The sequence below is a fragment of the Elephas maximus genome, chromosome 4, assembly GCF_024166365.1.
Source record: "Elephas maximus indicus isolate mEleMax1 chromosome 4, mEleMax1 primary haplotype, whole genome shotgun sequence".
Taxonomy (NCBI): domain Eukaryota; kingdom Metazoa; phylum Chordata; class Mammalia; order Proboscidea; family Elephantidae; genus Elephas; species Elephas maximus.
The window spans coordinates 35,490,820-36,538,754 of NC_064822.1; the positions used below are offsets into that span (position 1 = coordinate 35,490,820).

Genomic DNA, 1,047,935 nt, shown 5'->3' on the forward strand with positions numbered 1-1,047,935 from the left:
ACATGGGTGGACCTGGAGGTCATAATGCTAAGTGAAATAAGTCAAGCATATAAGGACAAATATTGTATGATCAAGTCAAACATATAAGGACAAATATTGTATAATCCCTCTTTTATAAGAAGGCAAGAATAGATGTAGAGAGACCAATGTTCATTGGTGGTTACCAGGAAGAGAGAGTAGGTGAGTTAACTATGCTTTATACAGTAGAGACAAGTTATTTTTGGTAATGGGAGAAGTGGCACCAATTGTGGATGTACTGAGCGCAGCACAACCAAAGAAATAATGAGCATTTGAGCACATATGGATGGGTATAGGCAAATTTGGTGTACAGGTAGGTACAGATAGAAGTATCTATACCAAAAACTGTTGTCTTTGAGTCGATTCCAAATCATAGCAACCCTATAGGACAGAGTAGAACTGCCCCATAGGGTTTCCAAGGAGCTCCTTGTGGATTTGAACTGCCAGCCTTTTGATTAGCAGCTGAACTCTTAATCAGTATGCCACCAGGGTTTCTGAAGTATCTATAGGTACGCATACATACAAATATGTGGGTGCTGGCATATATATTCATCAAAGACACAAATACGGATATTCCTCAGACATAACTAAACACCTTCCAACATTGGTTTTCTGGGTTTGAAGGCTTAGGACCATAGTCTCATGGGACAACTCAGTAAATTGGCATAACAAAATTCACAAAAGTCATGATCTGAATCCTTGTGAAGTGAGCAGCATCTGGGGTCTTAAAAGCTTGTGAGTGGCCATCTAAGACACTACTACAGGTCTCTACTTGCCAGGAGCAAAACAGTAAGAAGGTAACCAAAATGAGGAGAGGAAACAACTCTGCACAAGCCACAGCCTCATCTACCCTGAGACCAGAAGAACTAGATGGTGCTTAGCTACCACTACTGACTATTGCCCAGGGTCACAACAGATGGTCTCGGATAGAATGGGAGAAAAATTGGAGCAGAAGTCAATTTCTTATTTTTTAAAAAAGCCAGAAAAACTAGAACAGTAGAGAACAGAGGAGCATCTGAGACTATTGCCCTGAGACATTCTTTAAACTTAGAACTGTGCCTATCCCCTGAGATCACCTTTTAGAGAAATAGCAGATTGGCGCACAAAATAAAGGATATTACCTGTAAGATCTGTGCTCTACTTAAAAATCATCAATATGAGAACAAAAGGTCAACAATTACTCAAAAGCAAAGATGAGAAGATAAGGGGCCAGTGAAGCTAGAGTACTGAAAATGGAACAAACAAAACACAATTAAAGAGAATGTAGACACATTGTTATAACTAGTGTCACTGAAAATTTGTGTGTAAATTGTCAAATGGGATCCTGGCTTGCTGTGTAAACTTTCACCAAAACTCAATAAAATATTATTTAAAAGATAAAAAAAAAGGATAAATGGAAGGAGGGTGAGGTTGGAACTGGGTTGTCTTTTAGGCAGTGAGGTAGGGAACATAGGAAAAATGGAGATGGAGGCAGAAGTAATGCTAATTGATATGCTATATTCCTTGGGAGTTTCTATTTAGTTGTTTGTAAATCTGTAGATAGTTTTGTATACTAACAACATGACCTCTACCCAAATATTTCACCATAGTTCACAGAATCAGAAATTAGGTTTGAGTAGGGCCTGGTCAAATCTTACTAGAGGAGTGGCCTTGGGCAAGTCTCAGTTTCCTTCTCTGTCAAGTGGTGTTAATAGTGTGCTGCTGAAACCGTGGTGGCGTAGTGGTTAAGCGCTACGGCTGCTAACCAGAGGGTTGGCAGTTCGAATATGCCAGGCACTCTTCGGAAACTCTACGGGGCAGTTCTACCCTGTCCTATAGGGTTGCTATGAGTCAGAATCGACTTGACGGTACTGGGTTTGGTTTTTGGTTTTATGAAGATTAAATGTGACAATGTATAAAAAGTGTTTTATGGGGATGAGAATAGAAGAAATTGTTAATAAAATGAAGAGAGGGAAACCAGGTAAATTGAGGGTAGGGAGGTTGATGTTGAGAATTCAGGCCCTTCACATTGTTCATTTCCTTTCTGACTTATTTTCTAATTTGTTTCTCTCACCTGCATTAAAGATTATGCTTGAGTAAGTCATGTACTTTGTAAAGTAGCTTACCAAAACCAAATGCACTGCTGTTGAGTTGATTCCAACTCGTAGCCTATAGTGACCCTGTAGGACATAGTAGAATTGCTGAGGAGAGTTTCCAAGGCGTCATCTTTATGGAAGCTTACTGCCACATCTTCCTTCCAAAGAGCAACTAATGGGTTCAAACTGCAAACCTTGCAGTTAGCAGCCAAATGCTTAACCACTGAATCACCAGGGCTCCTCAATTAGCTTGCAGATCTCTATAAATGTGATTCAACATATTTTTAGCTGTGGTAAACCCAGAGTGGATTATCTGGGGAGAAATTGGCTACTGTTAGTGAAATTCAACAGTCATGCAGTGAGAACCTGTGTGGGTTGCTCATTGTGCTGGGACTGCTGGGGGGTTGTGGGGGAAGATGGGGAAGCCATATGCTAGGTCCTTAAGGGCCTAAGAAATACTGGAAATCACATTAGTTTAGTTCCACTTCATTCAATTCAGTTTATTTTAGTTCATTTCAAGCTTCAGCCAGTTGTAGAATGAAACTGAATTCTAAAATAGCAACACAAATTATCAGACAGTTCTGATCTTAGGTAACTGTGGTTTGAGAGGAAAAAAAGTCTGCTAATCAGGCTAGGACTTCACATTTCTTGTCTGATTATAAAATAAAGGGAAGTTAACTAACATATAAAGGGGCCAAGATGTATTACTCATATAATCATAAAAGGACAATAAGCATTATTTTTATAAAGGTGATATTAAGAATTCTTACAAAATGATACATTCTGCAAAAAAGAAATTTCCAAGAAGGGTTCACACACCATAAAAATCCTTTACTTCTTCTTTTCATTTGTATCCATTTTTACATAGACACGTGTTCTCTTTTCTAATTTATTTAATTTCTTAGAGTTTGTCATACTAGCAAAAATGATGATAATAAATATACCCATTATATTAAAGTGAATTAAACCAATTGAATGACTAAAATTACAGTGTTAAATATCTAAACCTGTGTTTTTAATTTACCTTAATCTGAAAGTTTATCTCTGAACGGAAGAAAGAATTATATAAATGTTCCTATACCACTAGGAACAAACCTGTCATCTGACAAAGTCACATTTATTACCTCAAAATCCTGGAATACAAATAACATGACAAAGGGCTAAAGAGGTCATCAGAGTCCAAATTGAGTGCAAAACTCATGCAATTCGGAACAGAGCTTTGAGTGAGATTCAAGGGTCTCAATGTGTACATTATCACCAAGTTAAGGATCTTGGTCAATGGCAGTGACGGCCTCAGGCAAATCTCAGTACAGTAGTCCCCCTTGTCTACTGGGGATAGTTTCAAGACCTTGTGGATGCCCGAAACCAAGGGTAGTACTGAACACTATGTATACTGTGTTTTGTCCTATACATACATACCTATTATAAAGTTTAATTTATAAATTAGGTACAGTAAGAGATTAACAATAACTAACAAAAAAATAGAACAATTATGACAGCATACTATAATAAAAGCTATGTCAGTGTGGTCCCTGATGGGGCAGAGTAGGTTGGCTTGATATTTCATCATGCTACTCATTTAACATTTTTAGTTACCTGAGGTAACTGAAACCGTGGAAAGCAAAACCGTGGATAAAGGGGGAAGGCCTACTGTAGAACCTCCAACTTGCTAAAACCTAATGAGTTACAGATCACTAGCGGCAAACGTGTAGCCTGACAAAATCAGATCTACTGACTCCATGCAGCAGGGAGTGTACTTTAGAAAAGGCTTTCTTGACAAGAGGATGGAGGACAGTGCCTTTTCTAAGGTTTGGGTCCTCACTGAAGGATTCTGAGGTGAGTGTAAAAGAAGCCACAGTATCAGTTCTGTTTACTTGCTGTTTCTGAATCGGGATTAGGATAAGTGGGGATTAACTAAGGATTTTGTGCTGTCATGAAGCAAGGTGTTTTAACAATTGGGTATCCTCTGGTAATTGATGGCTTATAGCAAAGTGGGTCTGTGAGCATCACTGGTAACAAAGCAGTAGTAACTCAAAGGGGGTTGTTATGTCATTATACAGCTGCTGCATGACCTTGAGAGAAACAGTTTTTCCTGTTAACTGTGCAGCTGGCTTTATGTGTCTATCCTCCCAACCTGATTAGTGCCAGGGCCTCTTATTTCTTTTTCATTCTCAGCTGATTTTCAGTCTTTCAGCTCTAGACAGATTCTTCCCCTTTATCTATCTGTCTGTCTATCCATCTATCCACCCATCCATTATACAAACGTTTGTGTATACACACACACACACAGACACACATTCCCAATTCATTTATTCAAATTCAATTCTAATAGATATCTACAGGTTGCAGGACAGACAAGATTCTGTTTTTAAACTGAAGAGACCGAGTGAGTTGGAATTGAATCTGGAACTCCTAATAGGCTGTTTTCTTTCAAGTATTAGGAAGAACAGTTTTTGGACATGTTAATGGGGAAAGGGTTGGGAAAAGATTGTAGGAGGGTCCAGGATTAAAAGTTATCTTTCTTCCAGGGAAGGGTCTCTACAGCTTTTCCTGAAACTATAGAAAGGCTACAGACAAACGTTCCATGCTTATTCTATAGAGAAATTAGCAGCAGTAAGTGAAGAAGAAAAAAATCTACCACCCCACAGGTGTTGTCCACACAGTGAGGGTTGAATTTATTCATTGTTTCACTTCCTGACACATCAAAAGATTGCATAACATGGTAGAGGTTTGGTAATTATTTCCCTGTCATTAGATGGAAATCTTGGTGATGGATGAAGAAACTTTATTGGAAATTTATAAGTTGTGTGACCAATATGTTTCTCTGGGAATAGATAAATGCCTTGTTTTGTCAAAATCCTATTATTCTGATTTATTTGCTTAACTTTTATGTTGTCAAAGAAGTTCTGTAATAGGTTGGGATGAATTTCATTTTATTTATTATTTATTTATATCCATGTTCAAGAATTAATGTGTTGCCTGAAAGCAAGCTGGAGTGCATATGTTAATTCTTTATTTCTGTACTTTCACAATGATTTGGGGCCTTTATGAAAGGTGGCTGCAGTCACTTTGGGCAAATAATATGTTACCTCACCAAAACTGTTTTAGGTTTGTGAGGTGGATTTTCTTAAGCCTTTCCTGATTGCAGCAAAAGGGTCATCATTGTCATCATTATCATCATCGTCTTTATAATTGCAATCAACAGTTTCTACTACAAGTGACATTATATCAGGTGCTATGCACTTTGGCTCCCATGCATCTGTCAGTTTGTCATACTGTGGGGGTTTGTGCATTGCTGCAATGCTGGAAGCTATGCCACTGGTATTTCAAATACCAGCAGGGTCACCCATCATGGACAAGTTTGAGTGGAGTTTCTAGACTAAGACAGACTAGGAAGAAGGACCTGGCAGTCTACTTATAAAACAATTGGCCAGTGAAAACTTTATGAATAGTGGTGGAACATTGTCTGATATAGTTTCGAAAGATGAGCTCCTCAGATTGGAAGGCGCTCAAAATACTACTGGGGAAGAGCTGCCTCCTCACAGTAGAGTCGACCTTAATGACATGGATGGAGCAAAGCTTGCAGGACCTTCATTTGCTAATGCAGCATGATTCAAAATGAGAAGAAACAGCTGCAAACATCCATTAATAGTCAACATGGAATGCACAATGTATGAATCAAGGAAAATTGGAAATTGTCAAAAATGAAATGGAATGCATAGATATTGATATTCTAGGCATTAGTGAGCTAAAATGGATGGGTATTGGCAATTCTGAATCAGACAATCATATGGTCTACTGTGCTGGGAATGACCAGTTGAAGAGAAATGGCATTGCATTCATTGTCAAAAGGAACATTTCAAGATCTTTTGAAGTACAATGCTGTCAATAATAGGATGATATCCGTATATCTACAAGCTACAAGGAACACCAGTTAATACGACCATTATTCAAACTTACACACCAACCACTAATGCCAAAGATGAAGAAATTGAAGATTTTTACCAAATTCTGCAGTTTAAATCGGATCAAACATGCAATCAAGATGCGTTGACAATTACTGGTGATTGGAATTCAAAAGTTGGAAACAAAGAAGGCTCTGTAGTTAGAAAATATGACCTTGGTGATAGAAATGATGCCGGAGATCACACGATAAAATTTTGCAAGACCAATGGCTTATTCATTGCAAATAACTTTTTCAGTAACATAAATGGCAGCTATACATGTGGACCTCACTGGATGGAATACACAGGAATCATGTTGGCTATATCTGTGGAAAGATATGATGGAGAAGCTCAGTATCATCAGTCAGAACAAGGCCAGGGGCTGACTGCAGAATAGACTGTCAGTTGCATATATGCAAGTTCAAGTTGAATCCGCAAAAAATTAAAATTAAGTTCACAAGAACCAAAATATGACCTTGAGTATATCCCCTGGAATTTGGAGACCATCTCAAGAATAGATTTGTGACATTGAGCACTCATGACCGAAGACCAGATAAGTTGTGGGATGACACCAAGAATATCATACATGAAGAAAGCAAAGCGTAATTAAAAATACAGGAAGGAAAGAAAGAAAAGACCAAAATGGATGTCAGAAAAGACTACGAAACTTGCCCTTGAACGTGGAGTAACTACTGCAAATGGAAGAAATGATGAAGTAAAAGAGGTAAACAGAAGACTTCAAAAGGCAGCTGGAGAAGACAAAGTATTATAATGAAATGTGCAAAGACCTGAAGTTAGAAAACCAAAAAGGAAGAACACACTCAGCATTTCTCAAGCTGAAAGAACTAAAGAAAAAATTCAAGCCTTGAGTTGCAATTTTGGAGGATTCTAGTGTGAAAATATTGAACAACACAGAAAGCATTAAAAGGAGATGGAAGGAATACATCGAGTCACTGTACCAAAAAGAATTGATGGATGTTCAGTCATTTCAGGAGGCAGCATATGATCAAGAACAGGTAGTACTGAGGGAAGAAATCCAAGTTCCACCTGAAGGCATTGGTGAAAAACAAGGCTCTAGGAATCAAAAGAATACCAATTGAGATGTTTTAACAAACAGATGCAGTGCTGGAGGTGATTACTCATCTATGCCAAGAAATTTGGAATACAGCTATCTGGCCAACTGACTGGAAGAGACACACATTTGTGCCTATTCTAAAGAAAGGTGACCCAACAGAATGTGGAAATTATCACAATATCATTAATACACACAAAAGTAAAATTTTGCTGAAGATAATTTAGAAATGGTTGTGGCAATCATAGACAGGGAACTGCCAGTAATTCAAGCCAGATTCAGAGGAGGATGTGGAATGAGGAATATCATTGCTGATGTCAGATGAATCTTGGTTGAAAGCAGAGAATACCAGAAAGATGTTTACTTGTGTTTTATTGACTATGCAAAGGCATTCAGCTGTGTGGTCCATGACAAGCTATGGATAACACTGTGAAGAATGGGAATTCCAGAACCTTTAATTGTGCTCATGAGGAATGTGTACACAGACCAATAGGTGGTGGTTTGTGGTGGTTTAAGGTTGTGTATCAACTTGGCTGGACCATGATTCTCAGTGGTTTGGCAGTTGTATGATGTTGTGATCACTTCCATGATGAGATTTGATGTAATGTGATCATCTCCATGATTGGATCTGCTGTGAGTAGCCAGTCAGTTGAAAGAGAGCTTCCTTGGTTGTGTGGCCTGCATCCAATGTAAGTGGACATTCTAGCAAGGCTCGTGGGCTTTTGCTAGCTCTGGATACTGCAGCTGGCTCCTGTTCATCTGACCTCCAGTTCTTGGGACTTGAGCTAGCAGTTTACCTGTGGTCTTGCCTGCTGATCTTGGGATTTGTCGATCTTTGCAGCCTGTGAGCAAGAGCCCTGCTCTCTGGCCCACCGATCTTGGGTTCAACAGCCTCTGCAGCTATGTGAATCAGGAGAAGCCTCTATCCTGACCCATGAACTTGGGATGTTCCAGCCTTTACAATCTCATGAGCCATTTCCTTGATATATATCTCTACATATATTTATGTGTTTTATTGGTTTTGCTTCTCTAAAGAACCCAGCCTAAGATGTCGTTTGAACAGAACAAGGGGATACTGCATGGTTTAAAATCAGGAAAGGTGTGCATTGAGGTTGTATTTTTTCAACATACTGATTCAATCTGTATGCTGAGCAAATAATCTAAGAAGCTGGACTATGTGAAGAAGAAATGTGCATCAGGGTTAGAGTAGATAACCTTGCTTGCTGAAAGCAAAGAGGACTTGAAGAACTTACTGATGAAAATCAGAGACTAAGGCTTCAGTATGGATTTCACTTCAACATAAAGAAAACACAAATCCTCACAACTGGACCAATGAGCAACATCATGATAAATGGAGAACATATTGAAGTTGTCAGGGATTTCATTTTGCTTCAATCCACAATCAATGCCCATGGAAGCAGGAGTCAGGAAATCAAACAACATATTGCATTGGGCAAATTTGCTGCAAAAGTCCTCTTTAAAGTGTTCAAAAGCAGAAATGTCACTTTGAAGACTAAGGTGTGCCTGACCCAAGCCATGGTATTTTTTAACTGCCTCATATGCATATGAAAGCTGGACAATGAATAAGAAAGACCCAAGAAGAATTGATGCCTTTGAATTATGGTGATTTATGGCAAAGAATATTGAATATACCATCAACAGCCAGAAGAATGAACAAGTCTGTCTGGATGAAGTGCAGCCAGAGTGCTCCTTGGAAGCAAGGATGGTGAGATTTCGTCTTACATACTTTAGACATGTTGTCAAGAGGGACAAGTCCCTGGAAAAAAACATCATGCTTGGTAAAGTAGAGGGTCAGCACAAAATAAGACCCTTGAAGAGGTGGATTGACACAGTGGCTGCAACAATGGGCTCAAACATAGCAATGATTGTGCGGATGACACAGTACCAGGCAGTGTTTCATTTTGTTGCACATAGGGTCACTATGAGTCAGAACCAACTTGAAGGCACCCAACAACAGCATAGCCTAACTAAGTGACATATAAAACTAACTATCACATATGCATTATGGGGGAAATTGTTACATACACATCCACTCTTTAGTTTCTAAGATTCCTGAAGGACAGATTTCATATTGGATTACTTCAAACTAGGCATCTAATCAGTATTCCTTGGATATGAAAATCATTTGGTTCAAATGACTCTATGAAAACAAAACTTTGAGATATAAACTGAGTTCTGGAGTTCATTTAAATTCTGTGGACTTTTCTATGTCATGTTAAGATTTATTTAGTCCTGTGTAGAAAGCACGACTGATCGTATTCAAGTCAGAGTTCTGTGGAAATAATCGTAAGAAACATTACCTATAAGTGAAGAATGATTGGATATCAGGCACAAAAGTGATCGTAATATTATAGCAATATCAAAAAAGCAAATGGGATTTTTTCTCCATAGTATTATTTACAACATAATTCCAAGATTTGAACAACTTTATATACGTGATCAATTTAAAATAAGTTTTCTCATTCATAAAATAATACTGTTTATTGTAATGAATAATAAAAATAAAAATAATTTGTAATTCTATCATTTAGAGAATCAACATTTCCTTTTGATCTTTTAAATCATTACTAATTTTATGTTTATAATATATTCTTATAAACACGTTGGAATAATACTATTTTTGCACACTTCTTTTTCACTTAATATTGTATCAGAAGCATTATCCCATATCATTAAATAATCTTTGAAGCCTGACGTTTAATGACCACTTATTCCATTCTATGTAAGCACTATCTTTTTTTTCCTTTTTTATTCCTGTCCTGTTGTACATTTAGGTAGTGATTCCTTTTAAAGTTGTTCTTTTAGTTAAATATATTATATAACTGTGAGGATAGAGGGTTTGTGTAAGTGCAGGGCACATGAAATAGCCTAAAGTAGGGGCTAAGTCAATGCTTTGAAACAAACTGCCTTTTATGTCTTCCTTCTTAAATATGCTTTGTAAATGTGGGAGTTAAAAAAGAATGTGTTGTGGTTGAAGGTGAATAAAACTTTTAGACATTGTGATTTAATTTAGTTGACTAACTCTTTCAGTCCCTCTGTTGTCTTCTCCCAATGACTTTAGAAAACCTTAGTATTAATGCTCAGGGAAGATGTAGGGTAGAGAATTATAATATGCTCTACCTTGTTCCGATGGCTCAGTATTAATCCTGCGTATTTTAGCATTACCTTTGGGCATTGTATCTAATTCTGTGTTTATGGTGTCAATAAAATGAAAGATGGTACAGTACTTCATAATGTATGAGCTAAAGCCCGTAGAATGAAGCCACTTGTTAAATCTTGGGGGAGAAACAGCACAAAGTAACTGACAGTGGAATCTCTGTACTTCTGTGTGGATTTAGAACTCCAGTTCAGTGAACACAGGTCTGTTGATCAATTGGATAATACCACTGGTGTTCAGAAAACCAGAAGATTCAGGAGGAAGAAGAAAACTATGTTTTCAGTGAGAATGTAAGTCTAATAAAGGGCATATGAATTCTGAAAGACATTTGATTAGAGCCCTGGTGGTGCAGTGGTTAAGAGCTCAGCTGCTAACTAAAAGGTTGATAGTTCCAATCCACCAGCCACTCCTTGGAAATCGTACCCGGCAGTTCTACCCTGTCTTATAGGGTTACTGTGAGTCGGAATTGACTCAGTGGCAACAGGTTTGGTACACACACACACACACACACACGCACGCACGCATGCATGCACGCACATGAAACTTGGAGAGTATCCAACTACTTGATTTTACAAATGAGGAAACTGTGCCTCTGGGAATAGAAGAGACTGGATTCCTATCACCTGGTCTGGAGCAGTTTCCACTGTGCTCCGCATGTAAAATATAAGATCGAATTTCATTACTAAATTTTCACATACATATTTATGCCCTAAAGAGTTACTCTACAGGAATATGAGTCTTTCTGATCACTACTGGATTTTTAACATCTTAGTCATTTCTCTGGGAATGTTCCTTTACAGGTCTTTGCAGTAGAAGCACAGACAAAACAGAAAGAAAAACAAGTTGTTGTGTTATCTTCTGTCTATAAGGACAATTCTCCAAGCTGTTGACACTTCCTGTCCATATTCACTTCCTGGGCGGTCACAGACAGTCATATGACTTTAAATACTATCAATGTGCTGATGTTTCCAAGATATAAATATCCAGTTCTGAGTGTTCCCTTAAACATCCAACCTGTGTGTTTTAGGTGACTGCTTGAAACTACATTTAGATGTCTGATAAGCTAATTCAGTGCAACAGGTCTGAATTTTAAGTCTGTGTACCCCAACACCCAAACTTGTTCCTTCCCCAAGTTCCTCTTTCAGAGTCACTCCATTTGTCTAGTTTCTCTGGTCGGAAGGTTGGGTGACATCCTTGACTCTTCTCTTCTCATACCTTATATCCATAGCTAACAGGATAATACATTCCAAATCTTAAGATTACATGCCAAGTCTTACCTTTCTAACCAACTTCTCTACTATCACCTTAGTTCTAGCCACAAAGCATCTATTTTCTGGACTATTGCAAATCCTCCTACCTTGTCCCCTGACTTCCCGTCTTGCTCTCTTGTAGCTCATTCTCCATACAGCAGCAAAAACTATCCATTCAAACTCAAAATCAAACCGAGGGAATCTCCTCAAACTCCTCCAATGGCTTCTCATTTCAGTCAGAGTAATATCTAAACTCTTTACCGTGGATCTAAGACCTACTATCACTCTTTTCCTTATTCACGTTGAGCAAGCTACATTGGACTTTCAGATGATCTTAGAATATCCCAAGCATGTTTCTACTTCAGCATCTTGTCACTTGCTGTTTCCTCTGCCTAAAATGCTCTTCCCTCAGATAAGCATATGGCTCACTTCCTCCCTTCACTCAGGCTTCTTGCAAAGTCTCCACCTCATGGAGTCACCTTACCTACAATAACACATTCTGTCACTTTTTATCACTTTTCCTTCTTTGTCTTCTTAGAACTTTCCATTCCTGAAATATGTTTTAAGTTTATTCTTTTTTTTTTTTTTTCCCTTCTGGCTCCATTAAAATGTAAGGTCTCCGTCTTAGTTGTCTAGTGCTGCTCTAAGAGAGATGTCACAAGTGGATGACTTTAAAAAATAGAAATTTATTTTCTTGCAGTTTAGGAGGCTAGAAGTCTGAATTCAGGGTGCCGGCTTTCTGGGAAGGCTTTCTCTTTCTGTCGGCTCTGGAAGAAGTTCCTTGTGCCTTCTGAGCTTCTGCTCCTAGATGATCTTCATATGGCTTGGCATCTCTCTTCCCCAATCTCTGCTCTGCTTGCTTATTTAATCTCTTTTATATCTTGAAAAAGATTGATTCAAGATACATGCTATACTAATCCTGCCTCTTTAATGTAACAAAGACAACCCATTTCCAAATGGAATTATAATCACAGGCATAGAGGTTAGGATTTATGACGCATGTTTTTGGGGGACACGATTTAACCCATAGCAGCCTTTGAGGACAAAGATCTTGTCTCTTTTGCTCAGTGCTGCATCCTAGGGTAGTCTTGGTACATGATAAAAAAAAAAAAAAGACAACCCATTTCCAAATGGAGTTATAATCACAGGCATAGAGGTTAGGATTTATGACCCATGTTTTTGGGGGACACGATTTAACCCATAGCAGCCTTTGAGGACAGAGATCTTGTCTCTTTTGCTCAGTGCTGCATTAGGGTAGTCTTGGTACATGATAGGTACTCAATAATAATTTATTGAATGAATGATGAAATGTCTATCAGTGCCAACATTGGAGCAAGGGTTGAATGTCTAACAAGAGTTAGGAAACAGAAAGAGTATTTTCTGTGGCCTTGAATAAGATCCTCGCTCTGGCTTATCCTCTTTTTTCTCTTACCTAGTTCCAAGGCTCTACGTGATCTGTTTAATCCCTCAGTCTTTCAGTCAGCACAGTGATCTGATACCACACTTAAATTAAGGGAGAGCAGCATTTGATCCTGTGCCCGGGTTGTGATGTCTCTCATTTGGTTGTGCTATGTCTTCTATTATGATGTTTCAGTTACTGATAATTTTGATTAAGATATAGTAAAATAGAAAAACAAGATGACCATGAGGAAAATCCTAAACAATTGATTAGTTATAGTAGATTCTGTTGATGTGCTAATTTGCATATAGCATTTGTCCAAGTATAGAAAATATTTTGTTTCGGGTTAAAAAATAATAAATAATGAAAAGCAATATTGTGATAGCTAAGTTAACAACAGGGAGTTGAAAAACAATAGCTAAAACATGCTTTTATTAAAGTCAAAGAAATTGTTAGAAGTGAATTTTACTGTTTTTGAGCTCATTGACTAACACACAGTAAATGTTTTCCCCTTAGCTGTCATTGTTTACTTGTTTTGTGTAAAACATTTGTTGCTCCAGGAGGAAAACATTTTATTGTTTTATCTGAAGGTTCGCATTAATCCTCAACTCTTTTCCTAAACTTCAGACAACCTCTGTGTAAGGTTAAACTCCCAGCCTACACTCCTATGGAAAGACAAGCTGGCTAAAATGGGACTTTGTTCCTTCTTTACTTTTTTCTTCCTCTGAAAGGATAGTCATCTATATTTTAAATCCTTTGTCTTGTTGGCTTGGGAAGTTACTGTCCTTGTGCTATCATCATCATTTCTTTAAAAAGCCATTCTCGAAAAGAAAAAGTTCAATGGATAATTTAAGTTTGTGATGTGAAACTCATTTCTGCTAATGAGAGACAAATTGTTATTTCTCTACAGGCTGTCTTTTCATAGCCATAGAATAATTCAGTCGAATTAAAAATGTGAAGATGTTTTTTCATCAAGCCACAATGAATAATCAGCCCAATACAAAGCATACTGTGCCATAAAACAGATAATACAGTGATGAAGCTTTTCTATAGAAAGAAAATGACTTCAATTAAAAAATATAAACTAAGTTAGTAGGCTACATGCTAATAAATTATTTTCCATTTGCAAAAAGAAGTCGTAGTTCAGATTTCTATCCTAACCCACTGGGAGCCAAGTCCTCTATATTCTTGATCTAACTTCATTAATAAAATAAGTATTTCCTTCATTTTATAGATGAAAAAATTTGAAGGTTCTATGGTTTAGTAAGCTAGGTAAGGTCACAGAGCTACTAAGAGGCTGGAGCGGGCTTTGAATTTAGTTCTGATTCTAAATTTTGCCCTTTTTTTCCCACTTCACTGCACTGCCTTTCTTCCATGCTGTTAATTTTGCAGTGATCTGAAAATCTTGAGTTCATTGATCTTTCCAAGTCCAAAGTTTTAGCTCACTCCTTTTTCCGAAGTCTCCCTATAAACATGAGCTCAAAATGCAAGTCACAGAGTACCCCAGGCTCGAGTAATTTGGGGAACTCTATGCACTTTCAACTACTGATCTGCCTTCCCCATTATATTTAGATCCAAACACATCTTATAAAAATCAAACTTATGTCTTGAATACAACTGCAGCAAACTGATGGAACTTAAGCCTCCCTAGAAAGAAAGGCAACTTGAACTTGCTTCAGGAAGACACCCAGTCTCCTTTGAAAGGACTTAGTAAATAGAAACCAGAATTTGATTTGTAACTTAGCATTGCCTTAGCGATGGCATTGCCTGTTTTCTGTCTTCTATTCTATGAATAGAGCATGCTGGGAACTCTGCATTTGGGTACTATACTTCATCATTTTTGCTCCTATTTCGCCTTCAGTATGAAGACTAGATACACTTAGTTACATTCTCACTTGCTAGCTGCAATTTTTGAAATTCTATTTCAGTACGATTTAAATGGACACTGGCGATTTTACCATCCATACAGTGAATCTGATTACAGATGGACCAGCCAGATAGTTGTCCCTCTGTAAGGGACTTTGAAACCCCTTCTGGGTAATAAAACATCACCAAAGATGCAGTGAGGTGGATAACTTCTGTAAGGAATATTTTGATAAACTACTTCAAAAGAAATTGGAGGGACATGCTTTAGTAACAATAGAGACTTGCTTTAGTAATAATGTTGTTGTTAGTGATCATGGAGTCAACCCCTGACTCATGGCAACTCCATACCAAATGGAATGAAACAGTGCCCAGTCTGGTGTCATCCCTGTGATTGGTGTGATTCAGAACATGGCGATCCATAGTGTTTTCATTGGCTGATTTTGGGAAGCAGATTGCCACATCTTTCTTCCTAGTCTTAGTCTGGAACCTCCACCGAGACCTGTTCAGCATCATAGCAACATGCAGGGCTCCACTGACAGGTGCTGGCTGCACAAGAGGCCAGGAATTGAACCAGGGTCTCCCACATGGAAGGTGAGAATTCTACCACTGAATCACTGGTACTTTAGGAATTAGTAACAATAAACCAAAGCCAAACCAAACCTGTTGCCAGGAGTCAATTCTGACTCATAGTACTCCATGTGTTACAGAGTAGAACTGCGCTCCACAGGGTTTTCAAGGCGGTTACCTTTCAGAAGTAGATCTCCAGGCCTTTCTTCCAAGGTGCCTCTGGATGAGTTCAAACTGCCAACTTTTCAGTTAGTATTTGAGCACTTAATCATTTGTGCCACCCAGGGACTCATTAGTAATGTTGTTGCCTGTTGAGTTGTGTGGCCATTATTCCTAACAGAAGGGCTCTGTTTTTGAAGGATGAGTTGCTAAGTGAGTGGCCAGAGCTAAATTGCTCTGGACCATTAAGGAGAGCATATACTCTCTCTTCTCTAAGTTAAAGAACGTTGATTTGAAGGGGCACCAAATACTATGCCCAGGTGGCCACATGTCTTGGTCTGGGCAGACCCTATGCTCTGAGGCTGATGGGGAAGTGAGTTTTAGCCCATCATCCAGGCTCTTGGCTGGACTCCCACGGGCTCCTCTTGCAGAGCCTGATGGGATTCCAGTCCTGTGAGCTATAGTTGGCTTCTCTAATGGAAGCTGCTGAGAGACAAGAACACACAGAGGCCAGGAGACCAGCCTCCTTCCTTGCTTCCTGCTCCATCTCTCAAATACATTGTGGGCCCACCTTAGAAAGGGTCACTCCTTGATCTTCAGACCTTCAGCATGGTTTTCAAGAATTAAGGTCCTACAAAAGATTTCCATAGATTTTATCAGTGTAAAAGGGATGTAAAACCCAGTTATCATGACATCTTAATCTGAGATCATCTATATTTAATGCTTATTCCTCAATCACAGTGAAATGTTTCATTCAATCTTGGAATGAATTAAGGAATTAACTAGTTCTTTGTTTATTCATTTTTTAACAGATTTCCTAGGAGCTCAGAGTGCTTCATGAATAATTTTATATTTAATAATTTATAAAATTATTCAGTAAAACCCCCCCAAATTATTCAGTAGATGGCATTAAAACAGCCCTATAAAGCAGGCATGTGTTTGACTAAAAAAAAAATCTGCTTCCATATCTGCAAAAAAAAAAAGTTACTTAAAATAAAAAACAAAACAAACCTGTTGCCATTGGGTTGATTCCTACCCAGAGCTACCCTAGAGGACAGAGTAGAACTGCCCCATAGGGTTTCCAAGGAGCAGCTGGTGGATTTGAACTGGCGACCTTTTGGTTAGCAGCCAAATCACTTAATCACTGCGCCACCAGGGCTTCTAAATCAAAATAGCAATGTTAAATGTAGAGAAGGCTACTTATTTTTACAAAATCATAGAAAATGGACTGAACTGAAATTGCATGATCAATTATTCCTCATTTCAAACGTTTTAAATTTTCCTTCTTTGTGATGTATGCAACATTTTGGTAACAGTATTAACTTGTGTTTCCTTATAAACTTACTAATTGTAATTTTTCTCTTTTACTTGGCATCTGAAAGAGAGGCGAAAAAGAGATGAAAGAGAAGGCAGGTAGATTCAAATAGAAGTAATTAAGAAAGTAAAACCAAAATGTGGAAGAGAAAATTTAAGAAGAAATTATAGAGTAGAAAAATGTTCAAATGGAAGTTAAAGATCATAAAGTTTAACATTTAAATTTTGAATGTTTTGTCCAAAATCAAAAACTTGGAGGCAGCGCAAAATTAAGAATTTTCCGTTGTGTTAATTGCCTTTCCTGATACTCACAAGTAGCAGTAAAGCGGTCCTCTTCTCCTTCTATTCTCCCTTAAACTGTCTTCCATCAGGCTTCTGTCCCCAGTATTGCCCTGAAGTAACTTTGTCAGTGTCCCCAGGGACTTCCATGTTGCCAGAGCCAATAACTGTTTTCTCAGTTGATATCTTACCTACCTTTTAGCAGTATTTGGGCACAGTTATCACTTCCTCCTATTTACACTTAATTTACTTGGCTCTGAGCATGTCCATCCCCTGTCACAGGCCTCTCCTTTTCAGTCTCTTCTGCTAATTCCACCTCATCTTTAGATCTCCAAATGTTGGAGCAATTCAGGATTCAATCATTTTACCTCGTCTGCTTTCTGTTTATAAAAACCACTCCTCTGATCCCCATACCCGATAATCCAACCTCTGACTATAATTTTCTCTTGGAAACCTGTGTTTTGAATTTAACATGCTAGAAACTGAACTTTTAATCCATCTGCTTCTGAAACTTGCTCTTTCATCATTAAATGATGACTTTATTCTTCTAGTTACTTCAAGCAAAATCTGGGTCCTCTTACTGAAATTAAAAAAAAAAAAAAACCCAGGAAGCATATAAAAAGCTAAAGCAAGTTGTTGCACAACACCTCACTCACTACTAATTCTCTGGCATTATCACAGAGATTTAAGCTCTCTTTATTTTCCATTACTGGGCTGAATGGCTTTTTTTCCCGTAGAACCAGGACACAGGCCAGGAATGTGGATGGAATTTGGATGGTTGCTAGGTTACTTGGTACATTCTCACTGGCTGTTTGCTGTTTACAGTGAACTCTTAAAGAAGTGTGAGATTTGCAACAAGAAAACATGCTCTTTTGAGGCTTACTTATGGAAAATCAAAAAGTAAGTGAAAATCATAAATAGGAAAAAAAGTTTAACATCCTTCCCCTTTCCTTCCAGAAAATATGTTTCTAAGTTCGTAAAATAGAATTGAAATTGCAAAATGAATGCTTCGGAATCTTTGTGTCAAAGCACATAGTATAGAGTATAGATTGAGCCTGAACAAAAATACCACACTAAACATAGACCCTGAGGTACGGAAGATTTCATCTAGATAGAAACATGCATAAGATAAAAGGTCTGCTATGTTAATTTTATGATTTTTAGATACAGTCATTTGCCATTCAAATAAATGAAAGGGAATAATTATATTGCTTCTGAGTGTTTAGAAACATGTGTTTTTACTTTATAAAATAATGAAAGTAGTGTGAGTGAGTATCAGAGTGTGTTATTATAAGGTATTTCTCTGGTGCGCCTTGAATTGCTGGATCCTTTTCATACAACTGTTTTCATAGAAACCTTCTGAGTCCATCTCAGAAGCTCTTCATCTGCTACATCATTTTGAAGGGTTCTATGCTTACTCCCTCATTCCTGGATATTGATGATAATGTTGTAGTGAGCCTCTGGGGTACCTTTTTTTCTTGAGTTAGGTAAACTCTTGTCTATCAGTCTTTTCTTGATATATGCCTTGGATGTGATGAAGAGAAATAAAAATGAGAAAATCTTAAAAAATTTGTAATTGAGGAATGTTATTTATAGATATATTACCTTAAACAGTACACCAAAAAGTACTTCAAAGGTCCAATTATTTTAGATTGCTCTGTTGTTTATGGTCATTGATAAAGGTCATAGATATAACCAAAATGATAGACAAAAATAACATATTTTCACATGAGATGAATAAGACAAAGGAAGACAAATGTCATCTAAATGCTCTGTCTTGAAATTTTCCCTCAAAATGAGAGTATGAGGATCAATAAATGATAATATCTAAATAAGTGATCTAGAAACTCATGTCAAGTGATATAGTTATGGGTTGAATTGTGTCCCCCCCAAAATGTGTATCAATTTGGCTAGGCCATGATTCTCAGTATTGTGTGATTGTCCATCATTTTGTCATCTGATATGATTTTGTTATGTGTTATAAATCCTACTTCTGTGATGTTAATGAAGTGGGATTAGCAGCAGTTATGTTAATGAGTCAGGACCCAATCTACAAGATTAGGTTGTGTTTTCAGTCAATCTCTTTTGACATATAAAAGAGAGAAGTGAGCAGAGAGACAGGGGGACCTCATACCGCCAAGAAAGTAGTGCCAGGAGCAGAGCATGTCCTTTGGACCTGGGATCCCTGCTCACAGAAGCTTCTAGACCAGGGGAAGATTGATGACAAAGACCTTCCTCCAGAGCTGACAGAGAAACCCTTCCCCTGGATCTGGTGCCCTAAATTCGGACTTCTAGCCTCCTAGACTGTGAAAGAATAAATTTCTTTTTGTTAAAGCCACCCACTTGTGGTATTTCTGTTACAGCAGCATTAGATAACTAAGACAAGTATATTTTTATTATTTCAAGGGAAAAAGTTTTTTGAAACATAACTATTTTTCATACATTTTCTACACGGGAACACCTAAAATTAAGAATGATTGAAAGTAAAAATATATTGCTTTGTTGCAGGTATGTTTTATCCTCAAGTAGAGTCTTTCTAGAAAGTAGCTGGGAAAGAACATAATTTTGAGAAGATCATCTTTGTGATTATTTCAAACGAAATATAGATATGTGTATGTATGTATTTGTGTGTATAGATGGCATTTCATGATGCTTAAGAACAAAGGAATGTAGTATTTCAAGAACTACACTCAGCTTCACTACTAGGATAGTAGCAGTGGTGAGGTGAGAAGAGGAAAGATTTGGAATCTCTTTTGATAGTAGAACCAATAGGATCTACAGACGGTTTGGATGTAGGGTATAAGTTAAAGGACTGAAGTACAGATTCAAAGTTTTTGGTTTGAGAAATATAATGAATAAAATCTTTAGTTATGGAACTAAAGAAGACTGGAGGGTGGAAATCAAGAGTCTGTTTGGGGACATTTTAAGTTTAAGATGCTTATTAGACATCCAAGTGGAGAGGATGAGTAGGCAGATGAGTTCTCATTCATTTAGACAAATACAAAAATGAATATAAAAATAAGTGGGGGAGAGCAGGGGCCAAGATGGCTGACTAGGTAGACGCTACCTCGGATCTCTCCTGCAACAAACACTTGGAAAAACAAGTGAATCGATCACATACACGATAATCTACGAACCCTGAACAACAAACTCAGATTTAAAGAGTTGACCTGAGTGACAGAGACGGAGAACGAACAACTACGGGGAAGCAGCGACTGTTTTCGGAGCCTGGAGCCAGCGTCCCAGTCAGGTAACCTTGGCGCCGGGCTTAGGACTGGGCACAGGGGAGCTGAACACGACATCTGTGACGGTGCAAACACGGGCGCAGCCCTAGCCCCCTGAACTGACCCCGGGAGGGGGCCCAGCCAGTCCGCGTGGGCGGCACGGCCATGCGGCTGGTGGGAGGAGAAGTCCCTGGGAGGCAGTGACTGGTTTTGGAGCCTGGAGTGCAGCGTCCCAATCTGGTAACCTTGGCGCCGGGCTTTGGACTGGGCACAGGGGAGCTGAATGCTGCATCCGGTCACGGCGTAAACACAGGGCGCAGCCCTACTCCCCTGAACTAACCCTGGAAGGGGGCCCAGCCAGGCCACAGGGGCAGCGTGGCGACGTGGCTGGTGGGACGAGAAGTCCCCGGGAGGCAGCGACGGATTTTGGAGCCGGGAGTGCAGCGTCCCAGCAAGGGAACCTTGACACTGGGCTTTGGACTGGCAGCGGAGGATCTGACTGCGGCTTCAGTGGGCCAGACCCTCGGGGGCAATCTCTACCCAGCCAGCACACATAGGCGACACACCCCTCGGGAATCTCAGATAAAATAGTCATCCCAAGCAAGATAAGCAACTTCGGCTATATTCCGGGGTGCTACTCTCTGCTGTTTTTCTGAACCCTCCCCTCCCCTTCCTAGGCGGCTTCATTAACATTGGAATTTCCTGAGCCAGAGGGAGAATGGCTACAGCTCCGTGGCTTTGCTTCCCCCCCCCTTTTTTTTTTTTTGCTCTTTTCCTAACCCATCCTTCCGGCCTGAGAGAAGCAACCACAAAAAACCCAGGGACCAAAAATCCTTCCCTAATTGGACTAAAAACACAGAACCAGCTCCAACCAAGAATATATGATCCAAATCTTGGGCTTTCATCCTTACAGGGAACAAGGTGGCAGTTATAATCCAAAGGCAGTTCTGATAGGGATCTGACTGCTTTTTTTTTTTAGCAGGTTTACTGGAAAAACAAGTTTCCCAGGTCTGATATCTCTGCTTATTCAACAGAGCCCTAACTGACCCACAACAGGGAACTGAGGGCTGAAGCTCCCCCCAGACCACCTAGCCTCTTGCCTTAGGGGTCTAAGGAGGGTGACACCTACCAATCTGTAGAGGTACTTGCATTGGGGGCCTAAGGTACAGCTGCAGAGCCCTCCCACCAGGGTACTATAGGAATAGAGACACACCTACCTCACTGACACTTGGGGGAAGCCTGTCAGCATCCTGCCCCCCTGGAGGGTGAACCCCAGCTGCTAATAGAATCTGGTACACTCAACTATCACCACTACTTCTCGAGGTGGATAGGTGTTAGGGTGCAGCACACACTCGATGACCCAAAATCAGATTCTACTCAAGAATAGTGAATAGACTCAGGCATAAATATCTGGCAACAGCCCAAACCAGCTGGTAATAGGTTATAAGTCAGTCAAGGGCTACAACAAACAAGACAGCACAATCTAGTAGCCCATCCACGTATATTGAAAGAAAACAAAACAAGATAAGACTCAGTGAGCAAATATAGAATAAATCACTACTAGTGGCTCAGAGACAGAAGTCGATATCAAACCACATAAAGAAGCAGACCATGATAGCTTCTACAACCCCCCAAACAAAAGAATGAAAATTTTTCCCAAATGAAGATACAATCCTGGAATTATCAGATACAGAATATAAAAAACTAATTTACAGAATGCTTCAAGACATCAGGAATGACCTCAGAAATGAAATAAGGCAAACTGCAGAAAAAGCCAAGGAACACACTGATAAAACAGTTGAAGAACTCAAAAAGATTATTCAAGAACATAGTGGAAAAACTAATAAGTTGCAAGAATCCATAGAGAGACAGCATGCAGAAATCCAAAAGATTAACAATAAAATTACAGAATTAGACAACGCAATAGGAAGTCAGAGGAGCAGACTCGAGCAATTAGAATGCAGAGTGGGAAATCTGGAGGACCAGGGAATTAATACCAACATAGCTGAAAAAAAATCAGATAAAAGAATTTAAAAAAATGAAGAAAACCTAAGAATCATGTGGGACTCTATCAAGAAGGATAACTTGCGTGTGATTGGAGTCCCAGAACAGGGAGGGAGGACAGAAAACACAGAGAAAATAGTTGAAGATCTGCTGACAGAAAACTTCCCTGATATCACGAAAGATGAAAGGATATCTCTCCAAGATGCTCATTGAACCCCATTTAAGATTGATGCAAAAAGAAAAACACCAAGACATATTATCATTAAAGTTGCCAAAACCAAAGATAAAGAGAAAATTTTAAAAGCAGCCAGGGAGAAAAGAAAGGTCTCCTTCAAGGGAGAATCAATAAGAATAAGTTCAGACTACTCAGCAGAAACCATGCAGGCAAGAAGGCAATGGGATGACATATACAGAGCACTGAAGGAGAAAAACTGCCAGCCAAGGATCATATATCCAGCAAAACTCTCTCTGAAATACGAACGTGAAATTAAGGTATTTACAGATAAACACTAGCTTAGAGAATTTGCAAAAACCAAACTAAAGCTACAAGAAATACTAAAGGAAATTGGTCAGAAAACCAATAATATCAGATACCAGCACAATACAAGGTCACAGAACAGAACATCCTGATATCAACTCAAACAGGGAAATCACAAAAACAAATTAAGATTAATTAAAAAAAAAAATGCTCGAAACAGGGAATCATTGAAGTCAATATGTAAAAGATCACACTAATCAAAAAGAGGGACTAAATACAGGTGGCATAGAACTGCCACATGGAGAGGGATACAAGGCGATATAGGACAATACAAGTTAGGTTTTTACTTAGAAAAATAGGGGTAAATATTAAGGTAACCACAAAGAGGTATAACAACTCCATAACTCAAAATAAAAGCCAAGAAAAACGTAACGACTCAACAAACATAAAGTCAAATACTATGAAAATGAGGATTTCACAATTTACCAAAAAAAGTCTCAGCACAAAAAAGTAAGTGGAAAAATGAAATTGTCAACAACACACATAAAAAGGCATCAAAATGACAACACTAAACACTTACTTATCTATAATTACGCTGAATGTAAATGGACTAAATGCACCAATAAAGAGACAGAGAGTCTCAGACTGGATAAAGAAACAGGATCCGTCTATATGCTGCCTACAAGAGACTCACCTTAGACTTAGAGACACAAACAAACTAAAACTCAAAGGATGGAAAAAAATATATCAAGCAAACAATAAGCAAAAAAGGAGTAGCAATATTAATTTCTGACAAAATAGACTTTAAAGTTAAATCCACCACAAAGGATAAAGGAGGACACTACATAATGATAAAATGGACAATTGATCAGAAAGATATAACCATATTAAATATTTATGCACCCAATGACAGCGCTGCAAGATACATAAATCAAATTTTCACAGAACTGAAAAGTGAGATAGACACCTCCACAATTATAGTAGGAGACTTCAACACACCACTTTCAGAGAAGGACAGGACATCCAGTAAGAAGCTCAATAGAGACACGGAAGACCTAATTACAACAATCAACCAACTTGACCTCATTGACTTATACAGAACTCTCCACCCAACTGCTGCAAAATATACTTTTTTTTCTCGTGCACATGGAACATTCTCTAGAATAGACCACATATTAGGTCATAAAACAAACCTTTGCAGAATCCAAAACATCGAAATATTACAAAGCATCTTCTCAGACCACAAGGCAATAAAACTAGAAATCAATAACAGAAAAACTAGGGTAAAGAAATCAAATACTTGGAAACTGAACAATACCCTCCTGAAAAAAGGCTGGGTTATGGAAGACATTAAGGAGGGAATAAGGAAATTCATAGAATGCAACGAGAATGAAAATACTTCCTATCAAAACCTCTGGGACACAGCAAAAGCAGTGCTCAGAGGCCAATTTATATCCATAAACGCATACATACAAAAAGAAGAAAGAGCCAAAATCAGAGAACTGTCCCGACAACTTGAACAAATAGAAAGTGAGCAACAAAAGAATCCATCAGGCACCAGAAGAAAACAAATAATAAAAATTAGAGCTGAACTAAATGAATTAGAGAACAGAAAAACAATTGAAAGAATTAACAAAGCCAAAAGCTGGTTCTTTGAAAAAATTAACAAAATCTATAAACCTTGGCTAGACTGACTAAAGAAATGCAGGAAAGGAAACAAATAACCCAAATAAGAAACGAGAAGGGCCACATCACAACAGACCCAACTGAAATTAAAAGAATCATATCAGATTATTACGAAAAATTGTACTCTAACAAATGTGCAAACCTAGAAGAAATGGATGAATTCCTGGAAAAACACTACCTACCTAAACTAACAAAATCAGAAGTAGAACAACTAAATAGACCCATAACAAAAAAAGAGATTGAAACGGTAATCAAAAAACTCCCAACATAAAAAAGCCCTGGCCCGTATGGCTATACTGCAGAGTTCTACCAAACTTTCAGAGAAGAGTTAACACCACTACTACTAAAGGTATTTCAAAGCATAGAAAATGACGGAATACTACCCAACTCATTCTATGAAGCCACCATCTCCCTGATACCAAAACCAGGTAAAGACATCACAAAAAAAGAAAATTACAGACCTATATCCCTCATGAACAGAGATGCAAAAATCCTCAACAAAATTCTAGCCAATAGAATTCAACAACATATCAAAAAAATAATTCACCACAACCAAGTGGGATTTATACCAGGTACAAACACACATATGCAAGGCTGGTTTAATATTAGAAAAACCATTAATGTAATCCACCATATAAATAAAACAAAAGACAAAAACCACATGATCTTATGAATTGATGCAGAAAAGGCATTTGACAAAGTCCAACACCCATTTATGATAAAAACTCTCACCAAAATAGGAATTGAAGGAAAATTCCTCAACATAATAAAGGGCATCTATGCAAAGCGAACAGCCAACATCACTCCAAATGGAGAGAGCCTGAAAGCATTTCCCTTGAGAACAGGAACCAGACAAGGATGCCCTTTATCACTGCTCTTATTCAACATTGTGCTAGAAGTCCTAGCCAGAGCAATTAGGCTAGACAAAGAAATAAAGGGCATCCGGATTGGCAAAGAGGAAGTAAAATTATCGCTATTTGCAGATGACATGATCTTATACACAGAAAACCCCAAGGAATCCTCCAGAAAACTACTGAAACTAATAGAAGAGTTTGGCAGAGTCTCAGGTTATAAGATAAACATACAAAAATCACTTGGATTCCTCTACATCAACAAAAAGAACACCGAAGAGGAAATAACCAAATCAATACCATTCACAGTAGCCCCCAAGAAGATAAAATACTTAGGAATAAATCTTACCAAGGATGTAAAAGATCTATACAAAGAAAACTACAAAGCTCTACTACAAGAAATTAAAAAGGACATACTTAAGTGGAAAAACATACCTTGCTCATGGATAGGAAGACTTAACATAGTAAAAATGTCTATTCTACCAAAAGCCATCTATACATACAATGCACTTCCGATCCAAATTCCAATGTCATTTTTTAAGGTGATAGAGAAACAAATCACCAATTTCATATGGAAGGGAAAGAAGCCTCAGATAAGCAAAGCATTACTGAAAAAGAAGAAGAAAGTGGGAGGCCTCACTCTACCTGATTTCAGAACCTATTATACAGCCACAGTAGTCAAAACAGCCTGGTACTGGTACAACAACAGGCACATAGACCAATGGAACAGAATTGAGAACCCAGATATAAATCCATCCACATATGAGCAGCTGATATTTGACAAAGGACCAGTGTCAGTTAATTGGGGAAAAGACAGTCTTTTTAACAAATGGTGCTGGCATAACTGGATATCCATTTGCAAAAAAATGAAACAGGACCCATACCTCACACCATGCACAAAAACTAACTCCAAGTGGATCAAAGACCTAAACACAAAGACTAAAATGATAAAGATCATGGAAGAAAAAATAGGGACAACGTTAGGAGTCCTAATACAAGGCATAAACAGAATACAAAACATTACCAAAAATGACGAAGAGAAACCAGATAACTGGGAGCTCCTAAAAATCAAACACCTATGCTCATCTAAAGACTTCAAGAAAAGAGTAAAAAGACCACCTACAGACTGGGAAGGAATATTCAGCTATGACATCTCCGACCAGCGCCTGATCTCTAAAATCTATATGATTCTGTCAAAACTCAACCGCAAAAAGACAAACAACCCAATCAAGACGTGGGCAAAAGATATGAACACGCACTTCGCTAAAGAAGATATTCAGGCAGCTAACAGATACATGAGAAAATGCTCTCGATCATTAGCCATTGGAGAAATGCAAATTAAAACTACGATGAGATTCCATCTCACTCCAACAAGGCTGGAATTAATCCAGAAACCACAAAATAATAAATGTTGGAGAGGCTGCGGAGAGATTGGAACTCTTGTACACTGCTGGTGGGAATGTAAAATGGTACAACCACTTTGGAAATCTATGTGGCGGTTTCTTAAACAGTTAGAAATAGAACTACCATACAACCCAGAAATCCCACTCCTCCGAATATACCCTAGAGAAATAAGAGCCTTCACACAAACAGATATATGCACACCCATGTTTATTGCAGCTCTGTTTACAATAGCAAGAAGCTGGAAGCAACCAAGGTGTCCATCAACGGATGAATGGTTAAATAAATTGTGGTATATTCACACAATGGAATACTATGCATCGATAAAGAACAGTGACGAATCTGTGAAACATTTCATAACACGGAGGAACCTGGAAGGCATTATGCTGAGCGAAATGAGTCAGAGGCAAAAGGACAAATATTGTATAAGACCACTATTCTAAGATCTTGAGAAATAGTATAAACTGAGAAGAACACGTAGTTTTGTGGCTACGAGGCGGGGAGGGAGGGAGGGTAGGAGAGGGTTTTTTACTGATTAATTAGTAGATAAGAACTGCTTTAGGTGAAGGGAAGGACAATACTCAATACATGGAAGGTCAGCTCAACTGGACTGGACCAAAAGCAAAGAAGTTTCCGGGATAAAATGAATGCTTCAAAGGTCAGCGGAGCAATGGCGGGGGTTTGGGGACCATGGTTTAAGGGGACTTCTAAGTCAATTGGCAAAATAATTCTATTATGAAAACATTCTGCATCCCACTTTGAAATGTGGCGTCTGGGGTCTTAAATGCTAACAAGCGGCCAACTAAGATGCATCAGTTGGTCTCAACCCACCTGGATCAAAGGGGAATGAAGAACACCAAGGTCACACGACAACTAAGAGCCCAAGAGACAGAAAGGGCCACATGAACCAGAGACCTACATCATCCTGAGACCAGAAGAACTAGTTGGTGCCTGGCCACAATCGATGACCGCCCTGACAGGGAGCACAACAGAGAACCCCTGAGGGAGCAGGAGATCAGTGGGATGCAGACTCCAAATTCTCATAAAAAGACCATACTTAATAGTCTGGCTGTGACTAGAGGAATCCCGGCAGTCATGGTCCCCAAACCTTCTGTTGGCACAGGACAGGAACCATCCCCGAAGACAACTCATCAGACATGAAAGGGACTGATCAGCGGGTGGGAGAGAGATGCTGATGAAGAGTGAGCTAATTATATCAGGTGGACACTTGAGACTGTGTTGGCATCTCCTGTCTGGAGGGGGGATGGGAGGATAGAGAGAGTTGGAAGCTGGCAAAATTGTCACGAAAGGAGAGACTGGAAGGGCTGACTCATTAGGGGGAGAGCAAGTGGGAGTACGGAGTAAGGTGTATATAAACTTATATGTGACAATCTGACTTGATTTGTAAACGTTCACTTGAAGCTCAATTAAAAAAAAAATAATAAGTGGGGTGAGATCAAAACATGCAGGTGGAGCATATCTTTGTTTTTCCCTTGTCTGTTGAGTACCTACAGGGTGGGCAGCTGTTGTTAACACACTCAGTGGAGGTAGGATCTTGCCTGGTAGAGATTGGTGATACCCCTGCCAAATTAGATAGGGGTTTACATCACGATTTGGGAGCGACTTAAATATAATGTGTATGGGAAATTTCACAAACTTTGAGCTCTACTAGTTCTCATAGCAAACTTAACAATGCTCAGGTGTCTCTGAATGTCTACCTTCAGCTCCACAGGGTTCCAGAAAATCTGTAACCTAATAACAGGAGGCCCAGGAGCTACAAAAGAAAGTATACATGCATTAAAACTTAAAAATCAAACCCCCTGCCGTGGAGTCAATCCCAACTCATAGGGAACCAACAGGACAGAGTAGAACTGCCCCATAGGGTTTCCAAGGATCAGCTGGTGGATTCAAACTGCCAACTGTTTGGTTAGCAGGCAAGCTCTTAACCACTGCACCACCAATACTCCAGAGATGCATTAAACCAAACCAAATCCACTGCTGCTGAGTTAATTCCGACTCATAGTGACCCTATAGGACAGAGTAGAACTGCCCCATAGAGTTTCCAAGGTGCACCTGGTGGATTCAAACTGCTGCCCTTTTGGTTAGCAGCTATAGCACTTAACCACTACACCAACCAGGGTTTCCAGAGGTGCATTAGGTTCTATAAATGTAAAAACTTATGTAGAAAAAATACCAAACAGTATATATGTTGTATGTGTGTGTATATATGTGTGTGTGTGTATAAATACTACAAATATAAAAACTTTTATATAGCAAAACTACTAAAATATTTGCAAAGCAGGTGACAGAAATGGTTAATACCAGTACTACATAAATTGTGCTTACAATCTGGCAAAGAAAAGACAATAAAAATTGTCAAAAGTTATAGATTGATGACTCAGAAGAGCAAATCCAAATGGTCAATAAACATATGATTAAAATGATATTGGTTTATATCAAGGTGCTGGAATTTCTGGTAAATTTTATTTTTTCCAAATGCTTTTATGTATAAATTTTACATAATGGGTGTGTAGTATTTAAATAGGACCAAAAAATAGCTATTTTTATCATGAACAAGAAAAGATATTTTGAGGAGATAAAAATATGCAATGGGAACGGTGAAAGGGGACACAGAAAACCACAACCAAGGTCAGCAGATAGGACACAAGTCAGTTCTCCTGGTGGTGCTGCAGTATTGGTACTGGCTGGTAAAACCCAGCCCAGTGTCTTCTATTTCTCTTATAATTTTTCTATCATTTGGTTCCATATGCTGTTCACTGTCTTCTACTACAAATTTCCAAATATTGCCCTAACATAGTTCAAAGGTACCTTTGAAAATCTTAATTATATTATCTTCTGTTCATGTATCCTTAAAATATGCGCCTAAAATGATTCCGGCAGTTCCCAGTCTGGGTGCTGTACCCCAGACCATGAGCAGGGAGGAGAGGGGGATGTGTGGTGACGTATGTATCTCTGCAGGGGTTCCTGAACATATGCATAGAATGTTCTCAATCAGTGAATTCTAGAAGTAAAATTGTTACCATGGTAGTGGAGCCAGAAAATAATAAAAGGGGAAGTCTGTAGAATTTTTTAAAAATTAAAATGATATCTTCCCAGATCTACTGTTGTTATTTGAGTTTAATCAATTCAGTTTAATTCCATATGCCTTTATTAAGAGGCTAGCATATTCTTTGGGTTGTGTTAAATATAAATAGGACTAACAACAAAATTAAAATACGTACACATATATGCCCAAGCCTGTTGCCTTTGAGTTGATTCTGACTCATAGTGACCCTATAGGATAGAGTAGAACTGCCCCATGGAGTTTCCAAGGGGCACCTGGTGAATTCAAACTGCCAACCTTCTGATTAGCATCCATAGCTCTTAACCACTACACCACCAAGGTTTATATATACATATATATATATATATACACATACATACATATATATATATAAACAGGGCTATATAAGTGGTGGAAGAAAAACCGGAAAATCTGCTTCTGAAAATCAGCCAAGGAAAACCCTATAGATCACAACGGTTCGATCTGCAGCCAATTATGAAGTGGTGCAGGACTAAGTAATGCTTTGTTCCATTGCTAATGGGGTTGCCATGAGTTGGGGCTAACTTTATGGCGATTCATGGCAACGTGTAAGTGGTATGGGAGAAAAGACTTGTACACATGTAACAATCGAAGATGAAATTTAAAAGTACACACTAAGAGCTGTGTGTGGTATCACTTTATGCATTTAGTTTTGCAAACCCAACTCCCCAAAGGGACTTCCTTCCTGATTTGAGATATGTTGGGAACATAATATTAACATGATTTAAAAGAAGATGGCTTTTAAAATTCTAGTCAGTGGCGCAATCCTTAAGCCCTCCCTCCCTTACCTCTCTTCTCTAGTTCTTAACCAATGTTTGTATGTGTGTGGCAAAATGTTTTTACCTATCAAATCATATATGTGCAATTGGGACCTGTTTTATAAATTCATACTTGACATTAAAGTTTAGAGCAAAATTGGAAAGTAAACATTTCTAGGCTGTAATTAGATATCTTCTAGTTTCTTAACAATTGTCGTTTCTTACCTCTTCCCTTGATTTTTCTTTTTTTCTTATTAACATTGACTTGAAAGAAAGATACCATGATCCTTCTGGTCCATTAATTGAGATAGATGCTTTTCTGTCAGTTTACCCTCAACTGCAGTTCGGATTTAACTGCTTCAAACCCTAAAACCATCCATAGATTTCCCTTAAGCTCCCCCTGGTTTTATCTTGGCCCCATCAGAGTTGATCTTGTGGATTTAAACAACAACTTCTCTGTGTCTCAGTTTCCTCACCTACAGGTGCTTATTCTAGATGATCTTCTGAAATTTCCAGTTGTTCTTCTATGATTCTTTCTGCAACTCTTCCTTTCTTAGATATCATGAGGAAGAGACTTTAGGTTAGCAGATGTAGCTCTTAACCATTATGCCACCAGAGTTTCCATATCTATACTAGGTAATGCAAAATCCCTGAAATGATTTTATGTCCATGCATATAAAACTTTCCTGCTTTACTTTACATCTGTGTTTGTTATTTTTGAAGGACATTCATTTATTTCTAAATATTTTTATTAGTCCAGGAGTTGTCTGTTTGATTTACAGGCAATTCAGAAAACATCCCTTGGAAACCAACCTATCAACTGACTCCTTCCAAAATTGCCCCAGGAAGAGGCCGTGTGATTTAAGATGAAATACACTTTTAATAAAAAAAAAAAATTTAAAGAAAAGATTTGTACGGATCATATGACATTGGACTGGGCATACATGAGTAGTGGTGGGTGAAACATTTTGGAAAAGTTTGGATGCTGAAAGATTTTTCTTAGTCACCCACACTGATTAATTTCAGTGGATAATTGGTCACCTTTTCTTTTTGTTTTGTTGGTCCTGATGTAGCTTTCGTGAATTGGCAGTTGTATCATGCAAAGTAGTTCAATAGCTCAGTCTTTGTAAAAATGGAGCCAGTATCACAATACTTTTAACATTATTTGTAAAGTAATTAGAACACAGTCATTATAAAACTATAGGTTTTGTTTTTCCACCTTTTAAGACTACTTAAATATTTAAATACAACATCATCACCATGCTTTCACTTCAAACCAAATGCCAAGAGAGAAAGAATAGTCTAAATAGAAGTGGGAATTAAATTGCACTGTCAGAGAGCACAGTTACTGGAATCTCTTGCTCCTGGGCATTTGAGAGAATGGGTAGAAAATCTAACCTTGGTCAGCAACTGGGAAGTTACGGTAAGAAACTGTTCTACAGAATACTTTGGACTAGAGCTGTTAACTCTTTCGTAGGTGAGTAAGCAAAACTTGGAAACCCTGGTGGCGTAGTGGTTAAGAGCTATGGCTGTTAACCAAAAGGTCAGCAGTTTGAATCCACCAGGCACTCCTTGGAAACTCTATGGGACAGTTCTACTCTGTCCTATAAGGTCACTAGGAGTCAGAATGGAATCGGCTCGATGGCAACGGGTTTTTTTTTTTTTTTTTTTAAGCAAAACTTTAATATGCTCAGAATGGCTAAGGCTAAAAGGAGCTAATAACGTTATAAAGTCCTCCCATGGCAAGTAGATAGTGATTTAATACTTACTGTGTTGGTATTGACATGAAAATCTTTTGGTGGTTTGTGCGTGTATATTTTAGATTGCAGGGTTTTTTTGTGTTGGTATTGACATGAAAATCTTTTGGTGGTTTGTGCGTGTATATTTTAGATTGCAGGTTTAGTAAATGCAGTATCTCTCCCAGAAAACCAGTATTATTTATGTTCATTGCTAGTTTTCAAAAGCTGGTGTAAAATGACAAACATATATTTGGCTCTAATTCATAATAGAGCAGCCGGTTTCTGACATGAAAATTCAACCTGTCTTAAAAGCATTTGAACGATTATTTTGTTTTTAACCACTGGTAAAAATAATCAAAACACACCAAAATTTGAACGTAGAGTTTATTCTGAGCAGTTATTCTACATATATATAAACCAAACCCGTTGCCATCGAGTCGATTCTGACTCATAGCAACCCTACAGGAAAGAATAGAACTGCCCCGTAGGGTTTCCAAGGAGCACCTGGTGGATTCAAATTGTCGACCTTTTGGTATGCCACTAGGGTTTCCAGGCAACTATTTCCTCCTGGTTTCAAACCGGGGACTACCACATGTGAGGCGAATGTGATAACCACTATACCATGTAAACAAGACAGTTATGTGTATGTAGGGAGACCATTTTGATTCCAGAAAAAGCAAATGGCTCCAAGAAACTAGGTACAATGAGGCTTATAAAGAGGAGGGAGAAATATAAACAATCAACCATTGGCTAATCTTGACGTGATTGATTGAACCCTGTCTCCTCCCCTTTACTGAGATCAACTGATAGGTTTTTTCTGACCTGTCTGTTAATTATGTGGCCCTTCACCCACCGGCAGCCATGAGACTTTTTGAGATTTAAATTAGGAGGTAATGGTTTGACAACTATCCTTTCCTAGCAGGATAAAACAAATTTGTATTGCTGTAGAGCTTTCTTTTTATTTTATTTATTTATTTTTTTGCTGCCTTTTGCAGTTTGGGTCAGGCTTTTCATGGTTACTGTTTGGTTTCATGAATAAGAAAAACCATAAAATCAAAGTAAGATGTTTATTATTGATTTTCCTGTCAACATCACAGATTCACCTATAGAGAGATATATCCAAATTCTTCATGACTGGCTTATACTTTTTTCATGAAACTTTTCTCCACCTTCTCCAGTCCACAGTATACTCAATTTTTTTTTTTTCACCCTTTCTTTCTTTCTTCTTTTTTTTTTTTTTGCCAGTGTGTGATGATGTTTTGGAAGTATACTCTGCTTTTTGTATTATTATGAATAAAATTGTCTTTACTCCTTTTAAGGGAATAATAATTGAAAGAGAAAATTAGGGGAAATATTCAATTTTAAGAAGAGAATGACCCAATGATTCAGTGGGTTGTTATTTGCCTTCTAGTTGGCTCTGGCTCATGGTGACCCCGTGTACAACATAACAAAATGTTGCCCAATCCTGTGCCATGTTCACGATCACTGGCATATTTGAGTCCATTGTTGCAAACGCAGTGTATTTTGACCGTCTTTCAACCTAGAGGGCTCATCTTTTAGCACTATATTGGACAATATTCTGTTGTGATTCATAGGGTTTTCATCTTCTAATTTTATGAAGTAGACCACTAGGCCTTTCTTCCTAGTCTATCTTAATTTGAAAGCTCTGCTGAAACCTGTCCACCATGGGTGATCCTGCTGGCATTTAAAATACCGGTGGCATGACTTCTAGCATCATAGCAACTTGAAAGCCACCACAGTATGACAAAACTGACAGGCCAGCGGTAGAGTCAGTGAGTTAATAAACTTTTCTTTCCTAAAGGGAACAATACTGTGCTTGTGAGCACAGCTAACTTTATGCATACAGGTTGATGAGGGTAGCCTGAAATCACAGAACTGGTGACTCAAAGCTCTGGGGAGGTCAAGAAAAATAAAAGAACTAAAAATGACCACTCAATGTAAATTGCTACTTACAAGGATTTGAAATCCGTCTCTGTGGGGATGTTCTGGCAGTTCAGGGAACCCACACTAAAATTTCCTTTTATGGGCTTGAATCTCCCTAACACTCAAATATGATGATCTTTCCCCTTTCTCAGTGGAAACAAAGAGGGTTAGAAAAATTGTGATTCTTGCCCATTGATTATACCAAGGTCTGTGTGCAACTTGCCTAGAAAACAGTTATATGTATTGCAACAAATGAAACACATCGTACTTAGACAATTCCTGCAGAAAATTCCTCTGTGCTGGGAATTTCATAGCTGGAGTGACATTTAAGCCCAATCATGAGAGATCAAAGCAATAAATCATTCTGTACTCTATTAGCAGTTTAAATCTCAACTTTATCATAAGGATAATGAGATCTTCCTCAAAGGCAGAGTCAAAATTATTCATATATATGTAAAGGGCCAAAAAACCTTGCCAAAGTGCCATTGCTTACGATAATAGCAATAAAAATTTATGGCTACTTAATTAAAAAAAAATTAAATAATAAAGCAAAAGCTATGAGTCTTATCAAATACTTTGGTGTGATGACATTTCTTCAGTGGCAAAATAGCATAAGATTTCTATAACAGATTCTGCCAGCTGGTTTCCTGAATCAATTCACCTAGGGCACAATGAAAATGAGTTTACAAGAACGGTGAGCACCTCCAACACAGGCACAGCTTTGTAGATAAGACCACAAGGCTTTGGAATTCTGTAATGAGCTACGTGGCTGGCCAGCACTCAGGGAACAAAATATACTGCCCTTGACACTGGCTGCCTGGCTCTGAAAGGAATGGATGTTTCAATCACGCATCTGACTCACCCAGTATGCATAGACCTGGACTCAGTTATGGAGCTGACATATCCAGTTTGTCTGAACTTCTTTGAGAATGTCAAGAAGAGTAAAGGCTGGGTTACTTCTCCTCATACTGACTGGAATTCTCTTGCATTCCTGATATTCTTCCAGAAGCTAGCAGTGAGAGCGGAAGGTTGTTGGGAGATTATCTGATGTTACTGACCACTCTAGATTGAAGCAATTGCCCCTTCCTCTGAATTCTTATAACTCTTACTATCAGTGTTGCTAAAAACTATCAGCTGGTTAATGCAATCCTGTGTATGTTTCAATTATTTTTTAATTTATTCAAACTCCGAGATTTTATTACTTAAGATTCCTTATGTTTATGCTTTGTCTGAATGACAAGATTATGGTTGACACTCAGGATCTCAGTCTTATTCCTTCTCAACTGTCCCTGCTTGTAGACTTGCAATTTAAAAAACATCTTTTAAATTTATCTCCTGGGAGAGTTCCATCTCAGAGGTTTTTTGCAAACCATGACAAAAAGGTTTAAAACCCAAATATTATTTGGGGTTCTGGCCTGTGGAGGGTTTAAAGTGAGAGAACTCCAATAGTACGGGGGTAGTAGGCACCTGGGGTACGGGCACTGAAAATAAAATTGAAGGGGACAAATGCCTCCAATTATTTTGAAGGTCCTCCTTGTTATTTTCTTTCCTCGTTATTTTGCCTGGAATAAGCTCTGCCCTGAATCAGAGTGGACTCGAAAGTAACTGGTAATTGGTAAACTCTGCCCATTGACTAGAGTTTGGAAATGCTAATTCCATAGAGGCATCCTCAGCAGGTCATTTGGAGGTGTGGGTGGGGGGAGCAGAATGCACACCTCTCCAAGTGGCTCCATTTGATCCCAGGCTGAGCTGTGAGTGGGGAGACAGAGAGCAGGCTGTGCACAGCTGAGGGTGTTCTGAGACAGGGCTGAGTGGGGCAGGATCTCCCCAGTCCAGCCAGGGTTTAAAAGCACATGTTAGAGATCCTCTTTGTTCCCAGCTGGTTTGCAGATTCCTTGAGCGACATTCTGGTCCCTCACTGTTGAGGATAGCCTTCAGTATGATTACTTTCAGTCGTTAGAAACAATTCATTTATTAATTAAATCGTGTTGGTTGAAAGAGGAATTTCAACATACATCTTAATACAGGCTTTCAGGACTTTGAAAAATTTTACTGATCCCACTCATTTTCAGGGGTGGGGGTTTATAGGCTCTTTGAAAATCTTATTAAAGCCCTGAACTTACTTTCCAGTAAAATGTATAAATATACAGCCATATGAAATATTTTATGTGATTTCAAGGGGCTCACAAATCTCTGGAATTCCATCTGCAGATCCTATAGGGACCCATGAACTCCACATTTAAATAAAGCTTGCACTGCATTTTGTGTTTTTCTGGGTAAAAATGTACATATCCATTTTCTCATGAGACCAGAACACAGAGAACACTGTGGTGGTTAGTTTTGTGTTTCAACTTGGCTAGGCTATAGTACTCCGCTATTTAATCAAACACAAATCTAGGTGTTGCTGTGAAGGTATTTTGTAGATGTGTTTAATATCTGCAACCAATTGACTTTAAGTAAAGGAGATTTCTCTCAGTAATATGGGTAGGCCTCATCCAACCAGCTGAAGTCCTTACAAGCAGAAATTGAGTTTTCCCAGAGTAAAAGAACCTTGCCTCAAGACTACACACACACACACACACACACACACACATATATATGCACACATACATTTGTATGTGTAGATCCTATTTTTTTAGAGACCATGCCTTAGGTCAGAATAAGAGCTGAGTAGACATAGGTACATTAATTAAACAGAAAGCATCCTACTAGCTGTCTGAACCATCCCCAGGGAGAAACTGGGTGAAAGTATTATGGATAACTTTTCACTTAATTTCCAAGAAAGCAGACTATTACCACAGATTAATTCCATTTATTTAGCAAACACATTAGCACTTATTTGTGCCAAGCACTATTTTAAGCACTTCACATATATTGACTCATTTAATTATTTTAATAGCCCCGTGAAGTAAATACTATTATTATCCTAATAATATATTAACAACTTCAAATGCTGTTCTCAAGTTTGCTGAGTTAGGCCTTGTTCCTTGAGACTTGAGTATTTGGCTGGAGAAGTGAAGCTGGAAGTAGAACAGCTGCTAGTTAGTGGGTGCAGCTCCAGATGTAGGGGCCACACAGACACCTGCAGCAGGAGACCAGCTGGCCTGGGAGTTGGCTCTCTGTGCCTTGTTCATGGAGCTGTCTCACCCTGGGGTTTGTCTGTGGGGTGAGCAGCTGACTTGCTTCATGGGATGCAGTCAAAGGACGACAGTCCTGCAACCAGGCATTTGCTTTTCGATGAATACTAAGGCAGCCACTGCTGCACAGTCCTAAGATGAACCTATGCTCATCTTGTTCTTCACTTTGAGGTGTTCAAACTTTATTTTAAAACAAAGACCTGTACCACATGGCTTGATTTCATCTAATTTCTGTTTTCTTTAGTACAGGAGTCACTGGAAAATCTTTTTTTTTTTTTTGGCCCAGCTCCAGTACCATCTACCTCTTGGAAGGCATCTCTTCCCCTGGCCCTGTTCACCTAATATCCCTGCATATCACTTACTTCTAAGGTTTTTGTTGTTGTTGTTTTTGTGCTTTAAGTGAAAGTTTATAATTCAAGTCAGTTTCTCATACAAAAACCTATACACACATTGTTATGTGACCCTAGTTGCTCTCCCCACAACATGACTGCACACTCCCTCTCTCCACCCTGTATTTCCTGTGTCCATTCAACCAGCTCCTGCCTCCCTCTGCCTTCTCATCTCACCTCCAGACAGCAGCTGCCTGTCTCATGTATCTACTTGAGCTAAGAAGCACACCCCTCACCAGCATCATTTTATGTCTTACAGTCCAGCCTAATCTTTGTCTGAAGAGTTGGCTTCGAGAATGGTTTTAGTTTTGGGTTAACACAGAGCCCAGAGGCCATGACCTCTGGAGTCCTTCCAGTCTCAGTCAGACCATTAAGTCTGATCTTTTTACTAGAATTTGAGGTCTGCATCCCACTTTTCTCCTGCTCCATCAGGGATTCTCTGTGTGTTCCCTGTCAGGGCAGTCACTGGCAGTAGCTGGGCACCATCTAGTTCTTCCAGTCTTAGGCTGATGGAGTCTCTGGTTTATATGGCCCTTTCTTTCTCTTGGGCTAATATTTTCCTTGTGTCTTTGGTGTTCTTCATTCTCCTTTGCTACAGGTGGGTTGAAACCAATTGATGCATCTTAGGTGACCACTTGCTAGCTTTTAAGACCCCAGACGCCACTCACCAAAGTGGGATGCAGAACATTTTCTTAAGACACTTTATTATGCCAGTTGACCTAGATGTCCCCTGAAACCCTGGTCCCCAGAACCCCACCCCTGCTACTCTGTCCCTCGAAGTGTTTGGTTGTATTCAGGAAACTTCTTAGCTTTTGGATTAGTCCAGTTGTGCTGATTTCCCCTGTATTGTGTCGTCCTTCCCTTCACCTAAAATAATTCTTGACTACTATCTAACAAGTGAATACCCCTCTCCTTCCCACCCTCCTTCCCCACCATTGTAAGCATCAAAGAAAGTTTTCTTCTGTGTTTAAATCATCTTTTTTAGTTCTTGTAATAGTGGTTTCATACAATATTTGTCCTTTCGTAACTGACTAACTTTACTCAGCATAATGCCTTCCAGATTCATCCATGAGATGTTTTGCAGATTCATCGTTGTTCTTTAATGTTGCGTAGTATTCCATTGTGTGAATATACCATAATTAGTTGATCCATTCATCCTGTGATGGGCACCTGGGTTGTTTCCATCGTTTTGCTATTGTGAACAGTGCTGCAGTGAACATGGGTGTGCATATATCTATATGTGTGACAGCTCTTTTTTCTCTAGGATTGTATGGTACTTCTATTTTTAGCTCTTTAAGGAAGTACCCAATTGATTTCCAAAGTGGTTGTACTATTTTACATTCCCACCAGCAGTGTATAAGTGTTCCAGTCTCGCCACAACCTCTCCAACATTTATTATTTTGTGTTTTCTGGATTAACACTAGCCTTGTTGGGGTGAGATGGTATCTCATTGTAGTTTTGATTTGCATTTCTCTAATGGCTGATATTGAGCATTTCCTCATGTATCTGTTAGCTGCCTGAATGTCTTCTTTGGTGAAATGCCTGTTCGTATCCTTTGCCCATTTTGTAATTGGGTTGTCTTTTTGTTGTTGAGGCTTTGTAGTATCTTGTAGACTTTAGGGTTACTTGAATATCTACCCCTATTTTTATAAGTTTGAACCAATCTTTTATTTCTTTATATCACCTTGACTTCCTCTCCATATGAAAGATCTATTACTAAATTTTTTAGTTCCTCTTTTTTGTTTCGTGTCATCTTTTACATAACGATGCCTCTGTTTCCCTGTTTTGAGCATTTTAGCTTTGATTTATTTTTGTAATTTTGTTGCTCTGTCCTGTGTTCTAGTTTTGGGTTGTTACCTGATGTTATTGACTTTCCAACCAGAGGACTTCCTTTAGTATTTCTTATAATTTTGGTTTGGTTTTTACAAATTCCCTAAAGTTCTGTTCGTCTGGAAATGTCCTAATTTCACCATTGAATTTGAGAGACAGTTTTGCTGGATATATAATTCTTGGCTGGCAATTTTTTTCCTTCAAGACTTTATATATGTCATCCCATTGCCTTCTTGCCTTCACGGTTTCTGTTGAGTAGTCCAAGTTTAGTCCTACTGACTCTGCTTTGTAGGTAACTTCTCGTTTATCCTTAGCTGCTCTTAAAATTCTGCCTTTACCTTTGGTTTTAGCAAGTTTGATTATGTCTTGGTGACTTTCTTTTGGGATCTACCTTGAGTGGGGTTCAATGAGCATCTTGGATAGATATCTTTTCATCTTTTATGATATCAGGGAAGTTTTCTGCCAACAAATCTTTAACAATTCTCTCTGTATTTTCTGTTATCCCTCCCTGTTCTGGTACTCCAATCACTCGTAGGCTATTCCTCTTGTAGAGTACCATATAATTCTTAGGGTTTCTTCATTTTTTTAAATTATTTTATCTAACTTTTCCTCAATATGTTGGTGCCAAGTGCTTTATCTTCAATCTCACTAATTCTGACTTCTATTGCCTCAACTCTGCTCTTACAACTTTCTATTAAATTGTCTAATTCTGAAATTTTATTGTTAATCTTCTGAATTCTGTTTGCTGTCTCTCTATTGATTCTTGCAGCTTACTAAATTTGTCATTATGCTCTTGTCTAGTCTGGTAAGTGCCTCTAATGCTTCATCTGTGCATTCCTCAGCTTGTTCTTCGTTTTGCCTGATTGCTTGAAGAGTTCTGTGTATTAATTGTTTGCATTCTACCTCTGGTAATTCCAGGAAGTTTTCTTCATATGGAAGATTTCTTGAATCTTTGTTTTGGGAGCTTGCTGAAGCCATTGTGTTCTGCCTCTTTATGTGATTTGATATTGACGGTTGTCTCTGATAACAGTCATCAATAAGTTATTGTGCTTATTTATTTTATGTTTGTTTACTGTGTCCTAGCTTCTTGTTTTGATATGCCCATATACGATGCTTGAGTGAGCTAGTTTGATTATTGGTGCCTTTGAAGCTCTAATGTCCTGTCATCAGGTGGTTAGAGCTGTTACTAAGTATGTGAGCCCAGGAGTCCATTCACTTTTTTCTTGTATGGATTCAGCTCAGATGTCCAGATAGTCAGTCACCAGAAGTGTGATTCAGGCTCTCACCTACAGCCCTAGATGAACAGGAGTAATTGGTGTAGGCATAAGTACCTTGCTGCAGTAGGAGGTCACGTGCTGAGCAAGGCAGGGGGCTGACAACCACCCCTATGTGTCTGTAAGGAAAACATGTCCCTGTTCCCTAGAGTGTGTAGTTGGGTGGGTTTTGCATCTGGACTATGGGCACCCAATGATATTGGCTGTAAGGACTGGGAGGCACCACTTATTCTTGGACCCCTGTTGTGGGTGGATAGGTGTCACGGGTGGAGTCACCAATCCTCAGGCCCCTGATGTGGGTAGGCAAGGACCCTGCTTACTAGGCAGAGCAGTGTCAAATGACATGAACTTGCCTCTCCACCATGTGGTTGAAACAGCTGAAGTTAGACTTCAGGTATATACCATGTTGTGCTGTGCTAACGAGGGCCTATGCTGTAGAAATGGGCCTACATGGGTCTATACAGGGGTGAAAGGCAGTCCAAGTTCATGGACCCTTTAAGCCTGTGCCTAGGCAAAGCAGCTGTACTGCCCTGAGTTCCCAGCTTATGGGAGCTGGCAGATTATTTTTTCCCTGTTTGCTAATTTGTTCCCTCTCCAAGGCCAGGAGAATGGCTGAGAGCACACGCAGGGTCCTTCTACCAGCCCAGGGGATGCAGCCAGCTGTGACCCAGTGCAGAGTGGGAAGGGAGCAGGTAAGTGGGTGAGAGTTTTTCCCAAAGGAGTATTTTTAGACTGCAGTAGGTTAAACGCAGGTATTTACCATTTGCCGATTGTTCTGGAGGGTTGAGCAGACTCCGCCATTCGGCCTCCCCCAAAGTTGAAAATGCACTCCAAATACCTCTGCTTGCCTCACCATGCTTATTGCAGAGGCAGAATCAGCCTGCAGGGTGCTGGTTCCCACCGGCTCAGGTCTGGCAACTCCTTGCTTCTTCTGATCCATTTCTCCTTCCCCTGTCACTCAGTTCAAGTTCTTAGTTTTGCGAATGTTCAGGGCTCCTAGTTTTTGTCATATATAATTCAGTCACTTGTTTTTTTGAGTCTTTGTTGTAAGAGGGACCACAAGCATCTGACTACTCCGTCATCATGGCCTTACCTGGGAATTTTTTTTTTTCTCTGCTTTTCTGTTGTTGTTGTTGCTCAGATGGCTTTCCTTTAAAATAAAAAGATGTCAAAGGCAGAGAAGATAAGAGTAATGAAACACAGCTGTATGATTCTCATTTTCAAAAATTCCTCTACTCTTGCTGCACACATGAGCCCAAATATAAGCCATCCGTTGTTAGTTTTCCTGCCTTTCCCAAATACCTACAAACATTAGTTCTAACTCCAGTTGATAGGATCAGTGGCACCAGAAAACTAGATGTCAGTGGCAGGGATTTAGCATACTTTTTGTATCCTGAGAGCATTTTTTCTTTTTGGCATTTGCCCAGTCAGCAAAGTCAGCTATGTTTGTATATCCCTTGATTTTAGCAACCAGTTTTAAATAGCATGCTGAAAGAATTAGCAAATGCATATGAAACTTTTTGAGTTCTTTAGAGGGAATAAATAACCGTCCATTTCCCTTATCCTGCTTTATTTTGCTTCGTAACACTTATCCCTTCCTGATGTATACATTTTTTTGTCTGTCCAAGAGAACAAGGAATTTGTTTTGTTCACTGCTATATCACCAAAGCCTAAAACAGCATCTGGCACATAATTTGCCCTCAATAAATATTTGTCACATGAATGGATGGATAAATTTAATAACTGTGAAGCGTATTGATTGCTAACAACACTGCCTTTCCAGATGTACCTTGTGAAAAGGCAAACCATTGGTTGTCATAGGATTTGAGCAAGATTGTACGAAGAGAGTGCTGTTGCCACCCAGATGATGGATTTAATAGGGAACAGGAAATACGAGGCATGGTTATGATGAGTCGTTTTTATTACAGAAAAATAGAGGCCCATTGAAAATCTATCAGAAGAACTTAAGAAATGGCAAAAGCAGTTATTTTGGCCACTTTTAAGTACCAATCTTAGATGCCAAAAACCAAGAATTGAAAGATTTATAAATTCAAATGTACATGAAGAATGAAGCTGACTAGTTTCATTTCATTTTTTAGAAATGAACTTTAAAGAAGCCGTTTGACTGGTTTACATCTTATTGTAGTGTATTAATATTGTATATATGTTAGTCTCTTGTAAAAAGCTGTCTTGCTTTGTATCAATAGTTTTAATATAGAGAAATCTTTTTCTCTGGTACTTTTCAAATGGATTTTCTTTGACTTCATAAATGTTTCTTTTGAGCTTTTAATTACATTGAAAGAAGATGCGTTGCCTTGATATTTTTATTACACAAATCTCTTGCTCTGAAGGAAGAAAATTGATTTGTAAAAAATTTTCAACGAGCTATTGATGAAAAGTCACTATAAAATGAGCTTTGGTATATTAGAGAGTTGAAGGGAAAGTAATGCTCACTGTGTAACCTCATGAGAAATCAGTACTTGTAATTTTCATTACAGAAATTAATACCATAATGCCTCTCTCCATCAAAAACAATGCCATTTACCTACCTTTGGATTTTAAAGCCTTATATATTCAAATTAACTGGATCCTGAACAATGCAGCTGATTTATCCGAAATAAAGAACTTTTAAATGTTTAAAAGACACTAGCAAAATTATAAAGTGTGTCCAAGTATTAACAGATTTGTTGTTATTGTTGCTATTAGGTGCCATTGAGTCAGTTCCAATTCATGGTGACCCTACGCACAACAGAACAGAACACTGCCTGGTCCTGTGCCATCCTTACAAAATCATTGTTACGCTTGAGCTCATTGTTGCAGCCACTGTATCAATCCACCTCATTGAGGGTCTTCCTCTTTTCCGCTGACCCTGTTCTTTGCCAAGCATGATGTTGTTCTCCAGGGACTGATGCCTCCTGGTGACATGTCCAAAGTATGTAAGACACAATCTCACAATCCTTGCTTCTAAGGAGTATTCTGGTTGTACTTCCTCTAAGACAGATTTGTTCGTTCTTTTGGCAGTCCATGGTATAGTCAATATTCTTTGCCAACACCACAATTCAAAGATGTCAATTCTTCTTCAGTCTTCCTTATTCATTGTCCAGCTTTCACATGCATATGATGTGATTGAAAATACCATGGCTTGGGTCAGGTGCACCTTAGTCTTCAAGGTGACATCTTTGCTCTTCAACACTTTAAGAGGTCCTTTGCAGCAGATTTACCCAATGCAATGCATCTTTTGATTTCTTGACTGGGGCTTCCATGGGTGTTGATTGTGGATCTGAGTAAAATGAAATCCTTGACAACTTCAATCTTTTCTCCGTTTATCGTGATGTTACTCATTGGTCCATTTGTGAGGAATTTTGTTTTCTTTATGTAGAGGTGTAATCCATACTGAGGGCTGTGGTCTTTGATCTTCATTAGTAAGCGCTTCAATCCTCTTCACTTTCAGCAAGCAAGGTGTGTCATCTGCATAACGCTAGTTGTCAATGAGTCTTCCTCCAATCCTGATGCCCTGTTCTTGTTCATATAGTCCAGCTTCTCGTGTACAAATTGAATAGGTATGGTGAAAGAATACAACCCTGACCCACACCTTTCCTGACTTTAAACCAATCAGTATCTCCTTGTTCTGTCCAAACAACTGCCTCTTGATCTATGTAAAGGTTCCTCATGAGCACAATTAAGTGTTCTGGAATTCCCATTCTTCACAGCGTTATCCATAATTTGTTATGATCCACACAGTCGAATGCCTTTGCATAGTCAATAAAACATAGGTAAACATTCTTCTGGTATTCTCTGCTTTCAGCCAGGATCTGTCTGACATCAGCAGTGATATCTCTGGTTCCACATTCTCTTCTGAAACTGGCCCGAATTTCTGGCAGTTCCCTGTGGAACAGCCATTTTTGAATGATCTTCAGCAAAATTTTGCTCATGTGTGATATTAATGATATTGTTCTATAATTTCCACATTCAGTTGGATCACCTTTCTTGGGAATAGGCATAAATATGGATCTCTCCCAGTCAGTTGGCCAGGAAGCTGTCTTCCATATTTCTTGGCACAAAGGAGTGAGCACCTCCAGCACTGCATCTATTTGTTGACATATCTCAATTGATATTCCATCAATTCCTGGAGACTTGTTTTTCACCAATGCCTTCAGAGCAGCTCGGATTTCTTCCTTCAGTATCATCAGTTACTGATCATATGGTACCTCTGGAAATGGTTGAACATCGACTAATTTTTTTGGTATAATAACTCTGTGTATTCCTTCCATCTTCTCTTGATGCTTCCTGCATCGTTTAGTATTTTCACCATAGAATCCTTCACTATTGCAACTCGAGGCTTGAATTTTTTCTTCAGTTCTTCCAGCTTGACAAACACCGAGCATGTTCTTCCCTTTTGGTTTTCCATCTCCAGCTCTTTGCACATGCCATTATAATACTTTACTTTGTCTTCTCGAGAGGCCCTTTGAAATCTTCTGTTCAGTTCTTTTACTTCATCAATTCTTCGTTTTGCTTTAGGTGCTTGACGTTCAAGAGCAAGTTTCAGAGTCTCCCCTGACATCCCTCTTGGTCTTTTCTTTCTTTCCTGTGACCTTTTCTTTCTTCATGGATGATGTCCTTGATGTCAATCCACAACTTGTGTGGTCTTCAGTCACTAGTGTTGAATGCATCAAATCTATTCTTCAGATGGTCTCTAAATTCAGGTGGGATATACTCAAGGTCATATATTGGCTCTTGTGGACTTACAGATTTACTTCCTTTTTATCAAAGCCTCTGATTTGGAGGATTTCCATATTCTAGAATTCAATGTGACTAGGGTGTGGTTTTGGGTAGATTCCAGATCTTGGGATAATAATTGCACAAATAATTTATTTCCTAAGATATACAGGGAACCTCTGTCCTGTATATCTCTCATCTTCTCCTGGGGCCAGTGGACTACCTCTCATGATGCTGGCAGAAGAGCAAGGGCATAAGCAGAAATATACGTGGTTTCTTAAGGGCTAGTCTTGAAACTGGCACTCTGTCACTTCGACCTCTTTCCATTGACCAAAGCAAGTCACAGGTCCAGCCTAGAATCAAAGAGTAGGAAAAATCTACTCTGCCTCTTTTCTAGGGGAACTGTAAAAGGAATGGATGTTTAGAAGTGTGAGGAGTTGGAGGCATGGATGCAATTTACCACAAATAGGAAGAGAAGATACATATTTAAAACAGTAGAAAAGAAATTAGTAAATTATTCTTAAAAATGAGAGACATTATGGCATGATACATAACCAATCATCTGCAGACCCAAAGAGAATTATAGCAGGGCTATACACGTGGTTGATACATACACTATTTCATACCAATTTCCACCTTGATTTTCTAGGTCAGTGGTTCTCCAAGGATAGTCTCCAGAGCAGTACTATCACCGGGGAATTGGTTAGAAATGCAAATTTTCAGGCTCTAACCCAGATGTACTGAATTAAAAACTCCAGGAATGGAGCCCAGGAATGTGGTTTAACAAGCCCTCCAGGTGATTCAGATACTTGCTAATGTGAAGAACCACTGAACTAGGCTACTTGATCACTCTCCAATTTATTTCTTGGTTTACGAGTCTGCAGTATAATTTTTTTCATCAAAAAAAATTTAAGTAAAATTTACATTTACATAAAATTAACAATTTTGAAGTATACAGTTCACTGGAATTTAGTACATGCATAACAGGGGTGGATTATCCAATAGGCAAGGTAAGTATGGTTATTACCTTGTTCACCAGATTATCTCTAGTGAACAATTTCACCTGGGTTTCACCATGTCATTGTGGTGAAACCCAGGTGAAATTGTTTGCTAGGATTAGTAAGTAAGCACAAGTAAGCCCGTGCTTACCTTGCTTACCGGGTCATCTGCCCCTGTCAAAAAAAATGTCAGGGACTGTAAATTTGAAAAAAGGCTTTGACTCTGTAGGAAGATGCTACAGGTTTGGGAGAGAGACAAAGGCCAACCATACCTAGAAATAGACTCTTTGATGTGCTGAAAAAATGTGAAATTGTTCCCTATAGGTGATCTGGTAAATGAGGTAAGCACTGTGTTTTCTTTGCCTGTTGCATAATCTGCCCAGTGCACAGTGTTGTGCAACCATCCTCTCTATCTAGTTCCAAATCATTTGTTATCACACCGAGAGGAAATTTCATACCAATTAAGCAGTCATTCTCCATCCCCTCCTCTTCCGAGCCCCTGGCAACTGATAGTTTGCTTTCTCCCTCTTTGGATTTGCCTATTGTGGATATTTCGTGTAAGTGGAATTATGCAATATTTGATATTTTATGACTGGCTTCATGTCATGTTTCTAGGTGGACCCATGTTGTAGCACGTATCAGTGCTTCATTTCTTTTTTATAGATGATTTTTAGGTATATCGTATATATATTTATATACATCGTATACCAGATTTTGTTTATCCATTCATCAGTTGATGGAAGTTTGGGTTTCTGCTACATTTTGGTTATTGAGAATAGTGCTGCTATGAACATTATGTACAAGTATTTGTTTAAATACCAGTTTTCAGTTCTTTGGGGTACGTACCTAGGAGTTAAATTACTGGACATACGGTAGTTCTGTGTTTAACTTCCTGAGGATCTACCAAACTATTTTCCACAATGGCTGTACCGTTTTACATTCTCACTGTCAATGTATAAGACCAAAACCAAAAAACCAAACCCGTTGCCATAGAGTCAATTCCAACTCTCTCCACAACCTCTCCAACATCTGCTATTTTTCTTTTTAATTACAGCCATCTTTGTGGATGTGAAATGGTATCTCATTGTGGTTTTGATTTGCATTTCCTGAAATATAATCTTACAGTGACTTGTATTGTTTCCTAACTATGAATATGATTACATCTTTGGATTTTGTTGTTGACAGCCTCTGATGGGAATATCTCAGAGTTGTCCTGAATTTTTGGTAGATGATTCATAATTTTTTTCCTACATGGACTCTCATTGTATATCAGAGAAGAAAATAGGATTTCTATATCCCTTGTGCAGTCCTTTGATTTTTCTATTGCCCCATGCTTTTCTAAGTATTTGCCCTTTGTGTTTAATGACAGTTATCCTTTACTTTATACCAGGTGTTGAAATTAAGGTGCATAACCTACAATAGCCATCGTACCTTTTCCCCATTTCTTAAAGATTTTACCACTTGACTCTTTTAACCACAAACAAGATTTGTTAATTTTTTGACAAAAAATATGGGACAAAATATGTTTAAAGGATCAATTCCTTCATACTTGTATCCTAATTGGTCTAATAAATATGTCTTAGTTCATTTTGTTTTCTTCTTTACTTCAGCTCTTTTATTTTTCCCTGTTATAGAGGGATGTATGACTATTTCTTCATCTGAATGATTTTTGTTCTACCAAGTTTCTCATGCCAATGATTGCTGTTCAGGACTTCTGAAGGGGAAGTTAGAACAGTTGAAAAGTGGTATAAGCTGTTTCATTTAATTCCATTCTCTCAGAAGGAAAAGGAAGAATGCCTAATACTGTTCATATTTCTACTATTATCAGCTGGACTCGAGACTAGAAGGGAGCTCTTGATGCTGAAAACTGCATGGTCTTAAGGGAAAGGTTTATGCTTTAGCCTCTGGGTCCTATTGATATATGTCATAGTATAATTATTGTTTCTATTTATTTTACCAAGTCAATCATATAAAGGAAGACTGTACAGGAGTCAATATATCTATCAAGAAATTAATGATAAGCTAATGTATAAAATTAGTAAACATGTAGTGAATTATTTAGCAAGTTATTTATTCAGTTCTATGAAAAGCTAACCTTTTGCCTTTATATAGAAAATTATTTCTAAGATTACTGCAAAACTGAGAGGAGAAAAGCATCTAAAAAAGATCTTAGGTACATGTCTTAATCATCTAGTGCTGCCATAACAGAAATACCACAAGTGGATGGCTTTAGCCAAGAGAAATTTATTTTCTCACAGTCTAGTAGGTTACAAGTCCAAATTCAGGGCGTCCGCTCCAGGGGAAAGATTTCTCTCTCTGTTGACTCTGGAAGGGGGTCCTTGTCCTCAATCTTCCTATGGCGGAGGAGCTTCTAAGGTACAGGGACCCTGGGTCCAAAGAACACACTCTGCTCCTGGTGCTGCTTTCTTGGCGGTATGAGGTCCCCAACTCTCTGCTTGCTTCCCTTTCCTTTTATCTCTTGAGAGATAAAAGGTGGTGCAGGCCACACCCCAGGGAAACTCCATTTACCTTGGATCAGGGAGGTGACCTGAGTGAGGGTGGTGTTACAATCCTACCCTAATCCTCTCAACATAAAATTACAATCACAAAATGGAGAACAACCATACAGTACTGGGAATCATGGCCTAACCAAGTTGATACACACATTTTGGGGAGGACATAATTCAATCCATGAATTAGAATTATAAAAGGCCATATCTCCAACTATATCCATAATAGAGTTGAGAGTAATTTGATAAGCATAATTTTAGAACCAGCTGGTAAAAAAGCAGAGAGAAAATTATATTAATTGATGTTGAAGATGATTCTTCTAATCTCAGCCTTGAGGCTTTCACGTTCTGTCAAGAAGGGCACTTACTGTTCCAAATTGGTCATGCCATAAGCCAGTTAATTCTCCTAAGACACATTATTGGTTATTTTCTGGATGAGTGACATCTTCAATTTTTTTTTAGTTACATATTTTGAATTGTTATGATTATTGGCTTATCAATATTTCTCACTTTTCATCATGAATATTTAGTTTTATTGAACTATATTCCAAACTGCTTTTCTTTGATGGGAGCTTTTCTCTAGATATATCTGGAATGTCTGGTATTGTATATGTGGTTTGATTAAACCACATAGAATTTGTCTGATAAGTTTGCCTATATGGGTTGATTAAGCCACATAAAATTTGTACCTAACTCTTAGCTTCCCCCTGGATCGTATCACTTGATATTTTACCTGCATAAATGAATTCTTTTGAAATGAACCCTGCAGTTGTTGACCTTGAATGTGCTTTGAAAGTATAACATCAAATCAGTAGACCTGTATGTTAATTGCTTTCAGAAGACTTTTCTTAACGACAGTGGTGATACTAGGGGAGGAACTAGTAATAGAAGTGATTTATGAGTGACCAAGAGGTAAGAATAGGAAACAAAGTTTTCAAAAAGAGCAAAAACAAGAGGCAAAGGTAGCTTACTTTACAGTTTCACTTACAGTTAAGGTGGCCTATGAGGGGAACGACCTGATTCCCTATGGGTCAATCAGAAAATGTGCACAAAGCACTAAGTCCCCTGGAGACACTTACTCAACCCAGAGATCACCTGTGATCAAGTCTGCGCTCCAGCTTTTTTCCTACAAAGTTAGTCCTAAATCTAAAGATCTAATTGGCAGTAACTGGGTTAAATCATTCAAGAGCTTTGACTTTATCCCTGAAGTTGAATTTGGTGAAATGTTTACACTATAAGAATAAATTGTGGACCAAAAGACTAAGTGACTTTTTTCAGATTTAGGAATCCCAAGTTCTTACATAGGCACTTGTTCTTTAAAATGTTTTAAATATAATTCATAAAATACTCTTTCCATTTTTTGTGCTTACATGTGTGTGTCTCATGCCGGACTGTAAGTTTCTTGTAGGGCAGAGGCAGTGATCCTTGTCTTCTTCTTTTTTTTTAATTGTGTTTTACTTGAAAGTTTATAGCACAAGTTAGTTTTTCATTCAAAAATTTATACATAAATTGTTTTGTGGCATTGGTTGCAATCCCTGCAATGTGTCAGCACTCTTCCCCTTTTCTTTTACACCCTGGATTCCCCATGTCCATTCGTCCAGGTTTCCTGTCCCTTCCTGGCTTCTTGTCTTTGCTTTTAGGCAGGTCTTTACCATTAAGTCTCCTGTACTTGATTGAACTAAGTTTGTTCCTCACATGTATGATTGTTTGTTCTATGGGTCTGTCTAATCTTTGGCTGAGAGGTGGACTTTGGGAGTGGCTTCAGTTCTGAGTTAGCAGGGTGACCAGGGGCCATAGTCTTGGAGGTACCTCCAGTCTCTGTCAGACCAGTAAGTCTGATCTATTTTGTGAATTAGAATTCTGTTCTACATTATTCTCCTGCTCTGTCCAGAACCCTCTATTGTGATCCCTGTTAGATCGGTCAGTGGTGGTAGCCAGGCACCATCTAGTTCTTCTGGTCTCAGGCTAGTGGACTAATATTTTCCTTGATTCTTTGGTTTTCTTTATTCTCCTTTGCTCTGAACATTAGGGGCCAACAGATGTATTTTCGATGGCTGCTCACAAGCTTTTAAGACCCCAGACGCTACTCACCAAAGTAGGTTGTAGACAATTTTCTTTATGAACTATATTATGCCAGTAGACCTAGATGTCCCCCCCAGACTATGATCCCCAGCCCTCAGCCCCAGTAACTGAGTCCCTCAAGGTATTTGGATGTGACCAGGAAGGTTCTATGGATTTGCCTTAGTCAAGTTGTGCTGCCTTCCCCTATACTATGTATGTCTCTCCTTTTACCAAAGTTAACATTTGTCTACTATCTATTTAGTGATCTTCCCTCCCTACTGATTCCCTCCTTCGTAACCATCAAAGATTGTTTTTCTCTGTGTGTAAACCTTTTCTTGAGTTTTTTATAATAGTAGCCTCATACGATATTTGTCCTTTTGCGAATGACTTTTTTTTATTTCACTCAGCATAATGCCCTCCAGATTCATCCATATTGTGAGATGTTTCACAGATTTATCACTGATTTTCATTGTTACATATATTCCATTGTATATATGTACTGTAATTTGTTTTATCCATTCACCTGTTGGTGGGCACTTAGGTTGTTTCCATTTTTTGCTATTGTGAATAATGCTGTAGTGAACATGGGTGTGCATGTGTCTATTGGTGTGATGGCTCGTATTTCTCCAGGGTATATTCCTAGGAGTGAGATTGCTGGATCATATGGTATTTCTATTTCTAGTTTGATAAAGAGGTGCCATATCATTTTTCACAGTGGTCGTACCATTTTACCCTCCCACCAGCAGTGCGTAAGTGTTCCAATCTCTCTCCAACCTCTCCAACATTTGTTATTTTCTGTTTGTCTTTTTTACTTGTGCCAGTAATGTCAGGGTGAGATGGCATCTCATTGTAGTTTTGAATTTGCATTTTTCTAATGTCTAGATTTTTTTTTTAGTGATTGCGAGCATCTCTTCTGTTAGCCTCCTGAATGTCTTCTTTGGTGAAGTGTCTGTTCATACCCTTTACCCATTTTTTAATTGGATTATTTGTCTTTTTGTTGTTGTGGTGTGGAAGTATCCTATAGATTTTAGAGATTAGACCCTTGCTGAATATGTCATGGCCACAAATTTTTTCCCACTGCATAGTTTCTCTTTTTACTCTTCTGTTGAAGGCTTTTGGTGAGTGGTATGTGTTTAATTTTTAGGAGCTCCCTAGTTTATCTTCTGGTGTTTGTGCATTACTTGCTATGGTTTGTGTTGCATTTATGCCATGTATTCGGGCCTCTAGAATTGTCTCTATTTTTTCTTCCATGATTTTTACCATTTTAGGTTTTGTGTTTAGGTCTTTTGATCCATTTTGAGTTAGTTTTTGTGTGGTGTGAGGTATGGGTCCTGTTTCATTTTTTTACAGATGGACATCCAGTTTTACCAGCACCATTTGTTAAAAAGACTGTCTTTGTCCCATTTAGTGGGCTTTGGTCCTTTGTCAAAGATCAGATGACCATAGGTGGATGGATTGACGTCCGGGTTCTTTATTCTGTTCCATTGGTCTATGTGTCTGTTGTTGTTCCAGCACCACTCTGTTTTGACTATCGTGACTGTATAGTAGTTTCTGAGATCAGGTAATGTGAGGCCTCCTACTTTGTTCTTTTTCTTCAATAATGCTTTGCTTATGTGGGGCCTCTTTTCCTTTCCATGTAAAGTTGGTGATTAGTTTTTCCATCTCAATAAAGAATGCTATTGGTTTTTGGATTGGGATTGCATTTTATCTGTCGATCCACTTGGGTAGAATTGACATTTTCGCAATGTTGAGCCTTCTTATTCATGAGCATGGTATGTTTTTCCATTTATGTAGGTCTCTTGGTTTCTTGCAATAGTGTTTTGTGGTTTTCTTTGTATAGGTTTTTTATGTTCCTCATTAGATTTATTCCTAAGTGTTTTATCTTTTTAGGGGCTGTTATAAATGCCTAATTTTCTCTTGGAAATTCTCTCTGTTGGTGTAGAGGAATCCAACTGACTTTTGTATGTTGATTTTGTATCTTCCTGCTCTGCTGAATCTCTATATTAGTTTCGGTAGCTTTCTTGTGGAATCTTTGGGGTTCTGTATGCATAGGATTATATCATCTATGAATAGGTCTTCCTTTCCAATTTGGATGCCCTTTATTTCTTTTTCTCTTCTTATTTCCCTAGTGTCTTAGTCATCTAGTGCTGCTCTAACAGAAGTACCGCAAGTGGATGGCTTTAACAAAGAGAAGTTTATTTTCTCACAGTGAAGTAGGCTAGAAGTCCGATTTCAGGGCGCTGGCTCCAGGGGAAGTCTTTCTCTCTCTGCTGTTTCTGGAGGAAGATCCTTGTCATCAGTATTCTCTTGGTCTGGGAGCATGTCAGTGCAGGAACCTCAGGATGCACTCTGGTCCCAGTGCTGCTGTCTCAGTGGTATGAGATCCCTGTGTCTCTCTGCTCACTTCTCTCTTTTATATCTCAAAAGATATTGGCTGAAGACACTATCTAATCTTGTAGGCCTCATCAATGTAATGCTGCTAATCCATCATAGTGATAGTAATAACATCATAGTGATAGGATTTACAACATACAGGGAAATCACATCAGAAGATAAAATGGTAGACAATCATATAAGGGAATCACGACCTAGCCAAGTTGACAGATATTTTGTGGGGACACAATTTAATCCATGACACCTAGGTAGGACTTCCAGCACACTGTAAAATAGGAGGGGTGATAACGGGTATTCTTTTCATGTTCCTGTTCTAGGGAGAATGCTTTCAGCCTCTGTTCATTGAGAATGATGTTGGCTGTTGGTTTTGAACAAACGGTCTTTATTAGTTTGAGGATTTTCCCTTCTATACCTGTTTCATTGAGAGTTTGTATCAGGAATTGCTGTTGAATTTTATCAAAAGCCTTTTCTGCATTGATCGAGATGATTGTGTGATTTTTTTTTCTTTTGTTCTATTTATGTGGTGAATTACATTGATTTCCTAATGTTGAACCATCCTTGGACATGTGGTATGAATCCCAGTTGTTCATGGTATGTTATTTATTTATTTTTGATATGATGCTGAATTCTATCAGCTAGAATTTTGTTGAGAATTTTTGCATTTATATTCCTGAGAGATATTGGTCTGTAATTTTTTTTTTTTTTTTTGTGGTGTCTTTGCCTGGTTTTGGTACCAGGGTTATGCTGGCTTCATATGAATTTGGGAGTATTCCTTCTTTTTCTATGCTCTGAAATAGTTTCAGTAGTGCTAGTGTACCCTCTTCTCTAAATGCTTGGCAGAATTCTACAGTGAAGCTGTCTGGAGCAGGGCTTTTTGTTGTTGTTGGGAGTTTTTTGTTTTTGTTTTTTAATTACGTCTCTAATGTCTTTTGTTGCTGTGAGTCTGCTCAAATTTTCTATCACATTTTGTTAGTTAAGGTAGGTAGTGTTTTTCTAGAGATTTGTCCATTTTTTCTGTGTTCTCAAATTTGTTGGAGTGCAATTTTTCGTAGTATTTTTATGATCCTTTTTGTTTCAGTTGTATCTGTTGTAATGTCCCCCATCTCATTTCTTATTTGGGTTATTTGCTTCTTCTACTGTTTTCTTTGGTCGGTTTGGCCAATGATTTGTCGATTTTTTTTTGATATTTTTTATGAACCAACTTTTGGTCTTGTTAATTCTATTGTTTTTATGTTCTCTATTTTATTTATTTCTGCTCTAAACGTTATTATGTCCTTTCTTCTGGTGCTTGCGTGCTTCTTTTGCTGCTTTTTTTCTATTTTTTCATGTTTTAGGGCCAACGTTTTTATTTTGGCCCATTCTTTTTGATTTGTGTGTTTATTGATATAAATTGCTTTCCAAGCACTGTTTTTGCTATGTCGCAAAGGTTTTGGTATTATATGTTTTCATTCTCACTCGATTCTAGGAATTTTTTGATTCCTTCTTTGATTTCTTTTATTACCCAGATGTTTTTAAAGCAAACATAGAACATTTTCATTCAGTTTCCATGTATGTGGTTTTTCCCTGCCCTTCCTATTATTGGTTTCTACTTTTATGGCTTTGTGATCTGAGAGAATGCTTTGTATTATTTCAGTGTTTTGGATTTTACTGAGGGTTGCTTTGTGGCCTAAAGTGTGGTCTATTCTGGAGAATGTCTCAGGTGCATTGGTAAAGAATGTATATTTTTCCTGCTGTTGGGTGGAGTATTCTGTATATGTCTATGAGGCCAAGTTGGTTGAATTTGGCCCTTAGATATTCTATATCTTTGCTGAGTTTCTTTGTAGATATCCTGTCCTTTACTGAGAGTGGCATGTTGAAGTTTCTTATTATTACTGTGGAACTATTTCTCTTTTCAGACCTTTTAGAGTTTGCTTTATATACTTTTGAGCCCTGTCATTGGGTGCATAGATATTTATTAAAGTTATGTCTTCTTGGTGGATTCTCCCTTTAATCATTATATGATGTCCTTCCTTGTCTTTTATGGTGAATTTTGCCTTAAAGTCTATTTTATCTGAGGTTAGTATTGCCACTCCTGCTCTTTTTCTTTACTTTTTGCTTGATATATTTTTTCCATCTTTGATTTTTAATATATTTATGTCTTTGTGTCTAAGGTACATCTCTTGCAGAAAGCATATATATATATATTTTAATCCATTTGGCCACTTTATGTCTCTTTACAGGTGCATTTAAGCCAATTAAATTCAGTGTGATTATTGATAGGTATAGGTTTATGGATGTCATATTGTGCTTTTTTCTTGTGGTGCTGATTTCTTTTTTCCTCTTTCTTGTTCTGGGTTCCTTTGTTTGTAGATTTTCTTTTCTTTTGTCATTATAGATTTTGTGTTCACTGAGTCTTTATGTTTTTGTTCTTTTTTATTCTGATGAGTAGATTTGTTAACTTTCTTTGTGGTTACCTTGATATTTACCCTTATCTTCCTAAGTTTGAACCAGTCCTTTATTACTTGGTATCACCTTGATTTCTTCACCATTTGAAAGTTCTGTACCTATACCATTTATTCCCCCTTTTATTGTTTTGACAATGTTGCCATTTATAGATTGATGTCTCTGTTTCCCTGTTTTAAGTCTTTTAGTTTTGTTTTAATATTGAGAATTCTTTAGCTAGGTTGGCATCTGGTTGATGCTGTCCTGTGTCTTAGACTCAGGTTCTTGTTTCTAACAAAAGGACTCTGCTTAATATTTGTTCTCTAACAAAAGGACTCCATTTAATATTTCTTGTAAGTTTTGTTTGGTTTTTACAAATTCCTCTGGTTTTTATTTATTTGTATATGTCCTAATTTTACCATTGTATTTGAGAAAGAGTTTTGCAGGATATGTTATTCCTGGTTGGCAGTTCTTTTTTTCAAGGCTTTATATATGTCATCCCATCACCTTCTTGCCTGCATAGTTTCTGCTGAGTAATCAGAGTTTAGTCTTATTGTTTCCCCTTTGTATGTGAACTTTGGTTTTCTAGAGCTGCTCTCAGGATTCTTTCTTTGTCTTTGTATTTGGCAAGTGTGATTAATAATATTTCTTGGTGATTTCCTTTTGTGATCTATCCTATACAGGGTTCATTGAGCTTCTTGAACAATGAGCTTTTTGTCTTTCATGATATTTGGAAAGTTTTCTGCCAGCAAATTTTCAACAGTCTCCTCTGTGTTTTCTGTTTTTCCCCTATTCTGGAACTTTGATCATGTGCAAATTTTTGGTCTTTATTGTGTCCTCTGCAATTCTTAGGTTTTCTTCTTTCTTTTCTCTGATTTTTCCTCAAAGTGGCGCCCGTGGATTTGTCTTCAATGTTGCTGATTCTGTCTTCCATTGTTTCAAATTTACTCCTAAAACCTTCTATTGAGTTGTCCACTTCTGAAATTTTGTTATCTTTTGTATTTCTGATTACTGTGTTTTTATGATTTCTAATTGTTTATTTATTTTGACAGTTTGTTCTTGTATTATTTTCCTGAATTCTTTTATTACTTTGTCTATATTTTCCTTGATTTTGGCTATGTTTTCATTGGTTTTGTCAGTGCTTTCCATGGTTTTATCTATTTTTCCCTTGGTTTTGTCAGTGTTTTCCTTAATCCTTTTCCTAATCTTTTGGAAATATTAGTCTAAATATTAGTCTTCTGTATTCCATTTCAGTTTTATTTCCTTTTCTTCTACCAGAAGGTTATCTGATTCTTTATTTTGATCACTTGCTGGAACCATTTTCACCTGCTTTTTTATATGTTTGACATTGTCTGCTGTCTCTGAGACATGTGTATTATGTTCTTTATTTATTGAGTATGTGTTCATTTTTTGTCCTCCTTTTTTGTTTTGTTTTGATATGTCAGGATGGATGGGCTGGGTGTGCTTTGCTGTTTTCTCGTCTGTAAGCAAGAAAGCTCTCACCACCATTTCTGGATGGGCAGGGCAGCAGCAGGCAACACAAGTCTGTTTTGCTGTACACTGGTTTAGTAAGGTGGCTGAGGGCAGACAGTGCAGGTCCTGTCTGCTTCCTGGTGTTAATCCAGCAGTGTGGGAGCACTCACAGCTCCTCACCAGATCGGCAAGGATGTTGTACAGGGAGTTGCACAGGCTACATTCCCACTGTTCACCAGCTGGTTGAATGATGGGAGGGGCAGGGTAGTGTGGGCCCGGTGCGGCAGCAGACCTGACCACTGGTGACACTCTAGCCACGTTGTGCATTGGGGGCTGGCAGGTGGAGGGAATGTGGTATATGGGGCTAGGTGGAATGAAGAAAGAAGAGAAACAGAAAAAAGAAAGAGAGAAAGAAGGATGGTGATACTGCAGCCAACGGGTGGGGGTGGGATGGTTCCAGGGGCTGGTGGGAAAGGGAGGGAGGTACCCTATGGGGCAGAAGAGTGAGGGGTGCAAAAGTGTGTTTTTTCTGGTTACTAGGTGCTCTGCCTCCTGTTGGGAGCTCTGTGAAATTGCTTAATCTGTTAATTTCTTCTTCCATCCAGTTTTTGATCTAGTTATTTATGCATTCATTTGATGCTTAGGGTTCCTGGATTTCATATCTGTTTTACTTAGTTTTTTAGGTCGTTGCTGCAGAAGGATGGCATGGTACAACTCTCTAGGGCACCATGTTGACATTTCTTCCTGGATATATAATTTTTATTCCCATTTGATTATAAATTATGTAAAAGTGAATGAGTGGCATATAATTATTTTGAGAATGAGAACATAAATGTACAAATGAATCCCATCCAGTTTTCTTTCAGGCAAATCATTTCCATCTGCTTTATGTCTGTATGAAACATAAGGACTGCTAAAAGGACTCAGGAATCTAGTACAAGTGAGAAACTCCATTTGAAGTAAGTGTGAGCTTTGAAAATAAACCACCATTGTGTTTAGATAACAGCCCATTTACAGAGATTAATTTTATTTAAATCTTAGCACATTTTGATTTTCTAGAATGAATTTCGAGCAATTAGAGTCTGTTGGATAAATTTTAAGACAAAATCTAAATGTACTGTTTTGAGAAATAGTATAAAAATAAAATTATTTTTAAAAACGAACACCCATATTTGAAATAATAGAAAAAAAAATAAGAAATCCATTTGAACAAATAAGAAGCAAATTGATAAATGAAGCATTTATCAGTGCAACTCAGAACACTTGTTTTTGGTTTATAAACTAATGAATACTGAATCGAGACCATTTCTGAGCAGAAAGAACTTTGTTTTCTTTCTGTGGAAAATGGAAAGGGTGTTAATTAGGAATATGATGCATTATGGTATAATGAACCTACTGAATTGCTCCAAATTTGTCCTGAATTTTGTTAGCTTCAGGGCTGTGGTGGTAATTTTATCCTCTATCTCGTGTCCAAGAATTAGCTACCATCTGCTTCAGAGTAAGTTTACCTATATTGGCATTTTTACTACCAGTCTAATTGTTTATTTATTTAACTAATGGTTTCTGTCCTTATTATGGCCTGTTATTATATGAAAACCATGTTTTCTCAATCCAGAAAGAATGTATTTATTTAAAAATTTTAAGATTAGCTGTTGGGTCTTTTCAGATTATTGTTTCTGTAAATAAGAATAAACATAATTAAATACTGCAAGTTAAGAGGTACTATCCCAATATAAACCTATCCTATTCTATTGTGATAAAAAATGAAAGTTAGTCCATTCCCTCCTGGCCAAGTCTAGGTTCTACAGATATTCATATAAAATAACACTTGATTCCTACCTACATTTCCCCTGCGAATCTATGGAAATATAAAAAGTCTATCTCCTGGAATCCTTTCCTGAGAGTTAAAAGCAAGATACTAGCTGTTCTTCCCCATTAGGGATATAGAGTTACTCTGCTTCCCAATAACCTGTTAGATGAGACTCCAGTCCTTCCAGAGAAAATTTTGTGCATTTAGTAGCATCCTTTCCTTCTGGTGTAGGTTGCAGGAAAATGCAGTATTATGGAAGTGACTCTGTTACCCATTTTTTAAAAGCCAGTTGTTTGTCTTTTGTAAATGCAAGTATCTTAGTTATCTAGAGCTGGTATAACAGAAATATCACAAGTGGATGGCTTTAACAAGTTTATTTTCTCACAGTTTAGAAGGCTAGAAGTCTGACTTCAGGGCACTAGCTCTAGGGGAAGACTTTCTCTCTCTGTCAGCTCTGGGTGAAAGTCCTTGTCTCCTTTCAACATCTGTGGGCCTGGCTTTCCTTGGAAATCTCCATGGATTTCAATCTTCCCCTGTGTCTAGTAGGTTCTCAGTGCAAGTATCCTGGGTCCAAAGGACAAGCTTCACTCCCAGGTCTTCTTTCTTGGTAGTAGTGAGGTCCCTTCCCTCTCTGCTTGCTTCTCTCTCCTTTTATCTCTTGTAAGATAAAAGGCGTGACTTGATTAAGGGTGTGACTTAAGTAAGGGTATGACTTGAGTAACGGTGTGACTTTAGTAAGGCAGTGACTTGTGTCACACCGTTTAGTAAGGGCATGATTCAAGATACACCCCACATTAATCCTGCCTCATTAACATATACAGGTTTAAGGTTTAGAACATACAATTAATTACCCAATACCACAATATGGAGAACAATTACACAATACTGTGGATCATGACCTAGCCAAGTTGACACATATTTTTTGGAGACCCAATTCAATCCATGACACAAGCGATTTGAGTTCTCATTTTGGTACTTTTTGCATTATTTCATTATTTTCTTAAATAAAATTTTAGCATCCAATATAGATGTGACAAAAATATATCTTAAATTTTTTCCAAGTTACTTAAAATAAACTACATATTTAAAGTCTACAACTTGATAAAATTTGGTATGTACAAAACCATGAAATCACATCCAGTCAAGATAATCAATATTTTTATCACTCCTAAATGTTTCTTCATGCCTCTTTGTAATCCCTGTTTCCTACCTCCTCCTCCATTCCCAGACAACTAGTAATCTGCTTTCTGTCACCTAGGTTAGTTTGCATTTTCTCGAATTTTATATAAATGGAATAATGCACTCTGTTCCCCACCTTTTTTTTGGTGGGGGTAGGTCTGGTTTCTTTACTGTACATAATTGAGATTCATTCATGTTGTTGTGTGTATCAGTAGCTCATTCTTTGTATTATATGAATATACTACAATTTATTTATCCATTCACCTCTTGATGGACATTTGAGTTGTTTCTAGTTTTGGACTATTATGAATAAAGCTGCTATGAACATCCAAGTCTTCGTATAACCATAAAACCCATTGCCGTCAGGTCTATTCTGACTCATAGTGACCCTATAGGACAGAGTAGAACTGCCCCGTAGGGTTTCCAAGGAGTGCCTTGTGGATTCAAACTGCTGACCTTTCAGTTAGCTGCAGTAGTTCTTAACCACTATGCCACTGGGGTTTCCTGTATAACCATAGGATTTTATTTTTATTGGGTAAATACCTAAAATTGGAATGGCTGGATCATTAAGTAGGTATATGTTTAACTTTTTAAGAAACTGCCCAACTGTTTTTCAAAGTGGCTGTAAGATTTTCCATTCCCCCAGCAGTGTATGAGAGTTCTAGTTCCTTGACAACCTCTCCAACACTTGGTGTTGTCTTTTTTCATCTTAGACATTCTTGTAGCTGTGTAGTAGTATCTTATTTGTGGTTTTAATTGGGTGTGCAAACGCTTAAGCACTCAACTACTAGTGTAAAGGTTGACAGTTCAAACCTACCCAGAGGTGCCTCAGGAGACGGGCCTGGCAATCTTCTTCTGAAAAGTCACACCCAAACTACACGGAGAAATTTTACTCTGCACATATGGGGTCACCATGAGTCAGAACCTACTCAAAGGCAGCTAACAACAACAACGACTAATGATTTTGAGAATCTTTTCAGGTGCTTACTTGCCATCAGTGTATCTTCTTTGGAGAGTTGTCTGTGAAAATTAGTTATAAAATTTCCATTCAGAAAGGAAATGGCGAAAGAAGCACCCTCACTACCGGTGGGAGTATGTGGCTAGAACTCTGGTAATCAGTCTTTCTCAGTGCCCTGGCCTCCAGCCATGTAAATGATGTATCCCTGATTTCAAATGGCTTTGTCTTCATTGGTTTAATATGAAAGAACACGAATGAGCTCAAATCTTTTTGTAATTCATTAAACTAATAATCCCTAGCAGAATTCAGTGCTTAGGAGTAATATAATTTAATTCAGAGGATGTCACCAACCCCCTTCAATACTTATGGAGTGCCTTCTATAACACAGGCACTGCCCCAGTTCCCTGCAATGGTGATGGATAAGACCCTGTCTCAAGAAGCTCACGATATAGTAAGATAACATCACTGAAATGTGCTACATGACAAGTTCTGAAGTAGCATCTTTTTTTAAGGAAATAAAATGAATATGTAAGATTTGCAATAATCAAAAACACCTGAGTCATAGAGTCGCAACCAAACCAATCAAGAACTCAGTCATCCTTACTTCAGATTATGGAACCTATAAAACTAATGCGTTTGGTGCCAGTGTTTTGTGATTCTTTTGTGTGCGTCCATGTGCTTCAGGTGAAACTTTACAGAGCAAATTAGCTTCTCATTCAACAATTTATACATGAATTGTTTTGTGACACTGGTTGCAATCCCTATGGTGTCAACATTCTCCCCTTCCACACCTCAATTCCCCTTATCTATCCATTCATTTTTCCACCCCTTTCTGCCTTTTTGTCATTGCTTTTGGGCAGGTGTTGCCCTTTTGGTCTCGTATACATGATTGAACTAAGAAGCAATATTCCTCACGAGTGTTATTGTTTGTTCTATAGACCTGTCTAATCTGTGGCAGAAGGGTGAACTTCAGGAGTGGCTTCAGTTCTGAGTTAAAAGGGTGATTGGGGCCATAGTCTTGGGGGTTCCTCCACTTTCTTCGACCAGCGAGACTGGTCTTTTTTTTTTTAATTTGAATTTTGTTCTACATTTTTGACCTACTCCATCTGGGATGTTCTGTTGTGATCCTTGTCAAAATGGTTGGTGGTAGCCAGGCACCATCTAGTTCTTCTGCGCTCAGGCTGGTGAAGGCTGTGGTACTTACAGTCTGTTAGTCCCTTGGACTAATATTTCTTGTGTCTGTGGTTTTCTTCATTCTCCTTTGCTCTGGACAGGATGGTACCAGTAGACATATCTTAGATGGCTGTTTGCAAGCTTTTAAGATCCCAGACGCTACTATCAAAGTTTGATGTAGAACGTTTTCTTTATGAACTATGTTCTGCCAGTTGAGCCAGATGACCCCTGCAACCATGGTCTCCAGCCCTTAGCCCCAGTAACTCAGTCCCTCAGGGTTTTTGGATGTGTTTTTGAAGCATCTATGATTTTGCCTTGGTCAAGTTTTGCCGACTTCCTCTATATTGTGCAATGTCTTTACCTTCACCAAAGTTAACACTTATCTACTATCTAGTTAATGACTTCCCCTTCCCAACGCTCCCTTCTCTCGCAAACATCAGAGATTGTTTTTTTCCTGTGTGTAAACCTTTTCTTGAGTTTTTATAATAGTGGCCTCATACAATATTTGTTCTTTTGTGATTGACTTATTTCATTCACACATGTTGTAAGATATTTCACAGATTCATCATTGTTCTTTATTGTTGCATAGTATTCCATTGTGTGTATGCACTACAACTTATTTATCCATTCATCTGCTGATGGGCTGCCATGTAATTCTTGGGAAAATATCATATCTCAGTCATACTAAGTCAAGCACCATGCAAGGTATTTTATGCATATCATCTTTTGTCCTTAATAAAACCAGCTCCCATAGAGTTGATCCTGACTCACGGTGGCCCAATGTGTGAGTAGAACTGTGCTTCATAGGATTTTCCATGGTTGATTTTTTTTTTTGGAAGCACATCACCAGACCTTTCTTCCAAGGCATCTCTGGGTGGACTAGAACTTCAAAGTTTTAGTTAGCAGCCAAGTGCATTAACTGTTTGCACCACCACCTTCTCCTTACTACATCCCAGCAAATACGGGCTTGAAAACCCCATTTTACAGATAAGAGGGTCAGGTGACTAAAACTCAGTGGTGAAGCAACTCCTCTAAAATCCATCTGTTAGCAATTGAAAGAACTAAGACCCTTCAGACTCTATAACATTTTGCACTCCTCTTTTGTTAATGACTAGAAAAGTCAATCTTGCCTATGACCCTTCCCTAGAGAGAAAAACACGTTGTACTCCAGGCTGATTCTGCTTCTTTCACTTAGTAACACATTAGGAGTAACAGTAAGCTGGTTAGAAGATGGGATGGGATTGGGATGGGATGGCATGGGACGGGACGGGACGGGACGGGATGATGGATGGATGGATGGATGGATGGATGGATGGATGGATGGATGGATGGATGGATGGATGGATGGATGGATGGATGGATGGATGGATAAAATACACACAACAACAACAACCATTCTGGCAAGTGGTGGTATTCTAATCAGAAGAGCTGTTTTGATAACTCATTTTCAGATTTGGAGCAGACACATACCCTATCCACTCATCAAACTTTAAGGCAGTGATATAATTCATTCTGCAAGAGAATTCATGAAAGCTTCAATTTAAAATGTTCCCTTTGAGGCTTTTTGGAATTCTCTGCTGCTGACCTAGCTGAATACGTATTGAGAATCTTGTGGGCTTTGTTCAGAATGCTCAGAGAACAGATCAGTGAGGAAAATGCTAGGAAGCAGGCCTAAGGGCTTCCCAATTCTGACAGCACTGGCCTGGTGGCCTGTGGGGATAAATGTACTTTCTGTACATTTTTGGAGGAAGCAGCTGTGACCTGCTGCTACTGGCAACTTCATCGTGGCCTGGGGTATCCTGGTGGGAACTGGGAGACCTTTCCCCAAAATGATCACCGTTTAATGGGAACAACATTGATTGAGGCAATGAAAATGAGAAGTAAACTTGAACGTACTTTGTGTTCTTGGCCTCAGTTGATGTCTCACTGATTCCACAGACATGGACTGAGCACCTGCCTGGGCCTAAACTGGGTTAGGCACTGGAAACTCAGATAGGAAGAAGGCACATACCGAACTAGAAACATCCCAGTGATTTTTGACTCTTCCCCATCTGAATTTAGTATGAAGTTCATGTGACTTACATTGAAGAATGGCTTGCTCACCTCTCCCAGCTCATCTCCCATCATTGCATACTGTTTACTGAATGCATGAGTGAAAGAGCTATTGAATATTGGTTTTCTAAAACTAGGTAATTTTTTAAGAAGTTCATTAAGAAGCCTATGGGTTAGTCTCAGGGTATATATATAGGCACTTTTGAAAACACTGAAATGACAAAGCCTAGAGATATCAGAATTATGGTGGTGCAAATGGTTAAGTGCTCAACTATTACTTAGCCCACCCAGAGGCACCTTGGAAGAAAGGCCTGGTGATCTGCTTCTGAAAGGCCACAGCTTTTAAAACCCTATGGAGCACAGTTCTACTTTGCACACATGGGATCGCCATGAGTCAGAATTGACTGGATGGCAACTGGTTTGGTTCCTTTGGTATTAAAGCTATAAAAGCATTGTTGATTAGCTCTACTCTAACACAAGCACGTTGACAAGGCAAAGCAATAGCTCAATAGCTGTCAAAAATACAAATGTGTTGTTTGGATAATACAGAGCTTGAGCAATTGGAATTTTTATAAATATACTTTAAACCAAAAAACCCTTCTGGTTGTCTGGTACAAAGGTAACTTTTATTGAAGTACAGGATGTACTGGTTGCAATCAGAACCACGTTGATGTATACTTAATTAAACACATGATTGAAACTGAAGGAATCCCCTAATGGCTTTTCAAATTGTGACATTTTGTGATCACTGATCTGTCAGAGAAGACTGGTTACCTAGCCAACAGTCATTTCCAATCCTCTTTCCCTGCTAACTAAAAACCAGTTTAGTTCAAATGTCTGTCAATCTGTGCTTAAAGGGAAGCTAGGACCCACCTCAGCCTCAAAGGATGAATCTTGATTAGCATAAGTCAATTATGGGAAATCCATTATCTTTCTAGTGATTGATGTATGAAAAGGCAGGTAACAGAATTCTGGCCTTAGATAAGACGAGAGGGAAATCTGCAGGGAGACTTTTGGAAGAGTTTCTCATTCTTAACAAAGAAGCTGAAAAAGGGGCTTACTTTCTTCTACTCTTTGGAAATATGTGAAAATGTGGTGGTTGGAGCTGTTGTAGCCATATTGTGACCAGAAGGTGACAAGCCTGGGGAGAATAGCCAATTTGGAAGGATGGCAGAAGAGAAAGGTAGAAAGAACTGGGTTCTTGGTGTTGGTTGTTGAGCTGTCGAATTAACCAATCCTGCATGGGCCCTATCTCCAGACCTGTTTTATTATGTAAGAGAATAAAGTTTTCATCGTTTAAGCTATTTGAATTTTGTCCTCCATTACCTTCAGCATGCTGAATGCACCCTAAGAGATGCTATTGTTTACAAAATTCAAGGACTATCGTTTCCAGCATTATAACCCATTGCCGTCAAGTTGATTCTGACTCATAGCAACCCTGTAAGACAGAGTAGAACTGCCCCATAGAGTTTCCAAGGAATGCCTGGTGGATTTGAACTGCTGACCTTTTGGTTAGCAGCTGTAGCTCTTAAGTGCTACACCACCAGGTTTTCCTTCCAGCATTATAGGCTACTTTATACTGTACTGTAACTTCTGTTACTTTTAAATTCAGTTACTGATTTTTAAAAATAAAAATGCAAAAATAATAAGCAATCATATCAAGTTCAAATTTCTTTATCCACGTACATTTATTTTTTAGAATTAAGCACACTTGAGTATTTGACCTGGTTAAGATTATCTTTCCCAAACACAGACCAGATTTTATAGCTTTCAGTTTCTGGATTCTATTAACAACCATGATTGATGACACAAAATTTGTCAAGCATACTTGCTTTGTAGGGCGTATGAGCTGAAGACATTTCCACAATCATTTTCATTTTGAAATACGTTGTCGGAAGAATGTGGTGAGTTTCTTTGGTTATCCTAATTTGCATATGATGCAGGCCAATTTTGGAAAAGGTATGTTTAGTAATCCAAACTTACTTATGATTGAAAGAATGATGATAACTGTTTTGATAATAAACATTATTGAAATCTTGTTGTGTAGCTGGGGTTCCAGGGAGGTGATGCAACACAATGATGAAGAATAAGGCCCTTGGTCTCAAACACATGTGGATTTGGGTCTTGGCACAATCTTTTCCTGTCTGTATGGCCTTGAAAGGTATTCGTGCATTATCTTGAGATGAAAGCTGAAATGGGGTACATATTTCCTACCTGACTCCAAGGGTCAAAGTTGGGGGTCTTAGGAGATGCCTTGTGTTTCTTTGTGGAGTGACTTATGTTAAAGAAACATTCCTCTCCCAGTCCCTCATTCATGTCCAAGTGAGTGATTTACCTGATCTTGGGAGAAGAACTAGGGCATGCTGTGTCAGCCCCTTCCACTCTACTTTGAAGATCTGCTCTTCCAAGTGCTAGGCTTTATTTGGGGCATGTGATTGACCAGCCCAACCTATCATTGAGTGGGTTGTTGTTGTTAGATGCCCTCAAGTCAGTTCTAACTCATAGTGACCCTGTGTACAACAGAACGAAACACTGCTGAGTCCTGCGCTATCCTCACAATCCTTGTTACACTTGAGCCCATTGTTGCAGCCACTGTGTAAATGTGTGTCATTGAAGCTCTTCCTCTTTTTCACTGACCCTCCACTTTAGCAAGCATGATGTGCTTCTCCAGGGACTGATCCCTCCTGATAACATGTCCAAAGTATGCGAGATGTAGTCTCACTATCCTTGCTTCTAAGAAGCATTCTGGCTGTATTTCTTCCAAGACACGTTTGTTCTTTCTTTTGGAAGTCCATGGTATATTCAATATTCTTTGCCAACACCATAATTCAAAGGCATCAATTCTTCAGTGCTTATTCATTGTCCAGCTTTCACATGCATACAAGGCAGTTAAAACCATGTTAAAACCAACACCATGGCTTGGGCCAGGCACACCTTGGTCTTCAAGTTGAAATCTTTTCTTTTTAACACTTAAGGAGGTCTTTTGCAGCCGATTTGCCCGATGTAATGCATCCTTTGATTCCTTGACTGCTGCTTCCATGGGTGTTGATTGTGGATCCAAGTAAAATGAAATTCTTGCAAATTTGACCTTTTCTCCGTTTATCATGATGTTGCTTATGGGTCCAGTTGTGAGGATTTTTGTTTTCTTTACATTGAAGTGTAACCCATACTGAAGGTTGTGGTCTTTGATCTTCATTAGTAAGTGTTTCAAAAACCCAAATTCAAGTCCTCTTCAATTTCTGCAAGCAAGGCTGTATCATCTGCATTTTGCAAGTTATTAATGAGTCTTTCTCCAATCCTGATGCCCCATTCTTCTTTACATAATCCAGCTTTTCGGATTATTTGCTCAGCATACAGATTGAATAAATATGGTGAAAGGATACAACCCTGAGGCACACTTTTCCTGACCTTAAACCACACAATATCTCCTTGTTCTGTTTGAACGACTGCCTCTTGATCCATGTACAGGTTCCTCATGAGCAGAATTAAGTATTTTGGAATTCTCATTCTTCACAATGTTATCCATAATTTGTTATGATCCACACAGTTGAATACCTTTACAAAGTCAATAAAACACAGGTAAACATCTTTCTGGTATTCTTTGCTTTTAGCCAGGATCCATTTGACATCAGCAGTGATAGCCATGGTTTCACATCCTCTATTGGATCCGGCTTGAATTTCTGGCAGTTCTGTCGATGTACTGCTACAGCCACTTTTGAAAGATCTTCAGCAAAATTTTACTTGCATGTGATATTAATGATATTGTTTGATAATTTCTACATTTTGTTGGACCACTTTCTTGGGAATAGGCATAGACATGGATCTCTTCCAGTCAGTTGGCAGGTAGTTGTCCTCCAGATTTCTTGGCATAGACCATAGACATGTGAGCACTTCCAAGGCTGCATCCGTTTGTTGAAACATTTCAACTGGTATTCCTAGAGCTTTATTTTTCACCAATGCCTTCTGGGCAGCTTGGACCTCTTCCTTCAGTACCATTGGTTCCTGATCATATGGTACTTCCTGTAATGGCTGAACATTGACCAATTCTTTTTGGTATAGTGACTCCATCTTTTTTTGATGCTTCCTGAGTTGTTTAATATTTTCCCCATAGAATCCTTCAATATTGCAACTCAAGGCTTAAATTTTTTCTTCAGTTCTTTCAGCTTGAGAAATGCTAAGCATGTACTTCCCTTTTGGGCCAAGCATGTTCTTCCTCTTGGTTTTCTAACTCCAGGTCTTTGCACATGTCATTGTAATACTTTGTCTTCTCAAGCCGCCCTTTGAAATCTTCTGTTCAGCTCTTTTACTTCATCATTTCTTCTTTTTGCTTTAGCTACTCTGCATTTAAGAGCAAGTTACAGAGTCTCTCCTGACATCTATTTTGGTCTTTTCTTTCTTTCCTATCTTTTTAATGACTTCTTGCTTTCTTCATGTAGATATCCTTGATGTCATTCCACAACTCATCTAGTCTTCTGTCATTAATGTTTAATGCATCAAATCTATTCTTGAGATGTTCTCTAAATTCAGTTGGGATATACTCAAGGTTGTACATTGGCTCCGGTGAGCTTGTTCTAATTTTTTCCCCCGTCACCTTGAACTTGCATATGAGCAATTGATGGTCTGTTCCACAGTCAATTTATGGCCTTGTTCTAACAGATGATATTGAACTTTTCCATCATCTCTTTCCACAGATGTAGTTGATTTCATTCCTCTGTATTCCATCTGATGAGGTCCACTTGTGTAGTCGCCATTTATGTTGCTGAAAAAAAGGTATTTTTAATGAAGAAATTGTTGGTTTTGCAAAATTCTATCGTGCAATCTCTAGCATCATTTCTATCACCAAGGCCATATTTTCGAACTACCCATCCTTCTTCTTTGTTTCCAACTTTCGTGTTCTAATCACCATAATTAACAGTGCATCCTGATTGCAGTTCTGATTAATTTCAGACTGCAGAAGCTGGTAAAAATCTTCGTTTTTTTCATCTTTGGCCTTAGTGGTTGGTGGGTAAATTTGAGTAATAGTCGTATACACTGCTTTTCTTTGTAGGCATATGTATATTATCCTATCACTGACATCCTTGTACTTCAGGATAGGTCTTGAAATGTTCTTTTTGATGATGAATGCAAAGCCATTCCTCTTCAAGTTGTCACTCCCAGCATAATAGACCATATGATTGTCTAATTCGAAATGGCCCATACCAGTCCATTTCAGCTCACTAATGCCTAGGGTGTAGATATTAATGCATTCCATTTCAGTTTTGATAATTTCCAGTTTTCCTAGATTCATACTTCATACATTCCACGTTCTAATCATTCATGAATATTTGAAGCTGTTTCTTCTCATTTTGAGTAGTGCCATATCAGCAAATGAAGGTTCTGAAAGCTTGGCTACATCCACGTCATGAAGGTTGACCCTATTTGCCAAGTTATGTTTTGAGTGTCTTCCAACCTGAGGGGCTCATCTTCTGGCACTATATGAGGCAATGTTCTACTGCTATTCATAACGTTTTCACTGGTTAATTCTTTTCAGAAATAGACTGCCGGTCCTTTTTCCTAGTCTGTCTTAGTCCGGAAGCTCAGCTGAAACCTGTCTGCCATGGTTTCGACCCTGCTGGTATTTGAATACTGGTGGCATAGCTTTAGCATCACAGCAACACACAAATCCCCACAGTACAACAAACTGACAGACCCATGGGGGACTGAGTATGTCTATACAATTCAGCCTTTTATCCCTAATAAAGATGACATTTTAATCTCCATCTATCTGACTCAATTGCATCTGACTGCCTAGGAGGAAGGAACTGCTGTCAATAGAGGCTCTATGAGACACTAGATTACAAACTGAGCTGCACTGTCACACATCAGGAGGTGCACTGGGTGGTGGGGTATACATGCCATCCTCCCCAAACTTTGTACCAAAATCTCTTGCCTCAGTCTCTTTCAGTCAAAAGTACTCATACAAATTGACTCCTGGTAGTTCTGCCTTCCTGTTTATCAGATGAAGTCAGGAAGCTGCAACAACAGCACTGTCACTATTGGCGTCATTAGGAAATGCTAGATAGAGAGTTGAGAGGAGAGAGCGTCTCACAACTGTATGTGAAACACAGTGATGTGCAAACCAGGCTGAATCTCCACAGTTCTCCCTGCACCCCTTCCAGCTGCTAGTTCTCCTAAAACTACTAGAGGAGTGTTGTTCCCTGGAGGCCAGGCAGAAGTGGCAATATCAAGCCACTCATTGGCTAGGACAGCAGAGATATTAACAAATGGGCAAAAAAGGAAGAAAAATGTAAAAAGAACTATCGATGAACATATATGTAGCACACTGGTTATATCCAGAAATACTTAGAGGAGAAATTTTAGGAGGTGAGTTATATGTTATGAAATTTGAGAGCAATAATCAGTGCAATTTAGGTTATTGTTAATGTGGCCCCAATTTGATTCATGGGTTGTCGAGTAAGGGGAAAGGTGAATTCCTGTAAAATTGTCATGCTGATGTTTTTGTGTTGTAATTCTGTGTATGAACTCAATTTTTGAGCTTTTGTGCTTATATTTGAACATAACTTTGATTTATTTTCTATTTTTATGGATTATCTTAAACTGTAGAGCTAGAGCATCAGGGAGAAGTCATTGTGAATTTGGATTTGTTTGGATTGTTTGGATTCTGGGCCTTGAGATTGATTCTGGCCCAGTTCTTGGGGCCCAGTCAGCCAAGCTTTTTTTAGGGGATGCCTGTCTTCCTAGGTAATCCAAGCACAAATGCCATCATAACCACCATCATACCTGTTATTATACCTGCCATCATTCATTGCCATCAGCAGGTGGGAAGGAGGTACCCAGAGCTCCCTATTCTCCAAAAGCCTCCACACTGCTTTGAGTAGTGATGAGGAGAGAGATCCAGAACTCTTGGTAAGACCCTCACCTCTTCATCACACATCACACTCACATTCTCTACCTACTAGAGCGTAAGACTCACCTTGCCATGCTTTTCATTCCAATTTACTTCAGTCAGCAAAAGGTCACACTTCCAGATTATTCTTACTTTCCAAGATTCTTTGATATACATCCTCATAGATCTACTAATCTGCCCCCACTTCTACCCTTTCCCAACTTCTGAAACCCTTATACTCTGCCCTCTAGAATTTATAATCTTTCACCCATAAAATCCCCTTTATCCTCTTCTCAGAATATGTCTTTTATCTTTTTGTCTAATTGAAACCTGTTCCTCCTTGGAAACACTGCTTCCCTGCAGATGAGGGCTGTTTTCCTCTTCTATGTTGTTTGGATTATTGGGCTTGAGGTGAGGTAAATGCCCTCCTTGCTCCTCACTGCCATTACCAAGCCACTATCCTTCCTTCCTCCCTAATGCCGCCATCTTTGAAACGGACTACATTCCCACCACTCTGCCTTGCTTCATTTGTCTACTGGCACTCCGGTCACCCTTCTTCATTCCTTCAGAATTTTAGCTCCTGAATTATTGCCACTTTTCCCAAACATTACTGGGAAATTAATCCCTTCTTTGGGATGGAGTAGACTTTTAGTACTCTATTGGTTCTTTTGTTACAGCTCTTTGTAATGTTTTTTAGTGGTTGCTGCATGAATTACAGTATGCATTCTTAATTTATCACTCAACCTTGAATTAGTATTATACCATTAAATGAACAGTGTGGAAACTTTACAACAGTATAAATCCATTTATTCCTCTTCCATCCTTTGTGCTCTTTTCATATATTTTAATTCTATATTTATAAAATCCACAATACATTGTTATTTTTGCTTGAAACAATCAACTATTATTAAAATTGACAACATAGAAATATCATTTTATGTTTACCCACACACTTTCCAGTTATTATAGCATTTATTCCTTATAGATCTGAATTTTCATTTGGTATAATTTCCCTTTAGCCTGAAGGGCTATCTTCACTACTTCTTGAAGTGTTATGTTGACAACAAATTATTTCTGTATTACTTGTTTAAAAAATAACTTTATTTTTGAAGAATGTTTTCAGTGCATATAGAATTCTAGTTGGTAGGTTTATTTTCCTCATGCAGCACTTTAAGATACTGTTCCATTGTGTACTGGCTTCCATTGTTTCTGATGAGAAATCAGCTGTTAGTCTCATCATTGTTCTCATACTTGTAATCTTTTAACTCTTGCCCCTTTTAAGATTGTTTCTGTATCAGAGCCAGAACTAGAGTGAGGCAAGTGAGGTGTCTAAGGTGCAAAATTTAATGAAGCACTCAGTCTCAGGTTGTAGAAGAAGTGCCTCCTTAAATTTTGCTCCCTAGGCACCTCACTGGCCTCACCCTAGTTCTGGCTCTGCTTTTTATCTTTTTTTTTTTTTTTTTTTTAGCAGTTTGACAGTGTGCTTAAATATGATTTTTTAAAATGTATCTGGGACTCTTGTCATAATCACCCATGACCTCTGTGTTGTTACGTATCAATTCTTAGACTTTATTTAACATAGCTAATCACTCCTTCCTTCTTGAAACTCTTTACCTTCCTGGAAACTAGCCTTTCTTGATTTTTCTTCTATCTTCTATTAAAGGTTTTTTTTTAATCACCTTTAGTAATATCTCCTCATATTACTTCCTACTTGAGTGCAGCAAGGCTCAGTCCTCAGACCTGTTCTTTTTTCCATCTGCACTAACTCCTCCACAGGTGATCTAATTTGGGCTTATGACTATAATTATCATCTCTATGCTCATGGCTTTCAAATTTATTTCTCTAACCAGGATCTCTCCACTGAACTCTAGATTTCTATATCTAACTGCCTTCCTGACACCTCCTTTTGGAAGGTGAATATGCTCAAATTTAAATTTAAAATGTCCAAAATTGAATTCCTATATTTTCCTTCACCAAATATGGTCTTTCTGTAGTTTTCTGAATCTTGGTAAGTGCCTTGGAGTTATCAAAGATAACTAAAGTGTTAGCTTTATTTTCAAAACATCCTGAATCTATTGATTTTTCACTAATTCCACGCTACTATATGATTCAAGCCGCCACCATCATCTCATACTTAGATTATTGCAATAGTCTCCCAAGTGGTTTCCCTATGTCCTTCCATCAGAATTGTTTTCCTCTTCTACTGCTGTCTATTCTCAACACAGCTACTATATCGATCCTTTCAAAATATAAGTAGATCATGTCGCTTCTCTTTTACAGCCCTCTATTAGCTTCCCATTTTCTTAGAAAAATGCCCCTCCTCTGGGGCACTTGACATCTAGTGACTAAGCAATAACATGTTACAATGTTACAGATATACAACTCCCTTGCCTAAATTCAGTACAACTCAGAAGGGCCAACTCAGCTTCAGATATCCCTGTGGAATTGGCTGTGTGCTTTGTGGTATCTGAATTCCAGTTTAACCTTCCCTTGTGTCCAATCCTGCTTCCTTTGCTCTCTCACAGGTGTTAATCCCAGAGCAGTCTCCAGCAAACTTCTTGCATAGAAATCTCCACCTCAGAGACTGTTGCTGCAGAACCTACCAAAGACAGTATTGCTTATCCTTTCTGAAATTTCAGACATGTAAAATAAACTGGCTGACCAATATGTGTGTATATATTTTATGTATGCAGAGGAGGGGTTGGTGACAATGGCATTTTGCCAGTGTTTATACAGGTCTAACAAAACTGTTTATATGTGGTAGAAGCAGCTTAATTCTTTCGGTGCCTCAGTCTTTCTCTTTGTAAGGTGTGACTTTCTCTCCCAGGTCTGAGGTCACTCCAGACATCCTATGGCTATATTCCAGTTCAGGATCTATTTCTCTGCCTGTAACTTTCTCTTAAAGGTTCTGTTGTTCCAACCCTATCAGAGTTTTTTTTTTAATCAACAGATTACTTTTGTGGCTTTATCACCATCTTCTGGGTTTTATGAATCTTTAAAAAATATCTTCTTCCCACAAAAAGATATGAACACGTAGAATTAATATATCCCATTTTCTCTTCAAGTGGCTCAGACTTGAGTTTTCTCCTTATGTCTCCTGTCCTGGCTGGTGACTTTCTTTTAAATCCTAGTCCAACAGGATTGATTCACATAAAGTGCAAGGTGACGTTTCCCAAAACTTTCTTCTTAGTGCCCAGTATCTGATGTTCATTGTCTTCTCTTAAATAATAATCATTATACTTAATATCTCTCATATGCATGCAAAATCTGGACAATGAAAAAGGAATACTGAAGAATTGACACATTTGAATTATGAAGAATATTGAATATCCAATGGACTTCAGGAAGAAAGAACAAATCTGTTTTGGAGCAAGTATAACCAGAATGCTCCTTAGAAGAGAAGATGATAAGATTTCATCTCACTTACTTTGGACGTGTTATCAGGGAGGACCAATGCCTAGAGAAGGACATCATGCTTGGAAAAGTCGAGGGTCAGCAAGACAAGAGGAAGACCTTCAATGAGATGAACTGACACAGTGACTGCAACAGTAGGCTCAAATATAGCAACAATTATAAGGATGGCACAGGACTGGACAATGTTTTGTTCTGTTCTGTGTAAGGTTGCTATGAGTTGGAGTTGACTTGATGGCACCTAACAACAACAGCCTGGTATCTTGGTTTGTTCTCAATTTAACTTGTGGCTTGATTCTTCTTAGGACACGAAAAGGGATGTAAATAAGTAGCAGACTTCCTAAGTCTTTTATGGCAACGAGGGGGTTAGACATCTCTTTTGTAAGACTCTTATTTCAGGATCTCACTCAGGGGTTATGCAAATAAAGTCTGTACAGTTAAATAAGGTGTCCACTCGCAGCTCTGGGACCAAAGTCACTAGCAGAACTCTGTTGCCTCAAAATTCCATCAGTCCTTATATTTTCCTAGGGTTTTTTTTTACTCTTCTAGCAAATAAAGTCCAAACTCAGCAATATACTTGTAATAATCAGTAATGCTATTTTATCAAATATTTCTGGCTCTATGCCTCAGAATGCATGGTAGGATTATATTTCCTAGTCCCTTTGTCCTTAGGGGGAGCTGTGTAACTTGTTCTGGCTCATAAGTTGTCAGGAGCTGTGATCTTTGTCACTTCCAATTGAGAGTATTTGCTCATTTGATACCTCCACAGCCCTCTTGCCCTCTCCCACAGAGATCAGCAGTGTTTAAGACAGTGACTCCTCCATCAGCACGATCCTGGAGTGAGGTGACAAGAAGCAGAAACAAAGACTTTGGCATTATACGCCACTTGGCATAACCTGTTCTATATTTCCTGACTTGGCAAAAATACTAAATTCTTTCTCACATTTCTCCCATAAGAAATAATAATATTTAGGCAAATTGATCTTTGAGAAAATCTTTGGCTATAATAGAAAACCTGAAGGTTAAATACAAAACAACCTCTAGTAATGGTCATAGGTCATTAGAAACATTCTTTACCAGATTGTTCTGAGATTGTATATGTAAAAATACTTTAACAGTTTTGGCTAGAAAAAGTCAATGGGGAGGAAGGAGGGTAAACTAAATAAAATATTTATAGCAAAAGTAGATTTCTCCTAAGTAAATCCAACTTACTTCAATTCAAAGCATATTCCTCTGTGAAGTTCTTACCCCGTCCCCACACTTATACAAATCCTATCCCTCCCTTGAGTTATATAAATCTTTGTTCAAAACTACTAATGCTTGTTTAAAAAAAAAAACAAACCTATCATAATTCAGAGTGTGGTGATGAAAATGTCAAGCTCTCAAGAGATTTATAATTTGGAAGAGGGAGTTAGGCATATAAACCAGCATATTCAGTAAAGTGGTGTAGGTTCTGTTATCAAGTCTATATAGGGTATAATGAAGGTGTGAGAAAAGGTGACGATGGGTCTAAGGAAAGGAGTGACTCTGTGGTCCAGATATAATTATTAATAATAACTCTGTCTACTCTCAAAACTATCTTTGTTTGGATGATAAATTATATGGTCACCTTACTCTAAGATAGGGTGATCTATTTTATCTGAAGCTTGAAAAAAAATCAGTGACATCTTAGGGTGATACATGCATCATTATTATAACAGTAACCATTAGTTTGTTAGTAAGTAGCCCTGGTTGAACAATGGTTAAGCGCTCAGTTGCTAATCAAAAGGTTGGTGGTTTGAACCTACCCAGAGGCTTCATGGGAGAAAAACCTAGCAATCTGCTCCCATAAAGATTACAGCCTAGGAAACCCTATGGAGCCACTATTAATCAAAATCTACTCAACAGTACCTAACAACCACAACAGCAGTTTGTTAGTTGCTATATGCCTGGGGCTGCGACTTACTGACTGGTTTACTTTCAGTGCCAAGCATAGGATATGGATGTGTGTTTGTGTGTGAAAATTGAATGAATCTGCAGATTGATGAGTGCTAGCATTCATATGGAATGAAGCTATGAACTAAATGGCTAAAATAAAATTTTTAAATAACAAAATTCATTTAAAAAGGAAACCTTTCTGAATATGCAAAAGGTTTGTCAGGCAGTTCCAGGTAAATTGATTTTACAAAAAACCTTTAAGTCAATTGGTCTTAAAAAAATCCCTTGAGTAGTCAGTGTCCTCATTCACTATAGTAAAATGACATGAGGATTCTTTGGATGAAAATCTCCAAGAAATTTCTGGAAGAAAGATGTGCTATAAATGCAAAGTCATGTTACTGTGGTCCCGATGTGAGAGAACTTGGAGAAGAAGGTGCCAGACTTATTTATGAGGTATAGATGGAGCTGGGAGATAGAACTGAGAAGGAAAAGGAAGCAACAATATTTCTAATTTACGTCACTAATAAATAATCCACACAGTTTAAAGTTAGTTATAACAAGGATTAGTTGGTTCAAACTTTTTTCTCTCTAAGCCTTCCACGAAGTCCTCACAGATGAAGGAGATTGACAACATGGACGCCAGCAACTTTCCTGAAGCATGAAATCATCTGTTGAGGAACTTTCACCTTCTTCTCCCACAGGACTGGCTTTAGACATACATTCACAAGTTGACTGTTCATTTTGTATGGTTTTAAAGGGCCCCTAGGGACAGTGGTGTTTCAGTGGTAGAATTCTCCATACAGGAGATCCAGGTTCAATTCCTGGCCAGTGCACCTCATGTGCAGCCACCACCTGTCAGTGGTGGTTTGTGTGTTGCTATGATGCTGATATCAGTGGAGCTTCCAGACTAAGATGGAATAGGAAGAAATGCCTGGTGATCTACTGTGAAAAATCAGCCAAGGAAAACCCTGTGGATCACAACAGTCCAATCCATAACTGATTATGGTGATGGCATAGGATCTGGCAGTGATTCATTCTCTTGGGCATGGGGTAGCCATGAGTCAGGGGCCAATTAGAGGACAGCTAACGACAACACTTAACAACAACACTTTGAGGACTAAGGTGCACTTGACCCAAGCCATGGCATTTTCAGTTGCCTCATATGCATGCGAAAGCTGGACAATAATAAGGAATACTGAAGAAGAATTGATGCCTTTGAATTACAGTATTGATGAGGATACTGAATATACCTTGGACTACTAGAAGAATGGACAAGTCTATCTTGAAAGAAGCACAGCCAGAATGCTTTGGACATGTTATCTGGAGGGACCAGTCCCTGGAAAAGAACATCATGTTTGGTAAAATAGAAAGAGAGGAAGACTCTTGACAAGATGGGTTGATACAGTGGTTACAATGATGGGCTCAAGCATATGATTGTAAGGATGGCACAGGACCAGGCAGTGTCTCATTCTATTGTACAGAGGGTTGCTATCATTTGGAACCAACTTGGTGGCACCTAACAACAACAACAAAGACCACGACTAAAAGAAGCTCCCCAACCTCCTACCTGGTGTTTGGAATTCCTTCATCAGAGATCATTTTCACTATATACAGGAATAGATGATATTCTTAAAATAGGAATAGATAGAGAAATAAAGCAAGAAAAAGAAATAAAGGACATACATTGGAAAGGAAGAAATAAAACAATCCCTGTTCGCAGATGGCATGATGCTATACATGAGAAAAACCCCAAACCCATTGCCATTGAGTCAATTTTGACTCATAGCTACCCCACAAGACACAGTAGAACCATCCCATAGGGCTTCCATGGAGCAGCTGGTAGATTTAAGCTGCCAACCTTTTGTTTACCCATCTGAGCTTTTAACCACTGTGCCACCAGGGCTCCATATACTATACATAGAGAACCCCGAAGATTCCATAAGAAAACTACTGGAACTAATGGAAAGATTTAGCAGAGCAGCAGGATACAAGATCAACATACAAAAATCAGCTGGATTCCTATACACCAACAAAGAGAACTTCAAAAAGAAAATCAGGAAAACAATACCATTTATAATAGCCCCTAAAAAGATAAAATACTTGTGAATAAATCTAACTAGGGTGTAAAAGATCTATACAAAGAAAACTATGAAACATTATTGCAAGAAACCAAGAGAGACCTACATAAGTGGAAAAACATACCATGCTCATGGATAGGAAGACTCAACATTGTGAAAATGTCAATTCTACCCAGAGTGATCTACAGATACAATACAGTCTTGATCCAAATACCAGCTGCATTCTTTAATGAGATAGAAAAGCTAATCACCAACTTTATATGGAAAGGAAAAGAGGCCCCAGAGAAGCAAAGCATTAATGAAGAAAAAGAACAAAGTAGGAGGCTTCACACAATCTGATCTCAGAACCTGCTACACAGCCATGGTAGTCAGAACAGCCTGGTGCTGGTACAATGACAGACATGTAGACCAATGGAACAGAGTAAAGAACCCAGACGTAAATCCATCTACCTATGGTCAGCTGATCATTGACAAAGGACCAGAATCCACTAAACTGGGAAAAGACAGTCTTTTTAACAAATGGTGCTGGCAAAACTGGATGTCCATCTGTAAAAAAATGAAACAGGACCAATACTTCACACCATACACAAAAACTAACTCCAAATGGGTCAAAGACTTAAATATAAAACCTAAAACAATAAAGATCATGGAAGTAAAAATAGGGATACTTCTAGGGGCCCTAATACATGGCATGAATACAATACGAAGCATAACTAACAATGCACAAACACCAGAAGACAAACTAAGTAACTGGGAGTGCCTAAAAATTAAATACCATGCTCATCAAAAGATTTCACAAAAAGAGTAAAAAGTAAACCTACAGGCTGGGAAAAAAATTTTGGCCATGATGTATCAGATAAGAATCTAATCTCTAAAATCTATAGAGTACTTCAACACCTCAAAAACATAAAGACATAATCCAACTAAAAAAAATGGGCAAAGGATATGAACAGACACTTCAACAAAGAAGGCATTCAGGCAGCTAACAGGCACATGAGGAAATGTTCATGATTATTAGCCATTAAAGAAATGCAAATCAAAACTACAATGAGATACCATTTCACTCTGACATTACTGGCAGTAATCAAACAAAACAAAACAGAAAATAACAAGTGTTGGAGGAGATACAGGGAGATTGGAACTCTTATGCATGGCTAGTGGGCATGTAAAATGATACAACCACTATGAAAAACAATATGGTGCCTCCTTATAAGGCTAGAAATAGAAATACCATATGATCCAGTAGTTCCCTCCTAGGAATATGTCCTAGAGAAGTAAGAGCTGTCACACAAACAGACATATGCACACTCATGTTCATTGCAGCATTTTTCACAATAGCAAAAAGATGGAAACAACCTAAGTTCCCATCAATAGATGAATAGATTAATTATGGTACATACACACAATGGAATACTACACAACAATCAAGAACAATGATGAATCCACGAAACATCTCATAATGGATGACAAATCTGCCAGGCATCAAGCTGAGTGAAACAAGTCAGTCACAAAGGACAAATATTATATGAGACCACTATTATAGAAACTCAAAAAAAAAAAAAAAAAAGATTTACACACAGAAAAAAACAATCTTTGATGGTTATGAGGGAGTGAAGGGGTGGGGAAGTTATATCACTAACTGGATAGTAGACAAGTGTTAACTTTGGTGAAGGGTAAAATAAGACACAATATAGGAGAAGACAGCATGACTTGACCAAGGCAAGGTCATAGAAGCTTCACAGACACATCCAAACACCTCAAGGGTTGGAGTTACTGGGGCTTAGGGCTAGGGACCATGGTCTCGGAGGACATCTAGGTAAATTGGCATAACATAGTTCATAAAGAAAATGTTCTACATCCTGCTTTGGTGAGTAATGTCTAGCGTCTTAAAAGCTTGAGAGCAGCCATCTTAGATACATTTGTTGGTCCCATCCCATCCGGAGCAAAGGAGAATGAAGAAAATCAAAGACACAGGAAAATATTAGTCCAAAGGTCTAATGGACCACATGGACCACAGCCTCTACCAGCTTGAGCCCAGAACGAGATGGTGTCTGGCTACTACCACTGACTGCTCTGACAGGGATCACAATACAGGGTCCTGGACAGAGTGGGGGAAAAATGTAGAATAAAATTCAAATTCACAAAAAAGAACAGACTACTGATTTGACAGTAAGTCTGGCCCCCCAGACGCCCTGCTAACTCAGAACTGAAGCCACTCCTGAAGTCCACCTTTCTGCCAAAGATTAGACAGGCGTATAAAAACAAACAATAACACAGGTGAGGAACATGCTTCTTAGTTCTATCAAGTGTACGAGACCAAATGCTCAACATCGGCCCAAAAGCAAAGACGAGAAGGTAGGAAGGGACAGGAAAACTGGAGGAACATACACAGGGAACCTGAGGTGGAAAGGGAATTGGGGAGAGTACTGACACAATGTGGGAATGGCAACCAATGTCACAAAATTTGTGTATAAATTTTTGAATAAGAAACTAATTTGGGCTGTAAACTTTCATCTAAAGTACAAGTAAAAAAAAAGCAAACAATACATAGGGGTAGCTGGTACAAGAGCTAATGTAATTCAAATTATTTCAAATATTTATAAAAAGGACATATCCAATCCTTTAAAGTGAATAGGAATTGGTTAGTTTAAGGTGAGGGGAATGCAAATGTACTGAAAGATCTAAGGAGAGGTCAAGGAAACAAAGTGTGGGTTTTTTTACTTGATAATTTTCATGAGAACCAGACCTGCTTGTGGTTCTTTCAAAGTATTGCCCCCAGCTTTTCAGGAAAATATAATGTGGGAAAGGAAGACAATCATTCATATAATTAAGTTTTGCCAAACAAAAATATTACTAACTAAAGTATTAATGGAATATTAAAGTATTACAACTTGAACAGTAGTGGGGGAGGGGGATTATATGTGCCTCCCATGAGCAGGCATATACAATGTCCGTTTATTTGCTATGTTGTGGCTGTTGTTAGTTGTCATTGAGTCAATTCCAACTCATGGTGACCCCAAGTGCATACAGTAGAATGGCCCCATAAGGTTTTCAAGGCTGTGACCTTTTGGAAGCAGATCACCAGGCCTTACTTCCAAGGTGCTTCTGGGTAGATTTGAACAGCCAACCTTTCAGTCAGTTCAGTGCTTAACCATTTGCACCACACAGGGACTCCTCATTTGCTATGAGGTGTCTACATTCCACACATTTTATACCTCTACCAACTCAAAAGAAGAATATTTAATATATATATTTTTTAAGTACATAACTTTTTGATGAAAGAAAATGACAAATTCTGTATGAAATATTAGCATAGCAATAGGAAAAAAATGGGAAATTAAAAAAATTACAATCCAAATTTTGTGGAAATGATTTACCTTTATCATGAAAATGTTATTTCATTATTAGAAATAAAATAAAGAAAAAACCCAAACACGTTGCCATGAAGTCGATTGACAGAGTAGAACTGCCTCGTAGGGTTTCCAAGGAGTGCCTGGTGGATTCGAACTGCTGACCTTTTGATTAGCAGCTGTAGCTCTTAGCCACTATACCACCAGAGTTTCCAGAAATAAAATATAATTATTAAAATCTAAATAGCTCTTTTTCTAAGGAAGTGGTTTAAAATTTTTGAAATTTATTTCTGAATGTTAATTCCTTACCCAAAATTATTGTTACACACTAGACTATAGAGGCTTTGCATTTTGATCAACCAGGATTTATATTTCTCCAGTGAATAGTTAATGCACTTCACTGCCCCAATAACCTTCCCATGACATTCTCCCGTACAAAGTATTGGAGACACAAAACTTTCAACTGACAGAAGCCTATCTGTAACTCATTCAGGATTGAAAATGGGAAGATTAACAAGTTCCTTATTCAGGAAATTGGAAAAAGGCAAAACCAGACATTTTTGTGATCAGCATAAGGCCCTTTTTATTACTTCTAACTCTTGTTTCTGTATAGGATATGAATAATTTCTCTTGCATAGGGCAATCTCAGCTTGTTTTGGTGTGTTTGGATAAAGAGAGTGAGGATGACTTCTACTTTTGTGTATGAACAGTGTTTGGAAGGCCACATAGAGGATTTACTTGAGATGCACGCAGAGACTATTCTGCTAGCACAGAGGTGAGTATCCCCAGCTGTGGCAAAGATGGCTTGCTGCTCACCAAACTCATTTACTCTTCTCGCTGGGTAAAACAGAATTCTGTAGTATGTAATATGGAAGCCACTGCCAACTAGCTGAATTTAAATTATTTGTAATTAAATAAAATTGAAAATTCATTCCCTCAGTTACACTAGCTAAATGTCAAGTGCTCCATAGCCACATGCAGTTAATGGCTACCATTTTGTATAGTGCAGATATAAAACATTTCCATCATCACAGAAACTATTGGACAGTACTGAACCAGATTCCATTTCCTCATCTCCCTTTTAGCGATTGAGTTCAAGTCAATAAAATGTGAGGAGTAATGTGTACTTGGCCATAAAACTGCCCAACTCTGTATCTCTTTCCCCTTTTATGGCAAAAGGAAATTGTGTGTGGCAAATGGAAGAGCCTCAGTGAGTGACAAAGGCCAATGAGATGTCACATGTGAATTTGACTCAGATTTCAGCAAACATCAGATTAAGGGGATGACCTTCCCACCTATTATTTCATAGGGCCTCAAAGAAGCTATCATTAAGTTGATTGAGAGATGCACAGGAGCTAGTCTTTTAGTGAGGCATGCTCCCAAAACTCAATTTTAGCTGTGGCCTTGGTGGATAAAGGACCAGGTGATCCTCCCAGAGGAAAAAGCCAGGAGCCAGAGAGAACAATGGATGATTTGTTACTTTCAGAAAATTAGAATCAGAGTCTGATTAAGAAGCTCTTCTCTCTGCTAAAGCAGGGAGACCTCACAATGTACAATTTCAACATTGCTGTGGACCAGGAACTTGTGTACATCTCCTGCATTTTTTTCCATTTATAAATAGGGAGCATTTGCCATAGGTCTCCAAGACCAAATGCACAAGTGAATTTTGAGTACAAGTTTGGAAGGAGCTGAAAAAAAAAAAAGAGAGAGGACTAAACATCACCTGAAGATCCTGAACTTCGACCTGGATTCCATGACTGGATGGGATTTTGAGTTGTTCTCTTGTTAGAATCTTGGCATCCATTTGGTCTAATGCCTTCATTTAACCAAAGAAGAAAACAAAGGTTCTTAGAAAAAATAAAAGTGGTGGCTCCAAAATCACATACCAGAGTCAAAAACAGAGCCCAGGATGCTGGAAATCCAGCCCAGCACCCTTTTCACAATGCTGTGTATTCACTCATTCTGACCTCCCCAGTAGAGGAGTCCACAGTTTCCAGCTCTCTAGGTCTAGGAAACTGACCTCCCAACTCTGTGTATCTTCTCTTTTATAAGGATTAGGACCCACCCCTACCACAGTATAACCTCATGTTATCCCAGCTGACAATATCCAAACAAGGTCACATTCACAACTACAGCGGTTATGACTTAAACATATCTTTTTGGGGAATTCACAATTCAATCTATAACGCCAGTTAATGAAATATGCTGCAGAATTCTGACACCCAAATTGATACTCTTTCTAGTACATTACAAACATCCATTTGATGTATTTGATCCATTAACTATTATAGTTTATATGAGTCATATTTTCACTTGGGAAAGTCAGTGTACTACTGCCGCTCATCATATCTCACTTTGAATAATCTTTCTCACATTTTGTTCTGGTCCTCAAAATACATGATTGTGGTTTTGAGTACTGTCTTCCTTTAGTGGAATCTGTTCTACCTGTTGTGTTTCAGTACAAACGTAAGCAGAGCCTCGTAAAACAGAAAATCAAAATTCATTACTCTTTTAACTGGGTTTTGCGTATTTAATTCTACTCTTTTATTCTTGTCAATATTTTCACCTTTATCCTACCCACCATGGATGATACGTTTGAACCCAGGCTAAAAAAATTCAGATCCTTTTTGGCCTGACGGACCCTGAGAACTTGCCCTAAAAAGTAGACTCTTGTTTGTTCATTGATGTGAATATGCTTCTTGGTATACAGCTCACAGTTTATATTAGTATTCTTTTTTTGGTACGATATTTTATGTCAACTTTAATAAGCTATCCATTGATATCCATCATCCTAATTTACTATCATGTCAACTTTCTCCAACTGGAAGGAGATGATTTTGCCTTGTGTTTTGTAATTTTTTTAATGTGTATTTCTAACAAGTCGTTCATATGTTTTTCCTTTAATAGAGTTTGTGTTGTTCTCTATCATCAAAATTAAATTCATTTTATTTGATTCTCTGTTTCCTAGGTCACTAGAACCATATAATCATCTAACTCTGGAGCTATGAGAGTTCTTATGGAGTTTGGAATCACAATCTCTCTATTTATTAACGCTTTTATTATTTCCCTCTTTTCTTTAAGTTCCATATTTCAAGATTTTTGTCCAGAAACAATGCATTTGTTTTAGTAATCTTTAAAATGTTTTTCCATCTTTCACTCTCAGTGGTGTATATAATTGCTATTCAGAGCTTCTCATTAGCACAAGACGACCAGTGTCACTTCACCAAGTTGATAAAATTTCTGCCAGTAGGAAAAAAGAAAAATAAAATGTGATGCTTCAGTAAACCTGTAACATTATATTGGGTTAAGTGTAAGTTTTCCAGTAGGCTATTTGAAACAGTGAAAATAGCTCACAGAATACTTCTGTTAAAACCCTTTGGAACCGGGAAACCTTAGGTTGTGATTCACACATTTCATCCAACCCTCTTGTTTTACAAGAAAACTGAGTCTCACGTTACATTTCCAGTAAGTGTTGGGTTAGATCCCAGTTTTATTTTGACTCCTAGTTCTGTGTCCTTTTCATTTGCACATTTCCTACCTTCAAGAAGATATTGAATGAGGCACCACCAGACACATATACCCGTCAACAAGTCCCTGAAACTCAATATGGATGTGTGGAAATTCTGTAAACTGTAGGCTATCAGATGCCAGAGTAGCTGTGGTTTAATGTAAAAGTCAGAATGTAGACTTTTGGTTAGGTAATACAAAGTACCGGGTTATCTTTGGAGTTCTCTAGAAATATCCTTGAAATGTATAATTCTGGTTTGAAAATTTCCTGAGTCTGATCTAGTTCCACACAATATAGGATAATTCTGAAACCAGAGATATCACAGTTTCCCCTAGGAAATTTTACTTCCCCCTAAGAGGTCTTTATTTTGGTTTATCTATTTGTTTAGGTGCCCTGGTGACACAGTTGTTAAAGCACTTGGCTGCTAATACTTTTAAGGTGTTTGGTACCATTCTGAATATTTCACAAATATTAACTCATTTAATCTTCCTAACAATCCCATGAGGTAGGTACTATTATTATTTTTGTTTTACAGATGGAGAAACTGAGGCCCACAGGGGTGAAGAGTATTGCTGGAGATCACACAGATAGTTAGTAGCAGTTAGTTATGAACCCAGGCATCCTGGCCCCAGGGTACGTGCTTTTTACCAATATACCATAGCATCTGGCTTCTTGCAGACTCATGAAATACATTGTGGTTAAAAGGGTGATGAAAAGAAGAGAGATTCCAGAGCTGGCTTAATCTTCGAGTTCATGGGGATAGTGAAGGTCATGGACTGGGCAGTTGAGCTTGTGCTTCTTGGCTTGTATTTCTTGGGGCCAATACAGTGAAATTATCAGGAGAGAAACTTTGGAAAGCCTCTATAAAAATCTAAAACCATTACAGGCACATTAATATGCTACGTATTTGATGATTCCTGTATTGTTTTAAGGGATTTTGATGGTTTTGGGGGTGCTGCTCATATTTAGCCATGGACAGTGAGCGTCCCACACTCCCAACGCCCATTCTGGCGAAAGATGTAATCACTATTTATTCATTTTAATTCTTGTCATTCTCTGTTGATGGAAAACAATTTTAAAATGCTGGTTCATAATTTTTCCAGTTTAAAATTACACAACTGTCAAGAAAACAAGGCAGGATTTTTCCCTTTTTCAACAATAAATAACAGAAAAGTAACATCAGGATCCAAATCACACCAGCTCCATGGTATGCAATCATCGAGCTACAAAAATACAGAATCCATCTTCCTGAACTAGCAGGACTGCTGTGCCGTTGGTGAAATTATCCATGATTAAAAAGAGGAGAGTTCAAAGTGTAATAACCTGCTGAGGATGCAAATGTTGACCTCACTTTGGATTTTATTATTTACAGGGAATTTTTTTTTTTTTTTGCTTTTGCTTTCCCCAAGCAGCCTGCATGTTGGAAAAAAGCAAAATGTATTATTAATGCTTTGATCCAAAAAGAAAAAAAAAAAATGTTCCTCTAAGAATGCTCCTTTAAGCTAGAGTATGTAGCATTCGTCTTTAGCAATCCCCACAGGCTATAGATACATTTGTTTGGAGACTATTCCAGCTGCCCAATCTTTAATAAAAACAACTGGTGGACAATTATTTCATTTACCCTCCACTGCTCAGTGACATTGATTCCTGTGGCTTACAGGCTCAAATGCAACAAATTGGAGGAGATCATGGCAGTGCATAATGTGGTCACAAGCTAGCGTATTCTGTACAGTGCACTGGGGATGACAGCTTCCTTTCGTTAGAAAGTCTGTTCAGCTGTAGAATTAGTCAGGATAAAGGAGAGTTCCCTCAGGCATGTGTTTCAAAGAGGAAGAAAAAGAAATAATGGAAAAATGTATAGAATTTTTTTTTTCTTTTTCTGCAATGTGTCTTTTAAGATCTATCTGTTTGCAAATATCAATCACCTCCCAAAATATTATATAAATGATTTCTTACAGCTGTCAGTTAATTTATTTGAATACCAAAATGCAAAGCATTTTGATTTAATATTCTCCATTTTTATCATAATTCCACCCCAAGTTCACTCAATTTAGAGAATAAATTATGTCCCTATATATTCCAAAAAGGCTCTAATGAACCCCATTGGTCATTATCATTTTGCAGCATCTACCAGACAACACACACGTATTTCCAGTGGGAAAACAGAATGCACAAAGAGTATGAAATGAGCCTGAGAGAGGTTCTTCACTTTGGCAATTTTAAAGTTCTTGCATAATAAATGAATAATAATTATTATAATCAAGTTTCCTTTCTTGGAATAATAGTTACCAACTTAATTAGTAAAAATTAACTGCAGCTTGGAATCTCTAGAAAATCATGTAGAAATTATGCAAGTATCTGAATATTTTTCATCCACTTTATCATATGCAACAATTACGTAAAATTGCCTTAATCTTAATTCTTTATTATCTTGGGAGATATTTAAATCCAGAGCTGTTTTTCTAGACAGAAAATAAAAGTCCTTCTAATTAAAAGGCAAGATAATTGTGTTTTTCTCTGATAGTGTAATTTTGATTTGACAGATGAACACTTCAATCGTTATGCGGGATAAGCTTAATATGAAAAATGATACCACAGGAAAGTAGTCTTTCTGGAATTAGTTTCACCGATGCTCACCAGCTGCTTCCTCTCCTCTCCCTCTAATATGCCTCACTTTGGATTTTAATGAAAAATAAGAGATGGAGAGGGAAAGGTTTCCAGTTTCAGTGATGATGATAACAACAGCAGGGTATGAACTTATTTTTAGTTCTCATTGTCTAACTTGGGGAGTGAACTTAAAATCCACTTTGCCAAATTGTGGGCTAAAAATAAAATATTATGTAGGAGGTTGTGGATTTCACTATGTGGTCAAGAAATGGTAAGATGATCAATGAGGTGGTGTTTTTCAAACTTGTCTATCAGAATCATTTGGGAGCTTTTGAGCTGGGATATTTTTGATTAATTTTAAAAGAAACCCACCTTGCAATGATTTAAGCAGTAAGAAAACTCCAGCATCTAAAGGAACTCAAAGGCATGATGCTACTAGCCCTTAGGCATTTGGAATCCTCAGGCCTTTCTGTTTTTCCATTATTCTCTCTGCACATCTATGTCCTCTCTTACTTCAGGTTGCCTTCTCTACTTCTCAGATCCATAGGGCAGGAAACCCAATTAAAAAATGGTCAAAGAACTTGAATAGATATTTCACCAAACAAGAAATACAAGTGGCCAACAAGCACATGAAAACCAAACCAAAACCAAACCCACTGCCATTGAGTCGATTCCAACTCATAGCAACCCTATAGGACAGAGTGGAATTGCCCCCCAGAGTTTCCAAGGAGCACCTGGCAGATTTGAACTGCCAACCCTTTGGTTAGCAGCCGTAGCACTTAACCACTGCACCACCAGGGTTTCCAACAAGCACAAGAAACGATGCTTAATGTCATTAGTCATTAAGAAATGCAAATCAAAACCACTTCATACCCAGTGGGATGGCTATTATCAGAAAAACAGAAAACAACAAGTGTTAGTGAGGACGTGGAGAAATTTGAACCCTTATCCATTCCTTTTGGGAGTGTAATATGGTTCAAACACTGTAGGAAACAGTTTGGCAGTTTCTCTGAAAGTTAAACAAAGAATTACCATATTATCTAACAATTCCACTCCCAGATATAGACCCAATAGACTTAAAAGCAGGAATGCAAACATACTTGTATACCAATGTTCATTACAGCACTCTTCACAATAGCTGAAAGGTGAAAACAACCCACATGTCCATCAACAAATGAATGATAAACAAAACGTATATTCATACAATGAAATATTATTCAGCCATAAAAAGAAATGAAGTTGTAATACATGTTCCTATATGTATGAACCTTGAAAACATGCTGAGTGAAGTCAAACCCAAAAGGACAAATATTGTATGATCCTGCTTATATGAAGTATCTAAAAAAAGGCAAATGCAAGGAGACCAAAGTTTATTAGTGGTTAACAGGGGTGCATAGGAGGGGGAAAGGGAAGTTATTGCTTAAGCAAAGGGCATTGAAGTTTCTGTTTACAGTGATTAAAAAATTTAGAAATGGACAGTGGCGATGGTTGCACACCATAGTGAACATAATTAAGTTACTGAATTATAAACATAAGAAAGGTAGAAATGGCAAATGTTTTGTTATATATGTTTTTACTAAAAAAAAAAAAAAAGTTTAGAGAGAGATATTAATTTCTTTCTCTTAATCCCAGTTCAAACACTCCTGGAGAATGAGCCAATTAGCCATTTTAAGTCAAATGTTCACCCTTAGACCAATTGGCCTGGTGGTGGGGGAGATGATTACATTTTAGAAAATGGCTGTTCCCATAATAACTATGTGAGTCAAGGGGGTGAGCTGTGGGCATAGTTCACAGAAGAGTGGTCAGGAGCTGGGCAGACAAAACAATAACTGGACCTTTTGGCCGAAGCAACCATAGGTTCTGCTCTGAACACATAAGGCCTATCAGTACCTCCTAAACTGCTGGAATCTGGAATTTGGAGTTGCTGGTAAGGTTTTCAGCATGTTTGCCTAGGAGTACTGGAGTCTCCTGACATAGGAGGGTCAAGATCCTACCCATCCGTGTTTTTATTAAGGATCAGTGTTATTAAAATATATTTTTTCCAACTTTGAGGAATCGTTGTGGAGACAGGAGGGCAAAAGCAGGAATGAATGTCCTATGTATTTTAATTGAACAGACTCACCAACTACAGAAATGAGGCAAGAGTAATCAGAAATGACTCTGCTGACTGAAAAGTACTCTTGATAGGACATTCATAGAAGTGGGCCTTGGGGGGTAATAGTGGTGGGGAAATGGGACTTTTTTGCTAATTTAAACTGGTGGTGTTTGGAGTCATTGTATTGAAGAAAATATACCCTTATTTTATAGTCACTGGCATATACAGCCTAAGGAGCCAGGAGTTTTTTTTTTTTGATAAATATTTTTCAGGGGGTGGCCTTACCTAAGCAATAGACCTATAATATCCTATGTACCCTGAGACTCTTCCATTCTTTCATTAGAGCTAATTGGATAAAGATCGGAAAGACCTTTTTGGGTATTTACAATAGAGACAGTGAGGGACAGAAAACTGTGAAGTTGAAAGACAAAAAGAATCAGGAATCATGCAATCAGGAAATTTTTAGGAATTAAAACTATGAGTTAGACAGATCTGCCCGGAAGAGCATGGAAAAGATGCACAGGAAAAGCAGGAGTAATCATACTGTCCCAGAGTGGGAAAAGAGGAGGTGCTAGATGGCTCAGCTCTTTTTTTCTTTCATTCCTATGAAGCTGCACCAGATATTTACATTAAATATTCATCTTACTTGAATTTGCTAACGTCAATTTCTTCTTTGCAACTGATGATCCCCCAAGGCACTGTGTGTGTGTGTGTGTGTGTGTGTGTGTGTGTTGTTTCCTTCCTCCATTTCTGTTGATTGGCCCCTAATTATCTTCCTTTAGGGAGTGTGGGTCTTTGTAACTTGCCCTGACTGGGAATAGTTCTAACTTGTGGCCAAACTTGAGTTTTCTTGACCCAAGTTACAGTCATGAAAATCCATTAATATCACTTATCTTCTTAGTTCAAGCCACCATGGATTTGTAGGAAAAACAACTGCCTCCTTAATAGGACAGTCACTCTGTCAATAATGGCAACTGTCTCAGTTTGCTAGGGCTACCATAACAAAATACTACAAGTGGGTGGCTTTAAAGAACAGAAATTGGTTTTTTCACAGTTCAGGAGGCTAGAAGCCTGAATTCAGGACGCCAGCTCTAGGAAAAGGTCCTTTTTGTCTTTTCAACTTCTAGTAATTGCTGGCAAATTTTGGTGTTCCTGGGCTTGTAGATATATCTGCCTTAGCCAACACACAGTGTCTCCCCGTGTGTGTGTGTCTATGTCTGTTTACTTTTTTCATAAGACATCCCTCAGAAGTGACTAGGTTTAGGGCCCACCCTACTCTGGTATGCCCTCATTAGCATATCAAAAGAAAACGCCTATTTCCAAACTGGTTCATATTTACAGATACAGGGGTTAGGACTTCAGCATACCGTTTTGGGGGACACAATTCAATCCATAAAAGCAATGAAACTAGAAAGAACCAGAAGAACATTATTTCTGATGTTTTCATTGTACTGTAATATCAAGAAAGTTACAACTATTACATTCCTTGTAAATTGCTATTTTCAAAGACAACTGCCAGTAATTGGGACTCATCGGACATACATACCCAGCTTGTTGGTGAAAATTTTTCCTCTATTTTTTTGGCAAATAGGTATGAGCTTAATTTTCAATTAGAAGCTAGAGTCTGCAAAAGCCTGCATTATATAAGTTTGTCAAGTAATTTCCCTTAGTGAGTGCAGGAAGGTGAGAAGCATCACCCTGTTTAAGTGCTTCCTTTGGAGAAGTGTAGTTACACTGTAACTTTATTCCCTCAATATACTGGATCTTTCCCCATGTTTTCTGGGGCTCTGAGAGAAAAATATTATATCTGGGAATTCTAAATCATGTTGGAAACATGAAGGAAACTGGATTTGTTTACCATAGGTAGTTTGATAGAATTATTTTCCTTTGGATTTGCAAATATCCTGCCATACTTTTCTCCATTCTATTCCCAGCCCTCTCCTCCCCAAAATTTGCAGACATTTAAATTGGATTATGAATATTTCTGGTTTTTCCTGGATTGCCTGGGCAGCTTGTGATTATGACCTTTAATACTTTTCACTCTACCGAGGGAAATGTTTACATTTTCTCTTTTGAGAGGCGGTTTTATCTTTTTAATGTGTTGAGTCAGTGTTAAGTTGTAAAGAAGTTGGATCCATAACAAGAACTTTGAGGCTTTCACATAAGTCTTCAGTGGCAGTTCAAAAACAACAGCTCTGTAGAAGTTGAAAACCCTGTTTTTAGTATTTCATTTCTTTTTTTTTTTTTTTGTGGAGGTTTGACCTTGCAGTATCACTACCATTTTCTCTTAGACCATAGGGTCACTAAGAGTTGAAATCAAAATCGACTTGACAGCAACGGGCTTGGTTTTTTTATTTTGTGTGTGTGTGTGTATCTGTGTAGTCAGCTACAGCTTGAGAATTTTCTGCTGCTTCTTCCTCTTTTAGTCCCCAGAACATTATAGCTTCCATTTCATGATCACTCAGATTTCTATACCAGCCCTTTTCCAGGGAGTTTATTTTGTTCCTAAATTTGAATAATTTGGTAATCATGAAAGTCATTAGGGAATATCAGCTTCACAAATTGTTTCTCAGGTTTAAAACCGTGATCCACTACTGAACACTGAAGAGTTCAAGTGGCTAGATTAAAAGGGTCTCTCTAATCTTATCACCATTCATTGATTATTTGTTCATAAACTAAACATGTATTTATTGAGTGAAACCTATGAGCTAGGAAATGTTCTGGGTTCTGAGGTTCTCCCAGTGAACCAAACAGCTAGAGCTACATTCTAACTGGAGGAGACTGGTAATATGCAAATTCATCTGTAATAATGTCTATGGATAAAAATAAAACTAGAAAAGAGAAAGTTATGAAGTGAAATGTGATCCGAACCTCAAATGGAGACAGGAAACATGAGACTATCAGGTAAAAGAGCATTCTTGGCACAGGGAGCCACAAGTACAAAGACTGTGAAGTGGAAGCATGCTTAGAATTGTAAAGGAGGCCAGGGTGACCTGATCAGAGTGTGTGAGGGGAACAGTGGGAGACACAAGGGCCAAGAGAATCAGGGACCAGATCACCAGACCTGTAGACGAAGGTAGGATTTTGGCTCCAGTCACACTATCCTGCTTGTTATTACTTAAACCTGGTTTCCACCTTAGGGTCCTTGCCATTATTCTTCCTTTAAAAACTCTTTTCCCAAATTTTCAGATGACTCACTCTCTTACTACATAAGTGGTACACTGAGGGAATAATTAAAGAAGAGTTGAAAAAGATGCTAGAAAACCAGTCACTAGTAGTCTTACATTCTACAATAAGAAATCTAGATTGGTTAGTGTCTTAGTCATCTAGGGCCATTATAACAGCATTACCACAAGGGGATGACTTTAACAAAGAGAAATTTATTCTCTCCCAGTCTAGTAGACTACAAGTACAAATTCAGGATGTGAGCTCCAGGGGAAGGCTCTTTCTCTCTCTATCTGCTTTGGAGGGATGTCCTTGTCATCAACCTTACCCTGATCTAGGAGATTCTCAGCACAGGCATCCTGGGTTGAAAGGACACACTATTCTCCTGGCTCCTGTTTCTTGGTGGTATGAGGTCCCCATGTCTCTCTGCTTCCTTCTCTCTTTTATATTTCAAAAGGCATTGATTTAAGGCATAACTTAGTCTTGTAGACTGAGTCCTACCTCATTAACACAACTGTCGCTAATCTCACCACAGTCACATCATAAAGGTAGGATTTACAACACATAGGAAAATCATATCAGGTAAGAAAATGGTGGATAATCACACAATACTGGGAATCATAGACTAGCCAAGTGAACACATATTTTTGGGGGGACACAATTCAATCCATAACAGGTTCAGCAACAAAGAGCCCCTCTGAGAACAGAGTACTTAGAAATGAAAATTATATTTGAAATGGAATGCTTTAGTGAATTGAAGAAGGAAGGTAATGTAAAATGAGAAAATTTTTGAGAAGCTCTTATAATAATTCAATGAGCTCTCATCACAGAAATTTGAAGCTAGGCAGACCTTTAGGCACTATCTACTCTAAACTTTCCCTTTTATGAATCAGAAAACTGGGATAGTTAAGTGACCCTCAGATTCTTAAACTGGGCCAGTAACTGGAAAAATGGAGGAACAAGAAAATATTAAAGGTGGAAGAGATAAAGAATGTAGTTAGATGTAGCTAAGAGAATGCACCTGATGTTTAAAATAAGTACATTGCTCATAGCTATAAAATTATACAGGTTTGGAAGAATTGTTCTTAAGAATACTGTACCAAAAAATAAAACTTGCTGTGAAGTTGATTCCAACTCATAGCGACCCTATATGACATAGTAGAACTGTCCCATGGGGTTTTTAAGGAGCAGCTGGTGGATTCAAACTATATATCAATTTTATTTTATTTACCTCGTAGTGGTAGACAAAAACTTTCCATTGCTTTTCTCCTTGAAATTTTTTATATGTTGAGACCAATTATTCTTTTCTAGGGAAAGCTATAAAAATTCTTTTATCTTCTTTTGCTTGGTAAGTCAGTTGTCCTTTGGACTCCATCTTTCATTTGAGGAGCCACTGCTTAAGCTGGACACAATATTAGATTTTCTGGTTGAAGAAGTTTCCCCTGTATCTAGTTCACTGAAGATGCTAAACACCTGTAATTCTTGAATAAATGAACACTAAGACTCTTACAACTATCAGTCTTAAGGTAAACTGTTATATGATTAGGTTTTTCATTTTATATCCTAATGTAATTTTGACTTCCTTTTCTAGTGACTTTACAGTGCTAACTTATAGTTAATTTATGGATAAAATTAGGACACATAAATCTTTTCCTATTATTTTTGTCCCTGTAACCAGCATGCCTTTATTCCTGAATTTAAAGTTTGCATATTTAGAGAAGAATATTAACTTATTCTGACATCATTACTCTGATTAGTAAATTATGTTTCAGTGTACTAAACCAAACCTGTTGCTGTTGAGTGGATTTCGATTCACAGTGACCCTACAGGACAGAGTAGAACTGCCCCATAGGGTTCCCAAGGAGCAGCTGGTGCACTAAATGTAATAAAGTCTATGTTGTAAATTTAAGAGCCTCAACCTATAACATAGATAGCTGCTGTTGAGTTGACTATGCCTCACGGCCACCTCATGTACACCAGAATGAAACATTGCCCAATCCGGCATCATTTTCATAATCACTGGCATGTTCGAGTCTGTTGTTATGGCTACCATGCCAATCCATCTCACCAAGGGTCTCTCTTGTCCTCACTGGCCCTTTACTTCACAAAACACGATGTCCTACTCCAGTGACTGATCCCTTTTGGTAACATGTTTAAAGCAAGTGAGTTGGTTATGATCCATAATGTTTCACTGGCTAATTTATGGAAGTAGATCTCCAGGCCTTTCTTCCTAGTCTGACTTAGTCTGGAAGCTCCACTGAAACCTGTCCACCATGGGTGACCTTGCTGGTATTTGAAATGCCAGTGGCATAGCTATCAGCATCATAGCAACATGTAAGCCACCACAGTACGACAAATAACCAGACTGATGGTGGAACTTACAAAATAGCTTTCATGTATTCATTCTACAGATGACTCAAAGGAGAAGCAAATATTTGTTGAATGAACGAGTGAATGAAAGAAATACCTAACAAGTATTTGAAGTAGCTCTACGGAGATAAATTATAAATGGGACACGGAACCAAAGAAAAACATTTCTCTCCAGATTCCACATCCTTTTGAAGTAATGGTGGCTATACTCTTAGATTTCTCACTTCTGAAGGGCAGGAAGGAAAAGGAAGGGAAGGGAAAATGAATAAGGCTACCATTTTTTGCATTCTTGATGTTTTAGTTAAGTCTCTTAATTCACATAATCCTCCATTAGCTAAACACTACTATCTTTATTTTACAGGCGAGAAAATTGAAGCTCCATAAGTTAATTAGTTCTCCCCAGGCCTCGCTGCTAGTACGCAGTACTCAGTGTGACTTCAGAGCTTGTGTTCTCTGATGGTGCCTTGCTGCCACCCACAAATTGAGAACACCCAAAGTTGTTATAAAAGCAGAAGCAATTTACAACTTGGACAGCAATTTGAACTATGAATGAAAGTCACTGGGGCCAATAAAGGACTGACAGAGCAAAGACTTAAAGGATGCATTGGTCATTGTTAAGGAAGGAAGGGCATGAATCAAAACAGCAAGTTTTTTGTTTCGACACAGAGACATCTCTCAATTTCCCACACTAATAGAAGCCAGCTACGGTATGTGAAATCCAAACAATATGTCACTATGGTGCACAAATAATATGGATTTAGAACTTTTTGATATTATAATTGAATATAGTTTTTCTGGTATAACAGGAAGTGTCAATATCTCAAACAAGATGATGAAGGCTGCTTATAAATGAGTAACTCAGGAACAGCTTTCCAAATAATTCCACCTACAAGGACCTTTTTCATAGTCCTGAATGCATCAAACTGACAGTTAAACTAAACCTTGAATTCATTTGTTTTCATCTATATTTGTTGATTGCGCCCTCCTTGAATTGGGAGAAAGATGGAAAAATCGTAGATTACTTCTTGCTGAATTGCAAAACATCTGAGGTAAAAATAAATAAAGAATTTATTGGAAACAGATGATTATTTTTGTCAATAGAATTTGGAAAAGAAGCATTGATAGAATTTATTAATTTACCAAGAACAGAGTTTTGAGTTTAGAAAAGCAGTACAAAACAAAATCCTTTCAGTGTATGATCAGTGTCCTCCAGGAACTTAAAAGAAAAAAAATTCAAGAGCAGTTTCAATCAGCCTATAAGCAAGTGCTAAAAAGAAGTGGAGACAGAAGTACAAAAGGAAGACGAGCTCCTGGGGAGATGGAGTAGCTCCAGACACTTGCCACTGAGGAGGAGACTGGAACTTGAATAATTTTCAAAGATCAGAGGTACATATAAGAGCCTGGGGACTCAATCCAGTCTGCAGGTATGTTTTCTTTGGCTCATTCAGTGTTCAAACCTTTTTTTTTTTTTTTTTAACTTTTATTGAGCTTCAAGTGAAAGTTTACAAATCAAGTCTGGGTGTCACATATAAGTTTATATACACCTTATTCGGTACTCCCACTTCCTCTCCCCCTAATTAGTCAGCCCTTCCAGTCTCTCCTTTCGTGACAATTTTGCCAGCTTCCAACTCTCTCTATCCTCCCATCCCCCCTCCAGATAGGAGATACCAACACAGTCTCAAGTGTCTACCTGATATAAATAGCTCACTCTTCATCAGCATCTCTCTCCTACCCACTGTCCAGTCCCTTTCATGTCTGATGAGTTGTCTTCGGGAATGGTTCCTGTCCTGTGCCAACAGAAGGTTTGGGGACCATGACCACCGGGATTCCTCGAATCTCAGTCAGACCATTAAGTATGGTCTTTTTGTGAGAATTTGGGGTCTGCATCCCACTGATCTCCTGCTCCCTCAGGGGTTCTCTGTTGTGCTCCCTGTCAGGGCAGTCATCGGTTGTGGCCGGGTAACCATTTAGTTCTTCTGGTCTCAGGATGATGTAAGTCTCTGGTTCATGTGGCCCTTTCTGTCTCTTGGGCTCATAGTTATCGTGTGACCTTGGTGTTCTTCATTCTCCTTTGATCCAGGTGGGTTGAGACCAACTGATGCATCTTAGATGGCCGCTTGTTAGCATTTAAGACCCCAGACGCCACATTTCAAAGTGGGATGCAGAATGTTTTCATAATAGAATTATTTTGCCAATTGACTTAGAAGTCCCTTTAAACCGTGGTCCCCAAACCCCCGCCCTTGCTCCGGAGACCTTTGAAGCATTCAGTTTATCCCGGAAATTTCTTTGCTTTTGGTCCAGTCCAGTTTAACTGACCTTTCATGTATTGAGTATTATCCTTCCCTTCACCTAAAGCAGTTCTTATCTACTAACTATTCAGTAAAAAATCCTCTCCCACCCTCCCTTCCTCCCCCCCTCGTAACCACAAAAGTATGTGTTCTTCTCAGTTTATACTATTTCTCAAGATCTTAGAATAGTGGTCTTATACAGTATTTGTCCTTTTGCCTCTGACTAATTTCGCTCAGCATAATGCCTTCCAGGTTCCTCCATGTTATGAAATGTTTCACAGATTCGTCACTGTTCTTTATCGATGCATAGTATTCCATTGTGTGAATATACCACAATTTATTTACCCATTCATCCGTTGATGGACACCTTGGTTGCTTCCAGCTTTTTGCTATTGTAAACAGAGCTGCAATAAACATGGGTGTGCATATATCCGTTTGTGTGAAGGCTCTTATTTCTCTAGGGTATATTCGGAGGAGTGGGATTTCTGGGTTGTATGGTAGTTCTATTTCTAACTGTTTAAGAAACCGCCAGATAGATTTCCAAAGTGGTTGTACCATTTTACATTCCCACCAGCAGTGTATAAGAGTTCCAATCTCTCCGCAGCCTCTCCAACATTTATTATTTTGTGTTTTTTGGATTAATGCCAGCCTTGTTGGAGTGAGATGGAATCTCATTGTACTTTTAATTTGCATTTCTCTAATGGCTAATGATCGAGAGCATTTTCTCATGTATCTGTTAGCTGCCTGAATATCTTCTTTAGTGAAGTGCGTGTTCATATCCTTTGCCCACTTCTTGATTGGGTTGTTTGTCTTTTTGTGGTTGAGTTTTGACAGAATCATATAGATTTTAGAAATCAGGCACTGGTCGGAGATGTCATAGCTGAAAATTCTTTCTCAGTCTGTAGGTGGTCTTTTTACTCTTTTGGTGAAGTCTTTAGATGAGCATAGGTGTTTGATTTTTAGGAGCTCCCAGTTATCTGGTTTCTCTTTGTCATTTTTGGAACTGTTTTGTATTCTGTTTATGCCTTGTGTATTAGGGCTCCTAACGTTGTCCCTATTTTTTCTTCCATAATCTTTATCGTTTTAGTCTTTATGTTTAGGTCTTTGATCCACTTGGAGTTAGTTTTTGTGCATGGTGTGAGGTATGGGTCCTGTTTCATTTTTTTGCAAATGGATATCCAGTTATGCCAGCACCATTTGTTAAAAAGACTGTCTTTTCCCCAATTAACTGGCACTGGGCCTTTGTCAAATATCAGCTGCTCATATGTGGATGGATTTATATCTGGGTTCTCAATTCTGTTCCATTGGTCTATGTGCCTGTTGTTGTACCAGTACCAGGCTGTTTTGACTACTTTGGCTGTATAATATGTTCTGAAATCAGGTAGAGTGAGGCCTCCCACTTCTTTTTCAGTAATGCTTTGCTTATCCGAGGCTTCTTTCCCTTCCATGTGAAGTTGGTGATTTCTCTATCACATTAAAAAATGACATTGGAATTTGGATTGGAAGTGCTTTATATGTATAGATGGCTTTTGGTAGAATAGACATTTTTACTATGTTAAGTCTGCCTATCCATGAGCAAGGTATGTTTTTCCACTTAAGTATGTCCTTTTAATTTCTTGAAGTAGTGCTTTGTAGTTTTCTTTGTATAGGTCTTTTACATCTTTGGTAAGATTTATTCCTAAGTATTTTATCTTTGGGGGGCTACTGTGAATGGTATTGATTTGGTTATTTCCTCTTCGATGTTCTTTTTGTTGATGTAGAGGAATCCAAGTGATTTTTGTATGTTTATCTTATAACCTGAGACTCTGCCAAACTCTTCTATTAGTTTCAGTAGTTTTCTGGAGGATTCCTTGGGGTTTTCTGTGTATAAGATCATGTCATCTGCAAATAGAGATAATTTTACTTCCTCCTTGCCAATCTGGATGCCCTTTATTTCTTTGTCTAGCCTAATTGCTCTGGCTAGGACTTCTAGCACAATGTTGAATAAGAGCGGTGATAAAGGGCATCCTTGTCTGGTTCCCGTTCTCAAGGGAAATGCTTTCAGGCTCTCTCCATTTAGAGTGATGTTGGCTGTTGGCTTTGTATAGATGCCCTTTATTATGTTGAGGAATTTTCCTTCAATTCCTATTTTGGTGAGAGTTTTTATCATAAACGGGTGTTGGACTTTGTCAAATGCCTTTTCTGCATCAATTGATAAGATCATGTGGTTTTTGTCTTTTGTTTTATTTATATGGTGGATTACATTAATGGTTTTTCTAATATTAAACCAGCCTTGCCTACCTGGTATAAATCCCACTTGGTCGTGGTGAATTATTTTTTTGATATGTCGTTGAATTCTATTGGCTAGAATTTTGTTGAGGATTTTTGCATCTCTGTTCATGAGGGATATAGGTCTATAATTTTCTTTTTTTGTGATGTCTTTACCTGGTTTTGGTATCAGGGAGATGGTGGCTTCATAGAATGAGTTAGGAAGTATTCCATCATTTTCTATGCTGTGAAATACCTTTAGTAGTAGTGGTGTTAACTCTTCTCTGAAAGTTTGGTAGAACTCTGCAGTATAGCCATCCGGGCCAGGGCTTTTTTTTGTTGGGAGTTTTTTGATTACTGTTTCAATCTCTTTTTTTATTATGGGTCTATTTAGTTGTTCTACATCTGATTGTGTTAGTTTAGGTAGGTAGTGTTTTTCTAGGAATTTATCCATTTCTTCTAGGTTTGCACATTTGTTAGAGTACAATTTTTTGTAATAATCTGATATGATTCTTTTAATTTCAGTTGGGTCTGTTGTGATGTGGCCCTTCTCGCTTCTTATTTGGGTTATTTGTTTCCTTTCCTGTATTTCTTTAGTCAGTCTGGCCAATGGTTTATCAATTTTGTTAATTTTTTCAAAGAACCAGCTTTTGGCTTTGTTAATTCTTTCAATTGTTTTTCTGTTCTCTAATTCATTTAGTTCAGCTCTAATTTTTATTATTTGTTTTCTTCTGGTGCCTGATGGATTCTTTTGTTGCTCACTTTCTATTTGTTCAAGTTGTAGAGACAGTTCTCTGATTTTGGCTCTTTCTTCTTTTTGTATGTGTGCATTTATCAATATAAATTGGCCTCTGAGCACTGCTTTTGCTGTGTCCCAGATGTTTTGATAAGAAGTATTTTCATTCTCGTTGCATTCTATGAATTTCCTTATTCCCTCCTTAATGACTTCTATAACCCAGTCTTTTTTCAGGAGGGTATTGTTCAGTTTCCAAGTATTTGATTTTTTTCCCTAATTTTTCTGTTATTGATTTCCACTTTTATGGCCTTGTGGTCTGAGAAGATGCTTTGTAATATTTCGATGTTTTGGATTCTGCAAAGGTTTGCTTTATGACCTAATATGTGGTCTATTCTAGAGAATGTTCCATGTGCGCTGGAAAAAAAAGTATACTTTGCAGCAGTTGGGTGGAGAGTTCTGTATAAGTCAATGAGGTCAAGTTGGTTGATTGTTGTAATTAGGTCTTCCGTGTCTCTACTGAGCTTCTTACTAGATGTCCTGTCCTTCTCTGAAAGTGGTGTGTTGAAGTCTCCTACTATAATTGTGGAGGTGTCTATCTCACTTTTCAGTTCTGTGAAAATTTGATTTATGTATCTTGCAGCCCTGTCATTGGGTGCATAAATATTTAATGTGGTTATGTCTTCCTGATCAATTGTCCCTTTTATAATTATGTACTGTTTTTCTTTATCCTTTGTGGTGGATTTAAGTTTAAAGTCTATTTTTTCAGAAATTACTATTGCTACTCTTCTTTTTTGCTTATTGTTTGCTTGATATATTTTTTTCCATCCTTTGAGTTTTAGTTTGTTTGTGTCTCTAAGTCTAAGGTGTGTCTCTTGTAGGCAGCATATAGACGGATCATATTTCTTTATCCAGTCTGAGACTCTCTGTCTCTTTATTGGTGCATTTAGTCCATTTACATTCAACGTAATTATAAATAAGTGTTTAGTGTTGTCATTTTGATGCCTTTTTATGTGTGTTGTTGACAATTTCATTTTTCCACTTACTTTTTTGTGCTGTTTTTCTTTGTAAATTGTGTGATCCTCATTTTCATAGTATTTGACTTTATGTTTGTTGAGTCGTTATGTTTTTCTTGGTTTTTATTTTGAGTTATGGAGTTGTTATACCTCTTTGTGGTTACCTTAATATTTACCCCTATTTTTCTAAGTAAAAACCTAACTTGTATTGTCCTATATTGTCTTGTATCCTTCTCCATATGGCAGTTCTATGCCACCTGTATTTAGTCCCTCTTTTTGATTATTGTGATCTTTTACATATTGACCTCAATGATACCCTGTTTTGAGTTTTTTTTTTTTTGTTTTAGTTAATCTTAATTTGTTTTTGTGATTTCCCTATTTGAGTTGATATCAGGATGTTCTGTTCTGTGACCTTGTGTTGTGCTGGTATCTGATATTATTGGTTTTCTGACCAATTTCCTTTAGTATTTCTTGTAGCTTTGGTTTGGTTTTTGCAAATTCTCTAAACTTGTGTTTATCTGTAAATACCTTAAATTCACGTTCATATTTCAGAGATAGTTTTGCTGGATATATGATCCTTGGCTGGCGGTTTTTCTCCTTCAGTGCTCTGTATATGTCATCCTATTGCCTTCTTGACTGCATGATTTCTGCTGAGTAGTCTGAACTTATTCTTATTGATTCTCCCTTGTAGGAGACCTTTCTTTTATCCCTGGCTGCTTTTATAATTTTCTCTTTATCTTTGGTTTTGGCAAGTTTGATGATAATATGTCTTGGTGTTTTTCTTTTTGGATCAATCTTAAATGGGGTTCGATGAGCATCTTGGATAGATATCCTTTCATCTTTCATGATGTCAGGGAAGTTTTCTGTCAGCAGATCTTCAACTATTCTCTCTGTGTTTTCTGTCTTCCTGTTCTGGGACTCCAATCACACGCAAGTTATCCTTCTTGATAGAGTCCCACATGATTCTTAGGGTTTCTTCACTTTTTTTAATTCTTTTATCTGATTTTTTTTCAGCTATATTGGTGTTAATTCCCTGGTCCTCCAGATTTCCCACTTTGCATTCTATTTGCTCGAGTCTGCTCCTCTGACTTCCTATTGCGTTGTCTAATTCTGTAATTTTATTGTCAATCTTTTGGATTTCTGAATGCTGTCTCTCTATGGATTCTTGCAACTTACTAATTTTTCCACTATGTTCTTGAATAATCTTTTTGAGTTCTTCAAATGTTTTATCAGTGTGTTCCTTGGCTTTTTCTGCAGTTTGCCTTATTTCATTTCTGAGGTCATCCCTGATGTCTTGAAGCATTCTGTAAATTAGTTTTTTATATTCTGTATCTGATAATTCCCGGATTGTATCTTCATTTGGGAAAGATTTTGTTTGGGGGGTTGTAGAAGCTGTCATGGTCTGCTTCTTTATGTGGTTTGATATCGACTACTGTCTCTGAGCCATCACTAAGATATCGTAGTGATTTATTCTATATTTGCTCACTGAGTCTTGTTTTGTTTTCTTTCAATATATGTGGATAGGATACTAGATTGTGCTGTCTTGATTGTTGTAGCCCTTGACTTACTTATGACCTCTTAGCAGCTGGTTTGGGCTGTTGCCAGATATTTATGCCTGAGTCTATTCACTATTCTTGAGTAGAATCTGATTTTGGGTCATCAAGTGTGTGCTGCACCCTAACACCTATCCACCTTGAGAAGTAGTGGTGATAGTTGTGTGCACCAGATTCTATTAGCAGCTGCGGTTCCCACTCCAGGGGGTCAGGATGCTGACAGGCTTCCCCCAAGTGTCAGTGAGGTAGGTGTGTCTCTATTCCGAAAGCACCTTGGTGGGAGGGCTCTGCAGCTGTACCTTAGGCCCCCAATGCAAGTACCTCTACAGATTGGTAGGTGTCACCCTCCTTAGACCCCTAAGGCAGGAGGCTAGGTGGTCTGGGGGGAGCTTCAGCCCTCAGTTCCCTGTTTTGGGTCAGTGAGGGCTCTGTTGAATAAGCAGAGATATCAGACCTGGGAAACTTGTTTTTCCAGTAAATCCGCTAAAAAAAAAAAATGCAGTCAGATCCCTATCAGAAATGCCTTTGCATTATAATTGCCACCTTTTTCCCTGTAGGGATGAACGCCCGAGATATGGATCACATATGCTTGGCTGGAGCTGGTTCTGTGTTTTTAGTCCAATTAGGGAAGGATTTTTGGTCCCTGGGTTTTTTGTGGTTGCTTCTCTTAAGCCGGAAGAATGGGTTAGGGAAAGACCAAAAAAAAAAAGGCGGGGGGGAAGCCGTGGAGCCGTTCTCTCTCTGGCTCAGGAAATTCCAATGTTAATGAAGCCACCTGGGAAGGGGAGGGGAGGGTTCAGAAAAACAAGAGATAGACAAAGTTACTTATCTTGCTTGGGATGACTATTTTATCTGAGATTCCCGAGGGGCGTGTCGCCTATGTGTGCTGGCTGGGTAGAGATTGCCCCCGATGCTCTGGCCTGCAGAAGCTACAGTTAGTTCCTCTGCTGCCAGACCAAAGCCCAGCGTCAAGGTTCCCCGGCTGGAACGCTGCACTCCCGGCTCCAAAACCAGTCGCTGCCTCCCGGGGACTTCTCCTCCCACCAGCAGCACCACCGTGCCGCCTGCGTGGACCAGCTGGGCCCCCTCCCGGGGTCAGTTCAGGGGGTAGGGCTGCGCCCCGTGTTTGCACCTTCACAGGATATCCTGCTCAGCTCCCTTGCACCCAGTCCTAAGCCCCGCGCCAAGGTTCCCCGGCTGGGACGCTGCACTCCCGGCTCCAAAATCAGTCGCTGGCTCCAGGCGACTTCTCCTCCTGTCAGCCACGTTGCCGCGCCGCCCGCGTCGACCGCCTGGGCCCCCTCCCGGGGTCAGTTCTGGGGGGTAGGGCTGCACCCCGTGTTTGCACCGTCACAGGATGTTGTGTTCAGCTCCCCTGCTCCCAGTCCTAAGCCTGGCGCCAAGGTTTCCTGACTGGGATGCTGGCTCCAGGGTCCGAAAACAGTCGCTGCTTCCCCGTAGTTGTTCGTTCTCCGTCTCTGTCACTCAGGTCAACTCTTTAAATCTGTGTTTGTTGTTCAGGGTTCGTAGATTGTCATGTATGTGATTGATTCACCTGTTTTTCTGCGTCTTTGTTGCAAGAGGGATCTGAGGTAGTGTCTACCTAGTCAGCCATCTTTGCCCCCTCCCTGATTCACTGTTTAAACATTTTTAAATTAACTCTAAGTAATTTTAAATTTGGAAATATTACACCAAATTCCAGAGTTCAAAATTCTCCTAAAAAGTTGTCATTACAATACTAGGGGCCCTAATACATGGCATAAATGAAATACAAACCATAACTAACAATGCACAAACATCAGAACAGAAACTAGATAACCGGAATCTACTAAAAATTAAATACTTATGATCATCCAAAGACTTCACGAAACGAGTAGAAAGAGAACCTGAACACTGAGGAAAAAATTTTGGCTAGGACGTATCTGACAAGGGTCTAATTTCTAAAATCTATAGAATACTTCAGCACCTCAACAGTGAAAAGACAAATAATCCAATTAAAAAATGAGCAAAGGATATGAACAGACACTGCACCAAAGAAGACAGTCAGGTGGCTAACATACATGTGAGGAAATGCTTGTGATCATTAGCCTTTAGAGAAATGCAGATACAACTACCATGAGATACTATCTTGCCCTGACATTACTGGCACTAAATAAAAAAACAGAAAATAACAAATGTTGAGAGGTTGCAGGACACTGGAACTCTTACGCACTGATGGTGAGAATATAAAATGATACAATCACTATGGAAAATGATATGGCACCTCCTTAAAAAGGTAGAGATAGAAATACCATGCAATCCAGCAGTCCTGCTCCTAAGAATATATCCTAGAGAAATAAGAGCCATCACATGAATAGATATATGCACAACCATGTTGATGCAGCATTATTCACAATAGCAAAAAGATGGAAACAACCAACTGCCCATCAACAGATGAATGGATAAATTATGGTCTGGAGGGCATTATGCTGACTGAAATAGGTCAATAACAAAAGGACAAATATTGTATGAGACCACTATTATAAAAACCCAAGAAAAGGTTTACACACAGAAAAAAACAATCTTTGATGGTTGCAAGGGAGGGAAGGGTTGGAGAAGGGAAATCAGTAACTCGATAGTAGATAATTATTAGCTTTGGTGAAGGAAAGGCAACACACAATATAAGAGAAGGCAGCACAACTTGACCAAGGCAAAGTCATAGACGCTTACTAGACACATCCAAACACCTTGAGGGACTGCGTTACTGGGGCTGAGAGCTGGGGACCATGGTCTCAGGTGACATCTAGGTCAATTAGCATAACACAGCTCATAAAGAAAATGTACATCCTACTTTGGTGAGTAGTGTCTGGTGTCTTAAAAGCCTGTGAGCAGCCGTCTAAGATACACGTATTAGTCCCATCACATTTAGAGCAAAGTAGAATTAAAAAAAAAAACCAAATACACAAGGAAAATATTAGTCCAAAGGACTAATGGACCACATGAACCACAACCTGAACCAGCCTGTGCCCAGAATTACATGGTGCCTGGCTAACACCACCAACTGCTCTGATCAGGATCACAGTAGAGGGTTCTGGACAGATCAGGAGAAAAATGCAGAATGAAATTCAAATTCACAAAAAAGACCAGATTTACTGGTCTGACAGAGACTGGAGGAGCCCCTGAGACTATGGCCCCCAGACACCCTGCTAGCTCAGAACTGAAGGCACTCCTGAAGTCCATAATTCAGCCAAAGATTAGGCAGGCCTATAAAACGAACAATGTCACACATAGAGAACATGCTTCTTAGTTCAGTCAAGTATACGAAACCAAATGGGCAACACCTGCTCAAAAGCAAAGCTGAGAAGGCAGGAAGGGACAGGATAACTGGACGAATGGACGTGGATAACCCAGGGTGTAAAGGGAAAAAGGGAGAGTGCTGACACATTGGAGCTCACATTGTGGGGACTGCAACCAATGCCACAAAATAATTTGTGTATACATTTTTGAATGCAAACTAATCTGTGCTGTAAACTTTTACCTAAAACACATATACACACACAAAGGTGTTGTTGGTTACCACTGAATAGATTCCAACCCATGGATTCCAAGACTGTAACCTCAGGCACCTCTGGATAGGTTTGAACCACCAACTTTTAAGGCTTACCCTTTAGAGCCACCCAGAGACTCCTATGTGAGCAGTATTTCCTACCCTATCAGCATAATTATGGGATTTTTCCTCAGTTCTTCCCCTCCTTCCTAAAAAAAAATAACCTCTCACAAAAGACATCTGTAACACCTGGTAACTCTGGGCCTGCTTTCTTCATGGCCTAGAGTCTTAGCAACAAGAAGCAAGTGGAATGATAAGCATAAAGGTTTCAGGCTAATCTGCCTACGACAGTTTCCAGGGGAGAAAACTTTGAAAAGACAAGATGGGACCAAACCAAGGGTGTTCTGAAGGCCAGGATAAGCAATTTAGATATTATGATAGGTCCTTTACTCTATGCTCTCATAGATTATTTATATTTTGTGAATTGAGCTTAGGTATTCTGAGGCTAAAATAATGTCAGACTTTTTCATTTGTTAAAATTTAATTAATGAATTTTCTGCAATTTTTCTATTAAAAATATTTTTTTCCTTAAACGTTTGGCACTCATTGATACTGCTTATCTTCCAGTAATGCTAGTAGATAACAACATATGAAAAGATAGAAAATGATGAATCACCACAAAATATAGAATTACTTTACATGTTTACTGTGACAGTTTTTTCTGTCTCGGAAGCTTGTGCTCATAATTTGTATTTCATATTACATACATACAACATAGTCACACAGTCTGCTAAACATCTTGTTCCTGGTTTGAATTATTAACATTTCATGATTTTCTGTAAGGAACATGACATTTCACCAAAGTAGAGGGAGCTAAGATTTTCCCTGGTGTTGCAGTGGTTAAGAGCTCAGCTGCTTACCAAAAGGTCGGCAGTTCAAATCCGCCAGCAGCTCCTTGGAAACCCTATGGGTTTCAGAGTTCTATTCTGTCCTAGGTGATCACTGTGAGTCAGAATCGACTCAGATGCAACTTTTTTTTTTCTTTTTAATTAAGGACCATAAAAAAGGACCATATGCTGTGCTAAATACTTTACATCCAATTATCTCATTTTGTCTTCTCAATAAATTCTGCAGATTAGGAGATTAAGACTAAGAGAGTTCTGCCCAAGGATGCATAGCTACTAAGGTCTAGGTGAGGATTTAACCCCAGATCTGTCTGGGAGCCAAAGTCCTTGCTTTCTTCATTTATAACATTCCTGAGACAGCATGACTCCCAGTTACACTTCAACTTGAGTAAGTTTGAGAATCATGGCTGTAGGCAATTGGGAGCCATTGACTGTTTTTGTTTTTAATATTATTTTTTTAACGAGCCAGATGAATAAGCCAGGGAAGATTTGGTATTGCCGCGTAGGCTTGATAATAAGGAGAGCAACTGAAGCAGGTATATTGACATAGTGAGGTTAAATGGTACCCAAAGGCAATGCAATACGTATGAGCTTTCTCTCTTGAGAAACGGTTTTAATTCTCCTAGAATCCAGACTTCTGGGGTCCATGAGTTGGGGTAACCCACCCAGGCCATTGCTCTTAGGTGTTCTTTTGAATCTTGGGCCTTGAAGAAACTGCTTTCTCAAAATCTCCTTGGAGTCAAACAGTAGTCTAGATAAACCAGTAAAGACCATTTTGCCTTAGACACTGTGTTCTTTTGAAGAATTATCTGTGTACAGTCAGTTCCAAGAAACAGAGACTCCAAAGGTCAGACTAGAACTATGTTTTAGGGTAAATCAGTAATTATTTGTTTTTTTAAGACAATGCTATATGAAATTCTTCCTGTCTCCAAATTATTTTGTCAGTTTTGCTCTGGCCCTTTTTCCATAGCAATGTTGATTAGAAGGGAAATAAAAATCTTTGGAGGTTCTCTCATCTTCAGAACATTTTGACCCCGAGTCAAAATGTTACCCTGATTTGCAAATTGTGTATTAAATAAACCTCAATTAATTTCTATTATTGGCTTAATTTTTAACACTCCTTATCCTATGCTGGTATTTGCCTAAAAATAAATAAATACATAACAAAACATGGGAACACTTTTATACATTCCATGTATAATAAATACAAAGCTAGTAAATAATACAAAGCTAGTAAATCAGTACAAAATGAAATAAAAACATTCTTTGGCATATTTTAACACTCCCATAAACTGGTGCCTCCATTAAAAAGAAAAAAAAAAAAGCCATCAAGTCAATACTGACTCACAGTGACCCTATGGGACAGAGTAGAACCTTCCTATAGGGTTTCCAAGACTGTAATCTTTATGGAAGCAGATTGCCATATCTTTCTCCCATAGAGTGGCTGGTGGATTTGAACCACTGATCTTTTGGTTAGCAGCTGAGTGCTTAAACACTGTGCCACCAGGTCTAGGGGTTAAGTATACCCCTAGATACCACCTTTGCCTCACCTCTGAGCAGGCAGGCTAATTAAGAGGTAATTATACAAACTAATTCCACAGTGTTATTAAGATGTTGTTAATACGCATGCATTCATTGTTGCTATCTCCAAATGATTTTATAAAGGAGTGTTTTAATTTAAAAAAAGGTAAGTGCAATGTATTCAAGGTGTATGATAACAATCTGGCTTAGGAAGGTACAGTAATAAGAAGAGGATGGGAGTGTGGTAGGTTGACTAACGGCTCCCCCAAATATGTCCACATCTGAATCCCTGGAACCTGTGAATATTACCTTTAGGACAAAAGGGACTTTGCAGATGTGATTAAGTTAAGGGTTTTCAGGTGGAAAGAGTGTCCTGGATTATGCAGGTGAACCCAGTGTAATCCCAATGGTCCTTATAAGATGGAAGAGGAATTGGAGTAGGAGGAGAAGGCATATGGTGAAATAGAGATTGGAGTGATGCACCATGAAGATGGAGGAAGAGGTCACAATCCAAGGAATACAGGCAACCACTAGAAGCTGAAAAAGGCAAAGACATGGATTCTCCCCTTGGAGCTTCCAGAAGGAATCAGCCTTACTGGTACCTTGACTTTAACCCAGTGAAACTGATGTCAGACTTCTAATCTTCTTAACTATAAGAGAGTAAATCTGCATTATTTTAATTCTCTAAACTTGTGGTTGGAAACCATGGTGGTGTAGTGGTTAAGTGCTATGCTTGCTAACCAAAAGGTCAGCAGTTCAAATCCACCAGGTGCTCCTTGGAAACTCTATGGGGCAGGTCTACCCTGCCCTATAGGGCTGCTATGAGTTAGAATCAACACAACGGCAATGGGTTTGGGTTTTTTTTTTAATTTGTGGTAATTTGTTATAGCGGCAACAGGAAACTGTTATAGGAAATAATAGAATTTTAAACGAAAAAATGAGAAGATTTTGGTATGAGTTGGAATCAACTTGACGGCAATGGGCTTGTTTGTTTGTTTGTTTGTTTGTTTTAAGATGGCAGGCTAGTCAGACGCACCACACCGTCCCTCTCCAGCAAAGACAAGAGAAACAAACTTAAACAAATACGGATGACAGTTCTGGAATCCTGAGCATCATTTGAAAAGATACAGAATCAGATCAAACACTGATTGGAAGAAGAAATTTAACAAGAACAGAAAATGAGGAGAGAAACAAGAAGGAGCTGCCCAGCCAGCCAGGCTGGCACAACATGGACATCTTGAGTCAGCTAGCAGTGATTCCAGCTGAGGAGCACAAGAAGGCAGCATCACAGAGTGCCCAAGAGGAGAAAACTGTGTAGATGCACCTGGAGTGACGCAAGGTACCCATTACTGGCTGTACCCAGTGGCAAGTACACAAGCACCCCTGCTCATTGACCATAAGAGTGCAGCCCCCATCTCCTCACTCTCTTGGTTGTTGGCAGCACGAACCCTACCCCCATCCCAACCACCTCGACTGCTGGGGATCTTAGTACGAGCCCCTCTATTCTTATTTTTTTCTTTCTTTCTTTTTTCCCTTTACCCTTACACCCACCCAATCTCGTCTACCACCCCCAACATACCAAGAGAGGGACGCAGTGAGAAAGCACAGTCTGGCCACCCACCCTGTCACTCCTCTGCTTGGAGATAGTGCTTGTGTGCTCCCTGGCCACCCACACTCCCTCTCCCCCAACAGTGAGAGTGCCTACACGTTCTCTGGCTATCCACCCAGCCACTCTTCTGCAGGAGAAAGTGCCTGCATGCTCTCCAGCCACGCACCCCACCACTTCCCCACTGGAGAGTGCACCTGCATGCTTCTTGGCCACCCATCCCAACCCTCCGCCACAGGAAAGAGCAGCTGTGCACTCCAAGGTCAGCTTCCCTACCACTTCCCCACTGGAGAGAGTGCCTGCACACATTCTGGCTGTCCGCCCTGTACCTCCCTTGCCTGAGAGAGAACCTGCACACTCCCCAGCTGCATGGTCCGCCCCCCCACCCTTTACCTGTGGTCCTGCTAGCACGTGGAGTGACAGCATCTGCGCTCCTCGGTCTCATACTTTGATCTGGCCCTTGCCTGCTGCCCTGCCAAGTGGGCAGAGGGAGCACCTCTGCAACTGGGAGCATTCATATGCTGCCACACCAGAGGCGGATGGTGGCCAGCTCCCACGTAGCACACCCACAGCCATTTCTCACACACAGTGAACAGTGACATGGGCTTGCCCTTCCAGCTTCAGCCATACCCACCTGGAGACAGGTGGTGAACACTCCCATGCCACCAGACAAACAAGAACTGAAGCACACCTAACCTGCCCACACCAATGAATCAAAACAAAACAAAAAATCATGAATAAAATAACACCTAAATGCCACGGAGACAGCAGACACTGTCAAGTCAGTTAAAGAAACAGGACAAGTTGGCTCAAGCAACTGACCAAAATAAAGAGGTAGAAAATCTTCCTGAGGAAGAAATGGTAATGGAACTATCTGATAAGGAATTCAAAAGACTTATATATAGGGTACTCCATCAGATCAAGGAAAACACAGACAAAACCCCAGAAGAATTCAGGAAAACAATGCAAGGACAAACTGACAAATAAACGACTAGAAACCATACAAAAATAGCAAATAGAAATCCAGAAGAATAACAAATAATTTCAGAAATAGACAACCAAATGGAAGGACAAGGAATAGAATCGATGGAATACAGAATCACTGAAATAGAGGATAAATCCCTTGATATTAATTTGTTCAAAGAACATCTAGAAAAAGACCTTAGAAAAATGAAGAAAGCCTAACAGTTACATGGGACACTATCAAGAGGAATAACTTACATGTAATAAGAATGCCAGAACAGGAGGAGACAAAGAAAAAAGCACAGAAAAAAGTTCTGAAGATTTGCTGGCAGAAAACTTCCCTAATATGAAAGATGAGAAGATATCCATTCTAGGAAGCTCAAAGAACCCCATACAGGATAGACCCCAAAAGAAGGTCGCCAAGACATATCATAATCAAACTTTCTAAAGCCAAAGACAAAGAATCCTAAGGGGAAAACTGTCACCTACAAAGGGGGAACCAATAAGACTAAACTCTGATTACTCAGCAGAAACCATGTTGGCAAGAAGGCAATGGGATGACATACATAAAGCCTTGAAAGAAAAAAAAAAAAAAAAAACTGCCAAGCAAGAATTTTATATTCAGCAATATTGTCTCTCAAATATGAGAATGAAATTAGGATATTTCCAGATAAACAAAAATTAAAGGAATTTGTAAAAACCAGACCAACCTTATAAGAAATATTAAAGGGAGCACTTTGGATAGAGAAACACCACCACCAGACCACCAGACAGCAAAATGAAATTAAGACACATGACAGCATCACCAAAATGTCAACCAAAATAAAGAATTCTCAAAAATAAAATAAAGCTACAAGACTGTACATGACAACAACTTCAAAATAAGAGAGATAATAAATGATACAATTACAGAACTTCCACATGAAGAGGAAGTCAAGGCAATATCAAGATATAACAGACTTTTTTTCTTTAATTAATTTTTATTAAGCTTCAAGTGAACATTTACCATTCCAATCAGTCTGTCACATGTAGGTTTACATACATCATACTCCCTTCTCCCACTTGCTCTCCCCCTATTGAGTCAGCCCTTTCAGTCTCTCGTTTCGTGCCAATTTTGCCATCTTCCCTCTCTCTCTATCTTCCCATCCCCCCTCCAGTCAAGAGTTGCCAACACACTCTCCAGTGTCCACCTAATTTAATTGGCTCACTCTTCATCAGCATCTCTCTCCCCCCTCCACTGACCAGTCCTTCTCATGCCTGATGAGTTGTCTTCGGGGATGGTTCCTGTCCTGTGCCATCAGAAGTTCTGGGGAGCATTGTCTCTGGGATTCCTCTAGTCGCATTAGGTATGGTCTTTTTATGAGAATTTGGGGTCTGTATCCCATTGGCCTCCTGCTCCCTCAGGAGTTGTCTGTTGTGCTCCCTAGCAGGGCAGACATCGATTGTGGCCAGGCACCAACTAGTTCTTCTGGTCTCAGGATAATGTAGGTCTCTGGTTCATGTGGCCCTTTCTGTCTCTTGGGTTCTTAGTTGTCGTGTGGCCTTGGTGTTCCTCCTTTGCCTTTGCTCCAGGTGGGTTGAGACCAATTGATGTATCTTAGATGGCCGCTTGTTGGCATTTAGGACCCCAGGCGCCACAATTCAAAGTGGGATGCAGAATGTTTTCATAATAGAATTATTTTGCCAACTGACTTAGAAGTCTCCTCAAACCCTGTTCCCCAGACCCCAGCCCCTGCTCCGCTGACCTTTGAAGCTTTCATTTTATCCCGGAAACCTCTTTGCTTTTAGTCCAGTCCAATTAGGCTGACCTTCCTTGTATTGTGTGTTGTCTTTCCCTTCACCCAAAGCAGTTCTTATCTACTGATTGATCAATAAAAAACCCTCTCCCTCCCTCCCTCCCTCCCCCCTTTGTAATCACAAAAGTATGTGTTCTTCTCCCTTTTTTCTATTTCTCAAGATCTTAAAATGGTGGTCTTATACAATATTTGTCCTTTTGCCTCTGACTCATTTCGCTCAGCATGATGTCTTCCAGATTCCTCCGTGTTATGAAATGTTTCACAGATTCGTCACTGTTCTTTATCGATGCGTAGTATTCCATTGTGTGAATATACCACAATTTATTTACCCATTCATCCGTTGATGGACACCTTGGTTGCTTCCAGCTTTTTGCTATTGTAAACAGAGCTGCAATAAACATGGGTGTGCATATATCTGTTTGTGTGAAGGCTCTTGTATCTCTAGGGTATATTCCGAGGAGTGGGATTTCTGGGTTGTATGGTAGTTCTATTTCTAACTGTTCAAGATAACGCCAGATGGATTTCCAAAGTGGTTGTACCATTTTACAATCCCACCAGCAGTGTATGAGAGTTCCAATCTCTCCGCAGCCTCTCCAACATTTATTATTTTGTGTTTTTTAGATTAATGCCAGTCTAGTTGGTGTGAGATGGAATCTCATCGTAGTTTTAATTTGCATTTCTCTAATGGCTAATGATCGGGAGCATTTTCTCATGTATCTGTTGGCTGCCTGAATATCTTCTTTAGTGAAATGTGTGTTCATATCCTTTGCCCACTTCTTGATTGGGTTGTTTGTCTTTTTGTGGTTGAGTTTTGACAGAATCATGTAGATTTTAGAGATCAGGCACTGGTCTGAGATGTCATAGCTGAATATTCTTTCCCAGTCTGTAGGTGGTCTTTTTACTCTTTTGGTGAAGTCTTTAGATGAACATAGGTGTTTGATTTTTAGGAGCTCCCAGTTATCGGGTTTCTCTTCATCATTTTTGGTAATGTTTTGTATTCTGTTTATGCCCTGTATTAGGGCTCCTAGGCTTGTCCCTATTTTTTCTTCCATGATCTTTATCGTTTTAGTCTTTATGTTTAGGTCTTTGATCCACTTGGAGTTAGTTTTTGTGCATGGCGTGAGGTATGGGTCCTGTTTCATTCTTTTGCAAATGGATATCCAGTTATGCCAGCACCATTTGTTAAAAAGACTATCTTTTCCCCAATTAACTGACACTGGGCCTTTGTCAAATATCAGCTGCTCATACATGGATGGATTTATATCTGGGTTCTCAATTCTGTTCCATTGGTCTATGTGCCTGTTGTTGTACCAGTACCAGGCTGTTCTGACTACTGTAGCTGTATAATAGGTTCTGAAATCAGGTAGGGTGAGGCCTCCCACTTTCTTCTTCTTTTTCAGTAATGCTTTGCTTATCCGGGGGTTCTTTCCCTTCCATATGAAATTAGTGATTTGTTTCTCTATCCCCTTAAAATATGACATTGGTATTTGGATTGGAAGTGCGTTATATGTATAGATGGCTTTTGGTAGAATAGACATTTTTACTATGTTGAGTCTTCCTATCCATGAGCAGGGTATGTTCTTCCACTTAAGTATGTCCTTTTGAATTTCTTGTAGCAGAGTTTCATAGTTTTCTTTGTATAAGTCTTTTACATCCTTGGTAAGATTTATTCCTAAGTATTTTATCTTCTCGGGGGCTACTGTGAATGGTATTGATTTGGTTATTTCCTCTTCGGTGTTCTTTTTGTTGATGTAGAGGAATCCAAGTGATTTTTGTATGTTTATTTTATAACCTGAGACTCTGCCAAACTCTTCTATTAGTTTCAGTAGTTTTCTGGAGGATTCCTTAGGGTTTTCTGTGTATACGATTATGTCATCTGCAAATAGTGATAGCTTTACTTCCTCCTTGCCAATCCGGATACCCTTTATTTCTTTGTCTAGCCTAATTGCCCTGGCTAGGACTTCAAGTACGATGTTGAATAAGAGCAGTGGTAAAGGGCATCCTTGTCTGGTTCCCGTTCTCAGGGGAAATGCTTTCAGGTTCTCTCCATTTAGAGTGATATTGGCTGTTGGCTTTGCATAGATGCCCTTTATTATGTTGAGGAATTTTCCTTCAATTCCTATTTTGGTAAGAGTTTTTATCATAAATGGGTGTTGAACTTTGTCAAATGCCTTTTCTGCATCTATTGATAAGATCATGTGGTTTTTATCTTTTGTTTTATTTATGTAATGGATTACATTAATGGTTTTTCTGATATTAAACCAGCCTTGCATACCTGGTATAAATCCCACTTGATCAGGGTGAATTATTTTTTTGATGTGTTGTTGGATTCTATTGGCTAGAATTTTGTTGAGGATTTTTGCATCTATGTTCATGAGGGATATAGGTCTAAAATTTTCTTTTTTTGTAATGTCTTTATCTGGTTTTGGTATCAGGGAGATGGTAGCTTCATAGAATGAGTTGGGTAGTATTCCGTCATTTTCTATGCTTTGAAATACCTTCAGTAGTAGTGGTGTTAAGTCTTCTCTGAAGGTTTGGTAGAACTCTGCAGTGAAGCCGTCTGGGCCAGGACTTTTTTTTGTTGGAAGTTTTTTGATTGCCGTTTCAATCTCTTTTTTTGTTATGAGTCTATTTAGTTGTTCTACTTCTGAATGTGTTAGTTTAGGTAGGTAGTATTTTTCTAAGAATCTATCCATTTCTTCTAGGTTTTCAAATTTGTTAAGAGTACAATTTTACGTAGTAATCTGAAATGATTCTTTTAATTTCATTTGGCTCTGTTGTGATGTGGTCCTTCCCGTTTCCTTTCCTGTTTTTCTTTAGTCAGTCTAGCCAATGGTTTATCAATTTTGTTCATTTTTTCAAAGAACCAGCTTTTGGCTTTGTTAATTTTTTCAATTCTTTTTCTGTTCTCTAATTCATTTAGTTCAGCTCTAATTTTTATTATTTGTTTTCTTCTGGTGCCTGATGGGTTCTTTTGTTGCTCACTTTCTATTTGTTCAAGTTGTCGGGACAGTTCTCTGATTTTGGCTCTTTCTTCTTTTTGTATGTGTGCATTGATCGATATAAATTGGCCTCTGAGCACTGCTTTTGCTGTGTCCCAGAGGTTTTGATAGGAAGTATTTTCATTCTCGTTGCTTTCTAAGAATTTCCTTATTCCCTCCTTAATGTCTTCTATAACCCAGTCTTTTTTCAGGAGGGTATTGTTCCTTTTCCAACTATTTGATTTCTTTTCCCTAGTTTTTCTGTTATGGATTTCTAGCTTCATTGCCTTGTGGTCTGAGAAGATGCTTTGTAATATTTCGATGTTTTGGATTCTACCAAGATTTGTTTTGTGACCTAATATGTGGTCTATTCTAGAGAATGTTCCATGTGCACTAGAAAAAAAAGTATATTTTGCAGCAGTTGGGTGGAGAGTTCTGTATAAGTCTATGAGGTCAAGTTGGTTGATTGTTGTAATTAGGTCTTCCGTGTCTCTATTGAGCTTCTTACTGGATGTCCTGTCCTTCTCCGAAAGTGGTGTGTTGAAGTCCCGTACTATAAATGTGGAGGTGTCTATCTCACTTTTCAATTCTGTTAAAATTTGATTTATGTATCTTGCAGCCCTGTCATTGGGTGCGTAAATATTTAATGTGGTTATGTCTTCCTGATCAATTGTCCCTTTTATCGTTATATAGTGTCCTTTATCCTTTGTGGCGCATTTAAGTCTAAAGTCTATTTTGTCAGAAATTAATATTGCTACTCCTCTTCTTTTTTGCTTATTGTTTGCTTGATATATTTTTTTCCATCCTTTGAGTTTTAGTTTGTTTGTGTCTCTAAGTCTAAGGTGTGTCTCTTGTAGGCAGCATATAGATGGATCGTGTTTCTTTATCCAGTCCGTGACTCTCTGTCTCTTTATTGGTGCATTTAGTCCATTTACATTCAGCGTAATTATAGATAAATAAGTTTTTAGTGCTGTCATTTTGATGCCTTTTCATGTGTGTTGTTGGCCTTTTCATTTTTCCACATTCTTTTTTGTGCTGAGATGTTTCTCTTAGTAGATTGTGAGATCCTCATTTTCATAATGTTTAACTTTATGTTTGTTGAGTCGTTACGTTTTTCTTCAGTTATGGAATTGATATTCCTGTTTGTGGTTACCTTATTATTTACCCCTATTTTTCTAAGTAAAAACCTAACTTGTCTCGTTCTATATGGCCTTGTATCACTCTCCATCTGGCAGTTCAATGCCTCCTATATTTAGTCCCTCTTTTTGATTATTGTGATCGTTTATCTATTGATTTCCATGATTTCCTGTTATGTGTATTATTTTCTTTCTTTCTTTATTTTTTAGAATTAATCTTACTTTGTTTTTGTGCTTTCCCTATTTGAGTTGCGTTGATATCAGGACGTTCTGTTTTGTGACCTTGTATTGTGCTGGTACCTGATATTATTGGTCATCAGGCCAGTCTCCTTAAGCATTTCTTGCAGTCTTGGTTTAGTTTTTGCAAATTCTCTAAACTTGTGTTTATCTGTAAATATCTTAATTTCTCCTTCATATTTCAGAGAGAGTTTTGCTGGATATATGATCCTTGGTTGGCAGTTTTTCTCCTTCAGTGCTCTGTATACATCGTTCCATTCCCTTCTTGCCTGCATGGTTTCTGCTGAGTAGTCTGAACTTATTCTTATTGATTCTCCCTTGAAGGAAACCTTTTTTTTCTCCCTGGCTGCTTTTAAAATTTTCTGTTTGTCTTTGGTTTTGGCAAGTTTGATGATAATATGTCTTGGTGTTTTTCTTTTTGGATCAATCTTAAATGGGGTTCAATGAGCATCTTGGATAGATATCCTTTCGTCTTTCATGATGTCAGGGAAGTTTTGTGTCAGGAGTTCTTCAACTATTTTCTCTGTGTTTTCTGTCCCCCCTCCCTGTTCTGGGACTCCAATCACTCGCAAGTTATCCTTCTTGATAGAGTCCCACATGATTCTTAGGGTTTCTTCATTTTTTTTAATTCTTTTATCTGATTTTTTTTCAGCTATGTTGGAGTTGATTCCCTGGTCCTCCAGAAGTCCCAGTCTACATTCTAATTGCTCGAGTCTGCTCCTCTGACTTTCTATTGCGTTGTCTAATTCTGTAATTTTATTGTTAATCTTTTGGATTTCTACATGCTGTCTCTCTATGGATTCTTGCAACTTATTGATTTTTCCACTATGTTCTTGAATAACCTTTTTGAGTTCTTCAACAGTTTTATCAGTGTGTTCCTTGGCTTTTTCTGCATTTATCCTAATTTCATTTGTGATATCTTTAAGCATTCTGTAAATTAGTTTTTTATATTCTGTATCTGATAATTCCAGGATTGTATCTTCATTTGGGAAAGATTTTGATTCTTTTGTTTGGGGTGTTGGAGAAGCTGTCATGGTCTGTTTCTTTATATGGTTTGATATGGACTGCTGTCTCCGAGCCATCACTGGGAAACTAGATTTTCCAGGTAATCAGCTAAAAAAAAATGCAGTCAGATCCCTATCTGAATTCTCCTTCTGGCTCAGGGTATTTGGATGTTAATGGAGCCGCCTGGTACGCTGGTTCTTAGTTCTGAAAACGATCGCTGTCTGCCCGTATTTGTTCGTTCTCCATCTCTAAGTCTGTGTTTGTTGTTCAGAGTTCGTAGATTGTCAGATATGTGATCGATTCACTTGTTTTTCCGAGTCTTTGTTGCAAGAGGGATCCGCGGTAGCGTCCACCTAGTCTGCCATCTTGGCCCCGCCTCTATAACAGACTTAAACCTAGGAAGGTAAAGGTAAATTTCACGGTAAACAAAGAAAATTAATAAACTACTCACCAAAATATAAAAGAAGAAAACCATAAAGGCTCAATAAACACCAAATCAACAACAACAAAGGAAAGGAAAGAAACTTCCTACGCAAAAAACAAAAAACAAAACCCAGAACAAAGTAACAGTGGTTAATTCATACCTATTGATAATCACACTAAATGTAAATGGGTTAAATGCACCAGTCAAGAGTCAGAGACTAACAAAATGGATTAAAAAAAAACAGATACACATTAGACACAAAGATGCAAATGTGCTAAAAATCAATGAATGGAAAAAAATACAGACCAAGCAAACTGTAACCAAAAAAGAGCAGGAGTGGCAATATTAATCTCTGAAAAAATAAACTTTAAGGCAAAATCCACCACAAAAGGCAAGGAAGGGACTTGTATAATGATTAAAGCCTCAATTCACCAAGAGGACATAATAATATCTATATGCCCAATAACAAGGCTGCAAATACACAAAAGTATAACAACATTGAAAAGAGAAATAGTTCCACAAAAATAGTAGGAGACTTTAACACACCACTTTTGATGAATGACAGAACTAAAAAGAAATTGAACAAAGATACTGAATATCTAAACATCACAATCAACCAACTTGACATCTTAGACATATGCAGACATTCCACCCCAAAGGAGCATAGTATACATTCTCCTCCAGTACGCATGGATCTTTCTCCAGAACGGACCACATTTTTGACCACAAAATAAGCCTCAGTAAATTCAAGAGTATAGAAATAGTACACAGCATTTTCACTTATCACAGTGCTATCAAATTAGAAATAAATACCAAGAAGAACAGGGAAAAAAATCAAACATATGGAAACTGAAAAACAGCTTGCTCAAAAACCACGGGGTAATAGATGAAATTAAAAACGAACCAAAAAAATTCCTAGAAACAAGTGAGAAAGAAAACACAGCATACCAAAACCTTTGGGATGCAGCAAAAGCAGTACTCAGAGGTCAATTTATAGCAATAAATGTATGTATCAAAAAAGAAGAAAGGACCAAAACCAACACCTTACCTCTACAACTGAAACAAAAAGAAAAAGAGCAGCAAAAGAAGCTCACAGCCTCCAGTAGAAAGGAAGTAATAGAGATTATGGCAGAAATAAACAAATCAGAAAACAGAAAAATAATTGAAGAAATCAACAAGACTAGAAGTTGGTTCTTTGAAAAGATCAATGAAACTGGCAAACCCCTGGCCAAATAGACAAAGGAAAAGAAGGCGAAGATGCAAATAACCCAAATAAGAAATAGGATGGGGGACGTTAAACAGAACCAACTGAAATAAAAAGGATCATAGCAGAATATTATGAAAACTATACTCCAACAAATTTGAAAACCTAGAAGAAATGGACAAATTTCTAGAAACACACTACTTATTACCTACCCAAACTAACACAAACTGAGGTAGAAAAACTAAACAGACTGATAACAAAAGAACAAATTGAAGAGATCATTTAAAAAAAAAAAATCCCTGGTCCAGACAGAGTCACTGGTGAATTCTACCAAACATTCTCATAAGAGTTAATACCAATACTACTCAACCTATTCCTGAGCATAGAAAAGGAAGGAATACTCCTGAATTCATTCTGTGAAGCCAGCATAACCCTGATACCAAAGCCAAAGAATTACAGACCAACATCCTTTATGAATATTGTTGTTGTTTTTAGGTGCCAACGAGACAGTTCTGACTCATAGCGACCCTATGTACCACAGAATGAAACACTGCCTGGTCCTGCGCCATGCTCACAATCGTCATGCTTGAGCCCATTGTTGCAGCCACTGTGTCGATCCATTTCGTTGAGGGTCTTTCTCTTTTCTGCTGACCCTGTACTCTACCATGCATGATGTCCTTCTTCAGAGACTGATCCCTCCTGACAATATGTCCAAAGTATGTACAATGCATTCTCGCCATCCTTGCTTTTAAGGAGCATTCTGGTTGTACTTCTTCCAAGACAGGTTTGTTCATTCTTTTGGCAGTCCATGATAAAGTCAGTATTCTTTGCCAGCACCATAATTCAAAGGCATCAATTCTTCTTTGGTCTTTCTTGTTCATTGCCCAGCTTTTGCATGCATATGATGCGATTGAAAATATCATGGCTTTGGTCAGGTTAAACAATGAGAACTCTGAAAAGGAATCAGGAAAACAATACCATTTACAATAGTGCTCAAAAAGATAAAATACCTAGGAATAAATCTAACTAGAGACGTAAAAGTCTTATACAAAGAAAATTATAAACTACTACTGCAAGAAACCAAAAGAGACCTAGATAAATGGGGAAACATACCATGCTCATGAAGACTTAACATTGTGAAAATGTCAGTACTTCCCAAAGCAATCTACAAATACAAGGCAATCCTGATCCAAATTCCAACAACATTCTTTAATGAGATGGAAAAACAAATCATCAACTTTATATGGAAAGGAAAGAGGCTCTGGATAAGCAAAACATTATTGACAAAAAAGAACAACGTAGGAGGCCTCATACTCCCTGATCTCAGAACCTACTCTACAGACATGGTAGTTAAAATAGCCTGGTACTGGTACAATGACACGTATAGACCAGTGAAACAGAACTGAGAACTCAGGAGTAAATCCATCCACCTATCGACAAATGATCTTTGATAAAGGGTCAAAGTTTATTAAACAGGGAAAGGAATGTCTCTTTAACAAAAGGTGCTGCCAAAACTGGATATCCATCTGTAGGGAAATGAAACAAGATCCATACCTCACATCATACACAAAAACCAACTCAAAATGGATCAAAGACCTAAATGCAAAACCTGAAATTATGAAGATCCACGGCGGGGGGAGGGGGGACAGGGACAACACTAGGGGCCCGAATGTACTGTATAAATAGTATACCAAACTGTCGTTGTCCTCTGGTGCTGTGCTATAAAAGAAATACCACAAGTGCATGGCTTCAACGAAGAGAAATTTATTTTCTCACAGTCTAGTGGGCTAGAAGTCCAGATTCAGTGCATCAGCTCCAGGGGAAGGCTTTCTCTCTCTGTCTGCTCTGGAGGAAGGTCCCTCTTGTCAATCTTCCCCTGGACTAGGAGCTTCTCTGTGCAGGAACCCAGGATCCAAAGGACACGCTCTTCTCCCAGTTCTTCTTTCTTGGTGGTATAAGGTCCCCACTGTCTGTTTGCTTCCCTTTTAAGATAAAAAGTGGTGCAGGTCAAACTTCAGGGAAACTCTGTATACACTGGATCAGAATGTGACCTTAGTAAGGGTGTTACCCACCCCCCAAAAACCAAACCCACTGCCGTTGAGTCAATTCCGACTCATAGCAACCCTATAGGACAAAGTAGAACTGCACCATAGAGTTCCTAAGGAGCGCCTGGCAGATTCGAACTGCTGACCTCTTGGTTAGCAGTTGTGGCACTTAGCCACTATGCCACCAGGGTTTCCAAGGGTGTTGCAATCCCTCCGTAATCCTCCTTAGCATAAAATTACAACCACAAAATGGAGGACAACCACATAATACTGGGAATCATGGCCTCACCAATTTAACACATATTTTTGGGGACGCATTCAATCCATAACACAAACGTAACTAAAAATGCACAAACGCTGGAAGATAAACTAGATAACTGGGATCTACTAAAAATAAATACATATGCTCATCAAAAGACTTCACCATAATAGTAAAAAGAGAACCTACAGACTGGGGAAAAATTTTTGGCTGTGACATATCTGACAAGGGGGTAATCTCTAAAACTTATAGAAAACTTCAAAACCTAAACAACCAAAAATCAAACAATCCAATTAAAAAAGGACAAAGGACATAAGCAGGCACTTCACCAAACAAAGACATTCAGGTGGCTAACAAACACATGAAGAGATGCTCCAGATCATCAGCTTTAACAAGTTGCATATCAAAACTACAATGGGATACCACCTCACCCCGTCAATAATGGCACTGATTAAAAAAACCAAAAACAACTAATGCTGGTGAGGTTGTGGGCAGATAGGAATTCTTATACACTGCTGGTGAGAGCGTAAAATGATAAACCACTACAGAAAATGCTGTGGCGCCTCCTTAAAAAGTTACATATAGAATTACCATATGCAATCCTATTCCCAGGTATATATCCAAGAGAAACAAGAGCCATAATACCAATAGACATGCACGCCCATATTCACTGCAGCACTGTTCACAATAGCAAAAAGATACAAACAACATAAATGCCCACCAATGGATGAATGCATAAATGAAATGTGGTATATGCACACAATGAAACACTAAACAACGATAAAGAATAATGATGAATCTGCGAAACATCACATAACATGGATGAATCTGCAGGACATTATGCTGAGTGAAATAAGTCAATTACAAAAGGACAAATATTGATGAGGCCACTATTATAAAAAGTCAAGAATAGGTTTACACACAGAGAGAAACATTCTTTGATGGTTACCAGGAGTGAAAGGGGGAGACAGGGAGAGTCACCAACTAGATAGTAAAAAAACTGTTAATTCTGGTGAAGGGTAAGGTAATACACAATATGAGAGAAGACAGCACAACATGACCAAGGCAAAGGAAGACACTGCGCATGAGGTACACAGGAATAAAGTGCAACTTCGATAAATGTTATATACAATCCTGCAACAACAGTAATAACAATCAGTAATTTGGGAGCAGATACATGGGGTATTTGCTGAATAGGTGACAAGGGCCACACAGAAATACAACCGTATACGTATACAGGTATGGTTGTGTATATTTCTACATACATATTTATAAATGCTGCATGTATACTCATATGTATAATAGAGCAGAAAGGGGCACAGTTATAGAAACTACTCAGACACCAGGACTGAGCTACTGGACATGAAGGCTAAGGACCATATTCTTAGGGAACATCTAGGTCAACTGGCAAAACACAGTTCGTAAAAATAATGTTCTGCATCCTAGCCTGGTATCATCTGGAGACTTAAAAGCTTGTGAGTGGCCATCTAAGAAGCAACTATTGGTCTCTTCCTGCTAGAAACAAAGGAGAACAAAGAAAACTGAAGACCCAATGAAGCAATTAACCCAAAGGACTAATGGCCCACATGAACCACAGTCTCCTCTAACCTGAGACCAGGAGAACTAAATGGTGCCCAGCTACCACTACTGACCACTCTGACCAGGATCACAATAGAAGGTCCCAGATCACTGTTGCTGTGGAGTCAGTTCCGATTCATAGTGACTCTACGTGCCACAGAACGAAACACTACCCCGTCCTGCGCCATCCTCACAATAGTTGTTATACTTGAACAAAATTCAAATAGAAAAAATAAAATGGACTTACTTGTCTGAAAGAGACTGGAGGAACCCCCAAGCCTATTGCCCTCACTTTACCTTCTAACTTGAAACCAGATACTCCCAGAGGCCGTTTTTCAGCCAAATAATAGAGCTATAAAATCAACAATAACAACCTTGAAGAATGTGCTCCTTATAACCATCGACTATACAAGACCAAAAGGGCAACATTTGCCCAAAACCAAAGATGAGAAGACAGGGTGGGACAGGGAAACTGGAAACGGGGAACTCAGGGAGGAAATGGGGAGAGTGCTGACATATTGTGGGGATTACAACCAAGATCATGAAACAATCTGCATAAGAATCATTGATTGGAAAATTAATTTGCTATGTAAACTTTCACAGAAAATACAATATATTTTTTAATTTTTTTAAAAAATGAGATTTGGTGAAAGATTATCTTTGGAAAGGAGATGGTTGAGGATACTTTCAATATTTTAGGTCTGACAAGCATGTTCCACCACCTAGCAGTTCTACTCCTGGGTAGGGATGCAATCAGAGGGCTGTGCAGCAGGTTTGCAATGTTTTTGGTATTATTCTGTCTTAAGTGGGGTGACAAGTACAGGAGTGTTGGTTTTATGTGTTCTTATTTTGTTTTTCTGTTTATATATACAAAAAAAATCAATTTTGAACGATTGAGTGAATAATGATATCAATAACAGAAATATGGAATTTTCCTGGGAGAAAATTGGGGAAAAAAAGGTAGTTTCTTGGGAGCAAATTAGGAAAAGATAAATAGTTTAAGGCAGGTGTTAGTCCTCAAATGTGTAATATTTATAGTGGAGACCTGGTTATCATTCCCAGAAGTTTTGGGTGGATGAGTTATAGTTAATGGATTTAAGTACTTACTATGTGCCAGGATTCAGAAGAGGACATTGCTGATGTCAGATGGATCCTGGCTGAAAGCAGAGAATACCAGAAAGATGTTTACCTGTGTTCTATTGACTGTGCAAAGGCATTTGACTGTGTGGATCATAACAAATGATGGATAACATTTTGAAGAATGGGTATTCCAGAACACTTAGTTGTGTTCATGAAGAACCTGTACACAGATCAAGAGGCAGTTCCAACAAAACAAGGGGATACTGTGTGGTTTAAAATCAGGAAAGGTGTCAGGGTTGTATCCTTTCACTATGCTTATTCAATCTGTATGCTGAGCACGTAATCTGAGAAGCTGGACTATATGAAGAAGAACAGGACATTAGGGCTGGAGGAAGCCTCATTAACAACCTATGATATAGAGATGACACAGCCTTGCTTGCTGAAACTGAAGAGGACTTGAAGCACTTACTGATGAAGATCAAAGGCCATAGCCTTCAATATGGATTACACCTCAACATAAAGAAAACAAAAATCCTCACAACTGAACCAATAAGCAGTATCATGATAAATGGAGAAAAGACCGAAGTTGTCAAGGATTTCACTTTACTTGGATCCACAATCAACATTCATGGAAGAAGCAGTCAAGAAATCAAAAAAAGCATTGCTTTGGGCAAATGTGCTGCAAAAGACCTCTTTAAAGTGTTAAAAAGCAAAGATGCCACCTTGAAGACTAAGGTGCATCTGACCCAAGCCAGGGTGTTTTCAATAACCTTATATGCCTGCAAAAACTGGACAAAGAATAAGGAAGATGAGAGACTTGATGCCTTTGAATTATGGTGTTGGTGAAGAATATTGAATATACCATGGACTCCCAAAAGAACGAACAAATCTGTCCTGGAAGAAGTACAGCCAGAATGCTTCTTAGAACGAAGGATGGTAAGATTAGGTCTCACATACTTTGGATGTTATCAGTAGGGACCAGTCCCTGGAGACGGACATCATGCTTGGTAAAATAGAGGGTCAACGAAAAGGAAAGCCCTCAGTGAAATGAATTGACACAGTGACTGCAACAACAAGCTCAAGCATAGCAACGATTGTTGATGGCACGATCGGGCAGTGTTTTTGTTTCGTTGTACATAGGGTCACTAAGAGTCAGAAGCAACTCAAGAGCACCTAACAACAGCAGCATGTGTCAGGCACTGGATTTGTGCTTTTGTCATGAAACCCTGAGAACCTAAAGAAGAATTATTGAGGGGGCACCTAACTGAGGCCAGGGACCCTGGAGCCTAACTGGGTCCAAATCTTTGCTCTACCATGTACTAGCTCTGGGACCTCAGACAAATGACCTAATCTCTCTGAGTCTCCATTTCCTCATCTGTGAAACTGGGATAGTGATAATAGCAGTACCTGCCTTAGAGTTGCTGTAACAAATAAATAACTCATTCAAAGCCCTCTCAATAGTACTGCATAGGACAGAGTAGAACTGCCTCACAAGGTTTCCAAGGAGTGGCTGGTGGATTTGCACTGCTGTCCTTTTGGTTAGCAGCCGAGCTCATTATCACTGCACCACCAGGGCTCCCTGAATAGTACCCAGCACATGGTAAGTCATCAATCAATGGTAACTAACAATATCACTTTTTAACAGTTGAAAAATCTGAGGCTTAGAGAAACAACCAAGATCATGTAACAAATAAATGGTAGAGCAGGAATTTCAACCCAGGTAAGCTCTCAACAAATTGGGTAAATCAGAAAATTTGTTTAACCCCTTTTGGGTGAAAGTAATCCTCCTGGTTTGTTGACATTAAAAGTTTTCTGCTTGTCATTTTTTTTTCCAGTTAGTTGTATTGTGATCACTTAGACACATCTTACAGTTTCTTGATTCTTTGAGAAGAACAAAATAATAATCATCTGTAATTTGCTTGGAGCACTGGTGGTGCAGTGGTTAAGCATTCGGCTGCTAACCAAAAGGTCCACAGTTCAAGTCCACCAGTCACTCCTTGGAAACCCCACGGGGCAGTTCTACCCTGTCCGCTAGGGTTCCTATAAGTTGGAATTGACTCGATGTCAGCGGGTTTGGCTTTTTTGGGTAATTTGCTTAAAGATACAGGTACAGCTCTCCATTATTGCTATTTTTTTTCAATTGTATTAACTGTCGAGAGAAAAAAAATTAAGTATCCTTAAATATCTCTCTAAGCGTCAGAAAAAAAATGAGTCCATGCTCTTTTTGCCTTTCCTTTAGCAACGAATGGAAACCCTGGTGGCGTAGAGGTTAGGTACTATGGCTGCTAACCAAGAGGTTGGCAGTTCAAATCTGCCAGGGGCTCCTTGGAAACTCTAGGGGGCATTCTACTCTGTCCTACAGGGTCACTATGAGTTGGAATCGACTCAAAGGCAGTGGTTAGCAATGAATTAGTTAAAATCAATGTTAGCATCAATTTATTTTTATTAAAAATAATACCTTCTCCTGAGTTCCTTCTGATTTTTCCATACAGCATGAGGAAATCAGCCAAGGCTAGAGATAGCAGGCCACATAGTATGGGCAATAAAGAAAATTTCCACCTTAATAACTCTCTGATAATTAAGAGTGATATTAAAGACTGAGTTAATTTGTGTGGTCTCTTGTTTTTAATCACTGTTGGAATTTTAATTGATCCAGATCTGTTTGAATAAAACTAGCTTCTCTATTTGGGAAAAAAAAGCATTACTAGAATTCCAATTCACAGAGTTCCTTGTCATTAGCTACTGTTCACTTTTATGAAACAGAACATACTGAAGGAATCCAGGTACCATTTTAAGCTCACTTCAAATTGCACAAGTTAAATTACAATTTTCTTTAATGGATCAAAAGAGCTTTTGGCATTTCCCTCCCCACCACCGGCAACATACACACAAGCATATGCAGTGAAACCTGTGAGACCTGGAACTCAACTAGACTGCCTTGTTTTTCTGGGTCTCGAAAATCTTCCACCTTCAGCAGGGTGCGTTCTTACCACTTTTCTATCACTTCTTTTAGTGGAAAATATTTGAGTTTTCCTTTTCTAACAAGTTTCTGCTTTACACAGTTTCTGGCTTGTGTAGGTTTTACTGTATATGAAACCAAATGGTTAACAAGCTATTGGCTGTCGTGGAGACTTGGAAAATAATATAAAGCCTGTATGTTGACATGAAAAATCATAGCTCTAAGGGTACTAATTCCAATTATTGTCTTTAATGAGCTATTAGTTGACCTTTTTCTTACACTAGTTTTCAAGGCAAAGTAATACGGGTTCCTTTTCATTCTTCAAAGCTCTCCAGATGATTTTTAACATAGTTCATGATAGGCAGCTTTCAGGACACCAAAGGATTTGCCACTGAACGAGTCAGGCCCTCACAGTCTTGCCTCTAAGGCCATATGGTGAAATCGATTCAGCAGTCTCAACTCATCTCCTTGTATGTCTCATTTCCACCAGGTCTGATGCTGTTACCGTCTTAGCAACTAGCTTCCCCCAAAGAAGGAAAGGACTGAAATAATAGGCTTTTCTATTGCAGCTTGGAGGATTTTTGGATTTCTTTTATATGTGAGAGAAACATTTAGGGAAATCTTGTACTTTTAAGAAAAGAATAATCAGAGATCTAAAATAGTCCAGCAGGTAGGTGGAGGGCAGAGGGGAGGGCAAAGGTGCTTTTTCTTCGGAGTTTAATTTTGGTGCTAGTTTTTTTTAAGTGATTGAGGGTGATTATCTGCTCCTGCTCATCACATTGTCTTTCACGGGGGAGATAGTCTACGTACTCTTCATTAAGAGAAGCTGCAGCAAAGTGGTTTTTATTGCTAAGGGAATGCTTCTCAAAGAAGCGCTGAATTTTCAGCTGCTGCTAAGTGAGAGCAATGGTAAGTTGAAGACTTTAATGTTTCTTATTTACTACTGTAGTGATGGAACCAGTGCTGTGGAAAATATCTCTAATAATCTCTCTCTTTTCCTTGAATCCTCCCCAAAAAGAAAAGCTCCAAAGAACTTTGCTAACAAGTATAAAACACACTAATGTTTCAGATGAAGGAAAACGAATTACTAGTGAGACTTAGCGTTTGCTAAGCAGAATGCTGCAAAATAGTAACACAGCAGCGTGAAGGGATGTTCTTGTTCTGGACTGAACTGTGTCTGCCGAAAGGTATGTTGAAGTCCTAAATGTCTGGTATCTGTGAACATAACTGTATGGAAATTGGGTCTCTGAAGATGTTAGCAATTAACGTGAAGTCATACTGAAGTTGGGTAGGTCCTAACCCAATCTTAATGGTGTCCTTATAACCAGCCAAAAACCAAACCCATTGCCATCAAGTCGATTCTGACTCAGCAATCCCATGGGACAAAGTAGAACAGCCCCACAGGGTTTTCAAAGAGCGCCTGGTGACCTTTTGGTTAGCAGCCTAGTTCTTAACCACTGAGCCACCAGACACAGAGAGACAAAAGTTATCATGTGGTGCTGCAGCTGTAAGCCAAGGAATGCCTACAGCTACCAGAAGCTAAGAGAGAGGCATGGAACAGATTTTCCCTCAAAGCCTCAGAAGGAATCAACATGACTGACACCTTAATCTTGGACCCTCAGCCTCCACAACTGTGAGACAATACACTTCTGTTCTTATACGCCACCCAGTTTGTGGTATTTTGTTATGGAAGTCCTAGAAAACTAGTATTCAAACCCAAACCCGCTGCCATCGCCTTGATTCCGACTCACAGCAACCCAATAGGGTTTCCAAGGCTGTAAATCTCTATGGAAGCAGACTGCCACATCTATCTTCTGCAGCAGAGCCACTGGTGGTTTTGAACCATTGGCCTTTCGGTTAGTAGTCCATAGCTTTAACCATTGTACCACCAGGACTCTTCAGAAAACTAATACAGTCCTATATAAAATCTTCATTTCCTTTCTCTAATCCATTTGCCTCTTCCTTTCACCCTTTTATACCTACCTCTGTTGGGGAAGATTTTGCATAGTGTTTCTGCATATCTTGTGACAGCTTTTGTCCTAGACTATCTTTGCACAGATGTTTGCATAGCAAACAGCCTTGGAAGCTAGAGATTGTGTCTCCTTCTGGGTAAGAGGGAAGATTTGTTCCAGGACTAGTATAATAATAATCTCTGTGGGGCAAATGCTGGGTTGGTTTTCTTATCCAAAAAAAAAAAAAAACCCTTGCCATCAAGTCCATTCCAACTCATAAAGACACTACAGGACAAAGTAGAACTGCCCCACAGAGTTTCCAAGGAGCAGCTGGTAGATTCAAGCTGCTAACCTTTTGGGTAGCAGCCAAGCTCTTAACCACTGTACCACCAGGGCTCCAGTTTGCTTACAGACCCCTTCATAAGATTGGAGGATTCCTAAGCTTGGGGTTCCTCAGCTGTGATGCACACACACTATGTACATAGCATACACCTAGACCACCTCTACATCACCCCTGTGGAATTTGGGGGACAAGTGGAGCCAATATGAACATTAAGATCGTGCTGCCTTCTACACTGTAACTGTTAACACTCTTTGTCTCTGGCCTAGGAGTCTCATGTCTTCAGCTAGCACCTATGAAACTGTGGCAGTCTAACTTGTTCGGTTCCAAGTAGGGTAAAATTCAGGATCCTTTTTATTTTTCTTTGTTCTTAATATGTGTTTTTCCTCCATCTCTTATTTTAGAATGGGAGTGCCCAACACTTTTCTCCAAGAAACCTCTTACTCGTGGTATATTGATAGTCTCTTTCTAAAGGACCTGTTACTGGAATAAGGTTCTTGCCTCTCACTGGTCAAGAATGAGGAGGTAAAGTACGTACTTTTCCACACGAGCAAAGCTTTATTGAAGAGGCTTGCAAGTGGAGACGAGGAGGGCCTAGAGCAATGCTTACTCTCATCTCACAGAACAAAAGACAGGCCCAAGTTTTTAAAAGTTTTTGGGAGGGAAAAGATTCATGTTTATTCACAGGCATAGTCGGGGTATGTTAACTAAGGTGCGCGCGCAGTAGCTTTCCAAGATGGCTCCTGTCCTGGAGGACTCTGGGATTTGTAGCAGGACTTATTGTGCAGTGTCATGCCTGCGTAGTCTTCCGCTCTCCGGGTTAGATTCTCTGGCTGGAGCTGTAGCCCCTCACTGCTCCTAGCGGAAGGTCACACACAGGTCACAGGTGGATGTTCTGTGCATGTCCCTGGGCTTGGTTTTCTCCAGCTGCTTCTGAGAGGCAACTTTAAAGAAGTTGTGGGCTATTTCTTGATACCCTCCCCACTGTTCTGGGGAACGGCTTTGTTTCTGCACCCTGGCCCATTTCTTGTTACTTTGCAGATTTGTGGGCCCCTCTGGTTTCTTGTCTTACTAAGTCTCTAGGTTCCATACTCAGCCCCCTATTACCTCCCTTATAATATAGTCTCTTTCTTTTACTTGTTTCTCCTCTAACCACACCAGTCTCTTTGCTGTTTCTCAAATAGGCACCCTCTGATCTCAGGGCCTTTGCTCCCTGTCTTAGACCCAGAATACTCATAAATCACCTACATTGATCGATGAGGCCCTGGACACAGTGGTGGTTTAAATGGAATGCCTTAAATCTGACCTCGGCAGGACTAAACTGAAGCAACTGGAGGTATCTCAACAAGCCAAGGCAGTGGTGGAATCCACACTCCCTGTTACAAAATATACAGGAATTGTTTCTTCTAAATGGAACACTGAAATGCCGGAATACACTAAAGAGGATTTTGTTTAAGTAAGAGTCCCTTTTGTTATTGGAGAACAAACATATTTGTTCCTCACTTGGATGATGGGTTGGGGATGGGGAGGGCAGCTCTCATTCCTGAATCTCATTCCTACCCGTGTTATTCCTCTATCACTGGCATCACCTGGAATCTTGTCAGAAATGCAGATTTTGGCCCTCATCTATAGCGACTGAATCACAATCTGCATTTGAAGGAAATTCCCCACGTGATTCAGATGAAAATTGAAGTTCCAGAAGGCTCTGCTCTAAAGGAGTTGGCCTGGCTGTAGTTGGGGTCATCCAACAACCATTCCCAGTCTCCCTTTCCCTTGCCCATGGCAAAACCTAGGCTTAGTAAGTGAGGATTTACTGAACACTGGGTCTGGAGGATATATGAGATTAAAAGATGACAAGCAATCAGGGCCTGAGAACAAGGAAATAGGACACATGCTTTCCAGAAAACAGACCAAATGCAGCAGAAAAATAGTCTGATGGTAAACTTGTGATCCTTTTTGGTCTGTGGCTAAGTTGTACCTTTCTAGACTTAACTAATCTTGAAGCTGAACTTAAGTTTCAAGTCCAGTTTGAACTCTGAGGCAATTTTTTTGTTTTTGTTTTTGTTTTTAAAACCCTAAACCACCTCCTTTCTCCAAAGGCCCAATTCCACACGGATAAGGCTTCTCTGTTAGATTACACTTTCCCTGCCTTGCCTGGCAAGAAACTTTGCTTAACCTTTACTATGTCTCAAAGTCTTTATTGTTCCTCTATTATCTGTGCTCTAAAAACTGGAAAAGTAAAAAAAAAAAAAACCCTACTTTACTAGCTGCCTCTGAGTCTTAGGGATGACCACGTGACAGAGTTCTGCCCAATGAGACACTAGTACAATCCACTGGCCCTGCCCTCTCTGCTTTCATGCCACTTCCAGATTAGAATGCAAATTTTATGGCTGGGGCTTGAGCAACCATTTTGTGATCATGAGGTGACATTCACAAAATAAATGTGAAGAGATCTGAAGAAGCTTCGGCCTCCGTACAATCTTGAAAAACAAACTACCTCTGGTCTTTTTCTCATGTGAGGAAAAGAAAATCCTGTCAACCTAGTCAGTTAAATGCAATCTATTATTTGCATCTAAATGCAACATAAAGCCAGCATAACAAGTGGATAGGAGCACAGGTCTTGCTGTAAGAAAATAATCCCTATTTCAACTCCTGGTTTCAACGTGTATCAGCTATGTGATTCAGTCTCAAATTTCTCACTGATAATACTCAAGTCACAGTAGTATCTGTCTCATGAATAAGATAAATTGCTATTACTGACATACAGAAAATACCCAAAAAGTATTATCAGTATTGTAATTATTAAAAACAAACAAAAAAAAACATTGCTGTTGAGTCGATTCTCACTCACAGTGACCCTATAGTGCAGAGTAGAACTGCCCCATAGGGTTTCCAAGAAGCTGCTGGTGGATTCAAACTGCCAACCTTTTGGTTAGCAGCCAGATGCTTAACAACTGTGCCACTGGTTGCCAATAATATTCATTGTGTGTCTACTATATGCCAGACAGTGTCAGAAAAATTTAAGAACACTAATCCAAGTCACATGGGATATGTGCTTATCTTGTTGTTTTAATTGTGTTTTCGGTGAAAGTTTACACAGGAAATTAGGTTCCATTTAACAATTTCTATTTTTTTTTTATACATATTGTCACACTGGTTACATTCTTCTCACAATATCAGCATCTTATTTCCATTTTGGTCATTCTGCTTCCACTAATCTAGCTTTCATGCCACCCCTTGCCTTCTCATCTTTGGTCTAAGGTAAATGTTAACCATTTGATTTAATCTAGGTGATTATTTTAAGGAGCACAGTACTCATGGGTGATATTATTTATTTTATGGGCCAATCTGTCATTTGGCTGAAACTTCTGAGTGTGGTTTGAATTCCAAGTTTAAAGAGTATCTCGGAAGTAGTCTCGTGGGTTCATCCAACTTCTACCAGTCCAATAAACCTGGCCTTTTTTGTTTTTGTTTTTGGAATCTGATTTTTTTTTCCTACATTTTTCTCCCACCCTATCTGGGATCATCTATTGAGTCTCTGGTCTAAACAGTCAGTAATGATAGTCAGGCACTATCTAATTCTGCCGGTTGTGCAGACTATTGATTCTGCAGACAAGTTTCTTCCTTGAGTCTTTGGTTTCTTTCTTTCTCTTTAGCTCCAGACATATAGAGGCCAATAGTTGTATCTTAGTTGGCCGCTCACAAGCTTTTAAGACCGCAGATGGTACTCACCAAACTAAGATATAGAACATTGTTTTTATAGACTATTTATGCCAATTGACTGAGTTGCCCCATAAGACTCTGGTTCTAAGCCCTCAAACCCAGTAGACCAAACCCATGATGTGTTTGATTGTATCTGGGAAGTATCCGTAACTGTGTCCTCTGTGTGCTTTATTTTATACTTGAAAATGTATGCAGCACACATAAACATGTATATACATATGCCTGCAGTTATCCATATATGCCTTCCTCTACATATGTATCTATACTATGTAACCACATATTTTTTAGTTGTTATTACTAATGTTGCAAAATTGTATATCCCTCAGTGAATTTATTTTTAACAAATTTCCACGTAAATTGTCCACTGACATTAGTTACATTTATCCTCATTTGTCAGCATTCTCTTTGTGTCTATACCGTTCTATTCGGGCTCATTCTTCTCTACTATGGTTGTGCTGTGCTCACTACTTCCACAGTTGGAGCCACCTTTCTTATCACCAAAAGTAATAAGTCTCTAAGTTCTAAAGCTTACTTTCCCCTCCATCCCACTTCTCCCTGGTAACCACCAATGAACATTAGTCTCTATTTGTCTATTCTTGTCTTCTTATAAATGAAGGATCATACAATATTTGTCCTTATATGCTTGGCTTATTTCACTTAGCATTATAGCCTCCAGGTCCATCCATGTTATAATGTTTCGCAGACTCATTGTTCTTTATGCTTGTGTAGTATTCCATTGTGTGTATATACCACAATTAGCTTAACCATTCTTCTGTTGATGGGCACTTCAGTTGTTTCCACTGTTTTGCTATTGTGAATAAACCTGCAATGGACATAGCAGTGCATGTATCCGGTCTTGTCAGCAGTTGTAGGTCTCTAGGGTATATTCCAAGGAGTGGGATTGTTGCCAAACCATTTTTCATAGCGATTGTACCATTTTACAGACCCACCATCAATGAATAAGAGTTCCAGTCTCCCCACATCCTCACCAACATTTGTTTTGTTTTAATCAATGCTACATTTTAGGAGAAGTGAGATGGTATCTCATTGTGGTTTTGATTTGAATCTTTCTAATGGCTAATAACCATGAGCATCCTTTCATGTGTGTGTTGGCTGCTTGAATGTCTTCTTTGGTGAAGTTCCTGTTCATGTCCTTTGCCCATTTTATAATTGTGTTGTCTTTTTGTTGTTGAGCTGTTGGAAGTTTTCTATAAATTTTAGAGATTAGACCCTTATCTTATTTGTCTTTCTTGAGGATTTTTTCCCAGTCTGTAGGTTCTCTTTTCATTCTTTTGATAATGTTTTTTGGTGAGCAGAAGTTTATAATTTTAATGAGATCCTGTTTATCTGTTTTGCCTTCTTCTATTCGTTTGTTTGCTGTAATGCTTATTATCCTATTTTTACAGAAGACTAGGTCCCATAGCTTTCTTCTTATATTTTCTTCCAGGATTTTTATGATTTTAGGTTTGATGTTTAGGTCCTTGATCCATTTTGAGTTAGTTTTTGTGTTTGGTGTGAGGTATTGGTCCAGTTTCAATTTTCTGCAGGTGGATATCCAGTTTTGCCAGCACCATTTATTAAAGAGTCTGTTTCTGCCCCCACTGGATGGACTTTGACCCCTTGTCAAAAATCAGTTGTCCATAGACGTTTGGGTTTAGTTCTGAGCTCTCAATTCTATTCCACTGGTCTATGTATGTATTGTTGATCCAATACCAGACTGTTTTGATTATAGTGGCTTTATGGTATATTTTGATATCAGGGAGTATGAGGCCTCCTGCTTTGTTCTTCAGTATTGCTTTGGCTATTTCGGGTTTCTTTCCTTTCCATATGAAGTTGTGGTCATTAGTTTTTCCATTTCAGTAAAGTATGTTGTTGGGATTTGTATCAGTACTTCAGGTAGTGCTGACATTTTCACTCTACTAAGCCTTCCTATCCATGAGCACGGGATGTCTTTCTATTTTTGTTGGTCTCTTTTAATCTCTTGTAGCAGTATCTTATAATTCTTATTGTATAAGTCTTTCATGTCGCTGGTTAGGTTAATCCCTAGGTATTTTATTGATTTGGGGGCTATTGTAAATGGTATTGTTTTCTTCATTTCTTTTTCTTAGTAGTCTTTGTTAGTGTAAAGGAACCCATCTGATTTTTGTGTGTTGATCTTGTACCTTGAAACGTTGCTGAATTTTTCTATTAGTTTCAGGAGTTTTGTTGTGGAATCTTTAGGGTCTTCTACATACATGATCATGTCATCTTCAAATAGTGATAATTTTACTTCTTCTTTTCCAATTTGGATACTTTTTATTTCTCTTTCTTGTCTTATTGCTCTTGCTGGGACTTCCAGGACAATATTGAGTAAGAGTAGAGATAATGGGCATCCTTGTCTCATTCATGTTATTGAGGGAAGGTCCTCAGCCTTTTTCCATTGAGTATGATGTTGGCTGTTGGTTTTTCATATATGCCCTTAATTGTGTTGAGGAATTTACCTTCGTTCCTATTTTGCTAAGAGTTTTTATCAGAAAAATATGTTGAATTTTATTGAATGCCTTTTCTGCATTGATATGATCATGTAGTTTTCTTTTTATTTATATGGTAGGATTAAATCAGTTTTCTGATGTTGAACCACTCTTGTAATCCTGGTATGAATCCCACTTAATTATGGTGTATACGATTTTTGTTATGTTGCTGTAGTTTGCTGGCTAACATTTTGTTGAAAAATTTTGCATTTATAGTCATAAGGAATATTGGTCAGTAGTTTTCTTTTTTGTGGTATCTTTGCCTGGTTTTGCTATCAGGGTTATGCTGGCTTCATAGAAGAAATTCAATAATGTTCCTTCCTTTTCTGTGTTTTTGAAGAGATTGAATAAGACTGGTGTCAACTCTTCTCTGAATGTTTGGTAGAATTCTCCAGTGTAGCCATCTGGTCTTTTTTTTTTTTTGGTAGTTTTTTGAGGATGTTTTTAATCTCTTTTGTGATATGTCTGATTAAATTTTCTACCTCTGTGTTAATTTGGGTAGGTAGTGTGTTTCTAGAATTTATCCACTTCAAATTTGTTGGGAGTATAATTTCTCATAGTACTCAGTTATGATCTTCTTTAGCTCTGATGTATTGTCACCAATCTCTTAATTTGGTTATTTGCCTCTTCTGGATTTTTTTTTTTTTTTTGGTCAACCTAGCCAGTGGTTTTTCTATTTTGTTAATCCTTTCAAAGAACCAACTTCTGGTTTTGTTAATTCTTTCAATTGTTTTTCTATTTTCTAATTCATTTATTTCTCCTGATTTTTATTATTATTTTCTGGTTGCTTTTGGCTTCTTTTGCTCTTCCTTTTCTATTTGTTCAAGTTGTCAATTTAAGTTTGTGGTTTTGGATCTTTTTTAAAGTAGAAATTTATTGCTATAAATTTGCCTCTGAGTACTGCTTTTGCTGTGTCCCAAAGGTTTTGATGTGTTTTCATTTTTTGTTTGATTCTAGGAATTTTTTAATTTCACTTTTGATTTCTTGTATGACCCAGTAACTTTTTAGTGTATTATTTAGTTTCCGTGTAATTTTTTTTTCTTCCCTTATTTAACGTGTTGTTGATTTTTAGTTTCACGCTGTTAAGGTCTGAGAAGGTGCTTTGAATGATTTCAGTCTTTTAAAATTTGTTGAGACATGTTTTATTTCCTTGCAGATGGTCTATTCTGTAAAATGATCCATGCGCACTGGAGAAGAATGTGTATTCTGATTTGGGGTGAAGTGTTCTATGTAGGTCTGTTTGGTCCAATTGGCTTTTGTTTTTATTTCAGTTCTCAATGTCTTTACTGATTGTCTTAGTCATCTAGTGCCGCTATAATAGAAATACCAGAAGTGGACGGCTTTAACAATGAGTTTATTCTCTCACAGTCCAGTAAGCTACAAGTCCGAATTCAGGGTGCCGGCTCCAGAGGAAGGCTTTCTCTCTCTGTTGGCTCTGGAGGAAGATCCTTGTTGTCTTCCCTTGGTCTGGGAGCATCTCAGCACAGGAACCTCAGGTCCAAAGGACATACACTGCTCTTGGTACTGCTTTATTGGTAGTATGAGGTCCCCCATGTCTCTCTGCTCACTTCTCTCTTTTATATCTCAAAAGAGATTGGTTTAAGACACTACCTAATCTTAGACACCTCATCAGTATAACTGCTAACCCATCTTATTACATCATAGTGATAGGATTTACAACATATAGGAAAATCACATAAAATGGTGGACAATCACACAATACTGAGACTCATGCCCCAGCTAAGTTGACGGGTATTTTGGGCGGACACAATTCAACCAGTGACAGTGATATTCTTTTTAATTGTTCTGTCTGTAGTTGATAGTGGTGTGTTGAAGTCACCTACTGTTATCGTGGAGTTGTCTATCTCTCCTTTCATATTAGTCAGAATTTGTTTCATGTTTTGGTGCGTTACTGTTAGGTACATACAAAAACCAAACCAAACTCAGTGCCATCGAGTCAATTCTGACTAATAGCAGCCCTACAGGACAGAGTAGAAGTGCCCATAGAGTTTCCAAGGAGCACCTGGCAGATTGGAACTGCTGACCCTTTGGTTAGCAGCTGTAGCACTTAACCACTAAGCAACCAGGGTTTCCGTTAGGTACATATATATTTATAAATGTTATGTCTTCTTGCTGAATTGACCTTTTTGTTATTATGTCCTTCTTTATCTCTTGTAATAGACTTTGATTTAAAGTCTATTTTATCTGATATCAGTATGGCCACCTCTGCTGTTTTTTGTTTCCTGGTTGCAGAGAACATTTTTCTCCATCCTTTTATTTTCATTCTGTTTGTGTCCTTGTGTCTAAGGTGGGTTTCTTGTAGATAGCAAAAGGTTGGAACATGTTTTTTTTAATCCATTCTGCCAGTCTGTGCCTTTTGAATGGAGCATTTACATCAATTACATTTAAAGTTATTACTGAAAACATATCATCTACTTCACTCACGTTGTTTTTTGAGTGTTTCATAGCTTAAGCAATATTGGTATTTATGTTTTAGTTTGTATTTGAGTGCTGTCTTATAAGCCTTTTTGATAACTTGCTTTTGTCCTGAGTGTTTCTTCTTGGTGATTTTTTTAGTGGTTACCACGTATGTTACATTACATGACTTGCAATTACTACAGCTCTAGCATATGAGTAGCTGTTAACAGACAGCCTTAACATAATAAATCTATTCCTGATATGCTCCTCCCTCCCCATTTCTCTTGGTGTGTCTCCATTAACATCGATATATAACCTGTATTCGATAAATTTAGTCTGTACTTCTTAAAAGTTCTTGCCTTTCCTTTTGGAGTACTGCCTTGAGCAATACTTGCCAAAGCTGGTTTGCTAGTGGCAAATTCGTAGAGCTTCTGTTTGGGAATGTCTTGATTACCATCCCCATTTTTGAATGACAACTTTGCTAAGTAAAATATGCTTGGCTGGGAATTGTTTTGATTCAGTATTTTATATATGTTGCTGCATTGTCTTCTAGCCTCTAGTTTCTGGAGCGAAATCTGCACTGATTCTTATGAAAGACCTTTGGTATATTGAGCTGCATTTTTCTCTTACTGCTTTCAAAATTCTCTCCTTTGGTTTTCAAAAATGTTATTTAGGGTATGTTTTGGAGATGATCTTTCTGTGTCTCTTTTGATTGGGGTTTGTATAACCAGTCTTGGTTCTCTGCTTGGGTCTGGGAAATTATCTGTGATTATCTATTGGAAAATTGTTTCTATGTCTTCATTGTTTTTGTGATGCTCTGGGATTCCATAACTCTATTGTTAGAGTTCTTAATTGAATCCCATGTTTCTTTTTGGGTTTGTTGCTTTTCTTTTCTGTTGTTTCTCTTGAGACTTGCTAAGTTCGGTTATTTTGTCTTCTAATTCAGATATTCTATCTTCTGTTTATTTAACTCTATTGCTGAGTGTTTCTCTTGCTTTTTCTAATTCAGGTGTTTTATCCTTTAGTTCCAGTAGTTCTCTTTGTTTTTGTTTATGTTTTCACATTCCCTTGTTGAATCTCATTTTGTTCTTCCATTTGCTTCCTGAACTCCATTAGTTTTCTGCATTTTTTAAAAAACATATTTAGCACCATAGTCTGAAAATTATCAATTCTTTGCATCATTCTGGCCTCTGTATGAGAGATTTCTCCTTCTTCATGCTTTGCCTTAGAGTGTTCTTTCTTCTCCTGTGCTTTTTGCTAATTTTTGTTGAACTGAAGTCATTTTGTTATCTTTTCTTTCTTTATTCTGTTTATTGTGGGAGAATTTTCTGGTTGCATGCCCTGGTAGGGGAGCGTCCAATTATCTGGCTGCTACCTGAAAGGCCAGGGCCCACACTCAGCCACTCCATGGGAAAAAGTTGCTACAGACTGCTCCTTCCAATATTCACAGGCCCAGAAACCCCAAGAGGCAGTACACCGCAGCCCTGTGAGAGAATGTTTCAGCTGAAGCAGGACTGGTATCTTCTCCTGTGAACCACTAGGTGCCTTTCTTACCCTCAGATCTTCTCCCCTCAGGCCCTGCTGGAGTTGTTTCAGGAAATCTATATGCTTAGTCTCTGGGATTCAATATGCACGTGTAGGGGGTTGTCCACTGGACGCCTCAGCTGATGTGTGTATTGGGGATTGACTTTACTGTGATGACGGTGGTTTTTTTTTTTAGTTTTTCCCTCACTGACGCTCTGCACTGGCACACTCATTAACCATAGTGTCTTGCTGGGGACCATTTGCTGCTTGCCTGTCAGTCTGGACCCTTCCCCTTACCCTGTTGTCCTTGCAGCTCTTCTTGGTTCTCGTGCCTGTTCCTTTCTGGCCTCAGCAAAGTTCAATAGTACTCTCAAACAGCGTTAAGGTCTTTCTTTGCCCCTTCCCACTTGCACGGCCTGCAAACTCCCACTGCCAGTTTGCACAACCTTAAAAAAAATCCAGTTAGAACTTCCCTAGATAAACTCCTTTCTGTGTTCCTTGGTTGGGGTGTTACACAGTCCTGTCCCACAATGGCCATGATAAGCACGCACTCCCGACGTCAGTGGGCAGGGCCTCTTAAGATTCTGTACTGACCCCATTTCTCCTCTCCCCTGCTTCTGGACTCACCTCATTCCCCAGTTCTTCAGCTGCTGTTGGAATTCCAAGATCTCAGTCTGTGCTTGTTTTCATTTGTTGTTCAGTGAGTTAGCTGCTGGGGGAGTAGATGGGAGCATTCATTCACTTCTCCATCTTGCTACTCATTCTGTGCCTGTTTTAATTCAATGAACTAAGACATCCCAGTTCTAGATTTCCCTAGGCTAGGTCCTATACAGGCCAGGTTTCCTCACAGGCTTTACATAGGCAGGCCCAGGAATTTTGTAGCACTTCTGACACTTTAAAATTTGTCAGCACAACCTGCACTCCTAGAAGTTATGTCTAAGGGGGGTTCCCATTTAGTGAACAAAAACTTTTGAAGGAACCTAGAGCCGATATGTGTGATCAACCTGGGACCAGAATGAACTCCATGGGATTAGGTCTGTTTAACAGAGTGCCCAGGGTTGATTTGTCTTCAGGAAGACAGAAAGAGACAGAAAGAGAAAAGTCCTAAATAATTTAATGAGGCATTGATGGCTCAGTGGTAGAATTCTCTTTTCACGCAAGAGACCTAGGTTCAGTTCCTGGCCAATGCACCTGCCTGTGCAGCCACCACCTGTCTGTAGGTGGAGGCTTGAATGTTGCTGTGATGCTAAAGACATTTCAGCAAAGCTTCCAGACTAAGACAGACTAGAAGGAAAGGCAGGGTGAGCTACTTCTGAAAATCGGCCAATGAAAACTTTATGGATCACAATGGTCCAGTCTAAAACTGATCATGGGAATGGCACTGAACTGTAGGAAGAATTTCGTTCCGTTGTGCATGTGGTTCCAATGAGTCAGAGCCAACTTTACAGCAGCTAATAACAATAAATAACTTTGGATACTTCTAGGGATAGAAAACTTGTTCTAGATGAAATCTTTTATTTTCTAATTTCCTTTTACTCTGTAGTGGATTTATTTATGGGTCTTTAATCATTCTTGTGGTTTTCTCCTGAATTTATTCCAAAGTCTCTTCTTTCTTCTCTAGCTGAGAGCTCATAATATGGCATTTGATCTTCCCAAGCCTGAGACTTTCTTTCTCAGGCTATTCCCATGCTTGATTTATTCTCATCCTTCAGATCTTAGCTTAAACCACATTCCCATGAGTGCCCTTCCTTGCCTTCTCTTTAACAGACCCTGTAGCCACTACGGCCCCTGAAGGCTGCACCAGCAGTTGCTGAAGGATGGTGGCATACTCACCTAATTGCATGTGTCTTGTCAATCAGAATCAAGACTTGAGTGGCAGGGCTTAGGTCATATTCTGTACTGTGGCAGCAAGGGGTTCTGGGAGGATCCATCAGTTTCAACTCTAAAACCAAAAAAACCAAACCCAGTGCCGTCAAGTCGATTCTGACTTATAGCAACCCTATAAGACAGAGTAGAACTGCCCCACAGAATTTCCAGGGAGCACCTGGCGGATTCGAACTGCTGACCCTTTGGTTAGCAGCTGTAGTACTTAACCACTACACCACCAGGATTTCCGTTTCAACTCTAGGGGAGCTGAATTCATACATAATGTGGCCACTCTGAATCAGAGAAACGGTGTTCCAAAAATGATAACCCATTGCTGTCAAGTCAATTCAGACTCACAGGACCCTATTGAACAGAGTAGAACTGCCCCACAGGGTTTCCAAGGCTGTAATCTTTACAGAAACAGACTGCCATATATTTTTCCTGTGCAGCAGCTGGTGGGTACGAGCTGCCAACCTTTCAGTTAGCAGCTGAGTGCTTAACCACTGCACCACCAGGGCTCAGCAAAAATGATAAGGAACTGCAGACATGATAATTGTCCCCTTTAGGTAAGACCAAACAGTGTTTTGTTCTGTTGTACATATGGTTGCTATGAGTGAGAACCAACTCGATGGCACCTAACAACAGATAGGTATGAGTTCTATGAGAAAACAATTAACTGAAATGGTGGTTTCAAGCACAGAACTACCCCGAATTAAGGTTCAAATGGTATAGTTCCCAGGAAATTGAGTTCATGTAGATGAAGATAAATCACAAAGATAAATCTGGACCAGATGATAGAAAATCTCAAAAGCTATTATTAACTGAATATTTTCCCTAAAACATTATTTCTGAATTTTTTGGAAACATTGCTGATAACCCAAACACCCACTGCCGTCACGTCGATTCCGACTCATAGCGACCCTATGGGACAGAATAGAACTGCACTGTAGAGTTTCCAAGGAGCTGATAGAAGCTGGAAAAAAAATTATGTAAAACCTGTGTGGCAGACTCTTCCTTTAGTCTGGAGAACAGACTGGCTACACCAGGATAAAGAGTTTGAGTTTAATCCAGCAGGACACAGTGAATCTTTGAAAGTAGTTGAACAGAAAAAGGGCATAATTCAAAATGTGCTCACTAAGGTGATCTGTCAGTAGTATCAAGGACAGACCAGCATGAGAAAGAACGAAAGGAGTGAAGTAGGATGATACTATGAGATCCCCAATTTCCTCTGAAATACCTGTTATGAGAAAAATATCTAAATATAAATTCAGACAATTATACCCTGGTTATTCCATCAGTCGACAATTTTAATGCTAATGGAGTAATTTCATTTATGTAAAACAATGCTGCAAGTAACACAATTCATTTAGTGTAAGGAAACCACATCATGATATCACATAAACATTGAGCCAAGTGCTAGATTTAGTATTAATATGAAATGCAACACACAAAGATAACTATTTTAAGTTAAAAGCTAGTCTTTTCCTCTGGTCTCTAGAGAAGCCTATACTTTCTAGCTTTAGGGTTTCAGGTCATATCCTGTGAGGATTCATGGCATTTTCTTCAGGGATGTCCTCTGGTTTGCCTTGGCTCACTGTCTATGCCTTTCCATAGAGAAATAAAGAGGCAATGGAGCAGAGCAGAGTGGGTAGGTGCCCAGGATCCAGAATCAGACACACCTGGTCTCCAGTTCTGGCTCCACATTCAACAATTTGTTTAACCCTCTGGGTCTTAGTTTCCTCAGTATCATAATCACTAAGATAACAATAGAACCTTCTTCATGGGCTGTGTACCTGTGTCAGACTCTGTACTAAATGTGTGTAAAGGGCCAAGTTCAGGGCTGCATACACAGAAGTGTTCAATGACTGTTACTGCCATTTCATTATGAGGAAAGGAGGGGAAGGAAAGATCCATTCCAATTTCCTCTTTCTGTTTTCCTACTTCAGCATTTTCCTTGGAAATACTCTCTCCTACTTTGGTTATCTCAATGGCCATAAAGAAGAAGGGTTTTATCAATGCCTATTATGTTTTTTCCCTTTTTCTTTTGAAACGTACAGATTACATATTAGGAATCTCCTCAAAGGTCACCCCAAAGGGAGTGAGGCTTTGATGGGCCAGAGGAGTAGACCAGCTATAAACCACTACTATTGAAGACCTTAAAAGCTCTGGTGATGCAACGGTTAAAAGCTTGGCTGCTAACCAAAAGGTTGGTGGTTTGAAACCACCAGCTGCTCCATGGGAAAAAAGACCTGCGATCTGCTCATGTAAAGATTTCAGCCTAGGAAATCCTATGGGGCAGTTCTACTCTGTCACATTGGGTCGTTGTAACTCAAAATCAGCTTGACGGTCCACAACTACAATTGTAGGCCTTGCTCTGTCATTGTGTCCTCTGAGCCCAAGAAGGTAAGGTGTTTACATGCAGAAGAGAGAGAAACTTGTGTTTGCTCTTCCAGTCTTAAGTGTGTACAGGAAGGATAATTATCTCCAGCCACAAAATGCACTCCTGCCTGCCGACCCCACTCCAGTGTGCTTCAAATGTTTTAACAGTAAAATTCTAGGCTGCTGCCCTCAGAGCGGAGGCCTGGTAGCACAATGGTTAAGAGCTATGGCTGCAAACAAAAAGGCCAGCAGTTCAAATCCACCAGCTGCTCCTTGAAAACCCAATGGGGCAGTTCTACTCTGTCCTATAAGGTTGCTATGAATTGGGATCAACTCAATGGCAAAAAGTATGCACGTATAGCCCCTCAGAGTAGATGTTAAGACGTATGAGTCTTTCATTAAATAATCAACTTTGATCTCTAGAATTTGGGCCATAACAGTGCCTTTGCCTACTGAACATGGTTAAAATTATCAATGCATCTTCTGTGACTCAGTTAATATTATTTAAAAAAATATCATTGAGTTACAGCCAACAGGATATTTATGTGTAACAAGCACCTTTTCACCTAAAAAAATATTACTTCATTTTTACCCAAATAATGCACACCCTATACATTTGTCTGCCAACCACACCCTCCCCCATTAAGTATTTTCATAAGCGTGCTATGCCAGTTTTTTTTTTTTTACATGTTGGTATAAAAACATTAGCATAGCGCGCTTCTGAAAATACCTCATGGAGGGAGGGTGTGGTTGGCAAACACAGAAGGTGTGCATTATTTGCGTAAAAATACAATATCTAACTGGAGAAAGTAAAATCTATTTACTGTCAAACTTACATTGCAGTCCCAGTGTATATGTAGATCCACTAGTTAGTGAAGCATCTTAGATAATTCAGAAAAATAAAGCATCCAATATCAAATTAAATCAATTGCCATTTTCTGTTACTCACATGGCAAATCAGTATATATCAAAAATGAATATTCTTTTTACATCTTAATGTAAGTACCATTCCTGTTATGTAGCCAAACTCGGAAAAACAAAAAGGAGATAGAGAAAAATAAATTTTCTCAACCACACCTAGCTAAAAATTTCTCTTTAGTCATTAAACATAATTGGACATTAACAAAATCTCACCATTGAGGTTACATTGACTTAAATTTAATAATTGTTTTTGGGAAGGCAAGGCCAAGACACTTCCAGTGGTCCCTCTTACAACAAAGACCCAAAAAACAAGTGAATCCATTATTTATGACAATGTAGGATCCCTGAACATCAAAGACAAAATTGAAGAATCAGACTGAGTGGCAGGCAGACGAAGAGACAGTTCAGAAGCAGAAAGTAGTTTCCAGAACTGAACAGGTGGGAACCGGCACCCTGCAGGCCAGATCTGCTGACAAATGCAGTGAGGCAAGCAGCAGCATTTGGGACGTGTCTTCCACATTTGGGAAAGACTGAGTGGCAGAGTCTGCTCAGCCCTCCAGAACCAGGAAGAAGCAGCCCTCAATCCACAAAAGTTAAGTATATGCATCTAACCTACAGCATGGATCAAAAAACACCCCATTTGGGAAGAACCTCTCTCCCTGCTCCCTCCACGCTCTGTACCAGGTCTTGGGCTGGCTTCAGCAATAGCCGATTGCCACTTCTCCCAGGCCAGAAGTAGGACCCGTCACATGCTCTGAGCCATTCTCCCAGTCTGGGAGAGGGAACAAGTTAACAAACGTGAAAAAAATAATCTGCCAGCTCCCCTAAGCCAGAAACTTAGGGCAGGTACAGCTCCTTTGCCTAGGCACAGGCATAAAGGGTCCACGGACTTTGAACACCTTTCACCCCTGCAAAGACCTGTCTGGGCTCAAGTCAACAGTGTAGGCTCTCATTAGCACAGTACAACAGGGTATATACATAAAGCCTAACTTCACTGTATCAGCTATATGATGAAGTTGGAAGGTTTGTGACATTTGACACTGCTCTGCCCATTAAGCAGGGTCCTCACCCACCCACATCAGGGGCCTGAGGACTGATGGCTCCACACACGCTACCTAGTCACCTGCAACAGAAGTCCAAAAATAGTGGTGCCTCCCATTCCTTACAGTCAACAGCATTGGGTGCCCACAGTCCAGCTGCAAAACCCACCCAGCTATGCACTGTGGGGAACAGGGACATGATTTCCTGCCAGACATTCAGTGGCAGCCATCAGCCCTCTGGTTTGCACAGCATGTGACCCCCTACTTCAGCCAGATACCTGTGCCTACTTCAATCACCCCGCCCATCTAGGACTACAGGTAAGAGCACACACACTTGGTGACCGACTAGCTGGACACCTGAGCTAAATTCATACAAGAAAAGTAAATGGACTCCTGGGCTCACGTAACTAGTAACAAATCTAACCACCTGGTGACAGAATGTTAGAGCTTCAAAGGCACCAATAATCAAACTAGCTTACATAAGCAGCCTATTTAGGTGTATCAAAACAAAACAAGAAGCTACACATGGTAAGCAAACATAAATAAATAGATAAAATAACGTATTGATGGCTGTGAGACGACAGTCAATATCAAATCATCTAAAGAGGCAGACCATGATGGCTTCAGCCAGCACCCAAAACAAAGATCAAGATATCTTCCAGAGGAAGAGAACTTCCTGGAAGAGCCAGGGATAGAATAAAAAAGATTAATATACATAATTCTTCAACAGATCAGGAAGGGGATCAAGCAAAACACAGACCAAGCCAAGGAACACACAGAGAAAGTAACAGACAAACTTAAGATTATAGAAGAGCTCAATGACAAATTTAACAGGCTGCAAAATAATCCACAGAGAGACAGCAAACAGAAATCCAGAAGACTAACAATAAAATTTCAGAATCAGACAACTCAGTAGAAAGTCACAGGAGCAGAACTGAGGCAATGGGAAGCCAGAATTAGTGAGATTGAAGATAAAGCAATTGACACCAACTTATCTGAGGAAAAATCAGATAAAAGAATTTAAAAAAAATGAAGAAACCGTAAGAATTATGTGCGACTCTCATCAAGAGGAATAATCTACGAGCATCTGCAGTACCAGAACCGGGGGGCGGGGGGGAAGATAACAGAAAATAGAATTGTTGAAGATTTGTTGGCAGAAAACTTCACTGATATCATGAAAGATGAGAAGATATCTATCCAAGATGTTCGTTGAACCCACCCACACAAGGTAGATCCCCAAAGAAACTCACCAAGACATAATCAAACTTGCCAAAACCAAAGATAAAAAGGGAGAATTTTAAGAGCAATGAGGAATAAATGAAAAGTCATCTACAAAGGGCAGTCAATAAGACTAAGCTCAGACTACTCAGCAGAAACCATGGAGGCAAGAAGGTAAAGGGATGACATATATAAAGCCTTGAAAGAAAAAAATTGCAAGCCAAGAATTATAAATCCAGCAAAACTGTCTCTCAAATATGTTGCTGAAATAAGGGCATTTGCAAATAAACATAAGTTCAGGAAATTTGCAAAAAAACCGAACCAAAATTACAAGAACTACTAAAGGGAGTCCTCCGGTTAGAAAAAAAATAACATCAGATAACAACCCAAGAGTAGAACACAGGACAGAGCAACCAGGTATCAACCCAGATAGGGAAATCACAAAAACAAATCAAAGCTAAAGCACTGAAAATAGGGAAACAGAGACATCATTATGTACAAAATGACAACACTAAAAAAATAGGGACTAAGAATGTAGTAATAGATCTTTCATACGGAGAGGAAGTCAAGGTGATATAAAGAAATAAAAGATTGGTTTAAACTTAGAAAAATATAAGTAATATTAAGGTAACTACAAAAGAAATTAACAATCCTACACATCACAATAAAAAACAAAAAAATTAAATAAAAATAAAGGTTCAGCAAATATGAAATCAACAACAATGAAGAAGATGAGAAAAAATACATAAAGAAACCTCATCACAAAAAATTAAGTGGAACAAAGAAACTGTCAACATACTCAAAAAAAAATTATCAAAATGACAGCACTAAACTCATATCTATTAATAATTACACTGAATGTAAACAGACTAAATGCACCGAATAAGAGACAGAGAGTGGCAGAATGGATTAAAAAAAAAAAAAAAAAAAGATCCATCTATACGCCGCCTACAAGAAACACACCTTAGAGTTAAAGACTCAAAGTAAAGCTCGAGGGATGGAAAAAAACATATATCAAGCAAACAACAATCAAAAAAGAGCAGGAGTGACAATATTAATCTCTGACAAAACAGACTTTAAGGCAAAATCCACCACAAAGGATGACGAAAGACACTATATAATGATTAAAGGGTCAATACACCAGGAGGACATAACCATAATAAATATTTATGCACCCAAGAACAGGGCTCCAAAATAAATAAAACAAACTGAAACAGCATTGAAAAGAGAGATAGCGCCACAATAATAGGAGACTTCAACACACCACTTTCAGTGAAGGACAGAACATGCAGAAAAAAGCTCAATAATGACACAGAAGGTCTAAATGCCACAATCAACCAACTTGATCTCATAAACATATACAGAACATGCCACCCAAAAGCAGGCAAGTATATTTTCTTTGCCGATGCACATAGGACATTTTCCAGAATAGACCATATATTAGGCCATAAAGCAAGCCTTAACAGAATCCAAAGCATCCAAATATTATAAAGCATCTTTTCTGACCCTAGAGGCATAAAAAGCAGAAATCAATAACAGAAAAAGCAAGGAAAGAAAACACATGGAAACTGAACAACACCTTCCTCAAAAACTACTGGGTTATAGAAGAAATTAAGGAAATTCACAGAATCAAATAAGAATGAAAACATTTCCTACCAGAACCTTTGGGGCACAGCAAAAGCAATGCTGAGAGGTCAATTTCTAGCAGTAAATGCACACATCCAAAAAGAAGAAAGAGCCAAAAACATTAACCCTACAACTTGAACAAATAGAGAGCAGCAAAAGAAGCCCTCGGGCACCAGAAGAAAGCAAATAATAAAAATTAGAGCAAAATTAACCGAAATAGAGAATAGAAAAACAATTGAAAGAGTTAATGAGAACAAAAGCTTATTCTTTGAAAAGATCAACATCAATAAACCATTGACCAAACTGACAAAAGAAAAAGGAGAAGAAGCAAATAACCTGAATAAAAAGTGAGATGGGTGATATCACAACAGACTCAACTGAAATTATAAGAATCATAACAGAATACTATAAAAAATTGTATTCTGACAAATTTGAAAACCTGGAGGAAATGGACAAATTTCTAGAAACACACTACTTACCTACACTAACACAAACAGAGGTAGAACAACTAACTAAACCTACAACAAAAGAAAATGTTGAAAAGGTACTTTAACCGCCCCCTCCCCCCCAAAAAAAGCCCAGACCCTGATGGCTTCACTTCTACCAAGCTTCCAGAAAAGAGTTAACACTACTACTACTAAAGGTATAGAAAAGGATGAAATACTCCCAAACTCATTCTATGAAGTCAGCATAACCCTGATACCAAAACCAGGTAAAGACACCACAAAAAAATTACAGAACAATATCCCTCATAAACATAGACACAAAAATCCTCAACAAAATTCTAGCCAATAAAATTCAACAAAATATCAAAAATTAATTCACCATGACCACGTGGGGTTCATACCGGGTACGCAGGGATGCTTCAACATTAGAAAAACAATCGATGTAATCCATCACATAAATAAAACAAAAGACAAGAATCACATGATCTGATCAATTGATACAGAAAAGGTATTGGACAAAGTTAAAAACCCATTCATGATAAAAACTCTCAGCAAAATAGGAAGAGAAGTGTCATTCCTCAACATAATAAAGGGCATTTATACAAAGCCAATGGCCAACATCATCCTAAATGTAGAGAGTCTGAAAACATTTCCCTTGAGAATGGAAACCAGACAAGTATGCCCTTTATCACCACTCTTATTCAACATTGTGCTAGCCAGATCCATTAGCCTACATAAAAAAAGGGCATCCAAATTGGTAAGGAAGAAGTAAAAATACCTCTATTTGCAGATATGATGTTATACACAGAAAACCCCAAAGAATCCACAAGAAAACTACTGGAACTAACGGAAGATTTCAGCATAGTATCAGGATACAAGACAAATATACAAAATCAGTTGGATTCCTATACACCAACAAAAAGAACTTCAAAGAGGAAATCGCCAAATGAATACCATTTACGATAGCCCCCAAGAAGATAAAATACTTAGGAATAAATCTAACCAGAGATATAAAAGACATATACAAAGAAAACTACAAGAAATCAAAAAACACCTACATAAGTGGAAAAACATACCTTGCTCATGGATAGGAAGACTTAACATTGTGAAAATGTCTATTCTACCCAAAGTGATCTACAGATACAATGCAATCTTGATCCAAACTCCAATGGCAGTTTTTAATGAGGTGGAGAAACAAATCACCAACTTCAGATGGAAAGGGAAGAAACCCCAGATCAGTAAAGCATTACCAAAGAAAAAGAAAGTGGGAGGCCTCACACTACCTGATTTTAGAACCTATTATACTGCTATGGTAGTCAGAACAGCCTGGTACTGGTACAACAACAGATACATACACCAGTGGAGCAGAATTGAGAATCCATACATAAATTCATCCACTTACGAGCAGGTGCTATTTGACAAAGGCCCAATGCCCATTTATTGGGGAAATGACAGTCTCTTTAACAAATGGTGCTGGCATAACTGGATATCCATTTGCAAAAAAAATGAAACAAGTCCCACACCTCACACCATGCACAAAAACCTAAATATAAAATCTCAACTGATAAAGACCAATAGGGACAATGCTATGAGCCCTAATACGTAGCATAAACAGAATACAAGACATTACTAACAATGCACAAACACCAGAAGACAAACTAGGCAACTGTGAGCTCCTAAAAATCAAACACTTGTGCTCATCAAAAGACTTCATCAAAAGAGTAAAAAGACAACCTACAGACTGGGAAAAAAAATTTGGATATGACAAATCTGATCAGCATCTAATCTCTAAAATTTACGAGATACTGACAAACCTCAAAAACAAGAAGACAAATAACCCAATTTAAAAAAGGGCAAAAAATATATATAAGCAGGTACTTCACCAAAGAAGACATTCAGGTGGCTAATAGATACTTGAGGAAATGCTCACGATCATTAGCTATTAGAGAAATGCAAATCAAAACTACAATGAGATACCATCTCACTCCAACAAGGCTAGCATTAATGCAAAAAACACAAAATAATAAATGTTGGAGAGGTTGTGGAGAGACTACAACACTTATACACTGCTTATGGGAATGTAACATGGTACAACCACTTTGGATATCGATTTGGCACTTCCTTAAAAACCTAGAAATAGAAGTACCATATGATCCAGCAATCCCACTCTTTGGAATATATCCTAGAGAAATAAGAGCCATCACATGAACAGATATATGCACACCCATGCTCACCGCAGCACTGTTCACAATAGTAAACTTACGTGCCCATCAGTGGAAAAATGGATAAACAAATCATGGTATATTCACACAGTGGAATACTATTCAACGTTAAAGAACAACGATGAATCTGCAAAAAAAATCTCATAACATGGATGAATCTGAAAGGCATTATGCTGAATGAAATTAGCCGGTTACAAAAGCACAGATAGTATATGAGACTTCTATTATAAGTACTCAAGAAATGGTTTAAACACAGAAGAAAACATTCTTTGATGGTTATGAGGGTGGGGAAGGAAGGAGAGGCTTATTCACTAACTAGACAGTAGATAAGAAGTACCTTAGGTGAAGGGAAGAACAACACACAGTACAGGGGAAGTCAGCACAACTGGACTAAACCAAAAGCTAAGAAGTTTCCTAAATACAACCAAACACATCAAGGGACTGAGTAGCAGGGGTGGGGGTCTGAGGACCACAGTTTCAGGGAACACCTAGGTCAACTGGCATAACAAAGTGTATTAAAAAAAATGTTCTGGAGCCCACTTTGGTGAGTGGTGTCTAGGGTCTTAAAAAAGCTAGCAAGCGGCCATCTAAGCTACATCAATTGGTCCCAACCCACCTAGAGCAAAGGAGAATGAAGAACACCAAAGGCACAATGCAAACATTAGCCCAAGAAACATAAAGGGCCAGATTGACCAGAGACTCCATGAGCCTGAGATCAGAAGAACCAGATGGTGCCCAGCTATCACCAGTGACTGCCCTGACAGGGAACACAGCAAAGAGTCCATGACAGAGCAAGAGAAAAGTAGGGTGCAAAACCCAAATTCTAGTAATAAGAGCAAACTTAATGGTCTGACTGAGACTTGGAGGGACCCCAAAAGACATGGCCTCCAAACTCTGTTAGCTCAGAACCGAAACCATTCTGGAAGCCAACTCTTCAGATGAAGATTAGACTGGACTATAAGACATAAAGTGGTACTGGTGAAGAGAGTGCTTCTTAGCTCAAATAGATATATGAAACTAGATGGGCAACTCCTGTCTGGAGGTGAGATGAGATGGCAAAAAGGGACAGGAGCTGGTTGAATGGACACTGGAAATCTGGGTGAAAAGGAAGAGTGTGCTGTCGTATTATAGGAAGAGCAGCCAGGGTCACGTAACAAGTACGTATGAATTTTTGTATGAGAAACTAACTTGAAATGTAAACTTTTACCTAAAGCACAATAAAAAAATTTTTAATTGATATATTAATTAAAACATATATTGCTCTTATTTCAATGAATATATTTGAGTGATCTCAGTTTACCATCTTCATAAAGACCCAAGTAAAGAAACTCCACTAGGTTTTATTAGTATTATTCAAGTCTAACCCCCAGCTGATAATTAAAACAAAAGTTCTGGTTTCCAGAGGAACTTAGCAGGTGAACAGTATCTCTTCTTAAGTTTTATTCCTGTTTGAGAATCATGAAGCCTACTTTCCCTATGAACATGGGCTATCTGTGCATGACCATATCTATCCATATTGAATGCAGCCATGGGACTGAGGTTGGCTATATCAAGTGTGTCCTTTCCCATTTACCACCCTTTTCATGGGAATTATACTGGGTATAACTCATGATCATCATTAATTAGCTAAGAAGTTCCAATCTGAAATGGCACAATGGGCAGCTCTTTACATAAGATACCAAAAATTATAATCAGTAACAGTTTTCAGTCATTGCCAACGTTATCAGATTCACAAAAGCAACCAGGTCATGTTGGTTTTTAGTCTTAATGAGTAGTCTGCTAGCAGCATTTCTAAAAAAGACGGCCAGGTTAATTTTGTCTGAAAGGCCTAAAAGAGAAGGCGACACCTATTCATGGAAAACCACAGAAGCCATGCAGGTGGAGACATTTGCACATGATCTGCACATCCTGTGAAGAATAAGGAAATAAACAGAAGAGTTTTTTGGTGATGCTGGTGAAGCTTTGGCAGCTGGGGCACTCTGTAAGGCATCAAACCCTCTGGGGAAGGCTCCTTGGCTCCAGGGTCCCTCCATGGTCATCCGGATTTAACAACTGATGTTTCAATTTTCGGCCTGGTTGGTTGTGAAAGATCTTGTGGAATACTCACACATCAGGGGATGTAAGAGCTAAGCTTAAAAAAAATTTTTTTTTTTAATTTTATACTGCTTTTGAGATAACCCAAAAAAACCCAGTGCCCTCGAGTCGATTTGGACTCATAGTGACCCTATCGGGCAGAGTAGAACTGCCCCATAGAGTTTCCAATTAACTTCGGCTTAATTAGACTTGGAAAGAGCAAATCAATCCTGGGGCATCAGATGATCAATTAACACGAAAAAGCCAGTTTTTAATTATTGCCAACACAATCAGCACCTCTCCCTCCAACTCAGTCTTAGAGGTTTAAAAAAAAAAAAAAAAGGTGCTGCTAGGGGGTTTAAGACCTATATTAGCATATTAAGATTCTGAGATATCCTCCAGTAAAGAAATCTATTTAACTTCGCTTAAATAACTGTTTCCCATATTTGGCCACAGAATCCTTTTGCCTGTAATGCTTATTAACCCTTCACTGCTAGACTTCTAGGGACTGTGTTTTGGGAAAAATTGTCCTGGTCAAAAACAACTGACGACAACAACAAAAACAACATAATTACTCAACTTTCAAACGAGTTCTTGAACGAGATGACCATGTATACGACCTTCTTATAAGGGTGGAGAGTATGCTTCCATCTGGTGCATACGCTCTGCTTTTTTTTTTTTTTAGTAAATATTGAATACATAAAAAATCATTTTTCTGAAATATATGAAGTGCATAAAGATTAAGAATAAAACACACACCCCTGTACTCATATAACTTAAATGGAATACGTATCACCTAGAAGCCCTCATGTGCTTCTCTTCTGTCCTATTCCCTATTCTGTAATGGGGTATCTTTCTTGGATACCAGCTAAAACGACAACCCTGACCATAAGACCCAGCACCAGCCTAGTTCCTATGAGGCTGGAGTATGGAGGTTAAACCTATCTTTGTTCTCCAACTTCTCCACTATTTCTAACACCAGCAGTTCTTCCCATGGCATTCTTTATTGTGTTTGATAATTCATTAGCACAGTCACAGAGAACCCCTAAAAAAAAACATGACTGCAATAACAACTTTGATAACAGAAAGGATATAAACACAATGGAAGATATGCAAAGGACAAGGTTCAGAGGGGTCCTAGCATCGGGCCTCAAAGTGTAAAAGGAAACCCTATTCGGTTTCAAAGGGCCAGGTTTACCCGTCCCAAAACCAAAGTTCATTCGCATCCATCACGAAACTTTCAAACAGAAAACTCAACGACATCACTTGAAGGGTTCAGCTATCGGTTATTCCTCACACCTTTTTCCAGGGTTCAGCCTTTATGCTTTGCTGTCACTGGATCTGTGCCTGCTTCTTGTCTTTGCTTCTGTTACCACTGCAGCCGCTGCCTCTATCACCATGACAGGTGTACTTGTTCTAGGAGGGTCATAGCTCAGCGCCCCAGTGTCCAAATGAGGTATTCCCCTCGGTCCTGCCTGGATAGGAAGCCCCGTCTCAGCCTCCGTGTTCCATGGTTTTTATAAGTCACTAGGGGGAAGGGAGAGGGGATGGAGGTGGGCAATCCTGGTAAAGGTCAACTGCAGGGTGGAGCCTCCCAGCCAATCCCAGTAAAGGTCAGACTGGCAGGGCCCACCAGCCAATCCTGGTAAAGGTCAACTATTTGGGTGGAGCAAATTGCTTTTTTTAGTAAAGGATTTGTAGAGAGTGCAGGGTCCATGGTGGTACCATGCGAAGAAATTATGCTATCCTGAACTTTGTATCCACCATACTTTTATTATCTTTATAGTTTTCTGGGACATGCATCAATTCATGGACATTTTAGATTTTCTAAAAGCAGTAAAAACATCTGTTGTGAATTAACTGTCATTTTTTGACTTTACTATAAAAAAGCAGAACTGATGGAATTTGCAAACAGAAGCCTCGTGAAAAATTTAATATTAATTTCTATCTAAAATGAAACCTGATCAGAGAAGCTACCAGGAACTATTGAGAGTGAAAACTAAAAGAACATTATAATTAAGTGATAAAAAAGTTAAAGTTTAAAGAAAAAAACTTAATACACATACACATATATTTGCCAAATACAGAGCTTATAATGAAAATGTGACAAGATTAATAATTTTTTTTCTTATAAACTACTGGAGCTGTGTGAAAAATTGGAAAATAAAAGAGCCCAACTATGAAGCAATTATGAAGATTTTGCGTAAGCACTCTTAGTTATTAAGGCAGCTAAATGAAGCAAAAATAACAAAATAAAACATTGGCAATTAATGTTCTAAAGTGTGAGCTGTTGTAAATGGGGAGCAAGAAAGCATTAAAATTCTTTAATAAGAAAGCATGTCTATTAGAAATGAAATTTTAAAAGCAGTTCTCTTTGAAAGTACTTTAAAGTATTTGCCCAAATTTGAAACTACTTTGGCTCTGGTTTGAAACAATCTCTAAGTGAACAAATATGTTCTTCTTGACCAGAAATTTGATTCTCAACAAGAGAACTTGTCATTATTATGGAAATTAAATGCTGCACTTTTTCTAAAAGTGAGTATATATTTTTTTCATATTCAATTCCCTTTTATAATTTTGCTGTTTTTTTGACAACGTGAGGTTTTAAGCGTTCAAATCTAATAATTCAGATGCAATTGAAGTTTCATTATGCAGCTGGTAAATGCTAGGCATAAACGCTGGCAATAAGGGAAGAATAGTACAGTAATTTGATGAGGCTCTTGTAGATTATATGTTCTTATAAGCAACTGACCAGAAGCCAGAGGTCTGTATTTGGAATAGTTAATACAAGGTAGTACCTTGGGGATCATAAACTTACTTCATAATTTGCATCAATTGATGTTAGTTGTTTAGCCTGTTTGATACTATTACTCAGTGTTTGCTCCACCAGGGTAAAGTAGACCTGATTTCCATCACTGGTTTAGCATTTGCCCATTGGTTTAAGACCAAAAAGGCTTTTTTATTTATTTGGTTATTTATTTTCTAGACCTGGCTAGAATATGATGATGGATGTAAGGAAAATAAGATTGAGAGTTAGAAACATTGTGGGAGTGTATTATCCACTGAAATGATAGCCTGCCTACTGGGCTTTGCTTATTCCTCTAACCTCTAAGCCAGTGGCCCCTGTCCTGAGCTCTCTCAACTCCTGGCTTTTTGCTATCAGTTTCTGTCAACTCTTGTTTACCTTTCTTATTTTTAAAGTCGAAGCCCCCAAAGGGGTCAGATAACGTCACTTCTTTGCTTTAAGCCTTCCTCTGATTCCCTGTGGGAACCCTGGTGGCGTAGTGGTTAAGAGCTATGGGTGCTAACCGAAAGTTTAGCAGTTCGAGTCCACCAGGTCTTCCTTGGAAACTTCATGGGGCTGTTTCGGTTGCTATGCATTAGAATCGACTGGACGCCGACGGGTTTGGCTTTTCTTTTTTTGATTCCCTGTTGCCTAAAGGAAAATGCCCAAGATTTTTACCAGTCTGGAACCAACACCACCCAGCTTCATCTCCACCCCGACCACATCACCACTGAGCTTCACAGCTGTATAGAATGCCCCATGTCCACTGACCGTGTGATTCATAGCTCCATAAGCAGTATACCAAAAAAAAAAAAAAAAAATCCATTGCCGTCCAGCCGATTCCTACTCATAAAGACCCTACAGGACAGAGTAGAACTGCCCCACAGAGTTTCCAAGGAGGGCCCAGTGGATTCGAACTGCTGCCTTTTGGTTAGCACTGATAGCACATAACCATTTCGCCACCGGTGTTTCCATATGTTTTATATGCCCTATTTAATGGATTGAACTGTGGTCCCCAAAATATATGTCCACTTGGAAACTCGAAATATGACCGTATGTGTAATAATGGCTTTTGTAAATGTAATTAAGGTGAGGATCTTCACATAGATCATCCTGTATTAGGGTAGACCCTAAATCCAATGATGGGTGTCTTAATAAGAGACAGAAATGGATAAGACATAGAGACACACAGAGGGAAGAAGGCCACGTAACATCAGAGGCAGAGATTGGGGTAATGTGTCTATGAGCCAAGGAATGCCAAAGCTTACTGACAGCCACTAGAAGCTAGGAGAGAGCCCTCCAAAAGGAACCAACCTTGCTGACACCTCTTTCTGCTTGGGGTTCCCTGCTCTTATTTTCCATGAGGCAAACACCTTCCTCAAAACCCAGCTCAAATGTCTCTATTATGTGGCAGAGGAGCACAAGGCAAAGGTTAAAAGCCTAGATTACCTGAATTCAAGTCCTACCTCTGCTACATTGTTATTTTTGCTGTTGTTAAGCACCCTTGAGTTGGTCCCAACTCATAGCGACCCTATGTACAACAGAAGAAAACACCTTCTTGTCCTGCACCATCCTCACCATCATTGCTATGTTTGAGCCCATTGTTATAGCCATTGAATCAATCCAAAAACCTCATGGGGTTTGGTCCCTTGGTTTGGAGGTTTAGGGTCATGGTTTCATGGGACATCCTAGTTAATTGGCCTAAGGTGTTTAGTGCTTCCGTTCTACCTCCTAGTTTGTTGTCTAGTGCCTGGAGTGTTAAAAGCTTTCAAGCAGCCGTCCAAGGCATGGCAATTGGTCTCTATTTATCTGGAGCAACAGAGGAGGAGAGTCAGAAATAGAAGGAGGATATGGACTGTGTGGCTAATTACCTCCATGAATAACTGCCTCCTTTTTTTTGCCATAAGACCAGAAGTACTGAATGGTGCCCGGGTACCATTACTGAATATTTTGATCAAAGATTCTATAGAGGAATCCTGATCAAAAGTGGGAAAATGCAGAGCTGAATTTCAAAATCTAATGGACTCCAGACTTTCTGGATGAACCCCTAAAACTGTTGCCCTGAGATAATCTTTAAAACTTAATCCAAAAATATTCCCTGAATCTTCTTAAAAACAATAATTTAGCTTAACTAGAAAAAAATGTCTGCTTAAACATTATGTTCTTTTAAGAAGTATCTATAAGGGATCAAAGTGACAACAGAAATGTGAAGGATTAGATAGGAACCTTGGGGGCAGTGAGTTTAAGTTAATGAGGGAGGAACAACTCAGAAAAGAAGGGTGAGAATGGTTGCACAACTTGAAGAATGTAATCAGTGTCACTGAATTTTTGGTGTAAAAACTGGAATTGTATTTTTCTATGTATATTCTTGACAACAACAACAAAATTAAAAAAAAATTGCAGTAATTCCCAACATCATAAAAAACTCTCAAAGACATTGTATTAGTTTCCTAGGGTTGCCGTAACCAATTACCACAAGCTGGGTGGCTTAAAACAACAGAAATGTATTCTCTCACAGTTTTGGAGGGTAGAAGTTCAAAACAAAGGTGTTGGCAGTGCCATACTCCCTCTGAAGGCTCTAAGGAAAAATCCCTCCTTGTCTCTTCTTAGCTTCTGGTGGCTCTTGGCAATCCTTGGCATTCCTTGGCTTGTAGCTGCATTCTAATCTCTTCCTCTGTCATGACATGACCTTCTTCAATCTGCGTGTTTTCACATGGGCTTCTATGAGAACACCTGCCATTGAAGTTAGTACTCAGCCTAATCCAATATGACCTCATCTTAACTAATTACGGAGCCCTGGTGGTGCAGTGATTAAGAGCTCGGCTGCCAGCCATAAGGTTGGAAGTTCAAATCCACCAACCGCTCCTTGGAAACCCTATGGGGCAGTTCTACTCTGTCCCATAGGATCACTATGAGTCAGAATCCACTCAATATCAAAAGGTTTGGTTTGGTTTTGGTTTAACAAATTACATCTGCAAAAACCCTATTTCCCGATAAAATCATATTCTGAGATTACAAGTGGACATTGATTTTGAGGTGAAACTATTCAAACATGTGAACTATTATTTCTATGTGTAAATGCCCCTAATCTCATCAGAAAAATATTTATCACCCACTTTTTAATGAGAAAATAATATAATTGTAGGATACTGAGTAAACGAGCTAATGCATATAAAGTGCTTAGAGCAGGGTCTGGTACATGGTAATTGGGTAGTAAATAGTAATGTTCACTACTCTGAGTATATGCAACCTTCTCTGAATTCTTCCAGATGAAATCATTCCTTCCTTCAGACTCACTGTAAGAGATCTGTTCGTATGGAATGTGAGATCCACAGCAATAGAATCTAACACAGAGCATAAAGTTTAGTAGGTAGGCAATCAATGTTGAGCCAGTGGGCGCATGAATGAGCATGTCCTTGAATAAGTTGGCACTTCTCTCTCATGTTATTTGTTGTTAGGTGCCGTCAAGTGAGTTCTGACTCATAGAGGCCCTGTGCACAACAGAACGAACCAACACCCAGTCCTGCGCCATCTTCATTGCTATGTTTGAGTCCATCTTTGCAGCCACTGACAACCCACCTCATTCAGGGTCTTCCTCTTTTTCACAGACCCTCCACTTTACCAAGCATGATGTCCTTCTCCAGGGACTGGTCCCTCCTGATGACATGTGCAAAGTATGTAAGACAAAGTCTTGCCATCCTTGCTTAAAAGGAGCATTCTGGCTATACTTCTTCCAAGACAAATTAGTTCGTTCTTCTGGCACTGCAAGGTATATTCAATATTCTTCTCCAGCACCATAATTCAAAGACATCAGTTCTTACCCTCTCTTCCTTACTCATTGTCCAGCTTTTGCATGCATATGGGGTGATTGAAAAATAGCGTGGCTTGGGCCAGGAATGCCTTAGTCCCCAAAGTGACATCTTTGTTGTTGAACATCATAAAGAGGTCTTTTGTAGCAGATTTGCCCAATGCAATGTGTCATTTGATTTCTTGACTGCTGCTTCCATGGGCATTGATTATGGGTACAAGTCAAATGAAATCCTTGACAACATCAATCTTTTCTCCATTTATCATGATATTGCTTATTGATCCAGCTTTAAGGATTTGTTTTCTTTATGTCGAGATATAGGCTGTGTGTAGTCTTTGATCTTCATCAGTAAGTGCTTCAAGTCTTCTTCACTTTCAGCAAGCAAGGTTGTGTCATCTGCATAATGCAGGTTGTTATGAGTCTTCTTTCAGTCCTGATGCTATGTTCTTCGTATAGTCCAGCTTCTCAGATTATTTGCTCAGCATACAGATTGAGTAAGTATGGTGAAAGGATACAACCCTGACACACAGCTTTCCTGGTTTTAAACCCCACAGTATCCGATTGTTCTGTTCCTGTTGTTCGGTTCCAATGACTGCCTCTTGGTCTATGTACGGATTCTGCATAAGCACAATTAAGCATTCTGGAATTCCTATCCTTTGCAACTTTATGCATGATTTGTTATGATCCACACAGTTGAATGCCTTTGCATAACCAATAAAACACAGGTAAACATCTTTCTGTTATTCTATGCTTTCATCCAAGATCCATCTGACATCAGCAATAATATCCCTCATTCCACATCCCCTCCTGAATTTCGCATGAATTTCTGGCAGTTGCCTGGTGATGTACTGCTGCAACTGTTTTTAAGTGATCTTCAGCAAAATTTTACTTGTGTGTGTGTCTTAGGCTGAGTTCTCAAGGAAATGGCTCACATGGTTGTAGAGGCCGGAACATCCCAAGTCCATGAGTCAAAATAGAGGCTTTGCCTGCTGCATGTAGCCACAAGGGCTGGCAAACCCAACATTGGCAGGTCAGAGAGCAGGGCTCTTGCTCACAGGCTGTGAAGATTGATGAATTCCAAAGATCGACAGGCAAGATCACAGCTAAGCTGCTAGCTCAAGTCCAAAGAACTGGAGGTCAGGTGAACAGGAGCCAGCTGCAAGATCCAGAGAAAGCAAAACCCGCAAGCCTTGCCAGAGTATCTACTTATATTCGATGCAGGCCACACCCCAAGGAAACTCTCTTTTAACTGATTGGCTACTCACAGCAGATCCCATCATGGAGGTGATCACATAATATCAAATCTCACCATGGAAGCGATCATACCATCATACGACTATCAAACCACTGAGAATCATGGCCCAACCAAGTAGGCACACAACCTTAACAATCACAGTGTGATACTAATGATATCGTTCAATAATTTTCAAATTCTGTTGGATCACCTTTCTTTGGAATGGGTGCAAATATGGATGTCTTCCAGTTGGTTGGCCAGGTAGCTGTCTTTCAAATTTCTTGGCATAGATGAATGAGTCCTTCCAGCATTGCATCCATTTGTTAAAACATCTCAATTGGTATTCCGTCGATTCCTGGAACCTTGTTTTTTGCCAATGCCTTCAGTGCAGTTTGGACTTCTTCCTTCAATACCATAGGTACTTGTTCATATGCTACTTCCTGAAATGGTTGAACATTGGCCAATTGTTTTTGGAAGAGTGACCCTGTGTATTCTTTCCATCTTATTTTGATGCTTCCTTTGTCATTCAATATTTTGCTCCTGGAACCCTTCAATATTGCAACTTGAAACTTGAATTTTTTCTTCAGTTCTTTCAGCTTGAGAAATGCTGAGTGTGTTCTTCCCTTTTGGTTTTCTAACTCCAAGTCTTTACACATTTCATAATAATGCTTTACTTTGTCTTCTCAAGTTTCCATTTGAAATCTTCCATTCAGCTCTTGTACTTCACCATTTCTTCCATCCCCTTTAGCTACTCTACACTTAAGAGCAGGTTTCAGAGTCTCTTCTGACATCCATTTTGGTCTTTTCTTCCTTTCCTGGCTTTTAAATGACCTTTTGCTTTCTTCATGTATGATGTCCTTGATGTCATCCCACAACTCAACATTAGTGTTCAATGTGTCAAATCTTTTCTTGAGATGGTTTCCAAATTTAGGTGGTATGTACTCAAGGCTGTACTTTAGTTCTCGTGGACTTGTTTTAAGTTTCTTTAGTTTCAACTTCAACTTGCATATGAGCAATTGATGGTGTGTTCCACAGTAGCCCCTGGCCTTGCCATCCAGTTCCAAACCTCTGTCTCATAGCAGGTTGAATATGCTTTTATTAATAGTAGATCTATTTTTTATTTTTATGAAAGTGCAGGTAGTCCTCAACTTATGACTTGTTCAAATTACAATGAACTACACTAACAAATGTCCTTTTTTTGTATATCTTATTGTTATTAATATGTACTACATACAATGTCACAGCGTGTAATTCGCTGATGTTATTTTTCTCAGATGTTCATTTGCAGATGTCCAATGTTAATATTTAATGTTAAAAATACTGCTATGGCAATAACAATGAAAACTAAAAATTAAAAAAATGAAGTATTCAACTTTCATGAGAATTGAGCCCTGTCATTAGTTGGGAACTACCTGTGTACATAGCCACAATACACCATTTCAACAATTTCTACGTGTACAGTTGAGTGACATCAGTTAGTTACATTCTATAAGTTGTGCTACCATTCTCTTTATCCTCTTCCAAACCTCCCAGAGCCACCTGCCAAATCTATTTATTTTGATGTTTAATGAATTGATTACTTGACTATCTTAACTACCATCTGGTAAGCTCCTGAAGGACAGAAACTCTTTAAATTTCCCAGGTTCCCAGCATCACACTTTGCATGTAGCAAGCACTCAGTTAGTACTTTTTGCTGTGTTGATGGGTGTCTGTGTGACAGGTAAAGACCTGCTTGGTTCTGGTTATTTCTCACATTTGGTTTCCTTCCTTCACTTCTTTGATTCCTCCTATAGTGTGTGGCTCAGAGATGCTGTGGTTGCACACAGGTTTATAGCTTAATTGCCAGTTTATAGTTTTTCAGCAGGTAAATGAATGTCAGAAGGAGGTTGACCTGTTTACTTAATACAAGCAGAATTTCTGCCTGCAGGGTGTGGCTTAGGGATGGCGTTTCCCAGCCACCTGTCAAGTCCCTACTCCTGTGCCAGAAGAATATAGTTGTCCTAGAGGCTCAAGGAGTGGCTCAGTGGTTCTTTTCAGTTCAAATAGAATTTCCAACTAATATTTGTTTACCACCTACTGCGTGCTGATATGTCTGCAAGTCTACTTCAGGCTGTCTCTGGGGTTAACTAGAAGCGATGGAGTTGAAAAGAAAGGGATGGAGAACACATACAAATTGCTTGCTACTTATGTGCCAGAAATGCTGAGATGCTTTTTTTTAAAAAAATAATTTTTATTGTGCTTTAAGTGAAAGTTTACAAATCAAGTCAGTCTGTCACATATAAGCTTATATACACCTTACTACATACTACCATTTACTCTCCCACTAATGAGTCAGCCCGCTCCCTCCTTCCAGTCTCTCCTTTCGTGACCGTTTTGCCAGTTTCTAACCCTCTCTACCCTCCCATCTCCCCTCCAGACAGGAGATGCCAAGACAGTTGTGAGATGCTTTTAAAAATAATAATTTTTAAAAGTATAGTTATGAATTGAATTTTGTCCCCCCAAAATATGTGTTGTAAATCCTAACCCCTATACCCGTGGTTATAATTCCATTTGTAATAAATTTTCTTTATTATGTTAATGAGGCGGTATTAGTGTAAGGCGTATCTTAGGCCAATCTCTTCTGAGGTATAAAAGAGCATATTAACCAAGAAAGCACAGATAGGGGAAGACAGATGCCATGTCACATGAGATCTCCATGGAACCAAGAAAGAGAAGCTGAAAAGGGACAAGGACCTTCCACCAGAGCCAACAGAGAGCGCCTTCCCTTAGAGCCAGCATCCTGAATTCAGATGTCTAGCCTCCTAAACTGTAAGAAAATAAATTTCTGTTTGTTAAAGCCACCCACTTGTGGCATTTTATAGTACGCTAGATAGCTAAGCCAAGTACTTTTACATTTGAACTCTGTCAGGGTGTTTAGCATCGGAAATTTAAGCTCTTAACTTAAACAAAACAAAGAAAGAAAGAAATTTATCTAAAAAAAATAAAAGGAAAAGTTGAACAATCAACCAGACCTAGGAAAAGACAGGGGCCAGGGCAATTCCAGGAAGTTAGGTGACATTTGTTTATGCATTCATTCTGATTAGCTTAGCTTAAGCATGTGCCACATCTTCGTCTGGCAAGATGGGATCCTTTGGAATGACAGTCCTTTCCAGATCGCGTGTGATGGGAGCAGGAAAGTTTTCAGTGGAAAATGTAGGTGATAGTACCAGAAGACAGATGACGGAATGAGGAGCAGTTACTACATCAACCTTCTTGGGGTCTGGTCTAATACCATACATGATTATTGAGTACCCACTTTGGCCAAAGCACTGGCCCAGTGGTGTGGGAGATACAAACGTGAAGATCCAGATGCTGATATGTTCAGGGAATGGTGGGTACTCCCATAGGGCTAGGGTATCTTCAACAAGATGCAAACAGTATAGGGGAAGACTGACCTCATTGATGACACTGGCTTAGCTCATTGAGGACTTTGGGAGGCTCTGAAGCTGGGAGGTGTTGAATATTTCATATGTAGTCCCTTGCTTGTAAGCTCTTAATAAGTACTATAGAAAAATACCCATCCCTTTTAATAAAAAATAATGTAGAGATTCTTTGAGTACTGCTATAAAACATGCTATAAAACATGGTTGGCAAACATTCCCTAAAAATTAAATGGAAAAAACATGTAAAAATTCAGTAAAATTTTACTATTTTGTCTTTTCTGGGTGACTGGGAGAAGTCAAGTGCAGGAATATCCAAAATGAAGCAAAAAAATTTAAATTATCAAGAAGTGTTTGTTTTACATTTAAATAACAATAACACTGTATATTGTAGACGCTCAAATTTTCTTCATTCCAGGCAGTATGTAGAGTGTGCTTGAGGGACATATTTACCAGCTCCTTAAACTTCACATTTTGGGATTTCAATATATTAAACTTATCTATGACTCTTTCTTTGGGACTTCTATGGGAGAGTTCGACAGCTTCAACTCAAGTTGTGAATATTCACTGAAAATATCATAGTATCCACTATCTTATTTGTGAGGCCAGTCTCACTAGATAGTTTCTCCAAGACAAGTTCCTATTAAGGAATGCAGTAGCAAATGCATTAACAACATAAGGCCAGTATAAAGACTAGGTTGAAAGAAGGTACAGATGGTTTAAAAATAGATTCCAACCCGGTAAATGCAGGATTTGACTCTATGTTATAAAACCTAGGAATTGCACATCATAAAAGTTTATTGAAAGTAGCTTTCTTAGGAGCACTAATATACCTACAATAAATTATAGTGGAGATGATAAAGACAGATATTTCATTGTAAATAAATAAAAGGTAGAAGACGTATTACTGAAAAGCATGGCAACAAATGCTCTTGATGAAAATTATTTCATCAGCTAATTATAAGTTTGTCAGAAATATTACATTTTCACAACACTTACTCCATAGAACTTGAGTATAATATTAAAGTCCACAATTAGCAATCATCCCCATAATATATCTCATGTTCAGTAAATCAACCTAATGCCAGACATCTTTTCTCAGGTATGATCTTCAACTAATTTCCATGTTAGAGTTCAGCATGTAGTCCTTCCTTTCTTAGGAGTACTTCTTTTAATTTGAAAGACTGTAGGGAATAATTTTTAAAAATAGCTGTATAATTTCTATACTGTGTGCTCAAGGTTGTCAGCTCATTATCTGGGTCAGCCCTAAATTTTAGGTTCTGAGGGATGGGATCTTACCAAAACTTGAAATGGAGTGTCTTAACAGTCAATCTGCTTCCCTCTGTTTTGTTTTTTTTTCAGTCTGAATGAGTCAGAACCCAAAGTGATAAAATTTTTTTAATTCATTCTCTGCTAGAGTAACATCAGTAGCTAATACCAACCCCTGGGGAGACAAAATGGGTGCTTTTTCCCAATAGTCTCATCACTCAATGTTGGGGTGGTAAGAGTTCTTAAGAAACAACTTAGTTCCCTAGAGCTGCTGTAACAACAAATACTACCAGTGGTGGTTTTAAAAAACAGAAATTTTTTTCTCACAGTAAAGGAGCCTAGAAGTTTAAAATCATGGTGTCGGCTCTAGAGGAAGGTCCTTCTTTGTCACTTTCAGTTTCTAGTAGCTGCTGGCAATCTTTGGCATGCTGATGTATCCGCCGTGTATGAGTGTGTGTGTGTGTGTGTGTGTCTTCCTCTGTGTGTGTGTGTCTCTGTGTCTATTCTGCTCTTTTTATAAGAACAACACTCAGAAGTGATTAGGTTTAGGACCCACCCTACTCTGGTATGACCTCATTAACATGATAAAACAAAATTCCTATTTCCAAACAGGATCATATTTACAGGTTCAGGGTTAGGACTTTCACATTTTTGGAGGCGACCCAATTAAATTCAAAACAATATGTCGTTTACTCTCCACAACTACCTTATAAGATGAGTTTTATCATTTTTTGTTTATAGACGAGGAAAGTGAGGCTCAGAGAGAAGAAGTGACATCCCCAAGGTAACCCTGTTAATAACTGTCTGAGCCAGGATTCACACTCAGGTTAGTCTCCAAAGATGGTACTCTTAACCACTGGATTATACTTCTTCCTCTAGAAGAAAGCATTCTGGGTACATTTATTTTTATCATTTATTTGTCAATATTTAATGTTTAACATTTTTAACATTTATTTAGCAATGTAAGGCAATTCTATTCTGTCTTATAGGGTTGCTATGATATGAGTTGAAATCGACTTGATGGCAGTAGATTTGTTTTTTTTGGTATATTTATTCTACAAATGCTTATTAATTATCTGTATGTGCTAAGCTCTATTGTAGGCACTAGAAAGCCTTGCCTTGTAGAATTCACACCCTAGAGAAGGAGACAGACAATAAACTAAAACTTAATAAATTTGTAGTAGATTAATAGATAATATGTACTTGGAGAAAAATAAAGCAGAGGAGGAGAGAGGCTATAATATAAATAAAGTTCAGGGGAGTGCTCACTAAGAAAGCGACATTTGAATAGACTTGAAGCCTAGGAATGAATCATGAGTCTGGCTGAAGGAAGAGCATTCCAGGAAGACGACTAGTGAGAGCAAAGGCCCAAGAAAGCAGAAGGCCTAGAGGGTTTGAGGAACAGCAAGGAGACCATGGGCCTTGAGTGACTGGATATGCAGAAAGATAAGGTGTCTTGTATTAAGGCATTGCTGTTTTTTATATTTTAATATGGAAACCCTGGTAGTGTAGTAGTTAAGAGTTTGGCTGCTGAGCAAAGGTCGGCAGTTCAAATTCACCAGGCACTCATAGGAAACCCTATGGGGCAGATCTACTCTCTCCTATAGGGTCGCTGTGAATTGGAATTGACTGGACGGCAGTGGATTATCCTTTAACATTGGATTTACAGAGAGGATTGGAGACAGTGAATGGAGTATTTCTTACAGGCACAGATCTCAGTGGAAAGATGCTAGAGCTTTCAACCTTCATATTTAAAAAAACATGAAGATTCCTTACTTTTTCCCTGAGCAAATCCAACAGGAGATGAGAGTGAAGAGACAAGAAGTTGAGGCATAATGGTATAATGGAAATCTTGCTAGAATGATAATCACAGCACCTGATTTTACTCCTGGCTCAGTCACCAACTGCTTCTATGACCGGGGTAATTACCTGTCTCAGCTGCAGTTACCAGTTTATATGTAAAAGGCATGTTTTATCAAATTATTAATTATTGTTTCCTCAGCAACTATCATGCTCCCTCCTCTTTGTACTGAATTCCCTCTATCATTCCCCATGTATCAGTTCCACAGCAATAGAGTAATAGCCACTATGCCTCAAGTATCATTTAAGAGTGTTATATGTATTAAATCACACAATCCTTAAAAACACTCTGTGTGGTACAAACTATTATTATCATCACCATTTTACAGTGCAGAGATAGATACCCAAAAGAATGTGGACTTGCCCTGGCCATACAGCTGTTAGGAGAGTGTGGGATCCCGGAGAGTGGGAAGACCAAGTCTATACATAGGACTTCCTGGCCCTAGGTTAGGATCTGCCCATGCTGTTTACACAGCCCCCTTGCTCTGGTTCTAAAGCCACTGTGTAACAGAAGCATAATGCAATCTTAAATTTTCTGATAGCCGCATTAACAATGGTGAAGAGACACAGGTGAAATTAATTTTTTTAATTGTACTTTAGATGAAGATTTACAGAGCAAATTAGTTTCTCATTAAACAATTAATACACATATTGTTTTGTGACATTGATTGCCAACTTCACAACATGTCAGCACTCTCCCCTTCTTGACATTGGGTTCCCTATTTCCAGCTTTCCTGTCCCTTCCTGCTTTCTCATCCTTGCCCCTGGGCTGGTGTGCCCAGTTAGTCTTCTTTTATTTTATGGACATGTCTAATCTTTGGCTGAAGGGTGAACCTCAGGAGTGGCTTCAGTATCGAGTTAAAAGGGTGTCCAGGAACCATACTTTCCAAGTTTCTCCAGTCTCTGTCAGACCAGTAAATCTGGTCTTTTTTTGTGAGTTTGAATTTTGTTCTATATTTTTCTCCAACTCTGTCCAGGACCCTCTACTGTGATCTTTGTCAGAGCAGTCAGTGGTGGTAGCCAGACATAATCTAGTTGTGCTGGACTCAATCTGGTGGAGGCTGTGGTAGTTGTGGTTCATTAATCCTTTGGACTAATGTTTCCCTTGTGTCTTTAGTTTTCTTCACTCTCCCTTGCTCCAGAGAGGGTGAGACCAGTGGAGTATATTAGATGGCAGCTCACAAGCTTTTTAGACCCCAGACGCTACTCACCAAAGTAGGATGTAGAACATTTTCTTTATAAACTGTGTTACGCCAGTTGAGCTAGATGTCCCCCGAGACCATGGTCCCCAGCCCTCGACCCCAGTAACTTGGTCTCTCATGGTGTTTGGATGTGTCTAGGAAGTGTCTATGACTTTGTCTTGGTCAAGTTGTGCTGATATCTCCAGTCTTGTGTACTGTCTTACCTTTCACCAAAGTTACCACTTATCTATTATCTATTTAGGTGTTTTACCCTCTGCATGCATCCCCACCCTAACCAAAGCAAAATCAAACCTGTTTCTGTCAACTTGATTCCCACTCATAGCGACCCTATAGGACAGAGTAGAACTTCCCGCAGGGTTTCCAAGCAGTGACTGGTGGATTCGAACTGCCGATCTTTTGGTTAGCAGCCAAGCACTTAACCACTTAACCACCAGGGCTCCATTCCTAGTAACCATCAAATATTGTTTCTTTCTGTGTGTAAACTGTTTCATGAATTTTTACAATAGTGGTCTCTTACAGTACTTGTCCTTTTGGGATTGATTTATTGCACTCAGCATAATGGCCTCCAGTTTCATCCATATTGTGAGATGTTTTGCAGATTCATCACTGTTCTTTACTGTTATGTAGTATTTCATTGTGTGTGTGTACCACGGTTTGTTCATCCACTCATTGGTTGATGGGCACTTAGGCTGTTTCCATCTGTTTGCTGTTGTGCGTAATACAGCAATGAACATGTTTGTGCATATGTCTACTTGTGTGACAGTTCTTGTTTCTCTAGGATATATCCCTAGCAGTGGGATTGCTGAATCTTTGATGGTTGTTGTGAGGTGCCGTCAAGTGGATTCTGACTAATAGAGACGCTATGCACAACAGAATGAAACGCTGCCCAGTTCTGCGCCATCTTCACAACTGTTGCTTTGCTTGTGCCCATTGTTGCAGCCACTGGGTCAATCCATCTCATTGAAGTTCTTCCTCTTTTTCACTGACCCTTTGCTTTACCAAGCATGATGTCCTTCTCCAGGGACTGATCCCTCCTGATAATGCCCAAGGTATGTGAGACATAGTCTAGTCATCCTTGCTTCTAAGGAGCATTCTGTTTGTAGTTATTCCAAGACAGATTTGTTTATTTTTTTTTTGGCAGTCCATGGTATATTCAATATTCTATGCCAACACCACAATTCAAAGGCATCAATTCTTCTTTAGTCTTCGGTATTTATTGGCCAGCTTTCACATGCATATGAGGCGATTGAAAACACCATGGCTTGAGTCAGGCGCACCTTGGTCTTCAATGTGACATCTTTGCTTTTCAACACTTTAAAGAGATCTTTCGCAGCAGATTTGCTGAACGCAGTGCGTCTTTTGATCTCTTGACTGCTGCTTCCATGGATGTTGATTGTGGATCCAAGTAAAATGAAATCCTTGACAACCTCAATCTTTTTTCCGCTCATAATGATTTTGCTTAGTGGTCCAGTTGTGAGAATTTTTGTCTTCTTTATGTTGAGGTGTAATCCATACTGAAGGCTGTGGTCTTTGATCTTCAACAGTTAGTGCTTCAAGTCCTCTTCACTTTCAGCAAGCAAGGTTGTGTCATCTGCATACGCAGGTTGTTAATGAATTTTCCTCCAATCCTGATGCCCCGTTCTTCTTCATATAGTCCAGCTTCTTAGATAATTTGCTCAGCATACAGACTGAATAGGCATGGTAAAAGGATACAACCCTGACACACAACTTTCCTGACTTTAAACCATACAGTATCCCCTTGTTCTGTTCAAACGACTGCACAGATTCCTCATGAGCACAATTAAGTATTCTGGAATTCCCATTCTTTGCAATGTAATCCATAATTTGTTATGGTCCACAGAGTCGAATGCCTTAGTATAGTCAATAAAACACAGGTAAACATCTTTCAGGTATTCTCTGCTTCCAGCCAAGATCCATCTGGCATCAGCAATGATGTCCTTCCTTCCACATCCTGTTCTGAATCCATCTTGAATTTCTGGCAGTTCCCTGTTGATATACTGCTGCAGCTGCTTTTGAATGACCTTCAGCAAAATTTTGCTTGCATGTGATATTGTTTGAGAATTTCCACATCGGATTGGATCACTTTTCTTGAGAATGGGCACAGATATGAATCTCTTCCAGTTGGATGATGACGAGGTAGCTGTCTTCCAAATTTCTTAGCATAGACGAGTGACCACTTCCAGCGCTGCACCCATTCATTGAAACATCTCGATTGGTATCCTGCCAATTCCCAAGGCCTTGTTTTTCACCAATGACTTCAGTGCAGCTTGGACTTCTTCTCTCAGTACTATCAATTCCTGATCATGTGCTACCTTCTGAAATGGTTGAATATCAACCAACTCTTTTTGGTATAGTGACTGTGTATATTCCTTCCATCTTCTTTTGATGCTTCTTGCGTTGTTTAATATTTTCCTCATAGAATCCTTCAGTATTGCAATTTGAGGCTTGAATTTTTTCTTCAGTTGTATCAGCTTGAGAAATGCTGAGTATGTTCTTCCCTTTTGGTTTCCTATCTCCAGGTCTTTGCCTATGTCATTATAATACTTTGTCTTCTCCAGCCACCCTTTGAAATCTTCTGCTCATCCTTTCTTCCTTCTGCTTTAGCTACTCAATGTTCAAGAGCAAATTTCAGATTTACACTCAGTACATCTCTATTCAAATGGCCTCATTTCAAGTGCTCCATAGCTACATACTGGCTACCATATTGGACAGCATAGGACTAAAGCGTTTACAACATAGGAGATAAGAAAGGGTGGTTGTTGTTGTTGTTGTTAGGTGCCGTCGAGTCAGTTCCGACTCATAGCTACCCTACGCACAAAATGCCTGTTTATATTTTAGATATGTCTATATAGTAATAACAATAACAATAGCTAATAGATAATTACAGTTTGTTACATGCCAGGCACTGTTCCAAGTGCTTTATTTGTCTTAACTCATTAAGGCTCATGACAAGGTCATTAACATGATACTTTTCCTACCCTTATATTAATGATAAGTAAATAGAGGAACTGAGAAATAGAAATTACCCACGGTCACAAAGCTTGGAAGTATTAGAGGAGGGACTCAAACACAGTCTAGCTACAGGGTCTGTGTTTCAACCGCTTCCCTACTCTCCTTATGTGATAATTTTTTGGATTCAATATTTTAACTGCATCATTTTTAAGTTACTTGCAGAATGTTTGTACAAGTGGCTGGAGTGAAGAAGGGTAAGTTCATTTTCACTTGAAATTGAAATTGCCAACTGTGTTTCTATCCACATTTCTTCTAATCTCCCATTGATCCATGCATTTAAACCTGAGGATAGAATTTTAGATCAGCAGGGCACACTGATGTCTAACAGAGTAAGGCCCGGCATACATTTCAGCCATACCAATAAGAAGCAAAAATACCCTTTGTGGGTAATTAGTGCCCTCACCTTTCTGTGTGTTCTCAATAAGTCCAGTTATCCCAGAGCTCAAACTAATTCCAGGAGATAATTAGGGGCTGATGAAAGCTGTATTAACTCTGCCAGGCCACATGGGCATTGTAAATTACTGCTTCTCAAAGAGACTCATCAGCTTTCAGCAACTTGTAACACCTCAACTCTAATTCCCAAAAGGGTTGCACATGGATTGCTTGGATTATTACATTCTCCTTTGGAGGTTTTGAGCCTCTTTTTACAGAGACTGATGTCATTTCCATATTTTAAAGGTAACTTTGGGCACATGAAAAGTTAATGCCACACATCTGGAGATCCTAATTAAAAGATGAGGACATAGTTTAAGGTCTGGGAAAGAGAATTCATCAAGACTTTTTTGATTCATCGTTGTGCAGTGGTTAAGGCTCAGGCTGCTAACCAAAATGTCGGCAGTTCGAATCCACCAGCCAATCCTGGGAAATCCTATGGGGCAGTTCTACTCTGTCCTATAGGGTCGCTATGAATCGGAATCGACTCGATGGCAGTGGGTTTGGTGGGATTATTTGATTCATGTCTGTTTGTATTTATTTTACAGTCAACTTTCCCCTTGGTCTGTCTTTGACAACTTATAGCTTTTCCCATACCAATTGTCAAATACGCTGATGGGGCTGAATATAAACCCCTATTAAGTGCCATGCATTTTTCATGTGTTGTTTAATCCTACAACAACTATAAGTGTCATAGTAGCGAACACTAATTGAAGGCTAAGAATGTACCAGGCATAATTCAGAGTACTTACATATACTAACCCATTGACTACTCCAGCAGTCTACCGGGTAGGCACTGGTCATCCCTTTTCTTCAGATGACGGAAGTCAAGAACAGAGGGTAAGTGATTTACCCAATGCCACCCAGTGGCAAATGGTGGAGCCAGGCTTCAAATCCAGGCAGTCTGGCTCAGGGATTCGTAGTCTTAACCACTATATGGTTTTTACCTCACTGATAATGGTATTTCTTCATAAATCTCAGAGCAAAAATCAAGGCCCAAAATGATGAGGTAACTTGGCGAAAGTCATCTAGTTAGTGAGTTCAGGCAGTGGAATTCGAAGCAAGTGCTGTCTTACTCCCAAGTTCACACATGACCGCTAAGTCTCAAGCAAAGAGACGATCCTTTATGTTAGGGGAGGAGATTAGAGTATACAGATCCCAGTAGTGTCTGAGTGTAAGAAGTTTTTTTCTTTTCCATTTTAGGAAAATGTGCATTGCTCAGAAGTGGCGCTGTCACTTCCAGACTAATACGTTTCTCTTATTCGCCAGATGAGTGAAAAAAAAATTGATGTGATGAAAAACCCTTTATTTCGCACAGTTATTACACTTCCCCTAAATCATGGAATAGTCCATGAGAAAATAAATGTTTGATTTTCTCTCAGCCTTTCCTCGTTTTCTACTTAATTAGCAAGAGTGATGTCATGGCAAAAGTTCCAAGACTGTCGTTTGAAACTTTATATGACCAAAGTGCTTCTCAAACAAGCTGAATTTTAGGTATATAAATCCAAGCAGTAAAATAAAAACAGAGTGAAAAATCTCTGATGACCAGGATTTTCTAAAGTTCTATTTTTCAGGACGCTATTCTATAATTTTTTAAAAAACACTTGTGATATGTGGAAAAATGCAAAAATAACCCATATGTTTGATATCTTCTTGGGAATTTCAGAACCACTCTGATCTAACACAAACGAGAATATTCTTTTTATTTTTCTAAGAATATCTTTATTTTAAAAAACTCACTGCCACTACGCCACCAGGCTTTCCATTTATTTTATTTTAAGAAATAAAAAAACACAGAGAAGCTCAAAAAATAAATGAGCGCCCCCAGAACTACTGGCCAGAATGACAAGAATTAATTTATATTTGTTTCAAGTCCTTTTTATATTACTTTTTTTTTAAATAACTTTTATTGTGCTTTAAATGAAACTTTACAAATCAAGTCGGTCTCTCAAACAAAAACCCATATACACCTTGCTACACACTCCCAATTACTCTCCCTCTAATGAGACACTCCGCTCCCTCCCTCCACTCTCTTTTTCGCGTCCATTTTGCCAGCTTCTAACCCCCTTCACCCTCTCATCTCCCCTCCAGGCAGGAGATGCCAACATAGTCTCAATTGTCCACCTGATCCAAGAAGCTCACTCCCATCCCTCTCCAACCCATTGTCCAGTCCAATCCATGTCTGAGGAGTTGGCTTCAGGAATGGTTCCTGTCCTGGGTCAACAGAAGGTCTGGGGGCCATGACCACCAGGGCCCTTCTAGTCTCAGTCAGACCATTAAGTCTGGTCTTATGAGAATTTGGGGTCTGCATCCCACTGCTCTGCTGCTCCCTCAGGGGTTCTCTGTTGTGTTCCCTGTCAGGGCAGTCATCGGTTGTAGCCAGGTCTCAGGATGATGTAGTCTCTGGTTCATGTGGCCCTTTCTGTCTCTTGGGCTCGTAATCACCTTGTGTCCTTGGTGTTCTTCACTCTCGTTTGATCCAGGTGGGTTGAGACCAATGGATGCATCTTAGATGGCTGCTTGCTAGTGTTTAAGACCCCAGACGCCACTTTTCAAAGTGGGAAGCAGAATGTTTTCTTAATAGATGGTATTATGCCAATCGACTTAGATTTCCCCTGAAACCATGGTTCCCAGGCCCCTGTCCCTGCTACGCTGGCCTTCGAAGCATTCAGTTTATTCAGGAAACTTCTTTGCTTTTGGCTTAGTCCAATTGTGCTGACCTCCCCTGTGTTGTGTGCTGTCTTTCCCTTCACCTAAAGTAGCTCTTATCTATTAACTAATTAGTGAATGCCCCTCTCCCACCCTCCCTCCTTCCCCCCCCATAAGCCACAAAAGAATGTTTTCTGAGGCGGAGCCAAGATGGCGGACTAGGCAGACGCTACCTCGGATCCCTCTTACAACAAAGACACGGAAAAACAAGTGAATCGATCACATACATAACAATCTACGAACCCTGAACAACAAACACAGATTTAGAGACGGAGAACGAACTAATACGGGGAAGCAGTGATTGTTTCCAGAGCCTGGAGCCAGCATACCAGTCAGGTACGGCACAAGCACAGAGACCTGCTCCACCCCCCTGAACTAACCCCGGGAGGGGGACTAGCCTGTTCCACGGGCGGCGTGGGACGCAGCCGTTAGGAGAAGTCCCCGGGAGGCAGTGACTGATCTTGGAGCAGAAAGAGCAGCATCCGAGCCGGGGAACCGTCCCACAGGGATTTGGACTGCACGCAGGTACGCCATAAACACGGAGAGTTGCTCCACCCCCTGAACTAACCCCGGGAAGGTGACCATCCGGGTCGCGCGGGCGGCGTGGGACGCAGCCGGTAGGAGAAGTCCCCGGGAGGCAGCGACTGGTATTGGAGCGGGGAGAACAGCGTTCCAGCCGGGACACTCGGTCGCGGCCCAAGCACGGGGAGCTACTCCACCCATCTGAACTAACCCCGGGAGGGGGCCCACCTGGTTCACGGGGGCGGCACGGCCACGCGGCTGGAGGGACGAGAAGTCCCCGGGAGGCAGCGACTGATTTTGGAGTCGAGAGTGCACCGTCCCAGTAGGGGAGCCTTGACGCTGGGCGTGGGGCTGGAAGCGGAGGATCTGACCGTGACTCCAGCGGGCCAGACCCCCCGGGGGCAATCTCCACACAGACAGCACACATAGGCGACGCGCCCGCGGGAATCTCAGATATAATAGTCATTCCAAGCAAGACAAGCAACTCTGGCTATATTCTGAGGTGCTACTCTCCTATCTCTCTGTTCCCTCCCCCACCCTCCCCAGGCGGCTTCATTAACATCTGAATAGCCTGAGCCAGAGGGAGAACTCTGATAGGGATCTGACTGCAGTTTTTTTTTAGCGGATTTTCTGGAAAAACTAGTTTCCCAGTGATGGCTCGGAGACAACAATCCATATCAAACCACTTAAAGAAGCAGACCGTGACAGCTTCTCCAACTCCCCAAACAAAAGAATCAAAATCTTTCCCAAATGAAGATACAATTTTGGAACTATCAGATACAGAATATAAAAAACTAATTTACAGAATGCTTAATGATATCACAAATGAAATTAGGATATCTGCAGAAAAAGCCAAGGAACACACTGATAAAACTGTTGAAGAACTCAAAAAGATTATTCAAGAACATACTGGAAAAATTAATAAGTTGCAAGAATCCATAGAGAGACAACATGTAGAAATCCAAAAGATTAACAATAAAATAACAGAATAAGACAACACACTAGGAAGTCAGAGGAGCAGACTCGAGCAATTAGAATGCAGACTGGGACATCTGGAGGACCAGGGAATCAACACCAACATAGCTGAAAAAAAATCAGATAAAAGAATTAAAAAAAATGAAGAAACCCTAAGAATTATGTGGGACTCTATCAAGAAGGATAACCTGCGGGTGATTGGAGTTCCAGAACAGGGAGGGGGGACAGAAAACACAGAGAAAATAGTTGAAGAACTTCTGACAGAAAACTTCCCTGACATCATGAAAGACGAAAGGATATCTATCCAAGATGCTCATCGAACCCCATTTAAGATTGATCCAAAAAGAAAAACACCAAGACATATTATCATCAAACTCACCAAAACCAAAGATAAACAGAAAATTTTAAAAGCAGCCAGGGAGAAAAGAAAGGTTTCCTTCAAGGGAGAATCAATAAGAATATGTTCTGACTACTCAGCAGAAACCATGCAGGCAAGAAGGGAATGGGACGACATATACAGAACACTGAAGGAGAAAAACTGCCAACCAAGGATCATATATCCAGCAAAACTCTCTCTGAAATATGAAGGCGAAATTAAGATATTTACAGACAAACACAAGTTTAGAGAATTTGCAAAAACCAAACCAAAGCTACAAGAAATACTAAAGGATATTGTTTGGTCAGAGAACCAATAATATCAGATATCAGCACAACACAAGGTCACAAAACAGAACGTCCTGATATCAACTCAAATAGGGAAATCACAAAAACAAACAAATTAAGATTAATTAAAAAAAAAATACACATAATAGGGAATCATGGAAGTCAATAAGTAAAAGATCACAATAATCAAAAAGAGGGACTAAATACAGGAGGCATTGAACTGCCATATGGAGAGTGATACAAGGCGATATAGAACAATACAAGTTAGGTTTTTACTTAGAAAAATAGGGGTATATAATGAGGTAACCACAAAAAGGTATAACAACTCTATAACTCAAGACAAAAACCAAGAAAAACGTAACGACTCAACTAACATAAAGTCAAACACTATGAAAGTGAGGATCTCACAATTTACTAAGAAAAACGCCTCAGCACAAAAAAGTATGTGGAAAAATGAAATTGTCAACAACACACATAAAAAGGCATCAAAATGACAGCACTAAAAACTTATTTATCTATAATTACCCTGAATGTAAATGGACTAAATGCACCAATAAAGAGACAGAGAGTCACAGACTGGATAAAGAAACACGATCCATCTATATGCTGCCTACAAGAGACACACCTTAGACTTAGAGACACAAACAAACTAAAACTCAAAGGATGGAAAAAAGTATATCAAGCAAACAATAAGCAAAAAAGAAGAGGAGTAGCAATATTAATTTCTGACAAAATAGACTTTAGACTTAAATCCACCACAAAGGATAAAGAAGGACACTATATAATGATAAAAGGGACAATTGATCAGGAAGACATAACCATATTAAATATTTACGCACCCAATGACAGGGCTGCAAGATATATAAATCAAATTTTAACAGAACTGAAAAGCGAGATAGATACCTCCACAATTATAGTAGGAGACTTCAACACACCCCTTTCGGAGAAGGACAGGACATCCAGTAAGAAGCTCAACAGAGACACGGAAGATCTAATTACAACAATCAACCAACTTGACCTCATTGACTTATACAGAACTCTCCACCCAACTGCTGCAAAATATACTTTTTTTTCTAGCGCACATGGAACATTCTCTAGAATAGACCACATATTAGGTCATAAAACAAACCTTTGCAGAGTCCAAAACATCGAAATATTACAAAGCATCTTCTCAGACCACAAGGCAATAAAACTAGAGATCAATAACAGAAGAACGAGGGAAAAGAAATCAAATACTTGGAAAATGAACAATACCCTCCTGAAAAAAGACTGGGTTATAGAAGACATCAAGGAGGGAATAAGGAAATTCATAGAAAGCAACGAGAATGAAAATACTTCCTATCAAAACCTCTGGGACACAGCAAAAGCAGTGCTCAGAGGTCAATTTATATCAATAAATGCACACATACAAAAAGAAGAAAGAGCCAAAATCAGAGAACTGTCCCTACAACTTGAACAAATAGAAAGTGAGCAACAAAAGAATCCATCAGGCACCAGAAGAAAACAAATAATAAAAATTAGAGCTGAACTAAATGAATTAGAAAACAGAAAAACAATTGAAAGAATTAACAAAGCCAAAAGCTGGTTCTTTGAAAAAATTAACAAAATTGATAAACCATTGGCTAGACTGACTAAAGAAATACAGGAAAGGAAACAAATAACCCGAATAAGAAATGAGAAGGACCACATCACAACAGAACCAAATGAAATTAAAAGAATCATTTCAGATTATTATGAAAAATTGTACTCTAACAAATTTGAAAACCTAGAAGAAATGGATGAATTCCTTGAAAAACACTACCTACCTAAACTAACACATTCAGAAGCAGAACAACTAAATAGACCCATAACAAAAAAAGAGATTGAAACGGTAATCAAAAAACTCCCAACAAAAAAAAGTCCTGGCCCGGACGGCTTCACTGCAGAGTTCTACCAAATTTTCAGAGAAGAGTTAACACCACTACTACTAAAGGTATTCCAAAGCATAGAAAATGACGGAATACTACCCAACTCATTCTATGAAGCCACCATCTCCCTGATACCAAAACCAGGTAAAGACATTACAAAAAAAGAAAATTATAGACCTATATCCCTCATGAACATTGATGCAAAAATCCTCAACAAAATTCTAGCCAATAGAATCCAACAACACATCAAAAAAATAATTCACCCTGATCAAGTGGGATTTATACCAGGTATGCAAGGCTGGTTTAATATCAGAAAAACCATTAATGTAATCCATCACATAAATAAAACAAAAGACAAAAACCACATGATCTTATCAATTGATGCAGAAAAGGCATTTGACAAAGTCCAACACCCATTTATGATAAAAACTCTTACCAAAATAGGAATTGAAGGAAAATTCCTCAACATAATAAAGGGCATCTATGCTTTTTTTTTTTTTTTTATGCAAAGCCAACAGCCAATATCACTCTAAATGGAGAGAACCTGAAAGCATTTCCCTTGAGAACGGGAACCAGACAAGGATGCCCTTTATCACCGCTCTTATTCAACATCGTGTTGGAAGTCTTAGCCAGGGCAATCAGGCTAGACAAAGAAATAAAAGGTATCCGGATTGGCAAGGAAGAAGTAAAGTTATCACTATTTGCAGATGACATGATTATATACACAGAAAACCCTAAGGAATCCTCCAGAAAACTACTGAAACTAATCGAAGAGTTTGGCAGAGTCTCAGGTTATAAAATAAACATACAAAAATCACTTGGATTCCTCTACATCAACAAAAAGAACACTGAAGAGGAAATAACCAAATCAATACCATTCACGGTAGCCCCCAAGAAGATAAGATACTTAGGAATAAATCTTACCAAGGATGTAAAAGACCTATACAAAGAAAACTACAAAGCTCTACTACAAGAAATTCAAAAGGACATACTTAAGTGGAAAAACATACCTTGCTCATGGATAGGAAGAATTAACATAGTAAAAATGTCTATTCTACCAAAAGCCATCTATACATTTAACGCACTTACGATCCAAATTCCAATGTCATATTTTAAGGGGATAGAGAAACAAATCACCAATTTCATATGGAAGGGAAAGAAGCCCCGGATAAGCAAAGCACTACTGAAAAAGAAGAAGAAAGTGGGAGGCCTCACCTTACCTGACTTCAGAACCGATTATACAGCCACAGTAGTCAAAACAGCCTGGTATTGGTACAACAACAGACACATAGACCAATGGAACAGAATTGAGAACCCAGACATAGATCCATCCACGTATGAGCAGCTGATATTTGACAAAGGACCAGTGTCAATTAACTGGGGAAAAGACAGCCTTTTTAACAAATGGTGCTGGCATAACTGGATATCCATTTGCAAAAAAATGAAACAGGACCCATACCTCACACCATGCACAAAAACTAACTCCAAGTGGATCAAAGACCTAAACATAAAGACTAAAACGATAAAGATCATGGAAGAAAAAATTGGGACAACCCTAGGAGCCCTAATACAAGGTATAAACAGAATACAAAACATTACCAAAAATGATGAAGAGAAACCCGATAACTGGGAGCTCCTAAAAATCAAACACCTATGCACATCTAAAGACTTCACCAAAAGAGTAAAAAGACCACCTACAGATTGGGAAAGAATTTTCAGCTATGACATCTCCGACCAGCGCCTGATCTCTAAAATCTACATGATTCTGTCAAAACTCAACCACAAAAAGACAAACAACCCAATCAAGAAGTGGGCAAAGGATATGAACACACATTTCTCTAAAGAAGATATTCAGGCAGCCAACAGATACATGAGAAAATGCTCTCGATCATTAGCCATTAGAGAAATGCAAATTAAAACTACGATGAGATTCCATCTCACACCAGCAAGGCTGGCATTAATCCAAAAAACACAAAATAATAAATGTTGGAGAGGCTGCGGAGAGATTGGAACTCTCATACACTGCTGGTGGGAATGTAAAATGGTACAACCACTTTGGAAATCTATCTGGCGTTATCTTAAACAGTTAGAAATAGAACTACCATACAACCCAGAAATCCCACTCCTCGGAATATACCCTAGAGATACAAGAGCCTTCATACAAACAGATATATGCACACCCATGTTTATTGCAGCTCTGTTTACAATACCAAAAAGCTGGAAGCAACCAAGGTGTCCATCAACGGATGAATGGGTAAATAAATTGTGGTATATTCACACAATGGAATACTACGCATCGATAAAGAACAGTGACGAATCTCTGAAACATTTCATAACATGGAGGAACCTGGAAGGCATTATGCTGAGCGAAATGAGTCAGAGGCAAAAGGACAAATATTGTATAAGACCACTATTATAAGATCTTGAGAAATAGTAAACCTGAGAAGAACACATACTTTTGTGGTTACGAGGGGGGGAGGGAGGGAGGGTGGGAGAGGGTTTTTTTATTGATTAATCAGTAGATAAGAACTGCTTTAGGTGAAGGGAAAGACAACACTCAATACATGGAAGGTCAGCTCAATTGGACTGGACCAAAAGCAAAGAAGTTTCCGGGATAAAATGAATGATTCAAAGCTCAGCGGAGCAAGCGCGGGGGTCTGGGGAACATGGTTTGCGGGGACTTCTAAGTCAATTGGCAAAATAATTCTATTATGAAATCATTCTGCATCCCACTTTGAAATGTGGCGTCTGGGGTCTTAAATGCTAACAAGCAGCCATCTAAGATGCAGCAATTGGTCTCAACCCACCTGGAGCAAAGGAAAATGAAGAACACCAAGCCCACATGACAACTAAGAGCCCAAGAGACAGAAAGGGCCACATGAACCAGAGACCTACATCATCCTGAGACCAGAAGAACTAGTTGGTGCCCGGCCACAATCGATGACTGCCCTGACAGGGAGCTCAGCAGAGGACCCCTGAGGGAGCAGGAGAGCAGTGGGATGCAGACCCCAAATTCTCATAAGAAGACCAAACTTAATGGTCTGACTGAGACTGGAGGAATCCCGGCGGTCATGCTCTCCAGACCTTCTGTTGACACAGGACAGGAACCATCCCTGAAGACAACTCATCAGACATGAAAGGGACTGGTCAGCGGGTGGGAGAGAGACGCTGATGAAGAGTGAGCTAATTATATCAGGTGTACACTTGAGATTGTGTTGGCAACTCTTGTCTGGAGGGGGGATGGGAGGATAGAGAGAGAGGGAAGCCGGCAAAATTGTCAAGAAAGGAGAGACTGAAAGGGCTGACTCAAGACGGGGAGAGTAAGTGGGAGTAGGGAGTGAGATGTATGTAAACTTATATGTGACAGACTGATTGGATTTGTAAACGTTCACTTGAAGCTTAATAAAAGTTATTATAAAAAAAAAAAAAAAAACAAAAAAAATAAAAAAAAGAATGTTTTCTTCTCAGTTTAAACTATTTCTCAAGTTCTAATAACAGTGGTCTTATACAATATTTGTCCTTTACAACTGACTAATTTCACTCAGCATAATGCCTTCTGGGTTCCTCCATGTTATGAAATGTTTCACAGATTCCTCACTGTTCTTTATCGATGCATAGTATTCCATTGTGTGAATACACCACAATTTATCCATTCATCCGTTGATGGGCACCTTGGTTGCTTCCATCTTTTTGCTATTGTAAACAGTGCTCCAATAAACGTGGGTGTGTATATATCTGTTCGTGTAAAGGCTCTTATTTCTCTAGGATATATTCCGAGGAGTGGGACTGCTGGATCCTATGGTAGTTCTATTTCTAGATTTTTAAGGAAGTGCCAAATCGATTTCCAAAGTGGTTGTACCATCTGACGTTCCCAGCAGCAGTGTAGAAGTGTTCCAATCTCTCCACAGCCTCTCCAACGTTTATAGTTTGTGTTTTTTGGATAAATGCCAGCCTTGTTGGAGTGAGATGAAATCTCATTGTAGTTTTGATCTGCATTTCTCTAATGCCTAATAATCGTGAACATTTCCTCATATATCTGTTAGCTACCTGAATGTCTTCTTTAGTGCAGTGTCTATTAATATCTTTTGCCCATTTTGTAATTGGGTTCTTTGTCTCTTTGCAGTTGAGTTTTTGCTGTATCATGTAGATTTTAGAGATCAGGCGCTGATCAGAAATGTCATAGCTAAAAACTTTTTCCCAGCCTGTAGGTAGTCTTTTTACTCTTTTGGTGAAGTCTTTGGATGAGCATAGGTGTTTGATTTTTAGGAGCTCCCAGTTATCTAGTTTTTCTTCTACGTTCTTTATAATGTTTTGTATACTGTTTATGCCATGTATTAGGGCTCCTAACGTTGTCCCTGTTTTTTCTTCCGTGATCTTTATCGTTTCAGATTTTATATTTAGGTCTTTGATCCGTTTTGAGCTCGTTTTTGTGCATGGAGTGAGGTATGGGTCTTGTTTCATTTTTTTGCAGATGGATATCCAGTCATGCCAGCACCATTTGTTAAAAAGACTGCCTTTTCCCCCATTTAACTGCTTTGGGGCCTTTGTCAAATATCAACTGCTCATATGCGGATGGATTTATGACTGCATTCTCAATTCTGTCCCACTGGTCCATGTATCTGTTGTTGTACCAGTACCAGGCTGTTTTGACTACTGTGGCGGTATAATAGGTTCTAAAATCAGGTAAAGTAAGGCCTCTCACTTTGTTCTTCTTTTTCAGTAATGCCTTATTTATCAGGGGCCTCTTTCCCTTCCATATGAAGTTGGTGATTTGTTTCTCCATCTCATTAAAGAATGTCGTTGGGATTTGGATAGGAATTGCATTAAATGTATAGATCACTTTTGGTTGAATAGACATTTTTATAATTGTAAGTCTTCCTATCCACGAGCAAGGTATGTTCTTCCACTTATGGAAGTCTCTTTTGGTTTCTTGCAGAAGTGTACCATAGTTTTCTTTGTCTAAGTCTTTTACATCTCGGGTAAGATTTATTCCTAAGTATTTTATCTTCTTGGGGGCTACTGTAAATGGCATTGATTTGGTGATTTTCTCTTCAATGTTCTTTTTGTTGGTTTGTTGGTGTAGAGGAATCCAAATGATTTTTGTATGTTTATCTCGTATCCCAGTACTCTGCTGAACTCTTCTATTACTTTCAGTAGTATTCTGGAGGATTCCTTAGGGTTTTTTGTGTATAAGATCATGTCAGCTGCAAATAGAGATACTTTTACCTCTTCCTTGCCAATCTGGATGCCCTTTATTTCTTTATCTAGCCTAATTGCTCTGGTTAGGACTTCCAGCACAATGTTGAATAAGAGTGGTGATAGAGGGCATCCTTGTCTGGTTCCCGATCTCAAGGGGAATGCTTTCAGGCTCTCTCCATTTAGGGTGATGTTGGCTGTTGGCTTTGTATAAATGCCCTTTATTATGTTGAGGAATTTTCCTTCTATTCCTATTTTGCTGAGAGTTTTTATCATGAATGAGTGTTGAACTTTGTCAAATGCCTTTTCTGCATCAATTGATAAAATCATGTGATTCTTGTCTTTTGTTTTATTTATGTCGTGGATTACATTAGTTGTTTTTCTAATGTCGAACCATCCCTGCATAAAATGTCGAACCATCCCTGCATACCTGGTATGAATCCCACTTGGTCATGGTGAATTATTTTTTTGATATGTTGTTGAATTCTCTTGGCTAGAATTTTGTTGAGGATTTTTGCATCTACACTTATGAGGGATAAAAATATATATATATATATAGGTCTATAATTTTCATGTGGTGTCTTTACCTGGTTTTGGTATCAGGGATATGGTGGCTTCATAGAATGAGTTTGGTAGTATTCTGTCCTTTTCTATGCTCTGAAATACCTTTAGTAGTAGTGGTGTTAACTCTTCTCTGAAAGTTTGGTAGAACTCTGCAGTGAAGCCGCCCGGGGCCAGGGCTTTTTTTTCTTGGGAGTTTTTTGGTTGCTTTTTCAATCTCTTCTTTTGTTAGGGGTCTATTTAGTTGTTCTACCTCTGTCTGTGTTAGTTTAGGTAGGTAGTGTATTTCTAGGAATTCATCCATTTCTTATAGGTTTTCAAATTTGAGTATACGTTTTCATAGTAACCTGATATGATTCTTTTAATTTCAGTTCGGTCTGTTCTAATACCGCCCCTCTCATTTCTTACTCGGGTTATTTGCTTCCTCTCTTGTTTTTCTTTTGTCAGTTTGGCCAGTGGTTTATCAATTTTGTTGATTTTTTCAAAAAACCAGCTTTTGGTCTTGTTAATTCTTTCAATTGTTTTTCCGTTTTCTATTTCATTTAGTTCTGCTCTAATTTTTATTATTTGTTTTCTTCTGGAGCCTGAGGGTTTCTTTTGTTGCTCTCTTTCTATTTGTTCAAGTTGTAGGGATAATTCTTTGATTTTGGCCCTTTCTTCTTTTTGAATGTGTGCACTTATGATATAAATTGGCCTCTGAGCGCCGCTTTTGCTGTGTCCCAAAGGTTCTGACAGGAAGTGTTTTCATTTTCATTGGATTCTCTGAATTTCTTTGTTCCATCCTTAATGTCTTCTATAATCTAGTCGTTTTTGAGCAGGGTATTGTTCAGTTTCCAAGTGTTTGATTTCTTTTCCCTGCTTTTCCTGTTATTAATTTCCACTTTTGTGGCCTTACGGTCAGAGAAGATGCTTTGTAATATTTCAATGTGTTGGAGTCTGCTAAGGCTTGCTTTATGACCTAATGTGTGGTCTATTCTAGAGAATGTTCCATGTGCACTAGAAAAGAAAGTATAGTTGGTTGCTGTAGGGTGGAGTGTTCTGTATATGTCTGTGAGGTCAGGTTGGTTGACTGTGGCATTTAGATCTTCCATGTCTTTTTTTATGTCTTTATTGAGCTTCTTTCTGGGTGTCCTGTCCTTTACCAAAAGTGGTGTGTCGAAGTCTCCTACTATTATTGTGGAGCTGTCTATCTCACTTTTCAATGCTGATAGAGTTTGTTTTATGTATCTTGCAGCCCTGTCATTGGGTGCATAAGTATTTAACGTGGTCATATCTTCTTGGTGTATTGTCCCTTTAATCATTATATAGTGTCCTTCCTTATCTTTTCGGATGGATTTAACTTTAAAGTCTATTTTGTCAGAGATTAATATTGCCACTCTGGCTCTTTTTTGATTTTTCTTTGCTTGATATATTTTTTTCCATCTTTTGAGTTTTAGTTTGTTTGTGTATCTAAGACTAAGGTGTGTCTCTTGTAGGCAGCATATAGATGGATCTTGTTTTTCATCCATTCTGCCACTCTCTGTCTCTTTATTGGTGCATTTAGTCCATTTACATTCAGGGTAATTATGGATAGGTACGAATTTAGTGCTATCATTTTGATGTCTTTTTTTGTGTGTTGTTGGCAGTTTCTTTTTTCCCACTTGATTTTATGTGCTGAGTAGATTTTCTTTATATATTGTCCTTTCCTCATATTTGTTGTTGTTGATTTTGTTTCTGCTGAGTCTCTATTTTTCCCTTGTACTTTATTTTCATGAGTAGGATAGTTTGTCTCCTTTGTGGTTACCTTATTATTTATCCCTATCTTTCTGAATTTAAAACTAACTTTTATTTCTTTGTATCGCCACATCTTCCTCTACATACGGAAGGTGTATGATTACATTTCTTAGCCCTCTTTATTATTTTATTGTTGTCTTCTTTCATATAATAACATCACCATTACCTGGTTTTGGGCTTTTTTTTTTTTTTTTTTTTTTTAATCTTGCTTTGTTTTTTTGGATTTCACTGTCTCAGTTGACTTCTGGTTGCTCTGCCCAGTGTTCTAGTCTTGGGTTGATACCTGATATTATTGATTTTCTAACCAAAGAACTCCCTTTCGTATTTCTTGTAGTTTTGGTGTGGTTTTTATGAATTCCCTAAACTTGTGTTTATCTGGAAATGTCTTAATTTCACCTTCAAATTTAAGAGACAGTTTTTTTTTTTTTTTTTTCTTGCTGGATATATGATTCTTGGCAGGCAGTTTTTTTCTTTCAATTTTTTAAATATGTCATCCCATTGCCTTCTTGCCTGCATGGTTTCAAAAAAAATTTTTTTTTTTATAAAGTAGTCCAAGCCTATTCTTATTGGCTCTCCTTTGTAGGTGACTTTTCGTTTATCCCTCGCTGCTCTTATAATTCTCTCTTTATCTTTGCTTTTGGCGAGCTTGATATAATACGTCTTGGTGACTTTCTTTTAAGATCTACCTTACGTGGAGTTTGATGAGCATCTTGGATAGATATCTTCTCATCTTTCACAATATCAGGGAAGTTTTCTGCCAACAAACCTTCAACAATTCTCTCTGTATTTTCTGTCAACCCTGCCTGTTCTGGTACTCCAATCACTTGTAGGTTATTTCTCTTGATAGAGTCCCACATGATTCTTAAGATTTCTTCATTTTTTAAAATTCTTTTATCTGATTTTTCTTCAAATATATTAGTGCCAAGTGATTTTTCCCCGAGTTCAGAAATTCTAGCTTCTACTTGCTCATTTCTGCTCCTCTGACTTTTTATTGAGTTGGCTAATTCTGTGATTTTATTGTTAAATCTTCTGAATTTCTGATTGCTGTCTGTCTATGGATTTTTCCAGCTTCTTAAACTTTTCATTATGTTCCTGAATAATCTTTCTAATTTCTTCAATTGCTTTATCTGTGTGTTCCTTGGCTCGTTCTGCGTATTACCTCATTTCCTTCCTGATGTCTTTAAGGGTCCTGTATATTAAACTTCTGTATTCTGCATCTGGTAATTTCAGGAAGGCACTTTCATCTAGAAGATCCCTGGATTCTTTGTTTTGAGAGCCTGTTGAGGTGATTGTGGTCTGTTTCTTTATGTGACTTGATATTGACTGTTGTCTCTGAGCCGTCTATAAGTTATTGTATTAGTTTACGCTTGCTTACTGTGTCGTAGCTGCTTGCTTTGTTTTGTTTTGTTATACCCCTATGGGTTGCTTGACTGAGCTAGCTTGATTATTTTTGCCTTTGGAGCTCTGGTGTCCTGTTTCTAGCTGGCTAGAGCTGTTATCAGGTATATCAGTTTAGGAGTCCATTTAGTTTTGTTATATGAATTCAGCTCAGGTTTCCAGGTAGCTGATCATCAAGTGTGTGGTACAGGCTCTGTCCTACAATCTTAGAGGGGCAGGGGTGATTGGCATATATACTGGTATCTGATTGCAGCAGGGGTCACGCTCTGAACAAGGCAGGGGGCTGAGAACTGACCCCCAAGTGTCTCTGAAGACAATGCGTCTCTGTTCCTTGTAGTGTGCTGGTGTGTGGTTACTGCAAAGGTACCATGGGCACCCAAAGATTTCGGTTGTAAGGACTGGGAGGTACCAGTTATATTTGGACCCCTGTCGCGGGTGGCTGGGTGACCTGAGTGGAGCTACCAGTCCTTAGGTCCCTGATGTGGGCTGGTGAGGACCTTGTTTAATAGGCAAAGCAATGTCAAATGTCAAACACCCACCTCTCCACCGCACAGCTGAAATGGTTGGAGTTTACCAACAAGGGCCTATTCTCCCGAAATAGGCCCCCATAGGTCCATGCAGAAGGGAAAGGTGTTCAGTGTCCACGGATGGTTTATGCCTGGACAGGAGCTGCTTCTAACCTGAGCTCTTTCGGTTAATGGAGGTAGCAAATTATCTTTTCCCCCAGTTGCAAATTTTTTCCTTCCCCAAGGCCGGGAGGATGGCTCTATGTGCTCACCAGGGTCTATCTCAGGCCCAGGGATTCAGCTGCTGAAGCCGGCTTGGGGGTGGGTGGGTGTTGTGGTAAAATTCACGGAAGTACTTAGCTTTTGCCGAGAGCGCCATTTTCCTCAGGTCCCAGAGGTGTGAGTAGGCTGTGTGGTTGGCTGCTTCTCCTTGCGGAAACTGTGGCTGAGTGCTAGTACCAGCCCACCCCTGCCACTGCTCCAGAATGGTGCCTGAGGGCTTCCAGTGATTCAGGTCCTGTAACTCCTCTCCACTTCTGAACGGTCTCTTCTTCCCCCTGCCCCTCAGTTTGTTGTCTAAGCTTGCCTTTGATGCTCAGGGCTGCCAAGTTGTCTCAAATATATTCGTTTCACTTGTTTTTCCTGGTCTTTGTTGTAAAGAGGGCTCTCGGAAGCATCTGTCTATTTCCATCTTGGCTCCACCTCCAGTTTCTGTGGTTTTTAGTCAATCTAATCCATTACTAATATACATGACTTACTCCAATCTTTTATCCATTCCACCACCACCAAAATCATAGAACACCATCTGTTAGCAGAATTAGTATAGTGATCATTTATTCTTGCCAATGTGAATAATGACTAAAAGGTTAGAGACCTATCACTCCTAAGCTTGATACAATGTCATTTGATAAAATATCAACATTTTATCAAAAACATGATCCCAACTAGTAATCGAGCACAGAATTGCATCAAAATTTTTTAACTCAATATATTACTTTTCTTTTTTGCCTTTGTACATGGCAGAGGTGAGTAGAAACACCTTTTTAATATACCCAGCAGGCAAAGAACCACAACCAGCTGAGGTGCTTGCTGAGCCAAAGGGAATAGAGAACAGGTGGAGGAAGAAGGTAGCCCTAAATATCAGTTACAGCCATGTGACCAGTTGCAGAAATAAGGACTGTAATTGTTGTAAGTATTTCTGCTTTGTTTGTGTCCATCAGATATTTTTGTTTTTTTCACTTATAAAATAAGATGTAAACAGGACTAGTGCATTTTGGGTTGTATGTGTGTTTTTTGTATTGTGCTAGATATATATAGGTGCAAGTATGGCTTTATAATTGTCTTTAATCAGAGATTATGTATGGTTTAAGGAGATGTGTACAGGTGCCACGTTGACAGGGGGTGGACTGTGCTGGTTAAGATTGTGTTTCAAATTGGCTGGGCCATGATTCTCAGTGTTTTGGTAGTCATATATGTTGTGATTGTTTCCCTGTTGAGATTTGATATGTGATCACTCCAGTGATGGGATCTGCTAAGGGCAGCCAATCAATTGAAAGGGAGTTTCTTTGGGCATGTGGCCTGCATCTGAATATAAGTGGACATTCTGGCTTTTGCCTGCTCTGAATCTGGCAGCTGGCTTCTGTTCATCTGACCTACAGTTCTTGGAACTTGAGCTAGCAGCTTACCTGCAGTCTTGCCTGCCAAGCTTGGGATTTGTCAATCTTCACAGCCTGTGAGCAAGAGCCTTGCTCTCCAACCTGCCAATCTTGGGCTCATGAATCAGGAGAAACCTCTATCCTGATCCACAGACTTGGGACCTTCTAGCCTTTGCAATTGTGTAAGCCATTTCCTTGATATAAATCTCTCTATATATTTATACACGTTACTGGTTTTGCTTCTCTAGAGAACCCAGCCTAAGACATTTGGTGGTTAAAGTGCTCAGCTGCTAACCAAAAGGTGGGTGGTTCAAATCCATCGGCTGTTCCATAGGAGAAAGATGTGGCAGTCTGCTCCTGTAAAGATTACAGACTTGGAAACCCGATGGGGGAGTTCTACCCTGTGGAGCCCTGGTGGCGAACTGGTTAAGAGCTCAGGCTACTAACCAAAGGGTCGACAGTTCATATTCATCAGGTGCTCCTTGGAAACCTGTCCTTTAGGGTCACTATAAGTTGGAATCAACTCAACAGCAATAGGTTTGGTTTGGTTTTAAGGGCACATTTACAAATGTAATGATCTCATCCAGTATGTTAAGTTACAAAGTTAGGTTATAAATTTAACTTTCATTTGGTGACATTCTTCCCTGAGTTTCAAGTTTCAAGAGAAATCCTTTACTTTCCCTAATGATCTCTTGTTGTTGTTGTTGTTGTTAGGTACAGTCAAGTCAGTTCCAACTTGTACAGACCCCATGTACAACAGAATGAAACACTATCTGGTCATGGGCCATCCTCACAATTATTGCTATGCTGAAGCCCATTGTTGTAGCCACTGTGTCAGTCCATCTTCTTGAGGATATTCCTCTTTTTCTCTGATCCTCTACTTTACTGAGCATGATTTCCTTCTCTAGGGACTGATCCCTCATGATAACATGCCCTAAGTACCTGAGATGAAGTCTCGCCATTGTCGCTTTTAAGGAGCATTCTGTCCGTACTTCTTCCAAAACAGATTTGTTCATTCTTCTGGCAGTCCATGGTGTATTCAATATTCTTGCCAACACCATAATTCAAAGGTATCAATTCTTCCTTGGTCTTCCTTATTCATTGCCCAGCTTTAGCAAGCACATGAGGCAATTGAAAATACCATAGCTTGGGTCATGCACACCTTAGTCCTAAAGGTGACATCTTTGCTTATTAACACTATAAAGAGGTTTTTTGCAGCAGATTTGCCCAATGCAAATTTGCCCAACTATGTGTACTATATTAATATGGTGACATTGTGCAAGGTGCTGAAGGCCCAGCAGTGAATGGGACAGATGAGTGACAGAACCAGAACACAGAATATTAGAACTGGAAAGAACATTAGGAATTCCCCAGTCAGTGGCTTTCACGTTAAACAGAGGGAACATGAGGCTCAGGAAGAGACATTTCCAAAGTCTATGACAGTGTTTTTTTGAAGAATGGATGTTTATTTAGGTTACGATGTAACTAAGGGTTAAAAAAAAAAAAAAGCATAAAACTTAAGAACATATCAGGATAATATTTTATTTTTAAAGCTGTGTTCCTAAAAGTATATATATATATATATATATAAAAGTACAGTCCACCTGAAATCGATCACAAACAGCACTTGTTAAAAATTGAGATTCTTGTCCCCACACAAGAGTTGAATTAGAATTCTTGACTGTACAGTCCAGGATCAGCATTTTTAACAAGCTCCTTAGATGATTTTTGGACAAAATGAAGTCTGAGAGCCAATGCCTCAGTCTAAGGAAGGATACTTCCAGAAACTTAGAAGAGTGTTGATTTGAAAGATACTCTCTACTTCCTGAAGTAGGAGTAAAAAAAAAAAACCCTGAAAACACACAAAAAGAACCAGAGATCACAGAACAATAACTGGAGACATCTGACTTTCTGCTTTCATGCAACTCTAGCCAAATAGTTTCAGTTTGTATTGCATATTTTTTTGCTTTGGGCTATACTAAAAAAGTGGCTTAGAAATATAACAAACCACCTGTATGGTCTGTAGACCACCTGAAATAGATGAATGTTAAATAATCTACTTACAAAAAAAATGATACACATTTTACCAAACACCAGATGGACAGAAATTCTGGAGTATGGAAAAATCAATCCTTGGCCAGGAAAGAAGGATAAACAAACTCTTGTACTTGGCTGGAGAAAGTGTTCATTGGTGTAACTATCATGGAGAGCAGTTGGCAGTGTCTAGAAATATTGGAAATGTGTCACCTATGCCTTGGCAATTCCATGACCAGGTACATTTCTAGATAAACTCTTGTCAATGTACTTAAGGATACCTCATGATAGCTAATATTGAGCAAGGCACAATTTTGGTTCTTACATGTACACTTTTAACAGTCACAACAACCCTATAGCCCTATAAGATAGATGGGTATCATTGTAGATGAGATGAGTAGCTTGCTAAAGTCACATGGCTAGCATGTAGAGAGTCAGGTCAGTATCAAACCCAGGCAGCCTGACTCCAGAGCCCCTGTTCTTAACTCCTAGTCTAATTGCCTCCAGTGGTACCTAAAAACGCATACATAGTTACGTTATTAGTAATAGTGAACTATTTAGGAACAAATTTAATAGACAGCAACTGGAAAGTGTATAAATAAAATGTGGTATATTGATATGATGGAACCCTTTAAGGGTGTTAAGAAGAATGAGCTTGATCTTTATATATTAATATGGATAGATCTTAAAAGCCATGCTGAGTGAAAAAGCAAAAGGAAGAATAATATGCAAAGTGTGAAACTATGTGAATTTAAAATACATGCAAATACAATGTATATGTTTGTGTGTGTATATATATATACATATATGTATACATACATAAAAAAAACCAAACCCACTGCCCTCGAGTGGATTCCGACTCATAGCGACCCTATAGGACAGGGTAGAACTGCCCCATAGAGTTTCCAAGGAGCGCCTGACAGATTGAACTGCCACCTTTTGGTTAGCAGCCATAGCACTTAACCACTACACCACCGGGGTTTCCATACACATACGTATATATGTGTATATATACGTAAGTATATATATGCTTATATATATATGCATATATACAAATACAGATATAAAAATACGTATACAAACGTCCCTTGCTGTCCCCAGGGGATTGGTTCCAGGACCCTCTGAATACCAAAATTCATGGGTGCTCAAGTTCCTTATGGCATAGTATTCGCATATAACCTGTGCACATCCTCCCATATACTTATTATACTCGATTACTTATAAAACCTAGTACAATGTGTATATGTATATATATGTATATATATATATATATATATATCACCAAACCAAACCAGTTGTGGCCAAATCGATTCTGACTCATCATGACCCTATAGGACAGAGTAGAACTTTCCCAGAGGGCTTCCAAGGAGCAGCTGGTGGATTCGAACTACCGACCTTGTGGTTAGCAGCCGTAGCACTTAACCACTGCGCTATTGGAAATCCTGGTGCATAGTGGTTAAGTGCTACGGCTACTAACGAAAAAGTCAGCAGTTTGAATCTACCAGCCACTCCCTGGAAGCCCTCTGGGGCAGTTCTACTCTGTCCTATAGGGTCGCAATGAGTTGGAATCAAATTGGCAGCAACAGGTTTGTTTTTTGGGGTTTATACATACATACACACACACAGGCACACACTGTATTTTTGCAAATAACATGCCACGTAAATAATGTGCCCATACCTGTAAGGCACACAGTGCACCTAGGAAAATACTACATGAGGGAGTCGTAAAGTTACCAATCACACAACCCCCCCCAAACATTATTTCCCTAGGCACTATGTGCCTTATATGTCTGGGCACATTATTTGCACGGATGCATTATTTCTGAAAATACATATATATCGAAATTGACTGGAAGGACACATACTAAACTCATGATAGCTGGATTGCCACTATCATGTGGGGCTGCCTCTGGAGATAAGAAGAAAATACACCTGGGGATGGGGAACAAGTGGTACTTTGAGTTTATCTGACATATTAAAAGTAATATAAAGGAGGTGTAGCCAAGGGTCTTTACAACAAAGACGCCCCCAAAAAAACAAGTGAAACAAGTATATTTGAGACAAGCTGGCAGCCCTGAGCATCAAAGGCAAGCTTAGACAACAAACTGAGGGGCAGGGGGAGGAAGAGGCCGTTCAGAAGTGGAGAAGAGTTACCGGAACTGAATCATCGGGACCATCAGGTTCCATTCCCCGAGCGGCGGCAGTGGCAGCAGCGGGCTGGTACTAGCACTTGGCTGCGGTTTCCTCAGGCAGAAGCAGCCAACCACACAGCCTACTCACACCTCTGGGACCTGAGGAAAATGGCGCTCTCGGCAAAAGCTAAGTACTTCCGTGAATTTTACCACAACACCCACCCACCCCCAAGCCGGCTTCAGCAGCTGAATCCCTGGGCCTGAGATAGACCCTGGTGAGCACATAGAGCCATCCTCCCGGCCTTGGGGAAGGAAAAAATTTGCAACTGGGGGAAAAGATAATTTGCTACCTCCATTAACCGAAAGAGCTCAGGTTAGAAGCAGCTCCTGTCCAGGCATAAACCATCCGTGGACACTGAACACCTTTCCCTTCTGCATGGACCTATGGGGGCCTATTTCGGGAGAATAGGCCCTTGTTGGTAAACTCCAACCATTTCAGCTGTGCAGTGGAGAGGTGGGTGTTTGACATTTGACATTGCTTTGCCTATTAAACAAGGTCCTCACCAGCCCACATCAGGGACCTAAGGACTGGTAGCTCCACTCAGGTCACCCAGCCACCCGCGACAGGGGTCCAAATATAACTGGTACCTCCCAGTCCTTACAACCGAAATCTTTGGGTGCCCATGGTACCTTTGCAGTAACCACACACCAGCACACTACAAGGAACAGAGACGCATTGTCTTCAGAGACACTTGGGGGTCAGTTCTCAGCCCCCTGCCTTGTTCAGAGCGTGACCCCTGCTGCAATCAGATACCAGTATATATGCCAATCACCCCTGCCCCTCTAAGATTGTAGGACAGAGCCTGTACCACACACTTGATGATCAGCTACCTGGAAACCTGAGCTGAATTCATATAACAAAACTAAATGGACTCCTAAACTGATATACCTGATAACAGCTCTAGCCAGCTAGAAACAGGACACCAGAGCTCCAAAGGCAAAAATAATCAAGCTAGCTCAGTCAAGCAACCCATAGGGGTATAACAAAACAAAATAAAGCAAGCAGCTACGACACAGTAAGCAAGCGTAAACTAATACAATAACTTATAGACGGCTCAGAGACAACAGTCAATATCAAGTCACATAAAGAAACAGACCACGATCACCTCAACAGGCTCTCAAAACAAAGAATCCAGGGATCTTCTAGATGAAAGTGCCTTCCTGAAATTACCAGATGCAGAATACAGAAGTTTAATATACAGGACCCTTAAAGACATCAGGAAGGAAATGAGGTAATACGCAGAACGAGCCAAGGAACACACAGATAAAGCAATTGAAGAAATTAGAAAGATTATTCAGGAACATAATGAAAAGTTTAAGAAGCTGGAAAAATCCATAGACAGACAGCAATCAGAAATTCAGAAGATTTAACAATAAAATCACAGAATTAGCCAACTCAATAAAAAGTCAGAGGAGCAGAAATGAGCAAGTAGAAGCTAGAATTTCTGAACTCGGGGAAAAATCACTTGGCACTAATATATTTGAAGAAAAATCAGATAAAAGAATTTTAAAAAATGAAGAAATCTTAAGAATCATGTGGGACTCTATCAAGAGAAATAACCTACAAGTGATTGGAGTACCAGAACAGGCAGGGTTGACAGAAAATACAGAGAGAATTGTTGAAGGTTTGTTGGCAGAAAACTTCCCTGATATTGTGAAAGATGAGAAGATATCTATCCAAGATGCTCATCAAACTCCACGTAAGGTAGATCTTAAAAGAAAGTCACCAAGACGTATTATATCAAGCTCGCCAAAAGCAAAGATAAAGAGAGAATTATAAGAGCAGCGAGGGATAAACAAAAAGTCACCTACAAAGGAGAGCCAATAAGAATAGGCTTGGACTACTTTATAAAAAAAAAAATTTTTTTTGAAACCATGCAGGCAAGAAGGCAATGGGATGACATATTTAAAAAATTGAAAGAAAAAAACTGCCTGCCAAGAATCATATATCCAGCAAGAAAAAAAAAAAAAAAAAAACTGTCTCTTAAATTTGAAGGTGAAATTAAGACATTTCCAGATAAACACAAGTTTAGGGAATTCATAAAAACCACACCAAAACTACAAGAAATACGAAAGGGAGTTCTTTGGTTAGAAAATCAATAATATCAGGTATCAACCCAAGACTAGAACACTGGGCAGAGCAACCAGAAGTCAACTGAGACAGTGAAATCCAAAAAAACAAAGCAAGATTAAAAAAAAAAAAAAAAAAAAAAGCCCAAAACCGGGTAATGGTGATGTTATTATATGAAAGAAGACAACAATAAAATAATAAAGAGGGCTAAGAAATGTAATCATACACCTTCCGTATGTAGAGGAAGATGTGGCGATACAAAGAAATAAAAGTTAGTTTTAAATTCAGAAAGATAGGGATAAATAATAAGGTAACCACAAAGGAGACAAACTATCCTACTCATGAAAATAAAGTACAAGGGAAAAATAGAGACTCAGCAGAAACAAAATCAACAACAACAAATATGAGGAAAGGACAATATATAAAGAAAATCTACTCAGCACATAAAATCAAGTGGGAAAAAAGAAACTGCCAACAACACACAAAAAAAGACATCAAAATGATAGCACTAAATTCATACCTATCCATAATTACCCTGAATGTAAATGGACTAAATGCACCAATAAAGAGACAGAGAGTGGCAGAATGGATGAAAAACAAGATCCGTCTATATGCTGCCTACAAGAGACACACCTTAGTCTTAGATACACAAACAAACTAAAACTCAAAAGATGGAAAAAAATATATCAAGCAAAGAAAAATCAAAAAAGAGCCAGAGTGGCAATATTAATCTCTGACAAAATAGACTTTAAAGTTAAATCCATCCGAAAAGATAAGGAAGGACACTATATAATGATTAAAGGGACAATACACCAAGAAGATATGACCACGTTAAATACTTATGCACCCAATGACAGGGCTGCAAGATACATAAAACAAACTCTATCAGCATTGAAAAGTGAGATAGACAGCTCCACAATAATAGTAGGAGACTTCGACACACCACTTTTGGTAAAGGACAGGACACCCAGAAAGAAGCTCAATAAAGACATAAAAAAAGACATGGAAGATCTAAATGCCACAGTCAACCAACCTGACCTCACAGACATATACAGAACACTCCACCCTACAGCAACCAACTATACTTTCTTTTCTAGTGCACATGGAACATTCTCTAGAATAGACCACACATTAGGTCATAAAGCAAGCCTTAGCAGACTCCAACACATTGAAATATTACAAAGCATCTTCTCTGACCGTAAGGCCACAAAAGTGGAAATTAATAACAGGAAAAGCAGGGAAAAGAAATCAAACACTTGGAAACTGAACAATACCCTGCTCAAAAACGACTAGATTATAGAAGACATTAAGGATGGAACAAAGAAATTCAGAGAATCCAATGAAAATGAAAACACTTCCTGTCAGAACCTTTGGGACACAGCAAAAGCGGCGCTCAGAGGCCAATTTATATCATAAGTGCACACATTCAAAAAGAAGAAAGGGCCAAAATCAAAGAATTATCCCTACAACTTGAACAAATAGAAAGAGAGCAACAAAAGAAACCCTCAGGCACCAGAAGAAAACAAATAATAAAAATTAGAGCAGAACTAAATGAAATAGAAAACGGAAAAACAATTGAAAGAATTAACAAGACCAAAAGCTGGTTTTTTGAAAAAATCAACAAAATTGATAAACCACTGGCCAAACTGACAAAAGAAAAACAAGAGAGGAAGCAAATAACCCGAGTAAGAAATGAGAGGGGCGGTATTAGAACAGACCGAACTGAAATTAAAAGAATCATATCAGGTTACTATGAAAACGTATACTCAAATTTGAAAACCTATAAGAAATGGATGAATTCCTAGAAATACACTACCTACCTAAACTAACACAGACAGAGGTAGAACAACTAAATAGACCCCTAACAAAAGAAGAGATTGAAAAAGCAACCAAAAAACTCCCAAGAAAAAAAAGCCCTGGCCCCGGGCGGCTTCACTGCAGAGTTCTACCAAACTTTCAGAGAAGAGTTAACACCACTACTACTAAAGGTATTTCAGAGCATAGAAAAGGACAGAATACTACCAAACTCATTCTATGAAGCCACCATATCCCTGATACCAAAACCAGGTAAAGACACCACATGAAAATTATAGACCTATATATATATATATATTTTTATCCCTCATAAGTGTATTTTTTTTTTTTTTTAAGTGTAGATGCAAAAATCCTCAACAAAATTCTAGCCAAGAGAATTCAACAACATATCAAAAAAATAATTCACCATGACCAAGTGGGATTCATACCAGGTATGCAGGGATGGTTCAACATTTTATGCAGGGATGGTTCGACATTAGAAAAACAACTAATGTAATCCACGACATAAATAAAACAAAAGACAAGAATCACATGATTTTATCAATTGATGCAGAAAAGGCATTTGACAAAGTTCAACACTCATTCATGATAAAAACTCTCAGCAAAATAGGAATAGAAGGAAAATTCCTCAACATAATAAAGGGCATTTATACAAAGCCAACAGCCAACATCACCCTAAATGGAGAGAGCCTGAAAGCATTCCCCTTGAGATCGGGAACCAGACAAGGATGCCCTCTATCACCACTCTTATTCAACATTGTGCTGGAAGTCCTAACCAGAGCAATTAGGCTAGATAAAGAAATAAAGGGCATCCAGATTGGCAAGGAAGAGGTAAAAGTATCTCTATTTGCAGCTGACATGATCTTATACACAAAAAACCCTAAGGAATCCTCCAGAATACTACTGAAAGTAATAGAAGAGTTCAGCAGAGTACTGGGATACGAGATAAACATACAAAAATCATTTGGATTCCTCTACACCAACAAACCAACAAAAAGAACATTGAAGAGAAAATCACCAAATCAATGCCATTTACAGTAGCCCCCAAGAAGATAAAATACTTAGGAATAAATCTTACCCGAGATGTAAAAGACTTAGACAAAGAAAACTATGGTACACTTCTGCAAGAAACCAAAAGAGACTTCCATAAGTGGAAGAACATACCTTGCTCGTGGATAGGAAGACTTACAATTATAAAAATGTCTATTCAACCAAAAGTGATCTATACATTTAATGCAATTCCTATCCAAATCCCAACGACATTCTTTAATGAGATGGAGAAACAAATCACCAACTTCATATGGAAGGGAAAGAGGCCCCTGATAAATAAGGCATTACTGAAAAAGAAGAACAAAGTGAGAGGCCTTACTTTACCTGATTTTAGAACCTATTATACCGCCACAGTAGTCAAAACAGCCTGGTACTGGTACAACAACAGATACATGGACCAGTGGGACAGAATTGAGAATGCAGTCATAAATCCATCCGCATATGAGCAGTTGATATTTGACAAAGGCCCCAAAGCAGTTAAATGGGGGAAAAGGCAGTCTTTTTAACAAATGGTGCTGGCATGACTGGATATCCATCTGCAAAAAAATGAAACAAGACCCATACCTCACTCCATGCACAAAAACGAGCTCAAAACGGATCAAAGACCTAAATATAAAATCTGAAACGATAAAGATCACGGAAGAAAAAACAGGGACAACGTTAGGAGCCCTAATACATGGCATAAACAGTATACAAAACATTATAAAGAACGTAGAAGAAAAACTAGATAACTGGGAGCTCCTAAAAATCAAACACCTATGCTCATCCAAAGACTTCACCAAAAGAGTAAAAAGACTACCTACAGGCTGGGAAAAAGTTTTTAGCTATGACATTTCTGATCAGCGCCTGATCTCTAAAATCTACATGATACAGCAAAAACTCAACTGCAAAGAGACAAAGAACCCAATTACAAAATGGGCAAAAGATATTAATAGACACTGCACTAAAGAAGACATTCAGGTAGCTAACAGATATATGAGGAAATGTTCACGATTATTAGGCATTAGAGAAATGCAGATCAAAACTACAATGAGATTTCATCTCACTCCAACAAGGCTGGCATTTATCCAAAAAACACAAACTATAAACGTTGGAGAGGCTGTGGAGAGATTGGAACACTTCTACACTGCTGCTGGGAACGTCAGATGGTACAACCACTTTGGAAATCGATTTGGCACTTCCTTAAAAATCTAGAAATAGAACTACCATAGGATCCAGCAGTCCCACTCCTCGGAATATATCCTAGAGAAATAAGAGCCTTTACACGAACAGATATATACACACCCACGTTTATTGGAGCACTGTTTACAATAGCAAAAAGATGGAAGCAACCAAGGTGCCCATCAACGGATGAATGGATAAATTGTGGTGTATTCACACAATGGAATACTATGCATCGATAAAGAACAGTGAGGAATCTGTGAAACATTTCATAACATGGAGGAACCCAGAAGGCATTATGCTGAGTGAAATTAGTCAGTTGTAAAGGACAAATATTGTATAAGACCACTGTTATTAGAACTTGAGAAATAGTTTAAACTGAGAAGAAAACATTCTTTTGTGGCTTATGGGGGGGGGAAGGAGGGAGGGTGGGAGAGGGGCATTCACTAATTAGTTAATAGATAAGAGCTACTTTAGGTGAAGGGAAAGACAGCACACAACACAGGGGAGGTCAGCACAATTGGACTAAGCCAAAAGCAAAGAAGTTTCCTGAATAAACTGAATGCTTCGAAGGCCAGCGTAGCAGGGACAGGGGCCTGGGAACCATGGTTTCAGGGGAAATCTAAGTCGATTGGCATAATACCATCTATTAAGAAAACATTCTGCTTCCCACTTTGAAAAGTGGCGTCTGGGGTCTTAAACACTAGCAAGCAGCCATCTAAGATGCATCCATTGGTCTCAACCCACCTGGATCAAACGAGAGTGAAGAACACCAAGGACACAAGGTGATTACGAGCCCAAGAGACAGAAAGGGCCACATGAACCAGAGACTACATCATCCTGAGACCTGGCTACAACCGATGACTGCCCTGACAGGGAACACAACGGAGAACCCCTGAGGGAGCAGCAGAGCAGTGGGATGCAGACCCCAAATTCTCATAAGACCAGACTTAATGGTCTGACTGAGACTGGAAGGACCCCGGTGGTCATGGCCCCCAGACCTTCTGTTGACCCAGGACAGGAAGTATCCCCGAAGCCAACTCTTCAGACATGCATTGGACTGGACAATTGGTTGGAGAGGGATGCTGATAAGGAGTGAGCTTCTTAGATCAGGTGGGCGCTTGAGACTATGTTGGCATCGCCTGCCTGGAGGGGAGATGAGAGGGTGAAGGGGGTTAGAAGCTGGTAAAATGGACACGAAAGGAGAGAGTGGAAGGAGCAAGGTGTATATGGGTTTTTGTGTGAGAGACTGACTTGATTTGTATGTAAACTTTCACTTAAAACACAATAAAAATTAAATAAAAAAAACCTACAGAAACTAAAGTAGGTAAAGAAAAAAAAATCACAACAGAACATTGCAGAAATAAACAACTGAGAATATGAGCCCTGTTTCTGTTATTAGAAGTATATTTTTAGCTAAGTGTATCAATGAACCGGGCCTTAGCTGTGCAGTGGTTAAATTGATAGACTGCTAACAAAAAGTTCGTCAGTTCCAACCCACCAGCCACTCTGTGGGAGAAAGATGTGGCAGTTGGCTTCCATAAAGATTACAGTCTTGGAAACCCTATGGGCACTAGCGTCACTAAGAGGGTGAGGGGGTGCTATCTACACCCCCTGTCACTGTCAAAGGGGGTGATGCCAAAATGGCCTCAGGGTTTGTGATGGTGGCAGCAGTGCGTGGGCCAGTGCCACAGGAAAAAGGGCCACCAAAGCAGTGGTGTCACTAGGGTTGGTGTTACCTGTCACCCCACACTCCCCTCCCCATGACCTACAAGTTTGGGTGCAAGCAAGTGGGCAGGCGGTGGGCCTTGTCTCTGGCTTGGCCAATGGGAGAGGGGAGGAGCTGTGGAAAGCTGCAAAGACTGGGCTGGAAGGGGTACGGCTGTAGGGTGAGGTGCTGGGCCATGCACAGCAGTGGCGGGGGGGCTGGCCTCTCCACCCTCTAGGAGGGACATTGGCAGGTCCGCCTAAGGGACGGAGGTGGTGACACCATGGATTACTGAGCTGGGTGACACCAACCCTAGTGATACCACTGCATATGGGGCAGTTCTACTCTGTCCTATAGCGTTGCCATGAGTTGGAATTGATTGCATGGCAACGGGTTGTATCTATGAATATAAAAACATTGGAACAAAGCATACTATATTAACTGAGTTTATCACTGTGTATTGGCTTTACAGGTCATTTTCATTTTATTCTTTGCTCATAGTTGCATTTTCCAAAATTTCTACAAAAGACGTGTGTACTTTTATATATACAGAAGTTGATATGAAAACAAAAGTTATTAAGTAAAAGAGAAAGTGAAATTTTAGTATTCCACATACTTTAAAACCTTGCAAGTCTCATTGTGTCCTAACGTCCACTAATAACAATTTTGTTTATAATAATATTGGAACTGCTTTGCTGCTCCAAGTCAGAAAAAAAATTAATTCCTTACACAGAGTTTAGTTTACTGATGAAGTTCTTGAGTGCTTCTAATTGAGTTGGTCATTTTTCCCAGTGTTGAGCAGAGATGAGCAGGCTGATGAGTCTGCTTAGGTCTCCCACTTGACCACTGGCAAGTTACCTTTTTTCCTTTAGTGAAAAAGGACCCCAAACAAACCCTTAAGAGGCTGGAGAAGTTGTATTCACTTCCAGACTGTGGAGTTTTAAGTGCTTCTTCAGCATTTATAAAGGCCCATTGCTTGAGAAGGTGTTCATCTCTGTGGCTTTCTTTATGTTTTCTTTCCCCGTTGCCTCACAGTCTTGAGATTAGCTAGTAAATAGTGGAATATTTTAATTAGCAGTTCAAATAACAGTGAGTTCAGGAGAGAACTCTTCCATTAGAAATTAAAGTCTGGATCATGAGTCTCTTTCTCAACTCTTCCAGGAAAAATCCTCTGCACCAACTGTCCCATCATTTTCTGGTTATAAATCTCAGGCTCAGTCTTGTCTCCAGCTCTGTCACTTGTATTTGACGTATTTCAGCAGGTTGTCAAAATCCCCAAACCTCAGCTATATTTAATCCACCAAAATTGAATTGGGTCTAAAAAATTCTTCTTGATACTAACTGTTCATCTAAGTTGTTCCTTCTCTCCCCTCAAGTATAGGTCCCCATTTCTCCTAGATTAGGGGAACACAAGCATCTTTCTACAGTCAACACACCGAATTTATAGAAAAATGAGCCAAAAATCTGAGAAACATTAGGGAGAAATGTTATTGGCTGACTTTCTTTTAACTCACTAACATTTCTATCAGAGTCTTCTGAAAACCAGCATTTTCGTTCCACAGAAAATCTATGTCATAAAGGAATTGATTACAACAATTTAGAGCAGTGGGTTTAAAGGAGGCACTCTCTAAGATTTTGAACTACTTGGGTATAAACCCAAAATGGTGGGCTCACTGGGATGGAACATTCAGTGAGGTATTATAGATGGGGTATTCCTAGAAATGGCCTGAACATACTAGAATTGTTAGGTTCCTCCTGGGAAGTCATTCAGTTTTCCTCACCTTACCCTACAGCGTGTCTCAAGATGTGGTTGTAGACAAGCACAGGTTATCGTGCCTCATGCCTACCTTGAGGAGTCCCAAAGCCACTGTGATTTCAAAGGGCTGACAAGGGTCACAAATACAACTGACTTAAAATAGTTGATAAACTTATTAGAACAAACCAAGGGTGGATGGAGGTACAGAGAGTGCTCTGTTCAATAGAATCATACATTTCAGTGATGAAAATAATATACCTAATGTTTTCCTTAGGTGTTAGAATGTTTAGGTTTAATGTTCTAAGCACTTTATATGTTTAACAACTTTATAATATTGATTAACCCCCACCCCAAAAAAACAATCAGACTCATTGCCTTCTAGTCAACTCTGACTCACAGCAACCCTACCCTATAGGACAAGGTAGAACTGTCCCATGGGGTTCCCAAGGAGTGGCTGGTGGGTTTGAACTGCCGACCTCTTTGTTTTTGGTTAGCAGCCTGAGCTCTTAACCACTGGGTCACCAGGGCTCCATAAGATTGATGGCAGCTGATTTTAAACAGAAGCAAACCGGCACCAAAGAAGTATAATTTAGCTAAGGCCACTTAGGGATGCTGAACTGTAAACCAGATTTCCAAAATTTTGTTCCAGTGCTTTTTTACAACATCATGCAATGATCACATTTTGAGCTGTCACTTCTAATCCGAAAGCTCCCTATGACAGGGAGACATTTTGCAATCAGTTAAGGCTAAGTGAGAATATTTAGGTACTTATTTTATTTAGGGGCTTATAATGGATTATGACTCTTCCCACAGGCAAGATGTACCAAAACCTAATAAGGGGCGGGGGTAGGTAAAAAGAGTGCAGTCAACTAGGTTGACCATTTTGTGTTAAAGCTTTTGAGTGTTCTTCTCCTAGCATGTGCACCAAGCTAACCCCACCACTTTGTTTCCCAGGCTTCTTAATCATACCATTCAAAGTTTTTGAGTAAGTGCCATATTGCCTGTTTTTCTTTTTTAAATCTCAGCTATACGGATTCTACAACATAGCTATTTTTATGTCTATTCTCACTTAGGTCAAAAAACTTCTTAAAACTCTTTAGACTATAAACTGTACCTTGTAATAAATGCCTATAAAAGTGGCACAAGTTAGCATATTTATTTTAGATATGCTGTCACTATTCTGTATAATGTGTTGCTGAAAAGGAAGCAACAGGCGTTTTGGTTCTAGTCCCAGGCATAGCTTCAAGAGAGCACTAAGCTATTAAATGTTTTATACATTCATGATTTGAGGCTTATGTCATGATTTTAAATCTCACAAAGTGACGCCTAGCAATCATGTAACCTTTTCATTTCAATGCAAAATCGGATATCTTTTTGCAGAAAATGTCCAGAAAATGTGCTTGTCAAATATGTATATACATATTTTTTCAGTAGGAGGCTTGGTTCAGGTTTGGTTATAATTGAATGACTAAAGTGGATTGAGATTGGTTTATAATTGTGTGATTAGATGACTCCAGGGGCTATTATTTGCTGGGTTTTAGAAACAATGCTTGGTAAATGAGGTGACCTCAGGAATTAAGATTATGATTAATAAATATGAAGATGATGTAAGAGATATAAGAAGTTCCCCTGATAATTTTGTCAAAAGAACTCATCTCTTACTAGTTATTATAGAGCTACAAGAATTAAATTAATGTGATATTAATATAAAAACAAGTGGCAAAATTTATTATTCGGTAATGTAAGCATCACAAACCAGTGAGAGAGTAAAGAATTATTCAACAAATACTAAGACCTAGACAATTAATGAAATGTTTAGAACCTCCTTTCAAAGCATGTGCTAAAATAAACTTCTATATCATGAAGTAAAGTAAACTAATAAAAATTGCTGCATAAAAGTTAAACGTAAGTGTTCATGAGCATCTTATGTTTAGACAGAAACTAGATGGAGACAACCTAAAGTCGATCAATAAAATCTCCAAGGAAGTGATAAGGAGAACTTGAGCTTACTATACAAAAAATATAAACCTTCCATATGACAATAATAAAACAAAAGAAAACAAAACAAACCTGTTGCCAGTGAGTTGATTCTGACTCATAGCGAGACCTTGTAGGACAGAGCAAAACTGTCCCATAGGGTTTCCAAGGCTGTAATCTTTATGGAAGCAGACTGACGCACCTCTCTCCCTCAGAGTGGCTGGTGGGTTGGAACCGCTGACCTTTCCATTAGCAGCTGGGAGCTTTCACCAGTTCTGCACCAGGGCTCGAACAATAATACCTAATAATTATTGGTGCTTGTTAATTGTCCGGTAATTTTTTTGATGCATTACATGACTTAACTCTTTAATTCTCGCAAAAACGTTACGAATCAATATTACCGTTGCCCTATTTTACCAATGAGAAAATTGAGTCACAGCAAAGTGAAATCACTTGCTCCGGCTCACATGAGTAATCTCTTGTTGAACAGATGTTAATTTTTGTATGTTTAAATTCACTTTGATTTTCTGCTTATAGCTAATACTTTTTCAGTCTCGTTTAAAAAGTCGTTACCATCTTCAAGGTGAGCAAGGTATTTGCCAATAAAACTAAAAGTTTTAAAGTTTTGTAATTGTCATTTAAATACTCATCCATCTGGAATTAATTTTTATGTTTTGTTTGATATAGGATCCCATTTAGTTTAATTTTTATATGTATAATTATTTATAAAGCTCCATTTAATGAATAAATTATCCTTTACTAATCTGTCATGCATCGCTACTGAGTCAAATTTCTACATACTAATGGGTCTATTTCTGGGATGCCTGTTACATTGGTTAGTTTGTCTATTTCTGCACTACTACTAAATCGTCTTAATTACCTGAACTTGATAACAAGTCTTGATATCAAATGAGGCTGGTTTCCCCTTATTCTTCTTCAGAAATGTTTAGGTTCATATTTATTCTTTACTCTTTCGTATATATTTTAAAATAAGTTTTCAAACACCATTAAAAAGTCTGTTGCAATTTCAGCTGGAATTTCTTCAAATCTACACAGCAATTTTCAGAGAACAGATTTTTAAAAAAATGTGTATTAAGTTTTCCTGTCTATATACATGGGATATATTTCCATTCCTTAGCCCTGGTGGCACAGTGGTTAAGAGCTACAGCTGCTAACCAAAAAGGTAGGCAATTCGAATCTACCAGACGCTCTTTGGGAACCCTATGGAGCAGTTTTACTCTGTCTTATAGGGTTGTTATGAGTTGGAATTGACTTGACAGCAACAGGTTTGGTTTATTTTTTTGGTTTAATTGTTGCAGGTATATAAAAATGCAGTTACTCTTCAAATACTGCTTTTATACTCAGCCAACTTGCTTAACCCTCCTGTTATTTCTAAGAAATTGACTAGATATTTCTGGGTTTCTAGGTAGACAATAATACTTGCAGATAATGAAAGTTTACCTTCCTCATCAATACTTAGAACTAATTATTATTATTTTTATTGTCTTCTTTTGCTTTTTAGCACTGGCCTCGTGGAAGAAAGGCCTCGTGATCTACTTCAGAAAAATTGGCCATTGAAAACCCTCTGGAGCACAGTTCTAGTCTGGCACAGATGGGATTAGTGTGAGTCAGAGTCAACCACATGGCAGCTGGTAGGTAGGCAGGACTCTAGTATAATGTTTAATAAAATTGGTGGCAGTGGACATTCTTTCCTTGACCTGATTAAATAGAATCTCTCTAATGTTTCCCCATGTTTGAGGTATTTTCTGTATGTTCCCTTTAGCCAGTTAAGGAAGTTGCCTTATATTCATGATTTAGTAAAAGTTTCTTTTTCATAAATTTATTTTGAATTTTATTAAATTCTGTATCCTTGAGATTACAAGATGTCCTTGCTTTAATGGCTAATGAGGTAAAATACACTGATAGATTTTCTATTATTAAACTACCTTTGCATTCCAGTATGAAATGTAAAATGATCATGTTATACACTATTTTTATATACTATTACATTCAACTTGCTCTTATTTTGTGTAAGATTTTTTTTTTAACCAGTAAAATGGGCCTTTAATTTTTCAATCTGTTTGGTTTGTTATCAAGATTATACAGCATTCATAATGAGTTAGGGAGTATTCCTCTCCTCCGCTCCCCCCGCCTTTTTTTTTAACTGAGTGAACTTGGTACAACTTGCCTGTGAAACCATCTAGGCCTGGTGTTTTCTTTGTGGAAATATTTGAAACTAATTCTTCAACTTAATTAAATTTTAAAGGAAAAGTCAGATTTTCTCTTTCTTCTTCAGTCACTTGTTCTTTATATCTTTTTTTTGGATAGGAATTTGTCCATTTTGTATGCATTTTCGTATATATTAGCAAAAATTTTCAAAGTAATTATCTTATTTTTTAACTTAAATTAATTTAATTTTTCATCTTTAATTTTATTCTTTTGTTATGTTCCCCTGTTTAATTCATAATATTTATTTTTGTCTTACTTTTTTCAAAGATTCATCTTTAGGTTTTGGTGATATTCCATATGGTTACTTTGTTTTATGTTAACTGATTCTTCTTTATTACCACTTTCTAATTTCTTTGGGCTTATTCTGTGGCTATTTTTCTAACTTCTTAAGCTGGAAAGCTAGCCCATTAATTATCAGTTTTTATACTTTCTCTCGTATGATTATTTAAGGCAGTACTTTTGCCTGGATGCACCATTTTTACTGTATCCTGTGTCAATGGGTAGTGTTTTCATGACCATTCTACTCTGTGTCTTTATAACATTTCATATGACTCTAATTTTGACCCATAATTTATTTAAAAGTAGCGTTTTCAAACCTTCAGTACATGGAGGTTGGATAAAATCTCCCAGTTCTTAACTTCTAACAACTTTTTGTAATAAGAATATTCTATATGAAACTTGTTTCTTTTTTACATTTGTTGAGACTGGCTGTTTTGAATTTGTTCTACATTGTTTGAGAAGAATGTGTATCCTCTAATTATTAGATACATAAATCTGTATTTTTCTGTTAGCAAATGTATTAATTATTTTGTTCAGATCATCTCTACCACTGATTATCCTCCTGTCCTTCCTTCCTTCCTTCCTTTTTCTTTCTTTTCTTTTCATCTGCTTCACTTACAAATATTCAAGAGAGGTAGGCTGAAAACTTCTTCTATGTAGGTGAACATGTTAATTTCTCCCTGTAATTTAATTAAAAAAATTTTATTGTGTTTTAGGTGAAACTTTACATTGAGCTCAAATTAGTTTAGCACTCAAAAATTTATACAATTTTTTTTTGTTTGTTTCATTGGTTGCAATCCCTGCAATGTGTTAGCACTCTTCCCCTTTCCTTTTACACCCTGGGCTCCCCATGTCCATTCCTCCAGGTTTCCTGTTCCAACCTGCCTTCTTTGCTTTTGGACAAGTGTTGCCCATTTGGTCTCCTATATTTAATTGTACTAAGAAGGACATTTCTCACGTGTGTTATGGTTTGTTTTATAGGTCTGTCTAAACTTTGACTGAAAGGTGAACTTCAGGAGTGGTTTCAGTTCTGAGGTAGCAGGCCGTCCAGGGGCTGCAGTCTTGAGGGTTACTCTGGTCTCTGTCAGACCAGTAAGACTTTTTTTGTGAATTTGAATTTTGTTCTACATTTTTCTCCTGCTCTGTCCAGAGACCTCTATTGTGATCCCTGTCAGAGCAGCCAGTGGTAGTAGCCAGGCACCATCTAGTTCTCCTGGGCTCAAGCTAGTGGAGGCTCTGATCCATGTGGTCCATTAGACCTTTGGACTAATATTTTCCTGTGTCTTTGGTTTTCTTCATTCTCCTTTGATCCAAAGGTGATGGAACCAATATATGTAGTCTAGGTGGCCACCCGCAAGCTTTTAAGACCCCAGACACTACTCAATGAAGTAGAATGTAGAACGTTTTCTTTATGAGCTATGTTATGCCAGTTGAACTAGATGTCCCCCAGGACCATGGTCCCCAGCCCTCAGCCCCAGTAACTCATTACCTCAAGGTGTTTGGATATGTCTAGGAAGCTTCTATGACCTTGCCTTGGTCAAGTCCTGACTTCCTCTACATTGTGTGTTGTCTTTCCTTTCACCAAAGTTAACACTTGCCTGTTTTCTAGTTAGTGATTTCCCCTCCCCACCCATCCCCTCCCTGGTAACCATAAAGATTATTTTTTTCTGAGTGTAAACCTTTTCTTGGGTTTTTATAACAGTGGTCTCATACAATACTTGACCTTTTGTGATTGACTTATTTCACTCAGCATAATGCCACCCAGGTTCATCCATGTTGTGAGTTGTTTCACAGATTCATCACTCTTTATTGTTGCATAGTATTTCATTGCATGTACGTACAATAATTTGTTTATCCATTCATTAATTGATAGGCACTTAGGTTGTTTCCAGAAACCCTGGTGGCATAGTGGTTAAGAGCTATGGCTGCTAACCAAAAGGTTAGCAGTTTGAATCCACCAGGTGCTCCTTGGAAACTATATGAGGTAGTTCTATTCTGTCCTATAGGGTCACTATGAGTCAGAATCCACTTGACGGCAATGCATTTTTTTGTTTGGCTATGCTGTTTCCATCTTTTTGCTATTGTGAAAAAATGTTTTGATAAACATGAATATTATATGTTTATTCATGTGACAGCTCTTATTTCTCTAGGATATATTTCTAAGAGTAGGATTTGCTGTATCTTATGGTATTTCTATTTCTAGTTTTTAAAGGAAGCACCATATTGTTTTCTATGGGGTTTGTACCATTTTACATTTCCACCAGCAGTGCATGAGTTTCAACCTCCCTGCAATCTCTCCAACATTTATTATTTTCTGATTACTTCCAGTAATGCTGGGGTGAGATGGTATCTCATTGTAGTTTTGATTTGCATTTTTCTAAGGGTTAGTGATTGGGAGCATTTTCTCATGTGTCTGTTTGCCACCTATCTTCTTTGGTAAAGTGTCTGTTCATATCCTTTGCCCATTTTTTAATTGGATTATTTGTCTTTTTTTTGAAGAGGTGTTGAAGGTTTGGAAAGCAATTTGAAAAAATGTGTGAGGAGCTTTAAAGACTATAACTTTAATCCAATAATTAAAATTTTGCAACTCTATATATAATAAGGAAATAATTTGAGAATCTATCTTTTCTTGCCTAAGTGTGTTTACAAAAGATTATTAATAATTGAGAAAAATATAAATAATATTAATGTCCAATAATTATAATACATCCATTTATGAAATAACATGTAGCATTTTTGAAAGATTTTTTTAATTATAACAAACCAGACATCATATAATGTTATATGTAAAAAATCATGATACAAAATTGTATATGCTATATGATCATAACCTTTTAAAAATGCATAGAAAAAAGACTAGAAAAAATATACTAAAATATTAGTAATAGCCTTTTGGTAATGAGATTATAGGTGATTATTTTTCTATTTCTTATACTTTTCTGTACTTTCCAAAGTTTCTTTTTAAATATTAATCATGAAAGATTTTCCATTCAAGAAAAGGAAAAAGAAACATTTCTCAGTTGCCACCTTATAAATGATAATATAAAATTCTAAATAGAATGATGAAATCTTTCTGTTTATCACAGTAAAGTTAACATCTGGTATCAGCTATCTTAAAAGACTGAGGGTTGAGAGTTGACTGCATCTGTGGTAGGTGCCTGGTCTTTTCTTTTGATGTGCCTCTGGAATGTCTTAAAAGGAAACTCATTTCCATGAAGACACATTTGTATGCTTCATCACTATTCTAGTGCCCCATTTCTCCCAAGATAAAATTCTTCAGAGTAAAACTGCCCAAGGCACTGGTATGTTAGAAAATGTTTCATTTAGAAATCAGACTTGTGGATCATAAGTTGTAAGAACTTAGATATACAATGAATTTTTAAGCTATCTGGAGAACCTGAGAGAGTAGGGTGGTGTATCTTTGAAGTTTCTATGCCCCAGTGTCATTACGGATAATCAATAAAGAATGTCTTAGAAGCTTAGCTCACCTTATCTTGCTGTTGCTATGCAGACATTCATATTTGTTATTCAGTGAAATGATTCTTGCCTGCTGAATTGGATTGGTCACATGGTGAGATAAAAATCCTGAAGAAATTGCCTTAAAAGCATCTGAAACAGCACCATTTATAAGCATCAGACACATAAAACTATTCATAAGATGATACTCCACAATGTCAGTGTGGGTGGGGTCTACTAGTGCTGAATGAACATGCTAACTGTGAAGGCAGGCCATAGAAGTTGAAAGCCTGAAAGAAGAGATTTATACATTGATGGAAGGATGGTGTGAGAGGAATGATTGCATTGGGTATATCTCACTTTAAAAATATTTCCATATTTAATGAATAAAGGATGAAATCGCTTTTGTGTATTATCAGTAATTATGTTCTCTGTTAGATTTAACATGGTAAAAGACAGTAATACTGGGGCTCTGTGCTGAGTTGTAGTGTTTGTAATGTCAGTAAGCAGGTGTAACATAGAACTTTATTACAACCGATATATTATATATATATATAAACTCACCACTGCTTATTTTATATAACAAATAGTATAAACCCAAAAAATCCAGTGCCGTTGAGTTGATTCTGACTCATAGCGACCCTATAGGACAGAGTAGAACTGCCCTATAGCCAAATAGTATAAAAAAAAAAATAGGCACTGTAATTTCATAAACTAAAGCTGAAGGCAAAGGGACCCTGAAACACACGACAGACTTCTTTCCTTTGCTAACACAATACTTTTATTCACAGAAGGATATGGAGTTGCCAGTTGTCCCAGGAACTCTCCTTCAGCAGTTGTGAGGCTCAAGCTAGGACACGTTTTACTCTCTTTACTTTTTTTGTGCCTCTGGTGTCTTTTAAATAATAGGAATGATTATATTCCAGGTGCTTTGTTTCGGTGAAGTAATTTCTGGGTTATTTTATCAAATTTGGGCCAAATGTATCTACAAAGTGATCATTCAACCGTTCATAATTTGAGCATGCATTAAATGTGTGGTCAGAAGATTATGTAGGGTGAGCATTTCCTGTGCTAAGTTAATATTCAACTTTCTTTTTATTCTTAACACAGCCCCTCACTGGGATACTATGTGTGTTTGGGATAACAGTGAATGTAAGTGTTAGCGGCTTCCAAGTCACAATCTCATTTCATCTTAGAACTACGTAACAAATCAAACTTGTATTTTTTCTAGAATACAAATATAAAAATCCAAGAGGAAAATCGAAAGAAAAAAATTTACCATAGTGAGAAGCTGAGGACTACCCCACAATATTTTGTGGTCTACCCCAAAGGATAATTTTTACAATTGTTTATGCCCTGCCTTATTCCAGAAAGAACTTAAGGTGGCTTCAACAGAATATGTGGAAGAGCAGTCTTTCATTCTTCTGCTCTGCCTCTTCAATTTTCATTTGAATTGAATGTACCATTGTCCTCCATCTTTCTAGTCCTGTTACAGCCAAAGTTAGAGGTTCAGTCCCTGCATGAAAAATATTTTTTGTCTGCTCCACATGTCTACTTGCAGACAGGTTATCACACAAATCCACATATAACATCCTTACATAACCACATATGAGAGAATGAATAGGTCACAACACATACATTGTACGTACATATTGGCAAAACCTCAAAGATGTTTTCCTCTAGTCTAGATGATAGCTGGGCCAATAAGCAACATTGTAAAAAATGGAGAAAATATTGAAGTTGTCAAGGATTTTATATTACTTGAATCCATAACCAATGCCCATGGAAGCAGCAGTCAAGAAATCAGACAACATATTGTATTGGACAAATCTGCTGCAAAAACTTCTTTAAAGTGTTGAAAAGCAAAGATGTCACTTTGAGAACTCAAGTGCACCTGACTAAAGCCATGATATTTTCGATCACCTCATATGCATGCGAAAGCTGGACAATGAATAAGGAAGACCAGAGAAGAATTGATGCCTTTGAATTATGGTGTTGGTGAAGAATATTGAATGGACTGCCAGAAGAATGAACAAGTCTATCTTGGAAGAAGCATTGCCAGAGTGCTCCTTGGAAGCAAGGATGGCAAGACTTTGTTTCACATACTTTGGATATGTTATCAGGAGGGACCAGTCCTTGTAGAAAGACATCATGCTTGGTAAGGCAGAGGGTCAGTGAAAAAGAGGAAGGATGAGGGATGAGATGGATTGGCACAGCGGCTGCAACAATGGGCTCAAACATAGCAACAATTGTGAGGATGGTGCAGGACCAGGCAGTGTTTCGTTCTGTTGTACATAGGGTCACTGTGAGTTAGAACCTACTTGATGGTACCTAACAAGAACAACAACAACAACGTAGACGATAGATTCCTTTGCATCTTTTCTTTGTAAGAAATGAGGATTAATTACTTTAGCAGATCACTGAATTTCAGGGCAGTTGAGAATATTACAAGGTCTCTGGCATAACTTACTAGGAAATATGAGTGTCATATCGCAGCATACCTGCATAGTCCTTAATGAGGGTTTATAAATTTTGTAATTGATCATTGTATTTTATTCTTTCTTATGGTTCAGACAAGGATCCTAAGTTGACAAAGAGAAGTAAGACCATAAAATAAAGTTAAAATCATGAGAAAAGTCATCATCAGCATTAGCATGATTCTTATCACAGCAATTACTTATATTTATCGAGGACTTGCTAAGTGCCAGGCATTCTTTTAAGGGGTATACACATATTAATTCAATTCTTGCAATAGCCTTATGAGGTGGGTGCTATTATTATCTCAAATTTACAAGTGCAGAAATTGAGGCACAGAGTGGATAAGTCATTGGCTTAAAACTGCACAGCTAGTAATGATGGACCCACAATTTAAACCTATTCTCTTCACCATTTTACTGTCATCAGGGAACCAAATGTTTCCGCTGCACCTGTGAACTGGGGGTGATTGTTAAGATCGCAGATCCCAGTAGAGTCTTAAAAAGAAACACACACACAAAAGCTTTTTTAAAGGTATAATTGTCATAAAATAAGCTGCATATATTTAAAGTGTTCAATTTGATAAGTTTTGCATGTGTTTAAGCCATTACCACAATCAAGATAACGAACATGCACATTATACCAAGTCTTGCTAGATTGTCACCCCCTCTCCCATGCCTTTTGCTGTTGCCAGTCCCCAGGAAAACACTGATCTGCTGTCTGCCACTATAAATTTCCTAGAATATTATATAATTGGATTCATATAGTATGTACCCTTTTTCAATTTTACCTGACTTCTCTTTGCATAATTACTTAGAAATTCATTCATGTTGTTATGTATCCATAGTTCATTATTTTTATTATTGGGTAGTAGTTAAAGCAAATGGAAGAAATGATGAAGTAAAAGAGCTGAACAGAAGATTTCAAAGAGGGGCTCAAGAAGACAAAGTAAAGAATTATAATGAAATGTGCAAAGAGCTACAGCTAAAAAAACAAAAGGGAAGAACACGGTCAGCATTTCTCAAGCTGAAAAAACTAAAGAAAAATATAAGACTAGAGTTGCAATTTTGAAGGATTCTATGGGCAAAATATTGAGCAATGCAGCAAGCATCAAAAGAAGATGGAAGGAATACACAGAGCTACTGTACCAAAAAGAATTGGTCAATGTTCAACCATTTCAGGCAGTAGCATGTGATTAAGAACCAGTGGTTCTGAAGGAAGTTCAAGCTGCACTGAAGGCATTTGCAAAAAACAAGGCTCCAGGAATTGAGGAAATACCAATTGAGATGTTTCGACAAATGGATGCAGTCCTGGAGGTGCTCACTCACCTGTGCCAAGAAATTTAGAAGACATCTGCCTGGCCAGCCTCCTTGAGAAATCCATATTTGTGCCCGTTCCAAAGAAAAGTGATCCAACAGAATGTGGAAATCATCAAACAATATCATTAATATCACTCACAAGTAAAATTTTGTTGAAAATAATTAAAAAACAATTGCAGCAGTACATGGACAGGGAACTGCCGGAAATTCAGCTGGATTCAGAAGAGGATGTGGAACAAGGGATATCATTGCTGATGTCAGACGGTCTTGGCTGAAAGCAGAGGATAACAGAAAGACATTTACGTGTGTTTTATTGACTAGGCAAAGGGATTCACCTGTGTGGATCATAACAAATTGCGGATAACATTGGGAAGAATGGGAATTCTAGAACACTTTATTGTGCTCATGCAGAGCCAGTACGAAGATCAAGAGGCAGTCCTTCAAACAGAATAAGAGGATACTTCGTGGTTTAAAATCAAGAAAAGTGTGCATCAGGGTTGTATACCTTCATCATACTTATTCAATCTGTATGCTGAGCAAATAATCCTAGCAGCTAGACTATATATGAAGAACAGGGCATCAGGATTGGAGGAAAACTCATTAACAACCTGCAATATGCAGATGATACAAACTTGCTTGCTGAAAGCAAAGAAGTCTTGAAGCACTTACTGATGAAGATCAAGGACTGCAGCCTTCAGTATGGCTTACACCTCAACATAAAGGCAACAAAAATCTTTACAAATGCACCAATAAACAACATCATGTTAAACAGAGAGAATGTTGAGATTGTCAAGGATTTCATTTTACTTGGATCCACAATCAATACCCATGGAAGCCGCAGTCAAGAAATCGAACAACATATTACATTGGGCAAATCTGCAGCACAGGAGCTCTTTAAAGTGTTGAAAAGCAAAGACGTCACTTTAAGGACTAAGGTGCTCCTGACCCAAGGCATTATATGCATGCAAAAGCTGGCCAATGCATAAGAAAGACTGAGGAAGAATCGATGCCTTTTAATTATGGTATTGGAAAAGAAGACTGAATATACCATGGACTGCCAGAAGAACAAGCGAGTTTGTCTTGGAAGAATTACAGCCAGGGTGCTCCTTGGAAGCAATGATGGCGAGACTTTGTCTCACATACGTTGGACATGTTGTCAGGAAGGACCAGTCTCTAGAGAAGAACATCATGCCTGGTAAGCTAGAGAGTCAGAGAAAAAGAGGAAGGCCCACAAAGAGATGCATTGACACGGTGGCTGCAAAAATGCCTCAAGCATAGCAATTACTGTGAGGATGATACAGGACTGGGCAGTGTTTCCTTCTGTTGTACAGAGGGTCACTATCAGCCACAACTAACTAGACAGCACCTCACAACAACAACTAGTATTCCACGGTATGAATATAACATGATTTACATATCCATTTATCTGTTGGTCAGTTTTCTTAATTTTATATATTGTAAAAGATGTTTAGCAGTATCGCTTTGTGGTTTTAATTTGTTTTCTTTAATGACTAGTGATGTTGAATAACTACACATGTGCTTACTTGTTAACCGTATGTCTTCTTTGTCCAAATATTTTGCCCGTTTTTACTGAGTTGTTTTCTTATTGTTGCCTTTTGAGAATTGTTTAAATATTTTGGAAACAATTCCTTTATCAGATTAATGATTTCCAAATATTTCTCCAAGTCTGTGGCTTGCCTTTTTAGTATCTTTAAGAGTCTTTTAAAGAGTAAAAAAAAAACAACCCACTGCCCTCGAGAGTAGATGTTTTAAATTCAGATAATATCCAACTCATCTTTTTTTTTCCCCCTGTGGATCATGCTTTTGGTGTTGAACCCAGGAAATCTTTGCCTAATTGATGGTCACAAAGATTTTCTCCTATGTCTTCCTATAAAAGCTTTACAAAGTTAGGTTTTACATGTAGGCCTATAATCTATTTTGAGTTAATTTTTGCATATAGTGTGAGGTATGGATTAAAACTCATTATTTTGCATATGGATATCCAATTTTCCCAGCACCATTTGTTGAAAATTGCATTGTATTTGCAATTTTGTTAAAAAAAAATCAATTGACGTTATGTGTGTGGGCCTATGTCTGGGTTTCCTATTCTGTTCTGTTGACACCTTGACACTGTCTTGATTAATATAGCTTTACAATAAGTCTTGAAGTTCAGTAGTTTAATTCTGCAACTTTATCCTTTTTTAAAGTTGTTTTGGCAATTCTAGCTCTATATTCTAGAATTCCATATGAATTTTAGAAACATATGTATTTACAAAAATGCCTGCTGGTGTTTTGATTGGGATTAAAATCCACAGATCAATTTAGGAAGAATATATCTTAACAATAATGAAATTTTTAATCAATAAACATACCATATTTCTATTATTACACATATTTTTTCTTGTTAATACTTTATAATTTTAAGTGTGTCCTGTACATTTTTGTGAGATTTATCACTATCTCATATTTTTATGCCATTTGTAAAAGTTTTCTAAAAGTTAAATTTCTTATTGTTCATTATAGTATGTAGAAATAGAATTTATTTGTACATATTGTTTGTACTCTGCAACCTTCTTAAATTCAGTTGTTAGTTCTAGTAGCCTTTTCTGTATATTCCACAGAATTTTCGACAATCACATACCCTGTGAACTGAGAAAAAGTTATCTCTTCCTTTTTAGTTTGAATGTCTTTTTTCTTATTATTGCCCTATTACATTGGCTAGAATAGAAGTGGTGACAACAGCCAACCTTGTCTTGGTTTTGATCTTAGGGAGAAAGCATTTTGTATTTCAGCATTAATATGGTGTTAGCTGTAATTTTTTTTATAGTTGCCCCTTATTAGGATGAGGAGGTTTCCTTCAGTTCCTAATTGGCTGAGAGTTTTTATCAAGTTGGATTTGTCAAATGTTTTTTCTACAATGTTGAGATATAACTGTGTGGTTTTTCTTTTTAATTTGTTATTAGGGTGAGTCATAATGGTTGATTCTCACATGTTTAATTTATTTTGTGTTACTGCTTTTGGAATTGAGAGTTCTTTTGGTCCATTTGGTCATGAGGTCTTTTTGGTCATGACTATTGTGATGGTTAAGATTGTGTGTCACCTTGGCTGGGTTATGAGTCTCAGTGTTTGTATGTGATCACACCCATGATAGGATCTGCTTTGAGTAGCCAATCAAATGAAAGGGAGTTTCCTTAGATGTGTGGCCTGCATCCGAATATGAGAGGAAGTTGCGGCTCTCACCTGCTGTGAATCCTACAGCTGGCACCTGCTCTCAGACCTGAAAATCTTGGGTTGGCCAGTCCCTGCAGCTACATGAGCAAGGAGAAGCCTTGTGGTCTTGCCTGCAGACCTTGGGATTCGTCAGTCTTCACAGCCTGTCAGCAAGAGCCCTGCTCTGCTCTCTGACCTGCTGATCTTGGGTTCACCAGCCCCTGCGGCTACATGAATCATTAAAAGCCTCTAGCGCTCCTTGGAAACTCAATGGGGCAGTTCTACTCTGTCCTATAGGGTCGCTATGAGTCGGAATCGACTTGACGGCACTGGGACTGGGATCCTGATCCACGGACTTGGGATGTTCTAGCCTTTACAATTGCATGAGCTGTTTCCTTGATATAAATCTCTGTATATACATTTATACACTTTACTGGTTTTGCTTTTCTAGAGAACCCAGCCTAAGACAACTATCTTTTTGATATATTCATTTTGATTTTCTAAAATGTTGTTAAGAATGTTCACTTCTTTGCTAAAAGGAAATACTGCTCTGTGTTTTCTCTCCTAGTGATATTTTTATCTGATTTTGACATTAGGGTAATGCTGGTCTTAAAGAGTAAACTGGAGACTATTTCATCCTCTTCAATTTTCTGGAAGAGTTTATATGAGATTTCTTCCTGAAATATTTTGTGGAATTAACCAATGAAATTATTTGTTCAAGGAATATTTTTTTTGTGGAAAGATTGTAGCTACATCCCTGCAACCTATTTGTTCTATAATTATTTAGAAAATATTGAAATCTCTGATTATAATTATGGATGTATCTATTTCTCCTTATAATTCTTTTACAATTCTCCTTTCCTTTATTTGGAGATTGTATTAATAGGTTCATAAACATTTAGTGTTGTTATATCTTCATTATTTGACCACTTAATCATTATCAAATAACTTTCTTTATCCCAGCTAACTCTACTTTGTCTGATTTTAATAGTCACTCCAACATTTTTTTGACTAGTGTTACCATTGTTTATTTTTTTCTACTATTTTACTTTTAACCTATTGCATTTTTGTAATTAAAGTCTGTTTCCTGTAAGCAGTAAATAGCTGAGTCTTGCTTTTTTTATCTGATCTTTGCCTTTTAATTGGGGCCTTTACACCATTTGTATTGAAAGTGATTAGTATTATGTTTAGCTTTAAATCTATCTTCTTGCTGTTTGTTTTTCATTTGTCTAGTCTGTTCTTCAGTCCCTTTTTATTCTTTCCTGCTTTTTCGGATTTAGTATTTTTTATGATTCCGTTCTATCTCCTTTGTTGGCTTATTAGCTATAACTATTTCATTATCTTAGGTGTTGCTTTATGTTTATAGTATATATTTTTAACTTACCACAATTCTCCCTTCAAGTGTATTATGCAACTTATAAGAATTTTAAGAGAATATACTTCTATTTCAATCTGCTTAGCTTTTGTGTTATTGTTCTTATTTATTTTACTTCTGGATATTATAACCCCACATTTAAATAATCCATTTCTATTACTTTTGCTTTAAATAGTCAGTTATCTTTTAAAGGAAACTAAACAATAAGAAAAAAAAATCTTACATACCTACCCACATAGTTGGTGCTCTTCATTTCAACGTGTAGATTCAAATTTCCATTCAGTACCATTTTCTTCTGTCTATAGGACTTCATTTAACTTTTCTTGCTCCATACGTCTGTCAGTGATAAGTTCCTTCAGCTTTTGTGCATCTTATGAAGTCTTAATTTAACCTTTGCTTCTGATAAAAATATTTCCTTAAAATAGAAACCTAGGTTGACAGTTTTTATCTTTCAACACTTTAAAGGTATTGTTAAACTTTTTTCTCACTTGCTTTGTTTTCCAACAACAAATCTGCTTTCATCTTTTATTTGATTCTCTGTATAAATACTCCTTTTTCTTTGGTTGCTTTTAAGATTTTTCTTCTCATCACTGGTTTTAACCAATTTTAGTATGATGTACTTATAGTTTTCTTCACATTTCTTGTTTTGTTGAGCTTCCTAAATCTGTGAGTTTATAGTTTTTATAAAATTTGGAAAATTTTCAGCCATTATTTATTCAAGTACTTTTCCTACATATTCCCTTGTTGAGGATTCAATTGTATGTAGTTTATTATGATTGAAATTCTCCCACAGCTCACTGATGCCCTGTTCTTTTTTTTATCCAGTTATTTTTTTTCTCTTTGTTTTTAATTTAGATAATTTCTGTTGCTACATCTTCACATTCACTATTTTTTCTTTGGTAGTCAATCTCAGAACAATATTTTTAAAAATCTCGAACATTGTAGTTTTCATGTCTAGATTTTCAATTTATGTCTTTTTTTTTGTACCTTTTTGTCTTAACATGTACAGTCTTTCCTCTAGCTCTTTGAATATATGGAATTTCTTAATATTTCAATGCTCTAAACTACTAATGGCATCAATTGATTCAATTCTAGGACAGTTTTAATTAATTTATTTTTCTCCTTATTATGAATGGTATTTCCCTGATTCTTGGAAATCTTGGTAACTTTGATTGAATGTTAGTCATTGTAATATTTACCTTAATGGGTATTAGATATTTTTGTCTTCGTATAAATAATTTGGTGCTTTGTTCTGGGATGTAGTCAAGTAACTTGGAAAAAGTTTAATCCTTTTAGGACGTACTCTTAAGCATTGCTAGGTAAGCACAATGCAGCATTTACTTTGGGGCCAATTTTGTTCCACTGCCAAGCAAGAACTTTCTGAATGAATACTATTCCCAGCCTTATGTGAGCCTTTAGAATTGCTCCCTGTAATTTTTGGGAGTAGTTCTTTTTCTAGACTTGGGTAGTTTCCTCACATGTATGCTTTTGCTGAATGCTCAAGGGGGAGCCCCTGCAGATTTCCTGAGTTATTGTATTGTGAAATCCTTTCTTCTCTGGTACTCTGCCTTGTGAAATCTAGACTTCTTTGTCTCTTTAGACTCTCAGCTCTCTCTCTTCAATTCTGGAAAACTACCTTTCTCCCTTTATTACAGCCTGTAAATCATCTTGAGGCTCACCTCATTTTTTTTTTTTTTCATTTTTCAAGGATCACACTCCTCATCACCTGATGTTCAGTGTCTTAAAAACCATCATTTAATATATTTTGTCTCTTCTTAATTGTTTCAAGAAAGAGGATAAATTCAGAAGTACATCCTAGAGATATTTTAAAACAGTTTCTTACTCAGGATAACCCTTAAAGAATGATTTTGTAGTAGTAATACAGTTCAAAGCTATATAAGCTAAAGTAAAAATAAAAGTATTTGTGGACTAAGATCTTTGTGCTGACACGGGTTCTAATAGAAGCTGTGTAGATCTAGGTTCATACCCAGCTTTGTCATTTGCTACTTATTTGTTCTATGACAAACCTTTACCATATCTCAACTTCAGTATTTTTGTGAAATTACAATTATCACAGTGTCTATTTCATAGCACTCTTGTTAAAATTGAATGAAATGTTTATCTCAATAACTACTACATAAATTATAGATAATGTTTTTATAGAAATTAATAATTTGAGAACACTTATCTTTAAAAATACTTTTGAGGAATTTTGAAGATTTATATGGCTAACAACATTCAAGTGTCTAGAAGTCTACTTCACATTAACTTGTTAAAAGATACAAAAGTATGAGATTTAATTACGAAGAAATGAGTCAGTGTGGAGTGTGACTTCTGAAAGAGATTTCAGTTCCTAATTCTCACCTAACATCAAGGAGATGGTTGGAGAGATATATTTTGGATTTATGAATACTTTTTGTGGTCTGTTGTTGTTGTTAGGTGCCGATGAGTCGGTTCCGGCCTCATAGCAACCCTATGTACAACAGAACAAAACACTGCCTGGTCCTGTGCCATCCTCACAATCATTGTTATGCTTAAGCCCATTGTTGCAGCCACTGTGTCAATCCATCTCATTGAGGGTCTTCCCCTTTTTTTGCTGGCCCTCTACCTTACCAAGAATGATGTCCTTCTCTAGGGACTGATCCCACCTGATAACATGTCCAAAGTATGTGAGACATAGTCTTGCCATCCTTGCTTCTAAGGAGAATTCTGGTTATATTTCTTCCATGATGGATTTGTTTGTTCTTTTGGCGGTCCAGGATATAGTCAATATTCTTCACCAACACCATAATTTTAAGGCATCAATTCTTCTTTAGCCTTCCTTATTCATTGTCCAGCTTTTGCATGCATATGAGATGATTAAAAACACCATAGCTTGGGTCAGGCACACCTTAGTCTTCAAGGTGATATCTTTGCTTTTTAACACTTTAAAGAGGTCTTTTGCAACAGATTTGCCTAATGCAATGCATTGTTTGATTTCTTGACTGCTGCTTCCATGGGTGTTGATTGTGGATCCAAGTAAAATGAAATCCTTAACAAATTCAATCTTTCCTCTGTTTATCATGATGTTACTTATTGATCCAGTTATGAGGATTTTTGTTTTCTGTATGTTGAAGGGTAATCCATACTGAAGGCTGTGGCCTTTGCTCTTTATCAGCAAGTGCTTTAAGTCTTCTTCACTTTCAGCAAGCAAAGTTTATCATCTGCATAATGAAAGTCTGTTAGGACTTTCAAATTCCAATATTCTGGCATGTTGAGTTTCTAGACTGATAGGACATGTCTTTTCTTGGAACTGTACATATATGTTTAGTTCAGTGATACAGTGACCCACTGTTACTTAGAAGACAGTGTTCACAAAAAGTAATATGATGTCATCTACCCTGAGACCAGAAGCCCTGGTGACTTGGGGCTAAGGGCTACAGCTGCTAAGCAAAAGGTTAGCAGTTCGAATTTACCAGGCACTTCTTGGACAACTCTATGGGGCAGTTCTACTCTGTCCTATAGGATTGCTATGAGTCGGAATCGACTCAACAGCAGTGTGACCCTGAGACCAGAAGAACTAGATGGTACCTGGCTACCACTACTGATGGTTCTGATCAGAGCCACAATAGATGGACCCTGATAGGATGTGAGGAACACACAGAAAGAACTTAAATTTTTAAAAAGTCCAGACTTACTGGACCAGTTGAGACTACAGTACTGCCTAAGACTATCGCCCTAAGATACTCTTTAAACCTTGAATGAAAAGTATGCCCTTAGATTACCTTTTAGCTAAATAAAAAATTGGCACACAAAATAAAGGATATTACCTGTGACTATGGTGCTCCATTAAAAACTCATCTATATGAGGCCAAAATGTCAACAGTTACTCTAAAGCAAAGATGAGAAGATAAGGGGACAGGAAAACTAGAGCACTGGAAATGGGACAGCCAGCAGGCAATTTAAGAGAATGTTGATACATTGTAAAAACTGTAACTAATGTCACTGAATAATTTGTATAGAAGCTGTCAAATGGGAATTGGATTTGCTGTGTAAACTTTCACCAAAAACACGATAAAGTATTATTTAAAAAAAAAGAAAAATAAAATGATGGATGATTTACAAATCATAGCGTGAAAAAGTTTATGAATAAGTTTGAAAATGTGTGATATAAATAGATAAAATCATCAAGAGTTAAACAAAAGTGAAAGGTAGCAAGGCATAGGAGTTCTCTGAATTCTTCCCCTTTTCTAAAGCAGTGAAATTCTACACGTCAGGGTGTATTTTGAGTTAATGAGTGTCCCTGTTAGAACTGTATCGTTCTTTGAGAAGTGTCTCATACAAGAAGTTATGCAAGTTTCCTTCTAATATAAAAAAACTATTTTCTTGAGACAGCTTTTTTATACTTTGACAATTATATTCCACTGAACACATTTACTATTTTAGACAGTCCAGTGGACTTCTGCTTCTGCTATGTCATTTGAGAAATTTCATTCGAATGACACATATCTCACATCAGTCCCTCCAGCCTTGTTTTGGGCTGTTTTCCTGTAGGCTTTTTGGGGATCTCAGTGGTGAGCCTTTGCCTTGGATGACATACCACACTGCATGACAGGAGGGAGGATCTCAAGAAGTCATTGAATCATAATTAATTTGTTAGTAAGGAGAATCCATTGCTTCAGAATGAAAATACAAAATAAAACAAACAAAAAACTCGGGCAATTAGGATCTAGAGGACATTCCAGGATTTAAATAACTATATCGGTCTGCTTAAGAAAGAATATAGTAAACATCATCCTAAAACTTTAGATGACTAGTCTTGGGAGAATGGTTGTATTTAAGTGTTATCTTAGTTTAATCTAAGATTTGTATGGTGGTGTTCAGTAAAGAATGGTAAGAATGAACCTAGAGATATATATGCTGTACTTTTGCTTTTAATACTTTTACTGTCCACTGTGATAAATTGATGAGATTGGACCAAAATGTAAAAATGATGTACTCAGTCACCTAGTATTTACTTTAACAAGATTCTTGCTTAAATCAGATTTCTTTAAAGAAATCTTCATAAATTTCCTATCACTGTCTCTTCTTTAAAACAATAATATGGAGAGTTATACTTACTATTTTAGTTTTGTGTATCTGTGGAGTATCAATAAATCAGTTGTTTGGGGGATGTTTGTTTGCATGAGTTTGTTTATCATCTCATCCTATAAATCCTTCCCCATCTCATTAAGCTGGGCTGACACCAGAATGCCTTTGGGAATGAACTGGAATGTTTCCTTCAGATTTACACGCAGTCTCCGTGTTATGAACAAGAACTGTTCCTAAGTGTGTCTTTAAGTCAAATTTGTAGGTAAGTTGAAACAGGTACACATGGTTCTTATTTAGTCTTACTTTAGTGCAAGGAGAGACTCAAAGCTTTTTCAGGGATTTAAAAGCTGCGCATGCTGCACGTGAAGATGATTGTGTTGAAATATTTGTTGTGAGGAGGGGTGGTTCAATCATTTCAAAATAAGGGCGAATTTATATAATATTAAAGAGCAAGCATGAGTTGTCCATAGTCAGACATTCATAACCCAGGGAATTACTGTACTATTAACCATCCAAAAAAAAAAAAAAAAGACAAAACCCAAACACGTTGCCTTTGAGTCAATTCCAACTCATAGCGACCCTACAGGACAGAGTAGACCTGCCCCGTAGAGTTCCCAAGGAGTGGCTGATGGATTAAAATTGTTGACTTTTTGGTTAGCATCCGAACTCTTAACCACTGTGCCACCATGGCTCTATAGGATCATTCTTTCTCAAGAGAAGGGGAAGAACTAGGACAAGAATAAGCCAATTTGATAAAATAGTGATCATTAATCTGTCCTATTTCTGTTGGGTTTCCTAACTACTACCTTTAAAGGCACAAACCTGGTAGTCTGCCTTCTACACAATTATGATCCAAGTTTTGATAGATGTATTAGTTGCACAAAGAGCGTGAGGCAGATAAATCATAATTACTGAGATCTAGATTACAGAATAGCCACCCTAAGATGGAATGAAGTAGAAAGTAGTGTTGCGTCAAGGTAACAAAGCATACTCTGATGTTACATTATGCTACAATACTCAGTTACCTCCCCTTCCATGGGGGCTTTTCCAAAGTGGTACCATTTTGTGCCTGGGCTTCTCTCACTTGGTATTGGCCCATGAAAAATATTAATGATACAAATTTTAACAGCTTTCTACAGTGGTTATGATATCTGCAAATCCCAAAGTATTTTTTCCTTTTGCTCTTAAAACTTTATATCTCTCTAGTAATAATTTTCTATTTTGAAGCATTGAAATAAACTGTCACATGGATCCTCTACAGGATCTTATCATCGAAATCTATGTATTAATCATATTTAATGTTTGGTCATTGGCCATGAGCAGTTATGTCCTGACAATGATCAAAATTTATGGTCTGTACTATGTTTTGAAATTCCTAGATGTTTAATTCCATCTCAGCTTTACGTACTGACTTTACATCCATTGGGATGTCACGGCATCTCACTCAAGTGGGTGAGATTGAATAAGGATGTAAATTTCTTAGCACTCTATCATCATATACCTTGACATCACCAAACACCAACTACTTCTCCGGGGAAAAGAAAGAATGATAGAGGCGATCAGTCACAAAATGAAGATGCAGGAATTAATATACCAAAATCACAGGGACATCATGCTTGGTAAAGTAAAGGGTCAGTGAAAAAGAGGAAGACCCTTAATGAGATGGATTGACACAGTGGCTGCAACAGTGGGTTCAAACATAGCAAAGATTGTGAGGGTGGTGCAGGACCGTACAGTATTTTATTCTGTTGTGCATAAGGTCCCTGTGAGTCGGAACTGACTCAATAGCACCTAACAACGATTATCCAGCTACACCTTAACAGTGGGTACTGTTCAAGGCACTAGCAGCTTCTCTTCACAGGAGTTTCACTTTAAGTCCTGCCTTGCTCCTGTTAGGTTATTCTGAGTATCCACAGTAGTCCACAATTAAACCTTTTGCTGTCAAGTCTGTTCTGACTCATAGCAACCCTATAGGACAGAGTAGAACTGCTCCATAGACTTTCCAAGGAGGACCTGGTGGATTCAAACTGACAACCTCTTGGTTAGCAGTCGTAGCACTTAACCACTATGCCACCAGAGTTTCCAGTCCACAATTAGAATATATTATTTCACTTTAATTCAACTTGCTTTTAGAGTGATTGATTGTACCAAACAAAAGTAGCTACATCTTCGGAAAAAAGACTGTCTGTGTGAGGCTAGCCCATCATTAGCAAAATATCCCTGATGTCCTCATTTCAGAATTCCTTTCCTTGTAAGTCCTAGTTTTACTACTGTGACCTTAGCAACAGGCAACTTGAATGCTACAGACGGCAACTTGACAATGACCTTCTACAGGCATTTTAATACCTTTGTGTACTGAGTTTCTTTTTCTATTATTTAGTGAAATCACAGGAATGCCAAGGGAAACATGGCATCTTGGATCCCATTAGTGGGTCACAAATGCATCTCATTGGCCTTCAGCACTTGTTCTTTACGATTTCACAGCAGGCATCTCGGAAGCATATATATTAAAGGCAAAGGGGGAGGGGACCAAGAGTAGATATAGTAAGTGGAACATTTCAATCCAGAAATGATGTTGTTTTAAGTGGCTTCCAGAAATGTGTATTTGCTTTGTAAGAGTTTCCCAGGGTGAGTTGGGATGGGGATGGGGTTGGGCATGGGGGAGAAGTAGGGTGGGTAGGATATAGGAAAACTGCTCCCAACCTGATCTTTTCCTTCCAACCTGGAAGTGACATACAGATGGAACACATCTCATTAGATAATGCCCAAATGCCACAACAGGACTGATGCTTTCCGTGTGTCACATATGGCCTTAAAATAAAACACAGGCTGCTAGGAATCAAAGCAGGGGCGTATTTTTTTATCAACTGTTCCAATTTTAAGTCAGTTTTAGCAGTTTGATAGGTTTTGGGTAGCACCTTGCAATGATTAATGAAGCATATTTAATCAAGAGCTATATTTTGTTTATATTGCCATGAAACTTCAAACAGAAAAAATGATGGATTTGTTAAAAAAAAAAATTAGTACATTTATTGTCCTTTGACAATCTGTGTTGTAGTAAAGCCTAAGAACAATGGTATAATAAAACACGTCCATTATTGTGTTTATTATCCAGAATGTAAATGTTTCATCAATAACATCCAAACCCATGAAGTGTTTTCAGATACAGGTCTATGAATAAATTAAAAAAAACCACAACAGTCGATAAAAAATACTATAGTTTTTATGTCTTTATAAAACTACAAAGAGCACCATCTGAAACAGAAGAGTTTTCCCCAGTAACTTAAGGTGAAACTTTCCATGCAGATGGAATTTAGTGGTTTAAATACTCAGTTAAGGATTGGTTAATGTAGCCTACACGTTGGTTTACTCTGTGTGCTCCGATAGTTCATTTGCATGCTTTTGGTTTCCTTTCTCAGATTGCAAGTAAATTCAAATGTGAACTGCTTCTCTTCCAGTTTCACTCAGGCTTATGTGAGAGATACTTGCCCTGTTTCTATCAGTCACCTAGAGGCATGTGTCTCACCTTTTGGTGTCATGTAACTTTTATGCATTATCTTTGTAGAGATAACTACGCCTATGGGTGGATGGCCAGGTGCCTCCTCAGCAGGGGAGAAGTAGGTCTACCTTAAAGGTACAGGCACCGAGCGTCATTCTATGTAAAGATACAGAACTGGGCACATTTCTTCACCTCTTTCAGTTACTCCTCTTTATCATCCTTGAAGTGTACATTGTTACTCTCATTTTACTTATGATGTTCAGAGAAGTTAGAATGGAACCAAAGGGTCTTTCTACCCAACCACTTCCAGTAAATCTCGCCTGTGCCAGCACCTAGAAAAGAAAAATGTGTGACTATTCAAAAAGTTAAAAAACCAAAACCAAACTCATTGCCGTCAAGTCGATTCAGACTCATAGCGACCCTATAGGACAGAGTAGAACTGCCCCATAGAGTTTCCCAGGAGCACCTGGCAGATTCGAACTACCTACCCATTGGTTCACAGCCATAGCATTTAACCACTATGCCACCAGGGTTTCCAATTCAAAAAGTTAGCGCTATTTAAAATTGACTGAAGCAATGACATATCTTTTGGGGAAACATTATAATGTAGGAAATGGGTCAGATTTGTATTAAATAGACTCAATAGACCTATTTGACTATAAGTTACATATATGCTATAGCATAAAAAAAAAGCATAAGCTCAGTGAATATTCTTTACTTGAAGGTAATCATACGTGTATATTAATACAAAAAAAACAAAAAGCCAAACTCGCTGTCATCAATTCACAGAGACCTTGTATGTTAGAGTAGAACTCTTCCATAAGTTTTTCCTGGCTGTAATCTTTACAGAAGCAATTTGCCAGAGCTTTCCTCTGTGGAGCCCTGAATAGCTTTGAATGGCCAATCTTTAGTTTAGCAGATGATCACAAACTGCTGGCACAACCCAGGGACTGTATATTATTACAGAGATAAGTTATTCAGAAGAAAGATGTACTTCTGTGGTTTCTACAAGTTATTAGATCAAATTAAAAGATTGACTCTATGTAAATTCTATGAGGCAACTAAAAGCCCTTATAAAAACTTAGTAATTATCAGCTGACTGACTGACTGACTGAATGAATGAATAAAACCGTATCTCCTCGGACTCTTTGTACTATAATGCTGTACAACTATCTAGATGACTTGGTCAATATAGGATGTTATACAGAATAATTTAGGGCTAATCTCCCTGTCATTTGTTTAATAATTATCTGGAATTACCTGGACCATTACCATAACTTTATAACTCTCTTGACTACCGTCATGGATAACTTTCAAGTGAAATGACATTGAGAGTTCCCTTGGTGGCCCAAAGCCACCAAGTGGCATTGTCAGTTACACACAGAGTTTGTGGCTACAGGCGTTGTTGAACATTGTGACGTAATTTTTGTTGGGAATTTGTGGCAGGCTTCAATCTACCATTTAAAACATTTATTGTTATAGAACTGGTATTGCTACATTTGGATAAAATGCATATTTGTTTTGTAGGGCAGCTGAGAGTAAGGGTAGAAAAGTAGACGAGATTTTTGTTAAACAAAAGAGGTAACCAGGGAATTCTGGACAAACACATTCCATTCTACACCCAGTCAATATGGATCAAGAAAAACAGAACTCATTTGTTTTTTTCCTTTATCACAGCTTCCTTTATTATCATTTTATGGAAGTAATTACTGTTTTGGCTAACCACCTGTCCTGATTACTTCTATGAAACTGTTTTTCATTTTCCTTAAAAGAAGTATTATTATTAGAAGCAGCCAAATTCCTCATATTCCTCAAGGAGTTTCTTTCTTTTTTTTTTTTTTCAATTATTATTTTTAAGGTAGAATCTAAACACCTCAGTTTTTTTAGGTGTTTTAAGAATTCATGCACCAAAGACTTTTTTTTTTTTTTTTTTTTAAAAGCATACACAGATAGCCTTGAAACAGCCTACCTAGGAAAAAACAGCATCATCCCTCAATTATCAAATAAGAAGTTTGGATCCTATACTTAAAAGCCACAACATTTTGAACACAGATAATTAAAAAAAAAAAAGTTTAAAAAGACCCTGAACTCAGTATGTTCTTACTATTGACCAGCCATTGCATATTCTATAAATCCTTTCTTCAATGTCTTTAAGCTTTTCAGATTCTAAACATTTTCTACATAGAGCTTGGATTTTGAATGTTTAGTGTGTCTTGGATTAATTATTAATGCTAATTTTAGGTTTGAAACGATTACTTCCTTCTGAAGGCTTCAAAAGGACAAGTTCTGCACTTCTAATGATTAAAATAAAGGTTTGATTCTACCCCCACACCCGGCCACAATACACATATTCTGGCATTCTGCAATTATTCATTAACAGCTTTTTTAGTAAAGGGATCAATGTTGGTGATAGTTGAGTGCTGTCATGCACTCTGTTTCACTACATTGACATTCGGCTTCTTAATACTGTCACTCAGGCCCCTTGTGAGCATTGCATTTTCTAATGAGATGACCATGTGCTCCTCACTCAGTCATCCTGGCTTTGTAGGCTTTCTCTTTGCTGATGAGAACCATTGCCTTTGGGTAGATAAGAAGGAAATCAGATTTGGTATTTCTTAGCAGGCTTTCGGAGAAAGTCAAAAAAAGTATAAGACTGAACAGGTTTTTCTTATTATGTTCCTTGTTTGTTTGTGAATTCCAGAAGAAATAAAAATCTAAAACATTTCCTGGAGTTATCAAAAAAAAAAAAAAACTGTGCTGTACTGTATGTCAAACATTTCCACTTATTTATGGTTGTTTAAAAAAAAGAAGGAAACGACTTGCACTAAAAGAAAAATAAGTGAGGAGCAACATTTCCAGGTGAACGTTCCAATGTCACTTTCACCTCAATAAATTATTTCAAGAAAACTCAGCAAAGAGATATTTTCTAGCTAAAGATCACTTCTTTCTTTATACTCGTGTCCTCTTTAAAAAATTATATACACAAGATTTTATACACAAGCCTTTTGATTACATGTGTAAATTCAGACCTCCCTGAAGATTATGGTTTTGAAATCTTACAGGTGTTTTTTGTAGTTGGGGTAACCTTAGCATATTTTTAAACAGCTTTATAGAGGAATAATTTACATATCGTAAAGTTCATTCATTTAAAATTCAATGATTTTTGTCAAATGTATAGTGTTGTACAGCCATCACCGCAATCCAATTTTAGAACATTTCCAAATCACCCCCAAAAGGTTCCTCTTGCCCATTTGGTCATTCCTCTTTCCCACCCCAGACCCAGACAATCGCTAATCTAATTTCTTCCATTTTGTATAGATGGACGCATACAATGTTTGTCCTTTGTGTCTTGACCTCCTCAAGTAACTTCACAAGAGGGTAGGAGAGTCAAGATCAATGGCCCAAGGTTGACTCCTATAAGGCAAAGGTCAAACATGCCTTCTTTCTCCAACCTTTTTACCAATTCTGACGCCAATCATCCCTCCCACGGCACTCTTTGCTTCTCTGCTGGGTTCAATAATTTGTTGCACTGTCCGCACAGAACCCACAGAATACTCACAGTTATGGGGTTTATTAGGGAAACAACAGGCTACAGTTCAGGTTCAGGAACACCCAGGATACTGTTCTTGGGTCAGGACAGCCTCTTTTTAACCATGCCCGCAGGCAGGTCTCTGGCGCTTGGCCCCGTGGCCTGGCCCCTGCTCCACTTGAACAAATGCTAGAAAGCTCTTTTAGCTCTACCAATAAGCACCCACTTTGTCAGTAAGCTTTGGTCTGAAGGCGCTCAGCTCTAGCTCTGTGGATCAGCAAAGCTAGCTCAACCAAGTGCCCAGGGACACCCTACTCCACCAGCAAGCCTTTTGCCTGAAGGCGCTCAACTTTCTCACTCCATGGGCCAGGAAGCCCATCATGCTATCTCCTGCCAGCCTTTTGCCTCTGCTGCTGCTGTTTCTTTGTCATGACTTCTCATCGTTTTCAGTGTGACAGCTCTCTTTCTTGGTCCCCTGGTTTCAGGAGTTCTCAGTGCAGTGATCCCAGGTCCAAAAGACAAGCTCCACTCCTAGTTCTTCTTTCTTGGTGGTGGTGAGATCCTCCCTTCCCACCTCTGAGAGGGCTCATTTTAAGCCTAGCAGGATGGCAAATCTGACCAATCCCCTAGTTAGGGTTTCATACACCTTATTTGCATGGTCCCATCCCCACAATAATGCCATGCACCTTATTTACATTATTAGCAAGCCATCCAACCCCTTCGGTGAGCCACAAGCACCTCATTTGCTTAGTCCCACATGGTCATTTGGTGGGAGTTACAAAGACTATGGCTAGAACGGCTATTATTAAGTAGTTCACTACACTTCAGGCCACCCCTTTCATAACTGAAAGATTAACTTGCCTCTTCCTATCACTTTACTGGTCCAAAACGGTCATTAACAATTAATCCTTCAGTAGGGCACAGAGTCCTCAGGGTGAGGTTACTCAGGTACCAGACATTCAGGTCTCCTGCAGGTGTACATCTGATCTGGTCAGGTTCTCCAGAAGTCATCTCGGCTTTACCCTTTCTGGCTTCTGAGAAAATTTTAACTGAGAGAAGGTTATTTCCTGCTCTGAGCTTCACAAGGTATCAACATAGCAAAACATTTAAGGGACTTTAGGTTTGCCCACTGTACTCCAGTCGAGCAGTGCCTCCCCCTTAATCCATTCTTTCACATTCACAGCCTCTACAATTACAATTTTTATAATTATAGTTAACTTTGTTAACAATCAACACAACTGAATCATATAATTCTATCAGCATCTTCCGCCACCCTCTCTTCCCCAGATGCATCAGGAAAAGAGAAATCTATTCATTGGGAGTCTTCCCTTGTTTGCCTCATTTTGAGTGTAAGTACACCCATGGAAGCATGTAAGCCACCACTCCATGTCTTTATCTCCCCCTCATTTTAGATAGCCAATGTTTAAATTGCCTGTCCCTACCAAACCAGTATTCTAAGGAAACAAGCATGTCCCATGGTCTTGAAGAATCTTCAGTTCTGGTTAGAACTTTGAGCATCTGCATTCTTAAGCAAAGTCCAGTCCAGAGAAAGTCATCAAATTGCAGTGATCGTATACCAGATCATGGCATCAAACATCTTTCTCTTCATTCAGCTGGGTTCTGGTCAATGGGCTAGGCTGATGGGTACCAGCTGTAGGCTCAAAAATCCACATACTTCCTGGCACTTCAGACCAGGCAGCCCCTCCTCTCTCTCTCTTTCATCCCTACCCCACATGGGCTAGGTCAATGAGCACCACCCATAGGTTCAGGAGTCCACACAACTCCCTGCACTTCTAACCAGCCAGCCCTTTCTCTCTCTCATCCCTGGTCTCCATGAGCTAGGTTAACAAGTGCCAAAGGAACATGTTCAAACTCAACCCATCTCTTTATTGCTGTACCTCCACTCATGAGTGGTCCCAGGGGGACACACAGAGAAGTATACCAGGCTGTCTACTCACCAGCTCCCTTTAATTTCCAGTCCTGGAAGGGGGTTCTTCTGATGACCACTGACTTTTCCTGCCTCAAGGCACTCATAGACAAACCACTTGCTTGCTCAAAATTAAAAAAAAAAGTCAATTTTTTTTTTTTTTTCCTGCAGATTCCTCCTTCAAGTGTATATCTTCTGTTCTGTCAGCAGTTCTGGGTAGGTCTGCATGTCTTTTCAAATGCAAAATTCCTGGGTAAGGCTGAGGTTTTTGACTTAAGGCACCAATACTCTATACACAGGGATACTGCATTCAAACCAACAGCCTGTGTTTCTTTCAGGCAAATTCTAGTTCCCATTTTAGCATATCCAATCAAGTATTGGCTGAAGGTGGAGTTACATGCTCTCTGTTATCTGTAATACCCGACATTCATTTCTATCATATATTAAGGTCTGCTTTACAATACTAGGTAGAAAAAACATTCAATAGCCATAGTACATTCAAATAAACACATAGCCCTTTTTAAAAAACATTCCAGTTGCATCTTGTCCACAACTTGACTATCTTCCCATTCATATGCATATGCCTTGGGCCTCTGGGTGAACCAGTAGGCCCTGGCCCCCTCATCAATCATCTAATTTAATCAACCTGGCTTCTGCCACAGACCACAGCAGTTGTAGCTTTTCTCCCTTCAGCTGCAGCATAACATCTTTTACTTTCCTTTCAACCATTACAGGTAACGACAACCAAAATAACCATATAAGAATCAAAATTTTCACTTCCCCTACCCCTTTGATCTTTCTCTTACGAAGTCCCATGCTTCCTGAGTCTGGAGCCATTGCAACAAATCTCACTCTGACACCACCTGTAAAAATGGCATAGCAGGGGCATCTGACCTTCTCATCTAACTTCACGAGGGGGAAGGAGAATCAAGATCAACAGCCCAAGGTTGATTCCTATGAGGAAGTCAGACATCCCTTCTCTCTCCAAATTTTTTTACCAATTCACATGTGTCAGTGCTTCGTTTTTTTTTTGTTGCTCACTAGTATTTCATCGTACAGATATACCACACTTTGTGTATCCATTCACCAGTTGATGGACATTTGAGTTGTTTCACCTTTTTGGCTATTATAAGTCATGATGCTATGAACATTGACAAATGTATGTGTGGACATATATTTTCATTTCTCCTGGGCATATACCTAAGAGTAGAATTATTGGTTCATATTGTTAATCTATATTTAATATCTTATAACTCTGCCCAACTGTTTTATAAAAAATGGCTGTAACATTTCACATTCCAATACCAGTGTATGAGGGTTTTAGTTTCTCCACATTTTCCCCAACTCGTCTTTCTTCTGGATTTTATTTATTCTAGTGGGTGTGCATTGACATCTCATTGTGGTTTTGGTTTGCATTTCTCTAATGATGACTTTAGCATATTTTAAATATTTTGCACCTACATAATCCCCATCCCCTTCCAAATAATTTAAAAAACACTTTTAAAATCAGGAGAAGTGCAAGATATATACCCCCAAAGCCTTTCATCACTAGACTAGACCAGTTACTCCTGCAGTCATGTTTAGTGAATGATGGACTCCATCAAAGCTATAGTCAAAATAAGAAGGCCAGTTTAAATATTTTCCCATTGTCAGAGGGGCCAATTCAGGAATTAAAATTATATAAACTGTCATCTAAGTAAAGTCATCTTTAAGATTTATTAAGACATATTTCAACTACTGAAATTCAATGTAGCAAAAGCCATAAATAATTGTAGGGTAATAAACTCCAGGATTTAGATTCAATATTTCTTCTTTCCCATTGGGAAGTCAGATACAAAGTTAGAATATATGAATAAACTTTCTCTTGGTAAATCTTATTCCTAATAAATAAATGAAGAACTGAAGCAATTGTGCAGTTTTCTCACTGGTCCAATAGTTTCCCACCACTTGTATATTTCCCTTAGGCTGTTTCCTAAGTGTATTGCTTTTTCAAACTTAGGCTATAGCCACTACTGAATGATGTGTAACCACCAATAGATCATCAAGGACTATAGGGAACTGAAAGGCATTGAGAACTCTGACAATAGCTTTATTAATACAAACATTACATAATCGCTAAATATGTGAAGTTCCATAAACTAGAACTCCTATATCATTTGACTGTCGTTGGCCTTAGCCAGACTCTGAAGTTAATTAGGATTTGCAGACATTTTGAAATACAAGGGCTTGGGAGGCAGCAGGTCAGGGCAGATGGGGATTTGTTTTAGCAGGATAGAGTTAAGTGGTAAGCAAGTCAGGCACGCCTATGGTCAAGTTCAGATATACGAGCTAACTCAGGGAGGAACATTCAGGAAGGCAACTTGTTGAGGCCAGAAGGAGCAGGGATTCAGACTAGAAGACAATAGAATGAGAACTCAGACAAATGATTTATGCTCTAGAAAACAACTCCTCCTTTGTCTCTTTGTTAATGAAACCAAATACACACAGATTTTATAGAAGTAGCCTTGCTCAAACCATCTTCTTACAAACTATGTTTATCCCATCCCGACTGAAGCCCAGTGTTTTTTGAATGTTTTTGTTCTTAGAGAAGGAATATCTACTGCTTCCAATCCATAGACAAGGTTTTTTTTTTTTTTTTTAACAGGGGTAGTGCCTCCCGTATGAGACTCATTCGACTGTAAGGTACAAGATACATCCTACTAATCTGTCTGATAATTTAAACATTGTTTATTTTCTTAATTTTTATTTTCACCTGCTTATTCTGCTCAGAGCCCTGGTGGTGCAGTAGTTAAGAGCTATCACTGCTAACCAAAATGTTGATGGTTCAAATCCATCAACTGCTCCTTAGAAACCCTATGGGGCAGTTCTATTCTGTCCTATAGGGTTGTTATGAGTTGGAATCGACTTGATGGCAATGGGTTTGGTTTTTTGGTTTTATTCTACTTAGTTTTCATTAGCAAATTTTTAATCATAAATATAAACTATAAATATATAGTCTCTGGGGAAAATTTAAGCAAAGAAAGGCATAAAGTTAAAAAAAAAATTCTCCTTCCCATCCTTTATCTCCTACTTCCTAAAATTAGACACTGGTAGTAGTTGGAGAGAAAATTTCTATATTTTTAAGTTTGCTTTAGCAAATAGAGGAAACCTTGGTGGCATAGTTGTTAAGTGCTATGGCTGGTAACCAAAAGGTCAGCAGCTTAAATCCATTAGACACTCCTTGGAAACTCTATGGGACAGTTCTACTCTGTTCTATAGGGTGGCTGAGTCAGAATTGACTCAGGTTCCATAAAACTCAAACCAAAAAGTGATCTCCTGTGAGAGAAAGCAAAGCAACTATTTAAAGTCTAAAATATTCTTAAGAAACATGATTTTCATGACTTTTAAACTCAAACAGGCTAAAGTTAATGAAGCCCCTCTATCTCATTCTAACCAGTGTTCAGAAACTCCGCTCCAATGGTAACCAGCTTGGAAAGTAGTTTTCAGGCTCACTGACGAGGGCCTGAGGTGCCACTATTCCAGAGCCGGATGACCAGCAGGCCAACACAGATCAAGACAACATCAGGTGAGCCAGCGGGCTGATAAGATGGGCTCAGACTTCAGAGGTGCAGCCAGGAAATACCAGATGACAGAAAGTCCAAAAACAAAGAGCAAACATGCTGGAACCTAAGTACAGATTTTGAGTTATAAGAGACCAGGATCTAGGCATAGGCTCTAAGTAATAGGCCCAGGGCAGTGACAGCAAGAATGGATCTTCATAACACACCAGAGGCTCCTGTCCTGGGCTAGAGCTGATCGCAGTGAGTCAAAGACTAGAGGAGTGAGGTTGTAAAACAGTGCAAAAAAATCAGGGAAAGGTAGTAAAAAGAAATACGAAAATATGGTATTCTTGCTTTAGAAACTTAAAATCAAGTTGAACAGACATGTATGTATGTATGTAACTATGCATGTATGATATTTAGCTGCAAGATGAACGCAGGGGTTAGTTTTCTTTCAAGATTCGAAGAGTATCTCAGGGCAATAGTCTTGGGGAGTCCTCCAGTCTCAACCAGTCCATTAAGTCTGTTTTCTCTGCATGTATGTGTTTATGTATGTATCCATAGCTATCTATCTATCTAGGAATCTTTCCCAAAAAGCTGAGAGAATAGAGTAAGGTGTTGATGAAAACATCATGGAATGAGCCAGAGACGTTTCTGGAAGGATATGGCTGTTGGAATGTGTGTCCTAAGGGAAATGGCGAATGTGAAATTGAAAGGAGGAGGGAAGCATAGAAACAAATTTTTTGAAGGGGGAGGAGCCACAGTCACCAGGTGCAGACAATTGAGAGATGTGGTTAGGACAAGTGTGAGGCGGTTTGGCTTTATTCAGAGTGGATTCCACAGAAGCAGAGACCTGGCCTATGGGGAAATGTCAGATGAGAGAGGTAGGCACCCAAAATAGCACATGTCCCAGTGGAACTTGTGATTCTGACCAAAGCTTGTGACCCACTTGACCTTCTATTGGGAAAGGCTCAGCCCAAGAGGGTCATTGCTACTTGCTTAAGTCAACAGTGCTTAACCTTCCAACAACATTTTATTTACCTGGGAACTTTAGGATAGAAGCCCTGGTGGTGCAGTGGTTAACTGCTCAGCTGCTAACTGAAGGTCAGTGGTTCAAATCCTTCAGCAGTTCCATGGGAGGAAGATGTGGCAATCTGCTTCCATAAAGATTTACAACCTTGGAAACCCTACGGGGCAGTTCTACTCTGTCCTATAGGATCGCTATTAGCTGGAATTGACTTGAGGGCAACAGGATTGGCTTTCGGTTTTCGAACATTTGAGGGCACACAGACACTGGTAGTTGGATGTGGAGTCCTCTGAGGCCCCAGGACCTTTTCCGTTTCCATTCATCCTCCAGGACTCTGCCCCTCATAGGGCTGATGTGAGTACTGTGTTCACTGGGATTTTTCCATGTATAGGTTAAAAGGAGGACAGAATAGTGGCATCCTTTCTTTGAGGCGATTGTAAGTGGAATTATTTATGTCTGAAAAGAATTCTGGTGGAGCTGTGGTTATTAAGCCTTGAGCTGCTAACCAAAAGGTCAGTGGTTCAAACCCACCAGCTGCTTCAGGGAAGAAAGATGTGACAGTCTTCTGTAGAGATTTACAGCCTTGGAAACCCTATAGTGTCTCTATGAGTTGATATCAACTCCCCGGCAGTGGGTTTGTTTTTATGCCTGAGAAGGTCTGCACTCAGTGGTATCTCCAGTAGTGCCAGAGTCATCATCTCTGAAATGCTTTGAGACTTTGCTTCTTTACTCATAAAATGAAGACACTTGGCCTGATGATCAACAGATGTTTTTCAATTCTAAGATTCTTTACTTTGAGATATTTTATACTGAGCCTGGAAAAGCACCTCTTGGGAATGTAAAACAAGAGCTAGGTCTCACTGCTGGAGAAAGGAATGAAGACTCAGCAGCAAGAGGGCTATAGATAGCCAGAAACACTTGTCTTGTTGGAGAGGAGGAAGTATGTTGAGAGGGGGCATTGCTTTCAAAATCCTCAGAGCTTTAGGGGAGACACACTATTTTCTGAGTTTGCTAAAAAAGGGAATCAACTAACAAGAGTTTTGAGAAGCCTTCAGTAATATGTATGGACCATCTCATTAACCCACTGAGCCATTAGTTGTTTTTCTCCCCAGAAGTTAGGCAAAGCAGTCGCTGCTGGTTGGATGAAAGCATTGTATGTGGATACCCTAAATGTGCATTTCATTTCTTGCCTACTAGGATATATGAATGCACACTATGCTGAAACCATCATGCATTCATCCTTTTGTTTGTTAAATCAACTAGCTTAATCTTCATAAATAGAAGTATTCTCATTAAAAACCCATGAGCTACGTGTCTTGCGAGGGTATGGCAAAACTGTATGGCAAAACTGCATTTTAAGTTCTTTTCTAAAACTTGTGGTAGCAGGTTTCTCAAAATTTCTAAGCCCAAGTCTTTGAAGATAAAAGATATACAGTGTTCTCTCTCTCTCTCTCTGTGTATGTGTGTGTGTGTGTATAAAATACCAAAAATTTATTCACGTACAGGGTGGTCTCATTATCCAAGTGTTCATAATCTAAGTTCCTGCCAACTTGAAGCTGCATAGGGAAACAAATCCTCAGAATACAAATTATTAAGTAATAAGCGAACAATTATAAAATTAGTACTCACGCACATATTCCTCCATGCCCAACTCTTAAGTAACAAATTACTCAATGCAAATAAATTGCAAAGTGAAATTGCAAATCTTGTGAAAAAAATGTGGGATTTATGAGTTTGATGAAAAGGAAGGTTGGCTGGCTGTTTCAGCTATGTGCCAAATCATTGACAAATGAGAATCTGGCACAATGTGGCCAATTAAACGGAGGAAGAGAGATAAAGAGAAGCCACAAAGATGATGAAGCCACAAAGATACAGAATAACTATTTCAAAAGGGAATAATTTGATTATCCAAGGCTTAGACAAAACTTTCAAGTATTTTGGCAAACATACAAATATGGTCCTGACTATAATTATGCTGAGAAATTAAACATGAAGTGAAGGATCTTATCTAGCAGTTACATACATTTGTCTGAGAAATAAGGAAAAGCTAAAAATACCATTACTTTTATTTTCTAGAATCTACATTCTCTAAGAACATATTCTAACTACATAGTTATATTTGTAGCTTAAATTTACTAATAATAACATATAAGACGAAATAAACTTACTTTATGATCTGGCACTGTTTTTTAAGGTAAAGAACCAACCACAACTGGATTTTAAAGAAAACCATTTACTACAAAATTTTGGTCCCCATCCTGGTACTAGCTATTGTCATATAATAAAAACCTCCTGTAATATGTAATTCTTGTAGGAAAGTTTAAAAAAAAAACAGAAAGTAATGAGCCCCCAGAGAATGCACTATTAACATTTTGGCCTGTGTCCTTTCCAACTTTTCCACCGTGCAGATATGCTCATGTAATTATATAAACATTCTTCCATATCAGGGATTTTCAAGTTTCTATTTTATGTAATTTATTTCATTTCTGTTTAATTTATTTCGTTTCTGTTTAGATGTCCTTAAAATTTTCCCTGTGGAGTATTTTCATAGTTGTTCACATTTTGGAATAACTCTATTTGAGCTAATTTTCTGATTTTCTCCAGAAAAGAAAATTAACATTTTGGCCTATGTCCTTCCAAACTTTATCATCTCCAGAAAAGATCAGAAAATTAGCTCTTAATAGAATTTCAAGTTACTTTCTAGATAAGTGTTTCTTAATGTGCAAAACCTCTAAATAACATTTATAACCTCCTTATTTTCTTTTTAACATAGGAAACCTCATCATTGACCTAATACATTTTTGCCCTCATTAAGAGTCTTTTAAAGGCTCAGTTAGCCTGAGAGCCACATAACCAAAACCAAACCCATTGCTCTCCAGTCTGTCCCGACTAATAGCAACTCTATAGGACAGAGTAGAACTGCCTTACAGGGTTTTCAAGAAAGTAATCTTTACAGAAGCAGACTGCTACATCTTCCTCCTGCAGAGTGGTTGATGGATTCGAACTGCTGACCTTCCCGTGAGCAGCTGAGCTCTTAACCACCGCACCACCAGGGCTCCCGAGAGGCACATAGGGCACATAATAGTATCAAATAAAGATTTCTGTACGTAATCATTAGAAATACTAGAAACCTAAAAAGAGAACCTACAGACTGGTGAAAAGTAATTGGCTATGACATATCTGACAAAGGTCTAATCTCTAAAATCTACAGGAAAATCCAACACCTCTACAACAAAAAGACAAGTAGTCCAATTAAAAAATGGCCAAATGATATGAACAGACACTTCACCAAAGAAGATGTTTAGGCGGCCAACAGACATATAAGAAAATGCTCTGGATCACTAGCCATTAAAAAAAAAAAAAAAAAAGCCATTAGACAAATGCAAATCAGAACTGCAATGAGATACCATCTCACCCCGACATTACTGGCACTAATCCAAAAAAAAAAAAAAAAACAAAAACAGAAAATAACAAATATTGGAGTGGTTGCAGGGAGATTAGAGCTCTTACACGGTGCTGGTGGGAATGCAAAATGGTACAGCCACTATGGAAAACAATATGGCACTTATTTAAAAAGCTAGAAATAGAAATACCATATGATCCAGGAATCCCACTCCTAGGGTTATATCCTAGAGAAATAAGGGCCATCACACAAATGGACACATGCACGTCCATGTTCATTACAGCATTATTCACTATAGCAAAAGGAATACTACACACCAATAAAGAACAATGATGAATCTGTGAAACATCTCACAACATGGATGAATCTGGAGGACTTCATGCCAGTGAAATAAGTCAATCACAAAAGGACAAATACTGCATGAGACCTCTATTATAAAAACTCATGAGAAGGTTTACACACAGAAAGAAACAATCTTTGATGATTATGAAGGAGGGGAAGGCTGAGGAGGGAAAAACACTAACTAGACAATAAATAAAACTTTGGTAAAGGGTAAGATGGTACACAATACTGGGGAAGTCAGTACAACTTGACCAAGGCAGTCATAGAAGTTTCCTAGACACAATCAAACTCCCTGAGGGACTGAGTTACTGGACTGAGGGCTGGGGACCATGGTCTCAGGGGACATCTAGCTCAATTGGCATAACATAGTCTATGACGAAAATGTTCCATATCCTGCTTTGGTGAGTAGCTTCTGGAGACTTAAAACCTTGTGAGCGGCCATCTAAGGTATGTTTACTGGTCCTACCTCCTCTGGAGTAAGGGAGAATGAAGAAATTCAAAGACACAAGGGAAAGATTAGTTGAAAGGACTAATGGACCACAACTACCACAGCCTCCACCAGACTGAGTCCAGCACAACTAGATGGTACCCAGCTACCACCACTGACTGCTCTGACAGGGATCACAATAGAGGGTCCCTGTCAGAGCTGGAGAAAAATGTAGAACAAAATTCAAACTCACACACACACAGACACACAAACCAGACTTAGTGATCTGACGGAGACCGGAGGAACCTCCAGAGTATGGCCCCCAACACCCTTTTAACTCAGTACTGAAGTCACTCCTGACATTCAACCTTCAGCCAAAGAATAGACAGGCCTACAAACAATAACACATATACCTCAACCATGTATATGAGACTAAATGGGCACACCAGCTCAGGGGCAAGGACCAGAAGGCAGGAGGGACAGAAAAGCTGCATGACTGGAAATGGGGAATCCAAGGTCGAAAAAGGGAGAGTGTTGATACATCGTGGAGTTGGTGACCAATGTCACAAAATAGTATGTATGTTAATTGTTTAATAAGAAACTAATTTGCCCTGTAAACTTCCACCTAAAGCACAAATTAAAAAAAAAAAAAAAAAGAGGGAAAGGAGCAAATCCAAGCAAGCAAATAAAGCTTTCCCCTTCTTCTTCTTCAAAAACAGTACTAGAACCCAGAATTTTGACTGGAAAAAAGTGATGCATCCTTAAGAGTTTTTTTCTGGGATTATTCCCTAAGCCCACTTTTGCTATAAGTAAACTATCTCTGGGTCCTCTTCTGAAATTTGTAAGATAGAAACTGCAGTTAAAAAATATACAGTCTCCTGGGAAATTATCAACTACATTGTTTCCTTTTTTGCTGCAGGTATTGCTGCAATAGCAGCAAGAAGTCTGACATTTTGGGCCTGGAGGCTTTTTCCATTGAAGTCTTTTTCTTTTTTAAAAAAACGGCCTTGAGCAAAATCATCAGGTTTCTGTTCTCTCTGTTAAATCAATTAATGGTACCTGAAAATCCAATTCAATTTAATTTTCTGAAAATGGAAACCTAGGGAAAGCGCCTTCTCTTTTTCAAAGGAAACCTAACCTGAAAAACAGTTCCCACTATCAAAGATGATTGTACCCTGGGCTTCGGGACCACAGAAACAAACTCAGAGTAATGATGTCTGCAAAATGGGGCAATTTTAAAGCACATTTAAATCTATCTGATCACTTGGGAAGGAAGGCACTGATTCTATGTATTAAAAATAAGATCACTTTGTGATAGCCGGAGAGTTCTGTCAGTGATAAAGCTTCTCTGTTTTTGTCTTAGTCATTTTAAAGTCAGAGGAGTTGGTACTTCCTCCTCATCCCTGACTTGCAACATGATATTATGTAAAAGCCACTTCTTTATCAAGTAAGGAATCCAATTCTTGAGTAAGTTGTGCTGTAGATGAAGTAGGTTTCCAGAAAGCCTGGCCTCACCAGGCCTTGTTAAACCTCCATTCATATCTATTTAACATGGACCCCTAGCTAGGCTTAAGATACAAAAATAGATGCCTAGAATTCCCTTCCTTCAGCCTAATTGTGCCCACAGACCACTGAAAAAACAAACAACCCTTTCATTATCCCGTATAGGACAGTCTCTCTTTTACAGACTAATAAGTAGCCAAAATGACTCATCAGATATATTTTACTGGTGCAAGTAGAAATACGTCACTTCTTACTGCCACTATTACCAGCCTCTACTCCTAGTTAGAGTCCTGGCTCCTCTGGGCTCTTGCCAAAGGCCCCTAGCTCTTGTCACAGCCACCACATCTGCCCTTCTCCATTCTCCATGGCAACCAGGGGGATCCTTTTGAAGTCAGATTATGTCCCTCTCTCAATGGCTTCTCATCTCATGCAGGATAAAAACCAAACTTGTCACCTTGGCCTACTACATCCTTCCCAACGTGCCAACCAGCCTTCTCTCTGACAACATCGGCAACCGCTGTTTGTTTCCCTCATTGTGCTCCAGCCACACTGGCGTCCTCTTTCACTAAGCACAGCAAGCATGTACCTGTCTCTGGGCCTTTGCACTTGCTGTTTTCTCCACCTGGAATGCTCCCACAGATATTAGAATGGCTCCTTCCATCACTTCACTCAGGCCTATTGGAGAGAAGCTTTCTCTGACCACCCTATATAAAATAGAACTGCTTTATCCTTCTCTCCCTTGGTCCAGGGCTGTTTTTCTCCTAGGCTTTTATCGCCCGCTAATACTTGACCATAAGCTCTATGCCTCTCCTCAGTGTAATACAAATTCCACACGATTAGAGTTTTGCTTTATTCACTGTTTTATAGCAAGTGTCAAGAATATAATATGTTCTTTATTTAGGAAACATTTAATAAGCACCTCTTAATGTAGAAAATACAAGGATAACCCAGATATGGGGAAGACACTATACAATTAATAAGACATGTGAAAAAATGAATAGGGTATGGAGAGAGTGAGGGAAGGCTGACTGAACCAGAAATTAGATAACTTATGTTCAAATCAGGTTGTGCCACTCCTACCCTATAGCTAGAAACTCTGGTGGCACAGTGGGTAAGTGCTACTGCTGCTAACCAAAGGGTCAGCAGTTCGAATCTGCCAGGCACTCCTTGGAAACTATGGGACAGTTCTACTCTGTCCTATAGGGTTGCTATGAGTCAGAATCAACTCAACAGCAACGGGTTTTTAATGCGTTATCCAATAGCTTTGGAACTTTGCAGAATGACTTTTAGCCTGAGAAGGCTTATCTGTTAAATGAAAATTTTTACACATCAGAATATTTATTTGTGACTAGTATTTAGCCACACCAGATTATTGCAATATTAAATGAAATAATGTACGTGGAAGTGCTTAGCATCATGCCTAGCAAATGGAAAGGTGGCAGAATATGCTTGCTTACCAAAGGACTAAATAACCAGCATGGAGGTACCAGTTGGAATGGTGGCTTTGCTACAAGCCACGTTTAATGTCCTTGTAGTGTAGGGTCATACTTAAGTTTTCTGATGGGTAGAGTATGGCAATATACTTGAGGTCGAATTACATTTTCTTTTCCTCAGTTTGAGTTTTTTCACTTTAGGGAAAGGAAGACTCCGATCAATTTATGGATTCTGGCTGAATTCTTTCATTTGGTATTCCAGGATAGCATGTTTAGAAATTGTCATGAATTGAATTGTGCCCCACAAAAATATGCATATCATTTTGGCTAGACCATGATTCTCAGTATTGTGTGATTGTCCACTATTTTGTCATCTAATGTGATTTTCCTATGTATTGTGAATCCTCTCTCTATGATATTAATGGCATGGGATTAGTGGCAGACACAGTAATGAGGCAGGACTCAATCTACAAGGTTAGATTGTGTCTTAAACCAATCTCTTGAGGATACAAAAGAGAGAAGGGCGCAGAGAGGCATGGGGACATCATATCACCCAGAAAGCAGCACTGGGAGCAGAGCATGTCCTATGGATCCAGGGTTCCTGCATGGAGAAGCTCCTAGACCAAGGGAAGACTGATGACAAGGACCTTCCCTTAGAGCTGACAGAGAAAGAAAGCTTTCCCCTGGAGCTGGTGCCCTGAATTTGGACATCTAGCCTACTAGGCTGTGAGAAAATAAATTTCTTTTTATTAAAGCCATCCACTCACAGTATTTGTGTTATGGCAGCACTAGATAATCAAGGCAGAAATGAAAAATAAAAAAATCTGTAGATGAGTAAATGAATAAATCCTTATTAAATGAAAGGAAATGATTCAAAGATGTCTAATATTCTCACAGTAGGCTCCAATTCTCCCTGGTAGAGCTTGAATAATGCAACGAAAATTTGGTCAGATTTTATAGAATCTGGGTTCTTCATACTTACAGATATGTAGTTCTCCCTTCTAGGTATCAAGTATGTGGGTTTCCTCAGAAGGCAGTGAGGACTAGAAGGAAAGGTTAGCTTATGTTTGTAAGAGTCAGTGTTGATGGTGCAGAATCGATGCTAACTGGGTAGAAATGTTGGATTCCATTTTGCTAGTAAGATGAGATGACTAAGTGAGAAAAATAATACCTGAATACTAGAAATAAAAGGGAAAAAATTTAAGACTCAATTATTCCAAATTTCTAAATGATGTTAGGATATGGGATCTTGGGTTGAATTTTCCTAAAAAAAAAAAATTTAAACATTTACCAAATAACCTGGTTTACTTTTTAAGGGTATGATTATCTAGATTATTAAGCACAGTGACTTAGGCTGGGTTCTCTAGAGAAGCAAAACCAATAAAGCATATAAATACATATATATATAGAGAGAGATTTGTATCAAGGAAACTGTTCACGCAATTACAGAGGTTGGAACATCCCAAGTCCGACGATCAGGGTAGAGGCTTCTCTCAATTCACGTAGCAGCAGGGGCTAGTGAACCCAAGATAGGCAGGTTGGAAAGCAGGGCTCCTGCTAACAGGCTGTGAAGATCGAGGAAACCCAAGATCTATAGATAAGTTGATAGCTCAAGTCCCAAGAACCAAAGGTCAGACGAACAGGAGGCAGCCGCAGGATCTAGAAGCAGCAAAAAATTTAGAACATCTGCTTATATTCGGATGCAGGCCACACCCCGAAGGAAACTCCCTTTCAACCGATTGGCTGCTCACAGCAGAGTCCATCATGAGAGTGATCACATATAAACACTGAGAGTCATAACCCAGCCAAGCTGATGCCCCATCTTAACCATCGCAGACGGTATGGGATAGGAAGTGAAACAAGGCAAGATTAGTGAGGGAGAGTGAAGAAAGATAGGAGGAAGAGGATACAAGTAGAATACTCGTCACATCGAAGAACCAAAGTTAGTATGAAAATCACAGGGATGTGAGAACTGAGCAGCTGTGAAGACAAGGAATCCTTGCTCCGTTCTCAGGCTGTTGTTTTCACAAGTTGGTAACTGTAGCACTGTAAGCTCATGGAATACTTGACCATTTAAATCAGACTTAGGGGCAACAGCCCTGCTAGAAAAAAATCTCAAACTAGTGAGAAGTGGGGTCATCTGGACTTGAACCCAAGGTTTCTGACTTTAGGTTCTGCTCTGTTTCTATTCCTGCAGGTGCTTGGGAGAGTCAGAGAGCTCAGTCTATCAGGAAATGATTGAATATAAAGCACATTCACACTTAAAATGATGATCTCTGTTGTTGAGACTGGGCGGATGGGTGGAAACTGCTGATTCGTCACCATTTAAAAGTAGTTACAATTTTTGAAGATCAAATCCTTTTTCATTAACAAAAGAACAGATGTAAACTACTAACAGCATTTCATTTCCAGTACTGCCCTGCTATAACATTTTATTTCAGCTGTGATTATTGGGTTAAATACAAGGTATGTTCCAATGAAGTCTTAATCTCAATTGCTCCATGTCTTCAGTGCTCTGTAGTATGAAGCTTACTTTTTGAATCCCTAAGTTTCAACTCACTTTGATTCCTTTTGTGGCTCAGAACATAGAGGGCTTCAAAATTCATGTCTTTGACATGAATATAGCAATTAGCACCTCTGTGTATTAACTGTTGCATATTCTCTTTTTTTACTAGTAACTGCTCCTTTTAGAAAATACAAATCCCAGTAAGTTTCATTTTAAAAAGTCTAGTTGTCTAGATCACAATTGAAAATGCTGGACCCCATGTTGAGTGGACATTTTATTAATTTTTTTCAGTTGGAAATTTTTTAAATAGCTCTAGAAGCCCCTTTACGTAAATTGAGTGAGGTACATTATTAGCAAAGATAACACACAAACATATTTTATACCTTCACCTACACAGCTGGACAGTTTCTTAGCAGTTTTGTGTGCGTACTTCATAATGTAGTCACACACACACATGCATTGCTTATCTCCATGAAAATTTAACTTCTGATTTTATACCACAACTAGATAGTGACCGGCTACCACCACTGACTGTTCCGACAGGTATCACAATAGAGGGTCCCGGATAGAGCTGGAGAAAAAGGTTGAACAAAATTCAAACTCACAGAATAGACCATTACTGGTCTGGTAGAGACTGGAGAAACCTCAGAAGTATGGCCCCCGGAAACCCTTTTAACTCAGTACTGAAATCACTCCTGACGTTCAACCTTCAGACTGATTAGACAAACCCATAAAACAAACAATAACACATGTAGCTCAACCATGCATACGAGACTAAATGGGCACACCAGCCTAGGGGCAAAGATGAGAAGGCAGGAGGGGACAGGAATGCTGGACAAATGGAAATGGGGAACCCAGGGTTGAGAAGGGGAGAGTGTTAGAAACCAATGTCACAAGACAATATGTGTATTAACTGTTTAATGACAAACTAATTTGTTCTGTAAATCTTCATCTGAAGCACAATTTAAAAAAAGAGAAGAGACATAGAAAAACATATTTCTGATTTTGTTATATTCATATGGAAGAATTTTATTCACTTAGGGCTTTAAAATTACTTCATTTTAAAAAATATTCTCCAGCTTTTATGCTCAATCATAATAACAAATAATAGCTACTTTCGCATTAAAAAATGAACCAATTAAGCTACAATGCTACAAATGGATTTTTCTAGTAGAATAATATAAAAAAATGGTATACATTTTAGTATGGAAAGTTAGAACTATCCAAACTTTTTAATAGTTAACAGATGGCTATTTCCTGTTTCTTAACAAACAAAACATAGTATGAAAATTCAAGAATATCAGTTACATTTAATATTATAAAAACCTAAACTTCATTTTGAGATATAATATCTACAAAAAGAGAAAATTAATAACATCGAGAGAATAAACTGCTTTTATTTATAATTTATTATTTTAATTAATCCCTTTTATTATATATTCATAAGATAATGAATTGTTCCTTTAAACAGCCATGGAAACAGTGGTCATGTAAAATTATTCTAGAAAATTTCAAAGTAGAACTCAGACTCTTTAGTTTGGAATGATATATGACTCTAAGTTAATAAATCTTACTCATTTTACGTTTATGTCTTTGGGATTATAAGAGGCCATAAGGACTCTTAAATTTTTTTCTTTCTTGCCCTCTTCTTTCAGAAAAGTCCAGGTATTGAAAAATTGTCATATTTTTCACCAAGCATGTATATAAATCTCTTACCATTTGATAATGAGTGTGTATACTTTGGAGAAGTGTTCTAATCTCAGTTGTCTGTGCCTGGTTTCCTAAATAGTTTTGGTTGAAAGAAATGCCAAAAAACAAAACAAAAAACCTTATACACTTTATTTAATTAGGTGGTACCGCCAGGCTCTGTGTTGCCTCTTCAGGTCAATGTATGCATAACACTACATCCCTCTTTCCTTTGAAATGTGTTCTGAATAGTTGTTTGAAGACACTTCCCCTTTGGGAAACGTAAGGCACATTCACAATGATAAAGAAAAATATCTAGTGAAATTCTGAAAGTTTTTGTTTCTTTGATTTATTCAGATGTAATTCAAATACTATGCAATTCATCCATTTAAAGTATGCAATTCAATGTTTTTTAGTATATTGAAATGCTGCAGGTTTTGAATTTGTTCCAAGACTTTATCAACTCCATTTTTATCATTTGGTATTGTCCTTTATTGCCCCCAATTTTTTTTTTTTTTTAATCTTGGTAATACCTTCTAGGCAGGTCTTAAAGTGGAATTAGAGTAATCTGCAATAATGAAATTGGGGAAATTCTCTTTTCAACCCATCATATGCTCTCCCACACATTTCAATTTCTTCAGTTAAATGGCACAGTGGAAAATCCTGGAATTCAGATTAATCTGTCTGAAGGTATAATTTTATCTATCAAGAACTGAAACTCTAAAGAATAATATAATGAAAATATTTCGTGGGTCAATTTACTGCCACAATTTTATACACCATTTTAGGGTCCAGGGGATTGTGACATTGTGGTTTCTGGAATCATTAGTCTGAAACTTTTGATCTTGTCCCAGCTATATTTGGATTTGTGTCATTCTGGCTTTTGAGGTGATGGTAAGTGGAAGTTTAAATATAGTGCTTAAAATGTTCAATTATGATGTTTCTGCCGTATAATGATGTGAAATCAACAAATAAGCAAGCAATATATGAAGAAAAGATTAAAAGGAAATATAACGAAGTATTCACAGTTTTTCATAAGGCTGGAGTAATAATTTCCCCCATTTCTACTACTTTGTGTTTTCTCAATTTTACATAAAAAGAAGCAATCAATTTTATAATAGTGAAAACATACTGATTTTAGCAATTGCACTGTGTTTATGTAAGGGAAAGGCTTTGTTCTTTCACGATACATCCTGAAGTGTTTATGGGTGATCTCTACAACTTCCTTTCAAAGTGGTTTAGAAAAAAAGAATAGGAATTAAAGGCTGGTGAACTTTTCTAGGTTAAAGTAGATGCAGATATGACAACTAAATTTAAATCTTGGATTTTTTGTTTTAAAAAGTAGGAAAGCACCTTATTGAAACAATCAGGGAAATTCGTATATAGACTATACATTAGATGATAAAATTGTATCGATGTTAAGTTTCCTGAGTGCTGGAAAATGCCCTGGTTCTGAGGAGATAAAAGCTGAAGTATTTAGAGATAAAATGTCAAGATATCAAGTGACTCTCAAATACGTCATTGGAAAAAAAAAGCAGAAAGAGAAATAAATTTAATGTTAGTAATTGATGAATTAGGGTATACTATCCTTTCAACTTTCCTATAGGTTTGGAATTTCTCCAAATAGGAAACTGGGGGAGAAACACCAACATGGGCTTTTAAGAAAAATGTAAGCTTGCTACAAAGAAGAAGGAGCCCTGGTGGTGCAGTGGTTAAGAGCTTGGATGCTAAGCAAAAGGTAGGCAGCTCAATCCACCAGCCGCTCCTTGGAAGCCCTGTGGAATAGATCTATGGGGTTGCTATGAGTCAGAATCAACTCAAGGACAATGGGTTTTTTGGTACCAAGAAGAAAACAAATAAGGTTGCTTTGCTTAAATTTGTAAGATTGGTCTTCAGTATTAACAGATTTATTGCCTAATCACTTTTCCTGTATAGACTCAACCTCAGGTGGAAGATAGTCCATTACCTTTACTTACTGGCTTTACTACTTTCAATTTTACATCATGGTAGAATAGTTAAATAGAGCTATAGTAATTCAAGTCACTGAACTTGAATATTTATGAAGGTTTTCTCTCTGAGTATTTATAAACAAGCAAAATATTTGGGGGAACAGAAAATCTGATTTTTGGTAATGGACAGGTAATTTAGAGTGCTTTAAGTTCTATCCACCCTACAGTGTAAAAGAAGATTGAGAAATAAATGAAAATGAGGAAGTATTATTTGAAAAGACTCAGTTTAAAGTAATTTGCTTTTTTGGATTATGATGCAATTTCCCAGAAATACCTGAGCTATACATTGTAGCAAGAAAGAACAGGCACAGCAATTCCAAAGCTCAGTAGGACCATTGTCCTGGTCATAAACTAGACTGCTTTGGATTTTTCACATTATAAATCACATACAACATAAAATAAGTTGTCTATTAAAGCGGTAAGTAGGTTTTAAGAAGTGCTGAAGAGAAAGTAAGCTTTTGAAATTTTGAAAACTTTTGCTCAGAACAAATGAGGGTAGGATCACTTGTAGCCTACAGTCTCCAGGCTGCCCAACGGTGAATATGGGGACTCTAGTGAAAGGAAGATAGTCTTGGTCTCCCTGTTCCCACACAGTGCATTCTCTCACTCCAAAACCACTCAACACCTTTCTTTCCCTTGGCAGGAGAATCTAGGTGGTTCACCCAAAGTTCTCCTGCTTCTGGTGCCAAACTTCATCATACCTCCTGGCGTGGCTGATGCAGCTGCTCTTGATTTTCTTTGCAACATCTCTCTTGAGGCTCAGACTTAGGGCTGTGGGTGACTTGGATGTACTGGTTACTCCCATACTAACATCACTCATTAGCTTGCTGTGTGGTCACCATTACTTATCCTTCGAGTTATTTCTCCTTCCTTGGCTGTTGGTATTGATGGCGTTGGACCCTCACCCTCGGTGTTACAAACTGTTTATTGCACTTCTTAACATGAAAGTCTTAGCTTTTTAGTTTTGGAGTGTTGTGTGGTAGTTGTTGTTTTACAATATCTCTAAGTCAGGACTTTTATTTATTTTACTCCCTGTTGTTTTTTTTTTTTTTCAAGAAAAGCCATAGCAGATCTTAGGGTCAAGATCAACAGGACACTTGGGTGACAGGATTCAGCATGATATCTCAAAACGCTTTTTCCCTGCTAGTAACCAATCTGCGGCCTAGTACTGGCTCAAATGTTTAACCCTCTCCTGCCTCAGAATGAGGTTTCCCACTTCTGACTTCCAAAAATTTTATTCTTTGGGCTCAGGGCTTATTTTCCTTATTCCTTATGCCTCTGAGGAGGCTTATCAATAACTCTCTGAACAAAGAGCTCCAGGAAGCCTAAAAGTAACATTTATGAAATGGATAACCTTTTCAGGACTCTCATGAGAAGCATATGAAATTACTTTTATAATTGTTACTTTGAAAAGACAGAGCTCTCAGGTATATATGAAATAATGGACTTAACAAGGTGAATGCTTTTCAGAGATAAGAAAATACTCTTCATTGTGGATGCTGTCTGCAATGAACTAGAAGTTAAACTTGTTTTCTTAGTCTTCCTTTTATGACCTTAGGAAAATACATAACTTGTGTACATCTATGATCCTTTTCTCCCTTTTATCCATCAGTTTTTGGGTTGGTGTCATGTTGAAAGTTCAGCAGTTTGGACCCACCAGCAGCTTCACAGAAGAAAAATGTGGCAATCTGCTCCCATAAAGATTACAGCCTAGAAACCCTATGGGGAAGTTTTACTCTGTCCTTAATGGGTCACTATGAGTCAGAATTGACTCGATGGCCATGGGCTTTGGTATCATGTTGACAGTGGCGATTCCATCATATAGGAGCACAGTTTCCCCTAGGAGGAATGAATTAGCTGTATTCCTACAAGTGTACTTCATACAGTCTAGGTCAAAGCTGTCTACTATGGTAGCCATTAGCCACACAGCTGAGCATTTGAAAGGTGGCTACTTGGAATTGAGATGTATTGTAAGACTAACATAAAAACCAAAGTTCGAAGACTTAGTGAAAAAAAAAAAAGTAAAATATTGCAGTAATTGTTATATCGATTACCTGTTGAAATGATATTTTGGATATATTAGGTTAAATTTAAAAATTATTGGAACATTTTACTTTTTGTTTGTGGCTATTAGAACATTTGAAATTACATATGTGGCTGGGATTATGTTTCTATTGGACAGCCCTGTGCTAGATATTAATCTTTGATTGCTAGCAAACTTTTTTACTTTGTTGTTGTTGTGTTGCATTTTGAGGTTTGTCTTTTTACTCACTTTCTGGTGTGCTTTGGTAAGCAGAAGAGATCAATCTTGTAATGGTGTAGAGCCTGTATGGGGCCTAGGTGAGACATGAATGAATCCCAAAACACTTTGGAAAAGTGGCTGCTGGATTAAGGGGACCCAGTGAATAATGAGACGGGAGGGATCAAGGCTGACTCTTGGGTTTCTAGCCATTTATTGTGCCATTTACTTGATGGGGAGACTGAGGGAGGAGTAGGTTTATGGGAGGGGGACAAAATGTTCATTTTTAAAAATCTGTTTGAATATATCTGTGTGGAGTTATATTGTATAAGTTAATTTGGATTGCTTATATTCTGAATTCTCCTTGAACGAGAGAACAAATGTTTATTTTTTGCACAACCAAGAAAAAAAGCAAGTAACAACCGTAGTTAACATACAAAGATAAAAGAAAAACATGCTGAAGAATACATAAATGAATAGGAATACCCCCGGTTGTGCTGCAGCTTAGCCATTTTTGTAGAGAAAATATACAAACCATATTTTACTCAAATAGTGCACGCGTTCTGTTTGTTTGCCGACCGTGCCCTCCCCCCAGAGGTAGTTTCATAAGCTTGTTATGCTAATTTTTTTTACAGTAAAGTGTAAAAAAAAAATTGGCATAGCACAAAAAATTTTTTTTGTATAACATGCTTACGAAAATACGGGGGCTGCGGAGAGGGTGTATTTGGCAAAAAAGAAAAAAAAGACATAGAACAGGCCCATTTATTTGCATTAAAATACAGGAAATGCATATTAGTCTATTAAGTGATCATGTAGCAACAGTTGATTGGATGTTCACAGAACTTAATGCTTTAGATAGTCTGTGTTACAACGTGGGGTATACGGCATATGGGAAGTTTACTCTGGTGGATCTGTGAGACACCTCAAAGAGATCGGGAGTCATCCTCCAGAGCACTGAAACTGAGGTCAAATGAGAAGCCTACTAATTGAGAAAGACGTACCATTTGTATTAAAACACTGTGGAAGGAGAAAACAAATAGTGACTTGAAATGTGAGCATAAATTAGAACTTAACTGGTGATAAACACTGAGTTACCCATGTTGATGGAGATACTTTCACGTACCGGAAGTTACTGGGTACAGTTGTACAGGTGAGTAAACCCAAAAAGAACCCAGTGCTGTCCAGTCAATTCCGACTCATAGTGACCCTATAGGGCAGAGTAGAACTGCCCCATAGAGTTTCGAAGGAGCGTCTGGAGAATTCAAGTTGCAGACCCTTTGGTTAGCAGCCGTAGCACTTAACCACTATGTCACCAGGGCTTCCACAGGTGAGTAGCTTCAGGATTTTACTAAGGTATTGATGTTTAGTGATGCTTTCAAATGATCCTTGGGTGGTCAGGTGCTCAGAATTCTTTAAATAAGCATAACCCACTAGCTGTAGACACAGGCACAGGTGCAGGTATAGACCTTGGTTCAACAAACCAAAGTTTCCAAAAGAGTGAAACCAAGAAGGGTAGAGTAAAATTGGAAATGAACTTTCTCAGTTACCATAAGATTTTTTTTTAATTTATTGTATTTTAGGTGAAATTTTATAGCACAAGTTAGTTTCTCATGCAAAAATTTATACACAAATTGTTTTGCGTCATTGGTTCAGTCCCCGCAATGTATCAGCACTCTCCTCCTTTACACCCCAGTTTCCTCGTTTCCATTCGTCCACTTTTCCTGTTCCTTCCTGCAGTCTCATCTTTGCTTTTGGGCAGGTCTTGCCCATTTGGTCTTGTATACTTGATTGAGCTAAGAAACACATTCCTCATGTGTGTTATTGTCTATTTTATAAGCCTGTCTAATCTTTGGCTGAAAAGGTAAGCTTTGGCAGTGGCTTCAGTTCTGAGTTAACAGGGTGTCCAGGGGTCATAGTCTCAGGGATTCTTCCAGTCACTATCACACCAGTAAGTCTGTTTTTTTTTGTGTGTGTGTGTGTGAATTTGAATTTCGTTCTACATTTTCCTCCCACTCTGCCTGGGGCGCTCTATTGGGATCTCTGTCAGAGCAGTTGGTGGTGGTAGCAGGGCAGCAGCTAGTTCCTCTGAGCTCAGGCTTGGGGAGGCTGCGGTTCATATGGTCCATTAGTCCTTTGGACTAATATTTTCCTTGTGTCTTTGGTTTTCTTTGTTCTCCTTTGCTCTGGATAGGATGGGACCAATAAATGTATCTTAGATGACTACTCAGAACCTTTTAAGACCCCAGACACTATTCTCCAAAATAGGATGTAGAATATTTTCTTTATGAACTATGCTATGCCAATTGACTTAGAGGCTCCCTGAGACCATGGTCCCTACCCTCAGCCCAAATAACTTAGTGCCTCAAGGTGTTTGGACATGTCTAGAAAGTTACTGTGACTTTGCCTTGGTCTGGTTGTGCTGACTTTCCCTATATTGTGTGTTGTCTTTCCTTTCACCAAACTTAACACTTGTGTACTATCTAGTTAGTGATTTCCCCTACCCACACTTTCCCTCCCTAGTAACCATCAAAGATGGTTTTTTCTGAGTGTAAATGTTTTCTTGAGTTTTTGTAATAGTGGTCTCATATAATATTTGTACTTTTGTGATTGACTTATTTCACTCAGCATAATGCCCTCCACATTCATCCATGTTGTAAGGTGTTCATGGATTCATTGTTGTTCTTTATCATTGTATAGTATTCTATTCTATGTATGTCCCATAATTTATTTATCCATTCATTTGTTAATAGGCACTTAGGTTGTTTCCATCTTTTTGCTATTGTGAATAGGGCTGCAATGAACATGTGTTCACATATGTCTATTCATGTGATGGCTCTTATTTCTCTAGGATATATTCCTAGAATTGGGATTGCTGGATCATATGGTATTTCTATTTCTAGTTTTTTAAGGAAACACCACATATTTTTCAATAGTGATTGTAACATTTTACATTCCCACTAGCAGTTCATAACGGTTCCAATGTCCCCACAACCTCTCCAACATTTGTTGTTTTCGTTTTTTTTTAATTCGTGCTAGTACTAGATGAGTAATGTTGGAGTGACATGTTATTTCATTTTAGTTTTGATTTGCATTTCTCTGATGACTAATGGTCAGGAGCATTTCCTCATGTATCTATTATCTGCCTGAGTGTCTTCTTTGGCAAACAGTCTGTTTCCTTTGCCCATTTTTTAATTGGATTATTGTCTTTTTGTTTTATAGATCTCTAAAAATCTATAAAATACTTCAACATGTCTTATTGACATGTTGAAGTATTTTATAGATTTTTAGAGATCAGACCCTTGTCAGATAGGTCCTGGCCAAAAATTTGTCCCCAATCTATAGGTTCCCTTTTTACTGTTTTGGTGAAGTCTTTTCATGAGCATATATGTTTAATTTTTAGGAGATCTCAGCTATCTAGTTAATCTTCTGGTGTTTGTGCATTGTTAGTTATTGTTTGTATTCTATTTAGGCCATGTATTAGGGCCCCTATTGTTGTCCCTACTTTTTCTTTCAGATCTTTACTGATTTAGGTTTTATTTTTAGGTCTTTGATCCAATTTGATTTAGCTTTTGTATATGACGTGAGGTATGGGTCCCGTTTCATTTATTTACAGATGGACTTCCAGTTTTGCCAGCACAATTTGTTAAAAAGTCTGTCTTTTCCCCATATAATGGACTTCATCCTTTGTCAAAAATCAACTGACCATAGTGAGATAGATTTACATTTGTGTTCTCAATTCTGTTCCATTGGTCTATGTGTTCATCATTGTACACTGGTACCAGGCTGTTTTGACTACCGGGGCTGTACAGTAGGTTCTGAGATCAGGTAGTGTGAGGTTTCCTACTTTGTTCTTTTTCTTCAATAATGCATTGCTTACCTGGGATCTCTTTTTTTTTCCATATAAATTTGGTGATTAGTTTTTCCATCTCATTAAAAAATGCTGTTGGTATTTGGATCAGGAATGCATTATATCTGTAGATCACTTTGGTTAGAATTGACATTTTCACAATGCTGAGTCTCCCTATCTACGAGCATGGTATGTTTTTCCAGTTATGTAGGTCTCTTTTGGTTTCTCCCAATGGGGTTTTATAGTTTTCTTTGTATAGGTCTTTTACGTCCCTGGTTAGATTTATTCCTAAATATTTTATCTTCTTAGGAGCTACTATAAATGGTATTGCTTTCCTGATTTCCTTTTCAAAGCTCTCTTTGTTGTTATATAGGAATCCAACTGATTTTTGTATGTTGACCTTGAGCCTGCTACTCTGCTGAATCTTTCTATTAGTTCCAGTAGTTTTTTTTGTGAAATCTTTGGGATTCTCTATGTATAGGATCACATCATCTGTGACTAAGGATAGTGCTACTTCTTCTTTTCCAATTTGGATGCCCTTTTTTCCTTCTTCTTGTCTAATTGCTCTAGCTAGGACTTGCAGCACAATGCTAAATAGGAGTGGTTATAAAGTGCATCCTTGTTTTGTTCCCATTCTCAGAGGGAATGCTTTCAGCCTCTCTCTCGAGAATGATGTTGGTTGTTGGTTTTGTATAGATGCCCTTTATTATGTTGAGGAATTACCCTTCTATTCCTATTTTATTGAAAGTTTTTATCACAAATGTGTGTTGGACTTTACCAAATGCTTTTTCTGCATTGATTAATATGATCATGTGATTCCTTTCTTTTATTTATTTATGTAGTAGATTACGTTGACTGATTTTCTAATGTTGAACCATCTTTGCATACCTGGTATGAATTCCACATGGTCGTGGAGTATTATTATTTTTTATATGTTGCTGAATTCTATTGGTTAGAATTTTGTTGAGAATTTTTGCATTTATATTCATGAGGGATATTGGTCTGTAATATTCTTTTTTTACGGTGCCTTTGCCTGGTTTTGGTATCAGGGTTATGCTGACTTCATAGAATGAATTTGGGAGTATCCTTCCCTTTTCTATGCTCTGAAATAGTTTGAGTATTACTGATATGAGCTCTTCTCTGAATGCTTGGTAGAATTCTCCAGTGAATACATTTGGGCCAGGGCTTTTACTGTTGAGGGAATTTTTTTTATTACCTCTTCAATCTTTTCTCTTGTTATTGGGTCTATTCAGTTTTTCTATCTCAGTTTGTGTTAGTTTCGGTACGTAGTGTGTTCCTAGAAATATGTGTATTTCCTCTAGGTTCTCCAATTTGTTGGAGTATAGTTTTTCATAGCATTCTGCTATGATCCTTTTTATTTCAGCTGGGTCTGTTGCAATGTCCTACATCTCAATTCTTATTTGGGTTATTAGTTTCCTCTCCTGTTTTTCTTTTATTAGTTTGGCCAATGGTTTATTGAATTTGTTGATCTTTTCAAAGAACCAGTTTTTGGTCTTGTTTATTCATTCGATTGTTTTTCTGTTCTCTATCCACTCAATGGCAATGGGTTTGGTTTTGAGTATTTTACTTATTTCTGTTCTAATCTTTACCAGCCCCACACATCCGTCAGTTTGTCATACTGTGAGGGCTTGCATATTGCTATGATGCTGGAAGCTATGCCAGCAGCATTCAAATACCAACAGGGTCACCCATGGTGAACAGGCTTCAGCTGAGCTTCCAGACTAATACAGACTAGGAAGAAGAAACTGACAGTCTACTTCTGAAAATAATTAGCCAGTGAAAACTTTGTAAATAGCAGTGGAACATTGTCTGATATAGTGTGGAAGATGAGCCCTCAGATTGGAAGGCACTCAAAAGACTGGGGAAGAGCTGCCTCCTCAAAGTAGAATCGACTATAATGATGTGGATGGAGCCATGCTTTTGGGACCTTCATTTGCTTATGTGGCATGACTCAAAATGAGAAGAAACAGCTGCAAGCATCCATTAATAATTGGCATGTGGGACGTATGAAGTATGAATCTAGGAAAATTAGAATCTGTCAGAAATGAAATGGAGCACATGAAAATCGATATCCTAGGCATTAGTGAGCTGAAATGGACTGGTCTTGGCCATTTTGAATTAGACAATCATATGGTTTACTATGCCAGGAATGACAACTTGAAGAGGAGTGAGGTTGCATTCATCATCAAAAACAAAATTTTAAGATCTATCATCAGGTACAGTGCTATTAGTAATAGGATAATATCCATAGGCCTACAAGGAAGACCAGTTAATATGACCATTATTCAAATTTATGGACCAAACACTAAGGTCACAGATGAAGAAATCGAAGACTTTTCCCTGCTTCTGCAGTGTGAAATTGATTGAACATGCAGTCACCATGCCTTGACAATTACTGGTGTTTGGAATGTGAAAGTTGGAAACAAAGAAGAAGGGTCAACAGTTGGAAAATATCTCCTTGGTGGTAGAAGTGATGCTGGAGACTGCATGATAGGATTTTGCAAGACCAAAGATTTCTTCATTGCAAATACCTTTTGTCAACAACATAAATGGCAAATCTACACATGGACCTCACCGGATAGAATACACAGGAATTAAACTGAGTACATCTGTGGAAAGAGACTATGGAAAACTCAGAATCATCAGTCATAACAAGGCCAGGAGCCAACTATGGAATAGACCATCAATTGCTCATATTCAAGTTCAAGTTAAAGCTGAAGAAAATTAAAACAAGTCCACCAGAGCCAAAGTATGACCTCGAGTAGATCCCACCTGAATTTAGAGACCATCTCAAGAATAGATTTGATGTATTGAACACTAATGATTGAAGACCAGATGAGTTATGGAATGACATAAAAGACATCATACATGATGAAAGCAAGAGGTCATTAAAAAGACAGGAAAGAAAGAAAAGGCCAAAATGGATGTTAGAAGAGACTCTGAAACTTGCTCTTGAATGTCAAGAAGCTATAGAAAATGGAAGAAATGATGAAGTAGGAAAGCTGAACAGAAGATTTCAAATGTTGACTCCAGAAAAAAAGTCAAGTATTATAATGACACGTGTAAAGACCTGGAATTAGAAAACCAAAAGGGAGAGGGTGGGGCCAACATGACAGAGTAGTCAGATGCTTCCTGTTGTCCGTCTTGCAACAAAGACCCAAGAAAACAAGTGAATCAATTATATATGACAATCTAGGAGCCCTGAACATCAAAGGAAAAGTTGAGAAATTGGACTGAGGAGCAGGCGGAGGGAGAGATGGTTCAGAAGCAGCAAGGAGTTGCCAGACCTGATCTGGCGGGAACCGGCACCTAGCAGGCCGAGACGGGCTGGGGCCAGCAGTGAAGCAAGCAGTGGCATTCAGGATATGTTTTCCACATGGGGAGAGACTGAGCAGCAAAAAGGCTACCCTTGCCTCCAGAATCAGCAAAAAGTGGCACCAACTGGCAAAAGATAAGTACATGTGTCTAACCTACCATGCAGAATAAAAAATACCCCTTTGAGAAAAACCTCTCTCCCACTTACCTGCCCCCTTCCTGCTCTGCACTGGATCCAAGCTGGCTTCAGAGATTGCCACGTCCCCTGGGCTGGAAGTAGGACCTGTCACGGCTCTGAGCCATTCTACCAGCATTGCAGAAGGAACAATTTAACAAATGGGAAAAATAATCTGCCAGCTCCACTAAGCCAGGAACTCAGGGAAGAAACAGCTCCTTTGCCTAGGCACAGGGTTAAGGGGTCCATGGACTTTGATTGCCTTTCACCCCTGCATAGATCGACTTGTGTGGGCACATTTCAACAGCATATGCCCTCATTAGCACAGTACAAGAAGGTATATACTAAAGTCTAACTTCAGTAATTTCAGCTCTATGGTGAAGAGGCAGGTTTGTGACAAAAAAAGTAAATGGACTCCTGGGCTCACATACCTAGTAACAGATATAACCACCTAGTGACAGAATGTTAGAGCTTCAAAGATGCCAATAATCAAACTAGCTCACACGAGGAGCCTATTTGGGCATGTCAAAACAAAACAAAGCAAGAAGCTAGGACACAGTAAGGAAACATAAAATAAATACAATAATTTATTGATGGCTCAGAGACAACAGTCAATATCAAATCACATAAAAAGGCAGACCATGATGGCTTCAGCAAGCTCCCAAAACAGAGAATCAAGAAATCTCCCACATGAAGAGAATTTCCTAGAATTACCAGAGGTAGAATGCAAAAGATTAATATATAGAACTCTTAAAGAGATCAGGAAGGAGATCAGGCAAAACGAAGAAAAAGCCAAGAAACATACTGACAAAGCAATAGAGGTACTTAAGAAAACTAGAGAAGAGCATAATGACAAATTTAATAGGCTACGAGCATCCATAGAGAGACAGCAAACAGAAATCCAGAAGATTAACAATAAAATTTCAGAATTAGACAACTCAATAGAAAGTCATAGGAGCAAAATTGAGGCAGTGGAAATCTGAATTAGTGAGACTGATGATAAAGCACTTGACACCAACAAATTTGAGGAAAAATAAGATAAAAGAATTTTAAAAAATGAAGAAACCCTCAGAATTATGTGGTACTTTATCAAATAACCTACGAGTGATCGGAATGCCAGATGGGGAGGATAACAGACAATACAGAGAGAATTGTTGAAGATTTGTTGGCAGAAAACATCACTGATATCATGAAAGATGAGATGATATCTATCCAAGATGCTCATCGAAACCCACACAAGGAAGATCCCAAAAGAAAGTCACCAAGACATATTATAATCAAACTTCCAAAAACCAAAGATGAAGCGAGAATTTTAAGAATGGCAAATCACCTGCAAAGGAGAGTCAGTAAGACTAAGTTCAGACTAATCAACAGAAACCATGCAGGCAAGAAGGCAATAGGATAACATATACAAAAATTTGAAGAAAAAAAAATTGCCAGCCAAGAATTATATATCCAGCAAAACTATCTCTCAAATGTGATACTGAAATTAGGACATTTTCAGATAAGCAGAAGTTTGGGGAATTTGAAAAAACAAACCAAAATTACAAGAAATAATAAAGGGAGTCCTCCAGTTCGAAAATCAATAACATCAGTCCACAACCCAAGACTAGAACACAGGACAGAGCAACCAGATATCAACCGAGATAGGGAAATCACAAAAATAAATGAAAGCTAAAACACTCAAAATAAGGAAACAGATGTCATTATGTAAAAGATGACAACATAAAATCTAAAAAGAGGGATTAAAAAATGTAGTCATATGTCTATCATATGGAGAGGAAGTCAAGGTGATATTAAGAAATAAAAGATTGGTTTACACTTAGAAAAATAGGGGTATGTACTAAGGTAACCACAGAGGAAACTAACAATCCTGCACACCAAAATAAAAAACAAGAAAAACATAAAGACTAAGCAAATACAAAATCAACAATGAAAAAGATGAAAAGGAAAGAAAGAAAAACAACTCAGCACAGAAAATTAAGTGGAACAAAGAAATGGTCAACAACACACACACACAAAAAGCATCAAAATGACAGTACTGTACTCATACCTATCAATAATTGCACTAAATATAAATGGACTAAATGAGCCAATAAAGAGACAGAGAGTGGCAGAATGGATTAGAAAAACACAGTCTATCTATATGCAGCCTACAAGAGACACACCTCAGACTTAAAGACACAAACAAACTAAAGCTCAAAGGATGGAAAAAATATATCAAGCAGACAAAAAAAAAAAGCAAGAGTGGCAATATTAATTTATGACAAAATAGACTTTAAAGTAAAATCCACCACAAAGGATAAGGAAGGACACTATATAATGATTAAAGGGTCAATACACCAGGACAACATAACCATAATAAATATTTATACACCCAATGACAGGGCTCCAAAATACATAGAATGAATAGCATTGAAAAGAGAGATAGACAGGTCCACAATAATAGTAGGAGACTTCAACACATTGCTTTCAGTGAAGGACACAAAACCCAGAAAAAACACCAATAAAGACATGGAAGATCTAAATGCCACAATCAGCCAACTTGACCTCATAGATATATACAGAACACTCCACTCAACAGTAGCCAAGTATACTTTCTTTTCCAATGCACATTGAACATTCTCCAGAGTTGACCACATATTAGGCCATAAAGCAGGCCTTAACAGAATCCAAAGCACTGAAATATTACAAAGTATCTTTTCTGACCATAAAGCCATAAAAGTAGAAATCAATAACCGAAAAAGCAAAGAAAAAAAGATCAAACACATGGAAACTGAACACACCTTGCTCAAAAACTCCTGGGTTATAGAAGAAATTGAGGACGGAATAAAGAAATGCATAGAATCAAATGAGAATGGAAATGCATCATATCAGAACCTCCAGCAAAAGCAAAAGCAGTCTTCAAAGGTCAATTTGTTGCAATAAATGCACACATCCAAAAAATAAGAAAGGGCCAAAATCAAAGCATTAACACTACACCTTGAAAAAATAGAAAGAGAGCGGCAAAAGAAGCCCTCGGGCACCAGAAGAAAGCAGATAATAAAAAATTGAGTAGAATTAAATGAAAAGAGACTAGAAAAACAATTGAAAAAGTTAAGAAGACCAAAGTTGGTTCTTTGAAATGATTAACAAAATCCACAAACCACTGGCCAACTGACATAAGAAAAACAGGAGAGGAAACAAACAACCTGACTAAGAAATGAGATGGAAGATATCACAACACACTGAACTGAAAATAAAAAAATCAAAATGCTATGAAAAATTATACACTAACAAACTTGAAAACCTAGAGGAAATGGACAAATTTCTAGAAACACACTACCTAGCTAAACTAACACAAACAGAGGAAGAACAACTAAATAAACCTATAACAAAAGAAGAGATTGAAGAGGTAATTAAAAAACTCCCAACAAAAAAACCCTTTGGCCCTAACAGCTTCACTGGAGAATTCTACCAAACGTTCAGAGAAGAGCCAATACCACTACTACTAAAGGCATTTCAGAGCATAGAAAAGGACGGAATACTCCCAAACTTGTTCTATAAAGCCAGCATAACCCTGATACCAAAACCAGTTAAAGATACCACAGAAAAAGAATATTACAGACCTATATCCCTCATAAACTTAGATGCAAAAATCCTCAACAAAATTCCAGCCAATAGAATTCGACAATGTAACAAAAAATAATTCACCATGACCAAGTGGGATTCATACCAGGTGTGCAGGGATTGTTCAACATTAGAAAAATAATCAATGTAATCCACCACGTAAATAAAAAAAGACAAGAACCACATGATCTTATCAATTGATGCAGAAAAGGCGTTTGACAAAGTCCAACACCCATTCATGATAAAAACTCTTAACAGAATAGGAATAGAAGGAAAATTCTTCAACATAATAAACTGCATTTATGCAAACCCAGCAGCCGATATCATCCTAAATGGAGAGAATCTGAAAGTATTCCCCTTGACAACGGCAACCAGACAAGGATGCCCTTTATCACCACTCTTATTCAACATTGTGCTGGAAGTCCTAGCCAGAGCAATCAGGCTAAAAATAGCAATAAAGGGCATCCAAATTGGTAAGGAAGAAGTAAAAGTACCTCTATTTGCAGATGATATGATCTTATACAAATAAAACCCTAAAGAAGCCACAGAAAACTACTAGAACTGATAGAAGAGTTCAGCAAAGTATTAGGATACACGATAAAAAAAAAAAAAGATACACATACAAAAATCAGTTGGATTCCTCTACACCAACATGTCTGTTAGTTTGTCGTATCATGGGGTCTTGTGTGTTGATGTGATGCTGGAAGCTATGCCACCAGTATTCAGATACCAGCAGGGTCACCCATGGAGGACAGGTTTCAGCTGAGCTTCCAGACTAAGATGGACTAGGAAGAAGGACCCAACAGTCTACTACTGAAAAGCATTAGCTAGTGAAAACTTTTTGAATAGCAGCGGAACATTGTCTGATCTAGTGCTGGAAGATGAGCCCCCCAGGTTGGAAGGTACTCAAAAGATGACTGGGGAAGAGCTGCCTCCTCAAAGTACAGTTGACATTAATGATTTGGGTGGAGTAAAGCTTTCAGGACCTTCATTTCCTTATGTGGCATGACTCAAAATGAGCAGAAACAGCTGCAAACATCCATTAATAACCAGATCCTGGAATGTACGAAGTATGAATCTAGGAAAATTGGAAGTCGTCAAAAATGAAATGGAACGCATAAACATCGATATCCTAGGCATTAATGAGCTGAAATGGACTGGCATTGGCCATTTTGAATCGGACAATCATATAGTCTACTATGCTGGGAATGACAACTCGAAGAGGAATGGTCTTGCATTCATCTTCGAAAAGAATGTTTCAAGATCTATCCTGAAGTACAACGCTATCAGCGATAGGATAATATCCATACGCCTACAAGGAAGATCAGTTAATACAACAATTATTCAAATTTACGCACCAACCGCTAGGGCCAAAGATGAAGAAATAGAAGGTTTTTATCACCTGCTGCAGTCTGAAATTGATCGAACATGCAATCAAGATGCATTGATAATTACTGGCAATTGGAATGCAAAAGTTGGAAAAAAAGAAGAAGGATCAGTAGTTGGAAAATATGGCCTTGGTGATAGAAACAATGCCAGAGATTGAATGATAGAATTTTGCAAGACCAATGACTTCTTCATTGCAAATACCTTCTTTCTCCAACATAAACAGCAACTATACACATGGAACTCACCAGATGGAACATATAGAAATCATATTGTCTATATCTGTGGAAAGAGATGATGGAAAAGCTCAATATCATCAGTCAGAACAAGGCCAGGGGCCTACTGTGGAACAGACCATCAATTGCTCATATGCAAGTTCAAGCTGAAACTGAAGAAAATCAGAGCAAGTCCACGAGAGCCAAAATATAACCTTGAGTATAAAAAACCAAACCTGTATATCCCACCTGAATTTAGAGACCATCTGAAGAATAGATTTGACACTTGAACACTAGTGACCAAAGACCAGACGAGTTGTGGAATAACATCAAGGACATCATCCATGAAGAAAGCAAGAGATCACTGAAAAGACAGGAAAGAAAGAAAAGACCAAGATGGATGTCAGAGGAGACTCTGAAACTTGCTCTCGAACATCGAGCAGCTAAAGCAAAAGGAAGAATTGATGAAGTAAAAGAACTGAACAGAAGATTTCAAAGGGCCTCTCAAGAAGACAAAGTAAAGTATTATAACGACATGTGCAAAGAGCTGGAGATGGAAAACCAAAAGGGAAGAACACGCTCAGCATTTCTCAAGCTGAAAGAAATGAAGAAAAAATTCAAGCCTTGAGTTGCAATGGTGAAGAATTCCATGGGGAAAATATTAAATGATGCAGGAAGCATCAAAAGGAGATGGAAGGAACACACAGAACCATTATACCAAAAGGAATTAGTCGGTATTCAGCCATTTCAAGAGGTGGCATATGATCAGGAACTGATGGGACTGAAGGAAGGAGTCCAGGCTGCTCCGAAGGCATTGGTGAAAAACAATGCTCCAGGAATTGATGGAATATCAATTGAGATGTTTCAGCAAACAGATGCAGCACTGGAGGTGCTCACTCGTCTATGCCAAGAAATATGGAAGACAGCTTCCTTGCCAACTGACTGGAAGAGATCAATGCTTATGCCTATTCCCAAGAAAGGTGATCCAACCAATTGTGGAAATTATAGAACAATATCATTAATATCACACGCAAGCAAAATTTTGCTGAAGATCATTCAAAAATGGCTGCAGCAGTATATCGACAGGGAACTGCCAGAAATTCAGGCCTGTTTCAGAAGAGGATGTGGAACCAGGGATATCATTGCTGATGTCAGATGGATCCTGGCTGAAAGCAGAGAATACCAGAAGGATGTTTACCTGTGTTTTATTGACTATGCAAAGGCGCTCGACCGTGTGGATCATAACAAACTATGGATAACACTGCGAAGAGTGGGAATTCCAGACCACTTAATTGTGCTCATGAGGAACCTTTACATAGATCAAGAGGCAGTTGTTCGGACAGAACAAGGGGATACTGATTGGATTAAAGTCAGGAAAGGTGTGTGTCAGGGTTGTATTCTTTCACCATACCTATTTAATCTGTATGCTGAACAAATAATGTGAGAAACTGGACTATATGAAGAAGAACGGGGCATCAGGATTGGAGGAAGACTCGTTAACAACCTGTGTTATGCAGATGACACAACCTTGCTTGCTGAAAGTGAAGAGGACTTGAAGCACTTACTAATGAAGATCAAAGACCGCAGCCTTCAGTATGGATTACACTTCAACATAAAGAAAACAAAAATCCTCACAACTGGACCAATGAGCAACATCATGATAAATGGAGAAATGATTGAAGTTGTCAAGGATTTCATTTTACTTGGATCCACAATCAATGGCCATGGAAGCAGCAGTCAAGAAATCAAAAGACGCGTTGCATTGGGCAAATCTGTTGCAAAGGACCTCTTCAAAGTGTTGAAGAGCAAAGATGTCACCAGGAAGAGTAACGTGCGCCTGACCCAAGCCATGGTATTTTCAATCAAATCATATGCGTGTGAAAGCTGGACAAAGAATAAGGAAGACCGAAGCAGAGATGACGCCTTTGAATTGTGGTGTTGGCGAAGAACATTGAATATACCATGCACTGCCAAAAGAACAAACAAATCTGTCTTGGAGGAAGTGCAGCCAGAACGCTCCTTAGAGGCAAGGATGGTGAGACTGCGTCTTACATAGTTTGGACATGTTGTCAGGAGGGATCAGTCCCTGGAGAAGGACATCATGCTTGGTAGAGTACAGGGTCAGCGGAAAAGAGGAAGACCCTCAATGAGGTGGATTGACACAGTGGCTGCAACAATGAGCTCAAGCATAACAATGATTGTAAAGATGGCGCAGGACCAGGCAGTGTTTCGTTCTGTTGTGTGTAGGGTCACTATGAGTCAGAACCGATTCAACAGGACCTAACTACAACAACAACAACAATACACCAACAAAGAGAATGTTGAAAAGGAAACCACCAAATCAGTACCATTCACAATAGCCCCCAAGAAGATAAAATATGTAAGAATAAATCTAACCAGAGATGTAAAAGACCTATACAAAGAAAATTACAAGACACTACTGCAGGAAACCAAAAGAGACCTACAAAATTGGAAAAACATACCTTGCTAATGGATAGGAAAACTCAACATTGTGGAAATGTCTATTGTACCCAAAGAGATCTACAATGTAATCCTGGTCCAAATTCTAATGACATATTTTAATGAGATGGAGAAGTAAATCACCAACTTCATATGGAAAGGGAAGAGGCCCTGGGTAAATAAAGCATTACTGATGAAGAAGAGCAAAGTGGGAGGCCCCACACTACCTGATTTTAGAACCTATTATACCGCCATGGTACCAGGACAATATAGCCTGGTACTGGTACAACAACAGGTACATAGACCGATGGAACAGAATTGAGAACCCAGACATAAATCCATCCACATATGAGCAGCTGATATTTGACAAAGGCCCAAAGTCCATTAAATGGGCAAAAGACAGCCTCTGTAACAAATGGTGCTGGCATAACTGGATATCCATCTGCGAAAAAATGAAACAAGACCCCTACTTCACACCATGCACAAAACTAAATCAAAATGGATCAAAACCCTAAATAGAAAATCTAAAATGATAAAGATCATGGAAGAAAAAATAGGGACAATGCTAGGAGCCCTAATACATGGCATAAACAGTATATAAATCATCACTAACAATGCACAGACATCAGAAGAGAAACAAGATAACTGGGAGATTCTAAAAATCAAACCCTTAAGCTTATACGAAGACTTTGCCAAAAGAGTAAAAAGATTACCTACAGACTGGGAAAAAAATTTGGGCTATGACAAATTTGATTAGTGTCTAATCCCTAAAAACTGCAAGATACTTCAAAACCTCAACAACAAAAAACAAATACCCAATTAAAAAACAGGTAAAGGATACAAACAGACACTTCACCAAAGAAGGCTTTCAGGTGGCTAAAAATACATGAGGGTATACTCGTGATGATTAGCCGTTAGAGAAATGCAAATGAAAACTACAATGAGATACCATCTCACCCTAACGAGGCTAGCATTAATGCAAAAAACACAACATAATAAATGTTGGAGAAGTTGTGGAGTGACTGGAACACTTAAACACTGCTTATGGGGATGTAAAATGGTATAACCACTTTGGAAGTTGATTTGGCGCTTCCTTAAAAATCTAGAAATAGAACTACCATATGATCCAGCAATTCCACTCCTTGTAATACATCCTACAGACATAAAATTCCTCACATGAATAGATATATATGCACACTCATGTCCATTGCAGCACTGTCCACAACAGCAAGAAGATGGAAACCTAGGTTCCTATCAATGGATGAATGGATAAACAAATTTTGGTATATTCACACAATGAAATACTATGAAAAGAACAACAATGAAACATAACATGAATGAGTCTGGAAGGCATTATGCTGAGTGAAATTGGTCAGTCAAAAAAGGACAAATATTGTATGAGACCATTATTATAAGAACACAAAAAAGGTTTAAACACAGAAGAAAACGTTCTTTGGTGGTTACGATGGTGGGGAGCGAGGGGGAGAAGTAGTCACTAAGTAGATACTAAAAAAAAAAGATAGTAAATAAAAATTATTTTAGCTGAAGAGAAGGACAATGCACAACTCAGGGGAAGTCAGCACAACTGGACTAAACCAAAAACTAAGAAGTTTCCTGAATACAACCAAACACTTCGAGGAACAGAGTAGCAGGGGCGGGGATCTCGGAGGCCAAGGTTTCAGCAGACATCTAGGTCAATTGGCATAACAAAGTTTATTAAGAAAACGTTCTGCATCCCACTTTGGTGAGTGGCATCTGGGGTCTTAAAAGCTATCAAGTGGCCATCTAAGATGCATCAACTGGTCTCAACCCACCTGGAGCAATGGAAAATGAAGAACACTGAAGACAGAGGGAAAATATGAGCCCAAGAGACAGGGCCACATAAACCAGAGAGTCCATCAGCCTGAGACAGGAAGAACTAGATGGTGCCTGGCTACCACCAATGACTGCCCTGACAGGGAACACAACAGAGAGTCCCTGATGGAGCAGGAGAAAAGTGGGGTGCAGAACTCAAGTTCTAGTAAAAAGACCAGAGCTAATGGTTTGAGACATGGTCCCCAGACTCTCTGTTAGCCCAAAACTAAAACCATTCCAGAAGCCAACTCTTCAGACAAACATTAGACTGGAGTATAAGACATAAAGTGATACTAGTAAGGAGTATGCTTCTTAGCACAAGTAGTGCATGAGACTAAGTGGGTGCCCCTGTCTGGAGGTGAGATGAGAGGGAAGAGGGGGACAGGAGCTGGTTGAATAAAAAAGAAAAATGAATGGACACGGGAAATACAGGGTGGAGAGGAGGGATGTGCTGTCACATTGTAGGGAGAGCAACTGGGGTCACATAGCAATGTTTGTGTAAGTTTTTATGAGAAACTGACTTGAATTTAAACTTTCACTTAAAGAACAATTAAAAAAAAAGAAAAAACCCAAAAGGCTCAGCATTTCTCAAGCTTAAAGAATTGAAGAAAAAAATTCAAGCCTTGAGTTGCATTATTGGAGGATTATACGGGGAAAATATTAAACGACACAGGAAGCATCAAAAGAAAATGGAAGGAATACAGAGTCAATATACCAAAAGGAATTGGTTGACTTTCAGCCATTTCAGGAGGTAGCTGGATATCGAGAACCAATGGTACTAAAGGAAGAGGTCCAAGCTACACTGAAGACATTGGTGAAATATAAGGTTCCAGGAATCAACGGAATGCCAATTGAGACATTTCAACAAAGATGCAGTACTGGCAGTGCTCATTAGTCTGTGCCAAGAAATTTGGAAGACAGCTACCTGGTCAACTGACTGGAAGAGATCCATATTTGTGACTATTCCAAAGAAAATTATTGAACAATATCATTAATATCACATGCAAGTAAAATTTTTCTGAATATCATTCAAAAGCAACTGCAGCAGCACATCGACAGGGAACTGCCAGAAATTCAATCTGAATTCAGAAGAGGACGCAGAACGAGCGATATCTTTGTTGATGCCAGATGTATCTTGGCTGAAAGCAGAGAATACCAGAAAGATGTTTACCTGTGTTTTGACTATGCAAAGGCATTTGGCTGTGTGGATCATGACAAATGATGGATAACATTGCGAAGAATGGAAATTCCAGAACACTTACTTGTGCTTATGAGCAACTTGTACATAGACAAAGAGGCAGTAATTTGAACAGAATAAGGGGCTACTGTGTGGTTTAAAGTCAAGAAAGGTTTGCGTCAGGGTTGTATCCTTTCCCCATATTTATTCAATCTGCATGCTGGGCAAATAATCCAAGAAGTTGGACTATATGAACAAGGGGGCATCGGGATTGAAGGAAGACTCATTAACAACCTTCTATATACAGATGACACAACCTTGCTTTCTGAAAGTGGAGAGGACTTGAAGCACTTACTAATGAAGATCAAATACCACAGCTTTCAATATGGATTATAAAAAAAAAAAAAGGATTATACCTCAGCTTAAAAAAGAAAAAAGCAAAAAATCCTCACAGTTGGACCAATAACCAACATCATGATAAATGGAGAAATGATTGAAGTTGTCAAGGGTTTCATTTTACTGGAACCCACAATCAACATCCATGGAAGCAGCAGTCAAGGAATCAAAAGACGCATTGCATTGGGCAAATCTGCTGCAAAAGACCTCTTTAAAGTGTTAAAAAGCAAAGCTGTCACCTTGAAGACTCAGTTGTGTCTGATCTAAGCCATGGTGTTTTCAATGACCTCATGTGCCCTCAAAAGCTGGATGATGAGTAAGGAGACCGAAGAATTGACACCTTTGAATTGTTGTGTTGGTGAAGATTTGAATATACTACGGACTGCCAAAAGAACCAGAATGCTCCTTAGAAGCAAGGATGGCAAGACTAAGTCTCACTTTGGACATGTCGTAAAGAGGGATCGTCTCTGGAAAAGGACATCATTGTTAAAGTAGAGTGTGTCAATGAAAAAGAGGAAGACCCTCAAGAAGGTGGGTTGACACAAGGACCTCAAGCTTAACCACCATTGTGTGGATGGCACAGGAGCAGGCAGTGTTTCGTTCTGTTTTACAGTGTCACAGTAAGTGGGAACTGACTCACACATAACAACAACAATCTTTATTATTTCTTTTTTTCTGGTGCCTGTAGGCTTCTTTTTCTGTTTTCTATTTGTTCGAGTTGTAGGGCAAACGTGATTGATTTTGTTTAGTTATTCTTTTTGGATGTGTGTGTTTATTGTTGTAAATTGACCTCTGAGTACTGTCCTTGCGCGTATGATGTGTTTTCATTCTCATTTGATTCCAGGATGTTTTTGATTCCCTATTTGATTTTTTCTATTACCCAGTTGTTTTTAAACAAGCTGCGATTCAGAGTCCATGTATTCAATTTTTTTTTTCTTTCTCTTCCTGTTATTGATTTCTACTTTTATGGCATTGTGATCAGAAAGAATGCTTATTATTTTGATGTTTTTTATTTTATTGAGGGTTTCTTTGTAGTCTAAAATGTGGTCTGTTCTGAAGAATGTTCCATGTGCACTGGAAAACAATGTAAACTTTGTTGCTCTTGAGTAGAGTGTTCTATATATGTCTATGAGGTCAAGTCAATTGATTTTGGCCTTTAGATCTTCTGTATCTTTGTTGAGTTTCTTTCTAGGTGTTCTACCCTTTACCGAGAGTAGTGTGTTGAAGTCTGCCACTTTTATTGTTGAATGGTTTATTTCTCTTTTCAGTGCTGTCAGAGTTTGTTTTATGTATTTTAGAGCCCTGTTGTTGGATGTGTAGATATTTATTATGATTATGTCTTCTTGGCGGATTCTCCCTTTAATCATTATATGGTGTCCTTCCTTGCCTTTTATGGTGGATTTTGCCTTAAATTCTCTTTTATCAGAGGTTAGTATTGCTGCTCCTGCTCTGTTTTGGTTACTGTTTGCTTGGTATATTTTTTTCCTTTCTTTGATTTTTAATATATTTATCTCTTTGTGCCTAAAGTGTCTCTCTTTTAGACAGCATGTTGATGGGTCTTTTTTTTTTTTTTTTTTAATCCATTCTTTCACTCTCTTCTTTGTTGGTGCATTTAAGCCATTTACATTCAGTGTGATTATTGATAGATATTAGTTTATTGCTGTCACATTGTTGTGGGGGTTTTTTGGTGTGTGGTGATGACAATTTCTTTGTTCCTCTTACTTTCCTTTGCTGAGTCCCTTAAGTTTATGGATTGTTTTTGTTTGTTTTCTTTCGTTATTATAGATTTTGTGTTTACTGAATATCTTAGTTGTCCAGTGCTGTTATAACAGAAGTATCACAAGTATTAACAAAAGAGAAATTTGTTTCTTCACAGTAAAGTAGGCTGAAAGTTCAAATTCAGGGTGTCATCTCCAGGGGAAGCCTTTCTTTCTCTGTCGGTCTTCTCATCAATCTTCCCCCAGGCTAGGAGCTTCTTTGTGCAGGGACCCCGGGTCCAAAGGATGCGCTGTGCTCCTAGCACTGCTTTCTTGGTGGTATGAAGTCCCCCACTCTCTGCTCACTTCCATTTCCTTTTATCTCTTGTAAGATAAAAGGTGGTGCAGGCCACACCCCAGGGAATCTCCCTGTACATTGATTGGATCAGGGATCTGACCTTAGGGTGTTACAATTCCACCCTAATCCTCTTTAACATAAAATTACAATCACAAAATGGAGGACAACCACACAATCTTATCTGGGTGCATAGCACAGCGACAGGCAGGGCGAGCCTGCTTCACCGTACACTGGTTTGGGGAGATGGCTGAGGGCTACTGGGTGGATGCTCTCTGCCTCCTGATATTGGTCCAGGAGTGTGGGAGGATTTACAGCTCCTTGCCAGATTGGTAAGGGTGTTGGATGTGCTCCCTTTCCACAATTCAGTAGCTGGATGAGTGGAAGTAGGGGAGGGGTGGTGTGGGCCTAGTACAGTGGCAGGTCTGAGCACCAGAGGAGTGCTTCAGCCACGGTGTCATGGGAGGAGTTGGCAGGAAAGGGGGGAGTTGGCAGGAAAGGGGGGAGTTGGCAGGAAAGGGGGGAGTTGGTGTAGGGGCCTAAGTGAGAGGGAGAAAGGAAAGAAAGGAGAGAGAAAGAAAAAAAAAAAAAAAGAAAATGCAATGCTTTGGAAGCAGGATGGTGGGGGCAAGGTGGACCTGAGTGATGCTGGGTAGAGATGGTAGGTGGCATACAGGGATAGATGGAAAGGAGAAAGAAAAGAATAAAAAGAAAAAAAATGGTGGGTCAGTGGGAGCCTGCAGAAAGGAGGGGGAGATGACTTATGGGGTTAAGTGGGAGGGGGAAAGAAAAGGAACGAAGAAAGAAAAAAAAAAATCCACACGGTGGGAGGGGCAGTGTGGGCTGCTGGGATGGGGGGATTCCTGCTTCTATTCACCGGAACGGTGAGGGGTAAGAAAGTATGTTTCCCGAGTTACCAGGCACTCTTTCTCCTATCAAGATCTCCATGAAGTTGCCTTCCCATAGTACCTGTCTGGGTCATTGTTGGCTGTTTCAAGATGGCCACACTGTGCCGTGTTAGCTGGGAGGGTACCTCCACTTCGTATCTCTCCTTGTTCTTTGTTTTCCGTCAGTTTCTTCTTCCATTCAGTGTTTGATCTAGTTCTTTATCCCTGCATTTGATGCTCAGGGTTCTGGGATTGACATTTCTATCTATTTTACTTAGTTTTTCAAGTCTCTGCTGCAGACAGATGGCATGGTGTATCTGTCATGGTGTATGAAGTTTCTAATAATTTATTGTACTTGAATCAAGGTAGACTTTTTGGAAATAGGCTCTATAAATTCATAGGGAACTGGTTTTAAATACTAGCACTTCTTGAGGATTTAGTTACTGATTTGAGATTCACTTTTCATATATATATAAAGGGAGATATAGTAACACTACCTCCTAGTTTTTTGTGATGACTAAATGAGACAATGTTTGTATATATAATATGTGTAATAAATCAATGGTAGACACTTTATTATTCTAGACTGCAGCATCTCTGCTTCTCAATAGCTCCAAAACTTTTAACTCCTCCACTGAAACTACTATATTAACCTCATAATATGAAAGCTTCTCTATACTTCAAATGATGATCCTTGGCTTGTCAGATGTTTTCCTTTTAAGATCAGGTTCTAGTCTTTCCATGAGGAAGTTTTTATGCCAATTCTATGGACCTGGACTTTAAACATGCAGCATGACCTTTTTCATTCTGGTGAAATCTTAGCTGAAATCTGAAATAATGCAAGAAAACCAGATGGTCAACATATTTAATAATACCAACAGGAGTGGCTAACATTATAACAGCATTTGCTATGTGCTAGTAACTGCTCTAAGTGTTTCATTGAAAATAACTCATTTAATCCTCCTATAAACCCTATGGCATAAGTAATCTTATTTTCATTTTCCAGAAGAGACAACTGAATCACAGAAAGCTTACAAGTTATCAAAAGTCACATAGCTAATAGGGAACACAGCTGGGATTTGAATGCAAGGAGCCTGCTTTCAAAGCTGTAATTTTTAGTTCCCAAATGTCTTTGGTAATTAGTATATTCTCCTGAAAGGGAGTGGTACAAGAGAGTTGTACAATCTTGAGTCCGTCAGGAGATTCGTGCTGCTCATAGGTCAGTCACTCTCACCTCTTTAACTGAGCGAATAAAAAGAAAGTAAAAATAGATTTTCCCTCACTTAACACCCATGGTAGTTTCCTGAACTGGTTTAAATGAGGCTTGTCTCAGTTAGCTATTGCTGTGTTAATAACAACCACAAACATGTCGGTGGCATATGGCCAAGGGCAGATTAACCAGTAAGCACAGTATATACTGGCTTATAGTAAGCAAGTTTTGCACAGGTTTAATTGTGTTTACTTATTAATCTGTAGTGCACAATCAAGATGTAATGAAACCCAGGTGAAACTGTGTACGAGTGATCAGTAAGTAACACAAGCCTGTGCATACCTTGGTTATTGGGTAATCCGTCCTGCATATAACCATAAGTATTTATTTCTCATGCATTTATGAGGCAGTTGGGGATCAGATGACTTAGGCTGGGCTTCTTAGTGCAGGTCGGGCTCCAGCCTGTTCCACATGTGTGTTTTTTGTAGGGCTCAAGCTGAAGATACAGCAGCCAGAGAGGAATCTCTTTTCAGAGCAGTCACAAGTGCTCAGGGAAGACAACATGCTCATGTAGAAACATGCATTGCCTCATAAGCCTCTGTTGGAATTGGCACATAGTCACTTCTGTGCATATTCCATTTTTCAAAGCAAGTCAATAGCCAAACCCAGCATCACTGGGGTTGGGCAGTAAACTTGGCCCACATTAATGGATAGTATTGAAAAGGCTAGTGGCAAAGGGTGTGGATTTGTAAAGCATGAAGGAGGGAAGGCATAAAGAATTGTGAACAGTGCTTTAGTTCACCACAAGGCTTAATAATGTAAAGGCTCTAAAATGCTTTGTTAAAAAAGGTTCTCAAGAGTTATTAAATATTCCTAATAACTATTATAGTCTGATAGTATATAAGGGTGAATCTATATGTGAGGAAGCAGAAGAATGATATTAAGAATACATTAAGAATCAGTGAATATATGAGTGCAAGCCGCTAACACGCTTGGCTGCTAACCAAAAGGTTGGAGGTTCAAGTGTACCCAGAGATGCGTTGAAAGATAGGCTTGGTGATCTACATCTGGAAAAGCAGCCACTGAAAATCCTATGGAACACAGTTCTACTCTGACACATATGGGGTTATCATGAGTCTGGTCGGCTAGATTGCAACTCGTAACAGATACATGCAAACAGTTGTGCTACCAGGTGTGAACTTTTCCTCCCATTGTACCATCATAGTGACCGACAGGATAAGCAGAATGAGTCTTTGGGTAGCTACATGATAGACTGGAAAAAGCACAGTATTGCAGTCAGTGGAAACTTGGTATGAGTTTCTACTGTGTAACTTATTAGTTTATCTGAACTTCTACAAGTTACTTAACTTTTCTGAGCCTTATATACCTCATTAGTGGAATGGAGATGAAAATATCAGACTCAAGGGGTTTATGTGTGGTTTAAAATGAAACAAGGTATGCGAAGTATCTAACTATTGGCTAATAGTGTCTTTTGCCCTCCACCACCCACCCACCCCCCATAAACACTCCCTTCCTGTAACACTTCATTGTATTTATTTGTTTACATCTTTATCCCCATTGAAAATGTTCTAAACTTGGGTTTTGGAGCCGGTTGCCCAACTCTGTGCAAATACTAAGAAAACACTGAATTGTACACTTTAAGTGGGTCAATTGTATGGTATTTGAATTACATCTCATTAAAGCTGTCCAAAAATTAAGTAAAGAAGGCTTTCTCAAATAAGTCTCTGTGAAAAAGATCAAGGCTAGTCTTAAATTTTTATTGCATTAATAAATATATTTTTGTTTATTACCACTTCCCAAGGCATTACTGATTACCTATTATATATTAGCTCTACCCTAAGTCCAGGGTAAAAAAAGAAGGTACATTTGCTTGCAAAGTTTGCATTCTTATGATAGCAGGAGGGGTAACAGGCAATAAAGAGTTAAAACAAAAAAATGATTTCAGGTAGTTATAAGTAATATTAGGAAAATAAAATAGGATGATGGAATACAGCAAGATTGGGAGTGGGCAAAGTAGATATGGGCTGGACTCTGACATTTATACTGAGACACAAATGCTGAGAAGGAGTCAGTCAGACGTAAGAAGAACCAGGAAACAGCATTCCAGACTGAGGGAAGGGCTTTCGTAAAGACCTCATGGTAAAGATGACTCTGGCAGTGTGGCTGAGGCCATGAGTGAGGGGCAGAGAGATAGGACATGCATTAGGATCACAAAGGACATTGTAGGAAGTTTAGATTTTATTCTCAATGCTATGGGAAATCATTGAAGAATTTGGGGAGAGGTGATATGGGAAAACCGGTAAGTTTTATTGGCCAGTCTTCACCTAGGAACCTCATCCACCTCTAAATCTGATTTAAATGATGAGATTCTAGACCTGAAAAATGACTTCAATAGCATAAAGGGATGAAACTTTTGGTGAAGAGGGAGATTATTTTGCATGTGGGAAAATTGTAAGTGATGATAGCCAGAGGAGAAAGTATACTAGATTGAAAAACATGGCAACCAGTGTTTTGCAGGTCCTTTTTTCATCAAGAGCAGCTGTTTCGTCTATGTGATGGAAGTGACATTGTGTGAGTTCTGGACCCCAAACCTTATGTGGCCTTAACTCACTGGGAACACTCTGCTAATGCCTCCATGCCATGAAGAAACCTAGGATGAAAGACCACGTGGGTGGAAAGAGCTGTCCGGCTCAGTTGTCCCAGCTGAGACCCATCCTGGCCATCCTGCCAGTTGAATGAAGTCACACCAGTGAGACCAGACAAGACCAGCAGAAGTACCACTGAATCGACGCAAAAAACAAAAATACCCATTGCCGTCAACTCAATTCCGACTCATAGCGACCCTATAAAGAATCATAAAAAACAGTGAATTGTTTTAAGCCATAAGTTTGGAGTTTTTTGTTTGTTTGTTTTTGTTTTTTTTTAATGTATTGTATTTCTAATGACTTTGTTTCCTTTTTTTCCTTTTCCCCCCCTCTCCGTGTTTACTGTAATTTGTCCTAAACTCCAGCCACTCAGGCCTTCATTCTGTTCCTGGAACTTGTGCTTTATAATCTATGAATATATTACTTGCTGTGCTTAAAATGACTTCCTCCCAGATATACCGGCTCCTTCTCACCACTGATGGTCTCAGCTTAATTGTCACCTCCCCAAAGAGGCCTTTCTTGACTGCTGTTATAAAATTCCCCACTCCCCATACACTTTCTGTGCTAACATCCTGTTTTATTAACTTTAAAACAACTGACTCTATTTAAAATAAACCATTCATTTTTTACATGGATTGTATCTGTCTCCCTCTATTGAAATGTAAGATCTATGAGAACAGAGGTTATGTCAGGTTCAACACAGTATTAGGGGCATTCACATCATTCACTGACTTTTATTTATTGAATAAATAAATGGTCGATGCATGAATGGATAGAGACTATTTTTACAACTGTTATGTGCATGAAACCCTGCATATAGTAGGTGCTCCATGATCCCTATATGCTAGCTATTATACCTGCCATCTTAAAGGTAATAGACCTAAAGCTAAAAGAGATTAAGATGTTGTCTATGATAGAAAGTGGCAGAGTAAATGTGAACCCAGTTCTTTCACACATCAAAGGCACACACTACATTACGGTGCTCTTGAATTTAGAGTGGGATGTTATAAGATATGGACAGCTGTGGACATTCCTAGATTTCAATACACAGTTTATAAAGAATGCATTTCTTCAAGATGGCTCCTGCATTTCTCAAAATCTTCATTACATATCACTGAATACCAGTAACCTTCCAAAATCTCAGCAGAGGCTGGTAAATATGAACTGATTTGCAGTTGATATATGAAAGGTCCCACCGACTTTGGAATGCAGTCAGCTTAAAGTGTATGTGTATGGAAGTACAGAAGACCTAGGATAGCCAAATAAATAAATAAACAATTCGGAAAAAAAGAACAAAGTAGAGAGAACTTACACTACATTTCAGGACTTATCATAAAGTTAAAGCATCAAGACATGGCGATATTGGTATAAAGAAAGAAATACAGATCAATGGAGCCAACTAGGAAATTTAAAAATAAACCCATACATATATGGTCAATTGATTTTTGACAAAGACACCATAGTAATTCAATGGAGGAAGGGTAGTCTCTCTAACAAATGGTGCAGGGGCAATTGGTTATTCATATGCAAAACAATGAACCTAGAACCTTATGTCACACCATACACAAAAGTAAACTCAAAATGGATCATAGACTTAAATGTAAGACCTAATGCTGTAACATTTCTAGAAGAAAAAATAGAAAATACTTGTGGCTTTGGGTTAGACAAAGATTTCACAGATGTGAAGACACAACACCAAAAGCATGATCCACCAACAACAATAAAAAAGAAAAATTGAGCTTCGTCAACATTAAAAAAGTTTGCCTTTCATTAGGCACCCATAGACTGGGAGAAAATATTTACAAAACATTTCTGATAAAGGACTTGTATTCAAAATATTAAAGAACTCTTATAACTTACTAATAAGAAGACACCTCCCAATAAGAAAATAGGCAAAGATCTGAACAGACACTTTATCAAAGAAGATATACAAATGGCAAATAAACACATGAAAAGTTTATCAACATCATTAGTCACTAGGGAAATGCAAATTAATATCACAATGAGACACCATTATCCACCTACCTATTAAGAATGGCTAAAATAAAAGTTGACAATACCAAAAGCTGACAATGATGTGGAGAAGCTACAACCCTCATATATTGCTGTTGGAAGACGTAAAATGGCAGGTTTTTGGATGCTCACCTTATGACCCAGCAATACTCTTAAGGTTCTCCCTGTATTGCTATCCTAGGATTACTGCAACAGATGACCACACATTTGGTAGTTTAAAATAACCCAAATTTATTCTCTCACATTTCTAAGGCTGTAAGTCTAAAATCAAGATGTCTGCAGAGCCATGCTCTCTTTGTAGGCTCTAGAGGGGAATCCTTCCTTTTCTATGCCAACTTCTGGTAGCTTCAGACATTCCTAGGCTTGTGGCAGCATAGGTCTGATCTCTGCTGTCTTCACTTCGCCTTCTCCCTTTTATCTGTGCCTTCTCATCTGCCTCTTATAAGAACACTAGTAATTCAATTTAGGGCTCCCCTGCGTAAATCAGGATGATCTCATATCAAGACTCTTAACTTAATTACATCTGCAAAAATTCTTTCCCTAAATAAGGTCACATTCACAGGTTCCAGGTAGGCATATCCTTTTGGGGACCACCATTCAACCCACTACACTTCCCAACAGAAATGAAAACTTACATCTCTGCAGACACATATATGCAATGTTATTCATACTATTCTAAAATGGAAACAATCCATACCTTCATTCACAGGTGAAAGGATCAACAAAATGTGGTAAAAATGAACTACTGCTCACATTAAGAAGGAATGAAGCACTGATATATAAAAGCAGAGATGAATCTCAAAACATTACTACATGAAAGAAGTCAGACTGTAACTCTGCATGTTATCTGATTCTATTAGTATGAAATTTCTAGAAAAACAAAAACTACAGAAACAGAAAGCATATCAAAGATTTTCCTGGGACTGGAGATGGAATCAGAGATTGAACAATGGTAGGAGGGTGCTGTCTTAGTTATCTAGTGCTGCTCTAACAGAAATACCACAAGTGGGCTGCTTTAACAAACAGAAATCTATTCTCTCACAGTCTAGGAGACTAGAAGTCTGAATTTAGGGCACTAGCTGCAGAGGAAGACTTTTTCTCTGTCGGCTTTGGAAGAAGGTCATTGTCATCGGCTTCCCCTGGGTCTAGGAGCTTCTTAGCTCAGGGACCCTGGGTACAAATGACACACTCTGCTCCCAGTTCCTTTTTCTTGGTGGCATGAGGTCCCTCTCCTATTTGCTCGATTCTTTCATATCTCAAAAGAGATTGGCCCAAGACACAACCTAATCATGTAGATTGAGTCCTGCCTCATTAACATAACTGCTTCTAATCCCGCCTCATTAACATCATAGAGGTTAGGATTTACAATACATAGGATAATCATATCAGATCACAAAATGGTGGACAACCACATGATTCTGGGAATCATGGACTAGCCAAGTTGATACACATTTTAGCGGGAAACAATTCAATCCGCAACAGGTACTTCTGGTGGTGATACCAAAAAACTCAAAACCTGCTGCCATCAAGTCCATTTCCACTCGTGGTGACCCTGTAGGACAGAGTAGAACTGCCCCATAGGTTTCCAAAGCTGTAATTTTTACAGAAACAGACTGCCACATCTTTCTCCTGCAGAGCAACTGGTGGGTTTGAATCTTTGACCTTTCAGTTATCAGTTGAGCGCTTAACCACTGCACCATCAGGGGTGATGGAAGTGTTATAAAACCGGATTATGGTGATGGTTGCACATCTCAATAAATTCACTCATTTGACTCTAGACTTATAATGGGTGACTTTGGTCATTTGTAAATTATAAAGCTGCTGAAGCTGAGAAGTTGTCATGGTCTACCAAATCAGCACACATTCTCTTTTATAGTCATGACTCCTACATCCTGGGATAATGTAGAACAAGAGAGATATTTGGATGAATCTTGGGAGAGTTTATTGCCCATATGCTGTATCTCACCCTATGAGGGTCAATAACATACAACTTCACATTGGTCATTATTTCCACCATCCATTATTTAACCTTGTCAATATTTGGTCACATTTGCTTCCTGTCTCTTTTTCCCAAGATTTATTTTCAAAAGCATTACAAAAATAAAATATATATACACAGTTTTTCTTAAGACAGAAAAATTATAGCCAAACAAAGTCTTTATTGACCTCAAAGCTACTCCACTTTCTTCCTTCCCTTCCTTGAGTCTGGAGTTATACTTCCAGTGTACCCTTTATATTTTTACATTTACATTTAATAAGTTATAAACAACGTTTTTGTTTTGTGTGCACTTGTGTTTTTAATAAATGGTATCATACTTAAATGCACTTCTTGCAACTTGCTTTTTTTTTCCACAAAAACTTAATGTTTTGGAATCTTACTTATGATAGTACATAACTCTTTTATAGTGCAATATAAAATTCATTTCATTTGACTATCTTCTGCTATTCAATAATGTGAACATATCATGTTTTGTTTTTTCATTCCATTATTGATTGACATTCAAGTTGTTCTAATATTTTGCTGCTATGAACAATGGTGCAATGGATAGCCTCTTGTGCACGGTGCAAATGTTTCTCCAGGAAGCATATCAAGAAGTGGCACTGCTGAATGGTAGAGTATGTCCACTTTCGGTTTTCCTAGATATGAGCAAATTATTCACTGCATTATCTATTGATTAGGGTAGTCTCAGCTGTGATAAAATTGGACCCAAAGACAACAGTCCGTTATAATTGCCCCTGGTCTGTGGTTCACTCTCCTCCATGCAGTAGTTCAGAAACCTGGATTCTTGACAACTTGTGGCTCTGCCACTCTGTGCATCTGGTTAGTGGAAAGTGAAAGCAAGTGTGGAGGGGGCACACCTGCTTCCCAAAGGTTTGGTCTTTGAAGTGGTGGTACCCATTTACCTCAAGTGATGAGAACTAGTTCCAAGGCCACACTCAGTTGCAAGAAATGCTGGTAGTGCAGCCTCTAGTGGAGCAATCATTTCCCAGATAAAACTGTGAGCTTTGGGAGAGAACAAAAGAGTTTGGTCAACAGCTAGCCATCTCTATCACAGTTTTATGCAAATTTTTAATCCCACCAACATTCTCATCAATACTTGGTGCTGTCAGAATGTAATTTATGCCATTCTGATAGATATAAAATAGCATCTCATTTATGTTTTTCTTTGTATTTCACTGAATGTCAGTGCATTAGAAAGATAAATATTTTCTTTCAAAAACTGAGAGGGAAGGAGGGCAGGTAAAGATGATACTGAGCAATTTTGAGATGAGCAGAAGGAAGCTAAAGGTGTCATTAATTAATCAGTGAAGCCAAAACAGAATATTTATGTCCTATTTTTTTTTTTATAGGCTCGCTCAGGAACATGGTGACATTTTATTTTGTCTGTTTCGTTGTAGAACAAAAACTTATCAGTATGTGAAACCCAGGAACTAAAATGGATGACATCATCAATTTGAGTTTGTTGCCACTGTTGTTTTTTGAAGCACAAAGTACTCCAGGTCCCAAAAATGGAGGGAAAATTCAATATTTGTTTACTTGAGAGCCAATTTTTACTGTGCACGGTGCAACTTAAAAAAAAAAAAAAAATCCTAATAACCAGAAAAGACCTCATTACAATTAACGGTCAAGTAACAAGCAGATTTCAAAAAGAGTTTTTAATTGCCAAAAAAGCTAATGCCACCCTAAATCAAATTAACACGTGTGCGAGGAATCCCTCCAAAACAAAACACTACCCACAGTACTTCCCAGCCTGCATGGCCAACCCTACTGTCCTCTATGGCACTACCTCATTCAGAGGGGTCCATTTGGCAGCTTAAATGCTCTACCATTTGCCAATATCTATAAAGAGCTGTGTATTACTGAGTTTCAGGTCACTGTCTTCAATTCTACATCATTTCCCCTTTTCATTTCCCAATATGCCACATAGCAGAAAAATAACATTTCTTCAAATTTCATGGAGATGTCAGGAGTCATTACAACGTGGGACCATTAATCCTTTATTTTACTTTTGCAGCATAAAAAAATATAACACATTAAATATTAATTCAGGATGATGATTCCCTGACAAACTTAATTAGATTAGGTTGGCCCATCTCCTGGACTGTTAATCACTATAATATCAACTAGAGTTGAATATGAATGCTGCATATGCCAAAAGAGACAAACGAATTTTTGGAACATACAGCACAACCATGTAATTTTGAAGTTCTGATGGGATTTGGCTCTGAAAGTAACATGGAAGTGAATCCCCCTGAACTTTTTATCTTGGGACTACTGATTCCGCTTCTCCATTAAAAAAAAAAAAATAAAAGCATAGTCCTACTGACAAATACTTAAATGCTATTGACGATTGCACTCGTAGTCTCTTGTCCTCTGAGTTGTTCTAAAGGGTAGGCTTTTGCTTTCATTTATTTATTTATTTTCACTTCTTAACATTTTTTTAAATGTGACTTTTGTTTCAGGAGTAATTTTACTCTCTTTTTAAAATGCTTTATTTTCTAGTGTTTGTGATTCGGTTATCTTCTCCTTTTACCCCTACTGCCAAGATGAGTTCTCCAATTTTATTCTCCTTGTTTTTGTTGCTCCAGTGAAACAGAAAACACACATACATGTGCCCCCTTTTCTGAGGTATTTACAACTGGTTTTGGAGGGCCTGGAGTCTTTCATAGATCTACAAATGAGTATTGAAAGTTCCTTCTTACTCAGTTCAAGCAGACCTTGAGGGCTTTTCAGGCTTTACCCTTCCTTACCTACCACTGATTCATTTATTCCTAACAGCTGAGGCATCTATAAACTGGACAGGAGTCAGAAGTAGCTGTCGATCAATGTGGGAAGATACTGATAAATTCCCTTTAGGATGTTATTGTCATTGAGCCATTTTTGTTGAAAACTCTTGCTATCTCTACATGGCTTTGCCCATATGGGGCCTGTCATGGATTGACTTGTATCCCCAAAAAATATGTGTATCAATTTTGCTGGACCATGATTCCCAGTATTGTGTGATTGTCCACCATTTTGTCATCTGATGTGATTTTCCTATATGTTGTAAATTCTCTCTCTATGATGTTGATGAGATGGGATTAGTTGCAGTTATGTTAATGAGGAAGCATTCAATCTACAAGATTGAATTGTGTCTTGAGCCAATCTCTTTTGAGATATAAAAAAGAGAAGCAAGCACAGAGAGACGGGCACCTCATGCAACCAAGAAAGCAGTGCCAGGAGCAGAGCATGTTCTTTGGACCTGGGATATCCTCGTGGAGAAGCTCCTAGACCAGGGGAAGATTGATGACAAGGACCTTCTTCCAGCGCCAACAGAGAAAGAAAGCCTTATCCTGGAGCTGACGCCCTGAATTGGGATGCTCCGAATTTGGACTTCTAGCCTACTAGACTGCGAGAGAATAAATTTCTCTTTGTTAAAGCCACTTACTTGTGGGGTGTGCCAAGGACTGCTGGCAGCTACTAGAACCTGAAATAGACAAGGAAGGACCTCCCCCTAGAGCCACACCCTGAATTCGGACTTCCAGGCTCCTGAAACATGAGAAAATAAATTTTGCTCTCTAAGGCCATCCACTTTTGGTATTGGAGTATGACAGCTCTCAGTAACTAAGACTGTGTCCTTCACTGCAATCATGAGACAAAATGGCCCATGTAGCACATTGTGGTGGTGAGGTATTCAGGATCTAGACTTACACCTGGGAAAGCTCCAAGGTTTGCTACTGTCTCTTTGTTGAATCTTATGTAAAAATCTTAGCCTCTTTTAGCCCCTGTTTCCTTCTCTATAAAATGAAGACAGTAATACTATGTACTTAACAAGGCTGTTCTCAAAAGGAAATCAACTCGTATAATTTCAAACACCTAGCACAGTGACTGAAATATATTAAGTACTAATTTAATTCAGCTGTGAAGGTCATGTTGCTAAGTAATGATGTTGGTGAAAAGAATGAAGAGGAAGAAGAAAAAACTGATGAGCATTTGTGCACCCCTTCCCTAACGTGTCCTTTCCCTTTTGGTCCTGAATGTCAAATTTGGATAGAGCCATTTAACAACAACAACCAAAAAACAACAACAACAAAACATAGCCTAGCAGGCACTTTGCTCATTGCAAATAGATTAATATTCTTATTGAAAACATTAAATTTTTTTATTGAATCTCAATACTAAATAAAGCTGTAATGGAGAAGGTGGTCAGATATACTATGGAACAGAGAATTTACAGGTATTCTTAATCATTAAAAAAACAAGAACGAAATTAAATATTTACAAAAGAAGAATAAAGAAATGTGGGAAAAATGTTACGGTAAGAATGTTTTTAAGAAGGTCTATGGATGAAGCATAACAGAAGATTTGAAGAGATTTGTTCATCTATCCTATCTCACTCCTGGGCAAACTCAAACCAGTCAATACTTCATATTACTACTTTCTGGTTGGTTTAGTGGGCAAAATTTTGATCAGTAGTCAAAATTTTAAAACTTGTCAATAGTCTAATTTAAAAACAGGATCCAACACGAAAGAGGCTTTGGGGAGATCATTTAAAACCGTGCTAAGATAAAATATTATAAGCATGAACACAAACCTCATAAATGCAGCTAAATAGGAAGGTTTTAAGTCCCCACAGGCATTGTTGATGCAGCAGGATGCATTTTTTAAAGAGTGTCCTACCTGCCTGCATAATCAGATGCAGATAGAACTGTAGTCAGTAAAATATTCACTAGGAAAGTATTTTTAACTGGAAGCACAGGATTTACATTGAGCCTAATGTCAAGGACACATTCACAGTATAACGTGAAGGAGCATTCACAAATCTTGTCAAGTATGTATGTGATATCAAAATCAAACATATCTTTTAAAAATAAAAGTATTTGGTGAGTCAGTATCTACACAACTTCTGTGTGCTGGTTTGTGTGCGTGTGTGTGCGCACGCACATGTAAACACTCTGTTCATCTCCCAGCTCCCAAGGGCAGGAACCTTAGCTTCCCTGTTTTCCATATCCTCATGAATGATTGCATCAATGAAGAGTTTTCTGAATTTTTGTATTTTAATACTAGTCATCAGGTACTGGTTGGGAAGATATTGGCATTCCTTATTATTCTGTGAATCTCTTGAGGGCAAAGATCATGTCCTCCTAATCTCTATACCCCTAGCTCCTAGCGTTGTGCCTAAAATATAGTTGTTGGGGTGTGGTTGTTGAATTGGCCCCTGATTCACGGTAACCCCATGCAGTACAGATGGAAAAGCTGCTTGGTCCTGCGCCACCTCCGTGATCAGTTGTGGACTGGATTGTCATCAGCCATAATGTTTTCATTGGCTGATGTTCAGAAATGAATCATCAAAGCTTTCTTCCTAGTCTATCTTAGCCTGGAAGCTCCGCTAAAATGGATCATCATAGCAACACACAAGCCTCCACTGAGGGACAACTGGTGGCTTGCCGTGAGCTGTATTGGCTGAGAATCGAGCCAAGTCTCCCACATGAAGGGTGGGAATTCTACCACTGAACCACCAATACCTCACAAAACGTAGTTAACACTCAATGAATCCTTTTTTCAAATTAATAAATAAATAAACTGGGCAGGGCAGTTCCTCAGAGGGAAATTCTTTTGTCTCTGGCTGCTTAAAAACTAATTAGCAGCTAACAACTGAAAGCCTAAAGGAGAACAGGAAAAAGGATACGTTCCTAAGAAGGCATGTGGTGTCTGCATGTGTCAGTGTGTGTGTGCCTGTGTTGCTTCCTTTACCCTCACTTTAGATGAAAGTTAAAGCTATTGACTGCTGACTGAAAGGTCGGCGGTTCGAAGCCATCAGCCACTCCACAGGAGAAAAATGTGGTGGTCTGCTTCCAGAGATTTACAGCTTTGGAAACCCTCTGGAGTTGCTATGAGTCAGAATCTACTTGAAGACAGTGAGTTTAGATGAAATGTTGGAAAAGCCTTCTTTTAAGTTTTGTATACAGGCAGTCCCCGGGTTACGAATTTTGGACTTGTGTACAACCTGTAAAGCTTATTATATTAAAAATTTGAGGTGCATACCATGGTATGTAATAACAAACATGTGCTACTTTGTGACACCCATCAAAATGCTATTATTATTATTATTACTCTATTATTATGTTAAAGATGTTTGAGTGTTCCCGCAGTCCCCAGATTACAAACAGTTTCTTTCCTAAATCTGTCTTTAAGTTGAATTTATACCTAAATCAGAACAGTTAGTTAACAGTAAAGAAACACTTCTGGATACACTAAAACATCTTTAACATAATAATACAGTAATAATGACAATAATGTTTTGATGCACATAGCAAAGTCTTGTCTGTTTGTTACTATGAGCCATTGTATATGCTTCAAACTTTTAGTAAATGGGTTTTACAGGAGTTGATTCATAGCTACTGGTTGTTCATACATTGGCTGTTTGTAACCCAGGGACTGCCTGTATCTGGAATTATTTCTTTCTTGTTTTTTATGCACAGAAAAGTACACTACATACTAAGATAAACATTTGACTAGCTGATGTTAGATACACACCATACCTACTGTTCCAACTTACATACAAATTCAACTTAAAGACAGATTTAGGAATGGAATTCGTTCATAATCTGGGGACTTCCTGTATTATTATACTGAAGCAAGAGAAAAAATGCTGAAAGATATTTGAGAAACAAAGCAGGCCAATGAAGGAACATAAACAGGATATAAAATAGAAATGGAGTCAACAAGAGGACACCTACATTACATTCCAAACCAAAAAACCAAATCCAGTGCCATTGAGTCGATTCCGACTCATAGCAACCCTATAGGACAGAGTAGAACTACCCCATAGAGTTTCCAAGGAGTGCCTAGCAGATTTGAACTGCTGACCCTTTGGTTAGCAGCCATAGCACTTAACCACTATGCCACCAGGGTTTCCTACATTAAGATGTAAATATTGAGGCTGTTGAATTGGTACCACAATGAAGCTATTTTGGGCATTTTTTAGTTGGTGGTACAAATGGTTAATGCACACAGCTGCTGACTGAAAGGTGGAGGTTTCTGCCCACCCAGAGACACCTTGGAAGAAAAGCCTGTGATCTACTTTAGAAAAGTAGCCATTGAAAACCCTATGATGCACAGTTCTACTCATGAGATGACCATGAGTCAGGGTCAAGTTGACAAAACTTTTTTTTTTTCCATTAAAACATATGGATTCCCATAAAAGGAGCCAAGGAATAGGGAGCCCAGGGCAGTCATTGCCAAGTTAACCTAGATAAACCTAAATAAGCTTAATCTTGCTTACCATGGTCGGTAGTCATGAACAGGAGAGTACCCGGTTCAAATGATCAAAAAGTTCCAGTCAAGGTGATTATTTAATGCCTAGTCATCTGCAAATATCTCCAGTATTTTGCTGGATTTCATAGTAGAGCTTTGAAAGCTATTTTCAACTTTAGTAAAATCATTATCAGTTCAATGACAAATAGCCTTCCTCCCAGTAGCCACAGCAGTAAGAGTGCTCCTCAGTGGTGACTCACGAAATTGAAATCTTGTCATAACAAAGGGGCTCTCCTCTCCTGAGGTAAACCATAGACCTAGTTGATGTTGGTTCAACAGAGCCAAAACAAAGATAAATAAGTTCTGAGAACATTTGGAGGAATGGATCACAAAGCATAACGCACAGTATAACCAATAGCCTGTTACCTAATATAGTACCATTTTAATTTTTACTGTTGAAGAGGCTCTTTTCAAAGCTTCATATTGTTAAGGGCATTTCCCTTGTACATTTATTGCTCAATTTAATGAGAAATAAGTATTTCCCAGGGATGTGACCCATGAGGCATTGTGTGTGTTTATAATCAGTTAGCACTCCCTTTGGGGATTACCTCCGTCCTATCTGTTACCATCTTGAATCCTTTGTATCATTGTTCAAGCTACAATTTTTCTCCTATCATTCCCGTGCATATTATACTATTAAAAAAAAAAATTCTGTCGAGTTGATTCCAATTCACAGCGATCCTAGAGGACAGAGTAGAACTGCTCCACAGGGTTTCCAAGGAGCAACTGGTGGATTCACACTGCCAACCTTTTGGTTAGCAGCTGATCTCTTAAACCAGTGAGAAACCAGGGTTCCATTATACTATTAGCATTATACCATTTTGTTGAGATGGCAATTTCTTTATCTATAGAGATCACTTATGCTTAACTTTAAAATCTATTTCTTAACTGGTGAGAATGTTGATACATTTTTCCATTATTTTTTAGTGTATATATTTTTTTTTATACTACTGAACGTACTTGAATCCATTCGCCTCTATTGTTCAATATAGAATTTTTCCCTAAATAGAACAAATGCATAATGTTATTTGCCTTTAATGCTTCCAAATCAATAAGGCAATTCAATAAAATAAAGATGATTGCACTATGAAATGGCCTAAATTACTACTTATGAAAACCATTTACCTAATTAAAGTCAGGTATTTAAATATCTGTGGATGATACATTGATTTCCAATTTTGAGTAAATTATGTGAAATCAATATAATACGTTTTTAGCTGCTTCGACAATTTTAGCTCCATCTGCCAATTTTTATCTTTATGTAGTCTCTGCACTAAGGATAGAATTTTGGAATTGTAATATAGAAGGAATTATGTCCACAGAATTTTGAGATTTAATATGAAAGAAGACATGAGGGTTCAGTATTTAATCCACCTGAGTCTTCACAGGCTATGTTTTACGATGCACACCTACATTTCTGCAATCCTCTCTTACCCCTTTCCTATGTACTGCCTATATATGTTCTACTTAAAATTTGCTTAGAATCTTAACCAGTGTCTTTTCTTAAGAAACCTATCATTTATTTTACCATAGCAACTTATTTAATTTCTTAAATTATAGAAGTTATTCATATTTTCACTTTATGTTGTTAATACCTTTTCTTAGGTATTATGTTCTGTACCATTATTTCTCTTCTTAATATGGACTATGGAGATGTCCCCAACCAACTCACCAATATTTCATAATCTTTTCTACCTAGAAGCTCACCTGTGAAAAAACTGCAATGTGTGAGATAAATCTCTGCAACGGTAGATATTTCATTTCAAAGGCAAAGCAGCTCAACCCTCTGCAGAAACGGTGATGAAACTCTTCAGCTGTAGAAACTCAATGCAAATCTCCTGACCTTTAAAAGTGTAGTTACTGCCATTCCTTTAAGAACTTTTAAAATTAAAAAAAAATTATTGTGATAAAGTATAATACACATGACAAAATTTGCCATTTTAACCATTTTTCTGTGTATAATTCAGGACATTAATTATATCCACAATTTTTGCAACCATCATCGTTATCTACTTCCAAAACTTTTTCATCACCCCAACCAGAAGCTCAGTAAGTACCCCTTAAACAGTAACTCCCCATTTTCCCCTCCCCTCTGCCCCTGGTATCTACTAATAAACTTTGGTCTCTGTGCATTTCTCTATTCCAGGTATTTCATATAAATGAGATCATACAATATTTGTCTGGCTTATTTCACTTAGCATAATGTTTTCAAGGTTTATCCATGTTGTAGCATGCATCAGAACTTCATTTCTCTTCATGGCTGAAAAATATTTCATTGTATGGATATACCACTTTTTGTTTATCCACTCATCTGTTGATGATGGACGTTGGGTTGTTTCCACCTTTTGGCTATTGTGGATAATGCTGCAATGAACATTGGTTCACAATTATCTGTTTTAGTCTCTGCTTTCAGCTCTTCCTGGGATATACCTAGAACTATGATAATAACTTCTTGAAAATAAAAAACAACTTTCGTTCTTTATATGAAAAGTTTATTGAAACAAGAAACGATTAGGCTTACTTCAAGATATCTCTCTATATTTGGGTGATGTAAGTTGGCTTATACATGGTCCTTCAAAAGATGTTGTCCGATTTTGTGAATTCAAGTTAGAGGCTGAGTGCTGAATAATCCAGGCAAAGCAGTCCCTGAGTAGAAATACAGCAATTTTCATGGGATAAAAATGTAGCATTTCAATGGCACTCTCAGATAGCTTCAGAATATACCAAAGTGTTACAGTAGATGAGTTAATTAATCACTGCTTAACTCTGCTACCCGAAGTGTGGTCCTCAGCATGTTCTGAGAGCTTGTTATAATTGTAGCCTCTCAAGCCCTACACCAGACCTTTAAACCAGAAGTTCCTTCTTACTGAGATCCTCAGGTTATTTGTATGCATATCAAATTCTGAGAAGCATAGCTTAATAAAGTTCTTCATTCAAAAGATAAAAATTCAGGCAAATCAAATGGAGGATTTTGTGTAGGGCTGAAAACAGGTGGTTTAAAAAATTGGCAGAAACCGTAATTTGTTAGTGAAATCAAATCAGTTTACATAGTTAACCCGATTTGAGCAAATAGGAAAGTTTGATCTTGTATACTAAGCATTTTCAAGAAGCAAGTGCAGTTTGAGAAGATACTACGTATTGATCCGCCCAGTGCCAGGACACCCAGATGAAAAAAGGAAGGGATCTAACAAGTCATGCAAGGTCCCAATATCTAGACAGAGGGCACTTCAAAAACATCCTGGTGATTTGATTTTAAGAAAAATAGATTTTCATCAAGATCTTTGGCCTCCTATTGATAGAACCTAAACTAGAACCATATCTCCATTACGAAATTCTCCAAAGGACATAGGATTTACATAGCAAATACTGTTATATGTCAGGCATAGGGAAAAGAAATAGAACTTTTCCCTATGTCATTGTAGGTTTGTGACACTTCAGCATTTGACTTATGAGCAGACAGTGCTCCTGTGTGATCTAGGGGTTAAGCTATTGAAAAATGGATCTTGAGATGGTGCTTTCTGATCTAGCTCTTCAACTGAAGCTTCTTTGGCATTTTTCAGTGATGTATTATTTCCAAAAGAAGTAGTTTCAAGTTGCACTTAGAGAAGACAGACATTGACTTGACTTTTAATTTTTCTTACCGGAGGGAAGACTGCGTTCTGGTTCTAGTTACATAATTGAAAGCACCTAGTGCATCTGTTTCTAAGCAGATAAAGGGCAATAGTCTCTGAATCAAATTAAGTCAACCATTATTTTATCACTAAGACTCTTCTGTTTATCCTTCTGAGTTCACCTGGAACATTTTAGGATCAGAGGTGACTTCATGGTAAAGAATTATCTTCATTTTATTAATCTGTTTATTATCCTGATAAAATTCTAGTTCATTTCCCTTGTTTTACACACAGTTTTTGAAACTTTCATGAAACCAGGTGAATCCTGATCCAAATTATGTATAAGCTGACGTTACTCGTCATCTGTTTTTGCCAAATGCAATGATCACTACAAATTAAAAAAAAAAAAATTTAGCTCACTTTTATTGGGGTCACATTTTTTCAACTAGGCTTTAATTTTACTTTAAAAAAAAAGAAAAAAATTAGAGACGGTGAAACCTATAGTCCAACTCATTTCACGTGCAAGTAAAATTACGAAAGAATTGTATAAATATTATGATTATGACAATGATGCTTTAAGTATCAATACAAATTATAAGATTCATGAATAGTTTTCTTTCCAGAAAAAAGTACCCTTAAAAAAATTTTTTTCTTTTCTAGCAACCTTAAGAATATGATGTCACATACGTAGTTTCTGAATCTGTATGGTTTTATGATCTTCTCTCCATTGTTTCTCTAAAATGCCTAGATTTCCTTAGCTGTACTCTTGGAGTTAATGAGTAAGGAGAATGTAGTTTAGAAGCTTTCTACATGGCCACTCAAACTCTATCATCAGATGCTGTGCTAAGCTGTAGGGGAGAAAGCAGTTCCTGCTCTTTTGGAGCACACATTCTGGCTAACTGCTCCTTAGACTGCACTCAAGTCTCTCCTCTAGAGCATGCCTTAAACATAAAACACCTAGGAATCACAGCAGTGGATCAGGCTCATTGTTCATAGCCAGTTGCTATGAATTGAATTGTGTGTCTCCAAAAAATATGTGTTGTAAATCCTAAACCCTTATATCTGTGGAGTAATCTCATTTGGGGATAGGGCTTTCTTTGTTATGTCAGTGAGATCATATCAGTGTAGAGTATGTTTTAAACCAATTACCTTTGAGATATAAAAAGAGCACATTAAACCAAACCCATTGGTGTAGAATTGATTCCAACTCAGACTGACCCTTTAGGACAGAGAAGGGTCACTGCCCCATGGGATTTCCAAGCAGCAGCTGGTGGATTTGAACTGCCAACCTTTTGGTTAGCAGCCAAGCTCTTAACCACTGCACCACCAGGGCTCCAAGAGCACATTAGGCAAAGAGAAAGAAACATAAACAGATGGAAAGATACTTGCCATGTGAAGATTGCCAAGGAACAGAGGAACAGAAGCTGAAAAGGACAAGGACATTTCCCCGAGAACCAACAGAGAAAGAAAACTTTCCCCTAAAGCTGGTGCCTTGAACTTGGACTTCTAGAATCCTCTACTGTAATAAAATAAATTTCTGTGCATTAAAGAGACCCACTCCCTGTATTTCTTTTATAGCAACATGTCTTAGTTATCTAGTCCTGCTGTAACAAAAATACCACAAGTGGGTGGCTTCAACAAACAGAAATTTATTTTCTCACAGTCTAGCGGGCTAGAAATCTGAATTCAGGGTACCAGCTCCCAGGGAAGACTTTCTCTCTCCCTTAGCTCTTGGGAAATATCTTTGTCATCAATTTTCCCAGGTCTAGGAGTTTCTCAGCGCAGGGACACCAGATCCAAAGGGCACACTCCAGTCCTGACACTTCTTTCTTGATGGTATGAGGTCCCTGAAATGGTGGAACATCGACCAATTCTTTCTGGTATAGTGCCTCTCTGTGTTCAACCATTTCAGGAGGTAGCATATGATCAGGAACCAATGGTATGGAAGGAAGAAATCCAAGCTGCACTGAAGGAATTGGTGAAAAACAAGGCTCCAGGAATTGATAGAATACCAATTGAGATGTTTCAGCAAACAGATGCAGCTCTGGACAGTGCTCACTTGTCTATGCCAAGAAATTTGGAAGACAGCTACCTAGTCAACAGACTGGAAGAGATCCATATTTATACCTATTATCAAGAAAGATGATCTTACTGAATGTGGAAATTATTGAACAATATCATTAATATCACATGCAAGCAAAGTTTTGTTGAAGACCATTCAAAAGTGGCTGCAGCAGTATATGGACAGGGAACTGCCAGAAACTCAAGCCAGATTCAGAAGAGGACACGGAACCAGGGAAATCATTGCTGATGTCAGATGAACCCTGGCTGAAAGCAGAGAATATCAGAAAGATGTTTACCTGTGTTTTATTGACTATGCAAAGGCATTCGACTATGTGGATCATAACAAATTATGGATAACATTGCGAGGAATGGGAATTCCAGAACAGTTAATTGTGCTCATGAGGAACCTGTACTTAGACCAAGAGGCAGTCACTCGAACAGAACAGGGGCTTAAAGTTAAGAAAAACGTGCATCAGGGTTGTATCCTTTCACCATATTTTTCAGTCTGAATACTGGGCAAATAATTCAAGAAGCTAGACTATATGAAGAAGAATGCAGGATCAGAATTGGAGGGAAGGCTCATTACAACCTGCAGTATACAAATGACACAATCTTGCTTGCTGAAAATAAAAGAGGACTTGAAACACTGATAGAGATCAAAGACCACAGCCTTCACTATGGATAACACCTCAACATAAACAGAACAAAAATACTCACAACTGGACCAATAAGCAACATTATGATAAACGGACAAAAATTGAAGTTGTAAAGAATTTCATTTTATTTGGATCCACAATCAATGCCCATGGAAGCAGCAGCCGAGAAATCAATTGACACATTGCATTGGGTAAATCTGCCATGAAAGATCTGTTTAAAGTGTTGGAAAGCAAAGATGTCACTTTGAGGACTAAGGTGTGCCTGGCCCAAGCCATGGTGTTTTCAATCGCCTCATATGCATGTGAAAGCTGGACAATGAATAAGGAAGACCAAAAAAGAATTGATACCTTTGAATTATGGTGTTGGCAAAGAATATTGTATATACCATGGACTGCCAGAAGAAGGATCAAATCTGTCTTGGAAGAAGTACAGCCAGAATGCTCATTAGAAGAAAGGATGGGGAGACATGTTATCAGTAGAGACCAGTTCCTGGAGAAGGGTATCATTCCTGGCAAAGTAGAGGGTCAATGAACAAGAGGAAAACACTCAATGAGATGGACTGACACAGTGGCTACAACAATGGGTTCAAGCAGAACAACGATTGTGAGCATGGCGCAGGACCGGGCAGTGTTTCATTCTGTTGTACATAGGGCCACTATGAATCAGAACCTTCTCAACCACACCTAACAACAACAATGTTTAAGCCAAGTAGATCACCAAGGTTTATGACACAGAAAGGGCACAGGTTTCATACTATTATTTACATCACTGTAAGAAGAGTTTCTTATAAGACGTGGACTTTTGTAGCACAAACAACACTTGTATGAAAGAAAAATTGGTTTGGCTTTCAGAACTGAAGTTCTGAGTGTGCAGGAAGTGAGCCAAAATAGCTGCAAAGCGTCAGCACTGTGAAAATAGTTCTGCAGCATCTTCCAATGGTGTGGCCTCCAAGTCATCTGGGATGCACAGTGTTGTAGTTGTTGGGTAGGTTTTCAGTTGGATGTATTAGGGGTTCTTCAAGGAATTAACAGATAGCAACTACAGGGCCAGCTATTAAATTACTCATATTTTTATTGCTGAAATGTTGACCCTTCAGTGAATGTGCCAGTGACAGTGCCAGTGACAGTGATGAGGTTGCAGGTTGAAATCGGTCTGCTGAGTCCCACCTCATTAAGCTCTTATCTAATTTTAGCATATTGGCACTGAAAACCGAAGCCTGCCTTTGTCCCAACACAAGAAGCCCTCCTGACACTTGGCAGAACGTGTTGGGAGCCATATTGAGAAGGCCAGGAATCTGACCAGATGGTAGCTCTCTCTTGGACTTCTTCAGAGATTTATTTTCCCTATGAAGCAGAGGGAATTGGGCAAGTCCACCAAGCACATGGTCTTTTTTGTACTTTCATTATGTGAGGAAGCCCTGGCTAGTCTTTTGGCAGCTAAGGATTTGGCAGGGTGGCCATCTTGGCAACACCATGCAGTTCACAGACTCTCAGGGGCCCTTCAGATCACAAAGTAAGTCTTGCAGTTTGCAAAGTTCCTAAATGAGGGGCGAGAGGGAGAAATGATCCATCACAGATACCTAAAGGCATTCTGGAAATGCGATCAGCCCTGCCAAAATGGAGAGTGAAACAGAATGTATTTAACAAAAGTCTTTCCAATAGAAAACTTATTTTGAAGGTTTTAAAATGCCTCAGTGCTGATCGGGTGTTAGAAGGATGCCTATGTATCGATCTGCACACATTGCCCAGAATCAGCCCAAACTCTGTGGGTTTTCCTAGCAAGAGGAGAAACTGTTATTACCATTTTGTAATTGTTATTATTTCTATCCTTTTTTATTTTATTTTTGAGGAAAGGATAATTAGGGCTTTAGGCGATTATATGCTCCTGCTTCCAATCTTTTGTAAACCTTTCAAAGAGAGGATTATGTTGCCCAGATGCACACTGCAGTAAGCAGCACCTCCATCCTGAATACCTTGCCGTTGTAAACACTGTAAGGCAGGCATTCCACGCTTAACTCAGTGCCCAGCATCAATAAAGGTGGGTTGGGATGAATTGCGTATATAAAATAAAGGGCAGAATCACTGAGCACTTTCACTGACAAAATCTATTTGGAAAAAGATAATATGGTTTCCCTATGCATAAATCATGCCTGACTAATCAAATAGAGGTCTTTTAGGTAATACATATTTATGTGGAAACAGACACTGAGAATATGGCTTGTTTAAACTTTCAAAATGTCTTGGAGAAAGTTTTACATCAAGGCTATTATGTTTTAATTAAATCACCAAAGAATTGGAAGTGGGAGCAAACTGTTTTCCATTATAGAAAACAGTCATTCAATTCAATGAATATTTATTATGTGCTTAGTTAGGAACTATGGAAAATAAAAAGTAAACTCATCCGAATCTACAATCAAGCAGGAAAGGATACAAAACAATAAAATAAAATGTGTACGGTATAAAGGGTCACATTTTCATAAGAAAAATGTAAACAATGGAATTCCTTAGAGAAATCAGATCTAAGAACAGTCCCATGCTATTTTTAACATATATCAATACATCCTTCCAGGAAGGAAAAAAACATTTAAATTCATGCTTTGTGAATGAGCAAAAAAAAAAAAAAAAAAAAAAAATGAATAATACATTTCCATATGAACACTGAAAAATCAAATGAACTTATAACACAAATAATATGATGCAAATCCATCCCAAAGAATGGGTTCTAATTTATATTATGTATATACATTTTTTTTTAATATATACATATGTGTATGGATAAGTGCCTACATATGTTTCCCCACACTAAAATTGTTGTAGTGAGTTTGTGATTTAAACCCAGTTCTTATAACAGTTTAACTATTTTAATCACTTTAGTGGCACTTACTTTCATGCCAAAGAGTTTGTTAATATTATATGGGTTAATCATACAAAGTTCTCAGAATTCAAGGTTTCCAAGAATAAAAGGTACTGTTACTTACCAACTTTACTTGTGTGCTACAATAAAGGCTGCTTTTTTTTTCTTTTTCTTTAGAGTATATTGAAGCCCAGGTGGCACAGTGGTTAAGCATTCAGCTGCTAGCCAAAAAGATTGGCTGTTCGAATCCTCCAGCTGCTCCTTGGAAACCCTATGGGGCAGTTCTACTCTGTCTTATCGGGTCACGAAGGTTGGAATCAACTCAACAGCAGTGGGTTTTCTGGGTTTGGACAGAGTATATTATTGTCGCTGAGTGCCATCAAGTGAATTTTGACTTATAGCAACCCCGTGTATTACAGAGTGGAACTGCTTCATAGGGCTTTCTAGGCTGTATTCTCTGTGGGAGCAGATTTCCTGCAGAGCCAATGGGTAGGTTTGAACTGTCAACCTTTTTGTTAACAGCCAAATGCTTAACCATTGGGCCCCCAGAGCTTTAAACACATCCTCAAATAATATCAATGTGTTCATACAAATAACTACTAAAATCTGCATAAAGGCTCATAAAGGTATAAGTAAGGTGAGGAAAAGGTATTTTCAGAATCTTTCTGTATAGCTGTGTGAGAAACCCATGACTTTTGGAGGCACTTTTGTACTCTTGGTTCTTATCAAAATTGCATAGAGGAATGAGGGTAGAGCCCATGGGCAAATACATATATAAGATGAAATACTGTGATCTCCCCAATAACTAGTTTCCCTCTCACAAAATTTCTGTAATTAATTAATTTGACTTGAGGGAGACAGAAATTTAGTGATTGCAGATAAATCCCTGAGCATCCTAAATATAGTCAAACCTTTTGGCCAGTAGAGCTTGAATTAAAAATGGAGATTGTGAGATGTATACAGACAGATTTAAAAATTGAAACTTCCTGTTGTTTTCTTGTTAGTTGCCGTCGAGTCAGTTGCAGCTCATAGCAACAGGAAGAAACACTGCCTGGTTCTGTGCCATCCTCACAATCAGTGCTATGTTTGAGCCCACTGTTGCAGCCACTGTGTCAATTCATCTGGTTGAGGGTCTTCCTCTTTTTCGCTGACCTTCTACCTTACCACAACTCACTAAAAAGAGCATTGGGGAATGTCGTCATTATTTCCTAATGTCTGAGCTGATTACAAGGCAGTGCTTTTTAAATGGAATTTACGCGTAGCAGAAGCTTATTTTCAAATGAGGAAGTATGTGGAACTCTCATGTAAAGACAGATAAAATTAGAGATGTTCTGATTGTCCTCGGTTCATTTCTGTGATGGCCTCACTGCTCCTAGAGGCCTCTCCCTTAACCATGGACCTCCCTGCAGGGTTAAGCCAAAGACAGTTTGTATCTTCCTGGAGGAGAAGGTGTGTTGCAAGCCTTGGGGTTGCATAAATAAAAAAAAAAAAAAAAACAGTTGCTCTGGAGTTTATTTTGGCTCTTGGCGACCCCATGTGTGTCCGAGTGGAACTGTGCTCCCTAGGGTTTTCAGAATTAGACAACCAGGCCTTTCTCATGAGGTGTTTCTGGGTGGATTCAGACTACCAACCTTTTGGTCAGTAGCGGAGAGCTTAGCCATTTGTGACACCTAGGGACTCCATGTGCATGGCCTCTGGTGGCTACACTAAGAGCGTATGAGAGGCATCAGTGCCTCAGGGATGTATCTACTCAAAAATTAGAAAGGTGATTCTGTCAGAGCTATAGATCCTAAAGAGTCAAAACAGGCAGACAGTAGGATTGAGTTTAGCTAAAGATGGACAGAGGAGCCCTGGTGGTGTAAATGGCTAAGCATTAGGCTGCTAACCCAAAGGTTGATGGTTAAAACCCATTCAGTGGCTCCGTGGGAGGAAGACCTGGTGACTTGCTTCCATAAAGACTACAGCCAAGAAAGCCCTCTGAGGCAGTTCTGCTCTGTCCCACGGGGTCAGTGGGAGTTGGAACTGACTCAGCTGCACACAACAACAACAAAGGTCGACAGTAGAATTTGGGGCCAGATATGACTCCAGACCAAACCAACAGCAAACTCAGAACTGAATTACAGTTTATTGAGATTTACCAGGGTAATTGGATTTCATGTTTTATTTTTAGATATCTGAAATCGTTTCATTTTATATTTCATTTTTTTGTACAAGTCATAACATTCCCAGACATAAGGATATACATTCAGAACTTAATATAAAGACATAAAAATGTATCAAAGTTCAGAATTAGCTATTGCAGCAATATTTAGCCAATGACTATTAAGAGCCCAACGTGGAAAAAGAAAAGAAAAAACTTTAAAGTGTTAGGAATTTATTTTTAACGAAGAACATTTTCTGTCTTCTCAAATGAAGTAGTATAAATCAGTTGATCATAAATTATGAATGTTGGTATTCGAAACATGCAAACATAGACCACTCAAGTAGATGCTATCCTTTCATTATGCAAAACAAAACATAATTACAACAGAGTATTTCAATATGAAAAATAAATCACTAGTATTCATTTTTGTCTTTGTCATTTTAATCAGTTTGGAAATGGGGTGCAAAATATATATTTTATTCCTTATTTTTTTCTATTTACTTAGCAGATGCTTATGACTTTTTACGCGTGAATTAGGATTTTAGAACAAGAAAGGAGAACGTAGTTCTTACTCTCACTGTCTTGGTACTTCTCATAAGCCTGAGTTCAACCACGTATAAGATGACTTATCTCAAAAACTTTTCTGTTGTTTAGCCATATTCTGGGTAGCCATTTCATTCCGTACTCCGAAAGTGTGATTTGGCTTGAGGAGAGAAGGAGGAACAATCTATTTGGCTACCAGGCATATTACGTTTCCTCACCCTGACAGACAGGTGGGATAGTTTAGGCACTGATTTGTTGGTGGTGCTGTTGTTAGATGCCTTACAGTCACCTAACAATTTGACTCCTAGTGACTCTACATACAATGGAATGAAACACTGTGCCATCCTCACAATCACTGCTATGTTTGGGCCCATTGTTGAAGCCACCCTGTCAATCCATCTTTTTCACTGATCCTCTACTTTTATCAAGCATGATATCCTTCTCCAGGGACAGGTACCTCCTGATAACATGTCCAAAGTATGTAAGATGAAGTCTCAGCATGCATGCTTCTAAGGAGTATTCTGGCTGTACTTCTTCCAAGACAAATTTGATCCTTCTTCTGACAGTCCATGGTATAGTCAATATTCTTCACTAACACCATAGTTAAAAGGCATCAATTCTTCTTTGGTCTCCCTTAATCTTTGTCCAGCTATTGTAAAGACCATGGCTTGGGTTAGGGGCACCTTAGGCCTCAAGGTGACATCTTTGCTGTTTAACCCTTTAAAGAGATCTTTTGCAGCACATTTGGCCAATGCAATAGGACCTTTGATATCTTGACTGCTGATTCCGTTGGAGTTAATAGTGGATTCAAGTAAAATGAAATCCTTAACAATTTCAATCTTTTGTTCATTTTATCATGATGTCCCTTATTGGTCTAGTTGTGAGGATTTTTGTTTTCTTTATGTTGAGGTGCAATCCATACCGAAGGCTGTAGTCTTTGAACTTCATCTGTAAGTGCTTCAAGTCCTTTCGCTTTCAGCAAGAAAGATTGTATCATCTATATATGGAAGGTTGTTAATGAGTCTTCCACCAATTCTGAAGCCGTGTTCTTTTTCATATAGTCCAGCTTCTCAGATTATTTGCTGAGCATACAGATTGAATAAATATGGTGAAAGGATACAAGCCTGAAGCACACTTTTCTGATTTTAAACCACAGAGTATCCCCTTGTTCTGTTTAAACAACTGCTGCTTGGTCTATGTACAGGCTCTACATGAGCACAATTAAGTGTTCTGGAATTCCCATTCTTCTCAATGTTATCCATAATTACTTATGATTCACACAATCAAATGTCTTTGCATAGTTAATAAAACACAGGTAAACATATTTCTGGTATTCTCTGCTTTCAGCCAATATCCATCTGACATCAGCAGTGATACCCCTCATCCCACATCCTCTTCTGAATCTAGCTTGGATTTCTGGCAGTTCCTTGTTGATGTACTGCTACAACCGTTTTCAAATTATCTTCAGCGTAATTTTGCTTGCATGTGCTATTAATGATATTGTTTGATAATTTCTGCATTCTGTTGGATCACCTTTCTCTGGAATAGGCAGGTATATGCATCTCTTGTAGCCTATTGGTCAGGTAGGTGTCTTCCAAATGTCTTGGCGAGTGAGTGCTTTTGGTGGTGCATCAGTTTGTTGGAACATCTCAATTGGTATTCTGTCAATTCCTGGAGCCTTGTTTTTTGCCAATTCCTTCTGTGCACCTTGGACTTCTTCCTTCAGTATTGTTGGTTCTTGATCAAATGTTACCTCCTGAAATGATTGAACATTGAACAATTCTTTGGTACAGTGACTTTGTGAATTTCTTCCATCTTCTTTTGATGCTTCCTGCATCTTTAAATATTTTGCCCATTGAATCCTTCAATATTGCAACTCTACGCTTGAATTTTTTCTTCAATTCTTTCAGCTCGAGAAATGCTAAGCATATCCTTCCCTTTCAGTTTTCTAACTCCCAGTCTTTCCACATGTTATTATAATACTTTATATAGTCTTATTGAGCCACCTTTGAAATCCTTCATTCAGCTCTTTTACTTCATCATCTTTTCCTTTTGCTTTAGCTTCTCTACATTAAAGAGCAAGTTTCAGAGTCTCTTCTAACATCCATTTTGATCTTTTGTTTCTTTTCTGTGTTTTAAATGAACTTTTGCTTTCTTCATGTATGATGTCCTTGATGTTATCCTACAACTCGTCTGGTCTTCGATTGTTGGTGCTCAATTTGTCAAATCTATTCTTGAGAAGGTCTCTAAATTCAGGTGGGATATGCTCAAGTCTGTACTTGGCTCTCATGGAGTTGTTTTAATTTTCTTCAGCTTTGACTTTAACTTCCATATGAGCAATTTTGGTAGCCTGCTATGCAGTCGGCCGCTGGCCTTATTCTGACTGATGATATTGAGCCTCTCCTTCGTCTTTTTCCACAGACGTAGTTGATTTGATTCCTGTGTATTTCATCCAACTATGTGTATAGTCACCACTTACATTGTTGAAAAAAAGGTATTTGCAATGAATAAGTCATTGGTCTTGAAAATTCTTTCATGCAATCTCTCACATAATTTTTATCACCAAGACTGTATTTTCCAATTACTGATGCTTATTCTTTGTTTCCAACTTTCACATTCCAATCATCGGTAATTATTAATGCATCTTGATTTCTGTTTTAATCAATTTCAGAGTAGAAGTTGGTAAAAATCTTTAATTTCTTCATCTTTGTCATTAGTGGTTGGTGTGTAAATTTGAATAATAGTCTTATTATCCCGTCTTCCTTGTAAGTGTTTAGATATTATCCTATCACTGATAGCATTGTATTTCAGGATAACCCAACCTTGAAATATCCTTTTTGACAATGAATGTGATGCTGTTCCTCTTCAATACGTCATTCCCGGCATAGTAGACCATATGATTGTCTGATTCATAATGGTCAATACCAGTCCATTTCAGCTTATGAATCCCTAGGATGCTGATCTTCAAGTGTTCCATTTCATTTTTGACAACTTCCAATTTTTCTTGACTCATACTTTGTACATTCCAGTTTCTGATTATTAATGGATGATTGCAGCCGTTCTTCTCACTTTGAGTTGTGCCACATCAGCAAATGAAGGTCTCAGAAGCTTTGAGGAGGCAGGTCTTCCCCAGTTATGTTTTCAGTGCCTTCCAACCTGAGGGGCTCATCTTCTAGCACTGTATCAGACAATGTTCTGCTACTATCCATAAGGTTTTCACTGGCCAATTTTTTCAGAAGTAGGTTGCCAGGTCCTCCTTCCCAGTCTGTCTTAGTCCGGAAGCTCTGCTGAAACCTGTCTACTATGGTTGACCCTGCTGGTACTTGAAATACCAAGCGGCATAACTCCCAGCATTTTAGCAACATGCAAGCCACCACAGTACGACAAACTGACCAAGGAGTAGTGGTTAGGCATGGATACAGGTCTTTTTATCATAGTTGTTTTGTGACCCCTCAAAGCCCTGCTGAAGGAACCAAAGTATCCAGGGAATTCCTGCCAGCATCTGAAACTTTCAAACATGGCTTACGTGCTCTCTGGAGGCCTTTCTGGTTTTAGGAATTTTTTGCCCTTTCCATCTTGGCTCCAGAATTAATGCATACGGAGTAAAACTGAACCTAATCCATCAAGACTGACCTGGCACCAAGACCAGGCAGGCTGAAGCACAGCTGCCCCGCTGAGCCCAGCCTGGATCAATTGAACTGCAGTCAACCTGCAGACTCATGTGCCTGGAATTAAACCACCACCACCACCGGTTGCCATCGAGTTGATTTCAACTCATGGAGGTTCCGTGTGTGTCAGAGTAGAACTGTACTCCCTAGGGTTATCAATGGCAGAAGTAGATCACCAGGCCTTTCTTCTGAGGTGCCTCTGGGTGGACTCAAACCTAGTTAGCAGCCCGGTACATTAGCTGTTTGCACCACTTTGGGTGACTCTTATGAGAATAAAAGAATGTTGTTATTAGCTTGTCTGGGGGTGGTTTGTTACACATCTTTATTGTGACAGTAACTGCTTAATGTAGAACTTTAACCCATCCTATTCCATTTCTTCCTTTAAAGCAATTCTGAAGAAAAGACAATCTATCAAAAAGCACTTTTGTTTAAACAAGCAGAAAAGTAGGTTGCTGAAGAGTGCTGCTATCGCCCTGATGGCTGTCCTTAAAGCTAAAGAGAATGCATCATAGGCATCTAGGCTTTGTTGCTCATGAACTATAGGCTCAAGATTTTCACAGAAAATCAATTCGTGAAGTGACTACCTAAATTCCAGTTTTGGATGAGATGCAAATCTAACTCCTTGTGGTGATCAAAGTTCATATATTTTGTTCCTTTAGAGGAAGAGGTTAATCCCACATCCTCATAGGATTTTCATCTGTATTATTAACATTCCTGACTATGTTTCTGAATGGCTCTTTATTCTTCCTGTTCATTTGTTAGAAAATATATAACTTTCACTCAGATGAAGATATTTCACTGTTGAAATGAGAACTTGCAGACAATGTGGTATGTATTTTAAAAAAAAAGGAAGGCAGGAATCCTAGATTCATGTCCCATCTCAGCTGCTTTCTAGATGTGTCCTTAAGCTGGGCACCCAATCTCTCTCTGTTTTGTGCCCTTATTTATGGGATAGGGATGATATTTGCTTCATCTACATCACAGTGCTGGTGTGAGAACCCCATGTGATAATGTCAAGAAGCCATAAAGAGCTATGTAAGCCTTACTAGGTGAAACAGATATTAAGAAGGTAATGTGTCATAACCTTGAAGAGCACTTACTTGGAAGTCACACAGACCTGGATTTGAACTCCAGCCATCCCATTTACTAGACGTGTGATCTTGAGTAAGTTACTTTAGCACCCTGAGTCTCAGGTTTCCCTGGAAGAGGTGGACAACAGTGCCTACCTTAGAGTTGTGAGTACTAAATGATATAATGTGTGTGAAGCATTCAGCACAATGCCTGGCACAGAGTGAGGGTTCAAAAATATTGTAGATGGTATTATCATTATTCTGCATTTTTTCAGTGGCACTGGGTATAGACATTGAAACTTCCTGTCAGGCTGTTCTTTGCTCCAGGGAGAAAGTCCAGAAATCTGTGATCTCTTTGTCCTTGGTTGAAGAATTGCTGAAGACTCCTAGTCCTCTTTTTCCTCACTTCTGCTATTGATGTTGGATGCTGTTTTCTAGACTAGAGCTTTTATGAGCTCCCATGTCTCCACTAGTTTGAATCCCCAGTGGCTTACTCTACATGATAACATTACAGTGACTCCTGAAAGACCAGCGTTGCCTCTTTCCCTAAATATGTCGCTGGATCTAACCCTACACAATTCATTATCCCATAGTTTGGTATCTTTGCATCTGACAGCCAGGATGTGAGAGGACATAGCTATGGTTGGTTCATATTAGAGTAAACAAATGATTACCTGTGTGCCTTGTATTCAACTTGTAAAATAAAGAAAAAAAATCATATTTATCAATTGATATATGAAAATAGAGAAAGCTTATACTCCACAAATAATAGACATCTGGAGTCATAGGTTTCCCTGTTACCTATCAATAAATAAAACTTTTGCAGAGGTCTAGATAATTCAAAAATTCTCTTAGCAAACTCTAGCCATCCATTAAGCTTGCATGTTCACTTTATAAAGGGAATGGCACCCTGTTAGATGTGAGATAAAATTTAATTAGAACATGTAAAAAGGCAGTTTCATCTCAATTAAAAGCCATTTCATTGCCATTATAGAAAATTCAGAAAAATAAGGAGAAATTGGAAGAAAAATCAAAAGTCATACATAGTTCTCCCACCTGCAAGTGATGACTGTTTACGTTTTGATATGCTTCCTTCTAGGCATTTTCCTGTGGACAATTTTCCAAGTGAAGTCGTTTCTGTACTCCTTTGATAGAGAACTGGCATTCAGTAAAGATATGCCAATGTCACGTATCTAAGTCCCTTTCAGACCCAGACTGAGTGCTTAGCATCTTTGGCTATGGGCTTGTCCAAACCCCCACAAAACTGGGCAGGCATTCCAAGGCCTCCAGAGGGATTGCTTAAGGCACGATGCTGACAAACACTTGCTGTTTTAAAAATTTGTGTCCAAACCACAACTCTTTAGCTAAAAATTAAGAGACAAGTTTCAGCAAATTGAATTGTGTAGTGTTATTCTCAGTCTTGCTAGAAGAAGAGTAACCAATTGCAACTGACAGTAGCAGAAGCAACTTATTTGGATTTGTGTTTCTGAGTGTCTTCCATTTGGGATTTACAAAATCTACACAAGCTCAGAAAAAGCTGCAATTTCCTGTCTATTAAGCTGAAAATGGAAAAATAACAAATACAATGAAAACAGCAATCTACTTGACAGACTAATATATATTAATCCTATTGCCATGGTTGAGAGATGGAAAATTATTATTGAATAAGACTCCTTCATCAAACCAAGTATTTTCTAATGCTCCGAAGTACATATCTGGCATGGCTTCTGCTTTACATATCTGCTTCTCTCTTAGAACTCTGATAGTAATCTGAAGGTTGCATGCAGCTGCACAGTTCGAAGGTAATTAGTTCTTTCCATTATATATTACAATTGATAGGGCAGACCTCAAAAACATTCAGAACTTGGATTTGCATAAACTCTGGGCAGTTAGAAGACTTTTCCAAAATTCAAATCAATCTTCTGGAAAAACTTGTACAGTTTCCCAATCCCTTCCTGGAATCTTTTACATTTCACCTCTCCTTGAACATTTTCTCTTTAACCCACTTCTCCACATTTTTGTACATGATTGCTCTCAGGACGTCAAGATTTTCCCTGGAATACTTCCAATATAACCAGCCTAAAGAAGGTAACTCCGTCATTGATAGGTATGCCAGAAAGGCATCTGGATGGCTTTTTATATTAAACATGGGAGCTAATCACAGTATTTTCTGCAGAGTTTCAGGAATTTGGAAAAACCTTCATTACAGTGATTCCCAGTTATCTTGCCACAACAACAACAACAAAAACCCCAACCCTCACCCTCATCCATTGCTGGTGGGAATGTAAAATGGCACAGCCACTGGGATAAACAGTTTGGGGGTTCCTCAAAAAGCTGAACAAAGGACTACCATAAAACAGAAAAACCAAATCCATTGCCCATGAGTCGATTCTTACTCATAGCGATCCTACAGGTCAGAGTAGAGCTCCCCCATAGGGTTTCCAAGGAGGTGCAGGTGGATTCAGACTGCCGACCATTTGGTTAGCAACTGGGCTCTTAACCATTGCACCTCCAGGGCTCCAGGACTATCACACGACCCAGCAATCCAAATCCTAGGTATGCACCCAGTAGAAGAGGTGAGAGCAGGAATGCAAACAAAAATGTGTACATCAGTGTCATGGATTGAGTTGCGTTCCACCCCCTCCCCACACAAATATGTGTTGTAAATCCTAACATCTATGCCTGTGGTTATAATGCCATTTGGGAATGGGTTCTCTTTTTGAGTTGATAAGGAAAGATTAGTGTAGAGTGTATTTTGAGTCAATCTCTTTTGAGTTACAAGAAGGTTAGACAAGCAAGTGAGCAGAGGAGAGAGGGGGTAAGATAGATACCCAAGCTACATGGAATTCATCCAAGAGCAGAAGCTCAAAAGAGACAAGAACCTTCCTCTACAGTGGAAAGAGAAAGTCTTCCCCTAGGTCCAGAACCCCGAATTCTGACTTTTCGCCTTCTAAACTGTGAGAAAATAAATTTGTTTGTTAAAGCCACTCACCGGTGGTATTTCTGTTGTAGTGGCACTGGATACCTGAGACAATTTGGTACTGGCAAAGTGGGGTGCTGCTGTATCAGATAGATATCTAAAATGTGGAAGCAGTTTTGGGATTGGGTAATGGATAGAGGCTGGAAGAGTTTTAAGGTGCGTAATAATAAAGGAACAAGGGGATACTGCATGGTTTAAAGTCAGAAAAGGTATGCTTCAGGATTATATCCTTTCACCATACCTATTTGATAAGTATGCTGAGATAATAATCCGAGAAGCTGGACTATATGAAGAAGAACGGGGCATCAGGATTGGTGGAAGATTCACTGACAACTTGCATTATGCAGATGACACAACCTTGCTTGCTGAAAGTGAAGAGGACTTGAAACACTTACTGATGAAGATCAAAGGCCACAGCCTTCAGTATGGATTATACCTCAACATAAACAAAATAAAAATCCTCAAAAGTGGACCAATAAGCAACATCATTAATAAATGGAGAAAATATTGAAGTCATCAAGGATTTCATTTTACTTGGATCCACAATCAACACCCACAGAGACAGCAGTCAAGAAATCAAAAGACACATTGCATTGGGCAAATCTGCTGCAAAAGACCTCTTTAAACTGTTGAAAAGAGAAGATATCACCTTGAAGACTAAGGTGCGCCTGACCCAAGGCATGGTCTTTTCAATAGCATTGTATGAATGTGAAAGCTGGAAAACGAATAAGGAAGACCAAAGAAGGATTGATGCCTTTGAATTGTGGTGCTGGCAAGGAATATTGAATATACCATGGACTGCCAAAAGAACAAACAAATCTTTCTTGGAAGAAGTACAACCAGAATGCTCCTTAGAAGCAAGGAGGGCAAAACTACATCTTACGCACTTTGGACATGTTGTCAGGAGAGATCAGTCCCTGTGGAAGGACATCATGCTTGGTAAAGTAGAGGGTCAGTGTAAAAGAGGAAGACCCTCAAAGAGATGGATTGACACAGTGGCTGCAACAATGGGCTCAAGTATACAAACGATTGTAAGGATGGTGCAGGACTGGGCAGTGTTTAGTTCTGCTGTACATAGGGTTGCTATGAGTTGGAACTGGCTTGACGGCACCCAACAACAACAACAATAATAAAAGCATAGATTGCCTTGAAGAGATTGTTGGTAGAATTATGGAAGTCAAAGGCAATACTGGTGAGGGCTCAGAAAGAAGTAAGGAGAGCCATAGAAGTCTCTGTTCTTAGAGAATACATACAGTGCCAGCAACAGAATATTGCTAGAAATGTGGACATTAAATGTGCTTCTGGTGAGGCTTTAAAAGAAAATGACAACATGTGATTGAACAATGGTGGAAGGGTGATACTTCTTACACAGAGGCAAAGAACTTGTCTGAATTATGTTCAAATATTTGGTGGAAGGGAGAATTTGTATACGAAGAACTTGGATATCTTGCTGATGAGATTTCTAAGCAACATCTTTAAGGGGCCATATAACTTCTCCTTGCCACTTAGAGTAAAATGCAAGAGGAAAGAGATGGACTTAAAAATGAACTGTGCAAAATGAAAACAGAACTTAAAAATTTGGAAAATTCTGTTGTACAAACTAAGGACATGTGTTCTAGAATGTTCACCAAGGATGTTTACCAAGAATGTGGCTACACAATCTTTTGTTAAAGAAATTAAGCCTGTGATTGATGGATGTAGCCAACTATTACTGCAGAAAATCCATCAGCTTAGACTAAAGGGGACAGAGATAGAACGAAAGGAAAGAACTCTATAGGAATTCTTGGAATTCTATAGGTAGGAAACAGGCCAAAGGGAGCTACATCTGTTGTGCTCCAAGAAAAGAAAAGGACCATCTCTGGAGCATCTTGGAGATGAGTGGAACTGTTGAAAGGAACATGGGAAGCAGGGCCTTCTTGGTTTCAAACGGTGGGGTCACGGTCTCCTGGATCTCAAAGAGCTGAGTCACAAACTCCTAGGTTTCAAAGAGTCAAATCTTTGTCATCTCAGTTCCATAGTGTGGGGTGCTGTTAAGGTGTTCCAGGAAGATGGGGTTGCTGTCCAAAGCTGAGGGGGTAGGGCTTCCATGCCTAAGGGGCAGAAGAACAGGGCATGCTGGGTCCAAGGAGGTGAGGTTGCCACTCAAAATAGGACAATGGGGCGACCCAAAGACAACGGAGCAGCTTTGCCATCCCAGTGGGCCTAGAAGGTGGAGCTGAACCTCAGGGCTCCACTTAGAATCCAGAAGGCATGGATGATGCCCACAGTCTGGATGGCAGAGCCATTGCTCAGATGGTCTCAGAGAACAGTTCACTTTTTTCAAGCCTTGAGAGATAATTGTATATTTCTCTGCTGGGTTTTGGACTTCCATGCTGCCTGTTATCTCTTTTTTTCCTCCAATTTCTCCCATTTATTACAGGAATGTCTACCTTGTGCCTATTCCACCACTGTACTTTGGAAACAGATAATTTGTAGTCTGGATTTCACAGGTTCACAGATGAAGAGGAATTTTGCCCCAGGATGGAATACACATAAAGACTCACCCATGTTTGATCTAGATGATTCCAAGGATGAGATTTTGGACTTGAAATTGATTTAAGACTTTTGGGATGATGTGACGGGAAGAATGTGTTTTGCTCGTGGGAAGGACATGAATTTTGGGGAGCCAAGGGATGTAATGTTATGGATTGAATAGTGTCCCCAATATATGTGTTATAAATCCTAACTCCATGGCTGTGGTAATAATTCCATTTGGGAATGTGTAGTCTTTGTTATGTTAATGAGACAGGATTAGTGTAGGGTGTATCTTGAGTTAATCTCTTTTGAGATATAAAAGAGATTAAACAAGCAAGGGAGCCACTGTAACAGACTATCTACATTTTAAATTCAAGGGCAAGTTTCAGAGTCTCTTCTGACATTCATTCTGGTCTTTTCATTCTTTTCTGTCTTCTTAATGATCTTTTGGTCTCTCCATGTATGATGGCCTTGATGTCATCTTATAACTCCTCTGGTCTTAGGTCATTAATGTTCAATGTGTCAAATCTATTCTTGATATGGTCTCTAAATTCAAGCGGGATATACTCAGGGCCATACTTTTGTTCTCATGGGCTGTTTTCATTTTTTTTCAACTTCTACTTGAACTTGCATATGAGCAATTGATGGTCTGTTCTGCAGTCAGCCCCTCCTTTTTCTGGCTGATGATATTGAGCTTCTCCATCATCTTTTTCCAAAGATGTTGGTGGTGTTAGGTGCCACCGAGTTGATTCCGACTCATAGTGATCCTATGTACCACAGGACAAAACACTGCCCAGTTCTGAACCATCCTCATGATTGTTGTTATGCTTGAGCTTGTTGTTGCAGCCACCCTGTCAATCCATCTCATTGAGAGTCTTCCTCTTTTTTGTGACCGTCTACTTTACCAGGCATGATGTTCTTCTCCAGGGACTGGCCCTTCCTGATAACATGCCCAAAGTATGTGAGATGAAGTCTCGTCATCCTCGCTTCTAAGGAGCATTCTGACTGTACTTCTTCCAAGACAGGTTTGTTCATTCTTTGGCAGTCCAGATTATATTCAACATTCTTCACCAACACCACAACTTAAAGGTGTTAATTCTTCTTGAGCCTTCCATATTCACTGCCCAGCTTAGCAGACTAACAGAGCTAGCTATGATTGTAAAAATTGTAATTGTAAAGGCTGTAAGTGTGAAAGAGTGGACTAAGGGAGAGGCACTGCTCAACTGGAGTACTGTGGCCAAACCTTAAACATTTTGCTATGCTGATACCTTGTGAGGCTCAGAGCAAGGAAATAAACTTCTCTCAGTTAAAATTTTCTCAGAAGCCAGAAAGGGTGAAGCCAAGATGACTTTTTGGAGAACCACACCAGATCAAATGTACACCTGTAGCAGACCTCAGTGGCTTTTACCTGAGTAACCTCACCCTGAGGACTCTGCCCTACTGAAGGACTAATTGTTAATGACTGCTTTGGACCAGTAAAATGATTGAAAGAGGAAAGTTAATCTTTCAAGTATGAAAGGAGTGGCTTGCAGTGTAGTGGACCACTTAATAAAGCCCTTGACCAGGTGGGACAAAGCAAATGAGGTACTTGTGGTCCATCAAAGGGGTTGGATAGCTTGTTAATAATGTAAATAAGGTGCATGGGATTCTTGTGGGAGTGGGACCATGCAATTAAGGTATAGGGAACCCTAATGAGGAAATTGTTCAGTTTTGCCATCCTGCTAGGCTTAAAATGACCCCTGTCAGAGGCAAGAAGGGAGGATCTCACTACCACAAGAAAAGAAGAACCAGGAGTGGAGCTTGTCTTTTGCACCTGGGATCACTGCACTGAAAACAGGGGACCCAGAGAGAGAGCTGTAATACTGAAGATGTTGAGAAGTGGTGGCAAAGAAACAGAGGCAGCAGAGGCAGTAGACTGGGAGGAGAAAGCACGATGGGCTTCCTGGCCCATGGAGCGAGATAGCTGAGAGCCTTTGGGCAAGAGGCTAGCTGGCGGAGTAGGATGTCTCTGGGCACTCAGTTGAGCTAGGTTTGCCGAACCACAGAGCCAGAGCTTAGTTCTTAAAATGACATCTTTGCTTTTTTTTTTTTTTTTTAAAAAAAAACACTTTGAAGAGATCTTTTGCAGCAGGTTTTCCCCATGCAGTGTACATCTGATTTCTTGACTGCTGCTTCCATGGGTGTTGATTGTGGATCCAATGATGACTTCAATAATTTTCTCTATTTATCAGGATGTTTCTTACTGGTCCAGTTGTGAGGACTTCTGTTTTCTTTATGTTGAGGTGCAATCCAAACTGAAGGCTGTAGTCTTTGATCTTCATCAGTAAATGCTTCAAGTTCTCTTCACTTTCACCAAGCAAGGTGTTGTCACCTGCACAACACACATTGTTAATGAGTCTTCCTCCAGTGCTAATGCCACATTCTCTTTCCTATAGTCCAGCCTCTTGGATTATTTCACAGATGCAGTCAATTTGATCCCTGTATATTCTATCTGGCGAGGTCTACGTGTATAGTCACTGTTTATGTTGTTGTAAAAAAGTATTTGCAATGAAGCAGTCCTTGGTCTTGCAAAAATTCTATCATGTGATCTCCCATGTCATTTATATCACTAAGGCCATATTTTCCAACTATTGATCCTTTTTCATTTCCAACTTTGGTATTCCAATCACCAATAATTATTAATGCATCTTGATTGCATGCTTGATCAATTTCAAAGTGTAGAAGTTGGTGAAAAACTTCAATTTCTTCATCTTTGATATTAGTGCTTGGTGCATTAATTTGAATATTATTTATATTAATTAGTCTTCCCTGTAGGCCTATGGATATTATCCTATCACTGACAGAATTGTACCTCAAGATAGATCTTGAAACGTTCTCATGATGACGAATGTGATGCTATTCCTCTTCAATTTGTCATTCCTGGCATAGTAGACCATATAATTTTTCTATTCAAAATGGCCAATACCAGTCCATTTCACCTCACTAATGCCTAGGATATCAATCTTTATGTGTTCCATTTCATTTTTGACAACTTGAGTTTTCCTAGATTCATACTTTGTCCATTCCATGTTTCTATTACTAATGGATGTTTACAGCTGTTTCTCCTCACTTTAAGCAGTGCTACATCAGTAAATGAAGGTGCCAAAAGCTTCACTTCATCCCAGTCATTAAGGTTGACTCTACTCTGAGGTAGGCAGCTCTTCCACAGTAATATTTTGAGTTTCTTTCAGCCTGAGGGGCTCATCTTCCAGCACTATATTAGACAATGTTCTGCTGTTATCCATAAGGTTTTCATTGGCCAATTTTTTCAGAAGTAAATCGCCAGATTCTTCTTCACTGTCTATGTTAGTCTGGGAGGTCCATTGACATCTGTCCACAATGGATGACCCTGCTAGTATTTGAAATACCGGTGGCATAGCTTCAAGCATCATAGCTAAGCACAAGCCACCACAGTACATCAAAATGACAGAAAAGTGGCAGGTATGCATACTACTCCGCCATAAAGAGAAATGAAACCCTAAGGCATGCTACAACATGGATGAACCTGAAAACATTATGCTGATTGAAATAAGTCAGCCACAAAGGGGCAAATTCTGTATGATCTTACTTATGTGAAACAAGCATATATATAGAAGCCAAAAGTGGTAGTGATTACAGTTGGTGAGAGGGAAGAAGAAGGGAGTTTTTGCTTAAAGGGCATCAAAGTTATGTTAATAATGGTCGAATAATTTGGAAACAGTGAGAATGGTTGCACAACTCGAAGAATGTAATCAATGTCACTGAATTATTCATTTAGAAATCATTGAATTGGTGTATGCTTTGTTGTATACATTTTCACTACACACACACAAAAAGTATATATATGTAAAAAAAGAAAGACCCACCACCCTCCAGAATAATGATGAATCAGTACACATAGTATATTTGTTATTTTCTTTCAGGGCAGGATAATCATCCATAAAGAAGTCTCCAGGGTCTCTCAAAAAGATTCCAGGAGTTCTTATTTTATGTACAATGCTTTGTGTACATTGAATGAGAGAGAACAGGAAGGAGGTAGGTGAAATTCTGACATCCAGAGTGGATAAGAACTGGACTAAGAGTGAATAAGACATAATAGAATGGCAGAATATTTTAAGCAAATTGCAGAGATTGATTTCAATAGATTCAAACCAGCTTGCATTTGTCCAGGAATACCACCTAGGTGACCACCATATACAAAACTCAGTTTCATGAACATAGTTTGAAAAGGAAATTTGTTTGTTAACAGTATGCTTATTTGATTTATACTTAGTAAGACCAACTATATGTTATATCTTGGTAATTAATTTTCCCAGAAGACTCTCCTTCCGTCTTAAAAATAAAAGAAGGAAGCAGCCATATGTCTGGCTGTTGTGTGCGAGGACAATACGTAGGTGCCTATGTTTTGGGGATGCTTTTCCTGTTTCCTGTATATTGTTCCTATTAGTAATGCATTTTCTCAACCTAAAACTGTCATGACTGTCAAATTTATTGTGCTTTTTTTTGTAGAAATCCACATTGTTTAAATATTCCCTTACTTTTACAAAAACAAATTACATGTCTAACCAAAACCCTGCCAGTAATTTTAATCCAGTCAGAAAATATTTTGTTTTTATCTGCTCTAGTATGTGCTCCATTTGGTTGAGCTGGCAGGAAGCCTGATGGGGAATAGCGTACCATTCATTTAACCACTCTTCCCTTCTTAAATGTTCTCCTCTTTGACTTCCATAACACCACACTGGCCCGGTTTTCCTCCTGCCTTTCTGGAAGCTCTTCCGTCTAGATTTTCTACATTGCCAGCTGCTGCACTAGTTGATATCTCAGTGTTAAAACTTCTCGAACGTCAGTCTTGAGTCTTCTTTTCTTCTTACTCCATATTCTCTTTGGATGCAATGTTATTCATTTTCATAACTCCCAAATTTAGCCCTACAGCCCAGATCTCTCTTTTGGGGTCTAGAATCATATCTAATTGCCTATTTGAAATAATGATTTGTCTGTCTCAAATTCAATATGCTGAATTGAACTTTGATCTCCAAACTGCTTCTCTATCATGCTTATCCACCTATAGCAGACTAAATATGGCCCCAAATTATTTGACACTCCTTCCACTGAGAGGTGGCATCTCTGTGCCCTCCCCTTGATTCAGGTCCAGTTTTATCAGAGTGATATTCTGCAGTCTCTGTATTTCTGAGTCCAGGCTTTAAGAATCAGGCAACTTCCACATTCTATTTCTTGGAATATTTGTAATATATCTAGAACAGAGTTTTTTACTTGGAAGTAGAATGTTGTTATAACCAAATACCAAAACATACAGAGTTGCTTTGGGAACCAGGTGGCAGGAGGAAACTGGATGTCCCTCAAGGGGACTATTGGAGAGGACTCAAAGATAGTGAGGAAAATTCTGGAGAAAAGATGACCTGTATTATAGAAAATGTACTTAATGGTCTTATGAATCTGGCTAAGAAGATCCCCGGGCAGAAAGACAAAAGTGCTAACCAGTTCTTTTCAGTTGCATATAATAAAATATGAGGTCAGAGATGAGCTAAAAAAAGAAACTGTTAAGTTTTCAAACTGAGTTTAGAGGAGTTTTAAAGAAGCCAAGACTCTCTGGTTCAAAAATAAAGTGTTTCTTAACTCCATTCTCAACCAGGAAAGAAGTCTCAAAGTAAAAATGACTTCATGGCCAAGAACAAATCCAGGGCTCTACCAGGAAAACATGATCTCATGGTAAAATTCTCAAGGGTATGACTTTAAAATTCTTTAGTAAGACTTCAGAAAGATTAAGACTTAATAGGGCATGCCTACTAGGACATCTAGGAATCCTAAGACTTGTACTTAAAAATCATAGATACTTTCAGTTAAATAATAGGGCTTTTAGGTTTTAAGGACATTGTCCCATAGCAGCCTCCCAGGCCACCCAAGGCACAGCAGGGTCTGCCTTGGAAAGAAATGTTGGTATGACTTTTGTGTAAATAAACTGGTAAATAAGAAACCCACAACACTTTAAAAGAAATCATACCAGCTTCAACTGAAAGGGACAGAGACAGCATGAAATAAAAAGAGGTATTTGGACTCTCAAACTTCCATAGGAAGAAAGCAGACTGAGAAAAATTACTCAGCTGAAAATAACGGTTATTTCTCTTAGAAAAGTAACGATGACTCAGAGCCCAGAGAACAGAGCCAAGAGCTATGTAGGGATTGCCCTAATCAAAAAACTGGCAAGATGTGCTGGTGTGGGTTTTAAACTTGCAAAAGGCCAGTGAATACTATGTAACTGTGTTATCCGTCTCTGAAATGGGCCTATTGCAGTTATCCTATGCCTATCCCACCACTGTTTGTTAGTTTTGTAAGGGGTACTGGTCTTCAAGTCTTCAGATGGAGAGGAACAACATCCCAGTAGACTTACCTATACTTGAACCTGATTTCAATGAGATGTTGGTCTTCAAGGTGATGCCATAATGGGATGAGACCTTTGGGGACCTTGGGAAGTGGGGAGTGTATTTTTCACATGGGAGGAGAATAAGTCATTTGTAACCACAGGGTAGATTATACTGGATAAATGATAACAATAAATTTAGAGGTGGGTCTATTTCTCTTTCTGGTGTATCTGAGTAGGCTTGACAATTAGAATATGAAAGAAGTAGTTCGGTGTCAATTTCCTGGCCCTGGCCCTGGCCCTGGCCTTTATAGACTGAAAGCTTCCACTTCCTAATCTTTGGAATACTAAGTTTTGCAACCTACAAGCCATTGTGTAAGGAAGCCCAGGCCACACGGAAAGGCCCATCTGTAAAGAAACTGAGATCCTATCCAACAAGCCCAGCTGAGCTCCAGCTGACAGCCAGAACCAACTTGCCAACAATAGAAGTGAGCCATCTTGGTAGTGGATACTCCAGCCTTTGTCTAGCTGACCCAGCTGATGACACATGGAGCAGAAATAAGCCATTCCCTTTAAGCCATCAAGCCCAAATTGCTGATTTGTGAGTAAAATCAATGGCTATTGTCTTAAGCCACTAAATGTTTGGGTGATTTGGTATAGAACAATAGATTACCAAAAGAACATCACAGTAATTGATGCCACAGTCAACCCAATTACTCAAGACCCTGGGTAAAGCTTTGACATCTTCCTTTCCTTTAATTTACTACCTAAATTTAGTTTCTTACTTCAACAGTTGATAGGATTCACTAGGGTAAATTCACCAACTTTTACTGATCTATATTAGGCTTTCCCTAGCTAGCTGCTACTCCAAATGAATATCCTCATTTTATCCACTACAGTTTGTAAGAATTGAAATATATACCCAAGAGCACAATAACTATGTTATAAGGCATATAGGTATTTTTTTTAAGGCATATGGATATTTAAACAAAGTAGATATTAACAGATATTTTTTCCAGAATTGCTGTATCAGACAACATTCCCATCAGCAGTGTATGAGAATTCCTTTTTACCAATATCTTAACCAATACTTGTATCATCCTAATATTGCCAATAGGATGGATAGAAAGTGATGTCTTGATGTTTTCATTTCTCTGATTATAATGCATTCTTGTTAACTATTTAGATTTCCTCTTTGATAACCGCTGATTCGTTTCTCTTGACTATTTTTGTCTTAGATTTTCTATCTTTTCCTTGTTTCCTTTCTAGGGTTCCTTGTATATTCTAACTAATAAAATTGCATTGGTCTTGGAAATAAAAAAAATATTCTCCACCAGTCAGTTGTCTGCTGATAATTTTATTTATCCATTCTTTCATGGAATAAATCAGAAAACCAGTGGCTGTTGAGTCAGACTCATGGAGATTCCATGTGTGTCATAGTAGAATTGGGCTCCACAGAGTTTTCAGTGGCTGATTTTTCCAATGTAGATCACCAGGCCTTTCTTCCAAGGTGCCTCTGGATCAGGGGCAGATTACTCAGTAAGCAAGATAAGCATAAGCTTACTTGTGCTTACTTTCTAATCTATAGTGAGCAATTTCACATGGTGTTTCACTACATCTTTTTTTTTTTTTTTGCTGTTTTAAATCATTTTTTTCCTGTAGTTCTATTTATTTGTTAAAATAGTAATTTTGTGTGTATATATACTCCTAATTATTACATCTTCCTAATTTATTTTTCCTTTAACAGTACTGTCTTTAAAGTCCAACTTTGTCCCTCATGGCATTTTTTCCTTACGTTTTATTTTACCTGTTAGACCAAAGGGTATTCAGGCTATAGTTTTGGTTCATATTTGCCTAGTTAATTATTTTCCATGCTTCATTTTCAACTTTTCTGTATTGCTGTGTTTTAAAGGTACTGGTTGTACATAACATATTGTTGGACCATTTTTTAAAAAACGTTCAATCTGACTAAAATGCATCAAAAAATAAGTTGGATTAATGGATGGTTAGAGAGATGGATAGATATGTGACAAAGCAAATATAGTAAAATACCAGTGGTATTTTAAATATTCACTGTACAATTCTTTCAACTTTGCTGAATATTTGAAAATTTGTATAATAAAAAAAAATGTTGGTAAATTTTGATCTAAGTCTGTGGACTGAGTTTACATGCCAGACGGACATGGGTAGAACTGTCTGCCCCATGGACCTTGCCTCCTGTCTTGCTTTTTGGTCACAGTGGTCCCCTATGTGAGATAATTACAGGTAGTAGGAAATGAGCTAAGGTGGCAGAACCTAGGGCTTTTTGTCCCCAGTTCTGGGGACAAAAAGCCCTAGGTTCTGCCACCTTAGCTCATTTCCTACTACCTGTAATTATCTCATAGCAACATGCAAGCCTCCACCGACGGGCGGTGGTGGCTATGCTTGAGGTCCATTAACCAGGAATCAAACCCAAGTCTCCTGCATGGAAGTTGAGAATTCTACCACTGCACCACCACGGCTCTCAATTTCCAGACTAAGATAGACGAGGAAGAAAGCCTGGAGATTTGCATCTAAAAACCAGCCCATGAAAACCGTATGGATCACAATAAGATCCTGTTCTGTTTGGGTCACCGTGAGTCTGGACTACTCAACAGCAAGCAACAACAGCATGTTCATCTCGACCTTTCCCTGGGGCAATGGTCAGGCCGTGGTACAGCCTCCATTGCCCTGCTGAAGTAAGAGCCTCAGCTCCAGGACCCAGGTCCCACCTACCTGGACCCTATGTTGCTGTCCAGAGGCATCTGGAAGTTTAGGGGAGGGGAATAATGTCTCCAAGTATACTTTGTTCAGTAAGAATCAGGAGAAGGGAAAAAGCCTGCAGTAAGTTTTTCACCCTTCCTTTTCTGGATGCGGCAGCTCCATATAATTTCTCTAGAGGCTTTTTGTGTGACAAAACAAGCAGCTGCATTTTCCTGAGTTGTAGCCAGCTTCGTAGCACACCACCTGGTATTTACTTTCCCTCCTTCCCTGTCACACTGCTCTTTTTTCCTCATTCATGCTGCCCTGGAATTGCATCTCCTTCCCAAATAGACCAGAAGCAAATTAACTTTGCCTCAGACTCTGCGTTCTGAAGAACTCGAGCCATGACTGACAGTGAGTTTAATGCTACATTATTTATTTTATTTTTTGCAATTGCTTTTATACTGGGACTTGGTTCTGCCATCTTATTATATTTGCCATATACTTTTTTTTTTTTTTTTGTCTACTTTCCTGTCTTTCCCTTTTTCTGTTGGTTGGAAGGTTATTCATTCTGTTCTTAATCTTCTGGTATTTACTTCTAACTTACTAAGACTCATTTTTATGTTATTTTTGCTATTATTACCTTAAATATATCCATATAATTTCTTTTCCCAAAACAAGATAATTATTTTACCATACTTCTCTCTGGTCTCTTTCTACTGCCTCTCCACCACAAGCCTATTGACATTTTCTGGAATGTTAGTTTGGGATTCTTTTGGATATGCTGGTAGCAGTGTGGGAAAATGTTAACTTTCTTTACCCACTATCTATCTCACATCATCCTCTTCGATTTTCTTCTGTTCTCATTGATGTACGTACTCAAAATGATTTCAAAGGGGACTTTGGTGCAATAAACTGCAAATATCTTTTGTTTTCATACTTACGCTTAAATGGCATTCTGAATAGGTATAAAATTAGAAGCTTAACAAGTGGCCATCTAAGATGCATCAATTGGTCTCAACCCACCTGGATCAAAGGAGAATGAAGAACACCAAGGTCACATGATAACTATGAGCCCAAGAGACAGAAAGGGCCTCATGAACTAGAGACTTACATCATCCTGAGACCAGAAGAGCTAGATGGTGCCCGGCCACAACCGATGACTGCCCTGACAGGGAGCACAACAGAGAACCCCTGAGGGAGCAGGAGAACAGTGGGATGCAGACCCCAAATTCTCATAAAAAGACCAGACTTAATGGTCTGACTGAGACTAGAAGAATTCCAGTGGCCATGGTCCCCAAACCTTCTCTTGGCCCAGGACAGGAACCATTCCCGAAGACAACTCATCAGACATGGAAGGGACTGGACAATGGGTTGGAGAGAGATGCTGCTGAAGAGTGAGCTACTTGCATCAGATGGACACTTGAGACTATGTTGGCATCTCCTGCCTGGAGGGGAGATGGGACGGTAGAGAGAGTTAGAAATTGGCAAAACCGTCATGAAAGGAGAGACTGGAAGGAGGGAGCAGGCTGACTCATTAGGGGGAGAGTAAATGGGAGTAAGTAGTAAGGTGTATATAAGCTTATATGTGACAGACTGACTTGATTTGTAAACTTTCACTTAAAGCACAATAAAAATTATTTTTAAAAAATTAGAAGCTTGATGTTATTTTACTTTCTAGCTTTATATGTTTCTATTGTCCTCTTTCCATATGGAGGCTGGAAAAACTGATATAAATATTTTTCTTTTTAGTGACCTAATCTTTCTTTCTAAAACGTTTTAGAATTGTTTTTATATTTTTAAGCTTCATATAGAAGATCTATTTTTGAGTTTGTTTGTAATTAATCTATATTATTTTGCCTCCTATGAGCACTTTCACCTTTGTTTAATTCTGGGAATTTCCTAATAATTTTTTTCTTAAAATATTTTTCCTTTTCTATTATTTTTTCTCTATTATATGGAAATTTCTATTATCCACACTTCTTAACCTTTGTTTTATATTTTCTTTCTCTTTAAGCCTTCCTGATAATTTCTGAGAGAGCTTCTATACCTAATCTCCCTGTTCACTGATTCACTTTTCTGTTGTAATTATTCTGCTATTTATTCCCTCTATCGGGTTTGTTATTTCAACTCTTATAATTTCACATCTAATATTTTCACTTGATTTTTTTTTTTTAATAGATGCTTATTCCTGCTTTTTGTGGACAGGATGTGTTATACTTATTTTAAATGCTTGCTCCATTTCACTGATGCTGCCCCCTCTGGCATAGGGTGCATGATTTCATTACCTTTCTTGTATGCAAGTTGTGGGCCTTAGATAGATCATTTTGTCTCACAAACAATGCTTCTCTCCAAGCTCGTTTTCCCTAGAGTTACCTCAGCAAATTATTTGGGGAGAGGGTCCACCATAGTCCAGGCCCTAACTTGTTTTTTTTTTTTCCTGGAAACAATAAGGGGAGTGTTGGGCGCCAAAGTAGAGAGGTCCCCAATCCTCAGTATAAAACCCTGCACTTCATGGAAACACCCTGTTACTCCACTCTGGCTGTTTTCTTTGTTGGAATCCTCTGGCCCTGGGAAGTAGAGAGGGAGGACTGGGCAGAGGAAATTCTCAGTGGCTTGCCCGTCTGCTGCATCTGCCCTCCATTGTATCTCCCAATAGCAATCTTGGGTTGCTACTGCTTTTTATCTGCCTCGCTAGACGACAGAATAGGTAAGGATACATCCAGGTGTCCCTAGGTGTGCAAACTGTTAACATGCTTGGCTGCTAAGAAAAAGGTTGGAAGTTCAAGTCTACCCAGAGGTGCCTCAGAAGAAAGCCCCAGGGATTTACTTCCAGAAAATCAGCCGTTGAAAACCCTTGGAGTACAGCTCTACTCTGACACGCATGAGGTTTCCATAAATCAGAATCCATGTGATAGCAACTCTTTGTTTTTTTAAAGAAATACCCAGTCTAAGAAAGAGCTCACTCTTCCAACCTGTCCCTTGAAGACATTGCCCATTTCTCCTTTACTCTGAGTTGCCATTTCCTCTCCATGCTGGTTAACCACTGTCTTCTGATGCCCTGATGGTTTCACATAATTTTAAAATCAATTTTTCATATAAGTACATATACTTCTCGTTTGTGTGGCTCCTCCTGCAGATCTCACTAATTTGCCATCTCAGGAACAAGCAGTTCTATTTTATTGTTTTGTTTAATTATTTTGTATTATATTGAATTGTAGAAGTTATTTTTATGTTCAAAATTCCAGTTCTTTTTAATAAACATAAATATCTTTCCCTAGCCTGTGCCTTTATGCATGTCTTTTATTATAGCAAAGTTTTAAATGTTGATGTAGTCATATGTCTCAGTCTTTTTCTTTTTGAGCTGTATTTTTGAGGTGTTGTCTAATAAATCCTGTTTAGTTCGTTTTCTTCTAACAGTCTAAAAGTTTTGTTTCCCACATTTAGATCTACACTCCGTACAGAGTTTATTTTTTGGTACGCGGTATGAGGAACAACAAATTCTGTGTTTTTTCATGTACAAAGCCTATGATTCCAATATCACTTGTTGAAAAGCCCACCCTATCCTCATCAGTTTCTAATATTCTCACACTTCTAACTAGTTCTCATATATGCCTAGTGCTGTTTGGAAGGCTAATATGTCTCATTGATTTAACATCTCTGTATCCCTTTGCCAAAACTACACTTAGAAAAAAATTATTGTAGCTTTATAAATTTTGGAAACCCTGGTGGCGTAGTGGTGAAGTGCTACGGCTGCTAACCCAGAGGCTGGCAGTTCAAATTCAGTGGGCACTTCTTGAAAACACTATGGGGCAGTTCTACCCTGTCCTGTAGGGTCACTATGGTTGGAATCAACTCAACAGCAGTGGGTTTGGTTTTTAGGTTTTATAAATTTTGTTATCTGGCAAGGAAAATCATTCTTCCTTATTGTTTTGTTAATATTCAGTTATCTTTGAACCTTTTTTCTGCCATATGAACCTTAAAATCAATTTTCTATTTCCATGAAAAATCCAGGTATTTGAATTGGACTTGGACGCAAGCTCAACACACACTAATCATGAACACTCCTAACTACCATCACAATTGCTTAGAAAATACAACAGAAAAAAAGATAATATCCATGGGAGTAACAAAACTAAATACCTAGAAATAACCCAGCAAAATAGGTGGAAGTCATTAACGGAAAAAAAAAAAAAATGTAATTAAACACATAAAGATGACTTGAATAAATGGTTTATAAAAGGGAAGACTCAGTATGCTAAAGATTTCAGTTCCGCTAAAATTAATCAATGATTCAGCTCAATTTTATTAAGTTTTTTAGAAAGATATTCTTTAACATATTTTTCTAATTGTCTAAATTAAGAATGAAATTACATTTTCATTCCTCTCAATTCAGTTAGGGAAATTTAGCATGTTGTCTTCTCTTATCTTCTCTCCCTTCTTATCTCCTAACCTCACTATCGCCTTTATATCTCCTTGAAATTTTTTCCTTCTTTGATTTTTACAAAACCACTCTCTAGTTTTGATTCTCTGGCATTCTGAATATTCCCTATCTGATGTTCTTGGTCCTTCTGTTCCTTTCATGCTAAGTTTTCCATCTTGCTTCTCTTCTATTCTGATTGCATGCACTCTCATAGTTTCAACTATCTTTTCTGTGTTGGTGACTCACAAATTCTTGCCTTTACTTTGCTCCCTTAAGTTACAGATAGGGTTACTGATAGGGCATGTTCACCTCTAGATCCACCAGTGACTTAAAATATATTATACCCCAAATTGAATTCATTTTGCTTGAGAACTCATTCCACCCATCTCCTCAATAAATAATTTCGCTGTCTAAACGCACTGTGAAAGCAAAGAAGAAGTCAAGAAGATACCAGAAGCACACTATAACTATGCCACAACATTGATTCTGGGTAGCCTTATCCATGAGGGCATTTCCTGCTATAAATTTACTTTGCAATTTTTCACAACTTCACGTCAAATAGTTTTTACAGAATTCTAATTGTCTTTGGGAACTTGAGCCAAAAAAAAAAGCAATATTTTTGTTGTTCCCAATAACAGCTTGCACTATTGCACATATGAGAAATGAAAAGATCCGTTATTATTGTCATTTTCAAGAAGCTTCATGAAGCCTTCAGTTCTTCAAATGCATAGTGTGTAGACGAGGAAACATGTTGCCGGCAACAAACTAACAAAGGCTTCATGGTAACATGTTACGAACTCGACGAAGCCTGCCATAAACATACAAATGTCAGACTATTAAGAATTACAAATTACGGTGTCAAGTAATTGTCTAAATATCAGAAAACCTGTAGTTATGCAAGTTTGAAAACTAAATTAAGGAAATGCATCTATAAAAATACCAAATACTTCTTATTCCTTTTCAATTTCATCAGTCTGCTGTGATCTTCTTTTGTTATAACTACTTATCAGGTAGACAGCTATCAGCAAATTACTTCATTATTTGTTCTTGCATTCATTTCTTCCCCTTTCATCCAGTCTTCCTACGGATGCCTCAAGGCTTTCATATTACCTAACAGAAAGAGCTGGCAGCGGGTGCTTTAACTGGCACGCCTGCAGGTCTATACTTGCACCATCTGTCTGCCAGACGTCAGAGTGGATTAAGAAATAGATGAAACTGACATCTCTGCTTCCAAGTAAAATGAGTAGAAAAGGATAATTGCAGAAACAACAATGAAGACTGACAATCAGGATACTCTTCTCTCTTATAGTCTTCCTTAAAAATCATTCATTTGCAACTTATTTCCTATTCCTGCAAGTCCCAAACCTGAAAAGAATCCAGGCCCACACTCACCCTCAAGCCTTATTTCCATCAGTCTCTAACGGACACCTCCTGCTTGGTCTGTTCCACTGTGGACAACGAACCAGAAAACTATAATGCTTTTATAACAGAAGGAGTCAGATTCAACCATATAACGGCTGTGTAACTTTGGGCACCACCACCTGTCTGTCACTTTGTCATACTGTGGTGGCTTGTATGTTGCTGTAATGCTGGAAGCTATGCCACCAGTATTTCAAACACCAGCAATGGACACATTTCAGTGGTGCTTCCAGACTAAGGCTAGAAAGAAAAGCCTGGTGACCTACTTCCAAAAATTAGCCAATGAAAACCCTATGAATCAGAACAGAATATTGCCTGATTGGACTCAAACACGCTAACAATCATGAAAATGGCTCAGGACCAGGCAATTTTTCATTCTGTTATACATAGTGTCACTATGAGTTGGAGCCAACTCAACAGCAGCTAACAACAACTTACCCTCTCTGAGCTTTACTTTCTTCATTTATAAATGTAGTAAACAGTATTGCATTTGCAGAGATGTGATAAAAATCAAGTGAGCTAATGTATTTTAAATGCTTAACACAATGACTAGAGTACAGTGAGCACACCATATCATGTTCTTAGTAAGAATGACCCCAGTCCGCATTCAGGGGGAATAAAAAAAACTACCTATAAAAGCAGCTGCAGTCCCACATCTGCAAACTTCATCCTTGCTGACCCCCTGAATGATCCTTCTAGCACCCAGTACTCTCTTGTCCCAGGCCTGGCTTGGTTCACTTGGCTCTCTTGCCTCCAGCACACCATTGGTTTTCCTTGTTCACCATCTGCCTCTGAACTCCTGACTTCCCATTGCTCAGCGGACTACCTGGTGTTTGACCTGCCTGACCTCAGGCTTGTCTTCTGAGCTGCACTCACTGGAAGTCCAAGCGGACAAGGCCCAATCTTTATAGAACCTGCTGAGTTCCATGTACCTGATCCTGACATTCCTGGTGTTGTGTCAGAATAAAAACAGATTAATTGCTTCAAAGGGATGTTTGGTACTCTATTAAAAAGGATATTTGACTCTAAAAATAGAATCTTTACTGTAGATTTTCCAAAAAAAGTGGAGTGTTCATTTCCTGTTATAAAGTATCTTGTCTACTTTCTATTTTGTCTGAATTTGAGCTATCTCAGTGATAATCTTCACATATCACAGTGTTTTCTAACAAATTTGAATGCCAGCTGAATCTAGGAGCCTAATACTTAATGTGATAAAGTGAAAGATCTTGTTTCTTATTAAAATGAAGATATCTATAAGTTATCCTATTAATAGACCATGCTGATAGACATAGATTCATCAAGATAATCTTTGGAAAAACAAAATCAAGCCTTTCTTGAGCCCACATGCTCAGTTTACAATCTCCTCCGTTTCTCTGCTTCCTTTTTCAGCAAAACTCCTAGACAGAGCTGCCTAGACACACTCTTTCCATTGCTTCTCTTCTTGGACTCTCTGGAACTCTCTTCAATCAAACTCGCATTTCACAATTTTATTAAAGCCAGCCTTGTCAAGGTCTCTAATGATCTCTCTGTTGTCATGTCCAAAAGACAATTATTGGTCTTCATTTTATTTAATCTTTCACTCACTCCTTTCTTGAAAACACCTTCACTTGGCTTCCTGACAGCTCTTCTCTGTTGGCTCTGCTCTAACTTCACTAGTCACAAGCCAGTAGTCACCTTTTCTGGTTTCTCCTCCTCTCAACAACATCCAAGTTCCCCAGGATTCCATCATGCCTTTTCTCTGTGTCTCCATAGTCACTTTCTGGGTGATCTTGTTTGATCTCACACCTTTTAGTGACATTCACATTGCTGATAACTCAAATTTTTATCCCCAGCCCAAAACTCTTTCCCGAACTCCAGACTGATTTATTGAACTGCTTAACCTCTCCTGGCTGTCTAAGTGGCACCAAGAACTTTACATATCTAAAACCAAACCTGAACTTCCCTCACTCTGTCTTCCAAGCCTGTTCTCTTAGTCTTCCCCACGTCAGTAAACAACAGCTTTAGTAGTCCAGCTGTTCAAGTCAACAATCTTGGAGAAATCCTTAAGATCCTTCTTTTTCTTTCTCACCCACCTCCAATCCATCAGCAAATTCTATAAGCTCTATCTTGAAAATAAATATGGACTCTGACTACTTCTCACTTACTTCTCACCTCCGCTATTGTCACCATGGTCTAACCGACCATCATCTCTTGTCTGGCTTAATTAACAGCCTCCCAACTGATGTCTCTACTTTTGCCCTTGTCTTTCCATTTCTATCTCGCAGCAGCCAAAGTGATTCTTCTATTTTAAAAGTCCAATTGTTTCAATCCTCTGCTCAAAACCCTCTAACGACTCCCACATCACTCAGTAAAAACCAAAATCCTTTCCATGGTCTAATACTCTCCAATGGTAGCCTTTGGGTTCTTCTCTCACTTTACTTTTCCTCTACTTTCCTTGCTACCCTCACCACTTAGGCCACACTGACTCCTTTGCTATTCCTCAAATAAGTCAAGCCTATTTCTGTCGCAGGGCCTTTGCACATGTTATTCTGCCTTCCTGGAAAGTTCTTCTTCCATATCATTTACATGGCCCCATTTTATATGGAAACGCTGGTGGCATAGTGGTTAAAAGTTTGGCTACTAACCAAAAGTCGGCGGTTCGAATCCAACAGGTGCTCTTTGGAAACTCTATGGGGCAGTTCTACTCTCTCCTATAGGTCATTATGAGTTGGAATCAACTCGATGGCAACGGGTTTGGGATTTTGTTGGTTCCTTTAATTCATTCAGATTTCTGCTTAAATATCACCTTATCAATAAGATTTTCACTCACCATGCAAAATAAAAAAATTATTCCCCCACTCTGAGCTCTCAAACTTCTTTTCTCTGTTTTACTTTCCTTTACAATGCTTGTTACTGGTCATACTATATTCATTGTTCATATATTTATTGTTTAAAAATGAATGTTTTGGGAGGTGGGACCAAGATGGAGAACTAGTCAGATGCTTCCTGAGGTTCTTCTTACAACAAAAACCTGAAGAAAAAAAAAAAGTAAATCAATTATATACAACAATCCAGGAGCTCTGAATGTCAAAGACAAAGTTCAGGAGTCAGATTGAGTGGCAGTGGAGGGTGAAACAGTTCAGAAGCAGCAAGGATTTGCCAGACCTGACCTGGCTGACACCCTGCAGGCTGGATCAGCTGGTGCACATAGGCTGAGGAAAGCAGTAGAACTCAGGACACGTTTTCTACACCAGGAGAAACTGAGCAGTGGAAAGTCTGCACGAGCCCCTGGAACCAGGGATAAGTGGTGCTGAATTTGCAAAAGTTAAGTACAAGTGTCTAATCTACCACACAGGATCAAAATAACCCTTTCCCTCTCTGGGAAGTACCTCTCTGCAATTTACCCATCCCAATCCCACTCTGCTCTGGTCCTGGTTTTGCTTCAGTGATTGCTGTGCCCCCTAGGCAAGGAACTCAGACCCTTCAGGCACCCTGAGCCATTCTCCCAGCTTTGGAGCGGAAACAAATTAACAAACCGGAAAAAATAATCTGCCAGCTCCCCTAAGCCAGGAACTCAGGGCAGGCACAGCCCCTTTGCCTACACACAGGCATAAGGTATCCATTGACTTTGAATGCCTTTTACCTCTGCCGAAGCCTGTGCAGGCTCATTTCAAGAGCATAGGTCCTCATTAGCACAGCACGACAGGCTATATACCTGAAGCCTATTTTCAACAGCAACAGCTAAGGGGGATTGGCAAATTTGTGATATTTGATGCTGTCCTGCTCATTAAGCAAGGTCCTCACCTACCTACATCAGGGGCCTGAGGACTGGCGGTTCTAACTACTTCTCCTAGCCACCCATAACAGGAGTCTGAGAATAAGTGGTGCCTACCAGTTCTTAAAGCCAACAGCATTGGGTGTCCAAAGTCCAGCTGCAAAATCCACCCACCTATGTGCTCTGAGGAACAGGACCATACCTTCCACCAAGGCACTCAGGGACAGCTGTCTGTCCCCTACCTTGCTCAGCACATAACCCTCTACTGCAGCCAGATACCTGTGCCTACTCCAATCACCACTATGTAGCCCTGTCTGTCTAGGACTTTAGGTAAAAGACTGCACCACACACTCAGTGACCAATAACCTAGACACCTGAGCTGAATCCACACAAGAAAAGTAAATGGACTTCTGGGTTTGCATAGCTAGTAACAACCACCTGGCAACAGGACGTGAGAACTTCAAAGATGCCAATAATCAAAGTAGCTCACATGACCAATCTATTTGGGCATATCAAAACAAAACAAGAAGCTAGGACAGAGTAAGCAAACATAAAATAAATAAATGTAATATATAATTGATGGCTGGGAGAAAACACTCAATATCAAATCCCATAAAGAGGCAGACCATGATGACTTCAGCAAGCAACCAAAATGAAGAACCAAGAAACTTCCCAGAGGAAGGTAAGATCTTGGAATTACCAGAAGTAGAATTCAAAAGATTAATATACAGAGCTCTTCAAGAGATCAGGAAGGAGATCAGGCAAAACACAGACTAAGCCAAGGAACACACAGATGAAGCAACAGAGGACTTAAGAAGGTTATACAAGAGCATAGTGACAAATTTAACAAGCTGCAAGAATCTATAGAGAGACAGCAAACAGAAATCCAAAAGATTAACAATAGAATTTCAGAATTAGACAATTCAATAGAAAGTCATAGGAGCAGAATTGAGGCAATGAAAGTCAGAATTAGTGAGATTGAAGATAAAGCATTTGTCACCAATTTATTTGAGGAAAAATAAGATAAAAGAATTTTTTTTTAAATGAAGAAACCCCAAGAATTATGTGGGACTCTCTCAAGAGGAAAAATCTACAAATGATTGAAATACCAGAACAGGGGGAAATAACAGATAATACAGAGAGAATTGTTGAAGATTTCTTGGCAGAAAACTTCCCTGATATCATGAAAGACTAGAAGATATCTATCCAAGAAGCTCATCAAACCCCACACAGGGTAGATCCCAAAAGAAAGTCACCAAGATATATTATAATCAAACTTGCCAAAACCAAAGATAAAGAGAGAACTTTAAGAGCAGCTAGAGATAAGCAAAAAGTCATCTACAAAGGAGAGTCAGTTAAGACTAAGTTCGGACTACTCAGCAGAAATCATGCAGGCAAGAAGGCAATGGGATGACATATATAAAGTATTGAAGGAAAAAAATTGCCAGCCAAGAGTTATACATCCAGCAAAACTATCTCTCAAATATGATGACAAAATTAGGGCTTTCCAAATAAACAGAAGTAAAGGGAATTTGTAAAAACCAAATCAAAACTACAAGAAATACTAAAGGGAGTCTTCCAGTTAGAAAATCAATAACATCAGATAACAACCCAAGACTAGAACACAGGGCAGAACAAGCACACATCAACCCAGATAGGGAAGTCACAAAAATAAATCAAAGCTAAAACACTGAAAACAGGGAGGGAAACAGCCATTAATACGTAAAAGGTGGCAACACTAAAGTGAAAAAGAAAAAAAAAGAGGGACTAAATAATGTAGCCATAGAACATTCATATGGAGAGGAAGTCAAAGAGATATCAAGAAAAAAAAAAAAGACTGGTTTAAACTTAGAAAAACAGATGTAAATATTAAGGTAACCACAAAGGAAACTAACAATCCTACACATCAAAATAAAAAATGAGAAAAACATATTTAGCAAATACAAAATCAACAACAATGAAAAAGATGAAAAGAAAATACATAAAAACAACTCAGTACAGAAAATTAAGTGGAACAAAGAAATGGTCAACAACACACACACACACACACACAAAGACATCAAAATGACAGCACTAAACTCATACCTATCAATTATTACACTGAATATAAAAGGACTGAATTCACCAATAAAGAGACAGAGAATGGCAGAATGGCTTTAAAAAAATCCACCAATATGCTGCTTCTAAGAGATGTACCTTAGACTCAAAGACACAAACTAAAAGTCAAAGGATGGAAAAAAAAATATATATCAAGCAAACAGCAATCATAAAAGAGCAAGAGTGGCAATATTAATCTCTGAGAAAATGAACTTTAAAGCAAAATCCACCACAAAAGATAAGGAAGGACACCATACAACGACTAAAGGGTCAAAATACCAAGAGGAATTAACTGTAATAAATATCTACATACCCAATGACAGGGCTCCAAAATACATAAAACAAACTCTAACAGCATTAAAAAGAGAGACAGACAGCTCCACAATAATAGCAGGAGACTTCAACACATCACTTTAGGTAAAAGACAGAACATCCAGAAAGAAGCTCAATAAAGACAAGGAAGATCTAAATGCCACAATCAACCAACTTGATCTCATAGACATATACAGAACACTACACCCAACAGCAGCCAACTATACTTTCCTTTCCACCACACAGGGAACATTCTCCAGAATGGACCACATATTCAGCCATAAAGCAAGCTTTAAAAGAATCCAAAACTTTGAAATATTATAAAGCATCTTTTCTGACCATAAGCCAAAAAAGTAGAAATTAATAACAGAAAAAGCAAGGAACAAAAAATCAAACATATGAAAACTGAACAACACCTTGCTCAAAAACTATTGGTTTATAGAGGAAATTAAGGACACAATAAAGAAATTCATAGAATCAAATGAGAATGAAAACACATCCTACCAAAGCCTTTGGGACACAGCAAAAGCAGTGCTCAGAGGTCAATTTATAGCAATAAATGCACACATACAAAAAGAAGAAAGAGCTAAAATAAAATAATTAACCCTACAACTCAAACAAATGGAAAGTGAGCAGCAAAAGAAGCCCATGGGCACCAGAAGAAAGGGAAAAGATAAAGATTAGAGCAGAAATAAATGAGATAGAGAATAGAAAAACAACTGAGAAAGCTAACAAGACCAATGGCTGGTTCTTTGAAAAGATCAACAAAATCAATAAACCATTGGACAAACTGACAAAAGAAAAAGAGGAGAGGAAACAAATAAACTGAATAAAAAATGAGATGGGTGATATCACAACAGACCAAACTGAAATTAAAAGAATCATAAAGAATACTATGAAAAATTGTACTCCAACAAATTTGAAAACCTAGAGGAAATGGACAAATTTCTAGAAACAAACTGCCTACATAAAGTAGCATAAACAGAGGTAGAACAACTAAATAAAACTGTAGCAAAAGAAGAGATTGAAGAGGTAATTAAAAATTCCCAACAACAACAACAACAACAAAAAGCCCTGGCCCTGACAGCCTCACTGGAGAATTCTACCAAACTTTCAGAAAAGAGTTAACTCCACTGCTATTAAAGGTATTTCAGAGCATAGAAAAGAATAGAATACTCCCAAACTCATTCTATAAAGCCAGCATAACCCTGATATCAAAACCAGGTAAAGACACCACAAAAAAAGGAAATTACAGACCAAATTCCTCATGAACATAGACACAAAAATCTTCAACAAAATTCTAGCTATTAGAGTTTAACAACATATCGAAAAAAAAAATTTCACCATGACCAAGTGGGATTCATACCAGGTATGCAGGGGTGGTTCAATATTAGAAAAACAGTCAAAGTAATCCATCACATAAATGAAACAAAAGATAAGAACCACATGTTCTTATCAATTGATGCAGAAAAGGCATTTGACAAAGCCCAACATGCATTCAAGGTAAAAACTCTCAAAACAATATAGTAATAGAAAGGAAATTCCTTAACATAATAAAGGGCATTTGTACAAAGCCAACAGACAACACCATCCTAAATGGAGAGTCTGAAAGCATTCCCCTTGAGAGCTGGAACCATGCAAGGATGGCTGTTATCACCACTGGAATTCAACATTGTGCTGGAGTCCCTAGCCAGAGCAATTAGACTAGAAAAAGAAATAAAGGGCATCCAAAATGGTAAGGAAGAAGTAAAAGTATCCCTATTTGAGGTGATATGACCTTATACACACGAAATCCTAAGAACCCACAAGAAAACTACTGGAACTAATAGAAGTTTCCAGCAAAGTGTCAGGGTACGAGGCAAACACATAAAAATCAGCTGGATTCCTCTACACCAACAAAAAGAACATCAAAAAGAAAATCACCAAATCAAAAGCATTTACAATACCCAAGAAGATAATAATGCTTAGGAATAAATCTAACCAGAGATGTAAAAGTCCTATACAAAGAAAACTGCAAGACATTACTGCAAGAAACCAAAAGAGACCCACATACATGCAAAAACATACCTTGCTCAGGGATAGGAAGACTCAATGTTGTGAAAATGTCAATTCTACCCAAAACAATCTACAGATACAATGCAATCCCAATCAAAATTCCAATGACATTTTCTAACAAAATGGAGAAACAAATCACCAGCTGTGTATGGGAAAGGAAGAGGCGCCGGATCAGTTAAGCATTACTGAAAAAGAAGAGCAAAGCGGGAGGCCTCACACTACCTGATTTTAGAACCCGTTATACAACCACAGTGGTCAAAATAGCCTGGTACAACAACAGATACATGGACCAATGGAACAGACTTGAGAATCCAGAAGTAAATTCCTCCACCTATAAGTAGCTGATATTTGATAAAGGCCCAAAGTCTGTTAAATGTGGAAAAGACAGTCTCTTTAACAAATATGCTGGCATAACTGGATATCCATCTGCAAAAAAAAGAAACAAAGTCCATATCTCACACCATGTACAAAAACTAAGCAAAATGGATCAAAGACCTAAATATAAGATCTAAAATTATAAACACCATGGGAGAAAAAATGGGGGCAATGCTAGGAGCCCTAAAATGGCATAAACAGAATGTAAAACATAACTACCAATGCACAAACACCAGAAGAGAAACTAGATAACTGGGAGCTCCTAAAAATCAAACACTTGTATCATCAAAAGACTTCACCAAAAGAGTAAAAAGACAACCTGCAGAGTGAGAAAACATCCAATCAGGGTTTAATCTCTAAAATCTACAAGGTAGTGCAAAACCTCAACAACAAAAAGACAATTAACCCAATTAAAAAATGGGCAAAAGATATGAACAGGCACTTCACCAAAGAAGACATTCAGGTGGCTAACGGTTACATGAGGATTTGCTCACTCTCATTAGCCGTTAGAGAAATGCAAATCAAAACTACAATGAGATACCATCTCACCCCAACAAGGCTAGCATTAATCCAAAAATCACAAAACAATAAACATTGGAGAGGTTGCGGAGAGACTGGAATACTTATACTGTGCTGGTGGGAATGTAAAATGGTACAACTACTTTGGAAATTGATTTGGTGCTTCCTTAAAAAGCTGGAAATAGAAGTACCATCCTATCTAGCAATCCCACTCCTTGAAATATATCCTAGAGAAATAAGAGCCTTCACAGGAATAGATATATGCGTACCCACGTTCATTGCAGCACTGTTCACAACAGCAAAAAGATGGAATCAACCTAGGGGCCCATCAACTGACAAATGGATGGACAAGTTATGGTATATTCACACAATGAAATACTAAGAAACAATAAAGAGCAATGATGAATTCGTGACACATCCCACAACATGGATGAATCTGGAAGGCATTATGCTGAGTGAAATTAGTCACAAAAGAAGAAATATTGTGGAGCAGAGCCAAGATGGTGAAATAGACAGATGCTTCCAGCGAGACCTCTTTACAACAAAGACCTGAAAAAACAAGTGAAAAGAGTATGTCTGTGACAAGCTGGGAGCCCTGAGCATCAAAAGCAAGCTTAGACAATGAACTGAGGGGCCAGGGGGAGGAAGAGATCGTTCAGAAGTGGAGAGGAGTTACTAGACCTGAATCGTGGAGATCCCTCAGGCACCATTCCTAGAGCAGCAACGGCGGCAGACTGGTACTAGCATTCAGCTGAAGTTTCCTCAGGGAGAAGCAGCCAGCCACACAGCTTACTCACACCCCTGGAACCTGGGAAGAACAGCGCTCTTGGCAAAAGCTAAGTACTTGTGTATATTTTACCGCGCCCACCCCCACCCCCAAGCCGGCTTCAGCGGCTGAATCCCTGGGCCTGAGATAGACCCTGGTGAGCACCTAGAGCCATCCTCCCACCCTTGGGGAAGGAAAAAATTTTCAGCTGGGGGGAAAAGATAATTTTCTAGCTCCATTAACCAGGGGAGCTCAGGACAGAAGCGGCTCCTGTCCAGGCATAAACCGTCCGTGGACCTTGAGCACATTTCCTTTCTGCATGGACCTGTGTGGGCCTATTTTGGGACAATAGGCCCTTGTTGGCAAACTCCAACCATTTCAGCTGTGCAGTGGAAAGATGGGGGTTTGACTTTTGACATTGCTTTGCCTATTAAACAATGTCCCCACCTACCCACATCAGGGACCTAAGGACTAATAGCTCCACTCAGATCACCAAGACACCTGTGACAGGGGTCCCAAAGATAACTGGTACTTCCCAGTCCTTACAACCAAAAACTTTGGGTGCCCATGGTCCCTCTGCAGAACCTACCCACCAGCACGCTCTGGGGAACAGAGGCATGTTTTCCTCAGAGACACATGGGGGTCAGTTCTTAGCCCCCTTCCCCTCTAAGGCTGTAGGACAGAGCCTGTAGCACACACTTGATGATCAGTTACCTGGAAACCTGAGCTGATTCATATATGAAAACTGAATGGACTCCAAGACTGGTATACCTGATAATAGCTCTAGCCAGCTGGGGACAGGACACCAGAGCTCCAAAGGCAAAAATAATCAAGCTAGCTCACTCAAGCAACCCATAGGGGTATACAAAGCAAGCAGCTACAACACAGTAAGCAAGCATAAAATAATACAATAACTTATAGATGGCTTGGAGACAACAGTCAATATCAAGTCACATGAAGAAACAGACCATGATCACCTCAACAGGCTCTCTAAACAAAGAATCCAGGGATCTTCTAAATGAACGTGCATTCCTGGAATTATCAGACGCAGAATACAGAAGTTTAATATACAGAACCCTTCAAGACATCAGGAAGGAAATGAGGCAATATGCAGAACAAGCCAAAGAACACACAGATAAAGCAACTGAAGAAATTAGAAAGATTATTCAGGAACATAATGAAAAGTTTATGAAGCTGGAAAAATCCATAGACAGACAGCAATCAGAAATTCAGAAGATTAACAATAAAAACACAGAATTAGCCAACTCAATAAAAAGTCAGAGAAGCAGAATCGAGCAAGTAGAAGCTAGAATTTCTGAATTCAAAGATAAAGCACTTGGCACTAATATATTTGAAGAAAAATCAGATAAAAGAATTTTAAAAAATGAAGAAGTCTTAAGAATCATGTGGGACTCTATCAAGAGAAATAACCTACAAGAGATTGGTGCACCAGAACAGGCAGGGATAAAAGAAAATACAGAGAGAATTGTTGAAGATTTGTTGGCAGAAAACTTCCCTGATATTGTGAAAGATGAGAAGATATCTATCCAAGATGCTCATCGAACTCCACATAAGGTAGATGTTAAAAGAAACTGACCAAGACATATTATAATCAAACTTGCCAAAACCAAAGATAAAGAGAGAATTATAAGATCAGCGGGGGATAAACGAAAAGTCACCTACAAAGGAGAGCCAATAAGAATAAGCTCGGACTACCTGGCACAAAACATGCAGGCAAGAAGGAAATGGGATGACATATTTAAAAAATTAAAGGAAAAAAATTGCCTGCCAAGAATCATATATCCAGCAAAACTGTCTCTTAAATATGAAAGTGAAATTAAGACATTTCTAGATAAACACAAGTTTAGGGAATTCATAAAAACCACACCAAAACTACAAGAATTACTAAAGGGAGTTCTTTGGTTAGAGAATCAATAATATCAGATATCAACCCAAGACTAGAACACTGGGCAGAGCAACCAGAAGTCAACTGAGACAGGGAAATCCAAAAAAACAAAGCAAGATTATTTGAAAAAAGACCAAAACTGCATAACAGCGATGTTATTATATAAAAGAAGACAACATTAAAATGATAAAGAGGGACTAAGAAATGTAATCATACACCTTCCATACAGAGAGGAAGATATGGCAATACAAAGAAATAAAAGTTAGTTTTAAATTTAGAAAAACAGGGGTAAATAATAAGATAACCACAAAGGAGACAAACTATCCTACTCATGAAAATAAAATACAAGGGAAAAATAGAGACTCAGCAGAAACAAAATCAACAACAACAAATACAAGGAAAGGACAATATATAAAGAAAATCTACTCAGCACATAAAATCAAGTGGAAAAAAATAAATTATCAACAACACACAAAAAAAGACATCAAAATGGTAGCACTAAATTCTTACCTATCCATAATTACCCTGAATGTAAATGGACTAAATGCTCCAATAAAGAGACAGAGAGTGGCAGAATGGATGAAAAACAAGATCAGTCTATACGCTGCCTACAAGAGACACCTTAGTATTAGAGACACAAATTAAAACTAAAAAAAAAAAAATTTTTTTTTTTTTTTTTTAGGATGGAAAAAACATATCAAGCAAAGAACAATCAAAAAAGAGCAGGAGTGGCAGTATTAATTTCTGACAAAATAGACTTTAAAGTTAAATCCATCAGACAAGATAAGGAAGGACACTGTATAATGATTAAAGGGACAATACACCAAGTAGATATAACCACATTAGATATTTATGCACCCAGTGACAGGGCTGCAAGATACATAAAACAAACTATCGGCATTGAAAAGTGAGATAGACAGTTCTACAATAATGGCAGGAGACTTCGACACATCACTTTCGGTGAAGGACAGGACATTCAGAAAGAAGCTCAATAAAGACACGGAAGATCTAAATGCCACAAACAACGAACTTAACCTCGTAGACATATACAGAGCACTCCACCCAACAGCAACCAACTATACTTTCTTTTCTAGTGCACATGGAACATTCTCTAGAATAGACCACACATTAGGTCATAAAGCAAGCCTTAGCAGACTCCAACACATTGAAGTATTACAAAGCATCTTCTCTGACCATAAGGCCATAAAAGTAGAAATCAATAACAGGAAAAGAAATCAAATGCTTGGAAACTGAACAATACCCTGCTCAAAAAACACCGGCATATAGAAGACATTAAGGATGGAATAAAGAAATTCAGAGAATCCAATGAGAATGAAAACACTTCCTGTCAGAGCATTTGGGACACAGCAAAAATGGTGCTCAGAGGCCAATTTATATCAATAAATGCACACATCCAAAAAAAAAGGGCCAAAATCAAAGAATTATCCCTACACCTTGAACAAATAGAAAGAGAACAACAAAAGAAACCCTCAGGCACCAGAAGAAAACAAATAATAAAAATCAGAGCTGAACTAAATGAAATATAAAACAGAAAAACAATTAAAAGAATTAACAAGACCAAAAGCTGGTTTTTTGAAAAAATCAACAAAATTGATAAACCACTGGCCAAACTGACAAAAGAAAAACAGGAGAGGAAGCAAATAACCCAAATAAGAAATGAGAGGGGCAGTATTAAAACAGACCCAAGTGAAATTAAAAGAATCATATCAGATTACTATGAAAAACTATACTCAAAGTTGAAAACCTAGAAAAAATGGGTGAATTCATAGGAACATACTACCTACCTAAACTAACAGAAACAGAGCTAGAACAACTAAATAGACCCATAACAAAAGAAGAGATTGAAAAGGTAATCAAAAAACTCCCAACAACAACAACAAAAAAAGCCCTGGTCTGGACGGCTTCACTGCAGAGTTCTACCAAACTTTCAGGGAAGAGTTAACACCACTACTACTAAAGGTATTTCAGAGCATAGAAAAGGACAGAAGACTACCAAACTCATTCTATGAAGCCACAATATCCCTGATACCAAAACCAGGTAAAAACATCACAAGAAAAGAAAATTATAGACCTATATCCCTCATGAATGTAGATACAAAAATCCTCAACAAAATTCTAGCCAATAGAATTCAACAACATATCACAAAAATAATTCACCATGACCAAGTGGGATTCATACCAGGTATGCAGGGATGGTTCAACAATAGAAAACCAATTAATGTAATCCACCACATAAATAAAACAAAAGACAAGAATCATATGATTTTATCAATTGATGCAGAAAATGCGTTTGACAAAGTTCAACAATCATTCATGATAAAAACTCTCAGCAAAATAGGAATAGAAGAAAAATTCATCAACATAATAAAGGGCATTTATACAAAGCCAGCAGCCAACATCACCCTAAATGGAGAGAGCCTGAAAACATTCCCACTGAGATCGGGAACCAGACAAGGATGCCCTTTATCACCACTCTTATTCAACATTGTGCTGGAAGTCCTAGCCAGAGCAATTAGGCTAGATAAAGAAATAAAGGGCATCCAGAGTGGCAAGGAAGAAGTAAAAGTACCTCCATTTGCAGATGACATGATCTTATACACAGAAAACCCTAAGGAATCCTCCAGAAAACTACTGAAACTAATAGAAGAGTTCAGCAGAGTATCGGGATACAAAAATCAGCTGTATTCCTCTACACCAACAAAAAGAACATCGAAGAGGAAATCACCAAATCAATGCCATTTACAATAACCCCCAAGAAGATAAAATACTTAGGAATAAATCTTACCAGAGATGGAAAAGACTCATACAAGGAACACTACAGTACACTTCTGCAAGAAACCAAAATAGACTTACATAAGTGGAAGAACATACATTGCTCGTGGATAGGAAGACTTACAATTATAAAAATGTCTATTCTACAAAAGCGATCTATACACTTAATGCAATTCCAATCCAAATCCCAATGACATTCTTTAATGAGATGAAGAAACACATCACCAACTTCATATGAAAGAGAAAGAGGCCCCGGATAAATAAGGCATTACTGAAAAAGAAGAACAAAGTGGGAGGCCTTACTTTACCTGATTTTAGAACCTATTGTACCACCACAGTAGTCAAAACAACCTGGTACTACTGGTACAGCAACACATACATAGACCAATGGAACAGAATTGAGAATCCAGACATAAATCCATCCACATATAAGCAGTTGACATTTGACAAAGGCCCCAAAACAGTTAAATGGGGAAAAGACAGTCTTTTTAACAAATGGTGCTGGCATAACTGGATATCCATCTGCAAAAAAATGAAACAAGACCCATACCTCACTCCATGCACAAAAACGATCTCAAAATGGATCAAAGACCTAAATATAAAATCTAAAATGATAAAGATCATGGAAGAAAAAATAGGGACAACATTAGAAGCCCTAATACATGGCATAAACAGTACAGAAAACATGACAAGGATTGTAGAAGAAAAACTAGATAACTGGGAGCTCCTAAAAATCAGACACCTATGCTCATCCAAAGACTTCACCAAAAGAGTAAAAAGATTACCTACAGACTGGGAAAAAGGTTTTAGCTATGACATTTCTGATCAGCGCCTGATCTCTAAAATCTACATGGTACTGCAAAAAGACAAATAACCCAATTAAAAAATGGGCAAAAGATATGAATAGACACTTCACTAAAGAAGACATTCAGGTAGCTAACAGATATATGAGGAAATGTTCATTAGAGAAATGCAGTTCGAAACTACAATGAGATTTCATCTCACTCCAACAAGGCCGGCATTAATCCAAAAAAACACAAAGTAATAAATGTTGGAGAGGCTGTGGAAAGACTGGAACACTTCTACACTGCTGCTGGGAATGCCAAATGGTACAACCACTTTGGAAATCGATTCAGCACTTCCTTAAAAACCTAGAAATAGAACTACCATATGATCCAGCAATCCCACTCCTTGGAATATATCCTAGAGAAATAAGTGACAAACAGATATATGCACACCCATGTTTATTGCAGCTCTGTTTACAATAGCAAAAAGATGGAAGCAACCAAGGTGCCCATCAACGTGTGAATGTATAAATAAATTATGGTATATTCACACAGTGGAATACTATGCATCAATAAAGAACAGTGGGGGAATCTGTGAAACATTTCATAACATGGAGGAACCTGGAAGGCATTATGCTGAGGGAAATTAGTCAGTTGCAAAAGGACGAATTTTGTATAAGACCACTATTATAAGAACGTGAAAAATAGTTTAAACTGAGAAGAAAACATTCTTTTGTGGTCATGAGAGGGAGGAGGGAGGGAGAGTGGGAGAGGGACATTCACTAATTAGATAGTAGATAAGAACTACTTTGTTGTTGTTGTTGTTGTTAGGTGCCGTCGAGTCGGTTCTGACTCATAGCGACCCTATGCACAACAGAACGAAACACTGCCTGGTCCTGCGCCATCCTTACAATCGTTGTTATGTTTGAGCTCATTGTGGCAGCCAATGTGTCAATCCACCTTGTTGAAGGTCTTCCTCTTTTCCACTGATCTTGTACTCTGCCAAGCATGATGTCCTTCTCCAGGGACTGATCCCTCCTGACAACATGTCCAAAGTATGTCAGACACAGTCTCGCCATCCGTGCCTCTAAGGAGCATTCTGGCTGCACTTCTTCCAAGACAGGTTTGTCCTTTCTTTTGTCAGTCCATGGTATATTCAATATTCTTTGCCAACACCAAAATTCAAAGGCCTCAACTCTTCTTCGGTCTTCCTTATTCATTGTCCAGCTTTCACATGCATATGATGCGATTGAAAAATACCATGGCTTGGGTCAGGCGCACCTTCGTCTTCAGGGTGACATCTTTGCTCTTCAACACTTTGAAGAGGTCCTTTGCAGCAGATTTGCCCAATGCAATGAGTCTCTTGATTTCTTGACTGCTGCTTCCATGGCTGTTGATTGTGGATCCAAGTAAAATGAAATCCTTGACAACTTCAATCTTTTCTCCGTTTATCATGATGTTGCTCATTGGTCCAGTTGTGAGGATTTTTGTTTTCTTTATGTTGAGGTGTAATCCATACTGAAGGCTGTGGTCTTTGATCTTCATTAGTAAGTGCTTCAAGTCCTCTTCACTTTCAGCAAGCAAGGTTGTGTCATCTGCATAACACAGGTTGTTAATGAGTCTTCCTCCAATTCTGTTACCCCGTTCTTCATATAGTCCAGCTTCTTGTATTATTTGTTCAGCATACAGATTAAATAGGTATGGTGAAAGAATACAACCCTGATGCACACCATTCCTGACTTTAAACCCGTCAGTATCCCCTTGTTCTGTCCGAACAACTGCCTCTTGATCTATGTCAAGGTTCCTCATATGCATGATTAAATGTTCTGAAATTCCCATTCTTCACAATGTTATCCACAGTTTGTTATGATCCACACTGTCAAATGCCTTTGCATAGTCAATAAAACACAGGTAAACATCCTTCTGGTATTCTCTGCTTTCAGCCAGGATTCATCTGACATCAGCAGTGATATCCCTGGTTCCACGTCCTCTTCTGAATCTGGCCTAAATTTCTGTCAGTTCCCTGTCGATTACTGCTGCAGCCGTTTTTGAATGATCTTCAGCAAAATTTTGCTTGCGTGTGATATTAATGGTATTGTTCTATAATTTCCACATTTGGTTGGATCACCTTTCTTGGGAATAGGCATAAATATTGATCTCTTCCAGTCAGTTGGCCAGGAAGCTGTCTTCCATATTTCTTGGCATAGGTGAGTGAGCACCTCCAGCATTGCATCTGTTTGTTGAAACATCTCAATTGATATTTCATCAGTTCCTGGAGCCTTGTTTTTCGCCAATGCCTTCAGAGCAGTTTGGGCTTCTTCCTTCAGTACCATCAGTTCCTGATCATATACCACTTCTTTAAATGTTTGACTATTGACTAATTCTTTTTCGTATAATGACTATGTGTATCCCTTCCATCTTCTTTTGATGGTTCCTTGCGTCGTTTAATATTTTCCCCATGGAATCCTTCACTATTGCAACTCGAGGCTTTAATTTTTTCTTCAGTTCTTTTAGCCTGAGAAACGCCGACCATGTTCTTCCCTTTTGCAAAGATTTCAAAGGGCCTCTTGAGAAGACAACGTAAAGTATCATAATGACATGTGCAAAGAGCTGGTGATGGAAAACCAAAGAACTACTTTAGGTGACGGGAAAGGCAGCACACAATACAGCGGAGGTCAGCACAATTGGACTAAACCAAAAGCAAAGAAGTTTCCTGAATAAACTGAATGCTTCAAAGGCCAGCGTAGCAGGGGCAGCGGTCTGGGGACCATGGTTTCAGGGGACATCTAAGTCAATTGGCATAATAAAATCTATTAAGAAAACTTCCTGCATCCCACTTTGAAGAGTGGTGTCTAGGGTCTTAAACGTTAGTAAGCAGCCATCTAAGATGCATCAATTGGTCTCAACCCACCTGGATCAAAGGAGAATGAAGAACACCAAGGACACAAGGCGATTACGAGCCCAAGAGACAGAAAGGGCCACATGAACCAGAGACTACATCATCCTGAGACCAGTAGAACTAGATGGTGCCTGGCTACAACCGATGACTGCCCTGACAGGGAACACAACAGAGAACCCCTGAGGGGGCAGGAGAGCAGTGGGATGCAGACCGCAAATTCTCATAAAAATACCAGACTTAATGGGCTGACTGAGACTAGAAGGACCCCGGTGGTCATGGCCCTCAGACCTTCTGTTGGCCCAGGACAGGAACCATTCCTGAAGCCAACTGTTCAGACATGGATTGGACTGGACAATGAGTTGGAGAGGGATGCTGGTGAGGAGTGAGCTTCTTGGATCAGGTGGACACTTGAGACTATCTTGGCATCTCCTGCCTGGAGGGGAGATGATAGGGTGGAGGGGGTTAGAAGCTGGCGAAATGGACACAAAAAGAGAGAGTGGAGGGAGAGAGCGGGCTGTCTCATTAGGGATAGAGTAACTGGGAGTGTGTAGCAAGGTGTATATGGGTTTTGGTGTGAGAGATTGACTTGATTTGTAAACTTTCACTTAAAGCACAATAAAAATTATAAAAAAAGAATAAATATTGTATGAGACCACTATTATAAGAACTCAAGAAAAAGTTTAAACACAGAAGAAAACATTCTTTGATGGTTACGAGGGTGGAGAGGGAGGAAGAGGGGAATTCACTTACTAGATCCCAAACCAAAACCAAAGCCAATTGGCGTCAAATTGATTCCAACTCACGACACTATAGGACAGAGTAGAACTGCCCAATAGAGTTTCAAGGAGCACCTGGTGGATTCAAACTGCCAACCTTTTTGTTAGCAGACGTACCTCTCAACCACTACGCCACCAGTGTTTCCTAGTAGACAAGAATTATCTTAGGTGAAGGGAAGGACAACATACAATACAGGGGAAGGCAGCACAATTAGAGTAAACCAAAAGCTAAGAAGTTTCCTGAACACAGCCAAACGCTTCACAGGACAGAGTAGCAGGGTATGGAGACCATGGTTTCGGGGAACATCTAGGTCAATTGGCATAACAAAGTTTATTTAGAAAACATTCTGCATCCCACTTTGATGAGTGGCGTCTGGGGTCTTAAAAGCTTGTGAGTGGCCATCTAAGATGCATCATTCAGTGTCAACCCACCTGGAGCAAAGGAGAATGAACACCAAAGACACGAGGAAAACATTAGCCCAAGAGACAAAAGGGCCACATAAACTAGGGACTCCATCAGCCTGAAACCAGAAGAACTAGATGATGCCCAGCTACCCCCTATGACCAACACAACAGAGAGGCCCTGACAGAGCAAGAGAAAAGTGTGGTGCAGAACTCAATTTCACATAAAAAGATTGGATTTAATAATCTGACTGAGACTAGAGGAAACCCGGAAGACATGGTCCCTGGTCTTTGTTAACCCAGAGCTAAAGCCATTCCCAAAGCCCACTCTTCAGACAAAGATTAGACTGGACTATAAAACATAAAATAATACTCTTTAAGAGTGTACTTCTTAGTTCAAGTAGATACACGAGACTAAATGGGCACCTCCTGTCCAGAGGTGGGATGAGAATGCAAAAAGGGACAGGAGCTGGTTGAATGGACACAGGAAACCCAGGATGGAGAAGGGGAGTGTGGTGTCCCATTACAGGAATGCAAATAGGGTGATGTAAGAATATGTGTATAAATTGTTGTATGAGAAATTAACTGGAGCTGTAAACTTTAACTTAAAGCACAATAAAAAAAAGGAAGTTTCATGAGAACAAGGACTGGCTTTTTTTCAGTGCTGTATCCCCAGTTCCAAGAACAGTATCTGGTTTGTGGTAAGTATTTGTTGAGTAAATAAATGGATGAAGAAATTAATGAATGAAGATGATTTGGGGAGGCTCAGTTGGTCAAGAGTTGTCAGGAGCCATTTTTGGGGATGGTTGATATCAGAAGAGGAAAGAGGGTTTCCTTGCTTTAAGAGGGCATCCTAGGAGGAAAATAGAGCTTGCTATAGGAAAGTATGCATGAAACAAAAATACATAATATTGACCCATCTTTCCATTCCTGATTAGAAATAGAAAGGAAAGTAGGTGGGAAAGAGGCTTGTAGACGCTCAGATACAGAGAAATGATAGCAGATAGCGAGGGAGGAGACAGCAGGGTCTTTGCCATTTATTGTCTTCGATCACTCTCATCAACAATAAATCATTTCTTGCTACGTTTTGGGTCTGACTAGGAAATGAAGAAATTATAAGACATGGACTCTGACCTCAAAGAACTCTTAATTTAATGACAAAACCATGGTTTGATGATAACAATATTTTAGAAAATTAAACATGTTCCATCTTGTGATGTTGATATCTCAATGCCCTAGATAACAACATCATCAACAACAACAAAAAGCCTCTACTACAATAATACTCAATGCCATCTATAACTTTCCGTATAGCAGTTAGCTTACTTTGATGGCTTTAAAAATTTAATGGTGATCTTTGCTTTGAGTATCATTTTTATTTTTCAGTGGTGGTACTTAGGGCTACTGCGCAGTTCAAGGAACCGTGATGGCACAATGGTTAATCACTAGGCTGCTAACTGAAAGGTCAGTGGTTAGAACCCACTGAACGGCTCCATGGGAGAAAAGACCTGGCCATCTGCTCCTGTAAAGATCCCAAACCAAATTAAATCCACTGCTGCCGAGTCAACTGCTACTCATAGTGACTCTATAGTACAGAGTAGAACTTCCCCATAGGGTTTCCAAGGCTGTAAATCTTTACAGAAGAAGACTGCCACATCTTTCTTCTGCGGAGTGGCTGGTGGGTTCAAACCACCTACCTTTTGGTTAGCAGCCAACTGCTTTAACCACTGCACCACCAGGGCTCCTTTCTATAAAAATACTGCCTAGAAAACGCTATGGAGCAGTTCTACTCTGTCATGTACGGTTGCTATGAGTCAGAACCAACTTGATGGAAAACAGCGGTTTCATAACTCCATTGTGGTTACGGGGTTTTCATTGGCAAAATTTTGGAAGTAGGTTACCAGGCCTCTCCCCAGTCTGCCTTAATTTTTAAGCTCTGCTGAAACCTGTCCACCATGGGTGACCCTGCTGGTATTTAAAATACCAGTGACAAAGCTTCCAGCGTCATAGCCCTCAATACAATGGATTGACACAGCAGCTGCAACAATGGACTGAAACATACCATCAACAACGAAGGTGGTTTAGGATCAAGAAACATTTCGTTCTGTTATATATAAAATCGTCATGAATCAGAGCTGATTCAACAGCAACTAACAGCAGCAACAGTTTTATAATTGAATTAACAATTCTGTTAATGAGTTAACAGTTTCATAATTGGATTCTTGGCTCCTAAAATAGCAGGAAAGTTCCCTGCTTCCTTAATGTCCGAATATGCAACCTCTACTCCAGTCAGATTACTCTTTTGTATTTTTTTCTTTTTGCACTCCTTAGAACCAAACTAATCCTTATTTTCATTTCCAAGGCTTTGCCCTCCTTTTTATCTCAGGCTATTCAGAGCCGACCCATCCTTAAGCTGCTTCTTGTTGATTAAGCCTCAAAGGCCCATTCAGGTCAACAGAGCTTTTTCCTTTTCGTAGCGCACTCTCTGCTGCAGCCATTTCTACACAGTTTAGACTGAATTGGTCTCGGTTTCAGGGGCGCTACTTTTGCAGGGCCTTTATCTGGCAGCATCAAAGAATACATTTGGACATGAGAGGGTTCCTAAAATTAAATTAGTGATTTAATTTTAAATCTAGACTACCAGTAGCGAGCAAGAGTGGAAACCAGAATTTGTGTTTAATTTTGAATGTAGGTAGTGTCAACAGAAAATATTTTCAAGAATAAAGAATGCGACTGACAGCAGCAAGATGTGAGGCTGAGTATGGGTGTTAATTACTGCACTTTGCAGGCAGTTAAAGTTGATTCAGCCTTTATCTTCTTCTTTGGGGCTCAGAGCAGCACTCAAGAGTGTAACAGCTGAAGTGTGTAACAGCTAGGCTGCATTAAATGCTTCCCAGATTAATTGGTATGCGGAACATGTAGCTTTATTTGGTGATTTCCAGACTACCACCTGCACCCAAGACAACAAGCCTGTCATCCCTGAGGAGACTCTGGAGCAAAACCCAAAGGCAACGTAAATGATAACTGTTAGGTGTTCGTGCATAGAGCCCCATTTCTACACTTCCTTGAAAGTCTATGCTTGCCTAGTATGGCAGTTACATTGCGACACTGCAGTGACTATAGCTTTCTAGGTTGGTTACGGTTTTATCATAGACTTATTACCTATGTATATATATATATATATTTAAAGAGTCAATCTTGAAAAACAAAACACTCCAGAATGACATCAATTCAATTAGCAGCTTTTAAACAGACTTGGAAATGAATGCAACATGGCCAGCAAAACAAAGGAAGAGAGAGTGTTATTCAGTTGAAGAATTAAGCCATTGTGCTTCCCCACACTATTATGCCCCCACACTATTATGTCAGCAAGAGCAGAGTAAGTTCTTAATGAGTCATTTTAAGTATCCTTGAAGTGAATACACACAGTCACTGTGTTCCGAACGTCTGAATTACATACAACCCGTAGTTATGAACCAACCCCCATAAAGCCTGTTATATAAAAATTCAAGCTACATACAAAGGTTCATAACCACAAGTGATGTTACTTTGGGATGCACACGAGAACATTATTATTATTATTACTGTATTATTATGTTAAATATGTTTTAGTGTATCTGGAAGTGTTTCTTTAATGTTTTTTATGCATAGAAACTATACTATATACCAAGACAAACTTTTGACTAAAGGATGTTAGCTAGAAACCATACCTAACTGTTATGACTTATGCACAAAATTGACTTAAACACGGATTTAGGAACAGAACTGGTTCATAATCTGGGTGCTGCCTGTATACCCAAAGGAAAAGACTTGAACACATATTATCTTCAGAAGAAGCAATTGGGCCTGAGTGGTTTCTGCCAAAAATCATTTGTATCTTAATACTTGCCTCAGGTTGATACGCACACGCATTAGCACACAAGTGTGCATGCACCGTGCACACAACCCCCACAAACCTGCCAGAACACTTGTGTTTTGTAGGTTCCTTAGGTTTTAAAGGTAAGAGATGCGTCACGCCAATTCAGGTGACAGGAATTTATAGAAGGACACAGTTTTAAAAGGGAGCAAGATATAAACAATTAAATTTAAGATCGTTCTACAGAAACCCCCAAGAACCCAGGTTTGAGGCATTCGACCTTTATTCATCCTTAACTGTCCTTTCTAATCACGCATTCCTATCAAGTTTCTTCATATTGTAATGATTATTTAACTAATCTCTGTAGGCCCATCTTTATAGCTTCCAATCCTTTGTGTGAAAGTAACTCCACCAGATTAATATCCCTAAACTAATACCTTGATTATGAATTCAAAAAATTTTGAGTGCATGTTTTGTGTCATCCTTGCATCTAACACTGAAGATACAATATTGAGCAAGACAAGCTTGCTGTATGTCAGGAGCTCCCAGTGCAGTGGGTAAGAAAAACATGCAAACAATAAAAACCCATTGCCATCGAGTCAATTCTGACTCATAGTGACCCTATAAGACAGAGTAGAACTGCCCCATAGGGTTTCCAAGGAGCGGGAGGAGGATTCCAACTGTCCACCATTTGGTTAGCAGTTGCAGCTCTTAACCCCTGCACTACCAGGGCTCCAGGCAAACAATAATTACAACAAAACATACTATAATTGAGTTAATAACAGATACTATAAAATGTGTGAATTTATGCCAAGAAGTCTAAACACAGTACTTTAGTGAAACTTCACAAGAAACTTATGAAGTAAATATTTTACCATATTAAAATCAAATGTTATTTTGATAGTAAATACATCATTATACAGATTATCATTATACGGATTAGGAAACTATATCTCAAAAGGTTTTGTTAACTTTGCTACTATGTGGCAAAACTAGCCTGCAAACCTAGGTCTCTTTAACGATAAAGTGTGGGACAATAACCACTATACTTTACTGTCTCCCACTCCTAAAGTGCTCTTCTTCCTTCACAGAAAGCTACTGATACTATAAAGCATCTGGGAAGACAGGCAGGCCTGGCAATTGGCTCCCAAAGCATCATAGCCCTGAAAACTCTATGGAGCAGTTATACTCTGCACACATGGAGCCGCCATGAGTCGGAATCAACTCGATGGTAACTTAAGAACAACAACTTTAAGGAACAGAGCTGAATTCCAAGTTCTTCCTTCAGATTGTGTGGCACTGGCATATTGTTTCTGTCACTGATTTTAGAGTTCTGGAGCATTTTCCAGACATTACTTAGGTCAGTTTGTATGCTGTTTTCTTTCCCTCAAAAGCCCTGCACTCTATGAAAATGCATTGTGAGGACAGGAGACCTTTAAACCTAATGTATCACGACTTAAGTGCCTATCTCTGTAAATCTAGAATCCAAACCACTCATCCAATTAAATTAATTATGGAGCTCCTGATGGAATCTGAAAGAAAGGAGGCTTGACTTTTATTTCTACAATTCTTGAGCACAAGAAAGAAGCTGCACCATTGATTCTCAAGAGAAGGGAAGTGTAGTCTCCTGCCTGTGTGTGTGTATGTGTGTGTAATATGAAATATAGAAATGATCAACACAAACAAATCTTGGTTTAAAAAAATTGATGCAATAGTTATCTGCGAAGACTGATAGAGATTAAGATAATGACAGGGAGAGATTTATAAAAATACTACAGAGATGTAGTATAAAACTGAGTGCTTAAACTCATAAGAAAATGTTATGAATAATTTCATGTCAATAGATTTTAAAACCTTGATAAAATGATTTAGGTTCCTAGGAAAATATCAATTTGTAGAAGTTACCCAAGAAGAAAAAGGAAAACTAAAATAGGTATATAACTATTTATAAAACTTGAATTAGTAGTCAAAGTATGTCCACAAAATATTAACAGGCCGAAGTGGTGTTAAAGGAGAATTTTACCAAATTTATTTAAGGAAAAAAACTTTCCTTATATTAACTAAAAAAAAAAATTTTTTATATTAACTAAACAATTTCATAAAAAAGAAAAGTAAGAATGTTTCACAACTTATTTGTTATGCAACGGTAATTAATGCTAAACTCTGAACAAAAGGGGACTATAAGAAAGGAAATTGATAGAATAATCTCACATGAATAGAGATACAAAAATTTTAAATTAAATATTGGCAGATTAAATACAAATTGCCTAAAGTACAGATGCATCATAAACAGCACATTTTGTGTTAGAAATACTAGAATGGTTTATTAATAGAAATTCAATTAATTCTAATAAACATATGTAAAGATGAATAATCTAGTGAAAATCAGGGGAATATAAATTTACTCAGCAAAGAGATATCATTTCACACTAATTTAATGGGAATTTTTTTTTAATCTCAAGAGTATTAGAAAGGATGTGAAAATATGGTAATTCTAATACGCTGATTGTGGGAGAGAGGAGTACAACTATTTAGGTGAACAATTTTGCATTACACAGTAACATAGTTGATGTTTGCCTTAGTTATTTAGTGCTGCTATAAGAGCAATAACACAAGTGTATGGCTCTAACCAACAGAAGTTCATTCTCTCAGAGTTTAGGAGGCTAGATGTCTGAATTCAGAGTGCTAGCTCTTGGGGGAGGCTTTCTCTCTCTGTCAGCTTTGCCGGGAGATATTTGTCATCAATCTTTGCCAGTGGAAGAGCTTCTTAGCACAGCGACCCTCGTCCAAAGGATGCATTTCCCTCTTGCTTCTTCATTCTTGGTGGCATGAGGGTCCTCTGTTTCTCTGCTTGCTTCTCTCTTTTATATCTCAAAAAAGATTGACTCAAGATACAACATAATCTTGTAGATTGACTCCTGCCCATTAACAAAACTGCCTCTAATCCTGCCTCATTAACATCATAGAGGTTAGGATATATAACGCATAGAATAATTACATCAGATCACAAAATGGTGGACAGCCACACAATACTGGCAATCATGGCCTAAGCAAGTTGACACACATTTTTGGGAACACAATTCAATCCATGACATTCCACCTGCTGGTCTCTCAAAATTCATGTCCTTGCCACTTGTAAAATACATTGACCCCATCATATCATAGCAGAAGTCTTAGATGAACTCCAAATCCAAAACCCCAAAATTTCTCTTCGTCTCTGAAATCTAGAATACAAGTCTTCTTCCAAAGTACAATGGTGAAACAGGCAGAAGCTAGGCTTTTCCATTACAAATGGGAGAAATTGGAGGGAAAGAAGGGATAAAAGGCCCCAAGCAATACAGCAGAACATATTACATTAGCTCTCAAATCTTGAAAATAATCCTCTGTTCTCTGAGACCATTTAGGCAATAACCCTGCTCTCTAGACTCTGGGCATTGGCCACACACTTCAGACTCTAGGTAAAGGCTGCCAGGGGCCTAGGCTCCAACTTCACCTTCCAGGCCCACTGGAATGGCAACTCTGCTCCCTTAGCATTGGGTGGCCCCATTCTCCTAGTCCATCTGAGTGGCAACTCCACCCTCTCGCCCCCAGCAGGGCCCACCCTCCTGGCCTTTGGATATGGCAGCCCCTTCCCCTCTGCTTTGGGCAGTGAATCTGGCACCATCCTGCAGGCACTCGTGAAAGGCAGTCCCACACTCCGGAACTGGGTTGGTGAAGATCTGACTCTTTGAAACCTAGAAGGCTGTGGCTCACCCTTTGAAGCCCTAGAGGCCATGCCTCCACCCTTTGAGACCCCAGAAGTCCTGGCCTTACCCTTTGAAACAGAGGCAGCTCTGCTTCCCGTGTTCCTTGTCTCTTTAGCTACTGTTTCCTGGTTCTTTGGCATCTCAGTCCCTTGGGCCTCGCCATCTGAGTCTGCCCTGCTGGGGCTAGTGTTCCAAAGCTCTTTAGCTCCATCAGTAAGTGCCTGAAGGCACATCACTCCACCAGGAAGCCTCCTGTGCAAACGCACTTAGCTCTCTCACTCCGTGGGTCAGCACCAGCACTGTCTCAGGCTGGTTCTGCTGCTGTCATTTCTCTGCTGCTGCTTCTCACTATCTGCACCATCTCCAGTGTAACAGCTCTTCTCACTTCCTTCCGAGTTCTCATCAGAATTGTGTTTGATATTCGTAATTCCAAGAGTCTCTTTAAGACAATCTAGGCTTTTACCATTAAAAAAAAAAAAAACTCTTCCAGCTTCTACCCATTCAGAGTTTCAAAACTGCTTCCATATTTAAGGTATCTATTAGAGCTTTATTAGAGCACCACCCCATTCCCAGTACCAAATTCTGTCTCAGCTATCTGTTGTTTTTGTTATTAGGTGCTGTCAAGTTGGTTCGGGCTCATAGTGATCTATAGGACAGAGTAGAGCTGCCCCATAGGGTTTCCAAGGAGCAGCTTGTGGATTTGAAAGGTCGACATTTTGGTTAGCAGCTAAGCTCTTAACCACTATGCTATCTACTGCTGCTATAAAAGAAACACTACAAGTGGATGGTTTTAACAAACAGAAGTTTATTCTCTCACAGTTTAGGAGGCTAGAAGTCTGAATTCAGAGTGACACCTCCAGGGGAAGTCTTTCTGTCTCTGTTGTCTTTGGGGGGAGGTCCTTGTCATCTATCTTCACCTGGTCTAGGAGATTCTCAGTGCAGGGACCCCTCCTGCTTCTTCATTCTTGGTGGCGTGAAGTCCCCCTGCCTCTCTGTTCACTTCTCTCTTCATTATCTCAAAAGAGATTGACTGGAGATGGGGCCAAGATGGCAGTCAGACACTAGCAGTGATCCCTCTTACAACAAAGACCCGAAAAAACAAGAGAAGCAATTATATATATGAGAAGCTAGGAGTCCTGAACAACAAAGGCAAAGTTAGGAAATTGGACCGAGTGGCAGGGGGCAGGAGGGACAGTTAAGAAGTGGTGAGCGGCTGGTGGGTCTGAATTGGCAGGAATTGGCACCCCTCAGTCACTATCCCTGGGCACGACCATGGTGGGGCTGGCAGTAGCGTTAGGGATGCAGATTCCTCAGGGAGCACCGGTGAGCCACGCAGTCTACTCACACCTATGGAATCAGAGAAGAACAGAGCTCTCGGCAAAAGATAAGTACTTGCTTGTAATTTGCTGTGCACCCAGGGCCCAAGCCGGCTTCAGTGGCTGTTGATTTCCCTGGGCCTGAGATAGGTCCTGCTGCATACCCTCAGCCATTTTCCCAGCCTTTAAGAAGGAATAAATTAACAATTGGAGGAAAAGATAATCTGCTAGCTGCCCTAAGCTGGGAATTCAAAGCAGAAGCGGCTCCTGTCCAGGCACAAATTGGCCACAGACTTTGAATGCCTTTCACCCCTGCATGTACCTGTGTGGACCCATTTCAGGAGCTTAAGCCCTTGCTGGAAGACTGCAGCACTGTATGTGCCTGAGATCTGACTTGAACTGTTTGTTTCAGCTGTGCAGTCGAGAGGAGGGTTTTTGACATATGACACCACTCTGACTATTAAGTAGGGTCCTCTCCTACCCACATCACAGGCCTGAGGACTGATGGCTTCACCCACGCCACCTAGCCACCTGCAACAGGGGTCCAAGGATAAGTGGTGCCTACCAGTCCTTACAGTCAAAAGCATTGGGCGCCTAAGGTCTGGCTGCAGAAGAGAAGGACAAAACATCCAGAAAGAAGTTCGATAAAGACAGAAGATCTAAATGCCACTGTCAACCAACTGGACCTCATAGGCACATACAGAGCACTCCACCCGACAGCAACCAAGTACACTTTCTTTCCCAATGTGCATGGAACATTCTCCAGAATAGACCACATATTAGGTCATAAAGCAAGCCTTAACACAATCCAAAACACTGAAATATTACAAAGCATCTTCTCTGACCATAAAGCCATAAAAGAAAAAATCAGTAACAGAAAAAGCAAGGACAAGAAATCAAACACTTGGAAACTGAACAACACTTTTCTCAAAAATGACTGGGTTCTAGAAGAAACTAATGATGGAATAAAAAATTCACAGAATCCAATGAGAATGAAAACACTCCCTATCAGAACCTTTGGGAAACAGCTAAAGCAATGCTCAGAGGTCAATTGGTAGCAATAAATGCACACATCCAAAAAGAAGAAAGGGCCAAAATCAAAGAATTATCCCTACAACTTGAACAAATAGAAAGAGAACAATAAAAGAAACTCTCAGGCACTGGAAAAAAAAGCAAATAATAAAAATTAGAGTAGAATTAAATGAAATAGAGAATAGAAAAACAATTGAAAGAGTTAGCAAGACTGGTTCTTTGAAAAAAATCGATAAACCATTGGTCAAGCCGACAAAAGAAAAACAGGAGAGGAAGCAAATAACCCGAATAAGAAATGAGATAGGTGATGTCACAAAAAAACCAACTGAAATTAAAAGAATCATATCAGATCACTATGAATAAGTGTACTCTAACAAATTTGAAAACCTAGATGAAATGGACTAAAATCTAGAAACACACTACGTACCTAAACTACACAAACAGAGGTAGAACAACTAAAAAAACCCATAGCAAAAGAAAAGATTGAAAAGGTAATTTAAAAACTTCCAACAAAAAAAGCCCTGGCCCAGATGGATTCACTGCAGAATTCTACCAAACTTTCAAAAAGAGTTAACACCACTATTAAAGGTATTTCAGAGCATAGAAAAGAATGGAATACACCAAAACTCATTCTATGAAATCAGAATATCCCTGATACCAAAAGCAGGTAAAGGTACCATAAAAAAAGAAAATAACAGATCTATATCCCTCATGAACTCAGATGCAAAAATCCTCAACAAAATTCTACTTAGTAGAATTCAACAACATATCAAAAAAATAATTCACCATGATCAAGTGGTATTCATACCAGGTATGCAGGGATGGTTCAACATTAGAAAAACAATCAATGTAATCCATCATATAGATAAAACAAAAGACAATAATCGCATGATCATATGAATTGATGCAGAAAAGGCATTTGACAAAATCCAATATCCATTCATGATATAAACTCAGCAAAATAGGAATAGAAGGAAAATTTCTAAATGTAATAAAGGGCATTTATACAAAGCCAACAGCCAACATCATTCTAAATGGATAGAGTCTGAAAGCATTCCCCTTGAGAACAGGAACAAGGACAAGCATGCCCTTTATCACCACTCTTATTCAACACTATGCTGGAGGTCCTAGCCAGAGCAATTAGGCTAGATAAAGAAATAAAGGGCATCCAAACTGGCAAAGAAGAAGTAAAGTATCTCTGTTTGCAGATGGTATGATCTTATACACAGAAAACCCTAAAGAATCCTCAAGAAAACTGCTGAAACTAATAGAAGAGTTCAGCAGAATATCAGGATACGAGGTAAACATACAATAAAATTTCTCTACACCAACAAAGAGAACGTTGAAGAGGAAATCACCAAATCAATACCATTTAAAGTAGCCCCCAAGAAGATAAAATACTTAGGAATAAAACTAACCAGAGAGGCAAAAGACCTATACAAAGAAAACTACAAGATGGTATGGCAAGAAATCAAAAGAGACCTACATAGGTGGAAAAACATACCTTGCTCATGGATAGTAAGGCTCAACACGGTAAAAATGTCCATTCTACCCAAAGCAATCTATAGATACAATGTAATTCTGAACCAAATTCCAATGACAATTTTTAATAAGATAAACAAACCACCAACTTCATGTGGAAGAAAAGGAGGCCCCGAATAAGTAAAACATTACTGAAAAAGAAGAACAAAGTGGGAGGTCCAACACTACTGATTTTAGAAACTATTATACTGACACAGTAGTCAAAACAGCCTGGTACTGGTTCAACAACAGACATATAGACCAATGGAACAGAATTGAGAATCCAGACATAAATCCACCTACAAATGAGCAGCTAATATTTGACAAAGTCTCAAAGCTTGTTAAATGGGGAAAAGACATTCTCTTTAACAAATGGTGCTGGCATAACTGGATATCCATCTGCAAAAAAAATGAAACAAGACCCACACCTCCCACCATGTGCAAAAACTAACTCAAAATAGATGAAAGACCTAAGTATAAAATCCAAAATGATAAGGATCTTGGAAGAAAAAATAGGTACAACACTAGAAACCTTAACACTTGGCATAAACAGCACACAAAACATTACTAACCATACTCAAGCACCAGAAGAGAAACTAGATAACTGGGAGCTCCGAAAAATCAAACTTATGCTCGTCCAAAGACTTCACTAAAAAAGTAAAAAGATTACTTACACACTGGGAAAAAAAATTTGGGCTACGACAATTCCCACAATGTCTGATCACTAAAATCTACATAATACTGCAAAAACTCAACAACAAAAAGACAAACAGCCCAATTAAAAAATGGGCAAAGTATATATATGAACAGGCACTTTACCAAAGAAGACATTCAGGCAGCTAACAGTTACATGAGGAAACGTTCATGATCATTAGCCATTAGAGAAATGCAAATCAAAACTACAATGAAATTCCATCTCACTCCAACAAGGCTGGCATTAATTCAAAAAACACAAAATAATAAATGTTGGAAAGGTTATACACTGCTGGTGGGGATGTAAAATGATACAACCACTTTGGAAATCAATTTCGCACTTCCTTAAGAAGCTAGAAATAGAACTACCATACGATCCAGCAATCCCACTCCTTGGAATATATCCTAGAGAAATAAGAGCCTCCACACCAACAGATATATGCACATCCATGTTCATTGCAGCACTGTTTACAATAGCAAAAATATGGAAGCAACCAGGGTACCCATCAACAGATGAATGGATAAATAAATTATGGTATATTCACACAATAGAATACTACACAAAGATAAAGAACAACGACGAATCCATGAAACGTTTCATAACATGGAAGAATCTGGAAGGCTTTACCCTGAATGAAATTATTCAGTTGCAAAAGGACAAATATTGTATGAGACCACTCTTATAAGATCTCAAGAAATAGTTTAAGCATGGAAGAAAATATTCTTTGATGGTTACGAGAGTGGGGAGGGAGGGAGGGAGAGAGGTATTCACTAATTAGGTACTAGGCAAGAACTATTTTAGGTGAAGGGAAAGACAACACACAATACAGGAGAGGTCAGCACAACTGGACTAAACCAAAAGCAAAGAAATTTTCTGAATACACCGAACCCTTCCTAAGGCTACAGTAGCAGAGACGGGGGTCTGGGGACCATGGTTGCAGGGGACATCTAGGTCACATGGCATAACAGAATGTATTAAGAAAACATTCTGCATCTCACTTTGGCAAGTGGCTTCTCTGGTCTTAAACGTTAGCAAGCGGCCGTCTAAGATGCATCAATTGGTCTCAACCCACCTGGAGCAAAGGAGAATGAAGAACACCAAAGACAAGGTAATTATTTAAGAGACAGAAAGGGCCACATAAACTAGAGACTACATCAGCCTCAGACCAGAAGAGCTAGATGGTGCCTGGCTATAACTGATGACTGCCCTGACAGGGAACACAACAAAGAATTCCTGATGGAGCAGGAGAGCAGTGGGATGCAGACCTCAAATTCTTGTAAAAAAAAAAAGAGACTTAATGGTCCACCTGAGACTAGAAGGACCCCTGAGGTCATGGCCCCCGGGCCTTCTGTTAGCCCAAGACAGGAACCATTCCCAAAGCTAACTCTTCAGACAGGGATTGGTCTGGAGTATAAGACAGAAAATGATACTGGTGAGGAGCCAGTTTCTTGGCTCAAGTGGACACATGGGACTATGTGAGCAGCTCCTGTCTGGAGGCGAGATGGGAAAGCAGAGGGGAACAGAAGCTGGCTGAGTGGACATGGGGAATACAGGATAGAGAAGAGGAGTGTGCTGTCTCATTAGGGGGAGAGCAACTAGGAGTATATAGCAAGGTGTATATAAGTTTTTGTATGAGACGCTGACTTGATTTGTAAACTTTCACTTAAAGCACAATGTAAAAAAAAAGAGATTGACTCAAAATACAACCTAATCCTGTAGATTGAGTCCTGCCTAATTAACATATCTGCCTCTAATCCTGCCTCATTAGTATCATAGAGGTTAGAATTTACAACAAATAGGATAATCACATCAGATCACAAGCTGGTGGATAACCATACAATACTGGGAATCATGGCTAGCCAAGTTGACACATATTCTGAGAGGACACAATTCAATCAAGACAATATTTGTACCCTGTAACCCAGGAATTTCACTTTGAGGTCTATTTCCCAAGGACTTTCTTCATATATGTGTAAGAGACACGACCAATCATTTCTGTATATTTCCTTATACTTCTCAATATTTCCTGATAAAAGCCTACTAAAGCAATATAATACATTAATATTTGTAGGGTAAAATTTATGTGATTACGTAGATGCAAGAAATAGCACTTGAAAAATTTAATCTCAATATACAATTTTTAAAAAAGCAAAACAAACGAAGAACTCCTTCTAGTCACCTGAAAAGGAAACTTCCTTTGTCTGATAAGGGGTGTTTGCCAAAAATCTGTTTGCATCATATTTAATAGTGAAATATTAGAAATGTTTTCTTTAAATTAAGCCAGAAATGAGACGTGGATGCTTGTTATAGCCATTTTCATTCAACTTTTTTTTTTCTAAGCCAAGCCCTAGACAGTACAATAAATCAAGAAAAATAAGTAAGAGGAATGAAGAAAAAAAGACAATTTTCATTTAACTAAAAGTAGAATTCAGAATATATGATAAATATGGAAATATAACTTTTACTTTAATAAAATGAAATGGAAAATGTAAACAAAAAATATCCAATCACAAACACAACAAAACTGCTAAGGTACATAGGAATAAATGTACCAAGAGGTACTGTAAGTAAATAGAATATATTCATGATAAAAATATCCAATGTTTCGAAGATGTCTATTATCTCTAATAAAAAAAGATGCAGTTTCAATGCCCCCCTTTTTTTTTTTAGGAATGTGAACAATTTATTCTAAAATTAATACAAAAGAGCAGAGGATAAAGATAACCCAAGAAATTCTGAAGAAGGATAAGATGGGAGGGTTTGCTTTATAAGAAATTAAGACTTCATATAAGCCAAAATCATTACGAGAGTGATACTGAAAATAAAACGAAGATACACATACACATCTGTTGCCATCGAGTCAATTCCAACTCACAGCAACCCTATAGAATAGAGTAGAACTATCCCATAGGGTTTCCAAGGAATGGCTGGTGGATTTGAACTGCTGACCTTTTAGTTAGCAGCCGAGCTCTTAACCACTGTGTCATTGAAAATAAAACAAAGATACAGAATAGAGTAAAAAATGGACCCTCAAATAAATGAAAAATTGATATATGGTAGAGTTGGTCTTACAAATCAGTGAGGATATCATGGGTCATTCAAAAAATGGTCTGGAACAACTGGTTATCCACAGTGAAAGAAATAAAACTTAAATCCATACCTCACAGTAGTAACAAAATCAGGTCCAAGTATGTAAATGATCCAGAGGTATAACTAAGTTATGGCAGATGGGGCACGTGCCCTGGGCGCCACTTGAGGAGGGGCCCTGATGAGCAGTTTCTATTGGCCATGACAGTTTCTAAGGCCAGCTGTGAGAGAGCATTCAACAATTTAAAACTGACTGATGTAGGCATTATTTTATGCAGGCAGGCCTCTGAAAAGATTTAAATGTAAAAAGTAAATGTTTAAGTTTTAGGAAATATAGAAGAATGTGTATATATGTATACATATATATGACCTCAGCCCTGGAGGTGCAGTGGTTAAGTTAGCGTTCAGCTGCTAACCAAAAGATGGGCAATTGGAATCAACCAGCCACTCCTTGGATACCCTATGGGGCAGCTCTGTTCTGTCTTATAGGGTTACTCTGAGTTGGAATCAACTCTAGGACAAGGGCTTTGGGTTTTTTTATGATTTTTAGTATGAGAAGCCCTGGTGGCATAGTGGTTAAAGTGCTCAGCTGCTAACCAAAAGTCAGCCGTTCAAACCCTCCAGTCTCACCACGGAAGAAAGTTGTGGCAGCCTGCTTCTTAAAAAGATGTACAGCCTTGGAAACCCTGTGGGGCAATTCTACTCTGTCCTGTACGGTCACTATAAATCGAAATCCACCCAACAGAAAAGGATTAGGATTTTTTTTTTTTTTTAGTATTTGCTGTAAAATTATAGCACTTAAAAAAATCCTACACAGATAACAAATAACAGTAATCTCTAAAGGCTTTATTTTCTCTATGCTGCTAGGTATTATTTTTAACATTTTATAAACTGATAGAAAATATATTTGCTATCGTATAATCTAAAAACTTTAGCCAACATTTTTTTCCAAATTATAAGTGTGTGTGAGTGTGTCTGTGTGGGCATGTGGGTGTGGGTATGTGCATGTACAGTGTTTACCTACAAAATTATCTCTAGGATAAATATCACAAATCTCCTTCAGTTTTATGTAATTTCCCTCACACTTTTTTTTTCTTTTATCTCTTGTTTGCTAAGACCCTCAACTATATTACTCTTACATCCCTCTAGAATTAAATGCTGTCATTATTATCACCTGCATTTGTTTGTCAGAAGATCTTATTAGAGCATACTATATAAGGCCCAGTGCCATGGGACAGTAAACTTTGCTGTATTGTAACCTTTGTTGTCTAACCCAGAGAATAAACCAGTGGTCTTCAATGTTTGATGACCATACAGATGACCTGGAGAAGTTTCAAAAGACACAAATTCCTGAAATGGAGACTTACATGCAAGAGGTTATTTTTAGGTAGTAAAAAAAAAAAAAAAATTTATTTATTTTTTTTACCCCAAACTAGGCTTGAATTTTTTCTTCAGTTCTTTCAGCTTGAGAAACACCGAGCATGTTCTTCCCTTTTGATTTTCCATCTCCAGCTCTTTGCACATCTTATTATAATACTTTGTCTTCTAGAGATGCCCTTTGAAATCTTCTGTTCAGTTCTTTTACTTCATCTACTCTTCCTTTTGCTTTAGCTGCTCGATGCTCAAGAGCAAATTTCAGAGTCTCCTCTGACATCCATCTTGGTCTTTTCTTTCTTTCCTGTCTTTTCAGTGACCTCTTGCTTTCTTCATGGATGATGTCCTTGATGTCATTCCACAACTCGTCTGGTCTTCCTTCAGTCACTAGTGTTCAATGTAACAAACCTATTCTTGAGACGGTCTCTAAATTCAGGTGGGATATACTCAAGGTCATATTTTGACTCTCATGGACTTGCTCTGATTTTCTTCAGTTTCAGCTTGAACTTGCATATGAGCAATTGATGGTCTGTTCCACAGTCAGCCCCTGACCTTGTACTGACTGATGATATTGAGCTTTTCCATCATCTCTTTCCACAGATGCAGTCAATTTGATTTCTGTGTGTTCCATCTGGTGAGGTACATGTATATAGTTGCCGTTTATGTTGGTGAAAGAAGGTATTTGCAATGAAGAAGTCATTGGTTTTGCAAAATTCTATCATTCGATCTCTGGCTTTGTTTCTATCACCAAGGCCATATTTTCCAATTATTGATCCTTCTTCTTTTTTTTCCAACTTTCCCATTCCAATCTCCAGTAATTGTCAATGCATCTTGATTGCATGTTTGATCAATTTCAGACTGCAGCAGCTGATAAAAACCTTCTATTTCTTCATCTTTGGTCCTAGTGGTTGGTGTGAAAATTTGAATAATAGTCATATTAACTGGTCTTCCTTATAGGCGTATGGATATTATCCTATCACTGATAGTGTTGTACTTCAGGACAGATCTTGAAACTGAAGAAAAAATTCAAGCCTTGAGTTGCAATAGTGAAGGATTCCATGGGGAAAATATTAAACGACACAGGAAGCATCAAAAGAAGATGGAAGGAATACACAGAGTCGTTATACCAAAAAGAATTAGTCTATGTTCAACCATTTCAAGAGGTGGCATATGATGGGGAACCGATGGCACTGAAGGAAGAAGTCCAAGCTGCTCTGAAGGCATTGGCAAAAAACAAGGCTCCAGGAATTGATGGAATATCAATTGAGATGTTTCAGCAAACAGATGCAGCACTGGAGGTGCTCACTCGTCTATGCCAAGAAATATGGAAGACAGCTTCTTGGCCAACTGACTGGAAGAGATCAATATTTATGCCTATTCCCAAGAAAGGTGATCCAACCGAATGTGGAAATTATAGAATAATATCATTAATATTACACACAAGCAAAATTTTGCTGAAGATCATTCAAAAATGGCTGCAGCGGTATATCCACAGGGAACTGCCAGAAATTCAGGCCGGATTCAGAAAAGGACATGGAACCAGGGATATGATTGCTGATGTCAGATGGATCCTGGCTGAAAGCAGAGAATGCCAGAAGGATGGTTACCTGTGTTTTATTGACTATGCAAAGGCATTTGACTGTGTGGATCATAACGCACTATGGATAACATTGTGAAGAATGGGAATTCCAGAACATTTAATTGTGCTCATGAGGAACATTTCTATAGATCAAGAGACAGTTGTTTGGACAGGATAAGGGGATACTGATTGGTTTAAAGTCAGGAAAGTTGTGTGTAAGGCTTGTATTCTTTCACCATACCTATTTAATCTGTATGCTGAACAAATAATCTGAGAGGCTGGACTATGTGAAGAAGAACACAGCATCACGATTGGAGGAAGACTCATTAACAACCTGTGTTATGCATGTGACACAACCTTGCTTGCTGAAAGTGAAGAGGACTTGAAGCACTTACTAATGAAGATCAAAGACCACAGCCTTCAGTATGGATTGCACCTCAACATCAAGAAAACAAAAATCCTCACAACTGGACCAATGAGCAACATCATGATAAACGGAGAAAAGATTGTATTTGTCAAGGATTTCATTTTACTTGGATCCACAATCAACAGCCACAGAAGCAGCAGTCAAGAAATCAAAAGACACATTGCATTGGGCAAATCTGCTGCAAAGGACCTCTTCAAAGTGTTGAAGAGCAAAGATGTCATCCTGAAGACTAAGGTGCACCTGACCCACGCCATGGTATTTTCAATTACATCATATGCATGTGAAAGCTGTACAATAAATAAGGAAGACGGAAGAAGAATTGAAGATTTTGAATTTTGGTGTTGGCGAAGAATGCTGAATATACCATAGACTGACAAAAGAATGAACAATTCTGTCTTAGAAGTGCAGCCAGAATGCTCCTTAGAGGCAAGGATGGAGAGACTGTGTCTTACATACTTTGGACATGTTGTCAGGAGGGATTAGTCCCTGGAGAAGGACATCATGCTTGGCAGAGTACAGGATCAGTGGAAAAGAGGAAGACCTTCAACGAGGTGGATTGACACATTGGCTGTAACAATGAGCTCAAGCATAACAACAATTGTAAGGATGGCTCAGGACCGGGTAGTGTTTCGTTCTGTTGAGCATAGGGTCGGTATAAATCAGAACCGACTTGACGGCACCTAACAACAAAAACCCCAAGCTAAAGCCAGTAAAGGAGTGGTGATAGAGGACTGGCAGAGATAGAGTGTCTCAGTTATGTAGTAATGCTGTAAAAAATACCACAAGAATAGACAATCTTGGCCTCAAAGAATAGATATTTAATTTATCACAGTTCAGGAAGCTAGACAGCTAAATTCAGGGTGTGGCTCTACAAGTAGGTTCTTCCTTGTCTCTTTCAGTTTCTAGTAGCTGCCAGCAATCCTTCTAAATGATCTGTCTCTGTCCTCTTTCTCTTCTCTCTATGTGGACTCTGTGTCCATTCCGGAATTTTTATAACTCAGAAGTCATTAGGTTTAGAACCTACCCTACTTGGGCGTGACCTAGTCAACATAACAAAGAAAACCCTATTTCCAATCAGGACCATCTTTACAGGTATTGCCACCAAGTCAGTTTAAACACTTGGCAACTCCGAGTGTGTCAGAGAAGAATTGTGCTCTATAAGGTTTCCAGTGGCTGATTTTTGGAAGCAGATTACAAGGCCTGTCTTCCGAGGTGCCTCTGGGTTAACTTTTTGTTAACAGTTGAGCATGTTAACCATTTGTACCAATCAGGGATTCTACTTACAGGTATAGGGGCCAGGATTCCAACACATATTTTGTGGGGACACAATTCAATCCATAACAGAGAGCATAAACTATGATGCCATTCTAAAGGGAACTTCAACCTATCCCAGAGAGTTATGAAACTGGGAGACTTCTCAAAGTTACCCCCATCAGAGCAAGGAGCCAGGCCTTTGTTGTTCTACTTTGGCCAATCTTTGGAATCAGACTGCTCCAGGGAAGGTAGTTTCTTTCCACAGTGAGCAATACCTGGAGAGGGACTCAGCAGCCCAAACTCACAGCAATTGGGTGAGTGCATATTTCCTGAAGGTGTGACCTGCGTGGTGCACCACAGCATTGGTATTTCTTTTGGAGTTGAACTTCTGTATCATGATTAGCCTGTGTGGCTAGTCATGCCAACTGCTTATTCATAGGTAAGAGAACTGAAGTGAAATACTGACCACATAGCAAAACTACCTTATGCTTCTGTAACATGTCACAGCTTATAAAACACTTTCATCTTCTTTATTTCACCTGGGACTCAAAAAAGCCCTGTGAGGTGCTTTAGTTTACAGGACAGGACACTGAGGCTCAAAGATATAAGTGCCCAAGTCACACATATAGAAGGTCCTGGATTCCAGCAGCCAGTTCTCAGTTCATTTGGACCCAGCTGCTTTGCCTGTTCCAGCCTCGTGTCTCAAATGCCAGGGTGCTAATGAAACGTCAGCTTGCCTTGTTCTCTGATTTTTGGCAGTCTTTTCAACTTCCCTACAGCTACCAGCCCAGCATGCCCGATGACTTTAAATGTGGAAGGAAACACAGAGACTGTGCATCACTGCTTTATAAAAAAAAACTTTATAAGGCACCCTTAATAAGGGAGGCTATTCAATTATGCATTTTAGCATAAAATAAACTTATTAGTCTTGACAACTGCTGTATCTTACTTACCCACATGTTTTACTGGAAATAGCTGAAATGTCATAGATATGGATGAAAGTCTCTAAGGAAAGTTCTTATGCTCAGCATCTCCAGATAAAGTGTACTAGGTCACTTTAAAGCTGTGCAATACATGGAAAAAACAGAAGGGGGAAAAAAACAAACTGACTGATCCTTTTCTCTTTTACCCATCCACATTTTTCCTAAAATCTAAAGAATCTGCATCAAGTTAGTACCGGGAATGTTCAGGAAATGATGTGGTTGTTATTGAGAGAACCACAAACAAGCACAGTGTTTAAAAGATTTTGTAGACAGGCAGTGCCTATTGGGCCTTCACTTCATAAAGACTGAAAATAACTACACTGAAATTCTTTACAAACATGTGGCTATTTCTTTACCTTCATAGCAGGAACATTAGTCAGACAATAATTTTATAGGTGAAAAGACTAAAATACAGTTCTGTTCTCTGAGTTTGGTCAGAGCATAGCTAATATATGGCAGTATTTTTACTCAGTAAAAGTCAAGAAAGACACTTTAATTCCAGAATTGCTATGTTCTGCAATGAAAAGTTATTGCTTTGGGAATGTTGGGGGATTCAGAAATAAAATGTGGTACCTTTTATTAGAAGAGGCCATTTGATTCTGTGGGCAAGACTGTGATGGTAAGACTGGTCCATGCAGCGTGGCCAAGGGAGGCACTGTCTGGATTAGAGCACAGGGATATTACACAGGGAATGCAGTCTGGAGAATTTTCCATTGCTAAAATTACCAGGACTGATTGCATCTTTAGATGAGAAGAGGGTCTTATAGCCTTTGCTAAGTATATTAGTTTCCTAAGACTGTTGTGACAAATTACCACAAATTTGGTAGATTTAAATTTATTTTCTCACAGTTAAGGAGAACAGAAGTCTGAAATCAAGGTGTCCACAGGGTTAGTTTCTTCTAGAGACTCTGAGGGAAATCTATTCATGCCTCTCTTCTAGCTTCTGGTGATTGCTAAACAATCCTTGGCATTCTTTGGCTTTTAGCTGTATCACTCCAACCTGCGCCTCTGTCATCATATGGCCTCTTCCTTGAGTGAGTCTTCTGTGTTTCTGTGTGTTGTCTCCCTATAAGCATACCCGTCATTGGATTTAGGGCCCACTCTAACCCTGGTTGGAAACCCTAGTGGTGTAGTGGTTAAGAGGTATGGCTGCTAACCAAAAGGTTGGCAGTTTGAGTCCACCAAGTGCTCTTTGGAAACCCTATGGGGCAGCTCTACTCTGTCGTATAGAGTTGTTATGAGTCAGGATGGACTTGGCAGCAAGAGGTTTGGCTTTTTGTTTTTGTTTGTTTGTTTTTTCTTCTTCTAATCCTGGTGGCGTAGTGGTTAAGAGTTATGGCTGCTAACCAAAAGGTTGGCAGTTCTAATCCACCAGGCGCTGCTCGGAAACACTATGGGGCAGTTGTACTCTGTCCTATAGGTTCACTATGAGTTGGAATCGACTCGATGGCAAGTGGTTTTTTTTTTTTTTTTTTTTTTTTTCTAATCCAGTGTATTGCTAACTTAACTGGCACCTTAATTACATCCGCAAAGACACTATTTCTAAATAAGGTCACATTTTGAGGTTGTGGATGAATACGAGTTTTTGGTGGACACTATTCAATCCAGTACACTAAGGCTGGGAGGAAGAGGATATTATGAGTCAAAAGTCAGAGAAAAAAAGGGGGAGGGGGGTGGAGATGGTTGAAACTTATAGAAGCTTCCTATTAACCATTTCAGAGAATGTCAGAAACTATAGACCAGGGATCCTCACTGAAAGAACTCAACAAGCTTTGGAGCTCTGTTGGCTGTGCCTGCTTCCATGTAAGAATTGGTAAGACAGTGTTAAAACACAGAGTCAAGAGCAAGGAAGAGGGAATCTGTGGCAATGAGCTCTACTCCTCGGTGGGCTGTGGAGTTGGGAGAGGAGAGCATGAGAGGGGAAAAGTATGGCAAGTAAAAGGAAGTGTGGTTCTCCTTAAATGGAGAGAAGAAATAGAGGCTGAGTCTTTAGGGCCTGTCGATAGATGAAAGGAAAACTGAGTGTTGGTCTAGATCTGGGAAGAGTACCTGGGACAGAGCAGTAGAATATCCCATGTGCTAATCAATAGCTCCCAAATCTCCATCTCTAGACTTGTCTATCTCATCCCTTCTCCTCTTTCGCCTCCAGGTTTGTGTCTTATGTGTGTCTGCTTGATCTGTTCCCATTTAAGACTCACCAGGATCTCTAACTCAGTGACTAAACAAACCACCATTTCCTCCTGATTTACACACTCCTGATAACAGCCTCACCATTTGCCCTTTATGGGCCTGTATTCTCATTTATGAGTCTAAAAAAGATCAATCCACTCCTACTACTTATTCACTACATTCTTTCATATAATTGCCCTACTCATAAAATTGTATTTCTTCATTGTCAACCTAACAATTTGTACCTGCTTACATGGTAACCCCAAATACTCATCAGCCAGGTTTTTATCTTCACATACCACTGCAGCTAAACTGAATTATTTTGCTTTCTTAAAGACAGCCTATCCTGACCTCAGTGCCATTCCTTGTATTGTTTCCTCTTTTCTGGGAAGTTAACTTGTCCAAATTCAACCCCTCTCCAAGACATCTCAAATACTTCACCCCCTATGGAATCTCTCTGAACCCTCTCCTTTAACTCCATGAAATTAAGAAAAAAAATTAAAGTGACAGTTTGTTAATAGTAAAAGAACGACACCTCTTTACAGTCACAAACAGTGCAGCTCTGCTAACTAAGGCAATTGCGTTCCTGAGTGTGGCGCTGCGGAAGCCGGGTTACAAATCACAAGGCTGTTCCGGTAGAGGCAGCTGTGTGGTGCTCAGGGCTATTTTTCCCAGGCTAAAGTGAGGCCTAATTAAAAAATGCTCCCTCAAAACAGAGAAGTTTTCTTATTAGCAGATGTCTTCTTCTCCCTACAATGTCCCTTTCCTCTAAGCAAAAGCACAAATCATATTCAAGAGACTGGAAGAGGCTAAAATTATTCCATGACATTCACTCTATGCTTTTTCACACCCCAGTCCCCCAGGTCCCTCTTCACACAAGCTTGCCTTTTTCTCCCCAGTTTCTAAACAAAGTCACCTAGGCATATAAATAAACAGAAGTAAATAAAGGATCCCACAGTGAGAGACAGGGTTTGGGGTACTGATAGTACTAATAGTTTATGTGCCCTGCTTAGCTAGTCAAAACAACAAAAAAAAATCAAACAGGCAGCACTAAGTTTGTTGCTAGAATAAGTTACTTCCGCTTTTCCCTTTAAATAACTATACTTTTTTGCTAAGGTTTTTATTACCTTAGCAAAAAAGCATACTGTATGTTGTGGATTGAATCAAACGCCTAACCTGTTGGTTAGCAGCCAAAATCTTAACCACCACACCACCAAAGTTTCCATGAATTGAATTATGTCCCCCGAATTATGTGTTGTAAATGCTAACCTCTATGCCTATGGTTATAATTCCATGTGGGAAGGCGTTGTCTTTGTTATGTTGATGATGAAGGATTAGTTTACACGTATCTTGAGTCAGTCACTTTTGAGATATAAAAGGGATGAAACAAGCAAGAGAGAGCAGAGATGGGGGAAGAGAGATGCCAAGCCACACAGAGATGCCCAGGAAATGGAAGCTGAAGTGACAGCAGCATTCCTCCAGAGCCTACAGAGACAGAAAGCGTTAACCTAGAGCCAGCACCCTGAATTTGAACTTCTAGACTCTTAAACTGTAAGAACACAAATTTCCATTAAAGCCATCCACTTGTGATATTTCTGTTGTAGCAGCACTGGTAACTAAGACGAAATCTGGTACCAGAAGAGTGGGGTGCTGCTCTAACAGACACCTAAAATGTGGAAGTGATTTTTGAATTGGGTGATGAGTAGAGCCTGGAAGAGTTTTAAGGTACCTTTTTTTAATAGTATAGCAGCAAAACATTGTCTGATAAAGTGGTGGAAGGTGAGCCCCTTGGGTTGGAAGGCACTCAGATGATGACTGGGGAAGAGCTGCCTCCTCATAGTAGAGTTGACCTTAATGATATGGATGGAGTCAAGCTTTCAGGAACTCCATCTGCTGATATGGCATGACTCAAAACGAGAAGAAACAGCTGCAAATATCTGTTAATAATCAGAGTGTAGAATGTATGAAGTATGAATCCAGGAAAACCAGAAATCATAAAAAATAAAATGGAACACATAAACATCAATAACCTAAGCATTAGCAAGCTGCAATGGACTGGTATTGGCCATTTTGAATTGGACAATCATATGGTTTACTATACTGGGAATGACAAATTGAAGAGGAATGAATGGTGTTGCATTTATCATCAAAAAGAACATTTCAAGATCTATCCTGAAATACAATGCAGTCAATGATAGGATAACATCCACACATCTGCAAGGAAAACCAGTTAACATTACTATTATTCAAATTCATTGCAACAACCACTAAGGCAAAAGGTGAAGAAATTGAAGATTTTTACCAACTTCTTCAGTCTGAAATTAGTCAAATGTGCAATCAGGATGCATTGATGATTACCGGTGATTGGAAAGTGAAAGTTGGAAACAAGAAGGATCTGTAGTTGGAAAATACATCCTTGGTGATAGAACGGTGCCAGAGGTCACATGACAGAATTTGCAAGACCAACAATTTCTTCATCGCAAATACCTTTTTTCTCCAACGCAAGTGGAGACTATATACCTGGTCCTTGCCAAATGCAATACACAGGAATCAAATTGACTACATATGTGGACAGAGACTATGGAAAAGCTTAGTATCATCAGTCAGAACAAGGCCAGGGGCCAACTGTAGAACAGAACATCAATTATTCATATGCAAGTTCAAGTTGAAACTGAAGAAAATTAGAACAAGTCAACAAGAGCCAAAGTATACCCTTGAGTATATCCCACCTGAATTTAGAGACCATTTGAAGAATAGATTTGATGCATTGAACACTGATGACCGAAAACCAGATGAGCCATGGAATGATATCATACATGAAGAAAGCAAGAGGTCACTGAAAAGACAGAAAAGAAAGAAAAGACCAAAATGGATGTCAGAAGAGACTCTGAAAGTTGCTCTTGAACATAGAGTAGCTAAAGCAAAAGGAAGGAATGAGGAAGTAAAAGAACTGAACAGAAGATTTCGAAGAGCAACTGTAGAAGACAAAGTAAAATATTATAATGACATGGGCAAAGACCTGGAGATAGAAAACCAAAGGGGAAGAACACACAGTATTTCTCAAACTGAAAGAACTGAGGAAAAAACGCAAGCCTCCACTTGCAATATTGAAGTTTTCTATGGGAAAAATATTATATGATGCAGAAAGCATCAAAAGAAGATGGAAGGAATACACAGAGTCACTATACCAAAAAAATTGGTCTATGTTCAACCCCTTCAGGAACCAAAGATAGTGAAGGAAGAGGTCTAAGCTGCGTCGAAGGCATTGGTGAAAAACAAGGCTCCAGGAATTGAAAGGATACTAATTTAGATGTTTCAACAAACAGATGCAGCTCTGGAAGTGCTCACTCTTCTTTGCCAAGAAATTTGGAAGACAGCAACCTGGTCAACCAAATAGAAGAGATCTATATTTATGCCTATTCCCAAGAAAGGATCCAACCAATTGCAGAAATTATTGAACAATATCATTAATATCACACACAAATAAAATTTTGCTGAAGATCATTCGAAAGCAGCTGCAGCAGTATATCAACAGGGAAATTCAAGCCAGATTTAGAAGAGGATGTGGAACCAGTGATATCATAGCTGATGTAAGATGGACCTTGTCTGAAAGCAGAGAATACCAGAAAGATGTTTGCCTGTGTTTTATTGACTATGCAGAGGTATCTGACCGTGTGAATCATAACAAATTATGGGTAACATTTCAAAGAATGGGAATTCCAGAATACTTAATTGTGCTCATGTAACCTTTTTTTTTTTTTTTTTTTTAACCTGTATATAGATCAAGAGGCAGTCATTAGAACAGAGCAAGGTGACACTGCATGGTTTAGAGTCAGGAAAGGTGTGCATCATGGTTGTATTCTTTCACCATATCTATTCAATCTGTGTGCTGAGCAAATAATATGAGAAGTTGGACTATATGAAGAAGAACTGGACATCAGGATTGGAGGAAGACTTATTTAACAATCTGTGTTATGCAGATGACACAACTTTGCTGAAGAGGACTTGAAGCACTTAACTGATGAAGATCAAAGACCACAGCCTCCAGTATTATTTACACCTCAACATAAAGAAAACAAAGATTCTCACAACTAGACCAATAAGCAACATCACAATAAGTGGAGAAAAGATTGAAGTTGTCAAGGAATTCAGTTTACTTGGATCCACAATCAACAAGAAATCAAAAGATGTATTGCATTGGGCAAATCTGCTGCAAAAGATTTGTTTACAGTTTTGAAAAGCAAAGATGTCACCTTGAAGACTAATGCGTGCCTGACCCAAGCAATGTGTTTTCAATCGCTTCACGCATCTACCAAAGCTGAAGGATGAATAAGGAAGACCGAAGAATTGATGCCTTTGAATTACGGCGTTGTTGAAGAACATTGAATATTCCATGGACTGCCAAAAGAGTGAACAAATCTGTCTTACAAGAAATACAACCAGAATGCTCCTTAGGAGCCAGAATGGTAAGATTACGTCTCATATACTTTGGACATGTTATCAGGAGAGACCAGTCTCTGGAGAAGGACATCATGCTTGGCAAAGTAGAGGGTGAGCAAAAAAGAGGAAGACCCTCCACGAGATGGGTTGACACTGTGGCTACAACAGTGGGCTCAAGCATAACAATGGTTGTGAGAATGGCACAGCACTGGGCAGTGTTTCATTCTGTTGTACAAAGGGTTCCTGTGAGTTTGAACAGACTCGACGGTGCCTAGAGTTACTTGAAGAGACTGTTGGTAGAATCACCAATATCAAAGGCAATTCTGGTTAGGACTCAGAAGGAAGTGAGGAGAGCTATAGAGAAAGTCTGTATTGTCTTAGATAATACATATGATGCCAGCAGCAGAATGTTGCTAGAAATGTGGTGCCTTAAATGTGCTTCTGGTGAGGCTTTAAAAGAAAATGGTGAACAAGTGATTGGACAATGAAAGAAGGGTGATGCTTTTCATGCAGTGGCAAAGAACGTGCCTGAATTATGTTCAAATGCTTGGTGGAAGGTAGAACTCATAAGTGACGAAGTTGGATATTTGGTTGATGAGGTTTCTAAGAAAGATCTTGAAGGGGCCACATGACTTCTCCTTGCCACTTTTAGTAAAATGCAAGAGGAAAGAAATGGAGTTAAAAATAAACTGTGCAAAATGAAAACACAACTTAAAGATTTGGAAAAGCCTGTTGTACAAACTAAGGACACATGTCCCAGGATGTTCACCAAGGATGTGGCTACACAATCTTTTGTTAAACAAATTAAGCCTGTAACTGATGAATGTAACCGAATACCACAGCAGAAAACCCATCAGCTTAGACTGAAGGCAACAGAGAAAGAACGAAAGGAAAGAACTCTGTCTCTTGGAATTCTACAGGTAGGGAACAGGCCAAAGGAGTTACATCTGTTGTGCTCCAAGAATTAGAAAGGACTATCACTGGAACAGCTCAGAGATCAGCAGAACTGTTGGAAGGAGCACGGGAAGGAGAGCCTTCTTAGTTCCTCAGGGTGGGGCTCCTGTCTCCTGGACCTCAAAGAATTGGGCCACAACCTTCTAGGTTTCAAAGAGTTGGATGTTTGCCAAATCAGTTCCACAGTGTGGGGCTGCCAATAAGGTGTGCCACAGGGATGGGGCCACTGCCCAAAGCTGAGGGAATGGGGTTTCCCTGACCAAGGCACAGAATAACGGAGCCTACAGGGGCCAAGAGGGTAGAGTAGCCATCCAAATGGACTAGGAGAATGGGGACTCCCAAATGTGAGAGGGCAGAGTTGCTGTTCCAGTGGGACCTGTAAGGCAGAGCTGAAGCCCACGGCCAAGGGGCCTCCACCTAGAATCCAGAGAACTTGGCCAACACTGAGGCAGGGCCTTTACTCAGACGGTCCCAAAGAACAGGGGATAATTATCAAGCCTTGAGAGCTAATATAAATTCTTCTGCTGGGTTTCAGATTTAATTGGTGCCCATTATCCCTACTTTCCCTCCAATTTCTCCCTTTTGTAATGGAAATGTCTAACTTGTGCCTGTTCCACCATTGTACTTTGGAAACAGATAACTTGTAGTCTAGATTTCACAAGTTCACAGATGAAGAGGAATTTTTCCCCAGGGTGGAATACGCCAAAAGTTTCACTTGTCTTTGATTTAGATAATTCAGAAGATGAAATTTCGGACTTGGAGTTGATTTAAGACTTTTGGGATCATGCAATGAGATGAATGTGTTTTGCATGTGGAAAGGACATGAATTTTGGAAGGCCAAAGGATGGATTATTATGGATTGAATTGTATACCCCAAAATTATGTACTGTAAATTCTAACCTCTATGCCTGTGGTTATAATTCCATTTGGGGATGGGTTATCTTTGTTATGTTAATGAGACAAGATTAGTGTAGGATGTGTCTTGAGTCAGTCTTTGCTGACATATAAAAGAGATTAAACAGCAAGCAAGAACCAGAGATGGAGGAAGAGAGATGTCAAGCCATTTGGAGATCTCCAAGGAACTAGGAAACAGAAGGTGAAGAGACAAAGACCTTCCTCCAGAGCCAACAGAGGGCAAAAGCCTTCACGAAGAGTGAGTGCCTTGAATTCAGATGTCTAATCTCCTAAACCATGTGTAATGGATTAAATTGTGTCCCCCCAAAATATGCATTAACTTGGTTAGGCCATGTGTTGTTGTCCTTCATTTTGTGATTTTCCTATGTGTTATAAATTATAATTTCTGCCTGTGGTTAAAGAGGATTAGGGTGGGATGTCACTATTGCTCAAGTCACGTCCTTGATCCAATGTAAAGGGGGTTTCCAGGGGTGTGGCCTGAACCACTTTTTATCTTACAGGAGATAAATGGAAAGGGAAGCAAGCAGAGAGTTGGGGACCTCATACCACGAAGAAGTCAGTGTTGGGAGCATAGTACATCCTTTGGACCAAGGATCCCTGTGCAGAGAAGCTCCTAATTCTGGGGGAAGATTGATGAGAAGGCCGACAGAGAGAGAAAGCCTTCCCCTGGTGCTGATGCCCTGGATTTGGACGTTTAGCCTACTTTACTGTGAAGAAATAAATTTTTCTTTGTTAAAGCCATCCATTTGTGACATTTCTGTTACAGCAGCACTAGATGACAAAAACACCATGAGAGAATAAATTTCTGTTTGTTAAAGCCATCCACTTGTGATATTTTTGTATAGCAGCACTAGATAACTAAGACATTGTATAAAAACCTTAACAAACTTCTATCAGTTGAATTGTGTCCTCCATAATATGTGTTGGAATCTTAACCCCTGTACCTGTGAATGTAATAATCCTATTTGGAAATAGGGTTTCCTTTGTTATGTTAGTGAGTTAGTATAGGTTGGGTTCAGAACCTAATCACTTCTGATATATACAAAGGATAGATTAACGCAGACACATGTGACAATCTTCTGCAAGCCAAGGAACCAAGGAATGCTCCCAGCTACCAACAATGAAAGAATTGACATGGCCATGGCCCTGATATGGACTTTTAGCCTACAGAACCGTGAGGGAAAAAAAAAAATCTGTTTTTTAAAGTCACCCACTTGTGGTATTTCTGTTATAGCAGCACTAAGAAACTAAGACACAAAGATTTTCCAAACCAGACTTTCATCTTCTGGTACTGAAACCTAGCAGTGTTTTGTGAGTTGCAGTTACAACTCTGCTGATTGGAATAAGGCTTTCTGAAGATATTCCCTTTCAGTGCTCTGATGTGTGACCTGGTGTCTTGATGATAATTGGCTAGGCCTGCTGCCAAAATGGAACCTACACCTAAAAGGTGTAATCAATGGTGAACGCACGTGAAGAAACATACTGCATGCAAGATATTCTAAAGGAGGTTTTATTCTGGTATTTGGAAGGTTTATTCATTTATTGGTGATTTTTTGAGTATTCATGTGACTATGTGTTCTCCTATGCCAGGTACATTTTTTCCAAAAGCATATCTGGTAATATTTGATAAAAGAATTACCATAGGAACAGTCTGTCTTTTTGTCTATAATAGAATAATTGTTATATTCTCACAGGCACCAGACAGACACATTTGCAATAACCCTCCTTGTTTTATTCAGGGCTAAACACTAATTTTCCAAAGGGAGAATATTTTGCGTATGTGTGTGTCTCTGGTAGTAATGTTTCAGAAAATAGAACTATGAAATAAATAGAAAAGATTATGGACTTCACATTTCTGAGCATTTCACTTTCAGAAATAACAGTATTTAGATTTTGGGTTGATATTTTCCATGCTTGTTCTCAGCCTAAAGGAGATTTTTCTTTTTTTATTTATGATAGAGTAATGTTTGAATGGAAAAAATTTTTTCCGTTTTAGCCACTATTTATGGCTATTTTTGTATTTGGGTAACTGGAAGGGCCAATTTCAAGAGGTGAAATTTTCCATGTGTCTAGTTGTACTGAGGAAGAAACTGTTGGCATTTGTAGGATGGAAAACTAAATACCATGGTTGATAAACAATTGAAAATGAACAATATGCAATCTTATGTTGTAGAATCACCAACTTTTCTGGAGCTGTGGTTTCTCTCTAACATTTTTTTGTAAAATTGCATGTTTACTTATGAGAATAATTAAATTTCCTTTCTTTATTTTTCCTTGGATATGTTTACTGTTTTACAAAAAAAAAAAAAATATTTTCAATAGTTGATTTGTGATTTTAAACATTTAGCTAAGAAGTTTTTTTTCTCTTTCCTTTTCTTCTGAGTTGCTGTGTTCTCACTCCAGTACCTGACTTCACACTTAGTTTTGAAAAATTACAAAAGTGCCTTTTTCCCAAATGATTTGATTATGATATTAATTGTGGTACTGAAAAATTAGAAACAATCTAAATGCCTAAATGTAGGAGAAATGTTTAATATCCATCTGATGAAACACTAAGAAGCACTTAAGGAGATGTGTTAAGACTATCTACTGTTATAGAAAAAAGATCACACTGTATTATTAAATGGAAAAAATTCAGAGGGAAAACTATGTATTTTAGGATATCATTTTTATTTGGAAATATATCAAACATACAGAAAACAACACACAAAATATATTGAACAATTTTATCATCTCTAAACTTAATTTCTGTTTTTGTCAGATTTTTTGCACAACTAAAATATATCCATATGGCTGAGACCCTCAGTGTGGTCTTTCTTAAATCCATATTCCACCCTCAGTCCTCAGTTAGCCATGAATAAGAATTCCATGTTTACCCTTCTCACCCATGGCTTTATATCCATGATACATATTTTTATATTCATAAACATTGTATATTTTTGATGCAGCATTTTAAATTTTGTATAAATTGTTTATAGCTGTATATTCTGCAATTTGATTTTTTTCCCCTACCCACACATATTTTTAGATTTATCCATGTCTATTTTTATAGTTACAGATTTGACTTATTCATTTTATCTGTAATATACTTCGATAACTATGCCGTAATTCATTTATCTGTTCTCCTATTTATGGACATTGAGATTGTTTGTGTTTACTCACTATTATATGAGGGCTGCTGAATCTCTTTGGATTCCATTTTCTCCAGGGCATGTACCCTGTAAATGGTATTCCTGGTTCGTTGGGCATGAGCATTTGCAATAATTAGATTGCTCAAATTGATATCATCTTAGAAATCTACACACCTACCAACAGTAATGATAGTCCCCATTTCTCCAAGTCCTTGCTATTTTGTCAGAATTTCAATTTTTTTTCAAACTGGCTAGTATAAAATAATAGTTGTTGTTTAATTTGAATTTTCCTGATGTAGTATTTCACAGGTGTATTGACCATACTGGTTTTCTTTTGGTCAATGGCTTGTCTTCTTATCATTGAGTTGTAAATATTTCTTTATATATTACGAGTACATTTCCTTCATCAGATATGGTTTTTACAAATATTTTGGATTTTTAAATACTTTATATTTATCTGTTGAAATCAGCATATGATTTTCTCCTTTAATATCTTCCTATGATTGATATTCACACGCATCTGTCAGTTTGTCATACGGGGGTGGCTTGCGTGTTGCCGTGATGCTGGAAGTTATGCCACTGATATTTCAAATATCACCAGGGTCACCCACAGTGGACATGTTTCAGTAGAGCTTCCACACTAAGACAGATTAGGAAGAAGAACCTGGCAGTCTACTTCTGAAAAAATTGGCAGTGAACACTTTATGAATAGCAGCAGAACACTGATATAGTGACAGAAGATAAGATCCTCAAGTTGGAAGGCAATCAAAATATGACTGGAGAAGGGCTGCCTCCTCAAAGTAGAGTTGACCTTAATGTTGAAGACGGAGTAAAGCCTTTGGGACCTTCATTTGCTGAGGTGGCACAACTCAAAATGAGAAGAAACAGCTGCAAACATCCATTAGTAATTGGAACATGAAATGCACGAAGTGTGAATCTAGGAAAATTGGAAATATTCAAAAATGAAATGGAACACATAAAGATCCATATCCTAGGCATTATTAGGCTGAAATGGACTGGTACTGGCCATTTTGAATCACACAATCATATGGTCTACTAGTAATGCTGGGAATGACAAATTGAACAGGAATGGCATCGCATTCATTGTCAAAAAAAAAAAAAAATTCAAGATCTATCCTAAAGTACAAAGCTGTCAGTGATAGGATAATATCCATATGACTACAAGGAAGGCCAGTTAATACAGCTATTATTCAAATTTATGCAACAAACACTAAGGGCAAAGATGAAGAAATTGAAGACTTTTACCAACTTCTGCAGTCTGAAATTGATTAAAGATGCAATCAAGACACATTGATAATTACCAGCAATTGGAATGAGAAAATTGGAAATGAAGAAGGGTTGGTAGTTGGAAAATATGGTGATAGAAATGACGCCAGAGATCACATAATAGAGTTTTGCAGGATCAATGACTTCTTCATTGCAAATACCTTTTTGCAACAACATAAACGGTGACTATATACATGGACCTCACCAGATGGAATACACAGGAATCAAATTGACTACATCTGTGGAAAAAGACAATGGAGAAGCTTGATATTATCAGTCAGAACAAGGCCAGGGGCCAATTGCAAAACAGACCATCAATGTCTCATATGCAAGTTAAAATTGAACCTGAAGAAAATTAAAACAAGTCCCCAAGAGCCAAAATATGACCTTGAGTACAACCCATCTGAATCTGGAGACCATCTCAAGAATAGATTTGACACATTCAACACTAATGACCAAAGACCAGATGAGTTGTAGGAAGACATCAAGGACATCATACATGAAGAGAGCAAAAGGTCATTAAAAAGACAGTAAAGAAAGAAAAGACCAAAATGGATGTCAGAAAAGACTCTGAAAGTTGCTCTTGAACATAGAGTAGCTAAAGCAAATTGAAGAAACGATGAAGTAAAAAAGCTGAACAGATTTCAAAGGGCGGCTCGAGAAGACAAAGTATTATAATGAAAGGTGCAAAAACCTGGAGATAGAAAACCAAAAGGGAAGAACAACCCGAAATAACTGAAGAAAAATTCAAGCCTCAAGTTGCAATATTGAAGGATTCTATGGTGAAAATGTTAAACAACGCAGGAAGCATCAAAAGAAGATGGAAAGTATTCTCAGAGTCAGTGTACCAAAAAGAATATTGGTTGACATTCAACCATCTCAGGAGGTAGCATATGATCAAGAACCGATGGTACTGAAGGAGGAAGTTGAACCCAAAACAAAAGGAGTGGCAAAAAACAAGGCTCCAGGAATTGATAGAATACCAATTGAGATGTTTCAACAGATGCATGCAGTGCTGGAAGCACTCATATCAAGAAACTTGGAAGACAGCTTCCTGGCCAACTGACTGGAAGAGATCCATATTTTGTGCTGATTCCAAAGACAGGTGATCCAATGGAACACAGAAATTATTGAACAATATCGTTATTAACACACACAAGTAAAATTTTGCTGAAGATCATTCAAAAGAGGTTGCAGTAGTACATCAACAGGGAGCTGCCAGAAATTCAAGATGGATTCAGAAGAGAATGTGAAACAAGGGATATCACTGCTGATGTCAGATGGATCTTGACTGAAAGTAGAGACTACCAGAAAGATGTTTGCCTATGTTTTATCGACTATGCAAAGGCATTTGACTGTGTGGATTATAAGAAATTATGAATCATATTGGGAAGAATGTTAATTTCAGAACACTTAATTGTGCTCATGAGGAACTGTACATAGACCAAGAGGCAGTTATTCAAACGGAACAAGGAGATACTGCATGGTTTAAAGTCAGAAATGGTGGGTGTCAGGGTGTAGTCTCTCACCATACTTAATCTGTATGTTGAGCAGATAATTCAGGAAGCTGGACTATATGAAGAAGAACACAGCATCAGGATTGGAGGAAGTCTCATTAACAACCTGCAATATGCAGATGACACAACTTTGTTGCTGAAAGTAAAGAGGACTTGAAGCACTTACTGATGAAGGTCGAAGGCCACAGCCTTCAGTATGAAATATACTTTATCATAGAGAAAACAAAAATCCTCACAACTGGACCAATAAGCAACATCATGATAAACAGAGAAAATATTGACATTATCAAGGATTTCATTTTACTTGGATTCATTATCAATGCCCACAGAAGCAGCAGTCAAGAAATCAGACAACGTATTGGGCAAATGTGCTGCAAAAGACCTTTTTAAAGTGTTAAAAAGCAATGATGTCACTTTAAGGACTAAAGTGTGCCTGACCCAAACTGTGGTATTTTCAATCACCTCATATGCATGTGAAAGCTGGACAATGAATAAGGAAGACTGAAGAGGAATTGATGCCTTTGAAATATTGTGTTTGTGAAAAATATTGAATATACCATGGGCTGCCAGAAGAATGAACCGTTCTGTCTTGGAAGCACAGCCAGAATGCTCCTTAGAAGCGAGCATGACGAAATTTCATCTCAAGTACTTTGGACATGTTATCAGGAGTGACTGGTTCCTGGAGGACATCATGCTTGGTAAAGTAGATGGTCAGTGAAAAGGGGTAGACCCTGAATGAGATATATTGACACATTTGCTGGAACAATGGGCTGAAGTATCACAAAGATTGTGAGGATGGTGCAGGACCAGGCAGTATTTTGTTTCGTTGTTCATGGGGTCACTATGGAAAGGGACCAACTGGATAGCGCTTAACAACAACAAGGTTGATTACATTAAAATATTTCCTAATTTTTGTATTGTGCTTAAATTATTGGAATAAATGTTAATTGGTCATACTATTTTTAAATATTTGGTTGGATGCATTTACTAATAGGTTCTTCAAATTTTTGCAACCAAATTCATAGGTAATAGTAATCTGTGATTATCTTTTTTCTGCTTGTGCTTGTGCATTCCTGATGTTATTCTAGCCATGTGATATGAGTTGGTTAATTTCTCTTTTTTTAATTTTGTGAGATAGATTATATGACAGTAGTTACCTCTCACACACTCTAATACATCAGATCGTACCTCTGTTTCTGCATTATTATTATTTTAGTCCTGCAGAGATATCTTCTATATCTCCAGGAGTACTAATTTCCTTTCCTCCAGTCTGGATTTGTTGTTCACTTTGTTGCTGCACAGCTTTTTTTCAATGTTTTCCTGAGAGTTCTTTCCCCTGGTTTTCTGTATGGATACTCTTTTTGCATGATCTCATGTTTCTCTCTCTCTCTTTTTCTTCCTCATTTTGGTAGAACATAACTTCCAGGAACCTGGGAAAGGGCTCCTGGGGAATACATTGTTTTGAGAACTTACATGTCTGAAAATGTCTATCCTACACTTAGGCTTGATTTATTATTTGACTGGGAATCGAATTCTAGGTTGAAAATCATTTCCTCTTCATTCCGAAGGTAATTTTCCATTCTCTTCTACCTTCTAGTGTAGTTGTTGAGGTTGATGCCATTCTCACTCATTTGGTATGTGACCTATCCTTCGTCTACTCCTACCCCTTTCTTCTCTTCCCTGAAATTCTGAAATATCACAATGATGATTTTAATATATTTGTCAATTTATTAGTCAAAACATTGTATCTCATTATTATTAATTTGAATATTGGGTAAAAATCCACCCAAAGACCAGGAGCCACCTTTTGGATTCCTTTCTACATACCAAAGCAAGAAAACCTGCAAACACTAATGTTCTCACCAAGTGGAGAAATCCACCAGACATAGAACACTAGTTAAATTAGACCCATTTGTCAAATAGACTGAATTTTGCTCCCATTTGCTCCATTTATCAAATAAGACAACTCTTCTCACTTATGTGTAATTTTGCTCCCCACTTTCACTTACTTTGTGCTATAGAGAAAAGTAAATGGTTTGGGGCAAATGCCAGGAAAGAAACCCCAAAATATAAAATTTATTTAAGCCATGTATTTGAAAAATTTGAAGGCTTTCCTGGAAAAATTGCTATGACCGTAAAGTAATATACATTAGTTTTCAGTTCTCTCATAAATTAAAACATCTTCTTAAAGTATATTTAAAAATCATGTTGAAATAAAATTAATATCACTGTGCATGACTTTTTACCAATTAATCTTAAATAAGGTAAAATTGTCAAAACATGAAATAGTTATGAATCACAATGCTCAAACAAGTTACAGTTACAAACTGCAGAATTACTTACCCAGAAATACCTATAAAAAAACCCCATGAAACATCAACATTATGAGATCATTTAAATTTAACAGATAGTGAAAACAAGCTAATGTACCAATATCTTCTCTTGATAAGCAACTCAATATGTTCTAACTCTAGAGCTCCTGGTTATCATAGAAAGCTTCTAGTATTCCCTGTAAATAGGGATAAAATTTGGGATATTAAACAATTTGTTTTGGTTCTCCATAAAACTTACTTCTAAGTCTTCCCAAAGCTCTCATATCAAGAGCCTTGCCTGGCAGCTTTAGAACATAAAATTTCATTAGACCTAATACCCTTTCCGCTGCTCGGCTGTGAAGCTTAGCGTTTCTTTTGAGAGGGATGATATAACATAAAAAAATACATTTTGACACTGTCTTAGGCTGGGCTTTCTAGAGAAGTAAAACCAGTAAAGCATATAAATGTACACAGAGGGAGATTTATATCAAGGAAATGGCTCAAGCAGTTGTAGAGGCTAGACCGTCCCAAGTCTGTGGGTCAGGCTGGAGGCTTCTCCTAATTTAACATACCTGCAGTGGCTGGCAAACCCAAGATCAGCAGGTCAGAGAGCAGGGCTCTTGCTCACAGGCTGCAAAGAATGATGAATCCCAAGATCTGCAGGCAAGATGGCAGGTAAGCTGCTAGCTCAAGTCCCAAGAACTGGAGGTCAGATGCATAGGAGCCAGCTGCAGGATCCAGAGAGAACAAAAGCCTATGAGCTTTGCCAGAAAGTTCACTTATATTGATGCAGGCCACACTCCCAAGGAAACTCCCTTTCAACTGATTGGCTACTCACAGAAGTTTCCATCATGGAGGTGATCACATTATATCAAAGCTCATCATGAAGGTGATCACATCATTATAGGACTGCCAAACTACATCATAACTGCCAAACTCCTGAGAATCATGGCCCAGCCAAGTTGACACAAAATCTTAATGATCACAGACACCCTGTTATTATCTTTTAAAATTATTTAGAACATTTTTAATTTCTGTGTCTATCTCCCTCTCATCCCCACTGGACTGAAAGTTCCTTCAGAGCAGATAGCCTGTCTTGATCATCTTTGACTTTCCAGCATTTAGGAAGAGGATGCGTGGCACATATCAGCTAACGAAGAGAGACTGTAAGCGTTCAAACCAATCAAAGATTATTGCAGTATGTTGACTATACCTCACACACAAAAAAAAATCTTAGTGAATAAAAGTCTAGAAGAAGGAAGGGCTACGACTATAAGGGGTTTAGCATGAATAAATTTATGGATTTTGGTGCCATTGGCACACGTTAGGATATACAGAGAATAAAATGGTTTAGGAGGGAGAGGAAGTTCAAAGTGTATTCCAGGGGTACAGATGGAGGGGTGGACTGAAGCTTAGGCAAGAGATGAAACTGGGATACAAATGTAGGTGTTTTCTCCTTTTAGGGCAGATGCCCATACAGTGATTGAAACATCATTTTCAATCCCTACTCGTTTACATTCACAGTTTGCCTTACAGTGTTCACTCACACTGTCGAATCAGTTGTCTTTGGCTTGACAACCCATGAGGAGATCACTGGCAGCATATGCGTTCCAGAGCACAGATTTGCATGACATTTTACTGTTTTCGTAATTAAACTTTGCTTTACCAAGGGGTCTCAGCCATCCTACAGGCTACATTTGAAGGCTTCAGTGTATTAATTTTCTGATCTCTTTGTGGCTACTTATGGCTGGTGGAATGAACTGCCTAAAAAAAAAAACTGGTTGCCATTGAGTTGACTCCAACTAGTGGTGCCCCCATGTGTGCAGAGTAGAACTGTGCTCCACAGGATTGTTAATGGCTGATTTTTCGAAAGTAGATCGCCAGGTCTTTCTTCCGAGCAGCCCCTGAGTGGACTCGAACTTCCAACCTTTCAGTTAGTAGCCAAGTGTTGAATTGTTTGCACCACCCAGGAATGTTCATAGACATTCTTAAACCACATCCCCTTTTCCAATTTGCAGTACCTTTTTAAAGAAGGAGTTTTAATGAAACCCCTAAGGCAAGTGTTAACATGTGATGATCCACCTAAAATATGGTTTTGGAATTAGATTTTTCCTGCGGGAAAATGGAAGATATCCATCAAAGAATGCCGTATTCACAAGAAGAGAAACAGTCATATTCCCCTGATTTAAAAAAGAGAGGAACCCTGGTGACGCAGTGGTTAAGAGCTTGGCTGCTAACCAAAAGGTCGACAGTTTGAACCCATCAGCCACTCCCTGGAAACCCTATAGAGCAGAAGGAGAAATGGCCATTTCTTATTAAGAAAGTTTTTTGCCAAATTAAGAACAGGAAGATTTTCATTACAATAGTTGCGAGTTCCTGAGATTACTTTATAGGACCCAGGAGCCATCTCTTAATTCCCTGAAGGAAAAGCTGGGCAAGATGGATGCAGATCCTGCTTTGGTGGTCTTCAGGAAACAGAAGGTGGACTGCAAGTTGGTGAGATAGAGCGTAAAGTACAACTAGTGAATGTACACGTGCCACACATAGCCCTGACGACTGAAAATGTGGTGCCAAAGTTATTGCAGTTAGAGTAAGGAAAGAAAATGGGATTCTAAAATGAAAGAAGACACTGGGAGGTAGTAGCAACTGCCGAAATTGAAGAGTTTGACACTTTGCAAAAGGTGTGTAGAAAGAATAGAACCAGGGCAGGAAATGAAAGAAAAGATCTGGGGATTTGTGGAATTACTTTCTTTTCTCTCTCCTCAGCATTTGCTGAGCTCTTCTTAGTTGAGAGGGCAGAATGGTTTGCATTTCTGCAACGGAGACAACAGTTTATATTGTGCCTCAGCTGGTGCAATCCAAAGGACACAATCACAGAAATTCAGTTATTCCAGTTCCTGATTTGGTGATAGAGATGAAACGAAGAACACAACTTATATTGTTAGCAGAGTGAGTAAATCCCTAAATCTTGGTAGACATTGTATTGCATTTTTGAGCCCAGAGATGCACGTTTTAAAGTACAGTATTTTGATGTTTGGATGTAGGTATACAAACGATATGGCTACTTTCTCTTCACTCAAAAAATTAGGAATGGTGGAAAAGTGTGAAGTGGTTGATTCTCTGTAGAATTCGAAAAGAAGGAAGCTGACTCCTTGCTCCCTAACAGTGCTGAAGTGAATGGAGAATGGGAAAGCCAATGGAAGAGTATGGTGAAAAAGTAATTTTTAGCATGTTAATTTGATTTCTTTCCCTTTCTTTAAATATCTTTCCACATAGCATTCTGTAATACAATTTTCTGATTCTGAACGTTTGAATTTTACATGTATTCTCTCCTCGAGTAACAGGAAAGTTTTTTTTTCCACAAGATCTTTTACTGTTTCTGATCAGAGCCTGGAGCTTTGATATTATATCTTTTTTTAAAAAAAAAAGTCATTTTCATTGCTGCTAGGAAGTTCACATAACTGTTTAACTTTAAGCGCGGTTCATTGAAATGATGATGTAAGCTTCTTGATTGAATGTATTCATCAAGACTTTCAGAATGATGGACCAGGCTTTTCCTCCATAAAATATACACGTCCATGTGTGATGTCACTTTCTTTTTATATAACACTTTGCTGCAAGCACTTTGGCGAAAGTCTCAAAAATAAACTCCTGGAACTAAAGCAATATTATAGGAAGAGAAGGGACTTGCTGTGGTTGGTGGTGGTGGTGGTGGAGATGATCTGCAGAGTTAACATGTCCAGTTTCCACCTTGAATATCACATCTCTGAGATCTTAGAAGGAATGAACCCAGCTATCCCATGTACACATCAGGATGGCAGGTCATACACTGACCATTCATTTCCATGAAAGCAACTCTGCCAAGATATTCTTGATACTTACCAAGTAGAGTAGAAGTTATTGCTTTTTTTTTTCCCCCTTAATATCCATTTCTCCCAATTTTCCTTTAGAGAATCATCTTTCCACCAATCTCATTCCATGCATTTGGAAATTATTGATAACAGCTGTAGCTGCAGAGATGGGCATGTGACTCAAGCTTGACTAGTCAGAATACTTCTTTCTTCCAGCTGAAGTAATTGGTTCAAGGATGGACTAGTGTCCCTAGACGTATCATTTCTGGACAGTGTGGCATGGTGACCAAAATGTAGGAAAGGATTTCTCTCCTCTTTGTCAAAGGAGGCTGTGGGTAATGCCTCTTCCAGAGTATTCATTAGAAAAATATGTAACCCCATGTAATTGTTTCTTCTCTTAACAAGCATACTTAGTTAAACAATCACTGCCTCGCACTGGATTGGGTGAATAGTGCATGCTCTTCCCTACCCCTTTCCTCTTACCCTTCCCCACCACAACCAGCCACCTGGATTCTCCTTTTCATTTTAATTTTTTTCATAGCACCTATCACAATGCTCACTTATATATATTTAACTGTGTTTATCTTTCTAATGTGTATCTCCTTTGTTTCCATAAAGGCAGCGCTACGGACTGAATTGTGTCCCCCCAAAATATGTGTTGAAATCCTAACCTCTCTATGAGTTGGAATTGACTTGACGGCAACAGGATAAAAATAAATATGACCCTGTTTGGAAATAGGGGGTTTCTTTCTTTATATTAATGAGGTCATACCAGAGTAGGGTGGGTCCTGAAACTAATCACTTCTAAGTTATAAAAAGAGCAGTATGGATCCACAGGAGGAAGATGCCATATGAAGACAGACACGTAGCAGATGTATCTACAATTCCAGGAACTCCAAAGAATGCTGGAAGCTTCTAGAAGCTGAATAGACAAAGGACCTCTCTCTAGAGCTATGTCCTAAGTTTGGACTTCTAGCCTCCTGGAAGATGAGAAAATAAATTTCTGTTCTTTACAGCTACCCACTTGTGGCATTTTTTGTTAAAGCAGCACAGCTATGGAGCTGACACAGGCAGGAAATGTAATCTTTTCATCACCGCACAATTATCAGCATGTATACAGAGTCTGACTGTAGTGGGCAGTCCATAAATATTTGTCAAATGAATAAATGAGTGAAGAAATAAATGAATGAATGTCTCATCTGAATTTCTCCCTTAGGAAAGGCAAAGTCTAAAATAGAGGTGAAAGGGACAGTGCCCAAGAACTAAAACAAATGATTTGGGAGACAAAGAAAATAATCATTTAGAGAGTTGCATAAGCCGTGGCAATCAAATCAAGCTGAACACTGACTTTGGTTTATGTTGGATAACATAGATAGTCTATAAATAAGGTGACCACAAGTCCTAGTTTTCCCAGGACAGTCCTGGTTTACCCCTGTTGATCTGGCATCTTGTCTAGTTTAAAAAAAAACCCAGTGCCATCGAGTTGATTCCAACTCTAGTTTAGCATGACTAATTTAAAAATTTTAAAGAGCAATCAGTGATAACTTGTCTCCCTTTTCTCAACTGTTTCCCGACATAGTAAACTTACACCTGCCTTTCAAAGGTAACAGATGGTGATGGCAGAAGTAGTCCGTTCTGCCACTATACTGGCCCCTTGGTGTACCAGCCAATCACAGAGCCTGCCTCTGACTTCAAAATGTACTAAGCTGTTGGCTGCAATTGGTGGACTGGTGGCAAGTATAGATTAGGTACAAGGAGCCCTGATGGCACAGTGGTTAAGCACTCAGCTACTAACCAAAAGGTTGGTGGTTCAAACCCAAAGATGTATTGACACAATGACCACAACAATGAACTCAAACATACCAACGATCATGAAGATGGAGCAGGACTGGGCAACATTTTATTCTGTTATACATGCCGACTGGACTGCAACTACCAATATCAACATAGATTTAGGTGTGTGAAATATCTGTGGGAAATAGTGACTCTTTTCATTCTGAAAAATATATTGATTTGCATGATAAATTGTACAATTGTGTGGTGTCTTAGGCTGGGTTCTCTAGAGAAGCAAAACCAGTAAAGTGTACAAATATATATAGAGAGAGATTTATATCAAGGAAACAGCTCACGCGATTGTAGAGGCTGGAATGTCCCAAGTCTGTGGATCAGGATAGAAGTCTCTCAATTCACGTAGGCACAGGGGCTGGCAAACCCAAGATTGGCAGGTTGTGGAGAGAAGGGCTCTTGCTCACAGGCTGTGAAGATCAACAAATCCCAAGACTGGTAGGCAAGACCGCAAGGCTTCTCCTGATTAACATAGCTGCAGAAGCTGGCAAACCCAAGATCCGTGGGTCGGACAACAGGGCTCCTGTTCTCAGGCTGTGAAGAGCCACGAGCCCCAAGATAGGCAGATAAGCTGATAGCTGAAGTCCCAAGAGTCAGGGGTCAGACAAACAGAAGGCAGCCAAAGGATCCAGAATAGCAAAAAAGCCGGAACATCTGCTTATATTCAGATGCAGCCCACACCCTCAAGGAAACTCCCTTTCAACTGATTGGCTACTCACAGCAGATTCAATCATGGGAGTGATCACATATAAACACTGAGAATCATGGCCCAGCGAACTTGACACACAATCTTAACCATCACATATGGGCATCTGATCTATAAACCTCATTGTTTTCTTTTTAATTTATTTTTCATTTATGATTTTGGTCAATTTCTGTGCTTCTCGAGCTTTAGTGTACAAGTGACTTGTTAAATATCAGATTGCAGGGCCCACACATAGGTAGTGAGATTTAGTAGGCTTAGGTGAAACCCAGGAATCTACTTTTTCAACAAGCTTGCTGCAGGATTCTGACACAAGTAAGTGGTCTATAGAGCACATTTTGAGAAAAGCATGTTTTTCCACAAGCAGATCCACAGAGGGGCAGTGCACTCCCAATGGTTAGGGGCGATGATGGTGGCAAGAATCCCAGACATGAGTGAGAATTCAGGTATCTGAGGGAGAGGAAAGGAAAAAGCCTAGAAAGGAGGGAGCCAGACTAGCTGCTCAGGCTCCTGCTAATTCCTGCCTTGCATTTGTAGAGCCCTTGGATAGGATACTGATATCATGCATCTGATGTGTGACGCAAATACTCATTTACTTATTATCGATGAGTATTTCTACGTTTTTATCAAATATCAACTACATGCCCAAGAGTAAGCTCACTCAATGACATTTCTTCCCAAAGTTCAAGTCAAGATGATTTTAGGTCCCAATGTCTAGTCTGCTATTAACAGTGCTCTTGACTATTGGTGGATAATGATGCTTTTTTAAAGCTGGTGAGGATCTTGCTAAACAGGTAATAGTAGGAGAGTGTGTTGTGTATGTGTGATTTGTGTGTGTGGTATCTACACACAGCCACATGTGTAATGACAGTTTAAGAAAAATATAAAAAAAACAGGAATAACATTTCTATTTACATCATGATAATATGGACACGTCAGGTATGTTTAATCTCAGTAGTTTGAAAATCAAAAACTCAACTGTGTGTCTATCATAGAGAAAAAGTCAAGTCTCTATTAAAACAAATGTTTAAGAGATTTGTTGAATGCAAAGTCCATTGAAATGGGAAGACATGGATCTCATAAAGTAAAACCAATGAATCTGAAAAGCTGCAGTTATGAGGACATGGTTATACGGTTGAATCAGGGACTTAGCTTGCATTATTCTGATTGGCAGGTAAGCAATGAGTAAAGTAGAAGGCAGGATATCTCAAAGCAGGGCTTAGTGGGATGGGTAAACAGAGTATATGTGGGCTAAGGGGATTGGGTACATTCACATAATTGGGAGAGTATGTGCTGGCAAGAGGGTCACAAGATGGTTGATGGGGGGCCAGAGTCTGCTAGTTCCACCCAGCCAGAGGTCCAAGGCCACAAACATGTGAAAAAGTCAAGGTTTCCTTCTCAGGAATGCAGAGGCGTTAGTTGCCATGGAGTTGATTCTGACTCACAGCGATCCAATGTAATTCTGCCCAGTCTGTGCTGCCCTCAAAATCATTATTATGTTTGAGCCCATTGTCACAGCCACTGTGTCAATCCATCTCGTTGAGGGTCTTTCACTGACCTCTACTTTGCCAATGCAGATGTAGAAGTCGCAAAATGGAGTCAGGCCACACCTGAGCTGGCCACCCTAGGCATGCCAGCCACCTCAGTTTTGGAACCCTTGCACATGTCTAAATATCTAAGTATATACAAAGGATTTTCTTTAAGAAGGTATATTTTTCTCTGAGCACCTGGCATCTGAGAACATCTTTTTTTTTTTTTTTTTAAATCAGCACATCTGCTATATTTGCTACGCAAAAGAAAAAATGTTCTGGATTGGTTGAATTTCATTAGTTTAAAGTCATTGTAATGAATTGGTTTTCAACAATAATAGCTAAAGGAAATCTATTTTGTTTCTTAAAAAAAAGAGGCCCGTTTAGAATATTTCTTGAATGTTGTGGTGCCCAGACGGCACAAAAGGGAAGCAAGACCCATGGTTCTTGAAGCTGGGTCTCATTCATTCTCTCCATATGCTGGGGCAAATGCTGTCAGCATGGCAGGCCAATCGGAAACAAACCAGGCACACACCACCAGTGTTTGAGACGCTACAACATATTTCAGCAATAACAGAAAAACAAAGCAAACCAACCAGTGATATTTGTTAAATGTCAGTATTTGTGAAGAACAACAAAGACAGATGTCAGTGAGACTCGCATAGCTCTGGAAGCAACAGTAAGATGCAATGGAAAGAGCTCTTCACAGGGAGGAAGAGACTGAGGATCGAGTCCTACCTCCTCCCTTTGCTAAGTGTATAAAATCATCAAATCATCTGTAGGAAAAGATCAAGAGTAAAATGATGTAAAAAAAAATGATGTACTCCTGGTTAATTGCCTAGCATTTCAGAATTTTGTCTATAATTGGGGATGACAATAGCTATGTGTCTTAGTTTCCTCATTCTACTGTAACACAAATACCACAAGCAAATGGCTGTAAGAACAAATTTATTTTCTCGCAGTTCTAGAGGCTAAAACCCCAACAAATCAGGGTCTCTACTGTGTGGATATCTTCCTTTTAGCCTCCGGTGTTTCTTGGTTCCTTGGCTTATAGATGATCCTCAAGTGCTGTCTGTCTTCCCCTGTGTCTTTGTGTCTATTCTGGTCTTTTTGTGACTCAGGAGGGATTAGGCTGAAGATCTACCCTATACTGGTATGGTCTCATTAGCACAATAAAAGAAAAACACTGTTTCCAAACAGGATCACATTCGCAAATACAAGGGCCAGAAAGTCAATAAATATTTTGTGGAGGCACAATTCTACCCATAACACTACTGTACACAGTTATCCCTAAAGTACAAGTTAACCCTCATGGTAGACCACAGATTCTAGCACAAAACTTTGGGATTGAGATCCATGAGTTTAGGTGGAAAGGGCTGGAGCTTGGGAAAAATAATTTGCATGTTGAAGACACTTGGATATGGATATAGAGGTCAGAATACCAGTATTTGTATTTTGGTGGAACTGGGTGACCTTAGACAAGTAATTTAGAATCTTTAAGCCTCCCAAACCAAAAACCCATTGCTGCCGAGTAAATTCCAACTCAAAGCAACCCTATAGACAGAGTAGAACTGCCCCCATGGTGTGTCCAAGATGCAGCTGGTTGATTTGAACTGCCGACTTTTTGGTTAGCAGCTGAGCTCTTAATCACTGCGCCACCAGGGATTCCTTCATTAACTAGGAACTTGGTTTCCTCGGTATAGTCTGGTAGTTTCTCTGTTGATTTCTGAGGCTTTAAAATTATGATCAAAGTACACACTGGTGGCCATATTTAGACTTTTTCTTTTTAATCCCTTGTTAAGAGTGGATTCAAGGAACTTTTCTCTCTACAGCAGATTTTCTAAAGTATGTTTTAAAGCATGGTTGTCCCTGTGAATGTTAATTGTGAGGAAAAGAAGTGGAATGGGGTTAGGTAGGACAGGGTTTCTACGGTCAAATAAAGTTTGCAATACTCTGGGTTAGAAATGTTTCTGAAGAATTTCACAGAGACCTTAGTTAATTAACAAACGCTTATTTAGTGTGTACTGTGTACCAAGCGCAGTGGTAAGTGCTTTATAAATATTAACATAACAACTCTAAGGGTTATTATTATACCCATTTTGTCAATAAAAAACTCAGGTAAGCCCCAAGGTTTCACAGATAAGAAAAAATGAGCCCTGACAATCTGGCCCCTGGTTTCTGCTTTTAACCCCTCTCACACGCTGGTAGTTTGAAGCTCCAAGAGGGAGATTTGCAATTCCCTACACTTATTTGGAGCTCTGCTGGCACGGTAGTTAAGAGCTAGGCAGCTAACCAAAAGGTCGGCAGCTCGAACCCACCAGCTGCTCCTTGGAAACCTTATGGGGCAGTTCTACTCTGTCCTACAGGGTCACTATGAGTCAGAATCAACTCCATGGCAAAGGGTTTAGTATTTTTGGTTTGGTGGGTGGTGCAAAGGTTCCTAGATGGCACACGTGGTTTGAGTTTCTCTATTAACCTGAAAAGAAGTCCTGGTGGAGTAATGGTTAAGCGCTCAGTTGCTAACTGAAATGTTGGGGGTTCGAACCAAGGAAAAGACATGCCAATCTGCTCCTGTAAAGATGGCAGCCTAGAAAACCCTATGGGACAGTTCTACTCTGTTACATAGGGTCACTCTGAGCTGGAATCAACTTCATGGCACACAACAACAACAACAACAACTAACCTAAAGGTTGGTGACTAGGGCACACCCAATGGCACTGTGAAAGAAAGCCCTGGCCATCTGTTTCCTTAAAGATTACAGCCAAGAAAACCCTATGGAGCAGTTCTATTCTGTAACACATAAGTTGGAATGAGTTGGTGGTACAAAGGGTTAATGCCCCTGGCTGCTAACTGAAACGTTGGAAGCTAGAGTCCACCCAGAGGCCTGACGGTCTACATCTGAAGGGTCAGCCATTGAAAACACTGTGAGTTAAAGCTGACTCCACAGCAACTGGTACTGGTTATACTCATTGGACAGCACAACGGCCTTTTTTGCTGACCCATCTCGTAAGACCGGTTGTCTCTAACTCGCTAATTCACGGACCTCGATAGGGAAAGGAGATCTACGTCTATCGAACAGCTGCTACACGCCAGGAATAGTGCCATTTTTTGTCTTCCCAACAGTGATAGGTTGTAAGCGCACAAGCAAAGCATTAACGATCGACTGCCTTTGGATTTGATTAATAAACCTATAGCTATGTAGCTATGTAGCTAATCCCAGCGGCTAGACTTTCCTATCTACAGGACCCAATTATTCATGTTATCAGCCAGAATGAAATAAACTAGGTGTTGGAATCATAAACAATGATCTCAAATTACATCACAAATCATTTTCAGAAGAGCCAGGCCCACCCTTGAGCTGAAGTTGTCTGCATTAATATATAGCCCACAGGGTCCAACACTCTCTTGGGATAGTCCGTCTCCCTTCCAGGTCCTACTCAATCGCATCAGGTCTCTTGCCTCTGGAGACCACTCCCTACTTGACAGAGCAATGCTGGTTGTTCAAGAAGCTACCTCTGCCTTTGCAAAGAGAACTTTTGATCTGTTAGCTGTTGATTTTAATCCAAAATATATGTTAGAAATATCAAAAGACAGAAATAAACATACTATAGTCGCCAAATTCTTCAGAAAGTTTTTTTAAAAAAAGACACACATAGTTTAAAAGTAATGAAATGTTCTTTTATAGCTGCCTTGGCAGCTATAATATATGAAGACATCTCTGAACTGCAGTGTTTTGTTGATTTAAGATAACCTAGGCTGAGCACAGAGGCAGAAAACGGAAAAATGATAGGACCTCTAGTCTTCGTTATTCCTTCAAATATAAATGACAACAAAAGCATCATCCTCTTCTAAGCAAAGAAATCGTTTTATAAACAATTGGTGTTTTTATTCTTCTACTTCATCCAAACATACTTGCGAAACATGAGAGAAATAAAATCTCTAAAATATCCCTAAACACATGGGCTAGATACATATTTTCCTGTGAATTAATATATTTACCTTTTTAAAACTAAAAACAAGTTAGTAAAATTTTTGCTCTTTCCGTTTTTAAATAAAAAGAATTAGGGCCCAGTTTAAATGTGATTGGATTAAATTGTAATTTTTTATTTTATTTTTATTGTACTTTAGATGAAGATTTACAGAACAAACTAGTTTCTCATTAAACAGTTAGTACACATATGTTTTATGACCTTGGTTAACAACCCCATGAAATATCAACACTCCCCATGCTCAACTTCAGGTTCCCTATTACCAGCTTTCCTGTCTTGTCCTCCCTTCTAGTCCTTGCCCCTGGGCTGCTGTACCCCTTTAGTCTTGTTTTGTTTTATGGGCTTTTTTGTTGTTGTTTTATTCAGCCTTTGGCTGAAGGGCAAACCTCAGGAGTGACTTCATTACTGAGCTGAAAGGGTGTCTGAGACCATACCCAGACACCTCAGGTTTTCTCCAGTCTCTGTCAGGCCAGCAAGTCTGGTCTTTCTTTTCAAGTTAGAATTTTGTTGTACATTTTTCTCCAGCACTGTCTAGGACCGTCTACTGTGATACCTGTCAGAGCAGTCCGTGGTGGTAGCCAGGCACCATCTACTTGTACTGTACTTAGTCTGGTGGAGGCCATGGTAGATGTGGTCCATGAGTCATTTGGACTAATCTTTCCCTTGTGTCTTGTATCATTCTTCCTTGCTCCCAAAGGGATGAGAATGGTGAACTATCCTAGATGGCTGCTCACAAGCATTTAAGACCCCAGACACTACTCACCAAAGTAGAATGTAGAACATTTTCTTTATAAACTCTGTTATGTCAGTTGAGCTAGATGGTCCCTGAGACCATGGTCCACACAGTCCTCAGCCCAGCTCAGGGAGTTTGGATGTGTCTAGGGAGCTTCCATGACCTTGCCTTGGACAAGTTGGGCTGGCTTCCCCAGTACTGTGTAGTCTTACCCTTCACCAAAGTTACCACTTATCTATTGTCTATTTAGTGTTTTTGAATTGTAATTTTTATCTAACAAGAGATTGGTGCTTCCATATCAATTTTGAAGGTATTCTTAAGAGAATAGTTAAACAAACAACAACAACAAAAAAAAACCTGAAGGTTTAGGGGGGAGGAAAGATACAGTTTCTTTGCTTGATTCAGAGTTTTCATTTTTCACTTCCTTGGAAATTTTTTTTTTTTTTTCCTTTTAGAGGTATTTTGCACAGGTGGGGCCAAGATGGCAGAGTAGTCAGATGCTTCTGGCGGTCCTTCTTACAACAAAGACCTGAAAAAACAAGTGAATCGATCATATATATGAAAAGCTAGGAGCCCTGAACATCAAAGGCAAGGTTCAGAAATTGAACTCAGCAGCAGGGGGAGAGGAGAGAAGGCTCAGAAGCAGCAAGGAGTTGCTGGACCTGACTTGGCAGGAACTGGTACCTCTCAGCCCTTATCCCCTGGTGTGACCATGGCAGAGTTGTTGGTAGCATTCGGGATGTAGTTTCCTCAGTCACAGAGAGAAAGTGGCACAGATTCTACATACACCTCTGGAATCAGCTAAGAACAGCGCTCTCGGCAAAAATTCAGTGCTCGTATCTGATTTACCACACAGATCAAAAAGCACCCCGTTCAAAAGAACTATCTCCCATTTATCTGATCCCTTCTCCCTCTGCCCTAGGCCCCAAGCCAGCTTCAGTGGCAGTCGATTTCCCTGGGCCTGAGATAGGTTCTGCTGCATGTTCTGAGCCATTCTCTCAGACTTGGGGAAGGAACAAATCTAAAAATGGGGAAAAAATAATCTACCAGCTTCCCTAAGCTGGGAACTCAGGGTAGAAGCAGTTCCTGTCAGGCACAAGTGGGTCACAGACCTTGAATACCTTTTGCCCCTGCATGGACTCCTGTGGGCCCACATCAGCAGCTTAGGTCTTTGTTGGCTCAGTGCAAGGGTGTAGATGCTTGAGATCTGACTTTAACTGTTTCAGCTGTGCAGTGGAGAGGCATGTTTCTGACATTTGATACTACTCTGCCTATTAAGCAGGGTCCTCACCTACCTGCATCAGGGGCCTGAGGACTGGTCACTCCACCCATGCCACATAACCACTGATGAAAGGGGTCCAAGGATAAGTGGTTCCTCCCAGTCCTTACAGCTAAAAGCATTGTGTGCTGAAGGTCCAGCTGCAGAGCCCACCTACCTGTGCACTCTAGGGAACAGGGACCCACTTTCCTCACAGACACTCAGGGAACAGTTGTCAGCCCTCTGATTTGCTCTGAGTGTGTCCTCCTGCTGCAACCTGTTACCTGTGCATACACCAATCACCACTGCCCCTCTGAGACTGTAGGTGAGAACCTGCACCACACACTTGGTGACTGACTACCTGATACCTAAGCTGAGTCCATACAAGAAATGAATGGACTCCTAGGCTCATATACCTGGTAACAACTCTAGCCATTTGGCGACAGTATATTATAGCTTCAAAGGTGCCAATAATAAAGCTAGCTCACTCGAGTAGCCTATTTGGGGATATCAAAACAAAATAAAGCAAGAAGCCAGAACACAGTAAGGAAACATAAAATAAATTGATTTGATAACTTGTAGATGGCTCAGAGGAAACAGTCAATATCAAATCACATAAAGAAGCAGACCAGGATTGCTTCAACAAGCTCCCAAAACAAAGATTCAAGGAGTGTTCTGGATGAAGATATTTTCCTGGAATTACAGAGATAGAATACAAAAGATTAATAAACAGAACTCTTCAAGAAATCAGGCAAAACTCAAAACAAGCCAAGGAACACACAGATAAAGCAGTCAAGGAAACTAAGGAGGTTATTTAAGAGCATAATGACAAATTGAATAGGCTTCAAGGATCCATAGAGAGACAGCAATCAGAAATTCAGAAGATTAACAATGAAATTTCAGAATTAGACAACTCAATAGAAAGTCAGAGGAACAGAACTGAGGAAATGGAAGTCAGAATTAATGAGACTGAAGATAAAATACATGGCACCAATATAGTCAAGGAAAAATCAGATCAAATAATTAACAAAAATGAAGAAACCCTAAGAATCATGTGGGACTCTATCAAGAGAAATAACCTATGAGTGATTGGAGTACCAGAACAGGTAGGGAAAACAGAATATACAGACAAAATTCTTGAAGATTTGTTGGCAGAAAATATCCCTGACATTGTGAAAGATGAAAAGGTATATACCCAAGAAGCTCATCGAACCCCACACGTGGTAAATCCCAAAAGAAAGTCACCAAGATGTATTATAATCAAACTTGCTGAAACCAAAGATAAAGAGAGAATTTTAAGACCAGCTGGGGGCAAAGAAAAAGTCATTTACAAAGGAGAATCAGTAAGAGTAAGCTCGATCTACTTGGCAGAAACCATGCAGGCAGGAAGGCAATGGGATGACATATATAAAGCCTTGAAGGAAAAAAATTGCCAACCAAGAATCATATACCCAGCAAAACTGCCTCTCAAACATGAAGGCGAAATTAGGACATTTCCAGATAAACAGAAGTCTAGAGAATTTGCAAAAACCAAACCAAAATTATAAGAAATACTAAAGGGAGACCTGTGGTTAGAAAGTCAATAACAACAGATAACAACCCAAGACTAGAACATGAGACAGAGTAATCAGCTATCAACCCAGATAGGGAAATCACAAAAATAAATCAAGATTAAAAAATGCTCAAAATGGGGAAACAGTGATGTCATTAAATAAAAGATGACAACATTAAATCAATAAGGGGGGGCTAAAAAATGTAGCCATAGATCTTTCATATGGAAAGGAAGTCAAGGTGATATAGAGAGATAAAGGTTTGGTCTAAACTTAGAAAAATAGGGATAAATAATAAGGGGGCCACAAAGGAGAGTAACAATCCTACATATCAAAACATAATACAAGAAAAACATAAAGACTCAGCAAAAGCAAAATCAACAATAATGAAAAAGAGGAAAAGACAATTTATAAAGAAAAACTACTCAGAACAGAAAAAATTAAGTGGAAAAAAGAAACTGTCAACAACGCACAAAAAAAGACATCGAAATGACAGCACTAAACTCATACCTATCCATAATTATGCTGAATGTAAATGGAATAAATGCACCAATGAAGAGACAGAATGGCAGAATGGATTAAAAAAACACGATCCGTCTATGGGCTGCCTACAAGAGACACACCTTAGACTTAAAGACACAAACGAACTAAAACTCAAGCATGGAAAAAAATGTATCAAGCAAACAACAATCAAAAGAGAGCAGAAATGGCAATGTTAATCTCTGAAAAAATAGACTTTAAAGTTAAATACACCACAAAGGATAAGGAAGGTCACAATATAATGATTAAAGGGACAATATACCAGGAGGATATAACCATATTAAATATTTATACTCTCAATGACAGGGCTCCAAGGTACATAAAACAAACTCTAACAGCACTGATAAGCAAGATAGACATCTCCACAATAATAGTAGATTTCAACACACCACTTTTGGTGAAGGACATAACATGCAAAAAGAAGCTCAATAAAGGCACGGAAGACCTAACCTGACCTCAGAGACATATACAGACTACTCCGCCCAATAGCAGACAAGTATACTTTCTTTTACAATGCACATGGAACATTCTCTAGGGTAGGCCACATATTAGTTAGGTCTTAAAGAAAGCCTTAAGGGAATCCAAAACATCAAATTAGTACAAAGCATCTTCTCTGACCATAATGTCATAAAAGTAGAAATCAATAACAGAATATACAGGGAAAAGAAATCAAACACATGGAAACTGAACAACACCTTGCTCAAAAACGACTGAGTTATAGAAATTAAGGACAGAATAAAGAAATTCATAGAATCAAATGAGAATAAAAAACACTTCCTATTAGAACCTTTGGGACACAGCAAAGGCAGGGCTCAGAGGTCAAGTTATAGTAATAAATGCACACATACAAAAAGAAGAAAGGGCCAAAATCAAAGCATTAACCCTGCAACTCGAATATAAAGACAGAAGCAAAAGAAGCCCTTGGGATCAAGAAGAAAGCAAATAGTAAAAATTAGAACAGAATAAGTGAAATAGAAAAACAACTGAAAGAGTTAACAAGACCAAAAGCTGGTTCTTTGAAAATATTAGCAAAAACAATAAACCGTTGGCCAGACTGACAAAAGAAAAAGAGGAAGGGAAGCAAATAACCTGAATAAGAAATGTGATGGATGATACCACAAAAAAAAACAACTGAAATTAAAAGAATCATATCAGATCACTGTGAAAAATTGTACTCTAACAAATTTGAAAACCTAGAAGAAATGGATGAATTTTTAGAAACACACTATGTACCTAAACTAACACAAACAGAGGCAGAACAACTAAATAAACCTATAACAAAAGAAGAGATTGAAAAGGTAATTAAAAAATTCCCAACCAAAAAAAGCCCTGGCCCAGACAGCTTCACTGCAGAGCTCTACCAAACTTTCAGAGAAGAGTTAACACCACTCCTACTAAAGCTATTTCAGAGCATAGAAAAGGATGAATACTCCCAATCTTATTCTATGAAGCCAGCATAACCCTGATACCAAAACCAGGTAAAGATACCACAAAAAAGGAAAATTACAGACCTATATCCCTCATGAACTTAGATGCAAAAATCCTCAACAAAATTCTAGCCAACAGAATTCAAAAACATATAAAAAAAAAAAAATTCACCAGCGACCAAGCGGGATTCATATCAGGTATGCAGGGATAGTTAAACATTAGAAAAACAATCAACCTAATCCATCATATAGATAAAACAAAAGATAAGAACCATATGATCTTATCAATTGATGCAGAAGAGGCACTTGACAAAGCCCAACACCCATTCATTGTAAAAACTCTCAGCACAATACCGATAGAAGAGAAATTCCTCAACATAATAAAGGGCATTTATACAAAGCCAGGAAACCCTGGTGGCGTAGTGGTTAAGTGCTATGGCTGCTAACCAAAAGGTCAGCAGTTCAAATCCTCCAGGCACTCCTTGGAAACTCTATTGGGCAGTTGTACTCTGTCCTATAGGGTCGCTATGAGTCAGAATCGACTCGACGTCAGTAGGGTTATTTTCGGTTTATACAAAGCCAACAGCCAACCTCATCCTAAATGGAGAGAGTCTGAAAGCATTTCCCTTGAGAATGAGAACCAGACAAATATGCTCTTTCTCACCACTCTTATTCAACACAGTGCTGTAAGACCTAGCCAGAGCAATTAGGCTAGATAAAGAAATAAAGGGCATCCAAATTATCAAAGAAGAAGTAAAACTATCTTTATTTGCAGATGACATGGTCTTATACACAGAAAACCCTGAAGAATCCTCAAGAAAACTACTGAAACTAATAGAAGAGTTCAGCAGAGTATCAGGATACAAGAACAAACACACAAAAATCAGTTGGATTCCTCTACACCAACAAAGAGAATGTTAAAGAGGAAATCACCAAATCAATACCATTTACAATAGCACTCAAGAAGATAAAATACTTAGGAGTAAATCTAACCACAGTCATAAAAGACCTATAGAAAGAAAACTACAAGACAATACTGCAAGAAACCAAAAAAGATCTACATAAGTCATAAGTGGAAAAACATAACTTGCTCATGAATAGGAAGACTCAACGTTGTAAAAATGCCTATTCTACCCAAAGCGATCTACAGATACAATGTAATCCTGATCCAAATACCAATGATACTTTTTAATGAGATGGAGAAACAAATCACCAACTTCATATGAAAGGGAAAGAGGCTCCAGATAAGTAAAGCACTACTGAAAAAGAAGAACAAAGTGGGAGGCATAACACAACCTGATTTTAGAACCTATTATACCGCCACAATAGTCAAAACAGCCTGGTACTGGTACAATAACAGATACATAGACCAATGGAACAGAATTGAGAATCCACACCAAAATTCATCAACATATGAGCAGTTGATATTTGACAAAGGCCCAAAGTCAGTTAAATGGGGAAAAGACAGTCTCTTTAACAAATAGTGCTGGCATAATTGGATATCCATCTGCAAAAAAATGAAACAAGACTCATACCTCACACCGCGCCCAAAAACGAACTCAAAATAGGTCAAAGACCTAAATATAAAATCTAAAATGATAAAGGTCATGGAAGAAAAAATAAGGACAATGCTAGGAGCCCTAATAAAAAAACTAATACATGGCATAAACAGTATACAAAACGTTACTAACTATGCACAAACACCAGATGAGAAACTAGATAACTGGGAGCTCTTAAAAATCACTTATGCTCATCCAAAGACTTCACCAAAAGAGTAAAAAGATTACCTACAGACTGGGTAGGTAGGTGATCTGATCTCTAGAATCTACAAAATACTGCAAAAACTCAACAACAAAAAGACAAATAGCCCAATTAAAAAATGGGCAAAGAATATGAACAAGCACTTCATCAAAGAAGACATTCAGGCGGCTAACAGATACATGAGGAAATGCTCATGATCATTAGCCATTAGAGATATGCAAGTCAAAACTACAATGAGATATCATCTCACCCCAACAAGGCTGGCATTAATCCAAAAAACACAAAATAGTAAATGTTGGAGAGGTTGTGGAGAGACTGGAATACTTATACCCTGCTGGTGGGAATGTAAAATGGTACAACCACTTTGTACCACACAATCCAGCAATTCCACTCCTAGGAATATATCCTAGAGAAATAAGAGCCTTTACATGAACAGATATATGCACACCCATGTTCATTGCAGCACTGGTTAAAATAGCAAAATATGCACATCAGTGGATGAACGGATAAATGTATTATGGTATATTCCCATAATGGAATACTACATAATCATTAAGAACAAGGATGAATCCGTGAAACATCTCATAACCTGGAGGAATCTGGAAGGTATTATGGTGAGTGAAATTAGTCAGTCACAAAAGGACAAATATCATATGAGACCACTATCATAAAAGCTCAAGAAAAAGTTTAAACACAGAAGATAATATTCTTTGATAGTTGCGAGGGTGGGAAGGGAGGGGGTATTCACTAATTAGATAGTAGACAAGAACTATTTTAGGTGAAGGGAAAGACAACACACAATACAGGACGGGTCACCACAACTGGGCTAAATTAAAAGCAATGAAGTTTCCTAAATACAACCAAACACTTAGAAGGCCAAGGTAGCAGGGACTGGGTTCTGGGGACCATGGTTTCAGGGAACATCTAGGTCAATTGGCATAACAAGATATATTAAGAAAACAGTCTGCATCCCACTTTGGTGAGTGGCATCTAGGATTTTTGGCACTAGCAAGCAGCCGTCTAATATGCATCAATTGGTCTCAACCCACCAGGAGCAAAGGAGAATGAAGAACTCCAAAGACACAAGGTAAATATGAGCCCAAGAGACAGAAAGGGCCACATAAACCAGAGACTACATTAGTCTGAGACTGGAAGAACTACATGGTGCCTGGCTACCACCAATGACTGCCCTGACAGGGAACACTACAGAGAATCCTTGATGGAGCAGGAGAGCAGTGGGATGCAGACCTCAAATTCTCATAAAAAGACCAGACTTAATGGTCTGCCTGAGACTAGAGGGACCCCAGCGGTCATGGTCTCCATACCCTCTGTTAGTCCAAGACTGGGACCATTCCCAAAGCCAACTCTTCAGACAGGGATTGGACTGGACTATAAGACAGAAAAGGATACTAGAGAGGAGTGAGCTTCTTGGCTCAAGTAGGCACCAGACTATGTAGGCAACTCCTGTCTAGAGGCGAGATGAGAAGGCAGAGGGGGACAGGAGCTTGTTGAATGGACACGGGAAATACAGGGTGGAGAGAAGGAGTGTGGTGTTTTTTTAGGGGGAGAGGAACTAGGAGTACATAGCAAGGTGTGTATAAGTTTTTATATGACTGACTTGATTTGTAAACTTTCACTTTAAGCACAGTAAGTTAAAAGAAAAGATACTTTGCAATGGCAATATGTCAAGACTGAGTTGAGGCAAATTTTCCATAAAGCTGAATAACTACAGGAAAAGTTTTTATCAGAAAATTAGCTATATAAAACCACAAGGCTCTGATATTTGACAGAACTTGATGTTCACATACTGCCTTTTCTTTGGAAACAGGGATATAGCTATTAGGAAAGGAGTGAATATCTGACCAAGTTAGTAAAGTATGCGTAATATTTTATTAACTTGTCCATGTTTTGTTGGTTGGTTTTTTCCTCACTGTATTGCCTTTTTACTTTCCCTTCACTTAACAGGGGTTCTGCTCTGTGCTCATTGCCTCAGGGCATGGGTATGGTAGATCATTTCCCTTTCTAACTTTTATTTTTCAAAAGCCTAAGCACTTAGGGCATTTAGAGGATTTTCGAGTAGGATAAAGGGAACAGGATTCCCCCAAATCTTGGCCAGAAACATTAAGAAAGTTTTTCGCCCAACCCAGAAAGGGATTCCCCTTGGCTGGGTCTTGAGTAAGAAAGCTGGGTGTTCAGAGCGTGACAGAGGCAGGAAGACACAGAGTCAATGCCTGCACAGTGCATTCAGAAAAAAGATGGCCATCACCAAGTACACCAGGCTGGGAACTATAAGCAGCCTGACCAAACCCAGATCCAAGCATGTCAAGCGTAATAAGGTAGTTTAGTCATGGTCCACTTGAGCAGCCTGTTGCCTCTGCCTAGGGTGCATGCCAAATGTCCTTCCTGTCATAGGCCAGGGACAATATCTCCACAGCAGCCCGCACCTCGCCCAGTGAATTCCAAGCAGTTCATTCATTCATTTTGAGAAACAGTTTTTAATTCTCCTGGAATCCAGAATTCTGTGATCCATGGAGTTGTGGTGACCCACCCAGGCCATTTGCCCTTAGATGTCCTTTTGAAACTTGAGCCTTGAAGAAACTGATTTTCTAAAAGTCGCCTCTGAGTCAAACAATGGTCTAGATAAACTACTAAGGTCATCTCGCCTTGGGCATTGAGGTTTTTTGAAGAATTCAGTCAGTTTTGGGACACAAGTACTCCAAAGATCAGATTGGAAGCTAGGTTTTAGGGTAAATCAGTAATTATTTTAATTGTTCTTCAAGAAAATGCTGTGTGAAATCATTCCTGACCACAAATTTTTCATCAGTTCTATTCCGGCCCTTTTTCCACAGCAATGCTGATGAGATTTGGAGTAAGAGTCTTTAGAGTTTCTCTCATCTTTGGAACATTTTTGACTCTCTAGTGGAAATCTTACCTGGATTTGCAAATTGTATATTAAATAAACTTCAGTCAATCTCTATTATTGGCTTAATATGGTTTTTAACAATTCATTTTAATTAATCTAACAAGTATTTATTGAACACCTGCTGTTGTTTTTTTTTGTTGTTGCTGGGCACCAAGGCTTCCAAACAGTTTGTTCTGGTTCAAAGCCCTCTTCATAATTTGCATTTCTAACAAGTTCCCTGCCGAGAATTTGCTTTTCCACCCCAGATATACTGGATCAAAATCTACATTTTAACAAGATTTCCCAGGTGATTCTAATCTATAATTTTGGGGGTGGGGAGTCCCTGCCTTCATGGCTCTTACATTATATTAAAGAGACCAACAATAAACAAATATAAAGCATGTCAGGGACCCATAAATGCTATGCAGAAAAATAGGGGTTGGGGGTTAGAGAGGGAAGGAAGCTTCTTCTAAATACAGGAAAGCCAGGTAAGGTGCCTGAGAGCAATGACGTTTGAGCAGAGGCCTGACTGCAGTGAGGGGTTGTGAGAGAAGAAAAGTCTGGAGGAGGAGAGTTGTAAAGGACCCCAACCATGGTTGGCTGGATGAGGAACAGTGAGGGGGCCGCTGGGATGGGAGACGAGGGTTACCCAGGGCCTAGGTTGTGAAGAGCTGGGGATGCGTCATGATAAGGACTTTGGATTTCTTTTCAGATGGGATAAGAAGCCATTGGCCAATAGATAGTATGGGGATGAGTTAATAGACTACTGTTTTTCACGGTAAGAAAAAAGATGAGAGGCATATTGCAGATATGGAGATATAGAGCTCAGGTTGGGAAATGCTGAGTGGGGCATTCAGCTTGAAGACACCTCTGTGTATACTCAGTGCCAGTGTTTTTCAAAGGGAGACTTTGAAAGTTCAATATATGTTACAAATTATTGGGAATGCTGTGTGGTAAAGTGTCAAAAATAATTCTTCTATGGATGTTTTAAACTCCCTAAATTTGGAAATAAAGACTTCCAGCCTGATTTTTCACTTTAGAATAAATCTTCCAGGCTGGCGGAAGAGATTAAAGACATCCTTGACCCATTTTTTCTTTCTTTACTTCGTCTGTTGCTTGAATCACATAGCAAAGTCAATAGTCTAGTTCTTTTTCAATGCCACCGAGCATTAGTTAATTTCTGACACAGAAATATGGTATCAATGTGCATATACCTGGTGCTTTAGGAACACCAGTAGAATTTTTAGTGCATCAGGGACTGGTTTCCTTCCTTGACTCACATTAGAGAAGAGCCTCTGAGTGATAATGCCAAGAAAAATGCCCAGTACAATATTAATTACTGAGTTCCAGTATCTACTTCCATCAGAAGTGAATCAGTGTGTCAATTTTCTTACTCCCTTACCAACACTGGACATTATTATTTAATTTTTTTAACCAAATTGATAGACATATTCCCTGCAGGATTTATTTTTTATTTTTTAACTTATTTTTATTTTCACGTGGAGGGTGTTCATTCTCTCATAAACCATTCACTCATTTTAGTATCACTGTAGGACAGCTCTACCACCCTACCTCTGAACCCACCACCGCCATCCATGCACTGAAGATTCTGACACAAGGTTCAGTATCACTTTCACCTCAACACTGCTGTGGCCTGGTGATTTCAATGCATGGGTCCATTCAATGTGCTAGCCTCTTTGTTGTTGGCCTCCTAACCTACAGTGATCTTCTCTCTTCCTACTTCACCTCTTTCGCAACTCCTCCCTGGCTCTTATGCAACAACTTCACTTTGGAACATTAAATTTATACATTTTTCTTGTTGGCCGCAACACCATATCCTTTTAATTCTGTCATTCAGTTGCTCTCATTTTATTTGTTCTTGGTCAAGAGTATTCAGCTTCTTGCTACTCTACACTTTCTTCTTATCGGTTGCCTCCTGTCTTTTTCTTTCCTTCTCATTTTAGCTTAGCTTAATGAGTTGGTGGGTTCAAACCCACCCAGGAGCTCCATGTGAGAAAGACCTGGTGATCTGCTTCCATAAAGATTACAGCCTAGAAAGCCCCATGGGGCAGGTCTACTCTGTCACATGGCGTCATTATGAGTCAAAAATTGACTCCATGGGACCCAACAACAACGGTGATGCAAATGGTTAAGTGCTTGACTACTAACTAAAACACTGATAATTCAATCTACCCAGAGGTACTTTAGAAGAGAGACTTGGTGATTGACTTCTAAAAAATTAAGGAAAAAAAAAATTTTTTTTTTTTTTTAGCCCCTGAAAAATCTGTGTAACACAGTTCTACTCTAAAACACATGAGCTCTCCGTGAGTGGAGGAAACAGGTTTGGTGTTTCTGGTTTAATGGTTCATCACTTTAATCACTCTTAGACCATTTTTCTTCTGTTCCATCCATCTGGACAAAAAACCCAACTCTGGAACAATCTAATTCTCTGTCTCCTCGGTACCAACATCTTGGCTCTTCACTTCTGGTAGAGAAAATTTCACAGCTGTACATATTAGTGCCTTTATCCATCATGGGATCCAGGGCCAAATGAGCCTTTTCTGGTGCCTGTCTATACTTTCCTGGTCCACTAGTCTAGATTCTTTCCTGTTTTCCACCACAGCTATGTCAAACCTGCTCCTTAAACCTCCAAGTGACCACTTTTACTCTAATCTTAAAATATGCTCTCCTCCTTAACATCTCAGAGAAATAGAATCTATCAAATGAGAACCGAATGAGCTATGTGCCACCAAACCAACACAGTTACCTCTATTTTTGTCCATATATATATATCTATTTTTTAAATGCCTTCTCTATCACATTTACTTCTGCTTTCTCAGGGACTGGCTCAATTAATTATACCTTCTTTCCTGAGTTTTCAAACTTTGTCTCCTTACTTCATATTAATTAATATTTAAACACGCTTAAATTTCCCCCAACTCTAAAAAAAGAAAGAAATGAATAAACAAAATAATTCCTTCCTAGACCCCACACCTTTCTCTAGATACTGTGTTATCTTTCTCCTCCCTGAAATTGCTAAAGTGTTTACACTTAAGTTTACAGTTTCTCGGTGCACTTCCTCATTTTCTGTTGCTGGGTGTCATTTAGTCAGTTCCAACTCGTAGAGCCCTGGTGGCACAACAGTTAAGCTGCTAACCAAAAGGTTCGAATACTCCCAGTGGCTCCATGGGAGAAAGACGTGACAATCTGCTCTCATAAATATTAAACCCATTGCGGTAGAGTCATATTGACTTATAGCAATTACAACCAAGAAAATCCTATGGGGCAGTTCTACTCTGTCATACGGGGTCACTCTGAGTCGAAAATCTACTCAACAGCACCCACCCAACAGCACCCAACAACAACCTTATTTCCTATTGATCTCGAACTCACTAAAAACTGACTTCTGCTCTTGGCAAAATAACTAAGATTTTTGCTGAATCTAAAAGTTATTCTTAAACCTTATTTTTGTCATCTCATCAGAAATTTACACTCTCCATTTTTTTTCTTTTACCGCCTCAGTCACATTTTCCTGGTTTCTGTTGTGCACTTTTTCCTGCCTAGTGTTAATAATTGATGCTCATAAAAGTTTTGCCTTTAATCCTCTTTTCTTCTCTCTCTTGATGTGCTTATCCACTTTAGGATTTTATTGCTATTTATTTATAACTGATGGCTATAATCAGTATCATCAACCTAGATCTTTATCCTGAGCTTCAAACCTTCTGGTAGATTGCAGAATGACTTCTGTCTTTCGCTTCTCCCTGTATCCTTGTTCTTTGCAATGTAATTTTGCAGCTCTTTCCATCAAATGCTGGAGTCTATTTTCCCTTCACTTGAATCTGGGCTGGCTTTATGACTTGCTTTGCCTCATAGAACATGGTAGAAATGGTGGTGTCCAATTTCCAGGCCAGGTTGAAAGATACATTACAGGCTTAGGCTCTATCTATCTCTAAAGCTGCCACTATCAGGAGAATAGCTTTGATGAGTCTGCTAGAAGTTGAGAGACCATGTGGAACAGCTGACTTGGCAGATGATTTCAGACACGCAAGTAAACCCGGTTGAGACAATTCTAGTCCTACCTGGGCCAGAAAACCCACCCAACTGAGCCCAGAGTAAATTGCTGATCTGCGGAGCCGTGAGCTATAAATAAGTGGTTGTTGTAAGCCATCGGTTTTTGTGATTGTTTGTTATGCAACAATAACTAACTACTACAGGTCTCTAAACATTGCTACAGATCGATAAATAATAGCACACATTTATTGGGCGTTGTCTATATGCCTGTCCTTGTTCTAAGTAGTTTCTATCTATTGTCAGATTTAATATTCTCAATAATCTTGTGAAGAATACACTATTGTTATGATCATATCTCATTTTATAGATGAGGAAACCGACGTATAAAGGTATGCATCTTGCCCAAAGTCACACAGCTAGTTGGACTTGGATCTAGGCAGTCTATGCTTCTGACCACAGGACTACACTACCTGCTGTACACTAGTGTCACAAACTCACAAATGGGACTTTGGTTAAACCTTTTAGTGGGTCCCTGATTGCCAACCATAAAAATAGAGTTTGCTGTTGTTGTGGAGCACTGGTGGAGCAGTGGTTGACAGCTACAGTTGCTAACCAAAAGGTTGGCAGTTTGAATCCACCAGCTGCTCCTTAGAAACCCTATGGAGCAGTTCTACTCTGTCCTATAGGGTTGCTATGAGTTGGAATTGACTCGACAGCAGTGGGTTTGGTTTTGTTGTTCTTGTTACTTGCCATCAGGTTGATTCTGACTCATGGTGACCCTATGTGTGCAAAGTAGAACTATTGCATACGGTTTTCAAGGGTGTGACCTTTTGGAACCAGATCGCCAGGCCTGTCTTCTGAGGCACTTCTGGATGGGTCTGAAACAACATTTTGGCTAGTAGGCAAGCGCTTAACCTATTATTTTAGCCCTATTTTGTATTGTGCCTTTCATTGTAGCCATGATGAGCTACATGGTTGTCTTAGTTATCTAGTGCTGCTATAACGGAAATACCACAAGTGAATAGCTTTAACAAAGAAAAATTTATTTTCTCACAGTCCAGTAGCCTAGAAGTCCAAATTCATGGTGCCAGCTACGGGGGAAGGCTTTCTCTCTGTCAACTCTAGAGGAAGGCCCTTGTAATCAGTCTTCCCTTGGTCTGGGAGCATCTAGCACAGGAACCTAAGGTCCAAAGACCTAAGGAGCACTCTGTTCCCGGCACTGCTTTCTTGATGGTATGATGTCCCTTTGACTGTCTGCTTGCTTCTCTCTTTTATTTCTCAAACAGATTGGCTTAAGACACTGTCTAATCTTGTATATCTCATCAGTATAACTGCCACTAATCCATCTCATTTCATCGTAGTGATAGGATTTAGAACACATAGGAAAATCACATAAAATGATGGACAATGACATAATGTTGGGACTCATTGCCCAGCTAAGTTGACAGATATTTTGTGGGGACATAATTCAATCCATGACAATGGTGTTTCCCATATACTCTATAACTCTCATGATTCCACTTTGTTTTCTATTATGTTGTTCTTTACTTGGAATGTTTTCTCCATTTTTTTTTTCTTTCCAGATAAGCTTTGGTGACCAAGTTCAATGCCATTTTCTCTGTGAAGTCATCCCTCGTCAACTGCTCTTCCAGTGTTGTTCCTCTAGCTCTTTACACATAGCCCTGGTCACACAGTGGCTAAGAGTTCGGCTGCTAACCAAGAGGTCAGCAGTTCGAATCCACCAACCGCTCCTTGGAAACCCTATGGGGCAGTTCTACTCTGTTCTATAGGGTCACAATGAGTTGAAATCAACTCAATAGAAACAGGTCAGTTTTTGTTTTGTTTTGTTCTTTACATACACTTTAATTTATGGCCTTTGTCATGGATCGAATTATGTCCCCCCCAAAATGTGTGTATCAATTGGATTGGGCCATGATTCCCTGTATTGTGGTATTTTCCTGTATGTTGGAAATCCTGCCTCTGTGATGTTAATGAGGGAGGCTGGGTGGCAGTTGTGTTAGTGAGGCAGTACTCAACCTACAGGATTGGATTGTGTCTTGAGGCAATCTCTTGAGATATAAAAGATAGAATCAAGTAGAGAGGCAGGGGAACCTCATATCACCCAGAAAGAAGAACTGGGAGCAGAGCGCGTCCTTTAGACCTGGGGTTCCTGCCCAGAGAAGCTCCTAGTCCAAGGGAAAATTGACAAGAAAGACCTTCCTCCAGAGTCAACAGAGAAAGAAAGCCTTCCCCTGGAGCTGACACCCTGAATTTGGACTTTTAGCCTACTTTACTGTGAGAAAATAAACTTTTCTTTGTCAAAGCCATCCAGTTGTGATATTTCTGTTATAGCAGCACTAGATAACTAAGACAGCCCTCATCAATTATATTACACGTTTGTGTGATATGCTTGCCTTCTCTAGACAGGGAGTTTGTTTAGAACAGGAACTATGAGTTCGGTTTTAGTCTGAGCTTCCCAAGTGCCTTCTCCAACTATTCCCAGGAGTTAGCAGAACGTCTGGCACACAGTTAAGTGCTCATCAACTATTGCTGTATTAAGGAATCATTAGAATACTAAATGTACCAACTGTCACCACACAGGGACCTCAATGAAGAAATGATTGAAATCTGAAGCTCCTAAAGAGCCTGTTTGAAAACATGGGTTACAAAATGAAGGGGGGAAGATTATGTTAGTAAACTAACCCTAGTCTTCTTCAAAACAAATGATCCAAAAATGTTTAACTCCTTCATCCTTTTGCAAGACAACTAAATTAACCCAGCTTCTAAGTAGCAAGGACATATCTGGGAGTGCTAGGGATTTCTAAAACTATCTTTACAGGTGGGTAGTTAAACCAAAAACTCATTGCTGTCTATTTGATTACAACTCATAGTGACCCTGTAGGACAGAGCAGAACTGCCGCATAGGATTTATAAGGTTGTAATTTTACAGAAGCAGACTGCCACATCATTCTCCAGAGGAGGGGCTGGTGGGTTCAAACTGCCAACCTTTCAGTTAGCAGTTGAGCGCTTTAACCATTGCAGCACCAGGACCCCTTGAGGGGTAGTTAGAATTATGAAATTAATAGAGAGATAGAGATATTACTCTATACATGAGGAAACCAGTGCTTACTTCTTTGTTTTGTTTTATTTTAACTCTTAAACTCCACCTTTTGAGAAAATAATTCTAAGTTTGCTCTGTATTTCCACTGTAGGTAATTTAAACTTCTTAAAAGGGGAACGCAACTTCCAGGACAGGCGATCAATTTTCTCTGTGTGTGTGTGTGTGTTTTCTTCAGTTCTCAAATGTGTTACTATAATCAAAATATGGCCAAGTTAATTAACCTTTTGACTTGTTTTCTCATTTATATGTGGAGATAATTTTAGATCTACTTGATAGGATTGTAAGCCATGTATATGTTATTTAGCACAGTGCCTGGCACATAGTAAAAACCAAAACCAAACCCGTTGCCATGAAGTCGATTCTGATTCATAGAGACCCTACAGGACAGAGTAGAACTGCCCCATACGGTTTCTAAGGAGCAGCTGGTGGATTCGAACTACCAGCATTTTGGTTAGCAGCCAAACTCTTAACCACTGTGCCACCGGGTACCCAATAAATGATAATTATTAGTTTTATTATTACTATGAGAAAGGGTATTATCTTGTTTCCCTCAGTTAATACAGTATCATGAAGACTTTCACATGTCATTAAAAACATTTTGAATCACCTTACAGGGTGACAATATCCCCCTTTGTATTATGCTCATTATTTACCTAATCATTTTCCTTGTTCAAAATTTAATTTTTCTCATTCGTTTACTAATATAAAGAACCTGGCAGAGAGTACCTTTATACATACAACTTTGTCTAAGCTTCCGCTTATTTGTTTTAGGATAGATCTCTAGAAGAGGACATGCCTAAATTAAGTATATATTGCAATTAAGTTCTTTTTATATATTGTTAAATTCTGATTTTCAGAAAGTTCAACCCATTTACTCTCTCAATTATGGTGTAAATTGGTACAAACGCTTCACTGTACTTTTGACAACCTGAAGTGTCTGTTTTTAAACTACTTCCTAATCTGACGGTCAAAATAGCATTTTATGGTCGTTTTAATATGCATATTCAGTTACCAGTGATTTTGACCATTTCTCTTTGCAACACTGGTCACTTGGCTTCTGGGATGCTCCACTCCATTGCTTTTCCTTCTGTTCCACTCTTCGTTTCTTCTCAGTTTCCTGCTGTTTCTCCTCAGTTCCTCAACTTCTTTTTTAAAATTTTTTATTATACTTAAGATGAAGGTTTACAGAACAAACTAGCATCTCATTAAACAGTTAGTATACATATTGTTGTATGACATTAGTTAACGACTCCAGGACATGTCAACACTCTCCCTTTTAGACCTTGGTTTCCCTATTACCAGCTTTCCTGTCCCCTCCTACCTTCTAGTCCTTGCCCCTGGGCTGGTGTGCCCCTTTAGTCTCATTTTGTTTTATGGGGCTATCTAATCTTTGGATGAAGGGTAAACCTCAAGAGTGGCTTCATTACTGAGCTAAAAGGTGTTCAGGGGCCACCCTCTTGGGGTTTCTCCTGTCTCTGTCCAGCCAATAAGTCTGTTCTTTTTTTGTGAGTTAGAATTTTGTTGTACATTTTTCTCCAGCTCTGTCCAGGACTCTCTATTGTGATCCCTGTCAGAGCAGTCAGTGGTGGTAGCCAGGCACCATCTAGTTGTACTGGGCTCTGTGTGGTGGAGGCTGTGGTAGTTGTGGTTCATTAGTCCTTTGAACTAATCTTGCCCTTGTGTCTTTAGTTTTCTTCATTCTCCTTTGCTCCTGAAGGGACGAGATCAGTGGAGTATCCTAGATGACTGCTTACAAGCTTTTAAGACCCCAGACGCTACTCGCCAAAGTAGAATGTAGAACATTTTTTTTATAAACTATGTCATGCCTATCGAGCTAGATATCCCCTGAGACCATAGTCCCCACAGCCCTCAGCCCAGTAGTTTGGCCCCTCGGGAATTTGGATGTGTCTGTGGAGCTTCCATGACCTTGCCTTGTACAGGCTGTGCTGGCTTCCCCAGTACTATGTACTGTCTTACCCTTCACCAAAGTTACCTCTTATATATTGTCTGTTTAGTGTTTTTTCATCCCTACCCCTCCTGTCTCAACTGCACTGGGGTCTGGGTACCCCTCCCATCCTTCATAATACACAAAAAGAAACAATATTTGATTGCTGCTCAACTTCTTAATGTTTGAATGTACCAAGGTTCAGTCATTAGGTCTAATTTTTTCTTTATCTGCACTCACTTCTTGAATGATCTCATTGAGTCTCATGGCTTTAATACCATATTTATGTCAAAAACTCCCAGATTTATAGCTCTAGTCCAGACATCTCTCTTGAACTTCAGACCTCAAAAGTAAAACTCTTTTTCTGTTCAACATCTTGACTTAGACATCTAAAAAACAAACATTTCAAATACAGCATGCTCTCAACTGAACTCCTCATATTTCCTCACAAATGTGTTCATTTTGCAGACTTCCCCATTTTAGTTTATGTTATGATCCCAAACCCTAAGTCCCCATTGACTCGTCTTTCTCTCATACCCCATAGCTAAGCCACTGGCAAATTCGATTGACTCTTCCTTCAGAATATACCCATGATCTGACCACTTCTCCTATGTTCACTGCCCATCCCAGTCCAAGCCATGTTTTCTCACACCTGTATGGTTTCAATCACTTCCATCTTCTGCTTCCTCTCTCGCCCAACCCAGAAGCCAGAGTAATCTTTTTAATTTGGAAGTCAGATCTTATTCTACTGCTCAGAACCCTCAATCAGTTTCCCATTTCACTTGGGATCACACTGGCCTTGCTTTTTCTCTTATCTCCTTCTGTGACTCTCCCCCTAACTCACTCTCCACTAGGCACACTGATTTCCCTGAAATTTCCTGAAGATGCCAGGGACATTTCTTCTGTGTGGCCATTATACTTGAAATACTCTCTCACCTCCTTAGGTCGTTACTCAAATATTACCTTCCCTGATTAAACCAAAACCAAACCCACTGCCGTCGAGTAGATTCCGACTTGTAGTGACCATATAGGACAGAGTAGAACTGCCCCTAGGGTTTCCAAGGCTGTAAATCTTTACAGAAGCAGACAGCCACATCTTTCTCCCCCAGAGTGACTGGTGGGGTTTGAACCATCAACCTTTTGGTTAGCAGCTGAGTGTTTTAACCACAACGGCTCTAGGGCTCCTTCCTTCCCTGATTTCTTATTTAAAATGAGAAATCAGCTCCTCTAATATTTCCAGTTCCTTTTCTCCATTTTATTTTTCTACATCGCATTTATTTTGTAACATATTGTACATAGATATTACTTAGAGATTTGGTTTATGGTACTAGAATGTAAACTTTATGAAGGCAGAAATTTCCATCTACTTCCTTCGCTGTTTTGTCCCTAAAGCAGTCCAGAGTAGTGGCCAAAAGCACGGACTTCAGGTTTGAATCTGGTCTCTGCCCCTTACTTCTGAGCAATCCTGGGCCCATTGCTCAACCACTACGTAGCTCCGTTTCTTCTTCTGTAATATAGGGGTAGTAAGACCACCTGCCTCAGAGGGTTAATAAGAGGATTTCATAATTTAATATTTGTAAAATGCTTGGCTCTGGGCTTGGCACAAGAAAAACACCATATAAGTATTTGTCAGACAAATAAATTGTTAAATTTCCAGAATGCAAAACAATACTTGGCTCTTAGAAGGTGATCGGCAAACTTTCATTTAATGAAACTTCAAAATAAAATGCATGGCAAGTGAAAATCCAGTTCTTGAGTTAGAGGGTCTGCTGACGAATGTGTTGTGTTAGCTATGCCACAAATCCAGCCCTCATGAGACAAGCACCTTTACCGTTTCAACCTGGAAGCTGTCCCTCCTACATGATGTGTCTCTTCAGCTTTGCAACAATAAGAATGCATCAACACAAGGACCTCCACCACGCAGGAAGCAACTCAAAGCTGACGTCTCTTTGTAATGTCATAGTAGGCTCAGGCTCACCTGGGCATAGCCCTATGGAGCAGTTCTACTCTGAACACATAGGGCCACCATATGTCGGAATCAACTTGACGGCAACTAACAACAGCAACGGCTATGCGATATTTCCGAGCTTGCTGTCTTAATTGCTTGTTGACCAGAAATGACCATAACCAGTTGAGACCAGCCCCAGGTGCTTCCACCTATAACCTTACTTAACTGGTATTTTCCAAACTCAACACTCTCCTGAGATGTCATCATAGTGAAGCCAAGAACCCTTGTACCTATTACAAATAGAAGAAAGGACACAGGGCTCAATCACGGTTTTGCCCCCACTTCAAAAGGATGCACCCCTGCTCAAATTACGACAACCTTTTTTGTCTTTTTGTCAACTAACCTCCTCAAAGCTTCTTATAAAAGGAAAATGCTAACTTTCCAAATTGAAGTCTTTGGTATATTTCCTCTTCAGCACCAGGCTTCCTTGTTGCAGCAATTTGGTTTAATCTGCCCTAAAAATCTTTAACATTTTTATAACTCCACTCCAAAATCTGCCATTTTAAGTTAACTTGAATAGATTTTCAATGACCTGATAACTCATTGACACAGACAAAACGGGGCTCAGGCAACGGAAACATACAAACTTAGGTAGCAGGTGTTCCTTGGTAGGTTCCTGATAGGGTGTCCTGGTTTGACATTTATCAGAGGGCACAAAGCAGTCACCACTGGACCTTCCTTCCTAGTTTAGTGTGAACGGAATGGTTTCATGCCTCTGAGCTTTGACTGCCAGATCAGTTACTGGTTGTGGCTTTATGTCAAAGGAATCAAACTGACTGCAGCTATCCGTCTGAAGTAAAATAACTCCCGTCCCACCGCCTCAATAAAGCTTTGCATCAGGCTGTAAAGAAGAACAACAGAAAATCCAAATGGATCCACGCCCGCCTCCACACATTCACCGTCTGCTGAAGTTTACTGTGTTATATGCGACTGGGGAATCCACCGCACTATCAAAGCCCTCATTTTAACTTTTCTACTCCCCTTTCTGACTTGCCCTGTTGCTGTTTAACCTGCTGAGATCCAGTCTTGTACAAGTACTGTGCATTTCCTCAAGAAAATGACATCTAATTAAATTCCAAATGACACCATTTTACAAAAGGGGTGCTTCAGTTTTTTGCAAGTCACCGTTTCTCTTTCTTGCAATGTGCTCTGGCTTGTTCAGTTTCTCACTTCAAGGCATTGGAGGCAGGTTTAAAACATTCCAGTATGAAATGAGATGTAAGGTCCTAGGGCTTTAGTATGAAATGAGATGTAAGGTCCTATGGCTTTAGAAAAATTTATGCAGCCCATCCTCTAGGCTTCCAGCCAGACTCCAGCAGGAGAAATTTGCTTTACATTCTGTCAAGGCTCAGACTGCAATGAATGAATCTTTTTGGAAAGAACTTTAAATTGCAGTTATACAAAGAAATCTGGGGAGAAAATTATCCCGATGTTATTATTCCGCAACCCCAAAATGTTTGTAAAGTTCGCCATAAAAAATGTCATGAGACTATCTGGTAGAAGTTCAGACGCTCAAAGTAAAGTTTGTTGCAGCTGTTAGAACAAGCAGTGCATGTTAAAGAGGGGTCAATTAACATTTATCAAGAGACATTGGCATTTCTAAAGCGTATTTACTCTGAGAGGCCAAATACACCTCTGTATCTTTGAACTGAAGTGACTCACAGAAGAATAATAAGCTGGTCACTTGGCAGAGGCTGGAGTTGCTACTCGTCTTCTAATTGCAAACTCTATGAGATTCTCATTGGTTTTCTTTGACTCATTTTAGAAGTTGCCAAAAACTATAATCGCCCTACATTTAGACTTGGAGAAGAAAATGTGTGGATGACATTTCCTAACTTACAGCCTGGATCAGGGGAATCCGTCTCAGCAAAGGCAGGACTTTTCTTAGCGATTCTCTTTTTTTCCAGTTTGCACTCTCATCTGCTCTTCTTGTATTCACTCTGCAGCCCACAGTAGAAAACACATGTGTGAAATCTAGCTACCTGTAAGTGGGAGGCCTAAAGGAGTATAATAAACCTGGTTGTTTCTGTTCTACCTGCTATTTACATCTGAAAGACACTGAGCCAAGATCCCTCAAAACTGAGAATGCACACGAACTGCAAGGCTGAGCGATCTTTAAGCAGAGCCAGGTTCCTGGGAACCAGGGATAATTTCCTTGACGAATACATCAGGTGTTTATTGCTTCCTTGGAGAGCTCTGAAATACTTCTTTTCGATATACTCTTAAATTAGCTGGAGGCAGTTTGCATTCCCCCCTAAAATCCACTGACTGTGGCTGCCTAAAATCATGGAGGTCTTGACTTTGGTTTCTGTTAAACTTGACATTAGTGATTCACCACTGGATCTGAAATCTAGTTCTGCTTTCGCTGACATTTGACAATGCTTGTGGTGGGGGCTTCATCATACTTCCAAATTTCATTTGAATTTGAAACCATTTTGATCTTTACAATTTCTTTCTTTAATTTAGATTTGTTTATCTTTGCAATAACAATAAATAACCCGGAATGGGAAGGAAAAAAAAAAAAAAAAGTAGCCATGTTTTCAACTCAGGCTCCTGGTGAACCCATGTGTATCAGAGTAGAACTGTGTTCCCTAAGGTTTTTAATGGCTGATGTTTTGGAAATAGATTGCCAGGCCTTTCTTTTGAGGTGCCTCTAGGTGAACTCCAACTTCTAAACTTTCATTTAGGAGCCTAGAGCCTTAACTGTTTGTGCCACCCAAGGACTCTCCCCTGAATGAGCATTTACTAATTCATTAATTCTGAGAATAATCCTGTGGGTTAAGGGCTAACATTAAAAAAAAAAAGTAATTGTTATTTACTTCAGGAACCAGACCTTAAACTAAAACCTCAAATTATTCAACTAATAATTAAGTTTCTAATGACAAGAGCAAAAATGATATGTTGCTTTTTCTTGCTTTATCATCACCAGAGAGGAAAGTTAGCCTCCAGCTCAGGCCATCTTGGTAGTCTGGGTTGCCCTGGGCTTTTTAGAAGATGAAAAAAGAGGGCCTTTGAATAGAGAGATGGGGGAATCTGGTTTGATGTAGCTGATCTCACAAGAAAGTCTGTCTATTGTGTTGCGACCCCATAGGGTTTCTAAGGGGCAGGTGGATTAAGCTGCCAACCTTTCGTTTAGCAGCTGAGCTCTTAACCATTCCACCACCAGGGCTCTGCTGTGATCTTGGAGAAAAGGAAATACATAATTTGCTGGAAGGGGTGACAGCAAGAGGGAAGGGGTATTTTGGTTAAGAGCTCGGCTGATAACCAAAAGGTCAGCAGTTCGAATCCACCAGCCAATCCTTGGAAACCCTATGGGGCAATTCTACTCTGTTTTATAGGGTTGCTATGAGTCGGATTCAACTCGATGGCAGGAGGTTTTATTGGTTTGGTGGGCTTAAGATTTATGAGTAGAAGACTGAATATGTGGAGATTAAGACCTGAACACTAAGAAGGAATAGTAGTGATCACAGTAGCTAGACTTGAGCAGTTGTTTTTAGAACAGCCTCCCAGCTTTCTCCTCTGCAATCTATCCTTTACTGTGCCTACTGGACAATCTTCCTAAAACACAAATTGAATTCTATCACGCCCCTGCTTCAAAGCTCTCAAGTGCATCTAATGCTTTGTAGATATTCTTTGAAGTCCTAAGGGTGTTAGCAAGGGCTTCACTCTTTGACCTTGGCCTACTCTCCAGCCATCTTGTCTTACTTGCCTCCTTGTTCTCTATACCCTGGCCTGTTAATTTTGTCATAGCCCATCCTTTTCCTGGAATGCTGGTGTTGTCCCCTTGGTGAGGGTCTACTCACTAAGTTCGAATGCCACTTGTTTTATGAAAGCTCTCCTGATCCCTTTTGTATGGAATTAACTCTTCCCTCCTCTGTGACTTCACTGTACCAGATAACTATTTCTATCCCTGGAGCCTATAATCCTAAAAAAAAAAAAAAAAGAAAAATTTTTTTTTTATAATCCTAGACTTGCCATATTTGTTTAATTGCTTGTCTTCCCCGCTACACTGTAGTCCAAATGAAAGCAAGGACCTTGTCTTTTTTTTTTTTAGCCCTGGAACTACACTTTAAAAAAAAATTTATATATTATTTCTATTTAAAATATTTAAAAAATAAATATTAGTTAAATAAAGTGAGGGGAAAAAATTACAAACTGCACGTCAGAAGTCTTCTGAAAATAGCGCTTTGGAATAAGGGCCTGCGAGAAGACCCAATCTCCAGATCTATAAGAGATAAATCTAGAGCTAACTAAAAAGTTGTAAGATTGTCATTAGCATTTTGTTTTCAACATATATCATTCAGGCTCATTTCCCTTGCCTTATTTAAAGAAACAACACACATGAAGTAATTGGTAAAAGCACTGGCCTTCAGGTCTTCCCAGTGTTAGGGAAAGCTGCATGATTTATGTGAATCATTTTTCCCTTTTGGCACCACAAAGGCAATTCGTACAATTTACAATTTCAGTTCTGAACTTATTATATGATATCAAAGTTTAATTAATATAGTCCAAAACATCCATACAGAGTTAAGATTTAAAAAATCATAATCGGAATGCACAGAGCAATTGTTCAGCAGAAGTCCCTGACTGGAATTTCTGGCAGCTTCCTCTCCTGTTCTTCATGGTCCAAGATTCGAGCCTGTGTGCGCGCTGTTTCTAAACGGATGGTCCAAGAGTAGTGAATTCAGAAACAGAGAAAGGATATTTGGAATTCAAAACATCTCATTTGACACATTCTACGTGAATTACCTCAGCACACAATCTAAAAGCCCCTCAGAAATAGTACAACTATTCCCAATTTGGAAAAACGAGAATGGAATAATAGAGAATATTCGGGAGCTTATTTGGAAACTCATGAATTCATAAAGCAAGTCTAGTGATGGAGACAAGAGCTGAACATAAGCATCTTGACTTATTCTAGCACTAGTATTTGAATTGGAGTGCCTCGGTGGCACAAACCATGAAGCACTTGGTTACTAAATGAAAGGTTGGTGGTTTGAATCCACCCAGAGCTACCTCAGAAGAATGGCCTGGCAATCTGCTTCCAAAGGTCACAGTCAAGGAAACCCTACGGAGTGCAGTTCCACTCTGAAACATGTAGGGTCGCCAGGACTCAGAATCCACTCGACAAAAAGCAAGTGGTTTCAGTATTTCAACTGACAGCTAAACCCCCACCAATCTGACCCAGGAGAACTCAGCACTTGGGCACAGTGGGTTGGGACCAGGGCCACGTCTCCACGCAATTGTACTCTACGCCATGCTTTGTCCTTGGTTTTCTACAGCTCGCTCTGGCTGTTGTCAGTCTCCACATCAGAGCAGGTTTGGAAGCAAACAGATTTTCTATTACATCGTTAGTCTTGTGGCTCTAAAAACTGCGCACAGTTTCTTCCGTAACAGGTAGAATGTTTTCGAAAACTAATTGTGGAGAAGAAACAAAAACATTTTGAAAGACAAGGATAAAAGCATTTAAGAAATTAAAACAAAATGCTCATTTATTATTTTTAATATGTAGTCAAATATGACAGCAGTATTACACAATTTGCTCCCTTCTCCCCCTTCTAAAAAAAAAAACAAACATGATTTAATTCTGAAAACAAGCAATCAACAGAGAGAACGCAGTTTACATTTGGTCATCAACATTTTCCAGACCTTTAACAAATTGTATCACCATGGCAGTCAATACAATGGCTTTTTTGATAAAATTATTACTAGAAAAAAAAAAAAAAAGACTTCCCACATATTGTAAGCAGAACCAAAAGAATTGCAGAAAAACTTGGTTTAAGAGGCCGTGTGAAGACACCATCAATGAATTATTGCAATCATAACACTCCTCAGGTAAAAGATAGATGGCAAATTAGTGGGCTGTGGTGAAATACATTCAAACTTAGATAATTAATCTTACAATAACAATAATGAGGAAGCTTGTGGAAGTATATAGCATCTGGATTAACTGAATTTAAAGAGAGGATTCCAATGAAGGTCACACCTCTTTGGCCATCAGCCACCATTAGTGCAAATTCAGATACAACAGTTCGTACATTTGCAGGCTCAGGTACGTCAAGCGTGAGGTCATCATGAAGAATGCATGTTATTTTATCGTGAAAGAATGCAGCCCAGGGAGGGAATTCTCATGGGCATGGCGGGGGAAACAGGAATGCTGCCCAGAGGACTAGGGTAAGTTCCTAATGCTCAGTATTCCAAGTCTTGGCTTCAGTCAGGTTTTTGGAACACCTCTGGAAAACTAACCACCTCCTGAAAGACTTGCCCTTAGGACATACACGGCCTTCTCAAAACAGTGCGAACCTTGCTTGCTATGTGCTGTGCTTGCCTGCTCAGCGTCCTTCCTTTGGTTTGGCTTTCCCTGGCTTTTCAGGGTTAGGTCTTCCTCATTGTTCCCTTTCAGCAACACTGCAGTGAGCTCTGTGATTCTGACAAAGGGTACAGTTATACCCACTTTGAAGTGCATTACAAATAGTCTATGAACTGGTGCAACTGGCATAAGTCATGGACAGCTGCCCCAAGTGCCCGACTTCTCCTCCTGTCACCTTTCAAACATTTCAAACGACTACAGGCAGAATTACCAGAAACAGTAGTAAATTCCAGGCATTGGAAGTTTCCATGATCCCAGCTGGCAAGTAAAAAAGGCTGTATCTCTCCCTGTGTTTTCTTCCCTCCTGAAAATAATGTACTTCCCAGGCACTGTCCAAATGCCTCCCATCAGGCAAATGAGACTTGTTTGACCAATCAAAGACTTTGCCCTTCTCAGCGAGGGTGCCAGCCCTGAGACTGCGGTATAGTACACACAAGATGTCTGTGTCGAAACAGCCTTAGCTAAGGTCCCTGAAATGATTTTAACATTTCCTAGCAAGGGAAGCTCTGATTTCACTTAACGCTATTTCCAGAATAGCCTGGTGGACGATACTTGTTTTTATTTTCCTGCTATAAATGTAACAGACTTAGTGTGGTTTTATTCAAACCATCTCTAAAATAGTTGCTTAGACTTCACTGTGAAGTCTAGACAATCGCACCTGAGTCTGGGTCCCAAGGTGGTCAAACTTCTCAGAGACCCACAGATGAATGTGCTCTTTCTTAACCTTTCCTCAGGCAAACTGCTTTTATTTTATTATTTTATTGTCTCTGTGTGACTCAGAGTGTCTGGTATAAGGAAACCAAAGAACAGGGTCATGTCTTTTAAATAAGAAGGGGATGAATGGAGTTTCTCCTTGGTCATTATCTGACCATAATCCCTTGCTGTTGAGTTGGTTTCGATTCATAGCAACCCCATGTGACAGAGTAGAACTGTACCACAGGATTTTCTTGACTGTAATTTTTACAGATCACCAGGCCTTTCTTCTGTGGTGCCACTGGGTGGGTTTAAGCCACCAAATTGTTTGCACCACTGACGGACCTTTGTCTGACCATAACTAACCTAATTCCCTAAAGCAAGGGCCTCAACGATTTTAGGTTTGGTGTCATGAAAGAGGCTGAGTTTTAGACTAATTGGGAATATGTCATGTGTCTCTTAGTGTCATGTGTTCCAGTGTCTGAATGGCCTAACTTTGGGCTGATCCTCATTGAATACTTATTTTCCCATTCCTCTGAAGAGGCTGAGAACTCTCCGTAATAGTATATTCAGATCTTTATTTTTCTCCATGAACCAGCCCCATCCACTCCTCCTCCTCCTATCTTTACACCTCCCTCTACATAACCAAAAAAAACCAAAAAAACCCTGCTGCTGTCAGAGTCCATTCCAACTCCGACCCTGTAGGATGGAGTGGGAGTAGAACTGCACCATAGGCTTTCCACAGCGGTAATTCCTACAGAAGCAGATTGTCACATCTTTCTCCTGCAGAGCTGCTGGTGGGTTCAGACTTAACTGAGCACTTAACCACGGCACCACCGGGGCTCCTTCCACATAGTAAACATTTAAAATTAGTTTCTTGCTGTTGTATACTTTCCACAGGCAAAAAAGGCTGATAGCTGCATGATCTCTAAATGATTCATTTTGGTCATGAATACATATTTTTGTAATGTTGGGGGAAAAGAGAGACTGTTGCTAAAAACCAACACTCCTGAGGGAAGGAAAGAGGTCACTGAGATTTTTTCAACCTGAATCAAGATGACTATCGCTGTCTGCCAAGTCAAATTTTTTACTTTCTTCTATTAGGAAATAAGTTTTTTTTCGAGTAATTCTCAAGTTTTAATAAATCTTTAGACATTAGAAAAAGGTGACTACCAACGTCTGATTTTCATTTAATTTTTTTCCCCAGCCCTTTCTCCTTGATTTAAAATAGCCTAGACTCTTTCAGCATTGACAGTGATCTGGAAATTTACTTACAATAACAAGTTTTGAGCATTTCATTCTTCTAGACACAATTTGGTCATTTATAATAAATAAATTATTGTGAATCCAATGATGGTGTTTCAGTGATGGTGAATTTCATAAACTTGCTATCAAAAATGGATTCAAGAAACAATGCAATTTTAATTTTCATCTTACGTCTTCATAATAATTGTGAGAGCAGTGGACACTGGTTTAAAAATTAAGTAAGTCAGACAACAATCAATCAGTTGTATTACAATTTAAGTTGGAACTAGAAGGCCAACTCAATCAAAACCTTAAGAAGTAACATCACCTTGATGTGGCAGTGGTAGGGGAGATCGTACACACACTTGAGGCCATCTGGGTTGGAGTTCTCTGACTCCCATGACTGTGTTGTAAGAGCTCACTCCAGGTCTGTCTGTCAAGATTCTACAGCCTTAAAGGTTATAATCAAGGCTTTCAACAGTGTATCTATATTAGCAATTTGTAGTGTATAATTACGAATATCTTAAAAGTTTGGGTTGGTCTTTTAGCAAAGGAGTAAAGGGAGCCTGATATTCCATTAGCGGGATTTGTTGTTATTTCTGGGAATATTCTTAAGGGGCTGTCTTTGTATAACTTGACCAAGCTTTCCGGTTGTTGCAAAATAGACCCAAGTACAAACTGATCAAAGTTAGCCAAAGGAAATCACTGACCCTAGATGAAAACTGGCATAAGGCACATCAAATGAGTAGGGACTTTGGCTTTACAGATTTAAACATTCCGACTCTGAAATTTCAAATTTTCAATTACTTGAGACAGTGAAGTTTTTTTCTTCTAAAGAGGATAACTACACACACACACACACACACGTATCACCTACTACTGCTTTAAGTCCATAGTTGAGTAAGTAATGGAATAGAATATTTTGATAACACCAACAAAAAAAATTTCAGAAATTGAAAGCAGAAACAGAAAGCTCATTCAGGTCTACTTAAAACTAGATGTTACAAGCTTCAACTTCTATGCCCATTTTGAAGAACAAGACTAAGGAATAAGATTTGTAGATGTATGAAATCACCAAAAGAAGTCCCCCAAAGCAAAGTCTCTGAGATACTGAAGTTGTAGGAGACATCAAGTCCCCATGCCAAAGACAAAAGTCAGCTAGTAGAGCAGCAAAGCATATTTAACAGTCTTATCTCTAGCTTTGAAGAAGTTCATTCTCAAGTTTGCAGAGATAACCAATCTTCAATCTTAATAAAAATGTAAAACCATAGATGGAGAAACAGAGAAGGATGATGTTGGGCTGTGGTAGAGCTAGTGACTTCTGCAGTCCCTTCTAATTTAAAGAGTTTATGATTCCATTCCGAGGCTTTTAAGTAAAAACCTCCCTATGTTGAACACTAAGCAACAAGAGAAAGAGGAACATTCCTTTTTGACTCCTAATATATTTGCTCAGTGGTTGGTTTTGCCCCTTTTCCTCCCACCCCTGACATTTGACAATGTCTGGAGACTTCTTTAGTTGTTATAGCCTGGGATGGGGAACTGTTACTGGCATCTAGTCCATAGAAGACAGGGATGCTGCAAAATACCCCACAGCACACAAGACCACCCTCCCTTCCCTAACAAAGAATTAAAAACAAAAACCAAGCCCATTGCTGTTGAGTCGATTCCGACTCAGCGACCCTATAGGACAGAGTAGAACTGCCCCATAGAGTTTCCAAGGAGCGCCTGGTGGATTCAACCTGCCAACCTTTTGGTTAGCAGCCATAGCACTTAACCACTGTGCCATCAGGGTTTCCCAAAAAAGAATTATTGGGCCCCAAATGTCAATAGTGCTGAGGTTGAGAAAACCTGAGATAGACTAATGAATGACACAACAACCACATACACCTGAAGTGCAAATGCTCCTTGGATACATTGGTGTATCTGGAATAGATGTTTTTCTTTGACTTTTAATACCTCTAACCTAAAAACAAGCATATTGATAATTGAAAAAGTCACCAACAAAAAAACTGGAGCAAGAAAGTGAAACTTCATGTGTTGCATCTGGTCAGTAAGAATATACGTAAACTGCAAAGTGCTCTTGGGTCTGGGACAATTTTGGATGAATGACTTTTCTTCTCATAAATGAAATGAACAGATCATTTGAAATAGAGCAAACAGCACAGAAGTGCAATGGTGTATTTTATTTTAGAAATTTTCTTCAGACACTTGATAGTTTCCTATGTGCGTATAGCTCAAAATTGGAATTGGAAATTGAATAGAGTAATATGCATCCTGTGGCTGTTGTGTGCTGTTGAGTCAATTCCAACTCATAGTGACTCTATAGGACAGAGTAGAACTGCCCTATAGGGTTCCCTAGGCTGTAGTTTTTCTAGGAGGCAGGTCTTTTTTCCCACAGATTGGCTGGTGGGTTCAAACTGTTGACCTTTTGGTTAGCAGCTGAGTGTTTAACCATTGTGCCACCAAGGCTCTTTGATATTATCCTAATACCTACTTGCATAGCTGTGTTTGAGGATTTCCTCATATTATAATTATCCGTTTATATGCCTGATCACTCACTATTTGTATTTATCACTATATTCCATAAGATCTAGCACAGTGACTTGGTTCCAGTATGCGCTCAATAAATATTTAAATGAATCGAGTGGTTGAATGAATGAACAAATAAAAGGTTGAATCAAAGTGCTCTGTAAAATGTAAATTGCTTTACAAACGCAAGTTAGTATGAGTTTATCATAGGTAATAACACAGACCTCATGATATTTACTCAAAAAGCCTCCTTAGGACAATGATGTTAAAATACTTTAAAGGGCAAGTAGAAATTGTGATTCTATACCTGGTAAGAAAATTCCCTATGAGATTATTAGTTTTCAAGTGTAGTTGGGAAGAAATATAACAAAGGCATAAAATCTTAAAATGGCAAGAGATAAATAGTATTGCTAACTTAGACGGCCCCAGGGAATTGAGGGTAAGGGGGTATGCAAAACCACAGAAAGATCATATAATAGCTAGAACTTGAAATAACTATGAAAATGGCCCCATTGAAAGCCAGTAATATGAGAGAGGAAGATCCACATTCCAGGACGGAGTAGATAATCAATACAGTAAATCGAGTTAGCTTTTAGATGGATTGTACCTTCTAGGCTGTTTGGTTGGCCTTAATTGTGGCTGAAATGTTGGATACAAGGAGAACTGAAACAAAAATTACCACCAGTAAGGAAATTTAAGGCCAAGCCCAGTTCTGACACAGGGAAAATTACTGTATTTCTCTGGGCCTCAGTTTTTCCTAATGTATAAAATGAAGAGGTTGGATTAGGTGACCTCCCATGATTCTGCCATATTGATGCTGACGCCAAAAGAGGGGTGCAGGTAGGAAAGTAAAAGCAAGAGCAATATTCTGGAATTTGTGAAGAACACTGTAATAAAACATCTGAAAAATGCCTAAGGAAACACAAAGCAAAATAGCATTTTATAAGCACAAGAAACCATAACCACAGGAACTACTGTTCAGTTAACCAACCACTAGTTGCCCTCGAATGATTCTGACTCATGGCAGCCCCTTGTGGGTCACAGCAGAATGGTGCCCCACAGGGTTTTTCATGACTGATTGTTCAGAAGCAGATCCTTAGGCCTTTCTTTGGAGGTGCCTGTAGGTGGGCTTGAACCTCCAACCTTTTGGTCAGCAGCCAGAGTAACTCGTTGCACCACCCAAGGACTCCACTGTTTGGTTAGTCTTATTTAAATATTAATTTCTATTAAGGATTGGACGTGTAACCAAGACATGGATTCTAGAATTTGTTTTTCTCAAATGCACAACAGACACTAGGGAAATCCCCAAATTTCACAAGGAAATAACACAGAAGTTTCACCAAAAAATGGGTAAATTATACCAATCTGAGAATATATATTATCTGGATTCTAGCATAATTTAAAGTAATTTTATTCCTTTTATATAGTCTGCATTTGTAAGCTTTCACATCTAAAATTAAGCTCAACATTTTTATATTTTAATAGCACCTTACATTTGTGTTATAGGGATAAGATGAATATTATTAAAATATTTGTATCTGAGGTATTTCCTTCTAAAGAGAAGCTTGATGGTCAGCTCTTGGGCCTCTCTTTCCCATAAGGAGAGAACTGAAAAATCAGAAGAAACCGGAGATGCTAAGAGGCTCTACATAAAATAACCGATCCAGCTGAGGGTGTACATGGGGGGCTTTGGCATGGGAGAGGAGAAGACAGTTGGGACAGATGTCACCAGAGGAATTATTAAAAGGAGAGATAGGAAAAAAGGAATTTAAGCAAGTTTGTTTTGTATTTTGAATGCATTCGTCTTTGGCATTTACTGTAGAAATTTATTGATTTGATTGTCATTGAATGATTTTGAACTGACGGGCCACTCTTTCATTGAATGCAAATTCGTGCTGGTATTAGACCAATAGAAGTGCTTTCTATGGGTTATATTTATATAAGGCTTTAAAAGTCTTATATAATTAAAATTATCTTTATTTTCCAAAATTGCAAATTGAGACTCATAGAAATCAGAGTGATTTTCCTAAGACAACAGAGTGGAGGCTCAAAGCTGTGTCCGCTAGTATTCTTTTCATTACTCTATGGTGGTTTTCTGAGACCAAAATCACTTGGATATACCCAAACGCTACTAAATCTTCTTTCCTTCCTCCTTCTTCTCCAAGAAGACAGAATTAAAAGAACTCTATAGCTCCTTGGAAACTCTATGGGGCAGTTCTACTCTCTCATAGGATTGCTATGAGTTGGAATCCACTAGATGGCAATGGGTGTGGCTTGGTTTATAGCAGGTCTTGTGATGATGGAAATGTTCTATCTGTATTGTCCAATGTGGTAGCCACTAGCCGTGTGCAGCTATTGCACTTGAACTGTGGCTAGTGTGAGACTAAGGAACTGAATTTTAAATTTTATTTAATTTTCATTAAATAGTCACAGGTGGCCAGTGGCTATTATACTGGACCGCACAATTCTGGAGGTTACATGTGAGAGATTATCAAATGCCGTAGGTATTTCAAACTAAAATAATCATTGGAGGGTAAACCACACTTTATCTTCAGTTTTGTTAGTAAATCTTGAATTTCATAACCTTCATAAACAAACCAACATTGTGCTTAGTGCCATCCAGTTGGCTTAAGATGTTTTTTTCTTGACTTGTAAAACCTTTATTTAATCGCTGAATATTATTTTTACAAGTGATTCAGATGAAACAATTAACTTCCTCTGTTATCGTTTACCTGATTTTGCTAGAATTTTGTGTGCGTGCCTTTGTATTTTTAAGTTATTATTATTCTCTCTCTACTGTGATTACTGTGCCTGTGTGATCATAGTATATTAAGTGTTGTACTCATACACCCTCTCTAATACATAAAATATGCAAGTCAAAAGCATCAATGTCCACTCTGAATTTCCGGAAACTGTGTATGTTTGCTCTTCCTTTGCAGTAAATGGGCATCAAGAAAAAGCCAGCAATATAAAACAGCAAAAGTTTCATGAGAAAAGGGGATTCAGCCAATATTTTCCCTTACCACTAATGGATTCATATACAACACACTCTTATCACCACTTATAACTGCTAGTTTGTTGAGAAGTTTTCCCAAACTTAGCAGCCTTTTTACTTCCAAAAAGTTTTCTCTATTATTTTGTGCTCTCGCTCACTGAACAATTCAGAAGGTTTTATATTTTCCCCCAGAACTGTCAATTCTTTTGAGTCTAAAATGGAAGATAAACCATGAAGGGTATAAGGATTACTAACAAAAATTGTGTAAGGATATATGTGTAGGATTTATATAATTGCCAGTCAACTGCTATTGGAGGCTGCACCACGACAGAAGCTAGTGAAAGAAGCATCATCTTATCCTACAAGGAAGTCATCTACGTGTCCCTTATGTATTGGTAGAATACCAGTTGCACCAGTTATACTGGCAAGTCATTTGATTATTGCTATCTGACCAAACCTACTCCCCAAGAATAAGTTGTGATATTTCATATAAACTGTACATGGTTACAGCAGAAAGATTGTCATCACATCCTTCAATCACCTTGCTTTTTAATTTGTTTTCCCAATTACTGAGTTAGGAAAAAGTTAACCACCCTCATTCAATACTTAAAAATGTAAAGCAAAATATATGTGACAGAAAACAGCACTCATTGACTTCAGACAATTCTGGACTTAAAATATGCTATCATGTTAGTGGGCTGATGCCATTCAATGTTGACACTGTGTTAAGATGCTAAGCTGTTAGTAAAGTGCTGCTTACAAGACATCTCTGCTCCTTGATACCTGAATCTGCAAATGTTGAACACCGTACAAGAATCAACAGCTTCTTGGCACAGAATATGAAAGTGTCATAGGTCAGGATGTTGATGAAATTATACACACAGTACCTGAATTTAAACTTTAAGAGCTCAGTATATATGAACCACTTTACTCCTTTACTGATACCTTTTCTTTTTTTTCATTCATGGGGAATTTTCCAAATTTGGATTGTGATTACAGGGCAAACAACAGGTCTATCTAAGGAGATTTTGCTTCTGCTTTTTCTAACCAGGGAGGGAAGGGGTTCATATGCATCAAAGAGTGGCTCAAACAGGCAGGAAAATTATCGGCACTGCAACTTATTGAACCACTTTTGCTAAATGACATAAAAATATTCTAATATTAAGGATTATTTTACAACTCTATGGAAATATGCAGTAATGCATCTTGCATTTGTTTTGTCTTGGTGACAAAATGCACTCTTAGAGTCACAAGAGCCTGCCTTGTGTTAGTTATAAACAAAAATATATTTATATATATATATTTATGTAACTACTATGTGCTTTAAAGAAAATTACTGTATGATTCAGCAGGGTTCTAAAACACTGTCATTCTTTTTTATCATCAGGGATGTGTGCTGGACTTGAATGGCTTCTTAGGAATCAGCAATGAAATGGGCCGTTAGTACTGAAAAAGCAAAAACTGAAAAATCTGTATGTTTAATATCCCTTAACATTGTTGCTTCAAAAATGATTAAGGAACTCTTTTTATTGTTTCCTTTTGCTTCCTTCAGCCAAGAGCAACTGTGGACTTTGCTTGACTTCACAGTTGGGAAAATGGAGGCAAAGCTTCTTAAAACAAGTCAGACGTTCTAACCTGAAGCAGGAGAAATGAAAGCCTTATTTGACATTCTCTCTTTCCTAACACAGAGATAAAGGTTTGGAAAGTCTGTCACAGCCACGGAAAGGGTACTCACTATGAAAAAAGAAGGAGGCACAGGTTGAACCTCTTGTACAGATAAAAGATGTGTCCTGTAAGTAAAGAACTTCTTGGAACAGATGGATCTAGACCAGATAAACAAAATCCTTTTGCCACGTGTCTGTTTTGAAAAGATAGAAAATCACCTATTTTTGTTTGTTTTTGCTCTGGCACGAACCAATTTTTTCAGCAATCCTGAAACATTTATCTTTTGAGTGCAAGGGTTAAAGCTTTGGAACACAGTTATCTTTGAGACCAGAGAAGAACATTTGAACCAAAGTTATGGATCCCTTGAGAACTAAAGCTTTATTATTATTATTTTCTCCATCCCTATTCAACCCTGCATCTAAGCCAGTAGCACTGTAATCTTGTCATATTGATAAGTCCACAACAGATGTTCTGAGTGAACTATAGATGTCATTCCACTAGTGAATTCTATGTTCAGTGGTAATATGGTATCTTGAGTAAATTTGATTTTTTTTTTCTTTTACCCTTCCTGGGCTGGGCTTGTCCAGAAATCTTGTCTCCTTCAGGCTACAGCAGCCTTGGGCTCCATTGTATGTATGTGTTTTTCTGTTTGTCTTAAAGGTATAGGCAAAATTTTAGTCTTAACACCTGTAGGCCAGTACCGGTGCTGCTCTGTTCTAGAAATTTTAGCACTGCTCTGATACAATAAAACCTTCTTTCTCTCCAACTGGTTCTACTTCAGCATATGCAGGATGTCCAGAACCTCTTCGAAACTTCATTGCAGGCCATCTGCTTGGGCGTCTCTGAAACAGAAATGCAAACATGAGCACCAGGGCGAGGATCACATCGTAATAAAAAATATTTACCAAGTATTTTAGATGAACTGTTGAACTAAATTTAGTACATATTCAATTATCTTTTATCATTGCCAGTTGGAGATAAGTGCTCCCCTCCATACGCCCTCAAAGCCCTATGCTTACATCTCTGCTATGGCACTACCAATGCCTGCCCGATAGTCTCAGCCACTGCTGCCCCAGAGCACCGGGAGCTTCTTAAAGGCAAGGTTTATACCCTAGGCTTCTTTCAGTCTCAAATATTCTAAAATGCCCAAAACGTAAGCAAAAATGAACTGTAATAAAAAACGAGTCTTAACATATAACCACTGCCACTTCCTCTTCTGTAGAAGTCACTAATGATAGTACGTCCTTTTATGGATTAATGCATTCAAAACCTAAGGCCGCACAATTCTACACAGTTCCTAGAATTGTGCTTCAAATTATTTGCTGGACTTCCTAGAAAGTAGACTAAAATATCACTTCATATCTCTAGATAATATTTCCTTACTAACCTAAAAATTCCCATGCTTGAATTTTGGGGCTTGAAAATTAACAGATGTCATATCCTATAAGTGGTATCCCTCATCAGAGGGTGTGCACAATCTTGAGCCTACGTAGTGAATACCACGCATAGAGATAATACAGGTTATTTGTATTGACGGAAGAGAGTATTTTTCCACAGCACTACTGCCATCGAACTAGCCTTCTGTGATTTTCAAACACAAGTGCTGAAATGAACTACTAAGTTACAGCAGCAGAAGACACTAAAATGCATTTCATCGGCACAGTGTCACTAGAAACTATTACTCCATTTATCTAAGTGCCCGAAATTTTGGGGTAAATAAGACAATAAGTATTGAAGGAAGTTTATTTCTATCTAAGAATTTTCATGTGAAACAAGGTTAAATATCAGTGCAGATATACTGGCATTTGTTGACTTTTTTTAGATCTGCCAATTACATGCCACTGTCAATGATTAATGGCTATGGAGAGTTTTCACATCAGCTAGGAATGAGTATTAGCTCTACATTCTGGGAAAAAGAAAACCAATCATGATAATTATATTCTGCCTACTAATTTTTTTTTAATTATATTATGCGCTGTCTACATAACATTATGTGGTCAGAATGCTTTAAATTTATTAGCTGATTAAGTCCTATTTTCCAAAAGAAGTTAAAACTAAACCCACTGCTGTCAAGTTGATCTCAACTCACAGGGACCCTACAGGACAGAGTAGAACTGACCTCAAAGGCTTTCTGAGGCTGTGAGTTGGAATTGAGTCGATGGCAATATGTTTTGAGTTTAATTTTTAAGGAAGCTGACTGCCACATTTTTCTCCCACAGAGCGGCTGGTGGGTTCAAACCATGACCTTTTGGTTAGCAGCCCAGTGGTTTAACAATTGCACCACTAGGCTTCCTTAAGTTGAAATTGAGAGGGCTAAATAAGGAAACAGTATGTCAGTGTTGGGACTGAAAGTCATCATCAGTGAAAATATACTCACTAAACACCTCCAGGCAGGTGGACACTAGCACTCATGGTCACTCCTGTTTGTGGGAAAAGGCCAATATGCCTCTGTGCTCACTACTTATAACCCCCACTCTGGGGTGTCAGTGACTTCACAATTGGGCTGCTCTGAAGCCAGGGCTGCCAGAGTCCTTTCTCTGAGTCAAGTGGCATGACTAGGTCTTTGCTCTGCATTGCACCTTTCAAAGGCCCACCTGGCCATGGGTCCTGCTGGCAGGTATAGCCCTGTGAACTAGCACTCATTTACAAGCCTAGCACATAAAAACCTTTTGGCTGCAGGTGCCTCTTCCTTAAAAAGAAATACAGATGATAATGACATTGATGAGGATGCTTGTGAAAGTTACATTTTAACTATATTTCATGCTTTGTACTAAGTGATTTATATACATCATCTCATTTAACATGCATAACTCAATCATTTACACTTACAAACCTGTAAAGCTAACAAATAGCAGGGTCAAGATTTAAAATGAGATCTCTGTACCTCCATGGTTAATTATCCCCCTTTCCCTACAGTGTCTCAAATATATCTTTTTAAAGACTCTACAAATACAGAAATTAGTTCTTAAAATTCAACGATTTGTGTAAATTCTGGCAGGCTTACCATATTTTAGAACTTATGCAAAATTTGTGAACATGGTTGTATGTTTATATCAGCCTTAAAAATATAACATTATTATCAACTTCAGTATTTTGTCAGAAAATCAGAATACTAAGTCAATAATTCTCCATCTTCCGATGAAAAGATGTCACGATGGTTGATAAGGCTTACCATGTACTTTGAGAGCTCATCCCAGAGACCCTCAAAAAGGAAGCACAAAAATGGTGGACAAACAGGACAATGAAGCTTCCTCTGTCAACACAATACAACTTATCTTATGAATTGTTTACATATTCCTGAACATAATTTCTCGTTTTTTTTTAATTACTCATTGTAGAAAAAAATATAGAGAGCTACGCCAACAAGATAAAAAAATCACAAGAAATCCCACCACATGTACATGATTTGGTTTAAATTATGAGTGTGTATCTTGCATTTACACTTCTATAAACATTAACTCCTTGCCCATACAGTTTTCTAAACTCCCTTTTTCCCCCCACTTAACTACCTACTGTGAACAAAATTTACTACGTACTGTGAAAAACAATTAACTAAATAGCAACATTATTTTAAATGTCTGTAGAGTATGCTAAAACTATGGCTAAATCATAATTGATATAATCAATTTGATATTTTTGATAATATGAGTAACATCACAATGAATATTTTTGCTGCTAACCTGATAGGCCTGTATCTGATCAGTTGCCTTTATAAACTCTCAGAATTAGAATTACTGGGCCAAAAAGACTGTATCAGTTATTTATGGAAATACCTGATAACCAAACCAAACCCATTGCTGAGTTGCTTCCGACTCATAGCGACCCTACAGGTCAGAGTAGAACTGCTCCACAGAGTTTCCAAGGAGCAGTTGGTGGATTTGAACTGCCGACCTTTTAGTTAGCAACCGTAACCACTTAACCACCACACCACCAGGGTTTTCTGAAATACCTGATGTAGTACCTGAAATAGTATAGTTGGTGCCAGATATTGTGTTGAAGGGTGTGTGACCAAAAAAATGTACAGAACTTGGCTTCTAGTTCATATGACAGATAAAAATCATTTCAAAGGAAAGGGATTTTCAAAGTAGGTTAAAAAGGTAAGGAAAATACATTAGAGGAAAATTGATTTTGTTGTTGTTGTCAGTTGCTGTCGAGTTATCTCCGACTCATGGCAATCCCATGAGCAACAGAACAAAATGTTGCCCAATCCTGCACCATCTTCACCATTTTTGGTATGCTTAAGTACATTGTTGTGGCCCCTGTGTATTTTGAGTGTCTTCAAACACAGTAGGCTTACCTTCCAGCACTGTATTGCACAATTTTCTGTTGTGATATACAGGTTTTTCCTTGGCTAATTTTTGGAAGTAGGTTATCAGGCCTTTCTTCCTAGTCTGTCTTTGCCTGGAAGCTCTGCTGAAACCTATTCATCATGGGTATTTGAAATACTGGTGGCATAGCTTCCAGCATCCCAGCAACACATCAGGTACCACACTACGTGAAACTGACAGGTGGTGCAGGTAGACTGAAGACAGATCTTAAATAAGCATTACTAAAGAGCCACAAAATACAACAGGTATAATCCACCTACAAAATTATTCAAGACTGCTGTTTTATTTGTGCAAAATGGAAAATTTATATTTACTTCTATAGCTTTTTTTTTAAAATTGTACTTTAGATGAAGGTTTATAAAGCAAATTAGTTTCTCATTAAACAATTTTAATACACATATTGTTTTGTGACATTGCTTGCCAACCCTGTGACCTGTCAACATTTTCCCCTTCTCAACCTTGGATTCCTCATTTGCAATCATCCAGCTTTCCTGTTCCCTCCTGCCTTCTTGTCCTTGCCCTTGGGTTGGTGTGCCTCTTTAGTCTTGTATACATGGTTAAGCTATGTGCATTTTTGTTTGTTTTATGGGCCTGTCTAATCTTTGGCTGAAGGGTGAACCTCAGGAGTGACTTCAGTACTGAGTTAAAAGGGTGTCCGGGAACCATACTCTCAGGGTTTCTCCAGTCTCTTATTTCTGCAGTTTTTGACTAGATTAAAAGCAAAGACATTTTTCACAGTAATATCTTAACATTTACACTTAAATCTAACAAATGTATTACAACTGAGGTTTTAAAATTTGCTCTTTACATTCTTTTACAATTTCTATCTTACTCTGAGCCCTAAAAATGCAGAACAAAGAGTAAACAACTTCCCAAAATTCTGCTTTCTTTCTAGAACATTTTCACAAGGAAACAGGCACTGTAGGACCATATCACAGAAAAATTGTATAAGCATAAATAAATCACTTAATGTCCTTGTGCTTCCGTGTTCTTATCTGTAAAATGATACCAGAGGCATTGTTCTCGAAAACTCTAGGGTGCTTATACCTGCATGCCTGAGATAATTGACTCTGAAGTCATGAAGAAGATACTTAAAAAAAAAAAATCCCTCCATGGTGTGGATTTTCTGATGATTGTTCCTTCTGCCTCCCTCTGTTAACTTTGGTTGTTGTTGTTAGTCGCCACCGAGTTGACACTGGCTCATGGCAACCCCATGCACAACACAATGTTGCCTGATCCTGGTCCTGCTCCATCTTCATAATTGTAGGTATGCTTGAATTCACTGTTGCAGCCACTGCATAGTTTGAGTGTCTTCCTACCTAGGGGGCTCATCTTCCAGCACTATATTGGATAATAATGTGTTGTGATCCACAGGGTTTTCTTTGGCTAATTTTTGGAAATAGATCACCAGACCTTTCTTCCTAGTCTGTCTTAGTCTAGAAGCTTTGCTGAAACCCGTCTACCATGGGCAATCATGCTGGTCTTTGAAATAAAGGCATCATGGCTTCCAGCATCACAGCAACACACATGCCATCAAAGTACGGCAAGCTGACAGAGGGATGGTGGCCATTAACTTTTAGAATCCCTGAATTTAAGGGAAACCAATATAAATTAGTCCTAACTGAAACCACTTTTCTATGTCAATCTGCAGTTGCTCAGAGATTCTTGTAAATCAAAACAGTGGGGTCATCAATGACTTTTAATGAAATGACTAAGTATTTCATTCTCATAGAAAACTACTTAATGTTAAAACTACTATGAGCCATCTACCAAGTTCGACTGGGAAGGGCATGGGAGGAGGGTCTACAAACCTGGGTTTCATCTCTGGCTTTTCCATGGGCTTGCAAGTGTGATGGAACAAAACCCAACATTTTAGGGCTATCTTATACTTCTTTCTCAAGGCTTTGACATTTCCCAAGTTGTGTTCTTTTTAGAATGGCTAATTTAAATTGTTTCAGAAACTGATAGAGGCCACAGGGTCACTTGCTAACACAGCAGGATGTATGCTGAAAACTGAAAAATTCAAACCAGGCTGTAATATTAATTCATTACAGAGATTCAGGAAGTCATGCCTCAAAACATTACTGGGTGTAATGCGTGGGTGATCTCTAATTTCATTCCGAGAATTATTTATGTGATTAACTGCATTCAGAAGAAAATGTGCACACTGATACACCTGCACTGAGGTAGGCTGTGCAAGCAGGTAGTCTCCCTAATTACTCCTTCAGCACTATTAATTGAACAGCCATCCAGATCTGTCTCAATGGTCTGTGGCAAGATAATTAGCTGAAATATCCACAAACTAACCTGCAGGGTATCCTCAGTTAGCAGTGTACACAAAACTGCAGCTGGAGGCCTCTCTTCAAGCTCAGGGAGCAAAACAGATTGTGCTTTTTGTTGGGCTAGATGTGCCCTTGAAAGAAAGGTACTAGGCATGAGTGTGAATGAAAAGGGGCTAATTTTGAAATTCAAGGACCAGCTGGAAGACGCGTGTGGTACACGGCATAATGACATCTGACAAGTGGTTGATTTGAAATTTCTGGTATTTTCTGCTGCTTTCCTCAAGTGAGAGTGGTAAAATGAAGAGAGGTCTAGATTACGAGACTTGAACAGTGTCATGATCCAGTTCCCAGCACAGGATCTGGGCAAAATACTTGCCTTCTCTGTCACTCAATTGGTTTATCTGGAAAACAAACTAAATTGTTATTTTTTAAACTTTTTTAAGCCAAAAAAAATCTTTCTTCTAACATAATCTTACTTGGAAGCCCAAATGAAACTAGGTCTTGTTTAATCATAATGAAGGGGTCCCTGCTGACAGACCCTCTCTGAGCCCAGAGGGAGCCCATGAATCCTTTACCTTCTTAGAGCATGCTTTTGGAAACTACAGGACTAAATCCGTGCTTCTCAAACTTTACCGCACATACAAATTACAAGGGATTTTGTTAAAACACAGATTTTGATACAGCAGGTCTGAGGGGAGGCCTCAGATTCTGCATTTCTAACAAGCTTCCAGATGCTGCTGCCACCGCTGATCCACTTTGCTGGTCCACAGCACACTGTGAATAGCAAGTGATTCTCTAACGTCTCTTTGAAGCAGGAAAATTCTATATGAGTCAGTGGAAGAAAAAATGCTGGATTTCCACCTTCCTCGTATCTTTGGTGCACCTTTGTGGGAACTGAATGCACATTAGCACAGGTGGGTCAACCTTTCAAGATTTAGCTTTAATAAAGTCTGACTATCCAGGGAAAGGGAGTTTTTTTTTTTCTGTTTCATACTTCTATATACAATTATTGTCTATTCTTATTTTTGTGTTGAATATTTCTTCAGTATTAATTTATAAGGCTCTACATGTAGGGTTGTCAGATTTAGCCAATAAATATACAGGACACCTGTTAAAATTAAATTTCAGATTAACGAGTAATATGTTTCATGTATTTCATAGAACATACTTATCCTAAAAAATTGCTTGCCAGGCAGAATCAAGATGGTGGACTAGTCAGATGCAATAAGCTAATATGTTTGATGTATTTCATAGAACATACTTATCTTAAAAATTGCTCATGAGGTGGAGCCAAGATGGCAGACTAGTCAGAAGCACTAAGCCATCCTGCTGCAACAAGACCCAAGGAAGCAAGCAAAACAGATAGAGATGTCAATCCTAGAACCTGAACCTTAAACAAAGAGATAAAATATTAGATTGGAAGTCACTCAGGAGAAGAAGAAACTGATACAAAATGGGAAGGAATAGAGATACAGAGTGGAGGTTCCTGACCAAATGGCATGACTCAGCATTGCCATCTTGGAATAAAGGCAACAACTCTGCACCCAGAAAGGCACCTCTATGGAATATTCAATAGGTGATAGAGGTATGGCATGGATACACCCAGGACTAAGTACTCAAGGAGATGCCCAGATTCTCTCACCCGGTAACCTCGGGAGCACACTCCTACAACCACTCCCCTCTAGTGAACAGAGGCTATAACTGCCCCACCACAGCAACCACGAAGGCCAGCATCAGAGTGCCAATTCACCCTATTGCCTTTCTCCATCTAGTTCCATCTGCCCCTGCCTTCGTCCTCCCCTCTTGCCACTTCTCTCCTTTGCCCTGCTGCCTATGGTCTTGAAACGATGCTGCTTGGACCCCTTCCTGCTGGCTCTGGACCCCTCCTGCCACCTACCATGGCCCCAAGGGGACCAGGTCTGCATCCTACAGACAAACAGCCCATCTCTGTCTCTTCCCTTCCTGCTGGATCTGTCCTGGTCCCCCACAGCTGAGCGATTGATCCTGCACAGCAGGACAAGGTAGTGAGAACTATTGTACCCACAGATGAGCAAGTAACAAAGCACACCTGGCCCACCCACCCAGACACAACCAAACAAAACAGAAAAACAGGATGAAACAAACAAATCTATAATCAATAAATAGAGAAAAAGATACCTGAATGTCTTGGAGACAGCAGACAATAGCAAAACATATTAAAAAACAGGACAAGATGGCTCCAGTAAGCAACTAGAATAAAGCACCAGTTGACCTTCCAGCAGAAGAAAAGCACTGGAACTACCTGATAGGGAATTCAAAAGTCTAATATTCAGAGCTCTCCAAAGGATTAGGAAAGAGATGAAGGAAAATGCAGAGGAAGTCATGAAAGACATACAAAACCAACCAGAACGTAGCCAAAATCAAGGAAAACATAAAGCAGTAGAGGTTTTTATATAGAATAGCAGTGAAGTATACATTCTCTTCCAATGTACATGGACCATTCTCCAGAATATACCACATCTTAGGTCACAAAGCAACCCTGAGAAATCCAGAGCACTGAGATAATACAAAGCATCTTCTCTGATCACAATGCCATTAAAGTAGAAAGTAATAACAGGAAGAGCAAGGAAAAAAAAAAAATCAAATACGTGGAAACTGAATGACACCTTGCTTAAAAACCACCAGGTAATACAAAAAATCAAAGATGAAATAAAAATTTAATGAGAAAATGAAAACAAATCATGCCAAAACCTATGGGATACAGCTAAGGTAGTGCTCAGAGATCAATTTATAGTAATAGGCATATGCATCAAAAAAGGGGAAAAAAATCATAATGTTAGCCCTACAACTTGAACAAATAAAAAGAGAACAGCAAAAGAAACCCACAGCCACCAGAAGGAAGGAAGTAATAAAGATCAGGGCAGAAATAAATGAAATAGAGAAACAACAGGAAGAATCAACAAAACCAAAAGTTGTTCTTTGAGAGGGTCAACAAAATTGACAAACCACTGGACAAACTGACAAAAGAAAAACAGAAGAGGAAGCAAATAACCCAAATAAGGAATGAAATGGGGGACATTATAACAGACCCAACTGAAATAAAAAAGGTCATAACAGAGTACTATGAAAAACTACTGCAACAAATAAAGAAAATATAGAGGAAATGGACAAATGTCTATAAAAACACCACCTACCTAAACTAACACAAACTAAGGTAGAAAATCTGAACAGACCCATAACAAGAGAAGAGATTGAAAAGGTAAGAAAAAAAAAAAACAAAAAAAACTAACAAAAAAAGTCCTGGCTCAGATGGCTTCGCTACAGAATTCTATCAAACATTCAGAGAAGAGCTTGCACCAGTACTACTGAAACTATTTCAGAACACAGAAAAGGAAGGGACATTCCCGAATTCATTCTATGAAGCAAGCATAACCCTGATACCAAAACAAGGCAAAAACACCACAAAAAAAGAAAATTACAGACTAATATGTCTTATGACTATAGATGAAAAATTCTCAACAAAATTCTGGCCAACAGAATTCCACACCATATAGAAGATATAATACACCACGACCAAGTGCTACTCGTACCAGGTATGCAAGGATGGTTCAACATTAGACAATCAATCAACGTAATCCACCACTTAAATAAAATAAAAGAATCCCATGATCATCTCAATCAACGCAGAAAGAGCATTCCTGATAAAAACTCTCAATAAGATAGGAACAGAAGAGAAATTATACAAAACCAACAGCCAATATCATTCTCAATGAAGAGAGAGCCTGGTACTGGTACAATGACAGACACATTGATCAATGGAATAGAACCGAGAACCCAGATATAAATCCATCTACCTACAGCCACCTGATCTTTGACAAAGGTCCAAGATCCATTAAATGGGAAAAACACAGTCTTTTTAACACATGATGCTGGCAAAACTGGATGTCAATCTATAAAAAAAGGCAATAGGGCCCACACCTCACACTACACACAAAAACTAATTCAAAATGGATCAAAGACCTAAATACAAAAACAAAAACTATAAAGATCATGGAAGAAAAAAAAAAACAGTGTCAACACTAAAAACCAAAAACCTAACCCATTGCTGTCGAGTCAACTCTGACTCATAGTGACCCTAAAGGACAGAGTAGAACTGCCCCATAGAGTTTCCAAGGAGCACCCGGTGGATTCAAACTGCTGACCTTTTGGTTAGCAGCCATAGCACTTAGCCACTACACCACCAGGGTTTTCTAGTACTGTCCACACTAGGAGCCTTAAGATATAGCACTGACAGCATACAAACCATAGTTAACAATACACAAACACCAGAAGATAATCTAGATAAATTAGGCCTCCTAAAAATTGGACACTTATGCTCAGCAAAAGACTTCACCAAAAGAGTAAAAAGAGAGCCTACGGACTGGGAAAAAAATTTTGGCTATGACATACCAACAAAGGTCTCATCTCTAAAATCTATAGGAAAATCCAACACCTCTACAATAAAAACACGAAAAATCCTATTAAAAAATGGGCAAAGGATATGAACAGATATTTCACCAAAGAAGACATTCAGGCAGCTGACACATGAGGAAATGCTCCTGTCCACTAGCTATTAGAGGAATGCAAATCAAAACTGCAATGAAATAACCATCTTACCCTTAAATTACTGGCACCAACCCACCCACCCACCCTCCCACCCACCCACCCACCCACCCACCCACCCACCCACCCACCCACCCACCCACCCACCCACCCAACCAACCAACCAACCAACCAACCAAACAACCAAACAAACAAACAAACACCAGAAAGGAACAAATGTTGGAGAGATTTCGGGGAGATTGGAACTCTTATTCAGTGCTGGTGGAAATGCAAAATGATACAACCATTCTGGAATACAATATGGTGCTTCCTTAGAAATAGAAATATACGATTCAGCAATCTCACTCCTAGGAATACATGCTGGAGAAACAAAAGCCTTCACACAAATAGACTCATGTCCACTGCAGCATTATTCAGAATAGTAGAAAGACGGAAACAATCTAAGTCCTAAGTGCCCATCAGCAGATGAATGGATTAAACAAACTGTGGTACGTGCACACAATGGAATACTACGCAACAATAAGGAACAATGATGAATCTGTGAAACAGCTCACAACATGGGTGAGGACATTATTCTGAGTGAAATAAATCAAACGCGAAGGGACAAATACTGTACGATACCACTATTATAAAAACATAGGAAAATGTTTCCACACAGGAAAAAAAAAATCTTTAATGGTTACAAGGGAAGGGAAGGGTTGAGAGGGAAAAAACACTAACTAGGTAGTAGATAAGTAGTAACTTTGGTGAAGGGTAAGTCAGCATACAATGCTCGGGGAGTTAGCACAACGTGACCAGGGCAAAGTCATGGAAGCTTGACAGACACATCCAAATGCCCAAGAGACCAAGCAAGTGGGCTGAAGGCTGGGGTCCATGGCCTTGAGGAACATCTAGGTCAATTGCCATAACATAGTCTATAAAGAAAATGTTTTACATCTAACTGTGGTGAGTAGCAACTGGGGTCTTAAAAGCCTGCAAGCAGCCATCTAAGATACATCTACTGGTTCCATCCTGGCTGGAGCAAAGGAGAATGAAGACCAAAGACACAAGGGAAAGATTAGCCCAAAGGACTAATGGACCACAACCACCACAATCTCCAAGAGACTGAGTCCAGAACTAGATGGTGCCTGGTTACCACCACTGACTGCTCTGGCAGGGATCACAATAGAGGGTCCCGGGCAGAGTGGGAGGAAAAGGTAGAACAAAATTCAAATTCAAATTCACACACACACACACACACACACACACACACACACACACACACACACACACACACACACACACAAAGACCAGGCTTGCTGGTCTGACAGAGACTGGAGAAACCCTGAGAATATGGCCGCTGGACACGCTTTTAACTCAGCAGTGAAGGCACTTCTGAGGTTCACCCTGCAGCCAAATACTAGACAGGTCTACAGGGCCCACAATAACATACATGAGGGATATACTTCATAGTTCAATCATGTATACGGGACTAATAGGCGCACCAGCCCAAATGCAAAGACAAGAAGGCAGGAAGGGACAGGAACTGGAAGAATTGAAACAGGGAACCTGGGATGGAGAAGGTGTGCGTATTGACACATCACATGGCTGGCAATCAATGGCACAAAATAATTTGTGTATTAACTGTTTAATTTGCCCTGCAAACTTTCACCTATATCACAGTAAAAAAAAATTGCTCGGTTTTTATTTGAAATTCAAACACATCAGAATGTCCTGTATTTTATTTGGCAACTCTATCTTTTTTTTATCTATAGGGAAACATGATGGCTTTGGGTCCTGGCCAATGAACTTGGCAATCTAATTAAAATAAACTACTGCTATTTGCCTCTTTGCTTCATGAATCCTAGGAGTTTTTTTTTTTTTTTTTTTTTCCTTAAAAAGAGTAACTCAGGTTGATTTGTCTAACTTCTGGTGTGGCCATGAATTCCAAACAATAACTCTTGTGGGAAGCCAAGCAGGGGTGTTCTTTTACATGTTTTCTGCTTGTCCTATTTTGGTTGCTCTTCCCCATGTGAAAGTTGCCTAATTGTCCCTGCGGCAGCCTCTTATCCAAGGCACATTTACTATTTGCCATTGGCACGCTGCCTTCATTTTAGGAGGATGATCTTGAAGAATTAGTTAACAGACCTGGCCCATGTCTAAGATGAAAATGGACCCCAAAACATATAGAGTAACAGTTACATACTGGGATTAACAAAACCATCATATTATTCATGTGATTTTCCAAAAGCTAAAATTAAGTACAAGCTCTTTAATGTGGGGAGAACTATCTCTAAATCATACATTTGAAACACTTAATGTCCATTATTTTCTTTCACTGCTTGGTGGTCTCAGATCTGACTAAAGATAAAATTACCTGGGGAGTTAAAAAAGCAATAATGCTGCAGCTCACCACGGCTGACTGATCTGGAATCTGTGAGTGGGGACCAGGCATGTGCATTTTTTAAAAGTTCTTCAGGTGAAGCAGATGCACAATGAAGGCTGAGGCCCCTGTCAGACTATTTCTCTCTGTGCCCTAGCTAACTCCCGTCTAATACTTGACCTGGGATGCCACTTACTTCATTATCGGTACTTAAAGAATACTATCTGTTTCACATCATGGCTAAGAAAGCTCTCTAATTTCCCACCTACAGATCAGAAGTTATTTTCCATTATTTAATGATGTCTCATACTTTTCCTGATATTTTCTATATATCTCTTGGCACTTTTTAACATATAGTGTATGTATATGTCTTGCTTTATTATAAGGTTCCTGCGGTCAAAGGTCATATCCTGTTCAACTTTAAAATAGCCACCACAGTGATGTACCTGAGATATTTGATGCTTGGAATGAATCTTGTTTTATAACATCTTCCTCCTCTGTAAGACATTATTTTCAGTGATAATCATGAAAGGGGATACATAATAATAATTGACTTATAAGATATTATTCTATTTCTAGCTAATATTGTAAATAGAAATGCAGACAATGAGAATTTGCTCTTGTTGAACTTTAAAGTTATGCCAGTAAAAAAAATAAAATAAAATAAATTATGGTACAAAAAAAGAAAATAGGAATGAATTACTGGGTTATTACTTTTCTTTTTGGAAAAAGGGACTAAAAGACATATGAAAGAATATTGCTAAATGAGTCAACTCCACACAATTCAGAAAATAATGTCCATATGAAATGACACAATTGAAGTTAACTCAAGTTCTGTTTCGTCTTTAAAACCACTATACCATTATTCTTTATTTTGAATCTACTGTTTGTACAAGTAGCACTTCTATGTAGCACCGTGTGGGATGGAGATACAACTGAACCTGAAACAACTGCAAAGGATTCCAAACCCTTTGAACTTATTCTCTAAATAAATGCATGTAGCTGAGTTCACCATGAGGGGCCAACTGCATAACTGGAAGTTCTCTGAATTAAGTTCATGTAGAAGACAATATTTACTAAAAGAGAAGTAATAGAAGTATGTTAAGTTGAAGCTTATACATATTAGTAAAACTCAACAGTAACTGAATCACCCTATAGAGCTTCAGTCAGAAAATTTTCACAGGGAAGAATATTTTATCATTAATATTATTTAGAATTTTTGGCAAGGGACAATAAGAAAAGCTGACTTTTCTTTAGTTGGTTTTATTATTATTTTAACATTCTCTACCTACAATGCACCCTCTTATTACCTATACCTGGGGTGGACTGCTCCCAATGTCTGCCCTTGGTTCACCATTGATTTGAAGTTTTTAGCTAAATGTTATGCACAGAGTTACAATAAATGTTCGTGTTGACTTGTATGGCTTTTATTTTATAGTTTATGCCCCTCAAGGGCATGCTATCCAGTTTTTTGAGTGACAAGCTATCTTCCTGATTTTTGTTTTTCCTCTTTGACCTCAGCCCATTACTGGCCACTCTACTGCCCAAACTGAGAATGACTGGTGATGGTGCTTATTAGTGCATTCATGTGTAACCATTGTTATAAAGTCAATTTCAACTCATAGCAACTCTAGAGGACAGAAACCAAAGGGTTTCCAAGGCTGTGATCTTTACAGAAGACTGCCACATCTTTCTCTTGCAAAGCAGCTGGTGGGTTCCAACCACCAACCTTTTAGTTAGCAGCCAAGCACGTAAACGCTGTGCCACCAGGGCTCCTTGATTCATGCATAGCACTCATTAAAGCCTCTTCTCTAATATGACCTCTTTAATGAAATTCCCCATGATTAGTCTCTTTCTTTATGGTACTTGACTATATCCTTTGTTTGGCATTGATTATACTTTTTTTTTCTTCTAAATTTTACTTTGTTGTTGAGAATATACAGGGCAAAAACATACCAATTCAACAATTTCTACATGTACAATTCAGTGACATTGATTATATTCTTCAAGTTGTGCAACCATTCTCACCCTCCTTTCCTGAATTGTTCCTCCCCAATTAACATAAACTCACTGCCCCTTAAGGTTCCTATCTAATCTTTTGAGTTGCTGTTGTCAATGTGATCCCATATAAATAGCTTTTAAAAGAGCACAATGCTCAAGGAAGACCTTTTTTGCTAGTTAAGCTAAACTATTGTTCAGTTTTAAGAAGATTTCAGGATTTTTTGGTTTAAGGTTTAAAGATTACCTCAGGGCAATAGTTTCAGGGGTTCATCTGCCCTCCGTGGCTACAGAAAGGCTGAAGTCCATGAGAATTTGAGATTCTGTTTTGCATTTTCCCCTTTTTGATAAGGATTCTTCTATGGAATCTTTGATCAAAATGTCCAGTAATGGTAGTAGGGCACCATCCAGTTTTGGTTTCATGGCAAAGGAGGAAGTTGTTCACAGAAGCAATTAGCCAAACATTTCATATCCTCTTCCTATTCCTGACTTGCCTTCTTCCTTTGTTGTTCCAGGTGAAAAGAAACCAACTGTTGTGCCTTGGATGGCCACATGCAAGCTTTTAAGAACTTGGGCAGTGCACAATGAACTAGGAAATAAAACAGAAGCACTAAACATGCCATCAGGCCAATAAACTGGGATGTCCCATGAAACCATGACCCTAAACCTCCAAACCACGGAACCAAATCCCGTGAAGTGTTTGGTTGTACATAAGCAACCTCACAACTATTTTTTTTTTTTGTCATTGTTATATATACATCTATCACACAATTTTTGCCAATTCAACTTTTTACAGGTGTACAATTTACTGACAGTGATTACAATAATTGGCTGTACAACCCTATCCTTAATCAATGCAATTTTCCCATCACCGTTAACCCCCATTTTCCACCTCCTTCCCGCTGCTAGTAACCACTAATAAACTTTGCTCTCTGTATATTTGCCTTTTCTTGCCTTTTTATATAAGTAAGGTCATATAATATTTGTCCATTTGTGATTGGCTTTTTCCGTTCAGCATAATCTCTTCAACCTCCATCCATACTGTAGCATGTATCAAGACTTCATTTCTCCTTTTGGCTGAGTAATATTCCATTGTACCTATGTACCACATTTTGCTTATCCATTCATCTGTTGATGGGCAGTTAGGGTGTTTCCACCTTTTGGCTATTGAGAATGGTGCTGCAATGAACATTGATATACAAGTCTCTTTTTGAGTCTCTGCTCTCAAGTCTTTTAGGTGTATACGTATGAGTGGAATTGCCGGGGCATATGGTAGTGCAATTTTTAGTTTTTTGAGGAACTGCCACGCTGTTTTTCACAATGGTTGGACCATTTTGCATTTCCACCAGCAATCAATAAGGGTTCCAATTTTCCCACATTCTCACCAACATTTGTTGTCTTTTTTTAATCCTAGCCATTCTAGTGGCTGTGAGATGGTATCTCATTGTGATTTTCATTTGCATCTCTCTGATGGTTAATGACACTGAGCATCTTTTCATGTGTCTGGTGGCCATCTGAATGTCCTCTTTGGCGAAATGTCTATTCAAGCCTTTTGCCCATTTTATGGTTGGGTTATTTGTATTTTTGTTGTTGTCAATGTTATATATACATTTTGGTTATTAGATTCTTAATGAATATATGGTTTCTGAAAATATTCTTGCAGTCAGTAGCTTGTATTTTTACTTTTTTGGTGAAGCCTTTTGATGATCAAAGTTTTTAATTTTTCTGAGATTCCATTTATTTATTTTGTCCTGTTCTATTTGTGCTTTTGTTATCATATTAGATAATCCATTGTTAAAACTAGGCTGGACAGTGTTGCCCCTGCATTTTCTTCTAAGAGTTTTACAGTTTTAGTTTGCACATTTAGGTCCAAAATTCATTTTGAATTTGCTTTTGTGTATGGTGTGAGGTGTAGGTCCTATTTCAATTTTATGCATATGGGAATCCAATTTTTCCAGTACCATTTATCAAATGGACTTAGCACCCTTGTCAAAAATCAGCTGACCATAGACACATGCTTTTTGATGTTCTTTTTATTATTTTTGAATTTAGATTTTTTTATTTCCTTTAAGGTTTTTATGTTCTATATCTCCACATACATAATAAGCTAAGAAATATTATTATACATAGGGTGATCATGTGATTTATTATTCAAATCAGACACTTTTGAGAGTGAATGAGGAACTATTAATAATTATATAGGACAAGAGACATAAACCAGGACTGTCCTGGGCAAACCTGAATGTACGTTTGCCCCAGTTATACACCTCTGTGACATCAAGAGCATCTACTAGATGGAATTGCACAAATAGGAGTGTTAGTTCTGACTGATTTTCCCTGACTCAAGCTGAGAAGATCCCACTATTCATTAGTACTAGCCTTAAAAAAAAAAAAAAAAATTTTTTTTTTTTTTAGTTCACTCTATCATGTTGGTACTGCCAAATGCTTCATCATCTCTTAAACTATACTGCAAAACATGGTTATTTTCTACTAAAATGCAGTAATAATTTACTGTTAGACAGGCAATTTACTCCAAGAGAAAGTAATTAGCTGTGAGTGTGAAAAGAAGCCAGTTCACTGCTGCACAGTGACTTGGTTAAAAGACAAGATAATGCTGCTCTGCTCATAAATGTCCTAGTAAAAGTTGAATGTGATTTAGTTGCTTGGTGGAACAATAAGACAGGCTATGATCCTCAACAGGGTGTTCTCATAAAGTTAGATGTGCCTGGGGCCCAACTGTAACGTGAGGGAAAGAAAAGGCTAGAAAGTTTAGCTCTAATTAGCAGTGTCATTAGGCAACGCAAATGGCGAGCTGTTTTCTATCCTAATGTAGTCGTGTGCTTTAAACCACATTTAATCACAAGATTGGGAGATAACCCAACAGAATGATTTATGCCATAAAATCCAAGGATCAATGTTTATCAATTAAACCAGAGCAAAAATAGACCTTTCATATTTGACCTGTACTTTTTTTTTCAAGGTATGTTTTTCATTTGTGTATGTTTAAATTAAAAGTTTTAAAAAAAATTTAGAAGATAGCAAACATTTTACCTGTTTAACTTAAAAAAATAAATTTTTTTTTTTTTTTTTACTAAATACTAAAAACATAAGTATTCAGAATGTAAAATTATTTTTAAGTCTGAGGAACTTGATCCATTTATTTTGGAATTTTGAACACATACTATCTGTTATCAAATCAACTCAGAGACTGAAATAAAAAAATATTTGTTACCCTCAAAAGGGGGAAAACATAGTATTAGTATAAAAACTACAGAGTATGTGAGGTAGAAAATCAATTGTAGAGGTAGTCAACAGATGCACTTGCTGATTTATAATTATGTTTTCACACAATGCTATAATCGCTCCTTACTTAGAGCCTCCAGCAATACTCATTACTGTCCTTTATAAAGATTCATGTAATTTCCTCAAAAGCTTAGCCGAGAGTGTAATGAATTCATCATGTAATAAAGAAGTACTGAAAACCATTGTAATGTTATTCTGTGAGCCAGGTTATAATCCTGGAATTAACTCCCAACATTTGCAGCATTTTAAATATGAAAAACTGAAATAAAAAAGGCAGATGTCTGAGATATACCAATTACAACCTATAAAACAACTGTTTTTATTGCTTAGTTGATGGTGTACTACCTGGGGGCTGATAACATGGTTGGTGAATTATTTAGATTACTTGTTCTTTTTCCATTACGCTCATAATCTAGAAAACTCAACAACGATTGCTCCAGAAAAGAGGGTAGAGATGGGAAATAAATGAACCCTTCCAATAAATCATAACATTTATGTAATTTTTGGCTGAAACGATTGATTACTGTTTAAAATAAGGCTTTTAACACACAGTTGAAGACTGCTTGGGAGTCAGTAGTTCTGGCTTCAACTCCTGGTAGGGTTACATATTAGGAAACTGAGTTTCGGAGGGGCTGAGAAATTGCTAAGGTCATGAGGGTGGTAGGCTGAAACCTGGAATTTAAGGTCCACCTTCTTTCTACTACATTAACTGGTTTCTGGTTCAGTTACACTCAGATACGATGGCCTTAGGCAAATTACTTTCCATTTCATGTTATTAATGTTTTCACTTATAAAATAAGAAGGTGGACAAACAACGGTTCTCTACTTAGCATGGTCCTAGGTCCTCCAGTCAGCCTGAACAACTGACAATAACATCCCAATAATAAAAATGTAGGCCAAAAATTTTTTTATCAATGATACCACTTAAATTTTATGCATTTAAAACATACTATGAGTGGCTCAAAATATTTCTAATATTTGCATTAAAAATAGCTTAATGCTATAACATCAACGATACAATTTAAAGTTATTTATGTTTTTAAGCATACAAATGTTCTTTCAGGAAAAGACAGTTTTATTTCTCTGAAGGCGAGACATACAATGCAAAAAGTTGTGAACCACACGTTTGATTTTCCTTGTCTTGCTACTTCCAACTTTCTGTCGTTTCATGGTTCCCATTTATTTAGGTTCCACCTGGATTATTTAAGATGTTACTTTTTTTTCTCAAAAAATATTTATTAAGATTGTGTTGGCTGTTGGGGATAAAAACTATGAATGAGGCAGAGATGCTGTCCCCAGGATCACCTATAACGTCAATAAAAATCAGTAATAAGTAAAATACAGGGATACGATGAGGAAAACCTTCCTAATTTTGGTTTAAAGCCTGGCCATGGGGAGGGGGGAGCCCAACTAATTAGTCAAGTCCATCTATTAACCAGAATTCCACCTACTCCAACAAACGATATAGTTGTTCCTTGGCATTTCCAGGGGATTGGTTCCAGAACCCCCTGTGGATGCCAAAATCCACGGATGCTTAAGTCCCTTATAAAAAAAACCAAAACACCAAATCCGTAGCCGTCAAGTTGATTCCAACTTACAGTGACCCTATAGAACAGAGTAGAACTGCCCCATAGAGTTTCCAAGGAGCAGCTGTTGGATTAGAACTGCCCGCCTTTTGGTTAGCAACTGAGCTCTTAAGGCAAGCTTTTAACTACTGTGCCACCAAGGCCCCTTATAATAAAATGGCATAGTATTTATACACAATATATGCACATCCTCCCATATACTTTAAATCACCTCTAGATTACTTATAATACTTAATACAACATAAATGCTACGTAAATAGTTGTTATACTATATTATTTAGGGAATAATGACAAGACACTAGGTGAACAACGCTCAAACGATGAGTGCTGGAGAGAGACTGAGGATCTGTGAAATGGTGAGAGGCTACAGAAGGGGATGCCGACACATCATTTCATTCACGGGGATTCAGTGTAGTGTTTGACGTTCAGCAAATCTACGTTTTGCTTTTTGGAACTTTCTTCCCTCCCCCCACCTCAGAATATTTTTAATCTGCGGGTGGTTGAATCCTGGGATGTGGAACCCACAGATATGGAGGGTCAACTGTATTTCAAACTCATGATCTCCCACTGAAAGATCATACATCGTTTCATTTCTAAATTCATGTACACTATAATTTTAATTATCCTAAACAAATTCTGCTAAATAGTTTTTGCATTTGGTAAATTGAAATTTAAATATCCAAATATAGCTGTTTAGTTTTTAAAAGATACTTTGTTTTGCCTTCCCTTTCTGTATACCTGTAAATTTTTATAAACTATAATCTTTTTTGCATATCTTTTTGTCATTATAGATTCGTCAATAGTTTTATTATTTTTACATTTGGAATGGTCATTACAAATGTATTTATAATCTCAGCTTTCCTTTCCTTTTTTTAATATACCTTACTTTCTAACAAAGAGAAGTTCTCATGTACTTATGTTATTTGTCAAAACACACCCAGCGCAATGATTTTCTATAATTTCATGAATTTCTTATGGGGCTTTATTTCCACTACTTGATGATTATTTCCTATTTTATAACCATTCTTTTTTTTTACCAATGGGTTAATAAAGAGATGTTTATTTCTCAGTCACATAACAATCCAAGACAAGTGTCCCTTATAGGAAGGCAACTTCCTTCCATGCATGGATGCAGGTGCCTTCCATCACATGGCTTCTCCGTTTCCTAGAGCCTGTGTATCCAGCTGATGGAAGGCAAGAGAGGCATGGAAGAGGCACAACCAAGTCTTAAAAGCCATCGCTCAAGTATGGTACACATCATTTTCTGTTGGTCACATGGCTATACCCAGATGTAAGAGAGCCTGAGGAAGGTAATCCGTAGTTGTGCAACCCAAACCAAACCAAATCAATTGCCCTTGAGTCAATTCTGACTCAGAGCGACCCTACAGGACAGAGTAGAACTGCCCCATAGAGTTTCCAAGGAGCGGCTGGTGGATTTGAACTGCCAACCTTATGGTTAGCAGCCAAGCTTTTAAAACTACTGTGCCACCAGGGCTCCTTAGTTGTGCAACTACTAATTATAAACCTTTACTACAGAAGTGGGGACGTGAATTATGGTGAATAGCTAGCCATCTCTGTTTACCTCTTTTTAATGGTTTATATGAGGCTCAGAGATTACAAAAGTAAGGCATCAAGTACAATATATGCAAGAGAGTAAACAATAATAAATGTAAATGATATTTTCTATTTTTACTTGTAACATTCTTATTTATTACTATTATTTTAATACTAAATAAATGGGAGCTTAGAATATGTGAATATGTCTAAATTACCAATAACTTAAAAAAAAAACTGGAGTATAAAATATAGACAATATATAGTACACATTTTTAAAATATTTTCCAAAATGTTTTGTTGTCAGATGAAGCAAGTTTAAATATGAGGTGTATGTGACAACTGTAGGTCACTTTCAAATGCACAATGAGCAGTAAAGTGGGGGAAAGTGCATAGATGTATTCTAAATGGTTCCAGAAGGCTGAACTGAACCTACCAGTCCTCGGATGCTATCTCTGGTATTTTGTTTATCTGAAGCTCTTTTGCAATAGATTCCTCACGAATGGCTCCTGGGAACAATATTGCCAAGTTCTCGCATGTCTAATAGTTTATCTGAATATCTGAAGGTCAGTTTTACTGTATATTAAATGCTTGGCTTACATTTTCTTTCCTTTAATACTATGTTATTCCATTTCTTCTGGTATAAAGAATATCTGTCAAAAAGTGTGATTATTATCTAATTTATTTCCCTTATAAGTCATCTGTTTTCTTTATCTAAGTGCCTGAAGAATTTTATTTTTCTTTCTTTCTTTTTAAAAACATCCAGTGAGTTTACCAGAATAAGCGTTATTGTTATTTTTGGTTGTTTGGCTCAATAATCTCAGGTATAAAATGTGCTTTTTCAATATTTAGATTTTTTTTTTTTAGTTTCACAATTTTTTTAAAAAGCATAGTTAGTGGTATTTTTTTTCTTTCTTTAGTTTTCTTCTTCAGAAATTTCTATTGTTCATACGTTGGATCGGCTTTGCCAAAATCACATTTTCATAAATTTCTTCTTTTTAACATTCTATATATTTTCAGGCATTAGTAATTGTGTTTATTTGCTCTTATGTTATTCAAGTTTATTCTATCTTCAAATGATTTTTGTCTTTTATTTTTAACTCTTAAGTGTGTTTCATTCATTTCTGAGTTTTTACAGTGCTGATTTGGGTGGTTCTTTCATGTTTTGTATAATTTTATTAATGCTTTCTAGCAAGTTCTGAAACATCTTAAGAGTTTTCACTTGTTTTTTAAAGCATATCTTTTTGACATGCTTTCATTGTAGGAATATTATTTTGCCCTTTATTCACTCTTAACTTACAGTATCTTTTCATGAGATTTGGCCTAAATTTTTTTTTTCTGCTCATTTTTATGTGAGATTAGTTTTTTTAACCTTACAGAACGAGGCTTGGTTCAGGTAATTAAGTAGCTTCAAAGATCCCTCATTTGTTGTTTTCATGCTGTGTTAAAAAAAAAAAAAAAAATGACATTTTCTGACATTTGCTGACTCTGTCGCTCTCTCCAACTTTAATCTGAACTTTCTTTGTTCCTCATCTCTGTTGTCCCCATCTTACTCAGTTCTGATTCCACTGCTGGCAGTGTCTTCTACTTTGGGGCCCTGTCCTGGAAGACAGCCCTGGCAGGCCAGTTTTAAGAGATCCTTGGGCTATTCTACTCCAGCCCTTTCAGAAATTCTTACACAAGTCTGTGTACTCATTTACAACCAGAGCTGACAATCCCTGCTACCACCTTCAGCTACAGTCTCACATTTGGCATACTATGCTTCCAGACAATTCTGTTTGGCTATTTTGGGGTTCTCCTCTTTTCAGGACTGTCAGATACCTTGTTTTCCTTTCTCTTTACACAGATTCTGACAACATATGGGTCTTGTAGCTATTGGTGGCTTGTTATTATCTGTAGTGTTTTAGGGTTTATATCTGCACTTTTGGCATAACTTCTCAGCTATTATTGTTGTAAATATTACCCAAAGACTTTTAACTTTACCATTAGTTTTTCTGTTTTTTATATGGAGATTCTGGAAGATATAAAAGTATGCTGCTATCATCACTACCATCTTTCGAAAATCTCCCAATAACATTTCTTTCTGAGTTTAAAGAACTCTATTCACATTTACTGCTAAAGTATATCATTTGATACTATAAAATCTTTCACCAAATTGAAGTGAATTAAAAATGTTATTGAGAATATCTTACTAATATACCCAAACTTTCCTTCAAAGAGAAAAAAATATAGACAATTGTTCTACTGTGTGCTGAGATGAGTGAATGAATAGATGAATAGATGAATAAATGAATATATACACACACACACATACATACGTATATGTGTATACACACACACACATATATTTTTTCTAGCTCATAAAGACAGCAAGAAGATATATAGTAAGATATTTTCCTAAGTGGAGAATCATGCAGGAAAGCTGAGTAGTTGCAACTTTCCTCTTAATTCCTGCTGGTCAAGACTGGGAAATTTCATACTGTTTTATGTTAAGGACACAAACTTGCCATGTCTGGAGTGTAACTCAGCCACATGTTATTAGTACAGGGAAGTTCTACTGGGAAGTACACTCCGTACAACTTGAATGAAGTCAGTGTTTACTACAGTTACGAGAATGGGTGGGAAGAAAAAGGCATTTTGTCCACCAGCAGTGATTACAATATAAATACACTAATAACCACAGATGTGAACAAAATAGGAAGAGGAAAAATACCAACATAAATTTTAGAAAATTTTTTAAATGTGAAGATTTTAAAAATCCCAAAGTCTGCTTGGCAGAGTGTGAGAAGGAAACAGAGTAACAGAAGTAATCTTGAGTGGCTAGAGTTTACATGTTACACCAAAAGCTCTCAGAGTGACATGCATCTTAGGATAAAGGAAGGAAGGAAGGAAGGAAGGAAGGAGGGAAGGAGGCAGAGAAGGAAGCAGGGAAGGGAAGGGGAGGGAAGGGAAGGGGAGGGGAGGGAAGGGAAAGGAAGGGAAGATGAAGGGGAAAGGAAGTGGAGGGGAAGCGAAGGGAAGTGGAGGGGAAGCGAAGGGAAGGGAAGGGGAAGGCAAGGTGAAGGGAAGGGAAGATGAAGGGAGGAGAGCTAGAGAGAAAGATGGAAGTAGAAAGGTGAACACTTAAAGGTTTATTTGTAAGTGGAAATGCCAAATATGCTTCCGCTACCTATTTAAAGAAGGCATATGTATTTAACTGCCAATTCTTCCTCTTAGTAAAATTTAAGAAATTCATTTGCTAAGAGGAGTATGGGAGAAAGCAAGGAATAGCATTTTGCATCTCTAGTTTTATGTTAGTTTTTCCGTTTCAAGTAACCATTTATGGGGAAAGATTTGTTTAAGGCATTTTACATTAAATGTTAATTTCCTGATAAATTCCTTAGATTTTACACAGAATTTTACTGAAGGCAAATGACTTGAGCCTTGCTTGCCCTGCAGTGACAAGAACATGAAAACCAAGTTATTACCCGATACTGCCAACTTCCTTAAAAGGTGCAAAGTTGGTGGTTTTTCTCCACTTCAATTTTTATCTCATAAATAACTATATTCTCTGGAAAGGAGAACTACAGTCCTCATTGTTGGTGCCACTGTGTGCGTGTGTGATTTTTCACTTTGGGTTACTCAAAGAATAAGATGTCTTCAAAAACCGTAAGCATGCAAAATCATGCCTTCTTCATTTGTTTTGCTATTGTTTTATCTTTTGCAGTATGTAAAATTCTGAGGGGAAAAAAAAGCCTGAATATCAAAACTTTACAGAGACAAGGTGGACCTTAAATAAATCTAACTCAACCACTTATACCCAATAAACCCAAAGCCGTCAAGTCGATTCCGACTCATAGCAATCCTATAGGATATAATGCTTAAATGCTTAAGTGGCTTAAATACCCCTGGTAATGAAAAGCTCATCACTCAAGGCAGCCTGTTCCATCTCTGAGTTACTGTTAAGTGCCACTGAGTTGGTTCTGACTCATAGCGACCCTATGTAAAACAGAACAAAACACAGCTCAGTCCTGCGCCATCCTCACGATTGTTGTGATGCTTGAGCACACTGTGGCAGCCATTTTGTGTCAATCCATCTCATTGAAGGTCTTCCTCTTTTTCACTGACCGTCTACTTTACCAAGCATGATGTCCTTCTCCAGCGACTGATCCTTCCTGATAACATGTGCAAAGTACATGAGACGTAGTCTTGCCATCCTTGCTTCTATGGAGTACTATGGCTATGCTTCTTCCAAGACAGATTTATTCATTCTTTTGGCAGTCCATGGTATCTTCAGTATTCTTTGCCAACACCACAATTCAAAGCCGTGAATTCTTCTTCAGTCTTCTTTATTCATCGTCTAGCTTTTGCATGCATATGAGGCGACTGAAAACACCATGGTTTGTGTCAGGCGCACTTTAGTCTTCATGGTGAAATCTTTGCTTTTCAACACTTTAAAGAGGTCTTTTGCAGCAGATTTGCCCAATGCAATGCATCTTTTGAATTCTTGACTGCTGCTTCCATGGATGTTGATTGTGTATTCAAGTAAAATGAAATCCTTGGCAATGTCACTCTTTTCTCCATTTATCATGATGTTGCTTACTGGTCTAGTTGTGAGGATTTTTGTTTTCTTCATGTTGAGGTGTAATCCATGCTGAAGGTTGTGGTCTTTGATCTTCATCAGTAAGTGCTTTAAGTCCTCTTCACTTCCAGTAAGCAAGGTTGTGTCATCTATATGCAGAAGGTTTTTAATGAGACTTCCTCCAATCTTGATGCCACATTCTTCTTCATATAGTCCATCTTCTCATATTATGTGCTCAACATACAGATTCAATAAGTATGGTGAGAGGATACAACTCTGATGCACATCTTTCCTGACTTTAAACCACACAGTACCCCCTTGTTCTGATCGAAAAACTGCCTCTTGATCTATGTACAGTTTCCTCAACAGCACAACTGTTTTGGAATTCCTATTCCTCACAATGTCATCCATAATTTGTTATGATCCACATAGCTGAATGTCTTTGCATAGTCAATAAAACACAGGTAACCATTTTCTGGCACTTTCTGCTTTCAGCCAGGATCTATCTGTCATCAGCTATGATATCTCTGGTTCTACATCCTCTTCAGAATCTGGCTTGAATTTCTGGCAGTTCCCTGCGGATATACTGCTGCAGCTGCTTCTGCATGATCTTCAGCATAATTTTACCTGTGTGTGATATTAATGATATTGTGCAATAATTTCCACATTTGGCTGGTCACCTTACTTTGGAATGGGCATAAATATGGCTCTCTTCCAGCTGGTTGTTCAGGGTGCTGTCTTCCAAATTTCCTGGCATAGACAAGCGAGCACTTCCAGCTTTGTATCTGTTTGCTGAAACACCTCATTTGATATTCCATCAATTCCTGGAGCCCTGTTTTTCTCTAATGCCTTCAGTGCTGCTTGAACTTCTTCCTTCAGTACCATTGGTTCTTGATCATATGCTACTTCCTGAAATGGCTGAACGTCGACCAATTCTTTTTGGTATGTTGACTCTGTGTATTCCTTCTATCTTCTTTTCATGTTCCTGCGTTGTGTAATATTTTCCCTATAGAATCCTTCAATATTGCAACTTGAGGCTTGAATTTTTTCATCAGCTCTTTTAGCTTGAGAAATGCCAACTGTGTTTTTCCCTTTCGGTTTTCTATCTCCAGGTCTTTGCACATATCATTATAATACTTTATTTTGTCTTCTTGAGCTGTCCTTTGAAATCTTCTGTTCAGCTCTTTTACTTCATCATTTCTTCCTTTCCCTATAGCTACTCAGCATTCAAGAGCAACTTTCAGAGTTTCTTCTGACATACATTTTGGTCTTTTCTTTCTTTCCTGTCTTTTTAATGACCTCTTGCTTTCTTCACATATAATGTCCTTGATGTCAGTCTACCACTTGTCTGGTCTTCAGTCATCAGTGTTCAATGAGTCAACCCTATTCCTGAGATGGTCTCTAAATTCAGGTGGGATATATTTAAGGTTGTACTTGGGCTCTTGTGGACTTGTTCTAATTTTCTTCAGTTTGAACTTGAACTTGCCCATAAGCAATTGATGGTCTGTTCCATAGTCCACCCCTGGCCTTGTTCCAACTGATGATATTGAGCTTTTTCATCATCTCTCTCCATAGATGTAGTTGTTTTGATTCCTGTGTATTCTTTGTGGCAAGGTCCATGTGTATAAAAAAATGTTGATGAAAAAGGTATTTGCAATGAAGAGGTTGTTGGTCTTACAAAATTCTATCATGCTATCTCTGGCATCATTTCTATCATGAAGGCTACTCTCCAAGTAGCTCTGGTTATTAGAAAGTCTTTATATTGAGTCCATATATATACCTTTACAGCTTCTCCCTAAAGATATTCATGTCTATCTCTTAGCTCCATATAGAAAGTTAGGTACTTCATTCTCATGACAGTCCATCAAAACCTATGGGGAGTTATTCTCCTCCAAATACACTTATCTCTGCTAGAACTTTTCAGTTCCTTCAACCATTTCTGATATGAGTTTCAAGTCTTTATCATTCTCCTCTGGACACAGTTTGGGTTCATTATGTTCTTCCTCAAATATAGGATGTAGAATTAAACATACCATTCTGGGTGAGATGCAATCCTTTCTTCATGAAATGTGATAAATTTTTAAATTCACAACCACATACTATAATTGATAAAGTTTGAAATTACTTGTGATAAATTCCAATGTTTTCTACCTATTCTCATGCTACCTCAAATTTTCTCAATATTAAATATGTAAATATTCAAGAATTAAGTTCAGCTAAAAGCTACTGATGCACCCCTAGATATATCAAGGTCAACAGCAAGGAAAGTTTTAAAAACTATGGAAAAAATGAAATGTGACATAAATTTAGACATATGGTAAAAAAAACCTAATATATAATTAAGAGACAATAACTAGAACTTAAGTTACTAGAAGACTGGGACTTTAAATTACACTGTAATTTTGGACAATTATGACAGATTTGTTTTTAGAAAATACAAGTTTTCTTTTTTCAAAACAAATATTATTTATATTATTTCTCCTTCAAAGTCTTCAGGGCTCAAAAAATATTTTTTGAACAAGTAATGGAGTTTTCATCAAAATACAAAAATACTGCATTTTTATGCAAATAATACACATTACATGTTTTTTTTGCCAATGTGCCCTCCCCCCATGAGATATTTTCTTAAGCAACCTATGCTATTTTTTTTAACATGTTGCCGTATGCTAGTAATTAGCTGACAGTACAGAATATAGGAACAGAACTAATAATTCTGACTCTGTATTCACTTATATGAAACAATAAAAGTTGTTTTAATTTTCAGTTGAAAATTATTTTGTTTATATTAAGTTCTCATACAGTGATCACTGCAAGAAAATATAGCAAATAATCATAATCCATTTTAAAATTAAAAGTACCACTGGTTAATTCCTTCTAATAAAATTACAAAAAAACAGGACTGCTACCATCATTTATAATACATTTCTTTATATTTATACTCCCTAGATTCTGAATCTTATTGATCTACTACACTCAAATTTTAAATTTTCTTACAATCACACATCATTCTAATATTATTTATAAATCAAAGCATGTCACAATACTCAACTTCTTTAATTTAGTTTTGCATTTCTGTCAGAAAAAATTCACATTATGCAGATTAGTAGAAAAATAATCTTGTACTTGGACATATCATTATTATTGTGAGCAACAATTATTACTGAAATTAAAGTGTCTATTATCTGTTGCCACAAATAGAAAGGACTTAAGTATGCATCTTAACAAGCAAGGAACAGAAAACAGTTACCGAAGTCACACGGAAGAAATTACTCAGTTTCAGTTGGTACTGTAAGTAATCTTCTATTTACAGAGGTAAGTAAATGAAAGGATTGGAATACCATAAACAAATATCAAGCATTTAAAATGACATAATTCAGGCATACAGATGCCGAAATGAATGGTAGCTCTGTAGGTTGTCATTTATTTACTCATTTGATTTTCTCATTTATGAATAACTTTCCTATTGATATGGATAAATATTTTTTCCATGGCCATATGAACCATTAAAAATAATTGAGGGAAGTGGTAATTAAGAAGGAATTGGGAACAGAGAACTCAGTGAAGTATAAGATATTTTATTCAACATTTTAAATAATTATTGTTAATAAAGGAAAGAAAATATTTCACTAAATTAGAACACTATTTTAGTTTTAAGAATGTGAATAAAAAATGTTACCCAGAAGAGTAAATCAAACATCACATTTATAAAAGAAATCTCATTTTGGTGATTAACATTTATACAGCAATCACCATAACCTGGAACTGATGTTTCAAAAGCATAAACAAAATTACAACATCATAGAGCTCAAAGTGAGGAGAGAAAACCACAGATATATGAATAGTGTCTCTCTTTTAAAACCACCCAGTTTCACTTATTTGTCCCTATATACTTAGCTATATTTCTGGGACATTGTCATCTATTAGTACAGCTTGGTTAATGACGGGCTCCAAGCATTTCAGTTATGTTTTGCCTAATCTTTCCTTCCTTGTAGCAGTTCATCAAAAGTGAATTCCACCTTTTGCTTCCTCTAAGAAATAAATGTATAAAGTATTTTGTTTCAATGAAACAAACTTTTCCTGGACTTCTGAAATAAGACCATGAAATATCTTAAGGGCAAAACTCAGTTAATGAAAAACATGTTGATTTCAAGATTTAAAAAAAAAAAAAGATGGTTCTACGACAAGATTTTTTCTATTTACTGTATAAGTTAGTTGACAGAACACATCTTCCAGACTCCCAAGTATGGCTCAACTAGCAGCTGCGAAGCAAGATGCCAACTTTTAGTAAACGCTTTTTTCTCCCGAGCAGCAGCCTTTGAATCTGTGCTCGGCTCTTTCCTCTGGCATCCTTCCTGGTGGTACTACTGATTGCCAGGAAAAGTTGAGGGCCACAGCTGACTATCTTTCTTTCTTTAATCATATTCTCCATGGGTCCTTGTTACCGACAAATACTTCTTGGGATGGGGAATGCCCTTGAGTGATAAGCCACTCAGAAGACTCTTGTTAGGATGCTGCTGCAGCACAGTCTACAGGGCAAGGAATCAGGCGCCCTGTACTGAAGTCCCACCTCGGTAACTGTCATGCAACCCAAACATATCATTTCACCATTCTGGGCCTTGATTTTCTTACTCGTAACATTTCGAGGTTGGTTTTGACTCCAACAAAGGGGTAAGAGGAACACTTCCCACTTAGATCCCTGGAACAGAGGTTTTGCTAGTTTGATTTCATAGTCTCTAAAACAAACAAAAAACTCCAATTTGGTTTCAACCTGTTGACTCTAACTCATGGTGAACCCATGTGTTGCAGAGCTGAGCTGTGCTCCATAGGATTTATAGTCTCTAAACCCATTGCCAACAAGTTGATTCCAACTCACAGTGACCCTATAGGACAGAGTAGAACTGCCTCGTAGGGTTTCCAAGGAGAGGCTGATGGATTCAAACTGCTGACCTTTTGGTTAGCAGCTAAATGCTTAACCACTGCGCCACCACGGTTCCTTCTGTAGTCCCTAGAGCTATGTAAATGGGGTGCCAGGGACACACAAAGTTACAGAAGAGGCGGGGATTGTCTTTTGGAATGTCAATTTTGTTTGAAGATTTGGTAGAGTCATTTTTATATCAAACACATGTGTTTACATTATAGACTGTAATGTAAAATTCATATAAGTTCTTAAAGATAAAATATGGAACCTCAAGGAAAGGTACTTGTATAGTAGATACTTGAGGAATCATACAATTTCTACTGGAAAAGTTACCGAATTCTTGGGTTGCATGCACAGTGAGGTTCTCTTTCTGTTTTGACATCCTGTGATTTTGTTGATAGGAAATGTTGGGCATTTCCACTAAAGGCAGATATTATGTTACCCGAGAAATAGTACAAATTTTGAAACATGCTATACAAAGTGACTGATACTTAGACCGGTATTATGTCCAAATTTCTTTGTGAAAACCAACTCAAAACTTCTAATTCAAATCAGTATGCATAATTTATGAATAGGAAAACTACTTCTTCAGGAAAACTAAATGCTGTTTTGGAAAGCAGCTTTTTTTTTTTTTCCCCTTCAAATATATATCCAGATATTTATAAAAATGAAATGGTAATAATAATAATAAAAATAGCACTTATTGCCAAATTACAAGTTCAGATTCAAAGGTCATCACAACCTCTTATTAAAAAAAAAAAAATTTTTTTTTTTTTTTTTTAACCTCTTATAACCCTGGTTATTTGGCTAATAACATTTTACTCCTAAAAGACAGCAACATTTTCTCCAAGCATTTTAGGAAGACTTCCTCTTTCTTTTTTTTAATTTATTGTGCTTTAGGTGAAAGTTTCCAGTTAAAGTCAGTGTCTCATACAAAAACTCATACACACCTTGCTAGGTACTACTAGCTGCTCTCCCCCTAATGAGACAGCACACTTCTCCTCTCCACACTATATTCCCTGTGTCTGTGCGACCAGCTCTTGTCCCCCTCTGCATTCTCATCTCGCCTCCAGACAGGAGCTGCCCACATACTCTCACGTGTCTTCTTGAGCTAAGAAGCTCACTCCTCACGAGTATCATTTTCTGTCTTACAGTCCAGTCCAATCCCTATCTGAAGAGTTGGCTTCCGGAATGGTTCCAGTCTTGGACTAACAAAGGGTCCAGGGACCATGACCTCCAGAGTCCCTCTAGTCTCGGTCAGACCATTAAGTCTGGTCTTTTTATGAGTATTTGAGGTCTGCATCCCATTGTTCTCCTGCTCCACCAGGGATTCTTTGTTGTGTTCCCTGGCAGGGCAGTCTTCAGTGGTAACTGGGTACCATCTAGTTCTTCCCATCTTAGGTTGATGTGGAAACCCTGGTGGCGTAGTGGTTAAGTGCTACAGCTGCTAACCCAAAGGTCGGCAATTCAAATCTGCCAGGCGCTCCTTGGAAACTCTACGGGGCTGTTCTACTCTGTCCTATAGGGTCGCTATGAGTCAGAATCAACTCAGCGGCACTGGATTTGGTTTGGTTAGGTTGATGTAGTCTCTGGTTTATGTGGCCCTTTCTGTCTCTTGGGCTCAAAATTACCTTGTGTTTTTGGTGTTCTTCATTCTCCAGGTGGGCCGAGACCAACTGGTGCATCTTAGATGTCTCCTTGCTAGCGTTTAAGACCCCAGATGCCACTCACCAAAGTGAGATGCAGAATATTTTCTTAATACATTTTGTTATGCCAGTTGACTTAGATGTCCACTGAAACCATGGTCCCCAAACCACTGTCCCTGCTACTCTGGCCTTTGAAGCATTTAGTTGTATTCAGGAAGCTTCTTTGCTTTTGGTTTAGTCCAGTTGTGCTGGGCTCTCTTGTGCTGTGTGTTGTCTTTCCCTTCACCTAAAATAGTTTTTATCTACTATCTAATTAGTGAATACCCCTCTCGCTCCCTCCCCACCCTCATAACCATCAAAGAATATTTTCTTCTATGTTTAAACTTTTTCTTGAGTTCTTACAATAGTGGTCTCATACAATATTTGTCCTTTTGCAACTGACTAATTTCACTCAGCATAATGCCTTCCAGGTTCCTCCATGTTATGAGATATTTCATGGATTCACCCTTGTTCTTAATTGTTGTGTAGTATTCCATTATGTGAATACACCATTATTTATCCGTTCATCCACTGACGGGCACCTTGGTTGCTTCCATCTTTTTGCTATTGTGAGCAGTGCTGCAATGAACCTGAATGTGCATTTATCTGTTTATGTGAAGGCTCTTATTTCTCTAGGATATATTCCCAGGAGCGGGATTGCTGGATCGTATGGTAGTTCTATTTCTAGCTTTTTAAGGAAGTGCTAAATGGATTTCCAAAGTGGTTGTACCATTTTACATTCTCACCAGCAGTGTATAAGTGATCCAGTTTCTCCACAACCTCTCCAATTTTTATTATTTTGTGTTTTTTTGGATTAAGGCCAGCCTTGTTGGGATGAGATGGTATCTCATTGTCATTTTGATTTGCATTTCTCTAATGGCTAATGATCATGAGCATTTCCTTATATATCTGTTAGTCACCTGAATGTCTTCTTTGGTAAAGTGTCTGTTCATATCCTTTGCCCATTTTTTAATTGGGTCATCTTTTTGTTGATGAGTTTTGCAGTATCATGTAGATTTTAGAGACCTGATGCTGGTTGGAATTGTCATAATCGAAAACTTCTTCCCAGTCCGTAGGTAATCTTTTCACTCTTTTGGTGAAGTCTTTGGACGAGCATAAGTGCTTGATTTTTAAGAGCTCCCTGTTATCTAGCTTCTCTTCTGGTGTTTGTGCATTGCTAGTAATGTTTTGTATACTGCTTATACCATGTATTAGGGCTCCTAGCATTGTCCCTACTTTTCTTCCATGATCTTTATTATTTTAGATTTTATATTTAGGTCGTTGATCCATTTTTAGTTTTGGGGCATGGTGTGAGGTATGCGTCTTGTTTCATTTTTTTGCAGATGGATATCCAGTTATGCCAGTGCCATTTGCTAAAGAGACTGTCTTTTCCCCATTTAACTGACTTTGGGCTTTTGTCAAATAAAAAGACTGCCTCTTTTGTAAAAATACACATTCATCCTAAAATTCATACTTACCTTAAAAAACAAACTAGTCTCTGAATATACAACACATTTTACTTATTTATTGTCTGTCTCCAACCACTGGAGATATAACATAAACTCCATGAGGACAAAGTCTGTCTCTTGTCCATTTTGCTCACCACTGTATTGTGGGTACCTGATACATCATAGGAGGTCAGCAAATACTCAATAATGAATGAATGAATGAATGGTCAACATGTAAGATGGCTCTGGCAGTCTTCTTCCTCAAGCTTCTAATTTCCTCTTATCCTCTAGCTGAAAATTAGGTGGTTTCCTACTTTCAAAAAATGTGGTGAGAATCAGAGTTCCTTTCTAATCCCCTCTTGTCTGCAGTTTTCTTTAAATACTAGCATTGTCCAATAGATATACAGTGTGAGCCACGTATGTAATTTTAAAGAGTCTAGTGGCTACGTTAAAAAAGTAAAAACAGGTGAAATTAATTTTAATATTTTATTAACTCAATATACCCAAGATATTAGTATTTCAACCTGTAATTAATACAAAAGTTATCAGTGAGATATTTTATATTCTTTTATTTTTTCCTACTCAGTCTTCAAAACCTGGTATGTATTTTATAGTTGTAGTACATCATGATCCGGATGAGCTACTTTTCAAACACTCAATAGCTACATATGGCTAGGACAACTCTCAGGGGAAGAATTACTTCCTCTATTCAAAAGCAAGGAGCCCTGGTGCCTGATGGTTATTAAGCATTAGAGTGCTAATAGGTCAGCAGTTGGAACCCACCAGCCTCTCTACAAGAGAAAGATGTGACAGTCTGCTTTTGTAAAGATTACAGCTTTGGAAACCCCTTGAGGGAGTTCTACCCTGTCCTAAGGGTAGCCATGAATTGACATGACTCAATCGCAATGACTTTGGTTTTCGTTTTTTTTGGATTCAGGGGCAGATTCAGTCACTATTGCACTATATCACAGTCCCTTCCTGAAACACAAGGGGCATTGTTTCTATAATTATTGCCTTGTTCTCTGCTGTTGTGTGACCTTAAGTTGATTCTGACTCAGAGAAAGCCTACAGAACATAGGAGAACTAGCCCATAGGGGTTCCTGGACTGAAATCTTTGCAGGAGCAGATTGCTGGGTATTTTCTCCTGAAAAGGAGCTGGTGGGTTCCAACTCGTGACCTTTCAGTTAGCAGTCAAGTACTTAATTATTGCACCACCATGGCCCCTTCCTTGTTCTCTAGCATCTTTAAATTAGTCTTTGTACTGACTCTTTTCTCTCTGAAGATGTTTCGAACAGTGCTCTGCATCATCAGCAGCAGGACTGGGTGCTCTTAGTTTTTATTTTTCTTTAATAAAAAAAATAACTTCAATATTTTACTCATAGTCTATTTTCCAAGGAATTGCTCACCTTTATCGCTAATCTTTTCCATTTCTCTTCATTTGTATTAGTATAGACAAACCAAACTTGCACGTAAATGTCTAAACACTAGTCATTTTATAAATTAAATGTTTAACTGTTTAAGGTTAATTCTTCTATTAAGATTGCTAGTCTAAATCATTTTGCTTAGAGTCCAAATAGAATCTTTTCATGGGAATGTTAACTTCATATGATTTGTTGTTGATAGCTGTTGTCAAGTTGATTCTGACTCATGGCAACCCCATGTGTGTCTGGGTAGAACCATACTCCATGGGTTTTCAAGACTGTAACCTTTCAGATCTTTTGATTTCTTGACTGCAGTCAAGAAATCAAAAGATGCATTGCATTGGACAAATCTGCTACAAAAGACCTCTTTAAAGTATTGAAAAGCACAGATGTCACCTTGAGGACTAAGTGCCCGACTCAAGCCATGGTATTTTCAATTGCATCATATGCATGTGAAAGCTGGACAATGACTAAGGAAGACCAAATAAGAACTGACGCCTTTGAATTGTGGTGTTGGCGAAGAACATCAAATATACCACGGACTGCCAGAAGAATGAACGAATCTGTCTTGGAAGAAGTACAACCAGAATGCTCCTTAGAAGCGAGAGGCTGCGTCTTACATACTTTGGACATGTTGTCAGGAGGGACATCAGGCTTGGCAAAGTACAGGGTCATTGGAAAAGAGGAAAACCCTCAGTGAGGTGGACTGACACAGTGGCTGCAACATTGGGCTCAACATAACAACGATTGTAAGGATGGCACAGGACCGGGCAGTGTTTTGTTCTGTTGTGCATAGGGTCGCTATAAGTCGGAACCAACTCGATGGCACCTAACGACAACAACAACAACCTTTCAGAAGCTGATTGCCAGGCCTGTTTTCTGAGGAGCCTCTAGGTGAGTTTGAACCACCAATCTTTGGCAAGTAGCAGATTGCTTAACCATTTGCACCACCCACTTGGAAATATTATTTGCTTGATCTTAAATTAGATTATATCTTACGTATTTTTTTAAACAATATTAAACGGTGGTATAGGAGAATAACCTGTAACAGTGCAAACACATCTCTGTAACCCATGTTCACACAGTAATGAAATTTATTATAAATCACAGAAGCTATGCTCAGAAAATTTTAGCAATTATTAACTTTAATGTAGAAGCTAAGACATCTTGAATTTTTCCAAAGAGATGTTCGTTTTATAAAACTCTCACGTGCATTTGAATACTTGCTGTCTGCTATTTTGTTTCAAGATAATGAATTTACTTTTTAACAGATTTTAAAGCATGTTTAGCCGTTTTTGTGTAATAGGATTGATTTTGGTCAAAATCAGATATCCGTTTGAAAATCACTGGTCAAAGTCAGACGTAAACAAAAAATGCAAGCCATCAACTTGAAAGGGAGTCTTCACCTGAGTCAAAGATTAATGCTCAGTCCACGATCTGAAGAGGATGAAGGAAGAATACAGAAGACAAGGAAATGAAAAACAGAATGACTCTATCTCTAGAGATTGCGTGTTTTAGGAGAATGGAGCCCTTGTACCTTATGCTGTAAATGAAGACACTGGAACGGACCCAGTCAATTCAATTATTGTTTAATTATAGTGTATGGGAAGCCCTGGTGGCACAGTGGTTAAGGGTCAGCTGCTAACCACCAGGTCAGCAGTTCAAATTCACCAGCTGCTCCTTGGAAACCCTATGGGGCAGTTCTATTCTGTACTATGGGTGGCTATGAGTCGGAATAGACTCGACGACAGTGGGGTTACAGTGTATGGAGTGATGGTTCATTTATCATCATTGCCTCCTACTCTCATCTGCTGTTTTCTTGATCTTAGGCATTTCACTGTTCCTTAGCCTCTATACAAGAATGTGTCTACAGATTTCAAATCTCATGTTCTCCTGTTTCCTTTATACAAACTTAAAAACTAAATCCTATGCAAATATTTTGTATGAGGAAGACTGTGTCCACAGAATGCCTAATAGCTTGTTTATATTTCCTGCCAGAACAATGCATGCAAATAATAGTCACTGTCATTATTATCATCACAAAAACAGATAATAACAATAGCTTCCTAAATTGGTGTAAACATTTGGGAAATAGTTTTGGCAATATTTATCTGAGTGTCTTTAAACTGTTTATTTCCTTGCTTTATTCTACTTCTGGGAATCTGTTCTAAGGACATGATATACGTCCTTGGACATACATCTTCTTACATATCTACATACAGTGTAGGAAGAAAGATCCTCTACATATAGAAAGGCAACACAGCCCATTCATTATAAGAGTATGGTCTCTGGAGTCTGAGAGCCTGGGCTCAAATCCTGGCTCTATCGGACTGACTACATGGTGCTGAACAACTTAAAGTTTGTCTGTCAGCTTCCACATCCATGAGATGGACATAACTTTGTACCTCACAGTGTCTTTTTGTGGATTAAATGACTGTAAATCACTTCTACTAGTGCATTTAATAAAAGCTAGCTGTTAGCATTATTATGTTCGTAATGGGGCTAATTATAACATCAGAAAATGGAAAGAGTCCCAGTGCTCCACAGTAGAAGAATGGTTACATGAACTGCGCTGTATCTACTAAGGGCAGATAATGTCACTAATTTTTATCGCAGTATCCATAGTATCTAGCACAGGAGCTAATCTATACCTATGCTCAATGCAGCCTGTATTTCATTGTGACATAACAAGATACATACACAGTGTGTCACATTTTTAAGACCTCTGAGATCGGGATGTGTTTTATGGGCAAGGACATGTGTCAGTTTAATTGGCAGTGTGCTGGGTACCTTACATTGAATGCAGTCAGTGGTTGATGGAATAATGGCCTCCCCAAGTTGTCTACATCCCAATCTCCAAAATCTGTGAATGCTACTTTGCATAGCAAAAGGGACTTTACAGATGTGATTAAATTAGGGACCTTGAGATAAGATTATCCTGAATTATCCAGGTGGGCCCAATGTAATCACAAGGGTCCTTATAAGAGGAGAGAGGAGTGTCAGGGTTACAGTAGGAGGTTTGACAATGGAAGCAGAGGTGGAAGTGATACCAGTAAGAGGCCACGAGCCAAAGAATGTGAGCAGCCACTAGAAGCTGAAAAAGGCAAAGAAACGGATTATCCCCTCAAGCCTCCAGAAACAGCCAGCCCTGTTTACACCTGACTTTAGCCCAGTGAGACTGATTTTGGACTTCTGTTGTCCAGAAATGTAAGATAAAAAAAAGCTCTTTTAAGCTACTACATTTGTGGCAATTTTTTACCACAGCAACAGGAAACTGGTAACAGTCTTTAGGATCCTATGAGATAAGGTTCTTGTTGACTTTAAGGCACAGTTAGGCCTTCAGCACTTTCTGAATTGCCACTTGGCAGCATAAAAGGCAATCAGTATAAAGCTACTGGATGGATGTTGAATGGAGTAGTATACTGCGATTAAAGTGATGTTTACAAAGAGCTCATAATGAAATACAGAATGTTATTTTTTAAAAGAATATTAATTTGCATTATAGTGAAACCATAATTATGTTAAACAAGAAAACATCAAATTACACATATAAAAATAAACTATTGATAGTGATTGTTTCTGCATGTTAGGTCTATAACTGACTTTACTTTTTCTTCCTTTTACATTTCTGAATTTTTCAAATTTTCTACAATGAGTAGGTGCTACTTTCAAAATGAAAAAAAAAATCAATTTCATTTAAAATTAGACAACATAACTCAAAATGGATCAAAGACCTAAATATAAAGCCCAAAACCATAAAGTTCATAGAAGAAAAAACAGGATCAACACTAGAGGCCCTAATACGCAGCATTAATAGAATAGAAACCACAACCAACAACCCACAAGTTCCAGAGGATAAGCTAGATAACTGGGATCTTCTAAAAATTAAACATTTATGCTTATCAAAAGACTTCACCCAAAGAGTAAAAAGAGAACCTACAGACTGGGAAAAAATTTTTGGCTATTACAAATCAGAGGAAGGTCTCATCTCTAAAAACCACAAGAAAATCCAAGAGCTCTACAACAAGAAGACAAATAATCCAATTAAAAAATGGGCAAAGGAAATGAACAGACACCTCAACAAAGAAGATATTCAAGTAGCCAACAGACACACAAGGAAATGCTCACAGTCTCTAGACATTAGAGAAATGCAAATGAAAACTACATATCACCCTGGCATTACTGGCATGAATCAATAAAACAGGAAATAACGAATGTTGGAGAGGCTATGGGGAGATCGGAATTCTTACGCACTGCTGGTGGGAATGCAAAATGATACAACCACTTTGGAAAATGACAAGGTGCTTCCTTAGAAGGCTAGAAATAAAAATACCACATGATCCAGCAATCCTGCTCCTAGGAATATTTCCTAGAGAAATAAGAGTAGTCACACGCATAGACATATGCATACCCAGGTTCACTGCAGCATTGTTTACAATAGCAGAAAGATGGAAACAACCTAGAAGCCCTTCAACAGATGAATGGATAAACAAACTGTGGTACATACACACAATGGAGTATTACCCAATAACAAAGAACAACAATGAATCTGTAAAGCATTTCATAACATTGATGAATCTGGAGAGTATTATGCTGAGTGAAATAAGTCAATCACGAAAGGGCAAATATTGTATGAGACCACTACTGTAAATAGTCATGAAAAGATTTACATACAAAAAGAAACAATCTTTGACGGATGCAAGAGAGAGAAGGGGTAGGGATGGAAAAACACTTAACAGACAACAGATAACTGGAAACTTTGGTGAAGGGTAAGACAGTACCTGATACTAGGGAAGCCAGCACAACCTGTACAAGGCAAGGTCATGGTAGCTCCACAGACACATCCAAACTCCCTGAGGGACCAAATTGCTGGGCTCAGGGCTGTGGGGACCACGATCTAAGGGAATATCTAGCTCAACTGGCATAACATAGTTTATAAAGAAAATGTTCTACATTCTACTTTGGTGAGTAGTGTGTGGGGTCTCAACCTGTCAGTGGCTATCTAGGATACTCCACTGGCCTCACCCCTTTGCAAGCAAGGAAGAATAAAGGAAACTAAGGATACAACGGAAAGATTAGTCCAAAGGACTAATGGGCCACATCTACCATGGCCTCCACCAGACTGAGTCCAGCACAACGAGATGGTGCCTGGCTACCACCACTGACTGCTATGATAGGGATCACAATAGAGGGTCCCAGACAGAGCTGGAGAAAAATGTAGAGCAAAATTCTAACTCAGAAAGAAAGACCAGACTTGCTGGCCTGACACAGACTGGAGAAATACCAGGAGTATGGCCCCCGGACACCCTTTTAGCTCAGTAATGGGGTCACTCCTGAGGTTCACCCTTCAGCCAAAGACTGAACAGGCCCATGGAACAAAACAAGATCAAAGGGGTGCACAAGCCCTGGGGCAAGGACTGGAAGGCAGGAGGGAACAGGAAAGCTGGTAATAGGGAACCCAGGTCTGAGAAGGAAGAGTGTCGACACGTCCTGGGTCGTTAATAGAACAATATGTGTACTAACTGTTTGATGAGAAACTAGTTTGTTCTGTAAACCTTCATCTAAAGTACAACAAAAAAATAAAATAAAATTAGACAGCAGTAAAGTTTTTTTTTTTTTTTTTAGAGTATGGAACATAAAAAGCAATTTAAATGATATTGTTATACTCAATCTCCTTATTTACACACCAAAAAATTCTAATTTAATCAGTAATTCAAAACCTTCAAATTCATAGGCCTGACATGTCACACACAGGGTGTCATCCTAGATCTGTGTTTCAAGTTTGTAAACATGGGTCAGCTTTAATAATAGTAAAGTTATGATTATCACCTTCAAAAATCATTTGTCAGCCAGTCACTGTGAGTGGGATGACTACAGTAGGGTCACGTCAGAGAGGTGGTGATTTAATCAAACTGGCAACTGACTCAATGGTGAGGAACAAGGCAGAGAGGAGAAAAGCTTGGAAACTGGCAGAATGATTCTGTTTCACCTGAGTGTGGAAAGATGAAGAGGGACTTATTTCTACCATTATGGCTCTTTGACTTTGGATAAGTCATTTCACCTCTCTGAGCCTCAGTCTCTTCCTTTATATTATGAGGGTACTGCAGCCCTGGTGGCACCCTAATAATAAAAAGGAAGAGCTCCGCTGCTAACCAAAAGGCTGGCGGTTCGAATTCATGGTTCTCCTTGGAAACCCTATGGGGCAGTTCTGCTCTGTCCTATAGGGTCTTTGTGAGTCAGAATGGGCTCACTGGCAGTGGGTTTTAGGAGGAAATTGGAAGACAGAAGAAGAATTAATGCATTCGAATTGTGGTATTGTGAAGAATATTGAATATACCATGGACTGCCAGAAGAACGAACAAATCAGTCTTAGAAGAAATACAACCAGAGTGCTCTTTGTAAGTGATGATGTCAAGACTTTGGACCGCTTACTTTGGACATATTATCAGGAAGGACCAATTGCTAGAAAAAGGCATCATGTTTGGTAAGGTACAGGTCAGCAAAATTGAGGGAAACCCTCAATGAGATGGACTGACACATAGCCACAGCAATGAACTCAAGCATACCAATGATTATGAATATGGCCTAAAACTAGGCAACATTTGTTCTGCTATACTTTAGGTCACCATGAGTCAGAGCTGACTCAGTGACAACTAACAATAGCAATAGGACCAAACTATGTCTAAGATTTCTTCTAGCTCTAACCTAACATTTTACGATGGGAGAGGTGAATGCAATCAACTAAATAACACACACATGCACATGCGTGTACATATATACATGGACGTATAAGCTCTGACTATGACAATGATTCAAAAAGGCAAATGAAAGACATTTGTGACTATTTACAGTCACAGTTTATACTGATACAGGGATTTCTGTGAATTTATGTCAACTAGGTCCTTTGCACTGTGCAATCTGCTACTGATACCATCACCATCAGTATCACAGTATCTTCTCTAGTCACAATGTCAGAAAACAGACTTCACAGTATATTATAAAGCTTAACCATGTGAGGGGTGGGAGCAGCAGCAGCAGCAGCAGCTGATGTCTGGCTGATCCTTGAAGCTTTTCTGCTTGTCACTTGTCAGCTCTCTGAGGAATGTATTCATGAGCTCAAGGAAGTTTTCTACTTTCTTCCATGAAAAACAAGTGCATTAATAAAACTTAACACCAGCTTTCCAACTATATGCAATGGCTGATAATTGTCTAATTACTATGACGCTAAGTGAGGATACCATTTCTGGAATATGCATTACATAAAATTTCCCTGGAAGTTTGAAATGTCCTAAGATCTTTATTATCTTTCCCCCTGCCCCCAGAAAGTACTTATAGAATGACTATTATTTGAAAAAACCCTCAAGTTATTTACATTGAAACTTAAGGGACTCACAAGTCTTGTAGGGTGGACTAAATCATGTGTACACTTAACTCCAATACAAAACAGACAGGTAAATGCCAGAGAAAGGTATAGGTGCATTACCTTGGTTAGAGTCTCAGAGGACAAAGATCATGTTCAGCCATAGGGACAGGGAGATGGCCCCTGGAAGCTTGTGAAGTACATGGCATTGAAGCCTGTTTGAGTCCTAAATCCGAGAACTGTGGTGAAGGGGAGAGTTTTCTTGGTAGAGGAAATAAAGCGAGTAGCATCTCAGTGACACGGAGAATTTGGGGTATGTATGAAGAATAGCATGGAATCCCTGAGTAGTGCAAATGGTTAATGCACTTGGCTACGTCAGAAGTTCGAGTCCACCCAGAGTCACCTAGGAAAAAAGGCCTGGTGACCTACCTCCAAAAAATCAGCCACTGAAAACTCTATGGAGCACAGAACCACTCTGACGCACATGGGGTCTCCATGAGTCAGAAATGAAAGAACAAAGAGTGAGACTTGATGGTAGTACCACCTCCAGGTAGGAGAATTATCGGATAAGGATTAGAAGGATAGATGAGATCCATACTGCCAAGGCCTTGAATGCCTACATAAAGAGACCGTACATTATTGTACAGACAGTAGAGAGCCACATGGGGCATTTGAGCGGCTATATAATTGACCTGCATTCATTCCTCACTATTCTAAGGGGCAAAAGGTAAATTTAACCATGTAGTTTAAAAAGAATTATAATTTCTCACTCAGGAACCGAACAAACTTCCAAGAAACCATTCTCTATATCCCAAGTGAACTGGACAGATGTAAACTTTTCATGTTTGGAACTCTGCAAGGGAAGATTTCCATTTTATTTCTCTAGTATTTATTGGGTGTTGGACGAGAAGCGGCTCCTTTAAGATGTTCCCGTGTGAAAGCTGCTGCACATATGGGAGGCCCAGGAAACCTAAATCTCTGGAAGCCAGAAGGGGACCCGATCACACCACCTATACTCTGTGGCCTCCAAACTTCCTGTTTCAGGGCTTCTGGACATCAGGGCTTGGCTCTGGCCCTTGTATGGAGCCCTTGGCCCTCCCCACATTATTTCCTCTGGGTATGTACGGTAAAGCTACATGCTGTACATGAAAACACAACATCAATTGGTATGGTGCTGGTGGTGCAGTGGTTAAAAGCTTGGCTGCTAACCAAAAAGTCCGCAGTTCGGATCTACCAGTCACTCCTTGGAAACCCTGTGGGGCGGTTCTACTTTGTCCTATAGGGTCGCTGTGAGTCGGAAATGATGGCAATGGGTTTGGTTTTGGTTTTCTCTTCATGTGTAAATAAGTATGCGTGTACATTTATCCATAAATGTATAAATATACACACATCACACAATATGGTAATGGCACATACCATCATTTTGTAGTACAGACTATAGTTTTTCTAAATAGTTTTGTGGGTTCTTTGAGAGCAGGCCCACGTGGGCTTTTTCTTTGTCCACCATATTACATCATGCATACAGCCAATACTCAATTAGTATTTACTGATCAGCTGATTTAAACTAAGTCCTTCTGTCTCCAGAAAACCAAAACCAAACCCACTGTTGTCAAGTCCAATCCAACTCTTAGCGACTCCGTAGGGTTCCAAGGCCGTGAATCTCTATGGAAGGAGGCTGCAACTTTCTCTTGCGGAACTGCTGGTGGTTTCAAACCACCAACCTTTTGGTTAACACTTGATCGCTTTAACCACTGTGCCACCAGAGCTCATGTCAGCCTCCAGAATATGCTGCATTTCCTTCTAGGATCAAGAGAACAGCCGGTTAACATACTTGACAGAATAAGACAGAAAAACATGGTTCCTATTTTCCTTAGATTTGTAAAAGGCATGATAGCTTATTTCTTTAAAAGCTCCTGAGATAAGATAACTGAGTTCATCATATGGAAACAATCCATCAATACTGTGTGTATGTGTGTGAAGTCACCGAGCTCTTGAACTGCAAAATGGAGAAATCATGTGCTAAATATTAACTTCACGTGCTGTTAGCAAATGGCTATAGTTCGTTAACCAGCATGGTTTTTATTTGTTATACTTGACACTTACCTCAATAAAGAAGATGCTGGCTGCTGAAGTTGGGTGGTGATACATATAGACTGTCACGAGAATTGCTGCTGCTATAATGAGGACCAAGATGAGAATTCCAACGATGAGGCCAGCATGAAGGGTTCCCCCTTTCTTCTCGGCTGCACTGTCATCTGTGGAAGCTGAAATTAACAGCATGCCTGTCAGGATACACATATATTCCCCCTGCAAGTTTCTGTTTTCATTTGGGGAGATATTTATGTTTTTAATAAAATACCACTAAATTTTTTTTTTTTACTTCTTATACAACTCTTACTTTCATAACACCAATTTCAGAAGCTAGGTGTGCTTTATATAGATAATGAAAAATCCATACGATTAATGACTAAAAGTACATTTATAACTTCTTTAATTTCTAGCTCAGTAAACAAAATTAATAGCTTTTGTGCTAAAAGTTCTGTGGCAAACCGAACATTTTAATTAGCTATAAAATAAATTTAACTTCGATTATCTCATTAAACCATCAAAGTTAGCTACAGAAAAATGACTGAGTGCTTTTTGAAGGTTCCTTCCTCATTTTTCTTCAGGAAATTTTAAAGTGAACAGGATCGGACATATTTTCGTGGGCTCCACAGGCACTTTCAGAAAGTGCATAAGTTCAAAGTGTAGCTGTCAAAATCTGTTTTATACCGAACTCCTCTCTAAAAGTCTAACAGATGGGTGCTACATGAGCCTCAAATAGTTTTATCATGATCTAAAAGGGATCCCACAGCATATGAAAATATTCCACTCTGCCACAGACTAATATCATTTTCTTTAACTTTTACCGAGATGCTTTCCACTGTAACACTTTTCAGAGTGTTAAGAAAGAGAGAAATTAAGTTTCTAATAGCTATCCTACTCAATCAACTAAATAAAACAAATCTCTGAAGTCTCCTCTTGTTCTAAAATTCTATAATCTTTGATTACTGAAGCACTTTGAGGAGATCTTCCTAAATTATACGCAGGAGGTAACTATACCTTAGGGCATATTATGATTGGTGTTTTTGAATTACTAGATAATTCTTTGAGATTTATACAGGTGCTAGAACAGTGGTTCCCAATCCTTTCATTACCAATTGATGTCTTTGTTATTTTCCCTCTAAGTTTAAATTTTTTTTTTTCCTCCTGTGTATTAAATTTCAGTTACTAAGCAATGCAGGAACCCTGGCGGCGCAGTGGTTAAGTGCTCGGCAGCTAACTGAAAGGTCCCACCAGCTGCTTCGCAGAAGAAAGATGTGGCAGTCTGCTTCGGTAAAGATTTCAGCCTTGGAAATCATACAGGACAGTTCTACTTTGTCCTGTAGGGTCGCTATGAGTTGGCATCCACTCGATGACAATGAGTTGGGGTAATAAGCAATGCTTTATTTTGTTTTAAATTTTTGTAAAAAAAAAAAAGCAAACACGACTGATTATCAGAACGTGTGATCAATGTGAGGTAAAACAATCGCACATAAAGCAAAGAAACATGGCTGCCCAATTCTTCCTGCCCATCTTTTTTTTTTTTTTTTGCTATTTATTCTACCTGAGACCCATTACTGTTGTTCAGTAAAACTTCCCCAAATCTATTAAAACTCGAAAATCCCACAGGTTGCTCTTATGTAATAGAAATTTCTTCGTGGAGAGAATATCAAATTTAAAGAGTAATTCATTAAGTAAAAATTCATTTACCATTGCCAGCCATTTTCTAAGTGTTCAAATCAACAATTCTAAGAAGTAAGCATATGTTATTATTTTTATTATCATTGCAATGCAGATGAGACAGAAGAACAAGGAAATTAAGAAACGTGCTAAGATGGCAACACTATTAAGTGAGAACTTCGGTTCAAACACAAGCAGTCTGGCTCCAGTGTCTGCACCCTGCACTTCTGATCAATACCTCTCAATTAGCACTGAGCTTCATGTACTGCTGCTTCCTCTTATTTCATGTCGTCAGTTCTTCTGGCAAAGAATTCTAAAAATAACTTGGTCAATTCAAGAAAAATTAATTTTCAAAATGGTTTAAGAATTGACTTTGTGTCCCCAGGAGGGTAGAGGCTATGCCTGTCTTGTTCACCTGTCTACAATTTAGGCATTTAATAAGTGATTGGTGGAAGGGAGGGACGAAAGAAAAAGAAAAAAAATAAAGGCTGTTTAAAAAGTGTTATGATTAAAACAGGGACTAAGAAATGTAGTCATAGATCTTTCATACGGAGAGAAAGACAAGGCGATATAAAGAAACAAAAGTTAGGTTTAAACTTAGAAATATAGGAGTAAATATTAAGGTAACCACAAAGGAAACTAACAATCCTACACATCAAAGTAACATACAAGAAAAAAATACAGACTCAGCAGAAACAAAATCAACTACAACGAATAAGAGGAAAAGACCATATACGAACATAAGTTACACAGCACAAAAAATTAAGTGGGAAAAAGAAACTATCAACAACACACAAAAAAAGACATAAAAAATGACAGCACTCATACCTATCCCTATTAAGCTGAATATAAATGGACTAAATGCATCAATAAAGAGACAAAGAGTGGCAGAATGGATAAAAAAAAAACGATCTGTCTATATCCTGCCTACAGGAGAAACACCTTAGATGTAGAGACACAAACAAACTAAAACTCAAAGGATGGAAAAAAAATATATCAAGCAAACAACAATCAAAAAGAGCAGGAGTGGCAATATTAATTTCTGACAAAAGAGGCTTTAAAGTTAAATCCACAACAAAGGGCAAGGAAGGACACTCTATAATGATTAAAGGGACAATATACCAGGAGGATATAACTATATTAAATATTTATGCACACAATGACAGGACTGCAAGATACATAAAACAAACTCTAACAGCATTGAAAAGTGAGATAGACAGCTCCACAATTAAACACACAATTTTGGTGAAGGACAGGACATCCAGAAAGAAGGTCAGTAAAGAAACGGAAGATCTAAATGCCACAAGCAACCAACTTGACCTCGTAGACATACACAGAACATTCCATCCAACAGCAACCAAGTATACTTTCTTTTCTAGTGCACATGGAACATTCTCTAGAATAGACCACATATTACATCATACAGCAAGCCTTAGCAGAATATAAAATACTGAAATATTACAAAGCATCTTCTCTGACCATAAGGCCGTAAAAGTAGAAATCAATAACAGAAAAAGCATGGAAAACAAATAAAAAACTTGGAAACTGAACAATACCCAGAAGACATCAAGGATAGAATAAAGATTCATAGAATCCAATGAGAATGAAAACACTTCCTATCAGAACTTTTGGGACACAGCGAAAGCAGTGCTCAGAGATCAATTTATATCAATATATGCACATATACAAAAAGAAGAAAGGGCCAAAATCCAAGAATTATCACTACAACTTGAACAAATAGAAAGAGAGCAACAAAAGAAACCTTCAGGCACCAGAAGAAAGCAAATAATAAAAATTAAAGCTGAACTATATGAAATAGAGAACACAAAAACAATTGAAAGAGTTAACAAGACCAAAAGCTGGTTCTTTGAAAAACTTAACAATATTGATAAACCATTGGCCAAATTGAAAAAAGAAAAATAGGAGAGGAAGCAAATAACCCGAACAAGCAATGAGGTGGGCAATATTACAACAGACCCAACCGAAATTAAAAGAATCGGATCAGATTACTATGAAAAACTGTACTCTAACAAATTTGAAAACCTGGAAAAAATGGATGAATTTCTACAAACACACCATCTACCTAAACTAACACAAACAGAGGTAGAACTAAACAGACCCATAACAAAAGAAGAGATTGAAAAGGCAATTAAAAAACTCCCATCCAAAAAAAGCCCTGGCCCAGGCAGCGTCACTGCACAGCTCTACCAAACTTTCAGAGAAGAGTTAACACCACTACTACTAAAGGTATTTCAGAGCACAGAAAAGGACGGAATACTCCCAAACTCATTCTATGAAGCCAGCATAACCCTGATATCAAAACCAGGTAAAGACACCACAAAAAAAGGAAATTACAGACATACATCCCTCATGAACTTAGATGCAAAAATCCTAAACAAAATTCTAGCCAACAGAATTCAACAACATATCAAAAAATTAATTCACCATGACCAAGTGGGATTCATACCAGGTATGCAGGGATGGTTCAACATTAGAAAAACAATCAATGTGATCCATCACATAAATAAAACAAAAGATAAGAACCACATGATCTTATTAATTGATGCAGAAAATGCGTTTGACAAAGTTCAACAATCATTCATGATAAAAACTCTCAGCAAAATAGGAATAGAAGGAAAATTCCTCAACACAGTAAAGGGCATTTATACAAAGCCAGCAGCCAACATAATCTTAAATGGAGAAAGCCTAAAAGCATTCCCCTTGAGAAAGGGAACCAGACAAGGATGCCCTTTATTACCACTCTTATTCAACATTGTGCTGGAGGTCCTATCCAGAGCAATTAGGTTAGATAAAGAAATAAAAGGCAACCAGACTGGTAAGGAAGAAGTAAAAATATCTCTATTTGCAGATGACATGATCTTATACACAGAAAACCCTAAGGAATCCTCAAGAAAACTACTGAAACTAAGAGAAGAGTTCAGCAGAGTATCAGGATACAAGATAAACATACAAAAATCAGTTGGATTCCTCTACACCAACAAAAAGAACATTGTAGAGGAAATCACCAAATCAATATCATTTACAGTAGCCCCCAAGAAGATACTTAGGAATAAATCTTACCAGAGACATAAAAGACCTATACAAAGAAAACTACAAGACAGTACTGCAAGAAACCAAAAGAGACATACATAAGTGGAAAAACATACCTTGCTTATGGATAGGAAGACTTAACATTGTAAAAATGTCTATTCCACCAAAAGCGATCCATAGATACAATGCAATTCCGATCCAAATTCCAACAACAGTTTTTAATGAGATGGAGAAACAAATCGCCAACTTCAAATGGAAAGGAAAGAGGCCACCGATAAATAAATAATTACTGAAAAAGAAGAACAAAGTGGGAGGCCTTACTCTACCCTATTTTAGAACCTATTTAGTGGGTTTTATTATACTGTCACAGTAGTCAAAACAGACTGGTACTGGCAGAACAACAGACATAGACCAATGGAACGGAATTGAGAATCCAGACATAAAACCATCCACATATGAGCAGCTGATATTTGACAAAAGCCCAAAATCAGTTAAATGGGGGAAAAGACAGTCTCTTTAACAAATGGTGCTGGCATAACTGGATATCCATCTGCAGAAAAATGAAACAAGACCCATACTTCACACCATGCACAAAAACGAACTCAAAATGGATCAAAGACCTAAATATAAAATCTAAAACAATAAAGATCATGGAAGAAAAAGTAACAATGCTAGCAGCCCTAATACATGACATAAACAGTATACAAAACATTATTAACAACGCAGAAGAGAAAGTAGATAACTGGAAGCTTCTAAAAATCAAGTACCTATCTATGCTCATCCATAGACTTCACCAAAAGAGTAAAAAGATTACCTAAAGACTGGGAAAATGTTTTTAGCTATGACATTTCTGATCAGCGTCTGATCTCTAAAATCTACATGATACAGCAAAAACTCAACTACAAAAAGGCAAATAACCCAATTAAAAAATGGGCAAAGGATATGAAAGGTACTTCACGGAAGAACACATTCAGGTAGCAAACAGACACATGAAGAAATGCTCACAATCACTAGCTGTTGTTGTTAGGTGCCGTTGAGTCAGTTCCGACTCATAGTGACCCTATGCAAAACAGAATGAAACAGCCCGGTCCTGAGCCATCCTTACAATCATTGTTATGCTTGAGCTCATTGTTGCAGCCACTAGGCCAAGCTACCTCACTGAGGATCTTCCTCTTTTCTGCTGACCCTGTACTTTGCCAAGCATGACGTCTTTCTCCAGGGACTGATCCCTCCTGACAACACGTCCAAAGTATGTAAGAAGCAGTCTTGCCATCCTTGCTTCTAAGGAGCATTTTGGTTGTACTTCTTTTAAGACTGATTCTTTTGGCAGTCCATGATGGTATATTCAATATTCTTCGCCAACACCACAATTCAAAGGCGTCAATCCTTCTTCGGTCTTCCTTATTCATTGTCCAGCTTTCACATGCACATGATGTGATTGAAAATACCATGGCTTGGGTCAGGCGCAACTTAGTCTTCAAGGTGACATCTTTGCTCTTCAACACTTTAAAGAGGTCCTTTGCAGCACATTTACCCAATGCAACGCGTCTTTTGATTTCCTGACTGCTGCTTCCATGGCTGTTGATTGTGGATCCAAGGAAAATGATCTTTGATCTTCGATAGTAAGTGCTTCAAGTCCTTTTCACTTTCAGCAAGCAAGGTTGTGTCATCTGCATAACGCAGGTTGTTAATAAGTCTTCCTCCAATCCTGATGCCCTGTTCTTCTTCGTATAATCCAGCTTCTTGTATTATTTGCTCAGCATACAGATTGAATTGGTATGGTGAAAGAGTACAACCTTGATGCACACCTTTCCTGACATTAAGCCAATCAGTATCCCCTTGTTCTGTCCGAACAACTGCCTCTTGATCTATGTAAAGGTTCTTCGTGAGCACAATTAAGTGTTCTGGAATTCCCATTCTTCGCAGTGTTATCCATAGTTTGTTACGATCCACACAGTCGAATGCCTTTGCACAGTCAATAAAACACAGGTAAACATCCTTTTGGTATTCTCTGGTTTCAGCCAGGATCCATCTGACATCAGCAGTGATATCTCTGGTTCCACGTCTTCTTCTGAAACTGGCCCAAATTTCTGGCGGTTCCCTGTCGCTATATTGCTACAGCTGTTTTTGAATGATCTTCAGCAAAATTTTGATTGTGTGTGATATTAATGATATTGTTCTATAATTTCCACATTTGGTTGGATCGCCTTTCTTGGGAATAGGCACAAATATGGATTTCTTCCAATCAGTTGGCCAGGAAGCTGTCTTCCATATTTCTTGGCATAGACGAGTTAGCATTAGCCATTAGAGAAATGCAAATCAAAAGTACAATGAGATTCCATCTCACCCGAACAAGGCTGGCATTAATCCAAAGAACACAAAATAATAAATATTGGAGAGGCTGTGGGGAGACTGGAATACTTATACACTGCTTGTGGGAATGTAAAATGGTACAACGACTTTGAAAATCGATTTGGCGCTTTTTTAAAATGCTAGAAATAGAACTAGCATACGATCCAGCAATCCTACTCCTTGGAATATATTCTAGAGAAATAAGAGCCTTTACAGGAACAGATATATGCACGCCCACATTCATTGCAGCATTGTTTACAATAGCAAAAAGATGGAATCAACCAAGGTGCCCATCAACGGATGAAGGGATAAATAAATTATGGTATATTCACACAATGGAATACTATACATCAATAAGGAACAGTGATGAATCTATGAAACATGTCATAACATGGAGGAATCTGGAAGGCATTATGCTGAGTGAAATTAGTCAGTTGCAAAAAGCCAAATATTGTTATGAGACCACTATTATAATAACTTGAAAAATAGTTTAAACATAGAAAAAAACATTATTTGATGGTTACGAGAGCGGTGAGGAAGGGAGGGAATGAGAGAGGTTTTCACTAATTAGACAGTAGAGAGAACTATTTCAGGTGAAGGGAAAGACAACACACAATACAGGAGAGATCAGCACAACTGGAGTAAAACAAAAGCAAAGAAATTTCCTGAATAAACTGAATGCGTTTAAGGTCAGTGTAGCAGGGGTGGGAGTTTGGGGGCCACGGTTTCAGGGGACATCTAAGTCAATTGGCATAATAAAATCTATTAAGAAAACATTCTATATCCCACTTTGCACAGCAGGGTCTGGGTCCTTAAACGCTAGCAAGTGGCCATCCAAGATGCATCAATTGGTCTCAACTCACTTGGAGCAAAGGAGAATGAGGAACACCTAAGACACAAGGTAATTATGAGCCCAAGAAACAGAAAGGCCCATATAAACCAGAGACTACATCAGCCTGAGACTAGAAGAACTAGATGGCTGGCTACAACCGATGACTGCCCTGACAGGGAACACAACAGGGAACCCATGAGGGAGCAGGAGAGCAGTGGGATGCAGACCCCAAATTCACGTAAAAAGACCAGACTTAATGGCCCGACCGAGACTACAAGGACCCCAGAGGTTATGGTCCCTAGGCCTTCTGTTAGCCCAAGACAGGAGCCATTCCCAAAGCCAACTCTTCAGACAGCGATTGGACTAGACTATGGGATAGAAAATGATACTGGTGAAGAGTGAGCTCCTTGGATCAAGTAGACACATGAGACTATGTGGGCAGCTCCTGTCTGGAGAAGAGATGAGAGGGCCGAATGGACACAAAAATAGAGAGTGGAGGGAAGGACTGTGATGTCTCATTTGAGGGAGAGCAACTAGGGGTATAAATAAAAAATAAACCCAGGGCTGTCGAGTCGTTTCTGACTCATAGCGACCCTATAGGGCAGAACAGAACTGCTCCATAGAGTTTCCAAGGAGCTCCCAGTGGATTCGAACCGCCGACCCTTTGGTTCGCAGCAGTAGCACTTAACCACTATGCCACCAGGGTTTCCTAAGAGTATATATATATAAAAAAAATATAGCAATGTGTATATAAGTTTTTGTAGGAGAGACTGACTTGGTTTGTAAACTTCCACTTAAAGCACGATAAAACTTCCACTTAAAGCACAATAAAAATTTTAAAGAAAGTGTTACGATTACTTGGAACAATCACTTCACCAATAAAAATTAAATGAGGCTATAATAAATTACTTCATCTGTCTGGGCTTCAGTTACTTGATCTCCATAATGCTGACAATCACAGTAATTACCTAATAGGGTTGCTGTGAGGATTAAATAATTGACATATGGAAAATATTGAGAATAGTGCCTGTAATATTATTATTGTAATACAATAAGCACCTAATAAATGCTATTATATTGTTGTTGTTACTGTTGCTGCTGTTATTATGTGAGGCAAAAACAAAAGAAAAAACCCTTTGCCATCAAGTTGATTATGACTCATAGTGATCCTAAAAGACAGAGTAGAACTACCCGATAGGGTTTCCAAGGAGCGGCTGGTGGATTCCAGCTGCTGACCTTTTGATTAGCAGCTGAATGCTTAACCACTGTGCCACAAGGGTTCTGACTGAGGAAGATTATACTGTCAGATTCCTGATACCATAGAAACTATGTTTTTGCCTATAACATCTGCAACTCTTAAAAGTTTGGCTTCATACTTGCATAAGCTTATATTACGGCATCCTGTGTACTTGGCTTTTTTTTAAAGAGCATGACACATTCATGGGACAAAAGGATTAATTTAAAATGTTGACTTGGATAAAACACCATGAACATATCTACTTTAGTCAAGAAGGGAAGTCAGGAATGTTTCTTCAAATCCCATGTATAATTCATCCCATCCATCCCATCCATCCCATCCATCCCACCCACCCACCCACCCACCCACCCACCCACCCATCCACCCACCCATCCACCCATCCACCCATCCACCCATCCACCCATCCATCCATCCATCCATCCATCCATCCATCCATCCATCCATCCATCCATCCATCCATCCATCCATCCATCCATCCATCCATCCATCCATCCATCCATCCATCCATCCATCCATCCAAACAGCATCTGGTTCTATTTCTGGGGTTGGTACTCTTATACATACAGCATGTTGAGTTTCTGTCTTGCTTGTTTTGTGTATGTAGGATAGGAAGAGGGACAGCAAGGCACTTGTGAGTTGGCCTTGACTGCCACTTCCCAAGTGGGCAAGAGAACCAGAACCTGTTGAAAAGGGCAGCAGGCATTAGGCAACCGTTCTCAGGAAGAAGAGAGCAAGGGACATGTTTTATCCAGTAAGAGACTATGTTAGAACTAAAATTATCTTTGTGCAGGGTGTATGTCACTAATCTTTGGAATATAAAATCATCACTCATTCCATTTAAAAAAAAATCCATTTACTTAGGCTTAAATGTTTACTTTCACAATTACTTACTCATACTTCCAATACTGGTCTAGTTATATTTTCTCCCTTCAAAAATATTCCTTTACAGTGTTGCAGATGTTAAACCACCATGGTCATGTCTAGTGCAGTTGGTAGAGTCTTGTTTGTTTCTACACAAACACCATTTTATAACATTTTTGGATGATGATGATTGTGATAAAAGAAATCACCTTTCTGAATTCTCAAAATAGACAAAATAAATATCTAGTGATCTGTGAGTATGCATATGACTTTATATGCTGTAACTAGAGCAAACCGGTTAAGGAGAAATGTAGCAAATCCAACTGTCCCATGCCAGTGCCTATTTCTAAATGCTTCAGAGTGATGATTTGAATGGAGTAGCCAAAACTGCACCTACATCTTTTTGAGAGCACTTTGTAAATTTTCATATTATTTTAGCACGTTTTCTGCAATTGCAATGATTTGACAATTAATCATTTCCTACAAAGCGTAAGCATTTCTACTTTAGGGGCTGTCTGTGGGCTTTAGGTATCCATATATTAACAGGTATTACAAGGGATGGAGTCCTCGGGTGGTGCTAACAGCAACACACTCACTCGCTAACCAAAACGTTGGAGGTTTGAGTCCACCCAGAGTGGCCTCAAAAGAAAGCCCGGGCAATCTAGTTCTGAAAATCAGCCAATGGAAACAGCTGGAGCACAGTTCTACTCTAACACACATGGAGCTGCCAAGAGTTAGAACTGACTGGATGGAAGTGACCCTTTGGACAGAGTACAACTGCTCCATAGGGTTTCCAAGGAGCGGCTGGTGGATATGAACTCCCAACCTTTTAGTTGGCAGCTGAACACTTAACTGCTGTGCCACCAGGACTCTTGATGGCAACAGGTTTGGTAATTAACAGGTATATTAAAGGTTGTTGAATCTGGAGGTCAAGTAAGCACTACGCTGATGTGCTTTGATTCCATATCATTTCACTATTTAGTGCCGGTACTGTATCACTGCTGGAGTAAATGGTGTAGGTTTTGCATACATATGAGTGCCTACAGACAGAATGCAGAGCATTCTCTGTTTTAAAAAGGATGAGCATATCAAATGCAAAACTGAAATTTAAAAAGTGTAAGCAAAACAAGTGGTATTAATTTCTATAATTGAAATGTAGTACATTCGCCTCAGAGTCAAACTCTCAAAAAAATTGATTTTACTCCTTCAGAAATGACAATAAACACAGATGTCAATGTTGGAAATAAAAGCCATTCCTGTGGCTCAACTGATTGTTCTGTTAAATTGGCAGATAGAAGTGGGTTAAGAAGACCACTCTGAATCTGTTTACAGTACAGACTTCTCACAAAGCTTATCAAAGCCTATCTGGAGTTGGGAGAATATTCAAAAAAGGTAAGAAGGAATCTACTCTTGAGGCCCAAACTTTTTCTTAAAATACCATATACTCTTTCAATCATGTCCAAAATGAACAAAACCCAAACAAGCTTCTCCCCTACTGTCACACACATTAAGAGAATTCAAATCTTTAGGTATTTTCAGCCTTACAGTGTGTATTAAAATAATAAGGAATGAAAAAGGACAATAAGACAACATAAAGTAGAGCCTCAAAGTCAAAAAAGTATATAAATATATTTTCGAAACCTATAAAATGAAGCCTTTTCCCCCACTCTGTTTGATATATTTTAAAACATAAATAAAGCACAGAAAACCAATAGTATCAAAGATAATATACTCCCATCTGATCCACTGGGTGACCTGTGTAGAGTTTGCTGATTTTTGGTATTTTATAAAATGCTGATCAATCTGTAGACACAGGCGGAATTGCAAGAATCACAAAACCCATCAAAGCAACGTGCTCTTTTGGGGGTAACTGTTAGCTACCGTGGTGGCAAAGACAACAGAATTTTAAAAGGCACACATTAGGAAATATGCAAGACCTCATGTAAATGTGTTTTATTCCACACACTCCAGGCACATGCAGTGTCTGGCTGTATCGATAGGAGGAAAAGATTGAAGAAAATTTAGTACGTTATTTCTTCAAAGAGTAGCATTTAATTTGAAAGTGCTGTCTCCTTGCTCTTCCTCCGACTGATTTTTTTCAGGATTTATTTGCACGTGGGACTGATATTCTGTATGTAGGAGTAGACTCTCCAATATGTTAAGATTTTAATATATTGTTAAAAATGATCTGTACACTCACTATTAAATCTTGCCAATAATTAAAGTCCTGGAATAATATAAAACTAAAATAGAAATATTACTTGTCAGAAATTTTATTCACTTCAGAACTAACTCTTCTCTTGGCTTTAAAATGAAACACTCTAGCCTAATAAATCCCATAACATATTAATGCCCTTTGGGGGATGGAGAAGCTTGATATGTCGGGCAAAGTTTTACACAGGTTTGCTCAAAATTAATAAATCTTACACAAATGATGCCAAATTTTTTTTTAAAGCTTTAAAATAAAGTTAAATTATAAATGCTTAAACTGTTAGCATTCTGTTTTTGGATTAAAAACACATACACAGACACACCACTTTCCCTGTGGATCAGTATCTAGCACATTTATAAGTTAAAGCATGCAATGGAATTTTTATAAGTTAAAGTGATAAAAGTTCTAACGAAGTTGACTTTCCTGTGGAAGTTTCCCTTGTAGCCGATCTCATTTTGTAGCTCACATATTTTCCCTTGGTACTTTGGCTTTCGCTACACATGATGATAACCCTGACCTCATGCAGAGTTTCTCCTGGTGCTTTGTGTATTTTCTGATTCCCATTCTTTTCTTCTCTTACTCAAAGTGTTGCTATTTTTGTGAAGATTAGCATTCTATCAATATTATTCAGATATTAAACAAAAGAACCGAACTCGGTGCCGTCCAGTTGATTCTGACACATAGCAACCTGACAGGACAGAGTAAAACTGCCCCGTAGGTTTCCTAGAAGCAGCTGGTGGATTCAAATTGCCAATCTTTTTGGTTAGCAGCCTAAACTCCTAGCCACTGCACCACCAGGGCTCCATTCAGATATTAGGGTATCTTAAAATAATTATACAAGATACACTTAATCCACCATATGTATTACTGTGGCAAAACATTCATAATTCACATTATGAAACCTCCATAGGAGGGGTTTGGGGAAGTACTGTGAAAAGATATTAAAATGGGTGCACAGAACACAGCTTAGTGCATTATGTATGGTGGGAACACTATCCAGCAAGGGCAGCTGGCCCGGCTTCTCTTTTGCAGTCTGTGCTATTACCAGCGCAGCTCTGATATTTTATTCAGGGAAATACATAAAACTTTCTGTGCCTAAAAGAGCTTAGGGCATGACAATCCCTTTTAACAATAATCCTTTATCCTTTATCTTAGAAAAATGAGGCTAAATAAAATTTCTGTGAAATCATATTAAAAGAAATGCTTGATTCCATCAAAATGAGGGATTTTGGGAGAGTAAGCACCACCCAGACTGCTTCTAGCCTCATCAGGTGATTGATACTTTTATGTATGCCTATGTATAAAAAATGTATAGGTACCTAAAAGAAAGGATTTATGGTATTTATAGCTATCAGAAGAACAAAAATAAATCTTTGGGATGAACCATTATTGTTTTTCATTTCTTATGTGTTATGCTAGTTTTTGTAATAATCTACCTATTCCTCTAACATGATTTCAGTACATTTTCAGCAACAGAGGTCTTTATAAAATTTAACTTGTAAGCTTTTCCTAACAACAGCTTTCTTTACCAAATTGTTTTTTAATCTATTAAAAAAACACATTTAATTATTTTTGAAAAATAAAATGTCTGCAGTTCTACAAAATAATTCACACAAAAGAAAACTTAGTACCTAAACTCTACAGTTAAACTAAGAAAGTATCATGGAATGGTTTCTCTCTTAATTCCATGCCAAGCCCTTGCATGGTTAAGAAATTAGGGTTGTAAACTACAGTAAAAATGCAGTATAATTTCCTAGTGAGTATATTCACAGTGCATGTGAAATGCCAAAAACAAGGCTGACAAAGCACTTTCAAGATCGGGAGATACAGGCAGTAGCTCTTCATGCCATTTAATCCCATCTAAAAAATAATTATTTTTTTTACTCCAGAATGAAATCACTTATGTTAAAACAGATCATTTATATGCATAATCTATGATTATTACAATGAATGTTTGCTACCCTACCTAATCCATCAAGTTTTCTGAACCAGAAGGGAGAATCCTTTTCATCTTGCCTGTATGGTGTGGAAAGACACATGTATGTTCAAACCACTTAGCTAGGGCTCCCATATTGCCTGGCAATTCTCACATCACATGACATAAAGGACAAACATCCTCTTCAAACCTGTCTTCTGTGAAATGGTCATAATAGTAATACCTACCCTCAAGAGGTTGTAAGAATTACGTGGGATAATGCTTGTTAAGTGCTTGGCACTGTGCCTAAAATATAGTTAAGTACTCAATGAAATGGTACCTGTTATTAATATTATTAATTTTCATTCTATTGATTACTATAGCACATTGTTGTGGATTGAATTGTGTCCCCCCAAAATGTGTGTCATAAATCCTGACCACTATACCTGTGATTATAATCCCATTTGCATATAGGGTTTTTGTTATGTTACTGAGGCCATACTAGCGTAGGGTGTATTTTAAACCAATCACTTCTGAGATACAGAAAGAACAGATTAGGCATAGAACAAAGAAGCACAAAAGAAGGGCAAGATACACGCCACATGAAGATCACCAAGAACCAAAGAACAGAAGCTGAAAAGAGACAAAGACCTTCCTCTAGAGTTGACACACACACAGAGAGAGAGCCTTCTACAGCCAGCACCCTGGAGAGAGAGAGAGAGAGAGGAGAGAGAGAGAGAGAGAGGAGAGAGAGAGAGTCTTTTCCTAGAGCCAGCATCCTGAATTTGGACTTCTAGTCTTATCCTGAATTGTGAGAAAATAAATTTGTTTGTTCAAGCCACCCACTTGTGATATTTCTGTTACAGCAGCACTAAGAAACTAAGACACATACTGTATTGATTCTATTAGTATTAGTATTAATTCTACTACTAATACTAATTGTTACTATATTTATTACCACCTCCATTCCTCTTAATCATGGTGGTACTGGCCAGGTAATATGAGACCTTCTTGAGGCTATTCATGGAAATGGGAAATGTGTTTCTCTCACTGAACCTTAAATGTGTACCTGGTGAAAAAAAAGGGGGGCATATCAGTGAATAATTCTCCCACTGGGGCCAGAGATAGAACTTACATATACCCACACGGCATACCCATCCCTAAGGAAACACAATGCCAAGGTCTATTAACCGCTAATTTCCAGACCCCAGCAATGTACAGACATATGAGAATAGAACCTGCAGCCACTGTGTGAAAAACCAAAGCCCAGATGCTTAAGTTCAATAGGCCATCTAAATAAAATCAACCTTAATGTGATTATCTGTAAGCAGAGATTCTATTGAAAACTGCAGAACATCAAACCAATCTCAAGGTCTTTGGCACCTGAGTTTATGCTCAAGATTGATAAGCATCTCTAGGCCTCCTAAGAAAGCATGTATCAATTTAGTAGCTGGAGATACTCTGGCCTGTGTATGCTTGGGGATTGAAACCTTGATATTCTCAACAACGATAAAATTCTTTTGTGATTCACTGTCGTTTGAGATACAATACAACGTCTTATGAGGGTAAATGGACAGGATTATATATGCCATGTTCTCATAATGAGAACCAGGGGCCGGAAAAAAAATGGATTACGGTCTGGAATTTCAGCTTATTTTGGGTTACCAGAACTGATAAAAAGTGCAACACGTATCAAGGATAGTATAGAAAGCAAAAACAAGAACACTGAGAACCAGTTTGCAGGTTGTTTATGTTTTACTTTTTAGTGTCAACATTAGCAAAATATGGCTCAGATAACACCTCCAACAGAGACAGATCAGCTAGTATGCTTGGGAAGAAGGCTATTATAAAACTGTGTTTATCACATTGTCTGCCCTTAGGTCCTGGAATATCAAGTTTCCTGTAATAAGAAGCTCCATATGTTGAATAGGAGATAGAATATGGTTAGTTCAAGGGGTGAGCACCAATCCTGGCCTAACCTTTCCCATCAAATCAGCTCTGCAAAAGGTTCCTCTGCTGGGTATGAAGCCCTTCCCTGGGTTTCAGAGTTGCAATGGCTTTGGTCTCCAAGTGTTGAAGATGGGATTAGAGGAACTACAAGGCTCATTCTGACTCTAAAATTCTGTGATTTGGCCAAGCTATGCTGCTTGTGTCTGGTTGTTGAGATCCTGGATGGCTTTAAAGGAAAGAGAATGGCAGACAAATGGTGACACAGTCGACAGTGTGACATCAGGAGCATCCTCCGTTGAGGGACAGTGTGGCCGTGGAGAGCACAGCACATGCTCTGAGCCAGAGTGCGTGGTGTTGGGGCCTAGCTACAACCCTTATAAACCACGTGCTGCAGACAAACTGTGTAAACCCCTGTGATGCTGACACTTCACGTGGAAAAACTGGATTATGATGGTACTTTCTTCATAGACCCTTTGGTTAGCTTAGCAGCCGTATATGGGTTGGGTTCTTCATAGAATGCTGTGAGGATTAAATGAGATAAACATGCAAAACCCTTCGAAGTGTGGTGTATAGTAACAAACCAATAGTTGATAAATAATTTGATCAATATTAGCAACTACATGGTAAAAGGCTAAGAGTAATTTAAAACAAAACATAAATCAAATAATCAGAAGTATCACATTTTATGTCTACTAATTAGAGCAGCTGGTTCACTAAAGTAAGCCTTTTTGCTCTAGATGATAATTTCAAGAAGCTTGGGAGAATTCACTCATGAGAGTGTTTTTAAAACTATACCAGAGATGGCGGACTAGGTGGACGCTACAGCGGATCCCTCTTGCAACAAACACTCGGAAAAACAAGTGAATAGATCACATACATAACAATCTACGAACTCTGAACAACAAACACAGACTTAGAGACGGAGAACGAACAAATACGGGCAGACAGCGATCATTTTCAGAACTAAGAGCCAGCGTACCAGGCAGGTGACCTTCGGAGCCCGGGCTGGGGCAGAGCCCAGGGGGGCAGATGGCACAGACAAGGGGCCCAGCCCTACCCACCCCGGACCCATCCCGGGAGGGAGTCTAGCTGGTTGGTGCTGGCGGCGTAGCGGCGCAGCTGGTGGCAGAAACACCCGGGAGGCAGTGACAGATCTTGGAGTGGGGAGAGCAGTGTCCCAGCCGGGGAGCCATCCCGCCGGGAGTTTGGCTGGAGGCGGGCGAGGCGCGAGCGTGGGGATCAACTATATTTCCCTAAAGCGACCCCGGGGGGGGCGCCCAGACGTTCGTGAGGGGCACGCCCACCGAGTTCGCGAGAGCGGTGCAGCGCACCGGAGGGAGAAATCCCCGGAAGTGACAGGTCTTGGAGTGGGGAGAGCAGCGTCCCAGCAGGGGAGCCGTCCCGCTGGGATCGCGGCGAGAGCAGGCGGGGTGTGAGCGCATTCCCCTGAATAGACCCCGGGGGCCAGCCCAGCTGTCCGTGAGGACCACGCCCACCCAGTTCGCGTGAGCGGTGAAGCGCACCAGAGGGAGAAATCCCCGGGAGGAAGTGACAGATCTTGGAGCGGGGAGAGTAGCGTCCCAGCTGGGGAGACGTCCTGCCGGGATTCTGGCAGACGGGGGCGGAGCGTGAACGTGGGGATCAGCTCTATATTCTGTGGTGCTACACGCCTAGCTCTCCGATCCCCCCCCCACCCTCCCCAGGTGGCTCCATTAACATCCGAATACCCTGAGACAGAAGGAGAATTCAGATAGGGATCTGACTGCATTTTTTTTTACCTGATCACCTGGAAAATCTAGTTTCCCAGTGATGGCTCAGAGACAGCAGTCCATATCAAACCACATAAAGAAACAGACCATGACAGCTTCTCCAACCCCCCAAACAAAAGAATCAAAATCTTTCCCAAATGAAGATACAATCTTGGAATTATCAGATACAGAATATAAAAAACTAATTTACAGAATGCTTAAAGATATCACAAATGAAATTAGGATAACTGCAGAAAAAGCCAAGGAACACACTGATAAAACTGTTGAAGAACTCAAAAAGGTTATTCAAGAACATAGTGGAAAAATTAATAAGTTGCAAGAATCCATAGAGAGACAGCATGTAGAAATCCAAAAGATTAACAATAAAATTACAGAATTAGACAACGCAATAGAAAGTCAGAGGAGCAGACTCGAGCAATTAGAATGTAGACTGAGACTTCTGGAGGACCAGGGAATCAACTCCAACATAGCTGAAAAAAAATCAGATAAAAGAATTAAAAAAAATGAAGAAACCCTAAGAATCATGTGGGACTCTATCAAGAAGGATAACTTACGAGTGATTGGAGTCCCAGAACAGGGAGGGGGGACAGAAAACACAGAGAAAATAGTTGAAGAACTCCTGACACAAAACTTCCCTGACATCATGAAAGATGAAAGGATATCTATCCAAGATGCTCATCGAACCCCATTTAAGATTGATCCAAAAAGAAAAACACCAAGACATATTATCATCAAACTTGCCAAAACCAAAGACAAACAGAAAATTTTAAAAGCAGCCAAGGAGAAAAGAAAGGTTTCCTTCAAGGGAGAATCAATAAGAATAAGTTCAGACTACTCAGCAGAAACCATGCAAGCAAGAAGGGAATGGGACGACGTATACAGAGCACTGAAGGAGAAAAACTGCCAACCAAGGATCACATATCCAGCAAAACTCTCTCTGAAATATGAAGGAGAAATTAAGATATTTACAGATAAACACAAGTTTAGAGAATTTGCAAAAACTAAACCAAGACTGCAAGAAATGCTTAAGGAGATTGTTTGGCCTGATGACCAATAATATCAGGTACCAACACAATACAAGGTCACAAAACAGAACGTCCTGATATCAACGCAACTCAAATAGGGAAAGCACAAAAACAAAGTAAGATTAATTCTAAAAAATAAATAAATAAACAAAATAATACACATAACAGGAAATCATGGAAATCAATAGATAAACGATCAAAATAATCAAAAAGAGGGACTAAATACAGGAGGCATTGAACTGCCAGATGGAGAGTGATACGAGGCGGTATAGAACGATACAAGTTAGGTTTTTACTTAGAAAAATAGGGGTAAATAATAAGGTAACCACAAAAAGGAATATCAGTTCCATAACTCAAGAAAAACGTAACGACTCAACAAACATAAAGTTAAACATTATGAAAATGAGGATCTCACAATCTACTAAGAAAAACGTCTCAACACAAAAAAGTATGTGGAAAAATGAAAAGGCCAACAACACACATGAAAAGGCATCAAAATGACAGCACTAAAAACTTATTTATCTATAATTACACTGAATGTAAATGGACTAAATGCACCAATAAAGAGACCGAGAGTCACGGACTGGATAAAGAAACACGATCCATCTATATGCTGCCTACAAGAGACACACCTTAGACTTAGAGACACAAACAAACTAAAACTCAAAGGATGGAAAAAAATATATCAAGCAAATAATAAGCAAAAAAGAAGAGGAGTAGCAATATTAATTTCTGACAAAACAGACTTTAGACTTAAATCCACCACAAAGGATAAAGAAGGACACTATATAACGATCAAAGGGACAATTGATCAGGAAGACATAACCATATGAAACATTTACGCACCCAATGACATGGCTGCAAGATACATAAATCAAATTTTAACAGAATTGAAAAGAGAGATAGACACCTCCACATTTATAGTAGGGGACTTCAACACACCACTTTCGGAGAAGGACAGGACATCCAGTAAGCAGCTCAATAGAGACACGGAAGACCTAATTACAACAATCAACCAACTTGACCTCATTGACTTATACAGAACTCTCCACCCAACTGCTGCAAAATATACTTTTTTTTCTAGTGCACATGGAACATTCTCTAGAATAGACCACATATTAGGCCACAAAACAAATCTTGGTAGAATCCAAAACACCGAAATATTACAAAGCATCTTCTCAGACCACAAGGCAATGAAGCTAGAAATCAATAACAGAAAAACTAGGGAAAAGAAATCAAATACTTGGAAAATGAACAATACCCTCCTGAAGAAAGACTGGGTTATAGAAGACATCAAGGAGGGAATAAGGAAATTCTTAGAAAGCAACGAGAATGAAAATACTTCCTATCAAAACCTATGGGACACAGCAAAAGCAGTGCTCAGAGGCCAATTTATATCAATAAATGCACACATACAAAAAGAAGAAAGAGACAAAACCAGAGAACTGTCTTGACAACTTGAACAAATAGAAAGTGAGCAACAAAAGAACCCATCAGGCACCAGAAGAAAACAAATAATAAAAATTAGAGCTGAACTAAATGAATTAGAGAACAGAAAAACAATTGAAAAAATTAACAAAGCCAAGAGCTGGTTTTTTGAAAAAATTGACAAAATTGATAAACCATTGGCCAGACTGACTAAAGAAAAACAGGAAAGGAAACAAATTACCCGAATAAGAAACGAGAAGGACCACATCACAACAGAGCCAAAAGAAATTAAAAGAATCATTTCAGATTACTATGTAAAATTGTACTCTAACAAATTTGAAAACCTAGAAGAAATGGATAAATTCTTGGAAAAATACTACCTACCTAAACTAACACATTCAGAAGTAGAACACCTAAATAGATCCATAACAAAAAAAGAGATTGAAATGGTAATCAAAAAACTTCTAACAAAAAAAAGTCCTGGCCCAGACGGCTTCACTGCAGAGTTCTACCAAACCTTCAGAGAAGACTTAACACCACTACTACTGAAGGTATTTCAAAGCATAGAAAATGACGGAATACTACCCAACTCATTCTATGAAGCTACCATCTCCCTGATACCAAAACCAGGTAAAGACATTACAAAAAAAGAAAATTTTAGAACTATATCCCTCATGAACATATCCCTCATGAACATAGATGCAAAAATCCTCAACAAAATTCTAGCCAATAGAATCCAACAACACATCAAAAAAACAATTCACCATGATCAAGTGGGATTTATACCAGGTATGCAAGGCTGGTTTAATATCAGAAAAACCATTAATGTAATCCATCACATATATAAAACAAAAGATAAAAAACACATGATCTTATCAATAGATGCAGAAAAGGCATTTGACAAAGTTCAACACCCATTTATGATAAAAACTCTTACCAAAATAGGAATTGAAGGAAAATTCCTCAACATAATAAAGGGCATCTATGCAAAGCCAACAGCCAATATCATTCTAAATGGAGAGAACCTGAAAGCATTTACCCTGAGAACGGGAACCAGACAAGGATGCCCTTTATCACCACTCTTATTCAACATCGTACTTGAAGTCCTAGCCAGGGCAATTAGGCTAGACAAAGAAATAAAGGGTATCCAGATTGGCAAGGAGGAAGTAAAGCTATCACTGTTTGCAGATGACGTGATCGTAAACATGGAAAACCCTAAGGAATCCTCCAGAAAACCACTGAAACTAATAGAAGAGTTTGGCAGAGTCTCAGGTTATAAAATAAACATACAAAAATCACTTGGATTCCTCTACATCAACAAAAAGAACACCTAAGAGGAAATAACCAAATCAATACCATTCACAGTAGCCCCCAAGAACATAAAATACTTAGGAATAAATCTTACCAAGGATGTAAAAGACCTATACAAAGAAAACTATAAAACTCTGCTACAAGAAATTCAAAAGGACATACTTAAGTGGAAGAACATACCCTGCTCATGGATAGGAAGACTTAACATAGTAAAAATGTCTATTCTACCAAAAGCCATCTATACATATAATGCACTTCCAATCCAAATACCAATGTCATGTTTTAAGGTGATAGAGAAACAAATCACCAATTTCATATGGAAGGGAAAGAACCCCCGGATAAGCAAAGCATTACTGAAAAAGAAGAAGAAAGTGGGAGGCCTCACTCTACCTGATTTCAGAACCTATTATACAGCCACAGTAGTCAAAACAGCCTGGTACTGGTACAACAACAGGCACATAGACCAATGGAACAGAATTGAGAACCCAGATATAAATCCATCCATGTATGAGCAGCTGATATTTGACAAAGGACCAGTGTCAGTCAATTGAGGAAATGATAGTCTTTTTAACAAATGGTGCTGGCATAACTGGATATCCATTTGCAAAAGAATGAAACAGGACCCATACCTCACACCATGCACAAAAACTAACTCCAAGTGGATCAAAGACCTAAACATAAAGACTAAAACGATAAAGATCATGGAAGAAAAAATAGGGACAACCCTAGGAGCCCTAATACAGGGCATAAACAGAATACAAAACATTACCAAAAATGATGAAGAGAAACCAGATAACTGGGAGCTCCTAAAAATCAAACACCTATGCTCATCTAAAGACTTCACCAAAAGAGTAAAAAGACCACCTACAGACTGGGAAAGAATATTCAGCTATGACATCTCAGACCAGCACCTGATCTCTAAAATCTACATGATTCTGTCAAAACTCAATCACAAAAAGACAAACAACCCAATCAAGAAGTGGGCAAAGGATATGAACACACATTTCACTAAAGAAGATATTCAGGCAGCCAACAGATACATGAGAAAATGCTCCCGATCATTAGCCATTAGAGAAATGCAAATTAAAACTACGATGAGATTCCATCTCACACCAACTAACTGGCATTAATCCAAAAAACACAAAATAATAAATCTTGGAGAGGCTGCGGAGAGATTGGAACTCTCATACACTGCTGGTGGGATTGTAAAATGGTACAACCACTTTGGAAATCCATCTGGCGTTATCTTAAACAGTTAGAAATAGAACTACCATACAACCCAGAAATCCCACTCCTCGGAATATACCCTAGAGATACAAGAGCCTTCACACAAACAGACATATGCACACCCATGTTTATTGCAGCTCTGTTTACAATAGCAAAAAGCTGGAAGCAACCAAGATGTCCGTCAATGGATGAATGGGTAAATAAATTGTGGTATATTTACACAATGGAATACTATGCATCGATAAAGAACAGTGACGAATCTCTGAAACATTTCATAACATGGAGGAATCTGGAAGGCATTATGCTGAGCGAAATGAGTCAGAGGCAAAAGGACAAATATTGTATAAGACCACTATTATAAGATCTTGAGAAATAGAAAAAACGGAGAAGAACACATACTTTTGTGGTTACAAAGGGGGGAGGGAGGGAGGGAGGGAGAGAGTTTTTTATTGATCAATCAGTAGATAAGAACTGCTTTGGGTGAAGGGAAAGACAACACACAATACAAGGAAGGTCAGCCTAACTGGACTGGACTAAAAGCAAAGAGGTTTCCGGGATAAAATGAAAGCTTCAAAGGTCAGAGGAGCAGGGGCTGGGGTCTGGGGAACATGGTTTGAGGAGACTTCTAAGTCAACGGGCAAAATAATTCTATTATGAAAACATTCTGCATCCCACTTTGAACTGTGGCGCCTGGGGTCCTAAATGCCAACAAGCGGCCATCTAAGATACATCAATTGTTCTCAACCCACGTGGAGCAAAGGCAAAGGAAGAACACCAAGGCCACACGACAACTAAGAACCCAAGAGACAGAAAGGGCCACATGAACCAGAGACTTACAGTATCCTGAGACCAGAAGAACTAGTTGGTGCCTGGCCACAATCGATGTCTGCCCTGCTAGGGAGCACAACAGACAACTCCCGAGGGAGCAGGAGGCCAATGGGATACAGACCCCAAATTCTCATAAAAAGACCATACCTAATGATATGAATGCGACTAGAGGAATCCCAGAGACAATGCTCCCCAGAACTTCTGATGGCACAGGACAGGAACCATCCCCGAAGACAACTCATCAGGCATGAAAAGGACTGGTCAGCGGGGGGGGGAGAAAGATGCTGATGAAGAGTGAGCCAATTAAATTAGGTGGACACTGGAGAGTGTGTTGGCAACTCTTGACTGGAGGGGGGATGGGAAGATAGAGAGAGAGGGAAGATGGCAAAATTGGCACGAAACGAGAGACTGAAAGGGCTGACTCAATAGGGGGAGAGCAAGTGGGAGAAGGGAGTATGATGTATGTAAACCTACATGTGACAGACTGATTGGAATGGTAAATGTTCACTTGAAGCTTAATAAAAATTAATTAAAAAAAAAAAACTATACCTAGTTTATGAGAAGCACATCAAAATTCTCTCCCCCTCCTTGTTTTTGCTGAGGTAAAGTTTGCAACATTAAAATACACAACTTAAGTGTACAATTTATTGAATTTTAAAAACTGCACATCTAAGTAATCATTACTCAAATTAAGATATGGAACATTTCCATCCCCCAAGAAAGTTCCATCGTTCCCCCTTCCACTCAGTCCTTATCCCCCTTGTGGGCAACCACTTGTTAATTTTTATTGTCGTAGATTCACTTCTCCTTTCTTTGAATTCCATAAAAATTGATTACACTATAAATACTCCATTATGTCTGGCTTCTTTAACATAATGTTTTTTAGATTATCTATGTCATAGCATGCATCTGTAGTTCATTTTTTTGTTCTGCTATATAATAGTCTATGTATGAATATACACATTTTGTTTATATAGTATTTTCGATCATCTCAAATGCATATGGAGGTTGAACTTTGGATTGGAATAAGGCTCATTAACAACTGCAAGGTGTAGATTACAAAATCTTCCTTGCTGAAAATGAAAAGGACTTGAAGCACTTACAGATGAAGATCAAAGTCTTCAGTACAGATAATACCTCAACATAAAGAAAACAAAAATCTTCCCAACTGGACCAATAAGCAACATCATTTTTTTTTTTTTTTTTTTAATAAATGGAGAAAGGATTGAAGTTGTAAAGGATTTCGTTTTACTTGGATCCACAATCAATGTCCATGGAAACAGCAGTCAAGAAGTCAAATGACGTTATTGCATTGGACAAATCTGCTGCCAAAGATCTCTTTAAAGTGTAAAATCAAGATGTCACTTTGAGGACTAAAGTGCGCCTGAGCCAATCCATGGTATTTTCAATTGCCTTATATGCATGCGAAAGCTGGACAATGAGTAAGAAAGACCTAAGAAGAACTGATGCCTTTGAGTTATGGTGCTGGTGAAGAATATTGCCACGGGCTGCCAGAAGAACAAACAAATCGTCTTGGAAAAAGTACAGCCAGAATGCTCCTTAGAAGCGAGGATGTTGAGACTTCACCTCACATACTTTGGACATGTTATCAAGAGGGACCAGTCCCTGGAGAAGGACATCATGTTTGGTTAAGCAGGGGGTCAGTGAAAGAGACGAAGACCCTCAATGAGATGGACTGACACAGTGGCTACAACAATGGGGTCAAGCACAACAACAATTGTGAGGATGGCGCAGGACTGGGCAGTGCTTCGTTCTGTTGTACGTAGTATTGCCATGAGTCAGAACTGACTCGACTGCACCTAACTACAACATTCTTCTGTTGATGAACATGTGGATTATTTTTAGTTATTGCGAATATAGTTGCTATGTATGTCTTATTTCTTTTGGAAGTTTAATGAATTCAATCTTCATTTTCTTAACAGGGTTTTTGATGAAGAAAAATTTGTAAATTTGAGGGAAGTGGAATTTCTAGCTCACAGGGCTGAGACATAGTTAACTTTAAGAGAAACTGCCAAATAGTTTTCCAAAGTAGTCATACCATATTATATTCTAATGATTAATCCATAACAGTTCCAGTGCACCATATCCTCATCAATATCAGTGTGATCAGTCTATTTAACTTGAGCCATATTCATGGTTGTGAAATGGTATCTTTTTGAGTTTTTATCATTAATTTGCAGGAGTTATTTATATCTTCTGGCTGCAAGTCCTTTGTAACATGTGTGTTAAAAATATTTTCTACTGTATGTGGCCTGCCTTTTCATTTCATTTTATTGTGCTTTAAATGAAAGTTTACAATGCAAATTACTCTCTCATTCAAAAATTTATACACAAATTGTTTTGTGACATTGGTTGTAATCCTTGCAATGTGTCAGCACTCTCCCCCCTTCCCTTTACACTCTGGGTTCTCTGTGTCCATTCATCTAGTTTTTCTGTCCCTTCCTACCTTCTCGTCTTTGCATGTAGTCCATTTGGTCTTGTATACTTGATCGAATTAAGAACCGTTCCTCATCATGTGTGTTATTGTTTGTTTTTCAAGCCTGTCTAATCTTTGGCTGAAAGGTGGATTTCTGGAGTGGCTTCTGTCTTGAGTTAGCAGGGTGTCCGGTGGTCATAGTCTCAGGGGTTCCTCTAATCTCTGTCAGACCAGTAAGTCTGATCTTTTTTTGTGAATCTGAATTTTGTTCCACATTTTTCTCTTGCTCTGTCCAGAACTCTCTATTGTGATCCCGGTCAGAGCCTTCGGTGGTGGTAGCTGGGGACCATCTAGTTCTTCTGCACTCAGGTTAGTGGAGGCTGTGGTTCATGTGTCTATTAGTTCTTTGGACTAATATTTTCCCTGTGCCTTTGGTTTCCTTCATTTTCTCTTGTTCCAGATTGGATGGAACCAATAGATGCATCTTACATGGTAACGCAAGCTTTTAAGACCTGAGGTACTACTCACCAAATTAGAATGCAGAACATTTTCTTTATGAACTATGTGATGTCAATTGACCTGATGTCCCCTTAGACTATGATCCCCAGCCCACAGCCCCTATAACTCAGTCCCTCTAAGTGTTTGGATTTGTCTAGGAATCTTCTGTAACTTTGCCTTGGTCAAGTTGTGCTGACTGCCTCTATACTGTGTGTTGCCTTTCCCGTCACCGAAGTTGACACTCATCTACTATCTAGTTAGTGATTTTCCCCTCTCCATCCCTTCCTTCCCTTGAAACCATCAAAGTTTGTTTTTTCTGTCTGTAAACCTTTTCTTTGGTTTTTATAATACTGGTCTCATACAATAGTTGTCCTTTTGTGATCGATTTATTTCACTCAGCATAATGCCCTCCAGATTCATCCATGTTGTGAGATGCTTTAAAGATTCATCATTGTTCTTTATTGTTGTGTAGTATTCCATTGTGTGTATGCACCATACTTTGTTCATTCATTCATCTGTTGATGGGCACTTAGGCTGTTTCCATCTTTTTGCTATTATGAATAATGCTACAAGGAACATGGGTGTGCATACATCTATTCACGTGACAGCTCTTGGTTCTCTAGGATATATTCCTATGAGTGAGATTGCTGAATCATATGGTATTTCTATTTCTAGCTTTTTGAGGAGGCTACATAACATTTTCCATAGTGACTATAGCAGTTTACATTCCCACCAGCAGTGCATAAGTGTTCCAGTCTCCCTGCAACCTCTCCCATATTTGTTATCTTTTGACTAGTGCCAGTAATTTTGAGATTTCTTCATTTTCTTAACAGAAATTTTGACGAAGAAAAATTTGTAATTTTGAGGGAAGTCTAATTTATTAATTTTTGATCAGTTTTCTTAGGGGCTTATTAAGTTTATTAAACTTCAAAGGATTAATTTTTGACTGTGTTAGTATTTTCTATTGTTTGTCTACTCTCTTCTTTATTCTTTTTACTCTTTTTATTCTTTTCTTCCTTCTACTTATTCTGGACTTTGCCCATCTTCTTAAACTTCTTAAAGTGGAGGCATGGGCTGTTAGTTTTAAACCTTTTTTCTTTTAATATAAGCATTTAGGAATATAATTTTCCTTCTATCAGCTTTTCACTAATTTTGATACTTTATATCCATTATCATTCACTTGAAATATTTCCAAATTTTCCTTATGATGTCTTCTGTGATTCACATATTATTTAGAAGTATTGTTTATTTTTTATATATTTGGGAATTTTCTATGTATCTTTTATTACTGATGCTCATTTGATTCTTTTGTGGTTAGAGGGAATAATCTTTAAGACTTAAGTCGAAATCTAAGACTTTTTATGTCCCAGCATGTAGTCTATCTTGTATATTTGGAAAAAATTGGATATTCTATGGTTATTGGATATGGTGTTCTATAATATCAATCAGGTCAAAGTGGTTGATAATGTAGTTCAAATCCATATCCTTCCTAATTTTTTTCTTTTTTTGGTATAAATTGTTATGATTGTAATGTTTTCTTATGAAATAACCCTTTTATCATTTTGAAAATTTCCCCTTTATCTCTGTTAATGTCGCTTGTCTTTAAGTCTACTTAGTCTGATATTTATATAGCCACTCCAGCTTTCTTATGGCTATGATTTCATGGTATATATTTTTCTATTTTTTACTTTAAAATATTTTATTTGTCTATGTATTTTACTTTTCTTGTTCATTACTTATACACAGCATATAGTTGGGTCTTGCTTTTTTAAATTAAGTCTGATAATCTTCTTAATTATAGTGTTTATTCTATTTATATTTAATACAATTATTGTTATGGTTGGATTTGGTCAGCCATTTTGCTATTTGCTTCTCTGTGTTAATTCATTACTGTAACTGAAATAAATTTAGTCACAGTAGCTTACAGCACTGTTATGAATAGTGTTGAAGAATTAACTGCTGTCTTTACCACCCAACATATTAAAAATCTTCCATAGTAACATTTGAGCACTGCAAAATCAAACTAGAGCAAAAATTAGTCTTAATGGAACAGAAAGCCCCTGAAAACTTAGCTGTTGAAAAGATTAACTTTACCACCAATTAGGTTAAACCACCCTCTTTAAGGCATTACGACTTTTTAAAAATAGCCTATCTTTTCTATCATAAACATTTCCTCTAATTTTCTAAAAATGGGTTAGCATATTACAAGAGCAATATGCATTGGTGATTCAAGTACATATGAACAAAATATAGTGTTAAAATTATACAACCTCAGGGATGGCCACCAATTTTTGAGATTCTGAGCACAACCTCCAGTCTATGTTATACATCAGTAGAAGGCTCCCTTTCTCAGTCCTTTCAGAAATGTTTTATGATTTATCTCAACTCCTAGACATGATACTTTGACCCCTCCCCTCTCACTCTGACCATATTACTTTGCTTCCCGTTGTATTGAGAAAACAGGAGCCTCGGATGAAACTTCTTCAGCATCTCTCTATCAATTACCTTCCCTGATGCAGGCTGAGTGACCCCACCCGCTCCCAGATATCTCACTTTACTCATGGCCATCTCTTAACTCTGTTTCTGCTTTTTGGGTTCATTCTTCTCAATACCTATAACACGCAACTATGTTCCTAAAAGAAAACAACATCATCGTCAACAACAAAAAAGGTCTACTTCCCTTTTCACCAAGCTGCTAGAAAAAGCAGTCTATCCTTGTTGACCTCCTTATTGCTCACAGACTTCTGAAATTCTGTCTGGGATTGTGCAACTGAAACTGTCTAGTTGAAGTCACCAATTGTTTACGTATTGCCTAATCTAATGGTCACTTTTCTGTTCTTATTTTACTTGATCTGTCTGTAGCACTGGCATTGTTTACTACTTCTTCCTAGAAATTTTTTTCTCTTTGGCTTTTCTGATATCAAACTCTCTGGTTTTCTTGCTATTTCTTTGACTCTCTTTTTAGTTTTCTTTACAAAACCTCAAATGTTGTTATTCCTTTAGTCCTATGCTCTTCTCATTTTTGTACAATCCCTTCTTGATCACATTCACCCCCATAACTCTAAATCCAAGCCAAACCCATTGCTGTTGAGTCAATTCTGACTCATAGTGATCCCATAGGACAAAGCAGAACTGCCCCATAGAGTTTCCAAGGAGTGGCTGGTGGATTCAAACTTCTGACCTTTTGGTCAGCAGCCAAACACTTAACCACTGTGCCACTACTATCATTTGTATGCCAATGATGTCTAAATTTAAGTTATATTGATATCTCTCAGGTAAATTTCAGACATATAGAAAACAGCCTATTGGATATTTTCACTTGGAAATCTCACATGTACTTCAAGGCCAAAAGGCTCAAATTAAATTCACTGCCTTTCCCATAAACCTGTTCCTCTTCCTCTAATCCTATTAAATGACATCTTCAGACACCCATATTTCGGAAGTCTTTTTAGAAACTTTCCAATCATATAACTCACACATCCAATCAGATAATAGTTATATAGCTTATACCTTATTTAAAATATATATTTCTATATCCACTCTTTCTTCTTTATTCCCACTGCCAGATACTTTATTTCAGTCCCTTGCCATTTTCCTGCAGATTATTAGTATAACCTCCTAATTAGTGTTCCTGACCTCAGTCTTACTCTCTTAATAGCCATTACCCCCAATGCTGTAAGAATCACCTATTAAACATGTAAAACTTTTCATGATACTCCCCTGCCTAAATGCCTTCAATGGCTGCCCATGTCTTCAGGATAAAGTTCCAACTTCCTTGTATGGCATAAAAGGCCCAATGCTGTAAGAATCACCTATTAAACATGTAAAACTTTTCATGATACTCCCCTGCCTAAATGCCTTCAATGGCTGCCCATGTCTTCAGGATAAAGTTCCAACTTCCTTGTATGGCATAAAAGGCCTTTAATGCTGAAGCCCCTACTTACCTCTCAGCCTCACTGCCCACCACTGCCTATATGTATAGCTTTACCACAGCCAAATAAAATGTGGCACGTCTTTAGGGTTACCCAGATGGATGTTACTGTTTCATGCTTACGAGCCTCTGCCTTCTTTCTATCTCTTCTTCCTTTTATTCCCTTTCCACACAAATCCTACCCACACTGCAAAACTCAGATCAAGCATCACCTCTTCTGGAAAGCAGCCCTATTATTTCCAGTTTTGCTGCATGCATTTTTATGCCCTCCCGTAGTTTTTCCTGAGTCTGTCTTTGCACTTTTCAGACTGTAATTCATTGTTGATTTACTTCTCTATTTCATTCCAGTAGACAATTTGCTTCCTCAGGGTAGGCACTGGACCTTGTCTACCTTCAAGTCCCCATGCCTAGCAATGAGCCTGGCACCTTGTAGCTTAATGAGCCAAATGAAGTCAAATCATCAAATAAATCTAATTTTTTAGTGACATATATGTTATTTTTGTAGTATAAGGCAGGCAATCATAATCACTAGACATTTCATGTTTTAAGACACAGCGATGACAACTTTTACACGTCTAACATCCTGGGAGAAGGGAAGAGGAGGAGCACTGAGTAACACAAACGCTGTTCCTGGGACTCCTTACCAATATCAAGTTCCAAAATCCAATGGGATACGGAAGTTTCTTCCTCCAGCAGGAAATTTCCAGGTTTTTTAACAGGAGTAGGGAAGACGCAAAACTAGACAGGAGATGGGCACAGGAAGGGAGGTAGGTATGGCGTGTGGTGAAACATTTTGCCCACGGCAAGTGGAAAGGGTATTAAGAGCTATTTCTTCGTAGCCACATGTGTGCATTCTCTCACAGAGGCTCTGTCACTTCATGTTGTTTTATGTTCAATCAGAAGCCTGGGGCCTGACTACAAATCCTGTCTATACATCAACATAAAAGGGGGAAAAAAGTGTATTCCAGCATGATTTTTCTTTCTTTCTTCCCATAATGGATAACCCTCTTTTAAACTTTAGGTTGAACAATAAAATTGCAATTTTTATAGGGCAAAAATGTTTAGAAATCACAATTTCCTATGACTCAAATGTAACATCTTGACTAAAATAAAAAGTTGCCAATAGCTTAAAGGTACTATATTAGAATGAGTTACAAAGTATAACAGACATAATACGTTTGAGTCCTCTACCTCTGCAACTAACGACGACAATCACCTCTGTAAGTGCAAAAACCAAATCCGTTGTTATCCAGTCGATTCTAACTCCTAACAACCCATAGGACAGAGGAGAATTGCCACATAGATTTCTGTAATCTATACAGAAGCAGACTGCCACATCTTTCTCCCACAGAGCAGCTGGGGGGTTTGAACCACCAACTTTTTGGTTAGCAGCCAAGTGCTTAACTACTGAGCCACCAGGCCTCCTTTGTCTACTATAAACCCCACTGTCTACTATAGATCCAGACAATTTCTTGTTGCCACCTTTCAAATATTGTGTCAGGAGAAACATAAGATCTAGGTGAGGACCAATGGGTGGATTCAAAGTAGGATCCACCATAGTAATTTTAGGGGCTCTGCAGAAAGAAATCGAGAATTCACTCAACCCTTGATACTCAAAGTGTAGTCTGTGAACCGGTAGCATCAGCATTATCTGAGAGGTTTGGATTTCACCCTACAACTACTATATCAGAATATACGTTTTATCAAGACTTCCCTTTGATTTTGATGCAACTTACTATACATGATTCATTGCATCAGACCGCTTATACTTAACTTTACATTGGAATCACCTGGGGAGCTTTAAAAAGTACTGATGCCTAGGTACCACCTCTGGAGATTTAGATCTAATTGGTATAGAAAATAGCCTGGGCACTGGGATTCTTACAGGCTGGAACAGTTAAAATAAGATAGAATGTACTAAGAAAGTTGAGAGCCACTACTGAGGACAAAACTAAAGGAAGAAAGTCTTTAATTTTAGAGAAAATATCTTTAAAATTTCTAAAACGTAAGAAATTTTCACTAGAAATCTCATCAGCCAGTTATACAAGTTCATCACCTATAAGTTCTACTTCCACTAAACATTTGAACACAATTCAGTCAAGTTCTTTGCCACTGCATGAAAAGTATCACCCTTCCTCCATTGTCCAATAACATGTTCATCATTTTCTTTTAAAGCGCATTTAACATCCACATTTCTAGCAACACTGTGTTGTTGGCACCGTATGTATTCTCTAAGACGATACTTTATAGTTCTCATTTCCTTCTGAGCCCTCACTGAAATTGCCTTTGATGTCCATAATTCTACCGACAGTCTCTTCAAGGCAAGCTAAAACTCTTCCAGCCTCTATTTATTACCCAATTCCAAAAGTGCTTCCACACTTTAGGTATCTGTTAAAGCAGCACTCCACTCTTCCAGTACCAAATTCTTAGTTATCTAATGCTGCTAAAACAGAAATACCACTAGTAGGTGGCTTTAACAAATGGAAATTTATTTTCTCACAGTTTAGGAGGCTATAAGTCTGAATTCAGAATACTGGCTCCAGGGGAAGGCTTTCACTCTGTTGGCTTGGAGGAAGGTCCTTGTCTCTGAGCTCCTTCCTGCTCCTGGGTAAGCTTCATGTGGCGTGGCATCTCTCTTCCCCCATCTCTGCTTTTTTTACTTGCTTGCCTAACCTTTTATATCTCAAAAGAGATTGACTCAAGACACATCCTACACTAATCCTGTCTCAACCTAATAAAGACAACCCATTTCCAAAAGGGATTATAACCTCAGGCATAGGGGTTAGGTTTTACAACACATATTTTTTGGGGGGACACGATTCAATTCATAACACTATTATAGTACAAAGATACTTAGAACAGAGTTAATGCTACCATGAAAAGTAGCCAAACAAAGCAAAAGATAAAACTAAATACCAAGATACTTTACAGTTTTAGAAACAGAAACTGATATTCGATAGCCTGTCAAAAGGAAATAATAGTTTCCCTTTGCTTACAAGACTATGATCTATATGAAAGAAGTAGGTGGAGAAAGAAAGAAAAAAAAAACTAGCAAGGGAAGGTAGAAAAAAATACTGAAAGATGTGTTACTTTGATGATTTATACATGAAAGGCAAAAATAATCTGAATGATAAATGGAACACTAGACACTTGATCTATCACTTTAGACTAGGTAATAAAAATATAACCTTAGAAGTATTCCACTAAAAAAGTCAGAATAATATTCTAACATTTTATCTTTGGATGAAAAGTCTTGTGATATGCACAGAAATAGGAAACTCTGAACAAAACAGAATTAGAATTTAGATCATCATTCCACTGTAGTTTATTCAAAGTGTATCTGTATTAGTTCTTGGAGATCAATCACTTTGCAAATGTGTGTCTCTGAATTAACTTTGGCAAACTGTTCAATGTCTTTATTAGCAGTTTCAGCACCTCTATGATGGAGACTGCACTTTGTGACTTGAGAATGCTGCCTTTCAGCGTCCAGGTTTAGTAAAAATGTGTATCAATAACAAGAAATGACAAACACAGTACCAGCGCATAATACAGCATGTTTATCTTAGAGTGGTGATAATTTTAAATATTATTAGCAATTAAGAACTCATCTCCAAATATTTTTTAGAAGGAACTTCACTATCAAAAGAAAGAACCTTTTAAAGAACCAAGAGGGAATGCAATTTTGGGCACTTTGATAAATCTCAATCAACTTTTAGAATAATGAAATCAAATCACAGAATTTTAATCCTGAAATGATGTTAACATCTGCAGCACAGCAGAGTGACACAATTCAATTTGCTAAATTGAGTTAAAAATAGTTGAAGACTTTACTTCTCAATTAAACAACCCTGTGCTTGATTCAACTTATAAATTTCCTCTCAGGCCGGGATATAATTTTATCCAGTCTGCATCTTGAAGACCTTTACATTTGTTTAGGTGGTAAATGATATTTAGAAGCAACCTAATAAAAGTCGCTATGAGTCAGAATCGACTCGAGGGCACTGGGTTTAATCAAATGCCAAAGAAGGCATTTAATAGTTGTACCTGTTAAAATATACGGTTAGGTTATTACTTAAAAAATGTAAGTCTTCTAATAAGCTTTTGCTGGAATTTGAAAACCTAAAAGATGATGTGGCTTTAAATGGATACAAACATAATGCACAGGAATGTATAATAAAGAATACATTCTAGGTACCCCTTTCTGGTGAATTAAATGTGAATTTCTACAGAAACCAAGAAGGCTGAAAGAAGTTTAAATTAGATTTTGAACATAAACTACAGAGTAAGACTGCTGTTAGGAGGTCATATGCCAGTGATTCTGACACCACTCAATTATACAAGGGAACAAGGTCATATGCCAGTGATTTTGACAACACTCAATTATACAGTTGGCTTTGGGAATGGTTCCAGTCTTGGGCTAACAAAGGGTCTGGGGACCATGATCTCCGAGGTTCCTCTAGTCTCAAGCATTGTGATTTTCACAGAAAGGCTAAAATGGAAGCTAAAGCATAGCTACATGGAAAAAGGAAATTTCATTTTTAAACACATAGTCAGTGGTTATAGAAAAAGAAAATAGTAGCTGTCATAGATTGAATAGTGCCGCCCCGCCCCCCCCCCCCAAAAAAAAATATGTGTCAGCTTGGCTAGGCCATGATTCCTAGTGTTATGTGGTTGTTCTCCATTCTAGGATCTGATGTAATTTTCCTTTGTGTTGTAAATCCTAATCTCTACTTATGGTCAATGAGGTAAGATTAAACCCATTGCCATAGAGTCGATTCCAACTCATAGCAACCCTGTAGGACAGAGTAGAACCGCCCCATAGAGTTCCCAAGGAGCACCCAGTGGATTTGAACAGCCGACCTTTTGGTTAGCAGTCGTAGCACTTAACCACTACACCACCAGGGTTTCTGAGGCAAGATTAAGATATGTTAAAGAGAATTAGGGTGGGATGCAACACCCGTACTCAGGTCACAGCACTCATCCAACATAAGGGGAATTCCTCTGGGGTGTGGCCTGCATCAACTTTTATCTTCCAAGAGATAAAAGGGGAGAGAGGTAAATCAGAGATAGGGACCTCTTTACCACCAAGCAAGAAGAGCCAGGAGTGGACCATGTCTTTTGGGCCCACGGTTCCTGGGCTGAGAAGGGGAAGATTGATGGCATGGCTCTTTTGCAGAGCCAACAGAAACAGAAAGCCTTTCTCTGGAGCTGACACCCTGAATTCGGGCTTCTAGCCTTCTAAACTGTGAGAGAATAAACTTCTGTTTGTTAAAGCCATCCACTTGTGGTATTTCTGCTATAGCAGCACTAGATAACTAAGACAGTAGGTATAAGTAAACAGCTTATAGGGGCGTTTACCAAGTAAATTTTGATTTTAAAAGACCTGTACTATAGAGCAGTAATACTGTGAACTTGTGAAGGGCTTGGAATCTAAATCTGAATAAATTTACTTCCTACCTCTGCCACATACTAACCAGTTAACCTAAACTTTCTATGCCTCAGCTTCCTTATCTATATAAAAAAAAAAAAAACTCACAGGTATATTGTGTGAATAAAATGAGTTAGTATGTGTATATTATTTAGAATAGTACTTGGCACATACTAAGCACTTAATAAGTAATTTTTTCTGTTTTTGTTTTATTTTTTATTTGTTATGCTTTAAGTGAAAGTTTACAAATCAAGTCAGTCTCTCATATCAAAATTTATATACACCTTTACTGCTCTCCCCCTAAGGAGGCAGCGCACTCCTCCTCTCCACCCTGTATTCCTAGTAACCATTCAACCAGCTCCTGTCCCCCTCTGCTTTCTCATCTTGCCTCCAGACAGGAGCCACCCACATAGTCTCATGCGTCTACTTGAGCCAAGAAGCTCACTCCTCATCAGCATTATTTTCTGTCTTATAGTCCAGTCCAATTCCTATCTGGAGAGTTGGCTTCAGGAATGGTTCCAGTCTTGGGCTAGCAGAGGGTCTGGGGACCATGACTTCCAGGGTCCCTCTAGTCTCAGATGACCATTAAGTCTGGTCTTTTTACAAGAATTTGAGGTCTGCATCCCACTGCTCTTCTGCTCTATCAGGGATTCCCCGTTATGTTCCCTGTCAGGGCAGTCATCGGTGGTAGATGGGCACCATCTAGTTCTTCTAGGCTCAGGCTGATATAGTCTCTGGTTTATGTGGCCTTTTTTGTCTCTTGGGCTCATATTTACCTTGTGTCTTTGGTGTTCCTCATTCTCCTTTGGTCCAGGTGGGTTGAGACCAATTGATGCATCTTAGATGGTCACTTGCTAGCATTTAAGACCCCAGGTGCTACTCACCAAAGTGGGGTACAGAACGTTTTCCTAATATATTTTATGCCAACTGACCTAGATGTCTCCTGATCTTCTTCTTATTATCTTGTCCATACAAATAAGGGGTAAGTATTCTATTTGATTACAATGGCAATGGGTTTGTTTTGGGTTTTATTGCAAATATGCAACCAGCATATTTCAGTTAGAGAAAAAGTGTGGTCTTTGATAGGATCTTCTGAGTTTTGGTGTTCAGTCATTTATAAAGGCCAACTAATGCTATATTTTGCTAAGGGGGATGTTGCATGGGTTAGATATCACCCCTTTTGGTTATATTTTTCAGGTTCCTTTCTCCAAATTATTTAGATAGCTTAGAATTTTCACTCAAACTTAGCGTCTAATAAAAAGTTCCCAAATCAAAAAAGCATTCTGAAACTTCATGAAGCCCTACCTAGATCTCATCTAAATGTATCAGGAAACCCACTGCACAATGGAAGATTCACCAAGAGTGACTTAGAAGATTGTAGCTCAGTTTGGGTCTTGTGAATGAGAAACCCTGTTGTGTGGCTTTGATGCCCAGCTGCTCAGAAGTATTTAATGCTTTCATATCAAAGATGAAGGAAAATCTCCTGGAAAGTGAATGCATAATCATATCAGCTGTGGATTCCACTAAGAAAATCAACTACTTTAATTCACAGAAATGTTCCTGAAAAAACTCAGGGCTGAAGTAATCCAATACCTAAAAGAGATGATATATGCAAAGGCAGGGTTGTTGGTTTCTAGCTCCATGTTGATTACTTTGAAAATGTTTCCCTTATGACTAGAATGGTAAAAAAAATTCAATGTTTTTATGAACATCCAATTAAATTAAACAATTAAATCAAGAAATAAACAGTGTTAAAGTCTTGTGACAATATATAACAATTTATAAAAATTTAATGGCTTGCTTCTTTTAAAAGTCATTCTCAATAAATATTAGAAAACATTTATACCAGGTATACTTTTTGATTATTACCTTAATGTTGCAAGAATGCTAAGCTGGAGGAGGAGCACAATTCTGAACATTGCTCTCAGCATTCTTACTTAACTGATGAAGTTAGATTTAAATTCACTATTCTTCTTGCATCTTGATAAAATAAAAAGCACTGATAACATACTATCTCTATGAAGGTGCAGTAAAAAACAATACATGATTTCCCTTAAATACTCTTTTCAAGGAATATTTATCCTGATGCTGTCTGTTCTAAACCATTTGAATGCTTTTAGGAGAAGTGCTTTATAAAACGCCTTATACATGAAAAGAGTTCATGGTTGAAATCTTATTGACATATTTGAAGTCTTACTGTGCTATTTTGGAAGTCTGATGACTGACTATCTGCTGCCTGTCAATTATATAAATATTACCAGAAAATCCAACAGTATTTTTTCAGCACGCCAAACCAAAAAAAAAAAAAAAAAAAAAAATTCCTGTATTTAAATCTTGAGATTTCCTTAAATTGATTTCAGAGCATCATAATGTGGTTCTAATGCACTGTTTTGGCAAAATCTTCAAGTTTCATGATTCCTTACAGCACTAAACAAAACTAAAGATTTTCCTTCGATAATTGTTAATATTCAACAAATTTATTTCCCAAAGTGCATTCCACAGAACATTAGGCTCAAAGAATACTACTAAAAAAAATGTTTTATGACTAAATGCTACACAAATGGCAGACACTAAATCCTTATTTCCATCTAGAAGATTCTTTAGAATGCATGCTCCCTGAAAGCAGGAAATTTGTCTAAGCTTTGCACACTGCTATAGCTGTGAGTCTGCGGCAAGGTCTTGCAATTAGTAGGCATTCAACAGGGATGAATAAATGAATGAACAATAAAGGCTCTGAACACTTCTTCAGCTAAGAAACTTCTTTGATTTTCTTTTGTCCACAGTATCTCACATTGATTTGATCACAGCGATCTTTTTTCTGTAGCACTACAGAATATTTTAGGCAGAGAGAAAAAATAGAGACTACTACAGCAAACATATATAACCACCAAGAGACTAAGAATTAAATGTGACAAATACATGGAAACCCCTAGGAGATCCCTCCCCCATTTCACTTCATACCCCGCCCCTCCCTCGAAATGAGGTAATGGCAACTTTAGGACTTCCGTTCATATAACATCTATTAACATCCTGCTCTTGGAAATTCTAGACTAGGGGATTGGGAAGGTCCCTTCTAGCTCTAAGATTTTAATTTATTGCTTACTAATATGCATTTTGGAAACCCTGGTGGCGTAGTGGTTAAGAGTTATGGCTGCTAACCAAAAGGCCGGCAGTTCAAATCCACCAGGCGCTCCCTGGAAACTCTATGGGGCAGTTCTACTCTGTCCTGCAGAGCTGCTATGAGTCAGAATTGACTTGATGGCAACTAGTTTAATATGTTTTGCAATATGATCATCTGTAAAGCAATCCACTTACCATACCAATACAATAATGAGTAAGACATAAAAAAAAAATCACAGTACAGATGCAAGAAATGGGCAAATGATATTCTGAAGAGGCCAAGCAGCTTCTCTTTCAGATGGGCTGATATGAAATCTAAAGCTATATAAAAATATATATATAGCTTTATATACATAAATTTGACATATATAAGTTATATATATAAATCTTACTTATGTACATTATATATACTTGTATTTACAGTGACTTGAGAAACCACAGGAGTATTAATAACCTAGACTGAGTAATTTAGGAATGATTCTTTACTACTATGTATATATATATATATATATATATATATATATATATATATATATATATATATATATAAATCTCTAACAGTGCATATATTGGGTATTGACTTACTGAAGAAATCATCTGTGCCTGCAAAAGTAAAGATCAATGTCAAGTGTACCCATATTTACCTAACAGATGGTGCTAACAGGATGAGGCCCCCTTCCTGAGCTGAATAAACAATTACTAATGCAAATCTCTTTTATCAAGATACAGCATATTATGATGGAGAAGCATCTAGGACTAACACAGTTTAACAGGAAAATGGCTCTTTTTAAAATTTAGCCAGTATCTTTCACACAATTTTTTTTTTGCTAAAATCTTTTTTCCTCAGTTTCAAGTACCATTACAGATATTTCCAAGTTCTATTAGGAAGACTTTAAATGTGTTACTAACTAGATGTTCTTTTGAGCATTTTTGTACTATACTTCATATAAGAGATAAAAAGGCCTAGTACAATATATTCAGACTTATTACTATATTTCTTCAGTTTTATGTATACAGGAGGTTGAACAACACCTTAGGGAAAAAAGTTGAACCCAGTACGCATAACTGTAGATAACCATGCATACAATTAAATGAAGGACTAGAGCAAGGAGGAACAGCAAGATGTGAGGATAAGTGTGTGGTAACTGGCATCACGCAGTTTTACAGGCAAACGCAAGGATGAGACTTCCACTCCGCTATTGAAACTATTTCATTCCTCTTTTCAAGCCAACCCACTGAATCCTTCCTTTGTTAAATACCAACAAGTACTGAAATAATAACCCACACTCTATATTTAGAAGCCCATAAGTCCTTTTTTACATTTAAACAAACGAAATGGATTAGTATCTTTAAAATGTTTACAAAAGAAAAGTGTCAATTCCTACCTCCGTTATCTTTTAGATGTAGTGCAATCTTGGTATCATCTGGAAGAAAAATTCAAAGTTACCACAACAGAAAAAAAATTTAAAGTTATTTTCTACTAACTGACTTAATTGTAACATGACTAGGCTTCGATATTTTCTTGAGTTAATGTATACTCAACGAGAGTAAGTCCTACCTTTACATGATGTAGTACTGAAATTTCTACTGTGATTGTATTATCAAGGCTTAATACTTCAAAAGTATTATATGATTCTTAAGATCTGTGAGGAAAGTAAATTATAATTGTAACCTAAAATACACTTATTTTTAATTTTCTACAACAACTTATTGTAATTATACCTTATAAAAAATACTTATGCCCTAATTTATCATTTATAAAATCAAGACTGAGGAGATGGCACATTAATTGGAATCATAAAGATTTGTCAATATTTACAAATTTAACTTCAAAAGTTCAAAGCTTATGTTCAATACCAGCAAATACGACCAAAATCATATGTGAAAAGATCTTGTCCTTCCCACACACAACGTAGACTATGCTTTTTTATTTCTGTGGTTATATTGCATTCTAAAGAATAAGATTCAAATTACAGAAATAGTTTCACAGACATTAACTTAATAATCCATAATATGAATTAAAACATAACATTCCTTTCAAAAACTGTTAACATGCATTTGGCAGCTACCCTCCAATTTATTTGAGTCCAGTTAACTTTTAATAGTCAATTAAATTTCAATTAAAAGCAAAATCTCAAATGTTAATTTAATTTCTTATTCTAATAACAGCAAGGTTTACAACACTAAATAAGTAAGGCCATTTTTTTCCCCTTTTAAGGCTTACTTGTGGCAAATTTGTCTCTTATTTTGCCCACTCCTTAGTGATACCATTCAGGGAAAAGTACAAAACAACACCAGAACAGAAGGCTAACAAATGCTGGCTATTATCACACTTTCTTCTCCCTATGAATTGTGCCCTCCCATTAAGGCTTGGCAGTATTTTTGCCTTCTCTAGAAGAGGAACTATTTTTCAAGGACCATTTCTGCGACATACATACTGTCCATCTGTAGGCTGTGAATCAACATATTTTATTCACTCCATTCAGGAAAATACTAGAATTATATATGAGTAGAATTATGTATTGTTTGGAATCCAAAATCAGTGGACATTTTACATGCCTTTTGCCTTTCTATCTTGTGACCGAAATGTTGAATTTGGTTACCGCAAGGTTCAGCAACATTAAGAAAAGTCTCTACCTACTATGTAGCAGAATCTATAAGTAGCAGAATCACTGTTAAAACCTAAGTCTTAATAACAGGCAGAGTATATTAAAAGAAACCCAGTATATATTTTTATTCTATAATAATTTTGACTTTTCCCCTTAGGAAATCCCTTAGAAATACAATTTGTCAAAGGATAACTTTCCCTTTAGAGAACTACTGGAGTACATGTCGACACAGTGATTTTTTTTCCTCCAATCCCCAAAAACAGAAACATCTCCAGCGCACCTTCTGTGGGCAGGCTGGTTGGCAGCTGGGACGTTGCTGCTCTCCTGGTGGTGGTTAAGACCCTGAACTGCGTGGTTGTCGCTCTTACGGTTGCGGTGGTTTGAGAAGAAGTTTCCACTGGCTCTGTGTCCTCACACATCTTCTCTTTTGACTAGTAAGCAAAACAAAAAGGAAAATAACTTAAGAATGCTCACATACACATATTTTAAAATTACATCAAAGGGGTCAGGCTGTAAGAAAACTAAAGACTCTCAGATGAAGTTTAAACACATTGCCGTCAATTCCGACTCGTAGTGACCTGATAGGATAGAGTAGAACTGCCCCATAGGGTTTCCAGGGATAGGCTCGTGGATTCCGACTGTCAATCTTTTGGTTAGCAGCCTGAGCTCTTAACCACTGTACCACCTTATTATTTATAGATTGAACTAATTTACGTTTATATAATAAATGAGGGAAAAATTTGGATGTAACATCATTTCCAGCTTTGGTCATGATACAGGTTTATTCTTGACTTCAAGTCCTAACAATTTAGAAGCCCATTCAATCACCCAAACTTGAGTTCTTGTATCTTATCTGCCCAGATGATCTAATGATCTCCTGTTTGACTCCATTTAACTCATCATTCTCACACCATGGATCTTATCTTCAGTTGAAATGCTTTTGGTCTGAAATCATAGTTCATTTACTCTATTATCAGTCTATCTCTGTACTTGTTCACTAAGATTCTTCTTATCCTTTGACTATACACAAAATTCAAGTACAATGATTTTCTTCCTTTAGCATCCTTTTTTTCTATCACTTCAACCTCTCTTTTTGATAGCTTTAAGCATATTGGCCCTATTTTGTTTTTCCCATAAGATCTTTACAGAAAATTCCTAATACTGAATATAGTAAAAGAACTGCTTTTTCCATGCCTGCTCCATGGCCAGGCACAGCTGGAGAAAAACCACACAGCCCTCCCACTGAGAGCTCTACAAATTTATCACTTGTATCCTCTGCTGGGTCTTCCATGCTGCTTGGCAATACTACTGTATTTTGCTAATCAGCTCATTCATTATCCTCAGAGCAATTTCAAACTCTCCACTTTGCTTAAAGCTATTGTTAATGTGTGCCATCAAGTTGATTCTGACTCATACAGACCCTACAGGATGAAGTAGAACTGCCCTGTAGGATTTCCTAGGTTGTAATTTTAATGGGAGCAGACCACCAGGTCTTTTTTCTCACAGAACTGCTGGGGGTTCAAACTACTGGTCTTTCAGTTATCAGCCTAATGCTTAACCATCGCGCCTCCAGTGCACTTTTTTGCTCAAAGCTACAATCCTTAACATTACCCCATGCCCTCATCTTGTATTTCCTTGATAAAAGAGATGTCATCTCCAGACTTACTGGTCTGACAGAGACTGGAGGAACCCATGAGACTATGGCCCCCAGACACCCTGCTAACTCAGAACTGAAGCCACTTTCGAAGTCCAACTTTCAGCCAAAGATTAGACAGGCCTATAAAACAAACAATAACACATGCAAAGAATGTGCTTCTTAGTTCATTCGAGTATACAAGACCAAATGGGCAACACCTTCCCAAAAGCAAAGACAAGAAGGCAGGAAGGGACAGGAAACCTGGATGAATGGACATGGGGAACCCAGGTATAAATGGAAAGTGAGAGAGTGCTAACACAATATGAAGACTGCAACCAATGTCACAGAACAATTTGTGTATAAATTTTTGAATGAGAAACTAATTTGCACTATAAACTTTTATGGAAAGCAAAATAAAATTAAAAAAGAGAGACAGAGAAGTCATCAGAAAAAACTCTTTAAGTTTGTTTCTATCAAGCAGCATACTTATTTGAATCTGTACTTATCCTATCCTTCTTCCCTTCCATTACAATGCATGTGGCATCGTCCATTATTTATAGCTATTTTCTCAACCTGTACTCTGGCCCAACCTCATCTCACTTTCCCAGGAATTTTGAACTTGCTCATTTGATCACATTCTGTCTGCTCAAGAAAATATTTTCAATTTCTAATTCCCTATTTGCTTGTTACTATCAACCCTGAACATGCGTAAGCATATTCGATCTTATTTTAAAAACACATTCTTCCCTTTTCTCCACAACACATCCTGATATTGTTTTACTTTTCCTGCCATTCACAGCCATGGTTCCAGGTCCTCACAGCCCTTGTCCTCTCAGACTCCCATCTTTCCCATTCAGGACAATCTTATTTCTACCCTATCCAACTTAACTGATATTTCTCATATCAGTGTTTCCACAGATCTCCTTAATTACTACATATTTTTCTATGGTCTATTACTGATACCTCATCTGCATTTGACACAGTAGACCACTCTCTTACCTTGGTTTCTATGATACACACGCTCATCACTTTTCTGATACCTCTCTTACATCTTCTCCATCTTTTTTTTTCTATCAAGTCTTAGCGGTTCTTATGGTCCTTTACCTTTATTTTCAATATATGCATTTTCACTGAGTAATCCCCACATCCATGATTTCAATCAACATATTTAGGTTGATTGCTCCTAAATCTAAATCTTTGGTCTAAACTTATCTCTTGAATTCCAGCTCCAAACATTCACTTATTAAGTTGACAGATGCATATGGATATCATTGACATCTCGAATTCAGTAAGTGCTATATGTTGTCCACAAATGTCTTTCTCCTGTGTTCCTAATCTAAATGAACAATACTCTTGAACACCCTAATGTTTAAGATAAAATACTGGAGTTGGTTTTCTTATGGCAGTAAAGGTAGAGACTCAGAAGGGCCTTTCTGTTACAAAACAATGAGATCTTGGGAAAAAAGCAGTAATAGGATCTGCAGGAAATAAGAAAAAATCTTCAAGGGTATCTTTCCATTGTCTCTCCTCCAAAACAAAACAAAGCAAAAGCTGTGTGCTACAAGGAGAGCAGGAGCAGTACACAGTGAACAAAGTTCAAAAGTGGGATTTGTCCTGAGAATAAACGCCAGAATCTACCAGCAGAAGATGTGGGAGATAAATCTAACCTCCTCATTAAGACAAGACCAAAACCAAACCTACTGACATGGAGTCAATTCTGACTCACAGTGACCCTATAAGGACAAAATAGAACTGCCCCATAGGGTTTTCAAGGTTGTAAATCTTTATGGAAGCAGACTGCCACATCTTTCTCCCATAGAACAGCTGGTGGGTTTGAACCACTGACCTTTTGGTCAGCAGCCGAGCACTTTAACCACTGTGCCACCAGGGCTCCTAGTACATTAAGACACAAAACAAAAAAACCATTGCCACTGAGTTGATTCTGACTCCTAGTGACCCTATAGAACAGAGTAGAGCTGTCCCACAGGGTTTCCAAAGAGTGGCTGGTGGATTTAAACTGCTGACCTTTTGGTTAACTGCTGAGCTCTTAATCACTAGGGACTCTTGAAAAAAGATAAAGTTTCCTTGATCTATGATATCCCCTAAAGTCCTCTGGTTCCTATGATCCAACCCTTTTGGTGGAAAATATCACCTCTTTAATTCCTGGGGATGCCCATGCTATAAGATCAAACAAATACGCACTTCTAATTAAGGGACATAAAAAGAAACTCGAAAAGAAAAAAAAAAGCACCCTGACCAAAGGAAAGCAAAAATAATACGAAACATATTTAGACCTTGAAGAATTTTATATTAGAAACCCTGACAGTACGGTCCCCGGACACTCTTTCAGCTCAGTGATGAGGTTACTCCTGAGGTTCACACTTCAGCCAAAGACTGAACAGGCCCACAGAACAAAACAAGACTAAAGGGGCGCACCAGCCCTGGGGCAGGGACTAGAAGGCAGGAGGGAACAGGGAAGCTGGTAATAGGGAACCCAGGGTTGAAATGGGAGAGTGTTGACATGTTGTAGGGTTGTTAACCACCGTCATAGAATGATGTGGGTACTAACTGTTTGATGAGAAACTAGTTCTGTAAGCCTTCATCTAAAGTACAAAAAAAAAGAATTTTATATTAGAATCATTCAATTTAGAACATAGAAAAATTATTTATGAAATATTTAAAAACATGAAAGCTAGGATTTAAAAAATGAATAACATGAGACTGTAAAAATGACTTGACATATTTAACAAAGTGTCAAATTTAAATTTGGTAAATGAGAAATATATTCATGGAAATTATTAACTCAATGGATGGGTTAAACAAGCTGATTAAATAAGATGAGGGAAAACTAATTAATAGATCTGAAAAAAGTTCCCAGAATACAGCATAGAGAGATAAGAAGATAGATGATATGAAGGAAAGGTTAAGTGATATGAGAAGATGAAAAGGTCAAGCTTATCTCCAAGAGCTCAGAAAAAGAAAATAAAGAGAATGGAGGGGAAGTGATATTGAAGAAATAATAGCTAAGAACTTTAGAACTGATCAAATCAATGAATCAAAAGATACAGAAAAAAAAAAGAAACATCTTTAATCTATGAAGCAGAATAAGTGAAAATAAACTCATATTTAGCCAAAGTATAGGGAAATTGCATGATATTAAAGAAAAAGGAAAGCAGCCAGGAAGAATAAATAACATAGAGAATTAATCGAGAACAGACTTCTAAAAAGCAATAGCCAAGTCAGAAAAAAGTGGAGAAATATATTTAAGTGTTTAACTACACATAAGCATCGAACTATAATTCTTTCCTATAAAATGTTTTAAAAATGAGAGTGAAATAAAACGTATTCAGATAAATAAGCACTGACAGAATTCATCACCAACAGCATTCACTAATGAAACTTCCACAGGATATCTTCAAGACCAAAGTATATAATTCAGAAAGAAAATGTGAGATGCAAGACAGAAAGATGATTCTCAGAAATATAGGTTCAGCAAAAAAAAAAAAAAAAAAATTGTAAAATAATAAAATTATTACGGAGTAATGCGTAGCATTAAAAAAAGAATAGAGTTATAATACCACACAGCAGTTAACAGGTAATACACAGGAGAGTTTCTAAGAATTAAAGCATTCTAAGGTCACGTTGTTTTACTCAGAAAGGAAAATAAGTATTGATTAATTTTGTTGTTGTTATTAGGGGCCATTGAGTTGGTACTGACTCATAGTGACCCTACGTACAACAGAATGAAACTACCTGGTCCTGTACCATCCTAACAATCGATGCTATGTTTGAGTACATTGTTGCAGCCTTTGTGCCAATCCATCTCTTTAAGGGTCTTTCTCTTTTTCACTGACCCTCTACTTTACCACGCATCATGTCCTTCTCCAGGAATTGGTCTCTCCAGATAACATGTCCAAAGGATGTGAGGCGAAGTCTTGTTATCCTTGCTTCTAAGGAGCATTCTGGCTGTACTTCTTCTAAGACAGATTTGTTCATTCTTCTGGCAGTCCATGGTATATTCAATATTGTCTGCCAACACCATAACTCAAAAGCATCCATGCTTCTTTGGTCTTCCTTATTCATTGCCCACATTTTGCATACATATGAGGTGACTGAAAATACTATGGCTTGGGTCAGGCCCACCTTAATCCTCAAAGTGACATCTTTGCTTTTCAGCACTTTAAAGAGGTCTTTTTCAGCAGATTTGCCCAATGCAATATGGAATTTGATTTCTTGACTACTGCTTCCATGGGTGTTGATTGTGGATTCAAGTAAAATGAAATCTCTGACAATCCTTTTTCAAGGAATAATTAATTTTAGAGTTTGTTAAATTTGTGTGTGTGGTAAAATTTAAAGAATAGTCATAAAGTGTGTAACTTTAGCCCTAGTAGAGGATAATTAATGCAACAAAGAGATAAAAACAATTACAAATATAATGACAGCTCATTTAATCAATTAGTGAAAAGAAAAAACAGAAAAGGACATAAAAGATACATAGAAAAAAGGACAAATAAGTAGCATAAATTAAGGTGGTTAAGAGTAAGTTCAAATAACTATATAATACACATAAATGAGTTAAATTATCAGTTGTAAGACAGATTGTCAGTTTGGATAATACACTAAATCCAGTTCACTAAATCCAAGATATATTAAGAAAAATTTGGTAGAATTACATGGAGCAATCACCAAATCTGTCATCATAATTCGAGATTTCAATCTTCTAGTGTGTCTGGTTGAACAGCACCTTTATTAAACTCAACACCAGCAGTTGGCCAATTAAAGAACGTACACTTCATTTTTCTTCAGCACAAATTTACATGCTTTCATAGAGCAGGCGTTTCAATTTTAAGGAAGTCCATCTTAGCATGTACTCTAATGGTAGATACATGACATCCTATGTTTGTCAAAACCTATATAACTGTACGACACAAACAGTGAACTCTGATATAAACTAAGGACCTTAGTTAATAATAATGTCAATATTAGTGTCAATATTATTTCATCAATTGTAACAAATGTACTACATTAACAAAAGATATTAATAACAGTGAAAACTGTATACACTGATTTTTGTGCAATTTTTCCATAAACTTAAACTTGGCCTAATATATAAAGGTTACTAATAAAAAATTAAAAAAACACAGTTGATCCTTTGAAAAGACTAGTAAAATGGACAAGATTTATTCAGATTTAACCGAGAAAAAACACACAAAAAGCTATTTGGAGCAAAAAGAAAACATATTCATGGATATGGCATAGATTAGTTTGTCAAAAATGAATGCTATGAACAACTTTATGCCCTCTCCAACTGCAAAAAGAATAATTTCCTAGAAAATATGATTTACTCAACATGACCAAGAAGACATAAAAGGCTGAACTGTTCTATTGTTATTAAACACACTGAATCGGTAGTTCGTCTTTCTCACAAAAGAAACAAGATGGTTTTACATTTGACTCTAAGAATCTATCAGGAGATAATCAATTTCAATATTATAAAATGTCATCCAGATAATGGATAAAAAAATACTTCCTAATTATTGCATGAGAAATATAATTGTGATAGATACCAGATAAGAACAGTATGAAAAAAAAAATTAGTTCAATCTTCCACCTGAAAACATGAAATAACTATATGTAATATTATCAAGCCAAATCCAGGCAGTATATAAAAAGATAGCATATTATAACTATGTACTAGTTAACTACCTAATGATATAACTAAGTTTGCTTTATCTCAGGAATAAAGGAGTGGTTTAACATAAGATAATCTTTAAATGCCATGCCAATCATCACATTGACAAACCAGAGAAGAAATACCAAATGATAACTTCAATAGATACAGAAAATGCATTTGGAAATTTTAATAATTTAAGAACATAAAAGTAATTGAACAAACTAAGACTAGAAAGAAATTTCCAAAACCTTATAACTGGATCTCTATAAAAACTCTACAGCAAACAACATTCTTAACAGTGAAACTCTATTCAGTATTGCATAGGAGGTTATGTGTCAACTTGGTTGGGCCATGATTCTCAGTGGCTTGGCAGTTATGTAATGATGTAATTTGGCAGTTACGTTATGATGTAGTCATTCTTCATGACGTGATTTGATGTGATCAGCCAATCAGTTGCAAAAGGAGTTTCCCTGAGGGTGTGGCCTGCATCCTATGTGTGTGTGTGTGTGTGTGTGTGTGTGTGTGTGTATACATTCTGGCAAAGCTTGCTTGCTTGCTCTGGATCCTGCATTTTGCTCATCATCATCTGACCTTCAGTTCTTGGGACTCGAGACAGTGACCTGCCATATTACCTGCTGATCTTGGGATTCATCAGCTTCCACAGCTTGTAAGCCATCAGCTTGCCATCTGACCTGCCAATCTTGTATTCATTGGCCACTGCAGCTATGCAAGTGAGGAGAAGCCTCCAGCCTGACACCTGACCCACAGACTTGGGACTCGTGAACCTCTACAACCACATGAGAGATAAATCTCTCTCTCACTATCTTTATATATATATGCTTCATTGGTTTTGTTTCTCTAGAGAAGCTAGCCTAAGACACGGTACTTATCAGGAAGATAAGATGAACAAAGAAATAAAAGGCATCATCTTAGAAAGAAGAAAAGATCCTGCCATTATTCAAAGATGACATGATTGTCTAAATAGAAAACCAAACAATCGAAAGACCAATTATTAAAACTATTAAGACTATACCATTTCCTCAACATGGCTGAATATAACACCACTATTAAAAATGAAAGCATTTCTGTCAATAGTTAGAATACATAATAATAATAAAAATTCCAATTAAAACAGCAACAATCAATTACTTAGTAATAATCTAAAAAATACTGTTGAAATTATAAAACATTAAGACGTGAATAAAAATATTGACGAGATTGATTGTAGAACTTAACAAGCTGACTTTAAAATTTATATGGATAAGAGCTCCAAAACAGTTAAAACACTTGTGAAGACAAAAAGTAATGAGACTTTGTCCTCTAAAATATCAGAATTACTTATAATACTATAGTAATTAAGACAGTATGACATTGGTCCAGGTACTGACAATCTGAGCCTTAGAAAAGGAGAATGTAGAAACAGTCCCTTGCCTAATAAGATTTTCCTTTACGTCCATTATTGTTGTTAAGCATTGTCTGTCTAGTTGATTTTCAGCTCACAGCAACCTCATGTGACAGAGAAGAACTCCCCCATAAGGTTTTTGATGCTGTAATCTTTATGGGAGCAGACTGCCAGGTCTTTCTCCCTCAGAGCCACTGGGTGGGTTTGAACTGCCAACCTTTGGGCTAGCAGCTGAGTGCTTAACCATTGCGCCACATCCACTACATTAGCAGAATTAAGAGTTCTGACAATATCAGAGTTGTCAAACCCAAAACCAAACCCATTGCCATCAAGTCAATACTGATTCATATGACCCTATAGGACAGAGTAGAACTGCCTCACAGGGTTTCCGAGGCTGTAATCTTTATGGAAGCAGGCTGCCAAATCTTTCTCCCGTGGAGTGACTAGTGGGCTCAAACTGCTGACCTTTCAGTTAGCAGCCCAGCGTTTTAACCTCCGCGCCACTAGGTGTCCTTATCCAGGAATATGAAATAAAGGGAATTCTTACATACTCTGCTTGAAGTGTAAATTGGTGAATTGGAAACAATTTTGCATTATCTGTCATAGTTGAACATTTACATAACTCAGGCTCAGCAATTCCACTTTTAGAAACATTAGAAAAATTTTTGTACATTTAATTGAGGAGACATGAACAGCATTTTTTTAAAAGCAAAGATCTGGAAACAATCCAAGTGTTCAAAAACAAACGGCTTTATTGATGAAAACACGATTGTAAAGATATAATCTGTAGGAGGCCAGGGTTTCTGTTGTTCTGCTTTTCTTACCACCGTATTATAGTACCTAAAACTGTGCCGGGGACATCATGAGAATGCAACAAATATTACGGATACACTATATTCTCGGCTCCCTGGGGGAAGGGATCATTTTTTATTTACCTTTGTACATTTAGTAATCATACTGTATATAGACTATAGTGAATTCTCCAAAAATATATTTCGGAGACTCAGTGACTCATAGTGACTCCATAGGACAGAGCAGAGCTGCCCCATTATAGGGTTGCTACGAGTCGGAATCGACTCAATAGCAATGGGTTTGGGGCTTTTTTTTTTTTTTTCTTCCATATTTGCAGGCTTAAAATATAATGGATTCTTCTCTATCTCCTATGCTTCACACTGTAGCAAGAATAAGACATTGGAATTACGCTCTTAATCTTTAAACTTTCAACTTTGTCTACTGAGGTAGCTATGATTACACGAAGGAGCCTGACGGTACAGTGGTTAAAGCGCTCAACTGTTAACCAAAAGGTTGGCAGTTCGAACCCGCCAGCTGCTCTGTTGGAGAAGGATGTGGCAATCTGCTCCAGTAAAGGTTATAGTCTTGGAAACCCTATGGCGCTGTTCTGCTCTGTCCTATAGGGTCACTATTAGTTGGAATTGACTTGACGGCAACGGGTTATGTACATGAAAGAAACATCTACCTGAAACATACCTATGATTATACCAATATGGGGGAGAGTTTTTATGGGTTTTTTAGGTAGAGCACAGGGAATTATTAGGGCAGTGGAACCATTCATTCTTTATGATACTCTTATAGTGGATACGTGACACTATGCATTTGTCAGAACCCATGGAACTGAACAACACAAAGAATGAATCCTAATGTAAACTATGGACTTTAGTTAATAATAACGTATCAACATTGGTTCATCAATTGTAACAAATATACCACACTAATGCAAGATATTAATAGGGGAAACTGTGGAGGGAGGGAGAGGAGTGTGTGAGAACTCTGTGCTTTCTATGTAATTTTTCTGTAAATCTAAAACTGCTCTAAAAAATAAAATCTACTCACAAAAATGCAAGTTTAAAAAAAAAAAAAGCCTCTAATAGCCACTGATGCCCTAATAGCTTTAAAACAGAACTTTGACATGCACTGTTTTGCTAAATGAGAAATTTTATATAATTGTTAACGGTTTTTATTAAAAACAAGTATTTTTCTTCTTGAACTTGTAGGATATCTTTATGTGACCAGGAAAGGACAGTGTAAATGCAATTCACTAGAAAATTTTTAAACAAGTTACATTTTGTTCTGCAACTGCATACAATTGCTTGAATTAATTTATCGTATTATTGTCTCAATCATGTTTTCCTTTGCATTAGTGTTTCCATGTTATAACATTTCTCACTTCTTATATCAGGCAAATTTGCTGTAACCAGTCTTTCCCTCCATACCATTCAATGGTCTTGTTTGGTAAGCTAACAATACCAACAATGGCCTCCTAGATTTTAAAAATCAGCTGCCATTGAGTCTACCCTGACTCACAATGACGGCATGTGTGTCAGAGTAGAACTGTACTCCACAGGATTTTCATTGCCTGATTTTTCAGAAGTAGACTGCCAGGCCTTTCTTCCAAGGCACCTCTGGGTAGACTTGAACTTTCAACCTTTCAGTTAGCAGCTGAAATCATTAACCATGTGCACCACCCAAGGACTTTGACCTAGATCTTAGAAAAGCAGTAAGTGTTTGTTTAAAAGAACAGCTCTTTGCTCACACAGATATAAATCCTAGTTCTACCACCCCCTAGCCATGTGCCTTACTCCTCCTCCGCCACCTCCCTTCAGTCTTTCCTCTTCTTCTCTCAGTAATATGGGGGTAATAACAGCACTTTCCTCATAGAATGGATATGAGAATAAGTTGAAATAAAACATAAACAGTTAAGCCCCATGTCTGACACATATTAGGGACTCGGTAACTGTTAACTATTTCTGTTAAATTAGACAGCACTTCCATTACGTTGTAGGATCTACATATGACATCTTGGCCCCTGGAATCCTGCCATAATAAAGCACAGGCATACCTCTTCAGGGCATCCGCTGTCCACCCAGTCCTGCCGATGGCGATCAAATCCACTGGAACATCTTGGAAGAGGATCACATGGCAGTTCAGAAAAGTAAGTACAGGTGTGGGGTACAGGGCAGAAATTAAAAGAAAAAGATTGGTAAGTAGTTAATTCTTAAATTTTCATTTTAGCGCAATATATACTTTCTTCTATAGAACTCTTAACTGGAGCAGTGAAACATTTCCGTGTGATTGAGAAATCACTCACTCTTTAGGTTATCACGCTATTATCATCCCACATAGTAACAGACCACTCTGCTGAAGGAGATCACAAGGTGCACAGCCTGAATCCCTATACAAAGGTAAAGGCAATCACTAGTCTGTGAAGTTGGTTTTCTTTTTCCTCAAATTTTATTTTCTCATCATCAAAATGAATGGATGCAAATTTTCTGCAAGTATAGCTTTTCAAGTTATCAGATCTTTTTATTCAATGTTAGATCGAATCTTACTCGAAGTCATACCAGTCACACAAGCTCTTTCTCTATGATTAGCTCATGTATAAAAGGTCTAATTCAGCAAGCAAGATTTTGTAAGATTGTGGTTACTCATACCCTCTTCCTTGGCTGGAATAATTTTCTGTCCAATCCCTCACTCTCTTCCAGATACAGCCCATTTTTCAAGGTCCAGCAAATATTATCCAGAGCATTTTGCTAAAAGCTTCATAATCACTGTGATCACATATTCTTTACTGCTTAACTTTTTTAATGTAAGTTTCCATAGGCTTATGTCTTATGTACCAAACTTGGTTGTGAATATTTTAAAGGTAGGATCAGTGGGTCACACTGATTTTCTCTAGTATGCCTGATGCATGATTTCTTTTTAATATAAGAAATTTAAAACATTTGCCAGTCTATTAAAATTAAGGATTTACATCACCCCTTCATTTTAATATTGATTCTCAGTATTAAATCTAAATAGCAGATAAACATATTTATATAATACCTATATACCAATATGAATCTAAACAGATGTTTATATATTTTTCAAAATAAATGGAGGTCATTCAACTTTGGTTTTATATTGCCTATTGGGTTCTAAGTACTACTTTGAAGACTTTTTTTTTTTTTTTTATTCTTGTTTTGTAGTTAGTTCACATGATGGCTTCTTCTAAGAATCCTTGCCAGAGATTATGTACTATGGCATGAATGAGCATAATTTAATTCAAGTGGAATGTGAAAACAACTCCACTGTCAACAAAAAAGAACGCATCTATCATTCTCTCCAGACATGATCCATTAAAGCTCAGCTATTTTATACCTACCATCTGGGTTGAACGAGCTTAAGGGTGGAATAAACATCACTGTGTGATTTGGCATCCTAAGTTTGAGATTCCCCAGGTGGTCAAGGCCATCTCCAGTTACCCAATGAGATTCTGTTGTACGGAGTCTATTTAATTTCAGAAGAGTTAGATGATGTCCTCTCATCTTTTTTTTTCAAGTTTGTTTAAATATTGAAGAACTTACTGATAATCTCTTTTGCAAGATGGGAAATTATTGACTTTCTATCAAAAAATATTGTTTGGGAGCTACTTGATTACATGTAATTAAACAGAACAAATAATTTTTAGAATGCGGTTTTCCAGATGTATCCAAAACCAGTCAAAAATAATAACTTTTACCTTATTTCATAAGAAGGCAGTACCAAATTTTAAATTTGTGGGCTGACTGAAATTTTACCTTAGCATTATTGTGCTTTAATTCATTAAATAATTCACATGGAAAAAAGTACAGAAACATTGTAACTTGCTGGGTTTGCCTAAATAAGCCCAGTTACATTGTTTTTTTTTTTAGGTCCTATTGAAAATACTTGATTCAATTCATTCATTCACAATTGATTCCCCATTAATTGGTCTGTCAGTTCACTAATTACTAGCATGGGAAGGAATGAGAATGGCAAACACAAATAAGATTTGGTCTTTTGGTTTGAAAATCAAGTAACACTGGACCTTGCCTTTTCAGTATTTTCTGTTACAAACCTGTCAACTCAATAGCACCCAAAAGCAAAGGCAACCAAAAGCTGTGTGTGTGTGTGTTATAAATCATTAAGAACAGCCACCTTTATATTATTTCTGGTGTCTAAATAAACCAAAAATTACATTTATGAATACCTTCTTCCCTCCACTGAACTGCTGAGTTGTGTTTCTAAAACACGATGGCATTAACCACGTCATGCTCCTCCTACATTGCAATCACCTAGGTGCCTGTTAAAACGCAAATTCCTAGGTCTAACTGAATCAGCATCTCTGGCAATTGGTGTCCTGCAATTTTCATTTTTAAACAAGCACCACAAACTGATTCTTAACACACTGGAATTTGAAAACTACTGACTCACAATACAGTATGACCAGGCCCCTTGCCTATTCCTCCAGCTCCGTCTTCTACAACCTGTTCTCATGCACCTTACACTCCAAGCTTAGCAAATTGCTTGCTCTTCCCTGAATATGCTTTGCTCTCTCATGTCTCTGTCTTTGAACATGCAATTCTTATGTCTGGAATAAGTTTCCTTGTTTCTAATTAGTAAACTCTATGTTTTATCTCAACTCAGCTCAAGTCTTAGCTCCTCTGAGAAGTACCTCCTTCTCTTCCCACCAGAGCAGAATTAGCAACTCTTTCTCAGTGCTTCCTTAATACCAAGAGCAAGCACCTGTTATTACACTACAATTGTTTGCTTTTGTATTATTTTACTCACAAGACTGCTGGGGAACATGGTTAAGAGTGAGGTTCTGGAGTCAAACTGCTTGAGTTAGAATCTAGGCTTGGGCACAAAAGTGTATGTGATTTTACATATCTTTGTTCTCTTTAAGCCTGTGTCCTCATCTATAAAATGAGTGGGGGTGTTATATAAGGATTAAAAGTCAAATATTTGGTACGCAGTAATTTTTCAGTGCATATTGGCTGTTTTTAATACCTAAGCAATGTGTTAGAGCATGAATGTAGTTTGACAATTGTTGAACAATGAATAAATGGGGATTTCACTTTTTAGACAGAATTTAAAAATGTGTATGAATTCTGTGTGACATTAATGAGAAATGCATTTTAGACTATAACATCCTATGTCATCATATTAGTATTAATCTTACGAGAGAAAATGTGACGTGATGATTTTCTTACACATAGGCTCTATCTTTATCCAATATTTATAAATACAAAGAGATTATATACTTTTTGTAAATATTTCTCAAATATTGATTTCACGAAGTCTGAGTCTGTAACTACAATAGATTTCCAATGTTCTTATTTTCAAGTTATTCTTTTTTTCTCACCATTGCCTAATTCCAAAACAAACTGATAAGAGTGCTTTACTTCAAATTAATTCTACTACTCTCCACTCAATTTCAATGGGATGTTGATTTCAAAGCCTCTGGGGATTGTGTTAATTAAACACTACTAAACAAGGCAGCCTAGAAAAACAGACAATATTTTCCTAACTTGCAGCAGCTATCAAAATCAAGAGACTAAAGTATAAATTTCATCCATCTGTAAGTTATCTCAGTTTTGTAGAAGGGGTTTCAGAAATATTATTTTGCAACGGTAAAACATTCAGATGAAAGAAATAGAGTCAACTTTAAAATACATACATAAGCAATACAAAAAGATGAAAAAATGAAGTGCACGTGTTACAATTGAAAATGTGTCATTTCACCAGTCACACCAAACATCTGCAAAAGAGAACTTAGAAAAGAAAATTTACAGAATCTTAAGACCCATGCAGGAATCAGTTTCTAGATCAGGGGTTGCAAACTTTTTCTGTAAAGGGGCAGACTGAATGTTTTAGGGCTTTGTGGGCTGTAGGTCTCTATTCCAACTACTCGACTCTGCCAGTGTAGTGCAAGATCATCCATACATGGTGTGTAAATAAACATGGCTATGTTCCAATAAAACTTTATTTATAAAACAGGTATTGGGTCAAATTTGGCCCCCTTACTGTAGTTTGCTGATGCCTGTTCTAGATTATTATATAAAAATCTGAAAAATTTTGAAAACTTTAGGACAAACACCTTATGAAGGTGTCTGATGATTTACATGGTCCCCGTAGCCTAAGGTGTATGTATCAGAGTGTGCTATCTTTACAGAAAAATCAATTGTACATTTAGTAAATTTTCTTGCCACAGTCTGTAAAAATATGAAAAATGACCTTTCAGCATCAAAGATATGGAACTATGCTTTAAATAGTAGAAGTATTTTAGGTGAGAAACAATTAGGTTAAGCGTAATGACAAAAGCAGAGATTATAATAACACGTTTTTATAGTAAGATTAAAAGGAGTACTAGGTAGTGTGGGGAGCCCTGGTGGCACAGTGGTTAAGAGCTCGGCTGCTAAACAAAAGGTCAGCAGTTTGAATCCATCAGCCACTCCTTGGAAACCTTATAGGGCAGTTCTACTCTGTCCTGTAGGATTGTAACGAGTCGGAACTGACTCAAAGGCAGTGGGTTTTGTTTTTGGTTTTGGCAGGTAGTATGGAGCTATAAGATATGGCAAAGTCATTTTGTTTAGTTTTGATGACACTGAACAATTTTTAATTGGAGACGTAGATTCTCAAATTTGAAATGATGATTATAATCCTTTTTTTCAATAAAATTTTAGTGAAAAACCATACCTCTTTTCCCTAATGAGACATTCTTTTCGTACCTGGCTGTCCTCAGGCAAGGTACGAAAAGAGATGAACAATTTCACTAATATAAATATTTCTCTTAAAATTGAGAAAGTTGAAATAAAGTTTTTTGGAATTTCCATGCCTGAACCACTCATTACACAGAGCTCTGAGAATGGGAAATAAATCTAAAGTAAAGTAAGCTATTACAGAAATGATATTGTAGGATAAAGGATGGGATTTTACGTTATTATACTATGCAAAAGTACAGAGTATGTTTTCTTTTAATAAAAGCTCTTGATGCTACTTGCAGATCAGGAACATAATCCAATGTGAATAAGAACAGTTGTCTGCAAAATTCAGGAACTTTGTGTGGGAGATAAGTTTCAGACAGAATACTGAGAAACAGGCAAAATCATCTGATATCTGATATCCAGAAACTTGGCCTGTGGCGTCTTGCACAGTGCAAGTTTTAGAATAAAGGCTTAATCTTTCTTCGAGACTTTTAAATCTAGCCCTAACATGCGTTTACAAAGTATAGCATCAAGGACTTTTATCTTCCCAATTCTATTATTAACAAACATTCAGATCATATTTTTCTTTCCTGCCAAATAGTTGGTAAGCAAAAAGCTACTTCTGTTACCTTCTTTTTTTTCCCCTTATCTTTCTTTGGTAAAATTTTGTATAAAGAAAATGATTTTTGCAACTGGTCTTTCATGCTGGAGTTCTTTCTTTGCATGAATGGTATTTCCTGGAAACCAGTCTGCTCCCAGTTTTTCAGTGTGTGGGACAGGAAAGAGTGAGTTGATGCTGGGAGTGAAGCACCAACATTTAGGATGAACTGGAAATAAGCCAATTCTTTAAAAAATTATTCTGATTAAGAGCCACTGCTGATGTTGGCAAAATAGCCTCATTTGTGCAATTTCTATGCTTTAAGGCAATGAACAACATATAAAATAGACTAAAATATGTGTTTAAAGTATTACGATGCATAAAATCAGTCAGTTATAAGCTGGACAATCTGCTAAACCATTTCTTAAATCAAGGTCATTTTGTAAAGCCATGGACCGCTAACTTTCAGCACATTTCGACCAGGAAGACACAAGTTTTGATTATTAGATACTTCAGAACATATTTTCAGTGGTGTTACTAGGGTTGGTGTCACCCAGTGCAGTAACTCATGGTGGTGGTACTTCACCTCCCCAGGGACCTCCTCCCATACTTGACCATACAGAATCCTTAGTATTTTTGTATTAATGTTAGTCAGAAATTGTAATTCCCATATTTATCATCACTTCTTTCCCTTTAATTAATACTTCATCTCAAAAAAGTTATTGATGTAGGTTCACAAGTACTAACTACCACAATACTGTAGCTAAAACATCAGAATATTTGACAAAATCAGTGAGTATAAAGACATCGGCAGCCACGAAAACAACAGCACGTGGTTGTAACGTGTGCAGACGACACCGTGTGATTCGAAGTGTCATTGTAATTGGGTAGTAATGACAGCTCTGACAGGAGCCTATCAGAAGGTTCAAAAAGTAAACTGGCATAGAGTTTTAGCCTTGTAGGTATACTGATACATGTAAGTTGTATGAAAAATGCTTTTGTTGCTGTAACTACAGGGATATTTGCATAAAAAAATAATAAGTTGCTGCTGAAACACTGCACAAAAATTTTATAGACAGTCATTTTGGTGTCACCTCCTCTGACAGTGTTACTCAATGCGGTTTATAGTTCTACATCCCTCTAGTGAGGCCAGTGCATATTTTATGCCTACATTTAAAAAATCTTTAAAATATTATTTAGAAAGGGCAAGAGAATGAAGTTTTTCTTCATTTTCTCATTCCAAATGACTTCACTCATTTGAAAATAGTTAAAAGCCATTTGATTCAAAAGATCTGCCCTGGCTTGCGATACCAGTCTCAGAGTAAAATTGAATTTTCATCTTTGCTTCCCATCTAACTTAAGTGCAGTTGGTGCATATTGAAATATGCCAGCTAAGAGAACTGTAAATGGCACAAGCTTGGGTATGTATTAACTTAAATCATCTTTCATTACACTGCATCATATCTTCCATATTTTCACAAGTTTAAGCTCTTTGCTTGGAAACTGTGCTTGTTAAAACATGTCTAAACCAACGGCTGAAATAGTTAAATCTGAATTCCTCAATTACTTTGAGCTTTGTGCTGGTTCACCTGCCTCAAGCGGATCTAAGTGCATTAACAGTGGGAAATATGCAATTTCAGAAATGTTCAATTCTATCAGAAAAACTGATTACTCCAATACATAGTCTTTCAAACTTTTTTTTTTAAAAAATAGTCACAGTAAGAAATACACTTTACATCCTGTGTTTAGACATTTATATGTCTATGTGTGTTGAAGGTGAAGTATTTGTCACAATGCTTTTTATCATTTCTTTCTTTTTCCCCTAAAGATCATGTAAAGCACAGAGATATTTTCTATTTCATTAAAGAAAAAAAATGTTCATTGCAACCAACTGGGTGACTGATATCATGATCCTCCTGAATTGCAATCCTCTATTTGAAAAACACTGTCCTGATAGTTTAAAATTTTAATCATATTTATGCTTTACATAGCATTTCTTGGTTTTTAAGATAATCACCTTAATAGACCATTACAGAAAAACATGAAAACAGATTAAAAACAGATATTAAAAAAGATATTAAGTACTAAGACATTGTCACTATTTTATTTTCCACAGTCTTTATTTAATTTATATCGTAGAACAGTGCTTAAGAGCTACGGTTGCTAACCAAAAGGCTGGTAGTTCAAATCCCGCAGCCACTCCTTGGAAATCCTATGGGGCAGTTCTACTCTGTCCTATAGGGTCCCTATGAGTTGAAATTGACTCAACGGCAATGGGTCAGATATTAATCAAATTGGAATCTGAACATTTTATAAGTTGCTTTTCCACAGTTAATATTATAAGTCTGGGCATTCTGCAATGTTCATAGACATTCCTCAAAAGATCATTTTTAATGAGAGTATATACTCCATTTAGATGGCTTTATAAAAATTTATTCAACCTATCAACTATGTTGTACATTAAGGTTCTTCCAAAATTATAATAAATATAAAAATGTTGCATTGGACATTCTTACACATAAATCTTTATGTTCCTCTTGGCTTAACTCCTCTTGAAAAGTTTCTGAAAGTGGAATTACTATACCAAAAGCCAAAGATTTTAAGAATTTTGATATGTTACCAAACTACCTTGCAGCATCACTGATTATATATGAAAATACTCTTGTCATTTTACCCTTAAAAAAATACTCACCACCATCCTTTTGGAAATTTAAAAGATTAAAAATATCATGTTATAGTTAGCATTTCTTCTGTTAATGCTGAACTTGAACTTTAAAATAATGTTGAATGACTATTTGTATTTCTTCATTTTACGATTGCGTGTTTATTTCTTTTCCCTATTTTATTTGATTGGGCTATTCCTTTTTAAAAAAGATTTTTATTAATTAAGAGTATGAAATCTCTGTAAAACATGCCATCTGCTTGTAATTCTAAATACACTTTTTTTTTTTTTTAGCACAGATCAGTTCGGATTTTTACATTGTTAAGTTTATCAGCTTTTTCCTTTATGATTTCTTTGTTTTTGTGTTCAGAAAGACCTTTCCTATTATGACATTAAAAAAATATTTGCCAGGTTTCCTCGAGTTAGCCCATTATTTCATTCTTGTGGTTTAATTCTCTCATATATTTTAAATTTATTTGTGTATATAATGTGATGGAAGAACAAAATTTAAATGTATATATTTCAAATAGACAACTAAGAGTTCTAAGAATAATACAGATTGTGTTCCATCAGTGATTTTAAATATTTTTTGAGTAGTCTCACTTGTTTATTCTTCTGTGATTTTCAGAAACATGCTATGATGTTTGAAATAATAATCCTATGGCAAATTTGATAAAATTGATATGGAATAACAGACTTCTTAATATATTCTAACCTTCTATCTATTAAAATATTTACTTAAAGCCTCATCAAAGTTTCATTGTTTTTCTCATCCAGGTCCTATACATTTTTAAGTTTGTTAGTAAATATCCATTTTTGCTACTGTTAAGCTTTTATCATTGAATCTTCTACATGGTTATTTATGACATAGAAAGCTATTGATTTCTGTATAGTTACTTTGTAACTGGTCCCTTTATTTACAAACAATAGTGTTTGCTTCTCCTTTCCAACAGTCCTATCTCTTATTTGTTTCTTTCCTCTGTGCATTAACTATAATTATAAAATTATTACATAAGAGTAGTGATTACATCCTTTCCTTCTTCCTTATTTTAATGAAAATGTCTCTGGGGTTTCAATGTTCAGTATATATATATTTTTCTGTTGCTTTGAAATAATATTTATTTTTGTATTTAGAAAGCATCCTTCTATATCAGTCTGCTGACATTTTTACTTTGGAAAAAATGTGAATTGTATCAAGTTTTTTTTCATCTATCAAGATAACCACATGATTCTTACTTAGTACTAGTGCTATTAACTATATGGATAGATTTCTTACAATTAAGCATGCTTGCATTCACGGGATAAACTTATATTTGGTCATTTTTAATTGATTTAATGTCTGTTGGATTTGATTTTAGGGGTTTAAAATTCTATATAGGTATCCCCCGACTTAGAACTTATTTAAGTTATGATGAACCATATTTATGATCACCTTTTTTTCCAACTTTGTTAATAATATGTATTACCTACAATATTGCAGCATGTAATTTGCTTATATTATTCTCATGTTAACAGCCAAAGACAAAGATAGAACTTACAAAAATACTGAGAATAAAAGGCAATAAGAATGAAAACTAAAAAAAAAAAAAAAGAGGTAATCCACTTATGTCAGAACCAACTTATGACAGAGTCGTAGGAAAAGAACCCCACAGTAAGTGGGAGACTACTTGTACTCATAAATAATACAGAACATCCATGAATAACCTATAGCTAATTTCGTACATAATGGTGAAAGACTAAATGCTTTCTCCTAAGACCAGAAACAAGACAAAACGGCCACACTCACCACTTCTAATCAACATTGTACTATATCAGTTTGAGAAGGCAAGGAAATGGTGGAACCCAAGAAAGTGAAACTTTGGAAGTATCGTCAATTCATCTGTTTTTCCTGGCTTGTGTCTTCCGTACATGAGCACAAAGTAAAATGATAAGTCAACTCATAGATGGATCAGGTGGCAAAAACAAGGCAGTCATACTACATTACAGAAGAATTATTGAACAATTGAGACTCATAATAATCCTTATTAGAGATACAAAATAATATTCATTATGACATTGGAAAGTTGAAGAGCTAATGATTTCATTACTACAATGACAATGCCATAATCCAATGATATCTTAGTGTTAAACGTTCAGAGTAAAATGGATGACCTTTTTGAACAGGGTGGGAATCGTAGGCTGCTAAAAAGTTATAAGGGGAACTCTGGTGATGCAGTGGTTAAGAACTTGGCTGTTAACCAAAACGTCAGCAGTTTGAATCCACCAGCTGCTCCCTGGAAACACTATGGGGAAATTCTACTGTGTCCTATGAGTCATAGTTGACTCGATAGCAATGGGTTTAGTTTTGGTTTTAAAAAGATAAAAGTTGCAGGTGTTCCTCTTTAAAAAAAAATCAAGGTTAGTGTACTATCAAGTGACACTAGGCATCTACGGTCAGAGAGAAATCTGTCAGTGTGTTCACTCAAGAAGTGATCAACTCTAGGTTTCCAGGGGAGGGGAGCCTTTAGGTATTACATGAAACGAACACAAACAACGACAACAAAAATAACATTTTCATTGATACCTTCCCTGTTCCTTTCTGACATACTTTGGTTGCTTGCCTTCTGCTTTACTAAAGTCTCCTTTACCATCCCATCCTACTCATACCTCCAATGACACTCCCCCAAAGCTGCCCTCCCAGGGAAATGTCCCCTGATCTAAGAGTATCCTTCCCTCAACCTCAACCTGTAATCAAAGTTACAGCACCCAGTTTGAGGACAGAAAATGTATTATGTAATAGAAGTTATACAATTAGAGACACGAATACAAAGGTTTCAGCTTACCAGGGGGTATTCATATGTAAAAACAAACTTGCTTTCCCAATATTAAAGAGAAAATATTTCCTCAGTGATTGATCTTAAAATATCACTTTGACCACTAGCCAGAGTTAGACTGCAAACATGTTTTAACAATTTGGTTCCTCATTTAGGAAAGATTTTCAACTTCTTTAAAAACACAGAAGCTCTTCAAAGAAAATAAATGATAATCTGAGGCTGACGTATGGTATTTCTAAGAAGACTATGACGATAATTAGACAGTTTTTGTTTCTTCAAATTATATGCACAGGATTAAAATGTTACATATTTTTATCTTAGAAAAAGAAGACTGTATTTATTGGTATATTATTTCCAACAGTAAAATTAATCATTTTTGTAGCTTTTAGAATATATGTTTATAAAAGGGAGTAATACCTTTAAAAAAATTTTGTCCCTCTGAACTACTAAATATGAAACGTTTAGAGACCTGTATCTAGGTATCATACTAACGCATCCTGAAGAATCTGGGAGCACAGAACACTGTATTGCATTAGAAGTGAGGACGAGCTTGCCATAGTGGACTTCCCTCTCAAGTTCAGGCACTGAGAGTAATCAAGCTTCTAGCCTTGAATCTTCACGTTTCTCTCCTCAAGTGGTCAAATAACCTTGCTCTGTAAGCACCCTGCATGATCGACCCTGGGATTCGCTTACTTTACATAACATAGCCACACATTTCTAAAATTCTAGATTTTGACAATGTACCAGTTAACGCTGAACACCGGTTAATAATTTTCAACATGCTACTGGGGCACTGACAGGAAAAAAAAAAACCTCATTTAATATGAGTGTAATGAGAAGAAAGAATAGGAGTGGAGGTTACTGACACTGAGCATGTCAATAGCTGCCATGCCTGTATTCATTAAGTGTCAGTTATATAATTCTCACTGCAACTTGGCAATCTTCCTCACAATTATCCCCATTTGACTACGGCAAAAAAAAAAAAAAAAAAACAACTTTTTTTTTTTTTTTTGAGGCTGTATTATTTAATGGAAAGCTTTAGAATCACATATATAAATTTGAGCTTGGTGTCTGTCTCTGCTATTTGTTGTGATCCATGACAAGTTATCACTGGAGATTATCCCATGTGATCCATGGCAAGTTATTACTGGAGACTCAGTTTCTGTAAAATGGAGACTGTAAAACTACCTTTTCTGGGTTTTGGTGAGGATAGAATGAAATTATGTAGATAAACATTCTGTTGGTGTTGAGTAAGTAGCTCAAAAAATCTAAGTTATTTTATACTTTTATACTCTCCACAGCACCTAGCCCAGATGCAATGTGATTCTTGAATACATAAAAAATGGACCCTGCAACCTGATCCATAACTGAACGTCTATGTAATATCCTCCAAGTCCTGGCTCAGGGTTTCAGCTTCTTTAATGACAAAAGTCAGTGTTATAAAACAAAGAGAAAAATTCTTCTCTTTCTAATAAGCCAATTCTTTCAGAATCTAAAAAAAAAAAGAAAAAAAAAAAAATCCTTGCCAACAGCAGTTTTGCTATCTTGGTAGAACAGAAGTGAGAGTTGAATCTTTCAAGGAAAGAAAGAAAAAACAAAAGATTCCTTCCTGTGGTTGTGAGCCACTGAAGCAAACAGTCACTAATCAAAATAGTGGGAGTTTCAAGATCCCAATTTTTAACACCCTTTATTAAAAAATCTTCACTTCATAGCAAATGTTATTCTTAAAGAGCACCTTCAAATGCATATAAAAGTAGGCAGAAAGCGCAGTAACTTTTTGTTGTTGGCTCAGAAAAAGGAATGTAAAGGCTTAGGGTTTTAGGTGTGCTGTGCTGGTGTAAAATACTATCTTTTTACCAATAAATTTTTATTCAGTGGTGTTCAGATTACAGGCTCCTGGTTTTCTCAGAAAGATCAACAATGCACGAATCAACTCACCTCTGTTCTGTCAAGATAGCAAAGTTGAACTCTGATGAGGAACTAGAAATCCCTTGGCTGACGCAACAATCAGCTCATCAAAGGAAAGACTTCATTCTAATTTATTGTGTTATTATAAATAAGTCTCAGGCTTCTATGTGCAACGTCATATTTACAGATAAATGAGTCAAGATGGTATTTCCAGTTTCTCAGAGAACCTCAGCATGAATTTTCCTTTATTCATTTTTTGGAGCATAAACATTTAGGAAAAAAACTATAAGAATACAAGAGACCATTATATTTATTCCTCTCTCTTCAGGGAGAACAACTGGTAGACTGTCCCAAATAAAAATAAATGTCTCTCTCTCTTTCTCTCGCCACCCTCTCCCCACCTCTCTGTCAATATTGTTTAAGAGACAAAGTGTATCCGATGACACTGATTTGGCTTCTTGGAAACAATGTGTAGAAAGAATGACTGGATGGCTTCGGAAGGTCAATAGTGTTTAACTAGGAAAACATGAATTAAAAAAAGTGATTTTCAAGCTTTATCCAGAATTCAGGAATTAGTTTCTCAGAAGCCCTTAAATACTGCTGTGGGGGTTGAGGAGCAGACGGAAGGGCTTGGCTGTAAGTTTCTCACCACAGATTGTACTCATGTAGATCTAATTTTACCTGTTTTGTATCTGGAGTTTCATTTTTTTTTTTTTTTTAAGTATGTTTGAAAACCATTTCTTCAAATCATTTGTACATTTCAACCCATTAATCAGCCTACACTTGTTAATATTACATTTTACTATGTGTAATTAAATCTGTCAGACAAGTACTATGAGCTCATTTGAAATAGGGTAATAAAACATTGACAGGGCATTACAAGGAGACCAGGAACTTTTCTTCATCATGTCCCCAGCAGATATAACTTAAGATAGTATAATGCCAGATAACAGGAACTGAGTGAATCTTACAATGATCAGCAGAGCGCTGTCTCTTAAAAGACAAAGGTTTTTTGAACAAGCACTTCTGTATCCGATACCTTCAAGAGATGCTGTACTTGTGAGATAACTTTTCTAAGATCCAGGTTATATTAGAATATCTTTTTATACATATCTGGTGGTTCACATCAGTCTACATTAATCATTCAAACTTGAAAATAGTCATTATTTCATTTCATCGACTTATTTTGATGAAAGAATATTATGGGTTTTCATTCATATCTCTAACTCACGGGAAATTCAGCTGCCTCTTCTAAACTCTTAAGACTTATTATTCCAAGTAGAAGTAAATTGGTTTTGGAGTTTGATGCAATGTCATCCAAGATGATTCCCTTATTACTTAAAACTTCATTTTTGACAATTTTAAATATCTGTAGCGTTGCCATAAATCTGAACGGACTTGATGGCAATGTGTTTTGGATACATATATTGTTGAGTTCAACTTGCCTCTTAAGTCTAATTAAAAAAAAAAAGACGTATAATATTAGTAGTAGCTTCTAGTATACAGAAAGCTTCATTTCATTTTCTAATTTTTTTAAGGATCTCTTCATTATAAATCTGTGGGCTCATCTGGAAGGTCAGTTTCTAAGACTGCACGTGACCCAGTCCTTCCCAACAATACATCAGTAAATTCATTCTACTTTAAGGAATGGTTCTGGTCATAAAGCAGAGTTCTGCTTCCTTATTTCCTTGCTTTATTCTACATCAGATTTGTCAGGCATATAAAATATCAAATTACTAAATGCTAATTCTATTAGAGTTTTATGCAGTTCATGTGTACACATTTTCTATGTCTTATTAAAGCTGGCAAAAAAGAAGGGTTTTAAGAATTTGGGTGTGAAGCAATTTTCTGCTTCATAAAATACAGCTACTGTCACCCTACGTTAACAGAAGCATTCTCAGATACGGGTTTTTTCTTCAGATTTGGGTTTAATGAAATTGATTAGTATTTCAGAGCATACTCCTTTAACTCAGATAAAAACATATTTATAGCAAAAGCTATATGTAGAATGCATATCTAGACCTGGATCTCAATGCTATTCTCCGCTTCCTCAGCCTACAACACCCAACAGTTTGACACCTTCAAAATCTTTTTTTTAATATTTTTATTAAATATTAAATTGAAAATCTTATTCCAATATTCATTTTCAACATATCAGCTTGATCTGGTCTTTTACTTACTGTCTGTTGTTTCCTTAAGTGACACTCATTAGAATTGTCTCATTTATACCACTATCACTGTTCATTAAATTAAAAAAATAAATTAAAAAAAACAATAGTTGCCATCAAATCAACTCATGGTGACCCCATGTGTGTCCGAATAGAACTGTGCTCCATGGGGTTTTCAATGAATGGTTTTTTTGGAAGTAGATCACCAGGCCTTTTCTTTTTTTTTGAAGTAACTTGGGTGTACTTGAACCTCCAACCTTTCAGTTAGCAACTAAGCATTCTAACCATTTGTATCACCCAGGGACTCCATTCACCTCAGTAAACACTTCATAATCGCATGGTCAATACTTTTTTCCAAAACATTTTATTGTGAAAACATATTTTACTCCTCCCACTAATCAATGCAATTGTTGTGTTTCTTCCATTTATCCAGCAAAAGCTTTTCCTATAAAGGGACAGATAGTAAACATTTTGGGCTTACAACCACATGACCTCTGTCACAGGAATTCCATTATGGAGGATAATTACAATAGCCTAGAAATTCCAGCTCTGCCTTAGGTTCTAAATACACCAAATGCTGTTAAAACTTAGATAGTAGCAGGAGCTGGGGGACATCAGAACACCATATGGTTACTAAGGTGACCATGTGATTTATACGGCAAACCAGTACACTTTTTGAGAGACAGGAGGCACTAAAACAATGGGACACAAGACAACAAGCATAAACCAGGCCTGGCCTAGGAACCCTGGTCATGTGGTGTTCCGGGGATGAACCTCATCCTCACATTTCACAGACAATGCTGGTCTATTGACAAATTCTATGCTCAGTTTTATTAAGTTTTCTTGTATATGTATATATATGTTCCTGTATGTACTTTTTGTTCACTTTGTGTCCATGTGTGTGTTCTCGTTGACTTTGTTATTTTAGATGATCCAGGTTTTTGTTTTCAAGCTAAAATTGAAGTTTCTGAAATATTTTAAGCCCATTCTTCTGAAATATGACATCAAACCTTATCTTCTCTTCTCATAGACTGTGTGCACAGGTCCACAGGGTGACACAGAAGTCTGTTTATGCTTCGCTTTCTGATATATGAATAGAACACTTTATACAGAATGAAGTGATAGAAGAGCAATTCATCATACAAAACACACCATTTCTGTATCCTATTTTTGGCAGCCTGCCATTTTTATTGATTATTCACAAATCCTTTTCTTTTTTAATGAGAACCTTATGTGCTATTTTCATTGCTTTCTTCTAATCTATCTTTTTATTGTGGGAAATACATATGTAACGAAACATTTGCCGTTTCAACATTCTTCACATGTAGATTTCAGTGACATTGTTCACCATGTTGTTCACCGCTCACCACTATCCACTTCCAGTCGATTTTTTAATGAGGACTCTATATTGCAACCATTTATGTTGCACACATATAACCTTTATTTTTGCTAGAGGTAACTTTACGTGTGTCTTTTATTAAAAAATTATTCAAATAAAGTTTGAATGGACGTCAGTAGAAATAAGCTTATCAAGCCTTTTCACTAGGCAAAAGGAGGGGCTTCTTCCCCTTTCTTGATGAACACCCACTGCTTTGGATTGCTGGCCTGGCATATGCACACAACTTGGCAAAACTACAGGTGATAGGGCTAAGCATGGAGCATAATGAAGGATTTTCAGCCCTGGACTTATCCTAAAATTTTTATGTTACATCCTAGCTCTACCAATGACTTGCTTTGTGACTTTGGGTAACCCTGCCAACCTTTCTAATTCTCATTAACTTTATAAAACATAGATCCCAACACTTGATTACAAGGGTTGAATGAGATTATAGAACGAAAAGACTTTAGTGGAATAAAGAGTTTCAGGTGATACCGGGCACATAGTAAACACAGAATAAAATGTAGCTAGTATGATTATGGAGCCCTGGTGGTACACTAGTCAAGAGCTCAGCTGCTAACCAAGAGGTTGGCAGCTCAAATCCACCAGCCGCTCCTTGGAAACACGGTGGGGCAGTTTTACTCTGTCTTATAGGGTCACTATGAATCAGAATGGACACGAAGGCAACAGGTTTGGTTTTGGTTTCATTATAATTATTTCAAGCACTTCCACATACAAGGCATTCCTACCCTTAAAACACACCTCCTCTCTCTTTTTTCCCTCTCTCTCTCTTTCCCTCCCTCCCTCTCTCTCTCCCTCTAGCTCACTTAGCAGCAGCAGGAGAGAAGGCAACGTGGGCAAGGATAAAGATAAATCTATGTGCTAGGGGAGGAGAGGAAGAATAGATCAGTTCTGATCAGGGCACCAAGGGAAGTTGACAGATCACCACAGAGGTCTTCTCTTATGGCCAGGAGATGTTATTTTAGGAATATAAATTCTGTGTATTTTTAGGAGAACCTATTATTAAAAAATTTTGCAGTCAAGGTCATGATTCATGGAGAGAGAAGTTCTTCCCTGACTATGAATTGTTATTGAAGAGAAAACTCAAGAGGTGAAGCGAAAGGAAAAAAAGCGGCTCTCTAGGAAGGAGTCAAAAGTTTTACTACTCCAGAATTTGCCAGTACCTTTCTTTAAAAGGTCAGAAAAGGAAGGTTTGAATGCTAACTTTGTTCAACCAATAAACCTTATTTTTCTCTTTCAGATTTCACTAAAATTATATAAAAAGATACATTTTTAGAGTAGTACTACCTACGTGTTCTTAAAACTAAAGAAATAATGGGATTATTATATTCACTGCTGGATTTTCTCAACTTTTCCAAAAACGACAGAATTATTATCACTTCCCTCAACAGCTCTGTGCAGCCTTCTTTAATAGATAAGATTGTATCCGTGACTCAGGATTTGGCAGAAAATAAGCTGTTCAGCATTTAGAAAATATAAAATTCTTAAGTAGTATATTCATATCAAGAAAAATGAAATAATCATGTTTTGACTTAATAAAAAAAAAACTTAATAGAAGGAGAAAATTCAGAAAATATCCCAATGACATTTTTACTATTTTCTTATATAAATAAAAAGCTGGCTTGAACATGAACATGTTGCACTTTGAATGTCGTTCAATGTTATATCCCCAAAAGGACAAGTGGCTGAAACATAGACTACTTTTATTAAGTGTTCTCTTTTGTCACAATATAAGCCCTTTCAATATAAGACTTATTCTAAGGTTCTCCCAATATTCAATATTCATGCCAACTTTTTTTTTTTTTACAGAAGTCAACTATGAACTTGGCTTAAAAATTATTCCCTTGTCCTTGAAGGATAATATTTTTTCCATATTAATTTAGCACCTAGTGTTTTTAAATTGAACAAATGCAATTTCATTTTTGGGCAATTAACTTTCAATTATTTCCAAGTGAACTCATTATTTTATTAGGACGAGTAAACTAAGGGAATGGAATTTTTAATTTAGTACTAAAATGGTCCATTTTTAGATACTCAATATATGTTTGTTGGGTTGAATTTGTTGAAGTCTAGCTTTCTAAAATATAACCACATAAAATGTGACTGTCACAGTTGGTTAACACATAAGCAAAACTTTAAAATCATTTGGATAATCTTGAATAGCTATAAACAGATGTGATGCTAAATAATTCTACAGAGTCTCTCCAGTTTGCCAAATGGTGCTCAGATGCAGAGCAAACACAACATTCACTGACTGGAAAATCAAAGATGACTCATAAGAGTGCCTCAATATTTCAGGTGGGATACTGTTAGCAGGAGACTTGGTTCAACTGCCTACTTCTTTATAGTCTGGAAAAACGAAAGCTGGTTTCTATTCTGTATTCCCATTCATCCTCAGAGACTAGCAGATGGTCCAGTGGCCAACTATTTACAAAGGAGACAGAGTCCAAAACACATACACAGACAGGTAAGTAGGTAGGTAGGTAGAGAGCTAGATACGTAGATAAAAATACAGTTAAACATCATGTCTTTAAAAGAAAATAAATACATACATTTTAAATCCAAAGAACAAGTAAATAAAATACCTTTCTAGGTGAAAGAAATGTAGCCTATACATTCAGCATTGATAATGTTCTGCTCCTGAATAGTTCCTTAACTTTCGAGTTTTTCTGTTGAGTAACCAATTATTTCTATATATATGTACCCAGGCCCAGTGCCGTCAATATCTTCCTTTAAAAATATGCATTCATTTATTGACGGATTTAGTATAGGTAATGCGCATGTGTGGTAAAAATGCAAACCTTAAATAATGAAATGTAGTATTCTCTATGCAATTTTCTATTCACGGTAAATCTTGTTAATCTCATCCTATGCCTATGTATCTTTCAAAACTATTCTCTATATAGAAATATACTTAAAAATGTTTTCATCTAATAGGTAAAATAATAGCATACCTTACTATGCTGTAAAAATTCATACAAAAGAAATAGGGCACTTCTCAAAGCTAAGTTTGGAAGGTTCAAAAGGAGGAAAACCAACAGATTTTTACTGTGTATTCTTAAAAACAATTTTGTTTTTACTATATAGGAATCAAAACCAAACCCATTGCCACGGAGTCGATTTCGACTAACAGAGACCTTATATGAGTGAATGCTGATAATTCTATACTAAGATTTCTTTTTAAAATGTGAAATGGCCAATTATAAAAGTCCTAGTATTAAAATAAATTCAAAATTCACTTTGCCTGCAATAGGCATTGCTGGTCAAAAATAATTATTTGGGCTGTATAGTATTTCTAGAAGTAGCTTAATTCCTTTAAAACACTGAATTATCCTATTGGTACCAAAAAAAAAAAAAAAAAACCCAAATCCATTGCTATCAAATTAATTCTGACTCATGGGGACCCCACGTGTTACAGAGCAGAATCACTCCACAGGGTTTTCTTGGCTGTAATCGTAACTGAAGCAGATCACCGGGGCTTTCAGCTATGGAGCTGCTGGGTGGGTTCGAATCATCAATCTTTAGGTTAGTAAGCCAAACCAAACCCACCGCCATCAAGTCAGTGCCAACGCATAGCGATCCCATAGGGCTTCCAAGGCTGTAATGTCTACAGTGCAGACGGCCACATCTTTCTCCTGCAGAGCAGCTGGTGGTTTCAAACCGCCAAACTTTTGGTTTGCAGTCGATTGCTTTAACCACTCTGCCAGTTGCCAGGTTGGTAGGCAATTAAAAATTCAGAAAAAAAGAAATGTCCCGATGATTTTAACTAGCTAACAAAGTTCCCAAATCTTCTGATTTATTGTTATCTATTGGGTTTTTTATACTACATATATCCAGAAGCTTCCTGCTTTCTATTTTCAGGACCTATTTCATTAACCCTTAATATATTTTAAAGACAAGCATTTTTAACTACAGATTTTTTTCTAAAATGTTTTTTCCAACTCCAAGTGATGGTTAAGGGTTTTCACACAACCATGGCATGAGCAGTGTAGGCTTATGAGACACTGAGCTCATACATGTAAGTTAGCATTTCCACTCTACTCTTCTCAGGTCATCTCAAGAATCCATGGGTTCCACTCTGAATCTACTGAATACGATGAGCTGCCAGGGAGTCTGCATTTTAACAAGTTCCCACTGAAATTCTTAACTATTCTAATATTTGTGAACTAATAAAATTGGGGCTGCTCACATTTAAAATATAAGAATCAAAAATATCTAGATGACACATGTATGCGACATTTTAGAATATAGAGCCAAAAAGATTTACTGCCTGCTAATTGTTGACCATGACACCAGGTATCTTAGACAGCCAGTATTTTAAACCTGGCATGAATTTATACAGTGAAAATGGTGACATTCTTAGCTGCTTAAATATTACTAATTGAAATTCTGATACACAAATAAAGGTGATTTCAACTTAAATGAAATTCAGCATACTGGAACATAAGTCAAAAAAAAGTTCATGAAACTTGTAAGGCTTGGTGAGTTCTAAATGTTCAGATCCATCTGAAATTAGGTACATTTGCAAGTAGAACCTCATCTTACTCCAGTCCATTTAAATAAGCCAAAATCTACAGTTAATTTTAGATCAGGGCTCCTGGGTTTCATAAATGGCTTCTATTTGATTATTAGGTATGTATTTCACACCTAATAACCAAAACGAAGACGCTTCAAATATGAACTTCAACCATAATGTCAAAGGTTATATAGACTACGCTCTGTCCAGGACACAAAAGGCAGTATGATTATACTGACTTTAAGTATTGATTTATCTTAATCTATAAATTTCAGACTTGGCCTTATATTTCAAGACTACCGGTATATTGCTTGTTATTCAACCATTGTGGTTTTCTGATTCTCTTCTTTTGATGTTAAAATCATGGACTAAGTTATGTCTTATATATATCTAAATTAGACGAAAAGAACGCTTCAGACGCCCCCTAAAGATTACAGTGAGTTGCCCCTTATGTGAGAGTTAGTTCTTGAGGTAAGTAAGCAAAACACAGAGAGTCAAAATTACACTTGGAATTCCCTTAGTCCAACAACTTCAGAAGCCTGACATAAAACCCAGAACCAGAAAAGTTCCTAATAAGCCTGGTTCTTTCTCTAATGTCAGAATGTACTATGGGATCTTTGGTTGATCCTATAAAGAAGTTGTTGGTTTGTTTTTAAGACTAAATTGTATGAAAAAGAGGAGCCCTGGTATCTTAGTCGCTAAGTGCTTGACTGCTAACTGAAAAGTCCATGGTTCAAACCCCTAGCCTCTCCTTAGGAGAAAGACTGGCAGTCTGTTTCTGTAAAGATTTATGGCTTTAGAAACCCTACTCTGTCCTATAGAGTTGCTATGAGTATGAATCAAGTTGATGGCAGAGGGTTTTATATGTAAAATACCCATTGTTTCTTTAAATACTAGAGTCACATTCAATGTTGTAAATGTGTCCACTTTAAGGGGACCATAGGAACAAGGCCAGTGGAGGGAAAGGCACTTCTCCCTGATGCTCTTACTCGGAAACACGGTTACTGATGCGGGGAGGGTGGAATGGGACGCACCATTTATATGTCTTCTCTTTGTCTCTCTCTCTCCCCTCAAACTTAGATAATTTAATATCTGTAATCTAAATAAGCTTATGATATGAAATTTTATTTTCAAAAATTAGCTGTATCTATGTAAGTTTTTTTTCCCCACCTTAATTAATTTTGGTTGGCAATACATTTCATATTTCTATTGGTTACCCAATATTTCTGTTTTTACATGTATTTTTAAATTCTTTGAAATACATGTGATGCTTTCTGTTTCTTTTTATTGCTGCAGAGGAATTCAACTCATTCAATGGAAAATAATGGCCAGAACCGCAGTATGCTCAGGGAAATGCAATAGAAATAACGAGGTCAAAAATATATAGGGCAGTTGTTAGGAAATGTTTTTTCTCTCCCTCATCTCATCTTTCTTCTTAAATAAATATGTTGTACCATTATTCTATAGACGCATGCCTTTACTGTTAATAGGGGTTTGCCTATTCCATTTTTTATTTTTATCAATTATGGAGTATATTTATTCCAAGTTTTATGACAGATATCAGTCTTATAACTTTGACTGGGGCTAAGCAAACATAAGAAGGGGGGAAAAAACCTTTAAAAGTTAGGAACCAAGAAACTAACTCCCCAATGTCCAACGTGCTTAATTGTGAATGTTGACCTCATATGCCATGTATCAGTTAGTTTTGTCTATAGTCATTTGGTTGACACTGACAAAGCCAATGGATAGTAGTAGCTAAAGTGAGCAATCAGAATTTCTTAGGAAAGCAGAAATTTCTGGCCTCAATTATCTGCATAATCCAATCCAACCATATGTGCTGGATATCTATGCTGGGTACTATGGAAGACACTAAAATGAATAATGGAGTGTTTCTACCCTTTAAGGAGCTCATATCCTCTTATTTTTCCTTTTCTCGTTCCTCCTTAGCTCAACTCCATGTGACAAATTTCAAATGAAAGAAAGAATACCTAATGAAAATAACACTCACTCTTGGGCCTCTCCCTTGTTCAGGATAGTTTCCCTGGAGACAAATGTTAGTCTCTTATGTATCTTTTCAGAGGTGTTCTCTATGTAGAGAATTTTTTTTTTAATAATTTTTATTGTGCTTTAAGTGAAAGTTTACAAATGAAGTCAGTCTTGTAGAGAATTTTTTATATAATAAAAATACTTTAATATAATGAAAAATTAACACCATTCTTCGTTATCCCATGCCACAAGGCTAGTTCCTGGAACCTCTTCTCAATTCACACAGTCTCCTTATGTGATCTTATTCACCTTCTGAATTTAAATACTATCTCTTTCTGGAATGCCTAGCTCTTATATCCTCACCTTAAGTACAACAACACTTCCACTTGAAGTCTAATATGCATCTCAAACTTAAGTTGTCCCAAACTAAACTCATTATCTACCTCAGTCTCTGCTTCTTTTGCCATCTTACCTATCTCAAAAAACAAGCACCACCATCCATCAATTTGCTCAAAGAAACCCAAAATCTAGGAAGTATCCTTGATCCTTACCTTTCCATATTCCTTCAGATCCTTATCTTCCCCTCTTCCTCTACTTCTAATCCATCAGTAGTATCTGTCTCCTTTCAAAATGTATCTAACATTCAATATCTCTACCTGTTTCCATAAATATCATCCTTGTCCAAGCTACTATCATCTCTCCTGTAGACTACTGTACACATTCTCCACTGTTTTTTTTTTCCTTTCCATTCGTGCTTGTCCTCCCTACTCAAAACCTATTCTCCTCAGAGCAGTCAGAGTTGCATTTTCAAAATAAAATGAAATTATATCACTCCTCTGCTTAATTTGCTCTAAAATATTAAGGTTTCTATTACCTTTAGAATAAAACCCTTCTTGGCTTACAAAGCCACCCATGCCCTGGCACTGTTCCTGACCTAATCTGATACCAACTGTTCTTCCATACTCTACCCACAATGCTCCCAACTCACTAGCCTTCTTTCATTTCCTCAACAGATTAAGCCTGAACCCACCTCAGGGCTTTTGCACTTGCCAGTCAGTGTCTTTGAAAAGCTCTTTGCCCTCACCTTGGTGTAGCTGGCCTCCTATCATTCAGATCTCCAGTTAATTGTTACCTCCTCAGAGAAGCCTTTCCTTACCATCTTGTCCAGAGCAACTACTAGCTCTATTAAACTCCCCAGATCTCTCATCATCATCTAACTTTTTTGTTTAATTATTCTTTTGTTTATTTTCCAGCTTGCTCAGTTAAGCTCCATGAGAGTCAAGGCACTGATTAATACTTGGTTATTATTCTAACTTCCTCTGTGTTAGAACAGTGCCTGTTATGTAGAAGTTATCCAATAAATTTATTAGTAAATGAATGAATACTTTGAGGTCAAAATACATTTCAATTAAAAAAAAAAAAAAGCTTTTGGATGAGGATGGATGGCTCATGAAGCCATGGTCTCTTCATAAGGGCAAGGCCATTTAAGCATGATACCTACAAGAGAACACCTGTTATTCAGACCAATTTTGCTATATTTCCCCTTATATCACCCTGTTTACTTATTTTTTTACGTAGCATTATCTATCACTATTTACTCTATTTCTCATTTGTTTAAAATTTATGTCACCATACTAAAAATGTCAACTCTATGAGTGAAGTGATTTTTGTCTGTTTTGTTCACCACTGAATCCACATCTACAGCAGTCACTTAAATATAGAGACAACTCAAAAATTTTTGTTGAATCAATGAAGATGTAAGATACCGCTGAAAGTGATTGATGCAACTATCTCTTATATTCTGAATTGTAGTGAAGAAACAAATGCATTCCTGCCTAGAAGAAATGGACCAATTATTCTAACTAAACACTTTTGATCCTGGATCCCATTATGTCTCCCTATAACTCAAATTCTCTTAAACTTTGGGTAGGCCATTACATTCTTAGTTTTCACTCCATGAAAAATTGAGAATTAAATGAAATGAACAAACCAATTAAAATTATCTTATCTTTTTAGAACAAGCTCAATTTGAGAGTTCAGTAATCACCATCAACTTATTATCATCTAGGGATAAACGCGTACAAAGGAGAAAGTAAAAGCGATGGAAGGAAAAAAAAAAAATCTGAGAGGCAATTTTTGAGCCACTTAGGATAAGACTTCTCTTGTTTTAATGAATTTGTTAATAAAAGCTCTAAAGTTTTGGGAAATGCTGCTGGGCAGGAAAACCAAAGTTTTGAAGCTTACAGGTCTAAGGAGAAATTAATAAAATGCAGTGGGGAAATTAAGTTGAACAAAAGTGCAATGAGCCATAGTTAAACCAATTAATTAAACAGGTTTTGATATGTATATAACTGGGTTGCTGAAGAATTAAGAATAAATCCGAGATTTTAAAGCAGTGTTTAGTATGAAACAAAATCCCATACGGTAACATGCAGAAACTTCAGAGTTATTTTAACAGTGTTCTTTGATGAATTCCTTCCTTACTCATATGTATCGCCACTTCCTCTTCTCTATTATTAATCATTAAAACACTATGAATTCAATAATATACAAAAGTTTTATGCTTTGCTTGATCCCCTATGCTCTTTTCGTGTCAATTTCAAAAGCAGGTAACTTTCTTACCACATCAATTATAAAAAGTTTTATTTTTCAGTAGTAAGTCTATTATTTTTTCAGAATGCAATGAAGACTAGTTTGCCTAGTGCACTGGCAGCCCGGCAAGTGTGAAGCAGAACACTTGCCTTAATGTAAGGCACTAAGACTATAGGCCTGGGGGTCACGCTTGATCAAGGTTTAATTCCAGGCTAAGTACTTAAGATATGTGAGAGCCAGCCCAAGTAACTTAGCTTTGATACACTTCAGTTGCCTCTCCTGTAAAAATGTTGTCTGAGTTAAATATGCTATCCGAAAAGTACTTAGCACGATGTCTGACTGAGAAAGCTCTCAATAAGAGTGTCAACAACTTGTAGATCCAACCTATGAATATCCTTTGATCGTGAAAGTTGGTTGTTTGGAACTATAAACATATTTCCAGCAAAAATATGAAACCAAAAATGAAATAAGTATAGGAAGGTAGAATTTTAGACTAGTCTCCAAAACTTTCATTTATGATAACACTATTTCATGAGTGAATTAACCTAATAGTACTCTGGCTAAGGCGACCAACTTGTCCAGGTTTTCACGGAACTTTCTTGGTTTTAAAAGTGAAAGTCCCACATCCCGGAACACACTCATTCCTGGACAAACCTAATCATGATTCCTTCATTTGGAACCTGATCATGACTAATTTATGCATCCATTCTTCTGCAATACCAGGCACCTTCTTAGGCTCTGGAGGTATAAGGACAAATAGAATACAGTTCTTGCCTTCAACAAATGCAGAGCCTTACAAAGGAGACAGACAAGTGAATAAGCACCCCAAGCCCAATGCTAACTGCTGATAATGGAGGTTTGCCCAGGATGTGGTGGCACTACAGCCACCTCACACAGACTGGTGGTTTAGGGAGACTTCTCAGAGGAGGTAAACACTGAACTGGATCTTGAAGTCGGTACACAGCCCAAACCATTTTTCATGCCTGAGCTCAGGAAGACTTATAAACATACATATTAAAATGCCATCTCTTTAGATTTACTTTGGTTGTTATCTAAACAGATTGTGAATAAATACTAATATACATGTAATCTTTATGAAATCTAACCAAATTTGAATGTTAATAACAATAAATCCTTGATTTTATAGTAGTTCCTTCACTCTGGATCTACAGCTGAGTTGAAATCTATTTTAAAAATGATAACTGCCTCTTTGCTTTTTGATCATTTGAAATTCTTTTCACAAAGGAAATTATTGAAACAACATATTAAACTGAAAAGGAAACAAGAAGTTATTATAAGTAATATTGTTTTATTCACAGTAATTCAGAGCTTATCCCAAAGTTAGCTGATTGAGAATGTTCCCTAAAGCTTGCTAACAAGGCATATCCATTGGAATTCTACCCTTTTGCTTCAAAAACTTTTAAACTATTCCTGAACATGCCTTTATCATCTCAGCAGATGCTGCAGCCAGGAGATGAGAAGACAGGCTGGTACACAACAGAAAGTGCGGATGCGGCAACAATTGACTAATGGCATGAACTAATTTCTCCACCTGGGAGAAGCAGCGTATTTTTCATAGATCTGAAGATGAGAAGGGGACTTAAACCCAAATGCCTAAAGCTTCCTTGGGGCAGGGACCACATCTGTATTATTCACTGCTGTGTTCCCAATGCCTAGGACACAACAGATGAGCAACATTGTTAAATAAATAATGGAATACGTTTAAAATTCTCTTCACCCACTATCTCCAACAAATGATCATTCAGTCTCTGAAAAAGTTTAGGGATGCTAAAAGCTTCTTTGGTATTCAAGTTGTGCCGCTTAAGTTCCAAAGTCAGTTAGCTGTAACGGAGGGGGGACCAAAACCATCTGTTGTATTTACGTAAAGCCCACTTAGTGTCACTTCATTTCTCAGCCTCAAATTATATTTCTAATTTTAGGTAGTAGTCTTTTAGATTTTATAGTCACCTACTAAGAATATGTGTATGATTATACATAGACCTGGCTTGCTCTAGTGAAGGTATCTCGTATCATGTTTCCTATAGACTTAGGATCAGAGCATCATTTTTATAGGTTCATCAGTTATACTTATCAAATACATTAAGCCCCACAGTGATTATAAAGTATGTCAGATAATGATCTTATTGACTATGGAGGTTCTTGGTAATTTTGAGGAAACCAGGCAAAGAGAAATATTAAAATTCCCAGTTTTAAGCTTTTTTTTGTTGCATTTTGGTCACGGTATTTTTTTTTTTTTTACACATATACATATAGTACTACACATATAATCTATACACCTGACATACAACTAAAATTCAATGGCAAGGTAGAGCCAATAAACATTTTTTTAATCATTAATTTTTTTATTATTATTAAAGGTATTTTTTACCTTTGAAGTTTACTACACCAACTGCAGTTGAAACCAATCTGAGAAGATACACAGGGGCCACACTCATTAAACTGGAGACACGCTAGGAAACAGGAAGGAACATATGATTCATCAAGACTGATTTGTTGGCATGAATCAAAAAAGTGATTGCTCAACCAAAAAAAAAAAAAAAAATCACCTACCCATCCCCATATACACTCAGGGTCAAAATACCCATCCCTGTCAAATACAATGTTATAGTTACTAGTAAACAGAGCAGGTAATCAAGCTGGCAAATTATTTTTTCCACTTAGCTATGTTCACATATTAACTTACTAGGTAATGGAGTCATTTCCACAGCTGAAATGTTGGTAATTTTTGACATTTGGAGCTCTACTCGATGGTACTCATAAATTGTTCTTCTTCGAACATCTATAAAAATAAAATAGAAAACAGAAAAGAAATTTCAACACTTTCCCACCAAAAAACAACAGGGTGTTAATAACACATAGAATTATTATTTCTCACCTGATGCAAATTTAAAATAAACTCTCAGCCTGTGAGGAGGCTGATTATAAAAAAACCTGAAAAGTGGTGTGCCCTTGGATCCAGAAGCTCTTTTTTTAATCAATGAAGTTGAGAATGTTGATTAGGGTCTCAGACATCTCACTTAGCTAGCAGGGCTGCAACTCATGGTCACCAAGAGTTTACTTAAGACATCTTCTTGACAGATTCACGTATTTTAGAAGATTTTGACACATGAAATCAAGAAGGTAAGATGACGCCATTTCTCCCAAACTAATGCTACAGTGACTCCATCACGAATGGATAGCAATTAAAACCTTTTCATAGCCTACAGTGACAATTCCATTGCTTTAAATGTTTAGAATAATTTTTTTAAATAGAAGTAAAAAGCCGTCTTAAGTCTTTTAAAAATTTGTATTGCTATTTATTAAACATACAATATACCTACAGAAAGTTAATAACTAGCACTTATATTGCAAATAGCAACTTACAATAGTTCATCAGCAAATCCAGCAAGGTCCCTGAAGAAAACGTTACGTGGAAACTTTGACAAGAACTTTAATAATTAAAAATCAGATAAATATAAATGTGGTATATTTTATAATAAGACTGTTGATGAAATATACTTAAAATACCCTATAAAAAGAGATTTAAGCCTTATACTACTGAGCTTGCCTGAGTTTGGGTAAATGGAAATGGAAAAAAGAATGTTATCATTTTCTCTCGGAATGCTTGTAATGACAGGAACGCATTTCGTGAATAATAGTATATCTGTCAGGAAGTGTTTGGGAAGCTCTAAGTTATTAAAAAAAAAAAAATCATAGAACCCAATCTTGTGAACCCCATGTGTCTGTCAGTTTGTCTTACTTGGGGGGGGCTTGTGTGTTGCTGTGACACTGGAAGCTATGCCACCAGTATGCAGAAAGCAGCAGAGTCACCTAAGGCTGACAGGTTTCAGCTGAGCTTTCAGACTAAGACAGAGTAGAAAGAAGGACCCGGCAGTCTACTTCTGAAAAGAATTAGCCAGTGAAAACCTTATGAATAGCAGCGGAACACTTTACGATACAGTGCCAGAAGATGAGCCCCCCAAATTGGAAGGCACTCAAATGATGACTCAGGAAGGGCTGTCTCCTCAAAGTAGTCAACCTTAATGACATGGATGGAGTAAACGTTTTGGGACCTTCATTTGCTGATGTGGCACAACTCAAAATGAGAAGAAACAGCTGCAAACATCCATTAATAATCAGAACCTGGTATGTACGAAGTATGAATCTAGAAAAATTGAAAATTGTCAAAAATGAAATGGAATGCATAAACATCGATATCCTAGGCATCAATGAACTGAAATGGACTGGTATTGGCCATTTTGAATCAGACAATCATATAGTCTACTATGCTGGGAATGACAACTTGAAGAGGAATGGTGGCGCATTCACTGTCAAAAAGAACATTTCAAGGTCTATCTTGAAGTACAATGCTGTCAGTGATAGGATAATAGCCATACGCCTACAAGGAAGACCAGTTAATACGACTATTATTCAAACTTAAGCACCAACCACTAAGGCCAAAGATGAAGAAATAGAAGATTTTTATCAGCTTCTGCAGTCTGAAATTGATCAAACATGCAATCAGGATGCGCTGATAATCACTGGTGATTGGAATGTAAAAGTTGGAAACAAAGAAGAAGGATTGGTAGTTGGAAAATATGGTCGTGATGATAGAAACAATGCTGGAGATCAAATGGTAGAATTTTGGAAGACAAATGACTTTTTCATTGCAAATAACTTTTATCACCAACATAAATGGTAACTATACACATCGACCTCACCAGGCAGAATACACAGGAATCAAATTGACTACATTTGTAGAAATAGACAATGGAAAAGCTCAATTATCAACAGTTAAAACAAGGCCAAGGGCTGACTGTGGAACACACCACCAACTGCTCATATGCAAGTTCAAGTAAAACTGAAGAAAATCAGAGCAAGTCCACATGAGCCAAAATATGACCTTGAGTATATTCCACCCGAATTTAGAAACAATATCAAGAACAGATTTGAAGCATTGAACACTAATGACTGAAGACCAGACGAGTTGTGGAGTGACATCAAGGACATCATACATGAAAAAAAAAGAGGGAAGAAAGTAAAGAACAAGATAAATGTCAGAGGAGACTCTGAAAATTGCTCTGGAATGTCAAGCAGCTAATGCAAAAGGAAGAAATGATGAAGTAAAAGGAGTGAACAGAAGATTTCAAAGTGCAGCTCGAGAAGACAAAGTAAAGTATTACAATGACATGTGCAAAGAGCTGGAGATAGAACACAAAAGGGAAGAACAGGCTTGGTGTTTCTCAAGCTGAAAGAACTAAAGAAAAAATTCAAGCCTCGAGTTGTAATAGTGAAGGATTCTATGGCGAAAATATTAAACAATGCAGGAAGCATCAAAAGAAAATGGAAGAAATATACAGAGTCATTATACCAAAAAGAGTTAGTCGATGTTCAACCATTCAGGAGGTATCCTATGAGCAGGAACCAATGGTACTGAAGGAAGAAGTCCAAGCTTCTCTGCAAGCATTGGTGAAAAATAAGACACCAGGAATTGATGGAATATCAATTGAGATGTTTCAACAAATGGATGCAGCGCTGGGGGTGCTCATTTGTCTATGCCAAGAAATATGGAAGACAGCTTCCTGGCCAAATGACTGAAAGAGATCCATATTTATGCCTATTCCCAAGAAAGGTGATCCAACCAAATGTGGAAATTATCAAACAATATCATTAATATCACACGCAAGCAAAATTCTGCTGAAGATCATTCAAAAATGGCGACAGGGAACTGCCAGAAATTCAGGCTGGATTCAGAAGAGGATGTGCAACCAGGTATATCGTTGCTGATGTCAGATGGATCCTGGCTGAAAGCAGAGAATACCAGAAAGATGTTTACCTGTGTTTTATGGACTATGCAAAGGCATTTGACTGTGTGGATCATAATTGTGCTCATAAGGAACCTGTACGTATAGTCAAGAGGCAGTTGTTCGGACAGAACAAGGGGTACTGGGTGGTTTAAAGTCAGGGAAGGTGTGCGTCAGGGTTGTATCCTTTCACCATACCTATTCAATCTGTATGCTGACCAAATAATCTGAGAAACTGGACTGTAAGAAGAACGATGGGGAATCAGGATTGGAGGGAGATTCGTTAACAACCTGCGTCATACAGATGACACAACCTTGCTTGCTGAAAGTGAAGAGGTCTTGAAGCCCTTTCTGATGAAGATCAAAGACCACAGCCTTCAGTATGGATTACACCTCAACATAAAGAAAACAAAAATCCTGGACCAATAAACATCATGATAAACGGAGAAAAGACTGAAGTTGTCAAGGATTTCATTTTACTTGGATCCACAATCAATACCCACGGAAGCAGCAGTCAAGAAATCAAAAGACACATTCCATTGGGCAAATCTACTGCAAAGGACCTCTTTAAAGTGTTGAAAAGCAAAGATGTCACCTTGAAGGGGTAAGATGCACCTGACCCAAGCCATGGTATTTTCAATCACATCATATGCATGTGAAAGCTGGATAATGAATAAGGAAGATGGACTGCCAAAAGAAAGAACAAATCTGTCTTGGAAGAAATGCAACCAGAATGCTCCTTAGAAGCAAGGATGGCGAGACTGCATCTTGCATACTTTGGACATGTTGTCCGGAGGGATCAGTCCCTGGAGAAGGACATCATGCTTGGCAGAGTACAGGGCCAGGAGAAAAGAGGAAGATCCTCAAAGAGGTGGATTGACACAGTGGCCGCCACAACGGGTTCAAGCATAACAATGATTGTAAGGATGGCGCAGGACGGGGCAGTGTTTCGTCTGTTGTACATAGCGTCACTATGAGTCAGAACTGACTCGACAGCACCTAACAACAACAACAACTACAACAACAATCTTGTGAAGCAGCATGTCATATTCTTTAATAGTACATGCTCTGGAACAATTTGTCTGGGTTCAAATCCTGGTTTTGCTACTTGGTATCTGTGTGTCTTTGGGCTCGTTTGTGCTTTAGCACATCTGTGCCTCAGTTTCCTCATCCATAAAATAGGAAAAATACTACCTTGTATCACAGAGTTTTTCTGAGGTTTAAAATGAGATAATGCCTTAAAATTTTTTAGAACAATTACTTTCATGCTGTAAGTACTCAATAAATGTTAGATATGATTTTTTTCTAGTTTTAATATGGCAAGCTTGGGTCATGCTGGTTGTGTTATGTATACAACGATCTAGTGTCTGTAAATCAAAACTCATCGAGACCACACAAAAACCCTGCAACCAGACTTCTGGGAATTTGTCTCCTATCTTATCTTAGAGAAAGTCAGACTTTTATTAAGGTCAACAGCTCCAACAACGATCTCCACTGGACATAAAGCAGGAGCGCAATGGCCAGAAGACACTGCGTGGTCTTTCAGTTAAAGTGTTTCGGAAAAGGCAGCTATTCCACAGCTGGGAAATTGTAAAGGGCAATCAAACACCTATTCATAAAATACAAACATCTCTCCTTAACTTCCCTCATTTCCTTTCTCCCATTCCTGATTATTCACGATGAAATCCTACTCCAGAAGACATTCTGGTGCCACCCACCGAAAATGTCTTCAGGTTTATCAGACTGAAAAGCACTGTTTAAAAACTCTGACCTGATTAATTTCTTTTTGGTATAATGGAAGGAGGCATAGAAACTTTTCAAAGTGTAAACTTTATCAAAAATTACAGAAAATGCTGATGTGATAATACGTAGTAAAGATTCTCGGGGCACATGAACCACGTGCGTGTGCACACACACGTAAAATATTTAAACTCTTAAGACAAATGAAAAGATTACTTGGCTTCTGCCTTTTTTAAACAGGATGAATTCCTGTATGTAGCCATCATATGTATTTTGCTAAACAAATTAGCTCTAGGAAGCAAATAATGTGGCCTCACCAGAAGATCACTGGTATGATGGTTGCTGAGTCATTTTACTAAAGTTTGCACAGTATCTATCACATGAGTAGTTACTGAAAATATTCATTTTCTTCTCATTTCATATTATATTTTGAAAAACTTCAACTTCTCTCACAATGACCGTGAAGCCTCTGGGAGTTAATTATTGATCACGCATATGGGGCAATGAGAAATAGTAACGTTTTGGCTGTGCTAGCTCAATTACCCGCTTTGAGACCTCCAACTCTTGGGAGGAGATAAACTTAACAAAACTAAAATTAATGAGAATGATTTTTGCTTGACGACCTGCCAATTCACGACAGCTTCCAAATGGTTACTTCTGTTGTATTTGAGATACCACTGCCAAAAACAAGTAATTAGGAATGTATTTACTGGTAGCCCCTGCCAATGCTAGAGGCTTTTATTTGATTCCAGAAATATATTTAGCTTATGTGTCTTGAAAAACTAAGGCAAAACAATGTTGAATTAAACATTCAGTCTTAGTGGTGGTGGTACAGCTTCAACTGTTTTCTTACGACTTAAAAAAAAATAGGATCAACTATAACTAATTGTTGTTGAGTCAATCCCTACTCATGGCAATCCCAGGTGTGTCAGAGTAGAATTGTGCTCCATAGTGCTTTCAATGGCTGATTTTTCTGAAGTAGATTGCCAAGCCTTTCTTCCAAGGCACCTCTGAACTGCCAATCCTTTGGTTAACAGTGGAGCAAGCTAACCATTTGCAGCACCCAGGGACTCCAAGATCAACTATAATAGTCACCAGTTAAGTGCCTTTACAAAAATATTCTGAACAAATTAACGCAGAGAATATAAATCAGTAATCAAGAAATCAAAAGTGCAAATATTGAATTGCATCTTTTAGAAGGTACGAACAATAACATTAGGAGGGACAGAGTGGTCATATGAAAATATAAGAAATCCACTCTAGCTTAAATGAACAAAAATAATGCAACCCTGTAGGACAGAGTAGAACTGCCCCATATGGTCTCCAAAGAGCTCCTGGTGGATTCGAACAGAAGACCTTTTGGTTAGCACTTAACCACTACACCACCAGAGTTTTCAATAAGGACTACTCTGTGGCATAATTAGATAGGATCTAGTCGATTTGTCTGTCTTGAAAGCTAACAATCACCTAGGGTATACGTAATTTCCTAAATTAGCCTATTCTTACCTTTATGTAAATATTTTGTTGGAATTGTCAAACAAATGACTGGCCAACATTTCCTTATTTATGTGTTGACAATGTGCAATGATTTGCTCCAATGGTTGTTTCATTGTTTTCCTAGTTCAAATTAAGCCCAATACACAGCAATATTTAAAGAGGATCCTTAAACGTAAAAGCACTGCATTATACTACGACAAGCTTCATCTCCAGTATGAAGACCCCGGGAAGGGGACGGGGGAAGCCTTGAGATATAAAGGGCACTATTACAGCACTGGGATTACAGCAGTTACCAGCTTCTCTCACACACAAAAAATGCAATGCATTAAGAGAATGAGTTAGTTGGAGTTATTACGCAAAGCATCTATAAACATTATATGCTTTAGCCTCAACCATGGTGTTTTTATTCCCTCTGCAGTACTAATTCAATTAAATGATAATAGAATTAGGCATTAGATAAGGCAACATAACGTCTAGGTGACACCGACATGCTAACCTGAACCTATTAGGCTTTCCTCTGATTGCATCATTCCCTCACTGCTTTCAAAGTTCCAAGGCACTGTTAAAACCAGTTGTTGTGTACCCTTGAGTTGCTTACACATTGGAAAGAGTAGGATGGCCACATAGGGTTCTTAAGCTGTAACTGTCACAGGAACAGATCTTCAGGTCTTTTCTCCCAAGGAGTGGCTCGTGGGTTTGAACGGCCAACCTTTTGGTTAGTGGACAAGCACTTAACCACTGTAACACCAGGGCTCCTTGCTAAAACCTAAATGACCAGATTTCATAAATTACCTGAGCATGCATAATATACAAATATTAATTATGTGATCGAGAAGTAGGAGATTATTAAGGCAAGAGAAAGTATGAATTTGAAGGAAAATATGAAAAAGAATAAGGGCACATCTAATATCTAAGGTCATAATTTAAAACAAAAACGGCAGATAGAACTGTTTCTGTTGTTGTCAGGTGCCATCGAATTAGTTCCAACTCATAGCGACCCTATGTACAACATAAGGAACACTGCCCGGTGCTGTGCCATTCTCACAACCATTGCTATGCTTAAGCCCATAGTTGCAGCCACTGTGTCAATCCATCTTGTTGAGGGTCTTCCTCTTTTTTGCTAACCTTCCACTTTACCATTATGTCCTTCTCCAGGGACTGATCTCTCCTGGTAACATGTCCGAAGCATGTGATATGTAGTCTCCTCACCCTTGCTTCTAAGGAACATTCTGGCTGTACTTCTTCCAAGAAACATTTGTTCATTCTGTTGGCAGTTCATGGTATATTCAACATTCTTCACCAACACCATAATTCAAATGCATTAATCCTTCTTCAGTCTTTCTTATTCATTGTCCAGCTTTCGCATGCATTTATGAGGCAATTGAAAACACCATGGCTTGAGTCAGGTGCATCTTAGTCTTCAAGGTGACATATTTGCTTTTTAACACTATTGTCATGGATTGAATTAAGCCCCCCCAAAAACGTGTGTATCAACTTGGTTAGGCCATGACTCCCAGTATTGTGTGGTTGTCCTCCATTTTGTAATTGTAATTTTATGTTGAGAGGATTAGGATGGGATTGTAACATCACTCTTACTCAAGTCACCTCCCTGATCCAAGGCAAAGGGAGTTTCCCTGGGGGGTGGCCTGCACCACCTTTTATCTCTCAAAAGATAAAGGGGAAGGGAAGCAAGCAGAGAGTTGGGGACCTCACAGCACCAAGAAAGCAGCACCAGGAGCAGAGTGTGTCCCTTGGACATGGGGTCCCTGTGCCTGAGAAGCTCCTCAACCAGGGAAAGATTGAGGACCTTCCTCCAGAGCCAACAGAGAGAGAAAGCCTTCCCCCGGAGCCAACGCCCTGAATTTGGACTCGTAACCTACTAGAGTGTGAGAAAATAAATTTCTCTTTGTTAAAGTAATTCACTTGTGGTATTTCTGTCATAGCAGCACTAGATGACTAAAACAACTATAAAGAGGTCTTTTGCAGCAGATTTGCCCAATGCAATGTGTCTTGATTTCTTGACTACTGCTTCCATGGGTGTTGATTGTGGATCCAAGTAAAATGAAATCTTTGACAACTTCAGTCTTTTCTCCGTTTATCATGATATTCCTTATTGGTCCAGTTGTGAGGATTTTTATTTTCTTTATTTTGAGGTGTAATCCACACTGTAGGCTGTAGCTTTTGATCTTCAAGAGTAAGTGCTTCAAGTCCTCTTCACTTTCAGCAAGCAAAGTTGTGTCATCCGCATATTGAAGTTAATGAGTCTTACTCCAATTCTGATGCCCTGGTCTTTTGCATATAGTCCAGCTTCTCGGATTATTTGTCTAGCATACAGACTAAGTATGGAGAAAGGATACAACCCTAATGCACACCTTTCCTGACTTTAAACCATGCAGTATCACCTTGTTCCACTCAAACGACTGCCTCCTAATCTATGTGCAGGTTCCTCTTGAGCACAATTAAGTGTTTTGGAATTCTGATTTTTTTGCAATGTCATCCATAATGGTATCCGTGCAGCCGAATACCTTTGCACAGTCAACAAAATACAAGTAAATATCTTTCTAGTATTCTCTTCTTTCGGCCAGGAAAGGATACCACTGGCATTATCAGTGGTACCTCTGGTTCCATGTCCTCTCCTGCACCTGGCTTGAATTTCTGGCAGCTCTCTGTTGATGTACGGCTGCACCTGCTTTTGAATGATCTTCAGCAAAACTGTACTTGCATGTGACATTAATGATATTGTAAAATAATTTCTGCGTTCAGTGGGATCACCTTTCTTTGGAATAGGCATAAATATGGATCTCTTCCAGTCAGTTGGCCTGGTAGTTGAATTCCAAGTTTCTTGGCGTAGACCAGTAAGCACTTGAAGTGCTGCATGCCTTTGCTGAAACATCTCGACTGGTGTTCTGTCAACTCCTGGAGCCTTATTTTTCAGCAATGCCTTCAGTGCAGCTTGAACTTCTTCCTTTACTACCACTGGTTCCTAATCATATGCTATCTCCTGAAATGGTTGAAAGTTGACCAGTTCTTTTTGGTATAGTAACTCTGTATTCCTTCCATCTTCTTTTGATGCTTCCTGTGTCATTTGAGATTTTCCCCATAGAATCCTTCAATATTGCAACTCGAGGCTTGAATTTTTCTTCATTTCTTCCAGCTTGAGAAATGCCAAGTGTGTTCTTCCCTTTTGGTTTTCTAACTCCAGGTCTTTGCACATGTCATTATAATATTTTGCCTTCTTGAGCCACCCTTTGAAATCTTCTGTTCAGCTCTTTCACTTCATTTCTTCCTTTCACTTTAGCTACTCAACGTTCAAGAGCAACTTTCAGAGTCTCTTCTGATATCTATTTTGTTCTTTTCTTTCTTTCCTGTCTTTTTTAATGGCCTCTTGCTTTCTTTAGGTATGATGATAGAACTAGATAGAAAAATTCAGGTTCGATTATTTTCCAGAACTGTTTTGGCCACTTTCCTATGCCTTCCATAGTGAGGCAACCACTGATTACAGTTTTCCAAGGATGAGCTTTTGATCAGTATTAAAGTACATTAAGTTTGTTTTCCCTTCTTCACACTCATAAATTCTTGCCTAACAGGTATTCAATAAGTATTTGATGAACAAACGAATGTTATTTAAATTTGTTGAATATCTAACTATATAGTAAAGCTCTTTCTGAATTTAAGGCTTTTACATTAAAAAAAAAACAGCTTTATTAACTATATTGAGAAGTAGAAGTCTAAACAGGTACAAACTTACTTAAAGGAATGTAATAAAATCATATAAATATTTGCTAACAGAATGGTCATTTTCATCTCTGAATTCATTACAGTTAGAAATAAGATTAAGGTGAAGGCCAGATGGGAGGGAAATTCAGCGGATATTCTTGCCAACATAGTTTCTGTATAGTTAGAATTAGGTAAATATCCATTTATTATCTGAGACTGTTGTACGGGAATGAAATGTCAACTAATTGACTTACTAACCAATCTATCAATTAAATAATTAATTAAAACGAAAGAGCCACAAGTCCCTGAAAGAACCCTTTTTTGTTCATAAAAATTCTAGAAAAATTCCCAAATGTGTCAAAATTGTTTAGTATGTGATTTCCAATATCCAGAATTCTTAGATTTCTACTTCTCTTTAAAAATCAAGTCCCTCTTTAAAAAAATAAAATAAAGTATGCTATAAATGTAAGTATTAAAAGAATAACATATCATTTTATATAATTCTTCCTAACTTGGAAGCGTTTCATGAGGCGATATTTTATGAAAAAGTGTCATGATTTCCCTCTCACTGAGTCTTTAGCGAGGGAGTGCATACTGGAGAAGCCAAGCACTTAATGAAGTTGTACTGTAAACAGATGCAATCTCATCTTCTGTAAAATTAATAATTTTGAAGGGTTTTCCATTTTGAGAAGCAAGGAGGTGTGATGACAAACTGTTGAAGGATTTATAGATTGATCTGTTTTTAACGTAATTAAAAAACCCAGATAACTTTGAAAATAACAAGTGATGATGCTCAGTTTCTCTGCTGAAAGAACTTGAGAGAATCATATAAAATATTATCAAAGAAAAAAAATCCTCAAGGTTTTCCTAAGATTATTTGTTTTTTTATAGTTTTGACAAAATGTTTTCTGTTATAGTTGCTAAGTAAGTATAATAAATGTGTCCTGCCACCAGCTAAAAATTAAAAGTTGTTTTCTCTGGGGGAAAAGCAGACAGAAATGAGAAATTTTATTATTTGCCCAAATCTATAAAATTCAAGGCCTTTTAAAGGCAAATAAAAAAATTATTTATGTGAATATTCTACTTGGAATTTAATACTTTATTTAAATATGTATATATGGCCTGGTGGTGCAGTGGTTAACAGTCTGGCTGCTAACCAAAAGATCGGCAGTTCGAATCCACCAGGCGCTCCTTGGAAACCCTATGGTGCCCTTCTACTCTGTACTATACAGTTGCTATGGCCCAGAATTGACTCAACTGCAATGGGTTATATGGGTTACATATGGTCTATTCTTGTATTGCCCCATAAAGTAGTCACTAGTTACAGGTGGTTCTTTAAACCTAAATTAATTAATTAAATCAAATTAAAAATTCAATTCCTCAATCTCACTAGTCACATTCCACGCACACAGAGACCACATGTGGCTAGTGACTACCATACTAGATCGCTCAGATTTAGAACATTTCTACCAGTGCAGAAAGTTCTATTGGACAGTCCTGGTCTATGCCATCATCTTTTTGAGAATTAAAGTGTAAGATATTTTGCGTACTCATAAATCTCTATTTACTTTTGATTTTTAAGGTGATTTTATCCAGTGCGTAAGCATAATTTTGAGACCATGTACAGTAAAATATATAAAATGTCACTGCACTTCTAAGTACTTTTTAAATATATTTGCTGTTCAAATTAATTGTCATTTGTATTTGTGAAAGTACTAACATTTACTATTGAGCTGTGACAAATAACCAACAAAGCACAGGCACATTGTAGCACAACGTTAAAATGTTTAAAACAGCAGATGCTGGTGAAAAAGGGCCTGACATTAAGAAAGCACCAGATAATGTTCTGCTGGTGAGAAGAAAAAAGTAGAATATTCTAAGAGATTCATAAAGAGTCATTATCGTAACTTGTAGTGGACCCATTTCCAGTTAGGTCAGCTGCTTTCCAGGTAGGTTCCTAGTGCTAGAATTCTGCAGGTGTATGCCAGAGTAACTTATATGTTACTAAAATGACACAGCCTTAAATTTTCCAATCAAAAAAACCACATCTGCATGAGTTTCTTGGTGGAAATGTTATGTTCATTAAGCTCTGAGGGTAGAGAAGTGGTGAGCCGTGATGGGGAAGGTCAGCACCCTAGAGATAAGGCTGAAATTCAAACTGTTACATTGGAGGAGAGAGAAACAAACAAGTACAAACGGTACTAGTGAGAATGGCATATTTATGCAGAGAAATTTCTGCACACTGTGTAAAAGGACTTGGAGGGACGTAAGCCGATGCTGAGAATTATTTAACAGAATTATTTAACAAGAAATTATGGAAATTACAAATGACCTATGAATATATGACAATGTTCAAACTCTCTGGTAACTGAAAGATAATTAGAACAACAATGAAATACCATGTTCTGCTTATCAAATTTACAAAGTTTAAAAAAATGATAATAGTGTCTGAGAGCATTTGGGGAAACAGGATATTTAATGCAGTACTGGTGGGAGAGTAAATTGGTCCAACCTTTACGGAAGGCAATTTGTCAAATCATACAAAAGGTCATTAACATTCAACTTCTACATATTCATTTTTTGAGAATCAGCAGAGGTATGCATAAACATTTTAAAAAATGGTTGTTCAGCACCATGTTACTGATAATTAACACGAGAAGCCACCTATATGACTATGTAAAATATAAAACAAAGGGATTTGGCACACCATTTATGACCATGTTTTAGATGGGTACTTAACAGCATAGAAAAATATGTTACATATGTTAAAGGAAAAACACATGGCAAAAATATGTACAGCACAATGTCAATTTTCTTAGTGTCTCTGTGTGTGTGTACATACTAAAAACAAAAGAGAAATACATAAAAGCATTTATTGCTTTCTCTCTGTAGTGGATTTACAGGTAACTTAAGTTTTCCTCTTTGGGTTATATGTTCTGAATTAAAATGCACTGTTTATAGTCACAGAGTTCCTGGGTGGTGCAAACTAAAAGGTTGAAGATTCTAGTCCACCCAGAGTGCCTCAGAAGAAAGACCTGGTGATCTATTTCCCAAAACCCCACCTTGAATTGAAAACCCTACAGAGCACAGTTGTACTCAGGCATATATGGGGTCACCATCAATCAGGGTTTATAATCACAAGTTGGTGTTGCAATGAAAGGTTGGTGGTTCAAACCCACCCAGTGGCTCTACAGGAGAATGACCTGGTAATCTGCTTCCATGAAGACGATGGCCAAGAAAACTCCATGGGACAGTTCTACACTGCCACATGGGGTAGAAATGAATTGGAATTGACTGCATGGCACCCAACAACAATAACAATATATTTTTCACTCATGTTTTTGTAACAAAAAACTAAAGTCACTGTATGTACAACTGTGTTTTCTTTTCCCACACGTGTAACTGTGAAGATTGCATTACTTGATTTCTGTATTCCTTTCTGTTTCTAAAGTTTTACAAAAAATAAGAAGTGATGCAGAGACGTAAGTACACATAGACAGACAGACACAGACAAAAAGCTTGATGAAGAGACATCATAAAGCACACGGTGTCACAGCAGAGAGAATGAGGGTTCCAGAGGGTCAGTGTTAGGGTGATTCTTAGAGGAAATCCCCTGTGGCTGCACTCTGATGGGCACCTGGGCTGGGCGTGGACATCTCAGTCATTATCACTGTCTTTTCAAGTAATGATGATGACGATGAATAAAACAAGAGGTCTAAGTAAGTAAAGTGCTTACTTTGTGCCAGGCACTGAGGGCCTTACACAGCGCATTTTAAGTACCATGATGCTCACTTTACGTACAAAGAAAGTTACAGAGATTACGTAAAATGCTCATGGGCTCATGACCACTGTTGTTGTTGTTGTTAGGTTCCCTCAAGTCGGTTCCGACACAGAGTGACCCTACATACGACAGAAAAAAAAAAAACACTGCCCAGGCTTGTGCCATCCTCACAATTGTTGTTATGCTTGAGCCCACTGTTACAGCCACTGTGTCAAAGACTAGTATTAGCGCTCTAATATCCCTTATACTTTCTGGACTGTTAAGAAATTTTTATCTTTTTTTTTTTTTTTACCTATATAAGGGTTAACTTCACTCTAGACTTTTTTTTTTGGTGTTTTTTAAGGAGAAAGGAATTTCTCTTGTAACCTCAGAACTATTTATCAATTTACTAATTAACACCTGAATTCCCTTCGATATTTTAAACTATCAGATCACCTTATGTCATGTGAAAGATAAAGACTACCTTAATTAAATACAAGTGAAAGTTACATCAAAATCATTTCCTTTATTATTTGGAAGACTGTAAGAACTAAAAGGAAACCCTGGTGGTGTAGTGGTTAAGTGCTATAGCTGCTAGCCAAGAGGTCAGCAGTTTGAGTCCACCAGGCGCTCCTTGGAAACTCTATTGGGCAGTTCTACTCTGTCCTATAGGGTCGCTATGAGTTGGAATCAACTCAAAGGCAGTGGGTGGTAAATAATAAAAAATTAGAACTAAAAAAAACCCTTTTTTTTCATTGTTGATACGGGGAAGTGGTAGGGAGATTTCTCATAATAAGTACGTTAAACTTGCCTAAAAAAAAAACCAAACCTCTTGTCATCAAGTCAATTCTGACTCATAGCGACCGTACAGGACAGAGTAGAGCTGCCCCATAGGATTTCCGAGGAGCAGCTGGTAGATTTGGTTAGCAGCCAAGCTCTTAACCACTAAGCCAACAGGGCTCCTCAAATACTTTATCAAACCTTCAACAAATCTGATAAGAATGGTATAGCAACGGTGGTCCCACTGGGAAAAAAATTATTCTCCAGGTCGCAGCTCAGATCCCCAGGTTGCCACAGCTAGATTAAGCCAAGGATATAGGTTCTATAACCCATGTAACCAAAATGAATAAAAGAACCGAAAATTGATCTCTTGAGAACAGGGTCCCATTTCATGCACTTTGAAATACGGAAGAAATGAAATGGCCCATTACTTAGCATAATGATCAGTTGTTCCTTAAATTCATTCAGGAGGCGAAAAAAAGGGTCACAGGGATGAAGGATTTAATTCCCTACAAGTACAGCTCTCATATTAATGAGGGTTGTAAAATATGGAAACAGAATTCTGAAAAGGACTTATTTATGTAAATTATGACTGCACAAATAAGAATCATCCAACAAACCTCTAGAAATCATATTTATTTCAGAAAAAAATCATATTCATATAAATTGTATTATGTTCATCTTTGGTTATCTTAATCTTTTTTTTTTAGCTAAGAATGCAATGCAACTATATTTTTCCTCTTAAACAGAAGCTCATGTGACAGAGATAGTGACACTTTATAAATGTGGGAACAGATTTCTAGGGAGATTTGAAATTTCAGTTCTCAAAAAAGAGTTTTAAAGTAGAGAATATCAATTCCAAAATTCCTGCTGAAATATGGTCCCATCTAAAGGCAGATACAGGCGGATTAGAGGCTCAGAACTTCCATTCCTTCTTGGCTAATTTTCTCAGGAATGAACAGTGAAGCCAAGAAGGAATGTCACTACCATTCTAGCATGCACCGTGCCTGAGGGGAGCTTTTCTCTGAGCTCTAGGTTTGAGTAATTTTTTAGATGAATGCTGAGTCTTAAAATTTAGACATAATCTATTCTCAAAATTTATGTAAATTTTGCTCATTTACTTGATGAAATTTATATTTGGGAAGGATTTTTTTCCCCCCAACAACATAACAGATAACATTTTACAGTATAAATAAGCCTGTTGCTGTCCAGTCGATTCTGACTCATGGTGACTCCCATGAGTATAGAGTAGAATGTGCTCCATAGGGGAACTCTGGGAAGCAGATTGCCAAGTCTTTCTTCTAAGGCACCTCTGGGTAGGTTCAAACCACCAACCTTTCAGTTAGTAGTCAAATGCTTAACTGTTCACATCACTCAGGGACTCCTACAGCATAAATAGGGATGCACAATTGCATTCTGGGACTCTGGAGTCTAAGTATAATTTTATCATTGGGAACATACTGACAAAATACTTGTATATTAAAATACATTTGCAAAAAAAAATTTGTACTTTAGTAGGTCTTTTCTCTAAACAATGATATATCAGAACAGCAATGTGGACCAAGATGATGTTGCTGTCAAAGTCAAATTGATTCTGACTCATAGATACCCTATAGGACAGAGTATAATGGCCCTGTAGGGTTTCCAAGGCTGTAAATCTTTATGGAAGCAGACTGCCACATCTTTCTCCTGCGGAGAGGCTGGTGGGTTTGAACTGCTGACCTTTCAGATGGCAGCCGAATGCTTTAACAACACAGCACCACCAGGGCTCCTCGTATTAAAATACATTCAGAAAAAAAATTTCATTTGTACTTTGGTAGGTCTTTTCACTAAATAATAATGTATCAGAACACCAATGTGGACCAAGATGCCTTCTGAGGAAGCTGCAAATAAAATTCTTCCAGCGATGAAAAGAACCAACAAATAAACTAAAACTCGTGTTTCCTTTTACATTTGCAATAATTGACTTAAGTCATGCTTGATTTAACACCTCTGAACAGAAGAATGTGAGAACGTCCTCCTCAAAAAGAAGCCAATTTTGGCTGTGCCAGGGCTCAGCCTCTTTAAGAGTTCTGTCAGGATGCCTTTATGTTGCTGACACATACTAATATATCCTTGCTTTGTTCACAGGGAATTCAGTTTCCGGAAAATCTGCCTTGATGTAACTGTTCCCTCAAATATTATCTCCCGCAAATTTTCAGCTAACAAGGAGAAGCCCCATGGAAGATACACGTTATTCCTGAAGGCGACTGCCAGATACGTACTTAGTTCTAAAAAATAGTTGCAGGATAATCCCTATAACATTTCCAGCCATTCAATTGATCTGAAAAGTCTAAATAATTTCCACTCCATTTACTTTTTATATTTGAAAGATGACATAATTAAAGAGAATTAGCTCACATCAAGACCAAACAGCATATGCATATGATAAATTAAATCTAACATTATAAAGGAATAAAAGAAGAAAAAGAGCCGATAAAGGGAAAGAAATGATCTAATCCTGCGACGTATTTTTTTATCAACCCTTGCTGGAAATGAGCACATTTGGGAACCAAATGGACAAATACACCCCATAATAACAAACTCAAGCCTTCCTGATGACTGTTTTTGAAGAAGTTCAAAACAGTAGTTTTCATACCAAGGCTATTTACATGATCAGAACTACTACAAAAGACCAGTAACATTTTGATTTTCTAATATGAATGGCTGCTTGAAGCGACATGTTTTTCTTTTATAAAAGTAAACTACAGTAAAAAATTAGGTAGGATAAAATAATTTAAATAAAGGATAAACATATCTTTTCTGGTAGGTATAGTTCTACCAAAATTTTTATTTTGCCTAAATTAATACTTTTTCTTTCACCTTCCTTTTAGACTCCCAGTTTCATGCAAGCTTGTTAAATATAAAATGGTACAAAGCTGCTAATTTGCTAAGAAATTTATTGAAAATAAAAAAGCAAACACACATGAAAAGTCATATGCCTGTGAGTCAAATAATCCGACAGTCATATGCTTTTATGAAGAAATATATCTGTGCAATCAAGCAGGCTACCCCGAAGAATACAAAATCACACACTCTTGGCTTGGCTATTAAATTTTTCTTTACCTAAATTATCAGTTCAAGAGTAACAGTGAGATAGCAAACCACAATGGGAGTTATAAACCAAACAATATAATTAACAAGCAGCAATTAGCTAAGGGATTCTTTGGTTCAAAGAGTTGTATCTGCCCAAGATTAATCCCTTTAAATTTACCCCCACAGAAGGCTCACACTTTGCGAATACCCTTCTTCTACATACTGGGAATTTGCTGGATCCTGTGGACAACGACAAATGCATCAGACAGCCCCACTTTGACTGGATGATTGGTGGAACTTATCTGTGTGACCAAGACAGGAATCTGGAAAAGAAGAAGCAGACAGTTGTGTGTTAGATTTGAATTTCATTCAGGGGGGAGAGTTTGAGCCCCTTGTTTAGTGGGTAAAACCAGGGGATGGGTTTGAAATACTAGAGAAGGGGAGAGAAATATTAGAGAATATAAACAGAATATCTAAAAACAATAACAGTTTAGTGAAATTTGAGGGGTTAAAGTGTCAAGGGAGTTCCTGGTCCTCAGGATGATTTCTTGAAGTTGAAAATAACAGATTCTCAGAAAGATCCCCTAACTGATGCTGTATGTTGAAAATTTACCACCTGTATGTTACATAGGGTTGTTACGAGTCGGAACCGACTTGACAGCCCCTAACAAAAACAACGTGTGTTGTTAGATGCTGTTGAGCTCGCTGTAACTCATAGTGACCAAACAGAACAAAACGTTGTCGAGTCCTGTGCCATCTTCATGATCACTGACGTGTTTGGGCTCATTTTCCAGAACTACATTGGACAGTATTCTGTTGTAATCCATTAGGTTCTCAGTGCTAATTTTCAGAAGTAGATCTCCAGTCCTTTCTTTCTAGTCTTAGTCTGAAAGCTTCACCGAAACTTGCCCACAGTGGATGACCCTGCTGGTATTTGAAATACTGGTGGCATAGCTTCCAATATCATAGGAACATGCAAGTAAAAAACCCAGTGCCGTCGCAGTACAATAAACGGACAGACAGTTGGTAGACCACCTATACAGACACACCATACATACATTTGATATGGGCTTTAATTTCAGAAATAGAAATGCTTCCCTATTTGTTTTCCTAAAAGACACCATTAAAGATTTATCTTTTTAGAGTTATTCTAAAATCTTTGTTCTTAGGTGATCTTACAGGTACAAATCCTAGGAGAACACATTGCTGAATATATATTTAACAATATCATTATTGGTTAGTATACTGTTGAATTTGGAAATTGTTAGTGGGTGTCAAGCTTCATCATTCTGGTTGCAAGTCACAAGGAAAATTTATGATTTATTATGGGTCATCTAAGGTTCTGTTAACATGTTGCAGTCCAGTCGGTTCTGACTCATAGTGACCCTATGCACAACAGAACGAAACACTGCCCTGTCCTGCACCATCCTCATGATCCTTGTTATGCTAGAGACCATCGTTGCAGCCACTGTGGCAATTCATCTCATTGAGGGTCTTCCTCTTTTTCACTGAGCCTCTACTTTACCAATCATGATGTCCTTCTCCAGGGAGTGGTCCCTCCTGATAACAAGTCCAGAGTACATGAGACAAAGTCTTACCACCTTTGGTTCTGAAAAGCATTCTGGCTGTACTTCTTCCAAGAAAAACTTGTTGGTTCTTCTGCCAGTGAATGATATATTCAATATTTTTCACCAACACTGCAATTTAAAGGTGTCAATTCTTCTGTCTTCCTTATTCATTGTGCAGCTTTCCCATGTATATGAAGTCATTGAAAATATCATGGCTTGGCTCAGGAGTACCTCAGGCCCCAAAGTGATATCTTTGCTTTTTAACACTTTAAAGAGGTCATTTGATTGCTTGACTGTAGCTTCCATGGGCATTAATTGTGGATCCAAGTAAAATGAAATCCTTGACAACTTCAATGTTTTCTCCATTTATTGATGTTGCTTAATGGTCCAGTTGTGAGGATTTTTGTTTTCTTTATGTTGAGGTCTAAGCCACACAGGGCTGTAGTCTTTGATCTTCATCAGTAAATGCTTCAAGTCCTCTTTGTTTTCAGAAAGCAAGGTTGTGTCATCTGCACATCGCAGGCTGTTTACAAATCTTCCTCTAATCCTAATGTTGTGTTCTTTTTCATATTGTCCAGCTTCTCAGGTTATTTGCTCAGCATACAGACTGAATAATTATGGTGAAAGGATACAACCCTGATGCACACCTTTCCTGACTTTAAACCATGCAGTATCCCCTTGTTCTGTTCCAACGGCTGCCTCATGGTCTATGTACAGGTTCTGCATAAGCACAATTATGTGTTCTGAAATTCCCATTCTTTGCAAGGATATCCATAATTTGTTATGATCCACACAGTCAAATCCCTTTTCATGGTCAATAAAACACAGGTAAGCATCTTCCTGGTATTTTCTGCTTTTAGCCAAGATTTATCCACATCAGCAATGATATTCCTTATTCCATGACCAGTTTTGAATCAGGTTTGAACCTCAGCCAGTTCCCTGTGGATGAATTGCTGCAATTGCTTTTGAACGATCCTCAGCAAAATTTTACTTGTGTGTGATATTAATGATATTGTTCAATAATTTTCGCATTCTGTTGGATCACCTTTCTTTGGAATGGGCACAAATACAGATCTCTTCCAGTCGGCTGGCCAGGAGCTATCTTCCAAATTTCTTGGCATAGATGAATAAGCACCTCCAGCACTGCATCCGTTTGTTGAACCATTTCAATTGGTATTTGTTATGGATTGAATTGTGTCCCCCCAAAATATGTCAACTTGGCTAGACCATGATTTCTAGTATTGTGTGATTGTCTAGCATTTTGTCATCTGATGTGATTTTCCTATGTGTTGTAAATTCTACCTCTATGATCTTAATGAGGCAGATTTAGAGGCAGTTTTTTTGTTGTTGTTGTTAACAAGGCAGGACTCAATCTACAAGATTAGGTTTTGTTTTAAATCAATATTTTTTGATCTCATACCACCAAGAAAGAAGTACTGGGAGCACAGCGTGTCCTTTGGACCCAGGGTCCCTTTGCTGAGAAGCTCCCTGAACAGGGAAAGATTGATGACAAGAGCCTTCCCCCAGGGCCAACAGAGACAGAAAGCCTTCCCCTGGAGCTGGTGCCCTGAATTTGGGCTTCTAGCCTCCTAGACTGTGAGAGAATAAAATTCCATTTGTTAAAACCATCCATTTGCAGTGTTTCTGTTATAGCAGCACTGGATAACTAGGACAGCATTCCATCATTTTCTGGAATCTTGTTTTTTGCCAACGCTTTTTTTTTTTTTTTTTTTCAGTGCAGCTTAGACTTCTTCCTTCAGTACCATTGTTTATTGATCATAGGCTATCTCCTGAAATGGCTGAATAGCAACCAATTCTTTTTCGTACAGTGACTCTGTGTATTCCTTCCATAGTCTTTTGATGCTTCCCGTGTTGTTCAGTATTTTCCTCCTAGAATTCCTCAATACTGCAACTCGAGGCTTGAATTTTTTTTCAGTTCTTTTCAGCTTGAGAAATGCCAAGTGTGTTCTCCCCCTTTGGTTTTCTAACTTCCAGAACGTTGCACATTTCATTGTAATACTTTGTCTTTTCAAGCCACCCTTTGAAATCTTCTGTTTGGCTCTTTTATTTCATCATTTCTTTTGTTTGCTTCAGCTACTTGATGTTCAAGAGCAAATTTCAGAGTCTCTTCTGACATCCATTTTGGTCTTTTCTTTCTTAATATCTTTTTAATGACGTTTTGCTTTTCTTCATGTATGATGTATTTCATGTTATTCCAAAACTCATCTGGTCTTTGGTCATTTGTGCTCAATGCATCAAAACTATTCCTGAGACTGTCTCTAAATTCAGGTGGGATATACCCAAAGTCGTACTTTAGTTCTCATGGATTTTCTCTAATTTTCTTCAGCTTCAACTTAAAGTTGCCTAGGAGCAATTGATAGTCTGTTCTGCAGTCGATTCCTGGCCTTGTTCTGATTGATGCTATTGAGCTTTTCCATAGTTTCCACAACATAGTCGATTTGATTCCTTTGTATTCCATCCAGGTGAGGTCCATGTGTATAAATGTTGTTTCTGTTGTTGAGAAAAGGTATTTGTGATGATGAAGTCATTGGTCTTGCAAAATTCTCTCATGCTGTCTCCTGTGTTGTTTCTGTCACCAAGTCTGTATTTTCCAAACACAGATCCTTCTTTTTATTTCTAACGTTGCATTCCAATCACCAGTAATTACCAATGCATCCTGATTGTATGTTTGATTAATTTCAAGCTGCAGAAGTTGGTGAAAATCTTCAATTTCCTCACCTTTTGTATTAGTGGTTGGTTTGTAAATCTGAATAATAGTCATATTAACTGGTCTTCCTTATGGGTATATGGATATTATCGTACAACTGACAGCACTGTACTTCAGGACAGATCTTGAAATGTTCTTTTTGACGATGAATGTGATGCCATTTCTCCTCAATTTGTCATTTCTCCATAGTAGACCATATGATTGTCTGATTCAAAATAGCCAGTACCAGTCTATTTCAGCTTACTAATACCTAGGATATCAATCTTTTTGCATTCCATTTCATTTTTGATTACTTCCTGTTTTCCCAGATTCCTACTTTATAATTCCATGTTCAGATTATTAATAGATACTGGCAGCTGTTTTTTCTCATTTTGAGTTATACTGCCTCAGCAAATGAAGGTTCTGAAAACTTTATGCCATTCACGTTGTTAAGGTTGACTCTACTTTGAGAAGACAGCTCTTTCTCAGTCGAATTCTGAGTGCCTTCCAACCTGAGAGGCTCATCTTCCAGGGCTATATCAGACAATGTTCCAACTACAATTCATAGGGTTTTCACTGGCCAATTTTTCCAGAGGTAGACAGCCAGGTCCTTATTCCTAGTCTTAGTTTGGAAGCTCCACTGAAACATGTCCACCATGGGTGATGCTGCTGGTCTTTGAAATATCGGCAGCATAGTTTCCAGATTCACAGCAACATGTAAACCACCACAGTACGACAAACTGACAGATGTGCGGGGAGATATATATATATATATATATATATATATATATATATATATATATATATGTATGTATGTAAAATAGAGACACACACACCTTGGCTGATGCAAACGGTTTATGTACTTGGCTACTAACCAAAAGGTTGGAAGTTCAGGTCCACCCAGAGATGTCATGGAAGAAAGGCCTGGTGTCTACTTCTGAAAAATCACTCACTGAAAACCCTATGGAGCACAGTTCTACTCTGACATATAGGGGGTTGCCATGAGTCGGAGCTGACTTGACAGCAACCAGTAATTTGCTATCTATCCGTCTGTCTGTCTATCTATCTATCATCACTTTTCTTAATAAGCATTATTTTATTACCCAGTTTTACACTCCATGTTGAGGAGTGCTAATATGAATGTAATTACATGTAAGACAGACTTACAGTTAAACAAGAAAAGCCAAAAGGATAGAAAAAACATAGGAAAAAAAAAATCCCAATTCAAATTATATAAACAGACACCTGCTTAGGAGGAAATATGAAAGCTTTTTTAGTAGAATTTGCCACTTGCATTCATTCTCCAACATGTAAGACTGCAGTTTTCCTCTGCAAGCTGTGAAATATTTTATGAACTACTCTGTGGTAATTTATTGTATTTCTTCCTTTCCCATATCCGAATCAGAACATGAATTTATATTGCTCTCAGTTGAAGTAATCTATTTTGTTGTCATGAGTATTATATTTTTATGCCAGAGCTTGTTTTCCAGATCAGATGACTTGGTTCCTGTAGACCTTCCAGCAACTCTCCCCTCTCTTCAATTTATCTACTCTACATTTTCTCTCTTGCCTTACGTGGCCATCTTTTATTTTGTTTTTGTTTTCCCTCCTTTTACTTCCTGCCTTTATATTTTGTCTCTAAGTCAAGCCTTCACCTCCAGTTGTTTTTTTTACAGTTTTGGGTGGATTGCACTGATGCTCCAATCAATGGCTTCTTGTATCCATATCCTTTGTCCTTTATCTTTGCAGTCCTCTCCCACTCGGACACTGGGCTCAGCAATATGGCAAAAGGGGACAATAGCAAACTTGAAGCAAAATGAGGTTGGACACACTGCTTGAATGTTTCCATCTCCTTTCTTGGACCCCTACCACTGCCATGAGAACATATTCTGTTGGCCATGGAGAAGTGCAATCTTTCCAATGGAGGCTGTCCTTGACCAGCCAGCCCCCATACAATCCAGCAACTGAAAGCAAACACATGAGTAAGCCCAGCCAATATCAGTAGATCTGACCCAGATCAGTAGAATCACCAAGCTGACACACAGGTATCTTGTGAGAAATAATAAATGGAGTTGTTTTAAACCACTACAATTTAGAGTGATTCGTTATATACCAATACTAACTGCTGCATTCTCTTAAAAATCTAATAGCCAATTCAAATTTCTCTGCGTATTTACATAAAATGACGTAACGTCCCTTCTCCTTGGTCTCTGGGACTATCTCTCTATTACTAGGTAAAGTTCTGGAACGTTCTATAGAAGAATTTCATTTTTCGTACCCTCCCTCTTTTTTTTTACTCTTCTTTCTTTTACTTTCTAGTTTATTCTTTATTCCCTGGATTCCAAAGAATAAGCCAATGTGTATAAGTTACATAAACCCAGGCTCATTTAACCTAAGGAAAATCTCTCCAAAGCCAAAATAGGTTGTTTCAAGGTATAGAGTTTTCTATGACTATAAATAATCCCATCACAGATTGTCCAACTCTCTAGAAGGACGGTTGTAGATGACCTTTAAAGACACTTTCTATCTTCAGATTTAATTTATTGAATGAAATAGAACTTCAACAATTAAATTGTCAACAATGATCCCAACGAACATTAACCCCACAAAAACCAAACCCATCGCCGTCGAGTTGATCCCAACTCATAGGGGCCCTACAGGACAGAGTAGAACTGCCCCACAGAGTTTCCAAATTTGTAAATCTTTATGGAAGCAGACTACCACATCTTTCTCCCATGGAGCAGCTGGTGGGTTTGACCTGCCGACCTTTTGGCTAACAGCCGAGTGCTTTTACCACTGCACCAAAAAATTCTACCTATATATAAAAAGAACCGAAGTAGGTAGAAATCCTCATTGGCAACCAATGGTTACATTTTAACTTGCTGCCAGCTTCCTTAATTTATATATTCATGGGACAATAACTTCTGAGGACCGTGTCTGACAAACCATCTGATACTACCATAAATATCTATAATATGTGTCTTAATATGGACATATAAAATAGAAAGTACATTTCTGAGAATAACATCTACTACACATAAAGTATTTTCCCCAAAAGGCAGATACACTCTCCATATTGTTTCATAAGATAGATAGAAAGAATTCATTCACTCACTCATCAAACATGAACTGAACATATTATTGGATGCACTGAAATTTCCACAGAGAACAAAACAAAGTCCCTGCTGTCAGACAGAGGGTGGACACAGACCCTACAAGCGGTGAACACAGAGTATGAAGGACGATGGTGAGTGCTAAGGAGAAAACTAAAACAGGGTAAAGAGGGATGGGGGCCTCTTGCAGACAGCGTGGTCACAGAAGGTCTCTCTGATAAAATGGATTTTCTGTGGAAGCTTAGAAAAAGTAGGAGAATCAGCCATGTGGATAGTTGAGAAACAGATCTATGTGGAGGGGCCAGAACATACAAATACCTTGGCTGAACTACTTTTGATGTATTTTAGGGATTAAAAAGTTTATCAGTATGGTTGGAGCAGAAAGAGTAACTATAAGAGTGCCACAGGAGGTGAGATTAGGGGAGTGGTAGGGAGTGCACAAGTCCTTGTAAACCACGGTAATGACTTTGGATTTTATTCTCAGTGGTATGAGGAAGTTCTGAAGGGTCTGGAGCAGAAAGACATCCTTTTACATTTAAAAAGGATCACACGGAGAAACTAGTTTGCAGGGTATCCTCCTTGTCTAGGTAAGAGATAGGTGGGAGAAGTAGATTCTGGATAAATCATGAAGGTACTGCTGTCAAGGTATGGCATAGATTTAATGAGAGTGAGAAAACGAGAGAAGTCAAGGATGCTACCAAGCTTTTTGGTCTTAGTAGCAGGAAAAAGAGAATAGAACTTTTCATCAGGGCAGCCATGTTGTACTTCAGGGGTTTATTTACACTGTGTTTTACTAGAACGGCAATCCCTGGAGCTGTGCACAGAACAAGCGATGCTGCTCTAAACAGAAGCACTGAAATGTACAGAGATGGAGAAGACTGCAGGAAAAGAAGGTTGGAGGAGGATGAAGACTTCATGGAAATATCACTGACTTCAGATGTTTTTCTTTAAAACTTTTAAGTGGTTCATGAACGAAAGCAAAAGATTTTCTAAAACTGGCATTTTATCCTGATTAAATATTGAAATGAAAATCTACAGGAAGCTTTCAATTTCTTATCTTGTCCTAGAAGCTATGTAAGTAAGCCTTTTAAGAAACAATTACATACCAGGCTTTGAAAAAACAAACCGCGTTCACCTATTGAATTAAATACATAGTATAAAAGAATAATGAGAAAAAGACAAACAACTTCAGCCTTTCTCACAGATTTCTTACATCAGCATGTCTGCCTAGCCTGTCCTCCTGATATTATCAAATCTGTCTTACTCTGGCCTTCTTGGACTGTAACTACTTTATTTCAAAAATATCAAAGGCATGGGGTTGGTCTGGGGAAGGATTGTTAATCAACTCACCACAGCCAAGTAATCAGGCTATGTGAGCCCTCTGTGGAGCAAGTCAGAACAGCCTGCAGGTTTCAGGTCAGTAAAAAAACTGGAGGCTAAGATAAATTAGGAGTACCGTTAAGAGCTACATTTAAAATGAAGTATTTTTGACTAATATCAACAAAGCAATTGTGTGTGTGGAGGGGGGGTATGGGTGTGGGTGTGGGTATGTGTGAATATAGGATCCCTGGGTGGCAAATGGAGGCCTGGTGGTGTAGTGGTTAAGAGCTTGGCCGCTAACCAAAAGTCGGCAGTTCAAATCCACCAGCCACTCCTTAGAAACCCTATGTAGCAGTTCTTCTCTGTCCTATAGGGTTGCTGTGAGCTGGACTCAACTGTACAGCGATGGATTGGGTTTTTTTTTTTTGGTTTTGAGATGGTGCAAATGGTTACACATTCAACTACTAAGTGTTAGCGGTTCAAACCCACCTACAGGCACTTCTGAAGACAGGCCTGGCGATCTGATTCCTAAATGTGACAGCTTGGAAAACCCTATGCAGCAGTTCTCCTTTGCACACATGGGGTCGCCATGAATTGAAATAGACTCTAAGACAACTAATAACAACAACAAGCAAAAAATTAGCACAAGAACATGTGTGTCATATTGTCAGTCACCTGAAGAACTCAAGACAGAGAATCCTTGGCCAAAAAAGATGGCCACATGTAAAAACTCTAAAAGCTTTGCATGTGGGTAGCTATTTTTTTATCCTTTATACAAATTTGTATTCACCCTCAAAATTTCTCCCAAGTCAGACTAGCAGGGAATGTTGGGAAACCAATCTGAAATAATAAATACTCTGAACTACAGTATTAAAGAAAAAAGAAACGCGTCAGTTTTTTTAAGTGCCTATTGCCTTTTTATTATTAAAGCAAAGCTAAATTTTAACTGGGCCTCTCTATGAATTGTATTTAATTTTAAATTTCTGAGAATGGGGTTTACAATTGCATTCGTTCCATAGGACAGAAAAGGGGCATTAACACCAGTCAAAGTATGCTCCATTCTGGCTCACCCAGGCATTTATAAATTCTTTATTTTATTTTATTTATTAAGGTATTTTAGTTTGTGTTCCATTTTACAAGGTACAGATAAGTTGATTGTTTGGTATACATTTTTCAATAAATGATATATCGAAGCTATTGAAGCAAACCGAGTATAAAAACAGAAAGGGCTTGCAATAGGTCAAAACCAAAACCAAACCCAGTGCTGTCGAGTCAATTCCGACTCATAGCGACCTTATAGAACAGAGTAGAACTGCCCCACAGAGTTTCCAAGAAGCGCCTGGCGGATTTGAACTGCCGACCCCTTGGTTAGCAGCCGTAGCACTTAACCACTACACCACCAGGGTTTCCTTGCAATAGGTAGACAAAATTAAATCAAGAAAAACGTATTAGTAATAAACAAAGGTAGGACAGAGCACACTGGCCTTTGGAAGAAGACAAAGCGTCTCATTCCTCCCTTTGTGGTATCATTCTCCAGGACTCAGGAGCCCAGCCTAATCCCTAGATAGCTTTACATCTATCTCTAAAACAGAGAGATAACAGCATGCTGCTTGAGTCAGCGGTAATGGAATTTTATTTTCCTCACTGTTCTGCCCTGCAAACTTCGCCAAAACATTCATTTGTTTCCATTACGGGCCCAACTATCTATCTAATAGGCAGCACAACATCTCAACAGGGGCTTGATCAGACAGTACGTATTCTAAAGATGAATCATATGCCTACCAGAACTGAGCTGGAAAAGAATTACTCTCAAGTCATTTTTGTTCATTTGCTAATCAGCAATATGGTATCTGGTTGCTGAATGTTTTTTTAAAAAAGCGATTTCACCCACTTGCACTTACATTCAGTTCTCAACTTTGTACCTCATCTTCCTTAAATGTCTGACCTGAATTTTGTGTTACTCAGTAGACTATTTAATTTTAAAAAGTCATGCTCATTTTTATTATCAAAACAACAAATAAAGTCCAAAGTATTAATGCTTAATTGTCTGAAAACTACATTTGAATAGAAGGGTTTTCAGTTAAATTAACAATATAAAAATCCATTTGTTATCCTGAATATTGTTAACGTTTTACACAATTATCTCGATCCCCTTGTAGGCTACTGTTGCTGGATCTCTTTCATGTGCCAGGTATTGAGCAATATCCTTGGCTGCATGAATGCAAAGGTGAGTCATAAGCTAACTTCCTAACATCCCTCCTGCCCCGGTCTTCACAATCAAACCTGTAGAAAACCTGGAAGGAGACAAACTGATAGGCAAATCAGCCCGTATGTTAGAAGAGGGATTTCACACTTAACATCTACATAAGCTAATATAGGCCTGAGTTAAGAAAGAAGAAATTGTTGAGGAATGGGGGTAAACTGGACGATTGTCCACCCTCTCCCTCCCCCCCCCCCAAAAAAAAACATTGCCGTAGACTTCATTCAGACTCAGGAAGATCGTGTGTGTTACAGAGTAGAGCGACCCCATAGGGTTTCCCTGGCTGTAATCTTTAGGGAAGCAGATTGCCAGGTCTTTCTCCTGCAGAGCCACTGGGTGAGTTTGAACCATTCACCTTTCTATTAGTAGCCAAGCACTTAAATGTTTGTGCCACCAGGGCTCCTTTTTGGGTTAGTACAAAAACCAAACCCATTGCTGTTGAGTTGATTTTGACCCATAGCATCCCTACAGGACAGGGTAGAACTGCCCCATAGAGTCTCCAAAGAGTGGCTGGTGGATTCGAACTTCTGACTTTTAGGTTAGTAAAACCCAAAAAAACCCAAACCCAGTGCCGTCGAGTCGTTTCCGACTCATAGCGACCCTATAGGACAGAGCAGAACTGCCCCACAGAGCTTCCAAGGAGCACTTGGCGGATTCGAACTGCCGACCCTTTGGTTAGCAGCTGTAGCACTTAACCACTATGCCACCAGGTTTTCCTTTAGGTTAGTAGTCAAACACAAATCATTTGCACCACCCAAGGAACTGGAGGGAGCATACCCTGAGTAAAGCTTCCAGCCAGTTGTTAAACCAAAAACCCGCTGCCTTTGGGTCAATTTCAACTCATAGTGACCCTATAGGACAGACTAGAACTGAATACAGAGTAGAGTTTCCAAGACTGTAAATCTTTACAGAAGCAGAGTGCCGTATCTTTCTCTCCTGGAGTGGCTAGTGGGTTCAAACCACTAACCGTTCTCTTAGCAGCTGAGTGCTTAACCACTGTGCCACCAGCCAGTTGTTACCATGTGGATATGCAGCCCAAGAAGATGCAAATTTGTATTTTTATTTGAAATCTGCTGGTAGATAAATGTTAGGAACATATTCATTTTACAAACATGATCTAAGCCAACAACAACAATAAAAAATCAGTGGACCTCTGATTTAAAGAGTAGTCACTACCGAACTGATAAACTAGAGTTCAAGTTTCCTTAAAGGCAACATTGAAGCAGATGCCTGCCTAAAGGAGTCTGTGCGATGAGGCCCGAGGCAGTAATGACTATGGTGGGGACTTTGACATGTGATGAAAGCTAAGTAAGGCAACTTGCCCAAACATGGCACAGGGCATAAAACCCTAAGGGAAATGAGAGATCCGGAAGCTCTGCACCCTGGGTTTGGGTGAAGCACTCAGAACGTATCAGGGACAAACGGGCTCTTTGGTCATGGAACATCGGGGCAGGGAGACTGCATATGGCCCTATATGGGCAAGAATACCCTGGGAGTCAAACTTCACAATGTCACATCAGGTATAAAGAGAAACAAGACTTGGAAGTCATGAAAAAGCACCCAGGATGATGATATAAATTGCCAAGGACAACACAGCCAGGGGCTGGCAGAGCCAATACTACAACAGGTTTCCTATTTCTAAATTATCTCCTCTGTGCACTGCTCCTTCCCTTCCCTTCCATTCCCTCCTTCCTATCTTTACTCACAGCATTTGCTACTGTGACACAATAAAGTGAGAATAATTCTATTGGTCATTTTCTTTCATCATGGAAATTAAACAAAAAATTAAAACACCAGGAGATTTTATACGTGAGTTAACTAAAAAAAAAAAAAAAAAGACACCCCCATACGCAAATGATTGGATTCTAAACAAACCCACAAAGATAAAATTTTAATGTTTTATATGTTTAAAATACAGGGAAGTGCTATGATACAAAATTATGTCTACCTTTCCTTACAATTATTTCTTGAGAGATTTTAATCAGCATTTTATAAGTTATCTGAGTTTCTCAATCTTGTATTTGATATATACGTATAGTTTTTTTCCTACTTGTACATTTATAAAGTTCTGTGACACTTCACATTGCGTGACTGCATACACACTATTTCATGTCTGTCACACTTCTCGTGAATACAGCAATAACCACAGAAGGCAAATTACATCCAAATCGTGGTTCTTTCACTCTTCTGTTCTTTTGGGGCTTCTCTCACTCTCTTGATTTTTCCCCTCCAAAATTATACAAGTTTAGCAAGTGTTCACCCTTTAATACTTTAAGGCCGATTACATGAAATGAAGGGTCATTACACTTTAAATAAGACAAATAATCCTCAAAGAGATTTGTAAAAAATGCATTAAGGAAGCCCTTGAAATCTACAACTAGTTGGCAATGGTCATTTATTAATTATGCATTCTTCCACAGAAATAGTAAATGTTACGCCAAGGAACATTAGGTTTAAATACTTAAATGGCATCAGAGATTAAAACTGATTTTACTTAATAAAGGCTAAAATTCTTCTGTACCAACCTCCTCTAAGATTTGCCGCACCAAGAGATGGTATGTTATGCAACCAAGAAAATGGGTATGGCTTCTCCATGAATTCCCTGTCACCATATAGTGGTAGGATTGCATGTTTTTTTTTTCTTAATTACATTGTCCAGTGTTAAGAGCTCAGCTGCTAACCAAAAGGTCAGCAGTATGAATCTATCAGCTATTCCTTAGAAAACCTATGGGCCAGGTCTACTCTGTCCTAACGGGTCATTATGAGTTGGAATCAACTCGACGGCAACAGGTTTAGTTTGGCTTTTAAATTATAAACTGCTTTGCCCCTCCCATAAGCTGGTAAAAAGAAAAACAGCTAAATTTTCAATAGACACACAAAAGATTACATCCTTCCCTAGTTGTATGTATAGTAACAATAGATTTCAAGGTATATTAAGTCAGAAGAAATACAGCCTCTAAAATATAAGGATATAATAGGATACATAACATCAAGGACTGTAAGAAATCTGACTTAAAAATCTCTGACTTTTTTGGAATGAAATCTTTTTTGAGAGTAGTTAGTTTCCTTCTTACATTATCAATAGACCAGAAATTTCAGGTCCATATTTATTACAATCAAACGCATACAATCATCACTATTCAACGATAACCAATAATAATATAAAGAATCTGGATTCTAGGTTCATAGCTAGTTATTAACAGAATAGGAAATAGGAATTTTATTTTCCAAATTCCATTTATCTAAGAAAAGGATTCACCCATGTACCAAACCAGTTACCATTAAGTTGATTATTCCAACTCATGGAGATCCCAAGTGTGTCAGAGTAGAACTGTTCTGTAGGGTTTTCAATGGCTGATTTTTCAAGAAGTAGTCTTTCTTCCTAGGAGCCTCTAAAAAAAAAAACCTGTTGCCATCAAGTTGATTGCAACTCATAGTGACCCTATAGGATACAGTAGAGCTGCCCCATAGAGTTTCCAAGGGGCACCTGGTGGATTTGAACTGCCAACCTTTTGGTTAGCAGCTGAAGCACTTAACCACTATGCCACCAATGAACTCAAATGGCCAGCAACCAAGTTAGCTGGCTAGCAGCTGAGCACTTAACTGTTTGTGCCACCCAGAAGAACCACCTTTTAATTACTTTAAAGTTTAATAAAATAAATAAAGCAAATGCTGGGGAAAGACAAACTATTTTTTACTGTGTTCTCAAGTGGCTGAGTTAGAGTATTATAATGACCAACCAACACACTGACCAGCTGACTAGGACATCAAAGTAAGTGAAACGGCTCAGTTATTTATTGAAAAGGAAGTTTCTAGCGACGCAGTATGGTACATAGGTTAGACCTATGGGCTCTGGAGTCAAATTATCTTGAACGAATCTCTGTTCCATGATTTTGGGAAAGTTACTTAATCTCTTTATGTGTTTCAAGTTCCTTCTCTGCAAATGATAAGAAATACTTGGCTCTGAGTTTTTGTTAGAATTATATGAGATAAACTGTAAACACTTAGGTCAGATCCTAGCACATACGAAAAGCTTAATAAATGTCAGATTTTAATCCAAACTTTTTGTTGTTATTGGGTGCCACTGAGTAGATTCCAACTCGTAGCAACCCTACGTGACAGAGCAGAACTGCCCCATAGGGTTTTGCAGTTCTAATCTTTACGGACGCAGATCGTCAGTTCTTTCTCCTGCAAAGCCACTGGGTGGGTTCGAATCGCCAATCTTCCGGTTAGCAGCTGAGCACTTAACTCTTGTGTCGCCAGGGGTAGGGGTTGCTAATAAAAGTGGATGCAACTTCCACTTTTGATTACGGAAGACAAATTTGTATAAGATCACTTCTACTTAGATCCACCAGAAATGATGAATAAAATATAGAAAGCATCTGTTGAAGGCATCAGATGGCTGTCAAAGAACAAGGACTTGAGATGCCAAGGTCCCAGGTGAAAAGAAGTCATATGAGAGCCCCCCACATTTTCCCCTCAAGACATTTATTTGACAATTCAGAAGCTGAACAGAACTTCAGACAGTCTAATGGAGCTAAGGAAAAATACAGGCGTTCAGGGATACGAAAGGAAATGGTTCGTAATAAATTCCCAGGTCTTAAGTGGAGACCCCTAAAGGACTACACTCTAAGAGTAAGGGCTAGCCAGAAATATACCAGCCTTTACAAAGACTGATACTTAGCTTTAAATGAACTTACAAACTTTTTTCCACACAGTATTAAAGTACTCTGTCCCATCCTAAAGGTCTGGGAAAAAAATAAATACACCCTCTCCGGAGGAAGAAAGCGTTATCTAGAACCTCGTATTATTTCTTTAGTATTTTGTAAACAATGTCTAGAATTTGATTGAACATTACCTAGCCAATAAATAAATAAATAAAAAGACATGATCAATGAATGAAAACCTAGAGGAAAAAAAGTAAACAGATGATAGAAACAGACCCATAGGAAATCGAGATATTGGCATTATCAGTTACAGACTTTAAAATAGCTGTTATTAATACAGTCAAGAAAATAGAGGACAAACTGGCTAATTTTATCAGATAATTAAATCTGTGTCAAAAAATAAATGGATACCTAAAACTGAACAATACATTAAAGTGAACGGGTGTTAATGACTTTGAGAGCAAAAAGGGAAGAAGATACTTTTTCTGTACTTTGACTTCATCCTAAGTAAAATATATCTTAGAAGTTAATTAAAATAAATAGCTGAATAAAAATAAGGGCCTAGGATTTAAAACAGAATTTCAAATCTTTGGGTGAACAATACAGAGTTATAACCTCAGGAAAAATAATTATTTAAAAAAAAAATCTGTGTGTTCACTATTCTCGTCACTAGCATGGTCATAGAGAATAATCTGGTATCAGTGAAGGAAAATTAAATGTTATGAACAAATCAGTATTTACCTTTATTTTAAGCAGCAGTAGTACTTCCCTGTCTCAGTCCCATTACAAGCAAGGATATTATGAGAAATGCAAGTATCTTTTCTAATTTATTGATCACTCTCTATGTAGTTTGCACTGTGAAAAAATTATGCTGTCGAAGAAATAGCTAAATAGTATGGAGATCATCTGAGTGGTCAGTATGGGCAATTCACATGCTAGGGTAAAGAAACATCATTAGTGGAATAAATCACATGAGGGCAACAAAAACGGAATTTGCCACAGTACACTTATCCAATCCATTACTAATTTTTAATCTACAACTTAACCGAGTCCTTCGTTGGTGGGTTTTGCATAGATCAGAATTTTCCTTCCCATGACATAAAAACACAATAAAACAAAACTTGCATTAGTCTATTTGTAGCAGCTTATTATAATAGCACTTACTTCCCTACGTATAATTTCACTTCTGTAAGTTTAATCAGGTCAATAATGGATACTTATACTCCTTGTATTATATGTTCTCATGATTTTGTTAGCTCTACGACTTGACTAGGAATCTCTCTCCTGACTATACATCATGTAATGGTGCAACATAATGGACTCAGATACAGAGATTATTAAACAGCAAATGTTAACAAGTATTTATAGAAAATAAACAAATGAGAAATAGATTTGTGAACTGTTATACATAATCTTCTTAGAAAAGACAAAAATGTTATGATATCTTGGGATCACCAAATTAACGTTTTCCAACCTGGATTTCTCCTTAACAAGCTCTGTAAGTATGTTCATCTTTGTGATTCAGCTTGTTTAGCTATGTAATAATCATGTACGTCCCAATTCCATAATTAAGCCATACACATTTATTGAGTTCTTCTATGTTCAGTGTCTTTATGAGAGGTTAAGGATATTAAGAATATAGGAGACTGCTGAAGAACTAAAAACTATAATGTATGTGAAAGCACTTTGTAAAGGATTATACATCATGTAAATCACTATTTTTTTGTTATCATGTGGTTATAAATATCTTTCCAGAAGTGCCAGAAGCATCTAGTACCCATCCCTAATGTAAAGCAATCCTTATATTGGCACAGTTTACAAAGAGAAATTTGCTTCCATAAAGTGAAACATGTGACAATTAACAGAAAAAAAAAAAAAAAAGGAAGAATGCGGGAAAAAAACCTGCTTTCTAATGAGAAAGGACCTTAAGGCAAATAATACAGTAAAAAATGACTTCTTTAGAACTCTGAGTACAGAGAAAAATGTTCACTAGGGCTATATTTTGGGAATAACCAGAGAGCATTAAAATTGTCTATGAGTTTGATATTTCTCCATAACAAAACAAGAATACCATAATAAAAAATTTTCCTTTGATTAAAACAAAGAAAAGAAAAAAATAGTTTTAAAACACCAAACCACAAAAAGGGAGAACAGGAAGAATAAACTATTACTCTGCAATGTGAGGCACACATTAAGAAAAGAGTAAATAAAGATGACAATTTTGATAACAAAGACTAGAGAGAGAGTGAAAGACCACAATAATAACACAAATGTCTGTTTTGACAAAGCCTACAGTGAGTGACATTTAAGACTCTAGACTTACTGTTCCTGCATCTTTCCAGAAACTTTATCACTGTTGGTTAAAACAGTGGAAAACTAACATTCAAAAATGTCATCATGTAGTCCCAGCAAGGCACTCGATTAAAGTGAAAACTAGAAATGAATGAGACCCTTTGAGGGATAATCTCTCAACTTCCAGTGAGTGGTATGTAAGACTGTGATGGGCTATGATATCGAAACATAACTCTGGATAAAGAAACACAGAAAACAGGACAGATCCCATATTCTATTCTATTTATATTACTGCTCCAAGTAAATGAATATTTTCACATGGAAAAACTCCTCAAAGAGCAAAAACATCTGGCATGGTTATGAGATTTCCAAAAATTGGCCTGTTTGATTGAAATGTAACTATCCTTCACCTTACAGAATAGATGGAATTCAGATGATTTGACCAAAGCAAATCCTTTTTTATAATCAATATTCTTTCTATAATCAGGGATTTGTTATCCAAAGAAAAAATAATGCCACATTAGAAAACAAGACATTGAGTCTCTATTACTATAAATACCCATGCCCATGAGGGTCCTATCAATTACTACTTTATACTGCAAGGATTTCTCTCATGACTAGTGACTGCTTAAACATCATAAACTAAAAGTTCTTTGAACTTGATCCTTACATTCTTTGTTTTTCTCCCCAAGAGTTCAGGTTGTCTAATAGGCTTTAATTACATTGTTAATAGAGTATGAAATCAAACATGCTTGTTAGGCTAGTGCAAACATTCTGGAAATTTAAGGCCACAAGTTAGTAAATTTGCATTCTGTACTTGTCAATTTGGTAAGATGAAACAAACCACAAGTTTAAATTCCCTTGTCCTTTCTGTCACTTATATCTCTAATTCATTCTTTCTATCTGGTTGCAATAAACATTGATCAGAGAGATTTTGGACCCAGCTGTCCCGGAGTGCTTTCAGTCTGGGTCATTGGGCCACATATTTGAACAAAACCGTGTCACAGAAACTGACAAGGCAAACAAACAAATAAACACATATAAACATAAATACTAAGATTTGGGTAATAAATTTCTCCAAATTAGAAATATTTTCATTGGAGACATATCACAGACATACCTTTAGAAGACAATTACACCATAATTTTAGTAATTCATGGATCGTAACACCAATGATATCAGCATAAAATAAACAAACAAAACCCAAACATTAAAAATCAACCCAGAAGTGCAATCCAGATATTTAAAAAAAAAAAAAGTTTTTATCAAGGAAAGAAACCAAGGAAGTTAAGAAAATAATCTGAGGTTCATGACTGCAAGATACTGTTTTCTTGATACTTAGAGGAAAAGGTAAAGGTCAAGGTCGGGGGGGATAAGAAAATTATCAATACATCACTTACTTCTTTGTATCCAAAGATGATGCGTCCATCTGTGAGGAGAGTTGCCTGGAATGTAAAGCTTCCTAGGTTGTAATTATCCTGCAGATGTACGTGGTCCCACTGGACAACAAGTGCTGTGCCTAAAAAAACCCGTCGGAAAAAAAAAGAAATACATGAGAAAAACATACCAACCCTTTCTGGTTAGAGTCTCGAAAAAACCGATCTGGCCCTCAGATTTAGGACTTGTGCTATTTGGATTTTATGTGGTTAATTAGAATTCTATTACTGAAAAAGCATTTGGGTTATTTTCTAAAGGACTGAGGATTCTCTAACAATTTGGGAAAACTTAATCTCATACTGAGGTTAATATTGAGGCCACTGTGGGGGAATGTTGCCTTAGGGATTTGATTAATGTTAATGGATGTTGTCTGCTTAAATTTCCACGAGCTACTTTGAAAATGCAGCCCAAGCGGACTGACTGAACTTCAAACACATTTGACAAATGCTGAGAGAGGAAGGAACGTGTTCAGAAAAGCTAGAACTACTTATAAAAGACCTGAAAATGTCTTTTCCATACTTAGAATTACACTTTTCCACACTGAAGAAGTTCCTTTAGCACTAATGGAATTTTCTCCTTTGATTCACAATGCCTGCATTTCTGTCTTTGTTGTATTGCTTCAAGGAGGCTGCAAGGTAGCTTAATGGGCTCTGGGCTAAGATTTCTGAAACCACCTTGAAGTACACTAGAAGGAATCTACAGCACTGTACATTATATATTTTGATGACTCAACGTGCCAGTGTTTACTAGGAAACTCTTAGCATGAAATAGAAACTGAAAATAGTTTAATAGCCGCCAATGAGAATTCATATTTTTATTTTAACTAATACTGTATATTCTTTTTAAAAAACACATAAGTAGTTAAGACTTTTGCTTAGCTCTAGATATCAGACTCTCTGGTTTAAAAAAAATGATACCAAAAAAAATGGTACAGAAAATGAAACTCTCAGAACTAAAAGAGAAGAAACTCATCTCCTGGCTCAGAAAGTGAAAAAAAAAAAATCAAGATTGTATAAAACCTAATCTGTTGCCGTCGAGTCAATTCCAACTCATAGCGACCCTATAGGACAGAGTAGAACTGTCCCATATGAATTCTAAGGAGCATCTGGTGGATTCGAACTGCTGATCCTTTGGTTAGCAGCCGAACTTTTAACCTCTACGCACACCAGTGTTTAGCAAACTAGTTTTTTAAGCAATGATTTTGTGCTAATAGTAATATCCCTTGAGCTAGCTGACAATTTTAAATAGATGTGCTATTTCAAATAAATTTTTAATACGAAATTGTAAATCCCTGTTGTGTGCCGCTGAGTCGATTCCGACTCCTAGCAACCCCACGTTACAGAGCAGAACTGCCCTATAGGGTTTCCTAGGCTGTAATCATTAAGGGAGCAGATCTCCAGGTCTTTCCTCTTGAGTAGCAGCTAGTGGGTTCGAACTGCTGACCAAAAGGTTAGCAGCCAAGCGTTTGACCATTGAGCCTCCCGGGTTCCTTAAAGGGCATTAAAATATAGAAATGTGTTTCTTTTTGAGATAAAACTTCAGAAGTCAAGGAATTTGGTTTTGAATTTCACCTTTATGCTTTTAGCAATAGGAAACACCTAACACATACCCCTGTTGTGAGTGAAGAGCCAGGCTGCTTCCTTCCACAAGCACCTCCTTGTCTAGACTATCTTTTTTTTTTAATTGAAAAAGCCAAGAGTACAATAATAGCCAGGAAACTTGCAATAGCATATTAGTACGGGGGTTTTCTGATCATAAAATGCCTTCTACAAACTTCTTTTTCCTTCAAATATGTCCACAAACTTCAAGCTCCAGTCTCTTCCCCCTCATTCACTAATTTCTATCAGAGATACTGGCAGTGCAGAGAAAACACTGAATACAGCAAAGACCTAGACTTGTCCCAGCTCTGATGCCTGCTGTGTGACCTTAGACATAGTTAAGCTGCATGAACCTGTTTCTTCACCAATCAAATGGGAGTAAAAATTCTTGCCTTCAAGGGATTTCTGCATTTAATACAAAATAATACTAATGCATTTGATTATTGACACATTTAATGTATTAAATAAAAGACAATAATACCTCCAATTCTTTATCAAAGTGTAAATGAATTAAGTAATTAACTTTTTATTTTATGCAAATCCTGCTGAAGATATTCCTAATGTAAGTGCCACTAAGTTTGCAAATGTAAAGTTTTGTATTATGCGGTAGCAAAGCCCTTCCCCCCAAGATTTCTTGATCTAAATGGTTCTATGTAGTACCAGGGAGCCGCTGTGCGGTGCCAACAGTTGACATGCTCAGCTGCTAACCAACAGTTTGGAAGTTTGAGACTTCCCAGAGGAGCCTCAGACGAAAGGCTTTGCAATCTACTTCTGAAAAATCAGCCATTGAGGACCTTATGAAGCGCATTTCTCTTCTAGACACACATAGGGTTGTCCTGAGTAGGAATCCACTTGACGGCAAATTGTAAAAATGGTACATAAGTAGTGCCAACTCAGAGGTTATTTATTGTAAATGTTATCATTAAACTTAAAAATTAGCTAAATATCTCTATACTGTTTTTATTAAATAATCAATATTTTGAGTTTCTTTTTTTTAATCAAAAATTGCTGAAATAAAAAATTTTTGGCTATTACAAATCAGACAAAGGTCTAATCTCTAAAATCTACAGGAAAATCCAACACCTCTACAACAAAAAGACAAATAATCCAATTAAAAAACAGGAGAAGTAAATGAACAGACACTTCACCAAAGACAACATTCAGGTGGCTAACAGACACACGAGGAAATGCTCATGATCTCTAGCCATTTGAGAAATGCAAAGCAAAACCACAGTGAAGTACCATCTCGTCCCAACATTACTGGCACGAATCAAAAAAACAGAAAATAACAAATGTTGGACAGGCTGCGGGGAGATTGGAACTCTTATGCACCGCTGGTGGGAATGCAAAATGACACAACCATTTTGGAAAACGATATGTCACTTCCTTAGAAAGCTTGAAATAGAAATACCATATGATCCAGCAATCCCACTCCTAGGAATATATCCTAGAGAAATAAGAGCCATCACATGAATAGACATATACACACTCACGTTCATTGCAGCATTGTTCACAAAAGCAAAAAAATGGAAACAAACTAAATGCCCATCAACAGATGAATGGATAAACAAACCGCATACACACTGAAGTACTATGCAACAATAAAGAACAATGATGAATCTGTGAAGCATCAAACTGAGCAAAATAAATCAACCACAAAAGGACAAATAGTATATGAGACCACTACTATAAAAATTCATGAAAAGACTGACATACGAAAATAAACAATCTTTGATGGTTATGAGGGAGGGAAGGGGTAGGGATGGAAAAATACTAAATAGACAAGAGATAAGTGGTAACTCTGGTGAAGGGTGAGACAGTACACAATACTGGGGAAGCCAGCGTGACTTGTACAAGGCAAGGTCATGGAAGGTCCATTGACATATCCAAACCCTCTGGGGTACCGAATTGCTGGGCTGAGGGCTGTAGGGACTATGGTTTCAGAGAATATCTAGCTCAATCGGCACAACACAGTTTATAAAGAAAATGTTTTACATTCTACTTTGGTGAGTGGCATATGGGGTTTTAAAAGCCTGTCAGCAGCCATCTAAGGTACTCCACTGGTCTCACCTCTTCAGGAGAAAGGGAGAATGAAGAAAACTAAAGACATAAGGGAAAGATTAGTCCAAATTACTACTGGAAGGCCAACTACCACGACCTCCACCAGACTGAATCCAGCACAACTAGATGGTGCCCAACTAACACCAATGACTGATCTGACAGGGATCACAATTAAGAGTCCCAGACAGAGCTGGAGAAAATACAGAACAAAATTCTAACTCACAAAAAAAGACCAGACTTACTAGGCTGACAGAGGCTGAAGAAACCCTAAGAGTATATCCTCTGACACCCTTTTAGCTCAGTACTGAAGTCACTTCTGAGGTTCACCCTTCATCAAAAGATTAGACAGGATCATAAAACAAAATGAGACTAAGTGGGCACACCAACCCAGGGGCAAGGACTAGAAGACAGGAGAGGATAGGAAAGCTGGTAATAGGGAACCCAAGGTTGAGAAGTGAGAGTGTTATGGGGTTGTTAACCAATGTCATAAAACAATATGTGCACTGTTTAACAAAAAGTTAGTTTGTTCTATAAACGTTCATCTAAAGTACAATAGAAATAAATAATTAAAAATAAAGGGAAAAAAATTGCTGAAATCAAAAATTTCATGGTATGCAGGTTAATGGGAATGGTTCTCAGAGAAAAAATGTTTATTTATTTATTTAATTGGCCCCTGACTCAAAATATGACTCTCCAGGAGATGCTTAACAGCAATTAGGTAAGTCAAACAGGAAGGCCCTTTTTGGACAACTATGATGTATGGGAATATGCTGTCCAGAGAAAACCATGGGCTGAAGAACTGAACCTGGGTTACTGTGGTCTGTCCTGGCTCATGACTGATAGCCAAACACTTTCTCCTGGGGATGGGCCCAAAAATCTAGTGGCACATTTTCTCCTGCCAGGTATATAGCTATTATTAAGGAACACACATAAGACTACCTGAGTCGCCACACCATCCCATGTGGTGGTTGTTGGAACTGAGCTGTTTTTGTCCCCTTCCCCAGAGTGCTTTATTTAGCCACAAACTACCTGATTAGCAATGGATGCTCATTTATCACCAAAATGCAAACAGAGAACTAGGCTGAATTGCGGCTTTTTAAGGTCACCAACTCCAAATTTTTGATACTATGATACAGTGCTAGATCACTGGTAAGAATAATACTAAATTATTTGCAATTTAAGGAGCTGGGTGGCACAGTGATTAAGCACACAGCTGCTAACCAAAAGGTTGGCAGTTTCAACCCACCAGTTGCTCCCTGAGAGAAAGAAGCAGCAGTCTGCTTCCATCTAGCCTTGGAAACCTTATGGAGCGGTCTACTCTGTCCTATAAGGTTGCTTGAGACGAAGTCAACTCAACAACAGGTTTTTGTTCTATTTGCAATTTACGAGTCATCGAAATATTTTTCTAGTAAAGGGCTCGTTTTTATAATGTTACCATCTTTTTTGTGTGTGCATTTATATTCTGTGATATAAACTGCAGTAAATACCCAGATCAGCTATAATATTTGGAAGCTTTGTCTCATTTTAAAATTCTAGTGCTTTAATAATTGTAGATAAATTGTCTCAGAAGATTTTTTCTAAACTGCTGCTGCCTCTCTCTAGAGAAACTTCCCTAAAATGGTGAATTCCCCATCTTTAAGCAGTTTGTCAATGATCCCATCCAATTAAAGTTGAAAATATTTCAGCAAGTCGCTATGGCATAAACAGGACTTTGTGAAGAGCCTTATAATATTCAAAAGTGCTTCATATATTTAATAAAACACAATCAATTACTCAACTTTCATATTCTAGGAACTTACTATTCCTATTAGTCATTACACAGAAGATATTTCAATGAGTTAAAATACATTAATTCTTGAGTTTTAATTCTTAGGACAATTCTCAGAATTAATTTTTTTTAACACATTTTGTTCATTTAATTATTGAATAATTACTGAGAACCTACTATGTGCCAGGAATTGAAGATAAAATGATTTCTTAAAAATAGCCATAGTCCTTTTTTTTCCAAAGGATCTGGAGTCTAGTTGAAGTGACACGTATTAATTCTAAAAAATCATTCAGATAAATGTAAAATTCAAATATTAAGACCTACCTAAGAACATGGTGCTATGAGACAGTATACTGGTAACGGGGAGATATTTACCATATTTTAAGATTTTGATGCTAATGACATAAATATTTGTTCATCAGAATCTTGCACCCAGAAGTAAATGTCCCCAACATCACCTAGTAAGTGACAGCTTCAAAGATAATCCGCTTTTATCAATTCATTCCCTGTTTACATAGGATTTCATTCCTAATGTAATTTTTGGTATGGGAGGTCATGGAATAAGCTTCAGGTAAGTTTCTAGCTAGAGTTCTGCCACAAGTATACTTGCAATCTACTTGAACAATCTTGGGCCTAAAACACCTCATAAATTAAAACAAGAAAGTAAAAAGTGAGATGATGGACTAAAACAAATTTTAAAATAATAGGGGGAAATAATTATTATGGCTAACATTTAGAGTCCCTGGGTGGTACAAACAGTTAATGCGAGGAGTAAAATTCATGGTCATACGCAATTCATGCATTGATTTACTCATTTATTCCACAAATGTTTATTAACGGCTATTTATTCTGCACTATAATAAAAAATTTTTTTTATAATAAATGAGTTGCTATAGACAACACCTTGGAATAAGTCCTTCCTACTAAAAAGTCTAAATGATAATTTTGTAACAACCCACTTAAAAGATGTTTTCCCTGACTTTAAAATATGCAATAGAGCCTGCAAAGATTTATCAAGTGTACTGACAGCAGTCTATTTCTGCTATTACCTTCGGGGACATATAAAATAGTCGGAGAAAACCCATATCACTAGCTACTATTAAAATCCAAGTAAGAAATTTAAGCTCTTACAGACATAAATGATGTTTTTATGTCTACATCTTATTGAAGGCTGCAAGCTTGGTAGAGAAAAGAAATTATAGGAAAGGAGTTTGCTTTGGAAAAGTTAATTAAAGATCAAATTCCTGGTACCCTTCATAATAAAAAAATCGCCTCAATGGCAATTTCACCTCTTAAAATAACAGAAGCATTTGACATGAAGAAAGTTGTTTCTACTCTTGTCTTATTTCTGATGGTCAAGGAAGAAATTTACTAAAAAAATTTCTGATGGTCAAGGAAGAAATTTACTAGTGGGTGGTATATAGATTTGATAGTGGCAGCAGCCTTGGGGAAATGCCATCATTTTGCTAAAAGCAATCTTCTGACCAGCGTGATGAAACCAGTTTATAAGTCAAAATAGTAAAGAAGAAGAAAATTAAACATAGTTATATATATGTACGTTGGGAAATAAATTTCAAATAATTTACATAATACCAACATGGGATCTGATATTTGCGGTAGGTTGCTAATGAGTCAGTTATGACTCGTGGGGACCCCATGTGTGCAGAATAGAACTGCTCCATAGAGTTTTCAACGCTGTGACCTTTTGGAAGTAGATTGCCAGGCCTGTCTTCCGAGACTCGAACTGTCAATCTTTAGTTAGTAGTCGAGCATTTAATAGTCACAGTATAACATTTGTCATATCAGAGCATTTGCATCAAGCAGTTTATAAATCCAAGCTGTCAAAAAAAAAAAAAAAAATCCAGTTTACAAACAGTATGACTTTGGTGCCAGATGTTTAAAAGTATACCAAAATTTAAAAGCTGTTACCATTGATTCTGACTCTTACTGGCCCTGTGAGACAGGGTAGAACTGCCTCACAGGGTTTCCAAGGCTCTAATCTTTATGGAAGCAGACTGCCACATCTTTTTTCTCCCCGGAGCAGCTGGTGGATATGTGAACCACTGACCTTTGGTTAGCAACCAAGCGCTTAACCACTGTGCCACAAGGACTCCTTTAGAAGTAAGCAGTCATTAAAAAAAGGAAAAGGTTAACCAATACATACCATTATCAAAATATCTGACTGTTGAATTTCTGGACACACTGGGATCAAAATTTGCCATTAAGGGTGCTATGTACTGTGTGGCTGTTAGCATTCGATGTACAACTTCTCCAGTGTATATAAAACCTATAATTAGAAAAATAGGAAATATGTTAAGAAAAGAAGACTAGATAAAATTACAATTAAATTCTTTCAATTTAATTACAGCCATATTTCAAAAATAAAATATCATAGTAGGCAGGAAAATAATTGATGTCTGATTAACAGAAGTTGGTTCTGGAACAAATAAATTCTCATATGATTTGGTTGTGCCTTGTAGAACAGTAAATAAGTTATCTATGGTATATGCTATTTTAACTGTGGAAAAAAGTGACTATTACCTTAAAGAGATTATTAAGCGGAAAAATGTGTATACAGTATAACAAGCAATTCATACATTTAGTTTGTCATTATTAATATCTTGTTATTGTAATACTAACCTAGTATACATGTCCTTCTTACAAATGAATTCATTTTCTTGATAGGTATTTGCAGGTTCTTGCATTGCAATTTCAGTTTACAAGATTTTGGAAGCCACACAGGCATACCTTTAATACTAAAATACAGAAAATGTTTTGATCCTTTTCTGGAAAGTTGAAATGAGGCTTAACAGCTACGGAGAAATCTTCACATTTCTCAAATTGCTCAAGCTTCTATAATACTAACACCTTTTATCAAGAAGATAAAATCTATGTGTTGGCAGAGAAGATGCCAAAACACTGATTACGCAGAAACGTCTCTTTAGGAAGCGAGCCATGCTGCCTTTTCTAGCAGTGGGATAATGAGAGAATTTACTATGGAAGACTTAGCCTTTGAATTAACTTCCCATCGTTCTTATGTTACAATCCTAACCAACTTTCAGTTATTCACACTGGGTTTATTTACTTTTTGGATTATCCATGACAAATTGTTAATTCTATACAGGAAGTCCCTGGTTATGAAGGCCCAATTTACATACAACCTGTAGTTAAAACCAACCCCCATGAAGCCTATTATATTAAAAATTTGAGGTACATACAATGGTTCTTAATAACAAATGGGCTCTACTTTGTGATACACATCAAAACATTATAATTATTATTACTACTGTATTATTAATGCTAAAGATGTTTTAGTGTATCTGGAAGAGTTTCTTTAATGTTTTTATTCATAGAAAGAGCACTATATACTCTATACTAAGACAGACATTTGACTAACTGATGTTAGATATGAACTGTACCTAACTGTTATGATTTATGTACAAATTCGACTTAAAAACAGAGTTAGAAACAGAACTCGTTCATAATCTGGGAACTGCCTGTACTGGTCTCTTGCCTCCAAGGATATTAGTTTCCTGAAAGGAAAGTCAGCTCAGGGAATGCTAGCTAATTTTGGTTATCAATCTAAGATATACACTATTAAGTACATAAATACAAAAGAACACACACAATATTACAAAATGAAATCCAAAGCAAATTATTTATGACAAGGTAATACAATGTGCAGGGAATCATGAGGGAACTAGATATCTAAGGATACTATGGATTTTTTTCTATTTTCACAAGAATTAATAAAATAAAACAAGATTAAAAAAACACTTAAAATTTTGTAGTATTTAAACCTTCAAGGTGTAAAACTTTTGTTATCTCACTTCAGGACCTGAATAAAGCCTTTCTTTGGCACATTGTGTTATTTATTGTTTCAAATTCTAAGATCTAATTTATAGGTAAGTGACTGCAGAGTAAAATCTGTGGTTATTTGTTTCTCTCTTTCTGGCAATGTCTTCTTTCCTTTGACTTCATTTTTTTTTCTGTCTAAGGCATAATAGAACTCTAACTCTTCACATTAGAAGTCATATGTACATACATATATATACACTCTTCAATTTTATTGTGTTTTAAGTCAAAGTTTTACAGTGCAAACTAGTTTCTCATTCAAAAATTTATCCACAAATTATTTTGTGACATGGTTGCAATCCCTGCAATGTGTCAGCACTCTGCGCCTTTCCCTTGACACTCCAGGTTCCCCATGGTCGTTTCCACCATGTTTCCTGTCCCTTTCTGCCTGCTTATCTTTGCTTTTGAGCAAGTGTTGCCCATTTGGTCTCTTAGACTTGATTAAACTAAGAAGGATGTTCCTCACATGTATTATTGTTCGTTTTCTAGGCCTGTCTAATCTTTGGCTGAAAGGTGGAATTTGGGGGTGGCTTCAGTTCTTTTTTTTTTTTTTTTTTCACTTCTAAGTTAGCAGGGTGTCCGGGGCCACAGTCTCAGGGGTTCCTTCAGTCTCTGTCAGACCAGTAAGTCTGGTCTTTTTTTTTTGTGAATTTGAATTTTGTTCTACATTTTTATCCAGCTCCATCCAGAACCCTCTATTGTGATCCCTGTCAGAGAGGTCAAAAAGTCATATTTTTAACTAGTAAAAATTTTAACATGGATTTCCATCACTGATCCTTGTTTCTCATTTGTTAAACAATATCTTTCAGAAGAAATTTTATACAGCCCAAGTGTACTAAGAGACACTGTGGTGATATTTATTTATATTATATATTTTATTTTATATGTATATATATTTATATTTTCCTCTAGTCCAAGATTTTCAGTCACACTCTTAATGTTCATAGCACTGCATTGTTACCTTAAAAAAATTATAAAATGAGGAATAACTATTTTTTGGTTTTTTTTATGATTTAGTTTTTCCTTGTATCCTCACCAGAATGTATTTACAATTTCACTAACAAAATGTAAAAAGCTCTATTGATATAATCTTTTAAGGAAAAGGTTAACTTAAATTCTGGAAGTGTTTTTTGCTAAATAACTCCAGATAGTTATTTCCCTACTCTACATTCTCCACGCACTAGTTGAAGGAGTTTTGCTAAAAAAAAAAAAAAAATTTTTTTTTCTTTAAAGAGTAAAAAGGGCAATAATTCAAGGCAAAAAGATAATTTCTAATCAATATAAAATTAATTCTCTAAAACAACTTTGTAAGAAAAGCAGCAGCAATTTTCAGAAAACCAAAACTGCAAGATGCAGGAGTACTGATGATTTCAGATACTTCATTATTATTAGTAGTATTTAAAATAAATAACATATATGTACTTGTCCCTGGATGTTCCTACAGAGACTGGCAAGAAATACTCTCCACTCTATATAACCCAGTTTTCACATCATAGGAACCATTGACTGCTGCTTCCTTTCATCATGAAAGAATCTTTCAAATTTCAATGTGGAGTTTCAATTTCCCCCCCCAAAACTAAGTAAAAATATGAAAAAAGTTAATAATCTATAACAACTATGGTTATGATTCTTCATTCTTCAATTATTATAACATAAAAATAAACCATGACTACTACTACTACTATGAGTCAGAACAAACTCAACAGCACATAACAACAACAAACAATACAAGTACTACGTTGCTGCAACTACCGTTAAAATGAGAACCCATATCCTGGGCTGTCAAGTCGATTCTGACTCATAGCAACCCTATGAGACATAGTAGAGCTGCCCCATAGGTTTTCCAAGGAATGGCTGGTGGATTTGAACTGCTGACCTTTTGATTAGCAGCTAAGCTCTTAACCGCTGCTCCACCAGGTGTTCTGTCCATAAACATTACAACCTTGGAAACCGTATGGGGCAGTTCTACTCTGTCACACTGGATAGCTATGAGTCAGAATCCACTTGAGAGCAAACAGTTGTTTTTAACATAAGTTAAAGTATCCTTCAGTGTAACCAACTTTTCAAAAGTTTCAAAGTCACTCTTAAGTAGCAATATTTCCTTTAGATTAGACATCCGATTCTTTTCTTTAGCTGTGTTAGGTATGCCCATTTGCATTTGTAGAGGACAAGTAGTTGCATTTTTCTGGTCATTCACTTTTTGGGCAATGTAAATATGGTATTTTAATTGTCTTCTTCAAGTTTCTTTGTAGCCATTTGAAGGATTAATCATAAAATTTCTTTTTTACTATGAACTTCTAGTTCATCAAGTAAGAATCATCTGACTAGTCATAAGAAACTTGAAGAAAAGGGGTTATTTTCCATATAATTTGGGAAATTTGATTTAAAATATTCAAATATGAGGAGCAAGTATGTTTTGTTCTTTGACTCCCAAATAAGAGCTAACACACTGTACTTCTCTTTGCCTTAACTACTAGGAAATCTAGCATCAAATTCTGAACTGACTTGTAATGAACACGTTGCTCTTGCACTCTGAACAGCATCCTCTTGCTGCTTTTTGCAGTTCTTTAGTCACTCGAACAATCTAGTTTTTAAACTGTAAGCCTCATCAAGTCATTTGGGGATTCTATCATTGTAGGTTTTGGTGATGAATTGATAGTGAACCCCACTAGACCATTATGTATTTATTAGTCACAAACATTTTTTGGGCTAATAATAAAATTAACCAATTTCTATAGAGCCCTTTACCAATTACAAATTGTTTTCATGCACCTTCTTTTTTCACTGTATGCTTATAATAATTTTAAAAGAAGGGTGGTATTAATATTATTAGTTCAAATTATTAAATGAAGTATTTAATAACGCTGGGTAACTTGCCCAGGACCATGTAAGTAGAAATTGGTCTTCTGATTCCAAATTTTATGGTCTTTCACAATGTATTTTAGAATTTGTTCTGTGTTCAGCTTTATATCAGATACTGCAGAAGAAAGAAAGTTAAGTAATATTCTTTTTATCCCTCTTAAGGTCATTTCTAAGGCAACCACCCCACAGCAATGCTGAAAATAACCATAAACAAGTTAAAATGCCACTGGAAGAGTTTCCAGAACCCATATACTCTCACAGGATTTCGTATTTAAACCAGGGAGTGAAGAAGGGAAGACTTGTTTTCTTTGTGAAAATGCAGTATCTACAACTTAGAGCAGAGTTGTAGTCACCTGAAGTTCTGCCACTTTTTAATTATACTGCTGCAGCCTCTGTTCTTTTAATTGGTAGGTTTTATAAATAGGCTTAAAGTAGATTTCTCCACTGGAGTCCACAAAACTAGACTTTAATTGGTAGGTAAATGACATAAGATTAGAGTTTATTTAATTGTAGAATCAAATTATTTCCCACCTGTGTGAATAAGTTCCTCAACTTCTCTGTGTCTTTGTTCTCTAATCTGTTAAGTGGTGTTGTAATGGTGCCAATATCATTGGGTCGTTGTGATGGCTGGATGAGTCCTTACATGAAAACTACTTAGTTACGTTGTTTAAAATAAAGGCATGCAGAAAACCAACCAATCAACTAAAGTCCTTCTAATTTTTACCCTTTGAAGTCCTTCCTGTCTAACAGTTGAGTTGATTCTGGATTTACACTAGACTTTTTATAGTCTAGTGTAAAATTGTGCTTTAGACCTAAATTGTATGATGTGCTGTCATTTGCATTATTCTACTTTGGGTTAAGGCCCAACATTGACCCTAACTACAAGGCAACTGATCATAAAAACCCTTAAACATCCAAACCCTTTTTGACAGATCTTTCCTTACATTCTAATGAAATAAACACCTTCTGAAAATATTAACCTCCTATTGGTTGCAAATGGCTGTTTTATTTAATGGGAAGTGTCATAGTAATAAAGGAAGCATGAAGAGGCTGTAATTGTCAGTGAAACATTCTGTAAAACTTTAATGTGTAAGATGCTACATAAAATATTCTACTTGAGGAGGTGGGGCCAAGGTGGCAGACTAGGTAGACACTAGCCCGGATCCCCCTTGCAACAAAGACTCGGAAAAACAAGTGAATCGATCACATACATAACAATCTACGAACCCTGAACAACAAACACAGATTTAGAGACGGAAAACGAACAAATACGGGGAAGCAGCGACTGTTTTCGGAGCCTGGAGACAGCGTCCCAGTCAGCGGAATTTCTGGAAAAACAAGTTTCCCAGTGATGGCTCAGAGACAGCAGTCCATATCAAACCACATAAAGAAGCAGACCATGAGGCGGAGCCAAGATGGCGGACTAGGCAGATGCTACCTCGGATCCCTCTTACAACAAAGACACGGAAAAACAAGTGAATCGATCACATACATAACAATCTACGAACCCTGAACAACAAACACAGATTTAGAGACGGAGAACGAACTAATACGGGGAAGCAGCGATTGTTTCCAGAGCCTGGAGCCAGCATACCAGTCAGGTACGGCACAAGCACAGAGACCTGCTCCACCCCCCTGAACTAACCCCGGGAGGGGGACTAGCCGGTTCCACGGGCGGCGTGGGACGCAGCCGTTAGGAGAAGTCCCCGGGAGGCAGTGACTGATCTTGGAGCAGAAAGAGTAGCATCCGAGCCGGGGAACCGTCCCACAGGGATTTGGACTGCACGCAGGTACGCCATAAACACGGAGAGTTGCTCCACCCCCTGAACTAACCCCGGGAAGGTGACCATCCGGGTCGCGCGGGCGGCGTGGGACGCAGCCCGTAGGAGAAGTCCCCGGGAGGCAGCGACTGGTATTGGAGCGGGGAGAACAGCGTTCCAGCCGGGACACTCGGTCGCGGCACAAGCACGGGGAGCTACTCCACCCATCTGAACTAACCCCGGGAGGGGGCCCACCTGGTTCACGGGGGCGGCACGGCCACGCGGCTGGAGGGACGAGAAGTCCCCGGGAGGCAGCGACTGATTTTGGAGTCGAGAGTGCACCGTCCCAGTAGGGGAGCCTTGACGCTGGGCGTGGGGCTGGAAGCGGAGGATCTGACCGTGACTCCAGCGGGCCAGACCCCCCGGGGGCAATCTCCACACAGACAGCACACATAGGCGACGCGCCCGCGGGAATCTCAGATATAAGAGTCATTCCAAGCAAGACAAGCAACTCTGGCTATATTCTGAGGTGCTACTCTCCTATCTCTCTGTTCCCTCCCCCACCCTCCCCAGGCGGCTTCATTAACATCTGAATAGCCTGAGCCAGAGGGAGAACTCTGATAGGGATCTGACTGCAGTTTTTTTTTAGCGGATTTTCTGGAAAAACTAGTTTCCCAGTGATGGCTCGGAGACAACAATCCATATCAAACCACTTAAAGAAGCAGACCGTGACAGCTTCTCCAACTCCCCAAACAAAAGAATCAAAATCTTTCCCAAATGAAGATACAATTTTGGAATTATCAGATACAGAATATAAAAAACTAATTTACAGAATGCTTAATGATATCACAAATGAAATTAGGATATCTGCAGAAAAAGCCAAGGAACACACTGATAAAACTGTTGAAGAACTCAAAAAGATTATTCAAGAACATACTGGAAAAATTAATAAGTTGCAAGAATCCATAGAGAGACAACATGTAGAAATCCAAAAGATTAACAATAAAATAACAGAATTAGACAACACACTAGGAAGTCAGAGGAGCAGACTCGAGCAATTAGAATGCAGACTGGGACATCTGGAGGACCAGGGAATCAACACCAACATAGCTGAAAAAAAATCAGATAAAAGAATTAAAAAAAATGAAGAAACCCTAAGAATTATGTGGGACTCTATCAAGAAGGATAACCTGTGGGTGATTGGAGTCCCAGAACAGGGAGGGGGGACAGAAAACACAGAGAAAATAGTTGAAGAACTTCTGACAGAAAACTTCCCTGACATCATGAAAGACGAAAGGATATCTATCCAAGATGCTCATCGAACCCCATTTAAGATTGATCCAAAAAGAAAAACACCAAGACATATTATCATCAAACTCACCAAAACCAAAGATAAACAGAAAATTTTAAAAGCAGCCAGGGAGAAAAGAAAGGTTTCCTTCAAGGGAGAATCAATAAGAATATGTTCTGACTACTCAGCAGAAACCATGCAGGCAAGAAGGGAATGGGACGACATATACAGAACACTGAAGGAGAAGAACTGCCAACCAAGGATCATATATCCAGCAAAACTCTCTCTGAAATATGAAGGCGAAATTAAGATATTTACAGACAAACACAAGTTTAGAGAATTTGCAAAAACCAAACCAAAGCTACAAGAAATACTAAAGGATATTGTTTGGTCAGAGAACCAATAATATCAGATATCAGCACAACACAAGGTCACAAAACAGAACGTCCTGATATCAACTCAAATAGGGAAATCACAAAAACAAACAAATTAAGATTAATTAAAAAAAAAATACACATAACAGGGAATCATGGAAGTCAATAGGTAAAAGATCACAATAATCAAAAAGAGGGACTAAATACAGGAGGCATTGAACTGCCATATGGAGAGTGATACAAGGCGATATAGAACAATACAAGTTAGGTTTTTACTTAGAAAAATAGGGGTATATAATGAGGTAACCACAAAAAGGTATAACAACTCTATAACTCAAGACAAAAACCAAGAAAAACGTAACGACTCAACTAACATAAAGTCAAACACTATGAAAGTGAGGATCTCACAATTTACTAAGAAAAACGCCTCAGCACAAAAAAGTATGTGGAAAAATGAAATTGTCAACAACACACGTAAAAAGGCATCAAAATGACAGCACTAAAAACTTATTTATCTATAATTACCCTGAATGTAAATGGACTAAATGCACCAATAAAGAGACAGAGAGTCACAGACTGGATAAAGAAACACGATCCATCTATATGCTGCCTACAAGAGACACACCTTAGACTTAGAGACACAAACAAACTAAAACTCAAAGGATGGAAAAAAGTATATCAAGCAAACAATAAGCAAAAAAGAAGAGGAGTAGCAATATTAATTTCTGACAAAATAGACTTTAGACTTAAATCCACCACAAAGGATAAAGAAGGACACTATATAATGATAAAAGGGACAATTGATCAGGAAGACATAACCATATTAAATATTTACGCACCCAATGACAGGGCTGCAAGATATATAAATCAAATTTTAACAGAACTGAAAAGCGAGATAGATACCTCCACAATTATAGTAGGAGACTTCAACACACCCCTTTCGGAGAAGGACAGGACATCCAGTAAGAAGCTCAACAGAGACACGGAAGATCTAATTACAACAATCAACCAACTTGACCTCATTGACTTATACAGAACTCTCCACCCAACTGCTGCAAAATATACTTTTTTTTCTAGCGCACATGGAACATTCTCTAGAATAGACCACATATTAGGTCATAAAACAAACCTTTGCAGAGTCCAAAACATCGAAATATTACAAAGCATCTTCTCAGACCACAAGGCAATAAAACTAGAGATCAATAACAGAAGAACGAGGGAAAAGAAATCAAATACTTGGAAAATGAACAATACCCTCCTGAAAAAAGACTGGGTTATAGAAGACATCAAGGAGGGAATAAGGAAATTCATAGAAAGCAACGAGAATGAAAATACTTCCTATCAAAACCTCTGGGACACAGCAAAAGCAGTGCTCAGAGGCCAATTTATATCAATAAATGCACACATACAAAAAGAAGAAAGAGCCAAAATCAGAGAACTGTCCCTACAACTTGAACAAATAGAAAGTGAGCAACAAAAGAACCCATCAGGCACCAGAAGAAAACAAATAATAAAAATTAGAGCTGAACTAAATGAATTAGAGAACAGAAAAACAATTGAAAGAATTAACAAAGCCAAAAGCTGGTTCTTTGAAAAAATTAACAAAATTGATAAACCATTGGCTAGACTGACTAAAGAAATACAGGAAAGGAAACAAATAACCCGAATAAGAAATGAGAAGGACCACATCACAACAGAACCAAATGAAATTAAAAGAATCATTTCAGATTATTATGAAAAATTGTACTCTAACAAATTTGAAAACCTAGAAGAAATGGATGAATTCCTTGAAAAACACTACCTACCTAAACTAACACATTCAGAAGCAGAACAACTAAATAGACCCATAACAAAAAAAGAGATTGAAACGGTAATCAAAAAACTCCCAACAAAAAAAAGTCCTGGCCCGGACGGCTTCACTGCAGAGTTCTACCAAATTTTCAGAGAAGAGTTAACACCACTACTACTAAAGGTATTCCAAAGCATAGAAAATGACGGAATACTACCCAACTCATTCTATGAAGCCACCATCTCCCTGATACCAAAACCAGGTAAAGACATTACAAAAAAAGAAAATTATAGACCTATATCCCTCATGAACATTGATGCAAAAATCCTCAACAAAATTCTAGCCAATAGAATCCAACAACACATCAAAAAAATAATTCACCCTGATCAAGTGGGATTTATACCAGGTATGCAAGGCTGGTTTAATATCAGAAAAACCATTAATGTAATCCATCACATAAATAAAACAAAAGACAAAAACCACATGATCTTATCAATTGATGCAGAAAAGGCATTTGACAAAGTCCAACACCCATTTATGATAAAAACTCTTACCAAAATAGGAATTGAAGGAAAATTCCTCAACATAATAAAGGGCATCTATGCAAAGCCAACAGCCAATATCACTCTAAATGGAGAGAACCTGAAAGCATTTCCCTTGAGAACGGGAACCAGACAAGGATGCCCTTTATCACCGCTCTTATTCAACATCGTGTTGGAAGTCTTAGCCAGGGCAATCAGGCTAGACAAAGAAATAAAAGGTATCCGGATTGGCAAGGAAGAAGTAAAGTTATCACTATTTGCAGATGACATGATTATATACACAGAAAACCCTAAGGAATCCTCCAGAAAACTACTGAAACGAATAGAAGAGTTTGGCAGAGTCTCAGGTTATAAAATAAACATACAAAAATCACTTGGATTCCTCTACATCAACAAAAAGAACACCGAAGAGGAAATAACCAAATCAATACCATTCACGGTAGCCCCCAAGAAGATAAGATACTTAGGAATAAATCTTACCAAGGATGTAAAAGACCTATACAAAGAAAACTACAAAGCTCTACTACAAGAAATTCAAAAGGACATACTTAAGTGGAAAAACATACCTTGCTCATGGATAGGAAGACTTAACATAGTAAAAATGTCTATTCTACCAAAAGCCATCTATACATTTAACGCACTTCCGATCCAAATTCCAATGTCATATTTTAAGGGGATAGAGAAACAAATCACCAATTTCATATGGAAGGGAAAGAAGCCCCGGATAAGCAAAGCACTACTGAAAAAGAAGAAGAAAGTGGGAGGCCTCACCTTACTTGACTTCAGAACCTATTATACAGCCACAGTAGTCAAAACAGCCTGGTATTGGTACAACAACAGACACATAGACCAATGGAACAGAATTGAGAACCCAGACATAGATCCATCCACGTATGAGCAGCTGATATTTGACAAAGGACCAGTGTCAATTAACTGGGGAAAAGACAGCCTTTTTAACAAATGGTGCTGGCATAACTGGATATCCATTTGCAAAAAAATGAAACAGGACCCATACCTCACACCATGCACAAAAACTAACTCCAAGTGGATCAAAGACCTAAACATAAAGACTAAAACGATAAAGATCATGGAAGAAAAAATTGGGACAACCCTAGGAGCCCTAATACAAGGTATAAACAGAATACATAACATTACCAAAAATGATGAAGAGAAACCCGATAACTGGGAGCTCCTAAAAATCAAACACCTATGCTCATCTAAAGACTTCACCAAAAGAGTAAAAAGACCACCTACAGATTGGGAAAGAATTTTCAGCTATGACATCTCCGACCAGCGCCTGATCTCTAAAATCTACATGATTCTGTCAAAACTCAACCACAAAAAGACAAACAACCCAATCAAGAAGTGGGCAAAGGATATGAACACACATTTCTCTAAAGAAGATATTCAGGCAGCCAACAGATACATGAGAAAATGCTCTCGATCATTAGCCATTAGAGAAATGCAAATTAAAACTACGATGAGATTCCATCTCACACCAGCAAGGCTGGCATTAATCCAAAAAACACAAAATAATAAATGTTGGAGAGGCTGCGGAGAGATTGGAACTCTCATACACTGCTGGTGGGAATGTAAAATGGTACAACCACTTTGGAAATCTATCTGGCGTTATCTTAAACAATTAGAAATAGAACTACCATACAACCCAGAAATCCCACTCCTCGGAATATACCCTAGAGATACAAGAGCCTTCATACAAACAGATATATGCACACCCATGTTTATTGCAGCTCTGTTTACAATAGCAAAAAGTTGGAAGCAACCAAGGTGTCCATCAACGGATGAATGGGTAAATAAATTGTGGTATATTCACACAATGGAATACTACGCATCGATAAAGAACAGTGACGAATCTCTGAAACATTTCATAACATGGAGGAACCTGGAAGGCATTATGCTGAGCAAAATGAGTCAGAGGCAAAAGGACAAATACTGTATAAGACCACTATTATAAGATCTTGAGAAATAGTAAACCTGAGAAGAACACATACTTTTGTGGTTACGAGGGGGGGAGGGAGGGAGGGTGGGAGAGGGTTTTTTTATTGATTAATCAGTAGATAAGAACTGCTTTAGGTGAAGGGAAAGACAACACTCAATACATGGAAGGTCAGCTCAATTGGACTGGACCAAAAGCAAAGAAGTTTCCGGGATAAAATGAATGCTTCAAAGCTCAGCGGAGCAAGCGCGGGGGTCTGGGGAACATGGTTTGCGGGGACTTCTAAGTCAATTGGCAAAATAATTCTATTATGAAATCATTCTGCATCCCACTTTGAAATGTGGCGTCTGGGGTCTTAAATGCTAACAAGCAGCCATCTAAGATGCAGCAATTGGTCTCAACCCACCTGGAGCAAAGGAAAATGAAGAACACCAAGCCCACATGACAACTAAGAGCCCAAGAGACAGAAAGGGCCACATGAACAAGAGACCTACATCATCCTGAGACCAGAAGAACTAGTTGGTGCCCGGCCACAATCGATGACTGCCCTGACAGGGAGCTCAGCAGAGGACCCCTGAGGGAGCAGGAGAGCAGTGGGATGCAGACCCCAAATTCTCATAAGAAGACCAAACTTAATGGTCTGACTGAGACTGGAGGAATCCCGGCGGCCATGCTCTCCAGACCTTCTGTTGACACAGGACAGGAACCATCCCTGAAGACAACTCATCAGACATGAAAGGGACTGGTCAGCGGGTGGGAGAGAGACGCTGATGAAGAGTGAGCTAATTATATCAGGTGTACACTTGAGATTGTGTTGGCAACTCTTGTCTGGAGGGGGGATGGGAGGATAGAGAGAGAGGGAAGCCGGCAAAATTGTCAAGAAAGGAGAGACTGAAAGGGCTGACTCAAGACGGGGAGAGTAAGTGGGAGTAGGGAGTGAGATGTATGTAAACTTATATGTGACAGACTGATTGGATTTGTAAACGTTCACTTGAAGCTTAATAAAAGTTATTATAAAAAAAAAAAAAAAAAAGAAGCAGACCATGACAGCTTCTACAACCCCCCAAACAAAAGAATCAAAATCTTTCCCAAATGAAGGTACAATCCTGGAATTATCAGATACAGAATATAAAAAACTTATTTACAGAATGGTTCAAGACATCAGAAACGAAATAAGGCAAACTGCAGAAAAAGCCAAGGAAGACATTGATAAAACTGTTGAAGAACTCAAAAAGATTATTCAAGAACATAGTGGAAAAATTAATAAGTTGCAAGAATCCATAGAGAGACAGCATGTAGAAATCCAAAAGATTAACAATAAAATTACAGAATTAGACAATGCAATACGAAGTCAGAGGAGCAGACTCGAGCAATTAGAATGCAGAGTGGGAAATCTGGAGGACCAGGGAATTAACACCAACACAGCTGAACAAAAAAACAGATAAAAGAATTTAAAAAAATGAAGAAACCCTAAGAATTATGTGGGACTCTATCAAGGAGGATAACTTGTGTGTGATTGGAGTCCCAGAACAGGGAAGGAGGACAGAAAACACAGAGAAAATAGTTGAAGATCTCCTGACAGAAAACTTCCCTGACATCATGAAAGACGAAAGGATATCTATCCAAGATGCTCATCGAACCCCATTTAAGACTGATCCAAAAAGAAAAACGCCAAGACATATTATCATCAAACTTGCCAAAACCAAAGATAAAGAGAAAATTTTAAAAACAGCCAGGGAGAAAAGAAAGGTCACCTTCAAGGGAGAATCAATAAGTTCAGACTACTCAGCAGAAACCATGCAGGCAACAAGGGAATGGGACGACATATACAGAGCACTGAAGGAGAAAAACTGCCAGCCAAGGATCATATATCCAGCAAAACTCTCTCTGAAATATGAAGGCGAAATTAAGATATTTACAGATAAACACAAGTTTACAGAATTTGCAAAAACCAAACCAAAGCTACAAGAAATACTAAAGGATATTGTTTGGTCAGAAAACCAATAATATCAGATACCAGCACAACACAAGGTCACAAAACAGAACATTCTGATATCAACTCAAATAGGGAAATCACAAAAACAAATTAAAATTAATTAAAAAAAAAGCTCATAACAGGGAATCACTGAAGTCAAAATGTAAAAGATCACAATAATCAAAAAGAGGGACTAAATACAGGTGGCACAGAACTGCCATATGGAAAGTGATACAAGGCGATATAGAACAATACAAGTTAGGTTTTTACTTAGAAAAATAGGGGTAAATATTAAGGTAACCACAAAGAGGTATAACAACTCCATAACTCAAGATAAAAGCCAAGAAAAACGTAACCACTCCACAAACATAAAGTCAAACACTACAAAAATGAGGATCTCACAATTTACTAAGAAAAACGTCTCAGCACAAAAAAGTATGTGGAAAAATGAAATTGTCAACAACACACATAAAAAGGCATCAAAATGACAACACTAAACACTTATTTATCTATAATTACGCTGAATGTAAATGGACTAAATGCACCAATAAAGAGACAGAGAGTCTCGGACTGGATAAAGAAACACGATCCATCTATATGCTGCCTACAAGAGACACACATTAGACTTAGAGACACAAACAAACTAAAACTCAAAAAAAAAAGGATGGAAAAAAATATATCAAGCAAACAACAAGCAAAAAAGAAGAGGAGTAGCAATATTAATTTCTGACAAAATAGACTTTAGACTTAAATCCATCACAAAGGATAAAGAAGGACACTACATAATGATAAAAGGGACAATTGATCAGGAAGACATAACCATATTAAATATTTATGCACCCAATGACAGGGCTGCAAGATACATAAATCAAATTTTAACAGAACTGAAAAGTGAGATAGACACCTCCACAATTATAGTAGGAGACTTCAACACACCACTTTCGGAGAAGGACAGGACATCCAGTAAGAAGCTCAATAGAGACACGGAAGACCTAATCACAACAATCAACCAAATTGACCTCATTGACTTATACAGAACTCTCCACCCAACTGCTGCAAAATATACTTTTTTTTCTAGCGCACATGGAACATTCTCTAGAATAGACCACATATTAGGTCATAAAACAAACCTTTGCAGAGTCCAAAACATCGAAATATTACAAAGCATCTTCTCAGACCACAAGGCAATAAAACTAGAGATCAATAACAGAAGAACGAGGGAAAAGAAATCAAATGCTTGGAAAATGAACAATACCCTCCTGAAAAAAGACTGGGTTATAGAAGACATCAAGGAGGGAATAAGGAAATCCATAGACTGCAACGAGAATGAAAACACTTCCTATCAAAACCTCTGGGACACAGCAAAAGCAGTGCTCAGAGGCCAATTTATATCAATAAATGGACACATACAAAAAGAAGAAAGAGCCAAAATCAGAGAACTGTCCCTACAACTTGAACAAATAGAAAGTGAGCAACAAAAGAATCCATCAGGCACCAGAAGAAAACAAATAATAAAAATTAGAGCTGAACTAAATGAATTAGAGAACAGAAAAACAATTGAAAGAATTAACAAAGCCAAAAGCTGGTTCTTTGAAAAAATTAATAAAATTGATAAACCATTGGCTAGACTGACTAAAGAAATACAGGAAAGGAAACAAATAACCCGAATAAGAAACGAGAAGGACCACATAACAACAGAACCAACTGAAATTAAAAGAATCATATTAGATTATTACGAAAAATTGTACTGTAACAAATTTGCAAACCTAGAAGAAATGGATGAATTCCCGGAAAAACACTACCTACCAAATTTTTTTTTTACCTAAACTAACACATTCAGAAGTAGAACAACTAAATAGACCCATAACAAAAAAAAGAGATTGAAACGGTAATCAAAAAACTCCCAACAAAAAAAAAAAGCCCTGGCCCGGACGGCTTCACTGCAGAGTTCTACCAAACTTTCAGAGAAGAGTTAACACCACTACTACTAAAGGTATTTCAAAGCATAGAAAATGACGGAATACTACCCAGCTCATTCTATGAAGCCACCATCTCCCGGATACCAAAGCCAGGTAAAGACATTACAAAAAAAGAAAATTACAGACCTATATTCCTCATGAACATAGATGCAAAAATCCTCAACAAAACTCTAGCCAATAGAATTCAACAACATATCAAAAAAATAATTCACCATGATCAAGTGGGATTTACACCAGGTATAAAAAAAAAAAAAAAATTTTTTTTTTTACGCAAGGCTGGTTTAATATTAGAAAAACCATTAATGTAATCCACCATATAAATAAAACAAAAGACAAAAACCACATGATCTTATCAATTGATGCAGAAAAGGCATTTGACAAAGTCCAACACCCATTTATGATAAAAACTCTCACCAAAATAGGAATTGAAGGAAAATTCCTCAACATAATAAAGGGCATCTATGCAAAGCCAAAAGCCAACATCATTCTAAATGGAGAGAACCTGAAAGCATTTCCCTTGAGAATGAGAACCAGACAAGGATGCCCTTTATCACCGCTCTTATTCAACATTGTGCTAGAAGTCCTAGCCAGGGCAATTAGGCTAGACAAAGAAATAAAGGGCATCCAGATTGGCAAGGAGGAAGTAAAATTATCTCTATTTGCAGATGACATGATCTTATACACAGAAAACCCTAAGGAATCCTCCAGAAAACTACTGAAACGAATAGAAGAGTTTGGCAGAGTCTCAGGTTATAAGATAAACATACAAAAATCACTTGGATTCCTCTACATCAACAAAAAGAACATCAAAGAGGAAATAACCAAATCAATACCATTCACAGTAGCCCCCAAGGAGATAAAATACTTAGGAATAAATCTTAACAAGGATATAAAAGACCTATACAAAGAAAATTACAAAGCTCTACTACAAGAAATTAAAAAGGACCTACTTAAGTGGAAAAACATACCTTGCTCATGGATAGGAAGACTTAACATAGTAAAAATGTCTATTCTACCAAAAGCCATCCATACATACAATGCACTTCCGATCCAAATTCCAATGTCATTTTTTAAGGTGATAGAGAAACAAATCACCAACTTCATATGGAAGGGAAAGAAGCCTCGGATAAGCAAAGCATTACTGAAAAAGAAGAAGAAAGTGGAAGGCCTCACGCTACCTAATTTCAGAACCTATTATACAGCCACAGTAGTCAAAACAGCCTGGTATCGGTACAACAACAGGCACATAGACCAGTGGAACAGAATTGAGAACCCAGATATAAATCCAACCACATATGAGCAGCTGATATTTGACAAAGGCCCAGTGTCAGTAAATTGGGGAAAAGATAGTCTTTTTAACAAATGGTGCTGGCATAATTGGATATCCATTTGCAAAAGAATGAAACAGGACCCATACCTCACACCAAGCACAAAAACTAAGTCCAAGTGGATCAAAGACCTAACATAAAGACTAAAACAATAAAGATCATGGAAGAAAAAATAGGGACAACCCTAGGAGCCCTAATACAAGGCATAAACAGAATACAAAACATTACCAAAAAAGATGAAGAGAAACCAGATAAGTGGGAGCTCCTAAAAATCAAACACCTATGCTCATCTAAAGACTTCACCAAAAGAGTAAAAAGACCACCTACAGACTGGGAAAGAATTTTCAGCTATGACATCTCTGACCAGCACCTGATCTCTAAAATCTACATGATTCTGTCAAAACTCAACCGCAAAAAGACAAACAACCCAATCAAGAAGTGGGCAAAGGAAATGAACACATTCACTAAAGAAGATATTCAGGCAGCTAACAGACACATGAGAAAATGTTCTCGATCATTAGCCATTAAAAAAAAACTAGTGCCATTAGAGAAATGGCAAATTAAAACTACAATGAGATTCCATCTCACTCCAACAAGGCTGGCATTAATCCAAAAAACACAAAATAATAAATGTTGGAGAGGCTGCAGAGAGATTGGAACTCTTATACACTGCTGGTGGGAATGTAAAATGGTACAACCACTTTGGAAATCTATCTGGCGTTATCTTAAACAGTTAGAAATAGAACTACCATACAACCCAGAAATCCCACTCCTCGGAATATACCCTAGAGAAACAAGAGCCTTCACACAAACAGATATATGCACACCCATGTTTATTGCAGCTCTGTTTACAATAGCAAAAAGCTGGAAGCAACCAAGGTGTCCATCAATGCATGAATGGGTAAATAAATTGTGGTATATTTACACAATGGAATACTACTTATCGATAACGAACAGTGACGAATCTGTGAAACATTTCATAACATGGAGGAACCTGGAAGGCATTATGCTGAGCAAAATCAGTCAGAGGCAAAAGGACAAATATTGTATAAGACCACTATTATAAGATCTTGAGAAATAGTATAAACTGAGCACACATAGTTTTGTGGTTACGAGGCGGGGAGGGAGGGAGGGAGAGGGTTTTTTACTGATTAATTAGTAGATAAGAACTGCTTTAGGTAAAGGGAAGGACAACACTCAATACATGGAAGGTCAGCCCAATTGGACTGGAGCAAAAGCAAAGAAGTTTCCAGGATAAAATGAATGCTTCAAAGGTCAGCGGAGCAAAGGCGGGGTTTGGGAACCATGCTCTAAGGGGACTTCTAAGTCAATTGGCAAAATAATTCTATTATGAAAACATTCTGTACCCCACTTTGAAATGTGGCGTCTAGGGTCTTAAATGCTAACAAGCGGCCATCTAAGATGCAGCAATTGGTCTCAACCCACCTGGAGCAAAGGAGAATGAAGAACACCAAGGTCACACGACAACTAAGAGCCCAAGAGACAGAAAGGGCCACATGAACCAGAGACCGACATCATCCTGAGACCAGAAGAACTAGTTGGTGCCCGGCCACAATCGATGACTGCCCTGACAGGGAGCACAATAGAGAACACCTGAGGGAACAGGAGATCAGTGGGATGCAGACCCCAAATTCTCATAAAAAGACCATACTTAATGGTTTGACTGTGACTAGAGGAATCCCGGTGGGCAGGTCCCCAAAACTTCTGTTGGCACAGGACAGGAACCATTCCCGAAGACAACTCATCAGACATGAAAGGGACTGGACAGTGGGTAGGAGATGCTGAAGAAGAGTGAGCTAATTATATCAGAAGGACACTTGAGACTGTGTTGGCATCTCCTGTCTGGAGGGGGGATGGGAGGATAGAGAGAGTTGGAAGCTGGCAAAATTGTCACAAAAGGAGAGACTGGAAGGGCTGACTCATTAGGGGGAGAGCAAGTGGGAGTAAGGAGTAAGATGTATATAAACTTACATGTGACAGACTGACTTGATTTGTAAACGTTCACCTGAAGCTCAATAAAAGTTAATAAAAAAAAATATTCTACTTGATCATCTTTCAGTTGATATTTGTGACTCTCAAGCAAAGGCTGGAGATGATGGGTGTGCCTGTAAGCCTTTGAACATTAACAGTTAAAAGCTGTCCTTAAGAGTACAAATGACAATAATATATACTATCTTCATCATTTTCTTTATGACTTGTATACTCTGATCCCTATACATTAATCAAATAGATCTAAAATTTATGGTCTTTTTTTTTTTTTATTGATAAGGATTTAGAGAACAGATGTCTCCTACTGATCCCTCATTAACCTTACCTTTGATATGTTCCATTTGCACTCATGAAGAACTCAGTTATTCAGCTGGGTGATATTAATGGTACTGTTTGGTTAGTTGCTCAGTGTTGGTGGAAGCAAACGAATGAAGTTTGAGCATATGTCAATTTACATTTTCTAAATTGGTAAGACATTCTCACATGCTATATAAACTACCCTCTTTAAGACAAATACTTATTTGTAATCCACTCAGCACTTTACACAAAACCATATGTGGCAGCCATTGCTAATCTGAAAATGAAAAGCTGTGGTAAGTTATTTGTTAATGAGACTTTCTGCCAGCTGTGACAGTGCAACGACAGGTTTCATGTAACAGGCTTCCTCTGGACAAAAGTGTTGCTAGTAGACCACAAAGTTCACTGTGAGGATATTGGTTTGTACATGCAACCTAGATAGTTAAAAAGAAGAAGAAAGAAAAGATGCATTTGTGAAGTTTCTGTGAGCATACTAACTACTGGTTCCGAGGAAGCAACTTATAATATTGTCAATCATTGAATATTTTCCGATCAGTCATCAAGTTGAAATATATAAAATGTATTTTATGTACATTAAAATTAAAAATGTATGTTAAAATATATTACATCTCATAAATTCCTTCATTCAATTGGTATAAAACACCATTGGGGATTACAAACCACAACAAAGCCATCCTCAATTAAAAAACAAAAAAAGCATATAACAACTTAGTTATTAACAGCTACTTTCTTAGTTATCTAGTGCTGCTATAACAGAAATACAACAAGTGGATGGCCTTAACAAAGAAAACTTACTCTCTCGCAGTTTAGGAAGCTAGAAGTCTGAATTCGGGGTGCTAGCTCCAGGGGAAGGCTATCTCTCTCTGTTGGCTCCGGGGGAAGGTCCTTATCATCAATCTTCCCCCGATCTAGGAGCTTTTCAGCACAGGGACCCCAGGTCCAAAGGACATGCTCTGCTTCAGGCTCTTCTTTCTTGGTGGTATGAAGTCCTCATGTCTCTGTGTTGACTTATCTCTTTTATATCTCAGGAGAGATTGGCTTTAGACAAAACCTAATCTTGTAGATTGAGTGCTGCCTCATTAACTGTCACTAATACCACCTCATTAGCATCACAGAGGTAGGATTTACAACACATATGAAAATCACATCAGACGACAAAATGGTGGACAATCACACAATGCTGGGAACGATGGACTAGCCAAGCTGACACATATTTAGAGGGACACAATTCAACTCATGACAGCTACTAATCAAAGCCACAACTTGTCTGTCAGTTTGTTGTAGTGTGGTGGCTCGTGTGTTCCTGTGATGTTAGAAACTATGTTGGAAACCAGCAGGGTCACCCGTGGTGGAGAGGTTTCAGTGGAGCTTCCAGCTTAAGGTAGACTAGTAAGAAGGAACTGGCGGTCTACTTTTGAAAAAACTGGCCCATGAAAACCTCATGAATAGCAGCGGAATACTGTCTGATATATGGCCAGAAGATGAGTCCCTCAGGTTGGAAGTCACTCAACATACAACTGGGGAAGAGCTGCCTCCTCAGGCTAGAGTTGAACTTAATGACGTGGATAGAGTAAAGCTTTCAGGACCTTCATTTGCTGATGTGGCATGACTCAAAGTGAGAAGAAACAGATGTAAACAGCTATTAACATTCGGAATGTAGAATGTACGAAGTATGAACCTAGGAAAATTGGAAGCTGTCAAAAATGAAATGGAATGCATAAAGATTGGTATTTTGGGTAGCAGTGGGCTGAAATGGACTGGTACTGGCCATTTTGAATCAGGAAATCGTATGGTCTACTATGCAAGGAATGACAAATTTAAGGGGGATGGCATCTCCTTCATCATCAAAAAGAACATTTCAAGGTCTATCCCGAAGTGCAATGCTGTCAGTGATGGGAAAATATCCATAACCCTACAAGGAAGACCACTTAATATGGCTATTATTCAAATTTATGTACCAGCACTAATGACAAACATGAAGAAATTGAAGAGTTTTACCAAGATCTGCAGTCTGAAATTGATCAAACATGCAATGAAGATGCATTGGCCATTACTGGAGATTGAAATGTGAAAGCTGGAAACAAAGAAGAAAGACAGTAGTTGAAAAACATGGCCTTGGTAATAAAAACAACACTGGAGTTCTCATGACAGAATTTTCTAAGATGAACAACTTATTCATTACAATACTTTTTTGAACAACATAAATGGTGACTATTTACATGGACCTCGCCAGATGGAACGCACAGGAATCGAATTGACTACATCCGTGGAAAGAGATGACAGAGAAGCTCAAAATCATCAATCAGAACAAGGGCAGGGGCAGATGTGGAACAAACCATCAATTGCTCATATGCAAGTTCAAGTCGAAGTTGAAGAAAATTAAAACAAGTCCACGAGGGCCAAAATATGATCTTGAGTATATCCTACCTGAATCTAGAGGCCACCTCAAATAGATTTGAGGCACTAAATATTAATGACCAAAGACCAGAGGAATTGTAGGATGACATCAAGGATATCATACATGAAGAAAGCAAAAGCTCATTAAAAAGGCAGGAAAGAAAGAAAAGACCAAAATGAATGTCAGAAGAGACTCTAAAATGTGCTCTTCATGTACGAAAGCTAAAACAAATGGAAGAAATGATGAAGCAGAAGATTTCAAAGGGCAGCCTGAAAAGACCAAGTACTATAATGAAATGTGCAAAGACCTGGAGTTAGAAAACCAAAAGAGAAGAACATGCTTGCATTTCCCAAGCTGAAGGAACCGAAGAAAAATTCAAGCCTCGAGTTGCAATATTGAAGGATTCTATGGACAAAATATTGAATGATGCGGGAAGTATCAAAAAAAGGTGGAAAGGATATACAGTCACCGTCCCAGAAAGAACTGGTCAATGTTTAACCATTTCAGGTGTAGTACATAACCAAGAACCAATGATATTGAAGGAAGAAGTCCAAGCTGCGCTGAAGTCATTGCAGAAAAACAAGCCTCTAGGAATTGACTGAGATGCAAAAATGGGTGCAGCACTGGAGGCGCTCACTCATCTATGCCAAGAAATCTGGAACACAGCTACCTGGCCAACCCACTGGAAGAGATCCATATTTGTGCCCATTCCAAAGAATGGTGATCCAACAGAAAGTGGAAATTATCAAACAATATCATTAATGTCTGTCATGGATTGAACTGTGTCACCCATAAACATGTGTCAGCTAGGTTAGGCCATGATTCCCAGTACTGTGTGGTTGTCCTCCATTTTGTGATTGTTATTTTATGTTAAAGAGGATTAGGGTGGGATTATAACACCCTTACTAAGGTCACATCTCTGATCCAATGTAAACGGAGTTTCCCTGGGGTGTGGCCTACATGACCTTTTATCTTACAAGAGATAAAAGGAAGGGGAAATGAGCAGAGAGGGGGGACCTCATACCATCAAGAAAGGAGCACCAGGAGGAAAGCATGTCCTTTGGACCCAGGTTTCTTGTGTGGAGAAGCTCCTAGACCAGAAGAAGATTGATGATAAGGACCTCGCTCCAGAGCTGACAGAGAGAGAGAGAGAGAGAAAGCCTTCTCCTGGAGCTGACACCCTGAATTTGGACTTCTAGCCTACTGTACTGTGAAAGAACAAACTTCTGTTTGTTGAAACAATTCACTTGTGGTTTTCTGTTACAGCAGTACGAGACGACTACATCAGAATTTGGTGCCAAGAGAGTAGGGTTGTGCTCTAACAGATACCTAAAATGTGGAAAGGTTCTGAACTGTGCATGGTTAGAGGACTCAGGAGGAATCGAGGGGAGCTGTTACACTGGAGACAACACAGATGGCGAGAAGCAGCAGCAGAGGACCTGCAGCAGCAGAACCAGGAGACCAGTATCAGACAGCCCTGCAGCCGACCCACGGAGTGAGAGAGCTGAGTGAGTGTCTTCGGCGGAAGTTTACTGGTAGAGTGGGGTGCCTCCAGGCACGTATTGGTGGAGCTACAGAATTTTGGAACACTTGCCCCAGCAGGGCATACGCAGGCATGAGGCCCAAAGGGCCAAAAGGCCAAGGAACCAGGAAGCAGAAGCAGAAGAGACAAGGAACAAAGGAAGCTGAGCTGCCTCAGTCTCAGAAGGTATGGCTGTGAGCTCTGGCGTTTCAGAGGGTGGAGCCATGGCCTCTGGTGTTTCTAAGGGTGGAGTCACCACTCAGATGGATTAGGAGAATGGTGCATCTAAAGCTGAGGGAGGAAAGTTGTTGTCCCAGTGGGCCTGAAAAATGGAGCACAGGGCCGAGGCGCCTCCACTCAGAATCCAGAGAGTGTGGCCAATACCTAGAGCCTGGAGAGCAGGGACATTGTGTGAATGGTCTTAGAGAACAGAGGATTATTTTCAAGCCTTGAGAGCTAATGTAATGTGTTCTGCTGGCTTGCTTGGTGCCTGTTATCCCTCCTTTCCCTGCAATTTCTTCTATCTGCAATGGAAATGTCTAGCTTGTGCCTGTTCTGCCATTGTACTTTGGAAGTAGATGACTTGTATTCTAGATTTCACAGATGAAGAGAAATTTTTTGGATTTTGGACTTGGAGTTGATTTAAGACTTTTGCTATGATATGATGGGTGGGATTATAACACCCTTACTAAGGTCACATCTCTGATCCAATGTAAACGGAGTTTCCCTGGGGTGTGGCCTACATGACCTTTTATCTTACAAGAGATAAAAGGAAGGGGAAATGAGCAGAGAGGGGGGACCTCATACCATCAAGAAAGGAGCACCAGGAGGAAAGCATGTCCTTTGGACCCAGGTTTCTTGTGTGGAGAAGCTCCTAGACCTGAAGAAGATTGATGATAAGGACCTCCCTCCAGAGCTGACAGAGAGAGAGAGAGAGAAAGCCTTCTCCTGGAGCTGACACCCTGAATTTGGACTTCTAGCCTACTGTACTGTGAAAGGACAAACTTCTGTTTGTTGAAACAATTCACTTGTGGTTTTCTGATATGATATGATGTAGGAAGGACATGAATTTGGGGGGCCAAAGGATGGAATGTCATGGATTGAATTGTGTCCCCCCAAAATATGTGTCAACTTAGTTAGGTCATGATTCCCAGTATTGTGCTGTTGTCCTCCATTTTGTGATAGTAACTTTATGTTAAAGAGGATTAGGGTAGGATTGTAACACCCTTACTAAGGTCACACCCCTGATTCAATGTACAGGGAGTTTCCCTAGGGTGTGGCCTGTACCATCTTTTATCTTACAAAAGATAAAAGAAAAAGGAAGTGAGCAGAGAGGGGAGACCTCGTACCATCAAGAATGGAGCACCGGGAGCAGAGCGTGTCTTTTGGACCCAGGCTTCCTGTGTGGAGAAGCTCCTAGATGACAAGGACCTTCCGCCAGAGCTGACAGAGAGAAAGCTTTCCCCCTGGAGCTGATGCTCTGAATTTGGACTTCCAGCCTATAGGACTGTGAGAGAAGAAACTTCTGTTTGTTGCAGCCATCCACTGTGGCTTTCTGTTATAGCAGCACTAGATGACTAAGGCAATATCACATGTAAGTAAAATTCTGTGGAAGATAATTAAAAAATAGTTGCAGCAGTACACCAACAGGGAACTGCCAGAAAATGAAGCTGGATTCAGAAGAGGATGTGGAACAAGTGACATCATTGCTGATGTCAGATGATCTTGGCTGAAAGCAGAGAATACCAGAAAGATGTTTATCTGTGTTTTATTGACTGTGCAAAGGCATTCGACTGAGTGGATCATAACAAATTATGGATATTACTGCAAAGAATATTCTGGAACATTTAATTGTGCTCATGAGGAACCTGTACACAGATCAAGAGGCAGTTGGGAAAGGTGTGTGTCAGGGTTGTATCTTTTTACCATACAATGCTGAACAAAAAATCAGAAGAGCTGGGCTATATGAAAAAGAATGTGGCATTAGGATTGGAGGAAGGCTCATTAATAAACTGTGATATGCACATGACACAACCTTGCTTTTGGAAAGCTAAGAGGACTTGAAGCACTTAATAATGAAGATCAAAGACTACAGCCTTCAGTATGAATTATACCTCGACATAAAGAAAACAAAACTACTCACAACTGGACCAATAAGCAACATCATGATAAATGGAGAGAAGACTGAAGTTGTCAAGGACTTCATTTCACTTGGATCCACATCAACAACCATGCAAGCAGCAGTCAAGAAATCAATGTACTGCATTGGACAAATCTGCTGGAAAAGACTCTTTCAAGTGTTCAAAAGCAAATATGTCACTTCGAGGACTAAGGTGCTCCTGACCCGGGCCACGGTATTTTCAATCACCTCATAGCACGTGAGAGCTGGACAATGAATAAGTAAGACTAAAGAAGAATTGATGTCTTTGAATCATGGTGCTGGCGAAGAATATTGAATATACCATGGGCTGCCAGAAGAAAGAACAAATCTGTCCTGAAAGAAGTACAGCCAGAATGCTCCTTAGAAATGAGGGTGATGAGAATTAACCTCATATACTTCGAACATGTTATCAGGAGAGGCCAATCCCTGAAGAAGGACGTTATGCCTGGTAAAGAAGAGGGTCAGTGGAAGAGAGGAGGACCTTCAATGAGACTGACTGACACAATGGCTGTAACAATGGGCTCAAGCATAGCAGCGACTGTGAGGAAGGTGCAGGACTGGGCTGTTTTTCCTTTGTTTGTAAATATGGTCGCTATGAGTTGGAACTGACTCTACGGCACCTAACGAAGACAACAACAATCAAAACAGCTGTGTGTGGTCAGTGAACAAGGTCTACACAAATGTAGCTGTAATCCTACCATTTCACACATGTATATTGAGCGTTTGCCCTGTTTACTGACATCCTTTTAAAATCAGAGTTCTATAGAGGCTCCCTTTGCAACTTCATTGATTCCTTTCCTTGATCTTTGCAGTCCTGCAGTCCGGCTCAAATTCCTGTGATACTTCCAACCCTCCTGAGACATATGATCTTTTGCAATCTCAGAATAGTGATCATCACTGCATTTTCTCAGATGTGTTCATAGTCTGATCTTTTAAGATGATGGTGTACAATTTCTCTGCTCAGCTGTTCATCCGAGACTACAGACATGTTGGTTTTTTCTCAGGTTTTTAATCATTTGTACGTCATCAACCAATTCTGTTTGCTTGGCTAGGACCAGGCTCAAAGATTAGTCTTAATCGTCCCTATTTGCTTCCTTTGACTTTTGGGAGATGAGTTTATTAGTAAGTCACATCAACAACATTCTTTTAACTTACCACTTAAGGTTTGTAGCACCCTTAGCCTATTCCCACGTTGGCAGGGGTTGTTAGGAAACGTGTGTTGGAGAGTTGTCATAATGTCTTGGGACACTACTAGAATCTCGAGGGAAGGACTTTCAAATATGATGTATTCCTGAACAGTGAAGAACTATACGCCAAAATGCCAATTGCAATAGTTGCCAACAGCTGAGAAACTACAAGCTGTTTCCCATTTGGTGGTAGCCTACTACTATACCACACTCTCTCATATTCTCCCTAAACCAAACCTCACTTACTATGTCTGAAATGCAGTATTTTTTCCCTTCAACTCACCAGCGTCTCTTACATTTTCATTTTTACTTCCTCACCCTTCAGTAGTCTCTTGTACACTTCTACCCTCGGATTTATGGATTTTCTCATAAGTATATTTTTTATTGATACAAACTTTGGAACTAACTTTCCTGGGATAATCATTGATCTTTAGGCAATATTTGAGTCTCAAAACTTTCTGTTGGAAATGTTACACGTGGGGTAGGGATTGGCTGTTGGTATAAAAAAGGCTTGGATATAAATTCTAGTCCTGCCACTTAATAATTGTATGAATAAGTTATTTAAACTCTCTGATACTCAGTTTCTCAGGCTTCGAAGTGGGAATAATATAGTCATTTGACAGGGATTTTGTGAAGAATAAAGAGAATAATGAAAGAAAGTTAGTATAGTGCCTGGAAAATGGTAGGTTCTCAATGCTGTAAGTCCCTCTTCTCCTTTGTCTTCCTCTCCTTATCTAAAAGTTTCTAATGATTTTCTGAGAATTGCTTAGCATCTTAAATAAGAATCGAACATGACCCTATTCCTCTAGGAGTTTCCAGGGGCTCCTTTGGATTAAAGCCCACCTCACCATGAACACAGAAAATAACAAGGCACTTATGTCTATCATGGTTCATATTTACACTTCTGGAATATATACTGGTTTACTGGTCCTGGTCCAAGTGTGGTATTTAGGATTAGTTTTGCTTTTCTAGATGAGAACTTTGGATACTTCATAATTCGTAATCCTGTCTCACCCCCGCCATACACTCCTCCTCTCACCCAGGCCATGAACCATGAGATGCTATGCTCAGTGAGAGAGACAAAAAACCACGACAAAAGAGCACTGACCCAACTGTATATGCATATCATACTTTGCTCTTTGTTCTTTCAATATGCCCTACAATTTGAACACAAAAAACGTCAGATGATGAAAGGAAAACTCACTTTATTTGAGAAATGACAGAAATCTCGTATTTGGCTTTGTTTTTATAAATGTGTGTATGTGTATTTTATTTGCTTGGTTAGAAGCAATGTTGTTTTTTTTCTCTCTCTCAAAGTATACAGATTTTGTAAATTAATACAAAACACATACTGCACTTTTACGCAAATAACGCATGCCTTCTACATTTGTTTGCCAACCTCGCCCTATTTTCGTAAGAGTGTTATGCCAACTTTTTTTTTTTTTTTACAGTAACATGAAAAAAATAAATGAACATAGCAGAGCTTCAAAATACCTGGGCACAGTTGGCAAACAAAGGTAGAAGGAGTGTGTTATTTGCTCAAAAACAGGATATTATCTTAAGATCTGAACTACAATAAAACCCAGCAGCTTACTTTCTCTAAAGGCACTTCAGCAGTGGTTTTATTCATTTTGCTCACACAGATGAGCAGATCCATTTACTAAATATCTTGGTTAACATTGCTTAGAGTGAGTTTTTCCAAGAATGTATTTATATTCACAGATATAATATTACATAAAATTTATCAACTTTAAAAAAAAATTTTATTTTATTTTAGGAAACACTGTAATTATTGAGAGCAGTGAAAGAATGAAAGAAGCCCTAAGCCCTATTTCCACATGCAGGTCTTATAATTTATTTCCCCACCCCAATCCTCACAAAATTAAAACATAAACAAAAATTAAGGTTATTGAGAGTCACTTCTTCCTAGTGCTGACTCGGGGGAAGGTTAAGAGAATATACACCTTCCAAAACAGTCCCTGTGTAGCATAACTCATAATCGTTTAGGATATGGTCACTGAGGCCAAAGAAAGTAGAATTTGGTTAGAGTTACCATTTAGCTCACAAATTAGATCCTATTTCAACTGTTAGAGATTCTATCTCCTACTATGAAAATATGTTGAATGAATACATTTATTTAGATCAAAATACTGATAAGGCCTTTCTCCTTGACCTTGGGAGTCTCTGCAGGGACTAGATTTTAAAATTCTTAAATACATATTCATATACTTCTTTTTCAAAATACGGATATTTTGTAATGTTTAATCAATTTCTATTTGTTTATATACATGATTGTGTGTTTCAATGTTTAAAAAAGTAAAACTTAAGACATAAAATTCATAATATATGCAAAGAATTTGTGCCTATGTATATGTGAATACAGGTCCCAAGGTGATGTGAATGGTTTGCGCTTGACTGCTAACCTATGGGTTGGCCATTTGAACCCATCCAGCAGTACTGCAAAATGAAAGGCCTGGCAATCTTCTCCCATTTAAGATTACAGCAAAGAACTTTCTATGGAGCAGTCCTACTCTGTAACATAAGAGGTCACCATGAGTTGGAGTCGACTAGGCAGCTAACAAAAACAACAACATATGTGAATAAGTAGGCAGGGAGCATCCATGAAAGAGTCCCTGGGCTGTGCAAATGTTTAAGTGCTAGACTATTAACTGAGAGGTTGGCAGGTTTGATTCTACCCAGAGGTTCTTTGGAAAAAAGACCTGGCAATGTTTTTCATAAAGATTACAGACAAGAAAACCCTATGGAGCCAGTTTATGAGTCAGAATCAACTTGATGGCAGTGTGCTTGGTTTTGGTTTTTTTGGAACATCCATGTATCAGTTTATCTACCATCCACCATAGAAAAATATCATTATTTGCACACGAGATTAAAATTTTGTGAAGATAATTCAAATACAGTTGCAGCAGTAGAGACAGGGAACTGCCAGCAATTTAAGCCTGATTCAGAAGGGGGCGTGAAATGAGGGATAGCACTGCTGATGTCAGATGGATCTTGGCTGAAAGCAGGGAATACCAGAAAGATGTTTACCTGTATTTTATCGACAATGCAAAGTCATTCGACTGTGTGAATCATTGCAAAGAACAGGAATTCTGGAACACTTAATTGTGCTCATGAGGAACCTTTACATAGACAAAGAGGCAGTTGTTTGAACAGAACAAGGGGACACTGTGTGGTATAAAATCAGGAAAGGTGTGCATCAGGGTTGTATTCTTTCATCATACTTATTCAATCCGTATGCAGAACTAATAATCCGAGAAGCTAGACTACATGAAGAAGAACATAGCATCAAGATTGGAGGAAGATTCATTAACAATATGCTATATGCAGATGACACAACATTGCTTGCTGAAAGTGAAGAGGACTTGAAGCACTTACTGATGAAGATCAATGACTACAGCCTTCAGTGTGAATTACAACTCAACACAGACAAAACAAGAATCCACATAACTGGACCAATAAGCAACATCATGATTGATAAATGGTGAAAACACTGAAGTTGTCAAGGATTTCATTTTACTTGGATCCCCAATCAACACCCATGGAAGCAGCACTCAAGAAATCAAAAGATGTATTGCACTGGGCAAATCTCTGCAGAAGACCTCTTTCAAGTGTTCAAAAGCAAAGATGTCACTTTGAGGACCAATGTGTGCCTGACCCAAGCCATGGTGTTTTCAACTGCCTCATATGCATGCAAAAGCTAGGCCATGAATAGGAAGACTGAAGAAGAATTGATGCATTTGAATTATGTTATTGGTGAAGAATATTTGATATATTATGGACTACCAGAGTAATTAAATCTGTCTTGGAAGAAGTACAGGCAGAATGTGCCTTAGAAGCAAGGATGGTGAGAATTCATCTCATATACTTTGGACATGTTATGAGGAGGGACCAGTCCCTGGAGAAGGATATCATGTTTGGTAAAGTAGAGGGCCAGCCAAAGAGAAGACCCTCAAGGAGATGGACTGACACAGTGGCTGCAATGATGGACTCAAGCATAGCAACAATTGTGAGGATGGAGCAGGACCAGGCAGTGTTTCTTTCTGTTGTACATAAGGTCACTATGAGTAGGAACCAACTCTACAGTATTTAATACCAAGGATAATAAGAAAGCACAATAATATGACCTTTAAAATGCACTGTTTCTCTCCTACTGAGAGAGAAACTCTATCATGATTTTCATGCTTATCTTTTTTTTTTTTTTTTTTTAATTTTTATTGTACTTTAAGTGCAAGTTTACAAACCAGGTCAGTCTCTCATATAAAAACTTATATGCACCTTGCTATATAGTCCTAGTTGCTTGCCCTGTAATGAGACAGCACACTCTCTATTTTCTGATCCATTCCCTCCACTCTATTTTCGTGTCCATTCAGCCAGCTTCTGACCCCCTCTGCCCTCTCATCTCCTATCCAGACAGGAGCTGCCCACATAATCACATGTGTCTACTTGATCCAAGAAGGTCACTCTTCACCGGTATCATTTTCTATCCTATAGTCTAGTCCAATCCCTATCTGAAGAGTTGGCTTTGGGAATGGTTCCTATCTTGGGCTAAGAGAAGGCCTGGGGACCATGACCTCCAGGGTCCTTCCAGTCTCAGTCAGAATATTAAGTCCGGTCTTTTTACGAGAATTTGAGGTCTGCATCCCACTGATCTCCTGCTCCCTCAGGGGTTGGAGATCCTGTCAGGGTAGTCATCAGTTGTAGCTGAGCACCATCAAGTTCTTCTGGCCTCAGGCTGATGGAGTCTCTGGTTTATGTGGCCCTTTCTGTCTCGTGGGCTCATAATTACCTTGTGTCTTTGGTGTTCTTCATTCTCCATTGCTCCAGGTGGGTTGAGACCGATTGATGAATCTTAGATGGCCACTTGCTAGTGTTTAAGAACCCAGACTCTGCTCTCCAAAGTGGGATGCAGAATGATTTCTTAATAGATTTTATTATGCCAATTGACTTGGACGTCCCCTGAAACCATGGTCCCCAAACCCCTGCCCCTGCTATGCTGGGCTTTGAAGCATTCAGTTTATTCAGGAAACTTCTTTGCTTTTGGTTTAGTCCAGTTGTGCTGACCTCGCCTGTATTGTGTGTTGTCTTTCCCCTCACCTAAAACAGTTCTTATCTACTATCTAATTAGTGAAAACCCCTCTCCGTCCCTCCCCACTCTAATAACCATCAAAGAATATTTTCTTCTCTGTTTAAACTAATTTTCAAGTTCTCATAATAGTGGTCTCATAAAATATTTGTCCTTTTGCAACTGAATAATTTCACTCAGCATAATGCCTTCCAGATTCCTCCATGTTACGAAATGTTTCATGGATTCATCATTGTTCTTTATCAATGCATAGTATTCCATTGTGTGAATATACCATAATTTATTTATCCATTCATCCATTGATGGGCACCTTGGTTGCTTCCATCTTTCTGCTATTGTAAACAATGCACGATGAACATGGGTGTGCATGTATCTGTTCATGTGATGGCTCTTATTTCTCTAGAATATATTACAAGGTGTGGGATTGCTGGATCATATGGTAGTTCTATTTCTAGCTTTATAAGGAAGCGCTAAATCGATTTCCAAAGTGGTTATACCATTTTACATTTCCACCTCATGCTTACCATTTTTCAATTCTTTATAATATGTTTGCATCCCTAAAGATTACGTTTGCTTATGCTTAAACTTTAAAATAATCAAATGATACTGTAAGCATTCTTCTCAAAGTTTTTATTTTTGCTCATCTACATTCCTAAGAGAGCCATCCCTGTTTTGTATGTAGCTATGTTTTCTTCATTCTTTACTGGTGTTTCACATTCCACTGAATGAACACAGCACGACAAATCTATCCATTAGACTCTTGATTAGCATTTGTAACTCCTCAGTGTTTTGTGATTACCAATGGAAAAAAAAAAAAAACCAATGAAGCTACTGCAAAAATAAATTTTTTTGCACATGCCTTTTGCACATGTGAAAGACTATGAAAGTATAAACTTAGAAGTTGTATGGCTAGGTCATAGACATGCACATGTACAACTTTACCAGTTAATGCTGGACTGTTTTACTAAGTAGTTATCACCAGCTGACACATCCACCATCCCTTATATATACATAGTCTTATTGGCATATCCCCATCAAAACTTGATATTGTCAGACTTTTAATTTTTGCCAGTCTGGAAGTTGCAAAATTACTTTGTGGCATTTATTTACATTTTCCTGCCGTTGAGAAATAATGCAATTGAACATTTTTTTACAGAAGCTCATTTGTCATTGAATTTTTTTTTTTTCCTATGAAATGCCTGAAAGGAGCCTTTTTTCCTTTTTGATATCTAGAGCTTGGTGTTTAACATTTTTTTTTTTTAATATTAAATCCTGGATACTATCCCTTTTTCATTTATAAGATGAATGCTTTTTATGAATTTGCAAAGTGTTTTCCACCTCTTTAGTTATAACACATAACTTTCTACTGTGAAATTATCTATTCTTCCATCTTATTCTCTGAAAATCTTATAAATTTACCTATCACATCTTAGTTTTTCATCAACCTAAAATCATATTTATAAGTTACAAAATATGAATCAATATGATTCTTCTATAGAGATGAGCAATTACCACAAATTCATTTTTTGGAAATCTGGTCCTATCCTCACTGATCTGCAATGCCATCTCGATTATCAGACTAATTTTCATAAATATATGGGACTATTTCTGGAATCTCTATTCTTATTCACTGGTCAGTTTGGGTATCCCTCTGTTGACACCCCAATGTCTTATCACTATATCTTCATATTGGGTCAAAGAAGAATCCATCGACTTCTCCATCTTTTCCTCTAAGAATGTGTGATTCTCCTTGGGCTTTTGCTCTTCCATATACACTTTGGGATTATTCTGTACACACACTTGCTAAAATAAAATAATCATGTTAGGTTTTGACTGAAATTACATTGAAACTGTAAGTCAGATTGAGAAGAATTCACATCCTTTTGATTTTGTGTCTCCCAGCCCATGAACATGTATAGACCTTTATTTATTTAGGTATCCTCAAACATCTTTCAATAATTTTCTCAAAAAATGTCTTGCACATCCTCTCACTCTATTGCCTGGAAACAACTTTTGAACAAATTTTAAGCCAAAACTATTCCAAGAAGTCACCATTAACCCAAACAAAACAATTTAGCTCAGTAAATAAAGAATGTCTGCCTTGAGCATTGAGCCCTATTGAAGAATTACCAAAATAAGATTGAAATGAAAAGCACAGATAAGAACTTTAAGGGTCAAAGATTATACATTAACAGGGCTGAAACAATAGGGACAGAGATCTTGGGAATGGTGATACAATTCGAATTTTGTAACCACTGTTAATGAACTGTACAAGTAAGAATTGTTAAAGGGATGTTTTATTGTGGACATTTTAACCAAAAAAAGGAAAAAGGCTGGCACAGCATTTTTAGATTTACTCCAAATTATTCTGTTCTTTTTGAAGCTATTATTGACAACTTGATTTTTCATTATATTTTCCAGCAGTTTGAGGTGGCATTCAGAAACATAATTGATTTTGTATGTCGATGTTATATTCAGCAACCCTGCTTAGATCCCTAACTATTTCTAGTAAATAATCAGTACATTTTGGGGGGCTTTTGTGTGTTAACAATCATATCAGCCGGAATGAGAGCTTTTTTCTTCCAATCCTTACATCTTTTTCATTAGTTATACATTGTGTATTTTTATTTGTCTCTATTTGGTGAAAATATACATGACATACACCCACTCCACAATTTTTACATGTGCAGCTCATTGACAATGGTTACCATTTTCAGGTTGTGGCACAATTCTCACTGTCTCTGCCCTACTGTGTCTCTGCCTCTTAAAGTTCTCATCTGTGTTTTAGAATTATTGTTGGCATTTCAATCTCATGTAAGTAATTTTTCAATAGGGCACAAGATTCAAGACATTTTTTAATTTATTGAGCTAAATAATTTAGTTTAAACATTATTTACTGTTTTAATGTAGACACAATACTCTTATTTTGAAATAGGTATCTAAATGATGAATTGAAACTTGTAGAACATGAAGGAAATAAAGCTCAGAATCTAAAACCACTATCACCAAGGTATTTTATAAGACTGAAAAAGTAGTTTACAAAACATTTAGATAAAATTTCATTACTTAGTATTACAAGGCATTAATCTTTTAAGTATATGCTCACCATACTTCTCTTGCTACTTCATTAGAGATGTTATTATTCCACTGCTTTCTTGATATTTTTATTTACATTAAGTCTTAACACCCAATTACTCAACCAAAGTAAAGCAGTAGTAAATATTCTTCCCAAAAGAGGATCACTTCTTAATTTACCGTGCCTTTTTTTTTGACCAGAACAACACTTACTCTGAATAGGCAGAAATGAGTATGAAGCAAGCAAAAAGCAGGCAATAGAATCACATTTCTGGAGCAACCTAAGAGAATGAATGAATAACAATGCTATTTCCCCTCCTAAGTTGACTGGTACAACCAGAAGAAAAAGATCTCCCAAATTCAGGTGCAGCATTTTATGGCTTCCCCGGGAAAATGAAAGAGATTCTTAGATTTTTTTCCCTAACACTTTCACATTACATCTATCAAAAGGGCTCAGGGGGCAAAGCTATCGTTTTCTTAGGGTGAAAAGAGACACTCTCAACGGGGACTAGCGGGAAGGCGTGTTCTCTACTTTGTAATTGCATAACCTGGTTTCCTAACATGTAGCCTTTGTGGAATGGCAGCATGAGCCCACATTTCAAGCCTACTTTTGTGTAAATGGTTCAGACTCAGCAGAACTGAAGGGATGAATTTTTTCTTTTTTATTTCACTTCATATCTGCTACACAGAGAATAAGAAGGTTCACTGTGCTGGGAGGAACTCTTTCCATGGACATTCATCTGCAGGCCCCTCTGAATGCATGGATGCAGAAGTCAAGGTGGTTGCAGGTAGGACTTGGCCTCAATAACATAACCCAGCCATGACAGTACACTTTGTACATGTGCCCAAAGCTTACTCAAATCAGGGCAAGTACATAGTAAATCAGACACTAGTGCTAAAATAATACCTATTTAAATTTGTATTAATAAATATTAAAAACTTTAAAACCTTCCCAAAAATTTGGGACATGGAAGGCATGGGGAAGAAATAGACAAAATTTATTAGAGTTTACCGTCCAGGCTCCAACGCTTTTCATTTTCTTTTTCCTACACTGCCATTGTCAGGAAATTCTACCCAGGTACATAATGACCATTAGATCTCTCCTTTCTATTTAAACCTTTTCTCAGGAAACATTCAATGGCTTAACAGGCACTAGGGTGTGAACAGTAGATACCATTTATCATGCTACCCCTCTCAGAAGAATTTGCAGACCACTGAGGCAGATGAACCTCCTTAAGCTAAGAAATGGCTGTCTGCCGGTGTTACCAGCGAGAAGCTGAACACACACCAGCAGGTGGTCACCCACGGCTGACTTCAGGTAGAGGATCAGTGCAGGTTCCCGACTAAGCCCATCATGCCATTCCGCCATGTAAAGGTGGAGGCTGAAGTCTTCTGAGCAAGGGGCACTGATGGCAGATACCATACTTCATGGGCTTTGCAACGCTGGAGGGCTTAAAAGATGGGGCTCTAACACAATTACACTGCAAGTGCAGGTTATAAGTGCTGGGGTGACATGCTGGCACCTCTGGTTTATGGCAACATGGCTATGGCCCAATGACTTTAAAAACAAATTATTAAAAAACAAAAACAAAAACAAAAACAAATTTTATCAGAATCTAGCCATTCCAGAGATAGCTGTATTTGAGGAGAAACTGGAAAAAACAACGATATTATATTATGGGTTCCTTTTGTCTCCTCACTGGATAAGCTTTCAAGAATAGGCTGGTCAATTTACTCATCTTCTTACACTCTGCTTGGCTTGACACAGTTTCTGGCATTTAGCCATAAATAGGGGTTCAAGAATGAGAATTCCTGAATTGCCAAATGCCATAGCTTGATATATAAAGCTCTCCGTGGTTTGGTCACTGCCTGGCTCCTTAACTTTATATCCCACCTCTCTCCACAGGCATGCTGTGCTCCAGCTATACTAAGCTATTCAGAGCTCTCCACAGGTACCATGGGATCTTATGTATTTTCACATGTTGCTTTTTCTGAAATATGCTTTCTTCTTTCTGTGCCCTGAAAAATCCCATTCATCCTTCAAGATTCAATATAAATGTCTCCTCTGCTGTGAAGCCTTCTTTTATCCTCTCCAATTCCAGAAGATCTGATTATACCCTCATGTGTTTCATCTCTATGCTCAAATAGACTTTTATTATAGGTCTTATCACAGAGATTGACAATTGTTTATTTTGATATTCATCCCTTTGCTTGTTCCCCTGTCTTATCATCTGTTACAAACACTTGAGGACAAGGACAATAATCTTTTCATGTTTGTATCTCAAGCACAGTGCCTGTCTGTCACTCACTCATTCATTCATTTCACAAGTAATTATTTTGCATTAGACATCACGTTACAGCAGCAAGAAAGACATTCTCTGGACTTCACAGAGAATGGTGTGTGATGAGGCTAGAGGCAAAACAGTCAGGGGTTAGACTGTGGAAGGCCACGTCAGCAGTGACAAAGGTTTGGGGATATTTTTTGAAGTCAATGGGAAACACTAAATAATTTAAGCAGAGGTACAGGAGGACCAGGACTGCTTTTCTGAAAAAGCATGTTCATAAAGATTACATTCAGAACAGGGTTTAGTTCCAGAGAAGGAGAATGGAGAAATATTGAGAAGGACATACAGCATGATTCAATTTTATCTATGTTTTTATTTTTATTTTTTAAGTTTTTATCCACATGCTGAATGGTAGGTACACAAGCTTTTTCTATATCATCTGTATTTTCGTATGACTGGAATAGTTTTAAATTAAAAGAATAAAAGGTTCATTTAGGTAGAGCACAGATGACGACAAGGAGGAGTAACATTAGAAATAGGGAGAAAAGTTCACTCTGTATCTCAGTAATAAAGGAAACACGGAATGGGCTTAAACTGGGAGTGAGTAGACAGAAGTAGATACATCAGAAAGTTTTTCATAAGTAAAATCAGCAGCATGGTGGTTTATTAGATATAGGGTGTGAGTGGTTGAGAGGGGGTTGTCAAATGACAGATGATGGTAACATTTACTAAGGTGAGGAAACTGGTGGGAAAATGCTAAATCCAGGCTGTAATCCTAGGTTCAGAATTGAAACTGTGCAAGCAACCTAATCTGATTTCTGTAACTCATATGCACCCTTAGGTATCCCTGTAAAGAGGGTTAGATGGTGGTTTTCCGTCAGTGGAAGTTTCCCTTTTGAGTCAACTGCATTTGCATTGACCCCTTGTGCACTGAAGTGAAAACCTGGGGGATCAGGCATAATCAGATTCCTTTGACAGATAAGCACCATTTTAAGGCCTACAAATGGGAGGGACTGCCTGCTAAATTAACCATGAAACTGGATTTGTATCCATGCACCAGATAGGGTAAGGGTATGTGGGCACACATGGATAAGCTCTTCTTCAAGGAACTAAGCACTTCAAAGGTCACTTCTTCCATTTTAACTTATACTATTCCATGGACTAATTAAAAAAACCCATTGTCGTTGAGTCGATTCTGATTCACAAGAACCCTATAGGACAGAGTAGAGCTGCCCCACAGAGTTTTCTAGAAACGCCTGGTGGATTCAAACTGCCAACCTTTTGGTTAGCAGCCATAACTCTTAACCACTACACCACCAGGGTTTCCTAGAAATAAACATATGAGAGCCTTAAAAAAAAAAGTCACTAAAGGTCCCTACTGGACTGAGGGAGAGGGAAAAGTGTTGGACTGTGGGGGTTGGAATTGACTCAACAGCACACAACAACATACAATGAGAAGATGAAACTTTTGAAATTCAAAGTTTCGGTAGGTACAGAGTGAAAACTAAAAGGAATTAGAACCTTTATTTCTTAAGTGAACGACGTAAGACCACGTCTCCACATTGTTTAGCTACTGAAAGATTCTGTGAGATTGTCTAATAAAATTTTTGTGTTAATCAAAATGTTGCAAAGGAGTTTTTAGAACGTATTTGAAGGTGTACATTAAGATCTATGAACTTTCGACTTGAAAAGACCAAGCTTAATGGTCTGACTGAGATTTGGAGGAACCGTAAAAGACGTGGCCTCCAGACTCTCTGTTAACCCAGAACTAAAACCATTCTCAAAGCCAACTCTTCAGACAAAGATCAGGCTGCACTATAAAACGTAAAATAATACTTGTGAAGAGTGTGCTTCTTAGTTCAAGTAGATAACACGAAACTAAATGGGCAGCTCCTGTCTGGAGGCGAGATAAGCAGGCAGAAAGGGACAGGAGCTAGTTGAATGGACACAGGAAACCCAAGGTGGAAAGGGAGAGTGTGCTGTCACATTACAGGGTTTGCAACTAGGGTCACATAACAATATATGTATAAATTTTGTGTGACCTAAAGTATAACAAAAAATAAAAGGTAAAAAAAATAAAGACCTATGTACTTTCGGGATCTTAAATGCTTGTCAGAATACTTGTACTCCGAGAAATTTAACTTTCTTCTGAGAAAGGGTAACCATGATATTGGCACCCTGGGTTTCATGCAAAGTTTACCAATACCATCTGATCATTCTTACTGAGTTTCTGAGGAAGTAAACTTGTCTTTCCTACGATGATTACACATTATCCTTTTACAATGATTATTTACAAAACATACATTTCCATTTGACATTTTTGTTTGAGTGTTTGAACTAAACTAAATGAAATTTTAGTTTACATATGCATATATTTTTCTTAGAGAACACCTATGGTCCAAGGGAAATGTACCTTCTCTGAATCCCGAGACAATTATTTTTGAAAATCTAAAACAATAAAAAAGATGACTTATCTTTCAAATTATGAAATATCATAGTATCGTTGGTGTAGAAAAAAATTCAGTTTCTTAAGTGAATAATTACTTTATAATAACAATTAATGACATACAGAATTTACCGTCAAGGTTAAAAAAAATAAGCTTGTATACAAGTACCATAAAAAGATACAAAATATTTTAAAGCATTTTAGCATTTATACTCTTGTGAACACTTGAGCGTACACGTCTGTCACCCACATAAACTGAAGTCCCTCTAGAGCAGAGAATGAATTTGTTACTGTAATCCTATCTGCCTAGTGCTCTGTGTAGCATATAAAAGATTCTCCACGAATGTGTGCTGACTCTATCAGGTAAGTAAGCACGGGAAACAGTAATGAAAACATAGTTTAGTCTGGTTGAGTTAGGTAAGTATTCTGGCAGGAGAATGGCAGAAGACAAGGAGCCCAGTTAAGGAGACAGAGGTGATTGGAATAATATAGGTGTGAGGTGATTCAGAATCTAACTATTAGCAGTGAGGATGGAAGGAAAGGAATAGATCAAACAGTCTAGGGGGTTAAAAAAAATGCAAACCATCAAAAAAGAAAAAAAAAAGATAACAAATTTTGGATCCTGCAAAACTAGGAGACCTATGAAAAGACTGATGGTATAGGAAATGAGATTTTGGAGTGGAGTGGAGATGATGATATTTCAAACCTGAAATTCTCAGGGGTCAGCCCTGAAGGAGCGGCGTAGGGGCAGGATGAGAAGGCTGGACACTCACGGTGATCAGCGTTCAGAGGCATACAGGGGACAGGGATGCTGAGGCGAGCCCTGGTGACGGATGTGAGTGAGTAGGGAAGGAGCTGAAGGAGTCTCGAGAAGGAGGGAATAAGCTAAGTATATAATATTATATACTAACGAAGAGTGGTTATTGTGGCATCACAGAAATCAAAGGAGATGATAACTTCACAAAAGAAATCCACGCTGTAAGCGCAGCATTAGCAGTTCAGTGGTAGAATTCTTACCGTCCATATGGAAGACCCAGGTTTGATTTTTGGCCAATCCATCATATGCACACCTACCACCTACCTTCAAGTGGAGGCCTGTGTGTTGCTATGATGCTGAATAGGTCTTAACAGAGCTTAAAGACTAAGAGAGTTTATGAAGAAAGGCCTGGTGGTCTAACTTATGAAACCAGCCAATGAAAATCCTTGGATCACAATGGTCCTATCTGCAACCAATCATGGGGATGGAACAGGACCAGGCAGTATTTCATTTCATTGTCCATGAGGTCACCAGGAGTTGGGGGCCAACATGACAGCAGCGAACAAACAAAAAATTAAACCCACTACAGTTGAGTTGATTCCAACTCACAGTGACCCTATAAGACTGAGTAGAACTGCCCCATAGAGTTTCCAAGGCTGTAAATCTTTGTGGAAGCAGACTGCCACATCTTTTTCCTGTGGAGTGGCTGGTAGGTTCAAACCTTTGACCCTTTGGTCTGCAACTGAGTGCTTAAACCACTGCACCACCAGGGCTTCTTAAACAACAATGATACAAATGCTACCACTGAGGCAAATGAGTAGAGAAAAGAACTTCTGATCAGGCCATTCTCCTGTCATTTCTTGTAATAAAGATCACAAGAGAAAGAACACATTTATGGTGACAGGCCTCCTGACATTTACTACCCTCCTTTCACTTTTTTTTGGTCCAGCCTTAAGCTATCTATCTGGTCTTCCCGCTGGGGTGTATAAGGCCAGGCATTCCACCCTTCATTGTTTTTCAATTCCTCTTTCTGCATATTCTCATCTCTATTTCCCCTTTTGCGGGAGCCCTTCGCCTACATAACCACACCTGTAAAAATCTCACTGTCTCTCAAGCTTTAAGGGTTTCTTCTTTCTGAGCAATCTCAATCCCTGCCAAGCAGATGTCTTGAGTTCCTTTGAACTTTCATGTCAGTTTCAACTTTCTCATGACACTTAAAACACTGTTTGTGTTTTCTGGTTTCTTTTGCTAGACGTATTTATCTCTCTTGTAATAAAATAAGGAACAGGCTCAACTTTTACTACAAGTCTGGATGCTTGGAAAAGAAAATTGTGATTTACACATTGTATTTATTCCATTTAACAATCTCAGGGCTGGCTCTGTGCCAGATGCTGCTTTAAACCCTGGTAGCTGAATGATTAAGCACTCAGCTGCTAACAAAAAGGCTGGCAGTTCAAACCCACCCAGCAACTCTGAGGGGAGAGAGAACTGGTGATCTGCTCATATAAAGATTACAGATGGGGTCATTATGAGTCAGAATTGACTTGATGGTACCTAACAACAACAGCAGCAGTGAAAAGATGGAGTGGGCCCCCACCCTTGCAACTTCTGTGTTTGGGGAATTGTATTTACTAGTTAAGAATCTTTCCGATTCTAAAGATTTATTAGTCTAGTGATAATTTCCTAATTAGAGTAGGCTTTTTTCCTACCTATTTAAATATTATCCATTGAGATAATCTTATAATTACTTTCTGCTTGAAAGGAGATATCAGAAAGATAATTTCCAAATAGAAAACTACTGATTACAACCATTATTAAGAAGAAAAAACCTACAGACAAGCCCTTTTCTCAGACAAAATAATCAAACATCTAATTCTTTGGAGCTAAACTTACAGACACTGGGGCAGAATGTCCTAGAAGAAGAGAGATTCTGTGGTATAATGAGCTTTTAATGTTTTCAGTGTATCACTGGAAATATAATTTAATACATCAGCCTCAGAGAGAAACTGCTTTTTTCACTCAAGTAGTAACAACAATATCTAATATATCCAAGTGGGCAATATGTACAGAAACATTTAAAACTGCTATTTGAATGGCAATTCCCATTGGAGGGGAAATGTGGTTCCTGATAAATATAATGCATTATAAAAATGATAACATATTATGTCATTGAGACAGTGACCAGCACTCAGTAGCTATTGTTAAATGTATCCTGGGAACAGGAGGATGAAAATATATCATAATATTAACTGGTAAAAGCAGAAAATTGCTAAAATACAATATTCTATGTCACAAAGACAAAAAACACGTAAGTACTGTATTATGGGTCAACTCCCTGAATTTTGGGTCAACATTTCAAGTAATAATGAATGGAAGTCCTCTCATTTTTTTTCTGTTCTTGTTAGGTGTCATCAAGTCAGTTCCAACTTATAGTGACCCTATTATGTACAACAGCACAAAACACTGCCCAGTCCTGTGCCATCTCACAATAGTTACATTTGAGGCCACTGTTTTAGCCACTGTGTCAATCCACCTCATTCAGTGTCTTCCTCTTTTTTGCTGACCCTCTACTCCACCAAGCGTGATGTCCTTCTCCAGGGACTGGTCCCCCTCGTAACGTGTCCAAAGTACGTGAGATGTTAAGTTTTGCTATCCTCGCTTCTAAGGAGCATTCTAGCTGTACTTCTTGCAAGACAAATTTGTTCGTTCTTCTGGCAGTCCTTGGTATGTATACTCAATATTCTTCGCCAACATCATTTTCTTCTACTAGTTACAAATTCTGTCCCTGTATTTTTTCCTTCAGAGTAATGATCAAGAAATTTGTTGATCTCAGTTCTGATGTATTTTCAGCTTTTATTGTATATATTAACAGACACAAGAAATCCTTAATCCATATAACTTACTTTTGATCATATTACAAAATATTTTAAGTTTCAGGATTTACTTTTTTATCCACCTATAATCTGAACATTTTTATCTATCAATACGTGATGTCCATTGACTATTCCTTAAAAAAAAAATTAGAATAAGCTATATACTTGGAAGTTTAAAGCCAGAAACACTGGAAGGCCGGGGATGAATCTTAATTTGGAAATATTATCAAATGATACAAACGAAATAACCTCTCTAACAAAAGAGGATGATGAAATTTCCCCCAATTTTTATATGGATCAATAACCTATACCCAAATACTGATCAAATGGTGCAAATTCTTTTCTACTATTATATGATTTTACCTGACCTGCCATGCACAGAATTTCTTCTTAATTGCCACTAACATCTTTCTCCTTATCCTCACATGACATATATGCACTATGTACTGTGTGCACAGAGCCCTGGTGGCACAGTTGTTAAGAGTCTGGCTACTAACCAAAAGGTGGACAGTCTGAATCCCCCAGTCACTCCCTGGAAACCCTATAGTCAGAATCGACTCCGTAGCAATGGTTTGGGTTTTTTTTTTTTTTTTTTTGGTATATACTGTGCATAGGGTATTGAGGAGAGAATTGGGGAAAGAGGATTGCTATTATATCTGTTCTCTGTGTCTTGATTTTCTTTCTCTGATGCTATTAGTTCACCTAAATATTTTAGGACACCATATCCTAAAAACCGTAGGATGTCTCAGAGTTTTTAATCTCATGTAAATCTCCAAGAGAAGATTTTGGCATGTGGTAACCCTTGAACTTCTTTGAGCAGGAACCTCCTTTTTTTCTGACTATTTTTAAGTCCTCAGAACACGGTTAGTGAAACACCCTATTATGTGAAAAATGTAGGGCAGAAAGACACTGACCCAAGAACAGTCACTGCTAAGGGTGATAAATTTTTTGTTCAGTGATTATTAGTAACAAAATACCAACAAGAGCATCTTGTGTAATGGAGTCCCTGGACAGTATAAATGGTAAATGCACTTGGTTGCTAACCGAAAGGTTGGACGTTCAAGCCCACTCGGAGGCATCTCATAAGACAGGCTTGGTGATCTAAAAATCATCCAAAAAATTACCCAACGAAACTCCTACAGAACGCAGTTGTACTCTTACACACATGAGGTTTCCATGAGTAGGAGTTGGCTCAATAACAGTCAGCTTTTGTCCTGGAGAGATTAGTCTATTCTCTGGATTATATCCTTCTCTTGCTTTTGGAAAAAAAAAAAAAAAAAAAAACCCAAATTAAATTCTTTGTGCAAATAAAATAAATGGAAGATGAAGTTTTTCTTCAGTGATTTTCTAAATATATATCGAAGATTTGTTTTAAATATTCTGAAGTCTGACGAAGATATATAGCCAGAAAATAAGAATCCAAGAAGTCTAATAGGGAAAACTGCAAAGCATTTAATTTGGAACTAGTACAAAGATTAACCTGAAAGAATTGTTAAAGATAATTTCCTTAGAAGTAATCTTCTCATTGTTGAATTTCTCTTTCTTTTTTGTTCACATTCCCTTATTAAATTGTTTTATTGCAGAAAAAATATGTATACCTTTGCTCCTAAGAGGTAAATATCTTGAAATACTTTTCATTCCGAGGCTATACATCCAAACAGCAAAAGCTAAAATACTCTAAACTGAATGAAATCCAATACACGAAACACTCTAAACCAAATAAACTCTGTTCTGCATTGGCATCTGTTCATCAGGAAGATTTTTTAAAGCCACCTTTGTGTAATAATTCTTCCATACCAATTTTGGAGCCCTGGTTGTGCAGTGGTTAAAAGGTTGGCTGCTAACCAAAAGGTCGGCAGTTTGAATCCACCAGCCACTCTTTGGATACCCTATGGGGCAGTTCTACTCTGTCTTACAGAGTCACTATGAGTTGGAATAGACTTGACAGAACTGGGTTTTATATCAATTTCAGGACCTTGCTTTTACAGTGAAGGTTGTTTTTGTTGTATGCCGTCAAGTCAAGTCCAACTCATAGTGACCCTACAGGGCAGAGTACAACTGCCCCATAGGTAAATGTCTCATAAAAGTAGACTTGTAAGTCATTAAAACTAAAAAGAAAACAGAAGTTATCACCTGTGCATGTTATATTTCTTTATATTTTTTGCCCAAACTACTTCCCTTCTCAAATTTCCCATCAATCCATACCCTTCCTCTTTAGAAATCTTGATATCAATCTCTCCCAGAGGATCATCAGTCATTATTCAACACTTGAAAAATTTTAGTGAGGCACCAAAGGTCTAATAGGACAAAATACAGACATGTTTTCTAACCTTGTGAAGCTTTCTATCGGGGAAGAAAAATATTTAACCAAATAATCACACACAACAATATATACAATGGAACAAATGCTACATTATGAAGAAAATACAGTATATTGTACATATAAATGTTGAACAGGTTTCAGCGCAGCTTTCAGACTAAGACGGATTAGGAAGATAGGACTGGCGATTTACCTCCCAATATCAGCCAGTGAAAACCCTATGGATTACAAGGGCCCAATTCCATTGTGCAGAGGGTCACCATGAGTTGAGGATTGACTTGACTATAGCTAACAATGATAATATACAGTATGATGTGTAGTGTATAGCATATAGAATATAGCATATAAAATGAAAGAACTGGTTGCCATTGAGTTGATTTTAACTCATGGCAATCCCATGTGTGTCAGAGCAGAACTGCACTCCATAGGGTTTTCAATGGCTGATTTTTTGGAAGTAGATCACCAGGCCTTTCTTCTGAGGTGCCTTTGGGTAGACCTGAACCTCCAACCTTTCAGTTAGCAGCTAAGCATATTAAGCATTTGTACCACCCAGGGACTCCATATTAGTATATAGTATAAGAGCTACCTGAGTATTCTAAAAGGCTGACAGTTGAAGGATGCTTAAGAGTAACAAGGAAAAGATGAGTAGAGTTCCAGCCCAAGGAAACAGGTTACAAAAAGCCCTGAGATAGGAAGAAGCATAGTTTCCTGTGAGAAAACACAAAGAAGATCAGCACTGCTGAAGCATAAAAAAAAAAAAAAAGCATAGCAAATGTAAAAGGAAGAGCAATCCCAAAAAAGGCTTCCAACTCGTCCGTCTACATCTATCCTACTACAACCTACCCCCTTCACGTGAACACAATCCAATCTCCACTTTACCACCAAGGAGATTGGTAACAGGACAGAGGGGAACAATGTGTCTCTCGGCACCATCTTGAAGAACATCACAGTGCAAATTCGAGCACTTGGCAATAGGCAGTGAGACCACTGTGATGTGCCAGCCAGTGTTATCTTCTAAACATCAGTCCAGGTATGTGGGACTGCCCTGCTTAGATCCCTTCCAAGGCTCCTCGTAGGTCTTATGATAGAGACCAAAACCCTACCACGGCTCAGACAACCCTGCAGGGTCCAGCTCCTGACACATGTCTTACTCATCGCCATCTGGATGAAGTCTGAATCTGACTCCTGGAATAAAATCAACAAGCTTCATAGCAACAATGACCCTGCTTTTTCAGAAGACTTCTATTTTCTTCTAATTCAATCTGCAAGCCATGTGGCCTATGTGACCAGATGTCTGACTTCAGTGTTTAAGTGGAGTCTGCAACTGACAAATGAACTTTGCTAAAAAATGGAACTGAAGTAAGTTCCTACTACCAAGGAAGTGAATCGCGTAAACAAAGTCACTGGTAGCCTAATTTCTTAGCATAGTTTGATGGCTCCTGAAAGGAGCCCTGGTGGCATGGTGGTTAAACACTAAGCTGCTAACAGAAAGGTCATCGATTCGAACCTACCAGCCTCTCTGCTGGAGAATGATATGGCAGTCTACTTCCATAAAGATTAAAGCCTTGGAAACCCTATGGGGCAGTTCTACTCTGTCCTACAGGGTTGCTATGAGTCAAGACAGACTCCACAGCAATGGGTTTTTGTTTTTTTTTTAAGACAGGAATTATCTTTTATTTATCCTTGCATCATTGATGGTTAGTATGATGTCTGATACAAAATAAACACTCAATAAATGTTCTTGGCATTAGTGAATATTTGAAACTAATTCCAGGCCATCATTGGATTTTAAATAATCATATTTTTTCAAGGCTTTAATTTAATTTCTTAATTTTGAAACAAGGAAATAAATCTGTGGAGATTAAGTAATGATGACCTGGGTCACATCACAAAAGACCAGGTTCAGGGACTTGAACTGAATCTGACTCTGAATGTAATGATCTCACAAGGCACCGGGCTCTTTTCATCATTAGGGTTTTAGGGATGATCAATGATCTCCTAACCATGGAAGATAGTCTCATCGACTGGACAAAGAACGGACTGTTGGAGGCCCTGGTTGTTCGAAATGCCAGTCACTGTACATAGTCATATTTCCTATTTCTCAGACTAGCTCAGGGATGCCAGAACGAGAAAGGGGAAAATAAAAGACTGCAGTCATGTCTTTATTCTTGATAATCCACTCTGTGAACTGTCAGCAGACAGCTTTCCCCTGCCACTCAGTGTCATTCTAAGTCAACTCACCTCTCCCTGACAGTTGCTTGAAGAACTCGCGAACTGAACTGCACAACGTATTCTGAATCTAAATATAAACGATGTCAGTTGATTTTTCATACATATTTCATTGCTTCCTGCCATTAATGTAGATAGTAGTGTTTACCAAAATATTCATTTGAGATTGACAGTGTTAAGACTACTTGTAAATCATTTTACCTGAGACTTAGAATATATTTTCCCATGGAAACGGCATTACACATTGTGGTTATGTCTATGGGCCAGTCCAAAATCTGGATATTGATGTCTGTGACACAGATATTTGTTGCACATGTAATACTTCTGGGACAGAATGAAGTAATAATTGTACCATTGAAACAAATATTGTTTCAACAGTCTAAGGGCCGGCAGAGTACCTCAGAAAGGTCTATCTCATCCCCTAAGTAGCGCAGGGTCCGTATTATTCCCGAAGGTCAGGCAGTGGGAGTGGTGGTGGAATAATCAAGTCTAGAACAATCAGGAGGATCTGGAAGCTCTTAGGACTGTGAGAAGGGAGGCACGGTTGCAGACAATAAGAGAAGTAACTGCAGAGAAGTTTTCCTTTTGCTTTGAATTATGCTTCCTTTCTCTATTTCTCATTGCTACCTCTGTGACCCAGAAAATTTCATTTTTCTCCAAGCCTCAGTTTATGCCTCTGCCTGTTGGGTATTAGAACAACTAAGCTGTTAGATGGTAGTCAGGATTAGAAATAATAAATACATCTAAAGCCCCTAATATAATGACTGGCACATACTAGGCAGGCGTTCTAGGAATGGTTTCTATCATCACTCCTATCACTGCTTTAACTAATATGGTGACTACTACTATGACTCTGTTCTTCTCATCATTACCTACTTCACTGTTAGCTTGTTTAATAAATGGACTGACCCTAGAGGATGAAGCTTTGTTTCCCATTATGGCCTTCAAACATCCTTTACTGGGTCATTCTTCCCCTTGCAAGAAGAAAGAAAGAAAAAACCCCAAACCTGTTGCCATTGAGTCGATCCTGACTCATAGTGACCCTATAGTTTTTGTTTTTTTCTTCCTTTATCCTTGATGATATCTCAGGAATATCCATAGCATTTCAAGCATTCATAAATAGTTATCTTTTTTAGGTATTAGAGTACAGACTAAAGAAATAAAAATTTCTGCCTCACAGTTTAAAGCCAGTTTAAAACTAATGCTTGCTTTCATACATTTAGAAGGAATCTGAAGGATCTGGAGAGATGATGGTCCGTTCTTTCACTCCCTCCCTTTTCTGGAACACTGACAGTTAGATGGAGAAGAAATGGAAGAAATGGGGGTTGAGTAGTTCTTTTAATTAGCTAGTGCTGGTTGGAACTCTCTCTTGAGTTTTGGGCAGGCATGATGTCATGGCAGATATCAAAATCCAAAAGGTGAATTTATGGGTTCTTCGGACACTGCCATCTACCCCAGCCCTGCTGCCCAGGCTCTATGACACTGCTGTTCTCTGACTTGAGTAACAGACTCTCAGGTTGACTCTCCCACCTAGTCTACTTCCCCAGGTCCAGCTGTCAGTGGTAAACCCACAGTTTTTTTTCTGCTGGGATCAACTTGTTTGAGTAGGTTGATCACTATCACTTCTGCTCTTTTCCCTTGCACCCTTTGCAAACTATGTCACAGCTTTGCCCCTCAGACTTCACCAGATGGGAGTCTATGGCAAGGTAGCAGAAATGCTGCTTGGGTTTTTACTCCCCTCGATTTCCTCTGAAGATCATTCTCTCTAATGAGTTAGTCATTCTTCCATCTGGAGATGTGTATATATTCTCTCTTTGGACTGTAAAATAACTTACTATATATTATCTTCAACACTGAGAATTTGCTTTGGTGCAACAAAATAAATACTACTTATTCCCTATTACCCCATAATGCTAGTGCACATGAGACAGTACGATAGACAGGAAGGTGAGGGGTGATAAGGCAAATGTGAGAATGGCAGAGAGGACTTCTCTCTCACTTCCTCCTTCTTGTTCACCTTCATCATGTTCTGTTCTACAATGGTAGATCTCATATCTTCAACAAAAAAACTAGGTACATTTGGAAGAAGAGGAATGAAGGGATGTGGCTGATAAAGGACAGGATGGAGATTAGTGGGCCTCTGAAGAGACAGCAGGATCTGCCATAGTAAAAGAGAAGGTGAGAGAAATCTCATGTGTCAGTAAAGATGATTCATACATAAGGCATGTATATAAACTTATATATCAAAACCTTAAGAATACCATTATGGGACCTGGTTTCTGGCAGTAAAGAGTTTATAATTTCATTAAAAAACAATAATTCATGTAGAAAACAGATAAAGTAACATATAACTATATGTATTACAAAATATCATCATACACTGGAGAGTAAGCTTTAGGAGAATTTTCACAAGGGGCTGGAGTTCATCCAGAAAAAAGTCCTATAGGAATTAGGAGCTAAGGTCAGATGTGAGAGGTGAGAAAGATGTTTTTCTTTTTGACAGCTTTTTAAAATGATAAAAGCACTTCAATGTAGAAACTTTGAAAACAAAAATTATAAAAAATGAAATAAAAGTAAAAATTGATCCTACTAACCCTGGTGGCACAGTGGTTAACTAAAGGTCTGTTGTTGCAGTCCACCAGCAGCTCTGAGGGAGAAAGATGTGGCAGTCTGCCTCCATAAAGATTACAGCCTCGGAAACTCTACAGGGCAGTTCTACTCTGTCCTATAGGGTCGCTATGAGTCAGAATTGACTTAGACTGCAATGGGTTTTTGGTTTGGTTACCCAGGGATAAGAACTGACTGTTAACGTTTTTAGTTTTCTGCCAGTATCCGTCCCTCAGCAATCCTGTGACATTTCCCTAGATAATCCATTCTCTCAATACCAAAGTAACTATTTTATATTTTGTCCTCTCTCCTGAAATCTCCCCCACACTCTCAAACCTGTTCACTCTCAGCTGAGGGCTTGTTATTTCACTGTGAAAGCAGAAACAGGGAGAACTTGCTCTTCTTTAAGGCCAATCTCTCTCCCTTGGTTCTGGATCCCATGCCCTTTGGCTCTGAAGGGCTCTGTTCTTTCAATTTTATGTTCTCAAATACGTCTTCCAAGTTTTCCCAAACAAATACACATGGGGGAAAAAAAATAACAAAAAGCCTCTGGCTCCACATCACACAAAACAAAAACTTCCTTTGGTTCCACATCTCTTCCAACTATGATCCTATGTCTTTGCTATCTTTTACAGGAAAATTCTTTGAAAGCTTTGCTAAAAATGCTGTCGCCTGTCTGCACGTTCTATATCCTTTCCAACTCTTTCCTGAACCCACATTTGTCAGGTTTCTATGCCCAATGATTTCTTCAATACTATTCTTATCAATGTGAGTGGTGATATCCACATGGGCAATCTAATGGTCAGCAAGGCAGCATTAAAACTCTGGTGAGCATTTTCTTCCATAAGAAAAAAAAAAATTATGACTGTATTGTTAAAAAGCCATACATAATCTAGGCAAGGTTCATGATTAGTCTTACATTCATTTTTTTTCCTTCTGTTTTTAAAATAAATTGAAATTAATTTTTTTTTTTTCTTGAATCCCAAAAAGTATCATGAACCCTAGGTGCTGGGGCTCCTGTCCTTAATGAATATGTTGGCCCTGATGATGAGTCTCCCATTCTCATCTCACTCAGCCTCTCAGAAGCATTTCATATAGACAATTATCTTCTTCTTCTCGAAATCTGTTCTCCAATGTCTTTCATGACAGTACACTCTTGGTTTTCCTCCCATCTCATTTGTTGCTGTTTCTAAGTCCCATCTAAAGCATCTTCTCTCTCCTTAAGCTCTGTAAATACTGGTGTGGTCCAGGGCTGAGTCTTAGGACCTCTTCTCTTGTCTATGTACACTTACTCCCTAAAAACTGATAACCCTTAAGTTTATTTTCCCAGCACCCATTTTTCCTCTGAACTTTGGACTCATAAATCTTAACTGCCAACTAGACATCTCCATTTGAGTGTTTCATAGGAATCTCAAACTTAGAATGCCCCAAACGAACACCTCCACCCCAAGCCTGCTCTTCTCCTGCACTCTGCATCTCAATATATGACACTCAATTGCTCAAGCCAAAGTCCTTAAAATCACCATTAACTTTTCTCTTTTTCACATACCCCTTACCTAATTCATCAGCAATTATCAGCAGTACGTTCAAAACATATTCAGAATCCTTCCATTGATGGTGAGAGAACAAGACAGATAAATTATACATTTAATATAAATAGTAGAGTGATCAGACTTATAGGTTAAATGACAGTAAGAATTAAAAAAATAAAAAACTACCACAGGTTGGGATAAAAGCTGTGCTACAAAGAGAACTGGGAAAGTTGGGGAAGGGTACTCACTATCACAGAATTGATGATAATTACCCACTTAGTGATGTATTTTAGGGAATGTTGTGCTATCCAAATCAAAATAATTTAATAAATAGAAGTAGGATTCTGTTGAGGTGAAATAACAATATGGAACACTGACTGAGGATTCGGCTATATAGGAGACAGAATAATACTGAAAAATAGAAATAAAAGGTGAGGTGCTCTGAGTCACATTTTGAGACATGTTTATGTGTACAGGATAGTAGAAGTATCAGCCACTGAAATGACTGTCATTTAATAGAATCCAAGGAAAGATTATGTTCCATGAGATGAGATGATCTGCAGAGCTTAACAGCACATACAGGTCAAGGAGAATGAAGGTCATCTAGTGGTGGTACCTAGTGGTGGTTAGGTTTGCTAAGGCGTAGTCACTACTGTCATCAGAACTTCCATTTTGGTAATGAGAAGCCTAGAAAGCAGAGTAAGAACATTAAGGGCTTTTCTATGAGCAGCAACATTCAAAGGTACTTTTTGGTAGAAGAAAGAAGGAAGAAATAATATAGTCATTAAAGAATTTGAGTGAAACAAATTTTCAGGATTTGGGAGATATTAATGTGCATGAAAGCTGAAGTGAAGAAAGCAGGAAACATCAAGAGGCTGGGAGAGAAAGGGTTGATCTTGGGAGTCTCAATCTAATGAATAAAATGATTCACAATGGTTATCAGGAGTGTGCTTTATTTAGGCTTATAATTCAACTTTTTCTTTCTTAACTCAGAATTAGCACAAATCTGATGCTGTCTTCCCTTAATTGAAGTGAGAGCCACCCATGTGCTTTAGAAGATCAAGGATGCATAGATCAAGACTATCTCCATCTTCTTAAACCTTCAAACACACTGTATTATGCCCACACACCATTCTCAGATGTCAATGTGCCCCCAAACCAGATGCCATTAATAGTTCACCTACATCACAATTTTCCCTTGTGACTTAATCCCTGCAGAACAAATGAAAAAAAAAAAATGTAGAAGACTTAGTGCTGGTGACCAGTAAATGATGTGAAATCTTACTGATAACAAGTTCAACTGAATTTCTAAAGGAGCAAGCGAGGACAACATGCAAGATGATGTGGTAACTGCCAACACAATTCATGATTTGTTTTTAGATCCTTTTTCTTTCAGTTTGGATGGATATCATCAGGTTTGCTAATACATAGCATGCATTTTTTATCTTAATTTAGACAACTGACCAAGAAATACTGTATCCCAGTGGAGAACATTTTGAGATTGAGTAGCAAATCAAAATGTAAAATGGATCATATTATTGGCAAAATAATTTCATTTATCAAAAGACTACCCTTTACCTTTCCTTTATGTCACTTGTGTTGCTGCTAAACTGTTATGAATTACTCTATAGGCCGAGGCAATTTCACCTTAAATTATATACCAGAGAGAGAGAAGAGCAACAGGGATGACATGTTCTGAACAACTGAGATATAATTGTCTATTAATTAAATGAAGTTTCTCCTGAATAACCCAAATGTCTGCACTTGGCTGATAACTATACAATGTTTATTGTACTTTCACCATCTACCTTGGGGGAAAAGTTATTTGTATCACATAGCCTCCATGTTATCAATTTTCTGTTCCATCGCTGCTATGAAACCCTACTGTATCCCCCAAAATATGTGTTGTTAATCCTAGCCTCTATGCCTGTGGTTATAATCCCATTTGAGAATGGGTTGTTTTTGTTATGTGAATGAGGCAGGGTTAGTGTAGGGTGTGTCTTGAGTCAATCTCTTTTGAGATATGACAGAGATTAAACAAGCAGAGATGGGGAAAGAGAGATACCAAGCATTATGGATTGAATTGTGTCCCCCGAGAATGTGTGTCAGCTTGGCTAGGCCATGATTTTCCTAACTGTTGCAAATCCTACCTCTGTGATGTTAATGACGGAGGATTAAAGGCAGTTATGTTAATGAGGCAGGACTCAATCTACAAAATTAGGTTGTATCCTGTCAATCTCTTTTGAGATATAAGAGAAGGGAACAGAGAGACAGAAGGACTTCATGCCACCATGAATGAAGAACCAGGAGGGAGTGCGTCCTTTTTATACAGGGTCCCTGCACTGAGAAACTCCTAGACCAGGGAAGACTGATGACAAGGACCTTCCCCCAGAGCTGACAGGGAGAGAAAGCCTTCCTCTGGACCTGGCACCCTCAATTTGGACTTCTAGCCTCCTAGACCGTGAGAGACTACATTTTTTTGTTAAAGCCATCCACTTGTATTTCTGTTATAGCAGCACTAGATAGCTAAGACACCAAGTCATATAAAGATTGTCCTGGAGCAGAAGCTCAGCAGGAAACAACGACCTTCCTCCAGAGTTGACAAAGTCTTCCCCTAGAGCTGACACCCTGGATTTGGGCTTCTAGCCTCCTAAACTGTGAGAAAATAAATTTCTATTTGTTAAAGCCACCTACTGGTGCTATTTCTCTTATAGCAGCACTAGATAACTAAGACAGCTGCTATGGAAGTACTACCACTTCTTTTCACTATGAGGTTTATGCGTGCGTGTGTGTGTGTGTGTGTGTGTGTGTATACCCATATACATATATACGTTGATATACTGCATATGTGTGTATATATACACACACACACACATACATACACACATACAAACACATCTACGTATATACACTCTAAAGCAAAAATGAAACTGCAAATTCATAAACACTGCATTACAAATTCCTTCATGCAGACTGAGCATTTGGTAACTGGGTCTCAGTAACATGGGGCTGTATTAGATTCTCCCGACGGGAATCACTGGCTTACCCAGACACCATTCAGCAATTTCCCCCCTAACTGCTACTTATGGTTTTCTAAGATGGAAGATTTCCATGGAGAGTCAGCATTTGCTAGAATGAGATTCTCTTACTCATTGTGTCCTTATTGCACACTTATTTCCAATGGTAAGAAACACATCTTTTGTTTATTAAGTTACTTGCTTAGATTCCTCGTACAAATTTTGTGACAGAAAATAAGTTATTTAGACTCAGGCTTGCAATTATTTCATAATCTGAATAGATGATATAAGATTATTTTTCTTTTACATCAATATTACTTATTGGTTTGTGTTTTAAGGCTCATGATATCCTAACTATGCAGTGTGACTTTTCGTATAAAAGCTATTTTGAGTAAAAGAAATATTCTACTTTAAGATGTATTACAAGAAGAAAATAATAAATTACAAAATCCAAAATACAATTAAGAGAATCTTTTTAGCAACATAACCCCTGCCCTCAACCAGCCCTAACTAGGTTATAGCCTCCCTATACTTTCACATGAGATCTTTTCAAGTGAGAGATGGAGTACTATGGAAAAAAAAAAAATCTCATATGGTTCAAAGGCCCTCACACAAACTTAGTATTTTTTTTGTTTGCTATTCATGAACTGTTATTTTATATTTCCTTGCTAAACAAAAAACAAACACACACAAAACAACAATAAGAATAATGAAAAACAAATCTTGAAACTCTGTTTTGAGGTTCTGTGGGAAATGGCTTGGGAAAGAAAGTACTTAAAATAATCACTCTTTAATTTTTAAATAAATTTTCAGTGGAAGGTGGCTTCATTACGATTTACCAAAGGGTGGACCACCATGTGAATATTACTTTTGAAAATGAATAACATGGGAGACTGATCATAAATAGACTAAAAAATTAGTTTCTAAAACCATACATACAGCTAAGATCCCTTTCATACGGCTGGGAGAAAATTCTATAAAATGTTAACAGGGATAATTTCTGGGTGTTGATATTAACAGCGATTTTTTTTCTTCGTCATGCTTGTCAGCATTTTCTAATTTTTTAAGAATGTATCAGTCAGGAATACTTTTGGCTGTAGTAACAGAAAATCTGACTAACAGTGGCTTAAACAAATATGGGTTTATTTTATTACATTTTTACACACCAAGAAGTCGGGACTGGGCAGTTGTTGACATTCCTCCAGCTGCTTAATGATGTGTTTTGTTTTTTTTCTTTCTTTCTTTAAATTTTCACCTCTTTAGCTTTGCCACTTTTCCCCCTCTTTTTTTTTTTTTTTTGTCTCATGATCACAAAATTTTTGCCCTAGTGACAGAGATCATGTCAATTTCAAAGTAGAAAACGGGGCCAGGGATAGTGTTACTCACACCTGTCCTATATAGTGTCTTTCTGAAGCCCATGTCTGAACAACTTCCAGACTCCACTTTTTTTTACATCTCATTTGCCAGAACTGGATTCTCGGTACCCATAGCTGCACAGCCATGGAGATAACAGGTTTGTTGTTACAGTTGTTGTGTGTCACTGAGTCGATTCTGACTCATAGCAAACCCATGCGACAAAGGAGAACTGCCCCATAGGGCTTTCTAGGCTGTAATCTTTACAGAAGTGGATCGCCAGGTCTTTCTCCCACGGAGCCACTGGGTAGGTTTAAATCAACATTTAGGTTAGCAGCTGAACGCTTAACAATTTGCACCACCAGGGCTCCCAGAAGAAAACCTGACCCATTGCCTTTGAGTCGATTCCAATTCATAGTGACCCTATAGGACACACTGTAATCTTTATGGAAGCAGACTGCCACATTTTTCTTCTGCAGAGTGGCTGGTGTTGTAATTTGTGACAAAAGCTACAAAAAGTTAATAGAGGTAGGAAACCAAAATCTTACATCTGCCACAAAGACTATGTATGTACATTATTTTTAGATGACTATTATAAAATTAAATAATTTACAAAATAAAAAGTATTAATTATTCCCATATTTCCATATCAGGGGAATAATGTATTTTCAGCAAGCTGTTGCCTCAAATTTGACTGTATCTTTATATGATCATTAAGCATTTATAACCAATTTCCACTGACCTCTATACATGTTGCCTGGATGTTTTCAAAAGTGGATTTGGCTTGAAAGAAGAGTTTACTGATGACCTGCTGGCTTTTGATTTAGTATTTTTTTCCAATTCAGTTATAACCCTGAAAAGGAATTGCTAAGTATAAACAAATAGATTCATGTTAAGCTCAACAGGCAAAATTGGGGCTCTTTTTTTTTTTTTTTTTAAGGAATAAATCAAGGAAATGGGAAAAGAGCACTATTTTCTATTTTCCTGGAGAAACAAGGTTAAAACACTAATAGTATGTCTTAATCCACCATGAAAAACAAATGATTGGTATTCACTTCAAAGCCAGTTATTAAATTTTTTTTTTCCTGTTTTTCCTCCAGAACTCAACAAGACACAGGCTATTTTCAGACTACGATCTCTCTTTCATCAAAGTCAGCACTGGCTGTGAACACCACCTGCCTCCTCATAATTACCTAAAGCCTACTCTCAGAGTCTCCTGATTCAAATGACCTATTTCTTGGTGAAATAAGATGTCTCTTAACTTTGGCTGTGTGAAATGTGCTCTCAGCTCTAAACTACTTATTCACAGGAGACAAATGCTCTTGGATCAATTCAAATCACTGATCTCTCTCAGTTGGCCTATCAGAGCTATATTCCCAAGGCTCAACAAGAAAACTGTCTGCAGATTACCAGATAGAAATGACTGGTAAGTCTGAACACCAGCCAAGTGGAAAACTGCAAAATCATTGTTCTAAAATCTCAATCGGATGAGCCTAAGAAGTAAATTAATTTTGCTTTCTTTCATTATGAAAAAAAAAAAAAATTAAATCCTATGTTAAATAGGGCAAGGTATTTTCTCAATACTTGTAATGATTTTATATTCACCAATTAACACTTTTTATCCTGATGCCCTCCCCAACACCAAAAAAGGAAAACAAACAAACAAAAACCAGGTGCCGTGGAGTTGATTCCGACTCATATGACCCCGTGTGTTATAGAGGAAAACTTCATAGGGTTTTCTAGGCTGTAACTTTATGGAAGCAGACCACTAGCCCTTTCTTCTGAGGCACCTATGGGTGGGCTCTAACTGCCAGTCATGTGGTTAGAAGCCCAATGTTTAACCATTTGTACCACCTAAAGGCTCCTCTCCCAACACACATAAATTTTCATGGACTTCAAGTTACAAGAGTTTTTTTTGTTTAATATCTTAGTGATCAGACATAGAAAACAATTCATTGGCTTTAAAATTAATTATTTTTATGGAATGTAAGCTTGGAGTCCTCATGACATGAGGAATTTTACTTGATTCTCTTCTGCATCTGGCACTATTGGCCATTATCTTTTCTTGAAACTATTTCTTCAAAATCTAGGTATTGCTCCTCCTTTTCTTCTTCCCAAACTACCTGTGTCTCAGAACACACTTTAGTTTTCTTCATTTGTTCATCTTCCTTGGCCACGTATACAAATGCCGGTGTTTCTCTGTCCTTTCTTTTCATCTCCTCCCCTCTCTTCCCTTCCTTCTTCTGCCCTCGTCCCTTCCAGTCATCCTTCCGTCCCCTCTCCTCTCCTTTCTTTTCCTGTTTTCTTTGTTTTTTTAATCCCCATTTTCCCTACAACATTATTTCCTTCCATGACAAAATTAGGGTAACAACCCCACAATTGGTTTCTCTGACCCCAATTTAAAACAAACAATAAAACAGAGACCAGGATGACAAAATCATTTACTCAAAATTGAAGAATGCACTGAGGGATTTGTTACCCACAAGTAAGATCCTGACTGGGATAAGAAACAGAGCGGAAAGACCGCTGAAAGCTTACACAGCACCCTCCTCTTATTTCAGCTAAGACTTTTCCTAAATCAGCATTCCCAACTTATTCCAGGGCACACAGATTCTACAAGATGGTCTTTGATAAAAGGAGTTCTACGGCCCTGATGGTGCAATGGTTAAGTGCCTGGCTGCTAACCAAAAGGATGGCAGTTTTAACCTACCTACCTAATGGCTCCAGGGGAAAAAGACCTGGTAATCTGCTCCCATAAAGATTACAGACTAGAAAACTCTATGAGAGAGTTCTACTGTTTCACATGGGGTCACTATGAGTTGAAAATTGACTTGATGGCACCTAACAACAACAACAGGGACAAGTTAATTTGGGAACAACTACATACCATGTCTCCTTCATGAGCTTAAATGAATATAAGTATTATAAAGATTTAAAAATCTTAAAGGAGATCAATTTATTTGCATTTAACACAAAACTACCCGAATATTTGACCATACAACCTTTTTTAAAAGCCAACTAATATTCATGAACATCCCTTTGGTCATTGTAGTACCCTCTTAATCACTCTCTCTGCTTTAAGCATTACCCTGCTCCAATCTGCTTACACTACCACCAGAATTGTTCAATCAAAATGTCAGTCACATTTCCTAACGCCTCTGCCTAAAACAATCCAGTGACGCCAGATTATGTGCAGGATAATATCCATACTCCTCAGCAGAACACAGAGGGTTTTTTAGTTTCTCTCTTCAGCCTTCTTTCTGCTCATAACTTTGCCACTGGCTCCTCTTCACCCCTCCCCCAGCGCATCTAATACCCTAAAAAAAAAAAAAAAACTTTGCTGTGGAGTCAATTCTGACTCATTGCTACCCTACAGGACAGAGCAGAAGTGCCCCATAGGGTTTCCAAGGAGCAGCCTGTGTTTCTCAACTGCCAACTTTTGGGTTAGCAGCTGAGTTCAACCACTATGCCACCAGGGCTTCTCTAATACATTAAAAAAAAATCACCAAATTACTTGAAATCTGGAAAATACCTATTTACTCCTTATCTTTTCACTTCCTATTCCTGATATGCTATTTTCTTATTTTGGTAGCTCAAATATCTTGTGCTCTTAAAGGTTTTTTTGATAACTTTTCCCTTTATCCATGAGACTTAGTTGCTCCCCGTTTTGTATTTCCATATCATTTTTTAAATACCTCTAGAAACATATGAACCCCACTGAATCTGTTGCTTCTAGTAAACTGTAAGCCTCAAGACACAGTCTGTCTAATACGGTAGGGTTAACCACATTTGGCTTTTGAACACATGAAATGTGGGTAGTCCCAACTGAAATGTGCTTTAAGTACCAAACTTTCACTGAATTTCTAAGACTGAGGGGGAAAAACAGTAATTTTCCATATTGATTATATGTTGAAATAATAATATTTTGGATGTATGTGGTTAAATAAAATATATTCTTAAATCAATTTTGTTTCTTTTCACTTTTTTTGTATGACTACAAGAAGCTGAACTATATGAAGAAGAATGGAGCATCAGGACTGGAGGTAGACCCTTAACAACCTGTGATATGCTGATGATATAAGCTTGCTTGCTGAAAGTGAAGAGGACTTGAAGCACTTACTGATGAAGATCAAAGAGTACAGCCTTTAGTATGGATTAAACCCAGTGCCGTCGAGTCGATTCCGACTCATAGCGAGTATGGATTACACCTCAACATAAATTAAACAAAAATCCTTACACCTGGACCAATAAGCAACAAAATGATAAATGGAGAAAAAACTGAAGTTGTCAAGGATTTTATTTTACTTGAATCCACATGCCCATGGAAGCTGCACTCAAGAAATCAAATGACATAGTGCACTTGGGAAAATCTGTGCAAAAGACCTCTCTAAAGTGTTAAAAAGCAAAGACGTCACTTTGAGAACCAAGGTGCACCTAACCAGAGCCATGATATTCTCAATTGCCTCATACGCACGTGAAAGTTGGACAAAGAATAAGGAAGATGGAAGAAGAATTGATGCCTTTGAATTATGGTGTTCGCGAAGAATGGTAAATACACTATGGACTGCCAGAAGAACGAACAAGTCTGTCTTAGAAGAAGTACAGACAGAATGCTCGTTAGAAGCAAGAATAGCGAGACTTCGTCTCACGTACCTTGGACCTGTTATCAGGAGGGACCAGTCCCTGGAGAAGGACAGCATGCTTGGTAAAGTAGAGAGTCAGTGAAAAAGAGGAAGACCCTTAACGAGATGGGTTGACACAGTGGCTGCAAGGATGGGTTGAAGCATGGCAACAACTGTGTGGATGGCGCAGGACCAGGCAGTGTTTCCTTCTGTTGTACCTAATGTTGCTGAGTCAGGATCAACTCAACAGCACCTACAACAACAACTAGAAAATTGAAAATTACATATGTGTCTCCATTTGTGGATCACATTATATTTCTATTGGCTGGTGCTGATCTGAGAGCTGGCAGCCTCTTTTAAAGTCACCACACTTAAATCTCATTTGTAACCAACACTCAGTAAATGTTTCTTGAATAAATGAAATAACTGAAATTTCTGTATGAAGTAATTGAAGCAACCTAGTGCTGATGATTTTCTCAGATATTTTAAACGATACAAAAATTGTTTCCATTGCTGCACATGACATGATGTTCCTTTTATACAGTCAAAAATCCAAACAGTTACTTCAGACATTTAGTAAATGGCAAAATATTCTGTAGATTATTAGCTCTGTTCCTAGCTTTTCCTGGAACCCAGAAGTAGTTCAGTACGGCTGAAGCTCAGAGCAGGAGGGACTGTTCAGCTGAAAGATAAAGCTGGAGAAATGAATAGCCACCATTTCCTGAAGTAAACCATTTGAAACAGAAGAGGCATGCTTCACCTTAAAAAAGATCATTATGCTGTTGTGTGGAGAAAAGTTTGGAGGGGCAAGATTAGAAGAATAACAATACCTTAGGAGATGATAAGAGTTACCCAGGAAGGAGGGGAAGGTGAAGTTACTGCATTAGAGAGAGATTAAAGAGGTACAGCAGTTCAAGACCTGGCAATTCGTGGATGTGATGAGGGTTGGTGAGGAGAGAGGAGTCATGATTGACAGCAAACTTTCAGGTTTGGACAAAGTGGTGGGTGGAGGTTCAGTTCACTGAGGTAGGAACACAGAGTGGGATGCAATGGTGATGGGGAGTGGGGAATGCAGTGTTGAATTCAGTATTGCCTTTGAGGTCCCCATGGGATCTCCATACAGAGATACTCAATGGGTAGGTGGCTATATCAATCTGAATGCCCAAAGAGGGACCTGGGATGGACACATATGCCCACTGATGCTTTAAATCATGGAGAAGCTGGCAATTATCAAGTTTGCAAGGCTACACTTGCCCAGCTATGCACCATGGGTGACAAAATGATTTGTTATGTAACACCTCAGGATACTGGGTGTGAATAGTTTCTTTCATCAGACATTTGAATGGATATCATAAGGAAAAAATCCTTAGTATTAAAAATTGTGCAAATTGAATACCATACTCACAATAGAACTAATATTTAAAAATATTACACTTTCTCATCTAACATTAACATATAATGAACCTTATCTTTTAGGATGTATTTTGTAGGGGAATTCGGTTTGGGGGCTTTCAATAAGATAACTAAGTAACAATACTTTACATCATAGCCATATTTTTTTAAGGGCAGAATATTTATGGAATATTCACTCATTATACACAAGGAAAATCCTCAATTTCAGGATTTTTTTTCACTAATTTTACTTTTTCCTTGCTAATGAATCACCATATTTTAGGCATTAACTATAGTTTAAATATTACATTTACATGGCACAAAATAGAGAGGGTGAACCTGTGAGTAGTTAAGAGAGAACATAAGTAGACAGTAAATCAAGGCTAAATCTATGCACTTTTATTGTCCACAGCACATGGAAGTAGGACTACACAACTCATTTGCCTCCATACTGTAGTTCCATCTAATTCATTCATTGCGCTCCTCATCAACGATACCTCTGCCTTTGAATTTATGGCTTCCTAATCTTCTCTGGTCACTTCATATTTTGTTAGTGAACCTAAGAATGGTGCCAGTTTGCCATCTGCTTTATTTTCTTAAATAAATAGTTGCTGTTACTTGCTTTTGGTGATTTTAAGTTCATGCTTGAACTTAAAAAAAAAAAAAAAAAATGACCTGGTATCCCAGAACACACATGAGCATTTTTTCTCTGTTTACTACTTAATTTTCGTGTCGTCTTCCAAAAAGTAGTGTAGGATTGGGGTATGAACTACCAATTATATCTGTGGGCACAGTGACCTAGCACTTAGGTCGGCTGGTTTTCCGACTGGTAAAGGTTCAGCTTCATTTGTGGTGAGCCAACTCCTCTGACACTCAGCAGTGCCCCTGGCAATGCTACCAAACCAGCTCAATGGTTTACTAGGGTGTCCAAGTCAAAGCAACTGTGGGTTTTCCCCTCTTTATTTTATCCTAATGGAAAAAACATCTTAGAAAAAAACCAACAGGTGTAGAACCCGATGACCATTTTCATTCCTATCAAGATGGAACCCATGTTAAAATAATCAGGGGACTATCACTAAATGGAGGAGCCTTAGTGGCAGTGGTTAAGAGCTTGGCTGCTAACAGGAAGGTCAGCTATTCAAACCCACAAGCCACTCCACGGGAGAAAGATGTGGCAGTCTGCTTACATAAAGATTTACAGCCTTTGAAGCCCTATGGGGCAGTTCTACTTTGTCCTGTGGGGTTGGTATGAGTCAGAATTGATTCGATGACAACAGGTTTGGGGTTTTTGTTTGTTTGTTTTCTGGTATCACTAAATGGAAGCCCCTGGGTTGTACAAACAGTTAACAAGCTAGGCTGCCAACTGAAAGGTGGGAGGTTCAAGTCTACCCAGAGGAGCGTCTAAAGAAAGGGCTGGCAATCTACTTTTAAAAAAAATCAGCCATGTAAAGCCCTAAGGATCACAGTTCTATTCTGATATGTATGGGGTCACTTGAGTCATAGTTAACTTGATGGCTACTGGTAAGGTAATCGTCAAATGTATCAGAGTATTTGTAAGATCAGTCAATTGTCATCCTTCCTTGGGCTCTCTGACACCTTCAATTAACTATCATGTAGTACAAGTTCTTTTAATAAACTATCATGTCTCTCAATCCCCTCTTTTCTAGTCTCTTGCCTTGGCCCAATTTAGGCTCCATTGTTTTTAAACAGGCTATAATGATGACCTGGACTCAGTTTTCCATCCATCTTTCACAATGTAAACAAAGGAATAACCACAATAATTTACCCCACAAAACTTTCAATGGTCCCACCCTACTGATTACTAAATAAAGTTCAGCCTCCTCCTAATAAGAAGGACTTTTACATAATGTCCCTAACCTACCTTCTTGACCTTATTTCTTAGTAAACCTCTCCATGTACCCTATGTACAAGTCACTGGACTACTCACCATTCTCCACATGTATAAACAAGTTACCTATACTTATCCTATTTCCTCCTTCCTTGTAACTCATTTCCCTAGCTTTTCAGCCTGCCAAAATCCTACTCTTGCTTCAAGATTTAAGTCAAATTTTACTTCCTCCATAAATCCATCTATGGCCCATGCAGAAGAAATTAATTTCTTCTTCACTGGACTTCCAAAGCATTTGTTACTATATTTACAATATATGATATGACATCTATATTACATGTATATATTAACAAAAGACATTTGAATTTAGCTAAATTTAACGTGTCTCATTTTAACCACTTGTGAGTGTATCAGAAATTCTATGATATGTGTTATTTATGATGCTGTGAAACACAGACTGAACCATCCAGTATGGGAATGGCATGGTGGAATAAGTCTCAAAGTTAGTTGTGAGCCTAGCCTGTACTTCAGCATCCCAGAAGCTATGTTCTCACAGGGTCAAATATATGTTTTGGGGAAATTATATACTGTAATATTTCTACTTTGTGTAAGAGATATATCCCATAAACCTACTGCTGTCAAGTCCATTCCGACTCATAGCAACCCTGTAGGACAGAGTAGAACTGCCCCATAGAGTTTCCAAGGAGTGCCTGGTGGATCTGAACTGCCAACCTCTTGGTTAACAGCTGTAGCACTTAACCACTACGCCACCAGGGTTTCCAATATATCCCACAGCAAGAATAAAAATTAGCTAACCTTCACTGAGTTTTTTTTTTTTTTTTACTGAGTATTTAGCACTTGCCAAAGACTGTTTCATACACTTTATGTGTATCATCATATATAATCCTCACAACAATTTATAAGGTAAGTGCTACAGACATACCCATTTTACAGATAAGGAACCTAGAGACTAAAGGTCACAAAACTATTAATAACAGGGACAGGATTTGAAGCAAGGCTAGCTTACTCACAGCTTACCTTTTTAATCACCATATTCTGCTGCCTGTCAGTTTACTAGAGGCAGTGGTTTACACACCTATCTCTTCTTCTCTTTGGGGCAGAGATGGTGCCTTTGGGTTTGTTTCATCAATACTGCCCAGCCTTGTTCCTCATATATAGAAGGTTCCAGTATTAACAATAAGTTTGACAACCACTAGTACATAGTAGCTACCCCAGGATTACAACTGTTCCCTAAAATGCTGAACTTCAAATAATTCTTTTTCAAACCAGAAACATATCTCTTTCACTCATAATTCTGCATTCTTCTTGAATGCAAGGCTACGAATTCTCATTTGCCCTGAGATTCTTCCTTAATAATTAACTTAATACATATTGGAAACATTTAGCTCCTTCATGGCAGCTGTGTAAAGTAATCATTGGCACAGGAAGTGCAGCATCAGGGGAAACCCTTACTCTACACTTTAGGGACAACTTGTCAGAAACTGACTTAAAGTTGATTTGAAACACCTCTAGACCGCCTATGTCCCTAGTGCTATGAAGTACTCAAATTTTCACTCTTTCACCCACTGTGGTTTAGATAATTTTGATTTTATGGAAAAAAAAATGATTTACAGAGCCTCTACTGTATGTTACCTTTCTTTGATTCTGTACTGGCAAAATGCACTTCCATAGCACTGAGTTAAGGCACTGGAAGGGTGGTGTGGCCAAATGCCATAACCAGCATGCCCTTGATTAAAACACTGGGAAGGTTCAAGGGTATGTCAGAAGCAGTAAGCAAATCATTAACATAAAGCTCTAATGAAATAAACACAGGACATAGAAACCACAATCCGCTAACAGAAATACTGCTACTAAATGTAGCCTACTTATTTTTCTTTTAAAACAAACTGCAAATACGCTGCCCCTGGTTTTAAATTATCTACTTCATTAGGTTAAGGAATTACATTTTCATTGCTAGCCAAGTGGCTCTTCATCAGGGAGAGTGGGCCCAACTGCCAAAATGTCAATGCCAAAATACTTTAATGGCATCTATTGGAGGAAGAAAAATCACTCAAGGTTAGAAGGTCCCAGTGGCTATAAGATCACCCAGAGTTTTACATATGTAGTTCAACAAACAAATATCTCCCTGGACAACATCAATATTTATTGGCATGAAGCTATTTCCTGTGTAAAACAAATGGAATGAAAATGACAAATTGCGGTCTACTACATGGAAAAGGACAACTTGGCCATTTTTTAAAAAACTTACTCATCAAGAAAACATTTTCATTCTAAGTGTTTAATGGTGTGAAAAAAATCGAAACCAAACCCACTGCCGTTGAGTTGATTCTGACTCACAGCAACCCTTCAGGACAGAGCAGAACTGCCCCATTGGGTTTCCAAGGCTGTAAATCTTTACGGAAGCAGACCACACATCTTTCTCCTGTGGAGCGGCTGGTGGGTTCGAACCCACAACCTTTCCATTAGCAGCTGAATGCTTTAACCACTGCGCCACCGGGGCTCCTTATTAGTGTGAATAAGTAATCTTAAATACTGAGTTACAGGTAGCCAATTGGTTGTCATCATGTCAACTCCTACTCATGGAGGCCTCAGGTGTGTCAGAGTAGAACCGTGCTTCATAGGGTTTTCAACGGCTGGTTTTTCTGAAGTAGATCACCAGGCCTTTCTTCCAAGGCACCTCTGGGTGGCCTCGAACCTCCTACCTTTTGGTTAGTAGTCAACTACATTTACCATTTGTACCAGTCAGGGACTTGGCTGAGTTACAGGTAAACCCACTATATCTTTGATCTGAACAGCTTACAGAAGACCTCTTCTTCAAGCCAAAGCACTGGAAGAGGGGTAGGTATACCTGGAACCTATAAACCTTATACGTATGTGGTCCCCGGACAAAATGCTGGAACTCCTCTTGCTGGCTTACATGGACCTGCCAAGCCCCTGCTGCAAAGGGAAGCAGATCTGACTCCCACAGAAAAGGAGGGTCATGAAGTTTAGGACTAACAACCTAAAATAGATTGATGTGTCATGAAATCAAGACCTTCATAATAATACTTTTGACATTTTTTTGCTCTCATCTCTGTCTTTCCAAAATTAGGGCCTAATGGGATCCTCTTAATAATTAAGAATTTGTCCCTCAGATTTTGGGAGAAACTGTTTTTAAACATCCTTATGCTTTACATTTAAGATCCAAAAGGCACTGGTATAGACGACTTTAATCTTAGAAAAGACATTGCTTTTAATATAAAGCCAGGCATAATAATAATACAATTGCTATTCGGACTGGCATCAACATAATTTCTCTTAAATTAACTGCTCTGAGGTGCTACAGGCTTGATTTTTCAAGGGGCTACTACAAATGTTGTTCACTTCAAGAATGGGTTATTTGACTGAGGTGGTTTTGACAGATATTTGTCTCGTGGAATCTTATTTTTTGTTGGGAAAAAAAAAAGTCTCTTCTATAACCCGGTTTGAGATCTTAACCAAATGGCATATGACTATGATGTGATTTGGAGAGGCCACTCAAAATTGTGCATTTGGACCAAACTGAAAGGAGACAGCCAACAGACACTTTGCATTGGAGAAACGCTGATAACGACATGCAGAACTTCTTTATTTCCTAAAGAAAACAGCACAACAGAAAAGAAGGGGGAGGGAAACATGTATTATATTTTAGGGCACAGATCTGGGGGAAACATAATGAAAGACATCAGGTACTAGCTATCTTTAAAAATCTCTGAATACAAATTATCTTTAAGCACAAAAAAGTGAAAGAACAAGTGTGTGTCCCCAGTGAAAACCTTGGAAAGACAGACACAAACAGAGGTGAAATTGAGCTTTGTAACAACAACCCTGTCTGTGCTCAGTAGTCTAAACCTTGACCTGTGAAGCAAACTACTACAAGAAAGTAATTACATACACTATTATCGACTCGACGGCATTGGGTTTTTGCGATCAAGGGATGACTGATTTTTTTTCCTTTTACAGTAAGTTTATACACAGTAGAATTTATGCTTAAACCCCCTAATTGCTACCTCTGACATGTAAATGGAAAGATTTTTATAAGTTCATAAAGACATTCTTTCTAAAAATAGGGGCTGTCCTCTTAGCCATGCATAATAAATACGAGCATCACCTTGGGAGTTGTTGCAAATCAGATTCCTGGGTCCCACTGCTGCTGCCAGAAAGTCTGAGTAGAGGGTAGTGGTGCCTAGAGTTGGCTCAGTATGGGAGCTTTGTCATTGTTACTAGTTCCTGTGGAGTCGACTCCAACTTATAGGGATCTTATGTATAAAACAATGAAGAGTTGCTTGGTCCTGTGTCATCTCCATGATGGTTAATATGTTTCAGTTTGTGTTGATATCCATAAGGTTTTCATTGGTTAATTTTTGGAAGCAGACCATCAGTCCTGTGCCATCTCCATGACGGTTGGTATACTTGAGTCCATGTAGATATCCGTAAGGTTTTCTTCATTGGCCTTTCTTCATGTCTGTCTTAGTCTGGGCCCTCCATTGAAAACTGCCTACCATGGGTGACCCTGCAAGCCACTAGAGTATGACAAACTGACAGATGAGTGGTGGTTTTAGTCCCCCATTATCTAGCTCAAGTTTCCTATGTCACCCCAAATAAAATAATAATAATTAATTAAAAGCACAAATCTTATATGGGTTTTGAAATTTGAAAACTAGAAACTTTGCTACTTTTGTTAAAATGAATCTTAGAATCTAAGCAAAAATAGTGTGCATGCTATGCAAACTCAGCTTAAGGACAATTGGTGAGGTTCATCCCCTTCTTGCCCTCCCGGCCTAACCAGGTCTCTGACCCTTTGCCCTTCCTCCATAGAAATTCTAGAGTAACCACTGTAGGTAGATCTGGTGCAGGGCCCAGATATTCATATTTTTAAGAAGCTCTCCAGGTAATTCTGAGGCAGAGCTTCTTATTCATTCTAACATTTTATCAATTCAGCGGCAGCCACCTGATAAGCATGCAGTGTTGAAAAGCAGTTGATTTAGTCTATGAAAATTGATTTTTAAAGCTAAGTTGAATAGCAAAATTTTTTGTTTCATCCAGTTTGTTTTGCTTTGTTTTAGCCAGTAGGTGAGAGCCTGGTATTAACGGTGCCAAGCTGCTTGGGAAAATACTGTAGGATCGGCCATTGTACAAAACAACCCATTACCTCCAGCAGAAAAAAGAAATCCATGCTTTTTGCCCTTGGTCTGAAAGTTGTGCCATCTACGTATAGAGAAGGCAAGATATTTATTGCATAAGGATTACATTGAAATAAAGATTCTGCTTGGACAATATTATGAAGATAGTTTTCTCAACAGATGTTTATATAGACACAGAGATAATATAACTCCTTGCCTCTGCCATTGCCTTCCTGAGCACCATACAGAAGCTAGTGCTGAAAGTTTTCATTCTACATATTTCTTACCAAATATTAGACAGATGCATCTCCAGGCTGTCCCACCAGATCACTATTTCCTTCTATCCAATAGCATACCTTGAGGGGCAGCCAGCAGCTGTCTGTTGTCCTACACAGGTGTCTGATTTGTGGGCTCTCCTAGCCTCTCTGCCTCTGCCTCTGCCTCTGCCTCTGCTTCTGTCTCTGCCTGTCTCTGTCTCTGCCTCTGCCTCTGTCTGCCTCTCTGTCTCTGTCTCTCTGTCTCTGCCTCTGTGTCTCTGTCTCTGCCTCTGTCTGTCTCTGCCTCTGCCTCTGCTTCTGTCTCTGTCTCTGCCTCTGCCTCTGCCTCTCTGTCTCTGCCTCTCTGTCTCTGTCTCTGCCTCTGTCTCTGTCTCTGCCTCTCTGTCTCTGTCTCTGCCTCTGTCTCTGTCTCTGCCTCTGCCTCTGTCTCTGCCTGTCTCTGTCTCTGTCTCTGCCTCTGCCTCTCTGTCTCTCTGTCTCTGCCTCTGTGTCTCTGTCTCTGCCTCTGTCTGTCTCTGTCTCTGCCTCTGCTTCTGTCTCTGCCTGTCTCTGTCTCTGCCTCTGCCTCTGCCTCTGTCTCTGCCTCTCTGTCTCTGTCTCTCTGTCTCTGCCTCTGTGTCTCTGTCTCTGCCTCTGTCTCTGCCTCTGCCTCTGCCTCTCTGTCTCTGCCTCTCTGCCTCTCTGCCTCTGCCTCTGCCTCTGCCTCTGCCTCTCTGCCTCTGCCTCTGCCTCTCTGTCTCTGCCTCTGCCTCTGCCTCTCTGTCTCTGCCTCTCTGCCTCTGCCTCTGCCTCTGCCTCTCTGTCTCTGCCTCTCTGCCTCTGCCTCTGCCTCTCTGCCTCTCTGCCTCTGCCTCTGCCTCTGCCTCTGCCTGTCTCTGCCTCTGCCTCTGCCTCTGCCTCTCTGTCTCTGCCTCTCTGCCTCTGCCTCTGCCTCTCTGTCTCTGCCTCTCTGCCTCTGCCTCTGCCTCTGCCTCTGCCTCTGCCTGTCTGTCTCTGTGTCTTTTTTTTTTTTCCTAGTCTGGAATGTGTACTTCCTGGGCCTACACCAATCCCTGACTCTTAGGCCTTCCCTGAGAAGCAGCAATCTATCCATCTCCTGCAGGGTTTATCTCAATTATTCAGAATAATTGTCCACTTGGGCTTCATGAAATTATTCCTACCTCTTCTGATCCCACCATCCTGCTGAAGGCCTACCCTAAAACCCAGTCAGGCTTCTGCCCCTGAGACTGGCTCTTTATAACGACAGGTTGCCCAGAGTCAGGACATTTCCAGGAACTGAAGTCTGTACTTCTGAAGTTTGATTCCTGCCCAGTTTAAAGCTCAATGAGCTCATTGGACATAGTATTGAAAAAATAACCAACACCACAAGAGTAGTTCCACCAGGTTCTGGTTTTACCCAACCCAGTGCCGTCGAGTTGATTCCGACTCACAGCGACCCTATAGGTTCTGGTCTTACCCACTTGTAATTCACTTCCCTTTCTCATCCATCCACTCTTGAAGCTCCAATACTTCTCATCGCCATATCTGCAGGGATTATGACAACTCATACAAACAATTTGCATTTTCTTATTTCTCCTTTGAAAATGCCCAGGAATTTGTTTCTAATTTCTTCTTATTATATTGTTAACCAAATAGTTTCTAATATATAGAATACATATTGATTCATTAAATTGTGATATCTACTATTAATATGATTTTCTTTCAATTGTTGTTGAGTAGATTAGTCACATTTAAACCAAGAATCGCCAAAATTCTATTTTCACTCCCACATCCAGCAATCTGATATTACTTCAGCTTCATTCTCAGACACATTAGATATATTAGAGTTGAGGTTTTGGTATTTTATGACGGCATTGCAGGTTCTTCTATGAACAATTAATAAGAAAATTTAGCATGTGATATAAGTGTTATTATATACATTAGGGGATAAAAATTTAGTAAGTCAATAGTGTTAAAATAAATGGATATCCATTTCTAAAGAAAAGCAAATTTCCATTTACTTTTTATAATGATAATTAAAAAACCCATTTGTCATGCAGTCAGTTCTGACTCCCGGCAACCCACGTGCATCAGGGTAGAACTGTGCTCTACAGAGTTTTCAGCGGCTGATTTTTCAGAAGCAGATCACCAGGACTTTCATCCAAGGAGAATTATAGGAAGATCAACTTATAAACTTAACATGTTTCAATGAAAACATTTAGAAAGTAGGAAACAGAAAAGTAACCATTCATAATTCTACCATTCTAAAACAATCAACATTTGCTTTCCCTTCCATTCTCTTTTCCTTTGTATTTTAAAATAACAACCATCAGAGTATACTTGTAATTTTACATCTCGACTACTATCAGAACATCTTTCCATTTTAACACCCAATCTTAAAACATTAATTTTTAGTTATATTCCATGAATCTCATTTTTTAGATTATCTAGAAGTTGGCAATATCCAATACTTTCCATCTTGTATCATCGGTTTGACCAGACTTTAATGTAAAAGAAATAGCTTAAGTATTTATCCAATATCATTCTTAGTTACTGAAAGTTGGAGAAGTATAAAGAGTGAGAACAGTAAACTTATAAGAATGCACTACTGCAAAGTTAAGTTTTGGGAAAATAATTATTTTGTTTTAAAGGCATTTTGGAGGAAACAGATAGGTGACCTGACACATTTATATATATAAAAGAGTGTTTAGTTGGTTGGGTTGTTTGTTTTAGAGCTCAATGACTAAAAATTCATAAAACTTTTGATTAGTAGTCTTTGTTCAACTACATATTACACACAAATTGCCCAATGGGACTTTTATGTCAACTGATTCATGTAAAGGAAGGCTCGACCACTGTATTGGCTTATTGGTAATTCATATTTGAAAAAAAAATTATTAACCATTACATCCCAGCACTTTAATATTTCCCCATGAACACTTTCTTGTTATTATCAGAAACTAATATCAACACTTGAATGATTTGAGATATTTGAGGTAATGAAAAAGTAAAAATAAAATCTAAAACACAAATTTACCTGACCAGAATAAACTGAGTTTAAAAAGTGGATTCATCTCCAGATTAATTTCCGTGTTAAATATTTAAATATATCTTGGCCTTATTGGTTATTTTTAGAAAGCAATGACAAAAGAATATCCAAAATTCCCAATACATATTCTAAATTATGTTATAGTTGAAACTTAAATGAAATGCCATAAACATTTTATCAAATATTCTCATAGTGAGTAATTTCAAAGAAAACTAGATAAACTGAAAAGATTATCCCTTCTTTAAACAATTAGAAATTACATTCGAGCTCAAAAGTACTCATTAAAACACTTTGTAATACAGTATAAAATGTCAGAATTATTTTTAAGATGACTTACCTTTATGTTTAAAGAGTTTTACTCTTTATCACTTAAACACTACTTTTTTTCGCAAAATCTAACTGTTCCAAATATAATTTTCTATTTTTTAATATGTAAAAGTACTTGATTTTATCTGCAACTGCTAACTAAAAAAGAAAGCTTATTAAAAAAAAATTTTTTTTATTGTGCTTTAAGTTTACAAATCAAGTCAGTCTCTCATACAAAAATTTATATGCACCTTGCTATATACTCCTAGTTGCTCTCCCCCTAATGAGACAGCACATCCCTCCTCTCCACCCTGTATTTCCCTTGTCCAGTCAGCCAGCTTCTGCCCTCCTCTGCCTTCTCAACTCCCCTCCAGACAGGAGTTGCCCACATAGTCTCAAATGTCCACTTGAGCCAAGAAACTCACTTCTTACCAGTATCATTTTCTATCTTACACTCCAGTCCAATACCTGTCTGAAGAGTTGGCTTTGGGAATGGTTCCAGTCTTGGGCTAACAAAAGGTCTGGGGACCATGATTTCCGGGGTCCTTTCTAGTCTCAGTCAGACCATTAAGTCTAGTCTTTTTATGAGAATTTCAGGTCTGTGTACCACTGCTCTCCTGCTCCATCAGGGATTCTCTGTTGTGTTCCCTGTCAGGGCAGTCATCAGTTGTAGCCGGGCACCATCTAGCTCTTCTGGTCTTAGGCTGATGTAGTCTCTGATTTATGTTGCCCTTTCTGTCTCGTGGGCTCATAATTACCTTGTGTCTTTGGTGTTCTTCATTCTCCTTTGCTCCAGGTGGGTTGAGACCAATTGATGCATCTTAGATAGCTGCTCGCTAGTGTTTAAGACTCCAGACGTCACCCACCAAAAGTGGGCTGCAGAATGTTTTCTTAATAGATTCTATTATGCCAATTGACCTAGATGTCCCCTGAAACAATGGTCCCCAAGCCCCCACCCCTGCTATGCTGGCCTTCTAAGCATTCTGTTTATTCAGAAAACTTCTTTGCTTGTGGTTTAGTCCAGTCACTGTATCGTGTGTTGTCTTTCCCTTCACCTAAAATACTTCTTGTTTACTATATAATTAGTGAATATCCCTCCCACTCTCGTAAACATTAAAGAATATTTTCTTCTCTGTTTAAACTATTTCTTGATTTCTCATCATAGTGGTCTCACACAATATTTGTCCTCTTGCAACTGACTAATTTCACTCAGTGTAATGCCTTCCAGATTCTTGCATGTTACAAAATGTTTCATGGATTCATCATTGTTCTTTACCCATTGTGTGAATATACCGTAATTTATTTATCCATTCATCCACTGGCGGGCTCCTGGGTTGATTCCATCTTTTTGCTACTGTAAACAGTGCTGCAATGAACATGGGTGTGCATATGTCTCTTCATGTAAAAGCTCTTATTTCTCTAGGATATATTCCAAGGAGTGGGATTGCTGGATCATATTTTCTATTTCTAGCTTTATAAGGAAATGCCAAATTAATTTCCAAAGTGGTTGTACCATTTTACATTCCTGCCAGCAATGTATAAGTGTTCCAGTCTCTCCACAACCTCTCTAACATTTATTATTTTGTGTTTTTTGGACTAATGCCAGCCTTGTTGGAGTGAGATGGAATCTCATTGTAATTTTGATTTGCATTTCTCTAAATGGTTATTTTAACGGTTTAATGGGTTTTAATGGCTATGAGTTGGAATCAACCATGAGCATTTCTTCCTGTATCTGTTAGCAACTTGCATGTCTTCTTTAGTGACATGCCTGTTCATACTCTTTGCCCATTTTTTAACTGGGTTATTGGTCTTTTTGTTGTTGAGTTTTTGCAGTATTATGTAGATTTTAGAGATTAGATGCTGATCAGAAACGTCATAGCTAAAAACATTTTCCCAGTCTGTAGGTAATCTTTTTATTCTTTTGATAAAGTCTTTGGATGAGCATAGGTGTTCGATTTTTAGGAGCTCCCCGTTATCTAGTTTCTCTTCTGGTGTTTGTGTATTGCTAGTAATGTTCTGTATACTGTTTATGCCCTGTATTAGGGCTCTTAGTGTTGTCCCTGTTTTTTTCTTCCACAATCTTTATCGGTTTAGATTTTATATTGAGGACTTTGATCCATTTTGAGCTGGTTTTTGTGCATGGTGTGAGGTATAGCTCTTGTTTCATTTTTTTGCAGATGGATATCCAGTTTGTCAAAGAAACTGTCTTCTCCCCATTTAACTGACTTTAGGCCTTTGTCAAATATCAGCTGCTCATATGTGGATGGATTTATGACTGGATTCTCAATTCTGTTCCACTGGTCTATGTATCTGTTGTTGTACCAGTACCAGGCTGTTTTGACTACTGTGGCAGCATAACATGTTCTAAAATCAGGTAGCATGAGGTCTCCTGCTTTGTTCTTCTTTTTCAGTAATGCTTTACTTATCTGGGGCCTCTTTCCTTTCCATATGGAGTTGGTGATTTGTTTCTCCATCTCACTAAAAAATGTTGGAATTTGGATTGGAATTGCATTAAATCTATAGATGGCTTTTGGTAGAATAGACATTTTTACAATGTTGAGTCTTCTTATTCATGAGCAGGGGATGTTTTTCAACTTACATAGGTCTCTTTTGGTTTCTTGCAGTAGTGTCTTGTAGTTTTGTTTGTATAGGTCTTTTATGTCTCTGGTTGATTTATTCCTAAGTATTTTATCTTCTTGGGGGCTACTGTAAATGGTATTGATTTGGTGATTTCCTCTTCGATGTTATTTTTGTTGAAGTAGAGGAATCCAACTGATTTTTGTACGTTTATCTTGTATCCTTATATTCTGCCGAACTCTCCTATTAGTTTCAGTAGTTTTCTTGAGGATTCTGTAGCGTTTTCTGACTATAAGATCATGTTATCTGCAAATAGAGATACTTTTACTTCTTTCTTACCAACGTGGATGCCCTTTATTTCTTTATCTAGCCTAAATGCTCTGGCTAGGACCTCTAGGCACAAGGTTGAATAAGAGTGGTAATAGAGTGTATCCTTGTCTGGTTCCCGTTCTCAAGGGGAATGCTTTCAGACTCTCTCCATTTAGGATGATGTTGGCTGGTGACTTTGTATAAATGCCCTTTACTATGTTGAGGAATTTTCCTTCTAAAGGATGCTTATTTTTTAAAGTAGCTGTGGAAATTGATAATAAACTAATTAAAAGGCATTTCCCCCCACGTTCTTTGCCTTCAGCAGAAACCTTCCATTTGAAAAATAATTCCAGCAGATTAAATAAAAATCTCTTTGTAGCACTCGGGCTAGTCAGATCAACAAGGTAATCTAAACTCACCATAACCCCATTAGAGCTAATAAACAAAACATTTAGACATATTCCTTTTTTTTTTTTTTTTGAGCTATTATGGTTCAGTTCCAGAGCTCTAGCTCTATCAGTTGAAGTAAGAACAGTTTTGAGCCATTTTCACATCATACTTGCTATTTTCCTGTAACATATATTAAAAAAAAAAGATCCTAGAAATAAAAACCAAACCAAACCCACTGCCGTCGAGTTGATTCCAACTCATAGCAACCCTACAGGACAGAGCAGAAGCTTGTTAGGCATTCAGAATTGAGTTTACGGCAACAAGTCTGGTCTGGTCCTGGTATGGTATTTGATTAACTGAAAACCAAACCCATTCAAGTCAATTCCAACTCATAGAGACCCTAGAAGACAGAGCAGAACTGCCCCATTGGGTTTCCAAGGCGATAATCTTTACTGAAGCAGACTGCCACATCTTTTTCTCACAGAGCAGCTGGTGGGTTTAAACTTTAGACCCTTTGGTTAGCAGCCGAGCTCTTTACCACTGTGACACCCGGGCACCTTGTTATGTAGTATTTATTGTAAGACTCTACTACCATGTGTTACAAAATTGCTAAATTTTAGAAGACTTCCTGACAGAGTCCAGAGTCAGAATGTCAGCACTGGGCAGTCTTTAGAGGATATTCAGACCTGCACTAAGACATGACAGATACATGTGGCCAGATAAAGAGGGCATGCCCAACCATCTACATGCTGTTATAGCTTCCAGCAATGAATGCGTGGGCCGACTTTTAAAATAAGTAGTTAGGGATGATGATCAATCAAGTTCCTAAACGTGCACTTAGTTTCCTTGTTAGCTTTGTGGAGCCAAACCTGATGACAGTATCTTTCATTTTTAATGAAAAGAGTAGACAAATTACTTTAACAAGAACAAGCTTTATGGAAAAACTATTTTGAAAGGAAAAAAAGAGAAAACTTACATATAAAAAATTATATTAATAGTAACATAAGCTATTTACTCTAAAACAAGCATCATCAACTTAACCCAAACCCGTATTAATTAATTTAATCTGCACAAAAATCTCCTTACAAGCTAGGTACTATTATTGTGCCGTTTTACAGATAGGGAAATTGAGGCAAGACAGGTTAATTTGACGGATTAAGAGAGATTGAAATTGCTCAAGATCACAGAGCTATGACTGGTTTGGCTTATGAAACCGGACAGTTTAATTTGAGAGTCTGTTATTAAAATCTAGATGCCAGACTGTTTCTCTAACAAAATGAATTTCAATTTCTGGATTCAATGGGGATTGAGGGGGCACTTTTGAATTCATTTCTGAAATGGCCAGGGTCTAATATCAATCTTGCCTTGCTTAACATTTCTTCCTCTTATTTTCCAGGATTGGGTACTGTTAGAGCATTTTATACACACTTATACTTTTTTTTATTCTCATTTGGGTGATATGTTTGAGCAACTATCTGTGTAATCTTATTTATCTGAATTACTGGTGGTACAGTGGTTAAGAGTTTGGCTGCTAACCAAAAGGTCCTGACATGGACTGAATTGTGCCCCCCAAAATATAAGTCAACTTGGCTAGGCCATATTCCCAGTATTGTGTGATTGTCCACCATTTTGTCATCTGATGAGATTTTCCTATGTGTTGTAAATCCTAACTCTATGATGTTAATGCTCCCACACATCTGTCAGTTTGTCCTATTGTGGGGGCAAGAACAACTCCATGACAGCCAAAGTGCAAACTTGAGTGTATACCACCTGAATTTAGAAACCATCTCAAGAATAGATTTAATACACTGAACATTAATGACCAAAGACGAGAGTAGTCGTGGAATGACAGCAAGGACATCAAACATGAAGAAAGTGAGAGGTCATTAAGAAGAAAGGAAAGAAATAGAAGGCCAAAACGGATGTCAGAGGAGAGTCTGAAAGTTGCTGTTCAATGCAGAGTAGCTAAAGCGAAAGGAGGAAATGATCAAGTAAAAGAGCTAAACAGAAGATTTCAAAGGGCAGCTCGAGAAAACAAAGTAAAGGATTAAAATGATGTCCGCAAGGACCTGGAGTTAGAAAACCAAAAGACACACAGCATTTCTCAAGCTGATAGAACTGAAGAAAAATTTAAGCCTCCAGTTGCAACAGTGAAGGATTCTAAGGGCAAAATACTGAAATATGCAGGAAGCATCAAAAGAAGGTGGAAGAAATACAGAGGGTCACTGTACCAAAAAGAATTAGTCAATGTTCAATCATTTCAGGAGGTAGCATGTGATCAGGAACCGATAGTACTGAAGGAAGAAGTCCAAGCTACACTGAAGACATGGGCAAAAAACAAGACTCCAGGAACTGAAGGAATAACAACTGAGATGTTTCAAAAAACAGATGCAGCACTAGAAGCACACATTCATCTATGCCAAGAAATTTGGAAGACAGCTACCTGGCCAACCAACTGGAAGAGATCCATATTTATGCCTATTCCAAAGAATGCCGATCCAACCGAATGCAGAAATTATCAAACAATATCATTAATACCACATGTAAGTAAAATTTTGCTGAAGATCATTCAAAAGTGGTTGCAGCAGCAAATCAATAGGGAACTGCCAGAAATTCAAGCCGGATTCAGAGGAGGATGAGGAACGAGGGCTATCACCACTGATGTCAGATGGATCCTGGCTGAAAGCAGAGAATACCAGAAAGATGTTTACCTGTGTTTCACTGATTATGCAAAGGCATTCAACTGTGTAGATCATAACAAATTATTGATAACATTTCGAAGTATGGGAATTCCAGAACACTTAACTGTACTCATGAGGGATCTGTACATAGATCAAAAGGCAGTCACTCGAACAGAACAAGGGAAAACCCCACAGTTTAAAGTCAGGAAAGGTGTGCGTCAGGGTAGTATCCTTTCACCATATATTCAATCTATATGCTGAGCAAATAATCTAAGAAGCTGTACTAATACGAAGAAGGATGCAGCATCAGGATTGGAGGAAGACTCATTGACAATCTAGGATGTACAGATAGCACAACCTTGCTTGTTGAAACGGAAGAGGACTTGAAGCATTTACCGATGAAGATCAAAGACCACAGCCTTTAGTACGAATTACACTTCAACATAAAGAAAACAAAAATCCTCACAACTGGATCAATAAGCAACATCATGATAAACGGAGAAAAGACTGCAAGTTGTCAAGGATTTCATTTTACCTGGATCCATAATCAACACCCATGGAAGCAGCAGTCAAGAAATCAAACGACACACTGCATTGAGCAAATCTGCTGCAAAAGACCTCTTTGGAGTGTTAAAAAGCAAAGATGTCACTTTAAGGACTAAGGTAAGCTTGAGTCAAGCCATGGTGTCTTCAATCACCTGATATGCATGTGAAAGCTGGACACTCAATAAGGAAGACTGAAGAAGAACTGATGCCTTTAAATATGGTGTTGGCGAAGAATACTGAATATACCACGGACTGCCAAAAGAACGAACAAATCTGTCTTGGAAGAAGTACAGCCTGAATGCTCCTTAGAATCGAGGATGGCAAGACTACATCTCACATACTTTGGACACATTATCAGGAGGGATCAGTTCCTGGAGTGAGGCACCATGCTTGGTAAAGTAAAAGGTCAGGGAAAAGGAGGAAGACCATCAAGAAGACGGGCTGACACAGTGGCTGCAACAAAGGACTGAAGTGTAACAATGATCATGAGGATGGTATAGCACCAGGCAGTGTTTCATTCTGCTGTTGTACACAGTGTCACTGTGAGTTGCAACCAACCCACAGGCACCTAACAACGACAATGTGATTCTAATGAGGCAGATTACAGGCAGTTATGTTAATGAGGCAGGACTCAAATCCACAAGATTAGGTTGTGTTTTAAATCAATCTGTTTTGAGACATAAAAGAGAGAAGCCAGCAAAGAGGCAGGGCGGGGCAGGGGGAGACCTTCATACCACCAAGGAACAAGAGCCAGGAGAATAGCCCATCCTTTGGACCCAGGGTCCCTGCTCTGAGAAGCTCCTCTACTAGGGAAAATTGATGACAAAGACATTCCCCCAGAATTGGCAGAGATAGAAAGCCTTCCCCTGGAGCTGGCACCCTGAATCCAGACTTTTAGCCTCCTAAACTGTGAGAGAATAAATTTCTCTTTGTTAAAGCCATTCACTTGTGGTATTTCTGTTACAGCAGAGCTAGATGACTAAGACGAGTCGGCAGTTCCATGGTAATACATATTGTGGATTAAGTATGCCTTGTATAACTATTTTAAGGAACGTTAATATCTGAATGGAGCCCTGGTGGCACAGTGGTTAAGAGGCCAGCTGCTAACCAAAAGGTCAGCAGTTTGAATCCACTAGTTGCTCCTTGGAAACCCTATGGGGCAGTTCTACTCTGTCCTACAGGGTTGCTATGAGTCAGAATTGACTCAACAACAATGAGTTTATCTGTGTAATCTTATTTATCTGAATTATTGGTACACTATCCAGGGAAGAATGCAAGCAAAATATTTGTTGTCAATGCTTCAGATAAAGTCTGGATCCTCATTAAGTAGATGAGTGGTGCTTTCCAGAGGCAAACATTCGTACGTGAGTGTCCAAGCACTAATGGCAGGTTGACTCCCCCCATGCCTGCTGTGGCAGCAGAAGGGGATGTCCCTGGGGGAATCTTTTACCCCTACCTTTTGCCCAGACCCTCATCTCAGCTGATCAGTTGTCCCCATCCCTGTCCCACAATCATGACTCACCCACTGTATGCTAGTGGTCCTCTGTCTTTTGGTTTTCTATAAATTGCCCTCCTTCATTCTACCCATATTTCTCCTTCTGGCATTCTTCTTGCTTGTTCCTATTGACTCAAGTGTAGTTTCTGAGTGGCCCCTCTCTGTGTTTCCACTGACCTAATCTCCAATTACATTCCCTACCTGCAGTCCCAGGGAGCCAGTGCTAATGAAATATGACATGTTGATACAAAGAAAACCAAGTGTTTGTGAGTATATGATTGTCAATGTGCAACAGAAGGCCAAGAAAAAAGAAATTTAGTGATGTTGGTGAGTCTGCTAAATACACTGCAGACACTAGACAGTTTTGGAGAAGAGTAAGTTATCAACAGGACTGGTAAGATGAACTCTCAGGGTTACAGAGGTGTATCTCAGAGAATCACTTAGATAGAGCAGAGATAAATCACACAATTTATCTTTCTTTCCATGAATCCTTGAGAGCTAAGTTTGTTACCTTAAATTGGTGACCCGAATTGGAATGGATTTACTCTTGTAAATCCCACCCCCTTTACTAAAAAAAAAAAAAAAAATTACTTTCCCTTAAATCAGCTCTCCAGATACCCACAATATCTATTCTCTGTTCATTTAAAAAAGAAGATGAGGTCAAAATAACCCCATTCACTTCTTCACTAGATTCAGAGTGTTAATGGATGCATCAAGTTCTGTTATATGAGGTCATACACTTGCAAAGCTCTTGGGTTAGTATTTACAAATCAATCACTACGATGTAATAACTTTCCTCAGCTCTTAAAAAGCCCTTTATTATTGCTATGAATCAAGTCTCTCTAAAAAGCATGAAATATTATTTGAGACTTCAACTAAAAAACATTACCTCTTGAAAGTGAGAACAAAAAAGAATCTGGACAGTTTGGTCATACACTTCCTGAAACCCAACCAAGATAATATGTATTTCCATTTAACTTCTTAATCTCTATTGTTGAAGATTTAAATGACGTTTTTAAAAAAGGAAAAAGAAAATCATTATTGATTAGATATAGGAAATCCATCTAAATTTGGGTTTTATACACGCCCAAAGAGTAACAGTTGTTTTTTCTTCGGAGGGGAACTGGTGGGCTAGGAGATGGGAGAGAAAGGAGATTTATATCTTACTTTTGGCTGCTTACATTTTTTAAAGTCCATGTAATAATTTTTCAGATATTAAAAACTGATTACTTAATGAACATTATAATATTTTATTAGTCACCATATGGCAAATAAAGTAAAATTTGGTCTGAAATTTTAGACACTATTCTTATGGATCCTCCAAGGACAGAGTCATGTAGTAAAAAAGGGAGGTCAAATCCCTCATACAATCAAAGTAAGTAGTACATGGTCATCATTTTGTTTTCAACTCATGTCATCTCTGATTCCTAACCATAAGTACAACTGCCTACAAATTCTACACATCATTTTCATATATGAATCAGCTATCTGTCCACATATTTAAAACGTGGGGGCCAGAATTACCTGAGTAACGTCAACTTTTCTCTCCCCCAGAAAATGGAACACGCTTTGCCCTTTCCCTTCTCCTTTCTCTCATCACAGTGCTGTGTCTCCATGAGGAACTCATGATAAAATAGTAGCATCAATGGTCACAGGAATTAAAAATCAGATGCTCACACTTAAATCTACATTTTGAAGCATTTAAAAGATCACATTAGCCATCCAATGGTAAAAAAGGAACCAGTTACAACAGTCATTTAGAAAGAAAACAAAAGGCAGGGGGGTATGCAAATAACATATCTTAGTGATACCTTTCAAGGAAATGTTCTCATGAAATGCACAGGGGACTGGTTTTCTAATGCCTGAAATATCTGTATTCTAAAGTATTTTTTAAATAGAAAGATAAATGGATAATTTCAGATTCTATCACCAGTGGACCAGAAAATAAGATGGTATTTTTCCAATTCATTCTGTGAATTATTTGTATGGATGATTGAAGCTTTTGAATATTAAAATACTTAATAAGCAAAGAATCTTTTTTTAGTTTATAAATAAATGACTGGATGTTTTGTTTTTATCTACATTTTACCTAGAAACTTAGTCTTTTTATTATTATTTTTTGTTTGTGAAGTTTACTCATAATAAAATACAAATGGAATAGAAAGATGGGCCACAGTATATCTCCGTATTTTTAAACTACCCACTTTTAAAAAAAAAGTGTAGCCATAATACAAGACAATGCAGCACAACGTTTTAAGGAAATGTGTGTCCATGTGAATGGACAGAAAGAGAAGTAGAAATTTTAAGGGAACATGGGAAATGGCAAAACAGGTACTGAATTAGGAACGAGGGGGATTGTGGTTTAAACTATCCAGTTTGTTTATTTGCACAGCTTGCATTCACCTTGGAAATCATTCACCTTCTTCTTCCCACAACCCATGTAGAAACAGGCTCATGAGGAGTCTGCAGACACAATCAGAGAGAATGACAGCTGGTAGAATATCTCTGTTCATTTCAGTGCCACAGAAACCTCGACTATCTGCAATGGCTTGCAGTCAACTTTGTTTAACTTGACTAGTGGTTTCTATTTTTTTTCCCAAGCCTTTCATGATTAATAACTTTTTTAAGATTTGTAAGGCTAGTGGGCATTTAACAAGTAGAGCTGTCTGCTTATAACAATCAATCTCAGAAGAGTTCCATTAAAAATCTGTGGTTCAGAAGCCTTCCTCTAAGCTATTCACTGCATCTTAATGGGTCCTTTTGGCTGGAAACCTCTCCAATCACCATGATTAAACAATTGAAATTGCGTGTCTTGACTGGCTCTTTCTCGTCTTTTCCACTGCTCCCACCTTAATTCAGGCACTATTGTCCATGGCAGAAGTATTGAAAATCCTGCCAACTGTTGCTTTCTCTGTCTTCACCCACATCCTCTTTCCCTGCCAGTGTCCTCCACTGCCAGATCAGCCATCTACTCAAACAAACTCAATGCTTGCTCGATGTCATCCAAACTCCTGATGTTCAAAGTGCCTCCCATCGCTCTTCCATTGCCTCTTCACTAGACTCTTACTCCAACCTTCCATTCGAGATAAACTGACTTACTTGACAGCCCTACAAAACATACTTGATATGTCCTCAGCACTGCCCTTCAGGTCAGCTGTCCCCTTGCCTGGAATGTCCCCTTCCTCTCCACCTCCTCTCAGCTCATCTCTTTAACTACAAAAATTCTACCCTCCTTGAATGCCAATGTTAAATGCTAGTTCTTTCACAAGCCTGTTCATGACTGGCCCAGCCAGAATGACCTCCTTCTCATCTGAACAGTCTTCTGCTCAGTGCTTGCAGTCAACCGTCTTGTAAAGTTGCATATTCATATCTAATCCCTTCCTCTCCATAGATTCTAAGCTCCTGAATGAACCTACAGCTTCTTCTTGTCTGCACACATCCAGAATCTTGTACAGTTTTTTTTTTACATAGTAAGGATTCAGTCAATGTTGATTGAATGGATGAACAATGAAAGAACAAGCAAGCAACTTATTAAGATGAAAACATTTGTGGAAGATTCTGGTTTCATTTTCAAGAAACCCAAGTCAATGTCTAAATTATCTTGGCTTTGCCTCTTTACACAGGCTATAAATTATATATGTAAATTCTCCACTAGCCTATTTTGAGCAAAGAAAAAAAAGTTTCTTTACATTAGTGTTTTCTTCAAAGAAGATTTAGATCATTCAAGGCAATATTTTTTTTTTCTCACTTATTTTGGGGATCTTTTCAAAGCAAAATAGTACTTTGAAGCAGTAAAGATGACATAGCCATCTGTTTGGGCTTGCCCGTATCCACTTAGCAAGGGAAATCTTATTTCACATTAGCTGAATCACTGACATGAGTTTTAAAGATACAACTATTTGAAAAACTGAAAATTCAAAGCCATCTTTTTTTTTTTTCTACCGTGTGTAAAGATTTTGAAAAAATGTGACTGCTAATTCAACTTTTAAAAATACAACGGAACACTGGAAATCTCAATGTCAGAAAACATGGCTAATATCTTATAAATAACCATGTTTATATCACACTTTAAAGAAATGAGGAAATGTGATTTTATTTATGACTTATAAGTGGCTATCTGTCTATTTTACCTTTCCCCTTTTCATTTAATTCTTCAGTGGACATTAATTAAATGTCTATTATATGGCCAGCACTATACTGGGCATAGGAAATAGTACAATAAGCTTAAAAGACACAGTCCTCTTGTGCCTTTTACTTATATATAGTCCCTTTTTAGTCAAAACTTGATAGTTTCAAAATTAAAGCCATTGACTTTCCCCAGTGTCAGCTCCTCTGCTTGACTTCGCAATTTTAGCCAATTTTGTCATTCCTCTCCCTAGGTTTGAAAGCATGGAATCACCAAGACCTTCAGTATTTCTCACATAAACTACTGCAATATTCTTCAACTAAGTGTACTAACTCCAGGGTTTTTGTTTGTTTTTTTTGTTTTTCTCCACTTTGAGGAATTACACAAACAGAGAGATTCATCTTCTTAAAGATTATCGTTTACCTAATTAAGTGATAATTTACCCTGGAAGTAGTCTATAAAATTATCCCAGCCTACTTTTCTAATCTTAATATGGTGCTTAAAAAATTTTTTTTAAATAAACATACCCTACTCAAAGTCAATGGTTGACTATATTAAACACACTCACCCACTTCTTCTTTGGGGTATTTACTCAAGATGTTTCTTCCTGTGACCCATTCTTCCTTCCCTACACCAGCCATAGAAACTATAGCATCCTTCAAGAAATACCTTAGTAATTCCTCCATAAAGTCTTAAATGAATCTCACAGGTGTATCAGCTTTTTCATCCCCAACTCCAGTAACCCAGTGCCATCGAGTCGATCCCGACTCATAGCGACCCTATAGTACAGACCTGTATCTCATCATTTGTTTGTATTTTCTAAGGGGCTCCTCACATTCTGCTTCATCTGATAACACTTTTCACCTTGTCTTCTAGCCCACAACACTATACATTCCTAAAGGCAGAGGTAGTTTTCTCTATCATTGTCTGGAGTAGGTGCTCAATTAAACCTTTATTTGATTATTGATATTTCTGATTGCAAATCTTTTTCTAAACCTTACACATAAATTTTATATTAAAAGACAGCAAGAGTAATAAACATGATTTTCATACCATCTAGAAGACCAAAAATATGAGCCTTGGAGGGAAAGAGACTCTGGTCTGTGGTGCTTTAGGCATAGGCACTTTCGGTCTTTTCATCACACCTCTTGGTTTTTTAAAGTTTGTTTTTTTTTTTTTTTTCCTGTCTTTTTCATGTTTTTCTGCCATTTTCCTACTTTCTTCACCCCATGCCTTAGGCCTATAAGGATATTCTTTGGCATTTTGCTTATCTCTGCCAGTAGTACTGATGGATTAAAATGTTTTTTACTTCTGGGATATTCTACAAAGAATGACTACTTTGCTACGATATTGGTAATCTTTAAACTAGGCTCCAACTTTGTAGAGAAAAAATAATTATAAAAACTCAAACTCGATTTCAGTGTTTATTTTTAAGACTCTCAAAAGAGTTGGCAGCTGACATGGGCTGCATTTAATTATTAAAAACAAATAACTAAAAACAGCACACATGTACGTTTATGGTTATCTATATGTATCTATCATATTGAAACAAAATACAAATATATCAACAGCTTTCCTAAGCATATTCCTTTCTCGCTCTATTTCAATTTCAGCCAGTTGTGCAGTCTTAGTATATTATTAAAAAAATGAATTAGAACTTGGGAGAAAAGCCAAGTGAATCTAAGTTGAAAATTATTATAACTAAATTTTTTTTTCTGCCAAAAACCTTTCTCAATAGCTATACTCTTTCTTAGGCTTTATTTATACCCATGATGTTGTGGTAGCAGACAATGGTTTTCCCGATAAATGTTCCTCTTGAAATATGGAGTAAATTAAAAATAATAACTATAGTAAAACTGCAGATTACTTAAGGTGAATGGGTAGAATACCACTTACCCCCGGTTGCCACAGTGATTTCACGTAGGGAATGGCCATAAAATGGAAAATCGAAGGACAGATTCACTCTCTGCAAGAAACACCACCAGAAGAGAAAAATCAATAATGTAGAATAGGAAATGTGAAATGAAGACCTTTTCACTTAAAAAAAAAAAAAAAAAAAAGATGCTTCTGCTTTTTGCCAGTATTATTGCAATTGACTTTTTAAACATGAATCTTCGATGGTAATAAAAAATTTTTTTTCTGGGAATTAAATCTTTGAAGTATGTGAAAAGAATAAAGTTGGGCCTGGTAGGTTCTGCTCCTAGGTTCCAAGAGTACCCGAAAGTTTCAACTATAAATCAAGCTCCTCTCTCTAACATCCCCACTGCATTTTAGTGGTTCATGGCACAATCAGTTGAGTTCACATAAGCAGTTTATTTTGGGGTTCCTTTTAGTTTGACTTGTCTTCTCCACAACAGTAGAGCAGGTCAAGTCTCACTGAATAAAAATAAAAGTCTTTATTTTACACTATGACAGTTTATATATTCCATTTATCCTCTCCGTACCCCATAATGAAAGGCAGTTTCATGGAACAAGATCTCTTGCATCTATAGATCTAGACCTACAGATATTTTTATTTTGTAGATGCAGTGGGCTCTCGGATTTAGTTGATTATGTCCACTTTAAAAGCATAGTTTAAGGATTAAAAATGGTAGTTACTAAATAGCTAATTTTCCTTTGCATATGGAAAAACTAGAGAGACTTAGAAATGAGGGAAAGCTAATAACCCCCCTTTCCTAAAAGGAGGACTGAAGCTTTAGCACTCTGTGTGTGTGTGTGTGTGTGTGTGTGTGTGTGTGTGTATACACACACATATAGGACATCATGCTTGGTAAAGTGGATGGTCAGCGACAAAGAGGAAGACCCTTAACGAGATGAACTGACACAGTGGTTGCAACAATAGGCTCAAGCATAACAATGATTGTGAGGATGGCACAGGACCGGGCATTGTTTCGTTCTGTTGTACATAGGGTCGATACAAGTTGGAACCAACTCGATGGCACCTAACAGCCACACACATATAGATATATATGTTAACTAATATGTATGTGTTTATATTGTCTGTATACATACCTACATATGTATGTACACACGTATGTATGTATGTTGTTTGCAGAGCTTCGAACCCATTCTTCCAGGTCAGTCATGGCCAAGGAAGTGAAACCAAAACAAATTCGTATTTTTAAAATTTGGGTGAACCAGAATGATAACCAAAACAGGAAAAATTAGGGGTCGAAGCCCTGCTGGAAACCTAATCTTCCTTGTAGAAAACAAAGGCAGCACACATGTTGCATAGCAACCAAAACCTCTTGCCCACTGGATTTTGAGCAGAGTCAGAAACAGTGGTGCCCTGCTCACAGAGGCTACCAGCTGTGCAGCTTTGAATGTGTGTCACTCTCCACAGTCCTGCAAATAATTCAATTCATACATCAGACTCCTGAAAGGGCTCACTACGCCTCGTCCAAGTCCTCCATCCCAGGGACTTGAACCATAGTTTTTCCCGTTCTGGTTATCATTCTGGATCACCCAAATTATAAAAATTAGAGTCTTTTACTGTTTCGCTTCGTTGGCCGTGACTGAACCAGTTACAAGGTATTCGAAGTCCTGGTTGTTTGCCGTTCAGTTGATGCTGATGCATAACGACTCTATACGACTGAGCAGAACTGCCACATAAGGTTTCCTAGGCTGTCATCTTTACAGGAGCAGATCACCAGGGTCTTTTCTCCCACAGAGCCTCTGCTGAGTATGAACTGTCAACCTTTCAATTAGCAGCTGAGTGCTCAGCAATTGTACCACCAGGGGTCCTTATATATATGCTTGTGAGTGTCTCTCTCTCTCTATATATATGCATGGATTATAGAGTGAATATGCACACACATACATACAGTTCTAAAAAATAGCAAAAACACCACATAACAAACCAAAACAAAAAACCCTAGCCTTTATGTATGTTTGAAATGAGATGAACCAGATAAATTATTAAGCAAGAAATAAGAAAAAAGTGAGTTACAACAAATTGGTTAACTGAATTAAATAAAAAGATCCAGAGAGAAAGTAATTAGCTAGTTTAGAGTTTAATAGCATGTACAACATACCTACAATAAAAGGCTATTATAAAAAAATTCAATAATTTTTATATTTTATTTCTCCCAATATATATTTTAAAAATAGAGAAGTATATCCAGGTTGAATTTAGCTCTTTCCAATTCTGCAAAGGATTGCTTTTCTAATCCCATCAGAGATTTCCAATGATTTATTTGGCATGAAATTAATCATTCTAAATTTACAGTGACTTTCAATTAGGTTTTCTTTCTTTTTTAATGACAGCTACATCTTCAGAAAGGATTTATCATCATTTTTATTTTGTGCTGGCTAATTTTAATGGAATAAGAAAACCCATTTTCACTGAACTAACTAAAATGCGTGGTCACTAAAAACCCTAAAGTGAAAGCAAAATCATGCACCTCAAAGAAAATGACAGAAATAATTTTACGAAGGTACCTGCTGTAATATATTGTCTTCTTTCATTCAAAATTATTTCCATGTTCATAAGCAAATTCATAAAGTTTACAACTTCAGGCATACTCACGCTCAGAATATGAGTTTGGTTTAAACATATATCACTAATACATTCTATTCATTACCATCAAGGATGACGTGGACGGATACGACATGAGTTTCTCAGCTACCACAAATATTTTTCGAATTAGACTGAGGTACATGAGTACATACATATGTTTGTTTGTTTGTCTTAAGATGCAAATAGGTTCTCAAAAAAAATTTGCTAAGGTATCATCCTCAAGAGCATATCAACGATCAAAATGCTTCCTTGTTTAATTGCCCACATGGATAAGGAATGCCAATGACAATTTAGGAAGATGCTATCTTCTAAATAATTGCAAAATCCATCTATTTTTCCCAGTCACTACTGGCACCCTTCCCCAAGCATTGTTGCTGTTAGCTGCCATCAATTGGCTGCTGATTCACGGTGAGCCCACGCACAATCGAATGAAACACTCCCTGGTCCTTCACCATCCCCATGATCAGTTGCAGATAAGACTATTGTCATCCATAGCATTTTCACTGGCTGATTTTCAGAAGTACATCACCAGGCCTTTCTTCCTAGTCCCTCTTAGTCCAGAAGCTTCCCTGAAACCTCTTCAACATCACGGCAACACACAACCTCTACTGACAGACAGGTGCTGGCTGCACATCTCCAAGTGTAGGTCACTATTATTGCAGTAATTTTTTAATAAGTATCCTGGCTCTAGTCTTATTCCCTCAAATTCATTCTCTGTACTACTTAGCCTATCACTCATCCACTTCAAATCATTCAATAGAATCCCATTGTCCCTGGAATTAATGCCAAAATAGTTCAAATGACATGAGTTCTAAGGCTGTTCCAACCAGCCTATAGGACATCTTCTAGTTACCTGAACCTACCACTCTTAATTCTTGGCTCCAATACTTCTACATGACATCTCTTCTGATAAGAGTAGTCTCTAAACCTTGGTCAGTCATTTCTTCCACATTCTTCAAACTTTAAGCCTTAGTTAAGCATTTCAAAATTCAGTTTGGGTCACCACAAGAACAAACTCTGATACAATGGCTTAGTGGCAAATTGTTTGGAAGATGCTCTCAGGATCCCAGATGATCCCTGCTAAAGGAAGTAGGCAAAGTGAAATATGGGAAAGAGAAAAAATAGCAACACCTATGTTACAGGGTATGTTACTACGGGCAGTTGGGTCTCAGTCCCTGTGGACACCCTCTTAAGAAAATATAGGAAAAACATTCCTGAGTATTTATTTCTCTGGAGGTCAGAAGGTTGGGGCATTTATCCATCAACTTCCATCCTCTATTGATAGAGGAGGAGTTAATCTTCAATTTAATCCCCCTTCCCTGCCAAAATGTCCTGGCTTGCACCTTCAGACAGAGAAGACAAACAGCACCTAAGTTGGGATGTTGTCAGTATGGTAGAAAGTGCTTCCCACATTTTCAGGTGAACAGAGGCAGGGAGAAGGGACGGGGCAAAGTATCAACAGGAACTGCTAAATATCTTATCTTCAGAGAGTCCTCCTTTGACTTGGTTCATATTAGGTCTATATACTGCTATAGACTCCCACAGCACTCTCTTTACACATACACACAAACACACGTCTATATTTGCATTTCCACACACACATACACATAAAACAACCCTACAAGGTTAATATTATCACTGCTTCAAAGTTAAACTAACTTGGGATCAGAGTGGTTAAAAATGGCCCAAGCAAGAAACTAGAATTTGAATTCATATTTGATCGACAACAAAGGCAATGTTCTTAATTACTGAGAGATTAAAAACAAAATAAGAAAAGTCACACTTAAAGGCAAAGTTTTGAAAATTATTATCCTTCCTTAACACACACAAATAAATATAAAACAAAAACAATTAAGCAACAGAACTCATGAAGTGATTCTTTGAGGTCAAATGATGATATACTCAATATAATTATCCCCGGATAATTGGATCATTGTTTTGACCTAGTATGGCATACAAAGCAGGCATCAGGGTAAGAGAAAGTTTTATTTTTTCATTAGCTCATCCAGTTAATTAGTCAACAATTACCCATTCTGCACCTTACATAGTCCACGCACTAAACCAGGAGCTGCAGAAAAAAATAATAAATTCAAGTGCATTGTTTTAAGGAGCTGAGTCTGGTGGGGAAAGCATCAAGGAGGATACACAATGGGGCCCTACAGTGGCACAGTAAGCACCAAGGAGGGACATCTAACTCAGGAAAAAAGGAGGGCGACTAATACTGACTCTTTAAAACGAACTTCCAGAAGTTCGCCAGATAAGGCATTAAGGCATAGGGTAGCGAAGATGAGTCTAAAATACGTACAGAAGGGAACACTGGCAGAACTTAGTGACTAAGTGGATATAAAAGTTGGGAGTTTAAGTGAGAAGAGCCTAGAACAAAGCACAGGTTCCTAGCTGGATGACCAGTGGACCACAATGCCACCTGCTGCGACGGTGAACACAGGAAAAAGAATTAGTTTGGTTAGGTGTGAGAAGACTTGCTGGGCAAATAATTAGTCATACAACATATACCTGTATAAAGGATAAAAATAAACAAAAATGACCTAAAATTGTACATGAAGCAAAGGACTCTGCCACCAAAAAGACTACCACAACCCTGGGCATTATCACAAAGAGGCATTGTAAACACAAAGAAACGTAATATTGAAGCTATGGTGCAATTACTATACCTCGACTATTGTGCTATATTGAATCTTATTCCTTATTTGATGTAAAAGAAAAAAAGTCCAGAAAAATTGTCATGTGAAAACATAATAAACTGATTACGAGTCTGGGCAAAGCAAAAAAATAAAGATTCAGAAGTTAACTTTTAAAAACTGTGAGTGACATAAAATCAACTGAATCTGCAAACTACTTCCTTACACTGCAGGATAAGGGAGTAATCATTTGAAAGGAGAGGAAACAGTAATTTTGAGACAAGCAAAGGAAGTTTTACTTCTTAATATGGTGGTGGTAAATTTATGAAACACTCTGTGAAGAGCTGGTAAACCAAACCAAACCAGGTGCTGTTGAGTCAATTGCAACTCATGGCGATCCCACGTGCTGCAGAGTGCAATTGTGCGCCATAGGATTTTCCAGACTGTGATCTTCTGGAAGCAGATTGTCAGGCCTTTTTTCTGAGGCTACTACTGGGCGGGTTCGAACCATAAATCTTTTGGTTAGGAGCCTAGCACTTTACTATTTGCGCCACCCAGGGCCTCTGGAAAAAAAAAAAAAAAGAGGAGTTGGTAAAAAACCTACTGCCAGAGTCACCACTATGATTCCGACTCATAGCAACCCCATAAAAAACAAACAAAAAAACTCATCGCCATTGAGTCAATTTCAACTCACAGCAACCCTATAGGCCAGAGTAAAACTGCCCTATAGGGTTTCCGAGGATCAGCTGGTGGATTCAAACTGCTGACCTTTCGGTTAGCAGCTAAACTCCTAACCACTGTGCCGCCAGGGCTCCAAAGAGTTGATAAAACCATTCCATTGCCATTGAGTCGATTCCGACTCATAGCGACCCTATAGAACAGAGTAGAACTGCCCCATAGGGTTTCCAAGGAGCGCCTGGTGGATTCGAACTGCTGACGTTTTGGTTAGCAGCCATAGCACTTAACCACTATGCCACCAGAGTTGACAGAGATATATAAATATTGGTTTGGGGCAATTTAGTCAATGTCTGTAAAACCTTGAAGACAGAAACCTCTTAACAAGAATCAAGAATTTGAGTGGGCACATTTATAACCTTCAAAGCCATTTTTTAAATGGCATTAATAAAAATCGCTTTTTGTTTTGAAACAGTTTGTTGTTTACAGTAATAATGTTATACTTTTCTAGGTTTTTTTTTTTTTTTTTTCGGGGCAGGTCTCTTTATTTCATCTCTATAAGGCACAATCCTGCTCAAAGCACCTTTCAGGAAGAAAATTGGTATTAACTAAACTTTTAATAATTGCTTCTCTCATGAGTTCATGAAGGGAATTGTAAAATTTAAGAAAACTATATTTTGCTTTATTTACATGGATATTGGATCCCCAGTGGCGAAGTGGTTAGGAGTTCAGGCTGCTAACCAAAGGTCGGCAGTTCAAAGGTCAGCAGTTCAAATTCAGCAGCAGCTCCTTGGAAACCCTACAGGGTAGTTCTACTCCAACCTATAGGATCGCTATGAGTTGGCATCGACTCAATGGCACACAACAACAACTCATGGATATTACCAGTTATACTGGCTTTCATCTGACTGATTTTTTTGAAACTGAATAAGGTTCGCATAAAATTTATTTACTCCTAAATGCCTAGACTAGATTACTGCAGTCTTCTTTACTAACCATAAAACGAGCATTTAATAACCTTCTTTCAATGGGACAAGATGAAGCTTTATTTTAAAATTTTCAATGTACTGTCTTAATTTTTGAATGATCCATCATGGTTTTGGAGTCAGACGCCTGAAATCAAACCCCAGATCTGGCACTTGGTACTGTGTGATTTCATAAATCATTCCACCTTGTTAAGCCACAGTGTCCTCATTTGTAAAGTTAAGACACTACTTTAAAGGGTTGTTGTAAGGATTATGGAGCGAAGTGGTTAAGAGCTACAGCTGCTAACCAAAAGGTCGGCAGTTCAAATCCACTAGCTACTCCCTGGAAACCCTATGGGGCAGTTCCACTCTGTCTTACAGGGTTGCTATGAGTCAGAATCGAATTGATGGCAATGAGTTTGGCTTTTTTTTTTTTTTTAAGGATTATATAACTGTATAATATTTGGACCTTTGTAACCACAAAGTAAATAATGGTTAATATGCTATTATGTACCTCAAGATGCCTGGGATACCTTCCTAAACAAAAATAGCTTCCAATCTGAGTCCTAATAAGTACCTGGAAAGAATCTGATATATTTTGTTTCTAATACATAAATACATCATCACAATACTAAAAAAAAAAAAGGATTAAGTCAATGCTGGCAAATTGCTTTTCTGATGGAATGTATATTATATTTAGACATTATGCTTCTAACCAAAGCTAGCTGTCAAGCTGACTCCGAATCATCGCGACTTTATGTACTACAGAAAGAAACGTTGCTGGGTCCTGCGTTATCCTCACGATTGCTGGACTGTTCAAGTCTATGCTATGATGCCCTTATTTCTGTTTTTAAGATAATCTTAACTACTGTATTTATAAGGCTTCAGAGAATGGAATTATTATTTAATGTATCTGATTTTATACTGGAAACCCTGGTGGTGTAGTGGTTAAGTGCTATGGCTGCTAACTAAAAGGTCGGAAATTCAAATCCACCAGGCGCTCCTTGGCAACTCTATGGGACAGTTTTACTCTATCCAATAGGGTCACTATGAGTTGGAATCAACTTAATGGCAATGGGTTTGATATTATACTAGGTATTTTGTCTGTAGTATTTAATTTAATCTTATAGTAGTCCTTGTGATAGAAATTATTATTCCCATTTTAAATCTGAGGAAATTAGCCTCAAATTTCAAAGTTACAAAGTAAAGTGATTCTAAACTCATGTTTTTCCCCATTCAGATGCACTCTGTAGGTATAGCTTACTTTATAGAGTAAAAAGGTACTTACTGTGTTTTTAAGCAAATAATGCACGTCTCCTACGTTTGCTTGCCAACTGCTCCCTCCCTTCAAAAGGTATTTTCATATGTGCTACTATGCCAATTTTTTTTAACATGGGAGCAGCTGGCAAACAAACGTAGAAGATGCACATTATTTGTGTAAAATATGGTGCAAGCTATATAGATTATTAAACCTGGAAATACTGAGACCAACCACAAGCAACTAAAAAAAATAATTCACTCAGATTACCTCAAGCTAAGCATGCTCATGGGCGGAGATCAAGAATGTTAAGTAGGGGCTGTGAAGCGACTGGCCTGGCTATCCCCCTAGCAGTTCATAATTACAAGCTTTCAGGATGCCCAGGGCAAAGTTTGCTGTTGATTACCGATGCTATCTGCATCAATAATATTAACTAAATTAATATCATTAATCGTTGATAATAATTAATAATTATGTGTTTAGGAAATAAACACAAGTCTAATGTCTGTTTTGCCTTTGGTACCATGGGTGCTTTGCACCCCCAAGCCTCATTGTTAGGGGTTTTCCCACCCTTCATCTCTCCCCCATGACCAGGTTTTCTGCCCTGTACTTTAGTCCTCATAAAATTTATTTTTCATACTAATAGTAACAACCATAATCATAGCTGCCATATATTGTCTTAGGCACCATCATAACTCTTTATGTAGATTAATAAAAAACCAAACTGATTGTTGTTGAGCTGATTTAGACTCATGGAGACCTCACGTGTGTCAGAGTAGAACTATGCTCCATAGGGTTTTCAATGGCTGATTTTTCAGGAGATCCCCAGGCCTTTCTTCCGAGGCACCTCTGAGTGAACCTGAACCACCGACCTTTTGGTTAGTAGCTGAGCACTTTATTGTTTGCACCACCTAGAGTCTCCTTTACAAGGATTGTTGTTATCCTCGTGTGTGTCTTCGAGTCAATTCCGACTCACAGCAACCTGCTGTGACAGAGTAGAGCTGCTCCACAGGGTTTTCAAGGCTTTGATCTTTATGGGAGCAGATCACCAGGTCTTTTCTCCAGCAGAGCAGCCAGTGGGTTCGAACCTCAGACCTTTCAGTTAGCAACCGAGAGCTTAAACACTGTAACACCAGAGCCCCTTTATGTGGATTAGCAAATGGGATATTATACCAACCCTCCATAACAGGTTCTTATTATCCCCATTCTACAGGAAGTAGAAAATGGGAGATTCAGAAGCCACGCATGGAAAAAAAAGTAGGTGCAGTTGCGACGAGAAATATAATATTTGTGTAGTCTCAAAGCATCCCCTGAAAAGAGGTTTGTTAATTAACATGAGGAAAAACCGTAACTTTACAGTGGAGAAACAAAACCTAGCAGACATCACTTTATCATGTGATGACAGTGACCATCAGCAATGAGACATGCGGACATTACGCCCTGCCTGATATGACGCACACAGGATAATATTTCATTTCCATGCTACCCCTGGCAGGAACAGAGACCTGTATTTAATCACGAAGAAAAACAGAAGGCTAACTCAAAATCAGGGACAGTCTACAAAATAACTGGGCAAGACTCTTCAGAAGTGTCAAGTTCATGAAATATAAAGACTGATGAACTGTCACTGGGTCTATTTTCTAGACTAACAGAACATTTACTTTCTTTTTCAGAATTTTCAGTGGAACATACATTTCAATGGTTTATATACCTACTTGGGTGAAATAACTTCACTTATAAAAGTAAAATGAAACGGAATGGAATGATAAAATTATGCATAGATACACCCATGTGTATGCACAAATCTGTGAAAAAGTAATAGAAGGATAAAAACTGACAGTCAAGTCTCCACAACAAGGAGAGAAAATGGAATATGGAAAGGCATGTAAGTGTGGATCACAGCAATGCAAACCTCTTTTGATATCCCCCAAAGTGAGATCCTGCCTCTAGGCCCTAATGAGCTGAGTCTATTCCAGAAATCAAACAGCAGCAGTGGGCAGGGTAAGTCATACTGCTTTTTACAGTGCAGCAGTTTTTAAAAATGAAATTTTAACCAACTCTCACACTCTGAGGGGAGTCCAGCAGGACACAGGCTGTTCATTTAGTAACTGAAAACACCGGGAACCTAATTAAAAGATCAAAATGTTCAGGAAAAGGGGAAAATCAATATGCAAATGTTGGACAGGGGACTGGGTACTCCTTTCAGAAATACATGCCATCAATTGAATTGATTTCCTGATTAGAAATTTTTTTTTTCAGTATTTTTTTCATAACAGAACTGAGAACTTCATTAGCCCTGCATATTGAATGGCACTCTTCACAAGAATATCCATAAGCTGGAAAACAAAATATAAACATTAGCAGTTACCTGATGCTCACTTATATGGATTTCAGATTATGTGAACTATGGCCGTATTTTTTGACATTTCACATTGCCTGCCTCCCAGCAAACCCTGGGCGTACAGTAGCTATGCCTATACTTGTGAATTCTAAGAATCATTCAAATTGGTTATGCACAAGTTTACAATTCAGGCAGAGGGCAAAGACTCAGACTGTTTTCAAGGGCAAGGAGAAAGTGTAACAGGATTCTATAGTGGACCACTTGGGGATAGGTGGAGCCCTGGCAGCAGAGTGGTTAAGAGTTTGGCTGCTCATCAGAAGGTGAGCAGTTTGAATCTACCAGCCACTCCTTAGAAACCCTATGGGGCAGTTCTACTCTGTCCTACAGGATCTCTATGAGTCGGAATCAACTCTACTACAATGGGTTTGGGTTTTTTGTTCTGGGGGTAGGAGAAGGGAGGAGGGGAATCAGAAGCCATCTCTGGATTTTTAAAATGCTTTAGCAACAAAGCAGTGGGCTCCGCCAGGCTTCTCAAACTGGAACATGTCTATGAGTCATGTTGGGTTCAGGTGAAAAAGAAGATTCTTATTCAGTACACCTGGAGTGGGGCCTGAATTGCTGCCTTTCTAACAAGCTCCTGAACAGTTCCAGGGTGGCGGAAATGGTTAAGTGCTCGGCTACTAACTGGAAGGTGGGGGTTCAAGTCCACTCAGAGGTGCCTCAGAAGAAAGGGCTGGGAATCTACTTCTGAAAGATCATAGCCATAGAAAACCCTACAGGAGCACAATTCTACCATGACACACATCGGGTGGTCGAGAGTAGGAAGCGGCTCCATGGCAACTGTTTAGTTTTTCTTTCCTTTTCTAACAAGCTCCTAGGGCTCCTGATACTACCACATGGGCCCCACTTCGACTGGCAAGGCTCTATGTCATATAAATAGTCTTAGTAACTTGAAAACCATAGCTGTAACGAAACTTTGCCAAGTGTGAAATGGGCTAACGGGATGAATAGATTTGATTCTGGATAACATCATCTCACTTCACCTGGTAGCACCTACACAGTCCTGAAATCTTCCATTTAAGGAACTCAAGTACAGAGATACCTCTAGCCAAGCATCTTCAAAACAATGCTTTGCAAAACCTTTTTGCTGCCCCAGTACACATAGGATATGACACTTTCATTACTCCCTTGTCCAATGATCCTCGAGCAGCCCAGGGCCAGGAAAAAAATGTTCCTATGAGTTAATCAGAACTTCTGGAGGCATTAGAGTTTGAAAAATGTCCTCTCTCCTCAGTTGATTACAATCTTCCCTTCAGGGAGTAAACTTCCTACTTCCCCTATTGCCAATGGCAAACCACAATTTTAAGTTGAAGATTTGCCTTATCACTGTTGTTATCAGAGTAACAGACATCTACAAAAAAGCTGTGCCAGGCACTGTTGTAAGCACTATACAACTGTTGAACAATTTGCTAATCCTAATGACAATCTCAGAAGGTAGGTACTGTTCTCATGCCTATTTCACAGATAAGGAAAGATAACATGACCAAGGTCACATAGCTAGTAGGTGGCAAAGTGGGGACTCAAACCCAGGCAGTCTGGTTCCAAGCCCATCTCTTTAAACAGTATATTAAGCTGTCGCGCAAATGACGTATTTAGATTTGGAATTCAGTATACAAAGTTCATTGGAGGAGTGGCCAAATACTTTAAAACTTGATTGCAGGCTAAAATTCAAATTAAGGCCAAGTTTATATTTGAAACTTCACTCTCCTCAGCAAATGACTTTTTTGTTGTTGTTTTAACTTTTTTATTTTGAAATAATTTTAAGTTAAAGAAAAGTTGCAAAATTAATACAAATAACTCCTCTTATATTCTTTATGCAGATTCACCAATTTATCAGGATTGAGCCTTAGCTTGGCATTTCTTCTTGGTTAGGTATTAATATGGTACAGTAGTTAAGTGCATGGCTGCTAACTGAAAGGCTGGTAATTCAAATCCACCAGCTGCTCCACGGGAGAAATATGTGGTGCTCTGCTTCTGTAAAGATTACAGCCTTAGAAACCCTGTGGGGCAGCTCTATTCTGTCCTATAAGGTTGCTATGAGTCATAAGGAATCAACTCGAAGGCAACGGGTTTTGATTTTTTTTTTTAGCTGTTACATGATTAAAAAAACAAAACAAAACTCTGGCACTATATCATTAATCGAGAGGGGCTAAATGGGTCCACTTCTAGTCTTATCAGCATTTTAACAGAGTACATTGAGTAAAAAGAGAAAGGGACACACACTTTCTAGGGCTGGGATTCCAGGCACAGTGGCAGCTCTGATAGGAAGACAATTTATAAATAAACCGTATGGAAACCTGACCATTCTGCCTAGGGTAATATTCATCCTCTACCTAAGTGATACGGTACAATTCGGTAAGTACAGACAAAAACAAAGATATTATAAACAGGCATACAAAACATTTTTTTTGTTTGTTTTTGAACAACAGCTTTATTTATTTATTTTTATTAACTTTTATTGAGCTTCAAGTGAACATTTACAAATCAAGTCAGACTGTCACATATAAGTTTATATACACCTTACTCCGTACTCCCACTTGCTCTCCCCCTAATGAGTCAGCCCTTCCAGTCTCTCCACAAAACGTTTTTTAAAGACACTAAAATACTAACCTGCCCTGGAAATCCCAATCTCCCCAAACACCTAAAGTCCTTTATCTCGTATAATTGAAGATCTTTTCACAAGAATTCAGCCTACTTGCTCTTGGTTGTATTCATTCATCAAACATTGTGTTCCATTTATATTTTGCTACCTTTTCTATGCTACAAAACATTTTCCTTGCAAAAGAGTCATGCAAAGTCTTTATCATTTAGTAACTTACAAATGAGGGTAAGTTTTGTACTTATGTTATCTAAAATTAGACTGTTATGAGTCTTAGACTCTCATGGACAGATCTCAAGAAAAGATAATCAAAAATAGGCTGGAGAAGAGAATCAAGGATCAAAGGCAGGAGTAAACAGGCTTATTTACTTTATCACAAACATGGCTGAGAGGTCTCTTTTCAGCAGAATTCATGATTATGAAAGGTTAGGCTGAAACTTTTTAACAGGTTCCAGGAAAATCTTAAGTATCTGTTTCACTCCTGACATTAAAAAACTGACATTTATCCACCCAGAATTATTTTACAACCATCACTGGTAACAGAGGATATATGAGATTATCTCATACGACTTCTTCTACTTTTATACAAATAATGGCATCCACTAAAGATCAAAGCCAGAGAAATAAGTTTAAAGTAGTGAAATATGATGAAGTCAGGTAAGATTTTTAGGAAGGCATGTTCTTGCTTTGGTAAACTAAGCTTTGTTATATACATCAAGAGGGACCACTGTGAACTTGGTAAGACTGCTATCTTCAAGGATCTCCAAAAGCCTTTGCAGGTCTAAAATTTGGTTTCTAGATTCAGGATGGGCAGCAAGGGTATCTTAAATGATGAGTACTACACATCTGTTCATATAATTATATCAGTTAAAGGAATTTACTATACTCAGCATACTAGATGGGGCCTAAGGAAAATCTAATCTGTGTCCTGAATATGAGGAGGTAGATCTTTCCACATACTCACCCGCCTTGAAACAGGTGGACCAGCTTATTTTCCTACCATGCATAGAAAGAGATCTGTTTCTCTAATCTCATGTTAGTTTTCTGGTATGGAACAAAGGGAGGCTCTTCTTTCACAAACACACACAAAAAAAACCCATTTGCAGTCAGGTCGGTTCTGACTCATAGTGACACTATAGGACAGAATATAACTGCCCCATAGGGTTTTCAAGGAGCAGCTGGTGGATCTGAACCGCTGACCTTTTTGTTAGCAGCCAAACACTTAACCACTGCACCACCAGGGCTTCTCTTTTACATAAAAGGCCCTCAGATAATATGTTCTTCAAGACATAGAAAATCTCATATTGGGAAGTGATTTAAGTATAATAATAAAAGCAAAATAAATTAGTGGTAGGATTTGTTAGCGTACTTAAGTAGGCTATAAAGTATAACATCTCATTTGAATCTACTGTGTGTGGTAGGCAGGATAGATTATTAATATAATAACCTTTTAGTATAGAAACAAAGTGTCAGAGATTTAGGGCTTTGCCCAAGGTCTCATAGTTGTAATAACTTGAATTTGGATCTTGTGATTCCAAATCCCCATGCTTTTGAGTCATTTTTTTTTTTTTTTAAACAACTTGCTAACACCTTAAAATATGTGTTTGTCTATTAGGAGCTTGAAAAATGGCCTCAGCTTTTGAAAAAGCACTAAAGAAAATTCCATCGATATTTTATAACTATCAGAGGTGTCTGAGTATTTGGAATTTGTTTAGAAAAAAACATAAACATTATTGAATAAAATATTGCATCATGAAAAGTACATTTCTTTCTCCATATATGTAAGCACTTAAGTCCAAATTAAACTAGAGCGACACATCTAGATACAATTCATCCCCATCTGTTATTAAACTAGACAAAAATTCTATGAACAAAGGCAAACAAGAATGGCTGGATGGACTGAGTATGACTTACTTGAAATGAAGCAACTCAAAAGATAGAATACAGCAAGTTTATTCAACCAGCCAAAAATAAAACTACATAAAAGCAGTCTATTGTTAGACATTATGAACAGATAGCTCAGGCAAAAATGTGTGGTCTAGATAACAGCCTAGTAAAGATAGCAAATTAAATTGCTTTTTGAGCTAATCATTTAGAAAAACAAGCACTTACCAGCAGATTTTCTGATGCACAGAACAAAATAAAATTGTACAATACGGAAAAAAAAAAAAAAAGCTGACTAAAGTCACTGTGGGCAGCCAGCCAAATTTAGCTTGCCCAACATCAACATTATATAAATGTAAGACCATGGAATTGCTAGTTGAAATAATAAATTATTTTCTTGGGGGCGGGGGGAAAAAGCCTCAAAAAGACATAATTTTTTTTCTTTTATTTAATGAAGGCTTCTGTGGACATTCACAGTCTGAAGATTCCCACAAAGAACAATGCAAAAATTCTTAAAATTAAAAACAATTACCACATCAAAGACCGTACAGGCTGCATCAAGAACCTTATCTGCATTTTGACAGAGAGAGAGAGCAGTAGTTTTGCCGGTTTCTTTTACATAAAGAATCAACTTTCCCACCAACGTATAAGGATATATAATATATATTTTTTTAAGCCAGAATGTGTTATGTCCAGCAAAGAATACACTGACAATAGATTGGTGAAAAAAAAATTAAAAAATCATATAGCTAAAGATAGGTACAACTACCTATAGAATACTCAGGAATTAATTGAGAATTACTTAGAGAATACTCAGGAATTAACCTATTTTGGGATTGTTGTTTTTTTGTTGTAAAGAATTAGGGCTCTCCAAGAGCAATACCTTACAAGCTCATTGTTCTTTTGAGGTTTTCAATGTCCTTTCATGTCTGTTTCATTCTTATCCTCAAGATAATACTGGGGTAATCAAGGCAGACATTTTTCTCTCTTTGTCCGGATTACAAAATTGAGGTTCAGAGAGGCCAGAATGCAAGAAAACCAGTGTTGGAGCCACACTCTAACCCCAGCCTGATTCCCCCAGTACAGTTTTATATCTCTAGGAGTTGTGAATCAGAATTTCATAAACTTTGGTTTCACTAATTCTCATTTGTCTGGCAACTATACTCATCTTCAAGTTTGTGCCCAGCAAAAAATTACATAATGCAGATAGAGAAGAAAATCACAAAATTGGGGTTGTAAAAGTCTGCACAGACAGTAAAAAAGAACAGCAGCAACAACAAAAAAACCCAACTCCAGACTGGTTCCTAGATTTATAGACAGAAACTTCTAGATCTGCAACTTCATGACTATAGCTTCAGATAAAGGACAAAAACTCAAAAAAGCAAGTATCTGAATACAGCGTGCCTGGTTCATTGCTTGCCACATGGAAGGGACTTAAAATTGTCATGTTCCTTTATCTAGAAAGATATATTCCTTGCTTTAATATGTCAACTGCAAAATGACGTTTTAACATCTTTTTTTTTTAAAATAATGATTTAAGAAATGTTATTTAGACAAAAAGAAAAACCAAGAAATTTTAAAGAACATATAATCAAATTTCAGTAAACATATATACACTATAACGACTACAGTTTGAAGGAGCCCTGGTGGCACAGTGGTTATAGTGCTTGGCTGCTAACCAAAAGGTCAGTGGTTCAAACCTACCAGCCACTCCCAGGGACAAAGATAACGGCAGTCCGCTTCCGTAAAGATTTACAGCCTTGGAAAATCTATATGGCAGTTCTACCCTGTGCTACCAGTCAAAATTGACTTGACGGCGTTGAGTTTCTGGAATATAGTTCGGATTAGAAAAAGAAAGGGAAATCAGTATGCTCTGGCATATGAAACAGATATCCCAAGATATTACTGTGGATGGGTGGAAGGAGGAAGACCCCTACTTCTTTTTTACTCTCCTCCACTTTCTATGATTTTAATCTAAAATTCCAAATACTGTTTGAACCATATTTACAACTGGCGGTGATGGAGGGTAAAAATTTTTATCCAAATATCATGTTCCAGGTAAGACACCTTCCTGTCCTCTCCTCTCACACACTCTGGGGAAGCAGTGAAGGATGTGGAAGTTGTGTGTACCAAGAAGTCCAGTCTTGCTTTCTCATTCTCATCTCCTGCTTACCTGAGGCTGGATTAGTTAGGCAACTGCCCCTAGGTTTGCTCCTGGCTAGATCTTTCTTCTCTTTTTTTTTTTTGTCTAAATTGTTAACAGAACATAGGTCCTCCGCACTTGAATTATATCAGTTGGTGACAATGTTTGGGCTTGGAGGGGGGACTCATAGTGATCCTATAGCACAGGGTGGAACTGCCCCATAAGGTTTCCAAGGAATGGCTGGTGGATTCGAGCTGCCAACCTTTTAGTTAGCAGCCAAACTCTTAATCACTATGCAATCAGGACTCCCTGGCCATAACACTACCTTAATATTACAATTCTGCCATCGTCCCTATTAACCTGATTCTACTTTGAGGGACGCATAATGGGGATGGAGGGAGGAGAACTAGACAGAATTTGGAAGGGTGGAGATACTAACCGAGGAAGTATTAAAACATGGATCACTCTATATAATTTGGAAATCTCAGACAAACATTTTAAAATCACAGTTACATAAGAAATAATGTTGGTCAGAAATTTTTTAAAATTCTAGTAACAAATTTACAAGTTATGAGGTATAACTTATAACTTATAAAATATAAAACTTATTTAAATGAAGGTGCCCAAATGGCAACTTTTTCCGAAAAAAGAAAAATAACCAAATTACCAATCATATTATTGTAAATGGAAATCCATGTGTATGTGATGTGTGTTTGTGTTGTTTGTGTCTACACATGTGTGTATGTGTATGTGTACGGGGTATTTCTGTTGCTGTCAAATGGCAAAAATGGGTATAGGACCAATTTCTAATTGTAAGAAATGTTTGATAAACCAAAAAACCAAGCTATGACAATGGCAGAGTAGCTGAAATAATGGCTTCCACCAATTATATGTGTGTGTGTGTGTGTGTGTGTGTGTGTATATATATATATAATATATATGAATAGCAGCGGAACACTGTCCGATATAGTACCAGAAGATGAGCCCCTCAAGTTGGAAGGCACTCCAAACACGACTGGGGAAGAGCCACCTCCTCAAAGTAGAGCTGACTTTAATTACTTGGATAGAGTCAAGCTTTCCGGACCTTCATTTGCTGATGTGGCACGACTCAAATTGAGAAGAAGCAGTTGCAAACACCCATTAATAATAGGAAGGTGAAAAGTATGAAGAATGAATCTAGGAAAATAGAACATCATCAAAAATGAAATGGAATGCATAAACATCCATAACCTAGGCATCAGTGAGCCAAAATGGACTGCTATTGGCCAGTGTGAATCAGATAGTCATAGGGCCTGCTATGCTGGGAATGATAAAGTGAAGCAGAATGGCATTGCATTCATCGTCAAAAACAATGTTTCAAGATCTGTCCTGAAGTACAACACTGTCAGTGACAGGATAATATCCATACGCCTACAAGGAAGACTTAAAAAAAAAAAAAACCAACCAACTAGTTAATGCGAATATTATTCAAATTTACACACTAATTACTAAGGCAAAAGATGAAGAAACTGAAGACTTTTACCAATTTCTGCAGTCTAAAATTGATTGAACATGCAATCAGGATGCACTGATGATTACTGGTGATTGGAATGCAAAAGTTGGGAAAAAAAAAAGAAAGATCTGTAGTTGGAAAATATGGCCTTGGTGATGGAAGTGATGCTGGAGAGCGCATGATAGAATTTTGCAAGACCAATGACTTCTTCATTGCAAATATCTTTCTTCACGAACATAAACAAGGACTACCTCGCCAGATGGAATATACAGGAATCAAATCAACTACGTCTGTGGAAAGGACAATGAAAAGTTTGATATCATCAGTCAGAACAAGGCGAGGGGCTGACTGCAGAACAGACCATCAATTGCTCATCCGCAAGTTCAAGCTGAAGCTGAAGAAAATTAGAACAAGTCCACAAGTGCAAGAGTATGACCTTGAGTATATCCCACCTGAATTTAGAGATCATCTCAAGAATAGGTTTGACACATTGAACACACATAACCGAAGACCAGATGAGCTGTGGAATGACATCAAGGTCATCATACATGAAGAAAATAAGTGGTCACTGAAAAGACAGGAAAGAAAAAAAGACCAAAATGGATGTCAGAATAGACTCAGAATATTACTCTTGAACACTGAATAGCTAACACAAAAGGAAGAAGTGATGAATCAAAAGAGCTGAACGTAAGATTTAAAAAGGCAGCTTGAGAAGACAAAGTAAAATATAATAATGACATATGCAAAAACCTGGAGTTAGAAAACCAAAAGGGAAGAACATACTCAGCATTTCTCAAGCTGAAAGAACTGAAGAAAAAATTCAAGCCTGGAGTTGCAATAGTGAAAGATTCTATGGACAAAAGAGTGAACAATGCAGGAAGCATCAAAAGACGGAAGGAATACACAGAGTCACTGTACCAAAAAGAACTGGTAAACCTTCAGTGTTTTATTGACTATGCAAAAGCATTCGACGGTGTGGATCATAACAAATTATGGAGAACACTGCAACAAATGGAAATTCCAGAACACTTAATTGTGCTCATGGTGAACCTGTACATAGATCAAGAGGCAGTGTTTCAAACAGAACAAGGGGATACTCCTTGGTTTAAAGTCAGGAAAGGTGTGTGTCAGGGTTGTATTCTTCCACCATACTTATTCAATCTGCATGCTGAGCAAATTATCCGAGAAGCTGGACTATATTCAGAAGAATGAGGCATTAGGATTGGAGGAAGACTCATTAACAACCTTCAATATGCCAATAATACAACCTTGCTTGCTGAAAGGGAAGAGGACTTGAAGTACTTACTGATAAAGATCAAAGACTATAGCCTTTAGTATGGATTCCACTTCAACATAAAGAAAACAAAAATCTTCACAACTGGATCAATAACCAGCATCATGATAAACAGAGAAAAGACTGAAGTTGTCAAGGATTTCATTTTACTTGGATTCACAACCAACACCCACGGAAACAGCAGTCAAGAAGTCAAATGACACACTATATTGGACAAATCTGCTGCAAAAGACATCTTTAAAGTATTCAAAAGCAAAGATGTCACTTTAAGGGCTAAGGTGCTCCTGACCCAAGGCATGTTGTTTTCAGTCTCCTTATATGCATGTGAAAGCTGGACAATGAAGAAGGAAGACCAAAAAAGAATTAATGCCTTTGTAAAATTTTTATTATGGTGTTGGCAAAGAACACTGAATATACCATGGACTGCTAAAAGAACAAACAAGTCTGTTTTGGAAGAAGTACCGCCAGAATGCTCCTTAGAAACAAGGATGGCATGACTTCGTCTGACATACTTTGGACATATTATCAGAAGGAATCAGTCTGTGGAGAAAGACATCATGTTTGGTATAGCAGAGGGTCAACAAAAAAAAAGGAAGGCCCTCAAGGAGATGGACTGACACGGCGGCTGCAACAATAGACTCAAACATAATGACTGTGAGGTTGGCCCAGGACCTGGCAAGGTAAGGTCACTATGAGTGGGACGTGACTCTATGGTACCTACCAACAACAAAAACGTGTGTGTGTGTGTATTTAAAGTTAATGCATGGATCACCAGATACATTACAAGCAGAAGTTGGAGTTCTTTTATTTGCATTTAGGACTACCTGGGGTATTGAAAAGCCCTGGTGGAGCAGTGGTTAAGAGCACAGCTGCTAATCAAAAGGTTAGCAGTTCAAATCTATCAGCTGCTCCTTGGAAACGCTATGGGGCAGTTCTACTCTGTCCTACAGGGTTGCTATGAGTTGGAATAGACTAGGCGGCAATGAGTTTCATTGAAACCATTCAAGAATGTCACTCCCACCTTAACAAGAAACAATGGATCACTTAAACATTAACATTTTTCTTGACCTTATTGGAGAGCTGAGATTACAAGGCAAATGAGTAAACCCAATTAAAAAGCCAAAAAAATTCCTCGAGGAGAGACAGGACACAAGAACTGTCTCATCTTTAGGACAGTACAAGAGATGACAGTCATAAAAATGGGTAAGAAGAAATCAGCTAACATTTTAATTACTTAACTTCTTCCTCTGCTCACACATATCACCCACAGTGGCCCATCCCAGGATCGAGTCACTTATGTCATTCCCATATGGATACATCAATAATCAAACTTTTACAAAGCATATTTTACACATTAGTCACTGTGATATATGGGAAGACTGACAGATACAATAAATTCCAGATAGATACTGTCCTAATCTAATCTTTTTTGTTTTCTCTTCTTTTGAAGATCTGTTCTAAACCCCACAGTGAATCATTTGTGAATATGTCATCTTGCCTGGGGTTGCTTGAATATGGAAGAGAAAAGGGATGATGGAATTCAGCAAAGAGGGGGGTAGCTTACATTGTTTGCTTCTCAGACTCAGAAAATATGTGCTATATGCTGAAAATGCAATGCATCATCATTTTGTATTAAGATTAATTTTCATTTACTGTTAGAACTTTATCTCCTTGACTCAGGAACATCTACATATAAACAGTGAAAGCTACTGCCAAAAATTCTGACACTTAACATTTATCAAGTCAATGTTTCTTTAAATCACTTCATTCATTGACTCCACTAGTTTTTACCTTTGTATCAGTAATGACAATAGTCCTTGAAAGGATGAAGTTGTGTTTTTTTTTTTCCATTTGTTTTCACTTTAAGTAATACTATGGAGCCTTGGTGGTGCAGGCAGTTTGCAATCAGCTGCTAACATAAAGGTTGGTGGTTCAACCCCACCCAGCAGCGCTGCAGGAGAAAAAGCCTGCCAAACTGCTTAAAGATTACAGTGAAGAAACCCCTATAGTATAGCTCTACTCTGTAACATATGGGTTTGCCATGAGTTGGGGGCTGACTGGACAGCACCTAACAACAATAAAGCTGAACAGGACATGGCTCATGGATGACAGGTTCACCACTAGTATCCATGCCAGAAAAACCAAATTAACTTTTAAAATGTTAAATCAGGATTAAATCATAGAAGATTACCCAAGAACATTCTGAGAAGCAAGGGTGATATATTTCATACATGCACTTGAGAGTGGGCTTGACTGACTAGGTTAACATACCAGTGTCATCACTTACTAGTCAGAGACCCTTGGGAAGGTTACTTTTCTAAGACTGAATTATTTCATCTGCAATACCTGGATGATATTAATATTTAAATCACAGGACTGTTGTGAAGATTGGAAAACCTAATCTATTTAAGCATTTGGTTTGGCACAAAGAATTCAGGATATTAATGGTTATATGAGGAAGTAGGGTAGGTATTAATATCCCTGCTTCATAGATGCAGAAACAGCTCCTCAGAATAGTTAAATTATTCACTTAAGGACCACCACTAGTAAATGATGAACTCAGGATTAAAATATAGATCTAAAATCTAGATCTGACTCTCCTCCTCTACATTAAACTTCTTCCCTTAAGACCACAATTTGGTCTCCATATGTGTTTAAAAATTTTATAGAGGTACCAGTTAAAATGGCTTCCCTGGACCAAGAGTCAAACAAAAATTCGTCATAAGGACATTTAAAAGAAACAACAACTTTATGATGAGTCAGAAACTTAAGCAAGTTTTCACATTTCATGGTAACCACCACCACCACCAACAAAGCATAAGTTAACAATATTGATCAGTATGAGTTGACAACACTCATCATCCTTCAAGATAAGAAGCTTAGCATTCAGCGACCAACTTTCCCAAAACAAAAGGAAAATTAAATGTGATTAACCAATCAAAGCAAAGGGTTGGACACTTACTCACCTAAGCTTTAAAAGGGGAATAAAAAAAAAAATAAACTCATGTAAAATGGAAGATACTAAATTAATGTAATTAAAAAAAAAATGTTCTATAAGCCAGTGATTTATGACTGAAAATCATCCAAGATAAATCTCAACTTTGAATTCAATATACAGTTCATCAGATTTACTAGGACATTGGTTAAATTAATGGTTATCAAAACAATTGTTTTTCATTTTCATTAATATCCTATTGCAATTACTAATGTAAATTGCAATTACAGAACTAAATATACTTGAAAAATGATCACAATAAATAAGGCGGATATGCCAATTAAAGCAATAATTTTTTCACACTGGAAAAAAGAAACCCTAAATATTGAAGCTCTTACCGCAGCTTGCCGATGAGTATTAGACAATATTCCATGAATCTTCACTTTGTCTTTTTCCATTTGGTCTATATTCACCCACAAATCCCGGCTGGCAGAATCAGATGGACCATATATCCGAGATATGTAGTAATTATGATCTGTGTCCTCCTATAATAATAAAGAAAATAATTTGTATCAAGAATGGAGATATTGTCCCTACAATTCCTACATTTCTTAAACACACACACACTCCTATTAAAATCACAAACATTAGTATTCTTCACAAGAGCCAAATGGGACAGTGGGAAAATCTGACTGAGCCGTCCTGGCCTGCAGTGATGGAGGATCAGGAAGCTGAGAAGGAGCAGCAATTATTTTACCAACAGAGGCTAAAGGCAGCACTTCACTGCACTGTGGGTTGTCTTTGCAAGGAAGATGCACCAAGCAAAGAGATGCAGCTTTCAATAAAGAAGCTGTTGCAGTTGCCAAAGACCTTGAGATGTTTGCCAGACATGCAAAAAGAAGCACCCTTTAACACTGAAGATGTGAAGTTCCTAGCCCAGAGGAGTAATTCACTGCTAAAATACATCACAGAGGAAAATGAAGAGATTGCTCAATTTAACCTAGAATAAAAGGCAAAGAAGAAAAAGAAGTTTGAGGGTGGAAACAAAGGTTCAAGGGAGCCCTCAAAGGAGTAGTGAGTGGAAAGTGAGAATTAGACTCATCACCATTTGAAAAAGCAGTCTTCAGCAGGCAGAACCCACCAGAAATGCCTATTGCCCCAAAGGGAATTTTGAAAGTCTAAGTGGGGATTCTGTGGGGATTTGGAGCCCTGGCAACACAGTGGTTAAGCATTTGGCTGCTAACCAAAGGTCGGCAGTTCAAATCCACTAGGCTCCTTGGAAATCCTATGGGGCCGAAATAGTCTGTCCTATAAAGTCACTGTGAGTTGGAATCGACTCCATGGCTATGGTTTTTTTTTTTTTTTTTTAAATGAGGTTTGGACCCCTGCTAGCGCAGTGGTTAAGAGCTACAGCTGCTAACCAAAAGGTCAGCAGTTGGAATCCACCAGCAGCTCCCTGGAAACCCCATGGGGGAGTTCTACAATGTCCTATAGGGTCACCATAAGTCAGAATCAACTCGATAGCCATGGGTTTGGTTCGGTTTTTAAGTGGGGATCGGGGGAGGCCAGGAGGCTTTTTGTCCTATACATATTCTCTAAATAACTGACTCCAAAAACTAACTGCAAAGCACATAAAAAAAGGTGTTGCCTTTGACACTACTGCAAGAAACCAAAAGATACTACATAAGTGGAAAAACATACCTTGCTTATGGATAGGTAGACTCAACATTGTGAAAAAGTCTATCCTACCGAAAGCAATCTGTAGATACAACGCAATCCCTATGCAAATTCCAATGGCATTTTTTAATGAGATGGAGAAACAAATCACCAACTTCATATGAAAAAGGAAGAGGCCCTGGATAAGTAAAGCATTACTGAAGAAGAAGAACAAAGTGGGCGGTCTCATGCTACCTGATTTTAGAACCTATTATACCACCACAGTAGCCAAAACAGCCTGGTAGTGGTACAACAGGAGATACATAGATCAATGGAACAGAATTGAGAATCCAGACATAAACTCATCCACCTATGAGTAGATTATATTTGACAAAGGCCCAAAGTCTGTTAAATGGAGAAAAGACAGTCTCTTTAACATATGGTGCTGGCATAACCGGATATCCATCTGCAAGAAAATGAAACAAAACTCATAGCCATGCAAAAAATCAACTCAAAATGGATCAAAGACCTAAATATAAAATCTAAAATGATAAAGATCATGGAAAGAAAAATAGAGACAATGCTAGGAGGCCTAATACATGGCATAAACAGTATATAAAACATTACTAATAATGTACAAACACCAGAAGAAAAACTAGATAACTGGGAATTTCTAAAAATCAAACATTTATGCTCATCCAAAGACTCCACCAAAAGAGTAAAACGACAACCTACAGACTGGGAAAAAATTTTTGGCTATGACAAATCTGATCACCGTCTAATCTCTAAAATCTACAAGATACTGCAAAACCTCAACAACAAAAAACCCAGTTAAAAAATGGGTAAAGGATATGAATAGGAGCTTCACCAAAGAAGACATTCAGGCAGCTAACAGATACATGAAAAAATGCTGACAATCATTAGCCATTAGAGAAATGCAAGTCAAAACTACAATAAGATACCATCTCATCCCAATATGGCTAATATTAATCCAAAAAACACAAAATAATAAATGTTGGAGAAGTTGTGGAGAGACTAGAACACTCATACACTGCTAGTGGGAATATAAAATGGAGTGACCACTTTGGAAATCCATTTGGCACTTCCTTAGAAAGCTAGAACTACCATATGATCCAGCAATCCCACTGCTTGGAATATATCCTAGAGAAATAAGAGCCTTCACACGAATAGACATGTGCACACCCTTGTTCACTGCAGGACTGTTTACAATAGCAAAAAGATGGAAACAATCAAAGTCCCCATCAACTGATGAATGGATAAATAAATTATGGTATATTCACACAGTGGAATACTACAGAACAATAAAGAACAACAATGAATCCGTGAAACATCTCATAACAGGGAGGAATCTGGAAGGCATTATGCTGAGTGAAATTAGTCTCAAAAGGACAAATATTGCATGAGACCACTATTATAAGAGCTTAAGGAAAGATTTAAACACAGAAGAAAACATTCTTTGATGGTTACAAGGGTGAGGAGGGAGGGAGGGAGAAGGGTATTCACTAATCAGATAGTAGACAAGAATTATTTTAGGCGAAGGGAAAGACACACAATACAGGTGAAGTCAGCACAATTGAAATAATCTAAAAGGGAAGAAGTTTCCTGAATACAACCAAACACTTCGAGGGACAGAGTATTAAGGTCTTGGGACAATGGTTTCAGGGGACATCTAGGTCAACTGGCATAACAAAGTGTATTAAGAAAACGTTCTGTATCCCACTCTGGTGAATCACATCTGGGGTCCTAAAAGCAAGCAAGCGGCCATCTAAGATGCATCAATTGGTCTCAACCCACGTGGAGCAAAGGAGAATGAAGAACACCAAAGACACAAGGAAAACATGAGCCCAAGAGAAAGAAAGGGCCACATACACCAAAGAGCCACATAAACCAGAGACCGGAAGAACTAGATGGTACCTGGCTACTATCAATGAATGACTGCCCTGAGAGGGAACACTACAGAGAATCCCTGATGGAGCAGGAGAAAAAATGGGATGCAGACCTCAAATTCTAGTAAAAAGACCAGATTTAATGGCCTGAGTGAGACTGGAGGGACCCTAGAGGTCATGGCCCCTGGACTCTCTGTTAGCCCAAAACTAAAACCATTCCTGAAGCCAACTTTTCAGACAAAGGTTAGATTGGACTGTAAGACATAAAATGATACTGGTGAGGAGTGTGCTTAAGTAGACACATGAGACTGTGGGCAGCTCCTGTGTGAAGGCAATATGAGAAGGTGGAAGGAGACAGGAGCTGGTTAAATAGACATGGGAAATACAGGGTGGAGAGAGGGAGTGTGCTGTCATGTTGTGGGGAGAGGAACTAGGGTCACATAACAATGTGTATATAAGTTTTTGTATGAGAAACTGACTTGAATTGTAAACTTACACGTAAAGCAAAATAAAAATAAATAAATAAAAGGAAAAACGGTGTTGTCTTTGAATGGTGTATTTTGGAAATGATATCTATTGGAATTAATAAAATTACACTGGCAATAAAATTACAATGGTCAACTTTTTAGAGGGGGAAAAAAAAACAAGCCAAATGGATTAAATAATTTCTAAGGGAAGTAAATTAATATCTAAGAAATATAAAATTAGGAACCTTCTTTAAAAGAAAATGTTCAATAGCAAAAGTTGGAAACAAAGGTATGCTCTGAATACAATAGTCTTTTTGTTAACAGTAACAATCTGTAACAGTAATATTAGAGATCTTTCTAATTGCTGCCCAAACAAAAATGGCACTTCTAGACCTATCTACTGAAAGCCTGAGTTGTAGTTACTATTGAGCAACAACAAATTCAAACTTCTCTTCTTGGAAAAAAAAAAAAAATTAGTGATATCAGGGCCTTTCAGTTAATGGAGCCATTGTAGCTCAGCGGTTAAGACCTATGGTTGCTAACCAAAAGGTTGGCAGTTGGAATCCACCAGTGCTCCTTAGATACCCTATGGGGCAGTTCTGTCCTCTAGGATTGCTATGAGTTGGAATCAAGTTGACAGCAATGGGTTTTTCAGTCAATGGTTCTATAAATGGAGATAATACATTATTTTCTTTAATATGAGTTATTAAATTCTACTTTTATATGAATTCTCATTATTGATATTACCATGGTATATGTCACAAAATCTTTATTTTTCATGTTTCCTACTCAATGAAGGAATTCAAATGCTTTCAAAGGCAATTTTATGAGCAGCATCCAGAAAAACCATATAATTCTTGACTAATTCTAATATTATCATGAAATATAATTGTGCTTATCAATTTAAAGAGTCTTTACATAGAATAGATACCCTGGTGGCGTAATAGTTAAGAACTACTGCTGCTAACCAAAAGGTAGGCCGTTCAAACGCACCAGGCACTCCTTGGAAACTCTGTGGGGCAGTTTTACTCTGTTCTATAGGGTTGCTATGAGTCAGAATGGACTCGATGGCAACATGTTTTTACATAGAATATATCTTAAAAAATTCAAGTAAATGTAAGAAACATGTTCAATGAATAAAGGGCTTATGATTTGAATAATGAATTTGGGATATGAATTTTGGCTAATAAATTTATTATTTGAGTTCTAGTTAAACAAAATGCAGTTATTTTTTGAAATCTAGTCAAAACAAAAATTCTGTGGACCTTTTCACAAGTAATCAGGCAAAATATACATAAAACTGATCATATAAAAGAAAGAAAATTCTAAGCAGCATTTTAAATAGATTTCCCTTCAAGACAAAATGAAAGAATAGACCCTAAATGTAACTGCTGAGAAAAGTGAATAAACGTTTTAAAAAATAGATTTTTTAAGAACAAATATCCTAGGAATAACTCCAATTAAACTCTAGTTATTGCATAAAATTTATGCAATAACTTCACCTATGGTGAAGAATATACCATGGACTGCCAGAAAAACAAACAACTCTGTCTTGGAAAAAATACAGCAGAGTGCTCCTTGGAAGAGAGGATGGTGAGATTTATCTCACATACTTTGGACGTATTATCAGAAGGCACCAGCCCCTGGAGAAGAACATCATGCTTGGTGAAGTAGAGGGTCAACAACAACAAAAAAGGAAGACCCTCAATGAAATGGATTGACACAGTGGCTACAACAATGGGCTCAAACCTAACAACGATTGTGAGGATAGTACAGGACCAGGCAGTGTCTCGTTCTGTTGTACATAGCGTCGCTATGAGTTGGAATCAACAGCACCTAACAACAACAACACCAGCTATGGTGAAATAAAAGAAAGGTCTGCAGAGAAAGAAGAATAGAGGAGATACAAAGAAGCAGAAACAAGAAGTCACAGAGCTCAAGATGGCTTTGATATTCTACTGGTTTTCAGTCCTTCCTTCCAGAATGCCATGATGCAGATTGTGTTCTTTGAGGGTGAAGAACATTCTGATTATGTCTCCAACATGTATTCAATGCCTCCCCAATGTCTGGAGGCTATGCAGGTTGACCTCATCAGAAGCTTCACAGATGAGCTCTCTATTGCTCTTAAGCACAGCCATCCTGCCACCTATCATTCCACTGGCCACAATGGTTGTTGGCCAGGCACTGGCACATAACTTAGAAGAACCAATCAATGAGACATTCAGGAGTTTTGGCAGAGAGAAGTTCCCTTATTCTGACTGCTGAGATGTGTAGGTGTTAAGCTGGGAACTGCTGAAACCATTTTGCTACCATAAGGGAACTCTCCTTGAAGATGAGGCAAACACAAAGATAAGGAGAGGACCATAAACACTGAAAGGGAAAAGCTAGAACTCTGATCAAGAGTATCTAAGCATGACTTACTGCTGGACTAATTCTCTTAGATGAACCATTAAATCTCTTTTATTGTCAAAAAAACTTGAGTCAGTTATTGTCAACCAAAATAATCCTCACTGGCAAACAGGTTTCTTACTTGCAACCAAAAAAAAACTTACACAACACTGAATAAGGCACACTCTCTAAAGACTTAGGTTGTTGTCGTGTGCTGTTGAGTCAATTCCGACTGATAGCGACCCCATGTGACAGAGTATAACTGCACCACAGGGTTTTCTTGGCTGTGATCTTTACAGAAGCACATCGCCAGGTCTTTCTCCAGCAGAGCTGCTGGGTGGGTTCAAATCATCAACCTTTTGGTTAGCAGCCAAGCACTTAATCTTTGAACAACTCGGGCTCCTGAAAGACTTACAGATCTGGAAAATAAACAACTCATTCAATTCTGGTATTCTAGCTAGTCACATAACAGAAATGGAAGCTTGTATCTAACCAGCTGGAAACTATCAAGCCTGAGTAATAAATGATAATGATTCAGTAATTTTTCAATGAATGGCATGAAATGGCCATTTTGAGGAAAAATTCAGTGAGTAATAATTTTTATCCCTACTGCTAGTGTTATTATGAAGAATTCAGCCACAGTTAGGACACAGATGCAATCTTTAGGTTAATTATGTAATAGATTCTATGACGCTGCCAAATTATCAAATAAATATTCTCATTAAAATTCTAAACTTTCAGTACAGAGTTCAGAATAACTGTTGACATCAACATATCTAAAATGACTCTGGTATTTTCCTTAACCCCACATTTTCTTTAATTATTCATGGAATAGCCACAAAGTTACCATAATGAACAAGAATAGTATTATATTTAAATAATAGATTACTTGTAAAAATATACACTAGCTTGTCTAATTAAAATATACATCATTGATATGGCTATGTGAAAATACGCCTTCATTTTAACTTAAATCAGAACTGTCAAAAATAATATCACATCTTAGAAAAGATTAAAAAGCTGAAGAATATTGCTTGGTGCTTGACTTTTATAGCCCAAATTTGCCAAGTTGTCATGGAAAATTTTATTCAGTGAGGAAGATATTTTATTGTTTACCTAGGAATTTAGAGAAACAAGTTGTTAAATTCCAGAGAAAGGTGTTTGGCTCAGTTATCCAGCAAAGTCATAAAATAGATAATTTCAAAAAGTTTGACATTTTAACATTACTAAGTTATTCAAACCACGTCTTGTCAGTAATGGCACCTAAAGAGTTGTCAAAAGCCACTCCAGGCACAAAGATTTTCACTTTCTATTCAAAAGCAAACTGTATCTAACACTATAGAAAACAAAATAGCACTGTGATATGCCGAGTTGCCAATTCATTTAGGAAACCAACTGTTACTGAAAGTATAAGTCACAGGAGGTAACTAAATCCTATAAATTCATGTTTCTCAAAAATGCCTGGAAATGTGCAGCTGCGGACAAACAGACGGTATACACTACAGATACAGAGGGAAAGTCACCATTACCACAGCTCAGCCATCTTACAACAACCAGTATAAACAAATACAAACCCAAAGGCCTTCTCTTCTATCATGGGCATTATTGTTGTTGTGTGCTGTCAAGTCGATTTCCAATTATTAAAAAAAAAAAAACCCATTGCTGATTCCCACTCATAAGAAAAAAAACCCAGAGTAGAAATGCACCATGGAGTTTCTAAGGAGCTGCTGGTGGATCTGAACTGTCGGCCTTGGTTAGCAGCAGAGCTCTGAACCACTGTGCCACCAGGGTTCCATTGCCACTCATAGCAACCCTATATTACAGAGTAGATCCTTGTAGGATTTCCTAGGCTGTAATCTTTATAGGAACAGATTGCCAGGTCCTTTCTTCCTGGAGCAGTTGATGTGCTCAAATTCCCCACTTTTTGTTTTCACAGTTAAGGGCTTAACCATTGTGCCACCAGAGCTCTTTATCATAAGCATTAGGTTGATTTTATGATTGACAAGTTTTACAGATGCTTCAGGTTACCTTATGTAGCAATAGCAACTGAAGTCCAAATTCATTTCATTAAAAACTTAAAAAACAAAATATCTGGAACTTAAGGTATGATCATCACTTAAAAATATACACATACACAAAACATAATCAAGGTTCATAGGTAAAGTTATTTAGCACTGAATCATTTGGTTAACACGCCATAATAAATGAATATTATAATTTGCATGGTTCTTTTCAGGCGTTAATACATATACTATATATATCATATTCTTAAAAGAATGATTTCACAAGGACTATAGGGTTGCTATGAGTAGGAATCAACTAGACAGCAATGGGTTTGGTTAGGTTTTGGTATATAACTCATTTAGCGCCCAGGTTGCTACCATGGTTAATGTGCTCAGCTACAAACTAAAAGGCTGGAGGTTCAAGTCCACTGAGAGGCACGTCAGAAGAAAAGCCTGGTGATCTACTTCCACAATATCAGCCACTGAAAACCCTATGTCGCACAGTTTTATTCTGACACATATGGGGTCCCCATGAGTCAGAATTGACTTGAAGGTGACTGGTTTGAATCTTTGGTTCTTTGGTTCATATAAAGGTAAAGCTATCTTAAAGTATTAATTATATATACTCCTCAGAAACAAAAACATTTAAAAAGTGTTTATGTATGATCTAAAAAAAGTCATGTTGATACGAGGAACCAAAGGCATGATAAAACAACAAAAGGAGAGAGTAAGTTTTTTTTTTAATATATTACAAGAAAAAGTTTTCTGATAGAGACTTGAAACTGTACACATGTTCCAAGAATATTTACATTAGAATTTTGAAAGCTAAGAAATGTTGTGATGGAGTTTTTTATAGATTAAAAAAATTTTTTTTTTTTATGGTCATGTACGTAGAGTTGGAAACCCTGGTGGTGTAGTGGGTAAGAGCTGCAGCTGCTAATCAAAAGGTAGGCAGTTTGAATCCACCAGGCAGTCCTTGGAAACCCTATGGGGGCAGTTCTACCCTGTACTATAGGGTTGCCATGAGTCGGAATTGACTTGATGGAGTTATTCCTAAGGAGAAAAAAATTCAGTAGTCTGATACGTCTCCATTTTTCCATAATATTTTTTAAAAGAAACAATGCCTACACAATCTGAGAGAAAAACGATGTGACTTATTTATTTTTTGCTCATTATACTTAGGTATAAAGACATATAGTCACACTACTAAAAACACACAGAGAATATGTCACCAAAGAAACTTTCTAAAAAACAAAGAAAATGACCTAATTATACAATTAGATCAACCAAAGCATGTATCGAACATGGAAATGAAAATGGAGAAGCTGTAGGCGAACTTCTGATGTTAAGCGCCAAATCCATGGAATTTATACAGAGGGAAATAGGACAATTTAGAATTATGGTCATAAAGCAAAATGTAATTGATAGCAACCATGAAAATATAAAAATAACCAAAAATAAATGAAGAGGATTGTAAAGTGCCAAGAAATGAAACTTCATTATCTCATACTTTATACCAGGTAGTTAGTTAAAAGGTAATATCTGAAATACACAAATACAGTTTTAAAAACTAATAAAATTATCTTAATTTTTAAGAGGATCTTTTAAGGCAAGTCTGGAACTGGTAGCCTACAGGTTATATACATGCCACCAAAGGCCGGCAGATACAAAGTTAAATGGATTATTTTTCTCAAACATATACTCATGGCACAATCCCAATTTTATAAAATTATATCTACCTAAATAGACCAACAACTTCATTGCAAATACCTTCTTTTACCAACATAAACGGCAACTAAACACATGGACCTCACCAGATGGAACGCACAGAAATCAAATTGACTACATCTGTGGGAAGAGATGATGGAAAAGCTCAATATTATCAGTAAGAACAAGGCCAGGGGCCAACTGTGGAACAGACCATCAATTGCTCATATGCAAGTTCAAGCTGAAACTGAAGAAAATCAGAGCAAGTCCACGAGAGCCAAAATATGACCTTGAGTATATCCCACCTGAATTTAGAGACCATCTGAAAAATAGATTTGACGCATTGAACACTAGTGACCAAAGACCAGACGAGTTATGAAATGACATCTAGGACATCATCCATAAAGAAAGCAAGAGGTCACTGAAAAGACAGGAGAGAAAGAAAAGACCAAGATGGATGTCAGAGGAGACTCTGAAACTTGCTCTCAAACGTTGAGCAGCTAAAGCAAAAGAAAGAATTGATGAAGTAAAAGAACTAAACAGAAGATTTCAAAGGGTGACTCGAGAAGACAAAGTATTATAATAACATGTGCAAAGAGCTTGAGATGGAAAACCAAAAGGGAAGAACATGCTTGGCGTTTTTCAACTTGAAAGAACTGAAGAAAAAATTCAAGCCTCGAGTTGTAACAGTGAGGGATTCTATCCAGAAAATACTAAATGAGGCAGGAAACATCAAAAGAAGATGGAAGGAATACACAGAATCATCATACTCATACCAAAAAGAATTAGTTGATGTTCAACCATTTCAAGAGATGGCATATGATCAGGAACTGATGGTACGGAAGGAAGAAGTCCAAGCTGCTCTGAAGGTATTGGCGAAAAACAAGGCTCCAGGAATTGATGGAGTATCAATTGAGATGTTTCAACAAACAGATGCAGCGCTGGAGGTGCTCACTCATCTATGTCAAGAAATATGGAAGACAGCTTCCTGGCCAACTGACTGGAAGAGATCCATGTTTATGCCTATTCCCAAGAAAGGTGATCCAACCGAATGCGGAAATTATAGAACAATATCATTAATATCACACGCAAGCAAAATTTTGCTGAAAATCATACAAAAATGGCTGCAGCAGAAATTCAGGCCTCTTTCAGAAGAGGACCTGGAACCAGGGATATCATTGCTGATGTCAGATGGATCCTGGCTGAAAGCAGAGAATACCAGGAGGATGTTTACCTGTGTTTTGTTGACTATGCAAAGGCATTCGACTGTGTGGATCATAACAAACTATGGATAACATTGTGAAGAATGGGAATTCCCAAACAATTGTGCTCATGAGGAACCTTTACATAGATCAAGAAGCAGTTGTTTGGACAGAACAAGGGGGTACTGATTGGTTTAAAGTCAGGAAAGGTGTGTGTCAGGGTTGTATTCTTTCACCACACCTATTCAATCCATATGCTGAGCAAATAATCTGAGAAACTGGACTATATGAAGAATGGGGCATCAGGATTGGAGGAAGACTCATTAACAACCTGCGTTATGCAGATGACACTGCCTTGCTTGCTGGAAGTGAAGAGAACTTGAAGCACTTACTAATAACGATCAAAGACCACAGCCTTCAATATGGATTGCACCTCAACATAAAGAAAACAAAAATCCTCACAACTGGACCAATGAGCAACATTATGATAAATGGAGAAAAGATTGAAGTTGTCGAGGATTTCATTTTACTTGGATCCACAATCAACACCCATGGAAGCCGCAGTCAAGAAATCAAAAGATGCATTGCATTGGGTAAATCTGCTGCAAAGGACCTTTTTAAAGTGTTGAAGAGCAAGGATGGTGCCTTGAGGACTAAGGCGCACCTGACCCAAGCCATGGTATTTTCAATCGCATCATATGCATGTGAAAGCTGGACAGTGAATAAGGAAGACTAAAGAAGAGCTGACACCTTTGAATTGTGGTGCTGGTGAAGAATATTGAATATACCATGAACTGCCAAAAAAACAAACAAATCTGTCTTAGAAGAAGTACAACCAGAATGCTCCTTAGAGGCAAGGATGGCGAAACTGTGTCTTACGTACTTTGGATATGTTGTCAGGAGGGATCAGTCCCTGGAGAAGGACATCATGCTTGGCAAAGTATAGGGTCCGCAGAAAAGAGGAAGACCCTCAACGACGTGGACTGACACAGTAGCTGCAACAATAAGCTCAAGTATAACAACGATTTTAAGGATGGCTCAGGACCGGGCAGTGTTTAGTTCTGTTGTACATGGGTCCCTATGAGTCGGAACCAACTCGATGGCACCTAACAACAAAAACAACACTAAATATCGAGTTTGAAGTTCTTTATAAAAATGATTTTATATTGTAAGCATTGTACAGAAGCAACTTTGTATCATCGTTCTTCGTTTATGCAGAAATATTTAATGTGTATAAGGTACAACGTATTTTTAGCAAGAAACATTTTTGATGGAATGTATGGGCGGTAATAGTGTAGAACTACTCAATACTACTGTTAGATCCTGGCAATATTTATAATTACATAAGAGACTTTTACAGAGTTGTTCATATTTTCCTCTTAGTTGCTATCTTAGTATAATCTGCTGGTTTATTTCTACATGTTTTCAAGGACCTCAGAAAGGGGTTATAGGCTGCAGAGATAGTTACACTCTGACAAAGTTATGGGAAGAGCATGGAAAATGTGCCGGTGAGGTGGAGGGTGGAACTGAGGTGGGAGGAGAGATACCGTGTCCTTGTTCTGTAGAAGACATTAAACTTGCAGACAAGTGACCTGATTTCTAGTTCCCACTGGCTAGGTCACTAATAAGCTTTGTCACTTTCCAAACAACTGTAACAAAAAAATAAAAAAAATGAACATGTTGCCCTTGAGTCGATGATCACTCATAGTGATCGTATAGGACAGAGTAGAATGCCCCACAGGGTTTCCAAGGGGGGGCGCTGGTGGATGAATTCAAACTGCCTGAGCTTTTAACCACTGTGCCATCAGGCCTCCTCTGTCACTTTAGTGGAGGCCAAATTCTCTTCCATTCCTTTCAGTGGCATTGAAAGTGTGAACTTTTACTGGATATAATTCCTCTTTTGCCAGAGGTAAAATCATATATAGAGAGGCAGGAGTTCTGGACCTGCAGGAGCAGACCAGCGGAATGAGTGGTGGCTCCCAGGAGGACTGGGCCATTGTGGACATCATCAGATGTGCACGAGACTACAGAGAAAGAGCTAGGAGAGAAAGATACCAGCCCTTCCCAGTTACATTAGAAGAAGGTAACCTACGAGGGAGTGGAGGAACACACTTAGTTCACGTTAGTTTCTTTATCAATAAAAAATAGATGGTAGCATTTAGCATTCTTTTAGTGAGCTGCCACAGAATCAAATGAAACCAATGTATTTCAGCACATTTGAAAAGTACATGAACAGAATATAAAGAATTCAGTATTATTAAATCATCCCCATATAATTTCAGCATAATAAGAACAATTACGTATTACCTTCAGATAGTCTCCAATACATGCCAGCAAATTCTACAACGATGCCCTCTTCAGTTACTAAAAACAATTATACGGCACACAATTCAATTTACTCTTATAGTGTCTGAAGAATTGATATCAATCTGCTTATCTCCTGTTGATTAGATCAGATTACTGCACCAGTTCTCATTACGCACACCCTTTACATTTGGTTTTCAGTGTCTTACACGCATCCTCACCATTTCTCTAAGGATTTTTACCTCCTTGATCTATCTACAGCATAGTCATTCCCCCCTTGCATTTCTTGTCTATGACTCTTTGTAGCTATTACTCATTCTACCAATTTTTCACAATAGTTAAGAGACCCTCAAGAATATAAGATTAGTAGAGTATTTCTCTGTGTGTGTGTGTGTGAATTTACTGTGAGGGTCAAAATATTGTGCAACACAAAATATGGGATTTCAGCAATATTTCCATTATTATAAGACAGGCTGCATTTCCGAGTAATGATCTCTGTCACAGGCAAGGCTGTTTCTCATGCTACTCAGAGACAGGTAAACTGTTATGGCCAAGGAAGCACAACACATTTACTTGTGATCTTTCAAAATAATAGCAAAATGAAGACTATAAAATTCATTCAAGCGACTGCCTACATGCCTGGGCAACGTGAGATGTGCTGGTGTTTGTGCTTAGTTACTGAATGAAACAGAACATATTTTCCACCTGGATATAGTATATCTTTATCTGTTCCCTGTAGAAACCTTTAACCTTTTCAAGAATGAGCCCAGGAGACGATTCCCACCCTGCACTGGTGAGACAGAAAAGGCCATGGAGTCAGAGTCTGGAGCAAATTTTGATGGAATCATTAGCATCTCTGTTTGTCTTTTATAAATACAAGCAAACGATTCCCAAACAGTGACCACTAAGGTGGCTCACTGCTAAGTTACCAGGGATCTCTGAGGGCTCCAAGAGCAAAGCAGAAAATGTATGAGTACAAAATATTTAAAATATGTATGAGATTTCTCTTAAAATGCACACAACCGGCATTTAAAATAGTATAGCTGGAAGGAGATTTGGGTTGAAGTACGGGCTCTGTTTCTAAACAGCAACTGCATCTTTCAGGTGTCTTCTATAGTGCCTTTCAACAAAGGTTCTAAGATCCTGCTGCCACAAGGAAAATAGGAGATAATTGCTAGGGTCAGATGACCTTTTGCTTGATTTAAGTCATAAACCAAAAGAAATAAAGGTGCTGCAGCTTGAATAGCTTTGATTCAAAACACACTGCAGGTAGCTAGCTACAGTTCGCAGCAGTATCAAGGGTACTTCATCACCCTTGCTGATACGTGTAGACGGCTCCAATTTAAGACTGGAGGAAAATTCACAGACTTGTTGCAGGGGATATAAGAACCCTTGTGGACATTATGCATCCTCTGTGCAGACAGAAGAAATCACTGGTCGTGAATATGTGTGTACTAGCATTTTACAAATGCATATAGAGATTATTATTGTGATGGGTAAAATATGAATTCATTTCATGTGTCACTGAATTTCTCTGTAATTCATGGTCTTGTGTACGTTTCCAATCAACTGTAAATAAGCAACAACGTTATGCATGGCTTCAAAATATTCTAATACTGAAGAAAAACCATCGTAATTCAAAGAAGTGGAAATTTCTGCTCCAGACTTAGTGACAGGGCAGAAATCAGGATATATACTTCTTTTATCGCATTTGGACTTGTAAAAGCCCTAAATTTATTACCTTTGAAAACTCATGTCATTCTCTAATACTAATCAGAATAATCACTCAAGCTTTCTAAAATAGGATTTTTGTAAAATTCACATACTTCTGGGAGGCAGGGCCAAGATGGCGGACTAGGTGGACGCTACCGTGGATCCCTCTTGCAACACAGACTCGGAAAAACAAGTGAATCGATCACATACATAACAATCTACGAACCCTGAACAACAAACACAGATTTAGAGACGGAGAATGAACAAATACGGGGAGGCAGCGATTGTTTTCAGAGCCTGGAGCCAGCGTACCAGTCAGGTGACCTTTGGCGCCCGACTTGGGGCACAGCCCAGGGGGGCAGACGGCATAAACAAGGGGCCCAGCCATGGCCCCCGAACTCATTCCGGGAGGGGGCCCAGCCGGATCGCGCGGGTGGCGTGGTGGTGCAGCCGGTGGGAGAAGTCCCCGGGAGGCAGTGACTGGTCTTGGAGCAGGGAGAGCAGCATCCCAGCCGGGGAGCCGTCCCGCCAGGATTTTGGCGGGCGCGGGCACGGCATAAGCGCAGGGAGCTGCTCCACCCCTCTGAACTAACCCCGGGAGGGGGCCCAGCCATTCGCGTGGGCAGTGTGGCAGCATGGCGACGCAGCCAGTGGGAGAAGTCCCTGGGAGGCAGTGACAGGTCTTGGAGAGCGGAGAGCAGCGTCCCAGCCGGGGAACCGTCCCGCCAGGATTTTGACTGGGAGCAGGCACGGCATAGGCGCGGCAAGCTGCTCCATCCCCCTGAACTAGCCCCGGGGGGGGGCCCAACCGGTTCGCACGGGCGCTGTGGCGACGCGGCCGGTGGGGGAGGTCCCCGGGGGGCAGCAACTGGTCTTGGAGCGGGGAGAGCGGCGTCCTAGCTGAGACGTGTGGTCACAGTGCAGGCGCGGGGAGCTGTTCCGCTTGCCTGAGCTGACCCCGGAGGGGAGCCCAGCCTATTTGCAGAAGCAGTGCGGCGACGCAGCTGGCGGGATGGGGAGTCCCCGGGAGGCAGCGACTGATTTTGGAGTCGGGAGTGCACCATCCCAGTAGGGGAACCTTGACGCTGGACGTGGGGCTGGCGGCGGAGCATCTGACCGTGACTCCAGCGGGCCAGACCCCCCGGGGGCAATCTCCACACAGCCAGCACACATAGGCGACACGCCCCGCGGAAATCTCAGATATAATAGTCACTCCAGCAAGACAAGCAACTCTGGCTATATTCTGAGGTGCTACTTTCCTATCTCTCTGATCCCTCCCCCACCCTCCCCAGGCGGCTTCATTAACATCTGAATAGCCTGGGCCAGAGGGAGAACTCTGATAGGGATCCGACTGCATTTTTTTTTTAGCGGATTTTCTGGAAAAACTAGTTTCCCAGTGATGGCTCAGAGACACCAGTCCATATCAAACCACATAAAGAAGCAGACGATGACAGCTTCTCCAACCCCCCAAATGAAAGAATCAAAATCTTTCCCAAATGAAGATACAATCCTGGAATTATCAGATACAGAATATAAAAAACTAATTTACAGAATGCTTCAAGACATCACAAACGAAATAAGGCAAACTGCAGAAGAAGCCAAGGAACACACCAATAAAACTGTTGAAGAACTCAAAAAGATTATTCAAGAACATAGTGGAAAAATTAATAAGTTGCAAGAATCCATAGAGAGACAGCATGTAGAAATCCAAAAGATTCACAATAAAATGACAGAATTAGACAACGCAATAGGAAGTCAAAGGAGCAGACTCGAGCAATTAGAATGCAGACTGGGACATCTGGAGGACGAGGGAATCAACACCAACATAGCTGAAAAAAAATCAGATAAAAGAATTAAAAAAAAATGAAGAAACCCTAAGAATCATGTGGGACTCTATCAAGAAGGATAACTTGCATGTGATTGGAGTCCCAGAACAGGGAGGGGGGACAGAAAACACAGAGAAAATAGTTGAAGAACTCCTGACACAAAACTTCCCTGACATCATGAAAGACGAAAGGATATCTATCCAAGATGCTCACCGAACCCCATTTAAGATTGATCCAAAAAGAAAAACACCAAGACATATTATCATCAAACTCGCCAAAACCAAAGATAAAGACAAAATTTTAAAAACAGCCAGGGAGAAAAGAAAGGTTTCCTTCAAGGGAGAATCAATAAGTTCAGACTACTCAGCAGAAACCATGCAGGCAAGAAGGGAATGGGACGACATATACAGAGCACTGAAGGAGAAAAACTGCCAGCCAAGGATCATATATCCAGCAAAACTCTCTCTGAAATATGAAGGCGAAATTAAGATATTTACAGATAAACACAAGTTTAGAGAATTTGCAAAAACCAAACCAAAGCTACAAGAAATACTAAAGGATATTGTTTGGTCAGAAAATCAATAATATCAGATACCAGCACAATACAAGGTCACAAAACAGAACGTCCTGATATCAACTCAAATAGGGAAATCACAAAAACAAAGATTAATTAAAAAAAAAAATAATACACATAACAGGGAATCATGGAAGTCAATAGGTAAAAGATCACAATAATCAAAAAGAGGGACTAAATACAGGAGGCATTGAACTGCCAGATGGAGAGTGATACAAGGCTATATAGAACGATACAAGTTAGGTTTTTACTTAGAAAAATAGGGGTAAATAATAAGGTAACCACAAAAAGGTATAACAACTCCATAACTCAAGATAAAAGCCAAGAAAAACGTAACGACTCAACTAACATAAAGTCAAACACTATGAAAATGAGGATCTCACAATTTACTAAAACGTCTCAGCACAAAAAAGTATGTGGAAAAATGAAATTGCCAACAACACACATGAAAAGGCATCAAAATGACAGCACTAAAAACTTATTTATCTATAATTACGCTGAATGTAAATGGACTAAATGCACCACTAAAGAGACAGAGAGTCACGGACTGGATAAAGAAACACGATCCATCTATATGCTGCCTACAAGAGACACACCTTAGACTTAGAGACACACACAAACTAAAACTCAAAGGATGGAAAAAAATATATCAAGCAAACAATAAGCAAAAAAGAAGAGGAGTAGCAATATTAATTTCTGACAAAATAGACTTTAGACTTAAATCCACCACAAAGGATAAAGAAGGACACTATATAATGATAAAAGGGACAATTGATCAGGAAGACATAACCATATTAAATATATATGCACCCAATGACAGGGCTGCAAGATACATAAATCAAATTTTAACAGAATTGAAAAGAGAGATAGACACCTCCACATTTATAGTAGGGGACTTCAACACACCACTTTCGGAGAAGGACAGGACATCCAGTAAGAAGCTCAATAGAGACACGGAAGACCTACTTACAACAATCAACCAACTTGACCTCATTGACTTATACAGAACTCTCCACCCAACTGCAGCAAAGTATACTTTTTTTTCTAGCGCACATGGAACATTCTCTAGAATAGACCACATATTAGGTCATAAAACAAACCTCTGCAGAGTCCAAAACATCGAAATATTACAAAGCATCTTCTCAGACCACAAGGCAATAAAACTAGAAATCAATAACAGAAAAACTTGGGAAAAGAAATCAAATACTTGGAAAATGAACAATACCCTCCTGAAAAAAGACTGGGTTATAGAAGACATCAAGGAGGGAATAAGGAAATTCATAGAATGCAACAAGAATGAAAATACTTCCTATCAAAACCTCTGGGACATAGCAAAAGCAGTGCTCAGAGGCCAATTTATATCGATAAATGCACACATAGAAAAAGAAGAGCCAAAAGCAGAGAACTGTCCCTACAACTTGAACAAATAGAAAGTGAGCAACAAAAGAACCCATCAGGCACCAGAAGAAAACAAATCATAAAAATTAGAGCTGAACTAAATGAATTAGAGAACAGAAAAACAATTGAAAGAATTAACAAAGCCAAAAGATGGTTCTTTGAAAAAATTAATAAAATTGATAAACCATTGGCTAGACTGACTAAAGAAATACAGGAAAGGAAACAAATAACCCGAATAAGAAACGAGAAGGACCACATCACAACAGAACCAAATGAAATTAAAAGAATCATTTCAGATTACTACGTAAAATTGTACTCTAACAAATTTGAAAACCTAGAAGAAATGGATAAATTCTTGGAAAAACACTACCTACCTAAACTAACACAATCAGAAGTAGAACAACTAAATAGACCCATAACAAAAAAAGAGATTGAAATGGTAATCAAAAAACTTCCAACAAAAAAAAAAGCCCTGGCCCGGACGGCTTCACTGCAGAGTTCTACCAAACTTTCAGAGAAGAGTTAACACCAGTACTACTGAAGGTATTTCAAAGCATAGAAAAGGACGGAATACTACCCAACTCATTCTATGAAGCCACCATCTCCCTGATACCAAAACCAGGTAAAGACATTACAAAAAAAGAAAATGACAGACCTATATCCCTCATGAACATAGATGCAAAAATCCTCAACAAAATTCTAGCCAATAGAATCCAACAACACATCAAAAAAATAATTCACCATGATCAAGTGGGATTTATACCAGGTATGCAAGGCTGGTTTAATATCAGAAAAACCATTAATGTAATCCATCACATAAATAAAACAAAAGATAAAAACCACATGATCTTATCAAATGATGCAGAAAAGGCATTTGACAAAGTCCAACACCCATTTAGGATAAAAACTCTCACCAAAATAGGAATTGAAGGAAAATTCCTCAACATAATAAAGGGCATCTATGCAAAGCCAACAGCCAATATCACTCTAAATGGAGAGAACCTGAAAGCATTTCCCTTGAGAACGGGAACCAGACAAGGATGCCCTTTATCACCACTCTTATTCAACATCGTACTTGAAGTCCTAGCCAGGGCAATTAGGCTAGACAAAGAAATAAAAGGTATCCGGATTGGCAAGGAAGAAGTAAAGTTATCACTATTTGCAGATGACATGATATTATACACAGAAAATCCTAAGGAATCCTCCAGAAAACTACTGAAACTAATAGAAGAGTTTGGCAGAGTCTCAGGTTATAAAATAAACATACAAAAATCACTTGGATTCCTCTACATCAACAAAAAGAACACCGAAGAGGAAATAACCAAATCAATACCATTCACAGTAGCCCCCAAGAAGATAAAATACTTAGGAACAAATCTTACCAAGGATGTAAAAGACCTATATAAAGAAAACTACAAAGCTCTACTACAAGAAATTCAAAAGGACATACTTAAGTGGAAAAACATACCTTGCTCATGGATAGGAAGACTTAACATAGTAAAAATGTCTATTCTACCAAAAGCCATCTATACATATAACGCACTTCCAATCCAAATTCCAATGTCATACTTTAAGGGGATAGAGAAACAAATCACCAATTTCATATGGAAGGGAAAGAACCCCCGGATAAGCAAAGCATTACTGAAAAAGAAGAAGAAAGTGGGAGGCCTCACTCTACCTGATTTCAGAACCGATTATACAGCCACAGTAGTCAAAACAGCCTGGTACTGGTACAACAACAGGCACATAGACCAATGGAACAGAATTGAGAACCCAGATATAAATCCATCCACGTATGAGCAGCTGATATTTGACAAAGGACCAGTGTCAGTTACTTGGGGAAAAGATAGTCTTTTTAACAAATGGTGCTGGCATAACTGGATATCCATTTGCAAAAGAATGAAACAGGACGCATACCTCACACCATGCACAAAAACTAACTCCAAGTGGATCAAAGACCTAAACATAAAGACTAAAACGATAAAGATCATGGAAGAAAAAATAGGGACAACCCTAGGAGCCCTAATAGAAGGCATAAACAGAATACAAAACATTACCAAAAATGACGAAGAGAAACCAGATAACTGGGAGCTCCTAAAAATCAAACATCTATGCTCATCTAAAGACTTCGCCAAAAGAGTAAAAAGACCACCTACAGACTGGGAATGAATTTTAGTTATGACATCTCAGACCAGCGCCTGATCTCTAAAATCTACATGATTCTGTCAAAACTCAACCACAAAAAGACAAACAACCCAATCAAGAAGTGGGCAAAGGATATGAACACACATTTCACTAAAGAAGATATTCAGGCAGCCAACAGATACATGAGAAAATGCTCTCGATCATTAGCCATTAGAGAAATGCAAATTAAAACTACGATGAGATTCCATCTCACACCAACAAGGCTGGCATTAATCCAAAAAACACAAAATAATAAATGCTGGAGAGGCTGCGGAGAGATTGGAACTCTTATACACTGCTGGTGGGAATGTAAAATGGTACAACCACTTTGGAAATCTATCTGGCGTTATCTTAAACAGTTAGAAATAGAACTACCATACAACCCAGAAATCCCACTCCTCGGAATATACCCTAGAGAAACAAGAGCCTTCACACGAACAGATATATGCACACCCATGTTTATTGCGCTCTGTTTACAATAGCAAAAAGCTGGAAGCAACCAAGGTGTCCATCAACGGATGAATGGGTAAATAAATTGTGGTATATTCACACAATGGAATACTATGCATCGATAAAGAACAGTGACGAATCTCTGAAACATTTCATAACATGGAGGAACCTGGAAGGCATTATGCTGAGCGAAATTAGTCAGAGGAAAAAGGACAAATATTGTATAAGACCACTATTATAAGATCTTGAGAAATAGTAAAAACTGAGAAGAACACATACTTTTGTGGTTACGAAGGGGGGAGGGAAGGAGGGAGAGGGTTTTTTATTGATTAATCAGTAGATAAGAACTGCTTTGGGTAAAGGGAAAGACAACACTCAATACATGGAAGGTCAGCTCAATTGGACTGGACCAAAATAAAGAAGTTTCCGGGATAAAATGAATGCTTCAAAGATCAGCGGAGCAGGGGCGGGGGTCTGGGGAACATGGTTTGAGGGGACTTCTAAGTCAATTGGCAAAATAATTCTATTATGAAAACATTCTGCATCCCACTTTGAAATGTGGCGTCTGGGGTCTTAAATGCTAACAAGCGGCCATCTAAGATGCATCAATTGGTCTCAACCCACCTGGAGCAAAGGAAAATGAAGAACACCAAGGTCACACGACAACTAAGAGCCCAAGAGACAGAAAGGGCCACATGAACCAGAGACCTACATCATCCTGAGACCAGAAGAACTAGTTGGTGCCCGGCCACAATCGATGACTGCCCTGACAGGGAGCACAACAGAGAACTCCTGAGGGAACAGGAGAGCAGTGGGATGCAGACCCCAAATTCTCATAAAAAGACCATACTTAATGGTCTGACTGAGACTAGAGGAATCCCGGCGGTCATGGTCCCCAGACCTTCTGTCGGCACAGGACAGGAACCATCCCTGAAGACAACTCATCAGACATGAAAGGGACTGGTCAGCGGGTGGGAGAGAGATGCTGATGAAGAGTGAGCTAATTATATCAGGTGGACACTTGAGACTGTGTTGGCAACTCTTGTCTGGAGGGGCATGGGAGGATAGAGAGAGAGGGAAGCTGGCAAAATTGTCACGAAAGGAGAAGACTGAAAGGGCTGACTCAATAGGGGAAGAGCAAGTGGGAGTACAGAGAAAGATGTATGTAAACTTATATGTGACAGACTGATTGGATTTGTAAACGTTCACTTGAAGCTTAATAAAAGTTAATTAAAAAAAAAGTAAATAAAAAAAAATTCACATACTTCTCCATCTTGGCCTATTTGCTAGGAAAAAAAAAAGAGAGAGAAACTAGTACGTACTATTTATAATTTTAAAATAATTTACTCAGAAACATCTTCAAAAACTTATAACTCAGTTCAGAATTTTCACATAATCATTTGTGGAAAACTTTGGATGGTTTTCTTCCTATCAAGTGGTGACCATTTGGCTAATATTCCCATTTCTCAGGTAATTTACTAGATGAAAATTATCTAGTCTGATATTTCAAGTAAAAGGTGTTAAAATACCTTTAATCAGATTCTTTTTTCATTTCATTTAATGCCAAAGACTGACATTTTTCTTCAGCCTTTTCTCTAAATTCTTCATGTCTCCAAAATCTTAGCCCCATAGAACCAACTAGTAGTTGATAGTAGATCAACCACTGAATGAAACGTTGCCTAAGGAACTTTAACATTACTTACAGTATTTAGCATGCAAATCTAATACTATTTTACCTGCCTAGGCATAATTTTGCATTCAGACTACTTTCTGAGCCTCTATTTTCAAGACTATAAAATGGAAGTTACAATAAAAATAGTCATACCACAACACTGAGGTGAATTCTACTTGAGATAAACGTGTGAATATATTTTGGAAATTATAAAGTACTATTAAACACAGCGTTTATTTTATAGTGAAAATATTCCACAGCAAAATAAAAACCTCAGACATGCTACATTATTCTGCTGGGACATTTATTGAATGACTGCTTCTCAAATATCAAAAGATTATCACACAATACATAATTAACAGAGTGAGAAATGCTCTGTAGCCTCTAATATTGGAAAATAATTTTCAAAAATAAGTGTCATTCTAAAAAAAGAGCTTCCCTTTATATTGAATTTTACATAACTGTCTTGACTTTAAGAGCACTATTTTATTATCAAAATATATCTAAAACAGGACAAGAATAAAAATAATACCAATCAAGAAAATTAACTTAACCATTATTAACATTTATCATCTTATGCTAGTTAAAAGAATTACCAGAATATTAAACCTAGTCTACTTTTAAAAGCCACCACTTGTCTGTCAGTTTGTCATACTGTGGTGGCTTGAGCTTTATTGTGATGCTGGAAGCCACACCCCCCAGTATTTTAAATACCAGCCGGGTCACACATGGTTGACAGGTTTCAGCTGAGCTTCCAGACTAAGACAGACTAGGAAGTAGGACCTGATGATCTACTTCTAAAAAACTGACCAGTGAAAATCTTACGAATAGCAGCAGAACACTGTCTGATACAGTGCCAGAAGATGAAGCCATCAGGTGGAAGGCACTCAAAATATGACTGGGGAAAAGCTGCCTCCTCAGAGTCTACTTTGATGATGTGAATGGAGTCAAGCTTTCAGGACCTTCATTTGCTGATGTGGCATGACTCAAAATGAGAAGAAACAACTGTAAACATCATTAATAATGGGAATGTGGAATGTACAAAGTATGAATCTAGGAAAATCAGAACTTTTCAAAAATGAAATGGAACACATAAAGATTGATATCCTAGGAATTAGTGAGCTGAAATGGACTGGTAAATCAGACAATCATATAGTCCACTATGCCAGGAATGACAAATTGAAGAGGAATGACATTGTATTCACCATCAAAAAGAACATTTCAAGATCTATACTGAAGTACAATGTTTTCAGTGATAGGATAACGTCCATACACCTATAAGGAAAACCAGTTAATACAATTATTATTCAAATTTATGCACCAACCACTAAGGCCAAAGAAGAAGAAACTGAAGATTTTTACCAATTTCTGCAGTCTGAAATTGATCAATCATGCAAAGAAGATGTATTGATAATTACTGGTGATTGGAATGCAAAAGTTGGAAACAAAGAAGATTAGTTTGTAAAATATGGGCTTGATGACAGAAACAATGCTAGAGATTACATAATAAAATTTTGCAAGACCAGTGACTTATTCATTGCAAATACCTTTTTCACCAACATAAACAGCAACTATACAAGTGGACATTGTCAGACGGAATACACAGGCATCAAATCAACTACATCCATGGAAAAAGACTATAGAGAAGCTCAGTATCATCAGTGAAAACCAACTGCAGAATAAACCATCAATTAATTATTCATATGGAACTCAAGTTGACAGTGAAGAAAATTAAAACAAGTACACAAGAGCCAAAGTATGGCCTTGAGTACATCCCACCTGCATTTACAGACCATCTTGAGAACAGATTTGACACACTGAAAACTAACGACTGAAGGCCAGACAAGTTGTGAGATGATATCAAAGACATCATACATGAGGAAAGCAAAAGGTCATTAAAAAGACAATAAAGAAAGAAGAGACCAAAATGGATGTCAGAAGAGACTGAAACTTGCTCTTGAACATATAGTAGCTAAAGAAAACTGCAGGAATGATGAAGTAACAGAGCCGAACAGAAGATTTCAATGGGTGGCTCGAGAAGACAAAGTATTATAATGAAATGTGCAAAGACCTGGAGAGAGAAAACCAAAATGGAAGAACATACTTGGCACTTCTCAAGCTGAAAGAACTGAAGAAAAACTTCAAGCCTTGAGTTGCAATACTGAAGGATTCAATGGCAAAATACTGACAGACACAGGGAGCATCAAATGAAGATGAAAGGAATGCACAGTGGCACTACACCAAAAGGAATTGGTCAATGTTCAACCATTTCAGGAGGTGGAATATGATCAAGAACTAATGATGCTGAAGAAAAAATCCAAGCTGCACTGAAGGCATTGGTGAAAAACAAGACTCCATGAATTAATGGAATACCAATTGAGATGTTTCAACAAACACACCAAACACCAGAAGTGCTCATTATTCTATGCCAAGAAATTTGGAAGACAGCTACCTGGCCAACTGCCTGGAAGAGAACCCTATTTGCACTCATTCCAAAGAAAGGTGATACAACAGAATGCAGAAATTATCAAACAATATCATTAATATGCATACAAGTAATATTTTCCTGAAGGTAATTCAAAAGTGGTTGCAGCAGTACATCAATAGGGAACTGCCAGAAATTCAAGCTGGATTCAGAAGAGGACGTAGAACCAGGATATCATTTCTGATGTCAGACAGATTGTTGCTGAAAACCAAGATTACCAGAAGGACATTTACCTGTGTTTTATTAACTATGCAAAGGCATTCAACTGTGTGGATCATAACAAATTTTATGGATAACATTTCGAAGAATGAGAATTTCAGAACACTTAATCATGCTTATGAGGAACCTGTACATAGAACAAGGGGCAGTCATTTGAACAGAACAAGGGGACAACTCATAGTTTAAAATCAGAAAAGGTTTGCACCAGGGTTGTATCTTTCATTATACTTACTCAATCTGTATGCTGAACAGATAATCTGAGATACTAGACTATATGAAGAAGAATGGGGCATCGGAATTGGAGGAAGTATCATTAACAATCTGCAATATGCAGATGACACAACCTTGCTTGCTGAAAATGAAGAGGACTTGAAGCACTCACTGACAAAGATCAAAGACTACAGTCTTCAGTATGGGTTACACCACAACATAAATCAAAAATCCTTTCAGCTGACCAATAGGCAACATCATGATAAACAGAGAAAAAACTGAAGTTATAAAGAATTTCATTTTACTTGAATCCACAACCAGTGCCCATGGCAAAAGCATCAAGAAAATAAACAGTGTATTGCATTGGGCAAACCTGCTACAAAAGACTTCTTTAAAGTGTTAAAAAGCAAAGAAGTAATTTTGAGGACTAAGGTGTGCCTAACCCTAGCCATGGTATTTCCAGTCACCTCATATGCATGCAAAAGCTGGATGATGAATATTGAAGAAGAACTGATGCCCCTGAATTATGGAATTGGTGAAGAGTATTGAATACATCATGGACTATCAGAAGAATGAACAAATCTGTCTTGGAAGAAGTACACCCAAAATGCTCTTTAAGAAGAAGGATGGCGAGGCTACATCTCACATACTTTGGACATGTTATCAGGAAGGATCAGTCCCTGGGGAAGGACATTATGCTTGGTAAAGCAGAGGGTCAGCTAAAAAAGAGGAAAACCCTCAATGACACAGTGGCTACAAAAGGGGCACAAACCTAACAACGATTGTGAGGATGGTACCAGAATAAAAAAAAAAAAAGAATAGGCAGTGTTTTTTTCTTTTGTACATAGGATCCCTATGACGTGTAACCAACTTGATGGCACCTAACAACAAACAACACTTATATGAGAATACTACTGATTTTGATAGTAAAGACAGTATCCAATTGAAGTAGTTATGTAGCTAAAAGGATTGATGAGTTTGCTGAGATGAAATTTTATATATGTAATTGGATTTCTGCAATTGTAATTAAAAAACCTAACGGGAGGACAGGTTAAGAGAACATGGTAATTTGGGTAATTATCTTCAAGCTTAAAATACTTCAAAATGCTGAAACAATTTACAGACAAATCTTTCTTTTTATTGAACTTTAGATGAAAGTTTACAGAATAAACTAGTTTCTCATCAAACAGTTCACACATTATTGTATGATATTGGTTAACAACCCCACAACATGTCAACACTCTCCCTTCTCAACCCTGGGTACCCTATTACCAGCTTTCCTGTTCCTTCCTACCTTCCAGTCCCTGCCCCAGGGCTGGCGTGTCTCTTTAGTCTTGTTTTGTTCCCTGGGCATGTTCAATCTTTCGCTGAAGGGTGAACCTCAGGAGTGACTTCATTACTGAGCTGAAAGGGTGGCCGGGGGCCATGCTCTCAGGGTTTCTCCAGTCTCTGTCAGGCCAGTAAGTCTGGTCTTTCTTTTTGAGTTAGAATTTTGTTCTACATTTTTCTCCAGCTCTGTCCGGGACCTTCTATGGTGATCCCTGTCAGAGCAGTCAGTGGTGGTAGCCAGGCACCATCTAGTTGTGCTGGACTCAGTCTGGTGGAGGCCATAGTAGATGTGGTCCATTAGGCCTTTGGACTAATCTATCCCTTACGTGTTTAGTTTTCTTCATTCTCCCTTGCTCCCGAAGGAGTGAGACCAGTGGAGTATCTTAGATGGCCACTCACAGGCTTTTAAGACCCCAGATGCTACTCACCAAAGTAGAATGTAGAACATTTTCTTTATAAACTATGTTATGCCAATTGAGCTAGATGTTCCCTGAGACCATGGTCCCCACAGCCCTCAGCCCAGCATTTTGGTCCCTCAGGGAGTTTGGATGTGTCTATGGGGCTACCATGACCTCGCCTTGTACAGATTGTGCTGGCTTCCCCAGTATTGTGTAACTGTCTTACCTTTCACCAAAGTTACCACTTATCTATTGTCTATTAAGCGTTTTTCCATCTCCACCCCTCCCCTCCCTCGTAACCATCAAAGATTGTTTCTTTTTGTATATAAACCTTTTCATGAGTTTTTACAGTAGTGGTCTTATACAATATAGATCCTTTTGTGATTACTTATTTCACTCAGCAAAATACCCTCCAGATTCATCCATGTTTGCAGAGGCTTCACAGATTGATCGTTGTTCTTTATTGTTGTAAACTCCCTTGTGTGTAGGTACCACAGTTTGTTTACCTTTTCATCTGTTGATGGGCATCTAGGTTGTTTCCATCTTTTTGCTATCGGACAAATCTTGATAGTGTCTCTATTTTTATATTTACGTGTCCATTTTTAAAGGAAAAAAAAACCCCTTATCATCACCTTTTTCACATCTTTCATAATAAAAAACTTTCTTTAAAAGGAACACATTTAAAGTTCAAAACAAATTATTGTATGGTTCATATTATTTTAGTTTATCTCAGTTCTAAAGTTTATAGTACTGGTTTTAAGGAGAAATTAATATATGGAAAATAGAACAGGAATAAGGAGAAAACATAGCTTGAAAGCAGAATGATTTTTAAAAACATAAATGCATGTATATTTGACCTGTATTATGCATACTTTACAAAATGTAAAACCCAATAAAATATAAAAGGAGGACTTGTTGCTTACTAATCTAGACATAAATGGATATGCTTTTATCCTTGAAACGCCAAAATGAAGAGAGAGCAGGTCACTTTCTTTCTGTGCTGCCCCTACCCTTTATGAACGGATATTCTGAGCAAGCTTCAACAAGTATCTAAGATTAAACTGGGGTTCCTACACTCTCTCCATATTTAATGCATTTGCTACATCCCTGGCATCTATCACTACGGATTTTTTGTGGCTGGTCATTTTTTTGTATCCCTTTTGTTTTTAAAATAAGAAAATAGTTTAATGACATATTTATGAAAACAGGTTAATAAGTGCAGGTACCATTTTTTCAGTGCCTATGATATTCTAAGCACTCGGCTTGTCACATAATATACACTATACATTTAATCCTCACAACAACTCAGTGAATTATATACCACTTTAAAAATAGACTAAGAAATACAGAGTAGCTTGCCTAGTAGGACATAAATTCCGAGGGTATCAAACCAGTTCTGTTTAAGTCCGAATCCATGCTCTTTTCACTTCCACAGCACCTCTTAGATATTAGATTTTTTAGGGCCTCAATGAAAAATTACACTTACTCGAATTGCGTGTGAGGCTACTTATCAAGTCTTCTGTAATAACTCTCTGACTGATCTCCCTGCTTCTCTGCCTGGTTCCCTCAGTCTATTCTCTACACAGCAGCCAAAGTAATCTTTTAAAACAGAAGTCTGATCATATCACTACCCTACTCTAATGACGTATCCCATCACACTCAGAATAAAATCCAAAGTCCTTACCAAGTGTGGTGCATGCTTGACACAGCTATCTCTCTAAACTCATCTTCCCCATCACACACTCTGCTCCAATCACAGTGGCTTTTTGTTGGGCCATGAACATGCCAATATGCCCGGCCTTCTACTACTGCACCTGCTAATGAATGCAACTGAAATGACCCTCCCCCATTCTCTCATGCTTCATCACTCAGTCTCCTTTAATTTCCTTTATAATACTTCTAAAAAGTTTTTTATGGTGGTGAAATACATAAAACAAAATATTTGTCATTTTAACCATTTTTCTGTGTACAATTCAATCACATTATGTCTCTCACATTGTGCAACATAATCGCCACTATCCATTTCTAAATTCTGTAATCACCCTAACAGGAATTCCTTCAGCGATACCTCCCCATTTCCCCCACCCCCAGCCCCGGTAACCACTAATAATCTTTGATCTCAATATATTTGCCTATTCTGCATATTTCATACAGTTGGGCTCATACAATATTTGTCTATTTGTGTCTGATTTCTTTTACTTGGCATAGTGTTTTCAAGGTCCATCAGTGTCGTGGCATATATCAGAACTTCTCTTTATGGCTAAATAATATTCCATCCTATGGATATACCACATGTCATTTGTTCATTCATCTGTTGATGGAGCTAGTGTGGTTTCCACCTTTTGACTCTTATGAATAATGCTGCAAGAACATCATTAACACTTTTTATCTTCAGGCTTTTTTTTTTTTTTTTTTGTCTACCACTCTCCCTTTAAAACATAGTTCTATCCATTGGGTTCACTACTGCATCCATAGTGATGAGGCATTGCCTGGTATGTAATAGGTATTCTATATACATTTGTTGATGTAAAAGCTCCTTTATATTTTACAATGCTGATTTCTCTGGCTTTTTCATCCCCTAGAGAAGAAGACACAGTGGTCCCATCTTCACAGCAGGGAACAGGTAGTAAATCATATACAAATCAATCTAATTTATCTATAAATGCATGATACTCACTATTCAGTTTAATATTCCTGAAATTCCCATGCTCCATCACCAATAACCCTAAGCCATCTCTACTGGTACTTTATTGTTGCATAACAAATAACCCCAAAACCTGGCGGTTGAAAACAGCCATTCGTTTGTTCATGTTCTGTGGACTGGTGAAGTGGGCTGTGCTCAGCTGGCCATTCCTTCGGTTCTAAGCAGTGTCAGCTGAGTCAGGGCTTCAAACCAGTTCATTCTGATTCAAAGCCCTGATGAGAATTTGCATATCCACCTCAGATACACTGAATCAAATTCTACATTTTAATAAGATCCCCAGTGATTCTTATGTATAATAAATTTTGAGAACCAGTGCTCTACAAGTGGTTCTCAGAATTGAACCCTAACCAGCAGCATTAACATTGCCTGGTGTCTTAGTCATGTAGTGCTTCGATAACAGAAATACCACAAATGGATGGCTTTAACAAAGAGAAAGTTATTCTCTCACAGTCACTAGAAGTCCGAATTCAGGGCACCAGCTCCAGGGGAAGGCTTCCTCTGTCAGCTCTGGAGGAAGGTCCTTGTCATCAATCTTCCCCTGGTGTAGGAGCATCTCAGTGCAGGGCCCTAGTCCAGAGGACAAGCTCTGCTCCTGGCACTATTTTCTTGGTGGTATGAGGTCCCCCTAACTCTCTGCTTGCTTCTCTCCATCTGCACTGTCTCCAGTGTGACAACTCTCCTCACTTCCTTATGATCTATATGAGCCAGCTGATCCAATGGTGCTCAGGTGGCAGACAGAGGTGCTATTTGGAGTCTTTGGTGGGAGCCTATTGGTGAACCACAACACAGACCCTTAGGATTTTGGAGCAACGGCCTGCCATTCTCTGCAGACAACTATTCTCCTTTTGAGAAATGGCTTTTGGCTTGTTACTAGGCCTCAGTAGAGACTGAATGCTTACACATGGGACACCAAGTCTGCTATCATGAACTGCCCATCATGAACTGGCTGTTGTCTGACCCACAGAGTCATAAAGTTGAACGTGAATGGCAGCATTCCATTGTTAAATAGAAGTGGCATATATGAGATCATACCCGAGCAGGACCTGAAGGCACAAGTAAGTTGCAGGAGGATGTGGCCCAAAAGCCCAGTCTCCACTCCGTCACATTACCTTCCATCTCCCAGTCTGGATCTATGGCCTCATGGAGAGTTCCTTATGATCAGTTGACTGAAGAACAGAAAGTTTGTGCCTGGTTTACAGATGGTTCTACACAATATGCAGGCACCACTGGAAAGTGGACAGCGGCAGCACTACAGCCCCTTTCTGGGACCTCCCTGAAGGACAGTGGTGAAGGGAAACCCTCCTACTGGGCAGAACTTAGAGCAGTGCAGCTGGTTGTTCACTTTCCTTGGAAAGAAAAATGGCCAGATGTGTGATTGTATACTGATTCATGGGCTGTGGCCAATGGTTTGGCTGGATGGTCAGGGACTTGGAAGGAATATGACTGGAAATTTGGAGACAAGGAGGTATGGGGAAGAGGTATGTGGACAGACCTCTCTGAATGGACCAAAGAAGTGAAGATATTTGTGTCTTATGTGAATGCTCACCGAAGGGTGACATCAGCAGAAGAGGATTTTAACAATCAAGTGGATAAGATGACATGTTCTGTGGAAACCACTCATCCTCTTTCCCCAACTACTCCCGCTCAATGGGCTCCTGAACAAAGTGGCCATGCTGGCAGGGAGGTTATGCATGGGCTCAGCAACATGGACTTCCACTCACCAAGGCTGACTTGGCTACAGCCACTGCTGAGTGTCCAGTCTGCCAGCAGCAGAGACCAACACTGAGTCCCCAGTATGGCACCATCCATTGAGGGGATCACCCAGCAACCTGGTGGCAAGTTGATTACACTAAACCAAGTCCACCATGGAAAGGGCAGTGTTTTGTTCTTACTGGAATAGACGCTTACTCTGAATATGGATTTTCCTTCCCTGCAGGCAATGCTTCTGCCAAACCTACCATCCGTGGACTTATAGAATGCCTATTCACCATCATGGTATCCCACACAGCATTGCCTCAGATCAAGGGACTCACTTCACACCAAATGAAGTGTGGCAATGGACCCGGGCTCATGGAATTCACTGTCTTACCATGTTCCCCATCATCCTGAAGCAGCTGGCTTGACAGAGCAATGGAATGGCCTTCTAAAGACACAACTGCAGCACCAGCTAGGTGGCAATACTTTGCAGGGTTGGGGCAATGTTCTTCAGGAGGCTGTATATGCTCTAAATCAGCATTCAAGATATGGTACTGCTTCTCCCGTAGCCAGGATTCATGGGTCTAGGAATCAAGAGGTAAAAATGGGAGTGGCACCACTCACTATTACCCTTAGTGACAAACTCACAAGATTTTTGCTTCCTGTCCCCGTGACCTTATGCTCTGTAGGTTCAGAGGTCCTAGTTCCAAAGGCAGAAATGCTCCCACTTGGAGACACATCATTGACTCCACTGAACTGGAAGCTAAGAATGCCACCTCGTCACATTGGGCTTCTCATGCCTCTGGATCAACAGGCAAAGAAGAGAGTTACCAAACCGACTGGTGTGATTGATACTGATTATCAAGAGGAAATCGGATTGATATTACATAATGGAGGTAAAGAAGCCTATGTCTGGAATGCAGCCGACCCCTTAGGGTATCTCTTAGTACTGCCATGCCCTGTGATTAAAGTCAATGGAAAACTATAGCAACCCAATTCCAACATGAGTACTAATGGCCCAGACCTTTCAAAAATGAAGCTTTGAGTCACCCCAGCAGGCAAAGAACCACAACCAGCTGAGGGCAAAGGGTATATGGACTGGGTGGTGGAAGAAGGTAGTTCTAATTACCAGTTACGGCCACCTGATCAGTTTCAGAAACTAGGACTGTAATTGTTTTGAGTATTTGTATGCGTACATTAAATATTTTTGTTTTCTTCACTTATAAAATATAAGATGTACACAGGGCTATTGCGTTTTGGTCATACGTGTGTTCGTTTTATCATGTTAGGTGCAAGTATGACTTTATAATTGTCTTTATTCAGAGATTATGTATGGTTTAAGGAGATGTGTACAGGTGCCAAGTTGATAAAGGGTGGACTGTGATGGTTAAGACTGTGTGTCAACTTGGCTGGACCATGATTCTTGGTGTTTTGGCAGTCATATAACTTTGTGAACACTTCCATGTTGAGATCTGATATGGGATCACCGCCATGATGGGATCTGCTGTGAGTAGCCAATCAATTGAAAGGGAGTTTCTTCGGAGGTGTGGCCTGTATCAAATATAAGTGGACATTCTGGCAAGTCTCAGGGACTTTTTGTTCATGCTGGCTTCTGCAGCTGGCTTCTGTTCGTCTGACCTCCAGTTCTTGGGACTTGAGCTAGCAGCTTACCTGCGGTCTTGCCTGCCAATCTTGGGATTCATCGATTTTTGCAGCCTGTGAGCAAAAGCCCTGCCCTCTGACCTGCCAGTCTTGGGTTCACTAGCCCCTGTGGCTATGTAAATCAAGAGAAGCCTCTATCCTGACTGACGGACTTGGGACCTTCCAGCCTCTACAACCACATGAGCCATTTCCTTGATATAAATCCTTCTCTCTATATATTTACATGCTTTACCGGTTTTGCTTCTCTAGAGAACTCAGCCTAAGACACCTGGGTACTTCTCAGAAATGCAAACTCTCAGCAGGGTTTGAACACAAATGAACTGGTTTGAAGCCCTGGTTGAGCTGACTCCTGGTTTGCAATCTGTCAACATATTGGCTAGGGGCTTGAAGCTATCACATGGCTTTCATCACATCTAGGGTCTCAGGTGAGATGAGTAGAACAGCTGGGGCAGCTGAGTGTCTCTCTCTCTCTCTCTGCATGGTCTCTCTCTTCTATGCTGTCTTATTCTCGAGTGCTACCAAAACCAAAACCAAACCCATTGCCGTCGAGTAGATTCCGACTCATAGTGACCTTATAGGACAGAGTAGAACTGCCCATAGGGTTCCCAAGGGATGCCTGGTGGATCTGAACTGCCAGTCTTTTGGTTAGCAGCAGTAGCTCTTAACCACTATCCATCAGGGTTATCAAGAGTGCTAGGCTAGACTTATTCACAAGGTGACGATAACTAAGAAGACAGGAGTGGAAGCTGCACAGCCTCTTGAGGCACTGATTAAGAACTCCCACAACGTCACTTCTGTCATATTCTTTCGAACAAAACAAGTCACAAGACGGCTTGGACTGAAGGGGTAGGAAAATAAATCTGACCGCTTGCTGGGAGGAGCTGTAATAAATTTGTGGCCCTTTTTAATCCACCGTACCATACAAATTTTCTGTTTCTGAGCTGTTGAGTTCTTTGGCTAAGCATAAATAAAATATTGTTTTTGCCATCCAGGAGACGCTGGACTGTTTTCAGTTTATTTGGAGACCAGTTGACGATACCTTTGGTAGCTTCAAGTTTTTCTTTTTTTTCTTAAATAATTGTTAAAGGTGTTTTCATTTGACATAAACGTGCTTTTCACAATGTAAATTTTCCTACTGCTTTCTAAATAAGAATTTTAAAAGCCCATTTCAAAAGATAAATTCTTCTAGGAGCACATCTTAGAAGAAGGGAAAGACTTATTGCTGACTCACTTCAACTTAGGCAGCTTATGTGAAGGTCAAATAAGGGGAGAGCAAAGGGAAAGGGGTGGCAACAGTTTCATGAGTCACTAAAACTAAAAAAGCAAAAGAAAATCACACTCTCACGAACAGTTTTGCTTTAAAATTACCAATGCTAGATTCGAACAAATATTTTCATAATATGGTTTTGCTGACTTTGGAGAACAATCTCCTTTTAGATCTATAAAGCTGGCATTTATATTTTGCAATAACATTACAAAAGAATAGGCTAGAAAAGATTTTATTTCAGGGCAGTCTGAGAAGTATGTTTTCCTTTTTTGCTTCTGTTTTGCAAAATTGCAGGGAGGAAAATCAGTGTTACTGGCTTGTCACTTTCCTAAGAACTAGCTGGATATACCTCAAGAAAAATATATGCAGGTCAAATATTCAAGGGAATATAGTGTAATGTAGGAAAATACTGTAAAGTGACCTATTTATTTACTACCATTTATTTTATGTGTCAGTCATCCAAGTCAACAAGTATTTATGACGCACTGATTAGTTATGTGAGAGGTCTTGAGCTAGGTGCTATGAAAGGCAAAAAGACGTTTATGATATAGGCCTTGCTGTCCAGAAACCTACCCCAGAGTGCAATAATAAAACAGGTCCTCACTGGACAACAGCAAGTGCAGCCAATTAGCTGGGACTTCCAGTTTGCAGCTGAACGTTTTCTGTGTCAACATTGTCATGCCCAAACTAAGACTTTAGAAATCTATTAAAAAATTGCAACTTATCCTCAGAGAGATGATCAAAATTTAAGAATTTCACTTTTGCAAATGTTGAGCTTGCTCTTTTCCAAACCACACACAGCAACGTTTATGTTCCAGAGGACTGCAGGAATAAATTATCCTTGGATTCCCTGGGTAGTGTAAATGGTTAAGCGCTCACCTACTAACCAAAAGGTTGTTAATTTTAACCCACCCAGGGACACTTCCAAAGAAAGGCCTGGCAATCTACTTCCAAAAAGATCACAGCTATTGGAAAAAATCCTATGGGGTACAGTTCTACTCTGAAACACACGGAGCTGCCATGAATCAGGATTGACTCCACGGCAAATGGTTTTGTTTTGTTCTATTTTTGAAATGATGGGCCTGAAAGTTCTACCCATACTGAAATATATCTCAATAAGAAGACTGCGTCCAGATTTCTCTTTTGTAATCGATATGACATCTGGATAATTTCTGAGACATTTTCTGAATACCTTCTAGGTTGAATTTATTCATGTCCCAAAGAGTATAAACTTGAATCCTCATATAATGGGTTTGCTGTATTGATTTGACTTTGAATTTTATGTTATTTTCAGGTAATATCAGTTTGAAACAAATGTCACGATAAAGCACTTTCAAAAGTGCAATGGATATGCTGCAGCATTTTGAGATGGCAACGTGATTTTAAAGATTAGGCAACCTGCAAGCACAGTCATCAGGCTTTGCATAAACAAGCAGTGCAAAGCATTAAACAGTGATGAACTGAATGGGACTACACTAACCGCAATACTAATTATAAATAACACTGAATGGGAGAGGTTAGATTTATCTTTGGGAAGTTTAACTTCATGAATTCTTAATCATACTTTATCCAGGAAAGACCACAGACTAAGCCATTTTCCTGAAATTACACCATTTTCTTTAAGGAGATGAGTCATGTGACAGAACAGACCACGTCTAGCTTGTTTTTAGGAGCCCCTGGGTGGCACAAAGGAAACCCTGGTGGCATAGTGGTCAAGTGCTACAGCTGCTAAACCAAAAAGTCGGCAGTTCAAATCCACCAGGTGCTCCTTGGAAACTCTATGGGGCAGTTCTACTCTGTCCTATAGGGTCGCTATGCATCGGAATCCCCTCGACGGCAACGGGTTTGGTTTTTTTGGTTGAGTGGCAAAAAAGGTTGAGCGCTGGATTACTAAAAGAAAGACTGGCCGTTCAAATTCATCCAGAGGTGCCTCAGAAGTAACCCTGTCAATCTGCTTCTGAAAGGTCACAGCCTTGAAAATCCTATGGGGCAGTTCTACCCTGTGCACGTGGCAGGGAGTTGTAATTAACTCAATGACAGCCAACAACAACAACAGCTTGCTTTTGGATGTGGGTGGACACTCACAGAACAGAATCGTTCTGTTTCCATATAGTTGAGCTTCAAATACCAACCAGTTGTCTTTTTAAATTAAATCTTTCTTTTTGATATTAAGATATTGAAAACATTTATCCAGGAGAATTGTGTTTTAAGAACTATATAATGAACTAAAAAGATACAGGCCCTGCTTTTGTCCTGCTTACAGTCCGGGTAAGAAACAGGTATTAAGCAATTGTGTTAATAACATATCCTAGCGCCATTTGCTTTATCTGTGTATCCCAAATGAAAAGTTAAAAAGAAATTAGGACAAAAATTCTCAGAGTATGTTTATATTAGAATTGTACATATATGCAAACACTATATAATCAGACAATTTCCACTTGCTCATGGATGTCCTCTGCCTGGGTTAGATACATAAGTAGTTCTGCTCACTAGTCTACAGTGTGAACAAAAGTTGTTTGGGATAGTCACCCATTACTATAACGAATTCAGCTTAGAATACTGCTTAATGGTGGAAACATTAAATAACCACCTGGGGAAGCAAACGAAGAAAGCTTACGTCAAAGCTATCCTTGATTTTCCTTCTGGAAGAAACATTATATCCCAGAGAGTGAGAATGGAGGCAATGAGGAAGAAAATGAGGAGAAAAATTTGTTTAATCAGAGAGCCAAGAATGCAATAAAATTCCTTGGGATCAGGCAAATGAGAACAGTCACGAAAAAACAGTACATCCGTGTTTTGCTACAACTTGCGTAAGATCCAAAGTTCAATCCAGGTGTTTTGACTAGGATATTTTGACTTCATGATTTATAAATAATCAGTCCAATATGTAGGACACAGTTTCTCAAACCCAATACTTATCTGGTTCCCTTATGTAGTTGAGACTTTATATAACTCGTGATGGCCTAGATGTTTGTATTGCAAGAATAATATCGGCAATAATTTTCAAAACCGCAGAGGAATAACAGGAATACATTTTAAAGCCAAGGAGGTAAAACAAACAGATGGCCTTGAAAACTATCGGCGATAATCCTCCCCACCTCCCAAATATCACATTAAGCAACAAAATCATTTGAAGGGGTAATTTTTTTTAAATAAAGAAGTTTTGGAAATTGGCTCCCTATAAATAACTTGTTATCTGCACACTTACCAATGCATTTATGAAAGAGAGAAGCATTTTAGATCATAATATTCATAACACAGAAGTTCTCAAAGAGTAAAATGTGAAAAAATAAGGACAACTTAGTGAGTTTTTTTTTAAAGGTACATTTAGTTATTCCACTATTATTTATTTTAAAACCATGGTCTTTCTATTTCTTTTTATATTTTCTTTTTTCTGAAACAATAGGAGTTGTAGATACTATATATTTTTAAATGTCCTTACTTTTCAAAAGAAAACATTAAAGTCTTTTTTTTGTTTTTTCTTGTTTGGTTTTACGATGATATATAAACATTGGGAGCCACTACTAGTGTTGAATTTCTCCCCCCTTTGGAGGCTGACTAGAATATCACTACAGAGTTCAAAGTATTGGTAATAAAACTGCTGCTACAAAGCCTAGAGAATTTCTCATGCTTGACAAGAATATTTTATTTACAAGGATTCTAGGAAGGTTTCCATCTTCAAAGTCAAAACACGCAATCTTCCCCTCCATCAACGGCTTGAAAATGAGAATAACAAATCTAGCAAATTACTATCTGTGTGTGCTTCACACTTCTTCTTTTTTTGGTACATGTTCTGAAGAACTCCTGATGTCAATCTTGTTATCTACGGGTGGCTGAGGGGCTATTGTGAAGGCAAATAGAGCCAAAGAGAACTCCTCAAAGCAAAAAAAAAAAAATGTTTGTTCACATGTTTCTGATCTTCTAAAACGCTTATTTAGAAAGCAGCCTCTGAGGATCCTCTCAGAATCAAGCTGGCTGTAATACAAATAATGTTCATGGTGTTCCATTAGGCCCCAAAGAAATATAACCTCCCTTACATGGCTCCAAGGACCTCCAAGCTGTGACCTCAGTCTCATGCTCAGTTTCTTCGGTTTTGTTTTCAGTTTGTACCACTCTCTTCCCACCCACTATGGCTTTTTTTCAGTTCCTAGAACACAACTGCCTCCTTTCTGCTCACAGTCTTCTCAAAAGTTGCTTTTTTCCCTATCTAGAACACTTCTTTCCCACATTCAGGTCTTTGTTGGCTTAGCTCTACCATTAATATCTCAACATAAATTCTACCTCTTGGAGAGGCCTTTCCCAAACTTCTATTAGAAGGAGGCCCCTCCGACCCACAACTAATAGCCTACACCTCTGCATTCACTTTGTCCCTCATATTTATAATTTACTTCATTTCTATCCATCTCACTAGACTGTAAGCCCCAAGAACACTCAATTCATATAAGGCTTTATTTATTTATTTATTTACTTAAAAATGCTAGCAACTAACACTGAATATAAGCAATCCCAGTTGGTACAAACAGTTAACACATTCAGCTGCTAATTGGAAGCCTGGAGGTTCAAATCTACCCAGAGGTGCCTCGGGAGAAAGGCCTGGCAATCTACTTCTGAAAAATCAGCCACTGAAAACCCTATGGAGCAGTTTTACTCTGACACACATAGGGTAACCATGAGTCAGAATCAACTTGATGGCAACTGAAAAGTACCGAATAAATATTTGTTTAAAGAATAAATGGATGAATGAAAATCTAGGAACTTGAAAGCTTTACTTTGTTAAAAAAAAAAAAAAGAAAGAAAGCACTTTGAATTCCTAAATGTCAATTAATAAATAGATTTACAGAGGACTGTCCAACAGTAAATTGAGGCTTAGTTACTACTCAGCTCCTAGATACATAACAGTTTCTTGATGAATTCCTGCTGAGTACAATTTGAGTACAGCATTTTAAGCAGAAGTTTACAAAACAGAATGTGGACAGATAAGAGAGATTGAAATGGTTAAAGTCTGTAGGCTAAGTCATGTGAGAAATAAGTGTACAACAGACTACTAGATGCTAAAGAGGAAATGGCCTTACTGAGAGGCGCTGTAGAGGTCAGAATGAGAATTAATGGGTGACTGTTCTCGGGACAGAAAATGTGGCCAAGGATGAAAAAACACATTAATAAATTAGTATACTGAAGACAAATTCTCTGTCTTAAGACGGTAAAATTCTCATTAGGAAAATTCTGGCAAAAGCCGTTGGGGATGTTATGGATACAATTCCTGAATGTGTATAAGAAACAGATTTGATGATATTTAAGACTATTCTGAGGGAGCCCTGGTGGTGCAATAGTTAAGTGCTCAGCTGCTAACTGAAAGGTCAGTAGTTCAAATCCACCAGCTGCTGCTCCAAGGGAGAAAAGACATGACGATCTGCTCCTGTAAAGATTAAAAAAATTACAGCCTAGGAAACCCTGGGGAGCAGCTCTACTCTGTCACATGGGGTCACTACGAGTTGGAATCAACTTGACTGCACATAACACACACACACACACACACACACACACACACACACCCAAGGCTATTTTAACTATATTAGAAAATACTTCTTGAGATAATTGGTTACTAACAGCAAAGATAAACATTTTACTATTTAGATAGGAAGCAACTTGAATTTTCCAAAAGACTTCTAGGGTATTTTTTAATTTAATTTTTTTGGTATCTCCTCCACCTTTTTTTTCCTAGGTTTTATTTTTGGCTTGTACACATTTCATTGGGTATGGACTTCTAGGACACTATTTACCTTCCACAATCTCTCATTCCATATAGAGCTGCCTGTGCCAGAAAAACAGCAGCCATCACTAATTATGCTTTATCACCTTGATGTTTATTCCATACGTATACAAGGAGTGGTTCTGTTCACACACGCAAAATGTGGTAGAGATAGGAAGGATTTAGTTACACAATCCAGTTTCCAAAACACAATGATAGTCTAAAAATTTTTAGGTCATTGAGAAAACACTGTTTACAAATAATAGGCCATGAACAGAGAGATACATAAAAGAGATGAAAGAAATCTTCCCAGAAACATGAAACAGGGAGTATCTATGTAAATGAAGATGGAGAAAGTTTGTACTCTGAGAAGTTATTGCTAAAGTTGAAGTCATCGTTTTTCTTTAAGAGATAAGCTATCACAAGTTCACTGAAAAATAAAAAACTGAAACCGAACCCGATGCCATCGAGTTGATTCCAACTCATAGCGGCCCTATAGGACAGAGTAGAACTGCCCCACAGGGTTTCCAAGGGTTTCCTGGTGGATTCAAACTGCCGACCTTCTGGTTAGCAGCCGTAGCTCTTAACCACCATGCCACCAGGGTTTCCTCATTGAAAAATGGGCCAGGAGAATATTGGCAGAAAGACAATATAAGGTTTGTATTGTTGGAGGTCCATGAAGCCACTCTCACGACTGAAGAGGAGTGGTATACTCTTTTTAATAAAAAGATTAACCTACGCTCATGGCTAAATTCAGATTGATAGGTTATGCGTCAAAGAGTTGGAAATTTCGTTAAGAACCCTTTTCCGAAAATGTCATGTAATAGGGCATCTCTCCACACATAACAGGTATCAGTTACCAGGAATAAACAACAAGGCTACAGCGTGGTAAGGCAGGGAAAGAACCTGAATTAGGAGCCAGCAACAGAAGATTAGGGCCCTCATCCTAGCTTTGCCAGTAACTTGCCAACATAAACGTAACCCAGTTACTTCATTATACCTCTAGAACAAGTATGTTATGTAAGGAACCATCTATACCTGTAGCTACTGCTATAAAAATGAGAAGAAATGCAAACAGTCTCAGGCTGAGTGTTTCTCCCAACAAGTCAGTTATTTGGTTGACTTCCATTCTTTATTTCCTCCAAATGTATGTGCAACTTAGAGATGCTTATGTTATTTTATATTCAAAGCTAGTGTAAAACATGGGGATCAGTTTGATCCATTTGTTTATTTTAGTAAGCTACTTATAGGCATAGACTGTACAATTTTGTTTTATTAAAAGCTGAACTTTCTAAATTTGTCTTGCTGTTTCTAAAATGTTTCAGTCTTCAAAAGCAAACAAAAAAGACGGCTACTTGCTTGAAAAAAAAGTCATTGTTTAAATTATAATATTTATATGTAATTGATAGTACATGTAAGAGCTTTCCTAAATATGTCCTCACAACTTTGAAAGCTTGGAATATTGAATGGATCGTAACCAAAGAGTAGACCACGCAGTAGATTTCCCACAAGGAGTTCTGGTGGTAGAACAATTAAGTGCTTAGTTGATAACCAAAAGGTCAGTGGTTTGAACTCACCCAGCAGCTCAACAAGTGAAAAACCTAGTGATCTGCTCCCATAAAGATTAAAAACCCTATGGGGTAGTTCTACTCTATCACATACGGTCACTATGAGTCGGAGTCAACTTGGCAGTATACTCAACAACAACAACAGATTTCTCACAACCTCAATTTTAAGCATCGTAATATTCCAAAGGAACAAGAAAATAAACTTGGAAACTTTTTCCAAAATAACCAGTGAAAGAAAGACCTCTAAAACCATCTTCAATTTCTGTTTTCAATTACTAGAAAAGGAAGTAGAAGCAACAGTTAAGTAGTTTAGTTGGACTGTACTTACATAAAATAAGTATAGAAAAAAGTAGGAGAGAAATCTGTGATATATATCCAAGAATCATATTATATTTATTGAATTCAGGTCACCATATTTATATTGCCTCTACTACTGGGTAAGGAAACCCTGGTGGCATAATGGCTAAGTGCTACGGCTGCTAACCAAAGGGTCAGCAGTTCGAATCTGTCAAGCGCTCCTTGGAAACTCTATGACGCAGTTCTACCCTGTCCTATAGGGTCGCCATGAGTCAGAATCGACTCGACAACACTGGGCTTGGTTTGGTTTGGACTACTGGGTAAACAGGAAGGCCACAGTGAGGTGCTGCCCAGGACTTGGAGATAAGATGGGAGATGACCTAGTAAAAAAAAAAAAAAAAAATTTTTTTTTTTTTTGTAAGTCTACATCAATTAAGAATGCAATATTATTTGGTGTATATTAGTGATACCAGTTGGTAGCCCATTGGATAGGTGGGCCTATAGACATATTTTGTTTTGCCATAATTATGTTGCCACACACAGTAAAAAAAAAAAAAAAAAGAATGAATATTGAAGTGTTTGAGAAACGAGAAGGCCTGAATGCCTGGGCCCACATTCCCACATAGCCCCAGTCTGTTGAAGCTGGGTGGCAGCTGCCCCATTAGGCTGGGAGTTTTCTTTCTGGTTTGCCGCAGTCCCCATACACCATTGTTTTCCTAACTCTAGGTAGAACATCCCTTGCAAGGAATCACGCCACATGTGCTGCTGTCTTTTTTTTTTTTTTTTTTTTTCAAAAACCTATGTGACCCCCCAAGGGCACCTGAGTTTGCTGACCTAATGTAAACATTGTGATTGTGTTTAAATATGGAGCTAAAGAGTTTGAGAACACTCAGAACTCCAACAAAGGTAACTTTAGTGAGATCTCAGGAAAGCACAATTGGAACGTGCTAGTAAGTTTTTTTTTTTTTAGTAAGTTAGGAAGCGGAAACCTAATCTACTATATTGAATTCTGTTTGGAGGATGCCTGTGTGAAAAAAAGGGAACAATCAATCCAAAACGGTGGATAACACAGTCATTTTCAAAGATGGAATTCGATACTTCATGTTAGAACTAGTCAGATACATAATCCATCAGGAAGATGGAGAGAGAAATTCCAGAATGATCACATGACGGGGGAACCTGGAAATAGGTTTCTCCTGATTCCCCATAAGAGGTTAAGATATGGATCTCTATTAAAGCAGCCCGGTGGCCATGGGTGATTTGCCAAGGAGAAATGGTTGCACAATCCATAAAGGCCCAGTGTTTGATGGGCCCTATCCTCTTGTTTTCTACCTAGAATGCTCAATGGCCCCTGCCCATCTAGAAGCTCTGAGATGCCAGCTCCTATCTTAGGAAGCCCAATTAGCCCTCAGGGCATCAGAGGTAGTTTAAGATTCATAGCAGTGCCCTCGGGTTTCTGTCATAACTGGTGTGGGCAAAAATTGGTAAGGTGCTCCTCTGTTCTCTCCATCTCTGTTATGGATTGAATTGTGCTCCCACAAAATAAGTGCTGTAAATCATAACTTCTATGCCTGTCAATAAAATCCCATTTGGGAATGGGTTGTCTTTGTCATGTTAATGAGGCAGGATTAGTGTATGGTGTACTTTGACTCAATCTCTTTTGAGATACAAAAGTTAGAGTCAGTTAGAGTCCAAACCACAATTGAGTCTTGGTTTTCTTGGTCAAAAGGGAAGTAGGGGCTCTTTATTCTTTCTGGGTTTTATTTTCCCTGAGTCAAATAAAATTTGCTTCAAATCAATGAATGCTTTATGGAAAATGTCAACGAAGTACCAAGCATTGTTTCTTCCCTTAAGGAGACTGCAATCTGAGTTAAGAGTTTCCCTAGATTTGGTCTTTTGAAATATTTTGGTTATTTCATGACTATACAGTTTGGAGCAGTATCCAAAGAGTTTAATTTGCCAAACTTTGCTTTAAATAGAAAGGCCCTTTTGCCAGACTTACTGGACCAGTAGAGACTAGATGAAGTTCCGAGATTATAGCCCTGGAATACCCTTTAAACTTGGAACTCAAACCATTCCCACAGGTCATCTTTTAGCTAATGACACTGGCTCATAAGATAAATATTATCACCTGTGAGTACTGTGCTAGTCTAAATGAAACCAAATGGTAAACATTTCCCCTTGACTAAAGGTGGAAAGGTAAGGGAGGACAGGGAAGCTAGATTAAGGGAAACAGACTAACCAGAATGGAAATAATAAGAAAGCTGATACATTGTAAAAAATGTATCCAATGTCACTGAACAATAAGTACAGCAATTGTTAAATGAAAACCTAATTTGCTGCATAAACTTACACCAAAAACAATATTTAAAAAAAATTTATATATATAAACCCTTTCACTTATTCTAGAAGAGAACCTATCTTATGCTTCACCCATGGCCTTGCTGTAACAAATACATGCGAGAATGGTTTCAGATAACACAAGGTATTAGTGGTATACAAGCTTCCAGTCAAGGGAAATACTCAGTGGAGAGGAAAACTTTTCCACTAGGGGAGAAGAGGGACTACAATGCTTGGACCAGACACAGGTGCACAAGCTTCACAGGAGTTTTTGTGCTTGTGCTAAAAGGGCATGCAATGAGAAAGAGAAAATTGAAGAACCTCATTTAGCTGCTCCACCATCTTGAGTCCATTGTCATATCTTCTTTCCAGCCTTTCATAATTTCTGATCCATAGTATTTTTTTTTAATCCCATTATACTTTGTTTCCTTTTATTGTGTCTCCTCCTAATCTTCCAGAGCCACAATCTAGAGAGTATATTTAAAGCTGAAGGAATTCATTAAAGCAAAAGGGAATCTAGGTCAGCCCTCTCCACATAGCTATTTAGTTTTTATTGTTCTCAACACCCAAAAAGCATTCTGAGTGTATTGTTCAGGCAAAAAGGACACCTAAATCAACTGTAAACGAACACGACCAGTAGAACGGTCTACCAAGCCACCATTCATTTATCCCCACAGAAGCAGTTTTTAATCGTATTGACTGGGAATGACACACATGCACACATGTGCACACGCACGTGTGCGTGCACACACACACACTACCAAAAATTCTTTTTAGAGGCTTTGAAAAGCCATCTCTAGTGTATATCACTCTTGTCTAGACAAAAGGACTTTTAAAACCATCCACCTACAATGCAAAGTTCTTTATAATTTTGCAACTGCAGCCCAAAGGAAGACATGATGCACTGGTATGGTAGCTATTGATGGGACAGGAGATCACTGGTGAAAGGCTCTGCTAGGATCAAATCAGAACAAAGAAAATTAATATTGGTCGCAGTTTCGGATTCCAGGCTGTCAAGTTACTTGCTGCTTTATTTCAGGGACTACTTCGAAGTTGGAAATCATTTCCTCTTTATCACTAATGTTTAAAAAGTCCACAGAAAATCAGAAAGCTCAGTCCTACAGACCTCAACCGTCTCCCCATCTCCTGTAATTTGCACTCACAGGTGATCACCAAATTAAAAAAAAAAAAGTTTCCTCTGAAAATGTTTAAACATTTTTCTTAAGGAGATGAAAATGTAGCAGGCTTTTTTTTTTTTTTTTAACCTTTTGTCCTCTTATCAAGATGACTTTGATTATGTGTAGAATATGTCACATTCTGTTTTTAATAACAAGGTAAAAAATATGCATTGACAAAGCAAAATAGATGCCAAAAAAAAAAAAAAAAAACAGCCTAAAACCTTCAAATGGCAGGATTGTTCAGCAACAAAACTGCCTGAACAAAGCATGTCAAATACATTCTAAGTGTCCTCAGACCACAGCAAGACTATTCAATAAGGCAGAAGAACGTTTTGCCCATCATGCCAAAAAATGATTTTGATTTCCAGTTAAGCTCTTTATGGACCGGTAAGTAACTGAACTGTGAGCTGCTCCATAGACACCTTCTGCTGTAGACACACTCACCTCAGATCGGCTCCTGGCAGAAGGAAGGATGGGAGGCTTTTGAATGTACTGATCATTTTCTTTCCTTAGGTCCACGAGAAAAAATTACTGTACACAGAGTTTCCAAAGAGCAGTGAATATAGAAAAATCTTCAAAGATAATTTGACTGTATCTCTTGGTCCAACTGGTAACTTCAGAAAAAGTTTGAATGCATACTTATTATTTTGGTCTGGTATGTTTCAACATTTGTTCATGAAGTTATTTTCTTACGCATGCTCTTTTAATTGTATTTTCCTACTGGAATATGATGCTCTTCTTTTCAGATAGTGACTAATCCTACTCCCTTGTACAAAATAATAAGGCAGTATCCTATTACTCAGTGGACAAAGGTCATTCTTTATTAAAATGGTACTTAAGAGACAATGGTTGTTTATACCTCATTCTTTAGATAAAAGATCATTCTATAATTCTGTGTACAATGGACAAATTAACTATTATAAGTTCCTTGAGAAGGCTTGCTAGTAGTATTCCCAGTAAACATTTTCAGGTCATGAAATTTTAATTCGTCCTTTATTTTATACTTGTTTTAAATGACAGAATAAGTAAAGATCTGCATTTGAATATGAACACTGTACAAACCACTATAACCTAAGGAAATCATATTCTAAATTTTGAGAGGAAAATGTGAGAATAAAACATTGCATTCATCTTTGAAATTAAAAAAAATTTCTATAGTAGAATTAATAAAACCCTAAAAGGTTAAAAAAAAAAAAAAAGGTTAGGCAGTATTAATTTTAGGTTAGAAAAGCCTATTATGAGAGAAAATCTTTTTAGTTTTGAAAGAACCTAGAAGACTTTCTTAATAAGAGATACTTACTAATATTTTTTTTTTACTAATATTTAAATTTTAACATAAAGATGTTCACTTTGCCAGTTTTGTCCCCCAAATTCCTTGGGCACAAGTAGGCTCAGCATTGTGAATACCAATAAAGGTAGGTAGGTAGGGAGACAGAGGGAGTGGATGGACAGGGGAATGGAGGGACAGAGGAATGGATGGACAGATAGGCAGATAGATAGATGGACAGGCAGATGAACAGGCAGACAGACAGACAGTATAAAAGGTGAACATAATGTTTCCTATGCCTTTGCTCTTTAAGCTAGAGATTGTATAAAAACATGAAGATCACAAAAGAGCTAAAAATTACTTGTAGTTTCAGTCGTGTTTAATCCATTCATTCAATTCTAGTGCAATGGATTCTAAACTATTATTTCAATTTAATAGCTCAGGCTTGAAATACCATATAGGAAATAGCTCAAAACAACTGTTCCCAAGGGCTGCAAAGTTCAATTCTTTTCTTATTTCTAGACAGATTCACACATCCATGCATTGCTGGGGCATGAACAGAAAGGTTTTCTTTCAGAGCTACACAAAAAGAAAACTAAAGCAGTCTCTTTTCATCCTGAATGTTACCAACCCCTCTTAAAAGGATATTCAGATATTTGATGCCTTCCGTAACAGCATATAGAGTGGAACACTAGCAAATTTCCTATGACAAATGCTAAAGCCATGCATATGAATATAAATACGAATGTCTTTATTTTTTTAATAAAGAAACCCCTATCTACCCTAAATCTGCTTCAGAAATACAAAGGGGAAATAAATGTTCCTGAACATTGAGTATATTATACACTATTGTTTAAAAGTAGATTTTCATACCACAAACCTAAATAATCAGGAAATTTTAAATGTCGCCTATATTTGTAAGGACCCACTTATGAGTAGACCTAATAGTGTTTCCATCTAAGTCACAGTATTTGGCAAAGACACAAGATACATCTTTTGCAAAGGCCCAAAGAAACTTGGTTGCCACATAAAATTACATTATATCATTGTTTATGAGGCCTATATTCTTTATTTTTTCAACAAATTAGTGCTGAATTGTGGAGCATACATTTATTTGTTAGATAAAATAAATGGCAGACTTGGTGTGATATTCAATTGGCATTAGCATTTTAGAAATAAATAAGTTCATGTTATAGGGGCTGGCTAATTGATCATACAACGAATCTTCATGGGAATAAGTGCAGTCCCAAAACTCTCCCAGATGCAGTAATAAAAATTATGTTATTGGCATTTCTGTGCCAACTCAGATGTATTTAGCCTATGAGCTATGATCATGTTTTAATTCCATTTTTTGTTTTGAAAAGCACAGAAAAGACTACTCCTTAAAGAATAATACATTAATATTGACTGGGATTGCCCAGTGAATGGCCCCAGAAACACTGTCGCCTAGCAACCAGGTAGCTGAGGATACAGGTTAAGCTCCCTGCAGGGAGGTGGGCTGAACATGAACTCAACATCCCTTGGAACTTGGAAGCTCCAATCCAGCTGCTGGTAAATGACATCTCTCACACTGCTAGCAAGTAAGCCTAGACTGCTTGGTGCTTGGTCCTCAAATGTTTAATTCTCCTGTGCAATGCCCTTCTCATGTTTGCCCAATAAAGAGGGAAGGCAAACAGGGACTTGTCCCTCCCTGGAACACGGTCTCACCGTGGGTGCATTCAGTTGCACCCTGGTCCAAGCACACCTCTCCATGGGCTGCTAGGCGAACAGGGGACTTGAGTACATGCTGGCCTTTCTGCTCCTGAGGTCCAGGCCATACTGAGTGGATGGTTGTTGGCCTCTACCCTGAGCCCTTACGCTCAACATATAAACAGTGGACACATTCTAGACTCCCAGAACAACTGATCTGGTTTTTCAGAATGATTTAAAAATCAATTATCTAAAATTTATACCTATGACATTGAGGATATAGTAGCTCAAATTTTATACTGAAAATAATTAATTTTCACGAAAACGTATTTAAATGTCCTGTTGGAAGTTATCTAGGCAAAGACAAAAAATGAGATTGGAAGATGACAGAATCGAAATTCACTGATTAACAGTTACCTGGGGTTTCCTAATTTGAAACCATATTATTGTCGCTATTTAATGCAAAGAGAGGCAGAGGATGTAAGGCAGGAAAAATATAGTGCGCTAGTCTTATAATTTAGCTCGGGTCTTCGGGGGATTATAAGTGATATTTCTGTGTACATGGAAAATGTAAGATTATTAACTCTAAAACATAATTCCTGTTCTGAAACTAAGTATGATTAACACACTTACTAATTTTACAATCTGAATGTATCCACTGGAATAACATTTTCCTGCCATTACTGTAAGCAAACTCTGTTAACTACTAGTGAAGTATCATAGCACTAATTCAGTTATCCTTTATGGAACTCTTTGAAAGACACTCATAGATCTTTTTCCATTTGTGATTCCATAAAGAGCTGATATGTCAAGCTAAGAATAATCTGTAACTGAGTCAGATATATAATACTCTATTTTAATCTTCATTATCTTTTTAGAGGATGAGTGATACTTGTGGATATAAATTCTGCCTGATTTACTATTTTCAGTCCATTTTCCTTTTTTTTTTTTTGAAAACTGAACATCCTCATCAATATTCTAAAAGAAGATGAATGAGATTAAATCAGAAGTTTAAAACTACATGTTTCTGCCAATTACCAAAAGCAAAAGAAATGGGAACGGATTTTGTCGTCAGTTAATATACAGTCTTTGGCAACAGATGTTGAAGAAATACAGCAAATTCTCAACCCAGTTAGATGCTGGTGTCAAGGTAGTAGCAGGCCACCCTGCCAGGAAAGGCAAGGACAAAGATCTGCAATTAACCTCTAGAGTCAAGCAAACACCAGAATACGGGGCAACACGCTCGTCACAGCAGTTACTGTATCTTAATGATTACAAACCTAAATATGTCTGAAATTCAAAGCTTTTTGATTCTACAACCACATGCTGAAACCTCTACAAGTCTAAAAAAAAAAAACACTGCCATTGAGTCCATTGAATTGATTCCAATTCAGAGCAGAACTGCCCCATAGGGTTTCCAAGGTAAGGCTCATGGATTTGAACTGCCCACCTTTTGTTTTGGAGCCATAGCTCTTAACCACTGCACCACCAGGGTTTCCCCTACATGTTTAGGATTTCCTAAAATGGAAATGCTTCATTTAAGGAAAATCTACCCCTGGTTTTTTTTTTTTTTTTTTTGTATCAGAGCTTTTATTTATTTATTTATATTGTAACAGAGCTTTTCAGGTAGTACCTTTTCTTTCTTTTGGAAAAAAAGTCACAAATTTACATGATCACATTCTTCTCATACAACTGTGGTTTTCTGCAAGTTCACTGGGAAGGATAGTGGCCTGAGAAAAGAATCAGCACAGTAGTACTCCGCAGTTTTTATAACTTCTACCCATAGCCTTTCCCAACCACTATCTCACTTTATCTCATGTCAATTCTCCCTTAAATTTTGTGCTCCTAGATTCGGACTTTCTGATACAATTCCCACTCAGCCCCCAAAGCAATCTTTTGGCAACATCAATACAATCTTACCTTTCCCTATATAAAACCCTGTCAGACGCTTCCAAGCACCTTCCTGGTAAATTCCAAACACCTTAGCATAGTACTCAAGGAGATTTAAAGTATTACCCTTGCTTGTCTGTGTAAAACCTCTTTCTAGAAATACCTTGATATCTGTGTATCCTCTCTCTCTTCATGACTTAGTTCAATTGACATCTTATGCCTACATTAACCCTTGCTCCCTACAGAATAAAGTCCTGCCTCTGTGTTTTCATTAACAACCTAGGCAATATTTCTCTTCCTTTTTGATCTCATAGCTACACAATGCTTTTTTTCTCATCTTTTGTGGTAGACAAAGTCTGATGCCTACCTACATTTGGGAAATTTCAATACATGGTTTAGTCAAATATTTGTATTTCTTCAGGATTAATCTTAGCATTTTCCTTCACACAGCTTTTTGATCCTGTAATCACATGCTGAAACTTCTATAAGTCTAAAATCCCCTAAAATGGAAACGTTTCATTTAACAAAAATCTATACCTGGTGTCCACATTCATAACAACTAAAGTAATAACTTACCAGTATCAAGTGATACTTTTATTTCTTTTGATAAATGTCACAAATTTACATGATCACATTCTTTACATATAAACGTGGGTTTTCCATAAGTTCACTGAGAAGGATAGTGCCTTGAGAAAAGTACCAGCAGAGTAGTATTCTGCAATTTTTATTACTCTATCTCTGTGGACTGGGTCTTAGTACTGCCCATATTCATTACTTTCATTGCCAGACCTCTAAAATTAAGAAAGCCATGAGTCAGAATCCACTGGACGGCAATGGGTTTGGTTTCGGGTTCATTTAGGCTTAAAAGACGCATGTGCACTACAGTTCCCATTATCTAAAAATAATCTGATGGATTGTCTGTACAGCAAGCACACCATGGGGTTTCTACCTAAATGGGCCATTACAAAATTTGCCTTTTCCTTTGTAAAATAATCAGCAAAGCAACCACACTCTATTCTAGAGGAAGTGTTTGCCAGTGACTTCTTTCCCTTTTAATAGATTACCTGGTTATAGACAGCAACAAAGCATTAGAGCAGACACGATAACCTTGTGCACAGCAATTAGCAACTGGTAATATAAGATGCAGCCTCAACTGGTAACTTGTGCCACAGCAGACAAAAGAGTTTTTACATACGGAGTTAGGGCAAAAGTTGTTATCTCTAGTATTTAGCTACATCTAGCACACATTTTTGTTGTTGTTGCTGTTTTAACTTTTTATTTTTGGTCAAAATATACACAGCAAACTCCACTCCCATTCCACAATTTCTAGACTTCAAGATCAATGACATTGGTTAAATTCTCCACCCTACGGCAATATTCTCATTATTTCTGTTCTAGTTGTTTCACTTCCATTTACTTAAACTCCCTGCTTCCTAACCTTCTCATCTATGCTTTAAAATAGCGGTTGATCCTTTCGTCTTATCCATCATACGTATTTGCTGGTAACTCTTGATTGTACCATCCTCAGATATAAACTTTAAAGCACACTTGAATGATAAAACACTTGCTGAGTACACCTGCGATTTTTCCCTTTGGTACCATAATCAGAAATCCACAAGGCATGCTGCTATTAGGCAGCCAGATTTAAGATTATACAGAACATTATATCCTTAAAATAAATAGCTAAATCTGCTTTGTAGTCTAGCTTTTTGCAACTCAAAGTGTGAACTATGGACTAGCAACATCTGTATCACCTGGGACCTTGTGAGATATACAGAATACCAGGCAGGCCCCAGCCTAAAATGGCTGAATCTGAAAAGTGCGTTTGAACAAGATCCTCAAGTGATTTGTAAGCATGCTGATGTTTGAAAGGCACTGGTCTACCTCACAATTTCTGATTTGGTTTGGATTATAGAACTACACTTATATAATCCATGAGCCCTATCTTTGAAATGTCCCTTCTTTGCCATCTGGGTGCTTCTGAACAAGGCAAAAAATCAGATTCTACAATCCTTTTCACAAACACATTCATTGTCCCAAGAGAGGGCATCTGACACTTCCAAATACTGCACATGGCATAAAAACCACATATTTGGTTGAGTGTGTTACCACAGCTAAGGACTGTGAGTTACTGACACCATCCCTCAGGAATAACCTGATGAAACTGAACTTTATGGAACATCTGTAATTCTCACCAAATATTGCTAATGCCCTCTCCATTCTCTGCGGTGCGTGCTTGCCGCAAGAACTCCCAACCAGAAAACTCAAGGGCAGCGGCGAGCGGAAGTTCTGTGAGCTGTTCTTCTCTGCGTGTGCTACTGGAGTCATGGAATCCTCTGAGGGCTGCTTGTGAGAGGAACTTATCTTACCTCTAAGTCTTTATATTCCTCAAATAATTATAAAAAGTAGCATAGTTGGTAACTGTTTTATGACACCTCACTTTTCATATACACTAATCACAAGGAGAGGGCACTAGTGCTTCAATGGAAGAATTCTTGCCTTCCATGTGGGAAACCCAGGTTTGACGCTCACCAATGTACCTCATGCACAGCCATGACTTGTCTATCAGTGGAGGCTTAAGTGTTATTAGAATGCTGAACAGGGTTCAGTGGCACTTCCAGACCAAGACAGACTAAGAAGAAAAGCCTGGTGATCTACTTACAAAAATCAGCCAGTGAAAATCCTGTGGATCACAATAGTTTGATCCACAATCCATCAAGGGGACAGTGCAGGACTGGGCAGTATTTTGTTCTGTTGTACATGGGGTTGCCAAGAGTCAGGGGCCAACTTGACAGCAGCTAAAAACAACAATAATCAGAAGGAGGTAGTTTTCTTCTCAATTGGCTAAGTGGCTATTACCCTCGTGACCAGAAGGACTACAAAGAGAATGATCTCACATAAATCAACATTCAGGTCTACAGTGACAAACGGCAATTTGTGGGTTCCCTGATTATTCAACAGGAAATATGGCTGGATTCAAAACAGCTCTATGATATTACATGGGAAGAATATTAAAAAAAGAAAACAAGGACAAAAACTTTAATTAAAAGAAGTCTTTAACTGGTATACCAGGTTTTACAATCCCTACATTATCTGGTCTTGTGCAGAGCCAGAAAAAATACCGTCACCAATTTAGGAGAATAGCAGCCTTTGTTCATTTCAGAGTGACTTTGTGCCAAAATGGGAAATACGCTATAGTACTCTTTTGCCCTTTTTTTTTTTTTTAAATGAAAGTGGGATACGGAGTCTAGACGGTGGCAGAAATGAAGAGAATATGCACAGGAATGCGATTCTGGGTTCTTTTGGTCTCACTAGAATACAAATTACTTTAACAGCCACTACTACAGCCAGAGCTGTTGGACAAAATAATTCTGATTCCTGGCACTGATGTTGGAAGCATCTAAAGGAAAAAAAGCACACATGGTCTGTCATGCTCATCACTTGGACTAAGCAATATAAATCAAAATGCCTACCTCTAAAACATAAGAAAGATCTTGTTACAGAGCTCAGAAGAGAGTAATCACTCTATAATCATTTGGTTCCTTTCTTCCTTATTCCTCCTTAACTTAACCCAACAGTAACGTTTACCACAAAAAGATGCAATGCTGTTCAAAAACACTCTTTCAAGGAGTAGGACAAATAAACTTTTCAGAGAAGTTTCAGAAATAGGTTTTTGTTTCCAAAATTACCGGCAGCGCCAAGATGTGATTTGGAGGAATTTAAAACCAGCTGCCATCAAGTGGATTCCAGCTCACAGTGACCTCATATATGTCAAACCTCCATAGGCTTTGCAATGGCTGACTTTTTTGAAGTAAATCACCAGGTCTTTTTTCTGATGGATCTCTGGGTGAACTCTAACCATCAACTTTTTGGGGTAGCATCTGAGCATGTTAACTGTTTGCACCACTCAAGAACTTGTAAAGAAATTTAGATCCCTAATAACTCCACTAGTCCTCATAACCCCATCAAAACAAATACATTCTCAAAGTAAAAGCAGAGCTCTTGCTGCGCAGATCTAAACTCAAGACAAGTCCACTTCCAACCAGACTGAAACCCCAACATTACTCTCATATCAATATTCTGGTGCTTCCACTATCCAAAATCACTACGTAATTAAAGGGCCATTTGTGTTTTACTAGAGGGAGAAAAGTCAAATAGAAAGGACAAAACTTGAGAGTCAGATAGACCTCCATCTGAATACCAACCTGTTTAATTATTAATAGGAGACCTTAGGAAAAATGCAAAGTCAAAACCATTGCCCAGTGAGGCTGTTGATGCAAATATCACAAGGCTTGTTGTGAAGACTAAATGAGGTAGGGTACACAAAGCACCTGGTAGGTCTTGGCACCTGGTAAGTACAGCCACCACCCATCTGTCAGTGGAGGCCTACATGTTGCCAGATGCTGAACGGGTTTTCAGAAGATCTTCCAGACTAAAGACAGACTAGGAAGAAAGGCCTGGCAATCAACTGCAAAAATCAGCCAATGAAAACCCTATGGCTCACAATGGTACAATCCATAACTAATCATGGGACTGCCACAGGACTAGGCAGTGTTTTGTTCCGTAATGCATGGGGTCATCTCAAGTCAGGGGCCAACTCAGGGGCAGCTAACAGGTGCCCAGCAAGCTGTTCCCTCCTCTCCCTCTCCTTCCTTTTACTACTTCAAAACTACTCATAGTACATGGTCTCCCTCTGTTAAAGTAGAAAAAAAGCAAACTTGGCCAAACAACAAAATCATGGATGTAGTAACAACTGGGATTATATTTTGAGGAGTGTTAATGCATCTCTGAGCAAAGGGATTTTCTATGTTACAAGTGATTCTGGAAAACGCAGCACCCCATAGAGTTCAGAGTCCCAGAAACCTGTGTTCGCCCCTTCAATGTCAATAGGGTATTAGTAGTGCTGGACAGGCAGAAAACACCTCTGCTTCTGTTCAGTTCTCCTTTCTTTATGTTGCACCCAAGCTAAAGAGTGGCTCAGGTAATAATTAACGCTGCCTACTCCAAGTTGCTATAACAACAATGTTGCCAAAATAGCAGGCCACTCTGCAGGGGCCAGATTAGCCCTTTCTAGATATTAGATCACTTCTGCTCCTGGCACATCTTGTGTTGCCTGTTAAGTGGACAGGCTGGGGCAAGCAGGCAACGCCAAGTCACACACTAGCTGAGCCTATAGGGAGAGGCGTTTGGAAAGCTGCTGAGCTTTTCTCATACACAGAATCCCCACAGACTGCTTCAGATGATTCCTCTCTCCATGAGGGAACAAAATACCACCTTGAAATTATCTGCAAGTGCAATGTAGTATCTACTTGATGAAATTGAGGATTTTTTTCCCCCCTAAATAATGAGTATTTCAGGGAATCTGGTACAGTAAAAAGAATGCTGCCTGGTTTCCAAAATTATAAACCTATCACCTGGGAGAAAGGAGGAGCTAAAACTTTAAGTGACTGAATACACAAACCAACCATTGTCAGACCACTGCCAGGCCCTCTTTGACAGGAGAACTCTGGCCCACAAACAACCTCTGAAGTAATCAGCCCAGGAAGCCAAACAACAGCCTCTGCAGCCATCAGCCCAGAACAGTTAGCACTTGGTCAATGGCTGGCAGCTTCCTTATTTTTTCCCTCCCTTCTGAGTAGGACCAACCAGAGAAAGTCAGACATGCTCCCCAAACTAGTCACATAAGATATCCCACTTAGAGTTAGCCCATTTCCAGCTTCCCTATGCTGACAACCTCCTCTTTTTTTGACTAAAAAGCATTCTGATTCTTCTGCCTACCTTTTAGCCTCAGCCACGTGCAAGTGATGGTGGCTGACTTCCTTGTTATAGCAAGCTCTAATGCTTAGCCTCTGTTCGTTCTCACTTGGGTAATCTTCACTTATTTCCACACGGTTTATCTGCCTCTGTTATATCTAGTTTATATACAACATCACATTTTAGGATTTGCAATACTCAGGACCATGGTGACTTAAGCAAGGTAATAGTATCCTTGAGACCTCTGGGCACCCCTAAACTCTGATCTCTTCAAACTTCCATACTCACCAAACTGATCTCCAACCATCCTTCTCTAGCCACTTTATGGCACCAATCATAACAAAGAATTACAATCACAGAGGGATCAACCATCCCAGTTTCCCCAGGACTATCCCATTTTTAACACTGAAATTCCTACATCCCAGGAAACTCCTCTGTCCCAAGCAAACCGGGACAGTTGGACACCCTACGAGACTGCTCGACATGCCACGCTGTTCCACAAATCTGCTACTCCACAAGCAGTTCACTGTGCCAGGCATGCCTGTCTCTCTTCCCATTAACATGTTATCAAACAGGTGAACCCTGTCCAATCAGCCAAGTCCCTGCCTAAATGCTGGCTCCTAGGTAAAACCAGAGATAAGACCCTCACCCTCACCCCCAAGTAGGACTGATCATCCCTCCTCCCTGGCACACCAGCACATATATTTTTTGGCACCTATCACATATATTAGGAATGATTTGGTTATGGCATTTAGTCCCTCTTACCCAGTGAATTCCTGGAGGGCACAAACTATATTTTATTCCTCTTTGTATCCCTAACTTTGTGTTACCACATGTTATGGATTGAATTGTGTCCCCCTAAAATAGGTATCAATTTGGCTAGGCCATGATTCCCAGTATTGTGTGACTGTACACCATTTTGTCATCTGATGTAATTTTCTTATGTGTTGTAAATCCTATCTCTATTGATGTTAATGAGGCAGGATTACAGGCAGTTATTTTAATGGGGCAGGACTCAATCTACAAGATTAGGTTGTGTCTTAATCAATCTCTTTTGAAATAAAAAAAGAGAGAAGCCAACTGAGAGACAGGGGGACCTCACACCACCAAGAAACAAGAGCCAGGAGAATAGCACAGCTTTAGGACCCAGGGTCCCTGTGCTGCGAAGCTCCTCAACCAGGGAAAAGATTGATGACAAGGACCTTCCCCCAGAGTTGACAGAGAACGAAAGCCTTCCCCTGGAGTTGGCACCCAGAATTCAGACTTCTAGCCTCCTAGACTGTGAGAGAATAAACTTCTCTTTGTTAAAGTCAACCACTTGTTGTATGTCTGTTATAGCAGCCCTAGATAACTAAGATGCCACATCAAGCTGATGTATGTTTGCTTCATGAGTAAATGAACTAATGGGCAATTAGATGGATTAGCTATTAGTTTATTAATGAATTAATCTTAAAAAAAAAAAAAAAAAAAAGCCAAAAGTACTAGATTGGGCTGAGGGGACAATTTGTGTAGACATGGACATTGGGAGCCTCACAAGAAATATAGTCATTAACCCACTGCAATCTCCGAGGTTATTTATCTACCTCAATCTCCGTGTTGTTGTCCTGCCCATCGTCCAGCAGTAGGTCTGTAAAGCCTCTGGGCTCTGTAGAGTCTTCACCAAAGCTTGCTCGGTTCGTGTCGACTGCCTTGAGAGAGTCTAAGTTTCTCTTCCACCTGTGGCTGTAGGCATGTGAGTACACTTCCACGTCGTCCTGTGTTTGAGGGAAGGCCTCCTGAGCAATTTCATATTGCCAATCTGTTTGAAAAAGAAAATAAAACAGGTTTCCACTTGTTAGGAATTATACGCACGTCATCTACTAGAGCAGAAAAGTAAATCCTGTGAGTCATGAGAATAGGAAATTAATAACAGTAAAATCTGTCTGTCATATGTGGAGTTGGTCTGAGCATCTCGGAGTGAAATACAGTTGCAGGATATATCATAAGTGGCGACAACAGTTAATGTGCAGCTTCACTGAGTCCCTAAGACAGATGTGCAGCCCAAAAGCCATGCATTGTTATTCTCTCCCCTTCCTCCAAACACTTCATAAATACTTGTTCTGAGAAAACAAGCTAGAATCCAAACAAAAGGACACAACAGAGCATTTTCAGATCATTTGAAAATGAAAAGTCAGACAATATTTTTAACTTGATGCTTATATTTGTTTCACGTCAGGTGTGCGGGAAGCAGAGACTGTGATGCACTTGAGCTGGTTAAATAATATATGCAATTATCTTAGTGTGAATGTGCTCACCTCCGGGGTAGCTTACAAGTCAGCCTTCGTTCATTGCCTAACTCATTTAATAAACAACACCCTCGGGAGTCGTCACAAATGCTCTTGTTCATTGGTGCTGCTTTCACCTTGGAATCTGGTCAAGGTGGTAAAGAACGGCAGTGATGGGCACTTGTAGAAATGGATGGCAAGGCAAGGAGATCAAATCACCAAGGTATTTTAAAGCCAGCTGCAGGGACTGGCCTTGCTGACCCAGCTCATCCTGCTACCACAGGAGAGAAAATTAGATTCAATCATTACTCCTAGTCTTTCATTTTCAGTAGGTCAGCAGGGGAAGGTGTACCACAAGTACGGGAAATTCTGTTCCTGACCAAGAAGAACAGCCCTTTTCTATCCAGTCATTACTAAAAGACAGAAATCAACAGGTTTTATAATGGGCAGGATATAGTTTCAAAAGGAGCTAAGAGAGCAAGGATTTAATTGCAGCTGTGATCACACCGTCTATACAAGAACATTTCAAGGAGTTAAAATGCAGCTTTTAATACCCTTAAATCAATTATTCAGAACTCAAATAAAACTACTCCCGCATTTCACAAAGCTTCCTGGGTGGTGCAAACGGTTTGCTCTCAGCTAATAACAGAAAGGCTGGCAGTTCAAATCCACTCAGTGGCACCACGGAAGAAAGGACTGGCAATCTGCTACTATAAAATTAGGGCCAAGAAAACCCTGAAGAGTGCAGTTCTACTCTGAGGCACACAGTGTCATCATGAGTCAGAATCAACTTGACAGTAATGGGTTTTACGCATTTCACAAGAATCCGGGGGGATGCAGATGGTTAAGTGCCAGGCTACTAACCAAACCAAAAAAAAAAAAAACCAAACCCAGTGCTGTCGAGTCGATTCTGACTCATAGCAACCCTACAGGACAGAGTAGAACTGCCCCATAGAGTTTCCAAGGAGCACCTGGAGGATTCAAACTGCCAACCCTTTGGTTAGCAGCCGTAGCACTTAACCACTACACCACCAGGGTTTCCTACTAACCGAAAGGCTAACCAAAATATTGGTAGTTTGAACTCACCCAGAGGTTCTTAGGAATAAAGGCCTGGTGATCTGCTACCTAAAGGTCATAGCCTTGAAAATCCTATGGAGCTCAGTTCTACTCCACAACACATGGCTTCACTGTGAGTTGGAATTAACCCGACAGCAACTGGTAAAAATTCCATTTCACAGGCTCTACCCCATATGTTCAGAGCTCTAATAGCCATGTTAAGGTCACCATTACTAATCACATACATAATGGTCTAAACTGTCCCCCCTTCAACTCAGAACGGGGCTAACAATTCTACAGACAGCACATTCTTTGGTTTCACAGTGAACTTAACAGACGTCGTACTGCCTGAGGCCTTAGTGCTTAAAGCTCAGAACAAAAACCCACCAGTGTCTGCAATCTACATCTTTCCAAAGTCTCATAGAGTATTAGAGAATATAAGGACCACAGAGATCAAAATGGACAAAAACTCCACTCAGAGAACTCCAAAGGCCAGAGGAATGTAGCATTACGATCAATTCATAGAACTGCCGTAAGGCTGAAAAGAAAGCCTGTGCACAAAGGGCTGATGTCAGTCCCCTCCCGCTCTCCAAATACTAAGTGTTCAATAAGTACCTCTAATCAGTACCACCATCATCACTATAGAAAATACTTTTTTTTTTTAAGACTACTGTCGCTCCTGGCCATTGAACAGTACTTAATAAGTGCTGACTGACTGAATGAGTGGAGGAAGGACCTGTTGTCAGTCTCTTTGCAGCAAGAATCAGAGGACCTGGCAGAAGCAAATAAGGAAGAAATATTGTGCAAAAAGTCAGGAGAGCTGGGCTAGATTTCTTTCTGTTAGGCTTGCTAGCTGTGGGATCTAGCATAATTTGCAAAATTCTCTATGCTTTAGTTACACACATTTAGAATGGGAATGAATATATCTTACCCACAAAAGCAGACAGCTTTTCCTGAGCCTGTGTCAGGCTCTAAGACCTATGATTCTAGGTAACACTACATAAAGCAATTTTATTTGCTTTATTTATATGTCCTGCCTCATTACCAAAAATATATGAGGCAGCTTACAACAAAGGTAAGCAATAAAGTTTTATAACAACCAGATAAGACCTCAGAGCATAACGCTTAGGTCAACTTTAGAGAGGAGCATTTGCCTTCCCTGGGGGTTGGGTCGCTCTTGGCAGCTATCCAAATAGAAATAATCACATAGGAACGAATGTTAGAATGTCAATCCCAATAAGAAATAGTAAAAAAAAAATATATATATATTAATAGATTAAATGGTCCCAAAAATTACAAAAAAAGGACTTAAGGAGAAGTTCACACACTCAAATGGAACAACTTTAACCAGAGGCATATCCTTCCTCTATAATGCAAATCAGTAAAAATACACCTAAAACTTCAAAGAATTAGGCTTTATTAAATTTTTCAAAACAGAACTTCAAAGCACCTTTCAGTTGCTTTTAAATAGGTGTTATGGTCTCTTCCCTAATGTTAACTTTACCATTTTCTTCTTAGATATTTATAACACAAGACAAAATATTGCTTTCCATAATCCCCACTAGGCCCCAACAACCCCTGGGAGGCCAGCTTCTGTGGGCCTCATATTAGCTCCCGCGGTCCTGGCACAAGGCAGCGAGCAGACAAATGACTAACACCCAAAGTGACGTCATAAGAACCCTTCTTTCAACTTCCTTCAGTCCCCTTTCTCATTTCCCCCTCTCCTTCTTAACTCTACAGAACTAACGAAAAGAAGCTTTAAACTTAGGGACCACAGTCTATATTCCCCACTTCAGTGAAATTTAGGAAGTCCGATTAATGAGTTTAACTATTATTTTTGTAGTGAGCACTCAGAGTCACACTTTGGAAGGATTAAAGTGGAAGATAAATTTAGTAAACAGTAGATCTCTTGTCCACCACCTGTCAGTTTGTCATACTGTGGTGGCTTCCATGTTGCCATGATGCTGGAAGATATGCCACCAGTATTTCAAACACCAGCGGGGTCACCCATGATGGGTGGGTTTCAGCGGCGCTTCCAGACCAAAATATACTAGGAAGAAAGGCTTGACGATCTCCTTTGGAACACTAGCCAGTGAAAATCTCACGGATCCCAACAAAACACGGTCCAGTTTGCTTGCTTTGGACACATCATCAGGAGGAATCAATCGCTGCAGGGGGACATGATTTTTGGTGAAGTACAGGGCCAGTGAGGATGCGCTGGCACAATGGCCACAACAATGGACATGCTGGCAATAGACAGTACGACGCAGGACCAGTCAGTGTTTCATTCTGTTGTACACAAGGTCGCCACAAGTCTGTGGGACTCAGCTGAAGCTATCTATCTAGGTCTTATATAAAACAAAGATATATGCTCATACACAGTCGTATGCTTCTTTTTTTTTATTATTAATTTTTTAATTAAATCTTTTTCTTTACCAGTGTTATTTGATTTCTTCTGTGTCTTTCCCTGCTATCACACCGACAGCTATTATAGCTGACAATTTGCTTGCCTCCATCATTGACTAGCCACCACCTCCTAGAATTTCTACCTGGAATATTAAAAACAGATCACTTGCTTGTTCTAATTGAGTTTACCAAGATTAAACAGGTTGTAAAGAAGGACCTGTGGGGTTTTCTAATGAGAAAGTTTATGGGCTTTTAGGGTCTGGCCTTCGCGTTTCCTTTCCGCTGCTCTTTTTGATTGCCATTTTAAACCTAGTGCTTTTTCTCTGGTTACGTTACAAATAAGCTACCCGATCATGCAAAGAGGAAACACTACTATATGTTCATGACTCAGTAATACATAGTTCATTAAGACTGACGCGTGAAATTGGCTTAGATTTTGATCCAATTTCAGGATGATTTTTAAAGGATATGAAAGGTGAAAAATGGATATTATACAGAAATAAGAATTGAGGAAAACTGGAATAACCACAGCCTGTTACCTAAACTCTAAATTATTCCTATGCACTTCATGGGCTTTGAACTCATAAAAATATTTAAAATTATCCTTTATATCATCACCAAAACTAATCATTTGGAAGCAAGAGGTAGGGAATATGTAATATAATTTTTCCCTTTTCAACTGTCATGAAAACAAAAGCAACAGAGGGGTTTTTTGAATCATGCAGCTGAAAAGATTGCTTTCTGTCCACTGTATGTTAATTAAACCATTAATGGAAAATCATCAAAGATAATTTTCTCCAACGTATCTTGCTATGGTCAAGTTAATCAGACAGCTTGGGGAAATGGTAAATATATCTAATGCCTCCTATTTGAATATAAGGAGATAAATCTTAAACACAAAGATTTCTCTAATATATATACAGAAGTTAACATATTCCTTAGATATTTATTCAATTAAAATATCAGCCAAACTGTGATTGTAAAAGGTACCTTAACGCTTTTCAAATAGAACACTGCTATGATTTCTAGTTAATCTGACAGCAGAAAAGGAAATTTGTGTGTATCTTCATGTTATTCTTTGCAAACTTTGCAAGTTTCTTTTGTGATGTCATAGCCTGTAAAGTTAAATATAATAATAAAAGCAAAACGGAAGAAAGCTGTGTTGGGCTGGATACAATTCTATCTATATCTTACCCTAATAATTTTATTTAAATACACTGTATTTAAATAATAGTTATGTGCTGAAAACATCTTTAATCCAATTTCTTGAGCCCTGTAATAACAAATCATACTCATAATATGTATCAAAGCACCAGGAAGTAACTGCATGAATTTACATACATCTGTATGTAATTAGGATCCAGCACGGCTGCACCCCCTGACAAGCACTGTGGTCCGCACTTACAAGTGAACCAAATCACCACTGTGAATCTTCCACAGAAGCATTCAGCTTGTTCACTGCTAGTTTCATCTGAGAAAAGATGATATTTTCTGGCTGAGGTAAATGGCCGTATGGCTTTGTATTTCCATTTACTGGAGAACTGACGAGGAAATTCTATAAAAATTGTTGAACCCATGGTTATGTCCAACAGTTAAATGACTAGCCCAGTGGACTTTGAGGTTTTGACCAATGGTGTTACAGAGGAAGGTATCTGCAGAAGGTAAATCTTACAAAATGTTTTGTCTAGAGATATTAAGGGGATTGAGTGGTACACCTAGCCATCATATTTTTTTAAAGCCCCTCAGGTGATATTGGTGAAACCAAGGTTGAAGACCACTGCTCCATGCTCTATTACCACCATAGATGCCTTAGGTCAGATCATCGTCATCTCTTGTGCTCTGTTTGGTCTGATGTTTTCAAACTCTCCCTTCTACAACCTTCTGTCCACCTGCTACCAGAGGTGTCTTTCAAATTTATCCACTTCTCTTTTCTGACTAAAACTTGTAATGGCTCCTTAGTAGCCGCCCAACTACAAACACTTCATGGTTTTTTCCAACTATTCCCTTGCTGTACTCTCACAACATAAAATTTCTCTTAACTTACAACGTATTCAGTTATCTTTGCATGGATGAAAACCCTTCACTTCTCTCCTAGACTTTGGGAAATCTTGTATCTTTTTCAAGATCCAACTAAAATATTGTCTTTTTTTTTTTTTTTTTAAACAATGTTTCCCTTGGCTAACCCAGGCAGAGCTAATCGTGTTTTCTTCTTGAATCCAATAATTTTTTAAATGTGACTCTTTAAACAATTGAACCTTATGTCCACCCCCACTTAAATGTGAGATGGTACAGAAAGAGTTAACACAGTAGGCTGCTATCATCATCAGAAAGGCATGCTTGCAAGGTTGGCCCTTAAATGGCATCTGGGAACTTGAAGAATAGTAAGCAGTTCCTTACATGAGTAGAAAACTTCCCCTTGCTGAAAAAAGTGGTTCATTGTCCCCCAAATTTGTGCAAACAATATGCGAAACACCTACTTTCCTTCTGGGAGTCTGGAATTTCGTGCTGTTATAGGCAGAGGTTGCTTACATTACCAGCCTCCAGCAGAAAACTCTGGGCACTGATCTCTAATTAGTTTTTGTGGTAGACAACATTTTTTACATGTTGTCACAACTCATTGCTGGAGGAATTAAGTGTGTCCTGTTTGACTCCACTGGGAGAGAACTCTTGGAAGCTTATACCTGGTTTCCCCCAAACTCTGCCTCACCTCCCTTTTCACTTTGCTGATTTTACTTTGCATCCTTCACTTTAATAAATCATAACTGTGAGTACAACTATATGCTGAGTCTTTTAAGATCTCCTATCAAATCATCAAATCTGGGGGTGGTCTTGGGGAGCTCTGACACTGACGTTTGAGGACAGAGACTATCTTATTCCTATTTTTTGTCCCATCAGTACAAACATGAACATTGACATATGATTAGTATTCAAAGTTTTCTGAATAACAAATGAGTTAATAAGTAAATGAATGATTGACCAATTTGCTACTCATCTGAGACTGTCTTAAAAATACATGTATGTAATCTCTTGTTCAGCTTCTTAAAATTTTAACCATGTTTCTGAGTAGTCCAAGAAAAGAGTGGAAGAAGGAAAAAAACTACAGGAAAAACAAATCTATAAAAGCTTCTATTTCTCTAAGATGAGCTTGACTTAAAAATAGCTCGCTGGTCATTTGGGCAATGTTCAGCAACATTTACGATTACACTCCATCATCTTGTTCTCGACAGTTAATGAAATCAGTAAGAAACACCACACACGTCTTTGAAGAATATGGGCATGACCCAGTGAGACTGTAAAGTTAAAAAGTAGAAGCAACAAGGAAAATATTAAGTTGAAAGTAGAAAATAAAGAATTACTCTAGAAGTTTGAACCATAAGAGCTTAATGTCTTGCTCTCTGATGCATCTGAGAAAATTAGAACCACCAAGTCCTAAGGCTTTCCTAAGGACAAAATGTAAATGCCCTGCACACTCACTTACCCTCCTCTGAATTCTGAGACATTTGGGAGTCATTCTTGGTCATTCCAGGGCATTTTTTGATAAAGAACATTGGGTAGTTTAAGAAAAATTTAAAGAAAATGAAACAGAATGATAAAATGAGAAAATCTAATCAAGCATGCAATCTAAAATACACATGGAACCAGTTTAGACTTTTAAAACTTAATAGCTTTGTAATTTTATCAGTCAATAATATAATAAACATTTTCATTTTATACATAAAAGTAGATAATAAATTAACCTGTGGAAAACATGCCCAGCCTTATGAACAATCATGACATAAAATTTAAGACAACTTTAAAATACTGCTATATATTCATTTTGTTTAGATATATTCACAAAAGTATTAAATAGAATAAGACATAGTATTTATAGCTATAAAACAGAAGTATTTTATAAATGGCTTCTAATCATGAGTTAATAATAATCATAATAACTAATCCTCATTTAGAGTTGTATACCAGGCATTGTTCTAAGCATTTGCAACATTAATTTGTTTCAAATTTGTCTATACTATTATTACCCCATTTTACATGTGAAGAAATTAATGCATATCAGAGGTTAAGTGATAGACTGGGAACGTAACTCGACCTAGCTCTAGAAGCTGGGTCTTAATTACTACCTGATCTGCCTCTGATAGAAGAGCCCCAGTAGCACAGTGGTTAAGTACTTGGCCGCTAACCATAAGGTCTGCAGTTCAAACCCACCAGCTGCATGGCAGGAGAAAGATGTTAACAGTCTGCCTCCACAAAGATTACAGCCTTGGAAACCCTGTGGCACAGTTCTACTCTACCCTACAGGGTAGCTATGAGTCGGCATCGACATGACGGCAGTGGGAGGGTAGTTGGGTAATCTGCCTCTGATACATCTTTCAGGGTATCAATTAAGCAGTATTTTCCAAAGTGTAGTAATATAACAGGAGAAAACAATCTAAAACAATAACAAAAAAGGACTTTTTGCAAAGATGTGCTATTTAAAACAGCAAAAATATATAAACGCTCTAGCACGTTGACTCTGTTAATAGACGAATTGAAACGATGTTACTGTAAAAAAAGCAGGAAGCAACAGCACATTAGCACTATGTTTTTAACATCTTGGTAAGGTTTGGGAGTAATTTAAAATAATTAATGTTCTTATTGAAGATTTTCTAGTCGAAATTTTGTCTTAAAAATTATAAGGTAAATTTCATCATTTGTTTCGCTGTGATGATTATAACCTTCCATTTTATAGCAGAAGGGCCATTGTCAAAGAATTCAAGCCAAGTGTTTATTTTTCAGAATCCAGCTTTTAATAAGGTCCTTGTGATTTTCTGTAGCGAACGTTGTATGGTGACCCCAGAAACCTCATCACCGATGGTGCAGAAGCAGCACTACCTATAAAATGAGAGGGTGCGGCTTTATAATCTGTGTGGTTCCTCCCAGCTATGGAAGTCTAGCATTCTACTGTTTAAACTAAATATCTTATTAAACGTATTTAAACTATTTGTAACCATATACTAAATATTCTACGTTTATTTTCAGGTTTTCTATTTGTGAAAATGCATGCTTTATGACAATTCTAGTGGTTTCACAGCACAATAAAAACACTGAAATTATTTGGTAAAATATTTAGCACATATATTTGTGATCAGCCATCACAAACTGCCCTTTTTTCCTTTTGTGTATTAGGAATGGCTGATTTTAAAAGAAGGGTGCTGCATTAAACTCCACAATGTCTGAAAAGTATGACTCTGCCAGGCCAGGGGAGATGGGAAATTCTGTAAACAAGGATCAGTCATGGCCAAGACCGTCTCTAGGGAAAATCTGAGAGTTCTGAACCAGAGTAGGCCAGATGGAATACATTGTTATAATGCTGCCCAGTGTCAAGAGATGATCTCCAAATGCCTGAGGGCCTTCTTTTAAATTAAGGCAACCAGATGTCTGATGGACTCATTCTCATTCCATATTGTCATCACACCATATTAGTTTGTAGGGTGAGGGTGCATAATAGCCCAATGTTTGAGCCCAGGCAAACTTAGCCAAGGACCACAGATGACAGCCAACACATGTATTTCTATTTGATTGTATTCTGTAAATGTTATATGATTTAAATCAGATAAATCAAGCCATTATCAAAGCAGCCTCAAATTTTTATAGATCAAATGCCCTGTTGAGATTTGAGTAGACTTGGAAAAGGGTCATTAACATCGGCAGATATCACATCATACAATTATCTCTATTTTTTAATTTTCTAAAAAATTTAAGTCCCTACAGTTATAACTGTGTAATCTTGGCAAGTCATTCAACTACTGTGGACCTCTGCTTCCTTATTAGAATATAACTCAATAAATTGAAGGAAAAAAAAAAAAAAACCCATTGCCATCGAGTAGATTCTGACTCATGGTGACCCTACAGAACAGAGTAGAACTGCCCCATACGGTTTCCAAGGAGCACCTGGTGGATTCGAACTGCTGACCTTTGGTTAGCAGCCCTAGCTCTTAACCACTACGCCACCAGGGTTTCCTAATAAATGAATGCGTATCATATTCTTAGAATCAAACCTGGCAATATTTTTCTGATACTTGACTGAGTGATCCTACAGTTTAACCTGAATCAGTGACTAGATGAACTGCACTCCCACCTCACCCCACCCCTAAGAAGATGAACACTGATCTCCATAATCCAACAACTAAGGGATAAATATCTTGTGTTACAGGGCTTCTAGGTTCCTGCTCAGTCCTATGGCCTGGTCGTCTGTATCTGTTCTCACAGACAAAATTATTTGTTGTTAAATTCTGAATATCACTATTGGACAAAGGTAAAAGATAAAGCCATAAAATATATATTATGGGTGCCCTGCTGTGTGCTAGGGTAAATAAAATAGTATTAGGACGCTTACAGTATAGTTGGGGACTCAGTCGTTATGCAAACAAAGCACACAAACATACACAACAGAAAGCCATTCAAGAATCTTAATCAGAAAATAAAATGATCCTATTTGAGTTTTATATAAATTTAATACGCTAGCAGGGAAAAACATCTGTAACACATATCAAGATTAATACCATATATATTTATTCAACATTATGACCTAAAAAGTGGTAATCACATATGGTTTATCCTAATACATACAAATATATCCTACAAATAAAGAATAATATTAGTCCTCAGTTTTTAAAAAATGGGCATATGCCATATATAATAAAAATCCCCATGCCATCGATACTGCGTTTTATAATACATGTCAAAAACATACCTACTAATATCTAAAAATGATAAGAATTTTCAAAAATGCAGTAAAACACACTTCTTTTCGCTACTGCATCCACAAAGGCTTATTTGTAAAATTGTACTTACTCACTAATATTGGTAGTGGGATTCTAATTTTGATCAAAATTTCATGTGGGCAATCTTTCAATCTATAGTAAAATTCTTCTAGGGTTTGACTCTGAGTATATTCTTAGATGTGCAAAAAGATCTATGAATAAGGGGAAAAAAACTAGAATATGCTTTGAATTCAGTTAAATAAGTATATACACACATGCATATACTCAAAAAGCCAAAAAAAAAAAAAAAAAAGACCGAAAGAAATACAGTATCAGTGCTGTTCTCTGTGTTATAAAGTATAGCAACTAGTTTTTTGGTTTGTTTTTTTTTTGGCACATGTATATTTTAGACATTTTCTACAATCTTCTACACCCAGAAACCAAAAAACAAAAGTATGGGGGAAAAAGCATCAAATGTATACTTTTTTAAAGGCCAAGTTCAAATTTCAACTTGGTGAAGGCTTATATCACCTCATTTTGCTGAAGACTTAATCTACTTGCATGGAACTTTGCTCAGACTTATTTATTGCAGCATCCTTCTCACTGTATTGTAATTACTGGTTTACATGCTATTCATCCACAACCTACCATGACCTTATATAGGAAAAATGCCATACCTTCTTTCATCTTTGTACTCCTTTGTATTATTTTATAAATGCTCACTGAAATAGCCCAGGCTGATCAGTCAGTCTGTCTTCCTGGACTCTTTCATGACATACTTGGAGTGTTGGCCTAGCTCTCCATTGTGGCATTTTTTGCTTAAGATAAATTTCTCTGCTTAAAATTCTTGGCCTTAAATACTTGGCCATTCTGGGTCATTTCTTGAGAAAATTCGAAGCAGCCCTGCCAATTTCTGTGCAATTTCCTACACCTGTCTTGCCTTTTTTTTCTTATATGAGTTTCATCAAAAAAAGATCTCTGTTACAGCACTGTAACTTCAAATCCTTTAAAACGTTCAGAGAGATTAATACAGCAAGAGAAAATGATTTTCCCTAAGCTATTTTGCTTCTTGCATTTGATTCATATATTAAATGAAACATATCTTCACACAATCTTAGAATCACAAAGCAATGGGCAAAGCTACTTAGCTTTGATATCTCCAAATAACTTTACAAAAAGTTCTATGAAAAAATCAGAGAAAAGATTTATGCTTCTGAATATCAAACGCAATTGTGAAGCAAAGGATTCATGGAATGATATATTAGTTACAGCAGATAGCATATAATTCTTTAAATCAAACTGACATAGTGTTATTTACACTTAAATATGGAATACACAAAGATGCGTTTACTAGTTTAAGTAGCTTTTGGATTTTTGGCAGGTAACTTGCATCGATTCATTCACTTGCCTAATTCCCTTTATGATTAACTCATGCTAGCATCAGTAGTGAAATACCTTGAGTAGAAAAAGTGTTTCTCTATGCAATCCTATGATATTAAGTCAAAAATTATATTCCAAATAGCCTATCTCCCAAGAATGGGAAAACTTCAAGGCACAAACTGGGAGAATGATGGGAAATAGAAAGCTGAACAGCAATATAAACTGAATTAAGAAATTCTGGCCTTTTACAAACTGTATCAGTATTTTTAATATTATATTTTATTCAAAAGACTGTAACAAGGTATCTTCCATTTTATTTTTGGATGACAGCAAGAAATATTTAAGTTTGAATATCAACTATCATTCATCTAAATAGCAAGTTTTAAAGTAAAATTCACTAAGAATTTCTAAAATGTCATGAATATCTGAATTCTGCCATTCCTTACCTAAATAACACTCTCTAATTAAATTGCATGATTGCATGTATTTATGCTGATTACGTAATTTAACATCGTAAACAAACCATAATCAACAAAATTACCTTGAAAAAAAGAAATTAAGGCAGTAAAAACTGTACTAAAATTAGATTTCAGTTTTTGTGATATATTACTAAAATATACAATCAGTCAAAAACGAAGCCACCAAAGTGAAATAGAAATCCACAACCCCAAAGTAACCTACTAGCCATAAATCAGTAGAGTGCTGAAACTTTTAGAATCCAATTGCTTCTTTCTTTCTTTATCCTTGAATTATCTTTCGGTGGAAAGTGTTTAGCTCATACAAGCAAATTCCAGATAAACTGGAAAAATCTCTGCTTTAAAAACTTATTCCAAGAAAAAATTTAGAACTTCCCACTATGGGTGCGCCCTACTTTAGTACATGACCAACAAAAATATCTGAATTTCATAAAAAATAATTAAAAGCCAATGACTTTTGTTATTGGACAATAACTGTTTGCCAGGCTATTGCCACATATTATATAGATTCACTAATGCTCAGCACAATACTGCTAAAATGGGCATTTTTTCTTTTATTTTACAAAAAAGCAGTATTTGAGGAATGTGAATTTAAGAAAATTTGTACCAGGTCAAAAAAGTAAGTAAATGATGAACTTTATACCAATTTCCTTATAGCACACAGTTCCCAGCTTATTCAGAAAAAAAGAGGAAAGAAAATATTCATTTGAAAAAGTAAGTTACCCGAAGGTTTTTCTGTATTATTAAATTATTTTCTATAAAAAAAACAGCAAAAATTAATTAAGAAGAAAATAGGGAAAAAAATTTAATACTCATTTTTCTTTCTTGGGGTGTGGCATTATCACCTTAAGGAATACATGAGTATCTTTCCCGGCTATTGATCTGCATATCTGCACATGTGTATGTACGTGAAAGTATACATGTGTATGTGTGTGTCCTTATATGTGTATAAAGTATAGCCTGTTTATTTCAGTACCACATAGTAAACAGTGAATATGTGAATATCTTTCCTGGATATTTATCTGTGTATGTGTATATACATATATGTCTGTTCTTGTATGTGTGTACAGGGTCGCTATGAGTCAGAATCAACTCGATGGCACTGGGTTTGGTTCTGGTTTATATGTGTGTAACTTGCTTATTTCAGCACTACATAATAAACATCTTTCCATGCTAATGACTATATACCATAATTAATGGACAATTAGTGGAATCCCTGGGTGGTGCAAACAGTTAAGCACTCAGCTACTAACTGAAATACTGATGGTCAGAATCCACCCAGAGGTGCCTTGGAAGAAAGACCTGATGATCTACTTCTGAAAGGTCATCTACCCAACCCAGTGCTGTCAAGTCGATTCCAACTCATAGCAACCCTATAGGACAGAATAGAACTTTAGAGTTTCCCATAGAGTTTCCAAGGAGCGCCTAGTGGATTTGAACTGCTGACCCCTTGGTTCGCAGCCATAGCACTTAACCACTATGCCACCAGAGGTCATAGCCATTGAAAACCCGATGGAGTGCAGTTCTACTCTGACACCCACAGGGTCACCATGAGTCAGAACAGACTCAGTGACTACTACAAAATATCTAATTTTCTCCCCAGTTATTGAACATATAAATTGATGCCAAAGGCTAAATTTTTGTAAGCATCCTCAATTCTTTTCTCATGAAATTTTCTAAAATTGGCATCTTTTCTCTCCTGTGTTTAAACTATACAAGATTAGACATCACCAGCAAGATATGCTAATGGTAGCCCCCCAAATTTTCATCAATAATTTAATATTGTTTTTAAAATATATGTGTGTGTGTGTATACTTAAAACCTATTTGTTAGGTAAAAAATGGAATATCTCTATTCTAATCTACATTTTTGATTCCTAATGAATCAACATTATTTTATGCTATTTCCATTTTCTGTTTCTTTACTTTGACTATTCTACTGAAATACTTTCTAAAGGATAGAAAACTTTTTTTTTTTAATTTAAAGGACTGTTTAGTAAAAAAAAAAAATCTATAAATAATTTTCAGTGTTATTTATTACTATAAAAATCTGTCAAAAACAATTTTATTGAAGTCAACAAAACTTTTCCTGGTATATGAGGGGATTACAATATTCAGTTACTTTTGCATAGTTCTTATTTAAGAAAAGACGGAAGAATTATGTTTGTAGATGGTTTTCTACATCTACTGTTTCCAGCATCTACCATTAGGAAAAGAGACTCCATGGGAGTAGGGAAAAGTCTTTGCCCCCTTCAGAAAATCGGCTAAAAGATCTTCCTGATTGTCTCTCACACTGCTGTGAAGAAGCATTTACTTGTCTGATTGTACCACTTAAATCATAATAACCTATCGGATCTTTTGGAGAAATCTGTTTACCTACAGAGACAAGTGTACCTACTTATACTGCATGTTTATGCAAAAAACGTGCACCTTCTACCTTTGTTTGCCAACTGCACCCTACCCCCCATGAACTATTTTCATAAGCATTGCTATGCTAATTTCTTTTTACATGTTGCTGTAACAAATTGGCACAACACACTTACAAAAATACTTCCCAGAGGGAAGACGAAATTGGCAAACAAATAAGGCACACATTATTTGCATTAAAATATGGTATGTCCCTAACCCAGGTATTTCTTATCTAATAGGCAAAAGGCTTATTAAAGTACAAATCAAATATGTCCTTTGATTCATATTTTCATTTAACATTAGCCTGCGGAATAAAATAACAGGATAGCACCTTTAATATTACAAGGTTCCAAAACATACTATATAAAAATTTGCTTTTTTTTTTTTAATTCCACATTCTATTGTACATCTCCTATTTTTGTTTGTTTGGTCATTCTTATTCAGACTACACCATATAAAAATGGCTTTATTATTTCCAGACATCTAAATACGGCTTTAATAAGTTAAAAACTAATTTAGAAATTTCCCCACATAAATATTTTTGACCTTATCAAAAGGATAAAAATATTGGGTCAGACAGTGGCAACCCTGAAAGCAGTATAAGCATTTGACTTTATCACTGAATTGTGACAATATTAACATGTTTTATCCTTGCCAATTATAAAATTTTAGAGGTGAGGTATTACGTGGTAGATTCACATTAGTTGCCTTAATTATGATCTATAAAATCACCATCAACAATAAATTATCAAATACTGAACCATTACTTATATGAGAAATACACGGTTAGGTTCCTACAAGCCTCTGGTCACAACAGTTTTATCAACAGATCAACATATAATCTTGTTTTATGTATGTTCCCATTTAAAGATACCTTATTTAACATATATTGTTGATTCGTTATACATTGAACTCATGGCCAACAACACTATAATTCAGGCCTGAACGAAGCATATCTAACACACGTATTTTTTTCCATAGACCTATCACAGCCTTCTTGTGCTTAGGCACGCTAAACAGCACTTCAGCACTACACTCAAGGACCATTTTAAACAGCAAAATTACTAACAGAATGCAAAAATGTGCCACTAAATAGACCTCAAAAAGAATACTTGTTTATAGTATGAGATATGAAAAAGGCAGGCAGAGTGTTGCCTTTTGAGACCTTAATTGGAAATGAATTTGTCAGGCAAATCAAGTTTTTACCATACCGTGCATTCCAAGAGTGATCACAAAAGTGCCGGGAATATAGATTTTCAAATTAGTTAAATGTTACTAAGTAGGCAAATTCACAAACATGGAATCTGGAAATGGTAAGGATCAACTGCACTAAATGCTGCTTTCTTAATGTCTCGGTGGTATGGGTTAAAGTATGCTGGTCCAAAATTCCACTATGAAATAGTTGTTCATTTTTGATACTTCAGACATAACCTGTAGGGCATTCATCTAAACAGTACCTTCAGTCAATTCTCAAAATTGTAGGGAGTGGTATAACAATTATTTGATTTTAAGAAGGGTCAGATTTGATTTCTGTAACTTACAAATAGTTAGGGGGAAAAACATAGATGGGGGCTGTACGAATGATAACATAAATAGGACAAAATGTTAATAATTAGTGTATCTGAATGAAGGATATGCAAGAGTTATTTGTATTATCTATGCATCTTCTCTTAAAGTCAAATTTCAAAAAAAAAAGTAATCCCAAAACACCCACCCACTGCTAAGACATGTTTTTTTTTTTTTTCTTTCTGTATTCCCATTATTCCCATATAATTTCTTTTTTGGTCTTAAATAGACTATGATATCTTACCCATATTTATAGCTTAACTCCATAGAATACTGTCTCATACATACTAGGCATTTAGTGAACATTTGATGAATGAATAAATGAATTGTGTTCATGAAAAAATAGCAGGAAGTTGTTGGCTTACCCATGGAAGGGTTCAAATTCTTACAAATTATTAGAATGTCCTCATCTTTCTGTATGATAGATATTTTTCAATTCAGTATTTCCATAGTTATCTATCAGGCTTTCAAAACACTAATTCTCTGAAATTCAGGCAAATAGAGAGTAGGATCACATGATAGATAACACCAACAATGGTTGTTTTTTTAAATGTTGAATCTGATATCAAATCAAGGACAAAAGCACTGAATTTATTCATCATTAATAAAGGCCACAGGAAGAAAAAATGTAATTATTTGAAGATAAAGCCTAAATTTTAAACAGGCTGGAGTAGGAGAAAAACAGAGGAATAGGATATAAAATGGAAGTTACAATTATGAAGGCCTCTTCCTATTTAAACAAAAATAAATTAACACCAACAGAGAAACCAGAGTAGAGTAAGGAAGGATGACAGGTATATATTAATATTTAAATTTAAATCAGTTTAAATCCAGATATGTACGCATGAAAACATAAGGAAGTAACTGTGAAGGGTAAATCCGGGGTGGGGTACTCTTTACCGCTGAAGAACCAAGCAAGTCTTCTGACATACTAGGAAAAGAAAAAAGTAAAGTATAGAGGTTTTCATCCTAGGTGCCTAAGAAATTGCTTAAGAAATAATTTGGGAGGCTTCTTGAAGCAGAGAGAAGTCTATTTTAGAGATAAGCAGCCAATCTGACCCGTAGTTGTTCCATGAATGTGTGATCTGTGTGCTTTGTTCCAGGTCTGGATCTGGGTTCATCTTTTTACACTCTCTTGCCAAATGTCATTAGCCTTACTTGTCTTTTGACTCCATATTGAACCGGGGTAATGGCTTCACTCTATTTATAGTTCAATTAACATAAACTTAAGAATGGTAGGACTTGAAAAGGGAGATATCAATGGAATATATATAAATATATATGTGTGTGTGTATATATATATATATCCCCATATGTAAAATCAAACGCACTGCCTTTGAGTCAATTCCGACTCATAGCAACCCTATAGGACAGAAGAGAACTGCCCCATAGAGCTTCCAAGGAGCACCTGGTGGATTTGAACCGCCAACTTTTTTGTTGGCAGCTGTAGCACTTAACCACTACGCCACCACAGGGCTTCCATATACATACGCATATGTATCTGTGCATACACACATATATATAGTACGTATATATATGCACGAAAACCCTGGTGGCGTAGTGGTTAAGTGCTACGGCTGCTAACCAAAGGGTCAGCAGTTCAAATCCAGCAGGCGCTCCTTGGGAACTCTATGGAGCAGTTCTACTCTGTCCTATACGGTCACTATGAGTTGGAATCGACTCGATGGCACTGCGTTTACACATATGAACAGAAAGAGAGAGAGTCCCTAGGTGGCACAAACAAATGATATAGCACTTGGCTGCTAACTGAAAGATTGGAGGTTCAAGTCCACCCAGAGGGATCTTGGAAGAAAGGCCTAGCTATCTACTTCCGAGAAATTTGCCACTTAAAACTCTATGGGGCACCGTTCTATTCTGACACACATGGGGTCACCATGAGTAGGAATCAACTGGATGGCAACGTTTTTTTTTTGTTTTTTTGTTATTTTAACATACATGTATTTTCCCCACCACCACCACTTTCCAGTTCCAAAACAGGTAATAACAGGTCATGAGCCCTTGTGATGTTCATGCATACCAATCATGATTTGACATGGACCCTAGCTGACTCAATCATACCACTCATGCATCTGTTCTGGAATAAATTAACATACGTTAACATGTTTTTATCCTACACAGATAATCTTCCTTCACAGTTCCCCAGAGGAAAAGGAAAATGCTCTGAGACAAACTTCGCGGACAGTACGTATAAAGAATGGCATGTGAATAAAGAAAGGAAAAGACATCAGCATGCTCTCAATTTAACTTTACATAATGTCTCACATCTCACAACACACTGCTCTAGAGCAAAGTGTTTTAACCTGCCTTTGTCATGAATTACTTGACTGGGTAACAAACAGGCAGCCTGGGCTCATTTTTTCAGCCATCAGTATCCTTCAGTGCTATTTAGGATGCTGAAAGAATGCTTTGTCCCTTTCTTACTTATCAATCAAATACTTCATGAAGTTTAATTAAAATTAAGTCAAAAATATTCTGTGTGTTTGTATGAACTTTAAGTTTGTTAACCTGTTATTGGATTTTCAAAAATACCTGTTTAGAAAACTGATTTAATTTTCTATTTGTATGTAAATTTCAGTTTCTAAGCTTAGATTCAAGGAGCTCTGGTGGTTTTGATTGAGGTCTGCTTTGAGAATGCTAATCCTAACTCTACCATATTTAAACTCATTGTGGGTACATTTAGAAAGACCTTCACAAGTCCGTAATACACTAAGCAATATCAAACTTTCAAGCACTTCAAAAAAAGTACTCTGCAAAATGCCTACCTCAGTTCTTGTTTAAGGAGAAAAAAAATGTTGTCTTCTCAAATCATTGTAAATGTATTCATTTGTTTATTTATCTATACATCAAGTCATGTTACTTGCCACCTTCAAATCTTCCAGAGGCTTCTCGGTGGTATCCAGAAGAAACAACAAGAGCAAAGGTTTATACAAGAATGAGCATTCTACTCATAGAAAGATGATCAATATGGCTTGAGTGGAGGGAGTATGGGGAGAGGGTAAATTGAAATGAAGTTAGGGGAGTAGGAACCGAACTATATTGTGGAACACAAGAAGCTGAATTTTACTCTGAGGAAGCTGAAGAGCCACTGGAAGTTTTAATCAAGAAAGGACATGATTTGACATAGGCTCTTAAAAAGTCATCCCCAATATTCTGTTCACAATGGATTGTAAGAGTATAAGATACGTTTTCATCACTTTTGGCTCAAAAAAAAGCTTTTATTCTGAAGATGTTCAGCTATCATATGGAAAGACTGAAACACTCACTCAATAAAGGGTAACCAATTCCCAAGAGTTGTTAATTAGCATAAAGAATGGACTATAAGAAGAAAAATAAGTACTTAACTAGGCTGACAAATGTGTAACAATTTACATGTCTAGGATTGTTAATTCTCCATTTCATGTATTCAGTAAAAAATATGAAACATTTGGCAGATGAATTTTCCACATGTAGCATCCTCACCAAATTCTGTAAGTAAAAACAGAAAAAGCAATCTCCACTATAATCCACTACAATAATCTCCATTATAAGGAGTACACATATAAACTCCAAGCATCTATGTGTGGCACGGAAGGGCAGAATTAACTGATTTGTTCTGTCTTCATCTCTCTTTGTTTAATATTCTTATAGGTAGAGGAGAAAACAACTCTGACTTAAGTTAAAACTCAAAGACAAGAGAAGGGGAGGAAACATTCCAAAACTTAGGGTGGTTTATTGTACACAAACCCAGACTCTGTCTGAGGCCCACATCTCTACCAGGCATTGCAACAAAGAACATCAGTTTTCCATGTATTTACTGCTCTAAGAACTTAGGAATTTAAAGAGTAATGAAGTTGGTTCCCCTGGACAGATAAAAGGCTTTCACAGCTCTAGTAAATGCTCAATAAGCCATGGTTGAATGAGTGAGTGAGTAAACAGTATCAGTTCAGGGAAAAAAAAAAAAAGAAGAAGTCAGATAAAGAATTTCCACTTGTAAGAGTAAATGTAAAAAAAAGAAATTAAATGTGGCTACCCGGGTGATGCAAATACTTTTAACACTTTCAGCTACTAACCAAAAAGCTGGGATTCGGGTCCACCCAGAGGAGCCTGGGAAGAAAGGCCAGGTGATCTACTTCTGCCATTGAAAACCCTGTGGAGCACAGTTGTACACATGGGGTTACCATGAGTCAGAGTCGACTCCATGGTAACTGGTTTGGTTTTTTGGTTATAAAACCAAAAGTTCTGAAAGTTGAACTTCAATAAAATTTCTATATTTTTCCCCTAAAATTAGCAATAAAAATCTACTCAAACTAGTTTTTCAAACTGTAGAATGCATCACAATCACAGGGTGTCAGGCTGGGTCCTCTAGAGAAGGAAAACTAATGAAACATATACATATACAAATAGAGAGAGACATTTATCTCAAGGAAATGGCTCATGCAGTCGTAGAGGTAAGCAACGTCTAAGTCCATGGGTCAGGCATCAGGCTGGAGGCTTCTTCTGACTCATGTAGCTGCAGCGGCTGACGAATCCAAGATCAGCAGACAATCTAGCAGGCTGCTGGCTCATTTCCCAAGAACCAGAGGTCAGATGATGACAAACCAGATGCAGGATCCAGAGCAAACAAGCTTTGCCAGAAAATCTATATAGATATTGGATGCAGGCCACATGCCCAAGGAAATTCCCCTTACAACTGATTGGCTGATCACAACAGATGACATCATGGAGGATGAGTACATTATTTCATAACTGCCAAACTACATCATTACATAACTGCCAAACCACTGAGAATCATGGCCCAGCCAAGCTGACACACAACCTTAACCACCAAAAGATTCCTCAACTCCTTTCCCTTCACAAGCACTTCAGAAGACCTAATGCAGGCTGATTAAAGAACTATACTTACAGAAACACTTTCTCAATAAAGTGCTGAACAACCATCTTTCTCCTCTGCTTCTGGAGTTAGAGATCATATTTTACACTATGGCGAACATCTTCTACTGAACTTATATGTGGAATCTGAGGGAAAACAGAAATTAGTCTGTGGCTATCGGTTCTGATTTTACTTTGAAAATGGGAAAGACTTGTTCAAATATTTGGAACCTTGTATTTACTTCTTATCTACATATGCCATTTTGAAAAGTGCTTTCATTTGTTACAAAAGCTCTTGATTTATGTCAGGTGGTCTTATTGTTCTACTTTTATAAATGAAGAAATGCCACTGCAAGCATATAAAGTGCCAGTCATTGGCAGCTGACACCCGAGCCTTGATTTTCAGAATTCAGGCCCAGTTTCTGCTCCTACACTAAGGCTAACTGGGCTGTCCAGTCTCATTACCCATTTTCATGCCAATATCATTCCTACCCCTAGTAGCCCCACTCCAACTCCAGGCCTTTTCTGTTACTGTCCATAAACCTAACAATCAGCAACAGGGAGCCTCAAAGCAGGGGGTAGAGTGGAAATTAAGACTAATGGGGAACTGAATTCCTTTTGGAACTTAAATTATACCCATATAGAAGATATATATGTGAACCTCAAAATAGTATCTTTGGAACTTCCTTGTCTGCCCTTTTCACAATCCATGGAAATATGCAGCTTGATGTCAAATGGCTGGACCCCCCTGCAGTGACAAATATAATGGGCTTGTAAATATTGGAATTAATTGTTGGAGTGATAGACAAACAAGGTACTCATGAAAATTTAGGACTCTGTTTCTCAAAAATGCACAGTATCACCCCAGTAGGGAAGGGACTTCTTAAAATGCAGATCTTGACTGAGAATATTCAAGATAATATGGGGACTAAAAATATATATATATATATATGGGGACTAGGATTCTGCATTTCTGACAAGCCCCTAGGAGATGCTACTGCTGCTGGTCCATGGACCACACTAGGGCAATAAGGCTCCGAGAGAGAGATTAAACCAGGCTCTCCAGAAAATACTATGGATCAAAGGAGAATCCAAATTAGGGTGGGAGACAGAAAGAAATAAAACCACACAAATATTCTAATCTCACTGGGTTTATTACTAGTCTTTGGGGTTACTTAAAATTATTGAGTGAGGATAGCCGTTATACCAGAGGACTTAATGTCTTGCCCTCTCAGAAGTATATTGTTCTAGTCCAATCACCAATTTCTCCACCTGTCTTTGACCTCCAAAAAAGTAAAAAAGTCATTTACCCTCAAAGAAACAAAAGAACAAAAAATAATTCTAGAAAGTCACACACACTAATGTAAGCCCACTTACAGAATTGAAGAAAAATGTTCTTTCCTCTCCTTTTGTTTTTCACAAAATAAATAGCATGCCTCCTTTTCCACTTTGGCTAGATTAATTTAAACAAAAGAATGGAATCTAGCAATTATCCACTGCAGGCCTGATTACTATTGAATCTACTACAGATACTTCTAAGTATCAAATGATTTACTCAGTGAAAAAAGGAAAGGTTTAGAATTTTTTTCATTATTCATCAGCTAGGAAATTACCCAAAGAGATATACTGCTAAGAAAAGGATTTATATCATTAAATGAGATATACATAATTTTAGATTTTAAAAATGTTCTAAAGAACATACAAATGGAACAAAAAAGCATGTTAACATTAGAAAATTGATGGTTCTTTAGAGACTACTATAAAGTGCTGGGAATGAAGAGTTTATAATAATGCTTTCAAATTGTAGCAGATAGACAAGGAGAAATTGACTTTGCAGATGTAGTGTTTGCTCAATCAGGAGGCAACTATAAAATGATTCAATGTCCCTTCAACAATATGAACCTGTAGAATGAAGATTACATAGTTTATTTCCTTAAAATTCTCAGTCTCACAGTCATCAAAACTAACAAAAAAGCTGATTTTTAACACAGGTTGGGTTTTCCCCCTGTAAACACTAGATGCTGAGCAAGAATCTCAGAAAACAGCTTGCAGTTGTGCAGCAAAAATTTAGCTGGTGACCATGATTTCTATTTTTAAATGATTTAAGAAGAAGATTGCCAATCGTGTAGGACAAACTAGAATGTGTTGCAAAAGGCAGTCTGTCCCTTAGCTGACATAAGCACAGGAGTCTGATATTCTAGAAGAAAAAGTACTTTGGAGGTGATGATTAAACCAAGAGGCTAAAATATTGAGACTTGTTAATGGTCTTAGACTAATGAGATGGAGGGATGTCACTGAAAAGTGTCTATCACAAATCTGCCACACATGATTTGTCTCCAGGACAAAATTTAGTCATGTGAAGTGTTGTTATTTCTTCGTTATTTCTTCCTCAAGGATTCTGAAATACCACCTCAGATGACTCTCCAATTTAAAGATTTTTCAAAAATCCAGTTTTAGAAAAATGAACATTTTATTCTTTGTTGGTGAAAAGTCCTTGTCACTTGTACCAAAAGGTCAAACTGTAGCACAGTCAACGCAGGCATGAGTTGAGACTCCCATGTGTTTTGCACAAATGATAACATCACTTGGTTTCTGCTTTACTGTTTGTCAAAGATCTGGAGGTGCTTTCACACACACCATCTCACTTAAGTGACCTAGCTCAAAGAGAGGGAAGGTCAGGAATTTATGAGTCGAATCTACTGGAGGGCAACTAACAATGACAATTATCACAGGAACACTCTAAAATGGATCAGAGCTTGGATTTCATCTCCAGAAAAGCCTGAAGATCAAATTTGCTCTCGTTTTGCATGGGTCCTGCTGGTTTTAAACAATACATTAATTCATTGATTACATACTTTCAAATTTTGTGTTTAGTCCGATAGATACCACTTATGATGAGTTGGCTGTAAACTCGCAAAAAGACTCATGCTGAATTAGCCACTGATGTGAAATAAAAATCGACACCCACCAGCTGACTTCCGATTGTTCTGTGAAGCCCCACCTATACGGATTAGGTTGTGCAAAGATGCTTCCAGGTTTAGTGTAAGCTTACTATGAAAAGAGAGGTTAGATGCCAGTGTGAGTCCCAGACCTCTCCTTTAACTAGAACTCCCCGCCACATCAGGTTTAGAATACGTTCACTTATTAAATCTTGTCCAGCTGAGTTGATTCAAGTCTCAATTGCACCTCAAACTACATGAACGACACAAAAGGAAAAAAGCAGGTACTTCAGATTTGTGTGTCAAGAATCTTCTGTATCTTTCCCTCTGGGTCTTGGAAGCTGGTAGTGTAGTGGTTAAGAATTTGGCTGCTAACCAAAAGGTCAGCAGTTCAAATTCACCAGCTGCTCCTTGGAAACCCTATGGGGCAGTTCTACTCTGTCCAAAGGGTTGCTATGAATCGACTTGCTAGCAATGGGCTTTCTCTGGTTCTCAGTTTCTTCATCTCAAAAAGCCTACACCAACTACATCATCTTTACATCGTAGGAGGCAAAATAAGGATTACTTACCTACCTACTCATTGCCCTCAAGTCAATTCCGACACATAGCGACCCTATAGGACAGAGTAGAACTGCCCCACACAGTTTCCAAAGAGCACCTGGTGGATTCAACCTGCTGACCTTATAGTTAGCAGCCACAGTTCTTAACCACTATGCCACCAGGGTTTCTGAAAATAAGGATTAGAAGAGGCAAATACTAAACTGTGCAAAATGCACTGTCTTTCAATAAACTAATAATGTAACAGTGAGATATAAAGCACAAAAGGTAAAATACAGCACATATTACTTTTCGAAAATTGAGTCTTAAAAGCAGCTGACCCTCAAAGATGGCCCAATTTGCTTTCTTCCACAGCATGTAATGCTCATTACCACCAAAATCATTGACCATTCTCCCCATGAAAATTAAGAAAATAAAACTGACTCAGTGTTTTCCTCTAAAACTTTAGAAGCTAAACCTTAATAACTGAACCAAGATCAACTCAAAAGAAGAAATAAATAAGCTTTATAAAACCACACTTTCCAAGAAATGTAACTAATCCTTCACTGTGTTTTTAGCATCTAACTAGGTTCCTTCTCAAGTACAACTTGCAACCTCCAGGTAGCTATAGGCACTACAAAGAACCATTCATTTAAGCATAAAATAAAGAAAAAAGAAAACATGATCATTTCATTATTCAAAAAGGCAATAACATACCACCAAGTCAACACATATTCTTATCTTTTATACATTTGTATGTCTACAGTTTAGCAAAATATAATTGAAATCAGAAGCCAGAGGCACTACACTAATCATCAAAGAGACTTTGAATAACACTTAAGACACTTTGATATTGCTGCAGACAACACCCAGCTCGGTAAGAAAAGGAAACCTTTTTTTTTTTTTTTAAGAGAGATTGTCTATGATAAAGATTCAAATTGCAAAATGAACCAAATACCAGGCTCCTAGATCAATTTGGGAAACCCTGGTGGTTAAGAGCCACGGCTGCTAACCAAAAGGTCAGCAGTTCGAAACCTACCAGGCACCCCTTGGAAACCCTGTGGGCCAGTGGGGCAGTTCTACTCTGTCCTATAGGGTCACTGGGAGTTGGAAACCACTGGATGGCAATGGGTTTTTATTTTTGCTTTTGTTTTTAAGATCAATCTGGATTACTGAGGGTTAGCCATTTCTCTTCTGTGAATATGCTCTGGGACAAGTTCATTTTAGGGAATGGTAAATGATACAATGCCACAAGTTTAGGAACTTAACTAACCCCTGATGTAAAGTAAACTGGTTAAGTTGTACCTTTAGAAAATCTAAAGCAGTGGAGAAAAAAAAAATCCAAGTAGCAACACAGGTTTTGAGCTAGGTTCTTGAGACACAAAGTTGGTACTGTATGGAGGTATCACAAAATCGGTTTATTGCTTACCTTCCTTGTTTCTGTAGGAGTATTTCTGAACGTGGTTTGCAAAAAAAAAAAAAAGGAGTGGGGGTGGGTACCGTGGCAACTTAAGTTCAGGAATGTTTGGTTATTACACCCAGTTAAATGTATTTTAAGGCTGGAGGACCACTCAAATCTAATACTATGTTAAAATATGTGGAGAATATCCAAACCTAGAAGACTGACAACCTGGAAATCTTTTTTCAAGAAACATTTTATGTGATTACTGTTAACCTATCTACCTACCTATATATATTAAAAAAAAAAATACATATTTCAATATTATGACATACATGTTATTAGTGGTTGTCCATATTACTGAGTTCTTATTCAGTCATTTCCATAGATATAAGAAAAAATAATTATGAGAATATTTTCTTACATTGTAACAGATACTTCACAGAATGGTCATTAACTCATCTCCTAAACCTGCAAATTACTATTTATTCACCAAATTGCAGGTCCAGTTGTAATCAAAGTTTTTTAAGTGCTGAGTTTTATGTAGACCTATAATTGCTTGATAGCACTTTATTTAAAATCCTGTTGAAATGTCAAGTAATTACTGAGGGGTGAGACAAGAACTAAAACACACACAGTGTTGCTGTGTTTCTGAAATTCTAACGCTCTTAAGTAACAATGAATTCTGCTGGTGTTAATTTATTTTGACCTCAGAACTGGGTGGAAATTAATTTTGTGCACTGAAACTTCCTCCTACATATAGAAAACTTTTTTTTTTCTTCAAAATAAGCATATACAGAGGAAGATTTCTACACAAATCCTTTTTTAACATAATACTTTTTACTGCTTATACAGAGCAACTGTAAATGAAAGAGCTCAGATTTTTTTTTAACCATGGAAGAAGAGAAAAAGAAACCAAGCAAACAATAAAATATACTCAATCTACAGAGATAATAATGAAGTTGAGACATAACATTTTAGTCATTTGCTTCTGCTCTTTAAAACCCACAAAAAATAAGAATTTTTTTTTTTTTAAGCATAAACCCATAAAGCAAATAAAATGGAAGAGCTACAAAGTGTTAGATGCCAGAGAAACAGAAGTCTGATTTGCTGAGAAAGATATAAAAGCTGTATCAGGAAGTGGGGCAAAACACGAAGAAGACTAAGGAGCTGCTTGACCCAAAGACGATCTCCCTCTGTCTGTAGCAGAAACCCCAAGTCACTGACATCAAGATGATTCTGACTCATGGCAACCCTACATGTTATCAGAGTAGAACTGCACTCCATAGGGTTTTCAGTGGCTGTAATCTTACAGAATTAGATCACCAGAACTTCCTTTCCCAGCACCGCAGGGTAGATTTGAATCACCAATCTTTCGGTTAGTAGGCCAGCATGTTAACCATTTGCACCACCCAAAGGGTAAAGCAGAGGAACATCAAAAAAAAAAAAAGTTGCTGTTGAGTTGATTCCGACTCAAAGGGACCCTATAGGACTGACTAGAGCTGCCCCACAGGGTTTCCAAGGAGCACCTCGTAGATTCAAACTGCCGACCTTTTGGTTAGTAGCCAAGCCCTTAACCACTGCACCACCAGTGCTCCAGAGGGACATCAGGCAATGGTAAAAGCAGGGATGTTGTCCTGAAAAGTTTACTTAAAATACCTGCTCTCCGTCTCCTCTCTCAATCTGCTCCTAGAATGCTGATGTCCAGACTCAGGCCCTTCAACAGATAAATGGAAGATTGTTCTCCAGGGCAGTGCTTCTGTCCTGGCGATCTTGTTAATGAACAGATTCTGATCAGTAGATTTAGGGTTGGACCAGAGGTTTTCCATTTAACAAGATTCCAGGTAATATGGATGCTGCTGGTTCAGGGAGGGCCTACTCCTTTAGTAGCAGTTTCTAGAATCTAACCGACACAAAAAGAAAAAACCGCTAGATACTGATGTTGGGGGAGATCCCAACAAAAAGGCCCAGCCAGACCAACTTGGAATGAATACCAATCAGCTTTATAGTACCCCACTCTAAAATATGAGCAAACAGTTAAGGGCTTTGAGACATTCGGGGAATGTCTTTAATATGAAAGTGTGAGAACAAACAAAGGCAATTTGAAGGAAAGAGATACTATGCAGTGAGATAAAAACTATCACTAACATTCTGAGAGGGGTCAGAAGATATATTTCACCCATAAAATGAGAACAGAGTTGTATTTAAAGAAAATAAAATCAGGGGAAAAGAAAGAGCTCTTAGAAATTAAAATTTTGTATTAGGAATGAAAGAAGGCTTAGACGAGAAAATTCAGGAAATTAGCCTTCCCTTCCTTACCCTCCGCTTCCCCCCCAAAAAGGGAAAATAATGAGAAGCAAGTTTTTAAAAACTGGAGTATTATTCCAAAAGGCCCAAAATCTCAGTGACAGGAATTCCAGAGAAAGAGAAAAAAAATAATAATAATAAAATGGAGAAAAGAAAAATATTAAAGAAATCAGCCACGGAAATTTCCCAGAATTGATGAGTTTCTAGATGGACACAACTCATTGGGCACTCCAAAAAGGAAAGAAAATAGACCCATACCTGGGCCCATCAACATGAAATTTTTGGAAAACTGTGGATAGAGCAGCCGAAAACTTCAGGAGAGAGAGAGAGAGAAAATAGGTCACAGACCAAAAGGTGAAAACAACTTAGGCCTTCTCAACAGTAACATCACAAACTGGAAGACCAGGGAGCAATGCTTTCAAAATTGTGAGGGAAAATGATTTCCAACTTAAAATTCAATGTGTAGCCAAAATATCAATTAAGACCATTTCATATATGCAAAGTCTCAAAAAATCTATCTTCCAAGTATTCTCTCTTAGGAAACTACTGAAGGATATACTGCTCTAACATCAAAGAGTAAATCAAAAAAATGTCAGAGAAGGAATTTATGAAACCGGGGATCCAACTCAAAAGAGAGATGAAAGAAATCTTCTGGATGATGGAGAATCTCAGAATAACGTCTATGCCCCAGATATAAAGAGCTACCTGATTAGATCTGGCAGACCAGAAGGCTGTGAAGAAGATGCCCCCAAGAATATGTTTGTATCTGATCATTCTGAGGGGAAACTTGTGATGGGGGGCAAAGCATAAGGATGAATTAGTGAGAACTATATCTTAATAAATGATATTAGCTTCATGCAAAATAAAACATTGAAAAAAACAGTAATCATATGACATCTTTCAGCTCTAAAAAGTGCTTTCATAGACCTAATAATGTTAATATTGGGAATTTGCAGGAATGGTATGTAATAGAGGCTGGAATTAATTTAAACAGCCGAAACCTCATCTTTTAAGAGATGGTAGGTAATTAAATTAGAAAATCACAGCTAGCACTATATGCGTATTATTTAGATGTGTAGATGAACACCAAGAGAAGCAGCTAAAAAAGAAGTGAACGTGGCTGCCCGCAAAGTAGGAAATGACAGGGGTGCGGATATGGATTAAAGATTGTTTTCTATCCTTTAAACTATGTGCCCACACTACTTTTATGAAAACTGAAAGAAAGACGTTCAACCAGTCTAACGTAATCATTTTAATCATAAAGAACCTGAGAGGCTCAGAATTAGGACCTTGCCCCAGTTCCTTCAACAAGTTGCCTTGAAGAATCAGCATCAGAGCATTCCATTATTACTTAAAATGGCATTATTATGTTATTAATCACTAAGTAATTATTAATCATAGTTATGAAAATTTAGATATTATGAGACATTATATAAGCCATTTGCAGCCATCTGGGAGAAGACTATAGATTTGGAAATTAAGTTTTCTAATTGTATATTCTTACCACCTGTCTGTCAGTTTGCCATACTATGGTGGCTTGCATGTTGCTATGAGGCTGGAAGCTATGTTACTGGTATGACAAATGCCATCAGGGTCAACCATGGTGGACAGGTTTCAGCAGAGCTTCCAGACTGACACAGATTAGGAAGAAAGGGCTGGTGATATACTTCCAAAAATTAGCTAATGAAAACCCAATGGACCACAACAGACTATTGTCCCATATAGTGCTAGAAGATGGGCCCCCTAGGTTAGAAGGCAACAATGAACTCAGAAATGCTGGGGATCAAGAGGATGGTATGGGACCAAGGAGCATTTTGCTCTCTTTTACATGGGGTTGCCAGGAGTCAGAGCTGACTCAATGGCAATGAACAACAACAATTGTGTACTGATCTGTTTCTTGTATTGTTTACGGAAGTTTTTCCCCATGCATATAGGCTAACTCGGAGTTCACTTAATGACATAGTAAACACCAAGACAATTTATTTTTCCTTTCTTCCTCAGAGCCAAAGGAGGGTTCAGCCATCAGCATGGGAAGTATGGCCTTTAAGCAATTTCTTATTTCCATGTCAATGCTGCTCTTTCGCCAACATTTCAGCCCACAGACTGGCTGACAGCCTTCCCCAAGCCACAGAAACCACTGGCTGGTTGAGAACTAACAATTTTCATCTTGTGGCTTTACTGAGGATCCAGTAATAAGTTGATTTTGTTGAGGACTGCGGAACTACATGAGAAATTAGCCACTTACCTACTTCCTGATGGAATTGTGACATAAGAAGTTCTACTTAAAGGGACAGTCTCCTAATCTACACATTTTGAATCTTTATCTGACTTTTCAAAAATAGCTTCCAAAGGCAAACCCTTGATGCTCTCTACCAATCTTGTTTTCCTAGTCTTCGTTCTCTCAAAAATTAGGTTCTGACAATTTCGGGTGTTAAAAATATTATGTATAAAAAGTTGCACTTTCTTCCTCTTACAGGTAACCAAACTATAATGATAACAATTATAATTAACTAAACTGTAACCACAATGATTCTTTAGTTTCAACCATAAAACTCCTTGGAAAAAAATTCTAATTTTAGTTATTTATCTTTTATGGAAAATGAAGTCTTCTTCCATCTTCTGTACTCTTTCATTCATTGTCTTACTGACAACTCTGCATGTCGGATAAAGGAATGATGGCGTTCTCCCAGAGATCCCAGCCCCCATAATTATAGGTATTCAACCAAAGAGTGCTTATTAATGGTTATTCTTGCTGCTTTCTGGCTGAGGGGCCACCACTCTCTAACCACTTCCTCTCAGGCTAGTAATTCATCATCAGAGAGAAAATTCCATTATTATAACCTTATTCTGTACTGGCAAAGCTGGCATTTCCCCATAGGCAAACCTGAAACCTATACCCTCTGGCTCCATAACATCTGTCAAAGTAATTTGGTCATATATTTCTACTTAGTAATTTTAGGTTCAAAGCAGAACAGCACTATTTAATAATAAAAAATTAAGAGGTCAAAACATCCCAGAGCAAAATATTCTTTTTTGCCTATCAAATGCCTTTATAAAAACAAGGACACTCGTTACCGCATTGACAATTAGCACGATAGGAGTGGCCTGCTTTTCCCCGCCTCTGGAGAAAAGGAATGATGTATAGTCTCAAACCTGAGGGATGTCATACAATCAAAATACTTGCATCAATTGTAAACTGGCAAAGTTTTCACAAAGACATAGATATTAAGAGTAAGCACAGCTTATCAAGAATAAAATAGCTTATTATAATTTTATTAAAAATAAAATTCAAAACTAAGGACTCTAAGTTTGAGCTAGTTTTTCACCTGCGGACTGATAATGAGTCCTTGTATTAACTCAATCATAGACAAGTTAATAAAATCTTCCAGGTTTTTTCTTGAGCAAAAATACTAATTCATCTAATATTTTCAATATTTTTCTAAATTCTGGCTATTCCTTACAAGTAGACAGGAAGCAGTGATGTTATATTTGTTTCACCAGTGCAAAAAAGCGCTTAAGAGTACATTAGTTACCCTGAGTTTCTCTCACTGATCAATTAAATGCTGCTTCCTTTCTATTTCAACTTTATTGCCATAGGCAGGCTTTTGTTATATCTCTTTTCTATCCTGATAGCTTAACTGTACCTCAATATACCCAGTTCTTCCTCACTCCAGTTGCCCTTGCTCACCATTGCCAGATATATCCTAACTGTGTCAGAAGACCTGCTCAAAAACTTCTACTGGCTCTAATTTACCTACAGGAAAGAGACTGGACTTCTTACCCTGATACTCAGGGCCATTCCAAATGATGTCCTCACCCACTCTTCAAATCTTATGGCTAAACCGAATTGCTCCTTCACTCACCAAGTAGTCCTTAGACTTTCCTGCCTCTGTGCCTAGCTCATGCCATTCCCTTTTCCTGGAATGCCTCCCTCCATCTGTTCTTGAAGCTCCAGATCATGAATCTTTGCTTGATTCCATATTCACAAGACCTTCCTCCTCCTTGCCCTGCAATTCACATATGCTGACTTACATCACGTGGAATCACGCATGTTCTCCCTTTTCCTGGACGGCCTGAGTCAACTTGCTATGATCCCAGGATCAGACACACTGTTGCATAAAAGGGCTTTAATAAATGTTTGTTAAGAGATAAATAAATGAGGATAATACATGCCAAGGAGAAGTCTAAAACAATACATCATTCCTTAATAAACCTTTGAATGTAAAAATGCCCAAATATATTTCTTCTTCCCAGAGCTGTTCATTTTCCTTCATCCTAAAATTTCTAGCACACCAGATGCTACCTTCACATTTAGCCTCTATCCAGGCTGCCTACTCACAAAGATATGTAACTCACCTCTCTTGCCTCAGAGAATCCAGCCCCCTCATCTCAGTCCTTCTCTTTAGTTACTGCCTCTGATTAGGGCACGGTAACCTTGCAATCTCAGAATTTGCTGTACTTTGATTATTAAAGCTGAAATGTTAACTAGCCTGGAGTACCTTCCCACTTATCCATGGTAACAGGGAACTGTGATCTTGTGATGGACACAAATTAACATTTAATGGTAAAACTTGGTTTTAGTCAATGATTTTCACCTCTTCACTCACCCATCATGTATGATTATCGTAAGAAGATATTCGTTTATTCACTCATCTCATTCTCTAATTGTTTCTTGAAAAACAGAAATAATGAACAGGTAAGCAGTGGAATGCAAAAAGGAATATGAATCTGATTATTTTAACATCTTAAAAATCTATAAAATTCTGTATCAATCTATAATTTATTACACTATAAATTAACCTTTAAAAAGCAGAAGTAAAATTAAAAGTCTCACTAAGACAGAGAAAAAGGATCAGTGTAGAACTTGAAGATACTGGAAACAGCTGCATGGTTTAATCCCAACGTAATTATGGGATTTGATACTTTTTAGGTCCAAGCCGACTTCTGACAAATCCTTCTGTGATGTTGGAAAGAAGCTCAGAATGAGGCTCCCATGGTAGAATATGTTTAGTGTGGATTCCTTGGCACTCCTTCAGGACTAGTTAAGAGTACTAATAGGATACCAGTCTTGTGCTCTATCACATTTTCACAGTCAGAGTTGACTTGACGGCAACAAAAAACAACAGTTTCTGCACCAATGAAGGTGCCTGGATGTTGCATCTTATTTCCCAGAAATTTCTTCCTGAACCGTGGTGGTATCCTCGGGGGCTACAAAACCACACCTGTCATGGATGGAACTGTGTCCCCCAAAAATATGTTTGTATCAATTTGGCCAGGTCATGATTCCAGTATTGTGTGATTATCCACCATTTTGTCATCTGATTTGATTTTCCTATGTGTTGTAAATCCAATCTCTAAGATGTTAAAGAGATGGGATTAGTGGCAGTTACATTAGTGAGGTAGGACTCAATCTATAGGACTGGATGCTTCTTGAGCCAATCTCTTTTGGGATATGGGAGAGAGAGGTGAGTGGAGAGACATGGGGACCTCATACCACCGAGAAAGCAGTGCTGGCAGCAGAGTACATCCTTTGGACCTGGGGTTCCTACGTGGAGAAGCTCCTAGACCAACAGAAGACTGATGACAAGGACCTTTCTCCAGAGCCAAAAGAAAGAGAAAAGCTTTCTCCCAGAGCTGGTGCCCTGAATCCTGACTTCTAGCCTACTAGACTGGGAGAGAATAAACTCCTGTTTGTTAAAGCCGTCCACTTGTGGTATTTCTGTCATAGCAGCACTACATGACTAAGACAACACCCAACAGCTTTGAGAACCTCATAGTCAAAATCATCTAAAATATGCCTTTACCATATAAATTTGTATAATACAACCATTGGAAAAATGGCATTACTTTCTTCTAAATAAAGAGAATAAGCCAAAGGAACACCTTCAGTGGATGTGGAGGAGGTCACTACACGCGCTTCACTGTTAGCAACTGCTATGAAATCTGAAGGATTATGCGAGGTAATCCAACAGAACTTTCGTTATAAACAGAAGGCTTAAGTTTGCATTACAGTTATACACAACACAAAGGCATTCAAGTCTACTGCTCGGTTCCATTTTCCCCATATGAACTGTCTTGTAAATGTCACTGAAATCTGCCAAGCAGCTTACTGTTCCTAAATTTTAGTGAGAACTCAGGTTTCTGATTAGTAGTTAGTTGACACATACATAAGAATCACCCGAGGATCTTGTTAAACTGTAGATTCTGATTCAGTATACCTGGGATCAAAATGCAAGTTCTCAGCAAAGGGCGCTGAGCCAGAATGTGTTGGTTTGAAGCCCTGGAGGAAAACAACTAGTTGCCCTGGAGTCAACTCTGGCTCATGACGACTCAATGTGTGTCAGAAGAGGACTGTGCTCCACAGGGTTTTCGATGGCTGATTTCTCAGAAGTAGATCACCAGGTCCTTCTTCTAAGGAGCCTCTGAGTGGATTCAAGCCTCTGACCTTTCAGTTAGCGGCAAATGTGTTAACCATTTGCACCACTCTAACACAACTATGGGAATAAGATTTGAATTCTCCCCACTGTATCTACTACTTCTTCATGGAGACTAAACATTAAGCCATTTTATGCAGCAGAATTCTGCCTTGCAGTTCTCCCACTTACTGTGGAGATGATTGAAAAAGTATTGGTAATAGAGCTCTGATCATCTGCAGTATACTGTCCTGTGACTTCATATAGTATTTATTTTTCAAAAGCTAGGTATTTTAAATCATTCTGCTGTTTTGCCTTGTTTATATCCTGTTTTATAGCTAGTCTCAATTTTTATAAGTATAGTTACTGTTTCAACAAAGCAAATGCTTTCCTGACAAGTTACCCAGAATATAATCTGAAGAAAGTTTATTTTACCATATTAACTGAGACACTGGCCAGTAGCATACAGGGATCTCCAGAAATGTTCCCATGATACGCTCAAAGAAGTCCAAGTTATTCCTTTTTCTCCAAACTGAAGAGTCTGGCCTTCCCACTAAATTCTCACTCTTCACCACATTTGCCATAGATGCTTTGAAGTTCAAGACTCAAGACTCAGAAAGTACCAATTTTGGACAATGTTAGCAATTTAAGCCATTAGTCATTCCCTTGTCTATCAATTCTCTTATGAAAAAATGTTGATTCTCCTCCATATCCATTAAGAGAGAGGGAGAACAAACAATATCAGAAAGGCTAGTAACATACTTAAAAAAATGAGCATTTTCAATTCAAACCACAGTTTGGTTTTTGTGGGATTTAATTTCCACTGAAGAGAAACCACGTACATATGTATCTGATTTCTCCTTAAGGGCTGGTTATGGATGAATGGAAGAATCAGAGAAAATACAACAGAGCAGTATAGACAGCTAAGTCCATATTGCCTTCCATCAGGTGTCTATGATCCTTTTTACATTACAGAAATAAAGTCTGGAATACTGTAATTCAGACTAACAAAGTAGAAGAGAACCAAACAATTGTCAAAGGCGATCAGTTACACGTATACAGTATTGTATATTATAATTATAATCAAATAAAGCTGTGAGGTCTTTCAGCTATTAAAAATGTCATCAGCAATGAGGCTAATTTGTGTCCGACCAGGGCTTTTATAGTAACTGATTACTTACAGATGCCAAGTCCCCCAGGGAACTACTGCCACCTGTTTTCAATTTGTGGGTTGGCAGCCTTGTCCTGACAACACTTACTGGTCTAACACTGGGTTCTGCCATCTGTTGCAATGAAGCTGGTACTTAATCAATAGTTTTTAGGGGATACCATTGACATTACTGAAAGACATTTTATTTTAGCTTTCTCTCTATATCCCTCCACTATTTACGATACATGAAGACAAAATGCCCCGGAATGAATAGCGTTATCCAAAGGTTACAGCCCTACAAAGTTTTGGAACAAGTCCTACATGGACACTCTCCCTCAAGCCAAACATGGAATTTTAGAAAGAAAGGAGATCTGTAAGGTCAGCTCAGTTAATCTCTCATATAATACAGGAATTCCTTCCACCATAAACCTGAACAATTGACTTCACTTTCCATTTGAACAGAGTTCATTGTCTCCACAAAGCACTTCATTTCTACTTCAAATAGTTGGCACTCTTATAAAACCCTCCCTTACATTAATCAGGACCTGTTTACTTGTAGCTTCAACTCGATGAGTGTTCCTCTCCCCACTGGATTGACATAAATGAAGTCTCAACCATCATCTATAAAGACAACCTTCCAAATATTTGAAATAGCCAGCTTTCTTTTCAAGTCTTTTCTTTTGTAGGCTAAATATTCCAAGTTCTTTCAGCTAATTCACATGAAATTTGTTCCCTTTTCTTTGCCATTCTAATTGTTATAAATCAGATCTGTTTCATCAACGCCAGTGTAAAATGTGATCTCTAAAAATGAACAAAATACCAAATAAGAGTATTGACTGTGCTGCAGTCTTTGATTTTCCTGCAAACCAAAGTTCTGGCAACATAGCAAAACACTACATACACTTATGTTGCATCATATTCCATTTTTTGACTCATCTTTTTTTTTTTCCCTTGAAAGCAAGAAAGAAAGCAAGCTCTTCCCCATCTTTAAAGCCTACTGCCAAAGTGGACCTGAGGTATTATCTGCAATTTGTTTTCAGTGCATGGGAATTTCACATATTTGTGCCTGGAATCTTGAAGTAATTTTTAGTAGTTAGACATGATTTTAACACTTTTTAACATATTTTATTCCTCTTAGTATGTTATTGCTGTTGTTGTTTGTTATTATTATTTCTTCCCAGTATGTTTACTCTATCTTTTCTCATTTGACAATTATATCTCTAAACAGATGGGAATGAAGCAGAAAAAGAATTAAATGGTTTTTCTGTAGCTAACCCTAACTTAAAAAATACATATATACTGTCTTGAGCCCATTTTGTTCATTTATGTATTTATCTTTTCAAACTCCTATATTTTTCCAAAAGTCAAGGATTTCATTTTACTTGGATCCACAATCAACACCCATGGAAGCAGCAGTCAAGAAATCAAAAGACGCATTGCATTGGGCAAATCTGCTGCAAAGGACCTCTTCAAAGTGTTGAAGAGCAAAGATGTCACCCTGAAGACTATGGTGCACCTGACCTAAGCCATGGTATTTTCAATCACATCATATGCATATGAAACCTGGACAATGAATAAAGAAGACCGAAGAAGAGTTGACGTCTTTGAATCGTGGTGTTGGCGAAGAATATTGAATATACCATGGACTGCCAAAAGAACAAACAAATCTGTCTTGGAAGAAGTGCGGCCAGAATGCTCCTTAGAGGCAAGGATGACGAGACTGCGTCTTACATACTTTGGACATGTTGTCAGGAGGGATCAGTCCCTGGAGAAGGACATCATGCTTGGCAAAGTATAGCATCAGCAGAAAAGAGGAAGACCCTCAACGATGTGGATTGACACAGTAGCTGCAACAATGAGCTCAAGCATAACAACGATTGTAAGGATGGAGCAGGACCGGGCAGTGTTTCGTTCTGTCGTGCGTAGGGTCGCTATGAGTTGGAACCAACTCGATGGCACCTAACAACAACAACAACATATTTTTCCGAGTTGCAATCATCCTTAATATCCTTTCTTCTCACTCATCTTTGATACTATTGCCATCTTTCCATCTTCTGAGCATATTTTTCTAAATATCAAGCCCAACATTGAGAATTTCAATGAACTCACATTCGTTCCCTAAGTTACTGATTTTTGCTCCACAAACCCATTTGTGATTTTGTTGCCTCAACAAATTTAGAATGAGGTGGTTAATGGCAAACATGATGTGCTCTATATTGTGTGAGACATGTATGTGAAAAAAAAAAAAGTTTTTGCTTTTTAGAGCTAGGAAGAGTGATGGTACCATTATGGTCACATTTTACACAAGGTTGGCTGCTCCAAGTGATTACAAGGTCTGCACCATAAAACCAGTATCTCCATGAGGTGCCATCTATTAGCACTGACAAAGACAGGCTAGGCTTTATGTCTGGGTAGGCTCTGGAATGCGGCTGTGGATACTGCTACCCCAAAACCAGCTGCAGCAATCATACGGCTAGATCCTCAGAGCTATCTCCCAATAGTTCCCCCTGCCTCTAAGTCCTGGGCCAGCATTATGTAAGGGCAGCACTGAACATGATGAAAAAAAAATGTTAATACTGATTGTTTTCTTCTTGGCATGGCCCACTCACCCATTATGGGCCTCAGCACAGTTGAGGAAGTCTCAACTCAGGGTAGATGGACTTGACTGCTGAAGTCCTGCCTCTTCTTTAGTCACATTAAAAAAGATGGGCAGGGAGGGAAAGGGAGGAGAGCAAAAGGAAGAAAAAATAAGGATAGAAAAAGTTGACCAGTAATAAAATATAAAAAATTTGAGACTAAAGAATTTAATAAGTTCATATCTGAATTTAAATATAATACATAAACATAGAACAATCTGATTATTTCCTTCTGTTTCTCTACCCCAAAAGGCAAAAATACTTGTGCTAAATAATTACCAACACTTCCCTGCTGATTTAAAGTGACATCATTTAAAAATATAACCCAAATTGTGATAGATATCTGTAACATATACTCATGTAGACCTATCTTAAAAGAGATTGAAAGAGAGAGAGAGAGCTATATTATTTAGCGCTCTGGTTTAATGTCTACATTGCTTTTTAATACCTACAGTTCTATAGTTGTAAATTTCTAATTTATAATCATAATAATCACAAATGTGATTACAAAAGCCCATCCTATTTTCTCTAATTCAGGAAAATTACTGCAGGTCTACTTGTCCCATTTTACTGATACCTAAAAAAAGCATCTTCAAGAATTGAGAATGGGGTCTTATTAATACGAAGGGCATTGTAAATCCATTTGAGGACTACTGGGACATAATTAAATAGGAACTTCATTCTAAAACTAGGGCACATAAGCCCAGCGTTAATAATGGCTGTTCTGGGGCATGCTGGAGAGTTCGAAGTTGATCAACCTGATTTCTGAGATTCATACATTTAGAGCCTGTCATTTAATCTTGTAGCCAAAAAAAAAAAATGCTTTGCAGAGAAGCCCGCTGTGCTCTTGAGAATCTGTGGAATCCAAGCACATGCAATGAGAGGCTTCCTAATTGCCTCTGCTTCACCTAAGCCGGGATGTTTGATGATACCAGACGCCGATGTCAGGTTGTCTTGACCATGTAACACAGCACACGTGGGAACTGCTTGTACTAAGAACTGTAGATACTGGACTAAGGAATTCAGATGATCTAAAGGTGAGTTTAATATTAACCAGTGGTGTCCTTTTATAAAGCATAGCACTTGGTATCAGGAACACATAACTACATTTTCAATGGAAGTACAAAAATATTGTCTAATAAAAAAAAAAACCCACTGCCATCATGTTGATTCCAACTTATAGTGACCCTACAGAACAGAGTAGAACTGCCCCATAGAGTTTCCCAGTAGCACTTGGTGGATTCGAACTGCCAACCTTTTGGTTAGCAGCCGTGGCACTTAACCACTATGCTACCAGAGTTTCCATTGGCTAATAGTCTATACCAAATTTTCAGAAATGTCTGGGAGTAGACTTTAGGATTGTGGTAGGACTCCTCAAAAGAGCTTGGACTCTATCTCAAAACTCTGCTAAATTAATCACAGTTAAGTCAGGTAATGTAGAGGTGGCAGAAAAATTTCTAGGAAGTCAAAGACCCTAATGGCTCATCGAGTTTAATAAAAACCTCAAGCACAGTGTCACTGACTTAGCATGAGACTGTTTTGAATGATGCAGACTACTCAATGCTGCTTTGAAGTACATTATTGTGGAAAACTGGCTAAACAAATTTCTGAATTTCATAATTCCATATTCAAAAATTAATATATTAAATATTTTCTCTGCAGTGGACACTGCATGCTGGGGTTTATTGTGGAGTGCTCTCTCTCAGGAAAACCACCTGTAAAGCTGTGAGAGAAGAAGGATTAAACAGAGGGAAAAGTTTCATTGTGATGCAGTTTCAACAGAGGCCTTGGCTAAACCTAACAGTGACCTCTGAAGCTGGGATGGCCCTTCAGAGTTGTCCCAGATAGATGCAGAGAAACCACTAGACAGAGGAACAATGCCCATTAGATGTAACTCTTGTTAACCAAGCACTATGATAGGCTCTGAAGATAATGGGGAAAAAAATGGAACCTACCCTCAAAGAGCTCAAGGTCTATTGGGGGCAGAGAGACATACCAAGAAATCATGACACAACACACCTTGACAAGTGCTGTAATAATGGTATGTAGCACTGTCTGAGGGGAAATGCCTAACACACAACCCACAACTCAAAGCCACTGCTTCAAAGATACTGCTATCGATACCATTTGTTCATATATTTTCCCTTTCGTGATCATTATGCAACTTCTATTATTGTAGTGCCCCTTTCAAGTGTCTAGTTATTTTTACAGTGATGAAATATGGAGAGTTATTTAATAATTAATTTAAAATATTATGGGGGAGTGGGAGGTAAGTAGTTTGGAAAAGGTCCTAACCAAAGTGTTTTTGTTTTTGTTTTTGTTTTGCTCAAATAAAGGACTGATGTTGAAAACCTGAGGATCCTCTGCCTTTTTACTGCTCTGTCCACCCACCTCAAAACAAGCAGGCAAGCAGACAATAAAGCCATAAGCCTCTAACAATGGGCTGGAGCCAGCTCCCAGGAAACAACTGCATGCATCTCTTGCCAAGTCCACATTCAGTGACATCAAAATGGTAGCTTGAAATTGGCCATGGTGGGCATTTTCACTCCAAGGCTATGAAATCAGGGCTTTTTTTCTTTCCTGGGCGAGATGATTGTTTCACATTATCTGCACACCATTGCTTACAGGTGATGATATTATTTAAATAGTAAAGCTCTCATAGTGGGTATATTCTCTATATTTCACTCAACAAAGAATTAGCACACATGTCCACTTTTAGAATTACTGCGCATAGAAGGTGAAAATCTACCCCTGCCTTCTCAAAGAACCAGAGATCAAACTAGTTTTCTAACTTCAGACGTGGCCTAAAAGCTGAAGAAATAGAAGCTTGGCTCTATCTAATAAAGCTACAATCAAAAGAGTTCTACAGACATTTCCCATCACGACTCTGCCCCTCCCCTCAAAAATCTGTATCTTTGTGTCAAGTATATCCCATGTCATAGAAAAATAACCATACTAAAAAGTGATCATATGCTTATTGGGATCAGCAGAGTATGTAACTTTTGATTTCAGGGGAAAGGAATGTGCTACAGAATACTTCCCCTCTAATTCCTACTTCTGAAATATTGGAAACATGCTGAATAACACAGAAAATAGAAGAATCAGGACAAAGGTGTCTCCAAGAGGAATAGGAGGGAAAGATTCCATTACACAATCAGGGAAAAAAATATTTTAAGACAATTCACAATATGGCTGCAGATATTCCAAGAGAAAATGTCAGGAAGAAGCCAAGATGGAGCCCCAAAATACGAATAAATTGAATCATCAAATGACTAATTAATAGTCCATCAGGATTAAGTATAAACTAGATGCTGTACTTCTTAACACATAAATATGTGGTTCACAGTCTGCAACTTGCATTCCTTTTTTTGCTCAGAAAACGTATCTCTGAACATCTCTTGTTAAAAAGAGAATCAAATAAACTTACCGCTATAAAGATATCACTTTAACGCTAGTTGCTTCCCTTTCAGTGAAGAACTGCTTATTTAGTAGCTTTTTAGCAAAAAAAAAAAAAAAAAAGGTAAAATTGGATAAGAATTTCATCCTATCATTTCCAGTAAAAAGGACTCTGCTTTGTTTTCTTTTCTTTTCTTTTTTATAAGAAACATGTTTCTCAGAAACACCAAGATTATCATTCCAGGCACCTTCATCATCCCTTCCTTAAAAATCGTTAAACACTTTTGTAACATAAAAATGGCTCATTGGATGTGGAGTTCAATGATTTTTAAGGAAGAGATGGTGATCCAGGGTAAACTGCTCAACCATCTCAGGGTTAGTTTCTTCCTGTGTAAAATGGGATGGATGATAGCTAAGGTCAAATTTAGGTTCATTTCTTCCCTCTGTTCAGGTATCAGAAAGAAGACTACTTTTCTTTCTGTTCTGTTTATAATCAGAAGCCTGGATACAACAGGCCAAAAAAACTGGTTTAATGGTTTACAAAGCTGCTGCTCCAAAATTCCCTCTGGTGGCCACATGATTATGTGCTTTGGCAAAATTGGCAAACTGTTTCACTTACTTCACTGGGAACAAGGTGGAGGCTACTTTGGGGAAAAAAAAAAAAAAAAAAACCTTCCATGATGCTTATCTAGTGTATGGTTAAACAAAAATTTTGTTTTGTTTAACCATACACTAGGTAAAAAACCCACTGCTGTCGAGTTGATTCCAACTCATAGTGACCCTACAAGACAGGGTAGAACTGCCCTATAAGGTTTCCAATGAGAGGCTGGTGGATTTGAACTGCCGACTTTTTGGTTAGCAGCCAAACTCTTAACCACTGCGCCACCAGGGCTCCCTATACACTCGATCAGGTAAATTATTTATTCTACCCAGTTAAAAAAAAAAAGACAAAAGACAAAACACCCCTCCCCAGACTAACTCTGGGGGAAAAAAAAAATGCAGCTAACTTTGGAACTAACTTTAAATATTGGGCTACAAACATCATAGCCCTTGAGAAGAGGTACTAAATACCCTGGTCAATAATATATCATACACAACTCAAATTTAATTTAGAAAGTATGTAGCTCTGATTACAGAGAAACATCGTTTTACCTGACACTTCACTGAATAGCCAAAGAGGGTATGTCTGTTCCAAATCAGGTTTACTTGCTTAGGCATCAAAGGATAATATAGCTAATAGTTTATAACGATTTATTTTAGGCCTGTAGGTTTCATTACTTATTTAATCAAGCACATTATGGGTGCTCAGGAAATTCATCTTAGCGCAGGGAGGGGACAAAACATACACTCTCCACAATAGCGTGGAATAGATACGAATGAAGCCATGAAATTAGTAATTCCAGTCTGTCTTAGATAGCATGTTGTCTAACAGGAGCCTGTATCACTGTGAAATCAAGCTTGATTTCACCCTGAGGTAATAATGAAATAGATGACTAACCTCATCTGTCCTTCTCTATATGAAATGCCAGCAATCTATATAGAAACAACAATTTTCATTTAAGAAAACCATGTCTAAATCTAAGAAGATATTAGATCTAATGAAAAACAAGTCAGACTTCTAGAAAGAAGCAGAGTTTACAAGAATATGCTAATCTAAATCAGACAATCTCAGAGGAAAAATCCAAGTATTTAACCTCTTAGCAGGTCACAACCAGAAAAGGCTATGTGAATGTTGTTAGTCTTTCTGGTATCAGCTAATGTATAAAAGAGATATCAAGACTAAAACAGATATCAAGGTTGCATATAACTCAAACTCCAAGAAATAAGCTCTATTGTCGCAATAACTTTCATTGCAACAAAACATATTTTTATTGCTAAGGAACGTAACAACAGAATGTAAATTGGTAAAACTTTTCTGAAGACAGTTTGTTAACATGTATTATTATTTGCATACCCCCTGGTTTTTTTGGATTCAGTAAACCATGTGTAGAAATTTTACTGAAGAGCCAATCAGTTCAGTGCACAAAGATGTGTGTACGAGTTCATTACAGTGTTACTTATATTAAAAAAATGGAAAATGATCTACACGCCCATCATCAGGGCCCTGGTTACATACATTAATTTACTATAACACAATGCTGTCATTAAAATGATAATCTAATCGCATGTGGTGACATGGAAAGATGATGCTTCCAACATATTACTGAGTCATGAAAATTATACAGTTGATTCAAGGTTTGTAAAATTGTATACATATAATCTGAATGTGTGTATTCTTAAATACTGTCTAGAAGTTTGTGTACCACAATATTAAAAAAGTGGCTCTATCTAGGTTATCAGAATATCAAGTCTTAGTTGTGTGTATTAAAATTTTTATTTCTCACCTATTTTTACAATGACCATATGCTATTTCTATAATCAACAACAATAAGGAGACCAATATCCCTTTTACAATATGACATATATCAGCAGTGTACTCTATCTGCTCTCATTTCTATTCAGTCCTAATTCAAAGTCTAGAATTAGACACTGGACTAAGCTGATGCTGATTTGCCTGGGAACTCTAAAAAAAAAAAAAAATTTTTTTTTTCCTGTAAGTCCCAAATTTCAAATAATGCATATAAATCTTCTTTATGATTTGTCAAATTTCCCAGTTGCTGAATTTCAGGAATTTGAGTTGCCCTATACAAAGGGAGGGAGCCCTGGTGGAGTAGTGGTTAGGACCTACGGCTGCTAACCAAAAGGTCAGCCGTTCAAATCCACCAGGAGCTCCTTGGAAACCCTATGGGGCAGTTCTACACTGTCCTATAAGGTTGCTAGGAGTCAGAATCGACTCTATAGCAACGGGTTATATGACGGGAGAAATGTTTGTGCTGACATTTTACAAATTATGGCCCTAAGAACAGATATCTAGTTAAACTGGTCTTTCATTTCAGAGAATTGTTCCCAATAGCACCTCTTAATTACTAGCTTCTCTTAAGCTTTCACTGTCTGGACTATAAAATGGGGATAATTAGGTAACCTTATAACAAAAATGTGAGTACCAATAAAGTCATATATGTCACTCTGGATATCCTTCAAGTGCTACACGAGGCAGACTACCGCCATTACTACCAAGTGCCATCACCTGTAGTACACCCACATATTAAGAGCCACTTTAATTCGATACGCTATAATTCTTTTCACCATATTCATGACTGTAAAGTCCCCGGACTCTGAGCATCTTTCAAATGTACACTTTCCCCTCATGTTTACAGTGTGTTATATTATGGAATCTTTTCAGAATAAAATTCCAGGTTTGAAAGACAGGCCTGGAGACCTACATACTTTATCTTCTGAACAAGTGCAGTAGAGAGAAGGAAGAAGGTAATATTTTACCCTTTTTGCAGCAGTGTGACTTGGCTTCATTAGGAAGGAGACATTTCCACAGCAGAAAAGAGTTCATTACTGGTGAGGGAAAGACAGAAAAGCCAAGAGGAACATTGCTTAAGGGTACTTGGAATTAATAAATTCAAACTACGAAGGCTTAATGGCATATGATCTAAGGTACCTAGGGAACAGGCCGGATCTATGCAGAACGAATTTTTGTTTAGTTTTGGTTCAGTTTTGTTTTTGAAGACTTATAGAGGATACAAGGAGCTCTGGTAGCACAGTGGTTAAAGCACTGGGCTGCCAACTGAAAGGTCGGTAGTTCAAACCCACCAGCTGTTACAGGAGAAAGATGTGGCAGTCTGCTTCCATAAATATTTACAGACTTGGAAACCCTATAAGGCAGTTCTACTCTGTCCTATAGGGTCGCTATAAGGTCACTATGAGTAGAAATTGACTCATGGCAATGGCCATTTTTGTCTGTTTTTTATGGGGGATAAAGAAAACCCTTTAAAAGAGAAGAATCTAGGAAATGTTGATTAGCTAGTTTAACTTAATCACCTAAAAGCGCAGCTCAAGAAACAACTGTAAGCACAGAACGGGGCAGTGAATCCTATTAAGCATAGCCAGAAGGCTGTCTTCCTGCATCTGGGGTAAGTGCACCGGTGTAAGCCTTTCCTGGATCCCTTAATCAGAAGCCACTGATTCCTCCTTTCCCTCAGAACTCTACTCCTGTTACATTGTACCAGCTCCAAAGAAAGGGTCACAAATGGCACCCAGCTGGAAGAATCGGGGTTACAGCTATATCTTTTGTGTGACCAGTAAAGTGTTTTAAGGATATGAATGTGGATGCCTCTGTATGGGGCACACACTGTTCATTTCATCAGAAGCCCTATCACTCTCCAGTGTCTTACACTAGGATTTTGTTAATTTAAGAGTGCATATTGTAATTTGTAGAACAACCATTAAAAAAACTAAAGAGGAATAGCTAAAAAGCCAATTACAGGATATAAAATGGAATACTAAAAAATATTTGATTAAAAAAGGCAAAAAGGAGACATATGGGAACATCAGGCAGATGGGATAAACAGAAAACTAGCAAGAGGGTACACTTAAAGCAAAACATACCAACAATTACACTGAATTTAAGGATACTAAACCGTCAATTTAAAAGGCAGGTTATCAGAGTGGGTAAAACAGCAAGAATCAATTATATGATTTCTACAGGAGACACACTTTACCTACAAAGACACACAGTTTAAAAGTAAAAGGACAGGAAAAGCTACACCATACAAACACTTAATTAGGAGATATTTGGTGTAGCTATTTCAATGTTAGACAAAATGACATCAGAACTTGGAGTACAACCAGGGATAAATGGTACTACTGTATAATGATAATATGGCCAATTCATCAAGAAGATCTAATAATCCTAAATACATATGTCCCAAATAAACGAGATTTTAAATTTATTAAATAAAAACTGACAGAACTAGAGAGACAGAACTTCAGAATCATAGTTGAAGATTTTAACGCTACTCTTTTAATATTTGTTAAGAAAAATGTCATTGAAGATTTTAGAGTCCTGTTAACCAGCTTAGCTTAACTTACATTTAAAGAACCCTACAATCAACAACCACAGAATATATACCCTTTTCAAATACACATGAACTATTCAACACTGATGGCTATAAAACAAGTACTATAATTTTCAAAAATTAAATCATACAGTACATGTTCTTTGACCATAATGGAAAAAACTGGAAATAAAATATCCCATGAGTGTAAAAGGAAATTACAAGGGAATTAGAAATGTTTTTAATAGTACAGTAAAGAAAATAGCATATCAAAATGTATGAGATGCAGCTAACAGTCTTTTAGAGAGAAATTTATAACTTGAGAAACTTAAAAAAGTTGAGAATCAATTTATCTTTTTGTCCTTCCCTCTGTACATTTATTCATCCACTGATTTCCCTATTAATCTAGGTAATAAACCAACCCATTCATAATCAGCAATAAGTAAAAATTCTCAAATTAATGGGTTTGTTTGACAGCTCTTGTCTTCATTGACTAATTTAACACTGAGGTTCCAGGACAATACTGGAGAAGAGAGATAGAAGGCATTTATGCAACTGTTAAATTTTCTAAAAGCCATACTTTAAAGGTAAAGAGAAACAGGGTAAATTAATTTAGTAGTCTCCTTCATTAAACTGCTATATCAAAGTACTATCATATAATGAGCACAAAAAAATGATTAAGAAGATATTTTGCATCTTTTTGAAAACATTTATTCAAGGGCTTCAAGTCCCTCCTGAGAGCAGTAGCTGTCATCATGTACATATCCATCCAGTCAATAAGCACTCATCTTCACGTTGAAGCGACTTTGGTAGTACAGAAATAAAGAAGACATTCATAGTTTCAAGGGATTACAGCTTAATAAAGATAACATGCCCAGTAATCATTCTAAAGGAATACTGCAAGAACGTAAAAACAAAACAAAGTGCCAAGACAGCTCAAAGGAGAAGAGACTGTTTCCAGCGTAGCAAGAAAAAACAGTTGGGAACCAGTGTTTAAAAAGAGCAAGGGAACTGATTTTTAGTACACAGCATCTAGGATATCCCAGGCATTGTGAACGTGTTGTACATATTTTGTCTTATTCAGTCCCCACAACAATCACAGATTATGAGCACCTTGTTACCGTTTACAGATGAAGAAACTGAGGCTAAAACAGTTAACGTTTTACCCAACCAGAAGGCGGCTCTGAGACTTAACACCCCACATTTTTCCTCCCTTTGGTGCAAATGTTTAACAAGCTCAGCTGGTAACCAAAAGGTTGGAGGTTTACAGTCTCTGCAGAGGTGCCTTGGAGAAAAGGCCTGGCAATCTACTTCTGAAAAATCAGCCATTGAAAACCCTATGGAGCACAGTTCTACTCTAACACACATGGGGCCACCATGAGTTCCAGTTGACGGCAACTGGTTCTTTTGTATTTTTTGAACCCCGGATACCAGGGTGGGAGAAGCAAAGTATGCACTGTAAGATGGGTAGGGTCTGGAAAGGTAGCTATGGAGGGGAAGTGAAGGGGGGTGGATATTCTAGGGATGGGTGGTGAATGTTATTTTGTAGAGAATGTAGTTTAGCTTGATAAGAAAACAGGGAGACACAGGATAAGAAGCTGTTAGAGTAGACTGGAAACCCTGATGGCCCAGTGGTTAAAAGCTACGGCTACTAACCGAAAGGTCGGCTGTTCGAATCCACCAGCTACTCCTTGGGTACCCTATGGGGCAGTTCTACTCTGTCCTATAGGGCCACTATGAGTCGGAATTGACTCGAGGGCAACAAGGAACGGGGATAGATTAGTTCAGAGAATGCCCACCTGGAACTCCATCTGGGCTTGATTTAGCTGCCAATGGAGAGTTAGAGAAGGTATCTGGACAACAAAGCAACACAATCACACATTTGCTTTAGGACGAGTTAAAGCATCTCTGAAGTAACTTATCCCACAAGTAGAACAGAAGGTGTCCTGAGAGTCTGCTGACTGCTTAAGTTGTGACAGAAACATGTTCTTCAATCAAATCAATGAATAGGATAGAATCCTCAGGTAATGGTTTTCTTGTCACTGTGAGCTAATTTATGATTCTCATGCTGAAAAAAGTCCATGTAAATGAAGCAATATTTTGAAAATTGAATTAAAGCTCCTAGGATGTTTTTGTTCTCTCTAATTAAGTTGTACAGACAGTACAGAATACAAATGGATCATGAAAAATCAGGTGTCAGGTGTAAATAATAAAATTAAACCATTCTACCAAATGCAAACCCTCTGAGACATCTGAATGGATATAGTATGCTGGACGCTCAATCCCAGGTTTCTCCTCAAATAAATGTAAATTACTTTAGCTGTCAATTGCTAAAGTTTGGCTTAGAGGTAATTTCAGTCAAAAACATTTGTAAGGAGAATAAAGGATAAAAATGCACCAAATTTTTTCTCCAGAAACACTGGCTCACAGGAAAAATTGGTCAATAGGTAAGCCTTCGCATACTTTTTATTAACTACCTTTCAAGGAAATTGCTTTAAAAAATAAGTCAATACATTCTGCTTAACTGAACCAATTGTTCTTGTATTATTATTATTCTCATAATCTCTGCCCGGTCCAGTGTCTACCTATCCTGTCCGTTTTTCATCAGATTCAGTCTGGATTTACATCACTTGTTATAAACTGCTTTAGCTTCTAAAGACTCAAGTTTTTAACATGATTTATTGCAGGCTTCCATCACTCCTCCCATACTTCCAAAAGTTATCAGCTGTCACTTTCTTTTCTGGACTCTTGGAAATTAAAGGCTTGAAAGAACATCATTTCCTCAATGAGACAGTACATTTGCTGCTATATTTAAAAGAAAAATAATAGCTTGCTTTCTTTTTATTCTATATGAAGGATGATTTATAATAAAATATTTTAAATCACCCTTAGAGATCATTTAGAGCATGGTGATCATAAACTCCTTTAAGAAAAATAATCTTAGTGTTCAGGAAGATGCAAGACCGATGGCCCTGAAATTGAGATTTGAGATGTCTTTTTCCTTCCAACATCCCCATTGAAAACCAAATCCAAAAGAATTAAATTTAATGCTCACATTTTGAGACCTGTCATAAGTTTGAACTTTTGTTCAAAGTGTAAACAAAATTGGTATTTTTGATAAACTCTTTTCTTTTGTTGTTTGAACAAAAACAAAGAGGTTATCCTTGATTTCTCCTGTTGCCTTGCCCTCCGTTTCTTCCTCCACACCGTTTACCATCAATCATCACGGGTGTGGGCACACATACACTCACATACATATGCACCCAATGTTTCAGCAAGTCCTGTTGGTTCTACCTCCAACATATATCTCAAATGCCTCCACTTCTCTACACTTCAACCCAACAGCCAGGGTCCAAATCACGACCACCCCTCTCCTGAGCTTCTCTAACAATTTGAACGGTCACATGATACCTACTGCTATTACCCTACATTTCATTTTCTCCACAGCAGTCTGAAGATTCAAAAATGCACATCAGATCAGGCCATTATCTCACTTTCCCCCACCCTCAACATTTTTCAGTGGCTTCCCATTGGTCTCCAAGGTCCTGAACAGGTTGATCACTGCCTCTCTGGCATCCGTAAGACCATTGTCATCCCTCTGAATAAGCTCTAGTAAAGTTTCTGCCCAGCATACGGAAGTCCTTTCCTGCACTGCTTTTGTTAGGCGCTATAGAGTCGTTTTTTTTTATAGAGTCGATTTTGACTCACAGTGACCCCATGTGACAGAGAAGAACTGCCCCATAGGGTCTTCTAGCCTGCAATCTTTATAGGAGCAGATCCTAAAGGTCTTTCACAGCACTGCTGCGTGGGTTTGAACTGTCAACCTTTGGTTCAACAGCCAAGCACTTAACTGTTCCAACACCTGGGCTTCTCTTCCTGCCTTAGGCCTGTGCAGTTGCTTCAATACCCATCTAGAATACCCATCTCCTAGTTTTAGCTGATATCCTTTATACTGTCTGTTTGGGGCTCCAGGGTCTCATTCCTAGAGAAACTTTCCTTGATCATCTTATCTAAAGGAGACCTACCCCTACAACACTCTGACATCTAACCCTTGTTGATTTCCTTCAGAGCACTTTAAACCATCTGATAAGACTTGGTTTATTTCTTTACCTATTTATCTCTTACCTACCACTGGAATGTAAGATTCATGAAGTAGAAACTGTGATTGTCCAGTTGCTGTATCTCAAATGCCTAATGCAGTTCCTGATACACAGTAGATGTTCAAAGAATCAGTTAAATGAATAATACATATACTTATATGTATATTTAATCAGTAAAATGAGTAAGGTGTATACATACATGCTATACACATAAAGCATATACACATATGTACAACATACCTACTCCTCAGTTATGACTGTTCTGTTACACATTCCACATTTATGACAATAGCAAAAAAATCTATCTGCCTATTTTGAGCATTAATGAGGTGCCCCGGGGACAGGGCGGGAGGAGGATGGCAAGGTCTGTGAGAGAAAGCAAGACCCGAGGACCTCTGGTGATTCCTACCACCCAAGTCAGGAGGAGGAGCAGGGTCTAGCATGGGGCAGGTGGGTGGGCATGCAGGAGGCAGGTCGGCTAGGCTGCAGCAAGGTGGTAGAAGCCCAGGCCATAGGAGTCAGGCAGGGGTTCGGAAGTCTTTTCTTCCAAAGAGGACTCTCGGCTACCTCCTCAGCCTCTCCAGGGCCCAGGTGGCCAGGGCTCACCCACCCGCAAGCCCGGGAGCCGCCCCCGGCCAAGGCTCATCTCCCAGGCTGGTTGAGCAGGAAGGTGGAGAGGTGAGGGTCGGGGGTTGCGTAGAGGGGTACAGTCCAGCCAGGTCATGGTGGGCCCCTGCTGCTCTGGAGGCAGTGGGCAACCCCAACCACCACCAATACCACCATCCCAGCCCCTGTGGGCATGGCTGTGGCAGTGGGGAAGGCGTGGTGGGGAAGGGGGCCCCGCGCCATGCACATTTCTAGACATGCAGGATGAACCCAACTGGCGGTGAGCGATGCTGGTGAGGGGACCAACATCGAAGACAGGGTGTGGCCCCAACTCTCCCGAAAGGCTGATTTTCCCATAACGACCTGGTATCTGGAACCTAGCCATGTCCATGTGGTGAGTGGTTGTATATATATGATACATAGACACATCACTTACTTATGCAGAATTCTTATAAGATCACCTGCTCTTGTCCAAAATACTCTAGGCAACGATTCTGCAAAATCAATTATTAGCATAAATAACATATAAAAATTGCATTAGTTTCTTGATATTAAAATAATTCTGAGTGACATATATAAATTTGTGTATAAAGATTTGTTTGGAGAAATTATATTTCCTTCAGCTGTTTTTTTTTTTTTTTTTTTTTTTCAGCTGACTCTCATCAGGCCAGAGAAGAATAACTTATTTAAAATTTTCTCCCTTCCGGAAAATCTGAACAAGTGATACTACAGAATTTCCAAGATAGCTGCTTTCCTAATAGGTACACACACATGCAAGTCCTTTTCACCTAAGCAATCGTATCACAAAATCGTATATTCAACATTCCCCTGCATATTCTCTGAACAACAACAACAAAAATGGAGTTAATGTTCTGATTAAGTCTAGTACTCTCTGTGGTTTTTGCCTGCCAATTAGAATTTCCTGCATTTCAACTCCTATTTGTTTCATACAGCCAAAGATTGTTTAATTTTAGCTGAACAACTTTTGGTTTGGTTTTGAGATCCTGTGGGTGAATCCATACAGTATTTATTCAATTAAGGTTGAATGATTTTAGGCGCTCAGTTATCATTACTTATGGGGGGTTAAAAGAAATCACCATCATTTCCTGGAAAACTAGCCATCAGTCAGCTGGTAGACACAGCTAACTTAATGAGTAACTCATTTTATTGCCCAAAGAACAGCTGCTGTTAAGTACCGAAGTAGGCCAAATGAGATCTTGTGGACTCCCAAGTTTTTAAATACGTCTGTGACTCAAAAATTCTTCTATTTGCATCAGAGTTTGGTGTTGAAGAGAACATTCCAACAAACTTGGATACAATTCTTGGAGAGGATGTGACTATGAGGTAGGGGTTACTTGAAGACACAGGAGAAACCCAGAATATTATTTGAGTCAAAAATATAGAGAGATAAGATTCTTTAATATCAAAATTTAAATCATAGTTATATTCTTGACTGAAATTCAAAATTATATCTATTTTAAAATAGAATATGACTCTTCAAAGGAAACTCTAGCTTATTAGTCAGGGCTTGGATTATACTTAGATTCCTTAAATGTGTCTGCTTAACTTTCTCAGTGTAGTCAATTTCTTCTGCTATTAAAAAACCCATTGCCACCGAATCGATTCCAACTCATAGCGACCCTATAAGACAGAGTAGAACTGTCCCACAGAGTTTCCAAGGACCGCCTTCTGCTATTAGGGGTATTTTAATGGAAACAAAGACCAAGGAAGCCAAATTATAAAGTAACTTTCATTACTGATTCAAAATTCTCTAAATTGGATCAACCAATAAGAAACTGTATTTCTTTCTTAATTCCAGCTTAGCAGTAGTCAAGGACAGAGGAAGAATAAATGACCACTCACCTTCCATACAAAGATTAGACAAAACTGGCAATTTCTAAATTTGAGGAAAATAAATACTAAACTGTGGCCTTTGAAGTACTTGTGTGCAGGTTAAGTTGAATCCTCACCAACAGCACGAGCACAGGCAAATTAAGCAGAGGAAGACCCTCAGCAAATGGGTTGACACAGTGGCCCCAACAATGGGCTCAAATACAGCAATGATTCTGAGGATGGCACAAGACTGGGCAGTGTTTTGTTCTGTTGTACATAGGGTTGCTATAAATTGGAGCTACCTCGAGGGCACCTAACGACAACACCCTGAATCCAAACTATAAAAGCTGATCATTGTAAGCTGCATAAATTTCTAAGAAACCATGAGAATATTTGTTGTAAGAGGGCAGTAATATACAGGCAAATACTCTTCCTTTGCTGTAAGAATTGTAGATTTTGTGAAAAAGAATTTTGACAAATTTTTATGCAGCATTTAGTATAAACCAAGCATTAATAATATTGCTTCAAAATGTATTTTTAAACGGGACTGGTTACAGAGTTAAACACGGACATGGATCTGTGTCCTTGTGCTAGTCTATATGCCACTGCACTGAAGCAGGCAACGATCGCTCCGTTAAAAGCTACCAAAGTGAGGTTTAAGCCCATGTATTTGGTACTGAAGCAATCATTTTATAGTCAGGATATAGTGGAATCTTTTAAAGAACACGTGTATGTGGTATGCCAATAGAAAATGTGTTGTGTATATGCCACATCACCACTATCTTATGTTTGTGTGGTATTTTTAATTACTCAAAAAAATAGTTATCTGTTAGCAGAGACTCCATTTGGTTTTCCAGACTCATACTGAAAGTGTCAGAATGGTTTTTACCCAGTTTTCAGTTTGGTGGTAGCAGAAAAAAAGTGAAGATCAAGTACACAGAAGTGAATTCCGTATGTTCAGGTCCTCTTTACAGGGAGGAGTCAGGTTGCAATAATATCTGTGTGTAAGAGGTCAAGTGCAAGATCTCAGCAAAATCCAGACAAAGGTCTTCAGAAATCTTCCCTCTGCTAAGGATTTTTTAGTGAACTCAGCGCTTCTTGCTTATCCTTAAGTTTGAAACTACCTCAATAAGCCTCCTAATTGGCTTTCCTACTCTCACCTTTGTTTTTCTGGTCTATTCTCAGTTCATCAATGTGATACTGTAAAAAAAAGTCATTTATGTCACGCCCCTACTCAAAACCCTCCAAAGTCTCCCAGCTTACTCAGTAAAAGCCTTACTGTAAATGCTTTAACTCTCAGACCCCTTATAACATGACTCCATCCCTCTCATCTGTACTTACTGCTGCCATCTCCCACATACACTCTGCTCCAGCCACTCTAGCTTCCCAGGTCCCTTGAACATGCCAGACCCACTTTATCCCCAGGGCTTTTGTACTTGCTGTCTCCTTGCTTTTTTATTTCGTTCATCCAGTTTTCATCCACTTTTTTCCAGGAGGGTTACCACCTAAGCTCTCACCCAGATAATCTGCTCTTTTTTCAGGTTCTAAAAGTCGCTTTGCTAAACCATCTTAAAATGTCAGCCTCCCACCCAAATGCATATTTCTCTTCCCCGGTTTATTTGTCCCCTGCCCTGCCCTTAGGATATATCACTATCTAACATATTATACATGTTCTCATTTATCCTGTGTATTCTGTTTTCCCACAACTACAAGGTAAGCTGCATGAGGGGAAGGATTTTTGCTGGTTTTGATTACTGTTCTTCCGTGGTGCCTGACGTATAGGAGGCATTCAATAAAGACTGCTTTACAGAAGGAAGGGAGAAGTGAAGAGGAAAGGAAGGGAGGGTGGGAGAGAGCAAAGAAAGGAGAAAGGAAGAAAACACCACTTTAAGAAAGAGTCTTTTCTCTGCCCTGACAGGGAACACCATAGAGAATCCCTGATGGAGCAGGAAAGCAGTGGGATGCAGAACTCAAATTCTTGTAAAAAGACCAGACAATGCATCTTCTTTGACTCAGTCAATATTATTTTAAAAATATTGAGTTACACCCAACAGGCTATTTGTAACAACTACCTTTTCCGTTAAAAACTATTATTATATTTTTACCCAAATAACGCACGCCCTCGACATTTGTTTGCCAACCACACCCTCCCCGCCATGAGGTATTTTCATAAGCACACTATGCCAATTTTTTTATGTTTCTGTAGAAAAATTAGCTTAGCACGCTTATGAAAATGCCTCATGGAGGGAAGGTTTGGTTGACAAACATAGAAGGGGTATGTTATTTGCATAAAAATACAATATATAACTGGAGAAATTAAAATCTATTGTCAAACTTCTATATTACAGACCCAATGTATACGTAGATTCACTAGTTAGCGAAGCATCTTAGGTAATTCAGAAAAATAAAGTATCCAATATCAAATTAAATCAGTTGCCATTTTCTGTTAGATACTCACACAGCAAATCAGTATATATCAAAAATGAATATTCTTTTTACATCTTAATATAAGCACCATTTTCGTTATCACCCTAGTAGTACTCTGAAATGTTAATCTCATTTACCACATTTCAATTGAGGTTAAAGGTGCCTTTCCCATTCACCTCCTACTGTTCCTATTAATTGTTTTAAGTTTTTCACTGTACCTAACCTCATGTACTCCCAGAAGACATTCAGATACTTCTGCTCTGACAAGCACTGAGATATGGTCCTGTCAGAGCAGCTGTTAATTCTTTCATTTCTGCATATCAGAGCTTTTTTCCACTTGATTATTAAAGGTCAAATTTTTCAACTAGCCTTCAAGCATCCAAAGAATTAGTATTTTTACATGTAGAATGCTCCTGCAAGAATTCAGACTCCAACTACCATATGATCCAGCAATCCCACTACAAGGAATATACCCTAGAGAAATAAGAGCCTTTACATGAACGGATATATGCACACCCATGTTCACTGCAGCACTGTTTACAATAGCAAAAAGATGGAAGCAACCAAGGTGCCCATCTACAGATGAATGGATAAATAAATTATGGTATATTCACACAATAGAATACTACGCATCAATAAAGAACAGTGATGAATCTGTAAAACATTTCATAACATGGAGGAATCTAGACAGCATTATGCTGAGCAAAATTAGTCAGTTGCAAAAGGACACATATTATGTAAGATCACTATTGTAAGAACTCAAGAAATAGTTTAAACAAAGAAAAAAATATTCTTTGATGATTACGAGAGGGGGGAGGGAGGAAGAGTGGGAGAAGGGTGTTCGCTAATTAGTAGATTAGAACTACTTTAGGTGAAGGGAAAGACAACACACAATACAGGAGAGGTCAGCACAACTGGACTAAACTAAAACCAAAGAAGTTTCCTGAATAAACTGAATACTTCTAAGGCCGATGTAGCAGGGGCAGCAGTTTGGGGACCATGGTTTCAGGGGACATCTAAGTCGATTGGCATAACAAAATCTATTAAGAAATCATTCTGCATCCCACTTTAGAGAAGAGTCTGGGGTCTTAAACACTAGAAGTGGCCATCTAAGATGCATCAATTGGTCTCAACCCACCTGGACCAAAGGAGAATGCAAAACACCAAGGACACAAGGTAATTATGAGCCCAAGAGACAGAAAGGGCCACATAAACCAGAGACTATATCAGCCTGAGACCAGAAGAACTAGATGGCACCCAGCTACAACCAATGACTGCCCTGACAGGGAACACAACAGAGAACCCCTGCAGGAGCAGAAGAGCAGTGGAATGCAGACCCCAAATTCTCGTAAAAAGACCAGACTTAACGGTGTGACTGAGACTAGAAGGACCCTGGTGGTCATGGCCCCCAGACCTTCTGTTGGCCCAGGACAGGAACCATTCCCAAAGCCAACTCTTCAGACAGGGATTGGACTGGACAGTGGGATGGAGAGGGATGAGGAGTGAGCTTCTTGGATCAGGTGGACACTTGAGACTATGTTGGCATGTCCTGCCTGGAGAGGAGATGAGAGGTTAGAGGGGATTAGAAGCTGGCAGAATGGACACGAAAAGAGAGTGGAGGGAGGGAGCGGGCATCTCATTAGGGGGAGAGCAATTGTGAGTATGTAGCAAGGTATATATAAGTTTTTGTGTGAGAGACTGACTTGATTTGTAAACTTTCACATAAAGCACAATAAAAATTTTAAAAAAATTCAGACTCTTTGAGAATGAATATAGAAGTATATATTCTGTACATTACACAGTTTTATAACACAAATTATAATGTATGTATATTCAAGTATATTCTAACTTATTAAATAATAATGCAATGCTTTGTTCTTTTAAAAAACACAAAAGATACGGGAAGTTGAATTTCTGAAATAATAATAATAACTAGCATTTTTAAAGGTAGGCTCTTTGACTATTCACATATTTACAGGAGAAAAGGGGTGCTTGGGGAGGTTGAACATGGCCCAAAGCCAAACAATTCCTAAGAGAAAGGGCCAGAATCTACATTCGGGTTTCTCTTTCTCCAGAGCTCAGAGCATTAATTTAACTACCACACAATTACAAAATGTTTCTGGAGGCTCAAGGCAATAATCCGTTTCCTTATCTTTTCCATATTCAGGAGGCCACTTGCCCTCCTTGGCTCATGGCGCCTTGTTCCATCTTCGAAGCTAGTGGCCTAGCATCTTCAAATCTCTAACTCTCACTTAAGAGGACACTTGTGAGTATAATCTCCCCATCTCAAAGTCTCTTAATTAGCAACATGAATTCCATCTACAACCTTACTTCCCTCTTGCCATATAATATAACACAGTCACACGTTCTGGGGGATGGGCTACAGACATTACTGGGGTGGAGGCCATTATTCTGTCCATAACAAATAAGATATTAAATTTGGCCAGAGCAAAGAGAGTGTAAACTGATGCTAGAAATAAAGATTAGAATCAGGTTATGGAAGACAATGAATATTAATGAATTTAATTTTTTTTAAGCAATGAGAAGTTTTTTTTTCCCCTTTATTAAAGCTACATTTTAGAAGATTAATCACTCAGGCAGTGGGTTACAGAATTAATTGAAGGATGGGATGATTGGAAGCAGGGGATTCAAATCAGCAGATTTAGCTTGGCTGCCTTGAGAATTCTTTAATATGCCATAACCAATCCAGGATGATGTTGACAGTCCTTTCAAAATGGAAAGCCTGATCCAGTCTTATCCTTAATCAATGGGTGAAAGGAACCTGAGCTGCACACAGCATTAAGTTCAATCTGAATTAATGTTCTCTTACATGGTCTTGCCCAAAATTCTAACAAGGGATTTGGAAGCTGGTGTGAAAATACTTTTCCAGTCCTCAGGAAACCTTTTTCAACTCAACAGGGAACAGCATATCATCAATCCTTCATATCTGATTGGAATGAATTGGAGGCTTTGTCATACTGACTGAGCTTAGTTTCTTGGGGTTAGATATGGGCTTTTCTCACCCCACAAGACCCAGTGAATTCACTAATATCAAGGGGCAATTTAATTTACTCTAAGCATATGAGTGCCCCGCCCCTCCCCCTCCCCCCAAAAAAACACAGACAGGATGTCAGGGAAACACTGTGGAGTCCTTTGAAGATCTAACAGATCTTAAGACAATTCAGGTCGGATAAACTGCTCACAGCCAAGGATTTCACTAGCAACACAAGGCTGAAAGCCATCCTTCAGTTCCATCTGGGCTGCATAGGGAAAAATCAAACACGAAGGCCAAGAGGACTGAATCCAGGCCAGTATAGCCTTGGCAAGGCTAACGGTTGGTGAGTGTTGCCAGCATGGTATTCAGTTCCAAACAAATCGAAGGTTTAGAGAATGGGAGTGATACCTAATCGCCATCATGCCTGCATGGCTTAAGTCTGCTACCAGCACGTGAAGATAGTTTAAATAGTTCCATCAGATTCTCATGTAAACCACACCGGATACTGACAGAAGGAATGGCCCTCCAGTAATGAGTCTCGTAGTATAGTTAACAGGTCAGAGACGAAGTCCTAAGAAGGCAAACAAGACCAAGGTTCATGTATTTGAGCAGCATTATTAATATAAAGTTATCATTTTTTTAAAATGAAACCAACTACATGAGTTAATGCATAAAGAAATACATATTTTAAGTATGTAATATCTGGCATATCCATGTGAATTTATATATATTCTGAAGATTTTAATGTCAGAATTTGGAAACAAAACAGGTTCTTAATCTGGACTTTATTTCCGACTCTTTAAAATATAAGCCAGACAATGGGATGTAATGGCTTCTCTGTGGGATTATACTATCAATTTCTCTAATTCTCTAAACCAAACCCAAACCCATCGCCTTCAAGTCAAATTCTGACTCATAGCAACCTTATAAGACATAGTAGAACTGCCCGATAAAGTTTCTAAGGCTGTAAATCTTTCCAGGAGCAGACTGCCCCATCTTTCCCCCATGAAGCAGCTGGTGGGTTCAAACCGCTGACCTTTTGGTTAGCAGCCCAGTGCTTTACCCACTGTACCACCAAGGCTCCTTTCTAATTTTCTAGAGAATATTTATTACTTACTCTCAGGCTACAGGAAACCCCGTTGGCGTAGTGGTTATGAGCTATGGCTGCTAACCAAAAGTTGGCAGTTCAAATCCACCAGACGCTCCTTGGAAACCTTATGGGGCAGTTCCACTCCATCCTGTAGGGTCGCTATGAGTTAGAATCGATTCCACAGCAACAGCTTTTGTTTTGTTTTACCAGGCTACAAGATAATTCTTCTGAAGAAATTCTACTTTCTGCTTTCAGGTTTATGAAAATGTTATGGGTAGTAAGTAATCTAAAATTCTTCAGATCACCAATGAATTTATAATGTAATAAGGCTGTGGCTACTTGTGCATAACAGCTACAAAAAAAAACCCAACCCGTTGCCATCAAGTCGATTCCGACTCATAGCGACCCTACAGGACAGAGTAGAACTGCCCCGTACAGTTTCCAAGGAGCACCTGGTGGATTCGAACTGCTGACCTTTTGGTTAGCTGCCAATAGCTCTTAACCATTACATCACCCAGGGCTTCCTTAACAGCAACCAGGAAGTAAAAAATAGCCCCAAAGTTTTTAGAAGGAAGTGCTAAGAGTTAGTATCAAACCATTTTAACGGTACAAAGGCTGCATTCTATGAAACATGGTAAGAGATCCTTTGAATGAACAATGTAATGCAAAAGTTTATCTCCTCCAGAAAGAAACACAAATCATCTTGATTACTATCTGCTCTTCCAAGTAAACAGGTCACTGAAATAACTCACTTTCTAAGGATGGGTCGATTGGATTGAATAGATCTCAAAAAACGAGGTAATACTTTTCCGACGCTAAGGAATTCTTTAGATGCTTAATACTATACAAGGGAGGGGGAAAAACTATTAAAGAGTATGAAAAAATCCAGTGATGCAGTGAGATTTACCTGGTATAATATCTTACAAAGGACAGCAATTTTGTGCTTTGATGGGTCTGAATCAGTAAGCTAAAGCTGTGCCAACAGCACATGGCAATGTCTATATGTTAAAGCACTATACGAGATCTTCTAGCACGGCTGCTCCATCGAGGAACTCCCTAGAAGAGGGGAAGCGAGGGTTCCCTGTAGTCTTGCTTCTGGGAGAAAGATGGCAAAGACACTGAATTCCTTATCATTAGCAGCATACAATATTTGAATAAAACCTAAAGTAGATTGTGAGGAACATTAGGAAAATGCTTCAGTTCTGCAGCCCTTAATGTAAAGACATGCTTAATGCTGAAAAAGATCTGACATTACAAAGCATCCTTAAACAAGAAAAAGGACCGATTAAACAAGCAGGCAGCAAAGCAGGGTTAAGTCTGCATTATTCAATGGCTAAATATATAATTTAAGGATGGTCGAATATTTCTGCTACAGCTTCCACTTCTTTGTGAAAGTCCTTGGGCTGTTCCCTGATCTTCAGCAACTCTACTGCCATGTTTACAGGGATGGAGAAGAAGCCAAACTCAAAGTCATTATGACATCTGTAAGTGTATGAAAAAGAAGTTTTTGTGTTTGTTTGTTTTTTAAGGTGAAAAGATTACAATTAATGAGTAAAATACTGATTTTTAATTAACTGGAGCTGTAATTATTCATAACATACATCTCCTTGATATTACAATAAGCATTGTCTGCCTTGCTGCCTCCACTAGAATTATTTAAATTGACATTTAGTCAACTGAGAATATACTGAACTGGACTGGAATGAAAGTAGATTAATTAGACTCTTCTTTTGTAGCATTTTTGGAGAACCCAACTAGATTTAATGAAAAATGTTTTGAGTCATATACAACATTAAAACTACAGAATTTGCCTGCCATAAGGGACGTTTATTAATGCAATCCCCATACAACAGAACTCTGAATTATTACGGGAAACAACAACTACAAAATACCACACAGGTGAATATCTTGCTTTTTAACGCACAGCAGAAAACACTGTAGAATGCTATTCAGCACACCACGCGCCATTCAACAGCTTTTACCGTCTGAACAATCTTCCTTTCTTTTTAACAGCACTTCTAGTATATCAGTTGAAGTGCATTTATTCTTTTCTCTGGCTTTAGAAAAAGACAGAGAATTGTTGCAAAATCACTACCATCTTTACAAAACAGAACTGTGGACAGTGACTAAAACCTCTCCTTAGTTTAAGATAAATAACACTAAGGTCTTCTGCCTTTGTGCCCAACTCTTCAATCTCTTTGGAGGATGTACTCTAAAACCTAAGTTTTAATTTTTCTAAATTTCTAAGACTGACACCAAAAAAAGAAAAAAGCTTAGTTAGGGCATAAGTATACATCCATGCTATGAAAAATAAAGAATAAGTTAAAATGAAATGAGATGACCTATGTATAAATGATTAGCACAATATATGGCACCAAACGGGAACTCAACAAATGTTAAACCTATTGCCGTCAAACGGATTCTGACTCATAGGGACCCTATGGGACAGAGTAGAACTGCTCCACAGGGCTTCCAAGGAGCAGCTGGTGGATTCGAACTGCTTACTTTTGGTTAGCAGCCAAGCTTTTAACCACGGTGCAACCACATTAGTGGAATCTAAAGGTATGAAGTTGAGGAAAAAAAAGAAAGAAGGAAGGGAGGGAAGATGAAAGGAGGGTAGGAAGGAAAGGAAAAAAGAGAACCTAAGGAAAAGATGATCCTTGGGTTGCTATATGCATTTCTATTAGTGAAATATGAAGTTCTCGGCAGTTTGAAGCCACCAGCTGCTCCTTGGAAACACTACGGGGAAGTTCTACTCTGTCTTATAGGGTTGCTATCAATTGGAATCAACTCACCAACAATGGGTTTTAATCGCAAAAGGCATTCTTTCTTCTGTAAAGATGTTTGAAAGGATAATACATGCACTAGGTTCATTTAGTTTCAGGTAACAGACTCCAATTTGAGCTGGCTTAAGAAAGAGAATAAAAAAAAAAGGATTTTGTAATAAAGTTTTAGTAGTGTGCTATGTAATTTAATACAGCTAGTTTTCTGGAATGATTGGAACCCAGAACTGGGAAGCCAGCACGATTCTCTGCCCCATCTTTCCTTTCTTGCTTCCCCTGCTCCATGATTTTACAAGATGCCTCCAACAGCTCCAGGATTCACTAGCACAGTTTAGTAATAGGAGACTAAGTCTCTGGTGCAATTCCCAATTCCAGGGGGAGGAGCTCTGATTGGCCCCTCAAGATTCAAAGGCCCACGCGTAGTCTTTTCAGTGGTGAGACAGACCCACCCTGTACAAACTGGCTGCTGGGTGCCCGGTGCTGCAGCTCAGGGGCAGACACTTGAGCTGACCATCCCAACACAGAAGGTCACCATGTAATAAGGACACATTATCTCCATGAAGTAAAAATACAAAGCAGACAAGTGCAGCACTGCTTTATGAATCCAGATACTTTAACATGTATACTCTTTGGGAAGTGTCTTTGTAAATTCACGTATCTACGAATCAGGAGCATATATTCTGGAAATAAAACAGGGGCATGGGGAATTCCACTAGGGATAAAGAGCCCTGTTCTGCCACTGCATACCTGTGTAAATTTGATCAAATCCTATGTAAGATCTGTTGTTATTAGTTTGCTTGCCTATAAAATTAGAGCATCGATCTCTTCCTGCTCCAAAATCCCTTAGATCTATAATTCATGATTCTGGCACTCCACTTCACAGTGTGATACCAGCTCCTGGGTCCACAGCAAAGGTATTTCTTAACTGTTAACCATATCTCACATCCTAGATATATATCTAAATATAAAAATTTGAAGAATTATTAACAACCATTCTTTGACAGAATTCCTTCCTATAAAGTATTTGATTGGACTGCCTCTCTGTCTCAAAAATTCTTGCTAAATCTCAGTAGTACCAAAATGTCTTAAATTCTTTATAAAGCTTTAAGAATAATGGGTGGTTAGGTGTATTTTCTATTTGTTATTGTTTAAGGAGACAATAGTGATTTTTTTTCCTTATTTCAAACAAGGAACTTAAAGTAATTCATAAATCTTGGTTATAGACATTATTATCCCATATCTGCCAATGGTGAAACAGTGAAGTTAATCACAGAATCAAAAGCAGCAAAGGGAACTTGAGAACCAATTCAATGTCTTACCTCTTAAGAGAATAGTAAATGGGGAGACAAACAGGATGAGGGAAGAGAACCAACCAATATTGGCTCTCTTAACTTCTTCCACACATTTGAAATACTATTAAGACCTAAGGAGCCCTGGTGGTGCAGCGGTTAAGAGACTGGCTGCTAACAAAAAAAAGGTCAGCAGTTCAAATCTACCAGCCATACCTTGGGAACTCTATGGGGCAGTTCTACTCTGTCTTATAGGGTTGCTATGAGTCAGAATAGGCTCGACTACAATGGGTTTTTACAGGGTATTAAGATCTAAAAGAAAAAAATTCAACTCTATAGGATGGAGAAAATTAAAAACTTAAGAAAATACAATTGTTTACATAAAGCTATTCTAAAAATAAAAACATTTCTAAACATTGTTGTTTTTACACAATTAAATAAGCTTGTATACGTAAATACAGGTATTTGTACGTACCCAAGTAAAGCCTACAACAATGGAATTGTCTGTGTTAGAAAATTCAAACAAGAGAAAAATACTTCATCATTAGTACCCAATTAACTGAGGCAAAAATTCAGATTTACTTTAAAGGGATAAATTATGCAAACAGTTTATTTCTATATATCATTTTAAGTATTAGTGTGCTTTTAAAACATATGAATGCGTAGATTTTTTTTTATTAATTTTAGTAAAATATACAGTTCCATGATCTAGATATCTTAGTACCAACCATCTTATAATGTTGAAAGTTCCTCACTTTTTTTTTTAATGAAATAAATCCTCCCAGATTGAGGGATTAGTATACTTTTAAACTGTGGTATTTTCCCACCTTCCATTTTGAGGATACGAATTTGGTTAATGATAAGATACTCCCATCTTGAGATATACATGCAATTATACATATTTTACATATTATGTAAAATGCCGAACACATCAATACAATTACATCCTGCCTTGACACCCCTACTCCAAATAAACATCATTGAGATTTTAATAGCTGTAGTTGGGAAAATGGAATTCCTTTCTCCTCACATATCAAAAGCATCCATATTTTCTGCCATTTATGCTGTATTTGTCACATTTTGTCCAACAAAATGTTGCAGTAGAGCCCAACAAATATTAGGTCTGTTTAGCTACTGTATTGCTTTCTCCTTGCCACACATATTTATGTGACATTTTTCTAAAGAGGAAAAAAAATGAAGAGGATACAAATTTCAGCCCCTTGAAGACTTGCTTTTCATGCATCTTTACAGTTATAAAATCCCACACAAAATAGGAAATAGAAATTTCCAAGGGTCACTTAATAAATCCTATAGCTGCAATATTTTTTTTTTAAGGTCATCTTAGAAAAGACATATCCTCAAATGCTGATGGGATGGGATTTAAATAACACTGAGAAAATTCTAATCAAGGGTTACCCTTTATTGGCACATAAACTCCCTGGGGTTCCTTCTTTAAAAACAATATTTTCTCTACATGGTCCTCCATTTCTAGAAGGTGCACCATCTGCTCCCCTAACCCCAATTTAACTAAATAATTGCCAGCCCAAGATAACTGGTCATAACCCCTAGACCATGTAAATGTTATAAGAAAAAAGATCTTTACAGATGTCATTAAGTTAGGATCTTAACATAGGGAGATTACCCTAGATTATCCAGGTGTGCCCTGAATCTAGTCACAAGTGTCCTTACAAGAGGGAGGCCAAGGGAGACAGACACAAAGAGGGAAGAGAATGTGAAGATGGAGGCAGGAACTGGAGTGACACAGCCACAAACCAGAATGCTGGCAATCATCAGAAGCTGGAAGAGGCCAGGAATGAACGACTTCTCCCCTACAGCCTCCAGAGAGAGTGCAGACCCGCTGACACCTTGATTTCAGACTCCTGGCCTCCAGAACTATGAGGGAATACGTATCTATCTGTTGATTTAAGTCCAAGTTTGTGGTAATATATTACAACAACCACAAAACTAATATACTGCCCAATGTTGCTTTACACTGTTAAAATCCTATTGTACCTCAGCCTAGAAATGGCTGTTTCTTCTCATTAATTTATGGAATTTCCAAACATAGGTATTCCACGAAGAGAACTCAAATGTGTTATTTGGTTAATTTGTATTATTCAATAAATTTGCACCTGACTTATCATTTTTTAATTTTTATTTCCTTTGAAATTTCTTGACCCCTGGTGCATGCAAACTTGAAATCTTTTTGATTCTATTCATTGACCTCAGGAGTATTTCTCCCTTGGCATTTATACATAACTGACTCTGAAGTTCAAAAAGTCTACATTATATTTTTCATATCCATCCTTTCCATGTTTCCCGTCCTCACTACCACAGCTCTAGTTAGGACACCACTATTTCCTGTCAGGATTACTGCAACAGACTTCTCTCATGATCTCTAGATTCTGTTTCCACTTACCCCAATTTATTCTGTACACAACTGTCAGTTTAATTTTCCTATGACTCAACTCTGATTACAACCCTTCCTTGATAATCAACCTTCAGTTACTTTTGATTGCCTCCAACAGAAGCCAGTTTTTTTAAGTTTTATATTCCAAAACCATCTACAACTTTATTTCTCTATCTTAACCAATTATAGCCTCCTATTTATTTTTTTTTATTTATTTTACCAGGTAATTGAACTTCTTGCTTGTGAGAGATCAGACGCCTGTGCTAGAAACCATTTAATGTTTTTGCTGGAGTCAGACCCCCCAAGCGTCTCCATTTTGCTATTGGCATATCCCAACATAAGATAAGAAATATTTGCTATACATGATGTCTTGCAACGTTGCAAGTATGTGCATGGAATTTGCAAATCAGGAAGGTTAGTGATGCCACCATGCAAAGAAGGGTTTTAGGCTTTTATATCCACTGAGAAGCCAAATGCAAAAGGCATCTAAGGCTGAAGAAAACTTTAAAAAAAAAAAAATTTTTTTTTTTTTAATCCATATGGTTAAACTCCACCACGTCTGTCAGTTTGTCGTACTGTGGTGGCTTGCGTGTTGCTGTGATACTGCAAGCTTTGTCATCGGTATTTCAAGCATAAACGGGGTCACCCTTGGTAGACAGGTTTCAACTGAACTTCCAGACCAATACTAGGAAGAAGGGCCTGGCGGTCTACTTTTGAAAAAAACTGGTCAGTGAAAACACTATGAATAGTAGCAGAACATTGATATAGTGATGGAAGATAAGAACCTCAGGATGGAAGGCACACAAAATATGACTGAGGACGAGATGCCTTTTCAAGGTAGAGTTGACTTCAGTGACGTGGATGTAGTCACACTTTCGGGACCTTCATTTGCTGATGTGGCACAACTCAAAATGAGAAGAAACAGCTGCAAACATCCATTAATAACAGGGACATGGAACATACAAAGTATGAATCTAGGAAAACTGGAAGTTGTCAAAAATGAAATAGAACACATAAACATTGATATCCTAGGCATTAGTGGGCTGAAATGGACTGATACCAGCCACTGTGAATCAGGCAACCACGTAAACATACGGTCTACTATGCCAGGAATGACAAACTGCAGAGGAGTGGCGTCATGTTCATCATCAAAAAGAACATTTCAAGGATCTATCCTGATGCACAACACTGTCAGCGATAGAGTAATATCTATACCCCTACTAGGAAGACCAGTCCATATGACTATCACTCAAACTGATGCATCAACCACTAACCCAAAAACCAAACCCAGTGCCATCAAGTTGATTCCAAATCATAGGACCCTATAGGACAGGGTAGAACTGCCACACAGAGTTTTCAAGGAGTGCCTGGCGGATTCAAACTGCTGACTCTTTGGTTAGCAGCTGTAGCACTTAACCACTAAGCCACCAGGGTTTCCATCAACCACTAAGGCCAATGATAAAGAAACTGAAGATTCTTATCAATTTCTGCAGTCTGAAGTTGATCAAACATGCAATCAAGATACATTGATAATTACTGCCGATTGGAACGTGAAAGTTGGAAAAGAAGAAGAAGGACTGGTGCGTGGAAAATATGGCCTTGGTTACAGAAACAACACCAGAGATCACATAATAGAATTTTGCAAGACCAATGACTTCTTCATTGCAAATACCTTTCTTCACCAACATAAGTGGTGACTGTACACATGGACCTCACCAGATGAATACACAGAAATCAAATCAATTACATCTGTCGAAAGAGACAATGGAGCTCAGTATCATCAGTCAGAACAAGGCCAGGGCCGACTGCAGAACAAATTATCAACTGCTCATATGCAAGTTCAAGTTGAAACTGAAGAAAATTAGAACATGTTCATGAAAGCCAAAGTAAGACCTTGAGTATATTCCACCTGAATTTAGAGACCATCTCAAGAATAGATTTGATGCACTGAACACTAATGACAGAAGATCAGATGAGTTGTGGAATGACATCAAGGACATCATACATGAAGAAAGCAAGACACTATTAAAAAGACAGGAAAGAAAGAAAAGACTAAAATGGATGTCAGGAGAGACTCTGAAATGTGCTTCTGAACACAGTAGCTAAAGCAAAAGGAAGAAATAATGAAGTAAAAGAACTGAACAGATTTCGAGAAGACAAAGTAGTTTAATGAAGTGTGCAAAGACCTGGCGATAGAAAACCAAAAGGGAAGAACACGCTTAAATTTCTCAAGCTGAAAAAACTGAGGAAAAAATTCAAGCCACAGGCTGCACTTGTGAAGGACTCTACAATGAAAATATTAAACGATGCAGGAAGCATCAAAAGAAGATGGAAGGTAGCATATGGTACTGAAGGAAGAGGTCCAAGCTGCACTGAAGGCACTGGTGAAAAACAAGGCTCCAGGAATTGATGGAATACTAATTGAGATGTTTCCATAAACAGACGCAGCGCTGGAAGTACTCAGTTGTCTATGCCAAGAAAATTGGGAGACAGCTATCTGGCCAATGGACTGGAAGAAATTCATATTTGTATCCATTCCAAAGAAAGGTGATCCATCAGAATGAGAAATTATCAAACAATATCATTAATATCATGCACAAGTAAAAATTTGCTAAAGATCATTCAAAAGTGGTTGCAGCAATACGTCGACAGGGACTGCCAGAAATTCAAGCTGGACTGAGAAGAGGACATGGAACAAGGGGTATCATTGCTGATGTCAAACAGATCTTGGCTGAAGGCAGAGAATACCAGAAAGATGTTTACCTGCATTTTAGTGACTATAGAAAGGCATTCGATTATGTGGATCATAAAAAATTATGGGTAACATTGAGAAGAACAGGAATTCCAAAACAATGGTGCTCATGAGGAACCTGTACTTAGACCAATAGGCAGTCACTCAAACAGAACAAGGGGATAGTATCCAGTCTAAAGTCAGGAAAGATGTGTGTCAGGGTTGTATCCTTTCATCATACTTACTCAATCTCTATTCTGAGCAAATAATCCAAGAAGATGGACTATATGAAGAAGAACAGGACATCAGGATTGGAGGAAGGATCATTAAGAACCTTCAATATGCAGATAACACAACTTTACTTGCTGAAAGTAAGAGGACTTGAAGCACTTACTGATGAAGATCAAAGACTAAAGCCTTCAGTATGGATTACACCTCAACCTAAAGAAAACAAAAATGCTCACAGCTGGACCAATAAGCAACATCATGAAAAAAGGAGAAAACACTGAAGTTGTCAAGAACTTCATTTTACTTGGATCCACAACCAACACCAGTGGAAGCAGCAGTCAAGAAATCAAAATACACATAGCACTAGGCTAATCTATTGCAAAAGACCTCTTTAAAGTGTTAAAAAGCAAAGACGGCACCTTGAGACTAAGATAAGCCTGACCCAAGCCATGGCGTTTTCAATCACCTCATATGCATATGAAAGCTGGACAATGAATAAGGAAGGCCGAAGAACAATTGATGCCTTTGAACTATGATGTTGGCAAAGAATATTGAGTATACGATGGACTGGCAAAAGAGCAAACAAATCTGTCTCAGAAGTATAGCTAGAATGCTCTTAGAAGCAAGGAAGGGGAGACTTCATCTCACATACTTTGGACACTTTTTCAGGAGGAATCAGTCCCTGGAGAAGGACATCACGCTTGGTAAAGAAGACTGTCAGTGAAAAAGAGGAAGACCCTCAAGGACATGGATTGACACAGTGGCTGCAACAATGGGCTCAGGCAAAGGATTGTGAGGCTGGTGCAGGACTGGGCAGTGTTTTGTTCTGTTGTAGATACGGTCTCTGAGTCAGAACCGACTCAATGCCACCTAACAACAACAACATGGTTAAACTACAAGTTAAAAGCTCTCCCAGTGGTATTCTAGAGATGGAGTAGCTACCAAGGACTAGTAAGTGTGCCTCCTTTACAGAGTCCTTCTCTTGTCAATTTGACCAGGAACCTTTCCTCATCCAGAAAAAAATACTACTTAGATGAGTTTGCCCAGAGACAGCAGTCATCCATAGGATCATGGCAAGAAACCTGCATTATTACTTTCTTTGTGTTTTCATTTCTTTTGTTTTTTCCTGACTTACATTCTAGAAATCTACTGGGATCCCAGAAGAGTGATGGTGGGACAATGTTAAGATGAAAAAGGCAGCTCCTTTCCTCAAGGAATTCACAATTTAATGGAAGAAACAGATATACAAACGACTGATTGTAAGTCAGCACAGGTTATAATAATGTTAAGCACTATTAACCACAAGAACATAGGTGAGGGAACAATTAATTCACCTGGGGAGGTTGCAGACAAGAGGTAAAAATTGTAGTGAGAAGTATCATGTACACTGGCCCTCAAAGATAAGTTGAACTTAACCTGGGCACAATTGGGAGATGCTGTGCAGGGGCAGCAGCACAGCCAGATGCCCTGCCATGTTCGGAGTGTAAGGCAGAGAGGCAGGAAGTCTGGAGATGATAACAAAGAAGTGGAATTAGGACCATACGTGAATTGCAAAAGGGAACAGCTTTTAATCTCTGGGCATTGGGAGCCATTTATCTAACCCACAGCAGAGAAATGGCAAGTTTTAGAAAAGATAATCCTGGTGACAGTTGTGGAGGATGGACAGAAGGTGCTGAGGACCATAGGACGTTAGGTCAATTCTAGGTATGCACAGGACTCGGTCTCAGTGGAATTGGAGAGCAGGGAGCAAACGCAAGAGACATTTTGAAAGTTAAAAATAAATCAAAAGTATAAAATTAAAAGGTAAAAATTACTAAGACGAGATCTCAATATCTGGAATACTACAGAACACAATCAGTGATGGAATACTTATTATGTAACAGCCCTCCGGCTAAACACATTCTATTCATTGTCTCTGGATGTTTCCATCTTGCTATGAGTTGGAATTGACTCGATGGCAAAGGTTTTTTTTTTTTTAAACAGATAAAGAAACAGAGGTTCTGAGACATTAAGTGAATGTTAAAAACCCAGTTCTGTCACATACCAAGTCAAATGAGGGGGTGGAGAAGGACATAATTTGTAACACTTGCCTATTTTTGTGGCAGAAATACTCCACCATATAAAACATCACTGAATGTGGGACTTGGAAGAGATGTGTAATGGGTTCTTATGACCTGCTGTGATCTGGTGCCAGTGTACCACTGGGTGGATCTCAGAAACATAACGTCAGCCATTACATAAACCAGAGACTGGCAAACAATGGCTCATGGGCCAAATCCAGACACCACCTGTTTTTGTAAATAAAGTTTTATTGGAACACAGCCATGCCCATTTGTTTTCTTATTGTCTAGGGCTGATTTTGTGCTACAATGACAGAGCTGAGTAGTTGTACCAAATATGCTTCCCAAAGCCTAAAATATTTGCTATCTGGCCCTTTACAGAAGAAGTTTGCCCACTCCTGATACAATGTATAAAACAGGCAAATCAATCTACGCAGGGTGGTGGTTGGTTACCTCTGGTGAAGCAAGGTGGCATGGGGAGTGACTGGAGAAGAGCACAAGGGACTCCTGGGACACTGGTAATGGTCTGTTTCTTGACCAGGCTGCTGGTATATTTCAATAAAAATTTTCTCAGAAAAAAAGCAAGATATACTTCTAAGAGCAAATTTATAAATTCTCTGCCAATGATTCAAAGTTTAATATCAGAGTGCAATGCAAAGACATTCTGATTCACAACAGATGCTGATTAATACTATAGATATACATCAGTAACAGCAGTAACAGAATCTGTCTGTTGGATGTGGTCCCTGCCAAAAGCTTTCTGATGTGTTATACCAGCGTTTTTCACATCTTTACTGTCCTGGCAGTCTTTATGGTTGTATTTCACCGTTCTAAAATGTGCTTTTTGAATACTAATCACTTTGAATATCACGTATGACTCAGTCTGTTTATGGACTTGCTATGCTTCCTTGGGGAGGCAGCTCTTCATTGCTGTGATTATCTTGAACAGGATTTAAAAATGGGAGCAGTGGTTAAAGCTCTTGGCTGCTAAGCAAAAGGTCAGCGTTTCAAACCCACCAGCTGTTCTGTGGGAAAAAGATGTAGCAGTCTGCTTTTGTAAAGATCTGCAGCCTTGGAAACGTTATGGGGCTGTTCTATTCTGTCCTACAGGGTCACTGAGTTGGAACTGGCTCGACGGCAGTGGGTTTTTGGTTTGGGTTAGTCAATCACAGCCATTTTAACATTCTCTTAGGTAACTGAGATAAGACAAAGAGATGGTTGGCTGTTGCTAACCACCAATGGCAACAGCCTAGATGTGTGCACTGAAACCAATGAGGACGCAGCCCTATGTCAGGCTGAGTTCCCAGGTGAGACTCCTGAACACATGCACTTCCTCCAACCAACTCTCATAGCCAAAATTTCTCTCTAGGATGAAATGAGAGGAGCTGCCTTGGGTTCTTCCACGTGCCAGCTCCCGGTTTGGCTACTTTCCAGGTTGGAGAAGATATTCCTCTAGCTCCAAGTGCACACCACCTGTCAGCTGTCAGGTCCGTGTGTGGCTCTAGCTCTAGCAGCTGGCCAGCCTGTTATCTAACGGTAAAGCACAGGGGCAGGTGGATGCCGGTAAAGCATCTGATGAGGCCATCCGTCTTGTCAAAGGGCATTAGGTTCCTTTTATCAGCATCTACCGCCCATGAACTCCCAGGCAGTGTGTGTCGAAGACCAGGAAAGGCTAAAAGCCCACGCATACAAATGGCCACTGATTTGTCCCGTGCAATAATTTTTTTCTTTTCTACTAAATCGTCACATGGAGTATATTTACTCTCTCTGGAAAACTGGGCAGCTCTAGAGCATTAGTGAGAAATGAGGTCAGGCGAGCATTAATGCTGAAACATACTGGTCATAAGATTTAATAAGCCTCCTGAGGTCCAGGAGAGAGACTTTCTTCAGATATGTTTTTAATAAAGAAACCATTGAAAGAGCCTACTTCACTTTTATGGGTGAGACGCAAAAGGTTTGGAGTATCACTTAAGTTAGGATGAAGACCCCAAAATTATAGATAGTTAAGGGGCTCTTAGACAAACTCTAGGAGCCCCTGAAGATAAAGTCTTGAAAGCTGCTATGCACTGAACTGTGTCTCCCAAAAAGATATGTTGAAGTCCTAATCCCCGTACCTGTGAAAGTGACCTTGTCTGGAAATAAGATCTCTTTGCGGATGTCATCAGTTAAGTAGCACAGAGTACAACTGCCCCATGGGGTTTCCAAGGAGCGCCTGGTGGATTCGAACTGCCAACCTTTTGGTTGGTGGCTGTGGCTCTTAACCACTACGCCACCAGGGCTTCCAACCTGAGTATAGTGTTTCCGAATTCCTTTTGAGTGATGTTTATAAGAGGGGAGAACAGACAGAGACACATACACAGGAAGAAGACAGACATCATGTGAAAATGCATCTAAAAGCCAAGAAACACCTGGGGCTCTTCCCCCAGAGCAAACAGAGGGAGCGTGGTCCTACTGACACCCTGAATAAGGACTTCTAGCCTCCAGAACTGTGAGCTGATAAATTTGTGTTCATTAAAGCCACCTACTTTGTAGCATTTTATTATGGCAGCCCAGGAAAATAAGAGAAAAGCAGGCCAAGTATGCAATGTCTTGGATAGGAAATGCTATTAAACCCATACACTGCTTTTTTTTTTTTTTTTTTACCAACTATACCCCAATACGCGGCCCCGGTGACATAGTGCTTAAGAGCTGTGGCTGCTAACCAAAAGATTGGCAGTTCAAATCTACCAGTCACTCCTTAGAAACCCCATGGGGCAGTTCTACTCTGCCCTATAGGGTCACTATAGGGTTGCTACGAGTCAGAATTGACTCAACAGCAATGGATTTGGTTTTCCTGGTTTGGTACCCCAATATTGAAAGAGAAGCTGTGCTCATTTTTTTTTTTTTTTTTTTTGCCACCAAAACACCTAAGCAAAATGAATTTGAGGTGAGGAGTACTGAAGCCAAGTCAGGTCATGACCAGGAATAAGGCGTGTCTTTGCTTCCCATCAGTATGACCGATGCCATCATTGTAACAGTAAAATCCACACTTAGGAGCACTTACTTTGAGCCAGAAACTATACTATCAGCCATGTGGAGAAAGCATCATTTCCATTTTGCTGAAGAAGAACCTAGGCTAGATGTGTGTTGTTTTTGCCCAAGGCGTCAAAAATATCAAGTGGCTTAGCCAGGAGCCCAGCACAGGCCCACCTAGAGTGTATGACAGCTACCGCCCTTGCTTGTTTTTCACTGATTTTCTTTCTCTAATTTGCTGTCAAAATATTACCTAACCCCTCTTTGGCTAGAGAGGTTATATGTGTGGCAGCAGGGGTGGCCTAGGTAAAAAAAAACAAATATGAAAAGTAACTGAACCTGCCAAAACCCATCTCATGTTTCTTCAAATCACTTTCAACTTGACCCAAAGCCCTGGACTTGATTCTGCGTATCTGCAAACGTGATGTATTACCTAAGTGGTGCACAAGGACTTCAGAAGAATATTTGGTTTGGGAAAGTTTCCCAGGGTGTACAAACACACTCAGAAAGAATGAGTTTTTTATTCCCATAACATTCTGACTTTGGGCTTTGCAAATGGAGCCTCCACTCTGAGCGATGAGGATAATCTATCAAAAGATTGCAATTTACCTAACAGTCATTTCATGTGCAAAGCTCTTTTCCTCTCCTTCAATTGACAGCTCATATGGTTGTTGTCTCACTCTGCAGGGGAAAACACAGTCCAAAACCAGAAAACCAAAAGGAAGGGGAAATCATAAGACACCACGCAGTGTGCCAAACAAACAAACAAAAAAAATAAACGAAGGATAATGAAAACCATTCTTTGAAAGTGCATGTTCACTTTCGTCTTTGTTCAAAGATTTGGAACCTTGTCAGGAGAGTCGCCCTGATAACTCCAGCTGGCTGACAAAATGGTGTAGTTATAGAAAGGAAGGCTAGGAGGTAAGGTAAGTTCAGCATCAGGGAGGACAATGTACCGTAAGAAAGGACTATATAGGCAGTGTGAGAAGGAAAGAGAGGAAAGGAAGCAAGTGAAGAAATAGAACAGTTGGAGGAAATTAGAAGAAAAATAAGCCAGGAGTAAGAATAACACCAGCAATCGAGCTCGTATTTGGTACTTTGTGAAAATTTTGATAAAAATAGTGAACACTATGTGGCTACAATGTTCCGAAGCAGAGAGGGATGTTTACCCAGGACTTGCTGGGATTGATAGATTATTTGAACAGCCTGTGATGAACAGTATCAACAATCTGTTTGTACAGCCAGGCAGGTTTTCAGGCAGGAAGTTTTTATTAGATTTCATTATTTAACTTAAATACATACATATACCCCAAAATGCCCATATTAGGAGGTATTTCCTGTTTTAAAATTAAACCCCGTTAAGTATATTTTCTGAATTTGTCATCCTCGAAGCTCTAGTAATTTCGACTTACGTCTGTCTGTTTTTATTCATCAAGGTTCCTTCACAGAAGTAGGGAATTTGGAGGAAAGCCTTAAACGGGTCCTGTATAGCAGGGAAGGGAAATCAGAGATACAATCAATCTGCCTTTTCCTCCTGCCAAACCATCTGACCCTACTGTTGAGTGTTCAACAACAAAATTTATAAGCAAGCTGGTGAAGCTCACTTTGGAACTCTGCAGAGGATAACAGCCTGAAAATATAGTTTACCCCACCTTAAATCTATCAAATATATACAAGGGCAAACCTAGGGGGTGGTGATAGTTACTGACATTATAAAGGGATTCCTCCCCTTTCAAAAATGATCTGCCATAGGGTTCCTTTAAACAGCAAGCCCACTGGAGCACTAAAAATATGTTTTAAATGATTTACGTGCACCTTTTAAATAATATATTAACAGTGAATTGCTGAACAATGTGCACCTGTAAAACAGCTGTTTGGCTGCAGCTTAAGGAGAGTCATTAAAACCAACGTGGCTCACAGCCTGAGGCCTTGGCAAATCAGTGCCTACACACACCATTGAGATAGAAGAGTGGGGGAGAGAACGCAGGGGAGGATCCTGAAAAGGGAGGAATATGCCAAGCTGACTCATCCTTAGGACTTCTGAAAAGCCCAGGTTCAGCTCACAGAGAGATTCAGGTCATGCTACTGAGAACCCTGGTCCTTCACAGCATTCATACCCTCATACCCTTAGTCAACACATGCAAGGTCATCTGACCTAAACACAAGTTCTCCTTCCCACAGGTCTTCCGAACTTGCAGAAGACAACACTTGCAACCCTCATTAGGCAAACACAAGGACCATCTCTCCTTTTTCCTTCTAAAACACCCAGGCTTTACCTTGTTCAGGAGTCTTCCCAAAGGAAGCTGACACATCTTACAAAATCAACATGTACCTTTACTCATGATAGAGCAACTGCTTTTTTTTTTTTTTCCAGTCTTGCTATGGTATTTGGAACAAGCGCAGTGTACCTGAAATAATAATTCTGAGTATGAACGTCGGCTTTATTACATTTCATTGATAAAAGTCAACATATCCTCTAAGTTGGCAGATATTCCTCTTAACAACCATGATTATGCTAAGATCACAAAGCTAAAGACCTTATTAGTGGTTTGCAGAGAGCTCAAGTGGAAAAAAAATCCCAGCTGTTTTTCCAAAAAAATATGTTCTAAACCCAAAACCACAAAGTCTCCTGATTTATAGAGGGCTAGAACAAAAAGATGTTCTAGCCCTCTATAAATCAGGAGATGTTTGCTACTGAACCTTCTACTATTTTCAGCTGATATAAATCATTCTAATTAGAAAATTGATTTCATTCTGCTTCTTAATGAGATAATCTCTCAAAATGGAAGTTTATAATGTGGGTCCAGGGCTTTGAACTGGTTCATTCCAGTTTGGCCCTCTGCTGAAAATTTTTATTTCTATCCTGGATATACTGAATCAGAACCTACACTTTAACAGGATCCCCAGGTGATTCTTACATATCAGCAGGTGATTCTTATGTATACATAATATAATCAAGAAAAAATAGATTATATTAACCCATTATACGTAAGAATCACCTGGGGTCTTGTTAAAATGTAGATCCTGACTCAGTATAACAGGTAAAATAAAAACAAAAAACCAAACCCGTTGCTGTTGAGTCAATTCCGATTCATAGCGACCCTACAGGACAGAGTAGAACTGGTAGATTCAAACTGCCGACTTTTTGGTTAGCAGCTGAGTTCTCAACCACTATGCCACCAGGGCAGAAATGTAAATTCTTAGCAAGGGGTGAAGGTGAATGAACCAGTTCGAAGCCCTATGTGGGCCTAAGAAGAACATAATGCCCCAGATTTAAATGGCATTAAGAGAATTAGAGCAACATAACATTTTACCAAAAACAAACAAAAAGTGCTGGGAAATGAAGTTTAGGAGAAAAAAATAAATGAAGAAATGAGAATGTACTCTTTTGGGAGCAGTAACAAATGTCCAATGGACACATTCTCCAGCACAGAGGAGATACTGCCCTTCTGGATTCTTCAGGCAGACCCACTGCCCACCGCCTGTCACAGTGATTTCAGAATTGCTGTTGTTGTTGATAACTCTGCAGAGTTGGCCCCTGACTCATGGAAACCCCATATATGTGACAGTAGCGCTGTGCTCCACAGGGTTTTCACTGGCTGATTTTTCAGAAATAAATCACCAGGGCTTTCTTCCTAGTGTGTCTTAGTCTGGAAGTGCCTCTGAAACCTGTTCAGTATCATAGTAACATGCAAGCTTCCACTGGCAGACGGTAGTGCCTGCACTGAGGTGGAAATCAAGCCCAGATCTCACACATGGAATCGAGAATTCTACCACTCAACTACCACTGCCTCTTGATTTCAGAATAACAGTTGCTAAAACAGTTCTATCTACAAAGTGATTTTCAGCAACTAAACATGGAGAGCCCAGAGAATATAAAATGATCCTAGGGGAATTTAACAAAAAATTGCAATGAAAACTCCTCTTTCTTTCCTTATCTGAGGACATGTACCCAACAGGGGATTTCTTGGCATGAGTGGTTATATTTCATAGTGCCTGGTCTTTTTTTTCTTCTTGACCCATAACCATTGCTTAGATCTTAATTCTTCACAAAAGAGGTAACAGCAATCTCAATTCTATATTTGTCTGCATGTGTACAAATTAGCTCCAAAATGAGAAGGAAATAAGTTTAAGAGGACTTCAGAAAATGGTTTTCAAAAATTACTGGTCAAAAATGTGTTTGTCAGTGTTTTGTTAAAAGGTGAGAACAAATTTCAACAAAGTATAGATTCCCTGACAGTCTATTTAACCTCTCATGTTGCTGAAACAGGAACAAATTATTGTAGGTACAGAAAGGCAACTCAAGAACAATTCTCTTTCCTTAGGCTGACTCTCCAAGATAAGACTCTGGGGATTGGGTATCTATCAGGAGCTCCTGCCCCACTCGGGTTCTTTGGTAGAAAACTGTTACCTTCTAGTTTTGTTGTGTGCCCCATCCAGTGGATTCCCACTCATAGCAACCCTATAGGACAGAGTAGAACTGTGCCATAGGGTTTCCTAGGCAGTAATCTTTACAGGAGCAGACCGCCAGGTCTTTTCTCCTGCAGAGCGACTGGTGGGCTCACACTGCAGACCTTTTTTGGTTGGCAGCTAAGTGCTTAACCACTGCACTACCAGTGCTCCTTCACCTTCTAGTGAGTGGTTCCTTTACTGGAGAATAAAAAGCATTTTTCTCCCTTCCAACCACCAAAGACAGCTCATCTAGGATGGAAGAGAGGACAAGAAGCCTTTCTAGGCCAAACACTGCTCTCCTCTCTCCCCATCACAGCAAGACAGGGCTGTCTACCTACCCCAGCTGGACCTAAGGGCATCTGGGAGCTCTCACATACTTCATCGTAGGACGGTCTCCCTAGTACCCCTATTCCCAAGGGCCCCTACACTATTGTGGGTAAGCTTTATTTCCTTCTCCTTACCTTTTTTTCTAAACTTTATAATAAACACAGACTATGTACATAATAAAAAGTTATTTTTTAAGAAAACTTGATGACATTAACCCACGCAATACTAGTTGTACTCTAACACCTAAATCTAAAACCTTATAAAATAGTATACAAAACTCATCATAAGCCAGTCTATACATCAATTCCCTGACATAAAGTCCTTCACTACCTACCATGAACCTAAGATTTAGTGACACTGAACTTCTTAATATTTCCTGAAGATATTACACTGTACCATTGTAAATTTATCTCTTTACCTGGATTGCCCTTCATTCCTCCAGCATCAGAAAATGTCATTTCATCATTCAAAAGCCAATTCAGAGGCTAGCTTTTTCAGGGGAGCCTTCCCTGGCTCTTCTACGTGGAAACACCCCCTCCACTGCAGTCTGGTGCAGTTGGTTCATGACCTGTCGTGTTTTACTGCAGGTTAGTGCATCACGTGTGAGTTTCTCAAGTTTTACTGCAGTTTAATGTCTTACATGTTAGTTTCTCAAGAATTTTCGGCCCAAGAATTCTAGGAAAGGACTTGGAATGTGTTAATCACTCAAATTGAATGAGTAAATGAATGAATGATTCTGTCAACAACAAACTGGGGAACAACTGGATGAGGATAGACAGGAAACGCTGATGTATCTGGGGTCTGAGCAGTGGAAATGAAGTTGAGGGGTCAATGTGGAAGGACTTGAGAAAATAATTTCCAATTTGTAGCAAACTCTTTAGGGTAAACTCTTTAAGATAAACTTCTCAAGTCTACCTTAATAAAGGATGTAGCAGTCAAAATGTCAAGGGCTCTCACTGGTGTTTATAGGTATTCACATAATTATCCTGTCTCAGTTTTTTTTTTTTTTTTTTTTTTTCAGTGACATGTCATATGACCGGCCTCATTGCAGTAACTGAAAAACTCTACAGATGACAGGCCTTCTCAGTTTACCTTGAAGATCTTCTACAATCCCACATTTCTCAAAGGCAGTGTTGGGGCCTGGGAAGCACATACATTGAACAAAACACATTTTGATTCCACTCTCTGTACCAATGTCTCCCTACAACAGGGCAAGAATGGCAACGGGGAGAGGGGCGGAGGGGGCATGGAAAGAAATTCTAAATTCGTCCATTTTTTCTTATCTTGGATTCTTGGGGAAGTAATTCAATCAGTCCTTCGGTCCTTTTACACTGAAATTTTAATTGCCTACTACATTTCCCAGCCAAGATGAACACAGTGAGTGGTCATGTACATTTTTGCTTACTGATGCCTCCATTAAACAGACAATCCCTTCTCTTCTACTCCTTTAAGAGAATGTTCTGACAACAGATTACTGCACATAGTAAAAACTGATCCTTGGGCTATGTACTCTTTTCAAAGTAAATATGTACTTAAGCAGGGAATTATATCTGTTAATTATTTCTCATTTGCTTGCACCTACTCAATATAGAACTGGAACTTCCATAAAACTAAGCTAGAATGGCAGGCACGTTCAAATGGGGATGCAATTTCACCTAGATTCCTGGCTAAATGTGAATAAAAATCATTAAATGTTTTTCTTTTATTTTGGCAAAAATGGAAAGTCAGAGATTCATAAAACATGGAGACTGTTGTATCAGTAACTGGCAATTTTGTTTCTCTAAATCCGCTTCTGGTACTAATCTACCAGGTAGAATTTTGTGTCACCTCTTTTACTCTCCAAATTTTTATTTTTCACTCGTATTTGTCCTATATTAAAAAATTAAGAAAAATATCAGCTTCACCTCCCTTAGGTTGCTTAACACTCATTTCTGCCTAATGCTCCCACGAGGATGCATTAAATGTTTATATGTGGGAGCTCTCTACTCCAGGGGATAGGCGTAATGAGCATACTGTTTAGCTGATAAACCTGGATCAAAATGGTAACTTTGGAAATTTCTGCAGACAGCACGCGTTCTCATCTCACTCTGTGGGAAACAGCAGGCAACCCCAACCCAATGAATGTTATTCCTCACCTAAGTACTGTTCTATTAAAAAAAAAAAAAAAAATCATTGCCGTTGAGTTGATTCTGACTCATAGCAACCCTGTAAGACAGAGTGGAACTGCCCCATAGTGTTTCCAAGGAGTGGCTGGTAGATTTGAACTGACAACCTTTTAGTTAGCAGCCAAACACTTAACCACTATGTCACCAGGGCTGTGATAAAATCCTGTTTTGGAATGGACAGAGCCTGAAAAAAAAAGAAGCCTCCCCAGGCTGTGACTTCAACTACCCCCATTTCTATTGCAGCTTCTCACTCAAAGTGGGGGAAAGTCTGTGCAAAGTGCAGGTTAAGCTCATTGCCATCGGGTCGTTTCTGACTCATGGCGACCCCATGTGTTACAGAGTAGAACTGCCGCATGAGGTTTTCTTGGCTGTAATCTTTACACAAGTAGATGGACAGGCCCTTCTCCACAGCACTGCTGGGTAGGTTCAAACCACCAACCTTTAGGTTAGCGGCTGCGTGCAAACTGTTTGCACCACTCAGGGACCCAAGTATAGTTTAGTTCAGTAAAATTTTACTGTGCAGAAAACCCAGTGATTAAATATTCAAATATTGTCCTTATTTTCAAAAGATGACAATGCAGATGTCATTTGCTTAAAACAAAAAAAAGGTGCAAATAGCCCTTACATGCCCGTCTCTCGCTGAATACACTGAAATGAATAATCGCTCACAGAGGCTTCAACACTTCTTCCTTACTATTTGCAGGTCTGTCATTCTGTCTCTCAGATGGTCCACACAAGGCACATTGAAAACAGAATTGTTTGACTGCTGGGGTGTAGCACTGGGTTATAAATTCACTGCGTGGTGGCGGCAGGGGGTCCTGACGCTATTTAAGTATTCCACGTCTTCTGCTTCCCCATGGTTCCAGCCATACTGCAATAAGCTTGACAGACTTCCCTGCAGGACCTGGGTGACCTTCTCTAGTGCTGTGATGTTAAATATGGCTCACTGGTATCACTACTGGAACTTAAGTGAGTTAACTGTGCTGTTTAGAGCAGGCCTGCACATTTATATTACATACAGTAGCGGTTTGCAATCTTTAACTTTGCCTGGATTTTGAATCCATTTTCTGCCAACTTCCCAAAAAGTATGGAGAGGTTATTAGATAAGAAATAAAACTTCACTGTCGCATGGAGCAAGCCATTATGTTATCTCTATAGACAGTAAAAAAATCGACACCATAACTACATGTGCCATCTGGGAGTTCAGTTCATTTTACTAGCGCTAACTCTTGGCCTGTATTGCAGGTGAGCATACAGACACCAGTATCTTTTATAAATGTAGAAACTGAACCATCAAGAAGTCGAATGTCTTGACCAAAATTATTTAGTCAATAGAGAAACAGAAATGTGGACACAAGTTTTCTATCGTCTTTTCAGATCTCCTGCAAATCATTTATACAGATGGCCAGGGGGTTAAACTACAAATGATCTACACAGATTGCCAGATTAAAAAAAAAATTTCCTTTAATGTCTATTTGGAATCATAGTAATCATTTTGCTACTTTGAGAGATCATTTTCCATTTCTGTTCAATGTTTGCATGTATAAATAAACAAGGACATTACATAATCCTATTAAGGAATCAAGGGCCTCCACTCTAGCCTATATATGGAATTTGAGGGAAATCGATAAATTATAAATATCAACAACAAATAATAGTGGGGAATGAGTTGTAGATTATTAATTTTGTTTTATACAAAAATAGAGCAGTAGTCGTATCTCACTTTTTTTTTTTATTTATTCCTAAGTATTTTATATTTTTAGGGGCTACTATAGATGGTATTGTTTTCCTGATTTCCTTTTTATCATTCCCTTTTTTATTTTTATCGGTGTATAGGAATCCAACTGATTTTTTGTATGTCTATCTTGACTCGAGGGCACTGGGTTATCTTGTATCTTGCTACTCTGCTGAATCTTTCTATTTTAGTTCCAGTAGTTTTCCCATGGAGTCTTCTGGTTTTTCTATGTGTAGTATCATATCATGCACAAAGTGGGATGCAAATAGGGAGCTGCAGATAGGGATCCACAAATACCAATTTGGATGCCCTTCATTTCTTTTTCTTGCTTTATTGCTCTAGCTAGGACTTCCAGCAAGCACAATGTTAAACAGGAGTGGTGATAAAGGGCATCCTTGTCTTATTTCTCTTCTCAAGCGGAATGTTTTCAACCCCTCTCTATTAAGAATAATGTTGGCTATAGGTTTCGCATAGATGCCCTTTATTATGTTGAGAAATTTTGTTTCTATACCTATTTAATTGAGAGTTTTATCAGGACTGGGTGTTGGACTTTGTAGAATGCCTTTTCTGCATTGATTGCACATCTCACTTCTTGACAAAAAAAAATTCCAACCAATCTTTTCAAGTGAGAGTGAAAACTGGCTTAATTGGTTCTTGTTTTCTCATTTTTTATTGATTGTCAGGAATTTTTAAAAAGTTACCTTGACTTGTCTCAGTGTAACAACTGGGAAAGCGCTTTTACTGTCTATGTCAAAGGAAAATTATTCAGTTTAACAAATACGTTTAAAACAAAATACCAAGTCCTCAGAAAAACTTTGTATTAATACAAAGAAGGAAACCCTGGTGGCGTAGTGGTTAAGTGCTACGGCTGCTAACCAAGAGGTCAGCAGTTCAAATCCACCAGGCACTCCTTGGAAACTCTATCGGGCAGTTCTACTCTTTCCTATAGAGTCACTATGAGTCGGAATTGACTCGACGGCAGTGGATCTGGTTTCTTATGGAACTCTTTCATAAACCCTGTACTGAATACACGTGTTTATATTTTGTTAAAATGGTCTGGATAAATATTATGCTAATTAGGCAAGACTTTTCTGACAGTACATCTATGAGAAATTTCAAATGTCGTGATTTTTTTTTTCTTTTTGGTGGATGGTTCAGTGAAATAAATCTGTCCACACAAATACATGAAACCTCAGTCTTTTCAAAGAAAGCTAGCACTCAATGACAATATACTTCTTGATTAACGCCAGCATCATCCTGGTCTGAAGATGGAACCCTGGTGGTGCTCCGGTTAGCGCTTGACTGTTAACTGAAAGGTCAGAGGTTAGAACCCACCAGCCGCTCCAGAGGAGAAAAATGTGGCAGTCTGCTTCCACAAAGATTACAGCCTTTGAAACCCTACGGGGCAGTTCTACTCTGTCCCACAGGGTTGCTATGTGTCGGAATTCAACTCAATGGTTCATCTTTGTCTGAAGATGTAAAGCACTGAACACCTTATAAAAATGACAGAAAAGAACTCTTAACCATAAACCATTCTCTGCCAAATAACATTTGGAGGAGATAAGAATAAAAAATATATATATATACAATCATCCTTTTTTTTTTTTTTTAAATCACAAAAGTCTCAAAAATAATAGTTTAAGAGAGCTTTGCATTTGAGCGGCTCAAAGGTTTTGAGCAACTGTTCAGTTATTTTTTCAGCCCTCAAAAATGTTTGGTACCACGTCTGTTAATAAGGAAATAGTTCGATGAGTCAGTGTCTGGGCTTTCATTGCCTTGAAGCCAATCCAAAATGGGGATTTCTGGCACTTCAGACCGACTTCATGAGCTTTAAAAACATGTTTTAGTTTTTGAATCACTGAGCTATATTTTGCCACTCGAATCATTAAGCTAAATTTCCTCTGTGCTCTCTGGTGTGTCAATTGTTTACTCCCTCTGCTTGACTTAGGCCCACCTCACACAATCAAGTCATGAAGTAGATGCGGGGGGCGGGGGGGGCGCTATCCAAAGTAAGTCCTCTTCAAAACCTTATTAACAGAGAGCACACAGTCCTGGTCACAAAGGGTGCTTCTGACACTCCCACCCCAGTTGGGCTAAAGGCGGCTCAAGTCAGCTTGAGTAATGACTAGCAGAGGACAGCCTTCCTCCCAAGCCTAGGACCAGCCCCTGAAAAATCCTGAAGTAAACAAAGTTACTGCTGATCTGTTTCTAGCTGCCACTCCCCTCCAACACACACACATTCGTACCCTCAAGGAAAATCCCCACAAAGGATAGTTTACAATAAGCGTTTAACCACACTGGCAAACTGTCCCTTAACTCACCAAGGGTAGGCAGAAGTACAAGTCTAGCCCCAGGGCCTCTGCTAGCCTGTAGAGCTCCTCCGTAAATTAGAATCATGTCACCTCTGGGTGGGGCACTTAGAGGCAGCTGTCCCTTTCTCTGGGCAGACACCAACTGGCACCAGGCATGAGGCTTGGCGTGTGGGATTCAGGCTGGATTTCAGCCCCTTGCTTCCCTTGGCCAGGTGCCTTTGGGCACTGCAGAGACCACACAACCATTGCCCCGTCTAACCTCACTAGCCCTGTTATAGCTAGAGCTGCAGCCTTAAGGAAAAAAGAAAAATCATAAGCATAATGGAGACTTTGGTGGGAGAAAATGGAGCCAGGAGTAGAGTAAACAAGTCAAGTTTGTTTCTGTCTGGTTGCATGATGCATGGCCTAAGTCAATTAATCACTCAAAATGTACGCTCTGTGAAGGCAAAAGGCGTATGCTCTCCAAATCCCTAAATCACTGTCAGAGTTTTCCAGGAAGACAGAGGTTCGCACTAAGTAGTTAAGAGGAAAATGGCCAACAGAGATAAAACTGCCCCTCTGAAACATTTGTAAGATGGCAGATACTAAACATTTGACTCATTTCTCTTATTGATGTAGTATGAACCTATTTTCTCAATTTTAATACATAAAAATCAAGATGATTTTGTAAAAGCCCACATCCCAAACTATGCTGTTTAATTATAAAATCAAAAAGTTCTGCTTATAAAAAATTATGCAAATTGAAGTTAATTGAGTAAAATGCTCACTTAAACAGAATAAAAATGAGAACATGGCCGGTCATTTTGAACTGTTAAAAACCATAACACAGGGTACCAGAAGAGACCTTAGGGGTCAAGGGACAAAATTCAAATGCCTACAGGGACTTAGCAAATAACCTTAAGGAATACAGTGTGCGACGTGTAAGGAAGATTCAGGCACAATGACAAACAAAAACAGACACTAGCCTCAGTGTTGGGGTCAACAGGGAGTAGAGAACAGGCGATACCTTGCCTCATCGGAAAGTGGTGAAGTGTTACCATCAGCCCTAGCCACTTACTGCTACGTGGGAATGCAACAGTTAGAGAATTCTTTGTGTGTGTGTGTGTGTGTGTGTGTACAGGGGGTGAAGTGGTAATTTATAGAGGTGAAATGGTAATTTAATATCTCATAATTTCAATCCACTGCCTCTAAATCAACTTTCTGGGAGTATGCAATATATGAAATCTATAATTTTTAAGACACAGTACTTCAAATGTATGAAGGCAGTTAGCATGTCTTTGCCTAGTCTTTTCTTCCACAGAGTAAACATTGCTACTTTCTGTGATCACTCCTCAGTTATGGACCTCATCATCCTAGTTGCCCATGGGCGGTTGTTAATGTCAGGATTAAAATGTGGTGTCTAGAATGGAGTACCAGATATAGTTTGAATAGACAACAGCAAAGTTCAAGTTTTAATAATATAAGGTGGGAGAGAAAGGGAAAACAAACCAGGACTATGGGGCAAAATCTCCACTATCAGCTGCAGATATATTTCAAAAAGGAAATGTGCTAAACCAAACGTCTCCATAAGAACTAACTGAGGAGACAACACACATTGCTTCTTTTTCCTGAATTCTCCTTGTTTCCTGTTTCATAATTGGGCAGATTAAGTATCAGTTCAATTTGTTAACTGCTTTCTTTAAAACAATTAACTATTAATTATAACCACTGCTATTAGCTGTCTCCAGTTCTTCCAAGCTGCAGATGTTTTTACAGCATGCTCCCAATCAGATTGACAGCTTAGAATATTCTCTGCCAGCAAACCACATTCCTTTTAGCAAGTGTCTACATGCAAGATAACAGCCTTTCTTAATAAGGTTTTTTTGCCAATAAAAATGAGCAGAACACTATAAATGCACTTGGAATACCAATTAAAGCTCAAATGTCTTTAAGATATATTTTTTATTTTCACCTTTCCACATAAGAATCCTACATACTGCATTGATTGAAAAGCATAATTTTTGAATGATACACTATTAGGAATAATCAGGAACCATTTACATAGAATTAGACCCTGTATTTACATTCCCCCTAATTCACGGCCACAAAGCACTACCATAAATAGATTACAAATGTTCTAAGTTTATTACTGATTGACACTGCACTTCTCACAATCTACACTAATACATCAAAGTGATCAATAATTATCCAGATTGTTTGCTGTGAGAAATACCTCAAAGGACTCTCATACACACTAATGCACATGTAGCATTTATTTAATGACGTTCATATATCCTACAACTCCACTTGCACCCCACCCATGAGATAATAACGATTTAGAAATGTTTCACATTTGGGAGGCAAGGCCAAGATGGCAGAGCAGACAGAAGCTTCCTGTGGTCCCTCTTACCACAAAGACCCAAAAAACAAGGGAATCAATTATACATGACAACCTAAGAGCCCTGAACATCAAAGACAAAGTTGAGGAATCGGACTGAGCAGCAAGGGGAGGGAGAAACAGTTCAGAAGCAGCGAGGAGTTGCCAGAACTGACCTGGCTGGCACCAGCACCTTGGAGGCTGGATCGGCTAGCGCTTGAAGGGTAAGGCAAGCAATGACACTTGGGACACATTTTCCACATCAGGAGAGATTCAGCAGTGGAAGGTCTGCTCAAGCCTCCAGAACCAGCAAGAAACAGGGCTCAATCAGCGAAAGACAAGCATCTAACCTACCACACAGATTTAAAAAAAAAAAACCCACTTTTGCGAAGTACCTCTCTCCATTTACCTGCCCCCTCCTAGCTCTGCTCCAGGTTCCGGTCTGGCTTCAGCGATTGCTGCATTCCCTGCGCTGGAAATAGGACCTGTCACGTACCCTGAGCCATTCTCCTGGCTTTGGAGAGAGAACAAATTAACAAACAGGAAAAAATAATTTGCCAGCTCCCCCAAGCCAGGAACATAGTGCAGGCACAGCTCCTTTGCCTATGCACAGGCATAAGGGGCCTATGGACTTTGAATGCCTGCATAGACCTGTGTGGGCCCATTTCAGCAGTAAAGGTCCTCATTAGCAAAGTACAACAGGGTATATACCTGAAGCCTATTTTCACCTGTATCAGCTATAAGGGGCAGCAGCAGATTCGTGACATTTGATACCACCCTGCCCATTGAGCAGGGTCCTCACCTATCCACAGTAGGGGCCTGAGGACTGGTGCCTCCACCCATACCACCTAGCCACCTGCAACAGAGGTCCAAGAATAAGTGGCGACTCCCAGTCCTTACAGCCAACAGCATTGTATACCCATAGTCTGGCTATAAAACCCACCCACCTACATTCTCTAGGGAACAGAGACATGTGTTCTACCCAGCTACTCAGGGGCAGCAGTCAGCCTGCTGCCTTGACCAGTGCATGACCCCCTACTGCAGCCAGATACCTGTGCCTACTCTACTCATCCCTGTCCATCTAGGACTGTAGGTGAGAGCCTGTACCATACACTCGGCGACCGATGACCTGGACACCTGAGCTGAATCCACACAAGAAAAGTAAACAGGTCCTGGGCTTACAAACCTAGTAACAGCTCTAGACACCTGGAGACAGGATGTGAGAGCTTCAAAGACGCCAATAATCAAACTAACTTACACAACCAGCCTATTTGGGCATATCAAAATAAAACAAAGTAAGAAGCTATGACACAGTAAGGAAACATTAAATAAATACAATAACTTACTGATGGCTCAGAGACAACAGTCAATATCAAATCACATAAAGAGGCACACCATGATAGCTTCAGCCAGCCACCAAAACAAAGAATTAAGAAATCTTCTGGAGAAAAACAACTTCCTGGAATTACAGAAGGTAAAATTCAAAAGATTAATACACAAACTTTTCAAGAGATCAGGAAGGTTAGCATCTCCTGTCTGGAGGGGAGATTGGGGAGTGGAGGGGGTCAGAAGCTGGCAGAATGGTCACGAAAAGAGAGAGTGCAGGGAAGGAGCGGGCTGTTTCATTACGGGGAGAGCAATTAGGAGTATATAACAAGGTGTATATATATTTTTGTATGAGAGACTGACTTGATTTATAATCTTTCACTAAAAGCACAATAAAAATGAAAATTAAAAAAAAGAGAGAGATCAGAAAGATCAGTCAAAATGCAGAACAAGCCAAGGAACTCATAGACAAAGCACCAGAGGAATTTAAGATGATTAGAGAAGAGCATAATGACAAATTTAACAGGCTGCAAGAATCCATAAAGAGACAGCAAACAGAAATCCAGAAGATTAACAATAAAATTTTAGAATTAGACAACTCAATAGGAAGTCACAGGAGCAGAATTGAGGCACTGGAAGTCAGAATTAGTGAGACTGAAGATAAAGCACTTGACACCAACTTATCTGAGGAAAAATCAGTTAAAAGAAACCTTAAGAATTACATGAGACTCTATCAAAAGGAATAACAAGAGTGACTGGAGTAGCAGAACAGGGGGCATAACAGAAAATACAGAGAGAATTGTTGAAGATTTATTGGCAGAAAACTTCCCTGGTATCATGAAAGATGAGAAGATATCTATCCAAGATGCTCACTGACTCTCATAAGGTAGATCCCAAAAGAAAGTCACCAAGGTATATTATAATCAAACTTGCCAAAACCAAAGGTAAGGTGATAATTTTAAGAGTGGCTAGGGATAAATGAAAAGTCATCTAGAAATGTTTAGCATTCTGGCATCTGCCACTGAAAGGGAAGTGATGTTTATACGTGTCCTTTAAGAATGTTTTATTTGTTGTTTGATGTAAGAAAGGACTATAATAATCAATTTACTCAGTACTTGTACTATCCTCCAGGAGTGTTGCTATTAGACTATGGAAAAACAATATATGAGTTAATTTATGACTTTTCTTTAATACATCTTTCCCACAATTTCAACGCTCCCCATCCCCTATCCAAGTCACTATTTATATTGTTTTTTAAATATGTAATAGCTCATAATTTTCTTTAATTAAAAAAGAAGTGTATCAATTTTCTCAGCCTGATGTTTAATATACCTGATGTTAGATAAGACTTATCACGGTCCTCCACATCCATTTGTTTCTCATCATTTTCACCACCTCTCTTTTGCAAATTTTCTTACTACTTCAAATACAGTGTCCCTTGGACTCTACCAAACTGTGTGTTACTCATAACTTAAAAACTTCACTTCCTCCAAAACTTTTTTTTTTTTTCCAACTACTACGATCCAGACTAATTACATTCTTCTCTAAGAAATCATTGTGGGTCTTCCTGGCTCTGCCAGCAACCATCTCTATGTCTTTAACCGCAGGTCTCCTGATCTCTCCTAGCCTAATCTCCTCACTTGTATAATGAAGGGCCAGATGAAACCATCATTACCCAGTGTAGCTCATCTACACCTAGGAATCAAACTGCTTAACACTCTTGGCAGGAAAACAGTGTCTACATAGCTACCAAACACAAATTAGCCAATGGCTGAGATGAAGTGCGAGGACTTAGCTCTAAATCCAAAAGAGCTGACTCCACAGTCAGGCACCTGCAAAGAGAGGAGAAAGTCTTTCAGTAGCTCAGTAAAGCCCAAAGAGAAATATGGGGTGCCCACTTTGCATCATTCACGCAGACATAGAGTGTGCTGTGAACTCAGCAATCTGGTTCACTGCTTTAATGCGAGGGAAAAACTGATCACAACCGAGTGTTCTCTTTGTTACCCATTTTTTGAGTTTATGAGCCATTCAGATGAAGCTGAAGCAGAATATAGGGATTTAATTTATTTTATTGTAATGCATTCAAATGGGTAGGCTTTAAATACCCATTAAAAAGTTTACTCAGCTGTTGACACAGTTCAGGGACTTTAGAGAATTAAAGGTCTCTAAGATCCGCAAATGTCCTGACTCCCTTTCTTACTGATGTGAGAAAATACCAACAGCCTGAACTGACAAGGACAGTTAGTAGAATTCAGACCGAACATGTGCATTTTACAACTATAAAAACTGCATTCGTTTTTCACTGCTACAACGATGGGGCTTAACAGAATCAGACATTTTAAAGCACTGAAAAACCAGTGTGGGGGGGGGGCATTTATGTCTAAAATTCAAAAGAGATTCATATAATTTGAGTACAAAGCATAATTTAAATTTCTGTAATATTTTTGATAATCAACCTCAGTGCGGCTCTGAAACATCATGTAAATATACTTTAGCTTATAAGAAACCGCGGGAAAGTTTAAAGCAATCTGCTCCCATCAGGGACAGAAAGTACCCTTAATTTTCTAAAAGCTGTATGTGAGTCCCAGTCTAGGTTGCTCCTGAAGCCAGATTCAGAGTGCTGCTCATGTCAGCTGGCTCTGTGAAAAGCACTCTTTCTCACATGACACGGCTGGCATCAAAGCTTTGTGTCACTAACGGCAACATAAAGAATTAAGACATGCCCTGACTGAACAAACTATACAACTTTTGAGAAGTGCTGAGACTTTTTAAACACCAGTCCTCTAACTTAGATGATGAAAATCAGTCAACAGCCAATCCTACAAGTGATCCTTTTATAAAGAAGAAAGATCTTCAAGCCCTTTGGCAATACTCTCATTATTGCTAAATATCCCAGTGTTGGACTGACAAAAGGCTGCATCTGCACTCTGTTGCTGGGCAGATTTCTTCAGTTCTGCCTACACATGGAATTTTGCTCCTGAGTCTCACCGCTGAAACATCAAGAATGTACCTGGACCAAACAATCTTTTAGACTACAAAAAATAATAACTGCAACTATAGCCATTTTCAGGCACCTTACTATATGCCAAGAGTGCATCAACTGGACAGCTAACAACTGTATGCTGGGTATTTCACATGTTTATTCCTACACCAATGATAACAGGAAAGACTTCCAAATCCAGAAAGATGGAGTAAGCACATTTCACCCTACTCCTCCCACGTATAACTCCTGAAACCCTGAAAAAAGTAACGAAACAAACACCAGAAGAATCTGGAAGGTGAAGAAAAGAAGGCAGATTGTCTAGGGATGTTGAGATTCAAAGAATGAACTATTCAGTGACCTGCCTTAAAAGAATTATTGAAGGAAGTGCTTCAACCTGAAAGGAAATGACAGGAGAAGAAAATTTGGCACGTCAGCAATAAAGAGAGAACTACAGACCGGGTAAATAAAATAGACTATTCATCTTCTCTTGAGTTTTAAAATGATGTGAGATGGCTGAAAGCAAAATCACAGTATTTTCTGAAGTAGTTTTCCATGTATGTAAAGAAGACAACTAAATTATAAAGTGGGGAGAAGAAAGGGACCCAAATAGCAGTAAGATTCCTACATTTCATTTGAAGTGGCTAAATGCTGATATTAGTAGATTGTGATAAGTTTAAGATGTACACTGCAATCCCCAAAGAAACCACTATATAGAAATACATATAGAGACATATAGAAAGATATATTGAAAAACACTATTAATAAAACAAAATGGAACACTAAAATATTTTCAAGTAACCCACAGGAAGGCAGGAAAAGAGAAAAAGAAGAACAAAAACCAAAGGAAAAAAGCAGAAAACAAATAAAATGGCATACTTAAGTCTTAGCAACATGTCATAAATTTCACTAAATGTAAGTGTTCTAAATAAAACAAAAGACAGGGGTTGGAAATGAGGATCAAAAAACATGACCCAGCTATGTGGTATCTACAGGATACTCATTTTAATTATAATGACATAGGTTGGATGAAACTAAATACATACCATGGAAATACAAATCAAAGGAAAGCTAGAGTGACTATACTAATGTCAGGTAGACTTCAGACCAAAGAAAATTACCAGAGACAGATAAGGATATTACATGATGATAAAAGTGTCAATTTACCAAGAAGATATAATGGAGTATATGGTTTAGACTTACAGATAGACTTTGACTGTTGTACAATATCCTGGGTTTTGGTTTTCACTAAGTTTCTCTAAGCTTCAATGTGAAAAAATGGGGCTAATAATGGCTATGTCATGAGGTTGTTTAAAAGCCGTATTTGTGCCACGGAGGCTGGATGAACCCCTGAAACTATTTTCCTGAGATAATCTTTAAACCTTAAACCAAAAATATCCCTTGAAGTGTTCTTAAAAGCAAACAACAGTTTAGCTTAACTAGTGAAAGAATGTCTGCCTTGAGCATTGTGCTCTTTCAAGATCTATCTATATAGGATCAAACTGACAAGAGCAAATGAAAAGATTAGATAAGAAACTTAGGGGACAGTGAGTCTGTTAACGGAGGAGAACAACTCAGAAAAGGAGGGTGAGAATGGCTGTACAACTTGAAGAATGTAATCGATGTCACTTAATTTACATGTAGAAACTGTTGAATTGGTGTATTGCTTGCTATGTATATTTTCAGTAACAAAATAAGTAAAAAAAAAATTTTAAGTATATATGTGGTAGTTGCATTAAAGTACTAAGCTGTGCTGGTAGGCTTTTTTTTCCCCCTCCACAAGGCTCTAAACTGGACATGAGAAAACGTCAAAGCAACCTCAACCTTTCAACTTTTTACATATTATCACTTTTTCATGAATGAGTCACAGGCAATATTTGCAGACCACAAATAATGATTCAGGTACATAGGAAATGGCTTCAGGAAATATTCTGCAGACCTCAACAGATTCCAAATAACTTTAGGACCCACTGAATAGTTTAGAGTGAATCAACGGAAGATCTGTTGAGACAAAATATGGAGATAATGTGTGGCAATGGACTTGGATCCAGATGCTTACATGTTTTCTCCTGCCTCTTCCTTTTCTCTCAGAATCAAAATATGAAGGAAAGTAAGGAATGGGGGAGAGAAATACAGGTATGCAACCACCGTTTAATGTTCCACCAAACAAGAATTGAAAAAAGTAAAAATATAAAATGGTTACTCAGGTAATATCATTTGGTGTATTCTGCTTGTTTCTGTCTTTCTTTTCTGGTTTCTGTGTGTACTTTGTGGGAAATGAAAGCATCTGTCTTTTCCTTTCTAAAATAATTCTCATCTGTGTGTGTGTGCATGTGTATATGTTTTCAACAGTCTTTATGTGGTTTATATAGAACTAAAATGAAAAATGGTAGTTTAAAATGAACTTTTCTATTTTAGGTTAAATGGCCAGGACAAATTTTAATATTGCAAAAGACACTAGAAAAGACTAAAAATAAATAGTGATTACTGTGTCTCTCCAAAGGCATACTAGCATCCTACTCATTTTAAATGTTATTGATATATGACAGCACAGCATCCTAAAACTAGCAGGCCCCAATATTTTCATCCATCATAACTGATCAAAAGAATAGAGTGAGGCAGAGGGACTTACAAACTTACACTAAACCTGTTGCTATCGAGTCAATTCTGAGTCATAGCACAGTAAAGATCATGGAAGAAAAAGTAGGGACAATGCTAGCAGCACTAAATACATGGTACAAATAGTACACAAAACATTACTAACAATGCACAACACCAGAAGAGAAACTAAGTAACTGGGAGCTCCTAAAAATCAAACACTTATGCTCATACAAAGACTTCACCAAAAGATTAAAAAGACAACCTACAGATCAGGGAAAAAAATTTGGCTATAACACATCTGATCAGCCTCTAATGCCTAAAATCTACAAGATACTGCAAAACCTCAACAACAAAAAGACAAATAACCAAATAAAAAATGGCCAAAGGATATAAACAGGCACTTCACCAAAGATGATATTCAGGAGGCTAACAGATGCATGAGGAAACGCTCACGATCACTAGCCATTAGAGAAATACAAATCAAAACTACAATAAGATACCATCTCACCCCAGCAAGGCTGGCATTAATCCAAAAAACACAAAGAAGTAAATGTTGAAGAGCTGGGGAGAGACTGGAACACTTATACACTGCTGGGAGGAATGTAAAATGGTACAACCACTTTGGAAATCGATTTGGTGCTTCCTTAAAAAGCTAGAAATGAAATCACATGATCCAGTAATCCCACTCCTTGGAATATATCCTAGAGAAATAAGAGCCCTCACACAAATAGATATATGCACACCCATGTTCACTGCAGCACTGCTTACAATAGCAAAAAGATGGAAACAAAAAATGTACCCATCGACAGATGAATGGATAAACAAATTATGGTACATTCACATACTGGAATACTACGCAATGAAAAAGAACAACGGTGAATCCATGAAAAATCTCATAACATGGATGAATCTGGAAGGTATTATGCTGAGTGAAATTAGCCGCAAAAGGTCAAATATTGTATGAGACCACTATTATAAGAATTCAAGAAAAGGTTTAAACACAGATGAAAACGTTCTTTGATAGTTATGAGGGTGGGGAGGGAGGGAGAGAGGTAGTCACTAACTAGACAGTAGACAAGAATTATTTTAGGTGACGGGAAGGACAACACACAATACAGGGGAAGTAAGCACAACTGGACTAGACCAAAAGCCAATAAGTTTCCTTAATACAACCAAACGCTTTGAGGGACAGAGTAGCAGGGGCAGGTTCTGGGGACCATCGACATCTAGATCAACTGGCAAAGTTTATTAAGAAAATGTTCTGCATCCCACTTTGGTGAGTCACATCTGGGGTCCTAAAAGCTAGCAAGTGGCCATCTAAGATGCATCAATTGGTTCCAAACCACCTGGGACAAAGGAGAATAAAGAACACCAAAGACACAAGCAAAATATGAGCCCAAGAGACAAAAAAGGCCACATAAACCAGAGACTCCATCGGCCTGAGGCTGGAAGAACCAGGTGGTACTGGGCTACTTCCAATGACTACCTTGACAGTGAACACAACAGAGAGTACCTGAAGGAGCAGGAGAAAAGTGGGGTGCAGAACTCAAATTCTAGTAAAATGACCAGACTTAATGGTCTGAGTGAGACTGGAGGGAACCCAGAGGCCATGGCCCCCAGACTCTCTGTTAGCCCAAAACTAAAACCATCCCTGAAGCCAACTCTTCAGACAAAGATTAGACTGGACTATAAGGCAAAAAAAGATGCTGGTGACGAGTATGCTTCTTAGTTCAAGTAGACACATGAAACAGTGGGCAGCTCCTGTCCAGAGGTGAGATGAGAAGATGGGGGTGGGGGGGCGGAGACAGGAGCTGGCTGAACGGACACAGGAAATACAGGGTGGAGAAGAGGAGTGTGCTGTCACATTATAGGGAGAGCAGCTAGGATCACGTAACAGTGCGTGTATCAGTGCTTGTATGGAAGACCAACTTCAATTGTAAACTTTCATTTGAAGCGCAATAAAAAACAAACAAAAAAAAGCTGCACTTTAGATAATTAAACTGCCTTAGGAAAGAGTTCCGGAGTAACGTAGCTCCAGTACCTTCTGGTTTTCTGTAGAACAAAATTCAAATTCACAAAAAATAAAACCCAGACTTGCTGGTCTGACAGAGACTAGAAAAACCCTGACAGTATGGCCCCTGGATATCCTTTTAAATCAGTACTGAAGTCACTTCTGAGGTTTACCCTTCAGCCAACAATTAGACAGGTCTACAGTGCAAACTACAAGTCGGAATCGAATGCACAGCACCTAACAACAACATAGGGCAAACAATAACACACGTGAAGAAACTGCTTCACAATTCAATCACGTATACAAGACTAAATAGGCACGCGAGCCTCAAAGCGAAGATGAGAAGGCGGGAAGGGACAGGAAAACTAGATGAATGGAAACAGGAAACCTGGGGTAAATGGGAGAGTGTTGACATATCCTGGGGTTGGTGACCAATATCACAAAACAATTTGTGTATTAACTGTTTAATGAGGAACTAATTTGCTCTGTAAACTTTCACCTAAAGCACACACACACACACAAAAGCTATTAATTTTAAAAATACAATTAGATCATTGGGCATTGACTGGAATAAAAATTCACCAGCTGGAGAATGCTAACCAATTCATGAATTTATTTTATCAAATGGAATTGCTGTTACTACCACTTGTCAGTCTGTGGTACTGTGGTGGCTTGTGTGTTGCTGTAATGCTAGAAGCTATGCCACCAGTATTTCAAACACCAGCAGGGCTACCCATGACGGACAGGTTTCAATGGAACTTCCACACTGAAACAGACGAAGAAGAAAGACCTGACAGTCTACTTCTGAAAAAAAAATTGGCCAGTGAAAACCTTATGAACAGCAGCAGAACACTGTACTGGAAGATGAGCCCCTCAATTGAAAGGCACTCAAAACACAACTAGGGAAGAGCTGTCTTCTCAAAGTAGAGTCTTAATGGTATGGATGGAATAAAGCTTTTGGGACCTTCATTTATTGATGTGGCACGACTCAAAAAGGGAAGAAATACCAGCAAACACCCATTAATAGTCAGAGCATGGAATGTACAAAGGATGAATCTCGCTACCTGGCCAAATGACTGGAAGAGATCCATATTGGTGCCCACACCAAAGAAAGGTAATCCAACAGAATGCAGAAATTACTGAACAATACTTGTATCACAAGGAAGTAAAATTTTGCTAAAAATAATACAAAAATGGTTGCAGCAGTACACCAACAGAGAACTGCTAGAAATTCAAGCCAGATTCAGAAGAGGACATGGAACAAAGGATATCACTGCTGACGTGAGATGGATCTTGGCTGAAAGCAGAGAATCCTACAAACGTGTTTACCTGTGATTTATTGACTATGTAAAGGCATTCAACTGTGTGGATCATAACAAATCATGGATAAAATTGTAAAGAATGGGAATGCTAGAACACTTAATTGAGTTCATGAGGAACCTGTAATTAGACCAAAAGACAGTCATTCGAACAGAACAAGGGGAAACTGTGGTTTAAAATCAGGAAAGGTGTGTGTCAGGGTTGCATCCTTTCACCATACTTATTCAATCATCTTTATCCTGAACAAAATCCAAGAAGACGGACTATATGAAGGAAAACACGGCATCAAGATTGGAGGAAGACTCTTTAACAGCCTGCAATATGTAGATGACACAACCTTGCTTGCTGAAAGCAAAGAGAACTTGAAGCACTTACTGATGAAGATCAAAGACTTAAAGCCTTCAGTATGGATTACATCTCAACATAAAGAGATACAAAAATCCTCACAACTGGACCAATAAACAACATCACAATAAACAGAGAAAAGACTGAAGTCGTCAAAGATTTCATTTTACTTGGATCGATAATCAATGCCCTTGGAAGCAGCAGTCAAGAAATCAAATGACTTATTGCATTGGGCAAATCTGCGCAGAAAACCTCTTTCAAGTGTTCAGAAGCAAAGATGTAACCTTGAGGGCTAAGGTGTGTGTGACCCAAGCCATGCTATTTTCAATTGCCTCATATGCATGCGAAAGCTTGACAATGAATAAGGAAAAATGAAGAACTGATGCCTCCAAACTATGGTGTTGGCGAAGAATATTGAATATGCCATGGATTGCCAGAAGAATGAACAAATCTGTCTTGGAAGAAGTACAGCAGGAATGCTCCTTAGAAGCCAGGATGGCAAAACTTCGTCTCAGGTATTTCTGGACATGTTGTCAGGAGGGATCAGTCCCTGGAGAAGGACATCATGCTTGGTAAAGTGGAGAGTCAGCGAAAGAGAGGAAGACCCTTAATAAGATGGATGGACACAGTGACTACAACAACAAACGCAAGCATAGCAGTGACTGTGAGTATGGTGCAGAACTGGGCAGTGTTTCATGCTGTTTTACATGGGGTCGCCAGGAGTCAGAACCAACTCGACGGCACCTAACAACAACGACTGCTGTTATTTCTCCAGTGTAGGTTTTTAGACTTTAAAACCAAACAAAAAACCCATTGCCATCGAGTCGATTCTGACTCATAAGTGACCCTATAGGACAGAGTAGAACTGCCCCATAGGGTTTCCAAGGAGTAGCTGATGAATTCATACTGTCGACCTTTTGGTTATCAACTTAGCTACACCACTAACTTCTAAATTCATTTGTGGCGGTTTTCAAAATTAATCTTGACGTGAAATCTGACTGCTTTTAAAACAAATGGAATATAGGCCATTAACAAGGAACAATGAAAATAGATGTTACCAATATCTGGTACCAAGATGTTATTAAAATCATTACTCCAATCACAGTCATTGAATTTGACTCTGAGAAAAATGTTATGAGATCAAAGTCATATGTATCATATGATTAAGGCTGTAATTAGCTCCATGCTAGGATACATCAGAGATGTTTGAGAAATAATTTTGATAATCACTTCCCAATGTCCTTCTCTCTTCACATTATAGCAAAGTTCCAGCCCAGGAAAAGGTTAGAACTTACCACAATGTTCAAAGGGGGGAAAGTATGGATTGATGCGTGCCCCATTTGATTAATTTGATTTTCAAGATGAGCTTGTGCAAGTCTACCTTTTCAGACTTAAACAGTAAGAACAAGTTTTTATCTCAGCTGGTGTAGATAGAAGAACAGGCAAAACCGAAACGAAGTATTCAGCATCTCGGCTCTCCCGGCTCTGTGCGTAGCCTGAAATCCCTGTAGAATACCAAACAAGGGAAATGCTTCAGGCCCGTTCAGCCAAAGTCTTGAGATGCTATGATTGAAAGTAACATGTGGAATCAGTTTGAGAAAAATAAATAAGTCGGGATAAAATGACACAAGTAATAAACTAAGATGGAGTGGAGACTATTAAAAAAAAGGAAATAGCTCCAGGGAAATATTCTGAGATGCAACACACAGGAATTTCAAAGCCAGAGAAACAGAATTTGCTTACATAGAACACACCCTTTAATATTATGTACCTATTCGCTACACGTATTTGCATGAGATCGCTTAAATTACAGATCTGTAACCCAAAATATGTTGTAATCTAGTTCATTGATAAAATACTATTGTTCTTTAATGAACTGAAAATACAAGACTGCATGTTTCTTGGCATGGCAGGAAATGCTCTCAATAGGGACAAGTGGGCTGGGTTCTCCCTGGTTCACTCTCTGATGTCCCTGGCATCAATATGGAAGTTATTTTCTCTCTGAGTCTCTGAATTTCGTAATACACAAAACGAGATGATTTCTAAGGTCCCACCAGCTCTAACCGTGAGCCTGCACATCTCCCAATGCCTTGAGTATTCAGCAAAGGTTTCACTAAGTCTAACATTACAGTTTTCTGCTTTCACAGACAACTGGACTCAAACGTAGGGAAAGGTATGTGGAAAATTTTATAGGGCAAAACAACAACCTTAAGAGAATGCGAATGAGAGAGCTAAGAGAGTTTTATTTAAAATTATACAACAGCAAATCGAAAAATGTTTAGCGTTTAAAGAGGCATCAACTATTTAAAGCAGAAAGAGTACTGCATATGCATAAGTGAGCGTAAGTGAAATATATATACAGAGTGAGCATAACTGAAAGATATGTAGAAAAGTGCTCTTTAAATTTTTATTCTACTCAGCAGGCACAATTTGAATTTTTATCACTATCTCAGAATGATCAAAAACTCACTGATCCCTTTCTTGTCCTTGGTTTTGTTTCGAAGCAGGCATACTTGCTAAGGTGCACACACACTCTCACATATTATGGGCCTGGATCAATGACACTCAGCACCAGCCTTACCTACAGCCCATTTCCTAGAGAGTTGCCCACACCCCGGAGGAGGGCCACATTTTTGAGAGGGAGATGAGGAGAAAATCAGGATGCACATGGTTCTTAGATAATGGCAGGAGGTGAGCACAGAAATAAGAATTTGCTGTCTTCCACCTTTGAGGCAGCTCCTCAATTCCCCCACACCTCTCCCAACACCACCCTTTCCCTCCCCCACCAAAAAAAAAAAAAAAAAACAAGCAGCAATTTGAAAAGTGATCACCCTCCATGTTTCGAGAGACTGGGGAGAAGGTGGCAATCAGTATTCTGCTGGGAAGACCTAGTCCTTTGTTATTTAACGGAAGGAACCAGATCCAGAATATCACACAGTCTCTCTGCGACTTGGTTCCCTCATCTGGATAGTGAATATGATAGCAGTATCTCCTTCCTGGTACTGGTGTGAAGATTAATCAAGATAATCCATTTAAAGGATTTAGAAAGTGCAGAACACACATATTAAACCCATTGCCTTCGATTCAGACTCACAGCAACAAGATAGGGCACAGTAGAACCGCCCCACAGGGTTTCCAAGGCTATAAATCCTTATGGAAGAAGACTGCCTCATTTTTCTCCCACAGTCTGGTAGGTTTAAACCACCGACCTCTTGGTTATTAGCCAAGCACTTAACCACTGTGCCACCAGGGCTCCTGACATACATATTAAGTCATATATAATCATCATTCTCATCATTGTCAACATCACCATCACTCCCTGGTCAATGCATAAATTCATTTCCAAAAATAAATTTTAGAAGTACAAAATTCATTAAACCTGAAAGCAAATATGCACATAAATCTATAATTTACTAGTCATTCTTTCATGGCCTCACTGATGGGACCCTTTGCTGTCCAAGGTGCTGCAGCTACACTCAGGTAACTAAAATTTTTAACATTGCTCTGTATCACTCAGACCTTGTGAGTGTGGCTGACTGACACAGACACTCAAGCTGATCTTAGTTTCTCCACTAAATTTCTCCTGAAAGAGGTGAGATTAGAATTCCATGGTCATAACTATGTAGGGTGACATAATGTGACACCCACACTAGTCCTCAAAATACACTGAACATACACATATTACAGCATTAGAGCAGTCCAGCTCTTGGCGCTCTTAAAACGGGGCCTGGCTTATTGTAACTATTGTAGAAGAATTTGTCATCATCATCACCCACTGTAATGACTTATGTCCCTGCGTAGTCTCTCTAGCAATTAGGGAGCAAGCTTCCCAAAAGGAGGTATCATGGTTTATTCTTCTGGATATCCATAGTGCTTTGAACATTGCTTGACCCCTAGAAGTTTTTATTAATAAGTGAACACATAAATGAATGAAAGAAAGATTGAATAATCAAATAAGTAAGATAGTAAATCACAGCAAATAAACTTGTGGGTCATAGTCTACGCTTCCGTGGCCATCTGGTCATTGCCGTAACCTCTTGCCAAATTGGTGTCAAGTTTGATCTGTGACTTTGGTAAAATACATGCTGGCTTCTACAAGCCTTATTAATCTCTTTCTTCTTGTTAACTAGCATTTGAGTAATATGATGCTAAAATGCTAGGATGCTGGGATAAACTGGATTTTCTTTATGAAATACAAGTATAAGACTAGTTTGGGCTAGAAAAATATTAATTTAAAAAAAGAAATAAGATTAGTCTCAGACCGTGTGTGTGTGTGTGTGTGTGTGTGTGTATGTGTGTGTAAAACTCTGCCACACAATAAAAACCGTTGCCATCCAGTTGATTTCCATTCACAGCGACCCTGTAGGGCAGAGTAGAACTACCTCATAAGATTTCCAAGGCTGTAATCTTTACGGAAGCAGGCTGCTACATCTTTCTCCTGTGGAGTGGCTGGTGGGTTCAAACTGCCAACACTTCAGCTAGCAGCCAAACACTTAACCATTGCGCCACCAGGGTGCCCTTGCCACATGATAGTTAGCAATATTCCTGAAATTCTGAATCAGGGACTCTCAGTTTTGTTGAGACTAGTCACCCTCTTTGAAGATCCAGAGCCTGTTCTTATCTATAGAAATTGGGCTACAGGGCAGTAACACACACTACACAAACTCATGAGAGATTGATGTACAAACCAGAATGCTAATATTTTAATTTATGCACACCATAGGAAACAGTTGTACAGACCATTTTGTTAGTGTATTCTTTCCATGAAAGGAACTTTCTTTAGAGGTAAAATTATAATCAGAAAGTTGCTTGGGGAACATAATGTCAAAATTAAGGAAAATCAGATGATCTTGAAATAACAATGTTCAGAAATAAAGGTAAGTCTGTCTTCCCCATTGCAGGATTAGAGCTTTCAGTATCCTCTCTTCCATGTAACTGTGAATATCCTGATGTAGTCTTAAGGACTGTTGTGAGGAAGAAACATATTGTCCAGTAAGCCTTAGTGGCACAGCGGTTAAAAGTGCTAGGCTGTTAACCAAAAGGTGAGTGGTTCAAACCCACCACTGCTCCATGGAAGAAACATGTGGCTTTCTGCTTCTATAAAGATGACTGCCTTGGAAACCCTGTGGGGCAACCCCACTCTGACCTATAGGGTCACAGTGAGTCAGAATCTACTTGACGGCAATGGGTAATTAGTAGTTACTCTATTTTTGTGTGTGTGTCAGTGTTCTTCAAATTGGGGTGTGTGTATCCCTGAGAGAACACAAATACTTCTCATCTTGATGCTAAGCTTTCGTATTTACTATTTCCTATAAATGATCTCTTTGAGAATACCTTTTACTTATCCAGCATCTTGCTTTGGTATATTGCTTAAAAAAAAAAAAAAATTTTTTTTTTTTTTTTTTTTTAGTGTTAAAATCTGCTGAGCACTAAGCAAAAGGCAATTTGAAATACCTGGTGGTGCAGTGGTTAACCACTCAGCTGCTAACTAAAAGGTCGGCAGTTCAAATCCATCAGCCACTCCTTGGAAGCGCTATGGGAGCAGTTCTACTCTGTCCCATAGGGTGCTATGAGTAGGAATCGACTCAAAGGCAATGGGTGTGGCTTTTTGGTTTGGTGTTAGAGAAGTTTGCTTATTCCGGGTTCCTAACTCCGGTCCCCATCCATCTCTTTTAGAGATGCATTTTCAATAGTATTTTATTTTTATGTTTAGTAACTACCTATCAGAATATAGAATATGCTTTTGACATTTTGATCAATAATATACTACTAACAATTGTAATGATAACTCAATTCAAACAACTAATTCAACATATTGGGGCTTAAGTTTACAGAACACTTATAAAAATGTTGTTTCAATTTATTACATACATATTTTTGCTGCAAAGAATTATAATAAATTGATCAGTAAAATCTTTTCTACCATAAGATACATTACATTGGTATAAATTTTGTGAGAGAATTAAAATGCAAACATGATTTTAAGGGGAAAAAAAAAGAATCGTAAAAATTCTTCCTGTTATGAGCTTATTTTCATTTTTCAAATGAGTAATGGTAGACTATAGATTGCTATGGTGTTTTACTTACACTGGATTCATTTTAAAGAGTTATGTAATACTTTTATAGCCAGAAATTACTTCTTCTGCAACAGTATTAATTGGAACCTATGATGAAAAACTTTAGATGTCAAACTAAAAATAAAAGAGGAAATAAATAGGTTTTCAAAATTATTTTAAGGAACAGACAAGGAAAAAAATTGGAGAGCACTGGGTAAATTGATTACCTATTTTCTGTTGAAACATTTTCTATTAAAAAAAAAACATTTTCTATACTCCTCACTTATCGACATGGTTAGGTTCCAAAGGCCAGGCTGTTATGTGAAAATCAGTATTATGGAAAATGGAGGATGGCCACATCAGATCACAAAATGGAGGATGACTATATCATTACATAACTGCCAAATTACATCATTACATAAGTGCCAAATTACATCATTACTAACTGCCAAACCACTGAGAATTAAGTCCCAGTCAAGTTGATATATAACCTTAACCATTACAAACAGTATTACCCTTGCCTTGCACCTAAGCATTTGTTACTGCCAGGCATATGTCATTAATGCACAAAGCAGGAGATTTTTTATTACTGTCATTAATGTGAAATGTCAGATAATGAGACATTGTATAAGTGAGGAGCAGGTTACATGGGTGTGCTATTTATATTCTAGTGCTTATTTTAATATTTCATAATCATACTTATATGTTATTGCTTAGGTGTGGTTATTTTATCATTTTTGTTTTGTTTTGTTTTGCAGATCACTGATGCCATCCATTTTCAGGTAAATATTTCATAATTTTATTCCCAGAATACCATCTATCTCCATGTTCCTGTGTAACTTTGTTGACTGTCCAGTATACCATGTACATGGGAAGAGGGTGAGGATATCATAAACAAGGATAGAAATGTCTTGGAGAAAATAACAGAATGGTCAAAGATGGCTTCTAGGTAATAGGACACAGATGAATAAAACATCAACTATTAAAAGTACTTCTTAGAAGTAGATATAACAAGATCCTTACAGGAAATGATAAAGTAGAAATATCACTACCGTTTAAACCAAAACATCAAGCTCTCAGCTCTCATGAAACCAAAATTCTAGTTCCTGAAAATTAAAGCAAAATTTAATAAACACATTACAATGGGAAAATGGTTAACATGTTACAATAAACGTTTTCTAGTTGTTACACTGCTGTATCTTTGAAGTTGACCAACTTCAATCATTGATTAGTTGAGTGTGTGATTCTTGGCTGGGGGGAAAAAAAGAAAGAAAGAAAATATAAAACTCTTCTAATAGGTGACAGGTAGGCCACCACATGACAGTGTGGTTTGTGCTGCTAATATCTGGCCAAGAAGCTCAAATAAGAGGTGGAAATTCAACTCATGCACCACCCATCAAAATATGATCTCCAGGACTATGATATTCCAGAGAGGGTATCTTTTTCTTAATCATCATACCAAGGTTCACATAGGTTAATGGCAGTCTGTGTGTCCCTTAGGTTGGACTTTACTACCATGAATTTCTCACACCCCATATCTGATCTCCAGAAAATCATGTGAGCTCTACCTTCAAAACGACGCAGAATCTGACCAATTCTCATAACCTTAACTGCCATCATTTGGGCCCAAACCACCATACCTCCTGCCTGGTATCTTCTGCCCGGATTGTTTCAATAGCCTCTTAACTAAACCCCTTACTGCCACCCTTCCCCATTGCAGACTATTGCCAGCACGACATGTACATAATAAAATTCTCAGGGATCTTCTTATAAGCCAGATCATGTCACCCATCTGCTCAAAACAGCGGCTGGGCGTATAATAGACCCACAATAAATATTTGTTGAATAAATGAATGAACTAAGAATGGTCTCAACAAGCAACTGCTCCTACTACCCAACTGTTGCCAGAAAGACTATTTTACAGTCATCTGTTCAAAAACCGAAATCATGATGTTTGGTAGAAATTCCTTAAATTAATTTGGTTTATATCCAATGACACCATAAAAAAGGCAAATATTTTGTCACTTCAGAGTACTTTTTGCAATTAAAGAATTCACCCTGCAGTATTCATCAGGAGCTATTTACTCTAAGTCACAATTTAATTGGAAGTATAATTGAGAATTTTCCGTGGCTGTCATCGGTCAAGATAGATGAGCATCTATCCAAAAAACATGATTAATTTGGGCCCTCAAACTTTACAAAATATCATCAGTCCTACCACCCTATCAAACATTCTGTGGATCTTTAAGTGTCTGAGTTTTCCTAAAGCAATTACTAAGAATGCCTGTTTGTGGTCTCTCATAAAAGAATTTATCCTTTAACTGCCTGTGTCCCAAAATCTATCAAAAACCCAGCTGAGAGAAAATAATACTTATAAAAAGTAGCTTAAAATGTATCGGTTTACCCAATGGTTTAATATCTCAATAAAGCCAAACCACTGGATAGCTGGGTACTTACCCATTCCTGTTGAGTTGATTCCAACTCACAGCAACCTCATAGGACAGAGTAGAACTGCCCCATAGTGTTTTCAAGGCTGTAATCTTTACGGAAGCAGATTGCCACAACTTTCTCCCGTGAAGCAGCTGGTGGGTTCAAACTGCTGACCTTTTAGTTAGCAGCCAAGTGCTTAACCACCACACCACCAAGGCTTAGATCATGTTTACTTTGGCCTCCAAATGAATTATTCCCATTGAGTGATCTTCTGATTCATGGTTATTGCTAAGCTGAAAACAATCCAAGAACCCATCCATACACCAATTAAAATAAAACAAGGGGATAAGGGAATTATGTTCATCTGTCAACAACATAAAGACCACAGTGAGCTAGTCAGAGCACATTATGTCCTGATTTCCACTGAGAGTTGTGGTGTCTACCTATGCCTACTTGTAAATCCAAGTTGGAAGTATTAAGCACCATAGGACAGCAGTGTGCATCTGAGGAAGCCAAAAGAACATCATGCAGGAATGACTCTTGATGATTTAAAAGACTGGCCACCATGTTTACGATGTTCCTATTTATATAATATGAGCTGTAGTGGAAGAGGGCAGTGATGATTAGTGGTAGAATTCTCATCTTCCTTTCCAGAGACCTAAGTTGGATTCTTGGCCAATACACCTCATGAGTAGCCACCACCCCTCATTCAGTGGAGGACTGCATGTAGCTACGATGCTGAACAGATTTTGGCAAAGATTCCAAACTAAAACGGACTAAGAAGGGAGGCCTGGAGATCTCTTCTGAAAATCAGCCAATGAAAACTCTATTGGTCACAACGGTTCTATCTGTAACTGATCATGGGAATGGCATAAGACCAGACAGCATTTCGTTCTGTTGTGCATGGGACTGACGCCATGGCAGCAACCAACAACAGCAGCTGGAGTGAAGATCTAAGAAGATCCAACTTCCCAAGAGGCAGTCTATAGATTTCAAAGATACTACCTCAAATCTAGGATTTTTACTTACATAATTTTAAAAGTGTTTTCCCTAGTGCCCTGTATGCCCTATCAAGGAGCCCTGGCAGAGCAATGGTTAAGGGCTCGACTGTTAACCAAAAGGTCAGTGGTTTGGGCCCACCAGCTGCTCCGTGGGTGAAAAGACCCAGGGATCTGTTCCTGCAAAGATTTCAGCCTAGGAAACACTATGGGGCAGTTGTACTTTGTCCTCTAAGTCCACTATAAGTTGGAAGCAACTCAATGCCACGTAACAGCTACAACATAAGCCCTAATAAAGAAAGCCTCGAGATGCCCATTATTATCTAAATGATATGGATGTTGTTGAGGACTTGTCTACTACACCTCCATCTGAAGACACAATGACACAACACATTTATCCTTTCTTGCCTAGGGTTGATAAAAATTTTTGATTATTTTAAAGAAATGACATGTGTTCTCCTAATGGGCATTGTGGATCATGTAACTGCTTGTTTTGCTTTAGTCATCAACTCAATTAAATGTTTAGAAACACATAGCTCATATATTACCATGCCAAAGTACCACTTTGCACCATATAACTCCTATTCCATCTTTCCACATTTGGTAACCGGAATGAAGTTTAATTTTTGCATATTTTTAAAATTCTACCCTTTTTTCCCAATAGTAAGGTTTAGTGGTACTTTCAGAATAAATATATTTTAATATCCACAATTACTAGCAAAGTATCGCTCTTTTCTACATTTTGACTGTGCTGATCTGGCCTTAGAAGGCCCTTTTTGAGACTACTTGATAGGGTTGGTGAATATTCTTATATAATATGTGCAATCAAAATATCCTGCCATAATTTTGTAGAAACGATGTCTTAATGAGGTGGCAGCTGGTACCTTAAAGGACAGAATATTTAACTGCCAGAACATCACCAGCTCAAGCAGCAGATAAAGGGCAAGCAGTTGTGTGATCTGTATAAACTACCTGGTTTAAAACGAAATTGGACATTATGCTCGATTATTCTTATCCCTTAAGTATTTAATATAGGTGTACACATTTTCCATAAGTGTAATGCAAAAAATACTCTTTAAAGAGCAAACTTCAGAGAAACAACTGGTCAGAGAGGTCTCAAAGGAGACTGGAGGTGAGCCTCTGGGATGAAATGGAATTGCAAATGAGAGACGAGGAGAGTAGAAGGAGAAAGAAAAATAAATTATCTTCCTCCTAGCAAATCCTGAGCAAGTTTTACACGTGGTGATTGGGGCCTTTTTTTAGTTGTGTTCCTGTTTCTGTTTTATTTGTTTGTTTGTTTCCTTTTAGTTTCATAGCACAGACAAGGCAGCTGGAAGCAAAGAACAAATACCCTGTGGTCTTAACAGTTCCAGTGATTTGAATGTGGAACAGCGCTCAGCTCAAATGAAGAAGAAATTTCCTCATCTTCTGCATCCCAGACAAGAACCAGGAACACAGAAGGGCAGAAAAGAGGGGAAATAGGTTTATAAGCCAAGCCATGTACTTATCTCCAAACTAAAGCTAGCTATTGTTAAAGTTAGATTTTGTTGCTGCTGATAATTTTCTACCAGTTGTACTTACCAGACTAAATTGAAGTGAGTTTTGGTTATTGCTGTTCAAGTTAATTTTTGTTGTCGCTGTCAATTTTCTACTAGTTGTACTTGCAAGACATGTGTAAATGAAGATCAAGGCCTATTTTAATATTTCTAGATATGATACAATAAAATTCTTAAATAATTATATTGATTACGCAAGAGACCAGAACAAAAGTTGGTGATTATTACAACTAAATGCCTTGATGTTGTTTCCACTATGTCGCCTACTCTTTGTTGAGTAAACGATTCAAAAAGGCTAGGTCTCAAGCCATATAACTATATGGAAATTATGTTATTTATTTTTGTTTCTGAAAAACTAATTACCAATATAGCTTTAGAGTATGCATTAATCCGAATAAAATAGTTTAATGCATTTGATGTTATGGAATGTGGATGTTTCTTCAGTTTAATTAATTACATAAGATAAACATGGCAGATGATAGAATTTTTGTTTTTTCAAAAACAAAGCTTTCAGCTACACTAGTCTTTCTTGAAAATTATATATTAAATTATGTATATTATATAATAAATCATATTTATTACTGTATATGAAAATTATATCTAATCACATATACTCAAATTAAGAGATCTGGAATCTATTCCTGGCCCTGATACTAACTAGCTGTATGACCTTGGCCGAGTCATACTGTTACAGGGTAAGGCTTCCCAGCTCAGGACTAAGCCCTGCCTAGGTTCTTGCCTTCTACTGACCAAGAATGACCAGGAGAGGCTCAGAGGTTCCACACAAACAAAGGTTTATTAGCAGCAGAAAGAAAGTAAAGGCTTGCGAGCGAGGAATAGAGAGGAACAAAGAAACACTAGCGTCTGTTTCCCAGAACAACGTTTCTCTGGGGCTCATATGGGTTTGGCAGGGATAACGGAGTAATGAATATTTAGTAGGTTTCTTTCAAGGGGCAGGTACTTGTCAGAATGGCGGTACATTCTAAATTAGGCTGCACACGCATCTGGAATCCAAGATGGAACCCGTAGCAAAGGCTTCTGGGCCTGGGTGGCATGACTTATTATGGGGTGTCATGCCTGTGCAGTCCCCCTGCGCCGCCGGTTCGATTCCTGTCACAGGTGCTTGCATCAGGGGGAGGTCATCCATCAGTCACACTGCAGATGTCTGTGCACGCTCCAGGGACCAGATCAGGCTGGTCCTTCTGAAAAACAACTTACAAGGAAGTATACTGTTCTTTCCTTATGGCACATTCCAGGATGGGGGTTTTATGTCATTAGCCAAGCTTGCAGGTGTTCCAGGGTGCCTTGCCTAGGGGCTCAGTCCCCTTTTCTTCCCTATCTCAGTATAACTTCTCAGGGTTTCAGTATTCTCACCTATAGAAGTGATGAAATAAGCTAGAAGCCCTCTAAAAAAATCTAAGTCATATGTTATATACACTTTACAAAAATAAAAATGTTAGAAGTTTCACAATAATCCAGAAGCACATGTTTATGTTTCCTGTTTCCTAAGATAGTACCTTCCAAATTTTCTCTTGATAATACTAAAGGTATGGAATGGACATGACAAAAACAAACAGCCAACTTCTATCATTCTGGAATATAGAGGATCTCTAAACAAGGCAAGTCTTAAACTAAAAGACAAGAAAGGATTTGGCTTCTAAGAAAAGACTATAAGACTCCCGAAAGCAAGAACTTGATTTATATAGAGACTAGTACAGTGATTATACCATTGTAGGTACAAAGTATTTAATTCATTCATTCATGCTTTAACGTATATTAATTGAATGCCTGCTATGGTCAATGAAATGTTCTAGGTTATTGGAGACAACAGTCAACAAATAGATAAAAATCCCTCCCCTAAGGTAGTTAGTTTTTAAAAGGGAAAACAGACAGTAAACAAGTAAAATATATAGTAAATCAGATGGTGGTAAGAATCAGCAGATAAGGAAGGAGAGGGGTTTAGGGATTAGTGAGAGTGAGGCTACTATTTAATATAAGGTGGTCAGGAAAGACCTCACTGATAAGTGATATCTGAGCAAAGATCTGAAGGAATTGATAGATTCAGCCATGGGTATATTAACTGAAGAATGTCCCAGATGAAATACATTTCATTTTAATGGCGCTGGTAAAGTTCTGCCCCAAACCATCTCTTCTACCCACTTAATCAGAAGTGTTATTTACTGAAATCCCACTATTGTGCAGAACTGTATATCGCAAAGCTCAGATCTGGAAAAAAAAAAATCAAACATGCAAATTTCATTTTTGCCTAGTAAAATTAGTGAAAGTAAGTTTCCACATAATAATAACATTAAAAGTAAGCATTTATTGAGAACTTATGTCAGGTGTTTTATATTTGTTTTCTCATTCAACCTCCACAACATAGACAAAAACTAGTTAAGTAATTGGCTTAAGATCATACAGCTAATAAATAACAGAGCCAAATGCGACACAGCTTTGTGTCAATGTTCAATCCCTTAAATGCTACTCCCTGGCTGTCTACAATTCTCCAGCCTTGTCTCCAGTTTTCATGTAATTGGTTAATAATATTCTCTATAAGCTGCCGGGGTGAGCACCATGGTTTGCCATAATTTGCCTTGCCTTCCACATTTTGTGCAAAGCTAAGCTTGACCACTCAGTCCTTGGGCTGTTTCCCTGGACTAGGCCTGCTTGGCTACTGACTCAGCTCTCAATGGCTACAGGGCAGGCTTCTCAGTCAAGATCACAGCAGGCTGAGGGGTGGAAGGGAGGTGGGTGCTTTGTGAACTGGGACCCTAGGGTAAAGAAAAGGGAAGGGAGGACCATGAGACTTGGCTGGAGCCCCTGCCATTTGGCCTGCTCCCTGGAATGGTGTAACCATTCCGGTGATTCTGAAGTGGGTTTCCTTCTCAGGTCCTATTTTTCAAAGGCCAAAGATTATCTCACATGGCTGTTGAGAAGTCCTTGCTGAAAGGGTCTGGCCAAAGGACACTTTAGAGCTACTGTGTCCAATGTGGTGGCCTCTAGCCAGCCACAAGTAGCTAGTGAGCACTTGAAACGGGGCTAGTCCAAACTGGGCTGTGCCATAAATGTAAAATAGACGCCGGATTTCAAAGACTTAGAATAAAAAATAATGTAAAATAAATACCATATTAATAATTTTGTATTGATTATACATTGAAATGATAATATTTCCAATATACTGGGTGAAATAAAATACATTAAAATTAACTTCACCTGTTTCTTTTTACTTTTTTATATATGGCTACTAGAAAATGTAGAACTGCATTATGTGGCTCCCATTTGTGGCTCTCATTAAACTTACACTGGACAGTGGCACTTAGAGCGTGGAAATGTTACTTTTGGAACCCTTCCACATCACTTTCATGCCTCTTCACCATCTCCAATGCCCAGTGCTGTTGCACTGTGCTCTGTTCTCTCTCTTTACTCCCGCAACACACATCCAAGTCTCTCATCATCCTCCCTAATATAACTACCATCCCCCTAGTTCACAACTTGCACTACTGTTAAGAAAAGTAATCCAATTAAAAGGATCTACAAAGAGATATGGACAAATTAATGCCCCTCTTTACCCCCCTAAGGGATACATTGATTGTAGAAACTGGAAAGTGGTTACTTCAAGTGGATCTGTGACAATAGGTGGGTTTCACACTACGTTAGCAGACATTTGGGGAACAACTGACTTCTTAGCACTGTGCTATACAGTGGAAAGTATCCACTCCTTGGTTTCCCAGTTGTTCCTGGGATCATGGACACTTCAGGGACATCTTAGAAATATCTTTTTTCATTAAAACATACCTTTCTGTACTCCCAGATGATTTAGAAGATTTCTCAGAGTACTGGCAACTGCAGCCTGTTGGGCCCAGGTTAGTTCCTCCTTGTAAAGGCTGGGCTTTGACTCCGTCTGTGATCTGGGGGCCAGAGTGCTTCTCTGACCTCATTCCACTTATGGGAATGGAACCCTGCCAGGTTTGACTCCTGCACACTGGAGTGGGCTCATTGGAGTTGAGCTGTTAGCATGGGTGACCCCCAACTGTTCAAGTGATTTACTAAACCTTCCTCATGAATATTGAGATTTCTTCCACAAAGTTCACTTAAGACGCTTCAAGAAAGGACATATCTTTGGGAAGGGGCTTGTAAGTAGTTGATCAGATCTGATCAATCACCTGCTCCCCTGAAAAGAAAGTTAAAAGGCCTGAAATGATTGCTTTACCAACTACAAAATTTCACTTACAATTGGCTCAGTCTCCAAGACTACTTCAACTGTTTATTATATACACTTATAAGGCATTTCCTTTGTGTTCAGAAGGTTTGCTTCTTTGCAAAGGGAGCCGTTATGATGCTGGACATAGACCCATCTTTTTGCACAGAACTTCCACCTGATTTAAAACAAGCTTTAGAGTCATCAAGTAGAGTTTATGACCAGTCTCGCAAAAAGGTAATATTCCCTCAATTCATTTATGTTAAATTGCTTTCTAAAGACATTTAGAAACTTTGGTGATAAGCAATATAAAAGTACATGTATAGGTATTCATTATGTAAAAATAATAAGTAGCTCACAGATCACTTTTATTATAAGCCATCAACTATTTCCACAGATGAAATAACTGAATATGGTATTATAGTTTTTTTCTCCAAATGCTGCTTACTGCTTTGTACAACAATTATCAAATATATCAGACATTTCTGATATATAATCACCCTTGGAAACACATAGTGGGACTTGAGATTCAGCACAAGAATTTCTTTTTAAATGGATACACACATTTTAAATTACAAACTCCTATCAAAGTGTATGCTTGTCATAGCTGTAATGATCACAGGTCCTGCATCAAATCAATTCCATACACCTAGGAGCCCCAACAGTCTACATAAGCTGATTAGTAAAACATGATTACATGTGTCAGCTCCCCTTGAAACACTGATGAAGGTCAGATCCAAGCCCTCAGACTGTAAGATAAAATAAACCTAAATCTCTAAATAGCTACAGACGTGAGCTGTCTTGGATGGCTGTGCTCACTGTGATGGGAAATCAGACAATGGTGAAGCCCATTTCATCTAAGCCAATAATGGTAAAGAAGAAAGGCTTCTCCAACTGTCTCCTGTGGGTCTTAGCTTGTTCTGTACACCAAGGGTTTTATTTAAAGATAAGCAAAATTCGTATGGAGGCTAACTGCTGTGTCAGCACATCAGAGAACATGGAAGCTTACTGCTTCATGAAGTGACCATCAATGTGGAGGCAGTTTGGGAGAGAGGGTGGAAGGAATTTTAAAGTATAAGAAACCTCTCTTTATTCATGGATACTACCTTTTCTTTAAATCAAATTCTTACCACGAGATTGTGTTTTTATGACCAAAGTTGAAGTAACTGGGATTGCCTGAGTTGAGAAATCACAGCAATCAATACTCCTATAAGCAAGACATGACTGACAATGCACACAGCATCCAGCAATTGTGATTTAGGTCATAGTGGTAATTTGACTCCACGTCAGAAGTTTCCACTAGCAGAATTACTTCAACAAGCGTGCAATCTGGCATGAGGTTTCATGAGCAAGCCTTGTATTCATCTGGGCTGGAAAGGCAGTGTAGCAGAGTAGTTAAAAGCAAAACTCTGGAGTCAGATGGTCTGTCTTTGAATCCTGGTTCGATTTCTCACTAGCTGTGTGACTTTGGACAAGGCAGGTCATTTCACCTCACTATGCCTCAGATTCTACTCTACTTAGATCAACAATCAACATCCATGGAAGGAGCAGTCAAGAAATCAAACCATGTACTGCATTGGGCAAAAGATCTCTTTAAAGTTTTAAAGAGCAAAGACATTATTTTGATGACTAAGCTGCACTTAACCCAAGTCATAGTCTTTTCAATCAACTCATATGCTTATGAAAGGTGGGCAATGAAAAACGAAGGCAGAAGAATTGACGCATTTGAACTGCAGTGTTGGTGAAGGATATCGAATATACCATGGACTACCAAAAGAATGAGAAAATCAATCTGAGAAAGAAATACAACCAGAAAGCTCCTTAAAAGTGAAAATGGTACGACTTCAGCTCACTTACTTTAAACACATCATCAGAAGGGACCAATTGCTAAAAAAAAGGACATCATGTTTGGTAAAGAGGGTCAGAGAAAACAAAACCCTCAACAAGATGGATTAACACAATAGCCAAGACAATGGACTCAAACATATCAACAATCATGAAGATGGCACAGGAATGAGCAACGTTTCATTCTGTTATACACAGGTTGCTATGAGTCTAATGGACTCTATGGCACCTAACAACAATGATAACATGCCTTAGATTCTCATATGTAACATAATAATAATAGCACATACCTCTTTAGAAGGCTGAAAATTAAGAAGAGTCCTTAGGCAATGGCTGGCACATAGTAAAAGGAATATTTCAGCATCAGCTACTGTTTTTACTTAATAAATATTTATCAAGTGCCTACTACTTACCAGGTGTATATGACTATTATAGAAAAAACTAATGTAACCTAAAATTTCTTTGTACCATCACCATTAACTATTCCATAATTCTAAAATTTCTTGTTTTCCTTTAACAAAAGAGAAGTGTCTCTTTTTATCAATCTTTTATTTTTAATAAACAAGCAAATTCATTAAGAAAGAACAAACATGAATACAAAGCTATGCTACTTTCTATTTCAGTAAGGATCTCTTAACTTATTTTGTGAAAACGAAAATCCAATTTTTAAATCAAAGAAGCAATTTCACTTGTGATATCATTTGGTGTTTGCTTTACTTTGTTCAGACCTTGAAGGTAAAAACCAATTCTTTGGGTTATTAGACTTGAGTTTTACTTAAAAAATAAGTTATAAAAACTGAATGGAATTAGTCTAGGAGCAAAAAAGAAGTTTCCTTCATCATGTTTAGCTTTATAATAGACCCAAAGGTTACCAACCTCCCAAAGACAGTGGATCTAAAATTATGCCTAATCTCTAAGTACGGAAAATGCAGGAAGCTTTTAAGCAGGAGACAGAGGTGGTACCCTGTGGCTTTCATTTCACAATGCCTGCAGTAGGTACTTGGGAGTAGGATGCCATAGCTCAGAAAATAATATTTCCCAGGCTAGGCTCTGAGGCTATGCCAGTTCAGAAAATAATATTTCCCAGGTTAGGCTCTGAGGCTATGCCAGCTCAGAAAATAATATTTCCCAGGTTAGGCTCTGAGGCTATGCCACTGAAAAGTTTATAAGGCAATTTACTAGATGTGAATGGTTATCACAAGAGATTGTGGAAGGGGAAGAGGAGAAAGAAGAAAAAGGGAAAGAGAGAGAAAAGAAGGTGAAAAGCCAGGGGACAGAGATACTTTAAATCAAGACACAGGAACAGTTTAAAGCAGGAAAATAATGTGGTTTTAACCCAGGGACGGAATATCCAGTAAGCAAGGTACACACATGCTTACTTGTGTTTACTAACTATCTGTACTCCAGAGCTTCACTTGTTTTTCACCACATACTGAATGTGGTGAAACTTAGGTGAAATTGTACACTACAGATTAGTGAGTAAACACAACTAAGCCTCTATGTACCTTGCTTACTGGTTAATCCAACCCTGAAATTAACTACACAGAGTGACACACAGACCACTATCATATCCCATTTTCCTATTCCCACAGTAAGAATAAAAATATTAAGTACCCAGTATTTTTAGAAGGAGCTATGATGGCGCAGTGGTTAAGCACTCAGCTGCTAACGGAAAGGTCCGTGGCTTGAACCCACCAGTCGCTCCACAGGAGAAAGATGAGGCAGTCTGCTTCCATAAAGATATACAGCTTTGGAAACCATATAACCCATATTTGTGCCCATTCCAAAGAAAGGTGACCCAATGGAAATTATTGAACAATATCATTAATATCACACGCAAGTAAAATTCTGGTGAAGACAATTCAAAATCAGCTGCGGCAGTACATCAACAAGGAAGTGCCAGAAATTCAACCCAGATGCAGAAGAGGACGTGGAATGAGGGATATCATTGCTGATGTCAGATGGATCTTGGCTGAAGGCAAAGAATACCACAAAGATGCTTACCTGTGTTTGCCTACGCAAAGGCATCTAACCATGTGCATCATTAACAAATTATGGATGACACTGTGAAGAATGGGGATACCAGAACACTTAATTGTGCTCATGCGGAACCTGGACATAGACTAAGAGGCAGTCACATGAACAGAACCGAGTGGTTTAAAAATCAGAAGAGGTGTGTGCCAAGGATGTATCCTTTCACCATACTTAGTCAATCTGTATAATGAACAAATAATCTGAGAAGCTGGGCTATATGTAGAAGAACACAGCATCAGGGTTGGAGGAATACTCATTAACAACCTGTGTTATGCAGATGACACAACCTTGCTTGCTGAAAGCTAAGAGGACTTGAAGCACTTACTGATGAAGATCAAAGACTACAGCCTTCAGTATTGATTACAAGTCAAAAAAAGAAAAAAATTCTCACAACTGGACCAATAAGCAATATCATGATAACTGGAGAAAATACTGAAGTTATCAAGGATTTCATTTTACTTGGATCCACAATCAACACCCATGGAAGCAGCAGTCAAGAAATCAAACGACGTATTACACTGGGCAAATCTGTTGCAAAAGTGTTAAAAAGCAAAGATGTCACTCTGAGGACTAAGGTATACCTGACCCAAGCCATGGTATTTTCAGTCACCTGATATGCATGTGAAAGCTGGACAATGAATAAGGAAGATTGAAGAAGAATTGATGCATCTGAATTATGGAGTTGGCAAAGAATACCGAATATACCATGGTCTACCAGAAGAACAAAGAAATCTGTCTTAGAAGAAGTGCAGCCAGAGTGCTCCTTGGAAGCAAGGATGGCGAGACTTTGTCTCATGTACTTTGGACATGTTATCAGGAGGGACCAATCCCTGAAGAAGGACATCAATCTTGTTGAAGCAGAAAATCAGCAAAAAAGAGCAAGACCCTCAATGAGATGGACTAACACAGTGGCAGAAACAATAGGCTCAAACAGAGTAATGATAGTGAGGATGGTGCAGAACCAGGCAGTGTTTTCATTCTGTTGTACATAAAGTCACTATGAGGCGGGACTGACAAAATGGCACCTAACAACAACATTTGCAGAAAGTATAATATGTGTATTGCATTATATTCTAACTCTTTTGACTGGGTCGTTATATTTGCTAGTAGCTGGAAGACACAAATGGATTAAAAGAAACAACTGAAGAGGGAGGAAGATGTGTAGACAATGGCAAAGGGAAGGATAACGCATCGCAGGATCTTAAGAAACAAGGACATAGGTTGGACCCTATAGCTGCACAGCTTGTCAAATGTTCAAAAAGCAAATGTTTTGTTATATATACACTTACCACACACACACAAAGAGGGAATGTCATGAAGAAAGAAATCACAAACTAAAGCAGCAAGGAGGGAGAAAAAAATTGAACTGCCTCAAACAGAATATTTCCAGGGGGGCACACGCATTTTACATTTCTATAAGTAGGGCATATGTACGCTAGAGACTGTCAAGATCTATGTGAGAAGTACATCAGTTACATGTACATACACATGCATCTAACTATATTTTAGAAGTACAAGAACACTTTAGCCTGTATTAAATAATTATATGCTATATGTTTACACACAGTTGAGATTTTTTTAAAGTAGGGATTCCACAATCCCTGATCGAGAAAACAGTTCACTGTCATGACTATAAAGTTTAAAGGAATGAGAGAAAGCCCAGAGCTATTCCCAAAGTTGGAATAATAGGCTCCCTGCCCTCCACTCTGAGTAGGCTGCCAAGTTTATCATAGACCGAACATTTAATAATTGAAAAAGGGATGAATGGATAGATGAAGGAATGAATGAATGATAACAGTTCCTGAAATGTAGAGATGGAACAGGAAGTGGGTAAGGGAAATATTCTGGAATCTACCACCTCTGTTAGGATCCCAGCTCTACCACTCGCTCTACCCCATAATCAATCTCAGCCTCAACTGCTTCATCTATAAAAACCTGGCAAATATTAGAGCCTACTACCCATAGTGCTTTTGTGAGAATTCAATGAGGAAATTCAGATAAAGAACTTATATCAGTGCCTATTCAAAGTTAGCACTCATTTTAATTATATGGGTTCCATGGTGACACTATTATGGAGCCCATTTTAGAGTATGAGGTGCTAAGGCCTGCCTTGGTCTTCATTTTGCTGCCCACAGAATGTCTAAAATAAGACACATTATTTCATGAAAATGCAAAATTATAAGCCTTTTTGTAATATTCATCTATATTTGTAGTTGCTGGGTGGGCCTTGGCAAGACATATAGGGAAGGCCACAGATAGGGAAAGAAAAGGAAAGCAACCAAGAAAAGTTAATTCAACTCACTTTGTAACCCTGGCACAGTTGTGGTCACTTAAAACCTCCCATTTTCAAGACTGCCTGAGTCATTAAATGATGATACATTTTGAGGGCACTAACTAGGACACTGTTTAATTGCATGGCTCCACAAAGTTATTAAAGGAGACCCTTGTGGTTTGAAAACAATTAATGAGTCATTTAATGAATTCCACACCAGTGTATATGGAGAAGCCCAAGTGGCTTGAATGAGTTAATGCATGGTCCTAAGTGCATATCGGTAACAGGGAGTGTCATGGGCATTAAGTGAAATTAAAACTACTGGCAAAGTTAAGAATCAACAGAGCTTGTCATCAGATGAATTTAAAGAATTTACCAAAAATAAGAGAAAAGTACCACTTTCAAAAGATGTCATGGGGTCATTTAAGCATTTTATAAAAACCTTTTCATCATAAACTAGGAGAAAGATGAACAGGATCCCTGAAGTATTTCCAATAAAGCAATGAGTGAAAATTTGGTCCGTATTATGGGTTATCATAAAAATGTTTCCCAGAGATATACGGTATTTTTTCTTCTACTAAGTCTGCAGTATGTAAGATCCAATCATGGGATAAACTTGAAAAAGATTTATATTGAATTCCTCCAAAGTATTTAATTAACGTTCATAGGAGCCAAAATTCCTTTAGAGATAGTCTCCAAAGAATGTTGGTTGGCACTGTCAGAACCTGCTGGGTTTCATGTCCCACTCTCTCTGAAGTTCACCTCTTCCTTCAGGTGAAAAGAGTTGACCGTAAATTTCAAATACAGCCATGTCAGCCTCAGGCTCCAACCCTGTCTCAGAAAGAAAGGGTTTAGGAGATCATGTTCTATACTCAGGTAATGCAGCATCTTGCCTGAGATGCAGCCAGTCTCCCTCTTTTACTGAATTTTTAGTAACTGAGTTTTCCTAAAAAAAAAAAAAAAAAAAAAATTTTTTTTTTTTTTTTTTTTACTACCCTCCCGTCACCCCTCTCCACTTCCCCCGGGCATGGTCAATCCTTCTCCAAATACCAGGCATCTGACACAGTTCTCAGAGACTGAGAAAAATACCACTGTACGCTGAAGAAGCATTGCCCAGGTTTAAACACGCATTTGAAAGCTAGTTTTTAATCCTATTTTGTCCCTGGGTGGTGCAAATAGTTAAGGCGCCTGACTGCTAACCCAAAGGTTGGCAGGTAAATTTTACCCAGAGGCACCCTGGAAGAAAGTCCTGAGAGTCTACTTCTGAAATGTCACAACTATTGAAAACCCTACGGAGCACAGTTCTACTCTGACACACATGGGGTCATCATGAGTCGGAACAGATTCCATGTCAACTGGTAGTTACAACTGTCTACCTGGTCTACCCTTCTCCCAGTCTTCTCAGGCTACCTAACCCCTTAAAGTTTTGATCCTCCCTGAAATCACAATCTAATCATAGGTGCAACTCACTCTATCTAGTCCAATGCATCCTGTTGTAGGTAATCCGTTACTGCTCTATTTTTTTTTTTTTTTAAGACTGCCAAACACTTTGCTAGAGATCAATAAGCAAAAGAAAAAGGACTTGGCCTGAAAAATAAAATCTGTATACTATGCCAAAACCTAGATACATTTGAATAATTTCCCAATAATTTTAACACTCTCAGAATTCTCAGGGAGTAAAAGTGCATGTCATCTTTGGTCAATTCAGTTCAATAAATGTTTATTAAGCAATACTCTTATTTTCTTGGCAAAACTAGTAAATCAGACTGCTCAGTTATTTCAAAAGTTAAAATGAAATAAAGGCATGAAAGATACATTCCTCAAAAGGCGAGTGCTTTAATTACAGCAAATTCATTAATAACGTCACAGAGGTGGACACTACAGCATCTTGATCTGTCGGGGCAAGTGACACCACGCGCTCCCTCACCGGCCTACACAGAAAACTGCAATTAAACATGACGGCATGTGGGCTGTGCAGAAATCATTCGAAACCTTGCTTTCTTCTTTCCTTTGTCTGGCTCAGCACTACTGCCATCTTTAAATGACTTGCATCCAGCTGACAGTGCCTATGGGATTATAAAAGCTGTCCATCTCAATTTTTTTAAATGATATTTTATTGAGTTTTTGGTGAAAGTTTACACAGCAAGTTAGGTGACAATTTTTGCACAAACTGTTCAGTGACATATGTTACATTTATCACAGTGTGTCAGCATTCTCTTTAATACTGTTCTGTTTGTTCTGTTTTCAGTACTCTTTTCCCTGCCCCCTTATCATCTCATCTCTGCTTTTGAGTAATTGTTGACCTTTTGGTTTCACACAGATGGTTTTTAAGTAGTGCACCAATTTTATGGGTAACATCCTTTATTTTGTGTGCTACTCTGCTATTTCATGAAAGGTAATCTCAGTCCACCTTTTAAAAGGCTTGGTTCTAGGTTTAAAGAGTATCTCAGAGTGATAGTCTCAGTGAGTTCCCTGTCTCTACTGTTTCAGCTTGTCTGGCTTTTTAAATTTCTTTTCAAGAATTTCAGTTCTGCTCCACATTTGTCTCTAATTCTATGGAGGACCATCTACTGTGACTCTGGTCAGAAAGGTCAGTGGTGGTGGCTGAGCACCATCTAGTTCTGGTCTCATGGCTCCTGTAGTCTTGTTTCTTCTCTGAGTTTTCAGTTACCTTCTTACTGTTTTGCTCCTGGCGAATAGAGACCAGTAGTTGTATCTCAGCTGCTCACAAGCTTTTGAGACCCGAGATGCTACTCACTTCACGGCGATGCAGACCATGATTTTTGTGAACTAGTATGCCAATCTACTGAGGTGTCCAAAGAGATTATATTCCCAAGATTTCAAACCCAGAAACCAATCTTGGAAGGTTATGCCTGAGGAGTATTCATTTGTGTTTTCAATGAATATATGTGCCCCACATATTTGTATTTACATATACCTACAGATATTTTTAGAAACCCTGGTGGTATAGTGATTAAGAGTTTGGCTGCTAAGCAAAAGGTCAGCAGTTCAAATCCACCAGGTGCTCCTTGGAAACTCTATGGGGCAGCTCTACTCTGTCCTATAGGGTTGCTGTGAGTCAGAATCAACTCTGTGGCAATGGGTTTGGTTTGGTTTACAGATACTTCTATCTGTTCTCACCTTTGTATACACCTGTACCTACCCATATACCAATATGCCTATACCCATCCATATGTGCTCACTCGTTTTTACTTTGGTTGTGCAGTGCTCACTACAGCCACATTCATTGTCACTTTCCCAATCACCAAAAATAACAAGTCTCTACAATCTAAAGCATACTTTCCCCTCCCTGGTAACCACCAATGAACATTGATTTCTCTCTGTATATCTATTCTTGTCTTCTTATAAAAGAAGGATCATACAATATTTGTCCTTATATGCTTGACTTATTTCACTTAGCATTAGGTCCTCCAAGTCCATTCATGTTATCATATGTTTGGCAGATTCATAATTGTTCTTCATGGTTGTTTAGTATTCCACTGTATGTATGCACCACAATTTGCTTATCCAATCACCCACTGATGGGCACTTAAGTTGTTACCATTTATTTCCTATCGTGAATAAAGCAGCAATGAACATACGTGTGCATATGCCTATTTGTGTCATTATTTTTAGATCTCTAGGGCATAGGGTCAAGGATCCCTGGTGGCACAGTAGTTAAGAGCTCACCTACTAACCAAAAGGTCAGCAATTCAAATCCACCAGCTGCTCCTTGGAAACCCTATGGGGCAGTTCTGCTCTGTCTTATAGGGTCGCTATGAGTCAGAATCAACTCGACAGCAACGAATTTGGATTTCTGGTTTAGGATACATACTTAAGAGTCACTTTGAGTCAGAACCTACTCGAAGACACTTAACAATAATATGTAAGAGTATATGCTTAAGAAGCCCTGGTGGCACAGTGGTTAAAGCCCTCGACTGTTAATTAAAATGTTGGTAGTTTGAACCCACCAGCCTCAGCCAGAGAAAGATGTCCCAGTCAGCTTCTGTAAATATTACAGCCTTGGAAACCCTATGGGGTAGTGCTACTGTGTCCTAGAAGGTTACTATGAGTTGGAATTGATTTAATGGCAGTTTTTTTTTTTTGAGAGCATATACCTAGGAGTGGGATTGCTGGATCATAGGGTAGTTCTATTTCCAGTTTTTTGAGAAAGTGCCATATCGTTTTCCATAGTGGCTGTACCATTTTACAGTCCCACCAGCAATGAATAAGGGTTCCAATTTCCCAACATCCTCACCAACATTTGTTGTTATCTGTTTTGTTTCTTTATCAGTGCCATTTTAGGCAGGGTAAGATAGTATCTCATTCTAGTTTTGATGTGCATCCTTCTAATGGCTAAAAGTAGCCCAGTGGTTAAGCATTTGACTGCTAACCAAAAGGTAAGGAGTTTGAATGCACCAGCCACTCCCTGGAAACCCTATGGGGCAGTTCTACTCTGTCCTACAGGGTCACTATGAGTTGAAATTAACTCAACGGCAATGGGTTTTTTTTAATGGTTAATGATTGTTTGCATCTTTTCATATGTTTGTTGGCTGCTTGATGTCCTCTTTGGTGAAGGTTCTGTTCGTGTCCTTTGCCCATTTTGTGACTGGGCTGTTTGTCCTTTTGTTGTTGTTGTTGAGTTGTTGCAGTTTTCTACAGATTTAGAGATTAGATCCTTATTGGATAAGTCATTTACAAAGGTTTTTTTTTTTTTCCTAGTTGTCTATTTACTCTTTTGATAAAATCTTTTGATGAGCGTAAGTTTTTAATTTCTTATGAGGTCCCTTCTATTTTGTCTTCTATTTGTGCATTTGTTATGTTTGTTAACCTATTTTTACAAAAGATTAGGTCTCATAGTCTTTTTCCTTTTTTTCTTCCAGGAGTATCATGGTTTTACATTTAACATTTACGTCATTGATCCATTTTGAGTTACTTTTTGTGTGTAGTGTCAGGTATGGGTCCTGTTTCACTCTTCTGCAGGTGGACATCCAGTTTTGCCAGCACCATTTATTAAAGAGATTGTTTCTGTCCCACTAAATGGACTTGGACCCCTCATCAAAAATCAGTTGTCCAGAGATGGCTGGATTTAATTCTGAGTTCTCAATTCTGTTCCACCGGTCCATGTGTCCATCATTGAACCAAGATGTTTTGATTACAGGGGCTGTATCAGCATGTTTTCATAATGGAGAGTATGAAGCCTCCTGCTTTGTTCTTTTTCTTCAATATTGCTTTGGCTATTCGGGGTTTCTTTCCTTTCCATATAAAGTTGAGCGTTAGTTTTTCCATTTCAGCAAAGAATGTTGCCCAGATTTGTATCGGGATTGCATCGTATCTGTAAATAGCTTTAGGTAGAATTGACATTTTCACTACATTAAGTTTTCCAATCCATGAACACACGATGTCTTTCAATTTTTGTATGTTTCTTTTAGTTTCTTAGAGTAGTGTTTTGTAATTTTCATTATATAAGTCTTTTAAGTCCCCCATTAGGTTAATTCCTAGTTATTCTATCAATTTGGGGGCTATTGTAAATGGTATTGTTTTCATTTGTTTTTCAGAGTATTCTTTGTTAGTGTAGAGGGACCCAACTAATTTTTTTATATTGATCTTGTACCCTGCAATGGTGCTAAATTCTTCTACAAGTTCTAGCAGTTTTCTTGTGGAATCTTTAGGTCTTCTATGTACAGGATCATGTCATTTGCACACAGAAATAGTTTTACTTCTTACTTTCCAATTTGGATACTTTTTACTTCTCTTTCTTGTCTTATTGTTCTGGCTAGGACTTCCAGTACAATGTTGAAAAAAAGTGGTGATAATAGGCATCCTTGTCTCATTGCTAGCCTGAAAGGGAAGGCTCTCAGCCTTTCTCTATTGAGTGAAACATTGACTGTTGGTTTTGCATATATACCTCCAATCATGTTGAGAAATCTTCCTTCTATCCCTATTTTGCTGAGAGTTTTCACCAAGAAAGGGCGCTGAGTTTTACTGAACACCTTCTCTGCATTGATTGATATGATTATATGGTTCTTTTCCTTTATTTTTGTGGTGAATTACATTATTGACTTTCTAATGTTGAACCACCCTTGTAATTCTGGTATGAACCCCACTTGATCATGGTATATATATCTATATATATACATAAACCCCGTGCTGTCGAGTCGATTCCGACTCATAGCAACCCTATAGAATGGATTTGAATCAGCCCATAGAGTTTCCAAGGAGCACCTGACAATATATATACATAGATATATATATATTCTTTTTTTGATATGTTGCTGAAATCCGTCGGTTAGAATTTTGTTGAAAAGAGATATTGATCTGTAATTTTCTTTTTGTGTGTGATACCTTTGCCTGGTTTAGGTATCAGGGTTTTGTTGGCTTCACAGAAAGACTTCAATAGTGTTCCTTACTCTTCTATGTTTTTGAAGAAAATGAGCAGGATTGGTATCAATTTTTCTCTGAATATTTGGTAGAATTCTCCAGTATAGACATCTGGTCCTAAGCTTTTCTGTTGTTGTTGTTGGCAACTATTTGATGACATCTACAATCTCTTCTTTCACTGGGTCTGTTTAAATTCTCTACCTCTGTTTGTCTTAGTTTGGGCAGGTAGGGTGTTTTTAGGAATTTGTCCATTTCATCTAGGTTTTCAAATTTGTTGGTGTATAATTTTTCATAGAAATTTGTTATGATCTTCTTTACCTCTGTTGGATCTGTTGTACTGCCACCAGTTTCATTTCTTAATTTGGTCACTTGCCTCTTCTGTTTTATTTTTCTTCTGTCAGTCTAGCCAGTGGTTTGTTAATTTTATTGATCCTTGCAAAGAACCAACTTTTGGTTTTGTTGATTCTTTCTACTGTTTTTCTATTTCACTTATTTCTGCCCTGATCTTTACTATTTCCTTTTCTGGTAGCTTTTGGCTTCTTTTGCTCTTCCTTTTGTATTTGGTTAAGTTGTCAGTTTAAGTTAACGATTTTGGATCTTTCTTTTTTAAGTAGGCATTTATTGCTATTAATTTCTGAGTACTGCTTTTGCTGTGTCCCAAAGGTTTTTAAATGTTGTATTTTCATTTTCATTTGAGTCTAGGAATCTGTTAATTTGACTTTTGATTTTTTCTATGAACCAATAGCTTTTTAGTGGCATTTATTATTTAGTTTTCATGCATTTTTCTTTCACTTATTTTTCCTGTTGTTGATTTCTAGCTTCATACCATTATAGTCAGAGAAGATGCTTTGTATGATTTTAATCTTTTTAAATGTGCTGAGATTTGTTTTGTGTCCTGGTGTATGGTCTATTCTGAAAAATGATCCATGTATGCTAGAGAAGAATGTGTGTGGTTCTGATGCTGGGTGGAGTCTTCTATATGTGTCTCTTAGGTCCAATTGGCTTATGATTTTATTTAAGTTTTCAGTGTCCTTAGTGATCTTTTTAGATGTTATGCCTACAATTGAAAGTGGTGTGTTGAAGACCCCTACTACTATTGTGGAGATGTCTATTTCTTCTTTCATGTTAGTATTTGTTTCATGTATTTTGGAGCACTGCTGTTAGGTGCATATATAATTATTATACCTTCTTACTGGATTGATCTTTTTACTATGATGTAATGTCCTTCTTTAGCTCTTGTAATAGATTTTGATTTAAAGTCTATTTTATCTAATATCAGTAGGGTCACCCCTGCTCTTTTTTGTTTACTGGTTGCATGTGTCCATCGCTTTTCCAGCATCAATCTATTTTACTTTTTTTTTAAATTCTTTAAATAACCTTTAACATTTTCACACCCAATACAGAGGAAAATACTGAACCATTGATACTTCTGAAGTGATCTCTTTTGTTTTATTCTCCATTGATTAGTAGTAAATGAATTTATATTTTATATGCATAGCATATACTGTGAGCATAAGTATTTCCAGGTGGCTTTTTTTTTTTTGAGGAGTCCCTGGCTCAGTTACCAGCCAAAAGGTTGGTGGTTGGAACACACACACAGGTATACTGGAAGACAGGCCCAGTGATCTGCTTCAGAAAGGTCACAGCCTTGAAAACCCCGTGTAGTAGTTCTCTGCACACATGGGGTCACCATGAGTTGGAATCAATTCACCAGCAACTAACAACAACAACATGCATTTTAGACTTCTATAAGCAGAGCCTGTGTAGGTTGGGAATTGTCAGCACAAATGAGATAAATACTTATATTACTTATACATACACATACATCTAACTGTATTTTCTAAGTACATAAACACTAAACTGTATTAAATAACAGGCTATGTGCATATGTATTGCGCGCACACATACACATACTTTTTATTTAGCCTTAGCACTCTTGAGCCAATCTTTCACTCACAAAAATCATTTTCCAACTTTTAATCACTAGCTTCTCTGATCAGAAGTTTCACTGAATGACAATGATCCATACAACATAGCACATGCTATCTTTAACTGTCAAAGAGACTTAATTAAAAGATTAAAAAGCACACACCTTATACCTATTGTGTTGCAGGGGCTCTTACATGTTCCTGAAACTCTTTGTGGGGTCTGTGAGGTCTAAACTGTTTTCTAATAATACTGAGCCATTATTTCTGTTTTTCATTTTCATTCTTTCATGAGTGTAAAGTAGAGTTTCCCTGTGGTTATACGATGTATGCTATCATAAGAGGCTGAACGCAAATGCAGACATGAGAGTTCAGGTGTCTTTCATTAAGCCAGGCATTAAAAAGATTTGGAAAAATGTAAATAAATATTGCTCCTTTTCCTACTGTTTTGTTTTAAAAAAATTAGTACATTATTTTCATAAAAATGTCAAATATGTAAACATGTAATTGGTTTATTATTGTCATTTTTAAATAAATCGATGCTGTTGTTGTTGTCGTTAGGTGCCATCAGTCAGTTCCGACTCATAGAGACCCTATGTACCACAGAATGAAACACTGCCCGGTCCTGTGCCATCCTTACCATCGTTGCTCTGTTTGAGCCCACCGTTGCAGCCATTGTGTCAATCCATCTCGTGGCTTCTATCATGCCCACCCAGGCTACCTAACAGCAGATGAAACACTTTTCATTCTTTTCATCATTTTGTTGTTTTGCTTTTCTAAATAAAAATTTAGTTGGTCAAATTTTCTCCTGAAGTGTAAGACCAATAAAGATACCAAGACTGAAAACATGGGTAACCAATATAAAATGGCACTCTCATCTCATTTGTTCTTAATATTGTGCTTCTAACGCTGTCCAGGGCACAGTCTTTGCTGGCCTTGTCAGAGTGTTGACAAATGTTGAGCTTACGTTAAACAAATCTTCTTGACACATGCTACCGTTTATCCACATCTCATACATTCTTTCACTGTTGTTTATTTGAATCTAAGTGTAGAACTTAGTATTTGCCCTTATAAACCTTTAACACTACTACATTTGATTCATCAATTTAGCTCTAACACACTGCTTCATGACATCTATTTATGGAAGCAGGACAGCAGAGATGAAAAAGAACTGCCTAACTTTAGTGTCAGACAGAATTGGGGTTAAGTCCCGGATTTGCTAGCCGACTCTTTGGATTCTCCAAAGCCTGATTAACCTCTTCCTCTATCCTTCCATTATTAGCCTAAACATCTTTTTGACTTCTTGATATTGGCCCTTTTCTTGGCTTCTTGCTTTTCTTTAATTAGAGGATGCAAGTTCTCTGACCCTTTTTTCTTTAACGCTATGCTCTGGTTAACATTCCTACTGTAGAATAATCAATTGGTGTTCACTGTGTGATTTTGTTACAGAAATAAACTTATACATTTAGGATCTTGTGAGGGAAAGGAAGCAACTCTGAATTTGTGTTACCCTGAACTTTGTTATAATTATTCAGATTGCTTCATTATTGGCCAGAGTTCTATGACTCAGGAATCCATCAAGAGGAACGTCCACTACTCACTTAACTAGGCACCTCACAGGCACTCAATATTAACGTTAACTGAAGCAAGTCAAACTTAAATACATGAACTTGAGCTAAAACCAGTAGTCAAAATCTTGCCAAAACAGAGGTGAAAGATGATCCTGTGAACTGAAATATTCAATTAAGCGAGGCTTTGTTTCAGTCTAATCATAAGGGTGACACTGATAAATTACAGAATTTAAATATGAGCTCTGTATATTAATAACATACATAAAATTCATGAAATATACTGACACAACTTAAAATTGCTAATAAATTACAATCCCTTCTATAACATTTTTGACAGTTTCAATAATTGATAGATATAAACAATTTGATATGCTGCTGTAAATACTGATATTCTTTAACCTTTTTCATTATACCAAGAGTGTAATGGATTTTTTAAATGTTTCTTGTCTGTCATTACTGCCCTTTTTAATAATTCAGTGTAGCTTTGCAAGGGTACATATGCAGGATATTAAAAGAAATTTTTGAAAAATATTGAAAATTGTGTTAAATTGCTTACCTGGCACCATGGAGTTGATTTCAAGTAGTACCTCTAAAAAAAAACTCTAGGAGGTATTTAATTGACTTGTATGCTGCCTTATCTTCAGTAATTATACATTTTGTAATTAGCCTCAATTATAATAGGTAAGAGACTCATAATGTAACAGAGGCAGTGGGGAGAAGACGAAAGACTGTTCTCAAAACAAACTGACATCTTACCCATAAAGTTCAAAGACAAGAGAAATGGTACATTTCTAGAATATCGGAAAGAAAACAATGAACTCATATGAAGACTTAGGCAGGCTCAAGGCTCTTTTGAGCATATCTTAATTTTAAATTATTACTGTGTCAGAACAGTTTAATGTTCTTGGTCTCAGGATTGCTTTGAGACTTGAAATGAGATAATTAATAGGAAAGTGTTCTACAAACTCCTAATAACTGAAAACATATGAGGCTATATTTTATTTTTTGCTGATTTCTATGGTATTTTATAAACAGTTCTTGAAAAAGCAGAAATTGAAAGAAAAAAAAAAAAAAGAACATTCCAGCGACAAGAACAGCATAATATAATAAAGGCAGAGGAATTAAAGTACAAATTGTGTACGATTTGACTGGAGCATCTGGTCTAGAGGAGAATAATGAGAAGCCACGTAGACGAACCTGAAAGACAAATTAATCATGAAAAATCTTGGATTCCTTACTTGGTAGAAAGTTCTAGAAGTAACACCCTTGCCTAACACATTGTCTGTGACATTGTTAATTTAAATAAATACATTTTGAAGGATTTGTATAGTAGAGAATACTTTTCTTACTGATTCCACACAGGAAAGATTTTTTTTTAATTACTATTCAAGTCTGCCATGTAATCGATACTAAATATAAAAATATATACAGATATTCCTAAATGTACTTCAAAAAGTGGTCACACAAGCATTAAAAACTACTAAATATCAAATTGCATTTTTAATGTTTTGAAATCATGCTTCACATTTTATCCTTAAATTATAATCCAAAGTGTTGTCTCTTGTAGTAGTGCTTTATCAAGACTGCTTTCTGCTACTCCAGAACAGCTTCAGTTCACATGACTCAGAGTAATTAACATTTTGTTTCAAAATCTCTCCATAAAAAGATTTTTAGTTTTTCACAACAGAAGGGAAGAAAAAGTCCCTAGATTAGCAGTATCTAAACATTCAGAATGGGCAAGAGCACCAAATCAACTAACAGTGAGAATCAAGGCTGGGTCAGCCACAGTCTTGCATTTTCTATGTCCCCTGAATTATCCACAATAACTTCCAAACTGTACTTCCTTCACACTCCAACCCCATCCTACACAACATGGCTAAATTAATCCTCCCAAAATGCACTTTTATTGTATTTTTCTGATCACAGGCCTTCAATGGATTCCCACTGCCTACTTACGTAAGTACAAAGTCCTCAGTCTGAAACATAAAGCCTTCCACAACATGGTCATAAATTTGCCCATTTCCCCAGAGCCCACTATGTCTATGCTAAGGTCCAGCCATTCTGAACTACTTGCTCTTTTGTCAGATACAAGCTCACATTTTTCCAAAAATATAATTTTAATAATATTCTTGCTTTGCCCTAGAAAGGGCACAAAGTGCATGCATATTGCACTCACAGAATTAGCACCTCCAAGCCACTTTACGGGAGTCCTGGTGGCGCAGCGGTTAAGAGCTCTGCTGCTAACCAAAAGGTTGGTAGTTCGAATCTACCAGGTGCTCTTTGGAAACCCTATGGGGCAGTTCTACTCTGTCCTATAGGGTCACTATGAGTAGAAATCAACTCAACGGCAACAGGTTTGGTTTTGGTTTGGTTTAGCCACTTTACAGGTCTCTGGGTGTTACAAATTGTTTGTGTTTGGCTACTACCGAAAGGCTGGAGTTTTGAATTCATGCAGCAGTGCCTCAGAAGAAAGGCCTGGTGATCCTACTTCTGAAACATCATAGCCATTGAAAACCTTGTGGACAGCAATTCTACTCTGAAATCCATGGGGACGCCATGAGTTAAAGGTGACTTGACAACAACAGGCTTGGGCTTGTTTGTTTTGCTTGTTTTGCTTTTTTTCCCTTCTTTAGTCACTTTATATTTCCAGTGATCCCATCTCTGCCCAGGATACAGACATCCTTCACAGGTGATCTCACTTGCCTTCTAGACTGTGAAGATGCTGTAATTCCTTCAGCCGGATGAGCTCCCTCCCCCTTGGCATTTCTAGGGCACACTCCTGCTCCCAACATGGATCATTACTGTGTCCTTCCGTTTGGTCTGTTTGTCCTACCCTCACTCTCCTCCCAACCTACAGCCACAGACCAATGAGGCTGCTCTGCCCTAAATATCTTCTGAAAGGTAGTTACAGCATAACTAATTCAAAACACTCACAAATTTGTTATATTCTTTTTAAGGGAAAAGACAGCACTTTAGTCAAAACTGAGTGTCCTGCAGTGCTTTTAACATGGTCTCTCAGCTACTTCCATTGCAGCAGCTGCTTTCTGAATACCCAACAGACTAACTGTACATAACACTAAAAAAGCTGAATGGAAAAAGAAAAGTTTTAAATAGTAGTATGTTTCACATGTAAATCATTAAACAGCTGCATTTGTTAAGATGTAAGCATCTGGCAATGTGTCTAACATATAATAGGTATTTAAATATTAATAAATAAATAACCGAATGATTTGGTGTATACGGTCTGAATATATACCAGACTGCATCCAAATCATTTTAGATGGATAATAATTTTCTAATCACTCAGCGAACTTTAGCTGAGCACATTCTCTGAGCCTAGCACTGTGATACACACACAGCATTTTACAGGTTCTAACCTGAGCCTCATGGCACAGCGGTTAGGAGCTTGGCTGCTAACAAAAAGGCAGACAGTTTGAATCTACCAGCCACTCCTTGCAAACCCTATGGGGCAGTTCTTCTCTGTCTTATAGGGTGGCTATGAGTCAGAACTGACTTAACAGCAACAGGTTGTTGGTTTTTTGTTTTTTAACCCAAGCCTACACACTTCAGGTATAATCAAGTTTACACTTTGCATTTTACTCTTAATGATATTCTGAAAAGTTTTAATTCTCAGAGGTTTAATTAGTTGTCCTCTCATTGTTTTAATCCCCTAAATTATGGGATCTTATTTTTCTTTATTACAGGTGCTTAAGAAATTTGAATCCCTAGATTTGGAAATGATTCACTGGCTATCTAAAGGAGCAGAGACAAGAATATCTCACTTGTTTCAAAGACCAGACAATATGCCTAAGGCAGTAGCAGTGATAAAAACTAAAGAAGTTCAGGGTTAGACAGTAAGATAAAAAGGAAATATCCTATACATTTATGGAGGGGGAGCCCTCCGTCTGTCCCTGCTTCACATGCTGTGACTCAAGTTTGTTGTTAACACTAAAAGAAAACTAAAAAAAGGCCTAATGAGAGCTATTTCTAAAAAAGCATGACACCCAGGAAAGGCCAGAGTTCATTTTATATATCCTCTCTAATGTATGGGAGATGACAGGGTAAATACTAGCAGAAAAAAAAGGCGCAAAATAATTTGCTTTGGCAATTAAAACAAATTGAGCTGTGAAAACTATGTTGTGCAATTAATAAATCAGAAAGAGCGCAAACCATCTTAGCTTCAATTAACTACTGGGGATAAGGGTAGCTCATTGACAGATTAAATTATCCAAATGCCAATGAACACATTATACATTAAAGGGGTTTGCCCAAAATTGAACAAAGATTATCCCAAGATTTCCTCTGGGAATTCTATCATTTTCAGCAAAAGTATTCTACTCAAACTTGATTCAAGAGAAATGCTTACTTGTATAATATGCAATTCTCAAAGTTTCTAAAATGTGTATACTCTTTTCAAAGGAAATACACTTGCTTAATCTAAGAGATGGGGAAGAACTATTTTAAGTTTTTTTTTTTTTTTCAACTTATTCAACTTAAACTATAAACATCTAGTTTCTACAGAGATTTTCAAATATGGGGCACAAGTTTCTCTTAAAAAAAAAATTTTGGGCTACAAAATAATCTGTCAAAGTTAACAAATTTTGCCACAAGTAAAAATGATCTCTTATTCTGTAAGCCCAAATCCCTTCTCCTCTATTTATTTTTTTAAACTTCTTGTTCCTAGTATCTCAGTGGTTAAGAGCTCAGGCTGCTAACCAAAAGGTCAACAGGTCCAATCCACCAGCCGCTCCTCGGAATCCCTGTGGGGCAGTTCTACTCTGTCCTATGGGGTCACTATGAGTCAGAATTGACCCGACGGCAGCGGGTTTGATTTAGTTTGATTTTGTTCATCACTCTCCCAGAACTGTAGTGCAAATAGGATTTGAAAATAAGAAAAGAGGAAGAAAAAAGCATGGACCAGCCTTTGAACTCATAATCACCACCATTAATTATCCTCTAGTTTTGTGGAATTCATCTTAAGAAAAAGGTCTGCATAGAGACTGCTTAGATTTTTTTTCCTCCAGTCAAAAGGTTACAAAAAATTTCAAGACTAAATTTACACTGAGTGCATTTGCATATATCAAGAAAATCAACATGCTGAGCTTTTCTCTCTTGATTAAAATGTTCCATGTTTTAAGTGGCATTGAACTAAAGAGATGATAAAATCCCTCAATGTTTTAATTCTTAGACCAACTTTCAAAAATTTTTTTATCTTGAAAAGAAGCTATACAGTTAAACAGAATTTTTTTTTTTTCCTGGAAAAGTTAAACTAATTACATTACCTTCTACTTTCATCTCCACTGGAAAACACAAATTTACAGTAAGAACTCTAAATCCTAACTGCACTCAACTGAGCATTCTGGAAAGAGATGGAACACTGATTAGTACACACCAACAAACATTCACACACCATACAGTACATTTATTTCTATTTTCTTGTTCTTCATTTTCTTGCTGAATTTTGGGCATTTTACTATCCATATGACTATGAATTACCAATGTTGGCAGCAGGATTAAACTTAACTTGGTTTTCAAATTTACTCCTTAAAAATATTTCTAAAAACCACCATTATTACTTTTATTTTAGTCCTTTAGATTATTCTTTCTGAATAAAAAACATATTATTCTTTTTACTTCCATGATGTTAATTACAACTTTCAGTTATTTATTTTTAATGACACTAATGAGTAAAACTGATAGAGAGCCATTAACTACACTCAGAATTTCTCTTCTATTTATAGGCTACTATTTTTTACCACATTCTTGAACACCAACTGAAAAATCGAAATGATACAATTCTTCCTCTGCACTACTTTCCACATTGAATCCCAAAAAAGCAAAACGATGCCGAGTGTACAAAACAAAGCACCTGGCAAGTGCTTTAGCTTTATGATTTAATTTTTGGAATTCAGTCTGAAATATTTTACAAGAATAAAATGATTGGCTCAAACGGTGATACTATTAGAAGGTATCAGAGAAGTAATTTAGACTAATCATCTATCCCATGAAGAGACTTCCTCCACAACATTCCCGACTGTTCTCCCAGATCAGAAGAAGCTTAAATTCCTTAGCCTGGCACCAGAACTTTCCAAGAATCAGTGCCAATTAACGTCCCCAGCCTTGTCTCTGACAAACTCCCTAACTTTCAGGCTACTCCCAGTTCCCTGAGACAAGCAGTACACTTTTCTGGCCTTGTCCCCTTACCTGGAATGCTTTCTGCCTCCAACTCTATCTGCTTACATCACATTTATCCTTCAAAACACAATTCGAATGTTATTTCTTTCAAGAAGGCTTGTCTAACCTCTTCTGTATCCTTCAATAAGGAAACAATCCGTTTTCTGCATCTTATTCTCTGGGCCCTTTAGCAATTTGTACCTGTTCTCTAAACTGTATCTTGCATTATAAGTGCTTATGTGTTTTGCTTTATCCCCTTTTAGATTTACAGCTCTCTGAGGGCAGGGATTCTTTTTCTAATATCTTTACATGTTAAACGTCCTTTATATAAAACAGGTTCAAAGAGTCAATGATGGTCTGAGGAAACTGAGGGAAGGAGTAGGGTAGGAAAGAGGAAGTGATTGCCATGCCCCTGTTGAAATCAGCTTAAAAAAAACAGCTGTCATCGAGAAGATTCCAGCTCATGGTGACCCCTTGTGTGTCAGAGTACAACGGTGCTTCATAGGGCTTTCAATGGCTGACTTTTTCAGGAGTGGACTGCCAGGCCTTTCTTCCTCAGCACCCCTGGGTAGACACGAACTTTTATCCTTTCAGTTAGTAGCCAATCATGTTAACCATCTGTATCACACACATGTTGAACTCAGTAAGACTCCTTATATTTCTGAAAAAGTAAGTTGCCTCCCAAGATACTAATCAATAAAAGAAGATTCAATGGTTTAAAAGAAACTTGTTCCATGTTTGCTGAATATGAATTGTTTCCCAACAGAAGCAAATACTTTCATCTTAAATGCTGCCCCTGCTTTCCACTTCATGCCATTTTCCTGTCACTCTACCATGGTAGCACTAATTCTTAAGCTCATTTGTAGTACTACACTTGTGACTGACGTCATTGGCAGGACTGAGCAGAGATAATCAACTGCAATCAAAAATGTTGCTGAACTCTGCTAGCAAGCTATTTAAGGGTTAAACTCACCATCAGTAAGAGAAGGTTTTGTCCTCTCACTGCCTGGACTGCCTCTCTCCCTCTCTGCCTTTCCCTTGGCCATCCAGAAACAGATCTGAAATTTTAAGAATCTGGAAACCTGGTTCAAACATTAATGGCTTTTACGTATCTTCATAAGAATTAAAAATTGGTTCTGAGAATTAACCCTCCAACCTTTTTTGACTCTAGACCATTGACGGTACCAAATAGTACATGCCCCCTACACATACACCCAATCCTACCGCGCAGGGGAAACAGCTCTTTTGGACACCGAAGGACTGAAACAGAATTTCTTGTAACCTACCTTTTAATAAAAAGTTCGATTTTATATATTGTTTCATATTGTAAGATTCTTATATGTACTTTTCAGGTCAATTTGAGATCCACTGAAAGTATACAGCTGATCCAGTGTGCAAAGGATCATGCTTTGAAAAACACTGGACTAAAGAAATGATTCTCAGCTGGTGGGAAGTAGGGTTAGATCCACATTACTGCAAAGTCTAAATCCATCATCTACAAACAAACCAACCCTGCTGGGATGCAGTACAGCGAGCAGAGAATGAGGCAACATTCTACAGAGGAGTCCTTCGTGGTCCCTGAGGCTTCTCCAGGCTCGCCCATCCTAAATCTCCAAACTCCAGCAACTCCAGAGACAGACACTGACACTGAACTACAGTGCACTTTGACACACTTGATAAAAAACACTGCATGAACACCCTTGTTTTGAACCAGTACCGACTTTTTTGCTGAATTAGGAGGTTTTCTGTCAAAACAATTCTTTGGTGTCGTGTAAACAGCCAAAAATGTTCTGTTAGGAGTTTGTGCAATTGTTTGAATCAGCATAAAGATTAGGCATGTGGAAAAGAGGAGTTAACAAAACAGTCCCAGGCTCTTTCCCGCATACTAGTGACCTTCAAGTAGACCCAGAGAAACTTAAAAAGCATTTCTCAGGGTGCAACAAAATAAGTTCTCCACATTTGGGTTGACTGAATCCAGGGAAAATCTATGTCCTATGACCACGGGCACCACGGAGGGAAATCATGGATATTTACCCAATCCCAACTGTTCCTACTCTCTGTCCAGTTCCCCCTGACTCCACCTTGTTTCCCAACTCCACATCTGCTACCCTCCGCTTCCCCCTTAAGCATTCCAATGCTTCAAACCACATTTGTCTAGGGGGGGCCGAAATGCTTTGTTCCTTAGTTAAGCTGAGCCAATGTCAAAATTATTCAGAGAACTTTGTTAGGCATTTAATGGCAAAACTACAAAAACATAGAAATAAGTACATAGTGTCCTTATGATAAGGGAACAAAAGACTGACACCCATGTTGCTGGGCTGATTCTGTTTATGAGGCCCTAGATTCCTTGTCCTGATTTTCACCGATGCCAGGCTTGGATGTTACTCTGTCCTATTTCAGGGTTAGTGAAATTTTATCACCTCTCTGAACCTGCTTTCAATTTTTTCTTTTCCTCACCATTATAGGACTGAACTTTTACTTCAGGGATGAAGTTGCTGTGGCCTTATTCCTCAAGTTTCCTCCTCTTTGATCTGGGTTGACTTCCCAGATGCCTTCATTCACTTTCTGGATTATTTTTATTTTATGGCTAACAGTTCCTGAAACTCCTTTTCAAACCTGTTGGGTTTTCTTAAGAAAAATAACTCTCAAGTTCCTTCACTCATTGTTCTAGACAAGCATTTCAGCCTTTTATCCCTGAAAACGCACCTTTTATCCCTGAAAAGGCACCTTTTATCCATTCAGCAAATATTTATTAAGTGCCTCATATGTGGCATTCAGGCTCTGGAGATAAATGAATGAATAAAACAGACAGAAACCCTTGCTGTCACAAGGTTTTCACTGAAGGGGGGTAACCTGTAGCAAAAGATACACAGAAGTCAGTCATATGATATGCTAAAAGACAAGTGTCATGAGCATGAGGGAGACACAGCACAGGAAATGAATACTGGGAGTGCAGCATTCATAAGTAAGTGGAAAATGCCAAGTCCTCACTGTTAAGATTATATTTGAACAAAGATTTTTAGTTCAAAGAATTTAAGAAAAGACAAGGTACAATAAGCAAAATGTCACAGTGGTACAATTAGATACTGCCATAATGATGTGGTCTGCGTTCTACTTTTTTATTGCCGTTTTAATTGCTCTGTGATACCGAGAGGGTTTCAAGCCATGGCATGCCCCCATGTAAAAATAATGTGGCTAAAAGAATAACAACAATGCCTTTCATTAAATCCTTTCAAATCCCTTCCAAATGAACCCCTTTGCCATCTATGTGAACAGAAACCTCATATAGTTCTAATGATGTAAAAATAAGAATGGTGCCACCATTATTTTTTACTTTGCTGTTCTTGCTTTCTTCAAGACACTAAAGACTACGATGTTCCAGCCTCCAAGAGGAGTTCCACCTGCCTTTAAACCATTTCCAATCTCTCATTGTGAGAAAGCATTAAATCAGTTCCTTATGGTGGTTAGCAGCCAGACTTCCTGGGTTCAAATCTTGGCTCTAATCCTAAAAAAAAACCCTTCAATCCAAGTCTCAGTTTGTTCATCTGTACTTAGAAGATATTAGAATCTACCTCAAAGAGTTGGTATAAATATTACAGGAGACAATACACATAAAGCACCTAACACAGAATCTAGTGCATAAAAAGCAGTAAATATATTACTTATGGAGGATATTCTCTGCTCTTTTGAGCCTAACACCAAAACAGTTTGGCAATCTAACATACACAACCTGTTGCCATCGAGTCAATGCCAACTCATGGTGACCCATGTGTTTCAGAGTACAACTGTGCTCCATTGGGTTTTCAATGGCTGTGATCTTTCAGAAGTAATCTACCCAGGCCTCTGTGTGGATTTGAACCACCAACCTTTCCATTAATAGCTGAGTGTTTAGCTGTTTGTGCCAGCTAGCAGTAGCAGTAGTAGTAATAACCACAGGTAATCTTCATGTCATACAAAAAAACCACTGCTATTGAGTCGATTCGGACTCATAGAGGCCCTATAAGACAGAGTAGAACTGTTCCATAGGGTTTCCAAGGAGCAGCTGGTGGATTTGAACTGCCAACCTTTTGCTTAGCAGCTATAGCTCTCAACCACTGCACCATTAGGGTTCCTCATTTCATAATAATACCAAAAAATTACCTAAGCATTTCACATACTATATTTCAGTTAATTTATCACCTTCACTGTATTTACAGTAAATAACAGATGTCATGTTTTCCCTTTTTGAATCTATTAAACTACTCTACTAGTTTCAACCTTTTCTTCATGAAGCGTATTTCTACTCTCTCCTGCCTATCTTTTCCGAATTGTAGCCACAGTCCACAGCATCTCATTACTTTCAATCACTTTATAATAGTCACTTGGTATAAGACTGCAGGCGTGTTTCCTTTGCTTTATGGTGCAAAACCTTGTCAAGCAATTCCTATTCTCCCTTAGCGAGTCCCCAGCTTTCCACTCTGTTACTTGTTAGCCTCATCAGAAGTTAGCTTTACTTTAAAATCACATATATTTCATTTTCCTTTGATTTCTTGGTGTTTCAAGAAATGCTCAAACCCCCTAAGAGCGCTTTTATAAGACTTAATACAAATGGCATGTTCACGATGGCTCAGTAAATGCGCTGATGTCCACTGTACTGCATATTCCTTCATGATGAATTTTAGAATATTATTTTCCAAACAATAACAGACATATTTCTAGCATGGTGGGGATGCCAAGAAACATTATGAATTGTCTACTACATTAAATAAAATATTTTAGATAATTAAATTTATTAATAGATAATTAAACGTTAGTAAATTAAATACTACTAAATAATACTAATTAAGCATTAATACATTAAACACTTAACATTAAAAGATAATGTAATAATAACTAGCCATATCATGCTTACTACCTCATTTAATCCTCACAAAAATTCTATGATAAAGTTATTAAAACATTATACAAATGAGAAAGCTGTAGGCTTAGAGATTAAGTTAATTTCTTCACAGTTTCTAAAGGTAAAAAAATGGGCAAGGCCAAGTCTTGAGCCCTAAATTCTCTGACTCAAAAGTCTATGTGGAACTATACTAATATATTTTTAATAACCTGTAGGATAAGACAGAAGGTGCTGGCATATATTTAATTAATATTTACTGCTGAAGGTATAACCAAATTTTTTAACTTAAGAGTTACATTTTCTCATTAAAACTTTTGAATTAACTACAAATATCTTCCATTCTGGTGGCTCCTATTCAACTGTTAAGCTTTGAAATAATATCTGAAGAAGAAAAGTGTCAAGGTCAAAAAGTGTAGGCTGACAAAATAATAAGAACACTACAAATTTTTTTTCAAGGATAACGAAAGTATTTCATTAAGTAGAAGGGAAGACTTTTTTTTAACATAAAACAACAGAATTTGTTCTAGCAGTAGCCTTCGTCTACTAAGTAATAATTAAATCTGAATTTAAAAAATGATAGTCATATATTCCCCACACTTTTAAACTTTTTTTTTTGGAAGAAAACCAGAAAATGAATAGACTATGAAATACAAGTCTGGTGTGTATCTGCCAAGATACTAGTTTCCACTAAGCAGACAAGAGATAAGTGGTAACTCTGGTGAAGGGTAAGACAGTACACAGTACTGGAGAAGCCAGCACAACTTGCACTAGGCAAGGTCATGGAAGCTCCAAAGGCATATCCAAACTTCCTAAGGGACCAAGTTACTGGGCTAAGGGCTATGGGAACCATGGTCTCAGGCACCGTCTTGCTCAATTGGCATAACATAGTTTATAAAGAAAATGTTCTACATTCTACTTTGGTGAGTAGTGTCTGGGGTTTTAAAAGCTTGTGAGTGGCCATCCAAGATACTCTACTGGTCTCAACCCCGTCTGGAGCAAAAGAGAATGAAGAAAACCAAGGACACAAGGGAAAGATTAGCCCAAAGGACTAATGGACCACAACTACCACAGCTTCCACCTGACTGAGTCCAGCCTAACTAGATGGTGCCCGGCTACCACCACTAACTGCTCTGACAGGGATCTCGATACAGGGTCCCATACAGAGCTGGAGAAAAACGTAGAACAAAATTCTAACTCACCAAAAAAAAAAAAAAAAAACAGACTTACTGGTCTGACAGAGACTAGAGAAGCCCCTAGAGTATGGCCCCCCAGACACCCTTACAGCTCAGTAATAAAGTCACTCCTGAGGTTCACCCTTCAGCTGAAGATTAGACAGGCCCATAAAACAAGACTAAATGGACACACCAGCCCGGGGCAAGGATGAGAAGGCGGAAGGGGACAGGAAAGCTGGTAATGAGGGAACCCAAATTTGAGAAGCAGGGAGTGTTGACATGTCGTGGGGTTGGCAACCAATGTCACAAAACGATATGTGTATTAATTGTTTAATGAGAAGCTCATTTGCTCTGTAAACCTTCACCTGAAGTACTATAAAAAAAAATTTTTTTAAAGATACTAGTTTTTATTTTCAAGAATGTGTCAATAGTTGGCTGTAAATTGTGAGAAAATTCTCAGTGCACTGCATCTCTTATTTTAACACACAAGAAGATTTTAATAAGAATTTCAAATCTACATATAAAACCACCAATTACACTTAAACAGATTCGAAAGCCCTCAATTAGCATTTTTAATTTCTAAATATAGTACATTTACAGATGATAATTTTAAACCTAGTTGAGGCCTTCCATTATTTTTAATGTTGATGTCTTACAGAGATTTTACTAGAATTTTATTTACTAATACTGACAACCACCAACCAAATTTCAGATAACTGTTTCTTTTTGTTTTTCAAGGGTAGATTTTTATATATATAGATATATATAAACCCACTGCCGTCGAGTCGATTCTGACTCATAGCGACCCTATAGGACAGAGTAGAACTGCCCCGTAGAGTTCCAAGAAGCGCCTGGCGGATTCGAACTGCCGACCTTTTCGTTAGCAGCTGTAGTACTTAACCACTAAGCCACCAGGGTTTCCATCTATACATATATATGTATGTATGTATACACTGACTGCATCTTTTCTGTGATTTTCCTAGGTGAAATTGTGCCTCCACCCAGGCATTACTCTCACATTTTAGAATGTCCTGAGACTGCATAATATGAGTATCTTGCTACCTAATTTTATCCAGGAACTCCCACCTCATTTTCTCTGATTTTCATCATCCTAATGAGCCAAATAGTTAAAAACTCGGCTGCTAACCAAAAGGTCAGCAATTCGAATCTACCACCGCTCCCTGGAAACTCTATGTGGCAGTTCTACTCTGTCCTGCAGGGTCACTATGAGTCAGAATCGACTTCATGGCAATGGGCTTGGGTTTTTTGGATAAAGGACCAAGAAAACTACAAAGCTTGGGACGATTATATTTTACTGTGTGTTTTATTTCAATGATTCCTTTTACCCCTGGCGATGAAGTGCAAACAAGGATCAGCGTGTGAATTTGTGGAGCTGGCAGAAGATAGCAGGCATCATCACTATGGCTGAAATAACCATGACCAGCAGGGCTGTAACAGACACTCTAATCCTATTAGGAAATCAAGGGAGGATATTAAGGGCATCAAAGTACAGGTGTTCACCATGTGTCTAGCAGCTGGAAGTTCAAACTGCTAATCTCCCAAGGGATAGCAAAAAGAAATCTGTTAAGCAACTGTGAAAATCTGCTTTATGCTTACTACTGCCATAATTGTTTGTTCTTTCCAAATGTTCTATTTTTTAAGTTTCGAGTCTTTACAGAGCTTGTTGAGATGGCCAATACTAAAATAGAAAATAACAACCTTCAATTAGAGCTTGCAAGGAAATGTTCAGGTACTTGGAGGTATTTTCGAAGTCTTTTACTCCCCAGTGCATTCTGGAATGATAAATGGCAGAGAAGTAGCAAAGTAAATGATAATGATGTAATGAAAGCCTTAAAAACCCAAAACCAAAGAGACCATCTTTTGGTCCATTCATTCCAGTAATGAGAAGGCAGGGACCCTGGAGCATATAAAAGCTTTTTCCAAGTTTTCAAAGTGAGCACAGCTCAATTCTCCCTCTGTGAAGTAGAAAAATACATTTCTCAAGAATAAAAAGGAGCTAAGATTGAATTCTTATGCTCCAAGAGAAAGCAAATAATTTTAACCCAAAGTATAACCACGTTCCCTACAGCACAGAGTGCCCAGGAGATTGTGCAGGTTTAACTCTGACAAAAGGTGAAGAGCCACTGAGAATCCCAGAGACATCCCAGTAGCATCCATGGCCCTACCCAGAGATTGACTGTACTCCCACTCCTGTGATCCTTACTGGGTCTATGCAGTTAACAATATTAAGAGACAGCCTGAAAAACTACTACTTGGTTGGTAAACAGTCAAAGACGTAGTCCCACCTCTCTATTCCCTTCCTTACACTCTCCTCCACCATTACTTTTCCTAAGGCATCATCCTGTCTCCTGTAAATATTGGTTAAGCTGACCCTCTTTGCCAGGAATGCCTCTCCTCCTGGCTTCCCCAGCTCTCACTTACTATCTGGGACTCAAGTTTAGTATCTCCTCCCCCAGGAACCCTCTCCTAACTCACTCTTCAAACCTATGCTAAGTACCTCTCATGCTAGACCACATCCCAATGCGAATTCCTGCCCTAGCTCTTTCCTTACTCTCCTGCGAAGGTCTGTTCACTTATTTGTTCAATCCACTCATCTGTGCTCTCTTTGAAGGATCTGCGTCTAATTCATCATTGCATCTTTACTGCCTAGCACAACGTATATAACAGTTGCTTAATGACTGATCGTTGCATATATAATGAAATCAATTAGTTGATCTCATCTAGGGTCCATCTTCTCCCGTTTTTCTATAAATCAACACCTAATCACCACTTTCACTACAGTTTTTAGCACTAGCATAAAGCTTAAATTATTCTGATAAAAAGCACTCCTTAAGTTGTTCTAGCCTTTTTTTTTTTCAATTATTTACACTTTATGTATTTTCATATAAGAATTTGAGGCTTAAGATAAATGGCACTTGGCATACATACTATAAGGATGTTAAAGCACATATACAACTCTCCCATTTGGGGAAAACACTCTTGGCCTGGCTTACTGAATCTAGCCATAATATGATTTTCTGTTGTGCTGTATGGCAAAGCATAAGAGAACATTCAATTCTGAGCATTCACCAAATTACTAGCCAAGGTAATGGTCAAAAAAAGGTCATATGACAGAATGTACAGTTGTAAATCAAATTAGCAGTATCATATCTGTAAATAAAATTTTACAGTAAATTATAGCAGTTAAAATACATGTAGTGATTTTTCAAATATTCTTTGAGTAAGATATTTTTAAATCTGTACACTAAATCAAATCAAGCCAGGAGATGAAGTAGGCTTTCCAAGTGCTATTTTCAGGCTTTATTTAAGACTGTGTTCCAGATATATGCTTATTTTAGCCCAAGAAATAAATATGATTAATCAGCATGAAATCATGCTTTCTCATATTCGAATAAGAAAATCTGTCCAGATTTACCACAAATGGCATTCTACTTCAGTTCATGAATTTTGCTTCCTCTCCTATGGAAAAAAAAAAAATTTTTTTTTTTTTGTGTTATATTCCTTACGGATAATTAGCTCGAATTGATCAGAGATCCAACATATATTTCATGAGCTCCCGTATTTAAATCACATATTTAGCAAACCCAGTATTCTTTACCTCAGATATTTTTTAAAAATATATTGAAAAGTATGTTTGGTCTATACCTTCAAAAAAAAGCAACAGTTTTTGTTTTCCCTCCCATCCAACATACAGCTTATTATCTTGAACCAAAATTTAAAACACTTATTAACGTTTACTATAAAGCCTTCACACTCTCTTTAAAAATCAAAACAGCAATCCTTTGCAGTGAGAAATAACAAATTTAAAAAATGATATTAAATTAAACCAAGGGACATATTTCATGCTCCTTTCAGGGACTATAACTGATTCATACTCGAAAGGAAAAAAAAAAAAAAAAGAACATTCCATTCTTGGAGCTATCTGAACAAAACAGTATGCAAACAAGGGCTCGCTGCACAACAACCTGCCTTCCACCTGGACTGGTTTAGGCGGGGCAGCAATGCTCACCTCTATCCCAGGATGTTGTGCCTGATGTACTGCTCTTGACAACATTAAATATAATTTCTAAGAAGCCCAGCTGTCAGTACATAAGTGGTAAATGCAAAATGTTCCATGCAGTGCACCATCCGTGCCAGCACTCCTATAATATAATGTGAGCTGGCAGCTGTTTCTGGACGATTCCCAGCATTAAATATTGTTTTGAATTGGGATCTGCCCAGATGCCTTTGTCAATACAACTTTGGGGCAAACATCTACCCAAGATCCAAGATTCATCTAAATAAAACCTGGAGGGAGAAAAGGGTCTAAAACAGAATAGCATCCTTTGCATCTCAAATGCCATTAAAAATTGAAACAGAACATGAAGACTCAAATATGAGCAAGGGGGGTTCATTTTCAGATCTTAAAGATAAAAATCACTCCTTCCTACCCTCTGAAAGCAGAAGTGGAAAAAAAGGCTCCCATGTGTTGTCTTGTTCATGTGACTTAAAACAAAACAAAAACAAGGAGTGGGTTGATGTAAGACAGGTGCCATTTCCATGGATTCAAAGAAATCTTCACAACCTGCTCCTGCTATTCCTCAAGGCAGATTTAAATAGACTTGGAGCTCCATACACCTAATATCTCCCATGTCTAGAATTTAATGAAATAAGAGATCCAGTCCCCAGGGGCTAGTGGTAATCAGAAGAAACAGGATGCAAAACTATAATAAATCCAGGAGTCTTGGCTAATTTTTGGCAGGGTATACATAGACCCTATGCCATCTGCTTCTTTTTTTCCAGATTGGGAAGTTCAACGTTAAAAAGAAAAGAAAAATGAGTTGCTGAAGAGCAGATGTTGTGTAGCCTAGGTATTATAAATGTCTTTAATAGCAATATATAAAGCAAATAAACTTCCTCATTCATGATTAATGAGCTCATTCAAATTCTTGAACTTGAAGAAGAAAAGACACAAGCGAAGAGAAAATAACCCTGTTTTTTCTCCCCTCCTGTGATTCGACTGCTATCTTTTTTGCAACTCTTTGGTTAACTACTGAATTTCCAGGGCCTGAAAGAGTGCCTGGAGAACAATAAGCATTTAATAAATAATTTTTAAGTTATTAAAAGTACATTGGCTGTATAAAATCTTTGCTTTTTGATTGAATGGAATTATCTATGTCATTTTACATTTTACACAAAGGCATCACACGTGAAGAACTGGACAGTATGATCTATGTAACTACTAGTCACAAGAATATTCATAAGCTTTTCAGTGAAGAAAAATAATTAAAGCTACTAATGCAACTGTAATACTTGAGTTTCAATTTGCTGAAGCCAGGCTATTACTATACTCATTACTAACATCTTGCCATTGGAAGTTCTACAAAGTAGACACGTAGAACATCTTTAATATCATCTCATAAATACAGTTGAAGAAAATGGGATTGCATCTCGCTAGGAGTTTTAAATAAATATCACATACAAATTAATGTGAGTAACCCACAACAAAACCTTGTCTGTGTGAAAGACCAGGCTACCTCAGGAGTAAGTAAGGAGGAGTCTCCACATCAAGTTCATAGTCCAATGGCAATGTTACCATGAAACCGATTATCTTAGAATTCAGAAGGTTATAATAGATGTGCTCCATCTCTACAGAGGTGGGGATGGGGGTCAGGAGAGCTGCCGGAAAGGTCAAAAGAATTAGAGATTTGAAATGTGTCTTAAAAGATAAGAAATTTCAAAGTAGAAAAGAGGGACAGAAGGGCACCATAGACACAAAGAAGAGGGAATAGATATGAGAGAGGATAGTACATTAAACAACACAGGTAATTTAGGAGAAGATGAGAATGGAACGTATATTAAAAGGGCATGAAATGAGGCTGAAAAAGTTACTTGAATGCTGTGCTAATTAAGGGTTTCAGACAATCTCACAGTAGCTAGGGAGACATTAAATAGTTTCAAGCAGGGTTCCAACAGAAGATGTCACTTTTGACAAGGCCAGTCTCTCAAGAAGAGGAAGGGGCAAGTAGACACCGACTGGAAGCAAGTAGACCTGTAAAGGGGCCAATGCAATAAATAAACAGTCCAGGAAAGAAATGCAAAGGTCATGCCCTAAAGGAGTATCCTTGAGGCCATAAAGAAAAAGCAAATTTAAGAAATACCGAGAAGGTAAAGTGATCAGAATTTAATAACCATTAGACTGGGGGAGGGGAGTGAAGGAGGTAGATAAATGGGCTCCCAGATTTCTTCTGGCATTGGGGAGTGTGTCCGTATTGATGCCTTTAACCAATACCAGAAACATAGAAGGAAATGAGTTTAGTTTCAAACGCATTGATTGTGGAGTTGAGGGTCATCTGGATGGTGGATTCCAGTTAACAGTGTACTCATCAAATAGTTTTTGAGTGCCTGATTTGTCCCAGACGCTATGTTAGGCACTGGTCATAGGAGGTATGAATGGTGAACACCTGTGAAGACAGACATGCTCCCTGTCCTCATGGAACTTAATATTTCTCATGATGAAAAGAAAGATCTGGACTAGAGAAAAAAATCTTGCAAAAATAATACTTCTGCTCAATTCTCCCTTGGTTTATTTCCCAAGCATAGGCAATTCCCAAGCTATCTTCAAAAAGAGTCAGGGCACCACACACTTAGACACTCTGTTAATCTTTAGCTCAGTGCTTAGTCATTCATGTGTTGCACTCACTCCACAACACCTACTTTTGAGTGTCTTTGCTGTGCCAGACATTGTGTTAGAGACACTGAGTCAGGTGTTTTTATTGCTAGAGAACCTCGGTGCCATGTCAAGCACACTGGGCTGGTAACTAGAGTGAGTCTGTTCTTAACTCATTTTATCAAGTTTCTAAACATCACTGGGCTTCCCTCACCAGTAAACAAACATGTTTGTTCAGATCAAGGACTGCAAACAGTGTGTCTCAAAGCCCAAGCTCCCATTAGAGCCAGACCACCTTGGGTTAAAGGGATAGGGGCCTTAGGAAGTGTTGATTGGCAGGGCTACCATCTCCACCCTCAGATCAGCTTTGCTTTTTATTAGAGCAAAATTTTCTTTGAAAAAAGGTTTCTGAATCTAAAATAAGTTTAAAAGCCACTGGGTTGGATGCTTTCTAAGGCTCCTTAAAATTCTCAAGTGTTATCCTCTGTATTCTTCCCATAGAAAGGCTTTAACAAGGGGTGACAGGTCCCCAGGTCAACCCAGTATAACTTATTGAACTCATATTAAGACTCAAATATAGCACTAGCTGTATGGTCTGAAATTTGAGTCTTGGGAATAAGAAAAATTGCAGCCAAGAAAGGAAGAGAAAGTCAAAAAGCATTTTATGCCATCTCCTGGGAATACCTGCAGTCTGACAAAAATTTTTAGTGGTAATTTCTCTTTGGTATCCTTCAACTTTATTTTTACTCTTCCCTCTTACCTCCTAATAGCTCCTAGTGCCATTACGATGCACCCACCCGGTAGACCACTCCACAAATCAAAGTGCCCTCTATGTTGAAATAACAGATGTTCTGTTTTATATATTTACTTACCAAAATAAAATAAAAACTTTTAAAACTACTTACTTTCCTTCTTCCCAAACTCTTTCTTTACCCTGCACTCTCCAGGTAAACTCACGTTTCCTCAGGACACCAAAAAAACCAAACTAATTCCAATTAATTATAATTCATTCATTCATTCATACTACCCTGAGAGCCCCTAACCTTACCAAAGATGCTCTACTTCTGCATCTCTTCCTCCAAACAGATGCATGGTTGGTTGACTGGCTTGTTTGCATGGCTATTTTGAACCAGGGCTCCCAACACACCAGTAATAAAGGCAGAGAGTGGGAAACTTCCAGGACATGTTTAGGTAAGTCAAAGAACAAACAAGTCCAACGAAGAAACGCTCCCCAAAAGCTTCCCTACAAATATATTCAAAACACGCAAACCCTGAATTCTGGAAAAAAGAAACAATATTTCAAAGATCCCAATAATAAGTCCATTGGCCACTGTTCATATCAAGACTCATTATACATTTGGTAAGCACTACTTCTTTATATCTATTCCTTTAGGTATTGTTCTGCCTACATACTAGTACTTCAGAGCTTAAATTTGTCCAACCATTTAAGGGAATAGAAAACTGGCATGTATTTAAAGTATAACATCTCTAATATCTTTGTTGCTTTTCGTTTGGAAGCTGAGTTGTGATGTAACGAGTTTTTTCAAAGTCACTAGCCATGATCACTAGCCATGGATGAAAACTTTCCAAATTAGAAAAATAATGGTCTGAAATGAACTCTTCAGACATTCCCACTAGGGAAGCTAATTCTCTATTAAATGCTAAAGAAAAAAGATCATCCATTTGGACCATTTCCAGGTATCTTCTTTTTTTTTTTTTCTAAAGTGTTGAGAAAAGAATATTTAAGAAAATGAATAATTCTTAGTTCAAAAAAAAAAGTAAACAAAAGTGACTATAACTCTGATGGTAAATTCTAAATAAGGGTATAAAATTATCCAATTCCTATAAGACCACTATTATAAGATCTTGAGAAATAGTATAAACTGAGAAGAACACATACTTTTGTGGTTATGAGGCGGGGAGGGAGGGAGGGTGGGAGAGGGTTTTTTATTGATTAGTTAGTAGATAAGAACTGCTTTAGATGAAGGGAAGGACAATACTCAATACAGGGAAGGTCAGCTCAACTGGACTGGACCAAAAGCAAAGAAGTTTCCAGGATAAAATGAATGCTTCAAAGGTCAGCGGAGCAAGGGTGGGGGTTTGGGGATCAAGGTTTAAGGGGACTTCTATGTCAATTGGCACAATGAACTCTACTATGAAAGCATTCTGCATCCCACTTTGAAATGTGGCGTCTGGGGTCTTAAATGCTAACAAGCGGCCATCTAAGATGCATCAATTGGTCTCAACCCACCTGGAGCAAAGGAGAATGAAGAAACACCAAGGTCACACGATAACTAAGAGCCCAAGAGACAGAAAGGGCCACATGAACCAGAGACCTACATCATCCTGAGACCAGAAGAACTAGTTGGTGCCCGGCCACAATCGATGACTGCCCTGACAGGGAGCACAACAGAGAACCCCTGAGGGAGCAGGAGATCAGTGGGATGTAGACCCCAAATTCTCACAAAAAAACCATACTTAATGGTCTGACTGAGACTAGAGGAATCCCGGCGGTCATGGTCCCCAAACCTTCTGTTGGCCCAGGACAGGAACCATTCCCAAAGACAACTCATCAGACATGAAAGGGACTGGACAGTGGGTAGGAGAGGGATGCTGATGAAGAGTGAGCTATTTATATCAGGTAGACACTTGAGACTGTGTTGGCATCTCCTGTCTGGAGAGGGGATGGGAGGATAGAGAGAGTTGGAAGCTGGCAAAATTGTCACGAGAGACTGGAAGGGCTGACTCATTAGGGGGAGAGCAAGTGGGAGTATGGAGTAAGGTGTATATAAACTCATATGTGACAGTCTGACTTGATTTGTAAACGTTCACTTAAAGCTCAATAAAAGTTAATAAAAAAAAAATTATCCAATTCCCTGACTTGGTCGTGTTCTGTTGGCAATTTTAATATTAACACCAAAAAAACCAACCCCATTGTCTTCGAGTCGATTCCAAGTCATAAAAGTGACCCTTTAGGACAGGGCAGAACTGCCCCATAGGCTTTCCGAGGAGCAGCTAGTGAATTGGAACTGCCCATCTTTTGGTTAGCAGCCATAGCTCTTAACCACTGCGCCACCAGGGCTCCAATATTAACACAGGGTTTAAGAGATGGGTAGAGTATAGATTTGAAGGGGAAGAGGAAGACAGAGAAATTTAGTTCTGGCCCATCTTTGATTTCTCCTATCATTAAGATACAAGAACTATGTAATTTTTAACTACATCTTGGAAAGCTAAAATAATAAGTAAACTGACTTCTATGCTAGTGAGGTTCTGCCTGGGTTTGAATCCTGGCTCTGTAACTTGCTATGTGTGGGACTTTGGGCAAGTAACAATTTTTATACTTTAGTCTCTAGATTGTAAATTAGGTAATGTACATCTCATTGTGAGAGTTAAATGAAATAATTCATATAAAGTGCACAGCCGAATACCCTGCGTATAATAAACACACAATAGATTACAGCTATTGTTGTTTGCCCCTTGTTTAAGACACAATGTTATTTATGGCGGAAACTCAGTTTGTACAGTCCTGGTTATTTTGTACATGTCTATTTTCCCTGGTGATTTTAAGTACGAATATGATTGCAGCAATTACTGTCCTCCTATCCCCATCACCATGGCGTAATGTATCTTGAAGGACACAATACTTAAGAATAGCTCTGAAATAAGAAGTAATAAAAAATATTCTTCGAAACTGTCAAACTTTTGACACACATTGCTTTGATTTCCCGTTTTCATTCATGCCTAGAAACAGCTGATTTTCGGTAAGAAAAAAGCAAAGGAGGTGTGTGAAGTGCCAGAGGTGAGTTATCAAGGCAAGGAGAGAGGAGGACGTAAAAAGATGAAATGAACATCAAAACTCTGAACAAAGCTCTAGTTTTCTAGATGTTCCCAGGGGTTGACTAACGGCTTTCAAACTCCACATAAACTTTTAGGACAGTGTTGTCAATGCCCCTCTCTGGTTCCAAAATCACCACACATCATCCTACCGACAGATAATATTTGCCAAACCACATTTAATTATAAGGAGATGTTGACACACAGAATTGTGTGTGTGTGTGTGTGTGTGTGTGTGTAAGGCTTCAACTATTAGTTTTCTCTAATGAAAATCATACTTTTTTTAACCACATTAACATTATAACGTTATTATGTTAAGGTCTGAAAACCAAAAGTTGGATTCTGATATAAAAGAATCGAAAAACAGAAGGATTTCCCCTAAAATAAAAATCAAACAAAAGCACGTGAAACACTTGTAAAAAAACAAATCGTTCTTGAAAGCAAGACTGTACCGCTAGTAAATATAGTGGTGACAAAATATTTCCAAATTCTAAACTCTGATACAACCAATTTTTAGACAGCATACAATATTAATAGTAGCTAACATTTTTGCATGCTTGGTTTGCTATAGGCACTGAACTAAGCCCATTATATTAACTCATTTAATACTATGAGTTTTACACAGAGGAAACTGAGGCTTAGAAAGTTCAGGTAAATCTCCTAAACTTACACAGCTGTAAGGGGCTGAAACAGGGCTCAGCTACACGTCTGTTTGATTCCATAAATATAAATATCTAGGGGAGAAAGTAGAAAACACCCATTTCAGGCACTTTAAAAGCCAGTCTGTCATAATAATTTGAAAGGAGACCAGACTTTCACGGGCCTGGGAAGCCTGTTATGTTAACTAGCTCAGACAAAAAGAAAAACACAATGGTATTTGAGTTTTAATTACTTGTGTATTTGTATATTCTTCTCATTTTCTCATAACAATTGTCATTTCTACTACAACAGAGCAAAAGTTATAGTCAACAAATACATATTGTATGAACCAGTCACAATCCTAGCCTTGTTGGATACATCCATAAATAAAACATATATCCCTACTCTTGTATAGTTTAAACACTTGGCTACTAATTGAAAGGGTGGCAGTTCAAACCCATACAGAGGCACTTCCGAAGAAAGGCCTGGGATCCGTGTCCAAAAGGTCACTGCCATGAAAATGCAGTTCTACTCTGTAACACATGGGGTCTCTGTAAGTCGCAACTGACTTGACGGCAACTTTTTTTTTAATAGTTCAATCTACTCATAGTAATAACAAAAGTGATTTTAAAAAACTCTGAGAGAGTTCTTCAAATTGTGATATAGAAAAAGATTTTAAATAAATACTAGGCCAGTTCTCATTAATGCCCCAGGCCTTGAGTTTATATACCATAAGTAGTACTTCAATAACATAATTATTCGCAGGTTTGCAACATAACACTTTTTTCCCAGTGGAAAACTGCTATAAATGGTGTTGTGGCTCACAGATGTATGTTTATGCCGTAAGTTATCCAAGTATGCAGACTTTATAATTCTAGCCCGAATTCTTGGTCTTGAACACAATGAGCACACAAATGCAGAACGGAGGAGGGGGAAGTAAAGATCAAAGCTCAACCTGTCTTCTCACTGCAGACTTCGCTAAGGATAAATTTTTATTTTATTTATTTATTTTTTAATAATTTTTATTGAGCTTTAAGTGAACATTTACAAATCAAGTCAGTCTGTCACATATAAGCTTATGTACACCTTACTCCATACTCCCACTTACTCTCCCCCTAATGAGTCAGCCCTTTCAGTCTCTCCTTTCGTGACAATTTTGCCAGTTTCTAACCCTCTCTACCCTCCCATCTCCCTTCCAGACAGGATAAATTTTTAAACATGTGAAGTCTGCCCTGGGCTCTCTCCTGCTGCTCTTCTTGGAGCTCCAGCCCCTCTGCTCTGCGGCACTGATTCCACACACAGGCACTGACTGGATCTTCTAAGTGGCCAGGCTAGGCTGAAATTCCCAACCAGTGCCTAAGTTGCAAGAACTGAGATTCTTCAGTCCAGTTGCTAAATAAAAGGCTAAATTCACCCTACAATCAACAAACTAGATCTCTAGCAGAGTTTCTCAAGCTAGATAACATTTTGGGCCAGATAATTCTTGGTTGGGGAGGGAGTTCCTGGGTATTCTAGACGTCTAGCTAGCAGCTCTGTATTTTGGGCTGGTATGACCACTGTCCACCACCCGTCTGTTAGTTTGTCATACGGTGGTGGCTTACAGATTGCTATGATGCTGAAGTTATACCACCTGTATTTCACATACCAGTAGGGTCACCCATGGTGGACAGGTTTCAGCAGAACTTTCAGACTAAGAAGAACTAGTAAAAAAGGCCTCATGATGTACTCTGAAAATCAGCCAATGAAAACCCTAGGGATCACAGAATATTGTCTGAGACTTTGATTTGCTTACTTTGGAGTGTCACCAGGAGGGACTGATCACTGCAGAAGGATATCATGTTTCATAAAACGGAGGGCTAGAGAAGGCAAAGGAAACCCTCAATGAGATGGACTGACACAGTGGCCGCAATAATGGATTCAAACATACCAATGAGCATGAAGATGACACAGAATCAGGCAACATTTTGTTATTAATCAGGTCGCCATGAGCTGGAGCTGATACGACAGCAACTAACAACAATATGATTGTTGTGGAAATACAAATGAGCATTTTAAGATTCTATCATTTTAGTTAGGAACCCTGGGTGGCGCAATTGGTTAAGCACTCAGCTAATAACCATGAGGTTGGTGATTTGAATCTACCCAGAGGTATCTAGGAAGAAAGTCCTGGCAATCAGCCATTGAAAACCCTATGGCACACAGTTCTACTCTGAAACATATGTGGTCTTCATCCATCGGAGTCGACACAACAGCAACTGTTTTTGTTTGTCATCATTTTAGTCAATTTTGTAAAGACTGTACTGAACATAGTTTATGTGATGTCCCAGACCTGCTCGGCCCACCTGTCTCTCAGGCCTCAGCCCCTTGCCAGGATTCAGAACAGTGCAGTCCCAGGATTCTTGCCAGTCTAATGGTGTAATGGTGTAACAGCTACTGCTGCTAAGATCATCACAGATACACTCAGCCTCCTGGAGAGCAGGACTAGCTTAGCGTGAACTCCACCACACCCCCATGACAGGAGTAAAAATATCTCCAAGCCCAGGCCTGATGCAACCAGATCCAAGTAGATGCTCGCTTCTGCAGAGGCTGCCCAGAGAGGCAGAGTAAATGCAGGGGAAACAAAGCCCCTTGGAGTAAATTCTGACCAATGAGAAACAACATCAAAAAAGAACAGGAGAAACCGTGAAATAAATGGATCCAGATAAAAATCTGTTCCAAGATGTAGTTGTTTCACACAGCCTCCCAGGAGATAACTTGTGGGACCAAGCATCCAGCTATGCTTTCTCATGCCACTGTGGCCAACTCCATAACACCTTGTATTTGCTTTCCTCCTTCATTCATCATTTTCTCTTTGTCCTCACTCTCACTCGCCTGGAATTACACACCCCCCACAAAGCAATAACAAAATTCACCTCAAGCTCCGTGTTCTAGGGGCCCTGAATTAAGAAGAGGAGAAAGAGAAGAGGCAAGAATAGAAGAAGGAGAAGCGGAAAGTTGTTACAGCAAAGCAATATACTAATTACACGTATATTTTTCAGTCAAGACAAAGCAGGGCCCATACTGTTTGCAGTTCTTGATACATTAGCAATATACGTACATCTACTTTTGCTTCTAATGAATCGTGACACATAACCTAAGAACAAAAGCAAGATGCTACTCACTTTTAATCTTATCATTTCTGATAATAAATGACTCTACCTTTTATTCCTTGTCTATTCCCTTTAGGCTTTTTATAACTGTAGCCTTTTTCTGTATTTTCTATATGCTGCAGTTTTTATGCAAGTATTTTCTATATCTGTAACCTTTATTTTCTCAAAATGAAAACTGGTAAATGAGCACTTGAAAGAACCCATCTCAGGGCAGTTAAATAAATGGCTTTCTTGAACTGTGGCCAAGATTCAAATTACTCTGATTAGTTCACTTCCGTAAGATTAACAAAAAGTATTTTCACTCTCAGCCTCGCGATGGATGATTATGTTGCTGACTTTATTGTGTCAGCCTAAGAACATGAACGGGTTAGGAACTATCACTACGATACGAGGAGATGAGAAAAAAGGTTTTGAACAATCACGTCCTTTGCTGAAAAGTTGACTCACGGTCATTTCTCAACTCAGGAGGGCCTTGCTATCTGTGCTATTCTGTAGACATTCATCAAAACACACAGATTTCCATTCGGTGGAAGGTACAAAGTCCACAATATCATCTGTTTTACTGCACATATGTTTTGGTGTCTTGATTATCTACCATTTGCACTTTACATTTTCTATAGTCAGCAGACTCTATACGGAATATAAAATTTAACAGCATCACAACTGAAAAGCTTTTGTTCCTAAAACCATTCAGAGTTCTCCTTTTCCACGATTTGTCCTCTATTCCACCGGATCTAGACCAGTGCTTCTCCAAGTTTACTGTGCAAAGGAATGAGCTGAGGCTCTGGTTAAAACACAGGTTCCGGTGCAGCAGGCCTGGGCCAGGGCCCGAGATGCTGCATTTCTAACAAGCTCCCAGATGAAGCTGGCACCTCTCAGTTCACAGACCACGCTTTGAGTTATAAGACTCTAGATTAGCTTAGCTTGTTACAGCCTGATTCCATGTTTCCTCTCATGCCTGAATTTAAACACCCAGGCAATTTCTTCACTAAAATCACCTCCACTGCAATGTTCCATAGTCACAATCTGACGGTTTCTACCCGTGTCTGACTGATTTGGCTTCTTCAGGAACACAAGTGAAAGAGCTGAGTGAGAACGTGGTGTATCAGTTGTCTCTCTTGGTCATACACTCCATGGAAGACTGCTTCTCACAGTCATAAATGGCGACAAAGAGAAGGGACAAGTGGGTGCCAAAACACGCTAGCAGGAGTGGGTTGCAGGAAGTGGAACCTTTGTCAACAAATACCCATTTTAAGTGTGACCACACTTGAAAAACTAAAAATTCTAGAACCAGAAACACTTCAACGTAAGCCAAATGAGCAAATGTGTATTGCGTGATTATTATGGGAAAGGCCCTAAGCTACGATGTCACTATAGTATTCCTATGGATGATGACAATGAAGCAAAAGGAAACCAGTCCTTTGGGATGTGACGGTCCCTACCAAGAGAGATTTGGGAGCCCTGGTGGTGCACTGGTTAAGAGCTTGGCTGCTAACCAAAAGGTCAGCTGCTCCACAGGAGAAAGATGTGGCAGCCTGTTTCCATAAAAATTACAGCCTTGGAAACCCTATGGGGCAGTTCTACTCTGTCCTACAGCTTTGCTATGAGTCAAAATCAACTGGACAGCAACGTGTTTTCTTTTTATGCTCCAAAACATAGCATTGTGAAAATACCATTATTTAGAGCCCTTATCAATGTCACAAAACCATTTGTGCATATGTCTATCTTTGTCCATTTATTGCAAAATCATTTACATTAAAAACTTCAAAAGTAAGACATAGGTCTTATTTTTCTTTGAATCTTCTGGGGTTACTTATCTGAATACTTGGCATATTGTAAACACTCAACAAATGTTTGTTGAATTGAAATGAGTGATATGGAGGGTCTGCTCTCCTTCAACAAGACAGGCTTCCTTTAGGTTCAACAGCAAAGGACTTAGAGCTTTACAGCTGACTCCTCAGTCCATTTGGCTCTGACGTCTGGGCTTGTCATTTGATAATTCTCAGTAAGCCATGATTTGCTTTCTTATCAGCCACTCAAAAATGCATTAAAATTCATGTCTTTCCTCATGTGCAGTGTTCAGGATATTTTATTTAAAATGCAGATATTGGTGGCTCTTATAAAGAATTTAACAGACAGTAATTCAAATGCAGATTATTTGCTTCGGAGTCTCCCAGTATGGGATGTGTAAATAGTGGTCACGTAGGAGCTGATCAGACAAGTCTTTCATGATTAAACATCCACGAGATATTAATCTTTTCAGCAAATTTACTTTGTATTTTGCCTTTTAATTATAATACTCAATAAAGCAAGTAGAAATTCAAAAGTTTTGGGGTACAGCATCGATAAACAACTCAACTGAATTCTCACTGCAGATTTTAATGTGGGGAGACTTTTGCTAAAGGAAGAAGTCTTATGTACTTAAAATTACTGTGGGGGAAAATACATATTCAAATTTTCCTATTCAAAGGGTGTGTGTGTGTGTCTGTGTGTCTGTGAAAACTGTGTCAGCTAGGCAGGTGCAGTTTTCTTCTACATAACATAAGGGCTATTTATAACTATGCCGTACAAAAAAAATGAATGAGTAAAGCAATTATTGTCAGTGAAGTTGGGCAGTGAAGTTACCACTCAACACCATAATCTTCTTCCCCAATGCTCTATTTAGATGCTGCAAAAAATACTGATAAAAGTTGTGGAGGTGGGCTGACAACTACTGGCAACTACCTTAATTCTTATCAATGTACTCTAAAATAATTCTGGGGTAAAGGAATGTACCTTAGAGAACTGCAGTTAATACTCCTAAAGACTACACTATCTGTATTTACCCAATGTCCACACCACAGGATAAAGCAGACCTACCTTTTGGGGAAAAAAAGGGAAAACCTCCATTGCAATCTATTTTCTCCTGTACTTTCACCTACCACAAAGTGCGTATTTCCTTAATTTCCTCATTTCTTATATTCCTTATGTAATTATTTCTTTCTATTCCTTAAAACTCACAATAACCCATCCTATTCATTGGAATACAGGCCCCTGACCGGCACAATGGTGTGCGTGCAACTACTAACTGAAAGGTTGGTTGGTCGAACCCACACAGTGTCACCACGGAAGAAAGTTCTGTCAATATGTTTCCGTAAGGGTTACAGCCAAGAAAACCCTGTGAAGCTCAGGTCTACTCAGGTCTGCGTCATAATAGATGGGGTCGCCATGAGTCAGAATCGCCTGGAAGGCAATAGTTTTTTGTTTTTATTCGTTGGAATAGGATAATACATATAACACATAACATATTATACCAGACTTCATTTTGTAGAATTAGGTTTTCATTAAAAAACTTGGCTACTCTAAGAATGTATATGTGTGCGCATATGCGTCAGGGGGAGAAAGAGACCATGTGTTTATATATACATATTTGACTTGATAATATATACAAATAAATTCATCATGTGGAAAAGTAAAACACACTTGGATGATTTTATTGAGATATTTATTTCCTCTTTCTTTAACAAACATGCTTCTTTTATAATAAAAATGTTATTTTTTCATTTTAAAACTATGCACATGTGTTTGTATCAGAAAACTATTTGTTATAAATTCCACAAACCTCTACGTTCAAATAAGAGTATGGTAACCTGAGGTACATAAAGGAATTCGAATCTTTATAAATATATGTTACAAGAGGTACTAATAGAGCTGTAATAGAGATTTCTTCTCCATAGGGTAAAAATTTGAATTCCCACTTAAAATTTAAAACTTTTCTATATCATTACTTAAGATTGTCGCAATGTAGTGACAGTGTCTTTTCTGAAAGCTCCTTTTCATGGGCTGAAGAGTGAGTTCCTTAAAAAAAATCTGCCATCCTCTCATTCAAAACCCTTAGAGGCAAACAATCAGTTAAGTCCAAGTGCAGCCAAGAAGAACAGCCTGTGGGTGCAACAGCGATGCAAGAAAAGCTACAGCAATCCTGGGGGGTACTACATGGAGACATTTGAAATTCCTCCTAACTTGCATTGAACATATTTAGAAACTTGAGTTAAAAAGAACAATAACGACAAACACTTCTCTCTACACTGTTACTTTTACTAAGTACTTTCAGTTTTTTTTAACAATTTCTACCACCACCCATTTGCCAGTTTGCTGTACCGTGGTGGCTCGTGTGTTGCTGTGATACTGGAAGCTATGCCACTGGTATTTCATATACCAGCAGGGTCACCTATGGTGGACATGTTTCAACAGAGATTCCAGACTAAGAAAGACTAAGAGGAAGGACCTGGCAATCTACGTCTAAAAATCAGCCAATGGAAACCCTGTGGATCACAGCAGAATACTATCTGACATAATGCTGGAAGACGAACCCCTCTCGGTTGGAAGACACTCAAAACACAACTAGGGAACAGGTACCTCCTCAAAGTAGAGTCAAGCTTAATGACACTGGATGGAGTAAAGCTTTCAGGACCTTCATTTGCTGATGTGGCCCAACTCAAAATGAGAAAGTAACAGCAGCAAACATCCATTAGATAATCAACAATGGACTTAAGTATATCAATGATCATGAAGATGAAGCAGGACAGGGCAATGTTTTGTTCTGTTGTACACCGGGCTGCCATGTGACAGAACCGATTCAACAGCAACTCACAACAACGACAATAATTTCTTAGGTAATGCTGACACGCCACACTTTGAGAACCATTGAGTTAAGACTTGCATGCCTGGCAGGTACTTTCCACCACAGATGATGACTTATGTCAGTGGTTCTCAAGATGGCACTCTGCAGACCTGCCTGAAAACCAAAGCGTGGACTTGGGAATTTCTGGATTTCATATTTACAATGGTTACTCAGATTATTTCTGCCATACATAAAAACCTGCTCCTGGAAATATTCTGAACTTCTCTACTCTCAGGTCAAATACAGAATGTACGTACATTCAAATATTTATGCAAAAAGCTATAAAATGCTTCATTATTTTCTGTAAGGACTTTAAACAAAATGGAATACAGTCACCAACAAATTCTTTTTGTGGGGAGACTTGTCAAACTTCTCAAATGGCCACCTGACATAAAGTCAGTTATGCACCTTGGGGTCTTAGTCTATAAGATTTTTCCCTCCACTGCCCTCCTCCTCACATTCTGAATCTTGACACTGGCTCCCTGAGGAGACAGAGATTGATTTCAGATCCTCCGAAAGTTTGGTAAGATAAAGGAAGTCTGCCATTCGAGAATTACGACTGGCCAAACAACAAAAAAAAAGTCAACTACATATTTATGGATAAAGAGTTTACAGTAGGATTTATTACTATAAAGAGTAGTGGGGATCATATATGAAGGAAAAAAGTGAATACAAAGTATCCAATCACTAATACTGTTCTTTTTAAAAGAACAAAAGGCTCGAGGAAAGTTACTTCAAAATCCATCTGTGACACTTAACTTTCTTTTGCCCTGTCTCTTGATTTAATCACTCCATAAAGTTCTCATTCCCCTTTCCCGTCTTATCGTCTGTGGAAAGACTACCAAGTGGTTAGGAAATAAAGCAGAGAGGTAATTAAGGCTATTTTCCTTTCATTTTCTCCTCTTTTTCCCCTACAAATAGCTCTCCTGCCACCAACAGATCCAAATTACTCACCTTTGGCACCAGCATCAGGTTTATATTTACTCTTTAGGGCAGTTGTCATGACTACACTTGAGGTACCAAGTAAAAAGTGGGAGGTGTAACTCACAAACTCTACTGCAGTGCTTTGTAATTTTTTTTTTTTTTTTTTGGCATGGTCAGGGAATTTTGGAAATAAGGTAATTGAACAGAAGGAATTAAATAACCTTAATAATTGGTACTTTATTAATTTGGCTACCCTTTAAATGGTGTAACTTCTTAGATGGAATTGTTTATTGCCAGGCCCTTGCTCTGCAACTGATACCCGGTGAGGAAGAGTTCTCCCAGGTTCCTGCAAACACCTGGTCTCCCCTTGATGCAGGCTTAATGTAACACTTTACCTCCTGCTTACAATAGGTTGCCCTGGTCTCTACACAGCTTGGTTCAGCATTTCATCTGACAAGAAGTCACAGTAACTGCCTCCCCAAAGGTACAGCAAAAAATAAGCCCTGCATAGTTATTAAGATTTGTCAGCACACCTGCTGAATGTTTTGTGTCCTGGCACCTGCTGAGAAATACTGAACTGGTATAACAACATTGCTATACAGATGAGGAAAATGAAGAACACAGAAGTTAAGTGTCATGTCCCATATGTTGATAGCGGAAGACACAAATCTAGGAAGGAAATTTAGAATCAAATGCAGGCCTAGTAATCTTGCTAAGAAAGAACTTGTATTACGTCCCAGCAAGTACCTATCATGCATACGAAATAACCAGAATAACCCAAATGAGACATTTTCTGGTATAACTAAATTCTGAAAATAGTACTATAAAACTAGGGTTACATTCCTAGTTCCAAGGTAAAAAAAAAAAAAAAATTGCCATCGAGTAGATTCTGACTCATAGCGACCCTACAGAACAGAGCAGAACTGCCCCATAGGGCTTCCAAGGAGTGGCTGGTGGATTCCAACTGCTGGCCTTTTGGTTAGCTGCTGAGCTCTTAACCACTGGGCTACCAGAGCTCCAGTACCAACGTCAAATTGGTGAAATTAGTTGGAATCTACTTCATGGCAATGGGTTTGGACTTTTTTTGTTTGTTTGTTTTAGTTAAAGGACCTTCTATAGATCTCAAAACAGCATTACCAAAACCAAAAAACCAAACCCACTACCGTGGAGCCGATACCAACTCATAGTGATCCTACAGAACAGAACAGAACTGCCCCATAGTGTTTCTAAGGCTGTAAATCTTTACAGAAGCAGAATGCCACATCTTCCTTCCACGGAGTGGCTGGTGGCTTTGAACAGCAGCCTTTCGGTTGGCAGCTGAGTGCTTTAACCACTGTGCCACCAGGGCTCTGGGAAAGAAAACATTGGATCAAGCACAGATTTACAAAATAAACTATTATGTCGATCCAGTGTCACCACTAAAATGTATTCCTATGCAAATCACGCTTTTGCTATTCCCAGTCATATAGCGAAGGACTCGACGAGAGAAAACGAGGCAACTGATGCTGGGACCACTGTCTTCTGTAGACAAATTTATTGTCTTTCAGCCTTATCCTTTCTCTATTTTTATTCTTTTTCCAAGTTTCCCACTTTGTTTTCTTTTATCTTTCCCTCCTTGATTTTCTTCTTCAATAGAAAATATCTTACCATTGCCAAAAGTTCCCAGTAATACTCATGGATGAAATTCTTAGGGAAACATACTTGATATGACTGTAGCTGACCGTGTGAAAACCTAGAAAAAATTCTGCAAATACAGAATGTGAGAATAAAGTATTGGATAACTGCCAAATTAATTTATTAGCTTTAAATTGCAAAAAATAAAAATTCAGTATTCAAATGCATCTGTTATCCTTTAAAATGCAGCAAAGTCAAACCACGCTTGCCACATGGAAGTTTTCTTTTTCAAACACAATTCATAAATAAGTTAATTGTGCTAAATGTAATTTATAACAACTTTGACAGAAACAAAAACCCTCTGTTCATGGCAGAAATAGTACACAAATGCACAGATATTAGGGGTTCAGTAAGTTTTACAAAAGATAGTGACACAAGTAAAACACGTTATTAAGAAGGAACATATATAATACAGAATAAAAACATTTCTTTCGATGTCAGGCTTTTGAGTAAATCACTTCTGCTGATAAAGACTCAACAAACTGTTATGGCCCAGTTCAGCCCTGATGTTTCTTTTTATTACTTCTATCCACAAATAACATAAATGCAATATCAGAGGATGATAAAAAAGGCTTTATGCAGCATATAATAGGGCACTATTTATGGCGTATATTATTAACAGCACACAAATGTGAGGAAAAAATATAGCTATTCATTAACCCATGTATGAGTAAAAGCCTATTACAAGTTTCAATCTATGGCCTCCTTCTAAATTTGTATCATATTTAGCAAGCTTCAAATTCACCTTGCCCAACCAAGATAAGGGCTTTGTACTAATTTGAACTTTGCTGATAATCTTTAGGCTTTGAGTTTAACTCCACTTGCACTGACGGCCATCATGAGTATTATTTACTGAGGACATTCATGATGCCATGACACACACATGGACAATTAAGGCAGTTAAATAAATGGTCAAGGGTCAAGTGCATGGAACAGAGGATAAATCAAAAGAGTAAGGTCACCAGGGCTGCAACTGGCTGGAACCTTTGTAAAAAGGGGGACTGGAGCGGGTAAGCCGAGCTGAGCCCTAAAAAATAAACCCAGTACTAAACCTCATGATCATATACCCCTTGTTATTTTAGAGGCATCAAACTAAACATCAAAAGATGCCCTTAAATAATATTTTCATTCGGGAAAGACATTAGATAACAGAGAGTACCAATTTTTCAAAATGACTTTGCAGTCCTAACTCAGATTTGAAACCTCAAAGTAAATGTAATTTACCTGAAGATATCTGAAAATGTTGTCATTTAAAACTTCAATTCTTCTTATTCTAAGTGGTTTCCAACATGGAGCATTACAGACCATCCACCGTGGGTTATTTCTTTCTATTTTGTTTATATTTCACAATGCACAAACTAGTACAGTAGTACATGCACGTAAGATACAAAAGAGCAATTTAGAATGAAAACCACTAACATTTATTGAGATCTTGATACGCATCTGGCACTGTCCATCACTTTATGTGAATTAATTCATTTAACCCTCAAAATCACCCTATGATGTAGGTATTGTTTTTACTACACTCACTTTACAAATGAGGAAAATATGGCACAGAGCTCTAGTTGCCTGAAGTCATAGCTAGAAAATGGTCAAGCCAGCATAGATTGGGGATGGAGGGATAGATTGCATAGACAGATCAGACAGAGCGATAAAATAGATTAGACAGACACACAGACACAGACAGACACACAGATAGACAGAAGAAAGAAGGAAGGAAAGAAGGCAGGCCAAATTCTAATTATGGTCATTTATGTTGTTTGGATGATTGGCAAGTCTGTTTGTTTTTTTAAATATACATTGTTTCTGTATTTTTTAAATATCTATAATTAGTAGGGATTGTTTTTATAATTTGAAATAACAAAAACCACGAAATGCTAAGATTAAAACACCATAATTTAATGGAAAAGGGTAGAAAATGAAGTCGCTGATTAACATGGCAGAAACCTATGTTAGCTGAAAAATAAAGATTGAGCATGAACTTATTTTTTATCAGAATGCACACATTTCAAAGTGTGATCATAGTCAAAAAAAGACAAACAAGTCTAAGAAAAAAGTCTCTATTTACAAGTATATGCTTAAAAGAGTAATTACTTTGAAAAAGATGTCAGTAAGAAAGAAAAGGATCCAAAACCTGATGTTTTTATATGGAACATCTAATAAAAATGTTTAAATGCACATTTTCTTTAAAGGACACAGATCAGTCCCTACTCTAGACAGTTGAGTAGAATTATCTGCTTTGGAAGGACTATACGCAGGTCTCTAGAATTAAATTCGTGGCAGTAACATGTTTTTATTAGTGTAACTGCTTTCTGACATTTGTTTCTCTGTCATAATCAGTTCTTCGATAATAGCAGTGACATGAAAAGTATATATCTAATCATAGTGTTCAGTGCTTCACCAAAATAAAAATGAAGTTTTATACCAATTATATAAAAAAAAAAAATTTTTTTTTTTTTTAAGCTCCTCACTAAATTCCCTTCAACTAGGTAATATACATATGATATATAGTACAGCATAGAGAATGGGCCAGCTCTTATCCAAGTCTCGGGGTAATTTATTTTCAATATATATATAAAGTTCCTCACTTTTTCCCAAAGTACCTCTAATGTTGATCCAATTTTACCACTAAAAATCTATTTGCTACACATACATGGAAACCCTGGTGGTACAGTGGTTAAGCGCTACGACTGTTAACCAAAAGGCCGGCAACTTGAATCCACCAGGCACTCCTTGAGAAGCTCTATGAGGCAGCTCTACTCTGTCCTGTATGGTCGCTATGAGTCGGAATCGACTCTGCGGCAACAGGTTATATATACACATTACAACATATATACTATATATATGGCAACAAATGAAGTGCAATTTGTTAACAAATGATGCTCCTATTTACACTTTTACTATCAAAGTTGACTATTCAAGGTACTCTGCCCTGGAACTGTGAACTTGCAAAGTTATAACCCTCAATTTAACTCAGATAATAGTTTAATAGACAGAACATTCTAGGTCTGAATCTGCCACAACTAACTAGCTCTGTGACCTAATAAAGTCATATAAACTCCCTGAGTTGTAAAATAATGAGATTGGATCATATATCTCCTAAATCCTCCAGCTCTTAAGATTTTGTAATTTTATTGGAAAGCTGCATATTACCTGAAGTTTTAACTCTTGCGTCTTCGGTTAATGATAATCACCTCCTCCTCTGCGATCAAGTGAACAAAATCTTTCTTTTGCTTTTAATCCTAACATTCTTTTTGTGCAAAAATTTTAATATTTCACAATTATATATTGATATTAACTCTCAATCTAAAAATGCATATTCAACCTCTGTTATTTCCAAAATACTCATGCCCGTTGCCGTAGAGTCCATTCCAACTCATAAAGACCCTATAGGACAGAGTAGAACTGTCCCATAGTGATCCTTTAGGACAGAGTAGAACTACCCCAAAGGGTTTCCAAGGCTGTAATCTTTATGGAAGCAGTCTGCCACATGGTTCTCCTATAGAGTGGGTGGTGGGCTCAAATCACTGACCTTTCAGTTAGCAGCCAAGCGCTTTACCTCTACACCACCAAATCTGCAGGTGATCAATGCATTAGAAAATAAAAGCAGAGTCATGGAAAACCTAGGCATTACACAGAAATGTGACTAAAACTTGCTTTGTTTTTAATTACTCCTCTGTATCAAAAAGTCTTTTTTAAACTTTACTGTTAATCTATTCAAACTACATGCAATTTTAGATTTTTTGAAGATCTAAATAACTTTTTATGCATATGAAAGCAGATGAACACTGGTTCAAAATGTATCATCAAGTGCTAATATATATTTAACCTTAACTTGTGTCATTAGGTAAATGGGCATATCCAAAATTCAACAAGTATACCATCACTTGGGAATATCTACTATCTGGGATATCTGTTTTCAGCAACCACTGGGATCATTTTCTTATGTCTCAGGTTTGGTAGTTTTGCATATTTTATTCTCAGAAAAATCTCATACGGTGGGTATTACCATTCCAGTTTTACAGATGAGAAAACCAAAGAGCTGAGTGGTGAAGCAGCTTTCCCAAGATCACAAGTTTTGTAACTGGTGGACACAGGAATCGAACCCAGCAGGCCAGATTTTTAAGGCTCCGGTGAACTAAGTCTAGACTCTTCTGTTTTGTTTCTAAGCTGACAGCAGCTGAGCAGTGATATTAAGCACTGCTTAGAGACAGCTGTAGTTTAAACTTGCAACTTGAAGTCATCTAAATTTACTAACGGTTTTCACAGTCCAGCTTGCACTTCTCATTGCTTTTCTAAACAACCAGCAGATTGTTAAATTCAGCAAACAATTATATCATACTTATGTGTCCTCAGATCCCACTTAAAAAATGTCCATGGAAATAAATTCCAATTAGGGATAATTCAAATGGGGCTGTTTGAAAAGGCTGCAATTGTATACACCTTCACACTCAAATTCCAAAATGACCATAACAGAGTGACACCAGTGTTAAATGCAACATACACAAACTATGAATTATGTAGCTATAGTTAAAATATCTCTTAGAGTAAACTGAAGGCTTTTATATTTTCTAGAGCTTTTTGCTATCCGTCCTAGATTTAGAGAGTTATTGCAAGGAAATAACTTACAAAGTAAAACTTACCCATGAAAAATAAATATTTTTTACCAACTGGTTTTTACTGAATACTAATCCAAAGACCTTTAGTATCTTTAAGGAGAATCATCTCAATTGATAATATAATTTAACCTCGTTATTGGAAAAGGCTCCTCTATGCTCCTAAAGAGGTCTTGAAGTAAATGGTATAAGCTATTGGTTTTATAACACTGGTACAGTGTCAATTAGATGAATCTCACCTAAGTATATATGAAATAAAAAAAAAAATAAGAATTTCTTAAGTAAATATAATCATGAACACATTTATACAAAAGATTGTATGGGGGTGGGTTAGATAAAAAGTTCACTACATAATTGTGGCACAGCATAAAGATCAAATTTGAATTTTGGAGTTGTAGGTTCATTATCTGTTCTCACTGTGTAATCTTGAACAAGTTGCTTCAGCTCTCACAGCCTCTACTCCTTTCTTGGTAAAAGTCAGTGGATCAAAATGAAGATGAAATGAGGTATTATATGGTAAGATGCTTCACAGAATTAAAGTGTTATGTAAGTGTGTAGTGGCCTCTTTGTTTTTCCTACTGTTATGGATTGAATTGTGCTCCCCCCAAAAATATGTCTTGGAATCTTAGTCATCTAGTGCTGTAACAACAAAAATACCAAAAGGGGATGGCTTTAACAAAAAGAAATTTATTCTCTCACAGTTTATGAGCCTAAAAGTCCAAATTCAGGGCATCAGCTCCAGGGGAAGGCTTTCCTTTTGTGCTGGCTCTGGAGGAAGGTCCTTGTCATCAATCTTGCCCTGGTCTAGGAGATTCTCAGCATAGGAACCCAGGTCCCAAAAGACGTGTTTCCCTTCCAGTGCCTCTTTCTTGGTGATACGAAGTCCCTCTCTTTCTGCTCCCTTCTCTTTCATTTTATCTCTTGTAAGATAAGGTGATGCAGGCCACACCCCAGGGAAACTCCCCTTACATTGGATCAGGGCTGTGACTTGAGTAAGAGTGTTATATTCCACCTTAGGCCTCTTTCAAATAACCAAATCTTGCCTCATTAACCACAGGCAGAGATTAGGATTTACAACACATAGGATAATCACATCAGATCACAAAATGGTACACATTCACACAACTCTGGGGATCATGGCCTAACCAAATTGACAAATGTTTTTGTGGAACACAATTCAATCCATAACAGAGTCCTAATCCCTATACACGTGGATGTAATCCCATCTGGGAACACAGTTTTTTTATGTTAACGAGGCTATACAGAGTGTATGTAAAACCAATCGCTCTTGAGATATAAAATGAGCAGATAAGACACAGAAGCAAGCAGAGATGGAGGAAGACAGATGCCAGGCCACATGAATACCACCAATGAACTGAGGAACAGAGCTGGGAAGAGGCAAGGGCCTTCCCCCAGAGCCAATAGGGAGAGAAAGCCTTCCCGTAGAGCCAGCACCCTGAATTCAGACTTTGAGTACCCTAAACTGTGAGAAAATAAATTTCTGTTTGTTAAAGGCACCCCCTTGTAGTATTTCTGTTATAACAGCACTAAATAACCAAGACACCCACCCACCACCTCTTCTCTTCTGGAATTGGAGCCATCTCTACCCCCAGCGTTAACCATGTGAGCATATTTGGAAGAAGAGAGACCACTCCTTCAACAAATATTTGTTGAGACCCTGCAGTATATCAAGTCCTGCTCTAGGTGCTAGGGACACAGCCATGAATAACAGACCAGGTCCCTGCCATCTAATGGCAAGTGAGCAGATACTATGTGGAAAAGATAAAGAAACAAATATGTAATAAAAAAATAAAAGATAATTTCCAAGAACGGCTACTTTCTACTGGGTAGTCAAGAAGACCATTATAAAAAGATGACACTTGAGCTTAAACCTGAGTAAACAAGGAAACAGAAAAAAGTATGAGGCCATACACTGTGTGTACAATAAATACCTTGGTGTGTGTCGAGGTCAAACAACTAGGCAGGGGCCCAACCACACAGAGCCTTGCAGACCACATAAAAGAGATGAATTTTTGTAAAGGCATTGGAAGGCTATAAGGAAGAAAGTGCCATGATTTAATATACTATGCACAAAGATAAAGTTTAATGGAACCATACCTCCTGGCCATGGTGCATAGGTCCTGTGGTATGTAATGAAGCCCTTTCGCACAACTTTTGAACTTGAGACTGGGAGTGTATCAGGCTAAGCCCTTTCAGAGTGGCTGAAGCCTGAAGATGTTAGTCACTATTTCCTGCTATTTGGACCAGAGAAGAAGAGGAAACCTGACCAGAGACAGGCAGACGCAGAGGTGAGAGATGGGGAGAGAGGTTCTGAATAGAATCCCTGTCCCCGAGACCAAACCACGTTGTTCTTGCGCTTTTTAAAACTCGCCCCCAAATTCTCCTTTTTATGAAGCTAGTTCAAGGTGAATTTCTCTCATGCGCTGACAAAGGAGTCCTAACTCTACTGATGAGATGCTATTATTATGATTGTTTTTATTGTGCCTAGGGGTTACATCAAAAGCTAGAGGTCTGCATACATTACTCATTTAAATCTCATGATTTGAACCCACCAGTGGCTCCATAGAGAAAAGGCCCTGGTGCTCTGCTCACATAAAGAACTGCAGCCTAAGAAACCCTGTGGGGCAGTTCCACTGTGTCCTATACGGGCGCTGTTAGTAAGAACCTATATGACAGCACACAACAATAAGAAGATTAAAAAAAAAAAAAAAGTTAACCCCAGACACCCTCCTAACTCAAAACTGAAAGCCACTCTCTAAGTCCACCTTTCAGCCAAAGATTAAACAGGCCTGTAAAACAAATAATGACAAACGTATGGAACATGCTTCTTAGTTCAATCAAATATATGAGACAAATGGGCAACACTTGCTCAAAAGCAAATATGAGAAGGCAGGAAGGGACAGGACAGGAAAACTGGGACATGGGGAAACCCAGGGTAGAAAGTGGGAGAGTGCTGACACATTGAGGGGACTACAACCAATGTCACAAAACAACCTGTGTGTAAATTTTTGAATGAGAAACGAATACGTGCTGTCAACTTTCACGTAAAGCACAATAAAAATTAAAAAGAAAAACAGTTAAGCAGTTGCTCAATTGACAGCCCACAGAGTGGTCAGGTCGGGCTAAGTCTGACTCTGAAGACTTTGCTACCAGTCAGCACAGCTCATACCACCTACCTCTGAGCAAGGGTTAGAATTCTCCCCAGCACATGGCCTGATGGGACATATCCGCCCACCACGGGAGTGCCAGCAGGTCAAATATGAAAATGAACCAGCACAAACCAACAGGGTGGAACTACTAGGAGCCAAACTAAAAGTCAGCTCTGCAGTTAAGTCTTCCCCCAAATGCTGTCATTGTTGAAAGGGGAAGGATATGAAGTCTCCATTATCTTCCAGGGTCAAAAACAGTAAATCAATGCACACTGATTCGCCTCCAAACCCTGGTGTCTCCCCTTAATTATTAAAGGGTGTGTAATCTTGCAAGAGACAAGCCTCAGGAATGAACCAACTAGAAAATGCAATGGGTAGCTGATTACCAGATTAACAGATGCATATAATAATACAAGCAAAAACTCAGGGAAAGGCCAGAAATGTGAGAAGACATCAGAGATGGCTTTCTCCTGGTGAGTCTTGTATCAGGCCAACATTGCCATCTTTGCTCCTATACATAGAATAGGTAATAATTGACTTAAGTTCATATTTCTCTTTTTTTTCAAAATTTCCATTAAGTTAATGAGACTGTAACAAACAGATTTTGTCTGTTTCACTGGGACTTAGATGTGCTTCATTACAAATTTCAAATGCTGTATTTATTATTGGAAACCCTGGTGACACAGTGGTTAAGTGCTACGGCTGCTATCCAAGAGGTCGGCAGTTTGAATCCACCAGGCGCTCCTTGGAAACTCTATTGGGCAGTTCTACTTTGTCCTATAGGGTCGCTATGAGTCAGAATGGACTCAACAGCAGTGGGTGGGTTGGTATTTATCACTACATGCTGGAAAACACTTCACAGTCAAAGTTCACAAATCATATGTAAAATATCAAAAAGTTGTGCTCTTTTATTACACCATCAACTGTTAACAAAACTATGATGTTAATTCTTCACATTTCTTTTAAAAATCTAATATACCATATTCTATCAATTAACCTTGATAACTTTTCAGGAAGAATTAATAATAGTTAATACAACTCTACCTAATTTTGGTGCCCTGGTGGCACAGTGGTTAAAGCACTCAGCTGCTCACCAAAAGATCGGTAGTTCACAACCTTGACCCCACCAGCTGACCCATGGGAGAAACATGTAGCAGTCTACTTCCATAAAGATTTACAGCCTTGGAAACCCCATGGGGAAACTCTGCTCTGTCCTACAGGATCGCTATGAGTCAGAATCAATTCAACTGCAGTGAGTTTGGTTTTGGGTTGGACATTTTAGTATAAACATATTTTAAAATTATTTTACAAGTATTAAAATAAAAGTAAATACAAGTATTTAGAGCCTGCAAGTTTTAATAAGAACAAGTTACAGAAGTTCACTGAGTTATAACTATGTTTTTCTTATTTCATTGAATTGCAAGTGATAGTTTTAGGCCATTGATTTTTTACTAATATTTTGTCAGGTTGAATATGAGGAGTCCTAAGTGAATAAGAAATCAACTAAACAAAGGCAAAAAAGGCCAGTGTTTATGATTTACATGAAAGCATGTGACAAAGCAATTTACACACACAATGACAAATGACCTAACAAGTTGAGTAACAAGCTGAAGCATCATTGTATAGTGATTTCTGCATGTCTTATAAAGTAGAATTCATTAATTCTGCATATCGTTGTTTTCATTTTTGCAATGCATTCCAAAGTTAAAATAGGGCAGATAATTTTTTCACAAAACCCAAACTAAGTAACTACCTGATGGTACATCCACAAATACCATTTAATTTTCAGAACCTGACCTACCCCATGTCATTTTTCTTCTTTTACTTTCTTCCTAACCCATTAGCCCTCTCTCTCTCTCTCACACACACACACACACAGAGGACATGTAGCAATGTTCCCATGACCGAGAAAAACAAATTTATAATCTATCCTGAAAGAAAACCTACAGATAAGAAGGATTTATTGGTTTTAACTTTTGTTCTTGTTTTTAATTTCAAACTTGTATAAAATGCCAATTTAGTATTTTCCTTTTTTTTTTTAAACTCCAAGCTGGTCAGAAATGTCTTAATAGGTAGCATGTTACTACACATGGCAGCAATCATGTAATAACAATCCTGTAATACTTTTATAAAACAATTGTTGATAAAAAACTGCAACTCACTTAGAAGGCAATATTGGGAGAACAAAAACAATACCTCTTTTACAAGAGTTTACAATTCCTTAGTGTGAAGGGAGTTCCAAAATTTTTATCAAAGAATATTTTGGCCCTGACTTCCTTGATTCCTTAAACATAAAGGTTAGATGGTTCTTATTCAACAAATATTTACGGAGCATCTACTATGGGCCAGTCACTATTTTAAAGACTATGAAAAACCCGTCTTTAAGGCTGCCATAAAATGTGAATTACAGCAAGGTAAAACAGTTCTTTTCTCAATTTATTGTTTTAATTCCTGGTCTCCCTATTGGTTAAAGAAAAAAAAAAAGAAATTATCACTGCTTTTTCCTTCAGTGTACAATGTTTGCTAAAAAATGTCTGAAATCGAAAGAAATTATTTTAAGTATCTTTTTCTCTAATGCTGCTATTGTTTATTATCCTTGAAACCATTCTGGAAACCAGACCTAACTGCTAAAATAAATAGAACTTAATCATTTTTCTTGCTGCCACTCCTTAAGATGAGATTCTCTTTCCAAGAAATGTTATTTGAGAGATTTTATGGATTTCACTACCTCAGGTTACATAAAATGTGGTATCTCAGCCTTAATTAGATTTTTATTAGATATCACAGCAATTTTCTTACCTGGGACAATATTAAGCTTCCTAAAATCAAGTTGCATTTTAGGGGAGTTGTGATCATCTTCCCAGAAGACAACAAATCTAGCATGGGCTATTATATTTGTAGCATAGTTACATTGCCAACCTGCCTATCTATCTACTGGCTGTTTCCCCCATGCCTGTGTTGTTTTTAGCTGCCCTCAACTCGTGGTGACCCCAGACATAATGGAAGGAAATGCTGCCTGGTCCTGCAAGATCCCCATGATCAGTTGTTGATCCAACCATTGTGAACCGTAGGGTTTTCACTTTCTGATTTTTAGAAGATCACCAGGCCTTTCTTCCTAGTCTATCATAGTCTGGAAGATCCACTGTGACCTGTTAAGCATCATAGCAACAAACAAGACTCCACTGACAGAGAGGTGGTGGCTGTAGATGAGTATACTGGCCAGGAATAAAATCCACATCTTCCACATGAAAGGGAAGAATTTTACCACTGAACCACCACTGCCCAATGCCTATGAACAAGCTCAAATTTCTCACTGTAGCAAAACCCTCCTTTGCCCCAGTTTCCCTCTTTGGCTGCTTCCTCACCATCATTTCTTTCCCAACCATGATTTTTAAAACATTGGTGTATTATACATGTCACCGCTTCCGCCTTTCACCTTCATGACTTAACCTACAGCAATCAGGCACCAGCCCCATTTCTCCACCAGAATCCCTCTCACTAAGGTCCCAGATGACCCGTTCCTGCTAAAGTCTAAGTACATGTTTTCTGTCCTGATGGTTCTGCTTTTCCTTCTACCAATCTGCCTTTCTTTCCAGGTTACTCTCCCTCATTCTTCCCTCTGGGCTCCGCCTGCAGCTCACCCTTTCTGAAAGGCCTCACCAGGAGTCTGACCTTGACAATCCCCTTGTCTTAGTCATCTAGCACTGCTATAACAGAAATACCACAACTGGATGGCTTTAACAAAAAAGAGAAGTTTATTCTCTCACAGTCTAGTAGGCTATAAGTCTGAATTCAGGGCGCCAGCTCCAGGGGAAGGCTTTCTCTCTCTTTTGGCTCTGGAGGAAGGTCCTTGTCATCAGTCTTCCCTTGGTGTGAGAGCATCTCAACACAGGAACCTCAGGTCCAAAGGACACACTCTGCTCCCAGCACTGCTTTCTTGGTGGTATGAGGTTCCCACGTCTCTCTGCTCACTTCTCTCTTTTATGTTTCAAAAGAGATTAGCTTAAGACACTACTAATCTTGTAGACCTCATCAATATAACTGCCATTAATCCATGTAATTACATCACAGTGATAGAATTTACAACACATAGGGAAATCATATCAGAAGATGAAATGATAGACAATCGTACAGTCGTACAAGGGAATCATCACTTTGACAAGCTGACAGATATTTTGGGGAGACACAATTCAATCCATGACACTCCCCACCCCCCACTTTCTCCCCTACCTATTCATGCTCCCTGGCTGGTTTCCACCACACTTACACTCTGAAGATTCCACATCATGATCTTGCCCAAAACCTCTATGCTGAGCCCCAGATCAGGCAGCATTGATATCTCCCTGGGATGTCTCATAACCATCTTAATACTCAGCAAGTCTAAAGTTGAACTCACTTTTCTATTCCCTAGAACACCTGGAGAAAACTAGGGAATTATCTTAGACTTCCTCCCCTTCATCGCTTTTCATCTTTATTAATCCAGGACTCTCCAATTTGGTTTGTCACCAGGCCTGCCTCTTCCTATCTGCTCTCCCTTCTGCTGCTACTAGAGAGACCTTTCTAAAAGGCCAAGCTGAGTTTATCACTCAGCTGATAACAACTCTCACTAGCCAGCTGTCAACCTTCAGTAAAGTCGAACACCCAGCTTGGTGGAGAGGCCCTTGCTAGTCCTGTGTCTGCCACTCCTCCCACAGGCAAACACAGATCCCCACAGAGGGTCCTGCTTCCTGTCTCCAATGCCCAAGCTGTCCTCTCAGTTCCAATGCCCTTCCACCTCTTCCACCCTCCTAACTCTCACTCACCCTTCAAAGTGAAACTGAAACACGGTCTCCTCTAGGAAGCCTCCATGAACATGTTGTCTAAGTCATATGCTCTTTTTTTTCTGATGCTACAGCATCCTCTCTCTCTCACACACACATACACAAACACACCACATTCTCCTAGGACTGTCAGTTTACTTTCCTGTTTTCAATACTGCACTGTAACTCCTACTGGCAAGGGATATATATATACGTGGAAAACTTGGTGGGGTAGTGGTTAAGAGCTATAGCTGCTAACCAAAAGGTTGGTAGTTCGAATCCACCAGCAGCTCCTTGGAAGCCCTGTGGGGCAGTTCTACTCTGTCCTATAGCGTTGCTATGAGTCAGGATCAACCTGACCACAATGAGTCTGGTTTTTGGTTTCATATGTATACTCGTGTGGTGTGTGTGTGTGTGGATGTGTATATATATGTGTGTGTATATATATATAAAACATAACAATGATTGTGAGGATGGCTCATGACTGGGCAGTGTTTCATTGTTATACCTAAGGTCGCTATGAGTCAGAGCCGACTGGACGGCACCTAACAACTATGTATGCATGTGTGTGTAATTTTTATGTTATTCATATATTTCATATGTATATATTATTTAATCACTTTAGAGCATAATGTTTGATACACAGAATAATTTAGGGACTATTCGTGGAATGGATAAATAATTCTTATGAGAACTAAACTTCAACAATACCAACTTAATGGCATATTAATTTCAATTTACTTCATCCATCTCTGTCATTTTGAATCAATTATATATTAGGCCATGTTCTCCCAGTTTATAGGCTAATCTGATTGGGTAATTTGGATAACTTGAAAAATTATATTAACTCCTGATAATATCCACAAACAATGTATTAGCAGGCATATATTAAAATGGTACCATAGGCACTACACACATAAGCAGACAAGTTGTTTATCTTGGTCCTCATAATACACCCATCTCTCTGTTAACAGCTCTCTCCTCATCCCACTTCTGGTGTTCCTACCCTCCCCTGCTCCTGTTACCTCTACCCTTTCCAACACATACCTACTCACACCCACACTCATAGTGACTTCTTGCTGTTCTCGATCTAACCGGGGACTCTGTCCCAGGCTTCCTTCCTCAATCTATTAGTATCACTTCACCACACCTGCTCTTCCTTAGGTTTCAAATAGAAAGGATGGTAGCTAAGATGTAGGTCCACTGTTCCTCTTTATGGTATTTGCATTTTCCAAGATACACTGTTGTTGTTGTTGGCCCTATAGGACAGAGTAGAACAGCCCCACAGGGTTTCCTAGGCTATAATCTTCACAAGAGCAGATCATCAGGTCTTTTCTCCTGCAAAGTGGCTGGTGGGTTCAAACCGCCAACCTTCTATAGTTAACAGCCGAGCTCTTAGCCATTGTGTCGCCAGGGCTCCTTCCAAGATACATTACCTAAACCCAAATAATGACTCTCTAGAGTTAACGACCATCAACACATTAGTGTACGAACGAGGAGTCCTTCCACTGCTCTCAAATAACACCATGAATGCACACACCTTTACTGCCCAGAGAGACTGGCCTGCGCTAAAATGAAAGCAGCTGACTTCCTTCCAGTTCTAGAAAAAGTGCTAACTATGAACTACTGAGGAAACTACGGATTTTTAAAGATTTTGTTCATCTTTTGTTGTAACATTTCTTATCTTCCATTCACTCATGAAATCTTATAACAGCTGTCTTGTTCTTACACACATATTGCCTACCTTTTCAGGTAAATTCACTAAGATACGCGTATCATTTTGGGTCTCTATAAATAGAGCATCATTATCTTAAAAAGTTAACTTGTCATTCAATGGAGTTGTGTAATCTCGTAAGCAATTTATCCCTAGAAAGAAGCAAGTATATTAATAAGGTTAAAGTATTACATTCTTGCATCAATGGAGATGACACAGCAGAATTTTGTTTTGTGCCCTCAGCCTATGCCGGGGGCGGGGGGGGAGGGGACTGTTTCTGGGAGATTCATCTCGTTTTACACAACATGAGTTTGTTAATAATAAATTCTTTAAGTGTTCTTTTAATGCATCCTTTATTGGAATAGTAGTCTTCAAATCCAAACTTTGCCCTAGGCTATCACAGACTGATGGGAAGGATTCCGGAAAACAGAAACACTTCACATTCCGTGATACAATCATGCAAGCCAGAGCCTGCTGGGATGCAGTCTGCACTATTAGATATCCCTGCATGCAAGCTAATGTTCACATGGGCGTCCGAAGCCCCACTAGGCCTTCATTTTTCCTGAATCTACAACACCACCACCACCACATGTAATTACTGTTGTTGTGGTCGGTGCTGTCAAGTTGGTTCTCACTCACAGCAACCCCAAGTACAACAGAATGAAACACTGCCCGGGCCTGTGCTATCCTCACAATTGGTGCTATGTTTGGGCCCACTGAGCCCACTGATCCCATTTTTGCAGCCATTCGTTGAGGATCTTTCTCTTTTTTACTGATCAGCATGATGTCCCTCTCCAGAGACTGGTCCCTCCTTATAACATGTCCAAAGTACATATGATGAAGTCTCCCCATCCTCCCTTCTAAGGAGCATTCTGGCTATACTTTTTCCAAGACAGATTTGTTCATTCTTCTGGCAGTCCACGGCATCTTCAGCATTCTTCGCCAACCCCATAATTTAAATGCATCAATTCTTCTGTCTTTCGTATTCACTGTTCAGCTTTTCCATGCATATAAGGAGACTGAAAATACTATGCCTCGAGTCGGGCATGCTTTAGCCCATAAAGTGACATCTTTGCTTTCTGACACTTTAAATTAAACAGGTCTTTTACAGCAGATTTGCCCAATGCAATACGTCCTTTGGCTTCTTGACTGCTGTTTCTGTGGGCATTAACTATGGATCCAAGTGAAATGAAATCCTTAACAACCTTAATCTTTTCTCTGTTTATCATAATGTTGCTTATTGGTCCAGTTGTGAGGATTTCTGTTTCCTTTATGTTGAGGTGTAATCCATACTGAAGGCTGTAGTCCTTGATCTTCATCAGTAAGTGCTTCAAGTCCTGTTTTTCTGCAAGCAAGTTTGTGTCATCTACATATCGAACACTGTTAATGAGTCTTCCACCAATCTTGATGCCACCAAAAAAAAACCAAACCCAGTGCCATCGAGTTGAGTCCGACTCATAGCGACCCTATAGGACAGAGTAGAACTGCCCCATAGAGTTTCCAAGGAGTGCCTGGTGGATTCGAACTGCTGACCCTTTGGTTAGCAGCCGTAGCACTTAACCACTATGCCACATTCTTGATGCCACATTCTTCTTCATATTGTCCAGCTTCTCAAATTATTTGCTCAACATACAGATTGAAGAGGTATAGTGAAAGTATACAACCCCAACACACACCTTTCCTCATTTTATACCACACAGTATTCTCTTGTTCTGTTTGAAAAACTGCCTCTTGGTATATGTACAGTTCCCCATGAGCACAATTAAGTGCTCTGGAATTCCCATTCTTCTCAATGTTATCCATAATTTGTAATTATTACTAAACCAAAAGTGATATGGTTTTATCTTTGGCAGTTTGAAACATGGACACATTAATAATTAACATTTAAGGTTTATTTACTAAAGCATCTCGGGCCCCTCATCACTCTGAGGAAAGCTTGTCTTGCACTGCCCTGCTTTATTGCTTTTGCCATGATTCTCCTCTCGACTCTGCTTCTACACATCCATCCATATTTTCCTACGAGATCTTCAGGGCAGAGAAATTTTTCACAGTAATTATTATTATTAGACAGGTAGGGAATTCTATTCTCATAACATAGATGACAAAATGGAGGCTCAGGATTTAAGAATTTTGCCCATGGCCACATAGATGATACGTGGCAGAGCCTAGATTTGGACTCAGACTTGCCTGGCATCAAAAACATCCTTTTAGCAGCTATAATACAGTCGAGTGCTCTCTTCTGAGTGCCTTTTCCACCATTCACACACCTGGTAGGCTCCCCCTGACCCTGCTGTGCTCCCACAAGCACTGGGTTGTCCCTTACACTATTCTCAGTTATGTATACATGTGCTCAGGTTCCCTTCTAGATCACATACTAGAAGAGAAACCATGTCTTATTTTACCCCACACAATGAACTATGTACTTGAATTGACTTAATGGAAACATCTTCCAACAGAAATTATCCTTCTAGAAGAAAAGTTTAGCTAATATAAAAATTAAGGGAAACGAACTTTATAAAATGATTTCAAGTTATACTAGGAAAACGTCACATATTTTGAACATACATTACACATAAATGTGTAACATATGGCCACCCTCAACTTATGCATAAAGAACATGAGATAAAGTGACTAGGTTTGCAATTAACCTGCAACAGCCTACTTTACTTCTAGTAAATAAACTGACTCATTCCTCCATCCATTTTTAAAAATGACTGACCTATTTAGTAAATTAATGGCTGGAGAAATTAGTTGATGCATATATTAAAGGTAAAATAGACCTTTGAGAACCTTTATTCAATAACTAAGTCAACAATTTTTAAACTGAAAACCTACTATGTGCAGGTGCTATGTCTAAAGTACAGTTACGTTACTTTTGTTTTCTGTTTCTTAATTTTTATTATAAAGTCCCAATAAACAAAAGTATTAAATAAATAAAATTAGTAAGTATTAGCTATGGAGCAGCTATTGCCTGCTTAATGGGCTTTTTTTTCCTCTTCTGAGCACAGATTAAGGGAGTAACAAAAACTATGAAGATTGGCACCTATTAAAAAGTTAAGGCTTCTCCTTCACTGTGTTTTATTGCCTAGGAAGTTAATCTATATCCACAGGAAAAATAAGATGATAATAGGACTTGCAGAGCAAAAGGAAGAAAGACACCAAATTAAACACAACAAAAGATCAGAAAAATGAGACCTGGGTAAAATAATATGCAAAATGAGAAAGGGGCAAAAAGTTACTTATGAAGAATTGGGAAGAATCTATTATAGTCACAAGTTTTGACTCATCTGATGAATGTCACCTGATGTCCAAGATATGAATTATTGTAATAGTCACTGTCTTGGTTATCTAGTGCTGCTGTAACAGAAATACCACAAGTGAACGGCTTTAACAAACAGAAGTTTATTTCCTAACAGTAAAACAGGCTGAAAGTCCAAATTCAGGGCGTCAGCTCCAGAGGAAGGCTTTCTCTCTCTGTTGCCCTTCTCATCAATCTTCCCCTGGATGAGGTGCTTCTTTGCACAGGGACCCCAGGTCCAAAGGATGCGCTCTGCTCCTGGCCCTGCTTTCTTGGTGGTATGAGGTCCTCCTGTCTCTCTGCTCACTTCCCTCCTTTATATCTCAAGAGATTGCCTCAAGACACAATCCAGTTTTGTGGACTGTGTCCTGCCTCACTAACACAACTGCAGTCCCTCCTTCCTCATCAACATCATAGAGGCAGGATTTACAACATTTAGGGAAATCACACCATACCAGGAATTGTGGCCCAGCCAAACTGATATGCACATTTTTGAGGGGACATAATTCAATCCATGACAGTAACTAAATGAGGTTATACTCTGCCAGATGAACGTATGCAACAAATTCTTTCAACAAATATTTGTTGAGTGCCTTCCATATACCAACCACTATTCGTGCCCTCACAAAGCTTATAAATTACTGAGAGAACTAGTTATCAATCAAATAATAATACAAAGAGCAATTGAAAACTCTGATGTACTGCCCAAAACTCAGTTGCCAAGTAACACATCCCAATGCAAATTTGGAATTTTTTAGTTTGTGCTATTGGGTAGTTGCGGATTGGCTATAGACACTTTATATTTACATCATCTCAATACACCAAACACAGAAAGAAAGAAATAAACCTTCCCTCTCTCAGAATATGTACTTAGAATTTAGGGAAGGTGTAAGTGGCCTGAGGTCCAAGACAAAAGGGTATTGTGCATGGCCACTGTTGGGGCACATACTAAACCATCTGGGGTAGTATGATACTATGATAAAAGAGACACAGGAGAAGAGCAGAGAGTTGCAGAGAGGCCATTCCTAAACAGGGGGTGCTGTTACCAGAAGAGGGGGTATGACACTGAGCAGATAAAAATACCAGATGTTCACTCTATGTAATTAAGATGAAATAATAGGAAGAACTTTATGGAATGCTTCAAGAAAAACAATAGATACAAAGATAAGCTTGAGAAAATGTGTTCTAAGGATAACTACAACAAATTGTTGAGTACATGACGGATGCTGACCAAAGCTAAACTTCAGGAAGTGGATCACATGTAAGACCTTGAAAAGAGTTAATTCATCACTGAATATAGCATGAGAGATCTTTTAGATTTTTTTTCTTGAAAAATGTTTAAAAGGTTGCCCAATTATCTGGATCTGAAAATCTTTTGAGGATCTAATCCCAAGAGTATTTCCCAATTTGCATCCTCAACTTTGGGATACCTAGAAAGCTATTCATATAAATTCTGTGGCTTTAGCTCTAATTTCTGTTTCATTCATTGTTCATATACATGGCCTTTTCAACTGTGGCATCCCCTTCAGAAAACCAAATTAACCTATTTTTTTAATTATTTCATCAGACATTCAAGTAGCAAGTAATAGGCTATAAATCACTGCAGAGGAATAAAATCTTACCATTTTATGGTCTTTGAAATTTTATTCAAATTTACAAAGGTCAGAATTTTTAAAACTACTTCTGATAAGAATGGCTAAGTATCTTTCTCTGTTCTTCCCAACTCTGTAATTAACTTGATCATTCATAAACCACACTTGTAAATGAATTCTCAATTCTTTACAAATCCATATCCTATGACAGCATTTGACAAACACTCTGATTCCAAAGTCATTCAATCACTGGCTTGCCTATGCATTTTAGACATTGCTATTTAAACCCAAGGTATCATGTTACAGAAATTATGATTCAGAAATTTTGCCCAAAGAAATGCAGACATAAGCTACCATAATCAAAATTCTTTGCCTGAGTGGTGAAGGTAAACAAATATAGTACCACCATACAAGTGGAATACCAACACAAGATTTCTTCATGCAACAAATTTTCAGAGAGGGCTTCCTATGTTTGGAGCTAATGATGCAATAGTGATCAGTCCGGTATGGCCCCTAGCCTGTGGCAGCTTACCGTCAAGTTCAGGCACAGGCAATTATACCATTTTATGATAAGTGATATGATGAGAAAGTATAGAGTCTACTTTGGCAATGCCCCCACCTCAGACTTGGTGCTGGGAAGAAACACTTAAAAAAGGTGATTCACTATATCAAAAATCCATTCTAATCAGACACCACCCGTCTGTCAGTTTATCATACTGCCGTAGCTTGTGTGTGGCTATGATGTCGGAAGCTATGCCACCGGTATTTCACATACCAGCAAGGTCTCTCATAGTGGACAGGTTTCAGTGGAGCCCAGAGAAACACAGACTAAGAAGAAAAGACTGGCAATCTACTTCCAAAAATCAACCAATAAAAACCCTATGGATCATAACTAACTGTTGTCCAATATAGTGCTAGAACGTGTGCTCCCTAGGCTGGAAGGCACTCAAAACACACAGTGGCCACAACAATGGACTCAAGAATATCAATGATTGTATAGATGGTGCAGGATCAGGCAACGTTTCCTTCCATTGTACATGTGGTTACCATGAGTTGGAGCCAACGTGACAACAACTAACAACAACAATCCTAATCAAAGACCAGAAAGTCAAATAGCCAGCTAGAAAGAGGAAAAACGGGTGTTCCAAGAAGTGGGACTGGCCTGTGAAAATTTTCAGAGGGGAGAGGCTGTGGGAAACCTAAGGAGTAGGACGAAGAAGCAGTGAATCTGAAGATCTAAGAGGTAAACCAGGACTAGATTATCCAGGGCCTTGACCTTTAGTGTGAGAGCAATGCAACAGCATGAAAGCGTTTTCAACAGAGGACTGACATGGCCAGATTTGCACTTTAGAAAGATCTTCCGGGCTGTGCAATGATGAACGGATTCCAGTAGGATGATGTTGGAGGCAAAGCGGGAAGCCACTGAAGTAAACTGGGCTAAGAAGGATGGTGACAGGCTGGAGCAAGGATAATGGAACTGGGGATGGAAGACAGCAGTCTGAAGTCAAACACCAGTGCTTAGTCAAAGAAATCAGCCTTACTGGCTGTGCCTATTTTATAAACCTTTCTGCTAAAAACAGTTTGTCAAAAACTGAACTTGCACAAATCTGGCTTCCCGTATGGAGCTGTTTTGCAATGTTCAGACAACGAGACTATCATCTGCTGAATGACTTTGAATCATGCTTGTTTTTAAAAATATCTGAAATGAACAACAGATGTTAAAAAGATAATGCATGCTAAATCACAAAGAAATAAAAGCCGAACTGCCCGCCTTGTGTCCATTTATTCCTGATTTAAAAATATCCAGATCAGTATATATGAGCTTGGAGAAACAGCCTGTCATAAACTGTCCTGATATTGAGATGAAGTTAGGATTTTCAAATAAAGCAAAGTGTAAACCGCTAATTTATAAATGTCTGTAGTCTAAATAAAGTATAAATCTCTTATCTTTAAAATGGTTACAATTTGTAAAATATATTCTCTCTCCATGTAAGTCTCTCATGGAATTGATATTAATTAGCTAAGTAGAACACATTAAGGAGCATCCTAAATCCAAAGGATTTTACCATTTAAGAGGCAGCAAACTTAAAAGTCTTGGTTGGACCTGCTATGCAAGTCGGGAGATAGGTTGCTAAAAGAGACATTTTTAATCAAAATGTCATTACTTCCAGTGCTCTTTGGCACTCATGCCTCTTTTGTGGTATTTCCTAAGAATTCAGGAATTAACAGCCCTTCCTTGGGTCATCCAATTTAACCTATGATTTCCCATGTGTTTCCTAAGAAACAATGAGATCTATGGCGAGTTGAATGCTATGATGAGGAAAACAGCACCAGCCCTCAATCCAGGAACACAGTTGGAACTTAAAAAAGGTCATTACCAAATAGCCGCTATTAACCCTTTGCTGTGAAGTGCTGTGGTGTTGCTCTGGATATTAGATATTGTAGAAAAGAAATTACATAGTGTCCAAGCAGTTTAGAGGTTGAGTATTTCACAAAATGATCCAGAGATATAATGTGCTTCCCATTAAAAGTCCAGCAGGGTTTTTAGTGAAACCTTAATAGTTCATTTTAAAATGTCTATGGAAGAGTAAAGAGCCTATCAGAATAGCCAAGGCACTTCTAAAGATCCAGTACAAGGAGAATAGGTTTGCCGCACCAGATATAAAGAATTATTATAAAACTATAGTAATTAAGACAGTGTGATATTAGTACAAGGACAATCATAGGGTTTTTTTGTTTTTTTTTTTTCCCATTAAAGTACTTTATCTTGGAAGAGTCTAGTAGGGCTTACCTCAGCAACTAGCTTTTATAAAATATTCACAAACCAAATAATCCATGAATTCTACCTCTAATTAAAGGTTGATGTAATTTTTGTACATGAACTGAAGAGACATATGCAAGGATGCTCACAGGACCAACGTTCACACCATTGAAGGGAGAGTAGATAAATCAACTGTGGGCGAGCTAGGACCAACACAAGTACGTGTAATTGCTAAAAACAGAACAACAAACAATGTGAATTGTTACCAAAATTATTTTACAACATACTCATATTAATAAGTTTTATCACCATAATCTGATACAGAAAATACATTTACCATACTTCATGTCTAACACAAAATCTCACAAAATACATTTGATTTGAATAAAAGAAATAAAACATTTTAAAAACCTCTTATGTTAAGTTTTAAAATCAAATTTATCAATCAAAGCAGGTACAAATACATATTATGAAAGCTATATAACACCCAATGACACTAAACAAGCATATAAAAATAAAATACTATGCAATATCTTTATAACCTAGCAAGACTGCTTTTAAACTAAAATCTGAAATGGCTTTTTTTTTTTTTTTAACCTTACAAGTCAACTTTATTTTCACAGGACATCCATAGTTTTCAGAGAGCTTTAAAAATATTCTTTAAACTTTGGTTGTCTGACCCAAAAAAGGCAAATGACCGTCCCCACCCCCACTCCAAACAAGCAAGAGCCAAAGAACAAGAATGCAAATACATAGCATTATGCCTTTTAGTTCACCTTTCATTTCTTGGAATTAGCAAATTATAAATAATTGTAAATACAATTTCAAAAATTGATCCAAATATCCATTGCTGTTCAATCAATTCTACTCATAGTGACCCTGTAGGACACAGCAGAACTGCCCTATAGGATTTTCAAGGCTGCAGACGGCCATGTCTTTCTCCTGCAGAGTGGCTGGTAGGTTCGAACCGCCAACCTTTCAGTTAGCAGCTGAGTGTTTAACCACTGGGCCACCAGGGCTCCGTCAATTAGTAATATAAGGTTAATAACAAGATTGTCTATTTTAATGACTCCATTACAAAAAAAAAAAAAAATTCAAGGTCTTATACCCCCAGGACCGATAAAAATAGTAAAGAGAATAAAAATAACTAATATCAGGAAAAGCAAGGATAGTGAGACTTTGTCTCACATATTTTGTATATGCTATCAGGAGGGATCAGTCCCTGGAGAAGGACATCATGCTTGGTAAAGTAGAGGGTCAGTGAAAAAGAGGAAGACCTTCAAAGAGCTGGACTGACACAGTGGCTGCCACAGTGGGCTCAGGCATAACAATGACTTCAGGGATGGCACAAAACCGGGCAGTGTTTCATTCTGTTTTACATAGGGTCGCTATGGGTCGGAAATGACTTGATGGCACCTAACAACAACAAATCATATCATATCAGAAGGTATAACTCCTGAGAGAGATAATTCTTTAGAACATCATGTACACATGCTACACTTTAGCTGGGGAGCCCTGGTAGCACAGTGGTTAAAGTGCTCTGCTGCTAACCGAAAGGTCAGCGGCCCAAACCCATGGGCTGTTCTACGTGAGAAAGATGTGGCAGTCTGCTTGAGTCAAGATTACAGCCTTGGAAACCCTATGCGGCACTTCTATTTCGTACTATAGGGTCGCTATGAGTTGGAATCTACTGGGCAGCAGCGGATTTGGTTTGGGGTTTTATATTCTAGTTAATCTTAAACATAAAGCATCATTAGTGAAATAATTAAGGGGTTGATTTTTTTTTTAAGCCAAAAATTTCAGCACAGAATTTCTTTAAATAGAATCCATAGGCAATGAAAACATGATTCATTATACCAAAAATCATTTCTCATACACTTTTTTTGGAATATTTTACAATGCAGAGCCCATCGGTGTAATTTACGTTCAGACATTCTTGAGGACATGGACAGCAAAAGAAGAAGAGGAGAAAACTGCCAAAAGGAAAAGTCAGATTCGATAACAGACCTGCCCCTGGCCATGCCTGCAGTAAGGTCAATGGGCCCTTCTGAACAAACAAATGAACAAAAACATACCAATTAAATAACTTCAAAGTGCTTGACTACTAACCAAAAGCTTGGAGGTTTGAACTCAACTGGAGATAACTCAGATGAAAGGTCTGGTGATCTGCTTCCAAAAGGTCACAGCCTTGAAGACCCTGAAGAGTACAGATCTACTCTGCACACATGGAGTCACCAAGTCGTAATGGACTCGATGCTAACTGGTTTTCTGGTCAGTGATAGCTACAGTCAAATGTCGTACCTTGGAGAGAGTTAAGCAAGTATGCGTAACAGATCCAGCACAGCATACTGGTATGTGCCTAAAAAAAACTATTTCACATACTGAAAATTATTTCTATTTGTGAATTCTTACCCGATAAATTCTACTTATCTTAATTCCCTCTTATGGTTTAGAGAAATAACTATTTTATTGGATATTCAAGTTATGGTTTCAGAGCAAAAAAGTTGGGAGCTACTCCTACACCCAGATACATATACATACAGAAAAATAATACTATTACCCCAAAAAACATTACTGCACATTTAATGTTCTATATTCCAACTGGACCAAAGAATGTATTGTAATTGAAATAAATCAGGTGTACTTACCAAGCATCATGCTTAAACAGAATATATCAGCTTTAGACTTCTTCTATCAACGAAAACCCCAAGGATTATGCAGAAAATTGACTTTTAAATATTCTGATTTTTATGCAATTTATCCACAGGGCAAAATTCCTCCTATTCCCTCTACATTCTCAAAGCATCAATGAGTTATGCACTTTACCTACACAATGAGATCTTGAGCTATATGGTTTCTAGAGAATATTTCCAATTAATAAGTAAAAAATAACAGGTGGGGAAGGGGGAGGAACTAACTAATAAGATGCCAGAAAACTAAAATGAAGTTAGTAATCTGTATCTCTGTTTTTGTGACCCACTTTTGACAAAATAATAGAACACTCTCTGCTATAACACCTGAAACAGAAATGGTGAGGACAGGCTCTTTTAATCTGGAGGGTAAAGGAGAGCTTGTAGGGCCTGTATCTGTTTGGATGGCCTCTGGAGAAAGGAATAAAAAGTCTGGATTTCAAGTAAGGTCACACAGTGTCTGACCCCATGTCCAGATCTGCAATCTTGTCTGACCCCATGTCCAGATCTGCAATCTTTACCAGGCTATACTAATTCCAAACAGGCCCTTGACAAGCCCTCTAATTCTACTTAAATATACAAATCTGTACCATCATTCCATCTCTCACCACCTTTTTAATTAAAGAGAGGAAAATAAACACAAACCAAACAGCAAATATGAAACAGCTTCAACATCTGGTCACAACACAATGCAGAATATTTTAAACTCATCTTTTCTCAGGTATTATTCTGCTCAGTTGACCAGGCATATATGACACCAATGACAACAGACGAAACCATCGTAACAAGAGCTTCACTATTTTGTGTGTCACTCTGTACTCCAAAAAAACCCACTGCCGTCAAGTCGATTCTGACTCACAGCGACCCTACAGGACCGAGTAGAAATGCACCATAGAGTTTCCAAGGAGTGCCTGGCAGATCTGAACTGCCAACCTCTTGGTTAGCAGCCATAGCACTTAACCACTACACCACCAGGGTTTCCCATTCTGTACTAGCTTTCCTCAATTAAACAGAATCACTGTGTGTGTATGGGGTGGGGGGGGTAGGGAGGAAAGACATCCTGCACAAATTTTGATAAAGAAGAAAGACCTCTCAGCATGAAGAACGTACAGAGGTAGTTAAAGCTTTGGGAAAATGCACTCAGAATAAAAGCCAAAGGACTGGAGTTAGGCAGGTAAAGAGAAAATTGAAAAGCAGCATATTAACACATTCTCTTGAATATTACAGAGATGATTGCATGTTATTTACTTATTTTCCAACTCTGAAACAAATGCAAGGTAAGATTTAAAATCAGGAATGCTCACTTAAAGTGCAAAAGACAATGAGGGTAGGAAAGATAAGATGAAGACGTAGGTGAGCTGGTACACAAAATGTAGGCCAGGAGGTTTACATATTTGTTGGAGGTGGGTCACAAACTGTGCTCTGAGCTTTCCAAATATTAAAAGGCAACACATCTGGTCACTATTCATAAAAAGCAGAAGATAAAAACCAACAGAAAAGAAGAACAACGATATCTGTTACTGCAACGTGACCTCTCTCTCCAGCCCCCCACTTCCTTTCTCACCTGAACAGACACTATGCAACGTATTACACAATATCCGCAATGACCTCCCTACATAAGCTACTGTACAAGCTTTATAACAAGCTTTATGAGACTATGTTTTAGAGGCGCCTCTAATGTAGGTTAATGGCTTCCCAGAGAACCAGATTATTTAATAGTATTCGTTCCCACTGAAAACAGAAGGCCTCCACCACCAAATGTGTACACACACACGCACGCAGACACATACACCACATACTGTATGTTAGGGCATTAGATTAAGAATATGAGTGAACATTCATTCAGAAACCAGAAGTACTATGGAATGTTCTTTTTGAAAATTTTATCCATTAATAGAAGATTTAAGGTAAACACCATCTGCCAAAAGCATTAGAACAGTTTAACCAACCTGTCTCCTATGCTCTGGTTTTAAACCAGTTTCCTGTGAAGCCAGCCTCTATATTCACTTCCACCTTATTGATGAGCTAAGTCATAAATAGAGTCAGAAACATAAATAATTCTCTCAAGGTGATACTCAAGTCAACAGTCCAGCTTCGACTATCATTCTATACAGCTCAATGCGGCCCAACAACTACTTACCGTGTGCCCAAAGGGTAGATGCTGCAGGGGATTCAGAGGTGAATGGCATAGACCCTAACCTCAAGAATTTGTGGTCTAATAGAATATAGGATACGCAGAAATGGAAAAAAAAAAAAAAATCCTCATAGTATTAAGCCAGCGCATTCCTTAAAAATGGCATAAAGAGATCTAAGACATCACATCCTTTGCTGAGGGGTGTCACCTGAGCTAAGTCTGTAAGAATAAGTGGAGATGGACAGATGAAGGTGGAATTAGGGAACAGTGAGCGGGAGGAATGGTATATGCAGGGTACAAACTCAGGGAACCTCAAGGTCCTTATTTGGTTAGAGTTAAGAAACTTGCCGTGGTGTTAGAGGTGGGTAAACAAGTTAAGGTAAAAGTTTTGAAGGCCATAGTGAAAAGGTCATATTTAATGTGGTAGAGAAACAGCTGAAAGGAGCCCTGGTGGTGCAATGGTTAAGCACTCAGCTGCTAACCAAAGATCGGCAGTTCGAACACATCAGCGGCTCCACGAGAGGAAGACCTGGTGATCTCCTGTAAAGACTGCAGCCTAGGAAACCCTATGGGGCAATTCTACTCTCTCACATAGAGTTGCTATGGGTCTGAATCGACTTGATGGCAGACGACAACAACAGGGAAACAGCTGAAAACTTTGTATCTCATGATCACGATTGTCGATAAATCCATTCATCTTTAAAAACATGGCTTCTGCCATAGAAAATATCTATTAGAAAATAAACAGACAAAACTAACTGAAAAAATACACATTTTCTAAATCTCTACATGAGAGTACCTGATTCTTATTTAAAAAAAAAAAAAAAAAGACCTGTTCCTTCCATTACCAAGTGATACTTAAGTACATTCTCCCTGTTAAAGAGTCTGTTCCTGAAGATTACATTTAACAAAACTGCAAACTGTACTAATTATAACAATTCCAAACCTCTGGGCAGACATCCATGTACTAAAAATCTTATCACTGATATAAATTTTCTAGATCCCACTATGTCTCCGTCCACAGTTATTCAGCTTCAGGCTTCAACTGCTATCTGTTCACTAAAGGAAGAAAACTTTCACATCTCCTGTTTTTTTAAATTTTTGAATGTGGTCAAAAGCATACACTGATTGATAAAAACAATTAACTGGTCATTTGTCCAACAATGTGATCCACGTACATGGTGGCATAGTGGTTAAGAGCTCGGCTACTAACCAAAAGGTCAGCAGTTCAGATCCACTAGCCACTCCTTGTAAACCCTATGGGACAGTTCCACTCTGTCCTATAGGGTCACTATGAGTTGGAATCGACTTGATGGCAATGGGCTATGTATGTTTTAGAGGGAATATTCATGTGAATTAACCTATAATCCTTCGCTCTAGGAATACGTGCAAAGAGCTAGAAATGTCACACTAGTGACAGTATGTATCAACAGAGACACTCTCATAACAAACCTTTACAAGTTAGATATTTCAAACTAAGATTTTTGACTCCAATGAAAGCATAAAATAACGAAAATATTCAGCCAGAGAAGGAACTACAATAAGCGTAAATTATCTGCTAAATAAAAAGCATAAACTATCTGTATGTAGACTATCCAAAAACATAATAAACCCAATGCCTCAAATCAATTCCAACTCATGGTGACCCCATAGGGTTTCCAAAGCTGTATATCTCTACGGAAGCAGACTGCCACATCTTTCTCCCAAGGAACCACTGGTGGTTTCCAACCAATTGCTTTAACCACTGTGCCCCCAGGGCTCCTAATCCAGACTATAAAAAACCAACCCAACCCTTTGCCCTGGAGTAAATTCCAACTCATACTGACCCTACAGGACAGAGTAGAACTGCCCCACAGGGTTTCCAAGGTTGTAATCTTCCTGAAAGCTGCCACATCTTTCTCCCATGTAGCAGCTGGTGGGTTTGACCCCCTGACCTTTTGGGTAGCAGCCTGAGTACTTAATTAGTATGCCACCAAGGTTCCTTTTTAAAGCGATATTAGAAAGTTTAAAAAGTGCAAATTTTCTGAGGCCCTAATTATTTTTGCTCTCTATATAGCATCGCTAACTCGGTGGCAAAGGGTTAGGTTTTTTAATATAATTGTAATGAATTTACTGTTGCTTTAAGTCACATTTAACCAGGCCAAAATTTAACTACAAATTTTAGGCCTTTTTTCATAATTTATGTTTTAGAATTCTTTAAGACATTAAAACATCTTTATCCTTAGATACAGTTAGTAAGCTGTTTTACAATCAGCTATGGTTACAAGGGAGCCCTGGTGGCACAGTGGTTAAGAGTCTGGCTGCTAACCAAAAAGGTTGGCAGTTCAACTCCACCAGCAACTCCTTGGAAACCTAATGCGGAAGGGTGAATATGCACCAATGCAGAGATGATTTGAGATTTATAAAAATGAGAATTATTCTAGGCTTATTTTTCTCTAAATATTGGAATTGAGACATACTATTATTAGTATAGGCAAAATTTTTTCAGTATTCATAGAATACATTCGATCCTCAAAATAACCTCATTATATGATAACGAGCTTTTAATCATAAAAGGAGTATTCAAAAGCTGTATTTTCAGAAATCCCAGGATAATTTGTTAATGATCTCCCACTATGATGCAAAAGAAGATATTTGTTTTTTTCAAGTGGACTTATTTCACCGCAACAATGAATTCAAATTATAGGTCTTAAAAAATTAGGAGATGCTATATAAATGTTGAATGAGTGAATATTTAATTAATGTCAATGAAAAATAGAAATACAATGAAAGTTGATTATTGTAAATTGCCACCCATTTATAAACATCAAGCTGAAATATCAAAAAGTATTCCATACAAGAAAAACAAAATGTTGTGGATCATTAATCTGAGATTTGGGGAAGAATGGGAAGAAGAAATTAGCAGTTTCTCTGCCCTCTGGTGGCAGTGAAATTAACTGCAGCATTTACTAAAGTAAAAAAAAAAAAATTTTTTTTTTTGAAAGTAAGGCATAATAAAATGACCCTGTTATGAAATCAGATTTGTTTTTCTTTGCCAAAATGTCTGTAATAAAAATCCTGATGGCTACACGCCAAATTTCAAGACTGTTGACATTTACAAAAATGTCCTGTATTGAACTTTCAGATAGACTATTTTACAAAGAAAACTAGTTGCTATATTTTGCATGGAAACCCTAGTGGCATAGTGGTTAAGTGCTACAGCTGCTAACCAAAAGGTCAGTAGTTCGAATCCACCAGTTGCTCCCTGGAAACCCTATGGGACAGTTCTACCCTGTCCTATGGTCGCTATGAGTCAGAATTGACTGGACAGCAATGGGTCCCCCCGCCCCCCAGTATTTTATATATTCAGTAGATTAACCATTTTTTTTCATAAAACTATATGTAGACTTATGTCCCAGTAACATGGCGCTTTAGCTTGTAATAAAGCCTCCAAAAACTTGCCAAAATATTTAAAACTCTGCCTTTTTTATTCAATCCTATATGAGTTTCTCCAGCAGTTTTCCAGCAAAAATACTGGATTCATTTAAAACAGTAGTACATTTATGCTGAATAATTCAGGCATTTGTATTTGTAATTATCTGGCCAATCCTAGAATGGAAAGAATTTCATCTTCAATCTGGGAATTTAGAATAGCAGATTTATATTATACGTGTGTCTGTGTATATATATATATTCATTTCTTGGTAATATAACAATAATAGAAAGCTCAGAAAAATAAACACTTGCTGACTTTTTTTTTTTACTGTAAATGCACTATTTCTAGTGTCAAAGAAGTTTTCAAATAAATAACTCAGGATGCATTCTGACACACAAACACACCTCTCTAACCTCCTCTGTGATGAAGTAAATTGCTTTCCTTAAGCATTTACTTATCCCATGAATAAGTCCGTGCTACTTACTGTTGCACCTTTTTAATAAATGTGCTGTATCGTGGACTGGTAAAAAATTTTTTAACCTACAAAATGTATCAGAGAAATGAACAGAGGTATAACCTAATGGTTTAAATAATACCTAATGAAGAATAATTATAAATGACAAAAACAAATCAACAAGGAAATGTGCATTTTATTCTCAGCTTTTAAAGTGTTGCCCTCTCTCTCCCCCTCCACAAACGCACCTCTGAAGCATCTGTGCTTCCCCTGTAAGAATTTAAACCAGGGACAGATACAGTGTGTTGGCCGTCTTCCAAGTCCCAGTTTGGCAAAATTTTATTCAAAGACTTCCTTCAAGATCTACCTTACCTGGAATCCCTAGGTGCCCTCCCTAGCCTTCCAACTTCGACTCTCAGGTTTAAGGATTGGGGAAGCATACAGTTTCTTTTACCATTATCCTAAGCAGAAACTTTTCATTTTTCTCCAAGTGTTTTTTGTTTTGTTGTTGCTTGTTTGGGTTTTTTTTTTTTTTTCTTTCACTTCACCACCTCTTGAAGTCTACCAGAGTTCATAAATTTCTGCCAAGGTCTCTCTCTGCCTGCGTCCTCACTGAGAGGCAGAAATGAGGGGCAGCGCCGGGTTCGCAACGGACACAGTCCGGAGGCAGCTGGACCTCCGCGGTATGCAGCGCCTCGCCCGGCTGCTTTTAGGCGGCCACCGGCCCAGAGCGACACCGCCGGCTCTGCACTCGCCCCAGGGGCGCGGCTCCCCACAGAAGGGGCACCAGGCAGACGCAAGCGCGGGAGCAGGAAGCGCCGGCACTGAGGGGGTGCGGAGACCCGGGCAGCGCAAGGGCAATCTCAGGGCACTCGGAGGAACCCCGGCTCATTCAGGCTTGTCTGCGAAACTGGCCGCCGGAGGACAATAGAGCGAGGGGTTGGTCTCCGGGGACGCGCCCGCCCCCATCTCTCCCACCTCCTTCCCCCCCTCTTCGCCCAGCGGCGCCTACCTCGCCCCACTTCCAGGATCGGCTCACTGCTAGATGGCAAGAGGGAGCTAAGGTGAGGATGTTCGGAGGGAGATAGGAGCGGCCGCAGGGAATGTTTTTGTTGAGGGGAGACCTGCGATCCCCGGCTGCCACTACAGCACCCACCCACGGCCCCAGCACGCACGCATTCGCTTAGTTTATCGGAGCAGCAGGGAATGGAGGAGGAGCCGGCCAGGATACAGCCCTGGGATGCCAGGTCCCGAGCGAGGTATCCACAGAGGAGGTTTGCTCTTACACCAGAGCCCTCTCTGTGCTACTTGGGGGGAGACTGTACCACCCCCTACCGCTCAGGTGAGGTAAGCCCGAAATCCTCAGGAAAACCCCCATTCCCCAAGATCCTTCTTTTGCCAATCCTCTTCTCCCCCACAGACGAACCCAAGTTGACCCAAAAAGCAACTGCAGTAACTTTCACAAGGGCAGACAGGGTGGGAGTGGGATGGGAAAGAGGGTGCCAGAGAGATCTTCAGCCGCGCGCAAAATTAACAAGCAAAAGTGTATCTTACCTTTGCTTTGGTTTCCGGTCTCCCCTTCGGTGAACTGAAACCGGTCCATTAAAAAGTGGCAAAGTAACACAACTCCTGCAGCGGCCAGGTCGGCCCTCCGTACTCTCGCCATGCTGCCGCCGAGACCTCCCTCCCCTTCCGCGCCAGTCCTTCCCCGGCGCCCTGTGCTCTCGGGCTCCTGGTGGGCGCGGGGGCCACGGGCTGAGTGCTGCCGACCGGCCTCGGCGGGACGGGAGGGCTTTGTCGTTTCAGTGGGATCTCACGCCCGGAGGCCGGGAAAAGGAAGAAGGGAGTGGAATTGCGAGCACAGCCCTCTCCCGACCACCAGGTCTCTCTCCGCAACTTCCCAGTCTCGCAGCCCTCACCCCAGACAAACAACTGAGGGAAGAAAAGACCACTTGCAGACCGGGCTCCCAAACTCGGCTCCGCACAGGCAACGCCACCCCAGTGGCCGCAGAAGGTGATTTCCGAACCCCCGCGACGCGCTCCACTGGGTTCAAAACAGATCTAATTCCACAGCCAGCGCTGGTGCCGCCTCCAAATCCAAAAGGGCTGACGGCTCAGAAGGAACTTTCCCCTGTCTTGGGATGGCCCCGCGGGAGGTTAGCGTTTGCGGGGAGGGGGTTACAGTGAGCTGGTGAAACCCCTCCGACAAGTTTTTCTTCTTTTCTTCGCCCGACGCTGGGCACGCGTCTTTCTCCCAGCCGGAGGGATTGGCAGCCCCAAAGAGCTGAGCCCTTGGAAGGCTTGGGCTGCAGCAGTCTGAGGTCCGAAGCCAGGAAAAAATGTGTTTAAAAAAAAGAGAGAGAGAGAAAGAAAGAAGGGGAAAAAGTCAGGCTAAAATCTCTCGTGAGGGGGTTCCTCCTTACCCAGGAGGAGGTGACCCCAAGCCCCCGCCGAGCCCCGGGAGTTTGGTGGCGGAGGAAGTGCCGCCGCCGCGCTCCCCCGCTCCCTGCTCCACACTTGGGGTAGTGAAGGCAGCTCGCAATTTGCCAGATCTGCTGTTGCACCCTCCTCCCTCCTCCTTCTGCCCTCCCCCTCGCTCCGTCAGGCTTCTCCCACCTTCCTCCCCGAAACCAGCAGCCAGAACCGACCTGTCCAATGGCTGCACTTGCCTCGGGGCTGGTTGAGGAGTCGCCCAGAGATTAAGCCGGGGGAGAAAAGCCTGGGGGAGTGAGAGGGCAACTCCAGCCTGCAGCCGGCGGTCCAGAGCGCGGGGAGAGGAGGCGGGGGGGAGCGCGGGACGGCACCTCCAAGCCGCCGGGGCGCCATCCCTGGACCCCTCGCGGCCGTGGCGACGGTGCCTGCACCCACCTGGCTCCCGGGCCGCCCACGCTCCCGGCTGCGGGGATCGCGGCCCTGCCCGCTCGGGGTCTTCCTGGGCGCTAACGCGCTAATTACTGTTCGCCATTCCCGGGAGGGTTTATGTGGCAGTGGTTGGTGTGTGAAGAAAGCATACCAGGGCCAGTCCGGCTGCTGACCCCGCAAAGCCCCTTGCAGACCCCAGACCCCTGAAGCGGATGGTGTGTGGTAGCGCGCTGCAGCGTGGCCCGGCCGCCGCCGCTGCTTTGTAAAGTGTCTGCACGAGCAAAAGAGAGTTTAAAGAAACAGGAGCCCCATTGAATTCCTACAGGGGCTTATAACAGGCTTTCGCCTCCAGTTTGTTTTTGTTTTTAAGCTCGCGGGTCGGCTTCAGCGTTAACCCTTTCCAGCCCTTTTATTAGTTTGCATCTTATTTGCATACCGTTAACCCAATTTTAAAGGGCCAAACACAAAAAAAAAGGAAGCAAAGCACATTGGTTAAAAGTACAGATTCCAGAGCTAGACTGTCTGGGCTGGAATTCCATCTCCCCCACTTAATAGCTAGATGACTTGGAGCAATTTGCTTAATCTCTTAGTACCTCAATTCCATCCATCAAATTGGGATAATTATAGTAATGCACTTAAAAGATCTTCCCAATGGATTGAATGAGTTAATACCATTTACATAAAGAATTTAGAACAGTGCCTAGCACAAAGTTAAAGGCTTGTAGGTATTCCTTGAGAGAGGGTGAACAAACCACAAACCAAATGGCAAATTAGTTTCAGTGTTCTAGGCTGAAAAGGTCTGTTTGGCTTATTCTGGTCCATTCCATTCCATGCCCGAAGACTTTATGGATGTCCTCAACAAGCCTCCCAATTTGTAAAAAAAAAAAAAAAAAAAAAAAAAACACACTGAAAATGGATCCAGATAACCAAACTACAGTGCAAATTCGATGCCAAAAGAAGGACTCTCTCATGGTTACTTAGCTGGTGGGAAAAAGGGAAGTAGGTACTGTAACATGTTTTTCCTAGTTCAATACTCAATTTGCTCTTAATTTCATGTAAAAAAAATACATAAACTCATAAACATGTTGTGCGTACAAACTATTATGACAAGACCTTGCTCTCTCAAGCCTTCTTTCACTTAGCTAATGTCTTCCTCTCCAAATAAAACGTGGTTCTTTTATTTCAACTCAACCGGGAATGTTTTAAGTACTTCTTTATAGGGTCACTATTAGTCGGAATGGACTCAACGGCAACGGGTTTGGTTTTTCTTTGGTTTGGGATTTAATGTTACATCCAATATTGAGTACCTGAGATACTTATCTGTTCAACATTAAGTTTGAAAATTAAGTCTTCTAATCAAAACTCGATGGTTGTTTAACTGATGATGGTGTTTTGTCTGCATCCCCTCCCTAGTGAGGTCACCACTTCATGAATCCCTGTGGAAAGCTTTCTAAAACTTCCTATACAGCTCTAGTGCCCATTATAAGCAAAATTACAGGGAACGCAGCAGAAGCCAGGTAAAGAAAACACGTCTTTTGTTTTAGGTGCCACCGAGTCAATTTTCAACTCGTAGTGGCCCCGTGTGACAGAGTAGAACTGCCCCCGATAAGGTTTTCTACTGTCCTATAGGGTCACTTGATGGCACACAAGGACAATGTTTACAAGTAAGCAGATGCCCAGTCTTTCTGCCTAGGAGGCAGTGGGCGTGTTCGAATCCTCAACATATCAGTTAGCAGCCAAACCCTTAGCCATTGCGCCACCAGGGCTCCTTCCCCTTCTTTTAGTCTGAAGTATTTCCTTCTGTGCTTCCAGTAGATAAGTGGGTGTTTCCTCTTTCTCTGAGAAGAAACAGGCCTCCACCTCTCTCCCTAGTATCACGTTATTTCTTTTCTTTTTGTTTATTATTTTATGTGCAAATTAGCAGTATTTATTTTTCTTGTTGTTTGCTGACAGTGGTACTTTGCCCTCCTGATTGAAGTTATATACATTTTGGAAGTGGAAATCTGATGCCAAAAATTGTGGTAATTAATAGTAAATCTGGAGAGTTCTTATGTGTTTTGCCTATCTTGCGGCTACTACTTAATTATATTGTTTTATTCCGATCTTAATCTTATTCTGAAGAGCCACCCGTATAGAAAATACTTAAGTATGGGGGAAGGTGCAGGTAAACAAAAACCAGTCATGCATGATGATTTAGTGCACAGGACTACATAAGAAGGGTCATCATTGTATTTCCCCCTGTAAAAACACTTAGGCCTGTTGCCACCAAGCCAAATTCTGACTCATAGGGTACCTATAGGCTTTATTGGTAAAAAAAAAAAATTGCCTTTACATTACAGCAAGCAACAATTAAATAAAAATGTATGTAGGACAGTAGGTACAGAATTAAGTGGAAAAAGTTGATCACATAATCCTGGTTAATTAAATATAATGTACTTTGTGGCCTAAATTATTTGAGTTTGTCATATACATTTGTCATATGACTCAAAATTATAAAATTGTCTGTTTTAATGGTGACAAATTAAGATGTCTTTGTGAAAAGAATTTCACCTTCCATCTTACATGAGAGAGGGGTTGTAATGAGTTAGTTTCCATTTACCATAAACCAGTCGCCCTAGAATCAATTCCTGCTCATGAAATTCCCATGTATTTCAGAGTAAAACAGCCCTACAAATGGATGATTTTTCAGAATTAGGTCTCCAGGCCTTCATTTCTATGCATCTCTGGAGTGACTAGAACCATAAACCTGTCAGTGAGCAGCCAAGCACATTAATCATTGCACCACCCAGGGACTCCCATTTACTATAAACCCCATTCATTGCTGTGGAGTTGATTCCAATTCATAGCAACCCTATAGAACTGCCCCATAGAGTTTCCAAGGGTGTAATCTTCACGGGAGCAGACTGCCACATCTTTCTCCCAAAGAGATGGGTTCGAACAGCTGACCTTACAGTTAATAGCCAAGAGCTTAACCACTGAGCCACCAGGGTTCCTTCCCGTGAACTCTAGAGATAGGAAAAGAGTAGTTGATCCTTTTACTCAATGGCAAATTTTAGCTAATTGCTCAAGGAACAAATGACTCAGGAATGGCAAATGAGTAACATTCCTGTCGTTTGATCATGGCAAACATCTGGATAAGATCATATATCAAAATCATTCTCAACAACATAGCACTTTAAGCAGACATTAGCACCTGAGCTAGTGTCTGTACTAGATTTGAAAACTGTTTGCAACCTTTTATCTACACCAACCTTCAGGAATATTCTTACACATCCCAAGTGCAATACCATTTGCATAAAAGTAATTTCTATTACCCATTTCATCCCATCTCCAGCTGTAACAACACTGTGTTTGGAAAGATATGTCCTACATTGAAACTTGGCTAACAGTATGCTCAAGAAAACATGCTTATTTGGGAAAAATTCAGATGCAGTATAGGGTGTAGTACTTAGCATTTCTTGTAATCTATTTTATTATTATTTTCCCAGAAATAATTTTTGTCCTTTTTAACAGGATTTGTTAAAAAGTTCTTCAAGTGCTGTCAGATAAAGGGAAATTGTTATTAGTGGATGGCCTTTATTCAGGCAAATATTATGACCTTTTCCTCTAGGTCTATGGCATTTCCTCTTCCTCTTCACTTGGTAGGGCTAATTTTTTGACCTCTGTACCCAATTACAAGACTCATTTGTTCATTTTGGCTGACTTCTGCACTCAGAATCAACCAGGATTTTGTTGTTCTCTTGATGGATATTTTTCAGCTTGCTCTTTTATAGCTTGCAGTAGAAAATTTATCAATACAGTGTTTTAAATCTAACGCGCATTTTTTTTTAATTTACCTAGCAGATAACATTACTCTTTTTGCAGGAACATTTAACATGCAAAAATACTCCATGCCTCCTATTTGCATATAGGTACTACATTTAGATAAAGTTAACAATATAATTATATTCGGAGCATTCATAATGAAACAATATATTGCATTGGAATGGCATACATAAGCTAAAGATACTTTGACCAGTAAATAAAGCCAAGCCAAACCAAAACGGCTGCCATCAAGTCAATTCCGACTCATAGCGACTCTACAGGACACAGTAGAACTACCCAATAGGGTTTCCAAGCAGTGGCTGGTAGATTCAAACCGTCCACTATTTGGTTAGTAGCTGAGTTCTTAACCACTGTGCCACCAGGGCTCTGACGAGTAAATAACAAAATATACAAAGTATAAAATGTGCAACTCAAAGTAGTAGAAAAAAATTAGTAAATGGGAATTACTCTTAAAAAGTGTAGAGGCCTTATCTTATATTTCTTTTTAAGCAGTGACAGTATAGTAGACACGTAGACCTTTATTCTTAAATTGTACTCAGATAAATTTGTTAAATCTCTGCGTTTTACAAAAACAGCAAAATGGACAAGTGCTCAGCAAGCACTTACTGAATTAATAAATGAAGTAAACATGTCAAAGAATGTGCTATCCAATATGTAATAATGGAGCACAGGGATCTGAATCACAGGAAATCGGTCTCTCAAGTGTCAACCCCAGGAGAAGTTGTGCTTCTTCAGAGCCCCTGGTGGAGGCTGCTCCTCCTTTTTGTGCTGGCCACTGGTGCACTCAGAGTAGATAGGCATCACTGCTGCTAGTATGGAGCACTGCTGGCTTAGTGGTTAAAAGCACATCTGCTAACCAAAATTCGGCAGTTCGAATCCACAAGATGCGCTCCTTAGAAATCCTATGGGACAGCTCCACTCTATCCTCTAGGGTCACTATGAGTCAAAATCCACATGACAGCAACTGGTTGGGTTTGATTTGTTTTTGGCCACTAGTATACAGACAAGATGTCTTGTACTTTGTTTCTTTTCCTCACTTTTCATTCCTGTCGTCCTTCCCCTAAATTTTCTCTCTCCCTCTTTTTTTTATACTGTATTTTTTTATTGAGATGTGGTTCACACAATATAAAATTCACCTTTTTAAAGTATATAACTTAGCAGGATTTAGTATGTTCACAAGGCCGTGAAACCATCACTATTAATATTTTCATCACCCCCTACAAAAACAGTGCCCATTAGAAGTAACTCCCCATTCACCACTTCACTCAGCCCCTTGCAACCACTAATCTACTCTCTGGCTCTATGGATTTGCCTACTCTACACATTTCATATAAATGGAATCATACATGTGTAATCTTTTGTTCTGGCTTCTTTCATTTAGAATAATGTTTTCAAGGTTCATCCATGTTGTATCATGTATCAGCACTTCATTCCTTTTCATAACTGAGTAATATTCCATTGTTCAGATACACCATATTACATTTATCCATTCAGCTGATGGGCATCTGGGTTGTTTCTACTTTTTGGTTATCAAGAATAATACTGCTGTAAACATTCATATAAAAGTTTTTGTATGAATATATGTTGTTGTTCTTGTTAGGTGCCATCGAGTCGGTTCTGACTTATAGCAGTGTTAGGTACAACAGAACGAAACATGTGCACCATCCTCACAATCATTGCTATGTTTGAGCCCATTGTTGCAGCCACTGTGTCAATCCATTTCCTTAAGGGTCTTCCTCTTTTTTGCTGCTCTTCTACTTTACCACATGTTATCCTTCTCTAGACACTGGTCCCACCTGATAACATGGCCAAGGTAAGTGAGGTGGAGTCTCATGATCCTCGCTTCTAAGGAGCACTCTGGATATACTTCTTCCAGGATAGACTTGTTTGTTCTTCTAGCAGTTGATGGTATATTCAATATTCTTCACCAACACCACAACGCAAAGGCATCAGTTCTTTTACGTTCCTTATCGATTGTCCAGCTTCCACATGCATGTGAGGCAATTGAAAAAAATCATGGCTTGGGTCAGGCAAACCTTAGTCTTTAAAGTGACATCCTTGCTTTTTAACACTGTTAAGAGGTCTTGCTTTGCAGCAGATTTGCCCAATGCAATGTGTCTTTTGATTTCTTTTGTTTGTTTTTTTAATTTTTATTGTGCTTTAAGTGAAAGTTTACAAATCAAGTCAGTCTGTCATACAACAATTTCTATACACCTTGCTATATACTCCTAATTGCTCTCCCCCAATGAGACAGTCTGCTCCTTCCCTGCACTATCTCTTTTGTTGTCCATGCCGCCAGCTTCTGAGCCCCTATGCCTTCTAATCTCCCCTGCAAATAGGAGATGCCAGCATAGCCTCAAGTGTCTACTCGATCCAAGAAGCTCATTCTTCACCAGCGTCTTTTTCTATCCCATTGTCCAGCCCAATCCCTCTCTGAAGAGTTGGCTTTGGGAATGGTTCCTGTCCTGGGCTAACAGAAGGTCTGGGGGCCATGACCACGGGGTCCTTCTAGTCTCAGTCAGAACATTAAGTCTGGTCTTTTTATGAGAATTTGGGGTCTACATCCCACCGCTCTCCTGCTCCCTCAGGGGTTCTCTGTTGTGTTCCCTGTCAGGGCAGTCATCTGTTGTAGCCGGGCACCATCTAGTTCTTCTGGTCTCAGGTTGATGTAGCCTCTGGTTTATGAGGCCCTTTCTATCTCTTGGGCTCATAATTACCTTGTGTCCTTAGTGTTCTTCATTCTTCTTTGCTCCAGGTAGGTTGAGACCAATTGAAGCATCTTAGATGGCCGCTTGCTAGCATTTAAGACCTCAGACGTCACTCTCCAAAGTGGGATGCAGAATGTTTTCTCCGTAGATTTTATAATGCCAATTAACTTAGATGTCCCCTGAAACCATGGTCCCCAAACCCCCACCCCTGCTACGCTGGGCTTCGGAACATTCAGTTTATTCAGGAAACTGCTTTTGGTTTAGTCCAGTTTTGCTGACCTCTCCTGTATTGTTTGTTGTCTTTCACTTCACCTAAAGTAGTTCTTATCTAATTAGTTAATACCCCTCTCCCTCCCTCCCTCCCTCCACCCTCTTGTAAGCATCAAAGAAAATTTTCTTCTCTGTTTAAACTATTTCTCCATTTCTTATAATATTGGTCTTATACAATATGTGTCCTTTTTCAACTAATTTCTCTCAACATAATGCCTTCCAGATTCCTCCATTTTATGAAATGTTTCACAGATTCATCACTGTTCTTTATCGACATGTAGTATCCCATTGTGTGAATAAACCATAATTTATTTATCCATGCATCCGTTGATGGGCACCTTGGTTGCTTCCACCTTTTTGCTATTGTAAATAGCGCTGCAGTGAACATGTGTGCGTATATATCTGTTGGTGTAAAGGCTTTATTTCTCTAGGATATATTCCAAGGAGTGGGATTGCTGGATCGTATGGTAGTCCTATTTCTAGCTTTTTAAGGAAGCGCTAAATCGATTTCCAAAGTGGTTGTATCATTTTACATTCCCACCAGCAGTGTGTAAGTGTTCCAGCCTCTCCACAACCTCTCCAACATTTATTATTCTGTGTCTTTTGGATTAATGCCAGCCTTGTTAGGGTGAGATGGAATCTCATTGTAATTTGATTTCCATTTTTTTTTTTAATGGCTAATGATCGTGAGCATTACCTCATGTATCTGTTAGCTGCCTGAATGTCTTCTTTAGTGAACTGTCTGTTCATATCTTTTGCCCAGTTTTTAATTGGGTTGTCTTTTTGTAGTTCAGTTTTTGCAGTATCATGTAGATTTTAGCAAATAGGATCTGATGGGAAATATCATAGCTAAAAACTTTTTCCCAGTCTGTAGGTAATCTTTTTACTCTTTTGGTGAAGTCTTTGGATGAGCATAGGTGTTTGATTTTTAGGAGCTCCCAGTTATCTACTTTTTCTTCTGCACTGTACTATAGTAATGTTTTGTATACAGTTTATGCCATGTATTAGGGCTCCTAACATTGTCCCTATTTTTTCTTCCATGATCTTTATCATTGTATATTTTATGTTAGGTCTTTGATCCATTTGAGTTCAGTTTTGTGCGTGGTGTGAGGTAGGGGTCTTTTTTCATTTTTTTGCAGATGGGTATTCAGTTATGGCAGTACCATTTGTTTAAAAAGACAGTCTTTTCCCCATTTAACTGATTTGAGGCCTTTGTCAAATATCAACTGCTCATATGTGGATGGATCTATGACTGGACTCTCAATTCTGCTCCATTAGTATATGTATCTGTTGTTGTATCAGTACCAGGCTGTTTTGACTACTGTGGCGGTATAATAGGTTCTAAAATCAGGTAGAGTGAGGCCTCCCACTTTGTGCTTTTTAAGTAATGCTTTACTTATCTGGGGCCTGTTTCCCTTCCATATGAAGTTGGTGATTTGCTTCTACATCTCATTAAAAAATATCATTGGAATTTGGATCGGAATTGCATTAAATCTATAAATTGCTTTCGGTAGAATAGATATTTTAGCAATGTTAAGTCTTCCTATCCGTGAGCGAGGTATGTTTTTCCACTTATGTAGGTTTCTTTTGGTTCCTTGCAGAAGTGTACTGTAGTTTTCTTTGATTAAGTCTTTTATATCTCTGGTAAGATTTATTCCTAAGTGTTTTATCTTCTTAGGGGCTACTGTAAATGGTACTGATTTGGTGATTTCCTCTTCACCGTTCTTTTTCTTGGTGTAGAGGAATCCAACTGATTTTTTTTTATCTTGTACCCCTATACTCTGCTGAACTCTTCTATTAGTTTCAGTAGTTTTCTGGAGGATTCCTTAGGGTTTTCTGTGTATAAGATTGTGTCATCTGCAAATAGAGATACTTTTACTTTTTCCTTGCCACTTTGGATGCCCTTTATTTCTTTATCTAGCCTAATTGCTCTGGCTAGGACCTCCAGCACAATGTTGAATAAGAGTGGTGATAAAGGGAATCCTTGTCTGGTTCCCAATCTCAAGGAGAATGCTTTCAGACTCTCTTCATTTAGGTTGCTCAGAGTTTTTATCGTGAATGGGTGTTGAATGTTGTCAAATACCTTTCCTGCATCAATTGATAAAATCATGTAATTCTTGTCTTTTGTTTTATTTATATGATGGATGACATTAATTGTTTTTCTAATCTTGAACCATCGCTACATACCTGGTTTAAATCTCACTTGGTCGTGGTGAATTACTTTTTTGATACGCTCTTGAATTCTATTGGCTAGAATTTTCTTGAGAATTTTTGCATCTAAGTTCATGAGGGATATAGGTCTGTAATTTTCTTTTTTTGTGGTGTCTTTACCTGGTTTTGGTATCGGGATATGCTGGCTTCAAAGAATGAGTTTGGGAGTATTCCGTCCTTTCCTATGCTCTGAAATACCTTTAGTAGTAGTGGCGTTAACTCTTCTCTGAAAGTTTGGTAGAACTCTGCAGTAAAGCTGTCCGGGCCAGGGCTTTTTTGTTGTTGTTGTTGTTGTTGGGAGTTTTTGATTACCTTTTCAATCTCTTCTTTTGTTATGGGTCTATTTAGTTGTTCTACCTCTGTTTGTGTTAGTTTAGGTGGGTAGTGTGTTTCTAGGAATTCACCCATTTCTTATAGGTTTTCAAATTTGTTACAGTTTTTCATAGTAATCTGATATGATTCTTTTAATTTCAGTTGGGTTTGTTGTAGTATCGCCCATCTCATTGCTTATTTCGGCTATTTGCTTCCTCTCCTGGTTTTCTTTTGTCGGTTTGGCCAATGGTTTATCAATTTTGTTGATTTTTTCAAAGAACCAGCTTTTGGTCTTGTTAATTCTTTCAATTCTTCTGTTTTCTATTTCATTTAATTCTGCTCTAATTTTTATTATTTGCTTTCTTCTGGTGCCTGTGGATTTCTTTTGTTGCTCTCTTTCTATTTGTTCAAGTTGTAGGGATAATTCTTTGATTTTGGCCCTTTCTTCTTTTTGGATGTGTACATTTATTGATATAAATTGACCTCTGAGCACTGCTTTCTCTGTGTCCCAAAGGTTCTGATAGGAAGTGTTTTCATTCTCGTAGGATTCTCTGAATTTCTTTATTCCATCCTTAATGTCTTCTATAATCCAGTCTTTTTTCAGCAGGGTATTGTTCAGTTTCCAAATGTTTGATTTCTTTTCCCTACTTTTTCTGTTATTGATTTCTACTTTTATGGCCTTATGGTCAGAGAAGATGCTTTGTAATATTTCAGTGTTTTGGATTCTGCTAAGCCTTGCTTTGTGACCTAATATGTGGTCTATTCTAGAGAATGTTCCATATGCACTAGAGAAGAAAGTATACTTGCCTGCTGTTGGGTGCAGTGTTCTACGTATGTCTATGAGGTCAAGTTGGTTGATTGTGGCATTTACATCTTCTGTGTCTTTATTGAGCTTCTTTCTGGATGTCCTGTCCTTCACCTCAAGTGGTACGTTGAGGTCTCCCACTATTATTATTGTGGAGCTGTCTATCTCACTTTTCAATGCTGATAGAGTTTGTTTTATGTATCTTGCAGCCCTGTCATTGGGTGCATAAATATTTAGTATGGTTATATCCTCCTTGTGTATTGTCCCTTTAATCATTATATAGTGTCCTTCCTTAACCTTCATGATGGATTTAACTTTAAAGTCTATTTTTTCAGAAATTAGTATTGCCACACCTGCTCTTTTTTGATTGCTGTTTGCTTGATGTATTTTTTTCCATCCTTTGAGTTTTAGTTTGTGTCTCTAAGTCTAAGGTGTGTCTCTTGTAGGCAGCATATAGACAGATCGTGTTTTTTAATCCATTCTGCCACTCTCTCTTTATTGGTGCATTTAGTCCATTTACATTCAGCATATTTATGGATAGGTATGAATTTATGAATTTAGTGCTGTCATTTTGATGTCTTTTTTTGTGTGTTGTTGACAGTTTCTTTTTCTCACTTAATTTTTTGTGTTGAGTAGTTTATCATATATTGTCTTTTCCTCATATTTGTTGTTGTTTTGTATCTGCTGAGTCTCTATTTTTTTCTTGTATTTTATTTTCATGTGTAGCATAATTCGTTTCCTTTGTGGTTACCTTCATATTTACCCCTGTTTTTCCAAATTTAAACCTAACTTTTTTTCTTTGTATTGCCTTGTCTTCCTCTCCATATGAAAGATTTATGACTACATTTCTTAGTCCCTATTTATTGTCTTAATGTTGTCTTCTTTTACATGAAAAAAAATCGCTGTTTCCCTGTTTTGAGCATTTTTTTTATCTTGATTTATTTTTGTGATTCCCCTATCTGGCTTGACATCTTATTGCTGTGTCAAGTGTTCCAGTCTTGAGTTGATACCTGATATTATTGATTTTCTAACCAAAGAACTCCCTTTAGTATTTCTTGTAGTTTTGGTTTAGTTTTTAGGAATTCCCTAAACTTCTGTTTATCTGGAAATGTCCTAATTTCACCTTCATATTTGAGAGACAGCTTTGCTGGATGTATGATTCTTGGCTGGCAATTTTCTTCCTTCAATGCTTTATATAAGTCATATGATTGCCTTCTTGCCTACATGGTTTCTGCTGAGTAGTCTGAGCTTATTCTTATTGACTCTCCTTTGTAGGTGACTTTTCGTTTATCCTTAGCTGCTCTTAAAATTCTCTGTTTATCTTTGGTTTTGGCAAGTTTGATTATAATATGTTTTGGTGACTTTCTTTTAAAATCTACCTTATGTAAAGTTCGATGACCATCTTGGATAGATATCTTCTCATTTTTCACAATATCAGGGAAGTTTTCTGCCAGCAAATCTTCAAGAATTCTTTCTATAATTTCTACCATCCTTTCCTGTTCTGGTACTCCAATCACTTGTAGGTTATTTCTCTTGATAGAGTCCCACATGATTCTTAAGGTTTCTTCATTTTTTTTTAATTCTCTTATCTGATTTTTCTTCAAATATATTGGTGCCAAGTGCTTTATCTTCATGTTCACAAATTCTGCCATCCACTTGCTCAATTCTGCTTCTCTGACTTTCTATCAAGTTGTCTAATTCTGCAATTTTATTGCTAACCTTCTGAATTTCTGATTGCTCTCTGTCTATGGATTTTTCCAGCTTATTAAATTTTTCATTATGTTCTTGAATAACCTTTTTTAATTTCTTCAACTGCTTTATCTGTGTGTTCCTTGGCTTGCTCTGCGTATTGCCTGGTTTCCTTCTTGATGTCTTAAAGTTTTCTGTATATTAATCTTTTGCATTCTGCATCCAGTAATTCCAGAAACTCACTTTCATCTAGAAGATCCCTTAATTCTTTGTTTTCGAGAGCTTGTTGAAGTGATCATGGTCTGTTTCTTTATGTGACTTGATATTGACTGTTGTCTCCAAGCCATCTATGTTACTGTATTAGTTTATGTTTGCTTACTGTATTGTAGCTTCTTGCTTTGTTTTGATATGCCCAAATGAGTTGCTTGCGTGAGCTAGCTTGATTATTTTCACCTTTAGAGCTCTGGTGTCCTCTACCCACATGGCTAGAGTTGTTATCAGGTATATCAGTCTAGGAGTCCTTTCACATTTCTTGTATGAATTCAGGTCAGTTGTCCGGTAGCTGATCATCAAGTGTGTGGTACAGGCTCTATCCTACAGTCTTAGAGGGGCAGGGGTGATGGGTGTAGGTTCCAGTACCTGGTTGCAGCAGGGGGTCATGCTCTGAACAAGGCAGGGGGCTTAGAATCACCCCCCAAGTGTCTCTGAGGAAAGCGTGTCCCTATTCCCTAGAGCATACAGGTGGGTGGGTTCCGCAGACGCACCATGGGCTCCCAATGTTTTTGCTTGTAAGGAATGGGAGGCACCAGTTATCCTTGGACCTCTGTTGTGGGTGGCTGAGTGACCTGAGCAGAGCCACCAGTCCTTAGGCCCCTGATGTGGGTAGGTGAGGATCCTGTTTAATAGGCAAAGCGGTGTCAAACATCAAACAGCCACCTCTCCACCACGCAGCTGAAACAGTTGTAGTCTGCCAACAAGGGCCTATTTTCCTGAAATAGGCTCACAGAGGTCCATGCAGGGGGGAAAGTTACTCAAAATCTGTGGACTGTTTATGCCTGGACAGGAGCTGCTTCTCTCCTGAGCTCCCCCAGTTAGTGGAGCTGGCAAATTATCTTTTCCCCCAATTGCAAATTTATTCCTTCTCCAAGGCCGGGAGGATGGCTCTAGATGCTCAACAGGACCTATCTCAGGACCAGCAAAATCAACAGCCACTGAAGCTGGCTTTGTGGCAGAGGGTGTGGTAAAATATACACAAGTACTTAGCTTTTGCTGAGAGCACTGTTCTCTGGTTCCGGAGGTGTGAGTAGGCTCTGTGGCTGGCTGTTTCTCCCTGAAGAAACTGCAGCTGAACGCTAATATCAGCCTGCTGCAGCTGCTCCCAGGAGTGGTGCCTGAGGCCTCCCGGCGATTCAGGTCCTGTAACTCCTCTCCACTTCTGAACTGTTTCTTCCTCCCCCTGCCGCTCAGTTTGTTTTCTAACTTTGCCTTTGAAGTTCAGGTCTCCTAGCTTGTCATAAATATGCTTGTTTCACTTGTTTTTTAAGGTCTTTGTTGTAAGAAGGCTCACCAGAAGGGTCTGTCTATTCTGCCGTCTTGGCCCCGCCTCTCATCTTTTGACTTCTTGACAGCTGCTTCCAGGGTTGTTAATTGTGTGTATAGATTGAAGTAAAATGAAATCCTTGACAATTTCAACCATTTCTGTTTATTACAATATTGCTTATTGGTCCAGATGTAAGGATTTTTCTTTTTTTTTTTTTTATGTTGAGGTATAATCCATAATAAAGGCTGTAGTCTTTGATCTGTACAATAAGTGCTTCAAGTCCTCTTCACTTTCGTCAAGCAAGGTTGTGTCATCTACATAACATAGGTTGTTAATGAGTCTTTCTCTAATCCTGATGCTCTGTTCTTCATTTAGTCCAGCTTCTTGGATTATTTGCTCAACATAGACTGAATAAATATGGTGAAAGGTTATAATCCTAATGCACACCTTTCTTGACTTTAAGCCATGCAGTATCCCCTTGTTCAGTTTGAATGACTGCCTCTTGATCTATGTACATGTTCCTCATAAGCACAATTAAGTGTTCTGAGGTTCCCATTCTTCACAATGTTATTTTATCCACAATTTGTTATGATGCACAGAATCAAATGTCTTTGCACAGTCAATAAGACACATGTAAACATCTTTCTGGTATTCTCTGCTTTTAGCAAGGATCCATCTGACGTCAGCAATGATATCCTTCACTCCATGTTCTCTTCTGAATCCAGGTTGAATTTCTGAAAGTTTCCTGTCAATGTACTGCTGGAGCCACTTTTGAATGATCTTCAGCAAAATTTTACTAGTGTGTGACATTAAATTAATGATATTGTTGGATAATTTCCACATTTGGTTGGGTCACCTTTCTTAGGAATAGGCGTATATATGTATTTCTTCCAGTTAGTTGGCCAGGTAGCTCTCTTGCAAATTTCTTGGCATAGATAAGAGAGCACTTTCAGCTCTGCATCAGTTTGTTAAAACATCTGAATTGTTATTCCATCAATTCCTGAGGCCTTGTTTTTCACCAGTGTCTTCAGTGCACCTCGGACTTCTTCCTTCTGTACCATTGGTTCTTTATCCTGTGCCACCTCTTGAAATGATTCAATGTCTACCAATTCTTTTTGGTACCAAACCAAAAACCAAATGCATTGTTGTTGAGTTCATTTTGACTCATAGCAACCCTATAGGGCAGAGTGGAACTGCCGCATAGGGTTTCTAAGGAGTGCCTGGTGGATCTGAACTGCTGACCTTTTGGTTAGCAGCCATAGCTCTTTACCAGTACGCAACCAGGGTTTCCCTTTTTGGTACAGTGACTCTGTATTCCTTACATCTTCTTTTGATGCTTCCTGCATCATTCAGTATTTTGCCTGTAGAATCCTTCAATATTGCAACTCAAAGCTTGAATTTTTTCGTCAGTTCTTTCAGCTTGAGAGAGATCTAGCATGTTCTTCCCTTTTGGTTTTCTAACTCCTGGTTTTTGCACGTGTCATTATAATACTTTAATTTGTCTTGTTGAGCTGCCCTTTGAAATCTTCTATTCAACTCTTTTACGTCGTCATTTCTTCTGTTCACTTTAGCTACTCTATATTCAAGAGCAAGTTTCAGAGTCTCTTTTGGCATCCATTTTGGTCTTTTCTTTCTTTCCTTTCTTTTTAATGACCTCTTGCTTTTTCACGTATGATGTCCTTGATGTCATTCCCCAACTCATCTGGTCTTCAGTTATTAGTGTTCAATGTGTCAGACCTATCCTTGAGATGGTCTCTAAATTCAGATGGGATATACTCAAGGTCCTCCTTTGGCTTTTGTGGACTTGTTCTAATTTTTTTCAGCTTTCACTTGAACTGGCATATGAGCAATTGATGGTCTGTTCTTCAGTCGACCCCTTGCTTATTCTGACTGATGATACTGAGCTTTCCATCATCTCTTTCCTCAGATGTAATTGATTTGATTCCTGTGTATTCCATCTGGTGAAGTCCACATGTATAGTCTCCATTTATGTAATTGAAAAAAGGTATCTGCAGTGAAGAAGTCATAGGTCCTGAAAAATTCTATCATTCGATCTCAGGCATCATTTCTATCACCAAGGCCATATTTTCAAACTACCTATCCTTCTTCTTTGTTTCCAACTTTCCTGTTCCAATCACAAGTAGTTACCATTGCATCTTGATTGTATGTTCGATCAATTTCAGACTGCAGAAGTTGGTAAAAATCCAGAGACTGAACTGTTTGAAATTTCCACAAGCAACCTATGAGGGTCCCAATTTCTCCACATCATCACCAACACTTGCTATTTTTCTTTAAAAAGAAAAATTGCCATCCTAGTGGGTGTGAAGTGATAGTTCATTGTGGTTTTGATTTGCATTTTATATTTTCCTAGTAAATATACATTGAGCATCTTTTCATGTGCTTATCGGCCAATTATCTTGTTCCTTATCATAGAGTAAATGCTTTCATTTTTTCACCATTGAGTATGGTATTAGGTGTAGATTTTTCATAAATGCCCTTTATCAGATTGAACAAGTTCCCTACTGTTTGTAATTTGTGGAGTATTTTTACCATGGATGAGTGTTGGATTTTTTAGCATGCCATTTTAATTTCCTTTTTTTTTTTTTTTAACTATGTATTTTTTAAGTTATTTTCTAGTGGTTGGCCTGGGGATTACAATTAGTTGGCCCTCCCTATCTGTGGGTTCCTCATCCCAGGACTCAACAAACTGTGGAATAAACATATTCAGAAAAAGAAGAAAGTTATAAAAAGCAACACTTGAATTTTCCATGCACCGAGCACTATGCTGAATTCATGCAAATGAAACAGATGTGTAGCATACCCTGCTGTAGCTTCCCACCATTTCACAGATCCTCAGTCTCTCTCCAGCACTTTTTGTTTGGGCATTGTTCACCTCTCACCTTGTCGTTATTCCCTAAACAATACAGTACTGTATAACAACTATTTACATAGCATTTACATTTTATTGTAAGTGATCTAGAAATGATTTAAAGCATACAGGAGGATGTCATAGGTTATATGCAAATATTATGCGTAGAATTCACATCTGCTAATTCTGATATCCAAAGGGATCCTGAAAGCAATACCCCAAAGATACCAAGGGACCACTGTAATATCTTAAGAAATAACAATCTAATTTGAATTAATAACAGCTCAATTTCAATAGTGGACAAAAATATTCTTGTATAGCATTGTTCTGCCCCTTACTCATCTATTGTCACAAATTACATCTGTATACATTGTGTGTTCATCAGCATGCATTTATAATGCTTTATGCAGTTGTATTTTAAATCAGGTAGAATATAAACATAGATACGAACAAAGTATATTTTAATACTGCATTTTATATTTACCTGTGTTGTTACCCTTACTGGTGTTCTCTCTTTTTTCATGTGAATTCAAGTTCCTGTTCAGTGTTCTTTTATTTCAGCCTGAAGAATTACCTGTAGTATTTCTGGTAGGTCAGGTCTAGAAATGAACGCCCTCCATTTTTGTTTATGCAGAAGTGCCTTACTATCTCCTTCATCTATAATGGATAGCTTTGCCAGATACAGAGTTTTTAGTTTCCAGGTTTCCCTCCCCCACCCCTCTTTTTTTCAGCAATTTATTATGTCATTCTACTGCCTTTAGGCCTTCATGATTTCTGGTGAGATATCAGCTGTTAATCTTATTGAGGACCCCTTGTACATTATTAGTCATGTCTCTTTTGCTGTCTTTGAGATTCTCTCTTTGGGTTCTTAGATGTGTATATTAATCTTTCCATCAAATTAGAAATTTTTTTAGCTACTGTTTCTTCAGATATTATTTCTTCCCCTTTCACCTCTCTTTTTCTCTTTCTCCTGCTTGTGGGAATCCCATTATGTGTATGTTGGTGTGTTGAGATCTGTAGCGAGGTGTCTGAGGTCTGTTCATTTTTCTTCATTCTTTATTTTAATTTCTGTCCCTTAAACAGTTTGACCTCAATTGATCTATCTTAAAGTTTTCTGATTCTTTCTTTTGCCTGTTGAAATATGGTGTCAAGCCCTTCTAGTAAATTTTTCATTTTAATTAACTTTTCAACTCCATATTTTCAATTTGGTTCCTTTTTATAATTTCTTTCTCTTTATTAATATTCTCTAATTGGTGAGATATTGCCCTCATCCTTTTTTAGTTCTTTGGACATGGTTTTCATTAACTCATTGAACATATTCCAAATAGCTGATTCAAAGTCTTTGTCTAGTAAGACTAATGTGTGGCCTTTCTCAGGCACAGTTTCTACTTACTGTTTTTTTCCTTGCATATGGGCCAGACTTTCTTGTCCCTTTGCGTGTCTCATTATATTTTGTTGGAAACTAGACATCTTAAGTAATACAATGTAAGAACTCTGGAAATCAGATTCTCTCCCCTACCCAGGGTTTGTTGTTGTTGCTGCTTGTTATAGCTGTTGCTGTTTAGTGACTTTTGTGAACTAATTCTGTGAAGTCTGTATTCTTTGTTGGGTGAGTCCACTAAAGTCTCAGTTCGGTTAGCTTACTGGTCAACTAATGATTGGTCAAAGATTTCCTTAAATGTCTGGAACTAAAATTTCTCTCAGTTTTTGCCAAGAGATTCTGTGTCATGTTGGGGGAATGCCTTTAACATTCATCTGAGAAGTTTACAACCCTGTTTTAGCTTTTACTTCCTGCTTGCATGTAGCCTCAAGGTCACCCACATGCACATGGCTTTCTACATTCTGAGGAATATGTCAGACCTTTTCAGAGCCTCTATGGAAATCTCACTCCCCGATTTTTCTTTTTAAGCTTTTTAGTTAGACTATTGTTTACCCCAACAGCCCCAATCTCTTTAGACAGCTGCAAAGTTAAAACACTGCCTGTAATAGTTTTTGACAAATTCTCTCCCCTCACCTCCAGGAGAAGGCTCTTAGCACTAAGCAAGCTTCCAAATCAACCTTGTTAGTGAGGTCCCCAGGCAACCTTCAGAGAGGTCAGATAATGGCAATCTTTGGAAACAAGGCTTTGGGTAAGCTCCAGCTGTTTTGCTCCCTCCAGTAACTGTCAAGCCACACTGGAATGTAGACTCTTGTTTTTCAAGGCTACCACTGAGTTGGAGATCAGTGGATGGGACTAGTGTAAGAAAAAAGGCCACAAAACTCACTGTTCCTATTGAGATTCAACCATTTTTTTCTTGAATACACACTCCCCAGGTTGCTACATGCCTTTGATTAATTTCCAGAGTGCTGAAAAAGTTGATCTTGATAAATTTTGCTAGTTGCTTTTGTTGAGAGATGACTTTTTTGAGGCCTTACTCCACCATTTTCACTGACCTCAACTCTTCATTTTTTTAAGATGGTCTGAAATACTTTCATGATTAAGGAAGAGTATAAATAAATAAATCTGAAAGAATCAGTGGAAAGTATCACATGTAGAGGACCCTGTATATTACATAAAGTTCTAAAAATCTGATTTAACTTTAAAGTAAGTTAATTTTTTATAAATGGGGAAAAGAATAACACTACATTTTTAAATTTTTTTATTTAAGGAAGTTTGTTAAAAATAGTAATAATAAAAAATTTAATCACTGTCTCCTACTTTTTATACTCTTTGGTTTTTAGAAATTTAGTACAAAAGTCATAGCAAGGAATATTCATTAATTCCATGCAGCCTGGTCTTACATGATGTAACTTTGTAAACTACTGCTCAGCACCTCTTACAGTATTTTTTTTTTCTAAAGAGTTATTAACCTTTAATCTATAAAAGTAAGGTGCACAGATGGAAGCTGTCTTGTCTTTACTAGAAACCTTAGTGTATAATTCCAGTAAGTCAATCAGCTTTATTTTCTCACTTGACTTACTTTAAAGGTGTCATCTTAAACAAATAAAGTTCTGTTATTAATCATGTAACATGTAAACAGATATTTAAAGTGGACATTATAATATTTTGAACATTTACTTTAGAGGTAGATATTTTATCTTAAAAAAGAGGTAGAATTTATCTTAAAAATGTTTCTTTACATGAAGATGTTTATTAAAATGATTCACTAAAATAATCTATTTTATTAGATAACTATTTTAATGCTAATGATATTGGCCCCAGCCCATTCTTTTGTGTTTCCCATACTCTTTCCCGGTTGGGTTTCACCATGTCGCTGAAATGACCCTAATATCCCAGACAGACTAAAGATGTTTCAAGTTCTCTAACCTCTTTTCTTGAAACTGTTTCAACGAGGACAATGACACATTATTAGTCCATATGCTCATTCAAGAACACATTTGGGGGAAAAAAGGAAAACATGCCAGAAATGAAAAAAAAAAAAAAATTTTATATAAACCCCATAGAATACATGGATGTATTATGATGCATCATCTATATGGCTAATATTCAGGTAAAACTGAGTTGTTCAGCTATTTACATGGATATGTAGACAATAAAAACAAAATAAAACCCATTGCCATCAAGTCAATTCTGACTCATAGCAACCCTATAGGACAGAGTAGAACTGCCCCATAGGGTTTCCAAGGAGTGACTGGTTGATTCAAACTGCCAACCTTTTGGTTAGCAGCCATAGCTCACTGTTAGCAGCCTGCACCACCAGGGCTCCATGTAGATAATACTGATGTAAAAATGGCATGGTATCAGATCAGCCCAAAGCTGATTCCTGTAAAGTAGAAGACATACCTCCTCACTCCAACTTTTTTACCAATTCTGACCCCAGCCATCCCTCCCATGGCACTATCTACTTCTCTGATGTGTTTGATAATTTGTTTCAATGGCCACACAGAACTCACAAACTGTATTCACAGTTATGGGGTTTATTTGGGAAGTAACAGGTTACAATTCAGGATCAAGATCAACTTGGAACTAACAGGAGCAATTTAGAATACTGTTCTTCAGTCAGGACAGCTTCTTCTTGGCCTATTGCCCCAAGGCCCAGTCAGGCCTGCCTCTGCCACCAGACCCTTAGTCTTGGCCCTCAGCCCTCAGCCCTCAGTCCTCGGCCTGGCCACTGCCCTGCTTGGGCAGCTGTTATAAAGCCCTTTAGCTTTGCTGGTGAGTGTCCAGAGGCACCTTACTCTGCCAGGAAGCCTCCTGTCCACAGGCTCTCAGCTATCTCACTTTGTGGGCCAGGAAACTCACTGTAGCCACCTCACTCCATGAGCTGGGAAGCCCACCACACCATTTCATGCAGTTCTCCTGGTTCTACTGCCGCCATATTTCTGCTTCTGGACTTTGCCGTGCTTGCCATCTCACACTGCACTCTGTCCCCTAGGTCTAGGAGGTTCTCCGAACAGGGACCGTGGGCCAAAGGATGCACTCCACTCTTGGCTTTTCTTCTTGATGGTAATGAGGTCCCCCTCCTGCCTCTGGGATTGGCTCCCTTTAAACCTAGAGGGATGTCAAAACTGGCCAATCCCCTTGTTAGGATTCCATACACCTTATTTGCATGGTTCCACTTCTACAAGAGTTCTGTGGACCTTATTTGCATTATTAGCAGGCTGCCCAATCCCTTTGGTGGGCCACAAGCACCTTATTTGCATAGACCCATGCAATCATTTTGTGGGAGTCACAAGACAATGGCTAGAAGGGCCATGTTAAGTAATTCACTGAACCACAACTGATCACTGGCTGAAAATTAATTTTTACCTGGTGTTTTGTTTCATATTAATATACTCTGTATAAACATCTCTAATTCTTCTCAACATTAAGATTCGTAGAAAATAACACACACAAAACGTCTTAAGGACTACTTGAAAATGTGCCCTTTACAGCACTGATTTTGGCATAAACATACTCCCCCCCCGCCCACGTTAATCTGATTTCATTCTTTAGTCTCAGCTAAGCTTCCATTCACATTTATTTCAGAATTTCCATGGCAACCTGATTTTCTTCTAAAGTGCTCATTACTTCCTCTATATTACTTAATTTTTTTCTTAATAGAGATTGTATTTCTCTTTTTTTCTTTTGTTTTATCTTCCAATAAGTAAACCCGCAGAGCTGATTTACTATGAGCATTGTATTATCACTAGGAAAGAAATTTAATAGAAACACAATTACAAATATGCACCATTTAAATTTCAGAAATGTTTTTGGATCAACCCAGCTGCAACAAGCTTTATTAAGGAATGAAGGTCAAATCTCACACAAGATGTGGATGATTACAATAAGCATATGCATGGGGCAGGATTGCTCATGCAATGTGATACAAGAGCTTGAGAAGTCATCACAGGGTGTGGTGAAAACCTCAGACAGCTGAAACTGATGGCCCAGCAAGTTTCTACACACCCACATAAACAGGCTAATGTCAACTGCAATCAGCTCAGGGATCCTTAACTCTTCCCCCCTTTTTGGTTGGAAGGAAAGGATGTACCAAAGATTTTGTAAGGGGTCATATTCACTTCACATGTGATCCTCATCAGATATGAACAAATATTTCTAAAGAACATTTCTGTTCTTGTTTTATTAGAGAAATGTTAGATAAGCTATACTACAATAGAAGAGAACTAGTAAAAAAAAAAAATGTATAGGGGTTTGGAGTAACTTAATGGACAACCCCTGTTTTAATGGAAAACAGTTGAAAATAATTTTCAAATAGAATTGACAGAGATGGTACAGGCAAGTTGGATGTAAGACACCTTTTCACAATGCGTTAAAACCAGGTAGCATCTTTCAGCAGAGGAACATAGAAAATCCTTGTTCAGAAAGCATTGTGTTCCAAAGGTTCGAGTTTGCATTTTTAATTTTTAACCTGTAATGAATATTCCCATAACAAATATATTGTGATATATGTCATGAGATATGGTAATACCATAGTAAGTTACCAGGAAAGTCTACAAATACCTTTTTGTTCGTAATACTACTGAAATCATATTTATTCCATAAAAAAAAAAAAATGGGCGAAAGAAAAACACAACTATTCGAATCATACATTGAAGACATACTTAATAGTTTCCTATCAATTAACCTGAAAGAAAAGAGGAAGGATATTTCAGAGTAATACATGGGGTGATATTACATTGTTCTAATAACTATGATTAAAACCATGACATCAACAAAAGTAACCTTGAAGCAATATGTTATTGTCCAATTTGAGTTTTACAACAGCTTGTTGAGTTTGTCAGGGTCAGGTACTTTCAAATTTGCATTGCTGCCATTGTATTTCTAAAGTAGAACGTAAGTATTGTGGCTGATTCATTGATATATGCAGTATTTACTGAAATTCTGCAAAAGATGATGGAGCCTTCAATCCCAGCTATTCATGACCTACTTAAAACGACAGACAAATCACAGTATAATTTGTGTGTTAAAAGGCAAATGAAAGTATTAGTATCTTAAAAGGAACCCATTGCTGTAGAGTCGATTCCAACTCACAGCGATCCTACAGGACAGGGTACAACTGCCCCATTGAGTTTCCAACCCTCTGGTTAACAGCTGTAGCACTTAACCACTACACCACCAGGGTTTCCTTTTTTTTTTTTTTTTTAAATGTGTGTGCTATTGTTAATGAATGCCTTTTGCACATCACTGGGAAACCCTATTACTTTCTCTTAATACTTAGAGGATTTCATTTATTATTAAAGAATCCAACACCCCATTTTTACCCTAAAACCAAACCCACTGCCATCGAGTCCCTTCCGACTCATAGCGACCCTATGGAACAGAGTAGAACTGCCCCGTAGAGTTTCCAAAGAGCACCTGGTGGATTCGAACTGCTGACCTCTTGGTTAGCAGCCATAGCACTTAACCACTACGCCATTTTTACCCTAGCACTACAGAATTTGGTCTAACATATTTCACTCTGTGTGTGTGTGTGTGTGTGTGTGTGTGTGCGCGCGCTCACCATCTGATTTAATTCTAGTTGTCCTGATTAAATCATCCATCATTTTTAGGAAGATGTTTCTCCTTATTGGATTTTTGGGATTGCCTCACTAGTTATAGCTATTTGCCACCATCTCTTCCTGATATGTCACTTTGAAAATATTGAACGACTTACATTAAATTTTCTAATAGCATTTTAGATTCCATTTATTTTTGTATTTCTTATCCTTCATGCTTTTTTCCATCTTTTCATCAGTAAATATGACATTGGTTTTGATATTTTGGATGTCTATATCTATTTGGGGCTTTCAATAAGCACCCCCCAAAATAAGAAGCATTATGCCTATATTGTCATTATATATAACTTGTAAATACTCCATACCCCCTAAATCCTGTGACAACTAGAATTAAGAGCTTTTTGTATTGGATTTAGATGATTATATTAGCTCTCTGTCCTGTTTTATATTATATATATGATTATATTAGCTCTCTGACTTGGTTTTTAGACTAAGAAGTGTTTTAACTCCAAAAAGACCATTTAAATTTTTTGTCTTGGGTAGCATGGAAAGTAAAGAGATATACTTTTTACAGACTTGAGGGTTAACTTTTTAACTTATCTGATGAAGGCTGACCAAGATCAAAGTCCAGACAAGAAATGTTTGCACTAAAGTACACAGGACATACCCTGTAGTTACTTTGGCAGTATCTGAGCATGAGAATAAAGCACTTGTAGAGGCAGAAGGAACAAAGGAACTCCAAGTCTGGTGAAAGATAAACACCAAGAGGTGACTCTTGAAAGACTCAGACAATCTCTGGGAAGCTGCGGAAGACTGAGCCTGCTTTAGCTAGAGATGTTTATTAGCAAATGATTACTGTGGGTAACTGATATGTGAAATAGTACAGCTTCTGGAGATAGCACCAAAGAACGATGCTAAATACAGGACAGAGAGCTATGCAGAGAAAACATGATCAAAGAACAGCTATGGAGTTATAAGCACGTAATTATCTCTTCTTCTGTTCTAAGTGATACCCCAGAGCCTTAATGTCCTCATTAACTAACTTTATGACCTATGGAGTCAATCTTATAAATGCTAAAATTTGGTCTGCGGTTAAAAATGGCAACTTGAATCAGTATCTGCATTTTCATTCTAAGCATGATATTATTTTACGTAAATGTGATTTCCAACATGACGCGTTCATTATTATTGCAGAATTGGGGATGTTTGGGCAAAAGGAGGATAGAAAAAAAAACCTGATGCTATAATTTTGTATTTCAGAAACAAAGAAAATTTACTCTTTAAAAATACAAACCACAAAAAATAACATCTTCTCAGGTAATGGGAATATGGAAAAGATAGTGGTCTTTTAACTGGACATGGGGTGTAGCTGACACACACTGGCAGGGGCCATATCAGACTCTTCATGATAAAGGAGTAAGATTTTTATGTTTATCAAAAGAGAACATGAAAGAAAACAGAAAAAGCATATATATATATATATATATATCATTGCTGTCAACCAACAGTGACATTTAGCATTTGAGTTGCTTTGAATGGTCTAGAAACAAATTAGAAATTGGGCTAATTTAATAATATCTAAAAATCTATACCTATTGCCATCATTCTGGGCAGTTCCTCAAATTATCAATCATTCATTTAAAAATAAACCAAAACAAACAAAAAAACAAGCTCATTGCCATCCAGTTGATTCTGCCTCATGGTGAGTGACCCCATGTGTTTAAAAATAAGCCTCACAAAGTATGTGGTGGACACACAGCTGGCATTCTATTAAAGTATACTTTAAAGAGGTTCCATAGCTAACAAACCTGAGAAAAATGTGACATCATCCCCTAAAGCATTGCTGCTTGAAGCAGCTCCACCAGTGTCACAGATATGTTTTTTTCAGTGCAGATCTCTGAGCCACACCCCTGGTGACTCTTATTCAGTGAGCCTGAGCCTGGGTGTAATGTGGGAAAGTAACTTCTTAACAAGCTCTTTAGGTCATTAAATTATGCAAGTCGTCCTAACACACCACACTTTAAGCACAATGTCCCAGGAAACAACACGGCAGTGAAGGTCCTTTGCATCGCACCTGTGTGTACAAATGCACATTTCTCTTCTACTGTCTCTCGATTTTTCATGATAAACAACAGTAAGCTTAAAAGAAGAAAAAGTACCCCTGTGAAATAATAATACATGATATTTAAAAAGATCTTTTCAGCTTCTACATTTCTGAAGTCAGTTTCAGTCAGATTAGAAAGTGAGAAGCATCAGTTAAAAAATTACATACAAAGCACATTCCTCTAAGATTATAATCCATTTATATAATGAGGTGTTGTTATTCAGAATTTAGAAAGTAATAGCTGAGATGAAGACCAGCCCATCTTATTAAATAGCTCTTGCTTAGCTATGAGTTTATACATCACCAGTCATAGTGCAAATCCACTGGATTCCAAAGCAATAGTTTCAGCTACGGAGTTTTTTAGAAGCATTTATGGTAGCTCTTCTCTCTTGCTTCATTTATCAGAATAAGGAAAAAATATCTATACAGAACAGCCCATTACTCATATGGTCCCAATATTTTAAAGAGGGATACGATTTCTATCTAGGAAAAGATTAGTCCTTTAATTATGGATACAATCTCTTATTGTTTATATATACAGATATTTATTATTTAATTATTCTTAGATTTAGCTTCTTAAAAATTTTTTATTGTTGAATAAATGAAACATTTTGCTTGGCCTTCATCTGAGAAGGTGGTGCATGTATTACTTTTGTTGTGAAATATAAGAGATAAAATAAATATTTTGTGGGATGTATTGCACAAATACTGACTTTGGGCCTTATTATAGGCCTTTACTTATTTAAAATATTCGATAGGAATTAATTCAAACGTGTATCATTTAAATGGTGATAATTCATATCGTGTTGGTCTTACATAAATTGTATTTCCTAAAAATCTAATTGTCAGAATCTTTAGAACAACCAGTGTTCTTATCCGCAACCTGATAACCCCAAGTTGTTTAAAAAAGAATGATTGTTCTTCTACATGAATCAAAATAATTATTTTCAATAAAAATGTAATGGTCTCATATATACAACTGGGAATATAAAAGCTATTTACAAGTTACAGATCTTGAGAAAATCTTGTATTTCAGACATTTTTATTTGGGGATTTCTTTAAGTGCAACTTCTAATTTTGTGATATTCTACAATAGGAATGAATCATCATTCTCCTAACTGACTTCTGCTCTGCTTCAGTAGAGTGTTTGCCCAGATTATGACCAAGATAGACAAAGAGACCTATTCTCAAACGAGATCACCAAGTAGCCTCTATGATACCCTAGTAAAACAGTAGGGTTATAGTAAAGGAAACAATAGCCTTTTTATGGCCTTCTCTTCACAGTTCAGAACTCAGGCCTATCTGACAAAGTTGGGAACTGTGACAAAATTAGTAATGGCTTTTAAATAAATAATTTGAACATCTTAGATGTTAACTTACATTTTAATACTTTGAATATGAGGTAAAATCAACAGAGAAAATAAAATCCACATCCAGAAAAACACAGCAAGGTTTAGGGCATTATTCTGTTCTGCCTTTCTTTTTCTTATTCTTTTTGCCTTATACTTAACCTTTTCTTTTTTATGAAGTTTCATAATTTTGAGTCTAAAAATGTTATTGCCATAAGCAAGCTGTAATTGATAACCTTGGCTACACTAGAAGCCCCTAACATAGGGTGCTACCAACAGTTAAGTGCTTGACTACTAGTCAAAAGGTCAGTGGTTCAAACTCTCCTAGAGGTGCCTCGGAAGACAGGCCTGGTGATCTGCTTCTTAAAGGTCACAGCCTTGAAAACCCTATGGAGCAGTTCTACTCTGCATGTATGGGGTCACCATGAGCTGGAATCAACTCGACAGCAACTAACAACAACAAAACCTTTCTTTAAAAAGATTAAAAGAAAACCCTGGTGTTCGCTTTGTCACTATATATACTAAAACTGGAGCAGCACAGAGAAGATTAATGAGGCTCATGTGCAAGGATGGTTCACACATTTGTGAATCATTCCATATTTCCCCCTATTTGTTTCAGAAGGTATGGGACTGGGGGAGCAGGGAGGCAAAGGGTATGAAGGTGTTCTTAAACTCGATCACTAATATTTCATGTATTTTATTATGTAAAATGCTCATAAAGGTTAATCTTGGTGTGGAAATATAGGTGTTTGTTGTACGATTTTCTGTACCTTCTCTGTATGAAAAAAATTACAGTAGTCATTTTATTCCACATCTAGGCTTTTAACCTAAGAAAATAACCAGAAATACATGCCATAATTTATGCCTAAGTATGTTCATTTCAGTATTATTTATAAAAGGGAAAAATTGAAAACAATCTAAAGGTTGAGCAATATAGGAATGGTTAAATAAATTATATTGGAATCATATGATTATTGTGTATTGCTTTGGAAAACTTGTTTTCTGTGTTAGTTTCCTATTGCTGCTATAACAAATTTACCACAAACTCAGTGGCTTAAAACAACACAAATTTATTTTCTTACAGTTCTGGAGGTCAAAAGTCTAAAACGGATCTCAATGAGAAAAATCAAGGTGCCTGTAGGGCTTCATTCCTTCTATAGGCCTTAAAGGAAAATTTGTTTCCTTGCCTTTTCTGGCTTCTAGGGGCCTCCTGCTTGTGGCCGCTTCCTGGCATCACTCCAACCTCTTGCTTCCATCATCACATCTCCTACTACTAACTCTGATCCGTCCTCCTCCCTTTTATAAGGGCCCTTGTATTTACACTGGGCTCACCTGGGTGATCCAAGATGATTTCCCCAACTCGAGGTCTTTATTTTAATCACATATATAAAATACTTTTACTCCGTCAAGTAACATATTCAGAAGTTCAGAGATTAGGACAGGAACATCATTCAGAGGCAATTATTCAGTCTACCATATTTTCTAAGTAAATAATGGCATATAAATAAAGTGCTTAGAATCACGTTGACACAAAATACACTTAATTATGTTTCATAAAATGAATGAATGGGATAAGTCAACTTCTTACTGCTTTAACAGCCTGATCTAAGCCACCATCATCTCTCACCTGGAGCACGACAGTAGTCTTCTTACAGGCCTCCTTGCTTCTCTCCTTGTCCCTCTATAGTCTCAGCACAGCAGCCAGAGTAATCCGGTTTGGAGGTTTAGGGTCATGGCTTTGAGGGACATTCCAGGCAATTGTTTCTCAGTATTTTTGTTCTACCTTCCTTCTTTTTTTTTTTTTTCCTTCTAGTTCATTGCATAGTGACTGGAGCTTTAAAAGCTAGCAAGCAGACATTCAAGGTACAATAATTGGTCTCCATTCACCTGAAGCAATAGAGGAAGAAGAGTCAGGCACCAGTGGAGGAAATCAAATGCATGTCTGCCTTGTCATGAGACCAGAAGAACTAGATGGTGCCTGGCTACCGTTACTGAACATTTTGATCAAAGAGTCTATAGGAGAATCCTGATCAAAAGGGGGAAAAGTGGAATGAAATTTCAAAGTCTTTGTAATCCTCATGGAGCTATTGAGGCTGAATGAACCCCTGAAACTATTGCCATGAGATAATCTTTAAACTTTAAGCCTTAAACCAAAACTAGCTTCTGAAGTCTTCTTTGAACCAAAAAATAGCTTATCTTAATTAGTAAAGTACATCTGCTTTGAGCATTGCATTCTTTTTAAGAATTATATATGTGAAATCAAATTGACAGTGGCAACTCGAAAGATTGGGTAGGAAGTTGAGGGGACAGTGAGTTTAAGATAATGATGGTAGAATAATTTGGAAAAGGGTAACTAGAATGGTAGCATAACTTGAAGGATGTAATCAATGTCACTGAATTGTACATATAGAAATTGTTGAAATGGTATATCTTTGGCTGTTCACCAAAATTAACAATTAAACATACATACATACAAAGCAAACAACAAAAGCATAAATCTCATTGTGTTTCTCCTCTGCTCAAAACTCTGCAACATCTCCCCAGTTCACTCAGAGTAAGGCCCAAAGTCCTTTGGGTGACCCTCAAAACCCTATGCTGTGTGCCCTTCTCCCACCCCATTTTCTATCTAAGCAAACCTCCTACACTCTCCCAGGCTTCTACTTTCTCTGGCCACACTAGCCCCTTGCTGTTCCTCCAAATTAGTAGTCTTATCCTCACCTCAGGGCTTTTTCACTTGCTGTTTCCTCTGCCTAGAATACTCTTTGCCCAGATATTCATGTGGCTCACCCCAGCATTTCCTTCAAGTCTTTGCTCATATATCACCTGATTGAAGTCTACACTGGCCACTCTGTTTAAAATCTCAGCTGGCCCTTCACTTCTATATACCCAATTCTTCTTGCCCACCTTTGTTGTTTTTTCCATAGCACATCACCTTTTTGTCTTCTAAAAGCTTATTTATTTATTATGCCAATATCCTCTCCTCTACTAAAACATAAATTCCAAAAGGATAAGGAATTTTATGTTTTGTTCAAGGACATACTTCCACTGCCTTGAAGAGTGCATAGTAAAAGCTCAATAGTTATTGAGTGAATAAATATTAAATTTATATTATATGCCAGGTTCTGATCTAGGTATGGGGGCCACATAACTCAACTTGACAGAAGTTTCTCCTTTACTGGAGCTTGCTTTCAGGTTTTCCAGAACCTACCCAAAACCTCCTTCACCCAAGTCCACAGGTTGACTGAGATAGATGACAACACCAAATGAGAAGTAGTAAGACTGGAAAGTTGTAATTAGCCTGGCCTGTATTTTTCTTTACAGGCCATCTCCACCCTTACCACTCCCATACTTGTGTCCCAATTACTGGTATTGTTCCACTAATGTTTTGGAGATTCATTCAAATGAATGCAGTTGTTAATTTAGGGTGTCATGAAAAACAAAAAACAACGCGACAATTTGTCTAAGGGTCATAGAATAACCCAGTAGAAAAATGTTTCCTCAAATTTTATATCTATACTTATTATTTATGTATGATATACGTATATATTCAGGCAGAATTGACAAAAAAAAAAAAAAATTAGCCTTTTCAAACACTGTTATCTTGTTAGCTCTCATTTAAACTAAAAACTTATGTCCGAAGTGCATTCTTCAGATGAGGTTGGGATGGAATCTTCAGTCTCAGGTCTGCCATCATCCTAGTTCAGATTTTTCCATTTTTTTGCTGGACACCACACAGAAATTTGTTTGTGGTTGATTTTTTTTTTTAATTAAGCAAAGCAGGGAAATTAGTCATTCATAAGTAAAATTTTTAATCTGATTTATCCTTCCTCTTTTTCTTTCATATATCAAGTGCTTATCTAGTGTTAAAAGAAACACTGCTGCTGTATCATTTGTTGCTCTTTTTAATCAGAAAGTATGAGGCCAGCACACACAAAATGGTTTGCATGCTGCTTTCTGGTCTCAACCCTCAGGTTCCCACAGATGAAGTATTATGAGAATACTGGGGAATTTTTCATTTAATAAACTATTCTATTCAATTTCACTTTTAATAACACAATGAATATTTTACTGAAAATACCAAAGGTAAGTACTAAAGAATACTATATTTTAAAGATTCATTAAAAAGCAACATTTAAAGAAATCTGACAACTTGGGCACAATAACAATTCATGCCCTGTTGGTGGGTGAAAACACAAGCAGATACTTTCCCTGCACATTTGCTTTGTAAATTTTTATTGTGGTCAAAGTAATAAACTTTTGTCTCCATACATTTACCTATTCTGGTTATTTCAAGTAGGTGGGATCACATAATATTTTTCCTTTTGTGTCTGACTTCTTTCACCCAGCATATTGTTGTCAAGGTTCATCCATGTTGTGGCATGTATAAAAATTTCATTTCTCTTTGTGCCTGAAGAACATTCTGTTGTATATGTATATACCACATTTTGTTTCTGTAAATAAACAAAAGCCTGGGTTTTTGCCATTGTGAACAATGTTGCAATGAACACTGGTTGAGTACCTGCTTTCAGGTCTCTTTGGAATTTCTAAGTCATATGGTAATTTTATGTTTAACTTTTCAAGGAACTGCCACTGTTTTCCTCAGCAGCAACACCATTTTACTTTCTCCTGGGCAACGCAAGAGGGTTTCAGTTTCTCCACGTTCTTGCCAACACTTGTTAGTTTCTTTTTTCTGATATCAGAAATCCTAGAGGGCATGAGGTGTTTTCTCATGGTTTTGATTTGCATTTCCCTAGTGACTAAGAGCGGGCCTTGGTGGCCCTGTGGTTAAGATCTATAGTGGGTTAGGCTACTCATCAAAAGGTCGGCAGTTCGAATTCATCAGCCATGCTCCTTGAAAACTGTGGAAACCCTGGTGGCGAGTGGTTAAGTGCTATGGCTGCTGTCTAAAAGGCCGGTAGTTTGAATCCTCCAGGCACTCCTTGGAAACCCTATGGGACAGCTCTACTCTGCCCTATACGGTCACTCTTACTCGGAATCGACTCCACAGCAATGGGGGAGTGACTAAGACTTTGAGCATCTTTCCATGTGTCTTTTGGCCATTTGAATACCTTCTTTGGAGAAATTTCTATTCAAGTCTTTTGCCCATTTTTATCTGGGTTGTTTTGATTTTTATTGTTGAGTTACAGGATTTCTTTGTGTAATCTGGATATTAACCCTTGTCAGATATATCGTTCCCAAACGTCTCTTCACTTTCTTGATGCACAAAAGATTTTCATTTTGATGATCTCCAATTTATCTATTTTTTCTTTTGTTGCTCATGCTTTTGGTGTCGTATCTAAGAATTCATTGTCAAAAACAATGTTTTGAAGTTTTACCCCTATGTTTTCTTTTAAGAGTTTTATTCATTTAGTTCTTAAGCTGGAGCTGTGGTGGTGCAGTGGTTAAGAGCTCAGGCTACCAAAAGGTCTGGCAATTTGAATCCATCAGCCACTCTCTGAAATTTTTCAGTTAAGTTTCATATATGGTATGAGTTAGGGGTCCAACTTCATTTTCCGCATGTGGAGATCCCATTATCTCAGCACCATTTATTGAAGAGACTATTCTTTCCGCATTGAATGGACGTGACACCCTTATTGAAAATCAATTGGCCATAGATGTGTGTGTTTATTTATAAACTCTGAACTCTGAATTCTATTTCATCAGTCTATATGTTTACCTTTATAACAGTTCCATACTGTTTTGACCACTGTAGATTTATAGTAATATCAGAATTGGAAAGTGTGAGTCCTCCTACTTTGTTCTTCTTTTTCAAGATTGTTTTGGTTACTCTGGGCTTTCCTTTCATTTTGTGAGATAATATAGTATATGCCGATTCCAAAGTCCAAATTTCTTCTCAAATTTCTAACCAAATATTTGAAAACAATGTAATCTCTCAAAATGTAATTTTTATGTATTTACATGTTTGCCTATGAGATTCTATTAATCATTTTTTTTTATGATTTAAAGCACTTTTTAAAAATAAGATTTAGAAAGGTACCTATATTTTTGACAATGTAGATAAAGCCTGGCTCATTCTGTGATTAACTATAATTTTATTATTTTCAGATGTAAATAATTTTTTATTATACTCCCAAGCCAATAACATACATCTTATTAGGCACAGTTAACTACTTATTAGATAAACTAATTTTCACTTAGTAAATTTAATATTTTTATATTTTATAGAAATTATAAAATGTTGTAATTTTATAATTGAAGTCGTAAAATGTTAAACTTCATGTCTTTTATCCCAGATTATGGATTGACATCACTGAATAATTGATAAATTATGATTTTTGCTTGTTGATTTGTTTTGCATGTTTCTAGTTTCAATCAGAAGACCTGAGATCTAAGCTTACCTTATTAGCGATGTGCCCTGGAGCAAGTCACTCAGTCTTTCTGAGAATCATTTTCCTCATCTGTAATATGCAGATAACAACTCCTGCCCTACCCATCTCAGAGGGTGGTTATAAAATGAGATCAGTAATGTGAAGGCCAATCGTAAACTCTAAAGCACTGGACATACAGTATTATCTTCTACCTGAGATATTATTTGCTTCCATGACTAATACCTAAATAGCATCCTCGGTTTAAGTGTAGCTAAAATCCTCCCTCCCTTTTTTTAAATTTTATCTTTCCTTAGAAAAATAGAAGGCCACAGAATTCTTTTTATCCTCCTTGATAAATAAGTAGACCGTAAACAATCCATGAAGAGTGTGTTGATTTCATCAATGGATATTTCTTGAACAAATATTTACGGAGTGCCAATTTTGAGCCAGTCCTCATATTAAGGATGCCCTAAATGGTTTTTGTTTTCCTGTGTGAGGCATAAGGATGCTTCGAGTTAGAAGGTAATCATAAATCTACTCTTCTAACTCCGGTGTTAAATCAAACGCTTCCTATGCGATGTTGCCCCTATACTTACCGATTTTTGAGGATGGAGATTATATGCCTCCAACTATTTCTTGCCTCACTGTCACCTTAATGTGATTTTTCACAATGGAGAAAACCATACTGACTCTAAATACTAAGCTCATGTTCCCTACACAGGACATAGAGAATACAAATTTATATCATATATATATAGAGAGAGAGAGAACCCTGGTGGCACAGTGGTTAAAGCTCTCGGCTGCTAAACAAAAGGTCAGCACTTGCAATCCACCAGCCATTCCTTGGAAACTTTATGGGGCAGTTCTACTCTGTCCTATAGGGCCATTATGAGTCGGGATCGACTTGATGCAACGGGTTTTATGTATATATGTATATATACACATACATATTATATGTATGTGTGTGTAAAACTCTTGTAAGATCTACAGGTTCTCTGGGTTGTTTTCAACATGTTGTGATGTTGTGTTTCAACACCTGTAAGACACACTCCTCATCTCATGTCCTCATCCTCAGGCTCTTTCTTCTGACTTCACTATTTCTATTAATAACAGTACCATTCTCAGAGGCACCATAGTTTGAAAAGTTTTTTCCTGTAACCTCATATTATCTATTTCCTCTTCTTTCCATTCTACCACTAACATTGTTCCCCACTTTACCTATTTCATAATTTCAGATACTGAAAACCTTGGGCCTGGACCGTTACCATTATTGGTAAATTATACCTCTGCCTATGCTCCTTCTCCACTCTGTTGCTAGAATAATTTATTGAAGATGTTATGTTCTTTCCCTTCTCAGAAACTGTCAGTAAAGGTCAGACTCCTTAGACTGCCCTTCAAAGCTATTCTCAGCACTGTCCCCATTATCTAGGTTTTTCTTCCATTAGCCCTGAATCTTGACTACTTGTTCTTCACCCCAAAACTTGTATTTTTTTTTTATGTCTTTGTTAGTAGGCACTGGGGTTTTTGTTAGTTTGTTCATGCCACTCATTTAATCCACAATGTTTAAGCCAACCCCTTGTAACATCTTCACTTCTTACACTACCCATTATTAAAGACCTAACCCATTGCCTTAATGAGGAAAACCCTACTGCAGCAAGTGACCTTTTCTCTAATTGCCATTGCTTTAAGAACAGTTTTCATGCCCACAATCTGCTTTTCAGAGCACCAATTTTATGTTTAATAATGTTAGTACTATGCTTGGAACATTCTCAAGCTGCCCTTATGCCTTGCATTGTTGAATCAACTGGTTGACTAGATATAAGAGGAGCCACGAAGGGGGATGAAAAGAAAGAGTGGAGAGAAGAGCCTGGAGATGTTGGGGAAAAAAGTCACTATCCAAGACAGAAGAAGGCAAACAATATTGGAGTAAAATTTTAAAAAAGAAAATATATTAAAGAAAACAATAACTTAAGTTTATCAAAGAAATATGATTCACATTCTTCCCATGGATGTTGGTTTTTGTTTATTTTAACGGCTACTCTGGCTGCAGCTCTTCTCAGTGCTGGATACATAGAAACAAGTAGATATTCATTCAGCATCGATTGTTGCTTCATTTTCAAATATAAATGCTTTGGATTCCACTCTTTCCTGGGAGTTTTGTTTGTTTCACTAAGTCAGGATATTGAGGGTGGTCATGATTCAGCATATTGGTAACTCTGTGTTAACAGAAAATCTGTAAACATCTAGCTCATTGTCTTATTCTTAAGAAAAAGACCTGCATTAACAATTGTCTTATTCACTGTCTTAAGTATTTAAGCTTTTGTCACTGATTCTCAAGGACTCATTGTTGGAGATTTAGGCATTTATTAACATTTTTCTTTAAGGCATCAGATAAAAATATAAAAAGGCCGTCATTAAGGTTTACATTTCCAAAAGTTTCTTGAAGGGAGGATCTATAATTTCATGTGGCTGTCTCCATGACTTGAGCACAACAGTTAATTTACTCTAGGATAAGAGAAAACATGATCATTATAATCAGCATCATGACAATAATAATAATAACTACTACTTATTATCAACTATGTACCAGATGGAAACCCGGGTGGTGTAGTGGTTAAGTGCCACGGCTGCTAACCGAAGCGTCGGCAGTTAGAATCCGCCAGGCGCTCCTTGGAAACTCTGTGGGGCAGTTCTACTCTGTCCTATAGGGTTGCTATGAGTGGGAATCGACTCCACTGCACTGGGTTTGGTTTTTTTTTTTTTTCTGGTTATGTACCAGATGCTGTATATACATATATGCCATATTCTCACAGTAATATCTAAGAATAAATACGATTATACACATTTTAGAAATGAAGAAATTGACTTTCTAAGTGAATAAACAACTTGCTCAAGTTTATGTATCTAGTCAATAATAGAGTCAAGGTTTTAGCCCAGAATTATCACACATGCATTTTCTTCTATGCCATGTTGTGCTATTCAAGCATTTCTAAGGTTAAAAAATATCCTCACACTCTCTGAAGCATCTTAAAAAGTGAGAGAAAAAGCAGGAAGGTTCAAAAACGTCCAAGTATTTAAAATTCATAGCAGAGGGTCAACGAACTCTGCAGTCTTTCTAGCTCTACTCTGAGGTATGCAATGCCTGCAGCTACCTGTAGATGTCACCAGCGGGCCTAATGCATAAGTACAGAAAATGCACACAACAATGGAGGTAGAAGAAGAAAAGAAAAAGAAAGGGAGAATTAAAGGTGAGGGGTGAGGATCCCACCACCAACCGGCTGTCATAAAACCCCACTGGTGATTCTACTTTTGTACATAATGCTTTTCTGAAAATGTGTGTGAAGGTCTCATGTACATTAGTCAAATCATAGTCAAATATGGAAGCAGCTCTCTTCTCAGAGAGCTGAAAGAAAAAAAAAAAAGCTGTATTTTATTAGACCTAATCTTCAAAGATAAAATTCCAACACATTCTTAAATTTTGTCTGTTTGTAGTTTTAATTAGACAACTAAATGCACGACGGTGTTGTTACTAGATGCTATTGAGTCAACCGGTCTCATGGGAACCCCATATACAAAGGAACTATGGCTGCCTAGTCCTGTGCCATCCCAATGATTGGTTGCAGATTGGATTGTGATCCTTATGGTTTTCATTGGCAGATTTTCAGAAGTAGAGGGCAAGGCCTTTCTTCCTAGCCCATCTTAGTCTGGAAGCTCCACTGAAACCCGTTCGGCATCATAGCAACCCTCAAGTCCCCACAGAAAGATGAGCGGTGGTCTTTCATGAGGTGCATCAGCTGGGAATCGAACCTGGGCCTCCCTCATGGAAGAAAATTCCACCACTGAGCCACCACTACCTTCACAAAGGCATGGTACCCAGTAAAAATGCATGGTAGACCTCATTAAATCTAATGAAAGTCTGGTTAAGATACAATTTTTAAAAACTTAAAAAATTTTCCACAGTTACCTAAAATGTATTAGGTTTATGAGAATCAGACTACTTGTTTGCTGAGTCAGCATGTTTTGTTTTTCCGTTACCATATTTTTCATAAAATGATAAGGATAAAGTGCAATAAGATATTCAAATAATTGCAAAAACCCTGGTGCACATAAATGGTGATGTTACTGAAATTGAACAGCATCCTGGGAAGAGTTCCTTTTTGTAATGGCTTGAAATGTTTGTCAGCTGATAAGAAAGTCTGAATTCAGAGTAAAAAAACAATTTTTTTTTTTTTTTTTATGTACTAGAGGTTATTTAGGGATACCAATATATAACCTGTAAAAATGAAACTTCTATGGAAGATGAACACATAAAAAACCAGAAACTTCTGGTGGTGTGATGAATTACATAGTATTGCCTTTCTTGCCACGGTCTTGTAACTTCCACCCAGGTAATTGGGCGGGGCTGTGCAAATAAGATAATTGTGGCCCACCAAGGGGATTAATCAATTTTGCCTTAAAACAGAGCCAATTCCAGAGCAGAGAGGAGAGCCCACCAACACCAGGGAAGGAGAGACCTGCAGGAGATGGGCATGGTAGGCTTCCAGGCCCACAGACCAAGAAAACTGAGTGCCTTTGGGCAGAGACAGGGCCAGGGAAAAGCCTATGCCTGACACATGAATTTGGGACTTGCTAGCCTCCACAACCAAGTGTGCCATTTTCTTCATACGGTTTGTGAGTTCCAAGAGAGCTGCAAAGAATTACGGAACCCAAAGATGAGAGGGAGAGTGCTGAGGGCAGAGGGAGCAGTTGATGTCAGAGATGACGAAGTGGTACAGCAGCTTGGAAAAGTTGGACATCTAGGACATCTTCAACCTCCGCCTCATAGAGGAACCAGCTTTGTGCCGATTCTTCTAAAAGAAATTATTTTTTACTTCCTGTAATTATCAACCTCTTTTACCCCTTGGTTCAATTCTTCTGAGGCCATTCAGTGTTCTTTTAAATATAATTCGTGAAAGACAGGTCTGCTTTTTCAAATTTGAAGGAATCAAAAGTGTACTTTGTTTGTTCTCATTAAGTTCATTTCCTTAAAGTATATCCTCTTCTGGGTACATTGGAGGAACATAAAAACGAATTGAATGAAGCGTATACCTTCAAAGGGCTTAGCATCTATAAGACTCTAAACCACATAAGAATGTATGGATTTAGTTGTTTTGCTCATTGTTGTATCCTAGTAACTAGAACACTGGCTGGCTCTTTGTCAGTGGGTATTCAACAGATATTTGTTGAATGGATGAATATAGCTTAAAAAAAGGGCAAGTGTCCTCATATCTAACAACAACAAAAAACGTAATAAAACCAAAGGATTTGCAAGCAGGGGTAACCTGAGGAGTCATATTGTCTGTGAAAAACCAGTCAGGGCATTCCATTTAATAAGTGAGTGAATTGAGAATCATATCTTAATTTATAATTCCCAATTCAATGTTTTCTTAACAATGTAGTATAGTAAAAGAAGCAAAGATGGATTGAATACCCAAAATACTCTTATCAAGGATTAGGATTTATGAAGGATGTAGAGAAAACGTGACTCAATTTTTCTGCATGGCACAGCATTTGCACAATAAATGACATCTATTCTTAGTTAGTTCACATATAGAATTCTGAGGATACCTGATTTTAATAAAACTATAGCTACAAATACCACTCAAGAAGTCACTAGAAAAATAAAAGAAAAAGCAGTCATCAAAGTGAATTTAAAATAGCACTGTAACATTGCTAAATTTTGTAATGCTTAAAATGATATTAGTCTTGGTTCTTATAAATAAACAGCTCACTGAACATCTTTCAATGTCATGAGGCATTTACTCTTTCAGATAAACTAAGGCTATTAAATATTTCCCTTTTTAATTCAGTTATACCTTATCTCCACTGCTCTTTGGAGGCCTTAAACTTCTTCTGTTTTGATTTCCTAATGGTGCCTTTCCCTGAAGCTGTTATCCTGTAAAAAAGGCAGATTAATGAGCATACGTCAAGTATGCTGCTCACTTTCCCTGAGGCAAGCTGAATAGCATCTCTAGGTTAGGCCAGGCCCTGGAAAAGTTCTTTCCCAAAACTTGGACAGCAATGCCAGGTGAACTTGGGAAGATAGCTTCAGAGAGTGGTGGCTTCCTTTTGTTAATTATTTATTTGTTTTTACTGGATCTTTTGTTATTTTTGTTTTTGATTAGCTTTTGCAGTAGACAATGACAAAAATGGAAATCAGGATGAAAGAATCTTATTGTTGTTAGAATAAGTAACAATTTGATTTCGTTTATAAAACAGCTACAAGAGGGCCATGGCTTTATAGGCTATAGTGTACTAGCTGCATGAGATTGGGGAGGGCTATATATATATATTTTTATATATTAGTAACTCACATATAAGTTATCTATCTTCTCTAACACTTGCCAAGTCTGGCTTAGAATACCAATGTTGTTGTTAGTTGCCATCGAGTCAACTCTAAATCATGGCGACCGTCTATAACAGAACAAAACGTTGCCTAGTCCTGTGCCATCTTCACCATGGTTAGTATGTTTGAGTCAATTGTTGCAGCTATTGTGTAGTGTCTTCCAACCTGGGGAGCTCATATTCCAGCATTATATTGGACAACATCCTGTTGTGATCCATAGGTTTTCACTGGCTACTTTTCAGAAGTAGATTGCCAGGCTTTTCTTCCTAAACTGTCTTAGTCTGCAAGCTCCACTGAAACCTGTCCACCATGGTGATGTTGCTGGCATTTGAAATACCTGTGTCATAGCTTCCGGCGTCACAGCAACACGCAAGCCACCATAGTACAACAAGCTGACAGATGGAAGCGAATATTGATAGTTATGCTTTTTTCTTAGTTCTCTGTTCTGAATTGTAAACTCCTTGAGGTTATAATGTGTGCCTGACTTGTCTGTTACCTGGCATTCCTATCCCACATCTTACATATTGTGGATGCTCTTGCAGAGTATAAGTTAGACTTAATAATTATAGACAACAGGTTATTTAATTTAGTCACTAAAACAGAGGTCCTTATGTGGCGCAAACAGTTTGCATTCGACTGCAAGCTGCAAGCTGCAGTGTTGGTGGTTCAGACCAACCCAGCAGTACCATTAAAGAAAAGGCCTGATGATCTGCTTCTGTTAAGACTAACCAAACCAAACCAAACCCAGTGCCATCGAGTCGATTACGACTCATAGCGACCCTATAGGACAGAGTAGAACTGCCCCATAGAGTTTCCAAGGAGCGCCTGGCAGATTAAGATTACAGTCAAGAAAACCCTATGGAGTGGTTCTGCTCTGTAACACATGGGGTCACCATGAGTTGGAATTGACTCAGGTGAAACTAACAACAGTCACTATTATGGATTGAATTGTGTCCCTGCAAAGTATGTGTTGTAAATCCTAACCTAATAATATGTGGTTATAATCCCATTGGAGCCCTGGTGGAGCAGTGGTTAAGAGCTCAGCTGCTAACCTGAAAGGTTGGCAGTTGGAATCTACCAGCTACTCACTGGAAACCCTATGGGGCAGGTCTACTCTGTCCTATAGTGTCGCTGAGTCAGAATCTACTCAGCAATGGGTTTTTATTTATTTTTTTGGAGCCATGGTGGTAGATAAGGCTGCTAACCAAAAGGTCGGCAGTTCTAATCCACCAGTTGCTCATTGCAAACCCTATGGGGCAGTTCTACTTTGTCCTTTAGGGTTGGTATGGGTTGTAATCAACTTGATGGCAGTGGATTTTTTTTTTTTTTAAATAATCCCATTTGGGAATGGGTTTTCTTTGTTATGTTAATGAGGCAGTATTAGTGTAGAATGTGCCTTGAATCAATCTCTTTTGTGACATAAAATAGCAGATTAAATGAGCAAGCACAAATGAGGAAAAGATACATGCTACATGATCACCAAGGAACCTACGAACAAAAGCCAAAAAGAGACAAGAACCTTCCCCCAGAGCAGACAGAGAGAGCCTTCCCCTAGAGCCAGCTCCCTGAATTCAGACTTTTAGCCTCCTAAACTGTGAGAAAATAAATTTCTGTTTGTTAAAGCTACCCATTTGTGGTATTGCTGTTAAAGCAGCATTAGATAACTAAGAAAATAAAAACAAAAACAAAAAACTGTTGCTGTCCAGTTGATTCCAACTCATGGTGACCTTATAGGACAGAGTAGAACTGCCCCACAGGGTTCCCAAGGAGCACCTGGTGGATTCAAACTTATAACCTTTTGGTTAGCAGCCAAGCTCTTAACCACTGTGCCACCAGGGCTCCAAAGACAGTAGCTAAAAATAAACATTTTTAACACTGTGAAGCAATTCACATTTATTATAGAACATTCAGAATATATAGAATAGAGTGATAAGCTATAATACAAATAAAAATTGCTCGTAGCCTCAAAAACAAGAGATGTATTTTTGCATTCAACAATCATTGAGCACTTCCATGGGTTAGGTCCTCCCCCAGGGGTGGGTGAAGTGAGTGAACACTTCAGACAAGTCTCTGCCTTCCCGAAGCCTATGTTCTAGTGATGGGAGACAGAGCACAGACAATCAAAATGAACAAACAAAACCAAAAACAGCTGGAAGAAGTCTGCTCCAATGAAAAGATCCTGAAGTGGCAAAGAATTTGATGTGTACAAGAAATTAAAATGAAGCTTTTGTGGCTAAAGTGAAGCAAGCACAGGGCGAGGGTAGTACGGGTAGATGTTCAAACAGGCCATTGTTAAGAAGTTGGGTTTTTACTTTAAACACAATAGAAAGCCATTGAAAGCTTTTAGACAGGGAGTTGCTAAGGTTTTATGGGGTGGGGGTGGGGTGGATAATGAGAGCAGAGCAAACCGAAACCAACTAGCTGCTACATGGATGACGGTGGAACAAACCTGGAAGAAGAGAGGTGTTATCTATAGTGTATCTACCCAAGAGATGACAGTGGCTTATGCTGAAAGGATAGAAGAGGAGAAGGAGGGAAGATGATAGATTCAAGATGTATTGTGGAAGTAGAACTGATTGGACTTGCTGGTAGACTGGGTGTAGGGAGGAATCAAACATGAGCCTGGGGTTTAGATTTGAATCACTAGGTACCCAAAGTTCTGTTTACTGAGATAGCAAGGAATGAAGGAGAAAAAGTGTGGCAAGACTTCCACTTGACACACAGAGCCAATTCTCCCCTTATCTATTGATAAGAGCATTCAGATTGTATTATAGATGGACACACCCAAAAATCCACTGCTGTTGAGTAGATTCTGACTCATAGTGACCCCATAGGGTATCCAAGGCTGTAAATCTTTATGGAAGGAGACTGCCACATCTTTCTTCCAGAGAGTCACTGGTAGTTTCACACTGCCAACCTTTGGGTTAGCAGTCAAATGCTTTAACCACTGTGCCATCAAGGCTATAGATGGACACAGCCCAGCTATAATCCATTTTCCCTCCCTTCTTTGAAGTTAGGTGTGTGGCCATGAACTAGCTCTGTTAAGATATAATTGGAAGCATTGCATGGAATTTCTGGAAAGGCAGTTTCAAGCTAGGTGTATGCCCTGTTATGTGTCCTCTGTCTTCCCTCCTGATACCTGGCATGCCAACAGCCATCATAGATATTGAAGAGATCTTAAAGCTGGAAGCCACCTACTAAAATGATGAATCAGAAATATAAAAAGAACCTAGATGACCATTGAAAACCCAGGTGGCGTAGTGGTTAAGTGCTATGGCTGGCTGCTAACCAAAATGCTGGCAGTTCAAATCCACCAAACACTCCTTGGAAACTCTATGGGGCAGTTCTACCTTGCCCTATAGGGTCACTATGAGTCAGAATCAGCTCGACGGCAACTGTTATGGATTTGTAGATGACCATGGAAAAAAAATTTTTTTTATTGTACTTTAGATGAAGGTTTACAGGACAAACTAGTTTCTCATCAAACAGTATACACATTTTTCTATACCATTGGTTAACAACCCTACAGTGTGTCAACACTCTCCCTTCTCGATCTTGGGGTTCCCTATTACCAGCTTTCCTGTTTCGCCCTGCCTTCCTGTCCCTGCCCCAGGGTTGGTGTGCCCTGACCATGGAAACTTTATAGCAGCTCTGAATGCTTCCTTAAGACTTCTTTTTATATAAAGAATAAATAAATGTATATTTTTAAGCCATTATATTTTGATCTTTTATTTGCAACTGAACATAATCTCAACTGGTCCCAACAGACTTGGGGAGAGGGATGGAAAACCAACAACTAAAGTTTTGAAATGCTAATTTGAGGTGCCTATTAGGCATCCTTTGGAAACCCTGGTGGCATAGTGGTTAAGTGCTAAGGCTGCTAACCAAAAGGTCGGCAGTTCAAATCCACCAGGCGCTCCTTAGAAACCCTGTGGGGAAGTTCTTCTTTGTCCTGTAGGGTCAGTATGAGTCAGAATTGACTCAGCGGCAATGGGTTTTTAGACATCCATGGCGCAGTGAATTACTTGATGTGGCCCTTCTAGCCACATCAACAAGGGGATTGGTCAGTTTTGCTATCCCACTCGACTTAAAGGGAGACACTGAGAGAGAACAGGAGCTGTAACACTGAAGACAGAGATAGAGGGCTGTAATATCAGAGACGGTGAGAAGCAGTGACAGAGAATTGGTGGCAGCAGAACCAGGAGACCAGCAGGAAACTGGCAGGGGACAGTGCAGTGGGCTTCCTGGCCCACAGAGAAAGGGAGCTGAGTGCCTTCCTTCAGGCAAGAGGGTTCCTGGCAGAGCGAGGTGTCTCCCAGCACTTGGCAGTGGAGCTAAGCTCACTGACCCATGGAGAGAGAGAGAGCTGAGCGCCTTTGGGCCAAGACTTATTGGTGGAGTGGGGTGGGTGCCCCTGGGTGCTTTTGGCAGAGGTAAAAGAACTTGGTAATACTTGCCTGAGCTGGGTAGAGGCTGGGACAAGGGAGGGCCCAAGGGGCCAAGAGCCAGGAAGACACCTGCTTGCAGGCACTGCTGAAAAGAGGCTGTCCTGATGGAAAGAACTGTATCCTGAGTGTTTCTGAACCTGAGTTGTAATGTGTTACTTCCCTAACAAACCCCATAATTGTGAATATTGTCTGTGAGTTCTGTGTGGCAATCGTAATGAATTATGAAACTCAGCAGAGAAGTAGGGAGTGCCTTGGGAGGGACAGATGGTGTCAGAATTGATAAAAAAGGGCCAGCGAGAGTAGGTATGTCTGACCTCTACCTCATAGGAATCAGCCTTGGGCTGTTGATCTTGATTTTCCTTCCCCTTTTTGAAGTTAGAGGAGGTCAAATGCCTTCGCCACACCATTTTTACAACATTCAAGTGAAAATGTCAAGTAAGTAGCTGGACATAGAAATCTGATCCTAAAATGGGGGTGGAGGGGTCAAGACCGGAGATATAAATGTAGAAGATATCAGAGGAGTTAAAGCCATGGAAAGGAACCCTGGAAAGGAGCCCTGGTGGCATAATGGTTAAGTGATCAGCTGTTAACTGAAAGGCTGGTGGTTCAAATCCACCAGTGTCTCCATGGGAGAAAAGAGCTGGTGCTCTGCTCTTGTAAAGATTTCAGCCTAGGAAACCCTATGGGGCAATCCTACTCAGTTATATAGGGTCACTGTGAGCTGGAATCATCTCAATGGCTCACAACAACAACAAAAAGCAGTGGAACTAATTGAGATTATCTAGGGAGAAAGTGTAGGCAGAAGAAAGAAAAGGGTCCAGGAGTGCACCTAGCCCCGCCCCCAACATTTAAGTGTTAAGCACAACAGAAAGAGCCAGGGGATAAGGCTGAGAAAGTGAGTCCCATGAGGTAGTAAAATAATCCAGAGATCGTGGCACCGTAGCAGCAAAGAGAGGAAAACCTATCAAGATATAGGGAGTTATCAATTGAATTGAATGCTTTTGAGTAGAGAGTGTCTATAGGATCGGCCAACATAGAAAATATTTTATAACAGACAACAACTGTTTCAATGGGATGGAAGGACTGAAGCCTGGATTGGAGAGAGGTAGAGGGATGGATGAGAAGGCTTTAGTTTCCTGCACTATGGAAAGTGACATATCCTGAAAAATCTCCCAATACCTGAAACTTAGAAATGATGGACAAAGTATGACAAATATCTTCCCAAATGTATATAGCTAAGCCTCAAGCTTGCTGAATGTGAAGAGGACTTGAAGCACTTACTAATGAACATCAAAGACCACAGCCTTCAGTGTGGATTACACCTCAACATAAAGAAAACAAAAATCCTCACAACTGGACCAATAAGCAACATCATGATAAACAGAGAAAAGATTGAAGTTGCCAAGGATTTCATTTTACTTGGATCCACATTCAACAGCCACAGAAGCAGCAGTCAAAAAATCAAAAGATGCATTGCATTGGGCAAATCTGCTGCAAAGGAGCTCTTCAAAGTGTTAAAGAGCAAAGATGTCACCCTGAAGACCAAGGTGAGCCTGACTCAAGCCATGGTATTTTCAATCACATCATATGCATGTGAAAGCTGGACAATGAATAAGGAAGACCGAAGAAGAGTTGACGCCTTTGAATTGTGGTGTTGGCCAAGAATATTGAATATACCATGGACTGCCAAAAGAACAAACAAATCTGTCTTGGAAGAAGTGCGGCCAGAATGCTCCTTAGAGGCAAGAATGGCGAGACTGCGTCTTACATACTTTGGACACGTTGTCAGGAGGGATGAGTCCCTGGAGAAGGACATCATGCTTGGCAGAGTACACGGTCAGCAGAAAAGAGGAAGACCCTCAAGGAGTTGGATTGATACAGTAGCTGCAACAATGAGCTCAAGCATAACAACGATTGTAAGGATGGCGCAGGACTGGGCAGTGTTTCGTTGTGTTGTGCATAGGGTCGCTATGAGTCGGAACCGATTCGATGGCACCTAACAACAACAACAAGCCTCAAGAAATGAAGGAGAATCACAAACGGCAAGGAATGATGAAAGAGTAAGAGGGACATGGAAACCAGACCGATAATCTGACACTAAAACTTTGTAGCTGCCCTTCAGGAAAATGCAAGTCATTTTCTTTCTTAAATATTGAATTGATACAAAAATATTTTTAAAATGTGTTAATATATGAAAAGTACTTGTAAAGTGAACACTTATACTTTTAAAATCTCCTGTATGCCTCTTCCAATCCTATCTGTTTCCTTCACCCCTCAAAGTTAACCATTACCCTCACTTTCTTTATAGTTTCGTTAACTTGGTAACTCAAGAAGTTACTACTAAGCATACCAAGTTTTAATCTATATTTAAATGGATTCCAAGTCTTCATGTTTTTCTGTAACCTTCTTTTTAGGCTCAATAGAATTTTTCTAATGTTTATCAATGTTTTTGAGTGAAACAATAATTCAAGAACTAATAACAAAGGTGACACTGGGAAAAGATGTGCAAGCCAACTGGGAAACAAAAATGAAAATTGACCCCTACTTTCCTCCATTCACAAAAGTTAGAAGGGTAGGTGTTGTAGGCTGGGTCTTTGGAGAAGCAAAACAAGTGAGAGACAGAGAGAGACTGAGAGAAATATTTGTTTATCTCAAGGAAATGGCTCACACAGTTTTAAAGGCTGTCTGGGGGTCAGGCGTCAGGCTGGAGGCTTCTCCTGACTCATGGAGCTGCAGGGGCTGACAAACCCAAGACTGGCAGGTCAGATGGCAGGCCTAGCTCACAGGCTACAGAGGCTGATGAATGCCAAGATTGGCAGGTAAGCTGCTAGCTCAAGTTCCAAGAACTGGAGGTCAGATGATGATGAGCCGACTGCAGCATCCAGAGCAAGAGCTTCGGTGGAACATTCATTTATATACTGGAGGCAGGCCACACCTCCAAGGAAACTCTGTTTCCACTGATTGGCTACTCATAGGAGATTTCATTATGGAGTTGACTACATCCTTATATAACTGCCAAACCACTGAGAATCATGGCCCAGCTAAGGTGACAAACGACCTTAACCATTGCAGTGGCTTTGAGAAAAATGTACAAGTTAAAACAATCAGTATTTAGAAAATAACAGTAGAAAATCTTCATGATTTTGGGGTACAGATACACTTCTTAGACCAGACACAATAATCAGTTGCTATAAAGAATAAGACCGATAAAGAGAAATACATTAAAATTAGAAAATTTTGTTCATCAAAAGTGTATTAAGAGATTAAGATTATTATTATTATTAAGAGAGCAAGCCACAGAATAAATTATCTGCAACACATACAACCAACAAAGAGTTCATAATGGAGAAGAAAAGTATGTCCAAGCATGCTCATAGCAGTCTTACTCATATAATCCCAAACTAGAAACAGACCCAAATGTCTACCAACAGTAGAAGGAATACATAATTTTTAGTATACACATATAGCTAGTACTTTACAACAATGAAAATGAATAAACTACTACAAAATGCAACACAATGAATAAATTTCACAAATATAATGTTGAATAAAAAAAGTCAGATGCAAAAGAATATATACTCTATGGTTCCATTCATAAAAAGCACAATACCTAACATATGGTGTGAGAAATCACGTAAGTGGGTATCTTTGGGAAGGAGGCGGGGTAATGATAAAGGGAAGGCATGAGGGAGGTTTCTGGGGTGCTAGTGATGTTCTATATTTTGATATGAGTGTTGTGTATATTGGATGTCATTTATTCTCGCAACCCTAGCACTTGCAACTGTGTTAATAGAAAAAAAAAAAAGCTAGTTGCCATTGAGTCGATTCTGACATATGGCAACCACAGAGTAGAATTTTCAATGGCTGAAAATTCAGGGCTTTCTTGTGAGGTGGCCTTGGGTAGACTCGAGCCACCAACATTTTGCTTAGTAGCCCAGTGCACTAACCATTCACGTCACCCAGGGACTCCTAATAGGTGTTCATTAAAGACTTTTGTTGAATAAATTTTGTTGACTTTAGGGTAAGAGGGAGAGACTTTATCAACTAGAGCATTGCTACTGTATTATGTTGTTGTTGTTAGGTTCTGTTGAGTCAATTTTGACTCATAGTGGCCTCTTATGTCAGAGTAGGACTGCCCCATAGGGTTTTCTAGGCTGTAATCTTTATGGGAGCAGACCACCAGGTCCTTCTCCCATGGAGCAGCTGCATGGGTTCAAACCGCATCACTCAATAATCTGTACCTCTGCTAAAAGCCAAAATGCCAAAAATATTTAGAATGTGCTTATCCTTTTTGATAGCAAGAAAACATTTGTCAATCGTATATATATATAACCCAGTGCCGTTATATACATATGTATTATATATATACACGTTTTTATGTATATGAATATATATAAAATATTTAAGTTAGGGAGTTTCTAATACCTGGAATATTCCTTATTCAGATTTTAGATTAATTAGATAGTGGGAGGGAAAACATGTACACTTAGTCACTAAATTGCTTTCTAGTGGTGATAACTAAGACGCAAAATGATTTTCAGTGAATTTCAGAAATGCAGTGTTATATCTGGATGTTTTAGAAGGAGCCGGGAGAGAAAAATAACAAAGCTAAAAAAATCCCTAAAATAATAAGACTTCTACCTTTGCACTAACAGATTCTAAAGAACAGATTGGAATATTCAGGAACCGTTACAACGTAACAAGAGAGTTAAAATACTTCCTTCTAGATGCTCTCAGAAAAACAGAGATAAACATCTCCCCAAGAATCACTGACCTGTAAAAATTTGGACTGTTTCAAATTTACGAAATATTAAAGCCAGGAAATATTACACATTAAAAAAAAAAGTTTCCTAATAATCTTTTGTTTCCATGGTGAAGGAAGAGAATGAATCTTAAAGGGGAGCGAACAAAATGAGTTTGTACTTTTATGTTCTTCTTTCTATAATTAAATTTTATGTTTTCTACTTGTAGGTAGAGAGTAGGTTACCTGCTGCGTTATAATGTTGAGGGAGAAAAATCATCTGAACCTTCAGTTATATGTTGAAGTAGACTTTGCAAGAGTACTCTATAAACACTCCAACATGCTGAAAGGGCTTTTAATAAATAATTATCTCAGATTAAAAACAACAACAACAAACACAATGTTCCATAGCTGCAGACCATGATTCTAGCCCCAGGTACCCATTCCCACCAGGGTAACTCTATTCAGAGGAACCAGGGGTAGAAAGTGTGAATAGTTCAGTTCAGTTCAACCCACGAAACACATTGGAAAAATAGACACACGTCTTATCAATAAGCGTTTCATAGTGTCATTTATTTTTATTGTTATTACTGTGAAATGCACTGTGAGAGGCAGCTTAATCTTGTAGTTTAGAGAATGTTTTCTAGAGCCTACCTGTCTGTGTTTGAATTCTGCCTCTGCCACTTGCAAGCTGTGACTTTGGGCAAATCGTTCAACTGCTCTGGGCCTCAAAGTGAGTAACCGTGAAATGAGAATAACAATCTATCTGTCTCATAGGACTATAGGAATTAATGAGTTAATATGTGTGAAAGAAAAGTGCTTGGTATCTACCACATAAAAAGTTCCCAATTAGTGTTAATTATTCATCGTTGGTATTTTTATTACTATTAACATGTAACCTAGACAGTAGGAGCCACTCGGGACTTTAGAATTTTTCCCTAAGAAAAAGGGATAGACAGGTCATAGCTATATGGATTCAAGTAATCAAGACATATCCTGGAAACTAGGGCTGCTGCAGGAGTTGAGTATTTAAGAATCAGTAGCCAAAAAGGCTTTCTCCATGACCTCCTGGTCTTAATGGAAGGTGTCCCACTACCACTGAGGCATTCCAACTTCTCTCTTTGTGGACAATGGGAAAAGGAATAAGAAGCTCACTAAGTAGTCTCTGCCCATTTGAAAGGAGATGAGTACACTGTGAGGCTGTGAGATTAAGACCCTGAGGCCAGGGAGGGTGAGAGATGTATGACAATGAGTGAGCAATGGGGCAGAGGGCCCAGGTGACCTGGCTGTGTCTGGGGTCTGACATCCCTCTAAAAACTTGAAGGAATTTTAGCAGCATTCTGTGAAACTCATACTACCTCCTCACATTGCTTCCTCTCCCCAAGTGGTAGCAGGTGACTGAAGCCTTTCACTGGTGTCCCAGGGGTTCCTTCCACTGGTATATCCATGGGATTTAAGGTTCTAGCTCAGTACCTGCGTTCCAGGATTTACTATGCGGTTTGCCAAAGACTTCAGGTTAAGGACTTGTGGTAGGAAAAAGTACCTCAACAGGAGGGAAACTGCAAAGTATCCAGGCTTCATGAGGTCTGACTTTCACTAAAGGTAGTGACAACTGGTAGGAATTTGGGTGATTTATTTTCTAGCACTTGGGATGCAGTACTCTCCTTGGTTATATATTACTGGAAGGACTTAGAACCAACTGGAGAGTGAAGGGCAAATGTGGAGGTAGAGGTCCTGGCTCCAGCCCAGCACCTGCTAAAGATCTCCTTTTTGGGCTGTAAGTCTCAGAACATCTTGTACATATTTAAAAAGAAACACCTTTTGGATACAGGTTCAAATAAATGACCTTACTGTAGGACAGTGAACTCTTCTTTACCAGCATCTACCCACCCCTCCACAGCTTTCAGTAGAGTGTATATATATGTATATACACATACACACTTTTTTTGGTGGGGGGACTAGAGAGCTTGGAGAAGGGAGGCATGGGGTGAAAACAATACGCCTTTATCTTTTTTTAATTATAACTTAATTTTCTAAGCTTCTTTTTCCCTTTTCTCTTTGCCTTTTGTATTAACATGAGAACTTGTTTTGCCAAATGAGTCAATTGTGATGGGACTGTCATACATATGAAAAGACTTGGGGGGAAAAAAGTGCTAGCTGACCAAGTGAATGCATGTAGCTTAAACATCTCTTGTGTATTTCCTAAAACCTAGGTAGTGGGATGTATGCTATGTATCAAGTTTACAAAACAACAAACCAAAATGTAGAATACACAGGCCCCATGCTTAGCATTGTTTTGGACACAAAGACAGGCAAAGACAAATACTACCTAGGAATGCAGTACCATTCACTTACCACCTGTGGGTGGGCCTTGGTTTCCCCCTTCATGGAACATTACTGAATTGATTTGACAGATCTATGAGATGATTTTTACCTCTAAAATTCTACAAATCAATCTAATCAGAGCAGGCAACTGTATGTGCAGTAAAATTAGCCAATAAGGTAAAAAAAAAAATAAATAAATACAAAAGCAATTAAGTGTGCAATGGCTGTTACTGACAGAATGAGAGTTCAGAAGAGAATGAGGTCACTATAGGCTGAATAATGGAGGAAAGGCTGCCCAGAAGAGGAAGAACTCTAGCTGGATTTTGAAGCTGAGTAGGAATTGAATGGGCAAGAATGACAGGATAGGCTGTTTTAATTGGTAGATATTTCAGTGGGATTGTGGGTGAGAAAGACTGGAAAAGAAAGCTGTATTGAGAGTTAGAAAGGACAGGATACATTTGGGAAAATATATTCAATTTGATCCACAACTCTTTTCTTTTCTATGAAAAAATAGCAAACAAACTAATGAACATAATTCAGAATTCAGTACTCTGTGTAAAGGACTCGCTCTGGCAAGGATATTGTTTATTTTTATACTTTTCTTCCTAATTGTCACATATTTAATAGAATATAAAACTGAAAAAAAACACTCTTTAGAACATCTTCCACTTTAGATTATTTTCTTATAGTAAACAAAATTCTAACTTTGGATGGGTTACAAAAAAAAAACAAACCCATTGCTGTAGAGTTGATTCCGAATCACAGGAACCCTATAGAAAAGAGCAGAACTGCCCCACAAGATTTCCAAGGAGTAGCTGCTGGATTCAAACTGCCGACCTTTTTGTTAGCAGCCAAGCTCTTATCCGCCAAAGTACTGGACAATATTGTCATGTGAAGAATAACAGGTAATTGATTTGTAAATCAACAGATATTCATTTGGCACAAACTAAGTGCTGTGTTCTGTGGTAGCTGCTAGAACAGATACATATAATAAACTCTGTCTGGGTGGAATCATAAAAATTGGTTTTGGAACCAAGAATAAGGCAGTCAATAAAATATGTAGACAGGTTTTTCTGGTAACTGAAGAACATTGCAATTTATATGTACTATTTCCTAAAGAAATCTGGAAAATATTTTTACCTTGATTTTTTAGTGTTGAATCTGTCTTAATATGTAACTGTTAATTTCATTCAACAAACTAAATTTTCATGAAGTTAATGCAGACTATTTCAATTGTATTGGCTAGGTGACTAAATTTACCATATACCAATTTTGAAATGTTATTACGTGCCCTCAAGTCAGTTTTGACTCATAGTGACCCTATGTACAACAGAACGAAACTGTGTAGTCCTGCACCATCCTTACAATTGTTGTTATGTTTCAGCCACTGTGTCAATCTATCTCCTTGAGAGTCTTCCTCTTTTTTGCTGACACTCCACTTTGCTAAGCATGATGTCCTTCTCCAGGGACTGGTCTCTCCTGATAACCTGTCCAAAGTATGTGAGATGAAGTCTCACCATCGTTGCTTCTAAAGAGCATTCTGGCTGTACTTCTTCCAATACAGAATTGTTTGTTCTTCTGGCAGTCCATGGTATATTCAGTATTCTTCCTAACACCATAATTCAAAGCCATCAACTCTTCTTCAGTCTTCCTTATTCACTGTCCAGCTTTCACATGCACATGAGGTGGTTGAAATTATTATGGCTTGGGTCAGGGGCACTTTAGTCCTTAAGGTGACATCCTTGCTCTTTAACACTTTAAAGAGGTCTTTTGCAGCAGGTTTGCTTAATGCAGTACATCTTTGTTTTCTTGACTGCTGCTTCCACGGTCTTTGTGGATCCAAGTAAAATGAAATCTTTGACAACCTCAATCTTCTCTCCAGTTATGATGTTGCTTATTGGTTTAGTTGTGAGGATTTTTATTTTCTTTATGTTGAGGTATAATCCAGATTGAAGGCTGTAGTCTTTGATCTTCACCAGTAAGTGCTTCAAGTCTTCTTCATTTTCAGCAAGCAAGATTGTGTCATCTGCCTATCACAGGTCATTGATGAGTCTTACTCCAATCCTGATGCCACGTTCTTATTCATATAATCCAGCTTCTCGAATTATTTCCTCAGCATACAGATTGAATAAGTATGGCAAAAGGATATAACCTTGATGCACACCTTTCCTGATTTTTAACCATAAACTATCTTCTTCTTCTGTTCAAATGACAGCCTCTTGGTTTATGTACAGATTCTTCATGAGCACAATTAAGTGTTCTGGAATTCCCATTCTTCTCAATGTTAACCATAATTTGTTACAATCTACATAGTTGAATGCCTTTTCATAGTCAATAAAACACAGGTAAACATCTTTCTGGTATCCTCTGCTTTCACCCACAATCATGACACCAATAATGATATCCCTTGTTCCACGTCCTCTTCTGAATCCAGCTTGAACTTCTGGGAGTTCCCTGTTGATGTATTGCTGCAACTACTTTTGAATGATCTCCGGCAAAATTTTACTTGTGTGTGATATTAATGATATTGTTCAATAATTTCCACATTGTGTTGAATCACCTTTCTTTGAAATGGGTATAAATATGGATCTCTTCCAGTCAGTTGGCCAGGTAGCTGTCTTCCAAATTTCTTGGCACAGATGAGTGAACATCTCCAGTGCTGCATCAGTTTGTTGAAACATCTCAGTTGGTATTATGTCAATTCCTGGAGCCTTGTTTTTTGCCAGTGCCTTTAGTGCAGCTTGGACCTCTTCCTTCAGTACCATTGGTTCTTGATCATATGCTACCTCCTCCTGAAATGGTTGAACATAGACCAATTCTTTTTGGTACAGTGACTCTGTGTATTTATTCCTTCTTCTTTTGATGCTTCCTGTGTTGTTTATTTTCCCTGTAGAATCTTTCAATATTTCAACTCGAGGCATGAGTTTTTCCTTCAGTTCTTTCAGTTGGTGAAATGCCAAGGTATTCTTCCCTTTTGGTTTTCTATCTCCAGGTTTTTGCACATTTCATTATAATACCTTTCTTTGAAAACTTCTGTTTGTCTCTTTTACTTAATCTTTTTAATTTTTTTTTGCTTTAGCTCCTGAACGTTTAAAAGCAAGTTTCAGAGGTCCTGACACACGTTTTGGTCTGTTCTTTCATTCCTGTCTTCTAATGACCTCACGCTTTCTTCATGTATGATGTCCTTGATGTCATTCTGCAACTTATTTGGTCTTTGGTCATTAGTGTTCAATGTGTCAAACTATTCTTGAAAAGGCCTCAAATTCAGGTGGGATATACTCAGGATTGTACTTTGGCTCTTGTGGATATTCTGAAATATCCATGTACTAGAAGAAGGGAAATTAAAACTTTGGAATTCTTTTAAATGATCATGAGCTCTCATTTCCTTATCTAAAAAATAAAAATGTGGTGATAGAATTCCAGCAATACTTCCTGTTAGAATATATTATTATGTCATGAATTTGACAAGCGTATGCCCAATCTCCCCCCACTTGTCTGTCAGTTTGTTGTATGGTGGAGGCTTGTGTGTTGCTGTGATGCTGGAAGCTATGCCACCAGTATTCAGATACCAGCAGAGTTACCCATGGAGGACAGGTTTTAGCTGAGCTTCCAGACTAAGGAAGAAGGATCCGGCAGTCTACATCTGAAAAGCATTAGCCAGTGAAAACCTTATGAAAAGCAGAGGAACACTGTCTGATATAGTGCTGGAAGATGAACCCCCCAGGTTGGAAGGCACTCAAAAGATGACTGGGGAAGAGCTGCCTCCTCAAAGTAGAATCGACCTTAATGACATGGACCTTCATTTGCTGATGTGGCATGACTCAAAATGAGAAGAAACAGCTGCAAACATCCATTAATAATTGAACCTGGAATGTATGAAGTATGAATCTAGGAAAATTGGAAATCATCAAAAATGAAATAGAACACATAAACATTGATATCCTAGGCATTAGTGAGCTGAAATGGACTGGTATTGGCCATTTTGAATTGGACAATCATATAGTCTACTATGCTGGGAATGACAACTCAAAGAGGAATGGTGTTGCATTCATCCTCAAAAGAAGGTTTCAAGATCTATCCCGACGTACAACACTGTCAGTGATAGGATAATACCCATACGCCTACAAGGAAGTCCAGTTAATATGACTATTATTCAAATTTACGTGCCAACCACTAGGGCCAAAGATGAAGAAACAAAAGATTTTTATCAGCTGCTGCAGTCTGAAATTGATCGTACATGCAATCAAGATGCACTGATAATTACTGGTGATTGGAATGCGAAAGTTGGAAACAAAGAAGAAGGATCAGTAGTTGGAAAATATGGCCTTGGTGATAGAAACAATGCCAGAGATTGAATGATAGAATTTTGTAAGACCAATGACTTCTTCATTGCAAATACCTTCTTTCACCAACATAAATGGCGACTATACACATGGACCTCACCAGACGGAACACGAAGAAATCAAATTGACTACATCTGTGGAAAGAGACGATGGAAAAGCTCTATATTGTCAGTCAGAACAAGGCCAGGGGCCAATTGTGGGACAGACCATCAATTGCTCATATGGAAGTTCAAGCTAAAACTGAAGAAAATCAGAGCAAGTCCACAACAGCCAAAATATGACCTTGAGTCTATCCCACCTGAATTTAGAGACCATCTGAAGAATAGATTTGACACATTGAACACTAGTGACCGAAGACCACACGAGTTGTGGAACGACATCAAGGACGTCATCCATGAAAAAAGCAAGAGATCACTGAAAAGACAGGAAAGAAAGAAAAGACCAAGATGGATGTCAGAGAAGATTCTGAAACTTGCTCTTGAGCGTCAAGCAGCTAAAGCCAAAGGAAGAATTGATGAAGTAAAAGAACTGAACAGAAGATTTCAAAGGGCCTCTTGAGAAGATAAAGTATTATAATGACACGCGCAAAGAGCTGGAGATGGAAAACCAAAAGAAAAGAACATGCTCAGCATTTCTCAAGCTGAAAGAACTGAAGAAAACATTCAAGCCTCGAGTTGCAATAGTGAAGGATTCCACGGGGAAAATATTAAACGACACAGGAAGCATCAAAAGAAGATGGAAGGAATACGCAGAGTCATTATACCAAAAAGAATTAGTTGATGTTCAACCATTTCAAGAGATGGCATATGATCAGGAACCAATGGTACTAAAAGAAGAAGTCCAAGCTGCTCTGAAGGCATTGGTGAAAAACAAGACTCCAGGAATTGATGGAATATCAAATGAGATGTTTCAACAAACAGATGCAGCGCTGGAGGTGCTCACTCATCTATGCCAAGATATATGGAAGACAGCTTCCTGGCCAACTGACTGGAAGAGATCCATATTTATGCCTAGTCCCAAGAAAGGTGATCCAACCGAATGTGGAAATTGTAGAACAATATCATTAATATCACACGCAAGCAAAATTTTGCTGAAGATCATTCAAAAATGGCTGCAGCAGTATATCGACAGGGAACTGCCAGAAATTCAGGCCAGTTACAGAAGAGGACGTGGAACCAGGGATATCATTGCTGATGTCAGATGGATCCTGGCTGAAAGCAGAGAATACCAGAAGGATGTTTACTTGTGTTTTATTGACTATGCGAAGGCATTTGACTGTGTGGATCATAACAAACTATGGATAACATTGCGAAGAAGTGGAATTCCAAAACACTTAATTGTGCTCATGAAGAACTTTTACATAAATCAAGAGACAGTTGTTCGGACAGAACAGGGGGATACTGATTGGTTTAAAGTCAGGAAAGGTGTGTGCCAGGGTTGTGTTCTTTCACCATACCTATTCAATCCGTATGCTGAGCAAATAATAGAAGAAGCTGGACTATATGAAGAAGAACGGGGCATCAGGATTGGAGGAAGACTCATTAACAACCTGCATTATGCAGATGACACAACCTTGCTTGCTGAAAGTGAAGAGGACTTGAAGCACTTACTAATGAACATCAAAGACCACAGCCTTCAGTATGGATTATACCTCAACATAAAGAAAACAAAAATCCTCACAACTGGACCAATGAGCAACATCATGATAAATGGAGAAAAGGTTGAGGTTGTCAAGAATTTCATTTTACCTGGATCCACAATCAACACCCATGGAAGCAGCAGTCAAGAAATCAAAAGATGCATTGCATTGGGTAAATCTGTGCAAAGGACCTCTTTAAAGTGTTGAAGGGCAAAGATGTCACCCTGAAAACTAAGGTGCGCCTGACCCAAGCCACAGTATTTTCAATCGCATCATATGCATGTGAAAGCTGGACAATGAATAAGGAAGATCAAAGAAGAGTTGACACCTTTGAATTGTGGTGTTGGCAAAGAATATTGAATATACCATGGACTGCCAAAAGAACAAACAAATCTGTCTTGGAAGAAGTACAACCAGAATGCTCCTTAGAGGCAAGGATGGTGAGACTGCATCTTACATACTTTGGACATGTTGTCAGGAGGGATCAGTCCCTGGAGAAGGACATCATGCTTGGCAGAGTACAGGGTCAGTGGAAAAGAGGAAAACCCTCAAGGAGGTGAATTGACACAGTGTCTGCAACAATGAGCTCAAGCATAACAATGATTGTAAGGATGGCACAGGACCGGGCAGTGTTTCGTTGCGTTGTGCATAGGGTCGCTATGTGTCAGAACTGACTCGACGGCACTTAAGAACATGCCCAATCTCATCACTTTTCAGAGTGTTTCGGATTTTCCTGTTTTTTTTTTTTTTTTAAAAAAAAAAAAAACTACAAACAACAAAAATACAAAAGTTTAACTGCAATATTTTCTTCTGGGGAAGAGTTTGTTAAAGGGGATAGAATCTGAAACAGATATAACCTGTATACTTGCCCCCTACATCCATTTTCTTCCCCACCTCTCAAGGACTTTGCTACATAAAATGCCAGTCAGTTTTTCTCTTACAAAAGATTAAATCTTCAAAGTATAATTATTTAACCAAAGTGTTTAATGTTAGCACTGATAATGGTGGTTACCTGTGGGGGTTGAGGATGGAGCTGGGCAGATGAGAGAGAGGGATGGAAACTTAGAAGTTGGAGGTCAGAGATGGGAGAAAAACTTCTCACTATCTACTTTTTCTTGCTTTCTATATAACTGTAGTGTTATTTAAAAAAAAAAAACCTAACAACAGCAACAATGACATAACTGAAAAAGCAAAATGCGATCATTCATCTCTATAGGATTACTGGAATGGAGCTACGTAAGAGCTGTCATAGGAAGGAAACTTTCTCTATGTAAATTAGATAAAATATTTCAATTTTAGATATTTTCTATAAAATATTTAGCTTACACAATTATTATTTCTGGTTAGCATGGTTTTAAATATGTACTTATATGCCAGACTTAAACTCATAATCATCTTTTCCAGCCCTGAATGCCTCAGACCAGCTGTCACTTTTTGTATTGATATAAAGAACACTAACCTAATCCCTCAGAGCTTGAACATTATATTTTACATTGTATCAGGCAAGCATGATTTTACATAGGGAGATTCACAAAGAAAAATCAACATTTCTCAAGTCTTTTCTATTAAAAGAAAAGGTCTCTCTCTCTTTTTTTATTTATTGTGCTTTAGGTGAAAGTTTACTAATCAAGTCAGTCTCAAATACAAAAAGTTATACACACCTTGCTATGCACTCCCAGCTGCCCTCCTACTAATGAGAAATCATATTCCTCCTTTTCACCCTGTATTCCCCATGTCCATTCAACCAGCTTGCTTTATGGACTAATACGTAGTCTATTCTACAGAATGTTCCACATGCAATGGATTGGGTGGAGTGTTCTGTATATGTCTGTGAAGTCAAGTTGGTTGATTGTGGCATTTGGATCTTCCATGTTTGTATTGGCCCAAAATGGAGAATACCAGAAAAATGTTTACCTGTGTTTTACCGATTATGTAAAGGCAGGTATTCGAATGTGTTGGATCATAACAAATTATGGCTAATGCTGTGAAGAATGGGAATTCCAGAACATGTAATTGTACTCATGTAGAACCTATACATAGACCAAAAGGCAGTCATTGAAGAAAACAAGGGGATACTGCATGGTTTAAAATTGAAAAAGGTATGCATCAGGGTTGTATCCTTTCACCCTACTTATTTAATCTGTATGCTGAGCAAGCAATCCAAGAAGCTGGATTATATGAAGAAGAGTGTGGCATCAGGATTGGAAGAAGACTCATTAACAAACTGTGCTATGCAGTGACACAAACTTTTTTGCTTAAAGCGAAGATGGCTTGAAGCACTCACTAATGAAGACTACATGGATTATACTTCAGTATAAAGAAAGCAAAAATCCTTACAACTGGACCAATAAGCAACATCATGATAAACAGAAAATGTTGAAGTTGTCAAGGATTTCATTTTAATAGCATCCACAATCAATGTCCACGAAAGAAACAGACAAGAAATCAAACGACGTATTGCATTGGGCAAATCTGTTACAAACAACTTCTTTAAAAACGTAAAATGCAAAATGTCACTTTGAGGACTAAGGTGTGTCTGACCCAAGCCATGGTATTATCAACCGCCTCATATGATATGCATTCGAAAGGTGGACAGTGAATAAGGAAGACCAAAGAAGAATTGATGCATTTGTATTATAGTGTTGGTAAAGAATATTGACTATACTATGGACTGTCAGAAGAACTAGCAAATCTGTCTTGGAGGAAGTATACCAGGCTACTCCTTAGAAGCAAGGGTGGTGAGATCACATCTCATTTACTTTGGACTTGTTATCAGGAGGGACTGATCCCTGAAGAAGAACATCATGCTTGCTTTAAAGTAGAGGGACAGTAAAAGAGAAGAACCTCAATGAGATGAATTGACACAGTGGCTGTAACAATGGGATCAGACACACCTATTATTGTGGGGATGCCACAGGACTGGGCAGTGTTTTGTTCTGTTGTGCACAGGGCCACTATGAGTTGAAGCTGACTCGACGGTGCCTAACAATAACACTAACCAAAAGGTTGGCAGTTCCAACACACCTATCAGCACCACAGAAGAAAGGCCTGGTGATCTACTTCCATAAAGGTTACGGCCAAGAAAACCCTATGGAGCAGTTCTCGTTTGTAGCACATGGGGTTGCCATGGGTTGAATTCTGCAGCAATATTTTTTTGTATGCATAACTTATAACTTGTGCTTTCACATCAGATATGGCACATTTTAAAAATGTTTGATTAGATACTATGCACTTCAAAGTAAGAGTGTCTAGGGCCTGTAAAGGACTTAAGAGCCCCACCTCTTCACCAGGCCTCCTTGGAGGCAACTTCCACTGAGATGCTTTTTATTATCCCCCCCCCCATTTCTGCTTCCTTCAGGCCAAAGAGCTAAGCACTTACTTCTCTGTAGTTTATTATAGTTGTTTTTCTAGGGAGGAAGGTAGGGTGGGGAGAGTGTGTTTTAAAATATTGCCTGGATTCTTAGTTTATCAGGGGTAGAGACCACATATTATTCATCTTTGTATTTCCAGTATCGAGAACAGTGAAGTTAATATAGTAGGTGCCTCACAATTATTTATTGAACTAAATTTCTTTTCTGTTCACGATGTATATCATCCCACTTGTACAACTGTGCCTTTCGGTGGTCCAACAATGCTTGTCATAAAATGCACATAATCTTGGAACCTATATTGGACTGTTTTTCCCAGATTCTTTTGCATACCTACAGTTTTTTTTTAGGGCCAGGTAGACACAGACTGTTCAAATTATGTTTGATCATTTAACTTTCATTCAAAATATTATGGTTAGCCTGAAATTTCCCAAAAGTGCCTCTTTCCTGTATTCTCTTTTTTCTATTTCTTCTTTCCATTATGTTAATTTTTTCACTTCTTTACTCCCTCCATTTTGGACCTATCAATAAAGGTTTTACCAAGAATCAGTTTTCTGTGGAGGTTATTCTTATAAAAACTCTGATGCTTCAAGTTTTTTGTTCATATAAAACTTTTACATTATTTACTCATAATTTAGAGGTATTTTCTCTTTTGGTGAGAGCAGAAAAAAGAGACAGAGCAAGCTTATCCTCATATTTAATATTTTTATACTCACCCATTCTTGAATACAACTCTGTGCTGCAGATGTCCAGCATAAACTGGATCATTTAATCTGTAATATACCTTTTAGATGAATCCCAGATCTGTTGCCGTTATTTTCTGTGAACCGCAGCAGTTATGTGCCTGAACAGAATTAAGTTTCCATCATCCCGTGTCATGGGATATATCTCATGGAAGATGACAGTGAAATTGAAACAAGCTTGAGGAGAAAGTGTTCTTATGTTAGCAAAAGTGGCACTTTTTGAGAGATTTGAAGTCCCTAAAGAAAGGAAATTGCCAAATACCACTGCTAACTCATGTGAAAAATAAACTCCTCTTTTTTTTACGGATGGTGAAAACTGATTGTTCACATGATAGTGAGTAATATTGTCACCACAGCAGTAAGTTTTCCAGAAATGTCAAGGATGTGGTAACAAAGCAAAACTCCTGATTAGAATGACTCAACCCCAAACACTAAAAGCAAGACAATAGAAGTGTGCCAATTTTCAGGCATAAATCCTATTTATCTCAGTTTCTGCTTTCTACATATGTTATCGAGCATTCAAAAAAAGAGAAAAAACACTTATGAGACAGACTAAAAAGCAAGAAAAAATAACCTATCATCAAAAGATAAAGTAATGAACACATCCAGTTTTAGTGATGACCCAGATGTTGGGACTTTCCAACAAAGAATTTAAAATAACAAAAATTAATATTTTTAAAGGAGCTTGTGGTAAAAGTGAACAAGTATGACCATATGAGGAATTTCAATAGGGAGGGAAAAAACTAATTAAAAAGTGAAAAACAAACAAACAAAAAACAATATTGGTGATGACAAATTCTTTCAATGAGTTCATGAGCAGACTATGAATAGCTGAAGAAATAATAAACTTGAAGGTAGGTCAATTGAAATTGTCCAAACAGAAACTCAAAGATAAAACCACTGCATGTGTATGTGTGGTGGTGGTGGTGGTGGTGGGGGTTGCTGGAAACAAAACAGAAAAGAACAGAGCACTAAAAAATTTTGAGACAATATAAAACGGTCTAACATGCATGTAATTGGAACATCAGAAGGAGAAGAGAGAAAGAGTGAGACAGAATAAGTATATGAAGGAGATAATGGCAAAAATTTTCCAAAATTAATGAGACCCAATAAGCCACAGAGCCATAAAGCCCTAAGAACCTCAAGCAGGATGAATTCCCCAAAACATACTTAGACATATCATAGTCAACCTCCTAAAAAGTAATGATAAAGAAAAAATTCTGTAAAGCAACCAGGAAAAAGAAAGAAGGAGAGAGGGAGGGGAAGAGAGACAGAAAGACAGGAAGGAAGGAATGCAGGGTGGGAGGGAGGCAGGAAGGAAGGAAAAGAAAGATTACATACAGATGAACAAACATAATAATCACACCTAAGTTCTAATTAGAATCATGCAATTTAGAAGACAATGGAGTGGTGTCTTCAAAGTACTGAAAAAAAAATCTTTCAACTCGGATTTCTATATTCAGCAAAATACCTTTTAAAAAAATAAAGGCAAAATAAAGACTCTTTCAGGCATACAAAAGCTGAGAGAATTTATTGCTGGCAGGTTTACACTACAAGAAATGCTAAAAGAAGTTCTTTAGACAGAAGGAATACAATAGCAGATGGAAACTGGGATTTACACAAATAAATGGAGTCCTGGAGAAGGTAAAAACAATAGCAAAATAAAACAGACTTTTTTTTAACTTTAAATTTTTTTAGAAGATAAACAAAAGATGGTTACAATGCATTGTGGCATTTATATAGAATAGCAGGGAGGAAATAGTACTGTTGAAAGGTATTTAATTCTACATAAAATGGTGTAACAGCATTTGAAGGTTGACTGTGATAAGTTATTGAAGTATATTGCAAATTCTAGATTAGTCACTTAAAAATAAAATAATACTTTATCTATAGTATAAGAAATCTCTAGAATAAAAAGTGTTATCATTAAAAATATGCACACCTTAATGGGATGGCTTTAACAAACAGAAGCTTATTCTCTCACGGTCCAGTAGGCTAGAAGTCCAGACTCAGGCTCTAGGGAAAAACTTTCTCTCTCTGTTGGCTCTGGAGGAAGGTCCTTGTTATCAATCTTCCCCTGGCCTAGGAGCTTCTCAGTGCAGGAAACTTGGATCCACAGGATGCATTCTTCTCCTGGTACTGCTTTTTGGGTAGTATGAGGTCCCTGATTCCCTGCTCACTTCTCCCTCCTTTTATCTCTTGTGAGATAAAAGGTGGTGCAGGCCATACCCCAAGGAAACTCCCTTTACATTGGATCAGGGATGTGACCTTAGTAAGGGTGTTACATCCCACCCTAATCCTCTTTAACATAATCTAATCTTGCATCATTAACTACAGGCAGAGATTAAAGTTTGCAACACACAGGAAAATCACATCAAATGACAAAATGGTGGAAAGTACACAATACTGGGAATCATGGCCTAGCCAAATTGATACACTGATTTTTGGGGGACTCAATTCAATCCATGATATTATATTAGGAAAAATAATAAATTTGCATGGTAAATAATATTCCATGGCATTATATACCACAAAAAATATGAATATTCTCAAAATATACCATGAAAAGATTGGAAATAGTGTGAAGAACCCCGTGAGATAAGGGGAGAGAATGCTGTATATTCATTCCTAATACCAGAACACTTAATACCTAATTCCAGAACACTTAATTGTGCTCATGAGGAACCTTTACATAGATCAAGAGGCAGTTGTTAGGACAGAACAAGGGGATTCTGATTGGTTTAAAGTCAGGAAAGGTGTGTGTCAGGGTTGTATCCTTTCACCACACCTATTCAATCTGGATGCTGAGCAAATAATCCGAGAAGCTGGACTATATGAAGAAGAACGGGGCATCAGGATTGGAGGAAGACTCATTAACAACCTGCATTATGCAGATGACACAACCTTGCTTGCTGAAAGTGAAGAGGACTTGAAGCACTTACTAATGAACATCAAAGACCACAGCCTTCAGTATGGCTTGCACCTCAACATAAAGAAAACAAAAATCCTCACACCTGGACCAATAACCAACATCAAGATAAACAGAGAAAAGACTGAGGTTGTTAAGGATTTCATTTTACTTGGATCCACAATCAACACCCAAGGAAGCAGCAGTCAAGAAATCAAATGACACATTGCTTTGGGTAAATCTGCTGCGAAGGACCTCTTTGAAGTGTTGAAAAGTAAAGAAGACTAAGGTGACCCAAGCCATGGTATTTTCAATCCCATCATGTGCATGTGAAAACTGGACAATGTATAAGGAAGACCGAAGAAGAATTGATGCCTTTGAATTGTGGTGTTGGCGAAGAATATTGACTATACCATGGACTGCCAAGAGAACAAACAAATCTGCCTTGGAAGAAGTGCAACCAGAATGCTCCTTAGAAGCAAGAATGGCGAGACTGCATCTTACATACTTTGGACAGGTTGTCAGGAGGGATCAGTCCCTGGAGAAGGACATCATGTTTGGCAAAGTACAGGGTCAGCGGAAAAGAGGAAGACCCTCAACGAGGTGGATTGACACAGTGGCTGCAACAATGAGCTCAAGCATAACAACGATTGTAAGGATGGAGCAGGACCGGGCAGTGTTTCATTCTGTTGTGCATAGGGTCACTGTGAGTCAGAACCCACTTGACAGCACCTAACAACAACACCTTTTACTTCATTTTTACACACACTGACATTTTGGACCCAAAAGACATAGGAAACGTAGAATATTTGTCTTTTCAGTTGCAATGAATCACAATCAGTTCCAGAAAAACAAAACAAAACAAAATATTGAGTTTCCAATCCTAATACCAGCTTTGTTATCTTTTTCAACCCCCAAATTAGTTATTGCTGTAATATGACTGACAGAAACACATCAAACATTGGCTCTTTTCTTGCATTAATTGGTCTACATTGATTCTAATCTTCGACCTGGTGGTGGTTTTATGCTTTGCATAGGAATGAGCAAGAACTCTGGTTTTTTGAAATTGCTTTCCTTTCCCTTTTCTTCCTTTTCATTCTGCCTCTAGGTGCTGCAGTAGATCAAAGCATCTCAAAAGCAGCAGTGTGCTCATTGTCTTTCAAGTCATGGTATGATAGAGAGTGACGAAGAGGAACAAGAATGCTTGGAACAGCTACAATAGTATCTATTACGCATCCAACATAGAAGGACCAGCTGGATTGTGCAAAATTGATAGGCGCCTGTTGTTGAAACCTTTTCTGTAACATCAGATAGAAATAATCATTCTGAGCCAGGCTTTCCTGAGAAAGATATCCTCTTGCTTGGACATGCTTTTTCAGGGTGGTAGGTAGTTCTGCAGTTAATGGAAGGCACATCAAATGAGCAATTCGTTTTCAAAGAACTGGTTTTAATTACTGTGGCAATACTGAATACCCAAGCATTTAAATGCACAATACCAAACACTGAAATGGGAGTCCTTTGAATTAGAAATTGTCTTTTTCTATATTTACACCTTGCAAGAAGCTAAAGTGTGCAGAAATGCAAATATCTTCAGGGAACTACAAATGGGTATCTGCCAAATAGTTATGCATTAAGAGAAAAATTTCCAGGGTACTTGAGAATCTTCAAATTGGTTATAAAACTCTTACTTGGCACATGGACTATATGTCTTGTCTCCATACTTAGAGCACAGGCTACTCTGTGCCATTTTCTTCTGCTATTATATATTATTTTTAAATGCAAATGTTAAATATTTTATTCTATTTAATTATACCATATGTCTCTGGTTATGACGTAATTCTTCAAATATCCTTGACAAACAATATTTCAAGGTATTCTTCTAATAAAAATTTACCAGAGGAATTCATTTTGTAGGGAGATGTGCAAATTTATTTTAAAAGTTGAGAGAAACCCCTTGTCATTGAGTCGATTCCAACTCATAGTGATCCTATACGACAGAATAGAACTGCCCCATAGTGTTTCCAAGGAGCGGCTGGTGGATTGAAACTGCCGACCTTTTAGTTGGCAGCCGAGCTCTTAACCACTGATAGATTTAAATCTACGAAATATATAAGAATGATGAACAAAATATACATTTTTGATGTGTTGTTGTTATTGTCAGGTGCCGTCAACTTGGTTCCAATTTATAGAGACCCTAGGTATAAGAGAATGAAACACTGCCCAATCCTGCACCATTCTCACAATCCTTATGCTTGAGCCCATTGTTGCAGCCACTGCGTCAATCCATCTCACTGAGGGTCTTTCTCTTTTTCACTGACCCTCTCTACTCCACCAAGCATGATGTCCTTCTCCAGGGACTGATCCCTCCTGGCAACATGTCCAAAGTATGTAAGACGCAGTCTTGCCATCCTTGCCTCTAAGGAGCATTCTGGCTGTAAGACAGGTTTGTTTATTCTTCTGGCCCGTAACCCATCGCCGTCGAGTCGATTCCGACTCATAGTAACCCTATAGGACAGAGTAGAACCGCCCCACAGAGTTTCCAAGGATCACCTGGTGGATTTGAACCACTGACCCTCCGGTTAGCAGCCGTAGCACTTACCCAGTACGCCACCAGGGTTTCCATTCTTCTGGTAGTCCATGGTATATTCAATATTCTGTACCAACACCATAATTCAAAGGTGTCGATTCTTCTTTGGTCTTCCGTATTCATCGTCCAGTTTTCGCGTGCATATGAAGCAACTGAAAACACCATGGCTTGGATAAGGTGAACCTTAGTCTTCAATATACATCTTACAAAAATATACATTTTCTATTAGATACATTATTAAGAATGAAAATTGACCAATTTAAGCTATCTGAAAGCAGATCTTAAAAAGAAAAAATTATCTTGTGAGCGGTTGCTGCTAAGTTTCTCTGAAAGGTATGTTCACACAAAAAGTCATACATGAAAGTTTTTTAACATTTTTTACAAGGGAGGGAACTATCTTCCTGTAGTTTGTCATGACGGGACCTGCCGCAGTTGCAGAGTCAATTCAAGAACGGTGCAAGCACAGAGGAGGTGACTCAAGGATTTGACCACTGGGTGCACTCGCCCTCTAGGCTTAGCTGGGCAGGTGTGGAAAGGTGATTCCTTTCCATGGTGGCCCTGATGAAGCTGCCCTAATTAGACTGGGATGGACTAAAGAGATGGTAGAAACAAAGAATGTAGGCCTTAATTTTATGGTTTGACAGACCAGAATAATGGCTTTCTCACTATCTATAAATTTCTTGAGGACTCTAGGCTTCAGTTTGTTTGCACTGTCATTACAAAGATCTCTATTGGATCATATATTGCGTGGAATTAAGAAAATTTCCTCTCTCCATTTTAATATAACACATGGCTTTGCAGGAAAAAGACCTGACAATCTGCTTCTGTAAAAATTACAGCCTAGGAAACCCTGGGAGGCAATTCTACTCTGTCACATGGGGTCTCTATGAGTCGGAAGCAACTCGACAGCATACAACAAAAACACACAGACATAAGCTAGAATTGTATATGGACCTGATTTACCTACCTGGAAAGAACTAATGACATTTAAACGAATACATTCCTTCTTAGTACGGCTGGGAAATCATTACTAATTTGCAGCCACACTGACATAAATTATTATCATTTTTGATATTAACATGATTATAATGTTGAGTTCCATCAAAGTTGGTATTAAATACGTACCACTTCTCGCAAATTGTTGCCATGAGCAGATTAATAGTGAATAATATTGAGACCTTTATTTTAATGTGTTTCCAAATTTAATAAAGTTCATTACATATTCTCATCTGAAACAAAAGTAAGTTCCTGCAAATTTATTTGAGAGGAGTAACACATCACCAAGTATTCACCACAGATGTTATTTAGGAAAACCTAAGTTAAGTGGAATTGTGCTTCTTGGGTGATCAATATATGTAACCTACATCAAACCTGGATGTGAAGGAATTGGGACCCTCATCCTTGGTTGATGGGAATGTAAAATGATGCAGTCACTGTGGAAAACAGCATGGTGGTTCATCAAAAAGTTAAACACAGAATTGCCATTTGAACCTACAATTCCACTCCGAGGTATATACACAGGAGAATTAAAACACACATCCACTCAAAAACTTGTATATGCATGTTCGCAGCAGCATTATTCCTAATAGCCAAAAAGTGGAAAGGACCCAGATGTCCACCAACTGATGAATGGGTAGACAAAATCTGGTATATCCATAGAATGAAATATTACTCAGCCATGAAAAGGAATAACATACTGGTACATGCTATAGTATGGACGGACTACGAAAACATTATGCTAAGTGAAAGAAGCCAGACATAAAAAACTACATATTGCATGATTCCATTTATATAAAATGTGAGGAATAGGCAAATCCATAGAGACAGACAGTAGATTAGCGATTTTCAGAGGTTGGGAAGAGTTGGGGGGATTGGGAGTGGCTTCAAACAAGTACAGATTTCTTTTGGGGGTGATGGAGGTGTCCAGGAATTAGAGTGGTATTGAGTGTACAGCATTTGGATATACTAAAAACCATTGAATTTTACAGCTTAATTTGGCAAATTTTATGGTATGTGAATTATATCTCAACTTAAAAAATTAAAAGTATACGAATTAACATGAAGATAAAACTTGTGCAACAACAACAAAGGTAAAAAACAGGGCATTGCCAATACTGCAGAATCCCTTTTATGCTTTCCTTCATAGTTTTGCTACCTAGGCCTCATTTGTATATTTTTGCATCTACGTTCTTCTACTCAACATTGTTGGTGAGATTCATCAATGTGGATGCATTTAGCTGTAGTTTGCTTGTTTTTACTGTATGTTATTTCATTTTATTATGACCCTGTACTTTATTTGACATACAATTGATGAATATTTGAATTTTTCTCTATTATAAATAATGCATTGTAAATAATGCTTCAATATAAACTCTTTTATATGTCTCTTAAAGCACATATGCATGCAATTTTGTTGGTTGCATATTTTATTGGATGCACATATGTTTCTAGGACGCACATATGTATGCAATTTGTGAAGAAAAGGAATTGCTGGGCTGTGAACTCTGCGTATGCTCAGCATTAGTAGAGAATGACAAATTATTACCAGTGGTGTACCAAGGGTTCCGTTGCTTCATTTTCTTGGTATTGTCAACAGCGTATACAGGCAACATCATTGGCACCTGCAAACATTTGGTCCCGTCAGTCTTTTTTAAATTTTAGCCAGCCTGTTCACTGTGTAGTAGTATATATTAACCTAGTATCTAATGGTGTTTAGTTGTATATGTAATGTGGATTTTCCTGATGATTTCTAAGATTGATAGTTTATTCATAAGCTTATTGGTTCATTTTCTTACGTGAGTTTTGTGTTCAAATGTCTTGTAAATTTTTCTGCTGCCTTTTTCTTGTTAACTTGTAGGATTTAAAAAATATATTCTGTATATGAGTGCTTAGAAGTTATATGTGCTACAAATAACTTCTCACATTCTGCAGTTCACTCTTTTCTATCTCTTAATGTCTTTTGATGAGCAGACGTTTCTACATTTAATGTAGTACAATTTATCAATCTTTTCTTTTATGGCTAATTTTGCATTTGTATAAGAAATCTTTCCTTTATGGAGATAATAATCATAATTTTGTATATACTAGATTCTTGGTAAATCTAGGAGCTTTACTGTTGTGCCTTTCACATTTAGATTTCACCTGGAATTGATTTTCATGTAAAATATATGATGAGACTCTGGTTTCACTTATTTTTCTTTATGGAAATTAAAATTTTCAGCCCATCACTGAAATGCCCTCTTTTCTGTACCATTCTCTAGTGCCACAGTTGTTGTAAATCTACCATGCATACATGTGTGTATCTGCTTCTGGGATCTCTGTTCTGTCTCATTGTTTTGTCTATCTTTATGCCAACACACAATGCACTAATTTTTCTAATTTTATATATGATGTCCAGTAAATAAGTCCCTCTATCACATTCTTTAAGAGTTTCTTAGCTATTTTTGGCCCATTGCATTTCCATATATGATATGATGGCAATGTGTGGGGGAGGGGAAGCATTATAAAATCCTACGATTAGGTTTTAGTCTTTTAGTAAGCCTGTGTCTCTGAGCTGTGACCTTCACAGTGCTACTCAGTCCTCTCTTCCCCCCTTACCTCCCCTCCCCCACTTAGGTGAGCTGGAAAGGCTAGAGGGGGCTGGAGTTGAGTATTTCCTTTCCCCAAGTCAAAAGCTAGAGGGCGTTGGTTAGGTTTCTGTAAAAAGCTAGAGGGGGTTGGTTAGGTTTCTGTAAAACCCAAGCCAAATAAAAAAATAGGCTCTAGTAAAATAGTTTCCTGGAGAAAAGACCTTGTTAAGAAGAACGGAGAGCTCTGGGCACATTTCAAAATGGTAATTTTTTTGCTCCCCTTGCTGAAAGTTCAAGGGGATTTTTCTCCAATCAGAAGAGCCCTTCTGGCGCAGTGGTTAAAGCCTTTGGCTGCTAACAAAGGTGGTTGGAACCCACCAGCTGCTCAGCAGGAGAAAGATGTGACAGGCTGCTTCCTTAAAGGTTACAGCCTTGGAAACCCTATGGGTCCCTTCTACCCTGTCCTGTAGGGAAGCTATGAGTCAAAATCAACTTGACGGCAATGGGTTTGGTTTTCCGTTTTTGTTTTCTCCAGTTTTACCTGGAGAACATAGAGGGCTTCTGGAGGTATAACTAAAGAGAGTGTGATATCGCTCCAGCGATCCCAAGCTTGTCCACGCTGATCCTCCAGCAATTTGTCAATTATAAAGTGTTCCTATGCCTTTGAATTATGGTGTTGGTGAAGAATATTAAAAATACCACACCTGCCAAAATCTGTCTTGGAAGAAGTACAGACAGAATAGTCCTTAGAAGCAAGGATGGTGAGACTTCATTTCGTGTACTTTGGACATGTAATCAGGAGGGATCGATCCCCAGAGAAGGACATCATCCTTGGTAAAGTAGAGGGTCAGTGAAAAAGAGAAAGACCCTCAAGGAGATGGATTGACACAGTGGCTGCAACAATCAGCTCAAGTGTAACAATGATCATGAGTATGGTGCAGGACAAGACAGTGTTTCAGTCTGTTGTACATTGGGTCACTGTGAGTCAGAACCAGCTCCAGGCACCTAACAACAACAACATGAGCTCTGACTCCAGCTGCAGTCTTCTGCTTCTGGGTTTCTGCTCCAAGTAAGCTGTGATTCTCTGTATCTGCCTGCCTCTCCAGTTTTCTGGGCAGCAGTTTGTCTTGTGACCTCAATTCTCTGATGGATCTAAGAAGAGTTGTTGCTTCTTAGTTTGTTCAGCCTTTTTCTTGTTATGAGTATGGGAGTGATGACTTTCAAGCTCTTTACATGTCAAACTGGGAACTGGAAGTCTGTAGATGCCTTTTATCACACTAAGAAACTTCCCTTCCTAGTTCTAACATACTTTTATTATGAACAGATATCGAATTTTACCAAATGAATTTTAGACGTCTATTAAGATGATGGGAAACCCTGGTGGCGTAGTGGTTAAGTGCTATGGCTGCTAACCAAAAGGTCAGCAGTTCGAATCACTAGGTGCTCCTTGGAAACTCTGTGGGGCAGTTCTACTCTGTCCTATAGGGTCGCTATAGGGTCTCTATGAGTCGGAATCGACTCGACGGCACTGGGTATTAAGATGATCGTATGGTTTTTTTTTTGTGTGTGTGTTTCATTCTGTTAATGTGTAGAGTTACGTCGATTTTTAAATAAAACCAATCTTGCATTTATGGAATAAACATAAAAAACAGAAATACATTATATTGCTAAATATATTGAATACTTCACACCTGTGTTCATGAGTAAAATTGGCCTAAACTTTTCCTTTCTTATAGTGCCTTTGTCAGATTTTAAATCAAAAGTATGCTGTCCTCATCAATTCTGTTGGGAAGTACACCTCTTTTCCTGTTCTTTGGAAGTGTTTTAAGACTTTGACATTATTTATTTATCAAATGTATTACAAAATTTGCTAGTGAATCTTCTAAACTTTGAGTTTTGTATGATAAAACCAATTAAATATGAATCTCTTTAAGGGGTTTTTTATTGTTAAAAGAGCCCTAGCAGTGCAGGTTAGCTCAGCTGCTAACCAAAAAGATTAGCAGTTTGAATCCACCAGCTGCTCCTCGGAAACCCTATGGAGCAGTTCTACTCTGTCCTATAGGGTTACTATGATTCAGTGACCCTACAGGACAGAGTAGAGTAGTGACTCGATGGCAATGGGTTATTGTTAAAGGACTACTTAGGTATTCTGATTCTTCTTATGTCTGTTCAAAAAATTGTTGTTTCCTGGGTATTTATTTCCTCTAAATTTTGATGTTTTTTGTTGTAAATTTTTAAAATAATATCTTCCTTATCCTTTTAATGCTTGTAAGATCTGTGCTGATTATCAATTTCCATTTCTGACATTGTTTATTTGTGTGTTCTCTTTTTTCTTTATTTGTTTTCTCAGGTGTTTAATTTTATACATATCTTCTATTTTATTAATTTTTTTTTTTACCATATATTTGTATACTTGAAGAAACTGTAGTGCTAATAAGATAGAGAAGTCCCACATAGCAGGGGCCATATGATACGCATTCTTTGTTACTCAGTTCTCCTCTCACTGCCTTATCTCACTCCTTTCTCTGTAAATATTCCTTACAAATATTTGCTGAACACAATAATGGCAAGTTTAATTATCCCACAGTGACTAATGTTTTTCTTTAAACATTAATTATGGTTAGTAATAGGTTAAAATGCTTACTTAATATCTGGGGTAAAAAACCTAGGCACAGAAAACAGATTTTGTATTCTGGATCTATTATATTGGCATTTCTTTACTTGGCCTAAAGTTACATTACATTGACAGCAGATGATTATGCTAAATTCTCAAGCTAATTTTTAGTAACAGAACCTGGACAGATATGAAATTCCAAGGAAATTGTCTCTATAGGGGCCAAAGCCAAGTCTAAATAAACAAACTAATATTAAACAAATAGGAAACTTAAAAGCTTTTCGCTTTTGCCTGCACATTCTGGGGAAGAAAATGTGTTCTTTTGAGCACTTTAGTCTCTTAAAAATGTTTAATGGCATAGGTCAGTGTGATTTTTTAAGTGAATCCTTAAGTATATTATAATTCTTTCTTTCTTTGTTTTCTCTCTTTACCTAATTTTTAGTAACAGAGTTCTTTCATTCTGGATATAGCATGTTCCTGGTTTCATTGAAATTTCACAGCGTGCATGTAGAAAGTGGCATCTTTCCACCTGTGATAGTTATTTAAGGAGAAGGATCTTGAGTTTGATGATTACTTGCATTAGTTTCCAAGGCACATTAGCATTTAAATGCAATACATTTCACAAGTTGACATAAAAGTACAACAATATTAAGAATCACAAAGCTGTCATTGGTTTGATAGTGAATATATACTTGAAATCTTATTTTTTTAAAAAAATCCTTCAAAAAGAAAAGTCCACAGTCCTTTTACATGTCAATATAAATTTTCCCCGGTTTTTATATATAAGAATGAAGTTTAAGACTACTTATTGCAAAAGACATAGCCCTGAATATAGTAGCCAGTTTGCCCGTAAGCGCTAAGTACAAGGCAGCTATTATTTAATGGTGCAGATGAATCTTTAGCTCTTGGTGTGATAAATGTGATAAATGATTGATGGTCAGGAAGCTGAAAAGGGAAGAAGACAATTTTTACATACTCTTCCAAAATGCTATCTAAATGTAAAAAATGGAATAAGTAAGGATGATATAAACCAACAAAAAACCAAACCTACTGCCATCAAGTCAATTCCGACTCATAACGACCCTATAGGACAGAATAGAATTGCCCCATAGAGTTTCCAAGGAGCTCCTGGCGGATTTGAACTGTCGACCCTTTGGTTAACAGCCATAGCACTTAACCACTACGCCACCAGGGTTTCTGAGGATGATATAGGTATAATAAAATGATACATGACTTATTTATATGGCAAGAAAGTATTATTAAAACGTATCTATCACATTTTTTTATCACATATATTTTCTAGTTTGCTTACAGCTAAATATGCCTTGTCGTATCTGCAATTTATTATTATGCTAAAATTGGTTGATTCTAGTTAAAAATACATACTGGGAATAATTTTTAGTGCTTATTGGATTCATAGAGACTGATACTGTACTATTTATAGCACAATATTTCAACATTGTTCTAACCAAGTATTGTGATGATGGAAATGTTCTCTGTTGAGCGGTACAGTAGCCACTAGCCACATGTGACTATTGGGCTCTTGAAATGTGCCTTAATTCAAATGACAAACTGAACTTTTTACCTAATTTTAATTATTTTAAAATTTAAATAGCCACTTGTGGCTTGTGACTACCATAGTAGGCAGTGTACTTTTTTGCA

General features: G+C 38.3%; 1 protein-coding gene, 1 non-coding gene and 1 pseudogene across 2 annotated transcripts; 2 read left to right on the forward strand and 1 right to left on the reverse strand.

Moving 5' to 3' along the window:
* Positions 1–425,854: 425,854 nt before the first annotated feature.
* Positions 425,855–973,332, reverse strand: PLXDC2 (plexin domain containing 2). The gene is made up of 14 exons (XM_049881892.1): positions 972,346–973,332; positions 776,306–776,520; positions 717,969–718,115; positions 694,663–694,732; positions 607,264–607,386; positions 599,636–599,754; positions 580,532–580,631; positions 562,640–562,735; positions 562,325–562,406; positions 534,649–534,709; positions 523,360–523,510; positions 521,856–521,894; positions 481,379–481,539; positions 425,855–436,730 (listed from the first exon to the last, which is right to left on the reverse strand). The coding sequence occupies exons 1-14, from the start codon at positions 972,455–972,457 to the stop codon at positions 436,614–436,616; spliced, it is 1,593 nt and encodes a 530-aa protein (XP_049737849.1). The 5' UTR covers positions 972,458–973,332; the 3' UTR covers positions 425,855–436,613.
* On the forward strand, positions 718,241–718,666 carry LOC126074789 (centromere protein S-like; annotated as a pseudogene).
* Positions 973,333–1,000,771: 27,439 nt separating the features above from the next.
* LOC126076586 (U6 spliceosomal RNA) lies at positions 1,000,772–1,000,878 on the forward strand. Its single transcript, XR_007517518.1, has one exon. It is a non-coding gene; the product is annotated as a U6 spliceosomal RNA (small nuclear RNA).
* Positions 1,000,879–1,047,935: the final 47,057 nt, after the last annotated feature.

Excerpts from the sequence above, each read along its gene's own strand:
- PLXDC2 (XM_049881892.1), bottom strand. The coding sequence starts at position 972,457 with ATGGCGAGAGTACGGAGGGCCGACCTGGCCGCTGCAGGAGTTGTGTTA. Across the intron at positions 607,387-694,662 it reads AATCACTGTGGCAACCGGGG|GTTTTATATACACTGGAGAA; the intron begins GTAAGTGGTATT and ends TTCTAATTATAG. Across the intron at positions 481,540-521,855 it reads ACATCTAAAAGATAACGGAG|CTTCCACAGATGACAGTGCA; the intron begins GTAGGAATTGAC and ends TGTTAATTTCAG.